This window comes from Aulonocara stuartgranti (assembly GCF_965226115.1).
Source record: "Aulonocara stuartgranti genome assembly, chromosome: 18".
Lineage (NCBI taxonomy): Eukaryota > Metazoa > Chordata > Actinopteri > Cichliformes > Cichlidae > Aulonocara > Aulonocara stuartgranti.
In genome coordinates, this window is record NC_138954.1 from 19721630 (window position 1) to 20816295 (window position 1094666).

General features: G+C 40.3%; 34 protein-coding genes and 2 long non-coding RNA genes across 56 annotated transcripts; 26 read left to right on the forward strand and 10 right to left on the reverse strand.

Moving 5' to 3' along the window:
• Positions 1–17272: 17272 nt before the first annotated feature.
• Positions 17273–58873, reverse strand: tnn (tenascin N). Of its 2 annotated transcripts, XM_082513739.1 has the most exons (19): positions 58683–58872; positions 49976–50184; positions 49694–49885; positions 49108–49575; positions 44544–44677; positions 44305–44434; positions 41858–42040; positions 40189–40278; positions 30171–30434; positions 28621–28884; positions 27114–27380; positions 25438–25701; positions 23171–23301; positions 22546–22684; positions 22300–22451; positions 21692–21788; positions 21406–21570; positions 20747–20910; positions 17273–18932 (listed from the first exon to the last, which is right to left on the reverse strand). In XM_082513739.1, the coding sequence occupies exons 2-19, from the start codon at positions 50169–50171 to the stop codon at positions 18783–18785; spliced, it is 3450 nt and encodes a 1149-aa protein (XP_082369865.1). In that variant the 5' UTR covers positions 50172–50184; positions 58683–58872; the 3' UTR covers positions 17273–18782. The 2 variants fall into 2 exon arrangements, with proteins under 2 accessions (XP_082369865.1, XP_082369866.1); XM_082513740.1 differs by lacking the exon at positions 27114–27380 and having other exon boundaries at positions 58683–58873.
• Positions 58874–84703: 25830 nt separating this feature from the next.
• mrps14 (mitochondrial ribosomal protein S14) lies at positions 84704–86631 on the forward strand. The gene is made up of 3 exons (XM_082514151.1): positions 84704–84966; positions 85936–86100; positions 86256–86631. The coding sequence occupies exons 1-3, from the start codon at positions 84850–84852 to the stop codon at positions 86436–86438; spliced, it is 465 nt and encodes a 154-aa protein (XP_082370277.1). The 5' UTR covers positions 84704–84849; the 3' UTR covers positions 86439–86631.
• A 2457-nt stretch (positions 86632–89088) lies between these two features.
• On the forward strand, positions 89089–93081 carry cacybp (calcyclin binding protein). Its single transcript, XM_082514150.1, has 6 exons — positions 89089–89224; positions 90125–90335; positions 90468–90564; positions 90656–90755; positions 91747–91841; positions 92014–93081. The coding sequence occupies exons 1-6, from the start codon at positions 89207–89209 to the stop codon at positions 92174–92176; spliced, it is 684 nt and encodes a 227-aa protein (XP_082370276.1). The 5' UTR covers positions 89089–89206; the 3' UTR covers positions 92177–93081.
• A 1962-nt stretch (positions 93082–95043) lies between these two features.
• On the forward strand, positions 95044–103608 carry plk3 (polo-like kinase 3). Its single transcript, XM_082512168.1, has 15 exons — positions 95044–95402; positions 96423–96530; positions 96658–96774; positions 97037–97166; positions 97287–97374; positions 97883–97978; positions 98174–98369; positions 98575–98701; positions 98844–98959; positions 100096–100216; positions 100325–100408; positions 100725–100887; positions 101052–101181; positions 101344–101454; positions 101568–103608. Exons 1-15 carry the CDS (start codon positions 95184–95186, stop codon positions 101763–101765), a joined length of 2004 nt encoding a protein of 667 aa, XP_082368294.1. The 5' UTR covers positions 95044–95183; the 3' UTR covers positions 101766–103608.
• A 60705-nt stretch (positions 103609–164313) lies between these two features.
• On the forward strand, positions 164314–199643 carry eif2b3 (eukaryotic translation initiation factor 2B, subunit 3 gamma). The gene is made up of 12 exons (XM_082513741.1): positions 164314–164622; positions 167039–167201; positions 168768–168922; positions 179510–179669; positions 179812–179923; positions 187232–187321; positions 190106–190242; positions 190707–190897; positions 191552–191614; positions 191798–191946; positions 195578–195681; positions 199452–199643. Exons 2-12 carry the CDS (start codon positions 167054–167056, stop codon positions 199502–199504), a joined length of 1362 nt encoding a protein of 453 aa, XP_082369867.1. The 5' UTR covers positions 164314–164622; positions 167039–167053; the 3' UTR covers positions 199505–199643.
• Positions 199644–208793: 9150 nt separating this feature from the next.
• ptch2 (patched 2) lies at positions 208794–237095 on the forward strand. The gene is made up of 23 exons (XM_082513145.1): positions 208794–209566; positions 210927–211119; positions 219949–220138; positions 220227–220296; positions 220410–220501; positions 222621–222729; positions 222843–222929; positions 223030–223151; positions 223978–224125; positions 225068–225199; positions 225297–225452; positions 225606–225698; positions 225799–225924; positions 226782–227163; positions 227250–227771; positions 228289–228431; positions 228533–228713; positions 228810–229090; positions 230564–230701; positions 231013–231155; positions 233990–234392; positions 234482–235055; positions 235163–237095. The coding sequence occupies exons 1-23, from the start codon at positions 209420–209422 to the stop codon at positions 235195–235197; spliced, it is 4467 nt and encodes a 1488-aa protein (XP_082369271.1). The 5' UTR covers positions 208794–209419; the 3' UTR covers positions 235198–237095.
• Positions 237096–250721: 13626 nt separating this feature from the next.
• Positions 250722–257250, forward strand: kif2c (kinesin family member 2C). Of its 2 annotated transcripts, XM_082512169.1 has the most exons (23): positions 250722–250806; positions 250988–251068; positions 251170–251258; positions 251347–251448; positions 251985–252033; positions 252114–252149; positions 252880–253026; positions 253312–253434; positions 253552–253649; positions 253774–253869; positions 253975–254029; positions 254149–254311; positions 254485–254575; positions 254705–254768; positions 254845–254936; positions 255046–255188; positions 255329–255542; positions 255648–255758; positions 255845–255912; positions 256022–256100; positions 256182–256262; positions 256377–256470; positions 256895–257250. In XM_082512169.1, exons 2-23 carry the CDS (start codon positions 251008–251010, stop codon positions 256954–256956), a joined length of 2118 nt encoding a protein of 705 aa, XP_082368295.1. In that variant the 5' UTR covers positions 250722–250806; positions 250988–251007; the 3' UTR covers positions 256957–257250. The 2 variants fall into 2 exon arrangements, with proteins under 2 accessions (XP_082368295.1, XP_082368296.1); XM_082512170.1 differs by lacking the exon at positions 252114–252149.
• Positions 257251–258105: 855 nt separating this feature from the next.
• LOC309693498 (thioredoxin reductase-like selenoprotein T1a) lies at positions 258106–265055 on the forward strand (the record flags this gene model as incomplete). The annotated part of the gene is given in 7 exon segments (XM_082512768.1): positions 258106–258123; positions 258125–258336; positions 259126–259236; positions 262421–262547; positions 264027–264114; positions 264251–264417; positions 264532–265055. Coding segments are annotated over 6 exon segments (681 nt in total). The 3' UTR covers positions 264376–264417; positions 264532–265055.
• A 111-nt stretch (positions 265056–265166) lies between these two features.
• On the reverse strand, positions 265167–270427 carry LOC309693496 (glutamate-rich protein 6). 3 transcript variants are annotated; one of them, XM_082512764.1, is made up of 10 exons: positions 270355–270427; positions 268591–268719; positions 268404–268490; positions 268121–268311; positions 267934–267998; positions 267616–267782; positions 266986–267068; positions 266676–266834; positions 266236–266449; positions 265167–265929 (listed from the first exon to the last, which is right to left on the reverse strand). In XM_082512764.1, exons 2-10 carry the CDS (start codon positions 268714–268716, stop codon positions 265675–265677), a joined length of 1347 nt encoding a protein of 448 aa, XP_082368890.1. In that variant the 5' UTR covers positions 268717–268719; positions 270355–270427; the 3' UTR covers positions 265167–265674. The 3 variants fall into 3 exon arrangements, with proteins under 3 accessions (XP_082368890.1, XP_082368891.1, XP_082368892.1); XM_082512765.1 differs by lacking the exon at positions 270355–270427 and adding an exon at positions 269640–269950; XM_082512766.1 differs by lacking the exons at positions 268121–268311; positions 268404–268490; positions 270355–270427 and adding an exon at positions 269640–269950 and having other exon boundaries at positions 268646–268719.
• LOC309693497 (uncharacterized protein) lies at positions 270423–272435 on the forward strand. Its single transcript, XM_082512767.1, has 4 exons — positions 270423–270788; positions 270944–271084; positions 271189–271307; positions 271608–272435. Exons 1-4 carry the CDS (start codon positions 270518–270520, stop codon positions 272415–272417), a joined length of 1341 nt encoding a protein of 446 aa, XP_082368893.1. The 5' UTR covers positions 270423–270517; the 3' UTR covers positions 272418–272435.
• A 2736-nt stretch (positions 272436–275171) lies between these two features.
• Positions 275172–277183, forward strand: LOC309693101 (uncharacterized protein). Of its 2 annotated transcripts, none has more exons than XM_082512073.1 (4): positions 275172–275547; positions 275646–275786; positions 275866–275984; positions 276191–277183. In XM_082512073.1, the coding sequence occupies exons 1-4, from the start codon at positions 275277–275279 to the stop codon at positions 277043–277045; spliced, it is 1386 nt and encodes a 461-aa protein (XP_082368199.1). In that variant the 5' UTR covers positions 275172–275276; the 3' UTR covers positions 277046–277183. The 2 variants fall into 2 exon arrangements, with proteins under 2 accessions (XP_082368199.1, XP_082368200.1); XM_082512074.1 differs by having other exon boundaries at positions 275173–275547; positions 275649–275786.
• A 574-nt stretch (positions 277184–277757) lies between these two features.
• Positions 277758–287755, forward strand: LOC309693640 (schwannomin-interacting protein 1). 3 transcript variants are annotated; one of them, XM_082513061.1, is made up of 8 exons: positions 277758–277874; positions 278177–278367; positions 281348–281457; positions 285005–285122; positions 285243–285449; positions 285857–285980; positions 286302–286439; positions 286514–287755. In XM_082513061.1, exons 2-7 carry the CDS (start codon positions 278248–278250, stop codon positions 286397–286399), a joined length of 777 nt encoding a protein of 258 aa, XP_082369187.1. In that variant the 5' UTR covers positions 277758–277874; positions 278177–278247; the 3' UTR covers positions 286400–286439; positions 286514–287755. The 3 variants fall into 3 exon arrangements, with proteins under 3 accessions (XP_082369187.1, XP_082369186.1, XP_082369188.1); XM_082513060.1 differs by having other exon boundaries at positions 286302–286395; XM_082513062.1 differs by lacking the exons at positions 277758–277874; positions 278177–278367 and adding an exon at positions 279430–279577 and having other exon boundaries at positions 286302–286395.
• A 3953-nt stretch (positions 287756–291708) lies between these two features.
• Positions 291709–293330, forward strand: LOC309694485 (interleukin-12 subunit alpha). The gene is made up of 6 exons (XM_082514595.1): positions 291709–292005; positions 292087–292173; positions 292307–292348; positions 292494–292598; positions 292822–292866; positions 293025–293330. Exons 1-6 carry the CDS (start codon positions 291796–291798, stop codon positions 293154–293156), a joined length of 621 nt encoding a protein of 206 aa, XP_082370721.1. The 5' UTR covers positions 291709–291795; the 3' UTR covers positions 293157–293330.
• A 2889-nt stretch (positions 293331–296219) lies between these two features.
• LOC309693594 (zona pellucida sperm-binding protein 3-like) lies at positions 296220–299601 on the forward strand. The gene is made up of 8 exons (XM_082512969.1): positions 296220–296908; positions 297032–297147; positions 297227–297330; positions 297495–297669; positions 297790–297907; positions 298588–298673; positions 298882–299150; positions 299328–299601. Exons 1-8 carry the CDS (start codon positions 296498–296500, stop codon positions 299423–299425), a joined length of 1377 nt encoding a protein of 458 aa, XP_082369095.1. The 5' UTR covers positions 296220–296497; the 3' UTR covers positions 299426–299601.
• A 2710-nt stretch (positions 299602–302311) lies between these two features.
• On the reverse strand, positions 302312–304883 carry arl14 (ADP-ribosylation factor-like 14). Its single transcript, XM_082512457.1, has one exon. It carries the CDS (start codon positions 302986–302988, stop codon positions 302386–302388), a length of 603 nt encoding a protein of 200 aa, XP_082368583.1. The 5' UTR covers positions 302989–304883; the 3' UTR covers positions 302312–302385.
• Positions 304884–305310: 427 nt separating this feature from the next.
• ppm1la (protein phosphatase, Mg2+/Mn2+ dependent, 1La) lies at positions 305311–314434 on the reverse strand (the record flags this gene model as incomplete). The annotated part of the gene is made up of 4 exons (XM_082514849.1): positions 305311–308201; positions 308397–308558; positions 309997–310171; positions 314036–314434. 4 exons carry the CDS (start codon positions 314432–314434, stop codon positions 307846–307848), a joined length of 1092 nt encoding a protein of 363 aa, XP_082370975.1. The 3' UTR covers positions 305311–307845.
• A 639-nt stretch (positions 314435–315073) lies between these two features.
• otol1a (otolin 1a) lies at positions 315074–320182 on the forward strand. Its single transcript, XM_082514846.1, has 6 exons — positions 315074–315236; positions 318038–318139; positions 318223–318683; positions 318789–318878; positions 319026–319097; positions 319244–320182. The coding sequence occupies exons 3-6, from the start codon at positions 318245–318247 to the stop codon at positions 320119–320121; spliced, it is 1479 nt and encodes a 492-aa protein (XP_082370972.1). The 5' UTR covers positions 315074–315236; positions 318038–318139; positions 318223–318244; the 3' UTR covers positions 320122–320182.
• A 3682-nt stretch (positions 320183–323864) lies between these two features.
• Positions 323865–329958, reverse strand: tal1 (T-cell acute lymphocytic leukemia 1). Its single transcript, XM_082512769.1, has 4 exons — positions 329729–329958; positions 327830–328405; positions 327406–327494; positions 323865–326460 (listed from the first exon to the last, which is right to left on the reverse strand). Exons 2-4 carry the CDS (start codon positions 328366–328368, stop codon positions 325931–325933), a joined length of 1158 nt encoding a protein of 385 aa, XP_082368895.1. The 5' UTR covers positions 328369–328405; positions 329729–329958; the 3' UTR covers positions 323865–325930.
• Positions 329959–331349: 1391 nt separating this feature from the next.
• LOC309693595 (uncharacterized protein) lies at positions 331350–341416 on the reverse strand. Its single transcript, XM_082512970.1, has 10 exons — positions 340613–341416; positions 338847–340093; positions 337496–337568; positions 336365–336517; positions 334454–335628; positions 333844–333991; positions 333241–333460; positions 332736–332848; positions 332440–332630; positions 331350–332301 (listed from the first exon to the last, which is right to left on the reverse strand). Exons 2-10 carry the CDS (start codon positions 340057–340059, stop codon positions 332108–332110), a joined length of 3480 nt encoding a protein of 1159 aa, XP_082369096.1. The 5' UTR covers positions 340060–340093; positions 340613–341416; the 3' UTR covers positions 331350–332107.
• A 210-nt stretch (positions 341417–341626) lies between these two features.
• On the forward strand, positions 341627–359554 carry rc3h1b (ring finger and CCCH-type domains 1b). Of its 2 annotated transcripts, none has more exons than XM_082512971.1 (20): positions 341627–341759; positions 342998–343414; positions 345047–345167; positions 347362–347601; positions 347736–347911; positions 348099–348299; positions 348481–348613; positions 349755–349873; positions 350217–350329; positions 350643–350882; positions 351059–351252; positions 351379–351788; positions 351899–352057; positions 352233–352388; positions 352487–352709; positions 354350–354443; positions 354609–354705; positions 355050–355259; positions 355456–355559; positions 355670–359554. In XM_082512971.1, exons 2-20 carry the CDS (start codon positions 343184–343186, stop codon positions 355824–355826), a joined length of 3378 nt encoding a protein of 1125 aa, XP_082369097.1. In that variant the 5' UTR covers positions 341627–341759; positions 342998–343183; the 3' UTR covers positions 355827–359554. The 2 variants fall into 2 exon arrangements, with proteins under 2 accessions (XP_082369097.1, XP_082369098.1); XM_082512972.1 differs by having other exon boundaries at positions 354353–354443.
• Positions 359555–361747: 2193 nt separating this feature from the next.
• Positions 361748–367405, reverse strand: LOC309693599 (putative oxidoreductase ZK1290.5). The gene is made up of 8 exons (XM_082512975.1): positions 367290–367405; positions 367049–367149; positions 366252–366500; positions 365957–366058; positions 365586–365677; positions 365272–365454; positions 365112–365171; positions 361748–362529 (listed from the first exon to the last, which is right to left on the reverse strand). The coding sequence occupies exons 2-8, from the start codon at positions 367122–367124 to the stop codon at positions 362434–362436; spliced, it is 858 nt and encodes a 285-aa protein (XP_082369101.1). The 5' UTR covers positions 367125–367149; positions 367290–367405; the 3' UTR covers positions 361748–362433.
• A 160-nt stretch (positions 367406–367565) lies between these two features.
• On the forward strand, positions 367566–371928 carry extl2 (exostosin-like glycosyltransferase 2). 2 transcript variants are annotated; one of them, XR_014272680.1, is made up of 6 exons: positions 367567–367709; positions 368087–368532; positions 368629–368699; positions 368783–368898; positions 370982–371439; positions 371631–371928. XR_014272680.1 is itself a non-coding variant. In XM_082512974.1 (5 exons), the coding sequence occupies exons 1-5, from the start codon at positions 367684–367686 to the stop codon at positions 371382–371384; spliced, it is 1062 nt and encodes a 353-aa protein (XP_082369100.1). In that variant the 5' UTR covers positions 367566–367683; the 3' UTR covers positions 371385–371928. The 2 variants fall into 2 exon arrangements, 1 of the variants encoding a protein (XP_082369100.1); XM_082512974.1 differs by having other exon boundaries at positions 367566–367709; positions 370982–371928.
• Positions 371929–372075: 147 nt separating this feature from the next.
• parla (presenilin associated, rhomboid-like a) lies at positions 372076–378113 on the reverse strand. Its single transcript, XM_082512973.1, has 10 exons — positions 377979–378113; positions 377228–377411; positions 377015–377119; positions 376768–376900; positions 375408–375503; positions 375173–375322; positions 374809–374879; positions 374628–374729; positions 373919–374016; positions 372076–373462 (listed from the first exon to the last, which is right to left on the reverse strand). The coding sequence occupies exons 1-10, from the start codon at positions 378056–378058 to the stop codon at positions 373318–373320; spliced, it is 1164 nt and encodes a 387-aa protein (XP_082369099.1). The 5' UTR covers positions 378059–378113; the 3' UTR covers positions 372076–373317.
• A 5764-nt stretch (positions 378114–383877) lies between these two features.
• On the forward strand, positions 383878–415168 carry fgf12a (fibroblast growth factor 12a). Of its 4 annotated transcripts, XM_082514155.1 has the most exons (6): positions 395998–397843; positions 399274–399321; positions 402168–402278; positions 406460–406563; positions 413631–413829; positions 414797–415168. In XM_082514155.1, exons 1-6 carry the CDS (start codon positions 397648–397650, stop codon positions 414910–414912), a joined length of 774 nt encoding a protein of 257 aa, XP_082370281.1. In that variant the 5' UTR covers positions 395998–397647; the 3' UTR covers positions 414913–415168. The 4 variants fall into 4 exon arrangements, with proteins under 4 accessions (XP_082370280.1, XP_082370279.1, XP_082370281.1 ...); XM_082514154.1 differs by lacking the exons at positions 395998–397843; positions 399274–399321 and adding an exon at positions 383878–384178; XM_082514153.1 differs by lacking the exons at positions 395998–397843; positions 399274–399321 and adding an exon at positions 390244–391127.
• Positions 415169–425588: 10420 nt separating this feature from the next.
• Positions 425589–974338, reverse strand: LOC309693852 (uncharacterized protein). 2 transcript variants are annotated; one of them, XM_082513434.1, is made up of 53 exons: positions 973977–974338; positions 448846–449255; positions 446906–446959; positions 446167–446256; positions 445431–445475; positions 445289–445333; positions 445131–445193; positions 444916–444969; positions 444743–444769; positions 444040–444108; positions 443861–443923; positions 443739–443774; positions 443491–443535; positions 443299–443376; positions 442591–442644; positions 442432–442497; positions 441073–441117; positions 440784–440837; positions 440570–440611; positions 440336–440414; positions 440134–440169; positions 439857–440027; positions 439322–439411; positions 439034–439117; positions 438836–438906; positions 438558–438746; positions 438222–438393; positions 438048–438137; positions 437819–437926; positions 437571–437665; positions 437048–437198; positions 436811–436921; positions 435695–435859; positions 435425–435514; positions 435114–435248; positions 434829–434927; positions 434635–434733; positions 432801–432940; positions 432542–432668; positions 432378–432458; positions 432107–432205; positions 431861–431908; positions 431295–431477; positions 431009–431139; positions 430695–430767; positions 430491–430565; positions 430286–430411; positions 430088–430183; positions 428895–429104; positions 428598–428775; positions 428378–428492; positions 428107–428279; positions 425589–427890 (listed from the first exon to the last, which is right to left on the reverse strand). In XM_082513434.1, exons 2-53 carry the CDS (start codon positions 448915–448917, stop codon positions 427788–427790), a joined length of 4995 nt encoding a protein of 1664 aa, XP_082369560.1. In that variant the 5' UTR covers positions 448918–449255; positions 973977–974338; the 3' UTR covers positions 425589–427787. The 2 variants fall into 2 exon arrangements, with proteins under 2 accessions (XP_082369560.1, XP_082369559.1); XM_082513433.1 differs by lacking the exon at positions 973977–974338 and adding an exon at positions 877174–877492.
• On the forward strand, positions 449272–477689 carry LOC309693858 (uncharacterized protein). Its single transcript, XM_082513446.1, has 48 exons — positions 449272–449359; positions 449550–449636; positions 450162–450204; positions 454777–454848; positions 455214–455348; positions 455555–455599; positions 459167–459283; positions 459648–459713; positions 459835–459870; positions 460037–460099; positions 460194–460229; positions 460335–460376; positions 462802–462885; positions 463098–463142; positions 463226–463297; positions 463390–463434; positions 463514–463567; positions 463888–463951; positions 464968–465066; positions 465325–465477; positions 465662–465670; positions 465773–465862; positions 466073–466224; positions 466311–466383; positions 466555–466661; positions 466802–466985; positions 467075–467146; positions 467375–467482; positions 467638–467856; positions 468013–468177; positions 468903–469070; positions 469287–469430; positions 470349–470459; positions 470595–470773; positions 471991–472054; positions 472282–472356; positions 472516–472623; positions 473075–473182; positions 473455–473526; positions 473747–473875; positions 474077–474184; positions 474461–474616; positions 474710–474817; positions 474945–475082; positions 476168–476284; positions 476469–476657; positions 476808–477091; positions 477181–477689. Exons 2-48 carry the CDS (start codon positions 449596–449598, stop codon positions 477439–477441), a joined length of 5010 nt encoding a protein of 1669 aa, XP_082369572.1. The 5' UTR covers positions 449272–449359; positions 449550–449595; the 3' UTR covers positions 477442–477689.
• On the reverse strand, positions 477858–504030 carry nyap2b (neuronal tyrosine-phosphorylated phosphoinositide-3-kinase adaptor 2b). 2 transcript variants are annotated; one of them, XM_082513438.1, is made up of 8 exons: positions 503974–504030; positions 495100–495301; positions 491249–491565; positions 487331–488404; positions 481210–482499; positions 481010–481113; positions 479912–480181; positions 477858–479819 (listed from the first exon to the last, which is right to left on the reverse strand). In XM_082513438.1, exons 2-8 carry the CDS (start codon positions 495276–495278, stop codon positions 479784–479786), a joined length of 3270 nt encoding a protein of 1089 aa, XP_082369564.1. In that variant the 5' UTR covers positions 495279–495301; positions 503974–504030; the 3' UTR covers positions 477858–479783. The 2 variants fall into 2 exon arrangements, with proteins under 2 accessions (XP_082369564.1, XP_082369563.1); XM_082513437.1 differs by lacking the exon at positions 503974–504030 and adding an exon at positions 497512–498420.
• gpc5c (glypican 5c) lies at positions 504239–614112 on the forward strand. 3 transcript variants are annotated; one of them, XM_082513443.1, is made up of 10 exons: positions 504239–504336; positions 505616–505755; positions 516018–516179; positions 532043–532746; positions 544633–544796; positions 545860–545916; positions 547632–547748; positions 579624–579744; positions 589959–590100; positions 611017–614112. In XM_082513443.1, the coding sequence occupies exons 3-10, from the start codon at positions 516071–516073 to the stop codon at positions 611199–611201; spliced, it is 1599 nt and encodes a 532-aa protein (XP_082369569.1). In that variant the 5' UTR covers positions 504239–504336; positions 505616–505755; positions 516018–516070; the 3' UTR covers positions 611202–614112. The 3 variants fall into 3 exon arrangements, with proteins under 3 accessions (XP_082369569.1, XP_082369568.1, XP_082369567.1); XM_082513441.1 differs by lacking the exons at positions 504239–504336; positions 505616–505755 and adding an exon at positions 506398–507071; XM_082513442.1 differs by lacking the exons at positions 504239–504336; positions 505616–505755; positions 545860–545916 and adding an exon at positions 506397–507071.
• gpc1b (glypican 1b) lies at positions 625772–696789 on the forward strand. Of its 2 annotated transcripts, none has more exons than XM_082513445.1 (12): positions 625772–625880; positions 626067–626155; positions 626293–626871; positions 671433–671591; positions 683055–683282; positions 683837–684000; positions 688587–688752; positions 688926–689056; positions 690621–690746; positions 691083–691216; positions 692390–692565; positions 693189–696789. In XM_082513445.1, exons 3-12 carry the CDS (start codon positions 626697–626699, stop codon positions 693389–693391), a joined length of 1662 nt encoding a protein of 553 aa, XP_082369571.1. In that variant the 5' UTR covers positions 625772–625880; positions 626067–626155; positions 626293–626696; the 3' UTR covers positions 693392–696789. The 2 variants fall into 2 exon arrangements, with proteins under 2 accessions (XP_082369571.1, XP_082369570.1); XM_082513444.1 differs by having other exon boundaries at positions 626067–626151.
• On the forward strand, positions 713776–901507 carry ephb1 (EPH receptor B1). 2 transcript variants are annotated; one of them, XM_082513439.1, is made up of 17 exons: positions 713776–714156; positions 767350–767414; positions 789880–790561; positions 816515–816670; positions 826009–826344; positions 851103–851227; positions 859645–859807; positions 863595–863703; positions 864691–864755; positions 869776–869964; positions 871022–871269; positions 872505–872720; positions 893256–893405; positions 895340–895533; positions 896363–896518; positions 897400–898910; positions 901058–901507. In XM_082513439.1, exons 1-16 carry the CDS (start codon positions 714096–714098, stop codon positions 897506–897508), a joined length of 3024 nt encoding a protein of 1007 aa, XP_082369565.1. In that variant the 5' UTR covers positions 713776–714095; the 3' UTR covers positions 897509–898910; positions 901058–901507. The 2 variants fall into 2 exon arrangements, with proteins under 2 accessions (XP_082369565.1, XP_082369566.1); XM_082513440.1 differs by having other exon boundaries at positions 869842–869964.
• Positions 836355–837374, forward strand: LOC309693859. The gene is made up of 2 exons (XR_014272744.1): positions 836355–836402; positions 836733–837374. It is a non-coding gene; the product is annotated as an uncharacterized lncRNA (long non-coding RNA).
• Positions 916139–921095, forward strand: LOC309694749 (uncharacterized protein; the record flags this gene model as incomplete). The annotated part of the gene is made up of 3 exons (XM_082514957.1): positions 916139–916273; positions 916594–920772; positions 921059–921095. Exons 2-3 carry the CDS (start codon positions 916859–916861, stop codon positions 921093–921095), a joined length of 3951 nt encoding a protein of 1316 aa, XP_082371083.1. The 5' UTR covers positions 916139–916273; positions 916594–916858.
• Positions 931896–937330, forward strand: LOC309694343 (uncharacterized protein). Its single transcript, XM_082514362.1, has 2 exons — positions 931896–932730; positions 937071–937330. The coding sequence occupies exons 1-2, from the start codon at positions 932454–932456 to the stop codon at positions 937148–937150; spliced, it is 357 nt and encodes a 118-aa protein (XP_082370488.1). The 5' UTR covers positions 931896–932453; the 3' UTR covers positions 937151–937330.
• A 21190-nt stretch (positions 974339–995528) lies between the features above and the next one.
• On the forward strand, positions 995529–996451 carry LOC309694694. The gene is made up of 2 exons (XR_014272954.1): positions 995529–995605; positions 996194–996451. It is a non-coding gene; the product is annotated as an uncharacterized lncRNA (long non-coding RNA).
• Positions 996452–1023435: 26984 nt separating this feature from the next.
• Positions 1023436–1094332, forward strand: LOC309694750 (ryanodine receptor 3-like; the record flags this gene model as incomplete). Its single annotated transcript, XM_082514958.1, has 9 exons — positions 1023436–1023513; positions 1075094–1075186; positions 1076151–1076315; positions 1078732–1078822; positions 1078874–1078991; positions 1079104–1079284; positions 1079606–1079741; positions 1092105–1092297; positions 1092743–1094332. 9 exons carry the CDS (start codon positions 1023436–1023438, stop codon positions 1092969–1092971), a joined length of 1284 nt encoding a protein of 427 aa, XP_082371084.1. The 3' UTR covers positions 1092972–1094332.
• On the forward strand, positions 1080771–1090196 carry LOC309693233 (ryanodine receptor 3-like). Of its 3 annotated transcripts, XM_082512277.1 has the most exons (6): positions 1080777–1081111; positions 1081363–1081416; positions 1086159–1086254; positions 1087436–1087554; positions 1088646–1088779; positions 1088906–1090196. In XM_082512277.1, exons 1-6 carry the CDS (start codon positions 1081063–1081065, stop codon positions 1089108–1089110), a joined length of 657 nt encoding a protein of 218 aa, XP_082368403.1. In that variant the 5' UTR covers positions 1080777–1081062; the 3' UTR covers positions 1089111–1090196. The 3 variants fall into 3 exon arrangements, with proteins under 3 accessions (XP_082368404.1, XP_082368403.1, XP_082368402.1); XM_082512278.1 differs by lacking the exon at positions 1081363–1081416 and having other exon boundaries at positions 1080771–1081111; XM_082512276.1 differs by lacking the exons at positions 1086159–1086254; positions 1087436–1087554; positions 1088646–1088779; positions 1088906–1090196 and adding an exon at positions 1081845–1085029 and having other exon boundaries at positions 1080781–1081111.
• Positions 1094333–1094666: the final 334 nt, after the last annotated feature.

A 1094666-nucleotide genomic window follows, 5' to 3' on the forward strand; every position in this document is an offset into this window, starting at 1 on the left:
TTATTTATGCAGCAGAACAGGCAGGACATTTCTTCTTCACAAGCCAAGAAAGACATGTTTAACATATTTATTCCCAAAGTAGAGCTTGTGTCACATGAGAACTATGCTTAGATTATTACATAAATAGATGTTAAAATAGCACACTGACATCATAGCTAGATTTTTGCATTTATGTGCTCTCATAAAAAAAGCCCAAAGTTTATAATGCCAACCGATTGCTATTGAAAGATGACTTTCTCTGAGAGCAAGAGGCAATTCCTTATATAGACAAAATCATTTCTTTCTCTGTCTTGCTCTCTGCCCGTTGTCACAGAGTTGGCCTTAGACATTTTACAGGACTGGATTATAGCTCAGGTTTTCCTCCGGGGACACTGGATTTATTAGCAGGCTATTTCTGGACATTTGTCAGATTCGTCTACAGCAACCCTTTAGCCAGTTTTCATTAGCACTCCCATTCAGAAACTCTCACAGTGCACTGGATAGGGTTCATACTCATGTTTCAGTGTATGCTGGCAGAACCAGCAGGTCATGGTGATTCGTAATGCCCTTTTGCACAGTCCACTGATTCTGTGAGGCTTTATTTAATGCTGCTGGTAATGTCAAAGTCACTTTTTTTGCCATCATGATTGTATGACCAGTGATCCGACATGAGCTCAGTGGTCTTTCCCGCAATTTGTTCAGCTACAGACCTGAGTAGGATAAAGAGATATATCGTTGGAACCTTTTTCTCTGAGGTGAGCTCCGCTGCGAGCAGTTTCTATAAACCAGATGGGAGCTGCACCCTTTATAGCACAGGGTCGAGGTAGTATAAATGGAGAGTAAGATTTCCATAGAGGAAATGGGACGTATATGAGGGTCACTGCAGTATAGGCTAAACATAAGGTGTCCACAGAATGAAGGAGTGAAGGAAAGAGATAATAGAGACTGAGGTTTATAAGAACAAAACACAGTCTGTCAGGGAAATGCATATAAATCATATATATATCTTTATAAAATAAAAAATAAAAAATCCCTGACAACATATTTCTACAATATCTGCCTCTTATTTGTTCTGATACTGAAACCTGCTGTTTTTTTCCATTATTTGAAAAGGCAAATTGTTACATCCGACACCTTTCAGATTGTTTCTTGTGTCGTCTCAAGGTTGAGAAGCAGATCCAACAGCACACATAAAATCTAGGTTAATACAACCCTGCAGGTTTAAAAGTGTGCCTGTGCAAAAGAGTAGATCTAAGCAAAAGAAAAGGCGGCTCCTGCGCGCAGGTGTTTGAAGCAGCAATCAAAAGCAGCAAATGGAATACACAGAGAAATCATTTTCATACAAACTACTGTAAAGAAGGATTTCCATCAAGAGAAGTGCTGCTGCACTCAGGTCATTAATCAACGCTTGCTCGAGGTGACTGGACACTGTATTGCCTCAACAGCAGCCGGGATAGAGTCTCACTGTGCAGCACTGCATGCCCTGGCAATCAGACGGCACCCTCTGTGGTGGTATGTGTGTGTGTGTGTGTGTGTGTGTGTGTGTGTGTGTGTGTGTGTGTGTGTGTGTGTGTGTGTGTGTGTGTGTGTGTGTGTGTGTGTGTGTGTGTGTGTGAATGCCTGGTTGCTATTTGTCTGAAATGGCTCAGGCAAACCTGCAGACACGGTGAGGCTTGTCTCATAGGTTTTCACGTAACCATGTCTCATAGCTACAAAAGAGCCCACTTCCTTCTTCAGGCAGTCTGAAACCTGTCAGGAGGCATGATTTTAAAAAAAAGAAGCAGATTATCAGATGAAATCGTCCCATCTACATACACCATGAGCAGTGAATAAAAGAGCGGCGACTCATCTGGTCTCATCATGTTTCAGATAAAGGACACAGACATCTTTTGCATCTAGCTATCTATATATTTAACTTTTTGATTTCTTCCACAACTACTGCTTCTTAAGAGGGTGGTAAAAGTTAAGTTCCTTTCCTTTCTGTTCATGACCAGGCTCTGCACACATTAGACACTCTTTGAACTAATTCTCCTTATATAATGTGTGCTTATATATTTTTGCATGTATATAAGCACACATCATATAATATATGAATGCACAGGACCTACAGTTTGCATGTCAAAGTAAAACAACCCTCTGATCAGAATAGTGAACAGAGTTTTCTTTAATGTCAGCTGAACCCTTTTTTTTTTCTTGATTCTTACTTGAATAAAAATCGTGTTTTGCTTGACTGAACTGAAAGGGCATCGACCACAATGCCACAGGCATAAAAAGTGGGTTTGTGTGTGTGTGTGTGTGTGCACTTCACATGACCTCCTTCTTTCATATCTTTCTTGTCTTGCTCATACCTCTGTCACTGTATTTACAGCACACACAAACGTAGGCTCGCGCAGTTTTTGTTCCCCCTTTTTATTCCTGTTTCAGGGCCCACAGATGGGTGGAGCGGTGTTTGTTCAAGCAGTCATTTAGTGCTATTATGCAAAATGTTTCAACCTTGCGTGCAACTTCCGCTGTAGTTGCAAGGTTTTCAGATGAGTGCATGCATGGAGGCCTTATTGTGGAGGGATTCAGCTTTTAATACGGCATTCCTGTGACTTCATATCAGACTTTTTAACTTCATTTATCTGACTTTCCATCTTTCTGCCTGACGTCATTTAGTGAGGGTAAAGTAAAGCAACCACAACGCTTGAGCACAGTGTGTAGGAAACATGTAAGCACAGACAGAGGGCCCATTCTTATACAAAGTGGGCAGGGTGCAGTGACGCTGTGACCAAAACACACACTTACACAGAGAGGAGGAGGAGGAGGAGGAAAAGGAGGAGGATGAAACAAGGGTAGCGAGGGAAACAGGAACAGAAAGTGACGATGTCAGAGTGAGGGGGACCAGACCAGAGCTGAAGCCAGATGCCAAAACAGAACCAACAGAAGTTAGAGCAGCTAACTGGATTAGACAAGACGCGAGACCTGACCTGCTACTTCACAAGTGCCTGCGGGGTAAGGTTCTGCTTTCAATGAGATCTTAACTGCCACTGAATACTTTGATACTGCTGTGGCTTAAGTTGGTATTTGCTGATGTTTCTTGTTGTTTGATTAAACTCAGGTAAAATTGCTGCTTTTGGGACAATCTTCATTCTTCATCCAAAAAAAAAAAAGAAGCTTGGTTTTGGCTGGGGTTAGATTAGATTTCAGCCAAAAGCGTCTGTAATACACTCTCGTCTCCTTAAAACAAACCATCCCACTCAAACGTCTGTTTCTAAGAACTTTCACTTTGTCCCTCACTTTAGTTTTAAAGGGCTGACTAACTTACTGATGATGTTTACTAGCTTCATCTGGCTGCCCCCTCCCTTTTCTTACTGGCAGTGTGACCTCCACTTTGCTCATTTCATTCCAGTTAGGACTGAGCTGACACATCTGACATGTAATGGGCTTGTGCACTTGCTTTTGTTCACTGTCAAGCATATCTGCGGGCCTGTTGCTACGACAGCAAAACAGCTGCACTTTGAGATCAAACACAGATCATGTTTTCTGCAGAAAAAAAAATCTAGAGGTTTAGCTGTTTACTGGTTCTTGACTCAGGTCAAAACAAACACACCCTAGCGCTGTGAATTAATGCTGACTGATGAGCGAACTGCTCTGACTCGGTGCTCGGGGCAAGTCATTAAAGATTCCTGCCATGCCTTCTGTCGCAACTTTGTCTTTTAGGTCACACGTGTTCCTTAAAAAAGCAGCAGGGGCTAACTGTGTGCAATCATAACATTTTTTCTCAGCCCCTTCCTGGCTTTGTGTGGCCCAGAAAGGGCCTTTTCCTGTGTACGAATGCCTCAAGAAGAAGACAAAGTCATGAGAAAGTGAAACAGCCGGTGAGTCTCTGAAAGAATGTTGTCATGAGTGAGACTCATTTTAATTTATTTTTAGTAAAAATAAAGCTACAATCTATTTAAAATAGCCATTAAGTTAGGAACAAGTACCGGTCATCTCACAGTACTGCACAGAAACGGCCTGCTGAGAACGAAACAACAGTGGCAATCAGTTTGTTGTTACTTCTCTTACTGGATTAATTCCCTTAGCACGTTGATGAAATGACACGTAGATCATAAAGCATTGTATTTCTTCTGCTAGTGTTTCAACTATAGTTCACCCGTGTATAAACGCATCTCAAAGTGGGCTCTTTGTTCCTGGCCAGAGGCTATAATTATCATAACACTCAGTGACTTGTCCATTCTATTTAATGACTTTCCTACTGATTCATTGTGAGTCACTTGTTTTCTACCGGCTAGATCACACCTCCGTGCTTCACTCCCGATCTCTGTCCCTCTCCGACAAACTTATTGCTCATGCAGCGGCTCTGGCTCGCCGCGGTGGCAGAGTTTTCATAATGGCGGGATGATCAGAGCGTGCACAGAGGTGCTGCAGCTCAGCCAAGCTCATCACAACAACATGTACCTGCAGCCAATAATCAGGAAAGATGTGGCAGCGACGCCATCGCTCTCAGGAATATGCGCGGGTTTCCATGTCGCCTGCAGGCAGCCTTTGTTCCAAACGTGGTGCACATTTTTGAAATAAGGCACAATCCTGTGCACAGCTTTTATGTGCTGCTGCTATATGGAGATGAATATTTGGTGGAGTTATTAAACCATCGCAGCAGAACGAGATAACGACGCACGCTGCCCTTGTTTTTCTTCTCATCAGAGGAGCACTGAGTGGCATTAAAATCACTGTCAGTCTGTGCACTGTGTGCATTTTACTTCATTAGTCGACCCAAATTTCCCCACTTCAGCAAAATCTAGATTAGTTTTTTCTTAAATTTGCCGGTGACCTCATTTGCTTCTATTTTTTTTATGAACAAACCAAAACTGCACAAACTAACACGAAGAGTCTCTAATAACCCAAAAAGAAATGAAGCACAGTTTCTCATGCGGTGGTTTGGATCACTTCTATTTTCTGAAATGGGATTGCTCTTTCTGATCTCTCACTTAAACATTTCAGGTGCTACTTAGCTTTAAGTGCTTAGCTTCCTGTTGAGCAAATGAACAGGAGGGAAGTTAGCGGGCTGTCTGTGGGTAAACTAATTTCACACATGAGGCACAACGCACGGTGGAAGCCGTGCCTATTTGCTCTCCACTTGCAGGTGCATCTTTATCTCTCTTTCTCTGCATACGAAGCAACCGAATGTGAGATGAAAATCTTTTTCCTTCCTGCGAACAGAATACAAAGAAGCCCTGTAGCCGAAAGCTACAGAGACTCTGTGGAGCGTACTTGAGTCAAATGGTGTCTGAAAAACTATAGATGTTTAACCTTCCTGCCTTCTTGGGACCTTTTTGTGCCACTGCTATGTGTTAAATGGCTGCCATTTCCACTGTGTTCAGTGGAATATAACCAAACTTGCCACAGGATAGTTTTTACCTGTCAATGTTAATATTCCAGTGTGAATTCCTTAAATCAGCCTAAAATGGCTGAGCAGCAGAAATCCCCACACCCATCACCCTGGGGACCATTTTCTGCCCATTGACTTCCATTATAAACGCTATTTTTCAACCCCAAATTATCATCATATGATTTTATTTTTTCTTCTTTTCTTGGATGTCAATGAAGACTCAGGGCCTTGAAGTTTTAATTTTTAAATTGCAAAAAAAATGCAAAAAAAATAATGGCAGGTCAAAATGTATGTTGGTGCCAATCTTTGGTCCATCTAAAGGCCTACTTATAATGACAATCACATATTACTTCAACTGGTTTTTTGTGGAAATATTTAGTTTCGTTTTTTGGTTTTTGGGGCTTATAACACAGGGCGCTCATGTAATAACACTGGGATTTGAAGGGTTAAAACAACGAAAATATAATTAAAACTTTACATGAATATTTCAGGGAGAAGTAGTTTTACAAGGTTGGCTAATTTAAAGTGGAATAAAATATGGATATATGGTCTTTTTATGGCGTGGCTGAGAATGGTCCCTAGGGTGATGGGTGTGAGTTTTTTAAAGGATGGCAGGAGGGTTAACAGCATTTAAATAAAAATGTTGCCTCAAGGCTTCAGGCTTAATCAAATAGCTTTTTAGTCTCAGAGTAAGGAACAATATGACTTTTATTTCCATGTAGGACTGACAATTGAAGTTCCTTACATCAAGGATTCCTATTTGGCGGTGGTTTTATTTGAGGCCAGCATAAAATTGTTAAATTCAGACATTTAGGAATACTTAGGCCACATTCCATCCATCTCCTGCTTTGGGATCCATGAGACCTGTATATTCATGAGCCTCCTATAGCAGATCTTTCTCTGGCCTACCTTTCTCCCACTTCGCTTCTTTTTTTTTTCTGACACTGTCACGTTCTCCATCTCAGCGGGATTCTTAGGAAGATTGGTTACCTCTGTCTCGGTCTCACCTTCCCTCAGACACAATCTCCCTCCATTTCTTCCACTCCTTCTTACTCTCTCTCTCTGTTCGCCGCTGTCTTCCTCAGTGGGACTCTTAGAGAGAGAGAGTTGCCCTGAATCATGAATGCCCCTCTGCAATATTAATGAAGGGAAAGCTGAAAAAAATCCGAAGCTGACATTGACAAGATGGGGGGTGGGGTGCAGGAGTAGAGATGTTAAAGACAGAGGCAGAAAGATAGATTGGGAGGCAGGGAAAGAGTGAGGGAGACCGGTTGTCTGCCTGGACCCAAATTTTCTTTTCATGTTAACCTTCTTTTTTTTTTTTTTTTGCAGATACATCCACATTAAGTCACTTCTCTACAGCTCGTCAGACTGAAAGTTAAAGGGGAGGAGGACAAGAGGAAACTCGAGAAAACAATTACTGGAATGTCGACCTGGATAAAGAAACTTCCGCTTTCCTCGAGATCAGAATCCTCATATTGAAAGCCTTCTCTAACCAAGTGACCTCTTGGTTTTGTGGATTTGTTTAAATGGGCTTTGGCCTTCTCCAAAGGAGCACTTTAAAGCAGAAAGCATCAGTGGTGTTTGCTTCTGGTGTTTTCATTTAACACTCAGAGCACAGCCCTCGTTGGATGGACGAGAGTCTCAGGGAAACGATTTCATTTTGGGCAGTTTTTTAACCTTAATCCAAACACCCAAAGGGCTCAGAGGGACATTATATTTTTTATCATTTTAGTACCCCAGCATCCTAACATGCACATTTGCTGTCTCACAACTATTTCAACTCTCTAAAGGATTTAGCAAAACTTTTCCAACAGTGAGATAGTCTCATTTAAAGGGCTTACACGCCGGTATCCTAAGCCATGGATGGGAAAACTGACAGCATTCAGGATTTTTTCAACCAACTGTGGCACTTTGCTTCAGAAAAACACAACCAGGGGGCCTATAACACAGTCTGCCTGGTGGTCCTCCTGACACTTCCCCTGCTTGTTCTCCTCACAATGGTGGTGGTGTGCTGTCACTGCTGTTGCTGTCGTCATGCCAACAGCTGCTGTTGTTGTTGCTGCGGCGACGCCGTGTCGTCTTCAAGGTCAGAAACAAAGAAGAAAAAAAATTCTGCCAATACCGAAGACTTGTGGATCTCGGTCAAGCCGGGGCCGATGACGCCCGACCGGGTCGCTCTGGCCATGGAGTAAATATCCCTTCTTTGACCTGAGACTGCTGACGAGTTTATGGAAAGGAGCTGATGGAGCATCCCGAAAAGCATAAACCGTGGATGCTCTTGGACTCTGCTGAGCTGATAACCAAACAAAAAGGATGAACTTCACCTAGTAGCGGGCACAGATGTGGTTGAAATATGTAAAGAGTGTATATATCGTTGTCACTTTTCATTCATAAGATGTCGTGCGGTGGTTTTATGACAATGTTTACAGCATTTTTATGAGCATTTTTTTTAGTGTTTGGTACATAAAGGAAGAAATATGAAGACAGAAGCACATATATAACTGCAAGTGTGTGTGTGTGTGTGTGTGTGTGTGTGTGTGTAAGAGAAGCACAGTGTTATTGAGAGCACTTTGTTCTTAGAGCTCCCATGTGAAATTCACTGCGTGTGTATTTTGGAGAGAGAGCCAATTTAGGGTCTGCCAGTGCTCAGAAAGCTGCATTACTCACATTCAGGCTGCAATGCAGACTGTGATTGACTCTCAATTTCTAAATCAAAAGGCACTGACAATCTAAAAAGCTGAAATCACTGCCTACAGAAAGAAACTTTCTTCATTACGACATTTTTCCCCCCGTTTGTTGAAGATGTTACAGCATTGTCACAGGAGTGGAACTTCACTTTCATCAGGCTTTTTTCTGTGTTTTTTTAAATTACACTATTCAGGGCCAAATAAGCATTAAATAAAAGACAATTTGTAAAAGATAAAGTGAGACCCTCCCCACCAAAAGACAAACAAACAACACCGGAAACTAGAAACTAGATACTCATACCAATGGAGGTGTTAGCAATGATGACTAGCCATGTATTTATGGAAATTTTGAACATTTATTCCTCTAAAACGTATGAATATGACTGAAAGAGGTGGCGTAAGTTGGTTTAGAGCAGATCCATATGCACTTTTAATATTCTGTTTTGAAGTCATCACACAGAAAATTTGGAAGGAGGACCAACAACACACTTAGCCCCAATGCCTAACCCCAAATGCGATCTCCTGCCTTTTACCCTCGTATCTGGGGGCGTTGGGGCTTAAGAGGTCAAACTGGCATTAAGTTTGTTTGTAATCACTTTTGGCTAACTTCCTAGCACGGATGTGGACAATTTCAGATTGTCAAAAGTGCGTTTAATTAAAACAAACAAATCTCTGTCTAAGCATACATCTTTGCATATTTCGTCATGCCGAGAGCTTCCCCTACACTTGTGATTGTGCCTTATAACTGCAAAATCCATCTCACGTGGATTTCTTTAAAAAGTTTGATGAGTGCTTACATGGATACTGCTGGTAAACATTATTTGCCAGCAGTATTTTATTGCCATTCTGTTGAGATACAAACATAATGCTGATTAATTGGATCAAGTCCTCACTATTCACGTGTATACAACGTTTTTAGAAACGGGTTAGAACAGTATTCAAAGTATTTTTTTGTTTTAGCTTAATTAAATTCACATACTTTTCAAAAGTTCCAGTAAAAAGAAACTGAAATAATCAAACGTTTTGGGCTTCTAGTGGATTGTGCCTGAAGGCTTCTTGTTTTGAAAGTGTACGACATCTCAAGGCCCAATTAAGCAAAAACGTCTCAGCAGTATCATCATCTTTATGCATTAGCTTATTTTGGCACTAAGTTGATCTTCTTGCTCAAGTGCTGCTGGGAAAACCGGCCCCACTCATTTCATTACGGCTCAGACAGATATGTCCCCATGTGGAAATCTGGGTTTGTCTCTTCTGCTTTATGTTCACAGAGAGAAACTATACGTGTTGAGTTTAATATGAAAGCTTGCCTTGCAAAACACAGGCAACGTATGATGACTAATAATTGCAAGAGTGAGACGTTTAACAAGAAAACACACTGCCATGTTCGGGGTTTTTTGCCGAACACGTCATCGTGGTTTGTGTTTGTCAAAGTAAAATTGACAGTTTTTACTGGTTATTAAATGCTGACTGTGGCAGGCTTCTTACAACATAAATAAAAATGTAAAATGATGTTAAAGACTGAAAAAAATTAAAGGAATAGTTTGACCTGTTCAGAGTTATTCTTACTACTTTTACTTTCTCTGTGAGAGGTACGTGATTCAGCTTCATGTCTGCATGCTAAATATACACCTGCTGTCGGCAGCTGGTTAGCTTTTCTTATTACAAAGACAAAGAGAAAACAGCTTGTCTGGCTCTGTGCAAAGGTAAGACAGTAATTACTAAAGTAGTGATCAGTAATTGTGAAACAAGAATTCACAGGTTACTTGGTTTTTTATGTGGTAACCTATTCTTGTTGACCAGAAGAGACTTTTAGAGGTACAAGTTGAGTAGTAACTTCCTGTTTTCTGTCATTTACTAACCTCTCCTAGTATTTTAAACTGAAAGGATATTGAAGCTTAATCCAAGGATATCCCCTTAAATACCAGAATATGAGTCACACATTCAGTAAGATCCATAAACAAATATAAGCACTGATTCTAGAGACTGGAATCGGGGTGAAAATGTAAACTGTATGTCCAGCATGGATGCTACTGTGATGCTCCCTGTTGGTGTGAGGACTTCCAGAGTTCTCAATATGCTCAGTTAATGAAGGAGTTAATGAAGCTGTAGCTGTCTCATGAGGTGGTATGAGTCAGTGACCACTCCGGATATTTTTCCACTGTAAACTTTAATCAGTCCAAGCACACAATACACATAATGGTCAATCCCGTCACGTACTGTTCCAAATGGATTAGCCCACACAGCGGTGGCTCATAACAGACAAATGGTGCAGAGTGATCATTTAGCCAAATGATCTACAGAAGCTAAGAGGCAAATATATTTGTTTACACTTGCGTCTAGACAAAATGCAGGGATGCTAGCGTTCTGCTAATTTCCTTAATTTGCTAGCAGTTGATAGGCAACATGATAATTTCATCAATCAAGAATTTATAATAAAACTGAATTCCCCATTTTCCAACAATAACCTGACAATCTAGAAATGCAGCTATCTCAAAAATATACATGCATGTTAAAGAAGCAGCTGGTTGTTGTAATGGTGACTCTCGAGGAGGCTTTTGCTGAAGATTTCTAATGCTGCTCACTTGATACAGAGAATCCATGCGGTCAATGTTCCCAGCACTTGCTAAAAGATATTTCTCCACAACTGAAACACTTTAAAAACCAAAAAATTGAATTGTATCGACATAAAGAAAGTATGTTCTCTTTAAGTTCTGCTAAAGGTTTTATATAAATGGAAATCATAAAAAATAATCTGGTTATATAGTTAACAAAAATGCAGAAGCAAGGTGTGAAAAACAACAACTTGACGTAGTCGTTGTCGAAATCGTGTGACTTTCTCAATTTCGCACATTGTTGTTGAGGATTTTTGTCCCACTCTTCTTTACAATGTTGCTTCAGTTCACTGAGGTTTCCTGGCCTCAGTGCAACACCTCATCTTTCCTTTTTCAGCCATTTTCCTGTAGATTTGCTTCTGTTGACCCAGTTTCAACATATTTTGGTTTACAGAGTTCAGTTACTGCAAGGTGTGCAGGTCCTGTGGCTGCAAAACAAACCAAAATCATCACCATCACAAATGCTTTACAGTTCACGAGATGATTGTTGTGATATGCTGTTTCAGTTTTCACCAAGTGTGGTTTGGTCTCATCTGTCCAAAGGACATTTTATAGAAATCTTGTGGTTTATTCAGATGCAGTGTAGTAGACTGCCATGCTATTTATCGAGAGAAGAGGCTTTCTTCTAGCAACCTCTCCAAATTAAGCCATACTTTTAGTTTTTTTCTAATTGAGTCTGAGGTGTAGCTCTTGGAGTTTTAGCTGTTTCTCTTAGTGTGGCACAGTCTGGGGTGAATTTGATGGGGTATCCACACTGGGAACACTATCTTGAATGTTTTCCACTGAATAGTCTTTCTCACAGTAGAACAATGGACTTCAGATAATCTGGAAATGGACCTATAACCCTTTCCAGAATCACAGGCAGCAACAATTGCTTTAATAAGATCACCTGTATGGTTCAGACCTGTAAAACTGACACAAATGCAGATTTCATAGATGTGGCCACACTTGCTGGTCATCAATTAATCAAGTAATCAACTGAGTGTCCCACACTGTCCCGATATATAAAACCTTAGAATTAAAAGAGGGTGTACTTTCTTTTTACCATGACTGTATATACTCATCCGTTCTATCAAAAACACAACAAACATGTTGCCCACATTATTTTTCTTTGTGCTCCAGCTTCATTGTGTCTCATTTTGAACGGTCCCCTCATAAAAACAAGTTCACATATTCAAATCTCCCCTTTTCTCTTTCAGCATATTTTAATGACCCGGCAGGCAGAAGAGCGCAGTTATCACAGACTGTATGTAAAAAACTAGCATATGGCTTCCAGATTCCCAGATCCCAAAAAATGATGACAGTGAGAAAGTGCCTTAAAACTGACTTTATGGTCTCATTTAATTTAAAGTCTTATCTAATACAACATGATGTGTATTTTCTAATGTTGGTCACCATCAGTGGAACATATGAGCATGTAGTGTCCCTTCATTTAAAAGTTAGTTTACCCTCAGGCTTCAAATGGTCACAAAATGATGGTAAATATGGATAGAGGCTTCAGAATGGCCACAGTTGTTGTATTAAGGTTTCTTTTGTATTTTCTACAGTTTAGTATATTGCACTGCTTTCCTGCTTGGTTATGAAGGTACACCAGGAATTCTATATTTAACAGGGTGCTAATGCTAACAAGCAAAAAATCGACATCTCTGTATTCACTGACAGAGCTGAGCTTTGAGTTATCAGTAAGGTTAGAATAGTCACTGCAGAAAAAAATATGATTATGGTTGGTTATGACAGATGGTAAGCTTTTCATAATACAAAGACAAAGATAAGATATAATTACTAACATTGTAATCAGTCAAATCAGTTCTTGTGAAACAGGAATTCACAAATTGGCGGGTCTGTGGTAATCTATTCTTGTCGACCAAAAGAGACTTTTAGAGGTACTACGTGCTTTTTTTTAAAATTTGGTCGCTGGTTTAGTAGTTATGTCTCGTTTTCTGTTATTTGCCTTGGGTCGTACTTTAAACTGAAAGCATATTAAAGGTTAATCCATGGTTTTCCCGTTAAATACTAGCGTAAAGACACACATGCAGTAAGATCCAAAGATTAATTTTATCACTGTGGCAAATATAGAAAGAAAATACATGTTTATGGTTTTTATTGAACTTTTTCACACTCTAATCATATTTTAAATTCATTCCCGCTCATTTGCCTGCCGATTAAATTGTTTACAGGACAGCCATGGGTAACATATTCCAAATATGGCTTGCTGTTTTTTTTCACGTCTCTGTACTATAAATATATATATATATTAAGCTCGAGTGTCTGATAACACTTTATTTCCGCTCATGTCCACACATCCATGCCTTTTTCTTCAACACTTGTTAGGCAGAGACTTGACCTCCGTCACTTTAAACAGATGATAATTTATTTTCAAAGCACTGTTTAAATTAGCTGCAGGAGTTGGGGGAGGGGAAATAACACATAGTGTATATTGTCTTCAGTTCTCTGAGATCAGAGGAAATGGAGGTGAGAGTATTTGTCATCTGTTTCAGCGTCAGATCTACCCTTGTGGATAGCTTCCTGCAAGATCGCACTATGTTGTTGTTTTTTTCCGCCCGTCTAATTATGCATGACATTGTTTACTTAAGACATGTTTGCATTGTTCCACAGTTTAAAAAGTGCTGATGTGATTCTTTTTGTTTTAATTATGTGCATGACTGAGTTTTGTTGGTTGCTCTGCATGCATAATTTATCGTGATATATAGAGAGACAATGATAAAGCATATAAAAACAGTATGGGAGATGACAGGGACAGAAATAAAGTATTTTCCTAGCTTTGTGGGATCTCATTTTTCTATTTCTAATTTAAATTGAAGTTAACGGAGCCTTTAGGTTTTGACACGAAGTCATTATGTTTTCGTTTGCACAGGCGTCTTCATTCAGTGTGGCTGCCAGGACAATATGCTTACAAAAATTCACTGTGTATACAAGCAATGCGTTTACTTGGAGCACATATGCATGCCAATGAAAACGAAGTTGCTGATCGCTTTTGCAGCGTGTCAACACACCGCGCTTGAAGAGACCACAGGAAGTATGATGGACTGTGAAATGTGAGGATAAAATAAACATAGACTATGATCCCTGCTGTGGGGCATAAACATAGAATATGACGCCTGCCGTGAATGATTCCATACTGCAAAGTTTTCTATTACACAACAGGACCATCCACCGTTACTGCGACAAATTGCAGCAAAAAGTCAACTAAAAGCTGGACCATTGTTTAGTTAGGTATGAACTGCAATCAAAGAAAACGGAAAGCTGCTGAAGCAAAGCAATTAATAAGCACTTCTGCCCACAGTGATCCTCGTGAACATATAATTTTCATCATTGATTTGAAAGCCGTAGCTAAGAAATCTTTGATGCACATAATCTGTTTGGCTCGAGGAGCAATTCGTGTTTGACAAAAGACGTGCACTTTGTACAGATTAGTTACGTCTCACGGATCCGGATTTTTGGTGTTGTCAGAGTATTACCATAACTTGAATCTCAACATGTAAACATGCTCTTTTAAAGCCTGAGGTATCGTTGGGTACTATCTTTGACAACTTGCTACTTTTTTTTTTACAGAGATGTGAAAATATATTAAGAAATAAGGCACCGCACATTCTGCCAGGAGGTGTAACCACTTTGTTGACAACTAACTGTATGCTTTGCCAAGGCAAAAAGAAACACAAAAATTGCAGTGATGACAGGTTTTTAGCATTTCAAGCGAGCACTTCATCTGAGTATTTGGATGTAACTCATAACACATTCGTGCAAATAATATGTGAAGTTTGTCATAAATGTAAATGGTAACACTTGAGAGATTAGGATATACACTCACTGGTCACTTTGTTAGGTTCAACTTAAAGCACGTGTCTAATCAGCCAATCACATGAAAGCAACTCAATGCACTCGGTCAACATGAAGAACCTGATGAAGGTCAAAATTGAGCATCAGACTATGGAAGGAAGGTGTAGGGACACTTCCAATAGACCACGTTCAAAAATGTTCCCGGTTTCCAAAACAAATGCTTCTAGTTGAATTATGACTTGATTGTTTTATTTATTACAAACTAAAATAAACATGAACATTCCAAAAAATAAGATATTTATCCAGAACAACATGTGTACACGGTAAGAAAACCACAAGACTCCTAACCTCTACGTCCAAGCTCCTCCTCTTCCTAAACCACACATGCTGCCATTGCACTTACATGCTTGAAGTGATGGGCACCTCTTTTAGATCCTAAACAGTGACATTTCATTATCTTATGTGAACATAACTTAAATGTTCAAATGTATTAAACCTGAAATGATTAATTATGTAACTAATCTTTGAATCATAAACCAAACATGAACTTAATCATTCATAGACTGGTGCCTACAGAAGGTTATTTAAATAATGTTAATCTTGGCATTGTTGGTGGTGGTGAATAGCCCAAAAAAGACAAAATATCCAGTGAGCAGAAGTTGCTGAGTGAAAGTAGCTTTCTGAATCTTTCTGGAGAGTGACCAGACTGCTTTGAGCAGATAGCAAGGCAACAGTAACTTAAATAAACAGTTATTGTAACTAAGGTATGTAAAAGAGCATCACTGAATGCTTAACATGTCAAAGCTTGGAGCAGATGGAAGGAGACCATAATGGGCGCCACTCGTGTCAGCTAAGAACAGGAAACTCGTGCTATAGTTCATACATGAAAGCATGGATCCATCATGCCTGGTACCAAGGGTTTGGTTGTTAGTAAGAGAATGCTTAATGATTCAAAAAGAGTCAATCAAGGCTCTGAGGGTTTATAGATCCCTGGTTGATAATGAGCTTTAAATAAACATTCAGTTTCCCTAGAAAGAAAGAAAGAAAGAAAGAAAGAAAGAAAGAAAGAAAGAAAGAAAGAAAGAAAGAAAGAAAGAAAAAGAAAGAATCCACAGTGTTGCAGAAATGAGTCAATGGAAATTGTTAGTGTTCCCGTGTGCTGTGTGACAGTGGCTATCTTGAATTTCAAATGTCTTCTGTTTTGCAGTTTCTCTCTCTTTCCATGAACTGCTCACACTCCACCCCTTTAAACAAACACCCACTTGTTACCACGGTACCAGGTTCTCTCATGGAAAAAATACATCACACTGAACCCAAGGCATAAGTGTCAAAATTCAGACAAATGTGTATGTCAGCAACCTTATACTGTACTATATATATGCACAAACGTAGAAGGGAGAGGCAGAAAGAGAGAGACAAACAGGGCAAAGTGTGTTTTCTCTCCTCTCTGTTTATCCTGGCACTGAGCAAACCACTTGCCCCGTAAAGCAATGGCAGGAACCAATCTCCTTAAAGTAATTTGCAATCACTGTGCCTGAAAAGGCCTCTCGCATCAATGAGCTTTTGTGAGACCTTTCATTTCAAAGTTGATATGAATTGCTATTCTAGAAATATTTGCTGGCAAAATTTTTGTCAGCAGCCTTCTCAAACTCTTATTTGGTTTTGATGAATAAACACTTGGGGGAAAAAACCCCAAGACATTTTTCACTTACTCATTCCAAAAGTGTTCCATTGTTGTTTGAACAGATTATATCTTATTTCAGTATCTTTTTGTGTTTAAATGGCGTGATGACCTTTTTATATCCTTTCCGTACACCCTCAGCAGCTTGATAAAAACAGCTCCTGCGCAGAGAGCCAGTGGCTGCTTCTGTCTGCAGATTATGAGATAGAGAATTGGGAAACTGCTCTGAGACCAGACAGCAAACAATCATCAGTTCCTGCAAATGTAGTTGCTCAACTCAGTATGATGAAAGCGTGGTGTGGTACCAAAGAAAGAACAGCTGAGTTTCACAGGTCAGAGTCACGCCGTAACATATTCATGTCTGACTGAGAGGTTTTATTTATGTCTTATTGATAAAATTAAGCATCAATACAAGGAAAACAGGTGAGTGATAAGCACTGAACATCCATCCATCCATTCTCTGCAGGGTTGGCCTTCCTATTGCTTTCAGAACTGTCCTAATTCTTCATGGCACAGATTCAAGGTGGTGGAAGCAATTTTCAGAGATTTTGGTCCATATTGACATGACATGCATCACACATTTGCTGCAGATTTGTTGGTTGCACATCCATGATGTGAATCTCCTGCTCCACAACTTCCCAAAGGTGCTCAGTCAGACTGAGATCTGTTGACTGTGGAGGCCGTTTGAGTAAAGTGAACTAATTCTCACATTCAAGAAAACAGTTTGAGGTTATTTGAGCTTTGTGACATTGTGTGCTTCTCTGCTGAAAGGAACTATCAGAAGATGGGTATGCTGTGAAGCTTTTTCAGACCATTCCATATAAACCCCAGAGGTGGTTGTGTGGGAAACTCCCATTAGGTTAGCAGTTTCTGAACACTTAGACCAGCTCATCTTGGACCAACAACCATGCCACGATCAGAGTCACCTACATCAACCTTTTCTTCCTTATTCTTATGCTCGACTTCAGAATTAACATGTTAAATGCATTGAATGGCTGTGTGATTAGCTCATTAGATATTAAAAAACAGTTGAATGGGTGTACCTAGTCAGTTGCTCGGTGCCTGTATTTCCCCAAATTAACATGAATAATTTATTGTAAAAAAATACAAATTAGCTGAAGACAAGATTTGTCTCCAGAAAGTCCTTTAATGGAGCACTTCAGGTCCAATGAACAGGCAAAAATATAATTAAATAAAACTGAAAAGAACTAATAAGTCCATTACTATGCATATATACGTAGACAACTCTATAAGACAAAGTTAAAGAAGCATGCATCAGCATTTACTGCTTCAATATGTCTGCATAAAACTTAATGTAGCTTCTAGTGTGGCTGCAGATTTTTGGGGGGTTGCTATGTATCTTCTTACAGCAGTGAAACACCCAAATATACTGAATAACTATAACATTTTGTCTGGCTTTTCCACGGTAACATATTCAGTTTTTAAAGCAACTCATTAAAATCTGCAAAGCAAAAAAAGGTTTAGTACTACTTGCTTTCCTATATCCCATAAGGCCATCGCTATATTGAGATGAGAAAAACAAACAAGATTTTCACATATAAAAAATGTTTTAGTTTTATTCCCTGAATGATTGCATTAATATGAATGAGCAGCTATAATGTCAGCTTGAGAATACAATTAGTAAATAAAATATGGATAAACAGGTTTTTACTTCCTCATTTCTGACCTTCAAAGCTGATCCTAAGGATTAGCTGGAAGTTAAAAAAAAAATCACAATAACTTTTAGGGGAAAGTAATGTGTGAGAGTCACTGACTGCAAATCAAATAACTTCTGGCAGATTAGGAGAAAAGTTGATTGATGTGCTCAGTCCTTGTCACCTAAACCAAGTTTGTAATATAAATGTGTAAAAAAAGAAGAAAAAAAGAGAAAAAAGTAATCAAGTAAAGTCAAAGTCAAACACGTATTAATAACTTCTGTCAGCTTTCCAGACTGAAAAACTAGAGTATGGTCATTATGCTCCCGAGGATGGGGCAAACAAACTTCATTCCTATTGACATTTGATAAAGGCACGTCACATTGATGGATATTAGCTGTCTCGGTCATCTGAATGTAAAGCAGGAGCACTTTGGCGTCTCTAGACAGCCATCCGTTGTTACTGACGGCCTTGTCCCACACAAACTGATGTGATGTGACAGTGTTAGAAGCACAGTGGCAGTTTCATGCGACGAAGCCAGCTGGCTTCACAATCAATAAACAGGGTGCTAACTCTAATAGTCTACACCTGATCCACGAAAAAACCCAACAACAGACAAGCTATTTTTGTTTTCTACCATGCACTCAATTTCTTTGGAGGATGTGAAATAAGCAAATATAACACAAGCAATATAAACAGGTTCAAGTTTGAGTGATAAACAAAACCAATTAATGTCAAAAAAAGTCAAAGGACGTTTGTCATTTGCCACTTTCTTGCAGTCACAGTAAATCTTTGAATTTCTATGAACAGATATTAAGGTATTCGTTTTTCTAAAAGGTGTACATATTGTCCAAGATTTGAGACACACAGAGAGGGAGACCAGTAGGTATTCTAGTCTAGAGTATTAAAACATGCATGTGTACATATGTACAGAAACACCAAAAGCTTGTGTGATGTCAGGCTGATGGGGCTGATGTGGTCACAGGCGCTCTTCTATTTCTTTTGGAGTTTTGTGTTTCTGCTTTTCTCCCTAGCCGCCAGCGATCGCCTCTTCCTGCTGGACAGGGCTCCCACAGGTCGGATCTTCATCTCAGAGAAGTCGAGGGATGTCAGGTGGCCCTTCCACGGTTCCCAGTTCACCCCCTGACAGCAAAAACAGCAGATTGAGAGAGAAGCTGATTGGGGCAAAGTAGGGAAGAGGAAAAATGCCGTATGTTTAGACAGGAGAGTCGTAATGAAAGGGGGAGACAGCGAGCGGAGAGATCGAGTCGCGAAAGAGGCAAGTGGCATGACAGGCAGGCGGAATGACATGCAGTAATAAATACCTACCGCTGCTTCATTTCATGTGAGTACAAACTTGTTTTGACTGTTATTGCATTTTGCCGACAAACATTGCAGGAGACATCTGCAACGGCAATATTATGGATGAAATCTCGACAAGAGCAGAGAAATCCCCTGGCATTTCCTTCGGTATCAGTCTTCCTTAGACATAATAACTGTTGTTGTTACCCGAGCAGCCTGGTAAAAACACTTATGGTTTATAGCTGGTGTGAGAAATGTGTTTTCTTATCACTTCTGATGGATGTTGGCCATTTCTGCTTCACCTCAACAATCCAAAACAAGTAGAAGTGGGCTGGGGTGAAGCTGTCTTTGATTGCTGACCAGGGAGCAGCCTCCCAGAAAGCGTTTTTTTTAGCTTCTTTTTGTTCTTGTTGTTTCCATATAAGATGCTTAGTAAAGATCCTAAATAACAGGGATGTGTTTTTCCTTCACAGCAGTTAGTTGCGGTACTTGTGTGTTGTTTTAAATCCTAACAGACAATGTTGTAATATATACTGTGAAAAATGGTTAGAAAGGCAACTAAAAATGCATCTGATCTTCAAAATGGAAATGGAAAATGGATTGCATTCAAAGAGCTCTTTTCCAATAGTTTTGGCTGCTCAAAGTACTTTTACACCACAAGCTGCATTCACCTATTCGCACAGTGCCCACTAATACAGATTTATGGATAACCTGCTCTGCATCGCGGGTCACAGCTGGACAGTAACTATGAAATTACATATTTTCAGACTGAAGAGGACTGATAAATAAAAAGAGTAAAAAAGATTTTTGAAATCCAAAAGTTTTCTTCAGTATAGTAAAACTCCTAAACTGTTTAGGAGGCAAGCTTTCAGTAATGTTTGCCATAAACATAAAAATGTAATGGTAGAGATGGACTGATGGGACTTGTCCAGAAAACCCATGTTGTTAACTGGTCACGGTCTTAGGGTAATTACAGTGTTAATACAAGTCTATTATGATTCCACCAACTGGTGAAGCGGTATGGTATAACGATCATACAGTAAAAGTGTGACTTAATGCAGAGCTTAGATTTTATGTTGCCCATCTGGACAAATGGAGCACAAAAGATAAAGGTGCTAGATTTTGTACAGCAGATGAGCAGTATCTTCAATCATGACCTTAAGAAATATGAGTCCAACAAAGAATATATGCAGGCCCTGAGAGATGAATCTGGCCCGAACATCAACATTACTGAAGCGGTGTTGGATCATCTTGACATAGAATGGAACAAAAGGAAGAAACATCCAGAGAAGAGCGTTGAATGATCTTCAAAAACACCCAGAAAACTATTTCTGAAGGCTACTTAAAGAAATGATAAAAACGATTTCTTGAATAAAGGTGTTCAGATCAAATATTAATTTTCAAGCTCATTAGCAATGCACTAGCTGTTTCTGCATGTATGAATGTTTGCACATTTCAATAAATCACTGCACATATTTCCCATTTTCATTAAAGAAATATAAAGAAATGAGTCTCAAGACATTTGCACAATACTGTTGATTTAAATATGCGTGTGTGTGTTTTTGTGTATGCTATCCAGAAAACTAGAAAATCAACACTGAGTCCAATAAACCAGAGTTTGCTGCTGCTGAGGTGCTACAGTCTCATTCACTTACCATGCTGTGCCTGGTTTCACCCCATTTGCCGTTAAGGTTGGCCAGGTGGCAGTTTTTGTACCACCAGGCGCCACGGTGACTCAGAGCACAGTTGGTCAGGGCAATGTCATTATCTGAATCAATGGTAGTCCAGGGGAGGCCTTGGTGGTAGGTCATGGCATCACCTGGGGATCATCGAGAAAATTAGGATTGCACCGTTATTACCGTAAGATGGAAGAAATTGAATATAATGCCAAACTCAGGGTGATTCAGTTCTGTAGCACATGTTGTTTCAGCACACTGAGTTATATGTAGACACAGCATAGCTCTCGCTGTGTGTGTCTGTGTCTGTCTGGCTTCAAAGCCCACTTAAGCCTTGCTTTCATCCCTATATAGATACTGTCTATAAGTGACTGAATGTAAGTTTCTGAAACAAATATCCCACCTACTGTTGGGTACATTTCTTTCTCAGCATCCTACAGCATGACCGGTGGGGTGCCTCCCGCTTGAAACCCTTCTATTTTCTGACCCTGTCTGTTTCATTGCTATTTTCGCCATCCCCTTTTGGCTATAACTCATTCCATTGAAGTGCCACAGAGAATATAATTCTTGAAGGCTGTTTGATTTGTCTGAACAGCCTCAGCCTTTTATGTTGCCTATAGTTAAGGAGGAAGAGTCACCTGCTGTCCCACTGTATTTGCCAATGGTGAGCTTGAACTTCTGCTTGACTGGTGCAATCTTAAAGTTGTCGTATACAGCATACGCTCTCTCTGAGCCCACACCCAAATCAAACCTCAGCTCATACTGAGTAGGAGTGTTGGTAAGCTCGTATATTTTATCGAGACCTGAGGGAAAACACAAGCAGAGAATTTCAAGAACACACTAGACATTCCTCTAATGCTCAAATGTGCATGTTTATGCCTGTCTGCAGAAAAGCCCTCTTTCCCAAAACACTGAAGTGCTCACCAATCCAGAACTCCTCGGTTAAGTTGCCAAAACCTGCAATGTACTGCCTCCAGCGTTTCATAAAGTCCAGCTTGCCAATGTTACGGCGCTGAAGCACCTAAAAGTGGAAAGCACTCAAAGTGTTACACAAACATTTCAAATGGTTTGTTCTAACTATTTAGTGCTATCATTAGGGAGCTGAGCCCAATCGATACTGGATTTCCAGATTTGATGCAGAAAATACGTCTTGGAGTCTAATAAATTTTTATACACATAACCAGCATTGGGTCAGTTTGTTCACCACTGTTTCTTTGTTATTCAAAGCGAGACTAATACAGGTTGCCAGCATTGACCAGCCAATAAACTGATCAGCCTTTATTAGGGATTCCTTTGATTTAGCGTTGCAGCTTCAAACAGGCATGGAGCTAAAAATCTAAACTGAATCAGGTGAGACCATTTTAGTCCCATGGCCCATTCAGACTCCAAAAGAAATGAATCCACTTCCCATAATACAACCCAGGAGCAAATAAGTGACACGCACATGCCAGTGTTCATGTAGTCACTCTCATTGTTAGACAAAAGTTCCACACCGTGAGCTTCTTTATTGATATCATATCAAAAATTCCTACCAGCCAGCCGCCTCCATCAGTGTCCATGTCGCAGTAAGCTTCTATAGGTTTGGAGCGGTCATTGTTAATATAGACTGTATAGACACCATTCCTCTTATTGCCGTTCTTCATGATCTGAACACAGTCCATGGGGAATGGGTGCAGGAGACCAACTGGTGACGGGGATGTTGTGAGAAGATTATTAGAGTTTTTTTCATACCGATGATTTTTAACAGAGTACGAGATGTTAAGTGACGTGGCACAAACCTGTTTTGAAGATGGTTTCTACCACCTTGCTCCTCTTGTTGCCCCTGTAGGCAATAATAGTGACAATGTACCTCTTCCCCATCTCAAGACTTGATGCAGCAAAGCTGCTCTCACCGGCTACAAGCTGCTTTTCAACAGTCTGATGAAAACATATAACAGAACACTGAATATAATAGCATCACATTATGGATTTAACATTTCGGACTAAACAGAAAAGTAAATTGTGTTAGGTTTAATTACTTAGATCTCAATTTTAAAAAGACAGCAAACAGCAACAAAAGAAGCTGATTACTACCAGGTTTGCTTTGTTTATTGCCACTAGAGGTCAGTGTTCTACAGAGATTAAGATTAACAAGCACCTTTAGCCCCAGTCAATTTCCCAAATGTCATTTAAATGACTGAGACTAGGAGAACATGTTGCCCAGAGATTCTGCTTATAACCAGTACAGAATAAGAGGAATCATCCTTCATCCTTCACCTTCAGGTCTTGTTTTTTTTGCTGCTAAAGTTACACAAGAAGTGAAAACAACATAATATGTGAGAAATTGTGCGTTTGAATATTATAAGTGTGAATACCGTGCTCTATGGTGCAAACTCATCGGTGCTAATCATTATGGCGACTTACCTCCGTGTTTCCCTCTTCATCCCTGTAGGTGAGGATGTAACCCTCAATGTCAGCCAGAGGAGGAGTCCAAGTTAAAGAAGCAGAGTCCAGCGTCACATCTACAGCCCTCAGATCCTTGGGAGAATCAATGTCTGGTGGGTATGAGTGCAAATCAAAGTGGATTACAGCTCAGCAGTCATTTAGTCATTAATGCATTTGATAATATCATGTTTTCATTTGGTAAATAAACGTGTGCTCCATTTACAAGCCTTTAGCCCAAAAATTTAAACTGTGAAGAACAAATTAATGATTTCTATGAACAATAGGTACTTTTACATGATTTTTACTGATAATGTTAATCATTCGTCTGTCTATTATTTTCCTCTGTGAACCTAAAATGTAGAGCTTTTGATTCAGGCCGATTAAATTGGCAATTTAGATTTTCAGACTTTCTCCACATGAAGCACAACACAAGATATGACAACCATCTACCTGCACAGTTACAATTTGCCTGTGCAGATAAGCTAATACTTGTGCTTTCTCATTTAAATGCTTTGGGAGTTTGACCTGAAGCAGAAGCTGAGATAATTTGTCTGACACCGAGATGCCTGTTAGAGCAGTTGGAGCTTTAACCTCCCATGGATCAAGAAATTAGGGGAAGTCTATGCCACCATAAGGTGCAAAATCATCCCAAACCATTTTCTGTTTGTATTAAAAAAATTACTTCTTTTTTTTTTGTAAATAAAAGGGAAAAACAGCGTGAAGAGTGACATTTTGAGCAGCACCTTGGGTATCATAAGGAGAATGAAACGCTCCTGACAAATCTGTGAAACAGTTTGGTTCGAGACAGCTTTAAATGACATAATAATGGTGCTTTTTACTAGGTCCAATAAAGTCACAAATATAATAACATGTTCCTTTATGTGTCCCAGATGATATCGTTTGACACAGTAACGCTCCTGTTTGAACACAGCACCACACTGGCCTTCTGCCCGCTGACGAGTTACGACGAGAAAAGTTTATCATCCAAAACTCGGTCATTTTCTGCCTAATTGAAAAAGACCCAGCTTTCACTCAGTGCTCCCAGATGATTTTACAGATCATCTGTGAATCACAAAGATGCCCCTGTTGTAACACGATCACCACGTGCTGCTGCTTTTTACTTCAAACTAACCTCTGAGGCCCGCCATGTGACCTGACCTCCCAGGCCTCTGGGAATCATATTCCAGTCAGAGAGGTGGTCTTCGATACTTTAGAGGTTCCAAACAAACAAATATTGACTCTGTGATTGCATGTTAGTTCATTTAAAAATCTCCAGCTATACTTAATCTTTGATCCCTCTCAATACCAAGCTATGCCAAGAAGTACAACTTATACTGTTTGTCATCAGAAAGAAATGTAAAAAGATTTCTAGTCAACTCCACAGCAGTCAAGTCGGTGCAAACTGCTGGTCTCTTCATCAGAAACTCACTGAGTTTGAATGATCTGCAGCTGCTCAGAGAACGTGATGCCTTTTTGCCTTTTTTTCCAACCAATAAACCCCCAAAACTAGGGCATATGTACTTTAGTAATAATTTACTGGTCTCAGGTTCGGATCTTTTTATTACCGGTATAAAAGCAATAACATGTTTGAGCTTTTGCATTTGAAAACACCTGGGACTGATTACTAAAAGAAGGTACTGATGGACCCTTTGCAGCTTTTCATGTCTAGTAAGAAAGAATACTAAATAAATTGCTTTTGGATGAACTACAATTTAATGGTGTCTTCCTCTGCCTCTCTAGGAAATTGTAAGAAATTCTGACTGGTTGTTTTTGTGCAATACTGCTGACACATAACAAAAGGACACTCAAATGTTGCTGTTCATTATCAAGGAAATAATCTTGAGCTGCACCATTGTTTATTCTTTTGGGCATTCTCCATCTTGCCATGAAGTGTCATAAAATTTAGTTGGGTAGATTTTTGGGGGGCTTTCTCATCCAAACAGAGAGTCAGACCCACAAACAGGTAAACGCTGTTTAAAAGTAATGGGTATTTTCAGCATTTACAGCCAGTTAAAGCTCAGAGTTGGCTCATGTAAACATTCAATTAAGGACTACTTTAATAGGAGAAACTGGTTTTGCAACATCCTGCTGCTCTGCCCAAATGCATCAATGTATTTAACAGTAGAACCCAAGCCTGCAACAAATTTAAGAGAAGAAAAATGACCCTTTTCAATGTTTCATAAGAAAGAAGAGTTTCAATATCGCCAAAAGGGGGGAAAAAATCCACTTGTTCATATTGTATTGACCTGTCTGTGCTTTTGTTGAAATCTTCCTGGTTGCTTTGTCCCCCTTGACAGCCCAGATGTAGACAGTGTAGAGAACTCCAGGCCTCAGGCTAGTCAGCATGTAAGAGGTCCTGTCAGACCCAACAGGGATTTCCTCACTAGAGCCCTCAGAAGAGGTGTAGGTAAGGATGTAGCCATCAATTTCTGCCTGGGCTGGATCCCATGACACAGTGAAGCTGGATTCTGTTTCATCTTGGGCTAAGAGGTTAGCAGGAGCATCCAGTTCTAAAGGAAGATGTTAGTAGAAGAGGTTTACTGCACTACTCATGCACATTTCAAGAACTGCTTGTGCAAACTACAAGATGTGTTGTTTCATCTTTCACTACATCAGGGGGATGAAACAACTTAGCTTGAATTTTCTACAAGCATTAGTATCATGATTGTGAGTACGTGATGAATACTGATGTTTTTTAAGTTCACTTTGTCCATTTAGAAACCTGCTGGTTTGCGTCACATTTCACAGGCCCAAAGTGGTTTAAAGGAAATGATGAGTCAGGACTTCAGTTAGAAACTATTCAGCTCCTAAGTGGTCTCTTTAACTGTGTTTTCATCACATCTAAAATTATATCTACTGATTCCTGCCTTAATGTGGTCTGATGATCCACTTAAGATTTTCTCTCGCCAAACAGGTGAATAGGAACATTCAGTTCTGTACAAAAACATGATTAAGAGCATAGAGAACAGAATAAAGACAGATTTGGGGGCAAATTACTTGATTTTTGTGAAGAGGATTAAAAATTTAAATTTAACTGCCTGTTTGATTGTCAGAAAGGAGAGTACTTATTACTTGAATATGGTATTTATATTTGATGATGCACTGAGATTTTTTGGTCAAATATTCCTCTGATATTGCTGAAAATGTCTTGTTTTTCTGTCAAGAAACATTTCAGTTTCGGATCTGTTTTTTCCTATGTTATAGGTCCAAGGTGCTGTAGTTTGAAGAAGAAAAGTGCTCGTGATCATCGCAGTTCAAAAACTGCTGACATACATTATGTCATGACTGAAAATGGCTTTAAGAGAACTCTTCAATCCATGCTTCCCTTGCAATCAAAGATGCTGAGAAGCAAGTGAAATTAACATACTGTTGAATAAAAGATGTTGAGATGAAGTTCTCCAATATGCTGGCTAACCTGAATGGATCTGAGTCTGCATGAATCAAGGAAGGGTCCTTCGACTGGAACGGAACTATAAAAGGAGCAACTGCTCCGAATAGTGAGCATAATAGTCAATGGGAAAGAGCAGGCCAGAGTGCCTCCCTGCACTGCAGGCATGACTGACTCAGAGGAAATCGCTGGGTTGTTCCAGAACATGCTGTGAGCTGGCACATGACTGCTCAGGAAGAGCTGAGGTAAGTTATTGGGGAAAAAGATGTCTGGGCTGCTTTCCCCCTTATTGACCCAAAGAAGTTGGCAAGTAGATGGATGAACTGATGAATGGATACATTGGAAAATTGCTTTAAACAAACAAGCTGATTCTGATTGGTCTACCATCTGAGAGACATTTTTTTAAGGTTTACAAGGAGGTTGACTTGCTGTCTTTTCAGAAAAGCTGTAATTATGGGGCATCTGAAGCTCTAGGGTATTAAACATGAATTTACTAGTCAGACAATTTGTTTTAACAAAACCGGCATCTGACACCTGTCTCAGCTTGTGTTGAGATCTTCCTGCTGGCTTTGTCTCCCTTGACAGCCCAGATGTAAAAAGTGAAGAGGAGCCCAGGCCTCAAACCAGTCAACAAATAATCAGACTCATCTGCCCCCACTGGGATTTCCCCACTAGAGCCGTCTTCAGAGGATGTGTAGGTTAGCATGTAGCCATCAATTTCTGCCTGGACGGGATCCCATGAAACACTGAAGCTGGATTCTGTTTCATCTTCTGCTAAGAGGTTAGCAGGCGCGTCCAGTTCTAGGGGAAGATATTAATACACAAACTCTAATGATGAATATTACAGTCATCTGGAATATTATGGGTGACAAATTAAATTAATCTAAAAAATGTGAAGGAATATAATAAATCCAGTTATTTGGTTGATAAACCTTGTGAAAACTGTATGTCAAGGTGACGGTAGACCAGTGCTGACAATTTAGAATTAATACTTTTGGAGGAATTGGGAAGGGTTAGCGATTTACTCAAACATGTTCAAACAATCATGATAAAGTCAGTATTTGTGTGAACAACTCGATTCTTCAACACATTCTGAACTCTCTTGGACAAACTATCTTGTCATTTCTTTAAGTAGTTTTCAGCATTAGTTCTCCAGACTTCAACAGAAGATCCACTGTGTTTTACACACAGCATTAGACACTCACTGATGTACGACTCCTGAGGTTTTGATGATGATTTTACTAAAAAAAATTCAAATTTTGATTCATCACTCCCTAAGCCCTGTGGCACTGATTTGCAGTCTGATTCCTCTGTGATTTAACATTCCTCAGTCTTCTCCCTGTTTCCCTTCCTTAAGAATCGCTTCTTGACAGCCACCTGTCCACTGAGACCATTTCTGACGAGGCTTCAGTGAACAATAGATGAATCTGAAGGAGAAATGCAAACATGTTCCACTTTGCTGACCAAAACTAAAGGGCCAGACACTCTCTCAGATCCTGTGGCAGGACTTTGCTGGTGTGTTTCCTACTTCCTAAAGACAGGACTTTCAGGTACTGTTCATCTGCTCTAGATAGCCTACCACTTCTTCTTTTCTCCTTAAATATTTTTGAGGACACCTGATATATGCCAAGATTTTGTCCAACAGGTAGTTCAGAAATTATATTTTATGCCTGTCAAACTGTGTTATCTTTGGCATTTTTCATAGATTCAAACAAGAAATGGGAACGAATTATATGTCTCTGCAACAGGCTGGTGGTAATAAAGAGCCTGAAAATACAATTTAAAATCAGTTATGTGTCATGTATAGACACCAATAAAGCCAGGGGGAACTATTGCTCAATAACTCAATAACTCTTGTCTGCCTCACTCGGAGCAAAATTTTTAAAAAATGAGGGATGACTCAAGACTTTTGGACAATATTGTATCTTTATACGTAACATAAAATATATTATCATGTAAGAGGCAAGGAAATGGGTTTTGTTTAACTTTGATATTAACCATTTAATGCTGAGGTTTGAAAAGAAAGTTAAATTTCTGAGACCTGTCTCAGCTTGTGTCGAGATCTTCCTGCTGGCTTTACTCCCTTTGACAGCCCAGATGTAGACAGTGTAGAGGACCCCAGGCCTCAGGCCAGTCAGCGTGTATGAAGTACTGTCAGACCCAATTACAATTTCTTCACTTGAGCCCTCAGAAGAGCTATATGTTAGCATGTAGCCATCAATTTCTGCCTGAGGGGGATCCCAGTGCACCCTGAAGCTGAACTCTGTCTCATCTTGGGCGAAGACGTTAGTAGGAGCATCCAGGTCTGCACAGGGAGTTGTAGTTAGTAGATACTGGTAAAAACACGTAATCACAGCTGTTGCAAACAGAAGAACTAAAAAAAATCAGCAGTGCAGAGCTTCACCTGTATCTAGAAGCAGAAGACACTGGAATAGATGTCAAACTTGGATTATACTCTGTGGTGAGCTTTAGCAGCTCTCTAGCCTTAAACAACAGCACCTCTTATATAAACCTGTTGTTTTTCATATATGACATATATGAAAAATCTTTTCAATGGTATCCAAAAATACCACATTCAACTATTTTGACACATTTTTTATTGAATCCAAGTTTGACGGCATGACACACTGCTATGTAAGCAGTGGTTCTAGGAGCTACTTGTAAGCAAAGAACATGGAAATTCTACATCGCATACATTTTACTAAGAGCAGGAAAACATTGTTAAGAACTGTTAAGAAACTAAAGTCATACTATGCTGTCAAGGAAAACTAATTCTATTACTAGCTCAGCCTGTTTCACCAGCTTGTGCCGTCACAGTCATTGTGATCCTGATGCGTAAAGATATTTTTTAAAGCACTCATACTTCTTGTTCTGCTGACTTTCTTCCAAAAACATCAATACCAGCAGACAGCAACAGCTGCTAATCTGCACAACAGCCAGATTAAGAGACATGAGAAGTGTCTTGCTCTGTTGACCAAGCAAAATGCTTCTGCTCAAACTTCTTATGAACATTCAACCCGAGGCTAAACTGGGCTGCTTTTAAATGAGGTGTACCACCTAATTATGTTAAACAGCGTTTTTCACACAGAGTTCAAGTTCCACTCTTGGCAGATGGATAAGAGGGGCTGGTGTGCTAAGTGTGTAATGTCTATATTAATGCTTTTCACACATTGTCAACCTAGCACGCACAAGATCAAGAGGTAGTAATTGACCAATTATCTGTATGTTTTTTAAGGTCGTACATAAAGGAGCTTAAGAAAAAGAGACCCTAAAATCAACCTTTACTTTAGTTCACAGACTGCTCCAAGTTCAAAGGCAGCAAAGAACAGTTGCGCTTTTGATCACTTTTCAGACAATCAAAGGCTATTGTGCAATCAGTAAAAAAGAGACAAAAGATAAAAGCATTTGTTTACACTTTCAGCACCATTGTTAAAAAAAAAAGAGGGGATAAGAGTTTCTTTTTTCTGCCTTACCTTTGTAGATATTCCTAGCTGACCTCCAAAATATGATTCCTCTGTGGGAGTCTTCAATGACGGACAGCCAAATAATCAAATCAGTCTCTACTGTAATGTTTCCCCTTTCAGCACTTACTTGTTTCAGCTTCTGTTGAACTCTTTCCGCTGACTTTGTCTCCCTTATAGGCCCAGATATAGACAGTATGGAGAACTCCAGGCCTCAAGCCTATCAGCCTGTATGAGGTACTATCACGTGCTACAGAGATGTCTGAACTGGATCCCTCAGCAGAAGTGTAACTCAGCATGTATCCCTCTATTCCAGCCTGGGCTTGATCCCAGGAGACTGTTGCAGTGTCCTCTGTTACTTCGGTAGTGACGAGATTTGTTGGAGCATCAATATCTGAAGACGTAAAAAAGCAAAGAAAAAAAAGCATCAAAAAGAGCTGAAAAAGTCAAACAACCCATTAGAAATATGTTCATATATGCATCCACATACATCCCACACGTGGATACTAAATGAATAAGACGAAATTCTACATAAAAAATATAGAAAAAGAAAATAAACATTGAAGGAACAGAAGCAGACGGGACTGTAGAGAAACTGCACGTTCTGAACCAGAATACTAAATACGGCTGCTGAACTCACTTAAAGGTAAAGCAGTGAAGTGGTATTTTTATTAAATGTAAACACTAGCTAAATGCCAGATTTAAATGTGTGATGTTGAGAGTTTCTTGACATTATTGGCACAGTTTGCTTCCTCGGTATATTGAGATAGTCTGTTCCAGATTTTGGGGGCATAAACACCAAAAGCTGCATCCCCAATTTCTCTCTGTGAGGAATACTGTATATCTAAGAGTTTGGCAGCAGAGGATGTTTGAGTGCGAGCCAGGATATAAAGTGACAGACTTTCAGAAATATAAGATGGTCCAGATGGTCCAATGCCATTTAAGTAAGAGTATTTTTAAAGCAGTTCTGCAAGATACTTGAAGCTAATGTAGCTCTGCTAAAACTGGAGCGATGTGCTCTGTTATTCTCTCGTTTTACTTAATAACCTTGCAGCAGAGTATTGGATAAGCTGCAGTCTACTGATAATCTTTTTAGGAAGTCCAACAAAATGAGAATTGCAGTAATCCAGTCTACTAAAAATGAAAAAAAATTCTGAGTCGTGGCGAGCCAGGAGAGTCATATTTTGGCGATATTTCTAAGATGAAGGAAAGCTGCCTTGAGTTAATGCAGGGTTTAAAGCTCAAATCAGAATGTCAAACAATGCCATGACCTTTTACTTGAAATCTTACTGTGTCACCTGTTGTTGCTCACTTATAAATAAACTTGGTTTTTGAGCCAATTAAAAGATTTTCCATTTTGTCTTTGTTAAGTTAAAAAAAGAAAAAAACTGTTGTCATCCATCTATTAATGTCAGTTGCTAGAGAGTTCACAACATCACTGACATTGGTCTCTACAGAAACATATAGCTGTAGACTATGGCAATCAATATTGATAAGGTTGTATAATGAAAAAAAAAAAGAACTCTATATAATAAGAAAAGTAGAATACCTGGACAACATCAGCCAGGGTCTATTGGCAAACTTTACAAGACTAAACAACATAACCCTGAAGTAAATCCTCATAAATACATGACCTGGGTTTTCTGTCAGTGCCTTTTATAATAGCCAATATAATAGCCAATAATTTTTTTAGTTATTGGTAATTATTAGTGTATTTTATGCATCACCACCTGGTATGGCAACAGCACCGCCTACAACCGCAAAGCTCTCCAGCGAGTAGTGCGGTGCTCTGAACGGATAATTGGAGGTGAGCTTCCCTCCCTCCAAGACATCTACAGGAAGCGGTGCCTGAGGAAAGCGGGGAGGATCATCAAGGACTCCAGTCACCCCAGCCATAAACTGTTCAGACTACTTCCATCAGGAAGGAGGTTCTGCAGCATCCGGTCCCGTACCAGCAGACTGAGAGACAACTTTTTCCATCAGGCCATCAGACTGCTGAACACGTCATAGACACCTCACCTTCACTACTGGAACTTCAACATTATGCACTCCATACTGTACAGTAACGCCACTGTTTTGCACATGTCTCAACTCTGTATATTTTTATATATTTTATTTATTGTTGACTCTATTTAATTTGTAAAATATGTGTACACACACACACACACACGTAGAAAAACATTTAGTATACACATCCAGAAATTTTTTATTTATTTTTTTGCATATACTATTATATATTATACATATATTTATTAGTTTCAGATTTAGCCATTCGTATATTTTGCCTGTTTATGTTATTGTATTTTGCACAACTCTGTTGCTTGTGAAGCTCGCACACAAGAATTTCACTCGCATGTGCTGTACCAATGTACCTGCACATGTGATGTGACAATAAAAGTGATTTGATTTGATTTGATTATTATGGTTTTATATTTTTACAAATATTTTAAATTTTTTATTAAGGGTTATTGTGGTGTACTTTATGTGTATGAATGCTGGGCAGACTTTTCAAAACTGAAAGCATCACAAATGTGTAAGATATAGTCACAGTAACTCCACCGATGAGGTGATGAGGGCTGTTGCTAACAGTCAAACATCAGTTGATGAGAAAGAGCCAGAAAGATCTCTGTGGTTAATAGACAGTACTTAACACTTGTTAAACCGAACATTAAAATTGAAGGGTTATACAGAGAGGACTTTAAGAAGTTATCATCTAACTTCTGCAGACACCATTATTCTTTTTTCTTAGAAACATGTAAGTAGTCTATAATTACCCACTTAGCCACCAGCGCATGGATTTGATAGACAGACTTCTTGCCCATTAGTTCACTTTAGCTGATTTAACACCACATTGCAGCCCTGCATTCTTCTAGACATTCCTTGAAGCAAGGACACTATGATGCTGTCAGATCAGACATTAGCAGTCTTCACAGTCTTTCCTGGAAGACCGACAATGTGTTGTGCTTTTCTTGATGTGTGCACAGAAAGTGAAAAAAAGAGTGGGGGAGACAATAAAATAGAATAATAAAAACAATAAAAACTGAAGACAGCTTCAGAGACATTCAAATTGCTGACTTTCTTACCTCAACACAGCTGGCAAAATTGAGGTGAAGTTCAAATTGTTGGTTTTGTTTCCAAAACCAACAATTTGTGACACAGGAAATGTGTTCGGCCAGGCATTTTCTGACCATTTCACAAGCGATTCTAAAAGGTTTCACCGACCCCTGAAAAACAGCCCGTTCAAATACTGATGGCTGTCTCGCCTTTTTAGTCAGCAGGTCAGGCTGTAACATGGCACATTCGTGATACACATTTTTATCCAACAGAAATGTACATAAGCCTGTTACTGTTTTATTAATGGATGCTGAAGATTAAAAAAAATGAACAAAAGGAGAATTTGTAACATCAAAGCAACCTAGGTTACTGATCTGTTCATTGCACTGTAATGCATGAGCTGTAGAGGAAAGACAAGCAGACCAGAACATCGAGCTTCTGTTTCGGTGGCTCGAGGAAATATGAAGGATGCATACAAGACTCTGGTGAAGCTGTGAGTGTTGTCTGGATGGGCTCTGGGGTCGGTCGAGGTACTCATCATGAAAGTGTAGAGGGAGAGCAACAAAGAAAGTAAGACTGGAAATAAAGTCACAGAGGCATAGTAGGAGAGACACAAAGGAAGTGAAGGGAAATGTGAAAGTAATCATCATTTAGGATTATTCCTCTGTGGCAGCAGTTGAGTCGAGGTCGTTCTTGTGTCAGTGTGCAGTGTGCATCGTGAAAACTGATTGATGATGCATCCAAGAGAAGAAAGGAAGTGTGCAACTGTCTAACTCTATATCCCCTCTTTGTCTCTCCTCTCCTCTCCCTCTGTCACTTCCCTGTCCTTGTGGCTGCACTGCCTGACAGCCTGTCATGAGCTAAACCACAGAAAGAATTTATAATAGCTCCTTTTTATTAGAGCTGTGTGTTTCCTCCAAGGCCTCGAAATGAGAGGTCATTCACTTTTCTAAGCACCTTAACTGAAAAACACTAAACAAGCTTAGTGTTGAACATTTAAGAACATTTTGAAATTAATGACTAATAATGTCAGTTCTGCACCAGAACTGCATGACCTAAAAACAGGAAGTGGCAGTATGCACCACCAGGGAGATGTCATTGCATTCTGGAAATTGGCAGTAACTGTGAGGTGTGAGGCAATAACATATGATGCATGTGGCACAACATATAAAGCCTGTTAGTGCAAAAATGTTTTTCGTTTTGAATTGATCTAAAACACTTGAAAGAACTTGTCAGTTTGAATATCTTCATTCTTTTCATCATTCATTATTCAATTATTTGCTATGTGACCTGAACAAAGCTCCTTTAGAACATAGCGGTAGCATTTAGGGCAAGCAAGGCTGGCAGTGCCTTTCCAATAAAATCAGAAAATCACTATAAAAAAAATGAACTTACCGTAGTCTCTCTCCTTTCATCTTAAATAGCATTTTGCCATAGAACCTGTCTTACTGCCTTTAAATTACTGCCATCGTGTGTCCACAGTTGGCTATTGTCTCTGGAACCAGGATTTACTCCGCTTGACTCTGATTCCAATTAAATCTATAGGCCAGCAGAGTTTTCTAGCTGCTTCCACATGCACATTGTGGATAAACCTCTGGTTTTTGACTGGAAATTGATTTGGATACTGGCGCGCTAGACAATCTGCCCTGGCTCTACTTTCAGATCAGTTATCATGTACATTTTATTTAGGGCTGGGTATCGTCACTGATTTCTAGAATCGATTCAATTCCGATTCACAAGGTCCCGAATCGATTCGATCCACGATTCGATTTAATTCGATTCGATTTAAATCTGGGAAATTTTGACAGTCAGAAATATTATAATTCAGATCAGTACATTTACATATTTTTGTATCAATAAAAAGGAAGCTGACACACGCAAGACTTTATCAAAGGTGTGAGCATCACAGCAGATGCCTTTGTGTCAAAGTAGCTGAAGATAAAACAGAAAAACATGAAGGTTTTCCTGGCCTGGGATTTATAAAAATATTCTGCAGTACATCAAAAACGAAAGAAAACCATTAATCAACATATGAACATTACCTCTGAAGTTACAGCAGTTTTATTAGAGACACGTTAAGCGTTTTGCATTTTGAATAATTTTAAAAAGTTTAAATTTGTTCAGTATTGAACAGCAGAAATGAGGTTTTCTTTTCGGAAGAATGTAAAAGGGAAAAAAACAGTGTGCGACAGCGCTGTAAACAACAGTAGACTTGTGTAACAAGCAAGCGAATAATGAAGAAAGGGAAACTGTTCTTGAAGTACAGAGAGAGAGAGAGGGAGAGAGAGAGAGAGAGAGAGCTGTGCATCGCGGTGGAAGCAAAACAGTAAAAGTCAGAGTGAATTCATGACGATTTTATGTGAACCGTTTGGATCTTCTTTTGCTGCTGGTTCGGTCAGTATTGTTTGGAGAGAGATCAAACTAACAGCTTTAGAATCGGCGCATAAAGGGCGTGAACACAAAGCGCGGACCCGCCGACAGATCAGAATCAGCGAGCTGTCGGCTTTCAGCCCCGACCGTGAGAAAGGCGACATCTAACTGATTCTGATCCGCGGGTTGCGCTGTGTGTTTAAGTCTATGTGCAGAATCCGTGTACCTGCTCTCATTTACTGTCTTAACTGTTTGGTGGTTCTTGAAATTTTGTGAGATGTCACCAGAGATTCTGGCATTTTGGGCAAAATAAATTTATATTAAAAAATCGATTCAGGATTTTAATGAATCGATTTTACGTCATCCAAGCCAGAATCGATTTTAATCGATGAATCGATTATAAAAACCCACCCCTAATTTTATTAGATTGCACTGCGAAAGAAGATTTTAATATCTCCTTCAGGACTTTGAATCAGAACTTATGATGGAGAGGGGATCTCAAGTCACCTCTAATTTAATTAAAAAAAAACCTCTTTTAATTAAACCAGAGAAATACCTTGGTTGAACAAATGTACAAACTGTGCTTTGTAATAGATATCTGATTCTCACAGGAGAGCGACCACATGATTTAACTGAATGTGATGCACGACTGTAGAATAAACAGAATATAGTATTTAAAAGATTAATAGAACATTAGTAGAAATTTGACAGCAGAAATACCAATACTATACAACACTGAATGGGGAAAATCGTTGCAGAATGAGTCATTTTTGCAAACAATTGTATGTACAGTTTGCCAGTAATGCATAGTTTATGTGTAGTGAGGTCTGTTTATAGTGTTTTATTGCTCCTATTATTACTACAATTCTAATCAATTCCTGAAGAATTCATCATGGTGAGCTAATGCAAAATATGATGATAACTATAAAAGTCAGACCTTTTCACAATTCTTCAGCCAGGAATGAGTGCAGAAAGGTTGCAGATGTCTATGCCTATTTAAGTACAGCATATAAAAAAAGAACAAATGAAAATACAGAATCATACACTGGTACGCTGATTAAATGTGTTCGTTATCTCTATTCTCTTGTGTTAAAGTTACTGCCCACCACTGGATTTTCTTTTTTCTAATGTTCTTTATTCCCCTCTGAACAAACAAGTCCAATCCCTCAGTCGTCTGACATTTTCTATAAGTTATTTGATACGTTTTCTTACGTGCTCCAAGCCTGCATTTGCTCTGTATGATGGATCCAGTTACTCCAAACGTTCTACCCCACTAGCTGTGCAGCGTCAGTGACTACATGGCTACACAACACAAGCTGCGACTACGGCCATTTGGAGGACAACTTATCCATTATGGGTGACATGTTCAGCAGACACTGACCACAAGGCACTCAGTAGTAGGCTGTCTTTCATCATTTAGAGCCTTACAGATTCACAGCCTCACTGTACAGTGAAAGCCATACAGTATGGCTACATATGGAGCAACAGAGCTCCATTCATTCAGAGACTACAATATGTCAGGCTTGATCTATGCCCTAGTTGAGTTTATTAGCATGTTTGCCCAACGACTTGTATGTGCTTTAAGTAACTCATAATTCTTAATGACAGAACTGACTTATCAACATACCTATATTTTGTCCTTACATATAATATGAATTGTGTGAAACTCCCTTTTTTACGTTATGAACTATCCTTTCATAATTTATTCACTCCACGTGGCAGCCGTAAGTAAGTTTTAACAAATACACAAAGAGAACAATTTTTCTTTCTTCTGAATGACAGGTTAAAGGTAAACACCACTGTAACTGTAAAATAATCCAAATATGTTCCAACAAGAAAATACAGTACACTGTTAACATGGACATATTTCAGGGAAAAACAAACTGTGATCTTAGTTCAGCCCTCAGATTATACACAACAGCCTAACTTCTGGCACTGACCACTCATGGAAGCATGATTGTTAAACGTGGAATAAAAGCAATCAATCTGTGTTACTGTCTGTGTGAATCTGTGGCAGAAATAGAGCATTTTCTGTGTTATAAGGGACAATTCTTGTAGCAAAATTATATAGTAGGTTTGAGAAAATTTGCCCAAATTTCAATGGACAATGGCTAAAAGATCCTGATTTTTCTTTTGTTCATGTTTAAACAATTTTGGAAGATACCTGTGCAACGTATAAATTAAAATTAATTAAAAAATTAATTAATTAAAATTAATTACAATTATTATGAATATTAGAAAAAGTAAAAAAACAACAACACACTTTTGAGCATAACAGGCTCAAACATCAATGCTACTGATGCAATAACCTACACCAAGATTAAGAAGATACCTACAAACAACATTATCTTTTTCTCACACTTAATAGGTGCATAGAGCTGTTCAGCTGCTCCAATTGAATCAACACACGAAGAGTAGTTCTACACAAAATCTGTCATTCCCAGTTTGACCTTTCGGGAATTTGTTTTGAATCCTCATTACTTTTATAAAATGTCTCTTCTCACATTTTCATTTGACATTTTTCCAGCTCTTTGTATTTTGTCTAACGCAAAGAGCTGGCTCAAAAACCTCCGATGGACACATTTGAGTGGAAAATTCAACCCATCTTCGAACGTCAAGCCATCTGCTTTTTGTTATAAAGGCCTTGGTGGTGACTTTATTGAATCTGAATCAGCAGTAGCAGCTGTGGTATGATGTGTTTATATGCCTCTTAAGCTTTGGACAGGTTATAGTAAGGATGACAAGTCTGGTCCTCAGTTTCTCTTTTCGTATGTTGTCATTGGTGGCAATAAAATGAAAACATTCAGCCAAAAATTGTGCATATTCCGCAACATAAACATAAATCCAACATAAAAGTCACACCGGAAGTGCATAACGAGGCCCAGCTATAAATATCCACTCTCATTCTTTTATTTGCTATGTAATACCTTGTTATCAGTAGTGCAGAAGGTAAACAACTATAAAAGGAGCCACAGCAAAATAAGTTTAGCAGGATGCCAATTGTGATGCGTGACAGACACTGCGAAAGAGACGATGAGAAGGCACATAGGACAGATGGCAACAGTGGGGAAACCTTTCAACTGTGGCGCTTACACAATATGTAAGATGGCAGCTGTAGTCTTAGAAGTACCTACCCAATAACGCATTACATAATGTCCCATAAATTGTTTCTTTATGACCCATTGTTTTTATATCCTGTCCTATTCCTGTTCTTAATTCCCCCTATAAATATCTTGATTTATCACTCGACTCTGGTTTTTTAGCTCTAATGCCAACACTTAGTGTCTTATTCTTCTTTATTACAGCTTCCTCTCTGTTTGTGTATTTTCAATATTCCCCCCCTCATGTTCCTTTTATCTCCTCCCGTGTATAACCCCGCTGCCCAAAGGCAACAGCATGTTCGGCGAGATAATAGGTGACTGTGCTCTCTGTTGCGCCATGCCAGTCATCGAGAAACTAGCACATCCTCTCTGCCAGACAGAGCTGAGGAGTATCCTCTTCAATCACCTCTAAGCCTTTTCGTGCTACACCTAAAATGAAGGATTGTAGCTGCTGGAGTGGAGACAAGCCACTGTCTGTCTGGTGTAGATTAGCCCATTCGCGCACACACACATACACATACACGCACACACACTTATGCAGTTGCTGCAAAAGTAAGTGGCATACACACAGAAAAAAAGATTAGTGAAGACATGAGTTCTTGAGTACCTGACTGTCTTCAAAAGATGAGAGGTGAGTCTTGAAAATACCTTGCTAAGGCTGATGACTAAAAACCATTAAACTGGTTGCCTCAGTGTCTAAAAAAACAAAAATAACAACTCACCCACCCAAAATGAACAGACTTCAAACTGAAGAAAGCTTTAGAAGTGAGTAATCTCTAAAGAGAGGAGGAAAGATGGGAAGGTGAATGAGAGACAGAAAAGAAGATAATGGGAGAAACTGAAAACCTGATGTGCCACTGTGGAGCATTTGGCTGTCTGTTAAATTATAACTATATAGCAACTTAATGTCAAGAATGGCTGTGAAAGTAAAGAGTAAAAATGTATTCCTCATCACGTCCTAAAACCAGTCCGACTCACGCTAAGACCAAAATGCTAATATCCAACAACACCAGACTCTGTAAATCATGGACCTTCTCACCCTGACTGTCAGGGAGCATCTCATAGTCATTACAGAATTCATATCATGTTTCCCCTCTGTGACCAAGCTCACCACAACCATTAAAGATTGCTCAAATTATTAGGTTGTAAATTCCAGCCCTCCATCCATAACCCACAATCCTGCCTCTTGCTGGCTGTATTCATTGTAATGTTATCACTGGCTCTGTAAGGATGGTAACAGCAGTTTGCATAATACTCCATAGCATTTTTTGTGTCTGACAGATTATGTGTTTTTCCTCTTAGCATCTGACCACAGGTGAATTATAGGTGACACAACAAGAGCTAAGCGCACTCATTGGTGGTACACCCAATTCAAAACTAAGTGGAATATGGTTTTCCTCGCTGTTTCTCTGATGTTTTTCTGTTCCAAGAGTGGCTGATCTATTATATTAAGTGTCATCCACAGTCAGACTTCTCCAGTGGTCGCAGAAATGCAGTCTCAATGCAATTAATGTCAGGCAGCAGTCAATTTTGAGAAAATTGGGCCCACTTTATGCTAACTGATAATAAGGCACAGCAGTATGAGATTCAACAACTCGTGAATGCTGATGTGTTGACACTGACCTGTGGCACCGGTGACAGAAGAAGCTTTGCCCCCATTGTTTCCCTTAATGGCCTGCACTGAGATGACATACTCTGTTCCTGGATACAAACCTGTGGGAAGAGACAGTTAGTCTTAAAAGAAGCAAATGTCCATCAGTCTCTGATATAATGCTCCAAAACAAGGGATTTACAAACTTTGAGGAAAATCTTGAGTAGAAGTAGAAATTACTTTTCTGACTTTTCTCAATCAAATCCTTAAATTATGGGATCCCTTTTCTATTAGACTACATGAAATGTATATTATACCCACTTTCCTGGTAAAAGAACATTCACCCTCTATCAGTTTTACATATCAGAAAATTATATGAAAGAAATTCTGCTCCTTACCAGGTCATATACAACTCCAAATGAACTAGAAAATATGAGACATAAACCCATGTCATTAGTTATTTATTTGTCATTATTTATTTTAACAAAAATTTAAGCCAAATCGCAGAAGTAGTGTATTTAATTTATACAATGCCAAGTAGGGGAAACATTCAGCCTGAGAAGGTCCTTTCCAAATAAATCCAAGTGCATCATGTGAAAAAGATGATTCAGCAGAAAACATTGAAGACAGCTGCCAATCTTCTCAGGAGTGGACATCCAGCAAATTCCCCTCCCAAGGCCAGACCGTACAATGCAACAAACCCAAGAGCTGGCTCTCAGACAAACGGGCCTCAGTTAACATGTTAAATTTGAAGTTCATGACAGTACAATTAGAAAAAGACTGAACAAGCATGGGTTGTTTTGGAGGCTTGGCAGAAGAAAAAGTCTTCTTTCTAAAAAAAAAAACATGGCAGCGTAGCTCATGTTTGCAAAGTTACATCTGAACAAACAACAAGACCTCTGGAGCAATGTCCTTTGGACAGATCAGACGATGTCGAGATGTTTTTACATGATGCCTAGAGCCATGTTTGGTGAAAACCAGTCATAGCATGGATTGATTATTTGACTTGTTTTTGAATCATGGGATCTGGGCACCTTGAAGTCATTGATTTGACCAGGAATTCCTCTGTATACCACAGAAATCAAGAAATGTGAGGCCATGTGTTCAACAGTTAAAGCTTGGCTGAAACAGTCAGCCTGAACTTAGTTTTTCTGCACTTTGGCTTTTGAATCATTTTGGTTTTTGTGAATTAAATAATGATGTTTAATATGTCATGTGTTGTTGTTCATCTCAGTTATATATTTACCTAATTAAGATCTGATAATAAATAAATAATTGTTTATTGTTTCGTGATATGTAAAACGCTTGAACGGACAGAGAGCATACCTTCTTTTTACCATTGCTGTATACTGTGTGTTTATGAGATGATGTCATGTTCCATGTTTTATATTCCAACATTATTAATATTTTTACCCTAAAGCTTAATTTGAACTGAATATTTAAAGTAACTGTGTCTGTATATGTAAGTTTTTGTAGCACTTTTACAATATAAATTGCAAAGTAAAACCAGAAGATTATTTTAAATCAAATTGGATGACTATTTCAAGATTTATGTCCAAAAGCGTCCAATTCAAGATTCAAGAAACAAGGTTACGGGACTATTTACTTCTTATTGATTAGCTTAGAACCCATAGCTTACTCTAATAGCACAACAGTTCGAGAAATACTTTTGTACATTGTTCACAAACTTGTAAGACTCACCCACAATAGTGTGTTTGGTGCGCGCCTCTTGGCTCCTCTGTACCTTCAGCTCCTCCTCTTGCCCTTCTGGGTCAGTGTGTGTAAGCCTGAAGTAATCCATCTCAGCTTGAGGGTTCTGCCAGTCCACCTCAATAGAGACCTCTGTCTGGCCAAGAACTCGGATACCATCAATAGTTGAGACATCTGGGAAAGGTGATACAAGGTTAGGTGGAACTGAGTGTACAGACATGAAGCTCAAACTTAGAAGTCTGCCTTAAAGCTTTTGCAAACAGAAGCATCTGCCTTGCTCTGCTTCCACATGTCCCCGAGCTAGACAATGATCTCCCAGCACACTGAAATGTGACATTTCTAGGAAAGAGAGCCAAGCAAGAATTCCGCCTCTGGCCATCTGCAAGATATTATAACCAAATAATAGACAAATATTTGTATTTGGCATGAAACAAATATTAAAATCACTCATGGGTGCATTTCTTTTTTCTTTTTTTTTTTGACATCGCCAGCGTCATCTTAGAAAAGTGCATATAAAGGTTTATTGATGTTTTCTAAAGTAACCTTTGCGTACTCTGTGCTTTCCCACATTTAAAGTCACAGCATTCACATAATAAAGTCAGGATAAACTAGTTTAACATATCACCCAGCAGGACACACAAATTAAACACAGTCATGTGGGGTTCAATAGTCGAGAACGATCCTTGAGCAGTTCTGTAGACTAACATTTTACAGCTATTTGTAAAGCTGTGACATCTACTACACCTCAAGAATCAAACATCATAGTAATGCTTTAGTGCCGCCTACACTTTACACAGTGTACATTGTGACTTACTTTTATTTTTAAACTTTACATGTCACATGAGCATTTTCACTTCTACCTGTATGTAATTACTTTAAAACAACAGTAACAGCTCAAAGCAGCCGCCATGTCAAAATGCTTCAACCTCAATGATCAGATCCCCATGTTCCCCAGGATGGGGAATCAGCTGCTATAGATTTGGAGGTGATGGGAACGAGATGACAGAAAAGGAGGAGCACAAACCACAAAAAAAACCCAACCAAAAAACCAAAAAACACAAAACAAAACAAAACAAAACAAATCAGAATAAGGGGAAAAACCACTAAAAAGATGATCGAAGTTAAGGACATGCAATCCTGGTATCCTGGTATGAGTAGTAAAAAGAAGGGCATAGAGAAGATATCAGTGCATCATGAATGGTTCCTCACAGTCTGAGTCTATAGCAGCATAAATGAGGGATGAAGATTGAAGTCTGATGTGAAAAGTAGAGAGCGTGTCTGTATCGTGAACCCAAACTGGGAGTTGGTTCCACAGAAGATGGGCCTGATAGCTGGAGTCTCTGCCTCCCATTCTACTTTTAGATAATCAAATAACCAAAAATGAGCCCGCAGTCTTAGAGAGATATGCTCTGTTGGAATGAAATGATACTATGAGGTCTTTAAGATATGATGAAGCCTGATCATTCAGAACTTTGTATGCCACTGCATCCTCCCATCTCTCAGAATATTCTGAATAATTCAGACGTTAATTAGAGATATGCTTCTGCAATTTCATGAGGAAAAAGTGAGTTCCATCAAACAAAGCAAGCGTTACCAAATGAAAAGCTTCTTTTCATGCCAGCTGTTGTGCTTCCCAAAAGAAAACTTAAAAACATCCATCCAAACCCTCTTTTGAAGTAGATCATTGTTTGAAGTTAAAACAAAAAGTATGTACCAGTCTGCCTCACACAACAATAAGCCAGATGATGGCGTGGCTTCTTATGCCCATATGTGAAAGCTATGCTCTGTGAGGTTTTCCATGGTAAACCAATCTAACCACACTCCCACTTTCTGCACGTCTCCCATCAATCCTGTCAAGTAATCTCTTTCTCTACACATCTGTGTCCCGCCACATCTGTGAGCAAGTTCATGGAGCCATTTCCTTGAGAATTAAAGGCTAACAAGCCAGCCTTTAATGAAACACTTAGTAATTAAAGTCTTCAGTCTGTTCATTGCTTTTTTACCATAGAATTTCTGTGAAAGACAAAGACGAATACAGGAACAATCGTGCTCATTCTACAAAAGTAACAGAGAAAGTGAGGCAGGTTATCAATCCATGCCAGGTCCATATTTTCATTCCTGGACTCTACCAGAATAGCATTTATGGTCTTTTAATGCCAAATCACATACACAATTACGTTTGACTTCAAATGCAACTATTTTATCCCGAGAAAATCTAACTTAATCCCTAAGACCTGCAGGCCACACCTGCCCTCAAAGCCACGGTAGTCTTTAATAGGTAACATCTGCTTTCACTTTAAACCAGCAGCTCATTTAAAGGAAACATGCTGCACACCGCCCAGTTCTGCTACAGCACTAATGTCTGTTAGTCTGAAAAATACTAATTTTAAAGCTCTGTATTTGTTTTTTCTGTCCTGATCAGAGCCATCTGTGCTCACCTGTGGTGGCTTCAATCTCGTCAGCTTCACTTTGGATGCCCTTAACCACCGCATGTACTTGGACAATGTAGGTAACCCCAGGAGTCAGTCCTGTGATGAGGTAGGAGTTCTCTGTGTTGGCGACCGAAATCTAATATGCAGTTGATGAGAATAAGTTTGTAAGATGAAATAGGTAATATACTTTTTTTTTTGCTACAACCTGTATTTGACACAGAAATGATCAAAGTAGAAAAACCTACCTGCTCCTGCGCACCCTCGTCATTTTTCGGATAATATGTCAACACATAATACTCGGCCCCTTGAACGGACTCCCACTCAACCAGGAGAGAGACGTCAGTCACTTGGACCACCTGCAGACCCTGAGGTGCCAAGACTGAGAGAACAAAGAGACATACACAGAAGTCAGGAATTAACAGAATTTAACAGTTATTTTTATCAACAAGTCCGCTATCATGTCCACAAGTTCTTTTTCTGATTTTGTTGTTCAGGCTTGCATTTTAATTTTTCTTTTTTGCTCGCTTCCCTGTCTTCTCTTCCTCTGTCTTGTCTATTTGTAGCTGTTGTTGTCCTCCTAAGGCCTCCACTATGAAGCAGGATTTCATCTTATCCATGTAACTTCAGGGTTAACCTTGGGTTAACTGGTGTTAAATCACTGCCTGTCCTGTAAAAGATCCCCCAGACCTCAGAGCTTGGATAGTGGCAGGGTTTAAAGTTTTTTTCTTCTCACCAACCAAACCACACACACATTCATACGACATGTTTAATATTAAATTACTGAACACTGCAGTGTCTACTGCAGCTGTGCTGCTTTAAGCCCTTTTCATATTGTTCCTATAATATGGTTTCAGCTTCCTTTGCAGTTGCTCTGCTGCCGTACACTTAGCTATATTTTTTGATTTGACAGATGCTGCCAACACAACAACGTTCATATGAATTTGCCAACTAGATTGATAAACTCCTGGTTGATAAACAGCTTGATAGCTTGACCGCTAGGGTCAGGATAATCGACCCCAGCCTACAAGGGCTTCACCACCTGACTGTTAGGATAAGTGAATACAGATAATGAAAGCATAACCTGGATATGCTAAACTCACTTCGTACTACAAGGCCCTGAGGGGGGTGTACTATGAAGGAAATTAAACATAGATAGGTTTTCTTCGAGTTAGCTGGGTCAACAAAACCCCAAGCCCTAGACAGAGATAACACATATCATTGTGATCTTTTATCAACTTTCTCTGTGAAACTGGGTTTTCTTAAAGTTTTAAAACTTTAAGTTTGACATAAATTGCTATCTTATTAGTCTTGCCTTGTACTGTAGTACAGCTCTGTGGTTTCCAAATGTTGATTTATTTTGTTTTTCCCTGTGTGTTTTTTGTGCTTTTACTTCCTGTCTTTGCTTTCCCTGCCGTGAGCTCTGTCAGGACATCTATTTTAACAACCTGTGTTTCCTGGTTGTCTTGTGTTTCTCACATTCGTCTTTGGATTTCAGTTCTTTGTGCCTTGCATTATGTTGAATTTGCTAATAAAGCCTATTATCAGTCCCCACAAACACCTTCACTGTGCTGCATAACACCTACACTTATTCAATCTACCAAAAGGCTTAAATCTTTTTTTTTTCAGTTGATTGTCAAAGAACCAACAAATCATGAACACGGCAAAATAGGTGTTTTGTTTTGTTTTTTTACTCTAAATGGAAAGAAAGACTCCTTTAAAGTGCTTCTCTGGCCATTCTGGAAAAACATGGTGGGGGAGCTAAGAGTAAAAACAAACCAAAACCGCAGCCAAAACACAGAAGACGACATGTCAGCCGTGTTGGGGAGTGAGGCTTTTTAAAGGCAAGGTGAGCTTTTGTGGGTATGATAGAGGGAAATAAAATGGCAGACTGTATAGATTTTTTTAAAAAGAAAAAGAAAAAGCAAAACATGGCGTGCAAGTAAAAGCTTATTACAAGGGAAAATGAGAAATGTGAAATGAGTGGTTATGTGGTCCACTATAGCTTTGGCAAGCAAGGAATTCACATAAGATTTAGATGCTGTTCCACAAGGTAAAGTCAGGAAGCTCGATGTTTTTCTTCAAATGCAGCAGTCTTTTTCCATCAAAGAACAGTTAAAATTCTCCTGTTGCTAATCCAGGCATGACTATCAACCATCTTTGCCCTTAAATATTATTTCAGAACAGCTGGTGTGAATACATTTGCATAATAAGATTGGAAAAGCAGAAAATAATGGTGATTTTCTGCCTTTTCGGCTTGAAAATCAGCAAAATGCTATCAGAGGAAGAAAATTTTACTGAAATGACACGTCTGGACTTCTTTGAGAAATTTGATTTTTTATGTGCTATCATCTTTCCTGTCTGTAGCTTGATATTTTAGAGGAAATCCTGATCCAGCTCATTAAAAGAGAACTGGTAAGGAAAAAATGGCTAAATATGGTTTAAAGTCAACTTTTCTAAATGTGCTTTATAATAAAAGGAAACATTTTAGAGGCCGCGAAAAAATAAAGGATAATAAGCTAAATACAGACCATCTGCATTATGTTGAGAAAGCTTTAATAATCTCACCTGTATTATATTCAGATTACTTCATTAAATTTGGTTGCATTTTTACTAAATCTTCTGGATTGACATAAACTGAGGCTAAGAACACTATTCCTACTGTGCAAGGGCTGCTGATTTCTAAGCCATGAGGCTTCTGCCTTTGATGGTTAAGAACACAAAAGAAAACATTAAAGTGTGCCTCACTGGAAAGGACAGAAACTGTATCTAAACCCATACTTCAAGAGTATTGTTCCCATCAGCGTCCAAAAAACAGATTGGCATCCATCAGCCAGGTGTTGAAATGGCAAATAGCCACATAAAACAAAGAAAGCGCCAACTGTTTTGCTTTTGTGCTCTTCCTCTCAGCCTTCTTATTACCGCTAACACCTAAAATCAACACAGGGTTTTTTTTTTCTTACCTCCCACTTTCCCTTCTTGCCTGACTTTTCTTCTGACACGGTGGCACTGTTGATGTTGGACTCCATTCAACAGCACCTAAACACGAAGCTACAGATCTGTTCTCTACCTCTGTGGTATGAAACACAGCTTGAAGAAATGGAATCGTCATCTACGGTTTGACATTTCTGACCTGCTACTGTGAAGTCTGAAACATTTATGGTTCACGGAGCTGCATTTGATGGATCCAGTTGACTTTAAAAAAAAAGGGCTTTAAAACACATGCTTTGTGCTCTTGATTAAATACAGAGGAAAAACATGCCAAGACAACCATAGACAGATGTTAGCGTATAAATAGAATACTATTTCAAATGTAAGAGATCAATGCTATGAAAAAATAAAAGTGCCATTCACTTGCAGCCAAATGTTCAATATCTCTGCAGAATTGACTGTCACAGTGGGAATTCAGTGCTCATGCCTGGCAGCTGCTGCTCACGTTTCTGCTTTCCTGGCCTTAAATTGCTGTAAAATGCAATTTTGTACTCTGCTCCTCGGGCAGCACAGTAACAGTGATTTGGCGAGCAGTGCATTTATCAGGAAAGGTGAGATTCTTCTGCAGGGTAAAAGCCAGATGAAGCCCTGAAAGACTGATGGGTATTCTTATATTTCTGTGGTATTATGTGACCTGATGTTATAGGTTGTCTGGAGGCCAAAAATGCAGTGGTCATCAGGTCAGCCCACTGAAAGCGCCCCGTCGGCTGATATCTCTGAAATAACTGTCGGGAGATATGTTTTGAATTCCATAGTAGGTTTGGTCAGAAACTCTTCAGCATCACTGAGCTGGCTAATAGTTAACTGTAGGGGTTTACTGGCTTTTGAGGCAGCTCTTAAAGTTCAAGCACCATCAGGGACTCTGCTGCAGGTCATTACTGTACCAAAAAGTACAGAGCCAGTGGAGGAGGCTATAGGGGCTGTGAAGAAAGCTGTGAAGATAACAGCTGGGCTCCAATGACTAGTTTAATTTTAGTAAAAATATCTTCTTTCGTTTTTTTTAGCAGAGCAAGGTGCAGCTGTTGAGCAGGGATCTTAAGCGGCTGATGGCAAGATGTAACAGCAAATACTAAAACAGGCTGGTTGAAAAGCTTTTTCTGCCCTGTAGCTGCACCTATATGAATATGACTTGATATTACTTGTAAGGTAATTGCCATTCAGTTGATGTATGACCCTGGACACTTGTACATGAATCACACAGATGGTAGGAGATAGATGATTAAAGCCCAGACTGCACTGCTTTGGCTCTTGAGAATCATTCAGTCTGGGCATGAAAATGCTACTAAAAGGATGCATATGGAAATTTATATGAAGGTGAACAGGTCATTAGGGCCAAGTGTTATATTTTTTAACGGTCCCTGAGCTGCTTGTAGCATCCGAGCTTCGTGACATAGCACTTAAAATTCTCAGGTTAATGTTAGTGCCATAGAGGTGACTGTAGAAATGTGACTTTTCAGTCTCAAGTGAAAAATGCAAGTTTGGGTCACATAAAGTTAATATCCACACCTCGATGCACACAAAGTTCACTTCTTCTTTTTTTTTAACTGTGATTTTTCTGCAAAACTCCCCAAGCTATGTCTTTTAGTTACTTTGATCTTTAGTAGGCTGGATGAGTGAAGCTATATGATAAATGTGTCAGATTACTGAAAAGGTTTTTATTAAATTTCAGTAAATGTCTTCCTATGTCCTTCTTCACATTTTCAAGCCGTCCACTGGGCCAGATTGGAGTCGCTGCCAGGCCGATTCGGGCCACCGGGCCTTAAGTTTGACGCCCTTGTGTTAAAGTTTGCAAAGCATCAACAGAAATCATGTTAAGCTTACCTAACGAACAGTCCTCCCCGTAAAAGCCGTCATCACAGATGCACTTGCCGTTCACACACTGGCCATTATCTGTGCAGTCATTGGGACACTTCTGGTTGCTGCAATCCTCACCAGCGAAGTGTGAGAAGCACACACATTTCCCGTCTACACACTGGCCCTTGTCATTGCAGTTGTTTGGACAGGTCAGTTCGCTGCAGTCTTCTCTGGTGTAGCCCTCATAGCACACGCACTGGCCATCCACGCATTGGCCATTGTCATTGCAGTTGTCTGGACATGTCAGCTCACTGCAGTCTTCTCCGGTGTAGCCCTCATGGCAGACGCACCGGCCATCTACGCATCTGCCATTGTCGTTGCACTCATCTGGGCAGGAGGATTCAGAACAGTCGGGGCCTTCCCATCCTACGTTACAGAGGCAGCTGCAGGTGTCGTGTTGGTAGGTACCATGGCCACTACAGCTTTTGTCCACGCCTTGATAAAGAGATACGCCAACACAGCGGGAGTGAAAAGAAGTGAGTGAAGAAGAAACGTTCAGTTCATCATGGAAAGTCCCCAGCAGCCTAGTCTATCATGTCATGTCATGGCCTACCTGCAGCACCACAGCATCCCTGTGCACACTGGGTCTTAAGGTAGTTGACTTCTTCTTCGAGTCCATTGACTCTGTAAAGCAAAGACTTAAAGCTTTCCGACTCCTCGCAGTCACATCTGGGTGACTGCAGCTTGATGTTGTGTCTGAAGATAATGTCATTGTTTCCATTTTTTGTGGTCTCCATCTGCAGACCTGCAAAATGGATATCTTTGTTAAGTTCATGCTGCTACACCTATCTGTTGCTCTTCACTCTTAATCTCTCAGTTATATCTTTCTTATGACCTGTTTCATCCTGTGTTGATATGTGTTGTAGGTTGCAGCTGGTGCTCCCCGGGATGTCAATTTTATAGATGTGGCTCAAGGTGACTTCCTGCTCTGCAGCTGAGGGGTCTGGCTGGGTGTCAGCAGAACTTGTGCGTGACCATGTGCAGAGTAGGGCCAGCAGGCACAGGGCCCTCCACAGGGGTCTAGCGGTCATTGCTAGTGGTACACTGTTCCAAAAAATAGTAATGTCAAAGTATCTTACTGTATATTTTACAGTTTTGTACTGTCTTTCTAGAATATCATTAAATTTACATAAGTAGACTGTGATTTTACATGTCAAAGGTAAAATAACATAACATCACTGTAAATATAGTAAAACACAATTTACTTGTTTTTTAAATATATTTTTTAGTACACATGCATATTTAGATTGTAAAAATACATTCAGAAATGTATCATAATTTCACAAATATTTGTCTGTTATGTGAGAGAATGATCTGTTAAATTCAAATGTAAAGCGCTTTGGGTGCCTTGAAAAGCGCTATATAAATCCAATCCATTATTATTATTAAATGTAATACTATGGAAAAATATATAAAATGATCGAAAATTAATGAGAATAATCAATAATTAAATGAGTATTTGAATTATAATTTTGCTAAAAATTTCATGTCATCTAGATCTGATTCAATAATTCAGAAGTAACAAGTGAAAATATAATTAATAGGAATAAAAACAAAAAAAAACATATAAAACATTGCACGGCCATGCTGTGCTAATTATATATTTTAAATAATAAATGTAGAGGTAGGAATTGCAATTAATATAAATCTCAAAGTATTCACCACATTCCTGAACAGAAATAGGCCTCTGCACCTGGGGTGTGGCCATGAAAACAATGTGACATGCCATTGGATGTTGGGACACATAATAACATGACGCTAAGCATCGGCCAATGAATGTGAACTAACAACCACAAGGTCGCGGGTATGGCAGCACTGTAGGAAAAAATCCTAATATAAAAGTATTTTACTGTGCATTTTACAGTTTTGTTCTGTTCTTCTAAAGTTACGTAAATAGACTGTGATAGACATTTCAAATGTAAATTAATGTTAAATCACTGTAATGTAATAAAACATAATTGTCATGATTATTAAATGTATCTGTCTGTACATATGCATATTTAGATTGTTAAAATACATTCACAAATCATGATCTCACAAATATCTGTCCGTTATTTGAAAGATTGAACTGTTGAATTCAAATGTAATGCTATGGAAAAGTATATAACATGATTCCTATAAGCTTGTGTTACATCACATAAGTATTATTATCATTGCCATTTAGGGCCATCGTGGCTCAAGAGTTGGCAGTTCGCCTTGTGATCAGAAGGTTGCCGGTTCGAGCCCCAGCTTCGACACTCTTGGTATTGTGTCCGTGGTCAAGACTCTTCACCTACTGGTGATGGCCGATGGTGCGATATGGCAGCCTTGCCTCTGTCAGTCTGTCCCAGGGCAATCCATTATTATTTAAACCAACTGTTAACTGTATATTTCTGTACATTTACGTATTATGATTCATATTGCCACATTCATTGACCAACACTTGGAAAAGGCAGAATCCCATGTAAAATTAGCACACACAACAAACTGTATTTTCATTACTGAAAATAACTGTATTTTCATGAGAAAGTTATTTTCTGTTATTTTACGGTAGTATTTTGGCGCCCAGCAGCCGGAATATTACCGTTTTTTTAGGATTTGTTTTTTCTAACAGTGTATTTGTGCAACTGAGGTCACTTATTTTTTATGTTTCAACATATAAAACAGCTCTGACATGCAAAAATAAAATCAACATTCGGGAACTTGTTCACTTTCAGTCTGAGAGTTTGTTGCTGGCAAGTTTGGTTAAGCTGTCATACTTTGTTACTCCACCTACTTCGTTCATCTTGTGACACACAGTTACCCCATAACCATTTTCCCTATACACAATCACTGGATAAGGACCAGCTGTAAAATTGTTACTAGATCTTCAGTTTCAAAACTCCCTCTGAATATATCTTTTTACCATTAGAATTTGTTGCCTTTGGCCCGGCAAGATTTGGAAAATGTCATGAAGTGTCTTAAAGAACTGACATGGACTCTGTTAGCAGAGGTTGCACATAGTCTAACAATGACTGGATATGGACTCGACGTGTGTGTTCTATGGTCTGAAGATCCCAGGAGTGTGAGGAAGCCCATGGAAACATGGCAGACAGTTTTTCTTCATGTGTCTGGGGGTACTCCCTTCTGAATTATACGTGTACAAAAAAGTCTTCTTATGAAAAGAGTACAGCTTATAGGTGGACGGATTGTGTTCTGAGTTCATATTAAGCAGAAAGTGTGGACTTAATTTTTCATATGCTGCTTCTGTATTTTGGCTTGATTTTATAATGAACTGACATGTAAAACCTTGTAATTGAAAAAGGATGTACTTTTTTGAACAGAACATTATTTTAGAACATAAGAGAAAAATCCAACTTAAACACCAAATCTCTTAAAACCAGTTTTTAAAGCAGAATTCGTGCGTGTGTGGTTAGTCAAACAGAAATTATATCTCATACTGGGGGGCCTAGGAGTCTTGGGCCCTCCAGACAGTTGCCTGCTAGTCTGTGTTTGAAATCAAAGACAATAACGTTAAACACCTCACAGCTCAGTGTGAGGTACATCAAATTTACTTCGAGGACTCTCACATTGGCATGAGCAAAAGCATATGGAGATGAAATATCCCATCTGTTTTTTAGTGCTGGACTATACATTTTGTACAGACTGTATCTTTGGCAATAACTGTGTGTAACAAACCCCTGAAACTGTAGGCGTCTGTTGTTGCGCCTGACTGAACCTGTGTCTCGTGGCTGACAAAGGCACAGATTTGTACCTTCAACAGTGTCTTATACAGAGCTGAGGACAGAAATACATAAGTTACATTAGATTCACTGGGGCAGACTACTGTATATTTAATCACAAGAAACCTGAGCCATTGTGTCACCCTGTGTGTGTCGTAATGGAGCTCTCATTCCACAGTGTGGCAGTAGAAAGTGAATAGTCATCACTTTGGCAGAGATCGCAAACCATAAATTGTGCTCAGTCAGGCATTTCAAAGCTTCAGCGAATGCAGAAGCTTGTCCTCGGTGATGATGTCATTGTGTCTAATGACAGTGATGTCATGTGAACTTAAAACCTTGCAGCGGCTTCCCCGGGAAGCTAAATTACATGCTTTCAAAATAGAAATCCTGCTTAAGCTTCAATAGCCCTTTTGCTGGACTTTGGTTTGAATTAAACCTTATGGTACAAAAGTTTAAAAGGTGGCTTGAAGGAACACATGAGCTAACTGTGCTGAGCTCATGTGGTCTATGGAAACACAAAACCTCTAATCAAGTGAAGAAGAAAGAAGGAGAAACGGTGTCATGCTTGATAAATGCAAAATAAAGTTTTAATTACTGAGGTCAGCGTATGTGCAAATAATCCATATGAACCAAAATTTCCTTACTATGGTCAGACATACAGCTCTGGTTGTGAGCACAGCAACCCCACCCTCTGCTTATGAGGGGCAGCCAATCAGGTTTGCTTAAAGGGGGAGGAGCTGAAACAGCAGCTTTCAGAGTGTATACATGGCTTCAGTCTCACAGGCCTATACTATTCATGTAAACTGAGTGGCTCCACTGGGTCCAATACAGGACCAAATATACTACTGCACAAATAAAACCAGCAAATATTTCTCAGGCTTTTCCGGCATGTCACGATATACAAAAATAACTATTATTCAGTTTTATTTCAGTGTTTTAGCTCAACTTTACTATAAATTATAAACTCTAAGAACTGGGCAAAAACAGCTCTCTTATTTTGAGATTTATTCCTGTGTTTGCTCAAAATGTGAAATTTTGAAGTGGAAACAATGAATGACTTGGAAATCTATCAAAACATTTTCTCTTTGAGCATCAAAGACTAAAACAGCTGGAAAAGTTAAAAAATAATGTGCAGACAGAGAAACTAATACTTAAAATCCCATTAGACATTGAGAGAGAGCATTGGCCAGAATATTAAGTTGTCAACAAGCAGAACTAAAAACCTGCCAATACCACGATGACACCATTATCAGATTAACATATAATCTAAGCAGGGATCCTAGGAAACTGAGAATATGACAATATCTGACATTTTGAGTTACAGTTGAGTTACATGCTGTTATACGTGACATATTTTCAAACTCTAAAGTGGAAAGCTTCTCTTCATCGAGTCAACACATTTTATTTTGAGTTAAGTGCTGGAATATGAGTTCTAGCTCAAATGAATGCACACAACTCAAGTAGGTTTGTGATTCAGAATTCCCAGTGCTTTTTTTAGGGAGGCAAATGCACGTGTAATTATCATGACCAGTTCAAACTCAGTATATCCAGCTTGGTTATTTTAGCTGTGTATTTAACTACTGCTGGTCAAAGGCTTGAGGTCAGAGACCGGTGCCTGTGCAAACAATCCAAGCTATGACATCACAGACATGCTGTGTCTTTTACCCTATGCTGTGGTGAAAAACTAGACCTTAGAAGGTCTTTTGTCAATGGCCAAATCTTAGGCTTGTAAAACTGAGATTAAGGCCTTAAGACAGGAAAATGGAAATAAAGTGAGGGGTATGGAGAGCGGAAAACAGGATCGAGAATCAGATGGATCAGTGGGTGAGGGAGAGTGAATAGGTAAGAGAAGAAGTGATGGAGAGTTGTGTGTTGGAATCACTGACACTCTAGCAGTTAGCCACATTACAGATGGTATAGTATGGTGTGTAATAGCACTGAGCACGGGCTCACAGAGATGCTTAACAAGCATGTTTATAGCTCCCTGTCAAGGTTTTATTTGATGCTTGCCTTTTTCAAGGCCTTTTCTTATTTCTCTTGGAGGAGATTGCAGTGTGACTTTCCAAGCATAGCACAGGGTCGTGTCTGACTGCTGAGACTGTCCTCATGTTGGAAAGACAGACAGATGGAGGAATTAATGGAGAAAGGAAATGGGATAAAGAGGGAAGTGGGGCAGTTACATTTGAATGGATGGATGGATGGATGGATGGATGGATGGATGGACACCAGTTGGGCTAAAAAAAACAAACAAAACGGAGCCAGTGCTACAGTGTGACAAAACTGCAGTTCTTTGAAAAGTGTTGGTTCCAACACTGCTTGACCATTTTGCACAAAAAATGTTACTGCTCAAAGTTTGGACACATGCAGTATATTGCTTGCTGTGAAATTTTAGTTTCATATGTTACACTGTTTTTGTAGTATTTGTATTTATTTTTGTCCTAAGTCTCATCTACCCACCTTCTTTCTTTTTCTTTTCTTTTCTTTTTTTTTCATTGACATCTGAGGTCATGTTTGAACATGAATCACTCAAAAAGTATTAAAGATAGAACCCTGAAATTTTCACAGGTCTTTCTGATTGTAATGTTAAATTTCGATCTGTAATTTGAGATAGCTGCTTCAAAAAAGGTCTGAGGACTGGTTAGTTGAATTATGTATTTAAAAAGTTAAAGCAGTTCTGTGTAAGTCTCGTATTTGAACACACACTAATAAAACAAATCACACTGCGAAGAGTAATTGTGTCAAGTTTTGAAAGTTATATAATTTGTAATCTAGGGTTTCACAGTATTGCACCATAAAACATGTATAGTCCGTTTAACATCAAATTCTCAGTGTCATAAATGAAAATATTGCTATTTTGATTCAACTTTCATGCTGGTTTGAGCAAATCTGAACAGTTGGACCACAAAAAACCTAAAATATCAGGAGCTAGTCTATTTTAAAAAGACTGGAATTTCCAGATGGTACTGTAATTATAAGTGAAAACATTAGTTTGTTCAGTGTTTTCATATTTTTCATTTTCCAGACCTTCTTTGTAAGCGTGCACATTGATGCACTTTCAGCTCTGAAACACAGGCAGGTTTAAAGCCTGTTACAAAATGTTATCTATAGCTAATTTTACCTTTTTTTTCTTTGCAACTCATCCTGTTGGACTTTCCATAAAGCTAGTGATGTGTTTTGATTGAAAGGTACTGTCCGCGAGGCCTCACCTTCCTAATTCAACTTACCGAACTGCTGTCCATTTTGTAGCATAGGAAATTTTTTGTACGCTTTGTAGTGCAGACTGTGGGTTCCAGTTTTGCTGTTTGAAATTCAAGTATTTTATTAACTCACCTACCTTATTAAAGTCACATAACAACTCCCTGTCATCCAAATATGGTTACTTTTGGCTCCAAAAGGCAACAATGAGGAAGCCAAAACACTAATGTAGATGTTTCAGTACTGCTGGTTGACATCAGAGTGACTAATCCCATCTTAATTTACAGTCTGTGAGAGAAATAGAAGATGGATGATGGATAATTGGCATATGAATGTATAAATGTGAAGGACAGTATAGAACAAATACGCCGTTATGATTTATTAGGTACCAATCATTCACTCCACTAATGGACAAGTGGAAGAGGGGGTGATTAAAAGTAAACTGACAGGCAAGATTAAATATCAATGAATGAAACAGATGGGATCTAAATAAAGGTGTAGAATTCAATATCTGCCATGACATAAACCATGATATATTTTCGATTATTGTAAAAGTGAGCTTTCTGGCTTTGGCGTCCAGTTGATTTGGAAACATAATTCAGCTGACTGCCAGTAATGACTCTAGACTGCAGGATAAAGCAGGGAAACCGATGGGCTTTCCACATGGGTCATTCGGCATTTCATTATGGCTTTCAAGCCAACACAAACCTAATTCAGAGTGTTCGTAAACACGGTCCTTCCTGACAATGACTTTCCTTTGAAAGCAACGCTGTGTTAGTAGTGTTTGCTGATATAATATTTGTTCACTCTGCCCATCTGTGTCCTGTTTATGAAACTTGGTATTTATGGCCTCCAGAAGCAGTGGAGGAGCCCTCCAACGGTAACAAGAGAAATGTATTCGACCTGAGACAAGACTGTCTGGACTGGCAGACACCTTTCACTAAAGGCTGCTTGACAAGCTGTGAGGGATGATTGTGCATTTGTGTGTTTCTCTGTCAAAGCCTTTGAAACCTCACCATGTTAAACAATCGGCCACAAGAATACAGAGAAAGAGGAGAAAAGGCAACTGCACATAAAAAGAAAAACAAACAGCTGCAGAGGAAAACTTGTATCGGGAATACAGACTCCGAGAGAGAAACGTGAAGTAGAATAAGACCCGGTCAGTCTTTGCACATTTGCCCTATCCTCTCTAGAGAGCCATTAAATATCAGACAAAAGGCTGACTGTTTCACCGGATTTCAACTTTTGACTAATCTCTATGGAACAAACCGACAAGCCGGAGGATGAGAAGAGGTAAGGTCGTGCCTCATGTGGTTGCAAACTTCTAGACGTTCCTCTCCCTTCTTCTCTTCCTTTCACACATGGCAACTCGCAGACAGAACATGGAAACGAAAATGAATAAAACAAAGCTGAAAGCAATTATCGTCTGAGAGCAGAGCTCATATCTTCACGATTCTGTCTGTCTCCTACTGATACATAGACCACAAGGAGACCTCGATAAGGACCTCGCTTCATCAGAACCGCAGAGACTTAATTCCCCTCAGTGGGCTGACAGAAGAACCCAGTGAAAAGGCAATAATAAAGCAGCTAAATACCTGACATAGATTAGCTTTTCTAAAAATAAAAGTGTTTTCAGTAGCTTTGCAGTAAGGTCATTTTCAGGCGGTTTGAGTAAATAAAATGACTGATGTTTCCATGAAAGCAGTAACATTATGCAATGTGAACACATTTTATAAGCCACCCACTCAGGGTTGTGGGTCTCTCTCTCTCTCTATCATTTTGCATGGCTCAAGGCCCACATCTGTAGCTCATTTTGCGAGGGCTTCTGTGAATTCGCGGTGCCAGTACAGTAGCATTAAAGGTAAATCTACTGGATCAACAGTCCTGCGAGAACATTTCTCACCTCAGCACATAATTGAATACTAATAATTTTTGTTATTATCATAGAGGAAAATCTATGATGGCAGCTTCATTGTCAAACAGCACGGGATTGTCATGACAACAATCATATTCATGATATGAAATTAATATTTTTAATACACCGTTAGAAAAACTGAGGCTGTCACAGTTACTCTGATGGGAAAATAATCACACTGATCACATTTATACTACGTTACGACGATCTGTCTATTTATTTTTTTTAATTTATAAATGTTTACCTGAACGCATGTTCTTCATATTTCAATGAAATACACTAAGTATGCTTTGATTATGCAAATTAAGCATGAAATGCTCACAGGAAGTTGTTGATCGTGTCAAATATCATCATAAATCAGTCTGTATCGCTTACCAAGTTTTACAAAACCTTCTCTTAAACCAAGTCCTGCAAAGCAAGCCCAGACTAACGCAAGAACAGCTTCAGTCCTGGGACACTTGATAAATTCTGGGTCTCACTTTAGCTCATTTGCTGTCATGTCTCATTATTGCCCCTCAAACCTTCTGAGTAAAAAAGAGGTAAACAGGGTTCTAAAAATAAGGGAAAGGCTAAAGGAAGGTAGAACAGACAAAAAGAAATGCACAAATAAAAATATCCTAAGCAAGAGTGAAGCAATATTTGAATCCTCCAAAAAAGAAAAGGAGCATATAGTTAACGTATCTAAGTTAGAAATGGCACTTAAAAATGAAAAGAATATGAATATGTCTTACCCTTGGGGGGAGCTTTGTTAACTTTCTCTCCTTTCTACCTTTCTTCTTTCTGACTTTTCTCTGACGGACCGAATGTCACTCAGCAACTCTCTCTCTACCACCTGCTGACAGGCCAGGGCCAACGAATCAAGGATCTCTGCACTGCCAGCGCTCTCTCCCTCCCTCTACAACTGTTAAAATCTCCTCTAAATGCCTGTAGGCCAATGGGCAGTTAGTTGGGGAGTGTCTGCTCTCCCCCATCCGCTCAAGTGATTAAAACAAAAATGGGGGACAAGAGAAGGAGATAATGAGTTGCATTTACTTCTGTTTACCTCGTGGCTCTTATCACTCATAGTTCTCATTCGTCTCAACACTCTCATTCCTTTATTTTTTCCTCCCTGTGTGAGTTTAGTTACGCTAGCAGAGAGCCAGCAGCGGGAGTTAAATTTAATCTCTATAGCAGAGATGGTAGCATTTAAGACACAATAACTGAGTAGAGGTTGGGTCAAAAGGGGCAAAACTGAAGCCAAGAAAAACTCTGAGTGGGTTTAGGTTAGAAGAAGAAAACAACTTAAGTGTCAAAATTGTGCACAAGAATATACAAGAAGAACTAAAGGGGGGGGGGGATATTTAAAATGGCATGGATATAGCAGTGGCATACAGATTGTGTAACATTAAATGAAAAGAAAAGGAAAGACAGGGATATTTCCTGGAAAAAATATTGTCTTGGGGATGAGTTCTTGAGTGATAATAATCACTTTGCTGTTGGTTGGATGACTGGCAATTAGAAACCCCAAAGTCTTGATGTGATTTAAAACTTACATATTCTTCTCTCTGAAATATTTCTCACGTTATTTTCCTTTTCAATTTATTTCTGTGAAACGGGCCACCGCTAAGCATACTGTGAAGACACATAGCAACGCTAACTCTTTCAAGCCGACAGAAAAAACCACAAGCTTCAAAAACCTGCCTCCTCAGACTGTCATCACTTTAAAACATGCAATGAAAAAGTACTGCGTTTCAAGATGTTTCCTGTTAGCACAGAATAAAATGCAAAAGCTAAGTGCATCCATACAAGCGAGGGCAGAAAACACATCACCCGTTAACACTGCAACTGCTACTGAAGACCCCGTGTGTCACGGATGACAGCTTTAAGCTGACATAAGTAAGGTGTCAGATGTCTTTGGGGCACAGAGACCTGTGATCACATGTTTTCACCTTTGCTTTCTACTTTTTATTTTACATATTCACACACGAGGACCCCAGAATTCGATTTGGATCAGACTGAATATCCCACACCAAATATTCACTCCCTCGTTCGGTTTCATCATCCACCTCCTCCCTGAAGATCCACAGATCTATACAGATCTATAGATATGTTAACATGGTACAACTGCACAATTAGGTGCTCAATCTGAGCAGGTTTGTCTATTTAAGCAGCACTTGTTGCACCATGTATGTCATCACGAATGTAAAATGTTTCCTCAAAAACTGGAATTCTGGGCAACTCTTGAGAAAGAATAATGACTTAGAAATAACAAATAGTCTCCTTTAAATAATGATGTAAATTCAGTCTCCCATATAAATATATAAGGTCATAAGTATATAAGTATTTAACTCTATAAAAATTCACTGTGGGTTTGCTGTTGATGAATGGGTCAGATTTTTTCTTTTGTTTTGTTTTTTTAAATAGCATATATATAAATAGCAATATTTTCCAAATAACTAAAAAGACCAATGATAGTATTATTGTCACTTAAAGACAGCATAGCTACTGAAAGATAACATCTGTCCTTCAGCAGCGGTATCTCTGGTGCCGTTAGTGGCAAACTCCTCCCTGGATAATGGACAGAGATGAATGGCTCACCATATGCTCAATAATGGCGTAGTCATTACAGAGAATTTACCTTTCTTCCAGAAGTTAAGACGTAACCTTGGAACATCAGTATGTGTTGCTGAGCCTTAGATTTGGTTCTATAACAGGGCTTTCTAGCCCTCTTTCAAACTTGCATTAGCAGACAACTGTGAATCTAGGACACTTTCAATTACACTATGCCTCCAGAGTAAAGCCAACAGTGATTAATTAAGTTGTCTTGACTTTCTTTTTATCAAGCTGAAAGATTCCTTTCAACTCGTACAAAGCTCTTCGGTCCTTGTTATTAGAAAAAGGCATATGTAGATATGAATCAGGGTTTTTTTTTATTAATTTCGTCAGAGTGCAGAGTAAAATCATGAGAATAAGATTTGTATGGAAGAAAAAAAAGAGTCTGATCTGATATCCCCAATGACAAAAAATACTTCTTTTAAAAACTGCCTCTTGTGTCTCGTATGGCCATAGACATCCCAGAGAGAACATATACATATTTGTTTTCTTTCTGGGAGATAATCCATTTATTTGGTATTTCCTCCGCTAAATTTAGAGTATTTCTCCTGCATCTGCAGTATTTGTTGTACTAAGCCCTATAGCTTGTGGCTGTAGTATCAAATTGATATGCGAGTGGTATCTAGCTTCTCATTAGCATGGAAGAAAAACACATTTTCCCTAATGCCATTCTAATTTTAACCTCCTGAGACTGGAGATCTTGTTTGCGATGTATTTATTTAAAGTTCTCTTAGCTATTTGAGATTGTTTGGACTCGATAAGTATAAAAACTATTTTATTCCTTCCTAGTTAAATTTACCCTTTTTAATTTTTCATATTTATTTCCTTTCTTATTCATAGCCTTTTCCTTTTTTGTTTTCTTTAGGTCACGAGCAGTTGTCCAAGCATTTCACTACATATCGTACTGTGTATGACTGTGTACGTGACAAATAAAAATTTGAATTTGAATTTGAATTTGAATTTGAAACTATGCATTATCTTTGAACCAAAAGTATGACCTCATATAGAGACAATGGGTTTATTTTAAAATAACCATTGTTGTTATCAAACTATTGGACATTTTATGGAGCAGAATAAAGTATAACAAAAGCTCAAATGTAATGTTAAATTTAAATATGTTATAATAAGCAACATACATGGTAACGTAGTATTTATTGTGAAAACTGTGACGAGTCAGAGAAATCAACTAGAGGTTACACACTGAACCATGTATTACAGTAGGCAATACTGTAACACCATTATTATCAGGTCTTTTTACCTTTGGTCATTTAGCACTGCATGAAATGTTCCTTCTCTTAAATTGTGTTTGTAGGAACACAACAAATGTCACAATCAGGGGCATGCATGCAAAGATTCACTTGCCAAAAATTTAGCTGTAAATGTCATGAAGCATTACTGTTGTGTTTCTGCTGACAAACCCCTTAACAAGTGACTGATTTTGGTAAATTCAGTGCATCATAAATGGCATAACTGCTTCCTAACGATGGAAACAGTTTTCGTTGCTTTCCTCTGTACTTATTACAAAAATTGCAACTTCTTCTGAGTCATTTTCTGTTTGTTAGCAATTGCTTTCAAGGATTTTGTAAAGAAAGAGTCAGACAAAAGTATCTGAACGGACTTTAATACTAAAACGTAACAATCAACTTCTTCTCATTTTTAATTCACAAATCTATTTAATATCAAAACAAGAAAGACCTCCATCTTTTGGATGCATAAATGTTACAAAAAAGTCTGCAAATGGAACTTTAAAGTCTATCCATACGCTTTGTTGTGGGGGCATGCTGTGCGGGAGGTGATGAGATTTGCATAGCTTCATAGGACAAAGAGAAACTATTTCATGCATGTCACTATAAAAGTTGACGGTGTGACCGTTTAAATTTTGCATTTTTGTACACTGTGAATTTTTCCCATGCTGGGAAATATACGCCACACTAACAGCAGATGTAAAAGAACTTTTCCCAGCAGGATTAATTTCATTTTATGGTTTCTTTAATGCGATGCATGTCTTTGCTCCTGTTCTGTATTATTTCTTTGGGAAAAAAGAAAAACTCTGAACTGTCTTTAGAAGAACCCACGCACCTCTGGTCCTCAAATGAGTTAGCCTGCATGGGATAAAAATGCATCAGGGTGTATGTCAATTCTCATTCGCCCTGTGTGTGTACGTTGACATGTAATATGAAAGATGTAAATGAAAGCTTTCTGAAGGTAAGAAATATAAAAGTACTAGTCTAGTCTGCCTAATTGGACATGGAAACTCCTCATCTTCAACCTGAGCTTAATAATGGAGACAATTCAAAAACAATGCCTGAAAACAACAACAGCAATAACCTTACTTTGTGTTTTGTTCATGACAGTGGAAAATCTTGGCTTTAACATCGCAGTTATTTTTCAATTAGGATAGGGTCTGGTAAGCAGGATTAGTCATGGCTTGTGGTTTGCATTTTTTCCTCATGTTTTTAAAACAAGTGCAAATATGAGTTTCAAGCACACGGTGAGAAATCATTATGAGATTATGTGAAGACAGACATATTTTGTTGCAGCTGACATTACAGTACGTGAGATTCTCTGTTAGTACGCTTGATTGAACTGACAGGTAACATTTCTGTCACAAGGTGTAGCATGTTTGAGTTTATTATATTAGTTATCATTTCTAGTCTTTGGTTTCTTTGTCTGTGTTCTGTCTTATGGTTTACGTCTCGGTTTCCTCTGTTGCAGTCCCTGCGTGTGAGTCTGTGTCTTTAGTTCAGTCTGTGTTGTTTCCTGCTTTATTTTGAAGGTCCATGGTCGTGTCCAAATTCATGGGCTGCATCCTCCTGAGGACCCGGCCTTCGCGGTCTACGTGGGCCGGGTCCTCAGAAGGTCGGGTAGGCCGGAAGTAAACGGCCGTGAAATTGGACGGTCTAGCCTTCTGATTAGCGTCACCGCTGTCTCGGTGGAGTTTAATAAACTCAGCCGTCTGCTCCTTGCTATCTAAAATATAACAGGACACTGGCGTAAATTCTCGACTGTCTCATACTTCTGTTTAATCAGTTTTCTGTTTGACGTTTAGTCAGCTGTGTAAAAACCAAGGAGGAACCCACCCAGGGGATTAATAAAGTTTTATTTTATCTAATCTTATCTAATAACTTTAATCTCAGCCAAACCGATTTACTCACAAACAAACAAAACACTGAAAAAAGCCCAACAATAACATTTTTAGGTTGTCTAAGTGACTTATATATTACGTTTAACCCGAGCAGCGAAAGTCCGCGGTGATCTGAAAATGATGTGCCGGGAGTTGTGCCGTTCTCGGCCGCATCAGTAACCCTCGAGCTCCCGGCTAGCTATCGAGCTGGTGGGTAGCAGACACCTCCGAAAACGTCGAAGCACTTTTGCAAATATGCGATATCTTGATAAACCGAGCAGATATTTGATGTTTACACAGCTACTTCCTCGCCTGAAAAAATGTTAAAAGTTTATTTTGTGACCCAGAAAGATTAGTATGAGTAATTTTAAAACTTAGTAGCGGCCGCCATTGTTGGAAACTGGAGTTTGGCTGGGCCGCGCTATGAATTCTGGGATATGGTAGGCCACGAAGGACACACCCGACCCATCCTTAAAATTCGGGGAAAAGGAGGACGCATTTGTTGGCTACATTCGGAGGAGTCTACGAATTTGGACAGCCTTCGGCGCGTCGCTGTGACGTAATAGGTCTACAAATGCGGCCTCAGGAATTTGGACACGACCCATGTCTGATGTTAATGTATCTGGTTTTGCTTCCCCTGTTTCGTTAGGCCTGATTTGCCCCAGCTGTGTTTCCCTCCTGTTACCCATTCCCTGATTGCTCCCTCTGTGTATTTAAGCCCTGTGTTTCTCTGTGTCTATGTTGTGATCTACCCTTATCTTGCTGTGTGTTCGGTCTGTGTAAGTGTGTTTTGTAGTCTCAGTTTTGTTACCCTTTTGAGTTCACGTTTGTCTCTGGAGTCTGCACTTTGTGTCCTTTTCCTGCCTGCACACAACCTTCACATAACAGAAGATCGCGACCAGAACATGGACCCCACAGACTCTTTTTCCTCGGAGTTCAACGCCGAGATAATGCGGATGGTGAGTCTGCTCAACCGCATTGCCCAGTCACAGGATTTACGGACTATGGCAGTCGGGCTAAGTACAGTAGATGCCATCATTAGGCATAACCCTCAGCTTACTCAGTTTGCTAAGGACACTAAGTTGGAGAGAGCAAGTCAGTGCTGGTGAGCTTGCTCTCTCACTCACTAAATCTTCCCCATCGCTGCTTCAGCAAGACACACACTCTCCACCTGCCTCTACGCTGCTATGGACCTCCTCTCCTTTCACACGCCAGTCGGGACCTTGTTCACCTGTCCATTCACCAGCCTTGTTACCCTTTTGAGTTCAGCATTAAAGCTGTTTAAGGTCACATTTGTCTCCGGAGTCTGCACTTTGGGTCCTTTTCCTGCCTGCACACAGCCGTTCCATAACAGCTTTACTTTTTTAAAGTAAGCTAAAAAGCATTCTTTTGGCATTTCTGGTGGCTAGTTGTTATGTATCTTTCACAGATGAGCAAGGATCATAACAAGACTAATGTATAACACTTAAAACAACAATAATAAAAAAAATATTAGCAGCAATATTTCTTAATTCCCAAAACAGCATTAAAATCATAAAAAAGGAAACATTCTGTGGCAGGAAGCTTTGGAAGAAGAGCAATAAGAGGATAAAATAAAAAGCGTCATAACTGCACATCCTCATAACACAAAGACTTTTTTGATGGTGGTTATAGAGTGTTACTAATTTAGTTCTGCAAGAGCATGAAATGTTAGTATTTTTCTGTGTCTTACCCGCAAGCCTTGAATCAGGGTTTCACTTAACCCTGTGTGGTGTTCGTATTTTTGTTACTCAGCCAGTGTTCATGGGTCTGGTGGACCCGCTAGAGTTTTGGCTTTCCAAATTAACACTATCAAACAATTTTATGTTAAATTACTCAACAGATGTTTACTTCATCCCAATTACAAGACATATGAACAGCAAACATGGTTAATTTTTTCCCTTTACCTTTGTTAGATCACATTTATGAATTAATGTGCTTCTCGTTTTTCTTTTATATAAAATGTTATAAATAAATCAGTTATAATCAAGTGGAGTGAGTGGAAAGACACAACACATTTACACGTGAAAAAATAATTAATTGTTTAATTTTTCTTTTGAAAAAAACTGAACACGGGTCTCACAGACCCGAACACCATACAAGGGTTAAGGTTAAGACAGATTTAGGTAATATTCTGTGTCTAGAAATCATAAAGTGTTGATGTCAGGATCTTCCGTCCTGCCATATTCCCTTAAACAGATTTTGGATTCAATTTGATGGCTACCTTTTTTCACTGTTTTCACTTACAGCCAAGATAAATAGCAGCTGTCAGCATAATCATGTAATTCTTGGAAGAAAAATCTTGCAAAATATTTTTTAAGCTGCTCCAATACTCTCTTGCAAGTACCCTGATACATAAAACATGCCAAAGATGACATTAACTGAGCTTATGACAACATTATTTATTAATACATACGACATCATTTAATCCAAAGCTATATAAAAATTTTAGTTTTTTTTTTTTTTAATTCCATATTTGCAAATCTGCGCACTTACTAGAAAATGAGTTTGCAGTTATAAATTTGATATAATAAATTAGAAAACAACTGCTCTCCTAATATTGGTGGCTGTGACATCTTTGGTTGACCAAAAGTATAGTTCAACTCTTTATGAAGTTTGCTTCATTTTATATTATATTCAATAAATATGTTGTAATATTAAAATATTATACAGTGACAATGACAATTTAACACATATAAATGGATGCATTTGCTGACCATATATCTTCCTCCTGCTCGCTGAAAATTGGCTCATTGTCTCCTTTCCAGTAAGGTGGTGACTATTAAGGATAGTCATCATACAACATTATGACTGCAGACCACTTGTATTGCTTGTGGTACATTGCATGTAGCAATACTTACTATAGATTCAGAAAGGTATGTTTTTGTACAAAAGTATGAGATCTGAGACACAGAAAGACCTTAGTTCAGTTTGAGCATTATTCAAGCTAACTGAATGAAGAGTGAGGTGGACAGTCTTTGAAAGGTGTACCAGGTGAGCATTTTTATGTACTTTGTTAACCCTTTTTGTGTCTACACTTAGGTTAGTACAGAAACGTTGGCTAAGTGTAGACACAAAAAGGGCTAACAAAGTACATAAAAATGCTCACCTGGTACACCTTTCAAAGACTGTCCACCTCACTCTTCATTCAGTTAGCTTGAATAATGCTCAAGCTGAACTAAGCTATTTCTGTGTCGCAGATCTTATACTTTTGTATATAAACTTGCATTTTCTTTTAACTTCCTGGCAGGTATTCTATACATAGGTTAGTACAGAAACGTTGGCTATGTATAGAATACCTGCCAGGAAGCTAAAAGAAAATGCAAGTTTATATACAAAAGTATAAGATCTGCGACACAGAAATAGCTTAGCATAAACTCTGATGGGTGTTTTTGGGTCTGCCTAAAGGTATCAAAACGCACATACCAGCACCTCTGAAGCTCTATCTAATTAAGTCAATCAAATAGATATTAAACTAAATAATGGAAACTGCAAGAACTCTACAGAAAAACTCAGTTTCTTGTTTTTTATGCTATGCTAAGCTAACAGGTTAGCTCAGAATAGCATTGTTAGTCATCCCTTCTTTTAACTTTCAGCAAGAACATCAAACTGTTTACTCAACATTACTAAACTTTAAAAGGTTTCATTAGAATCTACTGAGAAGGTTTAGCACCCATCATGAAAACATTTAGCCTTTAGAAGTTTATCAGAACTTGAGAACTTAAAATTGTCTGAGGCTTGCAACCACATTAGTGTAAATACGTTTGATCAGCATCAGACATTTATAACGACAGCTTGTAATTCTGTTCTTAAACAACCATTTTAGTAATGAAGACCTGAACCCTCATTGCTCCATATAAATATACAAAAAGCACATTAACTCTACCCTTTGAATCATATGGCACATTTAGTCATGCACACGCTAACAGAAACGCTGAATGCGTGTCTCCTCATGGATCTGGAAGCTGTTGATTGAGAGCACTGATTTGAGCTGAGGGGGAGCTACACTATGAAGGCCTGTTGTGAAATGAGGACTGACAGATAGGTCCAAATAGCACCCTCAGATATCTAACACATGAAATGTGTTTAAAGACCTACTGAATGCCTGGCTTGTCTGAGGGTAATTATGGTAGATAAAAACAGCCAACTCAGAGCTGACAATTTTCCATCATTGTGGTTAAAAAGCAGATTTTTCCATTTCTACTAAAAAAAGAAAAACGCCAAAAAACAGGCAAAACGTTTGCTCCTTGTTTACATAGAAATGACAAGATCGTATCAGGGGAATTGTAGCCAACACTAGCTTCAGAGTCATTTTCTACATGTTTACAGTTGTCAAAGGTCTTGGTGTGTGACTTTGGTGGAAAGCAGATTAGATGAGAAAACTACCATACATGTAGATAAGTCATTTCAGGGAAAACAGATTAAAGCCATATGAAAGTTTTGCTGAATGTGTTTCCTTAAGAGCCCATGTTGTGCGGTTAGACATCTTTAATTCCTTCCACATTTGGGATATATGGTACGAACACTTGCGGACACTCATACACCAGCGTAACACACATTCAAACTGTTATCTCCAGTGATCTTTAACACACACCACAGTAAAGCTTTAGTTCTTTTCCAACCACAGAAAGTGGTAAATACAACATATGTGGAGTAACTGTTTGTCTACATCGTGATTAGCGGCTGAAGCTATTCGACTTCTGGTGAGCAATCAACATATTTCTTTTTTTATTTTGGCTTCTGTTTTGTTAGATAGTGTATTGCAAAGTGCTGAAAATGATCTGACAACATGTTGCTACGGCTGTGATCTGGCATCAGACCTGTGATCTGTCAGAAGTCTTGTGACACATATGCTTTGCCTCACAAAACCATTTCTAAAACCATTAACAAAAATATGAATACATTTGTCACTCTAAATTTTACACAAAGAAAAAAACACTACGGTAAAAATTACTTGGCACTTACATGCGCTTTGATTCATAAAATAAGATGAAGCTGCCATCAGAATGATAATTAATGAGTCCTAATTCATATAGAGGGAGTCAGTGAAGCGTATTTGAAAACGAGTTAATTGGATCAGACAGGGGAAGTCGAGCAGCAGCGTGACAGATGAGTTGGTGTCAGCAGCTGTTACAGAGCTTCCTGGGCTGATGTGGATACCAGTCATCAGGGTCTGGTCCTCCTGTGCATGTGTCGCCGTGGGGAGACCTGACCTCCATTCACCCAGCTGACATAACTTAGCACTCCTTATGCTTTCTGATCTTAAAGACGCGACAGCAGTGAGCTGGCCTCAGGAGAAGAGAGAAAAGGTGAGAATTAAAAGTGGGACAAGCTGGAGCAGGAAAACTTACATCACTTCTTGTAAAAACTGGAGGTTAATTCTCTTTTTACAGCATAAATAGTCATGGAGTACTATTTTGTGGCTTCCTCTATAAAATGTATCCAACCAGGGAAATTACCAGACTTACCGTAATGTCTTTATGGAATGTGTGACAAATTGTCACCAATTTCATATATATATATATATATATATATATATATATATATATATATATATATATGGCTTTATCTTCTCTTTGCTAAGATAATGCATTTTAAAAGACAGTAAGTATGAGTTAAGCAGGGCCAAGACTTCAAGGCTTTCTACTTGGAAAGAGAGGCACTTTTTAACAGGGGCAAATAACACACTACCTTCATTCTTGCAGAAGAATTAGAAACCCCTTATTCTTTGGCTATATCAATATGGTTCAACTGCAAACACAGAAAAAGCGAGGTCACACGAAAGAAGACTTCTTCTAACACTGACACATAGGAAATTATTTCAGCCTTGTAATTCGTCACCAGCAGTCTCGGTACAAGAAGGATGTGCGGTCAAAGCTTGTGCACTATACCTCCTATAGGGTGGCTGATGGCCCTGTGAGTATAATCACAGATGTGTTTTTACCCTTCTCTTCCCTTCTCTACCAAAGCAACGAGTCCATTCAAATCCAAAGTTCTTCTTTTTTTCCATCTTCCCAATGAACTAAATATCAAATCTCCAAATCACAGGAAAGAGGAGTATTGGAAATAAATTCAGACTTTATAAGTTTACGCAACAGACCTTTTAATCCCACAACAACCAGCACTGCTTGGAGAGGTGAATTGTGACTTTAGAAAAAAGACTCCCCTAGGTTGAGTATTACTAAATGTAGCATATCTGCAGATGGGACTCAAAATACTAACTTTTCCCCTTCTTATGGTGTTGTGATTGACAATATTAAGTTGGTGACTCATCAGCCAGGACAAAATAATGATAAAGTTGCATAACACTCATGCTAACACTATCCAGACTGGAAGAGAGTTGTGATGTAAGTACACAGGGGCGGAGCGGGGGGGTGGCTTACGGGGCTTAAGCCCGGGTTGTTTTGTCAGAAGCCCGGGGTATTTTGGAGTGTAATTTTTTCATAGTTAGATGCCTGGCTGACAACTGTATAAAACAAAAAGTACACACAATATTCGAAGCACATAGTGTACACTGTGGGAATTTACGACTGTGCGTGAATCCCCCCCTGATATTGGTATGATCCAAGCTCAGGCACTAAGCGACTGAGCGAGGGGGCGGGGCAGCTGCTGCCCGTGAGTGCGCTGTTGGAGAGACGGAGCCAGCCATACTAAGGAGAGCTTAAGTTTGACCAGTTACCAAAGAAAATCATTCATACCGTACAAATAATGTAAATATGACGGTGCATCACGAAAGATTGATATGAAACTGATCACTTGACCAATATTACGTTACTTGCTCTTCAAGTGAATCAACAAATGGCAAAATGAAAAGCTGAACAAATGCTTTTTTTTTTTTTAGAGTCTTAGCTTACGTGTGTTTATTTCATATTCTCAGTTCTTACCCTCCCGACTAAATCGGTTTCAGTTATGTACTGAAACATAAGAATGGACATTCGAGGGTTCTTTCAAAGAAAAAACTCAGGTAAATGTTATTTTATATATTATGTTTTGTATGTTGTTCAGTATATTTCTATGCAAAACAAGAGGGATTTCAGTACACAGCAGGATATTCACATTTGTAACCAGATATTTACATACACTTTAGGGAGAAAACATAAAACATTTTTACTGTACAACATCAATTTAGAGTAAACTTTTGTTTTAGATAAATATTGAAATATATTTTGAATTAGTTAAATTTCAGAATAAAGAGAGACAGAGCTATTTTTATCACTTTCATCAAATTTAGGAGTACATGTACACTAAATTTATTGTTAATTAATAAGAAAACTCCAGACGATTCCATTCTGAGCTGAAGAAGCTTCTGATAGGTTAGTAGAGTCCATGTGAGTAAACTGGTGGCACAGCTGTGGATGCATATAAGGCAAAACACAGAGCCTGTTTCTTTGACATGGGAAAATCAAGAGATATCAACCAAAACACCAGGAAAAGAACTGTGGAGCTCCATAAATGTGGCTCAAGTTTGAATACAATTTGGTGCCATTTGCAATTAAGAAATACAGATAGTTTCTCTCTTTACTCTTAAAGTTAACAAATATGTTTTTATATTTATCAATCTAAAAAAAAAACATTTAGTCTGATTTGATGTTACAATTAAAAAAGTGTTTTTATCTGAAGAGTAAATATCTGGTTTCAACTGTATATTTGATGATTGTCAGCACAAAGAGGGAGAGAGAGGAGAACGAGGACAGACAGGTCCTCATGTATCTCGTACCTAGTGTTTCTTTTTAGGTTTGTTATTTTTCAAATTCTGTATTTATTAAGTTCTGCAGGCTTGTTTGCACAACAAGGCTAAATAATTATATAAACTTTTCTCAATCTAAATAGTGGACTTTGGTAGAATTAAAAAAATAAGTGTAGTGCAGGTCTATGATGATTTTTAGTGCTATCATCTAGTTCTGATTCTGGTTCTGTCTTGGTTAAGTCCTCAGTAGTCCTGATTTTGAACTGTTGTAGTCCTGTTTTAATTCTGGATCAGTTCTGGGTCTGGTTGAATTGGGGTTTAGTCCTCGTGTCTTGATGCAGCCCTGACCTTGTTCTGCCTTGCTGCTTAATTAAAAAACTAGTTTAAGGTGTCCTGCACATGTGATATATATTTTTCCCTATATGAAGTCATTCTTTTTTGAACAGAGCCTATTAATCTTTCAGTCATTTCTACACCCCCCCCCCCCCCCAAAAAAAAAAAAAAAAAAAATCCCACATGCATACTACTCTTTGGGCTAAGCCCCGGGTGTTTCAAATGTCTGGCTCCGCCTCTGTAAGTACACACAGATAAATCAAGTTTCAGTAAATTATCATCTTCATTTCAATCATATTATTTATGCATCTGCTATACCCTGAATTTAAAAATAAATCTTTGGCCTAACACTGATTAAAAGTGCCACATACTGGTATTAATATGTTAGGTATGTATGTGTACTAACTTTACTATAAACTTTCATACATTTTTTATTAAAATAAAACCAAAATCTTTTTTTCACTCCCCTTTATTAAAGGCTCAATTCCATTTAACTGCAAATCATTGTTATGTACTTTATTAACCTTAAATGTCTGTCTGGCATCTGGACTAACCTATACATAGCATACTTGCCTGCAAGCTGAATGGTCTGTCCCTCCTGGGGGAATGCTGGACATTCCTGAGCAATGCAAAGCAGGGACCTCCAAGTCAGTCAGGTTATGGCCTCTTGCTAAATGAGCTGTATCTGGTTCAAATGCACACTGATTACTGAGAAGCAACAGAGTTTCCATGCTGAAATGCCACTAAAGAGAAGATATTTTAACACCTATCCTGATGCAGTAACACGAACAGTGTCTATGTTGCTTGATTGTTTTTGTTGTTGTTGTTGTTTTTGTTTCTTTTACAGAAATGTGGAATTCTGAAAATCAGTTCGTAGACGTAAGAATCTTTTTTGATTAAAATGCAGTCACTGTGGAACAAAACCTTATCAGTGTTTATCTCAATAATGTGTTTATTTGTGAAATTTTAGAAGGCTTCAAGGATCATTTTCTCCCCTAATTTTGCAGATTCTCTCACATCTTAAGGCAAGTGTTCACATTGCTTAAATATACTGTAGACTTCTGCATGAGTTTCCGTGATCAAAAATCCAGCCTGAAAGGTTTGCTTTGTCAAAGATTTATTAAAGTGCCTTTAAATGCAGTAGCATATGCTTGGTTCTTTTCATTTGGGGGGGGGAGGAATGCCCAAGACATCCGGTTCGGAATAAAGGAGCGGTTGAAAACTTGAAAACTGTGGCTGAGATTGTAAAGTTTATAACATCTGTAGGCGAAAGAGTTATTTATTTAACTCTGCCAGAGAAACACAGCAAATGTCTCACTGTTACAGTTTTTCCTTCGTGCTCCATTTACAGTACTACATGCATTTGATTGTTATTTCATAGAAATGGTGTAATTTCTAAAATGAACTGAAATCAGTTTACAGTATCACAGAATGTACCATATGTGTAATGGCTGGTCTTTCAACACAGAATTCTTTCTTGACGTTAAATGACTATGGTGTGTTTAGAGAAGCTATAAAGAGGCACACGAAAGTAGACTATGTAGATTACTTTCATTTAGAAGAAATGAAAACACAGAGAAAATTGTCTACAACTTGAAATTGAGTGAGTTGCATTATTTTGCAACACACACACACATATATATATAATAGCATATATATATTGCCAGAGATTTTTGATTTTTCAGCTGCACATGATGTGAATATCCTGTTCTAGCACATCCCAAAAATATTCTTTTGCATTGAGATCTGATGAATGTGAAGGCCATTTAAAGATACCAGCATGCTATTAAAGTTTGTGAAAGGCCGCATTATCCTGCTGAAAATATAAGACGACTACACTGTTGTCATGAATGCATGGCCATAGTCAGCAATAATACTCAGCCGTGGCATTAAGTTATATGATAACCAGCTGAGTCTTACGGTGGCCCCTAGAGACAAAGCACGTACAAACTCCAAAACACTTACAAAATCCAAAACACGTGCAAAATCCAAAACACATGCAAGCTCCAAAACACTTACAAAATAAAAAACACATGCAAAAGACAAAACACGTACAAAATATAAAAAACATGCAAAATCCAAAACACGTACAAAATACAAAACACGTGCAAACTCCAAAGCACTTACAAAATCCAAAACATGTGCAAACTCCAAAACACTTACAAAATAAAAAGACCCAGGAGAAATAAAGACACAATGAGACAAAGTTACTTTCTTTATCAAACGTGTACACGGGTGAGCTGCGAAGAACAACTCACACCATGCACAGTGGCTTGGTAATTTTTATAGGCACAGAGCACAGAGACAGTGAGAACAGGATAACAAATAATAAACAGATAAAACAACTCCATATATGGTGCTAGTCTCGTCAGCAGAGAGCTAGGGAAGATAAAACAATCTAAAACAATATGTCCCAGAAACAAGATGTGTTTGCTGGGAAAGTCTAAAAAGATAATTCTAAACTAATCTAACCATAGGCAGAGGGCAGACAAAAGGCATCTTTGTACATTTAAAAGAAGGTAAAGAAACATAGAATCATTTTTCCTGTAACAACATGCAAAAGACAAAACACGTACAAAATACAAAACACATGCAAACTCCAAAACACGTACAAAATCCAAAACACATGCAAACTCCAAAACACGTACAAAATACAAAACACATGCAAAATACAAAACACGTACAAAATACAAAACACGTACAATATACAAAACACGTGCAAAATACAAAACACGTGCAAACTCCAAAACACTTACAAAATACAAAACACGTACAAAATACAAAACGCGTGCAAAATCCAAAACACGTACAAAATACAAAACACGTGCAAACTCCAAAACACATGCAAAATACAAAACACATGCAAAATACAAAACACGTACAAAATACAAAACACGTGCAAACCCCAAAACACGCGCAAACTCCAAAACACATGCAAAATCCAAAACACAACGGAAGTGCTCCAGGACGCTAGGGGCAGTGTTGAGCTTTTGTTACCTAGTAACTACACAAGCCAGGAAGTACCAATGACCGGATTTGGGGTCTGCAGCCTTAAAGGCCGCATTTTAAGGCCGATTATGTCACAGCGACACGACAAAGACTGTCCCAATTCAAAGGCTGCTCGAAATGCGGCCCTCAAATGTGTCCTTAATTTTCCTGAATTTTAAGGATGGGTCTGTGTAGCCTTCATGGCCCAACATATCCCAGACTTCATAGCGCGGCGGTGGTTTGGATAATTTTGCCGAAAAAAAACGGCGGAAGCGGAGCGGACGAAGAGTAAACTTCCAGAAGTAAGTACTGAATATTATGTCACTTATTTATGCGCAAATGTTTTTATAATGAAGAACATTAAAACATTACTGTTGGCAACATGTCGGGAAAGTTATGTGACATTAGCGACGTTTGTACTAACTTGGTTTTAAAGCCTTCACTTCAAAATATTCGCCGTTCAATAGCTGACTTTAATCTTACAGAGAATGTGATGATTTTATGCGTAATTAAAGTCAGTCATGTCAGTCAGCTGACGGTTCACTCCTTAAGCTGAAAGAAAGATGCTTTAATCACAGGAGTCACACATGTGTCCACTGTACCATCTGGGAACTCTTCTTGTTTAGCACTCGTAATGACACAAACACTAAATCCTCCTTCTCTGGTGCTGTTTTGTAGCAGTGTGTACACCTGAGACTGTCACCTGTCTGTCTGTCCTGCACTCTCTCTCTGTTTCTTTCTCTCTGATTGTGGAATAAAAGTATGAACATGTATTTATAAGTCACACTTGTGTTTGAATCCTGCAGCTTATCACACATTTGATTTCTATGTGTGACACCTGCAAGTGTCCAGAGTGAGGACAGACTGAGGGACCCACTGCATTACATCATCTGTGAGGCTTTGCACCCCTGATGATCCACCAGGACAATCTCAGCAGTATGTGAGGAAGAGGAGGAGGAAGAGCCAGCAGCAGCTGACAGATGGAGAGAATAGACAGACTGTTCCCTGTTTGTGAAGGACTGCTAGAAAAGTTTAAAATAACTAATTGTCTGTCCTGAATCAGTCTTATTAGGTAATGTTCAAATAATTTTGTCATTCCAGTGTTTCCAGTGTGGGAGAAAGTACTCAGGGCCTTCAAGTTACGCACTATGAAAGGCAGCAACAAGTTTAATGTTCAGAAACCTAAAGTCTGTATCAGCAGCAGAATGGAACTAAAAATAAATGTTTGTTTCAGTTCTATGAAGCTTTGAGTATTTTGGATTAGTAGCACTGCTGTGTTTGTTGCATCATATTGCTGTAATTGTTTATATGCTTTATATATTCTGAGGTAAGTTGATCTATAGTGTTACATCATATTCTATAAGGATGTTATGTGTTTGTATACTTTCTGCCCAGTTTGACCCATTTAGCAGACGTCAGCCTGTTTAAAGCTCTGATATCTATTCTGTATGACTTAAAGCAGTTATGACATGGTCTGATTTTCTCACCCAATAAAGGAATATTTAATACATCAGTCTACTCTTCATTTTATCAGAAACATATATATACTATTATATATTGTACATATATTTATTAGTTTCAGATGTAGCCATTCTTGTATTTTGCTTGTTTACATTATTGTATTTTGCACAACTCTGTTGCTTGTGAAGCTCGCACACAAGAATTTCACTCACATGTGCTGTACCAATGTACCTGCACATGTGATGTGACAATAAAAGTGATTTGATTTGAAACAGCTCACAGCTTGTACATTTTCTTTTTACACATGTATGTAAGCATTTGAGCCAAATTTAGTAATGCCAACATACTGAAGGAACAACATTTGTCTCTTATATATGATACACCTATGCACTGTCAATATACATTTTGAACCAGCTGCAGATGTCAGAGTAACAACTGACTGACCCCCACATAAAGTGCGTTACAGTAGTCCACAGGGGAAGAAATAAAAGCATGGATCACGGTTTCAAAGTGCTGCCTAGAAAGAAACGATTTCACTCTTGCCAGTCGCCTTAAATGATAAAAATGGACTGGTCCAACTTAAAACCAAGGGCAGTAACAACAGGTTTAAAATAAACCTCCAGGGGTTCCAAATGAAAAGAAGAGGACTCACAGGGGCCACTGGGTCCAAACACCAACAAATCTGTTTTCTTTTCATTCAAATTTAAAAAGTTTAGAGCCAACCAAGCTTTAATGTCATCTAGGCATGTCAAGAGAGGTTTTATTCAGATGCCATCCTTCGGCTTCAGTGGCAAATAAATTTGGCAGTCATTCCTATATACTTGTCTTTGAGTGAAGATTTAAGGTGGTAAGACATGTAAATAACTGCAACTTGAATCTGTACTGAAGCTCAGTATTTGACAAAGAGTTCATGTTCACTGCTGTAATACCTAATAATGACTAATATAATAACCATAATATTGGCCATATTATATTTACATTACCAAAGTGATATGACTTTAGTCTCATGAACAACATTAGCTAATTGTTATTTACTAGCTAATCTTAAATGACTGTTCAGTACAGAAATGAAGCCCAAAAATCATGTTTTACTGTCCTGTGGTCTCAGCCTCAGATACTTATCAAATCACACAAAGCTCTTGTAGAAACAAACAAACAAATGAAAAAAAATATGTTCTCCTTCATTTCTGTCAAAAAAAGTTGTATGACACGTTTCCAGCTGTTAGTATCATAGTTGCTAGGCAACCTGGGAAGCACAACGGAGACTAGAGCCCATGTGTTTGCAACAAACTTGCCGTTTATTTTACAAATCGAGCTCAACACTGCCCCTAGCGTCCTGGAGCACTTCCGTTGTGATTTGGAGTTTGCATGTGTTTTGAATTTTGTACGTGTTTTGGAATTTGTACGTGTTTTGGATTTTGCATGTGTTTTGAATTTTGTACGTGTTTTGGATTTTGCATGTGTTTTGGATTTTGTACGTGTTTTGGATTTTGCACGTGTTTTGGATTTTGTACGTGTTTTGGATTTTGCATGTGTTTTGGATTTTGTACGTGTTTTGGATTTTGTACGTGTTTTGGATTTTGCATGTGTTTTGAATTTTGTACGTGTTTTGGATTTTGCATGTGTTTTGAATTTTGTACGTGTTTTGGATTTTGCACGTGTTTTGAATTTTGTACGTGTTTTGAATTTTGTACGTGTTTTGGATTTTGCATGTGTTTTGAATTTTGTACGTGTTTTGGATTTTGCATGTGTTTTGGATTTTGCACGTGTTTTGGATTTTGTACGTGTTTTGTATTTTGCATGTGTTTTGTATTTTGCATGTGTTTTGAATTTTGTACGTGTTTTGGATTTTGCACGTGTTTTGGATTTTGCATGTGTTTTGGATTTTGTATGTGTTTTGGAGTTTGCATGTGTTTTGAATTTTGTACGTGTTTTGGATTTTGTATGTGTTTTGGAGTTTGCACGTGTTTTGAATTTTGTACGTGTTTTGGATTTTGTATGTGTTTTGGAGTTTGCACGTGTTTTGAATTTTGCACGTGTTTTGAATTTTGTACGTGTTTTGGATTTTGCACGTGTTTTGGATTTTGTATGTGTTTTGGAGTTTGCATGTGTTTTGAATTTTGTACGTGTTTTGGATTTTGCATGTGTTTTGGAGTTTGCATGTGTTTTGGATTTTGTATGTGTTGAGGAGTTTATACATGCTTTGTCTCTAGGGGCCACCGTAGAGTCTCATGCTCTTCTGCTGCAGTCTTCTGCGGCTGTAGCCCATCTGCTTTAAGGTTCCATCTATAATGCATTCAGAGATGCTCTTCTGTATAATTTGGCTATGATAAGTATTTATTAAAGGTACTGCTGACTGAAACAGTCTGGCAACCACCTCTGACCCAGAGAACTGTTCTACTGGATCTACTGGTGACTGTGTAGATCATTTGATTGAACTCACTGTCATGTTTCGAAACAAGTCTGAGCTTTGTGAATTTGCATGTTATCCTGCTGGAAGCAGCCACGGGACACTTTGGTGATAAATGGTCAGAGACCACACTCAGGTAGGCTGTGGTGCTGCTTAGTTGATTCTGAGGTACCCAAAATGTTCCACAAAATATCCCCCACTCCATAAAGCGACCAATACACTGTTGATACAAACCAGGACGGATCCATACTTTGATATTGTTTACACAATATCAAATGTGGAAGCAGAAATCAAGATTCATCAAACCAGCTGAAAACTGTGGACAAATTTCCTTTCTTAGATGATAGGATTGGTACCCTGTGTAGTTTTCTGCTGCTGTAGCCCATCTGCTTCATGCTTTGACCTATTGTGCCTTCAGAGATGTTCTTTTACATACCTTGGTTATTTAACTGCTACCTTACTGCTGCCTTCCTATCAGGCTGGAGCCTTGAGACGACTGTTGTTGTGATGTGGAGCTTTATAGATAAAATAGAACTAAAGCAGTCTGTTAAGTGTATTTTTTTTTCCAAGAATAAAATATAGTTATTTGTTTATTAATTTCAGTTTTCAGTTTACATGACATACCTGAAATGAGCTAAATTATGAATAAAAGTATGACTGACTGACTATGTTTCCAATTGGCCACATCTTTAAGCAGATGAGGGACGCAATTCATCTTTGATTTCATATCACGGTCACATAAAAATAATATATGATATAGGAATAGCTATGATAAGGAATTGCTGGATATGACTGCATTCAAACTAGTGTCTAATATTTGAGCTGCCAAAGGGCTGCAGTGCAGTTTATTTATACGGGCTGTGTATGAATAATGTTCACAAGACATGTTGACACAGGTCAAATGTGGGAAAACCAATCCAGTAAGAAGAAAAATGACACTTTGTTTATTGCCTACAAGCTTTGGAAATATCATTCTGATCAGACGTGCGGACACAGTCGTTTCTACCCAGGAATCTGATGTGGATCCAGAGTGTTTTTCTCTGCATCTATTTTACATCAGATATTTGGGTAGGAAAGCTTAGAGATGCTGGCAGCAAACATGCCACTTCCACCATCCCCTGAAAACCGTGTTATGTCTGAATCAAACACACCGTAAAAAAACACACGCACACAGAAAATATACAGACGTACTACTCCTGTCACATTTTCATCTGCATGTGGTACGTAGTGAATGAGCCTCATGTTTGATCAGCCAAGAGATCCTTGTTTGTTTTAATCATCTTGTTTAGGGTTAGATGAAAGAATGCATAAACCACTAGAGGAGAAGGTATCTTTGATGAATACCAGGAAGGTTAGCTGGTTGCTCGTGGCTGTCTGGTATGTATTAGTAGACTTTTCCTATGGCTTGAATGTGTCTCCCTGGAACTTAAGGACTTTATAAAGACTTTAGATGTAGTGCTAAAGCATGCAATTAATCAGAGGTGTGGACTCGAGTCACATGACTTGGACTCGAGTCAGACTCGAGTCATTAATTTTATGACTTTAGACTTGACTTGAAAAAATGTTCTAAGACTTGTGACTTGACTTGGACTTTTACACCAATGACTTGGGACTTGAATTGGACTTGAACCGGTTTACTTGAAAAGACTTGATATTTTACCCCAAATATAAAATTTAACATGCATATTATATAGAGATTGAAAATGTGACGTCATTCACGGGTAGAACCGCAAAGGATTCTGGGAACTCGTGGCAAGAGGTACTAGCGCACGCAGGCTTTCAATTAAAATCAGTTATACAGCGATAAAAAGAAACACAAAAATGTCAAGAAGCTGTTGTATTATTAACTGCAATAGCCGGTCGCATGACAGCCACGGGAAGCCGACGGGTAAAGAGATCGGTTGTTATCGGATTACGTCGTTGAAGAGAAATTGTTCGAGCCATGTTTCCGAAGTGACAAAGACGCTACGGGTGGCCTGGATCGCAGCCATTCAAAGATCAAATATAACGTCCCAGAACACTCCAGCTCACAGGTTAGTCTGCTCCAAGCATTTACACAAAGGTCAGTCTGCTGTTGTAGTTAACATAATTGGTGATATAGGTTACAAGCAAGTCTGGCGCTGAACAGAAATGGTCGCGCTATGCTCCTTTGTTTATTGTGCATAAATAGTGAATTGTCCTGACACAATATTGCGTTTCGCTTCTGTTATTATGGTACATTGACAAAAACATATACTTTTATTCACAGGATAAAACAGGTTTTTTGTATCACTAATTGCCCAGTACGATTACAGCATACAGTATTATTGTCACTGCTACATTTCTGTGATGGGTACCAGAAATTATTTCCACTACTAATTAATTACCGTTGAGCTCAAAGGTCCTATTAATAAACGGTTAAGGAATGTGTATTTATGACAACAATTTGTGAGACTGGTAAACTTATGATACGTACGATGGTCTTTCGTTCTACACGGTGCATTTCAAGGTCCTGCACCCATCCGTCGGTAAACTGTACCTGGGCTTGTTGCAGTGACCTGAAGTTACTAAACTTCATGAGTGTATGCACTCACTCCAAGAACCGTATGATTATAAATATGCATATAAATATGCTACGATGAGATAGCTGACTTCATCTAACTAGCAAATGTTTTCAAGGCTACGTTGGTGATGCAGTTTTTTTTTTAAATGATATTTTAAAAAAATATATCATTTATTTATGTATGATATTTTTGTCATGCGATTTCAAAGCCGGTCCTACAACCGCATCCAAGAATAACATGCAGCGTATCTCAGAACTGTCGGTGAAAATTATTCTTGGAGCTAGGTTTAATTGAGCTGCATTTTAAAGAGGTGCAATTTCACAATTTGTGTATATTTTCTAAGTTCACTATTTTGTCATGTGTTGAGAAAAACACAGATTAAAAAATTACATGGTCTAATATTTACATTTAGCATAACTGCAACATGCTTTTTTTCGGTTTTTTTTTAAAGACTCGAAAGGACTTGAAATTCAAAGTTTCAGACTTGTGACTTGACTCGGACTTTTACACCAGTGACTTGAGACTCGACTCTGACTTGCCTGACATTACTTGAGACTTGACTTGAGACTTGAGGATAAAGACTTGAGACTTACTTGAGACTTGCAAAACAATGACTTGGTCCCACCTCTGCAATTAATTATAGCTGTTGCAAGTACGTCGCTACTTTAAAGATGTTGTTTTGCTTGGAGTAGTTCAGAACCAAGCCCAACACCCACATCATCTTGAGTACATAGAGACCCTTTGATGGTGGTTTAGCCTTTTGTGTAACCCTCTGGTGTAACCCGTGATCCGAGCTGCTGCTTGGTTACATCACGTCATGGGTGTTGACTGAGTTCACCGCTGCACCATTATTTTTACTCATTAGGCCACCTCGGTGAGCAATTGCAACTTCTCTCAGTTACATCTCAGTTTCATATCGCCTGATTTTGTGTCCAAATTACCCCAGTCTTAGCTGTGATCTGACCTTAGATCTGCGGATCTTCTGTAAAGCGCACTGGTGCACCAGGGTGACACCAGCGCAAGACACCTTGAAATTGCATCACTTCCCTAAAGCCAGCGGGCAAGAAACACTATATCATTGATCTAATTTAAATTATCTGCTGGCACGTTGGACATTTGTCACCGGTGACCCCTATCACACTGCTGTTATACAGCAACACAGTACCTCCCACTCTTTACTCTGTCAGTGCAGCTGCAGAGCTGTTCGTCCCAAGTCATTTAGAATAGATTCGCTGCTTGAGAAATAATGATGACAAAGGATGTTGCCAGCTTAAATTAAAGTTCGATTTGCATGCGTTAATCTGTAACACCACCTGTTCTCGTTGTTTTCATATGTTAGGTCGATTGCTTTGAATGAGACTGACCAGCATTGCCCCCCATAAGCTCTCTAAACTATAACTACTTTATATTACCTGTGCTATATTTGAATGATGACCCTTTATCATTAAAAGAGTACCTTACTCTTATCTTGTCAAATTGTTTAAGGACTGATTAAGGAATATTTTTAACTTCCTCTCTCCATCACAAACGTTTATTCCTAATTGCAACGGGTCACCTTTTCAACTCTGCTCAGGAAAGTAAAAGAAATCACTGACAGAAAAATTCTGCCTTCGTCATGATGATCTTGGAACAGCCGTGTCGGGAAGTTTTGAACTACGGGCCAAAACTAACTCGGAGCCAAAAAGCAGTTTAAGTATGATAAACTGGTGCTGTCAAATGAAAAAGCTGTGTTTTCGCAAATTTCAAAAACATTTCTCCTGGTTGACAAACCATATAATTTTGCAATTACAGTGATTCATAAAGAGTTGTTCCCGCTAACCCAGAAAATGAAAGACAGCCGAATATTTTGACATCCATTACAAAAAAAGTTAAGGTAATTTCTTGGTACATTAATACGCTTGGTGCTGTGACAGGTTTACAAATACCATTATCTGTAAGCAGTAATGTGCTTACTTTTTGAGTCATTTATTATTTAAGTCAGTGCTTAGATCCCTATACCAATTTTCCAGCTTGGTTCATAACAATGCTTTTTATAGAGGAAGCACTGCCTGGAGTTTGTCATGTGTTAATATTTATCCAAAAACGCATCTCCTCCAGGCTGCAGAGTACTGAGGAACTGTTTAAGAAAGTAACCCATTCTGCTTATATGCTTTTTTTTATCTATTAAAGACAGCACCCTGCTGAGACATATGTTGAAAGAAGAAGAGCACACTGTTTAATATATGTGCTTCCTTAAAACACAAGGGTTTCATTGTTAGAAGTGCTGGGGAAGCAGAGATGACTCTGTGCTTCAGAAGATTTAAGACACAAGGTTTAGATTCAGCTGGAACAGGGGCCCTGGTCATGGTGGGTGGTGAGAGAGAGAGTATGACCTTATCATGAAAGGACTACATTGCCACCTACTGGTGGTCAAATGGTACTACACGTGACTAAAAATTCAAGTAAATTCAGATTGTTACAGCATGTTCTCAAAGGGGATTATCAGTTACTTGAGACTCAAAGCAAAACTAATCACAGCAGGTTCAGCACTGATGAAGTAAATGTAATAACAAATGTAATGCTGCTGCAAAAATCTAATATTAACTTCACCATAATTAGCACTTAGTGTTTCTTCTTCACTCACCTCTTTTCACTCTATATGTGTTTATACACAAATCTGCATTTAATTAATGGTTATCATTCATCTCTGGCTCACTTCTCCAGAGTGTCATTTGTCCTATCTTCCTCCCCCAGCCGGTCACAGCAGATGTCTGCCCCTTCCTGAGCCTGGTTGTGCCACGGTTTCTTCCAGTTAAAAGGGTTTTTTTCCCCTCCCTACTGCCACCAAGCCCTTACTCATAGGGTGTTACTTAATTGTTGGGGTTTTCTCTCTGTTACTGTAGGGCAGGGATGTCCAACTCCAGTCCTCGAGAGCTACTGTCCTGCAGCTTTTAGATGCATCCCTACTCCAACACAGCTGGAACAAATGGTTGGATTACCTCTTCAGCATGCCATCAAGTTTTCAGGCCTGATAATAAGCTATTTATTTGATTCAGGAAGAAGGATGTGTTTAAAAGCTGCAGGGCCGTAGCTCTCGAGGACTGGAGTTGGACACCCCTGCTGTAAGGTCTCAACCTTACAAAATAAACTGCCTTGAGCATCAGTTATTTGAATAATATTTGTTTATTATACTGTGATTTACACTGTGGACAGAGTAAAAGTGAGAAAAATATATTTTTGAGACAAAAAAATGTAAGAATAATGCGAGAAAAGCTTGCAAACAATTTTTCTTTTCTTTTTTTTTAAAGAAAGGGAGCAATATCACTTAAGTGTTCATGGTTAGGTTGAAGAGAATGTTTGGGATCAATAACTCATAAGAAATGTTGAAATCCCATTATCAACGGGACTGGTTGGGAGGTGTCTGTAGAAGCTGTCTACAAAGATAAATCATGAAAAACAAAATACATGTTTCAATGCTCACAATCGCTGAACACTCACATAGCGATTTAAACAGAAATCAGCTTGTAGTATATGTGAACTTCCTTGCAGTTTAAGATAGAAAAGTGAGGCGAAGTCTGTCTTTGATTGAAAAAAAAGACACAATTTTCCTATTTTTCCCTCTTACGAGTTTTTTCTCATAAATTTGTCACGCTTTACTTGTAAATGTGTCGCGTTTTCGCTCATAAATTTGACATTTTTTTAGACACTGTACGTCTCATTTTATCTGGTCACACTCCAGGTCGATAGGTGGCGGTAAAGTTGAATGTTTTTTCTTTCAACCTCCGGTGGTTTCGCGCAAGTCAAATCCAATATGGCGGTTAACAGACTAACATGTTTGGGGTTAAATGCCCTTTATTCCACCGTCTGCGTCCCAAAACAGGTAAAGCATTTACGGTAATCTTGCATGTATTAGCTGAGGTTGTGTTTTCATTCAGACTCAATCTATTATCTCTGACTTTCGGTCGATAAATGTAACATTGGCTGTTTTATTGATGTAACTAGCGTTCTGACGTTAGCTTCGCGGCTACTAAGCCTGCTATGTGTCAAACCTGGCTCAGTATGGTTCTTTGAAGGGTTTAACAGGACATGATACATGTCCTCTTATAATACATGAAAATTATAAGAGGACAGGTAGTATATGCTCAGTTCCCGTGCTTGTTCTAGCAAGAAAGGTTGAGTGATTAACTTCTTTTTACTGCTATGGCTATGGCTTCTAATGATCTTGAAAGCAAGATATTTAAGCTGAATAAAATGATGACTTTGTTAGCATTAATTGTGGCCCGTTATCCCTCAAGAGCAACCGATTTCTTTTACAGCTGAGCGCTCGTTATATGGATAAAATTATTCCCTGTTTAGTTTTACTTGAACCTGCAAAGTGAGCCTTTTGTTAACACGATCTGTGTGGAATATGCAAGCGTCATAGGAAGGCAAGTTTTCAATGGATCATCAGAAGTTGCATGTAATAGTTTTATGTCCGAATCACCAGGGTCTCTCCCCCTCTGTTATTTCGGAAGCGTACGAAGGAGGTTTCATTTATTTTTTGGCTCACATCTGTGTGTCTGTTGTCTTGGGCACCTGATGCTCTAATTCGGGCAAACTTGATTTCTGTCATAGAACTGAAACTGCTAACATCAGGTCAGATGCTGTATTTTCAAGTGAAAGCTTGTCCAAATGGCACACGGCAGTGCAGATGAGCCGAAATAATCAGCTTTTGATTTAGACTGCTCTGGCTTGTCTGAAAATTGTTAGGGCCTAAAGGTGGTTCAGACAGTTAGAGCTACAGTGTGTGTAATTGAGTACAGAGGCAGACTAAATACTTGTTCACTAACTGAAGGAGCACTGTTTGCAGGCATTGAGGAGCTGCTGGGGGGCGGTGGAGCAGGTGAGAAGTTACTATGTTGACTGGAGGATGCTGAGGGATGTCAAGAGGAGGCAGATGGCCTTTGACTATGCTGATGAGAGGTTACGAATTAACGCACTGAGGAAGAACACCATCCTACCCAAAGAGCTTCAGGTATACACTGAAGAAGGACGTCTAAGTCATATGTGTATTAATAAATAACTCAGCAATGGTAATGATTGAACTGTTACAGAATGAATCCTTGAAAAGACATTAGTACAGAGTGAAGTACTAATGTCTGTTTACTTATTTATTCATTTTTTTTGCAGGAGATAGCAGACAAAGAGATTTCAGCACTACCCAGAGACAGCTGCCCTGTGAGGATACGTAACAGGTGTGTGATGACTTCCCGACCACGAGGAGTGAAGCGGAGGTGGCGTCTTAGCCGTATTGTCTTTCGTCATCTAGCTGACCACAATCAGATGTCTGGGATTCTGAGAGCAAGGTGGTGATGAGGTCTCACTGGACATTTTGAAAAACAAGATTTTTCAGTGGTTATCAATAGACAGCTACATTTGATTACTTGTGTAAATTATGTTTTCCTTGGTCAGTAAGGTGCTGTTGCTTCCTTATTAGCCTTCTTAATATAAAAAATGAGAAAGTTGATATGAGTACTGATAAATAAATGAATATTGTTGTACATTACAGTTTTGTGAGTGTCTTGGTTTATTATAAAATGTTATGTGTAATATAAAAGTTTTATAAAAGTTTAGCACCTTCTACTGTCACAGGAAAAGAAGTAAGTAATTTTTTAAGGTAATGGCTGCCCTAAAATGAGATGTAATTCATAGGCAAGAAAGCCCACATTTTCCTTTCACTTACTTTCTTTTCATTTATTCTGTATGTAATATATAACTGGTCTTTTATGTAGTTGAAAAGTATCTAAGATGTAACAAATACCAAACGTGTGGAACGTTTGCTTCAAAGCAGGATGGATCCTTGCTTTCATTTGGTTAGCACCACATTCTGGTCTTACCATAAAATGTTCCAACAGAAATGAGATTAATCAGACCAGGCAACAATCTTCCTTCCAATCGTCTTCCAATTTTGGTGAGCCTGTGTGAATTGTGGCCTCAGTTTCCTGTTCTTAGGTGACGAGTGGCACTCAATGTCTTTCTGCTGCTGTTGTTTTGATATGTTGTGTGTTGTGGAAAAAAATCAGTGGAGTATGAAAAGAAACTGGTTTTCTGAGATTTATTTTATTTAATTTTTTTGTGTCCTCTCCGGCACTGTAGCAGAATTATTTTCTGAAGGCCAAGAAAAATGCCCACCAGATTTATTTTCCCAAGTAGACCATTACGGCTTTTGCTATACTGGTCCACTTGATTGTCATATTTTATTCAACCTTCATAATTATTATTATTATTGTTCTTGTTGTTGTTATTAATTAATTTTTCATTTTGAGTTATTATAATCAGAACAGACAGGACCAGGGGATGGGAAAGAGAAAGAAAGAGAGGTTGGGAAGAGAATTAACAGAAGGAGAGGGAAAGATAAATAGAGAAGAGGGATAGAGAGAGAAAAGATGATGAAAATCTGCATGATCACCTGCTGAGAGAAAAAGAAGACAACACAGTAGGGAAACCACAGCAACAACCAACATAAGCATCAGTAACAGTAAATAATAGTGAATGTTGCTAAGCAGCATACAGTACTAATAATTCATGATACGTTTAGAGGCAGCAGCCAACCAAGATGGTGTGTGTCTGTGAGTACCTGCTTGTACACCTGTGTGTGTGTGTGAGTGCACTTATGTTCATGTTTTTAATAGAGGTTATATCATTCAAAACACAAATTTTCCTCTATGTTATCCATTCAGAGATGCTGCTTCTGCTTTTTCTACCATGATTGTTGTGACAAAGTGGGTGAGAAGACCATTTGTCTACATTCTTAGTTAACATTCTTGTTTTGATTTAACCATATTTCACATGTAATCTGCAATAGGCAAACATCTACTATCCCGGGTTTGTTTATGTTCTGCACTTTTACAGATTATATAATATAACATCTTGGTTTAAATCAATTTATGCAAGTTTGTTAAGTTAACATGTTATTTATTTCAACTGTTAATTTGTATTGTTTGAACTTACCTTTACCTACCTGTCTTCCAGAAGCAAAAGGAGGAAATGTAGTTCTACTTCCTGCTTTATACCTTCTGGGTTCATCTGAGGTCACAGGAAGAGACCAAGGGCAGGAGGGGAAGAATTCTTATAATTTAATAAAGTTGATTTTAAAGGGTTTATAAAGAAATAGATGTAATGTTGTGATATGTATTGATTACACCAGAGTTTATGTTGCCAGTCAAGAGGAGTAGTAGAGGATGAATATAATCATGTTCATCTCACCTACCTACTGAATGGAATAGTCCAGAGGAGAAAGTGTTTGATTAAGGGGACTATTTAAGCAGACGAACTCAGGTGTTTCAGAGAAGGGTTCAGGTCAGTGTAGCTGTGTGCAGTTTGGCCTTAATTTCTGTTGATTTAAGTTCAGTTATGTTTATTTGAATTGAGTTTATTATAGAGTTGAGTTTCTTATTTGTTTCTTTGTAAATATTCTTGGGCCACAGAATGGTGAATAAATCACTTGCTACACTGGACAGCATCAGTCTCCTGCACTTCTTTGACCGCTTAAGTCGAGTCTTACCACAATTGTAATGAGTGACTATTTGAGTTAATGTTGCCTTCCTATCAGCTCAGAGCAGTCCCAGTAGACTCAGACAAAAGTCACTTAAATCAACTTTCTTCCCTGTTTTTGTGCTCAGTTTGATCTTCACCACATCTGCTTGTCTAAATGCACTGAGTTGTTGCCATGATTAGTTATTTGCATTAATGAGCAGATAAAGGATCGAGTGGCCAATGTGCGTATATATAATGCAATTAAATAGAATGTGTCTCTTAAAGTGGTGCAAGTTTGTTGAAAGCCAGCAAACTGTAACATTCATTTGATTTTACATTAAAAGGTTCAGTAAAAAAGTTGAAATTACCTTAAAACGGTTCATTTAATTCATGTCATGCTCTACATACAAGGACACTTTGCTGTTTAGCAATGATTAAACTTCAGTACAGTAGGTGGCGGTAGCACACCTGTAATCGGCCTTGCAAATTGCCAAATGAAGAAGACGGAAGAGCTTTGGAAAGAAGCGCCGCTGGAAAGTAGTCTGAGAGCAGTGAAGAAGAACCGCAACGGCATTTCATAGTGTAGCTGATACTGATAAGCCTGAATGGATTTAACCGAACAGGTGAGCAGAATCGTTTCATTCAGTTTAGTGTTCAGCAAAACTGCATCTTTTAAGGTTTAGCTGCGGTAGCTGGATTTACATAGATACAGTGAAATTAGTGCAATGCTTGCTAACGTCAGTCCTATCAACCCGTTGCGAGCAGCTGCGTGATGCCTGATAAAAAAAAATGTATTATTTTTTTCTCCAGGGTAACGTTACAGTTGTAAACTAAAACAAAACGCCTGTCTGGCAAATACGATTACAGTCGGTAGTCGTGCGTGGCGGTGGGTGCCAGTAGCTCGCGGCCCAACTTAGCTGTTAGCTTTTAGTGGACTACCAGAACATTCTAGCAACATCATTCAGTGTAAAACAACTACTGCGCTGCTAAACAAATCAGTACGGTAGTTACTCGGTGTCTCTGTTAGCTGTCTGGAGATGTTACTAGACCCACTCATGTACAGTATCATTAAGCACTTTTACATTTGAATTATACATACATACATACATATTACAATACATCTGTAAAGGATCTCTCAAGACATGAATAACTGTAATATGTACAGGCTTCTAAGCTGTTTGGATGCCAGATAAATCGCAGACAAATGCATAGTTCCAACGTGTGTTGTGAGTTAGGTTAGACTACATTTAAATAAAGTAATATGACTTCGAGAGTTGATTGTGGGAAATGGGTTAGTGACTATATAATTATTGTAGAAGGCACTTTGTTCTTACTATTTATTAAGTTACAATAGAAATTTTTATTTAGAAATGAAATGTTAGTTTTTGCACATTTATTTACTTATATAGTTTTGTTTTTGTTTTTTTAATTAAACAAATGTTTGGTAGATGGATTCAAACCGACAGCACTGCTCTATTAGTGGATGTGCATGTCTCAGTGATTGTATTGTTCCCCTCATACAGATTAAACAGTTGGAGGAAGACTTGCAGGAGCTGGGGTCCCTCTTGGAGAAGGCAGAGAGGAAAAGAGTTCAGGATCTACTTAAACAGGAGCAGAAAAAGGTGGAGAAGGAGCTCGCAGCTAAACGACAACAAAAAGAACAACAGGCTAGGAAGGAGGCAGACCCATCTGCAGCCACTAAGGCAGCATACACTGTCAAGATTACCAGCTATGGTATGGGGCAGTTATCGAGTAGCACTATCAAACATTACTGAGAAAACCAAGCGGTTAAGATGCGTTCAAGAGCTGGGGAGGGGAAAAAACAGTATTTCAAAATTGTTCACATGTGTATCATCTTTTCTGCAGCATGGGACCAGTCAGATAAGTTTGTCAAAATTTATCTGGCATTGAAAGATGTGCACAAAATATCAGCAGAAAATGTGGAGGTCAAATTTACAGAACGGTGAGTTGATAATCAGCATAGTGTTCAGTTTGTTTATACATTCCTGTTCCCTTATCAGTGCACGTGAATTTGCCCCTTGTCTGTGTTGCAGGTCATTTTCTGTGCTGGTGAAGGATCTAGATGGCAAAAACCACGAAATGACAGTTCTGAACTTGTTGTATCCAATCAATGAACAGGACAGCTACAAAAAGGTAAACAAATCATCTGCTGCTTACTCAGCTTCTTCTCCTCAGCCCAGCGGCCACGAGATGTTTGTATTTCAGAAATCGGTTGCTGGCTTTGGGTCAAAAGTCTTTGTCATCTTAGATGAGTGGGTGTGCTTTAGGAAGCAGTGTTGCAATCTCTCTCAGCAGACTATCCCCATATTTCACAAAACTGTGTAGGTCTCTGATATTGCAGGCCAGTAATCGACCAAATACTTGCAGTATATACTTCTTCTCTCTCTCTCCTTCTCTCACAGCTAAAACATCAGTTTGCATGAAGCTGTGCATAATGCAGGTTTCCTCTGCTGTCTGTCAAGAGGGTAATGCTTGACAGGCAGCCACTCCGTGCTACTCAAAAGCTCTGTGGCAGGACAAATCAAAGTTTTTATTTTTTAAGATTGCCTTTGCATATTCTGCAACAGTTCTAAGCCATGTTACCTCCTGCAGCCATCACACTAAATCTCTTTTAAACCAGAGAAAAATGTTAGATGGTTGTAATGTAAGCTTGCTGCTTGATGAAGAGTAATGGGAAAAAAAAATAAAATCATGTACGCATCAATATAGCTAAGAAAGCAGGTGAAAAGGTACCTTGTGCATCATTTTAAATAGATGCATTTATTTGTATTTATTTTAAGATTTCAGGAAATATTAGTCATTTTGCAGAGAAAAACTGGAGTAGTGATTCTTAGTGATTGACCTGTTTGTCAGAGAAAAGTAAGCATCAATGAAAAGCCAAATAAAGTAAAACATTTAAAGTTAAAACAAAATTATGTGTGGCCACTAGGGGGCAGCAGACACCCTATTTTTAAGCTTGTAGCAATGAGTTTAAATATACTGCATTAACTTATTAAGGTGGCTATTGTGATTATACGTAAACCTTGTTAAATGCAGTGTCAGTGTTCCTGTCACTTTTCGTCTTTGATTTGAGCTGCCAGTCTGTTGTCCACACTCTGAAACTGTCTTTTGCTCTCTGCAACAGATAAAAACAGACATGGTCTTGGTCATGTGCAAGAAGCAGTCAACAAAGAAGTGGGACTGTCTAACGGCGGTGGAAAAGCAGTCTAAAGAGAAAGAGTGAGTTAGAAATGTGCTTATTGATTTTAGTTTGTGAAATAAAGTGCAGCAACAGTGCTGTGTCTCAAGCCACTGTGATTGCAGTGCAGTGATTGGGTGCACACATACTACATGAGAGCAATCCAAAGAATTATTTGCACCATTAAAGTATTTTCCTGCCGCCTTTCTACAGAAAACCCAGCCTTGACGATAATGCTGACCCCGGCGAGGGCCTGATGAATGTGTTGAAAAAGATTTATGCAGAGGGAGACGACGAGATGAAGAGAACAATCAACAAAGCTTGGACAGAGTCCCAAGAAAAGAAATTAAGAGGAGAGGAGATGATGGACTATTAAATATTGCCACTTTTCCACAGCAGGACCAAATGAGAGCTCCAAAGGTTGAAGCAGGCATGACTTAATTATTCAAAGTAAAGTCTACATACACCGCTCATAAATAATTTGTCTAAAGTAATGTCTAAGCTCGGGATGGCCTCAATTTGGCCCTGCTTTGAAAACCAGGCTGCTGGTGTTCTTAGTGATGGGCTACAACTCATCTGTCACTCAAGCAAAAGGATGGAGTCCATCACGTGATGACCTGAAGACTGCAAGAATGCACACATTTCATCACAGCTGACGTTAAGAGTCCAACCTGTGGGTAGAAAGCAGGGAAAATGTTGTCTGCTTCCGCACTTACATACATTCCCCTATGTGTTTTGTGAAGTCGCACTTAAAGAGTTAAAGGACCACTGCTCAGTCATTTCACAGCTCTTGTTTTTGTTGTCCTGGCTTGTTTCAATAAAATGTCTTGTTGTGGTTTAAATTGGACCAGGGTAAATGTAATTGTTCATTTTCCATGGTAGTTGAAAATCAGTACAGATTAACTTGGCAAATATTTCTTTTCTTTCTTTCTTTTTTGTCAGCTATAAATTTGCCAAAGTTCTCTTACTTATGAAGTAAACCTGAGGATAGTTTTCTTTCTTTTTTTTAATCTTTACATCAGCTGTATGATTTTGTAAATCCACAAATAAGTCACATAGCATACAAAGACAGTAAACTATCTCGTGTCAGCCTAGTGTAATACTGTACTGCATGCAGGTATGTTTAAAACTACATTTTCCACAATCCTTTTTTTAAGTTACATATTCTGAAATACTTGATGTGACTGATTTTTGCAGATTTTTTTTCCGACATTGTGAAAAATGTATGTTTTCACTGTTGCTGGTTGTTCTCTGCTCTCATAAATACAGCTGTTGAACTCAGTTTTTCCATCTGTCTTTCAAGCTTAAAATTAGATTTAAAAGTTATTAAGCATTTTATTGCCATTTATATCCACTGGCTGACGTTTTCAGCTAGCCTTCTCAGTTAATATTTCACGGAGTCGTATCTTAGATGTGTTATGAAATTACAAGATGTGATTTGCCTCATGCAGAAGTAATTGTCCTGGAGACATGGATGGGTTGTGTAAAATATGCATATACTGGCCACTATTAAATGCATGGTTATTAACTGCTCGATAACGTGCATATCTAATTACCCACTTGTTTGGCAGCATCTCCATTCAGATATGTAGGCATCGGGTCAAGACCACCTGCTGAAGTTCAAACTAAGCATCAGAACAGGGAAGAAAGGTGATTAAAGTGACTTTTGACATGGTATGGTGTTTGAGGTGACAATAATTTTAAAATATTATGATCGAGGCAGAAAAGCGTCTGTGAACGGCCGTCTTTGAAGCAGCAGCAGAAGACCACACTTACTGCTGCTCCTTTTCGCTAAGAACAGGAAGGTGTAGCTACAGCTCACACCGACTCACCAAAAATGGATAACAGATTGCCTCCTATTGTGCATCCTTTTATGACCCAGTGGACACGTCTTCCAAGGGCTGATTCCTACAGGATAATGCACCATATCTCCAATGGAATCCACAGTCTAAAGCACCTTTGAGATCTGGTGGATCAGGACATTTATATCTGAAGAATGTTTCCAGCACCTTGTTGAATCTGTGCCATGAAGAATTAAGACCATTCTGAAGGCAAAGGGGGTCCAAGCCTTTACTAGCAAGGTGTGGTGATATTACTGTAAGCATGGTCAAGCCATTCTGAAATTCTAGTGTCACAGAGTTGCGTTACTCCCTCGGGTGTCTCATCTACTCTCCAGATAAAGATGCACAGTATCAACATTATGAAGAAGCTGCTGGGCTGTCCTTGAGGCCCATCATGGTCAAAATAAAGAGCACCAAACAGAGGGTGACCTCTCTATCAGGCATCAGGCTTTCTTCAGGCCTTCACCAACAGCTATGGTCCAGAATTGGAATTAATAGTAGGCCCACTTTTTATTCCAGGTCTTTATTACTTTATTTGCACAGTCAACACTGGACAAAACTGCCAAATATTAAGGGCGAAGGCCACTTTGCAAAGCTGAGTGCAAATGCTGTTAGAGCAGGCTTTTCTTTTCTTTAGTTTCTTTTACCTTTTTAAAAAATAAGAAAGCACATTAGCTTTATAACTGACCACTACTGTGTCACTAGAGAAATATTTTTCATAAGTCATTTATACTGCACATTCAAGTCCTCTCAGACCTGAGCTTGAGAGCTTCACGTTTTGACCACCAGGTGGCAGCCGTATTCAGGACTTTCTCCGGGGGGACTGCACACAAGGGAAATCTAAGCCAGGATTTTACTGTGGGAGCCTTGAAAGTTTTGGATTTTTTTTTTTTAGTAGAATAACACTTTTTTTTCTTTGTAAGAATATGGTCACATATAATATATATAATCTGTGGAGCCCTAACAACTGATTCATACATTTATTTGCAGAATGGAAATGATATGTTCCAGCCCCATCTTATATCTAATGAAATACTTTCCTAGTAAAAGGTTTTTCCTGCGTTTAAGTCTTGTTCTTCTTAACAAAGTCTCCTTTAAATTACAAAAGTCTAAAAACTTTCTTTTCTCCTTACATGCTTACTTAACTCTTTTCATAAAGTGGCTTTTTGTATATAAAGGGTTAAAACACTGTCCGGGTCACTGGCCTCCCAGCAGTCTCAGAGACTTGAGCCAAAACCAAGCGACTCTTTTTTTTATCAGCTCTTTCATTCATATTTCCTCTCAAAAAATCCACATCAATTTTTGATTGAGTTTCTGTCTGAGCAAATCATCTGGAGTTTCTCCACCAGTGCACCGCCCACGACTCCGTGACGTCGGTGCCATTATATAGCCAGGGTTCGCCTTTCGTCCACACCAGTTGGATAAAATTGAAAGAGACGGACGTACCGTGAAGACGCACTTGGCACTTTTACGGGAAAAAAGAAGAAATATTTAAGCGAGACGGAGACACGTACGAGTCGATCGTTTATTCCGCTGTGATAAATGAGTACCGGCTGTTTCACCGCGGCTCAGCGGATTTCGTGCCACACCATGAATGCGGATTTATTTAAGCCTGCTCCGGAGCGTGGTGGACCCCAACAGACTTCTGCCCCGGCGAAAAACAGCAGGAATAAACACGATCAACCCAAACCGGAGCTGGCTCAGGTTGTGACGGATCTCAAGACGGGGAGGTCCTACATTAAAGGGAAGCTTTTGGGAAAGGTACGCGCATTTCATACATTTTTCTTCGCCCCTTTTCTCCTTTTCCATGTGTCTGTGCGTCGCTGCGTCGGTTTTGACTGAGGAGGCAGATGGATCTAGAATCTGAATTAATTAGCCGCAGTTTGGGGCTGGTTTTATTCCCCCCCCCCCCCCCCCCCCCCCCCCCTTTCCTTTTTTGTTTTCTCTTTCTGTTTAAAATCACTATGAGCCATGTTCCAGGTGTGCTTGTGATGTGATGCGGGAATAGAGAATGACCTCGTGGTGGATGTGACCAATACCCCCCCCCGTTCTCCTCCTTGCTGTTCTCGTCAGTGCTGAATGAATCAGACGCAAGGTGTGCCCAGCTCCGGTGCGCACACATGCTTAGCCATAAAAAATAAATAATTAAAAAAAAATCTCCACCGATGATGAACGTTTACAGCCCCCTCTCGTATTTTAATGGCCTGCCGTTAAACCAAAGACACGCTTGTCTGACCACAGCATAATTTCTGCCCCTCATGATGATGATGATGATGCATCAGCATCGCTTTTTGAAACAGTGTCTATGGAAGCGAGTTTATCAACGTGTTGCTGGTCGTATCGATGTGCTGCAGCCAGTTTTTTTTCCTTCCTCTGCCTGCCGCAGAGCTAGAAACGTCTCCGCCAGTTTCACGGTTAATGAATGCAGCAGCTCAGGCTGCCTCATCCTTCATGTACCCGAGCATGTGTAGTCTTGATCACATCCTGGAGAGAAGGGGAAAAAAATGTCTGTATAAGCGGCAGTAAACGCATCTGGGGGATGATGTTTTTCATCATATCTGCGCATACAAGCCAATAAAAGATGCCTGAGGCATCAGATGGATCGTTTTATGGTCATGACAATCATTTTTATGTCTTTAATCTTACCTCGATTATTGTTCCTGAAATTGTTTTGACTGCATCGCTACCTTTCCTCAGGTCAGACTTGCCTTGAGACTGAGTGTGTGGGTTTTAAACCTGCTGCTTGTGTAAATTGATCATTCTGTTTGTTTCCCCCCAAAGGGCGGCTTTGCTCGATGCTATGAGATGACAGACCTGTCCAACAACAAAATGTATGCAGTGAAGGTGATCCCACAGAGCAGGGTGTCCAAACCACACCAGAGAGACAAGGTACACGATCACCAATCTTTGTGTCTCCCGTGTCTTGCATAACTGGAAATCAATGTCTGGGTTGTTGTTTTTTCTTTTGGGACATTGAAACGTCTTCACCGATTGATGAGTTGTCATATGTTGACAGATTACGAACGAGATCGAGCTGCACAGAACGCTGTCACACAAACATGTGGTGAAATTCTCCCACTATTTCGAGGACCAAGAAAACATCTACATCTTCCTCGAGCTGTGCAGTCGGAAGGTGAGACTTCAGAACTCTAGAACAGTCTGCGCTGCTTTGTGTTCTGCTTGCACTAACAGTATTTCTTGTATTACCCTACAGTGCTGCTTTGCACGCTATATTCAAAAGGGGTCTTGGCAGATTTTTACTGTTTTCCTAGTGAATGTAAAAAAAAAAAAAAATTTCTTTTATGCAGCTGCAGGGATGCATGTGTGCTAGTAGTGTTTGTACAGTCCCACTCACTGATGCAGGGTTGACGGTTCACTCATTGCTCTCTCTGCAGTCCCTGGCACACATTTGGAAGGCGAGACACACACTCACAGAGCCTGAAGTGCGCTATTACCTCAGACAGATCATATCCGGCCTCAAGTACCTCCACAGCAGAGGAATCCTGCACAGGGATCTCAAACTAGGTACGTGACTGAAAATGCGGCTTAACGCATACACAAAGCATCCCAGGAATCTGTGACTTTGGACGAGCATGCGTGTCATCTGTGGAATGCTGACCAGACAAATGCTTTTGTCTCTTTCAGGGAACTTTTTCATCAATGAGAACATGGAGTTGCGGCTGGGAGACTTTGGCCTCGCTGCCAAGCTGGAGACAGTTGAACAAAGAAAAAAGTAAGTTAATTGCTTAAAATGTTTATCTGCTGGAGGATACCAATGAGCTTATTGGGGCCCATAGATCATGCGACTGTAATGATGATTGTTATAATGAAACAAAGCTCTCGAAGGTCTCTCCATATTACCTTTTTTTTAAAAAATTTTTATGAGTATTTTTAGCCCCATCTCAGATGTATCTTTTAAAAATCTGACTTTTAATGCCCTATTTTAGCACAAGCACCCTCAACCTAAACCATTACATCAGTTACTAAGCATAATCTTCCTCCCACAACTTTCCTCCTGCAAGTACCTAACTAAACCGGTTTCCAACTGACAGTTGAAAGTACCGCTTAGAGCACAGTTTCAATTCCTGTTAGACAGCTTCCTGTGGAATACCAGAAGACTGAGAGTGACAGAAAAAATATTTCAAACATTACCTGTATGCCTGATGTTGAAACCAAACCAGTTTTAAATGTTTGAAGCATTACATCTTACCCATATATGGTTCTTGTTTTGTTTTTCTTAGAACAATCTGTGGGACTCCCAATTACTTGGCTCCTGAGGTGCTCAACAGACAGGGCCACGGCACAGAGTCTGACGTGTGGTCCCTCGGATGTGTCATGTGAGTCTTTTTACTTTAAGATGATTATAAGAACTATCCCGGTTTCATAGAGAGTGTGTTGGGGGGATTTTGACCATGGCGTCACTTCGTCTCAGTCGGTCGGGAAAGTGGGGACTTTTTTTTTTTTTTTTTTCTCTAAATCACTCACTCTTGTTTTTGAGCTGACTCACTGTTGCCTTGATTGCTCTCTCACAGGTACACACTGATGTGTGGAAACCCTCCTTTTGAGACGCTCGACTTGAAAGAGACGTACAAGTGTATTAAAGAAGTTCGCTACAACCTGCCCTCCACGCTTTCCCCTGCTGCTCAGAAACTCATCTCAGGCATCCTGCAGAAGAATCCCAGTGACAGACTCACGCTGGATCAGATCCTCAACCACGAATTCTTCAAAGTATGTTGACCTTCGGGAAATTTCTTGCCAGTGTTACGAAACACAGTTGTGACATTTTTTTCTCGAGGTGAAGGAGTGTGAAAATGTCAGTGCTTGATCTGTTATCTCAACTGAGAACAGAGTGGGCACGCTCCAACCTCTTCACTTTTTCTCACTGTTTTTTTTTTTTTTTTTTTTTAATGCATCACCTTTGCCTCTTTCTCAGGGTTTCACTCCTGACAAACTTCCCCCCAGCAGCTGTACAATGGTGCCAGAGCTACACCCTCCCAGCCCTGCCAAGAAATTCTTCACTAAAATGGCCAAAAGCCTATTTGGAAAGAAGAAAGCAAAAGGTGAGCAAGCAGCACGAGCGATGGGGGGGGGGGTTAGTTTTTCAGATTTAGTTTTAAGAATATCCAAGAGCTGCTGTATTTATTTAAACAGTCCTGCCTTTAAACATATTTGTTGTGACTACAGTGTGTCGTGTTTTCACAGTGGAAAAAATTCCATGCGAGGACAAAGAGGACAAGGATATTTCCAAGCTGGTGTCGGGCATCGTTAAATGTTCCATCAACCGGCAGATCAGCTACAAAACAGTGGGAAACAACGAGGTACTTTTTTTCTCTCTCTCTCTTTCCTCTGTGAGAAACTTTTGACCTGGTTTACCTTAATTTGGGTAATTCCAGCCAGTTATGCACACAGTTCACATGCAATTACACCCGTTCTAAAGGCTTGGAGAAAACACAAAATGCATATTTTAATAGCATACAGCCTCCATTACATATGAGAATTGCTTTCCATTAGCATGCTCATTTAAATAGTAAAAGTGCCCTAGAAAAGAACTGTTAAAGAAATGGGGTGGAAAAGATGTCTTAATTTTTTAAAGATGCGTTGTTTTAAATTTGTTTTTCTTCAGAATAATGTAAGATGCATGACAAAAAAACTAGTTCAGACCAGAAGAAATGTAGCAGTCTGTTGGTGGTAGCTTTTGAAACTTGATAAGCTCTAGTAAGCTCATCTGGGTGTTTGTTCGGGTACTTTGTTATCAGAAGAATCTGAAGAAGCTGTTACTGCACACTTAGGGGTGGGGGGGGGGTAAATGTTCTCTGCTCAGTAACGACATGACGTATTTGTTTTAAAAAGACTGAACAGAACCTAGAGTATATGCCACAATTGCAGGATGCTCAGTTGGCCGATCCCCAATCAGGCTCGTCTAGTTTATTTATAGAGCCAAAAAGGAGCTACAGTTTTTGCTGTCATGCATGACTCTTCCTTTGTCTGTCTTAAGAAGCCTGTCCTGAGGAACCAGATTGTCATTAATAAGCGCAGATGAATATAGATTTGTACAAGTGTACTCTGAAAGTAGTGCTCATTTTAGCTTGTTTTCATGTTTGTCTGTTTGCGGCGGGAAAAAACAAACCTACTCGCGCACCACTTGTGGTAACGTGACATTAGAAACTACGTGTCAAGCTTGCAGCATGCTTGCAACGTGTACAAAGGGAAACCGTGCAGCTGAAAGTAGTTCCCCCGCCTTGCAGTGGCAACGAGACGCACTGCATTTAGTCTAAGGTGTTGCAGAAATTGAATAAATGAGCTTCAGCGCTGACACAGCAAAAGTGTGCATGCAAGGATTAAAGGAGCTCATTCCCTTTATCTCTGGTTACCCTTTCGGGCATGTGACACACTGCTCTTTCACTTTGTTGCTCTTACTCATCATGTGCTAATCGCATGTTTCGTTGTTGCTCAGGTGACGTCTCCCACCGGTCAGCTGGTGAGCTCTGTGCCTCTGGAGCAGACTCCTGCTGAGGAGGAATCCAGAAAGTCCATTTCCCGGTCTTTTAAGGGCACCATGGCCAGCAGCACTGAACGTAAGTTTCTGTTTGTTATTTATGAACACACATTTGGTGTTTGTTGTGGTGGCTGATTGCAATCAGGGTTTCTAATTTTTGCTCGTTTTGGTTGGTTTTTCCCTTCAGCGTGTGAGGATGTGCTGACCCCTGCAGCTGTTGCCGACTCTGCCCTGAAAGTTCTCACAAACTGCCTGGCCACCATGCCTGCAGGTATGTTTATGCATAAGATTGTAGCTCAGCCATTATTTTTTGTTGTCCTTGTGGGATTACTTGAGTGGACCAAAGAGGAATAAAATCAAGCAAAATGTCCTTCTGCTGTTTGCCGCAATTACAAAATGCAACAGAATCATTAAATTTAACTAGCTGGATATTTTCCTTGAATCCTCAGAATTTCTGCTGACTCATTCTGCTTATTTGAGACACACCATATGTGTTAAGAGAAACATAATGTTTTGACTTTTTGAATTAAGATTATTTCACTAATCCTCATATTTATTTATTTATTTTTATTTATCTTTTTCTTCAGCCAATAGGAATCCACCCTGCCTGTCCAGTCCGCAGTCCTTCCTGTGGGTGACTAAATGGGTTGACTACTCCAACAAGTATGGCTTTGGCTACCAGCTCTCAAACCAAAACGTAGGCGTGCTCTTCAATGAGGGAACACATCTCAGTCTTTGTGACCAGCGCAAGTAAGTACTTTAAAATCAACTGATTAAGATGTCATGTCAACATTTACAGTGCTTAGAGCTTATTGTCAGTTGCTTAGTGACTAGGCTCAATGGTGTAAATGGAAAAGATGTCAAGTTCATCTTCCAATTTTTTTTAAACTTTCCCCCCCCCTTCTTCCAAACAGGACTGTCCACTACTGCTTGACCAACAACAAACACTTCAGCTTCCCTTCAAACTCTCTACCTGAGCAGCTGCGCAACCAGAAACAAATAGTTGAACTAATGGCTAACTACATGGAGGAGAACCTAATGGAGGTAGGAAAGCACCTATTAGTTTTCAGCCATTACTTAGAGTGACTGACTTGCATTTAATGACAACTGTAAGCCAGGATTTGTGCCTTCATAAACCTGTTAAAGGGCACTTGAAGAGATTATGACCTCATGCAAATGAAACTAAATAATTTCTGTCCTCCTCAGGGTGGAGATCTTCATTGTCAGGAACATGTCTCAGCTCCTCCTCCTCTGCTCCTCCAGTGGGTGAAGACTGACCATGCTCTTGTCATGCTCTTCAATAATGATACTCTACAGGTTTGTATAATTAAATTAATAAAACCAGTCATGGGACACTGAGTCTACATAACTACTTTTTCAAAGCAGCTGGATTATAATTCTCCTTTTCTTTTCTTTTTTTTTTTTTTTAGGTTAACTTCTACACAGACCACACCAAAATCATCCTGTGCAAGTCTTCTGACGACGCCTACCTGCTCACCTATATCAGTCGGGAACGTGCCTCGTGCACGTACCTCCTCAGCATGTTGAATGAAATGGGCTGCACATCTGAGCTACGGCACCGCCTTAGATATGTGGTCCAGCTTCTCCAGCACCACACTGATGCCTGAGAGCACAGCTCAGTGCCTCACAGGCTACCCGAGTGACAGATGCCTTAGAGGCAACCTGACTGGTTGATACAGTTTCTCAAGGCATAGCCAAGCAAGGCAATGTGTTCATATGCGTGACGGATGAAAAGGATGCTCAACGTCTCTGAGCAATATTCTTGTCTGGCTTAGTGCCTAGGCAGCTGATTTATCAAACTGACTGATTTTGATAAATGTCAAGCAGTCAGGGAGTTGCCCAAAGCAGCATCTGCCTCAAGGTGTTGTGCCTATCCAGCTAAGCCTCAAAGGTATCCACCTGGAAGCTATTGATACCTAAAATAAAGACTCATACATGGCCTGAAATGATGGATCCCTCATCGGCAGATTCCTACAAAACAAAAAAAGACAAAAAAAACAAAACAAAAAAACCCCACCCAGTTATCCTCCCTCACTCAAACGCACTGCTTCTTGTCTTGGGCCTTTCAAATCCGCCAACCCTACAGCTTTCAGCCTCCCCTGATAGCCCATCACCCAGGCATGGTATCTTAAACATTTCTCAACACTAAAATTGTCCCTTTTGCTCAGAATGGAGATAATCCTGCAGCAGAAATGCTCAGATTTCCAAAAGTATTTTAGCAGCAAGGTCTTTTACACCGTTCTCTTGCACTCCAACTGATCTTTCAGCAAAGAAGCTTTGTGAAGAGGTATGGTTTGACTAGAGAGAAAGACCCCCCCTAAACCCTCAATTGGTTCATTGTCTTTTTTTTTCTTCTTTTTTTTTTTTGTGGTACCATGGTGTACACTTGTTTGTTTTCAAATTTGTTTTAAAAAATGGAAAGAGCCAGCTATAGGATCACACTACAATCTTGACCTCACATGCACAAATATGCCTGGCCTTATTTGATGATGGTGATGCTTAAGTTTGGGAGTCATTGCTTCTTCTGCTCCAACATCATTTTTTTTTTTTTTCTTTTAAATTGCAACCAAATTTCACTGATGTGGTGCATAACAAACTACTGGGGCTGCAGGAGTAAACACAATTTTGCACTTTCTTTTTTTTTTTTTTTCCCTTCTGTAAATTCATCAGGCGTATAAAGCCTTTTACCACTTGTTAGCTTTTTTTTTTTATTTGCTTTTATCTAGATACCAAAAAGCATTTCAACTTTTCTGTTTGTTTTTAAAAAGGGAAAAAAAACGATTCAACTTTTTAAAATTCACACACAGTAGGTGAATGTGCGCTCCACACGTGCTGGGAAGCTGAACTGTTGGTTGGATAATGGGGTGGGGGAAAGGGGGGTAAAAGTGCCTTTCTGAGGGATGCCCGTTTAGTGCAATAACAGCCCTTTGTGAATGTCAAGCTGGCTACAAACAAGATTGAGATGGGTTTTACAGGTGGGATTTACTTTTGGACTTTGCACCAAGTTTAAAAGTAAGTCCAATAGCACTACACTCTCACTACCTGGTATAAGCTTTTAGAACAACTGTTAGAAGTATATATTCCAATAATATCTACTAAGGGGGAAAAAATGAAAACATTGTACTCTGTCGTACTGTACTGTAATCCTGATCGGTTTACATTGCTTTCTTGACCCAGAGTTGTATCCTAAAAACTGTGACCTGGAATGCAAGTATTATGTACATGTGTTTTCAGAAAACTCAACATTGTGAAAGCCATCTGCCAATTCAGAAGAGTCTTTATTTTTTTGGCACATAATGTCGTGTTTATTTATTTTTTATTTATACATAGTTTTTTATTTATTGTGCAAATGTTCCGGTCTTGACACAAGTAAACGTTCAATTCCGATCACTTTTTTTGTAATGTATTTTGGGGGAAAAATGGGACAAAAATAAAGTTTATTGAAAATGACTTCAGTTTATTGTTGCGTTTTTATATTGACAGTGCACTAAAGTTGAGAAATGTATGGGTTTTGTTGAAACGAATGGCATTTTTAACGAATGACTCATGTAGCAGTCATTACCAAACGCACACCTTTAATAATAATGGATTACATTTATATAGCGCTTTTCGAGACCCTCAAAGCGCTTTACAATTCCACTATTCATTCACTCTCACATTCACACACTGGTGGAGGCAGATACAGTTGTAGCCACAGCTGCCCTGGGGCAGACTGACAGAAGCGAGGCTGCCACATCGGGCCCCTCTGGCCATCACCAGTAGGTGGTAGGTGAAAAGTTGTTGTTGCCCAAGGACACAACAACTGAGACCGTCCGTGCCGGGGCTCGAACCGGCAACCTTCTGATTACAAGACGAACTGCCAATTCTTGAGCCACGATCGCCCCTTTGTCATCATCGTACGTAAATGCTAGAGAGGGAGACATTTACAATATTTGTATCATATCCTTCTGGAAACATCTAATATATTTATTTACTACAATAACAACAATATGAAACTTTCATTAGCGTTTGCTAAATGTCTGTCTGATTTTGTTTTGTTTTTTCAAGTTTGTGCGTCCAAAGTTCGTGTTTGTGGTAGCAGCTGCATAAGCAGGTTATTCATGACGACTTCCCCTTTAACCACATTTTCTAGTTACTCTTAAGCCAGATAATAAATTGCCTTTGCCATCTCTTGTAAACCTGTTGTCAGAGTATATACAGCATCATTCTTTCGGTCCCCTTTCAAACCTTGAAACCATAAGTGACAGTATGTAAATCAAAAGCTTTGCCCTGTGGCTGAATAAATAGGCAAACTCTCTTCCTGAAGTCCCTCAAGGGGGGCTAGTCCATTGTTTCATGGACAGGATGGAAGCTGAATTGCTTGTCCTGGATGCCAGGTTTGAAAAATCCTATGATCTTCCTTCTACCGCTACCAGTCAAAGCACTTTATAGTATAAACTACACTCATCCAACACTTTCTAATCTATAACTAAATAAATGCCTTTTCACCCTAGAGAACACACAGTGATCAGAGCTTCCTCTTTCATATAGGCGGACATCTGGCTCTGCTGCCTGAGCACAACACCGGATCTATTTAGTCTGCCAGGAATAGATCTGGCGTTAAAGAGGGTTAAAACAATCAATATGTAAAATCACATGGGCAGCCAGATGAAGTCATAACATGACGGCTCAGATCTGAGCTGACTCAAATATCTTCTTCTTCTTCTACTATTTTTTTCTTCTTCTACTGTTTGTTTTTTGTAGACTCTTTGCAAATGAGTTGATATAAGCTAAGTATCATTTCAGAAAGCTTGATTGTGGATTGTCACTTTATTAGGATAGGCAATAAGTCACAATGCATCACATCTTCTTCACCCCCAGTAACTGTTATGTGTGTTAGCAAAGACTGGACCCACACTGGCTGTCAGAACAGTGTCTGAAACCTTACAGTGTTATTATCTCTACTTTTCAGCTGCTGTTTTTCAAAAGCTCCTTTATGGAATTATGTTTTTGTGTTTTGGCTATCAAATGATTTATGACACCACAGCACACAGTATAGGCAGATCCCAGGCCAGGTGAGACAGATCCTAGTGGAATTAAATGTTTCCATCTCTGAAAAATGGGAAAAACATGCAGGAACTGCATTCATGCTCTTGGCAGACACTGCAAAATAAAGTAGACCGACTGCTTGACAGGAAGGTACAATCTGTTCTTTAGGACCTTCAGAATAAACCCTGGTCGCCTTTACCCTGCAGATCTAACCGGAAATATTTTAGACACTCTTGAGTGAGTTCCCCAAAATGTTTTACACCTTTTAAAAATAATTTCATTAAATAAACAGTGTCTGCAGTCTAAAGTGCATGAGTTCCTTATCATATCACATGACACGCACTAAAGAAAGAACTCCAAGCCCCCTGCTGAGTTGGCTGGTTATCATAACTGCTGTACCAGGAGTTATGTGGTATACTTCACATACAAAATGCTTAATATTTTGGCACGTTAAGTAGGACATTTCTACATAAGGTCCCAACATAAGCCACTTAATGGTCTTCCGGGTCAGTTTAGGGTTCCCGTCTAAATGCACAGAAGTATTTTAGATTAAATACTTGTTGTTATCTGCCGTTTAGACAGAGTACAATACGACCTGACTGAGAGCCTCAGATAAAGACAACTTATGACGTGAATGAGAGACTCACATCATTGTTAAAACTTGTCAAGCATGTCACATTATGTGCAAGAAAGGTGTGCATAGTTTTCTTATTTTTTAATACCATTAAAGTCAAAGGCTTGGGCTGTGAAGTCATTAGTGCAACTTCAGGTAGCAATTCTTTCATGTGCAGCTGAATGTGTCACGTTACGCAAATGTTACTAAAAACTGGTTTTAATTACATATGTGTGACAGGCCACAGTCTGGGCTGGGGTGGGACTCCCTGCTATCCAACTTCCTGTTTATAAAATGCCGTACTACTGTATGTACAAAATATAAACAGTATATACAATGATAAACGTCACGAGTTTATCGCTATATGATTAAACAGTACAGACTTGAAGACTTGAAACATATTCATTTTTTAAACATAAAAGGTTTGAACAGCTAATAGGCCCTCTTTATCTGATAGAATGACATGTGTGCCATTGGCCTCTGGTCACTATGAGTACTTAAACCTTGCTCAGTTATCCAGATCGACTGTGTCTTTCAGCATTCACGAAATACTACTGAGAGTTTTTCCATTTTTTTCCATTCCTCGACCTCCACATCCACACTTACACAAACATGTCTCCTTCTGAGAGCTTCAGGCTGTTTTATTCACTTTGCACATGGAGAAATATGAGTGCCGAAAAGCAAATATTAGCTTTGCGAGGTAGTATGTCAATGTATGTGATGCTCACAGTTTTACACCATGTTGACTTTTGAAATGAAGTGATTTCCTGTCAGGATTGCTTTTTTGGGTTTTTTGTGGTATTGCTTTTCCCATTCACATTTACAGGGACAAAAAACAACACTACTGTGATCCATAAAATCTTTGAAGGATGGTATGTGAGGCATGGCAAAGTGGGTGGCACAGCTAAATGAGCGAAAGGAAGGGATGTCCTTCCCTTCCTCTGTTGCTTTTTCAGTGACCCTTGGCCACATCGTATTCTGGCTGTGATGTGTGCGAGTGTGTCGGCTGCGGTTTATCTGTCATGTGGGGTACTGATGCTGATGTCACATTCCTGCCTGTTAAGGCCAGACTGAGTCCATTACACACACCGATGTACGTCACACACCAGTCCTACAGGAAATGTGTGTTTCCTTTTATGATTCTCCCTGTGTTTCCCATTAAAAGCACAAAGCGCAATGTTTTATTCACTCTTCTGCTGCCAAAATGAAATGCTCTCGCCACACTTTAGTGAATCATCAAGCACTTCAGAAAGAAAATTGTCTCCAAGACTATTGAATCATTGACTAGAATTAAGACTTGTGAGCTCTGAATACAGCGTGTATTCTAACCACATCATGTGTCAGTGGATGGGTTATAGACTGGTAGAGTGGTGCAGAGGCTGCATGTGTGGAGATAAAGTAGCTTAAACATTTATCAAAGGCAGATAACATACATAAGCCTCTCCCCACTCCCCATTACAGAAGTTGAGTAATCGGAAGCTATAAAATTACTCATCAAGGTAGGGTCTTTCTTTTGGTACAGAGTTTTATGTTTGTTTAATTATCTTTTTAGTATGAGCTGATACATTACTGAATCCTTTGTTTCCCTTGTCTGTGAATGGCCATGTTAGTCTGTGATAGACTGCCTGTTCCAAGACTGTGGTTGTTTTTTTTTGTTTGTTTGTTTTTTGTTAACATACATGGAGCATTGAAATGTATGAGAGCATGCTTCCTGTATCTCAGGCTTAAAATGCTCTTCCTGTTTCTCAACACCATCATTCTTTTCCGTCTTTGTTCTCTCAGCGGGGCTCATTATTTATCCTCACTAATGATCAGCCATAATATCCCCTGTAGTGACAACATGAAACAGCACTAAAGCTTAGGAAGTCAAACATCTGGAGACGGGGAGGACAGATGAGGGGAAAGAGAAGGAAAGAATTTGGCCAGACATCTAACTGCTGTGGGACAATTTTACCTAATTAGTAACTTCTGTTTTCCCAGGAGTTTTCTCTCTCCTCGGTCTCCCTTCATCCTGTGTGTGTGGGAGCAAAAGGGACAGAGAGAGAGAGAGAGAGAGTGAGAGAGAGAGAGAGAGAGAGAGAGCGATTGCAATAGGCTTTCTTTGTGAATTGCTGCCAAGACCACAAGCCAAAGTCCTTGTGAGTGTTACTGGACTAGGGTTTCTCAGCTAGCACTGGTTTCCTCTCAAGAACAAATGTTTCTGAGTCATTTGCATAGCTCTTTTCCCTTCTCAGGCTTTATTTTGGTTCAGAACTGGTGCATCCTAATGCATTGTTCAGGCCTGCACAGTCATTTCCCAGATTTCTTATGTTTATGGCTTTCCCATCTACCTCTGTGACCCTGCAGATTATGTCTCTCTCGGGAAGCATCATCTATTCACAAGAAATCTCAGTATCTCAGGTGTCCCACAACCTGTTTCTGAGGCTCAAGTCAACCCCCCCATTTGTGATCTATTTTATCATCATAGTTCTTTGGTAAAATTCCAAGCTCCTGGTATATCGTTTTATCTAAAAAAAAATAATTGTTGGACCGCTTTTAGTGTCTGTTTCCATGCCATATCCTTTTTAAGTGCTTGGTTCAGTCAAATGAATGTGCTGACTGATGATCCTGCCACCTTCTGCCTCCTTTGTCAGTCAGTCATAGCTCATAAATTGTGTGCGGGTCAAACAGATCCTACAGCTGGCGTAGTGTAGTGTTTTGTTGTTGTAATTTTGGCTCTGTACACCAACAAAGGATTTTAAGTCAAACAAACGAAATGTGATTGTAGTGCGTACTTTCAGCTTTAATTGATATAAATTGTATTTTTAGGAATGTGTGGGAATTGCATGTGTTCTTATAAACATCCCCTTGTTTTCAGTGGCTGGAAATTAATTGGAGAATTGACTGATAAGGAGTTTCAACACAAGTGAGGGAGGCCGTTATTAAACTCTAAAACTAAATTGAGCCCAGCAGTGAGATTCTGGTATAGTCAGCTTACGCTGGCCAGCTAAGCAACACCAAAAAAGTCATGAGGCCACAGTAAACAGTGAAAGCACATGATGACATATTTTCCATGGTTAAGAAAAACAGCTTCACACATCTAACCAAGTGAAGAAAACTCTGAAGGTGGTTCATATGTCAAACCACCGGTCACAATTAAGAATATGTTTATCTAAAAGAGCCTGCACAGTTCTGAGAAGTATTCTTTAAATAGATGAAACCAAGATGAACTTAATAATAATAATCTTATGATCTGAAGTATAGCATCTGTCAAACATGGTGGAGGTAGTGTTATGGCATGGGCTTATATGCCTGCCAGTGGAAATGTTTCACTAGTTTATTTTTGATGATGTGACTACTGATAGAAGAGACTCTGCTCAGATTCCACGAAATACTTAAAAACTGAGGAGACAATGCTTCACAAATAGATAATGACCCAAAACATAATGCAAAAGCAACCTGAAGGCACATGCATTTTTCAGTGGTCAGGTCAGTCACCTGCTCACAATCCAGCAGAGCATGCTTTTAAGTAGCAGCCTAAGTTAGCTGCAGTAGCAGTAAACAGCACTATTTAGTGATGTTAAATGATGTTCGTTTGTACAGTTGTTTTGAGTTTCTGAAAATGGGGGGCTGTGTATAAAATGGCTGTAAATCCGAAACAATTTTGTTAAAACCCTTTACTGGTAACAGACTGCATGCAGTAAGCCAAGTCAGTGTAGTTTCAATCTTTTGGTAACTGATACAAGTTTGCAGCCAACGATAACATAACTGTCCAGATGGCTTTCCACTGTAAGCCAAGTCAGAACTGTTATCATCTTTCGGTTGTCTGAGTGTATCTGCGTGAGGGGCCTGCGCTTACTTGAGACACACACTTTAAAAAAACTCATGCGTACACGTGGAAACAGAAAAACTATTTTTAGAGTCATGGGGTCTACAGTTGTGTTTTACTTCGTGGAAAGATAAGTTTAACATCCTGTGGTGTATGCGTGCATGGACATGCGCATGCATGCAAATGCACACTGAATACACACACCTTCCTGTTTGTTAAGTATAGAGGAACTAGATACAGTGCCCACACAACAACAAACATGTGAGACAGAGCAAAACAAAACACCCCCTTGGTGCACTGTGTGTGTTTGTTTCCGTCAGTTATAAATACCAAAGATGCAATCACCTGCAGTTTATTGCCGTTTTAATGTCAGTATCACACAGGTGTGACTTTATCATCAGATATAGTGTTCTTTGTGCTCTTTAAAGAGTAATATAAATAGGCAAGGATGTGACAACTCATGAGTTCAGAACGTTTTTTTTTTCCAAGAGAGGAGAAGCAACCATTGACATTATCACACTGCTACACATTAAGAAAGAAACTCATTCGTAGAAAGAAATCTAGCTTAAAGATCTAAAGCTAGAGGAACTAAGTCAGACTTTGTAAATAAATGATCAGATTGATAACAATAACACAAGAGGCCCATAAAAAGTGTCACAAAAAAGCAGCTTAATTGAATTTATTTCAAAGCATGCCCTCTTATTCACAAGGAAAATTAATAAAATGGATCACTATTCACCAGATGCCAGCTTTGCTTTTTTATATATAATGCCCTACCCTCCAGAAAATGAAATTCAGTCAGGATCATGGCACCCCGCAGGATTACACAGTTACGCAGGTATTCTAAAAATAGCAGCAACAACATCTGGACCTTTGTTAACAACTAGCAGTAACCAGGCTCATCACGGTTTATCCCTGATGATGCTGAGCAGTGAGCAATGCCTGCAGCGTACATACATCAAAGTGATGCAGCTTGTCACTTGTCACACTGGAAAAGCAATGAAGTCCTTTTATGGCTCTAAACTCTGATTTCAATAGTTAACATTGTCACTGGATATTTATTATTTATTCATCTTTTCTTATTTTTTGTTACTTTGTAAGTGTCTAAAAAGACAGCATTTTAATTCTTTTAAAGAAAGCATGTCCACACCCTTGAATTATGTGGAGACACCTTGTGTGAGGGACTGTTAATCCACTAATGTCTTTGGTAGGAGGAGACTCTGCTGACTAGACAGAAATGAACGGCACAGGGAAACAGATGGTCAGAAAGCAGTGATGTGAGGGAGATGATGTAGTGAGGCTCCAAATAGAAATTTTTAAAAGGGATGGGAAATATTAGGTGTGGGAATCTGGATTTGGAATAGCAGCAACTCAAAGGAAAGTTGACATGTGTGCCCGATTCATCATTATATATATGATGTGAAAGTAAAGTGAAGCACGTGCAACTGATGTGACCAGACTGGAGTCAGCAACACTCATGTGATACAGGGTATGATGGAAGGGACAACTCATCCCTTTTAAATGTGATCATTGTAGGCATACAGTCTAACTAACCCTTCACTCATGAGGCAGCTGATCAAGGTCATTCACATGAGCAACTCAAGCGCTAAAGAGAAAAATGAGCAGTGTCATCCATGGCAGAGTGATGCAGCAGCAGTTTTATCTATCTATTATTATCATATCTATCTATTATTATCATATCTATCTATTATTATCAGAAATGAAAGCTGAAACACACAGAGGAGAAAACCACTCATAAAACCATAATAACCTGTAATTAGTTATTATCAAGCATTACATCATGTTTGTAGTTCAGCATCTTCAGTTTACATCTACAAAGCGATCGCAGTCAGCTTTCAGTCATCTTCCCCTCATACACCTTAATAGATTTTACAGAAATCTTTAATCTTTCGACATGCGAGTTCTGTGGCTCAACCAGAGCAGGCTTTAGGACAACTGAAACTGTCCACGTGGCCTCGAAAAAAAACTAAAAAGGAAAAATAGGTCAAGTTTTACTCAACAACCACTATGACAACTCAAAAACAAAACTTCTCATTTGTTAGAATGTTTTTATCATATGATTACATCATCGTGTTTCCAACATGAACTTTCATGGTTCAGTACTTCCATATAGAAAAATCCCGCGTGGTTCCTGAGTGCAGATTAAGCTCTACATGTGATCGTTACAGTGTGCGACAGTCACAAGGGAAATATTCAGTGTGTGTTTTTTAAATTGTCTCTTTGAAATGTGGCGATTTGGGTAGGAGAAAAAAAATCAATCTTTGTGTGGGTTTAATCTCCTGATCCAGCAGCTCACAGGATCACAGAGTAGGATTTAGACATTGTTCGGAAAATGTTTCCTGCTTTAAAATGAAGTGGGGTTTTTTGTTTTTTTTTATTTTTTTATTTTCACTATGCAGTCTCTGAATTCTGTTTCCCAGTTTGACAATCAAGATACTGAAAATCCTCCCACCAGTATGTACAAGTATGTTTGTACTCCAGAACAAGAACAAGGGCATGCTGTAGGACGAGGCAGCCGCGGCCCTCTCACACCACATCTGCTCAATGAGGCACTTTGTGTTGTGACCACTGTGGGGGTTGTTTAAACCAACCCCCCTGTCTCCACCCGTTGACTTTATTAGCTCCACAGCCTCACCAAGAAAAGCTCTCAATGTTATGAAAAAACTGTAACAATTATCTGGAAAGATTAAGAGAAAAGATGACATATTAAAAAGTCAAATGACCTCACGTGCTTGTGGCAATCACACGATTTGACACTCTTTCTTTTGCCCTCGCGATGCTTCTTTCTCTTCCTCTCTCCTCTTTCACTGTTTCTATTCTTACTCTCCTTAAACCCAAACAAGCATTACTCCCAAAGAGGGATTCCACTGTAGACTGACTGATCAGTGGGGAATTCCCACCCTGTGACACAAAGTTAAGTTCAGATGAAACGCTTGTGTTAAAGCAAGATTCAGTCAAGATTTATTTCCATATTTCCTTTAATATTTGGAAACATGAAGGGGGGATGATTTACAACATGGGAAGTACCTATAATGTGATATTTCCCTTACTTACACAGTGAGTGAGAGAAAAGAAAAGCTTGTTTATGAGACAGAACTTCTTCGAATAAAATGCTTTTTGTTTTCTTTAAAGAACCATAAGTGGATAAATGATCAATTCCTTTTTAAAATGCAGGTAAACCAACACGATTTACACTCGGTTTCATGTCCAAAGACTTGCAGTACATTGGAAACACCTTTAACCTTTTATTTTATTAAACTGTGTGAGAACTCTTTGAGGACAAATATGACATTTAGTGGCCATTGTGTAGCACGTGTAACTAACCACAATAAAAACTCCAAGCTTTTGGACAACAATACACATGGGGATATAAAGACATACCAGTACAGAGATAAAAGAAATCTAATCTAATCCAGAGGGAATGAGGGGAAAGCCCATGACCTAACTGACTTACTGAATGACTGGAAGTAAACTCGGTGAGCCATGGTAATGGGATTATTGTAATATATTTCAAGCTGTCCTGTACTGACAGCTAGAATAGTTGTATGACTTTGTTTAGAGGTCTTTGGCCCTGTGAGCCCCTCGAGCTGAAACCATGATGAATGATTTTTCTGTCCACCACCTAGTTTGGACCGTATCCCAGGCTTAGTCTAAAACCCACCAGGGCTCTGTAGTGCACCTTCAGCCATATGTCACATAAATTAAACTGTTTGTCTATAACCACTCAATTAGAACCATTAGGATCTAATTAATATGTATTATTTATAAAATTGTATGTATCTGGGTTTGCTTTAAAAGGATAATGCTGTTAGAAAAAGTTTTTTGGTTGATGATAAATGGTCGACAATATCCAGTTAAACTTTGAAAGGACAAATTTGGTATGAAGGATGCCTCGTTGTCCTCTCCTTTTTCCGTTTATGCCTTGAAATCGGTTCCACACATCTGGGGTTGAAGCACAGAAGCACATTAAATGTATTTTGCTAACCAGGGTCAATGTTAAATTCCACAGTTTTTGATTAAACCTTGACATCACACTATAGTTGGAAAGTCTCTATTTATAAGATTATTGTGGATTTGTGGAAATGAAAATGAAAAACAGTCTGAAACTGCGCTGACTTTGGAGTCATGAAAGCTGAGTTCCTTGTCAAATGTTAAAGCAACATTTAAAAACAGAGTTATATATATATATTTGAAACATTTATAACTTTAAATATATTATTTTTTTCACATAAAACAGAAAGAACGACGGTGAGAGTCAGATAAATAACAAAACGCCTTACTTTAATATATTTTTGTAATATTTTGTTAACCCAATGTTTTCATTGCGTCACGTACAAATCTCTAAGAACTTTAAAATCTATATATAACAGAAATATTTCATAAATCTGTCAAAAACGTTTTATTTAGTAGCTAAATAACAAACTGAATTTATGATTTTAAACATAAATTTGCTTTACTAGTTTCCTAAAAATTTTTGTAAAACACTAAATCATGAAAAATGATAAATAATATTTTTGAATGAAGAAATATCATTTAAATTAAAGCTTGTCATATGTCTGCTGTGCTAATAAATGCCCTTATAAGGACTGTTCTTCTATTAACATTACATTGGTATTGCATAGCTTGGTGGAGATATCCTGCCACTACATGAAATAGGGAAATTCTACAAGGAGGAACTAGAAAGTCACTGTCATTTAACAATATGTTGAACTGTTGTCACATAAAAAAATGAGTGTGTCAGTGACAACAATAGTTCTTTCACTCAGCAAACCACCCCACTACCCATCTCTGGATCTCCCCTGCAACAGCCTCCGCTGCTTGTCATATGTTCTTTTTTTTTAGTGTGTTTCAATAAAGTGCGGGGCTGTCCCACGGGTTCCACCTTCATCAGAACAGCCCACTGCTTGTATTCATAATCACTCTTTTAATAAGGGGATCCTAGAAAACCATGGCTCACATCTCAACTGTGTGTGTCTATTTGCAGAGGTGTATGCACTGAAGTGTAGGCGAAACAAAAGCGAGAAGTTACTTTGAATTTTAAAAGAAGTTTCTTTTGATGATGAGGGGTTTACCTTTTTTTCCTGTAAACTTTTCAGGGTTTACCCGGGTGCAGTTCCATTACTAAACCAAGCAGTGGGCCACAATGGTAAATACTGCAAGCTCATGGTTGCAACTTTGAAGAAATGAAAGAAGTGAAGAAGCGAAACACACGCCTAATAGCAATCAAAACAACTTCTCTTATCGTGACAACAGACTTCAGTACAACCAAGCTGAGATAGGCAAAGCTGGAAGAGTAGTATCTGTTATGGCTGCCAGATAAGATTGGTGGTTATTGCTATGAAAGTCTGCTGAGGTTGTTTGCTTGTAAAAATTTATTGGTTTGTTTTGGTGTGCTCTGACATGCTCTCATGTGTTCATAAGGTTTATAATTCTTTTTTCTTTTTCTTTTTTATGTCGTAGACCAAAATTAGACAGTTTTATTAAGATTTTTATCTCTCTGTGTCTTCCGCTTTTAGCTTATTGGTGCGTTACTTTTTCACGTTGACCTTTCTCAGACTGCAGAAATTCCAGGGGCTGAGGAAAGTGGAAGCCAAAGGGTAGTGAGAGGCTAACAACAAAATGACACACGGTATCAAAATGAACATTTTAAGGAAAGTTTGAATCATTCCACACAGATTAAAGTCTTTGTGACTAAATCTGCAAACAGTGAAATAAAAATTTTATTTTCAGTTTGAAGATAAATCATTTCTTCAGTGCTTGACTCCAGCTCCGAATCCCCAGCTAATTACTACGGTGCTGAGTCCTCCTGTTCCTAAAGGGACTTTCATGGTTGAGCACAGTTGTAGGAGTTTACTCTCACCAGGGGGGCAGAGTAAGAAAAAACCTGTCTGCAGGCTACTGTTGTTCATGTTTGTGCTGTTGCGCTTGTTAGCTTAGCGCCTGCCATGGCAAGGCCAAAGTCATAAAAGATAATGTTTTTGTTTTTATATAGTGAATTTAAACAGACAATTTAAAAAAAAAGAAAACTGACTACTGGAGCCCCTCTCTCTGTCTTTTCATTTTATTTTTGATCTGTTTTTTGGATCTCCATTGACGTTCCTGTTGGATCTAGAGTCAGCCTTCTCTCATCTGCTCTGATTCAGGTTTATCCACCTTCTGCTCGACTCCCTTTACTGCTGTGCTCCTACCTGATTCCTGGAAGTTTCTTTTATATCCAACCTTTCGTGGTGGCCTCATGACTCCTAACCTTCTGAGTATCTTTGCCTCCTCACCTATATGCCACCAGGTTACCCTTTCTAGGCCAATGGGTCACTTGGCTGTCAACCTGGTTTCCTGCTCTTCAGCTGCTGGCCATTAAAGAGGGCATAACAATACACACACTCCCTTAAAAGGGAATAATGCATGCAGATTAATAGAAAAATGATTGTGTAACAAATGTAAAACAGAAGATTAGGATTCAAACTTCAGAACCTGCTTACATCTTCACCTCTGCCCCTGTATATTTATTGTACATGGGTTTCATGGCCATCGGTGCTGAAAGTTTGTGAATCTGCAGTTTAAATCTGCTTACCAGTAACAGCAGTGCACACAGTGGATTACATAATTACAATTACATATACCCGTGACAGACAGTACCATGGTAACTGCTTTTGTGGAAGAAAGGCACAATGGGCCAACAAAATGATTACCACCTACTTGCATTTTTCATACTCGAATAAATCATGTTAATTATTGGTCTTTATAGTTCATGCGCAAGTGTATTTATAGCCATACAGACACAGTATAAATTCCTTTGTAAGTGTTACAGATTAACCCAGTCACCCTAAGCCTGAGCAGAGGCTTGGACATAGTTCATTTTAGGGAGTCTGTATCAGTCTGTATCAAGCTCTAAAATGTTTTTTTGTCCATTTTCCTGTAAGCAGTCAGCACTCCCACTCTCGAATGCTGCAGGAATTCCAGGCTTCTACTTGCAAGGCCAAAACTCAGTCGTGCATAAAAGGCATGCATGAATATTGTTATCTGTCTTAAATATTAAGTAGTGCTCTCTTGGTCTTTGCACAGTAGAAGTTGTGATTACAGTTTCAGGAATAAGCCATGTCAATCTCGTGCAATTAAGTCTACATTTTTCTGATCGTTGTCTAATTTACAAACTGCGATGTGCTTAAGCTCAAAACTAATTAATCTGATGTTTAATGAAAAATTTTCTTACCAGGTATGCAATTTATCAATTATTCAAATCTCCTTGAGCAACAATAACTTTCTGTCAGATGCAGATCAGATACGCAAGGTGAAACAAAGCAAGCTGCGTCAACACAGGAAGCAAGTCGCTCCACACACATTATGTTGAGACTGATAGCTGGCTGCTACAGCAGACATTCCTTATCACTCTGTCATAAATCAGTCACCGCTTTCTTTGGTAACACCTTCAACTGTGTGCCCAGAGTTGAGAAGAGTTCATCTCAAGAATCGGCCACTTCACATGGCAGCTTTTTTTTAAAAATTCAACTGTAGTTGCTCAATGTCACCCACTGATGCGGACTTTTCATGACCTCTGGTCAAATTTCTGCAAATCAATTCCTGTGGGGACACAGATTACACCTGACACTTATTCTTTACTGTTAGGATCTGTGTATAACTGTCTCCCTGGAGCTTATTCATAGCATTGCTACTGCAATAATGACTGGATATCTCCAGAAGGTGCATAATCTATGAAGCATTTTTGTAGCATTTATACTTTAATTTTTAGAGCCAGGTTTGCAGATGGCCTTGAGCAGATGTTCCTCAAAGTTTCCCGTATGTTGTTTTTTAAGTAGGGAAGCCAGTTTCATCTAGTCAGGTCAGTCTTGGCGAAAGGTAATGTGACAAACATCGGACAAAATTCAGGCCAACATTACGGTCAACATCTTAAACTAATGGAGGAGTGACTTTTTGTGTATCAAAAGTGACCTGTGCTTGCTTCCTCCTGGTCGGTGTTAGATTTCATCAACAAGCAGCAAAATACTTTCTTGAGTGGATGATATTAAGACCAGCAGTGCTAATTCTAGTAGTAATTTTAATACACTATCTAACATGAGCTAGCAAGTTGGGTAGTTAGTAGCCAACTAGTAGTTACGAAGCTCTTGGTCACACAGGCCTAGAGAACACTGTATTCTCTGACTGGCCGGTGAGCAGGTGGTGGTAGTCACTCATGAAACATTGGTCAAATATGAGGAGAAATACAGTGGTGCACTGAAAACATTGTTGTGAATGCGATAATTTGCATTGGATTTGTCTGCAAAAACTCTCAAATAACGGAGAATTCTCACTTCTAAAGACTGAACTCTTGAACTTTTTTAAACTTTTGAAATGGCTTGGTTGCAGCGTTGAGGCAAGTTGCAGCTTTTACATTAAAGGTGAATGTTTTCTATTTCTGGTTTGTGTTATGTTTTTTCAGGTTTCACTACTGCTCAGAGAGTAAATGGCCAGCATTTGCAGAGAAGTCAGAATCTCTCATGTAAACTATGGGTGACAGGAATAATCTGCTAGTGACCAAAGCAATCACAGAGAGGTTTTTGGTGCAGCACCCTCTTTGATACTGATTTCACCTGACAGCAGTCAGCAACGACTCGCTAACTATTCAGGGAATACACATTTTCCCTAGTGACTGTAGGTGACAGAGGGTCCCTAACCTGTCTCTAGGCCTGGGACTGAGGCCTCAGCCGTGACATCCATAGTATAACTGTGTTGTTGCTTATCAATTCACCTAATACACAATACATATAATACTGCTAACTAACAGTGCAGGATAGTCTTGTGCATGTCACTGAGTTGGCCAATGCAGGGGAAGCTCGCTTGCACCTACCTGCACAGAGCAATGTTGATGCCCCTTAGTTGCCACTGGTGTCATATTGGATTTCATAACCATATACAGAGATATAGTTATCACTCTAAATGGTGTCAACACAACCTAATCTCTGTCGTGTTTTGCACTTCTTTACTCATTCTGTATGACCACACATGAGCTGTCTACATTTGCACCAGCTCTTTTGCTCTGTGTGTGCACCTGATGAGACGTTTGCAGACACTTGCACAGACATACAAAAAGAATCCAAAATGCAAAAAATGCTCAGATTATTGCACGTGTTATGCAGACTTTCACTTTCCCATACAAATACTGTTTTTTTTGTTAATCATTAAACAGTTTTATACAACACGTGTGATTATCTGTATATTTTAACTTACTTATCTGTGGACTATGGATTCCACGTATTAAGAAAAACACAAATGACATGTTGTGTCAGAATATGCACACATCTTCAGTAGGCTGAGGAAGGCTGTTGTTACCTCTACCTTAAAGTAAACTGACCACATCACACCGCAACTGATCCTGTGCAGGGCCCACTCACAACTGTTATACAGACAACTGATTATACAAAACTTTCCACATTTCTTTACTTGAAAGCGAAATTTGTGTGGATGAGGTTTACCAGTTATTTAATTCAACACTTGACTGATTAGTGTGCACAATATTGTCAGGTTAACATGCATCAGTCTCTACTACAGGTTGCATGCACTGTCCATTGGTTTGCGCTTAAAGGAAAACACAAGAAACTGACTCACATTATAATAATGTCCTTGAGAAGGAAGCTAGTTAAATAAATGTAAATTTGATAATAAATGTAAAAATAATAACATGAACATAATGAACTTTTTTGTCAAAAATCTTTGAAAGCCACTCTTTAAAACTGGTAACATCTTGTAAAGTTTCAGTTACATAGACACTATTTTCCACTGAACCTCTCATTGCACAGCCCCCGTGTCATAATGACTATTGTACAATTAAGGGTAAGTGTGACACTTCTACCACCTTCCACCCACTAACACACAAACAAACTAACACACACACACACACACACACACACACACACACACACACACACACACACACACACACACACAAATGAGGCATTAGCACATTACAGGATGTGTTTCCATGGTAATGCGACAACCCATAATCACATTGTGAGTGTGTGTGTTGATGAGTCACCCAGACTTAATCTATATTCATATCCAGAGTGCTTATTTCTGTCACATTTGCCACCACGTGTATTATTACTGTTGCTTAATGTTTGTTAACATAAATATTTAACCTTTAAAAAAAATAAATCTGTAAACATTGTTGATCGGTTTGTGACATGATCAAGGTCAATACTGGATTCTTATCTATTTCTGTGTGTGTGTGCGCGCGCGCGTGTGTTTGAAAGAGGGAGAAGATTGGATTGCTACTTTGTTCAGTGTCTCTAATGATTTTTCCAGTGACCACCTGCTTCTCTCTTCCCTGCCTCCTTTTTGTTATCGCTCTCTTTCTCTCTGATGCATTTTCCAGAGACTAGGTCTCTGTTTTTTTTTTTTCATTTTCATCTGTGTTGTATTTTAAGTGCACTGCTAAAAAACAATCTCCTTAAATCTAACATAAATGTGAAATTATGCACATCACTTGGGCAATATTACAATTTCAGATCATGTAACATTTCTGTAACATACCTCGATCTGAATTCAATGCTGCTTGACACCAGCACACTCAGGTACAATGCATCTTATTCTGCCACCAGTTTATTGTCATTTGATTTAACCCACGTGAGACATCCTAACTCTGAATAGCAACTTCAACTGATGGAGAAGAAGCCACTAATGTTGCAGAGGGTATCGTGTGAAAAGTGTGTTACCTGCACTAATATGTTCCCATATTAGTGTGAAGACATGCTAACTACAAGCTAGCTTGCTATTCCTCATCTGTTTTCTTATGTGTGCTCTGTTTAATACACCCAGTTAATCTGTGCATTGATATTTAGAGTGTTTAATTATTTAAAGGAATAAGTAGCAGTCATGTTTTTCTTGAGAACAGCCCACCCCCTGCAGCCTTCACAGGGCACTGTGCCCCTTACTGTTTTATTACTGAGGGAGGGAGGTGTGGGGGTCTGTTTTGCTGAGGTTTGTGTTATCTCTGTGTTTGCAATTAACACTTGCCGGATGAATTATATACCTGGCCTCAAGCAGAGTTAATGATCTAAGGCAGGCTGGTGTGAACTCTCTCAGGCAGCTCTAAACATGTGTCACTGGGTGTCTTCTTCAGAAATTGCACGTTACAGTTGTGGTTTTTTTACTCAGATTTAGGTCAAGTTACATTTGCAACGCTGAATTCCTGAGTAAATTTTTAAGCACAGATTAGTCTCTGTCATTTTATGACATGATGAATGTTTTTCCCGAGTGGCTGACATGTACATGTATAAACATAAAGAATGCAATGAAATTTTAGTACATAGATGTGCTATTGTAATACTTGCATCTGAATGTAGGCATGTGTTGCTACAGGAACCTGCATTTGTCACTGAGCAATGGGGCCTTCAAAGATGTGCAGGTTACCGTACCACAGTGCAGTAATGGACCCAAATGTCATCACCATATGGATACTTGCTTTTGAAATGTCACACACTGCCCCACAGACAACGATGTTCTGCTTATCAGTTGCTGCTTTATATATATATGAGCAGAGCACTGTTTAAAGAATTAGTATAAAGTCATAGTTTAGATTTAGAGAACAAAAGGTATACAGTACAGTGGCCATGTCTTTGTATATTGGGAATGTCTACTTACTTTAAAGCTGGCACAGAATTAAGTTTTTCCATTATGAATGATTTGATAGTCTAGTCTAGTCGATAGTCTTTAGTTTTGTGAGCTACGGTCATGTGATCAAAGCATTCTTCACCATGTGACTCTAAAGAAGCTAAATGTCATATAATCTTTAGCCCATGGTCACACATCGCTGATGCATTTTACCTTTAAAATATGAAGCATAGTTTCAATTCCTGTTCTTAATGTATTAATAGTAAATAAATAATACATTTATTCAATGCTTCCCTGACCATCAGTTATATTAAACTCCTACAGCTTATAAATATGTTGAAATTATTGGACTATTTGCACATTATATATGGTTATTTGATCAGCTGTTGTAAAAGTATTGATTGCTGTCACATTAACGGAAAACTTACAATCTGAATAATAATTTAGATAAAAGAAAATTTTGTGTAAAGTATCATACTTTAGCAAAGCCACAAGGCTCCTCAGATCAATAGTCTGGGAGAGAGGCAGTAGTCTAATCAATACAAGCTCCAAATGGAATACGTCATGCATTTGTTATCAGAGTCGATCTATGCAGGAGGAAAATTGGGTTACAATGATTCACAACTGTCAATATGCATTCCTTTACTGGTGATAGAACGGGAGCATATCTCTCCTAGGTCTAAATAAATAGCTGGGTAATGTCCTTGCTTGTCTGAATGAGCTGATATTCAAGCACACAGGCATCTCTTTGTTAGCTCTTTCTGAATGTTTGCTCACTTCCCTGTCCTGGTGTTGATGTCAGAGAAATATGCATTACAAGCTGAACAGAAATCAGTATTTTTCACACTCTCGGATTTAATTTAATATGTTTGGGGCTCATGTTTTTCAGTCCCCCTGTTTAGAAAAGGAGAGAGAATGAAAGATTGTATGAATGTTAGAACAGGACCGTAAAACATGGGGAACAATGCCTCTTTCAGCTCAGAGGGAGCCATGCCAAGTGAAAGCGAGAGAAGGAAGATACCTGAAAGAGGAGAGACATCTGATAGTCTCCTTTACACACACACACCAAGCCGACCATCCGTGCATTCAGACACAGACAGACAGTTCCCAGAGGTACTGCTTTGGTGAATAAAAATCAGAGGCCATGCTGCATTATTTTCTACCACCCAACTATCCTTTTCTAACTCTTATGCTTCCTTTCTGACTATGGCTCCGAGCATCTCTATTTTTCTCCACAACATTTTCATTATGATTGATTTCCTTCTTCACCTCTACCTTTTCCCTTTGCCTGACTTTCTTTGACAGAAATTTTCTTTGATTCTATTTATTCAAGCAGTCCCTCCCTCACATACGGTCTTTTTCCCTCCCATATTTCTACTGCATACTGAACTGTAATTGCAGCAGTGTCTATTTGAATAGGAGAAACAGAATACCAAACAGAGAGCGAAACATGAGAAAGAAAAAGAGAGTGGAATGATGTCACGGCTCAGAAGTGAATGGCCAATATAACAGGGTCACCACCACACATGTCATCCACACTGTCATCATCTTCTGGTCAATGGTAGCGTGTTTCTAATGTGTTCCACTAACTTATGCTTTCATTATTCCCATGATGCTAATAATGGCAAGGCCCTCAAATCGTATTTTGTACTAAGCTGAAGTCAGTTCAGAGTGAATGTCATTCTAAAGTGTAATATAACTGAAGTTATTTTGTGCATCTTTACATAGCTGTTTTCAGAAGTTTACATAGACTCATCATGGGCATTAATTTAATGGTAATTTGGAGCTTTTAATGATTCCTTTGAACGGTTCTTTTTCATTATGCAATGATTGTACAGAACATCTTTAATAACTCTAAAACACAAAAAACAGAATTTGGTGCACAAGCTTAAACCTACATAATGCCAAGAGTATACATACAGGCACAAATATATACATACACACCCACTGATTTGGTTAAATGCCCCTGAGCAAGTTGCACCTTGACCAGAGTCTTGGTAGCCATCACTAAGTTTCAGGAATAATTCTGTCTGGATAATTGAGCACTCTTTTTGGCAGAGAATTGGTTGGTTTCCTGGCATGGACCAAGCTTTTAAGCACAGTGGGAAGGCCTTTCCTCAAGATGCTTCACCTGCTTTATCCGTTCCCAAACTAGTCTTCATGTGTATTTGGGATCATTGTCTTGTTGGAACACCAAACTGTGTCCAAGTTTCAACCATTTAGCTGCTGATCTGAAGTTAAGTTGAAGAACTTGGAGGTTGTCCTTCTTCATTATTCCATCCACTTAGTGCAATGTACCAGTACCACTGGCAGGAAAAACAGCCCCGGAGCATGATGCTACCACCACAATGCTTGATAGTTGGTATACTTTTCTTAGGCTGGAAAGCCTCACTTTACTCCTCCAAACAGACCTCTTGTCATTGTGGCTAAATGCTCAATCTTTGTCTTTTCTACCCTTTCACCAAAAGGCCTTTGGTTTGTCCATGTGGCCAGCTGCAAATTTCAGTCAAGCTTGAAGATGTCGATTTTGGTTAGCACTCTGAAAGTCAGTGTAAAACTTGCTTAACTGTGGACAGTGACGCTGTCACAGTTTCTTCAAGCACTTTCCATTCCATGGCAGGCTTGAGTCTTGGTGGCTCCTGAATTGATCCTGAACATCCTAATCCATTTGCTCTCATGTGAGGGAGATGGTTTGGGTTTTATTTCAGACCTTGTGGTGGCACATCTGAATAACTTATATATAACTATTTGAACTGATGACTGATGCAGTTGTTTAGAAATGGCTCCAAGAGACCTCCTTAACTTGTGTAAATCTACAATTTTCTTACCTGCACTACCCCATTGTTCCATGCATTGATGAGTGCTGTCAAACAAATAATTTTGACACTGGTAAGAAGAAACTTGGTTGTATTGGTTGTAGTCAATCATCATCACAAATAACAAGTTAAATACGCTTGGCATTGCAAAGTTAAAAGACACTGTAGAACTTTTAGCACCACTTAATAAAAGATGTAACTGTACTATATACGCACAAACGCACAGATGATGGCGTGAACTAAGCTCTGACACAATCACACCTAAAGGGAGACTAAATATTTCATGTCTTCAATAAAACAAACTCTGCTATGACAGATCTCTGCGGATGGTATGTTTTGTTGCTTTTAGTCATTCCCTGCAAGATGACTCAACTCGCTCTGTGAATTTTTCAGTGGATGCTGTGAATTCTTATGCTCAGATTATATTTACAGATATGATTTACAGAGACTGCCAGCAGTGTGAATGGCATTGATGGTGATGTCAGTGTAGAGGCATGAAACAGTTATTTAAATTCACATATTTAACATTGTTTTTCTCCTCAGGGTTGTCTGGCAATGACACATCTTGTTGTTTTACAGAATGTTGTGACTTTAAAAAAATCCCATAAAACCTGAACTGGTTCGTTAAAGAGCTTTCAGTGTGTTTTTCTGCTTGTTAAGCAATGGCGTATCAACATTGTTCTTGGGTCCAACTGTATACTGCTTTGATGGCCATATTTTTAACATGTTGTAATGCTTTCTTTCTTGTTTTATCTAATAAAAAAAAATCAGCAGTTATCCTCATCCTGTCCAGTTTATTTAGCACTACTAACTTGTAGCTTATCTTTGAGCTAACTGTTCTGGACACTAAATATTTTAATGCTTTAAAAAGGAATCACTCTCAGGCAAACTAAGATTTCAGTGTGGAAATTCAGCTTAGGTTCACTTTTCATGGTGAGTAACCCAAACTAAACATCAGCATCTTAATGACTAAACTTGTGTTGCGAATAAATTATCTTAGATACTCTCTCAGCAGATGTTTTATCCATTTTTGGTATCCTTTTCCTGCCATGTGATGGCATTTGTCTCTGGCCATCAGATACTCAGAACATGAGCTTCTGTTACAAACAATTTAAGCCTCATCGCTACGTTTTCCTTGTCCATGTGTTCATATTAGCCCAACCACAGCTCCATAGCCATCTACCAGCTAGCACATCAGTATGTCTCCTAGTCCATCTTCATGGATCGTCAAAAATATTGATACTATTTAGATTTCTATCCTTCTTTGTTTCCATGGTTATAGCAGTGCTATACCTTTCAGCTTTGTAAAATTACTTCAGTCACAACATGGTGTATTTACTTCAGGTGGAAACTTTCCCCAGCCTTATGAATCTACTTTTTCATAAATGTCTTCATGCATGTTCAACTTTATTTTAACACCTGGTGAAATAAACACAGATTATTTTATTGGAGCTTAAAGAATCTGTATACTTTTAATGCTCAGTTAATAAGGTTAATAATGTCAGACTTAACAAGCAGATGTGCTGAACTGACAACTCTAGGACTGAGCCAGGTTGGCTGTTGCCCCTTTTCCATTCTTCCAACCTTTATAATTAGCAACTACACTCATACTTAAGTATATAGATGGGTGATAACATGAGTATCTCATTAAAGTCCTCCTGTAACCCTTAAAGAAAGTAATTAAACATATTTCTAAAACTGTCAAAATGTTCCTAAAATAAGTAATAGCTTGGAGAAATCTGATAGAAGTCTTTGTCTTTGTTCATACTGGCAAGTTTAGTTCATTAAACATTGCCTCCAAAGAGCATTGGCAACTACTGTGGCTGATTTCAATAGATTGTCCTCTTTAAGCTGCAAAGGATTTGGAAAACCAGGCTAAGCTTTGTAATGGGGGGTGCAGTTCAAGCGACAACAGCAGTTGCGTGTGCCATGTATTAATATTCATGCAACCCCTGGAAAGCTGCCTATAAGAGCAGTGTTTATTGTGGCCGGAACAGATAGGAAAAAAAAAAGAAGATAATTGAAAGAAGCAGGCGGGCCTCAGGAGAAGCAGCTTTGGGGCGTTGAGGCAAACCAACACTGCTGGGCTATGAATGGTCCTCACTCAGCAGGTGGGATCAGCCACAGCCCCCCACCCTGTCCTGCATACACTAACACACACATAGACACAAGTGCACATATACACAAATACAATATACATATTTGCATGAACGCAAGCAAACCAGCTGACTTCAAGGAATTTTACAGTATGCACATAGAGGTAGCTCAATAAAAAGTAGAAAATTGATTCATAGCAGAAAAAGACAAAGAGCTGAAAAAACAGAAGCTCACAAAAGCTCCATCTGCTATGACGAAAGAAAAAAGTGCTGACTTGACACATGACCTCGGCGGCTGCCTCCATTGCAGCCCTAGAAACCATCACCTCACCTCCTTTGTCTCCCCCACTTCTTCTCTTCCTCCTGTCTTCACTGAATGACTACAGGCTACAGCTAAACGCCCCCACCCACCCCATAAACCCACCAACCGTTTTCCTCCACCCCCTCCTCTCTGCTGAGTGATTCGGGGCCCCCGGGCTCAGCACAAAAACACGGCTGCTCGTCTGTCAACCAGAAGCAAAGGACAGAGCGGGGCCCCTACTGACTCCTATTCAGAACCTGTGAATGACATTATTGAAATCCCAGTACCGGCTGCGTGCATGTGTGGAGGCAATAACCTCACACCTGTCCTCTTAGTCTGCCTAAGAAGACAAGATAGATGGGGGGGAGAGCCCGAGGAATGCGTTGATCCACCATCAAACCAGCTGTTATGTCTAAGCGGTTTGCAAAATAGGCCATGTGTGTTACTTTTGATTTCAATGTTCCTCTTAATGCTTTCTAGAAAACATTAATCAGGCAGTATACCTGCTTTGAAGTTGAACTTTAACATTTTTCTATTAAGCAGAAATAAACCGTTAAAGCAGACAATGATGAGTTGGGTTTTTTTGGTTGTTTCTTTACTGAAGAATGATGAAAACTGTCATTTGAGTGTGTGTCTGTTGGGCATATAAACTGTTTTACATCTGTGCCATAAGAAAGCAGTCTGTAGTTTACCATCTGTTGCTCCTGTCTTCCATAGCAGGAGATTTATGTGTGATTATTGTTTCTCTCTGTTGGTTGTTCATGTGAATCCCCTTCCAGCCTCCCAGACTTTAAAGAGTCAATTTACTCAACACTTGCATGTAAGAAACCACCTGTTTAAATAAAAAGTGTCCGAGGGGGAAACATTTTTCCCCCTCTGCTTTTAATATTAACTAATTCTTCAAAGGGCACACTAATCACAACATATATCCTGTTTATCTCCGTTTGCTTCAGTTGCTGGGACCGATATCGACTACCCTCTAGGGGTTCGCACAGGATCAAGGCCAATCAATATGTTCTGCTTGTCTCAAACACATCAGTGAAATACATTAGGTAAAGGGAAAAAACAAGTTTGCTTTCCATGCCTGTATAGTTGAGTGATAATTTGCAAGGGTTTCCATTGGAGTTTTAGAGGAAAACAAAACTGTTTTAAAAAGCATAACTGAAACGGTATGCTTGCTTTCACACCGTGACAGGGAAAAAAGATGCATAAATATTTAACAACTCTTTTCCCTTTGTTTCTGCATCAGTACTTCTCTAGCACAGGAGCTGCAGAGGGTATTGTGTTCAAGATAGCTTATAATGAATCTTTAAATCTGCAGGCATCAAAAATCAAATGTAAAACAAAACCGAAAGTAATTCACAATAGTTGTGAGACTGGGCTTCTCCCAGTCAGAGCAGACATTAGCTGCGTTATTCAAATCATAAATTCATTTAAACAAAAGGAAAAGCACTAGTCCCAAATCCCTGTGTTGCTTTCGAAACTGTGGCGAAACCTTAATGTCGCAGTATCGGTGACATTTATAGCCAACTGACAGAAACCTTTTCCTTTAAAGTTTTGGTTGCACGTCATCAACTTTTATCTTTTCAGATGCGGAGGCTGCAGCTCTTCACAGCAGGTATGTCAATGCATCATTTTTTTCATCATCTCCCTTTTTCTCTTGAAGCCTTTATGAGGAGCCAGTGTTTCAGTATGAGCTCTTTGGCATTTTGCATTATGTAACTTTGCTGTTGTTATGACGTGCCCTTGAGTTGAAATCCAGTTCTGAGCGCAAACACACTTTCCCTCACACCCACGAAACGCACAGCAAGGAAACACATCCACAGACACAAGCACATACCCGCATTATTACGTAAACACACATACTTGCTCAGTTATTGTGACCTTGTGTCTTTCCCATCCTTCTTAGCACGATACATATGGAACATCTAGAGGGAATTTATTATATCTGGCACAAATACTCATTTTGTCTCAAGAATGAATTGATTAGAATTAAATGGTGAAAGGCTAAGGATCTCTGTGAGTACCACGCATGGTCATAACTCATAATTCATGCAGGAATTATGGCAGAATATTGCATTAATGTTCCATTGCATAAAATGAACGGAGGACAAAGTCAAAGGTCAGATTCATTGGGACATTATAAAATTCAGCAATCTCAGTACTTTATATGCAACAGCTAAGGGACAAAAGTCAGACTGTGATCGTATTTCACATTTAATGTGAGAGTAAACTGGTGACTGAGGCCCTTGTTGCTCACTATTAAACTGTGGTGACTGTATAGATCTCTGAGAAAACATCTGTAAAGCAGCCACACTTGAAGCATTTTCCACTCATGCTGCACTCAGTCATTCACATCTTGCATTCCTCCATCATGTCACATATCAAAAAGATGTGACAAAGCTGCTGTTTCAACTCCTCCACCTGAAGGTCATTAACTGAACATTCGCCAATCCCTGAATGTCACATCCATCCATTTCCTTCCTCTTATCCTATGCTATCCCATCTGTTACGAGGTGACAGGTGGGGCACACCGTGGACAGGTCGGCAGGCTATCTGAGGGCTAACACAGAGAGACACACAACAATTCTCTCTAACATTTCTACCATGCACGTGACTTGTGAGAGGAAGCTGGAGCACCTGGAGAAAAGACACACAAAAATGTTCCAGTGGGCCTTCAAACTCAGGACCAAGAACTACAATGAATGTAACATACTGAAGTCTAAAGGGAAAAGTCTATGTTGTAAGTTCAAGAACGTTGGACTGAATCATGTTCTGCTCAACCCTGTTTACTGAATCTTTTACAAAAATGTCCTCATAGACATCATGTACATAATTTATGTTTCTTGGAAGTTGCCAAAAAATTTGAGAGCAGTTACTTAAACAGCCTAAAGGTGAAAAACCAACTAAGCAACTATACTGTTGAAAACCAGGTTATCAACCAGTTGTTAATTTTGTCTCTGTCTTACTTTAAGTTGAGTGGTTAGCATACAGTCAGTGGCTTAATCACAACAGCTGCGATATGTTTGAGAGTAATAATGCTAAACCATACAGTTACACTGTACTAAAACCCCACATTTTGGGAAGCTAATGCCACAACAGCCACAATATCTTTTAAAATTTGATCTATTATTGCATCATTGCTGTAAAAAGATATAGATTTATGGTCATTTATTTATGATTCATAAAGATTTCTGAAGAATTGTTGAAATAAGTTTTTTTTTAAAGGAAAATGGTAGCATTTAGTGCTTTTTCCTGTTTGAGAGTTGATGCCTAGTAGCACAATATGGAAAGTCTAACCATAACCCACATTTCTGTATTTGAATTCGCTAGAAAGCAAAAACAGAAACAGGAAGTGGCAAAGCATGAACTGGATTTAGAAAAGTGAAACAAAAACTGAATTCACAAAAATATAATTGTGTGCCGTGTTTTTTTAAACTTTCATTTCTGAGAACACATGTTGAAAATATCATTATCATTAAATTACAATTTCATGCTTGTCAAACTTTGTTATCTTTAGCATTTCTTTATAAAAGAAAAGGCAAGAAAATACCTGAAAATACAATCTAAAGCTTTTTTGTAGCACCGGTTTAACCTGGAATAAGGTGCCTTTTGCTGAATGCTTTACATGTGAGAGTTAAATGCCTATGAGCTCTGCTGAAAATGAGTGAAAAAGCAGCCAATGAACAAAGTAAAACATTAAGAGACCTTCAGAAACTCCGGAGAGCTGTTGCTCAAGATCACTTAAAAAACAAACAAAAAAAACCCAGAAATGTGTGGCTCCCTGGAGTGGTAGTTCAAAACCTTTGCACAGTGATGTATTTCTTCTTCTTCGTCGTCTTCTTCTTGTACCAGTTAATAATAATGATATTAATAATATTATATAATATCTCCACAGTAGTTAAAGCAAAACTACCACAGTTTATAAGTTTATAAGTTGCAACAGCAGATTATAAAGAAAGCAGTGGCCTTAATTATCCTCAATCCAGGCCACATGTCTAACAGGAAAAACAGAATGTTTTTTATACTCTCCCTCAAATACCTCAACACTCATTAACCAGCTCTCCCACAATTTTTTTCAAGAGATCTAACAGGAAGTTTTTGGTGGTATGAACTAACATGAATTATTGCCTGAGTGTTTCCTGAAAACACTGACAGTTAAACTGGATTTTTCTTTAAAAAATTCTGAATGAATTTTATAAGTAAGACTCTGGTGTGAAAAATGTTGACAGGAAAGCATAAAACAGCCTGAAATCCACTTATGTGTTAAATACACTTTCTTTCAACCCCCCCCTTCTCTGTCTCTCTCTTAAACATGCACAGACATGTCCAGAGAAGAGGAAACGGGGAAGCCCGCACATGGTGGGGAACTACTGTGCATCCTGAATTACAGGACAGACCAGCAAGTACAAGAAATGGCACACATGTAACTGCAGTTACAGTGTTCAGATGCGATTATCAGCAGGGCTTTGTTGTCTGTCTGAACTCTCTTTGAGCTTTATGAGGCCAGGAAAACCAGATTAATTTGAGACAAAACAATAGCGTGATTAGAGGGAGAAACGGTGACGGGTCAAAGAGGCGGGCAGATGGACAGAGAACCAGAGAAAGGCAGACAGAAACATTAATGAATATGGATGTGCCTACATGAATGCAAGATTAGGCGCAAGCTCCTGCACGTGTGCGCTTTGTACACATCCGTATAAATTTGTGTGTGCGCTTCAGTTCGTTCTTCTAGGGAATGTTTGACCTCTGACCATCTCCCTGCACCCCCACCCCGTACATACACAGCCCATCTTAGCTCCCTATATTCTGGACAGCTGTCAGCAAGGACCTGGCCAAAGAAAAAAGAACCATCTGTTGCCTTCCTTCAAAGGTCACGGCTCAGGGTTGTGTGTGTAAGTGTGTGTGTGTGTGTGCTTGGAGGGAGGAGGGAAGCTTCTTTTCACTCGTTTAATCTCCACTGTTCTCTCTCGCTCTCTGGCACACTTCTGAGGGATACGGCTGCTTTAAATGCAGACACCACTCGTGTCCGTGTCTGCTGTATTTAAATTGTCTTGTGATGATCCCCAAGCTTGTTTTAACATGAGAGCTCCACTTGTGCATGTGCGTGTGTTGTGTATCTAATGCTCATTTCTATAATAAAAACAGTGGAGTCCTGGTGCATATCTCTCTCAGAAAACTGCATACCTGTCACAGACTTATTAACCCTTTTGTTTCTCTTACTGGAGCAAAAATGCTGCTGTGGGTCTTTGATCACATTGATCAGCTACTTTTGAAACACGAACGGGTAGAAACAGAGGCTGGCTTCATTATTCGCTCAGTTTTAACCTCACTCTGGGTTCTTGGCTAGCTTAGCATCAGCATGCTTTCTTTGCAGATGTGGTGGTTAAGCAGATGAAGAAGGACATAGCAATAGATGAAGCTACACCAAGTGAGAGCAACATCAGGAAGAAGGAACATGAGAAGTTTGAGAAATGCCAAGAGTTGAGAGGGAAGCTAAAGTGAAGGATGAAGGCAACAGTGTTCCCAGTGGTAACTGGAGCACTGACTCCCAGAATGGCCGAGTGGCCCCAGCAGATCCCAGGAACGACATCTGAGATCTCTGTCCAAAAGAGCGCAGTCCTAGGAACAGCAAGGATACTGCGCAGGACACTCAAGCTCCTGGGTTTCTGGTAGACGACCCGAGCTTAAGGGATTAAGACCACCTGCAGGGAGAATGGGGATTTATTTTAATTTTTTTAAATGGAGGAACAGGCCTCCTCCATAGTATTCACCTCCATGGTGATGTTGGCCAACAGGGTGACAGTGGAAGCTGTGCAACTGTTGACTGAAGACAAAGTAGAAGAGAGGGAGAAAGCACGTTGTCTTAGAAGAGGCAGAAGAGGATGCTGGAGATGCAGATGACCCGCTGTGCCAATCCCACAGGGAGCAGCTGAAAGAAGAGCTGAAGATGATTAAGAAGATGTGTTTAGAAATTGGTCCTGTGATTCAGATCAAGTTAATTTACCTGGGTTTAAATTTTTTGTAAATCTTAATAATGTTAAATAGAAACAATAGTTAGAAGTTTATCTGAGAGAAAGACATTTTTTAAGCTGTTACATTCGTTGTTTTACCAAAGCACTATATGACAGTCTACCCACAATAAGAAAGGGCACAATTTCCTAATCTAACCTGAGAGATTAACTAAACAGTGATGCATTCCTTATAACCCCACCCCCATTTGGCCTGCTATCAAAATCACTGCATGGTGTTGTGATTGCTCAAGTGGCGGGGTTCACTCTGGGTCCAGTTGTGCTTTTTTCACAGTCCTCTAATTGTGAAAGAAAAGATGCCACTTTATTAAAGATGTTCACAGTACATATAACATTATCTATGTGAACTGTCAATCACAATATAAATACATTGTCTCACAACTGGCTCCTAATCTAGCATGACCTTCTCACTCCTGAAAACCTCAACTCTGAAATTTTTGTCCTCCATTAAAAATAAATTTAAATCTCTGAGCAATTTCATACTTTTGAGATTCTTCAAGACTTCCCATTATATACGTTCATATCTGTTTCCTCAGAGATGAAATGATAAGCTGGAAATCCCCATGTTTGTTCTCACTGTTTTACAACATAAATATCCAAAATGTTGAATTACAATACGTGCAACAATATAATGTTTCTGTGGCTGATTTCTACAGCTCAGATTTTATCACGGCAGCAGATTACTCAATTAATTCATTCCAAGTAGTGCAAGACAATACTGTCAGAGAGCCAGTAATCCATTTTGGCAGGTAGAAACTAGTTTTCAGGGTGATAAGAGTCTAATACATTATAGTTACATAAAGGGATTTTAGGGAGAAAACAAAGGCGTTTTTCTGTGTGATTACTAAGGTTTGTACGCAAATACATAATCTGCCATGTCTAGCACTGTAATAATAGACTGCCGGAAAAAGGCAAGGATTACAGGGGCAACAGGCAAGGTGTTGTATCACAGACAAATGATTATCATTTCATACTCATTTAATATGTGAGATAAAGTGCCTAATTTTCTTTAATGAGTTCAGTTCAGACAGACTGAATGTAAGTCACATGTTTAAACCTAGACAACAGCCTAGTTACAGTTTTTGGAGGGTCAAGAAACTCACAGTTTACTCAAACAAATATTACTGTTACTGGTCATCTGCTAACAAGGTCACAAGTAAGTCAGATGGTGCAACACACACACACACACACACACACACACACACACACACACACACACACACACACACACACACACACACACACAATATAGGCTTTTAAGTGGACCTCATTGAAACTTAAGTATTATTTAAAAGGTTTCCCATATTTTGCTCTTTTGCTGAATTATTTAAGCCCCATTCTTGATATATATTTTTTCCTTTATGTCAGATGTAGCCCATTTATAAAGGAAAAACCACCAGCATTAAGGAACTAATAAAACCTGAATCACTGAAGGTAACTACAGTATAGATGTCAAAATATCACTGCATGTTGTAATCAGATTCTCCTCATCAAATAGTGAGTGCTTTGAGCAAGTGTATGGGGCCTACCACAAAAACCATCATCATCAGTGACACACCCAAAACAGCAACAACACACACTGTTTCTCAACCCAGCATGTTCCAGCAGTGCGCACGCTGATAACAGTCTCTATGCTCCGTTGCCATTACACATTCAACCCATAATATTGCATGCAAAGAGCATGACCTGTCTGTCACCCTCTTTTTAACCTCAAAGTGATCCACCTTTGGAAAAAAATAATAATAATAAGATTTTGTTGTGTGTCAAACACAAGCATATAAAAAAAGGTGACCTTGTCCTCCATTTCAAAAATACATAAAAGCAGTTAATTTGTCTTACTAGTGATTCAGAAATGCTACATCCATGTTTGAACAAAGCTAAAGGTAGGCTAGTCTGTCTTAGCAAGTTGCAGTTACTTTTCAGTTAAAGGGTTTTGTTATAATAAATTTTTACAAGCGGATCAGATGTAGCGAAACAGTCTGAAAAGTGAAGCCAAGTGAAAGTGTCACTTTAACCTGCAAACAGAAGTTACGAGAACAACCTTGCTTCTAATTTGATGTATTGCCTCAATAAACATTTTCAAAGTAGGTTTATGGTCCCAACCTCCAATTTAAAGACCTTGGAGAAAATGAGATAAAGCAACGGCAGAACCAACTGTAGCATTTGAGGTGTATGCGGAGGTTCTAACCATTCACTTTTCAGTAATTATATCTTTATTTTAATTCACAGTTAATGTAAATTCCAAATGGACTTAGCTTAACATGCTAGCTAGCGTGTTATGGTAGGATATAGACAGCATAAAATATCGATGGGGCTACCAAATTGGTGCCGTAAATGTGCATATGATCTGAAAACTACCAAATGGCAATTCATGTAGTTGGAAAGAGACTTCTGGTCATTATATCGTTTAAAAAGTAGGACTATCCTTGATGTGCTCTTTGGCTAAAGACTTGTGATTGACAGGACATTAGCCAATACCCCATCTGTCCTCTTCATGTCTATTTTTTTTTAACCAAGATGGTGACAGTGAAAACGCTTATGTCAAGGTTTCAAAATATGACAAGTGGATGGCACTATGGTAACTATGTGCATCCTTTGTGCTGTCTACAGCAGGGGTGTCGAACTTCAGGCCTCGAGGGTCGGTGTCCTGCAGGCTTCACCCTGGGCCAATACACCTGAATCAAATGATGAGTTAATTACCAGGGCTCTGGAGAACTAGAAGACATGTTAAGGAGGTCATTTAGCCATTTAAATCAGCTGTGTTGGATAAAGGACACATCTAAAACCTGCAGGACACCTGCCATCAAGGCCTGGAGTTGCCCCCTTAAAATGTGTTTAATTTTTGCTCCAAAAAAAGGTGCACCCAAAAGACTCGACATAGCTTTACATCATTGAAAAATACAGATGTTTGTTAATCTGCAAAAACCTTTTAGCATCTCAGGATAAAAGGAACTACACGAGAACACAGTCCATTTACTTAAAGTGCTTTTGGAAAGGGCTGACCAAATAAAGGATAAATAAATGATAGGGAAAAGAGGGTGGAAGGGTGAAAAAGGAGCAGATGCTAAAGGGAAAAGGGAAAGTTATGATAGGGACATAAAGACAGGAAGAAATAAAATAACACAAACAATGACACAGAGAGACATGAGGAAACCTGCCCAGAGGCAAGGAGAAGCCAGTGTGGGTGGTTTGCAAAATGCTGATAGCTTGGAGCACTTGCATGGCAAAGTATATGTGTGTGCGCACGCATGTGTGTGCGTGTGTGTAACGGGCTGTGTATGTACTTGTGGGTGGTATCATCTCCTGTGCCTGCGTCATTACCTTGATTAGACTGCATAAAAGAATGGCTAGGAAACCCCAGCCCATTTTCCCCCTCCCTCTCTTCCTCTCCCTCCTCCACTTTATCTTTCTCTCTCTACTTTATCTTTTTGTCTCCCACACTCACACATTTCACATCATAGTAAGTGATTCTTGTAAATCAGATGTGTTGTTTTGCTCCAAATATGTTTTTTCTGTTTTGCTCACTCACTTCTTTTGCCCCTCTTACTTTCTCTTTCTGAAGTCACACTCATGTCATGTCAGAAAGAGGTCTCAATCAGATATGAAAACATATGAGAAATGCAAAAACAAAAACCTTGGTATCTACCGCATGTTGAAAGAGTACAGAGGAAGTCAGGCTCTGCCCTGTCTGATGCTTCTGTGGTTGGATTTAGCAAATGTGCAAAGGTGTGTGCATGTGTTTGTTTGTGTTAGTCAGAGTGTGTCTGGAACTTGTCATCATTTTACATGGGCCATTTAAATATTGCCGTCTAAAAACTCCCCTGAAAACTGACCTTTGAATTCCTTTCTAGCAATAATTACCTGATAAACTGGGCAGACTATTAGTCAGAGATAACCTGATCAGTTTTACTCTATGTAGATGAATGCTTACTAAAACTCTGACTTATGCTTCTTGTAAGAAATACCCACTTGAATACAGAATTATATGCAGTATATTTGAATGTATAGGCTGTTTTAATGGTAACTATTTGATTGAAATTCTTTAGGTATGTATATTTCAAATAAGGTCTCTTTGTTTACCTAAGTAATGCAACATTTATTGAAACTTTACTAAAACATATTATTTCAGTAGCCATCCAGCACAAATGTAAAATCTAGAGTTGTTCCTTGTGACCTTCTAGCTAGTCATTTAAACAAGGGGGGGGACTAAGCTGGTCAACCAGTTTAAAAGAAACTGAGCACACTTCAAATGTACAAAGTTAAACATTTGCCAAAAAAATATTTATTTTAGCTGCAATATGAAACCATTAATCCTCATACATTTTATTTATAGGCACCTTTAAAGACCCACAAGGTCACCTTACAGCAGAACAAAGTAAAAACATGAGGTAAACAAAATACAAAACTATAAAAGCTAATGAAGGACAAAAAAATATAGACTAAGACCAAGTCATAATGAAGAGTATGCAATTCTGAATAGATGGGTTTTTAGGTGTGATGGAAAAGTAAAGAGAGAGTTTGTAGTCCGGAGATGTTGTGGAAGTGCACTCCAAAGTCTCTGGGCAGAACAACTAAGGTTCTGCCTCTTAGTTGAGGCCCACATTTGGGCTCTGAGGCCCAAATGTTGCAAACACAGTATCAGTCTAGTTTGCAGAGTTTGGCTAACCTCAACAGCACTAGCAGCAGTAGCCATGGCTTCTTTCATGCTGGCATCCGCATCCTGGTGCAGAAGGTGTTTGCACATCACTTCGGTTCCTTGGTTTTGTTCTAGTTTATTCTGACAAACATGACATACTGTATGGCTGCTTTGTTTTTTTGTTTTACAATCAAGTACTTCAGAAGAGCGCTGGTGAGCATAGCTGCTATCTTCTTTACTTAGTGTTAGTGGCCAGTAGTACCTACCATTATACATGAATAAAATAAGGATGATACATAGTTTTCATCACTAGCAAGGGTAACAATGTTTGTCGAGTAGATTAGACTAGACACAACATTGTACATTATGTTGCGTCTAATTAAGATCACTCTCTCTTAAGTTCTCAACCCATTCTCTATTAACTCATGTACATTGTTTGGTTGCTGGCTGCTTCTATATACCATTTCTAAATGCATTTTCCTGCTAGTGGCAGAAATCATTTTGCACCTCAACATGAGTCACTGTAGCACCAGTTCTGCCTTTAGTCTGACATTAGAGGATGAATCAGTTGCATTGCCCAGAGACATTTGGACCTCTTGTCAGTCATGTTGAGAGTCAATGAGTAAAACTTCAAATACAATATTAGCTGAAGGTCTTTACAAGCAACCCGTAAAGACCACAGTGCAGGTTGACTGTTGGAGGATTTCTGTGATGTAGCACTGTCTGTAAATGTCAGGCTAAAACACCAGCTGTTTCAGTGTCTGTGTGCCATTACACTAAGAGACAGACAAAACTAAGAAACAAAACTAGTGTTCCTTACAATCAGGTGCTGCTGTTTCACAGTACTGCTGCCAAGTGAGTTGGGCATTCTAGAGTTTTAAAGTCTATCTTTGGTCTTTGAATCTCTCAATTTCTGCCTACATCTCAAAATTTTATATTATAATGGAGTGAGTATCATGGTGCATTAAGTTCAACACGGTTTTAGTATTTTTGAGAAAATGTAAATTTCTGAAAAAAAATCCCATAGATATTACTCGGGCATTTTACTAACTAAAAAAATTCCAGACGTATAAGAATGTAACAGAAAGTAGCAGAAAACATAAAAGCAGATGTGGGGAGAGATTAAGACATTGAAAACCAGTCTATGACCTTCTAACATCCTCTCTTTTCAACCACATCATTGCATTTCACCTTTAACAAACCAGCGTGGAAACAAACATAACCTTCTTCTACGGAAAAATGTCTGACGGTACACCACTGTTTGATTGTTCATCGCTCCTTTGTTGTAGTTTTTTTGTTTGTTTTGTGTAGCGGCGACCCATTAAAAGTGATGTACGGCTATTTGATGTCCCCTCAGCCAAAAAAACTCCCCCTACTCACTCTCACTTTCTGATTAATATCTGGTGTAAGAAAACAGTTATGTCTGTGGCTGACTTTGTGCGTCTTGGGTTCAAACCACTAAAATAAATCTCCAGAGTGAAATATCATTGTCACACCTCATGATTGTTCATCACTTTCTGCTGTGCTTTTACACCACATAATGGAAGGTGTTGATAATGTCTTTATGTAACCTTTCTCTTTCTATCTTTCTATCTTTTTCTTTTGCCGAATAGTCAGACAGCCAGAAAAGTTGAGGCACCCCTCAGCCTGTTTAGTATAGTGCATCTGCGGCGCTTGCCAGGCAAATGAAAGGCCAGCAGATGGCTGGAATGTCAAAAATGCCAAAGATCAGAAGGCAGCAGAGACACAATGAGAGTAGCACGGAAAAGCAGAGCAAACGCCCCAAACTGAGCTGTAAACATCCATGTGCGTATGTGCTTGTATCTCTCTGGAGAAGAGTTTTTAAGAAATGTTGTGTGCCGAAAGATTAGATGTTGGTTATGTGCTGCTCTGACTGTAAACACAAGCCTACTCCTCTTCTCTGCATTGGGACTAGACATTAAAAGCAAGTTGTCTTTTGGCCTCTGATCTAAGACAACTGATTCTCCAAAATAACCACTTGAGGAAGCATTGGATTGTTGGTAACATGCAAGGTTTTTCCTGGGGAGCCAATGTGGACGGGCCAATACCTGCAGTTCCCCTATTCACCACTTGAGGCTCACTCCAAAGCAAAGCCAATCAGACCCCCTTGTGTGTAAGTTGCCTTGCTGCAAATATTTTTTAGATGATACTATAAAAAACAGGCACAAGCAGTTTTATTTCATTCTTGTAGTGTTTCTCCACATGGAGCTGCATTCCCTAATAAATCAGCTCATTGTGTATTTTTGTAAATGTTTTAGTTGCACTACCTAATGAAATCAAGAAAGCTCCAAAGGCACTGAAACTTTACATTTCAAAAACTGCTAAAACATTTCCAGAAGACATTATTTCTGTGTTCCTCATTTCCTCATAAAACTATGATACATTATAACCCAAAATGAAAACATTAGAACGGCTGCAAATCTGAAATATGGGATCTCAGAGGGAAAATCACATTGTGCAGTGAAATCCTGCAAATCCAGGTTTGTAGGGTAGCTTCTTATGTAATCTCTTTGATCGTGCGCTGTATTGTTTTCTCCTCCTCTTGACACCAAACTATCAATTCTGAGCACTGGCACTAGGCTGCTTTTAAATTATTAACTAACAGTAGATTTTACAGTAGGCTGGAAGTATCTTCATAAAGCTGGATGCAGCAACCTCGTGTTTGTGCATGGGTCTGTTTAAGCAAATAATCAGAGTGTGTACTTTTGTGTTGACTGACAACACTCTTCTTTCATTACATAACAAACTGAAGGACTTTTACAGTTTTTATTAATTAACCTCCTAGGACCTGGCGTCCACATATGTGGACATCACATATTGGTTAATTTAGACTAAAGTACTCAATTTTGCTCTACATGGGCCTGATATCCACTTATGAGGACATTATACTGCTACTGTTCTATCAAAATTTTAAACGAATATCCTCATATGTGGCTCTCATTTTTCTTAAAAATAAAAATAAGGTAAAAAAAAAAATCTGTTAATTCTTTGTTTTTACATTCATCGGGCCCCAATATACCCAAATACCAAAGAGAAATTAAAAATGCATGTATGTAAGAGTTCGGGTCTTAGGAGGTTAATGTAGTAAAACTAAATTACTTATTGACAGAGTAAAAATGACACATTCATATCTTGTGTAACATTCAAATTACAGAATGAGTCATCATTACTATTTGTGAGTCTGTAATGCTGTAATTTGTAATCATAATGGTAGAAGTCTGCATAATTTATGAAACCATTTACAGCATATTCAGTAGCTGAGCATCTTTCAAACTGAGTCAAAATTTAGAGGTTGGTGGTTTTAAAAGAAAAGACAATGATATCTTTTCACATAATCCTTCACATGTTATTCTTCCTTTTCTATATGGCCCATCCTTCCCTGATTTAGTTCAGGAAGAGTTGGAAGCTTTAGAGAGCCCCATCTATTTCCCCTGCCATTGTGATATTAGACAAGGTTTAATTTCATATCTGTGGCTTGTCTCGGACTATCTCAGTGTTTGTAACAACACAGACTACAGTTACAAGGTTTTGCTAAAACCGCATCAAAAATATATGAATATAATATGACATATATAACATGTTTCTACATGTTCTACAATAAATTAAACTGTCACCATACACAGAAAATAACAAGCAAAATTATGCTTCCCAAAACAGAGAACAAAAACAGATGGTGTATTGTCAAAGTAATACTTTCAGACTAGCACAGCTCTGGCACAGTGGCAGACTGAATTATCCCCAGAGTATTGTTAAGAGGCCTATAATACACTGGTATGAAAGCAGAGTTTAGAGGGAAAATGAGTCAACATGAAGTGGATGTAGGCTAAGATAAGCATAAAAGCACTGTAGCCTCCTTTTACTTCCTCCTCTATAAACTCTATTGTCATCCCTCCTCCCAACAAAAGGATTTGTCTGTAATGCATTCGAGTGCCAGACTGGGAATGTTGTAACCTCATAATAGATGAACTCTTACGTAGTTTGAACCAAATCTGCAGCGTTTTTTTTAAGCTAATGAGTAAAGTATGGTGGGAATTTGTATTTCAAATGTATAAACAGTTCATTGGCACAAATATAACAGAGCCTGTATATCGTCGTACCGCTGCAGTCATGGTCTTCCACAAAAGGGAGTGTGCTGGAGCAGAGCCAGCTGATAAAGTGATCAATTTGACACAGCAGTGGTTCGACTGAGGTGTGTGTGTGTGAATGTTAAACAGGCAGCGACTGTAACCGAGAGTCTGTGTGTGCAGAAGCATTCAATGTGCCTAACGCTGAAAAGCACCAGTGTGTTGAACACAGCAATTCGAGAAGATGTCATATAAAGCGGAAGAGATAAAGCAGCCTCACTAAAATATCCAAGTCTGTCACAAATGTGATGAATAAAGTAAAACTGATTACAAATCAGTTAAATAAAAATAAAAAAAACCAACTGAATGCAGATGAGGACTCGGGTGAAAAATGTAATATGTCTTGAGTTATTTAGCAGTTTGTTCATTTGTTCTATTTACACATTTATTTCACTTGCCAGTAGGGGGCAGAATAAGCTGTTTATGACACACTGTTGCAGAAGAGGCATGATGTGTAATGCAGAATCCAAGTGTGTGTGATGAGAGTGACGAGAGCCTGTACCCAGTGCTGCTGTAGCTTGCTTGTCTTGACTGGTTTTATCTGGTGAAGTAATAAAATGAACTTTTTTTTGGTCACCTTGGTTAATTCTGTTGCAAACAACTACAGAAGAGCCAGGTGTCAGCCGAGCTAGTGAAATTCTCTGAAATTTCCAGATAACAACACTCACTTCCTGTTTGCTTTTGTAGCCTTCACTGCAGCTGCAACCACCGCATCCTGTTAAAACAGACATTGATTGATATTTGTTCAGTGTTTGATTTTGTTTTTTTTAAATTGAGATTTTTTTTCTTCTTGTGTAACATATAAGACAAAATTACTTAGGATGAGAGATTAATCTGAAATCACAATAGAGAGTCACTATAAGCTATAAAATACGAATAAGTTATATATTTAAATTTTACAAATCTTCAAAGGAATTTTTTTGTGCTCCAGACTTTGTGACCTGGAGCGTTGATGTGGCGTTTCATTTGCTGTATTGGTTGGTCATATGCAATAGAGTTGAATGAACCAGAGTCCAGGAAATGTGCTCATCGGATGACAGGAATAACAAAAAGCAGGAAGGAGGTTTAGGATCAGAAGTCATCTCCTCAAAAGTGTATTGGCAGGAAGAGGCCTCTGGCCTGATGTTCTTGGCTTCAGTGAAGCCGAAGTGACTGAAGAGCATTACTCAGGTCAAAGAATGACAGCAGCATCTTTCAGAAAATCCAAAGCTGAGTTGTAATCATTGCAAGTAGAAATCATTTGTGATCACCACCTCCCCTATCAGGAGGTTAATACCATAGTTATATGACATATGAGGAGGTAGAGGAAAAGCTTTCCTTTTGCTGACAAGTTCAATAAAGTTATGGTATTATGGTTGTTACCAGGGTAACATGAACATTATAATGAGCAACCTCAACCAAGACATAACCAGTAAGACAAACGGCTCTTCAATTTAATAGCTCTAAAGGAATACTTTCCTCATTTAATTTTTTATCCAAAAAGCTGGCCTCAGTATTGGAAGCTAAGCTAAGAGCATTAATGTGAATTTCTGGTAATGGAATAGCTTGAATGGGGATTTTAGGGCCCACCAGTAACCCTTGTTCTATTAGTTAGCCTGGTCTTTTGGCTGAGATGGAAAGATAGCCAAGAAGTGTCCCAGCTGACAACAGTACAAACTCTCCCCTGACCTGAAATGACGTAAAGCATGAGTGTTGGATTGAGACTGCATCAGCGCCAACCATTCTCTACGTCACTCATGCAACCGATTGTCTAATTTTACGGCTAGAGAGACAAGAGAATCAAGATTAGCTGGCTCATTCTTTAATGGTTTATATGACCCATTAACAAATACTTCCCAAAGTAAAGGCGTAAACAAATACCTAATGTTTGTCCAACACAAGCGTAGCATGCAGAACACTGAATGATCTGGCAGACAATGGCCTAAAGACTGAGGGTTTAAATGCAGCAGTCTTGATGAAGAGATGATGCTCAGGTGTGCATAATGATTGAGAAGCATAGCCATGCTAGTGCACATGCCAGATGGAGATGGGCAGAGCTAATCAAACTGGAGGAAGGGGATACAGAATGAAAACCAGGCTCATATTAACTGTAACTTTGTATAATAGACTGCTGGTAATAAATTGTATCTCAATCCATAAGCATTCCCAGCATAAAGAAGAGTATCTAATGTGCAAAATGTGTATTTTTACAACAGTTTGTTGCAGTGTCTGTGCCCCAATCTCAATATTATATCAAACAGAAAAAATCACTGTTGACTTTTCTTTTAAAAAGGTAAAAGTTCTGTATTGATAATCCGAAAACACCTGTGTGCTTGTTTATGTCAAGAAAATGAAAGAAGAAATAAACCAAGTTATCCCTTCTCCTTTTTCCCCTGACACATCCGCAGCTTTTAGTCTTTGTGCCGTAGGTTGCCTACTTGTCTGTGTATATGTGTGTGTGCGTATCACTTGTCTTCTTTGTACAATACCGGAATAGAACAATGCACAACTAAAAGTAGGACATTGACGCAGGATATGAATAGATTAAAAGCTAAAAGGAAAAAGATGAATTTGCCACACAAATGTGCGCATTAAAGGGGTCGGGCACAGGCTAAAGCATCACGGATTACATCACGTCACAGTAAGTCAGCAGCTCAGTCTGCAGGCCTAAACGCATCTGGACTTCACCAAACTGCCAATTTACAACAAATAGAAGTGCTCTCATTCCTGACTTCAGGCATTGTAATGTTCCAACAGACCAAAACCCAGTATTATGTTGACGCTGCGTTGATATTTATAAAACAGGGAGGGCATCTGATCATTTAAAAAAAAAAAATTGAGACAGATTATTTGCACATTTCACATACCCTATCAGCTAGGACAGAGTGTTTGTTTATCCATGTTAAATCTACTTGTGCCTTTTCCTGCAAGGGAACAGCCAGATAATCTACAGAGTGGGTGAGGGACTGAATGCTGCTATTTCAGCTTTGCAGTGTCTGCATCTATGAATCACTTTGGATGGACAGAGCAAAGAAGGTAGAGGGGTTATTACACTAATGATTCAAGCAAACAGTTCTGTGTTTGCTGCTCACTAAATGTTCACCAAGCTGTAATCTTTAAAAAAAGAAGGGGATGAAATTTGCAGCTGACGTACAATAGTTCATCTTACTGTGTGAAGGCTGATATTTGTTTACGTGATCTGCTTTTCTCACAGTTTGTACATACAAGTGTGCCTGTATTAGGTTTTCTACTATATCTATTTTTGATTTACTTACTAAATACACATCTTCATACATCTCGTATCTAACAGCATACCACATGTAATTTAAAATAATTTTTTTTTAAATATTTCACCATCAGTGACTGTGTGAGGTAGAAGCTTTATCTGCAAGTGCACGCTTTTGCTGTTTGTTAGGTCAGCTAGTCTAAACGGTAAGCTGCCGAATAATAATTTCCCAGAGTGATTACCCATGCAAGGAAAACAGTCTATATAGGCCAGATGCACTTACAATGTTCATTAGACTCTCATTAAAAGACATGAAGAGAATGTGCAGAGGATGACATAATACCTGGTGTTGTGGGATACATCTTTTAGTGTTTCTTCTAACAATCGATGGTCCAGGTGTTTCTGTTTGGTCCTTTTAGATTCTGGATCATGGGAGTAAATAAAACACCCTTTTGGAAAAGAGCTACAGAGAAGCAGAGGCTGTAAACCAGCCAAAAGAATCACATGAGTATTAATGATCACAAATCCAATATTGTATTGTCTCTTTGTCGGCTCACTGTGCTCATTCGGGAAGCTAATAAACAGATCCTTTTACAGTTCAACAGAGGCAAGAGTGAAACAGACTTGAGGAGATGGATGGTAGGGGTCAATCAAGCAGCACAGCTGCACTCACAAAAGATACTTGTACTAACCGGCTAATAGCTTGAACAATGCTTCCCCCTAATGGTTAAAAAGAAAAAAATGATGGCCTTGGGCAGGCAACAATTACATGATGAATAGAAAAGGCCTGCAGCTCTTCCTTTTAAAACAGATGTTTATATCAGTTGGTTTCCTTTGTGATTACCTGCTGTGAAGCATTTTCCAAACTGAGATCCACATCAGAGTTTATCATGGGCAAATCAAGACTGTAGACTGAACATAAAGTAGTATGCAGCTCCTATTTTTAACATGTTTCCATCAGCAACAATTGACCCGGAGAAATAGCTTTATTTCCAATCTCTGACTGCACAGTGGACTCTGCCTGATCATTAATATTATTTTAATTATTATTTTAATGCTGTCAGGATACAAGGAGTTTCTATGAAGCAAAAAGGGGAATATCAATCCTGTCTTATGTTTTACTGCCATCTGCTGGACACACACAAACACGCATAAACACGACTATGTAAAACTGTAAAAATTATTTTCTTCATTTTTTATTTCAGACATAACCAGGTCACTTGAGTGCCACCGACTTATACTTATGACAAAAATTTGGTTTATCTCAAATTTTTGTCATAAGTATGAATTGTGAATTGTGTTTGGGGGTCCTTCTGTTTGGAGATTGCATGTGTGTGGCTCCTTCTTTGATTTGTTTTTCTTCCCAGTGGTCTGGTTTCCTCCCACAGTCCAAAGATGTTAGATAAGTGGTGATTCAAAATGGTCATATGAGTCAGTGTGGGCACAAATAATTGCTCGTCTGTGTCTCTGTGTTCGCCCTGTAATAGATGGGCGACCCTGGAGTACATGTACTCCACCTCTCACCAAATATCGGCTATGATATGCTCCATCCAGTCCAGGAGTGTCAAACAAGAGGCGCAGAGAATCCAATGTACTCCACTGGCTGGCTTGGGAACAATTGAAGGATGGCGTAAATTTTGGATTTTTAACTGTATTTTCATGTTTTACAGAATTTCCTATTGATAAAGGCATCCACCATACTCATTTATACAGCACCAAAGTAATTAAGTAATAGATACACAATTAAATGACAGAATTGTTGCAGGTTTTCTTACTGTCTGTCAAAGAAAAATATATATATTTTCTGTGACTAACATTTCTGTTTTATAATTACAGGTAGCTCTAGGCAATGAGCTACCAGAACTTTGTCTGTAATTTTACATTTTAAGCCCAAAATGTCAGCCTAGCAACATTTCTTTATCATGTAGAAACATTGAGACATACTGCTGAAATTCCTTTTCTTATGTTAAGATATCTCAGGGATTAAATGTGTACTCCTCCAGCCAACTTAACATCAAAGTAAAATGACTTTGACATCCCCGCTCTAGGCTTTTGTATTCTTAGTAAAATTGATGGAAGGATTTCACTTATTTTACTTTACAACATAAAATGTTATTTTGTTTCCTCCATACATGAGAAATAGCTCTTGTATTATTGAATTTTTCTTGTCATGAATTGATATTGTGATATTGTGGCAACAGTAACTATGAGCTGCACAGAGGAAGAGGCATGTCAGTAAGGCATGTGTTGTAACAGTATCAATGCCACTTTCCCTGCCGATGACCCTACGGGGGAAGTTATAGCTCAAGAGATTTATGACACGAGTATTTGAACTATGTGAAATGTTATTAAATGACAGAGCCGTGCCAACAAGCAGCTCTTTGAAACAGGAGGTAAAGTGAGGCACGAAATCATGAATGTTCCACTGTTTAATAATGGGACAGGGTACATTCAGCCTACTACCCTGTAAGTACCCGGGGAACTCTGCAAAACCAACTCAGTGTCATATCTTTAAATAACATCTTAAAACATCCTTTTAACCGTACAGTGATGATTTGTTTTCTTGCACACCTTACGTTGATACATGAAGTTATTTTACTGAATGAAACTTGAAGGACAGAGGTTTGGGTAGTCTCTGTTATGGAAATTGTGGCTAATGTTTAACTTATCTTTCAAAGCCTTGTTTACCTCCGCTGTGCTGTGTTTCACTCCTCATTCCCAGGCAAACATAATAAACCAATGCTAAATATATGTCTGGGTGTGACATGTGAGGATTTTCCTGACAGCTGAGAAACGTCCTGGAGGTCAGATGATGTGATCCCACCAAAGATGTAAACTTCATGGGACCCTGTACAAACGTCACGTAGTGAATTTTTCCATTCATCTTTTGTTACTGAGGATGTATTGACAGCTTTAGTCACCTATAAACCTGAATTACATATAAATATATTTGAACAACGTGTAAAAGAGCTCCACAGATGTGAACTGTTAGGAAATAAGAAGGAAAATGTTTAAAATAATAAGACTCAGACCACTTTGTGTAGGATCTGAAAATTTCTGACTTTGGTGACCCCCACTGGTAGAAGGACAGGACAGTCCAAACATAGTTGAATAAGATATTATGAGGTCTGTATGTTTTTAACTGGTCATGAGCAACAGTTCTCCAGGCTTTCAAAGTTTTCTTTTGGACACTGGCTGCTTTTTCACTAATTTTTAGTCCGGCCATTGTACCTGAACATTTTCAGAGTAATGTTTGTTTGTGTGTTTGTTTTTGTTTCTTGAGCTTAATAGTGATCGAAGAATAATGCCACCATAAACAGGCACCTGACTCAAGGGATGACCCAATGATGTGTCTACACATGACAGACAACCTAGCAAAGAATCCTTTCTAAATTCTATCTTTAAGCACTTTTTTACTTGTTAAAAAACAACAACAACAATTTGTTCCCATTTCTTAAACTTAGTCTACAAGAAAGATTACCACTGGTACCAATGTTACCTTCACCCAGAGTTCTTCTCTGAGCCCTTGGTACTTTTCCAGCTTCCTGTGTTCCTTCTTGATGTTGCAGATTTTTGTGTATACTATGCCGGCCACTGGGTTATGGCGCACCATGTATTGGCCTGCTAGCATCTTGCACTCTGCTGTTATGTGCTTGATTGGCTCAGGGGCATCTTTACACAGCCTGCACCTGGGGTCTTGCCTGGTGTAATAAATCCCAGCCTCTATGGGTCTTGTACTTACAACTTGTTCCTGTCCTGCCATGATTAGTTCCTCTGTGTGCTTTCTTTCAGTCCAGCTTTGTCCAGCCACTGGTAGGATTTCTGGATGTCAGTCACTTCCTCTATCTGCTGGTGGTACATACCGTGCAGGGGCCTGTCCTTTCATGATGATTCTTTTCCTTGCACCTCTTCTGTCTTGGGTTTCTGCTGCCTGAGGTATTCACTAAGCGCACAGTTGGTTGTGGCCACCTTCCTGATGTACTCATGGAGTTTGTTGTCTCATCCTGGACTGTGGTATTGACGCTCACTAGTCCCCGGCCTCCTTCCTTTTGCTTAGCGTACAGTCTCAAGGTGCTGGATTTAGGGTAAAACCTGTCATGCATGATAGGGAGCTTTCTTGTCTTGATGTCAGTGGCTTCTATCTCCTCCTTTGGCCAGCTTATTATCCCAGCAGGGTACCTGATCATTGGCAGGGCATAGGTGTTGATAGCCCAGATTTTGTTTGTCATTTAGCTGACTCCTTAGGATTTTCCTGATCCTCTGCAGGTACTTGGTGGTTGTGGTTTCGTAGCAGCCTCTTCATGGTTCCCTTGACCTGTGGGATCACCAGGTATATTGTAGCTGCCCTTAATGTATGCAATGTTGCCTTATGGTAGCGTGATCCCCTCAGTTCTGACTACTTTCCCTCTCTTCGTTACCATCCAACTACACTTCTCCAGTCCGAATGGCATTCCGATGTCATTGCTGTAGATCCTGGTGGTGTGGATCAGTGAATCAATGTCTCGTTCACTCCAGGCATACAGCTTGATGTCATCCATGTAGAGGAGGTGGCTGATGATTGCTTCATTCAGTAGTCAGTATCCATAGCCAGTTTTGTCAATGATCTTACTGAGGGGGTTCGAGCCTATGCAGAATAGCAGTGGGGACAGAGCATCTCCTCGGTAGATCCCGCACTCGACTGCGACTTGTGCTATCGGCTTGAAGTTGGCCTCTAGTGGTGTTTGCCACATCCCCATTGTGTTTCTGATGAAGGCTGTTAGAGTCGTGTTTATCTTGTACAGTTCTAGTCATTCCAGGATCCAGGTGTGGGACATTGTGTCATAGGCCTTCTTGTAGTCAGTCCTGTCTAGGCGGTGCACAGGTTGGTCAGTCTGGTCTTGCAGTCTCAGGCGACTGCTCTGTCTACCAGGAGCTGCTGTTTTGCCCCAAAGATGAGTTTTGAATGTCCTTAAAGAAGCCTGGAGAACGATTCCAAAAGCGTGGTAAAAGAAATAACATGAAAGGTTGCCTAAGAGCGCATTGACTATGCAGAAGAATAAAGGCAGCCACACCAAATACTGATATTCAAGCTCATTACAACTGTACAAACTCTGTTTTACTTTATATATTGCATTTCCACTTGTGTTATCAAGTTCCAATAAATCACTGCATCTATTTCTCATTTTCCTAACAAAATGTAAAGAAATGACGGGTAAACCAGGACCTATACAGTTCTGTATGGGCAACAGTTCCTAAAAGGTAAATGAATGGGATTTATCAAGAAACAAAGACACTGTTTTGTTTCATTCATGTATTTAACAATTTTGTGTTATTTCCCTCTATTCACTTAAAAAAAGAAATCACTATTGTAAAACAAGCTACTACCACACTATTAACAGAATAATTAGAAGCATACCACCACTTATTTGCCCAGAATGAAAATTTTATTTTCTGATGCTTTTACTCTCTCTCTAAAACCCGCCCACACACACACACACACACACACACACACACACACACACAGGCCAATACAATGACCGTTAGGGTCTTTTGCAGCTGAATGCCGTGTCCTTTACAGAACCTAAGTGCTTTACATGCTGCCTCTGAAAGTTTTGTGCTACTAACAAAACCGTTTGCATGGTCTATTCAAACGAGCGCTACCACACATGCATGCACACAACTTCATAAGCAGACACACATGTACACACAAACATACACCTCACTCAAATTGAAAGCTTATGGCTTGTCTTCTTAGAGGGGCAATAAATACTTTGCGCCTGCTCCAACAGACAGCCCCTCTTTCAGAGGAGTCAGCCAGGCTGTGAAGAGACCAGTAAACAATGACTTCAACAAAACAACAATAGAATATCCTGCAATGCGCAAAGATTGTTTTTAAAGAAACTGATATTTGCAAAAAAATGTTGCACAAAGTTGAAGAAAAAAAAAGAAATATCAAACTTTATTGCACTAAACATTCAAAACCAGATACAGACACACACAGAGCACCACACAAAGAAGGAAGTGAACGCTTGCTGAAAGCTAAATTGAAACATCTTGCAGTCATGATGCCATGACTCGCCATTGTTTCTGGGCCCAAAGAGTTGTAACAGGAGAATAGGAGAAGTGAGGGGAGATGAAGGAACAAGGGGAGAAAGGAGGACCTTTCCACCCATTGGCAAGAGAAAGCGAGAGGAGACTGATATTAGGCGGTCTGTTTTGAAAACTGGTGGACACCCCTTTGCATATACACTCACTGTCTCTCTCTGCCTCATTCTCTCTTACCCACTTGCCCTCCTTCCACCCCCAGCCTCTCTCCCCACTCCTCCTTTCTCCTGCATCCCCCCTCCCTGGGAAAACAGGGACAACAAATTAGCCTTCTTTTCTCGGTTGGGCCCGGGGAGGAGGACACTTGGACAGCCCTCAGAGTGTCCGCCTGGAGTTCCCATGGACCCCTCTTGCCCCTTCCCCTTTCAGTCGGCAAGGAAGCAGTCATTGTGCCAGCACCTGTCTCTGAGGAAATTGGTAAAAGTGATGGCTTTGTTAGCCATCTCCATGGCAACCAGGAGAAAAGAGTGGGGCCTGCTAGCAGGGATTGGGGTAGAGACTGGGGTGGCGAGGAGAAAGAGTGGGAGCAGGAAGGAGGGAGTTAAGGGGTCTGACAATGGAGTAGCAGTTGCATCGCTCTGGCTTTGCCAGGGATCGATGTGAGGATGCTGTGATGTGCTGTGCGTCTTTGTGCGTGCGTGTATGCGCATGTGTTTGTGTGTGTCTATGAGCTCCCTCATCCCTGTGGGTGACACTGTGACATCCACCAGTGAAGCAAGGCATGACTGTGAATAGATTGAAAGCAACAAGGTCAGTCACATCATGTCCAGAGAAAATCCCCCTCAGAGCAGAAAACACACTTGTAATAATCAAACAGGGGTTTTCTTTTAAGTACAGCAGATCAATTCAACCTGAGTCTGAATGAAATGCTTTGAGGAAATTTATGATGCAAAATGATTGAAGTCAGTTTTAAACAGAGGAGATTTTAATTTGTTTTATTGACTTATATATTGTAATGCAGCAAAGAAGAAATTATTTGAATTTGTTTTGTTTAGAGTTTAGAGTCAGTTCAGTACATTGATAGCTGTGAATGAACAGGAAACACTGAGGCTCTCAGTTCTTGATCTAGAATTAAGCTTTCTTCTTTCTGGTGGAGATGCATCACTGCTTCATCTGAGAAGGTAGCAGCTGTCATGTTTCATTGATCAGATGCTGGTTGAAGTGCCTGGTTAGAATTAAGATAAAGTTAACTTTATATTGGCCAATGTAATATTATTATAACATTTAATCTTATGTAAATTACAGAAAGTCATAATGTGACAATTTAAGGCCATCAAGTTGCCCAAGTTTCCTTCATGTCAGGTGCAAACACAGTGACGTTCTTTTTTTAATTTTTATGGCAATACTTGCTTCCGACCAACAGATGGAGGTCATTCCCTGGCTCTAGTGGAAGAAGAAAGCCTGCAGCACAGTTTTATGTCCACAGTTTTAAGAGAGATCTAAAGACTTAATCATTCCTTATTTAATAGAATCTTCCCTGAAAGCTGTTTATATAAAACACATCCGGTGAGTTCAATGAGAATGATAGAGCAATCAAAAATGTAGCAATTACATGTATAAATTTTTTTAACTGACAATTTATAAGTTGAGGATCAGTTATGAGCTCTAAATGTAACTGGCTATCTCTGTTAACAGACTGGATCACTTATCCGGTCGTTAAGTGATGATGTGACGAATCCTACTTCCGGGTCTAAAGTAGTCTGCGTTTAATATGGCTTTTGTGTTGTTAACATGTTTAATGTTTTGTATTTTCTTCTATTTGATCTCAAAAAGCTCCTAAAACAGTCAGTGATCACTGTTGACCTCCCTCGGCTTTTATTACCGCTAATCATTTATTTAAGCTCAGTTTTTAAAACCTTAGGATGTAACTACAGCCCAGCCCATGCAGCAGTATATGAATGACTAACCTCGTATTGTGGATGGATTATCTCAGTTGTTCTCCTGGCTGAAGTTTGGTCCTTTTACAGCATCCTGCCATGCGATTACATTTGTTCCTGAATCCTGACCACCGAGAACACTCACGTTAACTTTTATCGAGCGGAAAAAAAGTTAGCTTGTTTATATTATGCTAACATAGCTGTGTCGCTAGCGGTCAAGTAGCACATCATTATATACCAGCTAGCCAAACTTAAGTAATCCTACAAACGTCACTGCTGTTTAGTTTTCTGTCTTTATTTATGTTGGAAGTGATAACAGAGCTGTACGTTTTAATTTGTTTCCAAAACCCCGCAGTCAGGACATGCTATATTGTATTTAGATAGAAGCTAGCGAGCTAACTTCCTGCTAACTTCTAACTCCGTTAAATGTCATAAATTCCGTTTTCATGGATGCCTGGATGTTAAACTCAATTGTTACACCTGGTAGAGCAGAACGCTGATCATTTTATTAAAGATGAAAGACTTTAGACAGTTTTTCAACTCTCAGTAATCCCATAGTGATCGTTTGATATATGGACCTGCAGCGGAGTTTAGGCCCAGACACGGCTAGTGACGTCAGACTTAACGACCGGATTGGTAGTTAGTATAGGCCTACGACAACTTATTTAAAACAAACATTTATGAATATATTTGTGTGCTAGCATTTAATCATGTTGTGAACACCATAGTCACATATGCGGATTTGAAATCAATAGATATTTATAAATGAATCTAAATGAATGTAAGGTCCTCTCAGTTTGTGGATTGTGTATTTGTGTGTGAAAGGGTTTGTGTGTGACTAAACATCTGAACCCATGATTGATGAGACCACGGCTGAATATAAAGGCTGCACATCAAGAGTGGAGAGGAAACAACTACATTAGGGGTCAAGATCAGGAAACGGCTGTCATTCACAAAACCACAATGGTGAGTTTGAATCCCTCCCCACATCAGAGAAGGTCTGAGGCTGCTCAGCTGGTGTCTCATAAACTATTATCCAACAGAGGAAGAAAAATACTGGCTCTTGATGAGTCCCTCGCGATGCTGGACGGTCTGATCCACTTAAGGATGCACAGAAGCGTATCTGTTTCGTTACATCACATCAGAGTGATAGGAATGTAATTTTGAGTCTATAAATGGCAGTAGAGCCTTTATTTGGTGCAACATTTCCATTTTATACTTTCCCTCACAACTGAAAGTAAAGTTTTACGGGTAGTGTTGAAAATAATCGGCCTTGTGTACTGCTGCTGTCTGTGTGTGAGTGTCATTCCAAATGGCATCTGTGAATATTGCCAAATGGGAACCAAGTGAATGCAGTGGGTTTAGAAATGCCTCTAAAAGTGTCTTCGCTGCTGTCCAGCACTGTGATTTATCTCCTCTCCGATGTGAGGCTGCAATACCTTCACTGAAACAAAATACTCTAAACATCTGGAGCAGATGCTTTTACCTATCTCTGTGTGTGTGCATGTGTGTGTGTGTGTGTGTGTGTGTGTGTGTGCATATGTGTGAGCAGGCATGTGCACTATTTTTTTGATACAGAAAGCCCTGAAATGATACACAGCCTCCCGTGCAGAATTGCAGGATTGCTGTTCCTTCCTCCTTCAATCTCCCACTGTCTGTATCATGCACATATATCCATACAGTTATATGGCCTTGTGTGTGGGCTAATCCATGCAAACACTAGTTATCCTTGAGCACACACATATGGGCAATCATTTAAAGTTACAATTTATTTGTCCACACTGGACAAATAAATTGGCACTGTTATTGGCAAAATACATTTTGTGCTATGGATATTTAGACATCCTGGATGTAGTGAAGCTCTTCAATAAATCTCTATATTTAAAATGGATAATAAGGATTTCACATTTCAGAAGTAATGACACCAACTTCATGGTGGCACTAGAGGGATGACTATTATGATTAATCCTCTAGGAACTGTGAAAACAAGCTCTTCAGATATATCTGCTCCAACTCAAGTGGTGGATCAAACTCTGAGAGACACATAAAGCCGTGCATCTGGAGTGCTAAAAAACAGAAAGAGCCAAAGATAACCATCACATAAAAGAGGAAAGACTCAAGATTACAGTTCCTTACTGGCACTGACACTAAGTGTGCTGGAAACAGCTGAATACCAACATGCTCCCGCGTTACTTGATGCAAATCGGGTTGAAAAACACAAAAACCAGACAGCGTACCATCAAAGGCTTCATTTAGTCACCTATAAAAACAAGTATAGGTAATGATGTGTCCAGTGGTACCAGTAGTATCATTTATATCAGCACTCATTTGCCCTTTCAGCGATATTTGTGTGTGTGGTCCTTTGTATGTGTGAAAATACCCACATCTATGTTTTTTTGCTCTATTTACTTGTATAATGGTCTCTAAATGCAAACAACTGTTTCCATGTATTTTATAGTGCCTGGTGTAACAGTTGTTTGGGGAGTTAACAGACATTTGTAAACTGCCAGAGAGGCATGGTGTGCTATTATGGCATTACTACTGTTTTACAGAATGAGACTGTAAAAATGGTCACACATTGCACATTCTTCAGTCCATAGGCTGTGAATCCATTGGCAGGGTATGCCCGTCAGTGTGCAAATGAAACAAATATGCAGGGCTGCTTTCTTGCATTTGTGAAATATTTCCAAAATTTGTCAGGGTCCTGGGACTGGGCGACCCAGGATCCCTGAGCAGTTATGTATTATATTATTATTATTATTATTATTATTATTATTATTATTATTATTATATGTATTTTGGTATTGCTGCTGCTCTCCTCCATGATTGTAGATGTGAGTGTGTGTGTTTATGTCTGCGGGGATGCTTGGAGGATGGAGCTCAGCCACCTGCAGGCCTGAGGGGTGTGGCCCTGCGGAAGGACTGGCCACACCCGAAGCCACACACCTGCCGCTGATCAGGGCTCGTCGGGGGAGCTACTTAGGAGAGTCTTGGAGCTCCCACCGACGCAGGATCATTGCATGAGACTCCACGTTAGTCGTCCTGTTACCGAGTTAGTGTGTGTATGCCCGCAAGTTGTATGTGTCCTGACGGCTGCGTCTTTTGTTTCCCGCAGGAGGAGCGTGGAAGACACGGGAGCAGCGAGCACCGGGGGGTACTGACACGGGAGCGGAGAGCACAGAAACACGGACTATTCACGGGGAGACACGACACGGGAGTCTGGGAGAACACGGGGATTTATTGCTACGTTGTTTTTCACTTTGTAAATAAACACTGCCTATACATAGAGCACCGCGCCTGGGTCCTCCTTCCCCACTCCTTCCACGGTGTGCCATGCCATACCGTGACAAAATTAGAAACATTCTGTCTCAGACTGATGCTGAAAAACTTATTCGTGCATTTATTACTTCTGGGTTGGACTATTGTAATTCATTATTATCATGGTGTCCTAAAAACTCTTTGAAAAGCCTTCAATTGATCTAAGATGCTGCAGTTAGAGTACTGACGGGGACATGAAAGAGAGAGCATATTTCTCCTATATTGGCTTCTCTTCACTGACTCTGTCTTAAATCAAGAATCACATTTAAAATCCTCACATTCAAGATCTCAAATAATCAGACCCCATCTTATCCTAAAGACCCCCTAGTACCCTGTCACCCCAATAGAGCACTTCGGTCTCAGACTGCGGGCTTACTTAGTTGTGGCTCAGGCAGAGCCTTCAGCTTTCAGGCCCCTCTTCTGTGAAACCAGGCCCCAGTTTGGATTTGGGAGGCAGACACCGTCTCTATTTTCAAGATTAGGTTCACCTTTTTCACTCACTATGTGTTTATACACCTCTCCACGTTTACTCTTTAGTTAATATTCATTTCTGGCTGCCTTCCAAGCACGTCTTTTGTCCTGTCTCTAGCCACAACTGGTCAAGGCACATGGCCTCCCCTCCCTGAGCCTGGCTCTACTGGACATTTCTTCCTGTTAAAAGGGAGTTTTTCCTTTCCACTGTCGCCAGGTGCTTGCTCAAAGAGGATCTGATTGTTGGGGTTTTCTCTTTATTACTGCAGGGTCTTACAATACAAAGCACCTTGAGGGGACTGTTGTTGTGAAGCAAATGAGCGTCACTGCAAAACCAATCACCCCCAGCTGTGTGTCTCTCCTTCAGTGGTTAGATCAAATAACTTACATAAAAAAGTTGGAGCTACTGTGATGTCACTCATTGGTTTGTGGACTCCCATTTTGGTTAGAAACTTTGTGCCCATACTGTAGTGACTTTTCAGTCACAATGTTGCCACACTCTAAAACACACCCAGCTTTACTGAACATTGTAGACAAAGTATGACCATCATTTATTAAAATAACATCATGCTCTATTAAGAAACTTCCTATGGAGACTATAATCTATGGCTCCATAGGCTAGTGGTTGCTGGTGAGTTCCAATCAGACACAAATCCCACTTTGGGGTTGTGTCAGGAAGGGTATCAGGCATAAAACTCTACCAAATCAAACGTGCTGTGTTGACATCGGAGGAGCTGAAAGTAGCATATGGAGACCAAGATCTCATCACAAAAAACTTATAGTAAGGTTACAAATCAATTAAGCTGATAGTTTGTTTTCTACACAGTCCAACTTCTTTATGGTACATGGCCTGGTACTTATATATATATATATATATATATATATATATATATATATATATATATATATATATATATTATACATTCTACTCACTTTTGAGCACTCAAAGGGGCTTTCTACTACAAGTCCCAATCACCCAATTACACGCACTGCTTTTAGCTGGACGTTAACACTATTATCTAACATTCACACACACAGTCCTATGAAAGCATCGTAGCTTGCCCAAGAATACTCCAACACATGGACAGGAAGCGCTAGGAACTGATCTACTAACCTTTTGATTGGTACACGACCTACTGTTCCTGAGCTACAGCCACCTCAGTCATATGAGTACTGGTCACGAGAAACAAAGCAAACCTTTAACACTCTTCTGCATTGCTTAACTTTTCAGATGGCAAAGCAATGTCCACCTTTGTTTACAGTATACAGGGAGTGCAGAATTATTAGGCAAGTTGTATTTTTGAGGAATAATTTTATCATTGAACAACAACCATGTTCTCAATGAACCCAAAAAACTCATTAATATCAAAGCTGAATGTTTTTGGAAGTAGTTTTTAGTTTGTTTGTAGTTTTAGCTATTTTAGGGGGATATCTGTGTGTGCAGGTGACTATTACTGTGCATAATGATTAGGCAACTTATCAAAAAACAAATATATACCCATTTCAATTATTTATTTTTACCAGTGAAACCAATATAACATCTCCACATTCACAAATATACATTTCTGACATTCAAAAACAAAACAAAAACAAATCAGCGACCAATATAGCCACCTTTCTTTGCAAGGACACTCAAAAGCCTGCCATCCATGGATTCTGTCAGTGTTTTGATCTGTTCACCATCAATATTGCGTGCAGCAGCAACCACAGCCTCCCAGACACTGTTCAGAGAGGTGTACTGTTTTCCCTCCTTGTAAATCTCACATTTGATGATGGACCACAGGTTCTCAATGGGGTTCAGATCAGGTGAACAAGGTGGCCATGTCATTAGTTTTTCTTCTTTTATACCCTTTCTTGCCAGCCACGCTGTGGAGTACTTGGACGCGTGTGATGGAGCATTGTCCTGCATGAAAATCATGTTTTTCTTGAAGGATGCAGACTTCTTCCTGTACCACTGCTTGAAGAAGGTGTCTTCCAGAAACTGGCAGTAGGACTGGGAGTTGAGCTTGACTCCATCCTCAACCCGAAAAGGCCCCACAAGCTCATCTTTGATGATACCAGCCCAAACCAGTACTCCACCTCCAACTTGCTGGCGTCTGAGTCGGACTGGAGCTCTCTGCCCATTACCAATCCAGCCACGGGCCCATCCATCTGGCCCATCAAGACTCACTCTCATTTCATCAGTCCATAAAACCTTAGAAAAATCAGTCTTGAGATATTTCTTGGCCCAGTCTTGACGTTTCAGCTTGTGTGTCTTGTTCAGTGGTGATCGTCTTTCAGCCTTTCTTACCTTGGCCATGTCTCTGAGTATTGCACACCTTGTGCTTTTGGGCACTCCAGTGATGTTGCAGCTCTGAAATATGGCCAAACTGGTGGCAAGTGGCATCTTGGCAGCTGCACGTTTGACTTTTCTCAGTTCATGGGCAGTTATTTTGCGCCTTGGTTTTTCCACACGCTTCTTGCGACCCTGTTGACTATTTTGAATGAAACGCTTGATTGTTCGATGATCACGCTTCAGAAGCTTTGCAATTTTGAGACTGCTGCATCCCTCTGCAAGATATCTCACTATTTTTGACTTTTCTGAGCCTGTCAAGTCCTTCTTTTGACCCATTTTGCCAAAGGAAAGGACATTGCCTAATAATTATGCACACCCGATATAGGGTGTTGATGTCATTAGACCACACCCCTTCTCATTACAGAGATGCACATCACCTAATATGCTTAATTGGTAGTAGGCTTTCGAGCCTATACAGCTTGGAGTAAGACAACATGCATGAAGAGGATGATGTGGACAAAATACTCATTTACCTAATAATTCTGCACTCCCTGTATGGTGGCCCCATTAAGGCCATGGTGGGGACTTGAAACTTCCTACAATGGACTATACTTCTCAGTACAAAGTGTTTGCACGTTGGAGCTCACTTGATTGTTGAGGCTTTCACCAGAGTATCGTAGGGTCTTTACACTGTGGTATAAAGTGGCTTGAGGTAACTGTTGCTGTGATTTGATGTTATATAAATGAACCTGAATTGAAGTGTCTTCGCGCCGTGCTGTTCTAGGACAGCCATTTTTAGGACATGAGACATATTTAACAAAAAAAGGTAAATGCTCATTAAACCTTTAGGCCAAACATTTAACCTGTTAAAGTTCATTTTGATTTGCTTTTTCTTAGACAAAGAAAAATATTTGAGACTTATGAATGCAAAACTGTGGGCAACTGCAACTAATCACATTAAAGCATTTCTTTATTGCTCTTGTGTATGACTGATTTTGTCAATTTGCAACTTGATCCCTGTGTATGACATTGCTACAATACTAGACTTTACAAGCACTCATATTGTTTAAGTCTTGGCCAGTACTAAGTGTATCTCTCTTATATTGTAGCTTTTTAATGGCTACATTTATTAGCAATTTAGTGAATTAGTAAATTTAGTGAATTCAGTAATTTAATGGATACAATAAAATACCCCAGACAGTGTTTTTTTCCTTAATTCTCTCTGCCTTGCTCCCATTTTCAAACACAAACACTAGTGTTTCTTGCTCTCCATTTCTACATCTCTCTGATCCTCTCTCTCTCACATACACACACACACACACACACACACACATTACTGGCGTGCTCAAACACCAGCAGACAAACACCTTAACCTCAAACCACACGCTAGGTGCAGACAGGACCACACATACTGTCTCACACACAAAATGTTTGGAATGCTATAAACATTTATTTCGGTTGAAAAGATGATTTTTGCAAGTGCGTGATGCATACATGTGGGTGTGCACGCATGTGTGTGTGTGTGCGTGTGCGTGTGTGTGTGTGTATGTCCTCTTTTTTTCTGCTGAACAGGAAGGCAACCAGGTCGAGAGAGATCAAACATGACCAAATATTTTGGGTGTGTTGTCCATAAAATGCGACAGGTTTATACATAAAAAGAGTTAAACCCATAGCTGAGTCATCGCTTACCCACAAAATGTTCCAAAAGAACAGCAAAGTGATTTATTAATTTTGTACATTTATGCTTTTGCTTTTTAGAATAGTTACAGAGTTAGGACTTGAAAACTGTGGGTGGGGGGGGTAAGTTGTAATTTATGATGGCGTGATTATTGTTCATCTGTTTGTTGCACATTTTGGTTATAATACTGTAGTCTATAAAAATCCATGTTTTTGCATTTAAATAATATATAACAAAACAAATTTCCCATGCGTGGGACTAATAAGGGTTATCTTATCGTAACACAGTTCAGCAGTGTAATGTAATGATCTGGTGTTCATCCCCAATATAAAGGTATCAATTAGACTGATTTGGAATGAATGATCTCTAAACAAAAGGTACAAAATGTTCCATATACTTTTGTTTTTATTGCTATAGAGTGTATATATAAAGGTGTGTGTGCATGTGTGTCTGTTCATGTTTGCCCTGTGTGGGTAACAGACCTCCCAGAAAGCCCATCAAACAGAACGTGGCCAAGCAAAGACACACACAGATGCAGAAAGCGAGCTGCAGTTCAGATGATATGGTCAAACTCTCTCTTTTCTTCTTGCAAAATCCTCCCTCTTCCATTAGCACTTTTCCTGTATAAGTCTATATTAATCTTCCTCTGTTACCACCTTAGTAGATCTTTAAAACAGTCTTCCTGTACAGCCTTTATCGCACGGAGACGCTCGAGAAAGGCCTTTACAAACTTGATAATGACAGCCTCTGCATTTGCAGCACGCTTTTTAAAAATATAATCATTTCACTTTTAACAGTTGAAGCTGCTGTACTCTGTTACCGAAGATCCAACATTTACCCTCAGATTCATGAAGACCACAACTATTTTCGATGTAATTTTCAGAAAAAAGGAATTGTCTTATAATTGAGTAAATACAGAGTCTAGTAATGGAAAATGTGGCCGAGCGATAGACAACAATTGCCAGTATTGTAGCTCAACAGGGAGGGATGCAAATGGATAACATACACAGTCAGATGGGTTATAGAGACCCTCAAACAGCATCTTACAGAGAAAAGTGCCAGCGCCCTGCAGCAGGGAGTTGTCCAGCTTTTCCCACTCTGGCTTCTCAAAACCCAACCCAGATATTTCCTGGTTCTGACACCAGCTTGGCTCTCAGATCCCTCCTGAAAGCAGAGAGAAACAAGAAAAGAATTACTCCAACTGTGTTCAAGTGAAAAGGAATGAATTTCAAAGGTCTAGTGACGCAGACTGTTGAATGTCAGGTGGGAAAAAAAAAAGACATTTATTTGCGAATCCCCAAAAAACACACTTTATATCACAGTTGTTTGAAATATAACATTTCACAGCTGGTTTTGAGGCTGATGATGAACAAATTTGCATTCTGGGTTTCAGTCCAATAAAACAGTGACAATGGATCTTGTGAAGTATTTCATAACAAAAGGGAGGTTTTAGCATGCAATAAACTAAAGTGTATTCACAGTAAATTAGAAGAAAAAAAAACGAATCACATCAACGAAGGAATGTAAAACAGTTTTTGCATCTCTGCCACAGTGAGACATCTTAATCTTTGAACTGTGAGCATGTGCGTTCATCTCTGACACTGACTGGGCGAACGTGCCGGTTTTAGTTTCCATAGCAGTGGTAAGGGCCCCACAGAGCACTGGCCCTGGAAGTGGAGCAAACACAAACCACAGTGTGTGTGTGTGTGTGTGTGTGTGTGTGTGTGTGTGTGTGTGTGCGTGCGTGCGTGCGTGCGTGCGTGTGTGACTTTGTATGCTCTGCAGTACCCACCTCTAAACTCAGAGGGAGGCTTCAAACACACACACAAGCACACCCATGCATGTACACTCACACAGACTCTCGCCTTGGCTCTGTTCTCTCGCTGGGTGGTCTGTGCTACAAATGTTTATGATCTAAACCAAGCTAATCCAACTGGCTTGTTTCAGTGAACTGAGAATGATTTACAAGATGCTGCAACAGAGCCAAGGAGGGAGAGGAAATCAGAGGAAATCTTAGGGCTCCATTTCAAGTCACTCAACGATTAGACCTGCATGACTGTCTCCATGTCTGTTTGCATGCATATCCCCATCTGGTTCTGTCTCGGAGTTGTGGCATTCTGTTTTGGACCTTTTTTCATTTTGTCTTCCCCTAACCGCTCAGTCGGATGTCTTCATTTCTGACAAATAAAGCGTTTTTTGAAAATATGCAAAATACATACGCACAGGGAATTTTTTTAATTTACATGTGATTCCTCTTTGTCTCATTTTTCAATTCTGTTTTCTTCTCCCTCGTTTTCCCCACATATATCAAAGAAGTCAAACTGTGATAAACAATGTGTCTCTGTAGGGCTCCTCCTTACAATGAACATGCTAAATGAAGAGAGAGATTGTTCAATAGCATTGTCGCTATGTGTATGGAAGGATATCCTTAGGGCAGTATATAATGACAAAGCCTATTAGAAACCTTTCTGCAAGCAAACCAGAGTTTTCTGAAAAGCTTCCCTTTTTCTATAGTCAGTCAAAGCTGCATTAAAAATAGAGAGATTAAAATCTTTAATAACCTTGAAAAGCAATAATATAAAGAAACATGAATATGAATGTGGAAGTATGGAAAGCATAAGCAACAAACATTGATGTCTGAGGGGAGGAGGAGAGAAGCTGAGCTATGTAAAATCTTTGTACTTAATTACATTTTTAAGTAATACAGAACTTAGCATACAACACATGCACATCTCATCAACTGGCCAATCACACTGTCTGAGCAATCAGTTAGCATTAGCCAAGAAGTTATCTATTGCTATTAAAAACTAAAACACTTACCATTTATTCCAGAAGAGAGTTTTATGTAAACAAACACTTTTTTGTTTCCTCACAAAATTCCAAAGCTTTTACAACACAACATTATTATGAGAACAACACCATCACAAGGATTTCACATCCACTATACAGGAAAACTCAAGTAATGTGCAGATGACATCAAACAAAAAACTTCTATACTGACCCCGTTTTTTTTTTATTATTATTATTATTATTATTATTATTATTATTATTACAAGAACAAACAAACAAACAAAAACCAACTTTGATATCCTTTTAGACATGTTTGCTTTCTTGCTGTTTGAGCTTTTCTTGTAACTAGCCAAGTTCTCTAATGTCTCACACACTTCAGTTCCCTGTGGTTAACCAGCTGAGTTAAGCAATCTTTGTGGTCTTTATTTGACTTTTACTGTGGCCTTTTTTTGTGGCACACACACTTTATATATACACTCTAATTTTTCCCAGATTCCTTGATATGAACTGAGAAAGATGCCACCTGCCTTCTGACAACACCTTGCAGGCTTGAGAAGGTGAAGATGATAAACAGAAATGATCATATGTCCGTTAAAGTGTGTTTTATAAGATAAATAGCATATGGGATTGTTTGATTTTAGAGTTTATTCTTTTGTTATTTGTCTACATGGCTCTTCTGCACTGCTTCACAGACAGCAAATGCAGCTGGACACCCACTTTTTCAGCAATCACCATTCACGGTGGAGAAATTGCATTCAATAGTTTCAGCATTATGGTGTTTGGGCAACAACAGGCAGTCAGGCCTCTTCGTCTCTTTGTTGTTTTCTTTTTCTCTCCTTCTTCCCACCCTTCTCGTGCTTGCCTGGCTTTGAGCAGGCAGTAACGAGCAGTCAAGCTCATCTCCTGGCCAGAGCAAACAAAACCAGAGCCACATTCCCCAAGCTCAATTTGCTGTTACGTCTCAGCTCTGTGAATTGGGATTTTTCTAAGCTTTTGCTGTTTGGCTTCTGGCCGCTAACCTGCTCACATTTTTACAATGTGTGAACATTTGTAATTCCTTGTACCATAGCTTTAAAAAAAAAAAAGAATATTCTTTATCTGTTTAATAATGTAAAACAATTATCATCATCACTCGGAAAATTAATTTAGTATAAATCATAGTTTAGCTTGCCAGCATGATGATATTATACCCTAGCAGAGTGAAGATTTTTTTTCTTTTTAAACAGATCTGTCCTTCTCAACCACACCTATTCCTCCTTTTCCCCTTGTCTGTAAAAAACTTTAGTCTATGACAAATCATGGTCTAGTTTTTCTTCTATTCTCTGATCGGAACCATACTACAGAGGAAGTAGTTTCCCGCACGGACGTATTTCACTAAAGGCACGCAGGTGTCATCATTAAAATGCTAGTTGCTTAGCGTCTTTTGCGTAATTACTGTTAAATTATTTGGCGAGAAATCTAATATCTGTTATTTACTTGTATTTAAGTTACCTGTCGGTTTTCAGAAACGTGTCCGGTTGGTTGTAATCTATCTCTAAAAAAGCGGCATCGTTTACTGCTCGTTGCTAGTCCTTAGCCGAGTGCTAACAACACTGACGGCAAGTTACATGCGTCTAGCACCGCTGTCATTTCCAGGCAGCCGAACAACTCGGAGGGATTCTGACAGGTAGGTAAAGTTTTATATCTCAGTGCTTCGGCTTTGAATTAATTCTTAAAGCATGGGTGTGCTCTCGGTCAACAGGGTATGTCCTGAGCACACATGCCAGTTTGACGCTAGTGGTTACTACAGCGATGACATGATGTCTGTTGGATATAAACGTTCAGGAGAGCAGGCGCTGTGTGAAGCACACGCTGTACTGAGACTAAGAAAGCTGTGACTGTGGGAGTCAAATAACTGCGTGATTTTAGATGTCATATTTCATCATGATAAACACAATATGCAGATTCATCCTCTTTTTCCTCATTTTCAGCCATTACAATAAAGCACAGGCATCTTTGTTTACATACAATGAAGCACAGTTGTGCAAACTTGTTGGTGATGCACTGGTATCATAGTGTTGAAGGTCGATACCACTGAATGCTTGGGGGGGGGGGAAAAGACACTAGGAGTCTATTCAACAAGTATTAAGCTGTGCATGCTCTTGGTATGAAGGTGAATGAAACAGATTGTGTGCTGCCAGTAGGGCTGGGCGGTATAACTTCTAAATCAAATCACAGTATTTCAGTGAAACTTGCAATAACAGTATTACTGATGATATAGAAAAGAATTCTGAACAAGATTTTAGTGATGCTTGCAGGCATCAGCATCACTGTAAATAAAGTGTATTTTCCATTCTTCTTTTCCATTGATGAAACACTAATTTAAATTCAGTTCAATTTTATTTATATAGTATCAAATCTCAGCAACAGTTGCCTCAAGGTGCTTTATATTTTAAGGTAAAGACCCAACAATAATGCTGATTGAAGTATGAATCTATTCGGTTACCAGAAGTACCAGCACGATACTGAAGTAGTGATTACATAGCATTACATTCTTGAATGTTGTATGTTGGTTCAACAGCCTTTTAACCAGCTGCTTAAAGTCCTGCTTATTCCACTATATAACCACATATGTAATTTCCATCCACTGTTTGTTCTCCCTGGCATTTAGAGAACAGCTAGTGGTCCTCGATGGAGCCATTTGTTTACATTTGCACTGTATCTTCTACTTTATAGCCTGGTTGTACAATGTGTGGCCATGTGTATTTCCTCCAAGTGCTGAAATATGTTTGTTGTTTTCGCTTTTAGTGGGAACTACGATATTTTATTAGTATGGTTTTTGTTTATAATAAACCGTCATTGATTCTCACTCTCAGAGATGCCTAGTCTTGTCCCATTGTCGTCGTGTGCACTAGGGAATGTAAATGCATGGCGTTGCTATAGCAAGAAACTTGCGATAAGACATTTTTGTATTGTGTGAAATTTATACTGGTATTATTGTGGTTGTTTTGATGTGGCACTGCCCTAGTTGCCAGCATGATCATGACATTCAGAAATGTTAGAAGCTAACTCCTGTGCTCATCCATCAGCAACGAGATCTCATTAGTGACATCAAGCCAATACCATGAAAGACAGAAAAACACAGTTCTTGATGATCATAATGATGATACTAGTATTTTAGGGAATTCACAGTTTCAGTCTTTTGAGTAGGAGTCCACTGATCCCTAACATTAATGTCCTGACTTTGTAAAATAAAATCCGTCTAGCATCACTGTTCAGTCACACAGGCTTGAGAGTAAATGAATCATAGAGAGCTTGTCAGTTGTGTCAGTTCACGTGACCACAAATTGCAATTTCACAAACTACTAAACATCTGAAGCAGGTCTGGAATGCCTCTAAACTGCTAACCTTCTGTCATTAGCTTCCTGTGTGCTAGCCAGCTGGGGCCTCTGTGTGGAGTTTTCATGTTCTCTGTGTTCCTCCCACAGTCTGAAGATATTCATGGGGTTAGCTTAATTGGTTTTTGTAAATTGACGATAGATGTGGATGTGAGCATTATCGATTGTCTGTCTGTGTTAGCCTTCTGTTAGACTGGCCACCTGCAATCTTGGCTGGTGTGAGCTAAGACTTTTTGAATACGGTAAACAGGGTAGAGCAGAGGGAGTGTCACTTGGAAGACTGATTGGAGTATATAGCTGAGGCACACAGCATCATCAGTATGTTATATGTGTACATTGAACACACTTTATTTAAAATGAACATAACAGTAGCATTAAATGCATTTAAAAACTAGTAATTAAAGTAATAAAAAGACTTACTTCTTTAACAAGGATCTGTTTGTGCTCTTGTGCATGAACTATATTGAACTGATGTACAATAGCCCATTTACCCATGGTGTCCATTTACATTTAGGAACTCACATTATTGCTAATATGAACATAATTTACTCTTTGTGCTTTTATATACTATTTTACAGAGTATTATACACAAATATTATCGACAGTATTTTAGTGCTGTATTAATTTGTTGAAGTACTAAGTCTACACCTGTGGTCAGTACTGTATGTTATACGTTTTCATTTACAATGTCCCCTCCTCTCTTAGCCATCTGCAGCAGACATGGAGCTCCAAGCGGTGCTGATGGCGGCGGGTGGGGGTTCTCGTATGACTGATCTGACATACAACACCCCCAAAGCTATGCTGCCTGTTGGCAACAAGCCCCTTATGTGGTATCCCCTTAACCTTCTGGAGAAGGTGGGATTTGAAGGTGAGAGCTAGCAATAAATATAATGCTTCTTTATCTCTTGGTTCAGCTATTATTTCAGCTGATACTGAATATTAGAAATATTATTCAGAGGTCTGGGTGTCCATAATATGTGAAAATATTTGTTGCTTTATAGGTCATCTTAAGTTATAAAATCAGGTCTGATATTGTAGCGTACAGCTCACATCAACTGTATTTGTTGCATGTAAGCTTTGTGTAAGTGGTAGCGGGGGAGAAGTCTTAAAGTTAGGGCTAAGTCATTCTTGGTTTCCACATAAAATGTAAAGAAGCAAAAATCCTGCCAGTAAGTTTATGTGGCCCACTTGGAAAGTCTGGAACAAAAAGTGGAAACTCAGACCTATAAGAAAAATAGTTTCACCTCCTATTATAACTGAGGACTCCTTTTTTTCATGTTAGTACTGTCAGGATTAAATTACAGATACAAAAACTGATGTAGAAACTGTGAGCACTCTTAAAGGGAGAGAGTTATTTGTGCAGTGACATAATGAAGAGAGAATGTCAGCGGAGGTCATAAAAATGGTTTTATGATTACAATCATGTCAACTGTGACTTAAAAAATGATATTTCTTTCATTGCTGGTTCATCATTTGGAGTGTTAAAGCCAGGCAGAATCCAGGGAAGTGCAAACTATAGCTGTGTGTTTAATAAATTATCTGTTTTGGGGGATAAGCAATAATTTGCAATACTAGACTTTAAGCAAGATCTATCCTACACAAGTAGTTGTTGACCAACTACTTGGACTCTAAATTCTGGGGAGTTAAAACTGGTTAGATGTTTTTCACCATTGTTAAAACATTCAAAATACCTAAAAGAAACAACAAGTTACTTTAAAATGTGTTATGCTTTTCAAACTCTAAATATGTAAAAGCGAAGCCAGTTGTAATTCTTTATTCTCTTTAAGGTCAGTGAAAGTTTTGCTTTTGTTTGGCACTGAAATCCTCAGTTAACACCATTACAAATATTTTACATTGAGTCAGATTTTGCTCTGGTCTGTTTTAGTTGTACTTCCATCAGCTTGTCAACTTGACATTGTCAGCATGTCAGGTGTGCATTTCCTCACTATTTTTTTTACAGTCAAGTTTTCTGACTCTTGTGCAGCAGCATGCAGTGGGGCTCAGAAAGCCTGACCTTCTAAAGTATTTATTTATTTATTTTTGGCAATATGCTGTTCATTACAAAAGCCTGTGCTAGGTTAAATAAAAGTTGCTTTCTATACATAATCATTCTGTGTGGCCAGCAGTTTACAGTGTGCATTTTCCTAGCCAAATCTGTGCAATTAGGTTTTACTAGGCTGACACAGCTAGAGTGAGCAAATGCCCGGTATAAACCATTTAATGCAGGCAAGGCTAATTAAACTAGACTGATTCTACAACATTTTAGATTCGTAAAGTGGTCTAGTACTGTTCCTACCAACTTTATAAAAAACACAAAAGTGGCTTATTTGAAGCTCACAACATATTATAGCCATGTAAGCATCTGCTGTGGCTTGTCTCCTTTTTTATGAAGGTAAGATAATCAAAGGGATACTTTTGTGAACTGTGTTTTCAGAGGTGATAGTGATCACTACCAAAGAGGTCCAGAAGGCGATGAGCACAGACCTTAAAATAAAGGATGTGAAGATGAAACTGGATGTGGTTTCTATCCAGGAAGATGGCGACATGGGTACCGCTGATGCTCTCAGACACATCCAGCCAAAGATCAAGGTGCGTATGTATTTGTGGGTGTTTTTTGGGGGGGAGGGGGCGGCATATTTACTCTCAATCTCTTGGACCTTTATTTGCTATGTATGGAAAATAAGTATGAATTAGATCAGACTGAATTAATGAAAGGGTTACACTAAAGGCCTCAGTCACAAGGGTCCGGAGCACCTTTTTAAAATGTTTTGTTTGCAGTGATAAGGCACAACATTTATACATTACTTTGAAGGTGAATAGCTTACATTTCCATCATATTTTTCACAGTTTCATTATCACTCTGCAACTACGGGGCTAGTGTTTGCAGACAAGTCGTTGTCTGAAATTGTGGGCAACTGCGGAACCTGGTATAGCACCCATTTGCAAGCGACTCCCAGCAACCTCTAGCAACCATTTCCCAAATGGTGGAAGAATAAACTATTTTTCCCTAGCAACTGGTTACTAGTTTCCAGTTTCTAGTCCTGCATGACTGCGACTATCCTAACACTTGTTCCAGTGTCTACAAAAATATAGGATACTGTTTGCAGTGTTTTTTTAACAAAATATTATGGTTAAATTGTTTATTTGCAGGAAGCATTGGTTTGAGTTTTGCTTTATTATGCAGTGCCAGTAAAGAGTTGCATGTTGCATCCACAGACACTGCATGTTGCATGTTCTGCTCTGTAATACCATTCTCCATTGCTCTGATTGACAGTGTTTTGTAGGGAGTTTTTTTTATTTATTTATAAATTTTTATTCTGTTTAATGTCACAGCCATACAAAGAATTGCAGAAAGGTTTTAGGTAAGGTAAAAAATTGACAAAGATTGCGGGGGAAGTTTAGGTGGACATTCACTAGGGCTGCCACAATTAGTCGACTATCAAAATCGTCGACGACTAATTTAATAGTCAACGCGTCGTTTGAAGCTTTGTAACATCCCAAAAGCGCAGGGATAACTAGTAGGATTTAAGAGTGTAATAGCGGACTGAAACAGAAGATGGCAGCACTGCATTTACAAGGATGTCAGCTGCCGTTAAACCCCGAAGAAGAAGAAGCTCTGTCCCAGAATTCAAAGCGTGGCCCAGCTCAGTTTCCAACAATGACGGCAGCTAGTTAGTTTTAATATTACTCTTATTATTCTTTCTGGGTCACAAAATAAACGTGTAGCCGTGTAAACCTCAAATATCTGCTCAGTTTATCAAGACACCACATATTTTCAAAAGCGCTCCGACGTTTTCGGAGACGTCTGTTACCCACCAGCTCGATAGCTAGCTGGGGTTCAAGGCTCACTAGAGCCGGTGAGAACACCGGAGTCCTGGCAAATCGTTTTCAAACCCACCGCCGTCTTTCGCTACTCAGGTTAAACATATATAAGTCACTTAGATAACTTAAAAATGTTATTGTTTGGCTTTTTTTAGTATTTTATTTGTTCCTGAGTAAATCGGTTTGGCTGAGATTAAAGTTATAGTTTTTACACAGCTGAATAAACGTCAAGCAGACAACTGATTATCAGAAGTGTGAGATGCTCGGGAATATACTCCGGTGTCCTGTTATATTTTAGATATCAAGGAGCAGACGGCTGAGTTTATTAAACTCCACCGAAACAATCTGCAAATTTCATTAAAATGTAATAAACTATCATCTTGTCTTTATTTTTAGTTAGCACATACCTTAAACACTTAAAGCTGTAAGCTAATGATAGTTATATAAGAGCAGATGCATGCTGGTGTAATAAGCTGTACGTTGTATGTCCAATGGATGCATGATCTGATTAGTTGACTAATCGCAAAAATAATCGGTGACTAGTCGACTATCAAAATAACCATTTGTGGCAGCCCTAACGTTCACACTGCTGGGCTGACCACCGATCCATGCCTTTTCCTGCTTTGAATGGCCAAGGCCGCCGAGGTACCTCATTGCACATTTTTAAAATACACACAAACATTCACAGGCACACACGTGTACATATGCTGTCTTGGTATCCATGACCCCCAACTGCAATTTCCATACCCCCCTCTATATCCTGCCTGCTGATCCCTCCATCCCTCCCTTCATCCGATTCACTCTAAACAGATGAGGTCATGGTTAAGACTCAAACTCCTTGTGCTGCCAGTTTACCCAGTGCACCATTTATTCTCATGCAGCAGTCATGCACATCTGTGCAACATTTGTGTTTGGGTATGTAAGGGTGTATGGTGACCCTGTGTATATGCCATTGTACTGACTGGCCCCTTGTGTCCATGAAGACATGTTTATATGAGTTTAGGGTTAGTTTGGGGTTAGGGTTGGCCGCTGATGTGTTTCAAAAGCAATTTCTCTTGTTTATTGTTTTACTATCAAAGAATTGTATACCACTGGCTTAGTTAGAAATGTCAGTTTTAAGAATCACAATTAATTCAGACTCATCAAATCTTAAATGAAGGTGATACTATGAATGCTTTTGAGTAATTAATTCATTGTGATTCATGCGTATGTCAATAATTTAAGGTTTTATGGTTGTTTTCAGGCTTTCAGCCAATACATATTTACAGTAATGCTATATGAAATCAGCAAGGTAAATAGTGCTGATCTACGGTACTGTCTGACTCAAACATTTACAAGAAAAGACACATTTTTGGCAGTTACAGAAATGCAGTCCAAACATTTTGCCATACAAAATTAACTTTTGCATCCAGTCACATCTTTATTTAATCAAGACGAGTTTTTGTTGGTATATTTTTTTAATTATATTATGATCTGAACCAAGTGTTGGTAGGTGATTGGCCAGAAGATCATGACTTTTTTTTTCTGGCACAATCACAACTCTTGATCTGGATTGTGATTCTGGTCAGGGGTTTGATCTAGGGCTGAACGATTATGGAAAATAATCTAATTGCGATTTTTTGCCCCAATATTGCGATTGCGATGCGATTATTTTTTAAGGTCTTTGTCTTCTGTATTATTAAACAAAGACAAGTAATACATCATATAGTATGGCCAATACTATATTACATTAATTTTAAACTGTTCTTTCCTGGAAGACAGACCTCTGTTATGATGACATGAGGTGATGCATGAATTGATGACTGACATTTTTATTTAACTTCTTCAATCACAACAGTATATTTGAACATACACAATAGTTTATTTTTAGCTTACAAACATCTGAGCATAAAGTGCTGACAAGGAACCCTGGTGTAAACATTAAAATGAAAGTCAGTACAATGTGCAGATTGCAGAAATATACATAAAAAAAATCAGTGGCTTTACCACACTCAGTTTTTCGACATCTGTGAACTACTAGACAGTCATTCAATTAAAAAATAATATTAAATAAATAAAACTAATAAATAAAAAATACACACATCTTACTGATCTCTGCAGTCAGTAACATTACACATAAAGTGCAAACATAATAGCAATTGTATAAACACACACACAAACACGCCTTTAAAATTTAAAGGCGTGAAATTGGACGGTCTAGCCTTCTGATTAGCGTCACCGCTGTCTCGGTGGAGTTTAATAAACTCGGCCGTCTGCTTCTTGCTATCTAAAATATAACCAGACACTGGTGTAAATTCTCGACTGTCTCATACTTCTGTTTAATAAGTTTTCTGTTTGACGTTTAGTCAGCTGTGTGAAAACCAAGGAGGAACCCACCCGGGGGATTAATAAAGTTTTATTTTATCTAATCTAATAACTTTAATCTCAGCCAAACCGATTTACTCACGAACAAACAAAACACTGAAAAAAGCCCAACAATAACATTTTTAGGTTGTCTAAGTGACTTATATATTACGTTTAACCCGAGCAGCGAAACTCCGCGGTGATCTGAAAATGATGTGCCGGGAGTTGTGCCGTTCTCGGCCGCATCAGTAACCCTCGAGCTCCCGGCTAGCTGTCGAGCTGGTGGGTAGCAGACGCCTCTGAAAACGTCGAAGCACTTTTGCAAATATGGGATATCTTGATAAACCGAGCAGATATTTGATGTTTACACAACTACTTTCTCGCCTGAAAATATGTTAAAAGTTTATTTTGTGACCCAGAAAGATTAGTATGAGTAATTTTAAAACTTAGTAGCGGCCGCCATTGCTGGAAACTGGAGTTTGGCTGGGCCGCGCTATGAATTCTGGGATATGGTAGTAATTTGGACAGCCTTCGGTGCGTCGCTGTGACGTAATCGGTCTACAAATGCGGCCTCAGGAGGATGCAGCCCATGAATTTGGACATGTCCAGAGTATAATCGCAGCCTTTGCGGTTAGAAAATTGCACTTGATCATGTCGCGATATTATCGCAAATGCGATATATCGTTCAGCCCTAGTTTGATCCCTCGCTCCTCCTTTTTGGCAAATTCCCAAAGAGTGTGTATGTGCAGGTGGGTGAATGTGTTTGCTTGATACTTAGAAAGGCATACGAGTGTAGCTTGTCGTAAAAAGCTAGATTATTAGAAGAGTCAACTAATTTCACAATACCAGAACCACTTAATTATCAACATATAGAAAAGAGGAACAATCTGAAACAATATCGCCCACCCTTAATCTTAAAAGGAAGAAAAACCACAGGATCCTAATATTTCCAGGAATTTCCATTCCCAACACTAAGCATCATTACATGCTACATTCCTACTGGATGATAAGTAGATGTAGGGTGTAGTAGGGTTGTCAAAAAAATCAATTCTCAGATACTAAAAATTACTATCAAATTACTCATTTGTATCAGTATCATTACCACCAGTGCAGTCTTTGCCTCCTCTAGTTGACACACTTCACCCAGCACCTCTCCTCACTAGCAGCTGAAATATTTGACATTAGCATCACTGGACAACTTTATTTAGATTAATTTAGAGGGTTTTTTTTAGCCTTTTTTCGTGACAGGAGACTAGAGTAGTAAGGAAAGGAGGGAGAAAGCATGGACATGCAGGAAATGGCACAGGGTGGACTCTGCAGAAGCCTTTAGGCATTTGGTTTGACTGTTCAACCCAATGAGTTATACCAGCACCCCAAGACTGAACAAGTCTTTACAAAGAGTAAAGTATTACATACTCATAAACGTTAGCCTGACTGACACACACATTAACGTTAGTCATTTAACTATAAGCAGTTCCTCACAGTTCCTATATTAGCCATGTGTTATTAAGTTGGTAAAGTTTGTATTGTTCTAATCTTTTTCCCCCTGTGCTTTTTTTTTTTTTTTTTACACTGCATTTCGGTAAGTTTGACATTCTAGTATTTTGATAACCCTAGCAGGCTATAGTTTCAGTTACAATGTGAGTTGTAGCTTCTTTAACTTTGTCCCAGGTCAGGTCACAAACAGTCATCTTGAAATCTCTATCACAATCTGATGTAAGACTGTTGTTTTAGAGCCTCAATCACTACAATTACCGTATTTTTTCGGACCATAAAGCGCACTGGATAATAAGGCGCAATGTCGATGCACAGGTCTGTTTTCATACATCAAGCGTACCGGATTATAAGGCGCATTAATCGAAAGCAGAGCTGTGTGTTTTAATTTTTTCAGAAATCTCTCAATCAGAACATGCTATATCATGTTTAGGTGGAAACTAGCAAGCTAACTTCCTGCTAACTTCTAACTCTGTTAAATTTAATAAATTCTGTTTTCATGGATGCCTGCATGTTAAATTTAATTGTTACACCTGGTAAAGCAGCAACGCTGATCATTTTATTAAAGATGAAAGAATTTAGACAGTTTTTAACTATTATTATAGGGCGCACTGTCGATTTTTGAGAAAATTAAAGGATTTTAAGTGCGCCTTATAATGTGGAAAATACAGTAATCTTTTTGGTCGGCCACACTTGACATGTTGCATAGATATTCAAATGGGTTAAAAATCTAGTGATTCCACGTGATTCTCTGGGTGTTATTGTCCTGAAAAGAGAGTGGCTCTTCTCAAGACAGAAATGTTAAATCATGGATAAAGCTGATCATTGAAAACAGCTTTACATTCAAGTTGCCAGCAAAATACTCCTCACAGTGTAGCAAAGGCACTAAATGCTCTCACTGTAATGATAAAGCTTTCAGGGTTTTTTTTCTTTATTTTGTGCCTGTCTGTACAATCGAAGATAAAAATGTCCTTCTGACATTCATTCTTTACAACATGATCAGTCTTTCAGTTCTTTTGGTCAAATGGCTTTAATCGTTTTTCTTTTTTCCCCTTTGAATTGGTGTACAGATTCTAGTTATTTTCATAGCTAGATTAGTCCTTTTAATAGATGCTTGGAATTACCACATGTACAAATATTCACACACTTAGGCAGAACTAGCTTCAGCATGCTCTCATTGAGAATCGTTGAGTTTCTAATCCTTTGAGCAGCCAGCTGGATGAGAGGCATTGAGTTACAAACACTCACACACTGCAAGGTGATGAGTGAGGAACTGTAACCATGGCCTGCCAAATCCCTGCACAGAGATCACTCAATCTGTCAAACCGAAGCCTGCGCACAGTGTAGACACTCACACATCTTGATGCAAACACCCTTCCATGAGGGGATTTGGTGTAACCGATCAAACAAAATAGTTACAGGAATCGGTGTGTGCTCTGGGTGAGCACAGTCGGCCATTTCTCTCGAACACTGAAAGGAGAGATTACAGGGAGCATTTTTTATTTTGTTCACTCTGCAAACAGTGAGGTTACACAAAAGTGGACGGATATGCTGATTAATGCTGAGTTCTTTCACAATAAGCCAAACTAGTGAAAGGAGTACTTTGCATGCACGTTTTGCTTTGTACGCCAAAAGCCTCTTTGACATTTTTATTATCGTTGAGGCTTAATCACCTGGTATAATGAGCGCGTATGAACTAAAACAGCTATATATACATTGGAGTTTGTGATTCAAGGCTTCACCTTTGGTCAACATCTGTTAGTCAGCCTGTAAGACTTGACACAAAAGGTGAAGAAAGAGAGGAGTGAGAGATGGGACTGAGGCTTTTCATGAAAGCGGCACAGCAAACATGCTTAGATGTGTCTTTTTTTATTTCTTTCCCTCTTTCAACAGTCTTGCTCCACACCCTTACTCCATGTGCATTTTCTCTGTTTTTTCACTGAACTGCAATGTTGAAACTTCATAATCTTAAGAAGACCAGGCAAGACTTGTACATGTTAAAAGTGACCGACATTACTTTTATCCCAGGGTGATGGAAAATATTCAGTGGTTTGTTTTTGTTTTTTTTATGATGAACACATTAGTCAAAGCTTGTGTATCCTTCAAACCTACACTGACTTGATGACCAGTGTCACATAGCCGAGTCATTTCAAGTTCTTAGCTTCAAAAATCCTTTGAGGAATCAAAATATAAAAGAGATTGAACAAATAGACTGTTTTTATTGGAAGTGTGGTAAAAAGTCTGACTGGCATGCATGCATGCAGCTGAGCGAAAGTATTGTCAGTTTTCATACTGCAGTATACCATAAAGTATACTTCAGTATACCAACAAGTGCACTGTAGCTCAAAACATTCACTGGTACTGAATATACAATTATATGGAAATAGTAAAATAATATTATTTTACCTCCGACACGCAGCTAAACGCTGCTCTGGGCGAATCGGTTCTTTGAAAAAGGTGAAATATTTACAAAAGCAGTCATGATAGAGCTTCAACTCCTGAATCAAACCATGAAATTCTCCCTGCTGCTGTCTTCTCATGGGAATTGGATGAAGCCTGAATCTCTGTTTCATACTTTCTTTGTTTATTATATACATCATAGCTTTCTTTATGTACGTGACATTGCTGAATTTTGTAACTTGTAAATAACAAAGTTGTGAATGTCAGCCTTTACTGGTGGATTCATACCTCATACAACAAAGAAAGTGTCCTTGAAACGGGTCAGGATTGTGCAAGCACTAGTTTTGGATTGAAGTCAGTTACCACTAGGACAAATCCGAATCTGTGTGTGATTGCTTGTGCACCAGTGTGTGTGGTCCTGACCTGTCCAGTGATCCTGGCTGTTGAAAGGCCAAAGTGTCTTTGCCTCTCCAGCTGACTCCACTCGGCTGTCGCCTCTGAGTGTACGCCTGCGTGCGTGCATGTGTGAATGAAGCAAGCACGCCTTTGTCCATTTAATGTGTGTGGCTGTGTGAGAGTGCTCTGTTTCTGAACATGTGTGCGAGCTTATCAGTCTGTGATAGAGCGAGGAGAGAGCTGAAAGGTCTCAGAGTCTCAGGAGTCAGGAGATCTCTTGCAGGCACCTTCAATTTTACTGTGGCAGCTTCCTGTCGCCGGGTCAAGATTAGAGTTGCATGTAAATCTAGGTCAACTTGACCCTTGATCTCATACTCTACATACTTTGATCCTTTTTTTAAACCAGATAATATATTACATTTATTCTATATAAATACTTTTTTAAAAACAACTTCACTGTAATCTTTCCTTTTCTTTCTTTTGTTTGACAGTCTGTGGATTCTTTGCTCATGTGTTTTTCTTCCTTATCCCCTCTCTCTCACTCTGTGTTCTCCTTCACAAACAGAGCAATAATGTCTCTGTCATTAAGGCTGCTGGTGCTAATGGTGGGATTAGTCCCTATGCTGACAGCCTTCATCTCTTGACAGACAGATAGATACCGCACACAGACACAAATGTGGCTGCACCCACATGCAAACACACATTCAGACAGTGGAGAACAGTTCAAATGACAGGTACTGCTTTTGCTCTCGCCATAAGAGCAAGTGATACGTCAACTGGAATTCACAGCTGCATATTTATTTGTGTTTCCAAACATGTATTGATTTACATGTGGTTAGATAGTAGGGATACTGATACTAGTTTAAGATAGTCATCTTCTAAAATAAGACTTTTCTCAAAAAAAAATGTGGGCTCTGTTTTAAGCTCAAGTGCATTTTGTTGAACGCTGGCTGGTTTTCTCTGCCTGTGTGTAACGTTAGAGCAGTGTTTTATGTGGATCAGTTCACAGAAATGTACTTAAAACCAGCCAGCCAGGGTAAAATGGAGAAGGATAAGCGAGTTATGTGATATTGTGTCACTGAATGCAGTGAGTGCAGCATGATTTAAAAAAAAAAAAAAGACTCAAATATGGGCAAGACTTAACATGTGGATGTAAACACAGGGTGGAGTTAATCTTCCTTTATTTAAGGCAGGTTTTTCAGAGAGATAACTGCGTACACACACTGAAAACTAAACAGGACAGATGTCTAATTTGTCAGGCGTTTTCAAGCACTTCAAACAAAAAATAGAAAATTGTGAGATTGCAAAAGATTTAAACAAATGTCCCAATCACATGTAATTTCTCTTTTATACAAATTCAAAGCTTTTGAAAGATGTAAAACTACTCATTTGCAGTAATTAGAGAGAGTAAAACTAGCATAAATGGCTTACTGGAAGAGCAGTAGGCTTGTTGCATAACATTTTATTAAAATGTATAGACTGTGACATAGTGTAACGTATTACCAGCAATGTTAAAGACCTGATAGAAAGCATTAATTTGTTATGCCAGAAATATTGTTCAGTGTATATAATCACAATACAGACTGGGCCGTTTTGTTTTTGTTACAGTTCCTGTTTTTAACATCTGTAGTTTAATCACCTGTTGAGACTTTTTTGTCGTTTCGATCTGCTGTGGGCTTTTAGGTGAAAAATAGAGCAAGGTTTTAAGGACTTCAGAAATCTTAGAAGTATCACAAATTAATACCAAAGTAATTTGACGAAGACCACGTGTTTATGAATTGAATTGTCTGCTTAGATCCAAGCAAGCTGACGGTCTGCACAAAGAGAAACAGCAGAAAAATATAGTTACACTCACTGTTTATGGATTCTGTCTCTCAGACCTGAATGAATGGAGAAGGGAAGGGAGCAAAGAAAAAACAGGTACTCTGGGATTTGTGTAACTCACTGTTGTAGGGTTCTTGGCTTACAGCATAAAGTGTCTGGAGATAACTTTTGTTGTCAAAAGTTGCTGAGTAATTTCTTCGCACCACCTCTGCGCTTTTTACTAGATCAGCAGCTGAACTTTTTGTCTGACATCTGGTTCAGCTTTGTTTCCATGAAGACAGATGCAGAAACTCTTCACTACCTTATACCACAATACCTTTATTCCCTTTTGATTCAGGCTCCTTCCTGTTTTATTTAGATCTGTGCTTTTTGGTTTAATTTGTTTTTTTTAATTTACCATTTAACTGAGATACTCAAGTATAATTTTTTTTACCTTTATAAGCTATAACCTATTGCATAACAAGGCAACTTATATTGCTTTCGTATTAAAACATAATGTCAAACAACAAAATCAGAAGAGAAATTGTATATTCTCAAACAGAGATGGTGAATAACAGCAGAAATCATTACTCACTACTCTCTGTAATCAGAGTTTAAGTCACTTTAACAAAGGGCCAACAAGCACTTGCGGAAATAAAGTTTATGTATACAATAGTCTAAATGCTTCACCCTGCCAACTGTATTTCAGCCATTTCTGTGTCTGTTTCAGAGTTTTGTGTGTGTGCCTGCAAGCTCCTGTCAAAAGCCTCTTTATGCTTAGTAAAGTAATCCTAGTCCCACCAAACCACGTCAGGTTCATTATGTTAGACATTCTGTTGTGTCTTACCGTTGCGCTGTCAAGTAAATACATCAGCATGAATAGATCACTGTGATTTTCTTTCAAATCTTTCTCTTAAGACCGACATCCTGGTGTTGAGTTGTGACTTGATAACAGACGTAGCGCTTCACGAGGTGGTCGATCTGTTCCGGGCGCACAACGCGACAATGGCCATGCTAATGAGCAAAGCCCACGAATTCACAGAGACCGTCCCAGGCCAGAAGGGCAAGAAAAAGACAGGTAAAATGAAAATAAATCTTAGAAAATGAGACCATTTTGCATCTGCTGTTTATGTAATCTATAATTTTTTTTTCCCTGCAGTGGTTTAACTGGGCAATTTTTTTTTTTGTATTAATAGTATATGTTGTGTATTTTTCCCCAGCTGAGCAGAGAGACTTTGTTGGTGTTGATAAGTCAGGAAAGAGACTGCTCTTCATGGCCAATGAGGCCGATCTTGAGGACGGACTATCAATCAGGAAATCCATTATGAGGAAGTAAGTCTAACCACACATTGCTTATTTATATGTCCAAATGAGCCATTAGAAATTATACATATATGTGAAAATCTACTCATTTCTGATTGGTTATCCACTTTCATTCAATCATTTCACTGTTGAGTCTTTGTTTTTGTTCACTTCAAAGGGGTCTCTGTCTTCTTAAAGGCTCTTGATTCTTCTGTATTAGTGGAATGACAGTTGTCCACAGCACGGTTTGTTAACCAAAGCAAATCAGTGTTCACTTTATAAGTTGCTGAGCATGTGCGGCACGTGTTCTCGTGCAGGTTCTTATTCCTCCATGCGTGGATCAGACTTTGGAGGTTTGCCTGATGGTGACGTGTTCTGTACATCTGTAGGTTCTTAGCTCTGGCAAAGCAGATGTTTAAGTTTCTAATCAGAGTCGGTGTGTTTTAGGGCGAAGGTTCTGTGGTGGCTGTGTGGGATTTTTGTTACAGGAAGAGTGTTCTAGGTAGGTTTTTGTTTCGAACTCCTAAAATGCATGTATGTGTGAAAGCGGGTGTTTTGGGAGCTTGTAAATACTTCATGGAGCCAAAGACACAGTAAATTCTGGCCAATAAGAGGGGGGCCAGAGCAGCTGCTCGCATGCTTCTCTGCACAGAGAAACTCTTGAGGCACACACTAACATATATACACACACACACATTCTGTCTTATTTCATAAACTCAGAAATGCTTATATGAACGCATAACACAACCTCGAGGCGGACATTGATGGAGAGAAAACAGTCACACATTGTCACAGTGTTATGGAAACCTATTGAGCCCACAGCTAAACATTTACAGCTTATACTGAAAGACTTCCAACACTGAAAGCACCTCTGATCATTTATACGCTCGCATGTCACACACCCACACAAAATTATTTTTTGCCTGAGGTAGTAAGCAGAGTAAATGCCAGAGTATGGATTCCTGTTTCCCACCTGTAGCTACCTGACTGTTTTCAAAAGCAGTATCACCCACAGAGTAGTCACAGCTTACACGTACTGTACATACAGGTTATGAAGCGTCTTTTGGATATTAAATGTTCGTATTCGTGTTACATTTGTACACATTAACATTTCACACCTGTAGTATCTTTTGCAGTTGGTTCTTTTCAGTTTCTGTGGAACGTTAGTGAAAGAAAAATGAATCGGTGAGTGCAACCCCCTGAATTTCTTCATTGACTGGCGTCCGTTTAATTTTCCACTTCATTCACTTCATTGAACCAGTTCTTGTTGTGTGCATCCCTCCACACAACCAACCATCTGTTCTTACAGTCTCCATGCTTGTTCTGCCTCAGCCTCTCTGTAATTTCTCTTCCCTTTCCTTCTCTATAGTTTCCACATGGTTGAGGTGTGTTAGCTCAAAACATTCTGCACATGTGAGATTGTTTGACCTGGAAATCGCTTAAACGGTGTGAAAGGAATCCAGCAGAGCTTCCTCTCATACATTAGGCTCCACCTGTCAGAATGTTGTGGATGTAGGTCTGGAGAAATGGTTGACTGTGTATTAATCTGCTGATTTAACAGGATATTTCGGAAAACTAGAACGTTTCAAGCAAAACAAGCAAAGCCCCAAGTTTAGCAGCTAGTTTTGGGTTTTTGGGAGGTTTTAAAATTATGACATACACTTTAGGTGCGCCTGTTCAGCTGATCTTTAATGCAGATATGTGATTAGCCTATCGCATGGCAGCAAAACAATGCATTTGGGGATGCAGACATGGTCAAGACGTCTTTTCGAAGTCCATACTGAGCATCAGAACGGGTAAGAAAGTTAATGTAGAAGTTTTTGAATGGGACATGGTTTTTGGTGCCAGACTGGCTGATCTGAGTATTTCACAAACTGCTGACCTTCTGGGATTTCTCACACAAGCATCTGTAGATTTCGCAGAGAATGGCTTGTTGATGCTAAAACTGAGCAGTGCTAATATGCCACTGCTTACCTGCTTAGTATGTCCATCCCCTTGTGACCAGAGTGTATGCATTTTCTAATTGCTGCTTCTGACAGCGATAACATCCATGCCATAAAGCACAAATAAACTTTGGTTTCTTGAACATGATAGCAAGCTCACTGTACTCAAGTCAAGAGATGTAGTGAACAAGAGAGTCACATGATGGATGGGCAGCTGATAAATCTACCACAGCTGTGTGATCCTATCATGACGATATGGAAATCACTGGGGCATTTTTCCAGGACCTTGTTGAATCTGTGCCACAAATAACTAATGCAATTCTGAAATCAAAAGAGTGTCCTAGTACTAGCATGTAGTGCCTAACAAGTGGCCAGTAAGTGTATAAAGGAAAGGCAAGGAAGCTTAGGTCAGATCAACTGCAGTGATCTTCAGCAAAACAGACTCGGAGTTACTTACATCTGTTACTAATGATGGCACACGTGGGGCTAAAAGCCAATAAACACAAATATTACACAAAGTACCTTTTAAAAAAAATTAAATAACTTCCCTTCCAAAGATCCTTGTACTAAATTTACTAAACATATGTATCAATGGTCCCACATAATGTGTGTTTGCACAGGATTTGACAGCTATCAACATTAGTCTGACTGCACTTGCAGAGCCATGCGCACTGTAGGCTTGCAACACAAGATCAGATATGTGAATTCAATTGAGAAAGCATCTATGGGGCTAGTTTAATATTACGAGAATTGCAAATTTTGCTTTGGAGGAGTGGTTAAATTGTTTTTTAAAAAGCCCTTCAGCACTGTTGGCTCTTGTGAAAACCTGACTAATGAGGGTATTAACGGTCATTCTGCTGCATCTGACTCACCATCCGCTATGGGGTTTTAGTTGTAACTAAATAAGACATTATGCTGTGTGTGTTTGAGAGCGAGAGATGTGACTCCTCTCTCCCACTGAGGACTTTAGTGGTACTTTAGTAGTCAGTCATTAATCCAACAGTTGAGTCATCCCTGCCTGCAGAGGCACTAAATTCCTGCTCCCTTCGACAATGAGCTCTACAGCACTCGCAGCAACCAGAAATCACATGATGCTGTTGTTAGGAAAGGCAACTTGATTACTAATGTTCGGGTAATATATGTACTGTTACAATGGTGCGTACTCATTAAACACGAACATTTCAAAGTCAGCATGTGTAGAAGTAGTTAGTGTGCTCATGCTTCAGACTCCTCTTAAAAACTCTGTTTCCAACAGTTTTTTCTGCTCTTGGGTCTGCGGTATGTCAAGGGGAAGGGATTTTCTTAACATGGCATATGCAGACCCCCCAAAGGTGTTGTTCAAATGTTCAGTTTGTCAGTTACAGGCAATCAAAGAAAGTTGACTTTGAGGAAGACGAGCTAAGTAGTTAAACCGAGGCTCAGTATGAGGGAAAATAAGGACTTGTTTTGAATTGGTGATCATGCAAAGCTGCTATAATAGATTCCCAGAATAAAAACATATGGACCTCAAAATTATTTTAACGAGGCCCCCTTAAAAAAAGTTAATATGTTTTGGTTTTATACTGCAACAGTCTTGATATGGTGATACTTGTACCTACTGTGCTGCTTTTTATGGCTACTAACATATTTTTATTATGATTCAGGGCACCTGTTCTTAACCTACAAACACACACACACACATCGTCATTCATAACCCAATTATCCAAGGCTCTGTCTCTTGCCCGTCTGCAGGTGCTAAACAGTGATGTCACATGCTGGGTGTTCTGATGAGTTTTACTTTATGTATGCGATAGCCACACAGAGACTTACACCTGGGACACCCGTAGAGCATGACTGTGTGTGAGAGTGAACATGTGTTTTTATGCTTTTTAATAAAATACCTCAACACAGACAGACACGCACCGAGTTTGATTTAGAGCTTTTACCATCTGGTGTGTGTGTGTGTGTGTGTGAGACTAAGTAATCCTCCCGAGTCACTCCAGTTATACTGTAAGCCTGGTGTTTGAGGTGGGAGGGGAAAGCTTGTCGAGAAGATCTTTTTGATGGCTCCTGTGGGGTCACCACAGATATTTTTCTCCTCATTTCTTTTATTGCTGTTTTAAAAAAATTGCAGTTTAAATTATTAGTTGTGTGTATGAGGAGAAAAAAACCCAGTTTCAGTTCAAATCAGTTAAAATGATCAAAATAACACTTTTTTCTTTTTCTCTTTTTTTTTTTTTAAACATTCACTAAATCTTGGTCATATATATATACATAGTAGGGGTGCAACGATACACAAAATTCACGGTTCGGTTCGATACTTTGGTGTCACGGTTCGATATTTTTTCGATACAAAAAATGTTCATGCCTTTTTAATTTGTCATTTATTAAAATTGTAAATATATATTTTAACTCAAACGTACAGTTTTTAAATTTAATGTTGCTGAAACAACAAAGTAATAAAAAAGTAAATCTATCTGTAATAAACTCTCTTTGGAAAAGAGAGTTTATTACAGAGAAATGTCTCTTTCCAAAATAAAAGCTATACTATACGCTTCTTCTGGGCTATATTCTCAGCAGCATATTAAACATATCAGGTCTCCATAAGGAGAATCATGTGCTAACAGCTGTCTAAATGACTCGGGTAAAGCTTGTAGCATGCCTGCTTGTTGTTTTTGTCTGCTTCCACTTGTCTTTGCACTAGGATGATGTTGGAGTAAATGTGCAGTCATATTCGTTGTGTTCCCACTAGTGTTGTCAGCGTAAATCTCATTGAAATGACGTTAACGCCACAACACGGCAAATCTCCGTTAACGAGCTACCGCGGATCGCCCCGTGCGTGGGGCTGGACGGCGAACACGTTAACAAGCTAACTGCGCTAACGCACTAGTTCCCACCAATGTAATTGAGCATTGCGTGGCACATCCAACATACTGTTTTACTTTAGTCCATGACACGTAAACCTTCAGGGTCATACGTCACATGAAAACCAAAATAGTTCCAAACGCCAGATCTGAATTAGGGTGGGGGAGGTTTAATTTGCCATGTTGCAAGGAGAGCTTAACTTCTGTCTCGCTAGCTTGCCCTGCGCTCAGTGAATCTGCGTTCGACTACTCCGCCTAGGCTGCACTGTTGAGCGCAGATCCACTGAGCACTCAACACAGACAGCATCGTCAGAAGGAAAGTTGATAAAATAAATTAAAAATTTTGTATTGTTCAATACATATGCGTACCGAACCGAAAGCACTGTATCGAACGGTTCAATATCGATACAAGTATTGTTGCACCCCTAGTACATAGAGGTTGTTTAATCAGTGTTACATGCTAATTCCAAAAATAGGAGAATTGACATAAAGAGAAGGTGAAATACATTTAAGTGGAAATTCACAGACTTACAATCAGTCATGTGAAAAATACAGTGTTCACAGGACTCTACGCAGTCCCATGAAAAACCAAGTACACCCTTATTGCCTCCAAAGGAATTCAGAGAGAAAGAAGCAACCAGGTGCTGGTAATCAAATGCACTTGATTAACTCATCAGCAGCAAGTGTGCGCCTCTATAAAAGAAGTAGTTTTGGCAAGTAGCTGGTGTGAAATATTCAGGTGTGTGTTAACAGAATGCCACAATCTTCCCAGGAGTGGGGAGATTGTGGCTCAAAATTGTGATGCTCAAAAAATCTGCAAAATCCTAAGAGCTATAGTTCAGACTCTGCAAGTCTCAGTTAGCAAGTTAAATGGAGAAAAAGATGGAACAAGTGTCGGTTGTTTGGAAAGCGTCTTATCTCTAAAAAGAACATGGCAGAACAGCTTGGGTTTTCAAAGTTGCATCTGAACAAAACCTGAAGACTTCTGCAGCAATGTCCTTGGGGTGGATCAGACCAAAGTGGAGATATCGGGCTGTAATGCACAGTACTACTTTTGGTGAAAAACAAATACAGCATGTCAGAACAAACAGTTCATACAGTTTTGGAGGGCTGATGATTTGGGCTTCTTCTGCAGCCACAGGAACTGGGCACCTTGGAGTCATAGAGCGAGCCATGGACTCCTCCGAATACCAGTGTTCCAGAGTCAACTAATGCTAACGCTTGGCCAGAATTGGGTAATGCAACAGGGCAATGATCCCAAACACAGCAGTAAATCTACAACAGAATGCGCAAACAAGAAAAGAATGGAGGTGTTTCGATGACCCAGGGAAACTGCTGTGGTGGTACCTGTGCCTGAATTGTGCATAAACGAATGCACACAAACGTCAATGAACTGAATCAACGCTGTGAAGAAGATTGAGACAAAATTCCTTCACAATGATGTGAAAAACCGATAAATTCAAACAGGAAACAATCACTTCGAGTTATTGCTGTTAAAGGTGGTTCTACAAGTTTTTAAATAATGGGGTGTACTTAGTTTTTCACAAAGCTGCATAGAGTTTCTGCACAACTGCAGTTGATTTGTTTTGGTTTCCTTAATTTTGTATGACTTCTAAATTTTTACACATCTTTGAATAAAACTTTATCACGTCAAAGTAATGTTGGCGTGGCTTCCTGCTGTCACACTCACTTTCCAGGGAGAGTTGAAATTATTATCCCTGTTGCTTTTAGTGTGGAATAATAAATAAAAACTGAACAACTCTGCAAACAGTGGATGTGTCTGTTTTTAATTTGGTCGGAGTTATTGTGTGATAATGAGACAGACTTCAACCTGTTTGTACAACCTTAAAAATCTAAATCACTGCGGCATGCTGTGAAAGATGGTAAGCAGTAATGAAAGGTCTATGTGATTGGTAATAAATGGGCTAAAAGTGGTATGGCCCTTTTAAGGAGGAATGCACCCCACAGTTTTTATTATGTCGTGGTTGAAAGGGCAGAGGAAGAAAGGGTAAGTAGTCGGAGAGGACGTAGGGGTGTTGATAGATTTGTTTATTGAAACGTCTGGGACTGCATTGTTTTCTTTAGGTTGTCGCTTCGTAAATGTCACGTTCAGACTTTTGACTCCGCTTCTCCCTATGTGAAAAAAATTGTGTGAATGAGTGAATGCATGACGGCTGCCCTCAGGGCGACATCTATGGTAGACGGCAGAGGACAATCACGCATTATAGCTGGTTTTGCCGTTTTTTTCATCAAGTGTTATAGTCCTGCGTGCAAAGGAACACAGATTAAAAGTGGCTTGAGCAAACGTGAAGTAAGCATTAAAGATAAAACCAGCAGGTGACGAAGAGAATCAAAGCACACTCCCCCAGAGGTAGCACCCAATTAAGATGGTAAAAGCAGCGCAGGTGTGCAGTGTGTATTTTAATCTATTCGTTTCTGTGCATCACACTTTTCCATTGTGTGCAAACGGTGGATTTTAATGCTTTGTTTTCACGAACTGAGGACACTTTGTGAGCTTTGATTTCCATCTCTGTTTTTCCTTTTACCCACAGACATCCCAGGATGCTCATCAAAACGGGCTTAGTGGACGCTCACCTCTACTGTCTGAAAAAGGCTGTCGTGGACTTCCTCACAGAAAACAAGTAAGTTTGGGGGGGTTGAATCTTTATTTTAACAGGAAGTCCTACTGAGATCAGACTGTTTTACAAGAGAGACTATACAAACTCACAAAATATTTCCAAAAATCTCCAAGAACAAAATACAAATAACCACACCAAGAAACACTAGTGAACTCTCAAGAAAAACATGTCTCCATCACCATATTCTTTATGATGCTTTTGAAGTGAATAATGAATATAAGTATGTCTATGTTTAGATCTTTCTGCAAAGTAAGTCCACAGTGGACATAAAAATTTCCCCAGACCTTTTTCACTTATTTTTGACTGTATTTTTTTTTGTTGAATTTTGAAATTTTCCTGTTTATGTCTGCTCCATGAGAGGTATTACCCAACAGACTTAGACACATATAGACACAAAATATATGCATACGCCCCACACTCAAGCTGACATGAACTCTACCTTGCTGCTTAATCTGTGTGTGTTTAACATGGTTACATGGTGTGTAAGGCTTTGAAAGGTTCTGTTAGCATGGTATTCTAGTGAGGTGTTAATTTGTTTTACTATGTGCCACTGAGACAGGCTGTTAGGCCTTTAGCCTCTGAAGTGAAGCGGTGTGACGGGGGAGCTCGCTATAGCCGGAGGAGTCTGTATAGGAGTCTGTCTCTGTGCTGCATCTGAAAAATGAAAGGCTAAAGCTGTTTTCACTATTTTGAGAATCAGGGTTTGTCAGCACTTGCTCTTGTTAACCTGAAACAGACAACAGGAAGCGGGCCGCTTCAAACGTTGTCACTTCTTGAATGCTGGGTAAATGCTTTCTGTGAATTTCTTTGACAAAACCTTATACAAATGCCTATTTTCACACAGGTAGTGGGAACTAGCACTTTGAAGTCCTAAAATTAGCATTTGCATTCTTACATTTTCCTTTTATATTAAGCAAATTGATGAAAATTGTTTTGACAATTTTGAAACAATATTATTTTCAGCAATATTGATTATTTGTCATGATTATTCGTTCATTTTAGAGTCAGTAATTTTCTAAATTTAACACTGCTTTCACTTCCATGTGATGCAACATGTTCCATCTTTATGTAAAAATAAAACTACTTTTCTTCATTTACCCAAATTGAGTGCATCTTTTAGAAGGAACAAAAAACATAAAAATATGAAAAGCACAAAATTACATGAGAGGGGACTGCTATCTTTGGTCAATGGAAGTGTGATTGCAGTTGTGATTTCAGCACATCTTTGTGAAGGAATATGTAGACGCACTGCACAGCCTGAGTTTTGTGGACGATTTGCGTCAGCAACAAAGCATTGTTTTTCTTGGCCTTCATGCCTTAATTATCCTGCAGTTTGTGGTGGTGCATTTTCAGGCATGTGAATAAGTGGCTTATATTGCTTTGAGGCGCAGACACACCTCTACAGCACTGTTTGCATCTGATTTCTTCTTGGTTAATATCACTAAATCCAAAGTATCTCCAAACAGCAGATGATAGTCCACTTTGAGCAGAAACTCTTTACCGTCTGCTGTGCCATACATTTGATTTTTGTTGTGCGTCTGTCTTTTAACACACTGTTAGTCATCCTGAGTACATCCAGGAAACCTCTAGTTGTCCAGTGCAGGGAACAGCTGTGATTGTCACATGCAGTCGCATTGTCAGGCTCTGATATAGGGAGCGCTTGATTTGCTTTTGCTTTGTGTTCTATTGGCGAAGCATTTACTTTAAATAGTGCTTGATTGTATCCGTTTAATTTTGGGAAGCAAATATAATATTATTTGTTGGCAACTTCCCAAAACTGGGTGGCGATGAGACTTCCACACGTGTATTTTGTAACTTGCACATTATTTCATGAAGAAGTGGGTACCACGCTGAAAGCCGAATTGTGGAAATCATTTATTACCCATTGTTAAAGTTCAACAACTATAAATGGAGTGCATCCACACCAGGCTACTTTTATTCCACTCAATAAATCCAAAGCCAAGCCAACAAACACAAATCCCCTTTACTAATCCTGTGAATATTTTTGGTTAAAGCACTTGAAAGTAGCAATTTGCCATAGAGATGCAGATGTAAATCTTACATCATTGCATCACCAACGCACCCTCTACCGCCACCATATATCATCTCTCTTGTTAGATGACTCATTTCTTTCTTCAGCTCTTTTCTTGGACTCTTTTCACGGCTCCTCTTTGCCTCTCTTCCTTTCTCCTCAATGTTCTTTCTCTGTCTCTTGCTCAAGGAGAGAAATGGACAGAGTAACTGTTGTTTTTCTCCTGTCATTCAGATGGAAATTCTAATCTCCCTTTAAAAGAAAGTAAGAGAGGGCAAGTGGAGGGGTGTGTGGTGTGGTAGAGAGGAACACTGAACACAGCGCAGTCCAGAGAGGAGGAAAAAGAAATTAAGATGAGGATATTGCCTCCTGATTTACACAGAGAGAAACTTCGAAGAAAGCTCACTGTTAGCTCTTTTTATTTTTTTTTAATTAATGTATTTCTTGCTGGAACATCATCAGTCTTTAGTCAGTGCTTCCTTTCCTGATTTTGATCGACGTCTTTATAGGGACAATGACTCCTTTATACATCATTCAATTATTTATTACATGCTGTTATTGAGTGTTACACAATTACTGCTTACAACTACTCTGGTGATATTCATAAAATACAACCATTTTATTCCAGTATAGTCTATATCTTTTCATTTTTACCGAGATATTGTAAGATGTTATGATTGCATAGCATGAACTAGTGTTTCTTACCTGATCCAGTTGCTAAATGACTAAATTAATGTGTTTCTTTTGTATCCTAGGTCTATCTCATCGATCCGTGGAGAGTTGGTGCCATATTTGGTGCGTAAACAGTTCTCCAAAACTGTTAACAGCCAGAAACTGAAAGACGACACAGACGATCAGACCCAGGAAAAAAACGATGGGCCTGCAAACCACGGTTATTGTTTGCATTCACATAACATATCTTCACGCTCAGAATCAGAGGAGGAACAGCATTTAACAACCCAAGCATGATTCTTCTTCTTTGTCTTTTGGCTGGTCCCTTTAGCGGCGCCACAGCAGATCATCTGCCTCCATCTCACCCTGTCATCAGCATCCTCCTCTGTTACAACACTCTGCATGTCCTCCTTCATTTATCCTTGTATTTTCTCTGTGGTCTTCATCTTTTCCTCCTTCCTGGAGGCAAAATAATTGATATCCTTTGTTCAGTACATCCACTATCCCTCCTCTGCAGATGTCCAAACCTCAGTCTTGCCCAAAGACTGCAACCTTTTTAAAATTCTTCTTCATCTTGCTTATAAACATTCATCATAAAGAACTTCTAGGTTAGGGCATCGCTGCCTAAGGCATCAGCTTCTAACCCTCTTCTCTTCCTGCATCTCTTCCTCTTTTGGTGTCCAGAGCTCCTCATCTCATCTCGGGACGAGCCTCTCCTCCAGCTGGCGCAGGAGCGCTCCTGCTGGAATGACCACCGTGGTGATATGAGTGAGGCCTACCATGGAGGAAAGCTGCGCTGCTATGTTCACATTATGGACCAGGGTCTGTGCTGCCGGGTTAATACTCTAGCTGCTTATATAGAGGTGAACCGACTGGTGAGTCAAGCATTCGACTGTTTGTTTTGTTTGTTTGGGGTTTATTTTACGTGTATGGCATGACTACAATAGCCTAATCGTGGTTAAATGCTTATGTGTACATGCTGTTCCCAGAAAGTTGATTCTGTTTGTCTGGACGTAGCAACATCAGTGGGAGAAACGTGAGAAACCAGACTGAAGAAGTCACTTGAATGAGTGATGAGATGCATCTCCCACTGAAAACGCTACATCCAAATGAGTCAACTTTCTCTAATTTCCTTTCTTGGATGACATCACACCGCTGTCAGTAAAATGTCATCTTGAAACTTCAGATTTAGTATTTTCGGTCACCAATTTGATGATAAATTTACTCAGGTCATACATTTAGTAAGAGCTGGTCCTTTTATCAAAGACTTTTTGCAGTTGGACCGTGGGAACTGCCCCCTGATGGCCATTTTTAGGAATGCACTTTTAAGTTGACTTTACTTGTGAAGGAACATTTATGCCTCTCAGCTATTCTAAAAACTACAAACCTTGTGGTCAACATGTTTGGCTTTTTAAAAGAAACGTTGTAAACACGCGGACACTCCATCCATCTTTTGTTTACAGTCTGTTTTCAAACTCATTACTACTTTCTTAATCACTCTTTCACTCCCCCCGTTTTCTCTCTGCTAGGCCCCAAAGCTGTTTGAAGAACCATCAGTCCATCCATCCGCTGACATTTCTGAGAGATGTCAGGTGAATATAGACTACAAGCCATGCTTGTATTTCAGTTATCTAGCATTTCCCTCTTGTTTTGAACTTTTTCAGATTGTCTTCACTTCATCAGAGCCTTTTATTGTCGTCTAAAGGCACTTTACAATACGTGGACTAAAATTGTGTATGCATGTATCTCCGTTGCTGTTTGTGGTGGGCTTTCAGATGGGATCAGATAGTATCATCGGAGCTGTGTGCCACATTGCAGACAAGACTTCCATAAAAAGGTCTACTATTGGAAACTTCACCACTGTAAAAGAGAAGGTCAAAGTCACCAACTCCATCATCATGCATGGCGTTACCATCGAGGAGGGGTGAGAACACACACAGTTGTACACAGACATGCACACACTTGCTGAGGTTGTGTACTTTGAAATGGTTTCTTGAACACATTAATTTAACCTAAAAAAAAAAAAAAGGGAATTTCACCTTGAAGGCATGTTTATAGATTAAAGTTTTAATTATCTGGCTTGTTTTTTTAAGTGTGAAGTTGCTACTTGCATGTGGTGGGTGACAAGCAGCAGTTAGCAAGCACATGTTTCTAAACAGAAGCATGAAAAAACACTTTTATCCTCCTGTTCAGCTGTTTATATTATCTACTTGACTTGAAGTGAAGGAACATTTATGCCTCTCAGCTATTCTGAAAAACCACTAAACTTGTCATCAACCTGTTTGGCTTTTTTAGAATTTATAAAAGCATAGATGTGGCTCCCTCTTCATTCGCTGCATACCTTTTTATTGAAGTGTGTGTGTGTGTGTGTGTGTGTGTGTGTGCGTGCGTGCGTGCGTGCGTGCGTGCGTGCGTGCGTGTGTCCGGTGATAGGACGTGTAACAGGTTTTTTGTTTTCTGCGTTCTGTGGGATCGCTGAGTTAACAATGTAGCTATTGGTGTGCAACCAGCCAGAGACCAGTTCCAAACAAACACAGAGCTGGTGAAGTGAAACACACAACATCCATACATTTCATTTAAGCGCCTAAATTACTTGGCTATACCCAGTTTCCCACTGGTCCTAGAATTTTTGGAATACCACAGGAGTTCAGATGATGCTTTCCCTAATAGCCCGCCACTATTTAATAAAATCACGTGTTTGGTTTAGCCTTTAAGGATCAGTTGTCCCTCCAGTTTGCCATCTTTTATTTAAAGAATGGTTTCAGCACAGGGGTCTAATCAGGCTCACCAGGAGGTAAACATTGTAGTTACTTCACACATGCACGTCTGTGCTTACATGTAGAGTGTTGCAAATTGTGTAGTTTTTTTTTTTATTTTTTATGATGTTATTCTTCCACTTCGTATCATTTTTAACAGCAAAACAAAAACCCACCATACAGCCAATGTGCTGCAAATTGCATCATGTCAACTTGAGATTTAGGAACTCCAACTTGGTTAAAGAAACACAGAAGCTCAATGGAGAGCATGTCAGATGTTGTAGTTGTGATTTGAGTCCAGTCTGAGTAAGGATGCAGCAGGATTTCTATCCAGTCCAGTTTCAGCTGTAGTCAAGAGTTAAGGTGGAAAGAACTGACTGCTTTGCACAGAGAGCAACAGTGTCTACTGTAGAATTAGCATGTAGATTGATCTGTTTGGTGTCTTAGGGCAGGAATATTGGTTTAAAGGGACTCATCTTGGCTCTGGATTTTAATGCTCTCATTCACAGGCTCCTGTTTCTTTTATCTTAATTCTTCTTCCTCTCTCTCTTTTCTTTACATCAAGGCCTCAACGCCATCTCCCTCTCTTTCTGTCTCTTGCAATCTCTTCTTAAGCCTTTCAGGGACCCCAGCCAGTTAGCATGGGGACCCTCATCATGCCCATGTAGGTGCACGCACAAAGGCGTGAAAGAAAGAGAGACAGGAGAAGGGAAGAAAGAAGCGAGGGGAAAGCAGGCTAGCACGCAAGAAAGAAATTGCAATTCTTTCTTTTCTTTCTTTGAGGACATAAGAAGGAAGGAGAAAGAAGGAAAGAAAGAGCCAGTATGAGGGGATTAGCAGACCCCAGCCATGTCGCAGAAACCCCTCGCGTTTCTGGTTTCTTTGTTTGGTGCTGACCAGAGCTTGTTGACAAAGCGCTGCATGTTTGGGAAGGGGGATAGTTGGGGTCAACTTTATAGGGGAGGGTTGGCACAGGAGGTGGGGGGTTGACATGCGTGTGTGTGTGTGTGTGTTTGTGTATGAGTGTAATAGAGAGGGGTCATGGCAAGGAGGAGCCCTGGTGTTAGTAATTAGTGGTGTTTCAGCTTCGAAGCTTCTTTGGTGGTCTCTCTCTCGCCCTCTCTCTCTAATGTTACAAAACTCTGAATCTTGTAATCTCCCATCACCAACTACCACCACCACCACCTTCTAGGTAGTAACTTAAACACACACACACACGCACACACTCTTTTCTCTGTCTCCCTCCAAGCCTAACCACCTGAATAGAATGAGCCAATACAAACCTGTCTGTGTGTGAGGTGCACAGGGCCAAGTGTGTGTGCGTCACTGCCTGGGCAAGACCTACATGTGTTCTCCACTGGGCTTCCCGAGCTTCTGAAACACACGCGCGTTTCTTACCCCACACACACATTCGCAGATACACGCCCTTCATGGTTAGTCGACACAGGACACACAGGACTGTCTGTGTCTCTCTCCAAGAATTTTATGGTGATGGTTTGGCTGAATGTGAGCATGCACAGTCGGTTGGCACTGCCAGCTCAGGTGGGACTCCAGAACGGGGCCTACAGCGTACACACACACACACACATATATGCGCACACAGCGTGGGCGCCTTCCTTAACTTAATAGAGATGCTAATGTTGTGTCATTAAGTTTGTTTGATTGGATAGTTTGGATAGTTTTGAGTTTTCGGAGCAGGTGTGAGGTGGGGAAAACAGTCTGAATGTCTGTGTAACCTCCGGTGTGGCCCTCAGTCCATGACGGTGCAAGTAAAGAAGCTTAGCGCCCAGCTGGAAAGCTGCACCTTTCCTGTGAAGCTCCCAGTGCTGCATGAATGTTCTTTGCTGTGTGTACCTGCCTGTGCGTATTTACACAAGGGCCCAGAGAGCAAACAACTGAGCTGAAAAATAATGTTTTAGGACTAATGATCTACTGATTCATCCCTTATTCAGGTAATACAAGATTTATGAGTCTTTTAAGAGGATTTTCTTGAACTGTATGTTTAGGAAGGGAAATTTGTGCATTTTTTTAAATATTTTGAGGATAGTGTGGAATAATATTTATGTCAATTTTAGAAGACTGAGGAAATAGTTCTCTTGGACAATGTGACTGCTTTTGTTACTCTTGTAATGGTTTTCCCTCTCGGCCAAATCACTCTTGAAACAGCGATTAAATCCCGATGAGATTTTTAGCTGGATGAACAAGGGTATTTTTCATGAAATCTCTGGTAAAGTGGTGATGCAAAGAGAGCCACAAGTTTGTGGCATCTCTTCATGTAATGTCAGTTTTCTTTCCTCTGTTTAAAGGAGCGTTAAGGTCCCAGTATACGTGCCGCATTGGTCGCTTCGTGTGCTGCCGATAACGTCATCTCGCAGCCACGTCCGTTTATGCTCATCGCCACAGTGTAGGTAGCTGCTGCAGTTTTCTTCTGAACAAATAGGTGTGATCACTCTAAAAACACCTTCCCATCAGCACTGATATTGGAGAGAAGAAGTCAAAACCAGAGGCAAAGAATTTTTTTTACAAAGTCTTATATTTTCAAATTGTTGCAACATCTGTGATTCTATGAACATCTGTACTGATATACCATTAAAACTGCAGTAAAAACCGACATGCTGACGAATGGCATCGTCGTAAGATGCCATTCACCAGGTACCGCACGGCAGGTATAATGTATACCTGTTAGCTCTCCATGCATAGAGCCACCAGCCATCACTGTGGGAACATAGTGGCCAGCACACATGCAGATTTATTGATATAAAATCAAATTCATGCAGTTTGTGTGTGTGTTATTTTCAGGTGTAATATCCAAGGCAGCGTGATCTGCAGTAATGCTGTTATTGGCAGAGGAGCAGACCTCAAATACTGTTTGGTGGGAAATGGACAACACATCGAACCAGAAGGTAAGAGGCACCGAGATAAATACACACATATGAAGAAATGGCCTATCGGTGTTTATCACCTGATTTCATTTTATCCTGTTCACTCTTCTCAGCATGCCAACGTCTTGCCGTTCGATTTTAGCTATATGAAACAGTCTACCTCGGCAGGTAGTTTGTCTGGTTGTAAAGGGTTTGTGAACATTATAATTTCTGGCTTTATAAGCACTTATATGGCTTTATTTATTTATTATTTGACCAGTTGGCAAAGCAGTTTCACCACAAGGTGAGTTTAATAGCTGCTCTGGTGCCCACACTATAGTCAACTCCTGTTTCCTCTGTCAGTACTCGCATTTCGGTTTGTACATTTGGACTTTTAATTCTTTTAAATGACACAGTTAAACAGGAGCATGTTTTCAATCCCCAAACTAAATGGACACTATGGGATAAATGATGGCCTCAGTAAAACAAATATCCTGAGCAATGGGCAGTAAAATCCTAGTATGGACAAAAAAAGCAGAGACATCTTGCACTCTTAACATTTTCCAGCACAAAAAATAGCTCTGACAGGCTGTAACGTCCAGGTTTTGTTGATGCGCTTATTTGTACTTCTCCCTGGCTGACTCGGATAAGGTGTTAATGTATGTGTGTGGTATCTGTTTATAAGTGCCAAGTGTTTGAGCCAACTAGGAAAGTTTCTTCATTCTCAAGTCTGATTTGTCAGAGATTTTTTTTTTTTTATTTCCTTAATCCTCTTGTCCCAAAAGCTAGCTGTGCGTGTGTGTATGTATGTGTGTGTCACATTGATGGAGAGGTTAGAGAGCAGGGCCAGAACAGGACCACCCGGAATTCAACAGCCTCCAGCCACATCCACACACACTCGCATTCACACACACACATACACATATAGAGAAAGAGAGGGCGAGCTCAGCTACCAGACTGAGCAGCCTAATTGAGTGAACAACAGGGTGTTCCAAGAAACAACAGTGTGAATTTGAGCTAAACTTGTCTAAAACTGTTGGAAACAGCTGAAGCCTTTTGGAGCATCCAGTGAGCGATTGCTGCAGGAAGTCTGATCTTGCTTCAGCTGTTTTGTTTTTTTTTCCCCCTTTTTGCTGTTAGACAGTTCCTGGCATTATTATACTAAACACTGGAAACTTGGACCTGTGTTTGCATGTGCTATAAGGCCAAAACAACAGCAAAGATACAGCCTTTCACCATAAATTGTCTCCTTTTATTTTAACACGTCCAGTGTATACAGCAAACTGAAGTCAGATTCATCAGACAACCCAAAGCCAGTCGTCTTCCTTAGAAGATTTTACAGTTTAAGAAAAAAACAAAAAAAAAAGTAGCAGATGCAGCAGAGAGATTTGATTCGGTGACTGAAGTTGCGACATGCCATAAAGGTCCTGGGTTCACTGAAATGTTTGTTATTCCTCTAATTTGGCACATAAACTTACCTTCATATTTTGGCATGCATGTGCTGGATTTCAAAATCAATTAGCAGGCTAGGAAATAAAAACAGACTGAAAAAGAAGAGTGTCACACAGGTTTTTAATATATGTTCGATTAATCTGCCGTAACCTACTTCAAAAGATTTAACACAACAATTCTGGAGATTCAGTTTAACAGTGGCTCGCACACAGCCTGGCTGTGTATGAAGAACGGGTCAGATCAGATTATTCTGTGTAATGCTTTGCAGTAAAGATAAGCCTTCTTTCCCTCCTGCATTACATTGTTACTGCAGGAGAGCACAAGATTACCTCTCACCACCAAATTAGCTGGCTGACAGTGGGCTGCTAAAGACATTACACACCCACTCTGCTGCTGAAGCTGTTAGCAGCTAAGGACCACCCTGACAGTTAGCCACGCACACACACGTGCACGCATGCACGCACGCACACATACAATACACACGTCTACGTCCATCAGGTGTTGATATTTTAAAGATACATACCTCTCCTGTAGATGTTCTGACACTCAGATATGCATTCGCTATTGCAGGTGTCACACATACACTGCCTTTTATTTACACATGCCAACGATGCGAGATCACGCACTGGTCTTAGATGCTTTTGAATGTGTGCTTTTATTCTGTGAGTTACAAAACAATTCAGTGTTTTCTTTAAGAAAGCTCTCTTTCTTTCTGATTATATGTGTAGCACATTTTATGATGTAGGCATAGAATAAGTGGGCTTCAAAAACATAGACAAAAAAAGGCAAAGATTATCTATGACCGAATGCAAACAGCAGCTTTTGATAAGAATGCTTTGCTATAAGAAGGATGGAAAAGGAAATAGTCACAGTAATAATTATTCCAAAACACAGGTTTTTTTACCCCCACGTGTTGGCTCCTTTTATGTGTGTCACAGGCCCAGCAGTAGGAATATGTAACATGTAATGTTACATATGGTCCTAATACATCTACAAACTCTATTAGTTAGTGACAAATTATCTGGCCCAGTGTGAGTAACCTTTCCTCCCTTTCTTCCCAGTCACTCCCTCTTGTTCCCGCTCCTGCTGTCCCATGCTCCATTTGTTCTCCCCTCTTCACAGCTGAGGATAAGCTCATTCTGAGCAACAGATTCCTTCACACTAAAACCTGTCTGTGTGGATGGAACATAACTCTCTGCCACCGTTTGCTTTGGATCAGTACCGACGCTCGGGGATGGAGGGAAAGAGCCATGCACGGGGGAGTCGGGGCTGACTTTCCTCATGTTAAACTAGCTTTGAGTAGAGAATGATTTAAGAAAGGAAAAGAACCAATTAACTCCTTATTGGATGTGTATTCAGTTTGTTAGCTACTAGAAATATTATGCAGAAATAAAAAAACAGACTTTCTATTGCACTAAATATTTTGTTAGTTGATTTTTTTTCTCCTTCAGTTAATGAAGGTTACACTAAAGGGACAAAAGTGTTAGGCCACACCTCTTAATCTTTTAGGTTTGGTGTTTTCAGTAAAGTTGTTACAGGTATATAAGATCAAGCACCTAGCCATGCAGTCTGCCTTGAAAGCGTTTGTGAAAGAGTGGGTTGTTCTGAAAAGCTCACTGGATTCGAACATGGTACTTCAATAAGACACCACTGCTGCAAAAAGTCAATTCATAAAATGAATTCCCATCTAGATATTCCACGATCAGCTGTAAGTGTTATTATCGCAAAGTTGAACAACAGCAACCCGAGGAGCGTAGATTGTAGAAATCACCAACTCTCTGCTGACTGAATAACTCTAGATTTCAAACCTCCTCCAGGAGTAACATTAGCACTAAAACTGTGCTCCGGGATCTTCATGGTATAATGTTTATAAACGATTAAAAAAACTCACGAAGAAGTGCACGAGTAGTCCAAGGTATAAATGTAGCTGCCAAATGACAAATTTTATTATTAGAAATCTTTGCATTCTTACGACAAAAAATCTAATATTTGTTTGGCGCCTGTAGCCAGTGATGTCAGCACTGCTGTGTCTGTGATGCGGAAGGGAAGGTGTTCACATTACAGGCAGTCGTTTTCAAATGATGAGCACATTATGGGTATTGTTAAAGCCCAACAACAACGATCTATAGTCATTCGGCATTTGAAATATATATATTTTTTTTAATGTGTTTAGTGCACCAGTTGGCAATAAAGTGCAAGTCCATATTGCATGGTGGCAATATTCAGGAAGAGATCACTGAAGCTGACATTTGTGGATTGCACATTTTTGAATTTGTTTTTTCCCCTGTTTATTTTTTCAACTGTGAAGATCACAAGAGCTGCAACTGATATAATCTCTTTGTCATATCTCTTTTCTGCAGCTGAACGGACTAACGAGATCATCGTTGGAACAGACCAGCTCATGGAGATCTAGTTTTCACCTCATTAACCAATCCAAGTGCAGCAAAACACGGCCCTAATTCCCCCAGCGGATAGGCCAATCAGAAGCCTAGACTTTGACCTCAATTGGCTTTTTTGTACACAGTGTCCAAATAAACTCACGTCAGCTTGAACCTGTGGATCCGTGTTTTTATTTTATTTTATTTCTTTTACTGTTTTTAAGAAATCCTCTTTTTCTTTCATTTTACAGACTTTTTCTGTGGCAGTACCGAGTCAATCTTAGCAATCATGTCACCACATTAGTTATTATCAGATCACTACTGTCTCTTAATAGCAGCAGTCAATTACTCAATTTAGCCTGTTCCAGAGGGAGGAGCGCGCACTCATGCACGTTCGAATGTTCACGGGTGTTTACACATGCACACTGTGCAGCTGTGAAGACCAGAGAAGGGAAAGAAAAGGCAGTGGGAGGGAGACCACAATGGCGTGGGGGTTGAGTTTATTTGTACACAAAAATGGTGTATGTGTAGGCCCCGGACCACCCAACTCGATCCTGTATCAGTTAACACCGACACCCCGCCCTCACACGCACACGCGTTCACGAACGCAGCAAAGGAGGAAGCCGACTTGCACCCGATGCTTTTCTTTCTTCTCCTCTTTCCATTACTGCTCCTTTTGCTGTCACGAGATTTATTGCATTCCATCACTCGACTTTTTTCTTAAATTACAGGTTTGAGGGTTCCTTAGTCACAAAGGAAGAAGATGAGGACAGGGATGTCTGCAGGGATGCTTTTTTGTGTACATGTGCGTGCGCGTGATTTACTGTCCCCCGTTTCTTATTGTGTCTGTGGCCTTGCATGAGACATTTAGACTGTCTCTTGTGGCCTGATTATGTGATGTTCCCGTGTGTGTAGGAGAGAGATTATCGTGGTCCGGGTTTTTTTTCCCTTCCCCTCTCTGGTGTCCTTTAGATAGCCTTGTTTGTCTATATCAGCTATACAGTCATGTGTTTCAAATACTCACTAAAAATGACAGTTACTTCTCTGACTTTGTATGTAAACTCTTGTAAAGTACAATTTACTGCCATAACAGTTTAACTATGCGAGATATGGACTATCAAAACTATAGATTTCATTCATTATTTGAGTTTCTTAAAGCAGTAATAGTTGACACAAAGTTTTACCCTTAAAGGGTTGTTTCTCTGATTAATAAACTCAGTCGGTGGTTTGTGTAATGTGTCGAAAATAACCTTGATCGTTTAGGAAAGAGAGCAGGAGCTACTCACAGCTTGATCTTGGAAAACTAAATCATGGATCTTAAATTTGTAGAAAGACATTTTCTTTTTTGTAAGCTTAATTAGCAGCGACTTACTTGTCCTAATTAGCTTGAGAAGGATTGTAATTTCTCTCCATAGCAGTTTGTTTCAGGATTTGTAGAAAACCGGGCGGTCATCTTTAAATAGAAGTTTAGAATATGCATGTAAATGTAAAATGACACTATCATGAGTTCAGATTTAATCTGGGGGGTGTGATACAAATAAGAGTTACACTTTATTTATAAGTGTGTGCGTCAGGCTGAAAAAACGAGCTTTTTCAGACACTTATGTGGCTGTTGAGGATGCACCACAGAAATGTCTTCTCACTGTATTTACTGAAAGTACACAGACTAAATTACTTTGCAGCTTCTTGCTTTTTCTGCCTCATTTTATCTTTATTCCAATTTCTGTGTGAAACTTTTGCTAAAAGTTTTACTAATCATTTTTATGCTTATTTAAACGTTAAATCTACCTTTCATTCTCAATGTGAAATTGTCTCATTTTTGATGAAGTATTGCAATCACAGCAGTCACGACAAGCCAGTGGTTTCTGCAAAGGGCTCTTACTTTGGAACTTTTCCTCATATTGAGGGTGACTAAATGTGGTGTTGAAAGACTGCATTTACTAGCTTAAAAATATAAAAACAACAGTTAAGATTCACTTTATCTGTGTTCTTTGTCTTGGCCGTGTTTACGCTTTTGGTAAATTTCCACTCTGACCTCTCTCCTCGACCACATGATGAGATCTGGCGGCCGGGTGTGTTTGGGTAAAGGTTTGTATATTTACGCAAATACCTCGGAGCCCCCTCAGTAAAGCACCACCATGGCTGAACCCGTCTTCCAGCGCATACAGTAGATTTGTTTGCTTGTGCGTGTGTGTGACCATTATTAATCTTCTGTTACAGCAACTAATAACCCTGTGAACGACTGCAAATGCACATGTGCGCACGTGCATCCAAAGGTTTGCAAGCTATGAAGACCTGATCGTGTGTTTTATCATAAAACCAGTCATCTGTGATACAGAACCATTTCATAGATGATTACCGGTATTGGTTGTCCACAAGATTTGTCTTAACGGTTGTGAAATTTAGACAAACTTTTAATTTTTTCCGCGTGACTCTGTGGTGAGTGTTTACACCTGGTTGTTGAGTGTGAAGTGTGTATTGTTTTGTGATGGTGTGCTTGAATTTTAAAGACAAAAGTTGACAGAGGTCTGGAGTTCAGCAGACTGGTTCTCATCAGAGGTTTTTTATTTTCCTTTTGTTAAGAGTCTGGGAAGTGGCTCAGTGTTGGTTGGGGAAGATTCAAATGGTTGTCAACATTTAATGCTTTTTGTCAAGATAAATGCATTATATGACACCTCTGGGCATGTTAGACTGATGCTATCTGATTTGTATAATAAAAGACAGCTGGTTAGCAGATTTGTAGTTTAAAAGGGGAAGTTTATGTAAATCTGAAAAAGTGGGGTCTCATTTACCCTCCAGGGACTGTGAACTTTTATAACGCCACACCCTGGCCACCGCCTGAATAAAACTGAAATAAATCAATCATCTTTGTGTTACACAAAGTCATGAAAAAATATATATAATACTTTTCCAGAAATTAGTGTTCCAGAGACTCTTGATAGTCTGTAAATGACTGATTTGCTTTTGTTGGAGCGATACTGTCTACTGAAGATGCTGTGGGGAAAACTATCCAAAGTAAAGTCTGGATCATCCAGAGTAAAGCTGATAGATTTGGTAAAGAAGTAGTTCACTTTTCTAAATTTTAACTTGTGAGTTAAGACGAGTCCTAAGAATCACTGTGTTAGAAGCAGAAAGGAAAGTACTCGAAGTTTGTTGGGAGTTTGTTCGTTTTTTAAAAAAAATTAGAACAAATAGATCAGATTCAGAGTGGCTCAGTGATGGGTCAGTCATCATGAACTCAAGTTTTAATGGAGAAGTGTGAAATAAAGAGGAGTACAAGATGGGTGGGTCAGATGGACAGTGGAGGCAAATGTGTGGTGCACGGACAAACAGATGCACAGAGAGGTGGGGTGGAGTCTGTGCTCTGGGTGGTGGTGGGGGTGTCTGAGACGATGGGTGGCTTCGTGGCTTGAGGGCTGATTGTGGGTGAGTAAGAGACAGACACACACACAGAGAGAGCAAGCAGGCCACCCAAGTGGCAGTCAGTCAGAAACCTGCGTGTGTTTGCTGCTGACCCCTACACATTAGCACAACACTTCCTCAATTTGTCTTCTGTGTTCTCTGGCCACAAATGAATTTCCTCCCTCCCTCTTTTTTTTTTCCACACACTATACCTTTTAAGATGCTACCGCCACACCAAAAACACACACACAGACACACACACCAGCATTTGAATACATATGCACACAAACACCCCTTTTACAAGTATTACATACAACAGTTGCTTATGCTGCTCGGCCAACAAAGAGTGTGTGTGGCGACACAGATTCAGTGTGTGGGGTAACAACCCCTGTGACATTCCTCGGACACACCTACACTAAGCCAGATATCGCTGTCTGTCACATTGTAACCCCCCAACCTCCCGCACACACCCTTGCCCTCTCCAGCAAATTAACGAAACTTTGATTAGGCGCTCGGCTGGGATCACATCTTTCTCAGCAACATCAAAGGAAGAAGTCTTCAGATACTCCGTTCTTTCTGGTCTCATTCCGCTGTGTGTTTAGCTGGAACAGCCCAAAGTTTGTTTCTCAGACGTTCAGTGATATTTTTCATTTGATTCTGTCCAGCTTTAAGCAAAAGCTGCTTGTTATTGGCTTTAAAATTGTGAGAAAGTCTTCAGTGACGTCTGAAATGCAAGACATCAGCAATTTCAGCCTCAGTTTTCTACTGAAGGGAAAAAAATGTGTCTCATATGAAGAAGAGCTCGATGTTTCACAATCTTTAAGGTGGAGCTTTTCTGATGAGCTTCAACACTTTTAAATCAAGCTAGTGTGGCACTATTTTTTTTGGAAAAGCTATACCATTTCAGCTATGCTTGCTCTCACTGCCATACATATGCATGTTCGCACTTTCTTGTAAAGGCTACAGGTCTAAGTTTCCATTGCCACCTGGTTGCTGCATCTGACAATACCTCTGTTACAACCGCACGAACAAAGACTTAAAGAAAAGTGTGTTTCACTGTCTCTCTCTGGGTTTTGTGTGTTTTCCCCCCAGAAAGGCAACCATTCATTTTGATGACAAAGGGGTATAGGAGTGCATTATCATAATTAATCTTGTGTGAGACTGTGGGTGGCAGCTTTGACTCTGCTCTGAGACTGACAGAGATGCTCAATAAAGAAAGTGTCTCTCAGCACCCGGGCAAATTTTGAGCCTTTTCACTGATATCTGGGAAGTAAAAGTTTGTGTGTGTCATCAAGCTGGAAAAACTTACAGGATCTTCCCACCAATGTGACTTTGTGAACTTTACACGAATCGTGTGCAAATTAGTTTATAACTGAAACAATACAAACATTTTCAGAATTTTAAAACTGATCCGGTGTTTTTGTTTATCTTTCTAAAATATTTGCTTTGGTCATCTGTCAACATAATCTGTGCATTTAAATGGGGCTTGACTTTAAACGTGCTTGTGGCTGTTCTGTTTTATTTATTTTTTCAGAGATTTTTTTTGTTTGTTTGTTTCTTCTTGTTATGTCTGAGTCTTTTTCTCTTTTAGGTCTGGATGGGATGCTCTGATGATTAATGTTTCAGTATACTGAAATATTAAGACACATGACAAAATATTGAAAGATATCAAAATTGTGTAATGAAGGGGTAGAAAATTATTATGATCTTATCGCCCTAATCGCTGACTAGTCTTCTGAAGTTTTGATTGTTTGTTAATTTATTTTATTTTTTATGTGTAAGATACTTTAGTGCCTTTAGGGTAATACTGGGAAAGTGTGTAAAATTTGGTTAAATTATATTACTTTCTCTAATTGGCATGTTAACTATTAACTGGACATAAAAGGACATAATAATAATATGATATGCAGCTCGACACAGAGACACACACAACTTTAGAAGAGGATAAGAGAAGGACAGCCACTTCTGCTTTGACCTCCTGCATTGGTGCATTTTAATGGAAGGATTTTTATTTTAAAGGTCTTCTTTTTCAAAAGTGAATCCAGAAACTTTCTGAGGGTTTCCCACAACCCTCAGAAAGCACTGCAGTTCAGCACTTTTCTGAGCAACATGACTCCCTGCTCCTTTCTTGAAGTATTATATATAAACCGTTTTTTTTGTAATAGCTCATTTTGCTGGCTATATGGGTTTAAGTGTGTCTTCCACGTGAAGACCCTCTTTGCTTTTATTTATTCTTTATGAGAGAAAAGGCGGCATGAGCCTTTGAGAAAATAAACAGCGTGGGCCTGAACACCCAGTGTCTCTGCTGTTGTGAGACGGCTGAGTGCCAGAGTGGTTCCGTAGCGCTGCCTATAGCACATACAGAACCCCGGACGGACAGCCAGCCATGCATGGATGAACGGCTCGATGGATGGAGTCTCTGGGGAGAGATGAAATGGAGGAATGGAGATAGGGGGAGGTGGAGGGGGGAGAGCAGGACTGGGGAGACTGAATGCGAGATGAAGGGGGAAAAAAATCTGATTCTGATAAGTGGAGATAAAGGCAGGGAAGACAGACCAGGGGAGATGATAAAGAAAGAGGAAGTTGGGAGAGGCACCATGTGGGACAAAGGACATGGAAAGGTGAAAGAAGGAGAGAGGGCTTGGGTGGTTTGTGTTTAGAAGCCAGGGAGGTGTGATGGCAGATATCTGCACAGCGCATGGTCATCTCAGATGGTTTATTTATCCAAGGCCTCCAGACCAGGCCTCGGACCTCCGTGAGTTTGTTAGGCTTGAAGGGGCCCCCTACCACACAACCCAATTCCTCACATTCCACATGAGCTCCCATTTCCAGCTGCCTGTTTCCCTCTACCACTCAGCCTGGCCCAACCCAGTCCAGGCAAGCCGTGCCCAGTTCCACGAAGGGGAAAAACAGGCCTTCGAGTGCCACTCCTGGACATGAGCAGGTTATAGGAGCAGATGGACGCCTGTGACTGAAGATCAAGATGAAGAAGTGTTTACAATATGCAGCTATGTTGGTGAACATCTGCAGAGTGGCAGGGGTGGTTAATGAGAACCGAAGACAGTACCCTGAGAGTCTACATTTCACCTCCACAGATAGGATGACACACTGAGTGATGGTGAATTTGTGCTGTTTTACTCTAAAAGATGATGAAGATGATGACAATGGTTTTTCTAAGCAGTTTGACAGATTTTTCAAATTCATGAAACCTTTAGTAATATTTACTGTCCTTATCTGAGTTACTCAACAATTAACCAGTGGCGTTGGTCAAAAATAATAGCACATAGTTACTCAATATAAAACCACTTTTTTTTGGTGCAATATTTCATATTAATTGGCTTATGCTATTCACTGGCTGCTGTTTAAAGATGCTAATGAAAAAGAATGATAATAATATAAACATGCTTTGTTTACTCAGCATGTTCTATGTGATTTGTCACGTTATGTTTTGTTCTTACTGCAATTATCAGTGATTTTATGACACTATCCTATTAACTACTTACAACAGCGTTGTCAAACATGAGGCCCAGGAGTCAGAACTGGCCTGGCAGACTTCCAGCCAGGACTCTGGACAGCTTTGGAAAATGTAAAGGAGGACATTCATTTAGGATTTTTAAAAGCATTTTTACAGCTTTGGCTACAGATAAATATCCACCCCATGGCCATTCATACTACACCTAATTAAATACATATTAAATAATCAATGAAATAATAGAAATGTTCCTGTTTTTTCCCCCCATCTACTACAAAAATTTCATTTTTATACAGTGGCTACACAGTATTTTTTTTTAAGAAAAAGAAAGGGCATTTTATAATTACAGGACATTCTGGGCAATGAGCTACCCGAAATATTTATTTCTTACAATTTAAGCTCGAAGAGTCGTGCTGACAGATTTCTTTCATTTACTACAGCAGCATTTCTTTATCATATAGATTACGAGACGTACTTCTTTTTCTTGCATGGGATTAAATATTCTGCACACTGACAGAAACATAAGATCGAAGTCAGCTTGTAGGTGGCCCACAGTGTAAAATGAGTTTGACATCGCTCATTTAAAATATGTGTTTCTGTTTTTAATAATTCATATCAGTGATGTTAATAAGCCCTTTTTATGCAATGCAATAAAAATATTTATACAAACATATTCAGTGCTGTTTGTAAAACTATCTTACTGAGTTGTATTAAACTTGATAGCGACATGGCACGCATGTAAAAGAATAACAGTATTATTTGTACTAGTGTGTGGCTCTGTTCACTTTATTTAAAACTTGGTACAGGAAGTTCTTTCAAAGGCTCTTGTAGTTTACTTATTTTTTAGGCATTCACAACTGTACTAAGTTGCCCTAACTTAGTTATCTTGAGTAAGCTTTACTTAGTTTTTTTTAGTCAACCAGTTTGCATATTTCTTCAAAGTTCTGGCAACTAATTAGACTTTACATTCATACCAAATATTTCAAATGTATTTTATTTTATTACTACACCTAAACATAAAAAGAAATTGAAAAAAATCTGAATAATTTGGAAAATCCATAACTCACCTAATATTGTTTTATCATTCATTATATGTGCACAATTAATAGGTTTTGGTCAACCAGAACCTGTACATCAGACTTTATTGTAGACCGATATCATCCCTGGTACCTCATTCTTGCATCGGTGTCTTCTTTCTTATTCTAACTCCGCAATCTGACTCCTCATATGACTTTTCATTATTAGTAGTAGTAAAAAATGAAAAATTGTGAAATAAAGATCATTTTTCAGTCCCCGTGTTATGCTCTTCATGGTGTGCAAGAGCCCCTTTAATGGAATATCACTATAAGCCTGCCCATGTCTCTCTGTCTCTTATTCTTGTCTAGATATAATGCAAACGGTGAAAACTGACATAACAACTTAGCAGCAAAGTGATAAACCAAATGAGCTCATAGCACCATCACAGACATGTTCAAACAGCTTAACTTTAGCTTCAGATAGTTTTACAGTCACCCAACGGGCCTCAAATTAGTAACAGCCACCTGACAAATGTTCTGCACAGCAGCACAGGTCAGTGTTTAGGTGGAGAATGACTTTGTAATCCAGTAAAGTGTTTGTACTTCACCCCCATACAGTCATGAGTGGGGCCAGTGGAGGCTTACATTAGCAAACCACCAAGACACCCTTTACTTACTTTATGAGAGAGAAAACAATCTTTCTTTCTTTGTTTCTTTCAGACATTATTCTTAGGTGAGCTGCTTTCTGAACTCATGAAACCATGCATGGCGAGACATGGAAACTCTCCAAAAGTCTCTCCAGAGAGATAAGGCTTTCACAGAGAAACCAGGCGGCACCAAGGCGTTAATGAAAGAGATGCACGTGTCTAATAATTCCCCCGTCTTTTAAAAGGCTTGCCTTACAGGACTGAGGGGTGATATTTTCTAGGATGTGAGAAACCCCACCAACCTACTTTTAGAAGCTTTTGGCCGTAAGAGGTGAGATTACAGCTGTTTAGTGCTAAGAACCTACAGGATCACACGCTTCTTTCCACAGCTGCCTGAAACAAACTGCACTCACAGCAAAGGCTGGGGAAGCTAGAAATGTCTAACAAATGTGGAGGCTCCAAAACATAAGATGCCCTGGAGTGATATGAAAAGTGTTGAAAGATCTCTAATTCCCCCCATACAAAAGAAGAATCACATGTTTACAATCCTTTATAAAAACACGTTTCTTCTCCTTCTCCCCCCCTTCTTCCTTTCACTGATTGGCTGGTGTTGATGAAACAGAAAATCTGAAAATTGTGTGTGCGTGCATGCCTGTCGCTGTTATATCAATAGATGGCATGTGCGATTGCCTCTACAAACTGGAGGCCAGGCCACTGGGAATAATGCTCACTAAGCAAGTGAGTGGGGCAGGGAGCGAGCTGTGTGCGTAAATGTGTGCGCGCACGCACGCACGCGCGGGTGTGTGTGTTTGCATGCGCGGCCGTGCGCAGTTTATTGAAAGAGTTCCTCTCTCCCTTCCCCTCCTCCCCACCGTCCTCCTCCCCCTCCCTCCAGCCCAGGCAGCAGCAGCCTGGGTGGTCCCCCTCTCTCTCCACTTTGGTGAGCTGTTGCTTAGCAGCTAATAATAGGCGATGTTTGCAAAGTAATTTGCCTCTTCCTTGGCCAATGGGAGCCGGAGCACTTTTCCATCAAACCTTCCTTTTCAGGATTTGCCGAGAGGCGAACTTCTCCAAATGTTACCGCCACGGGATCGGAGTTAGACTTGACACGGACGGCTCAGACATAAGCTACTACTACTACTACTACTAGAGCTACTACTCCTCTCTGAGACGTCGGTTCACACACCATCGGGACGAATGAAGACGGAAGGATCTATACGGACTCCGGCGCATAATGTTGGGATGGAGTTTAGAGACTTGTTTGGCTCAAAGGAAGACTAGAAAACGTTCTTCTAGTTTGTTGCCGGTGCTGCTGGATGCGCTCTACTTCTATGTTGGATTATTGTCGCTTTTTCTGAACTCGCACCGATTCTGTGTCGCTTCGCTCTGCGTGCCGTTCACGCTCTTTGGACTATGGCCTCGGATCGCGGGGTCCCAGGGGCCGGCGTCTTTGGAGATTTACCCCCGAGTTACACACGCTCCCAGCCGCCTGCGAACCCAGACCTACTCCGGAGACCCAGCTACTGCCACGCTGCTTTCGCACTCAAACAGATCTCAAAGGTGATACACTGGTCGCAGTCTAGAGTGGATTTTTCTGTGAATACAGCTTTCATCCAGTCGGCAGATGTGAATGAAAGGTTTCCCCTAAAAAAGGCAGCTTATTTATTTAGGAGTTAGGTTATCTAATCGGGATTTGAGGGGCGCATGTGGGAATGCGGTGTAGACTTTAAGCAGCAGCTATCAAACCGGAGTCCGGGGACCACCAGTGCTCCCCTGAGGGGAGACGACTGCGAAATCGGGATCGGTTTGATTTGACTATTTAATACTGAAGGGAAACATTGCGTGACATTTTGGGAGCGGAATAAAGCGATAACAAATGAACGAGTCTTCTTTTTTAGCTGTATGTTAACTCTGCTGTTTATTTGAACTGACATCGGCTTCTCATTGATTTCTGCTGTTAAAAGCCACCGTGAGGAGAGCGAGAGAGAGAAAGAAAGATAAGGGCTTGTTCCCATACCCTATCCCAGGCGTGTTGTGCGTGTTTTTTTTTTTTGACTGTGTGCAGCCAGCGGAGAGCGCACTGGCCCGGGGTCTGTTTGGAAATGTGGTGGGTCCTGTAAAGGAATTCACTGATTGAGTTTGATCTGACAAAGCATCTTTGGACCGCCCGGATGCTTGGACGTGTTTCAGCACTGCTGCGAGAAACCACAACACTACAGCAATGTCTCCTAGCGCAGCAGTGACATTTGTGGCAATTCACAGCAAATGAGAGATTAGACAGATGGGTGTAAAATTATTCATAAAATGTGAAGTAGAACCAAATTAAAGCAAAAGATATCCATTAATATTTTTCTGTTGGGCTACAGTTATATAAATAGCTTGAACTGCATAGTAAATGTGTTAATGGCTCTTTTTCAGTAGAACAAACTCACAGTTTTAACTTTCAGCTTTTTTTAAAGTCACGCATTTTGCTTTGGAATGAAATTGTCACCTCTTATTTTTCGTATTTATGGGAGCTCCTCTAGGCTGTAAGGTAAAACACTGGAAATCTCTCTCCTTAAATAAGGATGTCATTAAGTACAAAATAGTCCCAACACAGTGTCATTTAAATCGTATTATTGGGATAGGACTACAGATAATGTCTAGCCTGAGATTTAACACATAAGACCTGCATCAGAGCTCTTTGGCACCACGACTTGTCTCCATTTTATGAAAAGCATGATATAAATAACAAACATATGTTGTCTCTGAATACAGATGCATGTCTCTTCAAATGTTTAGAATTTACTTGCACAACCTTGTTTGAAAAGATATGCAACTAACCTTTTTGAGACAGTAAGCATGATTATGTGTAGTATAATAGTAATAATAATAATAATGATAATGTTCTTTTCTCATCCTCTTCCTGCTTCCAATCCAGGGGAAGGCAGTAGGTCAGAAAGCTCCTCTTTGGATCCGGGCGAGGTTCCAGGCCTTCCTATTCTCTCTGGGCTGCTACATCCAGAGGCACTGTGGGAAGGTCCTCTTTATTGGACTCTTAGTTTTCGGGGCTCTGTCTGTGGGACTCCGAGTCGCAGCCATCGAAACCAACATTGAACAGCTATGGGTGGAAGGTGAGTGTGTGATATTTCCTGTTTGACAGTGCATGCGTTGCCCTAGGGAGCTTGTTTTGGGTCGTAATCATGCGAAGCAGTTAAATGTTAAAATGTCTTAAACACTTAACTGTATGCTGTCTGGCGCTGGCACTGAGTCTACAGTAAAGCTATCATTCGGTATGCTTCCTCACTACGTTGTAGCTGGTTGGTGGACTTTTTTTTTTCTTTTTGCTTTTGTTGGATCGTGACAGCTGATAAAGTGACATGAAACTAAGAGAGTGATTGAGATAGAGCAAATGGTGCAGACATCCCCTGGTTTGTACACAATTCTCAGTTGTTTTCCACTGAGTGTAGCTGGAGTTCTGATGATGAGATGTGTTGGCAGGAAGATACAGGTTAGTGTCATCTCAGTGCCGTGGGAGGGCACTAGGTGTTCAGTGAGCGACACAATGGCTTGTCTTGTTGAAATCCTGATGACAGAACTGAGGATTTGTGGGACTTAGTTAAGTATTTTTTTTTAATCTTTTTAGGGGCTTTTATTAAAGTTCGAATTACAGCACACATTTCTAATCGCATTAGCAGCATATAAGGAAAACAGTCCTACTTACTACACACCAGTATTAACAGCCTTGGATACAGCAGATTCATGCCACTCTCTCCTGTGCATTGTATATGTTTTTATCAGCAGTTTTTCACGTTTTTTGACTTCTTTATCTTCTACGTCTTTTCATCATGAGAGCAAACACATCCCTGACATTTCTGCCGTGTTTTTTTGGATATCTTACAATTTCCTCTTCTCTTGATAGCGCTCCCATTCCTTACCTCTGAACTTTTTAAGTTAAGGTTATCTGTACATTTCCAGCGGCAGAGGCAGCTTTATTTGGTTTTTCACACTGACCAAATTCCTTTTAAACCCTCAGGCTTCAGTGCCGGGGCTGATCCCTGCAGCAGATGGACTGTGTGAATGGTTAGCCATCTTTGAGGGCTCTGACCCCTCCCCCCCCCCTTAGCTCCCTGTGTGGTCCCTAACTATTCTTGGATTCCATTCAACAAGAGGCAAGCAGGCAGGCAGGCAAGCAAGCAGGCACCACCTCCCTCCCTTACCCTCCTCCCTCCCTTCTCTCCTCCTCACAAGAAGAAAAAAAATATAAGTGAATGCAGCTGAAGTTTACCCACCTGTTTTGCACGCTCTAAAAGCGCCACAGCAGTTGGTGAATATAAACAGACTCTATAGGGTTTTTTAAGCCCACCATGTCACTGGAGGACAGGAACAGGCGGCTCCCACAGGACCTGTGTGGAGGTGTTGGTGGAATCACACGCCGCCGGTTGTTGGAAGGCTGTGCGCTTCACTTGCGCAGGAATTTAAATAAGGTTCTCTATCAAGCACAATAAAACAAAAAAGAAACAAAAAGAAAAATCTTTAAAAATGTAGGCACTGAAATTGTTTGCTTTGAAGGAAACGCCTCCATCTGCCACAATAAGAAGGAGAGCTGCCACTGTCCCTTTTCTTTGGTTTCACTGTGGTTAGTGTAAAGCTTCGGGATTACCTCTTGAGCTAATTGGCCAAGCCATCTTTTAAAGGACATGTTTAGATGTTTGTGTGCAAGTTGTTTTGCTGTGGGATTGAGAGAGTTGAACTGGGGGGGTGCTCAAAAGGAATGCTGTGCCTTTAAGAGGCCGTGGCCATCTTTCTAAAGTTTCTGCCTGCCTTGTTTCCACCAATAGCCCATTGACAAAGCTGCTAGGGCCTCAATGGAGAGTAAAGTGGTTCGGTAACAAGGAGAGGTTAGTTCTCCCTCTGTCTCTCACTCTTTCTCTTTTACACACACACGCACGCACGCACACGCAGAAAAAGACACATGCACCAATACACATAAGCCAGGGCACAAAAAAAAATATGCCTTCTAGTAAGACATCAGATTTCAGACTGATGGAACGAAATTATGAACATATATTTTACATTAGTTCCTAAGTTTTATTTGCTGTGTTTTCTAATCTAAACATGTAAATAATTTGGCTTTACATCAAAAGCAACTTTAAGAAGCGGCATAAATGAAAGTTTTCCCACTTGCACCCTAATTTGTTCAGATGAAACTAGCTGTGAATTGACACCTTATGTGTTAACACTCCAAGCTGAATGTGAATGTGTGTGTGTGTGTATCTGAATGTGTTAGGAGCATATGCTTCCCATCATATATTCATACTAGGAGCTGCCCCCTGCAGTTTTCACACACATACACAAACACGCACACTTGTCATCTTTGTCACTTCTGGTGCGTGCAGCTTGCCTGGCCGCCTGTCTTCCCGCCTCAGGTTCCTGACTGCGTTCCCGTCTGTCTGCCCGGGCTTTGTGTGCGCCTGTTTATATTTCTACCTGTCTGTCTGCCTGCTCTGTGAAGTCAGGCCACCAGGGCTTTTTTTTTTTATTTTTTTAATTGCTTCCTCCCTCCAACAGGACCAAAATACCGTGAAGCACAGCAGTGCAGTCTGTGTCTAGAAAGTGTAGACAGAGAGAAAGAGACAGAATTTGTGCCTACACTTCACAATCAATCAAGCATTCTTTACGTCTTTATTCATATCGTTTACTTCAACCTGAGGACTCTTGTGCATTTCCAGAGCGGATGAGCTACTTATAAGTCGAAGGCTTCATCGTACCTTCAGCTCTCACACCTGTGTAGTGGAGAATAAAAGCTGGAGTATCAGGGTGTTTTGTCTGACAAGGGGATTACGAACTATTTCTGGCTAACTGCCTCTGCTCTAAAGGATCTGAGACAGACATCGCCCATCAAATTACCTTACACCCATGCACATCTTTTTTTCCTTCTTCCTTCTTAAACTGCAGTGCTGGCCCGAGGGATGGCACTTGTTGCCAATTTTCAAAGTGCCTGGATTAAATTGAGTTAAATTGTGTTTCAAAAAATCATTCATGTTATCTAGTTAGAATTAGATAAAGTATACACTGTGGTTCTGCTTATCTAGCTTGGGCCACATGTGAGAATTTGAAAGTTAAGGTATGACCTGACCTCCTATTGTTCACAAGGAGAAAAGAAAAAGATCATAAAAAGAGGCGCAGGAAGAGGACGAGGATAAGAGGAGACAATGGTGTGGGGGGGCAGGAACAGGGTGGAAGGTTTATTGCAAGCTCACACTTTTTTTCCTTTTTTTTTGCTGCTGTTTTTACCTGTCTCATTTGAACAAACATCAAGTGCGAAACGGTCTCGTGGACGTCTTTCTCCATAAAGCCCCGTTTGTTTTATGAGAGAAGTTACTTTCTTAAGCTTTTTTTTGTTTTGTTTTTTTCACTAAAATGTGTAAAACTTAAGGATGCCTTTGCGCAGCCTTTGGATAATTGTTTTCAGGCGCGTATCAAGCCGCAGCCGAAAAGCTGTGTATGGGAAAGAGGGTAAAGAAAATGCCTTCATGTAACAGTGGTGCTGTTTACTCTGACTTTAACTAAACTCATCTTTCTTGGCAGTTGTTTGGGTGAGGCATGACAGACATGTACACAGACTCAAGCTGTCCAAATATGAGCGCAGCGAGACAAGGACTATCCGGGTAGCAGTTGCCCCATAAAAAGTCTTATGCAGGAGAGAGGGAGGTGAAGACCATACAGTGTATACAGAATAACAGGGAATCAGACAAGATATGAAGAGACCGAGGTGTGGACTGATTTAAAGAGAGGAGAGCAAAAAAGTTTGCACAAATGCACACGTGGGCGTTTCACCGTTTGGAGCGGTTTCTCTAAACAAACCTCAGAGTGGCACAGCAGGTAAATGCTATAATTCATTGGAGTGCACACAGCGCCCCAGTTCAGACAGAGAAAGGGAGCTCTATGAGGTATTATTGAAGGTGAATAGTGCGCGGTGGTGCCCCAACTAGATAAATAAACTCCCAGCGTTCAGGGCCTGGGACCTCACTGGTAGAGAGAACAAACAAGACAGAGTCAACCTGGGTCACTTCTAAATGTTTATTTCACCCCCTCTCCCTCCATCCCTCAATCCAAGACTACCTCATTCCATCTCCGTTCTCAGCATCCCCAAAACACACACACACGCTCTTCAACAGAGAGCCCAAGACCACCCCCCAACAAATAAACACACACTGAGCAGCTACAGATACATCTGCATATGACAGACACATGGCTCTTGCTTCTACTGAGACAGGAAGCACAAAAGAGCGTGCTCTACCTTCCCTTTTTTAAAGTCTTGTTTGTTTGGGGTTTTTCTTTTTTCTTCTTCTCTTTTTTGCCTTTGGTTGTAAAACAAAAGCTCTTCATATATTTATTGGGTAATGAGTATCACCGGTTTACAGTGATAGCATAAAACAGGTCTTTGGGCTGAAAAAAGGGCACTGGACTGTCAGGCTCTTTGCTACATTGAATGCGATATCCTTAGAAAGGTCGCAATGCAACCGAAAATGGGATAATAAAAACTCAATCAGTATAGTGTGGCACCCTTTATCTCTTCGCTGAAGAGCAACCTTTGTCTCTGGCTGTGGGGTGGGTGCAGGGGGGAATAAAGCGACACCAGTCACCTTAGAGTTTGCACCATTTGCCTCTGTCTTTACACCGTGGAAGTATAAAAAGTGAAGTGAGAGGGGCTGGAGAGAGAGAGGGGGACTGAACATTTTCTTGGTACTTGGGAGGGAAAAAAGAAATGCTTCTGGGGCTCAATAAATTCATTTCTCATCTGAATGAGACCAGCAACGTGGAAAAATTTTGCTTTTCAGGCGGGGATGAATGTATGTTTCAACCACACATTAAGCAGCATTAGCGGTCAGTGGAGTGTCTAATGTGACTATTTTTCACAGTGGCCAACACTGCCCATGATTAGCATAATTAGCAGAGGCAAGCCTATACATATGGAAATAGAAAGTGCCTAAATGCCAGCCCTCGTGGAAATTTATGTGTGGTGGCTAACACCACTGGCACATCTGAATAGAAAGTAAGTGAAACTGATTTTTCATGTTGTTTTTGCTGTTTTATGCAGTTTTTAAGGTGTGATTTGGAGACAGCTTTTTATTTATGTATTTATTTATTTTTTATTTTAATACCAGGGAAAAGTTACAGGACAAACAGAGACCACATTTGTTTTTTTGTGTGTGCGGGTAGTTTAGCTCATTTCCTGAGTGAATGGTGTTTTTGACAGCTGCTAAACAGATACACTGTATTTCTATAGGTAAGATAGCAAAGTGCCAGCTTCTCTTTCTTGCCCCTTGCCTCACCCCCCCCCCCCCCCCCCTTACATCCCGACTCTGGCATTGTTTTACAGGCTGGGAAAGTTTTGGTCCATTTGCTTTTGTTGAGGGGAGAAAAAAAAACGTTCCCTCTTTATTTTATTCTGCTGTTTGTTGGGAAACATCTGAAAGAAATTGAAGGGTTGAATGACAAAAGGGTCTGCATTCAGTCTGGAGCTGTACTGACGGATTCTATAGAGGAACAGCCCATCTGCTGGGGTGCAGCCTGCTTTAGGCAGCGCCCTGGCTAGGGGAAGCCATAGGGCAGGACTGGGCTGAAGAATCCAAAGTGGAGATTCTGGTGGGTCCAAAAGAAGGGGGCCTATTTGGGTGCCAAGATGAAGGAATGAATGTCTCATTTAGCTCCATTGCTGAAAATCAAAAGGAAGTAAAGCAGCTCTTTTGTGAATAAAACAGTGGAGAAGGAAGTAAATCATAGGGAAAAGACAGCAGGCGAGGGATAACTTAATCTATTTTTCATATTGTTGCTACGCTGTGATAAAGTAGCGTAGCAACCTTCCCTGAACTATATTTTATCAAAGGAAGTTTTGTGTAGAAATCGGCTGCATATTTCTTCTCATCTTGTCATGCTGTGTAAATCAGGAAAAACGTCAAATGCACTACATAGCAAGTAATAGCATACATGTCACCTTCAGCCCTCTTCTTCTTGAGTCTTCCTCCATAGCAGCGTGGGGCCTTTCAGGGGCCCCCTAATCCAGCTAATCTACCACACTAAACTTTGAAGGCGGCCTGGTCTGACCTAGAATGGCCTGGAACTGGGACTAGGTACCCATAACCACAATAGAATAGAATAGAAACAGGCCTTTAAAGGTGGTCTTGGATCATTCTAGAAGCCAGATGTTTTATTGAGTTAGGAGATGCTGTCTGTTTGGCTTGTAAGGATGGAAGGGTCAGGTGGGTAGGAAATGACTGAGGTTGGTGGAGACCGAGTCCTGTTTCACCTCAGTACACACACACACACACACACACACACACGCACACACACACACACACACCGGCACATGAAAACACGCTTTCTTAAAAACATTATTTTTTTTTTTAATTTTTTGTACACCCACAGCCATGAAACCATGTCAGGGCTTGTTATGACATTTTCCCCTCGCTTTTCACTTTCCCAATGTCGTAACTGTTGTGAAAGTGCTTTTAGTGGTGAAGCTAGTAAATGAATTCACATGTTGCACCCATCAGAGTCGAATTGTTTGCTAAAATTTGTAAGATGGTGGTCGAGTATCGCGAAAGCATCTCGACAAACCGATGGGATGTGATTTAGAGCTGCGATCATTTGTGTTCACCCATCTCCAAGCCCCCCATTTTTATTTTTTATTTTTATTTTTTTCAATTTTGATCATGTTGCCAAACAAGGACTAATATTTCATGTTTCAGAATCGCTCGTGTAATAAACTTCCCAGCCACTGGGCTGTTAAAACCCAGCTTTACACCCTCAAAGGTGCTTTCTTCCCAGGGTGGGAAGAAAGTTTCTGGGAACTGTCTCTTTAAGGCTGTGAGGAGCGAAGCCTGGGTGAAGGGAGAGGGTAGAGGGGGGGAAACTGAAAAAGAGTGAGAAAGGGAAAAACAGCCTCAGAAAGAGAGAGAGAAAAGGGGGACGAGGAACAGGGAAAGAAAGGTAGAGACGGAGAGGCTTCTTATGAAGAGAGTGGTGAACTTGAGCAGAGCTGAGTGCTGGGGAAGCTTAGAAGTCGGGTGGTTGGGGCCGGACCGGGGGTTGAGGAGAGAAGGCGAGAAAGAGAGGGAGAGAGAAACGAGAGAGGACTGGCTGCCTGGGTGGTCCAGATGGGAGGAACGAGACACAAATAGCTATAATTTACTTCAGGAGGCCTGTAATTACAGAGCCAGAGTCTCTTCGAGCCACCCAGTTCCTGTTGGGATCAAAACCCCACGCTGCAGAGGTTAACATACGAAATGTCAAAAAAGGTTTAACAGATGTCAAAGAGGTCCTCAAACGGAAAGTGTTCAGTTTTTTAGTGGTTTTTTTTTCCTTTTTGATTGGAAATTAGTGGGGCAAGAAAACCCAAGCGGGGCCACGAAGATTAAAATGTTTTACACTAAATCTCGTATTTACACTTCATGACAGTATGAAAATGACTTAATAAAAGTTAAATCTCATTTTCTAATATTTCCAAAATTCCAGGCAGAATTATTTCTTTCACATATGTCCTGCTGTGGTTTATAAATACATTAGCTTTAAAAAAAAGAAAAAAAAGAAAAGTTTTTGTGCAAAGAACATCAAACAAGAGCGTGTCCCATTTTGAAGTGTTTTCTTTGTGAGATGCACTAAGCCCGACACCAGTCACTGCAAATAAACAAGGTGACCCGATAGTGTCGAGGCCCTGCGAATGTAATTAAGCCTTGAAAGCGAAGCCTAGAAATATTGGACTGTGTCACAGAGGACCGCAGTTCTAACCTGATCTCACACTTTTGCGGCGTAGGCTGAATAGTTTGTTTTTTCTTTTCTCCCCATCAATTATGGGAGCCTGTTCCAGCCAGGGGGAGGTCCAGAAAGCGTGAGGGAAAAGAGAGAGCGGGAGAGTGTGAGAGAGAGAAAGAGATGGAGAGAGAGGTAGATGGGAGAGTGTTAAAAGGATAAAAGAAATAGATGCTCGGAGCTGCGAAGTGCAGTGCAGTAAAATTGGGTGAACGACTGACAAAAATTAGAATCAAGAAGGTGGTAGCCCTAGTTTCTAAACTCCCACCACTTCCCTCTTTTCTCCCCTCCCTTCTGTCTCTCTGGGGTTGTCGTGTAGTGGGACAGCAAGAGGGGCAGACGGGCCCTCTGTGATCCAGCGCGGCATGTTTCATGTCCACTTGGCACTGGCACAGATCCCCCCGGCTGGCAAACTCTTTTCAGGGCAACCTCCTGTAATTAGGGGGCTGGGGTCTATTGCACAGCACAACATAGCTCGCTCTCTCTCTTGCTCCCTCGCTCTCTCTCTCGCTCTACATTTTTTTTCATCCACTTTCTAACTTTTCTCTTCATCACCGTCTCTGACAGCCATATTTCTTTCCTCTACGAATATATTCACCGTTCTTTATCCATTTGCACTTTTATGTCTTTCAATGCCATATCACAAGAACACCGCTGAGGAAGCGTTGCAGAGAAATACAGAGTCTGAGATGAACACATTTTCCAATAAACAACCTTTAAAGGTTGAAAACTGTGCATAAACATCAGGAATAAAAGATGAAGTGCCCATCATAATTATTTTTTACGAGTTCAGATTGTCCCGGTCTGTATCTGCTGCTAGAGCGTTTTGGGGGCATCAGAAGGCTGGTTTCACTAACTAACAGGGCACATCTGTTTCGCAGAAGGAGCCAATGAGAAGCTGTATTACTCATTTCTCTTGGCCAGACACTGGCTTGTGTGAAGTGCCTTCAAAACCAACACTGGCGAAGGCCAAGGGCGTTGGTCAATATATGTGTGTGTTCTTGTGTAAGTGTGTGTGTGTGTATGTGCATATGTACGCACAAAACCTACTCTGTATTAGGATACAAATGTGTGAGTGTCTTTGCGTGTGCATTAAAGAAAATCTATCTATCTGTCTATCTAATCACTTTTCATTTCTACTTTTTTAGCTGGCAGTCGTGTGAGCACAGAGCTTCGCTACACAAGGGAAAAGCAGGGAGAGGAGTCTGTATTTACCTCACAGATGCTTATCCAGACCCCCAAAGAAGAGGGCACAAACATTCTCACCCAGGAAGCTTTGCTGGTTCACATGGAAGCCGCGCTGTCCGCCAGCAAAGTGCAGGTGTCATTGTTTGGAAAGTAAGTGGACATGCTCTGTGAAGATCTGCTTCGCGCACCCATGTGTTTTTTAATAAAACTTTTAATCTAAAACCTTTATTTCTCTTAGATCATGGGATCTTAATAAAATATGCTATAAATCTGGAGTCCCCATTATAGAGAACGTCATGATCGAAAGGGTAAGTCGATGAAGAAATATCTGTTTTGTTTTGTTTGGGTTTTTTGTGTGTCTATGTTTATTTATCACTGATTTGTGATGTTTACTTCTTTCTTTTCTATTTCCTGATCCCAGATGATTGACAAGCTGTTCCCCTGTATGATAATCACCCCATTGGACTGCTTTTGGGAAGGGGCCAAGCTACAGGGAGGCTCTGCCTATTTACCGTAAGTCTTGGAATATTTGCCATAACTTTTTTTTTTTTTTGGGTGCACTTTTAAGCACTTCATTGACAGCTTGGCTGTTTCTATGCACTGCTTCCATCTGATCTGAGTAGAGCTTTTGGAGGGGTCCGTCACTTTTAGCACATGATGGATGGAGACATACAGTTGGGCTTTCAGTAGTCTATCAGTGGGTGCTGTGACTGACAGTGCTGGTCAGTAATAGAGTTCTTTTAGGGCCCAGAGAAGGACTGAAAGGGGGTGTACTGACAGAGAAATTCAAAGAGAGAAGGTTAGAGAGAGATGCAGCGGGCAAGCAAGCGAGGCAGGGATGGAGAGAGAGTAGATGGCTGTAACAGCAACTGGGTGGTGGGTTGGTAGAACGGAGGGCGGGGAGGCGGCGGTGGCGGTGGCGGCGGTGGTGGTGGTGGCAGGGGAGCCCTTTGGGTCAGACAATGGTAAGCATTCTTTCAGTTTACGAGTGAGTGTCCATCAGTGCAGGGGCCCCGGAGGAGGGAGGGGGGCTGGCTTTGTCAGCTCACGGCTAACACTCGGCATTCTCATGGTAATGCCCCGGGCTCCTAGCTCCCAAGTTGTCCAACAAATAAAATGGGCAGTATTCAAGCCCCAAGTCCCCCGAGAAGGACAGAGAGAGCCTACAAGACAGTTAACAGTGGAGTCTGGGCGTATTTGGGCATTTGGAGATTCTATTTTTTTTTCTGCAGGGGATAAAGTTCTCTTGAGAAATTGAGTCACTGAAAGGGATCTCTTTTTTTCCTCGTCAGAAGTGATATTTCAATTGTGTGCTTAGTTTAGAAAAGATAGTTTAGATCATAGCAGATGTTTCTTTGCAGAGGAATTATTTGTTTATGTGTGTGTCTTAGCTGACAGCGGTATGTTGCATGACAAGCCAGCACATACAGAAACAAACACAAGTTTCCCATCCTTAGCATCTCCCTGTTGGCTTGTGTGAAAAGCATAGCACCAGAGAAAGAGAAGGGGGCCTTTGATGAATCACACATCTTCCAAACATTCACACAGTGCTCAACATCTGCTGTTATTTATTAAATGTATTTAACTTCTTCATTTATTTGTTGTCGTCGTTGAGCTTACGAGAGCCTGTTGCATTCACTGGCGGGACTGTCCCTTTATTCAGCTTCTGCTCCAACCATTTTTTTAAAAAACAAAACAAAAAAAACCAACTCAAAAACAGAAGAAATAAGAGTATGATAGAGAGCAAGAAAAGGGGAGGGGGGATCGGGAAAGAGAATGAGTGAAGAGTGGGAGAGAAAGAGAGTGAGAGAACTGGGGAGAACAAAAAGCAGCAATCTATGAAAAAACAAAAGGGCCCAGGCCCGGTCCAGTCAAGCAAAAACTAGCTGATAAAGGAGTGTCTTTGCAACCAGCAGCAAAAGGGGGACCCTGGTATGTGGGAATAGGAGAGCAGCTCTCTTCATGAGCCATCGGGGGGAGATTCAGCTTGGAGTTCAGATACTTTGGGATAATTTTATTTCCCTTTGTCTCGCTGAATCACAAACCACAAACATAATTCCTCCAGTTTTTCCAAAATTCTTATTTTCCTTGAGCAAGTGCATTACATTTCCTGATGTAGGCCACATTGCAGAGCAAACCAGCGCAGTACAGATGAAGCTAACAAACAGGTTATTTGTCCATGTACATTTCATCCCTCGCCCGTTTTCCCTTTCCCTGCCTTCCATCCTCCTGGCCTCTCCCTTCCCTCCCTCCTTATCAAGATGTTTGGGAGGCAGAGGTAATTGTTATGACTCAGTGCAGGGCATTGAGGAATGAAAGTGAGCAGGCAGCCACTGTGCCTTTTCCCTGGGCATTGTGGCAGCGTGAAACAGGATAATAAACGCTATTTTATCCTGTATCTGCAGCTAGCCTCCTGTGTAGCCCACCACAACAAAGGAGCGAGAGAGAAACTGAAGTAAAAGTTTTCCTGCCCAGAGTAAACATTAGCGAAGAATTCAAAGCCACGTAGCCGTGTGGGCACATGCTCATAAAAGCTATTTTACGTTGCCTTCCTTCCTTAAGTTCCTACAAATAATGTAAAATCAGTGTGTGTGTGTTTGTTGCCATTATAAAGTGTGTCTTTGCTCTGCAGGGGTATGCAAGATATCCAGTGGATGAATCTAGATCCAGTCAAGCTGATGGAGGAGCTGAGCCAGTTCACCTCACTGGAAGGGTTCAAGGAGATGCTGGACAAAGCCCAGGTGATGCACAGAAAAAATTACATGGATATCTTTACTAAACAAGGCTGCGTGTCATCTATGTTTACACCTCTTATTGTGTACTGAGACATCTCTAACATTGTTTGATTCCTCAGGTGGGACATGCCTACATGAACAGACCATGTCTAGACCCCTTAGACCCTGACTGCCCCCTCAGTGCACCTAACAAGGAGCTAGGAGAGGTAACCTCGCATGAAAGAGTGCAACTTTAGTAATTATTTACAGTGCACACAAAGTAAACCAAAGAGGCGCGCATATTGACATTTCTGCTTTCTTATTCAGAGTCCTGACATTGCTGGCCGTCTCCAGGGTGGTTGCCATGGTTTTAGCCGGAAGTTCATGCACTGGCAAGAGGAGCTCATTTTGGGAGGGCGGGTCAAGAACAGCCAGGATGCTCTGCTGAGGTGTGTGTGTGTTTTTGTGGGTATATTTATACATTGTCTTCCTCTTGTGTGATTAAAGGATCCAATAGCAAGGATGCGACGCGATCACTACCAGCCAAGTAGGCCTCGAGTTCCCCTCTGAATCTATGGAACCCCCTAACAGCAGTGAAGACACATGCTAGGAATGCCTCATATCGAGAGGGATCAGTTTCCTGAATGACCCCGGTCTGGGATCAGCCAATTAAAGATGATTGACAGTCACATAAAGCCCCACCACCCTGCTGCACATTTGTTGTGTGCAGGACCAAAGAAGAAGAAGAAAAACAAGGAGGCGAATAACACTCAAATTCACTTTTATCTAACCCAGGGCTCTTTATAAGACAATCTTCAGAGTTCAACTGGCTATAAAAGCATGGCCAGTACAAATGGAGTGAGAGCACTGGGTCAGAGCCCAGATCAAGCCCCCCTCCACAGACCCAAGAGAGCCTTGAATGAAAGAGGATTCCAGGCCCATCTGCAAGAGCCACACTTATTCTTGGATGTGATTTATGATCATCTCTTTCACATTTTGAGCGGCACTGCTGCTTACTTTGCTGGTGCCAAGAAAACCTGAGGACATCTGGGACTGCAGCCTAGAGATGAGCAGACAGACTAGATAACACCTGCTTTTAGTTGTTTACACTGGCAGATGGGCAAGCAGGCAGGCGGACAAATCTTAGAAGAGACGGCACCTGCTTTCAGATACAAGGAACATCTAAACACTCAGACTTAATGGTTACATTATGGTTTTTTTAAGAGTTGCTCATCATTCCTGATGTGTACTAAACTTTGTTTGCATGTTTTGCAGTGCGGAGGCTCTCCAGACCATGTTCCTGCTGATGAGTCCTAAGCAGCTATATGAGCACTTTAAGGACGACTACGAAATCCACGACATTAACTGGAATGAGGAGAAAGCCACCGCCATCCTTGAGTCCTGGCAGAGAAAGTTTGTCGAGGTATGAACTCGCGCACAGATTTCACGCTCCTTTAAACGCGCCATGCTTCAAGGACAGCAGGGCAGAAATAAAGATATTTTGTTGTCACTGAGATCATGTAGGAGGAGGGGGAGAAAAATTAGAGCTCATTTCCTTGTCCTCATGCCATCTTCACTGACACACACACATAAACACACACACAAGCGCACTGAGACTTTAATCTGCAGTGTCTGAATTCCATCAGTCTTCAGCTCCCTTGTAAACTGAATCGCAGGGCAGACCAGAGCACCGGGTTAGTGTGTGTTTGTGTGTGTGGTAGGCCAATCGTCTCCCTCTCTGTCAGGACCCTAGTTATAGGAACAAGCTGTTGCTGTGATAGCTGACACCCACCACGGCGAGGCTAAGCACAGCGGGAGGGAGGGGCATTTGGGGAGGGGAGGAGGGGTAACAAAACTCAAATGTAAACAGAGACATGAGGCCCCCCCAGCCCGACATATTAAAGTACAAGCGCAGATCTGTACGAGATAGCAAATGATGGTCGAACGCTTACAGGTAAATGGCTTTCAGGCGCTTTGGTTCCTTCATGGGCATGAAGTACCAGGAGACGCCTTCTGAGCCATGCGATCCCATCCTTTTTCACCTTTGACCTCACAACCTCTGGCATCTGTGCTCATTACTCCTCAGTTGTCATACTTATGCACGCACACACACATGCTAGCACATGTAAAAACACACTCGGGCCGTCTTACTCGCTTTCACAGCCATGCACATTTCAAACAGAAATTTTAGGGGGTCCTGAGATATAGGGCTGTAGTAGTTTAGGGGGATTTTGAACCATGTGTGTAACAAGGTCCATATTCCTTCAGTTGCTCTTCCACAGTGCTTAGTTATAAATTGGGTAGTATGTTTTTTTTTTATTCTTCAGCAGAACGCTTTAACAGTTGATTGATGTTTCCCCATCAGGTGGTTCACCAGAGTATTCCAGCAAACTCCAGTCAGTCCATCCACGCTTTCTCCACCACAACCCTCAATGACATCATGAAATCCTTCTCTGATGTCAGCGTCATCAGGGTGGCTGGAGGATACCTGCTCATGGTGATTATAGTCACTGACGTTTGCCCATTATTAATGGATAATAAGTATCTTGTATCATTTCACTGTCTTTAATAATAATACATTTTCTCCTCTCCAGCTGGCCTATGCCTGTGTGACCATGCTGAGATGGGACTGCGCCAAATCCCAGGGGGCTGTTGGGTTGGCTGGGGTGCTGTTGGTGGCTCTGTCAGTGGCAGCTGGACTGGGTCTCTGCTCCCTGCTTGGCCTCTCCTTCAACGCCGCTACGACACAGGTACAACATAAAGGGAGCGGCGTACATCATTCAGTTCATAAGCACATTTAAATTTAAGGAGGTCCTCCTTTGATTTAAATCACAGAGTTTGATTCCACATGCTGAATGATCATTCAGACCCTTTATTCTCGACTGATGTTTTTCCTATTCCAGGTGCTTCCCTTCCTGGCACTGGGGATTGGTGTGGATGATATGTTTTTGTTGGCTCACTCCTTCACAGAAACTGAAAGCAACATACCCTTCAAGGTACCTTTAAAAGCCTCTTCTCCTCTCTTCCCTTGTCCTGTCCTCTTTTTTGCTCTCTTCTGATTTGTGTCTTCTGTTTTTGTTTTTTGCTTTTGTAAAGGAGCGGACAGGAGACTGTCTGCGTCGCACCGGCACCAGTGTGGCTCTGACTTCCATCAACAACATGATTGCATTTTTCATGGCTGCTCTAGTACCCATCCCTGCGCTCCGAGCTTTCTCATTGCAGGTATGTTTTGCAGACATACACAGACACACGCCTTCACACACATGCGCGCATGCATAAACAAGCTGTACACAATCGCACACCATGAGGCCTTGGGCTCCTTTTAAAATGAAAGAGATAACTTAAAAGAGTTGACATTTATTCAAAGCAAGCAAAGCCTTTGTTCCTAGTTTTATTGCCACTGCACCTAGAGGGCCAACGTTTTTTGTGTGTGTATGTGTGTGTGTGTGTGTGTGTGTGTGTGTGTGCATGTCTTTGCGTGTAAGTGTGCATATATATTTATATATATATATATGTAATGCGCATATAATATGTATAATATGTATAATGGGGAATAATCAGAGCAAAGACAGCGATGAACAGACAGAGACAGAAAACGGCAGGGAGAGGGAGGGAGTGGACCAGTATATCACTGGGCCGTCAAGGCGGTTTTCTCTGATCTGTGACTAACTGTGGGTGGTCTGAAACACACAAGCTCGCACACAAATACACACACAAAGATGGACACACTCTGGAAACCACAGCCAGTTAGAATGTCAGCTTCAGGGGACGGGTGAGCGGGGAGGCTGTAGCTGAACTGGTTAAGGGTGATGGTTTTGCTCAAACTTTATATTTATATATATCTTTCTATATTTTTTTGTGACTTCTTTCTTTTCTTTCCCCTCCTGGCTCGCTTAGTATTCGTGGCTGGTGATTTAGAGAAGAGCTTTGCTTTACTTACTGTGGTGTCAGGAATTTTAAAAAAAGTCTTGACTCTTCCCAGTTGGGCTGGTGTGTCTGTAATTTTATATCCTGTTCAGTCTCTTCTTAGCTCTATCTTGCTCTTATTTCACTCTGTATTTTTTTCTCCCTCTCCCTAGGCGGCCATTGTGGTTGTGTTTAACTTTGCCATGGTGCTGCTCATCTTCCCCGCCATCCTCAGTTTGGACCTCCACCGTCGCGAGGACAAGCGTTTGGACATCCTCTGCTGTCTCTACAGCCCGTGCTCCGATCGCGTCATCCACCTCTCCCCTCAAGAGTTATCGGACGCCGGAGAACAGCCTCACACGCCAACAACGGCGCACACGCACCAGTACACTGCAGGCTCGACCATCACCACCAGCACCCAAATCACTACGACGGTGCAGGCGTTCACGCAGTGCGACGCGGCAGGCCAGCATATTGTAACAATTCTGCCGCCTACCTCACAGATTTCCACCAGCCCTCCTTCCATCATCCTCTGCCCTCCCTCCCAGCCTCAAGGTAAACTGAACTCTATGATGATTCTGACAATACAGCAATTTATGATACTGGAATGCTCATCTCCTGCTTGTATTTCCTCCTTTTAGCCGCCTCTCCTTCCCCCACCACCTCTGTGCCAGACCCCTATGGCTCCCAGCTCTTCACCCCTACCTCCAGCTCCACACGAGACCTCTTAGCCCAGGTGGAGGACTCCAGATCAGGGAAAAAGTGTGTACCGCTCCCTTTCCTGCACTGGAACCTGTCCAATTTTGCCAGGGAGAAATATGCCCCTCTGCTCCTTAAGCCTAAAAGCAAAGCAGCCGTGGTTGTTCTCTTCCTGTGCCTCCTGGGCCTCAGCCTGTACGGTACCACCATGGTGCATGACGGCCTTTACCTGACCGATATCGTGCCACGTGACACCAAGGAATACGACTTCATCGACGCTCAGTTCAAGTATTTCTCCTTCTATAACATGTACCTGGTTACTATGGACGGATTCGATTATGCCCGATCTCAAAGGCTGTTGATTCAGCTGCACAACGCCTTCAACTCAGTTCGATATGTGGTCAGAGACAGCGACAACAAACTGCCCCGCATGTGGCTGCACTATTTCCAGGATTGGCTCAGAGGTAAGAATTCAGAGTAATGTTATTTTGGGTTTGTTTTTTTTAGAGGGAGTTAGGTAATAACTTCTTCTTTCTGTCTCTTTCTGATAATGAGTCTGCTATTTAATGCATTAGGTTTTTTCAGACATGCTTTTTGCCAAAGACAACAGTGAGTGGGTTAATGGGTGTGGGGGTTACAATGTGCAAAGGGTGAGTGGAAGTTCAGTCATATTGTTAGACTGCATCCACCTGGGCTTAGAGGTGACGTACTCGCTCACAGTTTGAGGTCATAGGCTATCTTGGCATGTGTGTGTGTGTGTGCGCGTCCTTAGGCTAGAATGTGTCACAGATCCAGTGAAGAAGTAATAGCGATCAGGTCAATCTGATCCAGAAAAGGAAACTTGATATTTCACATTTTCAGCATCACTGCTCACACAGGCAGACATGCAGAAGAACTGTTATGATAACAGAAATCAAAGCATTTATAAATGACAGCCTCAATAATCCTCTCTCTTCTTTGTGTGTTCTACCTCACACACAGGTCTTCAGGCGGCTTTTGATGCTGACTGGCAGGCAGGCAGAATTACCGCTGACAGCTATCGTAACGGCACAGAAGACGGGGCTCTGGCATACAAGCTCCTGATCCAGACTGGCTCCAAGAAAGAGCCTTTTAACTACAGCCAGGTGAGTTAAAAAAAAAAAAAGATAAAAGGCTTTGTCTCATAATATCTTTGCTTGGCATTGTAGATGAAAATATGATCAACAAATGCTAATTTTTTCTCTAGCTGACCTCTCGTCGGCTGGTGGATGTCGAGGGTTTGATTCCCCCAGAGGTTTTTTACATTTACCTGACAGTCTGGGTCAGTAATGATCCCCTGGGCTACGCTGCATCTCAGGCCAACTTCTACCCTCACCCCAGAGAATGGATTCATGACAAGTATGACACTACAGGGGAAAATCTGCGCAGTAAGTCATCTGATTTTGGTCAGAGTGGATGCATTTAAAGGTGACTTACAGTGTGAATACAAAATCACTTTACCTTCTTTTAATCTCCTCTCGCAGTCCCAGCTGCAGAGCCCCTGGAGTTTGCTCAGTTCCCCTTCTACCTGAACGGCCTTCGTCAGGCCAGCGACTTTGTGGAAGCCATCGAGAGCGTGCGCACCATTTGCGATGAGTTTGGCCGCAAGGGTGTGTTCAATTACCCCAACGGATACCCCTTCCTGTTCTGGGAGCAGTACATTGGCCTCCGACACTGGTTCTTGCTGTCGATCAGTGTGGTGTTGGCCTGCACCTTCCTGGTCTGTGCGATCCTCCTGCTCAACCCCTGGACTGCAGGCATCATTGTAAGTGGATAGCTCTTCATCCTGCACTCCACTTTTTTATTCCTTCATATCATGCATTTTTCCACATCATTTCTGTTTTGTTTTTTTAATTCTCCACCTCATCCTAACTTAGCATCCTTAACCCCTTCCTCCCTCTCGCTCTCTTTATTTTCACCCTTCTCAGCATAGCTCAATAACACTGTCTAGGGGGCCCCTTTTTTCTCTGTTGAGGGCCAGCATGCACACACACACACACACACACACACACACACACACACACACACACACACACACACACACACAAGGCCCTTTGTTATTCTAATGTGCGCTCTGCGAGCCTAAAAAAAAAAAAGGAAATGCAAAGGAGCAAGAAAGGCTTTACCCTCCTGAAGCCTCTACCTCCAACTCTCTCACTCCTTTTGTCAAAGGGAGAGGGAGAGATTTGGGGACAGGACAGATCTGCCCAGTTGCGACCTTGGCCTGCACAACCCATCCATCAGGGATATTTGTCTGTACGTGTATGTGCGTGTGGGAGAGTGGAAAAGAGACAATCTGAGTGGTCAACAGATGGATAACATTTCACACACAAGCTGGTGGGACCGGTGGTCCTCAAAGACCCCAAACTCACACAGAAACACATATCCCCATAGCCCCATTAGGGGTCTGTAGCTCAACTACAGAGCCAGTTTCAGCAGGAATGCGTTTAATTTAAGCAGCGGCCCACAGCAGTGCTGATTGAGACAGCAACACAACACAGTCTCTCAGACAGAGAGGCACAGCTACGTGCATGCATGGTCTCCAAGCATCAACCGGCATGTGAAGGCTTCACCCAGCCTGTATGTGGTCGAGCAGTAAAACAGCTTTTATCATTTCCAATTTAACTATGCCCCAGCTAAAAGCCCCAGCTGGGATCAAAAGCTGCCGTTGGCCAGGAACTGCTTTCTCCTCCTTGTTTTCTAAGGATTGTTGTTGCTGTTTGTATTGCGGTGTACAGTAACACCCCACATGAAGGCATTCGAAAGCTGTGGCACTGCATTACTTAGCTGTTGTATTAAATGTCAGAAAACAATAAAATGAGCGACACAGGCTAAAAATCTTGTGGAAAAAAAATGAAACAAGATAATTTGCTATGGACAAGTAAATGTGAATGTGGTGCAAACACTTTGCCTTTGGTGCTGTCAATCTCTGGTGTTAAGCACCTATGGGAAGGAAGAAGAGAAAGAGAAAGAAGGAATATGGGAGTGGGCGAGGGGGATGGGATTAACCCGAGGGTGGGAAATTTGATCTCATGTCATTAAGATCTTGACCACAGGGTCAAAGATTCTGGCAGCAGGACTCCGCTCCATCTAGAAAGAAAAGCATTATCGTAGTTGAAATGCTTTAATTTTACAATCTCGTTTAGCCATATCTTCTTTTTTCATCCTACTGTGTTGGCTGGCTTAACATTTCCTGCACTGGAAAAGTGGTAACGCTAAATTTCATGTGTGCTTTTAGGTGTTTATCTTGGCCATGATGACTGTGGAGTTGTTTGGCATCATGGGTCTAATTGGCATCAAGCTGAGTGCCATTCCTGTGGTCATCCTGATCGCTTCCGTGGGCATCGGAGTGGAGTTCACTGTTCACATCGCTCTGGTAAGGAATGAGCAGCACCTAACCACCTAATCATACCTAATAGAAGAAAATGCATTACAAAATATTTTATTTATAACTGGCGAAAAGTTGGCTATTTTAAAATTATTGAGGTGTTGGCTTGCTCACTCATGGTGGCAACCTGCTTCCGTGCACACTCTACTGTCTTGTAGCATAGTGTTGTAATCCTCAACAAAACCAAATGCAGGAACTAGGGAGCTTGCCAAAGCCTCACCGCAAGCACAAGTTTTGTGTGATCGGCAAGATTTCCAACTCACTTCTCTTCCCCACCTTCCCCCCTCTCTCTTCCGCAGGGCTTCCTGACAGCAATTGGCAACAGAAACAAGCGCTCGGCGGTGGCGCTGGAGCACATGTTTGCCCCGGTGGTTGACGGAGCGATCTCCACGCTGCTGGGTGTTCTCATGCTGGCCGGGTCCGAATTTGACTTCATCATGAGGTAAGTGAGTGTGAGTGTTCATTCGGAAAGGTCATATGCTACCTTTAGAAGAATCAGCATTTTGTGTGGAGCCGGTTGTCTCATCTCACTTTGGGTGCAGTAGGAAACCTCACTTTGGAGGTCTACATGCAGGTGGAAGTCCTTTTTTTGTTGTTTTTGTAGACACACACAGAGACACACAAACAGTGACAAATAAGCACCTGGTTCTGTCACTCTGGGAGCGCACACACATCTGACTCCTCGAGCTTGGAGTGAAACAAATGGGGAAAACATCAAGGGTGTGTGTAGCAGCTGCTTGTAAACATGGAAGTGTTCTGCTGCCCACTGGGTGGTGTCTCCCTCTCACTCTTTCACGCTGTCTCTTTCACACATACACAGGGGAATCTGTAAAAATTCCTATCATCTGTTTGGCATTCCCGCCTTCCACGTTGGATGCCGTAATGAAAAAGAAGTGGAGCTAAATTTGAACTGGTCAGATGCTCTGCGGCCCACCAACAGACCCTCTGTTTGTGTGTGTGTGTGTGTGTGTGTGTGTGTGTGTGTGTGTGTGTGTGTGTGTGTGTAAGAGAGTCTACACTGGTGAGTGTACATTGTGTGCGCATCTGCTCTGTGTGCGTGTGTTTTCTACCACTGTTTCATGGTCAGAGTGGAAAAAAGGCGAATACCTCCATGTTTTTCAGCCGAATGTGGTCTCGGCCCAAACCCTAAACCACAGCCTTGAGCTCACAGACTGCAGCAGGCCTCCATGACATAAAAAGCACAGTTTTCTTCAGAAACGGAGACAGAAGCAGAGGGAGCAGGAGACGTTTTCTGAGGGTGGCTTCCGTACAAGGACATAAGGTCTTTGTGGGTGGCTAGATCACAGCCTGATGAGTAGATCTTCCAAAACTGTTGGATTACACTCATAAAGAAATGTACATATATTTAGGTACCGGTAGCGGGAATTTGAGAATACCTGGGAAGTTGGGTTGGAATTAAGGGTGCCAGAGCAAATTTCCAGTACTTTTTCTCTGCTCACGTTTTTGAGAGACAATTTTCAAAAAAACAGAGCGTGAAGGAGAGACAGAGGGGACTAGTCTCTGTTGGAGGTCTTGTTTAGCTGTAGCTGTAGCTGATTGGGGGAAGCCAAGGCTGGCTAGCTGGGGAGTAGCATAAATATACTGCTGTAAACATCTCCTGGCCTTGTAATGCACTGAATAAACAGCACGCCTAATTCAGCTCTGCTCAGAGACCTCTCTCACACACATACTTACGTAGAATGTGCATGCATGCAGGCAGGCCACAAGTCAGTGCGCGCGCATGCACACACACGGGTGTACACACGTGGAGAAACGCACATACGTACATGCGTGTAAGCGCTTACTGTCTCATTCTTACACACACACATACGACTCTGCAGGCCTGACAACGAATGGAAAAGATTACAGTTTATATAAACAACAGAATTCCTAACAGTGAGACGCTGTTGGAGGTCCCACCAACGTCTCACTCTCTTTCTTTCTGTCTCTTTTTCCGCCACGTAAAGAATTGTCATTTTGGGGTAAAAGCAAGTGAGCTCAAATGTGGACGCCATTCTAAAATAGTAATGATAATATTGATAAACTATTTATCATTTCGCCATCTGCAGGTGAATGCGCATTAATTCGATTAAGCATGCTTGTTAAATATGTGCGTCCCTGCAGGGTTTTGGCAAAGCAGCTTATGAATATCCTTCTGATAACAGAGGAAAATAAGGACAGCTGCTAGAGAGGAAAAGAGCAAACATATCAGACAAAAGAGTGACCTTTGTCAAGTGAGGTAGTAGTAATAATCACTGTAGTAGTCCATTGAGAGGGAATGTTTCCATAACACTTTGCAGCTATTATCCTTGTCCTTGTTGGCTTTTTTCCCTCATACCAACTGTCATTTTTTTCCCTCCCTCCCTCTTTTTTTTCTTGTTTTACCTCTTTAAGTCTGGCTGGTGGTTAGCATCTCACTGTCTCCCTGCTTTCTGTTAGTGTTTAAGTGGAGTCCTCTCTAATTTTCTTGGGGAGCTCTTTCTTGTGGCCTGCCTCCACCCCTGGCCTCCTCAGAGCTGTACAGAGATGGAAACACACACACATACACACACACACGCACAGTGTGAGCAGAAAGAAAAAAAGAAAACGAGCGAGAGAATATCTTGTAGCAGCAGCAGTGGAGGCATCAAAGCATGTTTTAGTTGGACTAAGCAGGGAATCAGATTTGCCCCCACCACCCAACCCCCTCGCCTTTGATACACAAACACTGGGCTTTCCCTGTATTCTTCCCCAGAGCTACTTCCCTTCCTCATGTGCCAACTATGTGTGTGTTTGGAGTGTTTGGAGCCGCACACACACGTGTGTTTTTGTCCATTTAAAGAAAAGAAAAAAAAATGTGTTGCATAACAAAAATGTTAAATAGAAAAATGGATAAAGCAAAAAAAAAAAACCCCAAAAAAACCCCAAACATTTGTCAAATGTTAAATGTCTTGTACTTTGTGTGAAAGTGTCATGAGCTTGGCTGACAGTTTTAATGCATCTGTATTTTAGCCAAATCCCTATAAAACTTAGCATGCAAAAGAAAATAGGATTAAATGAATTGCAGCTCTGTCACTGCACGTTCCAGTTGATTGAAAAAATTGCCAATAGGCTAAAGAGAGATGACAGACCTGCTCTGTCCTTTGGCATTTGTCTGATTTCAGGATGGTTAAATGCATTAACAGCGATCAGTCACTACTGCGTGTTACCGTTTGCTTTTATTCTGACACTGATTCTTTGTCGTGTCTGTTTTCGGTTCACGCCCAAACTAACATCTCATGTCTCTCCATCCTTCAGGTATTTCTTCGCTGTGCTAGCCATCCTGACTGTTTTGGGGATGCTTAATGGCTTGGTTCTCCTCCCAGTCCTCCTCTCCATGATGGGTCCTCCGGCTGAGGTCACCCCGGTTGACAATGCCAGCTGCCTGCCGTCGCCTTCTCCAGAGCCTCCGCTGCCTCCACCAATGACCCATCATGGGTACTACACAGGCCACCCCAACCCACGCTCTCGTCAACAGGCGTTTTCTGAGTCATCAGACTCTGAGTATTACTCTGAGTTGACCACTACATCAGGGATTGGGGAGGAGGATTATAAGTACTGTGAACGGAGTGCATACTTAGCATCGCACACCAGCGTTCCACCAGCAACATCTCATATACTGCTGGAAGCGAGCAAAGACCCGAGCTTCCCTAAACTTACGGTACGCTGCATGAGCACGCAGACAAATTAAGCTGCCCTATTGTTCATCAAATCTTCTGAAAGTTAACTGTAAACATTTCTTTGTTTTAGGTGGTGAAGCCATTTAGAGAAAATGCAACAGCTCCTGGTGGGAGGATTGAACCATTAAGTGAATCTTCCTACATTGCACAGTCTCCTCTTGGATCCCAGGTTACATGCTGGGATGAAAACAAGCGGGAGCAGCAGAGGGGCTCCCAGAGACTCCAGGCTCAGCCTGGCCAACACTTACCCGGCGACAGAGCCCACTTTCCTGGGAGGACTTTTCAGAGCGGCCCCAGGTTCCAGAACGTTAGAGGGCCTCAGCCAAACAGGACTAAAGGGCTGAGCTATAGCCATAGCAACTCTACCCTGCCAACACAACAAGGCTCCGCTGGGGGACCTGTTACTATGGTTACAGCCACGGCTTCTGTGACAGTGGCTGTCCACCCGACCTTGCCGGGAGCAGCATACCAAGGCTACATGCATGAAGGTTTTGACACGGACAGCGAGTCGGACTGTTTTGAGGCTGCTAAGAGGACATGTGGTGACAAAACAAACTTTTCTTCATGTAAAAGAGACTCTCTAGAGCTCCAGGACTTGGAAGCAACACAGGGCCAGACAGAATATCAGCTTGACAAGACACAAGGTGAGCAAAGTTTTCAGGCTTCTTTGTCACTGACAGTAACATGTGACCGTGACTTAATGTCCCCCGTGCCTAAAGTCTGATCGCTCTCTGTCTTCTGTCTGCTGCAGGTGAGCTGAGGATCCAGGCACCCAAAGACTGCTAGACCCTCTCACACGCCTCGCCCTCTCTCTTCGAATCTCTGGGCTACTCCCCAGAACGTCCACATGGCGTCACGTCACACATTGACAGCTGTACATAGACTCTAAAGAATAAATGAGAGGTTTTACTTCAAGGACGTGTTAAGACGAAAAAAATATTTCTTTTAAGAATTATATAAATTTATGAGTATATATTTTAATACTAAACAAGAGGGAAGCTATTTAAAAGAGTACTGTATAACTTGGGTATTCTCTTGTGTAAAAGTTCAGATGTAAAAGATTATCTTCAAGTGGGGTGGTTGATTTTATTTGTTTCTTTTTTGTGTTTTTTTTTTTTTTTTTTGGGTTGCCCCCCTGCACTGTATAGAATAAGAAATGTGCTATATGTTTTCACAAAGCTGAGATGTTATTAAGATTATAGGCTATTGAACATACATGGTCAGTGTTTTATTTCTATTTGTATTATGTTCCTTTTTTTGCTGCTACACTTCAAAATAATTTTAAGCAATTTGCCTTAAAAGAAAAATGCAGTACCCCTCCCTCCCCCTTCTCCTGTTAGCATCTATCACAGTGTTGCGCTGTGAGGTATTCTGTATCTGACAGACTCTCTGCCATAGTGTGCACTGTAAAAACTTACACAGCAGATGGTGTTTTCTTAACAGTAGTAACCGCCGTGCCTTCACTACATCACCCTTCCCCTGTTATCACAGCATTCAGAGCTCAGTATTATGTTGTAATTGTATAAATATGTTTTTATCGCTTTCTCTTGTCGAGACACAGAATGTGTACCACGATTGGCAGTGATTGGCTGACGCTTGTCACCATCTATCTGAAAATGGTCAAATCTGATCAGTCAGCCATCATGACACGCTTAATTCATATTGCCTGTGCCCCAACGGCCTCTGCAGTTTTAAATTACTTGAAGGAGCTTTGATGTCTTTTTTTTCCTGCAGTTTTTGTAAGCTCTACAGTGGGTGATGTTTACTTTTGTCACTTTAACAAAAGTGTCGTTCACCTTCTCGTATTAGTTTTGAAAGGGAATCTTAAAATTCACAAATGCAAAGGGAGTTATTTTAGTTTATTATTTTCTTCTCTTTCTTTTCTTTGCTGGCTGCTTTAGGGTTATTAGGGTCTCTTGTTATCGTGACCCTGTGCAATTATTACACGATGTAAACCGGTTTCAATCTAGTTAGCGCTTCGACACGCTCTGACTCACTTTTTTTTTTTCTAATGACTCACTCTGTCTGTTAATGCAAACCTCATATATGTGTCATGTTACATTTCTTTCATTTCATTTGCTTTACAGAGTTTCAGTTGTTATTATTCTTGTTCAGTATTGGTCTAATCACTGCCAGGTTAAATAATTGCAGGGAGAAACTTGCAGATCTATTTGTGTGTGTGTCTACGTGTGTGTGTGTCATTTTCCAAGTGGCAGCTTTGGTTTTTTTGTTTTGTTTTTTTATTTTGGAAATATGAAAAAACAGTCAAGTAGCTACTGCAGCTGAACAAAAACACCTTTCACAGTTTGATCACACCATAGACAGCCAGGAGGTGTTGTCAGTATCTGTGTGTGTGTGTGTGTGTGTGTGTGTGTGTGTGTGTGTGTGTGTGTGTGTGTGTGTGTGTGTGTGTGTGTGTGTGTGTGTGAATGTGCGGGTGTGTGTGTGCGCGCTTGTGGGAAGGGGGTGGGCGAGGGAGTCCTGCATTGATTTGTAGTTTATTTCAGAAAAAAATGTTAATGTCATGCCATATAAATTATTTATATTAAATTTTTATTTTTGTAGTTTGTACAGTTGTTAGTATCTAGACTGAAGTTCTATTTTTAAAGAGTAAATATATATTATATATAAATATATCTATTTGTGGCTGAGTTTGCTTTTATTTTATTGTTCTGTTGACTTTGGGGGGGGGGGGGGGTGGACTGGAGGGCGGGAGGTCATGGGAGGGAAGGGGTTCACAACACTTTAGAGCTGAGGCCTTTGTGTGTGTGTGTGTGAGAGAGCAGGAGGTGTGCGTGCGTGTGTGTGTGTGAAGCAGAGGGGGCGGTTGGAGGACCATGAAGGAGAAGGTGTGTAGGAGTCACTGTTACACCTTGTTTTTGAGTCTCCTCTTGGCCCTTCCTTCTTCATTGTCAGTTTTAAAAATGTTCTTGTCCACGTCTAAAACACTGTGACTTCTGAAAACTATGCTCAAGAAAAAACCCTTGTGTGACCATTATGTTCCCTCACCTGCTATAGAAATTTAACTAACAAAATAAATGGAATGAAAAAAAGTGCTTCTTCGGTCTTTGCCAGTCTTTGCGTGTGTGTATGTCCACCTGTTGCCCTGTAAATAAATAAAATGGGAGCACACATCTCACACACTGTGGCCTGTTCTCTCATCAAGACACGATGTTGAGGTGTCGGGTAGAAGCATGCTGACCCTTCTGGCCTTGACATACAAGCGCTGAGTTACTAAAGCGGTAAAATCAAAGAGATGCTTAAGATAAAGGCAAAGATTTTAATATTATCTTTATTATATTGTCAGGGAAGGATAGACATGAACTTTCTAAGCATGCTCCATCCATCTCATCCAATTTAAGCACAAGATTACACTTCATTTGGGTCTGAAAATTACATTAATTTTGCTTTGGACATTTGTCTTTCCCTTTATTTCTTTGCCAACCTCAGGTCAAAATGTAAATCTTACATACAGTAAAACGTATTTACAAAGCGTGTTGGATAACTGTGTGAGCTGGGGGCCTACCTCAGCTGTCAAAGGGAGAGAGGCTACATCCTTGACAAGATGCCAATCAGTTGCAGGACTAACACAGAGAGAGGCGACCATTCACATCCACACCTATCACAATTAGGAATCCCCAGTTAACCCAACTCTGCATAAAATTTTGATGACCACATTCTTAATTTTCCTCATCCCAAGTCTTCAAGATACTTGCTACATTTGTCTGGTACGCAGTAGTTAAAGGATAACACGACATAAACGCAGCTATTCGCTCACTGTTTTGTTTGTGTTCAAATAAATGTGAGTTTCACAGATCAGAGGGATGATAAACAAATTTATGATGATTATCTAAGGACATGAAAAAGACAGAAAACTCCATGCAGAATGAACTGGATGTCTTATCGGTTTAGATTTATTGTTATCTCACTGTGCCTGAGGTGTTGTGCAAGCATAACAGTGCCCTCAGCTTCCTGACAGTCATCTGACACCCCCTGAAAGCCGCACAGGTTTAGGGTTAGGAAATAATCTGTCAGAAAGAGTTGTCGCACACGGACAAGCATTTAGCAGCGTGTGTCTTCCTGCTGAGTAAAACGTCCCCACTTTGTGAACAATGACTTAACAGTAGGAACCAGTGAACTGGAGCTTTGAACCACCTGTAAGGTGCCTGGGATCACCGGTTGCCTGAATTATTGTTGTGACTCATCTGTCTAAATCTCGGACGCACATCCCCACACACAAACATCAAGCCTCTTGTGTTTATGTGCACTGCAGATTCTGAAACACAAACATAAAACAAGCTACATGCTCTCTCTCTCTCAAACACACACACACCCACATCCCTGCCTCCTCGTGCGCAGATGCACACACATATACACACAGGCCCACCTGTGTAGATAAAAGGTAGATGCTGTAAATTCCTTTGCTTCCCACACAACAGCTCCTCGTTTGTCAGCCCAGGCAAAGCAGCCCATGTCTGAATCTGATACCTCGCTCTTTTGAAGTCGCTGTCATGCACATGCACATCTAACACAAGCCTCATACTCTTGCACACAGGCAGACAGCAACAACACAACGCAGTGTTTATGTGTCTATATTCGGGGTAAGCTAAACCTAAATATCTCTTAGTTTCTACTATCTCACGTACGGCCTCGAGCTAGGAACAACGCGGGCCCTGCTGATTTTGTTTTAAGCTCTTCATTAATGAGAACATTTGCTCAGCGAGTGATGTCATCACATTTGTGCGCAATGTCACAGTTCAGTGACGAGAAAACATGTCCAGTTATGGGTCACAGCAGGGCTGGAGCCTTACCCAGCATGCTTTGGGGGGAAATTATGTAAACAACTGTTCAGACTAATGTTCACACTCATGAGAGACTATTTTGCATGTACCTAAAGAGTAGAAGAAATTATCTACTACTTATCTAAACCCAAACCTTATCCTGAGGTTAATATTAGCTTAAGCTCACCCTAATCTCAAACCCAGTACAATATATTGATTTATGTTGTGGGGACCTGCTCCTCTGAAAAGAAGGTGGGTCCCCACAGATTTATGTCCCCACAGCTGAAGAAACAGGAGTGCTGAGTCATTCTGGGAACCACATAAGATAGGATTTAATAAGATAAAAAATTAAGGTGTGTTGGACTATTCCTGAGCAGTACAAGAACTACTTTTAAACCTTTTCTGCCTCCTCTCCCCAGCCAAGAAATTAAATAACAATATTGTTAGTCGGTAACATCTTTTGCAATTAGGGAGGAATGTAACAGCCGTAATGACAGCAGCAGGCACATCACGGTCTGTCTATGAAGCGTCATAGAAGGGACAGCATTGGACGTAAAACTGCTCAATGTGTCTGCTTCTCGTCAGCATTGCCAGGACAGTGGATGTTAACAGTAAGTAAAAATGAGCTCCTTCCCTCCTTTCTGTAAGCGAGTGCAGTGTGTGGGCCCAGAAGCTGATAGTCCAGATAACAGGATCTTCCAGTGCCAACTCCTGACCTGTGTGAGGTGAGATCAATGAAGGAAGAAAAAACATGATAAAGGAACAAAAGACAGAACTCATGATCTGGTGCTGTTGGTGTGCATGTGTGTGTGTCTGTGTGCATGCACTGCTTGGGTGGCCCGAGGATGAGCGCCTATTGTTGCTGGAATTCAATAGGGCTGATTAGTAAAGAAAAGTGTGTGTGTGTGTGCATGTGTGTGAGAGCGGTGGGTGCGTGTGTGTGTGAGTGTGTGAGTGTAAAAACATGCACTGGCATGCGTGTCTGTGTGAAGCAGGGGGTGGTGTATGTGTTTCTACTTTTGCACTAAGCACAGCAGAGAAGAATGGGGGAATTAGCTGTAAAGCCAGTGAGAAAGCAGACTTCAGGGTGACATACCACACAAATCTGGGGAACTAGGATTGCTTCTCTTCACATCCACAGCAGCGCTTTTCCTCAAGAGAATAATTACAGTAAAGTGTAAACTGTATTTTAAAAGGATATCTTTTTTTGTTGGTTTGTTTGTTTGTTTTGTAAGAACTGATAGTTCTTGTTGGAAATCTGAAAATTAAACCCACCATAATCCAGAAATTGGCAGGAGACACAAATGCTGTTCAGTGATTTTTGTTAAGCCAACCTAACAGCCTTCTATCTCTAGCGCCACAGCTGAGATGTAAGAGTGGTGTTGATCTTCTGATCCAAGTCTTGAGGACTCTGGTCACCAGTCCATGCAGACAGCTGTGAGACTGTAGTGATATCCTCGACACCATCTTCCTACCTGCAAAAAATATCAACAATCAGAAATTAGTATTTCTTAATTACTACTATCTAATGGCTACTATGAACTTTGTATATTCTCCTTGCGTCTACGGGTTGTCTCTAGGTACACTGGCATCCTCCAACAGTGCATGCTAGGGTAACTAGGTGGACTCCAATGATGCATTAAGTGTTTTTTCTTCAGTCACCTTTCTCACTCACTATGTGTTAATAGACTTTTCTGCATGTAATCATACTTGTTATTAATCCACAGCTCTCTTCCACAGCATGTCTTTTATCCTGTCTTCCTTCTCTCTCCCCAACCGTTTGCACAGATGGCCGCCCCTCCCTGAGCCTGGTTCTGCCAGATTTTCTTCCTGTTAAAAGGGAGTTTTTCCTTCCCACTGTTACATAAGTGCTTGCTCATAGGGGGTCATATGATTGTTGGGTTTTTCTCTGAATGTATTATTGTAGGGTCTACCTTACAATATAAAGTGCCTTGAGGTGACTGTTGTTATGATTTGGTGCTGTATAAATAAAATTGAATTGCATTAGATTTTATTTGAAACATGTCATCTTTAACTTTTTGAAAATGAGCTTGTTTAGCATGTGGCTAAAACGTTTTCATCCTAACTCTAAAGGGGTGACCAGCACGATTGGTTTTTGAAGTCTGGTTTTGAAGACAAATTTTTCACGAGTGTTGGTTCCAAAAATACCGGATGCGGTAAGGAAGGGCTGGTCTGAGTTGTTAGCCAGTAAGTACGTGCTTTCATACCTGTATTATGTAAAAATGGTATTACCGTAATTTACAAAATAGACTTAATTTTTCATTCAGCATCACATAAAATGAGTGATTGAACTGATAAAATCAACAGGAAAACCTTTATAGTGATTAAGACAGAAAGCTGCTCCCCCATAGACTTCTAAAGGTCCGGAGTTCTTTTTGCAACCACATCTATCGTCATCTGGTGGCCTTCAGGTGGAATGCCAATTTAAGGCGCTTCTACATTAGCTTCTGTTTTAAGACGCAGAAGCTAAGGGCTGTAATCATCAGCAACCAGGTGACTCCTAAGAGGTCACTAACATTATTATTTCAAACTTACTCTGTAATAAAGTAAATATTATAACTTATGCAACCACAACTCACTCACCTTTACGAAATTACTTTATTCAATTACTATGATTGAGCTTTTTGTAGTTTTTTTTATATATATTTGTGGCAATATTTTAGGTGTTAGCAATATTTTTCCTTCAGCAAATGTTTAATGAATCAAAGAACATGTTGTTTCACTTATATACGTAGTTACTCACCCATCTGAAACAAAATGCTCCTTTAAGGCTTGAGTTTCTCTGCTGCTGCATGTATTTATATGTGTTCCTGCATAGTGATTGCACACTGTAGCAGACCGCTGCTCCGACGGAGTTCTTCTAATCATCTCTCACAGAAACAGAGGAAGAACGAGATCAATATTTACTGAAAACGCTCTTCAACATAACAAATGTGTTTGTAATCTATGCACCGTGTGTGTGCGTGTGTGTATTTGGTATACCTTGGCCGTGACCGGGCCCGTCGAGGGGTGGCAGGAGGAGGAGGAGGTGGAGGAATGCTAAGTTCCAGGCAATCATGCAGAGAGGCAGGAGGGCCCATATAGTGTAAACATGTTTTAAATAAACAGGAACCAGCGTAATGCCCTTTTAATTGATTCATTCTGTGCTTTGCTGTTTACAGAAGGGCCTAAATATGAGCCTCGTAAGGCAGAGGCCTTGTGTTTATAAGTGATTTGTTTGGTTCAAACAATAACAGTTTGAACGCCAAACGTAGTTGTGGATCAGCCCTGATGGGATGTGCTGTAGTACTCTCTGGCACAGCAATTTCTCTTATGTTTTTCATGTACTCTTTCTTTCTCTACATCACTTCCTTTGTGCATGTGTGTTTCTCCATTTTAGGGGAGAATAAAGGAGCTAAAGCAGCTCTCTACAGTGCCCCACTGTCTCCTCTTTGCAATTTGCAGGCCAGCCAGGGTATGCTGGTGCGTCTGTATGTGTGACTGAAGTTTAAATTGCAGCCACAGTGTAATGATATGGTGGCATGGCATTGAGGGGTACTCCAAAGGGAGGGCGGGGGTTGGTAATTAGACATATGCCGACACAGACACACACAGAGTGTGAGACGTGCACACACAGACACACACAGTGAGGCAGAGAAAGAGAGCAAAGCTAAACACATCCAAGTGGGGTAGTAAAAGCTAATGAAGGCTCAGCGCTAGGCTGGCACAGACAGCCATTTCATGTGGTGAAGAGGAGAAGAGGAGGAGGAGGACTGGGGCAGGCTGGGGAGCAATAAGGCAGAGCCTTACTCTACAGAAAGTTAGGCAAACCAGATGATAAACTATAATTGACAACATGCATGAGCGTGGTTTTTCAATATCGTTTGTCTCAGGGTCTGCCAAATCATTGTCTGTGCAATAGAAAAGGCAAACAATGGCATTAACACATTAACAATAAAACTAACACTCACGTGTAGGTAGCTTATGATGGAACTGAAGTAGTTAAGTGTCAGCTCAGGACCTTGGGGGGAAATCAAGACCTCGGTTAATGATAACAGGATAAATGATAAAAATGTTAGTAGCATAGAAGCAATACAAATACACAATAACATGTATCATTTGCCTTTTTAGACAATATCCAAATCATCGTGTCATTACGAGGTAAAAATGTTTGGTTCCATCTTTTGATAATAAACCAACGTTTGCAGCAATGTTTCTCAAACACACTTCAGCGCTCACAGTGTGGCCAGCGATGTGGTTTCTTTAACGCTTTGTTTTGGGGTTTGTTTGTTTTTTAATGAAATTTGAGCTTCAACGTTTTTTTTTTTAATTCGTTGCCTGTTCATCTGTCTTGCATATGCTAACTAGGGGTTTCTGTTTGTCTCAAACCAAAGTCTGTTGCTCGTTTTATTACAAACAAGACATCACTTAGCATAAGTCAGAGAAGGTTTGACAGGGACTACGTAACTATTTTGTTTTTTAAACAACAGAGAGAAAAAAATTATTTGAGCTTGGTGAGATTTACAAGCTTCGATGAAGAGCTCACTCTTAAGCTTTAATTCCTGAAATATTATCATTGTCTGCGGACTTGGAGCACTGGAAAGGAAATCTTTATCTCATTATCTGATTTCTTTTTCTTAAAACAAGTGATACAATCTGCTAGTTTGGTAACATGACTTCATCTGTCATCCTTTTGCAATTATCTCGCTGAACGGCCACATTTCTCTCTCTTTCGGGGAACTTAGTAAAACGCGAAAATTAAGTTGCTATTCTGGAAACCTTCGCAGCGCATCCCTTTGCTGTGGTTTGGGAGAAGGCCGTAAAGCTCTGTGTGTAGGTTCAGTTTTTCTTTGAGAACTTTGGGGTCCACATGTTGTACCCTGCACTATACAAGCAAACATGCCTTCTCTGTTGGCTCCTGTAAAAAAAAAGGGAGAGAGAAAAAAGCCCAAAACACTGGTGGGTTTTAAGGATTAATTTCAAAAGCACACTAACACATTTCTGTGCTATTCACGGTTTGTGGTTTCAATTGGTGTTCCCTTAAAGAGGTCGTATGGAGGCCTGCTGTATTTCAGTCTCTACAGTTTATATATAAAGAAAGTGATTGAATTCAGGAATAGAATTTATGGGCTAATTTCACAGTCATGGATAAAACTTTGTTTTAATCTCCCATTAAACTTTCAATGGACAGATTTACATTAAGATATAACCCTTATTTTGCAACCCCCAACCACCACCACCTCCTTTTTTTGTCAGATAGCTTCTCTACTTTCTGCAGTTTGCTTTAACTTTGGAAACTAATGAAAGCCAATAGGGGAATTGTGATGACAGAATGGCCCTGTGGACTTTTTACCAACCAAATAGAGAAGTTGAGGAACCGCAAGTTGCACTCTGTGACCTAACTTAAAGTATGTGTGAGGTTGTGGGTGTAAAGCCATGTAGATGACATTAATGATATTTCAGTACTGTATCTAAAGGCTATAATGCCTTTTACTTTCAAATTCTTCAAAATAGCTTCACATGTAGGGTGACAATATTTAGGATTTTCACACCAAGCATCACAATGAAGAAGAGAAGTGATTTAAATGACTCTGAAGGTGGCACGTGTGTGGTTTCAGACTTGTTGGTCTGAGTATTTCAGAAACAGCTGATCAACTGGGATCAACAGAGAATGGTGTAAAAAAAAAAGAGAGAGAGCATCAGTTCTCTGGGTGATAACGTCTTGTTGATGCCAGAGGAGAATAGCTAGAGTGCTTTGAGCTGATGGGAAGGCAACAGTAACTCCAATAACCACTCGTTACAACCAATTCATAAGAGCATCTCTGAAAGCTGCAGAAGACCACACTTAACACCAGTCCTGTCAGCTAAGAAGAAGAACTGAGGCTACAGTTCTCACAGGCTTACCAAAACTGGACAACAGAAGATTAGGAAAAACACTACCTGGTCCGATAAGCCTCAGTTTCTGCTTCAACATTCAAATGGTCGGATGAGAATTTGGCGTCAACAAAATGAAAGCATGGATCCGTTCTGCCTTGTACCAGCAGGTCAGGCTGGTGCTATAATGGTATGGGTGATATTTTCTTCACTCTGGGCCCCTTAATACCATCTGAACACTATTTAAACACCACAGCCCACCATGTTCATCCCTTTATAATCACAGTGTACGCATCTTCTGACAAACTCATACAAAACAAAAATAAACATTTATTCAAACTTGTAAAGCGTGATCCAGTGATGCAATTAGGGTGTTGCTTTTTTACAATTTACATTAAACGTACAGGATGCCCACAGATGGGGTGTGGTCATATGTCAGATTTAGCAGCTTAAACCACCCAGCCAAAGTCATTACAGGAACTAATCATTCCTTTTAAAGCCAAACACTCAAATCACCATTACCAGTTACCTGGCTACCACAAAAAGGCAGGGAGATAACCATTATGCTATTCACAGGTAGATTCTGTTTTAAAATACAACACCATCACATCAAATTGTTGCTAATTAGTAACTTAATACAGCATATATAAAGTACTACTTACAGATGAAGTATCACTACATAAATACCAGTGGATGCACGTGTTAAGTTTAGTTCTTTGGCCTCAAAACGGCTGTTAAATGAAACCATTTGAATTTTAGCATAAAAATCTACTGGACTGTAAACAATAGTTTTCTGTTTGTTTGTTTGACTTATAAAGAATTTAGTAATAAAACTATCACATGAGAATGTAGTAGAAGCATAAAGTAGCATTCCTGTAACTTGAATAAGTGCACTTAGTTCTGTGCCAACACTGTCATCAATCTTGGCTTTAGTTTATTTAAATATTTATCTTACTGAGTGTGCTGACTAGATTCTAGTGGATCTGTAATATTAGCCAGCAGTGTATATAACATACACTGCTGGCTAATCATTAACAAAAAGCCAGTTTTCTGTGCCCATAATAATGATTCTATTAATTGCATTTTTAACTTTAGGTATAAAAATGATAATTACATTAATGTACAGGCCGAAAACACATGCCCATAGTGTTACTGTAATTGCAGGTACTGCATGAACCATTGTTTACTTCTGAGCCAAAATAAATAAATAAAATTATTGCTGAAGAAACAGATATGCATTTGCGAGCAGTGGGGAAAAAATAGAACTTTGTCTGGCTGCACTCACAAGTTCAAAGGTGAGTGAAGTCCTCAGTGAATGACTCCAAAGCTTGAAATGATGTGGCTGAAGAGAAAATTTAGTACTTACTTTTTTAAAATAATGGCATGGAAAGAAAGAAAAAAAGGGTCACTGGCATTATTTACTGGATCTCCACATGCCAAGAATACGAACATGCTTTAATGAGTGAATGTTCCAGTTGCACGTTTAGCTCTCTGGCTTGAGAAGATTTAATTCCCTGCTGGATGCGCAGTGGGTTCAGTTATGGAACAGCACGTACCAACCCAAAGCTATGCTATGGAAAAGAAGAAAACCTGCATTCTAATACTGGATCTTGAGTCCTGTCAGCACTTTTATTTCAAATCCCACAGTTAGCTGTACCTGACTGCATGCTGTCAGTTCTGTTTGTAGTTATATTGCTCTCTGCTGGTCATGTTGTAAAATGCAATACAGACCCTATATATTTAGGGTTTTTATCTTAGAAAGATAAAAAAGATGAAAACCATTTGATAAAACCACACATTACAGACATGATTATAGCAAATCACATGCCCACTACGAACTGCCTCATTGGTCAGTATTTCAGCATCACTATAGGGCTGACACAGAATTAAAGTCCGCTTCATATTTAGGGAAAAACTGACTAATGCTCGCCGACAGCTTACACCCAAATGCTAAACTTATTCTAAAGACCTAATTTCATATTAGTGTTAGGTTTGGCAAGGGTTACAGAATTATTATAGCTATTAATACCATACAAAAAAGAAAGAATATGAAAAAGTAGTTCAGTTTTTCCTTCTCTGTTTCTCTCACTGCTCCTCTCCTCATCTGTCAGCCTTCCTGGGTGGTTTATAAGTGTGCTCAGCTCACATACAGTATGCATGTGCATGTTTATTTAGTCTGTATAGAGGAACAGAGCTACGGCCTCCGCCAATTTTCTTTACACTGAGAAAATATGCTTTTGGACGGGTGGAAAAAAGGGGAGCGGTTAAACAGTGACAGGGCCAACAGATACAAGACTGCGTTCTTCTTCGGATCAAACACCACCAACAATCGACACTGTGAAGCCAGCACCTAAAAATGCCGCTGTGTCCTTTCGGCAACTGTGATCTTTGCGTGGCGTGACAGTGTTGAGGCCAACTTTGGTGTTTAAAAGAGGAGACTTGAACTCAAAAACCCAATTTTCAGTTTGTTTTTTTCTAGTGTTTTTCAGCCAAGTATTGAACCCTTATCAGTATGAACAAACAAATGTGGAACAGAGCTGGCTGCTTGAAGGGAAAGCCCACCCTGAAGTCTCTGCAACATGTGCGAGACATTCTCCGCAACAGTCACAAAGTCATGAGAAAAATCTGAATAAACACGCACAAAGGTATATGAAAATAACAAAAGCATAAAGCCACAGATGCTACTGTTTTGTTACATTATTTCACATTCCCGTGACCTAGCCTGTGTATAACAGGATGTGCATTTACAAGAGCTCATGCTCAGTTTTGGGACAGACACATGTGAAGTGATAAAACATCATCACCGAGTGAGTCAATTCAAAGAACATTTTAATGATGTGCACTGTCAGCTGGTTCATGGTTTATTTTGTAGTTTAAAGCTTGAAAAAGAGAAACAATGTGTTATAGCTTTAAATATATATGTTAAAAAGAAGAAAATGTGGATGAGGATGTGTGATACTTTACTAACCCCCCCAAATGTTTTTGTAATCAGGCAAAAATCACACCTTTGTGACAGTTTTTAGCTTTATGTAAATGATGAGGGCATACTTGGACTAAGTGCACACAGAGACAAGGTTTCTTTACATTTTTTCTTATCTTACTCGGTCCACTTGAGGCCACTGGGGAAGTGTTGAGCTGAGGACTATGGCTGTGAGAATGGATGGACTGACAGAGTAAGGGGAGGAAAAGGGGGAAGGAGAACTGCTTGGAAAGGAGAGGAGGGAGAGGAGGGTCTAGAGGTTTAGGGGATGAGAGGGAAAAAAAAGGGAGGAGGGGAATACCACCCACTAAGCCAGTTGTGGAGAGGTTCTGGGGGTTGGACTGCCCACAGGAAACAGTTGTGGCTCCATCCCAGGCCTCACACCAAGCAGCCCTGGGCCACCCAGTCATCAACAGACAGACCTACCAAATGGCCTGGATGCTCAACCGACAGGGATTTGTTTATTTTTCGTCCTTTGGTGGTGGTGGGGAAATTGTTCAGCGCAAGCTGTTTATTAGAGCTTTGATTTGTCATGTGTCAGCGTTCGCTCGTGGAGAATGTGTATACATAAGTCTAGCTTGTGTATAGTTAGGAGGTTTGAAAATTGAGAGGGTGTGGGCACGTAGTGGGGAGGCTAAGGGGTGAAAAAGAAAAGAGAAAAAAATGGGAAGCCTCCCACACTGAAGGCAAGGCTGAACTGCATTATGGGTCATTCTCCAGCTGTCCCTGATTGTTGATGTCACGGAGGACTGAAATGTTGTGCCTGGTTTGCAGTGAGTGTGAGAAGAGAGGCAGCGTGTGGATAAACACTGGATTCTTGTGGTCGCAAGCATGAAATGCAATAGGCCAATTAGATCAGCTTTTAGCACATTTGGGGATCACTGTGGAATGATCAGGGATGTGTTCACGGACTGGAATATCTATAAATGTAATATTAAAAGAGGCCTGTTTGGTTTCAGTGATGTCATGATAATGCCCCTACCCTATTAAAAATAGCCTCCCACTGAAAAAAGCTGCAATTATATTTGTTTGCAGCATTTTTATTATATTTTGTACGGATGTGCCAAATCAATAGTCCAATATCGGCATGGCTGCCATTGGACTATGGAAAACAGGACTAAAGTCTGTACTTGTAATGTCTCTAAATTTGTTGTTTAGGTTTCATTGGTAATATTCCTATGATCTAAAAAGTATTTCAAAATTTAAAATAAAATCTTGCACAGAACAGTGTTTTATGTGATCTACATGTAAACAGTTGTTAGCCTGTTCATGTTAAGATAACAAAATCACTGTGTCATAGTGCAATGTTGTATTGCTGAAAGTCTAATTACTCCATAATGTGGCAAATGTGAATTCTGAGAAATGCATCGGTCTGTTTTCTGTCATTATTTTTAATGTCACATCTCATAGTGATCTGTAGCGAGTTAAACTCTAGGCTGCACTGCTACATTTGAAGCGAGTGGGAGTAGTCTGGACTTTCTACCAAATAAGTAGATACAGTCCTGTCAAAACTAACTACACTCCTACTCTTTCCAAAGGAATTATGAGGGTAAGTAACAGCCAGGTGCTGCCAATCAAATGCATGTGTCGTTAATTAAGCATCTGCAAGTGTGACCAAACTATGAAAATAGGGGTTTTGGTACTTTGCTGGTCTGGAGCATTCAGGTGTGTGTTAACACAATGTTACAATCTTCCCAAGAGCGGACATCTCAGGAAATTCATCCCAAGGTCAAGGTCATGCAATGCTCACAGAAACTGCAAAAAATCCAAAAGCTACATTTCAGACTTTACAGTCCTCCGTTAGGATGTTAAATGTTAAACTGCGATTAGAAAAATACTGAACAAATAAGGTTTGTCTGGAAGATTTGAAAGGGGAAAGTCTATTCTCTCTAAAAAGAACACAGCAACACGACTTTCCCAAAGTTGCATCTCAACAAACCACAAGAGTTGTGGAACAATGTCTGTTGGACAGAAAAGACCAAAGTGGTGATTTTTGGTCATAATGCACACTGAAAACCAAACACAGCATATCAGGACAAACATCTCACAACAATTGCAATGCACAGTGATGGAGGGGTGATGGGTAAGGCTTGGTTTGCAGCCACAGGACTAGGGCAGTCACTAAGTTGATCACGACCTCCTCTGTATTCTAGAGTCAAATGTGAAGCAATGACAAGCTAAAGGTTTGCCAAAATTACAGCATACAGCAGGACAATGATCCCAAACACAGCACCAAATCTACACGAGAATAGCAGAAAAAGAAAAGAACAAATGTGTTGCAATGACCCAGTCAAAGTCCAGATCTCAGCCTGATTAACTGATTAAGTGTGTAAGAAATGCCTGGGGGGGAAATGAACCAAAACAATGTTGTAAATCAAAGGGCTACAACTGATATGTGAGACAGATAAAGTCATGCAGAAATATATTGCTAAACCATTGCTGGTTGTATAATGATTTTATATCATGTTTATTTTCAGTTTCAGTTAAGGTTTAGAAAATAAAATTTAGTTGAGTTCAGGATAAATATCAGTGACGAGTATTTGGTAACTTTAACTTTAATTCTTAGATTTGCACAACTGTAGCGGTTCTTCCTAACTTGTCCGATGAGTGGCAGTGTAACATCAATTTAAATACTACCTATAAATCCGTAGAAGAAGAACGCCGGACGGATGAAATGACGAAGACCAATCAGATTCTTAAATACTCGGAAATAACGCCAGTTTAAATTCTGGGCGCTGTTGAGTTTGGTACGGGTGAAAGGTAAGTGTGATTTTTATCTTGAAAGAAACTAAAAACAAACAAATGGAAACAACTGACGGTTTGGTTTTATCAAACTTTACGTTTCCATGAAAAGGCGGCATATTTTCACAGCGACGACAGCACAACTGGTAGAGAATGAGTTGGATACTTAATACGCTAACGTTACCTTCATTATTTTCAGCTTTTTAAGAAGGCGCTATCATGGAGAACAGCCTGTCCCGACTTCTCGTTGGACTCTCTGTCCAGATCAGCCGCAGTGATGGTGAGCTCATGTTGCATTAAATCCGTTCGTATTATGTGTTTTTGTACTTCCCGTGTGCGGTGAGTTTAACTCAGGCATGCTTTTTTATGTACGTGAACTAGGTCGAGTCCATTCGGCCACCGTGAAATCCGTTGACAAGTCCACAGTTATGGTTGAGTGGCATGAGAGGAACATGTGCCGTGGAAAGGGGGTCAGTAATGTCGTAACTGAGGTGATATCAACCAAGTATACATTAACATATCCTATATGCTGAGTCTGCTTCTTCTTCTGTGTTTTAGATTGATCTAAGTGAGTTATGTATACTCAATCCAGAGGTTTTGGACCCTATAAATTCAATCACAAGCTCAACTCCTGACCCACCGACTCGTGTTCCAGAAAAGGTAAGTGCTAGCTCACATTGTTTTTTCTCATAATTTATTACATTAACCTTGCTGTCAGTCACCAGATGACAGCAAGGTTAGATGATCCTGCTTCCTTGTGTAGCCTCTCCTGTGACATTAAGTTGACCCTTATTTCAGGTAAGGGTGCATGTGAGTTGAATTTGAATGTTCAGTAGAAGCCTTATGCTGTATGAGGTGTAATCCAAAAGGAACTCAACTGTAGTTGTAAATGAACACTTCCTGTGAGCAAACCTGAAGCAATGCTCTACTCCACACGTTGATGACCTTAAGACAGTGGATTAATTCAAATTGAGCATTTTTGTTTGTTTTATAAGTGATAAACGCCAGATGATTTTTAAATACATCATCTGGATTTAAAAATCTCCCCCTGCTTTTATACTGTTTGATGTAACTACATACAGAATGATCTTCTAATAACTTATATTACACATAAGTACACGGTGCTTCTTATGAGGGAGTTAAGTGGCTGACTGGACTGAGCATTATACAGTTTTCTTTCTGTTTTTATTCTGTAGAAATACGAGGGTCGACTGCGCTCCTCTAGGATTCCTGCACCTGCCTCCTGTATGTAAATATTGATTCTCTGTGTGTGTCAGGTGTAAATGTTAAGTACTCTTGCCTAATGGCTTCTTTCCTTCCAAAAGCTTCTACTACGGCAGTCACAAGAACTGAAGAGTCAGGTCGGCACGGCGTGCATGTTTTTTGTTAAAGCAAATCTGTCCTGTTATGGGTGCAAGGGCGAGGAGTGACAGTCCTGCAAGAGCTGACCTCTGCTCCCAGATTTTAGATGTACATTAGATTAATAATAACGCACAAGGGATGCAAATCAAACACACTTAGGTGTTGGGTGATTGTATATGCATATGCAGCAATGGTTTTTTTTTTTGTTTGTTTGTTTTGGGGGGGGGGGGGGGTTGGGGGTTGTTTTTTGTTTTGTTTTTTTGTCTCTTCGTCCTTAAATTCTGCCTGTTGAGAAATAAGGACCGCTGATTGTTATCACTGGTTGATCAGTTCATTGGAGAATAAACAGTGCATGTACAGTGGCCTCTAAGTCCTTTTTTTAGGACTTAGAACCATTTTAATGACCAGCACATTAGTGTTTTCATATCTTTGTTATTCACTTAAAACACACTTTTCTACCACTGTGGATGTCTAATTTGGTTGTTCTGTTTTTAGAAAAATAAGTGGTGAATTTACTGTTGGTGTCACTTGTGTTTTGCCACACAGCCTCATACAGCTTTTTTTTTTTTTTTCTTCTTCTTCTTCTTCTTCTCCTTCTCCTCCTCCTCCTTCTCCTCCATTATACCAGTAGTGGCTGTCTTAATCCAGATCAATAATGCTGGTAATAATCAGTCTGAATTGCATAAACGCATATTTCAGCAGTTTGACTTGGTTTTGTGTCACTTTCAGTTGCTACTCGGTCCCAGGCTCGGCAGACGTGTATGTTTCAGGCTCCAGGTTCTGTTCAAGGACCAGTCTCAGCTATAGAATCCTTTTCAGCTAACCCAGAAACCATACATCCCGAGCCCCCACCATCACCAGTCCTCAAAAACTCTGGTTGGTTGTGATTTACTTATTCATTTAAAACAGAAAACAAAAAGATTTTTTAAAATGCATAACGCATTTTAAAAAATCATAACAGAGCCACATCCGTTTCATTTAACAACATGTTGTTGTTGGTGACCATGCCATATTCATTTGGTTATCTGCAGGGTACAAAGTCATATCATGTACCTGTTAAAATGTATTTGAATAAGTTTCTGAGTACTTTAAATGTATGAAGAAATATTTTGGTCTTTTCCTTCTGTTAAATCTGAATTATATTTGTTTTTTGTCATCTAGTAATTCCGAATCAGCAGCGTAAAAAGAATGATACACAACCAGCGACTTTGCAGCCTTTTGTTCCTGAGGCCATAAAGCAAAATGATGAACCTGAGAAAATGCCTCCTCCATCCACAGTTAAAGGTATGTAACCTTACCATTTTATTGGTATTAGGTGTTAACATCTCATTTATTTATTTATTTCAGTGTGTGTGTGTATATTCAGTGTGTATATTGTTTGTTTGGTTTTTCACGTTTCAGGCAGGAGGAAATCTGTGGCTCCCGTGGAGTTGAACAAAGGCAATAAAAGGCTCTCTTGTGTTGTAAAGCCCCCAGATATGCAAACCAAGAGGGGAAAGGTGAAAGATTTCTTCAACCATTTTTATTATTATTATTATTTTTTTTTTTATGTAAATTGTTTTAAACATGAGCAAAACTACTCCTCATTTTGTTACAGTACCTTTTGTTTGCTTGTCTTTATAGTTTCTGGAAGGTTCCCGGCCCAACCAGAAGTTCTTTGAGATGATTCAGGATTTCAGAGCGACTTTGGAAATCACACCCTTATCAACTACTGAAACGGTAGGTTTGAACATGGACTTACAATGTTCCATCCAGAAAGTTTTATTGTAGCTTTGCAAACTGTAGCACAGTCATTTCTCTGCACATCTCTTGCCTTTTTTTAAGATTCAGCCCCAAAGGATTTGTGTGTGTGTTCGCAAGCGGCCCTTTAACAAGCAGGGTAGGTCAGGAATAATTTGTAGATTCTCTATTCTATCATCTGAATATAAAGGAGTAATTGAGGGAGAGAAAACAGTTGCCATGTTTATACACTAACTCTGATACTCTTGTGTATTGTAGAGATTAATAAAAAGGAGATTGATGTGGTGTCTGTACCTGGGAAAGGTGCGTTACTGGTCCATGAGCCAAAACACAAGGTGGACCTCACCAAGTACTTGGACAATCAAGTCTTCCACTTTGACTACTCCTTTGATGAGACCGCCACCAATGAACTTGTCTACAAGTAACTACCTAATTTTTCCTTTAAGCCAACAGTGGCTCTGATTGTACATTTTCTAACTTAGCTTTTTCAACTGGGACATTAACCAGTACAATGGAGACTCGATGTATACTTTTATACATGCTGTAATTTTCCTGTTAATGTTATGATGACTAAAATTCTCATTTTCCTTTTAGGTTCACAGCTAAACCTTTAGTCCAGTCCATTTTTGAAGGTGGTATGGCAACATGTTTTGCCTATGGCCAGACAGGAAGTGGTAAGACTCATGTAAGTCTCCACTTGATCTAAGATTTTGAGGGGTTTTTTTTTTTGTTTTGTTTTTTTTTTTTTTTTTGGGGGGTTGAAGCACAATTTTGCAAATGTGGAATTTATTCAAAGTCTTTATTTGTTTTTAAGACAATGGGAGGTGATTTCACAGGGAAGCAGCAGAACAGTGCTAAAGGCATCTACGCATTAGCAGGTAGGACCTTAAATGAAACAACTGGATTTTGTACAAAAAACAGACTTTGTCATAATTTGAGTCTATTCACTTCTAGCCCAGGATGTTTTTGCCTACCTCCACCACAGGAGGTATGCTAATTTGGATCTCTCTGCCTACGTCAGCTTCTTTGAGATTTACAACGGCAAGGTAGGAAGACGTGAAGGGAACACCCTTCACTCAGAAGATATCTATTGAATCCACGTGTTCAATTAATCCATATAGCAAACTAGACCTTTATTTATTTATTTTTATTTAGGTGTATGACCTGCTGCATAAGAAGGCCAAGCTGCGTGTTTTGGAAGATGAACGACAACAGGTTCAGGTGGTCGGCCTCGAAGAGGTCTATGTGACCTCAGCAGAGGAGGTCATCAAGATGATACAGATTGGCAGTTCATGCAGGTAGTTTAGTATCAAGAATGTGTTTGATGTTTCCTTGTGCATTTTTCTTTGTGGCTGAAAGGGCACAAAAACGTATTAATTACCCATTAGTGTACCGTAGGTAGGCAAACTCTAAGTTAGAATCTCACTGTCTTTTCCAGAACGTCGGGCCAAACCTCAGCCAATGCCAACTCATCCCGCTCTCATGCAATCCTTCAAATTGTTCTTCGGCGCAATGACCGTGCTACCACGCTGCACGGCAAGTTTTCACTGATCGATTTGGCTGGCAATGAGCGTGGTACAGATGTCAGCAGCAATGACCGGAGTACTTTAGTTGAGACTGCCGAGATCAACCGCAGCCTTCTGGCTCTCAAGGTAAGCGATGGCTGATTAAAAGGCAGAAGTACTTTGTTTTCTCTCCATTAAATATGTATGCACAGCAACTCAAAACGCTGTTGTTTCCTCTCTTGTATCCTGTAGGAGTGTATCCGTTCACTGGGAAAGAACAGTGATCACATTCCTTTCCGAATGAGCACTTTGACCAAAGTCCTCAGGGATTCTTTCATTGGAGAGAAGTCCAGGACCTGCATGGTATGTTACCACACCAAATTTGACTTCCTCTCAGCATTGGATATTTTGAAATCCACATCAAATAAAAATTTTTCTTTGTTTCACAGATTGCTATGGTGTCTCCAGGTATGACCTCATGTGAATATACAATGAACACATTGCGCTATGCTGACAGGTATGTATTTAGCATATGAAGCTCTGAATCTGTGGGCTTGTTTTTTTTTTTTCTAATGGGAATTCTCAGTCGCCTTATTGTATGATGAAGCTTGAAACATTTTCTGCAGAGTGAAGGAACTTAATGGCAATTCCAAAGCCAGTGAAGCACCTAAGACACAGGAGCCAATGAATAGCTCCTCAGAAGAGGTAAGCTTGCACAGCATGAATCCAGTTATAACCTGTGTGGAAGTTTCTCAGATTTAACTTGTCACTCTTTTTGTGATGTAGGAATCAGTTTTGGATACCGGTGTGTATGATGCCATATCTCAGGTGGCTGAGCTGGAGGAGAAAGTTTATTCAGAGCTCAAGGTAGAGTTTTCCTAACTTTGTATGTTTTTTCCCAGGATTCAAGTTACAATGTCATTTTATTTTTTTAAATTAGTAATTTCGCCTATTTTTTATTTTTTATTTTTTTCTACTCAGAGGGGAGGTGACCTCGTACAAGAAATGGGCCAAATCTCATACAACATCGAGGAAGGACTCTCCAATCTGGTTGATCATTCCAAAAAGTTATTGGGTTTGTACCAACCAAAATATTGCTTGATTTATTTTGTTAATGTAATGTACTAAATCTGCTTGCTCATTACACAAAACTTTACCCCTTCTAACACAGCTCCAGCCTTTTTTCTTTTGTTTTTTTGTTTTAAATAAAGGTGTAGACTCTGTCTTAAAATTCTATTCTTTTTAATGGCCACCAGGGGGCAATACCTAGGGCTTGTAAAAAGAATTTTGTTACTATAGAAAGAAAAACCGTTTCCAAATGTGACCTCTCTAAACACTTTCCTGCTGTATTTAGTCATTATTTTCAGGGTGAGATTGGGAGAAAAATGCATAGATGCCAAACAGTCATCTTGTTTTGTCAAAATTAAATGTATAGCCTGACAAAGGATTAAGAAAGGATTTACTTTGGTGTGCTTTACATTCATTTGTTTCATCCACAGAGACAGTGATGGCTTTGCAGTCTGCTGTGGATCAGGAGCGATCAGCGAGGCTGAATCACTAAATCAAGCAGAAAACCTTCTCTTCTGAGTAACGAGCTGTTTTATTAGAAAATTGTGTTTTGTTCTTACTATATTTGTTTCATTGTATTAACTTCTGTGTATTCAATAAAATGTTTTTGAACACTATTCATTAAATATGTGATTTTATATTTTAGGCAGACAGCTCATTTCTAGTGCAGAATTGGATACATGTACATTAAAAAATCGAGACAAGTTTTGGAGGGCTCATTCTTGATGGAATTGGTCATTGAAGTTGTCTATGCACCTCATTAAATAAATTATACCACCACTAAGAATGCAGTATGATTTCTTTTCTGCATCATAGGTGAACATAGTTCACCTCTTTCAAAACTATGATTCAGATTTGAAATTTCAACAGAATTGATTTATTCTTGGTCAGATGTGGCTCTGTATAAATAATTATAAATAATTGAATGACTAAGTTGATGGTTTCTGGCTGTTTTTGGTTTTTGTAAAAGCAAATAGCTGCTATAGAATATTTTGCTTCTATTATTTGACTTGGCCCCTGTGAGGGAAGGCTAACTTAAAATCAATATAACATTTTGATGGCCCCTATCCTATAATGAGACTTTGATCTCAAAAGGGGGAATGATGGTGCACAATGACTCCATGAATTTTGCCAGTGTAAGTGTTGCTCCATATGGCCTTAGTAGGTATCCGATCAGCTGCAACACTATTATCAAAACACCCACTAAGGAAATATCCCATCTTTAACCTCCTAGGACCTGGCATCCACATATGTGGACATCACATTTTGGGTTATTTAGACCAAAATACTCAATTTTGCTTTACAGGGGCCTGATTTCCACTTACAAGGTTATATACTGCTACTGTTCTATCAAAATTTTAAACGAATATCCTCATATGGGGCTCTTATTTTTCTTAACAAAAATAAGGTAAAGAAAATGTGGTAATTCTTTGGTTTTACGTTCATTGGGCCCCAATATGCCCAAATATCAAAGAGAAATTAAAAATGCATGCCGTAGAAGAGTTCGGGTCTTAGGAGGTTAAGATGGGGTGATCCATGTTGTTATATTTTATTAGCCCAAAGGCTCTGTCAATCAGTTGAACTGCCAGAGCGGGAGGTGGTGCTAAAGATGAAACCAGTACTAGTTAAAACCTGCGATTGGATGAAGAGGAAAAGGAGGGACCAACCAGAAGCGAAATGTACAGATTAACCTGCCTGCGTACGACGGGTTAAGGAAGAGACCGTCGAAGAGGATAGCCATGAAGTGGATACGGTTCTCGCTCCTGGTTTTGGGGGTGTTTTCCCTGTGCTGTGCCACGGCTGGTGACAGCAGCGGCATAAAGAAAATGAAGATGCAGTTTGCCACTGGACCTCTTCTCAGGTTTCAAATCTGGTAAGCAAATGAGCCAAAAAACTGGCGAGTCATTGCACGCTAGCCCCCGGCTAACAGTGTCGCAGGCCTAAAATAAACGCTCGCCGATAGGAGGTTAATTTACCGGATGTTTGTTAGGAAATAACAACGCTCCGGGTTGTTCAAACTGAATAAATAAACAGTTGTCAAAAGCTCTACTGAAATCATTTTCTGGAAGTCGATAATTTTTTGCACTTTTTTCGTAAACATTTGGTGGAAAACATGGCTTCCACTTCCGCTGTTAAACCTTTAATAAACCGTCTACTGTGTGTAGGTTATGTTAATGTGTTATCATTGTTACGCTACGACGACAGGATTTTTTTCCCCCCAGATTACAGTAAAATAACTGGTCTGCAGTTATTGTTGGTAAATTTAACATATTGTTTTCGCTGATAGACTTGGAGATTTTAGGCAAATTAGTCCACTAACTACTCTAAATATTAACCTGACCAGGAGGCGGTGTGCTAACCTGAAAACTCTCACTTTGTTTGACGTTTGTGTACGAGGAAAGTATTTTTTTAAGGCCACGTTTGCAATGTAAATAAGCTAGTCACTAAAGCAAACACAGCCCACAAAGGTGAACATGCAGCTTTCATGTATGATAACGCGCTGCTGCCAAGTCACATATAAAACTTTTGAGTAAATGACCAACAGAGAAGTTTAAAATTCAAATCTTCGTGCTAAATCATCAACGTAACCTTTGTTAGCCTGTCCTGTTTTGACTTTAGACTGTGCTCGGCTTTCTAGCAGTGTCCTTGTTTCCCCCCACAGCATTTCCTGAGGATACAAGCGGGTGTTTGAGGAGTACACGCAGGCCTTGTACCAGCGGTACCCAGACATCCGCATTGAAGGGGAGAACTATCTTCCTGTTCCCATGTATCGGTAAGCGAGAGCGAAAGATTGCCTGCCTTGTTACAAGTGGATTACGTCGAGCCTTATTAAAGTGGGCTGAAAGCTCCCTGGGATTAGCCGTGATTTGTCTAAGGAAGTGAAATTCTCAAGCACGAACATATCTGGCCATGGATTGGTGTCTGGTAGTTTTGGTAGACACTGCTTAAACTGCTGTCCTTTTTAAAGATGTTTTGATCCAGTGTCCTAAAATCACTCCAATGAAGAAAATGTCTACAAATCAAATCGAAATGTCAGCAATAGATAAATTGTTAGATGAACTGGGCTAATTTTACTCCAGCTTACTTCATTTTGCATTCCCAAGTTTTAAAGATGTTAAATGGGTACTCTCTGCAGGAAATCCAAACAACTGTGATGCATTCCTTAATTGCTTAAATTTTCAGGCCATGGGGCTGAAGTTGCATACCTTCCTTGGTGTATACAGTACAGGCATGGATGTGATGGTTTCAGCTAAAGTATTTAAATGTAAATTAAGTGGAATGTCATACTATTTTAGTGTTTTAGTTTTATTTGTCACATTTTAAGTTAATGCAGGGTCAGCATTACAGATAAATTTGTTTCACAAGATATAACAGGTCAAAAAGCTACAGACATAGAAGTTTAAAAACTATAAAGATTTAAAAAAAAAGAAACAAAAGAAAGAAACAACATAAATGAAGTCAGAAATCTTCTGAAATGTAAATGGGTGGGTGGGGACATGCACTTTTTTTCCTTCAGTTTTTAAAAATGTATAGCTTTGTTATGGTGTAGGATTATATGACATACGTAATGGTCTATTAGGTATTAGTTAATAGTAATGTAGCCTTAACTTGGGAGGGTAATGAAAAATCTGTTCCAAATGACCAAATCCACCACTTCCCATATTTCTTATAGCCCTTTTCCACTCGTACCTACTAAGATTAGCTCGCCATGGCTCAACTCATTTTCAAGGACTTTCCATTGGGTTGTAGTACCAAGTACTTTGGTACCTAAGCCCCTTTTCCATTAGTACCTACTGGCCATGGATTACCACACCTAGACTTGGATCAACTGGTTTTCTATTACAAAGCAGTGGTACCTAACACACGTGACTGTCGTCATAGCTAGGGATGGGTATCGAAAACCGGTTCTTGTTGAGAACCGGTTCCCACTGTTTAAATTCCTTGGAGTTGTTTGCCTTTTTTTTTTTAAACGATTCCCTTATCGATTCCAGTCGCCCCGAATGACGTCACCACGTTGCGGAGCGTCATTTACCTGGCAGGAAACATGGCGGCTCAAACGCTCAAAAGTTTGATTATACTTTATGAGAACAGATGACAACAGGGCAACTTGCAATACTTGCAAAGTAGACATTTCATTTAAGGGAGGAAACACTACGAATATGGAAAAGCTCACAAAACACGCGATAACCTTAAATGAATGTCGTGTTTTTAATTCCGCTTCGGACCCAGCAGCAGCGGTAACGTTTGCACGTCCTCTCCCGTTAATGTGGCAGGTAAATAATCAACTAACAGTGCATATTATGTTAGCGCGATCTGCCTTATTACAAAACCTGCCATTACTGCGCATTTAGGTGATCATGATGAGAGAGACAGACAGACAGTCTGGCTCAGATGCTGGCAGTTCTCGCTGCAGTCTACCGTTAACATCTCCTTTCAGGCCAGGATAGACGAATGTCACAGAGCAGTGGCTAAGATTGTGGTAAAAGGCTTGCACCCATTTGCCACAGCAGATGGTAAGTGAATGTGTTTAATTGTAGGCAGGAACATTACTGGATATTCTTGTGTAATTGCTACAGAATAATTTATGTTATACTTTGTTATTGCTACAGAAGAATATTTATTTTATTATTTTACTTTTTTTTTTTTTTTAAATGTCCTGGGGACCCTGTGACACCCCATTGAAGAGCCGTAGGCTGGATCTCTTAAGATGTCACTGTTGGGTTTGTAAGGCCATGTTACTCCTAAATTTTTATCTTGTTCAAAGAGAAGATATAAAAAGTTCTAAGCTATTCGACCTTAGTGTTCTCCTTTTTTTTTTTTTTTAAAAAAGAATCGAATCGTTAAACAGAATCGAAAATGGAATCGAAATCGTGAAAATCTTATCAATACCCATCCCTAGTCATAGCACCACATCTGAGCATCCCACGATGTGAACGCTAGACTCTGGAAACACAGCGTTGTTTTTGTAGCAGTTTCTCTCATTTCCAGATTTTGATTTTTGTGAACGAGATAAGTGATGCTACTGACCAGCCAATCGGTGGCATGCAGTCTGATGATGTCACATTTTAGTACCTGCTCGGATCGCTTAGACCCCTGGTCAAGTATTTACTAAAAAAAGTACCAGGCAATATGACATGCGTAAATGCATAGTAACTAAAACCAGCATATTAATGATCAAGGAACTGACCTAACAGCCCATTATTCAATCAGTGGGCTGGTTTCAGTTATAATGCAATGCAATGCACTGTTTATAAGGTTGGGGAAACCTGCAGTCAGCTGAGACTGAAGAAGTCACTTGGATGAGTGATGAAATGTTTCTCCCACTGAAAACACTACATCCAGATGAACAGAATCAACTTTTTGGGATTTACTTACCTGGATGATTGAGCATGCATCAAGACTTGCATCAGAACATTAGGTATTTAGCTAAACCAACAAGTCCATCTGTACAACAATCAGCACTGTGACTTATGATAATAAAGTTCAAAAGAGAACTTATAAATAACACATGAAATCTTTCTCATTGTATTCTAGTTGCTATGGAACAGTTTCTTTGTGTTTACCGTTTTAGATGGACTATAACTTGGTTTCTGAATAATTAGTCTGTGGCATTTTGAGGAATCATTGCCTGGAGAATTGGATTGTATTTGTATTACATGTGAGATGTATTTGTGTAGCAGTCCCAGGTGTTGTAGTTAAGGTGTGGTGTTACTGAGACTCTTAGGTATTTTTCTGGGCTTCTAATGAATACACACGAGAAAAGCTGTGCAAAAGAAATGGAGATGGTATCAAGCCCCCTCAGAGTCTTTAACCATTGTTTTCAATGTCTCACAATGTAAAACTAAAGATTTTGGAGAGATTTTACTTCAGTAACAAGCTCTGTCTGCTTTATGCTATCACGTATAAGAGCTGTATTCAAATCCATATCTAAACATATTTTTGTTTTGTTTCCACAGACACGTTGCTTCCTTCCTGTCTGTTTTCAAACTGCTGGTGATTGGGCTGATTATCATCGGCAGGGACCCATTCGCTCTCTTTGGTATGCAAGCCCCCGGAATGTGGGAATGGGGCCAAGGAAATAAGGTAAGGTTTCCTGGAATCAAAACTGTGTCCTTATGGGAACGTTTTTACTGTAGTGTTTTTATGTGTAACAGCGTGTTAGACGGCAGACTCTGGCTTTTCAGTAGATGGAGCTGCACGTTGTTTTGGCAAGTTATTGCAGATAGCACAGGCGTGGGTAGCATGTAGAAATGAAGAAAGGTGGGCTCTAGTTTCCGTTTACTTACAGGCTGCCAAGTACAACTAAAACCCGCAGGATTTCATTAGCTCTTCATTTGGTGGCTTCTGGTTGTTTTGTTAAGTATTGTTTGGCTTGGATTTGTTATCCCCAGGGTTAGAGACCTGGCAAATCCCAAAAGCCTTCCTGCAATAATGGTCGTTCTTGCATTTTAACAGAAGGCTGAAAAAGATTAAAAACTATTTTTGTGCCATTGAAACCCAAGCGCATAACAGCAACTCTTGCCTTTAAATACACAATAAAGACTTATTCATTTTGGTTTGGGCTGGTTTTGCTAGTGAATTTGTTCTTTTAAAATTGCTTCTAAGCCACATATGTTTGATAACAAAGACTATCTTAAGTTTTTCTTCCACTGAGTATGTGTTTGATTTTAAAGCTGCTTTTGGTATATGCATGGAATCCTTTCGCATGATATTTAACATGAATCTAGACTGCTATCACTAAATCAGCTGGCTTGAGAGCAGAAATCTGGTTTTAATGACTGTGCCAGGCCCTGTCATTTGTTGTTGTGTAATCCTACTGCACTGTAATCTCATCAGCCAATATGGGGAGAGCTGCTCAAGAGTGTGCGTCAAAAACAGGCATGCACAACTCTGTCGGTCGCTGTCATGCGAACTGCAGACGGGTAACAAATAAAACAAAACTTAGACCTGCAGTAAAGTCTTAACGGCATAACTGCAGGAGCCCATATGTTACTTGGATTTAAAATGTATTTATTTTGAGAAATAGCCATATACTTCACAATGTTAACATATTGGCAAGTGTTACTCCACTGAGAGTGACTACTGAATTGCACTAACGCAGCGGTCCCCAACCCTCGGACCGGTGCCGGTCCGTGAGTCGTTTGGTACCGGGCCGCGAGAGTTGAGGCTCAGGTGTGAAATGTATGGTTTTCAGGATTTTTATCGGTTTTCAGCGTCATTTTGTTATCGTTTTTATCATTAACTCGGTTTTCCTGGATGTTTTCACGTGTGTTATGAATAAATCTTCTTTTTTTTCGGTACCGGTACTAGTTTTATTTTGTTGTAGTTATCCGCGACACCTTAAAGGCCGGTCCGTGAAAATATTGTCGGGCATAAACCGGTCCGTGGCGCAAAAAAAGGTTGGGGACCGCTACACTAACGGATGGCATGAACGTCATATTTTAAAGCAGCTACATGCTAACCTGTTACTACACTTTTATCCTGTGGGGTTTTTGTTCTAATTTCTGCTCACTGAACATTGCAGACTCTGTTTAAATAAAAGAAATCTTTCCTCTCCATCAGATTTATGCCTGCATGATGGTGTTCTTCCTCAGCAACATGATTGAAAACCAGTTAATGTCAACAGGAGCGTTTGAAATCACATTAAATGGTGAGTGTTATTCTAGCACGTACTTAGTGCCCAGTGGATTTGACTTTATTTCATTTTTCTTGCAATAACATTCATAAACTTGAGATGATGGAACAAAATCTAGCCCACAAATTAAAATGAAAATATTCTTTTATAGATGTACCAGTGTGGTCCAAATTGGAGTCAGGTCACCTGCCCTCCATGCAGCAGCTTGTGCAAATCCTGGATAATGAAATGAAGATGAACGTTCACATGAACGCAAGGCACCACCACCATTCATAACCTTATTGTTCAATTCCTAGCTGAAGCTAAAAGCCCATCCATGTAAGTACAGTCGTGTGACAAAGACTTTTTTTGTTTGTTTGTTTTGGAGTCACTTCTACTAAAGTGAAGGTTTATGCTTTTTAATTTGGCCTGCTCCTTTCTCTGCCCTTCTAGGTCTGAGGTGGGTTTCTCACTGGGCTGTGAGGTGATGTTTATGAACGTCTGCGCTGAAGGCAGGAACACTGCTAGCACAGACTGGATGTCCCCATCACTCTTCACTGCGCCCCTTAGAGATGACCCGCCCCTGACGCCAGAGTGGGATCCATGGCAACAGTGCTGGCCATTTTGTCATTTTCTTGTACTATTCATACTACTACAGAGTTCATCCAGGTGATATTAGTGAGCCCATAAGGAGAGAGTTAACATTGGTTCTTGTAGTCTTTAACTATTTGAATATAATTTGATCTCTGTGGGGGAAAAAAAGAAACAATGTGTCATTTGTACCACTGAGCCAAATGTAGAAATTTGTTTATCAAGTAGTTTACCGTGTAGAAATTTGCAGCACTTAAGTCTGTCATCACTGTTGTGAAAATAACATTGGGAACCTGTTGGTATGATTTCTGAATTTTTATATTTACAAACCTTGGAGGAAACTAAGAAGATTAATAAAACATATTGTTAACTATTTAACTCTGAAACTGCGGTGTGGTGTTGAGTTGACATACTAACGCATCTGTTGTCATCAGGCTTATAATTTACTGTGGGTATACTATGCAATGGTATGAAATATCTGGAGTAACAACCTGATTATCTAATCTTTGGGAAGCTCTACACTGATTTTATATTACAAGGCAAAAGAGAGGAGAAATTAAAAAACAAAAAAAACAACTACAAGACCAGCCTAAAAGAAATAAAGTGGTTAATGTGCAACAGATGACTTTATTTAGACAAGGAGTAATGAAAGTCATTTATTGGGTTAATTGTATAATACCTTTACTTGATATTCTCTTTGTGAAACCGGGCTCCATTTAAATTGAATTTAAAATAAAGGTAAGTCTGGCCTTAAAAATGAGAAAATACTGATTCAGCCAAGCATGCTATAAGGATTATCTCTATATATCGACATGCTGGCACTCAGGTGCTAGTACATAAAATGGTTTTGTTTTTTTTTTGGTTTTTTTTTCCTTTCGTTTTCTGGTAACTAAAGTCAAAAAAATGAGACATGCAAAATGTTTTTCCAGCTTTGCTTTTTTTTTTTTTTTTTTTTTTTTTTTTTTTTTCCAGTCACTGTCATCATGTTCCAATATTACATATACATCAACAATCCTGAAGGCACTTGAGGATGAAGGCTTTGTCACTGTCATTCATCATTACATCATCACTGACTTTCAGGAGCCTTTGAGCAGTAACCTGTAAGTGATGGGCTGGTGTAGTCTTAAGTTTTTGGGGATGTAAGGGCGTCGTCAGGTACTGGTGAAGATGCTGAATTGCTGCGTGGATCCTGATTTTGGCTGCCAATGCCAGCAGCTCGTCTTTAGAGAGCGATGAACCTGAAGTATGCACGTATTCACCCTAATCAAAGATTTTTCACGTTAATGAAGCACTTTAGCATTTGTTACAGTCATTTTGCAAATCATTTAAACCCTCTGTGTAGTTAAATGTTAAAATATTTGCTTTCATAAAGAAAGACATCAGAAAACTGGTAGTAATGCATACCCATATCCAAACTTTTAGACTTATTCCAGTGTCATACTCAAAATGAACATATTTTCCAATTTTTGTTTTTCCATTTTAGCCCTTATGTTTTGTCATATGTTTAATTCTATAAAATAGCCAGTTCACAATGTGCAGACTAGTTGCACAGTGCTTCAGTCTTACCTGAGCGCAGCAGGTACCCACACTGAACTTAGCCTGTTGCCTGCCTGCCAAGAAGGAAACAAACACTTGTTTGTTCCCCAGGACTCGAACTCCAACAGTTTTGTTGAGGGACAGAAAGATGGGCTGCAGGGGTGTGGGAGTACCCCAGCTCCACTTACAAGTTACATTGCCTGCATTGTTTAAGCATCGGCCACCAGACATGTTCAAGGACAGCCTGCAATGCGAGTACAGAAAAAATACATGCATATAAATGGACTGTAGCTCATTGCCATTATGTATTTATGCTCACCTGTGCAAATTTTAAATATCACATTTACACCCCATAGACAAAAACATTTTTTGACAGCAACCTCTATGACAACAACTATAGGGCTAATAATATAATTTAAAGAGGCAATATTTAATAAATGGTAAATATTAAAAAAAAAAAAGCTATCTACCATATGTTTCCATTGGTGTGATAGCATGTCGCTCTGCCATCAGACTGGAATATAGCTCTGATTTGTTGATTAGGGGCACTGACGTCGTCATACACTATACAAACTCTTCCATTGTGTTCAGTGACGACGATAAGTACAGCCAAGAGGCCAGAGGGATAACTGTAACCAAGCTGGTAAGGACAGGAACACTGACTATAGAGGATATTCAATTCAACTGGAATTCACTGGATTTCTTTAATGTTTAAATTGTGCATTTTTAAATCACTTCCGCAAAGTCTCATGATCATTCTGATCAAATCTGAGAGGATACAAGACCTGAGCAGAGCCACCAGGGAACATGGTAAGGAATGTGATGCCACTGGAATAAAATTTCTGTAAAACTCCAGACCCCACCTGTGAATACAGATAAAGTTCAAAAGAAGAAATTATCATGTCTAGAAATTCTATTTTGCACACAATAACATGGACTTTTGAAAAATTATTTTTAAAAAACAATTATTATTCTTATAACCTAATAGTGTGGAGTTTGAAAGAAGTGGGAGGGTTGCTTTATTGCAAATTTACCTCTACATTCAAGTTCTCTTTCAATGTCTAAACTCGTCAGCCTCTGCAGGGTCATTTTGATTGTCTTTTGGCCTTTTTACCCAGCTTTACTAGTTTACGATACTAAAACTGAGTAGTTTCTCTTTATAAATAATAATACTATTTAGCGTAATAATAAAGTCTTGCATTTGTGAAGGTTTTGGGTTCAATGTATTATGTAGACACAGTGTGACCACATGGGGGCATTGTATTAGTGTGTAATGCAGCTGTCTGAGGCCTCTATTCAAACATAAATGAAACCTCTGTGTTGGAAAAACGTCATATATTTACAATATAATAAGACAAAACAAGCTCTGTGGGTCATGAAAAATAGAAGTAATATTAATTTGCATGTTACCTGATGATTACATATGCCAAACTGAACTGGTTTCCAATCATAAAAAGGGAGCAACACCTCCTCTTCTTCCATTTTTAAGCATTTTTCACTTGTGCTACTGCAATACGTTGTCCCCTTTCCTGGAGCATGTGAGAGTCTTAACCTGAAGACCCCTGGTGCAGAGAAAGCTAAACAATAGCAAAATAGACTGCATTAGTTTCACAGAGCTTTATAAAATCAAGATGCAGTTACCTGTCTGTCTGTCTGTCTGTCTGTCTGTTTATTATGACTGTATCCAAAAGTTTCAGGCTTCCAGTGTGAATGTTGCTAACTACTCACAGGTCTTCCCTGCAAGCAGATTAACTGGGTAACCACCGTAGATTGTAGATTCTCTTGATTGTATTCTATGAAAAAATACAAAATAAGTGCTACTCATATTAATTTTGCACATTATTTGAGTCATATTTCTGTTCCTACTTTCATTCTGTTTACAGGCATTTTCATGCAAAATCATACAAAAGTGTACCTAGGTTTTCTCAGAAAGCCTTTCATAAACTTGTGGTAAGCTTCACTCTCTCTGGATTTGTGATACAGAATTTCCATCTGGTCTTTTGAAGTTAGATTACCAAAGGTTAGGTTAGATCGCTCCTCAAACAAAAGTCTCTGCTTCACCAGGATTTGACATAGCTGCTGCCGCTGAGCACAACAGAAGTGGGTCTGTGATGGACACAGAGGAGGGGGTAAGGAGGTCATGTAGTACAATAGGTGAATTTAGGGATTTTGACTTGACCATTTACAATCTGCCTCACCTCAGGATTATGTACCCATGTTAGAACAAGTAGAGGATGAGCCTTTTCCCCACAGTACTCACATTGTGCTGGGTATTCTGTCTGGGACTGAATAACATTTTTTTTTTTATCAGAGTAACATTATCTGTAACACCTTGCTTCCTTCCTTAAAAAGTAAGGAGATATTTGACTTTTAATTTATTATTACCCTTTGGGGAAAAGTTGTTAAATTCATCCTGTGATTGTCAGACTCACGATTGTACCTCAGAACTCCCGCAGCTCTGATACAATAGGTGGGTGGGTCACTGACAGGTTTTGGGCAACTGCATCGCATCCTCTTACCAGACAAAGAGAAAAAATGACAAATAAAAGGAAACATTCAATGATTTTAGAAAGAGTGAGATATTAATCCATATAATAATATCAAGATTATTATATGACCATGTGAAACCAATCAAGGTCTTATATGGTCGTCTGGAACATGGAGTAGATCACGAGCTAATGTAGCAGTGCCATTTAATGAAACACAGAAGTCTGAATAAGAGAACTGTTAACAGTGTTGGTATGTATTTATAAATATACACTCACTGGCCACTTCATTAGGTATTCCTGTTCAACCGCTTACATCTAACCAGCCAATGTGGATGTGGTCAAGATAACCTGCTGAAGTTCAAACTGAACAATAGAATGGTTATAAAGGGTGATTTAGTCCAGTAGAGGGCCTTTGGGATGTGGTGCAATCAGGGATTCAGCTGACAAATCTGCAGCAACTGTGTGATGCTATCATATCAACATGGACCAAATTATCCGAGGAATGATTCCAGCACCTTGTTGTCTCTGTGCCAAGAAGAGTCAAGGCAGTTTTGAAGCCAAAAGAAGATCCACCAATCTAATAAAGTGACCAGTCAATGTACATGTAGGAGATATTTTAGTACTTTGAACAGACTTGCAGGAAAAGCTGGACTTCATCTTTTTGTCTTGACTGTGTTTAGTGTCTTTATCCCAAGATAAAACAATCCATCCTCAGCTCAATGAGCTAGTCTCATGTGCTACCAGGAATCAAAACTTATTCCTAGCACATACACACCCAAGTATAATACGTCTAATATATTTTTTACATATATAAAAGCAGTCATCATTTAAGGAGGGAAAAAGGACAGATAAAGCTGACAGTTGGTGAAAACAAACACCTCTATACATAGTCTATGAAGATATGAAGATAAGCTGAAGACAGCACGACAATAAAACACCACGTACTTGCCGCAGTGGTAGTCAAGTATTGAGCGATTCTTCAGACTAGCCGGTGTTGTTAGTAACCATGGAGATGAAATAGCTGTATGGCAATGTGTAAACATGACAGCAGACCTCATCTGTGTTGCTGTCTGACTGGTTATGCTAACATTCATAAGCGTTCTGACATAAATTTCTAATAAACAGTAAAATCTATGGTAAGACCCCGGATTTTAAAAAAGCCAAAACCTTTCCACAATTATTGTAATGTGTAAATATGGTAATCTAGTGTTTGCAAAGGATTTGGAGGCAGGGAATAATCCCACCTCAGTGGTTCATTTAACAGCCTTTCTGCAGCTTCACCAGCAGGTGGAGCTTTGGTGGTTGCCATGGCATCGTAGATGTTCAAATTCTCGATATTTTCTAAGCACGTAAGAGGTTGATCCCCAGTTTTCATTGGTCAGCTTGGAAACTGCAGCTGAAACTCGCTTCCGTGACCGAAATTGTTTTTGCGCCTTCCATTTATGAGTAGCAGAGGTTTCTGAACACATGCAATACTATTTTTAGATGGGACAGCGGTTGTGCATTTATTTTTTTTAGTTTACCTCATTAATTATTACTGTGTGTCTTAATTAAACTCTCTCTCTCTCTCCCTCTCTCACTCACTCACTCACACACACACACACACACACACACACACACACACAAGCCCGTTAAGAATAAAATGTTAACTAGACATTACTCAGGTGCATATAGTGCAGGTAATTAGAGAATCCGTTGATGTCCCCGCAGCGGCTTCTGATTCGCTGTGGCAGCACCTGGCTTGTTTGCTGCCGCACAAATAGCCATGGCGAAGTCTCGCCTTCCAGCTCTTAACATTTCTAGGAGACACGCACAGCTAAACGATGCGTAGAGAAAAAGGGAGACGTGCCTCCGTTTGTTGTGCTGTAGCTGTTATTCTGATGTGCCATTTAGTGCAAGCAATAGACTGTTACCGACTAACGAAAACAGAGAGGCGAGGAGGGCGCAAAGAGGCCGATGCGTTAGGTGCACGAAAAGGGAAAGTCGTATTCGGAAAATCTGTCGGGAAAGGCTCAGGCCTTGAGTCAGAGGTTAAATATGGGAAAGCCTCTACAAACTCATCCGTGGAGGAATCCTATCAAGCAGATTTTATAGGTAAGCTTCAGGTCCACAGTTTATGTAAGGACACTGGCTGCAGGAAAAGCGTGCTTATTTGGAGATGTACTTGCATTTTTATTTAAAAGCTCTATGCCTCTGTGCATAATTGCAAAACTTGCTCTTCTTGATTTTTTTTTTTCCCCCCACGTCAGGCTGGTCAAAAGGCCAAACGTATGACACCAGTTCCAGAGAAGCAGCATGGAGGCGCATGGTACCTTTGCTGCTGTGCGGTGGGGATCGGATGAAGTTCAGGGTAGCGGGAAGAGGAGTGTCAGAGCTAGCAGTGGACCAAGGTAAGCAAGCAGGGCTCTTTCTTTTTTTTTTTCTTTTTTTTTTTTTCTTTTTTTTGTAAAGTGTCCATTTGGTTGCATCGTCATGTAAACTTTTTTTCCCATAGCAAATGCACCGCCAGTACCTCTGAGCCAGGTCCCTCCCAACTGTGGCTACAACATGCAGAGGAACTTACGGTCACTTGTTATGCAGGTTCCCTATGATGGCTGCAGTGTGGTTCAAGAGGTAATTTTAACTGAAATTAAGTCTTATGCTATATTTGAATAATTGGCAGCCTGCTGTTAAAATTGGCTAGTTTTAGGATTATTTTTTTTAATTATCAAAAGTAAATTAAAATTATGCAAAATCTTCCTTAGATGGCCGAGGCTTTAATTTGCTAGTCATGGGTTTGGAACGGTCTCTTGGCTAAACATAAACACTTAATATTGTGATCTCTAACAATTATGGCTCTTTTAAAAGGGGGTAAATAACTTTAACTCCTTGACTGGTAACACGCAAGTCCTGATATTCCTTCTTGTTTTAAAGGGTGGCAGTTATGTGCTTCCAATGCGGTGGCAGGGTATTCCAATCTCCCTTTGGTGTTCCAAACCTGCAGCACCAGCTCTTATGACGACTGCCTCTCAAACCCCTCAGGACCCCGCATCAAACTCCCAGATGCCCTACACTAGCAAAAATCCAGACCAATTGTATGCCCATGTTCCTCAACCCTTTTTCTTTCCACAACAAATGCACTATCCATATCCTTCAGTTCCCGTATCGGATCCTGCAGAACCCATTAAGCAGTCAGAAATGCCCCCATTCCAGCAATACCCTCCACCCTTTCCCCCCCTCTATCCTTACTTTTATCCCCCACTTCCAGCCACAAGAGCAGCCCCAACCACCACTGCAAAGCCAGAATCCTTCATTCCTCCAGAGTTTCTCTTACCTGGTTACAAACCAGTTGGTCCACCTTTTCTTTTGCCCTTTCCACTACCTGTGCCAGCAGATACTGAAACCACAACTAACGCTGACGCTTATCCCCACTCACTGCAGCGTCCACCCAATGTGCATTTCCTCTCCCAGTATCCTCTCTTCCCTCAGTTTGTCCCTCTTCCACAATATCCGAACAACCCTAATGCAGATTTGGCGGCTGCTACTGGAAGCTCGGACACCGTACTCCCTCAATATGTTGTGCCTTTCCCTCAATTTGTTCCTCAATATCCAAGCAATCCTAATCCAGACTTGGAAAGCGGAAGCACAGACACTCTGCTGCCTCAAGCTCAGTCGCACAATTTTCCACACTTCCATCAACAAGTTCAGTTAATGCCCTTTCGTCATAGTTTGACGAAAATATAATAAAGGCTTTAAATAACACCAGTTCTTGGTTTGAAATTCTTTGTTCAACAGCTCAACTCAATCAGCACCACAGATTCAAACTCAAGAATCATAAATGTTATGAGCATTTAGTGCAAAGGTGATTGGAATTAATAAGCAGACTTGATGATATTTGGATGTTGGGGGCTCAAATTTAAATGATTAATGTCCCTGTTGTCTGCAACCACCCACCAAACAAAGGGGGGTCGGGTGGATATGTAATGTTGGAAAGTCACTATTTTATTGCACTATGCTGGGCTTATGTAGCCTGAACTGTTAAGCTTGCTTTTTTACTAATAAAAAGCAATGTTCTGTTATGCTGTTCCAACTTAGTCAAAGCAGCAAATGGACTATCTTTACAGGACTTAATCATGTACAGTTGTACACCAGGTCCTTTACCTGGCATGCTGGGTCCTTCAAGAGATCAGTTTTACTCAAATGGCACCGGGGGAAAAAAACAAGTCAGAAAAAAACAGCTTGTTGCTTGTCTCTCTCTCGCTCTCTTAAAAAATACATGTGACATATAATGTAATTGCAAGGAGGTATTTCTGCAGTCTATTGATTACTAGATAGTGGAAAGGGGGTGGGATTAAATAAGCTTATGCTTCTTCCTGCTCCTTTTTGAACATGAAAGTTATTTGTAGTTGTGGTTGCTCGTTTTCCTTTTGTTTTGCTTTGTCTCTGTTTAATTCTGTTGTTGTACTTTTTCAACATGTTCAAAATAAAGATTCAATTAATCAATAAAAAAATATTGACTCATTTTTGACAATTTCTATTTTGCCCCACCCTCCCAGTTTTCTCTTTACACTCTTCATTTTGTTCCTTTTAATAAAAATGAAAAAACAAACTAACACAATTTGTAAATACAGATAATCAGAAATAACCAGGGTGACTGTTGCTTAGGAGGCAAAGGTGGTCATCCGACAATTCAGAAGTTGGTAGTTCAGTCCCTGGCTGCTCCAGTCTGCATGCCAAATATTCCATTATAAGTACCTTGTATCCATTGGAGTGCAATGTTGCAAAGCTTAGAATAAAAACTGCTCGAATGGGCGGGTGTGAATGAGGCATATTGTATAAAGTGCTCAAGTAGCGTTGAAATACACTAAACCAGTCCATTTACCATAACCACCACCTTAGGCCACACATTGGATTTATTCTTTTTTTCTTGGAGTTGTTTGAGCCCATCCTTTCTTTCAGTTAGCTGTTTGTAATAGTTTGCCAAGCTCTGCAAACAAGCGTTTTAACGGCACATTAAAGAGGTTTGGGCATTCCTTGCTGCCCAGACCTCTACATTGGAGAGACCAAACAGCCACTTCACAAGCGCATGGCACAACACAGAAGAGCCACCTCCACAGGACAAGACTCAGCAGTCCATCTGCATCTTAAGGACAAAGGACACTCTTTCGAGGATGCCAATGTTCACATTGTTCACAGGACAGATGGTTTGAAAGAGGAGTGAAAGAAACCATCTATGTCCACTGTCAGCGACCATCTTTGAACAGAGGCGGTGGTTTACGACACCAACTGTCTATAATCCATAATCCAGTTTTGAGTTCCCTCCCCAGACGCCTTAACGCCCACTCACATCCTGGGCCATCTGACCTCAGGAATTCGTATGATAAGGTGGGGCCAGGTTTCACAATGAGCTCACCTGAAACTCTGGCTGATTGGGACCCACACCCAGTTTCACACCTTGGCTCAGGCGATTAGAGGATCATCAGGGGGTCCTTTTGTCCCTCTGTGGGGGGTCACTCCCACTAGGTTTAAATCTGGGACTCCCCACCATTTGACCTTAGAACTGAAGAAGCTTCTCGGATGAGAGGTGAAACGTCTTCAAGTAACTTAAAGAAGTCCAGACGCTTTTCTTTGCAAGCTCCTTTGACTATGATGATCTGGATGACTGAGAACCTTCACAGACATATTTTAACGGCACACTTTGCACATACAGGTTTATTCAGATATTAATGTTAGTAATGCAAATTACAAAGTGATTTCATTTTTCTTTTAACTTGTTAACCTGCAATTGATTAAAAACAACACATATTATGAGATGTCAATTTTTGTATGAATTTTTTAAATCACATTTGTGGTTTGGTTATTTGCTACAAAGTGTTTTTTTCTGCTTTATTGCAGCATTTTATTGGGTAGGCATTTATAAAGTGGCACCATGATGAAATTACTAGTTTGTACTTCTGGTTTCATACTTCTGCATGCATTCTGACAAATGCATATATAGTGTAAAGATGTAACTAAATGGTGAAGCAAATACTACACAACTGCTGCATTTCAATTTTTTTTTCAGTTCTTTTTCTTTTACAGGATCTTATAAAACTCTTCTCTGCTCAGTCATTCAGTGTTCAAGCTACGGTTAGATGGTGTTTACTACTGTAATTCTTGAAACTGAGAACTTTTATTTGATTATTAATCGAGTCAAAGAAGAGTTTCTTAAGCTCATTGGAATAACCTACCTAGACTTATTTGAATTTTTCTTTATTCAATTCACTTATGTTCCAAAGGAGAATAATTTTACTTTAACCAAAATTAGTTTAACAAGAGACAGAGCCTACACTTGTCTACAGTATATCTAAATAGGATAATCTTGTCTGCAAACTCATGAGTTATGAAGACTATAGAATTCCACGCATTTCATGCTCCATAAAAAATGTTCTACTTATCCCAGGACAACACTAGAGTCAGCTGCCAAAGGCTCTTAATGAGGCCACAGGTGCAAACTGTAACTGTGTTGATTAGCTGGTGACAAATTGCAGACAGCATCAGAAGCTGTGATTTAGTTGTTCTGCATCGCTGTGAAGTGCTTTCCATCTGCACTGTGTCACCACTATGGGAGGTGATAGAAGTGGGAGATGTAGAGCATGTCAAACTGTGGCAGTCACATTACTCCTGTGCTCTTTAGCCCTTTGTTTAAACTTGCAAGTGCTGGGCAAAAAAGTTAAACATGAGGGATCTAGTGAGACTGCAGTGAAAGATGGAAGAAAGGGAAGCATTCTCTTTAATGGAAAAAGGCTTAAATCCCAGTCAGGACCTGCTTCTTCTGCAGCTGCCACAGGACATGCGTTGCTGCAAGTTGACTTGCATCAGTCAAGCATCACAGGTAACACTTGGCTGTTTCTGCTAATTTGATATGCTCGGTATACTTGAGGCAAAGGTTGTTGCAGTTAACTTTGTGTTGGGATATCTTTCTTCCTAAAGCAGAGAGTAGATCAAAGCTGAAGAATGACACTGCTAATGAAGCAGCATGGAGGCAATTAAACTCTTCACTACACTGTAGTGATAACAAGATGAAGCTGAAGGCCATGGGGCCTGGTGCTGCTGATCTACAACTGCACATAGGTAGAAAAAATATTATAAGTATGCAAAACGGTTTTTAAAAACTGTCATTGAATACTGGCATGTTTTCTCCTTCTCTCAGAAAATGCACAACCCTTACCACTGAAGCATGTGCCTGAAAGCTGTGGTTTCTCAATGCAGCAGAACGCACTGGGACTAGTTTTAAATGTCCCATATAATGCCTGCAGTGTGCTAACAGAGGTATGCTGCTTTTTTTTTTTTCTTTTAAAAGGACCTGGACTTGATGGAATGTGGTTTTCATATCTGCACTAATTGATGAATTCTATATTTTCTTTTGGTAGTTTTGAAAAAGATCTCTTCAAACTTAGAGTTGGTATAACTGCTTGATGCTAAATTTGCCAAAAAAACAAACCCAGGCCAAAACATGTTTGGTTTCTTTGTTTCAGAATGGAAGATATGTGTTGCCAATGAATTGGCGGGGGATGGCAGTTGAATTCATCTGCCCAGTTCAACAGTCCAGGAAATTTCCTTTCTCTCTCAGGCCATGGCACTTCCATCGCTCAAGACGACAAGCAAAACAGCCCTATTATCCTAATCTATATAATTCCTACTGGTATAACTATTACATGCATATGATGGCACCAGGTGCTAAAACTAACCCAACTACCACTCGCCCTCACACAAAGCCACCTGGATATTCATACCCTCTGTACTACCCATATAACTTTTATTACCCCTACTACTCCTCCTTTCTCCCAGTGAAGACCACTGTGCCACCAGCTACAACCACTGTGGCACCACCTACGGCTGTTAGACCTAGTGGCAACAAAATTCCTTCCAAGAGCCCTGCCTATTACCCTGCACATTTTCCTAATATGCACTACCTTCCACCAGTCCAACAGTTGCAAATGATCCCTGACAAAACTCAGGTTTACTACTACAACCCGGAGACTGAATATTTCTTTGGAAAGCCTTCATACCAACAAAAACCAAATTTGCCAAAGCAACCTACTTGGTCTCAATTTACCCCAGTTGCTATGCCAAGTTACCCAGCTTCCCCTGTGAAACTGAGTTACCCAAGCCCTGTCAGCCCAGAAACCTCTGCAGCCCCTATAGCACCATATGTTCCATTTGACAAGCTCCCCTTTGAGCCATATGTTGTATACAAGGCTAAGAAACTCCCCGATGACCAGAAGTACATGGCCAAAGCAGGTTTTAAATCTAGATTCCAAACACATTCAGGCTTCCCTTTGCAAATTGCTTCCAGGTTTCCTCAGTACAGAGGTCAAGGAGGTCCCTGACTGAATTAAGCAGAGCTGTAAGTGCTAAGGGTTTCTTGTTGGTGTGAATTTGGTAATGGTTGAATTGTTCTAAGAAAATCTTGTGTTCTCGCGGAGCATGATGATGATGATGAAAATTAAAGATTTTTCTACTGTGAACTTGTTCTCGTGTTTGTGTGTTGTGTGTGTTTTTTTTTGTGTGTTTTTTTTGTGTGTGTTTTTTTTTTTTGTTTTTCTTCCCCCCCCCCCCCCCCCCCCCCACTACAAAAGACTGGTCATTTAATGATGGTGAAATGCACAGTCCTAAGCATGTTGGTTGTCATGGTACACCCCTTTCTAAAACGCCAAACTGAATTATTGTTCAAACGTTTGACCTATTCATAGCAAGCCCCGTCAATACTTGTTAGAGCTTATACTAAGACAATGAATCAAAGTCTCTAGAGGGCTACCTTTAGTTCTTGTTTATGGAACACATTTTTTTTTTTTTCTTGTCTTTGCAAAAAAAAAGTTGGTGCATAAATCCCATTCACCCACTGCACATACAGACCCTATTCTGTCTGCTCCTATATATTTTTACAGTGCTCTTCCCCCTTGGGCACTCCGTGACTGTGTGTACGCACTTCGCTGAAATTCAACCACACGTGACAACTGAACGACGTGTAATGCTGGACTCTGAATCCAGACATGCTCATTGTCGTTCAGCCACTTCATTTTCTAAACACTACTTGGAGGGTCCAGAGCTCCAGAACAAGAAATCAAGTAGATCATTCATGCAACACTGCGTGTGTCTTGCTGCAGCTGGTTAAATTATTCAATCATTTAAAGAAGTGGTTTCATCTCTTTAGCCAAGGTGAGCGTTTTGTAGTACACAGGATTTTGCTTTATCTTTTTACTAGTGACAAAGAATTTGGATGTTTGTATCAGGCTATAGATTTATTTTGTGGCTTTGTTTAAATGAACTTAATGAAAGGATTAAAATCAGACTGAAATTCTACATTTTTTAAATCTCATTTTGTTATATCTATTTTTTTCTATCCATGCTACCACAGGAAACATTAAGATACCGTGCATTAAATAGACTGGAACAGCCGTCGTTTAAACAACTAATTTTGGTCAAAGATCTGTATTCCTCTCCTGTTTATGTCTGGCTAGATTCCCGACCAGATCTCTCAGCTCCTCCTCCATCTCTAAAATTTGCTCCGCCTACTCTACTTTGTATCTTTATGGAGGACTATGATGTGGACATGGATGAGGAAGAGGAGGGAGACGTATTCACTAGAAAGGCCACAACGTGCCACTGGTGGGAAGATGCACAGCATCAGGGAGGAAGACTAGGATGCATGGTAAACAGTCACAGCTGGGCAGAGGAGCTTAAGGATATCTTTGCACCACAGGCAGATCACTGTTACAGTGTAGCAAGAACCAGGCTGTCCAGCATCTCTGTGAGTGATTCACTGTGTCTGTTGTTTGATCCACACATGGAAATAAATGAGGACACTTATTCTGATGGCTACGTCTCTTGTAGCTGTTGAAGAGACTTCTCCAAATAAAAAGGAATGGGCTATAGGGAAAAAATTAAATTTGGGTAAAAGACAAGTGCAACAACAGGCTGTGTTTATTGCCATATTTGCAATATGCAGTTCTGTAACTGTTTTTATATGCATGCAGCATTCATATATATATATATATGCAGCATATTTTCCATAAGCAAAAATTCCTGGCATGGAGAGACTGAGAATATTTGGCTTGATGTTGATGAAAGAAGGAAGATGACTCAGTCTTTAGTCATTTAATCAGTGAACAACTGCACTGTGGGAACTAACTGCAAGCCTGTGTGTGTGTGTGTGTGCAACACTGGTTGTTTATGCACATGTGGACAAATGCGTCATGTGCTTCCTTATGCCTCTTACGGCTCATTACACTTGTACCTTTGATGTGGGATGAGGCTGTAGGAAATTCCTCCAGAAGACAAAACAAATATAATAAATCTACTACGCTGTGTAAGGCCAATAATCAGATGTTGATCTATTAGAGAACCAGCTATGGCCTCTAAGTATTTTGTTGCATTCTCATCCATTAGGCCTTCTAGCCTAGTCCACCTGCCATTTTTTTTATAGATCCAAAATGTCTGCCTCAATTTATCAGAAACACAGATTTATTATTTGTCCCTCTCCTTCCAGTAAAGGAAAGGTGAAGAGGAGAAGGCAAGAGAGAAAATAGAGGAAGATGGAGGTACAGATAACAGATCAGGAAAGCAGTGGCAGCACTGAGCAGCTTCTTCTTTCCCCTCCCTTGATTTCTCTCTCCTCCTCTGCTTCCGTCGCTGCCCACTCCTTCCTCTCTTGCTCCCACGTCTCCCCACCCTCCCCTATCTGCTGCCTCTCCCCTCCCCGCTCTGTCATCCCTTCCTCCCACCCTCGCTCTCCTGCACGGAGCTGCGGTATAAGAGAGGGTCTCCTGGGTCTAGTTTCACTGCAGTGTAGAGGAGGGCAGGACGGCTGTTTTAGTACGATGCGCTGAAGGATGGTGCACCAAGAGAAACGCATTTACCAGGTGTGTGGATTTGTATTTGCTTGCATTTAGTGTGTGATTCTGATGGGTCTGTAGCATTTAACAAGCTATTTAAAGGTATACATGATAGGTATCCATCATGGGTGTGATGCTGTAGATAAATCAGCCGTATGGGATGAGTGGAAAAGGGAGTGGGCGTGTTCGTATGTGGTTGTGCTCGAATATATCTGTGTAATATGTATGCTCCTGCATTTGTTCAGTCAGATTTGACACAATTTTCCATCTCAGATCATTGATATCTATATCATTGTATGTTATACTATCTTTTGTTTGAATAGGAACTAAAATCTTTCTACATTTGCATTCATCATACCATGTACATTCTTTATAAGGGGTACAATTTTGGGCTTGTGGGGGTGCATGTGCTCGTGTAGTCATTTTGTTAGTAAGGAGGGCATCTGTATGTCTGAAGTGGGTGAGCAGGGGCCAGCGTTGGTTTGGAGAATGATGGCGATGAACTCATTTATGCTTTTACGTCACATCCTCATCTAAGGATGCGTCACAAAAAAAGAGGGTGTAGTGGTGTGTGTATGTGTATGTATCAGTTTTGCAGCTATTTTGAGTACAAATGCTGAAACATAAGAGAAACGTACCTAATTTTAGAAGTGTTATTCAATATATGTGTGGTTCCAAAGAGCACACACAAACTCAGGCAGCTTTAGCAGATGTTTTTGGCTCAAATCCATCATATATAAATACTTTCCCTTTGATGCCAGAATAGAAAATCATGTTGTGAGGATCCAAGGGGAAAAAATGAAATCGGTTCAAAGGGGGAGCTACAGACTGAAAGCTGAGATGAAGTGAAATAAAAGGAAACGAGATAGAAGGCTCGGGTGTGGAAGCTCAAAAGGTTAAAGGGGAAAAGAATGAGAAATACAGATGAGGGAAAGGGGGCAGAACATAAAGATCCAATGTCATTAAAGTGAAACAAAAAGTATGAAAAATGGGACGTCGGTCAAAAGAAACTAGTCACATAGGAAGAGGAAGCTGTAAAACACCAGCCCACAGTGACACGGCATTTTGAATCAGCAGCACTAAAAGAATGCAATGGAATTTTTTTAACCAGTTTAAATAGTACCTGCTGTTTTGATGATGAAATGTGATGCATAAATTAGTGAAAGAAGCCATTTATGGATGATTCACCGTCACTACAATCCTATGATTGTAATGAACAAAGATCTTTAATAAAAATGCATTCAGATGCACTGACATAACTGGATAGATACACCTATTTCTTGTTTCATTCTTCAGTCTTTTCTGGGCCTGGCCTGTGGGGGAAAAAAATTATGTGCACTGTCTCTCAGAATTGAAACAGTACGTTTCTCTGAAGTGTTAATGAGGACTGCATCTGCCAGATTCATTCGTTTAATCGTTTTCTATACATCTATTTCAATACTACTGTTTACACGCATCAGATGAGAAATCCTGGACAGGCTGTCAGCTGGTAGTAGTAGCAGATAATGAATGTTTTAATACTCATATTCATACATGGAATCAAAAGTAGACGGTAGATGTGAATTCATCACATTTTCCCTCTTAATCGGGTGTAACCGGATTTATAGTTGATTAGAAGAAATGAGAGTGTCCTCTCATTTTGGTATTACCTGAATTTATGCATTTGTTTATGAATTTCATCAGTCTTCCTTGTCAATAAGCGACCCACTTGGCAAATCAAGCAGAGAGAGACGGCAGCACAGGAGCCTCGTCTGTGTTAATATTCTTTGTGCTTCCACGTTTCTCTGTTTGTGGCAGGCCCAGAGGAATGAGAGAGAGTCCATCAGGCAGAAACTTGCCCTTGGCAGTTTCTATGACGATGAGCCAGTCATCTACACCAGCTGCAGCAAGAACGGCCCTTCGTCTCGGTGCGTTTGACTGAGTGTATGTGTGAGCAAGCAGAAGAGAATGGTTCATTTTGAATAGTAACAGTAATAATGTGATAGATTGTTGGCTTTATATGTCATTCTGACTGCATTTGAACATCTTCCGAGCGCAGTGATGTACAATAAAATAAAAATAAAAAATAAAAAAATCACTGAAATTTGGTGAACTGAATTTCATCAAACTCATTTGGTTTCCTGAAGCTCTCAGTTCTCACAAAGCCTTTTCATATTAAAGTCTAGCTCTCATGAAAATATTTTTTTTTATGTATGTATTTATTTATTTTGTCTCTCTGAGATGCCAACTGTATCATGGAAGCACCTTAAGTTAACCCTTTATTTACAATAGGCCTTGTGGAGGGCCCATTTTACAAGCTCTTTCAAATGACCTTGACTCGGTTACCATTTCTGCTAGAGACAAAATTCAAATGGTTTCAGAAAGAAGAGAAGAAGAGCTTTTGGGGGGATATTTAGTGTATCATTGTAGCAAAAAGCATTCACAAAATACTGCAGTGTAAAGGACATAAAATTCAGCTCCGCCTAGGTTTTATTACCTGCATTTTACATTACTGTAAGTCCTCAGCCATTTTTGGGAGAGGAAATTCAAATGATTCACAGTAATGAGAGTTATCTGGTGATTTTACAGAGAAAATGTACAAAATAACTCCACTTAACCTGTATTATACTTGGGTGCTAAAGGGTTAAGACCTTTACAGCCAGGAGAGGGGATTAATCATCAGATTACATCATTTGTTGACTAACAACTATTAGCTGAAAACTACAACAAACAAATTAGGGAGGTGGAATAGTTTTCCTTGGTAGAAATTTATCTAGAAGCAGTGACGTTCTGGAGTTGTGTGTACGTTTAATTATCATGGCTGGTTTCATACGGACTATGCAACAACAGAGGATGAGAGTGAGTCATTTAAGTCACAGACATGCAAAGTGAAAGTGAAAGCTTTCCCGGAGTGCCACAGTTATGTTTACAGTCAGTCTAAAGGGACTGACATTGGGCTATCTAGAGAGTATGGAAAGAATGGGAACGTAGAGCATGGCACTGTGGTTAATCTCTGTTGCATGATGAGCTGCCCACACAGAAACTAAGCGATGCCCCAGCTTCATGGTGGGACACAGTTCAGACATGATGTTCTCAAATCAGACAGCTCTCTTCGAACTCTGTGCCACCAACCTGCCCGTTAAATCATTAAATAATAAAAATAAAAGGACAGTGTAATATTTTTTTAAATATCCGAAATATCCAAATATTTTATTTTTTAAACATTAGTATTCAATGTTTTTTTTTAAATTTGTCAGACTTGTTGTTTATTTTTGCAATGCAAATAAAATAAGTTGATCAGTAATTTTTTTTACTTACTTAGAGAATATTTTATATCTTCTTATAAAATATCATTGTAAATAGTACTATATTTGATAGAAATCAAATAACATACTAGTTTCCATGGAAATGACATTTCACGTCTGCAGTTTTGGATAGAAAAACATGTAATGCAACTGGAACGACTTGCATTATGACAGACTCCCCGTGGTTAACCAAAGCCGCAGCACTTACATCAGTACTCTTTCTCTCCGTGACACCAGTTGACCTCCAGTAGCTTTTTGGCTCCCAACTTTTTTTTTTCCTTTTTCCCACAATACCCTTTAGTTTATGTCACACAGTGGGGCTGTCCTTCGTTACTGTAGATGTTTGAGAAAGTAGTTTCGTCAGCTTGCGAAAGAAGAAGTAATGCCTGACACAGTTATCCACAGCTACAATTGGTGGAATTGAGCATGTGACCCCCTCCCCCGTTGGAGGTAAAGGTGTAACGGGGTGTAGTTTAGGGTGGAAATTCCAAAAAGAGTTAGTGAGGTGTTGTTTAAGTAATTGTTTTTGTCTTAGTGTAGGGGAAGGTTACTTTGGGTTGTTAGGTTCTTTCAGTATCATGATCTGGAATTGAATAAATGGTGTTTTGAACCCTTGGAAAGGCTGAGGTTAAGGTTTTTTTTCCTTCACTTCTGTATAAGAGATGTTACCAACCATTTTTAAAGACCTTGTTTATGAAATGGGAAAAAGAGTCTTTGCTCACATTGTTGTAAAGTCGGATGAATTGTTTCATAATGAATACTATCCTAACCTGCTGTGTGACCTAAAGTAACAGAAATCTGAATAAATAAAAGGCTTTATGCTTTACTATGCTGTTTCCATATCTGTGATTAAATCTTTGGATCTAGCTAAACAATTTTTGGGATGTGCCAAAAATTCCAATATGGAGGAACCACTGGAAATATGAATATATGCAGAAATTCAAAGTCAATGGGCAAACATTTTACCTTGATTGCGATTAATTAATTAGGTTTTTTATTGTAAATATGCCGCTAAACTAAATGTTTAATATTAATTAAAGCTTGAGCAGTTAGCTAATGTAATATTGTTGTGCTCCAAGTGTTGAAATATACTGGCGGTATTTCTGTTAGTCGCTTCAACCATTTTTCTCTCAGTTTTCTTCTTTTTGTTTGAGGTTGACTCTCCTGTAGCCAAAAATGTCTCCAAATAAGGGACACATTAATTTTATTTGGCCCTATGTTTAATTTTTCCTACATGATGCTTCCATGTGGCAGACTGGACAGGGCAGAGTGTGCTTTAAACGAATTCTGTATTGACAGAAAAATAAAAATAATTTTTAAAAATAACCGACATTCGTAAGATTAAATCAGTTAGAGGTTCTAAATGTTGGTTTTGGTTCATTTTAGGTGAACTGACCAGCCCTAACCAATGTGTACCCAGACTGCATCACTGACATGTGAATCCAACAAATGTCAACAAAAATGAATTAATATCATGTGAATTATTGTTAGCCAATTTCGCATTCAGGTGTTAGCCAGCAAAAACAGTTGATTAGATTAATTATAAGTTAATATGAGAATGAATGTGTGGACCACGCCATTGTAATGAAGCAACATCTTGGGAAGCTTTAACAGCTGGAAAAATCAGGAAATTTTTGTTTTGCTACACTGAGTTACAGACTTCAAAATTCAGATACATTGACAGGCAGGACACCAAAGCGTAACACACAGCAAGATTAAATAGGCCTGTAGACTTAGCTAAGCATCAAATGAAATAACTCAAACATAACCTTTATTGTCTGATTTTCACTTTTTCAAATGCATTTATAAGTTTTGCCCTAAACAAATGAAAACAAAGAAAATAGACAAGAAACTAAACAAATGCAAATGACTTTTTGTGTTGTGGTGTAAAAATCCAGTTGGTCTTCCTCAGAATCACAACTCATAAGCAAACTGTGAAACTTTCTTCTGACGCTGTCTTTTTTTTTTTTTAAGTGACTGTTTTCACTAAGCGGAAGAGAATGGATGAACTGTTTTCACTCTTTGCCTTACCACTTTTCATGCTTATATGCATTTTAAATGGTGTTTGCTTCTTGTGTGCAAACAGCATTGGCCTGTGCTCTCTAATGTGTGATTCTGACTAAAACGGGTGCGATCTGAGCGCCTCTGAATATTGCATTTGTGTTCTCAGGCTGCAGAGTGGGGTGAACCTGCAGGTGTGTTTTGTTAATGACAGCAGCAGCGACAAGGACAGCGATGCTGAAGACAGCAGGACAGAGACCAGCCTAGACACACCGCTGTCACCTGTGGTATGTGTCCGAGTCTCTCTGTGTCACCATATGTGGGTTTTATGTGTGTTTCTGTTCCACTACACTCGTGAGGTGACCGCAGTTGTTGTTGCATCACAGTATCGCTCACTTCCTATACAGAGTAAGCAGAGCTCATCTCTGTCGGACCGGGATACTGGAGAGGAGGATTCAGATCCTTTAGATGACTGCGGTGGGTTTTGGCGAGTGCAGCGAAGGCTGCAAGAGGAGGCCCGGGTGGCGTTGGCTCTGGCTCGACCCATGGCCCGCATGCAGGTGGAGGTAGAGAGGCAAATTCAGCTTCACAGACGTTCACCTGTGGCTGACTTGGTGAGTCAGAGGGGTTTTATGCACAGAGGTCTTAATTCCCTCTTCCATGGAAAATTCAATGTAGGAAATTATTAAGGGCACTAAAATATCAAGGAAAATAAAGTGAAAATGGAATGTAAGTTGGTGTTTCAGTAAATATGACATAATAAAACTACATAGGCACATGAAAAGGTCAACACTCAAGTTTTTATGTGTACGTGAGACGTGGGTGCATGTTACCATGAGAAAGCCCCTGAAACTGGTGAACAGACGTGTTGCAAGTTGCAGTTAGAGGCTGCGTCATGTAAAAATCCAGAGATCCAGTTGATTAATAATCAACAACACTTTTTAAGTCTTTATTTACACTCAAATGTTTGACACATTTTGACGTGCAGTAATTTCCCGTCTGTGTGTGCTTATGCGAGCAGCTTCCCCATTTGCCCCACATCAGTGAGGGTTTAATGAAGAGGAATCTGAGGCAAGGGGACATGAGAGACATGAGTCTTGGACAGCTGCAAGTCATCACGAATGATTTGCATTCACAGATTCAGAGTGAGTAGATGACTCACGCATAAAGACACAAATTAGTTATTAAAAACCAAGCCAAAAGCCTGATCTGTACTTTATCAGATTTTAATATTTTTATTCATGCCATCTATGCTATTATTTCTATCAAATAAAGTATCAAAAGACATTCAGTCCACTTAAGAATTTATACGATATCTTTCGGGATTGTTTTTCTCTTCCTCACTTCCTATTTTTTAACACATTTCTGTCTAACATCATCACAACAAAAGCACACACTTGGCACGATAAAATACAATCATACAAGGGAAACAAACATTCAAAGACTGGATTTGTATCTTCAAACAGGTCTAAATGAGGAGCTGGTACAGCTGCTGCTGATGAGGGATGAGCTGCATGTGGAGCAGGACGCTATGCTAGTGGACATAGAGGACCTCACCAGGTGAACCACAGTTTTTCTCCACCTCAGCTTCTTAGCTGTCAAAGGTATTGGAAGCGCTGTCACTTCACAGTATGTCCTGGACTCACTTTAACATATTTCTTCTTGTTTATTATGGCAGGCATGCACATAGCCATCAGCGGCACCAGCCAGAGAAAGGCATCTCTAAATAAACACCTTGTCTACACATGTGTCTGTATGCACGCCGTCCGATTTCCCACTCTACGGACTGCTACCAGTGTTGCTAATGAAACTTCATCTGTGCTCACTGTATCTGGAGAGTTGAATGCAGCATATAGAGTAGTATTAAGACACATGTGATACGTTGCGCCACATCTTAGAACCTCAAAACACAACATCTACATGTGTAAGATCACCAATTTCAGTATTGACAGATGAGTTTGTGCAGGCGTTCCACTTCCACTCAGCATGATTGTCCCCGTCATATTTCATAAAATTAGGGGAGTCGAGTTGATTCCGTCCCTGATCTTTATTTAGCACTCAATGATTTTGGCACGGCTGGGTTGGAGAGAGCACCACCATGCCTTGTGTCTCTTTTTTTTTTATGAAAAAGGATGATGAGTTGAGATCTTGAGGTCTTTTGTTTGGCTCTAATAATCAACAGGGTTCTTAGAAATGCTCTGTTCACTTGTATATCGTTCACTTCACTAAAAGCACTGTGACATTGCCGTTTATCACTCTCATTCACTATCAAGCATCACATACCTGATCTGGTATAATAGGAAACGATAAGTACTCTGTATTTGTTACATTTAAGCAACTGCTTTCCAGAAAGTTCCTAAAAAAATCTTTAAGACTCAAACCTTAATATAATTAAATAGCTGCTACAGTTTCCACCTCCTTTAAAGACATTTAGAGCTTTACTAGACAGTATTTTGACCTTTATTTGGGCAAATCTGTATTTGTCAAATGTGATGATCTGCTCAGTAGAAGACACAAAAAGTTCATTTTTTTTCAAAGTTTACACAAAGCTGTAAAAAGGAACAGGCATCTCCACACAGATAGTCTCTTAATAGAAATATGCAATTCCATTTTCTTAATTTAATAACGATCAGAGATGGTAAACACAAATGTAAAACATATATTAATAAATCGCAGCCTAAGCGTATATCTATTTTATCTGTTTCAAATGTATGTAAATGTTAAAATATAGTTTATTAAAAGGATTAACAACATGCCTTGTTGTGTTTTAGTGTTTTAATTCTAAGCTTTTTAAGAATGTCATTTAACACAAAGTCACTTTTTTATTTTCCTTGATTCATGAACACATGTATTCTATAATGATTGTAAAAAAAAAAAAAGACCAGAAAAAAATGATTCCGTAATAAATGTTTCAAGTGTGTCGACTTTCATGAGATTTATTTTGCTTTTTTTCTGAATTTACAAGAAGAAAAAAAATCCACACGTTCCAAGGAAAGCATCACGCCTTGACACTGCAACTGAATGACTGCAGGCTACACAAGGAAGGAAACGAGGGCACCGTCTAGTTTCTATTCACATTCACACTTTCACGTGTGATGTGTTGACACTTAAGTTTTGTAAGGACTTACCGCCAGCAACGGGGGAAAAAGCCGTGGTGACAAAAATAACCTTGGTTAGTGTTACATAGTTACAACCAGTGGGAAAATAATCTATGGCAAAAACTAATGATCACTTAACTGTTTATTATAAGCCTTCATTATACTTTTTTTCTCAAAATTTGGGACATTGCTGTTAAAAAAGCCCAAAAATGGGACAGTAAAATTAAATCAATGCAATATTACAAAACAAAGTATCTCAGGAAGTACACACACACACACACACACACACACACACACACACACACACACACACACACACACATATATATATATATATATATATATATATATATATATATATATATATACACACATACATATATATACATATATATATATACACACATACATATATATATATACACATACATATATATATATATATATATATATATATATATATATATATATTACGTGAAGTACCCTCAATTACGTGAAGTACCCTCAGAAGGTCTGCTCGATGATGTTAATGCAGCACTACGGGCAATACCTACAACCACGATTACCGACACTAACAAGCTGATCTACAATACGGCAGCAGTGATCAGTGAGATGCTTGGCTACAAGTTGAACAGCGACAAGGGGCAGTACCCTCCATGGAGAAGGAGGCTAGAGGGCAAGATCAAAGTAGCACGGAGGGAGGTTAGCCAACTAACGGAGTTGCAGAAAGGTGCGACAAATAAGGTGCATAAGAAATACAGCAAACTGTCCATACCTGAGGCCTTGGAAACTGCCAAGCAAAGACTCACAGCCTTGGCCAGCTGCTTGAGGAGGTACACCAGAGAGATAGAAGGCAGGAGAATAAACCAGCTGTTCTCCACAGAACCAGCAAAGGTGTACTCTCAGTGGCAAGGGAACAATAAGAGAACAGCACCACCAAGGCTGGAGACGGAGCAATACTGGAAGAGCATATGGGAGAAGGATGCAACCCATAACGGCAATGCTCAGTGGCTAGAGGATCTGAGGGCAGACCACAGCGACCTCCCTGAACAGGGTCCAGTAACCATCACAGTGGCAGATATCCAAGAAAGGGTCTCCAGTATGAAGAGTTGGACAGCACCAGGGCCCGACATGGTTCACGCCTACTGGCTGAAGAAGCTGACTGCACTCCACGAGCGTCTGGCAGCACAAATGAACCAGCTGCTAGTTAACGAGAGACACCCGGAATGGCTAACTGAAGGCCGGACGGTCCTGATCCCCAAGGACCCCAAGAAGGGACCGGTCCCCTCCAACTACCGACCAATAACCTGCCTCAGTACTACATGGAAGCTCCTGTCAGGCATCATATCGGCTAAGATGAACAGGCACATGGGTCAATACATGAGCGGGACACAGAAAGGAATTGGCAAGAATACCAGAGGCGCAAAACACCAGCTACTGGTAGACAGAACAATCAGCCGAGACTGCAAGACCAGACTGACCAACCTGTGCACTGCCTGGATTGATTACAAGAAGGCCTATGACTCAATGCCCCACAGCTGGATACTGGAATGCCTAGAATTGTACAAGATCAATGGGACCCTAAGAGCCTTCATCAGGAACTCAATGGGGATGTGGCGTACAACACTAGAGGCCAACTCCAAGCCCATAGCACAAGTCACCATCAAGTGCGGGATCTACCAAGGAGATGCTCTGTCCCCACTGCTGTTCTGCATAGGCCTGAACCCCCTCAGTGAGATCATTAACAAGACTGGCTACGGATACTGGCTACGGAACGGAGCAGTTGTCAGCCACCTCCTGTACATGGATGACATCAAGCTGTATGCCAAGAGTGAACAAGACATCGATTCACTAATCCACACTACCAGGCTATACAGCAATGACATTGGAATGTCGTTCGGACTGGAGAAGTGTAGTCGGATGGTAACAAAGAGAGGGAAGGTAGTCAGAACTGAGGGGATTGAACTACCAGAAGGCAACATTGCAGACATAGAGGACAGTTACAAGTACCTGGGGATCCCACAGGCGAATGGGAACCATGAAGAGGCCGCTAGAAAAGCTGCAACCACCAAGTACCTGCAGAGGGTCAGGCAAGTCCTGAGGAGTCAGCTGAATGGTAAGAACAAGATCCGGGCCATCAACACGTACGCCCTGCCCGTGATCAGGTACCCTGCTGGGGTAATAGGCTGGCCAAAGGAGGAGATAGAAGCCACTGACATAAAGACAAGAAAGCTCCTTACCATGCATGGAGGGTTTCACCCCAAGTCCAGCACCCTGAGGCTGTACGCTAAGCGGAAGGAAGGGGGCCGGGGACTGGTGAGTGTCAGCACCACAGTCCAGGATGAGACAACGAACATCCAAGAATACATTGGGAAGATGGCCCCAACTGACCGAGTGCTCAGTGAATACCTCAGGCAGCAGAAACCCAAGAAAGAGGAGGGAGACGAGGAACCATCATGGAAGGACAGGCCCCTGCACGGTATGTACCACCGGCAGATAGAGGAGGTGGCTGATATCCAGAAATCCTACCAGTGGCTGGACAAAGCTGGACTGAAAGACAGCACAGAGGCACTAATCATGGCAGCACAAGAACAAGCTCTGAGCACAAGATCCATAGAGGCTGGGGTCTATCACACCAGGCAAGACCCCAGGTGCAGGCTGTGTAAAGATGCCCCAGAGACAATCCAGCACATAACAGCAGGGTGCAAGATGCTAGCAGGCAAGGCATACATGGAACGCCATAACCAAGTGGCCGGCATAGTGTACAGGAACATCTGTGCCGAGTATAACCTGGAAGTCCCGAGGTCAAAATGGGAGATGCCCCCAAGGGTGGTGGAGAATGACCGAGCTAAGATCCTGTGGGACTTCCAGATACAGACGGACAAAATGGTGGTGGCTAACCAACCGGACATAGTGGTGGTAGACAAACAGAAGAAGACGGCCGTAGTGATCGATGTAGCGGTTCCGAATGACAGCAATATCAGGAAGAAGGAACACGAGAAGCTGGAGAAATACCAAAGGCTCAGAGAAGAGCTCGAAAGGATGTGGAGGGTGAAGGTAACGTTGGTCCCCGTGGTAATCGGAGCACTAGGTGTGGTGACTCCCAAGCTAGGCGAGTGGCTCCAGCAGATCCCGGGAATAACATCGGAAATCTCTGTCCAGAAGAGCGCAGTCCTGGGAACAGCTAAGATACTGCGCAGGACCCTCAAGCTCCCAGGCCTCTGGTAGAGGACCCGAGCTTGAAGGATAAACCGCCCGCAGGGGCGTGCTGGGTGTTTTTTATATATATATATATATATATATATATATATATATATATATATATATATATATATATATATCCTGCTGGCTTGAAATACCAGCATGATTATTAATAAAGACTGAATAAAATGTGACCATTTAGAGTGGTTTTGGTTTTGTTTTTTTTTTCAGTTTTTTGTCACATAAAAAAATTTTTCAGCCTTTTTCTTTTATTATTTTTCATCCTTAAAAGGCTATATAAGTTTAGTTGTGATTAATGATATCTTAGATGCGATCAATATTTTGAGAAATATTAGACGTAACTGTGCACAATCAAAGTTTAAAAGAGCATATGTGATGAACTTTCAATATGTTTTCTTTGGTAATCGAACAATGAACAGACATTAGTTTCAGCAAACCACGGTTATATGGTGAGAAAGGAAACTACACAATTTTGAGCCCACACTTTCAACTTACAGTGGATCTGCTCCATTGACTGATGCAGGGATTTCCCTGCATCAGTCTGAATATAAAACACTGCTCAGCCAGACACAGTCAAAGAACACAGCTTACCACTCTGAACCAAGATGCCCCTCATCAAGCTCTGTGAGTATAACGTATCATGATTGAAGAGTCTAATCTTCCAAGAGATATTTTACAGTTATCTAATTTTTCTCTTTTTTTTCTAGACTTCACTCCTGCACTGCTGCTCCTAGTGCTCACTTGTCCTTTATGGCAGATCAGCCAATCTGTGCCACTGATGGGAATGCAAGACTCCTGTGTATTATACGCAAGAACACTGCTCCAGAACATCACGGATGTACTCAACCAGGTAGGCCTACAACGAATGCAAATCCACAGGGTTTTTTTCTTACAGTTTACATTTTATTAAATATTACTTGTCCTCAAACAGAAAACCCTGTTTAGTGGAATTGACTGCACGAAGCAGAACATGGAGCTGTACAAAAAAACCAGCACACCATCAGCGTGTGCACCACAGGTACCCACTTTAAATACCAGATTGCTTCCATTTTGTTTCAGGATACATTGTGAAATGGAAACAAGACATAACAAACATTTGATAAGTCTTTTTTAGCTGTGCCTCTGATTACTTAACTGTGTTTCCCCCACAGGGATCAGCATGCTCAGAAATCACTACATCAGGATTTGATCAGGTAGGTTTTTGTGCCACTTCATCATTTTTTTCTTTACTTTATATTCTTGATAAACATGTTAAGGTCTAGACATGGAAGCCAAATAATTCCACGCAAATCTAAAATGATGTTTGACATTTATTGTGGTTGTGCTTGCTGTGTTTAGAGCTCATGTTTGAAAAACATTCGGGAGGATCTGAGGTACTATGACGAATTTCTCGCAGCGCAGCCTGTTGGTACTCTTCTGTTCAGTCTCAGGGAACTCATGAAGGTATGTGATTGTACACAATTATTATCATTTTTACTGTGATTTTACATAATTCTCAATAAATAAATGCAGACTCTTTCATAAAATTACTCTCTGAATGTTGTTTTATCGTACTGTGATTTGCCAGGGTACTAAAATAAATTTTAAAATCTTAACAAAGGAGAAATCACAAACTACCAACATTTACATTATTTATATCATATAAGAATTTTTTTGCTCTCAACAGAACTGCTTCGGAATATTTCCGGCATCAGATTCGACCTTAAGGGAGGTAAGAGATCTATTTATTTTTAAATCAAGCTTGATTTCACACTTCTTCGGGTCTTTCTCATTAATATTTTGAAAAAGAAATTTTAGGCTTGTTAGGGAAACAAAATTTAATTACATAAATGTTTCAAATCATTTATAATGTTTCTGTGTTTCTTTAAGGCTGCTGCAAACATCGGAACCTCCTTCGACCAAAGACTTCACCTCTGCAAGGTGCTGAAGGGCTTCCAGGTCCGTGCCATCACAATAAACCGAGTGATTGCATACATGACCTCTGATGAATACACTAAATGAATCGTCACTGAGCTCCAGAACAATACTCAAGAGGCTCCAGAAAGAAATTACAGAAACTACGGTGACAGTCAGTTAATGTTGCTGTGACAGAAAACACTTCAATATACTTTAAAGTTTCATAAATTACTTAACTCATATCTTAAAATCGACGACTTATATTTAACTGTGTTTACTGACTTGAAAATGATATTTATTTATTTATTTTATTCTGGACTATTTATTTTCAAATGTTGAACATGTTGTTATTTATTTGATTCTAAGAATCATTGAATAAATATTTTTTCCTGCATACTACCTGCTGGTTTACACTTTTTTTGTTCACTGATTAATTTATTTATTTTTTTCACTTTAAATATGTTACAACAAGATAACTGCTTTAACTCTTTATAAGAATCTAAAGACATGGTTAGTTTACGGTCAAGCTTGAAAACAATAAAAAGCATTTGTGGACTATAAGAAAAAAATATTCCTTAATACATTTTAAACAACAAAAAAATGTAGATTGCACATTGATGGATTTTGTTTTGTTTCTTTGTTTTTGCCACAGAGCAATCACAATGCTCTATGTTTCCTATAAACATGTAGCAAACTAAACCCACCATGAAGAACATTTACAAAGAGACCACAGTATAGTGTTTGTTCATGCTTCATTTGGAAATCCCCAAGTTAAGATAATGACAGTCAGGTGACTATTATTGTCATGATAAAATAGTGATAATAAAATGCCAATAAAACGTGGTCTGATATCAAGAAGGAAAGTCAATCAGTATCTGTCCAAGGGGTTAAATTAAACTTAAAAACTGGATTATGACACTTCATTATGGTGCCATTACAGTCAATGTAATAAGAAATGCATCAAATAGTTAATCTGTTAAGACCAAGATTTACAGAAAGAATCATTATTGTAATTGTTATTTAGTATTATTGAATAACCATGAACTAAAACATGTTCTGATTTTAACACTATATCCACAAGCAGGTAATTAAATAATAATAAATAAATCCAATCTTCCATATCTGTGAGACGCACATGTGTGTGAACTTCAGTGATTAGCCATTAATTTAAAGGTGAAATTAGAGTCAGGTGCTTTCAGTCAGCAGGGTGCGAGTCAGCTATGAGTCAGCAGCCTGTGTTTACTAAAAAAACATTCAGAAAAAAAATCTAATCTTCCCAACATGTGTTTGTGGAAGTGTTTTACGATAAAAACAAACAAGATTTCAGAGTTGTTGATAAGTATGGACACAACCAATCCACAATCGGACAGATTTCCTACTGCAAATGGAGGAAAGCACCTATTCCGGGGTTGGGAGGTCACAGTGGGTAACCTTTAAGCAGCTAAAACCCCCTCACACATTCATCTTCATGAACACAGTGTTACCTGTGGAGAAAGAAGAACACTGCATTTCAGAAGAGGAAACGTCACTCATCTGTGAAGCTATATAGTAGTGACATCATGCTTTGGGCTCGTTTTTGTAGCTGTACTTTGATGAATAAATTTTAAATTATAGCAATAAAAAAGAAGGTGCGGGTCATGCAGCAAGACTGCAACCAAGTCTTCAGCTTGATCCAACTGAAATGTGGAATGAGCTGAAGTCAGCAGTTAACATGAAGAAATCAACAAGTGTCCTGAAAATGCATTGTATGGATTGAAATTGGTTAGAAGTACTCCAAGACAGTGTGCAGGACTGATCAAGAGCTGACTGACCAGGAAGTGTAAGGCTGCACTTACTGCTACACAAGGCTGTACACCAGACACTTCACATGTTGCCACTTAAATATATGTAATGTTCAATCTGTTTTTGTCTCTTTTATTTAATTTTGTTCCCTTTTTTTACTTTTAGGACTTTATTTTTGATGTTTTGTGTCATATTTATACAGAAAAGTCCACACAAAATTATTAACAATGAAATACCGAGATAAGCTTGTTTTATTTCTCATTATAATTGCAGGTTTTAGTCATATCCAGGCTGTGACGACATTCAGGATACAGCACTTCCATGTAACACGATATATACTGGGTGTTTCCTAAATGATGTCATAGATTATGCAGGGTTCTGGGTGTGTGCAGTAGCGCATTGATTTCTCACAATATCAACTACTGTATTCGTTATTTACAAAGGAAAAAAAATCCGAACATGCCACACTTTCAGTTTCGATATTGAATTTAGTGTAGGTTGCTTAGACATGCTTGTGCAACAGACAAACAGGATACTCTAAAAAACCATCGTCATCGTACTTGTGAGCGTGTAAAACGCTGTTGATGTTTTCTTGACTCGAACACAAACTTAATTGATTTAATCAGGTCAATGCCCTAAAGTGCCACCTGAAAGTTACACAGGTTAATTGTGGGAACGATGGTTTGAAAGCAGAGGTAAGGCGAACTGTTTATTCATAAAACCGAACTGAAAATGAAATATAACTTTGTTTCCGTCCGCATCCCTTCCCTGTTCGTTTGAATTGTCACAGCTGACATTTGTGGCTTATGAGGCTGAGAAAAGAGGTGCGACATTTTTGCCACAGAAACATGTGAGGTAGACAAAAAAAAAAACATTTAAAAGGGGGAAAAAAGGATCACAATCAGGCACAGAAGATAGAATGAGATGGAGGTCCAAATACATGTGATAACATGATAGGAAAGAAAGCACCACACAAGCAGAAAATACCTTGTTAATTCATTTAATACTATGTAAATGTATGTAGTTTCATGATGGGGCAACCTGAATGTAGACTAAGGGGGAAAACCCAGGTTAAAGAAGCCCCACCTGCTTCCCCTTCTAGTTTATAAATGTAATTTTTTTTTGTTTAGTTGGCAGGTTCAGTTGGAATTAAATCAGACTATTTTTTATTTACTTTAGGTAGTTATTAAGTAATGTCATTTCACGAACATCCCAGTAGAGCTGACGTAATAAATTGGTACTAAAATCGTGAGGCTCAAGACAAACTTCAGTGCAAAAACAGTCACTTCTAAACAGAGGAATGAAGGCATCATTACATCATCCAATCCCTGTCGACAAACTGACTTTAAGCTGTTTTAGTGCCACCTGGTGGAAAATATATACAATAGCATTTATATTTTCTAAACGACCACACAATCGAAATGAATAAAATTATGCCGAAAACAAGGTTTTCACTTGTTGCACTTTAGTTAAACTTGTTGTTTAGCAAAAAATCACTTTTGTGTCGTCACGTTTCAAGTAACGGGCACGCATGCTCAGTGAAACGGTTATAATCAGTCAAACCAGGTGTGTTGGAGAGCAATCACTTACAGCGGTGGTGCTTTTTGTTTCAGAGGCTGTGTTGTCGGGGGACTTATCACTCCTTCCAAAAATCTGACTAAAGCATGGACTGTTACCTGCACGGCCTCGTTTCTTGGTGCTTTATCATTTTGTATTCCGTTTGCGCATTGGCACAAAGCAGCCGGTTAGTTCACAGCAGCGAGTCAAGCGTGGCAAACTCCTTGAGCCAGGGTGGGACATATGGCCGCATCCAGCCTCAGTTTGGTGCGGTAAAACAGAAACCGAGCACGGAGCACCGGGAGCGCCCTCGTCCGGTCACGGTAAATTGCCAACCGGATGCCATGGAGGTCGTGGTGCAGGCTGACATGTTTGACACAGGCCTACAGGTGGACGGCGGACATCTGAGACTCGGCTCAGTTTCCGCGGGTGAGGAGAGAGTATGCGGAGCAGTCCCATCGGGAGAGGCGGAGTTCACCATCCGGGCCCAGCTGGTGGATTGTGGAACAAAGCTCTCAGTAAGCACTGCTAGTTCTCTGGAGCGTGGCTCAGTCACTGCTGTGTTCTGGTCAAAAGTTTCTCCTTTTACAAAACAAAATGAAGTGTGAGTTGCAGACTAAAATGTTAACATTTTCTTTCAGTCCACAAAAGAGAAGCTTATCTATGCCAATGTGCTCGTCTACTCACCTGAGCCCTCATCTGATGGTTTGCTTAGGCTGGGTGGAGCTGCTATTCCAGTTGAATGTCATTACAAAAAGTATGCCTATGCACATGAACAGAAGTTTGCAGTGTGCTGTGGCAATCTGTGTGTCTGTGTGAAATCTGTCTGTTTCCAGGAAGTATTCTGTAGGTGGCATTTCCCTGCATCCCACCTGGGTTCCACTTGTTGCAACAGCTTCAGCAGAAGACCAGATAGACTTTCATCTGCTTCTCATGACCGGTATTACAAGGATGACAGCCATGAAACATTGTTCTGCTGTTGCTAAGAGTCATACTTAACGTCATCACACAAAGATTCATCTTTAAAATGCCATCACAGGTTTTAGGAATATTCATTAGAGGCTTACAAGTACTTTTATTTTTTTAATTGTTGCCATCTTGCAGATGATTGGACGTTTCAGAGGGGGTCTTATACATATTTCCTTGGTGACTCGGTTCATTTTGAAGTCTCTGCTGTTATTGGTAACCACATGCCCCTGCGAGTGTACATTGACCATTGTGTTGGCACAGCAACTCCTGATGCAGACGTAGCATTAAGATATGATTTTGTTGAGCATGGGTGAGTTCTACTACTAAAGCTTTAATTCTCAATAAAGAGGCCTATATTTCCATATAGTAAAACTCATATCATGTCATAGGCTTTCATTTTTAAATTGTCTTTATTTTTTTTACATAACAGATGTCTTACTGATGCTTACCTGACAAACTCCAGCTCGCGTTTTCTGCCAAGAACTGAGGAACACAAGCTCAGATTCCAGCTAGAAGCCTTCATTTTTTACCAATCACCCAGCAACCAGGTTGACAGTAAATAATGGCTTTCCACAGTACATATGTTCAATATGAGACCTGTGTGTTTTACTGTAATATACAGTTGGACCCATAATTTGTCAAATCAAACATGCTATTTTTGTAGTTTTGCTTCTTTACAACACCACAGTGGATTTTTAAATCAATGTGCCATTGAAAGCTTTCGACTCTAATTCAAGGGTTTCACCCAAATTTTTGCATTGTTGTTTAAGAATAACAATAATTTTATATGTAGTTGCACACTTGGCCAACAGGCAGTGCTCTCTCTTTGTTTTTATGAAAAATGGAGACATCATATCTGAAGCTGATTTAAATTGTTGAGTTTGTATTTGATCTTTTCACTAGAAGTTTAAATATAAGGGCCAAAGAAATGTCTGTGCATATGAAGGTAGCCATCATTGGGCCATGTCTTTGGACAGATGAAACAAAGAAACTATTCTTATCTTGTGCATATATGGGAGAAGGACAAAAATGGGTTCAGTCAAATGCTGCAAAACCGATCAGTGCTTCACAGTGGAAATGGGATAATGACCTAAAGCATACTGTAGAAGCTACTCAAGAGTTTCTCAGAGCAAAGAAGTGGGATGGCTGTTCTGCAGTGGTGTCCTTAGTGACTTAATCTCAACTGTCTTTGGCCAAATTATGTCCCTAACTCTTGTCTCATTCACAGGTTTATATAACCTGCCATGTAAAGGCTGTTCCAGCCACAATGACTGCCACCTCACAAAACCGGGCCTGCTCTTTAACTGAGAACAGGTACCAAAATCATGTCATTTTTATGTGCAGCAATGGTCAGTTGCCCATTTGTGCTACCATGTTATCAGAAAATAAGTCATGATGGACAAAATCAAAACGATGTCTCTAAAATCACTAAAATCTAAAAGTACAATATATTTAGTTTGTTATATCAGATTTCACAGATGGGTAATTTTATTTTACACATGTAAAATTTCACATTATCCAGGTGGCGTTCAGTCGACGGGAATGATGAGGCATGTAGGAGCTGTAATATTGCCCACCAGGTTGAAACTCAGTCCACCCAACCTCCTAAAACTACTATGAATGCCAAAGCAGGGCCCACCTTGTCTTCACTGGAAGGTTTAGTCCAGAACAGTCCCAAACATCATCCAGCAACTTATGTCCGTTTCCGTCCAAGATTACACCAGCGCAGGCACACAAAACATGAGCAATCCTCTGCTAAATTAATGAAGGGAGGAACAGACTATGTAGCACGTGAGTACAATCTTAAATCAGTGGGTTTCTGCTATTAAACACCTTTTCATTAAAATTGGATTGCTGTTGAACTTGTATTTCAGAGATTTAATAATTAAACCTTGAGTGGAGCTCAAAGAAACCTGAGTGAGACACTGTGATCTGTAATTTATTTTTATTTTTTCCCTGTTTTTACAGGGAGCCTCCAGCTGGGACCCTTAACTGTGCTGCCATTCAGTCACCTCATCACAAGTTTAGCAGACCCAAAAACAGTAGTTTCAAACAAGACCACCTGAGACTCGGGAGGCTTTACTGGAGAGTGAGGGTTAAAATAAAGATTTCTCTGCTGACTTTACAAACATGTTGTGGATGCTGTACACAAACCCCATGAATGTAGCTCATCCTGTGCACTAGAACACAATCAGGCCCGTTACATTTTTCAAATAAAGTTTTGTCTCAACTTCTCCAGCCATTTAAGTGTGCTGCTTACCGTCAGTTTCTTTAAATTATGTATTTTGTACCTCAAATAACTCTTTGCTATAGACAACAAACATGAACAAATCCACAACATCCTGTAATTTTCAGTCTGAACTTGATATGGAGCTAGCAAATAATTTAATTGGCATCGGGTTTTTAAGCACTCAAGCTCATTAGCCCCGAGCAACAGAAGTGGATGTCAAAATGATGCATTACTTGTGTACTTGAACGCAAACAATGCATCCTTTTGCCAGCTGTAAAGATTCATCTAACATGCCAACCATTATCAATTAAGAAGATATGCAGACATGCTATTAGAGAGCGCTTCCTTCCATTACTACCCTCAGCCTACTCATGTAACCACATTATTGTCACAATGAGGGGTATTTGATGCAATATAAAATCCTGGCTTTTCAGATATATCCAGTAACGCATTAGTCACAGCTCCCTGGAGAGATGGATTACTGAAACTGTTGCATCTTTGTCTTCTAACTTTTTATTCATAAAAGAGCAGCTTTACACTTTATCAGTAAATATGTTTAATAAACATTAGAAAGTGTCACTTCTGTGCTTTTGTGTAGCAGCCTTTTAGGGTTTTAGCAAACACCTTCCAAGAGCAGCACTTCCCTAGTAGCACTTATTTCATCATGTACGGATCATCTTAAATGGACGTCCGCTGAACATTGCGGCCTTTTAAGGGGGTGGCCTGGCTTGACCCCTTGATGTACGCAAAGTGGTATTAATATTGCAAATGGAATTTTTTTTTTTGCGCTCGTGCCAAGTGGAGCATTTATGCTCTTTGGATTTTGTGGTGTCAGCATCTCGGACAGCGCCCCTTGTTGTTGTCCTCGGTGGGCGTGATGAGCGCTGTCCGCGGTGCTGAAACAGTCTGCACGGGCCACTTTGTTTTCAGCGTCCCCCCCCCATCTCCGTGATTAATTGCCATTCTTCAGCCTTTCTGACACGACTTGTCGATTTCCCGGGCGCCTGTTTACTTGCATATCAGATGAACAAGCCACTATATGTATGCTGTTTACGAGTTGCTGTACCAATAAACCTGCTAAGTGCATAACAAATCAGGAGCGCACTGAAGTAGCACTTAGGAGTTCAGTGCCACTGCTTTATTAGCATATTCATGCGTTGCAGGGGTTACAGATGCAGTCCAGATCTCTGCCTGATCGTTTTCAGTCGGGGAATGCTTATAGTTTATCGTCTGCCGATTGGTACTGTTAATACGTAGACTTAAGATTGTTGATTACCCACCCTGGTCCGTCGTTTTATCCATGCTCTGGGGATGCGGTGAGTGGATAATGCTCTGCGTCAGTGTTTCAGTCCGGGCATTTGCGTCGTCTCGCCTGCATCCTGTTTCAGGGCTTTAGCTGTTGTCTCTCACTGGGTTGTTTTATCCCGTTGAACACATCGGCGATGTTTTCCCTCAGAAACCAACTGCTGGCGTTGTTCACTACTTGCCTTTTTGTTCACACGGTTGTTGATTGCAGCCGGAGATGCGGAGACGTCCTTTGCAGAAATGATCAGATATGCTGCACGCAGGGAAACAACACCTCTGTTGTCACCTGTTGCCCGGAGTTGGTGAACTATACGTACTACAGCATCGCCATGGTCACCCGAAAACTTTCTGGAATACTTATTCTGCTGCTTCTCTTCGCGTTGGGATACTTTGTCCAGAGGGTGCTGTGTTCAAGATCAAGGCAGGACATCCCACCTCAAAATGGACAGCCAGCGGCCACCACATCGCAAGAAATGCTCATGGAGAGCTGTACACCGGACAGCTCGGCGGATCCAGCTGCCGCTGCGCATTTGCCAACATACGATGAATGCAAACATCTGCCGACATATGAGGAGACGGTTCGGGACGGAAAGAGATCGACGACGGGAATCCTGTGACGGACAAGCTACAAGGCGCGAACACGTAGCACTATAGATTCAAGTATTCGATATTCGAGATATTTGTCACTATAGTGCGCATTTTTGGAGAAGAACGCACAAAATATCGCCAGGTGAATTTCCATACAACATGAACTGTATGCCTCTGGAAAATGTTTTCATCCAATTCCTCCATTTCTTCCAAAAAAAAGTGTGTCCAAGTGAGTGTTCAGGTTTAGCTTAATTTTCTGCTAAATACTCTCAGCACTGAGGCTCGATTTATTATCATATCGCATCTAATGCTTCATAGATTCGATGTGATATGATATAACAAAGATAAAGAAAACAAAAAACAAGTATCTGCTCTTTAATCAGCCAGACTCTAATACAGCCTATGAATACAGTCAGCATTTACCACATTTAGATTGTTTTTGCAGACTAGCCATTTAGAAAGCGAAAAGCTAATCAGTGGATTATCAGCATATATCATTTCTTACATAAGTGAAGTGAAACACTAGCCAAAGGAGACTGTTTACAGCCGAGAGTCAGCGCAACGCAACTAAATCATCCAAACCTATTTGCACTTGTCTTTGTTGCGCTTTTCCCCTGGGTTGATGATGCTGTCAGTGAGATACACGACTGTGAGATAACAGAATTGCGTTTAATAATTAAAAGGAGATACGGATATGCAGTTTCTAAACGCACACCTAATAAACAGCTTACCTGTTTATATGATTAGTGCATGTCTCCGTGGGCGTAAGAATCATAGAAATGTAACCAAAACATGGCATTTCTTTAAATACGATTTATTGTTGATATAAAGGAATTAAAGCAGAAGGTAGTGTCAGAGCTCATTCGTCATATTGTCAAATAACACATTGCTTATAAATAAATGTTAATGTTTGGTGTTTGTTCTGAGGTAGTGCACTGTATCCTTGATATTGTCTTTCACTGCACCGGGCTCTGACGGAAGTTTGACCACTTGGACCACTCGTTTAAAGGCCTCCTCAACTCCAAATCCCGTCGACGCAGAGCATGGCTGAACGAAACAATCCCGCTCCTGGCAGATCTTTCTCATATTGAATCTGTCCTTCATTTCAGTGACATTCAGCGCGCCGTCGACGTCCTGTTTGTTGGCGAGAAGAATCAGCGGACGGCCCCGGAGCTCATCATTTCTCAGAGTTCTTTCCAGCTCCCTTTGCGCCTCGTTCAGGCGCTCCTGGTCGGCACTGTCCACAACGAACACGATAGCTCCAGCGTTCTGGTAGAAATTCGGCCAGTGGTCGCGCATGTTCCCTTGACCGCCGACATCCCAGATGGTTATAGCTATTTTTCTCCTGTTCTTTCTGGCCTCGAGCATTTCCACGTTGAAGCCGATGGTAGGGACGGTGCTGACACTAGTGTTGTGCTTCAGTTTGTAGAGGAGAGTCGATTTTCCAGCGTTGTCCAGACCCAGAAGAAGAACTTGCACTTGAGGTTTGGAAACCCATAATCCCATGGTGAAGTGCAGATACAAAGGCTGTTAACTGACGCGGGACAGTCACATCCTCCGCACTGTGCCCGTCTGACGCGGTGTTTGCTTAGTGCGTTTACCGAGGTTTAATGGATAAGCCATTAGTTCCCTGCTAAGGCACTGTGTTCTGATAAGGCGTCACACCAGAGGGCAAAGTTTCCCGTTCCCCAGTTACACTTTTATTGGTCATGTATTCCATCACTTTATGTTTGTTATCCGAAGATATCAGGCTGACTAATGTGCATTCGTAAAAGTGTCAAAAGCGCACTGAGAACAAAACCGGGTACTCAAACACTTAAATATTAAAAACTAAATAATAGCCAATTGCACCAAACCAGTTAAAGTTAAAAAGGACCGTAGTGGAAGGTGCCTTAGTGACTGGGATGCCTCAAACTGTTACAACATTTCGAAATTTGAATGACATGTCCAATCACGGAATTAAATAAGTGATACGTAAATTAATAAATAAATAAATAAAACGTCGAAGCTCTTCCTGTTTGCATACACACAGTTCTTGTATTCGAACAAATTTCTACACGGGCTTGTCAGCCATGTTAAATATGAGATGGATGTTTCAACGCTGACATGCACATTAAAAAAATCAACTCAGATTCCAGTGCTTCTAGAAAACCAGAAGCAGCCAAACATCATAAACTTGAGGTCACGTCACGCACAACTTGCTTTTACCCCTTGTGGACATTCCGTCCTAAATCAAGGTCACTCCATCACATCCAAAATGCCATCGTTATTTTAAAATATTGTATTTTAATACTCGTGTATGTTGTATAGCACATACACGCGTAATTATAAACAGAAATAAAAGTCAAATAATTTTTAAAAAAGGAAAGTGGACAAAATCAATAATGGTTGGTCAGCCATTGGTAGGGTGCAGGTTTCACCATGACACCATCGACCAAAGCATTACAGCCAGGCCCCTTCCCTTTGTTTACTCTGCTTCACATCATTCAGAATAATAGAGCACCCAAAGACAGACTCGGTGGCTAATCACCTCCCCTCACCATCCCCCTCTCAGTCTAACACTGAACATGTAAACAGAATAAAGAAACATCCGTTCATCTCAATGATCCGTCCAGCCAAATCCTCGGTAAGGAGAAGGTCGATTGAATCCACCTCACTGCATTGCGGGCGGGCACAGTGGAGGCTCACCTCACAGCAGGAAGATAAATCAACAACATCTGCTACTCTGTAAGATGCTCAACTGATTCCACTGATTAAATCATTTGTATTTCAGTTTTTTGTATCAAGATCTGGACCATTTCTCCTCCGGCTTCACCCACACCCCGCCGGTTGGGTTATCCATCACGTACACCAGTCCTCCGGTGTCACGGCGACGCAGGGGCCAAGAGTCGAGTTCTGATTTCTGCCTTGTCCGGGGGGAAGAGTGAAGACAGGCCGACTGATTGGTCACCCTCTTCTGAAAGCGGACAACTGAGCCTGGGGTAGAGCATGTGTCCGCTTTCTGGCACATGTCCGCTGCGCCATCGCTCTGAAAAATCGCACGGGCTTCAATGGAAGATTTGGAGCCATGCTGTCCCATGTTGTTTGGAACTTCGAGAAGATTCCTAAAAACGATCTAAGGGGTTTTTTTTAAGCCAGAAGTGGTGTATTTCTGCTTGTTAGTGAATCTCACGTGTCTTCCACGCGCACTGATCTCTCGTATAGCATGCCAAATTTAAATAAACAGCGGCAAAGCGTTCCCGTAAAGCCGATGAGTGACGCTGTTGATTTTTATAGTTATTAGACCACACTGGTCTTAGGAATTTGGATGAAGTCGTGTGGAGGCTATTCTGAGTTTGGCCACCTGGTGCAGAGTGTCACTGAACTTGACATCGCTGAGCTTCAAGGCTGAAGACTGCGGTGTTGAGTTACCTTGCAGACGGCAGCTCTGAGAGTGAGAGAGCTATTTGTGGTCTGGGAGAAGCATCCCAGAAACGCTCGGGTCACGTGTTTTCCCTCAATCTTAGTGTGACCTCACCCTCCTAGCCTTTGTGACTGTTGTTAGCTAGATTCTTTAAAAGAAATGTCTTGAGGTAAACATATGAGAAGCTGTTTGCATCTCCCCAAAATCTATATTTGCAACGGAAGGCACTTAAGACTGGAGTGCTCCAGTGGAGCTCTCCAACAGACCTGGCAGCAGGTGATGTGCATTGCATTTAATATATGATAAAATGTGGAAAGAATAAACACATCCAAATTGATCATACCTGTCATGAGATGATGGAGATGAAAACGGTTGATATATTTCAGAGGAAAGAGTTTAATGCTTACAACTTTCTCACGTTAAAATCACGGGTATTTGTTTTATTGTAAACTTCTGCTCATGTACAGAAGGACAAAACTGAAAATACATCATACTGGTTTGGCAATCTGCCTGAGACATCCAAAAAACATAACAATAAATAAGGCATTGGGTAAACTGTTAAAATAAAAGAAAGAAAACAAAAGGAACAAAACTCCCCTCTCTCGACTGATGAAGTCATGATACACAGTGGTAAAAGGTGAATTTAAAACAGCAGTAAATCAAGCACGGTTTACGGTAATTTTCCTTGACAGACTGCGTCATTGACACCAGTTGTATTGCTTCGGGAGCATATCGTATTTCTAATCACAAGCATTCTGGCTGCAGCTGTACAGTTCGTGATGCGACATCGTTTAGTCTTTCAGTCTTTCGTGGTCGAGGTGTGTCCGTTGCACCTCCTCGCTTCGTGTGCTTCGCAGGTCGAAGACAGCCACCAGTGTCCGTTGCTGCACGCCGTTAGGTCATTCGTTCGTGAACATGGTTAAGCTGAAGCACATGCCCTGATACAGACAGTGTAAGTCCACTTGAATGGAACAGTTTGGGTTTCCTCCGTAGCCTCGCAAACAGGTGAGTGTCGGGCTCGACGTAGAGTGAAACCCGCTTGCGTTGCTGAGGGTAAACAGTGTTTACGTTTGCTGATATGTAAGAATTTACCATTCCAAAAAATAAACATCTGAAAAGTGCATTTTTTTTTAGAACCATATGTATTTCTGTGGAAGTTACATGTATAAGCCACAACATTTAAACCACTGACAAGTGGAGCAAGTAACCTTGATGACATCTCACCCACTTAAACACTGCTGCAGACCAAGAATGGCCTCTCCCAGCAAGGCAACGCACTTTCAACCACTATATAAAACTGCCTACGAATAACTCCAGGGACCCCAAAATCGAGAGCCAACTGGGCATCAGATTAGAGCCACCACCGTGAAATCCACATGAGCCAAAGCATCCAGTGCCAACATCCCTGTCCCACACACCAACCTCTCAGAATTCCAGTGAATACACTCTGATGGATCAGAGGTGTTTGGCAAGGAGGATCCACACAATATTCGATAGGTGGTTATAAGATTGTGGCTCATGTGGTGTATGTGTGTGTTGTAGTTAAAGTCACATTCCACACACAAATTTCACTTTTGAGTATCACACACCTTCTACAGACTTGATAAATTTCTTTCAAAATGTTACGTTTCAGCCTTTATAGTCACTCGGTTAGGGTAATGTTGATTAAGGATTCTTCAGAGGTGAAGAAAATAACACCAGGTTTCCCAGGTGTGGATTGAAACAAGCCCCAGACTAAAAGAAAAATTAAATGAAGATCAACAGTGATTAAAGTTTATGGTTTAGGATCAGGCTTAATCCATGTCTGGGAACGAGATGTAAATGTTCAAATAGCTGAAGAAACATCTGAGTCCACGCTATTGGAGATCTTGAAGGATAAGAACCAGAACGGATTTTTTGTTGTTGTCAATTTTAATGCAATGAAACAACTGACCCTCAACATTAAAACACATTTTGAAAAAAATATGGACATTCAGATCATCTTTATGCCTATTCTAAGTTGATTAAATTGATGTGCAATATTAAAAAAAGGCTTATTTAGCATTTATTTGGTCAATGAATTATCAGATACTCCAAAATTGACTTCAGGCATCACTTTAAAAAAAGATATTTCATTTAAAGATGTTTAAAATGTGTGTCACCTAAAACGAAAATTTTCAGCTCAATAAGCCACGAGCCCTTGTCACTGCTTACCTTCTACCCCCTTCTCTTTATGTGACTGCTTAGTTTTAAAATCTGCTGTACTGAGCATGAATTTTAAATAAATGCAAAAACAATAAATCTCCCAAAGCTTTTACCGTCACTCCTCAAGCCACAAAATAGGTGCTTAATACTCAAAAGTCATATGTGTGTATTGTCATCAGAAATTAAGTAGAGGTATGGATCCACTGGAGTCTTCTTACATTTGAGAAATTATTATTCCTGTTGGAAAGTCTAACAAATGCATACAATCAGAGAATCATCAAAATGCAGCAAGCCAGGTGGTGTTTTTGCAGATGGACAGTAATTGTTGTGCAGGCACTGGTTGAAGCCTTCTCTGAAGAAGCCTCCAGTGGACCTGTACCATTCGTGTGCGTGTGCATGTACAGTAAACAGCAGTGATGTCATCACAGTCTAATGTGTGCTGGTTAAAAGACCCCACCCCCCTCCCCTGTGTCTGGTAGTCTTGGTACTGTACTTCAATATTTTAATCAATTCCTCATCCGTTTAGCAGATGGCTGTGAACTGTATTGAATTTAAATGCCCCTTTTCTCCATCAGGTCAAATTAAATTGAGCTTCATTTTCTCATATCATTGCATGTGTGTGTGTACATTTCTCTGTATGTGTGTGCATTAGTTAAAAGCCCAGTCGAAATCTATACTTCTCCCAGTCCTTCCGTGATGATGTACTTACTGATACATCCAGAAGATGGGAGGAAAAATATACTGATCATGACGCAAGCTTTAAACTCGACCCTCACCTACTCCCCTGCCTTGCTGTTCCCCCCTGCTCCACTTTTAAACTTCACTACCATGACGGTGATGTTATCAGGGCAGCCACGATAGAAAGACTGTAGGACGATGCTCTTGGCACCAAAGTGAGGCTCGTCCAGGCGCTCGCGGACAAAGCGCACTGCCTCCTCGTTACTGAAGGCATCCCACAGGCCATCAGAGGCCAGGATCATGAACTCTGGCTGCAGTTTGTCCAGGTCAAAGGTCATTATGTCGGGGTCGGGAATGACTACGTTAAGGTTCTTTAGTGGGTAATCCCCGAGGGAGCGGGACATAGCGAGGATTCCCTGGACTCTCCACGATCCATTAAAACTGATGAAGCCTCCTAAAAGTAAAAAGAGTAAAAATTCAAATTTAAAGTTTAAGAAATAAGTTTAATCACAACCTATTTCTAACACTGCATTAAATTTAACTCAGTGATTTCCCAGAACAGACCAACAGATGGCGACAAAGGACCCCATAGCAACAGCAGGTACACAATGCCTAAGCTTTACATTACACTCTTATACTCATTATTTACCTGCCCTCTTGATTCTCTTGCGCTCTTTAAGCTGATACGGCTTGTGGTCATGTGATAGGGCGACAGCATTCCCATCTTTGTCACACAACACACCACGCGAGTCTCCAACGTTGGCCACTGTGAGCTCTCTATCTGACAGCAGCGCCATCAGACATGTCGTTCCTGTGTGGGAAATTCAAAGAGAAGACAAAAACAAAAATCCAAACACTAATCATTAGTGATTTTTGTACTGTAACCAGCTACAAGTTAAAAAAAAAAACCTTAGAATTGTTACAGGCACATCTTTGTGATCTTATATTATCCTTTAACTTTTTTATTTTAATCACACCACAAAATATAACAAATCATTTTTATGCCAGATTAACAGTAATACTTAAAACTAGATTTTGTTTTGTTTATGCTGGCTTTTGAGAACGTAACTCATGACTTCAGATAGCTCCAAATATTTGATTAGGCACATTTTTTTATTCCAGCTGCCCCTACTGATGCAAAACTCAAGGGATTTGTTTTGCTGCTTCGCAAACCTGTGCACCACTACACTACAGCAATGCACACAGTCGATATGTTTCAAGTATGGGGTGTTTTTTGTTGTTGTTTTTAAGATTTATTTTTTGTATTTTCCCTATATTGTACAATGTAGAGGGGTGGACAGAAAAGCAGGAAGAGGATGGGGGGATGACTTGCAGCAAACGCCACTCATCCCAGTGAGCTATAGCAGCACCTTTCCTGTAATGAATTTATTTTCACACTACCACAGAGGGCTTTCAGAGGATAAAACTTAAATTACACCTTAAAGAATATGCTCGATGACATGTATGAATGTGAGCTTTAAAATAAATAAATAAAACATAAATAAAACAGAGTTTTCCATAATAAAGTTGCTAACCTGTGAGTCAATACTAGATCAAGCTCAATTATTAAAATAAATTTTATAGAGACACCATTGTGCCAGTGGCCAGTCATTAACTGTATCTTCACTATCCTGAGGAGATGATGTGGCAGACTGTCACCAAAAAAAACAAAACATCAATGATGAAAAATAATAGTAGGTCAAAAATATGAGGAAACTGTTTCAAATGCCACCAACCGATCAATCTGAACTGTTTCTCTGAAACATCAGCGTAAATCTGGATCAGCATAGTGTTACACAACCATCTCACTCTTCTAATTCAGCCAGCGTTTCGAGTGGGCTGTAGAAGGACTCGGTCAGAGACGTAAATGTCAGGTGGGAGTACGGAGATGAGAGGGTATAAGACAGGAAATTGTGAGGATTTTCTTTCATAGGTGAGGTTCTGCAATGCAACCGAGTCCCTTAAGAGGAGAGAGCGTGAAAATGAGAGTACTCGAAAGCATCGTTCTTAACATGCCAACTTTCACGCAAACAGCCAGCTTTATTTTAAAGTGCACTAAAGGAATACTCTTGACACTTCTTGGCAAAAGTGCTTGCACAGTGTGTTTACAAGACATGTGAGACGTGCTTCCTCTATTTGTCTCATGTGGCAATTTTAGTTTCAAAGTTTCCCCCACACACACACTGACCACATATCTTTTTTTCCCCATTTCCTTCCACCCTCCTCCTCCTCCTCCTCCTCCTTCTGACCTGCTTCATCGTGGTTTGCAGAGAGCTTGTCCAGCATGTCACGATCCACAGCCAGGATGCGCTGCTCGAGAATGCTGGCGTACGAGAGAGCGCTCTCTCTTTTCTCTCTCTCAAAGGCCTGCAGCTGCTGCTTCAGGGACTCGGGCAGGTGGGCCTTCACATAGTCAGCTGCAGCCTAAGACGTCAGAAGGGGAAGAAGGGAGGCACAGAGAGGATTAGACACAGGACAGTGCCTGTGATCATAACAAATAAGTAGAAAGAAATAGCAAACAGATGTTTCCTTAAACTGGTGCTGCCCAAAACAGAGCCAAAAATAAACAAATACTGAAAAGTGGTCAGCAGTCAAACTCTTTTTATTTAATGCCTGCTAGATTTGTATATTGGATATACTGTTTATAAATGTAATGTTGATTTCTGGTGACTTTTCATATAACTTTTGGTGCCGTAATATATGGATAGATTTCATCGTGTTGAATAAATACAATGTTCCCCAGCTTTGAAAGACAGAATAAATAAGGTTATGATTCAGATTATTTTTTATGTCTCGCCAGGCAACACAACTTTAATTTAGAGGAGTGCTTTAACACCAGGTGTTCAGAGCTGAATTATTGAGCAACCTCCTCCTCTTCCAGCCCACTCCTCCACCTCCTCCCTTCACATATCTGCTTCCACCCTCGTTTTCTCCGCCAAGATTTCCATTATGCTAATGCTGTCAAATCAAATCTAAAAACGGGAGCATTTTACACCATCTTGATGTCCCTGCATTCATATTTCAGATTCACAGCTCCTACGAAACGAGGACACTTTGTGCCCTTCAGTCCACGCGCTTTCATTTTGCTCCCTTCTGACGTGATGCAGTAATAAAAAATAATACTCGGGTTTATCAGGTTTATCCATGAGCGCAGTTGACATTTGAACCGTGATATTGCTCAAAATATTTACCATGAAGTATATGGAATGTCTAATTATGTCTAATTATCAGGAGGGACAAATCAAGTCCCTGTCTGCTTCCTGTGCTCAATGATCTATTTAATGGAGGAGAAGCACTGAGGGAGGCTGGATCAGGGAAAGAGCTTCAAGTGTAAATTTCCATTTGCAGTAAATAGCAGGAAATGCCAGACTGAGTGCAGTTACAAACCTCACGAAGGGCTCCAATATTTTACAGCCTTTACATTTAATCAGCTAATGTAAAATATCATCTCAGCCCCATTTAAAGTGAAAATACAGATTATGGATCTTGATTTCTTATTAACTGTGCTGTTTTATTAAATTCTACTTCTTCCCAGAGCCAGCATGCAGGATTGAATTTTAGTTTGTACAGCAAAGTAACGTGAAAGCCCGTTTAAGGTGTAAACTAGTCAAAGCAAATAGTCTCTTCCCCTGTAAGGCAAGTTAAAAATGAAGCAGCAGCTTGTGCTGACTTTTATATTTCAAGGCCACAATTTGTGCCTTGATAGAAAATAAAAACTGCAGAGAAAAAACACAGAATGTTTGAGGAATGTAGCGCATATTTTCAGAGCCAGGACACCCTGCACTCAGAGACGGCCTGTTCTATCTGCCCATATTTGGCTTGGCAGTATGGCTTCTTTCAATATTGGTGATGTGTGAGGGTTTGTGTGTGCTTCCAAATGCACGAAAGTGCAAAAAAAAAAAAAGATCAGCAGCAAACAAATGTCACTTCCTACAGTTTGTGCCTGCATATCATTAGCATTGAGGGTCCCACGTAGTTTGTTTTTACCAGAGCCTAGTTTTTATACTGGGAATTGTGGTTACTGTGTTTGCATGTTACAGCATGTGTTCTGTGCACTGATGCTAATGACCCTAAAGCAGCTGAGGTCGATGTCAAAGCAACCCAATACAAGTCCAAAGCCTTTGTGACTACTGATAAAAAGAAGGGGGGCAAACCTGAGTAAAACACATATAAACAAACCAGACAGAGCAACACAAATCTGACTTGTGAACTACAGAAAATAAAGGGAGCAAAGAAAAACAGTAGACACTGAGTGTGAAAAGGAGAAAGAGGGTGCAAGATCGGGAATTAGAGGAAAGAAAAATATTTGTTTACACAGTGGAAAGAGACAGAAAGGCTAAACACAGTCTGTTTGTTTACCTCCCTGTGACTGAACACATCCGGACGCCAACAGTTACAGCATTTCTGGGAGCTAACAAACTAATGCCTGTTTCCTTAAGACAGAAAATTAATTGCCTGTGTCTAATGAATCCCTTAAGATGTGCTTAAAAGAGAGGATAGACTGGATGTAATCACTAACTCTTCTGATTTACTGTTTCAGACAGTTTTAAGCAAAAATCCCAGTTTCACTGTTTCAAGTCAAATGTGAACTACAGTTTGTTTTCTTGGCCTGTTAATGATACTAAACTGGATATTTAAAAGCTCTGAAGCGAAATAAGTTAGATTAAGAAATGAAAAAACATTTTCACAACTCCTTAATTTTCAAAATAAAAATAAAAACTGATATATTTATTAAGAAAACAGTAACACTTTATAATACGTCTTAGCCCATATTTCCTCAGATTTAATGTGGAATTTGAATGAAATTTGTTCTGAAATTAGGGTGCAATTTTATTAGGTACACCAGAATAAAGGGCTAAAACTCAAGTTTTGCTTTATACGTATGCAATTTAAACTTTTTGATATGTTTTATGGTGACCCCAATGAAAGCAAGAAGCTGAAACATGAACATTAAAGCTGTTCTTAACACTACAAGTGCTGCTCGAGCTTATTTCTCATAGGGCAAGGTTAAATACTCCATAATAGGACCCAAGACCATAAAAAAGGTGCAGTTACAACATTAGACAGGAGGTTAAACCACTCTTTAACACAGCCCACACACCTTAAAGTAGAATCTATTTATTATTATTCAAGATGGGGAGTTTAAGGTACTCCACAATACAACTGCCACCTCTAAAAGTAAATTATACTTATGATGTCAGAAAGGGGTTTAGGCCACTCTACAATACAGCCCATGGCCCTAAAGGTGGGGCATATTTACATTGTAAAACTGTAAGATTAAGCTACTTCATAAAAATGGCCCACAAGTACATGTAAAGTACTTCAACTTACTCACTAACCTAAAAGTACTTACAGTAGAATTGCTACCCTTTTAATCACATGTAGGTTTCTTATAAGTATTTGCAGGTAAATAAAAATTCACCCAAATTTCATCCAGTTTCAAAAATAAATGTAAAGTTTCAAGTTAAATCTGGAGGAATTACAAGCCAAGTCATGGACTGTATCATAAAGTGCAACAGATAATACATATGTGGAAAATATTCCAAATTAGAAATAAGATTTATGACTCAGGCTCGTTCCTATTTGCTCTACGGGAACAGCAGACCATTTTTATTGAGCATATACTGCATTTAGGGACAAAACTTCCTTTTTTCCATACTTTTATAGCTGCATGGCACTCTTATTCTTAGACGTTATCACTGAGTGAAATATGCAACAATATGTCCTGTACTGGGAGCTCTGACAGTGGTGATGGTGTGACAGATGGCGCAGGACATTTGCTCTTCAGGCAATCCTGAGAAACAACTGACCCTTGATAACACGGGGACTGGAGCACACACACACGCACATACACACACATACTACAAACCATTGTTCTTACACACACACACACACACACACACACACACACACACACACACACACACACACACACACACAAACACACAAAGCCCTTTGTGATGAAATCCAAGTCACCTTCCTGATTGGCAGTGGTGGAGGTGTTCAAACAAGGGAATACAATGCCGGAGTGGGGAGGGGGAGCTCTCTACCACCCTTGTGGAAAGTTTGTAACCTTAACTTTTGTTATTTCAAACCCTGATTGGTAGCAAATTAACCCACTCAACAAGGCTAAATTAAGAATTTATTTTAATATATATAAATGTAGCAGCATTAAATAAAACTGCACTCTAAGATACATCACGTTCTCTTTACCTACCAAATTCACTGTGCTGCTAAAAAATAAAATAAAATAAAAGGGGCCCTCGTAACCTCTTGCTTCCAGCTTACCTCGCCACCATGACCATCAAATATCCCGAATATGGACGGGTGGCTCTTGTTGGTGATGTCGGTGAGCACCTCGAAGCGATCCTCCATGTGGTCTCTCCTCCCTTGTATGGAGTACACGGCTACGTTGTTATTCTTGAACTCCCAGGTTTTGGAGAACTCTGCATCCAGGACACTGAGGCCTCCCAGCCGGTCATTCTGCATCATCTCCGCCACTTTCCCCTTCACCATCTTCACCGCATCCCGGCTGGACTTGACGATGGTTTTGACTTCGTCCGTGTGGAAGAAATAACTCCACAGCGCCAGGCTTATGCATAACAGAAACAATGTCTCCGGCCTGAGGAGAAAATAACGCATGATCCGACCCAAAAGAGACAAGAGCGTCATTGTGTCTCCTATCATCACACGCAACCAAACTGCGGTCTGTCTCTCCCCCCGTCTGCACAATTCACTCCATCCGCTCAGCGGAACTATGAAGAAATCGATTAACTACCACTGTGTCAGAAAAAGACAAGATTTAAGCATTTGTTCGGAGCTCGGTCTGCCTGCTCCGAGCGCATTTACGCACTGTGCACAGCTTGGCTGCCAGACACCCGGCCGAAAACGGAGGACAAAAGAGAGGAGGCCACCCTCATTGGTTCAACACAACGTCTTGGTCCTATCCCCGGCTCTCTAAACAGCTGCAAGAGGATTCTCCGAGTTCAGCCGATCTCCCACAACCCATTGTAAAACGACGGATTTTCTGGGTTAGACCCACCACGCTGACAGACATAGGAGTCACCAGGGGGACGAAGTGACTGCAATATGTCCTTCTTTTTCACCGCTGACCCCGTTCCTACTGTCAGATATGTGCCGATTCAGTCTCCGCATCAACAACACATTTCACATACACACACACACACACATACACCTTCCTACTTAAGAACTGTCAAACCACCAACAGGGAGCGCGAACAATATCGGAAATCCGAATGTGTGCTTAACGAAGCAAAATAGTAGAAGAGGCAGGAGCTGCGAGCAATGCGGCCAAATCAGGTGCTTTATGTTGAAAGACCAGCGGAAACGGTTTATTCACAGCGAGAAACTTCACGTCCACTCGTTCCTCAAATGCAGTCGGCACTGACGAGACTGCGCAGCCGCAAACTCAGGCCATGCGCAAGCAGAACGCTGGACAAATGGTGGTGACTGCGGAATCGGATGATGAGGTCATCTAGTGTAACACATCACAGTCATAATCTAGATAGCGGCATTTTCACTTCGTATGACTTAAAATACTGTGTGATGATGTGATGTTTTATGGGGCTGCTGACTGTTATGGAGAACATTTAACGAGGCCCAAAATAAAAATGCAGCAGAATAGAAAACAGACATAAATTAGTCCCAATACTCACGCAACAGTATTTAAAAGTAGATAAAATTATGTGGTCGTTTCAAAACAGGCAGCTTTTGGCCCTAAACTAATGGGAGGCGATGTCTTTATGTTTTACAGCAGTGGTTGAAAAATGCCACCTCCTGGTGGCAGTTTAAGGTATAACATTCACTGCTAATTCTATAATTTACATTCTTGGAGTCAAATGATGGGGGGGGGGCACATAAAGTTGTAAAGGGACAATTCCAGGCAGAGAAATCATACCAATTAAAAGCTTTAAATTTGGATTAATCACTCAATTAGACCTATTGGCACCGAATGTCAGTCCAGATCTTGTGTTATTTGCATACCTAATCCTTTCCCCCCTATTTCCTCTCCTTAAGAATGCCTTCTTGACAACTACCACTGAGACTATTTCTGATCAGGCTTTGATGAACAGTAGATGGATCAATTGCAGGGCCCGATGCATGTCTCAGATCAGCATTTTAACAGACTCTTGTTTAAAGTTTTTATCCCTCAAGGTTGTACAGAACGTATAGATAATAAAGCAGGATATGCTCAGTGGCGGCGGGAGCTCAGGAAGACCTCCGCTCAGTCTGACACCATCAAGTGCCTTTATTCTTTATCTTGGTTATATTTCTTCAGCAAACGGGCCTTCATCTGGGTGAAAACACGGTCCATGAACACACTGAATCTCTGCTCCTTAAGGGGTCTTCGACATGTGGTGTTCCAGAAGTAGAAAACTTCCACTCAGGGTGAGAGTGGAAAATTCCACCAGTAAATCTTCAACAATAGGAGGAGTCCTCAGTAACCTGGCAGATGCAAGAGCTCAAATTCAATCCAAGTCAGACAAAAGAAAAGACAACAGTGAAATCAACTAATGATAACATATATGCATCTTCAAAGGGACAATTTTTAGTGGCCTGTATTTTACAAATCCAAAAAGGTTCATTTTGGTTAAGACTTCTTTGTCTAGTACCTCTCCGTACAGAAAGAATAATGTGGTTAATTCAAGCCCCTTATAGTGTAGAAGGATTATTGTTATGAAAGTCCAGGTAGTGCTTAGCCATGGGGTAAATAATGTTACCTGTGCGTATGGCATATTCGTGTTCTGCTAACCTATACAACCATCTTTTTATTCTATCAATGTAAAAAAACACTTTGCAGCTGGGACACTGGCCTAAAGATTAAAAATGAGGTTTTAAAATTAAAATGGTTTATAGTAAACTCATTTTGTGAAGCAGAATCAACAAATGTCACACTTTGTACTACATTTAAGCAACGATTGCAATGAGCTTTAGGTTAAATACAACAATTCTTTGAGAATAAACTTATATAATTTCCATATGAAAGTGCCTTGAAGTTTTTGGATATCTTAGTGTACATGTATTCCTTCCAAAGACCATCTAAAATGGGAGTGTTCTGAGTTCAGGAAGCCTTCCTTCTTAAAACAATTTGAAATATGTTAGGCCTTCAAACTGTGTTGTCTTTGGCATTTTGTGTAGATTCAACTAAATAAATGGGAACACATTATGTGTTTTTGTGACAGGCTGCTGGTAACAAACTTTTATTATATAGACACACAACACCGGCTCATCCCTTAAGTTAAGTGCCTTTCTTATGCTTGAGCGATTCAAAGGTCAGTGTAAGGTGGCTAAAATAGTAGAGTTCAAGGACTCCACTGTAAATTAGTGTAAAAGCAGCCAATGCCAAAAGAAAAAGTTTGAAAAACCTTCAGAAAGCTGAGAGAATTATTGCTCAAGATCATTTTAAAACATTACGAGAAAGTCTGGCTGCTTGGAAGCAATTTTTTTTCTTTTCAGATTAAGGAGCATGCTTAATCAGACCTAACCCCCGAGTTGTGCTTTTGTTTCAATCTTACAGCAAATTATTTCATATAAAATATATTTCAGTCATAAAATTTGCCAGGATGTCTACTAATGACCTCCTCCTTTTTATTTATTCATTTAATTTATTATTTTACTTTACTGGGAAAGTCCTCACTGATCAACTATTTCTAAATATCCAAATCTCTCATGAGTTCATTTCAGAAACTGAAATGACATCCAGCACAACTTTCGAGAGATGTGAAGCTCGGTTCACTGGTGCCAGGTTTCTGTGAGGTGTACTTGATTTACTGGGTTTACTTTTAGATCAAGGAGATGACTAGTTAGATTACTGGTGCCTGTTTTAGGACACTGATCCTTGTCCCACTGTATCTGGTGATCTGTTTGCTTTGAGGTGCTGCCAAATGGTGTAGTGAGTTGACAACTCTCACTTGGTACTGCACTTGGTAACTCTCATATGAAACGGTATTCATTACCAACAACGTGTATGTTTTTGTGTATAAACAGTCAGTGTATGCAGGCATGTTCTTTGACTGTGTATCTGTCTTTGTAACTTTATATTGTCTCCTGTTTCTGTACAAAGCAAGCATGTGTGTGAGCAACACCTAGGCAGGTTGCACACTCCTGGGCCCTGGATTCATATCCAATATCACAAAGACATAAACTCTTGCCTTGTACAACAATCTGCTTTAGTTCGCATCCCTCAGGAGTCATGTAATCTGTTGCTGCCAGCCCACCTGCCACCCAATAACCCCAGAGTTTTCTGTCCCTTGTTCTGTCATTGGCTTAGAGGCACATAAGCTGGAGAACCAGGGCAATAAAAGGAAGGAAGAAAAACTGCACCGACCACTTGTTCTGAGGGACGGAGTGAAGAATCAAGTGTCATCAACAGGTAAGATGCCCTCTGTGCTATTTGTCTGTGATGCAAGATAAATGATCAGCGCTTCACCCGTTTTGCCTGAATTCTTCCATTAGATTATTGTGCCCAGCCGTCAATATGCCACCCCTTCGGGCTGTTGTGCTGACCACTCTCTGCATGGCCCTCATGGCCATGCTGGCAGCTGGTGCCAGAACCACACGCTGGCCCAAACCCCAGAGCACCAAGAAGCCACCTCGAGCTGGCGCCAGCGGTGATGGAGGTGGACGATTTGGACGAACCACGACAACGACCCCATCCCCTACAAGCAGCCTGAACACTGAAGAAACAACTGACATTATGATGGATGCATATTCCCTGCCCTCTACAGATAGCACGACATACTCCATTGACACATACCCCACTGAATTTCACACTGATGCTATAGTGCCCCCTGGGAACATCCTTTCAAACTTTACCCTTGACTACAACGAATGCTTCTTCAACTTCTGTGAGTGCTGTCCACCAGAAAAAGGTCCCGTAGGGCCTATGGGAGAAAGAGGGCCAACGGGGCCACCAGGTGAGAAGGGCATTCCAGGTGAGACGGATTTTAACTTTTTTTATTGTAAGGGAAATTACAGTTTAAGTCAAAGATTTTATTCTTTTTACTCGCGTGTGTTGTCAGGGTTGCCAGGAGAGAAGGGAGAAACAGGGCCCAGAGGACCTCCCGGACCAGCAGGATTACCTGGAGCCAATGGACTCAATGGCGACATAGGTACAACGAGGCTTGACAGCAGGAGAGTTCTTGAATGTCTAAGGGTTTCTCTCTCTGTGTCTCTCTCTCCTTTTGTGCGAAGCGCTGTTTTGTATAAGTACTTTTTGGATGTCATTTTCTACGCTTTATTTATCAAAACTGCTGCAGGTGAAAAAGGTGATCCAGGACCTGCAGGTCTACCTGGTACCCCTGGTATGCCAGGAAAACCTGGAGAAAAGGGTGTGTAGTTTCCTGTAAGAACCTGGCTACACATGTGCAAAAGTCATGATTTATAGTTATTGTTTCTCAAAGTGCATTGAGGTACATAATAACATATTTTCATTCAAACCTTTCTTCCTAAATAAACATAAACCCTCCACACACAGGTGATCCAGGCCCCAAAGGAGAGAAAGGTGAACGTGGCTTCCCTGGTCTAAAAGGGGACCCAGGAGAAAGAGGAGAGCCTGGCCTGAATGGGACTAAAGGCATCCCTGGCCCAGAGGGGCTGATGGGGCCCCCAGGGATTCCTGGGTCAAAGGGTCAGAAAGGTGAACAAGGGCAGCCGAGTGAGTGTTTGCCAGGTGAGAAAGGAGAGAAAGGTGATCATGGACCCCCAGGTCTAAGAGGTGAGATGGGCCCCCCAGGCCTGAATGGAGCTGACGGTGCACAGGGAGAACGGGGGGAGCCAGGGCCTCAAGGAGGGAAGGGTGATACTGGACCCAGAGGCCTCCCAGGTGGGAGGGGACTGGCAGGGTTGAGGGGAGAGAAGGGGCCTAAAGGTCCTCGTGGGCCTCGGGGTCCCAAAGGACCTCCGGGTCAGAGTGCCGTTCAGGTTCGATCTGCCTTCAGTGTAGGTTTGTTCCCCAGCCGCTCCTTCCCTCCGCCGGGCCTGCCTGTGAAGTTTGATAAGGTGTTTTACAATGGGGAAGGACACTGGGACCCGGCACTCAATAAGTTCAACGTCACATACCCCGGGGTCTACCTATTCAGCTATCACATCACTGTGCGCAACCGGCCTGTGCGTGCAGCCCTGGTGGTTAATGGAATGCGGAAGCTACGGACAAGAGACTCTCTGTATGGCCAAGACATCGATCAGGCATCTAATCTCGCGCTGTTGCAGTTGAACGAAGGTGACCAGGTGTGGCTGGAGACACTGAGAGACTGGAATGGAGTTTACTCCAGCAGTGAAGATGACAGCACGTTCTCTGGCTTCTTACTTTACCCAGACATAAAGACCAAACCTACTGAGCTGACAAACCTCTGAATGCATCCTTGACTGAGCTCTGATTTGAGCCTCTCGCAGACTCTGCAACTTTCAGCCTTTTGCACTGCTCTGTCATTTTAATGTGATTCAGCTAAGCACTGCTGCTCAGTATCTGCTAGCTCCCATGCTAATCAAACCAAATGCTTTACTTGCCTTGCTGTACCTGGAGACGGGTGAGGCCCAATTAATCTTCTGTATGCAACATTTCAGCTCTTTGTAACACTGCATTAAAATTGACTCTGCTTGAAACTGATGACCCTTGGGTTGTATTTACACAGAAACAGCTTATACACTCATTTAAAAGCTATTTGCCATTGCAAAGAGAAGGGAAAAGCTCAACGCCAGTGAACCATTTGTATTACTTGGACATAATTTAAATAAATGACGTATTGCATTTGTTTCCCACTAGAGGGCGCAAGGTGTTCAATTTTTGGACAGAAGCTCTGGAGATTAATACACAAAGACAGTAGGCTAGAAAAACATAATGGTCCCACAAATATTTCAGGTAAAGATTGAAAGTGATACCTCTGTCGTGATGTTATTGAAAAAACTGCACACTACGGCAACGATATACGACAAGGAGAAAAAGGCAAGTCCGGATGATTCACTGGAACGCAGAAAGTAATATGATTTAAAAACCACATTATATATACATGTATGTACACATATATAATTGATATTACACCCCCATAACGTCATACACTTTAGTCCTGAGCAGAGATGATAACCCTCTGCAGTAGATCAAGCTGCACCATAAATTATACTCTAATGCTCCCACACTGCACAATGAAAAATAGAATAGAATAGACTTTTACAAATACTATATCTCATTAGACGTTAAAGAGTCAGGACCTCTCACCAGATTATAGCCGATAATAACTCACTTACTTTTATACAGCAGCAATTCATTCTGAAGATAAATTACATTCAGTACATTCGGTATACACTCAGCCACACCGAGATGCTCTGAGACTTTTTATGTTGTGACGTGTTCGTTAAATGTAGGAGGCAGGGGAGCTGCATTAGCTGGTTTTAAAGCTTTTCTTTATGCAAGGTTGTAATTAGGCACAGTCACATATTTTCTAAGCACATATGATACACTTACACATACAACAAAATGTATAAGCAAGATGAAGTTTTAGATACTAATAATGTAACTTGTGCAACAATTTTTACAGAAATGTATCATCAGATTAGTGATCAGTGTATCTAAGTATCAACATTTCATTGGGAGTGAAACAAATAAATGAGATTTAAATCATTTTAATTTATAAAAACTATTAAATAAATATATTCTTCAGGGCTTTCTCCCACTTGGAGTCTTAAATAACAACAAAGCTTTAAAATTGGACATATACCTGAGAAGTGTATTTTCACTCTTCAATGCAATTTAATTAAAAAAAGTACTTCGTGTGTGTATTCATTTACAAATCTGCGTAACACTTTGATTTACTCTGGAGAACATGCGTTGCCTGAGGGGGATTTATATTTCAGGTTGTACACTCAACCAAGACTGCTGCCTGTAGGAAGATAAACAGTTACTATAATCAAAAACACTGTATCATAGCAGACACAGAGGATTTCTATTTACACTGATGTCCGAATTTTAAGGCAGCATTTTTTTTCTCTGGTGTCTTTCATGAAAAGATTTAGGAGGCAGGTAATGTTTTTCTTTTTCAGGTCTATCATCCACACTGCAATTTAAATACAACTGTAAATACAATTGTGAAAACTTTGAAAAGAATTATGTAGTATTTATGTAGCTGATCACCAGTGATTATTCAAATAACATTTAAATACAAAAAACATTTAAATTGTTCAGACAAAGTTAGAATTTTCAACACCAAAACTTTCCCCGCTCTTTTTTTTTTAAATTTTCTTTTAATTTCATCCTGATCAAACACCACCAGACTTGGTTAGCAATCAAGAAACATTAATGTTTGGTCAAAATGAAGAACCTTAGAATTACTAAGAACTTTAGACCTAGTTTGGAAATCTCCTTATCCTTACCAGAGTGACATTTGAAGAACTCGAGTTAAACTGACATGTTTTTTTCTTTCTACCTAATTATAACAGTGAATTAAAGAGTAAATGACAGCTTTATAATAAGGAGTCACTGATGCTGATGCTATCAAACTTGATAAAAATAGTCTCCAGTGCAACTCCATCAAATTGGATGTGACAGAAATGAAACAATAGCTGCTTTCGTTTAAGTAGTATTAGGCGTGCTCAGCAACAGCCTGTTCCCTGTATAGGAACCTTCAGACAGGAAGTGGTGAAGGTAGAAATATCTCTCAACTGGAAAAGTTTTATTGATTGGAAGATTGACTGGAATATTATGAATTAATTTACTTTTATGAGGAATATTGAAGGGAAACCTGTTAAAGAGGAAAGCCCAGAATAACATCTCCATCTACTGGTGAAGGATGTATATTTCTGTCAAAGTTCCACCTTATTCATGCTGCTGTTCATGTTGATGGTGGTGTGTGTGCGTTTGTTAAATGTTATTTTGCTTGTTTGTTTATAGGCCTATCTGCGGATATGTGTGCATAAGTGTGCGTGTGTGTGTGTGTGTTTGCATTTATGTATTTTCCTACTACTCTGTGTGAAAATATAAATAACTACCTTGGCGGTGTGTGCAGTGTAATCTGCTCCCAACAGGCTGGATTCCCACTGTGAGAAAGACAGTATATTGTTCCTGCAGCACTACAGATAACAACTCATTAGCATACTGAATCATTTGGCAGCAAGAGCCACTCTGCCACCCATCTGCACTGAGCTGATAAACACACACACACACACCAGCTCTCTCTCACACACACACACACACACACAGATCCATGCAGTGGGCATACGCATACACACAACGCTGCTCTCACAAACACACACACACCCGCAACAATCTTCCTCTCATTCGCTCTCTTTCAATCCCTGTACACTCCCTGTATCCCTCTCATTTGTGAGTCTGTGTCTTTTTGGAGAGTTAGGAACACTGGAGCAGGTAAATGTTTGGCAGGCACTAACCCAGAGAACCCCTCCGCAGAGTCCCAGCACAGCCAGAGCACAGCACGGGAGAGGTCTCCAAACACCTGGATGTCTCTGATGCTCTCTGGAAGCAATTATAGCTTTCAGAAATGTCTAAGTGCTGATTCTGTTGTAGCAGTGGTGGCACAGTCCTCTGTGAAAACTTATGGGATATAGGGAAGAATCCTTGAAAAAAAAGTGCTTAAGCTACACCTACAAAGCTAATTTTTTTTATTAATGAACACAGGCTGGGGAGCATAACTTCAATAAGTAAAGAATTTATGGGCGGTGGAGTCTTGATCAGTGTGGCTGTTTCACAGTGTGTACAGACACAGCAGCAGACAAACGAATGCAGTGGAGGTTGTCAAAACCACTTTCACAATGGCAGGATATCCTGAAGGTCACCGAGCCATGTTAACCTCCACAGGAAGTTGTCACTTGGTGGGAGGAAGAGAGGATTCCAGCATTCATTGGAGGAGTTTCTCTGAGGAGGGCTGGCTTTAGCTATAAACCAAGCAGATATGGTGGGAAACAGCTGCGAGGAATGTCATTATAGGAATTAATCACTGAGATTATGCAACTCTTAAATATGGTGTAAAATTTGGAAAATATTTCACATAGTATGAGAAGGGCCACAAGACTACCGTATGAACTCAGCTGACTTGAAATGCACTGCAGTCGACCCACAGCGTGTTTGAGTGAGATCAAATATACAAGACTTTCCCTCTGTTTGTTTTATTCATTTTTTTAATATAAAATTCATCAATTTAACATTGGATATATTTATAGATACAGCTATAATACAACAAATATGTCATTACCAAACGTACAATGTCCCTTTACTGCAATTCATAAAATACCATAGTTACCAAAGGTACCAATATAGGCTACTAGGTCCTGCTGAAAAAGCAACAACAGTGAGCAATACATAAGTGTCTTTGTCAGAAAACTGCTGGTGTTCTTATGATATTAACACTGTGTGGTGATGGTGTGCATGTGTCTGTTTGCACGTGTGTGCGATCCAGATATTAGTCACGTTGCGGGGCCCTAAATCTGTTTATACACTCAGATTATTGGCATTTCCTTTCCTTAAGAGAACAAAAGGCACATCTCCATTAAGTGCATCATTAACTTCTAAAATGAAGACAAGTTTCAAAGGAGAGTCAGGGTTAAGGTTGGAGAAGCTGGAACTGCTGTTAAGGTTAGAATCGGCTTCCCAGATGGCTGTCACGATCTGAGACCGCTTCAGTATACGACTGCTGTGCTTAGAAGAATTTGCAATATCATTAGTTTTGCAAGATGTTTAAATTTGACATGACAATAATAGTAATGTCATATTAATTCATCTTTAATTCTGATTATTGTGTTTTTGTTTCCTTTTTCTTCAATGAATTGCACTCAAAATACTAGCGGAGAGAATCTGAAACCACATCTGTACAAAAGTGTACAAAATAAGAACAATTACATAAAGCAGTATCGTATGCGTATCAACAGTAAGCTATCAGTGGTCAACACCAAGATGTGGTGACACAGCCCGTCTCCGGGAAATCAGTGTAAGTCATTTTCATATACTCTTAAGTCATGGATGTGCAACTTTGTGCGTGTGTGTGTGTGTGCGCGTGTGTTTTAATGTGTCGTCTGTACATGTAAGTGTAGAATATGGCAATGAAGGGATTTATTTGTGTACCTTACTAAACTACAACTGATTTACAGTTAAAAAAAAAAACCCCAAACAAACAAAACAAAACACTGCAACATTCATATAAAAAAGGACTGCATGAGTCATGTCGTGATTTCATTTGACCCACACTTTGTACACTGCATGTCTTGTACCTCCACAGCAATTTCAAATAGATATATTCATTCCAGGCAGTGTGATTGTTTTCTGCTGTCTGCTGACACATTTGGTGACATTTTCTCATCACCAAAGTGTAACAGAAGTCAATTGTACCACAATTGATGTACTTATACGTTCAGTCGCTTGCTTTACTTCTTTTTTCTTTCCTTTTTTTTTTAGTTCATCTAATTTCTCCTCCTTCTTGTCATCCTGTCTCCTAAAAGACAATTTTGCTAGTAAACCCACTGACAAACACACTATGGTACATCTTAATCCACATGACTTGAATTTGAGTCACTATTATTACATTGTGCAGTGGAAATATATATGCTATTTACAATGCATACGAATCGCATGGGTACAATTAGGGTCCACTCAGTGTTTTTATGGCCTCAGAGTGAGGCAAATTTTCCTTTGTGTCTTTAAATTAAAACACCGAACTTGTCGAGGATAAATCTCCTGGTGTGCTTGTTACTTTCGGCGCCGTGCAAGCAAGGTGGATCAATTCCAGTGGCATCATATTGTAATTAATAGTGTCATCAGTGAAACATTGATCCTCTGAATAAAACGCTTGTCGTTTGAGTGACGATTGCCTGATTATTATTAGTTTTTGTTTCTTTGCTCTTTCTTTCATATATTGGGGTGTTTTCTATTGTGTAAGGATATCCAGTCTTTGGCGCTTTCAAAGCACTGAAATCCGCAGGTCTATCAAAGACATGAGACATGCAGAATTTACAAGTCTTAAATTCATCAAACTGTTCAGCGTGGAGACGAGAACACGCTCGTCGTCCATTTTGGACAGCACTATCTCAATATGCGGAGCTTAATTCTCCTTTCTACACTGATGACTCAAAAATTACAGGGTCTGAGTGTGTCCGCCTCGTTTTTCTTTTTTTAGTTCCTCCATTTCACTCTCAGGTGCTGTGTTGTTGTTTGTTGGCGTCAGCATCATCGGCGACTGGAGTTATCTAACGGGCGTCCATTGCGCCTCAGATCCCTAGTAGCTAGATGAAGTGGGGGTCCGCGAGATGTTGCTAGAGTCCTTGGAGCTGGAGGCGAGTCCTGGTCCTCCATGAAGCTTTCAGGACTGCCTTCAGCATCACCATCAGGTAGGCTTCCGCAGCTGGAGCCTGGCGACATTGTCTCCAAAAGATCATCCCTGGCTAAGCCCACTACTGTGTCCTGGTGCGGTTCACCCTGAGGGCCCCCCTCGTGGGCGGCAACCCCAACCAACAGCCCTGTGTCCCCATCAGTTGTGCTGCCAACATTCCTCCCACCATCCTGATCCTCGAGGAGGTTGGAGAGGAAACTGATGTACTTCATAGCGAGCCGCAGTATCTCGTTTTTACTCAGCTTCTTGTCGGGAGGGTGGGTGGGAATGAGTTTACGAAGCTCTGCAAATGCCCCATTTACATTCTGCTGCCGCCAACGTTCACGACTGTTTGTGAAGATGCGACGTACAATCTTTGGCTGGCCAGCTAGCAGAATGGAAAGAAGGAGAAAAAGACAAGAAAAGGGGAGAGTAAGGAGACAAGGCACCAACACATTTGCAAAAAAACCAATGAAATGCAGAGCTGAAGCAGAAAATATGGTTTGTAAAACAATAAATCAACAGAAGCGCAAAAGTAAGAGTGGGAGAAGAAGCAGCAGGAGATGCACAACATTTATTTGCGAGAAAGTACAGGATGAAAATAACAAACTTCAACAAATTCTAAAGCAGTAACTTTTAAAATTGTCCTCCGTATATGGCCACAGATTTTTTTTAGCTGATGGATCAGATGTGTGCCATATGTGATACAAGTGAAATGGTTGGTGTGGCATGCCAATCTCCTTAAAGGTTGTCAGGGAGCATGTGTGCTCCCTATTTGACATTCTAAATATTTTTTATTTAGTTAGTCATAGTAAAATGCTTCACTGCAGGTAGTCACATCCTCTCACCCTTCAACAATGGTGTCTTCTAAGCTATTGTTGCCCTTGGAACACACCCAGTCTATCTTAATCCTTCAGCCCACTCTGCAGTAAAACCTTGGCATGGAGGCAGGAGCACCCCCATCCTCCACCCCTGTACATGGCAGTGAGTGGGCAGCAGTGGAAAGGATGTTTCAAATGAAATGAACCCCAAATCCGCCTGAAAAGGGTTTACTTTAATGGCATGCAGGTACATGTATTTGACATTCAGATTAGCATTTATTTAGCCCCGTGAATTATGATGCATTTATTCTTCATGGGTGAAGCCCTTTCTGAATTTTCCTTTGGCAAGGCATCTTCTGCGAGACTCAGATTAGGTACGGTATAGCTCCATGTCAGTGAATGAATGACAATGGTGATGGAGAAGGGACGTTTGGGGGGGGACTAAACTGGCAGAAGGAGGACACGGCAGAAGTGCATCTTACCATACTTATAAAGATCTAAAATGCGCCTACCCTCGTCGAGTTCAACCTCATAAGGCGCCGGGCGGCGCTTTACCCTGTTGCTGGGGTACATGCTGTACTGCTCCGACTCTCCTCCGAGACTATGTCAACAGAAAGGAGACAAAAGGTGCACAGGTACATTAGGTCACATGAATTCCACTGTACACAGTTTCCTTCATTGCTTCTAAAAGATCTTAATGCTCTCCACTCATTGCAGCAGGACACACACACACACAAACACACACACATCTGTCACATATGCACATGCTCAATAATGTAAACATAACGTAACCTCAGTAATACAAAAAGCATCTTGTCCCCTATCCTTTTACAGAAAGGCATAATTGTGTCTAATAACCATCAAACTTTCTAAGTGCATTCATGAAACTGTATGTTTTTTGTTTTGATTCCCCCCCCCCCTTCCTTCAGCCTTTACCTGTTGATGGCGGCGAGAGGCTGTGCCAGGTTGTAGAGCATCGCCCGCGCTGGGACAGGGAACGCGTTTGGGCTCAGTTGGACCATTCGAGCGTCGTCTCGTTGCGGCGGCGGCAGCGGCAGCGGTGGAGGTCTGCGAAGTTCCGTGATCGGCACCAAATGGCTCTCAGTCCTCTGTTGCACCGCTTTTATAGCGTCCCTCCTGGAGAGCTCGATCACCGGCACTTCCCTTTTCAGGTCAAGGGCGTTGTGAGAGGCAGTTTCCTTGGCAACGCCGTTGATGATGATGCTGATGCTGGTCCCGTTGTTCGAGTTCTGCAGAGGAACGTCATCCGTCTCCTCAACCCCCTTGAAGCTCCCTCCCCTCTCCTCCTCCTCATCCTCCTCCTCTTCTTCCTCCTCCCCCTCCTCTCTCCTCGGCTCCCCGTCCTCCTTGCATCCGTTCTGTCTGGAGATGATGGCGGAGTCCTCCTGTTTATTAGGACCGGACCCTGCATCGGGACTTTCGGGACAAAGCTCCTGTTGCCGCTTTTCCATCATTTTTATGCCGTCACCACTCGCTAGAGTCCACTACGTCCTAAATGAGATTTCCCTCGATTAATCCATAGTTCAGTGCATCGTTTGTGGCAAAATGTCAGATATAACCACGCATTTGCTGTCCACGCAAGCCTAAAGAAAATTAACAATAAAACATCATCACCGAGCTATTATCCTGGCTCGTATCCTTATTCAAAGTACTGTTCTTAAACTGTAAATGATATGAATACTGTAAAGCTTAAATTAGCAAATTGAATGAGCAATTAGATGACCCCCCCTCAGGTGACACATTTTATTCGACATTTTTCAAACTGAATAAGAAAAGGCCAAAGATTTTCCTGTGATATTGTTCCATGACAAAGAAATAACTCGGCACTCTATGACCATCACATTCAAACATCTCGCAGTTTTCCAGGATCAAACCATTATTTCTCAAACTATCCAAGGTGAGAGTGTTTTCAAGCTAAATAGAAACACGATGAATTCTTTTCAGGGCTCACTAGATTTTATTTTGTTTGAAATTTCCACGGTTGATTATTTTGTCACCATTTAATTTACAGCTGCAGGTGTAACCCGTTATTGTATTTATTTTATTAGGAGTCTTGTCTGCTCCTGTTTGTTTTATTGCTATTATGAAGCTCTTATCAAACGCTTGCATGGCCTTCACTGCTACAGTTAAGGCGTTACGCCTATATCTTACAGGGACGTTAGATGTCCGCGTTAATTATAAGATCGGAAATTAGAAGCATCATTTTCGCTACTGTTAAATGTAAAACTATCGTGGAGGAAAGCTGTGGATGCGAGGACTAAAAGGAAGGTTGATAATGACCACTATTCGTCGAAGTTAAAAAAATAAGAAAAATAAAAATCCACCTTTCTGCTTTTCCTTCCTCCCCTTGCAAATGAAAAATAATAGTCCAAAAAATGCTCGAACGTGATCGTTTTCACGCGCAAAGAATTAATAGCAGGTTGTCTAATTTTTTTTTTCTTTATCGAGGGTAAGGCCATATTAGTGCTGGTGTTAACACCGAAAATCAGGAGTTTCCCACAATGACCAGTTTCAGGTGTTTCAGACGTAACTCATTTGATAAATTTCCTGGAAATGTTTTTCCTTTTAAACGAACGGCAGACGGAGAATTAAAAAAGAAAACGCACCATAATTTCTGGGAATTCTCCAGCAGGCCTCGCATCCGTTATTTCATGCCGTAGACTCCAACCATCCGATCGGACAATAGCAGAAAATATAGGCTAAAAATGTCGCTCATTACAGCAATAAAACCAAGACGAACGCGCTCAAATTACCGCGTACAGAGCGAAAAATGCGCTGGTTTAAATGAAGAGATGTGTTTTGGGGGGGACTTACCGTTCCAGCCGTGTTGTTGATGTTACTGTGTAAGTGGAGCCATTTTGTGAGTGGGTCATCCATGTCTGAGGTTTTTCTTTTTTTTCTCTCTCTACCAGTTGTGGAGTAGTGTGTGTATGTGTGTGCGTGTGCATATGTGTGTATGCGTATGTGTGTAGCTGAGTTATTCCTCGCCGCATCCAGTGCGCTCCCTCAGTATGGGGAGCGGAACACAGGCCGCAATGTGGCCGAGTGAGATAAGCGCACGGCAGCGGCCTCTTCATTCCCGATAAGCCCCTAAACCCATTATTTATGAAATGATTCATTATTATTTGGCTGTCGTGGGCTATATAGTCTTGTGGAGGGCAAAGCATTTAAAAAAAAAAAAAGCAAACAGGCACATCGCAACGGCCTGTATCAACGTGAGGTGGTGTAGTGTAGCCTGAGCTACAGTTGAGGTGTTTTAATTTTAATTTTTTAATTTTTTACGCAATAAACAAAAGCTCAGGTTAAGCTTTTGACCTATTTATATTTTCAACAAAGGTTTTTTTTTCCCGCTAAGCTCATTTATCCTGCAATAAGATAACTGATAATAACAGAGGGCCCTCTACCTTTTTTCTTTTTGTATTATTTATATTATTTTATTTTTTTGTTCAGTTTATTCTGCCCATTAATCCATATCCATTTCTGCGCCCCGAGGATGAATGCGCCACTGATACAATGGGCTGGTAAAAATGAGGTGGTCTAATCATTTTGACACTATTAATTGATATTTCTTTATCGATAAACACGTTCATAATAAAATGTGCTTTGTGTGTGTGTGTGTGTGTGTGTGTGTGTGTGTGTGTGTGTGTGTGTGTGTGTGTGCCATTGGAAATGTTGGGGATGGGGCCGGCGGTTCCCCCGGGTCCGTGGGGAGTCGTGGCTCGGGGAGATAAAAGCGGATCGGCTTCTGGTCACATCAGATAAACGAGCAGAGCATCAACGGTGACATGCTATCAGAGTACATTCAGTAGAGCATAAATGGTGGCAGGTACATCCTAATAACGGATTTTTAACACATTTCAAAACACTTTGCGAAAGTAGAAAATAAGCGCATTTAACCAAATGAGCAGGATGATTGAAGCTATAGATAGATAGATAGATAGATAGATAGATAGATAGATAGATAGATAGATAGATAGATAGATAGATAGATAGATAGATAGATAGATAGATAGATAGATAGATAGATAGATAGATAGATAGATAGATAGATAGATAGATAGATAGATAGATAGATAGCGTTTCCATGGTGAATTAATGATTTAAAGATCGAACTCCACACTGAGTCACGACCCTATAGCAGGTCTGTTGAAGCAGAAGTCACGACCGTGATCCTACATCCTGTTCTGTGCCTGAAACAATTCCCTTTCATGTGCTTATTTTCATAATCTTCCGCTGAAACGTCACTCTTCTGCGTAAAAATGCGACAAACAGTCATTAATCGAGAAACTAAATTAATGCACGTGACTGGAAACTTTAAATAAAACATATAATACGCCATAACAGAGTAAGCATTTCTAAGTGTGCGATTTAGTTGTGGAATGAATGTGAATGATTAATTAATTTGTTAAATTAAAGGATAAACATTTCGACAAAATAAATCTCTATATTATTTTATTTAGAAGCAAAACGGCACCCGGTTCATAAAAGAGTACTTGATACAACACAAGCAAAATGAAGAGACCATACAGAGCCCCAGGGAAATATGATGCCCTGAAGAAAAAAACAAACAAACCCAAAATGAGATAATTTTTTTTTCTTTCTTTACACACCAGCTCAAGGGTCTATTGATCAAGCATGTGCCACACCCCTACAGATAATCAATTATTTGACCAATAAATAAATAAATAAATAAATAAGCAACAGTACTTAAAAATATATATCTGTATACAATTTCAAATAAGTGACAAAATACAATTCCAATCACTAACCATTTGAGATCTCGTGCTCTGTGTGACATAAAGAGCAAAATGAATCACAAGAAAAATTCACGACAACTAAAAAAGAAGAAGAAAATAAATCATTTTACAAATTGAAATTGCATTAGGTTTGAATTTTTCTTAACTTTCAAATACATTAAACTTTTCTAACTTGCCTACTCTGTGTACGGTTGGATTTGTATGTAATGTGCTTTAGTTTCTATTGCAATCCTTTGTGATGTCACATAATTAAACGTTGATTTGCACTATGAGAAAAGAAGCCCTCACCCTGTTTTTCCATCTACGCATTTGCAAGTGTGCTGCACTGACTACAGCACGTCTACCATTTGTTGCAGTCAGTCCGCAGTGTTTGTAGCAGTCAGTTACTCTGCGTGTCTCCAGGAGAAGTGGCTGTGTGCCATGCCTGTCCTGTCAATCAGCGCTGATTGCGTCGGGCGGGCATGATTCGAAGGGAAGCAGTGCTTTCCCTGGTCATGAGGCGCGTCACCTGGTCTAAAGTGAGTCCGGCCACTGCTTCTCCATTCACCTGCAGAATTTCGTCACCGATGCCAAGGAGGCCTACGTACGGGCCTTCTCCGCTGCCATCACCCACTTTTTCAACATATACACCTGCACAAAGGAGAAAAAAGAGAAGAGAAGAAAGATGAATAGAAAGAAATGAGTTAGAAGTAAATGTGTCTTTGGGTTCATAGAATTTCTACTCTTTTTATTATTACAAAAAATGAAATTGAAAATGTAAAAACATACCTGTGTCTGGTCGACCTTTGCCCCTTGAAATAACAAAACCATAAGGACCGTTTGGGGGTTTGATGAGCTCCAGGAGGATACTCCCATCAGGGAAAGCCTGAGTGGCCCGGCCCACCGGACGTGCGATTCTAGAGGGAAGTACATCTTCAACGCTCAAGGCCCTGTGAAGCTCAAGCTGAGGGCTGTCAGGGCTGAGGAAGCAGAAATTCATTATTTCAATAAGAGTGTGAGAATTTATATAAGTCATCTTCATCACTCAGTTCTTCTGCTTGGTTTTGTTTGCCACAGTCACCTACCTGAGTGCCAGGCCGTATGGTATTTGCACCTCCCCAAGTATGGTTGAACGCTCTGTTCTTCTCTCTAAACTCTGCACAGAGGAGGCTTTACGCAGCTGGGCCAGTGGCAGCACCTAGTGGCAAATGAATGGCACTGTAATAAACTGATTTTATTTCTTTTCACCAAACCAGCTTCCAGAACCATAATATTTTGCCTTTATTACACCTATAAAAATATGGTCTGCTTGGCAGCACACACACACATACAAAAAAGGATTAATTCCACTAGTGTATTCCTGAAACTGCAGAGAAGGCAGCAGACCTGTACAAAGTAGAAACTTTGGCTGGTCCACTGTTGAAATGAACTTTGTACAGGTATGTGAGGAAAATGACATTACTTTTTACCTTCTGCCTGTATGAGGTTAAATTTGTATACATTTATTGTGGCCAATCATGATGTTAAAAACATGAGATAAAGGAGCGCAGCAGTCAACAACACAACAAAACATTTAGACCTCTTGCTCACCGTATTCAGCGTCTGCAGGGAGGGTGTCCTCTGTATGCGGATAGTGGGCTGCGGTCTCCGTGTTGGGCTTGGTGATGCTGAGCTCGCCCGGGGGGCAGTGGGTATACTGAGCTGTTCCATACTACTGGAGCGACCTCCTTTCACAAGCCTACCGACACTGTTCAGGCCAATGGAGGAAAAGAAGCGACGTAGGAAGAGCTTTGGACGCCCATCCAGCTTTCTGTAAAAAGAAAATTGTGATTTTTCTTTTAAATTAGACCTTAGCACAGACTTTAAATATATTGATCTAGACACTGTTGCATCACAGTGTGAACTACACACACACTGAGAATTGTTATTATGGACTGAGATTATTTTTAAGAGCTGTGAAAACAATTTTATAAGTGTCTTCCTTCTGTAAAGGATCGTAATGACTACAGCTATATACTGTATTACCAAAAGAGGGCAGGATTGCTCTGGTATTGAAAGAAGCTTTCTAACAACAAGAACAACAGCCTGTCTGCTGAATAGGGTTTTAATCTACTAACTGCTGCACAACAGTGTTGGTGGGGGCAAGGGATTTATTGTCTAAGCTATGGCAAGAACATTGTTATCTTGGCTTACCTAGACCCATCACAGTTTTCCTCCCACAGGGCCTCAGCTTTCAGATGTTCAGCCCTCAATAGCTCTGCTCTGAGGTCCTCAGCCCGAGACATACCCAGGCCACGTATTGCACGGCACTCTGAACCAGAACCAGAATCCCCACTTAAGCCTACAAAAGGAAAAGAGTACATAATTAAATGTCAGTATTATCCTGATCTTTGCTGAAAGTAAACTTCTAACTGCTCTTTTCCACACTACAACATTTATCTATTAGTGCACACAAGTAAAGTTTATAGGTAGCTACAGTTCACTTCAGAAACACAACCAAAAAGGCTTCTTTATACTTCCACTTGTCTGCAGTTCAGACAGACATATTGTACTTTTTCATCAACATTTATTAGGTAGTCAGAGTAACATTTACTTTGTAGCTCATGCCTTTTTCATTTCCTTCTCATTACTTTATTAAGGCTTCATTATAAAGTTAAATATCCCTAAGAATAGAAATTACTCAGAGTTAGTTTCTTGCTTAGTTGCAACATAGGACCATGACTACATTTAAAACATTAATGATAAACGAATAGTATGTGTAATCGTATAATGCTGCTTTATGTACATTACTGTTGCCACTCACCTGCACCATCTGGAGTGGCATCCCAGAGTTCAGAGGCTGGCAGGTCTGTGGCTAGTCTGGCTGGGGAGTACCTCAGAGTAGAGGGTCTGATGCAGGACACTGGGCTGCTACTAGCAGGCACCCCTGGGGTTAAAGATGCTGGAGACTCCCTCCTTGTGTCTGGAGAATCCAGCAGAGATTGAGCTCCACCCTCTCCTCCCTGATTTGAGGTCATCTGGAACTGAACCGTGGACTGACCAGCAGCAGAGCGATTTCTTGAGCTTGACTTGAGAGCTGACTTGATAGGCAATGCAGGGGTTGGTGACTCCCTTAGTCCACCAGATGCTTCAAGCAAAGGTGGCTCCAGAGAAATGGGGCTATCAGGTGCAAATGAAACAGCTCTGCTCAGGTTGACTCTGTTACGTGGATTTGAGTTACGCCGCTGAGCCCACGACGGGCCATAAGGGCCATGACCAGACTCTAACCGACTTTCTCCTTTCCTGCTCCTTCTCCTAAGTTTCCCAAACCCTGATGACTTCCATCCTGTACTAATTTCTCTATTTTCGCCCAAAACATAAGCGCCGGCGAAGGTGACAGTAAGAGGAGCTTTAGGACGAGTGCTTGCCTCCGCTTTGTTTGGTGACACCCAGCGAGGAGCCACTTTTCCTCTTGGGTCCTCAGGGTTACCAGGCTGCTGAGGCTCAGCGTGCTTTGGATCTGGTGGCGATGAAACTGGCTGAGGTTCTCTCACCACAGAACCACATGATTCACATTTCTTCACCAGCACTATTATCTCTTTAACCACTGTTGTAGTTTCACCAACAGCAGGCTCATCCTCTTGCTTCTGTGTAGGAGGCATAGAAACACTTCTGTGGTTTCTGTTCCTCTCTGAACCGCTGCTGCTGGAATCTATATTGCTGTCTTTACTCTTGAACCTGGGTGTCCCGGGCCTGCCACGCTGTCTCACTCTGTCCAAGTAGCGAGACTCTGCTTCTTTTTCTGATTCATCCTCAAAGCGTACACGGGTGGGTGAGCAACCGTACCTTCTGCTTCGACCTACTTGGTCGCTGGGTGAAGTGTCTCTCTGACTGGGGACAAGGAGGGGACCAGATGAGACTTGAGCTGGGAGCTCTTCTTTGGTTTGAACAGCTTTTTGTGCTGTTGTTGGACTGGGAGATTCAACTTGCTGTTTCCTCCTGTAAAAAATGACAGAGGTGTGGGTATTGGAGACAAGTTTAAAGCGCCAGATACTTTGTCGACTTCTCCATTTTTATGTTATTAGTTTATCAAAGTCAAATGTGAAAAATGTAGGAAAGCTGAATCCATCATCTCGGTATCAGATGGTAGCAAACATACGACTCAATAACATGTGCACCACTGGGCACATAATATCAAAATATAAGGTGCTAAAATGACATTTACATAAACTGTAATAAGACATACTGTATGTGTTACAACTTTGTCTGTCTCAGGCACCAATGACCAGGTTAGTGAAGCAGTCAGGAATGTAGGGTATATTGCAAATTCTCCTAATCCTAATTTAAGTGAAAACTTCCTGCTGATTTAAAGGGATTTCTGAAACAAAACTACACAAAGTACACACTATTACATAAAAAGAATAAAAGCAAACATTTTCAAAACATTGTCAGCTTTGCTTATGTAATTACAAAGCAAAAGTCAAGTTCTAAAGCTTTAACTTGTTTTCGGTTATGCAACATTAGCTTTGCAGGAAAGGGGCAAGTGCAAAAGAAGGATAGACAAAGCACAGAAGAAGTGTTGGGAGGGAGACGTAAGGATGGGAGCAAAGTGATAAACAAACATAAGAAGTGCATAAACAGGGAAAAAAGAAGAAGCAGACACGCTCAAAGTGGGACTTTCACAGTCTCTAACCTCAATCCTACAAGCTCACACAGGCCTTTTAAGTTAACTTACACGGTGGATCTTTGATCAGAATGGGAGCGTCTGCTGGGGCGATCGGCTTTGATGTGATTGGAGCGAGCCTTGAGTCTTGCTCGCTCCAGAAGAAGCTTGGCCTGCTCGTGTCTTGGGCTTAGAGGTAGTTCATCGCTGATTACAAGAAGTGACCTGAGGAGCAATGGGAAGAGAGACAGAGAGTGGAAATTAGTACCGAACAGCAGGGAAATGGATAGAGTTTAACTCGCTAATGAGACAATCTGCCAGCATCTGTCTGAGAATGCTGGATTTTTGATAAAGTGTTCAAATTTTCAAAGCTTATTCTGTGCTGACACATATCCAGAGACATCATATTTCCCCAAAGATTGACTTAACATGGAGCCCAGCAAGCTGCGTCTTCCTAAGCTGTCTTATGTAATATCAGATAAAAAGACTGGGGCGTGGCTCTAGTGGTCAGCAGCAAAGGGGAATGTCATCCATCCATTTATCCATTCATCCATCCATCTTTATGCCCAGCAGCTAAGCTGCTCTGCATTGTGCTTCATCGTCTGTACTTCTCTTTATCCCCTGGCCCAGTGATAAAGATAGCATGATACACCAGCCACGTGGATTATCTTTGTAATCTTTGTAAGTGTGATTCATTCTCTCCTGTGTGACAAGATGAGAACATATTGTCTTTCACCAGATTACAGTTTGTTGTGTCACCACAGTATTCAAACACCAGAAAAAAGAAATCAACAAAGTTGGATCCTGTCTTTAAATATCATATGCAGCTCTTTATTCTACAGTTTATAACCATGTTCAAAATAACAACCTTTACTAAAAGGATGGCTTCCAAAATTGTGCAACTGGTGAAAAAAGATAACAGTGTGCTAGGTCGACAAGTGTCGAGCGTGTATCAAACATTACACATATTTGATACTCGCTCAGTATCGCCAGTGCACTGCTTTTGACAATACTCGACATCATCTCTTCCCTGTGATTAAACCTGATTATCAAAGTGTTTGTTTGGATTGTGCACCACGCATAGTTGCCTCATTGGGTAGATTTTCTCAAGTGCAGCTGTAAAAGTGAAATTTATGAGGAGAGGATATAAATAGTCCAAAGAGATTATCTGTCACTACCCTTGCCAGGAACTACATTGCTCACCTTAAATAGGGTTCAAGTTCCTGGGCCAGAATGGCTGAGTCTGAGGCGTCCAAAACAGGATGGGCACCTGCAACTGGTATAAAAAAGGAAAAAGATATGAGCATATATAAAAGTGCAGTCAAAATTTCTTCCAGATGAAAGAAGGATTTCTTGTCTTTGTCTCTTCCTTCACCCAGACATAATGTGCTACAGCGCATTAAATTATTGTTTAATGTTCCATTTTTTTAGGACTTGCCTTGCGGCAAACACAACTGCAGAGAGAGCAGTCAGCCATGATGTGACCAACAAGGACATTTGGGTATCAAAGAAATTGGGACTTGCTATGATCAAAAGGATTTTCATAAACCTTATAACATTAGGTTCAGATTACACTCAGTGGCAGTCTCGGAGGTCATCCCTAACTCATCTTTAATCTCGGACAAAAAACCCCCCAAAACAAAACAAAACACACACACGCACACATACACACACATACACATACACAGATTATGTAACTGCTGAAGGATAAAAGCAGATTTCCCAGAGACAAGAGGGCAAAATCATCTCATCATCACGAACTTGCACCTGCATCTCCCGTACTGGGCATTGAAACTGAGATCTGTGCAATACCACATGATCATTGCATGGGAAAAAATATCATCTGTCATCCTACAGACATACAAAGACATCCATTAGCGCGCCGGCAGAGATAAAAAAGACAGGGACACTTCCCCCACTGCTCTATTAATAGTAACACCCGTATGCACATCTGCACATCTGACATCTGTTCAGCACTGGGAACCAGCCAGGTTACATTCTGCGTTTCAATACAACATTGTAGGTAGGCAGACTACAGCTGAATGGGGCACTTTAAATGGCTGCAACAGATGGAAATCATTCTAAGCAGACAATGTGCATAAATTATTGACAATTTTCCAGCTTTAGAAGGTTGTTAGGGGAAAAAAATCAAATGCAAAATTTAACCTTTTCTGTCCTCATCCAAAATGCTAACACGCCACAGGAGCTGATCCAGCTCATAACATTTGACTACACTTCATGAGGAAGCTAAAGTAATAGAGAAAAAAATATGACTAAGTCACAGCCTTTTATTGAAACTATATCAAGTATTGTTGTCATAAATATAGCAGCATGTGTTTTGTTGTCTTTTTTTAAATAAAGGCACACTACTAAAAATGCTATTATTGTATAGCATAATAATACTGCAAAAGTAAAGTTATGTATTTCATGCCATGGCCAGGAGTTTCAAAACACTCTACAGCTTATTTATCAGTAAAGCATTACTAAACCCCTTCTCAGATGGCTCCATGCATTACTTTTTCGCTTTCTCTATTATTTTCCTTAATAGACCTACCGTTATAATCCACTCTGTACGTCGTTTCTTCATCATAGCCAGTGATTTCTCCTTCTTGCAGTTCTCTCACTTCCCTGTAGTGTTGTTGTCTTTCCCTTAACTTTGCATAGGCCCTCTCCTTCACCCTCAGTTTATCATCAGCGCAAAGGATTCCACTTTGTGAAGACATGCTCTCCGAGCTGTCTGAACTGCACAGTCCTTTATTGGGATCAGTCACATCTGTCTCCCTCTGCTCATACTTGTCCAGGTACCACTCCACACTACCAGAGTTTTGGATTTCAGAAGACACATCATAGTCATTCTCCAGACCTCCCACATCATTCTTGTTGCCTGCTTCAGCCAGTTTAGGCTTTCTCTGAGGCTCTGCTACTGCCTCTGTCCGAGTGTAGTCCTTTAGTGGTAATGTGGGGGGTGTATTGTGAGGGTCAACCCCATTGAGAAGCAACGTTTCTGGGCGTGCTACTCTCCAGAAGCCCTTTGGAGGGGCCCAGTGTCTTGCTGAAGGAGAAGAAGTGGAGGAAGTAAAGGACGATGCTGTAGAAGCAGAGATGTTGGAGGAGAGCACAGGTGGTGGTGGAAGAGGAGGAGGGGAAGCAGATGGGCCATCCTTGCTAGTGCTTGGGTTGTCAGACGGAAGACTCTCCAGACTGGTGCCCTCTCCAAGCCCACAAGGCTGACCCGTTGGATGACTGACCTGTCCATCATTCTTTTCTGACTGCTCCTCTTCCACTTCCTCCCCCTGCTGTACAATTTGTGCTTCAGCGGGAGGACTGTGGATCTCCAGCCTGACTTGTACCTCTACCTCCTCCTCTTCATCACTGCTGCTTAAGTCCTTTGCACCACCTGATCGCCAGGAGGGAGCAGGCAGAAACAGCTGGCCTTTCACTTTGGGTCTCTGTCTAAGGAGGACTTCAGATGAAATGTGCCCCGCTGGGTTGCTCACCAACACCTCCGTGTCAAATCTTCCTCTGTCTTTCTCCCTGTCTCTTCCCCTTGTTCTTCTCTGCGTGATCGACTTCACCTTGGTCTGCAGGGCGTGGACAGCTGAACTTTGAGCAGGGGGAGGAAGAGAAGCATTCAAAGTGGTGGTGGGTGCTGGGAAAACAGGCTCAGGAACAGGACCTGTAATGAGTCCCCAGTTTATGGGAAGCCCAGTGGGCAAAGGGGAACCGGATTTTGATTGGATATTATCAGCAGCTTTCTCTTCCTCCATTGGCTAGTCATGTACAAGAAATTCCAAAGAGATTCTGAAAATAAAGAATAAGAAAGATAAAAACCTTTCCTATTCAGGGTATTCTACATCTCTGTTACCAGATACTTTTTTCCTGTGTGCCGGGTAAGGAGATATGTAATGTGGACTCTGTCACGTTGCCTTATCCAGTGATTACTTTGCAGGGCACAGGATAATCCTTTGGAATCAGAATAAGCAACTGCTGCCTGCAACTGAGACCCTACAGGGAATAAGCAGTATTATATGTTTATGTTTGGTTGTATATATCAGAAATAATCAACCATGTTTTTCCCTGTTTGCCATTCATTAATAGAAAAACTGGAGGAAAAATCAGCTAAAGTATTTAAAATTCATTATTTACCCATAAGAAATACGCACAACAGCAGTTTTCTACAGGCTACTGTTGGTAATTATGTAAACCGCCTCCATAAAAGCAATTTTAACTCATTATTATCATTAACAAAGTAGCTTCTCATCACATTAAGAGACAGGCTGGTTTCGCTATTAGAAGGCTAACAAACATTTTTTAATGTACCTGCACTTTTGCTGAACACGGCGTACTTTGACATGCAATCCCAGCGTCGATGGTCACGAGAAAGTTGCCATAAATTCTTGGGCAACCGCACAAATTAAAGTTGCCCTCCATAATAAAAAGCTGCGCCAAGCGTGCAGTTATTGCAGCGCGCATCCTCGCTTCACCAACAGGCGAGACGAGCGACGTCCCCGTGGATGAAATAACAATGATAATAACAAGATTTCCAAACGTTTCTCCAGATTTTGAGGTTATGTTTTCACTCTCCCTCTTTCTCTGTCGCTCTACGTAGCTCCGAGCGGTGTCAGGCGCGTCAGCGGTCTCTCAATCGTGCCTGGTCTGATAATCCCCTCAGAAATCAGTGGGATTAAACAAAAATGGAATAAAAAAAATGCCTGCTTTAATTTCGCTCTTGCCTCATGAGTGGAGCTCGAGTAGAGCTCTGTGTTGCGCAAGTGCACACACACCGATTCCCTCCCCGCTGTAAAAAAAAAAAAAAAAGAAAAAAGAAAAAAGAAAAAAAAAGAATAAACCAATGAAAAAGAGAAAACATTTCTAGTAAAATGGCTTGGTGACCTCTCGCCCAAATGAGATATCCCAGACACTTTTCACTCTTTATTTCGGTGGCTCTGGTTGCAAGGAAGTGGGGTAGGCTCTGCTGCGTTTTAGGGAGCACGGGTCTAATTTTGTCTCGAAAAACAAAAGTCAGCTGATTCTTATTTGTCAATACAGCTCCCTCCCTCCATCTTAATCTGTCCGAGCTCCCCCCTTCTCTTCGTTTGTCTAATACAGATACACAAAAATTTTAACATATATGCACCCGTGCAAACTGAACAGTTTAACTGTGAAAATGTTCCCAGATGTGATCTTCTCAGCACCTGCCCAGTTTTGGTATTTTGTGTGTGCGGCTCAATTTCAACAGAGGGCGCCATTTGCCCACAATCCAAACGCGCACACGCAAAAAAGAAAAAAAACGCGCGTGCACGCACACATCTTTTCCAGCTAGCTGTAACCGGCTAGCCAGTCTGTTGTCGAGTTGACACCCTCTCCCTTACCTTGGCAGCAGTTAAGCTGCACAGTCGACATGGCAAGAAAATATCGCAGCAATTTCCTTAAAAAAGATGAAAAACTTCCAAGTCTTTTGGAATAAGTGAGTAGCATCGACAATAACAATTTATCTGCTCGGTGAAAAACCCAAAGTAGTAGTTGCATGTTTAGTTTTAGGCACATTAGTGACGCATAGAGATTGTTAGCGAGCTAGCTAAGGAGCTAAGCGCTAAGAGAGTGGAGAGAGTAACATTTGTTCATTAGCATGTTAGCCCTCTGTGCTCATTCCGACGACAAGAGCCGTTGAGTTATGTGCCCCTCAAAACAAGAGTAAAGCACAAACCTGGTCAGTTCTTAAGAACTTTATGGTATTGAGTTGTTGTCACTGTGTCTGGTGAATATAAAGACATTTTGGGACAGTTTTGTTGCTTTGAAGTTATGGGCGCTAGCGTTACATAATCTGACTTGTTGTCTCTTAGATCTCGTTTCCTTGAACAGCGCCTCCTCGAAGGATAATTAATATCATTAAAACTGTAACGTATGAACAACTGTGACTATATTCAGAGCAATAACTGTGTGACAGTCGGTTAGCGATAGGTTTCAGGTCGTTAAGTAACTGTTTGCTGATCAAACGACGTTTACCCATAGCTAAGCTAGGAAACTAGCCACCCATAGCTTCCGATGCTAAAACTAAGCTAACGTTACCTAGAGTTAGCTAGCTATAAAAGCGTCTCGTATCACTCGTAAGATTAGTGGGTGCATAACGAAACATCGAGATGGTCACAGCAAGGATAACAAACTGGGCAACAGCGCAATTGTTGGTACAATATTATCGAGCGCTATCCCCAGACTCTAGCTTTATATCAAGTTAGAGGGACTTGTGTGGTTAGCCTATCCTATACCCTTTGTCCATAGTCATAGCGATAACCAGCTCTTTTTTTTTTTTTTTTTTTTTAACTAGGCCACGCCGCAGTTGTTTTGGTCCATCTCAACCATTTGTTTCATTCGGACTTTACAAATATGTGTTGTGTCACCTCTGATTTGCCGTTACATTGTTTTGTTGGGCTTGAACAACGTAATTGACAGGAAGAGGCATATTTTCAGTGCGGTTAGTTGTTCCACGGGAAACCTGCTTTATAACCACACTGCCTAGAATGCATTTCTCAGCTGCAAATGCACTCATGCACAGTGTAGCCATGTTTTATAGTGTACTTCTACAATGTTTTGATGAAAAACTAATAACATTATGACACGTTTTATTAAAAAAAAACAACAACAACAACAACGAGAGTTTATGAATGCGGGAACAACTATAATTCCGTTTCTCTTTCTGCTTTACAGTATTCATCACGAGATGTGATCCACAATCCACAATGTGTGAGGACATTTAAGAACGATTGAGTTCGGAAGAAAAAAAAATTGATTCCAGTGGAATCTTTCATTATATATATATAAAATTATTATATATTTTCCGCTGTGTTTAAGCTCACATACATTTATACACACCCATCCCATCAACATATAACCATGCCAGTGCAAGCACCACAATGGACAGAGTTCCTGCTGTGCCCGATCTGCACACAGACATTTGAGGAAACTGTTCGCAGGCCCATCAGCTTAGGCTGTGGACATACAGTCTGCAAGATGTGCCTGAACAAGTTGCACCGAAAGGCCTGTCCCTTTGACCAGACAGCCATCAGCACAGACATCGAGCAGTTACCTGTCAACACAGCTTTGTTGCAGCTGGTGGGAGGCCAGGTAAGAAGTTTGTTTTTGCGTGTTTGTCATAAATTGCTAAACAAATATACAGAGATCTGACTTTATACCGTCTGTGCTGAGATTTTGTTGACGCTATCTTGTGGTTAAGAATACTAGCTCATGGGTATGTTTTTGTTTTTTTTGTTTGTTTGTTTTTTCAGTAGTGAAACATTTTTAGACACCAATCCTGGTTTTAAAGGATGACGTTTTCTGTAATTACTTTGGATTGTATTCGTGTCACACATGGGTTACTACATGGTGTACATACTTTTGGGATTTCTTTCTGAGTCACCCTGCAGTCATTGAGCAATGACTTGAATTATGCTGCTTTACTGAGTGCTAGCGCATTCACTAAAGCCGTATTTCTCAGAGGGAGTGTTATACCAACAGGGTGAGGCACAGCTAATGGTGTCTGGCTTTGTTGGCCAGGTTTCTAAGTTAAGACTGCAATAATGGATAACGTCACTGCATCACTTGTAATGCTGAGATGTGTCTTCTCTAGTCATCATGACTGGTATAGCGTGTCCCTTAAACACATCTTGGTTGTATTGCACATTTGTGCCAATAGGTAGGGCTTCCTTAAACGTTCCCTATATATATATATATATATATATATATATATATATATATACATATATATATATATATATATATTATGTGTGTGTGTATATGTAATGTAAAATTTGCTTGGTGGAAAAATATAACTAACCCTACCACACGTGGTGTGCCACACACATGTATTTGGGCAGACTGAGTGATAATAATGGTGGCAGACATTATTAAGTAGCACTCAGCTTTGTTATGACCTTTCTCAGAATTGGCCTTAATGTGCTGACGTTAGCCTTTGTGAGCTTTGCTTGTGGAAGATTGCAGCAACAGATTTTGCTAACATTAACGAGAGCATCTCAGCATATTAATATTTCAATACATGCTGTTAGTATATAGTTAAGTGAAACTCTGTGGACAAATGAAAATGCCTGGTCTGGGGGTCTTTGACAATCTTCAGCTGATTACTTAAACATTCTAATACCAGTGATTAGTGAGAATCCACATAATTTGAAATTAAATGTAATATATTTTAAGTAGGGATTATTTTAATTGTTGTACAAAATGAGTTGTAACGCGTTAAATTGGCCCTCAGTCCAAATTGTTTCTTACCGTAAGAATAACCATACACAAAAATGTTGCAAAAAATGACTACCGGTACTTAAGCCACCAACATACACATCAATTTTTTTAATTAATTAATTAATTTTTTAAATATGCTTGACAGCTCACTGTCATTTATTTTTCCAAAGTTATGATTTGTTTCAGTAAGTAATGTTTGCTTTTGATACTTATTAGATGTTGGAAATTCAGGCTAGTTTAATGTATTTCATTATGCAACTTCACATTATCAGTAAGAATACATAGTTCACTTTGTCTTCCAATACACATAAAGAGGCATTTACAATTAATTTGTGCATTCAGCTTTGTTGAGCTTTTTAGCTGCTACATTACACAGTGAAATGAAAGTGATGGTGATGGCGGTTCCACTAACTCTGCTACAGCTTTGTTGGGACAAAATTGTACTGAAACCTATTCATCTGTTGCTACTGATTTTCTAAATTCCTCCCTTGCATTCTGCTTCAGGTTCCCAAGGCTCAGCCAGTTGCTTTGATAACAAGTCCAGAGGACTCACAACATTATGAGGAGGCCAGGCAGTGTGTGGAGGAGCTGGCCCTCTACCTTAAACCCCTCAGCAACACCCGAGGTACTGGACCTTGCTGGAACTATTTAGCTCTGTGGTTTGCTCTTTCTTTTGTTTAAGTGAACAGACCTGGGACCTTTCAAATATGGAGGTTGATTTTCGGTATGAAAGACCACTTAACAATTTTCTTGTTCTCAGAGGGTGGATAGATTGGGAGGTAACTGTTAATGGGTGTAGACTTCCCTTTCAAAAAATAGCATAAGAGTGTTTGCTTTCTTTGTGTTAATCTCATGCTGGATACCAAAAACTGTCTGGCAAACAAAAACTATATAGGCACTGACAGTTTGAACAGCACCAGCATATATCATAGCTCATGAAGCTGGAGGTGTCTTTGAGTGAGAATGCTCTTAATAAGACATAACTAGATTGTCGAAGTCACCCTATATATAAAAACAGCTAAATACAGTCCTACTGTGTATCATAACTGATTTAGTGCAAGTGTCATTTGTATACCTCTTGATTTTTCATTCAAAAGTGTAATACATTTTAATATTGTATAGTATTCTGTAGAGGTGGGAATCACCATACATCCCACGATACGATATTATCACAATACTTAACTCACGATACAATATTATTGCAATTTTTTAAAATATTTTGCGATATTCAGATTCTGTACATAAAGGTTAACTTTATCAATATTCATTTTATCTAATATCAAAGTCTCGCACTCAGTCTTTCTCTCATTTCAGTCAGTTTTATTGTTGACAAAGTGAACGGTTTGTATTACAGTCTAGTCCAACTTAACTGAATGCAACCATCTGGTACAATTATAGCTATTCTGAACTATGCAATTTATGAAAACTATGCAGCCCCTTCAGCAACTGAAGAATTTGAAAGTAAATTAAAACAAAATATAATTTTACATTAAATAAAAAAGTTTTAAACTTAATTAAAATAAAACATGTCTTAAATTAAAATAAGTAAACTGACATGTTTATTGCTGCCAAAAAAGGTTAAACACATTTGGACAGTGAAGTAATGTCAGGATTCTTGCTCAGAAAAAGGAGCTGATCAACATGCTCTGAAGTCAGGGCATGTTCCAGTCCACAAAAACATTTTTTGTAACAAAATATCGATTTCTGCTGTCCCTGTATCGATACATTATTAGCAAACAAAATATCACGATACTACACAGTATCGATTTTTCCCCCCACCCCTAGTATTCTGTATTTATATGTAATGCAATACATTGCAATTGTAAAGTCACAATGCCAAGAACGAGCAGACAGTATTACCTCAGGACCAAGATTACCTATACTAATGTTTTGTCCCTACTTTTGAAATGCCTTCAAAACCTTACCTGTCTTTTACGGCAGTAATTCTAGTTCTGTTAACATATTGCATTGAGGTTTGTTAACACTTTGGACAATAAGTGTTATCAAGTTTTATGCTTGATAAACAAAAGCAATAATCAAGCAACATTTCTGTACATGTATTTAGTAATGGTTGTATTACTGTAGTTTCTTGAGTACGATATTACTATACTAGATCACTATTTTTTTTAATATATATGTATATGGAAATATCTGAATTGCATTTAAGGTGCAAGGTTTAAGTAGCAAAACAGATTATAAGCTATTAAGTCTGAAAACAAATTACAGTATTTGCACTGCTTATTGAAATATTCAATATCAATATAATGAGTTGTATCTGCAAGTTGTTTCAGTGCAGAATATTGTGCATGATGCTGCCCTCAAGATTGTTGAGTCATAAATGTATTTAAGGAGCCTCAGTGCAACGGTAACAGATGGGACATCCTGATTTCTTGGGATGGAGCAGAAATGTTCATTTAGCGTCTTGTTTGGATGTACATTGGATCAAAATTCTTGAAAAAAGGAAGAAAAAAATTTCTTCATTCCCACTAACAGTATTTGACTTAAGTTGCATGTAAATGCATCCAGTTTGTCAATGTGTGTCACTCTGATCTTTGCTGCAGAGTGGTGCATGTTTGATGGATGAAACAAGAATGAACTAATTTCTGAGTTTTTAATGTAGTTTTTCTTTATAGTTACATTAATATACTTTGTCCAGACTGTTAGGATAGCCAAACCTTGTTTTCTGGTGACATCAAAGAGCATTGCCTTTTCAACAATGGCTGCTGGCGTCTGATAATTTAAACATTGATACTGGTACTGAACTAAAGTATCTTAGCAGTACATCTTTTATTGCATTCTTTTTTTCCTCTCCTTGCCAGGTGTAGGGCTGAGCAGCACCGCTCAGAGCATGCTGAGTCGACCCATGCAGAGGAAACTGGTTACTCTGGTCCACTGCCAGCTGGTGGAAGAAGAAGGCCGTGTTAGAGCCATGAGAGCGGCTCGCTCTCTGGGCGAGCGAACTGTCACTGAGCTCATCTTGCAGCACCAGAATCCACAGCAGCTCTCGTCCAACTTGTGGGCTGCTGTCCGTGCACGAGGATGCCAGTTTCTCGGCCCAGGTAGATAGTTTTTCTTTACCCACAAAGTGAAATTTCCCTGAAAACAGTCAATTTATTCTCAGTAAAGACTAATTTGGAATGTGATGACTACTGAGTGTTACTCATCGATTCTGTGTTTGTTTTTCCTTTCTCAGCCATGCAGGAAGAAGCCCTAAAGTTGGTCCTCCTTGCTCTTGAGGATGGCTCTGCTTTGTCAAGAAAGGTGCTGGTTCTATTTGTAGTCCAGAGGCTTGAGCCACGGTTCCCTCAGGCTTCCAAAACTAGCATAGGCCACGTTGTGCAGCTTCTCTACAGGGCCTCCTGTTTCAAGGTATTAATCTGGCTGAAAACCAGAAGAAATTTATTTTATTATTTTGATATTTTTTATAAATGTTATTTAATATTTGTTTTGCTAAATATAGGTGCAACCCTTTCTGTGCAGAATTTTCTGTTGTATGTATGTAAGAATTTCTTTCAGAAAATAAAGGTAACTAGCTCATTTTGTGGCTTTCTACTAGGTTACCAAACGTGATGAAGATTCATCCCTAATGCAGCTGAAAGAGGAGTTTCGTACTTACGAGGCTCTGCGACGGGAGCACGACTCTCAAATTGTTCAGATTGCTATGGAGGGTGGATTGCGGATTGCTCCTGACCAGTGGTCTTCTCTTTTGTATGGGGATCAGTCTCACAAGTCACACATGCAGTCTATTATAGATAAGGTGTGTACTGGAAGTAAATCTATTTCAGTTTGTCGTTTTCACATACTGTACACATTTCAAAGAATCATTTAAAAAAAAAAAAGTATTAGCTCTGTTGGTCATAACATGTTCTTACATATGAAAGCTGAAGTACCAAAGCATTAACTATTTATTTTTATTTATTTTTTTGTTATGTGTATAGCTGCAGACCCCAGCATCTTTTGCTCAGAGTGTCCAGGAGCTGACAATTGCGCTGCAAAGGACTGGAGACCCAGCCAACCTCAACAGGCTGCGGCCCCATCTGGAACTTTTGGCCAACATTGATCCCAGTCCTGGTGAGAAACACACCCGCTATTGCGAGGACAAGTTGGTACATGCAGTGTCAGATGCAAATCCAAACTATGGCTCTTGTGTTTTCCCAACCCTCTCTCAGAAATCTTTGTTATTGGCCAAGTTTTGTTTTTTTCAGGAATCAAGTTAAAGTTCGGGTTACTTGAGTGATTTATTTATTTATTTATTTATTTATTTATTACACATAAGTAGCTTAATTCTGGAGTCATAAGTCACCCATCCTCACATGCACACTCTCAACAGACAACAAATAAGCATAGTGCAAAATACTGAAAACATGCCACAGTGTGTCTTGGCTGATATGTTTCTACATGGATCAAAGTTATTTGCCCTTCCCTTTACTTATCCATATTTTTTTCTTCCCATAATTCTAGTAGAATTGATTTCATCATTCATGTCTGGGAATCTTGCCACTGAACTGTTCTGTCATTTCTTGAATGTCATTAATTCTTTGCATATTTAGGTAAAACCTGACAGTAAACTTTGACAGTGATATACCTCCTTTTATATTGAGAATGTGCTTTCTGCACCAAGAAGTCAATTGTATATTTTATTCCTTTTTGAACTACTTGGCTTTTGGTATCGCTGAGGTCACCATGCATTCCTTTTTTTGAAGCAAATAACACAATAGTAAAGTTTGTCACTGGTTATGTCTTTCTCATAGGTCTGTATTATCTATTCGGCCAGAAAGTTGCCTCTTTTTGTATATAATAAGACTTTATTCTATTGTGGAAAGCTCCACTGAACAGTTACCAAATGCATATTCAGCCCTTGGAATCAGCTACTGCAGGCTATCGCAAAGCTTGGTCATAAAGCTGGTTATTAAGCAATTGTCCAGTTACTGTTGAGCCTGTAAAAACGGAGCAACCCTGTTAAAAAAAAAATCAAATGTTGTAATAAATTGTCCTGAATTGACCTTGAATTCAAGCTGAAAGTCTACACCTCAGTAACCAAATTCCTAAAACTATGCTAACGACCAAATACTCCCATCAGTATGTTGGATTTGTCCTGTGTAGTGTGACTTCTACTATGTGGCTCAAAGCACACATCTGTCTCAGCTGATAGAGAACAGCCAATTTAAAATGTATTAATCCTTTTTTCCTGTATTATTTATTGTTTGTCTAGATGCTCCTCCTCCTACATGGGAGCAACTTGAGAAGGGGTTGGTAGCAGTGAAAACAGTGGTACATGGCCTGGTGGACTTTATCCAGAACCACAGCAAGAAAGGAGCCGATCCTCAACAGGTTAGTGTCTCTATTAAACTGCAAATAATGCTTGGAAAAAACAAAGCCAGGCTTTTAAACGGTCTAATAATGTTTCAAAGGCTTGTAGGAGATTTAGTCATGGTGGTCCAAGACATTGTTATGACACTTGATTTTTGAATTTTCCGTAATTTGTAGCAAACCCAAATTTTTCAGGATTGTAAATACAGATTTTTTTAATAAATAACTATATGAATAAATAAAAATGATTTTTGTAACGTTTCATCTTGTTGGATATAACATTTGTTTGCATCTGTTATTCGATGCAATTTTCTTAAATGGAGTTTTTACTTTTTGATCATATGCAAAAAAATCTTTTTTTAAGCCTCCTCAGCACAGCAAATACAAGACTTACATGTGCCGTGACATGAAGCAGAAGGGAGGCTGTCCTCGTGGAGCCAGCTGCACCTTTGCACACTCTCAGGAAGAACTAGAGAAGTGAGTCTTAACAACAACTTGTCAACGTTGTGTGTGTGTGTGTGTGTGTGTGTGTGTGTGTGTGTGTGTGAGAGAGTGCGAGAGAGAGAGGGTGTTTTTTTTTTTGTGTGTGTGTGTGTGTGGGGGGGGGTAAGCTAGTTTCTGTTCCTCAATTCAGTCACTATTACCACAGTGGTTTTTATACACTCTCAATTTTTCAGAAATATATGTGTATGTTGTTGTTTTTTTTAATATCTAAAAAGAATATGATATCATAATTTTTATTATATTTTATAATACCTACCTATTTACTTATTTATTTACCTATTTTAAGGTATCGTAAGATGAACAAGCGTCTGGCAGCTCGCCTCCCTGGCTCAGGAGGACTCTTGTCAGATGATCCTCTCGATGTAGCAGTGACCCGAAAGCCTTCACCCTTGGCCAATGGGACTGGTGGACCCTCTTTGCCCACGCTTATTGCTCGTGGCACCGACCCAGTCTCATATGAACTGCCGCGTAAATCTGTTAAGATGGACGGAGGGAGTCCCAGTGCCCCAGGATCACCTCCTGATGTGTGAGTATAGTATGCAGAAGCCAGAGAGTTAGCATCTTCATCAAAGCCACGGGTTTTCTTATCCCTAGGTCACAGAATGAGGTTATTCAGTGAAATTATTTGCTCTGTTAAACAGAACAACACAAGATACATCAGATGTTGGAAAAATATTTAACAATGTGGGTTTATTCTTGTAGCCTGGACACTGTGCCCAAACATGGCATGACTCTGCCACCTCATGCCCTAGCCCACCCCAGGATTTCAGCAGATAACCTGTCAGTGGTTCCCAGAGGATCACCAGTGTACCCCCAGCAACAGCTCGCTGAGATGTACGGTGACACTCGTCCACCACCTTCTGCCTCTCAGTATGAGCCCCAACCATATTCTGCAGGTAGGCATAATGTATGCGTATGACTGAAATTGTAGCATTATTTTTATTATTATTATTTTAATTTATACTTAGAAGTAAATTGGAAGATTTTTTTTTTTTTAAATACTGTGACATTTTGTTTTCCAGGTTACCCCTACCAGCAGCCACCACAGTATGTTCCAAGAGATTACATCCGTAACCCTCCTCCGCATAGTGAGTCAGGACCCCCTTACCCGGATCCTTACCCTGGTTATGGCCCTCCAGAACGAACCTACCCGGCCCCTCACTCTGGTCAACAATTCTCCTACCCTCATCCTTCACACTATGACAGAGGTCGCCATATGTCCTACAGTGGTCCGCCACCTCCCCCTCAGCCTTACCCATCTCAAAGGGAAGGCTTGGTCAGAATGAGTCCAGCACCTCTAGATGTGCCCCCACCATCAACAGGGCATTCCAACTCTGTTTACCACCCAGAGCCCAGTAGCCGGGATAGATATGCAGCAGATGGCTACTATCCACCAGGTGCTCAACCTATGAATATGAGGACCTATGTGAGGGTGAGTATGTTTTTAGATATGCTTTGTGCTCATTTCTCTTGGTGTGGATATGGGGGGGAGAGAAAACTGTCAGCAGTTCAGCAGTCATTATTTGTGTGTGCATCTCATAGGGGCCATCATGTGGTGGTCCTCAAGCCAGCCTGGACTATCTGCATCGACGCCGGCAGGAGCTGTTATCCCAGCTGGAGGAAAGGAAGGTCATTTCGCCTCCACCTTTTGCTGCTTCACCCACTCTTACACATCCCTTCCCCAACGACTACCCTCCTGATGTTAGTACCCAGGAGATTTAATATACATCTGCTGTTTATGTCAGCCATTGTAATATTTAGCCTCTTATTTCAGGCTTAAAAGCCTAAAATAATCCTGAATGTAGTTGGTGAAGTAAAGCTTGAGTTAACTGTGAATATGGGTAAGTTTTAATAACTGCATGTGTTGTGTCTGCAGTATGACGAGGATAACTCCAAAGCAATTCCAAAATGCAGACTAGCCAACTATACGGGGCAATACTCTCCCTGGTCTTGTGAAACTATTGGCTCATACATTGGCACAAAAGATCCCAAACCCAAAGATGTTATGGTTCCTCCTCCTGTGGAGATGATGGTAAGCCTCAAGTGACAAACGAACTTTGTGCTGATTTCTTGGGTTTTTCATATAATAATAACCTTTCCTCTCTTTATCCTTTTCTCTCCTTTTATCAGAATGTGGATGCTAAAGGCCTGAGAGAACCGTCGTTGGAGGCCCCTCGGAAGGGCACAGAAGTAAAGGATGATGACCCCATTATTCCATTTGGTACCCTGCCCACTGTGTCGCGCTTTGGGGCCATCTCTCGCACCTCAAAGACAGGCTATCAGACCACTGGACCTGTACAGGCCATGGCCTCCACTCCCCAGAACCCAAATTCTAAACACATGGCCATGCCAGGTAAGAGCCCACATGGACCGCAGTCTTATTGCTTTACTGACACTGGTAATTAAATGCAGCATATTGTTTCTATTGCTTTGTCTAGAGCAATACACACACAAGAAGAAGAAAAAGAACTTAGCTCTTTAATTCAGTGACTCATTGAACCTCCTTGTGCAACAGCTTTTAGCAGCTACAGCATTTCCTGTAGGCCATTCCATAGCGCAAATTATCTTTGTTGAATTACTTGTGTGCTTTTGGTCACCAGGCGCTTAGACAGCAAAGAAACGCCAAACTATCAATACTCCCTCCTAGAGCAGGGCGATTTGACTAAAAATATTTATCATGATATACATTTGAAAATTTGCGATAACGATATAACTGACGATATAATTGACACTAGACAAAATACTTTACAACTCTTCAAATTTATTAGTGCATTTCCAGTGGAAATTGGCTGACAAATCCTCAGCATAACCATGTATAATATCCACAAAACTTAAAAAGAGGTTATACACACACAATACCATATTATGTTGAAGCACCGTACATATCACTCGGCGAGGCTCCAGCCTACGGTAGCCGTAATGCTCCGACAATCCATCAAGCGGTGCGGCTTCGTAGCTTAGCAAAGTCGTACTGAAACATTTGACAGATTTTTGAGCGCTGTGTACCACATAAAATCGTTTCGCTGCCATGTCCGTATGTAAACAAAGGCACTGCGCATGCGCGTTTTACCCATATTCTATTGCGATATTTCATTTTCCTATCGTTGCCCAACATTACACCGGTATTACCATGAACGGTATGATATAGCCCAGCCCTACTCCCTCCACCATGCATCATATGGAAATACACTAATTTTCGAGGGTGGTGTAGCTTAGTATCTATTCGTAGAACGTTTTATCAGAAGTGGCACATCCTGTTTTTTGGTTTTTTTGCTTTTTTTAAGGCAGTAGGATCTTTCCATTTCTACATTTAATCACTTTTTTCTTTTCTTTTTTCTTTTCTTTTTTTAAATCAAGTTCTAGATATTTCTGCAAGTCATTTTGCTGCATTTTGGGTACTTTTTCACTACTTTCAAGATTGCTCATTGTGCTCTTGGTGTGAGGTTTTTTTGTGTGTTTTTTTTGCAGGACACCCACTCATATGAAGAGTAGAAACAGTCCTGAATTCTTCTTCCGTTTGTAGAAAACATGCCTGTTGCAAACTGAACAGCATTTTATTTAGAAACACTTCTGTAGCCCTTCTGTAGTAATTCTTATAAAGTGCTTTGAAAGCTGTCATGCTCACGTCACAATGCACATCAAGCAATTGTTTTTAAGAAGAGCGGCCTTGTCAGATCAGCTCCGGCTATATTTATAGGAAGCATCACCTGTACAAGCATACTTCTAATCTGATTTTGTCAATTGTGATACACAAAGTAGTTTTTGAAGAAGGTTTATTCATTTATTTTTGTCCCCCCACACACAGGATTATAAGATAAGACAACTTTTATTAGTCCCAGAGATGGGAAATTCACATTGTTGGAGCTGCAAACAAGTGTAGTATTCAACACACGGGAATACTCAGAGCATAGTCATTTCACATAATTGTAGTGTTTCATAATTGCAATTGTTAAGAACATAGTTCTGTTATACAATTTACCATTTTCCCTTCAGCAGAATACACATATGGAAGCCATGGAGGATGGGGTGGAACTTCATACCCCACCCACCAGAATGCCTCCTCCTCTCAGGGACATTTTAGTGAGCGGTAAGTCCTATATTTGTTTAATCTGTTTGTTATTCTTGTGGTTGTGTTTTGTTTTTTTGTTTTTTTATATATAGTCAGTAGATCATCATGTGAATTGTGTATTTGCCAAATATCAGAAATGCCTTTGTTAAAGATTGTGAAGCAGTTATTTTTTTGCTGTTGTAGTCTACCCATGGCAGCCTCAGACAGAGAGCAGTTAAAGATTGAGCTACAGCAGGTGAACCAGCAGATCAGCCAACAGACACAGATGCACAGCATGGAGGTTTGTACAATCTGTTACTAAGGAGTATCTATAAATGTCTAGAAAGACCCATATCGTTTTGATCAATTTTTACACCACAAGAGGTGTGAGGTGCTCAATATTATTGATTTCTTGATTACCTGTTTATGGCTCGACTCTCCTTTTTAGATTAAAAATTGATGTGGCGAGAAATACAAACTGTTTACCTGGTGTCTAGTTACTATCAACATATATTCAACACTGAAATATGTGTAATGAATAAAATGAATGTCCCATTTTAAACCATTGTTTTCCTGACTATTGCTAAAGACTTCCAGATTGCACATTCACCCTCCTACTCCTTACTTCCTGTCTTTCTGCTACAGGCTGCCAGTAATTCTTTACTCCTGCAGAGGGAGGCCAGTGCATTGGCTACTCACCCTGGCCAGGGCCAGGCAGCAGTAGCCTCACAACAGCAACAACCCAAGTGGCCATCAGGGGGAGCAAGTGCAACAGCTGTCTCCAGTGAACAGCTTAGCCTGGAGCTTCACCAGGTTGAGAAAGAGATCGGCAAAAGGACCCGTGAGATGGCTATGGTAGGAGTGGTGGCGAGTTGTTGAACACTAACGAGGGATGTAACAGTTTAACCATGGATTTTGAGAGAATTTGGGATTAGTGTGGATGTGGTTAAAACGTCTTGATGGGTGGGTTTTTGGCAAATTGACATCTAGATCTTTATGAGCTGTGTGTGATGAAATATTTTATTGGGGGTTATATCCATTTCCAAACCAGGAAAACCAGGTGGTCCATGATGTTCAGCAGTACAAGATGAAACCTGCTGAGAATGGACAGCCAGAGCATAAGACTCCACTGGAAGAAATCTCCTTGGCGCTTGCGTGAGTATGAACATGCTTAAATATACTGCGTCCCCCTGAATATGAATATTTTATATTATTTCCATTCATGTCTTGTTCTGCTTTGTCTGTTTTCTCTTTTCTTCATACAGTGAGGTGTCAAATGGCTCCAGCGGTCTGCCGGAAAGTGCAGTGGGCGGGTCCATGCTGTCACTGACGAATAAAGCATCTGCATTGAGCTTATGTTCAGATCCAGGTGTCACTGGTTCAGAGATGCAGAAGAATGGTGTTGTCCATTCCTGCTCTTAGGAAGTACACATTTACACACATTCAAAAGCATGCACAGGCACACATACACCCATTCTATTTAGAAGATGAGCAGTATCTGCCGTGATGAATTTTCTTTCTTTTTGTTCTGTGAATGAGCTTTTTTTTTTTATGACTTTCCTTGCCTGGAAACCAGGGCATATGATAACATTTCTTGTGTGTGTTGTTTTTTTTTTTGTTTGTTTTTTTTTTTGTACTGGGTTTAGATTAACAAGGCTCACAGTAGATTCAGGAAGAGAAAATGGTGGTGACGTTGACAGTGTCATTACAACTTTATTTAAAAAGTATATGCATATTCAACCTCAACGGTAAAATTATAGCAGAGTATTTGATCCTCCTGAAGAAAGAATGTTGGGTTAGTTGAACGGTTAGGTAAATAGGAGCACCTTGTAACATCGCATACACTCTGAATAAATTCTGTACGATCTGGTTTATGATTGACGATGGCAGAAATGTCACTCTTGGTACTCACCCCCCAAAATCGTAAGAAAAAAACAAAAAAAAGAGGTTGCCCAGATCTGGATGTCTGAGAAGGGAAAAGCACTTCAATATTCCACCTGGATTCAGCTAAAATGGGCATGCAGGGTGTTTTTAAAAATGCAGTGTTACACCACATGCACTTCCGCACCTGCCATGAGAAGTATGACTTTTATTTTTGCATTTTATGAACACGTGTCTGTTTCATATTTGAAAGCAGTTTATAATATATTTAATTGGAGCATTCTGTTTTAAAGATTGCATTAAGTCTTTGATAATGAGCTTTCCGTGTTTTCTATAAGGGAACCTACTAAGTGCTTCTCTTGATTAATTTTTATTTTTTGTTTTTTATGTGACCCTGATGTGATTTGGTTGCCTTTCACCAATGCTCCTGACTGTCTGCTGCATTCAGTTCAGTCAAAATTGTTGTGAGCTTGTGCATGCAGGTTACCAGACGGAGATGGTGCACTTTTTTGTATCAGGAGTCACTTGAATGACTGTGAAGTTGACCTTAAAACATCAAGGCAAATAAGGGATTTCCCTCCTCAGAGATTCTCATCTGGCCACACAAAAGGCCTCCCCATTGGGATATCTTGTCATTTGTTCTCCTAACTTCTATGAAGTTGCCTTCCCTTGTGTATGTTTTGTTAAAATTTGTCTTACTTTTTTCTTGCTTTACATTGTTACGATTTTGGGCGATGATGCTTACCCTGTGAAGGTTTTATCCAGCTTAGTGGAAGACACACTCTCCTCTCCGTCATGAAATGGCTATAATTGGCAGTGAGTCCAGAAAGGTTGCTGTTGTAGCGTTCTTGGCTGCATTAGTACATTTGAAATCATGTTTACAGCTGAAGAAAGCAGTGTTATTTACTGAGGAGTGGCTGGAAACCTTCAGGAACGGCTGTGCTTCGATCAGATTAATAAATTCATTCACCTCGCATTGAGTGTATTTGAGTGTCTTTGCTGACTGGTGCAATATACAGCTCACTTCGTCACATTTTTTTTTTTTTTTTTTTTTTTGTTCACAACCTGCTGTCATCATCACCATCATTAGAACCATTATTGCTCTTTCTCCATCATATAAATTGTTTACTGCTGATGCTCAATAGAGAGCTCGTTGCCTTTTTGTAAACAGTTAGCATGATTGGCAAAAGTTTTACTGCTCTGCTGACAATGGGTGAGTTCTTGTTCTTGAACGGTTAAAGCATGGAGGAGACTCTGTGGGTCGAGTTGTTTTAGTTTAACATAAAACCTTTTCTTTCACATGAGGAATGCTGAGAAACTGGCACATTGTTGACACCGGATGAGTCAACTATTTTAAGGCACAAATGTTTTTGTGCTGTGCAACATCCTCATCTTGGCTGTTCAATGGGTATCTTTTCCAGTTTGTCAGCACCACGACAGCAAAAGTTGTGGATTTTCTTTCTTCCTTTTTTTTTTTAAAAGTTTTCCAACCACACTTAAAGCCTCTGGCTGCTCCTTGCTACATTTATTGTTTAGGTACACAGCTCACTTATACATATGAGTATGTATCCATACATTAATATACTAAAGCACTATTAACGTGCCACCTCTTATCCTACTCGCTCAGCATTTATATTAAATGATCTCTACTTAGAATCAGCAAAATGTTTTTGTTTTTTGTTTTTTTAAAATTTGTTTTCGGTCCACTGGTTGCCAACACAGACTTTATCCTTTCCCAGACGAAGGACTTCTGTGTGAATTGATGTGTGTTCACTTAAATCTTTTGTGTTCAAACAAAGATTAGACTATGCTTCCGAAGAAGACAAAATTCATAACTTTTGGAAAATTTATGGAAATGTTTTGTGTGTGTGCTAGATTGTATTGTAGATGTATCCTGGATAAGTTGTTTATTGTTGTTCTCCCCCTTCATTGTGCTGTACCGAGTGATAGAGTTGAGGTGTTAGGAAAGTTTTGGGGTTTAGCCCACCATTGCCCCCAAGAGAATTAGCAAGAAGTCTTTGATGAAAGGTTAGCCTCAAGTCTTCATCTAGTGCGCTCTTTTTTTCTTTTTCTTTTTTTTAGGAGTTAATTAACACTGAATTGGCATGATGGACTCAGACCTTGGTCCCACCACCCAAAAAATGCAATGATACAATAATCTAAATCTGTCAAGATTTGATTAGCTTTTTTGTTTGTTTGTTTTTAAAGAATGTTGACTTGGCTTTTTGTAGATTTTCTTTTTTTTCTTGGCATTAGTTGAGTGAATTTATTGACATGCAAGTCTTAGTCAACATCTGACCTGATGTGTGCAGCTTTATGAGCACTTGGTGACATTCACATTTTGTTTTTGTGTCTGTCTGTGTGTGTGTGTGTGTGTGTGTGTTTTCTAATTTTTATTTGGGGGTTTTTTGGCGGGGGGGGGAGTTTTTTGTTTTTGTTTGTTTGTTTGTTTTTTACAACTATTCGCAAGAAATAGGGCCATCAGCTTAATTAAAAAAAAACAACAACAACAGGGAACTGAGTTAATCGGTAATTGGCTAAAGATTTAATGGTGTTAATTCAGTATTTTGTTTCTAACAGAAGTTGATGAAATTTCCCACAGTGCTGATCCTGCCAAACGGGTCACTGCAGGTCTGAATGAGCCGAAATGACTTTAGCTTTGCAAAAACTGGCATACCGTGATATATGGGGTGTTTTATACAGCGAATAGCAAAGACGTTAATTTCAATATTCGGTGTGTTTTTTGTTTCTGAGTGGAACCGCTGCCTATACCCCATATTTGCATAACCAGTTAAACCCCTCCTCTACCACCCTTGACCACTGAACTCTGTTACTGCTGTTTGAGGCTCACATTTTATTCCCGGACTTTCTGGGGAAATTCGCAAATGGCTTTTTTATATAATTACTCCCGTGTAAAATATCTCTTAAATTAAGGTACAGGTTTGATTTCAGCAAGAAAAATTTTTTTTATATGTATATTATACTCCATTAAGGAATGTCTAGAATTATCTTCCTCCAATGTGGATGTAGCCATTATTACGCCATTTTATGACTTTGTAAGAGAATTCACTGTGTGAAAATTGGTTTGCATTTTTGTATAATACAATCTGCTTTTTTTTTTCTTTTCTTTTTTTGATATGAGAGGGAGGTCAAACTGGAAGTTTGAAGAGGAAAACAAGAACCTGTGAAATTGAGAAAACAAAATGTAACTTATGTACAACAGTGATTCTAAGCTGAGGGAGAAAGAATAAATGATATTGCTAACTCAATGATTTTGTCATTGTTTTATTTTGTGAAATGGTTCAGTATTTTTCAAGATGTGAATGCTGGGAGTGGACTCATAGGTGTGGTCTTCAGCACAGATTCCTCGTGGTAGCCATGTCTGTTCAACCTGTATACTGTGGTCTTGAGCAGTGTTTTCTGAAGATCTTTGAGATTTGTTCTTTGGAAGTTGTCTGCTTCTTTTTTCCCCATATCATTTTCAGTCCAGTCCTTGTATGTGATCTTTGTACCTGAAAGGAATTGTTTTGTTTTTGGGGGGGGTTGAGCCACACTGAGGCCACATCATCATTCAAGCATTGAAAACGTGCCTGCTTCAAGAGATGAAACTGTGTTGTGACTACATGTAAGCCAACCTGGCAGAGAACCAATTTTAAACATTTAGGCTCTTTGTTGCCAGCCGCCTGGTAGAAAAACACATTTTGTTTTCTTTCCTTTTGGCATTTTTTTGTAGATTAAACTAAAGGTAACAGTATGACAAACATAAAATAGTATTTTTGGATTAGCAACATGACTCCCAAAGAACTGTTAGTTGAAAGCTTGGGTTCTTTTTGCATGGTGTGCAGTGTGTCCTTAAGAAATTTGAGGATACTGGACATGTGAAGCACAAAAGAAGATCATTAACATCATGTCTTTTAAAAAGACAGACCTGAGAGATATCTGGCCTTAATGTTAATTAAAGCTTCATCAAAAATGGTCTCAGTAGGAAGGGACACGGGGAGAAAAGACTGAGGTATGCCAAATTACACAAGAACTAGACTGAAAACCAGTGGTGACAGGTCTTGAGTCATTAATCCAAATTTGAAATATTTGGTTTAAATACTCATGTACAGATGATGTCAGAAGAGAGGTGCAACACTGTATGTGTATACCCATCTGTAAAACACAGTGGAGGCTCTGTGATGCCTGGGTCTTCATTTCAGCCATGTCAAAATTGATGGAATTATGAGTACAGATAAATGCTGTCAGATTTTGATCCACAGTGCAACACCATTTGGAAAGCATCTGATTGGCAGCAGCTTCGGTTTTTGTTTTTTTTTTTTTAAATATCACAGTGATACCAAACACACTTATCAATCATGGGTTGGACTGAACTTCAACATTAGTGATGTAGTGTGAGATCACTTTGACAGAAAATGGACAAAAAGTAGCCAACATCCAAAGAAGAGCTTTGAATGTCCTGAATTTAATTTAATTCTGTTCAGTTTATTTATATAGCACCAACAGACTGGGATAGCTCAGTGGGTAGAGTGGTCGGGGGTTCAAATTCACTGAACGACAACCCTGAGGTACCCCTGAGCAAGGTACCGTCCCTATATCCTTCCTGGGCGCTAGATTGGTGGCTGCCCACTGCTTCACTGAGTAAATGGGTTAAATGTAGAGAGGAATTTCCCCACAGAAATCAATAAAGCATACATTATTATTATTATAAACACACAGCAACAGTTGCTTCATTGTGTTTTGTATGGTATATAAGACTACACAGAAAACAGGAGAACAAAAAAAAACAAAAAACAGATGACCTATGAGCAGGGACCTTGGTGACAGTGGGATGGAAAAACTCCATTTTAACAGGAAGAAACCTCTTGCCGAACCAAGCTCAGGGGGAACAGCGACTAGTTTGGGATGAGGTGATGAAGATAGGACAAAAATGCGCTGTGAAAGATCCACAGATTAACAATAATAAAGAGAGTGTTCAGGCTGTGCTGAGGAATAAAGGTGGACATGAGAATCCACCTCATACTAAATTATGTAAAATATCAAAATTGAATTTAACGTGATAACATGATAAGGTTTAGTGAAGTTGAACGTTACCAGAGCCAGTGTAGCCAGCAAATTATTTGCTAAACCCTGATAGCTTGTGTTATATAAAGTTACAGTTACAGCTGACTTTCATGCCTCCCAAACCTGGTTAAGCTTTGGGGCCGTTTTGTTTTTCTTTTGTCTCATGACTTACTTGTAAATGATACATGTTGCTTAAGGTATTTTGATAATCACGTACAGATTTTACAGGTGAAGTAAACTAAAGATTTCATTTGCGGAATAAGAGAAGAGGACTAATAAAAGGTCACAGCCTTGAGTTTACATAGTTGCTTTATATACTGCAACCATGGATACGATACCAAGGTCCTCTCGTCTTAGAAACCACTTGATCCCTCCCCTTAATTTGAATGTGAAAAAAAATAATTTGTAGATTTTATTCAAGATCAAGTCAAGCTCACAATCACAACCACATTTCTGGAAAGGTAAAGATACCATTATCTGCGTTTACAACACCTTTCTTACCACACACACACACACACACACACACATATATATATAAAACACCCAGCACGCCCCTGCGGGCGGTTTATCCTTCAAGCTCGGGTCCTCTACCAGAGGCCTGGGAGCTTGAGGGTCCTGCGCAGTATCTTAGCTGTTCCCAGGACTGCGCTCTTCTGGACAGAGATCTCCGATGTTATTCCCGGGATCTGCTGGAGCCACTCGCCTAGCTTGGGAGTCACCGCACCTAGTGCTCCGATTACCACGGGGACCACCGTTACCTTCACCCTCCACATCCTCTCGAGCTCTTCTCTGAGTCCTTGGTATTTCTCCAGCTTCTCGTGTTCTTTATATATATATATATATATCTCAATCACAAAAAAAATCAACATTTCTATAAAGTAAGGCACTTGGAATGGTTTTGTCCTTCGTGTGTGTTTGTCTACACATTATCTGAAGATGTAGCTCAATAAACTTTGACATTACAGTCAAGTCTATTTCCAGGAAAACTGCCAGAAAGAAAAATAATTAACCAAGAACATATTCAAATCAATTCCTCACTCAGCCATCACCAGTTCATGGACAAACATACCCTCCATCTTCCCACTTATTCCACATTTGTTGGATCCCAAGTAACATGTCTTCCATCATGCAAGCTTCCTAAAGCAGCCATGTCCTCGTCCTCCAGCTGGAATCCAAACACCTGTTTGTGTGTGTGAGAGAGAGGACGATAAGATACGGTGGCCCCTAGAGACAAAGCATGTACAAACTCCAAAACACGTACAAATTCCAAATAGCACGCACAAACTGCAAAACACGTACAAAATCCAAAACACATGCAAACTCCTAAACACGTACAAACTCCAAAACACGTACAAACTGCAAAACATGTACAAAATCCAAAACGCGTACAAACTCCAAAACACTTAGAAAACACGTGCAAACTCCAAAACACGTACAAAATCCAAATCACAACGGAAGTGCTCCAGGACGCTAGGGGCAGTGTTGAGCTCGATTTGCAAAATAAACGGCAAGTTTGTTGCAAACACATGGGCTGTATGGGACGGTCTAGTCTCGGTCGTGCTTCCCAGGTTGCCTAGCAACCATGATACTAACCGCTGGAAACGTGTCATACAACTTTGTTTGACAGAAATGAAGGAGAACATATTTTGTTCATTTGTTTGTTTGTTTGTTTCTACAAGAGCTTTGTGTGATTTGATAAGTATCTGAGGCTGAGACCACAGGACTGTAAAACATGACTTTTGGGCTTCATTTCTGTACTGAACAGTCATTTAAGATTCGTTAGTAAATAACAATTAGCTAATGTTGTTCATGAGACTAAAGTCATATCACTTTAGTAGTGTAAATATAATATGGCCAATATTATAGTTATTATATTAATCATTATTAGCTATTACAGCAGTGAACACGAACTCTGTGTCAAATACTGAGCTTCAGTACAGTTTCAAGTTGCAGTTATTTATATGTCTTATCACCTTAAATCTTCACTCAAGACAAGTATCTTTGACAGTGCACATATAGGTGTATCATATATAAGAGACAAATGTTGTTCCTTCCCAGTCCCAGTGCACTTGTTAGCATGTTTTTGTTCGTGCAACTGGTCCGTTGGGTTATTGTCTCTCCAGAAACATTTCTGTTGTGTCTTGTGTGCTTTTGCAGCGTTTTTCTTTTTGCAGCGTTTTTCTTTTTGCAAGTGTTTTTCTTTTTGCAAGTGGTTTTCTTTTTGCAAGTGTTTTTCTTTTTGCAGGTGTTTTTCTTTTTGCAGCATTTTTCTTTTTGCAGCGTTTTTCTTTTTGCAGGTGTTTTTCTTTTTGCAGCATTTTTCTTTTTGCAAGTGTTTTCTGAAGTTGCAGTCCGTTTGGCCTCTCAGGGCCACCGTAATAAGAAGAGGAAAAGGATCATATGAAAAACGAAAATGCCTGTGGCATTAAAAGTGAGATTGGCTTCTCTCAGTTGTGATGATAAACTGCAGAAGTTATCTGTCTTCTGACTGGAAAGATGGACACATTATGCCATTATTTAAACTATTTAACTTGTCAAGATCTCTTTACATTTACTAAACCTCAGTTAAGCCAGATGCATAAGTTTATTATGATGACCTCTAGTGGAAGCTACCAAACAAGGCACATCATTGTGTAGAAGTCTTGAGCCACCTCCTTTTTAAAAAAATCTGTATATTTTCTTAGAAAAATGTTAATAATTCCATACATTTTCAATTTGTAATTCATCACTAAATCCATCAGTTTTAACAAGATGAAGAAGAAGAACACAACTGACTGAAATGCAGGTGCAAACAATGACAGAGCCTCCACCGTGTTTTTAAGATGGCTGTACACAATCAGTGTCATACCTCTCTCCTGACCTTTGCATAAACTGACAATTATTTGAACCAAAACTTTCAGATTTGGATTCATCACTCCATTCATTGCTACTGATTTTAAGTCCAGTTCTTGTGTAATGTGGCATACCACTTGTTTTCCTCCCTTAAGAATGACTTCTTAACAGCCAGCCTTCCACTGAGACCATTTCTGACGAAGCTTTAGTGAACAGTAGATGAACCAGATGCATCTCTCAGGTTCTGTCAGGTCTTTGCTTTTTTCCTGTTTCTTAAGATACTTTTCTTCTGCTGCAGAAGAACTTCTTTTGTCCTCCATTTGTCGTGTTTCCTTAAAATTTTTAGGACACAGTGCGGCAAGTTTTCCACTAATAGCTCTTTCTGAATCACCCTGTTGTAGTACAATTTTTACATCTGTCAACTGTGTTTGGTGTTTTCCATAGATTAGACTAAAGAAATTGGAACAGACAGGCTGCTAGTAACAAAGTGTGTAAAGATATAATTTAAAATTGGTTCTTCACCAAGTTTTCTCTGTATTTCAATGTGTAGAGACAGCACTGATTCACCCCTCGAGTTTGCTGCCTTTTTTGTGCTTGAATGATTTATTCCTCTGAAAATGGTCAGGTACAAGGACTGGACTAAAAATGGGTGTAAAAAGAGCCAGTGCCCAAAAGAAAACTCTGATACCAACTTTAGAAAGCTGGCTCCTTAAAGGCAAAATATAAAGAAATTAAGGGTGGTTCAAGACCTTTGCACGGTGTAACTGGGTTTAGATGAAGACATGATTTTGACTGTCTTGTCAAACTTAGGCTACAGCTAAGCTTTATTTGAAAAAATGTTCGATCACAACATGAACTTTTATTTTGGTTTTTCATTTTGTAGACTTTTTTAAAGGGTTCAAGAAAGTATGGAATGATCTTTAAACTCACTTCACAGTTTTCTTGTATCCTCTTCTTTTTGGTCGATTTTGGTATTGTCACAACTCCGTTCTTAGAAACACAAAATTGAAAATATTCAAGAATATTTAGAATTTCAGTAGACACAATATTTTCACACCAGGGATGGAAATCATGTGATGAGCGTGACAACCTGAATACTCCAGCGGATGCAGATCTGAGCTGGCGTGCGTCTGTGCTTTTCCGCTATCTGGAGAACAGTGGGATTGTTGAAGACTTGACCCTTGGCCAGAGGACTATACCCTTCAAACACAATTCCCTCCTGACGACAGTACTGAATCAGGTGATTTGGCTGCTGGAAAGGATGGTACTCAACCTGATCAGTTAAAACAGCATATAAAACAATAAAGTCAATGAGCTGAAGGAAGTTTTATGGCATAAAGAAAGTCAACCTGAGTATCTTTGCACAGATTCTAGCTTAAATAAATGCTAAATGGATAAAACTACCTGGTTAACATGTGGTATCACAGTACAGTCTTCTTTCAGCTGTTCCAGGTGGTGGACCAGAAAATTGCTGACCCCAATAGCACGGCACACACCTATATTAGCAAACAGAGATATGTATGCTTTGTGAAATAAACTCTTTTACTACTATTAAGTGATATGTATTATCATCACTACTTCAGTGATTATCCAGCTGTAAAACTGAAGCTAGTCTTTTAATTAAATTATGAACATAATTCCCAAGGATAAAATTAATATAGTATAAATAAATAATTGCATTGTATGGTAATTCTGATAATCTCTCTAAGTTAATACCATGCATTTAGCATTTATAAATATAAATATAAATGCAAATATAAATACAGGCCATTTACCTTCCTTATAAAGTTCTTCCAAAGCTCTCCAGGTCTCAGCTCTCATCTCCCTGTTGGAACCACCAGGTGTCTTTGACTCTGGCCAGTGCATCAGGTACAGATCTTTAAAAACAACAGGGGTTAGAGGTCATGATGTAACAAAAGACAGCAAACTGCATTCGGTGTGGTGAACATGGATTAATTCAACTACATCACGAGCCATCACAGGTTTATTCAAGACGTTTGTCCTGCAGTGACATCCCAGAAAACTGTTTAGCTGTTAACTGTTTTTAACTTTATCAATCAGACGGCATACCAAAATACTCGACCCCCATTTCCAAGCAGGAGTCCAGACAGGCCTTTTTTGCAGCTGTATATCCGTAGTCGCCGGGCCACAGTTTATTCGTGAGCCACAGATCACTTCGTGGAAGCCCACTTTCTCTGACAGCTTTGCCCAATTCGGCCTCGCAGCCATAACGCTTTGCTGTGTCAATGTGGCAGATGCCACATTCAGTGAGGGCATACATAACTGCATTGTGGGAGTAACCACCATTATGTGATGTGCCTGGCAAAGAGAAAAACACACAACATTTATACATTAAAAAAAAACCCAATGGTAATTATTATAATATAGACTTTATATTTCCCACAGTGGGGAAATTCACGTGTTACAGCAGCACTAGAAGACATTTTAATGATAGTGTTATGTAGTTTAATTCAAACTTGACGGCGTATTAGCGCTGACATAAATATACAGTGTATTCATAAAAGGTATAAATACATACAAAATATTCACATATCCTGGATTAAAGGATACTGAAAAACCCGTTTGTGTACGCAACTATTTATTAGTAGTATCAACTGTATTGGAGGAATTAGACCAAACATTTGCCTGTGGATAAACTGACGAACAGTAACACTACATATTTTTTTCTTGAATTAAAACTTGATAGGTGTCAGTTTTACTTGTGGATTTACTTCCCTATTGCATTACTTAAAAGTTTTTAAGCCAACCGATTCAGTTAACAATCACTGTGTCCTAGGATTGCATAATGCTTCATTCAGGTTTGTGCTAGCTGATTTAAAAACAGTGACTGCCAGAGTAAAACACACCCAAACCAAGCACGGGGATCTGCAGACCATTGGAAAGTGGTACTGTAGGACAGTTCAGGACCGACGCCAACGGCATGTTCACTTCACCAGAGCTGAGCAATCTGGAAAAACGTTTTTGTTTTGTTGTTAACTTTTCTTGCTTTAACGAGGAAAGTCATTCCTCGTTAACATATGTTATTCTCCAAAAAAGAATATTATTAATACACTCTTTTTTCATTAACAGTGCATTAGATTAACTTACCTTTGTTGTAACCACTAGGTAGACTGGTTTTGAAAATTTTTCATTTAGTTGATTCTCCCTTTCTCTCTCGACCAACTATTATTAACATATTTGTAGAGGCGAAGATATGCCCCTGAATTAAAAATCAAGCCGCTGAACAAACATGGCGACAGTTCATTAGAAAGTCGGAATACGCGAGTGAAAATATATTTACGAGGTTGTAACGTAGAAAATGTATTTATAATGAGTAAGAACAAAATATTCATTTAACAAGAAATTTTCTCTATAATAAAATAGCTGCGTGGCTGTTGAGTACCATAAATTACGGCGGGTGTTAAATAGGAACCGCTCTTAACTTGTACACTCTTTGGACAAAGTCAGCCAACATGGCGACCGTTTGAAAGAAAGGGGTTGAATGTTTGTAGTGCCAACAAAAATGAGGTGAGTTCTCCTTTCTAGAAAGAAAAATAGAATATGTTAAAATGTAACAGGCTAGATATGTTACGAGACAGCCGACTAAACCGTTGTGTTCAAAACAAACGCTGAGCTAAAATCACGTTAAAGTTAGCTAAAATCAGTGCAACTACAACTACTTGCACAAGCTAAGTTGTCATTTCGGATACCCAAGATGGCTTAATTGATTTGCATGTTTAGTTATGGATGCCATATAATCCTAACATTTATCACAGGCCATAGATTAACTAATTTCTGTTTAGAATACAACAAATCAGTCATAGAAACTGCATATATTGATTTTTTTCTCTTTTAAACTGGAGCTGAGATGGAAATATTAATAAATACTGCAAATCTGTGTGCAGGCTGCCCCGTTGTTGCTTTGGGCTCCGACGAACCTATTTGTTTTGGGCAATTCTGCTGATCCTCCTGGTTGGTGTAGTCTTGACAGTTCTGCTGCCACCTGCTGAGGACCAAAGAGGTGTTGCTGTCTTGGAGGTGCTACGAAGGGCAACCCCGCAAAAGCAGAATCCCGCACAGGTTCACCACGCTGACAGCTCGGAGGAGAAGAAGTTTACCATCATCATCCAGACTTACAACCGCACAGACGTTTTGCTCAAACTCCTAAACCATTACCAGGGAGTACCTCATCTTCAGAGAATTATCATAGTATGGAACAACATTGGAGAGCAGACACCTGCAAAGCTGTGGAGCTCCTTGGGGCCTCATCCGGTCCAGGTAGTCTTCAAGGAGCAGACCAGCAACCGAATGCGCAACAGGCTACAACCATTCCCTGAAATTGATACTGATGGTCAGTACATCTGTCAGCTTGCACCGTATGTATTATTTGTTATATTTAAATACATTTTAGTCAGTGAACAGTAGTATTTTTGTTCTGCTCCTGTAGCTGTTCTGATGCTGGATGATGACACTCTCATCAGTGTACCTGACATCAGTTTTGCTTTTTCTGTCTGGAAGGTAATGAGTATCATAAACTTGAAAAATTTAACTGCAGATTTTAGCCGGCAAACCCTGAGTTGTTTTACTGTTGGGTTCCACAGCAATTTCCAGACCAGATTGTTGGATTTGTACCGAGGAAACATGTCTCAACGGCAGCAGGAGTGTACAGCTATGGCAGCTTTGAGCTGCAGGATCCAGAAACAGCAGGAGGTGACGTGTAGGTTGTTTGTTTTTGGTTTTTTTGTCCACATACCCTGCATGTTATTTGGGCCTGTACTACGAAGCATGCTCGACATACCCAGAATGTTTGTTGCTTATGTGGCTTCACTTATTTTTACATCAGTGTACATCAGTATACTTCTGTGTTTAATTTTAAACATATCAGTGAGAGAATAACAATCATATCTTAGTATAAAGAATAATGATCATAGCATTTCTATAAGGATTCACAGATGTCAGAAAATTCGTGCAGGGAGATTGCCAAAGCTTTTGGAATGGATGTGAGGTAATGTGCAAAGACGGGACATATGTTTGCCTCTGGAACAAAAACCAGCCACAACAAATAGTGGGGAACCATGTGGGAAAGAAAAGTCCCAGAATTTTATTTGTATTGTTGTTGGCACAGCATATAAAACACTGGGACATGACCACAAGGTAATTAATGAATGATGCGCCAAGGACAAGCATGACTGCTGGCAGTAACGTCAACCACTCATATGGGTTACATCAAAAATCCACAGCAGAAGTCTAAATCAGCGTTAAGCTGTCACAAGAAAGTGGTTATAAACTTAATAGGTCCACTCTAGGTTTACCAGTCTGTCATGTGTTCATGTGAGCATGAACACATGAAAGAGGCAACTTCTGACCAATCACAGACGTGGGAAGATCTAACAGATCTGAGCGGCCTGATTTTAGAAAGGAAGTTAAAACTGTGTCAGACCAGGCAATGTTAAGCTGTGTACAGTACAGGCTCAGAGCAACACGTGTTGCCAAAACAGTAGCGTGAGATTACAAGTGTACGATTTAAATAGGCTTTATGAATGGAAAAGCACTATTATATTTATAAAGCCTAAGCTGAAGCCAGGAGGAAAATCTGGCAAAAATGCCATCTGTGCGAGTTAACAGACTTCTCAGTATCCTTAAGACTCAGGATAATCTGTTATATCAATGTTTAAATGTGCAGAAAACAATTTTAACTTTATCTTTTCAGCTGAAACTGTGCTGGTGGTGTTTAATGGCTTGAGTGCAAGTTAAGAAAATATATACAAATAGAAATTAAAGACAGGCATAGCATGCTTGCAAATTTGATATCCAGTGTATATCCACATTATAAAGGCGTGGAAGACAATACAATCATTTTAGAAATAGAAATAAAGTTGCTCCTTTAGACGCTAGCTGTCCGTGGACATGTCCGACATGTGTTCCAGGAATGGTGGCACCATTTCCCAGAGAAACGATTGGTCAGTAGATGGTGAGTTTGTACTTGTTGACTTTAAATTGAACATGAGAAAATTCAAGGCTTATTCAGGTAACTTTGGCATAAACCCTGGTTTATGAAGAGGGTTCATTTCTTAGGGGGTAGTTTACCTTGAGAATTTGTGCTGCAGACCTAACCAGTTGTGGAACAGGTTATATTTGAGATCAAGAGATAAAACGTCACTTCCTACTGCCCAATTCACTAGCGGGGACTACATTCTCATTTTAGGTTTGACAGCATTCCTAGTAAATAATGGCAGATGGCTTGAGGATGAATTGAGGCTGCAGTTTGGGGAAGGCCTCAGGGGGGATTGGCGATGGCTCCCAGGCTGGGAAGATCCTCATGTACTAATGAGAAGTGAATGAATTGTAAAAAAGGGAAGGGAGGGTGGGGCACAAAGATGAGAATGAACAGCTTGTAGTGCTCGGGAGGGTCATATATTGATGGATTACTGGAAGGGATGTGTATGGAGGTGTGGTACCACTCCTGAAATTTAGATAAATTCTCTCCACTTAGCTTTCTGGAAAATGGTGTTAACATTGCTGTAAAATCCCCCGAGCCACTCTGAGCAGATAGTAAGAGGGTCTAATGTTTTTCATGAGTCTCTAAAGTCTTCTTTCCATGATGAGTAATAAATATAGATTCTTAGACACAACTAAACAGCAGCTGTTTTTCTTTCAACCTGCATTATAAATTTCAACAGCAGCGAATCACCATCGTATTGCTGAAAATGCAGAGTTAACCCTGAATTTGCATTGCTGCGCCACTAATCCTGCTTCATAGTACAGTTTTTTAAGCTTCCATCTCCCTGCATTCCCTGCAGATACTCCATGGTGTTAATTGGTGCTGCCTTCTTCCACCGCCGCTATTTGCAGCTCTTTCAGGACCAGCCTCAAGCAGTGCATGCTTTAGTGGATGAAACGCAGAACTGTGACGATATTGCCATGAACTTTGCCGTAGCTCTGTATTTAAGAAAACAATCAAAGTTGGGTAAAATGAACAGAGCCTCTGGGGTCTTTATCAAACCCGTGGACCTCCGCAACCTAGAAAAGGAGGCCAGCAGTGGATACCAGGGGATGTGGCATCGTCCCGAACACCTTCTCCAGAGGTCCTACTGCCTGAACAGGTTGACACAGATCTATGGCTTTATGCCTCTTTCCTTCTCCAACCTGATGGTCTCCCAGTTTGGCTTCCCCAGTTATGCAAACCACAAAAGCAGGGGCTGAGGAAGTGCTGTATTACTGATTGCTCTGGATAAAAAGTAGACGATATAGTGTTCTGGTAAGTCTGTTTGATTAACATCATGTGACAGGGTGGAGGATAAGTTTGAATTATCAGTGAGTGAGAGAGAGAGAGAACGAACGAACTGTGCCTGGAAACTAAAAAATGAAAACTTTAATCTCATTGTACCTCTTTGATTTTTAGCCTACTCTTTTGAGTTTTAGGATTCTGAGCAGTTTTCTCATTCACAGCCCGACAGTGATGGACGCCTGATTTTTGGACAGCGAGGATTGTTAGAAGAATTTGCTGCACATGCCCTTGTCTGATGAGACATCCATATTTGATAAGCTAATCTGTATTGTTTACCAGGAACTGCCTTAAAGTTACCTTGAAGCCAAAAAAGTGTCAGTCTTTGATCTATTTTGACAACTTAACCTGCTTTATTAGTAACAGATTTAGACTGTCTTAAGATGTAGGTATGCTGTAGTTGTATTTAACCAAAAAAACTTTCCACCAACGTATCTGAATAAAAAGGAATTGTGAAAAGCATTTAACAGTGACTCTTTATGTCCAGGACAGGAATGTGATTTGATAAATAAAATGTTTTCTCAGGGCATGAAATCATTATTATAATGGTGAAAATAATTTATTCCCTGTTGAATTTGTAAATTTGCTCACTCACAAAGAAATGAACCGTTTCTAATTTTCTATGGCAGTGGTATTTTAATGGAGAAAGACAGAATATCAACCAGAAAACCAGAAAAAACCCCCCATCAAATTCAGCAGGGGGTGAAATACTTCCCCCACTGTATGAGTTCAGGTAGTAATCTGGAGATGTCGGCATCTGAAGAATTAACTGAGTGTGTTTTGGCACCATGAGTCGTGGTATCTTTGTTCCAAATTCTCATATGTGCCAACTATAGATTAAACGCTTCCAATAAAACTTATATTGTCATGAATAGTTTTGTCACAGCTTTAATTTTAAACATATTGCCCTGCTGTGAGGAAAGTATTTCTAACCAAAATAGTTAAACTGCAGGTTTTTGGGTTTTTTTAAAAAAGTGCCTTGGCCACTTTTTACTGTAATAGAGGGCACTGATAAAGAGATTTGTTACCAAATGAATTATTTACATTAGTAGGTATACGTGGGAGTGCCCATTTATCTAAAATCATTGGATATGCTTATTTGTTCTATTTTTCTCTCAATGTAAAGCTAGTAGTTTGAATGAGAGTGTTAACAGAGGAAAAGGATCAGACAATAAAATTCTTTGTTTTCTAATGTGGAAATTTTGGTCTGATGGCTAATGCAGTTTTCCAGAACAACATGGACACAAAAACATGGATAAAAAGGTTTTTAGCTTTGGATTACTAACACCTGTTTTCCACCAGTAATGTGCCTAGTCTGGTGCTGGTCGATGGCCATATTTTGGCAAGTGTCAGAACTTAATTTTTGCATACTATATCAGACGTTAGTGTCACACAGGGCCGAATCTGAATGCTACATTTGGAAATTAGTGGTAAATTACTTGCAGTAATATTCCCATTGCTTCTGAAATCACTGAATCCAAGTGTTGGGAGACTCATTTTTGTGGTGCCACCATTCTTTGTTGGTGTAAATGTGTAGAACCAGTTTGAGATTTGGCAAAGCATTGGTGGAAAATGGCTAAATGAGGTAGCAGAGTTACAGATTACCGGTAGCATAACAGGTGCTTAAAGTCTACAAAGTAAACATCTCGACTGCAACGCTAGACATGAAGTTTCACCTGCTTTTAAATTTCAAGTTTGCAAGGCATTAAATCAGCAAATGCTCTTTACTAACTTTGGATGTGAAAACTAGATTTATTTATTAATAACAGTCCACTCCATGTCATTGGATAAAAGTGTCCTTGCATATTCGTTTGGATGGGTTCCAGTTCTTTCACAAAGAATTTCAGGGACTTATGATGTTGGTCCACCACCACCACCCCCGGGTCCACGTCCAGGCCTGGAACCTCGGCTGCCTGGTGAACGAATGTCATGCCACAACTTCACAAGGGGCTCCCTCTTCCTCCAGATGAGTTTATGACCATATGCCACATACCACCTGTATGAAGAGATGCATGGCACGGTAAAATGTGGAGAAAGCAGAACAAGATGCTCCCATTAGGCCACATTAAGACATTAAAGGATTTAGACTGATCAAAGCAGTGCAGAATCATTGGATTCTTTTTTCATGACTGAGTTCAAAAGCACAAAGCCTTCAAAACAACATTTTAATAATATTAGATATGTTCCACAGGCTTTAAGCTGTATTTGTGACTACACCTGCAACTGTCACATAACCACAATTTTCACACTTGGGCCATGTTATGAGAGCAGGATATTAAAACTGGGAAAAAAATCTGTCTGCTTATGTAAGTCTAAGAAAACAGTTAAACCCTCCAGAAAAAGTAAGTAATCAGATTTGGGATTAAGACAGTTTCATATGCCTTGAAACTGTATTTCATATTGTTAACATGGACAGACTTTGGGGAAAGGGTAAAAATAAGACCTGACTCACACTCCAAAGAGGGCTCCGCCAAGGTGAGCTGCATGGTCAAACAGCCGCCATCCCAACAGAAGTCCTGCTGTGTCAATGGCAACTAGCGCTTTCAGAGCCTAAATATAAACAAAGGCAAAGCTGCATTCAGTGCGCTGGCATGCATACTTCCACAGTCACTCATACATGTACCTTTTTATTTGGTCCATGCACACTCACATCTCTTCCTGCAGCAAAAGCGGGAAGGAAGACAAAAGCAACTCAAGCAACCACTCGTTATATCCGAGGTAGACAGAAGAACATCTCTGAATGCACATGTCCAACCTTAAAGAAGATGGGCCACAGCAACAGAACCCCACAGTGGGTGCCACTCCTGTCAACTAAGAACTGAGGCTACAATTCCCATGGGACAACCAAAGATTGGAAAAACAACATCATTTAGACACAACAGCCTGCCTGTGTATTGCTGCTGATCATGTTCATATGTTTATGACTACAGTGTGCAGGTCTTCTGATGGCTGCTTCCAGCGGGATAACACACCATGTCACAAAGGTCAGATCATCTCGAACTAGTTTCTTGAACATGACAATGAGCTGACTGTAGTCACCGTGTTGAATCAGTGCCATGAAAAACTGGGGCATTTCTGAAGGCAATATGGATTCCAATCGAGCACTTGTAAGGTGTACTTCATAAAGTGTATGTAGGAAATATGAAGTGTGCAGCACTTACTGTTCCTGCTGTGAAAGTGACCATGGGAAGGAAGATTATGCCAAGCTTGGCCTCTGGCATCTTAGAGCAGATAGCAGCGAGCACTGCCATGACGGCGCCGGACTGTAGATCAAAACAGTTACTATCACAGCTGTCCATCATTTGAGTTGAGCTTTAAAATGGATTTTAGCAAATATCTTACCGCCCCTAATGATGGATAGAGACGCCCGGTGGCTGCCTTACATGTGTAACTGACCATAGTGGAAACCACACCTGAAAATCAAACATTTGGTAGCCTTTCTTACTTCCTGTTACCTATATTCTCAATAATCAGCCATGCATAGTACTGAAAGGCCCTAAACGTTTGAGTGTCCCAAAATTAAAATAAGGTTTTTGTGCTGTAGTAAATGATGGATGGAATAACAGCGAGTTTCAGTCAAACATGAAGCAAAGAGATCATTAAACTATCCACCCTGGATTAAACACTAATGTTAAAAATATTCAAGTATTGTGTTTAGATTTAATAAATGTTATCAGACTCCAGTTGTGTGCTTTATTTGACTCACCAGCAGACAGGTAAACTGCAAGAAATTGCTCTTTCCCCAAAAGAGAGACGATCCCTGAGGAGAATATCCATAGGACATACATGTTGGCCACCATGTGGATGATGGAGTAGTGACTGAAGGAGGACAGAGCCATGGGAAGGCAGCGTGTTTCTGGAAGAGGAAGAGGAGAGGGGAAAAAAATGCACACACTGCAAACACAAAAGAGGACATGACCGTGTAGCACAGGTGAACTCACTGGAAGCTGGGTTGGACGTGAAGTACTTAAGCATACTTCTTTGCATTGAAGGGATTCGCCAACAGCAGAGGACGGCGGCATTTAGTGCGATAATACCTAGAAAAAAATTAATAAATAAAAAGGTGCCAACTATGAAGAAATGCAAAGAGATAAATAAAAAAAACAAAAAAAACCCAGACACATAGGGTTGGGTGTCGTCACTGATTTCTAGAATCAATTCGATTCCCATTCACAAGCGCAAGGTCCCGAATCGATTCGATCCATGATTCGATTCCATTTGATTCGGGGAAATTTTGCCTCAGACAGTCAGAAATATTATAATTCTGATCACTAATCAGTACATATCCATATTTTATATCTGTAAAAAGAAACCTTACACTTGTGAGACTTTATCAAAGGTGTGAGCATCACAGCAGATGCCTTTGTGTCAAAGTAACAGAGGATAAAACACAGACAAACATGAAGGCGATTTTCCTGGCCTGACTTTTTATAGCAGATAACCTTAAAAATATTCTGCGGTAGAACAAAAACTGAAGAAAACCATGAATCAACATGAACATTACCTGATGCTGCTGAAGCGAAGCAGAGCAAAGTTACAGAGGTTTCTATTAGAGATACAGTTAAGCATTTTGCAATTTTGCATAATTTAAAAAGTTTAAATTTCTTCAGTATTGAACAGCAAAAATGCGGCTTTCTTGTCGGAAGTCATTTAAGTAGAAAAGAAAAAAACAACACAGCGGCTGACAGCACTGTTTACAATGGTAGACTGGTAGGTGATAAGCAAGTGAATGGGAAACTGTTCTTGAAGTACACAGAGAGAGAGAGCTGTGCAAGTGTGATTTTATTGTGGTGGAGGCAAAACAGCAAGTAAGGGGGACTTCATGATGATGTTTATGTGAAGCGTAGTTTGGATCTTCTTTTCGCGACTGGTTCAATCAACTTTGGTTGGAGAGACACAAAACCTGCAGCTTCAGAATCTAGCGCAATAAAAGATTTAAACACAGAGCGCGGACCAGACACATCAAAATGAGTGAGCTGTCGGCTCTCAGCCCCGACAGCATGTCCGTGTACGTCCCGTTGGGCGAGAAAGCGTCGGGTCCGCGCTCTGTTTACGTCTTTGTGCAGAATCCGTGTGCCTGCTCTCATTTACTGTTTTAGCTGTTTGGTGGTTGTCAAAATTTTGTGAGATTTATCCTGAGATTCTGGCATTTTGGGCAAAATGCATTTATATTTAAAAATCGATTCAGGATTTTAATGAATCGATATCACGCTATTCAAGCTAGAATCGATTTTAAAATCGGAAAATCGATAATCAAAACCGCACACACACTGCAAAGATGTTGACTGTGTAAAATAATACCTGTCACAGTCTTCTGTCCCTCTGTGAGGCTGTTCCAGAAGTCATCCACCATGGACACCAGGAGAATGAGCTGTCGCTGGAAGCTGGACAGCTGGTTCCACCAGTTGTGCCAGTATGCCATGTCCTGGGTGCCCTGGGAACATGTGAAAGGTTCACAGAGTCTCTGTGAGCAGCTTGTAAATCAAACCAGTAATGCGATCTGCAAGCAAAGGAGATGTGCAATAATGTGGATCATCAAAGTGCTCACCTGCATGCCTTTTTCTGAATTCTCTTCATCTTTTGCAGTCTGAAGTCTTGACTTTAGACTCTCATATTGGAGAATGGCCGCCGCACCAAAGGAGCAGCCTGTAAACTGAAATGGAGTCAGAAAACAGCCAGAAGCACTTTACTGTCCACAAACAACAGTGTACCATGCATCCATTTCATCACTACACAGCAGTAGAAAACTGGGGGGACCTACCCCTACTGTGAACATCAGCGGTGTGAAAAGTGTAGGCCTGGGGACTCTAGGAGGAGGCTGGGGCACCGGGGTGCCAGCCTCAGTGGCTGAGGTGTTTGTTTCCTGCGTGGCATTTTTTTTCTTTATGTCTGGCCTTTTGGCCTCCCGACGAAATCCACACCTCTGCTGGTTGTAGGGGTTAAGACTGCCAGGAGAAAGAGGCAGCTTTTAAAGCAGGAAGTTGTTGAAATATACACAAAAAAGTATAAAATCAATGTTCATTTAGGGGAAGAACATAAAAGTCCTGCTTTGAAAACTAATTTTACTTTTTTGTTGTTGTTGTAAAATTACAGCTACTGCTGGTTGTAGAGTTACAAAAAAATGAATGCATCCGTAATAAAAGCTAATAATACTGAGAACAATTCAAGCACCCACAATGTATGAATCTACACGGGTAGCATGCCTCACAGTGGCTCCATAACTACTTATTGTTAGTATCAGTATCAATAATAAAAGCACGACATGCTGTTTAAGGCACTCAATTCATTTACTGAAAAACAGAAAGACTACAGTAACTCGTTTACGCTTCGATATCGCAGGTTACGGATGAAACATGAAGCTGTCTTTAGCTTTGTGGATCTCCCTGCAATGACAGTCGGAACAGTTAGGTAAGCACGGGCTGCGGCTGGTGGAGAAGTAAACACACACATCCTGTCAGTGTTACGCCTGTGCAGACAGACGCTGCGACCACAGCGACCTTGTGTTTGCTCACCTGGAGCTTCGTGGAGTGGTGTTCTGGGATCTCACGAACTCTGTTTTGGCCCATTTTATCGCGTATCCTCTCCACGCCATGATTGTGTTGACCTTCCGCTTCAAGCCCGTCCCACCACCACACTGTAGCTGATGCTGCGTTCACGGACTCATGTAAAAGCCAGCATTTGTAACTTGGTTGTATAATTCTGCATCTACAGGCAGCTCTTGCGCTGTGTCTGACTATATACATTCGGTTCACAGTATCTATTTAACTTAAATTGGTTATCTTATATTTAGTTGTGGCGTTAGTATTGTCAGTTTGATTTTTATTGGGTGGACACAGAGTTGCACAACACCAAAGGGTCAAAATCCTTGCATGCTTATAAATACAATAGAAGGTTATTTTTGCCATAACCGTTCAGCTGTGCAACAGTAAATACTCCACAGGCCTCTGTTAGCGTCTCTTTTGTTTGGTATAATCAGCTCCCTCTAGTGGCGCATTGACGAACAGATTTGTCAGAACAAAAGCGCTTTCAACAGTGGTTAAATTGTTACACGTGTAGCAACTATTCAGTTTTTGTTTGTTTGTTTGTGATGGGATGTGCTACAATATCCGCAAATTTAAAAATTTAACAGTAAAACATTTTTTTTTACTCCAGTGTGAGTATCTTAGACTTCTGGATGCCTATCCACAGCGCTGATTTTTAACCAGTAAAATATAGTGCTTCATCAAAATATAATTTATAGTTTGTGGTAGTTGTACTTTCCGTCTTTTGTGTTTATTTAACTACATTTCAGGGCAATAATATTCACTGTACTATCTTTACAGCTGACTCCAGTGTCTGACAAATACAGCAAGGATCTGTAGGTGACATGAAAATGTCACGACCTGCGGGGTCGGCAAGGCACTGATCAGCAATCTCTCTCCCCCTCCCCTGTTTTGCCGGGGCGGAACTCATGGCGGGTTCACGCCCTCGGCCCACGCCCTCCCAGATCATGCACACCTGGGCCTCATCAGACCAGCTGGTATATCAGAAGGAGGAGATCAGCTGTTCAACGCTGGATTGTTGTGAAGACTCCTGTCAGTACACGGCGAGCCCTAGTTTCCCCACACTTCCGCCTCAGAAAGTAACATTTGTCTCTCTGTTCTAGATTCCCCGGACTCGTCCCCGTGTTTCCCCGTGTGGAGCGTGTAAGAGGTGGCTGGTCACTAGCGGAGAGAGGTTGGCGTGAGCGTGTGTGTGATCCCCTTGTTTTCCCTGGAGCCCTGGAACCCGTCCTCGCACATCTTGTATATAGCACTGTCTGTAAATACACTTGGTGAAGATTTTTGTGAATAAACTGTCTCTGTTACAACACACTCCGGAGTTCAGTTATTACCAGCAAAATAGTTGCATGTTTAATCATCTGGGAATTTACCCAGATTTATTTATTTATTTAGACAGAGATCTTGACTCCCTCAATGTTCAGCACAAAGTTACACCGATGTATGCACTCACTCAGCAGTATTCAATTCGATTTTATTTATAAAGTATCAAATCACAACAACCGTTACCTCAAGGCACTTTATATTGTGAGGTAAAAACCCTACAATAATACAGGGAAACACTAACAATCAGACAACGCCATGTGAGCAAACGCTTTGGCAAAGGTGGGAAGGAAAAACTCTCTTTTAACAGGAAGAAACCTCTGGCAGAACCAGGCTCAGGAAGGGGCAGCCTCGTGATGCAACCGCTTGGGGGTGAAGAGAGGAAGACATGCTGTGGAAGACAGCCAGAGATTAATAATAACTCATAATTAAATGCGGAGAGGTGTATAAACACATGGAGAGTGAAAAGAGTTGAGAGCGAGGGGCCTGGAAGCTGAAGGTTCTGCCTCCCATTCTACTGTTAATACTCTAGGAACCACAAGTAAGCCTGCAGTCTGAGAGCAAAGTGCTCTGCTGTGGTGATACAGCACTATAAGGTCATTAAAATAAGATGGGGCCTGATTATATGAAGCCTTTTATGTGATGGGAAGGGTTTTAATTTAGATTATGGATTTAACAGGGAGCCAATGAAGAGAAGCCGGTATAGGAGAAATATGCTCTCTCTTTCTTCTCCCTGTCAGTACTCTCGTGGCAGCATTTTGGATCAACTAAATGCTTTCAACAGTATTGATGAACAAGATGAAGAGAACTGTATTGGAGCAGTTACTACACATTGACCTCACAACTTTAGGTTGCCACCAATGACATGCTGAAGAGCCATTGTGCATTTCATCTTCAACAAAAGAAGCCAAGATGAAGTTGGATCAGAATTAATGGGAAGAGAAAAGTATAGCGAAGGAGAGAGACATTATTTCTCAAACGCCGTGGAGGCAATGTACGGTAATTGCTGCTGGTGTTCAGTGTTCGTGTGACTGCTGATAGAAGCAGGAGGATGAATTCTGTGGATGTGTACAGGTTTCTGCTCAGATTCAGACAAATGTTGCATTGGATGATGCTTCACATTGCAAATAGATAATGACCCAAAGCATACTGCAAAAGCAACCTAAGAGTTTCTCGAGGCAAAGATATGGGATGGATATTGTTCAATGGCCAAGTTAGTGCCCAACAGAGTGTGCTTTTGAGTTACTGCAGACAAAACTAATGTTGTAAAGGCTCACCTTTCAGCACATTCACTTCACCAGATGCACCTTGTTTCTTTTCCTCACCTTTGATTGGGTGTGGTGCTTGGCCTTAATTGCACTCACCTGTCACTCGTTATATAAGGACTGCACTCACCTATCCCTCACTCTTTCTTCACTCCCACATGGGGCGGCAGCTGAGAGATAGCAGTCCATGTGTGTCTTTCTTTCCTTTACCTGTTATTCAATAAAACGACAAAACCTGCAAATGATTGATGACTGCTTATTCTCATTCTAATCGGATGAGCTCATGATGATGACTACTGAACCTGAACCTTCCTTCCTCCAAAACAACTAAAGACAAAAAGACTCACAAACAAGCAGCAACTGAACATCTCGAGGGAGGAAGCAGTCTTTGCTGATGTCCATGGGTTCTAGACTTCAGGCAGTCACTGACAGCAAAGGATTTTTATCCAAGTACTAAAATGTATCCTTATATTTAAAATGACCTTACTTTATCCCGTTGCTTTTGAGCCCCTGAAAACACTGGACTGTGTATAAAAGTGGATGTATTTTCCCAATAATTAATACATTACTTCTGTTAAACCCCTTAAATTAAAGCTGAAAGTCTGCACCTTAACCACAACTTGATTGTCTGAATTAAAATGCACTGTGGTGACAGGTAAAATTAAAAAAGCTGTGTCACTGTCCAAAACATTATGGACCTAACAGTCTTTCAAAATCCTATCGTGTATTGAACTAATTAAGAGAATGGGGGACAATGACTCTATGAATTTGTCTTTTTATTTAACATTTTCAGAGCCTGCTTAAAGAATTTCCCTAATGATTGCTACAGCTATTAACATGTTAGGCTTTCACATGAGCAAAACATTGAATGAAAGACTTCCTTACCGCTTCCTTTCCAAAAAAATCCAATTTCTTCCAATTAAATTATAAATACACAAAAGTTTGCCTTCATGAAAACAAGAAACACTGTAAAACGTGGACAGTAACTGAGCAATATTGATGACATTAGGTAATGCTATTGGCATCTGGACAAGTTCCACAAACTTCTCCCAGGCCAGCCACTGACTCCAGAAATAGGTGAAGAAGGGAGAATTTTGCAGCGGGAAGGCTGCACTGCAGTGTCTGCAGAGGAGAGCTCTCCTCCGATGCAATATCTGCACTTGCTGGGCTGTTATAGCTCTACACAATACTGCACAGAGAAAGCCAGAGAAAGAGTTAAAAGGTAGGACTGATGGGGCACACAAGCGATTCATCTTAAGTGAAGCAGACAATGCATCTCCTGGGTACATTATAATACAATCTGACTTCTGCGAGAAAATTATATAGTCATACAGAGGGAACAGGGTGTGTAGGTGTTTCAGGACAAAGATATTGTGTACAAAGGCAGGGACAGCAGCATGCCTTTGCCACTGTATGGGGCAAGGACACACTGCCAAGTTAGATGATATCCTATGGGTGCAGGTCTGGGGCAGGGGAGGACACAGAGATACACAAGAGAGGAGTTAGGGGAGGAGAGATGAAGAAAGGAGAGGAAGGAAGGGATAGGAGACAGGCAGAGAGACCGGATGGGAGAGGTAAGAGAGTAGACAAAAAAGGAGGGTGAAAAGCATGAATATTTCAGGCGTCAAAGAGTAAACTTAAAGCTGTTGCTCATTTGGTTTTTCATTAAAGAGATGAACACACATACAAAGCTCTCTCTGAATCTGTAGAAGACTTTAGGTGTCTTTCTGATCAATGCAGTCCATTTCCCCCCCAGCAGAGGTGTTCTCTTTCAGGTCCTCTCATTGATTTGCTGTGAACTGACGCCCGCCAGGATTCACCTGTGTCGGCAGCAGGGCAGCCAGTCCCCGGCACATGTGACAGGAAGCATAACGTCTGAAATCAGAGCAACTTTTCATTCACGTATGACGGCCTCTCGTGCCACTGTAACTGTGACCACATGGAGAAAATATTAAAGCCAATCTGACATTCAACCTCCCGGCTTTGCACTGTGATTTGGAGCTACAGGCGGAGGCATGACGCGGAACGTCATTTGGCCTTCAGGTTTCTATTACAGCTCAAAGGCTAGAAACATCTTATACCAGCAGCTCATTCTTTTTATACCATCATAGGAAACTCTAGCTGTTGTCATAGCGTCCCATCAGAGTGCTGACAGGGCCCTTTCCAAGACACTGATCAATGGACCAGTTAGATGATACCACACTAGTTGTTTTCTGTTTTTTTTCACTGCATACATTTTGAGACTCAGTGCAGGATTGTGGTATTCTTCTCGTTCGGTTGATAGACAGAATCATGCTGTGTGAATTGAAGACTTGGGATTTCAGTGCTAATGTTGGTTTTGCACAAAATAACAGAGGACAACAACAAAACACAACAACATCAACCTTCCAGTACTCCTACTGATTAATAGGAATACAACAAATCTGTTTGTGTGTGTGTTTCCTTTTTATTTCACAAGGGATAGAAAAAAACACTCATCACAGAACAAGAGCGGCACTTGAATAAAGGTGAAAGCAGCGTACTCTTACTCACAGACTGTGCCTTTGTGCACATATCTGTCCTGGCAGTTCATGATGACGTGATTTCATTACACAACACTAGTTTACACTGAAACAGCTCACTCTGAATGCACAGCCTTTGTGTTCACTGTTCTGTGTATCTATCATAATTCTGCTGCAGTATAATCAAATAACAGGCACAATAAAGCGTCAAATGCTCAGGACACAGTTATTGATCTGATTCATTCATTAAATATTAATGTCTCTCAGCAAAAATATCATATACCTTTGCAACAAGTAATACAACATGTACATTACGTGGTCAGCAACTGTGGGAGGGAGGGGCTCTTAATTTTGCAGAGATCCGTTCAAAATATGAAAGAGAATTGAATTTATGGGGTACATTTGCCCTCAAATGGTCCCAATAAATAAATATATAAAAACCGAAACAAAACCCTGAAATATTCAGCTGCAGTGAAAATATTCCTGCATAATTTCCATTTTTCTTTTGCAGAAAGGTATAAAAAATTGATATGTATATAAAACAATCTCCCCAAAAACAGTAAAAAAACAGAAAGAAAAAAGGGGGGAAGCCTGGTTGCTATGTCGATTGCTTTGGAGTTGAGGACAGATGAACAGACGAGAAGGCAGAACTCTCGCAATGAAACAGTTCATTCATTATAACCATTTCTCTGCTGCATGCCAAATCATTTCTGCATCAAGGCACAATGCACACTCTGCATCTCCTCCTGAAAAGTCCCGCCCCCTCCCTCACTCACTCTTTACCTGAGCCACCAGTCCACCTTACTCAGAAACTCTCAGAAGCACCAATGTGTGAGCTCACTCGAGAGCTCTGCACTCGGTGTGTCTCCGGCCAAGTAGGGGTCCTAGAAGGATCTCATTTGGGGGGAAAAAGAAAAAAAAATACAGTTGAAAATAATATTAGGCTTACTTGAAACAACCAACTTGCCTCCCTCTTCTCAGCTGTCCTGACGGAAGAAGAGAGCGCGCACGCGGCGAACGCATAGTCCGCATCGGCAGTATCCAACTTCGGCACCACAAGAGGACATGGGTGACAAAAACGCCGGTAAGAAACTTCCACGTGCTTCTTTATGAATAATTTACTAGCACATTTTGCTTGGGTAGTTGTTCAGACGCAGTGTTTAATGGATTTGACTATTTAAGCACGGACTGCGCAACGTCAGAAAAAGCCAAACAAAAACTCTAAAAAAAAAGGAAAAAAAATACACTTTTTGAATATGGGCACGAATTTGACCCAGTGGATGCGCAAGATATCCTGCACACGCCATAACCAACCACACATCCTCACCACATGGTTCAGTGCTGCAGGGCGATGCTGCTACTGCTGCTGTATCCAGACTCTCTCGCTCAGTCTACTGCCTCTTATAGTTTTGTCACCCCAAGCATACACTCTGCAACCCCAGTGTGCACCCTAAACTCCCCAGCACTGGTCATAATTTAACATTATAAGGACTGCAAATCACATATGCAGTGCACATATACATTTATAGAACCAGTGTAAATATTACATTAGGCTTTGGTTGTTTTCAAGCAGGCTGCTGCGCATGGTAAAAGGTTTGGTCTCCCTTCTCCTATAGCGTCTTTACTCTGTCAGTGCTGTCAGCTGATTTAGACAAAAACTGCTGCCTCTCCACTTTTTTTTTGCGGTGAAACGACTGCTCTGCTGTTCTCCGTGCAGCGGCGGCAGTGTTCCCTGAACGATTAGCATGCGTGTTGTTGACAAAGCTTTTCAACTTTACCAGTAATGGGTAGAGAGGCTGCAGTTTACACCTGCTGGATGCTGAGTCTGCTCCCTGAAAAGCTAGATGTCCTTAAAGGCGTTTCACTCTAAACAGTGATGTGCTTCATTGTCTTTATGTTGTGGAGGTTTTTTTTTTTTTTTAGTTTTTTTTAAGACACATGGGGGTTAAAGCACAAAGGGGGGTGTTCCCTGTGTAAAATATATTTGGATTAGGGACAGAGTGCCCTTGTTTAAGTAGGGTAACCTTCAGGCAGGGTCACATTGGCCTGTTTCGCTCAGAGTTGTTCCAAAGCAAAGTGTGGTAACATAGCAAAAAAGCCTATAAAAGTAGTGGGGAAAAGCAGGTTTCATGCCAAGTGCACAGTTTAGATTCCACTTACATCATTTGGAGCACGGATATTAAACTAATCTTACATCGTGGGCCACAAACAGCCTACTTTGTTTTTAAGTTGGCCAAAACGGTAAAAATCAATATAAGAAAACGAAGTGTGAGGTTCTTTTACTTGGCAAAGATATGCTGCTGTAATTATTGAAAGAAATCTGTCAGCACAAGTCTTTGGGCTTACATTTTTAAAATAAATGAAAGATAGTGAAAGTTATTTGTTAACTTGCAGAAAATGTCCTATTTTATTTCTTTATTTTACTGGTGACACACCGTAAAAAATATTTATTTTTTGTAGTAGATACAGGAAATACAGGCTTGTTTCTCTCATGTAATGGTTTATCTAGCACTTGATTACACTGGTGTATTATGAATGTCTGTAAAATCTATTATATTTAATGTTTAAAGACAAAAATTTATATTCTCCTTCATATTTTCCAAAGCTGTCCAGTGGGTCGAACTAGAGTCTTTGCTAGACCGATTCTGGTATAAACCTTTTTCAACCCACTCTGGGATCTCTAGTGTTTATCACCTAACGAAGCAGTTACAACCACCACCAACCTCTCAATTGAAGTTTTTCCTGTGCATATGTACTAAATCTGTGGAAGTGTAGTTTGAACTGTCACTGTTTTCAGATGCATCACCTCTCATCACTGGTTTATTACTAAATTAAGTGATTGCATTGTTTGGTTGTAGTTTTTTATGCTGACATGTGTTGGATGCTATTGTCGTTTCTCTCTGTGCATGGCATGGGTTGATTCCCTGAAGTGTGATCTCATATAAAGTAGAACATCAGCTCACGGTTCCTCAACTTAAGTATGGTGCTTGTATAAAAATGTTGTTTTATGCTGATGATTGCGTTTACATGGATGCTTTGGTGGGTGTTAATTTGCTGTAGATGTGACCAAAACAATCAACGCAAAGCTGAAAACAATAGGCGGCTTTGAGTGATTGCCACCCACATGCCTGTAATTAAATAAAGAAATAATAATGAATAAATACAAAAATCTCAGTTATCTCTGTGCAATCTGCCACAAGTGTGTTGTTGTTGTCCTACGGTCAAATTGAGCCGCTAACCTCAAGTTTGCACACTTGTCATTCAGCAGAAAGGTGTTTGGCAGCATTACTTGTTGCAACCATAAACAGTTTTGAAACAGTGTTGATTTAAAAAGCACTGTTTCTTTAAGCTTTGCAGAATACTAGAATTTCAGCAAACAGTAATAACCATCAGCAGTGACTCTGGGGTTTTGTGCATTTAAATATCTTCTCAAATCTGTGACTGTTTATCTTTGTATAGGTTATTTTAACTGCCCATTAATAAATATTGTTGTAATATTTAACTATAGAGATGGCAATAGATTTCCACACAGAAATGATTTATTGGCATCTGTAGTTTATGCAAAAGTTTTGTCTGGTAGAATAAAGTTATTGTGTTGCTGTCAAAGCAGCTTACAAAAACAACATATATGCTATTATTATTTACCCTCAGCCAAAGATGTACGATATTACACTATATTATGCATCACTGCTGACTATTTATATGATATTTTAAAAGCAAGTAAAAGCCTTAATTTCTACTTCAAAATGAAAATTAAATACAGATAGACCGAGTTTGATTTGAAGCGTCCATTACATTTCCAAATAACTAAAGCACATATGATGCACTGGAAGTAAAATTTGAATTTCAGTTAATACAGAACTGGCAACATTAGCTTTATTTATGGCATATGAATTTTAAGGAAAGTCAAGAACTTCACTATTTGTGATGGAAGGTTTTTGATTGTTCTCTTCGTTTAGATGAGTGTTAGCACTGCTAATAAGGCTAGCCTTCTAGTAGTAGTACTAGTTGTAACTGTGCTTTTGTACCAAGCAGACTTGCAAACTACTTTATCAGTTTATATAGGCCTATAAAATGATACATGCAATAAGCGTTTGATGCCTTAACATGACCTTTGTGCACCAAGTATTAAATAACTACGTGGATTTTTCATATGTTTTGAAATGTTTTTCTCATCCATCATCCATCATGCCCCACTGTGGGCAGCTTTGCTGCAAACACTTATAAACAACTGAGTCATCCTTGCAGTAATTTTAAACAGGGATTTATTTGTTGCACTAAACTCTGTACTTAAATGTAATATAGACACCTCTTGCTCATATTCAGATGTAAAGGGGTTTAAGCCTTTGGTTAATGTATTTACTAATTTATTTTTTAATGTCTTTGTTCTGTTATAATCAATGGTCATTCAATGCTAGGCCCTGTCTTTATTAAAGGATTCATATTTTTTAATAGAAATAAAGATGATCTAAAGCTGTAAAGCCCATGTGATTTGGTTATTACTAAGCTAAACCCAACTAAGATGCTAAATATCTCAAAAACTTATGAAGTAACACACACAGATGCATTCTTGTGCTCATTTTCACCACTGCAGTGATATCTGCAGAAATTTGTTAAGTGGTTCGGTGGAAGACTTCATCCAGTGGTTTCAGGGAAGGAGTGTTATGGCCACAGCTAGACATGCTGTGATGTCTGCCTCCATGGGTGTGTCCTACCACCTGTCCTGCCATAGGTACTGCCCTTCTGCACAGCTGTACTTAAGGCCAGAGTGAGGAGCGCTGCAGTGTCAGAGATCCTCTTTGGTTTGCCACGTGTGAGCTGTGTGTTCTGGATATTTACTCCTATGTTGTGGAGAGGAGCATGTTTTTGGTAGTTTACACTTTTTAACTTATGCTTTTGTTTAGTGACCAGTGTCTGTGCTGTGCTGTTTGTTTCTTTCCTTGCCATCAGCTTGCCATCTCTTTCAGTTTGATTATTTAACTTTTTTTTGCCTCCATGTCTTCTTCAACCAGGACACTTTTTTTGCACATCTCCTGGGCTTTTTAGGGGAGAAACGAGGAGAAACAAGCTCTGTTGTTTTATAAGAATCCTACTAAAGCAAACACTTCAACATGTGTTGTAGGACAATCCAGTTTATGTGGATTTTTTAAGTTTGTAAGGCTCGACTCTATCTTTGAGCTCTCCAGTCAGTGCCTGGGTTGGATTGGGAACAAGTGAAATGTAAACAATGTACACATTTTCTCTTTTTGAAGCTTTAAAATTAAACTGAAAGGTCTGTAAACAACAGGTCTTATGATAATGACAGTTTTACTGCTGTCAGATTGATGATCAGGTGATTTAAACAAGTAAAGCAAACATCAAAACTGACAGCAAATTTCAGGGTGTGAAGTATCAAAAACTTTGAACATATTTACATTAATGCCAATAAATGAATGGAATGATAACCAACTAAGCATAGCCGTAGCAGGGAACTGACTGTAAATAAACATATCAGAATTCCATAAAACCATAGCATTTATGAGATATTTATTAAGTGACTGTCATTGTGATTGTTTTGTCCATTTTTAAATAAAATTGATGCTAATAAATGAAAATGTTCCACAATTTTGTCCCTGGGACAAACACATTAAAACTAAAACTACATTTTTAATTAGCATAATTAATAATAGATTTTGTTTGGATGCTAAAGTGTTGCCTCAACTACAGTGCGTTTTTGTCACTTCACGTTCCCTCTGCGCTATAGCCCCCGTTTCATCTCTATTCCTCCCCTCATACCTTCTTTGGCTCTTTAGCAACTAGCGATTGACTCTGCAGTGGTACAGTATAGTGAAAGCTGAGTGTACAGTACAGCACCATCACCAAGTCTGTAACTCTGGGTCTGATGCCAGCTCCCTGCACCCTCTACCCATTCTCTCTTTATTCCTCTCTGACCTTTCCTTATTTGCATGTGGATGCTGTTGTTGAGGCATTTTGCTGACCTATAACGTCCTGTTATGTTCATTGTGTAGATTTTACATAGCGAGGGAATGTTCCCATGGTAGCTGTAATCATATATCTCATTGTCCTTGTGGTGCAATGTCACATGAGCACAAGAATTAGGTTTTGAAATATAGTAAAATGTTGCAGTATATACTGTAAAGTACTTTTTAGCAGTGTGCTGAATGAGACGGCAGAGATTGGCATAGTGTTTGTTTGGCTGACTGGTGACTTGGAAAAATAAAATAAAACCCAGCATCCTCTTTAATTTGTTTTGTCTTGTGCAAATCTAGTGTTAATGTTTTAGCAATTTGAGTATCTATAGGCAACTCTCTTCTACTTGGATATGCTCGCTTTAATTTTAATGGTTTATGCTATGGCACCACCTGGTGTTGAAAATGGCACATAGCGCTCTAGTCATCATGGGTCAAAATGCGTAATGAGATCGTGAACCTTCTCGTTTGGATAGTGAGTCATAACTGAAAACACATTTTAAGGTCATTAGAGCTTGAAGTGCACACGGTGAGTGTCATCTGGAGATATAGTGTGATATAAAATATATGCAAAGGCTTTTTATAGAGTCACAACTCCACTGTCCAGTATTGCAAGTACCTAATTCAGTTCGGGACCGCATTTACGCCACACTGTGATGTTCCAACAAATCCTCATCCTGGAATTGACTTTCCCTGATTTAGCAGCTGACTTTTCACTTTCACGCATTAACAAAAGACGCAGTGGGACTCCGAGATCTTCCACGCAAAGTGCTGTAGCGAAACCAAACTGGTTACTTCTATTGTTCTTGCTCTCGTTGTTTCTGCACACTGTTCCTGTTGCATTCAGGAGAAAGATTTACACTTTTCACAAAGTCATGATCAGCTTAAAGCGTATATGCTGATCTATATCAAATCCATATATGGAATTTAGCGAAATAACAAACGCACTGCTGCCGCACTTGGAAGGACACTTCGGTGGCCATTGTTGGGGTGGCTGTAGCTCAGGCAGGTCATCTACTGATCGCAAGGTTGGTGGTTTGATTCCCGGCTTCCCCTAGTCCCTAGCAAGATACTAACCCCAAATTGCTCTCCGGTGTATAAATGTGTGTGAATGTTAGCTAGAAAGCACTTAGAAAAATGTGCTTGTGCTAATGGGTGTGAATGCGCTTTGAGTGCTCAGAAGAGTAGAAAGGCGCTATATACGAACCAGTCATTTACCGTTACTCACTCTTTCATAAGCAGTGACTGAGCCATAAACTTTCTGCTACTCTCACGCATCGCAAAACATCATTGACTTCAAAGCGATGGCCTGCAGCTGACGTTGTCCGCTTCTTCCCGGTGATTTGTGAAAACGTAGAAGGGGGTAAAAAAAAGAAAGAGGAAAACTACTGGCTCTCGGAGTCCAACATCTGTGCGGCCAAAGCTTCGGATCGTGCAGCCTTTGTCGCTTTTTAGCTGTCAGCTCCGCATTACCTCACTCGTGGCCTGCCACTTACCCCTGCAGTTTAACTTTGGCGTGCGCGCTCTCTCTCTCTTTCTCTCTTTCAATCTTCACTCTCTCTCTCCCCCTTCCCATCTCCTTTTCTGCTATTACGTCCGCTGCTGGTAAAGACGCGGAGGCAGGAGGAGGAGGGGGGTGTACAATTAAGAGCACATTGTAACGTCCTTGCGTTGCCTGCTGTGGCGGAAGAGGAGTGTGCCGTGAACGCGAATGACCGTCGGTGGACAAGAAGAGGAAAGACAGAGAGAGTTAGAGGGTTAGAGAGAGCGAGAGAGGGGGGAATCACTCAAGATGCCTCGTTTTAGCGTAATTTGTCCTGCAGACTGTGCCCTTCCGGCGTTTTGAGGGGCTGCTGTGAGAGCCAGTAGAGAAAGGCTGGCTGGCTGGCTACGCTATGCTGCCTGACCCTGCTGTGTTGTGATAGCGTTGTCCGATTGTTTGGATTGAGGAAGGCTCCCATCAACCCAAATCAATGAGGATTCTGAGGCCATTCCTTCAGAAAGGAGCGCATATGCTGCAGTGTTTCTGTGGACAACGATCGAAGTCGACCACAATCACCAACGGTGAGAGACATAGCATTATAGCTGTCTTTGCTTTGCATGCTTTCTCTCTTGAGTGATAAAAGAAAAGGGGAAAGGGAAAGGAAAGGGGGGATTTATAGAGAAGGGGAGGAGGGGATGAGTGGTTTTATTAAACACCAGAGTGTGTGTGAGTAACATCTTCCGAGTCTGCAGTGGAGGGAGGCTCTCCTTGTGCTCCTCGCGTCTGTCCTGAGTTTTCTGTGCAGTCTTCGGCCGTCGCGGATAGCTGCTGGCAGTCAGCTGTAAGTCGCACTACTCTGGAGAGGAGAGGGGTCCTGATACTGTACAAGCCCGTGCTATATTTGTTTCTAGTGGTGCAACTGAAGCGGGCCAAAAATGGATAATGCAGGGATCAAGTCATTAAAGTTCAGGGGCCTGGAGAAGCAGCGCTCCTTCAGGGCCCCAAACGACCAGCACCACGGATAGCGCCACAACAGAAAGGCTCCTGTTCCAGTCAGAGTTTTTTTTCTTTCTTTTTTTTGTATATGCCAAGCCACATTGATTGATTGGTTGGTTGGTTGATTGCATTTTGTACAATTAGATACAGTACAAACTCAGTTTAAAACTACTCAACTCCCTCTGCGCTTCACTGGTACATGTTTTTTGGTATGAGGTTAGGCCTAATTAAATTAAATTCGAAGACCCCTCTGAAAGTCCCCAAAAGTACCACTGTAGCTTTAACTACTTTAATAGATATGTATACAGCTTTTTTTTTTTTTTAACGAAACCTATGCAGCTTAGAATTTGTATATATAAAAAAGACCACTTGAGGATACAAAACTGCAATGACATGCATAAGCACACACACAAGCCCACACACAGCCACCACTTATCAGTCTTTGGCAACAAGCCTAAGATCCCTGCCATGTCCTCTAGTCATGTCTCAGGCAATTCACTGCAATGCTGCTGTTGTTCATTCATAACACAGATCTACTGTCTCCATAGGCGTGGAGAATTCCCCAGTATTGCCAGTGAAAACCAGAAGTTTTTTTTTGTTACTGGGAAACAAATGCAACACCTCCTCTTGTCACTTGCAGTACGTAGGCTCTCAGCTGGAGCAGTTTGGAAATTCAGGGCAGACAATTAGAAACTCCATTAAGCACAGTTGATTCCTCTGAGGTAGTTGGACCAAAAGCAGCATGCACCCTGGGATCTGTAGGACTCGGATATGAAGCACTATCAGTCCTTATTCTGCATCTGTGCTCACTGTTAGATGAACCCTTTGACCTCAATCAAAACTTTATGAGTCAGCACATGGGTGTTGAAATGACACCCATGTGCTGCGAAGCATGACTGTGTGGATTGAGTTAAGGATCGTTATAAGATCAAATTGCTTCAGATAAATAGTTTGTTTAAACCTTGGACTTTTTCAATCATTTTGAAGGTTAATGTTTGATTTTCTGTATTTATATTATTATGGTGGTATGGCTCAGACAGTTTCATTTCCAATTACAGCTAAAATATAAGGGAAGTATGAGTTTTGAGTGATGCTGCCATGCTGGCAGCATTTTTTCCCCATTTTTCTCTCTGATAACTTCAGAATAACTCAAAAACATTGTCCATAGAAAGTGAAACAAAGCCATTTAATTGATTTAACTTTCTATACAAAGTTGCCAAAGTCTGCATTTTGCATGGCAATCTCATTGCATCATTCTCTCCTACAGTCTGAACAGTATAAGATCATGGAAGCAACAAGGAGCAGGAAGTGAAGTATTAAACACTTCATTTTTTAGGCGCAAAATTCACCCCGTAGGGACTTCTGGTGAACTATGTGTGTGTGAGCAGGCTTAAATGTTTGCACCTGCTTTCCTTTGTAGTATCAGATTTGCACCTGGCTTTTGTGGTGTTAAAGTTTTCCCTCTTTGTCTCCAGTCTTGGAAGTGTGCTGCTTAGGGCTATGGTGTGAACAAAACAAACACACTCGGGTGTTGTAAACTACTGCAAACTACTGCATTAAATATGAACGGTTTATAATGTTCCATAATAATGTCGCAGCAGCCGATATATTGAAATAGGAGCAGTGGGTAAAATATATCAGTAAGGGTTCCACGGCACAGTAGAAGGACGCCAGATGTCAGGAGCACCTAGAGCCCCAGTATTGTGGTTAATGTGTGGCAGGTACAGGATACTGTGTGGTGGGTGTCATACTAGCAACGCTAACAGACCCAGCAGCACTTTATATTTGCCACTTGGTCAGTTTTCAGTAACTGATGAATATAACATCAGGTTTAGGTTAAAGTTCTTTTTCTAATGTCAGTATATAATGTTTTGTAACATTAGGTTTAACACTCATAGCAAATGCCGATGTATATATATAATTTGAACTTGAACTGCTAAGGTCACAGAGGATTGTGACCTCCTGAATGCAGCAGTAATGGTAGAGGACGTACAAGAACACGATTGGCTAAAGAGCTGACACACACACACATACAGAGATTCCTTCGTGTATTAGTTTCCAAGGCAGACGTCACGGTCAGTGGAAAGTTTATTAAAAGATTCAAGATGAATTTTAATCTTCGGCACAGTGTTGCACAACAAAATTGCAAATCAATCAAAAACACTAAATAAATACAATGAAAAACATTCTAGGTTTGAATCCACTGCTTTGTTTTTTTGTGTTGACTTTGCATGGTTGCCCATGTGCCTTTATGGATTCTCTCTCGCCTCCTAAACAGTCCAAATACATGCTTGTTGATGAACTGGAGGTTCTAAATTGGACATATGCGTGAATGTGAGTGGTTGCCTGACTCTGTGTGTTAGCTTAACACCATCATCTTACTGTAATGCCTAGCTCCATGTGCAACAGGCTCTGCTGACCAACAGCTTAGAAACAGGAAACCCTCTTAAACTTAGTGCTGCATTTCCTTTCCTCCCCAGCAATATACACACCATGTTTGCAGTCAACTGGATGATGATTTGACTAGAAATGTGAACACACACACACGCGGACAAACGCACATCACACATACAGACATGACTCGATTTATCGGAGCGAGATGCAGGAATCTAGACTTTGTCTCATATTTTGCTGCACTAGATGTGATTAAAATTAGAATCTGATTGTTTTGTTCAGCCGTACGACTCGGGCTTTTATCTCCTTTTCATGTTGATTCATGTTGTTTATGTAGTAGAAGTTTTTAAGCAGCATTTTGAGTCACAGAATGTCTCATATTCTCTCACGTTTCTACTCTGCGCTTCTCGAGGAGCTGGCATGACATTACGCTATGACAACCAGTTCTAGCTATTGTGAGTCAACAGATCTGTGAGGTATCTCAAGGACACAGAGAAGTGACAAACTTCAGAGATAGGAAACAGTGAAAGTAGTTTCTCTCCAAAGTGGTTGCGGTTCATTTATTCTCCACAAGGGGGCAGCAGATATACAAAAAAATGTTTCTCTGAACAAGCTGCACCTCTGGCAAGGCCAGAGACTCTGGCTGTGGTTTATTTCTGTTCACTGAATTGATTCATCACAGTTAAATTTGTACATTTAATAAGAAAGTCTCACATAAAACATCTTTTTAAAAGATAAATGCTCCAAATGCATCCTCAGCATACTTGCTTCCATTTTTGCCCTTAATGTTCATATTATTTAACCAAGAAAAAAAAGAAGAACATTTGACAATAATAACAAACTCACACAGTCTCTGTAACCATGACAGCCAATCTTCAGAGTCAAAATCACTTGAAATGTCAATTTAAATTATTACTCTGTACTATCTGCAGTGTGTTTCATAACAGCAGTGTTTCACTGATTTTGGATGTATCGTTTCTGGAGTGAAGGGAACATTAATTGTCTCTGGTAGAAGGAGGAAGCCAAACAGATCCTCATTAGGGAATACTTTATCTTTCCCCGACAAAGACGTATGTCCATGTCTGTGGTGCGCACGAGCTCCCTCCCATTTCTGAGAAAACTCACTTTGTACTCGGAACCACAAGCTCTGTTTTTTCTTTCTTAGAAGCGCGCAGTATATCACATCCAAAGTGATGAATGTTGTATTGAGACTATTATTTTTTTTTTTTTATACTGCAGTGTCAAATTAATATCTATCACTCACTGGCAACTCAATAGGAATACAAAAGGTTTTTGATTTAGAATCTGATTGAATCCAAGCCTCGGTTCCTAACTTTCTTTCCTTGCCTATCTTAGTATGTAAGATTTTATCTGCCCTCCATCTCCCTTTCTCTCTCTATCAGTCTTTTCTCTCTCTCTCTCTCTCGCAGATACTTTAGAAAAATGCAAATGACTGACGCGGGTATCAGCACTTCACATTCACATTCCTTCATCCATTTTATCCAAATCTTACATAAAAGGGACAGACAATAGCCGGCAAAAGAAAATCTCTCTCCGTCTTTCGCTCGGTCTCTCCTCTTTCCTCGTCTTGCTGTCTCTACAGATTCAGTTTGGTGAGAGAATGTCAAACCAAGTCCTAGAAAAAGCCTCTAAATGTTTCATGCCCTTTCATCACGGGGATGCTGCTAAAGACACGTGTGTTTTTCCTAACACAGAATGCATCTGTGCTGTGCTGTGTTGTGTTCTCCTTAGCCATGCAACAAAAGGAATGAAACCAGAGGCACATAAACATGATGTCCATCATGCCTGCAGGTTATTCTGGCTGGTGCGTTTTACATTGATTTACCTTTACTGCTACAGTGATCCTCGTCCTCTTAATTGTGCTGAAGACAGCCGCAGAGAAGCAATCAATTGGTTTGCAATTGTTCCTAGTCAGATGGAAACACAGAATAGGCCTACAGGGTGCTCTCACGATGCTTTCACACGAACTGAGGGGCCAAGATGTGTTTGAAGGCAGTTCAAAGCTTTAGTGTCACAGTGTTATTTGTTGATTGTTGTCATTTGTGTTCATTGGGGCTGTACTTTCACTTCCATCACATGAATCCATCTGTTGTGTCACTGTGTGGATCTTGAGTTTTGCCTGAATGTGTGTGTTTCCCGCTCATACTCTGCGTGTTGGACCCTGTTGCGGTTGATCCTTTAAGCCAGACTTAACATGCTCTTTGCGTGGCCACTGTTTTCTTTACAAAATAAAATGTGTGCTCCTATCTCTGTGATAGGCCTATAAGCTGTGAGGGCAAGAATGCCGTGTAGTATAAGCCAAAGCTGATTAAGAATCAACTTTGTATGCAGTTTGCAGTTTCATGCAGCCTTCTCGCATTTTCAAACTGCTTTGCAACTTTGGATTTGAAGTGTAATTAAAAGAGACAGTTGTGAGATGAGTCGCCCCAGTTTGAACGCGCACATAATCCAAAAGGACGCACGTGCACGCGCATCCATTTCTCAAAGGGAAGAAGAAGAAAAAACACCCAGCCCCTCCCCCCTTTTAAGTTTACATTTTGCAATACAAATTCCAATATTCGCAAATTTTCGAGATTGGGATCATTCATTTGTCCCGTGCAACTCCTGGGAATTACTAATACTAACCTCAATCACGTATGATTGCGTTAAAAGAGTTGGAGAGGGAGACAAGGGGTGAGAGAGACAGAGAGGGAGATCGAGAGAGAGGGAGGGAGAGAGGGAGGGAGGCAGGGAGAGAGAGAGAGAAGCTGTGGACCGCCACCATTCACTCGCACATACACACACAGTATTCATTCGGGACTCGCTGGAAATAATGCTTAGGTCACTTTATTATTTGTGCGCTACAATGAAAAGCACTCCGGCGTGTGTTCGCCTCAACTAATTGTTGCTTTTCAGACGGGAATCACTGCCTGCAGGCTTAAATTACATCTCTGCAGCATCCTTGCAGAGTAGCCTCTGCTCGCCGATTCCATTTTTTCCCCGACTGCATTTAAGCGGTGCCATCGACGGAACCGGAGACTGGTTCACATACACGGGCTCCTACACCGCATCCTGGACCGGCAGCGGACTTCTCTTTGAGCATGGAGTAAAAAGATCATTACGGAAAGAAAAAGTTAGTAGTCTTCTCCACGCACGAGCAGTGCCCCTGGGTTTGGGTTTAATGCTTATCGAAAGGCGTCAGGAACCCAGAGGGTAGGCTGGTGTGCGGATGAGGAAAACGATGTCGTGCTCGTCAGCCGCGGCGCTGTTCACCTGGAATACCTGAAGCGCTCTCGTCTATGGCACGCAGCAGCATCAACTTAGAAACACTGTTGCATGTTTTCATGTCTGATATCTGGGTCCTTGTGGCCTAACCCTTAGATATTTTATATAAGATCGGTTGCTGTTGATTGAAAAGCCCGAGTGTCGAAGCAAAACTCGCAGCAGCTGATCATATTTATAGATATATATCTAAATATACTCTACTGTCCCCACAAGAGGATGCTGCCCGAAGCGCAATGATACCCTGGACTCGAAGGATTTTCGTGATCAGTATGACATTTAGTTAAAAAAAACAACAACTCAACAAACTCGTGGACCTAAGGACAGAATCAACGTTCTTATTTTTATTTCCGCCACACGCCAATTACCTACAGTGAGATCCGACATCTGCCGAAGTAGACTTTCCGTTTTCAGACTCGGTTCGGGGAGATGGCCGCGATCGCCAGCTCCCTGATCCGGCAGAAACGCCAGGCGAGGGAATCCAACAGCGACCGGGTCTCGACTTCGAAACGTCGCCCCAGTCCCAGCAAAGACCCCCGCTCTCTCTGCGAGAGGCATTTCTTGGGGGTCTTCAGCAAAGTCCGTTTCTGCAGCGGCAAGAAAAGACCCGTTCGGCGGCGACCAGGTCAGTGCCGTAGATTTTTTTTTGTTCTTGTTGCTTTTTTCTTTAAACTGATGTGTGTTACGTCTGTGTATGGAAGCAGTTTCCCCCAACCTCCCCCCACCACCACCACCACGCGCCACCCCGCCCCTCTTTGAAGCAGCAGAGGCATTATACTGCAGTCAAGGGCTTCAATCTGAACCGGAGGAGAAGGTAGATTTTCTCCGCGGTGCGAAAAAGAAAGAAAAAAGAATCCACCTGTTCCATGAGGTCTTCTTGTTGTCTGTCTATCCCACCGCAACCCTCCCCCACATACCGAGCGGTACCGGCCAGAATGCACGGTGGATGATCTACATGCCGTGACGTTACCGGTTTATGCATCGTGATAGTGCTCTGATCAGAATAATAAATTAACCCCTGAGCAAAAAATTCTTCCCCAGCCAAAGCTCGAGCGGGATTTGACTCAAAAGCATTACAATAAATCTAAGCCTCTGATTTTTTTATTTCCCCCCACACATAATAATCCCCAGCCCGACCCCCCAATTACACAATTACACAATTGCAACTTGAATAGCTATATGGAAGAAAAAGAAGAAACCTGCTTTAAAATGGCCCAAATTCAATATTAATGCAGGTTGGGGGTAAGGAGCGGAGATAAGTTGCACTGCAGTGCACCAAGGCTCTTTTCAGATTAAATGTTTTAATGGTAAATGTTTATTGCTTATTGCAGAGAGGGAGCTTTACTGCAGTGAAGGGAGGTATAGCTTTAGTGATTAAGAGCTGCCCTGGCTGTATTGATATACAAAGACTCAGGTACTACTACAATTCACGTAAATTCACGTAACCTTCTCTCTATCGCTCTCTTTTTTTTAAACAATTCGAAATGTTTCTGTCCTGGTGCACAGATAACAAGCCAAGAGTGCAAGTCACCTCCCCCTCCTCACTATCCAGATAGTTCTGGTTTGTGATGAGCGACAGTAAGATCCATTCAGTGTCCCAACAGACAGATGAGGAGTGAGACAGACGGGCAGTCAGGCATCAATATTTAAGGCAGAAAGGGAGAAAAATGGAGACAGTCACCCAGCCAGCCAGACAGCCAGCTTTAAAACCCTGTAGTCTTGCAGCTTCCACAGACAATCCAACCTCAGTGTCAAAACTGCAGCAAATTACTTGATTTAAAACATAACCATTCAGCCAAAGCAGTCAGTCCTCCAAACACTAACGGGCAGGTAGGTAACTCCTTCCACATGGCCAGTCACAAAGCAGACAGACAGACAGGGAGGCAGACGGATGCTGTATGTCCTCTAATTGATTATCCATATATTTCCACTGATGTGTTGCCATATATTTGCTTATAAACAACCGATACACTGGAGAATTTATGAATTCTGCCTGTTTAAAAGCCTGTTGTTTTTCCTTCTATTCCCCCACCCCCACCCCCCCCACCTCGTAAGATGCACCCTCGAAACCTCCACAGGTGTCCCATAAGGGCTGCAGGCTAGGTCAGTAGCTCAGCCTCCATCCGTGTGTGCTGTGTTTCTTTTCGTCTCCACCCCATCTCGCGCCCATGTCGACTTCCCCCTCGGCCAGGGAGGGGTGGGGAGGGACAGAGAGGGAGGGAGGGTGGGAGGGACCTGGGGCTTCAACACCTGTCTGACAGCCGGCGACCCTCTCCCTTGCTGACTTTCTTCTTCTCCCCCCTTCATCTCTCCTTCCTGTGTGGCTTTCTTGGACTTTTAAAGCTTCATTTCTGACCTGTTTCTAGCTAAAACTCTCCTATAGCCAGCCGTCTGTTGCTCCTCTGTCTCCTCTCCCTGCCTCTTCTCATTTCGTTTCTGCCCCATTCTCTTTGTCAGTCAGTGTCGGATCAGTCTCTATCCTCGCTCCCCGTCTTGTGTCTGTACTACTGTGTAAATGTTCTAGAGGTTTTTTTTTCTTTTAATTGTAGTGTATATTGGTGTATATGGATATGATGTGTTCCTCCCTGTGAAGCGTTATAGAGCAGGTGATCATTCACCATTTCATGGTCATGACGCCATTTGTCAACGTACCTAAATGTCTTTGTCCTTCTGTATTGGTATGAAGTAAATCTGTTGATGTTCTAGTGGCCCGTGCACTCACAGGGTGGCCTTAAGCTTGTTGCAGCTGAAAGACGCACAAACACACGTTGGAAACACTGGAGTTTATCTGGAAGTCTGTTCATGCCACACACACACACACACACACACACACACACACACACACACACACACACACACACACACACACACACATGCTGATTCTGTAAATGATTGATGATTGAAGCGATGAGGCGTTGGCAGTTGCTCAGGCCTGTGCTGAGGCCTTAATTCATGGAAGTGTCTTTATCACATGTGATTTACTGATGTGGCCACTCCCAAGTGCTTACACACACACAAGCATATGCTACATTCTCTACATTACCCTCCCATGATGGATGATGAAGGGCCTGTCCCAGGAATTGATGCCGCTAACCCACAGGTAGGTGAGATGGGGAAGTGACAGTTAGGATGATGTACAGAGGAACTCACACTCGCTGGGGAGTCCGTCTTCGAGCCCTCTCCTCTACATTTTGTCTTCTGAAAAATAAACATAACTAGAGTTTATGCAACAGTAATTATTGCAGTGATCAGCTTTCAAGTAAGTACCTTAACATCTGTCAGTGCTTTTTGAAGTCTGATCAAAAACCATCCTTCTGTCCTGATAGCAAGCTTGAAAAAACGTTTCTTCTGCCAATTCATTTGGGACTTTTTGGGCCTGGTTGGACTAAAATGAATTGCACGTCCTCCAAGAATTTGTATGACCTTGGTGAACAGTCAAGCTTCTTTATTCCAGTCACATACACTATTTATCAGAATGTTTGTGCCTGCAAAGCAAGGATTTCATTAAATGAATGTTTATTTAGGTGCACAAAGAGAAACTAAGTGCCAATTCAATTGTGACAAAACGCATAATTTGTTCCTTTTGTGAGACAGACTGAACTGAGGATTAGTCATCTTTAGTATCTATTTGTTTTTCCCAGACTTTACACAAAACAGCGCATTACTGTGCCGCTGTAGAGTAGTATTACTCACGATGAGCCTCAAGAAAACCATGAATGTATATATACTCATTGCATGATCATATCTTTTATTTTACCTGCTTTAAAAATAGTTTTATTTTATTCTTAATCATCAGGATATAATGATGTCATCTGACTTGGACTTCCTGCTTTTGCACAAAATCAAACAAGAGAAGCATGTTTTTTTTCTCAGATAAAAACTGCTTTCCACACATCAGCTTTTACTCAGCATTGCCTGAAGCTGAGAGGCTTTTTTTTGCCCTCAGCTAATCCTCGCTTCCACCTGCTCCACCTGAAGAGAGGAGCATTTTGAGCAGCACTTTGGCCACGCGCCAGAAGTCATACCCTCCAAAGTTGGAGGTCGAAACAGGGTTATCTTACTGGGAAACAAAAAAAATTAAATAAAATGAAACCTCCTCCAGAACTTCCTTTCTGTTTCCTTTCAGGAAATAAATAATAAGGAAATCATTTGGAGCGCAGCATAGAAACATGCCTGTTCAAAAGATTGATTTCATAAAAAATGTCAGTCATATTATTTCTAAAATGCATGGTTGCTTCATACCAAAGAAAGTACTGGCATGTCAGTGTGCATTAAATGTGATTTTAAAAGGCTGTTGAAAGGTAAACCACTGTGGTTTACTTATTATTGGTTTTCTGTTAACGTGTTGTCCTTGTAAAGGTTTTCCTGTCAAACAGCTACTTAACCTTTTATGGGCTCATGTGCTGCATCAGGTGATTCACAGCAAATTGTCCTTTATAGTGTTATTGATATTAGTGATGCAATATATATATTATTGAAATTGTTAAATGTGTAGTGCTTTTTGTGGGCAATTGTGGAAGCTGGATTGTGCCACAGGAATAATAAGAGTTCCTTTAAAATGGCTTATCACAATTGAATAGATACACAAGTCATAAAGTGAACAGTGAACCATCGTTAACCTTTTAGAGACTTTAAATACGACAAAAGAAATGAACTGTAAATGTTTTTAAGTAGAGTAAGTCTATAATTGTTCTGCTGATACGCTCCATCCTCCACAGCCAGCTTTTAATTAATCATGCACTACATTTTATGATCGTGAAACACTTCTTTTGGATGATTTTTTTCTGAGTGTTAGCTGAAAGCGGAGGTATCAGCTAAATTGTGCTTTTTTCTCACCATTATGAGACTGTTGTTCTGACATATTCTTGGTGGGGACGGGGCTGGGGCCGACGGGTGTGTGTGTGTGTGTGTGTGTGTGCGTGCGTGTTACGTGTGTGTGCACGTTCCAGAGCCACAGCTGAAAGGCATCGTGACACGACTGTTCAGCCAGCAGGGCTTCTACCTGCAGATGCAGCCGGATGGAACCATCGACGGCAGCAAGGACGAGAACAGCGACAACAGTGAGTGGAGCATTTTGGAAGCCACAGCTTCCAGCGTAAAACATTTAATGGCCACGAGTCGGTTATATAATAGATTGCTGCCTTTATACGCTTTAGCATTTTTAATTCTTATATAACTCGTGCTATTTGGGTGACCTAAAGCACTCTAAAATTAATTTATGACACCCTCGCTAAATTGGATTATCTTGATTGAAAAACAGATTTTAAAGGCAAGAAATACCCCAGAGCCAAATGCTCTCTTTTCTGCATATGATTATGTAATAATATGCACATAAATGTGCCAAAATCTGCTCAAATGTTTTATGTACTCCAAGCCTGTTTTCTCAAAAATGATGTAGTCTCTAAATATCATATTTATCTGGTAACTATAATTAATTTGCTATAGTAAAAACAATTCTGGTATCCCCACCAGGTCCCTACTAGGTAAACCATTTCTACTGTGTACACTTCATGATTGAAAGTGTCACATTGTTTTGATTGATACGGCTCCAAAGCACGTGTGACCATCACATCAAAATTTCCTTCCTGGAAAAAGCCATTGCTAGAAGTGGTTGTAGGCCCATAGCTTCACTCCATGCCACAAGAACCTCCCCTGCAATATTTCACTGCAATCGACTTTCCATAGTGAACTACCAGTGAATAAATAGTCTCTGGGGTATACCCCATCCACCTCCACAAGAACAGAAAGGAGTGCAAAATCAGCCGTGTCTGTAGAGAGTCTCTTATATTAAAACTTGCAGCTTTTTGTTAAGAGTTTCCTATAAAGGATCAAGGAATAGACAGCACATATGTCAGGGGGGAACAACTGTCAAAGCTATAATGATGACACTCCCAGTCTGGAGTGAGGCCAATACAGGAAACCAACCATGACTTTTCTTCTTCTTCTCCTGCCTTACTTACAGAAAACCGCAGCCACAGCTGCTGGACCAGGGCAGTTATGTGCTGAAATGAATGCTTCACTCCTCCATTGTTGTTGCTGTATATTTTAAGAGGAGATAGATCTTTAATGAGAACCACTTAGGGCATAAAGTGAGGGTCTTCAGGACAAAACGGATTACTGCATAAGGGGGATGGGAAGGAAAGTGAGAAACATTCACATATAATGCATTTCATGTGTTTAGCTTGAGCAAACAGCTGGTTCTTTTTTGTTGTTTCTTTTGAAGGTTTCCATTGTGTCTAAAGGTTTTAGCTGGTTGAGGGTTTAGCTGCATGTGAGGATTTCCCCACCTTTAGGTAATCCTCTAGTTAAGCAGTCCCCCTGGCCCAGGGATGGAAGAATGCAGTGAATAATTCAGCCACAGCAAACTAAAAATACCACCTTCTCCGTTTGTACCCAATGAATAATTCTCTATATTAGATGCCTCAAGCATACAGACTGTCTAAAGTAAGACACACAGAGGGAAGAGGCGAGCAGGAGGTGCCACTAGAGGAATTCAAAGTGTAGAATAGAGGAGAAGATGGAGACAGTAAGAGGAAGAGAAAGGGGAAGAATAATCGCTGTCAGAAAAAGAGAAAGGAGATTTTGTATTCAGGTCTTGCACTGAGCCATTGATCTCTTAGCTGGATTATTAGAATAATAGATTATCCTCCACCCTTCAACTACGACATCCTCTGACCCGCCTCATCCACAGCTTTAGCTGATAGAATACAGCAATTTATTTTCAGGGGGTGCTTCAGTGGAACCGATGGTAGTGAGGAGCATGATGGCGCCTGAATAATAGCAGTGACCTGTACCCAGAGTGCACTTGGTTTCCATTTTCATTTTTATCAATTGCTTCATTTCAGTGCGGAACGGGAAGCGGTGAAACAAGGACACCGCTGAACAGGAAACAGTTTTAGTGACAAAAAGGAGGAAAATGATGATGAAAAATGAGAAAATAATGGAATTTCTTCTTTAATCATGCCTCTCTCATTTTTAAATAGCTCGATTTTATTATGGGTTTGGCAAATTGTGCAAAGTGCTCGACTGAGTCACAAAGTTGCTGCCTTCAGGCTCAATATACAGTTACAAGTATGGAAAATTGCTTTAGTGGTAAGCATGACTGGCTGGAAGCTGTACGCTTAACTAACAGCGAGGGCTTAGGAACACCGTTCCATTAATTACCATCCATGTTCAAATTTGAACAGTTATTAATTTGATTGTCATCAGTTGATCGCCTGCAGTAATTATCTGCACACTCTGAAGCCCTAGAAAGATACTGCTGGTTATGAGACACCTGCGGTTTCAGGCAGTCACGCTTCATCTATCTCTGATGCTCCGGGTTTGATGGATGGAATAAGGATAGACTTCCTTATTACCTGAAGACCCATACGCTAATTTCAAGTGCTTTCAGTTTCCAGCTGGAGTGTGGAAAAAAAAAATAAGCTCTATATAATTGCAAATGTGACAGTGTATACCTGGATTTCTCTCTGGATTTGGAGATATGCCCTTGGCATTTGAAATTTGGCTAAGTTTCTTTCTGAAACTTTTCCTGCAGGGTTTATTTCCTGCTGTGCTAGTATTCCTCACATGAAATTCACTTGCCTGAGTCTAGCCGCTGCAGGATTTTTTGTAGTCGATTACTGCTCTTCTGGAAGACTTGGCATTTTGAGGATTTTCCTTTATTGAGTTGTTTGAACCTATTTTGTCTGGCCCTTTGACGATAACAGATCCCTGGAGAATTGCTTAACTCTTCCAGCGCCAGCCCGGCCTCTCTTTTTTCAGTGAGAGATAGGATTGAGGTGATTAAGGAGGAAGAATCAGTGTGAGAATAGTCATCAGGTAGTTATGGAATCAATCAAATGCTGGTGCTGGCATTTAGATGATAACTGAATGACAGCTTCTGTCAGCTCTCAAATTTTTTGGCAGGCAAATGAGAGCAGGGATTGTGGATCGTAATTATAACATAATAGTGTAGTAGTGGGCCATATTTTATGTCTCTTTTCCTCCCACTATTCAAGCAAGGCCGAACTGTTGATGGTGCCTCTGACAGACACTGCCAGACATCGACGAGACAAACGCAGCAGCGGCTAATGGAAAGAGGAGTGAGGGAGCATACAGAGGAGGTAAAGAAATGACGGAATAAGAAGCAGGGAACAGATGGAAAAATAGCTGAGAAGTCTTAGAAAATCAAACTGAAGGGGCTGAAGTACCCATTCTGTCTGGCCTCAAGGGTATATGTCCCTGCATAGCGGCCGGCAGGTATCACGCGCACCACTGGCCCCGAGGTCAGGTTTAAACCATTGGCAGCACGTCGATATTTATTGAGTGAAATAGAATCTGTTCAGAGGACAGACCTGTGTTGGCCCGATGCCTTTTTTTCCCCCTGCCAGCCTTTTCTGGTAGTCCCCATTGACACTTGCAGAACAATCACTCCAACATCACAGTACGCAAAGCACGCCCTCACCAAACCAACGCCCTTGATGGTTCAGTCCGCTCAGGAGATTCAGTAGCATTTGCCTGCAGCAGTTTAGTGATTGATGGGGTCTTAAATCAAAACACAATTTCGGTTGTTTGCTATCACAGATCTATGTCTACGCTGTTTTATTGACGCTCGTCTCACTGCTTTAAAGATTATGCTGCATACTTTCAGGTATGGATCAGCGTTCAGTAATCACTGAGTCAGAAGCAGGTTTTCAGATTGCAGTGGAATATGATCAAAATGAACGCTGATGACTTAAAACCTGAACATTTGTGCCTGGACATACTAGCTGCACTCATAGTAAGCCTCATTTCTACCGGTATGGCAGCTTATCAATTCCTTTCTGACTGGCAGTGCCAGTTACAATTTCTCATATTGGAGCTGCTGCAAACAGAGTCACATATGTGTGCATAAATAGTACATAGTTGCTTTCATTTTGCAAAATCTAAGCCATCCAGGAGACTTGAATTCAACAAGATGTACAAAGAATCACAGGATGCTTTGTGATTCTTTGTGCAGTTACCTCAGCTAGATGTCATTAAAAAAGTTTTGGATTCCTGCTGTGTCACTGTGTCACTGTGCATCAGAGTTCCCTTTGTCTATGTCCTGCACTGTTCACTTTACCGCTGACAGACAGCCAAAGAACAGAGATCAGAGGGTGTTGTGTCTACAAGAGTTAAGTGAAAACTCAATTGTCCTATTCTGTCCTTTGTGTCTGATGTCTCTCTTTCGTCTCTGCCTCTTTGTAACTGTTTCTCCTCCACTCTGTCTGCTCTGCAGCCCTGTTTAATCTTATTCCCGTGGGTCTGAGAGTGGTGGCCATCCAGGGGGTGAAGAGTGGCTTTTACATTGCCATGAATGGCGAGGGCATGCTCTACAGCTCGGTAAGACGCGACTCCTCGCTCCAGTCACGCCGCCATGTCGCGCATGTTTGAGCGGTGCCAGCATGCGTATTTCTTCATTAACACGTGTTGTGTTTTGTTCTGTTTGTTGTCTGTTTTAATATCCCATTGCTGCAAAGACTCAGCCCTGCCAATCCCTTTCATCTCTGCTAAATTTAAGAGCTCTTCAGATGTGCCTTTGTGTTGCTGTGCAGCACTTATCTCTCCCAACCCCTCCCCATCCTTTGTTGCACCTCACATGCTTTGCATTTAATTTGATATTAAGTTCAGTGCTCAGTGAAGTGCTCTCAGTTTGTTTTGTATGAGAAAAAAAGTGTAGCGTAATCTTAACATATTAACAGAAAGACTCTGGGGTAAACGTTACAAATGTAAATGTGTAGAATATATGCACCGGGAGTTGGGGGGTCTCCAGCCAAAAGATGTGGCTGCTGCATTGAAGATCAAGACATGCATGTCTTAGGAAAATGAGCTGCAGAGGGAGCGTGTTTGTAAGACAGCGAGAAAGAACTGCAATACATATCCCAGTTGGGATGGTTATATAACCTCTAGTCTTAGCAGAGGATAGTGCTACTGAAGAAAGAAGCTGATGGGAGGGCTGCATCACTCCCAAACCTCTGCTGAGGGACTTGGTGATTGCTGTGTGATTGCCAGACAGCCATGATAAATGACTGGCGAGAGCTGGAATTCACAGACTGCCCATCAAACTTTTTCTCTCTTAAAATACTCATAAAATACTTGAAGGACACAGTGAAGCCTGTGTCTGCTAACTTGCAGCTTACATTTATTGATAAGGGCGCCGCTTTACTGTTAGGGTGACAAGGGGAAAAGTTTGAGTTGAGAAGATGAATGGTGGACGCGATGTCTTTTTTTTGGTTGTTTGTTTTTTTTAAATGTGCTCTTGAATAACTGAAAAATTAGCTCAATTTACCATCGTTATTTCAGAATGACAAGCAGTTTTTACTCAGTACAACTTGAACACAACTCAGTGCCTAGACAGATGTATGAGGCACTCACAAGTTCAGAGAAGGACATACAGTAAATGCGCATGGTTTTATGACTCACCCAGTAGACAGATTCATTCATAACCAAAGGCTCATAAACAAGTGCACATCTCTCAGTCCTACTGTGAAGCTTATAATAATTCTCCTCCCACCTATCTATGTCTAATTAAAGTTTAATCCTGCCCAGACAGCAATCTTTTAATTTATCAAATTGACTCAAGTTGGGGATGCTGAATGACCCCCACACAAACCCGCTCTTTATAAAATCATCATTTGTGTCAGAGTACTTTATTATTATTAATTACAAACCATTTAGTACTTCAGTGTCAAGAGGCAGCTTTTGGTGTAACAAACATTTGTCTTTACTTATCATCATTTTATCCACATTTTTTTCGGATGCAGAATCAACTCTTTGAGCCTTCTAAAACAGCTAGAGTAATTTTTAATTAGAGGTTAGGATGTTTCTGCTGTAGCAGTCGAAGGACCGTTTTAATCAAAGCCACAAACTAAATGAATTTTCTAGCCATGTGGAAGGGGTCCGGTTCCTCAGATGTGAAGCATGGACGATTAGCATTGGTTATTTCCTTACCAATGCCTATAAGCCTATAAGCCTTGGAGGGGCTCATAAAAAGATTAAATTAACATGCAAACTACGTAAAAGCAAATATAGCCTCTGTTGTTTACCAGTACAGGTTATGTATGCGGATAAATAATAAAGCGTTGCAGGAACGGCATTATGGGGAGCATTTCTGTTCTTTATTCATGCATTAATGAGAGCTTTCTTGGTGCAACCACGGCCATAAAGTAAGTCCTTCATTCATTCCTCATTCTTAGTCACATTTACTTTTATTATTATTTGTCTGGGTCTTCATTGTTTTTCCGAGCCATCCTCGCTTATTCACTCTTGCTCCCGTCCTCCTGTCCTCTCTAAGATGAGCCTTCCATTTTACTATTTTGACTCCACCAACTATAAAGTTTGTCACTGCTTGTTTTGTCGTCTTGTTTTGCCTTCCTTACATCTGAGAGCAGAGATACATAGCTCTCTCCCGTGCCCCCCCCCCCTTGGGAGATAATTACTGAGGGATATCCTCCTACTTCTCTAACACTGCCTCCCTTTTACTTTTTTCCTTCCTGCTTCTTTGCGCTGTCTTGTTAGTGAGAGAACGCGACAACCCTTTCTTCTGTTGTTGTTTGAGATGCTTCTGAGAAATTGCACTGCACCCTTGAGGACCTTTTCTGTCAGTCTTTTATCTGGGTGTCAGGTATCATTTTTTTTAGTACTATCACTGCTGATCAGTTAAGTCGTTACATATATGCTGCCTGGTTTTTCTTGCTTGCAGAGCTTGCTGATGAGGATTGGAAGCTGATGTAGCTGAGGGTGAGCTGGGTGATGGTGCTTATGTGGAGTGTTTAGTGATAAAGTGCGTGGGGGCTGAACATCTACAATGAAGAGTTCCCTTCCATTATTTATAACACTCAATATGACCTACTTTGCTGCACAACAGTAACCACTGCTACCGTCTACAGTATCTATCTATCTAAATATGTTAATTTATGTTGCAAAAAAATTGTAAATCGCACACTGTTTTGTTTTTAGATAAATGGCTCAATAGAAAATTGACGAAGGTTTGGTAGTTTGTCATTCTACTTGATTACTTTATGAGCTAAACTGGTGCTTCTGTGTGTGCAAACAATGTAGCTGCTCATGGTGTTGAATCTATGCTAATGCCATGTACAGCCACCTCCCCCCCCCCTTCCCCCCAAAGGTAAAAAAAAGTAGGTGCGATTTAATTGCAGACAATCAAACACATCATCTGTGGAGAAAATTGAGAAAAGACAAAAAATAACACCTTGCTTCAAAGTGACTGACTCCAGAGTCAGACAGAGGGAAAAAAGATAAGCATGGAGGGAGGGAAAATTAGAAAAAAGTGAGAAAGAGAGTTTTCAGTTTAAGTAACGTCTAGACGATCCCAGACCTAAATCTCTCCAAGAATAATAATAAGCTCCCCGGGAGTTCCATGGCAGCGCTGGGATTGTCACAGGGCCCAGATCTCTCAGATACACCAGTGTCTCAAGCCCATGTTTAAATTGAGGTCCTCGCCGTATCCTCCACATCTTTATCCAAATTCAAAAGATGTCTGTCGGCAGCTGCTCCTCAAAGCAGAGCCAGAGAGTTGCCTCCCTCCTGTGATGGAGCCAGCAGCTGATTTAGATTCAGGATGCATTCAGCTCAGTTCTTTTGGCAACCCAGTTTGGCAATCCATTACATCTTGTTCTCATTCTTCGAGTTTCATTTTACATTCCATACATTGGCACTCACACCTTTCATAAGCCCCAAACACACATGTTACCTCACACTTATCTGGACAGAGGTGCAGAACCACCAGAGGTGGTGATGGGTATGAGGTTGTTTTGCTGGTTTTGCAGCTGGTATTAAAGTTAAGATAACCCGAAATCTAGATAAACATGATGTGAGTAACACTATCATGTCCAAAAAATCAAGGATGATGTGAAAATAGCAGCATTGGTCTTTAAAGTTCTCTGTGGAGTTTTTGAAGACTTCAGCGATAGAGGGGTTTTTATTTCTTTATTTTTCTATGATTTTCTATAAGAAGGTCACAATTTAGTTATTTTGAGGTAACACACAAGCGCACATTTAAAAACTTTTCAAAGGTTGTTGGCTGTCTTTTGCTCAATTCTCTGTCAAGGTGATCCCACATTGCTTCAGGAATGTTGAAGTCCAGCTTCCGGGCCTCCTTCTATTCATTTTTACTGTATTGGCAGTATGTTTGGAATCATTGTTTAAAACTAAAGCAGTTTCCAATCAGATTCTTTTCAGATGGTGTTGCATTGTCGGTCAAAATTTGACAGTTCTTTTCTGTGTTTATAATTCCACCAATTTTAACAAGCACCACCCAAAACCACAGATCACAGATTGGCTGTAGACAATCACTGGTGTTTTGACCTTCTCCATGCATATTGATGCCGATTTGGTATACCTTAGCCTTTTGTTACTGTTTTTTGTGAGAAGCTTCTTGACAGCCACCTTTCCATCGAGACCACCTCTGATGAGACTTTGACAAACAGTAGATGGATCAACTGACAGGCCAGATGCATCTCAATTCCTGTGTCAGGTCTTTCATGGATTTCCCCCCAATTTTTTAAGGACATGACATTCATTGTTCAAGACTGCTTTAAAAAAGTTGCTAGGAAGTCTGGCTCCTTGGAAGCAAAATATAGCGAAATGAGTGGTAATTCAATGCTGTAGTGCTACATTTATACCTTGTGCAAAGCAGGAATTGCAAACTCAAAAGGGTATTGGTGCGTTATTGTCCTTTCAAAAATCAGTTTGATGTTTGTTTCTGTCAAAACAGATGATAAGCTTTTATATTAAAAAAAGAAAAAAAATGTTGTGAAAATATGCAGAAACAGCCAAAATATTTGCATTCAGTTAGCAGTTTTGCTGTGTTTATTCACAGCGTCTCAGGTGAAGCTTTTTTTTTTTTATCAATCCGTAGGTCCAAACTGAGGTCCAACTAAAGGTGCAATGTAAGCACATGTCCAGTTTTGCTAACAAGTCTTCTGGTTTTGTCCATGAGATTGCTATGGAATATAAATAAGCATCCTTTCAATTACTTTAATATCAGCTTGCAGAGCCTGTTAGCTCTTTTTAAAAAACTTGTTTCAGTGCAGTAACAACTTCAATTAATTATGAGCTCCTGGCAGAGGAAGTGACAGGGCAAACTTGTTGTCCATATATTTGGGGCATTGAGAATGTGTGTTGATGTGTATTTTTGTGCTTTTTCTTTGTCCCTGCGGTTCTGTGGTTTATGTCCATTAATAAAATCTCATTAATCACAATAGAGTCTGACCCCATCTCTTCACCTCGCATTTCTACTCAGTCATCCGTGAACAAGGTTCTCTGTTAGAGACTTCAAAGTCACTTACATTTCACCCCAGTCATTCCCAAACTGCATCCAGGGTGCTTTCTAAACCGCTCCAGCTTTTCATGGACAGCACAGGGCATTGTTGCCGTGGAGAATGTGGAGGGAATTTTATAATGTGTCAGCAAAGCAAGTGGCTAATGGTGAATGGTAGGTTAGTACTTGGGTGCGTATGTATGTGGGTGTGTGTGTGTGCTCTTGGCCTAATTTGAGCACCAAACAGATGAAGTAGCGATGAAGCCTTCTGCTGTGTAATGTATCACTGTCTGCCCCCCACCCACTCAAACACATACATTCACACATAAACACACACAGAGCCAGACAGGCACAACGTGACCCCAGTGCCCTGACAGCGAGCCAGATCTTTGCCGTTTGACAGCGTTTCAGCAGGCATTCAGATACACTCTGCCGCCAGAGCTTGTCCTCTCTCCTGCTGACCAGTGATACGTTTCCACACTGTCGACCATGTGACCTCCACTTTCCCTCAGTCCCTTACTCAGCCTGCAATGCACTGAGGTCATACACACTGGGACTCATTACTCTCAACTGCGGCGTGCCATCCAAAAAGAGACCACACACACACTCTTTAAACTGTACTGAATATGACATAAACTAATTTAAAGCTACAGATTTTATTTATTTATTTATTTATTTTTTGCATGAAGAATCAGCCAAATGACTGTGTGTAATATACAGGTGCTGCTTAAAATGACTAACCAACAAAGCTCTACACAGATTTTTAGCACTCTTTAAATCCATACCACCTGCTGAAAAGATACCCAGATGACGTTAACAACTAGCTGATAAACACAGTTTGGACTGCACAGTAAAGATGCCAGATGCTTTCCTCGGGAGCTGGTAAAGCAAAACAGAACTAAAAAGTAAAGCAGCTATAAAACTTACATTAAACATGTGGTCAGAAACAGCTTTAAATGATTCCTGATTTGTATCAATTACTTCATAAAGGACATTTACACATGCATTAATCTCCCGAAGACGTAGAGTATAAGTATAACTGCTGTTTGTCAAAGCCTTACCCTTATCCTAACCTTAAAGCATGTCACTAACCATAAAATGCATTGATTTATGTTATGGGGACTTTCTTTTTGTCCCCACAAGGAAGACACGTCCCTATAACGTGATGGTATAAACAGATTTAGGTCCCCTCTACATGAGTAATACCTGGACTACACACACACTGTCACCTCCAGCAGGGAGTAGAATTGGGCTGTCACTCAAACAGACAACCTTAAAAGGGCACAGAACCTTGCAGGAGACATTAATAAATGAAATATAGCAGTGACACAAAAACACACCCATAGTACAAAGTCTGGCTTAGCTGAGATCTGAGATGGCCCAACATCTACCAAACCAGCTGTTCTGCCTGCATTTTTTTTTTTTTTGGCACACACACGACTTCCCTGCCCTTCAAATTGACTGGCATTAGATTTTAATTTAGTCTCGAAGAGGACATTGTTGTGAACAGGGACAAGGACTGAGGGGTTGGCAGCCTCCTTGTCAGCACACATTAATCAGCACATGTGTGGTGATAAGTAAAGATTTTGTGCAGAAAAAGCAAATTTGTGCATTTTCCAGCCTTTCTAACACGATTGCCAAAGGTGACAAATGACTGTGCATCTTTACTGTACATCTGGAATGGGTTACAGAGTCAAGAGCATTGTTTCCTGTCTTGCACTGTCATGGCAATAATCTGGCATCGCACGCAGGCATGGCAGTGTATCCAGTATCTGGTTCTTTCCAGTTTTCCAGTCATTACTGTGAGTCCCCTTGCCTCTCTCCTTGACTTACTTTGATAATGAAACCAAGAGATAGAAATCTTCCATTGTCACATTATTCTAATAAGACTATCGTTCTCATTAGTCTCCTGTGTGTGTGTGTGTGTGTGTGTGTGTGTGTGTGTGTGTGTGTGTGTGTGTGTGTGTGTTACTGGATGTTTACCGACCTTGGCAACTTTCACATACTGGTCATGAGTTCTTTTTTTATTTTGCTGCTTTCAGCTTTCATGTGGGTGAAAATGTATTTTCTGTTTGCATTGACAAATATCTATAACATTTTTACCTTCCTGCACTCAATCTTTTTGCAGGAGGTGTTCACCCCAGAGTGTAAGTTCAAGGAGTCAGTTTTTGAGAACTACTATGTGATCTACTCGTCCACTGTGTACCGACAGCAGGAGTCAGGTCGGGCCTGGTTCCTTGGTCTCACCAAGGAGGGACAAGTAATGAAGGGCAACCGAGTCAAGAAGACTAAGCCCTCATCACACTTTGTTCCCAGGCCAATTGAAGGTATCATAAAACTTGTAGAAGCACATTTTTGGTACAGCTTTAATGTTATTTCTTTTTGATTTCATTTTTTTTTTGTAATGCATGCACTTCCCATCACGTACACTAGTATTATCGTGCAACACTGGTGGTTAAAGCAGCGATCCACCAGCTCTAATTAGCCTTTGAAACCAGATAATGTCTTATCTGGCTTTGGAGGACCTTCATTACCAGCTGGAACTGTTCAGTTTGTTAATACGTTGGCATTAAGGAGGAGGGAGAAACTGATGAAACATAGTATAGGTGCATCATGGGAAATGAAAAAATCAATGTTCTTTTTTTAAACTTAGCAAATCCTTTTGACACACCTAAAGGTAAAATATATTGACATCCGCTGTTTTAGCTCAAACAATCCTTGGTATTCTTCAAGCTTTATGAGGGAGCAAAATGAAATCATTTGCATTGCATTCCCATTCTCCAAACCTGGCTTCTAAAGGGATTTATCATTTTGAGCATTTATTTTGCTCTTGCTTTGTTATTTGTCAGCAAGATTAACTATCTCATTTTCGATGAAGCTTAGTAGAGCAGTGTACGGGCAAAGGGGGAATCCTTAAAATTTTGTTGCACATTCAGGCACAGTTTCTCACAAGTGTGAAGCAGGACTTTGGACTTGGCAAGTGATTCACTTTCAGTGCCGCAGTAGTTTACATATCTTTTGTGGGAGCTTTGTTAAAATATCACATAGATATTGTTGTAATAACTTGTCAAGCAATGTGATAAAAAAGTGCAGACATGGCCTAATTCCCCTGTCTTCTCCCTCTCAGCCTGGTATAATTGTCCCAGCCTCACACTTGACCTTGTCTCTGTCTGCACATCCATCTCTTCAATCTACTCTCTACTGTCCCCATTCTCCTCTCCTCTCCGCTCCTCTCCGCTCCTCTCCGCTCCTCTTGTTTCCATCCCTTTCCTTGGCTTTCCATCTTTTCCACAGTTTGTATGTACAGGGAGCCATCACTGCATGAGATAGAGGACAAGCACCGCTCCAGGAAGAGCTCAGGGACTCCCACCATGAATGGAGGGAAAGCTGTCAATCAGGACTCCACATAGCATCTGAGGGAGGGGCTTCCAGCAGGGGGGAGAGGCCTCATCCTGAATGAAGGGAAGGGGCCAAAGGAAACTTCACCCGTCCCTCCCAATGTATGCACCACCATGGCCCGTGACAAACAGAGGGGTTTATGATGACAACGAGGAGCTATTACTGTACACCCAAGACAACGAAAACAAAAACTGATGTCTTGCCTGTGAAAACCTTTTAGATGAATTAATATGAAAAAGACTATATATATATATATATATATATATATATATATATATATATATATATATATATATATATATATATGTATATGGAGAAGTCATTTTCAATCAGGACTTGACCAACCATTTTATGCAAAAAAGTATAAAAACGCTGTGATAAACAAAGAAATGGTGGTCTCCCTTCACGTAAATACAAGTATCTGTCATTTTCGATTTATGCTGTGAAAAACAAGCTTTAATACATGTTCACTTTTCATACATTGATTTTTTTCCTACATGCTATTGCATTCTCATATGCTTTATTGTGTTGTTGTCAATAATAACTATACCATCTTCATTATAATCGTCATTACTAATCTGTTGCTCGATCATCTTATTTACTAGCTTTTTGTTTTTGAGACAAAATACTTTTTTTTATTACCCTTATGTGTTTTTTTTCTCTCACAGTTTGATCTTGAATGCACTGTCACACCACTTGCACTGGTGTGAGGGTAAGACTAAATATATTGATAGTTCTCTTTGCTGGACTTCAATGGAAACAGAGTGCTTAGGGTGGGATGTAATTTACTCAGGTGTGTATTGTAAGTTAGACTAATGTGACTATAGGACACAAACTTCCATATGTTGCCCTGCTGTGGCAGGACGGGACCGATACAAGCAATATAACAGAGTGCAGTCTAGTATGTCTCTAAATAAAAAAACAAAAACAATAAAACACTGACAACACATCTCCACGGTTGGTGTGTTTGTCAGTAGAAAAGACAAAGAAAGTTGTATGAGGCATTAAAAGTTGGAAACGAGTGAAAACCTGTTTTGATACAGTTTCTGTATTATCTCATCACTTAAAATGAGCATTAGGTTATAAACAAAGAGATGTCCAAACTTGTCAAAAATGACAAAGAATAATATTCTCTCCAAAAGCTGAGAGGATGGCAATGACCAACATCAGCACTACGAGCCATGGCCAAAAACGGTCACTTCGCATTTGCACCTCGAGAACCACAGACCCCTTTTTCTGCTGTTAGCTATAACAACAACTCAAAATATAACTATGTAACAGTAGTCGTGCTTTTGAACTATATGGACTAAACATGAAATAACCTTTGATTAAAGACTTCTGCAGTTTTTCTACGCAGAAAGAAAAGAAGTGGCAATTTTTTTGGCAAGCCCGGCCGTGAAGGGTTGTGTTGACTAATTTCCAGAAAGTTCTACTATTTCTATTATTCTGTTGTGAAATGACCAGAGACTTTTTCAACACTGGTGGACAGGGTGCCTGACTGTTTAATAAATCACTGACCTAACATGTTGAAAATTTGTTCAAAAATTGTAAGGTCACAATCATTCAAACTTTGCCATCACAATGGAAGCTAAATGTTTCATCGAGGAACCAGTACATATGGATTTGGCCAGATTCGAGGAGGATGTCTTACCGTCTCAGTGGGATTTTTTGAAATGGTAACGCACGCCATCTCTATTCCCACTGGTTTTGTGACCAATGAAATGAGCCACTTGCTGCATTGTGGAGGAAAGTCTCTCTCTTTCATAAATCAACAGATTGACAGGGCTGTATAAACGAGTTGAGTTGACTGGGACACCACATACGCTGTGTACGCTGCTGAGCTTATTTCTAAACCCCAATTAGTTTGTCTAACTCAGGAAGTCCTACAGTTGTGCAGTGAATGGGCCAGACGTAGAGGCTGGATGTCCACTGTCCAGCACTAGTTGCACAAAGACTGGCACCAATGTGGTGTTTGGATTGGGGTTAATAGTGTTATTTCTTTTTTACTATTATTAAAGATGACGTACAGCTAAGCCTAGCCAAGTTAGGAAAGCTGAAAAGGGGAAACGGTTGAGATCAAGCATGACCATCGCATGACTGTAGAAGTTGATGTAAGTTTGGTTTAAGTTTGAGGCGGGATCCAAGAGGAATGTCTTTAGATTTTTGGGAGCATATGTCCAAAATGTTTTATGCAATAGTTTGATCAGTATTTTAGCGAGAGCTCATACATCTCTCCTACATCTGGTTAGAAACCGGTTGCTAATTTGGTGATATGTACAGTAAATAGCACACATTCAGCTGCACGCAGCAAACTACAGTGGCATAGGCATCATTATGGATCTAGGAAAGTCTTCCATCTTGGACCCGGGTCCGCAGCTGATGCAAGTTACCTGTAAGAGCTAACAGTAGATTAGTTCAACTTCCACAGTACCTACTGAATAACAGTGATACATACAGTATATTAGACATGACACTGAAAGTCAGCAGGCAAGACCAGCATACAAGTATCTTTATACAGAGGTTTATACTGGTGCATATGACACATGTGTGGACTTAAAGCAATGCATGAAGTTAAGTGTACTGAAGGTCAACTCTTGACAGATGAATGAAAGGATCTGAGACAGGAATGAATACATGGAGTCAAAAAAGCTAATGTGAGAAAGCAGTAAAGCAAAGCACTTTTTTGTGGGTTTCTTGATGTGTGAAAGGGGTTAATAAAGGCTTTGATTGTATGAGATAATAACTATTATTTTAATATTTTTATGTTTGCAGATGATTCACTGCATTGGAACATGCTCATATATGCATTATGAATTCTGAGATGACAAAAAATATGCATTGATTATATAAAAAACAGAATGAAGTTAGTGATTGTTTAAGAATAAAGACTATGTTATCAAAAACTCTCAGCTATACAGTGACTGATTCATTGAATGTGTTGTTGATCATGACTGAATTATCTTTTTTTTAAACTCATGTCACTCTTTGTAACAGGAACATAATTAGGATAATAAGCAGACAAAACTGAATCGATCAATGTGTCATTTTTTATTTAATGGGATTCACATTCAATTCAAATCAGTTTCCTCTATCGTTCACAGAAGTGATTTATGCTCTACCTAGCCTCTAAATCCGATATGTCATTTTGGGATGGCGCTCTTTCGCCCTTAATTCTCACGTTGTCATGGAAACAGACCTTCCATGTCTGCAAGGAGAATGAGGAGGAGGAGGATGAAGGCTCCCCTGACTTTCAGGACGTGGCTTGTATTCTCTCCTGCATGATGGCTGCAGCACAAGACTACAGGGTATGGGGGGGTATTTTGTTCTCTTCTATTTTGGTTTTTCCTTCACTTACAGTACACAGCTGAGAAGAGTGCAGGCATGCAACCTCAGGGACAATATGTACCAAAAATGACATGGAAAAAGATGAGAAGCAACAAAAAGAGAGAAGGGAGTTGAGGGAAAGACATGCTGCATTATTCTGTTTTTTGCATTTAAGAAATCCACTTTTGCAAATATGAAATCTCATAGACTTCTAGTTGTAATTTTTTAATGCACCACTGTTGCAGCTTTACTTCAGAGTTTTCTTAATTTCAAAGAAAGCCAATGCAGTAATTTAAAAAGTCTCTGTGAGGCTGTGCTTAGGTACAGAAGTACATAAAGTTAATGCTGATGCAAATATTAGGTTCCTAATGGCAACGTACTGATGCTTAGGGCTTTTTCCTGCTATCCATCCATTTGCTTCCGCTTATCCTTTTCAGGATCGCAGCTATCCCAGCTGTCATAGGGCAAGAGGCGGGGCACACCCTGGACAGGTCACCAGTCTAACACACAGGGACAGACAACCATTCGCACTCACATTCACATATGGGCAATTTCGATTTTAAATGTTTTCAATTAACCTATCCCCACAAAGTGCATGTCTTTGGACTGTGGGAGGAAGCCGGAGTACCTGGGGAGAACCCACGCAAACACAGGGAGAACATGCAAATTCCACACAGAAAGACACTGCTGGTGGAATCAAACTCAGGTCCAGTGCTAACCACTGTGCCACCGTGCTGCCTTTTTCCTGCTAGTATGTGTTAAATAGTACCAACCAATTAATGTACCAAAAATGCAACTTTAAAGTTATAATTTTGACTAAATGGGGAGTAGATCTCTAAACAGAATTACATGTTAAGACCATACCTCATGGGGGCACTAGAGAAAAAGTCTGGGGATCTTCAAAGTTTGAAGTTTGACAACAAAAACAACAGAAAAAGCCAGCTGGTGGAGGGCGTAGTCAGAATAAATGGCTGACATTCTCACAATCATATAGTGTGAGAAACAAATTTGTTGTCAAAAGTGTTTTGGAACAAAATATAATTTTATTGCTAATGACCTGGCTATCCCCTCCCCCAAAAATAAGCTTTATATTGTAACGTAAAGACCCTACAATAATAGAGAGAAACGTCAATAGTCACACATTTCATGGCAAGAGATACGACATCCTCATAGCAGTACATACTGTACCTTTGTAATCAATGTTCACAAAGAGTAGAAACAAGTCAAGGTCAGCTACTTAGACATCTGTGGGTGTTAGCAGTCTAAACAGAGTCATCTGTTTGGATACACATAGGACAGCCAAGAGCTGTAAACAGCTCGAAGGCCATTCTACCCATCTCTGTTAAAACTGACCTCTGCCATGTGTTCTCCCACCCTATCTCCTTTCTTGTGTGGGCGAGGCCACCTTCACACATATCCTACAGAACAGACTAGGAACTTTGCAGCTTCAAAACAAAAATTACAAGTGACTCAGTATTGTATTAATATCAGTTTTGACCCTTTTTAAAAATAAATCTAGCGACCCCCAAATATTATTTTGGAGGTTAAGCCTCACATTGTGATTTTCTCACATGAAATATGCCTAAATCAATATAACCTTGCTTTCAAAGGCACATTACATAGCCATGGAGCATTTTAGCCACAATATTTTAGTGTCTGTCCAAAGGGGTAAAAGAAAACTGTGAGGTTAAGTTTCACTTGGGAGCTTTTCTTACTAGATTCATTGAGGTGGAAAGTTTTTTTTTTCTTTGTTTTTTTTTGTTTGTTTGTTTGGTTTTTGCTTTGTTTTATTATTTTCTTCAAGCCCTGTGTACAGGAGCTGCATACAAAAAGATATTTTGTGAAAAGGGTTGGCGTAATAAGCAAATGCTTCAGCCAATACCTTTTGATTAGCCTTGTCTCATGCTTTCTTTCTTTATGGTAGACTTTTGTTCTGTTTTCACTGTTTTTTTTTGTTGTTGTTTTTTTTTCACTGTTTTCACTGAGATTTGAATTTGAATGCTAATCAATAAAATCAAATAAAAAAAAAAAGAATGTGTTAGTAAATACTGGCATAATAGCAGGAGTAATACCTCTAAAAGTAATACCACAGCAGACAAGTGAGAAACAACAAGAAAGGAGAACCGTGGAAGAAAAGCACAGACATTACCTGCAGTGGAGAGCCAACACTCTCATTCCACAGTGAAATAAATGATATAAAAAAAGATCATAAAATTGTCTAAAGCTCTGTGAAACACCAGTGCAGGGCAATGTTGAAACTTTTATACACAGCTGTGAAAAAGCGCTTGATGTTAGCATGCTAACATTTGCGCAGTAACAATGCTAATATGCTAGTTAGCTGATATATTGTGTTTGTCAGATTAGCACGCTCATGTTTGCTAGAACTAAAGCCAAAGGACAACCAAGCAGGCTGGAGTTTTGTGAAATGGTGACAGCTGATAAGACGTTATTAGAACTGGGCTACCGATTCATGCTAAAAATCTATTTTTACTTGGGTAGCAACAAGGGATGACAGTAGCAGGACTCACTCTTTCTTCTGGAAAGCATCCAAGATGGTTGCTTCGGGGCAGGATAAAACAGCACTCCGGCTTGTTTTGGCTATTTCTAGATTGGATGGCTGCTACACACTAAAAGGATAAATGAATAACAAAAGCAAACTCAAAACAAGAAAAAAAAACCCCAAAACTAAACAAAAGCACGAACACACGATACCTGGATAATGTATGAGGACTAGGGTGTGCCTAAAGGTATCTATAGATTATGAACACATTTCAATAACAAAATAAAAACTCAAAGAAAACTAAAAAAACTCAAAGTCTTGCATATATCTGGATTTTTAAAAAAAAGGACAAATAAGATGCCTAGAATGTTTTTTAGAAAATTAACAAAGATTTGAGAATAAACAAACAAACAAAAAATCATACACATGGCGCTGTCAAGAGCTGATGACAAGAGCTGGTTCTCTAGTTTGTAAAAATATACTCTATTTGGTCAAATGCAGCAGAAGCTTGGTCATTATGTTTTTTGACATTCGTGTGGTCGTGAATCATAAATTTGTACACTATGGTCTAACTGTCAGTGCATTACAAAGTGTTACAGGCATTAAAGCCTTACAAAGTAAGGCATTACCCTGCGGAACAGTGATACTGCTTTTTTGATAAGTGGCAAACTTGACATTACTTTTATTTTTATTTCACAGAAGGATAAGAGTGAGATGATAAAGTAGAAACTGCATCCAGGACAGAAGCAACAGCTTTATACTGCTAAGATAACTAAGACTCTTTGCAAGCATCTGCACAGAGAGCATGCTAACACAAAACTAGCCAAAACCCAGAGTGAGGTTAAAGCTGAGTGCATGCTGACCCGACCCCAGCAGCCAGACTCAATAAGCAACAAAAGTATAGACATTTCAACATTATGCACTCCACACTGTATATAAATGCCACTTGTTTTGCACATATTCAACTCTGTATATTTTATATATTTTATTATTATTATTATTATTATTATTATTATTATTATTTTTTTTTTTTTTTTACTATTTGTAAAAATGTGTACACACACACACACACACACACACACACACACACGTAGGAAAATATTTAGTATACACATCCAGAAATGCATACACTATTATATATTGTACATATATTTATTAGTTTGACCCCAACACTGGTGAGGACCTCTACTGTAATGCGATCTGAAGTAGAAGACTTACCCTCACACTTACCCTAACTCTTAACCATTTTCCACTCACTTTAAAGCCTTACTTGACAGATTTTTAACACAGGTTGCACTGTCATCATGGCGATGAGAAAACGGAGATCCACCGTGTAGACATACATGTAATGACAACCAGTTACAGCGAGATGATCTTCAGCATCATAGCAGACAAATCGTTTTATTGGTGGAGCTTCAGACGTTTTCACAACATTTCAAACTATTCAAAATTCCACAATTTACATTTGATGTGTAATTAGGTTCTGCTCACAACTGTTGTTTGGACTTTGTACATTGCCGTAAAACTAAGCATCAAATAAGGAACTCGGCTAGTTTTGTACTGTTTTTCTTTTGCAAACTGAAAGCATTGCTGTTTCATCTGTGTGTACCTGCTTTTGTCCTGTTGTTTTGATATGTGCCTATGCCTCTGGGACAGGAAACTCCTAGTCAGAAGTGGGATGTTCAGCTCTGCTCATTAAAAATAATTACTCTGTGTTCAATTAAAGCTCAGTGATGCTCCTTTGATCCAGCCAGCTCAGTATGTTTTATCCAATTGTCTGATATGAACATTTGAATGAAAGGAGCCCTGATGGTTAAAAAGACTGAATTCAACTCTTCAGGTCTCTACTTCTGCACCTTGTTAGGCAGTCCACTTTAACAAGATGATTAAAAAGAGATTTAAAGTCACTTTAACTTTACTTTTCCACGTCTCACTGTTTCTGGGATGCTCTGCTTTTGGCTTCTCAGTATGCTGGATGAAGACCAGAGGGATTACCACAGGCAGGCATGCTCATAAAAGGCAGAATACACATAAAAGTTCATGCACATTGTACACATACTCCTACACGCATTATAAATTCACTCACCCAGCTGCCCACCCACAGCTGCCCACGTATCTTTTTTTTTTTTTTGCTCTCTCGCATACTCTTACTTGACTACTTTAAAAAAAAACTTTACTGAAGGAGCTCTGCCGCATGAGCATGTTAATGTGCTGACAGTGGATCCTGTTACAGAGGAGAGCTGTTCTGCTGAATCCCAATTGCCCGGGGACAGAAAGGATACCAAGCCAAGCTTTGACTGCAGTTATGCTTCAACGCTGTTATTTTAATAATTTTCTCTCTCATCCCTATGCTCATCCACTTTGCACTCTAGCTTCCTCTTTTCCTCTGCTTTCTCACTTTCTTAAGCTCTATTCCCTGTCTACCCCTCTATCCTGTTTGATAAGTTTCCTCAATCAGGCCTTCCTTCTCAGAACGCTGCATCGATTCTCTTTATCTCTTTTCTCTTTGTGTTCCCTATGCAGTATTTACCTGTTTGTGATTTATGAGTTCAGGTAATTCTCATCAAGTAGGCTCCACTTTACAACCCTAATTCTATAAAAGCGTAAAACCGTAAATAAGAACTGAATCCCTCACTAATCTTCATTTTTATTGACAGTAGAAGATCAAAAAACATGAAAAAATGTACCATTTCATGCAAATATACTAGGTGATTTTGAATTTTGGTAAAATTTTGCTAACAAGTGGGGACATGGTCATGTTTGCCCTGCTGTATAGCTGCATAACAGTCACATACTTTGTCACACATTTCATTTCACCATGTGCCAAATGTTTTCAGTTAGTGAAATGTCTGGACTGTAGGAAGGACAATGCGCATCTCGAATCTTCTATTATGAAGCCATGCTGTTGTAATGGATGCAGTATGCGGTTTCAACTTGTCTTGGTGAAACATGCAAAGCATTCCCTAAAAAACAACCTTATCTGGGTGGGAGCATATGTTCCTATAAACCTGTATATAGCTTTCAGCACTGATGGTGCCATTCCAGATGTGCAAGCTGCCAATTTCTTAGTCACTGGTGCACCTCTGTCCCATCACAGATGCAGGCTTTTAAACTGAGAGCTGAAAACAAGCTGGATGAACCCTCTCCTCTTTAGTCAGGGGGACACGGTGTTCATATTTTCAGAAAATAATTTGAAATGTAAATTTTTTTGACCACAGAACAGTTTTTCATTGAGTCCATTTTAAATGAGTTTTGTTCACAGAGAGCTTTAACCAGCATTTGTGGATAACACAGTAAACTGTTTTCACTCTAGTCCCTTATGCACAGTGATTTATCCAAATTCTCTGAAGATTTTGATGGTATTATGCACTGTAAATGATGAGATATTCAAAGTCGTTGCAATTTCACATTCAAATTATGCACTACTTAAGAGAAAAGTACTGGTATACGTCAATGGTGACAATGGTGTTAAAGTGGTAGGAAATAGAAGATGAATGGGTGTCTGGTTTATTGCTTTGCTGGACTACCATGAATATCACTGGGAAACATCAAATGTGGTGCTGACCTTTATTACATTCTGAATTTTAATGACTCTAACAATGAGAAGAACAGCCTCTTCTGCTTGAGTGGAAACAATGTTGCAGAAAAGAGGACATATAGCACATGCATAATCAATCAAAACACTACAAGTCTACAGGTCGGTGGTGCAGCATCATTGAGGAAGCTTGCCCAGTTTTCCAGTTGTCTTCAGAGCTCATTTAGATGCCTCTTTCCACAGTCAGAACAAACAGGGCTTTGGAGCAGCACTCACACCTCGACTGCTCATTTACTGATCATTAAATATTCAGTGCCAGACTGTCTGTGGTACATTAAACAGTACAGGTATAAAGGATCAAGGTCAATCATTTCTAAAGCACGAATGAGAGGCTGAAGTGTCCACATCTCAAAAATAGCCGAGGCATTTACTGCATTACAGTGTGCACAGGTTACCTCGAATAATGAAATTAATTCTACCACAAGGAAGACTGTGTAACTCTCGTACACCAGCCACTGTGGCCACAGTTGAAATTTATGTGATAAGTATAACTTCAGCTTGAAGGAGAAGAGTCAAAATGTCAGCAATGTGACTCAGTAATGCTTGTCACAGCAATACCATTTCAAAGGGTTTATTTAGCTGTTTGACAGAATGACTTAAGTAAAACTGTTGCATGAAATGCCTGAAGTAATAAACGTAGCCACCCATATAGTCTCACTTAAAAGTCACTGATGTTTGCAGGGTACTAACAAGCCAGTGCTAGATTCATTCAGCTGTATATAGACTGCAAATATATAATGAAATACCACAGTAGTGTTACACAATATTACAACTGATCTTAGCCTCATTTAGCATGCCCTGATTCATCTGTTTTAATATGTCTTGCACTTGACTGAGATGGTAATTAGCAGGACACCCAGGATTTCCAGAAGAAAACTCACAAATCAAGCCTGTTATAGCCTGTTTCTTACTTGATTTCTGTGGAACGAAACATTTTGAAATGGTCCAAACTATTGTTGATCACCTAGGTTAAGGGAGAGAAAATATTAAATCTAAATTTAAACAAAAGTATGATCTTTAATCCAATCTAATTTCATGGAGGTAAAAACTAGCACTTTTAACATACCAGAAGAAAACAACTGTTGGACACTTATAAGCTCAAGCTGTCTTTAATGAGATTTCTGCTCTATTTAACTGTATTGCATCTGAAGATGTGTTTGTCATGGGTTATAATGATTTTGCACTGGCACATGATTCAAATTTACAGCTGTATTGTGTGGATAGAAAATGTAAGGATGTCTTCTAAGTAAAGTCATCACTCACAGGATTATCCCATCTATCTTCTTTGCAAGTATACAGTCCAAACTGGAATACTCTTTGCAACCTAAATCTGTTATACGTTTGCGTAACTATTCTCCCATCAAGATCTAACCTTTTAAAATATGGGCAGATGTCTTTTTAGCCTATGTGAGTTGCGCAGAGAAAAGTGCAAGGATGTGTCCTTCTAAAATGGGCGATAACCTTGAAGTGCATCAACCTTTCAACAAGTCGCAATCCTAACCCAATTATAGAGGTGTAAAAGCTTGATATAGCTGGCTAAACAATTAGAAAGTGCACTGTCAGAAGCAGAATAATCCTGTTAAGAAGGCTACAGAGCAGCACAAGCGTTTCTATCCTCACTGACAACTGTCTGTACCAGAAGATTTGTATAATTCAAGGTGGCATTCAAGGAGTTCTGCATAATATATTAGGAGTTTCAGATGTTTTGAAACCTTTAAGCTCAGATTTGGTTCCAAAATATCCACAAATATGTAACATATTTGTTTTGTTTTGTTTTAATCAAATATTTGCTTTACATAAAAGGTCACAGCTCTTCTTTGTCTCTTACTTGTGCTGGCTGGGTTTCTTATGCAACCACCATATTTATTTATGACTCTCAGCAATCAATATCTTGGAATATATGTGTGCCAGAAAAACCACAGGATTTTGAATACAGTAGCATTTAGGGGAATCGCTGATCTGTTTCGTATCCAGATTTTGGAACTTTTAATTATGGTGATAGATATGCGTGAGTGAGCTTGAATGACTGCTCCTTTGGGGACATCGCTGTAGTGATAATTTTCAGTGAATAGCTCAGAGAAGAAAGATGTTATTAACACATTTAGTACGATTTTGCACGAGGCCTCTCTTATAACTGTCAACTACTTCTTATTTCATTTGTATTTTATCCTAATATTAGCTCATTCAAGTTGCAATTTTAAATATTGAGAATAGCAAAAAATATTTGACAATACTTCGATACTTCAGTTCAAGATCTAAATGTCTGATTTCACTTATATCTTTTTCTGAAGACACCAGTTTGATTTCTCTTCTGCCTCCCAACAGTATATTTATAAATGGATGTGAGTCATAATGCTTAATCTCTCCATGCACCATTCAACGTGTTGGTATTCAAAGAATTGCTTTGAGGAGTTACTGTTCAAATAACTCCATATTTGTGTGTATGAATAAACAAATTGAAAACTCCAGATTTACAGCATACATACTACAGCTGGTTATTGTGACTTTGTTTGTTTGCAGTTATTTATTTACTGACAGGATCTTCAGAAATGATCTGAAATATTTCACACACACACACGCACACAAGAAAGTGATATAGAGATATAACATTTGTATATCTCTATGGGAAAAAAATATCTGTTGTCATTAAAAATACTGCATATTCAAATGACTTGAGCAGGTTTTACTATGTTTTTACAACTGTAAGTAATACCACATTTTCAACAAGCCACAACATCCTGAACATATTGTTTTTTCCTTGTCCCGCCGGCTAAGTTTTGGTTTGGGCACTTTGTCACGTGTTTTTTTTAAATCAGGAGATTACAGCCAATCAGAGTCAATTTTTCAAACAGCTCAACAAATATCAGGAAAACAAACAAACCGTTTCTTTGCAGTGTAAATCTGAATCTGTTTGCTAGCTGAATGTAAAGTTGGTGTATTTTCCAGGACAAAAAAAGCCTTAACGTAATAACTTCACACAGAAATGGACGTAGCAAAAACCAATTTAATTTAAACATGTCATGTACTCTTTTACATGTGTGTGTTCTATGACAGTCCTAGGCAGTTTATTGTAGTGTACTGCAGACTAAACTGATTAATCTGCAGTACCGTGGTACGGTTGACATTAAAGGACTATGTTAGGCTGGTGCACAGCAGGCTGTGGTGTCCAGGGTCACTTATAAGTTATATCAAGGGTATATTTAATTGAAGCTGAGGATGCTTCACCTATTATACCAGATTTATATTATCTACAGGTTGGGAAACAACAATGACAGCTCAGTAAACCTCAGATTTCAGGCTTGGGTGATCACAGACTATGAGCATTAAAAATACAAATGATTATACAACTTACTGCAAAGTAATTCTTTGACAAATCATAGGGCCCTCCACCAGACAAATCTTAGTTTAGCCTCTGCTTATAAGCCCAATATGAACATAATGAAGTGAGAAACAGACTATTTATCTCTTCACCTTGACCCTTCACCTTGATGCCCTGGTTTTCTGCAGACTCGGCAGCGGCTGATGATGCTTTCTAGGAAAGGTCCCTTCACGGTCTGAGGTATGGGTTTACTGTAGGAAAACAACATACAGAGACAATAATAATTACAGATAACTTAACAAATTAAATTTGATACAAGCTGCCAAATCACAAGACAGCACTGTTCTGAGTTGGGAAGCCTCTAAACAGCATTGGACAAAAGAGTAATGAAAGATGAACGATTCCTTGAATATTTAACTGAAAACTACAGAACTATGTCTCCTTAAACAGAGAAGTGAACAGTTCACCCGAACATGTTGTTGGGGTCGAGGGAGGCCAGCCAGTAGCTATAGGAATCAGGATAGTAGTTACACGTCCCCCTGCCGTGACACTCTATAAAGGGCACTTGGCGGAAATTTTCCAGACATGAGCCAGGAGAAATCAGGGGCTGCGAGGATCCCTCTGCTCCAGCACCTGTTTGCTGTAACAGACAGTAAGAACAGAATCACTTAGAGAAACAAGATCTCTGAATTCAAATTTTAAAAATAGTAAAAATGAACAAAACACTGATTTCTTTACCATGATGAAAGAGTACCCAGTCCACAGTGATTCCCAACCTCTAGGACATTCTGGTATGAGAGTCCTCTGACTGTGGATGGCTATGACATTGGAGGTGGTTTCACACACTGAACACCTAAACAGGTATCCATATTATTTTATTCCACATAAGGTTAGAGGGTAGATGTAGGTGGCAATTTTAGTTAATGGTAATCACACTAAATACACAATCTTATCCCACCTGCTAATGTAGGATTTCAGCATTTCTCCTGATATGGAAACCATGTTCATAGGCATGGGAGTTTCAGTGGACAACCAGTATGAATAGTCATTACGAGAAGCATAGCGGCAGGCATTTTCAGTGTCACAGAACAGAAAAGGCATTGTAGAGAAACGAGGCAGACAGCTCCCCGTGGTGCCTGAGAGACAGTTTAAAACACTGGTAAATATGCAGATTTTATTTATTTTTTAATGATGCAAAGATGCATCTTATATATGCACATACAACTTCTGGGTGTGGTGTTTTCCATGCTCTTACCAAGGTCCTGCCCATGAGCTCTTTTATATCCATTGATAAAGAGGAAAGAGTAACCACTGTAGATGAAGCTAGTGCCATGAGGACATTCAGGGGGGTGGATGCTCTGACTGTGCCTGACTATCAGGAAACTGTCAGCATAACTTGGACCGGTTCTGCCGGGCAAACCTGCAGGACCCTTATGACCTGGAGTTCCAGGTCTGCCATTGGGACCTGCAGATTGAAGAACATAATATGCAATGAAATAATATCACGTGGGCAGTTTTGTTCAAGGATATTTTTGGAATCTGTTGGGGGATGTTCTATAGTCACTACTACCTGCCACTAATGCACTGAGGACCTGTTTTAATGTGCACTGGCAGATAACTTCATTCAGAGGGCATTATTATTTTTTCCTTATTTTTTCTTTTTTCTTATTCACACAATGTAATGCACAACTGTGAAGCAGGAGCGCTGCCAATACCTGAACTTTTATTGTTTTTCAGGTGTGATGTGTCCAGCTATTTGAAAGGCAATTCCAATCATTTGAACACATTTAACACTTCACATTCTACTGAAATACTTGGAAAATGACGTTTTCAAGTGTTTTTTATATTCTAATGTGTAATTGGAATATACACAAAAACACATTTTAACCCAAACATTTTGCCACATGTACACACGTATTTTTGTAAATGGAGATTTTCCATTTTTGTTTAAAAAAAAAATCCTATCCATATGTAAACGCAAAAAACAAAGTCAAATGCTGTCAAGCACGTGCCAGAGCAACAGGTGGCAATATAATCCTAACTGCATAGAAGTCTTGGCCAATCAGAAGTCTAGAAGCCTGGGAGGAAAAGAGTAAATAAAGATGAATGGCGCATAAAAGCAGTCTTTCTAAATGGTCGGATAATAACTGCAGATAGTAAGATTAACAGCAACAGTATTTTGTCTATATCTGCCATTGTAGAGATTCATCTCATGTAAACAATAACATGGCGCACAGCGTGGCGTCAAAAAAGGCGCACACCTTTGATGTTGCACGACTAAATCTCAATTTTCCTTGTCCACATGTATACGCAAAAACTGGAGTTTTCAAAAATCTCCACCATAGTGATCCAAAACACTGTTTATGTGTGGATGAAAGGTCAAAACGCATAGAAAAAGCTATGTTTTCAGAAATACCCGTATACGTGTGGACGTAGTCTTAAACACACCTGGCAGCCCTGCTCTTCCTTTATCTCCTTTGTAGCCTGTAAATCCAGGCAGACCAGGTGGGCTGAAACCCTGCATTCCTTTGATACCATGCTGGCCTGGAAAAGAAGTGTTCAATAGCAAAATTTATAATTCGAATATCACATATTACACAGGGAAAGGTAATACATGCAACAAGGATTAACTCTAAAAGTATTAACCTGGTGGGCCTGGAGGTCCTGGTGGACCAGTTCTTCCTGGAGGTCCGCATGTGCCACGGGCACCAGGAGAGCCTTGAGCTCCTGGTTCATGTATTACTTTTCTAAATGTTGCCTCACCTTTACGCCCTTTAGGTACACAGAAGGAGCAATTAGAAAGCTATTCCCCAGATATATGTAATGCTTAGCTTATCAAGTATTGACTCACCTGGTGGTCCAGGAATACCTTGGACCCCTGGCTGACCAGGAGGGCCAGGGATGTACCCAGGCTCTCCAATTTTACCTAAAGAAAAAAAATTAATGGGATTATCTCTTTGTATTGCTGCATGGATTCCAGCATGATGATGATGTGCGTTTCAAATGTATTGTGAGAAACTTGCTGAAGACTTTGTTACTCTTCAACATAGATTACCAGCAGGTCCTGGGAATCCTGGAAGACCTGGGTCACCTCTTACCCCTGGGCCTCCAGGTCTGCCTATTGCACCCTGAGGGGGCAAATGGAAATAGAAAGATCAGACTCTAATTATTGCAGTTAGAGTTTGAAGACCTGCCATTCTATACAAAACATTAGTTTTAGTACGGTGTGAAGAATGCTACAGAAAGGCTTGATGAAAGATTACCTCAACTGTAAAATACATCTTTTGCTATGAACTCTCCATTTTAATCAAAAACTCATGTCTACTTTCTCTAGGCATTTGTCAGAGGTAAATTACTGTAAAAACGTACAGGTGGTCCTTGTGGGCCTGGATCTCCTGGTTCCCCTAGATTACCCTGGCTTCCTGGAAGACCTGGGTCCCCTCTGTCTCCTTTTAACCCAGGCACTGCTGTACCTGGAGGACCAGGTGGGCCAGGGTAGCCTACATTGAGATTAGAAAGGCACTGATTATGGAGATAAAAGTAATTGAGGATGAGTGGCCTAGTGAAATAGGCATGCAAGAACTTCCATACAGTGACCAAATTACACAAACTGAAATCATCATCTGGACCTACAACTTATCGAGTAGATTCTAACCTTTCCTCCCAGGATATCCAGGTTCGCCAGGGTCTCCTCTATACCCAGGAAGACATGCGCCTTCTCTTCCAGGTGACCCTCTTGGGCCAAGGATGCCTTGTGGACCTGGAATTCCTTTGTCTCCTGTTAGTCCATGAATCCCTGTAACAGACAACCCAGGGAGGCCAGGATTTCCAGGAGGACCTACAGAGTGGAAAGAACAATTAGTCTAAATCAGTAAGGAATTATTTTAGTAGTGATGCATAATTTAATGTAATGGAACAGGCCTTTAGTATATTTTATTGTTTGATATTACATATAAATACATCAACTGATGAGTGCTTTGTTTGTTGCTATATGTATCGCTCATTATTTAACTTCCAGCATGCGGATTATACTGTAAGTACATCAGGTCTCTGGGTGTGGTTGAATGTATTCAGTGTTTTTCCAAGATTATCTAAAATAAGAAAGAAAAGAAAAGAAAAAAACCAAACAAATCCCAAAACGAAACACTGGACCCTCGCCCTCCTGCATAACCCCCACTCCCCAGCTCCTTTAGAGGGTAATGTGACTGGTATGTGACTCACCTGGCTGACCAGGGTCACCACGCTTCCCAGGACTCCCTTCTATCAAGACTGCAGAAGAGCGATATAAGAACAGATGAATTTGCCTGCGCCATTCAGGGGTACCATTAGCTATGAAAGAGATAGCTATTCTACAGGCCTTTTTAATTTTAGACAAAAGAAAAAAACATACATAAATACATAATTACATAGGATTATACATGACCTCAAAGAACCATACAAACATTTTTTATGCAGTATTTGGCTTACTAGTCTCTCCTTTCTGCCCGGGTGGGCCAGGAATCCCATCCAAGCCCTGGCTGCCTTTCGGACCTGGAAGTCCTCTATTTCCTGTTGGACCCACATTACCTGAGGCAAACACATTTTAAAAAGTACACTCGATTAAACTTAAAGTATAAATAAAAAGCGAAAGTACTATTTGATCATTTCGAATTGATCCTGGAATGAGACAATGGGTTGCACTTCAAAAATATGTGGTGAAAAAAGTTTCTTCATATAGTTGCAATTAAAAGGACTTTGCCTTGTGGTCCATTAGGTCCGCGTTGCCCTTTGCTACCTGGAGGGCCATCTGACCCTTCTGGCCCTTGAGACCCTGAGGGACCTGAGACAGAAGGAGTGAACAGAGAGAGTTGGGTAGAGAGGTAGAGTGTTAAAGCTGTCTAATATTTTATCAGTTGTACAAACCATTTAGTCCAGTAGGTCCTGGGTCTCCCTTGAGTCCAAAAATTCCTGGTAAACCCTCTGTTCCTGCAATTCCAGGTTGTCCTTTTTGACCCTTCATCAAATTAGTATTAGTCAATCCCGGTTCACCCTGAGGACACGAAGGAAATAATGAAAGAGGGATAAAGAACCTATTGATGAACACATTTGTTTCAAATAATATACACATTTGTATTTATTTACTGGAATCTTCTCTACTGCATCAGTGACATTTAAATTCTACCTTTTGGCCTGCTGGTCCAGGTGGCCCATATCCATTGTACTTTGGTTCCCCAGTAGCTCCTTTGAAACCAGTTTTACCCTGATCACCATCTCGCCCTGGTTTTCCCAGTATTCCTCGATCTCCTTTTATTCCCTTTGGCCCTGGCAGAATTAAATCACTAGTAACACTTTCTAATAACTATACTACCATCATATTTATAATAATGACGTTAACAAATAATTCAAATCAAATGTTATACTATTATTGAGATGTCTCTTAGAGCTCAAGGTTCTAATTCACAATAGTTTAAGGTGCATGCAGTAATATTCTAAAGCACAATGATTCAGTTCTTATTGTTAGTGTCAACATTCGATTCACAATCTGAAGGGGGCCCTAAACTGTAAAAAAAAAAAAAAAAATCAGTAAAAATACAATGCATTGTTCTGTATAGATGTGAACGGATTTTCTGTATTCATTATCCGCAGATGTGTTTCCGTACTTCTTAATTACTATTAATTACTATTACTATTAATGTACTATTAGTACATATTAAAGCTTATACATTTTTTGTTTTGTTTTTTTATTAAAATATGTTAAAACATTTTTAATTTGTTAAAATATTAAAAAAGTTTTTTTTTTTAAGCTTACATGTTTTTATTGAGAAATAATTGTTAATTTATTTGCTAAGTGATGTCTGCTGTGACCAGATGCTAACAGTTGCCTGTCTCAATACGAGTACTTGTGCATACCCGGGTTCTTGTGGACTCGTGATAAGTCATCAGTCAGAGAACAAGTACCAATTCAAAAGCTGTATCTCAAAACCTAGGCTGCATTTTTCGGAGGACCTGGCCTTTGCGATCTACGTGGGCCGGGTCCTTCGAAAACTGAGAAGGCTGGAAGTGAGCAGCTGTGAAATGGGACGGTCTAGCCTTCAGATTTGCGTCACCGCTGTCTCGGTGGAGTTTGATAAACTCAGCCGTCTGCTCCTTGCTATCTAAAATATAACAGTACACTGGAGTAAATTCTCGACCATCTCACACTTGTGTTTAATCAGTTTTCTGTTTGACGTTTATTCAGCTGGGTGAAAACCCCAGAGGAAAAGTTTTATCTAATCTAATCTAATCTAATGTCTTTAATCTCAGCCAAACCGATTTACTCAGGAACAAATAAAACACTGAAACAGCCAAACAATACAATTTTTTAAGTTACCTAAGTGACTTATATATCATGTTTAACCTGAGTAGCGGGGGGTTTAAAAAACAATGTGCCGGGAGTCCGCTGTTCTCGCCGGAAATTATGTGGGTTACAGCTGCTCCAAGACAGTAACAGTAACAGACTAATTAAACAATAAAATATGTTACAGATTTTACAAATTTAAGAAATAGCACTAGTATATACAAATCACTCAATTATAAATATCAAGAGTTAAAAGAGGTGATTATAAATAAATATCAAGAACATTGACAAGGATATTACAGAGTAGAAAAGAGTGTGTGCAAAAAAGATGTAACAATATTATTATCATTATTATTATTATTGTAACGGGCATGCAACTTGGAAGATGCTTGTAGTTTTCTCACTACATAAAAACTGCACACTGAAAAGGTCATTTATTAATCTTTTTTTATTAAAAGGATTTTAAAACATGAAGTTTTGTACATGTTAAATTTTTAAGTTTAAGGTTTTATTTTTTTCAGTAGTAGAAATCGTACAATAACAATACAATGGAGTTCTGAAAACACAATACAATAAATTATTCTGCACAGTGATCACTGAGCATTCATGAGCATGATAACCAAAATATTCTTAATTTTTCTTTATTTAACTTCAGCTTGAAGTAAAATGCAGTACTTACCTGGAGGCCCCCTCAGCCCTGCATCTCCTGGAGCTCCGGGATGTCCTTTAAACCCTGGTGATGTTAATAATCCATCCAACCCTGGATCACCTGGTGAGCCTGGGGACATACAGGCACACAGCATAAATACAGTTTGGCAGATTTACAAACGGAAATAATAACTAGTCACTGTGAATGTTTAGCTTATTTCAGACCTCTTGGTCCAGGATCCCCTGGTGCTCCCACTTTTCCTCTCCACCCTTTTGATCCATTCCTGCCAGGATCTCCACTTGGACCAGCCAGACCAGGGTTACCTTGTGCAATACAGTTAGTGTTAAAATATTATTACCATGTCCTACTCAATGCCCTGTCCTAATATAATGTGGATCATTTGTAAAAAAAAAAAAAAAAAAAATTTATAAATTAATAAATAAAAAATCTCAGAAACATTAAAGACTGTAAAAGGACATTTTTGAACAAGACTTTACTGGAAAGTGTACCTGGTGGACCAGGGTCCCCTGAGTTCGCAGTATAATTTTGTGGTGATGGAGCTCCTGGGGCACCTTTGGGACCTTGGTCTCCATTCATACCTGGGGGGCCTGGAGGACCTCTAGGCCCATCTGGGCCAGAGTCACCTGCAAATAGCCAAGGTAGCTCTAACTTCATCAGTTTTATATAAATCAGTTTTTCATAAATTACTGTCACAGAGGCAAAAACTATTATACTGTTTCAGATCTGACATGTTTGTGTATATTATATGCATTGTGTTTGTGTGCACGCGCACGTGTGTTTGTGTTGCATTTGTGTTTACCTCTTTGACCAGGTGGACCTACAATTCCAGGCAACCCATCTGGTCCATATCCTGATGGCAATCCATCTGGTCCAGGGTCTCCTCTGGGTCCTAACAAAAGTGAAGTTGAATATTTTGATAAAAATCAATACATTGTAAAAACTCATAAAGTAATTTTGGTATTTTCAACATCACATTAAGTACTCACATACATGAAAAACCCAGATTTTTAAACTATTCCATATTGATGAATTTAAATATGAATGGTCTATCAGATAAGGAATACTGTACCTGGTTGACCAGGTAGGCCATTTTGTCCTTTGATTCCTTTTTGTCCATGATGTCCTTGTGAACCTGGTCTTGATGGCCCAGGGAACCCAGGTTCACCAGCAGGGCCAGGAAGACCAAACCCAGGCAAACCTTGATTTCCCTTCTCACCAGGAAAGCCATTAAGTCCTAAAAAAAAAAAAAAAAAAAAAAAAAAAAAAAATATATATATATATATATATATATATATATATATATATAAAAAAACACCCAGCACGCCCCTGCGGGCGGTTTATCCTTCAAGCTCGGGTCCTCTACCAGAGGCCTGGGAGCTTGAGGGTCCTGCGCAGTATCTTAGCTGTTCCCAGGACTGCGCTCTTCTGGACAGAGATCTCCGATGTTGTTCCCGGGATCTGCTGGAGCCACTCGCCTAGCTTGGGAGTCACCGCACCTAGTGCTCCGATTACCACGGGGACCACCATTACCTTCACCCTCCACATCCTCTCGAGCTCTTCTCTGAGCCCTTGGTATTTCTCCAGCTTCTCGTGTTCCTTCTTCCTGATATTGCTGTCATTCGGAACCGCTACATCGATCACTACGGCCGTCTATATATATATATATATATATATATATATATTATGGAATGCCCTTTAGGAAAATATTATATATATATTCCAACCAAAGTCTGAATATATAGTATGATCTTTTGAATATATAGAATGAAACTTGAATATATAGAATGAAACTTGAATATATAGAATGATCTTTTGAAAATATAGAATGAAACTTGCGCAGGACCCTCAAGCTCCCAGGCCTCTGGTAGAGGACCCGAGCTTGAAGGCTAAACCGCCCGCTGGGGCGTGCTGGGTGGTTTTTTTTTGTTTTATATATGTGTGTGTGTGTGTGTGTGTGTGTGTGTGTGTGTGTGTGTGTGTATAAAGGTGAGGAGCAAAGGAAATTTAATATATAAAAATATTAGTGCTGTCAGCGTTAATCTCGTTAAAATGACGTTAACGCCATAACTGCACTAATTTTATATCCAGATTGGTATTACTAAGCTTTTACCTGTTTTTTTATCTGTCTGTAATGTTCTTTCAGGGCTAACACCAAATACACCACACAAGTCTAGCATAGACTAACCTTGAGGTCCTTCAGAACCACTTGGTCCTGGTTCTCCACTTGGCCCAGGCAAGCCTTTACATGACTCTTTGCTACCAGGTAGCCCTGGAAGCCCTTCAGAACCCTTTACTCCTGCACAAATCAATAACACAATCAATGTAGCAAACAGATCAATATTGTTGCAAGTTTGTGCTTTATTATGTGCTTATGAAGAGTACAGTTTTGATTTTAGTCAATAGTCAGTTTAGTCATCAGTACCCTTTTCTCCTGGAAAACCAGGACTGCCAGTTAGCCCTGGATATCCAGGTAAGCCAGGATTCCCAGGATCACCTGCAGGCCCGGGATCTCCATCTTCACCTGGAAGCCCTGGGAAGCCTGGAGGCCCAGAGTGTCCAAGGTTGCTATCACCCTGTTATTAGAAAAATAGAGGACATAATGTATATGTTAGCATTCACTACTTAATCTGCTTCCAGAATTATATTGCAAGGTATAATGTTTGGTAGTGTTTGGTAATGTTCCAAGCCTTTGATTATGAAAAAAAGAATGCTGCATTTTCTCATTTCTTTGTCATTCCCTGATCTCCCTTCACAAAGAACTGACATAACATGAAGGAAGCAATCATTTGATTGGCCAGTTTTTAAAATCAAATACCTAGACAATAATGTAAAAAATAATTTTTATTTATTTATTTTTTGCTTTTATGCCTTCCTGTAAAGACCAGTAAAGTGCAATAGAGTGTTTGCTATATGAAGATGTATGTTGTATCAACTTTGTTTCTAACCTTTGGTCCTGGAGGACCAGGAGGGCCTTCTTGGCCTGGCTGACCTGGGGAACCTCTACCTGGAGGGCCTGGGACACCTGGTTGGCCCTTGTCACCTGAAAAATACATACTTATCAGTAAACACATAAATCATCTATGTGACTAGTCCTCATTTCCTTTTGAGACAATCAAAGTAATCTCATATCTAGGAAATATTTTATGTGTTTGCAAATATGCAAATGTTTTCTGCATAAATTCACAGAACCTACCTTTCTGTCCTTGTTTCCCTGGCATTCCAGGAAATGACAACGGGCCACGTTCTCCTTTCTGGCCTGGTATACCTGGTGGTCCTAGATGACCTGGAGCCCCTGGATGACCTGACATTTGTTTTGGTGATATAAAATATGTTTCTCTTCTGCCATTGTTTTCCATCCATCCAATTATTCATCCACCTATTGAGTTATGCATCCATACAGCATATCCACATGCAGTACTTACCTGGGCTTCCAGGTGAACCTGGCCAACCCTTCAATCCAGGTGGGCCAGGAAGTCCTTTACTGTATATGACTCCAGGTTCCCCCTTTTCTCCTGCAATAAAGGAGAGATGTATGTTAGTATTTTACTATATTTAAGTTTTTATTAAATTTTACATTAATCAGTATATAATATAACCTGGAATTCCTGGCTGCCCTGGAAAGCCAGATACCCCATTATCTCCTTTCATTCCTGGAGGCCCAGCAGGTCCATAACCCACTGGCCCAGAGTAGCCATCTGGTCCTGGTCTGCCTAAAGGGCCTGGTGGGCCTTGGACTCCACGGTCTCCCGTTTCACCAGAGAAGAAATACTATAGAGTGGCAGAATACTTGTTCTAGCTATGACTAAAAAAAAAATTTGTTTTGCTCCTGTACATGTTAAAACCTCTGAAGCATCAAATGTGACACCTGAGATGTGGAATTGCAGAAGGCAAAAAATGTCATGTAAAACTCAGATTTGTCAGCAATTTCTCACCGGATCCCCTGGAAGCCCTGGATTGCCTTTGCGACCTGGCAATCCTGGAAGTCCAGGTAAACCCGGATCCCCAGGCCTCCCAAGCTGTCCCTGGTCCCCTTTTTCTCCCTTTGGCCCAGGAGCACCAAAGGAATACGACTCTCCCTTCTCTCCTTTTCGACCTGGAAAACCTGCTTCACCAATTGGACCCTTTGGAAAAGAATTAATATTAAGTGTTTACATAGGTAAAGAAAAACAAACTTAAAACAAAGCAAAAATTTCAAGACATGTTTTCTTACAGGTCTTCCTGGTAAGCCTTTAGGTCCTGGGAAACCAGGATCACCTTTATCACCTCGAGGCTGATTGAAGCCTGAGCGGCAGAAATAGTGCACATTCTAGTTTTAAATCTTATTTGCTTTCCATCACTACCAGTAAAAGTGCATTTGAATGCGCAACTCAGATAGAATAAAATTCATCTGTTATGCAGTGCTTGTTACCAGGCGGGCCAGTTTCACCCTGGGGACCTGGAGGTCCTGGGAATCCTGATCCAGTACACTCATAACAGGGATCCCCCTTTTGTCCTGTACAAAGAAACAAACATTTTTTAAAATCTCAATTATTGCACAATATTATTTTATATATGAGATTCAAAGGCCTTGATGACAACTGCACACAACACAGTAGTCTGCTAGTAAAAATAAGTCATAACAAGTTTGAAATAAATAATAAATACTAACTACAATGGTTTAAAAAATTAAAAAAGAAGGCTTTAAAAACAATCCAACCTTTCATTCCAAACACCCCATCGTATCCCATGAGTCCAGGCAATCCATTCACTCCTTTAATTCCTGGCAGACCCTTGGTAACTCTGTTAGCTACAAACAACAACAAACTTAGTGTCCTAATTACACTTTCAAAACATTTCCTCTAAATATCTGTATAATTATTGCAGTAGTATGTCATTAATATCCTTCACTATAGTCATTTAGCCTATATCTAAGAGTTTAAAAATCCATATCCACTCTGTTCAATGACTATCAGTGGTCCACAACATACATGCTACAATTCTATAAATAAAAAGCTAAACTTTCAAAGTTATTTGTTTATTTATTTGTTTTGTTAAGCATGATAGATATTGAACATTTAATTAGTTGTTGTTTTGTCTCTTCCACAGCATGTCTTTGTCCTGTCTTCATCCACTCACCCCCAACCGATTGTGACATGACATCTTGCAGTAGGTTTATTTATTTATTTATTTTATTTAGTTAGCATTTGAAGTTATAGTATTTGGAGGATTTAGGGGAGAACATTTTTGCATACTTCTGTCTTCAGGGATTCCAGGTGGGCCCTGATCTCCAGGAGGTCCTTGGTCACCAGGCTCTCCATCTGGACCCGGAGGTCCGATATAATCAGCCCCAGGCTCCCCAGAATCACCTTTTAGGCCTGGAAGGCCATTGGGACCACGTAGGCCAGGCACATCAATACCTAATCCTGTGCAGGGTAAAGTGAGAGGCCATGAGCAAGCTTTACAAAATAAGCTTAACATGTGGATGAAGGTACAAAGGATGTTATTCTCTTTCAAATTCTTTCTTCACACCTGGAGGTCCTCGTGGTCCAGGAAAGCCCACAATACCTGAGAAAAGAATAGCCACATGTGTTATTATTGTATGGGCAAGTCAGCTACAATAAAGCAAGGTTTTTTTTCATCGGCTCATGACTGGTGCAGGCTTTGACTTTAGGATTTGCTATTCTGTTGTATATCTTCTTCATTAGTTTGTATACTATAGAGTATTATGCACCCCGAGGCCCAGGAAGTCCAGGTGGGCCCTGATGACCAGGATCTCCCTTGTATCCTTTGATTGGCTCAGTCACATATGTCTGTAAACAAAATTGTATTGGACGTTTTAGAACAACAGGAAGTGATGGATTCAAATAAAATCCACAGAAATTCATTCTGTATCCATAACAAAGACTAATGTAGCATTTTTCTGACCATATAAGGACTGTAAAGTAGAAAACTGTCATAAACTCACATCTCCACTTGGGCCAGGCAGACCCCTATTTCCCTTTTCACCCTATTTAGAGGATACAAACAAAGTGTCATGCAAAATATTATTAGCCCTTCAAGAGATTTTTCTTTGGTACTATACCACCTTTACTGATTTGATTTAGTACTTTAATGTATAAATGCACATTTTAAAGAATTTAAAGAATCAGAATAATTAGTAAGAAGAAAGGACAACTGACCGGCACTCCTGGCACTCCTGGATATCCTGGATCCCCTCTGGGGCCAGGTCTTCCCTAAACAGAAATATGTTGTATTCAACAGTTGTATTGTTGTATTCAATAGTTGTATTGTTGTATTCAATAGTTGTATTGTTGTATTCAATAGTTGTATTGTTGTATTCAATATCTATCTATCTATCTATCTATCTATCTATCTATCTATCTATCTATCTATCTATCTATCTATCTATCTATCTATCTATCTATCTATCTATCTATCGTACTGTTTTTAAGCATAACAAAACAGTACCACAAATCCATGTGGTCCAGGATCACCATCCTTGCCTGGCTTACCCTGTAAGGACAAATAAGGATAAGCATGAAGATTCATATAAGGTTGAGTTTTTCAGGATGAAGTACATGTTTTTATTTATCTTCTCATAGATTTTTTACTTAGGTCTCAAAAATACAGTTTTTAGACTGTAAAATGCCAAATGTTTGTGATCTTCATGTAAATCTTCATGTTCCTCAAAAAATCGTTTGCCCTCTGCCACCTCTGGAGGGCGACCCCTTGCACCCCGCCCACAACTTGTTTGACCTGCTGACCTGTGATTGGCGCCTCAGGTTAATCAGGTCCCACACCTCCAGACTCACTAACAGCTTCTTTCTGTAGGGCTTTCAGACTTTTAACAAACACTATCCCCCCACACCCCATCCCTTCCTACCCACCTCACCAATCATGGCCTGAGTAACCCGCATCACTCAGGCCACTCACATATGGACTCTATACTCAGAACAAATCCTTTTGCACTGCTTCCAAGCACTTTGCCCTCCAATGTGTGCCTTTCTCTTGTTTTGTATATATTCCTCTCGACTGTCTTTTGTTTGCTATTTATTCCTGAAGTCTTTACTATTTATATATTTTTCACCCTGCACAGTTGCTGTGGAGCACCCATAATTTCATTGTACAATGATAATAAAGAGCTATTCTATTCTAAAATAAAAATAGGTAAAATAGGCCTTCAAATAAATATATAAAAATAAAAAAATTTCAAACAGAAATTCAATTCAAATTAAAAATTCTTATTCAAAGACACATATGTGGTCTTTGAAGCAGTGACTTCTAATATATATGAAATGAGAATGTGACCATATCAGGGTTGGAGCTTTTTGAGGACCCTTTTAAGCAATGCTGTGCCCCCCTCAGTCTGAAGACACACTAAAAATATGTAGAATGATCAGTTTCTTTGATTTAGAGACGCTGCTGTTGTCCCTGAACTGGGATGGCCTAAACAGAGAGCTTCAATGGGCTAATAATAAAACTATGCAACATAATTATGTTTGTTGTTGGTTGCTGCTGTCTTAGCAAAAATAATTTTGATGAAGTGATTACTATAATGTAGATAACCAATGACAGTCTTTTCTCTCGTCTTAAATGGCAAATCGCATTGAGTTTGATGTTGCATCACTGCCCTCTGCTGCTCATCCTCTTTTTCGTGCTATTCATACTGGTGCGGGTAACCCTTTGGTGCAAAGGGAAGGAATGAAAAAATAGGGGGATGTGTGAGAATTGTGGAATATCAGGCACAATAAATTGATTAACCAAATGCCATATGTTTGTACACAGTCAAATGGAAAAACTGAGTGGTAATGGGATGCTGTGTCTTACCTCTGGACCTGGTAATCCTCTGCCTCCTTTTGCGCCTTTACTATATTGTCCATAACCAGGTTCTCCCTGGAAACAGATTAAAATAAGGACAAGAATCAGAAAGTTTCTTTAAAATTAGTGAATGTATTCAGTCGTCTTGAATTTTAATTCTGTACTTACCGTTGAACCTTTGCAGCCCTTTTCTCCTATATCTCCCTTGTTTCCTTTTAACCCCTAAATAAGAATGAAAAAATAAAAACAACTGAAGTTATGTTCTGATAATTTCAATGACAATATTTCTGTATTAGAGTGGCAGGATGTGGAAAGAGCAGTTCAGGGACCAAATGTTTAGAATTGTATTTTTAAATTGTATTTATAAATATTATATCTGTATTTACTATGCTTCATTTGCTTTTAATTTTGCCTCATCCTTTTTGTAAGTTTGCTAGTTAATCATTTTAGAAAGGAATTGGAAATCTCATCTCTTTGGTCCCAAACACGGCAGCATGTTTTGACTACTTACCCAGTTGCTTTGAAATGCTTTGGGCAAAACAGTTCTGGTAATGCGCCTGTGATTTTTTCTCATAGTGTCACTATTCACACATGGGAAACATATGCCCTTCAAGATTATTTTTAAGTAATTTTTTTTCTTTGCCTTCTTTCATCTCTTCCCATTAGTAAACAAATGTTGTTTTTTTTGTTCTGTCGATTGAAATTAGCAGGTTAGTGCAGGTTACTGTTCAATCAGCCACTGCAAAAGTAGGAAAATATGCAGCCCAGTCACCGAAGAGTGAACAGTGTGACGTGAGAAATCCTTGGGTCATGTTCCAAAACTAGAAAGGCAATGATGATTTTGTCGAAGAGTATTACATGAAATTGTTCCTGTACCTCTAACACGAGACCCCCTGAGACAAGCTCCGTGATCCGACCTTTTGGTCCAGGTGGACCTGGTGGGCCTTGTCTCCCCTACAACATAAAAATTAAAATTACCCTCACTGAAAAAAACAAGACATAATATACACAACTGTCGGCATGAATTATGATACAATGCTGCCACAATAATAGTGAAAAAGAAACTACCTTAGGTCCTTGAGGTCCTGGGGCACCACTAATACCTTCCTGACCCTAAAATAAAAGTTTTGTTTTTCATAAACCAGAAAATTTTATTCATATTTGCTTTTATCAGGCAGTTCACGTGAATAGTTTTAGGGTGTGAATAACTCAAGACTCACAGCAGCTGTGGTTTTACTTTTTTGACAGACTCATTATCACAATACAAGCTTTCAAACCTGTACACACATACGCAAATTTAATTCTAACAGCATTACCTTTGGTCCTGGAGGCCCTCGACGTCCAGGAAAGCCCTGTTCATAAAGAACTTACACACTTAAGGTTAAACATCACACAAAAACATGTCATCCACAAAAATCTCAGAAAAAGCTTTGCTTACAACAGATCCCCTTGGTCCAGGTTCACCAGGTTGTCCTTTGTATCCAGGTAAACCTGGATCTCCCTAAAATTCAAGGAAACTTTGCTTTCAATATAAAATAAACATAACTGTTCAAAAATAAATATATGTGTGTCTGACTGACAGGATTTATTTATTAAGAGAGCAGTCTAAAATGTTACCGGCTGTCCATCCCTCCCAGGTGGTCCACGGGGCCCTGGTTGTGAACTGCCTTGTATCCAAGATTCACCCTATGAAAATGACGCTTCAAAAATGTAATAATACTTTATAGTTGCAGTTAATAAATCTTGTTAGTAATTGGCATCTGTAGACTTTGACTGTCACTTTTAAAAGGTTTTTATCAACCTTGGTAATGTGTTGTGTACCCTAACCCAGACATAACCGCACATATTTCGAACTGGTTAAAAGTCAGTGCTTCCTCTGAAATCCCTCAACTCAGAATTTGTGTCAGAGCTTTGAGAATCCCCCTTTTCCCCCTGATGGCATGGATGCATGCTTTTTGCTCAGCCACCATCAAAGGAAATGTGATTTGAAGACTGGTAAATGTTGAATATCACAACACAGGAACACATATAGGGGTACACATATACATACATTGTATTTTCTGAAGCTTTTAGAGGGTCAGTTCTTTTAAACACTAGAATCACATTTTCTAGCATTCTTGTGCATTCAAATAAACATGAACAGTTCCCAGTAGTTCTTGCCCAAACAATTAGCTTTCTAATTGTAATATTTACATTGGTAAGGATAACTTTAACTAGCTAAGCTTCTTGAATGACAGCCATTGCTGAGCAATTCTGCAGACACATCTTTCACTGGTACAAAAAGAATTTAGCACAAGGCCATGAAGCAGCTTATCATTACCTTAGGTCCAGGCTGACCCGGTGGACCCTGTGGATGAAAAACAAATATTCAAACATTTATTTATCAATTGTTCATTTGGGTAATTTTAAATGATCATGCAATGAAATATGATACCAGAGTCACTGAGAAGTGTAGCAACACAGAATAAAAAAAAAGTTTTGTTTTGTTCTTACTGGCAGTCCATCAAGACCAGAGGTCCCATGTATACTGGGAGGTCCGTCTTCCCCCTTTTGGAAAGTAATGCGTTGAGAACATGCAGTGAAATTACAAACTCTTTAACCTATAATACATTTAAAAATGTGCTCTTTCAAATTAGAAGCCCCAATCCTAACCCTGAAAAAAGTTCAAAGCATTATAGATCCACAGCTAATATGCAATATTTTCATACATCTGTTCCATTGCAGCCTGGGGCTCCCGGTGGGCCCGGAGGCCCCTGTAAGCCTGGGACACCCTATATAAAACACAACAGCCATGTATGAGGATCTGCAGGAATATGCATGTCTGTGATTCATACATTAGACTTGTATACACAACAAGACAACTCACTGGTAAGCCATGACTCCCAGCAAACCCCTCTTTGCCTTCGAGTCCCTGTAATGACAGAAGCAAAAATAGCTTTCATTTTTAACATACATATACATGTAGGTGTTACTGACTGAAAGACAAACAGACATTTTTTTTTTTTTACCGGATCGCCTTTTGGTCCTGCTGGTCCATCATGCCCAGTGTTTCCCTGTCATAGTAGGCAAACTTTTAATTAATCCCTATGGCATGGTATAGCAACACATACAGTCATGTAAAAAAAGAAAAGTTTCATTCGACTATGAAGTACAAGCACACCCTTACTGACTCCATAGTATTTATCAGGGTAAGTACACAAGTGCTGCTAAATCAAATTAACTTAAATTAAAACTTAAAAATTAAATTAACAAAAAGCACCTCTAAAAAGCAGCGATTCTGCAGTTTGCTGGTCTGGAGCATTTAAGTGCATATTAACACAGTGCTCCAACTGAATTTACCCCCGAATCCCACTGCACAGTGCTCAGAGAACATTTCTATGTGCAAACCTCAGTGAGCTAAAGCAACATGTTAGTTGGTGAGTGGGCCAAAATTCCTTCAAAGCAATGTGAGCAACTGATGAAGTCACACTGAAAATGATTTCTTCTTTCTTCAGGCTGTTAAATCATGTGGTGTCCTTGGTTACTTCGTTATTTATTTACTGAATTTCCCGGAGGAACCTACCCGAGGTTATACTACACCATTTCATGTTGATTTTTCCTTTCATTTAACAAGTTCAATTAAAAATGTGTAGGCATATAAGAAATTTTGAATTATATATCACATATAATAATATAAGATCTAATTTAGATTGACACTACAAACTGTGTTAATATGAGAAAACTTAATGAGAGTTTAAGTTTTACCTTTAGTCCCATCGGGCCAGTGGGACCATCTGGTCCAGGACGTCCTGGTGGCCCAGGGGAACCTGGATTTGCTGGAAATCCTTTGTCTCCCTGTGTGTGTAAATGTATGAATGAAAAGTAATAGGACACAGAAAGAAAGGACATAAGGTGGCAACCAGTAAACAAACAGCAGCTTCATTGGTATTGTCACTTTATAAGTAAATACATAGCTGCTGTTTTGTGAATGCTTATGAAAATATTGCCAACTATAACTGGTATTGGTACATTTATCAGCTGTATGTGGTTAAAATGAGAGAAATTGTTATATTTATAACTGCAACAAACCTAGTGTGTAAACACACTGAAATATTTATCCATATCCTTCGTAAAGGATATATTTAGCCATACATCCATTTTCTTTTGTTTATTGATAAAACTGTACAGTCTACATAACAGTAAAAATGAAAACAATTTACTTCATCATTACATTTAGGGGGTAATGAATGACTAGAGAATTTTATATTTCTATGACGAATGTGTCTATTTGCATATATTCTAAGATGTGTTTCATAATTAAATTATTTGTTACTTTGAAAAATTATTTAATTAGTGGGGTGTACACCGTAGTCACGGGAAGTACAAATCTTGCTTTGAGAAAAAAAAAAAAGAATGAAAGTTTTGTGAAAAGAAGAAATAAGTAGCTGTAAACTGCAGGAGGATGAACTGAGTCTTTGACACAGACAGTGAATTAGACACTTACCCTGCTGCCTTTCACTCCATCACAGCGGCACCTTGATCTTCCGTTGCACACACACTAGAAGAAAGTTTACATTTTTTAATTTCTAATGCACAAAATAAAAAAAGCAAAATAGAATAAAAACAATTGTGTTTTTGACAAATTGTCAAATATTTGTAATGTAATGCTGCTTCCTCAAAGTCAGTTGTCCTACTGACTGTAAAGTATTTTCATTTTGCATAATCCTGCATATACTGCATTTTAAAAAAAAAAGCATAAATAGGTGATTTCTCAGTTTTTTCACCGTAGCTTTGGTGTAAAATCTTTTTCCTTTTTTGTTGATTTTTGTTTTGATTTTGCAGGCTACAGGTCCTCAAGGCAGTTTTTAATCATACTTTTTTTTTGCTAGTATAGTGAGGGATATTCCTTGTACTTGGGGCAAATTTGTGGAGGATTACCACTTTTAAAGCAATTTGCCTTAATAACATCTCTGTGATGGGTTTGTAGCTTAAACCTATTCGCTGGAACGTTCAAGACAATTTAACTACACAGCAAAGCAAGACACGAGTAGGCAAAGTTCTTGATGTTTCTCGCAGGGGAGAGAAGTGGACAAACGCCGTTCCTTCGCTTGACCCCAGTTGCTCTTGTCCGCTCCCCCGTAACACTGCTCTTTTATTGAGGTTACATAGGTTCATTAACATATGACGTCTACATACACACAAAGAGTACCTTGCCTGTGCGTTGTGTAAGTATGTGTGTGTGTGCGTGACTTCCCTAAACCTGCTGGTCTGGAAGTCCAGCAGTTCATCTAAACAAAAGGCACGTAGACTAAAACAGACATAGATACGTTTATCCTACCACAAAACAATAAGAGAAGGTACGACCGTGTGAATGCCAGAACACTCTGGGAGGCACACAGAGTCTCCACAGACTACTAAAGATCAAACCTCTACCAACATGACATTGATTATAAAACTCTAAGCATATATGAGTAGATATTTCTAAGCATAAATGACAATCCACTATATAAACTTGACACTCTGCTGTGTTAATACCCTCCTGAGTCTCTATTGAACACGGTGGCCTTTAATTAGAAAGCTGCACACATATTTGCTTGTCAGCAGTGAAAAAGGTTTAGTGAAGCTAACAGACTTTAAAAAGTGGGGTAATAAAGTATAGAAAAAGAGTAATCTGCACAGTGTTGTTTGTAGTCTAAATATTAGGCCACCCTTGAGACAAAAGCAGCTTAGCAAGAACAGCTACAATGATAAAACCGTTATACCTAATTACTGGAAATTTATTACATTGGTCATTAAGCTATAATTAATTCAGTTTTTCAGCTTTTTTTTTCTTTTGCACATGAAACAACATCAAACTTTTCCATGACCTACCATAAAAAGGCCCACCAACATAGCACACTGAAGAGTGCTGTACACATTACCTAATGGAGTGCATCAGCAAACAGGCTGAAAAAAAAAGCATCACATTTCTTTGGAAGATGTTTAAAAAATGGTTTCAGGATGCTTTTTTCCAGTAAACAGTCATTAAGGTCCTCACAGAGTTACCAAAAAGAGAAAAAGAGAGTCCTATACGGCATTACTATTTAAGAAGTTACTGATCTACAGCTTTGAGAAAAATATTCAATGTCATTCTTGAACCTATATTTTTTTAGAGGAAAAGAAAAACACTGTATTTAGATACAGAATTGAGTTGTTATGTGGTTTTCTCTCGAGCAATGTCGATTAATAAGTCAGTACAGCTCAACAACAAGCCCAGTCCATGCAGGGTGACATGAAGGAAAGCAACACAATTTTTTTAATCCAGAGTCAGCCACAAAAGAGACCATGTCCCATGTGTTTATATTTTAAAAAAGACAGTCAGTGCAGTGATGGATTATCAGTGCATGCAAAGCTTAATTTAAAACAGTCAATAAAACTAATAAGGAGAAATAAGAAGGATCTTACCTTTTTTCCATCAGTCATCACCAGCATTGCAGCCAACAAGATTATTGGAGTTATGAATGTTGGAGTTCCCATGGCTTTTCTTTCTGCATTTACATCAGTAGTTTGGGAATAACCACAGGCACTCCAGGGGGGATAGGTGTCTCCTTGAGTGCTCTCCTCTGTAACCAGCTTTCAAATTTCACTCATCTACCGCAGTGCTTTGGGTGATGTTACGTGACGGCAGTCCTCAATCAAGGTTTCCCCATCTGACTTTATGACTTTAGACAGTACAGCCCGGAGAAGTTGTTTAACTTGACCTTGAATAGAGAGGCGGTCTGAATTTTCTGTTGTGTTTATTCCCAGTCAAAACGCTTCTTCTCATCTCACTCTCACTGGTCCCTGCAGCGGACGTTTCTCACTTTGGTTTTTTACTGGCATGAGGACAGGAGATAAGATGGAATCTCAAGTTAGGGATTAAGCTACTTGGCTAGAGCTAAATGAACTTCATGAAAATCATTTTGGGCTCTGAATTTGGGTGAGTAGCAAATACTTGTTGTGCATAGTGGAACTAGTCTTTTAAAAATCCTTAATCAGTTGCATGCTCCCACTTTTTAAATGTCATAACTGCATGTTCTGTATCTTCTACCTTATCTCTCACTTTCATACAAAGTGCCCTTTGCCTAACAGGTGTTTTTGCTGTTTCATTCTTTTGTTTTAATCCACAGGTGGCAGCACTGAGGCCAGCAAGCAGCTGTGAAGTGGACTTGAGAGATGAAATCCTCGGTTACTCCTGCGACTTTGTTTGCTCTTTGGTACGTCTCACTCCAATATTTTTAATAACTACAATATTTTTGCAGAACTCAATATGAGGCACATGTTAGCTTTTTGGTAAGAGTATTCAGATAATAATGCAAATTTTTATGACTGAATCAAAAAAATAGTCCTTAACCCTTGCTATCTTTAGATTCCACTCAGACCTCTTTGACTGAACGTAAGCTATGACACTCACATTAATAACTCTGTAAGTGTGTTTACCTGAAGACAGGCATTCTTCTGGCCTGTTTATTCAAATATGCAAACATCTGTATGCTTGTATACTAGAAGTAAAAAGAAGATCTGCTCTGAGGCAGGCACAGAGGCACATACTTTCACTTTCAAATACTAAGTGGACACCAAGGTGATAACAGTGAGTGGGAAAGATTTGCTCAGAACATATCAGACTAATAGATCAAACTCCATACAAGGGTCTCTCTCTTGGTCATTTACAGTTGTGTAATAGCATCCAGTAGGTGCTCAAAAAGAAAAGCGCTAACCTTTTAACACTCTTGTTTTCACAGGTGGATGCTTTCCCTCATCTTCTTTGTGCAGCAGCTCAAGGCAGTAAGAATTATTTTATAGACATTTATATTCATACTTAACATAACTATTATACATAGCATATCTACTCCGAGTTCTTGTACTATATTGCGAATAAATTATACATTGAGTAATGAATAGTAATGAATTTTAATTTAAGAAAATCACATTTCATTAATTTTTGTTGCCACATTTTTAAACATGTTAATTTTACTTTAAATATATTAGCATTAGCTTTAGATAGCTATCCCCATCCATTGCAGAGCTTAGTCCAACTACAGTGGCTCAGGTTTGAATGAATTCTTTCATGTAATTTGCTAAACACACTTGAATTACATTTTCCTTAATGCAGCCGGTGCTACTGCTACTGTTAGAGCAGCCAGGACTGTAGTTTTATGTTCCGTTTATCAGTGTAACATAAGCATAGCCCCGACTCTGCTGTTCAGTGAACTCAACATGTTATTGCTTATCACAATCTGTATGTCACTATGCAAACAAACATACCAAACAGATAGACTCTTAAGTTAGGATTTGCTAAGTATTTCCCAGGGGAATCTCACTGCACCTGGAAGACTGTTCAGCTCCTTATCTGTTGATGTTGTTTATCCCTGGTACTTTATGTTAAGCCGCATACTATGGGCTTTTGCACACAAATACTTCAAAATGCTAAACTGGACGTGACAAATGTATTGGTTGAGTTCCTGTTTTGCCTATTTTTTGTCTATACACAGTATGTTTATAGTAGCTACTTAGATGATATATATATATATATATATATATATATATATATATATATATATATATATATATATATATATATATATATATATATATAAACAAATTTAAAATAAACAAATAAACTGATCAACTTCCAAGTATCACAATATTTTTCTGAACCAGGTAGCCAAGCTGAGCATTGGGCTTTCCTATACTTTTAACTCACTGACCAAAGTCAAAGCCTTTTATTTTAATTAATAATCATGGCTCAACTATTGTAGCAAGCAGAACAGGGCAGGTGGTTTTGTTGCCAAAAAAGTGTGCGAGTGGTAAAAAGACCATGTTGTTATCCAATAGTTTGTGTTTAATACTAAAAAATTACTAATAATAACTTTCACATTTGATATTCTCAAATGTCTCACTTTGTGTTTTCTTGCACAAAGAATTTAACTTTAATATTCACAGAGTTTTAATACTTAGCATTATTCACATATGACACCATTGGCAAGCAAACAGTTATAGCTGTGGTCAGAAGTTTACATATACTCATCATGGACATACATGGATGTCATTTTAATGATTTCTTTCACATTGCGCAAAGTGGATGGAACAATGAAACAAGAGGACTACTACTTGAAATGAATTTGAACACAAATAGGTCGTCCAACAAGAAAATGATCCTAGACATATCGAAAGGCTAACAAAAAGCTTCTAGAACCAGCTCTTTATCCTCTTGATGATATTCGAGTGTGCGTAGGTATTTGCCAAACCACTCTACACATGTCTACATGTGTTTTGAAGACTTGGAGAAGGTATTCGACAATGCTCCTTGAGTAGCGCCCACTGTGGGGGGTGCTGCGGGAGTATTAGCTGTCTGGCTTGTTGCTATAGACCGTTCAATCCCTGTACAACTGCAACAGGAGCATGGTTCAGATTGCTGACAATGTTAGACTTATTTCTGGTGGGTGTTGGACTCTGCCAAAGCTGCCCTTTGTCACCGATTCTGTTCATAATTTTACTGGACAGAAATTCTAAGAGTAGACAGGTGATGGAAAACTTTAACTTTGGTGGTGTTTGTTGGCTAGAGGTGGCAGGGGCAGGGATAGCTCAGTAGGTAGCATGGTTGCCCCATGATTAGAAGGTCGGGGGTTCGAATCCACTCAACGGGAACCTGAGGGTCCCTTTTGCACTAGAGCAGTTTACACCTAAGTGTAACGTGGTGAGAATGACAGTTACCACCTCCACTTCAGAGGCTGGATGGAGCCTTAATGCTCAGTCTGTGCCAGGAAACCAGCCATTTTAAATGGACTCCACCAATTCTTCCATGAAGCGTGGTGAAATATTTGGACAGAATTATGGTAGAAACTTGTTGATGGCTATGAAAAGTGTCATGTCAAGGTATAACTCACCAAAGGACATTTATACCAAATATTAAATGGGGTATGTGTATATACAGGGAGTGCAGAATTATTAGGCAAGTTGTATTTTTGAGGAATAATTTTATTATTGAACAACAACCATGTTCTCAATGAACCCAAAAAAGTCATTAATATCAAAGCTGAATGTTTTTGGAAGTAGTTTTTAGTTTGTTTTTAGTTTTAGCTATTTTAGGGGGATATCTGTGTGTGCAGGTGACTATTACTGTGCATAATTATTAGGCAACTTAACAAAGAAAACAAATATATACCAATTTCAATTATTTATTTTTACCAGTGAAACCAATATAACATCTCCACATTCACAAATATACATTTCTGACATTCAAAAACAAAACAAAAACAAATCAGCGACCAATATAGCCACCTTTCTTTGCAAGGACACTCAAAAGCCTGCCATCCAAGGATTCTGTCAGTGTTTTGATCTGTTCACCATCAACATTGCGTGCAGCAGCAACCACAGCCTCCCAGACACTGTTCAGAGAGGTGTACTGTTTTCCCTCCTTGTAAATCTCACATTTGATGATGGACCACAGGTTCTCAATGGGGTTCAGATCAGGTGAACAAGGAGGCCATGTCATTAGTTTTTCTTCTTTTATACCCTTTCTTGCCAGCCACGCTGTGGAGTACTTGGACGCGTGTGATGGAGCATTGTCCTGCATGAAAATCATGTTTTTCTTGAAGGATGCAGATTTCTTCCTGTACCACTGCTTGAAGAAGGTGTCTTCCAGAAACTGGCAGTAGGACTGGGAGTTGAGCTTGACTCCATCCTCAACCCGAAAAGGCCCCACAAGCTCATCTTTGATGATACCAGCCCAAACCAGTACTCCACCTCCACCTTGCTGGCGTCTGAGTCGGAGTGGAGCTCTCTGCCCTTTACCAATCCAGCCACGGGCCCATCCATCTGGCCCATCAAGACTCACTCTCATTTCATCAGTCCATAAAACCTTAGAAAAACCAGTCTTGAGATATTTCTTGGCCCAGTCTTGACGTTTCAGCTTGTGTGTCTTGTTCAGTGGTGGTCGTCTTTCAGCCTTTCTTACCTTGGCCATGTCTCTGAGTATTGCACACCTTGTGCTTTTGGGCACTCCAGTGATGTTGCAGCTCTGAAATATGGCCAAACTGGTGGCAAGTGGCATCTTGGCAGCTGCACGCTTGACTTTTCTCAGTTCATGGGCAGTTATTTTGCGCCTTGGTTTTTCCACACGCTTCTTGGGACCCTGTTGACTATTTTGAATGAAACGCTTGATTGTTCGATGATCACGCTTCAGAAGCTTTGCAATTTTGAGACTGCTGCATCCCTCTGCAAGATATCTCACTGTTTTTGACTTTTCTGAGCCTGTCAAGTCCTTCTTTTGACCCATTTTGCCAAAGGAAAGAAAGTTGCCTAATAATTATGCACACCTGATATAGGGTGTTGATGTCATTAGACCACACCCCTTCTCATTACAGAGATGCACATCACCTAATATGCTTAATTGGTAGTAGGCTTTCGAGCCTATACAGCTTGGAGTAAGACAACATGCATGAAGAGGATGATGTGGACAAAATACTCATTTGCCTAATAATTCTGCACTCCCTGTAATTGACTCTCTCTATATAATTCTGACCCTGTGTTAGTTAGACAAAATCCAAAATACATTAAATATTATGCATGTAATATTTATTTAAGACACAGCTCAAAACACATCTGTTTAAACTGGCTTATTCGCTTTAATGCTGATTTTATCTGTTGTCACGCTCTGTTTTGTAATTTTGACTTATTTTATGTATTTTATGACTATTGTTCCTTTTATTAATTGTGTTTTTTGTAAGGTGACCTTGGGTTTCTGAAAGGCGCCCTCAAATAAAATGTATTATTATTATTATTATTATTATTATTATACTACTTGTTTAAATATTTTCTGTAGCAATAGAAAAATTCCAGCGTTTTCTATTCCCACAAAGTGCATTTGGTTATTACACTGAACCCCACTGTCCTATTAAAAGTATAACTGACCGTTGCACTTCATTTTCTGAAAGTTGGGGCGCATCCCATGAAGTTTAGATCTAAAGCAGACAGGTTTATCAACAGATGTGCAGAAGGGTCTCACTAATTTTCACCAGTGTAAATATTTAGTGGCCTTAGAGAAAACATTACTAATGTTTTCAACACAGATATTTCTGCGGTGCAACACTCCCAGAAGACACACACACACTGATGTTTGAACTCAGTACAGGTTTTCAGTAGAATGTCAAGACAAAATAATTCTTATCAAGGTCAGGTCAGCCATCAGTGTGAGAACACTGATATGTGCAAAGCTTTCTAATCTGCACTGTTCAGTCTCTATAGGAAACTATATTTTTTCTCAAGACTGAGAATCAGCAAATATAATCAGCCTGCTGTTCTCTTCTAATGCTTACGAGCACCTGTGTTTTGTTTGTTTTACTTTTCTTTTTTCAGGGAAACACTGAAGGCCCGTGTCAAGGTAGAGACTGCTCTGTATGTCGGTGTCTTCCTGCCAAAGGTGCACGGGTATGGACTGTTTCTCTTCACAACGTTATGAAATGGAACAGAAACTTAACTTGGTTTTTAAACTGAAAGGGTTTTTGTCTTCATTAGTCTGTCAGGACTGTTATGCAGGATGCTTTACTGTTGGGGTGGATTTAGCAAATCATTAGTTTCTCTAATAATAATAATAATAATAATAATAATAATAATAATAATAATGATGATGATGATGATGATGATGATTATATCTCTAGAACAGGCAAAAAAGAAAACAGTTGAGTGAAACTTAATTAAGTCACACAGAGATCTGCATTGTTGTTATTCTAAATACAAGCCATGAATATCTTCACTGGAAAAAGTGTTATTTTAACAGTGTTTTTGCTTTGTAGGGCGCTCCTGGTAGACTAGGCCAGGAAGGTCCACGGGGACTAATGGGACTGCAGGGACGTGAAGGGCTTCCTGGAGAGAAAGGCAGGAAGGGAGCAGCTGGATCACATGGCCCAGAGGGGCCTAAAGGAAGTCAAGTTAGTGTTCATTTCCATGTTGGTGTGAATATATATATATATATATATATATATATATATATATATATATATATATATATATATATATATATATATGTATATGGGTTCAAAATAATGCCAAAAATGTTAAATGATGAATTTCCTCTTTATTCTTTGAGACTAAGGATGAATGAATAGCTATTGCAATAAATGTCTTTATATTACAGGGAAAGACTGGTGCTCCTGGTTTTCCTGGTAGAAGTGGTTTACCAGTAAGTAAACTACTGTTTTTTATAGATTTAATTCCAAATGTCAAAAAATAAACATCTCATACTGACAGCAATAACTAATTTCATGTGAGTAGGCAAGTGTCTTTTTACCCTCAGGGTACCCTGGCTTCCTCTTTTGGTACAGAAGAAATGCTTGTTAGGTTAACTTGTGATTCTAAATTGGCTGTAAGGGTGAATGTGAGCTATACAGAGGACACACTCTGGACCTGGTCATCACCCATGGGCTGTCCACCAGCGTGTCCTCTGTTGTTGACTTGGCTGTCTCTGACCACTACTGTGTGTTTTTTAACATCACCGGTTTTATTCAGCGGAAGACCTCAGTGCGAACTGTGAGGAGGCGCTATCTAACCTCTGAAGTGGCTGCAAATTTTACCAGGGTTTTAGTCAAATGCCCCCCTGTGATTTTACCTGCACCCTGCGATTTGATTTTTAGTTATTTTAACAGCAAACTGAAGAAAAGCCTTGACTCCGTTGCTCCACTCACCACCAAAAAGATTAACGTAAAACATGCATCACCCTGGAGAAACGAAGAAGTCAAAAAACTCAAAAGAAATTGCAGGGCAGCAGAAAGGAGATGGAGGAAAAATAAAAATAATATCAACCATCAAATATTTTCCGAACAACTTAAAATGTACAATAATACATTAAGGAAGTCAAGAAATTCATACTTCGCCAAAATAATCAGTATTAACAAAAATAATCCCAAGGTCCTCTTTTCCACCATAGATCATTTATTTAACCCTGATTTTAAAAGCTCCAAAAGAACCCCCACAGACTCACTCTGTGAGCAGTTTGCAGACCACTTCAGGGGAAAGATCAGCGCCATCAGATCTGATATTTTATCTAATCGCGATATGATTGTAAACACATCTGAGGGCTCGATTGTACCTGAGGAGACACTGGACAGCTTTGTCCTGGTTAATGCTGAGAACTTTCAGAAGGTTTTCTCCACAGTGAGACCCACCACATGTCTTTTAGATCCAATTCCTTCTTCACTCTTTAAAACACTTTATGGATTTTTTGAGGCTGAGCTTTTATACATGATGAATTGCTCTCTTCAGTTGGGTGTCTTCCCTGCTGCCTTTAAAACGGCGGTGGTGAGGCCCCTTCTGAAGAAGAGCAATTTGAATTGTAATGATTTTAATAACTACAGACCTGTATCCAACTTACCATTTTTAAGTAAAGTCTTAGAAAAACTTGTTTTTACTCAGATTACTGATTTTCTCAATGATAGACAGATCCTGGAGATATTCCAGTCTGGATTTAGGGTGAACCACAGCACAGAGACGGCTCTCCTAAAGGTTTTAAATGATCTTAGATGTAACTGGGACGCCCAAAAGCTCTCAGTCCTGGTGCTACTGGATCTAAGCGCAGCCTTTGATACAGTAGACCACGCTATTCTTTTAAACAGACTAAAACACATGGTGGGCCTCTCTGGTGCTGTACACAACTGGTTCACTTCCTATCTCTCTGACAGATCTTTTATGGTGAGTATGGATACATGCTCCTCTAAGATCCATAAAATGACATGTGGTGTGCCTCAAGGGTCGGTTCTAGGCCCTGTACTTTTTAATTTGTATATGTTGCCTCTCGGCAGTGTCATCAGGAGGCATGGAGTGAACTTCCACAGTTACGCTGATGACACGCAGCTATACATCTCCGTGTCTCCTGATGACACCAGACCAATGGATGCCCTTTTTAACTGTATCTTGGATATAAGATCTTGGATGGCAGAAAACTTTTTACAGCTTAACCAGGACAAGACTGAAGTTTTAATTGTCGGTCCTGAGGCTCAGAGAGAGAAACTCTTGTCTAAATTAGAGGCATTTTCACTATGTCCTTCGCTACAAGTGAAAAACCTGGGTGTTATTTTTGACTCTGAGCTTGGTTTTATCCCACATGTTAAACATGTAACCAAAATTGGATTTTATCATCTAAAAAATATAGCCAGAGTCCGCCCTATTCTCTCTCGGGCCAACACGGAGATGCTGATGCATGCTTTTATTACCAGTCGCATTGATTACTGTAATGCCCTGCTCTCTGGTCTTCCTAAGAAGAATATTTCAACTTTACAACTCTTGCAAAACTCGGCAGCTCGTGTGCTGACGAAGACCAGAGGGCGGGCCCACATTACACCGGTTTTAGAATCGCTGCACTGGCTCCCCGTGTGTTTCAGGATCGATTTTAAAGTTCTTTTATTGGTTTTTAAATGTCTTAATGGTCTTGGGCCTTCTTATCTCTCAGATCTGCTTTTACCATATGAACCCTCGCGGACCCTGAGGTCCTCTGGTGCTGGCCTTTTAATTGTCCCTAAAGTCAGGACACATACTCACGGAGAGGCAGCTTTTCAGTGGTATGGTCCTCGTCTGTGGAACAGCCTGCCGGAGGAGCTCAGGGCCGCAGAGAACGTACATGTTTTTAAGAACAGGCTCAAGACCCACCTTTTTAATTTAGCTTTTACTTAGCGTTTATTTATTTTTTATGCTTATTTATTCTATCCTGTTACTCTATTATTAATTTAGGATTTACCGAATATTTTTTGATTTTATTCTTATTCATTTTTTAATCTTCTTACTCTATTTATATTTATATTGTATCCTGTTCTTATTTATTTTATCATTTTACCCTGTATATATCGTATTGCGTCATATCTCCAGTGTTTCCTCGGAGGGCGCTCTCTGCACCGGGGCTGTTATTGACCGTGGCTGCTGGGTCTCTGGGGTCCTCTCAGCCTGGTTGGGGGGCTCCTTGGCCTCCCTCCTGCTGTGTGCCCAGCCCGGAGGCTGCGGTCTGTGACCGGCTCCCGGTGCAGACGGCTCTCTGTTATAATGTTTCCTCACTTGGCTCATGCGAGCCCAGCCCAATTTTTACTCTTTAAGTGTGCGCGTGTGTGTATGTGTGTGTGGGTGGGGGTGGGGGGATATATGTGTATTGAGAGTGTGGGGAGTGAGTTGGAGGGTGGGGTGGGCTGCTTTTAACTATGTAAAGCACTTTGTGCTACATTTTTTCTGTATGAAAAGTGCTTTATAAATAAAGATTGATTGATTGATTGATTGATTGATGTAGCTGGCCTCTCTCCCGATAACAGCTGGAATAGGCTCCAGCTCTCCTCGACACTGAATTGAATTGGCAGCTGACAAAATGGATAGATGGACTTCTCTTATGTGCTGATCATTTATTTTTCTACAGTGTCAAAGAAGTAATCAATATCAGGCAGTCTGTCAGTGAAAATATGGTGTCCGCAGTTGTGTAACTGCCCAATTCTTGCAGTTAAAATATTGGAGGCTCATGTGTTATGCCCTCTAGTGGACAAATATAATACACACTGCTGGTGCCAGTGTGGTTCTCTTCACTACAACTTGAAGCTGTATCTTCAGTATGCTGGTTTACTTAGTCATCCACCACTATATAATTATAGTTATAGTGGCCTTTAGATATCACTGCTGTAAAGGATATGTACATATCATTTTAAATTAACAAGGAAGACAACAACTGTCATTTCCAACACTCTGTGTTTGTACGTGACCACAACTGTGCTGTTTTTCTCAGGGTCACCCCGGAGCAGGTGGTGAGCCTGGGTTGCCAGGATTAGATGGTTGTAACGGGACACAAGGTAGGCCGGGAATCCCCGGTTTGCCTGGTTTGGATGGCCTCCATGGCTCACCGGTAAGTAGAATACTCATGTTTTAAATTATTCATTCAATGGCGAGACCTTCAGATGTTCCACCATCCTCTTTGAAGACATTTCATTAGTGGTTTAAAAAAAGAGTTACATTACTCATAGTGGACATGTTTTAGGTATCTCTACACTCAACTACCTTTCAGTACAATACAAGTGGTAGTATGATACTTAAACAGAACAATATCTATCAATGACACATATGCAGAATCTTGTTGCTGCTTCTTCTTCTTTTCTTCTTGCTTCTTTTTAAACTGCCTAAAAGACCCTTTGTGGCAGTTTCCTTTGTAAAAATGGTGACCATTGTAACAATATTAAATATATCATGAGCTTTAACTGTGTTTTTGTCAGGGATTACCTGGGCCTAAAGGAGATAAAGGAGAAGCTTCATATTTAGATGCACTTCCGGGAGTTCCTGTAAGTTCTCCTACAGTTAACACCCCTCTTTGTGTGCATTCCAGAATCATTTGTAATATATATGTACCCTGTCTGTAAAAATGCTATCCTCTTTTTCTGTCTTTTCTATTTTAATTTGCAGGGTGAGCGTGGGCGAGATGGACAGCCTGGCCCTCCTGTATGTTTTTTTAAATTTGAACAATTGAACAATTCTCTGCGAAACACTTTCAAAAATTAAAGCAGGCAATAAATATCTTAAAACTTTCTCTCCGTATTGTGCTCTTCATACCAACTGCTACCCGAACACTGCATTTTTAACATGACTGCATGGTTTCCTAAAACAGGGAAGACACGGATTTATTGGTCCTAAAGGTTACAGTGGTCCCCCTGGCCCTCCTGGCCCTCAGGTAATAAATGCATAAAAATAGATAAATATTTATGCATCTTTTATTTCAGTATCATATATCACTGAGTGTCACTTGTGCATCTGTGTGCATTTAGGGTTTAGAGGGAGCTGCAGGCGTGAGAGGACAAACAGTGAGTCATAAGCTTCACAGTATTTGACAGTGCTTGTTGAAAACTATTATACGGAGATACACATATGCAAAGCCAACACTTACTACACTTTTGGTTATTGGGCAGGGTGATGCTGGAAGATCACTGACAGGTGACGCAGGTGATGAGGTAAGAAACCTTTTTGGTAATCATGAATTATCTATCATTAGCCACGTTTTTTGGAATGTGAATTTGGTTTCACTAGCCACCAGTGTTGGTCAAGTTACTTGGAAAAAGTAATCGGTAACTAATTACTGATTATTTCCCGAAAAATGTAATCCCATTACTTTACTGATTATCCATCCATTCGCTTCCGCTTATCCTTTCCAGGGTCACGGGGGGCGCTGGAGCCTATCCCAGCTGTCACAGGGCGAGAGGCGGGGTACACCCTGGGCAGGTCGCCAGTCTGTTGCAGGGCTAACACATAGAGACACAGACAACCATTCGCACTCACATTCACTCACAGATTCACACCTATGGGCAATTTAGATTGACCAATTAACCTATCCCCCCTAACTGCATATTTTTGGACTGTGAGAGGAAGCCGGAGTACCCGGGGAGAACCCACGCAAACATGGGAGAACATGCAAACTCCACATAGAAAGACCCTGGCCTGCTGGTGGAATTGAACTCAGGACCTTCTTGCTGTGTGACAACAGTGCTAACCACCTTTACTGATTACTTATTTTGAAAAGTAATTAGTAACTTAGTTACTTTAAAAAACATGATTTATCTCCTAAATAGGTAATAAAGCAATAGCTCTTTCAGCCCAATTCTACTTTTTCTGCATAATCCATCATATAAAATGTAATCAAATGAAAAAGTCTCTTTTTAAAACTTGTTTTATTAGTTTTAATCTTTTAACTTTATACATCAAGCAAACATTAAATTATATGCCACATTCTCTGACTGGAAGAAATTTGTTTAACATTTAAACCTATTTTCTGCATATTCCAGCATATAAAATAAAACAGTTTTCTGTGTTTACGCTCACTCTTTCATGTAAAACACAGCAGAAAATAAATAAAATCAAAGACTCAGCGGTCCGGTTGCTCTATTTTCACCTGTATAGCAGGAGTGGGGCAGGTTTGCCCTGGTGCAGGTGTGCCGCAGCGGTCAGTGGAAGGATACGGCAGTTTCTCTGTGAATTTCACATTCCAGCGGCAGCATATTTGGTGCTTGCTCAGATGTTTAGGGTTTTTTTTCGATGTAAAAAGAAGTTTTCTTCCCATGCAGTGAACAGCGAATGCTAAGTTTTTGTCACTTTTTACGGAATCAAACTCAAAGTAAGGTCAGTACTTCCAGGCTTTAAACGCTGCACTCGTTACATTATCCATTGTTGATCTGCACACAGCTGTTGCCAGAATGTCTCACTCGCTTACGTCATTGTCATGAGACACTCCCCCCAAAAAAATCAAGGTTTTAGTAATGCAGTGTGCTTATGTGAAAGTAACAGTAATCTAATTGCCTTTTTTGCAATAGCAATCCCTTACTTTACTCGAAAAAAGTAATCGGATTAACGGGTTACTGCCCATCTCTGCTAGCCACACCCAGACACGATTGCTGCCAGACCTGCTGAATAAAGAAATTACTTAAACCTGCCTGATGAAGTGAAGTAGGCTAAAAGGTCTAAAAAAAAAACCCCAAGAAATTCAAGAACAACTAAGAAACAAAGTCAAACCCAGCAATCATATGACCCTCTATGAGCAAGCACTTTGGCGACAGTGGGAAGTACAAACTCCCTTTTAACGGGAAGAAACCTCCGGCAAAACCAGGCTCAGGGAGGGGCGACCATCTGCTGCAACCTGTTGGGGTGAGAGAAGGAAGGCAGGATAAAAGACATGCTGTGGAAGAGAGCCAGAGATTAACCTGTACAGTGGTGAACCTTCCCAGGAGTGGACAGGGTACCACAATTACTCCATGAGTGAATCAATGACTCATCCAGGAGATCACAAACAACTGCAGAACAGCATCTAAAGACCTGCAGGCTTCACTTGCTGAGACATGGCCAAAAATGGTGGTGATGGTGTGATGGTGTGGGTCTTCTTTGCTGCTTATGAACCTTTGTTTACTTCCCGTAACTGATGTAACCACGAATTCTACCAGATAATCCTGAAGGAGAATGTCCAGCCATAGTTTGTGCCCTAAAGGTCAAGCATGGTCAGGTTATGCAACAGGACAATTAAATACAGCAAAACACCACTATGAATGGTTCAATAAAAAAACACAACATGTAGGGCTTTTGGTATGACTTTGAACAATCCATTCATGCTCAAAAACCCTCCAATGTTGCTGAATCAAATCAATTTGGCAAATGAGAATGGGCCAAAATTTCTCCACATTGATGTGAAAGACTCATTACCAGTTATTGTGAACACTTGGTTGTATTTCTTCCTGCCAAGGCTGGCACGGTCAAGTATTTGGCAATATATATTCTCCTTTTATAAATGATGCGAAAAACTAAGAAATCAGGAAAAGGGAAAATGCTTTTTCATGATGCTGTATATTTTGATGTATATGGACAGTCAAATGCCTCAAAAATGTCATGTTACAGGGCGAACAGGGCCCGCCTGGCCCACCAGGACCAGAAGAAGTTGTAGAATATCCTCCACAATTTCTTTCACCAAAAGGAGGCAAGGTGAAGCCTTTTTTTTTTCTTAAAGCATTTGATTTTTAACTTCTTCATATTTTTTATGCAGATGCAACAATATTAATCCATGTTTTTGATCATTTCGTGTCTACCCATCCATATAGCTTTTTATTTTAATTTACAAGTTGCAGTTCAAACTCTACTCTTCCATCTGGATTTTTGTTTTATAATTTCATCTTTTTTTTTGGTCTTTCTCCCAGGGTGACAAAGGTTTTCCTGGCCTATGTGGACTAAAGGGCTTAAAGGTGGGTTTTGATATGCCTGTGTACCTAGAAGTCATGTGTCAGAGGAAAAACAAATAACTCAATTATTGTTTTTTCCTATCCAGGGTGGTAGTGGTGACTACTACCCTCATGAATTGAAGGGAGAGCAAGGAGTCCTCGGATTTGTCGGATTTCGGGTAAATGATTTAAATGACACTGGACAATACACTTAGACAAAGACAAGTGAATATACATAAAAACGTTTTCAGCTCCTTCTTTCCATCTGTAGGGTCCTCCAGGATTACCTGGCAGGGAGGGACTAGCAGGACCTGAGGTGCAGCTTACATATGATGTTATTATGTCTTACTATACTTTGGCATTCTTTCATATTAAATACATTAATACATTTTCAGGGTTCTCGAGGACAGAGGGGACTTCCAGGCATCAGTGGAAGAACTGGACTAAAGGTGACTTTTGTTTATACATCAGTGAAATCAGTATTACAATTTTAAGAAAAACAGAATGCCACTGGGAGAAAAAGTTAAAAGGCTTGGTTTGATATAGATATAGACACTGTTGTTGGTTCTTCAGGAGACACGTGGTTAGCATATTTGCTATACATTTAGAGAAGGACTGTAAATGAATTACTGACATCTGGTGGTTACTTAGTGGAAAGGGTTGCTAACTGTAAAACTCCAATGAAATTCCTTGGTCCGTCTTCTCACCTGTAGAAAAAATGCGCATCGGTGCCATTTCTTTTCCTAACCATTCTTTCCATCTTACACAGGGTTACCCAGGAGATCCAGGTCTCCCTGGTGATACAGTCCTTCTTAATGGAAGTCATGTGAGAGGTGAGACCACAGCTCCATCTGTACTCTTATTACTACATTTTTTTCCCCGTTTTTGTTTACATGTAAAATGTAACAATATATTAGTTTCATAAATAAAAAAAATTCTGTCACTCTGCTGGGTGGAGCACTCAAGTTTTGCGAATGTGATAACTCAACAACAAAGTGATGTAGGAATTTTTTAGTTGATAGCATAGGTGCATCTGCTAGGAGGGTGAGGGGTAGCACAGGCAGCTACCAATATTTTGATAGTTTGCAACAGCTGCTATTCTGCTATTCTTTTATTTATCACTGTCAAAATACAGATTTAAATAAAGTGGTTCACTGGAGCTGTACAGTGTGATATTTACACTTACACACTGGGGGAATACTGGTGGTTGTGAAAGGGCTTCTTTCAGCTTGTTTTCAGCTTGAATTATGTCAGTCACAACTACACTACACTGTGACTATATATTTACTAAAATAATAAAATAACACAGCAATATATGTAGAGTATCACTTTAAATAAACACCTTTAAGTCACTGTTTTGCTTGTAGATTTATGGTTCAAATACAAATAGGTCCATAAATCCAACACCGGAGGCACTGACTTTAAAACAGATGGTTAAGATGGAATTAAAGTTCGTACTTTTATTCAAGGGATTTGACAAATAAATTAGCATTAACCATTTTCATATATATAGTTCTCCATCTTCAGATGCTCAAAGGTAATTGGACAAGTTAATGATATTTTAAATACTTGAGCCTTTCTGAAAAGGAAATGACTTGGAATGAACTCAAAGTCTGTTTTCTGCGTCCTTGATCACAAAGTAATCAGTAAACAGGCCTCACCTGGCCATGAAACTGCATGTCTCCAATTACTTCTGAGCCCCTGAACATGTCTAAATGCAAATCTGCATTTTCCTCACATCTGGACTTAAAATCCAACATGGTGATGTACAAAATTGCAACTTAGTTTGTAGTCCGATTCACCTTAATGTATAGTAAAACAATAATTACTTTATGACTTTATGTTTCAGGTGCTAAAGGTGACCGTGGATTTCCAGGACAACCTGGACTCCAGGGGGACACTGGGTCCATGGGCATTCCTGGGCCCTCTGGCCCACCAGGGTTATCAGGTCAGACTTCAGACTTTGCTTCCTTTCTTTGATGGCGAAGCCTTGTGTATTTTGATTTAGTACTTGTGCCGTATATATCACTCGTAATAATTATGATAATTCTTGCAACCTGACAGTTGTTAAAATACTCTGTTGCTGTGGAAATTACTATGTCAGTAATCAAAGATTCTCTCTGCTACTGATGGTCTGTGTTTTCACAGTTAGAAAACTGATCCTACATCATTTTAAATTTTACATTTTCATCTCACACCCTTATAGAGGGCCAGGGTTTGCCTGGTCCACGAGGGCCCCCTGGTCCTAAAGGCTACAAAGGAGAGCCGGGAAAGTATGATTACTATTCCATTGCCGTACCCAAGGGAGCTAAAGGACTCCCGGGACCTAAAGGGGCCACAGGCCCTCCAGGCCCCCCAGGTATGCTCTCTCTGCTCTTCGTATATAATACACAGGACAAGACTTTCATATGTGCAGAAGTTAATCTCACTGATGTATTTATTTTATTACTTGGATTGTCATCACTTTTTATATGTGATCACTTTAATGATGACTTAACTTCTGGTTTGTATGTCTCTGTACGTGCCTTATTGGATTGGATTAGGCTGTGGAGGTAATTTTTTTTTTATTATATTTTATCTAAAATATTAAAACCTTTTTTAAATTTAATATAATTTTTAATTTATGAATAACTTATTTTCAACTAATCTCAAAGACTACTACTGTGAGCGCGGTGACCCTGGGGACCCTGGTGATCCTGGACCCAGTGGATCTACTGGAAACAAAGGGCTCAAGGGAATTAAAGGTGAACTGTGGCTGTTTGTTTGCATTAATCATATAAGCCAAGACTCTGTTCTTCTTTGTGAATACTGATGTTGAATTCACAAGCAACATGTGGTGGAAGACGAGCGTCAGTGATTCATTTCTCAATATAAACATCTGTGTGAGTCTGTATAAGCAGGTCTGGGGACTAAATTTAAATTCAACCAAATGTTGTTATTTTTGTCTTCTATAGGTTGTCCAGGGATTTGTGAATGTATCTCTGGCAGGGGGAGCCCAGGGTCTCATGGTCCACCTGGTTATCCAGGCCCGCCAGGATTACCTGGACATCAAGGACCAAGAGGGGACCCAGGTCTGAAAGGAAATGAGGGTTCTCAAGGACCACAAGTAAGAACAGTGGGACTAAAACTGCATGTGCAAATAAATGTCTTTTGTGTTATTTTTGTTATTCCCACAATTATGTGTGCTTGCAGGGCTTTCAAGGATTTTCTGGTTTAAAGGGACAAAAAGGAGAAAAGGGTGATGCTTTTGCAGTAGGTGTAAAAGGTGAGCGCCTCTCAAAAATTTAAATTGGTTCAGTTACGATGGCAACCACTGCACATTGGATTAGGTAAAGACTGTTTAATAGTACTATACCTTTAAATTAGATACAGACTGTATTTGTTTTTCTGGAGTGTTTAAAGCCAAATCTCTATTGGTTGCTTTTGTTACTTGAAGGTGCCAAGGGTGACATAGGTGACCCAGGATATGGTGGTCCTCATGGAGGAACAGGTGGGCCAGGACAGGATGGACGAGATGGCATTGTGGGAGAACCCGGGCCACCAGTGAGTCTATATATTAAAGTCCAGTATTGTGCATCATGTGACAAATCTTTTAAAGGTCTCCGCTCAAAGACACTGCATATGTAAAAATGATCCACTTTGATACTCTTTTCTACACTTTTGATCATGTTGTGTTTTTTCAGGGCGATGGTTATACAGGATTACCTGGTCCTAAAGGTTACCCAGGTCTTCCTGGACCTAAAGGATTTCCTGGACAAGCAGGTCCCCCGGGTGATGGTTTACAAGGCCCCAAGGGAGAACAAGGACCTAACGGAAATCAGGGACTTACTGGCATACCAGGAATTCCTGGACGACCAGGACCTCCAGGTCAGGTTTCTCACGATTTGTCATTAAGAAAAGTGTCATGGGATTTAAAAACAAACAAACAAACCACAAAAAGCTGTATTTGAATACAGGAGAAACACAGAGATGCTGTCCTGAAGGTGAGATTGGTCCCCCTGGTCCAAAGGGTGAGCCAGGTTCACCAGGTAAGTCTTGCAGGTGCTAATTATTTATTTAAAAATGTTCACATGTTTCATCTGGAACACTAAATTTAATCAGAAATCTAGATTTAAAAAAAATGTCATTAATAAATTGTTTAGTGCTTTCTATTTATAAAGCTTGTTACTTCATTATTTTCAAAGTTACACAGAATGGACCCTACAGTTACTACTACAAGTGATTTGTTTTGTTTTATTTTTTTTGGCCTCTTATAGGGATTCCAGGTCAGCCAGGGAGCAATGGTCCTCCCGGAGAGCCAGGATACCCAGGCACTAAGGGCATGAAGGGAGATGATGGTGGAGTTCAGGGGACTGGACCACCAGGTAATGGCTGTAAAAACAGAGCATTTGTTGAAGCTTGTGGACCATCAGTTATTCATATAGTAGGGACTATTCCTTAAATCTATTAATTCTAAAAAAAAAAAAATTAAAAAAAATAGTTTTTTTTTATGCTTATAAATCTTTCTTAATTATAAAAGGACCTCCAGGTTTAATTGGTGAACCAGGTGAACCAGGTTCCAGGGGAATTAGTCTAGAAGGCCTTCCTGGCCTTCCTGGTTTTCCTGGACCACCAGGTAGGAAAGGGCCTCCAGGAGATGTCCTCCCAACCAGGCCAGGTGCAACTGGCATACCTGGCCCTCCTGGGAGTATAGGCTATAAAGGACTCCGTGGAATTCCTGGAAACCCAGGAATACCAGGTAAGATTAACTTAATCTGAACTCAAACAAATCTCTAGCAAATGGGATTCATGGCCTGTATTACAATAATATTCAAAAGAACAGAACAAAAACAATGTGCTTTGCATTAGTTCTGTACATTTAGATTAGTTGACTGTTGGTCTTTTGCAATTACAGGCCCACAAGGCCAACCTGGACAACCAGGCTATAAAGGAGAGCCAGGGGTCGATGGTGACCCCGGAGTCCCTGGACCAATAGGCCCACCGTGCTCACAGTGCGAACTCATCGGCCTACCCGGACCCCCAGGACCTCCAGGAAATCCTGGAGTGAGGGGAATACCAGGTGAGCAAACTGCAGCTATACCCCAAATCATGGATAGTCACGTCTTTTTATTCATATCTACCTTATCTTCCACAGCTTTACAAATACAAGTACAATTTAAAACTTTACATTTGTTTACACTGAGTACTTCAATTTTCATATCAACATGAATATCCCACACTATTGTCACGATAAATAGTATATTTGTTTTGTTTTTAGCATATAAACAGTTTGCAAAAACTTATTTAGTAAAAGTAGAAACGTAAAGCAAAATACAGGACAATGCAAAATTGCTTCGCATCTGTTTAGTTTCACTAGAAAAGAAGTTGGATGAAGTACAAATCCCATTTCTGCTCCATATGTTAATAATGATTATTTATCTAGTTTCCTTATTGATATAAATTTCAATAACAACAAAAAATATAAATACAAAATATATTCTCTGTGTGATATAAAACTGATCATATATTTTATATCGACACGTCAAAGACAAATAGCTGCAGTTTGTGGACTGTAATATATAAAGAAACATGGAGTAACACTAATTTTAATACTTGTTTCATCTTTTAATTTTCAGATGTTCATAAGTTGCTAATCTAACAACACTGACCTCTGGTGGCCAGTATGTCCATACATAAGGAGGAACAGTCAATCAACTTCTGTGTCAATATATGAGTATATTCATGCTCATTTATCCATGTCATCTAACCATATATTTTGTCACTGAATTTTATGACGTTGAATAGGAAACACTGGGCAGATAGGTCTGAGAGGCGATATTGGTCCACCTGGACATGGATGGAAAGGATCAAAAGGTGTTCAGGGTCCTCCTGGTTTACCAGGACCAGCTGGACCAACAGGCTCCACTGGCCTCCCAGGAGATCCTGGAACCGATGGGTGGCCAGGACAGAAAGGTCAGCCGATGGTATCTTATTGGATAATTATTTAAAACCTTATAAGCATTTTATAAAATTCAACAAGTAATTCCATTCAGTTTCCAAAATCCAGTTTGTTTAACTTAATAGCCCATCACTTATACATTCAACAGCTAGCTGGTAAGCAGCATGCTTAATTAAATCTGTGAACCTCAGTGTGCTGATTAAAGCAAGGTTTTCTGTTCAATTCTACAGGTGAAAGGGGGTATCCTGGCAGGGCTGGAGCCAGAGTTTTTCCAGGTCGCCCTGGACCTCCTGGACCGAGAGGTAAACAGGGTGAAAGGGGCCTTAATGGCCGCCCAGGTTCCCCAGGGTATCCAGGACCAGATGGTAATAAAGGTAAGTCTGTAAATGTGTCGTGTCTCTCTTATTTTCCTAACCTAAACTTGTGGGTATCTTAGCCTTTTGTTCTTTATTTATAATAATATTTATTATTATTATTATTATTATTATTATTATTATTATTAAATATTTGATCAAAAAGCTGAATATTATTATTATTATTAGTTGAAACAATCAAATATATTGAACTATGTACCTGTACTATTCAAACTCTAGACAAGTCTACGACAAGCAAAACACACGTATTCTTACGAGTGAAGATCCTCTAAAGGAATTTGGTTTGCAGGAAATTTTTCTGTTTAGTAAATTTAAAAATGCAGCCATTAGAAATAAATATATACTAAATATAGCACAGTTTCCTGTTGGAGCCTTGACCAGGTTGTATTGTACCATTTCTGACAAATGGTGGAAATATCTGACTGTATGTAAAGGAAAACACAGAAATCAGGCACTAGGCAAACTTTTAAGATGGAGTGGAGTGTAATAATGGGAAGCTGTCTTCTCTGTTGGGTTCAAATAATTATGCTCAACTTTTTTTACTTACTATTATTGTTGTTTTATTAGTCTGGAGAAGCTTGATTTCTCTTCTGTTTTTTTGTTTTCTGAGATTCAAATGTGATGGTCAGAGGTTTGTGAGTTGAGAGTTATGGCTAATATCAAAATACCTATTTTTGTATGTTTAATCTACTCTGATGTGCTTGTGGCTCCTGTTCACAACAATGATCAAATAATTTAATTCACTTTTATCTATATAGTGCCAAATCACAACAGTAGTTGCCTCAAGGTCCTTTTTATTGTAAGGTAAAGACACTTGGAAGTACCAAATGTAGTCTTTTTCTTTAAGTTATTTTCTCTCACTTCTTGTGTACTTTATGGAAGAAAATGGCAAGCATTTCATTTCTGTTGTCTATTCAGGTTTACGGGGAGACCCTGGAGATCCAGGAGTGACAAGTCCAGTGAATATAAGGAAAGGTCCACTGGGTCATCCAGGAAGGATGGGGCTACCTGGCGCGCCTGGACTTCAAGGTAATGGAGTTTTAATTTAACCTGCATAAGTCTTTAGAAAACAGCTTTATTCTTCTTTGGTAGAAAGACTGTATAGATGGACAGTGATAGACGGTGCAAAACTAAACAATTAGCAATTTGTGATGTAATTTATAGGTCCAAAGGGCACATGGGGAATGCCAGGTGACTCTGGACCTGATGGATGGCCTGGTCCACCAGGAATTAAGGGTATCCCTGGAGTTCCAGGCAGGTCAGGAAGAGCAGGACCTCATGGAGACCCTGGGAATAAAGGTTTCATTGGTCCCAGAGGATATCCTGGGAATGATGGAGATCGGGTACTCAAGTCAATTCAATTTAATTTATGTAGCGTCAAATCATAGCAGTGACCTCTAGGCATTTTGTACAGTAAGGTAGAGACCCTGCACCAATACTGTGAAGTTATTGTCTGCATATTTTGATCACAGCAGTGTAAATATATATATGTATGTATTAGTGCTGCCAATAGATTCAAAAAATTTACTCAATCTCACAATTTTCTGTAATTAATTGCGATTAATTGCAATTACTTGATCAATAGCCTGGTTGCAATTACAAGTTTGTAACAGACATTTATGCAATATAATGAATATAATGAAGTAAATGCAGAATAAACACAAAGAATGTATGCTTAAATTTAAAGAGAATTTGAATAGTTTTCTTCAATCTTTTAACACAGGCTCTCTCCTGTGAAATACAACTTAAAAAAATTACTAATAGGTAAGTATACGCTAATATATAATATATTAGTGTATACTTACACTAATGTATATTATTATAATATAATACTATATTCTAGTATTATAGCACTGATGTATAGCGAGAGAGAGAGAGCCTTCATCAGGAACTCGATGGGGATGTGGCGGACAACACTAGAGGCCAAAGCCAATAGCAGAAGTCACCATCAAGTGCGGGATCTACCAAGGAGATGCTCTGTCCCCACTGCTGTTCTGCATAGGCCTGGACCCCCTCAGTGAGATGACTGGCTACGCATACTGACTACGGAATGGAGCAGCTGTCAGCCACCTCCTGTACCATTGGCTGGACAAAGCTGGACTGAAAGACAGCATAGAGGCACTAATCATGGCAGCACAGGAACAAGCTCTGAGCACAAGATCCAAAGAGGCTGGGGTCTATCACACCAGGCAAGACCCCAGTTGCAGTCTTTGTAAAGATGCCCCTGAGACAATCCAGCACATAACAGCAAGGTGCGAGATGCTAGCTGGCAGGGCATACATGGAACGCCATTATCAAGTGGCCGGCATAGTGTACAGAAACATCTGTGCTTAGTATGGCGAGTGGCTCCAGCAGATCTCAGGAACAACATCGGAGATCTCTGTCCAGAAGAGCGCAGTCCTAGGAACGGCTAAGATACTGCGAAGGACCCTCAAGCTCCCAGGCCTCTGGTAGAGGACCCGAGCTTGAAGGATTTAAATATTGTGCGTTTTTAAGTGGAATTATTCAGACTTACAAATGCTGGTGTTAAATTATTGGATTGTTTTGATGTATGTTATAGGGAGATCCAGGGCTTGTGGGATATTCAGGTATTCCAGGGAGACAAGGCTTTCCTGGTGCCAAGGGTAATTATGCATTTTTTATTAAAACATACTAAATAGCTGATTTAATTTAGCTACAAACAGTGGGAATTCTATGTAGAAACCTCGGTAAAAAACGCAGAATCAGTGCAATAAAAAAAAAAAAAGATTTAAGTACATTGTCACTGCAAATATGGTCAAGAATGTAGCCCAGTCTCTCAGTACAGTCTCATTTTGTTATGTATTTATTCAGTTATTCAAATCTCTTCCAGGTGATCCAGGACCATCTTATGGACAACCAGGTCCACCTGGACCCAGAGGCATCCCAGGAGAGAATGGCTTCAGTGGTAAATTAAAGTTATTTTTCAAGCCCCCCCGCCAAAAAAACAATTTATACCAAATCTTAAAAAAACAAAACAAAAAACTTATCCTACAAGATATATGGTAGTTTCATTGGCTAAATAAAGTTTGCATACAAAACCAGAAAAAGCTGATAATTTCTTTAGCACCTCGAGGGATACCAGGAGACCCAGGTGATCTGGGACCCAGAGGAAACCCAGGACGACCAGGACCATCAGGCATTCCAGGAGAACGAGGAATACAAGGAAGACCAGGTGATCCCTATAGGTTTGATTTTAGAACTTTCTGGATGTACTTCAGCAGCACAATTAATAAACTGATGTTTCCAATGTTTACCTTATTCATAGTTTGATTCAGGAGAAAAATAAATTTCCCCTTGTCGTTAGCTTTTTTTTCTCCATCATTAAAGGGAAGAAATAATTCTGTGCAAGTAACCATTTCAATTTTGTTCTCACATAAAATATTGTAAATATGTAATGTGTCAGCCAGAAACTGGATTCAGTTGTATAAAATCTTTGAGTGTATTTAATTTAAAATAATTTAATCTGGATTTAAATTTAGCTCCTTTAACATTAATTTAATCTACAATAATAATCAGTTTCTGCAATTTAACACTTGATTTTATTCCCTCAATTAACATTGATTTGTTTCCTATATATGAATGCTTGTTTGAGCTCTTTTGTGTATACCTATGTATACGTACAGGTTCCCCTGGACCCCGTGGTCCACAAGGCCATCCAGGTCTTCCAGGTTTTCCCGGTGATGAAGGAAGTGTGGGACTACCAGGCCCCCCTGGCCGATATGGGCCCCCAGGTACAAACATAATTGTCTCAATCCAAGAGTTTAGATGTGTTCATATTGTTTAATAATGAAGTAAAACATTAAAAGGGTTATGAACATTATGAACAGATTTGCTTTCTTCATTTATTTGTTTGATCATATAGCATAATATATCATATAATAATTAATTATATGTAATAATAGAATACAAGATGGAAAAAAAACTGAAACAAGAAGCATGATTTTGCAATCATAGGACCAAACAAGACAGTTTGCACATCATCACACTGTGCTTGTTATGTTAGGGCCCCCTGGACCACCAGGTCTAGATGGACTGTATGGGCTTACAGGTCCAAAAGGGATGAAGGGGGCAAGTGGTAAGAGAGCATTATATAATATTATTTCTTTTCTATGTCTTTTAGGACTGTAGGAATTTTGTCGCCGTTGGGTGCCAGTCGTATAGCACATTATTTATTGTTACAATTAGTAATAATATGTGTAGTTGCTAATTTTTAAATTGTTTTTCTTGATACACAATCAAATGTGAGCACATTACAATGTGATGCTATGTTTTATATGTACTCACTTATAATACAGGCATAGATATCCCTGGCCCTCGAGGACCAGATGGTTTTCCAGGAGTCAAAGGGGCCAGGGGCTACCAAGGACCTCCAGGAACTACTATTCCTGGGACTAAAGGCCAAAGGGGCCCACCAGGGAATCCAGGTATCATGACTTTTATTTGTAACAGTTCTGTCTGCACTAGATACAATTTTGTGTCAGGTTGTGCCAGGAAGAGCATCTGGCACAAAAACTGTCAAATCAAACATGCAGAGCGACTATGCTACTATGGTGACCCCTATTGAATAAGGGAGCAACTGAAACTAACTTTTTATGTTGCTAAGGGTAGATTGTTTTTTCTTTTAGGCCTCCCAGGACTCCCAGGTGAACCTGGTTACCCTGGTATAATCTGCCAAACACCTTTGCAGGGACCTGCTGGAGGTCAAGGATTTGAAGGACCTACAGGACCCCCAGGTATGTGTGTATGCTGGGTCATATTTAATTTACTTTTCTCTACTTTATTTCATTCCTATTAAACCCCCTCCTGGGGTAAAAGGGAAAATATACAATGAACAAACAAAGCAGAGGGTTATTCAATACACATCATCACTATCACAAAAGGAGAAATAAGTAAATGCAACTGTCAACAAATGACCCTTTTGAATTGGATGGTGCTTTGTGCCTATGTAACTGTGTGTATGTTTGCCACTAAATATATTTATACATATTTCAAATTTTTAATTTTTTTAGGTCCTCCTGGAGAACCTGGGATACCAGGCTCCAGCCTTTTGTTCAAAGGAGACCCAGGACCAACTGGCCCCCACGGCTTACCAGGTGTTCGAGGAAGAAGGGGCCTACCAGGACCACCTGGACTTTCTATCCACCAAGGCCCTAGAGGACCTAAAGGTACAAACAAAACAATGGTCAATAGACATCATCAGTAACTTACAGTGCAGCTATCCAACTGATTATACTCCAAATGTTACCACACTTTGACAGGTGAGCAAGGTCCTGTTGGTCTAATGGGCCTACCTGGACCCAAAGGTCAGCTAGGTGCCCCTGGGCCCCAGGGCCCCAGCGGAGAAATTGGCCACCCTGGAAATAAGGGTAAGTTGTACTGTAGACAAGAAACTAAAATATACAAGACTTCACAGTTCAAAGCAAAATAAATTGATTTTTTTTAAAAGTTGTAATTGTTCCTATAGTAGATGTACTAATCAATTTTTTTTTCTAGGTGTCAAAGGTGCTCTTGGTGATTCTGTCAGTATATTAACAGCTACTGCTCCCCCTGGACCTCCAGGTCCTCCTGGTAGCCCGGGATGTGTAGGATTCCAAGGTGTCATGGGTTCCCCTGGTATTCCAGGTCGTAAAGGTAAACCTAATGTAGTCTTTGGACAGTTATAAGTGTATATTTCGTTTCTGTCTGTCCAACTTGAGTATTGTACATGTCTTCATCCACTCTTTATTTCTTTATATTTTACAAGGAAATATGAAATAGGTGTGAAAGTACAGTCCAAGAGGAAAAACCATAGTTTGATTTGTCTTAGGTAAACTTCTTATTTCTTCAAATTAGATTTCTAATTTCTAATTCCTTGAAATCTTCAGGAATAGTTTTCCAGGCTTCTTAAAGGACAGTCAAAGGTCTTATTTTGTTCTTTTTTTTTGTTCTCTGTCAAGATTATATTGAGGTCCAGGCTCTGAGGAGTCCAGTCCATGACTGATAGTGTTCAATTATGTGTTTTTATAAGCAGGTATGCCTATACAACAGATGCTTTTCAGAGGGTATTGTAAAACTCTGATGGTGCTTCTCTGTGTTCATAGTTCCGTTTATGCAGCCCCAAACCACGAGAGAGCCTGTTTCAGGGCCTCTGTCAGGTCTTTACTGTATTTTTTTAATTTCTTAAGGATATGAGTTGTATAAAGCGCTTTGAGTGCTCGGATAGATTAGAAAAGCGCTGTATAAGAACCAGTCCATTTACCATTACTTTCAAATACTCTTCATCTGATGTAGTGTTTTTAGCCCTGCCAGTTCCTCCTTTGTCCTCTACTTTTCTACTTACCTCAAATTTTTTTAAGGCATACTGCACATCATGTTGAGATATGACAGTTTTTGGCTACAAGTTCGTTGGGAATCACCTTGTTGGTGTTAAAATATATCCCCAGTTAAATTGTGTTATCTTTGGCATTTCTCATAGATTCAGATAATGAAATTGTAACAAATAGCATGATTTTGTAACAGGTTGCTAGTAACATAGTGTTTTAAAATTACAATTGAAATTTGGGTCTTTGGTTCTAAGTTGTCTGCTATGTGTTGACAAGTTTGCTATGTGTTTGAAGCATTTTTATGCTTTAATGTTTTATAGGTCAGTGTAAAGCGGCTTAACAGCCAAACAAAAAAATCCATACTCCTGTATACATGGCTGTATTTACTCATTTGCTTTTATCTGCATGTTTCAGGGGAGAAGGGTCCGGTGGGGTCTGTGGGCCTTCCTGGTATAACAGGTCCTCCTGGTCGTAATGGTCCAGCTGGAGATCCAGGAGATGTTGGTTTGCCTGGATTTCCTGGACCTCAAGGTAAATATTCATATTTTCTAGATAGCTCACTAAATTAGTGTGGAAATTTCCTGATAAAATTTGGAAATTCACTCTGGTGTACTAATATGAATAATATAGCTCTGATATGCTTTTTTTTGATCCTCACTTTGATGCTTTCGTCACCTAATACACACGCTCTTTGTTCAACCACAACAACTTCAAGGTATCCCAGGTCCTCCTGGTGACCAGGGTCAGCCAAGCTACAGGAGGATATTGAATGCTGGATTTCTGTTAGTTATACATAGTCAATCAGTTGAGGTCCCACAGTGCCCAGCAGATACCACTCAGCTTTGGGTGGGACACAGTCTCATTTACCTGGAGGCACAAGAAAAGGCTCAAACACAAGATCTGGGTAAGCATCCGCATAAAATGGTCATTTTGCTGATTTCTTGAAATGTATTCATCCCTGGTATATAGAAATTTGAAGAAAAATTTAAAAACCCTTCCTTGTCTATATTTTATAACATCTATTTTTGTTTTTTTCAATCTGTTTTCCTTGCAGGCCAGCCTGGCTCCTGCCTCCCTGTTTTCTCCACCATGCCGTTCTCCTATTGTAACCAAGCTGCCTGTTCTTATTCTAGTCGCAATGACAAATCCTATTGGCTCTCCACAACTGCTCCCATACCCATGATGCCGCTATTTGGCCAGGATATTGTGTCCCATATCAGCCGTTGTGTGGTGTGTGAGACCATTTCACCTGTGGTGACTTTTCACAGCCAGAATCATACATTCCCTTCATGCCCACCTGGATGGAGGAGTTTGTGGGTGGGATACTCTTTCCTCTTGGTAAGTACATTAAAAAAATGTTAAAGTGTTTCAAAGGAAAACTTCTGTTAACTCCCCTCACTGTGTACCTGCTGGCTTGCTGTCTGTAGCACACAGGATCAGGAAATAATGGTGGTGGCCAGTCACTGGCTTCTACTGGTAGCTGCCTTAAGGATTTCCGAACTCATCCCTTCATTGAGTGCCAAGGGGCACGGGGTTCCTGTCACTACTTTGCCAATCTCTATAGTTATTGGCTGACTACTGTAAGCCCAGCAGAGCAGTTCATAACCGCAAGTCCTGGCACCATCAAAGCAAGCGACCAACAGCGACACAGGACCAGCCAGTGTAATGTCTGCCACAGAGAAGGATAAGCATTGTGGCATTTTACCTAAGATTATGATTTTTTTTTTTTACCCAATTACCCAAACCTTACTCATACCACTCAGGATTAAAGATGAATTTGATTATGTTCGTTGATAATAAAAATGTATTAAAATAAATGTTTTGCACACCTCAACATTTAACATTATTTTCACTTAGGTACCATTTATAGTTCTAAAAAAGCTCCTTATGTTCTATAATTGTGCTATAATCTGTCAGACTAGCACTGTAATCCTCTCTGAAATGACCTTTTCTTGTGTTTATTATTATTTTATTGTGTTTAAGTTGTTTTTCATTTTGTCATTTTAAAATAAGACTTTAATTTGACACGTCATGTAAAAAACTAAATAAATAAATACAATTTTAAGAAAAAGAAGCATTTTGACAGGATGCACATTTTCCATAGCAGGTTTCAAGTCCATATTTATTTATTTCTCTCAACAGAACCCAAGTGACAATCAGAATACAGTACTTTATTCCTCAAACATGTTTATTCCTTTTTTTTTTTAATTTTTTATTACGCAAAACAAGAGAACACTCAGTGCAATAAGACAGAGGACTGACGGTGCGGTGCTCTCTCTACCTTTTCACAGTGCACGTTTATACACACAAAAAGATTGTACATCATCATCATTGTTACATTTCCAACCTTCACCCACCAACATCATGAGGGCAAAGTGAATGTCTTAAGACAATCATTTTTTTTAAACTAGCAACTTGCATACAGTGTAGCCAGGTACACACACTCATAAACACACACACACGCACACACACGCGCACAGCTCTCTCCCTCACACGCATACTGGTACCAACAAAGGTTTCTGATTCGTTGATTCTCATAGAGAGGGGCTACTGCACTTGCACTTTAGGGGCTGTTGTTAAACCCATACTATTTTGGCAATGTTGACATTGCCTTTTAATGTGCAAAAGAGAACCAACTGAATTCATGCAAATAAGAGGTTGAGGTAGAGGGAGAGAGCAGGGGGAGATGAATGTGTATGCAACCAGCCTGATTTAATGTGAAGGAAGATGAGAGTTAGTGCAGTTCACTTATTTTTTTGTAGCCTGACAGAATTGCAGGCCCTTGTGCAACCCCTCCCCGTCATTTTTGACAGCTTAAAGCTGTTGTCATGTGATAGGTCCTTCAATAATTTGATCTCTAAAATGGTTGCCAGCCATTGAATTGGATTGGAAACATTGTCAGAGACACCCAAATATAGATGAGTGTATGTCACACACCCAGCCATTCTCCTGAGGCTTTACCTTTCAGCCAATAAATCAAAACTTACATGGCACAACTCACTATTCCTTACAATTTCAAAAAATATATATAAGCATAAACTTGAAAGTTACTTCTTAAGCAAGTGCATATGGCTATTATAATCTGCAGTGAAATTAAGAAATCTAAAAGCTCAGGTGTTGATTGTACGGGCTGGTCGTTGGCGTCAAGTATTTACACTGTCACGGTGCTTTGCAGTGTGCATGGCAATGTAAAGATGCTGGTACTCGCCAGCTATTGCCACTAATCCCATTTTAAATAACCAAGCATCCAAAGTGCAACCACACCCATATCTCGCTTTTACAGGCTTTGGCTGGTCTTGGAAAATGATCCTGTTTATAATGTATGTTCTAATTTGCTACCTCCCCACCCCGCTCTCATAGTGTATTTTAGAATACAGCAAAAAACATTACACACTATCTCTGTCCTCTACAAATGCCAACAGGCTTTCCTGCGAAACAGCTTTAAAAGGCTTTGACGTAGTGACCACACAGTTTCTCACTGTTAAATACAAACTGAAGCACAAGTAGTATCCTGTTTCTGTTCTAGGACCAGCTGTTGTACATTCTAGAACATCCTGGACCAGGCATGGACAGACCTGGAATCTAAAGCACGGCGACGTAAACTCCTCAACTTACAATACAACAGTGAAAATGTAAAGTATATATAGACAGAATTAAATAGTCCATTCATTTTAGTGCTTTTAAGCACAAACAAAAAAAAGCGCTTGGCATAAGAAAATTATGCAACTACAGTACAAGTATCGATAGATTATGTTTTGAAATGTAAAATAACCTGAACAAAAATAACATAAAAACAAATATTAGATTGCATCTACATCTACTATACATAATTTAAGTTTCCTTTTGATCCCCATCATCTCATTTAGAAAATATCTATTCATCATCAAATATCTACTCTACTAATACAGGAGTCCAGTCACAGGAAATAGAAAAATATCAAATATCACCAGTGATGATAAGAAACATGACAACCTGAACAAGCAGAAATATTGCTGTGGTAACCACCATTGTCCTTTGACATCAGTGAGCATCATCCCTCTTGTCCTCTCAGCGGCCGCCCTGAAGCCTGTGATGTTTTAGGGAGGAGAGGGAGTGGTTAACTGTGGGTTATGTGTTCGAAATGCCTTGTAAATGTCAGATGGCGGTATCCCAGAATACCGTTGTCTGGGTGGGGTATGGAGGAGGACGGATCTTCTTGGTCCCGCCGTTTTTTCCCCAGCTTGGAAGGACAGATGTATTTTCCTGCTTGCACTGACTTCGTTCCTGGTGCCTGTCCTCATTCCTGTCTGGCAGAGGAGGAGGAGGCCTCTCCAGAGATCTCTGCAAGTGCGGATGCTGTCTGGAACGGATTTCCATGCATAGGGTGCGTTTCCTCTCGATTTGCTCTAGCATAGTGGTGTCTCCACATATCCATGGCATCTGGGGCATCTGAGCAACACATTTAACATACCACGTGAAATAAATACAAATTAACTCTTTCTAGAATTTCTTTTTGATGTCATTCACAATTGACTAAGTGATCATATAACACAAAAAATGAATTCAGGGGCGGATGGGTGTGGTTTTTGATTTGATTTGGTGTAACCCAGCGTCTCACCAGTACTGATCATTTTTAATGGAGAGAATGGTAAACCCATTTATGTGTTCCCGGCTTTAGGTAATAAAAGAAAAAAAATAGAAAAATGATTTTGACAAAAATCATGTTCACCAAATTGCTGTGCTAGGAGCACCCTTACTCATGAACTTCACCCTACACTATGACTTAATAAATCAGTTTAAAAAAAATACAATTGATATATCTGGCAGAAGATGAAGAGTTAAACACAATGTAGATCTCTCTGAAAGTTCTGAAACCTGCTGTGGATTTCTCTTCACTGTCTTTGCAAACAATTTACTTTTTTTTTTTTTTTAAATAAATCTTCAGTTGTAACCACTATGTTTTAATAAACTGAAGATTTTTCACATTACTAATGAAAAATGCCTAATTAATCAGTGTTATTAATTAGTGTTTTGTTAAATAGTTAACTAGTCAATCAATTGAATAGTCAGTTAATTTAAATTGTTGAGATAAAAGAGTTAGATTTCGAATCCCCACACCAGTTTGACCAACTAGAACAAAATATCTTTAAACAGTCCAAACTGGTCCATACCAGACTAAGAAATAGGTTTTCAGGACCTATAAGAAACTGACACTTCAGGTAAAGAGACAGACAAGACAAAACAAAACAAAAGAAAGAACAAACCAGATATGCATACCTGACTTTGATGTGTCTCTGTTGCCCTCCTTTGTGGAGTTCCCACTGGGGAAGGATTAGCAGGTTTAGACGGTGAGCGGGCATACTTAGATGCTGCTTTCAGATCTACAAAGGAATAAAAAATCACATTTAGTAGTATGCCATTTGAATAGTTATATGCATTGTCTAATGCCGCCTTAAAATTTAGGTCCTAACACTCACCATTTCCTGTTCCCATGGTCATCGGAGGGCTACCTGATGACCTTCCGTGATGAGTGGGTGTTGTTGTTGATGAATGCTGTCCTGATATTGTGCTGCCATTCCTCTCTTGTGCTTTTGACTGGTCTGTGTTGTAATTTGCTCTGTTATCTCGTCGGGGGGTGCCATCTGATCTGTATCCTCGCTCCTTATTATCACACCTGTATTCCATTGATGAAGGGCTCTTGGTGCTCTTGATGTCAAAATGATGATGCTCTGAGCCATTCAAACTTCTGTCTTTGCTGTCCCGCCTCACTTCAAGGCCAGTTCTGCTCAGATCTTTGCTGTCCTGCCTGGATAAAGGAGGAGGAGGAAGATCTCCACTATTGTGGCAGCTTCGATCTCTCCCCTCATACCTGGATTCGGAGTTGGAACCAACTCTGTCCCTGCTGTTGCTGCTTCTGGATGCTTCTTGTCGGGGAAGGATCTCTGGTGGCTGATCTATTCTACCTTCATATTTGTGCTCCGTGTCATTCCTTTCTCTCTCTTTGCTCTCCTGTTGGGGTAACAAATCGGGACGATGGTCTTTGCTATCATGCCTGTATTCTGGTCCGGTTCTAACCCTGTCTTTGCTCTCTTGTCGGGAAAGAAGCTCAGGGGGCCTATCTCTGCTTTCGTGCTTTGAGTCCACACCATTTCTGGCTCGCTCTTTGCTATCCTGTCGGGGTAAGAGTTCAGGTGGCTGATCCAGTCTCTCTCTGCTTTCATGTCTGTAGTCTACAGGATTTCTTGCCCTTTCCTTGCTGTCTTGCCTTGGCAACAGCTCAGGTGGCTGATCAAGCAGTCTGTCTCTGTCTTTGCTCTCCTGTCTCAGCAAAGACTCCATTCCATGTCCCCCACTTCGATCTTTACTGTCTCTCCTTGGTAATAGGTCACCATTGCTAATCCCTCTGTCCTTGGAGTCTTTTCTTATCAAAGGGATTGTTTCTATGGAGCTGCTGCCCCTATCTTTGGAGTCCCGCCTCACAGGGATGGGCTCTGCATTGCTGCAGGCCTGGTCCCTGCTATCCCTGCGAACCAGCTGTGCATCTACATTGCTACAAGTACGGTCTTTACTATTTCGTCTGTGGGGCAGAGGCTCTGCATTGCTGCTTCCTCTCTCTTTGTCTTTTTCTCTGTCTTTGTCTCTGTCTTTTCTATGTGAAGACTCTTTACTGTGACGCTCCTTGGATTCACGCTTGGACTCCTTGCTGTGACTGTGACGTTCCTTGCCTTCTCGCTTTGACTCACTGTGAGACTTACTTTTGGACTCAGCTGCCAAAGAAAGGGGGGGGGGGGTAAAAATAAAAAACACATAATTAGGCAAATCAATAGACATTCAGTTTTTGATGTACCTATCAAAATAAACTGGATAAAAAAAACACACAAAATAAATAAATAAATAATTAAACAGTGGGACAAACTGTGATTATCATCAGAATCCGACTTGTTACTGCAATGCAAACAATTATCCACTAGGTGTCCCTTACTACCCATTTAAGAAGCTGTGGTAGGAGTTGTAAACCTCTGGAGTTGAAACAAAATGATTGAATGCCATATACATATACAGTGGTGTGAAAATTGTTTGCCACCTTCCTGATTTCCTATTATTTTAACATTTGTCACACTTAAACGTTTCAGATCACCAAACAAATTTAAATATTAGACAAAGATAACACAAGCAAAGTTTTTAAATGAAGATGTTTATTATTTAGGGGAGAAAAATCCAAACCTACATGCCCCTGCTTGATAAAAAAAAGATTGCCCCTCCCTGTTATAAGATAAATTAACTGTTGTGTATCACATCTTTGGAAAGATGAGCTCAATTTCTCTAGGCCTGATTACTACTGTGCCTGTTCTCAATCAAGAAATCGCTTGCATAAAACCTGCCTGACAAAGTGGAGTAGACCAAAACATCCTCAAAAGTCAGACATCATGCTGCGGTCCAAGGAAATTCAGGAACAAATAAAAGACAATGTAACTGACTTAGGGTCAGTGTTCATGAATCCACCATAAGAAAGAGACTGGGTAAAAATGCCCTGCATGGCAGAGTTCTATGACAAAAGCAACTGCTGAGCAAAAGGAACATAAAGGCTGCTCTCAGTTTTGCCAGAAAACATCTTAATGAACCCCAAGTCTTTTGGGAAAATACTCTGTGGATCCACAAAACAAAAGTTGAACTTTTTGCAAGGTGTATATCTTATTACATCTGGCAGATAGCCTGTCCACTTATGAATGGCTTAAGAAAAACAAAATGAAAACTTTGGAGTGGCCTAGTCAAAGTCCTGAAACCTGAATCCAATTGAGATGCTATGGCATGACCCTAAAAAGGTGGTTCATGCTCCCAAACCCTCCAGTGTGGCTGAATTATAACAATTCTGGAAAAATGAGTGGGCTAAAATTCCTCTGCAGCGCTTTAAAAGACTCATTGCCAGTTATCACAAATACTTGATTGTAGGTTTAGGGGAAAATCACTTTTTCAAGCAGGGCCATGTAGGTTTTTGACCTCTTAAAAATAAATAACTTCATTTAGAAACTTCATTTTATCATTTTTTTTGATGATCTTAAACATTTAAAAAACTTTATCCCACCACCGTATGGAGATATCTATCTATCTATCTATCTATCTATCTATCTAGATAGATAGATAGATAGATAGATAGATAGATAGATAGATAGATAGATAGATAGATAGATAGATAGATAGATAGATAGATAGACATATGCATCACTGGCCTGAGCCTGTCTCTGGATGGTTTCCGTACAAGCTGTAACCTACAATACATTGTGGAAGCATCCCCTGTCATGCCTGCATGCGTCATATGTGTAGTTTTATGCTGATGTGTGTATTGGGGGGGAGAGTAAAAGAGAGCAAGTGTGGTGATTAACCAGTTGGTAAGTGGGTCAGGGTAGCTGTTGCTGCCCCTGTTGCCTTAGAAAGGGAAAGAACAAAATGATCCTCCATTCCTTCATAACCTTCATGTTCACAACACACAACATATGTGACATTTGCACCAACTAAACCAAAAATCTCACTGATGAGAAATCAAAGGGTAATCCTCGCACCTAAATGCAGTCTCTAACTAAAAGCACATTATTCAGCAGCTAATAATGACAATCTCTGGAAAAAGCAAAAAATGTATACCAGTTTGGTACATGCATGAACATGTATATCTCATTACAGTCAAAATGGCAAGAAATCATAAATTCTCTCAGCGTCCACCGTCCCCATCTGCACAGCTGCTCCTGCTGCCCGATTGGCTTACATATGTGTGTGATGATTGGACAGAAAAGGGAATCTGAAATCCTGTGATCAGGTGTAGAATAGAGTTCAGAGGCATAACATCTCTATCAGGAGCATGCATTGTAGTCTGACGTGCCCTGAGCTGTGATTGGCTGCATTACCCACGGGGAGGGAATCTGCAAATAAGAAACAGGGATTTCTCCTCCTTCCACTGTTGCTATGTTGTAGTTGCTAAGAGCACTGAGTAAGGATGGATGTGTGGATTCTTTGTAGTTTTTTGTTTTTTTTCATGATTTATGATGTACGCATAAATGCTGTGTTTAGTGGTATTTACATTAAAGAAAACTGTTAAGCTGTTAAATTGTTGTTAAATTCTTTCAGATTGTGAAACTCAGGTATGAGGAGAGTTATGTGAAGTTGAGGGTTAAACAGCATGTCATCTTCACTGTATATGATTGCATACTCCATCTGACTTTGTTACTGACTCCAGTAAAGTATGACACACCTCTACAAAATGAATCTAAGCAGAAAAATAAAGGTTGCAATATGCTTGAGAATGAGAAGGCCAATTTGTGACTGACTGATAATGCTGCTGGCACCAGACTCAGAAATAGATCCTGCTTTTATATCTTTCTTCTTTCGTAAATCAATTTGTGCAGCAAGGGGTTTGTTTTCCTACCCGACCGCACATATTTTGGCACCGTCTTCCTGAGTGTGCCATAATATCTGTATTTAAATGTTGATGTTTACATATTTAAAAGTAATGCTGCCTGATGGCCTAATGCCATGGGTTGGTTTGAGAGACCTACGGCCCGCTTTAGTCTTTAATCCTCTCAGATTAAATCATACGATCTGTATCAGACTTGGCTTGGCAGGTCTAGATTAAACAAACGCAAACTGCAAAGTGCCCTGCAAACATCATGCTGTGAAAGCGATGCATTAAATGCACAAACTCGTGATTTTGCAGGATCAAACTTGTTAACCCTAAATGTGGACTGATTAAGGAATTAAAAAGTGTTTATTTATGTTTGCTGCCAGGTTTACTGTCGCTAAATCTCTTTACACTAACACAGTGCACACTGCCCAGTGACACACTTCTGTGTTACCTCTGCTCTTCAGTTTGTTATCCTACTTTCTAGTGCTGCTTTCTAACTAAATCTGTCATTCTCATGAAACAAATGTGTGTACAGTAGACAGGGCGGAAAAGCTGTTTAATGGGCATGTGTTTGCAACAAGGATGTAGATTTGGCATGGACGGAAGGGACGTGTCCCCACCAATATCCAGCGATTATTGAATTGTCCCCACCAATAATTTGATCTCTTTGAGTAAAGAAAAACAAACCCAATAGTAAGAAAAAAAAAACGATCTGTCAACGTCTCATTCACCCAGCGGTGCAGAAAGAGTTAAATTACGTTCTCTACTGGAGTCCTACCTCATGTGACAAATATGGCCAATGTGATTGGCTGTGCTTTTCAGGGAGTTTTCAAAACTAACTACACAACAGGCAGCACATTCTCTCAGTCTCAGAGCAGCATTTCTAATTTTGATTGAAACTGTCAGAGAAAACGGCAGCCTCGAGCAAGCCAGGATATTAGTTTACAGAGGCTGTTAAAATTATATGTCTAACGTTAAAATGTTGGTGACACAATAATTTCATCCTAATGGCACTGACATATTCATAGGGTTAATTTTTGAGACAAAATATCATGAATAGTCATGATTTTGCAAATATTCCACCTTGTAGTGCAGTTTGCACAAATTGTTTTAAAAATGCACTCACCCTACAAACATCACTGATGAGTCAAGATCTACACAAATTGACAGAAGCACTGAAGCAGCTGCACATTTTATTCTTATTGTCATGTATGTCCTATTTGTCAGGTGACAGAAGAACCAACACAAAGCTCACGGAGCAATGGTGATACAAGATCAAAGGTGAAATTGGATCATGACTTGATGGTTCATTACTGTATTTGAAGCACATGTGTGACTGCATGTATTTGGAATGTCTCACTTTTATTTATCAGGTGACAGAGGCAGCTCTGCCATGTTGTCGCTCGGACAGAGGTGAAGAGGCGAGGTCACAGGTGACTGACTGATGATTTGGTGCTATAGATTAACGAGAGAAGAAGGCATGTGTTTGGCTGCTTCACATAGTGGACATTGAGTTATTGTGTGGGGCACCAGTAGTGCATGTGTGTTGCTGTAACAGTAGTTCATGTTTAGAATAAAACATCCCAGCTCACTGATTTGATCGGGGCAATAGTGCCTAAAATGTTGCATCATTTTGCTGAGAGATCTTTTACTTTGTGGTAATCTGAAATGAGTAGTTTTATGGACAAAACCCACCAGGTCATTCAGTGTTCCCTTAGTGCTAATGTATAAGAGATGTTGGTGTACTATAACTGAAGTAATGTTGTTAAGTCCTTAAAGTCATATTCTTTTATTGTCATGACTGTATTTGAAGCTATTTTTATTTTTGTATGATACCTGATTTATATGGAATATGGCTGAAGTAAACTAAAGCCTAAAATACTTTAGTCATTTGCTTAATAGTAATTTAACATTATACAATTCACATATAAAACTATGAATTGTAATTTTAAATGGTTTAAAAGCATGTAGAATAACATATGTAGGCAAGTATATTTCTCCTTTTTTTTAATCAAGAAGCAAAGACGAAAAGGAAAAAAAAGAAACAGGGCAGAGTTCGGTGGTTGAATCATCCGTCCCCACCAATGCCAAATCCAAATCTACGCCCTTGGTTTGCAAACTATCTACACTCATATGGAAACCAGAAAGTTTGCAATACTTTGAATTAGTATCTTTTTGTAACTACATTTCATAATCACAAGACTTACTTTCTCCTGGCTCCTTGGATTTTCTTCCACTGGAATTTTTCTTTAGCATATTCCTGCCTGTCGTAAACAGGTTGGTTAGTTCATCCAGAGGGCTGGTGGGTGTCCTTGAGCGGCCTGTTGATACATTTTGCATAGACCCATGAAGTCGTCCGACACCATCTTGAGGTGGCGAGCCTTTTCCATGCGGTGTAGCAGAAGCACTTCGGGGCAGACCCCCAGGGAATGGCATCGGAGCATCAAAGGGAGGTGTACGCATGAGGCTGAGAGGGGTGAGACAGCGACCCATGCTGACTGGCGACGGACAAGCAGAGTGGCTACGCTGATAGGAAGATGATGATGAGGATTTATAAAGGGTACAGGGCAGAGGAGGCGCAGAGGAGCGTCCAGAGACAGTGAGAGTTGGGGTGGCTGTGAGCTCCCTACGGATGTGTGCGGAGGAGGGTGGCTCGGTGGAAGAGGTGGGAGATTTGCTGTATGACTGGTTCTCCAGCATGGGCAATTTGGCTACATCTAAAGGGGTGAGGGGAGACTCATCTGAGTTAGGGGAGCACTGGGCAGGCGCTGGTGGGAACACCAACAGTGGAGGTCGATGAGTGAGTAAATTGGGGAAGGGTGCAGGAATGTCACACAGTGGAATGTTTCGAGGTGTGGAGCAGCGGCTGAGAGGCTCAGGTTCATAGGGTGCCGGGGTAGGGCACGCAGAACGACATCCTACAGGGTCGGTGCGGTACTCCATGTCATCCAGAGCTGGGTACTTCATCTCCTCGTACACAGACTCATCTGGCTCCTCATCCTCACTCTTCAAGGGTTCTCGCATTCCAACATCAATCCCACCCATCTCTATATAGACAGGTTCGTCTTCACAGTCATCCGTAGGGCTGTCATCACTTTGAGGAGGTGATGGGTTGCATTCGTTAGGGGAAGTGACATGGTGGAGGGGTTTGGAGGGGCAAACCCCACTGCCTCCATGGCTCTTAATGTAGGACTCATCAAAGGAAACACTCAGTTGTGTGTTGGGGTTCCTCTTGGGTTTGGGTGGTGGCACCCTCCTGCAGTCCTCACTGCATCCCTGAACTGCTCAAAAGGAGAGAGAAAAAAAGTCTAAGATCTAATTTGTTGAGGTATGAGTCAAATAATTATTGAGTCATATATAATAGATTACTGAATTGGGTGAAATTCAAGTTTTTATAATCTATTTGTCATTAATTATTAATGTGGGTCAGTTGTAGGTCTATATGTACTACTCAGCGCAATATCTTGAGTCAGATATGTGGGAATAGTTGAGGCATATACATGTTTCTAGGTCACATATATGGCAGCATGCGAGTATACTATCTGGGTCACACACACTGTTGAGCTTCTTTCTGATAGTGGTGACGTAGCTTTGCAATGCGAATCTCTTTAGATGTGGTGCGGAGAGGCATTTATACAGCTAGTACTGTAAAATACACTGCGGTACCACTACAGTAGCTTACAGAGAGTAGCCATAGCTCTATGCTCCCAACTTGCTCTGAGTCTATTTCTAGGTCAAATACTGAGATGTTTGGATAGAAGTGTCCCTCACACTGGCAGGTAGTGGGAGATGAATGTGGTTAAGAGCTGGAGTATGTCTAAAATTTTTAAAACTGCAAATTTTATACCTTAAATAATTCATGTGGCAGATGGCCGAGACACACTCCTAGTTCCAGTAACTGTATGACTCACCACCCTTACTCCATGCATACAGGCGCACAAACACACACTAAAGATGCCGACACCTTAAGAGAGAGGAATTAGGACTGATATGTACAGTTCATAGTTTAGGTTGTTTTTGTTTTGTTTTTCTATTTTTTTTTTTACATTTTTTTTTTTGCAAAAAATTGGATACAGTGTATTGCACGTTTATAAAAATGTCTCTTGTTTATAATATTATTTGAGAAAAAAATGAATTCAATGTTAGGTTTATTATCCAGTGCGAGAACCAAAAGTAAAGACTACAAATTAAAACAAAACATCCAATTTTGTTCTGCTTTTTGCATGCTATACATTTAGTCACGATCATATATATAAACTAATTTGAACAGAGGATGCTTGGGTCTTTTGGGATGGTGTTCTCTCCTAATTAACACTTGCTAATAATGTGCTAATACAAGATTTGGTTAAGCCCAAATGTGTTTTGGCATGTGCTTCTTTGGACTATGATACTGAGATTCCTGCATATGCTCCTCTCCTGTCTTTGTGTGGGCATGCATGTGTATATATGTGCGGGCAGTAATGGGCACATAATGGTGCTCCTCTTCCTCGTTTCCACAGCAGCAAATTACATTACTACACTAGCAGGTTTCCATGGTTAATGCTGAGATCTGTTTCAGCATGGATGATGAATCCACCCCTTCAAAACATCGCTCTCCTTTCTCTTCTCCTCTCTCCACTGCTCCCTCTACCCCACCTCCCCCTTGCAGCGGATGTGTTTACCCGCAGCACCCTCCCCCCCTCCCGCTCCTCCTGGGGAAAACGAATCTAGGTCAATCGCTCCTCCTGAATGAATTCTACTCTGACAAGCTCCTCCCCTTACCACTAAAGCGCCAGCTACAGAGCACGCAACCCTCCCCTCAGCCAGGGACACCCCCACACTCTCAATTTGATTGGCTCAGAAGCCTTAGTTTTCAGCATCTCTGGAACCTCATTGGCCCAAGCTGCTCAGTAATGCTGGGATTGGCTGGGCTGCAGGGGGTCTTGTTTCTGTGAGATGGTTGCCGTGGTGCCCAGGAAGATCTGTGCGCACATAGTGATCCCCACCAATCTGAGCCAGGCAGGGTGACTCCCTAAACATCACGTTGGCAGCAAAGCTTCCAAACTGGAATGGAGTCAATGCTCCCTGCAAACTCTAAATCTTTTTGTTATTAATGCAACCTGAAAACTCTATCAGTTTAACTTTGCAAAATGCATGTATTGTGATGCCCCCCCCCCCCCCCCCGAGACAGTACTGTGCAGCTTGCATTTGTTGCAAGAAAAATTGTCTTGGGATAATAATGTTCAGTTAAATTACTCTAAACTGGTCTTACATTGACACAAGGCATATTTGAAGAGGAGTTTTAAGCAAGGTTAGAACTGTCAAAGCAGTTGATGCACGGAAACAGCTTAAATTACTAACAATGTGGCAATAACCTTCTATAAGCAGCACTATTATTACTCTGCTGAGCTGAAACCTACTATGCTGAGCAAGAGATGGAGTTTGTATATAGAGCAACACCTGATGATTACATGCACAAGGATAAATAATCTCAACGTGCTCCAAAGATCTTATCATACACACACAATCACATGCATTATAAGTGACTACTTCCATCTCTGTCTCTACATGGTAGTAACCACATGCAACCTGATTTATCTGTTGGGAAGCAGAAATATGCAAACTACCATTTGCTAATTTGATAACAAGAGAAAAAAAGGACTGTGAGAATGAAAACTCAAACAAAGCTACAACCTATCCCAAACTTCTTAATTTTTCTTTGGTATTATAATGGTATTCTCAGTTTATATGGCCTGTTCATTTTGCGGTATGTTATTAAATGCATGCTAGAGTAGGTCAGCCCTCACGAAATGGAAAACCATGACCATCAGAACATATTGCAGCACAGATGTCTTTAAATATTCATTTATTATTATACATGTGCTTCAGGCTGTCATGTTTGCAATGTTGTTTAGCATAGCCAAAATATGGATATATATGATATATAATACTTTAATCACAGTTCAATCCCATATTGTATTTACACCCTTCATCTTATATCAGTTTACACCTATGGTAGGTCAGTGAAAAGCATACACTGAATAGTTAAATTTCATGTCATTGTGAGAGAAGCAATGTTGAAGAGGTCCCTGCAGTTCAGCTATATATAGTGCATCAGTCTTGTGTGAAGTGCCACCACCACTCACCGTCACATCGCTCCCCGCGGCAGGTGGACATGGGACTATGGTCCACTGCCTCAGACGACATGCTCAGCTTGGTGGCTGGGTCTCTCCTGGGCTTAGGCGGGGGCTGCTTCCTAGAAGTTGGACTTCCCACTTCCTCCTCTCCTCCACCCCCAGTGTTCCCACCACCGACCGAGTGAAGGGACTGGGAGCGTACTGAGAAGCCCTGCCCACAGGCGATAGGGTGCAGGTGGGGCACGGGCATGCGTTCCTGGGGGTCTGGCATGGTATTTAAGCCCATACGCAAGTGCTTGCCCTCAGTTGCTATCTCCTCACCCGATCTGAAACAGCGAAAGAGGAAGGACAAAGAGAAGGGTTAAGAGATCAGAATGAATAAATGTGGAATGCAAAGAATAAAAAAGATAAAGACACAGAAATACAGACATTCCACAATCCAACACATTACAATCAAACGTCTTTCATTTGATCGTATGCGCACGTAGGTATGTGCATTTCATTGTGTGCAGGTGGTCAAAATGACAAGAGCACTAAGTTAACAATAACAGATGTGTTAGTGCCATTGACAGGATGGCTTCTTTCAGGGCAAAGCATTGATTTGAGTTTAACCCTGGATATGACTGATAACCCTCACACAAGCACACACAATCAATCCCTTTAAACGGATGATTGGGCTGAATGGAGTGTTAATGATGTCTGAGTGTTGTGCAATAATGGCGTGAAGGGAAGTGTGTGCTTGAGTGTAAATGGGTGAGTAAATGAGTTCAAGCTCTGACTGTGTTTTAGCATCATATTAAAGAGACAGCAGAATTAAACTTCATTTCAGAGATTCATCTATTTGAAAAATCTCACATTTGCATCTGTGACATTGTCAACCATGCATGTTGGTATGGATGTATGTGGGGGTGACCTCTCAGCCTGTTACTTTGCTGACTATGACTCCCTCTCTGGCCAGCTGCTGAACAGAAGGTGCTCAGTGGGTTGGGTTCATTGGTCAGGGGCTTAACTTTGCCTAGCAACAGGGTACCCATAGAAACCAGACACAAAACCAGCTGCCACTGCACAACAATAATAAAGCACACGTGCACACCATAAGCACATGATAACCGCAGCAGGGTTTGTTTTAATAGTATACTGCTGATATAAGTTTAAAAAAGGGACCTGCAGAAACATGTAGAGGCACAGAATGAACAAACCCAGAAGTTAAAAATCACAAGTTTATGTAAATAACTATAATATATATATATATGGAAAAAAAAACATCAATGAAGAAATTATAAATTCTTTATCAACAAGATTCAGCCACAGGTGTTTTGGGCATGCATCTGCTGTGACGTGCACTTTTATATACATTGGTTGGTAGTGTGGGGGTGGCTGGGTGTGACTGGAGTACTGGTGCCTGGGTTATTTATAGGATATTTGCCCAGTGATTGGCTAGAGGACAGACCACAGGTGCAGCAGGCGCAGTTGGGGTTGATTTGTTTTTGAGCAGCTCTGGTTGTCTCACTGTGACACCATGGGATGGCAAAACAAGGCACCCCCCCAAAAAAACAAACAAACAAACAACCCCCCCCCCCAAAAAAAACAAAACAAAACAAAAACAAAAAAACAAACACTTACTAAATGACATACTGAGAAATAAGGAAGGAAAAACTTCTGTTTGTGTCTGCATGCACGTGTGCACAAAGGGCAGGGCAGTCGTTGGGAATTTGCATGCATATGCAAACATAAGTAAATGCGTGTGCATCTGTGTGTGTGCGTGTGTGTGCATGAACGTTGGATAAGGGTCGTTTTGAAGACTCTTAGAGATTTAAATGGATTTGTATGTCTGTGACTGTGTGGATAACTTTTTTCCCTCTGATGAAATACAATAAAAGAAAACCAGAGTGAGAGTGTGCTAGGCAGGAAGGCCCGCCTCACTCAAACCAAACGTGCTGATTTGATTGGCCTATGGCTGCTCCAGCTGTTACCAGGCAGAACCCAACTCCTGCAACTGAGCTCACACTTAATCTCTCTTTAACATTTTTCCCCCCATTTTCCCCCCAACTCTAAAACACACTTGTTCTAACAAGCTCTTTTTTCCTTTACACGATCACACTGTCAGTTTGCTCTTTCCAACCCTTTCTCGTAAATAATAATAATATAAATAATAATATATTCCCTTTTCCAGTTGTTCATGCCCATGCACGCACATAGTACGCAGGATGCACACACAAATTCTTACACTCTCATAGTCTTTCACTTACTGTAAAAAAATGGGTCGTCTCATTGACCTACTTATAGGTCTCATAAAAAATCCAACTATTTTTTGTCTCTTTCTCCAGTGACTGTGAATTAATGTTTTAGGTTTGGCAACACCTAAAAGAAAGTGAACAGCAGATGACACTTTCCTCAGGTGTCACCCTGTCCCATTCACCAAAGTTACAGTACAGGACTGCATAACAATGAGGACATTGAGATCTTGCTGGTAAGTTAAAAATAGAGGCAAAGAAAGATTTCTGAATTTTCTCTAAAAATGCCACTTTGTTTTTCTAATGCCAGCAGTGTAAAGTTGAGCTTTGATCATGCAAGTGACGTGCCATTTGCATATCCAGTCATACTGGGAGCCAAAAAAAGAGACAGAGCTCTTTGGAGATGCATGGACCATTGAGAGAAGCATGACAGGGATCAAAGTGTTCCTGGATAAATAGGTTAAAAAGCCACATCTGGTCAGATATAAATGCTCAACTCCCCAAAAGCACCTTAATTATTTGATGAGCTGCTAAAATTGCCATCAGCTGCTAAAATACTTTGAGCCAGAAAGACTTAAAGCAAGTAAAATTATTTTTAGAATGTTTGAGAACACTGGAAAGCATAAATTACAAGTACCCAGTGTACACTCATGCTTCTTTCCGTCCTATATTACGACAAACTTTAGATTAAATTAATAGATTAGACATCATTCTAAGACCTAATAAAAAATCATATTACTCAGTATGATGCCTGATGGATATAGTTTCTTTTTATGCCATGATTGTAAAGATCTGCTCTCTGTTTTTGTGGATTGCAAATGTCCATGTTGTCACCAACAACTTTCAAAATCCCTCCAAATACCCTGGTATCATCTCCTGATAATCTAACACCCAGTGGTTCTCTAACACCCAGCAAGCAGGATTTTTCCACGCGCTAGGCACATGTTTACAGCGTGTGCCTTTTATTTAGTGAAGTTACAGTTTCACCATGCTCAGTGGCACTGCTCTAAAAAACAGTGCAGTCAGACATGCGAGTGTTCATAAAGCTGGTTAGAACCCTCCTCTCACACACACCCAGACACACACATTTCCATGTTTCCAGATGGTTTTTAAATAAAGGTGTTTCAAAACACTTACATCATCATAATTCCCACCCTCACTTCCTAACTTCCTGGGTGTTTTACTGTCCTGGCCCACCTCATTCCTTCTTAATTGTAAAAGCTTGCCATCTCAAAAATAGAGCAGTGATGACCTCCATACAAGGACAAGTCCCAAATAAGTCTAAAAGTGAAAAATTAATTATCCTCCATAGATCACAGAGTGCACTGATCCACACTTGTAAACTCCATAACATAGCAAATTAACAAACCCTCTGGCTACTTGTCCCAATTTCCTCATCCTTAAGCACGGGATACCCAAAGGCAAAGTGGTTTGGGCTCATACCACACGGGTCCAAATGCCCTTGAGCATCAAGTCCCCTGTTTCAATATCCAGCTGGCTGGACCATTTGTTGCATGTCACCCCCCCCCCCCCCCCCCCCTCTCTTTTCCCATATTCCCTGCTTTAAATGTATTCAAAACATACTATTGAGGTTTTCATATTTGCAAGCACTTTTTTTCATCCTACCTCCTTATGGCTTCCTCCTGTTTTCTCTTCTTCTCGTTTTTTTCCTTCAGGAATATCTTGTTTCTCTCATTCCTGGCGTGGTCCAAGTTCTGAGCTACCAGGCCGTTGTAGGCTCTCAGGCCATTCTCTTCAACATATTGGAAAAAGCTGAGAGTTTCCTCCTCTTTGGAGCTCATCATTCTTCAAGTATTTCCACTGCATTCTGGGGGGCATATAAGACATATCAGTCATAATTATTCTTCGAGAAGGGTCACAAAATACAAGAGTGGGCCAGTCATGAGAAAAGCTGGATTTCACAGGCCACACGTTAGTGCCACATGTTGAGTATATGTTGATTTTGAATATGTCTGAATGTTGCTGTAGAGTAGGTGGTGGGCCTTGCATCATGTCTGGATCCAGAAGAGTATTTTCCCTGGAGATTTGCAACATCCTTTTCTATCGTTCACTCTGCACACAGATGCACACACGCACACACAAAAAAACACACGCACATGCAAACATATACAAAAGCTCATGTGCACATGGAAAGAGCTAAGACTCACTATTTAGCAACAATTACTCATAACCTTCTGCTTCAGTGTGGAACAGTAGCGGCTGCTAATTTTCTCAGTTGTGTTTGCACATTTTCTGGCTGAAATTACTGGCTTTAACCAAGCGAGTGTGTGAATGAGAGTGAAAAAGGGCTTTCATCTTCTGCAGTCATAATATAGCCTGGACTCGGAAAGCATAAAACTCATGGAAGCAATCAGATCAGCACAAATGAAACAAAACTATGAAGCATGCTTTTACATTTATAAATATCATCAATCTTGTCTCTTAAATCCTCAAATACTCTCTTCTCGAGTCCTGCCTTTTGAGTCGGTGATAACATTAATGTTCTTAATGAAAAAAGTGAGAAGAAGCCTTCTCTGTGAAATGTCGACACTTGTGCAGTTACTCAGTGATTCACTCCTAGACGGTAATTAGTTTATAAAAGCAATCGTTTGCAGCCACTTAAAGTCGAGGCACAGAACGAAGCAGATAATGATGCGATTCAGTCTGCATGTATGTTCACTTGGCTGAAAACAAGTGCAACCGCATGTAACGCAGTACATACAATGTGCAACGGCCAAATGTGAATTTCGAGAGGGCAGTGGTGGAAGAGGAGAAGACAGAGCATGCTTTTATGTAGGTCAGTGTTTTCAGATCAACCTAAGACTCATGCTTGTTTACGTGTGAGACAAGCACTGAGTGTGAGCTCGCGTGGGGAGGGGGAGGGAGCTTGTGATATCTCGATATATGTTTGCATGTGCATGTGTGTGTGTGTAGAGAGGCAAGGGGAGCAAGGGGGGTCTTGGAGGGCAGCCAAATGGAGATTGCATGGCCAACTCAGAGGCTAGCCATTGTCTGGCCATCCCTCAGCATCCATGATGCATCTCAAAACTGTTTTGCATAGGCTTTTACAGGCAAGATGAGAGGACTGATAAGAGCCAAAACACAGGATCTCAAGAGCAAAGTTCAAACTAGGGCAAGGATGCCTGGTGTCAAGTGGTGCAGAGATGTTTTCTCCTGATAATCAGGTTTTATCACTAATGCACAGGCACAGTGTAACACCTACAGCTGCACAAATACCAATTTTTTTTCAAATCACAGTTTCTGAGGGAAAACGAAGCACACCAGTTAGAGGTACGGCAACGGGAAGGCACAGTTCAAACAGTGTTTGAGCTGAATTAAGCCTGCCTGCCTAATCCCTGTAAGCCTGCAGCAGCACTCTGCACTGGAATCAACTTGTTTATCACAGTGTTTTTACCAACCAAACCTTTCTCACTGGATTGTCCTCCCTCAACTCAATGATACAAAAAGCTATTATTAATTTTTCATCTCCATAAAACCTGTCAGTTCAGTGAACATTTTCATTCTCTTTTTTTTAAGCAAAGCTTGTTTTGCTCAGTGCCTTGCTCAGTGACATGATGCATTCTCTCTCTTTTCTGTCTTGCCCCTTATACCTCCATTTGCCCTAGTTGACATTGGGTGCAACAGTTGGAACACAGAGGTGCACTTTGCTTTAAATGATAGTGGCACACCATTTCTGTTTCTAAGCAACCATGTCACAGGAGAAGGCCAGCATGGATATTCTAGAGACACACTGTCAAGAAAGATTGCAAGGGCAAGAATCTGGTGACAACATGCATGGGTACTTGCGTATGCATATACACACACGCACACACACAGACACACACAATCATTCTAGGACCAAGTTAAAGCTAATGTTTACTTGATGCAACACTTGGCATGTCTTTACACTTGATTTATTTTTATAGGCACTTGAGAAGGGTGCACAGTAGCATTAGACAAGCAGGCATTTTTTGTCAGTGCTTTGTGGGTTTGTAGGTCAGTGCTGTGAATAAAAAAAAAGTTCTGATGCATACTTACAATAGGGTTGTGTCCTTACTGGTTTGTGGACCAATGTGAGGTCTGTCTTCCCCTGACAAGTCCACTGTACACTAATGAACTCTGAGCTATGCTGCAGCACCAGTGCACTATTCCACTTAAAGCCACATAGACTTCCATCCATTGTATGATCCAACTGATTGGCCAGCTAGAAAGACTGCCTGTGACCCAGGATAAGGCTGGTGCCAGAAGGGAGCCGGGCCATTGGGTACCTGGCCCAGTGCTCCCTTCCCTGGGCAAAAAAGGGAGACGCGTCCGCTCCAATCCAGATATTTCCACAGTTCAAGCCAGATGTCAGCTTCACTTCTTCAAACATCTGCACATGCTAAAGATGGAAGGAAGATGCAGCATAGCAGCTGACCGCACCCGCATACATCTCGCAAATGCACACTAACACACTCACACGCTCTGACATGAAGCTCCCACTTGCAGTTACAGACCAGGCACTCAAAGTCTTTCTAATTTCCAGAATGTCTTTCCTTCTGCTTTAACATGTCAAAGTGCTGCCCGGGTAAAAGGAATCCTTATCCACAGTGCCCTCAAGGTTCAGACCGAGGTAGAGCAAAGTGATGTGCATTTCCAGGTAAGGCATTCCCTGCCTGCTCCCTCCGTCCCGCTTAGACAGATAGGTCTGCACGCTCACACTGTGCTTAAGCAGATGACACTGGGCTTCCCAACTATAGATCACAACAAGAAGAACACGCCCACTGCCTACTGTAGCCACCTTCCACTAGAGCGTCATCCTCTGTCCCTCTTCTTTTTTTTCTCTTGTGTGCTTTTCAACTCATCTTCAAAAGCACTCATACCCCAGCCTCTTTTTGCAGTTAGTCATTTTTATGCTCTCGTCCTGTGTGCCTCGCCTGCCTTCCCTTAGCAACTGGGCTGTAACTGAATCGTGTTTTTCTGCTTTCAGCACCACGGAGAGCTCTCTCTGTCAGGGGGCGAAGGCGGGGGGTGGAGGGTTGAGTGGGTGGGCACATTCAAAGGGGGCCAAGTGGAAAGAAGGGAGGAGGGATGGAGGGGGGGCCTGAGTGGGAGGAGTCACCAGGTTGCCAGGGTGTGACCTCATTAGACACAACCTCCTCTCCCCCTGGCAACCGATGCGATTCCCCTCCCTGCTACCCCCTTCCTCCCTCCCTCTCTCTCTCACAGCTCGTAAACAACACCAGGACATACACACACACATATAAAAAAAAACCCACTTGCGGTGTTGCTGTGTTGCTTTCAAGTTCATTCATTACATGTACAGTAGTCAAAACAAAGAGTAATAAATGCACGCAGGCAAGAAACAAAAAAAAAGAGAGAAAACAACAATACTTTTCCCTTTCTAATGCGCACACACATTGACCTGCTGATGCAAATTTAAAATATGTTTTGCATAGAAGAACAAAACAAGCAATGCAGTGCAGAGACTTGTTCCCAGTGGCCACAAAAGATGAACGGGATGAAAACAAGGACAGAGTTGAGCCCGAGTTGCATGTTTGTTGGTGGGTGGAGGTGGGGGGTGCTGCTACTGTGACTGTTGTGCACCCCCGCTTGACTGTCTGGGGGATAAGTATTGGTTTCAGTAGCGCTGTCAGTTGTTTCAGTGGTGAGAAAGCCTGGTCTATGGTGCATGAATCAGGGGTTAAAGGAGGGTGAGCTGTTCGAGTTGGTGGGTAGGTTGATGGGGGGGGGGGGCTGGGTTTGCTTGGATGGATTAACACCATCGACACAAAAGGATTAGCGAGCAGAGATCTGTTGTTTTCGTTGTTTTCACAAGCTTGGCCAGGTTGTGTTTTATATTTTGTTGGGGGTATAAAAAAAGGGGGGTTGGAGGCAACAAAATGATTTTTTCACAAACATGTGATGGTCAGGTTAGGGAGGAAGGGAAGGCTTAAAAAAAGGCCAGCAATGGAACTAGTGAGTCCACCACGCTGTGCTGTGCTGACCTGCATTTGATTATCAAATTAGGCATTTGTTTTTAAGTTAATACAGGAAAAGAAAATCAGGGCAAAAAGCACTCACTTAAAACACACTTTTAGATAAATCATGCTGCATGTCCCAAATAGACAACTGCTACGCCCTCGCTTAGATAAAAATCAGCTGTCGAAAGGTAGACACCCCTTTTTCCTGACTATTGAGAGGGATGTGGTCGACTGATCATGCACAAAGCAAGTCGCTCTATCCAGCATACGCACACATAAACATGCACATATACAAAAAGGTCACTCTGACCTTAGTGCATGGTTTTTGTGTACTTCTCAAAAGAAGTATTTAGATCCTATCGGAGCTCAATGAACACAGACTGTATGGAAATCTCAGGGGTGAATGGGTTAAACTAATTTTTCCACCACGTGCGCAGGAGTACTTTGTTTTGTGAACAGTGGAGGACACTCCCTCTGGGACAGAATGGAGGGTGAAATAGGATACAATTCCTCTAACTTTTCAGTTCACGCACGCTTACAGACACACAATGACTTGCATAAAAATGCATTAAGAATGCCTAAATAGATGCTTAAAAGCAAGTTTTACTGAATTGAAATGAAGTAAGGTGGTTAGATTGTGATAATGAATATATCATTTTTGCACTGTGGAAATAAAGAACACAATTTAAAGCTTTTGGTGTGGTTATGCTGATGTCTAGATTCCATAATCATTTCTCTTAATTTAATTTAATCGTCTCTTAACACCTTATTTTTTTCAATCATTGCAAGACTAAATATAAGGTTACATTTGCATGAGCTTAAAGTTGCTTAGGTTCAGTGGCAGTTGTTGTATGCTAAATTTTGAGGGGGAAAAAAGCTAATTAAACGAAAACAGAATTTTAAATGTGACAATAACAAAGTCAATAAATATTTCCAGTGGACACGATGCATTTTTACCCCTATTTAGTGAACAATAGATGTCCTTTGTTTGTTGTTGTTGTCAATTTAGCGCTTAGACTACATCCTCCTCATTTAGTATCAAGCCAATAAAATGCACTCAGTCATTCAGATTCAAGTCACTTGTAAAGTATATAACCTTGCCAGTTCATGTGTGTAGTGAGACATTAATGACTGTACAAACAGAGACCAATGTGCCCTGCAGCAGATGCCTGGTACTCAGTTCAATCATGCTTGTAATGATGTTGCATTGATTCAGTGCTGTAACAGGCTAATGAAGAGTCTATAAAAACCATTATGCCAATCAATTAAATGTCACTGAGGAGACAGAATCATTTCAATTCTTTCCAGTGATTTATTAGGTGCTGTTTCTTGCTATCTAAAACTAGAAAATGATTTCTACTTCTCAACAGTGCGTGAGGCGGTATTCATATGCCTAAAAGGGCCTGTGATGCTTTGTGGCATTCTCTGTATTCTGTCCGCTCTGGAAGTGCCATGAAGGTGATGCTGAAGAAGGCACTGGCAAGACAGATAGTGAGACAGCGGCACTAAAGATGTCAGACTCCCATTAAAGATGCAGCATGGCTTACTTCCATTCCTCACATCTCTAAGAGAGAAATAGAGCATAAGCTTCATGCTCTGACCAGCAATCTGCAGACATCTGACCACTCCCAAATGGAGGAGAAGCAGAAAATAACAGAGTAAATGTCAGTGTTTCATATAGTCTTAAAGACTTGCATGTCTTATACTATGATTTAATAGTGTGAACTTGATTCTTACTTAATTATTATAATAAACTTGCATTTGAGGAAAAAGGAAAAGAGGCGACTTCCATAAGTAAAAGTGTTTTTTTATATACAGTGGGGCAAAAAAGTATTTAGTCAGCCACCGATTGTGCAAGTTCCCCCACCTAAAATGATGACAGAGGTCAGTAATTTGCACCAGAGGTACACTTCAACTGTGAGAGACAGAATGTGAAAAAAAAAATCCATGAATTCACATGGTAGGATTTGTAAAGAATTTATTCGTAAATCAGGGTGGAAAATAAGTATTTGGTCAATAACAAAAATACAACTCAATACTTTGTAACATAACCTTTGTTGGCAATAACAGAGGTCAAACGTTTACTATAGGTCTTTACCAGGTTTGCACACACAGTAGCTGGTATTTTGACCCATTCCTCCATGCAGATCTTCTCGAGAGCAGCGATGTTTTGGGGCTGTCGCCGAGCAACACGGACTTTCAACTCCCGCCACAGATTTTCTATGGGGTTGAGGTCTGGAGACTGGCTAGGCCACTCCAGGACTTTCAAATGCTTCTTACGGAGCCACTCCTTTGTTGCCCGGGCGGTGTGTTTTGGATCATTGTCATGTTGGAAGACCCAGCCTCGTTTCATCTTCAAAGTTCTCACTGATGGAAGGTGGTTTTGGCTCAAAATCTCACGATACATGGCCCCATTCATTCTGTCCTTAACACGGATCAGTCGTCCTGTCCCCTTGGCAGAAAAACAGCCCCATAGCATGATGTTTCCACCCCCATGCTTCACAGTAGGTATGGTGTTCTTGGGATGCAACTCAGTATTCTTCTTTCTCCAAACACGACGAGTTGAGTTTATACCAAAAAGTTCTACTTTGGTTTCATCTGACCACATGACATTCTCCCAATCCTCTGCTGTATCATCCATGTGCTCTCTGGCAAACTTCAGACGGGCCTGGACATGCACTGGCTTCAGCAGAGGAACACGTCTGGCACTGCGGGATTTGATTCCCTGCCGTTGTAGTGTGTTACTGATGGTGACCTTTGTTACTTTGGTCCCAGCTCTCTGCAGGTCATTCACCAGGTCCCCCCGTGTGGTTCTGGGATCTTTGCTCACCGTTCTCATGATCATTTTGACCCCACGGGATGAGATCTTGCGTGGAGCCCCAGATCGAGGGAGATTATCAGTGGTCTTGTATGTCTTCCATTTTCTGATGATTGCTCCCACAGTTGATTTTTTCACACCAAGCTGCTTGCCTATTGTAGATTCACTCTTCCCAGTCTGGTGCAGGTCTACAATACTTTTCCTGGTGTCCTTCGAAAGCTCTTTGGTCTTGGCCATGGCGGAGTTTGGAGTCTGACTGTTTGAGGCTGTGGACAGGTGTCTTTTATACAGATGATGAGTTCAAACAGGTGCCATTCATACAGGTAACGAGTGGGGGACAGAAAAGCTTCTTACAGAAGACGTTACAGGTCTGTGAGAGCCAGAGATCTTCCTTGTTTGAGGTGACCAAATACTTATTTTCCACCCTGATTTACGAATAAATTCTTTACAAATCCTACCATGTGAATTCATGGATTTTTTTTTCACATTCGGTCTCTCACAGTTGAAGTGTACCTCTGGTGCAAATTACTGACCTCTGTCATCATTTTAAGTGGGGGAACTTGCACAATCGGTGGCTGACTAAATACTTTTTTGCCCCACTGTAAATGTTTTAACCTAATTGTTTATTATAGGAGTAGAAATTATATATATATTTTTTTACATACGGCCTTGATCCATATGTGCATACAATAATATACACCTCTTCCCATCTCCAAACTCAATATATTTAGAAATGTTAAAAAGCTTTTTAGTTTGAAAGTTGTTGTTTTTTTTGTTTTGTTTTTAAAAGTCTTCATCAACCTTCTTAACACTAACACAACAATTATCTGCACTTCCTCTCTCTGGAGATGTCAAGCTGAGGCATGTCTCTAACGACCACCCTCCGCACTTCCCGCTGTTCCACCAAGACAGAGAGGTGAAAATAAGAGACTGAAGACTGTAATCTCTCAAACAGGCGGTTGAGGGCTCCAATCTTGGGGGTTTAGCCCCCTGTAAGCCCCTTAAATCCCCAGTTTAGAGGGCCAGGACTGATGGGCTAAAGCCCCCACAGACGGTGTACTAGCTGCTGGTCTCAGACACAGCATGAGGACAAATGACAAACATAATTGCTGCAGCTTCCTGGTCGTTTCACATAAGTCATAAGACAGAACTGAGTTCAACGGGATCAGATACATCAGTTTTTAACACGATATGATTTGGTTGAGGTTTGGTTTCTAGTTACGGTGCACTGTACATACTAGAACATATTGTTCTTCTGTAATCACCAGCTGATGTTATTTATCATGTCTGTCTCATCCTAAAATGACTGTGAGAATACCAGAGGTGACAGATGACTCACTGCTCACAGCTGTGTTAGAATACAGGAGATTATTTCAGTTCAGATGTTTGTTTGTTTTTTGAAAACACACGATCGAAAATTTAAAAAAAAAAGAACAAAACATGGTATTCTCGTGCCTCCAGTTGAGCTTTTTGTTATACTGTGATACATGTTTGTAGAGAAAACCTGCGGGTAAATGGGGACTGAATGTCATCTGAAAGAGGACAAGTTAGGTGACTGGCGCCATCTGCTGTAAAAATAGCAGAAACTCATTATTTCTTACCTTTTCCCAACAACCTTTGCACTCTGCATATCTTTGTCTATCTGTGTGTAAACATCAGTGGCCAAATGTGTGTGCGTGCGTGTGTGAGTGCATAGGTGGGGAAATATTCATCTCTCACCTTTCTTGTTGTTCAGCGTTCATTACGCTAGCTTAGCAACACCTGTGTAGAGTAGTGTATGGTCCAAGCCCTAGTTTGCTTATAATCATAGCAGTCATAGCTGTCAATTTTTGTAAATAATGGCAGATTTTCAAGCCCCCCAAATCTTCTACCTCGCTTGTTTTATTGTAAGACTGCGCTACCTGCTAGCATCCTTGCAAAAACACAGCTAGTCGTGTTTATTAGCTAGCTTGAACAGGTGTTTGAGCAGTTTAGTAGCATTAATTCTGAGACTCAGCTGATTTTTGGGGGTATTTTTTTTTTGTCTGTGTTAAACTTTCACAAGCTTTATACATAAGGGGCGCAGGAGTATATAACTACCTGGTGAGAAACTTCATAATTCATCTTCTTGTGAACATACTTTTGCACAATTAAGAAAATATGCCATTACCTCCACCAAAGAATTTCAGAATGCAGAATTTTAATGTTATCTCCAGTAGTTGTCTCAAATTACCCCAGGTTACTTTGAGCAATACTCATACATCTGAGAACAAAGACAGACCCAAAACTGCTAAACTTGTTTATAAAATGTAATGTTTTTCATACCAGCAACTGCCTTTCACTTCAAGCAATTTCTTAGTGACAGATTATTTTCTTGTAGACATGGATCTGATTTTAATATTATTACTGCTATTATTACTTGTAGTAGTATTGTTAGTATGTTTATTGACCATGTACATAATCCATATTGAGACCTGAAGCAAATACCTTTGAGCTGGAGAGTATGGCCAAGACATACAGCTACAGCTTCCAGTTAAAAAATGTATTTATGTAGGAAGGTAGGGCATTCTAGTAATGTGTATTTGTGTTACTAGACTCTACAACGCTACTGGGGGCAGAACATGACCTCTGAATCAATAATTCTCCAGTATTTCCCTAACAGTATACCTAATTGCCAAGCAGTCTTTTGCTCTACTTTACATAGCAATGAGCCAGTGCTGTTAGTATCTATAAACTAGACAGGAAGGGTATGGTACCAGGACCATATGCTATATAGTCTGAATCTTCTCATTACTAGGGTTCATATAACTCCCCTACACAGTTGTTTAGTTCAGAACAAGTGAACTGGACTGAAGTGCAATCTTATTGTGGAACTCAGAATCGTACCTTTATTCAGGCCAACATTCAGATAACAATAAAATGATAAATAAATACAATTACTGATCAGTCTATTAGGTACCCCTTGCTGGAACCAGGTTGGACCCCTTTTTGCTTTTAGAGCTGGCTTAATTATTCATGGCGTAGATTCATCAAGGTGCTGGAAATGAAAAAGTGTAACTAATAAAGCGGCAGGGGTAAAAAAAAAAAGAAAAGAAAAAAAAGCCCCAAAACATCAATAAACTGAGGGAAAAAACAAGGGAATTCTCTGTTTATATACAACATTATCTATGCTGACATGGTGTGGTCAGATCTTACAAAAAAAGTAAAGTATAAAGTCACAAATATAATTTTAGGTATTGACCTAAAACATACCATCATTTAAAGAGCTGACATTCTGTTGATGTGCACTTGTTAAAACATTTTTTAATATACTATTGGGAATTTTTTTTGTGAGTGAGCTGTTATTGATGCTCAGAAACCATAGTGACCAAATTCTTTACAGGTGCTCCCATTGAACTGTTTCTGAGGTGTCATAGTCATCACCCCCTGCGCTGCACGCCATTTGCTTTTCTTACATCAAGCTTTGAAGATGGTTTCATTGGGTGACATTTACACTGTGACTATATGCAGTCATCGGAAAAAGTAAGTACATCCCCTCTTTGGTCAAGAAAACAATGGATTCAACTCCCTAAGAAGATTTTCTTTTCAATCATTTGTGCCACAAAAATATTAGCAGATGTAATTATTACAGAAAAGTTTTCAGATTAAAATGAACTCCTTGCAGCTTTACCCTTCTTCATAATTGCTCACTACAGCAGTTGTATGATTTTTTGCACATTTTTACACAACCCTAATCCAATGTGTCTCCTGCCAGGTTTAAATCAGGGAGCTTTTGTCTTTTAGGCCGATGTGTAAACCAATACATGTCCCCACACAGTCGCATGTTAAAATATATGCAATAAAAAAGTAGCTCTAACAAGCCAACACTTCATATTGCATTGTTTTCATTCCATCTAATTTTAATTTGCTATTTATTAATAATCGACATCTTTTGTAACAGTTTTTTTGGAACACTTGATGCCACCACCACATCTACTAAACATTTCGCCAGAAGATGGCGCCAATGTAAATTAAACAAGTAAAGCTCTATCCCAGCGCTCCTTAATGCAGGTAGAATCTACTGGGAGCCAGTTGTGATACTTTCAAATTGAACAGAATGTCTGGTCATCTTTAACCCCACATTCATTTAATTTTCTGTGTGTCTTAAAGATATTATGCTGGTGAGAGGTCCATTTAGCCTAAATATTACCCTAAGTCTAGTGTGCTAGAGCACTGATAGCAAGTGGCATCTTAAATATTTTACTATTAAGGATTTAGAATGTCATAAGGGATAGAGACGCTTCGATCTGCTGTAGCAGTGTTGAAGTGAGTTTAAGTAAGGGCACTTAGCTGAAGTAAAATGCAAGGGAGGGGAAAGTGCGCAAGGCTTTGGAAATAGGCATGCAGGCAGTAGACCAATGCAAAGTGTTAAGCGCGGGACAGAGAGGGTTTAGCCCACACCACTCTTCCTCTGTCCAGGAGAAGACCCCGAATCTCTGCTGTGAGGCGGTCACACTCACCAATAATGTGAAAACCAGACGGAGAAGTTTGTCAGATGTTTAAACTAATCGTCGCTTCATTAGACACACGTACCGTCTTTTTTTCTTCTTCTTCCCAACCTTGTCACACAGTTTACAGTCAGGTTACAGTACGCTATCCACGAGGATACCTGGTGTGAGATGCGGCAATGTCGCGAGGAATATGCCCACGCGTAAACTCTGTCGGATGCTTTTGGATTTTCTCGCTGCTCACGTTTGCGGTGAAAGTGATCGACGTGGACACGTACAGCTGTTATGAAGTGAGGACCGCTTTCCAGCAGGTCGGGCCGCTGAATCGGGTACCGGAGACACCTGTCACAGGTGAGCGAGTGGGTTTGGCACCCATGGCGTGGAGCACTTTGGCTAAAGCGCACTATGTGCGTCTGATAGCTTTCCAGAAGCATTTTAGTCTTAAAACGAGTGAAGTCATAACACTAAAGCAAACGCCATACTTAAAAGGTGTAGATGATGTCATGTTAAATCAGTCCAGGATTTGACTTTAATTTAAAAAATAAATAAATAAAAGTCCTTTAATGAATGGGCTCCTGATATCGATTACATTGCTCTTGCGAATGTGGATCACTGTGAATGGCCTTATAAGAGTTAAAAGTTCACTGAGGTGAAAGAAGATATTGCATCTATCTTGTTTTTACCATATTGGTCATATTAGATGGAGAATTTTGAAATAGTTTCGACCAGAGCATGTGTATATAATAATACGATGGATTGCGTGTCCACTTTCCTAGGATGATTTCTGTTCTAAACAGTGTAACATACCGACAAATCTGACATGATCTTAAAGTGAGTGAAGTCTGTCTGAACATGTTTGTCTGTTCTTTCAAGTCAAATATGTCTGTCATCTTGCATTCTTGCGTTTGTGTTTTCTTTATAAATCATATCTCTCAGCTATTATGTACACATTTAAGCTATTCATATATGTGTGAGTCTTGTCTGATATTAATTGGTCTAATATTATAAAATTTGCAGGTTCACGTGCCATCCAGCTGAGACAGGGTTTGTGAGCTACAACAGATCGAGTGTGACGCAAATAGTATCATATGATGAGGACAGTGAAAATAGTGATTGATTTGAAATCTCCTGGTTTCTTTGCAATTATTAAAGATTGACTCACACAAACTTAGAGCGTTTTATATGAATAATTTCTCTACATAGCTACAGCAGTGCTTGGAAACTGTTTTAAAAGCCTTAAAGGTTTTGGGGTCTGTGCTTTCCTCCTGCACACCGAAAAAAAATAATAGAAAAACAAAAAGAGTTAATTTATGAGGATAAACATCAGTTCAATCTTTTCTTGGAGACGTTTATAAACCAGTTTAGACATTAGTCCTGCTGTGGTAATTTTGCTTTTTTGGTAGTAATACTGTGATATGTTGTCACTATTAAATAAGGATGGTGTCAGTTTTAAGATGGAGCAAATTAGTGGCCAGTGACTATATGCAGTCACTGGCCACTATATTAGTTACACTTTGCCTTCACAATGCCTTAATTATGCATAACACAGATTCAGCAAGTTGCTGAAACGTTCCTCAGGGATTTTTAAAATTGGTTTAATGCTGATATGATAGCATCACACAGTTGCGACCCATCCATGATGAGAATTTCCTGTTGTGCCACAGCTCAAAGGCGCTCTAAGGGCTGAGATCTGGTAACTGTGGAGGCCAGTTGAGTGCAGTGAACTCACTGGCATGCTCCAGAAACCAGGTTGAGGTGATCTCAGCTTTGTGACATGTTGCATTTTACTATTAGACCCACATCATTACACCAACACCAGCCTAATATAAGGCAGATTTGATTTGACCAATTCTGACAGACTTCTATTTTTTAATTTTGGTGGGCGTGGGTGAATTATAGGCTCAGTTTTCTTTACTTAGCTGGCAGGAGTGGCACCTGGTGTGATCTTCTGCTTCTGTGCTATGCTTTCAGATATGCTCTTCTCTTTATCTTGGTTGTAAACAGTGGTTATTTGAGTTGCCATTGCCTTCCTATCATTTTGAAGAAGTAGGGCCATTCTAATCCAGATAGCTGCCACACACTGGATCCTTTCTCTTTTTCAGACCTTTCTCTGTAAACCCCAGAGATGGTTGTGTGGGAAAATCCCAGTAGATCAGCAATTTCTGAAATACTCACTCCAGCCCATCTGGCACCAACAGCCATGCCACGTTCAAGTCACTTAAATCACCTTTCTTTCTCCTTTCTGATGCTCAGTTTGTCTTGACCATGCTTAAATACACAGAGTTGCAGAAGAATGTGGCTGCTAAATGCATATATTTTAATTCAACAAAGCAATCTCCTACGTTTAACAGTCATCAGTATGTCCTTTTCACCCTATTCTACTCTTTTTGTGTGTGTGTGTTATGTTATTGGTACTGTTATTATTACTAAAACATTTGATGTATGTCTGCTGCATGAGGCATTTTTATCTTGTCACTGCAAAAATCAGTTACCGGTATGTTATTTGACCAGAGGTGATCATTATTTGGCATTCAATGTCTGTATATTGCTGCAGGCCAGAATGCTCAGTGCAGTAGTCACATGCAGGTTGGTGGCAGCTTAAGTATCAACCAGTTAGAGTCTGCATGCTGTAACTGGGAGAAGTGCAACTGATAGCTGAGTGGTAAACATACCAAGAGGTGCATCCAAACCACTCGATATGTTTGTTTAGTAGGGTGTCACTATTAGCAACAGAGAATATTCCTTTGCAAGCAGTAGTTAGCGCTTAATGACAACGAAAGGACCTTCCAAGCACGTCAGCAGTCTGAGACAAGACTTCTGTCACAAACTTTTGCACGCTCAGCTTCTCAAAGAAGCTACATAAATATCTCATTCTGCCACCTGAGAATAAAAGATGTTACACAGAGCGATGCGATGGTATGAAATGGTCTTTCTTCTTAACTGTAACAGTTTTAATTTTGCAGAATGAGGCAGTTGTAACTCCTTAGTCTGGACCATAAGTTAATAAAACATTGCTTTAGTTTCACTGTTGCATTTTGGGCTTACAGCTTGTTTTTCTTTTCTTTTTTTCTTTGAGTGGGTGTTTTGGGTTAGATGCAGTCTTGTCTTCAAAGTGCTCACCAATGGATGGGGTTGTCAGAGTGTAAGATCTGGTGTATATGTGTGTATGTGTACACAATTATGCTACTCTGCTTCAGTTCTCAGATGAAACGCCAACAAAAGCAACGCTTGAAATTTGAAGTGGCAAGACTTCAGTGCTTTTCACAGTCTGATATTTGCTTTAGGATACAGTGCTGCATTTCATGTGTGGTGAACTGATTTCTCACAAAGTGGCAGGAGTGTGGCAGCCAGAGGTCCGTCCAATTGAATGATCCCGTTTCAGATAGATGTACTTTACAGTAGAGATGTTTTCTGCAGATTTGTTTAGTCTGTATTTCTTGTTTTCAAGGACAGCAAGTGAATTAAGTTGTGGCGTAAGAAGGACTCATATTCTTTAATTATGAAATTAAAACTGCATTGATGAAGCAATAATTCTGTGTAAAACCCAAGTGAGTAATATAAGATGTAAGGACTGGCTGAATTAATTGAGGAGACTTTAAAAGAACTTTGATGTTTTCAAATTTATATTAACACCAATATGATGTTTCATTACCAAACAATTTGCTTTTTAGACAATATTTATTCCCCTGGCTACAATTTATAGTGTAAGGAGAGACTGTCTCAATGCTGGATTCATCATCAAAGGAACTTTGATAATCAGTGACATGAAGTTGCTTATCCTCTGATTTATGGCCTCTTAGGTGCAGTGGTGGAGAGCCAAACACTCCATACTGTGATTACTACGGCATGCTGATATAACCCTTTTGGAGACAGATCATTTGGAAAGTAGACAGCAAGAAGTGCTGCTCGCAGACACATAACTTGATGAATTGGGTTCCTGGATAAATTCTTTAGATATGATCAAAGTATTTTACAGCTCAGTTAAAACCTTTTAAGCAAGCTATTTGATCAGGATTGTATGCGCACCACACTCACGTTTCCCTCCCATTTTCGTATCGCCACGCTAATTCACTGAGTCATTAACAACTGTTTTAGAGAGAAAGAGAAAGTGTCTTGTGTGTTTAATGCAAAAGGGGTGAGGCCGTGTTAATAGAAAGGCGAACGGGAACTCAGTGTGTTATCACATGTCGCCACATCCTTAACCGTTTACAGTGTTAAAGGCTTTGGCAAGCTCTCAAAGTGCACCACAGTCTTTGATTGGCTCTGGCTATGTTGATTACTTTTTTAACTTGGCTTCTCTTACTGAAGCTGTGCACACATGGAGCACACCTACTCCATACAGACTTTATTGAGCACTAGTCCATTTTCTGTCTGGCAGTTTCTCAACCAATTTTTTCCCCCAAGTTGGAATGAAAATCAAACAAATAACAACATAAAAAAACCAAAATCTCCAGTTTCTTAAAACTGAGGATGTAAAATCGTAAAAATAAAATAAAAATCTTGCATGGTCTTTGATCTCTTTACTTAGATACTCCAGCCAGTGCTGTCCAGACTGAAGGTGAGATTACCCTGTCTGAGTAGGTTTTCCCATCTTATTGGATTTCAGTCTGACCCAGTCTTGTGTTTCAGATGATTGTGGTCTACGTTACCCTCCTGGCTCACTTATGTGGTGGGAGAAAATGTGATTTTATGATGTCATTTTATCTACCTCTCAAATATAACCATGTACAGTACTGTGCAAAGTCTCAAGCCACCTCACATTTCTTTATATTTTCCTAGGAAAATGGAAAATAAGTAGAGTGATTTATTAAAACATGTTAGGACATGCATGGAAATATAGTATATAAGGCAACAAGAAAGTTTTTGCAATTGCAACAAGCTTGAATATCAGTATTTAGTATGTATGAACTACTTGATTATGATCAACAGAAAAATAAACAAGCATGCCCATCTGATATTATGCTGCTTCATCAGGTTGCATCTGTTTGCCTGCCAGCCTAACATCTCTCTTTCTGCTCTGTCTGTGCCCTTTAGTGTGGTTTTAGACTCTTTAGACTCTCACTGTAGGCTGTTCCAGATTGGGGTATGGGAAAGTTAAACATTTCATTTGAGTTTCAAAGTAGTCCAAAAATGCAGGTATGTGGCAGAGACCCTTTTGAAATGTGTTTGGGTTCAACATGGCCTATCCAAAGCATCACAAATCTGTATAGAGCAAATATCCTGAAAGTTCAGTGGATCTTTGGATTTCAAAGGGAACTAACTTCCTGAGGCAGGAGAAGGGTAACTGCATTAATTACTCACTTTCTCACTTTCTAACAAAGTTATTCTTGTTCTCAGAAAAATATTAGAAAAAAAACAGCAGTATCAGGAAACCACAAACCGCCTGCTCATTAGTGCATACCAAATCCAAACAACATTTCCATACCATACTGAGGCGATGTGAGCTACCTATGAATAAATTAGTACCAGAGTTGGTGCAACATATCTTCTTCTTCTAAGCATTATACTGTAGAAAACTCAAATGTGATACTTTAGTACTACATAGGCATGGCATGTGAACAGTGGTAAACAGCAGTAGAGTTTCTTCACTCAGATGTTTTGGCTTGTTCAATGAAGGGTGCTGAGATGTTGCTGAAGGGATCATGGCTAACAAATCAAGACCCCTGAGCCATGTCATTAATGGTAAATTACCCCAGAGGTATTTGTCATCTGAGGACAATTAAGGGGATTAGAAATCAAAGTTGACGTCTAGAGGGGTGTGTTAAAGTTCAGCCAGGCAGAATGAGCAGTATGTAGATTAGGCACTAATTACAGAGCTCAGTATAATGGCCAATTGGATTGCGTGTAGAATCACATAAAAAATACATACCTTCAACTTGTAGACCATGTACAAAGAAAATCTTGCTGTATTTCTGCACCGCAGTATTCTCTGCATGTTTCTTATATAACATTCTGATTGCCTGGAAAGGCTGGTATGAGAGTTTATCAGTTCTTGTAGATTTTCAAGATATACTAAATATGCAGTTAATCAATGAATTAATTCATTTTTGGGTGGAGTGGAGGTAGTAGAGTGGTGTATAGTTTGGAGAGGCTGGCACTAATAAAAAGACAGGAAGCTAAGCTGGAATGGGCAGAGTGCTTTATTGAAACATGTGCAAACATATGTGGAAATACAGTATATAAGGCAAAAAAAACCCCAGAGTCGCCAGGTAGGAGGTTCATGGAAGTCAAACATGCAGAGGTTGACAGAGGAAGATGATAGGGATAGGGTGAGGTGGAGGCAGATGCGCTGTGAAAGAAGTTTTTCCAGCACCCTTGCAATGTGTTTTTGATGGTACAAAGAAAATCATCAGTACATAAGTATTCATTATTCATTCATTCATTAATAAAAAATGTATTTGTACTTACAAGGGCATAGCAGTTGAAAAGGGATCACTGGTAAGTAATCAAGAATTGGAGTCACTGATTTGCAAAAGTTTGTGTAAGGAATTTAAAAAAGTAGCACTTAATTAGACAGAAACAGCATCATGAAGATGAACAAAGATTGCAAACTCATAACAAGGTTACAAAAAATTAACAATTACATAATGAAGGGTCAGTACTGAGTGACCACCACGATACTTGTGTAAAGCTGCGAGCCGTGGCTGAGATTGCAGAGACAATTGCTGTTTTATATCATAGAGGAAAAGAGAAACAAAATCTGGACACTTACTTATTTCCCAGCAATAAAATAAATAATAAAATAAAACGGCTGTAAATCCTACAAAGTTTTTGCTTGAGTTTGTTAAGCTCAAATTTGGGTTATCTGATTCAAAATGCACTGTGACGACGTAGAGCCAAATGACAAAAAAATTATATATAGATGTGATTTTATGCAGGAATGCCTTAAAGGCAACAGCGTTGACACTGTGCAACATATGAATCCTTCCACCTGAAGGTTTGAGGCATGATTGGGAAACTGCTGTTAAGTCAACATCCTCAAGCACTTTGACAGAGCTGGGTAGTTTGCCAAGTATAATGGGGGAAATTTGCTATTGTTGCTATCAACTGTTGCTTTTTCCGAATGTGTCCTTTTGTTTTTTGACTTTGCAGAAGTTTTCATTCATGTTGTAACTGAGCAGCCTTTTAAGACCCATGCTACATTCAAGTGACTTAATGTTAACCAGTCACGCAGCAATGAAAGACAGAAATAGGATGGGTTTTAAAGATTTGTATGTTGGCTATACTGCAATTACAAAGGCATTATGGTTAAAACATTTTCACAAAGATGAAAATTGATACATACAGTACAATATGTCCTGTATTGTAGACTTCAGTGAGTCGTGGGCCTGCGTTCACAGGTTCCATACTTCTCCTTCATGTAGAAAGCACCAAATAAATATTCAAAAAGATAAAAAAGAACAAATTCAGGAGTTGTTCGCTACGACAGGGGGGGGAAGCAGTGGCATGGGCTGATTGCAGGAAATGGCTCAGTATATTTGGTACACAGTCAGCCTGTCCTGTCTGCTGCGGTGGCTTTAAGAGTCAAAGTTTTCCTGAGTATCACTTACTCCACACAGTTACGCTCAGTGGACGAAGAAGCCAGGCTGAATTCCACTATGAGTCCCTGGATATTACTTTCATATCACAGATAACACGCAAACACAAAAGAGAGAAGGAGCCAGCCAGTGAATTGAGCAGGGTCAGGGACAGAAACGGAGAGAGGACATGCACCACATATAGGGAAATCTTAGCCTAAAAATGGAGCAAAAACAATACTTTGTCCTTTCAGAAATCTTTAAAGAAAAACTTGATGTATTTTTAATGTCAAATAAGCATAAATTAAGCTTAATTCAAGTATTTCCCAGAGTAATAAATGACACTAAAATTGTTATTGGATGTTTTATTACAGGATCAAACGCTACAAATGTTTGTGAAGCACTTCTAAAACTAACAGTTTGAGCTTTTTTTTGCATGTCATTTGTTCTATAACTCAACTGTTTGTCCACGCTAAAGAGGTCCGAACTGGGTGGAGATTTTAAAATCTATACAGTGACTGACCTATTTAATCCAAAGTGTATGAAATGAACAAACGAGTTAACTCTAAGCACATGCTTGCTCTGCTTCTTAAAGGTTGTTTACTGTAGTAGTTGCTGGATGGTTCTTAACTTTTTCATTCTCAGAAAGTTCATGACTTTTGTGCAGTGGAGGATGTCAGCTTTAAGTCAATCATTGTTGGAAGATGGGATGTGTATGTTTAAATTACCCCTCTGCAAACAAATAAATGTTAGATCAATTTGGGTCTGTTTACCCAATTTGAGCTTTATATGAGCGTTTTGATTTGATTTGGGCTTTTAAAGTGATTAGAATCTCAATATTAGGCTCCATGTAATAATAGCCAGGGCCAATACAGAAGGGCTGGACTGCTACAGAGATAGAGATAATGAGCTGTAAGGGGCAGGACAGCCAGTTATGACTTCACTCATCTGGCTCTGAGATGGGAACAAATGGAGCCTCACTGGGTAATTAAGAGACACCCAGGCCTCACAAGGATATGCCAGGCAAATGGGGATGAGGGAGGGAGGGAGGAGAAGGGAAAGAGGGATTCAGAATGAAACCCTATTGTGTTTCATGGTGGGATTTGGACAGTGAGGCACTGGTCTTGTGGTCTGTCCTTAGGCCATGCTTTAGGCTCTGGTTACAACACCTGCCTCCAGCCACTCCTGTTCAGCCCTTCCCCCAGTAAAATGAGTTATCATACCAGACTTATACATTATGAAAATGGAAAATGAGCATGTGCAGTCTTGCAAATAAATGTGGGAAAGGGCCGTTTCAGTGACATTGTAATTGTATTTATAAAGTATTAAAAGCACTGGTGAGAAGTAGGTAACACTGGTAGAGTACTACTGTACAAATTTCTAGTTGAACTAAACTATGTGCTTGTAATTAAATTGTAATTAAACTGTTCTTTTTTTATTGTATTAGCTGATGAACTGGAGTATTGTGATTAACAGGAGGTTTTTTTATAGATGTGATTTCCCACCGTTGTTGCTTGTATTTGTGTTTGTGCTTGTGTGTAAACCTTTGTGTGTTTGCATTGCACCAGTGTACATCCTGATATGACCGATGTGCTCAGTCACATCAAATTGAGACAACAATATATTTACCAGGAAAATATTATGGCTGGAAACATGGATGATGACTTTCACTTCCTGTCCTCTGGCTCTTCTGTCTGTTAACGTTATAGCTTGTCTAAATTTGGATTGACCAAAAAAAGAGAAGAGCAAATAAACTAAACCTGCTTTTTTACTTTCTTAGATGCAGATCTGTTGTTTTGTAAGCACCAAGGCCCATCCTGCTGCACCCGGAAGATGGAGGAGAGCTACCAGTTTGCTGTAAAACGGGAAACTCTCCATAACATTCAGGCCTACACCCATGAGATTAAGCATGTGATCGCTTTCCATGTCGATGCCTTCCAGGGTAAGTTCATATACAATGGGGGTCAAGCTAGGGCTGAATTGACCTGAAACTGTTTTTTATGTATAGTATAATTATTCAGCGTGTTGGTAAGTTGTTATGCTTCACCTACGTATGACATACCTGCAGCACACTGTACCTGCCACTGCATGGGACTGATAGCCCAGAGAGGCTGGCTTCTGCAAAGAATCAAGCTAGAAAACCCAGCGTTTGTTGACCTGTAACTGAACTTTATTTCCTCTACTAGAATCCAGATTAAACAATAAAATAAGCAAATATCTAAGTTTATTTGCTTGTTTCCAGGCAAGAATATTTATTTGTAAGTTTTCACTCAGATTCCCAGGACCTTGGTAACTGGCGTGCAGGCAAGTGTAACTGAGGAAATGGGCATGGTCCCACTTCTTCTCTGGGTTTGGCAGCAACAGAAATATGAAGCAGGATCACTGAGGGTAGACGGGAAAAGAGAGTATGGAGGTCTTTTTCTTAGCCTCTAGTGTTTTGTGGAAGATGGTCTGCTTCAGAACGGTCCAGTCCTGCTCCTGGGACAGTAAAACAATGACTGCAGTCCTTGGAAAAATAAATTATAGTAGTTTTGAAGTAGGGTGTAACAATCCTTGAAAGTAATAGTTCTTTTTGCTTTTGTTCTTTATTTATTTATATAATTTTTGTTTGTGATGCCTCTTTGATATAAAAAATCTTTGCTGTAGATAAAAGCCTATCTTGGAAGTTAAAGGTCTTTGTGCTACACACAACTAAATCAAGCAGTGCACCAGCTTCCCAAGTTTGCCCTCCCTCCTCCACTAATTGCAGTGTCATTTAAATAAAAAAAACAAATCTAAAACAGACCAGGTTTTTCCTCCAGTACAATGCCACTCGGTAGGAAACATGCCTCGGATGTTTTAGTGCTACAGGAATTTTAGTACCATGCAATTAGTTTTATATGGCCACAAACTGCTTTGATGCAGCATTGGCCAGATTTTTGATACAAAGGAAGCAAGAAACACTGCTGGTCTTGGTGTCTAATATGAAATAATGGAGTAATAACGGGTAAGGGAACGGTCCTGTACATCGATGCCATGGAAATTACTGCTCACGTTTAACTCATGTATGTCATCTGGAAAGTGTATACTCATCCCCATAATGTTTCTTGAACTAAAATGAAAGCTATGTGAAATTCCACTGCTTGAACACAAAGCATTTTTATGTGTTTAAACGTTTCTAGAGATAAGCTCCTCTTACAGCATGCTCATAAACCAATTAAGTGAAATAGCTGTGTTTGTCCTTTTCAGGGTTATTATTATTCCTCCCTCCTTACCTCATGTCTGAGCCTTCCTCGTGAATGAAGATCAGATGTTCAACATATCCTGAAAAGGCCAAGATGGAAAATAACAATGGAATAACAATAGAAACTGGATGGTGCCGAAAATGATGATGTCACTAGGCTTTAATTTTCAAGGCCTTCTAAGGACAGTCTCTGAGCTGTCTGAGAGCCTGTAGTGGAATGTGAAGTAGCCGGTGCCTCATATACTGAAGTAACAAGAATATGAATTTGTCTGATAACATTGGTGCTGTTATTTAAACTCTAAATGATAGGAAATTGTCTGTGGATCACCTTTTCCTCCTATTTCTTTTTGTTTGCTCTCAGCTTATATTCAGGTGTGTGCAGCAAATCTCACGACGGGTGCAGTGTCTGAGTGTTTTTTTACACTGTTGTTCATATTATTTGAACTCAAAGCTCTCATGCTGATTGGTAAGGTTAGCCAAAAGGATATGCACACTGGAAGTTACATGGGGGTGTGTGAGGAGTGTGTCTGCATGTATATGTGCTTTCGTTGGACATCGTTTGTTTTGACAGCCTTAAATTTCCTACTGTGCTTTGTCTTATGTGGGAGTTGCCATGTCATGAGTATGACCCCCTAAATGCAGACCACATGTGCGCTTGTGTTCCTGTAATAATGTGAATAAACAGGTTTGCCTGCTAGCTTCAAAATCTTGAAAATATACAATTAACCTTAGCTATAGTCCTTCCACCTCATCATACCAGTAAAACCCACAGCCCTAAAACCCACAGCCAGGTTATTAATTTTCAGGCATCAGCCCCTCTCTTCCTTATCATTCATTCTTCCTAACATTAAACCTCCCACAGGATCCTCACAGATACACCTAGGTCAGCTCACTACTCTCCCTCTCTCAACCATAGCACAAACAGTCATAGTCTAATCCATGTCATAGCTGATAAGGAATGGTCATTGGGCACTGATGGTTGGTAGGTGTGAACCACAGAGCCCGCTCTAAGCTCGGTCAGCTTAAAATTGCCATCAAGGGCTTTCGGCTGTCACCCTGCCATAGCCAATCAGATCTGGCGTGATCTCGCTTGGAAACTTTTCTGTGGCCTAATGTTTTCTTGCTCGTTGTAAAAGGATTCTTACTAGGATTTTAGTAGATTCTTGTTCAGGGAACTCTTGTTTGCAAGCTGTTGAAAAGGAAAATGAATTTCATGTGTTTGTTTGTCTGTGTGTGTGGTGTCTGCGTGTGTGTGAGAGTGTGAACGACAGGTGGGAATGATGAGCAAGAGAGTAGGTATCTGGGTATATAGTCACGAGGCTGGGATGGCAGATGTCAGGAAAATGCTGACACTTTTGATCACTAGTGACACCGATATGAGAGGGGGGGGGCCTGACTCACAGCTAAAGGCCATTAATGTTTGTGTAATATAGAAATTTTGAACATGTGTATATTACATGTGCAGGATATTGTGTGTCTGTGTGTGAGCATATACATATGCACCAAAGACATGTAAGCATGTACAATATTTACCACCTTCACTAGACACTGTGGCCACCTTGAGGCTCAAGTTGTCCTCACAAGACTTGACAAATACTTTTTCAGAGAAATGTACTCTCTTGGCTTAAATATCATACAAAGTGAGTGCACTACATTTGAAACTTTGCAGTACGTGCCCTTTGAGGACAAGGAGTTAATTTGAGAAAGAGTGACAGGGACTGAAAACCACGCCATATAAAGAACGATTACTTTTCTCACTGAGGTGGCATAATTAGCTGATCCTTGTTTCATCATCCAGGAACTCTCCAGACGCCTGGCAGGCTATGCGTGTGCTTCTGTGTGCGTGTGTGTGCGCGTGTATTTCAGCACATGAATTTCAGACCCAATGTGATCGAAAACCACAATCGAAGACTTGAAGATACTTGAAGGCCTCGGCTTTTAAAGGCATAATGCAGAATAAGAAGACGAACTAATGGGGGGAATAGATAATGGGAATGCACAATAATAAGTGAGTCACTGTGAGATTGTTTGTCTTCCCAGGTGGCTTAGTTCTGCCTACAGTAATTGTCCCCCTGCCTTTTGGGAATTTACAGCTCTTCTAATTGCCTTTTTAGACAGTAGTTTCCATGTTAGTTGCTCTTTGCACTCACAACCCCATGCCTCTCATTTCCTCTCTCTCAGCACTGACAGGCAAACAAGAATACCTAGCCTGAAGCGTTTTAGTTTAATTAAAAAGTTTGCTTAATGCTTTCTTTATTTTAACTGTCAGAATCATCCTGGGTGGCCCACACAACGCAGCCTTTGTTGAGCCAACAGGTTCATTTATTGCATGTATTTGATTTGATTTATTGCTTTTGCATATGATTGGAAGAGTGAGTCACTTGACTGCTACATCCTGTTTTCAAGCATCGTTTATCCATCAGATTCAGGTCCCTCTATCTTTATTGCAATCTCTGGATTTGTCTGCAATGTCTTTCACTAATTTTATCCCGTCCTCTCTCACATCATCATTTTTGTTCTCTCACTTCACGTCTGCGTGTATATTTCTCTGCAGATGTTTTAAACGACAGGGTTATTGCTCTAGAGGCTGACGTTTGGACACAGAATGACATTGCTCGGCGCTATGAGCTCATGCTCAAATTAGGGAGGATATCCGGAATCGGTCCCTACATGTCTCATTTAGTCTACAGGGTGGAGGGAGACTGTGTTTATAGACTTAACATTGGAGCAAATGCACTGTGTCTTTCGAAGTGCGTGTGTACTAAGCGTGTTTCTATTGCAATGCCTTTCTAGTCTCCTGAGTAAACATGACACATGAGGACAGGATGCAAGAAGGATGCTTTCAGAGTTTGGAGAACTCGGCCTCACTGGGGAAAAGTGGGAAATAACAAAAGGAAAAGAGGGAGGAGCAAGGGAGAAGCTCAACGTGCCATAAAGTCTTGAAGTTGGGCTCAAATCTGTCCTAATTACCTCTGCTTTTCATTTGCCCTTCTCACCTCATGAATGTGTGAGAACCCAGAGAGCAGGGACTGGGGCCTTGAAAGTGAGCAGAGAGAAATAAGATGAAGGGAGGGCTTGTTGCTAAAGGAAGGAGCACAGTGAAGTGTGCACAGGTGTGTTTGAATGTGCTTCTGTCAGGTGTCTACCTGTGGGAGAATGCATGCTTTTAATGCATATGTATACCTTTAAAACCACTGAGTGAACAGGCTTTTTCTCTGTAGAGTCACTACGTGCTGCTACCCTCTTGACAACTTTCCTTTTTTATCGTCCCGGGTGTCTCTCTCTCCTTCTCTCTCGCTTTCTGTGAACCGTGCTTTGTCAGCATTGGTTGCTTAACAAGAGCATGCTGGGCCCAAGTGGGCAGCATGCCAGTATCTTGAACTTGCTGGCTGGCATGTGTGCTGCAGAGCGCTCTCATGTCTTAAAGATAACATGGCTGCCAACAGTGCACTCTGCAAAATAGAACCATAACCATAAACACATCTCTGTTCTCCGCTGTCATATTTAATCCAAAAGTCTTCTTTTGTTTTTCTTCATTAGCCACCATCTTCCTCAGCAAGCACGCATGCATCACAATATTAGATTGAATGCCTAAGCAAATACCATAGCGGTCTAGATATCTGTCCAGCCTTGTGCCAAGTTCTATTGCAATGATTAGAAGGAACCTTGGATAAATATCCAATTTTTTCCCCTTCTCACAAATTATTTTCTGAGGCTGCTTAATAAATACTGTTTCCTACATTCCTGTTAGAAATAGTTGTGAGGCTATTGGTAAGACTAAGAGCACAATAAGCATCACACTCAGGAAATTACTTGATAATAAGACAAAGTCATATTTCCCAGTGCTTGTTACCAGTCCAAGACAGTTTGGCTTTTCTGGAACAGATTCTGTCTGTCTGGCTGATAGGATTCATACTCTGCTGCTGATAGGTTCAGCCTGGCTTTTTCTTATGTTATTTTCTTATGTCTCACTCAGCTGCACTCATGCTTCACTGGCTGATGTGTGTGTGTGTGTGTGTGTGTGTGTGTGTGTGTGTGTGTGTGTGTGAGAGAGAGAGAGAGAGAGATGTAGTTTTTTTCAGACATGGGATAACTCACATTGCTGAGGCATAGGTCACTTCTATGTTACGTTTCACATGACTTCATTCAGACATAATCAAAGTGACAGAGTGGACCGTACTGTGGCATCTGATGCTGTGAGGGTCAAGGTTGTCAAGAAAAGAAGAGACATCCTGCTTAGGATTTTCTGAAGACCTTAGTCTGAGACGTCAAGATTCATGCTCAGAGTCTGAGACCCACGAGTTACCTTCCACATTGCCATCTGTGTAGCCTGCTTGCTTTTTCATAAATGCTGTCTTCATAAACTCTCTTCACATTAATGCATACCCCCTCTCTTTTCAAGTCACTGTCCGTCTCAGCCAAAAGCCTCCAGAGTTCCTAAGAAACTGTTGAGCTATTGAGGAATTTTGGGTGTGGGGTCATAATCTTGCACGACCCCACATGTCTACACTAAAAACAATATTTATGCCCAAAATGTGTACTTTAAGTAATTTGATTGTAAATTTTCCATGTAATTTTGCAACATTAATACAGTACAATATGTTAAATTTAATGGGATAGGTTAAATGAAATGTGCGGGATTAGTATATATTCAGTGTATACTCAGCATATTTCACTCAATGATTAATTATTTGAATAAATAGACCTTTGATTTTATATATTTCAGCTACATTTTATCGAGAATTATTGCTTCATGTTTATAACGGCCAAGAATCATTTTTTGAATGCATCTGTTAATCCAACTGCTTGTACAGTGATTGCTAAATGTTTCTAGATCTGACCTAGTAAGGTTGCTTACACAAAGCTTAGATGTAGATGTGAGTACATGTGTCCTTACACAGCAGCTGTCAGTCAAAATGTTTTTGAGAAAATGCCTAATAACCAGAACCCTTACCACAGCGGTTTAATATCTCTGAGGACGAGGAGATATTTTTGAGGGAGATTAATAATGTGGATTCGACCATAATAAGGTCATGCTGAGGCACATAAGGGGATATTGGTGAGCTTGGGGGAATGGCGTGTTGTACTTTGCAAATTGGCCAGACTTCCTGTGAAGGAGAGCTGTTTTCAGCCAGTACCTGTGGGAGAATGTATGCTTTTAATGCATAAGTGGATCAACATTGTGATCAGCATATGCCTCTGTAGTATGACTCACATGTTTGCTTCAGCCCAAATTTGGTTGGACTTAGCTGTCTTTCTCTTGTGCCTCTTTTCCAGCTGGGTGTGGGAATGATTTAGCAGATCACTTCCACATTCAAGTCAAGTCATTTTGCTCATTACACCCTGTCATAGACACTCTGCTTCTTCTGTTTCCTTTTTGCCTCTGTGGCTTCTTTGTACCATTAACGAGTCCCCACAGTGGGATTTAGTCACAAATTCCCAGGTCATTCATCCATTGTATTAGGGGAGGAGTTGCAGTAAATGATGAAAATGGTCTTCTGACTCTCTCCAGCTGTGTCCTCTTTATATGATCAGTGATAGATTGTATCTGCTGCATTGTAAGCCAAGATGAACACAGGTTTAAGCCTTTAAGTCAAGCACAGTGCAGTCTATCATTGGTAAACTGTCACCACTTTGGGTTTTGGGATTGTGATGGGAATTTGCCCTTTAACATGAAATTTCCCACTCGTGGGACTAATAAAGGTATCTTATCTTATCTTAAGAAATATTGTTTTGCGTAGGTCTTGATTATTTAGTATCATCCTTTTGTTTATTGTAGTCAGAAAATACAAGCATTTTATTTTGTTTTCATAGCGTACTGGACTTAGACATTTATACAGACCAGTTTTGGCCCCTAATTTAAACAATACGCTTGCACCTTCCTGTATGCCTGATTTATGATAAAGCTGATAAATGAAAACAGAGGCCACACCTGCTTAGAAAAGTGGAAAATTCTTTATTAGAGTCCCTTTCATCTTGGATTTGTTTAACACCTCAGTCCGTTTAAGGGTCTGTTTCATGTTAATCATATGTTAGCCTAAATGTTTCCTTTCATTTTTTTATGAATATCTGGAGTCCAGTCTCTTTCCCTGGCTGTCTCTAGTTTAGTCTTCATCAGTTTCCACTTAAGTAATGGTTTATTACCTGGACATATTTAAAATTTGTCACAAACTACAGAGAGTCATGCATTTAGTTAGGTTTAGCTAGGCACTTTTGTTCAATTTACCTGTGTATGTAAAAAGGCATCGCCGGCTAATTTGAGGTTGCACCGGACCTATATTCTTTTGCAAATGGAATCATTTCACTACTTAATTTTTGGCAATAAAACATTAAGTTCCATAATATTGTAAGTGCAATACGGTTATGCAAATTTTTGATTGTCAATGCAAACTGTTTCTGTGTATTGTGATTGCTCAAGGCATACTGCCAAGTAGGGCAGGGCAATATGGCCAAAAATACTCATCATGATATATATTTGAAAATTTGCGATAACGATATAACTGACAATATATTTGACGCAGGACAAATTACTTTACAACTCCACAACTTTATTAGTGCAAAAAAAAAAAAACCCATCAATGTATTTTCACTTAAACAAGCAGCTGTTTTTTTATGTGCATTAAAGTTATATAAAAATGTAACAGTGCAAATGCAAATTCCTTGCTGACAGTTTAATCAAAAGGCATTTCCAGTGGAAATTGGCCAACATATCCTCAGCATAACCATGTATAATATCCACAAAACTTAAAAAGACCTTATACACAAACAATACGGTAATATTATGTTGAAGCACCGTAGGTATTACGAGGCTCCTGACTACGGTAGCTGCAATGCTCTGACAATCCATCAAGCGGTGCGGGTTCATAGCTTAGCAAAGTCGTACTAAAACAATTTTTGACAGATTTTTAAGCGCCGTGTGCGACATAAAATCGGTTCGGTAATAACGGTAATAACGGTAATAACGGTAATAACGACAGCCCACTTGCATGCTCTACCAAAAAATGTGCTTTGGTGTGTATCTGCCAAACCAGTTCCACACCACTGAAGTTGCAGCATTTTTACAAACTTGAACCAAAATTAGCATATGTCAGAGGTTCCCAAAGTGTGGGGCCCGCCCCCTGGGTGCGGCCATTGTGGTGGTGGGGGGGGGTGAAAAGAAAAAACAAAGTGACACTTGGACACTGCTAACACAATGGACATGTTTTTAACACAACCTGACACAAACGCAAAGCAGGAGATGAGGCATGGCCAAATATGTTTCCAAACCAACTTTCTTCCAAGCCAAAGACTAGAAAATATGGTGAAGCATATCTTCCCTTTGGCTTCACCTGCACAAGTGCCAAGGTAGGTCTCCCCTGCAGAACTGGTTTTCCCTGTGTCGGGAGCACGCGCTGGGCTCTCCAAATCACAGACAAACAGTATCAAACATTCTTGATTTTTAGTTCACAAACACTTCTTGTAATGACTAACTACTCCTGACAGTTTGGAGATGTTAGCTCTTTATACAGTAAAGTTACTGTACTGTTTTTGAACCCATTTTGTACAGAGAGGCATTTTTTTGAAAAATGTATTGATAGCAATGTTGAATATTATTACACAGGAAAAAAACAACTACACATAAATTAATTACACCTTTCTAAATGGAGGGACAGTAACTGCGTGTGTATATGTAAGCGTGTAAAACCTGAAGATAGTCAGATTAACAGTAACAGTATTTTGTCTCTATCTGCCATTCTGTAATTCATCTCTTGTACCTTTGACGTTGCATGACAAACTCTGTATTCCTCGTCCACAAGTAAACGCAAAAAAAAAAAGATTTTTCTTGTAAAATAAGGGGGGGGGGCTAGCAAAAAAAGTTTGGGAACCACTGGCATACGCCATGGAATTTTGTTTGAGTCACCACTAAATACAAAGTGAAGACTTTGAAAAAGCGCCGGAGGTTTGGCAAAAACTGCACATAGAGCAGGTTTTTGCTAGTGAACTACAATAAACAGAGAATTTTAATCTTTTAGAGTTAAAGGCAATAATTTGGTGGCATGAATCCTGGGAAAGAAAAATCAGTCTTTCTATTGAATATTTGCGTATATGACCATCCCTACACCTTCTGCACTCATGCAGCCCCCTATCAGCATCCCAACCACTGTGTTCCCTAGCCTTTTCATTTCCTTTCACATCTTTAGAAAGTTTCACAATCTGAAACTTTTGTATGAACTAATGTTCTTACTGCATGGAGCAATGCTACATTTTTCACAATCTAAGCCAGAGTTAGAAAAAGTATGTCACTCGCTGGTCCTTCTCTTTTCTTTCGTCATACAGTTACTCAGAATGGATGCTGTCTAATCACTTTTCCCATGGTGTTGACTGGGTAAAATATATTTTGTTGCTATGGTCACACTTCTAGTAACACTTGCTGCATTTAGATGCGCATACTTGTAATCTATATACCAATAAATTAAAGAGAAAATGGGACATGACTAAACTCCTATGGCCCTCTTAATGATAAGTACCAGAGGTTCTGTCCATCAATCTGTCAACAGTGTCTACCAGTGCTGACTGTCTACATTTCCCCTTTATGGTATTAGCCACTTTAGCAACCACCCCACCACTCTCCCCTCACCCCCTTCACCCACAGCTCCTGAGCTCTGTCTCCTCTGTCCCTGTCGTTCTCTCATCTGCTCATCTGCTCATTTCCCTGCAGTCGATCATGTTTCCCCTCTTTTGCCAAAGCAGAAAGCATTGCCCCCCCTCCGCCACCATTCAGTCTCCATGTTCAGTCTGCCTCCCTGCCACATTATAGGGCAGTGCACTGTGGACACTGCAGGATATGAATTTTTCATTTTTTAAATTTTTCTTTCCTTACCTATTGACACAGCAGGGTTGCCATTTAGATTCCCGGAATGCTTACAGTGAAATATAAAGCCCCCACACCCCTCCCTCATTATTCCAAACGTTCACCTCCTGATAGGACAAGACAGGCAAATTGGGACTTGGAGCCAAAGGTCAGCTACATTATGTGCACATACATTTTGATTGTATATGGGCTTTCAAAGAGGTTTTTCAACTCAAAGTGTTCTTGGGAAGGGGCAGTTTTCCGATTCTTTTAGGTCAAACTTATGTGAGCAGCATGTTTGCGCCTGGTGTCTGACAGATGAGTCATGCTACCACTTTAGATTTTAGATGTATGATTTCGCTGCACAAGTATGATGAATCAACAGATTAATTCAAAGACTTATTAATAGTTTATTACCATTAAACGGGGAGATTGTGTGACACTGCAGCTCTTCCATGTAACCTAAGATGACCAGCAGTGAGTGGGCGATGATGGACCTATATACAGTATTTCTGCTAATTAAAACAAGAATATGTAATCTACACATATGTCACTATGTCACATAACTGTGTGGTGACCTGTCTGAAACCCAAGCGTGTAGGATTAAAATGCTTTGCCTGAGAACATGGTTGGTCAGGTTCAGTCAGGACTGATTGCCAAGATAGGAATGACCCACAACTCCATGGTATGAGAACAGTGTCTCCGGTCTCATTATCACGGTATTACCACATCTCCAAGCACACGGAAGCACACACACATCTACAGGGTCACATATAGATGCTTGAAAATAGACATACATAGAAGCAAATATGTAGATTCTCTCTGCTTGTGCTCGCGCAAAAATTGAAATCAGTGTCATCTGTGATACCCTGTATCTCAGGTTTTCATAATGGGATTTGGATGTAAAGTCCAATAATGGTTGTAGGGTTACAAAGTTTTTTATGCACACACACACGCAAGAACTTGAGCCCTCAAGTGCATCATGCAACACTTGTTTTTATTACTGTTTATCCACCAGCTATCCCACAGTAATTAATTTTAATTGAATTATAATTATATAGCGCCACATCACAACAGCACTCACCTCAAGTCGCTTTATATAAGGTACAGACACTATAATAATACAAAGCAAACCCAACAATCAAAGCACTTGGTGACAATGGAAAAACTCCATTTTAGGAGGAAGAAACCTCTGGCAGAAACTCAATTTGCCAGGATAACAGAACAAAGTTAGATTGCAATGCAACACCTCTACAAGCATGCCACTTCCATTATTAGATATACCCTCAGGGGACAAAATACATTTTTTGGAGTATTTTTACCTAATGCAAACATATATAATTCCATCCATCCATTGTTTTGTCCACTTGCCCAATTTAGGCACACCCGGGGGCTGGAATCTATCCCAGCTTTTAGGTTGGGAGTTGGGTTAAACCTTGAACTTAATATGTTTCCTTTTATTCTGTTTCTCTCCTGTTTATAACTGAACTGGACGTAGTATTTGTGTAGCAGATTTGGTGGAATTTTGCCTGTTATTTTACGAATTCATAATTTTCAAGAGGATACTATCAGCGGTGCAGCAACCTGAGTTTCAGTGATGTGAAGTGAACAGGCAAAAGAACTGTTAGTGAAGTGAGCACTTATGAATTAAACTATTTCAAACAGTAGGCAAACATTTGAAATGCTACCTTAACGAGCAACAGATAGTTGCTCTAACAGTTATTTATTAGAGAGTCACCCAAGGTATTCAGATGTATCCTGGAATGTCCACCAGCAACCCATTGTCTATAATCTATAAACCAATGGATGAAAGAAAGTCTGGAATTTTCAAAGACTGCTCACAGAGTCTTTAAATAATTAACAATAGCCTCTATAATGCAACAGCAGTCAATCTACTGGTCAGACAGAATAATTAACCTTTAATAATTAACATATGCACATCTTCTGCATGCGTGCATTGTGATTTAGACTGAGGAATCCATCCATACAGTAACAACTGTGTAGCAAAAGCAAGAAACGCCAGTTGTGACAAAACCATAGTGCTGTGCTTATTTTTGACTTGGTGATTGTGGCAGTTTCATAGTGACACTTTAGCTTTAATTGAGACAGTTAAACAAAGGGTTGGCATGCAGAATGTAAAGTGGAAATAACCTCCTATGACTTAAATCCAGTATTTTAGAGAATGACCTTGGCATAGCATTTGGATGTGGTGCAATACCTTATTATAGAGTCATAAATACATTCTCAGTTTAAGCCACTGTAGGGCAAAGGCGTCTTCCTCATTGCCGCTGGCTGCTATTTTACACATTTAATACATTGTTTATTCCAAACGGAGAAGATGTCAGATTGCACCACACGGCCACAGACAAACAAGGTCTGTTCATTTGTTTCCATAGAGTTAGCGTGACAATTATGTGTTTTGAATTTCAGTGTTTTAGGACTTCCTAGCAAATTAAAGATAATTGCCTCGTAAAAAAATATCCTCCAAAATAATCCAGTAAGGCTTCATTTCCCAACAGGATCACAGATGGGAGGCTGTGACATAGTAATGATAGCCACCCACGAGTGTGTGTCTGAACTGAGTGTGGTCAAATCCAGAATTAGGTACAGTGGTTAGACAGAACAATCAAACCCCACTGAGTTCCACGCAATGCTAGTTGTGGCTTAAAAAGTGGCCTGTTTTTTGTTCTTAGTATATTTCCCAGAACTGGAAAATGCAGAGAAGCCCACAACAGTCATGCTTGACCTATCACAGAATGAGAATCTAGATCTGTCTAACCATAGGAGACAACTTTTTCGAAAATCACAGATAAATAAAAATTTAAAAATGAGTCATGGGATCCAGTTCACACTGTATATGAAAAATCAAATGCTTGTGGAGTATGGTATAAGGCAGCTTATGCCTAAACCAGACTGTGCCTGGTCATCACTGTACCTTTCTATGGAGGCAGGTTCCTTCATGGTTCTTGCTGTTAGTGCATTAGGTCTTTTGTGGCTTCTGTTATATAAACTTCCTTTATACAAGTCTGCAGCCCTTCTCTTATCTGGTATATGCTGAGTGACAAGATGGAAGATTTGCATCTTAGTAATGAGTAGGTGAACAGTAACGTTTGAAGGTTAAATTACAGCTTATACTGAAGTTGCATTCTAGGTATAACTTATAAATTGTACCTTCAATTATGTATTGTGAATCTACAATACTCCCTGGGAGCTTATGTTTATATGACTCGCCTCCAGATTTTTGTGGCTGCATGAATATATGTGTGGGTTGTTCTACCAAGTTAATCGAGCAAAAGGCAATGATAGGTTATAACTATAACCTCTGCCCCCAGAAGGATAAGAATGAGGTAAAACACTGTGTTCCCTGCCTCGTAGCTTTGCTTAAAATCTGAACTGCTGGAATGTTTGAATAATTTAAACCGCACCTCACTGCAAGCTGTCACCCAGAGAGGTTTGAGTAGAATCATAACATAACATAGCAGTCATAACTTATCACTTATTGTTTGTCACGGGGAGTGTGGAAAGGAAGAAAGGTGGGTTTTTGTTCCAATTCTATATATTCGGACATGGACACGTTTGAAGTAAGAGCCGCAGAGAGACAGGGGAGTCCAATGAGCCCAGGGGCCAAATGAATCCAGATGTCAGAGCATGTTCGTAAGGTGGAGTCGGGTTGTACGGTAGTTGTTTTTCCTTGTTTAAAAGTTCAGTCGTTTCTTTATTCCATTTTTCCTGGCAGTTTCCCACTCTCTTCCCTTTTTCTTCTTTCGTGTTCTTTCTCCGTGTCACTCTCTTGGCAAATATGAAAAGCTCTTTTAACAAGTATGGAATGTCTTAAGGATTCAGTGATCCTGTCATAAACCCACTGAATGATTTGCATCCACTTATGGGGCTGCTGAGAGCTAGAAGACATTTTTTGTTCACCTCTTGTCTTGAGAAAACTTCTGTTTTCTTATGTAGAAAAGACGCTCTGTCTCGCAGAGAGAAAGATTAAACCACGGTATTTCGGAGCATGATAATGTTATAATAACACTATGTAATGCCGTGTAATCTAAACCCATGGTTGCATCTTGTGGTATAAATGTCCTGCGGCCATTAAGCATTGCGGCCTTGACTGGCAGGCAAGCAGGCAGACCTCACATTGATAACAACTTTGTAGACCAGGACCGGAGGCTTAGAAGACAGTGAAATGGCACTAAAATGCTGTCTTTACAACTTCTTTGGCAGTCTTGCGATTTTTTTCTTTGCCCACTCCCTCTCTTGGCTTCCTATTTTTCTTCTCTTCTACATCTCTTTTTAGCAGGACCTCTTTGAAGGCTTTTCTGACAGCTTTCAGCAAGCAATCCGGCTATAACTTGTCACCCTTTAGCTTTCCAGTCATATTACCTAACAGAGGATTTTTTCCCCATGTCTCTCGCCCTTAGTTCAATCACACATTCTTTTGTTTTCTAGGCCAATTTTATAGGCAGCAACGTTAAATGTTAGCGGGAGCAGCCCCGATCACAGTGATGTTGTTATCGGGTGTGTTACAAATGAGTTGTGCTTTTTACTGGCTTGTGGGGAGTCCCAGTGTGTCACAGACGGCGGTCATATTAGTGCAGCTGTTGAGGAGGACATGGCTGTTGTTATCCTTCTGTCTGTGAGATGGGAGGGGCTGGACACACACCCACGCATACACACACGCATACACACACACACACACACACACACACACACACACACACACACACACACACACATAGATTTGCTTTGGTGAATGAAGTCTGATGAATCAACATCCTTGTTAAGTTAACATAATTCCGGATGTTTATCAATAAATAAATAAATAAAATTAAAAGTCCAAAATGCCTCATTAATTCTTCATCTGTTATTCGTCTGTTTTCGGTCCCACATACAGTACTGAACAGGTACTGGAGACTAATGTTCTTTTCAGTGACTACTGTACATGTATATGTGTTTGTACCTACATACACGTGTGTGCATGGTTGTTGGAGTGAGAATATGTGCGTCGGCCCCCTCTTTCTCTTTTCTCAGTGTCTGTACAGTTGCTACTGTGCCTTTATGTTTGGTCATGCTTTCAAGGTGACATCACACACCAAGAGAGGAGGGTTGAGTCCTCGACATACAGACAGAAACCCACAGGAACCCACACACTTACATGGAAAAAAAATATATGGAAAGATGGTGGAAGTAAGATCATGGGCGCAGTGTAGAGTTTTGAGTCATGTAGGTGAAATAGGTTGAATAACCTTCAGATTTCAGATTGCAATATGAAATAATTGATGTTAACATTTTTTAAAGTTGCATTCAATGGGAAATCATATCAATTAGCAGAGAAAAAGTTCAACATTTTAGTAAAATGAAAAGAAAGAAAATTAATTTGGTTGCAGCTCAGCCGTAGACCTGCTAATTTGTATTAAGTATGTACTTAATAACGTAGCAGATTACAATGGTCAGCATATTATTAAATCTTTATTTCTCTCTCTGTAGAAAAACAGAGGCATCTTTTCTAAGACATGCATACTTTGCGAATATTTTCCATAACTTTATCCAACTGCAATTCTCACCTCAACTTGATAAACATAAACCAAGCCTAACTGTTTAGCTTCCAGGGTTTTGATATGTGTTTGCAGTTGAAATGCCTTATGCAATTCCTGGTGAGCTTGTAGATCATGTAATTTAAGATTTATTGATGATAGTAATGAAATGTTATTTACTTTCCCTCTGTCTTATTTCTGTGTCTCTCTCCTTTCAGACATGTTCCAGTCCCTATTATCCTTCTCTCAAGGCCACCTGAGTTCGCTGTTGGAGGGAAGCTTCCCATCTCTGTCCCAGCAAGCACTACCCCATGTAAATCAGCTTTTTTCCTCCCTCTCCCTCTACCTCCGTGGAGGTAATGTCTCTGTGGAGGGAGAAGTCCACCATTTTTTTAACAACCTCTTCCCACTTGCATACACGCGCCTTATAAATCCAGGCGTTGAAGGCAGCATAATGGTGGGCAGTAAAATGGGTGACTGTCTCCGTATGATCCGGCCAGATATCAACCCGTTTGGTAATCACTCTGTCGTCATGGCCCAGAAGCTGGCTGGGGCTTTGGGGGTTGGGCGGCAACTCGGTCTGGCCCTGGAAGAAGGTCTGGAGGTCATGAACGCAACCGAATATGCCAGACTGAGCAAGGAGTGCGTAAAGTCCCTGGTGAAGATGATGTACTGCTCCCACTGCAGAGGTCTGACGTTGATCAAGCCCTGTGGGGGCTACTGTCTGAATGTAATGCGAGGCTGCTTGGCTTGCGTGTCAGAATTGGATCAGCCTTGGAGGAGATACACTAGGTTGGTGGAGAAACTTACCCATGCCATGGCCGAGCAGCACAGTTTGGAACTGGCCATGCTGGGCGTCAGAGGGCACGTTAATGACGCCTTGCTTTATACAGAGCTTCATGGTCCACTCATTACTGCCACGGTGAGTACACACTGGTGAAACATCGATCATAGGTTTTAATGCACAAGAAAAGGCCTCCAAAACTTTTCTTTTTTTTGTTTGTTTGTTTAATATCTTTGTTTTAAACATGTACCTTGGCAAAGTTTAATATATTGATTGGAAAGCTTTTGCAGCTTGCTTGTCAGTTATGACTTATTTTTTTCCAGCAGTGCAACAAAGAACCCTACACACTACATTAATGTTTCTGCTACGTTGAAACTTTTCAGAGAAAAATAATGTTTATACTGAAAAGAACTTTAGCCCCCACCAAGTTAACTGAGGCTAGAGGAATAATTTTTCAAAATGGTAAGGCAGCTAAAAATCTCCATTGTTTACATTCTGACTGTGGAAATATTGCTCATTGACTATGGTGAACCTGAGACAAAAAGTGGATAAAGCGTATGCAAGTGAGTGCACTTGCATGCTATAAATGCTACCATATGGTTTAAGCAATATGTGTGCACAAGTTAATATTGTCAACAGCATATACAGAGTTTTATAAACTGCTGCCAGAGAAACCTGAAGCTAAACCTGTTCTTTTATGACAGCAAGCATTACAGTTAAGCTGTACCTAGTTAGGCAACTTAGCAAGTAGTACAGAGGTTATAATACATATTGAGTAGTCTTCTTTGATTATTGGTTTCAGACAAAATAGCTTTTGAATCAGGCCATTATTATCACAAGTTCAAAGCACCAGATTGTAATTGCCTAGCAACATCTGTGTAAATAATTTTTCTTTGCCTAAACTTCAAATAATATTTATCTAGAAGGTAAGAAAAACATATTTCATACTTGTAGCAATTCTGGTGACAAATGGCCAGCAGCATATTAAGTAAGTAACTTATGTGCTTCAACATGTGAAACCAGCAGTGTGGCTCTTTAGTTGTGGAGGAATACTACAAAACATAAATGGATCCATATTAATGCATAGACAGTTATAACCTGCACAGATGCTTATAACTTTCTCTGTTTGTGTGTAACAGAGGAGAGTTAGGTGCCAGGCTTAAAGACTGACCTAATAAAAATATGCGGGGAGAGAGACCAAGCTTGTATTTCATGTGTGCGTACGTGTGCCTGCTTGGTATTCATAGGGTGGCAGGCAAGCCCAGAGCAGGGGACTCAGCAGCATGAGGACAAGTGGTACAGAATTGAAAGAGTTCCAGCTAGGCCATACAATCTACACCTAGTAAGCTGACAAAAAAAGGATCTGGATACTAGTGGCTTTCATATGTTTGAGTAAACACTCACCAAGGTTGGAGCATAAACATGAGCACCCATGTGTAAAAAATCATCACACACGCACCCGCACACTAAAAGGCCTACGAGTTCTACGAAATACCCATCAAACCCACTAAAAAATGTTAAACTGTGGTACAAGTGCAAAAATGTGCTTAACTAAAGTCGAGTTGAAAAAAACGAACTCTGCTTCTTTTTTGCCCAGTCAGAGTATTATATGGAGTTGTTATTAAAGGAATTATTCTGACTGTGCGGTTTAATTCTGGGATGCTGTCCCAAGCCATTTGTGGTTGCGCTTTCATTTACTCTGTTAGCTGCAGACTACATGGTCTCCAATATACGTTGCCATACAACACATTGTACATACAAACTCACACAAACGCATACACAGAGGATTGCCCAAGGATGACATTTTTAGCCCAACCTAGCAACCTAGGTCTAACACATTCCTGCTTTTATTGATATAGAGCCTAACTGTGGGTGGGTTGAAGGGAAGTGATTATAGATTTTGGTAGATCCTAGAGTTGGATTATGAGAAGTAGACACCATTAGGGAAAATATGAACAAATATGCAGTAAAACAGTTACTCTTATTGATGCAAAGAGCAGCACCAATGTTCAGTGAGGCTTTCTCAGAATACAGCTGTGTTTAATTCATCTTAAAGTTTCTCCAGATTCAGCTGTGCTTCTGAGGCCATTTGTTGAGATCATTACAAAAATGATATGGCTCATTTGACCTACAGGGAAACCTTATATCTTCATGTGTGGTTATGATGGCCAGACTAGGATAACTCTTAACACATAAAAGCATGTTTTTTTTCTCACACATTCATTCAGTGACTCAGTTGCTTACTAAGCTCTTTATGGTATGTATATGAGAAAATAGCAACAGTGGTCCATATTAGAACAGTTTATATGCAGGTCTACCTTATCCGCTTGTTGGTTTTACCACACCTTCTCATTACGGTCTTACGGAGGAATGATAATAGCAGACTGGGCCTTTAGATAATGGAAACAAGGGCTCGTGGGTTGATTGGAAGCTTTCCATTTACCATCGCGGCACCTCAGTAGACTGCAGAAGTTTACATAGCAAGCACTTTTTCTTTTACACTTGGCAACAATAAAATTAAGGATTATCATTGGTTTGAAAATACAACCTCACTTTCAAAAGTTGGGATAGTAGGCAGAATATAAATAAAACTGAATTTATCGAGTTGCAAATGATTTGAAGCCTATATTTCATTGTAAATAGAACAAAGACTAAGAACTGAATGCTGCGACTGAGAAATTGGACTGTTTTTTAAATTAAAAAGTATGCTAATTACAAATTTGATTGCAACTAAAACACACATGGATCCATCCTACAACTACTTAGGTTAATTGTCAACAAGTAGTAACACAAATGATCAAACCAAAGAGGCTGAGTGTTTTAGAAGTAAAGATGAAGAGCGATTCACCCAGCTGTAAAAGGTTGTCTCATCAAATAGTTAAGCTATTTAAAAATAATCTTTATGTCTTTTTAGTTAGCTTTAAAAATGTTTTATATGATAGTTTTATTATAGTATTGTTAAAATAGAGAATCGAGATAAATCTTCAGGCAGTGCTGCATTAAAAATAGACACAGTTCTGGGGTGGATGTGGCTTCACTGGTTTAGGAATACATGTGAAAAAGGTCAGTAAATTTATTGTGTTGCTGCATCCACAAATGCAATTTAAAACTATTATGCAAAGATAAAGTCAGATATAAAGAAGATCCACAAAATCCACCATCTTATCTGGGTTTGTGCTCATTTAATTTGGAGTTAGGCAAAGTGGAGAACTGTTGTTCTTAAAAGTTAAATGGAATATCTGGTCTAAAGACATTGTTCTGTATCAGTGTGTGGTTCAAAAGACAGCGTCTTAGGTACTTTATAGTGCACGTGGCATGGGTAACCCACACATCTGTGAAAGTTCCACTTGCTGAAAAAATGTAAACAGGTTTAGGAGCACCATGTGCTGTCGTTCAGATGTCTTACTTATTTTAGCAGGACAGTAGCAAACTACATTCTGCACATGTTGCAACAGCACATGGTTCTGTGACCAAGAGAGTACAAAGATCAAACCCTTTTTAATAGTAATACACGAAGGAACTGAAATCTTTAGTTCCCAAACAATTAGAAAGGTGATTAAAAAGGAGGTGATGCCAAAAAATATGTTTACTTTATATGTAAAATATGTACTTTCAGACCATTTTCATCATTTGTTTCAGATATGCTGATGAAAACAGTTCAGAAGGTCTTTTTTTTAATCATCTTATATGACACACATGCTCAGGCTTTTATATATACTTTCTGTATCTGATATTTCAGACTGTTAGCTTAATGTTTGCTGCCAAATAATGCAGATGGCAAATCTATATGCTTAAACCATCTTTCTAAATTGCGTGTGCCTTTGGCACGCCTCTAAACATCAGGCGGAGTGACTGACTTAGTCAGCAGTCCATTAGCTAATGATGGTTGATGCAGCCCATCTTATCCTCAGTCGCCCTCACACATTTCTGCCACTCTCAACTTCTCTCACTGTAATACTGTATGCTGATCATATGCAGCCACACCACAACAAATATACAAACAAACAAGAAATATAAAAACAAACAAATGAATAAATAAATGTTGTTATAACAGCCATAAATGTGATTGAGAGTGGAATGCCTTTGCCTCTGAACACAAAGCAGTTGCACTCAGTTTAATATCTTTCTCTAGTAATCTTTACTTTGGAGTGATGGATTGACAGAATCATATTGTTTCAGAAGGCACACCATCTTGGATCAATCTAGTGGAATCTAGTGTGTGGTTTTTCTTCAGAGCTCGTGGTCGGCTACTGGATGGATTGTTTGTACAGACAGAAAACAGGCAACAAAAAGAAACTTTATCAGTATAATAAATGAAAGAATGTTTCCAGCACTTTGGTATGTTGATCATAGTCTGTAAGCTTCTCCAATCAAAGTCCAGATTTGTGTAATAAACTTCAATAGTGCCATCCAATGTAATAAAATCATGTTTGTTTATTTATTTATTTTTTTTGTCTATTACATAGTAAATCAGAATACCTCATCAAGTCATATTACCTCTCATATTGATCCAAAAAAAGTCGGATTCCTGATGAGACTTTTTGTTCTTTACAACACACAAATTCCTGATACCTTCTCGTGGCTTAAGCCAAAAGTTAGACGTCTCTCCTAATTAAATAAACATAAACACATTTTCTGACGCTGAATGCACAAAAATCACACTTCAGTGATTCTTATTTATAGTGCTTCCTGAATCCTGTATTTTGAACTAGCTACCATAATAATATCAGGCAGCAGCTGCTGCAATGTTAACACAAGTGCCTGCTGCATCTGTGTTATGATTTTCATGGTAAACGCTGGCCCATTAGAAGCCTTCATGAACACATGGGCTCCCAGTTTCTCTTTAGATGCTTATTTTCTCTCCCTGTGGCCGTATGTTCCACAATATATTGTAGAGACAGACAAGATGAACTCACTTGACTTTCCCAGTCTCTTTCTCTTGCTTTCTTTTCTTTTTCTCTATATATAACACTACTTGAATCCACTGAGACGTCTTGGCACATTCGGTATCTGTAATTCTCAGAAATGTATTTACAGTTTTGCATAAACGTTGTCAACAAACTCCACAGTAACACCCATATTCACAAGAAAAAAAAAAAAACAAAAAAAACAAGAGGCTCTCATTTTTAGATCATCTGCGAGTGATTTAATCAGGGTAAACAAGCCTCAGTGTGGAGAGAGGAACTCAGTGTGCTCCTTACAGACTGCAATCTGAAGGACTTTTTCCTGTGATATACGAGTGACTGCAACTCTCTTTAATTAGCACTGACATCGTTTGGACAACGGAAAAAGGAGAGAGGGGAGGACAGCTCAACAGAGACTGAGAAAGAATAGACAAAATGATTTAGACAAAATGAATGGAGCCCCACAAAGACTGCAATGAAGAACTGTTAGAGAGGCAAAGGGCACACAGGGGGAGACGTGTAACAGTGTAAATTGTCTACACTCTTTTAGTCAGGGTTGTCGGAGATCTTCCTGTATGAGTGGGAGGATTGCTATAGAAAGAAAAGTAGGTTATTCAACATTTTGTTTTTAGCTACTACACATAATCATACTCACTTCAGTTAAATTCAGTTTTATTTGTATACTGAAAAAAAAAACATCACAAACTGCTAAAGATGCCAGAAAAGTCAACCAAACAGAGCATTCACTATGAGCAGCACTTGGCAATGGTGGAAAAGAAGATCTCCTTTTAACAGGAAGAGACCGCTGACAAACCCAGACTCAGGGAGGTGTGGCTATCTGCGGCGAATGGTCGGTTAAAAAGTTAATGACGTGCCATATAAAGATGTGGGGATTGAAAAGAGGTGAGCGGAGGACAAATACTCAGTGCATCATGGGAAGTCCTCCAGCAGCCTACACCTATAGCGGCATAAAGCCAGTTACACACTGGAAACAATTTCCTGTGAGAGACCACAGAAAGATATGCGGGAGTGGAAAAAACTCTCTTTAACTTCAAGGTTAGAAACTGAAGGTACTGCCAATGAAAGTGCAGAACACCGTTTATTGATATATGACCAGGTAATAAATATATTATAAGGTCACAACAGTAACCAGAGCCTGGGATGTCTGCAAGCAAGCTTCAAATCACTTCCTGTGTATACGTGGCTTAATGTTTCATGGTCAGCTTTTACACAATGTTTTTACATAGAGGTGCTTTATTAAGCTCACACAATTAATATGGAAAAGAAAACCCACTAAAATTAAAACCAATTTAAAAATAAAAGAAATGGTGCTAATAAATAATATTTAAACTTAAATTCAGCTTAAATATGTTGTAAACAAACTATAAATGCTGCTTTCTGTTTATCATTCAAAACTTGGTAGCTTACCATCATAAGCAGATCTAATCACAATATTTAACCCTGACCAGCAAAGAGCTCATCTTGAGGTATGCAGATGTATATAATTTGTACATTCCAGTTTATGGAAACAACACATTATTTACAAAGCAATCTCCTTCATCCACAAAAGAAACCATAGATAATCATTGTGGATAATCAGCTTTTGACATACATGCCTTGACCCAGCTATGCTGCTGTTATTATTAACAACAACAAGAATAGAAAGCTTTTATTAACAAGGGGTCACAACAGGGGTAGGGGGTAGCTCCACACAACCCAAAAGGGAATTGTATCTCTTTCCTGGACTGAACCTGGGATCTTGTAATAATAATAATAACAATAATAATAATAATAATGCAATATTTATCAATCTGTATAGACTGTCTGATGCCACAGTAACACCTTATAGCCTAGATCTGTGTCAGTGTGTGGTTAACCATATAACACAGCCTGGCAGTGCTGCTGAGGGAAGAGAGAGGCTTTCTTATTCCCCTAACCCACCCACATGTTCCCAGAGGGGTCAGGGTTTGAACTGGCAAGTATCCAGTTGCAACCCTGCTTCATTAACCACGAGGCCTCTGCCACAGTACCGCTAGTCTGGCAAAATAAAGACAAAGTCCGTATTATACATACATGTTTATGTGTTATTTTTGGATAATGTTATATTGTTATTACAGACTTTCACACATTGTGCCCAGTGTTGTTCCTCACCAAGTCATTTCGGGGGAGAACAAAAGATACCTTAGAGTCTATGTATTTCTTCTGTTTTTACATTAACGTTTAATCAGCAAAAAAAGAAATGTAAACACTTGTGCGCACATAATGAGCCTTCCTTTTCTGTTTTCATGTGTGTAGCAATTAGCGGTGCAGTTTTTTTTTTTTCTTCTACATAGTTACCATGCTGCTCAACGGCACAAATTCTTTGCGGTCTCTTTGGGGAAAACATAATAAATATAATATACAGCCATGTTACCAATATTTTAACCAGTGGCTGGTTGCTTTCCCACTGTTATGATAGGACTGTACTACTGTGAGTATTTTCTTTTTTGTTTTCCTTTAGTCTGAAACCACAGTGAATCAAGTCAATTAATTTAACAACTTCTTTACTTTTGATCTTGCAAGTGCTTTTTCCAGCCTGGTAGCTTGTTACATAATGCTCATTGAAACATTCATATGAAATGAAATTAAATTCTTGTTCCAAAGGCAATGTCTCTTCTCCTACTACACGTTGGTGTGCCATTTCTAAACTTCAATGAAAGGATTGGATGATGGTTTGATCCTATGAGCAGTTTTTAATGATATCACCAAAAACGAAAGAAATTTGAAGTTTAAGTTCCTTGCTATAATCACTGAAGTGGAAGTTTCCTTATTTGTTTTCATATATATTCTGTTACAATGTTGGATAAACACGTCAAAGGTAGCTAATATTTCAGTATTGAAAACTTCTATACCTCAAAAAGTCAGGCTTCAGGCTGCACTAAATGCTTAGGATCAGGCAGTTCATTACTTTTATATAAGTATTATAAAACAGAGGGAATATTCTTGATCTCACACAGGATGCTTTGATTACGAATACAAACTTCCAAATTCCCAATCAAAAGACAGGCACTCACAAGAAATTTGGCTTTCAGGGAGAATTGCTGAAATAGCTTAGTTTCGGATAGTTGATGAACAAAAGGCTGCACTAAGGCCCAGTGTAAGATAAACAAGGATTAATCAGAACTGTGATGTCAAAGTATTCCAGTAGAGGCCAAGAGTGTGCATAATGGAGATTAGTGTACATGATAGTTTATAATTCTGTCAGATGGTTCAAAAGTGGACATTGTTTGATCTTAGGTCAGGAACTTAGGTCAGGAATAATCCAATCTTGGCTCCTTTTTTAAAATTTCTTTATTTTTATTTTTTTCAATTCTCTCATCTACCATCAGAGCCATGAAAAGGAAATATTTTATATGAAGTTCTGAGCTCACCTAGAAAGGGCATTTAACTGACGATGACTTTGGCGCCGCTTGCAAATATGGTATGATTCCTAGAGAAACAGTTGGTAGCATTAGGCAATGACATGTGATTGTTTATATGCACATTTAGCACATACCCCATCGGAAGAAGAGGGTCTTCACTGAACAGACAAGCTAATGCTCATCTCACAATGTGTTGTGCTTGGGGTCAGGGGGGCTGAGAAAGTTCTCCAGGCTTTACTGGATAATCCCTTGATAAATAAACTGGGAGGAAAGACCACCACTGCTATCTGTAAGCTAATACTCCCCTAGAGAAGTGATGGCAATGGGCTTGGCTAGCTTGGAAGCGATTATCTTGCTGTTCTCTGTTTTTCACTCTCTTACTTTAGGAAGATATTTAAGTAATGCACAGTTCTTCATAAAGTTGGAACAACATAGAAAACATGAAAATAGATCATATCTTAGACCTTTGTGAGATTTTAAAAAAAATAAAATAAATTTATCCACTTTGGAAAGGGGTTATGTGCAACTGTGTTGATATGCAAAACTGTAAATCCACACCTGTAAAACATACTGTACACATGCAGTGTAGTTGTAAAAACACTAATCCACCCTCCCTGCAGCAGTAGAAATCAAATTTCACTGGGTAGCTCAAATGCACATAGAATACATGCCTTGTATTTCCCTAAAGTCTTCCACGTGGAGAAGATCCATCCCATCAATCTGCCCCCTCCATCAGTCTCTGTCTTCAGGCAATCATATAAGGAATGCTCTGTAAAATAGCTGAAATTGTGAAGGTATAACAAGGGCAAGCAGGTGGTCACACACACATACACACTCAAAACCAAAAACTCACGCTGGGCCCAAATGGGATTTCCATTCTCACGCCATCATCAGGTCATGAGATAATTGATTTATGGCCGTGTTTTAGCTCATGTCATTATTCAGCCTGTCATCTGATTGGCTTTCAGGATTATGTGGTTATCAGAGCCAATCTATAAGAGCATGTCTGTATTTCTCAAGAGTATCCTTAAGAGGATCCTGTTTATTTTTCCTGACAGTCACTTTGTGTTCAGTTTACACTGTATGTTTAGTTAGGCATAAAAATGATTTGTGTTAGTGTTATTGTTTTGAAATGTAGGTCTTTCTTTTGGACCTCTTCAAAAAGTATAACATTTGAACCTCTTCTCTGTGGTTTGGTAATGCAAAAAAATGGGGTAATGCAAACAAAACTGAGAGTGACCCCCTCTTGATGTTCATATTTTACTCAGATGTTTACATTTTTGTCTGAAAGAATAGCGCAATGTTGAGAAACGCAGATGAGAAATGGCACTTTGAAAAGTTCACAATGACAGGATTACACCCTATCTTAATTTCTCACCACTGCAGAGTTGTGATAACCTGTAGCACTGCCCTCATTTGTCACACACTGAACTTTATTTAGCACATTTGGTCTCATGCGATTAAAGAAAAAAACTTTTGAGAGAGTTTCCTAATAGAAGTATTAATAAAAAAATGTCCTGTTAATAAGTTTCAGCTCATTTATATATATATATATATATATATATGCAGTGTATTTTCTGAGGTCCTGAGCAGTCAGAAAGGCCCCTTTTGTCTCTTTTTTATCACTCACTTTGTGCTTATTATTTCTGTTATGGCGACTCCTTCATGGTATGTAGTGGTTTTTTCCCCTGTATTATTATTATTTTTACCCAGAATAGTTTTCTTCCTAGCCAGTCATAACAAGGTTACATTAACCTAACAAAAAATTCAAATAATAAAAATGAGCATTAAACATCCAACTAATGCATCATAACTACATTATTTTCTTAAGCAAAACCTGTAACTTTTTTTACAGACTATTCTGCTCCACCATTTGCTTACATGGCTGTTGCAAAGGCTTGCCAGCTTCCCCAGTTTCGCACACAGACACACACACACTTCCATATGCACAGTGCAGTAGACCTCCCAAACTCTACAGTCTGGACATGATGTCATAAGATTTTATGTTGTAATGAATCTCTGGAATTGGATTTATAGATTATTATTCCTTTATTCATTTCTGTATTTATTTTGCTAAATGAGAAAGAGGCACATTGTTTAATTCAGCAGGAGCTGTTGCATTGGCCAAGTAACTGTCGTGACATTTATAACAGTAGTAATTCCTAGAATTAACTGTGTTTTTGGTCAGAGCAATCAAATAATCTCATTTGTCAGGCTTTATTTTGAAATGTTCAAATCTGTGTTCTAATACATTTCTAAACACACTGTGAGCGTGTGCACACGAGATGAACAATGACTGTCCACAGAAGCATTGCTGCGCATGCAAACAGCATTTAGCTCAGAGTGCTGACAGGCTACATGGTCAAAACAGTTGCTATGGTCTATCTTTTCTCACCGCCGCAATGTAGTGCATGTGTGTGTCGTGTTTGCATGCATATGTGCGGCCATTCTCTTGTGTGGTTGAGGCCGTCCACATGTGAGCGTGTTTTATGGGTCCAAAGGGAGTTAAGGTTAATGCAGTAAAACCACCTTCCGCGTGCCCAGCGTATGCCTTAAAAGAGGATTTGACACGAGAATGCAGTAAAGAAATAAACTATGGATAAAGTAGAAGGTTTTTAGTGAAAAAGAAAAAAAAAATCAGATACTTATTGGGATGTCATTGTTGAGTCCTCTGCTACTGATGGGCCTATTGCATGGTTGGTATGTGAAAGCTTTCATTTAAACAGCACATGAGCTGACACATCTGCCTCACTGTGGAGGGAAAAGAATATTTTTAGTGCAACTGCGAGACACATTTTGTTACTGTTAACATATTTCAGCTGCTTCAAAACTAATCCAAACTCTTCCCAGCATGTGGACACACCCCTTCAAGCAAAAATTTAAACACACATGTCGCCAGGATGGATTTGCTTCTCTAAGATTCTAAAGTCTAAATCTTCTTTACTGTAAATTCAAATTACCTTGTTTACCAAGAATGAGGTGGTCACTGACTCTCTTCCGCTGTTTCTTACTGTAAGGCTAAATATTACGTAGTCCTTTTTGGATGTCCTTACACGGTAGAGTGACTCATCTTTCTAGTCAAAGCAATATACGCACTGATCACTGTAAGGAATTGTTTAGTTCAGCTTGCACCAACCATTACAGTCGGTCTCTCTGGCTAATTGAGGCTCACTTAATAACGCTGCCTAGAGGCTTTTAAGCCAATGAGATGTCATTGATTTTATCTATCGTTTTTGCGGCACACGCCCCTTTATTCATGACCCTGCTGTCTCCTCCTCTCTGCCGCTGGCTTTAATAGCCCGCTGGGAATACTTGCCAATGTTTCCAAGTCTGCACACATGCATTCACCTCCATGAAGTAGTGGAATAGTCGGCATTTACTGTCAGACCTCCTGGCAGTAACTCACTCATCAAACTGTTTCTTTCATCGCATCCCTCACTTCATGGCCACTCCTTTCCCATGCTCTCCATTACTCTGAACTTGGCTGTTCCATAGTTCTTTTCACCTTTCTTCCCTCTGTTATCATTCACTTTAATATAGCTGTCCTTCATTTAAAGCGGTGATTGTATGAGTGCGATGAAAGGTATTACCTTAATTGCAAGTAAGTTCTCAGAGTTGTATAGGTGTCAGTGGGTGGTTTCGAAGCCTCACTGCTGTTCCTCCCATAGTTTTATAAGATTTCTTTCTTAACAGGTGTTTGTTATCTGTCCTCCCCACAGGTGGACAAGGTGTGTGACCTGTCTACAGGGGAAGCCACACACATGCATCCTACTAGACCTGAGGTCAAAGCCTCGACACTGACCTTATCTTCTCCTTTTCCATCTTCCCCTTCCTCCCATCCTTCATTAGAGGAGTTGCAGGGGCAGTTAGGTCACTTAAAAAGGTAAGGCAAAGCTACAAACATTCAATCCTTTAGTTAGATTCCAAACTTTACTACTGGCTCTTCATTTTTTACAGTCAATGTTTTTTCTTGTTACTTAGCTACACTACTAGATGGAATGTAAACTCCACTTAAATAAAAATTGACTAGGCCTATATGACACGACCTAAGGGGTTGGCCAGTGTCTATTCACAGCTGTCACTTTTTGCTTTCTTCAAATGGCTAGTTGGATACAATTCACAACCACACACTGTAAATGTAGTGCCTGGTCCAGCTTTTTTGAAAGGGGTTTGCACAGTCCATGCCCTCCACCTGGCCCAGTCTGAGGCAACCATCCTGTGCCCACAGCAGCTGGTAGTGAGGTGAAGTGTGGGTAAGATTAATGTTGACGGACCAACAATTTCCTGTTTACCCAGACAGCCATACCACCAACTCTGCACACTAGCCGGCCTCGATTACATAGCAGCACTCACAAAAACACACACACAGACACCCTCTTGCAGTGTTGTCTACCATGAATCACTGCAGTGATGCCAGCCTAGCTGACAGGTCTGGCCTGGCACTAGCACCACCATTCATGGCAACACAATCCAGCTCACTGCTTGCTGCCAACACTGACCAGCGCACATGTGAGTGCTGACCACATCAGAGGCACGGCAGCACCAAGCGCAGTAAAGGGAGACTCGTGTACAGCTGAAAAATATGAAACATGATAGAGTAAAACAACATTTATATTTATTATATATTTAAATCTTTGCACATGTGCATATGTTTGCATGCATTTGTTTACTGACTTGACAAATTCATTCCATTTACTGTCTCAATTTTGATGTGGTGTGGGGAAAAATAGGTTTCGATTTATATGTGGTATACTCAGTGTCTGCATGTGCATGATTGATCACTCTCTTCCAGGGTCAAATGACTGTCTTTTCTCCCTCTTCCCCGTGTTTCCTGTCATGTCACCCTTTTTTTCCCTTTTTTTCTTTCCCTCAATCCCCATTTCACCTCCCTGCATCCTCCTTGCTTGCAACAATCTCACCGGGACTCCAACTCCCATCATTCCCAGTTCATTCCCTCCGAAACATTTCAAGAAAAATAAACAAAATCTGGAAATCCTCTCTAGGTAAGCATGAACCCAAGAGACACACTTTTTTCTTTTAGAAATGGAAGGTGGTACAGTATTGTGCTAGTATAGATTGTTCAGATACTGCTAACAGGTGATTAACTTTGTGTTTTGGGAGATGGGTGCATATTGCATGTCTTACAAACAGCGGTTTTATCAATGGACTCAACACATTACCCTATATGACCCCATGTGTTTTTAAGCCTCTTTCTCACGGGTGGCGGCAATGTGTGTCCAATCAAAATATCATGCCATTGTTTTGTTCATGATGACAGTGTCTATATTGATAGCATCTGTTAGCATTTCTGGAAAGCTAAGAAATTACCACACAGCATCATTGAGAAAAATGTGCTGATGCAGTGAAGTGGTCACATTCAAAGCCATTCATTTCCTGCCACCATCAGTATCATCACATGGGTGCAGGTCATGCTTTCATGCTTGTTATTAGCAGTGTTGGGAAGGTTACTTTTAAAATGTATTCCACTACAGATTACAGAATACATGACCCAAAATGTATTTTGTAACATATTCCGTTACGTTACTCAATGAGAGTAACGTATTCTGAATACTTTGGATTACTTAATATATTATCATGCTTTTTTACAACTACATGAATGTAGTATTGCTGTGTGATTTATTACTATTACTGAAGGTTACTCGCCATAATACCAACTAGATTTTTAAATCTTAATATAAAATGAGTAACAGTAGGTGGACATTAGGTAAGGCTGCACTTTTTGCAGTCATCTCGTATAGAAAAGTATTCGGCGCGTATATAAAACAGGTCCACGGCTCCGAACCGTAGTAAAGTGACCTCTGGCTAATGGGTCGGTTCTGTGTCGGGCTCGTAGCCGAAAACTAGCTTTACTTTGTTGTCTGGGTCAACTTTGCTAGTGAGAGACAGAGAGAGGCGTTGAAAGGCTGCTCCAGCGAAACTTATTGTTTCGGGGGAAAACACGAACACAGCGTACAGTCGAGTCTTAATAGATTACTTAAAACTGGGCTCGTCAGGCACTCTTCTTGGCTGCAGTGGTTATTATTATATTTACATGCTTCCAGCTCCCGTTTCTGCTCGTTGACAGCTCGTACTTTTCCACTTTTTCTCCCTCCCTCGCTCACAGACACATAACGGTTATGGCAGTCCATTCTCCCTGCAACACGGACTACACTGCCCATGAGGCTACATTCTTTAGGGCTATGCCTGTAACACTCTGCCTATAGCCTTCATATTAAATAATTTTTAAAAATATTTCTTTACGTCATTATGAGAGGCGAGATTGAGACACAGGCATTTGAGCCTCTTAATGCGTGTTTTGTTTGGGTTTCCACCGGCGTGGAATTACCAAAAATAGAGATGGCATAGCCTAACATATGAAACAGGAGAAGACCGCCGTGTAATCCCTTTATTTCAGCAAAGTAACTGTATTCTGAATGCCACCTTTTTAAACGGTAACTGTAACGGAATACAGTTACTCATATTTTGTATTTTAAGTACGTAACGGCGGTACATGTGTTCCGTTACTACCCAACACTGGTTATTAGTGTCATTGTACGGAAACACAGTGCCTCACCACCAGCTGCCCCAAAAATGTGACCACTAATGGTACAATTGCACGGTGCAATTCTCAATTTTAAACTTTCAATTTTAAGTGTACTGATTGTGAAGAGGAAGATATACGTCTGTATAAAAATTATACTTGTGGTTTTTTCCCCAGGTATTTTTTGAATACCCTAGATCGCTATAAGTCCTTCTTTGGCATGTTACCAGAGCTTCTATGCGAAGTGGCGAATGATGAGTCCACTTGCTGGAGCAGAGATGGAGTGGTGAAAAGGTAAGAGAAATGTGTTGCGTTAGAGATAAGAGCTTTCTTTTTTGCAAAACGACATTGCAGTATTGCATGGATGCAGGCTTGTTGGTGTTATTTCAAACAGAGATGTAATACCTTGCCTGAGATTTGACAGAAAGTGACCTCTGTGTTTAAGTTTGTGCGCTTGTGTGGAATAATGTTATGAGTCAGCGTGGCTGGCTCTCGCTAATCACTGTGGAAATAAGTAAGTCATTAAATCAGTCTCTGCACTGAATAAATGCAGGCAGCACAAATGGTTGGAAGGCGCTCCTTTCCTTTGTGCTGGAGTCATTTTATGAGTTGTTAACTATGCCTTTCTCTCTTTCCAATAGTTTAAGAGATATTTATTTTTTGCTGATTTATAGGTGTGGCCCTAAAACCCTTTTCCTGTTCATGGTTAAGTACTGTGTGTGGTTATGCATTACTCCATCAGCATAAGAAGAACAGACAAATGATACAGATAACAGAGCCAATGCGAGTCTGTAAATGATTCCCCCTGCTGGATCTGATTCTTAAAAGCTGTGAAAGCTTGGTCCACAATTATGACAAGATTATGTGCTGCTTCTACTGTGGTGGCCTTAAACTGGCCCCCCTTGGCATTTCAACTTAGTGCTCTGTTATGGGAGTATTAGCTTTGACAGTGAAAAACAGAGGACCAAATGATGGCTTCCCCCATGAGTGCTTATCAGATCTTTTGGCCCAGATTGAGGTATGCATTATTTTCTAGTACATGGAACATGGACACGAGTACATGGAATAACATCTTGTGCAGGAATAGATGACTCACATTCTAAGAAGAACCTTTTTATTATCCTCGTTGGATAGCAGTATTTTGATAAAACTCTTCATTGAAGTTAGCTGTACTTTCAAATCTTATTTGTTTTTATTTGGATCTCTTCTTCTCTTCTCTTCTCTTCTCTTCTCTTCTCTAAGAAGCCAAAGTGTGTGCCACATGCTTGTGATCAGATATACACGAGAAAGCAAAAACTGTGCACGCCATCCATAATTCAACTCCTATACAGGGAGTGCAGAATTATTAGGCAAATGAGCATTTTGTCCACATCATCCTCTTCATGCATGTTGTCTTACTCCAAGCTGTAGGCTCGAAAGCCTACTACCAATTAAGCATATTAGGTGATGTGCATCTCTGTAATGAGAAGGGGTGTGGTCTAATGAAATCAACACCCTATATCAGGTGTGCATAATTATTAGGCAACTTCCTTTCCTTTGGCAAAATGGGTCAAAAGAAGGACTTGACAGGCTCAGAAAAGTCAAAAATAGTGAGATATCTTGCAGAGGGATGCAGCAGTCTCAAAATTGCAAAGCTTCTGAAGCGTGATCATCGAACAATCAAGTGTTTCATTCAAAATAGTCAACAGAGTCGCTAGAAGCGTGTGGAAAAACCAAGGCGCAAAATAACTGCCCATGAACTGAGAAAAGTCAAGCGTGCAGCTGCCAAGATGCCACTTGCCACCAGTTTGGCCATATTTCAGAGCTGCAACATCACTGGAGTGCCCAAAAGCACAAGGTGTGCAATACTCAGAGACATGGCCAAGGTAAGAAAGGCTGAAAGACGACCACCACTGAACAAGACACACAAGCTGAAACGTCAAGACTGGGCCAAGAAATATCTCAAGACTGGTTTTTCTAAGGTTTTATGGACTGATGAAATGAGAGTGAGTCTTGATGGGCCAGATGGATGGGCCCGTGGCTGGATTGGTAAAGGGCAGAGAGCTCCAGTCCGACTCAGACGCCAGCAAGGTGGAGGTGGAGTACTGGTTTGGGCTGGTATCATCAAAGATGAGCTTGTGGGGCCTTTTCGGGTTGAGGATGGAGTCAAGCTCAACTCCCAGTCCTACTGCCAGTTTCTGGAAGACACCTTCTTCAAGCAGTGGTACAGGAAGAAGTCTGCATCCTTCAAGAAAAACATGATTTTCATGCAGGACAATGCTCCATCACACGCATCCAAGTACTCCACAGCGTGGCTGGCAAGAAAGGGTATAAAAGAAGAAAAACTAATGACATGGCCTCCTTGTTCACCTGATCTGAACCCCATTGAGAACCTGTGGTCCATCATCAAATGTGAGATTTACAAGGAGGGAAAACAGTACACCTCTCTGAACAGTGTCTGGGAGGCTGTGGTTGCTGCTGCACGCAATGTTGATGGTGAACAGATCAAAACACTAACAGAATCCATGGATGGCAGGCTTTAGAGTGTCCTTGCAAAGAAAGGTGGCTATATTGGTCGCTGATTTGTTTTGGTTTTGTTTTTGAATGTCAGAAATGTATATTTGTGGATGTGGAGGTGTTATATTGGTTTCACTGGTAAAAATAAATAATTGAAATGGGTATATATTTGTTTTTTGTTAAGTTGCCTAATAATTATGCACAGTAATAGTCACCTGCACACACAGATATCCCCCTAAAATAGCTAAAACTAAAAACAAACTAAAAACTAGAGATGGACCGATCCGATATTACGTATCGGTATCGGTCCGATACTGACCTAAATTACTGGATCGGATATCGGAGAAAAATAAAAAATGTAATCCGATCCATTAAATATCACGAAAGCAGCTCACAAAACTTGCGACACGCCGTAACTCGCCTCAGAACGTTAGCACGTCGGAGCAGTATGCATCACGTGATAGAGCGGCTGTGGCATGCGGGACCTGTGGTGGTCTGGATAGCATGTGGAGCTTCGCTAGCAACCCGGCATTTCATCTCCGACAAAGTTATCCCGAGAGAAGTAAAGCAAGTGTGTAAGTCCACCTCTGAATGTTTGTAAAGCATTCCTGCATTAAGCTTAACAAGCGACTGCCTCTCCTGCTGCTACTTCAATCATGAAACTGCTTAACGATCAGCTGATCGGCTTTTCTGTCGCGAGTCCGTGTCTCTAGTTTGCTTTTGGCCCACTTTGCACCAGAAAGAGGAAACCAGCGGATAAACAACAGCAGCACGTTTAAGATTGATCAGCTGTTGTTAGAATTTATTTAATATTACTTTCTACTCGAGGATCTTTTTCTACGTAGCTGACGTTGGTAACTGTGCAGGGGCGGATCTAGCAAAGTTTAGCCAGGGGGGCCGATAGGGCATTAACAGGGAAAAGGGGGCACAAAGACATACTTTTCTTTCTTATTCTCATTTAAAATGTCTAGCTTTTAATAAATAATTATCTGACACCCAAAGTTTTAATTTGATGCAAAATGAATAGAAGTCCATTACTGTATATAGTGACTATTAAGTCTAATATATATATACTGTATATACCCTAGTAAGCTATAGTACTTTTTCCTTTGGGAAGGTACTATCTGTGCAGTCTGCAATTTTGTTGAAGAAAGATGTTGAATCTATTTAATATTTCTTGAAAAATAATTGATTTCTGTGCATTTTTAAGTTTATTAGATTGATCAGTATTGCTGAACTATGAAATATTTTTTTTTGCATACAGGTATAACAGAATAGCTTTAGTGTAGTTGTTGTTTTAAACTTGAGTATGAACTTATACAAAATGCAGCAAGATATTTAAAAAACAGCTTTGTTGATTAAAAAACACTATATCGGATTCATATCGGTATCGGCAGATATCCAAATTTATGATATCGGTATCGGTATCGGACATAAAAAAGTGGTATCGTGCCATCTCTACTAAAAACTACTTCCAAAAACATTCAGCTTTGATATTAATGAGTTTTTTGGGTTCATTGAGAACATGGTTGTTGTTCAATAATAAAATTATTCCTCAAAAATACAACTTGCCTAATAATTCTGCACTCCCTGTACAAGAGAGTCTAACTAATGTGGTTGTGATCCTTGTTTGTATTTACTGACAGTGTGTGCGTGTCATTTTACTACTACTACTATGAAGACTATAGATTTTTCAGCAACGGTAATGGGTTATAATAGTTTGTTGTCACACACTCCCTGGTGGGTGCCAGGTCTTTCCTTATGGTGTCAAGTGTTCTTGGTTTGAATAAGAAAACAGTACCCTACTGAGACATTTGGCACAACTCATAAACTGTTCAGCTTGGCCAGTGGCTATTCAGCTAGCCTCTTTCACTGTATCTGACGCAGTTGGCATGTATTACAGTGAAAGGAGGGCAGGACAGGGCATGAAAAGGGTTGCCATTTTGGTGCCGTGGTGCCCCCTGTGCCTTGGAGTGCCCCTGATGAGGGAAGCATGGTGTAGTGATCATGGCGAGGGAAGCCTTGGCAGCATAAAGATCCATTGTGAAGTCAGTGGAGAGGGGCACAGCCCTGCTGTGGGGACCCCCAAAGCCCGGAGGGTGAACAAAGACCCTCCTATGAAGCTGCATGGGAAAGGCTTGGACATCACTGCCATTACTTACTGCCACTACTGACCATGCCTGGGAAAGTTGTATGAAAATGGCAATGAAGTAGAGAGAAATGAAGACAGTGAGAAACAAAGAAGAGAAACGATTTGTTTTAAAAATACAAGAAGATGAAAAAAAAGTATTATCCTTTATGGACATGTGCTGTTGTGTTTGTCCACATGATAGTCTTCTTTCCTGTATGGTGGACACAAAGCCACTCGGGGCTCAGCGGGTTTTCCCAGTGGACAGGACACAGATGCAGACACTCTCACATATCAGTCCACATGGGATCCATATGCTAGTCAACTGCAGGGGAGTCATTCATTCAGACACAATCATAATGTGCTCAGGCAACGAGACACACATCTAAATGTGGAAACTCACACACACATACAGACACACTTCCAAGCTATAATACTTCAAAGTACATCAAAGGCATTTGGGATTGAAATTCCCTTCCTCTCTTTATTCAGCAACTGATAACAGAGTGGCAAGCGGGGGGCAAGCAGTTGTACTTAACAACTAAAAATGTGTTTTGGCAAATGTTCAAAATCTCAGAATATTTACACCGACACAGGTGCGAATACTTTGCTTCAACTTTTCCGGAAAAATAAGCTCAATCAAAATGATCACAGTTTTCTTTTTTTATTTACTATTTTTTTAGGTTAGCCACTCACTCGATAGCTATGGTGGTGTTATTACAAAGTGAAATAACTCACTTTAATTACATAATTACAGGTATGCTTAGAGATACTGTGTGCATGTTTTCACACGATGCTTTATTAATTTTCTTCACTTATCTAATTGTAGTTGGGGGGTTTACTATATTTGACACATAAACTGGATATATTTCAAAACATAAGGGAATCATTTGCTCTGTGAGTATGCTTCTACAAATATTTTAAGAAGTTAACCTGACACAAATCTTAGCCACCTAGTGTTGAACTCTTCCAAGCGATTTTTGGTCTGTCTGTTATTTATTATGGCAACCCCTGCCGAACAGCGTGGCTTCTTTAATCTGAAGGAGGCTGAAAGGCACACATGTCTGAAAAAAACAGCTCCAGCTGGTAATTAGACTGTTTCAGAAAAGAGATGGAGATACTTGCATACAATACTTCTGTGAGAAAAACAAACTGTTTCATACTAGCTGTCCCTTCATGGATCCTAGCGTCCTCATGTTAAGGAGGATGCTACCATGCTACACATGTTACCATGGCATCTAAACATGCTAAACATGTTAGCATGACAGCAATGCTAACATGATCCCTTATCCAACTTAGGGTTGCAGGTGTGCTGAAGCCTATTCCTATACGGTAAGAAGTGGGGTACTTCCTGGAAAGTTCCCAGTCTATCACAAGTCTAACACAGAGAAACAATAATTCAGACTCAGCTGCTCCCTTTAGGGGTCGCTACAGCAAATCATCTGTCTCACAATTCAAGGATAAGAGCTCGCATCTATAGTTAGCTAACCTAACAGGCATGTCTTTGGACTTTAGAGAGAACCCACGGAGGTACAGCAAAAACATACAAATACCACACAGAAAAAACCCCAGTCGCCAGCGGGTACAAACCTTAAACTCTCTTCCTGTGAGGCAACAGTGCTAACCATCACACGACCACGTTCCCTGCAGTCAGAAATCATTGTGTTTATTGCATAGCCCACTCTCTCTGCATTGGCCTTTATGAGGAGCAATAATCATTGCAACAGTAACAGTAAATCCCACAAACCCCCATTGGTTTTTTTTTAAAATGCAATATTCATGTATACCTAACTTATTCATATTTATACTATAAGTGCATCCTCATTGCTATGGAATTCTGCAGAGAGAGGTGTAGGTGCTTTTTAGTGTATTATTCTAATTATTATAAAAGTTTTTTAAGAATAGATAATTCTATCACCTATATTATATGACCCAATACAAACGATTCCACTGTATTGGGAGTAGCTCAAGAGATGGTCCACGTACAATACAGCAGTGTGAGTCTTTCTGAATGCCTTGCATTTTTATAAGGTTATGACAATCCATTTGTTTATCATTTTGACATCTGGAATCCATTCTGTTATTGCAGAGAGTAACAGAGAGAGCGCTGCGCTGGGCAAAACGTTCACCCCTCATGCTCTCACTCGTTTTTCTTCACGCCTTCTGGTCCCATCCAGTTATAGCCTTCTCTGTGTCTGTCTCTCGGGTTAGGAGAGTTCAGTTCCAAAAAATGCGAGCGAATTGGATAATGAAAGAGGGAACTATAAATTAATGACCATATGCAGAGGGAAGACATTCCCCGCTTTGTGTGCAGTCTGTGTGCTTCACATATGTGCCTCAAGACCTGTGTTTTGGTGACAAGCAGGACGATAGAAGTTCGTTGTATTTAAAATGTAAAGTTGCAATAATATGATAAAGCAGACATGGTGGAATTGTGAGAGTCATGATTTGTTTGCAGAGAAAAAGTGGAGCATTTTGGAAATTGCCTACATATGTTTACATTTTCTGCCTCTACACCTACCCTTTAACCCTTTGCCATTGTGTGCAACAGCTTCCCTTTTTACTACCTCAATTCCCCTATTCTACTTCCTAAGCTCTTATTCAGCAGCCCCTTCCTTTCCCATAACCCTGGTCTACTTCCTGGGACCTTAGTATGACCCACACTGCATTGCTTTGACTCTTTTCTCTTTGGGCCTGCGTCTTTGTGGTGTGGGTGTGTATATGTGTGCACACTCGAGAGAAAGAGAAAACAACAGTGATCATATTTCAGTATTTGTGAGGTATTTATACTCTCTGAAGAAATGCTTGGATTCTGAGTTTGGATTCATGGATTTTCTAAAAATGGGGACAAGTTTAGATGTCAGCAGATGTAATTCTGTTGGCATATACAGCTATTTGCCAATGTGGTTCCTGCATGAAAAGTGTTTATGAGTTTCAGTCTCTTCAAGTTTTGGTTTTATGGTGTGCCTTGAGCACACTGTATATTTATAAAGTTTCTTTCCAACTTCTTTCAGTCTTATTCTGATTGTTTTTATAGAGGAGATGCAACTTCTCCCTTAGAGTCAGTCAGTGCACTCGGTTGAGCTAATATAATTAAATTTCCACAATAGATTGGCATGTTTTACTGGAGCAATTCCTACTGGGCGAGGTAGACACTGTGCACTCACTAACCTCAGTGCTTGCCCACTGGCAAGGCATCAAACTCATAGCAGAAGAGAAAGGATGAGAAGGAGAGGATATGTGTGGTGGGGAGAGGGTTAAGGAAGTATGAAAGAGAAAACAGTGGATGGAATGGCAGATGAACTCATGGATAGTTGAGGGGGAAAAGGAAGATATAGGTCAGTGGCAGCAGGAAGCAGCAGCTTAAGGAGAACCCTCTGTCTTTGTGGCTTAATTCACTCTATGAGCCTGTTTGAAGTTTGCACTGTTTCTCTGGTTGGCAGCCAATAGTGGTCAGTGTGTCACTGTCTTCTGTGTGTGTTTGAGAGTACTGTGCATTCAAGAAATTCTGTTTGACATTTAAGTGTAAAGAACTAGTGAAGAAAGGACAAAGAAAGCTTAAATCTCCATGATGTCAACACCGCTGCAATATGCAGTTAAATGGACCAAAGGGGATGCATTTGAAACAAAGTTTTATTGTACGGTATCGGAGTGTCTTGAACGACTTTACAGTTACTCAGTGAAGCTCTTATTTACATTCACTCACTTAGCATACACTCCATGATTATCATGTTACAGTGTCACAACTCTGTGCATATCTATTGTTAAAGAACTTATAATGAGAATTCACTTACTTTTTGCTATAATATAATAAAATCCAAGGTCACAGCATGTGTCACAGTTATATTTATAGAGTTTTACCACACCAAACAGTTGTTTTGCCATTCAGTGCTACACATGTGCGACTGCGACATGTTGTTATGAAAGGGGCATATTGCAGAGAAAACAAAGACAAAACTTTATCTCAAGTAATACAGTCCACAGTAAGAGACAGTTATATCAGAACTACACACTCATATTCTCATGTTCAATGTAAAGTTTGCACTAATCAGCGTTATAGAAAATCTACTCCAGGCAGACATATCATATCTATGTGGCCACATGATGATGGTGGCTATATGGATTTCACAATTTTTGTTGTCTGCTGACAGCACACATACAGTACTGTAGAAAAGTCTTGAGCCAACTTTCATTCTTTCCTCATATTTTGCTTCCAAGGAGCCAGGCGTTCTTGTAATTTTTTAACGTGATCTTGAGCAATAGTTCTTCGTTCTTTCTGAAGTGATTTTTCTTTCTTTTCTGTCTTTTTATTTTTTTTACCCGTGCATTTTCAGATGAATGCTTTTTTCTTCATTTATTAATCCACTTAACACTGACCTATAAATTATTCAAGCGTAAAAGAGACAAATAACTCAAGGAGTGCAATATTGTTGTGTCTGCACATAACAGGCAACTTAACGAAGAATCAATTTTAAATTCGAAATCATTTATCTGTATTTCAGGTTCAAGACCACACCTCATACAGTCCTCTTCCAGTTCTCTGTCTATATATGACCCCCCTGCACACATCATTCATATTTCTCTGGTTAAATCAGCAATAAATGCCAAAGACAACGCATTGTGACAGGCATGAAATAGTAATTTTACACCAAGAAGGTGAGGAGCTAGAGTATCTGAAAGTTGTGTCTTTAAGAAATAGGCTAAAAATCCAACAAAGACCTATAGTTATGGGTGCACATAAGTGGTCCGCAGGTGTGCATTCATTGTCAAAATAAAAGACGCGCACAAGATAAGAAGTTGCAACGCACATTTGTGTACATATAAAAGGCACTGTTTTTGTCCACTAGAGTGGGATTTTCACGGCATATTCTGCACCACATCTCTGTGCGTTCATCATTTGTTTGAAGCCAGCTCACCTCCCGCAGCCACTTTTCCGAGAATACACTTCTTTTGCGGTTCGGACTCCTTCTGACATTTCTTTGGAGGTGGAGGAACACCAAAGCAATTGCTTAAAGGAGCTTGCTTCTTCGACATCTTTAAGAGTTCTAAACAAATGTCTGTCCTCCTCCAGAAAATCGTATGTACGCAAACGCGCATTGCAACTTCTTATCTGTGGCGCGTCTTTTATTTTGACAGGAAATGCGCACCTGCGGACCACTCACTCGTTAGAATTGGTCTCAGTGGAAGGGTAGTTGACAAAATGCCATTCATAAAGCAGGAAAAATAAGGAGAAAAGGATCTGAGCTGAAATTCACTGGCAACAGTGAATTGGAGTGATGAATCAAAGTGACCAATTTTTGGTTTAAATTGTTGTCAATATGGACAGAAGAGGTCAGAAGAGATGTACAACAATGAGTGTCTACAACTTTATGTAAAACAAGGTGGAGGTTCTGTCATGATTTGGGGATACTTTACACAGAAAAGTACTGTCAGATTTTGATCCACCATCAGTACTATCTGGAAAGCATCAGAGTGGCAGCAACTACATTTTTCACCATACAGATGATCTCAAAGGCACCACTAATGAAGTAAAGGCATGCATGGTTAGAGTGGAACTCTATCAGTCATGGATTAACCTCTCTAGAGCCAGGACCTCAACTTTATTGAAGCAGTGTGATATCTATAAAGATAGAGGTCAGAACAAGTAGCCTGGAGAACAACTCCTGAAGGCTACTTCAAGAAATATCAAGGAAGCTTACTAATAAAGTTCTGGCTGTGTAGAAGAATACAAGTGGTCATACCAAATACTGACTTTCAAGCTCATTTGCAATAACAAGCTCTGTTATCGCCTTGTATTGTGTATTTTATTTTATATTTGCACGTTTCAATAAATCACTGCAGCTATTTGAAGACATGAGGGGTAGCTTAAGTACTGTAATACATCCAACACACAACTGCATCACACAGTGTGATCAAATTTGACTTTCAGAGCTAAGCACCTCTGTCATAACTATTTATAGAAACACTTTTATCATTTTTCCCAACAGATTCATCAGACCTTGCACATAAAATACAGACCTGACCTAGGCAAGACATTGATATATATGTACACATATATCTTCCTGCTGTATGAGGTAATGTTTACCTGTAGGCCTAAATTTAGGGCATACAGTGAGTATTGGCAACATTCCCTGTAGAGTTTTTGTGTAAATGTGAGTACAAGTTTCAGTTTCCAGTGAGTGTTTTTATAATCAAAGTGAGAATGTGAGCAAGATGTCTGCTTTGAGTCTAGTTACAAGTTTAAGAGTTATGCCAAGCTTTTACTGAAACCCACTGTAAAGGTATATGAATTTAAAATGAAAAAGAATGACCGGCACGGGAGGAGAGAAGGAAAGCTAACAAAACCAGCTCTGTACAAACAACAAAAGTACAGTCCACTACTGTGGAGGCTGTTGTGTGTGCCTGTGATCTGTGTTCAGTGTGTGTATGTGGTAACCTGAAACCACAGGGAAAACGTTCCTAGAATTCCTGGTGGGTTTGGTGTCATGGCTCGCTCACTGGAACCCCCTGAGTGGTGCTGGGAATGTGGCCTCGCCACGGAAGAGCAACAGAATAAAGGGAAAGTCCCGCCCTATTTTCATACATTCATATACACTTGCTGCCATGTAAATGCATGCACGCACACACACCAATTAAGGAATATATACATGAAATAAAGGTAAAGGAGAACACTTCTGAAAACAAATTCATGAACTATATATTCAAAATATATTTGACTAGTTTCTATGTCTTGACCTAATCAAACCAAACTAGTTCTTGTCCCAACGAGAGATATGGTGAGAGAAAAAAATATGCAGGGTGCTGAAGAAGCTGAATTGTGATTAAAAGAGGTGAAGAAACAGAACTGTATGCTAAAAACAGGTGAAAAAGCTGAAATTGTGCTGAAAATAGGAGAAAAAGAACAGAAAGAACAGAAGAGGCTGAAATTTTTTAGGCTACTCATCTCACTGAGCCAAACTGGATCTCAAGTAACTGGAAAAAAAGGTGAAAAAGCTGAAAATTCTGTTGAAAAGATGTGTACTTTTTGAATTTTTTTCTGAAAAGAGATGAAGAAACAAAAAAATTGGGCTGAAAAGAGGTGAAGAAAAAGAAATTTGTGCAGAATAGAGTTGAAGAGGCTGAAATTTGTGCTGAAAAGAGGTGAAAATGCTGAATGGTCAGCAAAAAAGAGATAAGGAACCTGAAATTTGTGCTGAAAAGAGCAGAAGAGGCTGAAAATTGTGCTGAAACGAGGTGAATCAGCAGAATGTTTTGCTGAAAAGAGGTTAAGAAGCAGAACTTTGTGCTGAAAACAGGTGAATTAGCAGAATTTATTCGAAAAAAAGAGGTAAAGAAGCTGAAATTTGTGCTGAAATTAGCTGAAGAATCTGGAATTTGTGCTGAAAAGAGGTGAAAACACTGAAAATTTTGCTGAAAAGTGTTGAAGAAGCTGACATTTGCATTGAAAAGAGTTGAAAAGATTTAACTTTTAACTGAAAAAAATGTTGCTATAAGCGGGACTCGAACCCCGCCCTCCTGCTCTGAGAACGGCTGCTCATCTCACTGAGCTAAAACATGAATCAGCCCAGCAGGCAAAACTGATAATGTGGTCCCATTCAGCAAAATGGGCCAAAAAATGGCATGAAAAGCTTAATATCTCAAAAAGTATAAAAGTTATGAGCACCAAAAGATACAGCAGGAATTAGCAGAAGGAGCAGAACAGTTTAAAGTTTGAATGGTGAAAATCGGCTGAAAACTGAGGGAGTAGTTAGCCAGCAAAGGTCTGAGCAACTAGAATAATAAGGTAGAAGAATAAAGAGAAACAGGAACTCACAATTATGATTTTGGATTCAAGTGATAAATGAAAATTGGATCTGGTTCATAATATAACTGCCAGATTTGATCAGTGATATAAGGTGTTGACTTGGCTGCTTCACAAATGGCCCCCTGCTGAGGAGAATCAACAGCACTCAGTTTAACAGAGCTCCAGTTAGCTAATTTCTTTTCTTCGCCAGAAACAAAAGATTAACACAATCAACCCTTTGGCCATAACTGTTAAATAATAATAGTAGCTTGTAATTCAGGTACTAGGTCAAACGGCATACAATCATAGACTTACAATGTATTTAAGCAAGCGAACCTCAATACAACACTTAATTGATGGGTGTGCTGTGCCTAGGTGAGCTAACAGAGTGCAGTAGGCATCAGATAAGAGTCCAGTAGCTGACTGTATGTGGGGGAGGGACATACAGAGCTCATTTATTAATCCCAGTAACATGTGAAATTATGTGGTTTGACCAATTTCCCTAATGATATGATAACAAAAATTTAAAAAGATAAAAGATAAAAATTAGCATTTTTAGCTCACAGTTGGCCTGCAGTTGTTGGGACTGTTGCCACGCATCAGGAGTTTTGGGTTAAACCTGCTGGCTGGGGCATTCTGTGTGTCCTCGCTGTGCTTCTATTGGTTCTCTCTAGGTACTCAGGCTTCGTATCACAGTGTGAGAACATGCTTGTTAGGTTAACTGGTGTTTCCAAATCAGCAGTAGGTATGGATGTGAGTGTGATTTGTTGTCTGTCTTTCCGTGTTAGCCCTGCGATAGACTGTTGACCTGTCCAGGGTGTGCCCTGCCTCTTGCCCAGTAACAGCTCATATATCCTCCAGCTCCCCGTGGCGTTCAGCTTCATCAGCGGTGATGGTGCAGTCGTGGTTCCCTTTAGGTTTTAAAGTGGGGCTAATTTCAGGTTAGGATCTGGCTCAAGCACATGAGTAAAGGTACTATCACACACTGCAACAAGGAGAGAGACAGCACAAGTTTGTAAGAGTAGAAAAAGCAGCTTACTTCACCAAAGACACAAATAACTTAGCATAGAGAGAGCGGAACAAAACAGAACACATGCAGACAAGCCTGGTTGAGAGGAATCTCCCCTGAGAGTGCCAGAGTCAGACTGCAGAAGGATTGAAGTTTCAAAGGCCAATGCAGTGCAGTGCCTCTAGTCACTTCCTGTAAGCTGGAGCACAGCACATAGAACCTTAAAGCCTGAGTGCCTTAGGATTTTCACAGTGCTACTTACTTACTTCATGAAGATTAGAAATGTGCTTTGGCCCAGATAATTAAGTGATTTGCAACACATGCAGCAGTGCTTTTAAAATATCTCCTGTAATGAACTATAAGTCAGAATACAATAACATCTATTTGCATATCTGTGTAAAATCAAGATTTTGACATTACTAAAGTCCCAAAAGACCACCAGCTTGACGAATGATAATGAAATCACAGACACCTAAGAAGATTAATTCCTTATTAAAGCTATTCACATATGCCTGCTCATGACAAACATGATAGCTATGGCTGGGAATTCTGCCAAGAAAGCCATTTTGTCAATGTGTTTGTCAGTGCTACCATCTGCGTGACTTCATTTGGATAACACCTCCCTGAACTTTGCCCTTCTTCTTTTTGCCTGCAGTACAGTCACTCTGTTTTACTTCTTGACTTTTACAAGAGTTTGCACAACATTGTGATATATATATGTTATTCTGGTGTCAGTAAGCTGCACTTAGAGCTGACTCCTTCTATTGGTCAATCGCTATTGATATATGAGTGCTTGTGGGTTATCTATCTGTATATTGATTGCATATAGACACAGTGAATGTACTTTGTGGCCGTCTGTGCATGCTCTGAGTGGGTGTGCATAGGTTCATGACAGACGATGGGTTTGACTCCCATGTGCCCTTTGCGGCAGCAGAGAATCTGAACCACGACCTCCTCCGTCAGCACTCCCACAAATCCCCTCTACTTTGTACGTGGGTATGTCTGCATATGAAGATGTGTTTTTTTTTAATGCCTTGAACATTACCACTTAATGCCCTTTACATATACAGGGAATATGGAGGCCTACAGTACAGTATGTGACATTATCCATTCCTCTTTTTTTTGTCCCTGTGTCTTATATATTTTGGTCACTGAACCTTTATGTGAACACAAAGCCAGCTTTTACATACATATGAAAAATATAAAATGTGGATTGTGCAGATTCAGCTTACGAGTGGTGGACCCCATGACTGGGTTTTAGTTTACCCTGGAGCTGTCAACCTTAAGCATTAGATCACGCCATTCTGACCCGGATTAGACAGACAGACAGACAAACAGGTGGTCGAACCACCCCAGAGAATCATGGTCCACTCCACCCGTCTGTCCTCTGTGGCATAGTTTACCCTCCTGGCTCTGCTCCTGCCTGCCCTTGTCTGCCTTCCAAACACCAACTGCCCCACTAGCTTCCCCCCAGACCTCTGGCCTCAGTTATCCATGCTCTCCTCGGCATGTAGGCATGTGACTGGAAGGAGGGGTTACATTCATCAAATTAGGTCTGGCAACAGTTTCTTTTTTCACACATTCACTCTTCTTTCTTTCTTTCTTTCTTTCTTTCTTTCTTTCTTTCTTTCTTTCTTTCTTTCTTTCTTTCTTTCTGTATTATATTATGTGCATTTACGCCTGAGTTGGATCCTACTCATGTTTTCAGTTCTCTGTCACTTCCTCTTTTGTTCATCCTTCATCCCATTGTTGCTAATGCACATACATTATTATTCTTGAACTGTGACCAGTGACTTATCTACGCGACCATGTGAAATGTGTATTGGGCAATGCTACCACCTACTGGTAGAATAGAATAGAATAGAATAGCTCTTTATTGTCATTGTTACAAAAACAATGGCAGTTTGGCGTTGGGGGGGGGGGGGGGGGGGGTGCTGTTGCAACTATAATAAATAGTGTTATAATAACTACAGTTTAAAGAGGTATGTTGGTTGCATTAAAGTATACATAGAAATATGGATTATAAATAAGATGTAATGGCCATGAGTGTTGGCAGTGCAGTTATCCTCCAATCAGGGTGTCTGCCAATGTCTGCCAGCCTGTGGGTAAAGACTTCTGTTGAGTCTGTTTGTCTTCGTCCTGATGGACCTGTACCATTTACCAGAGGGAAGTGGGGAAAAAAGTGAGTGTCCAGGGTGCGAGGGGTCTTTGATGATGATGTTGGCTTTCTGCTGAAGTCTGCCTTTATAAATGTCTCTGAGGGGGCTTAGTGAGGTGCCAATTGCCCACTCTGCTGCCCTCACCACCCGCTGCAATTTCCTCTTGTCCTCCGCGGTGCAGCAGTTAAACCAGAGTGTGCAGCAGTAAGTCAGAAGACTCTCGATGGTGGAGCGGTAGAAGTTTACTACAGTCTCTGGGGTAACTGGGCCTGATGTAGTTTCCTGAGAAAGTACAGCATTAGTTGTGCTTTCCCTACCTGGTGGACAATGTTTGTATTAGGCATTTGTACTATAAGTCACTTGGCTTATACTTCTTGTAATAGGTTCTATTGATTCAGAACTTCTATATCCTTCATTAAACTTTAAGATCTTAGTGATTACGGTACTGTGAAAAAGTCTTGAACCACCTTCTTAATATTTTGTTTCCAAGGAGCCAGACTTTCCTGTAATTTCTTTAAAATGGTCTTGGGCAGAGGTTCTCTAGTCTCTAGTCTCTAGATTTGTCAGCATTGGCTCCTTTTTTACTAATTTTTTGTCCAGTCCTGACCAATTGTTTGTTTTGTTCGATAAACCACTTAACAGTGACATGTGAGTCATTCAAACACACACACAAAAATCTCAACTGATGAACCAGTGTTATGTCAACACATAACAGGCAACTTAGCCAAGAAACATTTTAGGCTGCATCATTGTTACAAGCAACCTGTCACAAAAACACATAAATTATGTCCATAAAAAACAAAATAGGGAAACTCGAGGACAAAAGAATAAGTGACAAGCCTAAAAAAATCTGCATTAGATGACCAGTATCTGAAGGTTATGTCTTTATGAGATGGGGAAGAAAAGACCTGGGAGATGCATCCTGCCCATCAGTTGATTGACCTACTGTCTGCCAAACCTTCATTAGTGGTGTCAGTGCCAAGAAACCATTTGTAAAGAAGGAAAACAGGGAGAAAAGGCATGAATATGCCAAATCACACAAGAAATCGACTAAAAATCTGTGACAACAGGTCTGATGGAGTGATGAATCCAAATGTGAAACCTAAATCATCATCAGTCTGTACAGAGGAGGTTAGGAGAGAGGTATGACCGTTAGTGTCTATAGCTGGCTGTAAAACACAGCACTGCCACGATTTGGGGCTGTGGTCTTGGGGATCTTAATTTTAATTGTGAAAAAAATGCTAAAATTTGATACACCATGGAATACATCCTGGAAAACATCCGATTGGCAACAGGTTCATTTTTAAGCATGAAAATGTTGCCGAGCACACTGCAGTGAAAACATGCCTGGATAGCCAAACACACAATGGAGCATCAGTCATGGATTGGCCTCCCCAGAGCCACGACCTCAACGCTACTGAAGCATCTTGACATAGAACAGAACAAACGGCAGTCAAAAACCAACGAAGAGCTTTGGGTGTTCTTCATGAAGCCTGGAGAACTATTCCTTAAGGCTCCTTAAAGAAATGACAAGAAAGCTAGCCCAAGAAAATTCAAACTGTGTTGAAGAATAAAGGTGGTCATACCAAATATTGACTTTCAATACTCTGTTTTTGTCTTATAAACCACTGCACCTGTTTCCCATCTTCCTAACAAAATTCAAAGCAATGACTGTGATTCAGGACTTTTACACAGTATTGTGATTCTATTGCTTTTCTATTGCTTTTTATTTGTAGTTTGTAAGAAATACAAAGAAAAGTGTATGTGACTTTTCAAATGTGCAAAAAATAGTTTTCTCTGTCAGGAAGTGATGCTTGCCTGCTTGTGATTTTCGTGTGTGGGCATCCTGGACATGACATTCGTGTTCCTCCAATCTAATGGGGCTGCATAATGTTTTCCCAGAAGTCTGTGTGGTCTATTGAGTCAGCCTACAGTATGTCTGTTGGTACATCGAGGCAGGCGACACACTGAGGTGGAGAACAGTTACACCCAGTGACAGACACACTCAGGCCTGGGAATGTCCTCAAAGCAAACCACGGGCCAATTATAGCTGTAATCTATATAATTGCCACCAGAGGCTATTAAAGCTTTAAACTCCATAGCTGCACTGTATGTTTCCATTTGTCTGTCTCTAAAACTAGAGACAGACTTTGACAAATGGCCACCATTTATTTTGTAATTTGTTTAACTTTCATGTAACCAAGAAATGACATAAATTTGTAGTTATTGAATGAGAACATAGTGGCCCTTCCACTTAGAGGAAAATAAAAACGTCAATTTAAATTTCGTTGCTTTAATGTTAATTATTTGGTTTAGTACAAGTGGAAAATAAACAATAACAAAATCGCATTTTGCAGGTTTCTTTTTTTTTTTTGTCATAGAAATTGTATTTTTTTTTTTAAACAATTGAACTTAATGAGAATTTATTGTATGATTTCTTAAAAAGGAGCTTTTGCATATTTTCCTGGAAACATGGTCTCTATAAACAGCTTTAAAAATTATGAATCATAAACTGTTCTGCAAACACAGGCTGTAATAAGCTTATTTGACTTGTGAATTGCATTTAAAAGATTAAATATCGTTTGTTTAAAATTTGTTTGACAGAGACCTGAAAGTCTCTGCTCCACAGCTGGTTCCAGTTATACAAGCACAGAGAAAGAAGTTAGAATTTTTTTTTATTATTATTATTATAATGTCCGTCTGTAAGGCTCATGAATGACAGACTGGAATATAAGCTTCAAAGGAAATTATGCTGATATACGTCAATGGAATAACAGTATCAGTTCTGTCATACCCTCAGCTTATTCTTAAAGCTCAGAATATTGATGCTTCATTGGATGCTGGATGCTTTCAGTACATAATAGTGGCCACATGGGTGCAGTGTGAAAGCATATTCTACCAGACAATCTGCTAAGTCTGAAGATATTACACATGCAGTCCAGCTTCATAAATATACACCATGTATTTTCCCCCCAAATGACAAAGTAGATTAATCACTCATGGGTATATCAGGGTTTGGAGGAGGAAACAAGTTTACAGAGTACATGTTAGATCTGTTTCCTTCACTTATTGAGCAAGAGTGCTTATATTACACTGTGCTACAAGCTGTGATTTGCTAATGTCAGGAATTGCTTACACGGCCATCGGGATGACAGAGATAGAGCGTATGTGGGGGAATATGAGAAAGAAACCAAGACCAAGAGCAGTCAGTTGCTTGGAGTAGGTCAATTACACCAAATTAATTCAGCTCTTTGCAGTTACTGCGATTGTTAGATAAATCGATACATGTTCATTAGCCTGGAGTAGCACTGAAATGAAATATGCTTGGCTGGTTGGAGGATAGTAATGGGCCGATGATGAGCCAAACGAGATAGTGTCTCACCTAGCCCGAAGTAGGAAATAGAAATAAATGGGTAGAATAACCCTAATGACATCAAACACCTCCAAGCTACAAGATAATCACAGTATGTGATTACCAGTACGTATATGCACATTCTAAGTGATTCACAATAGCTTGCCATATCTCATTTCCCCATCTTTCTTTCTACCCTAAAACTGAATTCTATTCCTCTTGCTTAGTGTCTTCAGCTCCTTGACTATCCTCGGGATTAGCCTAAAGCTAGATGTTATAGAGGAGTGGTTTCAAACTTTCTGGACCCAAAGTTCAATTTTTGGCTTCCTTCATCTAGACAGTGGAGCAAAGGGAGCTGCCTTTTCAGATGCAGCACTCTTTTGAAGTAGCTCTTCTTTCTGAAAATATATTTTGGTTATCAAGTATCTCTTTAGCTTGTTTGACAACATATTAGCATTAGCCAACTTGATCCCAAACTGCAATTCCTACCAGTAATCTCAATGTTGGATTAGTTGGGATTTCTTCCAGGTAAAAAAATGTTTTTTAGTTTTTTTAAAATAAAAAGAAAAAATCCATCTTGGACCATCTCGGCTATCTCAATGCTAAGAAGCATCCCAGCCTGCCTATATCATAAGATCATGGTCTGCTGTGAGTAGGGTCGACTTTTATCTTTATCCACCCAACAGTCTTATTAGACATGTCCACTCAATAATTGACTACAGAAAATATGGAGACAAGACCTGGTGTTCTGGTCACCACAAAAAGCGAGAAAGCAAATCTGACCCAAGTGATTGGGTGTGAAAGCTTCTAAGAGAAGTATTCAGAGAGTGTTGGCAGCAATTAAGCAAACTGAAAATAGGACTCAGAATAAATACTGATGGGATGCTTAATGTGAGTCAAGAAAGGCCATTTACAGGTGTTCAATAGCATTAAAAAAAGATACAAAAAAAAACAGTACGAAGAGGAGCATTCGCATGTGCAGTAACACCTTTCATTGCACAGCAGAGGACAGGCTTTTAGTGCACGATTGCCACGAGTAATTTGAGCCATAGGACCTCCAGCCATGTAGCTGTGACAGTGCAGCCACTCAATAAGCTAACTCGGTCTTGGTAAAATCACCCTGGGACCTTTTAAGAAGTGGTAAAGCAGTTGAGCCCTACGTAGTGGTGTGTAATTCCAACCTAACCCACAGCCCTAAACAGCCATAATTCATTGGCTTAAAGTGCCACAAAGCCATGCCACCAGTTCAGCACAGGTGATGTGCCTCCGGTAAACTCCGAAACTTTAAAGAAGGAGAAGGAGAAGGAGAAAAATCTTTCATCTTGGCTGGAATGACCGTGAATGTGTAATGATACCTTCCTTCAGATGTAGTGGGCAACATGTGATGAATAGATGTAAATACCTTGTTAGACTGCCACCCCCAGTTTTACAAAAACAGTCAACAGGATGCTGACTTGAAGCCAATCTGTTCAGATGTCGTCAGATTAATGGAAGATAGCACATGTTCGAAAGAGGCATTAGTAAAAGAACGTCTTCTGACAGAAAACAGCCAAATAGGTTTGCTTCGGGTATAATGGTTAATGGCAGAAGGTGATGTGGCTGTTCGATCATATGCAGATGATTCATCTTAACCAGTACCTTTCTCCACACTTGATCAGCTTCAGCTTCAGAAGAACAACTGCCTTGACTCATGTGACCGAATGAATCAAAGGCTTGAATTAGACTAGGGTGGTTAAACTGCAATCCTCTAACCTTTTCTCTTTCCTGATGCATACTTGTTGAATAAAGATTGTGATGAAGACTATTTTCACAGTAGTCCAACAAACAAAAAACGGTCAATTTAAGGTGTCGAATATGCAACAAAGCAGCACAAGTATGGGTAGCTGTTTTTTCTGAACTCAATGCTTTTGTCCCACTGAGCTCAACTCACTTTGTTTTCTGCAGCATCATTTATAACAGAATAGAGTGGTATAAGTGTGCTGTATTATTACCCAGCTCTGTACAAAAAGAGCTGGATTTAAAAATATTTAAATAAATCTTATAAGTATGATAAGCTAAAGTTAGAGAGCCAAGGCTGAGATGGTTTGGACATGTGCGGTGGAGAGGCAGTGGATATATTTGACAAAAGATGTTGAAAATGGAGCTGCCAGGCAGGAGGAAAAAGAGAAAAACCTCAGAGAAGATTCGCGGATGTAGTGAAGGAGAACTTACAGAGGGCTGGTGTAAGAGAAGAGGATGATAGGTATAGGGTGAGATGGAGACAGATGATCTGCTGTGGTGACCCCTCGAAGGAAGCAGTCGAATATCGCGCAGGAGGCATTGGAATATATTCATATGAGTAACAGAGTAGAACTTAACTGAGCTCAGGTTCACATAGCATGTCTGAGGGAGGAGGAGAATCCCAGTACAAGACCCATCCTATTGTCTGTCTTTATTGGGTATTACAGGCAACTAAGGTACAATTGTCATGTTTCAGGATTTTTGTCATATTTCTAATCGAACTGGGGATAACTTTTTCACAGGTTTGTGTATCATTAGGGAAAACTGGAATTTTTTTGTTTTTAAATACCCAACTGATAGTTGGAACAAGGAGGAGGTTGGAGGATACTGATAAAAAGTAACAGAAGCAAAACAAAAACATCCAAGGCCGCTTGCCCAGGTGTTTCTGAGAACTCCAAGTGACTGGAGCTGCTGATGACATGTTCATGTTGTCACCAGCTGGCTTACAAATGACAGCGACAAGAAAAAGCAAGATTCTGCAGTGTCTGTATTTGCCGGGAGGGAAATGAACAGAAAGAAAAAAAAAAGATGACTTCAACAAAAGTCTTGTTGTAGACTTGGAGAGATCATTTAAGAACAAAGAATAATAGGTGGGGGTGCATGGTGGATAAGAGTAATCAAGCATTGAATAGAAACCACACTGTTTAAGCTTGTCTGCCCTGCAAACAACCTCTCCTGATTTGCGTGCTGTTTCCCCTTGTGCATTTTCTGATGTCTAGTGCAGTTGTCCTTAGAGTACAGCTGACTACACTAACTACTATGAAGAGATTGGACAAGATATCAACCAAAGAATTTATCAGTGCTTAGTTTTTTAAATGCTTGACGTTTAAAGCATTTATTTTTAGCGTGCGGTTATCTTTGGGAATAACTGTTGGGTTTCAGGGACTGTGGCAAGCCCGAGACTGCCATTTGTATAGGCTCAAATTGCCTTACACGGCATAGATTTTTAGAGCATTTGTATGTGTTTGCTCATGTCTATGTTTATTGCCTATGGATGACCTTATGTGGGATGGCGAGTAAATGTTTGTCAAGTGGCTTCTGACAAGTTGCCTGTTCATGGGCTTGAGGCTGTTTGCCATACAGTAAATGGCTACTAAGTTCACAGCATGTGAGAACAGTCTGGCCTTTCAGAACAAAACCTCCTGTTCAGAGTATTTCAATATGCCCAAGCCTTGCATGTAAAGTTCACTGGCTACAAGCATCTGCTCAGCGCCCCCTCCCCACACACACACTTGTTTGAAAGGTCTAGATTTCTTTTTCAGCGGTATGGGTCTAATGTTATGTGAACAGCATATACTGTGCAGACTGATTAAAAACATGTAAAATAAATTAACATCACACAAGAACTCGTTTTTTTTAGTGTATATCTGTAGATAATTCTCCTTCCTTTATATTTTGCTTGGAGAATGGGACCAACTGGTTATGGCTGATGGCCACACCTCTCCGAAACTGCTTCTGCCAGAGGTTTCTTCCTGTTAACAGGGAGTTTCTCTCTCCCACTGATGCCAAAGTGCTTGCTCATAGGGGGTCATATGATTGTTGGGGTTTTCTATTTTTTCTCTGTATTATTGTAGGGTCTTTACATTACAGTATAAAGCACCTCGGGGGAACTGTTTTAATTTGGTACATATATATATATTAGAGGTGCAACGATACACAAAATTCACAGTTCGGTTCGGTTCGATACTTTGGTGTCACGGTTCGATATTTTTTCGATACAAAAAAATGTTCATGCTTTTTTAATTTGTCATTTATTAAAATTGTAAATATATATTTTAACTCAAAAGTACAGTTTTTAAATTTAATGTTGCTGAAACAACAAAGTAATAAAAAGTAAATCAATCTGATCGAGAAATCACTCATCTTTGGAAAAGAGTTTATTACAGAGAAATGGCTCTTTACAAAATAAAAGCTATACTATACGCTTCTTCTGGGCTATATTGTCAGCAGCATATTAAACTTATCAGGTCCCCATAAGGAGAATCATGTGCTAACGGTTGTATAAATGACTCGGGTAAAGTTTGTAGCATGCGTGCTTGTTGTTTTTGTCTGCTTTCACTTGTCTTTGCACTAGGATGATGTCGGTGTAAATGTGCAGTCATATTTGTTGTGTTCCCACTAGTGCTGTCAGCGTTAATCTTGTTGAAATGACGTTAACGCCACAACACGGCAAATCTCCGTTAACGAGCTACCGCGGATCGCCCTGTGCGTGGGGCTGGACGGCGTCAACACGTTAACAAGCTAACTGCGCTAACGCACTAGTTCCCACCAATGTAATTGAGCATTGCGTGGCACATCCGACATACTGTTTTACTTTTGTCCATGATGCGCTTACCTTCAGGGTCAAACTTCACATGAAGACCAAAATAGTTCCAAAGGCCAGATCTGAATAAGGGTGGGGGAGGTTCAATTTGCCATGTTGCAACGAGCTTAGCTTCAGTCTTGCTAGTGGATCTGCACTCGGCAGTGCAGCCTAGGCGGAGTAGTCGAACGCAGATCCACTGAGCTCTCAACACAGACAGCATCGTCAGAAGAAAAGTTGATAAAATAAATGTAAAATTTATATATATATATATATATGATTGATTTGAATTGAATTGAATTGAATTGGAATAGGTGCAGTAATTTATTGAACCATGTGCAAACATACACAGAAATGCAATATATAAACAGCAGATGTTGCCCGTTGAATCCAAATCTGATGATACTTCTCTGCATTCATAATTCCATCAATGAATAGATAGAAAAAACGTTTGCTTCGGTGAACCAAAAATTACTATTTATCTGTGGTGATTTTAACATTGATTTGCTAAATCCAACAAGGTTAAAAGCCATTGATGACTTTACTGACACAATGTACAGCTTATCACTATATCCAACAATAACAAAGCCAAGCAGAATAACATCACATAGCGCCACTATTATTGACAACATTTTTACTAATGTCATGGATTTCCAAATTAATAGTGGTCTGCTTGTCTGTGATATAACTGACCACTTACCAGTTTTTACTTTGTGTGACTGTGATTTAAAAAAAATAGATACCAAGATCATGATAGCAAAGCGAACAATAAATGAAGAAGCAATTCATGCCTTCAATTTCGATTTAGCACAACAAGATTGGAGTTCGGTGTATGAAGAGTCAGATGTGGACAAGGCTTATGATAATTTTCTAGATATTTTTACTATGTGGTACAATAAACATTGTCCTGTAAACGAACACATGACAAAGAAAAAAAAGATAAAAAGTCCTTGGCTCACAAAAGGAATTATTAATGCTTGCAAAAAGAAAAACAATCTGTATAAACAGTTTATCAAAGTAAAAACAAAAGAAGTGGAACAAAGATATAAAGCATATAGAAATAAATTGACTGATATTATAAGAACGAGCAAACAACTTTATTATAGAAGAAGATTATATGAAAATAAAAACAATATAAAAGGAACTTGGGATGTGTTAAACAACTTAATTAAACAAGGATCTTCTGGAACATCATATCCTGAATATTTTACTGATGCAAATGGTGAAAATCACAACATGAGTAATATTGTCGATGGGTTCAATAAATTCTTCATAAATGTTGGCCCTGAACTAGCAGCGGACATCCCGTGTTATAAAAATGAAAATATCAGTAATATAAAATCAAATCCCTTTTCACTGTTCCTCTCAGCTACAAATGAGCAAGAAGTAATAAATATCACATTAAAATGTAAAAGTAAGTCTTCAATGGATTATCATGACATAAATATGTCTGTAGTTAAACAGGTTATTCTGAATATTGCTAGTCCCTTAACATATATCTGTAATTTATCATTTCAGTCCGGTTGCTTTCCAAAAAAAATGAAAATTGCGAAAGTAATACCACTATATAAAAGTAATGACAAACACAGTTTTACCAATTATAGGCCTATTTCTCTACTGCCTCAATTCTCAAAAATTCTAGAAAAACTTTTTAATTCAAGATTAGAAAAATTCCTTGAAAAACATCAAATAATAAATGTTGGTTAGTATGGTTTCAGAACGCAAAGAACCACTTCAATGGCGATAATTGAGGCAGTAGAAGAAATTACTGATACACTGGATAAAAATAAATATGCAGTTGGTATTTTTGTTGACCTCAAAAAGGCCTTCGACACAATCAATCACTCAATTTTACTGGATAAATTGGAAAGATATGGTATTCGAGGGAAAGCTGGTAACTGGTTAAAAAGTTACCTAACAGGTCGGGAACAATATGTTAGCATAGGGCATTACCATTCAGAGAAACTTGGTATTACATGTGGTGTTCCCCAAGGGTCAGTGTTGGGACCAAAACTTTTCAATGTATACATAAATGATATTTTTGATGTTTCTCAAGTACTTAAACTCATACTGTTCGCAGATGACACCAACATATTTTTCAGTAGCGATGATTATACTGATCTTGTAATGACTGTAAACAGGGAGCTAAAATTAATAAAAAAATGGATGGACATAAATAAATTATCATTAAATATAAATAAAACTAAAGCAATGTTTTTTGGTAATTTAAAATATAATATAGAATTACCAATTATCATTGAAGGTGTACCAATTGATAATGTGAGTGAAAACAAATTTTTGGGAGTTATAATTGATAACAAAATTTCATGGAAACCCCACGTCAGACACATAAAAACCAAAATTTCTAGAAGCCTCGCAGTTTTGAACAAAGTGAAACAATTCCTTGATAAAGATGCACTTCGTACTCTGTACTGTACCCTGGTTCTTCCATATCTTACATATTGTGTGGAAGTGTGGGGAAATACATATAAAAATACAACTAATCCATTAGTCACAGAAACGAGCACTGCGTATTATTCACAAGGCTGGTTATCTAGATCATACTCACAAATTCTTTCTTCAGGCAAAGTTACTTAAATTCCAGGATCTGGTTAATTACAATACATCCATAATTTTGTATAAAGCTTTTACTAAACTTTTACCGGCAAATTTACAAACTAGATTTGAAATTCGAGAAAAGGTTTATAATGTGAGAGGCTTTGGAGAATTCAAATTACCCAGAACTCGAACAACCCGTAAAGGCTTTTGTGTGTCTGTATGTGGTGTGAAAATCTGGAACAGTCTGAGTTTACAATTGAAACAATGCAAAAATATTCATAGATTTAAATTTCTCTACAAACAGTTGGTCTGGTCACAGTATACTCAATGATGGGTTTTAGTGTGCTCTGTAATGTCTGTCCTCTTACCATTGCTGGTATGGATTCCAAAATAAAAAATAAAAAATAAAGTGTGCGTATGTATGTACATATATGTACTTGTGTGTGTAGATATATATGTATGTATATGTATGTGTGTCTGTTACTTGTAGTTATTACTGCCTGTTACCTGTGGTAATGCAATTTATAATTTATATATTCTGTATTCAGTTATGAAGGCTCTAATTGTTGGTTGCGAGCTGCCGCTTAGATGCTTGTATCTGCCCGGGGCTGTTGATGGGTCTGTATGCAATGATGGGCGTAGCTGCGGGAAGTTTATTGTTTTTTTTTGTTGATGAGTGAGTATAGGGGTGGGATTTAATAAGTTTTCTTCGTCCCACTCCTTTTTCAGGCAAGTTTTGTTTTTTGTTTTGTGTATTTTATGTTCAATATAGGTATTTGTTGTGCCTGAAAATGAATAAATAAATGAAATGAATGAAATGAATTTTGAGAAGATTGTTTGCCACTTATTTCAGTCCAGTTCTTGTGTAATTTGGCATACCTCAGCTTTTCTTCCTGTTTCCCTTCCTTAAAAATGACAGGCTTCTAGACAGCCACCCTTCCCTTGAGACCATTGCAGCTGAAGGACCAGGTGTATCTCTCAGATCCTGTGTCAGATCTTTGTGAAAGTAAGTATCTGAAAGTGTCTTGACTTTCAGATACTCTTCAGCTGCTGTACATGGGTTTTTAAGACATTTTTCCTCCATTTGTCCAGTTTCCTCAGATTTTTCACTGCACCCCATGCTCAGATATCCAAATTTCTGCCTAATGTATTTGAGAATCACCTTCTTTGACATTTTTCATAGATTAATATGTTATTGTTAAGTGACTCGTTTGGTCAGGTACCAGGATTGAACTAAACATGAGGGGGAAAAGAAGCGAGTCTCCAAAGAAAAACTTTTAAATACCTTGGACATTAACTATTTTTTCAATCTGTGATTTAGGAAATTTAAATATATATGGCAATAGTTTTATTTAAACAAAAAAAATTATTAAGATTGGATTGTTGACATTTTTTGAATGTTAAGTAGCAAAAATTGCATGATTGTCTTAAAAAAATAACAAACATAAATCATCAAACAGGAGAACTTTAAAAAAAGCAGCTGATATAACCCACTGTGTACTAATCACAGGACTTCCCCATGAGTAACTCAACACATGTTCAATTCCCACAACAGCTGGGGGTGGGGAAAAGCTTTATTAATCATGCAGAACCGACAATTTGCTGGTTATCTTGATAGCAGTACCATCATCCCAAGTGCAGTACCCTCTTCAGCTGAAATGGTGCCACCCACAGCCACAAAAATACACACTCTCAGTCATAGTAAACAGCCTCCTCTCCTCTCAGTTATTAATCACTGACATTATTCCCCTCCTCGCCTTGCTCTAATTCAGTCTGATGTTTGTTTCACAGAAATGATTATAGCTAGGGAAATTAACATGCACTAATGTGAGCACTAAAGGGCTTAGTTATATGTCCAGTCTATTTAGTATAGACCAATTAATGAAATAATCACAAACTAGTCACTAATGCTCTGTATTTTTTTAACATTATGTTTTGTAGAAGTAAGTTCACGGTGGATTGTTCTGGAAGGAATTCAGCGTGAAAGCATGGAAATGGAACATTAATAATGCACACAAACAGTATTATTAAGCAGCCCTTTATTTTTTTAATGCAGTCCATGTTTGCTAAAATGTTTCTATCATATTTTTTACCTTAAATGTTTGTTTTTGTAATTTTATCAGTGTGTCTTCTTACTACATGAAGCAATATCAAGCTAAAGTGTGCAACAGACCCACTAATGCTTTGGTGTGATAGCAGATTCTGCACTCTTAGTCTATCATGAATTCTGCACCCCAAACAGAGCCTCAGTAGCAGATTCTGCTCCACTGATGCATTGAGAGGAGAGATAGCCAAGTATCACAAATTCACATTTTATCAAAGAAATGCTCCATTTGCCTTACAAAAATAAAGCTTTGCAGCAGTAATTTTGGTATTTAAGTAGCTAAGCATGAGAATATTTATAGCATTTTTCCACATTACAAAAAAGAACAAAGATAGGACTGAAAAAAGAGACTGCTGCAGTTTGTATTGCACTGTATTGATTGATATTAGTCAAGCCCATTTACCTAGAAATTCTGGTTTAAATCACTCACGTACTTACTGGAGTTAAATATTGACATTACCAAAGAGAAGATGTGTGTCTGTTACCTATAGACTTAATTTTGTGTGCATAAAGCCATTTACTTTTTTTTCTTGTCTCCAAAAAACACTTCATTCTAGGTGATCTAAGTGATTGTGTACTGGGTTCCACATTGTTGCTAAATCTGCAATAATGCTTACTGTGACTTTATGTCACTAAAACAGGTCAGAATGCTAAGCACTGAATTTGTTGAGATTTCTACACCAGTTTAAACATACATTCTGTTAATCAGTGCACTGTGCTGCACACTGTTATAATTAGTGAGACATATTGTAGTGAAACTTTACCTCAAAGTAAGCCATGAACTGTGAGAGTCTCTTTTCAGTTTGAAGATTTGTTTCAGTTACAGATTACTAGACCAGACAGATTACTTTGATGTAGTAGTCATAATTCTTGAGTGAGTGTCTACTCCAGTAAAAACTAATGTTGATTTCAGTACCAGTAATGTGTGCTAAGATTGTTCTCCAGTAGGAGACGTATTGTTTAGTCTTTACATCCACACTGAGACTGTTTTAGCTTGCACAGTGTTTGTCTTTTCACAATTGAATAATAGGATCCTGGTGATACAAGGCATGCATCTAATAAACTTCAGGAGAATGTCACAAAGCGTCCTGCTGATGAACATGTACATAAATTAAATAAGATGATTCTAATGAATCAAGAAAAGATCTAGATTATCCATTCATTTGAATGTCTTCATTCCTAATGTCAATCCCAGAGGAGTCCTTGGCAAAAGAAGTAATAAAGCTCCCATCGTTTAAGAAATGATCTACAATCATTTATTTGCCTGGCAAATACAGATGTGTAATCTCTTTTACCAGTGATGCTTTATGTTTATACAGTAGTCTTTTGGGGTCATAAATCATTGAAAACTCTGAAAGATAGGATCTGTAGTTTTTAGTTGTTTTATGTTTCTTTTCATGTGACGAGCAAGAGCAGCCACAAGTGCTCTCAAAAATAAATAAATTAAAACAAAAAGAAGAGTAATTAAGTCCTTTGTGAATGTGTGAATGTTACAAGCTTAGGCAGTTGGGTTTAACAGATAAAATAGAATCAGATTCACCATGGGTCACTTTGCTATCAATCCCTCGCAGTAGCAAAAGGCAATTCAAATTCCAGATCAAATACGCATCCTTGTAATTCAATTAATGCAATATACATGAAAATATCCTTTACCTTGGGTATTCTCAAGATGACACCCCCCCCCCCCCCCCCCCCCCCCATACACCTTAAAAATGAATAATGATTTTTCATGCTTCGCCCCAAAGACCACGAGCATTCCTTCAGGCTTTGAAAAGAGCAAAACATTTCATTTTGGGGTCAGCATCAGGGAGTACAGGTCACTGCTAGTCTGTGCTTCAGGCAGAGGGAAAGGACGCGAACAGACAAAGCTGCCTTCAAGAGTGCGCATCAATTGTGCATTCACGGGGGAGTGAGTCACTTCCATAGAAAAAGGGCTCTGAGTCAGAAGCCATAAATGTGTAGAAAGAGTTTTCAAATGCTTGGTGAGGTTCTGCATTTGAGGCCACCAGAAGGGCAGAAGAGCTAATTCTAAAAAAGAAGGAGTCATCATTTGGGTGCTGTAGCATTTGTGCTGTACTGTGTGCTCAGTGTTTAATCCCCTGAGTTATAGCGCTCGAGTGAAATTTATTCCAAAACAGTTCACTGTTGCCATTCAGAGCAAACTTATAACATCTGAATTCTGCCTTGAAATTTGCTGCATTAATTGTATGTCTATCGCGTAATCAGTTCTGGGATATCCTGCTGTGTCAGTGGTTACATCCCCTATGTAGTATCAAACAAGCCCTGCAATGAAATGTTCCAGGCCAAACGCACTGCCAGACTCACCATGACACTTCCCTTTTATTAGCATCCAATTTGATGAGCTCATTTCCGCACCAACACTCTTATCACAAGCCAAGCCTGGAGACAGTCAGACCCCTAAGACACAGCCCCCCACTTTAAACCACTGCTTAGAGGGCTGTTTGATTCTTCAATTAATCTCTTGTGTCAGAGGGGAGAAGCTGTAAGTCCAAAAGCTATTGATAGCGTCCATGTTCGGAAGACTGAGAGTTGGCAGCAAATAAGAATTTTCAGTTGTTGTCCAAGCAGTTTGTTTTGTGTGTGTGTGTGTGTGTGTGTGTGGCACACAGAAAATCTGGTTGGTAAATATCCTAAAGTAAAATAAGCACTTGAAGGAAGAAAATGAAGCATAAAATCAAATACACAAACAACGAGATGTAAAGTTAATCTGCAATGTCAGAGGATTACACAGGATTTTTTTTTTTTTGCATCATTTTGCTGTTTCAGCAAGATGAAGGAGCACCGACCTTATCAAGACACTGCTTATATCACAGGCCAGAGATTTTTTAAGGGTCAGCACTTTTATGATTGCCTCGACTCATATTCACAAGTACAAGTATATGCAAGCACGACGACAAAAGCACTCACATACCCATAAAGACATCCTTACAAACACGCTCGCTTAAACCATCCATAATCACTTTATCAGCCTCGCGCTGCCTGCTGAAGCATCAATTGATTTGTTGCCAGTACATGTCACTCCTCTCCAGTGCCGTTAAATCTCCCAAGTATGGAAGATTAGCATCAATATATAATTCTAAAATTAATTTGGAGGAAAATGAGGGATAAGTGCATCGCATCATTGAAAGTCAATTTGTATATCTCACCCTCACCCGTGAGGTCAACTGCTTACGGTATTGGCCACAATAATACTAGACTAAAATAAGATTAATGACACAAAGAGCGAGCCAGTGCTGGTGGAGGTTACAGGAAATGGGCACACACTGATGTTGTTTTTTGTTGTTTTTGAACGCCTGTGCGAGACACTGCAGTGCTCAGTATCAGCTCCAACTGTTCAGCATTTAAACCATCAAAACTGTAAAACGTTAAATCACCGATTCTTTACGGACAAATTTCCAATCTATTATTAGACATCAAAAACGCTTCCTATTTAATTCAGGTTGGCCGCTAGAAAAGTTTAGCCTCTCTGACATCAGCTCAACAACAGCTCTGAAGAAATTAACAGCTATAGTTCCTGCCAAGCTTCAGGGCCACAGAGCATGCCAGAGTTTAAAAGGCCCAGCATGCATTTGTCTCAATCACAATTTTTACAAGGCAGAGCTCAGCTATCATTAAAATATTTCCTCACACAAGACCATGAAAAGCATCATTAAATGATCTGGATTAGATTTCAGTGTTGATGCAGGAGAGGATGCATAATGGAGCTTTTTAACAATATGTTGTTGACAAATGAGGCAAATTATAAAGACGCTGGAGTCTAACCAGGAGCCTGGCATAGTGTGTGTTTCTGATTGGTTGTAGCGTCCGAGGTATATTTCCATAGTGATAAATCACAGAGTCATATTAAATTGTGCAACTCACAGCAATAACACATTAGCAATATTCTGATATTAACAAATACATTCAGCATTGCATGTTAACAGCATAAAGATGATGTTGGCGACTAAATTGATTCCGGCTTTCTTTTTTGTCACAGTTATACAGGCAGAGTTGTAGGAAATGGTCTGTATGCCCAGAGGAATAACCCAGAGGTCAAAGTTCGCAATGTGGAGTGCACAGTCGCTGAAGCTAAGGAGAGGCTGGAGAACTTCAACACGGTAGGATGGATTTTTCAGTTATCATATGCATAGTTTAATTCTTTTATTAGACCAGCTATCATAAAAACAAGAAAATATTAATAGAAATCTGTCAAAAATGTGTTTACAACTATAAAATGTGTGCTTATTCATTAGTAGAATAACAAACTGAATTCATGTTTTAACACTAAAATGTGAGCCAGCACACTGGACATATTAATAACATTCAACCACTAAACCCATTTTGGTCTGTTCAGTAATGCAAGTAAATAGCTGTAATTCAGAATCTAATAATTTTTTTCTCTTCTTTTTGTCAATTTTTCAGCTTTCTTGTCAAATAGTTGTTTGAAAATTTATGAATAACAACAATATTTATATTTTAGCATTAAAACTCTGATTTTGAGTAAAGAGCTTAACTGTGATGGATGCACATGGTCTAATTGTTGTGTTTTGTAATTAATAACAAGAGGAATTAAGAAGATAATAATAATGCTAATAATACAGACTTGATGATTGTTGGTTGTGGACAAATGCAACTCAAAGTCTTATAAGGACTCAAATGCTATGACACATTGTCAAAAGAACTACTGAAATGTCCTTGCCATTTTCTTTTGATCCAAAGACTTGTTTTGAGCTCAGAGGCAGATATCAAAGATAAATGAAAAGGATAGTGTGTGAAAGGGAGACAGTGACAAAAAAGGGAATTACTGTGGAAAGAAAAAAAAAAGAAAGATGAGAGGCAGGAGCAAAAGGTCATGAATGAGTGACAGATAGCATAGATGACACAGGCAGCTTCAAAGTGACACTGTTTGTCATGTAGATGGGGTTTAGGGCTGAAAAGAACCAAGAAGAAAAGGGCCATTTCAGACAGTCCCTAGAGGCCATTTGAGGAGACAAACGGGCCAGGATTTGGTTCCCCTCTGCCCGCCTGCCCTTTTGTTGCCCTGAAAAAATTATGGCCACAGATAGAAAGTGCAGCGATGACTAGAGCTCTATCTCTATATCTCACTTTGCTTTTTCCGTTTGACCACTTTTATACCTGTGTGGTTTCCCATGCTTCCATCTTATGGATTTCCCTTTTTCTCTGTATTAACTGTATTTTTGTTTTAGTCTTATTTGAGTCGATAGTGTCACTCGTTACTCTTTCATCTGTACAGCAGCCACACTATATATCACTCAACCTGTTAACTGGCAGTTCAAGATCATTCCTGTTAGACCACAACATCCCATTGTGCTGGTGGCTGTCAAGTGCCTCGTTGTCATGGAAACTATGCAGAGTTGAGCGGGTGTCCTGTTGACATTTACAGACTTGAAAAGCCTACCTTGCATCTACACTAGGTGCCAGAGCTTGACTGAGCTTTATGTTTGTGCCAGATAAGAGAGAGTATCACAGAGTGTTAGCCTGCATGAAGTGACAGTCAACCAAAGAAAGTCTTGGTCGACTGGAATCGTTACTACTCTCAAACCAATCGATTGGCGGCACTGGGTGGGGGGTGATAAGAGAAGAAACGTTCAGCTTGGTCTCGGTGTAGGTGTGTGCTCCTGCGAGACCGAGGAGCTAGTGAATCTGTGGTTTGGTGTGAATGCTGTTATAAATGAATTATTAGGGCAAACACGGAAATCGACGAGTTCTGATGTATTTGCACTCAAAGCCTTGAGCCTAAACGGGGAAGTTGTTTGAACATAATAACACCGACAAAATGTAAATGTTAATTGAACAGGATACATTCATTTGGGAAAATTAAAAGCTACTAAAACACGCAGGAGGTGACAAGATTGGCTGATCAGTGAGAATTTGGCTGAATAAACAAATATCAACCAAGCTATCAACCAGTCGAACTAGAGATTACAGCACAAGTCATCACATGTGCTCATACCTGTGTGAACAGATTGCTTGCTAAGATGCAGATTTGCAGACATAGGAACACTAAAAAAGAGAAAATAAAACTGTATGTTTTCTGAAATGCTGCATATTAACTTTTAAAGTTCATCTATGCCTGACAGCAAAGATGGTCACTATTTAGACAAATACTGTAGGCCAGATAAAAGTGGTTTTGTTCTGAATGTTCTGAACATTTTTGGAACCAGAAGCTTCAATTCATCAATAACCTTTGAGCATACTTTTGCTGGATGCTGGCAAACAGTTGATAAGTAAAGGCACAAAACATGCAACATGCAATTTACCTGAAATACCTGAAAATTAATTTGCTTTTTAAAATCTATCTGCATTCATAAACAAGGACTGGAAAAGGAAGTTTTTCATTGCTCTGAGATTCAGGTGTGCTATTGGAAAGACGCACACTGCTTTGTATACAGTGGGCTGCTGAGGGGGCCTGGGAGCATGGAGCAAACCTAAAACAAACAACAAAAAAATAGTTTGATAGTATAATGTGTGACTGTGACAGTAACAAAAGGTTAAAAAAAAGTCTGCCTGGTTTACTCTCATGGACTAGATGATTCAAAGCATAGCCTGCACAGTGTTGGTCCTCCGTGCATGCTTGTACCCCCACTTTCATCTTTTCAAAAACTCCTTTGAGTTTCAGATGCTCGCAACACTTTTAAGTCCTCACTTCTTCAAACGACTGTTTAGGAGAAGTGAGAAGTGAGGTTAAGATTTCGATTGTGTGTCGATGTTAGGAGGATAATTAGGCCGTGCGTTTGTCTTCTTTCATCCTTTGAACTACTGTGGATATTTATTTCATTTTAAATGGAAATTAGATGCTGACAAATAACAAATGCACACCGACTGCTTTTAAATCATATCCATATTTTCTTTTTTTTTTTAGCTTAAAAGATATTGCAGGTTTTTCAGAGAAGGTCTAATCTCAGCTTTTTCCAGATTTGAATAACTTCAATTTCCGGGATTAGTGGGCTTAAAGACGTGTATATTTTTACCTACTGAAGAGCAGTTACACTCTGAGCACTGTGGCACTAAGAGGATTGGAAAACTACTCTTGATATATCGCAGACTATGACCCATCATCTAACCATGGCACCCTTCTGTTTAAGCACTCAGATCCCTTTACAAAATGAGTATGTGTGTGAGTTTCACCCACACAACCCTACACATACAGTACACACGGGGATAGAGCTAGAGGACATGCACACAACATTTCCACGTTAAATCAAGGACATAACATCTAGAAATAAAACTAAAATACACACACACACACGGGACAAGGCTAAATCTTGACCTTCTATAAAATAGTCCATTAAATGAGTAGGCCAACTCCCCTGTCCTCCCCTGTGTACCTCCTCTAACTCTCCTCTTTCTCCTTTTCTTTCTTTTTGCCTGTAAAGGTTGCTAATCCGGACAATAAATGCTTCAAAGTAGATTTCTGATTCTTAGCCATCAGTCCAGCTGTTTTTGGGTGGGGATCATTTCACAACGGTCTATCTGTTTCCATGTGATTATTAAGTCCAGATCATTTGTCAGTTTGTCACTTTGCACTTTTGTAAATGAAAAGTCAGCGGCAACATTCAGGGTAGGAAAAAACCCCCAAAACACTCAGACGCTGATTCTCATGCTTTATTTCTATCTTTATTTCACTCAGACTCACGCCTATAAAGGGGCAATAGCATTAACAATTTTGAAAGCGGTTGCAGGATAGAGAGTTGGAAAGCATAAAGATGCAATATAGTGAGGCTGACATGTGATTGATGGGACTGACTGCAGCTTTGCTGTCTTGTTTGGCCAGTGGCCCAGATAGGTTCCACATCAGAGAAGCCACGCTTGTTTTAGACCCACACTGTGCATATCCTCTTTCTGGGTCCAGTCAGTCCATGGCCCTATCAGCTGCTGCACAGACTCAGAGACTCAGAGTTCTATGTGCCTTTGTTAGATAGACTTAATTGTGCTTGCTTTTTAGAAACGGTTAAAATAAACAGATAAACAGCTGATTCTTTAAAGTATATCGGTTTTATAGATATACAGCTCTCAGCGGACTTTCTGACTTCAGTATACATCTCTTTTATGATTTAGCAATGCCTGCAGCAGTGTGAAAGGGTTTGAGCTCTCAAGAGTTAGTGGAGTCCAGGGATGAAGAAAGAGCTCGGGCTGAGCTGGCAGCCTGTCACAGGGAGGGGACAAATTCTTTCCACTTGAAGAAGATGATGGAGTTGGTCTTCACAGGAGCTCTGCTGCTCTTTACTGCTGCTGTGGCAACGATACAGCAACAAGTCTCACTGCCCAGAGCTCTCCATTCACTTGGCAACCAGACTTCATGAACCCAGACTGTAATTTAAATATAACTTTTTTTTAAATGCCATAATTAGATGCAAAGCTCATAAAAATTCAGTGAACTGTGGATGTTTTTCTTCACTGGGTAATACTGTATTTGCTTGCCTTTTGGGTTATAATTTTAATACAGTGATTCTTGTCCTGTTAAGAAAATATGTGGCTGGTTGTGTTTTTGGGACACGGTTTCAAAAATCCCTTTTCCAAATCCCCCTTTTTAATCTTTTTCAATCTGCTATGGTATGCATTTGTAAAACCATATTAAAGACTGTTTTCTTAAGGTTATCACCAAGATGGATTACAGACTCATGTGGCTTCTCCTTTTTAGTAAATGTTATTGAATCAAGGAGATGCTGGGTTTTTATGTGAAATTATTCACTTTTCCATTTGGGATGATGGGGCATAAAAGTGAAATTGATCATATCGCTGCAAATTGGCACTAAATTCCTGATCTGTTTCAGTTGGGATTCTGAATATCTCATTTCGAGACACACTGATTTAATTTACTTTACATTAGATAAATAAACATATTTTCAAAGGCTTCAGGTAAGAAGAGAAATCTTGAAATAGAAAAAGAAGAGAAATGGATATCTCAGAGAAAAAGTAAGCCACAATCTAATTTAATTTTCCCAGCATATTGGCCTTAGTAAAAGCACAAGTAGTGTAGAAGCTACACTGATTTGACCCAGTAAGTGGGTTGATTATCCTGATAATGTTTGGTATTCATGGTGTGTAAACTGGATTGGTGCCTTGAAGTCAGCTCTTCAAACCTTTTGCTCCTTTATAAGGACATCTGAAGCCGATTTTCATGTCTAAAAAATCTGCTTCCCAGCAGCAAATGAGCACCATTCGCTGTCTTTCGACCCGCACACCTCTCGCAGGAAGCTGTCGGAACATGCACTCAGAAAAATGCTGATGTCACCGAAACTGCCACGCATTTTTAAATAACATTTCCATCACTTAGCTGTTAGAAGTCAAAGTTTGTTCCCGTGCGCATATATTCCACACACGAGCTGTTTCAGTCAGTACCTTACAGGAGCAGGGTGTGACAATCTAATGCAGCGATTAGGTTAATGGGGGTTACATGAGGGCATGTCCAACAGAGTGTCACTAACAGCGACAAACTCAATCAGCTTGTGCTAGCTTGTAGTGGAGGTGTGGCTCGGCAGTTGTTGAAAAATGTTGAAAACATTGCTCAGAGTTCTAAGAAACTTAGGTGGACTTTTTTTTCCACAAACAGCATCTGTTTTCAGATTTCATACTGATTTAATAAAATGTCATGCAAAATTAGTCCATGTGAACACCTCTGGCTCATTATATTCAAGATTTGGTTCACCAAGACAGATCCTTCTATAGCTTTTCTCTGTGTTTCCCCTATAAATTTGCCCAAATTGTATTTTGCAATTGCATCCAAACATGATTTTTTCTCTCTTAACATGTGGGGAATATGAAGGCTGCTGTAGACAGACGGAGTAATTTAAATTATAAAAACGAAGCTATGATAAACTATATTATAATGAAACCACTGCTGCCATCAGAAAATAACAATTGCTCTACATACACATGGATAAGGCTCTTTTATAGTTATGAACAGTCTTGTTGACCATAACAGGTATAATTAATATACACAAGCAGCACAGTACAGCTACTGCAGGTATGGATGGCAGAGCACTGCGGCTGTCCAGAGTTTGTTTTGAACCTGTCACTCTTCTTAGGATGCACCGTTTTCATCTTTTCATTCCTATACTTTTAGAAGAAGCTTCTCCCTCGCTCCGTCTCTCTCCCAGCCGCCTTTTCTTTGTCAGGCAGTGTGAGAAATAGAGATAATTGCATCCAGTTCCTCTTTAATTGGGGACATCCACAGACACACAGACATAACGGATATTTAAACACTCATATTTTGTCTCCCAGCTGATGTTTGTTTTTACTTAAAAGCATTGTTGGCCGTAACAGTATGTGAGAAAATGTAGCCAATTTCATTCAACAAGTTGAGAGTACTTATGTTATGCAGACATTCACCGCTGTCAGTTTTTCCTTCAGTATCCTCCAGAATTTCCTTTGCTTTCCTTTTTTTCTGCCCGCATATGCAGTTTTATCACCACTGCCCTCGATGAGGTGATACTGTTTCAGACAGGGCTGATAAAGAGCAGATGTGGGCACATGGAGGATAGGACTTATGATCCTTGTCCGCAAGGTTGCCAATCATACCCTAAATGTATGCATAGCCATATGAAAATGCTTACTGTAACTGTTGCAGTAGGTTTCATCATATGCCAAGTGGTCACATTTCACATTTTTACATTTCATGATTAGATGTCCCATTTATGTCTACATTACAGCAGAATCTATACAGCTCAGTCTTTCTTCTAGACTCCAAGGTGATTGGTTACTCCTGGCAGTACAGATTTTAGCGTGACTAGGAAGCATTAAAAAATGCAGGAATTCAGCCCTTGATTCTCTCAAACCTGCCGCATCATCCTCTAACTAAAGAATGCTTTTGAAAAGAAAGAGAGAGGTGCATTAGTTGGCACTGTGAGAGGGGAACTAGAAAATATTTCATGATTTGGGATTTTATTCAAAGCCTTTTTGGAATACCTGATTTGCCCTTGGATGCCAGGGTAATTTCAAGGTAAGCCTTAAAGGAAAAGGTTTGTATCTTGTATCTGTGCCCTCGCCGTACCCATCAGCTTACACAACTGCAAGTTGTTCAAGCACCTGTCTGTGCTCCTTTTTTAAAAAGAAAAACAACAAAATGTTTCAGTTTTCTTTCCCAGACTTGAAAATCTTTCATTTGTCTTTGTTGTTTCTCGGAAACTGTTGGCATTCAGTATATATAGATGATGGCATTAACGATAATAACTTCTGATTATCATAAAACATTGTAAAGTTAATTGCGCTCGCAAATTATAGCTTGTCAGTCTTCTATTGAAAGTTTAAATTGAAATGAAATGTAAATACATATACATGTTCTCAATTCTAATAGGTCGTTCTAACCCAACGGTACACAGACATGTCAGAGAGAGTGACGAGTCATGTTAGAACAAAACCATCTGTCTGCATCTCAAAGGCACAGTAAATCTCTGACTTATCCATAATGTAAAGTCTGCTGCTATTGAGATATTGTTCCCACTTGTCTACTCATTGTACCTCATTGGAGACAGATCAGGAGGATGACCCTTTGAGTTGTTGTTGTTATTTCTCATAAACAGATCAACCTTTGTGTTGTTGAACATATTGTTACGGTTTTCTTTGTTGTTTTCTTTTTGTAGCATATTTTATATTTGAAAAAAACTGACACAGCTTAGCAGGCTGCCTGTGAACAAACGCTCCCTTGATGTGTTGATGGCTTCTGCTCTAAAGCGAGAAGGAAAATTAAATAAATACAAGCCATTTTAAGAAAGTGCTTAAGATGCTCATTGAAATCCAGAGCAGAAGCAGTCTTTTTCTATCACATTATACATTCATGTTATTCATATCTGTCTCTAGCTCCACAGACAAATTATAAATTTGCTTCCTCGCTATGTTACAATTGTAAAGGAAGGACTTTAGTTTGACCATTTAGCAATCATGACTTAACAAAAATAACCCAACACCCTGCACTCAGTAGACAGCAACAAACCAACAATTATACTAACCGTGGTTTCCACAGCAACAACACCTTAATTGATTCACTCCCTAATTAACATGCTTTAAGGACAGCTGGGCCAAGCAACACTGTGTCAAACATCCACTCAGTGCCATAGTTATAAGCTTAATATCACGCTGGCATCAAGTGATGGCGAACATTATGCTGCTTAGCAGAGCATTTGGGTGTGAACTGCTGTAATGCACACTGAATTTATTTAGTTGCTTTACATGATAGAAAAATCATAATGGGTTTATCTTATTCAAGAACATTGCTTTCTCTTTTTTCCCAGATTGTCTCAGTTATCAGTCATTAGTCTGTCAGCAAACTGTAATATGAATTAACTCATACTATAAAATATGGAACTCTAACAACTGTCAAATATTGTTCACCCTGTTCCCCTCCTATTGTAATTTATTCACACTTGTGAAAATTAAGACATCCAGTTTTACCAATGACTTTCACTTTTAAATGAAATGTACAAGATCTGGTTTATCAGCCTGTACTTAAGTGGTTATAGCTGTATCATCTCATTTTACTCTCTCAGGCCACAGTGAGAAGATGTACTTTCACATTGGTTGAATGTGGTTGAATGTGAAACATGATGGAAGTAATGAGTATACCGATTATCATGTAAAAGTACCAGCTTGAGTCAAAACCATTCTAAATGTCTTTCTCTAGCATCTGCAATCACTAATGTGATAGAAGAAGAAAAAGGAAAAAAGAATACTAATATGTCTGTTTGAATAACTCTGGTACCCAAACAAGCATTTATTTATTATCTTAAGTTAAATTCAGTTCCGTGTAGCTTCCTTGGTTTGTGCTTCAGTTTCTCTGTTTGTCAGTTTGGGGCTTTGACTATCTTGACATCTAGTTTTTGTTTTAAGTAAACCTCTTATGAAACATCTTATTAATTGAAAATTAAACCTTTCTTTGCCATTAGCAAATAAATTAGTTGCCATGAGCGCGATTAATCTGTTTCCTTGCTTTTTTTTCCTGCTAGTTGAGGTTATTAGATTATCCTTATGCATCTTTTTTGGGACCATGAGACTTTTCTTATTGTGCTATCATCAAGTCAAAATATACATTTTAAGACACATACCTTTAACAGTTGAGATTCCTTTATGTTAGTCTGTAAGGGTCTGTGGGAATTTGCAGAATGTAAATTCCATGATAGTCTGTGCAGACACTTTTTTGGACCTACATGGTGAGCCCACTTAACATTGGTTTTTCTTTGTGTTACTTATATGAACAACAAGCTTTTCAGGAAACTTTTTTTTTCCTGAATCCACACACTTGGAACATGTTGCAGACTGACAGCCACCCTTTGTAGAAGCACATTAAGCTTGTTGAAGATAGCATGTTAACGTTTACTGTAGTTTGAAACATCACGTGGGATGAGTGTGTTATCACTGGACCACTAGCATGTCTGATTCTCTGTCTTGTTTCTCTTAAGCTTTGCACTCTAATTCTTATAAATAAACTTGTCTGGTTTTGTGAAATGTTTCTTTTGGGGCACTGAAGGCTTAGGAGAGAACTTGTTCTTCTGTTGTCAGGTGTATGAGTGAGTCACTGGGGTGGTGTCAATAGCAAAGACATCTGTAATCCCACAACACCTGAAGACATGTCGAGAGGTGAATGAGAGGAATGGGGCCAACTCCATGCCTCTCATTCACCTCTCAACATGTCTTCGCTGGTTGTGCCTTCCCTTTAAGGTCAGTTAGTCCCAGGAATGATCTTGTAAACTTTGTAAAGCAGGTTTAACAGTGTATTCACACATGTGTGCAAATGCATCCATCTATAATTTCACATATTCCAAAGTTCTGATATCTATGCCCTTATTTTGAACTTAATGTGCAAAGTACAGTTTTCTTATTGTGTCATGAGAGTTTGTCAGACATGGTGTTATGGAGCAGAGACCACCCTGATGATGATGGACAGCATGAAGGGCCAACAAAGCCAATTAGGTGGCCACACAGCAGGAGGGAAGGATATGGTCCTGATGGGCCAGGCTGATAAAGTCTTATTTCAGCTGTATATAGACTAATACCTAATATAAATTAGAATAATTCACCAAAAGAATTAACAACTGCCACTGTATAATTGGTTTGTTTTCTGCCAAACCTTTCTACATTTCAGAACCTTTCTGCTCTCAGAAAGTGTCCTGAGATTTATACAGGAGTAATGGGATCTTCCACTATGATCCAACAGTCCAACAGATGACAGATTTTTGAAGGATCTGCAGCTTGCAGTATCAAAAAGAAACTTATGTTAAAGTATATCATATGTTATCTATATTAAAAGTTGCTCACAGTGTTTCACATGCAGGATATTGGAATCTTATGCATTAACCATATTTCTGTGCATATGCAGGACACAGAGGAAATGTTTCCAGAATTGGCAGAAATGGAAGACTGGGAAGAGCTGGGCAGTGGGAAAAGGGAGGAGGGCAGCACCACAGAGTGTGATGATGAAGATGGTTGTCAAGCCTCAGGAGACGGTCAAGACAAACACTGTAAGTCACACCTTTCCATGCAAAAACACTCACTATACAAGCACAATTCCACACGAAGTCTGCGTGTTTATTTAGAATATCAATTGCGTTATATAACTAAGGAAGTGCCTGCCTCTGGAGAGACAGTGTGCTTTCTTTTTTTCAGCTAAGTGACCCTGTTATTGTTTTCTAAGAACTGTCACAAACTCTCTCTTTTATTCATCTCCTACCTGGCAAAGGATATTCACCTCAAATCACATTTTCACACTCTGCTGAGGCTCCAGCAAAGGTGGTGGCATATAAGTACCTTATATACCAGATGCCAAATCAAAAAGATGGCTTGCTTACTTACAGACACACTCTATTGGACATTTTCATTTTAATGAATATTTTATCTCCTGCAGAGATTTTACATTTTTAACACCATATTACCATGGTGTTTTGTTTTTCCCAAGCAATGTAGTGAAAAAAGAGACAACTGCAACCAGTGTTAGTGTCAGCCTTGTTGTACTTTAAAACTGATTTTTTTTTTCAATGCACCTGGTAAATAGACCATTTGGAGATACCATACAGTGAGAGCTAGAAGGAAGTGGACGGGCAATACAAAGAGGGAAAGTAATAAAATCCCAGCTGAGTAAGCTGAGCCTCTTCGGCTCAGACTGCCAGCGTTTCAGCTGCTGATTCAGCAGTCTCTCAATATGTAGCATGTACCATGTTTACTCTGTCCACCACAAACCCAGACAAGCACATGTCGTACATTTGGATGACTGCATGCACATTAAAATATATATTTTAATGACGAGCAATTAAGTACAACACAGACTGAAGTGTATTTACGATTGTGACTATAATTGCAAATTTACATACTGCTTGTCAGTCTTTCTCCGTTTCCTTTCATTACATTTTCACTTACCCCTTAACACTATCACAACATGGCCACACTTTTTTTTAGACACCCAGCAGTTTTTTTGCATGGCCTTTTTCTTCTAGATTGCAGCAGTCAAAGCTTTGTCATTTTAACAGGTTGTTTAAATGACATTTAACTGCTGTTTATTGAAACAAACACAACCCATATTGTTCAGTTCAGCCCTGTAACCTCAAGGTCGACACTGCTAGCAATTTCTTCTCTACCTGTTTTTAAGACAAGACAAAGTAATTCTATTTAACTGAGGTCCTGAAGATTGCACTGAAGGCACAATCCCAAAGTAAGGGAATATTTAATCAGAACAGCGTAATACTGTTTGTACTTAGAAGAAAAGAGGAAAATAAAACAATACGGTACAGTTAAATATCACTGAAAAAGTCCAGTTACACGCAGTTCTGGAAAGATCCTCTCAGCCCAGCTCCTTGTTACAGTGCGGATGAAAAAATCCAGTGTTGGTCAGAGTTCTACCACCAGTATTCCAGATAATCAATGCAAAATGCTGTCTGGGATTTCCTAAACTACCTCCAGTAATTTTTCAAAAAATGACCCATTGTTTACTGTCTTTTAGCTTTATAAGTGTGTTTTCCATCAAATCACACCTTTTGGCAAGGTAATGGGCTATAAAGTAATATTACACATTTGGCCCTTGTATTAGACAAATACAAGAAGACAGAATTAATTAATTAATTGATTGTAAGACAGAATTTTTTGCTTCTCTGAAGTCTAATGCCAAGAGATAGCAAACATTATCAGAGACGCACATCACACCACACAAGGCTGAACTCATTTGTGAGTCTGCTCAACTACAGTGGGGCAAAAAAGTATTTAGTCAGCCACCGATTGTGCAAGTTCCCCCACCTAAAATGATGACAGAGGTCAGTAATTTGCACCAGAGGTACACTTCAACTGTGAGAGACAGAATGTGAAAAAAAAATCCATGAATCCACATGGTAGGATTTGTAAAGAATTTATTCGTAAATCAGGGTGGAAAATAAGTATTTGGTCAATAACAAAAATACAACTCAATACTTTGTAACATAACCTTTGTTGGCAATAACAGAGGTCAAACGTTTACTATAGGTCTTTACCAGGTTTGCACACACAGTAGCTGGTATTTTGGCCCATTCCTCCATGCAGATCTTCTCGAGAGCAGTGATGTTTTGGGGCTGTCGCCGAGCAACACGGACTTTCAACTCCCGCCACAGATTTTCTATGGGGTTGAGGTCTGGAGACTGGCTAGGCCACTCCAGGACTTTCAAATGCTTCTTACGGAGCCACTCCTTTGTTGCCCGGGCGGTGTGTTTTGGATCATTGTCATGTTGGAAGACCCAGCCTCGTTTCATCTTCAAAGTTCTCACTGATGGAAGGAGGTTTTGGCTCAAAATCTCACGATACATGGCCCCATTCATTCTGTCCTTAACACGGATCAGTCGTCCTGTCCCCTTGGCAGAAAAACAGCCCCATAGCATGATGTTTCCACCCCCATGCTTCACAGTAGGTATGGTGTTCTTGGGATGCAACTCAGTATTCTTCTTCCTCCAAACACGACGAGTTGAGTTTATACCAAAAAGTTCTACTTTGGTTTCAGCTGACCACATGACATTCTCCCAATCCTCTGCTGTATCATCCATGTGCTCTCTGGCAAACTTCAGACGGGCCTGGACATGCACTGGCTTCAGCAGAGGAACACGTCTGGCACTGCGGGATTTGATTCCCTGCCGTTGTAGTGTGTTACTGATGGTGAGCTTTGTTACTTTGGTCCCAGCTCTCTGCAGGTCATTCACCAGGTCCCCCCGTGTGGTTCTGGGATCTTTGCTCACCGTTCTCATGATCATTTTGACCCCACGGGATGAGATCTTGCGTGGAGCCCCAGATCGAGGGAGATTATCAGTGGTCTTGTATGTCTTCCATTTTCTGATGATTGCTCCCACAGTTGATTTTTTCACACCAAGCTGCTTGCCTATTGTAGATTCACTCTTCCCAGTCTGGTGCAGGTCTACAATACTTTTCCTGGTGTCTTTCGAAAGCTCTTTGGTCTTGGCCATGGCGGAGTTTGGAGTCTGACTGTTTGAGGCTGTGGACAGGTGTCTTTTATACAGATGATGAGTTCAAACAGGTGCCATTCATACAGGTAACGAGTGGGGGACAGAAAAGCTTCTTACAGAAGACGTTACAGGTCTGTGAGAGCCAGAGATTTTCCTTGTTTGAGGTGACCAAATACTTATTTTCCACCCTGATTTACGAATAAATTCTTTACAAATCCTACCATGTGGATTCATGGATTTTTTTTTCACATTCTGTCTCTCACAGTTGAAGTGTACCTCTGGTGCAAATTACTGACCTCTGTCATCATTTTAAGTGGGGGAACTTGCACAATCGGTGGCTGACTAAATACTTTTTTGCTCCACTGTATTTGGCTGAAGCTGTCTGGTGTATATCAACTATGCTAACGGGCATTCTTTCACATTCTTCGCTTTCAAATTCTCCTAAGAGTTCAGTTTTCTTTAACTGTTACGAAGTTACTTCTTCTTCTTCACTTCTTACTGTGATCTTTGTGAATTAACAAAGTGGGACTGGTAGATACTGCCTTTATGGCGTTTCATATATTGACTAAACATTCATCCGAACATCAACTTTGGCAACCATTAAAGTAATTTCCCAGCTGGGTCAAGATAAAGGACATTGTAGGCATAGATTATTTTATTTCCATCTGTTTTTGCAGTTGTTTGCCACTGTATAACAGTGCCAGAGCTCCCAAGGTCCATGTTAAAAGGGGGCATGACCGCCTACTGTTCTGCTAAGAGAGACTTCATTACGAAGCAAATGAACAGCGCTAATCTGTGGAGAACAGATTCTCAGTCTGTGCCATCGCACAGATGGCACGAAACTGCTGCAAGTCTTACTGAGACGATACAATTCCTGCATATTGAAAATGCAGTTTGTTTAAGATTGCTAATACAGATGTTTCTATGATTTATGACTGTAAAAAAACTAAAGGACTGTACTAGGCAGCTTTTTAAAAAACTGAGCTATAAACTGGTAGTACAATGTTTCTACTTTACACTGTCTGGCTAAAAAGAAAGCATTACAAATAGTCAAGGCAAGATTTGGTAAAGAAAATTTCTTATCAGACATACCATTGTGCAGTGTGATTGCATGATGTAATGCCTGGTTTGATCTTGGCTCAGATCCTGCTCCTCTCGCCTGGAGATTTTCACACAAGTGTACTTTGTGCGCCAGATAAGGAAGGCCTGGTCATGTTCGGACTGCCATAGCCACAGCCATGAACAGGGGAATAAATCTGTGATTCTTTAATGAACCATATTATCCATCGCCCCTGCAGCTATGAGAGCCCCTTCTGTGGTACATTTTGTGGCGTGACTGTGGCTTATTAACTGTATTACCCGAAACACTTGCACTGCTTCTTCCAAAGGAGCTATTCATTTGTAGATAGCTCATTAACGTATTAATCTCTAAAATGCCCACAATTGCACATTAAACCACTATCTCTCCATTAGGAAAATAGACGAGACACCAAATTTCTGTACATCAGAAGCTGGAACAGTGCTTTATTTGTCTGTCCACTAGCATAGTCTGAGTCTGGCAGATTAGGCAGTCGTCTCTTGCTTTCTGTGAAGATCCACACAGAAACAGAGAAAAAGAGAGAAAAGATAGAGTAGAGAAATGTCAAGTTTAAAAGAATGGGATTTTAGTTTCTAATGAAGTCTTAAGTTTAAGATTGAACTTGGGGAAGAAAAAAAAACGGGGAAAAAACCCTCCATCCCACTGGTAAATCTGTTGTATTTGACTTCAAATAGAAAAGTTATTATAGCGTTAAAGCTGTTGTTGAGGCAGTCTACCAGGTATTGTGTGAAAAGTCACGAAAACAAAAAGGAGATGAAGGCAGGTTATCCATCTCAGAGGAGTACGAGTAATCGCATGGATAAACATTTCCTGTGATTGAGCCGGAGGGATGTGCAGTGACAAAGTGTGAATCGTACAGCCATGAAAGTAAAATTCTCTTTTGGTAACAAACACCATCTGTCAGGAATGCTGGTGAGCTCATCAAGAAAACAAAAACACCCCCTGGCATTTTTTTCACAAACTTTACAGTTCAGTGGGTAAACGTGTCTAACATGAAGCCATAGGCAGTGATTGTTTCTCTTTGGCGTCCTGTCAAAGAATGTAATTATCAAAATCTGACTAGATTGAAAGTTATAGGAGTCGATTATTGTGCATCTGGTCTATCCTTGCATACCCTTATTTGAGATGTGAGTGTGTCCACAAGTGTGTGCATGAGTGTAAATATGACCCTTAGGTTGTAAATTCTGATAATTAACTTAAATTAGCAGCAGCTAGATTGGTGGCTTTTTTACTTAAGAAAATAGAGTGCTGCATAGTTAAAAAGGTGTGGCTGTATGGTACAAGAAGGCCTCCATCAACAGGTTTTGAATTTACCTCTAGGGGCAAAATCTGCACTCACGTCTATCAATGCTGGATATTTCACTTTCTCACTTTGCTCACATACTCAAACTCACAGGCAAACACACACTGAATCTGACCTTGGTGAAAGTGTTCAACTTAGCCACATAGTATCAGCACACTAAGGTAATGGGTTTGTTGTTGGTGGTGTATTTTTACCTGAATGTCAAAGGCATAGAAAGAACTTTCCTCCAAAGCCTATAAGGCCAAAAAGGTGTGTAGCAGCTGTTCATTCTGGCAAGGGAGCTACATTTCTGAAATGAATAGCTGGGCAGGATACAGCCAACCTGCACTAGTGTTAGTAAGATTACACTGGATCGACCACAGTCCCGCTACAGCCTGCTGTTGTCCAGGACCCAGCACGCACTTTGCCTTTCTTGTTCAAAAATACAACGAAAGAAGGCGAAAAGGCTAAGGATTAAGGGTGGATTGTTGCAAGTTGGATGATTCAGGGTAATAGCCAAATGTGAAGGAGAACGGAAAGAAGAAAAGCCTGAAACTAAACGCACTTGAGTGTAAAAGGCGTAAGGCTGTCCGTTTTTACGTTGTAGCACAGGTAACGGAGAAATAAAAAGATTCAAAGGTGCTTTCAAGTCGAAATCAACATAGAGACCTATGATTCAATCTACCGTGAGAGTAAAGGGTTAGAAGGGTGGACTGGGGATTTGGTGGTTGTATGCACTGGCAAGCTAGATAGAGCCAATCCAACCCTAGATCTTCTCTTTCTAGGTCCTGGGCTGAATGAGGTCCCTTAGGACTGCCGTGCATAGAGAGCTGGCTGGCCTGCAGATGTAGTGGCTGTGTCCCGGTGCGGATATTACCAGTATGACTGCCATTTCCCTCAGCCTTTCATCTGGAGCTCAAGGGGCTGAGAGAGAATTCCGCAGGGCAGAGTAGGGTTGTTGAAGAAGGAACGAGAGGATTAGCAGAATGGTCTGGTTTGCGGATAGATGCAGGAGGAGTGAGTCAAATGTTTTTGGTCAGATATGCAGGGCCATCCATTTGTTGTGTGCGAGACTGCGGATAATGTTGCAAAGTTGTCTAAATACTTCTTTTGCCAATAATTTAGAGAAATGTCAACATAGTTTCTGTTTAGTTAATGACATATGAAATACATCCTTCCTGATCACTTAAACTACAAAGCAAAGTTTTTGTCCTTAAGTTTTATTACAATCGTCACAACTGTCTTCTATTTCCTGCTGTCTCTATTCATCCCTTTTATACCATATTTCACCTTGCCTTTAAGTGGGCTCCTTTTTCTCACTTGCATGACATATTCTACCCTGTGGTTTTATAGCACTTTGAAAGCATATTAGCTTGAAAGGCTCCCTAGGCGCACGGTCATCAGAGGAGAATGGTTCTCATTAGCCAGCATCATCATTTCCTTTCTTAGCAGTATCTGTAAGGCCTTTATGATTGAGCTTTTGCAGCACACCTTTGGGAGCCTGGTCGGGAAACACCAAGAATCTCTGGTGTGGCAACAGGTAATAAACCAAAGGAAATGGTGGGAGTGAGTATGTACAGAAATTAGTGAAAATTAAACCTAGAATTCAGATCATCAGAGGAACACAGGGTGTGCTAGTGATCTAGTGCTTTGATACCACAGCCACATAAAAGCTTTAACAGAACCACAGAAGGAACTCTTATTCTTACAAGACATTCTTACATGCACATGTTTCCAAGCAGTACATGGACTTTAAAAGATGGCTCAGACTCATAAAGTGTTCTTTATTGAAAGCGGTGCAGTGGCTAGAACTTCATGTTTAATGTGTGAAAAAAAACCTGGTACACCACCCTTCCCCCCGAGCCCCAATCTGCTTTAGATTATACTTTTAGGTTGCTGTTGAGACAATATTTGGTAAACCTCAATGAACTTATGGAAATGGGTTGTCAGTGGCCAGCGTTGCTGGTGTGAGTGACCCTCTTGACTGTCTTTCCTTGACCAGAGCTTATTGTTGGCTACTAACACAGAAAATGACATTCCTGCTGTAACACAGCACTGAGCAAACAAAGTCAGACATTCCACTGATATTGAAAAATGCAGTAGAAGGATAAGCAGGGATGAGTGTGATCCTCCTCTGTCTCATCTCAGCCTAGTATACAGGGGGAAATACAACGTAGGTAAGGGGAGAAAGACGGAAAAACATCGGCTGGGATTTTCCCACTGATGACGTGGGAAGGTAATCCTTTGTAATACGTATAAAATGCAAAGTTTTGTTTTAAATGACAATCACAGTATGTTGTTTTTGTTTGTTTGTTTTTAGATGGCAAAAAGCATGTTAGCATGGCATGAGTGGTAATGAATTCTGGTAGCAAACAGTCTATTTACTACCTGGAGTGCAAAGTCTGTGTGCAGGCTTTACAGGTAAGCATCAGAGAGACACACGTTGGAAGACAAGTCACTTCATTAGAGCCCAATCCCATTGATCTGTGGTGAGAGCAACAAAGTCCTTCTCCCTTATCCATAAGTAATGTGGCAATAAGAAGTGAACCTGGTGCAGATTGTCAGCCCAGAGGGCTGAGAGAGGGCTGACCTCTGACTGATTGAACTGATTGCAGATTAAAAGGACCAGTGTACTCAGTGCACAGTTCTAAGTGATTTAATTCTAAAACTGCAGTCAGTTACGCAACCAAGAGTTTACATCAAAGTATTTGATTCGCCCACACAAAATCAAACATTTATAACATCACAGCGCAATGTGTTTTTTTCCCCTCTTACCCGCTCAGATATGTGAAAACACTTTGAAGTTGAGAAGGCAAGTATCACTTAAATCACTTTAATTCAGAGGGGGCCCGTCACATGGAGCAACACAAGGCTGCATTCCATTCTGTGCACTTAACTTTTATGTGTGCACCGCTACTTGGTGTCACTAAGCAGATAGTGTCAGTGACAGTTTACACACACTGAAGCAGGCACTGAAGTGCTGAATAAATTAGTCTGGATAATTTCAGAAAGATTGTGGATTACAGCAAATACAATATGAAACATATTTGACAGCCAATATTTTTGATATTGACTAAATAATATAAATAATGATTTCAGTCTATTTATTTGGTTATGGAGAGATTGTTATGTGTAATGCATTCTGTCTAGGCAGCAAGGCAAAGCAGAACGCTTAAATGAAACAAAGTCCTGTTTAATTGCAATAGTAACATCACAAATGTGAAAGCATTAATCTTAAAGGTTTGGTTTATAGTGTTATGAGACTTTTATAAAGAAAATAAAAGACCCATCTCCTTGGCAACAAGACCATCTCCCAGCTTTAAAAGCCAATAAGAATTTTCCCTTGTTGCATCTGTCTTCCTGTGTCAGCGCTAAGGGGAGAATTACAGCATGCTGCTAACACTGATGCTAACTGATCCAAAATGCTAACTTAAAAATCACTTTCTGTTCAAATGTATCCAATATTAAATATGTTTTCTGGGCTTGGTCTGCTATCGGACAGCTATTTTTGACAAGGAACCGAGGCTTTGTAACTAACTTTATTAGTTACATGACGGAAAAACAAGCAACAAAATAATGGAATTTGACCTTTCAGAGCACATACCTGCTACTTTACCACTGCATCGATTAGTTAGTTTGTTTGTGAGTATAACCATAAACAAAAAACCTGCTAAAAACTAGAGCGCACAGCAACACTGTGTTCTTTTAGATTAAGCTAGTGTTTTTCCTGTCCAGTTATTGTCCAGTTATTGTGTACTATGCAAGACAAATAATGGCTCCAGTAAAATATTAAAAAGTACTGTGTGATAGCAAGTGAAGTGATAAAAAAACAACTAAATACAGTCTATAAATAACCAAATAACTCTCCCATGTTTTCCCATCACCTAAACAACAAAAACAAAGCAAAAAAGTGAGACTCTTCAGATCAAAATGTCCCCTCCAGAATAGGAAAGTCTGGTTGTAGCCTAGTGCGGCTAATGTGGCCAAAGTAAGTGTTAGCAGGGGGACAACTATGACTTGTGGAAACTTTAAAACAGCCCATAATGGGTCTTAAAACCTAGGGCATTCCGGGTGGTGTGGTATTTTGGGCTGAAACTTGAAATATACATTGTTGGGGACATGTAAGACTTGTTAATATCACTCAAAAAGTTTTGGATAATTCAACCTTTAAGGCTTCTGTACCAGTAAGTTAAGTCCATGGGGAGAAGTGTGAGGTTAGTAGGTACATGTGAGGGCATTGTTTCCCTGAGTTGTGCCTCATGTTCATTTCATTTTGATGGTTTAAAAAACTAACTAACTAACTAAAAAGAACCCCAAAAACTATCAACATGTGTTGTTTGTCTGTGCGTGTGTGTGTGGCCGTACGTGCGTGTGCATATGCAATTGAAAAAGAGAGAGCAAAAGGATATAAATGGCAGTTTATTTCTGCATCCTTCATGCTTGTCTCTCTACGAGGACAACGTGACACCTGGCAATGTGATGAGGCAGCTGGTGTTTGAGTGCACACAGGTGTGGTGTGTGTTCTGAGTACCCTGGTGTGTGTAGCGATGGGTGTGTGTATTTGTTTGTGAGATTGAGGAGTTGTCTTGGGCATTAAACTTCCCTCATCTTCCACTCCATCTTGAGAATCTGTCACATTGACTGCTGGAGGTCACTGTCCTCCCAGGGCCCCATTTGCCAATTTGTTTCTGTGTATATGTGTTTGTGTGTGTATGTAAAGGGTGTAAATTTTAATCTTGCCAAGGAGCTTAATAGTCTAGTACAGCCAAGAATCACACTGGACAGATTCCACTCCACTGATCCCTGTGCTAGTTGCCAGGCTGCTGTGCCTGTTGCTAGGTTAGCTTTAGGCTAAGACACGTACCCCACTGGTGCCCCAGTATTTTGGCCCTTTTAGCCCCCTGAGTGGCCTGCCAGAGACCTTGTACCAGTCCTGTTGTACAGGTTGCCTGTGAACCAGGGAGGCAGTTCTCAGAGATGTGCATGAATTCACTGTGTTTCTCAGAAAACAGAATAGGGAGATTAGTTTGAATGAGTGAGGAGCCCCTGCCTGACATGCCAGCACATAAAGAGTGATTTGCGGACAACAACAGCACAGAGATGGATGGCCAGTAATGAACTGTGTGAATTCATCCTCCCCTCCTTTTTACTCTCTACCCTTACCTTTCATTGTAAGACAATGTGTGTGTGAAAAGAGATAAGAAAGACTTGTTTAAATTCTTGGAACGGTAAATGTGAGACAAGGAAAATGAGGCCTTAAGAAATTTAACATTTCCCTGTTCTAACAAACAGCGTCGGGATATCCAGGATTTGTAGCTGGTAACAGCAGCATGGCTGGGTTTTTTTTGTGTGTAAAGTTGTGATTGGAAGACAGTGATATGGCTAGTTAATAATGTTGTTTTTCCCCAACCATGAAAACAACAACAACTTTGACTGCAAGTGTAACAGCCATGGAATACATTCAGTGAAGCTGCATCTACAACAATGTAGCGTGCAACCTTAAGAGGTCACTTAAATGGTGTGTGGTCTGGATTTTGTATATTTGAACAAGAAAACGTTTGATCTTCTTAAAGTTAGTGCTTCAAGATTAAGGTGGTATAATTAAACAATACCACAATGGAAATTAGCTGTGACTTTTTTTCTGAACATTTTGAGTGTGGTTATATGCTACATTCCTTCAGTTGCCAGATGTTTAAGTGCAGTCCTGTGTGTATCCATCTTTTTTTAAAGGGGTAAAATGGGATTCAACTAGGTCATTCCCTCCATTTCTTATTTTTTAAGCTATACCTACAGTTGCAGTCAGAAATTTACTTACGCTCATCTTGGGCATGAATGTTATGGTAATTTTAGGCCTTTAATGATTTCTTTGAACTTTTCTTCTTCAAGGGTGGAATAATTGTTTAGCATAAATCTTTAATGACTTTCAAAACAAGAACTGGGTGCACAAGTTTGTATGCTTTTTAGCTTTTTTTCCTAATCCACACAGGTTCAAAATTATATATACGGGCACAAATATATACAAACATTTACTTAAATCTTTTTATAAGTGGTACTGAAGGTTCTGCAATGTCTTAACATGACAAGGCCAGAGCCTGTTAACTGATCGTGATTGACCACAACTGGTAGTTTCTCTTTGCTAGCATAAAAATGAAACACTCATTGGACTGACCAATATGCAGACCAATGAGGAAGTGCAAGGAACTCAGTGAAGATCTAAGAAGGAGATTTGCATATTTACACAAATTGGGACAGTTCCAGAGTCATAAAGTATTTCTAAGAAAAAAAATGCAGATTCCAAAATCATTAGTTCTGTCAGTTTGTGTGTAAGTACAACTTATTGAGAAGAAGAAGATGAGGGGAAATTTGTAAGAATTTGGTCCGAAACAATCCAGGAACCAAACTAATGCTCAAGCCTTCCACGAACTAGAAACTGCTGGAACTGCTGCTAGTGTCACTTTCCACAGTGAAGCAACTTTTACATTGGCTTGAGAGGGTGCTGACCAAGAAATGCCAAATGCCCTCTGAAGAAAAGTTGTATGGTCAGATGAGACAGAGATTTAGTTGTTAGGCCGCAATAACAAGAGGCATATTTGGTGTAAAGGTGAGGCTTTTAAACCCAGAAGTAGCATCACGCTCTAGACCTGTTTTGCTGTCATTGGTACTGGTACATTGGTACAAAGTGGATGGAACAGTTGTCTTGGAACCTAAAGATCCCACAGTAACAGGGTCTCACAAATAAGTTTGTGTTCCAGTGACGGTGAGAAAAACAACTGTAGTATTTAATTCATCTAGTAATTAGCACTAATTACCAGATACCTCTGTGTCCTTCCCCTTATTTGTTTACGGATGAAGCTTGCTAACCAAACTTGCTAGCCATGACTAATGAGTTAGCACTTCATGGTGTAATTGCAGAGTCCAGAACCAGTTGATGTCACAGTGTCCATCTTTCACACTGTTTATCTGCAACAGAACTTACTTGAAATTAGTGCTATATGAAAAGCATATATAAAAAAATGAACAAAGCAGAACGCAAGTAAGGAAACACTGCACGTAGCAAATATCTGACAACGTTACAAATCCGGCTGGATCTAGTGTGAGTTTTTCCTTCCTATTTATGACAGACTAATGGTAAAAATCATTTTTACTTACAGTAGTTCAGTGTATTATTGAAACAGACAGCTGGCACCCATGCACTAATGCATATTTGGCAACTGCATAAAGATCTTGTCTTACGGTAAATAAGGATTGATCTAGAAAATCGACAGTGTCATTATGTAGAAATACAGGAGCAGCCGAATAAACTGCGCCTCTGTTAGTTTTGATGCATGCTCACAAGTGTTGTATTTAAGCTGGAGTCAAAAACTGATAAAGACAAGGAGTCACCTATGTTAGGGAAACATGAATACAAGGCAGATCCAGAGGCCTTGCCAAACCTAGGCCCATGAGCTTCTTTACAACCTTCACCCCCAACATCCACCTCCAATTAACTGCTATGCAGTTGCCAAAGAGCTGCAAGGTCAAGAAAATGGTTAGCAAGATACTGACCTCAATTCTCCTTCACCACACCCCATCAATGCACTGTAAGTCATAAGTTCACCTTATAAATGTCTTTAGAAATCTACACAGCGGGCAGAGGTGTGAACTGACACCAGGTGTTTTAAAGTTCATGACAAACAGGTCAAAGTCTTCTCATTACTCATGTAAGTTCAGTGTGGGATCAAGTTGCAACGTACAACAGTAGGTTACACTGTAAATAGATTTGCTGTAACGTAATTCTAGGTGGATATTTAGTATGGTGAAATAATAAAATGAACTTTAGCGAGATCTATCAATGTTTGTCGTAGCTATAAAGTCTGTACTCAGTCTAGAAAAGCTGTCTTGTCATCTTGATATCAAGTAGTGTGACAACTTTCTAAGCCCCAATAAACAGTAGCACCATTCCTCGCTGGATTACAGCTCTGCAGCTAGGGTTGAGCCAAGAGTTTTATGCAGACATGCGCGCCTCATGATACACACATACAGAGGCAGGCAAAACACAAATGTAGACATAATTTTTCAGGGTTAACTTATTTAATGTGTGTGTGTGTGTTTCTGCAACCCTATATGCTGTCGGTGTGAGTATTCTAGCCAACTGTAGTTTATACATGACACAAAGGAGGAAAAAAGAGAGAGACTAAATCTTATCAGCTGAAGACAGAAAGAGAACTGTTTGACAACAGTCTGGTTCTTCCTTTTGCATACCTATGTTTAAGGATTTAATCTGTGAGACAGCAGCCACTGTGTGCTGGCAAACCAAAAGGAACCAAGAGGAGGCAGGGGAAAGAAGAAAACTAACACGGTTGCCCGGAGAATTATCATGCAATTTTCGGTCGTTCAGAATTTTGATGGCCGAGACATTTGTTATTCTTATTATTCACCTTCCTGCCTTTATTCCTCTATTTCTTTCTTGCTACCCTCCCATCCCTCCTCCCTCTTGGCTAGAGCCTGAGGTCCACCTCTTCTTCGGAGCTTTGGCCTGGGTTGTTAGAAGCAGCTGTTGTTCCTCTTTGGCCAGTGGGAAATAAAGGCTCCTCCAAACACACAAGCTACCCATCTGGAGAGGCATTAGTGGCAGAGGACACTGTGAACTGTTTCTCACACACATAGCCAACACAGAGGTCAATGAGGTTGTTAAACTGTATGTGTAGTTAGGTAACACAGTAACCGCAGTACATATCAGAGTGAAAGTTGGGTGGTCAGTTGTATAAAATGGCACAAACCATTTTCTCTTCATCTCAATGACACAGTTTACCGCATCCCTAAACAGCAAGTTTGAAAGTTACAGCACATTATTTATAGTATTATGGAAGTGTTTACAGGCCCCACAGACCCATGCATCGATATCCAGAAACTGCCCAGACACGAAGGTCTTAGGTTCTGTTTTTTTTTATTTGATTTGATTTTCTCTGTCCCTGTTTGTTGACTATTACAAAAACATCTATAAAATCAAATCCCATTTGTCATATACTGATGAAGAACATATGTCACTGACTGCTGTTGTGATGGGAGAAGTATGTTGATGTGCCATTGCATCGCCTTGAAGTCGCCTGAGGTGATTGATTCCATCTGTCTTGATACAAGTGGCGATGGATATTCATCCTCATACTGAAAAGCTGAACTAAATGTTTTCCTCTTCTAACCCTCTATGTCATCCTTCACTCCCTCCCACTCTGTGTTTTTTTTTTCTATCTTGCTTGTTCTCCCTTCTTTTTCCCCACTGTTCGGGGATTTACACATGACTCAGCTTATGAAGCATGGCTTATCTGTTAACATTGTCTCATTATGACAACAACAACATAACATTCCATTAGTCTTCTGCCCCCCAGTTTTCTGTTTCTTTGTGCCTCAAGTTGTTGGAGGCTTTAAGGAACAAGTACTCTTCTCTTTTTTCTCCCTTTAAATTTCTGCTTATTTTTCTCTCCCATTGTAATTACATTTTTTTTCTCCTGTTGCTATGTAACTTAGGCACTCGTATATTATCATATCGTATTATTGCATAACATTTCCACTCAATGTGATGCCCGTTTTTACTGTATAGTGCTTCTTTTGTTTTATCTAAACTTCTAAAAATGCCATGCGTTATTAATTATATCCATTGTCCGTATTTATTTTGTTTGTTTTTTTCAGTTTGAAAAATTTTCGGTGCTTCCTCGACATGTTGAGGGGATTTCATAGTTTTTTCTTCGTCTTCTTTCACGTGGTCCCTTTAGGGATTGCCTACTTCACCCTATCTCTAGCATCCTGTTCTGTCACACCAATCCTCCCTACTACATCCATGATTCTTTTCTGTGGTGGTCTTCCTCTTTTTCCTCCTGCTTTGCAGCTCCATATTCAATATCTATCCATCTTCTTCCTCTTGTCCAATTCAGGGTTACAGTGGAGCAGGAGCCTATCCCAGCTGTCATATAGTGAGAGACAATGTACACCCTAGACAGGTCACAGATCTATTGCAGACAGATAGCCATTCATACTCACATTGAACTTGCCAATTTAGAATGACCAAATAGCCTAAGCCTGTGAATGTCTTTGGTCTGCCGGAGTCTTGCATGACACTGGCAGAATGTGCAAACTCCACACAGAAAAGCACCATCCTAGTTTCAAAATGTATCAGACAACATCCTGAACACCTCAGCTTCTACTGCAAAACCCCCTCCTCACTATAAAAGGTAATGGAATATGCTCAGGTTGAGTTGCTGTCAAATAAGCTCAGAGCACCACTTAAATACTTTGACAAAAATAGGCCTGGTTACATTATTAGTTTACTGAGTATTGACTCTCCTTTTAAAACTGATTGCATCTAATTTTCTTTGATTTAAATGATCACAGGAGACATTAACTGGTTGGCAGTACTGCAGAATGTGTCATAATTGGTTGTCCTGGCGAGGACTTTCTCCATTAATTAGCCAGTTGGTTAGCCAACAGCAGAGCAGTATTAGTGTTGTGTTGGCTTATTCAAATGCTGTTTTTTTACACCCCCCTGATGAGATGCAGCCCATTTCCACTGAAACAATAACAGCAATCTGATTTGGGATAAATGATGTCTTTGTCTATTGTCTACTGGAACAACAAAAACCATTGGCACACAAAACACTTTTGTCTCAAGAGCCCCGCCTAGCCCTATTTACACAGATACAGTTTAAAGAAACCACTTGGCATTAGGCTTTGCCTCAGTGTGGGGACTCTGATATTGAGCATAATCCCCATCACAACCAGTGCTAGGGCCTCGCCTAAATCAGTTCCAGAAGTAATTGTTAACTTGTTAACTTATATAAAGGGGTTGCTACAAAAATTATTCTATTCACTCTGTTTATTTGTACCATTTTGCTATCCAGCGACACCTTTTTTGGCACATCTCAGTCAAAAGGGGTCAGCTAAACTTCTGGGGTAATCTTGAGTGCAACACCTTCAGGCTTTGGATCGTTTCCAACTTACCAGCTGTGTTATTTGGCAGTATTCTCTCAGGTTCTGTTTTATCTTATGATCTTGTCATCACATGTTATCTTGTCATCTCTTGTTTGCTCGCTAAATGTATGGAGATTTTTGTACGCAGTCTGAGTCTGGCATGACCAAATAACAATCGCTTTCAGTGAAAATGGTGTAAACATATAAATATCTGATTAAACCCAAAGAAATCACTACAGTCTATCCAACACTCTTCTGCTTTATTGCCTCTTACCTGTTTCCAATAGCGGTTTTTGATACGGGCGACACGGGCGGCTGCCCGGGGCGGCACTGTGGTGGGGGGCGGCATCACGGGCATGGGAAAAAAATAAAAATAAAAAATTACTCGTACTCGTGCCGCTCCGACATCATGCCAGCGCATATTGGGAATGGCATAGGCACCGATCGGTTTTCTATCGCCCATTTGCTGGGAGTAAGAGCGCCCTCCGTTTGCGAGATGCGCCTGCTGCTTGCGGCCGGGGCGGCGGGGGATTCTCTGGCTGGCTGGAGCAGCATCTAATAACCAACTTCCAAAATAAAACAAAATTTAAAAAACCAACAAACACAAAAACACCAGACATTATGATACAGACTTATATATGCACCGATGTTTTTTCGAAATTCTATAAAGTGAGCGCGAGAGCCCTCGGTGCGCCTGCTCGCTGCTGAAGCCTGGTTCTGCCGGAGGTTTCTTCCTGTTAAAAGGGAGTTTTTCCCTCCCACTGTCGCCAAAGTGCTTGCTCATAGGGGGTCATATGATTGTTGGGTTTTTCTCTGTATCTATGTAAATATCTAAATAAAATTGAATTGAATTGAAGATTTTTATATCAGTGTACAATCCTTAATATTTTTTGTGTGTGTGTGTGTGGGAGGGGGGGGGGGGGGGGGCAGAGGGAGTGTTCGCCCAGGACGCCAAACAGGCTAGGACCGCCACTGCCTGTTTCTCTATAAAAATAAACTGATGCCAATGCCAAAGTCAATCCCCCTTAACCTCTGTGCCTGTTTGCTTCTGTTTATGTCGATGGGATGCTGTTGTATTCCTCCCTTAGCGCCCACAGAAGCCTTTCTGGATCACTAAGTGCTGCTAGCAGATAGGGCTGCTCAATTAATCGAATTTTAATCACGATTACGATCTGGGCTTTCAACGATCATTAAAAATGACTGAGCCGATTATTAGCCCCTCCCTCATTTATCCGCGACACCTTAAAGGCCGGTCCGTGAAAATATTGTCGGGCATAAACCGTCCGTGGCGCAAAAAAGGGTGGAGACCGCTGATTAAGAGGACCCGAGGGAAGCTCGGAAAGCTAAGCAGAAGTTATTTGGAGAGGAGAGTGACTGCCGTTGGTTGAAAAGAGTTTAAAAAAAAAAACTTCAGTGGTGTTGCACACTATTTTATATTATTTTTTTAAAGTCATTGTTAACCCTTTAAAGCCGGTCAGAGCAGCACGCTCCGTTTTGCGTAACTATTTTTAAATCCCTGTAGAACCTGAACCGTGTAAGCTAGCGCAATAATTTGTTTTGCATATGAAACCGGAGGAGTTGTACTTACATCTTATGCCATCAGCTTGTCCTCGGTCACGGTTTCGTTCCACATATAGCTTTGCAAAAATTGCATAAAAAGCGCTTGCAGGAACAAAAACATAATATTCCAGAAACACGCTTTGCCGTTCCTATCAGCTGTTCGTAACACTTCCCACAGTGAAATGATGCACATGCTGTTTTCTTTGCAAATTTGCATCATAGGATTGTTTTTTGTTTTTCCTGCAGTATATAAAAATTGCTGTATCTCCAAAATAAAACTATGAAGACACTCAAAATAAATTTCCTGTGGTGGGAAACTATTTTTTGCAACTTTATTGTATTTAAAGTTTTGAGGGATAAACCTCTTAAACTTCTCCAAGTAGAAATATATGTAAACAAAACAAAAGCGATTTTCAATTTTTTTTGTAGTTTATTGCACTTTTTTGCAATTTATGTAATTACTATGCACTTAATGCATACATATTATTAAAATATGGGCTATAACAGTTGTATTGATGTATAGCAACTTGAAATGCTCCCACAAATGGCACTACAGCATGTAAAAAAATAAATAAAAATAATATAAGCTCTGGTGGACTTGGTTCTATAGTAGGTCTTAAAGGGTTAAATAAATATCGTCAAATAATCGTGATCTCAATTTCAGTGAAAATAATCGTGATTATCATTTTTGCCATAATCGAGCAGCCCTACTAGCAGATAAATCTAGACATCTAATACTTGTAATGACGGTTAATTGGAATGTAACTGAGACTGGGTGTGCACTTGTTGCACTGAGGCTGTTAAGCTCCCAGTAATTCACTGATGTGCTTATTGGGTTGGGTCAGTCAGGGAGGGTGGGTAATTTGGATTTCTCACACACCAACATTTTGTCACCACCCAGAGAGAAGGAGATATGATGGCAGAAGCAGTGCGATGACACTGATAAATTAAAGACAACTGAGATTTCAGTCAGTTTTCATGTCAGCTGGGAATTTTTTGTCTAAATAGATGTAAATTATGTGGGGTGTCTGTTACAAAAAGTGCAATTACTTTCTTATGACTTACTGTCATTATTAGTGTTTCTTATACAGCAAAAACAAATAATGTTGTTGTCAACCTTGTCAAATCAAAATTATCAAATCTTTCAGTTAATTTTCAACTCCTCACTGGAGGCATGTCATGTGCCTGCCTGCTTCAAGTCCTCTACCATAATCCCTGTCCCCAAGAAACCTAGGATCACTGGACTAAATGACTACAGACCCATGGCTCTGACATCTGTGGTCATGAAGTCTTTTGAGCGCCTGGTTCTCTCCTACCTCAAGACCCTCACGGCCCCCCTCCTGGACCCCCTGCAGTTTGCATACAGAGCCAACAGGTCTGTAGATGACGCCATCAACATGGCCCTACACTTCATCCTGCAGCATCTGGACTCCCCAGGAACCTATGCCAGGATCCTGTTTGTGGACTTCAGCTCTGCCTTCAACACCATCCTTCCAGACCATCTCCGAGACAAGCTTTCCCAGATGAATGTGCCTGATCCCATCTGCCGGTGGATCACTGACTTCCTGACGGACAGGAAACAGCATGTGAGGCTGGGAAAGAATGTCTCGGACTCCCGGACCATCAGCACCGGCTCCCCTCAGGGCTTTGTTCTTTCTCCTCTGCTCTTCTCCCTGTATACTAACTGCTGCACCTCCACCCACCAGTCTGTCAAGCTAATCAAGTTTGCAGATGACACCACCGTTATTGGACTCATCTCGGACGGGGATGAGTCTGCCTACAGGAGGGGGGTTGAACGTTTGGTGTCCTGGTGCAGCCACAACAACCTGGTGCTGAATGCCCAGAAGACAGTGGAGATTATTGTGGACTTCAGGAAGCACACAGCTCCACTCCCCCCCATCATCCTGACTGACACCCCCATCACCTCTGTGGACTCATTCCGCTTCCTGGGTACCACCATCACCCAGGACCTGAAGTGGGAGCCCACCATCACCTCCGTCATCAAGAAAGCCCAGCAGAGGATGTACTTCCTGAGGCAGCTGAAGAAATTCAACCTGCCAACACGGACGATGATGCAATTCTACACTGCAATCATCGAGTCCATCCTCACCTCCTCCATCACCGTGTGGTACGCTGGAGCCACTATCAGGGACAAACAGAGACTGCAGCGTGTTGTGCGCTCTGCTGAGAAGGTGATTGGCTGCAGACTCCCATCTCTGCAGGACCTGTACACCTCCAGGACACTGGGGCGTGCAGCTCGGATCTCAGCTGACCCTTCTCACCCTGGACACAGTCTGTTTGACCTGCTCCCCTCAGGCAGGAGGCTCCGGTCCATCCGCACCAGAACCTCTCGCCATAAGAACAGTTTCTTCCCCTCTGCTGTTGGACACATGAACAATAACCGTATGACTGTTCCCACCACTAACTGTAGGTTTCTGGTTAATAGCTTGTATCTTGAGCAGGATTTCCTTGTAGTCCAGCTGTCCTTTTTGAGGTCAACATCCAAAGAAAAACATGACTCCTCTTTGCTCTCTTTGGAGATTTGACATTCTGCACTAACCTGCTGTTGTGCTGCTTGTAAAGTCAGCTGCCTTCTCTAACGAAACCTTTGAATCTTCAGCAGGCCTTTGCATTACCACAGTTGGAAGTTCTGTGGGTAAATCATTAAGATGAGCGCTACAAGCAGGCCTCCGCCTCTGGAAAGAGCACCTCTCTCACAAGTCAAGGATTAAAATGTTCAGTTTTTATTTTATGTGTGTAATTAAAAAAAATACTTTTAGCTATTAAGCAACTTAGCAGCACTATAAATGCACTGGCAAAAAAAAAAACTAAATTAAACTAAATAAATAAAAAAGAAAGCATTTTTGAAAGCAAATTATGGGCACTTTGAACTGAAACAGCCACTGCCACTAGTCTTTGAAAGGTATTAGAGTTGAAGTAATGGGAATCTTGACTAAGTGATTATTGAATATAATATACAAACCCAAAGAACATTTAAGCACATATGCCTGAATTCAATGGAGGCTAAACTTGTTATTTCCTGTTTCTCTTTCCCGTTGTCTCTCTCTGTTTTCGTCTCCCACAGTACCCGAACCATCCAGTGCTGGTAAACCATTAGGGAAACATCCTGAAGGTGACAGCCCACAAGAAAACCCCTCTAAGCCCCCCTTAGTGAAGATGATAGGGGGTTCTTCATCTGCCAGCTGGACACAGTGCTGCAGCCTTGCACTGCTTTTTGCTGGACTTTGCCTGCAGTGGATCCTGTTCTGATGCCAGCACAGGCTGCGGATCAACCTTCACCTCTGTCCCTTTAGGAACCTACATGCACAGAAAAACTCATATACATATCACAGATATAATCCTTACTGCTATCCTCAACCTACATAGATACAAAGGAGAACAGGGCAGATGCAGACTGGTGTCCTGCAGCATCACAATTGTGGGTGTTTGGACAAGCTGATATTATGCACGCTTATCTACAAGGCTACGAGGCTGGACGTGTGTATGCAAACATGCACGTCCTTGTTTCACTTAAACAAACACACCTTTGTGATCCAAAATGAAAGGCCATCATTCTGATTTTACTTACAAACACCTGCCAAAAACGCTTTGTTCTTTTTCTGCTGCTGGTGTTTACTTACCCTTTGATGCTAAAAACCTCGTCACAGCACTGCGTCTCATTTGAAAACTCAACTCATTCATATTTGGGGATTAAGGAATGCATTGACTGCTAGATCAATCCCAGGTATGTGGCCTCATACAGCAGATTTGATATTCTCTAATGACTGCGTGCCTTGGCAGTGATAAGAATGTAACAAGTACACAGGTACAGCACAGGCACACATGCATGGCTGAATTGTGCAGATAAACTAGGTGTGTATAGTATGTAAGTGTACATAGGTGGACAGATTTGGTAGAGTTTATGAGGTTCTGATTGGGGAAAAAAAAGCTCTTAACTGACTGAGCTGAATAGAGTTTTCGTATTTTTTCTTTTCTTTTTTTTTGTTCTTTTGAGTTAGCTGTGAATGGGCTGTGCTTGTCGCTCAGTACAAAATAAGAAAGGGTGCAAAAAATTTTAAAAAATGCATTATCAAGAATGATGCAGAAATATGCATAATTTTCCTCCTTAAACCTATGACATAAATGGACGGTTTTGGACATTTGAACAAAGTCTGTACATTGTTGATTTTGATCATGTCTATTGTGCATCCATGTTTGTGTATCTACTCATTGAATTACACTTTAATACATGTATAACCTACAGAGCTATCAAAGTCTTTCCCACCATTTCTCATTGGTGACATGACATCAAGGTTTGCCTTTCTATAACCCTAATTTCAGAAATTTGGGACAATTTGTAAACTATAACTGAAAACAGAATGATTTGCTAATCTCATAAACCCTTATTCGATTCACCATAGAACCCAGTAAAATGGTATATATACTTTTCTTTGATGGCAGGAAGATCTCTCAAAAAAGTTGGGACAGGGTCCTGTTTACCACTGTGTAGCAATCACCAATCTGTAAATGTCTAGGAACTGAGGAGGCTGGTTGCAGGACACCAAATGTACAAGCCACCAGTTCCATGCTATCAAAAATGCAGACCTTTGAACTCAGTGCTGATAACAAACCAACACTTTTCCTCTTGAGTCCAGAGGACGTGGCATCCATATTTCCTGAAAAGAATTTTCAATTTTAATTTGTCTGACCAGAACAGTTTTCCATTTCTCCCATTTTAAGTCAAATTAGGCCCAGAAAAAGAAGTGATGTTCCTGGATCACTTCTTTTTGGCTTGATGGAGCTTTAACCTGTATTTGTGTCCACAGACAGTGATTCGTGGAAGTTTTAGTGAGCCCATGCTGTTATTTTTATGTCAGAATCATGTCCGTTATTAATGCAGTGCTGCCTGATGACCTGAAGAGCACAGGAATCCAGCAGTGATTTTTTTTGGCATTTCTCCCTTGCGCACAGAGATTTCTCCAGATTCTCTTTTCCTGATATTACACACTGCGGATGGTATGATATCCAAAGTCTTTACAATTTTATGGTGAAATAGTGAAACTCTGCCACACTGTGATGGTCTTTGTACACTCAATTATGTTACTGACCTCATGCCAATTAACCTACTTAGCTGTGACATTTTCCTTCAGCTATTTTTTAGTAGCAATTACTTATCTAGCCTTTTGTGTCCCAAGATTTTTGACAAATGTTGCTTGCCATCAACTTGAACTTGACCTAATGTTTTTCTGTGTTCTACTGTAAGAAAAATATATCTTTATGAGATATGTTGATTTACAAAAATCCATTAATTTTCATAAATCATAGGATGCTGTTTTTATTTACATTCGACACAGTGTCACAACTTTTTTTTGGAATTGGGGTGGTAAATAATAGGAATTTGAAAACAGGAGCAAACATGACTGCTTTAATTCTAATTTAACAAAATCATTTTTTTTACAAAGTTATGGGCAACTTGTGCTTGATTCATTACAGCAGTAGCCTGTGAGCCCATCTTCTTTTGCTTTTGTCATTTTTTTCTTAAAATATACATACAAAAGCAAAAACAAACCGAGAGTCTCAAACTATTGATGAAGTTGAAGTATTGATGTTTCCAAAGGTCATGCATGACAAGAGAGCAAAAGAAAAATGTGTCAAAAAACTCCCAAAACTAAGTAACGTGGCTTGCTCTTTATACATCTTTTCCTTCTTGTGTAGATTGGTTGTATCCACTGGTACTAGCACTGCAGATTACCAGTAAATGAGGATGATGAATGGTCCCTGTTAAGAAGATGCAGTATAAATGCTGACTACGCCATATGTAAAAGCTACACAGACACAGTGTCTAAACTCAATAGGTCTATATTGTGCTGGCATGCCATACATACAATAAAAGTATTGTAGTTAATGGACAGTAAAGATGACCACACCTATGTGGGTTACAACAGTTCAAACGTTTCACATTTTGGGTCAGGTAATCTTATTTGGTTGTTTTCCTACTTGTATGTTCTGTTCCAGGCCAATGTTCTTTGCACTCACTGGTTCCTTACAGTCATATACCCTCGCATGTGTATAAATGTACATATTTTGCATCACGTGTCATTTGTTTTTTGTCTCATTTCGTCTCTTTTGTATGGGAATGATATAGTGTTGTTGAGCTCTATTAAAAGTGCTCTGCTCTTTCGTTTGCTTCTCTAGCCTGTCCTTAAAGAATACCAGTCACGAACAAAGCAGATCTTCCTACTAGAGACTAACACACATTACACATCGACACAGGTGTTTTTATTTAATACTCTTGGGTCATTTCCCCGACTTTCCTGTTGTTGGTCCTATGCACTTTTCAGCATACCTACATCCATCTTCAACCCAATTTGCATTATAAATACAAAGGCCAGTGTGTATGATCAGGAGCTTTATTTTTTTGTATTGCCTCAACTTCTGTTGCCCTGGTTCCTTAAAAACAAATTTTAAACTTGGGGGGTGGTTACAATACTTTAGATACTTTCTGAACCTGTAAAAGGTTGATGTAATTTGTTTTCCAATGGTTTGACCCATATCATCTAGCTATCATCTCGGTGCACCAGCTAGAGCCAGGAGGGCTTAGCTTTTAGGATAAAGTGTGTGTTCATGCTTGCAGCTGGTCAGCAGTGACAAGGATTGAATTATGAGGGCATGGGCAGGGCAAGCTGTCTCAGTCTGACCTTCTCTATTTGCATCTAGGAAGCCTTTTGCTAAACATATCAGTCTGTGTTTGTGCCAGGAATAGAGGCAAAGGCGGTGTGCAGAAGACATGAATAAGTTTGGCACCGTCAGTCATGATGACAGGGAGGACGTCAGCTCACTGCACTCATGTGAGACTGACCTGTTGACCACTCCTGAGGGGGAACTTTGCCTACTCGTCGAGTTTAATTACCCTTAATTTGTCCCTGAAGTCTTGATATCGTTTTTAGTCAAACACAAAGCACGCACAAGGAGTGCAGAAGCCCATGTTTCTTTTGTGCTATGACGCTGAGAGTACGGTAATCGCCAACGAGATAGCGTGAGGCTATGGTTTAAATCAACTGTATGTCAGGCTGAGGCTGTTTTGGGAGTTATTTTAGCATCACTGCATGTAGCCAGAATAATTACATAGTGTCAGAAGGATTTAGAATTGATGGTATAACTGGTCTCCAGTGTAACAATGATCTTTAGTTATTTTAAAAAAATGCAAAATGGCAATGCATCAGGTGACAGCAGCGCTTCAAGCCTTACCGCACCTCCCACTGTTTTAGCCATCAGCCCAGGAACATATAACTAATAGCACTTTCCTTACTAAAGCACACAACGTGCACAAAAATCATCTGTCACGCACACACGCACACACACACCAATGATCTCATTCACACACCCTGTCTCGCAAATGCACACTTCCAACTGCACGCACGCTGTATTTGATCCTTGGAGTCTATTTCATGCTTGTTGCTATAAAACTGAGTGTCTGCTTGGCTGCAGAGGAGAGAGAGGAGGGTGCCCAGTCTGTCTGTGCATAGCGTGCCTTCTCTTTGCCCAAGCTGTAATTGGGATGGATTGTTCCTGCCTGACAAAACCAAAGCCTGCCATTGGATGAACAAAGCCATGAAAGACTCTAAAATATGAGTCTGAAACTAAAATAGAGTTAGTCTGATAATTGCTTGGAACTTTTATTTCACTCCTTTTATTCATTAAGCAGTTTTGATAAAGACTATAGATGATTCATTGCGTATTTACGCACGTTGAAAGAAACAGTGTGGTCACTGAGTGCAACTGAAAGTTCAGGGCAGGGGACCTGAGGTCACAGCTGCTCAGCTGTCTGTCTGGCGGGGCTATTTTAAACTATGGCACACATCAGCGCTTCTGTCTGACTGGCTTTGCCAGAACACACTTAAACATCCTTGCACACACACACTGCACACATGCATGCAGAAATCTTTACTGCATAGTAAAGAGTAGATCTAACACTAATTCACACAATCAGAGACGAAGAACAGTCACGTCACAGACTGCAAACTGAGCTTTAAGATTCGTACCTGCCTTTTCTCCTCAGATGTTCTCTGAATTCAAGCTGATTGTGCAATACTAGGGTGGCAGTGACAGTACCCCCAACCACCACCCCCAGATTGTCTTACCTTTTCAGCAAGGGGATTACAGTGATGAGCAAAGGAAGAAGGAAAGCGCTGGAAATAGCTTTTCAAAAATGGGCAGTTGGGTGAGGCAGAGGAGAAACGAAGGAGGACCTGCGGCTGCCATTAACCACAGCTCTCCTTCTTGACTTTCACTCGTCAATGTATCAATTTCGCTCTCTTCAGAGGTTTGTCAGTGCTTACAACAAAGTAACACATGCCATCGTTGCAGGATGCCGATCTTTCACCCTGCTCCGCAGGCCAATTAGCATTATGATCAGTGAGTTTTTGAGCTGACTAATTGAGTCCAATTAAATCATTTTCAACACAACATTGCATCAAGAAGAGCCTCGGACATGCTGACAGGGATCAAATCTGCAATAGGATATAATGGATTTTTTTTGTTTTGTTTTTGTCTCCAAACCACTGATTGGCCTCACTTGTCAGTTGTGTTTCACATCATGTACAGTTCTGCTGGCAGTGGGCAAGAAGACAGCATTAAATTGTGTATTTTTCTTGACACTGAGCATGACGATGTTGTCATTTTGTGTCCAATAGTGGGAAAATGCTATTGTGAAGTGATAGACAATTTATTTCTGAAACATAAAACAGAATAAAAGCCAGCACGCATTGACAAAGCTTTTGTGCATGTCAAGAGCTGTAAAAGTTTTCAACATTGTACTTATCAGATCACTCCCTCTGCTCAGCCATTCTGTGTATGAAGAGCATCAAATATGAACAGGCATTTAGCTTTGCAATATTTTCCTATCCCATAAGAATCCCAAATTATTCTCTCCGTTATGAAAGAAAAATAGAGACAGACTTGAATCACCACACTTGCAGTGGACAGCTCGCTCTTTTTAAACACTCACTAATAAGACAGTCTGGCGGCCACAGTAGCTTTTGCTACTGTGGCCGCCAGACTGTGGAATTCTCTTCCTCAGAACTTAAGATCTGCAGACTCAGTGATTACTTTTAAAAAACAGCTTAAAACACATCTTTTTAAAATTGCATTTTGTCAACTTTTGACTGTTTTTGTTTTATACCTTGTGAAGCACTTTGTGATCTTTTATCTAGAAATGTGCTATATAAATAAAATTTTACTTACTTACTTACTTACTTAAGACCCACAGGGGAAGAGATTTTTCAGACCTTGCTCCCTGTCACACTTTTTCAGTATCATACAAGGAAAGATGGGAAGAGGCAAAAGAAAGAACTGTGACTAGAGCAAGAGCTGTTGAATCTCATTGCAGCTGGTGTTACAACATTAAGAAAGGCAACAAACAAAAGCAACAAACTGAGCATGCTCTGAAAGCATCGTGCATTATCATTTGCTAACTTTTTATGCGAATTACAATGCAAATTCTGGGCTTGAGTAAACAAGATGCTGTAACTGCCATGGCATCTTTGTTTAAACCAGTCTTAAAATGCTTTGCTATCTGTAAATGTTTCAACTTTGTGGTTGCATTTTATAGGTTTTGATTTGAAATAAACTCCTTAAAAAACAAATCCTTAATTTTGTTTCTTAACTAAGCATAATGCAAAATGTTTAATTTAATGGAATCTGGTCAAATGAAAGGCAATTGATTGATCTACAGCTAGTTTACACCTAGCCCATTTTCCTTAATGATTCATTATTTGAATAAATAAACATTTTATTTTATATATTTCAGTTGGATTTTACTTAATGATGGTGAATTTATAAATGAAATAAATAATATTAAAATAAAAGCATGGTGGTTTTAAGTTTTTTGTTAATTTTACTCACAATTTAGAGCAGTGGTGCTAGATATAATAGTGCCATTTTAGCAAGCTAACAAAACAAAAGCTGTAGCCTAATTTTAAGGTTGCTTATTGTCTAATCTAGGTTTCAAATCAGTGTTTTTAAGCTGATGTGTAAGGTGAGGGCATGATTAGAATGTAGTGTGCCTTAGTAAGGCGGTGAAGAGAAGCTTGAACATTTGTCAACAGGAAAGTCTGGCCGTTACCAAAACAGTGTAACTTTGTCTTCATGTGACAATGGCCAGCTAGAGAAATGTGGCTCCACCAGCATCAGACCCATTCCAGTTAGATCGCTGGGGTCACCATTGGTGTGCAATGTAAGATCGAGGAGTTTAAGAAGCAGCTGTGTGTGTTAGTATGTGTGTACAAAAGGACGTCTGCCACACATATACGAGGCTGGCCTACAGCTCATGTTGAATTCTCTATAAGGCGTCCTCTGTTTGGCATGCTACAGGCAGCCAGCTTGCTCATGTCCTGGAGATGGATGAGCACCAGTGTGAATGTTCCATTGCTCCCTTGGGTGCCATTCCACCTTTCCAATTCACTATCCCCATCTTTCTGTCCCTGTCAGGGTGGAGGTGAAAATTGTAGCTGACTATTGTATCAGTTTGTTTGGACTTTCCTCATTCATTTGTCTTCTGTATATCTAACGTCAGTGTGTCGTATTATGGTAGAATAGATGTTATGCTTTGTGTGTGCAGGTTAATTTACTTATATGGTGGTTCACATGTGTGTGGCCCAGGACAGGAGCACCATTGATTGGATCTGATTACAGATTCAGAGGTCTCTGTTGCTATGTGACTCTTCAGGAGATGTGAGACAGAAAATCAATGTTGTAGAGCCACTAGGGCTTCACCTTCATACTTATAACATATCCTCTCTTCGCTTCTTCATACCAGATGGAGTTTGGCTTGCATAAGTTTCAGGTTGACTTAACATCCCATGGAACAAAAGAGAGAGACAGCAATTATCGTGCAATTTCAAGTATTTTGTTGGACTGATCGTGAGCAATACTTTCTGTTACTCTGGACTTTCTGAAGATTTTCTTCTTTTTTTCAGCCACTCAACATTGATCTATGAATCATTCAAGCATAAAAACCACGATGAACCAGTGTTTTGTCTACACAAAGCAAAAAGCTTAAAACACATAAATTTATCATGTTTCTTTAGTTGAAATTAAAACAATGACAACAATAACACAACACACAGGCATGAAATGATATGTTGACACCATCAAGGTGATTCCTAAAGAGGTGATTCCTCGTCAGAAATGGAAAGGTGGCTGTCAATCGACAAATAAGGAAGAAAAACAGGTAGCTTTTAATCCACTAAACTGGCTTCATTTTTCAGCATGACAATGACCCTCAAACACACTGCCAGTGCAATGTAACACACTATCAGTCATGGATTGGTCTCCCCAAAGCACAGACCTAAACATTATTCAAGTAGTGAGGGATCATCTTGACAGAGAAACAAAAGGCAGTCAACATCCAACAGAAAATGTAAACTAAACATGTAACAACATTTTTCTCTAAAATATAAAAGTAGCTAAAGAAAAACTGTGCTATAGCTGATTTCTTCACTGATTACCTGTTGAAAAAGTTTTAACTTGAACTGTATGTTTTTACTTAGTTGAGTTTTGATGTCCCAATTGGAGAAAACAGCACTGGGTACATACCAGCTCTGGTCTATACATAACCGCTAAGATGGAAGAAGTTTGCCAAAACCTCCTATTAATCAAACTATTGGAGAGTTTACTTGACGTGTTACTCTCCTTGTCAAACTGTACTTATAGATAGTCTTGCAGTTAGAAGTGACATACATAAAAAGTGCCTCTTTTCCATCAGATGGCCCCAAAGAAATACACTATGGGCACACATGCATCACTGATGGTGACAACATTACATGCTGTGTAGCCATATGTTAGTCACATTTGCTGCTGTAAATGATGAAAAACTCATCAGTGGTGACGCACCCAGCATTTTTCCACTTCTGGAGTGTATACACACATCAATACAGCTTCATTTAAAATCCAACAAAAGAAAGACTGTGTCTCACTTGACAGATTTACAGACTAGATTTGTTTTAGAGTCCAGTTTACATAGCCATAAGGGGGGAACGCTAAGTGAACAATCCATCTAAATGGCAATTCCCCATTAGCAGCTTCACTCTGATCAGTGTGGGCGAGAGAAAAGGCTTAAGACAAACCACGACCAAAGCTCGGGCGCTCTCAAAAGCGTTTTGTTTTAAACAGAGAGAATACTGACAATTTATATTTGTGGTAAGAAAAAGCACTTAATGTCTATTAGTGTACATGTGTCTGTTCATCAAACCCAGGCAACGCTTTATGCATCCCACTTTTCATGCAATCTATCTTTTTATAAACAAATTGGAGAAATGAAGGCAAAGCCATGTGATAAAATGCTTTCATTACAGGGGAGGCCTGAGGAATGTTGAAGGAATGTCAGGATAGAAGTTGTTCTAGTGGGAAATTAATGTAGGACTTCTCATAGGGGGGCTGAGAACCACAGAGATGTGGCCTCCCACAGTTTCCGAGGCCACAGAGGGAGATGCTGCCAATCTGAACAAAGATCTGAAGCAGACTAAAAGATATGCGTGCTTAGCTGACTCTGAGCCTTTTGCATGTATCAAAATTGAAGTTTTGCAGCCAGAATCACTGTTTCAACTTCTGTTATGATATCAAGGTCACTGTAAAAAAAAAAATATTCCCAGGAAAATATTAACCACCAAACTTGCTATTTTGTTTCCTAATACTGCATTTGGTTGAAATCAACACACAAAGAAAAATGTTACTATGTTAGCCACTATGTTAGTTTAGGACAGAAGCAACATAAGATTGGAAAATCTGCGTCATGCTTTTTAGCTTTACACAACATAGAATAGCCTAAATTAGATACATGAAAGGGATCGGAACCAAAAAGGACCAGATGGACTTTTACCAACACACCGGTTAAAAGTATATATCATTACTTGTGTGAGAGTTATTCATAAGAGGTTATCATAAATTTTAGATTTTGTCATCTCTTCACATAAGCTTATGAGTTTTCACAGCAAGAGACAGATGAGAGGAGCAGTTCATTCATTCGAAAAGACATATGAGAAATAGAAAAGGAGAACTGATCGTCTAAAAATAGTGTGCAGGTAATTGAATGAAGTTGGAAGAATGAGGTTACACCACTGCCACATTCGTAGAGTCTGTCATTGTGTATGCATTAGAGATTTTTTTGCCTTTTTTGAATAAAGTCACATATCACTGCAAAATATACTGTCAACAAAAAACAAAATCAAAAATGTGTTCAGTGATCATTATTGAAAGGTATTGAAAGTGGTGTTTCAATTAGACTTCATGGACACCGCTCTGTCCGGTGGTAATTTCTGGGAAAGCATTTTGTGGGTGTACCTAAGATTTTCTCCATGCATGGAAAAGACTGGAATGTGCTCAGATTACTGAGCAGCAACAGTGCCAGGATGCCCACAGAGACATACAAAAGCACAACGCAACACACCACAGGGGACATTTCTCATCCACGACAGTGCCTGTTTGCGAGATTAACCCAAAGAATCAAAGGACCATTTGCCATTTTCACTTAATTCCAATTATTTTTTCCCCGCTCCTGTTCACTGAAAGTTCTCTATTTCTTCTATTTCCTGCACTTTATCCTCACCATTCTGAATGCAAATCCCTCCCTGCCGCTTTCTCCCCTCAGCTCACTTCTCTGTCATTTTCCCTAAGTCATCCATCATCATATTCTCTCCCCTCCTTATCTTGCCTCATAAGCTCACCCACCCCCCTCCACAGTTTCCTTCGCTATTTCTCATTTTTCTCTACAATATAATCTGTCTATCCTTTGCACTAACCATCAACATTTCTCCTTTTTCTGTCATCATCTGTCTTTGGCAACTGTGGAGGGCTCCGTGTTTGGAGATGGGCAAATCTAGGTTTTTCTGGAAGCTGCGTGTGCACAGACAGATGCTGGGTAAATGTGATCAAGGGGACAATAAAGTAGATCAAAAATGGCAATGCAAAATGGCTAGCAAGAAGAAAAAAACAAGCTTTAAAACAACTCAAACTTTTGTTTTTTAAAGTGTTTAAACGTGTAAGGATGTAGGTATGATCGTTTGGACTCGCCACGCTCGTACAAGGAAGGAACAAAATGGCAAAACAGAGAGAAAATGTAAATGAAACTGACTGATGCAAAGAGGCATTGACTGAGAAACAAGAAAGGAGGGAGACAGATCAAGTGAGTGATGCATACACACTTGAGCACTCCAGTGAATGTGCTGAACTCTGGCTAATGGTTGACATAAAAACCCAGAGAGGATGCAGAATCGATGCTATCTGCAAGAGCCCAGGATGAGACTGGTTTTAGGGAGAGGACACAATGATCTCGCTCTAAAGGCCGATTACATCTGTTGAAACAGCACACTTATATTTACATAAAAACTCTCAAGCAATGTTTTAACCCCTTTGAGACCCGAGTGCACTCACACTGTTGAAATCTAGATGTGGTTTCAAGAACAACTTTCCACTCCTTTAGTTTTCATTTTCAGAAGGTGCCACGCAATGGAGGCATTACAGTCAATGGGGAATTTCCCAGAAAAGCTGACATTAACATGTGCAGGTTTCACAATTACTTTTCTTATACAAACAATGAAACTAAATTGGAAAACACAGAGGTCTTGCATTTGACAGCAATGAATTCTAGCACGCGCATTTCAGTCCAGTTATTAAGAGGCAGAAAGTAGAACCTTGTACAGTAATCTAAAGGCTGCTGTGGGGAAATAAAATTACAATTTAAGTTTATTCCAAACCATTTTATATAAAATTCCTTTCCTAAATATGAATATTTATACAAGGCAAAGCCATTTTCTTTAATTACTATAAATGAGTCAGTTTCAAAGTGATTTATTACCCAGTGTTTCCCTTCAAATTACAGTTCTGTTTATTGATCTTTTATTAGGCAATGCAGTGGGAGAATGACTTGTTAAAGCCCCAGAGGTGAGCCTAATAATGCTTAGTATCACATTTCAACATGGCTATCCCTAACGAAAAACAAAATGGTCCAACTGTAAATCTGTTGCAATGACAAAGGAGGAGAGGAAGTACTGACAACAGACAGCAACAGCTCTGATAAGATAACCCTTGAGTTGTGGTTCAGGGTTACTGTTGCTGCAACTGGGTGGACAAAAAATGGAATAGTGGGGTCCCAATGAACTCTGTTATGGATCAACTGTCTTAAAAATACAAACTACTGTGATTTCTTCATACTCTTGTAACCTGCAGTAACCTTTTAAATGGGCAATTTACTGATAACTATTAACAGTTTATTACACAGTATATGAACAAAAGTACTACAGGAGCTGCTTGCTGTGGAAATCCACACCATGCAGCTCCTGGTACTCAGTGTTCATGCTGATGTTAAAGTGAAATGAGGCTTGGAACTATGCAGTTACTGAACCAGAAGAGCATTGGCAACGTTTATGCACTACGCGTTTCAGCAGCTGGCAACCCCCCCTTTGTAACTTTATGTGGTCTAAAGTTTTGTGGCTGTGGTTCCTAAATCCTTCCCGTTGCACTTACAGCTGATGGTGGAATGTCTAGAAAGGAAGAAACTTCCCAAACTGTCTTGTTGCCACAATGGATGCCACAATCCTATTAACACACCGTGCTTGAATTCGGTAAGCTTTCTTAGGGTGACTCATTCTTGCACATGTGCTTGCAAAGACAGACTGCACGGCTAGGTGCTTGACTTTATAATCATGTGACAACAAGACCAAAAACACCTGAATTCAAAGATTAAGATATTTGGCCCAATACTTTTCTCTTCATAGTTTATTTATACTATGCTGTGTCTTTTACACGAAAAGACGTTTAATTTGCTGCAATTTTTTTCTGAAGGAAAGCGTAAGAATTTCCCTTTACAACTATCCAGTTTCGAACCAAGCGCGAGGGTTTTTTTCTAGGAAGATTTAGTCTAACATCTATAGTATTTCTGTAGAGATGCTCACCACATAATTACTGCACAAGTAGGCTAAAATGAGTGGCCTCTCACCCCATGCTCTCTTCTTTCTTTGCTACCATTCTGCCTCCCCTCATCTGCTCTCCCCTGTCTCCTCAACTTCCCCCAGCATCCTGCCCTTCATTAGGGGGCCTTTCATGGTCAGAGCCAATAAAACTTCAATGAGAGGCAGCCTGAAGAAAACATGGCTGTTCTGTGGCTTTACTGAGCATTAATTACATAATCTTGATGCCAGACAGTAGAGGGCCAATCAGTTCTCCGACAGCTCTGCCGACCTATGGCCACATGTGGGTCCCAGTCAGACACATAAACTCACATTACACACACCAACCGCCTTTGACACAGACACATATACACATAAAGGTCAGGCATACACAAACCCATATATAATACTGGCTGACATATTATTGCTGACACACTTTGAGCCCACCAGACTTAACCTCTGGCCACATGTGCTTAGCGCTGCCTGCTTTTCCCCTTGGCGCAACAAGAAAAGTGAAGCAACATTATTACACATAATTAGCGAGTGGGTTCGGTCTGCTGTGTGGCACAGAGCTGCACATTCCTGAACTTCTAGCAGACTAACTGCAATGGTGATTTTCCAAAAAAAAAAAAAAAACTCCACACATGAGCAAATATGAGGAAGACACTTGACATTGCAGAGCGAAGGTGTAATTCATGCCCACTCACTTTAGAGCTGCAATAATGGGCAGCGAGCGCAGCCATTTGTCATTTGGTGATATCCGAGATTCTGTCCTTTTTGTTTGGACTCATCCACTGATGAGGAACAGACTAATTATAGAGTCACATTTCCTAATGGATTCATAAACATAGTCAGTCTACATAAATAGAATGATTTAGAGGCAGGAAATGACTGTGCATGCCATGTGGATCTCTCCTATTCTCTCTCTCTCTCTGCCTTTCAGTTCGGTTTTTCTATCTGTCAGACGATGCCCACTTACTGCACGGACTGCACGGGAGTTTTTTTTTTCCATGTGTCGGTGAGATGATTTGCAGAGGCATCTTCTTGTGCAAACAAGCCTTTAAAAAGCATCTCCCACGGGAGTGACACCATTAAATACTGTCTGATTCAGTTTCACGCACTGAAATGACTAATGGGATATTATTTTAAGTAAAGTAACTGCATATGTCTCTTAATTTATGTGACACAATGTAAATCCAGACATCCATATCCTTGACTCAGTTGAAGGCTTTTTGAAAAAGTTGTGTATTGCATTAAAACAACCCCATAATCTTTTTTTTTTTAATTTTTTTAATCTTATGCCCACGTGTGTGGTTATGTGGTAGGTGTGGTATGAGGCTTGCACTCTTCTAACAGCCCTTTCTGTTAGAAGAAAGGGCTGTTAGGAAGGAAGGAAGGAAGGAAGGAAGGAAGGAAAAAAGAAACACTGCCTGCAGTGTTTGAAGTCACTGATCCTATTAAATCTAATGAATAAACTAAAAATGTAGATTATCTTTTCAACTTTTTGTTATTTTGACATCTATGCTACAATAAACCAATAGGACGTGAAGGGTCATTACTTGACATATAATAAAAGCGTGTTTGATGCCCAAAAGGTCACATGAGGCCTAAAAGCAATTTAAAAACATTCTCGGGCTTGTTCATTCTCGGGCTTGATATTAACACGTACAGAAAATGAAGTTAACGAAGGCATTCAGCGGGTGACAGGTAAGCCGGGAACGGCATCAAGGCAGGTAATGACTTGCTGGCGGAGTAATTGCACCTTGAGGAGTGATGTACACAAATGCTCTGCAGACTGGAGGAGACGCTTCTCAGGGCTGACCTGTATTGTGGGTGGGCACCTGGGCGCAGGGGCGGGCCCACAATTCATCTGTGACACCCGGTCGGTGGCTAACAAGCTGTCAGAGGCGTAGAGGACGTTCTTTAACTCAGATCCAGACCACCTTATCGTGCACAGACTACCAGGATGCCTCGGAGGCTTCACAAAGCTAAACAAACCTGTTAAACTGTAAGTTTACTCTGAAACGTGTCCAAAAATAACTAATAGATACAACAGAATGAAACAAAAATTGGAAGAGTATCAAGAAACCAATGCGCTCCCCCTTCTCTCTCGCTCTCTCTCTCTCTCTCTCTCTCGCTCTCTCCCTCGCTCTCCCCTTTCTCCCTCTCTCTCCGCCTCCTTCTCACTCCACAGAGTGGTAGCGCTGGCACAGCATCGTCCAGAAACCCCTGAGCTGCGGTACTTGCCTCTGTACATCTCTTTACACAGCTCGTCACCGGTAGGTATGAATCAACACAACATAGCTGCGTGGTTTTTAACCAGCACGTTGCAATTTTGACTATTTTTTTGTTTCTTTGTTTTTAAAAGCGGCTAACGGGTAACCTGTTTTTTTTTTTATATTCCGCCTCTCTCCGAGCAGGTAAGCCAAAAAAGAAAAAAAAAGAAAAAGAAAAGACAAGAAAATCATTGGATATACGAGAGAAGAGACCCGCTCATTTTGGCAATCTGCGTGAGAAGATTAATTGAGGGGGGGGAAAGAAAGCTCCTGCCCTCTTCACAGCGGCCAGCTTTAGAAGTGAGAAGAGACGGGACCTCTGCGCTTGGAGGAATCGCTCCTGTGCCGGCAGCAGTGTGCGGATTGCAGACACAGACTTAGCAGACGCACTGAAGGGGCAGAGGGAAGACAGGAAGGTGGAGGATATTTTACGCACAACAGGGCCAAGCAACCCCAATTTAAAGAAGCCGGGAGTCTGCTACTCCGAGTAGAACTCGGTGTTCGGTCGGATTTGCACTTGACTGAGTCCATAGACACAATTAGACTCTATGTGGTCGGCCGGCATGGATTCCTTCATTATAGCGGCGCTGGCAGTGTGCTCTCTAACGGCACCAGCTTATGGGGAAAAAGGGACGAGCAAAGCCCGGAGTTGTTCTGATATCAAGGTGTTTTACAAAGGAAAGGGGTTCCTTGTGGAAGATGTCCCTCAGTTTGAAATATCAGGTAAGCTTTTGTTCGTGTTGTGCGCACTACACCTCATCTTTACCCCTAAAACTGTAAATGACACGCAAAAACACGTTAATTATACCCGTAAGAGCCACACAGCTGCTTTAAACAGTATCATAATCTCTTTGCAAAATCCCGCTAAGAATGGTAGACTGATTGGGACAAAGTCACCACTAGGCTGTGTATATCCAAGTTGTGTATAAATGACATTGGTTCACAAACTCTTAATTTTGTGCACACAGAGGATCTACAGGAAATTGTAACTCAACGGTGCCTTCATCAAAAAGTTTTTCGGTTTTTTTTCTGGTGTAACTGAAAGCAGAGAAGATATCCATCTTTCATGTCACATGGTAAAGCACAAGAGCTCTGTATGTCTTAAGATGAAACACCGCTTTGAAAAGATAGTATGACAGCCCAGGCAATCTGTCTATTTGATTACTGATCAAAACTATGAGAAATCATCCCACACTCAGCATTTTGGAAACACAGATATATGATATGTGCTTCACTTTCAGTTTTCCTTCATTAGAGAAACAAAAAAAAGCTGCTAACTCCTAAAGACACTCCCTAATTCTGCCTCTTCTTTAAACGGTGTCATCCTCTTGTGGGGAATTGCCAGCCTATAAATTGCCAGTCACTTGACCATGTGCTGTAACCATGCAAATATGATGCTGCTCACTGTGTCATTCAGGGGCTGATGTAAGGCAGTCACAAGCCCCTTTGCAGTTTAGATGATTGCATGTTTGCCTCCCCTGGAATTCAGTGCAATGCTTTCAAGCATATAAACACACACACACACACACACACACACACACACACACACACACACACACACACACACACACACACTTTTCTGCTCTATAGTTACAGTATCACACATGCAAGGACAGGACATCTATGCTCATGGTCCCGTTTTTTATGTAGATTCAAATGGAACATCACTCACTTTTAAACTCTTTTTGAACTTTTTCCATTTCCGCAGACTCTGAATGCAGCAAGTGCCTTTCAAAGAAAAGTAAAAAAAAAAAAAAAGTAGATGGCAACACATACAAAGCAATCTACTCAATTTACATTTGGATTTTGCAAAAAGACACCTTTTCCTATCCCAGATTGACATACACTTTTTTCCTCCACTGTCCAATTCCCCGTCCCGAGAGCCAGCAGCAGCAGATAAACTCGCCTCCCCTGTGAAGATTGAGAGGTTGGTCAGCACAGACTGAACAGTTCCGAGACAAGAGTGTCACGCATCTCACACCCTTGACCCTTGCACAAAACTGTGATCTGTTTTCCGGTTAAGTTCTAACACAACACAGTGTGGATGCAGGAAAAAAAAAAAGGGGGGGGGGGGATGTGGTTTAGAAAAGTCAGATATTCTTTTTAAACTCTCTTAGTTTTCTGCTTAATGTTGAGCTCTCTCTGAGAGGCAACAGGATGAGTGTGAATGGGGAGCACGATAACGCAAAGTAGACCCTTTCAAGTGATTACACTCTTAGGTAGGGTAGTTGAAAAGATCAAATTTGACAGTGCTATAGAAAGCAGATGAAACTGTAAAAAAAAAATCACTCCATTTATCTTTAGTTAGCAGTAAAGGGCCAAGTGGTAAGTGGACACTTCTCATTTACTTGACAGACACATTGAATAAATCAATTGACGGAATTAACACCAGCCCTGGTTCCTTAGAGATACCCCCTTCTTCTAAATGACTGTAATCCATAATGCTTTAAAGAGGGAATCTGTCTTGTCACGACATTAACTGTATCACTTGTTTCAATCAATGACGTGGAGCTTACTTAAGTTTGGGGTCAATGCCTCCTCAGTGAGAGAGGAGAGGGAGACACAGGAACTGAGGATGAGAAAAAAGACAGATGAGACAATGGGTAGGCTTTGCACATCAGCAATACTTTCCTTGTGTCTCTATATTTTTGTTCTCTAGCATAAAATACACTTCAGGTGCTCAATTGAGGCATTTTAAAAATCGTGTAAAAAAAAAAACCAAAAAAGAAGGATTTAATTTATTCCTCCAAAATATGAGCCGCCCGAATGCTGCAGTTGATCTCTGACATTTGCAGAGTTTGTTTCCTGCTGTGACACGGGGGTTCGATCAGCGTAAAGTATTGGCTGGGCCTGACTCAAGGTCACATGCTGAGTGACTCAGTTTTGGGAGGAAGAGTTGCATTCCAACTGTGAAAATGATGTCGACTTTCAGTACTTTGAAATCCTTTTTTCATGGCCACTGCTCAGTTTATGAAATAATTATTACTCAGGCATGGAAAGCAGTTCGTGCAGTTATGAGCCAAACACTAAATTTCTTTTTTAAGATGTATAAATCTTGAGCATGGAGTGCGGACATCTAAGTAAATCAAATTTGAACAAGATAGACAAGTTCTGAACTAAGTTCATTTCTGTTAATTTGACTTTTTTAAGGCATTAAGTATACATGTGCAGTAAATCTGACCCCATATCACAGGCTCCATCTGATTATCCTCAGTCAGCAGTGAATAAAGGTTCCTAGATGCACATGGATGTGCCTCCTTTAGCATCTTGGATAGTCCCCTACTCTTAAGTAATTTGCCCTGCAGAAAAAGCCACGAGGAGGAGAGCTATTGAGTTAAGGGTGAGCTGTTTGTTATCACTGTGTTGACGTAATGCTTACCGGACCATGGGGGAACTATAATTTGAGCTCCTTAAACAAGTTCACAGGGGCTAAAGTGAGCTGATTGATGCTTTTAAATGAGCATGATGATGCTATTTCGGCTCTGTAGAGTGTAATCAGTTTTGGAAACAGCTTTTTTTTTCATCCATGTTTACCAAAAATGGATGATTGATTTTTATGTCTCCTCGCTGCGCTGCCCCCTCCCTGTCCCACCCCATCATGACAGTCTTGATGACTTATCCTGTTGTCTTTCAGGGGATGACATTCTTCATCTCTCTGTGTTTCTCTCTCATCGGCTCTTAAAGAGAGAGGCGCCAGGCACTCTTTGAAAGCAGTTGGCAGCCACCGAGCGTTAGATCCTCAATGTCACATAAGCCTATACAAAGAGACAAGCTGTATGAGACATCTGCAGGAAGGCTGGTAACATTTTGGTATGCCATTGATTTTCCCATGCTGTATTTGTGTTGTTGGTTGCTGGTTGCTACACACTGACTGTGAGTTGCACAGTGCTCTGGAGTGTCATTATAACCAGTGTTTGGCTAATGATACAGTAGGACTGCTATTTACCAAGGCTGCTAGGAACTCTTCTTGACTAAAGACTGGCTTGTGGCTGGAAATATGGACTGGTCTGTATGGCAGCCCACCATGAGAAGTATGAGAATGTTTTGAACTCGACAGCTTCACTTAGAATTTAGGGGGGGAAAGTAGCACTGAAGTTAAAAGCTGGTTACTCCTCTCATCTCTTTGACTAAGGCTAATAATATTAAATTAATAATATTAAAATACTGGCTGCTAAGAGTGTTTGCTTCCCCTTACTCCTCTTTTCAGCCAGAGGTTAAATGTAGAAGAAGTCCATTGCCAGTAAAAAAAAAAAAAAAGCTGGCAAGCCACAGAAAGGCTGCAAAATCAACTCCACAACAGCAAACAAATAGTAAATGGTGAAATTGTGGGTGCTAGTATTGCTTACTATCTTGAGCAGCACTATTTTTGTATGGCTATTGCAGAGGCCCATGTTCAAATCTGCTCTGGGGTTTTTATGATAGGACTTTCAATTGTCCTATCATAATAAAGGCTAAAAAGCCTCCCAAAGTAAATGGGTATTTTATTAAAATATAGATTATATTTGGAAAGTTGCAGTAAGACGCTTGTGGTGTCGTATCATTTATGCACCCTCAGCAATGTACTCTCATGCCAGTAAGGATAATAAAAAAATAATTCCACAGTCTTACAGATTATTTGGACATCATTGTCCCACTGTGTTCTTATTAGCTTACTCTCAAGTGGATGCATTATGTTATTGTAACAGCAAAGAGCTATACTATAATGAAAGTGCGTTTGCAGGAAATGAAGACAAGCTTGGTTAAGCACTTTGCACTATTAAAATATTAGTTTTACATTTTACATTTACTTTTTTTCCCCTTTGTTAGTTTCCTTTGCTGTGAAGTATATAATGAAAGCACACTCGGTAAAAGCAGTCCTAGGGACTCTGTTCTCAGTCTCTATACATATAGCCATCAAAATAATTGCACTGTGATTAGATGTATGGTTAATATTTGTGGAAATAATGCTTTAAATGCAACATCTCAGCTTAAATACACGTGTTGCATAAATGTGACTGCAGGTGGACGTATTCTTGTCACGTCCATGTCCAAGCAGGATTGTCAAAACAAATAAAAAAATCGGTACTCAGACACTGATGGATTCTAAAAAAAAAGGCAATCAGATTACATTAGTCATTTGCAAAAGTGCCAATACCAGCAGTGCAGTCTTTAGCATTTCCAGTTTGCACACTTCACAAATGCACATAGGCAGGCCTGTCTCTTCGCTACCAGCTGAAGTAGTTGATGTTCACAACACTGAACAACACTTTATGTGGGAATTCTAGATTAAAGTCAGTAAAGCTCCAGTTTTAACAACACTGAAGTATTGAATAGTTCCCATAAATGTTAACTGAGCTGGCACACGGCTTTAACTGTTAGCTCTTTAACTGTTAGCAGTTACCCCATAGCCACATTAGCCATCTGTTATCATTAAGGTAGTGGCTAGCAGCTAGGGCTAATAATAAAATGGCAATGTTAATGTCGGTGCTAGGCACCAAATGTCTGTTCTGTCTGTCTGTTGATGGCAATTTAACGCTATCACACTGGTCATTTTTTTTCCCTTGGTTCTGACAGTGGTATTAAATAGCTTGTATTGTTCTGGGTATCTGTATTGAGTTTGAAATTCTACTAATATAACAACCTAATGTCTTAAGTTACATGTTTTTTAGGTGTATTTGGCTCATTTTTGCCTTAAGTATCCTTACGTAGTAGAAAAAGAAAAAGAAAAAAAAATATAGTTTTTTTCTTAAATTATCTCACTAGGTTGAATTTCGTTACACTTTAACACTAACACATCCAACAGTGCAAGTCTGCAGTGCACAAGTTATGCAAGCATGTAAGCCGGATGGATAAATGATCACACGTGTAGTCCCTTTTCTATAAAGGACTCTTTGTAGATAAAGGGACTCAGCAAACTTAAACATAAATAGAAAATACTGTGTGTGTTGAGATAAGTGTTAGCCCTATCTCTATCCCTTATCCCCACTGATGTGGTGTTCTTATTCTCCTTATGCTGGATAACTAATTGATCACACAGAATTACATATGAATGGAACTCATTAACTGACTCGAAGATAAGAGAGCTGAAGCTTATTTGAAGGTTGATGTCAGCATAAAGCCCCATGCTTCTGTTGGTCTTCCTCTTCAAACAGATTAAAGCAAAAGCAACAGTTGTTTCAGTATCACAGCGTGCAGGCTCATAACTCTGCTGCAGTTTAAAGTCTGTCAATTCCTGCATCTGGGCTCCTGTCTGTGCTTGTTTGTGTGTAGCACAAGAGTGTTTGTGAGCGTGCATTTCTGTGTGTGTGTGTGTGTGTGTGTGCTAGTGTACCAACTGAAAACACCAAAGTTGTTAAATGCTGAAGTCAGTAAGAAGCCTCTTGAAGCATTAAGCCATAATGGGCTGCAGGGAGCATGAAACAGACCACAGCATGTTTGAAGTTAACACACACAGAGAGAGAGAGAGAGAGATGGACTGCTGACTGACTTGGCCTGCCCTGGTTGGTCTGCTTGGTTTTTCTTGTCCTGCCCCGCCCTCTTAACCAACTGTAAGAAAACGAAATAAATAAATATAACACACAAAAAAATGATAAATTATGACAAGGAAAACGGTTAAAGGAAAACAACCTCTTTTTAAAAAGTCCTTGTGTAATCACTGTTTATTCTCGAAAAGCCTGTTAGAAACATGCAAATGTGCCGGAGGAAAGCATCAACTACTTAATTTGACTCATTTTTTTTGGCAGACTGACCAACCTGCTGTTATTTTTGTTTTCACTTCCTATGACTAATGTCAGAAAATTACAACTATTTCCCACACCTTGTAAAAGGTAAGAAATTGAGGTGGTCTGAGAGACTGGCGGCTGGCTTTTAGAATGTGATGTACTATCTTGACAAGCATCATCTGCTTCCTCTCTGACCTACGTGAGTTTCACTGACAGCCACCACTTCCTCTTCTCTCATCTTGGGCTCCCATTGTCTTATGTTCACTGTCACTTATCAAATGCAAGAGAAGGACTTCACATGTAGAGCCCTCTATGTGAACGCACACACAGAAACAGCAGACAAACAGATGACAGCACAGATAACAGGGGGTGGCGGTGTCTTTGCATCAGGCATGTGTGTGTGTGTGTGTGTGTGTGTGTGTGGAATCAGGGGCTTGTGTGTTGCTTCCCTCAGAGGGCAGCAGTGTGTCAGTGTATGATTCCTCTTTTGTCTTCAGAGGAATTGGTTGTGTCAAAAGGAGAATTATTCCCTCATCGCAGCAAGCTCCTTCAGTGTCTCTAGTTGTGTGTATGTTTCTATGTGTGTGGAAGCGAGTGGGGGATAGTGGAGCAGGGAAAGGGGAAGGTTGGGTGCAGATGTGTGTGCACATGTGTACCCGGTGTCTCCACGAAGTGAATCTTCGTGGGTGTGCCGTGAATGTGTGCACCGTGCACGGCTCCTAGAGTTTAAAAACTGCTTTCTTTTCATTTTCTGTCCTCATGTGCAAAACTGTGTTTGTGCATGACTGCAGACGTTTGTATTTAGCTTTTTCTTCAGTTACGTTAATGTGCATGTGTACCATTGCCATGCTGCTGCGACTCATGTCCCCTCCAGCTGTGCTTTCTTTAGTTTAGGCGAGAATTTGAAGTGTCAAGGATCTTGCTACGGCTGTATGAGAGCGTTCTTTCTGTTACTCCAGCTGCTTCAAAGACAAACCAATGGCTACTGCCGTTTCAATTGAGGTCATGCAGTATGATTTTCTTTCTTGTTTTTGCAATGTGACACACCCTAGAAAACACACATATATTCCGTCTGCAGGTGTGAACCACAGGATATGCTGGGAGATCTTTGTACTTCAGCTAAGACGCTCCTCAGAGGGGAAATCCTATGCCTATACAGCATTACAGCAACAAATTTAGTAGATGCAAATGCATGTATGAAGTTGGAGTATTCATTTGACTGTTTGATTGTGATTACCAATTTATTTGTCTTGATGATACATGTATCTGTTTATTGGGTATTTGGAGCAGATTTCTTCAAAAATAGTGATTTCTAAAGAAAGAAAAATCTTCAGCTTGTATTTTATTTTATATTTTATTGATTGATTTGTTTTCCTGTTGCCTGAGTTTATAAATCTCACAGGCTGTGCATGAATCCCTGAAATAAATAATCAATGAAACCTATGAAAAAATGCCGATTAGAGATTACAACAGCCCAAGATGATGATCAAATTATTGTTTTTTCCTACAGACCATCCCACTCCCCAAGATGTTAGTTTTAAAGCAGAGAAAGAATGCACTTGTGACTATCAGCTAAGTGTTGAGCCATATGACTAGGAAATGCTTTGTATTCCACTGTTTGAAATGATTTGTGTGTGGCAGCTACATTTTCTCACTAATGCTTCTTGTGAAGCTTCGGCACACTCCTAAGCGCTTCCTTCACTTCAGATCCAGTTCTGTATACGCAGTATAATTAAAAGAATCCATGGAAACAGCTGTCAGACTTATATCTACAAACATATAAAAAAAAAGCTGAAATGGGCGTTTAAGAGAGATTGTGCCGGTGAATAAAAAGAGAAAATAAAAAGTTGTTAAAAAAAAAAAAAGAAAGAAAGAAAGAAGTGAATACCTAAAATTTGTCCAATGACATCTGGCATGCACAGTAGAAACTGAATTAATATTGCACACACAGGTATAGCAGCATATCCCACAACTGCACACCCCCTTTTTATTAGCGCACTGAGGAAAACATAGGCGACATCTTTGTGGAATGAAAATGGGCAGAAACATGACTGCAAGTTATTAAACCTTCAGCAAGTACACATGTTTCTGAATCACTGTGTGAGAGACGCAGGCTTCCCAGGTGGTTCTCGAGTCGTGAATATCCTCTTTGTCTTCGTTTTCTCATCCTCTCCCCCGAGGTGTAAACATCACTCTCTGTAATCCCTTCCACGGAGCGTGTTTCCGTACTTTGGATGCAGACACGTTGCCGCATTCTCTTCTGCTCTATCAAATCTCCAGCTCTGACCTTTTAAAAAAAAATTTAATTGGTCATTTGGAGGATTTTTTAGCTGCTATAGGCAAGTGCCTGCACACAATAGCTATTACTGCTTTTTTTGGGTGGGGAATTCATAATTTCCTGAAGATTTTCTCTCAGCGAGATAAACTGTTTCACACTATTTTCTATTACTCTAATTATTTCCTCCCGCTGCATACTTCCTCTTTCCCAAAGTCTTTTCTGGCTTTGAGCTTTTATCGCTCTCATTCTTTCCATATCTGCTCCTGCAGAGGAAGTTGTGAATTCATTTAATTTTCATTGCAAATTTACTGCATGTTTGCAGATGGGCTGCAAAAACATAGCTGGTTTGCTTCTGTTGCTCTTTTGTGATTTTCATGGCTCCATATGGCTCTATGGTTGGCTCTATAGAAAGTCAAGAGCTGCGTTTGAGTTGTCTGTCCTCCAAGCTTTAGTAGAGAGATACATAAACAATATGAGAAGAAGTACAACATGTATTTTCTTAAACATTTCATTTGAATCTTTTACAATATTTTAGAGAGAAACCCAACAATTAAACCAGTTGTGAAAAAAAATAACTTTTTAACATCTCAAAGAGAACCTGGCCTGTGCTTCGACTGGTTGATGAGAGGCGAGTGGAGAGAGAAGAGACGTGTATTTAGAAGCAACAAACAGTAAAAGGTGGACAGTGGGTTGGCCCAGTAATAACAGATTATTAACATGCAGCTTAGCTGGCAAAGGCAGATGGACACATAAGAAAAAATGACTAGAAAGGAGTTATGAAACTATGAGGGAGAGACAATAAGACATATCACATGCAATCCGGTCGTTAAGTGATGACGTGACGAATCCTACTTCCGGGCCTAAAGTAGTCTGCGTTTAATATGGCTTTTGTGTTGTTAACGTGTTTAATGTTTTGTATTTTCTTCTATTTAATCTCAAAAAGCTCCTAAAACAGTCAGTGATCACTTTTGACCTCCCTCGGCTTTTATTACCGCTAATCATTTATTTAAGCTCAGTTTTTAAATCCTTAGGATGTAACTACAGCCCAGCCCATGCAGCAGTATATGAATGACTAACCTGGTATTGTGGATGGATTATCTCAGTTGTTCTCCTGGCTGAAGTTTGGTCCTTTTACAGCATCCTGCCATGCGATTACATTTGTTCCTGACCACCGAGAACACTCACGTTAACTTTTATCGAGTGGAAAGAAAGTTAGCTTGTTTATATTATGCTAATATAGCTGTGTCGCTAGCGGTCACGTAGCACATCATTATATACCAGCTAGCCCAACTTCAGTAACCCTACAAACGTCACTGCTGTTTAGCTTTCTGTCTTCATTTATGTTGGAAGTGATAACAGAGCTGTACGTTTTAATTTGTTTCCAAAACCCCGCAGTCAGGACATGCTATATTGTATTTAGATAGAAGCTAGCAAGCTAACTTCCTGCTAATTTCTAACTCCGTTAAATGTCATAAATTCCATTTTCATGGATGCCTGGATGTTAAACTCAATTGTTACACCTGGTAGAGCAGAACGCTGATCATTTTATTAAAGATGAAAGACTTTAGACAGTTTTTCAACTCTCAGTAATGCCATAGTGATCGTTTGATATATGGACCTGCAGCGGAGTTTAGGCCCAGACACGGCTAGTGACGTCCTTAACGACCGGATAATGGCATATAAATACATAAAGAGCAGAAAAGTAGAGTGTCTCATTTTGAGGTCCTGGTAGTCAAATATATAGAAGTGTAGCATTTATCAAAAGGTCAGTGATATAGGAACTGTCACACATAAGAGGCATGCTGGGAAGATTTCAGCTTGGAAGGATGTATAGATTTTTTACGAGTTATTTCAAATTTTTGTCAATAATGTTGTAGGAGGGACTGCCACTACCATGGGTTCTGCGACACAGATAAAGGTTATTTTCACCACTGTGCAGACACACACACACACACACAAATGTAAAAAAAAAAAAGCAAAAAGAAACTGTGTGCTTGCCCTGCATACTGAACTTTAAAAAACTCAAGGAAATTTGTCTTCTTAGCTCAGTGCACAGCACAGCGTCAGCCGTGAAGTCTCACTGTGTGTGCCATCCGGCCCCAGCACGCGACTGCATAAAAGGGAGAAGCTGATTAGCAAAGTCGCAGAGGAGTGCCAATCACACCATAAGGTGCTGCTCCCCACACTACTGTGGCCCAGTGCTCTTCCTGCACCTTAACTAAAAGGCACACCTGCAGTGTAAAATACAGTCAGGTGGTTTTACTTGCACATAAGCAGATATTTTTTTTAAAGCGTGTGTAATTTTTTATTTATTTCCTTTTATTTCTTAAGCAATAGATAAATATATGGTACAATATAGGTTCCTCCTTTTTTAAAAGTAAAAGTGGAAAGTGCCGAGGGTGTCTGTCTGCCCGGCAGAGACTGGGAGCTGGTACTACAGAAGGGGAGAGCCTGATAACTAAAAGGCTCTGCTTCACATTCTACTTTTGGAAACTCGAACAACCACAAGTAAGCCTGAATTCAGAGAGCAAAGTGCTCTGTTGGGATAATATGGTACTAAGAGGTCTTTTTATATGATGGAGCTTGGCCATTAAGGGCTTTGTATGTAAGGAGGAGAATTTTAAAACCTTTTCAGACTGTTACTGGGAGCCACTGAGCAGAACTTAATATGGGAGAAAAATTATCTCTTTTTCTAATTTCTGTCAGTACTCCTGCAGTTGTGTTTTAGATCAGATGGAGGGCTTTTATAGGACTATTGGAACATCCTGATAATAAGGAACCACAGTAGGCTAGTTCAACTTGGAAGTAACAAATGCATAGGCTAGATTTTCAGCATGGCTCTGACAAAGTGTGCTCCTAATGAATAAAGGTCATGCGATGATTTTTTAAAATGAATTAAAGATCTGGCTATGGCTGATTAATGACTTCTTTATAAAAAAAAAAGTATTAATGCCATTTCGATTCTTCCTGTAAATCTATTTTCCTACATGCACCATCTTCCTTTGCTCTTAGTTTGAACGTGTTTACAGTGGAAACTTTCAGTTTAGCAGTTTTAACAGACTTTCAAAAACTCCATGATCCCACAGCATGTTTGCTTCTCCATCTGGTACATTTTTGGGACCTCAACTTTCTAATTGCAATAAACTGTAAAGATCACTGGCCTTTCATGGCATTAGTTCTTGCAGCAAACAGGATACTCAAATACGTTCTTCTAAATGTGCACTTCAGTCTTTTGAAGATCTCTGTCATCCAGTTTCTGGTAAAGCAGTTTCTTCCATTTAGAAAAAAAAAAAAAATCCGAGTCCACTCCAACTCTCATCTTCTGTCAGATTTAGTGCTTTCTAAGCACATTCTTCTCTATTTAAATAGTGAGATCTGATTTCATGTGACATCATTTGTCAAGCATTATTTGTGACCAAGAAAGGCCTGAGTAGTTCATGGTGGTTTGCTTATTTGGCTTGACCAGCCCTTGCGATTTAATTTTGGAGGTAGAGTGACTGTCTGAGGATGGAGGAGCAGGAAATGACCGGAGGATTACTAAAACCTTGTGAGAAGAGGGTCGCATAAAAAAAGCTCATAATTACAGGGGGAAAATATGCAATTACTGTCAGTTGTCATCCTGGTTGCTAGTATAAGATTAGTTTTTATTACCCAAAGCTTTACCTCTATGGCTCCCCCTCCCCCCCACACACACACATATCACCACCGCCACCACTTTTCTGACTCACTATTCACTTCTTCCTTAACATGCTCTTTTTTCCCCTTCCCGTCTGTCCACTCCCTTTACCAGCCAATTTTACTAACTCTCGTCAGTTTCTCAGTGTGTCTCCCTTTTCTTTGCCTGTTTATGAGCATCGTAACCTCCAAATAGACATGCCATATGAACCACCTAATTGCTAGTAGTGCTCCTGTATATCTGTCTGCCTAAAAATAAAAGAGTAGGGGAAAGCCAGTTTGGAACACGTGTAAGGAAATACTGATATGTTTTCATGCTATGTTATAGCTGCTTGGCTCTATACAACTTGGCAGCACATGACTGAACAAAATGCTGAAAAAGGGCTTCCTCTACGGTACCCTGTCAACACCCCCTTTTTACTCTTCTCTGCTTGTTTATTGAGGAGGGCAAGCAGTGAACAAATGAACTTGCCAATGCCAATGACTTATTTAGCTTTCCCCAGCTTCTCTTCAGCTGTAACACCAAACATTATAGTTGGAATCACTCATTAGTGTTTCATTTGTCTTATTTCCTGTCCTTTGCAGTCTTCATCTCTTCTTCCCACCCTGCAGAGTATTCCTGCATAAATATTTTAAATCTTCCCAGTGAACTCTGTCAACCCTTAGTGCATGCCTGAATCACTGATTATAACATATAAAATGTAAATCCGAGTGTATTTCAATTTGTCCTATCAAAAACTACTCGTCTTGCATTACTTTGTTCTTTTTTTTTAATAAGCACTCATATTAGACAACACATTTTTCTAATTTGTGGCAATAGAAAGTTTTAAAATAGCTTTATTGACATGGCAGAAAGAAAATGCTTTACATATAAAATAACTGTACCATCAGTATAATTCAAGCTAAATCGGACATATTTCTAAATGATGGATGATGGAGCATGAGTACAAAGATAAAAAGTCAAAAAAGTAAAGTAAAAAACATGTTAAAGAATGTATTAAAGACAGTTGTTTATGGTGTGTTGTCTTACCTTACGGCAGCATTCTGGACCACCTGAAGTTTGGAAAGGTTGTGTTGAAAGAAACAGGAACACAGCCAGTTTTTAAGCTGACTGGAATGTAATAAAGGCATGGCAGTAGGAGGCAAGGATAGACACAGTCTTTCATCTTACGCTGTTCTCCTCTGCAGCCTGTCTGAAACTCTCAGCTGACTGAAAATATGCAGAACGTGATACAGTGAGTTCGGTATCTTGCATCAGTGTATTTCAGCTGAAATCCCTGACTCATCAGTGTCGTATTTGACACCTTAAGGGAAGCTCAACTGTCTTGCACCGTTTGTATCCAGTGACATTATTGGTGATTGTAACAGAAAGCTTTGTCAGAGATAGTCTAGCATCTCTGCTCTTCATTTTGTGCCTGAGTGTGCGTATTTAGTCCAGGATCTGGTTTAAACTAAAAGCCTTCTCTTTAAATCTTTCATGCTCCTGCTACCATCCTACTGAGATAAAAAGAGAAGCTGAGAGATGATTCAAAGGGTTTATAAATCATTACTTTTTCACACACGTTCAGTTTCATTATGTCATTCTTTATGTGTGCCTTTTTTGAATTTTAACTAAGAATCACGTCTTTTATAGTCACTTGATCTTATTATCTGTCTTGTTACAAAGAAAAGTTGCATGCTGTATCATTTTTTCATCTTATAAATGTGTGTTTGTCTTTGTATTTGTCAGCTTTGTGTGTCCTCTAAAAACAATGTTATGAACAGCAACACCATGTAGCTGTGATGCAGCAATAGTGGCAGCGCTCTGTCATACAGTCTGTCCTTTGCGTGTCCCTATACCATGCACCCTACTTCCCCAGCAAACCCTAGCAGACTCAGTCCCAGCCCTGAGGCCCAGGGCATCACTCAGTCAAATTGAATCACAAATCCTTTTGGGCAGAAGAGGCTGTGGCTCAGGATGAATGGTTTTGGTTTGTCATGTGATGTCTGCTGATGAATGGCCAGGGCCTAGAGGACTGAAAGGGCTGAACCGAGGTAAGTGGGACTTGTGTAGGTCATTTCCCAGGCAGATTTTGGTCATCATATATTCTCCTTCTACATACTGAATTCTTTTGTTCTTCAAAACGAACTTCTATATATCTATAATTACTAGTTATTATAGTAATATATATTTAATAACGCAATTTTAGATTACTTTCCCGTTTAAAACGTAACAAAAGAAAAAGCAATGTTCCTGTTTTTTTACTTTTCTTTGCAATAAAAGAAATACAAAGAGAAGTTCTGGTGTTCCATATTGGGATGCTTTCTCAAGAGAGTTGTGCTTTTACTGGAATCAACTCTATTACTGTAAGAAGCCACTTTCTTCTTAAAGCTTCCATTCATTTTTAGGCTCCTAGTGTTTTCCGATATGACTTTAGAAATTAAATTTACCTTTTTTTCACCCCTCAGGCTCTCACTTCCTCTTGTCAGCTTTCCTCGCCTTCTTTTACTCTTTGCTCTCTTCACATCTCTCTTGGTTAGCTTGCCATGATTAAGCACAGCTGTCACACTTATCCAGAAGTCACTCTTTTTTGAATTTTTTACAAATGTGGTCTGCTATCTTTCTCATTCCCTGGCCCTGCTCACTTTGAATGATGTCTAAATGAATGAAAAATGAAAAAAAAAAAGAATTAATAAATGAATAAATTAAAAAACAGAAACAGAAAAATCAAAGGATACAAAATAACTAAATAACTGTGGGTGGAGCACTGCCTAACTCCTCTGCATTACTCTCTGAGGTAGTGATGTGTAGCCTCGGGTTACTGAGGCGGCTCAGACTATGGGAAACTGGAGTGTGACACTGAGCTGATAGAAACTTAAATTATTTGCCAATGTCTGTGTTTCACCTCAGCTAGCTGGGCAGGCAGTAAACTCACACACACTACCTTGATGCATACAATGTGCCCTTTGCCTTCAGTTTTCCTTTCTGTAAATTCAGGAACCACACTGTATAATTTAATCACTCCATGGCTGATGAATAATAATACAAAACACTCTGCTGACATTAAATGAGTGGTTATCATACTGCTAATTAGCAGCTTTAGACTATAGCAGTATAAATGAGGGATACTTCAGGGTCACCTGATCCAACCTTAACTATAATCTTTATCAAAAAATGGCAGTTTTAACTCTGATCTTAAAAGCAGAGAGGGTTTCTGTCTCCTGAATCCAAACTGGGAGCTGGTTCCAAAGGACAGGAGACTGAGAGCTGAAGGCTCTGCCTCCAATTCTACTTTAAGACACTCTAGGAGCCAAATTTAAGCCTGGAGTCTGAGAGCAACATGCTCTTTTAGATTAATATGCTACTGGGAGGTCTTTAAGATATGACAGAGTATGATTATAAAGACTATATGTGAAGAGAAGGAATTCTGGATTTACAGTAATAGGAAGCCAATTAAGACAAGCTAATATTGGAGACAAGGAGAAATATGATCTCTCGTTAAAGTCCCTGTCAGTACTGGCTGCACTGTTTTTTGATTAACTAAAGGCTTTTTAGAAAACAGTCTGATAAAAATGAATTACAGTAGTCTGTCCTAGAAGCAGGGAATGCATGAACTAATTTTTCACCATCACTCTGAGACAAAATGCTATTCAGTCCTACTTATTTGTGTAAAATTCACGTTGAAGGAAATATCCTGATCAATGATGACTCCAAAAGTCCTCAAAGTGCTACTGTAGGCCAAGGTAATCTGGTTAGACACCATGTTTTTTAACATTTTCAGGGCCAAATGCAGTAACCTTGCCTTTGTCTGAATTTAGAAGTAAGAAATTACAGGTCATCCAGGTTTTTCAGACATGCCTGTAGTTTAATGAATTTGTTATCTGGCTTCATAGATAAATGTAACTGGGTATCATTTATATAGAAATAAAAATGTATGCAGTGTTTTATAATAATATTACTTCAGGGAAATGCACATAATGTAAAAAGTATAGGTCCCAGCACAGAACCCTGTGGAACTCCGTTTCATGTGTGATGATAATTTCCCATTTACATGCACAAAGTCTCTCATTGCATCTGCTCTTTGACATAATATGTGCTCTTACATAAAACACAACAGGGTATTATCTGGAAAACAACTAAGATGAAGAACAAAAATGTGTGTATATTACAAAATAATACCCACAATAACTTTTTAGAAAGTAAAATCATCAGCCTTTTTCTCTTAAAGTTTGCATCTCTTCAATTCATGTAATTTGGAATTAGTTATTACTAATTTTTAAAACACCACAGAATGACAAATGGGGCCAAAATCTGTGTTTGTATAGATTATTAATCTACATTCAAACTAAACTGATTGTGTTTAAAAATGCTATATTTCATATTAACCTAAATGACTAAATGATATTTTTGTGCATACTCTGTTGAAAGTTGTCCTTCAGTGATGATAAACCTGCTGCTGCTTCTCTATGATCATCAAATCAATATTTTAATCAGTCTAAGCTGTGGCACCTGTAATTCTTAATAGCCTTTCCTATCATGCCACAACAGGAAAAACATTTGGATAATTATAACACCATTCAGTCATCACCAATCACAAGTCATTCCAGTATTAGGTTTTATAACTTGGTGTCTAAATTTGGGAGGTTTTTAGTGAGAACGGATCCTTGTCAAGATTTCCTGTTCAAATTTGCTGATGTAGCAAATGATGGATGGAAGAAAGCTTCTGCTCTTCTCTGACTGTTTACTCACAGATTAGATTCCAATCTCTTTCAATTAAGCTCCTTGGGAAACACACTCCTGGTCTCTCAGCATCCCCGTGAATTCTTGCCATCTGAACCCATCTGCCACCCAGTGAAACACATTCACAGCAGCAGGCTCAGATGGCTAACTGCCCCCTTAACTGCTGCAAAGTCTGTCCAAAGAGAAATTATCATTTCACTCTGCAGCACAGTTAATGAAACGCTTGAGGTCGGGAAAGAGGAAGTGGATGGAAGCGATTTGAGCTTGTGCACGTGTCTCTGTTTGTCCTTGTAGAGATCCGTTCAAGGTGTGGCTGTCTTTTTTTGTCTGCAAGATAGCGCTTCATGCTTGTTTAGCAAACAGAGCCTTTTGTGATTTTGGATTTCCAGTGAACCTCTATGCATTTCTGTGGTGTGTTTGTACTCTTGAACTGCATGTGTCTGTGTGGAACATTGTGGAGCAGATATGTGCTTTTATGAGCAGGTCTGTCCTTGTAGTTAAAGCCTTGTGTAGCCCTTGTAAAGGCATTTGTTGAGCAGTCCAGCAGTATTAGGCGATATAGACATCTGCCCTGGCAGTCAAGTGGTGACTACCCCTGTAGACAGCCACCTTAATAACGTTCTGTCAAGTTCGTGTTCCTTTTTCTGAAGTAAAAAGACCTTCTCTTTGGCTTTGACTTTCTCTTTTCTTTCCATCTTTTTCAACCAGTCCATGTCCTTTTTTTCTTCCTTACCCAAGATTCTCAGTAGGGACCGCTGTCTGTGAGTTCTAACTTCCCTCCTCTTCTGTCTTCCCTCTTTCTAGCCCAGGGCCAGCTTTGATGTTCACTGTCTTTACTCTCTGAAGCGATGCTGCTTTGCTGCAATGGAAACACCCGCTCTCTCTCCCCTCTCTTCTGCTTTTCCTTTTTTGCACTATAGGTGAAAAGAAACCAGCCTTCCATTGTGACAACACTCTCCAGCCAGCTGTTAGATAACTGCTAACTAGGAATCAAGCTGCTGTTCCCCTATTGCCACCAGTTACTTCGCCCTCCTAGTAGAAGATTTTGTATAACTGCTAATTAAACGTTAGCGACACACAGATTCAGGACTTTTCTAACAACTATTGCAGTGTTTTTTTATTTCTGGGTAATGAGCTCTTACAATTGCACTGTACAAATGATATATTGTTATGAAAATCAGGACATCTACATCAAAGGCTTACACGGACGCACATAACACCTGCTGTATAAATGCACAAAAGTGCACATGCATCAGATCAAAGTGGAGTCCTATGTTTTATGTATGGCTGCAAATTTCTGTAAGGATTTTTTTTCAGTTGCTGGATTATATGTGTACCTTTCTCTCTTCTAATTTAAGGGGGAAAAAATCCCCATAAAGATCAAATGGGGCATGAACTTACATGCCTACTTTGGCGTAGCTCAGCGGTAGCTGACAGATCTGAAGTTAATTAAAGCAGTTTTTGTCCATTGACTGATGCCAGTTCAGTGGGATCTGGGTTGTTAGATGGGCGTGGGCGGAGGGCACAAGCTGGGCCACACAACGACGGGCTTTGTTAGAAGTTGTGATGCAGGAAAAGGCTACAGATGTCAGGCAAGATCTGACTTCACTCAACACATTTATGTCCTGTGGACTTAAGAGCATTCACCTTCTCACAGCTGGATGGGAGGGACAGGTGGTGGCACTCTAATCCGAAAGAGGAATTACATTCCCCGTTAATAATATGGTGGGCGATAATTTGGAGTAAAGTATAGCTTATTATATTACCTCCTTAAACAGTCCTTCTTTCTCAGCCTACTCTGAAATGTTAATCAGTTTATCAATATAAAATGAATTACATTTTCCAACAGCAGCATTTAAGGTTTTAGTCTTGCTTGATGTATATAAAGCATTTTTGTGCATTTAATAAGTTTTTTTCCATGTGTGTGCGTGATTTCATGAAGTTGCAATAAGCTGCAGGGCCATCCTGATAAGAAAGTCAATATATGCGGTTCATAATGTTGAACAATTCCATTAGATTAAAAAATGAAAGTAAAATGTAGTTTTAGTCACAGTCTTCTTATTATTTAACAAAACTGTATATAATATTTTGCCGATAGAAACCAATTATTATGCTTATAGAACAATATTGAAAGAGAAAATGGGTCCCAGAGTATTAATAGCTATGCGCACAGAACTTTAACAGTAATGTTGCCAAATACATGCTAACCCATGTCTGCTTTTCACTGGTGTCAAGACCTCTGATGCATCATGGCAGAAAATCATGAGCTATATAACAGAGAAGGATTTTAATTTCTTTTCTTTCCTCATTCTCTCCTTTCTTCCTGCCAGCATTTCCCTTTCTGTAATTTTTTTTTCTATCTCAGCCTTTTCTCCTCCTCCCTCTCTGGTTGGATGGCTAAACCACCCACCCTTTCAGCAAAAGCCTGTGGCCTGTCTGTCTCCCTGTGGCCTTCTTCCCAAATCTCTCTGCCGCCCTCCTCCTCTGCCTTCATCTCACTCCGGGAGGATAACCATCTACCCTTTCAGCACAATCCAGCTCCTTTTTAATGACTGTTTCCAGTGAAGGAGGACAGTGGACAAGCTTTGTCCCACTCACTGCGATGCATTGGAGCAGCTGAAGGAAAATGAAAATTCTATGACATTTTGAAAGAAAGCAACAATTTGATCTGTTGGTAAAATGTAATAAGATTCCTCTCTGTTTCTCCCTTAAAATATATATGTTAGCTAATATGTGTGCTACTTGCAATTTTCCCATGAAGACTTACAGTACTACAAGTGTTTTGGACAGCACAGACTTCAACCTCTTCTTCTTACATTTCTTCTGCTATATTGTTTTTTTTTTCCAGGAGTTTATTTCCTAGTTTCTGCTAAAACTATACATGCCCATGTATTACAAGGCACCAACTGATTATTTGAATTGCTTACCCAACATAAGGTTGTTTGAAGGCAGAAGCCTCTCCCACCCTGGATGGGTCATCAGTCTATCACACAGCTAATGCTAAGAAACAAGAAACAAGCATCTGTGTAATGATAGTAGTAAAATCGTCACTTAACCGAGTAGTAAAATTTTTAAGAAAGACCAAAAAAAATGTAAAAATAAAATCCCACATTTTAAAAGCAATCTTTGGGGAAATCTGATGTCTTTAAAACTGATAAAGGAGCAACTTTACCATACCCTAAAGCACAAGCAAGACAGACCTTTAGGTATAGTTGGAAAGAAAACCAAGAAATCAAGGTAAACAACAGAAGCACATCTGAAAATATGACATCAACAGGCACAGAGGCTCGTGGAGGAACACAATGAAAGAGTGTATGACAGAGCAAGGGAGTCAAAAAAGAACCGAATGACAGGGGCAGGCAGTCAGAGGAATGCAACAAGCACAGAACTGCTGCACTCCCAAGTTCACGAGTGCAGCTTTGACAAGCATTTAGGTTTTCTTGTTTCATAGATGAAACCATGAAAAGCTCTCTTTCAGGCCTGGACTGAAACGGGGATTAGACAGGGGAGTGACAGATAGAAACATTCCTTTACACATCTTCTACATTTACCTGTCAGAGCAGTACAATGAAGCTGCTCCCATATGGGCGATATGCCAGAATTTTGAATTCTAGAGGCCTAATAGGCAGCATGTGGAAATCTTAACACCATACATGCTCTGTGGCTTTGTTAAGGTGCCTTAAATTCTTCTTTCAACACACTTCTGTGATGTTCATATATCTCCGGTTCTACGTTCTCATGCGCATATGTTTCCCATTTAAAAAATATATACATGTATATTCCAGACTTAGTTTTTAACATCAGAGTTGCAGATTAGTTTTAAATTCTCATGGATGTAATTTCCATTACAGCTATAGGTAGCAGTAATTTTCTGCAGTTCTTACTCATCACGAATGCTTGGATTTTTTTTTTTTTTTTTTTTTAGCAGAACATAAATTCTCTAACTACACATAATCTGCCCACTGCCCCAGTAAGCAGTTAGGGAGCTAATAATTTTTTCACATCATTAAGCTTGTGCCAACACTTAGAGGGTCATTGTGTTACCAGTCAGCCTTGCCCTGTCTTGCTAACAAGTGCTACCCCCATGACAAAGTCAATAGTATTTGCAGATTTTGGCCATTAGCAGAAGAATGTTGCTCCTTTATTTCTTAGTTTGGCAGAGATCAAGTGTCCAAGCCTGAATCAGTTCTTAAGATTTAATTTATTATCAAGGTCTGGACACTGGTAAAACCTCGTCTTTATGTGCAAACGCTGCAGCTAGTGGTCAACATTCAACTTATTGTGTGGATGCCCTCAATGGGCATCCACACTATTGAGTTCCTGTTTCTCTTTATTCTTTATTATTCCGGGTGTTTCCGTACACTTTTCGCCGTGGATCTACTTCCACAATTTTTGTGCTATTTTCACCGTTCAAACTCTAAACTGTTCTGCTCTTTCTGCTAATGCCGGCTATGACTTTTGGTGTTTATTACTATTATACTTTTTAAAATATTACACTTTTTTCCTTTAATTTGTCCCATTGAAATGAATGGGAAACTTCCACAATTCTGCTAAAACTTTCTTGTCTTTGAAACTTAACTACTGCCTCATACTTTCACCTAGAAACTCCATTCAAACTTTAAAATGTTCTCAAATGATTTGGCTATTCCTGTATGATTCAGCTTTTTCAGATCTTCTACCGTTTTAATCTTATCCCTCTTTGAGTTTTCAGTTGCAAAATTTTGATTTTTCAGAAAATACATGCGTTGCTATGGTTGCTATGCAATTAACTCAGAGGGGACAGTGAAACTGTTTGAATTTTCTCTTCATGTCCAAACAACTTCTTGCTACTCGCTCAATTTCCACTCAAGCCCCACAAATTATACATCAAAACGTAGGTATTTTTGCTGGCTTTCAGAAAATGTCCCTATCATTGTTGTGGGACTCATAGATATTTTGCAAATCTCCTCAGAGTAACACAAAGTCAGAAAACTCTCCATATAAACTCAATGGAGAGTTTGTTCAAAATCACCGCTGGATTTCTCTAATGAGAGGCATTTTCAAATTGTCATATCTCCTTAACGAAGCAAAGTTAAGACATGAGGCTTGTCCCCGTATATGTTCAGACACTCCTGACGCTCACAATTCAAGAATTTCTTTCTCACCTATTACCGTTCTGAAATGAGTTGGACTTGTTTGAGGGTAGGAAATTTGTCCCTCGCTCAGATTTCATCAGATTTCAAACACTGGAAATGAGGCACTTTTTTCTCTCGTCATATCTTTTTGATGGATTTCCACAGAGCCCTGAAAATTTCCATAACTGTTCACCAAAGCCTGCTGTTTCTTACGGTGAAAGAATGATTTTGATGCTCCATATAGATTTAGAGTTACCAAAGGTTGTTTGAGCGCAAGTCAAGGCAGTTTTTGCTTCGCCTCTACTCAGTTACAGTGTATTACAAGTCATATATCTTTAATAATTTATGTTTTATCTCTGAATTATGAAGACCTGAAGATTCCCCCATCTCTTCTGAATAAAACGATGCCTGAATGACCGTTCTAGCCTCTACGGTTAGGAAATTATGGCCATTTGTTCGAGTGGAATCCTGAATGTCAGAAATACACTGAAGAAAACTCACACCTCTCTCTGTGTCTGTGTCTGTGTGTGTAAGGGCTGACTACAGCAGGTGCAGCTAATTTAACTGACCTACATATACCAAGCCCAGACTCTCCACAGCTCCTGTTCCCTTTACTGTCTGTGTATGTGTGTCTGTGTATCAATATTTCTCCTATGTTTAAGTATTACTCCTCAATCATAGTATTTCTGCTAAAACAAAGTACTTCTGCTACATCTCAGTACTTCTGCTAAATCATAGTATTTTTGCTAAATCATAGTATTTTTGCAGAATCATGGTATTTGTGCAAAATCATGGTTTTGAGGCCAAATCATAATATTTCTGTTATTTTATAATATATGTGCTGAATATATTATATGTGCCAAATCATAGTATTTATCCCAAATTATAGTATTTATGCCAAATTACAGTATTTCTGCTAAAAAGCAGAAATAGTCCTTTTTAGCAGGAATTTCTGCCAAAAGACAGTATTTATGTTAAAACATAGTATTTCTGCTAAATCAGAGTATTCCTGCCAAATCATAGTATTTGTACTGAAACATAGTACTTCTGCCCAATCATAGTATTTCTACTGAATGATAGTACTTGTGCCAAATCATAGTATTTGTTCCAAAGCATTGTATTTGTATGGAGTCATAGTATTCCTTCTAAATCATAGTATTTCAATTAAATCTCAGTAGTTTTGTTAAAATGCAGTATTATTGCCAAATCATAGTATTTGTACCCAATCATAGTATTTTTGCCAAATCGTGGTATTTGTGCCCAATTAATAATTCTGATATGTTATAGTATTACTACTAAGTCGTAGAATATCTGTTATGTTATAGTGTATCTGCGAAATATAGTATGTGTGCCAAATCATAGTATTTATACCAAATTACAGTATCTGTGCTAAAACATAGTATTTCTGCCATATTGTGGTATTTGTGCAAGAACATTGAACTGTTATGTTATAGTATTACTACTAAGTCATAGTATTTCTGCGTTGTTATAGTATTTGTGCTAAAACGTAGTATCTCTGCCAAGTCATAGAATTACTGCAATTTCATAGTTTTTTTTAGGAAATCTGTTATGTTATAGTATTACTATTAAGTCATAGTATTTGTGCCAAATCATAGTATTTGTGCCAAAGCATCGTATTTGTATGGAGTCATAGTATTTCAATCAAATCTCAGTAGTTGTTGTTAAAACGCAGTATTATTGTCAAATCATAGTATTTGTACCCAATCTTAGTATTTCTGCTAAATCATAGCATTTGTTCCAAATCATGGTATTTGTGCAAAAACATAGTATGTCTGCAAAACCATAGTATATCTCTTATGTTATAGTATTACTACTAAGGCATAGTATTTCTGCCAAATCATAGTATTTGTACTAAATCATAGTACTTGTGCCAAATCATAGTATTTGTTGCACATCATAGTATTGGAACCAAAACATAGTATTTGTCCCAAAGCATCGTATTTGTATGGAGTAATAGTATTTCTTCTAAATCATAGTATTTCAATCAAATCTCAGTAGTTGTGTTAAAATGCAGTATTATTGCCAAATCATAGTATTTGTACCCAATCATAGTATTTTTGCCAAATCGTGGTATTTGTGCCCAATTAATAATTCTGTTATGTTATAGTATTACTACTAAGTCGTAGAATATCTGTTATGTTATAGTGTATCTGCGAAATATAGTATGTGTGCCAAATCATAGTATTTATACCAAATTACAGTATCTGTGCTAAAACATAGTATTTCTGCCATATTGTGGTATTTGTGCAAGAACATTGAACTGTTATGTTATAGTATTACTACTAAGTCATAGTATTTCTGCGTTGTTATAGTATTTGTGCTAAAACGTAGTATCTCTGCCAAGTCATAGAATTACTGCAATTTCATAGTTTTTTTTAGGAAATCTGTTATGTTATAGTATTACTATTAAGTCATAGTATTTGTGCCAAATCATAGTATTTGTGCCAAAGCATCGTATTTGTATGGAGTCATAGTATTTCAATCAAATCTCAGTAGTTGTTGTTAAAACGCAGTATTATTGTCAAATCATAGTATTTGTACCCAATCTTAGTATTTCTGCTAAATCATAGCATTTGTTCCAAATCATGGTATTTGTGCAAAAACATAGTATGTCTGCAAAACCATAGTATATCTCTTATGTTATAGTATTACTACTAAGGCATAGTATTTCTGCCAAATCATAGTATTTGTACTAAATCATAGTACTTGTGCCAAATCATAGTATTTGTTGCACATCATAGTATTGGAACCAAAACATAGTATTTGTCCCAAAGCATCGTATTTGTATGGAGTAATAGTATTTCTTCTAAATCATAGTATTTCAATCAAATCTCAGTAGTTGTGTTAAAATGCAGTATTATTGCCAAATCATAGTATTTGTACCCAATCATAGTATTTTTGCCAAATCGTGGTATTTGTGCCCAATTAATAATTCTGTTATGTTATAGTATTACTACTAAGTCGTAGAATATCTGTTATGTTATAGTGTATCTGCGAAATATAGTATGTGTGCCAAATCATAGTATTTATACCAAATCACAGTATTTGTGCTAAAACATAGTATTTCTGCCATATTGTGGTATTTGTGCAAGAACATTGAACTGTTATGTTATAGTATTACTACTAAGTCATAGTATTTCTGCGTTGTTATAGTATTTGTGCTAAAACGTAGTATCTCTGCCAAGTCATAGAATTACTGCAATTTCATAGTTTTTTTTTAGGAAATCTGTTATGTTATAGTATTACTACTAAGTCATAGTATTTCTGCCAAATCATAGTATTTGTGCCAAAGCATCGTATTTGTATGGAGTCATAGTATTTCTTCTAAATCATAGTATTTCAATCAAATCTCAGTAGTTGTTGTTAAAACGCAGTATTATTGCCAAATCATAGTATTTGAACCCAATCATAGTATTTCTGCTAAATCACAGCATTTGTGCCAAATCATGGTATTTGTGCAAAAACATAGTATGTCTGCAAAACCATAGTATATCTCTTATGTTATAGTATTACTACTAAGGCATAGTATTTATGCCAAATCATAGTATTTATGCCAAATTACAGTATTTCTGCTAAAACGCAGAAATACTACCTTTTAGCAGGAATTTCTACCAAAAGATAGTACGTCTGCTAAATCAGAGTATTTCTGCCAAATCATAGTATTTGTACTAAATCATAGTACTTGTGCCAAATCATAGTATTTGTACCCAATCATAGTATTTTTGCCATGTCATCATATTTGTGCTGAATCATGGCATTTTTGCCAAATCGTGGTATTTGTGCCCAAATAATAATTCTGTTATGTTATAGTATTACTACTAAGTTTTAGAATATCTGTTATGTTATAGTGTATCTGCGGAATATAGTATGTGTGCCAAATCATAGTATTTATACCAAATCACAGTATTTGTGCTAAAACATAGTATTTCTGCCATATTGTGGTATTTGTGCAAGAACATTGAACTGTTATGTTATAGTATTACTACTAAGTCATAGTATTTCTGCGTTGTTATAGTATTTGTGCTAAAACGTAGTATCTCTGCCAAGTCATAGAATTACTGCAATTTCATAGTTTTTTTAGGAAATCTGTTATGTTATAGTATTACTACTCAGTCATAGTATTTCTGCCAAATCATAGTATTTGTTTGAATTTGAATACTGCATTATCACTGTATTATGTAGTGGCTAAGTAGGGGCTGTTTACTAAGTGCATCAGTGTAAATAGGTCATCTCTTGTGTTGGACTGCCCTCTTGTGGCGCCTTTTGGGTAGTGCCTTAGTAAACGGGAACCCTGTAAAAAGTGGTATCAGACTGATTTGTAGTGGAGGAATTTGTTGCCAGTTTTCTTAATCTTTAATCTGTATGCATGTTGTAATGCATACCCTGTTCTTAATCATAGAAACCACACCATATCACCTCTCCACATCCTCCTACTGTATGCCATACCTCCCTGTACCATCCATCTGACCGCAATAAACTCCACCTGTGGTAATCTAATCCCTGGATGTCAGCCTCTCCTTCTGACCGAGGATAGTTACTATTGCAGCACCACCCAGCATTAAACTGACGTACACCATTCTGTACAATAGTATTTGTGCTAAAAAGTAGTATTTCTGCCAAATCATAGTATTACTGCTATTTCATACTATTTAAGCGAAATTACAGTGTTTCTGCAAAAACACTGCATTTCTGCTAAATCATAGTATTTCTGTAAACTTATAGTACTTGTACTCAATTATAGTATTTGTGACAAAGTGTAGTATTTGTTCCAAAACATAGTATTACTGGTAAATCATAGTATTTGAGCCAAATCATAGTATTTGTGCTAAAACATAGTATTTCTTCCAAATCATAGTATTTGAGCCAAATCATAGTATTTGTGCTAAAACATAGTATTTCTTCCAAATCATAGTATAACTGCACAATAAAGGTTCTTGAGCCACATCAGTGTTTGTGCCAAATCTTAGTATTTCTTCTAAATCCTAGTAATTCTGCTCAATGATAGAATTTCTGCTATGCTGTAGTACTTTTTTCCTAGATTGTAGTACTTCTGCTAAGTCAAAGTATTTCATGTAAATCATAGTATTTCCACCAAGTCCCAGTGTTTCTACTAAATCATAAATAATGTTTTAGCACAAATTGTAGGATTTGGCAGAATATTCTGTGTTCCAGCACAAATGCTATGATTTGGCAGGAAAAAAAATATTATTTAGTTTAAATACTAAGTTTTAGCAGAAATACTATGTTTAAACTTTAAAATATTCTGCTATTTCTGCTGATGTTTGTTATGACTTTTGACCATTGAAATGAATGGAACACATTATCAATGGCCTCACTGATTTTGCATGCTGGACTGAGTTGTGTTTTAGCTCAGTGAGATAAGCGTCCGTTCTCAGACTGGGAGGCCTGGGTTCAAATCCCGCTTATGGCAACATTTCTTTCAGTCAACAGTTAAACTTTGTTAACTCTTTTCAACACAAATTTAAGCTTTTTCACCCCTTTTCAACACAATTTTCATTTTTTTCACCACTTTTCAGCACAAATACCAGCTTTTTCAGCTGTTTTCAGCAAAAACCTCTTTTCAGCACAAATTCTGCTCATTCAACTCTTTTCAGCAAGATTTTCAGTTTTTTCTGCTGTTTTCAGAAAAAAACTCTTTTCAGCAAAATTCTTCTGATTGAACTCTTTTCAGAAGAAATTCTGCTGATTGAACTCTTTTCAGCAAAATTTTCAGAGTTTTCACCTCTTTTCTGCCCAAATTCTGCTTATTCACCTCTTCTGAAACATTTTCAGCCTTTCCACCTCTTATCAGCACAATTCTCAGCAGCTTCTGCTCATTTCAGCACAATTGTCAATCTCTCCACCTCTTCTTTGTGAGAATGACTTTGGCTCAGTGAGCTAAATAGCTGCCCTTAGACCAGGAGGGCCAGGTTTGAATCCTGCTCAGGGCAACCTTTTTTTTTCAACTTTTTCAGCTTTTTTCTGCAGACATCTTCAGCGTTAAGGCATCCACACAGCATTTTCGCAGGAAATGCAAATTTTTCTAGTTTTTATTGAATTTACTGAAATCGCTTAGAGCAATGTTTAATTTAAAGCTATAGAACAAAATCCATTGTGTTGTACTTGGTTACCTCATTTCAAGTACCTTGCTAAAATCTAAATGTAGTATTTGACTCACTGCTGACCACTCTTTCACAGGAAGGTTTAAATCTTAATCTAATTGAGTCTATGTTTGGGTTCTATAAAACAGGCTACTAGTAAACTAGACGGATCTTCAACATCTTTGTGTGCCACTAACATCCTGTAGATCCGATGAGTCAGTTTCCTAAAATCCCCTGTTTTTCCCAACAGGCACAAGCACAGCTGGAATGATTCTTCAGTCATTATGTGTAAATTATCAAGGCCCACGCTGCTTTGCAAAATGCAGGAGATGTGTGACATCACTGATGGTGGCCTACATAGAACAATGACTTGGTGGCCTGGTTCCTGATTGTGGAAAATGGAGTGACATGGTGGTTTGACAGATCGGCTTGTTTGGAGGCGAGGAGGAAAGTAGAAACCACAGGCTTAATAGCCTTGACATTCCCTAAACATCTTCATCTTTGCCTTGGCATTTGGTTGCTTTCCAGTGGTTTGTGTGCTGAATGTGAATCTTTCCCATCAGGCTTTGTTTGTGGTCTGCTTCCTGGCTCCTTTATTTGAAATTCTCTTATCGCTTCTTTCCTGCCATGTGACTTACATGTTTCTGTTTGTTTTCTTTTCAGTCGCTCTGTCTGGTCGTCAGTTAGCCGTGTCTATCCGTCTGTTGTCAAGACAATTTACTGACTCACAGTGACTGAGAGAGGCCTGAAGTGCTAGCCTGTCCTGACCTGACTTCAAAATAGACAGCTTGGCACGCACACCATGCACAGACAACATCGCCAAAACAGGGCTTTCCTTGTACAGCTTTGGTTCACATGTCAAACCCTCTTTCAGATCAGGCTTTTAATATGACTCACTGGTTAATAGATGTATGGGAACTTTATTGAAGCCCAGAGCCATCTTTATACTGTTTCTGAGTGTCAGTTAACAGGAGCACATCAGAATTTAAATCTCTTCTCCTATGAAAATGTCCACATGCTGTGAGTGTATGTGGAAGCGGCTTCACCACACAACCAATACCTTGCGCTCTTTAAACTAGTTAACGTGACATTTTTACCAAACGACAGATGATGATACCCTGATATCTTGATTTATATTGAATGTAGACAAATAACGCAAAAAGATATAGACAGAGATACAACTCCAAGCTAACGACTCTTAGACAATACATGAAACAAGCCAGTGTTTGAGTATCCAGGCAAGTATGGATCTGCTCTTTGGAAGCCCAGATTTGTTGGCCAGATTCCCAGCCAAAGGCAAAGGAAGGAAAAGGAAGAGTGTGTGAGGGAGTCATGGGGCAAGGAGAGAGGGAGAGAGAGATATGTGAGAACCAAAGGGAGGAACTGAGAGGCTTGTTTGTGCTTTGATCTGATGACTGAGGCAGAGAGTGTCAGTCATATTCTTTCCAAGCAGAGATCTATAATAAGATCACGGAATATTTAATGTCTCATTGATGAGTCATTACTGGGGATTAAAGAAGACCTGATTGAGGCTTTGACAACATTTTTTTATTAGGATTTAGAAAATGGTTCGGTGGGAGTCTCAGGGGTGTGTGCTTATAGGGATTAAGCTAATGACTGATGGTTTTTGTAGAGGTCTTTGTATCATAGTAGCGTAAAGAAATGAACTGCATTAAATAAAAAAATAACAATTTAAGAGTTTCATCATATGTTACATTCAGCAATCTGTGTTAGCTTTTCTTCTAGTGTCATTGCTGCAGTATTTCACAGGATCGAAAGGTAGAGTTGATGATTATGCATGGATGGATAAGGAAGGTAAACTTTATTGAGCCCAAAGGGAAAATTGTTCTCTTGCTTTAATCCATCCTAAGCATGTTCAGTATAAGCTGTAGAGGAGGAGACTGTACAAAGTTTGTACATTAGCTGACGGCGATGTCACTGCAATCTACTAATTGTAGGGCTGGTAGTTTGATGCCTGGCTGCTCCTTGGGCAAGATGCTGACTCTTGATGTGTTCGCCACAGTGTGAGCCTTAGACAACACTTAGCTGTTGAAAAAAGTGCTTGTGTGAATGTGATTGGAGTGCACAACTAGAGTCATTCTTCTGACAAAAATTTTGATGTGTAAATAGACTCAAAACAAAGGTTATATCAGGGTTTTTGGTTTTCTGTTTGTTTCCCAAACCTTTTGCTGGGGGGGATTTTTTCATTGTTATTATTAAAATCACTAATCACTATTAAAACTTCATAATAAATGATAAAAAAAAATAATAAAAACATTTTAACATTTTTAAACTTTTCTAGCTCTCACTTTCACACTCCGAAACTTCGTGTCTGACAAATACACATTGTTTCACCTTTCAACAATGACTAGCCGAATAGTACTATATTGTAAGAATGAAAGCTTGTGAATACTAAAGCTGCTTTTCGGGGTTTACCAGATGTCTGTAAAATTTCTAGCCTTTCAAAACAAAAGTTCCAATTAAAATGAACAATACACACCTGTTTCTCTCTCTTTATCTAGTAGTTGTATTGTGGACAACTTGTGCTTTTCTCCAAATACCGCCTCCAAAAAGCTATTTGTAGCTTCTAATGCCTCTTCATATGCTTCATGTGACATTTCAACCAGCAGCAGGTGCACTGGCTCATTTAAAATTTACTTCTAAGCTTAAAGTCAATATCTAACCATCAGCTCTTTTTTCTATTTTCAAGCACTCTTATTGTTTTCAGTGACTCTCTGTTTCCTAATAATCCCTGCTTTCTGTTTTACTTTTGTGCGCTCACCTTTCTTTATTTGCATACAAAATCTTAGCCGCATCATTTACCACCATTCATGTATCTGACTCAGTTCTGGCTGGATATGTTCTAGCTCGTGTTGCTTTGACAGGGCCCAACAACAAAAAGTCAGCCTCTATCTGTCAGCTTCTCTGCCTCTAAGCAGCAAAGGCCAGAGGGGAACTGGCTGCTTTGTTTGTTCTTTCACCATCAAGAGACAGTCCTGCCACAAACAGAAGGCTGCAAGTGTATAGTAGTCAAGCCATGAGCACTCTCTGGCACACATGCACAAATACCTGTGCTCAAGTATGTTCGTGCTCCCCTCTTTTTTGCCCATTTGTTTTGAAGGTCCAAAGACCTTCAAAACAAATGGGCCTCCTTTTCCCTGTTTTTCAGTTATTTTACCTGAAAAAACAGCATATTTACACATTCAAAGGTAATAGCTCTAAAAAATGTAGGTAAAGGAAAAAGGGAAAAACTTTTGTTCACAAAAGCGTACAAATGAAAATAGCTAATTAAAAGAAATATATACTTGGCATAAGTGTTATTTTGCATATGCAATAGTGCAATAATGCAGTGCAGTAGATAAAAATTTTTGATGCTTGAGTGGTGATTTGTGTTTTATGTTTATGTAAAAGCTGGAAGAGAAAAACAAGTCTAGAAAACAGCACAAGCTTTAGTTCTTGTAAAAATCTGTTTCTGTCTGTTTGTCCTGGATCTTATCACATGATCCTTCTTTCCAGACAAACAGATCATAGACTGGGTGTGTTAAGTCTCTGATGACGCTACTAGATTCAGATTTAAGTTCGGGAAGTATGTCCTGGTGATATGATGGGCAAGCTTTACTACGTGGTGCACGTCCTTGCATTCCATGCAGTCTTGGCTCTAGGTGACAACAGTGTTTATGGCACTTCAGTAGAAGTTGATAAAAACCCACTGAGGTAGATTGATCAAGCTCAACTTCCTGAGAAAGTTTGTTGATTTTATTGGATGTTTCAGTGCTTTGTCATCAAGCCTCCCAGAAACCTAATGTTCACATATTTAGCATCCTAATCCAACTGCAGTCATAATAGCTTTTATTTATATAAACATATGAAATATTGCAGCTGTAAAGATCCAAAGATACTCACCCAAGTAAACCCTGAAATATGTGTGTCTGATTGTTGAACTGCTTGCTCCTTTCTGCCCAGAGGATCAAAGTAGGTGGATAATTGATTGAGAAGCTGTTTCATGGCCAGGGGAGAGATGCTCCCTTCTTTTGTCATGACAAATAAATTGAATGAAAGATCTGGAGTTGATACAAACCTATCGAACCCACATTTAGTAGCTGTTCACTGGAACTCTAAATATAACTAAGTGACCAAGACAGTCCGGTATGCTTTTAAAATGAAGGAATGCGCTGGCCAGCTCAGCAGCATCAAAAAGCATGGAAAACTGTGGAGAGGATAGCTTACGTGCATGATGGCAAAATTCTACTCTCAAGAACGGGAAGGCTTGATTAGAATCTGCTTGAAAGCATCAAAAAGAAATTCTTTGGACAGATGAAATCAACATGAACTTTTACCAGAATGGAAAGAGAACAACATGTACAAGGAAAGAATCAGCCCATGGTCCAAAACATACTGCGCTGTCTGTCAAACGTGGTGAAGGCAATATCATGGGTATGTATGGCTGCCAGCTGAACCAGGTCACTTGTGTTTATTGATGATGTGAATGCTGATAGAAGTAGCAGGATGAATTATCTGTGCAGAGGATAATGACTCGGGCATACTGCAAAACAAACCCAAGAGTTTATCAAGGCAAGGAAACAGGATGTTCTTCAATGGCCAAGTTAGTCACCTGATCTCCACAGAGTGGAGCATGATTATCAGTTACTGAACACAAAGCTTAAGGCAGACACACCTACAAAGAAGCAGCAGTTGAAAGTGACTTCAGGCAGTCAATATAGTATCTATATTTATGATTATGCTAGTTTGGCTACTTTCTTTTGAGCATCAAGTGCAGCACATTTTTAAACCCACTGTAGATTTGCACTTCAATCACATCTTAACTATTTGACTTAAAATTCACAGTGGTGGTGTATAGAGGTAAATGAAAAAATAAAAAAGGATCATTATCGAAGAACTTATGGACCCAACTGTTGCTTTATTCATCCCAGAAAAAAAATAAAAATAAAGGTAAATCAGAAAAACATAATAAATAGGTAAAAAAGACAGAATGGTATAAAAAAACAAATATCTGAAGAATTTAGAAGCTAATCTGAAATATAAATAAATGCGATAAAGTAAAATAATTGTACATTTAAATAAAAAAAGTTTATAATTACATAATATTATTTGATTAGTACAATATTTCAAAATGAAAAAAGCCAATGCAGAATTTAAAACTGTTAAGTGTGTGGATACCTGTGTTTAAAAACCCACATAGTCAAACATTTAGAACATTTCAGTCCAGCTCTGCAGTGCTGTGCGCATTTAAACACAGACACAGAAGCATCACTCCCGTTTTATCATCCGCATCATGTGACAAGATGTTCTGCGTGATTTGCGTCAACTGCAGACACTTGCTGTCAAAGACCTATGTTAGATCATCCCCCACACATACACACCCCAAAACAACACACAGTCCTTTATAGACGGAAATGAGGTCAGCTCCCTGTAGTGTAACTGCTGTTTTTTTTTACTTTGGGATGGTCTGTGATATATTGTCTCTAAGATATCATGAGCACATTGAAATGATCCAGATAAAATTCCTGAGAATTACATCTTCATTTGATTTCTTCTACTTCTTGTCTCCCTTATTTTTTGTGCAAACACATTTAGTAACTAAGGAAACACACAGATGAGGTCAAGTTATGGCATGTCTGTAACAAGCAGTACTTGGACATTGTGTGTAGGCCGTCTCAGTGTAAGTTCAGTGTGTAAGTTTTTCTTCTTAACTTGAGTAAATTAGGTTGAAAAAATTGAGGGAATGGATGAAGAATGGAGATGATCTTGAGGAAGGCTGCTGAACAGCTAAAGCACCAATTATTGATAGCACATTGCCTGTACGTGCTAAGTGAATGTGACTGGTTGCTCCCCATCATTTAATGCTGCTGGCATTTACACTCTTAGGTTATTCACTGGCTCTGGGATTTGTGTTTTTCACTGTGAATGTGAGAGAGCAACAGAGAGAAAGACAGTGAAAGAAGGACCAGGACAAAGGGACTGCCATCAAGAGTGTTTCTCAGGGCTACATCAACTTAATTGCAAAACCTGTTATAATCCATCATGTTCCTTATAAATCACAGCTAAGAAAACTGAAGCAGGATGTGAATCTTGTAAAGTCTGTCCAAAACAGTGCAGATAAAGAAGGCATGCACTGTAGGGCTTAAAATTCATGTAATGCATTGGTGTTTGGAAAAAACAGAGGTTTGCTTAGTTTATCTCTCATTTTCACCCACTTTCATTTTCTACCACTGTACAACATTGTGCTGCTAGATTGCCAGAGAAGCAGTAATGTCCACACTAAACAGTATCTAGTTTGCTACCATTATACAATTAGCACTTTTTTGACAATAGGACATTATTATCTTTGTCATATTTTTGTCTTGTCCTCTTCTGTATCATTGCACTTCCTGTTCCTTTACCCCGCGTCCTTAGTTCACTTCATTTCTTTTCCACCCTTTGTTAGCACAGCTTAGCCAGAGCAATTTAACTTTAACCCCCACACTCCACGTGATTATAATGTTACGTTATCCATTGAGTCTTTTCTGTCGTCCGTAGCTATGATCAGAGGGTTAAACTTTTCACAGTCAGTTAAAATGACTCTCACTCAAGTCAAGTGAATCCAGGCCTGGGTTGACGGGAGAGAGCAGTAGGAAAAAACAGCATGGAACTTCCATAACCCTAACCTTAGTAGTAATGCTTTCTGTGTGTGGCTGCCACCTTGTCTGGCTCGAGGAAGCTATTTATATAGCTGCTGGTCTCACATTACCAGACTGGTGAATCTAGGGTCTAGGTGAAAGCCTGGGTCGTACTCTATGTGTTAAGTATAGGAGTATGGACAAAGATGGACAAGCAGACTTATTTGACTCACAACAAGTAGGCATGCAGAATGGTACCACCCTGTAATGACCATTTGTCAGGTTGGTATGTGAAATTTCATTGTGTACAGTTGGTGGGTCAGACATTATGTCAACCTCTAGTGCCAAATAGTCCTCTTGTACTTTATCTGTTTAACCTTAATCCACTGTTCAAGCGTGTTTGAGGGGGTGTGCACGCGCCCGTGTGATTCCTGGTGTTCCATGGATGTTTTTCCTCGGCACCGGCGACTTGTTGTCGACACACACACACACACACACTCGCACTACCGTCGGGATTATGCTGCTAATCTCTCCGATCCCACAGCGAGCGTGCACACCCATGCGCGCGTGCAGATGCGCTGACATTCTGCATTGTGGTCTGAAACGGTATCAGTTATGCAATGTCGGTCATTACTTGGAGCCGTCAGTTATGTCAGTGTGTCGCAGTCACGCTAGTTTGTCAAATGTGCTTTGGCAGAAAAGTAGGGAGATTTAACAACTGCTGCATGTAATGCATCCTGAATTCCGATGATGCATGCATACTTCTCCAAAGTATCAGTGCAGACAGTTTAAGCCTGAAAGAAATAAAGCCAACACTTTTAGGTTCACTGTAAATTCTGCTTTTAGCTCCAGAGCTTTAATCTTTGGATTGTTTAGTTTCGATACATTCACTGATCTGACTTCTCAACATGAATACATATTATGCTCAGACGCTGACTTTACTGCATTTTTGCAAAGTAAGAGCAGAAATGCAGCATTAGGGATTCTATGTCATTCCAGGTATTTTCTTCATCCATCCATACATACATCCATCCATTCTCTGCATCTCAGTCTTCCCTTTTTTGGGGGGAAACTGTCTATGCAGAGAAGCCTGAACTACCTCAACTATGTTATTTTCTATGAAAAAAAGATGGGCCTTTTTTAGTACCAGGTGACATTATTTGAAATGGCTTATTCACAGTACAAATAAAATGTTCAAAAACAGGCTCAGCAGGCATAAATGAAAAAAAACTACCTTACATGATTATTTTTTCTACCAGTGTAAAGGACAAAGGAACCAAAGTTTGCATCTGGGGGCATGGCCTAAATCTTCCATGAACATCATGAATTGCCTGAATGTACCATCTGAAAACTGCATACAGTGTCTCAGTCAGCATAACAGCTGCAGCGGTTAGCACATTTTCAACTGGTGGGACAAATATAGCATCAAAACTTGTTGTGTCTGTTTATGTGAAATACACTGCCACAAATGGCTGTGGTGGTGTTTATTTGTATTTGTATTTTTTTTCTCATTAAGATGTTTTTAGTGGCTACGTGCATAAGGAAACAAAGCATCACTGAAAACTGCCTCAGTTATGGTGACCTATCTGAACAAGAACAAAAAATTTGACCTCTGCTCCCCAACTCCCAAACTAGTGGTGTTTTGAATTATTCTTAATTTCCTGTTGGCCTCTCTCTGTGTGTCTCATCATCTCTACAAGCCTTTGACCGTCAGTCTCTCACATGCTTTATCTCAGTGTGCACAACCTTATTCTGCCTTCCAAGACTAGTGTTTAATAGGACCCTTCCCCCCTGGTGAACAATGATAAGCTAATGGGCAGGGAATTGCTCACTATTTAACGGACGTGTCTGTCAAAAGAAAAGGGATTGCTGTGGAGTGAACACCTAGTTTATTTTTAAACAGATAAATTTGGTGGGTGGTGTATGCATGTGAGCCATTTTAAGCAGTGCCAGATTATTGGCTTGCTATGTTTGTACTGATTGGCCTTGCAGAAGGTGGTCAATTATTGCAGAGCACCTACTTTGTAAACTCGCATATGTTTGAAAATACCATTTGAGGGTTTTTTGTTGTTGTTGTTGTTGTTGTTGTTTCTGTTTTTAAGATCTTATAGATGTTTGGTTTAATTTTATCTCAATGCAATAAACAAAGAGTGGTTTTGTGGTAGTAAAACATGTTCTAAATCTAACAATAGGAAACAATCCATTCCAAGGATCGGGTTCCCGAGCACAAACAGAGCAATATGGTGTATGCGGTTAAGTGCCAAGAGGATTGCTGGAAATTAGACACTGGGGAAATCAAACAACCACTGGCTAAGTGGATAGCACCACACTGAACACTCTGCAGTCTATTTACACCTACCGTTCAGTGGCCAATCATTCAGTGATGAGGGTATGCACATCCTCAGCAAGAGGAACACAGAGCAGCATTGTTTTTATTTTGTTGGTTTTATTAAAAAGTTAATAAAATATGGCCCCGTCATTTTCCCTGTTCAGTATAAGTCTTACTTACTGTGTGAACACATGTATTTACTACCTAAATGCATTAATAAATGCAGCATCAGTGAGTGCGTAACAGAAAGTGGATGCTATGATTTCTTTTTTTTAAATAGCCATTTTAAGCATTAGCATTATTTCACCCTTTAGATGTTTTTCCCTCTACATGAGTGGGGCTTCCCACTTGAAAATGGCCCATCCTCCTCTGCTGATTACCTAGTATCCTCTAGCTGTGGGAGTGTGTGTGCATATGTGTGTAGCCTATTGTGAGTGTGTGTATGCGTATGTGTGTGAGTGCTTAAGCGACTTTAAAACGAGAAGAGCCACAACTTCCTGTCAAGTATATATTTCCTTTTGTACTTGGAGAGTGGCTTAGCGTTGCTGGCACCCAAACAAACACACACACTCACACACTCCAGTTTACTGAGTCAAATGGAAGAGAGTGCTTTGTTTGTATTATTAGCTGACTATTAGGTTAGTCAACTGGAAACATAATGCTCTGTTACAGGTGACCTTTCTCGCTGTACAGTAGATGTGTCTCCAGGGCTGTGAGACTTTGACTCGGTCGGTTCCCACTGCGAGTGTTGTGGTTGTTACAGTGAAAATCCTCACAATGTTGTTTACACCACAGCTGGTATCAAAAACAATACTCAAACCATTTGCTGTGATTAATCACGATTAACACTGAAGCTTTAAGCAAGTGAATATTTCCCTCTGATGGTCATAGTCAAAAAAGGGACCCTTTTGGGTCCCCTTGGATTTTTGATTCTCAATATATCAGTCATTTTAAAGACTAGTTGCATGAAACTTGGCTAGGAGTTGCATTTTAGCATTATTTTTAAAATTCATTGATCCCCTCTATGGTGTTGTGTATAGTAAAGGAGATTCACATAAGTGTTACCATCTGTGGTCCTCGTACCATTTTGGGTCCCATTGACTCCCATTATAATCACATATTTTCGATATACTGTAATCCTGACATGTGATAATTTTTTTCTCGTGAATACCTAATGGATCTAAGCCTCAGGCTTCAAAATAAAGGAAAAATATGTTTTGGATCCAATGAGCACAATATTAGGTACAGCACCACCATAGACATTTTCAGTGGTTTTGAATGCAGGACATGGTTATCTTATTATGCAAAATACATGACAATAAAACAGCTGACCACCATAAAATAGTCTCGATGTAGTGGAACTGATATAAGAGAGTGGTGTGAATGTGATTGAGAATATATTTATAATATATATTACGGGTTTCCCCCCCCCAAAATAAATAAATAAAAAATAAACAGGGGTCTTTATGACAATAAAGCTATAAAAACATAAAAAATATTTACAAATTTATGAAAAAATTTATATCTGTGGTTAGGTCTGAAGTTGTTTAAAAGATCTGATGTGAAAAAAAATGAAAAAACAATTCATAAAATTCATTGCTATATCACCTTTTGGATGGGGACCATTTTGGGTCCCGAGGGATACCAATGGAAGTATATTGCAAAAACTCTTATTGCTCCAAAAATAATAATGCATCCAAATCAATTCTATTCTGAATTCTTTACCTATCCAAGGCTCTAATAACCTCATGCCAAGTAGTTCCATTTGCAACTCATTTTTTGAAAATATTGCATATTATGGTTTTTTACCCCCCAAAGAAAATAAACAGGGGTCTTTATGACAATAAAGCCATAAAAACATAAAAAATATTGAGAAAATTATGAAAAACTTTATATCAGTGGATAGGTCTGAAGTTGTTTAAAAGATCTGGTGTGAAAAAAACTGGAAAAAAAATTCATAAAATTCATTGCTATATCACCTTTTGGATGGGGACCATTTTGGGTCCCGAGGACCATAAAAGGGTGTAAATTTGAAAAACTCTTATTGCTCCAAAAATAATAATGCATCCAAATCAATTCTATTCTGAATTCTTTACCTATCCAAGGCTCTAATAACCTCATGCCAAGTAGTTCCATTTGCAACTCATTTTTTGAAAATATTGCATATTATGGTTTTTTACCCCCCAAAGAAAATAAACAGGGGTCTTTATGACAATAAAGCCATAAAAACATAAAAAATATTGAGAAAATTATGAAAAACTTTATATCAGTGGATAGGTCTGAAGTTGTTTAAAAGATGTGGTGTGAAAAAAACTGGAAAAAAAATTCATAAAATTCATTGCTATATCACCTTTTGGATGGGGACCATTTTGGGTCCCGAGGACCATAAAAGGGTGTAAATTTGAAAAACTCTTATTGCTCCAAAAATAATAATGCATCCAAATCAATTCTATTCTGAATTCTTTACCTATCCAAGGCTCTAATAACCTCATGCCAAGTAGTTCCATTTGCAACTCATTTTTTGAAAATATTGCATATTATGGTTTTTTACCCCCCAAAGAAAATAAACAGGGGTCTTTATGACAATAAAGCCATAAAAACATAAAAAATATTGAGAAAATTATGAAAAACTTTATATCAGTGGCTAGGTCTGAAGTTGTTTAAAAGATCTGGTGTGAAAAAAACTGGAAAAAAAATTCATAAAATTCATTGCTATATCACCTTTTGGATGGGGACCATTTTGGGTCCCGAGGACCATAAAAGGGTGTAAATTTGAAAAACTCTTATTGCTCCAAAAATAATAATGCATCCAAATCAATTCTATTCTGAATTCTTTACCTATCCAAGGCTCTAATAACCTCATGCCAAGTAGTTCCATTTGCAACTCATTTTTTGAAAATATTGCATATTATGGTTTTTTACCCCCAAAAATATAAACAGGGGTCTTTATGACAATAAAGCCATAAAAACCTAAAAAAATGTAAAAAAAATTAAGAAAAACTTTATATCAGTGGATAGGTCTGAAGTTGTTTAAAAGATCTGATGTGAAAAAAAATGAAAAATTAATTCATATATGATATTGCTATATCACCTTTTGGATGGGGACCCCTTTGGGTCCCAAGGGATACCAATGGATGTATATTGTAAAAACTCTTATTGCTCCAAAAATAATAAAGTATCCAAATCAATTCTGTTCTGAATTCTTTACCTATCCAAGGCTCTAATAACCTCATGCCAAGTAGTTCCATTTGCAACTCATTTTTTAAAAATATTGCATATTATGGTTTTTTACCCCCCAAAAAACAGGGGTTTTTATGACAATAAAGCCATAAAAACCTAAAAAATATGAAAAAAATTATGAAAAACTTTATATCAGTGGATAGGTCTGAAGTTGTTTAAAAGATCTGATGTGAAAAAAAATGAAAAAAAAATTCATAAAATCCATTGCTATATCACCTTTTGGATGGGGACCATTTTGGGTCCCAAGGACCATAAAAGGGTGTAAATTTGAAAAACTCTTATTGCTCCAAAAATAATAAAGTATCCAAATCAATTCTGTTATGAATTTTTTACCTATCCAAGGCTCTAATAACCTCATGCCAAGTAGTTCCATTTGCAACTCATTTTTTAAAAATATTGCATATTATGATTTTTTACCCCCCAAAAAACAGGGGTTTTTATGACAATAAAGCCATAAAAACCTAAAAAATATGAAAAAAATTATGAAAAACTTTATATCAGTGGATAGGTCTGAAGTTGTTTAAAAGATCTGATGTGAAAAAAAATGAAAAAAAATTTCATAAAATCCATTGCTATATCACCTTTTGGATGGGGACCATTTTGGGTCCCGAGGACCATAAAAGGGTGTAAATTTGAAAAACTCTTATTGCTCCAAAAATAATAAAGTATCCAAATCAATTCTGTTATGAATTTTTTACCTATCCAAGGCTCTAATAACCTCATGCCAAGTAGTTCCATTTGCAACTCATTTTTTAAAAATATTGCATATTATGATTTTTTACCCCCCAAAAAACAGGGGTTTTTATGACAATAAAGCCATAAAAACCTACAAAATATGAAAAAAATTATGAAAAACTTTATATCAGTGGATAGGTCTGAAGTTGTTTAAAAGATCTGATGTGAAAAAAAATGAAAAAAAAATTCATAAAATCCATTGCTATATCACCTTTTGGATGGGGACCATTTTGGGTCCCGAGGACCATAAAAGGGTGTAAATTTGAAAAACTCTTATTGCTCCAAAAATAATAAAGTATCCAAATCAATTCTGTTATGAATTTTTTACCTATCCAAGGCTCTAATAACCTCATGCCAAGTAGTTCCATTTGCAACTCATTTTTTAAAAATATTGCATATTATGATTTTTTACCCCCCAAAAAACAGGGGTTTTTATGACAATAAAGCCATAAAAACCTACAAAATATGAAAAAAATTATGAAAAACTTTATATCAGTGGATAGGTCTGAAGTTGTTTAAAAGATCTGATGTGAAAAAAAATGAAAAAAAAATTCATAAAATCCATTGCTATATCACCTTTTGGATGGGGACCATTTTGGGTCCCGACGACCGTAAAAGGGTGTAAATTCTGACGACCAACCAAGAGTTAAGTGTGAAAACTCAAAATTAATGTCTATATATGTCAATATCTATAAGCGTCTATCTATACAGCTAGATCAAAAGATGCACTTCCAACATAGCTCAGTGAGACCGACTAGAGAGAGATGCACTGCAAGTTAGAACTGAGTGTTATGTGCTGACATTAAACTTCCTGCAGTTCCTCCTCAAGTCTACTTTTTTGTCTGTTTTTCATAACTAGAAGGACATGGGTTCATAGCGCATAAACAACTTTATGCTTTGTCATAATGAAATGCCTGACTCGCAGAGCCCTATAAAGCGCGCCTCCCACTTCTAGACAGCTTTCAAAGTAATTAAACAAATTTAGCTGTGTCACTTGTATTTAAAAAAGTACAATAAATATTTGAAATGAATTCCAAAATGACGTGTTAATTTAGACAGCACTAATTTATACATAAAAAATTGACCCTCTGAAGTGGCTTTAGCTGGAAGCTTCACACCTCCTGCTATATGTGTGTATGTGAGTGTTTTGTGCGTCAGCATCTATTTGTCCACTCTTTTTTTAGTGATGCAGTGGAAGAAAAGTCTGCAGTCTCTTAATACACATGTGCAATAAAGCTGTCCATTAGAAGGTGCTGGTAGATTGCATTCAATTTGACGCACAAAAGAACAGCATACCTTTCCTGTCTGCTGTCTGCCCTTCGGTTTTCTCCTTTCTCTTTGTTAAATTTCATTTCCTATTTCTCGCACAAATCGCGAAGACTTTATCCAGGTCCTCCTACCCTATGGTCCGTGGGTGTGAGTCACATCATTATCAGTGAGAGGGTGCTGAGAGACGGTCAATGTCACCTTCTCTGGTCTGCAGAGCTTGTTCTCCACTTTGGCGTTTGAGGGGGACAATTGCCTTTAATTGCTTCACTTCAGCGCTGGCCTGCATAAGGCACTTAAAAGACAGAGAACTTGGTTGCCACTTAATCAGTGAAATGCAAGGATTCTTGTTATACACACAAACCCACTCCACTGGCTGGAATACACAACTGAGGCTGTGGACAGGATGGGGGTCCTCAGTGGGCGACTGAAAATACAGCTACAGTAAATGAAGGTGACTCACTTGCTTGTAACTGTTGAGGCAGTGTGCACAGAAATCACTGGCTCTGATGTTGAAATAGATGGCAGAGTCCATCTCATTGATTTCCACGTTCTGCTTATAGAGTTGCCCTGAGCTCAGAGTCTTCTAGATGCATGCTAATGTCAGCTCGAGGGACATTAATCATTAATACAACACCAGTATGTGTTTATTGAATTTGCCTTTGTGCACACCATGTGAAGCTCAGCCATGTGAGCTGACATAATATGCATTTCAAGACGTGTCAGAACCAGCAAAGCTTTGTTTGTCAGACTAAAGCTTAGACAACATATTTAATTCATGTTAATACGAAATACTAAGACGTAGTTATTCATCGGCTTATATTAGACTTGTTATTGGATTCTAGTCTTTCACCGATGGATAGAGCGGATAAAAGATTTTTAAAAAGTGCACATAGTGTCATGCGCATATTATTTTCGTGAAATATATTGTTCTTGTGTTTTGTGTTAGACCTCAGTAGCACAGGCTTAGAAATCACTTAACCTCTGGTTGCTGCTAGTTGCAAAGAGGTTGCTGCACCACACAAACCTACTTGTGATTGCTTTGGTTGCTTGCAGATTGCAGTGGTCACACATAGTTTGCATGAACTAGCGAGTGTTTACTTTTCTGCAAACACTCGCTGTTTACCCTCTGAGCTGTAGTGAAATTTGAAAAATTTAGTAAACCAGGAACAGAGGATGTTCACCTTGAGATTAAATGCTGTGTGTTATAGATGCAACCAACTTATTTCAAATTGCACAACTTTAACGTTGAAGGCAGACCATTTCAGTTTTCTGGTTTTCACAATTTCACTACCAGTTGGCGAGCAGTTAGCAAGCGATTGCAGACAAGTCCCGCTTCCATGCAAACTGCTGTCGACCATGGCAACCAAAGCAATCACAAGGAGCTTTTCCATACAGCACCTTGTCTTTATCACCAATGAAAAAAATAGCTTTATAACTATTTCACAAATTGTTTTAAGTTGTGTCTCAGTTTGGGTTGATTTTCAGGACTTGTTATTGGTTTTACACATTTTAAGGTTAAGACAAGTTATTAGCTTAGGCTGGTTTAGGTTTGGGTTAAGGTTATCTTTAGGCCAGTAGATATATTTAGTTCTAGTTCTGCACACTGAATGACTGTATGGGATCATGGATCATTATGGGGTCAGTTTAACCAAGCAAGCATTTCCTGATGCAGTGTTGCTATTATTATGCTGTTTCACTAAAATTTCTTTTGTAAAACACTGATTAAAAGAAATGTAAAAATGTACGTGGACGTGGACGTGGATGTGTGGGGGTGTCAGATGGTTTGTTTTTTTTCAGCAAACACTAAATAGTTTATCCTATTTTCATCAAACGTCACAAAAATTTCATTCGCCTTATGTCTGGATTGAAGGAATTTCCATCTTACATCATTTGTCCTGATTACAGCTGCAGCTTGACTGCAGCTTTAATTGCACTGACAGCCTCCTTGTTTACAGTAAATTCTCGTATATGGCATTTGACTGTGTGTGTGTATGAACGTCACAATGTCTGAAATAGTTTCCACCTACTTCCCTTTTTTTTTCAGAGTTGTGCATTTGTGTGTGCATGCACTTGTCTCCAAATGTAGGCACAGGAATGCGTGTCAGGAGTGCTCATTAAAACTCAATGCCGATTGCCGCTGTACGACTGCCACACAGTTCACCACGTCTTGCAAGGAAATCAAGGGGGCGAATACACGCAGCTCTACCTCCTTGACTGCCAGCAGACCATAAAAAAGGCCATAAAAACAGCCACTGTAGTTAATTTAGTCCTGTCATGTTCATAGCGACTGTAGAGTATTTTAAACAGCGGAAACACAAAAGCTTTTAATCTCAGTTTTGTCATTCAGTGCTGACTCATGGAATCTGCTAATGACATCTTTCTTTTTTTTCTTGACTGTTCTTTGTCACCCCCTTTTATCCCCTTTTGTTCTTTCCTCCACCACCTTCACTTTCTTCTTTTCTGCCTCCACCTGTCCTTTGATAGGCGAGCACCTGCGCATCTGTCCTCAGGGTTACACCTGCTGTACCAGTAACGTGGAGGACAAACTGGCCTCGCAGAGCCGCACCGAAGTGGAGAACGTAATCAAAGATGCCGGGCGCTCCTTACAGATCTCGCTTACCGGACAGTACAAAATCTTCGATGGTGAGCTTTTTGTATTTATGATGCAGAGTATATGTCTGTGTATTTTGTTTTTTTCATTTTAAACATTCACTGACGCAACAGACAAACTGACAAAAAGCGAAGGAGATCAATGATAGTTTATCTCAAAGTCTACAAAGTTTACAAAGATCTGCTGTCATGCTTCAAAAGGAGCAATTTGCAGTTAACTTTAATTAAAACTTTGTTTCCCTTTTGCTTTGATATCAGTAAAACAAAGCACGATTTAATGCAAAGAGTCAGAACCACAAAAAATGAACAAAGTCATTTAAACCTTTGGTGGCTCAGTGGTTTAAAATGCTTCATAGAAACTGACTGAGCCCAAACAAAGGATAAAGACAAACACATTTCACAGTGAGTTGATAGCGTTCTACACTATTTAATGTGTGAAAAATGTTACTTTTTGTACAGCATGCAAATGGTTCAATCAGTTGGAAATCATTAACACTTAGACCCCCAGAGAGCAGTCATTTTGGTTTTCTACCTTAGACCCCCGCGGAGTCATCATTTTGCGTTTCTACCTTTAAAAGCCGGAGAGCAGTCAGTCAAATGTCATTCATATGTATATTAGCAGCTGTAAGCAGCTGCAATGGCAATTTAGCTTCTTTGTTAAGTGGTCACAGTATCTCTGTGGCCATCTGTTCATTAAGTAAAGTGTCATATCATGTTAACTGTTGAACACTCTTGTATACCCCATCAACAGACTAAAATTAAGATACACTACAGTGTAAAACAGCTGCGCCATCCTTCATTTCTTTATATTTTCTTTTCAAGGAGCCATACTTTCTTTTCGTTTTTTGAATAGCAGTTCTCCAGACTGTCTGAAGGCTTTTCAATGTTTTTCTTTTGGCATTCACTCATTTTCAGTCTAGCCTTTGTACATGATAATCATTATCGAAGTAATGGCTTTTTTGTTTGTTTCTTAAGCCACTTAACACTGACCTGTGAATCATTCAGGCATTCAAGGACTTTACTTGCACCCTGTCATAAAAACACATAATTTATTGCCATTTCTTTTGTATGTAATGTTTTTGCACCAACAGGGTGAATCCTAGAGCGCTGAAAAATGTATCTCAGCATTGTCCTTAAAAAAAAAATTGGGAAAAAATTAAAGACCTGACCTGAGAGATACCTGGTCCTTCAGTTGATCCAGTCCAGCCCAGACTTCAACATTATTGAGGCATTGTGGGATCATTTTCAGAGAGAAAAGAGTAAAAGCTGCCAATATACAAAGAAAAGATTTGAATGTCCTTCAAAAAGTCTGGAGAACTAGTCCTGAAGACTACTTAAAGACATTATAAGAACTTGTGCCCAAGAGAGTTCAAACCGAGTTGGAGAACAAAGGTGATTAACCCAATATATTGACTTTCAAATGCATTAAATTCATACAGTCTCTGTATTTCCATTTATATTTGCACATTTCGATAACTCACTGCACCTAGAGGTTTGGAAAGTACTATATAAGATTATTATTATAGTCTCAATCACTAAATCTGCTCTACACCTTGAAAAATGATACAATAAGATCATAATAATATAAAATGTATGAGATTTTAAGTACAATGTTATAAGTCTGAGGGATGGGAAGAGAGAGAGATTAAATGAGTGCATTGGTACACCAAGGCAATTATTTGTGTGTAATGACTTGCTCCAGTTAATAGAAGGGTGTCTCTGTGCTCCACTTCTTCCCCTTGGCCAGACTGTGACAATGGATCTGTCAGCCGAGGCTCTGAGCTTGGCTAGTTAGCCTGACCTTTTCAGATCACAGTGATTAGTGGCTGAGAGACTTTTGTTTACTCTTTTTCTATTGCTCTGTGTCCTTCGTTCTCATGGACCCTCCTTTTCGCTCACGGCGCCGTTGCTGTGAGCCACCCCGCTCCGAAGCAAAAGTACACAAGCACACAGAAAGCAATCCAAGACCTACAAAATTCTCTCCATTTTAGCTCGTCATCCTACAGTTCTTGAACTTTCCCATTCTTCGGGGAGACACTTCATTTAGCACAGCAGAGCCAGTAAACAACACAGTCCACAGACGCACACATTTAAGCAGCACTCAGCTACAGTCTCTAAACATTGTAATGATTTGCATCCAAAAAATTCTAAGATAAACACACACAGACGCACACATCCCGAACATGGTTGGTTGTGTTCTGTCACAATGAGGTCATTTTTGGAGCTTGTTTTGTGTTTGTGTATGCTTGCCAGACATGCTGTTATAAATGTTTGATAGCTGCTGTTGCTTGAGACAGTAAATTAATTAGACTGCTCTGTTTTGTTGATCACAAATGTAAAAACATTTGTACAGCCTCTGTTCCCCACCCACCGGACTCCTTTCAGTTTTGTTTTTCTCTGCCTGTTTTTCGTGTTCCCTTATCTTACCCCAGTGAGCATCATATGGCGATGCAGAGCTGACAGAGGGAGAAGTATATGTGTGTTGGGACCTCGAGGCCTGAAAACCATCTGCTAAAGGCCGTCTTCTCAAAGAGAGCTGAACGATAGACTGGGGTTAATTGGACCATAATGTGTCACACTTGCAACCACATGACCAGCAGTTTGGCAGGATAAAACAATTTTTTCCTAAAGACATCCTGTTGTTAGCCTTTGCTGTTGTGAAGTGGAAAATAAGACACGTTACTTCTATGTCAGACTACGGTTAAACCGCTACTGTTACATTTTCTTTTGCATTGGAGTGTTTTAAAAGTGGGGTGTCTGGATCAAGAGTCCTAAACATGAAGTATTTTTGCAAAGTTAAGGGAGATATGGTCAAACAGATGAGGAGAAGTAGATTTTAGCCATATTGAGAGGAGCATTATTTGTTCAGTGACTTGACACAGTACCATGCTTCCAGTCTCTCCACATCTGGCTCTGTTTAGCAGGGTGTGGGCTAGCTTGCACCATGTGGCTAAATGTAGGGTGTTACTCTTCCAGCCCAGAGAAGTTAGGCCTTTTTAGATTCAGGAACTCTGGAAGAAGCACCAACCAAGCCGCAGATTAGAGGACTGCCATATTCACATCAGCTGACTCTGGGTTTGAGAGACTGTACACTGCATATATGCAACTATATGTTTAGATGTGTATGTTTGCAGGTTTGTGATTTATTCTGTGTCACTATGATTGGCTGTAAGGGATTTTTTTATGTAGCATTAAATGAGTAACCAGTGTTGGGAGAAATAAAAAATTAAAGTCAAACAAATACTTGTCAGTGAGAATAGAAATGAGGGCAGAAATGAAGCAACTTGAGGGATAAAAGAGAGAGAAGGAATGCAAAGGCAGAGTGTGTGTGTTGGGGGGGGGACCAGAAAGAGACAGCAAGATGGGATTACATATGAAAGTGAGAGGGAGAAGGTCAAGAAGAACAAAGAGAGTGATGGCACCAAAGGGAGCTGTGTGTTAGATGGCAGCCAGGTGTGTTTAACAGATGGAAACCTTAAACCTGGCAGGCACTGTTTGGCCTAATAGTGTCATCAGTGACATCTGGATAATTGTGTGCACACACTGTGCATGTGTGTGTGTGTTGTGTTATTGGCTGTATATCTCAAACATACAGCTTAATGCAGGAGTGTACTTTTACTGTATACGAAACTTGTTGGTACAGTGTGAGACACACCCTGCCCCTACAACATTCTCTATACAATTACAAAACCCCTGTCATGATCCTGCTGCTTTGCAGACTAGAGCTACTCTAAGACTTGGCTTGTCTGGACCGTGACCTAAGGAGTGTTTCTTTTTTCTTTCTTGCCAAAACTAATAGAACTCCCATAGATCCTTCTATTTAATTTTCACGGTCATCTGATGAATTGTTATCTTATACCACTGTCATATGAGTTGATAGCTTAAGCATGTCTTTAAAGTAGTAAAGGGTGTATTTTCAAACCCATGAATGTGGATAAACTGGCCACGTGTATGAGGTATATAAAAGGTGTAGAATAAAGCAGAATAAAGAATGTCGGGTTAAATGTGGTTTATAATCTCAAACACTTTGAGTGGTCAGTATGACTAAGAAAGTTCTATATAAACCCAAGTATGTGACAAACTAGGGTGCTTTTGGACCACAACCTCATTTACTTTCTTTTACTAGCTCAGGAGGTAGCAGGTCATTTACAAATCAGAAGGCTGGTGGTTTGATTCTTAGCTATTCCAGTCTGCATGCCAAATATTCCTGGGCAAGATAGATAAATGCAAGATGCTAACCTCAAGTTGCTCTCTGATGCATCCATTGGAATATGAATGTGTGTGAATGTTAGATAGAAAGGTTCAGCATAGAAAAAAGTGCTTGTGTGAATGAGTAGTAAAAAAAGGCAAGGTCTATGCAGTGCTTTGAGTGCTCAGGTAGAGTAGAAAGGTCAGACAGGCCTAGAGACCTGCTGGTGATCCCCTGGCAACGTAGGAAAAAATGTGCGTTCCACATCCAGTTGGAGAATATAAGATACAAACATGTCTGCAAAAACTCGTCATTTATTCTCTGAGCTGTGGGGAAACTTGAAAAAGTGCGACACAAAATCAAAATTGAGAACATTTGCCTTCCCATGCAAACTAGTAACAACCGGGGTAACCTGTTAGCAATGTCAAGGGGATTTTCGATGCAGCACCACATACCTCTTTGAGATCAGTTTCACATTAGCTACTACCAGCAACCTCCAGGAACCACTCACAACCTGTCAGGGACCAGTGGTTCTCCAAAGCATGTTCATTCATCTGATCACAAAATCCCTGAATTGTACACTTAAGTTGCAATGTTTTTTTATTTAGTCAGTTCACTTGCACCTTGTACTAAACCACAAAACCTTCTAATTTCCTGCTTTTAGGGTCACCTCTGATGATGTCATGAGAGACAAGGACATCTACTCCCATTGTGGTCCATAATCGGTTCATTTTATCTGCATGCAAATCATGTCAGTGGAGACCTGGAGTAGGCTGGCCTAATTATGCCAAACACATTACTCACCAGGAGCGATGACGCCTAGGAATGATAAAATTTTAAAAAAGGGACAAAAGTGAGAAAGGGAGAGAGGAATGTGCGAGGAAGGATGGTCTTGAGGAATGCAGTGGAAAGTAAATTAAGGGAATAAAAGAGAACAAAATGATAATGAGGATAAGCAATGGTATGGACTTTTGGTGGAAACAACCAAGGGAGAGAGAGAAAAAAAAAAGTCTGAAAAAGAGAACCAGCTGGATAAGGAAGAAACAGCTTTGGGTAAATGGTGCATAATGCCAGCCAGGGAAAATAGGAGGGGAGACAGAGAGAAAGTGGAGTAAAGGCTTTTGCAGAGGGCCTGCTGATAAACGACGTGCATTATGTGATGTGTCGGCTTGTTTAATATAAGAGGCTTTTTAACGGCATCTAAATTCTGACTAAGGGGCTCGCAGTGTTCCTGGAGCACAATGTGTGTGATAAGTGTTGTTATTGATGGAGAGCCAGTCTGATTCATAAACAGTCTAATGGCTCCCAGACTAGAATTTGTGCATTCACTGCGCCCAAGTCAGCAGTTGTTTGTTTATGCATGTTTTATTTATTTATTTATTTATTATTATTGGTAGTAGTATACGTAGGAGAAGGGAAGTAAAAGCACCAGAGTGCATCACTCAGGTGTGTCTTGCTGGTTATTTGGATATTTTTTAGCTAGCAGTCTATCACAGAGCCATATATCTGTTTTTCATTTAGATTCATTTAGTGGAAATTAGGCTATCGGCCAAGGGAAACACATTTTTAGTCTTTTTTCCTCTATAATTTGAAAATAATGTTATCATTTAGAAACACTGTCAGTTGGAGGTCAGGATAGAAGAAAAACCTGGAGCAACTGTATCATTGCACCAGTGTTTAATACCCCAGGAAACTATCTGAATGCTCAGCCATCAACCAACAAAAATTAAAAGCATGACCAATCAATTTATATTTTAATGTAGAGGGCATCAGCAGTAGAAACAGACACAAATATTCCAGTATTAAAATATGTGTTCAGCGATAGCAGATGTACTGAATGTCCTCTGCTTTCTCATTTTATTTTTTTTATTCTATCTCTGCCACCTGATTTCCTCCCTCCTTCTCTCTTGGCATATGCTTCATGGTTTGCTCCCCGTCTCTCTCTTCTCTGCCAAAGAACCATCAGCTAATGTGATTTTTCAGCACTTGTCAAACGGACAAACAGAATCAAGGCTGTCAAATAAGAGCGAAATATACAATTGCTGCCTTGGCAGCACCGTTTTCTTCTTTTATTACCTTTTCATTCCTTCACTGATCTGTCCGATCGGCCCCTGTCAGTACGTGGTGCTCTGCCAAAACACAGCTCATCCTTCACATCCTTGTGTTTGCTATTTACGACCATACACTAGCTATATGGGGGTGAGTGGATGAGCTGCTGTAAGTACAGTATGCACAAATTAAAGTAGATGAGAATTGGAATTCACTTCTACTTTAATTATTTTGCCATTTTGTTTCGATTATAATGTTATTCTGTTGTAAACAATTCTGGGATTGGAAGTATTTGCAGTGTTCAAGCGTGGTCACAAGGGCTTTGAAACATTTTCTGCACATGCCAGGAACTGTTACCTTCCAATTAGAGGAAACAAACGCTTAAGTTTTACTGGAGACTAGAGAGAGAGGAGGTGATAATAGGCACACTGCAAAAGAATTTGCACTTTTAAAATGAGCCTAATCATGAACCTATTTGTAATTTTGTTTTTGTTTGTTTTTATTTTGCTTTTTTCATTCAGTGATATGGTTTCCATGAGATCCAATTTTATTAGACTGTGGTAAATGTTCCCAGGCCCATTAAGCCCATCGTATGAGTGACATAATACTCAGTCAGTTAATACCCTGATGTGAGAAAACCATTTGAGATCAGTCCAAGCTCTAAGAAAGAGTGATTGGCAGCTGGGGTAACATCACTGGTACCTTTCTCTGAATCTTCTGTCAGTGACACAACTTGAGTAGTAGGGAGAGGATTAAAGCCAGACAGACGGTCACGTGAAGAGGGCACATGGAAGGTGAGGCTGTTTGTCTGGTTTAAAGGACTGTATTAAAGCATGAAAGAATACAGGGGGCTGTAGAATAACTGAGCGCAGACATACAAGGTGTTAAAGCGCGTGTGTGTGCGTGCGTGTATGTAATTTAAGGAGGTTACAAAGCATCCAAATAAGAGAAAGTAGGAATAGACTTAAAATAAGCTTCTGACATGTCAAGGTGGCCTAGATGTGAAGCTCAGAGTGATTACAAATGAAATCATTAACTTCCCACTCAGCGCAGGAAGAAAGTCATTAAGACACACATGCTTCGCTTAGCTCACGCGTGCGTGTTAGACAGTTAGAGAGATGAAAGAATGAAAGCAAGAATGTGACGGGTGTAGAGTGTCGCTTTGGTGATGTTAGCGATTTTCTTGATCTGCTGTCACATTAAAGAAAGTTATAGCTGTTAATTATGAAGAAATGCATTAAGTGTGCTTGGTGTTTGCAGCAGACACAATATTATCATGACATCAAATCGCGAAACGCCACAATCAGTAGTAAGTGTGAGCTTCATATTTGAGGTTTTTGAGCTGTAATATGGTTGTTGTTAAACTTGATGTGCACCACGTGGTGTATTTGTGGCTAGACCCACTCTGTTGGCCATGAAGTGTTATGTATTGCTCATAGTTATGTACACAGACGGTTTCCTGAGGCTGAGAAACTCCTTTTCGTGTATGTATTGACCTGTCAATCAAATTAGAGTTTGAGTTTATATACCAGGTTGGCTTTTTAGGTTCCCAGCAGATAAATGTTTATTTCTTGCCCGATAAATGTGTAAGTCTTGACAGCAACAGTTATTTTTTAAATAGATTAGGATATTTCTTCTGACTGGCTGCCTCTTGCAAATAGGGCTGCTGTGTTCTCACAGACAGAGCCGTGTGCCTGAGAAGACTGCATTAACGATATCATACACATCGTACGCCAAACACTGTCAGAAACTTGGTGTTTAAAGCGGTCTGAAGGCTGAGCTTCTGGCTTATAGGGATTACTTGTAAATTTGCTGACCTCATTATTTGAATCTTTCTCCATTTTTAACATGAGCATTCGCCATATATGTATAGCTTTACTGTAAACACATGTAATAGCGTGCAGCTGTTTCTGCTGTTATTCGTCCCGTCTGTCCCCTCCACACCCGGTGTGCTGGGATATAGGCAATTAAGCATCCTTTCCCATCAATCTTTCCCCCAGAGAGCAGACACCGGGGGAGAAAGTGTAGAGGTTAAGCTTTGAGGGATGGCGGAGGATTGTGGGTGAGCGTAAAAGAAAGGGCGTATATAGAGAGGGAAGTCATATGACTCCCTATGTCATGGAGATGCAAACCGATGAAGAATGAGAAAGGTCATTTTCACACACAATAGCCCAAGCGAGCGAGCGTGCACACACACATGCACAGAGGGTTTGTGTCATACTAATGATGGCTATTACTCACTTGAGTTAAAGGGCAGAGGAGAACTGTACAACACTGTACCATTTACCGAGATCTGCCCTCCACATGTGAGCACTTAAAACATGCCCCAAGCAAAAAACTGTAAACAGAAATGCAGATTGTGCATTGAATGGCGAAAACAACTTCTCCTCAGCAGCTGAACAACATCCTTTGCTATTCTGCTGAAAGCCATTTCATTTAGCCAGACTTATTTACAGTGTGGCTGACAGTACACAGCAGGAATAATTTCTAATAGAGATTAAAAGTAAATCTGCACCTGTCAGAGCAGCTTCCCTTCTGTCTGTCTGACTGCTGCTGTGTACTCTGGATTGTGTGTGTGTGTGTGTGTGTGTGTGTGTGTGTGTGTGTGTGTGTGTGTGTGTGTGTGTGTGTGTGTGTGTGTGTTCGTGCGGGGGCTGTGATCCTTCACTGTGTACATATGAATGCGCTGTCACTTGGAAGTTGCTTTCTCTGTGTGCTGATTCGATTTATATATATATAAGAATGTGAGTTCTCCTATCATGCATGTAGCTCTGCTGGTATGTGGAGTCTGGTCCAGTGCTGTGTTTGCAGATAGTTTGAGTGACAGGAGGCTGGGGAACTGGGGAGCGATGTGTCATGCAGCTGCTGTGTAATAAATACTGGATATACAGCTGCTACATTTCAGAAGCATTTATCTCGCCAAGCATTACAATATAAGAAGTGATTTGCATCACAAAGATGGCATTCGATGTGTTGACATTTTCTCTGTGCTATGAAGTCTGTAGTTATAATTAGAAGCTCGCTAGCAATGTCTTCTGTAACTTGCTGAAGCAGTTTGCACCAACCTTTTCAGCCTTTAATCATCACAGTGTTTTACTCAACCCCCCATTTATCTAAAGTATTATATATTACAAAGTTTAACCTGGTCTACCATTGTTGTCATCAGGGAGTAAGCCCTCAAATTAGATAATTACTTGACTTGCTTGCTTTCTGCCAGTTTTAAGAAATCATCATCAGGGTTTGAGCATGAAGCATACTATAAATAATCTGACCTGCCATTATTCTGGGTTTGAAGCAAGGGGCAACTTCTGGAGCTTAAAAAAGAGGCCAAGGCAGATGTGGCGAAAACTGTAGTGCCTCTGGGACTAGCTGATGAGTTAGCATTAGATCCTTACATCCACGTAAGGTAATTTCTGGCTTGGAAAAAAAATGGCAGAGACTAAAAACACTAATGTTGAAGCTTCAAAACGTGCAGTCCAAAACCACATTTTACACTGTCTTTCATTTCCAGGAGGCAATTAAATGTGGCAGAGAACAAGAATGTGATAATGGTCTCTATTGCGTCAGGGAATGGCGTTTTAGAAACCAAAACAAAGTAGAAAATCAGCTTGATTTAAACAGAAAAATATCCCGGCACGTTCCCAAGATTAAACCACCACCCAAAATAGGAAAATCAAAACTGGAAAAGTATAAGCCTCAGAGTGTTTGCGAGAAGAATGAAAGACAAAAAAAGGGTTTAAAAATGAGCAAATCTCTCACACTTTTATTTCTTTTACCAGAAAGCAGCAAAGACCAGCAGCTATGGAGCAAAGTCAGCTAGGGTTTATTAATGACTGGGAAGGCAGAACAGAGATACAGTATCCAACAAGGCCAGAGCTTGGATAATGCTACACAGATGGGTCAGGATGGACTTAGCATATTAACATGTTATGTAACACCAAGTGCTGTGATTGTCTTACTGTGCCCCGATTGGCTCTGCTCATGTGGGTGTTATAGCTTTGCTACCGTATCACTCGGAACGGTTTTTCCTACAAGGCAGGGTGTGTTTGTATTTTCTTTAAATATGCAAGACAGTGTGGGAGATGGATGTTTGTGAGTGCTGTGATGTTGCTTTTTTTGTTTTGTTTTTTAAATAACTGCATCAGGGGACTAAGCTAACCCCAGGAAAGGGGTCCCATGTGGGGGCTGCAGCATCCCCCTTTTTTGCAGTGCCTCTCGACTGTGGGTGGTTGTTGCCAAAGATAAGACACCTATAATGCAAAATAAATACTGCTGCAGACTACAGTCTCCATCTCCCTAGCACACAGACACTTACCATATCCACAAGGATGTACACACACTCAAATTCACTAAGGTGCCAACCCTATTTGTAACTAAAGTCAACAAAGAAATGCAAATGTTGGCTGGAATGGATGGATGGTTAAGGCACACTGTTGTCGTGTTGAACTTTTTGTTGTCATAATCTTGCAGAAACAGGGCTGAATTTCTGAGTTCATACATAAAATGGATGTAAACTTGTTTATGCCACTGGCCACAGAAAATGTGGGATTTATGAAAGCAAACTGAAAATGTGCACACCTCTCAACACAAGCCCAAGGATAGCAATGAGCTACCCGTTACACCTGTCTCATCTGATACTCTTGTTTACTCCTGTATATTGCTATCTAAAAGCTTTACGTTAAATCAATCTTAAGCTTAACATTATGTACGTCTATACTACTATGAGTTTTTGCAATGTTTTAGTCTGTAATTATTGGTGAAGCTGTATTAGATTGTATTGTGAAACAATACAACATTAGTGTTGGATATGAATTTGTATGATTTTCTCCAAGTGTGACATCCTGCCTAGTTGACTCTTTCTGTTTATCTGCTTGTGCGCTTGAATGTGTGCATGTGCCCATTAACCATATCTGTAAATCCTCACTTGGAGCAGTATATAACCAAACCCCCAAGCACTGTCAGTTCCCTGACATGCCCTAGAGAGGCATTCTCGCATACTTTAACTTAAGGTTCATTGACAGTGTGAGGCTGTTGGCATGCAGCACAAAGCATTTAAAAAATAAGTGGAATTTTGTGTTGGAATAAGTGACTTTTTTTGCAAAAGAGTACTGTATTGACGCATCTTGTATTGATGGCTCTGACTTATTTTGAAACGGTGACATTAAGGTCTACATGGAGCAGCACATTGCAAAGTAATAAAACACGAGAATACAAATATTTCACATTATAACAGCTGTTTAAATTTTTGTCGTTTTCAGGTCACTTTCTAGATTTGCTGAACCGCTCTGAATTGAACCTACAAGAGACTTTCACTTCAACTTGGGGCTCTCTATACAACAAGAATTCGGATGTTTTCTCCGAGTTATACACAGAATTGAAGAAGTACTACCGAGGAGCCAACATCAACCTGGAAGAAACACTTAATGACTTCTGGATCAGGCTCCTGGAGAAGCTCTTTTTCCAGGCAAACGGGCAATATGTCATAGGTACATTTAGTTCACTTGTTGGACGCACATAACAGCTAAAAGCTTTTCGCTGGCTCTCTGCTACAGTAAAAAAACAAAAAAATAACTTATTTTATTTGGCTTGGGATTATTTCATGTTCTGTTAACCATATTGGAAACTGGTCGATGCATGGTTTATTACAGTAATACCATGAACCTGGCACACTGCAGCAGCTAGCAGCTCTAGTTTCTTGAGAATTTGCTTTCAACTGTGATTACCCACATCTTTTGTTCACCTGATGACCTGCTTGCTGTCAGAGCTGTTGAATCAAGAAATCACTTAAGTACAACGTGTCTAACAAAGTGAAGCAGGCTAAAATATATCAAAAGCAACACATGTAACACATCAGGTCTAAAGAAACTGCTAAAAGGTCCGATGCATGTGTAAGATTTTTTTTGAGTAAAAAATAAAATAAATGATTTATTATTTACTTTTAAATCATTTTAGCTTCAGCCTTCAGGGGTTAACCCAAAACCTTGAGAAGTGGTGAGATTTTCTACTTGAAGATTTCGTTTAATGTGTTTGCTGATTACAGGTGAGGACTACCTGGAGTGTGTGTCTAAGCAGATAGACACACTGCGGCCTTTTGGAGACACACCCCGTCAAATGAAGATGAAAGTCACGCGCACGCTTGTGGCTGCACGTTCGTTTGTTCAGGGCCTGGTGACTGCGGGCGAAGCCGTACGCAGAGTATCCCAGGTAAAACTATTTCTTCTCATCTTGCATGATCCTTTAGACTGAGCAGCAGCTCTGTTTTCCTGCCCTCACCTCTGCAGTTCCAGGCCCAATGCATAATTTAAACAGCGAAATCTAGTTTTGTACATAATAACGGGCATCTTAATAAAAATGTACCGACAGCTCTGGTGGAGCTCAGGATTCATCCAGAGAAGCTGAGCTGTCAGCTGTGTGGAAGAACTCGGGGCATCTTCTTTGTCAGAGGCCTGGCTGATATAATGTTAATGAAGTTAAAACCGCTGCCCCTTGTGTGGAAACATGAACATCACGACAGATTTTCAGAAGCATTTATTATTTCTGTGCGGTACAGCGCTGTAGGTATTGATGTAAGGCAAAAAAAATGCTGCTGGCAACAAACAAACATCAGCAGCTCTACTAATGTTTCTGCAAAATAACGAGTAGCATTCAGTGACACCCGAACAACATTACTGCGAGATCCAGAAATTAATCGAGCATATTTCAGATCTGCCTGAGTCACATTCACTGTATAATGACAGAGTTATGTAATTAAAAAAAAAAAAGGGGGGGGGAGTGTGTGTGTGTGAGTAAATAAACAGAAGAAAAATTAAAAATACTTTTCCACAGGGTTCAGTTTTGATTCTTTTCCCCTCAGATCAGCGTTAGCAGAAGCAAGACACTCTGCGAAGCATGGCCTCGGGCTCAGCTTGCCCCTGCAACTACAGTTAATTCCCTCTCCACGCTGAAAAATGTCTCCCTAGGCTGTGAGGCAGGTTAATTTCCCCCAAGAGAAATGATCCCCTCTTTGTAAAAGGCAAGAGTAAGGTTAAGATGAGAGCGAGACTGAGAAATAATTTCAGGGAGGTGGCCGGTATTGATGCCCCTGTGAAAAATATCTGCTGTCAGACAGTGGGCAAGCAGAGTGGAGAGAGATGAGGTTCAGTGAAAAATGCTTTGAGGAAACAGATCCTGTAAAAAAGTATGAATATTACAGGTATTTCTTTGATAACTTTGTGCTGTGAATGACCACGAAAGGGTAAAGGGCGAGAACTACTGTGCTCTTTCCTGTCACTTTAATGTATGTGATTAGTTTGTGGGCGTTGTCAGACGTACAAAGACCCGGGGTTCTTGAACTAACGTACCACATGCAGAAAAACAATTTGACCTTTTTGCAAGTAGGTGGAGGAGTAAACAACAGAATACATGTGGGGAATGTTGCAATTCCTATTCATGATCCATCAATGCTATTTTAATGAGCATCTTTTTTAGACAAACATATTCATATACAGACTGAACCCCAGCGTTGAAAGGTACTAAAAATGTGCACACACATTTCTCCCGGAGTTACTACGCCTTTTTTAAGGCATGATCCTCGACCACTTTGCCAGTGCTGAAGAGTAGTGAGTGATGAGTTCACTGAACAAGGGTGGCTCGGGGAAAACGAGTAAATAATTAGCGCAGCTTTTAACAAAATTACAGAATGTCATTTCAGCGCTAATGCCAGGGTATTGGAGCTGCTGCGTTCTGAATGAGGTCATGGAGTGCCTTCTGTCCTATTTAGAGTAGAGCACTCTGTAGTGCAAGAATAGTCACGATGGGCACACTTGGTCAGTCTGGTTTTAAAAGAGAATTTTTGGCGTGTTTCAAAAAACACGCAAGGCCAAGTTTCTTCCGAGTCAAGGCCTCTCTGATAGGATTTGACTGGACGAGGTGCAGACATCAGCCAACTGTTCAACTTCACATGTATAATTTGTGTGTTTGTCTGTGTCGCTGTCCTCCCAGCACACAGTCACAGTTGTGCTGTACTTATGCAGATTGGTACAGCACTGCGCTTGATAGGAATAAATTAAAACAGTGAGAAAAATGTGTGTGTGTGTGGGGGGGGGGCAGATATAGGAAAGCTTTGACAAAATCCAGCTTCCTCTCGTATCCTTATCTTCCTACTCTCTCATTTTTTTTGTGTGTGTGTGTGTGTTGTCTTTAAATTCTGCAGCTCTTCTCCTTGTAAATTGTGAATAGTAGTTTCTGTTTGTTTCCCACAACCACACCCTGCTGTGTTCTCTGTCTGTGGCTGTATCTTGTATATAAATTAATTTCAGCTTTCCCCTCCATTCCAATGAAATTCTATTAGCAGTAGATTAATGCATGTGCATTAATGAGGCAGCCTCTCTTTTTAGAAAAAAAAAATGTGCACTGAAACTTGCAAAGAGGTCAGTAACTGAAGGTGTTTACTGTAGGCTGCTGGAGGAGGTATTAAGGCAGGATAAGACAAAATTCCCTCTGTGTATGTGTGTGCCTCCAATCCTTGTAGTCCTCCACAGAAGTTTGTTTTCATAAGAAAGATGAAATGAATTCCCGATAAGCCTTAGCTGTGGTGGCAGGTGATGAAAGAGTATCCTTAAAGGATGCTGTGAATAGAGTAAAGCAGAGAGAGAGAGAGAGTGATAATTTTAGAGATGTTTTTATAAGACAGAAAAAAAGGTGTCAGCAGGAAGGTCTGTCTGGCTTTCTGGTTGAGTATTAATTCCTCCCTTGCTTTGCTTTGGGCTGCACCAGTTGTTACGTGTGTCCTTAACTTTTTTTTGCAGACTGTTTTATTCCCTCGGGTAAGGGGAGAGTAGGAAGTAGGCCACGCGAATTGCTCACTCTGGAGGCAAGGAGTCGGGATCAGCTTGTTCTGTAACACAAGGGAGGAGAGGCTGTCCATATATCCTTACTAATTACAGAGGAGAGACAAACAGAAAGAAAGACGGTGTGTCTTCATGGACATTTGCTGTGGGCAATGTACAAACAGGTATGGGAAGCATGCAGTGAGGGTGAAGCGAGGACGACTTAGAGTATGAAAGAGACATTGAGGATCCGCATGTGCGAAAAATATCAAGGAATATATGTCGAACTTTATCAAACCGAGATGGGTTTCTGCACTCCAGTAGGAATAAGATATGGGTTGTATTACTACTTATAATTTGAAAGCTTTTACTTTCCTAAAGCCAGGTGTGCCACAGTTTCCAGGCTGCCAGCCTTGGGAAGTTGTCAACATTAACCTCTAACAAGCAACACAGCAGAACTGCACATTTCACGTCTCTTGTGCAGTGCCAGTGATTCCCAGTATTGACACTGCATGGATGATGTAGGAAACACTCGATTAATCTCTTTTCAGGAGGATTTCATTAACATCTCCCAGTTTTTGTTTTTTTGTTGTTGTTTTTTAAATTCCCCTCAGTTAATCTAATAGCGTTTTAACATCTGTATCTCTCATTTTCAGTTATTCTCCCCAGTCCTCGCTGCACACTCCATTCTTCTCTTTCACCAAAAAAAGCAATTTTCTGACTCATCCCTGGTTAACAAGAACTAGAGTACGGATGGGAGGAAGGGAATAAAGGAGGGCAGGGACGAGGATCTGACTCATGTCTCAAATGACTTGAGATCAGGCCTGGGAACACGGTTATTCTTTTTCTGTGTCACTTCTTTGCTGTCCGTGTGTAACTGAGACCAATTACCAAATTCTATCGATCCCTTTTTACACACAAGTGTTAACTAATTTACAGTGCTTGTTTTATTTTTAATGTGGTTTAAGATTTTATGTAGAGTTGATAAAGTGTCAAAATAAAGTTTTGCAAGTCAAATCTTTGATTAAATTTCAATGATCTTTCTTGATATTATCATTAAAGTAGCTACTGACTACTTATAGTACTAAAATACACACCCATAAATGTTGCTCGGAAGCTGTTTTTAGGAAACAGTGCTATGGACTTCAGAAATCAGTGCTAGCATGAATAAGAACAGTTTCGTTTCCCCTAATATCAACAAGCATCTGTAGAAAAATATCTGAATTATTTTCACACATGAACCCTATTGTTGTCCTATTTTCACTGTATATTTGTTAAAAGCTGGTTTTAACTATGACTTTGCTGTTGGAACTGCAGTTTCCCGGAAAAGCATTAGGCTGGCCCAGATGTCGGCTTAGAGAAGCTTTGTATGCGTAGCTGGACTCGTTCTGTTGCTCTCTCTCTCTCTCTCTCTCTCTCTCTTTCTCACACACAGACACACACCCAACACTTCCTTAGGTTTTGTATGCATAGCTGTACTCTCTTGTGAACAGAGCTTACTGGTATTAACCCAGTTTCACTTTTCACGCACGAAGGCCTTTTCCTGGGGGAACAGCCTTGTGGGATAGAGGGAAGAGTGCAAGAGACAGGAAGGATAGAGTGAGAGACTGAAAATACTTGTATGAATGTCAGGACCTTTTCATCGCATTTGAAACAAAAAGCTAATTCTTGCTAACTAGTTTCCAAGGAAACTGTGATGAACGAGATCCTGGTGCAAACTAAAAAAAAAAAGGTCATCATGGGAGGTGACCTCCTACTGCTGCCACTGTCATTGTGTAGCTAAAACAAAATGTACATTTTCACATCTTATTAAAACAGATCATTTTCCATATTCATGTCTTCTGTACAAAAGCAGTTTAACAGTTTAAATAGTCAAACGTGCAAAGTTTTGTCTCTCATGTAAGCTTAACCAAACAGTATTTGACTTGATTTTTTTCTTTTATCAAAGTGGTGCATGTTTATTTATATCTCTGTCTTACCCAGGTGCCAATGAGCCAGGAGTGCATGCGAGCCATAATGAAGATGACTTACTGTCCCCACTGCCGTGGGATGCCGTCTGCTAGACCTTGTCTGAACTACTGCACCAACGTCATGAAGGGCTGTCTGGCCAACCAGGCTGACCTCGACACAGAGTGGAGGCACCTAGCAGGTGGGGCGCACATACACTCCCTCATATGAATCCAGTTTAACCATATGCCCAGCTCAAACGTTCAACCCACACCTGATTCTAATAAAGGGGAGTCACGCTATCAACACACTGAGGCCCTACATATGAAACACTTCGCACTTTCTTCACACTAACTGTGCCTCATGGCTCTTTAGATACAATGATCCAGGTGGCTGACCGTTTAGATGACCCTGCTGGTGTGGAAAGTGTGATCCTCTCCCTTCCCAGTTACATATCAGAAGCTATGAATGCCATGATGGAGAATATAGCCAGCATCAACAGCAAGGTCAGAACACACACTGGTACACGCATACAGGTCGAAACGATGTGATCAGCATTTACTGTGCACCTCAAAAAAGACATCAAACGATACTGTGAGCTGAGCCACAGTCTTAAAACTATCATCGACAACTGAAATGAACACTTAAGCTAACTTTCAGGTGGTCCTACTTGTTTCTAGTTTCTGCTAACAATGTAATTACTAATTTGGAAAACTTTTGGAAACATAGATGTGAATTGAAGCATTGTTTGCTTTTTTTATATGGGTGAAAGTCAGTGAAGAAACTGGTAGCTGACGTTTGGCTTTTTAAAGATCCTTAGCACTTGGTAATGCCGTAAAAATAGTAGTTAGCAATCAAAAGAATCTGAAATCTCTTAAAAAAACACAAACTAATAGAAATTGGTTCCCTCCAAAAGAACATTTGTACTTGAGTTCACATGCTGGGTCACTATGTGACTTCATTGCCCTGCTTTGTATATGCAGTTAACACATTTCCTCCCACTACATTAATGCTGTTATCATGCTCCAGATATTTGATTTCAAATGAAGGCATGTGAGTCATGACAGAGCCTTCAGGCCAAGCAATTACTTAACTTTTTAATGGTGCTTGGGTAACAGTTTTATATGAGCCTTAAAAACAACTGGCAGCACTGAAAAACTGACTGATTAGTTTGGTAAAGGTGGGAAACGGCGTGGACGTTGAGAGGAAAGACAAAGCTTCCTCTGTGCTGGTTAGCTGTTTAAGAGGCTGGCTCCCTTGAGGTTAGCAGTGGACTGGCGGTCTGCCGCTGACCTGGTCCTGTATGTAATCACACACAGCTTCAGCCTCTGATCTTCATGTAATATGGCGCGCAGAGTTATAGTGTTGGATAGATTATTTCCTATCATACATAATCGACTGATGTCAAAAGCCATATGTTGTGTTACAAGCTTTCCTGACGAATTATGCCAAATGCAGATATTACACTGCGTAGCCTATATGGAAATATATGCCACTGCTCTGTAACTGAGTCAAAGCCAAACTGTTAAGCTGCTTACTCAAACCCTGAAACAAGGAGTTTATCAATTAATTTTTGATGTTGTGTGAGTCATAATAAAATTAATAGCAGCTCAAGATAGGATTTTCTTTTTAATAGTTACAGTGTGTGTGAAGGTTCAAAGTCTTGAGGCTCCTCTAAGCAGGCCAGACTGGATGACAGATTGACTGCAGTTTTTACTGTATTCCCTGAGTAGCATTTATAAAATCCAAAGCCCCTAGGGACGAGTAATACTTTCCGAGTTGTGAATCATTCTGCTAAAGTGATGCTGTCATTGACTCACGAGGTTATGCACATAAACAAAACAAGTTATTATTCTTGGTTTATTTTTACTATTTTTATTTTTTTTAATATTAGATATAGTAAATACATACCCCCCCCCCCCCCCCCCCCCCCACACACACACACACACACACACACACACACAAAAAAGAATAGAAACCCTCTTTTTGTTAGGACTGTTTCAGCTGTTTATTAACGGCTATGCCATTTATCTTCTCATTCAACATTTCGATTTGCCTTTTCCTCCCCAGCTTTTCCAGACATGTGGCAAACCCAAGGAAGCAGGAACCACCAGCACAGATGATGAAATCATGAAGCGAGGGACGTTTACAGTGGAGGACAGGTTGGAAGCCAGCTCTGACAAAATCGAAAAATTGGTTAGTATGTACCCAACTGAATTGGCACCTTGTTATTGCTCTCTGATGGCCTAATCTGTCCCATTCATAGTGATGTTTTTTAAAGGAAGAGTCATTGGTCATCAAGGCCAATTGAACCACTTTTGCTGTTCAATTTCACCTACGCACAGATAACTATGAAGTGATTAGACGGGAATGAATGCTTGGAAGGATAAATGTGTCAGATGACTGAACACTGCAGTTGGTTATTGAGGGACCCAGAGTGTTTCTTATTGTTGGTGTGTGACAGCATACTGTGACTTTGGGGGGGGGAAAGTATAAATGCTCATGAATGTGCTCTCAACAACTTTGCCTCAGGTGTCTGATGTAAGAATAATACTGGGGGACAATAGGCCATACTGGACTTCTCTCCCAAATCTCATCTGCAGTGACAGAGTGGCCACTGGATTAGGGTCCGAAGACAAGTGTTGGAATGGCAACAACCGTGCCAGGTAGGGAATATGAACCCATGAAGAAATTATTACTTCAACACAGAATTCCAATGTTGTGAAAAAGTTTTCCTTATTCTTTCCTGATTTCTTGTTCTTGTTTTTTTTTGCATATTTTTACACTTACATGTTTCAGATGATCAAACAAATTTTAATACTGAATAAAATTAAAAATGCTATCCAAAACTACCATTACCACATTCCCTGGAAAACTGAGTTCAATTTCACTAACCACTGTCAGACCTGCTGAATCAAGAAATTACTTATACAGAATCTGTCTGACAAAGTGAAGCAGGCTTAAAGGTCTAAACAATGATTCATCCAGGAGGTCACAGGAGAACAGCATCTAAAGACCTGCAGACCTCACTTGCCTCAGTTAAGGTCAGAGTTCATGATTCAGCAATAAAAAAAGAGCCTGGGCGGAAATGGCAGCCATGGGAGATTCCTAAGGAGAAAACCACTGTTTACCAAAAAGAACAGAAATTCTTGTCTCACATTTACCAAAAAAGATCTTGATTTGCTGCTTCAGGACCTGGATGACGTGCCATAACTGATGGAACCATGAATTCTGCTCTCTACCAGAAAGTCCTGATGGAGAATGTTTGGCCATCAGTTCATACCCTGAAGCTCAAAGAGAATCTGATTATGATGCTTTGGCATGACCTTAAACAGGCCATTCATTCTCAAAAACCCTCCAATGTGGCTCAATTGAGATCATTTTGCAAAGGAGAGGGGGCCAAAATTTCCCCAAAGCTTCTTTCCCTTTTTTGAACAAAATCATCAGTTAAAAACTGCATTTTTATTTTCTTGGGTTATCTCTGTCTAATATTGAAAATTCTTTGATAATCTGAAACATGTAAGTGTGACAAAGATCCAAAAACACTAAGAAATCAGGGAGGGGGGTGAATACTTTCCATGGTGCTATATGCACAGTGTTGTTGTATGCCAGTCGCTCTGTGGTCCTGTTGCATTAGCTTAAAGTATGGCTTTCTTCTTGTTTTGAAACATTTTGTCACAAGAGCTAATTGCGTTACACTCATCTTGAGTCTGCTAAGCTAATGACGACATCTTTAAGGAAAGCGACTCTCCAGAATCCTGGAAAATCCAGAAAACGAATTGCTTGATTGTGCACACTTCCACCTGGTGCTGAGCACGCTGGCTGTTAACTGTTCACAGGTACCTTCCTGAGTTAATGAATGACGGCTTAGCCAGTCAGATCAACAACCCTGAAGTGGAAATTGACATCACCAAACCAGACATGACAATACGCCAACAAATAATGCAGCTGAAGATTATGACTCACCGCCTGAAGAATGCTCTAAATGGCCAGGATGTGGAATTTCAGGACACCAGTGAGTAATCTTTATCATCTCAGCCCACAAGAAACCTCAAATCAGATGACCTACTCATGATTACATTATTGTAACTTCTCTCAAATTAAAGAATAAAAAATAAAGAAACAGACACACCTCACCTGCAACTCACCCTGTCTGTTCTGCCTTCTACTCCTACTATGCTTCCTGTGTAGATTTTTTAACTCTTTTATGCTACTCACTTGGTTTAGACTGAAAATACCCATGATTGCATAAAATATCCTGTTACAACTTACATTTCCTGTACATGAGCTGCAGGTGTCTTGTGTCTTGTTTTCCCTACAACAACTACACTATGCTGAAAGCTTTTTTAGGGCATCTTTGTCCATTGACGATTAATCAAAAACATGTTTTCCAACTAAACCTGTGAAAATCAGGAATGCCTTTTTTGATTATCTGATTTCATTTTTCATACCACGTAATTTAAGTAACTCATGACAATGTTGACTCATAGCCGTATTCTCTTTGCCCCTGAACAGTCAATGCCAAATTTTTACTGGCAGTTAAACAAACACTTTATGTGCACTGTATGGTTAATAGGGTTAGTGACAGCTTTATTCCTGTTGGAAGAGTGAGCTCATGTCCGTACCCTGTGTCTATAGGTGATGACGCCAGCGGCTCAGGAAGCGGGTGCGCGGATGACATGTGTTCCCGGGATACACGCCTTGTTCTCCCCATCACTGACCGACCTGTGGCCATTCCCTACCCTCCAGAAAACGAGAGGGTGAAAGGCTCAGCCATGCAGAACCTTCCCTCCATCAGCATTTACCTGCTTACACTGCTCATTTTGCTGCTCCGGCGATAATTGACGAGGTGGAATCTGCCAACTGGGACTGAGACTGGGGCACCGGGGGTTGGGGAGAGTTGAAAAGGGGAGGGAGGAGAAGTTGGGGGTTAGTTAGCTTGCCAAAACTAAAGAAATCTAAAGAAACAACAACAATAAATCACATGGATGGACTTCCTTTTGGTGTTGGATTGGAGCAAAATGGAAATATGAGTACTCATAAACGTTTTTGTTTTTTTTGTTCTGCTCTCATCTTTTATTCTTCCTATACTATGACACCTTTAGAGCTGGTCTTTTTTTTTTTTTTTTTTTTTTTTTTGCATCTTCTAATGTTTTGTTTTTGGTGTTTGGTTTTCTCTGAGGTTATATCTGCTCCTAAAGCGTGTGCGAGACTGTATTGCTAACAGTATGTTGGTGTTGACACCATAGGGAGAGGGAGAGTCGAGCTTTTTGCAGTGGCACCCAGATACTACGTGTCGGTATTCCACTTGTGACCGTGGGAATTGTTTATTTATGATTATATTTGTCCCAAAATGATTTAATCACATTTAGATATTTATAGGAAAAAGAAAAAAATATCTGCTGACTTTAAAAGGAGAATTATCTGGACAGCATGACCCATCAAACCTCTTAATGCATTAAGCCTCACAGTATCATTACTTGTATGCACTCGCTCACACAGTGAGGTTGAGAGCACTTAGCGTCAGCACTTTTGCCATTTCATCATGTAATCTGTAATAATAGCCGTGATCACAGTCACACTGGCACGATCGCCCGGTGTAGGAGTAACACGGTCTGTCCTCTACTCCATCCATCCACTTATTCCTACACTCCCCATCCCACCCTCCTCCCCCGGCCCCACCGAGATTGTCTCCCTCCCTCCCTCTCTCCAGAACCTGCTGGCAGTGTAGCATCAACTCAACATTCTGGTTTAAGCAAAGCACGTGCTCGGCTGGGACAGGTCTCAGATGGAAGCAGCTTTTCGCTATAGAGTGTGCTACGTGGAAAGGAGGTGTCGCGTTAAGATGACCCCTGTGACAAAGGATTGAATGAAATGATCTTGGAGTCTTGTAGCACAGCAGAAATGCACACAAAAGCAGAGGCTCCGCTGTCCTGCTGCACTTCTTTTAGTATTCCTTTTACATTCACAGGAGAGCAAAAATATAATATGCATAAAATTTTGTGGGTTCCCCGCAATGGCCCAGTGTTCCTGTGATTAGAATCATAATTTCAGTATCATCGATTTTTTTTTTTTCATGACTGATTGCCGCAGTGATCCATATAACAGTAAAAGCCACACCGTGCACGTCTATATTTTTGATTGCTTCTTTGCCATTTTGTAGAAGGGGGAAATAAAAAATTTAAAAAAACATGCTTTTAGTTCCCAAAATTTGACAAAAGCAAGATCGTTGTGTGCTCTTACCGCTTATTTTTTCATCATCTGTCAGTATCCATGTCCGCCTTTCATTATCTGAAACATTTCTATATCGGTGCCTATTTTTTGCCAACCTCCTCTGCCCTTTTCCCCACTCATCAGTTATAATGACCTTTAAAGCGTTCCTCGTGCTTCTGCGTTGTAGCAAGGCAATATGACAATGACACAGTGCTTCATTATGTGTCAACCTTACTGGGAATGTTATGGGAACACAGTTTAAGGCTTTCTCCCCCTGCCCGATTTGATGCTTGCTAGGGAGAAAACATGTACCACAATTTAGTTCAAAGCAATGCCAGCGTTCTCATTCAGGAGTGCTGCGTGCAGGATGATGGGACGATGCCCGCGTATGTGTTTCGTTTGCGTGTGAATGCGTGTACTTGTCTTTGATTGAAAGCGCAGAAGAGGGATTGACGATAGCGCCTCTTTGAATCGACAGTAGTTCGGATGACACAGAAATGAGATGAACTAAAATGTACTGCACTAACACGGTGTGACAGAGTGCTATTAAACTGACAGTAACAGGAGCTTAATACAACTCGTTTTTCAGAAATTGCATTTTCAAAACTTTCACTGTAATAAATGATCATATGTATTGATGGAATCTTATTTCATGGAACAGCGAGACAGGATGCAGAGGAGTCAGGTGGACATGATTTTTAAAGTACGTCATTACTTCACCTGTGCATTGGGACAATCCTCTATATAATTCATGTTGTGAAAAATCATTTACAGTACATGCACTCCCTGCTGATAATACTCCGAATGCTTTAGGATAGCGTGGGGTGCTGTCAGAGTTTTAGAAGTACATCTGATATATACTTGGTTAGTTTCTGCTCTGAAAAGGGGTTGTTGTTGTTGTTGCCCTATGTGTGACATGACAGGTTATTTTAATGGTAACTTCTTTTTTGATATGCTCTATTAATGAACGATTTGTTGCTGTGTGAATATGTGTGTGCGTGTGTGTCTGTCTGTCTTTCTGTTAGTCCCTGGTTAAGAAATCTGCCTGTGACTGCCTTTGATACTTTGAGATCAGTTTTAAGATTTAAACAGAGAGATGCTATGATGCAAGATGTTGGTGGTGAGGAGAAAAACAACAACTTCAAAAGTACCGTTTAGCAAGCACGCCACATAGGTCCTCTTTTTAAGACTCTCTAGAAAAGATCTGAATATGAATGTGAAGGTGCGCATGCAGCCCTGTAATAATAAAAGGAAGTACTTCAACTGTGATGGTGACATTCCAGTTCAAAGATGATTTACAACTTTAGGCTCACATCTCCAGTTTCAATGACAGCCTCACAATGTCATTAGCTGAAATTTGCACAACCCCTCCCCATGCCCACTCCTTCTTGACCTTTTGATCTCATTAATTTGTTGTTCAAAGCCCCACGCTCCCCTCCCCTTTTATAAAAACCTGCACTTTTATGAGGCCAATAAATGGCATTGTCTGCACAAAGACATCACAAGATGGTTGATCAATATGTGAGTCGACACCTTCCAGAAACAACTATCGATTGGGGGGGTGTGTGTACGTAGATATGGCCCGGCAAGATGTCTCCTGTCTGAGTATGGTGAAACAGTGTAAACATTAAGCCCCCGAGTGTGAGAGGAAGGAGAACAGATTGTCAAGGGCACTGATCTCAAATCAGTGTGTATGCCTCAATCCTGCCTTCGTTCATCACTGTAGGTGGCAATAATGCAAAGCTGATTATCCAGCCGTTAAAAAAAAAAGAGAAGAAAAACGAAACAGATTTACTCCACACTGAGCTGAGACTTGGAGGCACATCTGAAGGGTGCCAGTTTATGAGGACAAAAATACTTTTATTTTTCCTGTTTTGATTTACTTTCGTTTCATTGTTATCGACAGAGAGTTTGTTCTTGTGGTGAACATGGAAGCCAGAAAGAGGTTGAAAAATATCTAAAATGTCTCATTTGCTGTTGTACCTGAAATCTTGTGTCAATTATATACATTGTAAGATTTTCAACAGTCTTGTGTCCTGTTTTTCTTTAATGGTTGGTGTGTTCCATCATAGTCATCGCTCAGCTTGAGCTAGGAAAAAAAAGTGCTGGGTCTCCCAGTTGATCGAACCATCTACCTAAGTTGTCTTGTCAGAGTGCAGCGGGGCACACTGACACCTGAAAAGAGCCAATGGGCTCTGGTGATGATGTCAGAGGTGACAGCTGCTGTCTAGTGTTGCCACACAGGAAGAACTGTTCAGAGCACACTGAGTGCTTTGTCCTGTTTCTGTGTGTAGACGATAAACAACCAGCTCCCTCAGGATGATTTTAACACATACTTGAGGGTTATCCTATGAGAGTCTGTAAAGCTACCCTTTTTACATACACCAAAGTGCTTATAATAATATACGTACAGAAGGTAACAGCTTAGTGCAGTTGTGCGGTGTCTCCATGTCTTAAGCTCATTAAGTTACAAATTATATATGTGTGAAACTGGAGAAACAGAAGAACTTGCCATCGGGTAGGAGCTGCAATATTTAAGTATTTCTAAAGCGCTATCCAGTGTACACTCCCAAGTATGTTGGGAATCATTTCACAAAATTATTAGTACCCTTTGCAGTTTCTTTTCAGTAGACAGAAACATTTATATTGTGATTCAAACACAATCAGTATCTGTCAATCATTCACTCTACTTACAGCGCACAAAAATGCCCAACTATACTTGCACTGTTCTCACTCTTCTGGCTTTCCGTTTGCCCTTCCCTGTACTTTTATGATTGTTAAATATCAGCTTAATGGGACAAGTCTACTCAACTCAATACACGTACCTTTGCCTTCATGAAGCCACAGATGTATGGGCTCGTGTGAGAAAAGCTCAAGTGTTTATATTGTCCTCAAAAACCAAGTACACCCTAACTGCTAAGTGCACTAACAGAATAAGTATCAGCCAGATGCTGCTAAACAAATGCTCTTGTTTTATTGATCATCGGCGAGTGTGAGCACCTCTATAAAAGCTGAAGTCTTCTTTCAAGCAGGAAAGAAGTAATTGTTGCTGCCCATCGATCTGGGAAGGCTTATAAGGTCATTTCCAAACAATTTAAAATCCATCATTCAACAGTGGGAACGGTTGTTTACAAGGGGAAAACATTCAAGACAGTTGCCAGTCTTCCCAGGAGTGGACGTCAGCAAATACACCCAAAGGTCAGTCTGTGTAATGCTCAGAGAAACTGCAAAAAAAACCAGAGAACTACATCTAAGGGTCTACAGGCATCAGTGTGCATGTTAAATGTTAAAGTTCATGACAGTACAATTAGAAAAAGACTAAATAAGTACAGCTTGTTTGGAAGGGTTCCAAGGAGAAAGCCTCTACTATTTAAAAAAAACAGCATGGCATTGCCCAGCGACAAGTTTGGAGAAAGCCAAACACAGCACAAACTATCAGCACAAACACCTCATACCAGCTGTCAAGAACAGTGGTGGAGGGGTGATGATTTGGGCTTGTTTTGCAGCCACAAGACCTGGGCCACCTTGCAGGCGTTGAGTCGACAATGAATTCCTCTGTATGCCAAAGTGTTCTGCAGTCAAATGTGAAGCCAACTAAATTCCTGCACAATAATGTGATAGATAGAAGTCATTAAATAATTACTAAAATTAAATTAAATACTTCAAGTTATTGTTGCTAAATGTGTTTCTACAAGCTACAAGCTACTGAATCATGGGATGAACTTAGTTTTCCACAGGAATCTCTGCAGTCCTGTGGAAAACTCTTTCCCTATGACTGTACTGGTATGTAAAAAAACAAAAAAAAATGCATGTAACTCACCGAGGAGCCGTGAAAGAAATGCATCTCATGTAGAAGTTACAGCAAATTGGATCTCTATATTATTTTCCCAGCAGCAAGTGCAGTGGGAACAATGCCAAACACATCAAATATGTTCATGTCACGATCTAAAAGACGAATGTTTAAAATAACACCATTTGGGAGTCGTTATGTCATTTTCTTAAGTGATTAATCACAATTATTTGAGCTTTAAAAAAACCAAACAAACAAACAAACACATATTTATATGTATGTTTTCATGCCAACAAGTCATAAAATCATTGGAGAGAAACTTTTGTAACTTATAAACCTCGTTATCCAGTCTGGAAGTTTATCCAAAAACACAGGCAGTTTTCTATTTGTTTTTTGGGTTTGTTTTTCCTACATGACCTAAAATGCAATGTCTGGCGAATGTTTTATGGCTTGTTAGTCAGATTTACTCATCTTTTTTCTCAGTTTGATCTCTTTTATGATTTAACTAAAGACGTCCGCTGTCCTACTTTTCCAGTGGGCCTCATACTTGGCTCTCTGAGTTATGTTATTTTTAAATCAGTACTTGTATTTAAGATCAAGGGCTTCCCCTCATCGCCTCTGTCAGACCACTTTATATGAGCTGAGCGAAACTAAATAAAGCTCACAAACACATCAGGCTCAGATTTTACAGTACAGCAGTATATGCTGCCGCCAAGTGGAAGAAAGTGTTTATTACATTTTTTTTTTTTATTCTTTAAACGGGGTGGAGAGATCCACCGTTCAACAGTGGGAACACTGTTGCACTGTTACACTTTAAATTGTAAGTTATCACCAGAATAAGCGGAACTCTTTAAAACTCTTCCTCTGCAGTTTTATAGTATGAGGAATGAGCTGTAGAGATGAAAAAAGCCATTTCAGCTTTAAGTGAATGACAACCACGTTAGGTCACACTGTATACTCCTTATAGTATGACTCAGTATGAGTCATCCAGCTGAATTTGAGAGCAGCTTCTCCTCAGTTTCAAAATCTGTTCCATCATCCTACCTATTGCCAGCCTGATATCTTTATTTTTCATAACTCAAAATAATGTATCCCCATTTTTAATATCCATCAACTGTTATTCCCCCAAAGACTCTTGTGATATGTTATTGTTTGTAACATTTATGAGTCATTTTTGGACTATCATTGTCATCCATCCATCCAGACATAATGTGTTTGGATAAAACCGATTTGTTTAAAAAAAAAAAAAAAAGTAAACAGTGTTTTATTTCATTGTATCTAAAGCATGAGATATACAGTGGGGCAAAAAAGTATTTAGTCAGCCACCGATTGTGCAAGTTCCCCCACTTAAAATGATGACAGAAGTCAGTAATTTGCACCAGAGGTACACTTCAACTGTGAGAGACCGAATGTGAAAAAAAAATCCATGAATCCACATGGTAGGATTTGTAAAGAATTTATTCGTAAATTAGGGTGGAAAATAAGTATTTGGTCACCTCAAACAAGGAAAATCTCTGGCTCTCACAGACCTGTAACGTCTTCTGTAAGAAGCTTTTCTGTCCCCCACTCGTTACCTGTATGAATGGCACCTGTTTGAACTCATCATCTGTATAAAAGACACCTGTCCACAGCCTCAAACAGTCAGACTCCAAACTCCGCCATGGCCAAGACCAAAGAGCTTTCGAAGGACACCAGGAAAAGTATTGTAGACCTGCACCAGACTGGGAAGAGTGAATCTACAATAGGCAAGCAGCTTGGTGTGAAAAAAATCAACTGTGGGAGCAATCATCAGAAAATGGAAGACATACAAGACCACTGATAACCTCCCTCGATCTGGGGCTCCACGCAAGATCTCATCCCGTGGGGTCAAAATGATCATGAGAACGGTGAGCAAAGATCCCAGAACCACACGGGGGGACCTGGTGAATGACCTGCAGAGAGCTGGGACCAAAGTAACAAAGGTCACCATCAGTAACACACTACAACGGCAGGGAATCAAATCCCGCAGTGCCAGACGTGTTCCGCTGCTGAAGCCAGTGCATGTCCAGGCTCGTCTGAAGTTTGCCAGAGAGCACATGGATGATACAGCAGAGGATTGGGAGAATGTCATGTGGTCAGATGAAACCAAAGTAGAACTTTTTGGTATAAACTCAACTCGTCGTGTTTGGAGGAAGAAGAATACTGAGTTGCATCCCAAGAACACCATACCTACTGTGAAGCATGGGGGTGGAAACATCATGCTATGGGGCTGTTTTTCTGCCAAGGGGACAGGACGACTGATCCGTGTTAAGGACAGAATGAATGGGGCCATGTATCGTGAGATTTTGAGCCAAAACCTCCTTCCATCAGTGAGAACTTTGAAGATGAAACGAGGCTGGGTCTTCCAACATGACAATGATCCAAAACACACCGCCCGGGCAACAAAGGAGTGGCTCCGTAAGAAGCATTTGAAAGTCCTGGAGTGGCCTAGCCAGTCTCCAGACCTCAACCCCATAGAAAATCTGTGGCGGGAGTTGAAAGTCCGTGTTGCTCGGCGACAGCCCCAAAACATCACTGCTCTCGAGAAGATCTGCATGGAGGAATGGGCCAAAATACCAGCTACTGTGTGTGCAAACCTGGTAAAGACCTATAGTAAACGTTTGACCTCTGTTATTGCCAACAAAGGTTATGTTACAAAGTATTGAGTTGTATTTTTGTTATTGACCAAATACTTATTTTCCACCCTGATTTACGAATAAATTCTTTACAAATCCTACCATGTGAATTCATGGATTTTTTTTTTCACATTCTGTCTCTCACAGTTGAAGTGTACCTCTGGTGCAAATTACTGACCTCTGTCATCATTTTAGGTGGGGGAACTTGCACAATCGGTGGCTGACTAAATACTTTTTTGCCCCACTGTATCCGCATTTTGTCATCTGCTTGAATGGCCTATGTGACTGATCCTGAAATAAATAGCTGGTTATGTGGAACATCTGTGGCACAATCAAAACTGAGCAATTCAGCTAATATATTAGCTGAATTGCTCAGTTAGAAACAGGATTCCACACATATAGATGCTACATTTTTATGTGTGGAATCCTGTTTCTAACTTAGGTTACATAAGACTGGAGGGGTTTTGTTGTTGTTGTTTCTCTGTTTGCTTTTTGAGATCATGTAATAGCAGAAGGTGAAAGTCCCATTCAATAGTTTTCAAGGCTTTCTGAAGGTCTTTCAGAAAGTTCACTCTCTAGACGTTCTCTTGCTTTTTTTGAGTCATTTTCAGTTCAGTCTTTGTACCTGACCATTTTCAGAACAATAGTCTTTTGTTTGTTAATCCTAATCCCAATCCAAAGAACATACTTTAAAGCCTTATGTAAAAATTTAAAAACAAAATAAATTTCCATGTCTTCATTTAAATCTATGACCCAGTGTTTTGGGGAATCTTGTCCAAATTGTTGAAATTAAGAATACAGAAAAACACCATCAGATTTTAATAGACCATGTAAAACCATCTAGTAAGCATATGACTGGCAACAGCTTTATTTTTTCAGAATGACAGTTATGTTAAGCACACTTCCAGTTGAGCAAAACCATACCTAGGTAGAAAAACACTCAACAGAACATTAGAGCCCAATGTTCAACATTATTGAAGCAGTGTGGGATCACTGAGAGAATGGGGGGGAAAGGCATCCAGAGCTTTGAATGTCCTTCAGTAACCTGGAGAACTATTCCTGAAGACTACTGAAAGCAATGACAAGAAAGCTTGCCTAAAAGAGTCAGACTGTTTTGAGGGATAGAACCTTCAAGATTTTCAAGATCATTAGAATTGTTGAACCCTTTTACTTTACATACTGTATTTCCATCCGTTTCAATAACACTCTACACCCAATTCCCATTTTCCGTGCAAAATATACAGAAATGAGGGGTGACTTGACTTTTGCGCAGTATAGTACTCTTTCAGAATGGATTGTGTTAATGTTTCTCACCAGTAAGGGGCAGTGTTGCCTTATCACATTCAAGTGTTAGCCTGGTTTATTGGTTACTTTTCACAAGGCTTCTGTTCTTAATGACAGTCCTCTGAAAGCATTTACAGGAAATCCAAGGCTAGAGCTGTTTCAACAAATCTTGACAGTGCAGCATTGCATGCACACGCGCGCGCGCGCGCACACACACACACACACACACACACACACACAAACATGTTTTCTAGAAAGGCATGAAAAATGAAATGATACATTTTCATAACAAATACTCATATTCAAAAACAAACCCACATGCAGAGATCAGTAATACTGGTTTTAATTACGATAAAAATCAAGGGATGTAATGAAATGTAACTGATACTATCAAAATAGCTAAGGGTACTCCAGTGCCGCTCAAGGGGTAAAAGTAAGATACAATACATCAATGGTCTGTATACAGCCAAATGAATACATGCCTAATCTTTAATGTGCATTCCTTCTCTTTCTCTCTCTCCCCTTCACTCACTCACACACACACACACACACACACACACACACACACACACACACACACAGAGGAGTGCACTGAAGTGTCTCAGTAAACAAGCTGTCACACTGATTCTGCTGCTGAGGAAGAAAAATGGAGGAAAGATTGTTAGCAGCACATTAGATTCAGTGCAGATCTTTAGGTCTAAAACAAAAAGCAAAAAAACCAACACGTTTTATGGTAAAATGTGATAGCTGCGTTGCTGTTACAGAACAAAATAGACAAAATACAACACTATTGGTTGTTTTGTTGGGCTAAAGATAAAATACAGATAATTTGCAAAGGACAAAAAATATATATATATACACACATAAAAATGTCTTTTTTGGGTCTGTTTTCTATTTTTAAATAACTGATGGGTTGTGTTCTTTCATACTGGACATTGCTTTGGCTACAGTATTTTGGATTGAATGGATGGAAGTTTATTAAGGTTGTTATTTGTCTGAGGCAAGGGTGGAGTGTATTGCTGTTATCTAACCATAATGAACTGAATCCATGAAGCTGTCTACTGTTTCTTGGCTCTTTCCTGATAAAAAAAAGAAAATAAAATACATTTCATAACCTGGGGGATAAAAACAAGATTGGAACAGAGATCAAGGAAAGGTGCACGTAAAACTGTCTCAGCCATATCCAAAGCACAACAAGGAAAGCCAAACTTTCCATACCACCAGAAGATTGATAGATCAAATGTTATTCAGGGTGAGTTTTAAATCCAACTTCTTTAGTGATATAGAACTTGCTTTATAAAAAATACAAGACTCCAGTATGCAAAAGTTCTGTCCGGAGAGTAAGAGCCTCAGAGAAATCAGAGGAGGAGTGCAGAGGGAAAAAACCCTTCTATTTATTGATGAATTTAAGCTTTACACTTCTGTCAGGTATCAATGTGAGGAGACAGGACAGCAAGTGGTAAAAGGCATTGTGTCAAAGTGGCAAACTTTGTGGTGGAGGTAATATTTAAATTTCAGGCTTTGTCTACTCTAGAACTGCACCAAGCCAACTACAGCCTGACCAATGACAAGTAACCACACATTCTGGTTTTCATCTTCATGGAAAACACTTCATGTGCTACTATAGCAGGATAACAAGCCCAAACAGACCTCAAAGCTTTACAAAAAGATAAGGAACAATAGGAAGGCTGATTAAATCTACAACAATAAACCAAGAAACAGAAGGAAACAGAGACCTAAATCAAAAGAAACATAAAACACCCAGAATAACTTGGGCAGTCACACAGGAACCACATCAGGAAAACAGAGCCAATAGATAGGACCACACAACAAAGAAGTAAAACAAAGTGTGGTCTTAAATACTCACCTCAGGTAACCAAGGGAAGTGGATGCAGAAGGCTAGAGACACAGCTGAAACGAATTAAATGAGACAAGAAAGTAAAAGTGAATACAAGGCACAGGAGACAAATGACTATCAAAGTAAAACAGGAAGTGAGTAACTGAAAGACTACAGAGAACTTGATTCAATCTGTTGAAACAAGAGCTCATAGAAAACAAACTGTAACCAGGAACCAAGAGCATAGCAAACGAGAAAAAATTAAAGAGAGAAAAATATGAAACTAAAGAGAAAATACTAAAAGATCAACACCTGGATCTAAGAAATCATAAAGACTAATTAATATAAGGAAATCAAACCCTGAAACCCTGAACACTAGAGATAAATGCTAAGGAAAAATACAAAGATAATTATAAACATGCTGCACTTTAAAAAAAAAAAAAAAAGGAAAATCTCTGGACCTCCAAAATAAATTTCCTAGTCTTGTATTTTTTTTAATCTTCAGATTTTCCTATTTTACAAGAATGGCTGAGGAATGCTGACTGTATTAAATCTGCTGCATAGCCATCTACCCCAGTAAACATTTATGATCTTTATGCATCTCTGAACATCATAGGATATGTTTGATATTAAATTGAATTAAAGCCAAACCCATATCAATGAGGTCACTATGCGACAAACAGAAATGTTTCTTGGATCTTCAGTCCTGAGCAAACAAAAGCAGAAAGAGTCCGACCTTAAAGTCAGCCATTTGTCTATGTCACTTGCTCACCACATAGAGTAGACACTATTATTAGACTTCCATCTCATTTTGTCAAGAAACCTGTTACTGTTTCAAATACTTCTTACCTCACTGACAGAGAGTTTGTTGAATGTTAAAGATCAGCATGTGCAGCCATCACTAACTGCAGTGCCATATCTTGGTAACTAGGTTGTGCTGTGGCCTCACCATATGGCTCAGCACTGCAGTATATTGTGTTGTGCAGCACCACAGGATGTGTTCTCGGTGCTGCGATATGGCAGTGCTCTACCAACAGGCATGCTGTGTACACAGTGAACAAAGAAAAAAAAAAACACACAAATATATAATTAACACGAATGATACAGTGTCTACTCGGTTTTCCAGCAGCTTGAAGCAGTTCCCAGTGACACTTAATGAATCCAGTTGACATTTGACAACCAGTAAGATTTAGCCATAGTCTGTGACCTGAAACAATCCATAATAACTGAGTTGTCATGTTTTTTTTTTATTCATGTGGCAGAAATGCCAGCTAAAACTGAATAGGGCAAAACTGGAGTAAAAGATCTGCAAAATGCTAAGGAGTAATGGTGAGAGAGATGGAAATTGAACTCTTAATTGCTTTTCTCACCTGTGCTCAGTGCTTATAACTATATTATACACAACGCTGATTAACAATTAGTTATAGTCAAGAAGTCAATGCTGAGCAGTGCTGTGTGTTCCGAACGTGGGTACAATAATGGTTACAATAGTAATTACTGCTATCGCACACATTTCATATGCAGCACAAGCTTTTGACATTTAGGAATTGTGTGTCTGTGTGCGTGTGTGTGTGTGTGTGTGTGTGTGTGTGTGTGTGTGTGTGTGTGTGAGAGAGAGAGAGAGCGAGAGGGAGAGAGAGCATGCAACAGGTCAATATAACCCTGAACATGACCTAACAGCAATGATTATTGATCTGATGATCCATGCTGGGATGAAAATATTGCTTTCAAAAGGTCAGTGTTAATTTCAGGAGGTCATTGTGTTAATTCTATTGTTTATTTGCATGTGTACTTGATTACATATCTGCTGTGTAGTGTGCATGTCTTAAATAAGGTCATTATCTAAATAATAAATGTGCAACGAATCTGTTGGCAGCTACCGATTTACACTTTCTCTAAGCAAAAACAGCTACAAGGACTGCTGCCATGATATTCTTTCATGGCTTGTGTACCTTCTTGTGAATTGTTTTATTTGTCACTCGTGTCAAAGAGATCACACACAGAGCTGCTGAGACTATGTGTGAACCTGCTTGTGTGAATACAGCCCATGCATACTAAGAAAGCATTTAACATGTGAATGTAGGTGCATCTGTTTTAATTAGAGTTTTGACCTCGTAGTGTGGCACAAACTCTCAAAGTAGCTCTAAAGGAAATGCAAAATCACAACAACAAATCCAAACGGTAAAATTCAATCACAAAATGCAACCCTTGGCTGGCAGAGCAATTAATAAGAAAAGACAATGCAAAATCTCGAAGCAAAACAATTGCACCTTTAATTAAATTGAATCAGTTTCAGATAATGACATTTGTTAGACTTATAGTGATAGAACACTGAGGTTTCTAGTAAAAGGCAAAAATGCCTAAAAGCTCGTCTGTTTTGAATTTTTGGATCCAATTTCCATTTATAGCAGCTATTGGGTATTTAGTATTCTGTAACCAGATTATAATATGAACACGTAAATAGAGTTCAGCTCTAAAAAGCAGTTTTAAAAGTGTTTGGTTGGTAGACAAGAAACTTTTTTCACATGACCAGTTTGTGTTTTACATCTCGCAAGGCTGTTCATTTTTCATTATCATTCATTTTTCATTATATTGTCTTCAATCTGAGCTTGACAAGGACAACCATCCATTTTCCACTGCTAATTCAGGTCATTGGGGCAGTCTAAGCAGATTTACTCAGACTTTTCCTCTCCGGTCACCTTGTCTAACTCTCTTGGTAGGACAGTTCGGTATTCCCAAGCCAGCCAAGAAACATGCCATGTTGTTTCCTTTTCAGAGGACATGTCTGAAACATCTCGCACCTCAACTGCTCCATTAGATGTGTAGGAATAGTGGCTCTAGCCCGACCCACTCTAAGCCAGAGGAAGCTCATTTCCAACTTTTGTATCCACAAACTTATTCTTTTGGTCACCACCCACAGCCTGTGGTCACAGATAAGAGCTGGAACGTTCATGCTCAGCTCTCGTATCATCTACAACAGGGTGTCCAACTCCAGTCCTCGAGAGCTACTGTCCTGCAGCTTTTAGAGGCATCCTTAATCCGACACACCTAAATCAAATGAGTGGCTTGTTACCAGGCCTTTGCCAAACTTGGCATGCTGAAGAGAATCCAACCATTTGATTCAGCTGTGTTGGATTAGGGATGCATCAAAAAGCTGCAGGACAGTAGCTCTTGAGGACTGGAGTTGGACACCCCTAATCTACAAGATACAATGCAGCTGCATCAAGTTTTCACTCCACTCCTAGTAATTCCCAGTTTTTGAATAAAATTCCAAAATACTTGAATTCCCCAACCCAAAGGAGGATTCCATTTTTTTCCAGCCAATAACCTTGTTGAAGCTGACTGCCTGATTCAGGTTAATTCAGTTCAATTTTATTTATGCAATAGTGCCAATTTACAGCAACAGTCACCTCAAGGTGTTTAAGATTGTAAAGCAAAGACCCCACAGCATTAGACAGAAAACCCCAACAATCAGATGACCCCCTGGTGGGAAAGAAGAACCCCAGACTATATTCTAGTGCAGTGGTTCTTAACCTTTTTCGGAGGTACCAGTTTCATATATGCATTCACTGAACCCCTCTTTAGTGAAAAATAAAATAAGATTTTATTTTTAATTCAAGCCATACATATGTTTCTTAATGGTGCACAAAATGAGCCGTGCATGTCGCAGCGGAGGCTCTGCCGAACCCCTGAGACCGGCTCACCGAACCCCTAGGGTTCGATCGAACCCAGGTTAACAACCACTGTTCTAGTGTGATCACAACAGCCATGACACCTTTGATTTCTTGGACCAGAACTACCATCCAACTTGTCCTTTGCTTTACCCTTTGTTTTTATGTCAACTAGAACTTCTGCGGTATTGATCCATTTGTTTGTGCATAAGATCATAAAATGGACTGAAGCAGGTTTTCAGGCCCTTCTCTCCATGACAACTAGGATAGGCTAGCCCCGACTCGACCCTGAGCTGGATAAGTGGTTAAGAAAACAATGGACTCGTAGGAAGGCAGGAAAGCTAAATCAAAACTAAAATATCTGATGTTTTTTTTAGGACTTACTTCTGAAAGATTGCACTGTAGAGTGCATGAAACAGGAGGTCCATTAACAGCTTATAACACTAGAACCACTGAAAAGATTTCCCATTGGCTGTAAAACCTTATGTGTCATGTTGTTAATAAATGAGGTTTAGGCATCCAAAATACAAGAAAAAAAATCGTAGCTTGGGGCAAAATTGACTCTTTCACAATATTTCCCCATGTTATGGTGACAAATCCCTCCCCATACGATTTCATGCTGGGAATGGAGAGGTGGTATGAAAGCCAGAACATACAGGAAGAGATACGTTGAATACTAATTTGGGTAACATTGTTCTCAAACATATTTTTTTTTATCTTCTTTTTTTTCACACCCTTTGCTCAGTAATTATGGCTCGCACTCCACCCATCTCAATTCCAGCATTTATTTTCCTCTCATCCACACATCTGTTTTGTGACTATAGTGTGTACTGCTGTTCTACTGACGAACTCTTTCAAGAGACAGAGATCAAAACAGGCAACTAAAGTACTGCTGCCGGAGTAGTTCTCCTCACCGCTCCTATTTGTAGCACAAGAGGACAACACATTCAGTCTTTAGGGCCGAGACGAACAAAAGAAAGTGAGAAAATGTCAAAAAATGCTGTTATCTGAGTATAAACCACGTATTTAAAGTAAATTCTCTTTTTTTGTCGTTGAAGTTGTTGTTGTTGGTTTTACAATAATAAGGAAGTTTATTATATAATGAGCTTTTTGTATCAAAGTGTTTGTTGTTTTAATGGAGCATATAATTATTAAACTGAATAATAACCCGTGTCATATTACCTGTTCCAGCATACTGAGGGGGCAACACTTAAGAAGCAGTAAATGATCATCTGACTAAACAAGACCCACCAGCAATGAGTTCATTCACTCCCATCGTCTGTGTTAAAGCCAGACTGAAGTGCTGCTGTCTTGGTATTCAAATGCATCACTGGAGTTTCATTTGTTGGAGAGGTCAGCCTATGACAGGGATCAGTGTATGGCAGACGGAGGGCAGATTGATTTGACCTCTGTTTTTCTGTCTCTCTCCAACACTGGATGTTTATCCCATTTAGTGTGACAGACTCAGGAATGTGTATATATGTGTGTGTGTGTGTGTGGTGTGTGTATGTCTGTTCTTTATGCCTAGCCTTACAAAGCACTGGCCCTGACCAAGGCAGACTGAGGTTGATAGATTGTACTCAACTATCTGTCACAGGCCAGGGAAGGGAGAAAAGGACAGGTCAGAGGAGACAGAGGGCTGCATTTTGATAGTGTCCTATTGAGAGAAACGGTTCGACAAAAACAAGTGGGATAGCCTGTCACTGGGCGCTGACATGAAGCGATGAGCTGTCAGTCTAGTTTTGTTTTTCCTCATTAAGAAGTCCTTTTCCTAAATGCGGCATTTGTAGCCAGAAAACTACTTTATGATCCTCTCTGGCTGAGTGCCCCATGATAACATGTTCAGCGATACAAAACACAATCTACCATGTGTCAAATGTTGTTGTTGTCAAGGCGCCTCTTTTGACGGCAGTGGGAAAGGTTGGTGCATAAATTGAAAGGTGTATTACAACAGAAGGGGGCTGAGGCCATACGGTTAATAGGAAAGCTTCTTAAATGCTCCAAGAGAAACAAAGTAGGGGAGTGAATGAAGAACCCCATTAACCTTATCTGTGATTAGAGACCCCTAATCACAAGCAAATGAATGCATCCTAATCACCAAGGCCATCAAGAAAAAAACAATTAATCAGCGAATCATTATCAAGCACGTACATGATTTTGGATGGTACTGGATTTCACATGGGGTTTTTTTTTTTTTGTGCTTCTGTGCTTACATGTGTGTGTGTGTGCACACACGCGCTTGCATGTGTGTGTGGTTTGGTGTGTTGCAATCAGCCACTCCACATGTGCAGATTTAAGTGTGCATACATATGGAGTTTCTTTTGTCTGTTTTATGCAGCAATTTAAAAAAAAATAGAATTAATGGACACGTGTCACAGTTTTTACCAATATATTAAGGTAGATGTGCACATCGTGGTGGTTTAATGCCATAAAATATAACAACAATAAATTGATGCTTGAAAAACAAGGATAGTCTATCATTCAGATGGGATTCTGGCAGGTTTGTTGGGTCTGTGGTTTTTGGATAAAGTCGCCTTAGGGAGGAAATTCCCTCCCTGCATAAAACCCTGTTTTTCATTTTGTGGGTCAGTGGGGTAAAGATGAAGAAGATTAGACTGAACAATGTACTGTACTGCATGTAGAGCAACACTAATGTACCCTGAGAGTGGCTGTTAATGTCTTCATGGCTCAGTGATTGTCTGTCTTCATGCCATGTCTTGGCCTATATGAAGCGTGCACACTAGTATTTGTGTTTGAAAGGACTCTCGCTTTTTTTCAAATATGTATCTGCCTGTTTCTGTGTGCTTCTATTGTTTGTGTGTGTTCGCCTAACTTCTCTTCTACTCCCCTGTTAGAGAAAACCTTTTGGCTCGTCAGACTCTGGAGCAAAACATCGTCCACACTGGTGCAACCGACCTGGATGTAGCCATGTTCCACAGAGACGGGGGTGAATACTGCATAATGAGCAGACATGAATCTCTGAAAAACAAAGACTTTATCTCTGCCCATATTTAACTAAGGATCAAGAACATTTACTCAAGAATACCAACACATCAGCCCTATCCTTTTCCTCACTTTCTCACTCCCGCTTTATCGTCCCTTCTCCCTTTCTTTATCCAGGTGAAGATTCCGACTCAGACTCTGATCTCTCTATGGAGGAAGAGCGCAGTCTCTCCATTCCTTCTTCGGAAAGCGAGGACAACGTCCGTCTCCGTGGCCGCATCCAGCGGCGATTCAAGCGCTCCAATCACGGCGAGCGCCTGCTCACAGAGCCCGCCAACAACGGCACCAAAGGTAGATTTTCCGTGTTACCGAGTTTATATAAATACATCTTTAGGCAAAACTAGCCGCCATCATATATCCCCTACAATGAGCTGATTTTCCATCTCCTCTCTTGAGCTGTGACCCAGAAAGTACAACTGTGCCTGGGACTCGCAGTGGGTCCTGACCCTGTATTTGGAGAACACTGGTCCAAAGCACATCTGTATTCAGCACCAGCGCTGTACTCATATTGTCAATGGCCAGCACACAGTCCCCTGAAGATGGATGAAGCTAAAGTCTGGCCTAATAACCAGTCTATACCCTCAGGGTGGGTGTAGCACTGCACTCCTCTGTCACCTGAGTCCCTGCGCTGTCTCTATATTGACTTAGGCATTTCATTTTCAGGCATTCATATTCATCACCGGACAAACCTTCCCAGCTTCTATTGTGTCTGGGAAACATCTCTCTTTCCTGCCTTTCTTGTTCTGGACCATTATCTTTTCTGTCTGCTTGTCACCTGCTATACCTGCTACTACAAATCTAAATAATGAGTAAGTTTGAGCAAACACTGCTGTCCCCACTTATTTATTTTTTCATCCTAAAAAGTCTTTCTTGTGTATTCCTGGTTCCTTTTGTTCTTTTTAATGTCGTTGTCACTGTACAGAACTAACTAAACACCACTTTTGTTGTTGGTGTTGTTGTTTTTTTCTTTCTGGGAACCGAATGGGAATAAACACATTGGGCTTAGAGTGGAAGACGCTGGCTGAATGTTGACAGATCAAAAACTCAATAAATTTAGGGTGTAGTGCACAAAAAAGATTTAATCGCAGACAACTCCGAGAATACCCCTGTTGGTGCAGGTACCTTTTGATTTGATATGATTCTGGTGTTGGAACAGAGAAATGAAAATAGAACAGGGATGGTGCAATTGTAGGCTTAACCATGCTGAAAAAAAATCAGGCCACCGAGAGAATGAGAGGCTCTCTACAATGCGTTTGGGCTCACTATTGGTATTGGGCCGGGGCTCTCAAGCTGAAGTAGGCAAGTACTTGTTCGGCTTTGCGTGGATCATTATCAGAGTGCTGTGTGGGAGAGCGGGTGCACGCGCATCCGTGTTATTCTATGTGCTTGTTTGGCCGTGAGTGTAATGTAAGGGAGGATGTGCTACAGCAGCCGCTCTATTGTTCCTCCCTCCCCTACTCTTCCTTCCTTCCTCATCCCCAGGGTGTGCACGGCAAACAGGGACAGATTTCTCCTGTACTTGGAGATGACCTGTGGAGTCATAGGTGATGATGACTGGCCGGGTGAAAAATAAGGCCAGGTGGCTACGAAAGACTGAAAAACCAGCCAGTACCAGAGCCCGTGCTGCGCTGTGCCATGCCACATCGTAGTGCCACTCCTCACCACACCATTAAAAATGACAAATGCCCTCATCAGCTGCTTCCCCAGGTTAGCAACCGCTGCCTGATGCTCCTGAAGCCTTGCGTCTGCCCCAGTTCATCAGCTGGAGTTTGCCACAATTGGGACAACCATTTATTAAATGTGAGTCACCTTTCATTTTTGTCATTGCAAAGGTTGGGAGCAGAATAAAAAAAGAGATAGAAAGCAGTCAAAACAGCTCAAGTGTTGTTGGATAAATGCCGCACATATTTAAGTGTATTCCGTTATGCTATAACCTTAAGACATATACAGTAATTTTAGAAGCTGTGGACAATAATAAAACCCCCAAGATAAAAGTCATCCTTTATGTCCAGTAAAACGAAAGCAGGTGAACAGTATCTGGGACAGTGTACTGTGAAGGGACAGCACTGAAGTATTAGGCCAGCCAGTGGCCTGGGGTAAATTCAGACCTATTCAGGCTGCAGATTAACAACTCCATCCCAATTCTTCAGCTCCAGGGACACGGGTAGGGGGACACATCTATCCCAAGACAGGTGTATGGTTCTGGGCTACAGGGCAGCAACTGTCCCTCCCTCCGCTGAAGCGGACCCTGGCCCTCTGTGTCCCTGCAGGGAAAAGCCCATTGTGTGCACCATCTGTTGCCTCACAGACGCACACAAAAGGGGTGACGGGGACAACGGGAGGGAGCTGATGTGCAACGCCTGTTTTATATCATTAGGAGGTACAGCTGAATTTGTCAAAGCTATTAAAGAGCATTTTCAGTGCAAATAGGGCTTGAACCTGTGGGCACAAGTGAAGCTGCCAAGCTATAAAATCAGCTTTATTATTCATTCGCGTATCTGGGAAGTCCACTCAAAGTGATTCAAAATGAAATCAGCTGTGATTTTTAAGAGACTGATGAAATGATACTTTGAACCAAAGGTGGATGGGCTGCAGAGCAAGTGGTTCTCACAGTCAGAGTCAAGCTTTACGGGGTAAGCTCGACTCTAGGTTTGCTTGACTTGTAGGTGCAGCTCTGAGCCGACTGGTGGCGTTATTTCCCTTCACTGTAGCGGATACCGCTTCAAATAGGTCAAGGAAAAGTTTTGTGTTTTGACAATGTGCGGTGGGAGGAGCGCCGGGTTACCGATTGGTTAGTGAGTTTCAGCTACCAGTCGGTGATTGGCCCCGGCCCTCTAATGGGGCTGTGAGCAGGCAATGTCGGGTCTCCCCCACCTACTCCACCTACACCCCCTCCCTGCCTCGCACCCCCTTGCTCGCTACACTTCGCTCCTTCCTCGCACTGATTGTCACACATTGTTTACTACGGCTTGAAATGTGACACACAACAGAGGCTATCTGCTGGAGTACCGCTCTGACAACTGGGATTCTTTTTGACGCGCCCCGTGCGTCTTGGTTATTTGGGGGACAGGCTGTGGAGACTACCCTTCTGCCATGACAGTGGATTTGTTTGCGCTCTTATGCGTGCTGGTCATCACATCCTCTGCGATGGAAGGTAAATAAGAAATTGGGACTAATACTTGCCGTATATGTGGACATGACTCTCTCCGAGGGGCGCTTTGTAATGTGGGGGATGCATGCAAGGTTCTGTGTGAGGCAGCGCTGCGTCCGTGGCATGCAGAGCGATGCCATGCACGTGGGTCGCTGTGGGCATCCAGTTATTTCAGAGCAGCATCCTCCGGCTCCGCTCGTGTAACTCGTACTTGTGAAGAACGAGACGTTGCATGATTAAAATGCGTTCACAGCAGCGTGTGATAGTTTATCAGTGACTGTTTATCTTTATTCTATACATAAGTGCAAGCCAGCAGAAGCCTCCGTTATTATTTATGTTATTTTCTTATATTTCCTTTTCCCCCCTAAGTAGTGTTTTCTCAGGGGGATGCAAGCGCTCGCATTTATTTTCCTTTTTTTAAAAAAATTAAACTAAATTACTACAACGAAAATCCACCGTGCATTGTTCTGTGGCACTTTGAATTGGCGAGGCAAACTCTATTAGACTGTGTTGATGGGAAGTTTCCCAAGATGCACTTTATGCTGGATTGCATTACGTCTTTTTACAACTGGAAAGCAACTACAAAAAATAGCCTCTCCCTTTCTGTCGACTATGCCCTGATTTTTTTCTTCTCTTCGTGCATCTCCTTTCCTCCTTCTCTATCTGTGTCCGCATCTGCTCCTGTTTCCTTTCTGTTCCCTCTCACAGTCATCTGGACAAGCGTTGGTGTCAGTAGAGTGGTAGCCAATATCACCTCAGTTAAACATGTTTTTCATTTCCGCTGTGGGACCCCAGGGACCGGACACTAGGCTGCTGCCTGCGACATTATCTGCTGCACGGATAGCCCAGAGGCATGGTGGATATATAGTGTCTTCTCTCGTGTTATTGTACAGTAGCAGCCTCTTTCTAATATAACATACACTAAAGCACACCGGCTTCCCCTTGGCTGTCTGTATCCACTCCCACAAACAAGTAAATTAAAAGCACAGTTAAAATGTGTTTTCTCACACACAGGTTTTCTCTTTAATCGTTTACAACTCTCCTCCTGGGCTGTCCCCAGCTCTGGCGGTACTCTATAATTTGGCGGTGGCTTTCTTGTTTGTGCTCATCAGATTTCGACACTGATATGGATACCAAGCCCAGGCCCAAATTGCTACCTCTGCAAGAATGGATATTCTGAGGTTCAAATGTTTACCCTGTGTGAAATGACAGCAAGAAATGTAATTTTGGAGAGATGAGTGGAGGATGAGAGGGAGGAAAAAAATTTCCCTGCTTGGAAAGAGGTGTGGGATTTCTGCTTTGAAAAAAAAAAAACGGGATGGGACTGAAGCAGATGGGCAGGGAGATGGCCCCTGGGTTACCTCAGTAACAAGGATGAAAGCGATTTCCTTGTTTTTTGATGCTAATTGAAAGGAGGTTGCCCCATGGGAAGGTTAAAATCTTTGCTGATCTGAACTCCAATCTGTTGCTCTTTCATTTTTTTTGTCTGTGTGTGCGAGAGAGAGAAAGCGAGAGGGATTGAGCGGGGGCCATTGATCACATTATCCCTGCCTATCCTGTCACCCTTAATCTGATTAGTCCAAATCTGCTGATAATCACAAAGTGTCAGGGATCTGTTTGTATGCGGCGGGTGTCGGGGTATCCGTGTAACTTTAGAGCCACGACCATATAGAAGGCTGATTGTGATGAATTGAATGGTTTATTTGACCTTACGCATATGGTCGTAGTAAACAACAATTACATCATCGATTCAGACCCTCAAGACCACGTACTGATGAACTGTGGGATGAAAATTATAAGGAAGAAGTACTCCAAGTGTGATTGCATGGGCGGTAGGCTGTGGCTCAGGAGGACGAGTGGCTTGCGTCATCATATCAGGTGGTTGACGGACGGTGGTTCAATTCCTGTAGTGTACCCGATGAATCTGCCGCAGTGTGAATGTGTGAGCGTTAGTTTAAAGCGGGTGAATGAGGGTTGTTGTAAAAAAAGTGCTTTGAGTATTCAAATTGAATACAAAAGTACTATATAAGTACCAGTCTATTTGTCTCGAAGGTGGATTTAAACTCCAGCTGCAGCATAAATACTACACCACACATCAAGGCAAAATATCAACTTACAGAAACACATTCACTGGCGAGCTATTGAAAAGGTGCAGAGAGGCGGTCAGAACCAGAGCAGAAGGTTATAACAGTTAAGTGTGAAGACAGGGCTCTGTATGGTAGCAGTGAAAAAAAGACTTCTCCTTATTATCTTCACTTTTCTTCACAGCTCTCCTCTTTTCCTCGTTTGTCTACCCTACTCTGTTGTTCCTAGTTTTCTTCCCTCATCTCCCGGTTCCGCTCTCATCTCTCTCATCGCTTCTTCAGCTCACTGTCTCTCTGGTATGCATGCACTACTTGCCAACAGCAGCAGTAATACTGCTTTGCTTAGAAAGCCACTGCTTATTTATGTTTGCCCTTAAACCAATTAGGCCCAGATAAGCCCGCTCATTTACCGGCCCAGAATGTGGTGGTGGAGAAAGCTGGAGTGGAGCGAAGGGAGGATGAAACAGCAGCGGAAGATAGACAGAGACCGAATGAGATAAAACGATGAGCGAGACAGAAAGAGAGAGGTCAGCGAGTTTCAGAAAAGATACGGTATGCATGTTTTACAAATGAGATGACTGTAAACGAACCGGGCTAAGAAAGTAAACGAGCACCCTGCTATATCAGGGATCTGACATACAGTAGATGTCTGAGCCATGGCGCAGCATTGTAAAACAGCAGTTTTATTCAGTATGAGTATGATAAGAGAATGTTAGTAATGTGCTGTAACCAGTCCCCCAGGATGCTGTGCTAAGTAGCTGCACTGCACTATGGTGATGCATCATCCTCAAACGATGGAAGAGAATGTATTGTAGACTCCTGAATAAATAGCAATTATGATCGCTTAATCGATAGTTGTAGGTTATGCAGGTCAGCTAAGTTAAGCAGTGGTGGTGTGGTTGATTAGAGGTCAGAGGAGAGAGTATAGAAGCTTACGTTCGTACGCTTGTCTCAGTGTAAGTAACCGCTCTGTTGAAGTGTCCTTGAGCAACACACTGACTCACCTCCAGGGGTACTACACTGTGGATGACCTGTTGCTTCTCCCCATGTTGTGCAGATAATTCAGCAAGCTTTCCTCTGTCGTCTCCCACCCTTTAAACCTTGCATTGAAAACCGAGCTCATACTTTGTGACAGCAGAGTTAAAAATGTTCTACTGTTCAGTGTGTAAGTTGTGCGCGCTCACCAGCTGTGCAGAGGAGCCAGCCTGCAAAAAGAATCCTGTTGAGTCTCTAATGGATTTTAATGCAAGATTGCTCTTTTCCTCTGCTCTCTCATTTCATATTATTAGACAAAAATAACAAAGGAATTAAAGCTGAACCGAGGCTCGTGGGTTGATGTGGTAAGTGTAAAAAGACATAAAGCATTATTTGTGTGAGGGGCTCACGTGTGTATTTTAGCCGCAGGCGCTACTGCTGACCTGGGACCACCTGAAGTAGAATTCAATTTCTCCCTTGTTTTTTACAGCCATGTGTGTATTGTGCGTTTGGGTCCCCATGTTGTGAGTATAGCTCTAAAACACATTATAGCTGGCAGGGGCAGCAGACATGGCCTCATCCCATAATAGAGGCTTTATTTTGCCCACAGTGAAAAGACGACTTGTTGTTAAGGTTCGCTTACATAGCTTACTCAGCTTACTGAGCTATGACGACCCCCAGTGCAAACCCCCTACGTGCAGCTTGTGTACCTGCAGTCCTGCAAAAGTGCTTCTTTTCCTGTGAAACTATAACACTTCCAGCGCGCGCAGTGCGAGGAACATTCTGTGAAGGGTTTCCCACATTTTCAAAATGTGTTTCACTTCCTCCTCCTCATTCTCTGCGTCTCTGCTTCCTTTCTCACTGTCTTCCCTCAAAGCCCACGTACACGTGACATCCACAGAGAGCACCCCTCAGAGTTCACCTTACCCCAGAGACATCTGAGCCATGGGATGGCCAGATGGTGGATGCAGGTTGGGAGCTTATGCATGTGCACATTTTTTGTGCACAGCCCCCCTCCCCAGTGTGAGAATGAGTTCTGTCAAGGTAGAGCATAGAAAGAGAGAAATAAAGCACTATGCGCTGTATTGCAAGCGTCTCCTCTGCATCCCGGTCCATTTTAATTACTGAAATGGGACTTGCATCGTGGATATCTCATGTTCTTTACGACGCTGTTTTCCAGTGTCGTCCACGCATTTCCGAGCCCAGAGATTTACCGCGGCGATGCTATCAGCAGTGTTAGGTTCCTACCCGTCTTGCTTCGTGCTTGGCCCTTATCTGAGCAGGTGGCCGACTGTGGGACGAGAGCTACGGCCTTATCTGTGCGATCTCGGGGATAAGCAGACCCACTGCATCAGCAACATACGAAACGCATTAGAGCACAGGAGTGAAAGCGGTGACGCTCGTGACACAGTTCAACCTCAAACTGTGTGAGTCATCTGTTTGCTGGTGAAGCCAGATCGCTCAAATGGTGAGCACACAACAGGGAGAGAAGCACGCAGCGCGCTCAGTGATTAGACTTGATGTGCACAAGAGCACAAACTTTGAGAGAACCCTCCAAGCCACACCTAGTATAGGAAAATGGCAATGCAGGTTATTGATTGGCTGCAGTGACCCAGCTTCTCCACCACTCATGGATGGTAGTGTGAAAAATGTGCTTTTTCTAATTCTTTTTTTCAGTCTCAGAGGCCTTTTTTCCTCTCCATTATCACCTGTCCTACAGATTGGGTGACAGTTGTTCAGTCAGCAGGAAAGGGGAGCCTCTTCAATATCTGTTGAGCTGAGAGGTGAGAAGAAAAAGCATTGATCACCGAGTCTTATTTCCCAGTGTTCACGCAGCCTTGCTCCTGAGGCTGTTATACTTAAAGCACCATTTCAACCACCTCTCCTCCATCCCATGGTCCCTTAAGCTTGTCCATTTCAGCTTCTCCTCACCAACTCAGAGTCAACCCAGGACCAAAATGCTTGTTACTGACTTTTTCAGAAGTTCTTCTTGCCTGTTAGATTGTTCTTATGAATTTAATATGAGGGTGCAACCTTTAAGAGCCTGTTAATAGTGCAAAAAAAAAAAAAAAAAAGACATATGGCACCATGTTTTTATTGCTGATCAAATAAAGTTGTTAAGATAGACCCCTTTCTTTCTATTTCCCAGTAGACTTTAGGAAATATACTTTTTTAGACATAAATAACTGTGTAGTTATATTAAACCTCTGTCTACAGACGAGCACGACGGATACCATTTATCACCTAGCTTCACCTTTCATGTCACCATTTTAGCATTAGCCATAGCAACGCGCCGCTACTTTCACAGTAACACATGGCTAATGTGGCTGTCAGGTAAATGCTAATAGTTAAACAGGTAACGTTGACGTGTGCATCGGCCAGGTTAACATTTCTGATCTCTTTAATCTCACTCTTTGATAATTCGGTATTGTTGAAGTGAGAGCTTCACTGACCTTTTCAAAAAGGGTGAAGTGTGCATCACTGTTGATATTGATCCTGTTAAAAAAAGAATTTTAATATTGATTATGATCAGAGTATTGTTTTTTTATTTTTTTTATTGGCAGCCAAAGTGCAAAGTACAAAAGGCACCATCTCTGGCTGTGGGGGTATTAATTCGGATGGCGTGGGTATTTTAAGTAGAAATATATATTCCAGCATGTTTTGCAATGAAGTGTGCTACTTCCACCTGAATAATTTGCCAGTTATTTCACTCTGTTTTTATTTTACACAGCATTTTAGCCTTCTTAGTTGCATTTTGGCTGTAGATTTGTTTTTTGTGGTTGTAAGCGCAGGGTACACTCCCGTCTGTAAACTCTTATTTCCCAAACCTAACAGCCTTTGAAAAACTGGCTATTTCTCCCTTCTTCTCCCCAGTTTTTTCCCCCCATCTTTCCCCCTTCCCCCCGCAGACGTTTTTGGTTAAAAACAGATGCATTTATAAAGCATTATAGGGAAAGTGAAACATGAGCCTGTCGTCCTGAAGATGTAACAGGCACAGCATTGGCAGAAAGAGAGGAGCGAGACTGTTGGGGTTGTAGGCGTGCAGGCAGAAAGAGCTTCATTTATGATTGTTATAATGAGATCTATTTTTAAGTCTGGCCCAGAATGAATTAATATGACTTTTAAGCCCAAAATCTAAGGCTTAAGGGCGACAAGTAGGAAGGGAGTGGTGCAAGAACACGTAGTGAATCAGTGTTTTTGTGACTTCCAATGCGTGGGAAACTTGAAACGTCTCTTTTAAAGTCTACAATCAAACTGATAAGAATATCAGCTAAGAGTACATGCTTGATAACTACACACTGTGTTTATTCAGCAAATCCCTTGCTGCAGAAGTTTAGATGTGCAATATATGAAGCTGCCACCATACAGGAATTTTATAAAACTGTGGGACTTTTGCATTTAAAGTGAATTAGCAGCCCAGCGGATGCTGTGTCTCCAGCGCTCAGAGGAATTAAAGGCAGAACGTTAATAGGGCTGAAATTACGGTTGGTGGTGGAAGCTGCTCCACTTCTGATTAAATAAAAGCCGGCTCCTCTACAGGCTGTTTCTCATAGGGACTGACAAGCTCTCACACACACACAAGTACAGTTGTAAATGTGCGAGAGCCTCGCAGCGCACACATACACAACGACATGCATAGCTTTGATGTGTGGAAAGGAAACGAGCAGAGACTGAGAGCTAAGGGCCTGGGCCTGAGGCCTGTCCCATTATTAATGAGTAAGTGCCAGAGCTTCTCCCAGGTTCAGGACATGTGGACATATTTCACTATTCGCCTGCCCTTCTCCTCACCATAAATGTAATCTCTTATTAAACATTGGCTTCGTGGCAAGAGAGTGTCAGAGAAATTGTGCACGTATATTTGTGTGTCTGCATTTGTGTCCCATTAGCAAGAGAAATGAAAGTAGTGGTGGAGAAAAATGAAGTGCCTGCGCAGTGCAAAATGGAATGCCAGCTTCCAAGGGGGACACTGATGGGCCAATAAGTAGCAGTGGTGGGAGGACAGTTTTCACCCTGCATAACACTGAATCTCTCTGCCAGGCAAATTTCAGCCTGCCCTGTGCTGTCCACTTTTCTAGCTGGAGAAGAAAAGAGCATTTCTGGAGGTAATTAACTATTGATTTGAAGCATAGAGGGTAATGGGGAAATGAGCGGACAGTATCTCGATCTACCGGCAGCGGGCTGGCTGGCTAGAGTACAACTAAGGAAACTGACAGGGTGTGAGGAGCATTTCCTAAGTGAAACAAAGCCAAAGGTGGTTTGTTTGGGTGTGGAGTTCTGTTTTCATTTTGGCAGAGAGAAGAAGGAATCAGAAGCCTGTGAATGTCTATTGATTGCTGCCTTACTTTCTGCGTCACATGCAGCTGTTAAACTGTGGGGTCTTTGATCAGGACGGCATCCTTGACACTTAACTTCATTTGACATCATTTCTGAGAAAAAAACACAGTGACATCATCTGTGGGGTCACAAATCCCTTGACATCACACCTCATCCAGCTAACTTCAAACTTAGGATCACACCTACTTGGATCCAAACCACTGCGGCCAAAAGACTGAAGAGAAACACACACACTGGGATTTCTTCATTTATTAGTGAGATTTTTCTTTCCTTAGCTTGCCATGTTTATGTTTGGTTTGATAGCCAAGTTAATTCGAGTCTATATTGCTGACCTTCCAGGACCAAAGGGACTAATTTAAATGAGACGCATCCCGAGTTCAATTCAAAACCAAACGTCCTCAACTTACACTTTTAACCCTGCAGGAAATGATATATATTTCACAGAGAGTGTTGCTGTGTTCCTTCCTCTGCGCTCTCCTTTGACAGCTCTGTGTGGTATTGTTTTTGTTAGCGGCGAGCTAGAGGACAAGGATTAGGACTCATTTGTGCAAGAGAACAGAGGCGACGAGGGACGAAGAGACAGAGAGGGAGCAAATGATAAGCCTGTATCTGCCTACAATCTTATTTGTGCTAATGAGGAGGCTGGTGGTTCTGGCTGCTAACCCTTAAGCACATCCAGCCTTTAGAGTGCGTATGGCTACATGTCATTTTTATGAGAGTACGTCTCCTTAGCTCTCTATGGGGATTGTGATTTTAAAAAAATGGAAAAAAAACAACAACTCTGATGTAGAGAGGTTTTATTGTTGCTGTTAGCCAGAGTAGTTTGTGTATTTGCTGTTAGTGCAAGCTTAGTTGTTACAATTGCAGTTGAAATTTCTGAAGAATGTCTTGATTCAGCTAGTTAGCAGACTCAGTAAATCACTCTTTTCCCAAACCTCTATTGGGGCTCAGTGAACGGTATAAATTCATGCCCCTCTTCAGTTGTTCTCTTCCTCCTCATTCCCTGCTTTCTGCATTTAAAGCGGCATGCCTTTGATGTGAGCTTTACACACTGTTAGACACCCACTCAGCAGATTGACACTGATGTCTGGGCGGAGTCGGTCCATTTCTGAGAGCTGGGGAGATGAACTGCCTGAATATACTGTACACATATGGTACACAGTCAGGTAGTTTTAAATAACGTAAAGTGGGATGTGGACGTGAATGAACAGATGTGCTCATTTTTCCACTCCGGCCGTGCTGCACTCAGCTGATGACGTGTCAAGATGATAAATGTTCCTACTAAGCCAAGCTGAATGTAATTGTAGAGCGGTTTTCCTGGTGTTTTACAACTATGTCACACCGATTTTAGAGGAAGCTCAGTTAAAACCAAAAGATACATTCTTGACATTTAAGATGTCGATTGGATATTATTTAAAAAAATAAAAAATTCCACCAAATTCCCTAAACACCCCTCCAGCACAGTGTTAGAGCTTTGCTACAGAACAAGTTCAGTAATGCTGAATGATTTGTAAAGGCCTAATTAGGGAGGATGTGCATGATGTGCATGTGTGTGTTTGTGCTGTACAAATTGTCAGATGTAGTTTGTGTGTCTGTTCTAGGGATCACTTAGTTAAGATCGTGTAATTAAAAAAAGAAAACATACACATACAAACACACCAAAAAACTGTTTTATTCATCAAAACATCCACAAAACAAAAACAACATACATTTTAAGGCAGATGCAATCATTGACCAAACCCAAGACAGACACACAGTTAGAAAAAACTGGGGCAGAGACTTAACAGTGAAAATTGATGAAGACTGATTAAGGTTATAACATAGTTATGATATAGTCAGTAGGCGTATAAAAGTATTTTCAAGATTTTTCTTTATTATTTTTCTTTTTTTTTTTTTACCTAAGCCAATGTCAGTACTATGAAAATGACTTGCGTCACACCTCATTTCTTTAACTTTTGCAAGCAAAATAAGAACTAGGTGGAGTAATTTATTGAAATGTGTGCAAACATCATCATGATTTACATTTCTTAAATACATGACTTTCAGATGTTGTCCATCTGCTGTAGATTGTCTTTGAGGTCTGACAGTCCCTCTTTTGTCCACCACTTGTCCAGTTTAATCTGTTTTTTTAAGGACGCTGCACATATCTCTGCGCGCCATGCAGAGACGTGCCAAGATTTCGACTAATAGCTCTTTGGGAATTGCCTTGTTGCACAAATACTATTTTATGCTTGTCAAACTGTGTAATCGTTGGCATTTTCTATTGATTGAACTAAAGAAATGGGAAGAAATGATGTGTTTTTGTGGCAGGCTGCTGGTAATAAAATGCCTAAAAATACAAGTTAAAATTGGCCTGCCGTGTTTAGACACCATACTTGTTCATCTATTGAGACTGGTGTATTTATTTATTCTTGAATAATTTATAGGTCAGCGTTAAGAGGCTTAACAAACAAAACGTTCCTCTCAAAATGGTCAAGTGCAAGGACTGGACAGAGAAATGAGTGAAAAGGCAGCCAGTTTCCAAAGATAAACCTTGAAAGAGCTTCAGAAAGCTTGCAGAACTATTGCTCAAGGCTGCTTTACAAGTTACAAGAATGCCCCAATCCTTGGAAGCAAACTATAAAGAAATGAGTGGTGGCCCAAGACTTTCCCATACTGGTCCTGTGAATGGTTTAACAAATAGAAAAACAACTTGGAAGACCTGAAAAAGAAAAAAAAGAACCTATAAAATGTTATTAATTTATATAGTTCAGCTGTTATCTGACCACTTGTGTTTACTAATCAATAGGTTAAATCCATTTGTGTTATTGTATATACGCTTTTTAAGTCGTGCTTATAACAGCAATTGAAATTATAAATCTAGATCTGTGTCATGACTATATTTTCAGGGTTGGAATAGCAAAAATCTGCAGGTTGGGGAATTGCATAGAGCATGCATACTTCTGTTTTATGTGCGGTGCCTATTCTAACGCCAGCATCATCTCCAATATGATCCATCACACAACTTCATGGTGGAATGGTCAGTTTAAGAAAAAATCTAGTTTCATTTTTATGTGTTTGTTGGTGTGTTTGTCAGTACTTGTTAAACAGAAGGAGGTTTCGCTTTGTGTGAGAAGAATTTTACCTGCAACTGGTATCGTTTCTTCATTAGAGTACTTGAGTTTGAATGAATCACGTTGCTGAGTTTGTCCCAACTATATATTTCAAGTGGGTATATCATGTTCCAACATGCCTTAATGACAATATTGACTAAGTAATACTGATTATAAAGCGGATGTCTAGACAAAAAGCAGTTAGCTTAGTAGAGTCATGCAGGGGTGTGTTACAGTGTTACAGTCTCCCAGGCTTTTGTTCTCCTCACGAAAGCTTTAGTCCTTCTTTCCTCAGACAACACTAAACAGGTTAGGGAAAATAGGGAAAGTACTTCCTTTTTTTAAAAAGCAGTGCGTGAGTATCTTAGGCTGTTACGATTTGCAGACTCATGTTCATAGTTCTTCTTTCCACCTGATCAAATCATAGCAAATTTTTTTTGTCTGTGTGTTTGTTGGTGAATATGTGACCGTTGATGACTCATCTCTTTGTAAAGAAAGCCAGGTTTAGTTTGAAAGTTTGAAAAGAAAATGCCTGACCCAAGAAAATGCTTTCATGTCTCAAATAATCCAGCAGCCCACCATTCATTTGGCACTTAAGGAAGCCACTTGATATGTGAACTTGCTTTACCCGAGGTGCAACAGAGAGGCACAGATGTGTATTGCTCTCTTCGCGTGATGGTTATAACTCCTGACAAGGTCACTGTGTGAGTCTTTGAGTGTGTCTTGTGTGCGTATTTGTGCGAGGAAATTCAAGCTTGTGTAAAATGTTTTTCAGACACCTGCCAATGATTGGCCCGAAGTGGACACCTTTTTTCTGTTATTACTGATGGCTGAAAATTTAAAAGGAGCCTGGAGAGTGACTTACATTTCTGCACTTTCTGTTTTTTTGTAATCAATTTGTGGTTCATGCAATGCTCTGTGAATCTCTTTGAACTCTTTGATAAACATCCTTTAGCAGCTTCTAAAAGGAAGAGCATGATGGATGGTCTGACGGACAGATAATGCATCTAAAAAAAAGAAAGAGAGAAAGAAAAAGGGCGGAAAAAAGAAGCAGAAAAGATGACGCGCAAGCAAGAAGCGTCCTTTCTCTTTCTGTTGTCTTGGCTGTACAGATTGATTGTGAATCGTCCAGGATGTATGGCATTGCGATCATATCATGGATCAAAGCATGGGGAGGGAATGACAGATGTCGTAAGCGTCCTTTGTTTATTTGAGAGCTGAGTGGCTGTGTGATGGATTGGCTGTGTTTTTTGGATACTAGGATGATTTGTCATCTCCTGTGTGTCCCTTTGTGTTTGTTTTAAACATTTAAAGGGGCAAACAAAAGGTTTGTCCCCTGCTGAAAAACGTCCTAAAGTTGGACATTTTGCCACCACGCGGGCATTTATAGGTTAAATAGTACAAGCCATTAAAATTATAAGCCCACGGCCGCTTTTAGGGAGTATTTTTTTATTTAATATTACTTTCAATGGGACATTTGTCAAAATTCTAGAACGTTATGTGAGTATTCCTGTTAGACTAAATGTGCCTCAAAGAAATGGGGCACCAGTGGTGGTAATTGGGCCATAATTGGGCTGTTGAGGAAGGGGTTAAGTGGGTTTCAGTCAAGGTCATTTCGAGTGGTAGGCTATATGTACCCTAGAATGTCCCCCAAACTCCTGAGCATTGTAGATATGAAATTGTACTGGCAAGCTGAAATCATGCTGTAATTGCTACAGCTACACTGGAGATTTGTAACACACATGGACGTGCGGTTGTACGGTGTGCTCCCATCTCAGGTGGAGAGTAGATCGGGTCATTGATATGGAGGACCATTTCTATGCTAACAGCTCCTGATTGCGCTGCCTTTCACATCGCAGTGACATCAGCACATTGCTAATTGACAGATAATTGCCAATAATCACGACATGGATCTGTGTGAGTTCAATTAGCAGAGCCTGCTGCAGCGTGCCAGCTCTTTTAAGAAAAAAAAAAAGAACTGATCATTTGGCTCTTGTTTAGTAGCCTGGAGTAATCAAATTTTTCAAGAACAATTTTGGAAATGGTTGTGCATTGTGGATATGTTTGGGATTTTCACGTTGCAATGTGTACAACAGTGTTTGCTGCTGCCTTCGAGTGAGATAAAAGCCAGGGACTTGTAATGGGATCCTGTCTGTTGGGAAAAGATGGAGGAAATCGCTGGGAGCAGGAATGTGCTTGACTTGTTCGTTTGGGTCAGCGAAGGAAGTACTGGTGTCTGTTTGTGTGTGTGTGCGTTAGAGGGAGTTGTTATTGTCCAAAACTGTATTTGCTCAGCAATAGAAAAACTGAAATGTGATATGAATATCCGCTCCATTCTTCCATGAAAGTACCTGAAAATACCCCTGAAAAGGTCCCATTTAGGCTCGCTCGCAGACAATACAGTACAATGCTCCTGATGACAGGCTAACTGGGGGAGGAAATAGCCCTGCTAGGGCCAACATAATAGCGGAATATTCTGGAAGCCACGGGAGGGATTTATGGAGGCAAATAGTCTTTTCTCTAACATTCAGTGGAACAGTGTGTATGGGTTATATGTGTGTGTGTGTGTGTGTGTGTGACATGCTGACCTTCTTTGCTGTGTGTCCACCACGTTCTGTGATGAAGTGAGATGTGTGAATTGGAGTCTTGCCTAACCTGTCAATCAGATGAAGAGATCATTAGAGGTGTCACACTCAAATCTCTCGTCTCTCTAATCAGCTGTCATACTAACAACCCCAACTTCTCCATGTGCCCGTGGCCGGCTGCCAAATGCAAGTTCATGAGTTGAAGCTGAATACACGGTGGAATTAAAGCCTTGGTTATTTTGCTCATGAATTTTGTTCAAATGGCTCATATATCAAGGTGAACACCCCTTGGTTGTTCTCTCTTCCCACATTGCCAAGGAGATGACTCTATCTTGGGGTCCGCATGTAGCTCATGTTGGATCCCTGTTGCTCTCTAACAGTGAGGGAGTGCAATTAGCGCTGAATTTGCTGAGGGTGGCATGGAACCAGAGACCTGTCACCTCTGCTTCACAGCTCAGTCTTTGAAGACACGTATGCACATGCACACGCATGTGCCTGCATGTGTGCTGCCATGCGTGGGGAAAGGGAGCATAAAATCACGGCACCTGCTTCACAGCAGGTGGTGAGACTGCCTCACCAAGACAATGTGTGTGTGGGAGGAAGGGCAAGATGCAGTGAAAGGCATATTGCATGTGATCAGAGACAGAACAGCATCTAAATGCAGGCAGTTATTTGTAATCAATGTTACCGCAGGTCCCTTTGGGTATGCTAATGTATTCTAAAATGTTAATATATTTCAGTGCCAAACCCCTAAGTTGTATCATCGGAGTGAATGAGCGATGGTGCACACCATGACAATGAGATGGAAATCTGTTTTTGGAATGTCATACAGTATCTTGGGGGAAATGAATTCCTGCATACAGTTATTGAGAAATTGCATTGCACTGTTTCTGACTGGACTCTTCAGGTAGCAACCATTGCAACTTGTTTATTAGAATTATTTGATCCAAGTTTGAAAGTCCCTTTGATGTTTCTGGTGAAGGGCTGATGTGGCACAAAATGGTCAGAAGCTCATTGACGTGGACAGGGAATTTGATAGGGTGGGCTGTAACTGACCCAAAAGACTGGCAATTGGATGTTGTAGCTGTGAAATCTCTCTTGATCATGGAACACTTCCAGAAAAAAAAAAAAAAAAAAAAAAAAAAAGATCATGGAACAGCTGGATATGAACTAGAGATGGCACGATACCACTTTTTTATGTCCGATACCGATACCGATATCATAAATTTGGATATCTGCCGATACCGATATGAATCCGATATAGTGTTTTTTAATCAACAAAACTGTTTTTTAAATATCTTGCTGCATTTTGTATAAGTTCATACTCAAGTTTAAAACAACAACTACACTAAAGCTATTCTGTTATACCTGTATGCAAAAAAAAATATTTCATAGTTCAGCAATACTGCTCAATCTAATAAAGTTAAACCTACACCATCCTCCCTATTCTGGTATTTTAAAGAGTACTTAGCGTAAATATTAAGCAACCTAACTAATAGGGTTCCAACTCCCAGCAACAACAAAAATAAAAAAATAAAAAATAGGGAACCACCCCTCACGCTCCACCTCATGATGCTTAATCGACGTAATCAACCTTAATTTGATGCAGTGTGAAAAAAAATGCACAGAAATCAATTATTTTTCAAGAAATATTAAATAGATTCAACATCTTTCTTCAACAAAATTGCAGACTGCACAGATAGTACCTTCCCAAAGGAAAAAGTACTATAGCTTACTAGGGTATATATATTAGACTTAACTCATTCACTGCCAGCCATTGGCAGTGAATGAGTTAAACCCATTGACTCATATACTGCAATTGACGGCTATAGACGTCAATGGCAGTGAATGAGTTAATAGTTACTATATACAGTAATTGACTTCTATTCCTTTTACATCAGATTAAAACTTTGGGTGTAAGATTTGGATAATTATTTATTAAAAGCTAGACATTTTAAATGAGAATAAGAAAGAAAAGTATGTCTTTGTGCCCCCTTTTCCCTGTTAACAGTATGTGAGGACTCAGGGCTGTGTGTCGGACAGGGTCGTCTGCAGTACGGGGGCCCCACAGGGAACGGTTCTGGCTCCGTTCCTCTTCACCATCTACACTGCAGACTTCTCCCACAATTCCACCCAGTGCTTCCTGCAGAAGTTCTCTGATGACTCTGCAATAGTCGGCCTCATCACTGATGGGGACGACAAGGAGTACAGAGGTCTGACCCAAGACTTTGTGGACTGGTGCCAGCTGAACTACCTCCAGATCAACGCCAGTAAAACCAAGGAACTGGTGGTAGACTTCCGCAGGCACAAGCATTCTCCACTGCAACCACTGAACATCCAAGGTATGGACATTGAGGCTGTGGACAGCTACAGGTACCTTGGTGTTCATCTGAACAATAGACTGGACTGGACTCATAACTCAGACGCCCTCTACAGGAAAGGGCAGAGCAGGCTGTACCTGCTGCGGAGACTCAGGTCGTTTGGAGTGGAGGGCCCACTCCTGAAGAAATTCTATGACTCTGTTGTGGCTTCTGCTATCTTTTATGGCGTGGTCTGCTGGGGCGGCAGCATCTCTGCTGGGGACAGGAAGAGACTGAACAGGGTGATCCGAAGGGCCAGCTCTGTTCTAGGATGCCCTCTGGACCCAGTGGAGGTGATGAGTGACAGGAGAATGGCGGCTAAGCTGTCATCCCTGATGGACAACATCTCCCACCCCATGCAGCAGACTGTGACAGCACTGAGCAGCTCCTTCAGTGGGAGACTGCGGCACCCACGGTGTGGGACGGAGAGATTTCGCAGGTCTTTCCTCCCCACTGCTGTCAGACTCCATAATAAAGACTTTAACTGATCAAGCACACACATCCATACATATGCAATAATACTAAGTGCAATAATCCTTTCTGTCATCGTTGTATTTTTACTCAGTTGTATATAGTATTTGTATTCTATTTTTATCTTATTGTATATTTATTTTATTTTATTCTACTGTATATAGTATTTTATTTTATTCTATTCTGTACAGCTGTGTACTGTATTTATTCTTATTGTATTCTAATTTTTGCCTCATAACTTTTGCACTGTCCACTTCCTGCTGTGACAAAACAAATTTCCCACGTGTGGGACTAATAAAGGTTATCTTATCTTATCTTATCTTATCTTAATGCCCTATCGGCCCCCCTGGCTAAACTTTGCTAGATCCGCCCCTGCACAGTTACCAGCCGTCAGCTGTAGAAAAAGATCCTGGTGTAGAAAGTAATATTAAATAAATTCTAACAACAGCTGATCAAGCTTAAACGTGCTGCTGTTGTTCAGCCGCTGGTTTCCTCTTTCTGGTGCAAAGTGGGCCAAAAACAAACAAAAGAGACAGACTCGCGACAGAAAAGCCGATCAGCTGATCGTTAAGCAGTTTCATGATTGAAGTAGCAGCAAGAAGAGGCAGTCGCTCCATATATCGCTTGTTAAGCTTAACGCAGGAATGCTTTACAAACATTCAGAGATGGACTTACACACTTGCTTTACTTCTCTCGGGGATAACTTTGTCGGAGATGAAATGCCGGGTTGCTAGCGAAGCTCCACATGCTATCCAGACCACCGACAGGTCCGGCATGCCACAGCCGCTCTATCACGTGATGCATACTGCTCCGAGTGCTAACGTTCTGAGGTGAGTTACGGCGTGTTGCAAGTTTTGTGAGGTGCTTTCGTGATATTTAATGGATCGGATTACATTTTTTATTTTTCTCCGATATCCGATCCAGTAATTTAGGTCAGTATCGGACCGATACCGATAGGTAATATCGGATCGGTCCATCTCTAATATGAACATTTGAGAAATAAACCAGAGGGAAAAGAAATCATGTCTATTCCTTTGTCTGTTTCTCTCTCTCGTGATACCTGGTGATTTGTTTGTGTTTTTGCATAATGATCAAAGCTACCAGATGACTTGTTTTCTTTTGACTGACATTAGACTCTTTCGTAGCTAAGATTTACATGTAGTCAATGTCCCAAATCAAAGGTCAATGGCGAAACAAGTGAGAAATGTGGTGAAATCTCTGGTCCAAAGTGGGTGATCCTAACTGAGTGAACAAGAAAAAAACTCAAACGATCTCAAAAATGTACAAATTTTTCACATGTTGACCACTTAAAAGCTTTATAAAAAAATAATCAAACATATATAACCAATTAGTTTTGCACACTGCCTATATTTTTATTATTACTATTATTATAGGGTCCACTTTAAGTAGACATTGTCATTGTTTGTTTTTCGTCTTTCATATTGTTGCTAGTCAGCCAATCAATTCCTCTTGTGCTTCGTCTGCCTGCGTTTCTTTCTCCCATCATCCACACAGTAGACTGCCAGGTTGTGTAACATGTTGGTTGGCTTTGTACTCACAGATGATGACTTTTGACAGTTGCCTACATTTATGTAATTAGCTTTGTGTTGAGTCAAGTGCATGTGTGCACTATGAGTTTTATTTATTTATTTGTTTTTTGCATAAATGTGCCTACATGCGGGTTTGTGTGTGACAATGAGTGCGGATGCTAGTGACAGCTGACTGGGCCCACGCTTCTTAAATTAGCCTTGCTGTCTGGCCCCAAGGGAAGGCATGGATGTTCAGATATGGAGAACGCTTTAAAGCTTCAATTCTTGCTTTCCTTCTCTGTAGAGGATACAGCCATCCGAGTCCCACTTCTGCACCTCAGGATCTGAGTGAACTTATCCCACAAGCAGTAATGACAAAAGGGAATCCGGGCCTGGGCCTAGTGCCAGGATTAATGTTTATCGTGGAAAAGCTCGTGCCGAAGATGCTTGCTGCAAGGAAGAGCAAGAAAAAAATATTTTATTCTTCTCCTTGCAGCTATCGAGTCTCTTGAAGAGTTTGTGCTGTTATTTAAAATATTTGCTTTCTTTATAGTATAGTTATATTGAGCATGAATGTTTACAGCAGAGTCTTGATCTTGGAGTAAAGTATTGGAGAGGTTATTGTCAGAGCTACACGATTTGCAGTAACACAGGTCGGGGACATGCCATCATTAATGAAGTTCTTTTGGGTTAGTGATTTTTAATGGAGCTGAGGTTATAATCACCACCTGAGTAGTAATCTGGAGGTGATCAATGTGGCAGTATAGTTTATTGTTTGGCTCGTGTGTGTGTGAGTGATTGGATAGATAAAGGAATAAAAGGGTCCCCGTGTGACTCGGGCTTTATTAAAGAGAAGTTAATGAGTTCCCATGTCTCATTTTTTCCTCCCCTCCCAATTTATTCTCGCCTCCATCTCGTCTTCATCCTATCTTTTTAATATCCCCGTTGTTCATACTGTTGCTCAAAGTGTGTTCATGCTTTTTAGGCACGCTGCCTTGTCCTGGTAAGTAAATTACAAAACTGAGCCACAGCAGCACTGGGAATACAAATATCAACATATCTGGTTACATCCCAATCTGCTGCCCTTTTCTCTTTCTCTTGTGGGCTGCCACGCTCATCTTTTTCTCGTGCACAGAGGAATCTCGCCTCTATCGCTGTCTGCTAGTTGGATTTTCATGCTAATTCAAGTAGATCTAATCTGACTGAGGCTGATCTCAGATGTTGTGCGACGTCCCTGATGTTGACGTGTGTGAGCATGTTTGTTCATTTGCGTTTCTCGTATTATAGCGTTTTATTCTTTTCATGCGCGCATCCTTTGTTCCTTGAAATCGCGTAGCTCTTGCGGCGCTGGTATCAATGATGCTAATAGACTTCTACAGTGCTTTTGTCTCCACTGTTTACCTTGTGGCTTGATACAAAGCGCCCTTGCTGTCTGTCCTAGTCTGTGTTATGTTCGGAGAGGTTAGTCACAGGAGAAAACTCACCGAGTCTGCAGGCAGTAAAAAGTTAGTGATAACAGGTGGCACTTTGTAAAACTCAACTTGGGGGAGGAAGACGAGCCAGCGGAGAAAAGAGGTGAAAGTGAACGAGGTAGACGAGGGCGTAGAAAAACAGAAAGCCGTGTTTGTGCGCTCTCTCCCGAGGCACAGAGTGCAACCAGTGACCTGACATGCCGGCGGAATAGTGTTCTGCTGCCGTAGCATCAATCTGCTTGTCCCTGCTGCAGAGGCAGGAAGGGAACAGCAGCATGAGCACACAATGCTTTGTCGCTGAACACTTTGTACAGTTTCTCCTCTGTCATGGTTGCTGGAGAAATTACACACAGCGAGCAGACATGGCAACAAGCGTGCACAGGCACACAATCACAGAGAAATTGCACCAGCATGATGCTTCCTTATGGAAAAAAAACAACTGTAACATGAGGATAGCAGGTATGGTTTGAAGGAAAACATGCTCTTAATTGCTCTGTTCTTTATGTGTTTTCTCACAATCTCCAGCTTTATCAGTTTGACAGAACAAATGTAGATCTGTGTCTGTGTTTTTGCAGCACAGTGAGATTTTAAACCCGGTATATTTCATGTCATCTGATTCCATTCCAGTTTTATTCTGGAGGCTTCCCGTCTCTCTGTCTCTCTCCTGCTGACTGTAGCCATCTGGGCTTTTGATCCAGTGGAAATACTCTGACAGGCCTATTTGAGGGGAAGAGAGATGACATTGTGTTGCCGCAAATCCATAGTAGGGACATGCAGGGGGCACTAGCGAAAAGTCTGTCTCGTGGAGTCTGTCTTCAAAAGGCAGAGGGGGATACTATATCCTTTTGGAAGATCTATGCCGTGTGATGTCACTGACATTCTCTCCTATTCGCTGGAACCCTGTTGGACACTGAGAGCTGACACATCTGTGGCACCAAGCCAAATCAACTCTGATTTACACCACACCACCATCTAGAGGGAGGGCCGGCCCAGTCACCCTGTCTTTCCGAAGATGTATGGCGAGGCGTTAGCGCAGCATCAAAAAACAATCACTCACAGAGACACACACATGCATGCGCGGACTCATAATAAAACATGATGAGCGCTTGGAAGTATCTCCACACAAGTTATGGCTGCTAATGTTTCACGTACATAAATTTCCCTTGCGCGCTGACAGAGACATCAGCAGCCGCTGCTGACAGATATTTTGTTAAGACAGAGCCATAATTGCAAATAAAACAAACGTGTTGGCCCGGTGCCCATCTGGAGTCATTGTGATTACATGTTAAAACATTTTGTGAGTGAGCAACATGTTCCCATCCTGTTACCCATCACTCTGCTGTGAGGCCCATAGAATGTGGAAGAGATTAAAATAGTGACGTGTTATGGGGAGGGGAAAGGAAGAGCTAAAGCTGGTTGGCAGGATTTAAGACTGATATGACAAAAGAACTGGGGGCAGTGATTTTGCAAAGAGGATGTGAGGCATTGTTATTGTCAATTGCTGTTATAATGGCAGTATGGGCAGCAGACTAGTTGAGTATATGAGCCACTTGATCATCACATCTTGATAAACCTCCACTTTCCGGGTATTAAAAATAAAGGTGTCTTTGAGTTTGCATTAGAGATGGCACGATACCACTTTTTTATGTCCGATACCGATATCATAAATTTGGATATCTGCCGATACCGATATGAATCCCATATAGTGTTTTTTAATCAATAAAACTGTTTTTTTTAATATCTTGCTGCATTTTGTATAAGTTCATACTCAAGTTTAAATAAACAACAACACTAAAGCTATTCTGTTATACCTGTATGTAAAAAAATACACTGCACCCAAAATATTTCATAGTTCAGCAATACTGATCAATCTAATAAACTTAAACCTGCTCCATCCTTCCTATTCTGGTATTTTAAAGAGTACTTAGCAGAAATATTAAGCAACCTAACTAATAGAGTTGCAAACTCCCAAAAAAAAAAAAAAATAGGGAACCACCCCCACCCTCCACCTCATGATGCTTAATTGACGTAATCAACTTTAATTTGATGCAGTGTGGGGAAAAAAATGCACAGAAATAAATTATTTTTCAAGAATAATTAAATAGATTCAACATCTTTCTTCAACAGAATTGCAGACTGCACAGATGGTACCTTCCCAAAGGAAAAAGTACTATAGCTTACTAGGGTATATTAGACTTAACAGTTACTATATACAGTAATGGACTTCTATGCATTTTACATCAGATTAAAACTTTGGGTGTAAGATTCAGATAATTATTTATTAAAAGCTCGACATTTTAAATGAGAATAAGAAAGAAAAGTATGTCTTTGTGCCCCCTTTTCCCTGTTCATGCCCTATCGGTCCCTCCGGCTAAACTTTGCTAGATCCGCCCCTGCACAGTTACCAGCGTCAGCTAGGTAGAAAAAGATCCTGATCTAGAAAGTAATATTAAATAAATTCTAACAACAGATTATCAAGTTTAAATGTGCTGCTGTTGTTCAGCCGCTGGTTTCCTCTTTCTGGTGCAAAGTGGGCCAAAAACAAAGAAGAGACACGGACTCACGACAGAAAAGCTGATCATTGATCAGTTTCAGGATTGAAGTAGCAGCAGGAGAGGGAGGGAGAGAGAAGAGGCAGTCGCTCCATATATCGGTTGTTAAGCTTAACGCGGGAATGCTTTACAAACATTCAGAGATGAACTTACACACTTGCTTTACTTCTCTCTGGGATAACTTCCTTGGAGATGAAATGCTGGTTTGGTAGCGAGGCTACAAATACACACAGCCGCTCTATCACGTGAGCACACTGCTCCAACGTGCTACAGTTATGAGCTGAGTTACGGCGTGTCGCAAGTTTTGTGAGGTGCTTTTTTGATATTTAATGGATCGGATCCTTTTTTTTAAATTTCTCTCCGATATCCGATCCAGTAATTTACGTCAGTATCGGACCGATACCGATACTTAATATTGGATCGGTCCATCTCTAGTTTGCATACTTTCTAAAACTCTGTTCATGATGTTTACGGAGAGAAGTAAATGTGAATCATAGTGCTAAAATAGAATTGATAGTCACTCTAACCCTTGCTAGGAAGAACTAAGACTGTAGCTCAGCATCCCTGTTAGGAAAAGGATGCCGTCATAGGCCTAAAACATGCAAATTGAGTCCCATTATGGTAATTGCAAAGGTTCGGCAAAAGCAGGACCACTTCACTTATTCAAACTTTTTTTCTGCTCCTTTAGGAATCCTTTAAACTTGCACACAGACATATGTGGCCCCATGTAAACATTCTAATTAGTGGTGAAGTTGACAGAGAGGAGGCCTATTTGGCCTAGGCCCTCTGGCTGGGCTTGGCTGTCTGATCTATAAGTTTAAGAGCGTTTCAAAACGAAGGGCGCACGAGGCATTTTGAAACCTGTTGCTTTCACTGTAACAAATCCCTACCTGTGTGGCCGTGTTTGGAAAAACACATAATTTTGTTTGCATATATTTGCGCTTAATTCCATTTTTTTCTTTCCTTTTTTCCATTCTCAGCCTCGCTCTCCTTCTTTCCCGCTCTCTCACACGCAGAGGAAAATTAATTAGGGTTGGCACAGCAGCAGCGGCAGCCTCGTTCTAATAAATCTCTCCATTATCTAAAGTGATTGGTGGACGCTGCAGCTCATTTCCTCTCAGAGTTGAGACCTAAGACCTGATGTTTCCCATTTTTTCCAAGTGCCTCAGCCACCTCGGTGCATGTGTAGCGAGAGAGGTCATCGCGAGAAAAGGAATTAAGGTGCTAATCACAAATTCTTTTGCATAAAAAACACTATGGAGATAATGATATTGCACGGGAGTCTTTAATTATCTTGTTAATGAATAGCCTGCTTAATCTACTCAAATTATTTAGCAGACATTGATTTAAGGCTTGTCCTCCTCCTGACCACCCACTGATATTTAGTGGCCCTTTTGTGCACATCACTTGGTGCCATCACCAACAGCCTCTTGTGTTGTCAGCACTGTATTTGCTTTTGTGAGTGCACCTGCCTGGCAAAAAACATTGTGTGTCTGTGTATATGTATGTATATATATATATATATATATATATATATATATATATATATATATATATATTCAGTAACAGCTACCCTAGATTGGTCAGTCAGTGAACTTTTGTGAAACAAACTCAGTGCCATGCCACAGATTGGTGACCCAGATCCTCGTTGGCCTAAACTTGTAAGCCGTTGTGGCAAAGATTAAGAAACCTGCATACGAGAGGAATTTTAAGCGGAAACCATTTCTTCTTCCTGTTCCATGATGACATCACAGGTGTCTGGGGAGCCACTGAAACACCTGTGTCCCATCTCCATGGCAACTGGCTCAAGGCCTTTGGGTGATGGAAGACATAGATGAGGCAGACTTGCACATCCAGGCGTACACATGCACATACTTGCACACAGCTAATTTTTTTTTCTTAAAGAAGGACTTTAAGGCCAAATAAATCACACAACATGAAGTCTAGGGTGAGAGCCTCTGATGAGATATAGAGCCTACAGAAATAGGCCATTGCAGACCCCATTCCTTCTAGCCACCACCAGAGTTAATGGCTTTCAGGTCTCTGGGTGACTCTCTGATTCTTTATGTGATTGCAGGTTTGTCTTTGCTCTACCAGTTCCATTTCTCAACTGCATGGCCACTATAAAAAGCTGCTTGGTGCTCTGTCCTAATGAACGCTTTCCTGCGTTGTAGACTATTTGAAATGCGACCCCGATTGTACAGTTCAGTTATTTCATTCGTGCGGTTTTTTGAAGAAGAACTCAAACTGAAGAACTGAGAAAAAGATGGAACAAGGAAGGAAAAGGCAGGACAGCATAGTAGACAGAAATAAGGAAAGGAGGGCAGTGACTTTTACAGTAATACTGGCAGAAAGTCAAGTGTGGTTGGTGAAGCAGTGGGGTGGGTTGAAATGTGCCTTTCCAAGTGTGCATTTTGACTGGTACTCAACCCCCGATTCTCTGTTTGAAAGGCTGTAGCTCAGTTTGCTCCAAATGAGAGGCTCAACAACTTTGTGGTATCTCTGTCTGTGGTATCTTTGTGCTATCTATCTAACAGAGCAGCAGAGTAACACACAAAGTCACTAACTAGCCTGTGACTTGCAGTATGACTCAGTGTGCCATGGCAGTCTGGTGGAGGTTGTGATTTTAAATATAGCACAATTCCAAAGTACTTAATGACACCAAACTGGAGCTGAAGTTGTGCACAGCAACTCTAAAGGTGAATCATTGTCATAATGGAAAGATGTAAGTAGGCTGCACTAAATAGGTCACGTGGCTCTGTCAGGAGAACGTTATACCAAGATGTCCAAGTACACACACGGGCATTTGCAACTTAGATCCGCTAATCACTGGGTTGGCGAGTGAGTACATGACCCCACAGAATGTGCTAGACACTAAACCCCAGGTTATTCCCAATGGCAGGAAGGCAAGTGCTTTCCCATCCATTGGTATGTGTGTGTGTGTGTGCGTGGCTGAGTGTGAACGAGAAACATGGTGTAAAACCTTTTGCAGAATGTAGCTAAAAGAACTATGCAAGATCATTTACCATTTACACGTTCATACAGACCCTACTCATTCACATGCGAATACGGGGTTACCAGTAGCAACGCAGGCCCTGCGGCATCCTCATGTTTACTGTTTGCCAAGCAGCCAAATATCCAGCACCATTAACCTCATCATTGCGACATAATCAGCTGCGGATGAAGCTGCCACTAAATCGAGGCAGCCTTCAAGGCACAATTATAAATGTTAATTAAATGTTGCTCTGTCTTGCATTGGCTTGACACATGATGCAAAAAACAAAACAAAAAACACAGACAGAAAACTACCATTCGGTCTTAGTCGTCTGAGTAAGTCATTCATCGAGGATTGTAGAACACACACATGCTATAGATCATGAGTAGGCAACCATCTAAGACAGCACCAGATGATTTCACTAAGCTGTGTAATTAGCAACAGTAACTAAGCGTTGTGTTGTAAATCAAACCAGACTTCCTGGCATTATAGTCTATTTGTGTTGTATTTCTAGTTGTAGTTCACTCTTACTTTGGACATGTGGGTCATCTTCATACCCAAATATAGATTTTTTATTTTGTGTGTGTGTGTGTGGGGGGGGGGGGGGGGGGGAGGGGGGGACATTTTTAGTGGATGTTTTTATGACCTTTGTTCCTTGTGTTGCTCTGTGGCCACACACACTGAAGACTGAAAACATGTGCACCTTTCCTGTTTTGTCATGGTGTGTGTGTCTGCAGATTTAAATGACAGGGTATACCTGTTATTCACAAGCCCCGTGAAAGCACTGAGGTAATCTTAGAAAAAAAAGGCAGGAGGTGTACTGTGTCAGGCTGGCCGTCCTGTTCTTCTTGTTGAGGGATGGAGCTGTATTATTATTAGCAGATCTTCTAATCCTCTGGCCAGAGCTAGCCTTCGTTGGTATTGTCAGCTTTTATTTCACTTACAGTCACGTAAGGAGCTGTTGTCAACCTGAGTAACACTATCTTTGCTTCACCTGTCTGCTGAGTGCAAAAACACTAATGGTTGGTGAAAATAGCACCAGCACCACTCGAGGGAAAAAAAGAAATGTCTGCACAAACTTGTGGACATCTGTAGCTGAACAAACATGTGAAAGTGACCAGAGAGAGAGAGAGAGTGGTCCACTGTCTTCTTGTGCAGTCCATATCTCAAGCCATCTGCAATGACAACGAATGCAGAGGGATCGGTCCTAAAATAATTGGACAGATTGGACAGTCTAATACCATTTTATTAGATGCTGCCAGTCTTTGCCCATCATCTGTGAAAGACTGCTTGCTTTGCAGTAGAAGTCCCATAAAGGCTCAGCAAGAGTAAAACTGCAGCTTGAGTGTGCGCGTGTGCAATTTTGTAGGTGGTCGGGTTTAGCTGTGCCCACAGATGAAGTAAGCACGATAATGACAGGGGAGAGTGAAAGGAATTAAAAGCTAACTCCATTAAGACTGTGTCAAAGACAAACAGGTCTGTTCTTAACAGGTGTCGCATATCCTTTTTGCAAACTCACAGAAAAAAGAAAAAACAGAGGCAAAGCTGTGGTGGCGTATGTGTGTGTGTGAGGGAGAGAGAGATAAAACAGCGAGAAGGAGGGAGACGGAGAAGACAGAAGATTGTATGTATACAATAAGTGTGTTTGATGGTGTGTGTACTGTTGATGCAGTTACACTATCGAGATTAGCTTCCGTTGTCAAAGGAACAAAAGCCCCCCATAAATCTATAAATTACAGTTTATGATGTAGTTTAAGATTTTGTAAAATGATGGAAATACAAAGGTGCACGTGTGTGTGTGTGTGTGTGTGTGCGCGTGTGTGTGTGTGTGTGTGTGTGTGTGTGTGTGTGTGGGTGTTGAGCATTGAGTTTAACAGGATCACAGGAAGTATTGAAGGATCATTCACTGTATACTTTTCTATGTTGCAAAGCACTGCATCACCCACACACGTCGGGCACCTACGTGGAATCCCATAGCAGCTCGCGTACATTGCACACATCCTCACAGACGTTTTCTGAGTGTAGGTTAGAGAGGGGGATAAATAGCAAGGGTGCAAAGGGTTTGCGTGCCGTGTGAATACTTTTCCAGCCTTAATCTGCCCATTCCTGTTGGCATGAAAGACAGGGATTAATAGACGAAAGGTGAACATGAAGAAAAGGCAGGACTGAAAAAGAACACAAGCAGAGAGAGAGATACTATTCCCGAACCTCGGCTGGATTCCGAGGCTCCTGCGGTGAATCCAGATGAGCAGTCTTTTGTGTGAAGTTAAATCCGCTTATTGATCAGCAGCAAAACTTCGGAAAGACGGCGTCTCACAGCAGTATCTGCGTGATTAGAATAACTGTAGTGATTGCTGAAATAATTATAAAATTGGTCATGAAAATTTGATTGAAGTGATTTAACATTAAAGGATAAACACTTACTACACAATAAACAGCTACGGTGTAAATATCATGTTGTAAATCAGTTGTCTGACAGTTGGAAAATGAGTCAAAAAACTCAGACATCTCTCATTAAATGTGAGTCTGGAGCTAGCAGCTGTGTAGATTTGTTTAGCATGTAACACCCTGTTGTATGTAGTTATAAGTTAGCTGTATAACACTGTAATTCCTACCCAATACAAATTGGTGCAAATTTTCCATCGGACACACACACACCGGGACTTATAAGTGAAATTGCCTACTTGTCTCTAATGTAGCATTACGCAATCTGCTCAAATCTAGGAATGTATCTTAAAACGTGAAGCTCTGCTGTACGCCCACAGGAGGGGATCTCCCTCATTGTGAGATCAAAAAAATGTTTTGCATCATGAGAAGACTGTCAAGATAATTATATCCATAGCCATGGTGTTGCTGTTAGCTTATAGTTAGTCTTTTTTTTTTTTTAAATTTTGTAGTAAAAGTAGATCTCCAATTTTGCTCTTAAAAAAGATAATAAAACATATCATAAGCTTCCAAACAAACCTAACTAAAAATAGGGCAATAGACCAGTAAGGTTTACAAACATTTTAATTCTATATGATTGCAATAAAAACTAAAGATATTTATAGTATATTGTGCCTTGTACAGTCTTTTTTGTGCTCTTCACTTTTCAAAATACAACATGAAAACACCACCACGGGTGTCATCAGTGTTGGCTGATTTTGGAGTTGGCTCCTCCAGGATATGCATAACTCGAAGCTTTTAAAGAACAGCGTCTTGCATCAGATGTCACTCAAGATGCCTGTTTAGTTTTTACTTTCTTTTTTAAAATGAGGAAAAAATATAACCCCTTTCCAGGGGAAAATGGCATCAAATTAGCACTTAGAAATACAAACAGTGACTATGCCGTATTACCCACACATATAGCCATGTATCAACTTTGGCATAGGCGTACGAAAAACTAGAAAGCTGGCATTACTATGACCTTAATGCTGTTTATTGAACTGTTGTTCTGTCAAACCTTACAGATGTTGACATGATATAGGGTCACAGTTAAATACTACTAATCCATCCATCCTTCGTCTGTGCCTCCATGCCTCTATGCATTTTCTGCCTCTTATCTGGATTTAGGTTGTGGGGGCAGCAGTCACCTCCTCCAGCTCTTCCGGTGGGGGTTAAGATGCCCGAATCACCTTAACTGGGTCATTTCGATGACCCAGAGCCATAGCAAGCTCCTCCCGAAAGGCCAAACTCCTTTCCCGTCTCTGAGGCTGACCCCAGCCTTTCTTTGGAGGAAGCTGATTTCCACTGCTTGTATCTATAATCTCATTCTTTTAGTCACTACCCAAAACTCGTGACCATGGGTGAAACATAAATGAGCTTGGCTTTCATGCTCATCTCTCTTTGTCCAGAGTCCAGTTGCTGAAGCAGCTTTGGATTCATTTTAACACTATAATGCTTAATTATTAAACTAAAAGAGCTTTAAAATACAGGCCAAATATCTAATGGTTAAACCTTTAAATGTGAAGTCCATCAGAGGGGTTAAAATGTTCCATATTGTACTGAAAGTGTAAAATAAATGCTAAAGGTTCTAACTTACACATTACTGAATGCTGTTTTAGCTTGGACATAAAAATGTTAATGTGCATTGACCTGTGGTTCCAACTACAGTCCTAAATGTTAAGAGTTGGTTTCCTCAGGACAAGAGACTAAATAGAAGCTACCGTAAGCAGCCAGTCTCCAGATACCAGCGCATGGGACTATCCTTTGTTAGCTATGTAGCTTTGGCTGACCTTCCACAATGAAATGCTGCAATATAGCATCGTTTTCATGATCTGTGGAATTTATCTAATTAAAGATTGTCCAGGATATAAGCTGATCAGCTTAAATGATTCAAATAACAATGTAAATTTCCTGTAATTTCACACCACATGATTAGCCACTTCACCAGTCTAGTTTGAAACACCCAAAATGTTCTAAAAGTATAACTTTTCTCTTGCTAAGTGAATAATTGGACTGCACTCGATCCACTTGCTCCATTGCCCATGCAGCTATTCCCATCTCAGCAGGCGTACTGAAAAATTCACCCTGAATACTGGGCAGTCATTTGTATTACTACATGAAAGACTGCAAGCTAGTTATCTGAGCGGCCATTGTTAAAAAAAACAAAGCAAAAAAACGAGGGGCGGATGCTTTTAGCTTGCTTTGTGCCCAAGACCTCATCTTTCTATTGGTACAGCGAGGTAGACACAAAAATAACACAAAAGAAAATGTGTTAACAAAGGAGTGAGAGGACCACCATCTGGTACGTTGTGGAAATGAGAGAGACAACACTGATTTTTTGGAATGCCTTTTAACAGTTTGTTAAATATTAATATGAATAGAAAGTCTGTTCTTGTCAGTTACTATACGTGCTGATTTTAGCATCTCAGCATTATATTTAGAAAAGTCTTCGAAGTATAAATAAAGGACCAACTGTGAGCTGTAGCTGCGCCATCATCGAACACTTTAATGAGAGCACGCTTGTATCGGTGTGTGTGCGTGCTTTTGTATGTGAGTGAGAGATGCCGTGCGTGTTTTGTGTTAGCGACTGGAAAGTGAGGGAGTATGTTTGTGCGTTCTTGCACGCGTGAGTGTCTAAACGGTTTCCTTTCCACAACAAAACAAAGTTAATTGCTTCAATTACTGATATTAATTGCAAATTATCCAGCACCGGTTGTCTGTGACTCTCAATTTGGATTCCTATAAATTCATACCTTAACACCGCATTGTGTTTTGTTGTGGTTGTTGTAACTGTTTAATAATGTTTATGCGAAATGCCCATAACTCTCTGTTGAGCGCACGCACAGGGACACATTCAGTCTCTGGCTTCTGTTGTTAAATTAACACTGAGAGCATTTGCTTTTGTCTCCTCAGTCCACATTTTGCCTTGAATGTATTTAATTTCACTTAATCCACGGTTGAAATGTTGGATATTTGGATGCTTTGTCTTGCCGTCCCTGTCACTTAACCAAACAGCCTAAAAAGATGGATGCTTTGCAGGTCCACCTTGTGTCTGTGCTGACATTCATACAGAGAAAGAAAAGGGAAAACAAAAAGAAGAAGCAGGAAACACAAGGATTTAAAATGTCAGGTTTTGGAGATTAACACAATTTGACATTGCTGCTGAAACTAGGAATTAATTTCCGCTGCTGTCTTTTGCTGGTATGTGGGCTGATTATTGAGTCAGTCTTGCATGTGTTTGTTTGCCTGTTGGGTCATCTTTGCTGTGAAGTAGGTGTCATGTCTGACAGGTTATTCTTAAGCATGCAGAAGAGTTAGGATTGCGAGGCCAGGCACACCGAAGAAACAACAAGATATATTTGCTTTTTTATTGTGCTAAACAAGCCTAACGGGCCAGATAGGGAACATGAATTTTGCACTTATTTTGGCTTTAGAACACCACTTATTTCTAAGTAGTGTGTTTTGGGTAAGTGGTGTTTATAATCTAGGGAGACACCAGGTAGTGTTACTGCAGGGTAGCACTTAGAAAATGTATGAATACACATTATCATCTAGCTAATCACCTGAAATGAGCAGATGCAAGGCAGATGTGCATTGCTGCTGGCACAGGTGCTGCATAGTAAAGGCGTCCAAGGTTTATCTTGGAATACCTGATAGCCTTGGTGCAATCTAGCATCCGTCTGTTTTCCAGTCTGCTCTTTCCTTTAGACGGAGAAAGGAATGTGTGTGTCTGTGAGACTGCGAAGGGCAAAAAGAAAAGCAAACAGTAGGAAGAAAAAAAAAAAGAGCATAGTGCAGCCAGAAGAGTTTAATTACTAAGGCATAAGTATTCATGAGCTTGTCTTTTGGGCTTTTTTTCTTCTTTTTCCCACTGGCTCTTTTGTGAACTGAGTATGACTCTCAGCATTGGCTTTGGGCCACTGTGAAACCAAGTGGAGAAGTTTCAGCACAACACCCGAGCTGCATTGCTGGATTTAGACCCATCGCAGGTGGACTCCCCAAAAGCTGTGCTGCCTGGCTCAGAGCGACACCACAGGGGATCTATAAAGGAGACATATGGTAGCTTATGATTAAAAGTGGAAAGTTCCATGCCAGTGAATGAGGGTGTGCTTGTGTGCGTATGTGTGCGCGATTCCCTTTGTACCGTTAGGATCACTAGAACTTTTCCAGCCGTGAAAAAGCCAAAATTTGTGCAAAAACATGGTATCATCTGTTAATCATAGCAAAGTGTGTTAGTTCACCTTATTGCTCTTGTTTTGGCTTAAATCGCAGCTCAGTGGTTATAGTTGAGATTATAGTTGCACATTTTTATCCAAGTGAAGACATGAATATCTTCAGTTGCCTGCTACAGTTTCAAGCAAACAAATAAAGAAGTAGCTTCCCACTTTTTCATTTCACGTTAAATAACAAAATAAAAATATTCAATTGATTCATTTTATTACTTTTACGTTGACCTTCCGGTTCTACTTCTTTGTTTTTCAAGCTGTTCACTTAAAACTTGTTTTTTTCCCTCTTCCTTATACTAGAGGATCTTTGAGCCTTGAGAGCTACAGTGAGCTTTTTGAGCCAGTAGCTATTGAGATCACTTTGTGACACTTATTTCTAGAGGGCTCCCTTGCTGCCTATATTGTGTACAATGTACCACTGACTGGTTAAACTGCATGTAACAAAGCTAACTCCAAGGGGATATTGAGGCATATGAGCATAATTATGCCTCGCGAGTGGCACTACTGTGATTGTGAAAGTCCAAAGGCCAACGGACAATATTTAAAAAAAGCTGGGTGACAGAGTTGTATTATATTAGGTGCTGAGTGATTCAAACATAAATGCGTGCATTCCCTGCTCTTAAAAGATATTTTGCAAAAAAAAGTTTTGCTGATGCGGTTAGAGTTTTTTAAAGGACACATTTGATGGAATGCACTGGACAAGGCCACCACCCAGAGATTCATTTAATCCTGTTATCCATATCATGGTATTCAAATCTGCCACAACTCTGCATGCCCTTTCTTTGGAAGTGCAGCAACAAAATGTGACATCTTCCAATGTCAGAATCTCTGCAGTTGCTCACGATGTACTGCTGCTCATAAATGGAAAATACATCATCTGTGGCTATATATGACTAAGAGCAATATTGTGGTGATTTTATTGAATAGACTATAAAAGATACCATAACTCAAGAAGCCTGATAAATATAATGTACTTTGATTTTTCTATATTCTCTGTAATGGGGAGGAGTTATTGGGCACTAGTTTCGTCATAATAAGCAGAACTTTTAATATGCTTTTTGGCTGCATGGCTGCATTTTACATGAATATACAATAAACGCCTACATATATCTGCCTATACCCACAGAGTAGTAGTGTGTGTATATATAAAGATATATTAATGTATTAAAATATAGGCTAGGAAATCAAACGAAACCACGTTTGTTCCTATATGAATAACATGTTAAACAATGTATGTCATGTTTATCTAGTCCGACTAAGGAGTGTAAGGATTACGTGGCCCTGCCGTGAACCAGCAGCGCGCAGCTCTTATCCCTGCCAGGCGTGTGTCTCCGCCTGGGCCTTGAGTTATTGCTGCCGGAGTCTGAGACCCATTCATCAGCGCTTCATTAAAACCCAAATCACTTTTTCACTCCCAGCCTTCCAACTGCCAGGCCGACAAGTCCCACATCCTGCCTGCTCAATTTCTAGGCTGAGCCTGCTGTTACAAGCAGTTCAGCCCCAAACTGCTCTTAGTTGAGAATAAGGTGCTCTAAAGAGTACATTAGCCACTTGGGAACCTCACCGGCTAGAATGTCTTTTCACTGGTTAAGCAGCAGAGCAAAAAGCCTCACCTGTGTGACATGGTAGCGAGTAGAGGGTTGGGGCGGAACGAAAGAGACAAGGGTTGAAAGGAACTCTCAGTGGTCTTTTCCTGTTCTGCTTTTGTTTGGTACTGTCTTGCCATTCTGTGTTATTCAAACCACACAATGAGGTACAAAGCTGCTGGCAGCTGCCCCCTGCTCCATCCCTCTGTTCCCTCAGCTGTATTATAAATCATTTTAACAAGGTTTTGGCAAATTGGAATCAACGCAGGTGAAACTGGAATGTTCACAGACACCTGACCATCCTTCGTTTTCAGGAAATTAGCTGTCCATTGTGCTGTTATTGCTTAGCTAAACACTGTGCCAGGAAAGGCCAACATTTCCATCAAAACTGTGGCGCAGCACTTCAGGAAGTCTATCATGTTGTTTCTTTGTCGCACGCTTTCTCATTCTTATTGTGTATCACTGCATCTTGCAATCATCTAACTGCTTTGTGAAGTCTCCTTTAGTCTATTAAGTTAAAAGATGTATTTGAAAGTCTAAACCATTCATTTAGTCATCGTTGCAGCACAACAGGTAATCATCTCGCCCTAAGTGAGTGCTGTAAGAGAGAATGTAGACCATCGGAGAGCGTTGTAAGTGTATGCCATTGATTATGGTGAAGGCATTTTGCATTGATTTTTACAGCAAACCAAGAACATCACATCCATTTGATTTTTTAGTTTCATCCACTACTTATTGCTGCTGCTCTACATGAGGGTCACTCTATTAGTTGATCCACAGATCTTAACTAAACTCTTTTACTGCACTTCTGTCCATGCCCAGACCTACAAATATGGGCAGAGAAGAAAACAATTAAAACTGGCTCAGTCACACTAGAGTCAAAATAGGATGGCAACCTCCTCGTGACTAGGAAAAATCAGTGGTTGACTGGTGATTGTATTTATTTATTTATTTTTTTATATATTTACCAAATGGTTAAAAGTAGTTGTAGTGATCAGCTGTTTGCCCAGAAGTTGAGCATACAACATCTTTAACCTGTGGACAATCAGTTTTGATTGCGTGGTGAGTTTTCCTGGTGGCATGCAACCTGTCTCCAATTAATTCAAAAAGTCCAGCACGTAGTGACTCCAACCACTCTCAGACAAAATTCCAAAGGTTTCCCATATGGAAAAGAAATAGTAAAAACTTATAAAAGACTTGCATAAGATGTGGCCTACTTCATATAGTGAATCATATAGGGCTTATATGATTTACTCATGAAAGTGGCCACTTTCTCATTACTTTCATATATTGTTTTAATAAGGATCCAAAACATACCAGTTTCATTTATATGATTTTTCAAGGGATCTTATATCTGTTTTTACTCTTGTATGCTTTTCATACAAGTTTCACACAAGACAGATACAAACTTTATACGATTTTTATATATATTTTCCATATGGGTTACAAGTATTTGGCGTCTAATTTATAAATGCAAACAGATTGCCAACCTGTTCTTAGTGATTTTGACTCAGTCCGCACCGATGAGTTCAACTTGTCTGCAATCTCTCTATATAATAAGTAGCTTGTGTGAATTTCTGTTTAATTTGAACTTTTGTGTTTGTAGCATGCAACAGATTTGCAGCTTGTGCACCAGTCTTCTGTGACTGCGCATCATATAGCTAACCAACTAGCTAAGAGCTAGACAAGCTCTTTGTTTTAAAAAGCTCCTAAGCAGTTGTTTCTGTTTAAGCTGTGCAGCTCAAGCCCCAGTGGCTGTATTTCTCCTGAACAGGCCCATTACATTCACTGTGGCGTGACCTTTTCCTTTAAATAAATGCAACACAGACTACAGGGACACATAAGGAAAAATGTTTAGATATTATGCACTATATGCACTCTGTAAGCTCAAATGCAGTAGTGTAGTAGAAAAAATATAGAAATATGCTAAAATATATACATTAAGTACCTACAACTTAAAATACTTAATTTTATATACCATCTGTGGAAACGACACAGCTAAAATTAGCTTTGCTTTTTTTTTATAAAGCCGTTTGAAACATTTAATGAAACATTTTCAAAATAACGTATGACTTAAAAATGTTAACTTAATGAATATTATAATTGTCCATTGGGGCATTTAAAAAAAAATCTGTACCAGTACAAGCTTTAGAACAGAGTTACCAGAATGTTGTTTAGCTTTCTAATTTACTTTCTCAAACAAGCAACACATAAACCATTATTGAGGTAATTTCCTGTCTTGCTATCATGTCTGCCATTGTTTGCCTTTGGAGTCTGAAAGGGCAAGAGTCAAGACTCAGGAAAGCTCACAGGACGCCTGCCATAAGGTGGCCCTGCATTCACTGTATCAAAGTAAGTATTCAATTTTTTTAAGCCATTTCAGGAAGATGTCAGCAAAGCAGTTTTGATTCTAACGTTGCTGTTAGCTACAAGGTTCACAAAGCTAACAGGTTAACAAGCTAACAGCCTAACAAAGCCCTGACACAGGCTTACATTATTAAACTTAAGGAAATATTTTATTTGAATATGTTTGAATGATTAGTATTATTATTTTTTACACAAGGAGAGAGATTATATTGAAATACAATCTTTCAAATTTAGAGTTAGTGAAGAAGTGAGAGCTGATGAAAACCCCAGGAGAAAGTGGCATGAAACGGTTAAAGCAAAGAGAAGCTAGTCTGTATATATATATACATACATATATATCTGATATATATCTGATATATACATACATATATACGTACATATGAGGTAACAACTACTGTCATAAGACTTTCTGCAGTATTTAATTAAACTGGAGAGATGGTTTGTTAAAAAAAATCATTTTGTGGATTAGTGGATTAGTTTGTGATCACTATCTCTCTTATTCATTTAGGATAGAACTGATGAACCAGATCTGAGATGTTGCGGTGGTCCCCGTTATAATAATCCATGACTGTGACCCAGTTCATTACCAGCCTGTGAAAGTCTGTCATCACTGAAAGTGACATTGTGGACGGTCTCCCAAGAATTACTGATTAACTTCCTGGGAATGGTTTCACTGATTTATGCACTACACTTGCATTATCCCAAGTGACTGATCAACACTGCATTTTTTCAGAAGACTTAACTTGGTTGGGGAGATGGTAAACTGTTGCCAAACTGACAAACTCAAGAGTCTGGATCGCAATGTCAGAGCATAGTATCGTGTGTTTTTACAGCAATTACTGGAAACAAATTTCATATAATTACTGTTTTTAGTGTTAATGTTATAATAAACAATAAATTGTGATCTTTTTTTGCTAACCTGAAAAAGTGACTTGTACTTATTCCTTTTAAGTTATGTCAACTACTTATTTTACTTTTATTGTAGCCAAACGGTAAATGAAGAATGTAGTTAAATCAGTGATGTTCCGATAATCTTTTACTTTTAAATTCATCACCTTAAAAAAACTAAACTGACTCATTGCTCATTATTTTTTATTTTCCTTCCTCTTGCCATGCATTTTATCACCAGCCAAAATACACGCTTGCTGAATCATAGAGAAGACATTTTCAGTGTGTGAGCTGTTCACGGGACAGCTCGCACGCTCGCACTCCTCCACCCTTTCCCACATCCTGAGTGGGGAGGTCAGGTTAAGAGCTGTGTGGGGCAGTAGGTCTGTTTTTCCTCATGGCTGGCATCCTGCCCATGTCAACGGTCCCTTTCTTCAAAAGCTGCTAATGCAGGGCCCAGTGCTGACAGTGTTCTGACAATGAGTTAGTATCTGCCAGCCGTGGCCCCTGTCCGACTGCCGGTCCCTCTGAAAAACAGATCTGTGGCAAGAGCAAAGGTTAATCTAGCAGTGAGGCTCGGCTGGTGGCTGCCTCTACAGCCATGTGTGACTGAGAATAGGCTGAGAGGAATTAACACTGCTGCCTCGGGGAGTGTTGACAGAGGTGTGTGTGTCTCTGTTGCCGCGTGTATGTTTGTGTCTGTTGATGATGGCAAGTAAAGAAAGGCGAGATGACGAGGTTTGAGGAGGAGGGTTTGTGTTCACAATCCATTATCTTCAGGGACGATAAAGGTTGCTTCGTGCCATGTCAAAGATGTAAGACAAATACCAGCAGACCGTATAAATATTGCGGTTAGACTATGCATGCATGCTGTCTCCCTTTTATCTACCTTATCAAACGTTCTGTCAGCTTGCCTGAGATTTTTTTTTTTTTAACACACCTGCATTGTTTTTTCTTACATCCTACTTGTCTGCCGTTGTGTCACAGTTAATAGGCATGGTGAAACCAAAGGGCTCCTGCAGCCTGCTGCTCATTAACAACTCCCATGTTAGTATGTGTATCTGTCTACGCTGTCATTTTATATTGAAATGAAATAGAATTCTAGGGTATCATACTCACATCTGGTCTGCGTTTTTAAAAAAAAATGGAGAAAAGTTGTAATTATCAACATTTGACTAAGTCTGTAGGGGTCAGCTCAGTTCATGGTGCCTCAAGAGGAGGCCATTTAACAGGACTCCCTGCTATGGTGTCAGCTGACTGTTTGTCATCCAAACAGCTCTGTTATCTAAGTCCTTGTTGCCACATCACCGCTCTGTGATGCCTTTTGGTATGATGCTGATTGTTAGGAGCTTACCACGGTTTAGAACTCATCCTTAGAGAATTAGTTGTACCTCAGATTTGAGCCTTTTTTTTTTTTTCAATTTCACAGTTTCAGATGGAATATATTATTTTAGCGTGACAGTTATATACAAAGAGACTGTAAATAAAATTCCCCACCTTCCAGATTAGCATATTCGTGGAAGCAATAAGTCTCACTTTTGCAGCAGGGGAGATATTGAAGGATTTGTGGCTTAAGAAAACACATGAAGAAATGCCCAGTTATGTGGAATTTTTCTTATTGTGTTTGAGTAAATAAAGTGTAAATTATGAGATAAATAAGGATGCAAAAGATCAAAGTGTGCTAGCGCTGGTTCATCACAGACAATTAGCTGTGTGAAGCACTTCTCTTCTGGAGAGTTTCACTTTGAGTAATGTCTCTTCTGTCATCAACCTGTGTGCGTTTGTTGAAATGTGTTTCTGCATGCCATTTCTTTCTGTGTGGGTATGAATGGATGTGGGTATGTGAATGCGGGATGCCTGAGCACACATCTGTCAAAATACTTTCATATAGCCCTCCTTGTGAGATGGAGCAGACTGGATTGCGTGTTTTCCCACTCACAGTGGGTGTGCATTTCTTTATCTCCTTTGCCTGTCGTGTTGACTGATGGGTAATATGCTAAATGGGGCCTGTGTTTACCTCACCTGTGCCACCGGCAGGCCTCTGTGTGAGCTGGGCTGTGACAGGGAGCACTAATAATGCTTTAAGTCCTCTGTCAAACTTCAATCACATTGACACAAGCTCTTGGTGTGGCACACTGTCCTACAGAGGTGCTGTCACTGGACAGATGTAAGTGAATTTTGTCTCAGTAGTTACATGGCAAATGGTGACTGCGCACTGGGGGTCAGGTAAATGGAGTGTGCAGTCACGGCACGAGTGCAAGTGCACACTTGCGCGAGTGTGTTAATTTGTATTCTCGTGTCTATGTATGCAAATACGCAATATGTGTTTGCATATGTGCATGGGTGTGTGTTTGAGTAGATTTTCAGTTTATATTTGTGTATCTGTTGCGGGGTTAGTGGAGCAGTGAGGCCTTGCAGTGAGTCTCTCTACAGGAGTCTACGTGATTTACGAGCCTGGTGTGAGTGCTTCTCCCATCCTCCTGCATAATGTCCCTATTAGAGACAGCAGACACTGTGGTTCTGTTCATCATTTAGCTCCAGCGACCAGCACACCTGGAGAGAGAGAGAGAAAGAGGGACAGAGAACCAAAAGATAAAGAGAAGAAAAGAAGGAATAAAGGGGAGAAAAAAGGAGATGGTACAGTGCACTTTCTTTCAATCAGTTATCACCCTATGCCTTTATAGAACTGCGTCTGAGTACAGCAGAGCATAAACAGGCAAAAAAGGAAATAAAGAATATGATAGGAAAACAGACGGGAAACAAAGAAGTGTTATGACTCATGCTCTATCACATTAAGCCACAGACACTACAGCAGTAGCCGTACATCTTGCCAGACATAGCAGGTTGCTCACCTCACCTCATTCGTCCATCTCCAATGACTGTACTTGATATTTTTTTCTCTGCCCCTGTTCTCCACCTGAGTTTGTTTAGGTCTGTCAGCCTCATTATGTCAAGTGAGCTGCCAGGGGACACGCGGGCTAACAACACTCCTGGGGAGGAGAAAAGAGGAGTACTAGTGTATGGAAACTCTCTGGGAGTCATTCCAGCACCCATCTACATTAATAGCTCCACGACTGCAGATAACAAACACTTTGTGAGATGGTAGTCATATTTGCTCAGCATACACTTAAGCCTTAGCAAAAGCAATGTATGAAATGTGTACTGGCAAACATTTGGAAAATTGCCTTTTAAAGCGGTGTGGTACTGACACCATCACGCAAAGTGTCTTTATCTTATCTTATTCATCCGACTGCTGTATGTGCTGCTGCTTATCACTAAAGGCACGTTGTTCTTTTGTTTTCCGTTATTCATAAGTTGCAGGACACATATACGTGTCGCAGACTTGCTACTACATGATCAGGAGTTAAGCCAGTGCAGTCAAAACCAGGTACATCTGTGTCAGGTATTTTGTTGTCATCATGTTCCTACCAGCCACCAGGACCCATTTAGAATTTGTTGTGTGCCTGTAACACCTTATAAAAGCATCATATCGGTGTAATTTCACAAGAATCTGATCTAATTTATATCCACAAAACTTTCATTATGGGTGATATATTATGCCGTCATCACGTTGCCTAGCAACCACTGTAGTGTCAGAGTGAAATCACAGACCAAACAATACTGTAGGTCGGGAATGTACTAGCTCTAGAAAATTTCAACAATACATTTCAGGCACTAAATGAAGAGAAGCTTTTTTTTTTCTGTTATTACACAAATCCAGTGTTGATTATATATCACAACAAACTGCACTGATAATTACTGGGAAAGCATTTAAAAGTAAAATGTTTTAGAGTCAGCTTCACTGCTCTAACCAGTTACTGCTTTCTTTTAGACTTTCTAAAAATGTAGCAGAACTATGATATCATTTATTAATTTAGCAGTAAAATAACTTCATTTTTGAGATAGTAATGTTTGCTGTTGAATAAGAAGCTTAAGTCATCTTGCCTGGAAGAATTTATGATCCACTCATTTGTATGGATGTCAGTGGAAGGTTTTAGTGTTTATTGCTTGAAATGCTTTTCCACCCTATTCAAGATCCACAGGGGAAATAAGTGAATCATCATTATTGTTGGCATAACAGTGGTTGACTTTATATAAAGTGTGTGTGTGTGTGTGTGTGTGTGTGTGTGTGTGTGTGTGTGTGTGTGTGTCTGAAAGAGAGGGAGAGAGTGAGCGAAAGAGAGCAAAAATATTGAAATACAACCTTAAAAAATCTGTTTCCTTTGGGCCGTGCATTCATTTCTTCAGGGTGACAAGCAACATTTTTGCTTAACGTAATGAAAACATGGGGGGATAGGTTAATTGGATAATCCAAATTACCACTAGGTGTGAATGTGCGAGTGAATGTGAGTGTGAAGGGTTGTCTGTCCCTATGTGTTGGCCCTGCGACAGACTGGCGACCTGTCCAGGGTGTACCCCGCCTCTCGCCCTATGACAGCTGGGATAGGCTCCAGCGCCCCCCGCGACCCTGAAAAGGATAAGCGGAAGTGAATGGATGGATGGATGGTAATGAAAACATACTCTTTCTACTTCCTCTGAACCAAAGCTTAAAGCTTAAAATCATCAATATATTGCCACTTATGATTAGGGCATTTATTTCCATCTGCCAGGGCCCGATAATTTTAAATGAGTATTCAAAGTAAAATGACACAAGATGGATGGAGTTTATCGCGTTTTCTTGACATTTTTTTTGTACACAAATCAAATAAAATTCCAAATTCTACTTGTATAGACTTTCTCCTCTACACGCAGCATACCCAAAATGTGTAGAATTTCTATGAATTTATCTAAAATACAGTAGGTCTTCAGTAAGTCCTCTTCACTCCAAACACCTGGAAACCACTTTGTGAATTTCCACTACAAGCTGATAACCACATCTGTGCCCTGGACAGACACCTGCATATATTCTGACCCGGTGGCACTGAAGTGGTGAAACAATTTAACAGCTCGGATCAACATTTACAGCTGTGCAAGCTGTGTGTGCCGCCTGTATTTACATTTGCATGTGGCCATTAGTAAATCTGTGTTTTCGAGTGCGCAAAGTGCACAGTTAGCAAGTTTCTGCTGCTGCCGCCTCTTACGTGTGAAGTAAAGGGAAGTGCTTAAAATGTGTCTGTGGCGAATACATATTTAACGAAGCATCTCGGCTCTTTAGCTGTGCGGTTGCAGCGCAGCGAGCAGAGTGTTGCACTTTGACTCCTGGAGCACAGCAGTAAACGGCCTCATCTGGTGGGAATGCCAAGTAAAGCTCAGCCTGGAAGCTCTTTTTTTTTTCCCTCTGGCAGGAAGATTTTTAGCTGCGATGGTAACCACAGTCTGTCATGCTACATTCTGAAGATCATCCAATGATCCACCCAATGTTGTCTCTGTTATATTAGCAATCAACAGAAGGCTTGGAAGATCCAAAATGGCGAGATTAAAATATAAAAAAAAAAGAAAATGTTACATTCAGCTAGTGCTGGCATTGCTACTATTGGGACTGCCAGAGGGATGGCTGATGTTTGCACTCCCCACTAGTGTCACTGGACAGCTGTGACATTTGAGGTTGCATTGTGGGCCAAAGCTCAAGCGTCCTGGATTCCAAGTGAGATGAGGTCAGATTCAGCGTGTGCATGTATCTGTGTGTGTTTGTAGTACAAGATCAAAATTACCCACACTCTCCCCGTGGCATAACAGGCTGAATGTAATGTGTATGAAATGACATTTTCTCTCCCAGAAGAGCTCAGTGTTTTACTGAGCTGTGGCTTAGCATTCAGAGTGACTCTGCGAAGGAAGAGCGAGATACAAAAAAAAAAAAATACTTACTTACAACTGATTAAAAAAAAACGAAAAGAAAAGAATGGGCACATTGATGGTGGACATAAAAACGGCACCATCAAATGGAAGAACATCAAACACATATTTCTCCTGGGAGCTAAGAGAATAAGCCTTTTCCTCTTTTTTTTACGTTCTTCCCCACCTCTGGAGGAAAGCAAAGAGGGCACACGCCATTTTCCTCTGCAGTATGAGAGATCTTCAGACAAATATAGGCCTACTCAAAAAAAGGTCTCTCTCACTTTCACTCCCCAAAGGTAAAAATGATCTCTTTTCCTCCCTCTCCCCATCCTTCTCTCTTGTTATAGATTGGAGAATCTCAACCCACCTATGTCAGACTCACGCTGTAAGGTCAAGATCCTCTGCTGAAAGTTTTTCTTTTGTCCTTAGGACTATTTTCTTTCGTACACGCCGGCACTGCTGAATCCAAACTCCAGCAAAGCCCTGGAGGAAAAACAAAGCCCATCTCCAAAAATATATAGACGTCCTCAGGCATGCGAGCATATGCTGCAAGAAGGTGGATTTAGTGTTCGCTTTTAATGGAAAGGATTGTGTTTGCTCGGAGGCATTGGATAGGCCACTGGCGTTTTTATGGGGATAGGCAGCAAGGGGGAGAACGAGAGGTGAACTCCACCTGCGGATGTCCACGGTCACCATCGCTAGTGGTTTAGCTCACTCCTGGGATGTATTCACTGCTTATGTATGTGTGTTGTTGGTGTTGAGACTGTGTGTGTATGTGTAGTAGAGCTGCACTAACGAGATCCCCAAAGAACACCTCACTCGCAGTTAAGGGAGTGAGATCACACCACACGATTTCTCTCATTCACACCGTCTTAGCCAGCAACGTCCCCGTGGTGGAGAGCACATGGCTAGGGAATACCAAACTGAGGCATCAATTACCTGCATCTCACTACATCGGTCAAGGGAGAACGCAGATAAATTGAATAACCCTTTCCCGGTCACATGTTGGCATATGTGCTTTCAGGTGATCTAAACCCCCCCCCCCCCCCCCCCCCATACACACACTTAGTCACATGGAAAACAATCAGTGATCCATCCCAGTGGCATCCTCTCCCGGCAGGGTACAGTAACCACCGCTTACCGCTGAGACTCCTCAGTGTGAAAAAGAAGTGTGTCATATGATTGACTCACTCACACCTCCATATGACTGTTAAATCGTCTTATACGTGCAGTCAGTTCAAGCTTAGTGCTTTTCCCAAGCCCCATGGGCACGGGTGATAATTTGAGTTTTATTGAAATTCAGCTCCAGTGGGTTCAAGGTGGTTGAAGGTCGTTCTTTTACTGCCACAGATGAGATGGAGTGAGAGCACGACATCAAACCCTCAAGGTCCCTTCTCTGTCTGACTCCACGATTTTCTGACTCTTTTCCTCTCTACCCATAGGGGAATTATCGAAGAGTCACAGGTCAATTTTGTGGCACATCCAAACACGGTTAACAACAGGATTTAATAAGATATTGCTAGCTGGTATTTGGCTCCCCCCATTAAACACAGGCTGACAGAGGTGCATGGCCTCATTCGTAAAATTGGGGAGAAACTACCAGTAGCATAAGTGAATATGTACTAACCTAATCTTTAGGAAATAAAGGACTTTCTGTATTGTCTTAATTTGTGCTTCCTTTTAGAAAGCCCTGATATTGTCCCTTTGCTCAGACAGATGGCACCCACAGTTTTAGTTATACAATGGAGGTTTAGCAGTGTCCTGACGGGAGGAGCAGCAGAGCTGTGCTGTTTTGGGTGTTGGGAGAACATTTTAGTGCGTGCATACTTTTTTCAATAGGTTATGCACGAACTTTTTTCAGCTGTTAGCGGGATGCTTGTGCCCACGTTTGGATGAGACGGTCTTGACTGTGTGTGTTTTATTGAATATGAATACTACAAGAACCACAAAGAGACAGAGCGTCTTTGTTTATGCTGGTTGCAAGACACAAACAGTGTGGTTTCCAAGAAATGATCCAACTCCACTGTTCAGCTAAGGTTAGATCAATTTCTAGATAAGATAACACACAGCACTGCCTTATGACATGCTCTCCGTCACAGTGTCTCTCCGAGTATCTCTCTTTTTATGAATAGCGAACGCCTTCCTCCTTCCTCTTGCTCCTTCTCACTCTTGTCTTACTATCCACTTTATTTTTTCCTTCATCTCTGTATCTCACAGTTTCTCTCTGCCCTTCATATTGGTTCTGCATATTACAGGATGGTTATCTCAGTTCAAGTGTATTATAGTGTGGCAGACGAGGACATTCATTTCTATCTCCTGCGTTGCCCTACTAGCCTCTGTGTTGTTATAAAAGGCAACTAGGGGACTCACATTGTATTATCATTCAACCTTTGTAAACAATTGAAGTTTATTAATTCATGCATTTATCTCAGTTTAACAGTTTTACACGTTGTGATTCCTCTATCACAATCCAGATAAATGTATATACATTCATGTGAAAAAGAAACTTTTCACAGGGATCTGTAAAACACCAAGTACAACCTGTGATTGGGTATCTTATAGAAAGATTTTTAGCAGCAATAACATGGAGTAATCCTTTTCATTATGACTTTTTCATTTTTGGAGGAATTTTGTCCCACTCATATTTACTGCATTGCTTCTGTTCCTTTAGGTTTGTGGACATTTTTGTCATTTAAGGTCCCAACACAGCATTTCAATTTAATTGAGGTCTGCACTTTCGTTGCCCATTCCAACGATTTGATTCTTTTCTTTTTCAACTATTCGCTGGTCTGCTTGGGTTCATTGCCCCGTTACATGACCCTATTTGGGACAAACTTTACCTGTTGGACAGATAACCTCACATTTAACTCAACAATACTTTGGCTTTGGAGTTTGTGGTCAACTCAATGCAAGGAGCACAGGTCCTCTGGCTGCAACACGAGCTCAAATAACCCCCGCCTTTATCACCCCACCACTGGTGTAAAGTGTTTGGACTGGTGTATTTGGTTTTCTCCAAATGTGGTGCAGTGCATTATGGCCAGACATCTATACTTTGGTGTCATCTGTCTAAAGGACATTGTTCCAGAAGTACTGTGGTTTGTTCAGGTGTGACGTTGCAAACCTTATCTGTGCTGCCATGTTCAGTTTGGAGAGAAGACACTGTTCTTCAAGCCTTGTAAAAAAAAAAAAAAAAAAAAAAAGAGAGAGAGAGAGAGAGAGAAAGAAAAAAGGCCATACTTGTCAGTCTTTGTACCGTCTAACATGCTTACTGAGGTCTGCAGAGGTCACTAGGTTACTTAGGTCTTGGGTTCTTTGTAAATTTTCCAAGTATTACACTGTGTTGCCTTCAGGTTAATTTGTTAGGATGTCCTGGGAAGGCATTATGTTCACACACCTCAATGTCCATGTTGCTTTTGTAGAAGTTAACCTGGTGAATTCGATTGCTAGAATAGCTTAGATTAGCTGGCAGCTACTTTCCCTGTTAATTGCCATATAAACAGTAAGAGTCTACTTATTTTTTTCTTTCATTTTCACATGACTGTATTCCAGCACATGCAGGACCTCACTAATTGGTAATTCTTACTGTCCTAATTAGAGTGAGGGGGACTGCACTGGGAGTTTCAGTGAATGACATAATTCTGTTCACTCAGCACTTCCTGGTCGACTTGAAAAACACAGATGATTTTACTCACTCTGTCATGCGGCGGCTGTGTGAAGGCAAGAGAGGACCCAAATGCACGGCTCTAGACACACGGGGATGAACTCAAAGGCCGGTCTTTATTAACAGGAACATAAGAAGTCATATAAAACTATACTGGGAGCAACTAAAAGCTGAGGCGCTGGGAAGACACGGAAAATGCACACAACCTAGAGGGACGACGCAACACAGAACAAAGGGACACTCTGACATAAATACACAGAAGGTAACGAGGGAAGTGGGAACACTCGGGGAACACAGCTGAAGACAATTACTCATGGCCGAGCAGGGAGGACACGAAACTGACGATACTGACACCAAGATGTGGACCTTAAACACAACACAGTACACAGAGATGAGCACGGAGAGAGAGAGGCAGAGAAGAAGGATGAATACGAGGGGATGAGGAGAACACGGAACACATAGGATGGGAACACGGTACCAGAGCAAACACCACAATAAAAACATGGACACAGGGGGAATCCAAATACCAAACCAAACAATCCAATGGACATAAGAAACAAAATACAAAACTACAGAAAAACTAAGAACACTGGGTCAAAATGACCCAGGACCATGACACACTCTGAATAGCCCATTAGCTATAACTTATAGTGGTAAATGTCAGCCTCACGCAATCCCAGTGTGACCCGGGCATGGTACTTCTCTGTGGCTCATTGTGTCTCTAGGCAGGAGAAGTGATGACAGTAAGCTAGAGCTAACTTCTGACTTTCATGTGAAGGTTAGAAATGTCAAAACTATAGAGTAGACTCATTCTCCTTATGGGAAACTATTAAATTGCAATTTTCTCTGTGCTAGCCCTCCAACATAGAGTTTTGCAGAATTTAATTTTTCCTATTTTCCATTTTGGTACTAGGAAGGAATCTCCTTGTGCAGTTCTTGTGCTGGAAAGTCATTTTCTTTGTGTCCTTGTGACTCACGTAAGCCTTATCAAACTTTTAGTCTAGTGGGACTGACGGAGTAAATTTTATCCAGCTGTGTCAATAAAGTGATCAAATTTCCACTGAAATGCTTTTATTGGAAGCAACGGAGAGTGGGTAGGAGCAGGAGTTGCAAATAGAATAAATGACAGTGAGTGGGTGTGGCTGAGTGATTGGTAAGCCAGCCAAAGCCTTGTTCCACAGCCAGTGAACCATCGGAGAGTAGTCTCCCTCTCTCTAAATGCTGTTTTGTGAGGTGAGGAGCTTGATAAGAGTTGTAATTACCTCATTTTACTGCAGCAAATTGCCAGGTTTCTTAAAAGCAGACAGGCTGGCTGAGGCAATATCAGCAGTAATGAGTATTGTGATGATTGTGGGACGGCAGTGCTGCTTCCATCTGGATTATTGCTTGGTCACTGCTGCTGGTCTGCTGCTATAGGAAATCTGATCCTGGGCAGTTTTGTGAGGACAAAATGATTTAGGTTTAATCTTGTTATCAGTTATTAGTATTTAAGATTTTTTTCCCTTAATTATTACTTTTAGGCATTAGATAATGCTGTGGATTTCATGTGCTTTTCATTTTTATGAGCTAGAACCCATAATCATGACAAGTAAAATAAAAATAGTTTGACATAATTCATTTTACATGTGAAAAATATAGAATATGTAAAAGTGTAACTAATGTAAAATCATATTATTGAAATTTTTAAGATGCACTTGTACAGATACAAATACAAGCAGAGCTTGTTAGGAAGCTATTTTTTATTTTTAGAATAAGCTCGGGTCATAAGATTATGCCAGAGAACCCTGAATAAAGCCTAGAGATCATCAGCTCAGTCTTGTCTCCCAGACTGATGCTTATGATGTGTATATTGGTCTTTTTTGGGCGCGTCTCTTCTCCTTCCTATATTGAAAAGGCTTACGCAGGGGCAGGGTTCGAACCCCTTCCCGGTAGCCTGTCATTAACAGGAGGCAGAGCAAAATACAGACAGCTCTGTGGCAGTGTAAAGGTAAACAGAGATGGCTAAAGTGAAGGAGATGAAAGACGGTGTTAAATGGAGAGTGAAGAAAGTTGCAGGGATGAGGGGGATAAATGATGCACTGAGATTAAGGGACGAGAGGAACGAGGGAGAGATGGGTGGATGAAAAGGGAAGAAAAGAGAGAAGAAGGTGGAGGTAAAGAGAAAGCGGAAGGGTGGGTGGGTAGGTGGTGGGGTTATGATGAATTAAAGATGACACTCTCCGGCAGCCTGGTTTCTAAAGATCACTCTGTCTGCTAATGTAATGTTAATGAATGCAAATGATGTGCCTAACCTCTCTCCCCTGACCAAGCGAGGGAAGAGAAAAGAGTGAAAGAAAGGAAAAGAGGGAGAAGAATAGATGAAAAGGTGCAACGTGGGGGCTTGTGTATAAATGTGCTGTTCCTACATTATGCAGGTAGCTGAGTGACAGACTGACCACTAAGATATGATCAGATGCATGAGACTTTGGTGTTGGTATAGCCTTTGTTTGACCATGTACCTGTCTGTATTTGCCAAGCCTGCCTCAGGGGGGGCTGTTGTGTTTTCCTGCTTCAATACCATAACAACTCTATTACAAACCGGTAACAGCGGGGAAAGAATGTGGCTGCTCACCAAGTGCCGCAAGGTTGAATCTTATATTGAATGCGACACAGCAGCCCAGATGTGCGAGGCCAAGGTAATGTCACCTTCCTGTGATGATAGGATAATTTCATCAGGTTCTTCAGATGCTGTGTGTTTATTAAATTTCTGCTCTTACAAGACATTCTTCTCAACAGCTGCTGCTGAGCACAGTTTGCCTTGTGCTGCCCTGTTCATCTTTATCTTCTAGACTCTCTCTCTTTTGTCTTTCATACGTGTCTGCTCTTCTTCCACGGAGCGAAAATTATATTTTCACACAGCCGTCGTGAGTGACTGTTAGCCAGGCGCGCTATTACTAAATCTGTGTGTATGAGTGTGGGCAATCTGTAATTTGTGAGCCTGTTCGTTTAATGGAGTCTGTGGCTCAGAAGATGCAGGACTTGTGTATCCCATCACTCCGCGCTAATGTCTCGGAGGAGGCTGGCAGATTTTTTCTTTTTTTTTCCTTCAGTTTTCAAATTTAGTCACATTGTCATTTCTGTCTTCAGGGGGACATGGAAGTAACACATTTCTTTTGATGCATTTCAGTTGCCTGTTCTGTATCTTCTATTTAAAGTAAAAATCCTTCAGTATGAGTGACAGAGCTTTAGTGTGGCACGGAGTAGAGAAGTCTCACATCTGTGTTTGTATGGATTGTCTTCTTTGTTGAACATGGTGACTCAATCAGATATTGCCTTTTTATATTCTTCTTCCCCCTGAAGCAGTACTGTGCCATAACTGCAGTTTCCAAATCTGCTAAATGGCCTTAACCATGCTGGACGTGAAGCGGTCTTTTCTTTCGAAATCAGGGATGCAGCGGGTAAGTGGTGTCTGTCTGCGTGGGTTAGGGTTCGGAAAATACTTCACTCTGTCAAAACGTTCTTTTTATATTCATAAGTCCCCTGAGTGGACGGCTGATTAGTTTGGGAGATGCAGCATCTTTCGTTCGTGTTTGTTTGTCACTTTGTTTTCAGCTCTGTATTAAGATTCCAGGCTCAGCAGGCTACCATGGGGTTTCATCATTGTTAAGTGCTCATTCCAATCCCGCTGATTTCTCCACTTGGTTTTTCATCTCCGTCTTTCTGTCTATTTGTCTTCTTTTTTTCTCCCTCTTTTTCATTCTTTATCCGACCATCTTGATTCCATCCCCCCAAGAAAAGATAAACCCCACTTACATAATGTCATCCAAGGGCCTCAGATCTTCTTTCGCTTTGCTGCTACAGTCACAAAGAGAAGACCCTTAAAGCTTTGCATCCTGCATCTGGACGTGATTGTCTCATTGAATTACAAAGTATACCAGCATCCTTGAACAGGAGGACATTGGGGAGTGGGGGGAGGCTAAAGAATAGATGAATGTAAAAGATGGAAAGAGAATGGAAATCCGTGGAGAATGGCCTGCTGTATTGATTGAGGAGCCAGGAAGCTTCAGAGAGGCACTTCGGCACATGTTGTATCGACTAGTGGCCATACAGTCTCAGATTGGCTGCAAAGGAGGGAATTACACAGACATGTTGGCATTCTGACTTTTAAAGCGTAGAATTAAAGTCATGCATGAGAGCTAAAAGAGGGCAGAGAGATTGGCCAATTCATTTTTGCTGTTGTTCCTTCACTGAACTCCCGTTCTATTGATGTTCTTTAGTGTGTACAACTTCCACGTAATCATGCGTGTCTATGCGATGTGTCATGCGACTGCTTGCTGACGTGTAATTGTGCGAAGAGAGCTGCCTTATCGATCTATAATGCAGAGCCCCATCAATGTTTAATGTAGTCTCTCTCACTCTTTCATTTCTCTCCCTCCCTTTCTCTAGCCCCAAATGGTAGGCTGCTTCCAGAACCTACCATTTGGTATTGATCTATCACTTGCTGCTAATAAGAAGGAGCTGTGCTCTCGGGGATTGGGAGCTGCAAGGCCTCATCTGAGTCTTGGCTTTGGCTTGCGACTTTTGGGTTTTGACTGGTACTCTTGCAGTGTTATCCAACCTACATCCATTGTATGATAAAGGGTAACTAATATTCTGTGATGCAGTTGCAATACAGCCTCGAGCCTTACGGATCCTTGAATGTATTTAAGGCTGGTGACGCCGACACCTATAAGCCATTGTTTTCCAATAGATTTATGAGCCGTGGCTGCTTAGTTAACATTAATCTCTCCATGTTAACAATTTTCACAAAGACTCAACTACTGGTGAAACTGCCTGGTCTTAATTTAGTGGAGCTTGCAGGTGGAGCTGACATAGCAGAATATGAATACAGAAGAAAACACACTGGGCTACCTTCCAAACACTAGGGACATGGCAAGGTCCTTTCCTTGCCTTGCAAATGACTTGCTATAAACTTGGAGTGCGTGGACGACTAATTGCTTTTACAATGCTAAGGAGTAACCCAACATTAAGCTTCTAGACAGACAATAAACATCCCGGGTCCTTGAAATGCAATTTTCAGTAATGTATTGTTTTTAACTGCACTCCATACTGTATTGTGTTTGTGTTGGGGGTGGGGTGGGGGGGCAGAGTACACCCTGGACAGATCGCCACTCCATTACAGGGGCAACAGAGAAACAGGCAATCAACTGAAACTAAAACTCATTATAATAACCAATTAAACTAACAGATTAATTGTTTATTATTTACCCAATATTACCCAATATTAAATAAATTTAAAAAATACCTATACCAAAATTTAATTAGTGTGTAACCTTAGGCTATTTAGATAACTTGTAATTTCAGCAATAAAAAACAATGTTTCCTCTTTTTCGAAGAGATGTTTCGTGTAATTAAGTTGATTTTATAATGAAACTATTCAAATCCACTTATCATTTAATGGATGAACGGTTCACAGAAGTGCTCATTTAAAAGCCCCACACATACACATACACATACACATGCACATACACAAGGGACATTTTCAAAATCTCCAGTGCCAGTGGACAGGTGTGCGAGCAATGCCATGATGGCTGTTCGAGCCCCTCCCCGTTGCTAATCACCACTTAGCATACTCCATTTACTCATCCGCTACTTTGATATTCTGCTAATGGTAGGCATTAGACCACATGACTCTGCTCATCCACCCCTCCCTTGGGCCTTTGACCTTTTTTTTTTTTTTTTTCGTTTCCGCATCCTATCTTAGACCGAATCCCCTCCAACCCCAACCCTCCCCCTTCCATTTTAAAAGGAAATAGAAAAAAAAATGGTCGACCAAGAGCCTGTGTGATTTGACTAAAGCTTCTGTGATTTCCCCAGAGAAAGGTTTGGCAGTCCCCACAATGCTGGCTGGCGCTGAGGGCTGTTTCATGCTCCTATCTCCCCAGCTGACAGCAAGTCGTACAAGCAGGCAGGCAGGCAGGCTGGAGCTGGCTGGCTGTGGAAACTAGACAAGGCAAGGCTGATCTTAGGGAAATTGAAATACTCTGATGGAAGCCGGGTGTGAACAAGGCTGTCACTGTAGGTGTACACAGAAAATTGCTCTCTAAGTTGGCTGGTGCATGAGCAGAACGGGTGTCCATCTGCGTGTGTCCTAACATGCATTGTGAGTGCTTGTGTGTGCAGGGGCTAATTGGTTTCATGTCTGAGGACAGTTTCTCCCAGTAAGTAGAGATTGAGAATGAAAAGGCTCTTTTCTTCTTACAGGTGGCTTGTCACTCATCCTTACCACAATGTACTTGTTTTTAAAAAAATTTTAACCAACGCTCTTGAACCACGGATGACGGGCTTTGAGTGTTCCGTCATTTGGAATGATTTCAAAATGCACAGTGACTTCAGTGAGACTCCAAATTAGCAGCAGCTGCGAGTGCGTGCTTGTTCTGGGGGAGTAGGTAAAGGGAGGGTGATGAGGGCTGGAACCTCTCCTGGAAATCTTGAAAGAGGGCATCGTTGTGTCTATGCATTTAATCAGAGTGAGATTTCTCCCTTATCAACAACACATGTGGGTTGTGCTAGCCAACCATTTGCTGTGAAAGTGGAAGAGCTCCAAGCCAAACACACAACGACCACAGTTCCTATGAAAATTGCACAGACACACACTTTCTGCTTGTCTACTACAGAATGCAGATCATCACACAAGCATACCATTCACCCTTCTGTCTCGCAGTTTTTAATCTGTCTGGACACAACACAAAACAACAAACACAATGGAGTGTATGTCGTGGCAGGGGACATCGGAAAATGTGAAATATCCTTTGGTTCACTCTCTGTAATATTAATGTTTTAGGACCGAGGATAAACTGTCTGTTACAGGGGAAATTATCAATCTATCATTACTCTGCTAAGGCCAGCATGTCAGTTAGTCCATCGCTCTATAAATCTGTATTGCAGGGAGAGGGGCAGGTGAGCGCTTTGTGAAAACTGCCATATTTCTCTCTTCTTTCCTTGAGCAACATATCATGTACCAGCAAGGCAGATATTAATCAAAAAAAGAGCTGATAAACTTCTGGTGTGAGCTGCCAGACTTATTTGTCTAAGCTATGTCCCTGAGGATTAGGAAGGGGGCAATCTGTGTTCTCATATTGCACTGATATGTGGCCAGATATGACATGTTGTATAATAAAAGTCCAAACAAAGATAAATCCAATCCATTTCTCTGTACTTTTTTCTTCCTTTTTCAGGCTGTATTGTGTTACTCTTTCATTTTGTGTAGCCTAAAGTTATCCAACATAGGTCATCATGTTTTTTGGCAGGCGTTTAGAAAATTAGCTAATTAATCTGAAATTAAAAAACATTTTATGGCTTGCAGATATATGCGTTTTCATAACTTTAGGTTAAGGAAAGCTGATGCAAATACATCAGAGCCTAACCTTGGAGGGCTCCTTCTTCATATGTGAAGCCAACTCTTTTTGCCAGGCCATCTGCAAACCTCATACAGTGTATCGACATACCCACTTATCTTTCATAATACTTGCACACATATAAGCAGGACAAAGGCAGGATGTAGTCTAGTACTGTATATAGCGAGATAACACAATGCAAAGAGTTTTTTTTAGTCTCTCAGAGGTTCCTTCCAGCAAAGTGCCAAGGATTTGTTTCTAGTCTTAACAGAAGAGTAACAGAGACGGATGAAACACTGTAGGGATTCTTGCTTTCTGTTCATCAATGAGTGTCAAGCGATCACTGGGGCTTGAATATAATTTAGCTGTGTGGGATGGTACTCAAAACAGCTTCTGTGTGGCTAACCGCTGGTTCTCTCTGTCTTTTTCTTTCTTTGCTGCAGAGACCTTGATGGACACTCGGGTGGCCACAGCTGAGCTGGGGTGGACAGCATATCCTAATTCTGGGGTGAGCCCGTTGTTGCCAACACATGTTTACATAATTAAATAAATCAGAAGTTTCACTTCACACTATTTTTCTGTTTTTCTGGTAAATAGCTTTGTTGGGTATGTGTAACATGACACAGAGCACGTACAGGTTTACAGGCAGACAGACAAATAGGCAGGAAAGCAGGGAGGATGGGAGTTATAGTTATAGACTTAAGCAGTGCCCAATGTAGCTCCCATTATGGGTATTATTTTCTCTGTGTCCCGGTTCATAATGACTTAATAACATAATGGGTCCACCTAAGTCCCAGAACACAGTACCTAAGTCCCTGTAAATGGAGGCTGGGGGGGATACCATAGACATAATGATACTGTAATGATACATTTATACAGGGAAGTGGAGGTATTAGGATGAAAGAGGGAGGAGGAGCTAAGAGGACAAAAAAAATGCTCAGGGCTTTTCAGATTTAAAGGGAACTATCTGCAGCTTTTAGGTATTCTCACAGAAATGGAATGAGGCTAACTGGAACAAAGTGGAACAATATTCCTCTTTTCTCTTTTTTGATTGAAACTCAGTATTATTGCCCTGTTATGCTAATGGAGCGTTTTAAGACCTTGTTTTCTGTATTGTAATTCGATAATTCAATGAAAGGCTCCATAGCACAACAGTGATATGAATCTTACAGGAGCTATCCAGGATAGAAAAGGACTGTTTCCCGCATTTTCTGGGTCTTTAGGTCTTTATGAGGCATTTTACACACGTGTAAAAGGAGCTTTTATTGCTACCGAGCAGAGCTTTGACTCTGTTTAAGCATTAGAGTGTGGCAGGGGTTTTTTGTATTCCTCAAGGAATACAAGCTAAAATAACCTGTAATAACCTCGTGTGTGTGAGTTTGCATGTATGGCTGTGATATTGTCATCTGCACAATATCTGGAGTGAGCCCTTCTCATTGTGGTCTCCACAGTTTGTTTTTCTCTTATGGTATGAGCCATGTCGCAAATTCCTTCATGATTAATCAAGAAAACCCCAGTGGCAGATGGAGCAAGTGGACTTGTACATTTTCTTGCATAACAGCCATTGTTAACTGTCATTATCCCCTTCTATGTTTCTGTCTCTCTTTTTGATTTATTCATTTATTTTTTATTTTGTTTACTTTTTACTTTTAATTTTGCCTCGCTGTTGATATTCTCTTCACAAACGGCTAAAACACAAATGTTGGTTAGATACCTTTTTTCTTCAAAAATGTTTAGCTGATATCTCAAATTAGCTGATTGCAGATGTTAGCATGACCAGGATTTCCTCTAGCTTAACCGACTGACTTCCTATTTACTACCTACACATATTATGGGCTTAAATAAATGCAACTCTAGTCGTTCCAAGACTTTATAGACCAACTTGATCAAATGGTGAACAGCAGTGTTCACCATTAGCAACATTTGCACGATGTGCAAACTGTAGTAATGCCATCAAAATGATCACGAAGCCAAGTGTTTTTCTTGTAATACGAGCATGCCCTACCAAAAACTGATAGCTTTCGCCACGGCACATAGAGCTGTGTCTCATGTGCAGCCTCAAATCAGCTGCCCACAGATACTGAGAGACCTACATACATATGGCTGGTGACCATCGCGAAGACACAACACATTTTCCACACATAAAACAGATATATGTTTAAAAGCTGTTCTTAATAAGATCTGACATGCATACCAAAGGTGCAGCACAACAACACTAACAGTTCAAAAATAATAATTGTTTTGACAGATTCATGTTAAATGTTACATGTGTATTTGAATTGTATTTCTGCCTTTCTTAATGTTCCCTTCTACTGAACAGGCAGGCAGTGACCCAGCAACCAACACTTACCAGCTGTGAACAAAAAGTATTTATGGCTTTAAAGGATAATTAGTCCGGTTGTTTTGGACCAAAACTACAGAAAACAATGCATTAGATTTGAGATTCACTGATGCACCAAAACAATAATCAGCCAAACAGCCATAAAATGCTTCATTTTATTTTCCAAATAAGATAAATTATTAAGCTTTAACATTTTCTCTAAATAAAAATAGAGGGGTGCAAATAATAAAGTTGCTATACACCCACCTTTACCTGACAAATTTTACCTTCCCAAACAAAGCAGGAGCATTTGTACAACAAAACAAGTGTCAGGTGCTTATATATCATTTTCCTTTAAATTATAAAATTACCAGATAACAGGACATCAACCTTTTTCTCTTTTTCACTCATCTCCATAATTTTCCTTTTAACTGCTTTGATTCCTTTACTGCTCATACCGAGGCTCACGCTGCCTCAGGTTGTGGTTGCTGACATCTGGCTAGCTCTGAGCTCTGGTTAGCTTTAGCTTTAGCCACTTTGCCCTTCTTCAAGTTGGGCATGTTCAGCTGGGTGAAAGTGATTTAAGTGCCTCATTAGGTTTATTTCAAACATTTTTGTGGTGGTTCCCCTGCGGTTTACCATGATGAATGATCACAGCCACATGCTAACATGTCATTAACATGTAGATGTGGGTGTGAAAGTGACTACTTGATTGCGCTGCTGTGTGCTTTTTGAGCATGCACGAAATTGAGTATCTTGTACACATGTCACATGTGAGACTCATCCGCTGCTTTATGCCTGAGATTTGGAATTACACACTTTGTCAAAAGAAAGCAAACAAACAAACAAAAAGTATTTCTAACTGTTTTGAGACAGGAGCTATTGGTCTCATACTAAACTTTTAACTCTGAATGTGCTAATGTGCAATAAAATATTTCTTTTTCAGCTTGACATTGTCACATCTTTATATATGAAAAGAGAAAGAAAATCCAGTGAGACTTGTTGCGTTTAGACTTCTACAGTGCTGTTACTATCGAAGCAGATTCAGTTTAGCAAGCCCCCAGGCACACAGAGACATATCTGACTTGTCTGAGTTGAGCGTAGTTCAATCCTGCTGCTATTGTAAAGGTTCAGGGAGGGAAAGGCCTGCTGTAGGACGGATACACAAACTGTTTACTGGTAGAACTTATTACACTATGCAGCTACCGTGACCTTGAGCGTGAGAGATGCAGCATGACTGTGAGAAAATATTCATTATCACGCACACTCACACAATTAATGTAAATCCAGTTTTTAATAGATTTCTGTGCGAGCTGAGATGTAATAACTTAGTCAATATCAGATAAATTCCCACGTGTACAACCCTCACCTCTGAGAGCTGCAGGCGAACCTCTTTATGTGTCATGCAGTTAATTTATCAACAGCCTGAACCTTCAAAAACAATGTTTTATTGCAGCTTTTCATAGCTGAATCAATCATAGCTACAGCTATAGATAAAGATTGCAAATGCCAATCTTAAAACCAAGACTGTAGCCTGAGGGGTGTGAAAAGTATTGTCATGTAGATACAGTATACTAAGTTTAGCTCTGTGTGTGCAGCCAGTAACTGGGCACTCAATTTGCTACTCTTTATAACCTTAACAACTGCTTCTCTGACACCACACAACAAGAGTTAAAGTGCACACACTGCATGGTTCCTGAGCTATTTGATACAACTCATTAATTTTCTTTAGTAACTTTCCCCTCAGGAGTTTTTAAGCAGTGTATTTGTGTGTCTGTGTGCATTTGTGTGCTTGGCTGACTCAAAGGGTTAATTCGGAAGGACTCCAGAAGCAGTGCCATTAGTTCCAGTTGTGTAAATGCAAGAACATCAGAGTTAGGCATGCAGACATATAATGGAATAGCAGCAGTGTGGTATGGTAGCAGTTTTCTGGATAAAGAAAGTTAGTTTGGAAGGTATAAAAATGTGGAGAGTAAACAATATAATATTCTTTCATCATGTGCCTTTCCGCTACAGTATTTTTTTTTTATTGTTTCAAATGTCTATTCTAAAGGTTTTTTTGCTCATTCTGTCTCACCTTCATCCTTATGCGTCAATCTCATGCTTTTCTCCTCTCCCTTTTCCTTCTGCTCTCTGCCTTGCTCTTATGCACACTCCCTACAATAAATAAAATATGGAGTCCCTGAAAGGCAAGTATCCCCCAACCTTGTGGCCATGCGACAAAGAGCAGACATGAACAGCAATGACACACACACATATACACACAGTGACTTAACCAAAGCACAGTTTCTGTTCCAGTTTTCAACAGTCTCTCGGTTTTACTGGGGCAGCTGTGGCTTGAGTGGTAGAGTGGGATGTACTACTAATTGGAAGGTTTGTGGTTTGATTACCCCTGCTCCTCCAGTACACAGTTTTTTGGTGTCCTTGGGCAATAATCTGTGACACAAATTGCCGGCCCAATAGATACTTTAGGTTGTGAGGGGTGAAGATAGTAAATAGAATAAGAGTGCTGTGAATGGGTGAATATAGCTTGTAGTAAAAAGTAGAATAGAAAATAAGTTTTAGGTAAATTTAAAAAAAATGTGTTAAGCCAATTAAATTTATGGTGAAGAGTGTAATCGCATGAAAAAAGGTTGGGAACATTTAGACTTTGGTGAATGCAAAAAGGCAACCATGCAGTAAAAGTATATTAAAATGTGAGTATTTCTTCAACTCTGATTGCATTACTACTTTTTCCTCTTGTAAAGTCTCAGAATGTCACTTAATCATTAAGCTGTAAATGACAAACTAAGAATGCTAAGTCAAGTACTGTTATTATGTATTTTCAACTGATTACAGCTTTAGAAGTTAAATTCTTTGGCTCAGACCTTGAGTTTGAAGAGCCATGGGCTCCTCTAAGTAGATGGCTGACAATCTGAAAATGGAGCTAAGTGATGTTTACAAAGTAGGTAAAAGCTATGAAAAGCATTCTGCGCCTCCAAATTCTGATGTCTAAAATGTCAAGACAGGGTCATAAAAAATGTCGTGGAGTGGTCCAAGGCACACTTGAAGTTCTGCCGAGATGTACTTCAAGGAACACAAGCTTTTTTTTATTTATTTTTTTGGCCTGTCCCGTTTGGCTCTTTTGCCCTCAGAATTGTTGTCTAAAGGCAAAGAAAGATGCCCAACGGATTTACTTTACCAAACTGACCATCCCAGCCTTGCCGTAATGGTCCATTTGATTCACCTTTTATTGTTTATTTTATTTTCACTTACTGAATACGGGACAGACTTGACTGGGGGAAAGAAGGGGAGAGAGAAAGAGGGAAAGAGAAACAGCTGAGAAGAGGGACGGGGGAGAAGGGCAAAAGACAAAAACCAACAGAGAAAAAAAATGCATATATCAATCACCTGGGTCACCTGCTGAGAAAGAAAAAAGAAAGCAAGCAGAAGAGAACAAGAGTAATAGAATAAACAACATCACAATGATATATGGGAATATGACAGTAAATACTAATTGTTAAACATTATTGTGCAGCACATAAGATCAACAGAACACAGTGTGCTTTGAGGTAGGAGCCAAAAAGGGTGTAGTTTGTGGGTGTGATCACCCGTGTGTACACCTGTGAGCATGGATGCGCTTGTTTTTTGTTTTTTAAAAGGTTCCTTCATGTAATAATCTGCTAGAGGGTGTGGGGGGGCCACAGCCCCGTCCTCCAGGGCATGAAGCAGGTGTGGAGGAGATCAAAACTCCAGACATCCAGAGGCCCCCAGAACACAAGAGACCAAGGAAGACCAACAGAGGGGCAGCTGCGCCACTGTCCCGGAAAGAGCTGAGGAGAGTCCCAGATGAGGGCTCACTCAGCAGCCGCGGAGCAGAAGCCAGGGGGAGTTGCAGTGACGCGCCCGTGAGCTCCGCCGGCAGCCAGCTGCGCCTGAGTGACCGAGCCCCAGGCCGAGAGGCCGGGGGCACCCCACCTCCGAAGTGGCCCGAGCGAGCCCCAGGCTCCAGGCCCCGATAAGCGGCCGCCAAGGAGTGAGCTGGTGTGTACCTGGACGCCCATCCCCGGACACAAAGAACCACCAACGCACCGATGTCTGAGGGGGTCCGCCACTGGCAGGGGAAGTGGTGGTAGGGGGAGATAGGCCTCCAAACCTTGGAGGGCCTGAGATGTCCCCAGAGAGGTGGCGCCTGACACCCAACCTGACATATAGACACAGACATACAGGCACACACAGATACAAACATCCATTCCCACCCTCATGCTCTCATATGCACTTACTCCACACTCAACCAACGTGGAGACAGACATAAAGAGACGTTGTACACACGATCACACTCCCCAAGCGTACTCTACAAACCGGGTCTAGGTGCCCCCGCCCCTGGAGGGGGGAACTGCACCCAGACCCAGGTGGTGTTTCCCTTTTCCCTGCGGTTGGGGGAGGCAGACCGCCCCGACTCCGCAGCAGCAGGAAGGCTCCACACTCCAGACCGCAGTCGGACGGCCAACTCCTCCTCCTAGCCCCCCTGCTCCAGCAGGTCGCAGAGAATGGGGGTGAGAGAAGACTCCAAACCTCCCTCCACCCGCTCATTGTAGTGTTGATGCATGTGTGTTTTAAGGTGCATTTAAAACCCAGGAGGGCTTGGAGCTACCTGCCAGAGAGCAGCAGGTAAGCGCATGGTCCATCCTGCTAGCCCTCAATGTCTATGTGTATTTAAAATTGAGAGGTGGGCAACGATGCCAGGGGTGGGGTGTACACCCTGATGGTACTTTGGACTCCGTGTATCGTGCCCACCCCCAAGATCCTATATGTATGTGTAATGAGAGTGTGAGTAATGTGAATGTCTAAGTTGTGGGATAAAATTGAGGCAGAGGCAGCCAGAAGGGGACAGAGGGGGGGGTAGCCTCCTCTGCACCCTGGTGACATACCCCTACTCCAAGGCCCTGCATGTGTGGGTGGTTGTGGTGGAGCGGGAAGAGGGAGGCAGCTGGAGATGGGGAGGGAAGGAAGGGAGGGGCAGGTGACCCCTCCCTGGGGCCAGCTCCCCCGCTGACCCCAGTAGGCACCCCCACACTCCGCGACCCGCCAGGGAAAGGGGGCCCAGGCCCATCCAGACCGGGGCCCAGTGCAGCAGCGCCGCCCGGCCCCACAGAGCCTGGGACAGTCCACCCAACCCCACCACAGAGAAAACTGCACCCACCCCACCATCCACTCATCTTCCAGACTACATAAGACAATAAACACCCAGGCTGAGATCTTCCTCCACCTCTCCTGTATCTCCCCCTCCTGCAGAGGGAGCTCCTGAGGAGAGGAAAGCTCCTGCAAGATGTGACAATCTCCCCCACCAGTTGAAGAGCCCCCCAGGTGGCTCGATGCACCGGCGGCACCCTGCTCCAGGGCTGGGCCCCCATGCACCCACCCGCCCACAACCCCGGCAACACACCAACCAGGACCCAAGCCCCCCGAGGCCCGGTCCGGGTCCCAGCCCAGAGACGGAGCGCCCCCAGAACCTCACGCCCATCCCGGACCCACCCTGGGGCAGCCAGGCTACCAGGTCAGTAACCCACGTCCGTCAGCACAGACCCTCCCCTAGCCCCGCTGCACGCAGCCGCGAGGAAACAGTCACCTGAGAGCCAACAGAGCCCCTAACCGGACATGACCGCTACCCCGGGTTGAGCCCCCCAAGGAAGATGCCTCCGGGGAACCCCCCGACGCCCTAAGCCTGTCCCTACCCCCACACCAATCACAACAGTGAAGGCGGGACCAAACTATGACCCCCCACCCCCACTAGGTGATGGAGCTGATCAAAGGAGCCCAGAGCAATTGATCTGATGTGGTGGCAGAGGCTGTATCAAGACTAATGTAATCTAGTAGATAATTTCTATATTGGTTAGAATTAAGATTATTTTTATTTTTCCAGTTCATGAGGACTGTTTTCTTGGCTATGCATAGGGCAGTGAAAACCATATGGGCTATATTCTTTTCTGAAGTGACATTATCTAAGCTGCCCAACAAACACACTAAGGGGGAAGTTGGAATGTTACATTTCAGACACTTTGATAAGTCTTCACATATCTCGCGCCAAAACTTCTGAACTGGTGGACAGAACCAAAGAGCGTGGATATAATTGTCCGGTGAATTGGTTTGGCAGTGTGAGCAGTTGTTGGTAGACGTAAAGCCCATCTTGAACATCCGATGACCTGTATAGTGCACTCTATGTAATATTTTGTATTGAATTAATTGAAGACTGGGATTTCTAATTAGATGAAAGGTTTTTAAGCAAATCTGAGACCAGAAGTTTAGGTCTAAGTTAACTGATAAATCCGCTTCCCATTTTGCAATAGGAAGTGATATTGATTCATCTGTTTTAGAAAGCATTCTGTATATTTTGGATAGTAATTTGGGGGGTTTAAGAGTAAGAAATTGAACCACACTTGGTGGTGTTTGTAGTTCAACTTGACCCGGTTTAAATTTCTTTTTTACTATGGATTTAATTTGTTGATATTCTAAAAATCTTTTCTTGTTGATCCCATATTGTGTAACTAGTCCGTCAAATGAAATAAATTCTGTTCCTTCTAGTATATGTTCTAAATATTTGATTCCTTTATCACTCCAATCTGAAAAGTTTATCATATTATTGTTTTGTAATATGTCAGGGTTGTTCCAGATAGGTGTACGTTTGCATGGGATTAATGAAGACGCCGTCAATTTTAGAAACTCCCACCATGCTGTCAGAGAAGAGCTGATGTTGATGCTTTTAAAGCATTCATGTCGTTGGATGTTTGAGCTGATAAATGGTAGGTCTGAGATCTCTAGATTATTGCAGAGTGCTTGTTCTACATCTAGCCAAGGTTCATCTAAGAGGGTGTGTTTTAGCCATCCTGAGATAAACTGAAGCCTGTTGGCTAAGAAGTAGTGCTGAAAGTTAGGCAGTTCTAGTCCTCCTTTATCCTTGGTCTTTTGTAGTGTTTTTAAGCTTATACGTGGGGGTTTATTTTTCCAAAGGAATTTGGACATACATGAATCTAGAGATCTGAACCAATCTTGTGGCGGTTTAGTTGGGATCATTGAGAATAAATAATTTATTTTTGGTAAGACCATCATTTTTATAGCGGCAACCCTTCCCATGAGTGATATGGGTAGACATTTCCATCTAGCCAGATCATCTTCTACCTTCTTTAAAAGTGGGATATGGTTTAATTTAGTTAGATCTGCAAGCTTGGGAGAAACATTAATACCTAAATATTTTATATTTCCCGATTGCAGTGGTGTAGAAGAGGAATTATGGAAGGAGCAATTAATCGGTAGGACTGTAGATTTTGACCAGTTAATTGAGTAATCTGATATTCTTGCAAAAGAGTTTATCAATTCAATCACCCCAGAGATATTGGTTTGTGAATTTTGGAGAAAGAGTAACACATCATCCGCATAAAGGCTGATTTTATGTTCCACGTTCTTGCATTTTATGCCCTTAATTACTGAATTCTGTCTAATTGCTGCTGCTAGTGGTTCAATAAAAATTGCAAATAGGAACACAAGCTTAATGTGAACTACTGACTCAGTAACTGTTGCATTTGCAGCTGTTAGAAAGTCAATGACTTATGATTTAACTTAAAATAAATGTAAAACTGTACTGACATTTCAGCAAAGGCCGGTCTGCCAGTATTGTTTATAATACTCTGGCTGCACTGAAGTGCAGTAGGAGGCCAAAAATATGTACTTGTATTAAAAATGGTCAATCCACAGCTCAGATAAAGCTGATGAAAAATGACCAAAACACCCCAATGGATTATCTGGTTCATTCAGAAGAAAAGCTGAAATAGTGCTACTTGCTAATTCTAATATTTGTCCCTACTAATTTTGGAAATTTTGGAAAAGTAGCAGCAGGGAAACTGTGTTGTTGGTTAAAAAAACATATTGTAAGCAAGTAAAAAATGAATGATGTTAAAAGAAAATGTTTTAGTCTGGTAACTTAAAAAAGTGAGGTGAATGAAGGAGAATTCAAAGTCATGTGATACTAAACTTCATGCCATTTATTTTTTATTTTTTTAAAATAATTTTGGTAAAACGGGAACCAGAGATGCACGACTGCTTTCATTTTGGATCGGGTGGATGAAACTAGAGGAGAGTGTATGGAGGCAGCGAGAGGGTAAAAGTAGAGAGACGGCTAAAAAAGAAATGTGATAGTGATGTTCGAGGGGCTCCGGGATCAGGAAGGGGTTTGGGGGAGGATTAGAAGAAGCTGGAGTGAGAGAGGGTGAGGGATCAACTGTGTGAATGGGGCAAAAAAGCCAAACCTTTGGCCCCTCAACATTCAGCTGTGTGTTTGTGTGTGTCTGTGTTCAAGAATGCTTGGGTTAACTCGTGTGAGTCAGGAAGGTCACAGTTTGACTCCAAGCTTTAAGAGGAAGATCCTAGGAAGGGTGGGTGGGTGTTGGGAGGGTCGGACCCGCGATCAGCGGGTGGCAGTGGCTGTACGGACGAAGGCTGTGGGTACTGTAAACTGTCGTGAGGCAGGCCAGGTTGGTTGGATTGTCAGGGGCTTAGGAAAGAGAGGGCTATGTGTGTCTGTGTGATTGCGTGGGTGGGTGGAGGTGGGGTTGGTGTGCAAGGGGACATGATAGACTGGAAAGCTGCAGCCAAAAACAGACAAACTGAAGTAAATGCTCTGAATGAAATGAATCATTACTGACATGAATCAGTAATAGCATGGTTAATATTGTTGCAAATATATGCCATTTATTAATTAATTAGTTAGTGTTCTGCTTATTATTAGCCCATAATTTGAAATAGAAAGAGGGTTGATTCATTTACCTTTAAATATCTGCATCTGTGGAACAAACTCAGATAACGGTAAATATTCAAGTTTGTTTACTAGTTAGTCTTTAACCCAGATAATCTTACATATAATATGTATAAAATCCTCGATGGGATACTTCAACTACTTGCTGTCGAGAACTTTGACTAGCTGGTAATCATTTGCTGTGTGGATTTAACACGGTACATTTATTTGCTGTTATGCCAACAGAAAATGTACTCTTTTTTTTTATTTTTCACCTTCAGTGACTTAAAGAATCACTGAAGGTAACAATGTCCCAGTTGTGTCCACCCGTTTTTATAGTTCCCCCGTGTTTCCGTGTTATGAAATTGTGGAAAATGTAGTGAAAAACATTTAAATGTCTTTTCTCAAGCTGTAGTGCATTGAGGATTCGGGACCACCAAGGCAGCGTAAAATGGGGCGTGAGACAGACGGCGTGAGATAACGAGGAGAGTTTGGAAGCGCCCCTCTCTATTGTTGTGGCAGGTGCATAAGATGGTTTGGAGAAGCAGTGGAACTCATCATAATATGTTTGTTTGGATTTACTCTCTCTTGTTCTTCCACATGTGAGATTGTGTGTGCTCAGGCATAAATTTGAGTGGCTGAGAGTGTTGTATATCTGCACCTGCATATGTGAGCATGCACAGGTGCTGGAAGAGGAGTACCATTTTTGGGCGTGCCCTATATGCTCCCCACTGTTGTGTTCGGTGATTCGGCAATGCTCCTGCGGACCTTAACTGCACAGGTGTCAGCATACACTCAGCATTTCCTAAAGAGCACAGATAGATCCATAACGGCCATTTCACCATCTGCTGACCAGACTCAATATACCTCAATTATTCATACCCTGAAAGACAGACAAACACTGGGTCAATGGAGATAAGGGAACACAGGAGGGAAAAGTAAAGTGAGGGAAATGAAAAAGAGAAAAGGGCAGAGAGAACAGAAAAGGGGGATGATTGAATATAGATGGTCAAAGAAATGGGGAGAATTCATGGAACGTAACACCAAAGCAGCACTGAAGGAGAAAGGATAAAAGTCATATCTATACCTATACTGAAAGTACTTACACTTGTATCCAGGGTCAGCCTTTAAGCAGAATTTAAATGATTTAAAATGCTAAGTCATTGGCTAATTTAGTTGTTTTAAGGTTTCATAAAGGATAAAAACAGAAAAAAGGGGTCACATGTAGTTTAAGGTCTGGTGCTAATTCAGTGTGTGACATGTTAACTCAAAAAAAATTAAATACCTTGGTGGTTGACGGGAAGGACGATTTGGAGATATTTTCCGATACTGCTTCTATTATTGATTTATTCATACCTTAAAAATCGGGTTCAAAGGTCAAAGGGAAAAGTTAAATAAGGAAAGTGGGGAGAAAATGGCAGAGAGGAACGGACAAAGGGGCTGCTTGAATGTAGATAATATGTGTCAGAAATGATGAAGGGAAAGGAGATCAAGGACGCGTGTGCAGGAATGAGAGAAAGAGGGATGGAGGTGAACTCTGAACTTAGTGGGCTCGAGCTGAACTGGAATGAGAAGAAGGGAAAAAATGACTGTGAGTCATGCTGGCTTCACTTCAGAGGCCAGGTGAGAAGAGTGCCTTCATTACATACACGGAGACCCACATACCTGTGCGTGCACACACACACACATGCTGGATGTCAATTTAACCGGACATAAGCACATGCTCATCATTACACATTCACCCACATAACTCTTTATAAACTCTTTGGGAATATGGTTGAAAAAAATTGGATGCACGTGCACATTTGTGCAAATGCGCACACATACATATAGTAGACATTGCCATACCAGTGGGAGACCTGTTTCATTTTACCTCCAAGATTACGGAGTGTGATTTAGTTGTGAAGCCAGACATCTGAATTTGCTCTGAGCTCAGACGCGGGCATATCTGCCCAGCGTGAAGACTGCAATGGTAATACAACGAATCACTCGGATCACAGTGCATTCATGGCTCTCTGTCGGAGGGTTTTGCGTGGATGTAAGTCTTTGCTTGGGCATTTGTGCGTTTGTGTTTTCTTAAAAGTCTTATCCAGCGTTACCTCTCAATATTTTCTGTATGCAAATGAGACTTGGTCAAGACAACAGCGTCTACGTTTGGTCACAGAAAGATAATAACGATACACTGTTTGGGAACTGTATGCCATAATTCCATAATATTTCTCCCTCCCATTATTATTTTTTCACCTTTCCACCATTTTTAAATATTCCCTTTTGGAATGAAATAACATGTGGCTGCCTCAATTATTGATTTCCATCCTTTGGATTCCCTCTGCATAAATGTAGGAAGTGACTTGGATGTTTTTTGGAAACCAAGGACATTTTTTTCCTTTTGTCTAAGAATAAATAAAAGAACAAAGGAATAGAAGTGGGACAGAAAAGAAAGGAGAAATGACTCTTAAATCTTAAATTTGGTATGAATTTGGAGGAGTATGCAGGAGCGCCTTGAGTTTGGCTTGTATGTGTGGGAGTGATTATGTGTTTGCTCCAGTACCTGCAGCACCTGCTATTTCAGCCGTCCTACAGTTGGCAGAAATAGCAGTAAACCCTTCCATTCTTCTATTCCATCTTCTCACCCTGACTGCTTCTGACTTTTTTTTCCCGCTGCCTTTCTTCACTTCAGCTTGTCTGTCTCAAAGCGTCGATTCCGTCTTTTCACGATCTGCATCTAACCACGAACCGCACAACGCAACTACCCCACCCTACCCTGCCCCACCCCCTCCCTATCTTTTTGTATCTTTCTGTATGGATGATAAGGCTGGTAGGTGTCGTGCTATGTAGGATTTATATACACACAAACACACATGCACAATGTACATCTCAAATCATTAGCAGCCCTTAATTCATCATCAGTCTGTTTAAGAGACAATATTCTCTCATTTCATTCAAGGAATATTATGTTATGTGAGAGATTTGGCGGCCTTCAAGTGAAATATAATCTCAGTTTTCTTAACCTGAACATTTTGATATTTGCTATGATAGTTAGGAATGTCACATCCTATGGAAAGGCATTCATACATACTTCAGTGAACAAAAGAAAATTTAAAAAGGACAGCTCACCTGCCAGAAGTGAAATACATTTTCTGTTAAATCGTGGTTGATCCTGTCTATAGATGCTAATTTTTTATAAGTACGTAACACACATACATGCTATATTTTATGCTTAAAGACATGAAACTGCCTCACTTTGCAAAAAGCTCGTGGTGCTGTGTGATGCTGCAGGTGTGCGATAAAATTCAGGAGAAAAACTCAGAATAACACATTTATTCTTTAATAGCTGTAAAATTGAAGATCAAAGTGAAAACTTAACATACATGAAAGGCGCTTGGTGATTTTTGGAGAGGATGGCGTGCTCCTCAGGCGAGTAAAGGAATGCAAATGTATGTTTTGCACTTGCTGTGATATTTATGGAGCAGTTCCGCTGCTGAAATGTTGAAAAAGCCCAATGTTCAGACTTTGTCCTGTGTGCTGTAAAGGAGGGGCTTTGAGGCTTCCATGAGTTACGATCGTGAGACATACTGAAAGCAGTGATTTAGGCCACAAAAAGGATGTTTTTGTCCTTCTTTTCCTGTCATATTTTTGCTCTTCACATTCTGTTGCAAATGTATTTTTCTGTCACCCCAGTTCCATTACTTTTCAACTTTTCGTTTCTTTCCCTATGCATGCAAATATACATAGGTTGTCAGATTTCAGCTAAACACTGCTTGAACCTTTTACACAGGGTGACTCAAGGTAATGTTGCTACTGGTAACCTAAAGTCATGCTGAGGCAGTGTCAGCTTCATGGTTTGTCTCAAGGCACCTGAGTGGGTGTTACCAGGTGCATTGTGCTAGAAAAGTATTCAAAAAACAGTTTTATGCTTCAGCGCAATAACCTTAACCTTCTTTTTGTGCTTTTACACGTCTAGTTGAATTAATGAAGGTTTCCAGACCACTTGCTGATTTATCTCTGGGCTTATTAAATCTTTCCTATGTGAATAATTGCGTGAATATCTTAATCAAACAAATGTTTTGAGATTAAGCAATTTAATATTTACTACACACAAAGCTGCACTAATTACTGTTTTGGGGGTTTTGTTGTTTTTATCCATCAGTCAAAGTTGGAGCATTTAAAATTAAAAATATATAAAAAAAAATGTTGATTCCAAAATATAAAAATTTCCAGTGCAATACATATTATTAAAAGCATAAGGACAACAGAGTAAAAATAATTAACTTTTTTAATGGGACAAATAAAAATCTGTCATTACACATCCTAATTTATTTATTTATTTATCTAAAACATTTAATTGATGTCTGTTTTTCCACATCAAGCAGCTTGTTCTGCCTACCAGTCTTTAGGAATTATACTTATTTTAATGATTAAATATTTAAAAACAAAAAAGAGGCTTCTATATGAAGGGTGGTTGTTGCCAAGTAAATGCAGAAAGTTAGTTAATTGCAGGCTTGGCCATTGGATCCCAGACCATTTTAAGGACCAAAGTGCCCTTGAGAAAGACACTTGAACCCCAATTTGCATCCCTGAAAACAATGCAACCCTGTCTGGGAGAGTTCAGTTTACTGTTATAGCTAAAAACATCTGTATCCAAGCAGACAGACTGCTTAAAGCAACTGGCTCATAATTGAAAATGCAAGCGTTAATAATTCCATTTTAAAAGTTGGATGGAGAAATATGAGAGCGAACAGTCTGTGTGAGTTGTTCACTGAATGGTCCAGAGTGCAGTCACGTTCTGTGCCTCTCTATAAGAAAATGAGACAAAAGACATACTAAAAGCATTTGGAGCAGAGAATGAAACCGAATGGTAACTAATATGTCAACAGAGCACAAATATCACACAGTCCAATTCACTAGCACGGACCCAACCTCCAAATATGAATAAAAAATATTTGTTGATAATGTAGCAAGAGACCTCGTTGAGGTCTGGCGGTGGTTCGTCGTCCTGACAGATCCCATTGATACCTTTAGAGGAAGCTAATAAAACAGGGGAATGAATGGTGGCTCAAAGAAGAATTTACAGACTTACGACCGAAAAGGAGTGTTTGAGGCGCGGTCTCACTATCTCCAGTTGTTGAATTGTTTGGTTTACACTCAGCAACTGCAACATGAACTTACTTGCTTCAAACCTCAAGTCCAGTAAATGTATTGATCAGGGTATGGGCGTGGCAAGGGAGCAGATTTTCAACGAGACTCATTTTGCTTTAGCCAGCCAGACAGACCAAGTTCTGCTTGGGCTCAGTCAAACTGTGTGACTGTAATTATAGAGTGGCTGAGATCTGGCAGGACTGGGAGTGTTTCAGACATCACCATTTCCTCCCCATCCATCACATTCAGCCAAGCGGAACTAGGCCTCAGATGCCCCGCAAAATAATCATTCCTATGCAACTGCCCTGACAGCAGCATCCATTCAATAACACAGCTGATCAGAAATGATAATAGCAATCATGCCACTGCATATTTTAGGGGCTGCAGCCTGGCCGTGTGTGTGTGTGAGGTGGCGGATGAGGTAAAGCGTTCGAAATAAGTGATTTTGCAGGAGATTATGAGCATGTGTCTCAAAGTTTGTGTAGGAAGGAGTGAATAAAGGTGCCAAGACAGTTACACTGTTAGTTTACATGAAATGTCCATTCTATTGACTTCAAGGAAAAGACCCAAAGGTTGAAATGCAAATATCCTCATTAACGCAGAGGGATTTGAAACCACCTTTGGGAAGAAAAAAATACTATCTGGATTGTGATTACTGTCGGCAGTGAGCTTTGCAAAATGAGAAGAGTGTCTTTCAGAAGGGGCATAAAGAGTTCAATCCCTATCTCAGCTTCTCATGTCCACCTATAATCCACTGTCCTTCTGAGACCTTCACCTTTACAGACCTGTCAATGTGAATTTCACCCGCACGCATACCATTTCTTTTTTCTTTCCCTCTCTTTTTATCAACAGCCAGGATGTATTCAGGGGTAATTATTAAAGAAAAATCTTTATAGGTACACTTTCCCTCCTTTAGTTCAATGTTGTGTTGTCATGAATAACAAATAGGCTCATTACTGAAATGCCCATCCCGAGCTTGTAGTAATAAAATCAGTCTCATGCTTGCCTCCACCCACACGTTTCAGATGATAGATGAACGGACAACTCGTTGTTAGAAAGTGCTCAAAAACATTTCAGCCTATAGGCGCTTGAGGGTGTAGACTTCAACAAAGCATCCAAGCATAATTTAGTCCTAGGATTATTTGGGTAACACTTAAAAAAAAAAAGAACCTCATCAACTAAATTACTTCAAATGCTAACTTCAACACCAAAGGCATTAACTGAAAAGGGCTAAAACAAACAAACAAAAAAAACTGTTGTAAACTGCATCAACAAGTGGAGTCGGGTTAAAAGTTTAGGGGAACACAGTGGTGTTGAAGTGGCTCCATTTGATTGTAGCTTTCTACATCTCTTGCCTTGGGTCCTGCTGTAAAAGCCCATCGGCAGACTGAGTAATGGCTGTTTTGATGGACATTCAAGAAATAGTTGCCAGACACTCATCTACTATTTGCAGTGGCATTTTGTAGACCTTTCAAGGCTGTGGAGATATAAATGTGGAAATGCTCTGAGCTGCTCATCACCCATCTGTGTGCAGTATGTCTGAGCATGGAGCTGTATTAACTCGTGCTGATAGATTTGAAAAGCAGTTTGTGAGTGTGACTCCACTGAGAATCAGACAGCAGGCTGGAGGTTAAAGATCAGCTGAATATGTGCTTCTCTGCTCACATCTTCTGCTCGTGTGAATTGACTGATGCTGAATGATGATCTAAAAGTAGTCAAGTTCTCCCTTTGTGCGTGTGTGTCAGAGTCGCAACCCGACCTACTCATACCAAATGTCCAATTTTAAAACTGAAGGTAGAGGTACGGTGGAGTCATGATAAAACCTCTGTGGGTTGTACGTATGCAGCAAAGCTCCTGAAGCAAATAGGGGAATGATGCTCAGTAAATCCTAAATCCACACATGAATTATAGACAGTGTCGGGAAAATTAAGGTGGGGTAGAACACAACTGGAAATGTCCCTTTTTTTGTTTAGGGCGAGAGTGCTGTCTGGGCAGAGTGTGCAGGAGACATAACACAGGATGGCCAGTCATTACGAATGGGTGCAATTGGACATCGTACACAGAATTTCTATTACAAACCTGACGATCCCCCTGTCTGTGTTCTAACCACCTCTGTTGGTTTATGTAAAGGTCAGGGTTGCACTGTGTGTCTGAAAACAACTTTACATAGACTCACAGAGATTGAGGGAGAGAAGGTGAATACTGCAGAGGGGCTAAACACATGGCTCTCAATTAGAGATCAGATATTCGAATCTAGCTGGTCAATGTGTTTTCTCCGATATTTGCAACATTGGAATGATTACAAAATGAAGTTTACACCTGTTTTAATGCGTCACCCAATCGCAGTTTGCTCACTGTCTGTCACATAAAAAATGTATTTCAATAACTGCTAATTATTTTTCAATATTGGCAGCATCACAAATGCTGAATTGTGCGGAAATAAAGTTCTGAGACTTCTGAGACTCTATTCAACATTACAAAATTCCTGTCATGACCGGTGGTCTAGGAACTACATTAAGATTTAGTTTCCATTCTATAAAAAAATAAGTTTCTCATTTCCTTAAGGTATCTTCTTATACTGCCCCAACCATGCCTCCTCCAAATGACTCATTACTCCAGCCCATTTGGCCCATTATTTTCCACAGATGTTACATCCTTGTTCTGATTGGTTATTCCTCCCATCTCTGCTTGTCCCCAGCCCAATATTGGATGCTGTAGTCCTCCAGAGCAAGACTGTGGCCATCTGAGCTGCTCTGTGTTATTTTAGTCTTTGAGGATAATGGCAAGAGATCAATGTGATGGATGGTTTTTATGAGGGCAGAGTATTGATGGCTTGATGGCAGTGAGCTGAGGCTGTGGGAAGGGGAACATCAGTCTGAATACATTACCCCCACCCTCTCAACCCTCCCCCTTTTTCCTGATTCCTCCCCATTCCTGTTTTTTTCTTTTATTTATCACTCTGTATTTTTTTCCCCCCTTTTCTCAACCCTCTCTTCTCCAGCTCAGCCAGCTGTAACTGGTCATTAACACAAACATTAAGAGCTCTATGAATCCATAGCTCCTCCATCTCCTTGCTACTGCCCATAAAACAGAGCAGCAATAATGACACGCACAATAGCCACACTTGACAATCAGGGGCAGGGGACAAGTGTCTCCTATATTAATGGTAAAAGCAAAGCTATTAGAGGGGTGCCGGTGGTTACTTTAATTGGCTTACAAATAAGTGTTGAGTTAAAAGGCTCTCGGTATTTGACAGTTTTTCATCAGCAAAAAAAGTTTAAGTTCAGTTAGGTTGGTAATGATAAAATATGAATTAGGTGATGCAAAACTGTGTAAAATAAAACTAACTGGGAGTGAGCTCATTTTATAGAGGCACATAAACACGCTAGTAAGTGAAAATTGGCATGTGCATGCAAATACTCCGGATATAAAAACATCAGTGGACATTAACAGAATTAAACTCCATAAACGACTGCATGCGATGCCATCGCATGCAGAGCTTTTGGTCCATATTGACATTATAGCATCACACAGTTGCTGCAGATTTGTCAGCTGGACACCCATGATGCGACTTTCCTGTTGCACTACATCGCAAAGTTGTTCCATTGGATTGAGATCTGGTGACTCAAAGGCCATTTGAGTACAGCAAACTCATAGTCATGTTGAAAAAAACAAAAACGGACAGAGATGATTTGATGTGGTCATAAAGGCATGGGCAGGGCGAGCAAGTGAACTCACTTTGCTGCCAACACCAACACCAGCATGAACTATTGATACAGGGCAAAATGAATCAATGCTTTTATGTTGTTTACACCAAATTCTCAACCTACCGACGCAATGTTGCAGCACAAATCAAGACTCATCAGGCCAGGCAACATTTTTCCACTGACCAGTGTGAACTGGACAAAGGTAACTTCTGTTCTTAGGTGACAGGAGTGGCGCCTAGTGTGGTCTTCTTCTGCTCTCGATGTTCATTTGATTTATTTGTTTTTATGTGCACGCTTAATTCTGATATGCATTTCTGTGACTAGAACAGGTGTTTAGATGTATGGCTCGATTCTATTCGAAAAAGTAAAATTTGTATTTATTGGTGGTCTGAGAAAGAGCCTCTGGCAAGAATACACAGATGCCACGAGGCAGATACATTTGGCTTAAATTATTTAAAAAGCACAGAAAGCATAGAAATACTGTAACAGTGGGGGCCGAGACACCATATTAACATGACTTTGTTCCTGAGTGTATGCGTCACATCTCTGAAAATAGTGGGAAAATTATCCTCCTAAGACCAGAACTCTTCCATGACATGCATTTTTAATTTCTCTTTGATATTTGGGCATATTGGGGCCCGATGAATGTAAAAACAAAGAATTACCAGTTGTTGTTTGTTTTTTTACCTTATTTTTGTTTTTAAGAAAAATGAGAGCCACATATGAGGATATTCGTTTAAAATTTTGATAGAACAGTAGCAGTATAATGTTCTCCTAAGTGGATATCAGGCCCATGTAGAGCAAAATTGATATAACCCAAAATGTGGTGTGATGTGGACGTCAGGTCCTAGGATAAGGTTAAAGAGATGCCAAATATTAGTTATATACCAGTTTTAATGCTCAAAATAATCAAATGTTTTGCCTCAAGCTTTGTGCAGCAAAACAACAGCTAGCAAATCAATATGTGGTTGCTAAACCATCAAATTATCAGCAGCACCTTTTCCAAGCACACATAAACACACAGGTATAACAAAGCACTGAAAAGAGCAAAGAGGGAACTGGGTCACAAAGTTTGATTTCGACTAACTAATGCACCTATTATTAGTTTTGGTTGTCTTTAAACAGCCGTGACACCGCATATCTACTGAGGAGGAGAAAGATATAGTTCATTATTATATGAGCCAATGAATTTCTGGACAGACTCTAGATGGGCATTATCGGAGACGCCTCAGGCTCCTCTCTGGCGTGAAAGATGGTGGTCATTTGGCTAGACAAGAGGCGGTGAGGACCCCCTCCTAGACTGGAGCAGACGGGTGCAGAGGAGCCTAGGGCTGGCTGTATTAATGAACAGGCAGCGCTGAAAGGGACAGGTTTCTGTAATGCTGATGAATGGTCATTACAGAGCAGAGACGGGAGAAGAGAGCACAAGGGGAAGAGAGGAGAGGGGGAGAAGAGTAGAGTGAAGTGGGCACACAGGGAGCAGCAGTGAAAAAAGGCTTTAATTTGCACCTCAGATTTCTGTAAACTCGTTTATCATGTCAGCAGTGCCACTGTTCCTCACGTGCCTTCCCACTCCATCCTCTACATGCCCTTACTAGACCCAACCATTTTTTTGTTTGTTGCCAGATGTTTCCACATATTCTTTGTGCCAAATGGTTTTATTACCTGCGCTGGTTTTCAAACAGCAAAATTCGACGGCTCACATTTATCAGCTCTATCTCGCCTTGCATCATTTTATGGACTTTTTTCCATCATTTGACTGGATGTTGCGGCTGTGTGTGAAGAGCCAATATCTTCTCCTCTCTATTAAGCTTGATTGAGCAGCTGGAGTTTTAAAGGTCATAAGAAGGAGGAAGCACAGGGAGATATATGCACATAAGAAACATGAACTGACTTGAGGCCCACTCAGTCCACTATAGACCTCATTAACTTCTCGCCTTCAGCTGTTTGGATCATTGGTGTTGGGAACTTTGGAGAAATAAATCTTTGTGCCAAGCAGTTGCTTTAAATGGAAGCAAAAAGCATTGTATTATTATAAAGATTGAAATTGATCCAAGGAAAATAAAAAAATGAAAAAGTGTTTCAGATCATTTTCTCAAAATATTCCACAAAATATTCATTTGAATTCACTGGTGCTTTTATGTAACTCTTTTTTTTTTTTGGTCTGTGAGCTCTGCTGTTGTATGCTAAAGAATAATACATTCCTCTTAAAAATACTGTAACTAATTCAAATATTGCACACTGAATATCAGTGGAATGCCACTAACAATTTTTGCAAGGCCAGCTTTTGCACAGCTGGACGGTTACTCAGATGATTTCAAAGCAAGCTTCTTCTATTTTTTTTTCTGTGATTTCTCTGCCTGATTCTCAGTGAATCCAGCCAAATGTTAATGGCACGTTTTTAGCATGATTTGGTGCACTGAGTTAATTCCCCAAGGGGCTTCTGATGCTCATCCAAGACCCTTTCTGGGTCACACCTGCAAGAAATGGCCTGCAGTGAAATTCAGTTCAGTATGCACTCAAATGGCTTTCCATCCATCCTTGGCTCTCGTGAAGTCCCTGCCTGTCTGTCTAATTGTAATTCAGCAGTGCTTAATCTTGAATTTGTTACACACTATATTTTGTAACGTATCGACTCAATGCCCAGCGAAACTTGGCATCGACAGAAAACGGTATTGCATCCAAAATCATGCCTTGGTTTGCGCTTATGCAGTGGGAGTGCACATCCTACAGCTGTGAGCCTACTTGATAAACAAGACAATAAATTGTTGCTTTGCACTTGAGGAATTAAATTTTTTTTAAAGTAATACATTTGTGTGTCATCAGTGGATTAACAAGCCCCAATAAGCTGATGCATTTTTCTCAGTCCAGGAAGAGGACTCAAGTTAGTGCCTTAGGGAAATTACTGATATGTGTATGAATTCTCCGTGGCTCTGCCAATATTAGCATTCTCTATCAAAAAAGAGTGAGCACTGCAGCCTTATAGCAGATAATTACTTATCAGCCATGTGGACTTCTTTCTCTCTTCTCTGTCTTTCTATAGTGGGAGGAGGTGAGTGGCTATGACGAAAACCTCAACACCATCAGGACGTACCAGGTGTGCAATGTCTTCGAACCAAGTCAAAACAACTGGCTCCTCACAACCTTCATTGATCGCCGCGGAGCACAGCGCATCTATGTGGAGATACGATTCACCGTGCGCGACTGCAGCTCCATCCCAAATGTCCCCGGTTCCTGCAAGGAGACGTTTAATCTCTACTATTATGAAAACGATGCTGTCATTGCCACTAAAGGCACAGTCTTCTGGATGGAGGCCCCCTACCTCAAAGTGGACACCATTGCTGCTGATGAAAGCTTCTCACAGGTGGACTTTGGCGGACGCCTGATGAAAGTTAACACAGAGGTGCGAAGCTTTGGTCCGCTGTCTAAAAATGGCTTCTACCTGGCCTTTCAGGACTATGGGGCCTGTATGTCTCTTCTGTCAGTCAGGGTATTTTATAAGAAGTGTCCAAGTGTGGTTCAGAACTTTGCAGTCTTTCCAGAGACCATGACAGGGGCTGAAAGCACTTCCCTGGTCATTGCTAGAGGGACCTGCATCGCAAACTCAGAGGAAGTAGATGTCCCTATAAAGCTCTACTGTAACGGAGATGGAGAGTGGATGGTTCCTATCGGTAGCTGCACTTGCAAAGCTGGGTTTGAACCTGACAATGGCAATGTCTGCCGAGGTAAGTGGATTGATCTTTTTCTGTAAAAAAAACACCATGGTTGCTATGAGAGTGTATTATCAGGACTTACTGGGCCCTACGTACATTTTTCTTTCTTTTTCATTATTCAATCTTTTAAAGAGATGGACTCCTCGGAATAGAACAGATCAATTCACCTTAGTCTATTGGCATTAATTTATTCTGTTTTGGTATCACATACAACAGGGCATCATGTTACCTTTGGTCACAGGTCTTCCACTCTAGTGTAATGGCTGAATTGATTGTGTTTCATGTTTTGCAGCTTATGATACACCATACTTTTTCCTTAATCACATCTACCTCCAGGGAACTAAAAAGATACATTAGCATTGAGTTGTAATCTGCTGTGAATGTCAGCCTTTTGTCCATCCTACCTTTCAGATGACAAAAGGTTTAATTCTGCCTCAGTGCGATGTGCTGATTAATACATTCTGAGGAATAGATAATAGCTCATATCTAAAAGTATGGTTGAATGGGCTTTTAGTTCAAGCTGTCACTTTCTGTTTTTGCGTGCCCTCTAATGCACCTTGTTTTTCTGACACGCACATATACAAACAGAAGATTTGCTCAAGGTGTCTGACGATAATGCGAGTGGCTTGAGGCTCTCGGTGTGGCAAAGTATTGGTTGGCCTGCCTCTCGGGGTTAGTTGGAAAGTGTGTGGAGCTCAGATAAGATTGATTTACCCACATCTGGTCTGATCAATAAACAGATATAAGTGCCACATATCTACAAAGCACACTGTGTGTGACTGTGTCTACTGTATCCTTCTCACATTGCACCATGTCCTGCGCAAAACCCACCTACACACTAACGCACATCATAACAAACACACAAAGTCCTTGCCAAAGATTGGATGACTTTCGAATGAAAATAACAGGGCAGAAGTTAAAAGGCTGTGCTTAGGTTGATGTAAACTCTTAATTTAGTTTCAAATTTTTACACCATTTCTCAATATTATAATTCTCTTTACAAATAAATTGTAATCTGTGTATTCAATGCTTTAAATGCATAAGATAGACTCTCTTGTTTATCTTGTAAATAATTAAAGTGATCGGCTGATCAGCGACTTTGATTTATCCGATATTCGCTTCTCTTAAGTAAGTACAATTATCAATAAATCAGGGGCTCAGTTTGCTAACAGATCATGCAAATTTAGAATAAAATCCAGTTAGGCCGAAAATCATGGTCAACAGTCTAATTAAAAGCTGATTCCTCTGATGTCCATCATGTACTGGACAAAATCACTTAAATCAAATGCTAAGACTGCCCATTGAGATTGGTACACGCAATATATTTAATGTTAAATTATTTCACTGAAAAAAAATGTCCTAAGTATGTTTTTTTTGTCTTTCTTTTCTTAAACTTATGTGTTTGTGACACACAATACTTATGTATTGGTCTGCAATATAAAAACAAAAACACAACAAAATAATTATAATAAGCAAAATAAAAACAAACTACACATTGTCATCACCTTGAAGCCACGTGGCCTTGATAGAGTACTCGGTTACAATACTACAGTCAGACCGAGCCATTTGTGCTGAATATTCATAAGTCCACTGAACATGCTCCTGGTTGTACATTGACCTAACAACCCTTCTTTGTTACTGGACTGCGGGCTCCTGAACGTCTTGGTCTCAGAGTCTTATCGATAGGCGAGTAGCTCTCGTCACTGTCATAATTCTTGACATGAAGATTGGATCATTTCAAGCCTGTTAACAGACTTCATCTTGATGCTAGTTTTGCTTCATGTTTACATTAATTATTTGTTTATTCGTGTTAAATCCTGACTCACTAATCATGCTGTGTGTGGCATGTGCATGAGCATGCCATGCACTTGTGTTCCTATGCAGTGCAGGAATTTTAATTCAAATGAACCAAATAACCTTGCCTGTCCTCTAGCGCTGACAGTCTCATAGTCTTTAATGGATGTAAACTTACACTGATCCTTGTCAGTCTTTTCTCCGTGTAGCGTAACTTTGCCTCTTTCCCCATTATTTACCTCAGGCTTCTGAACACTTGGTGCAGAATAACTGGAATGTTAGTATGAGGGTTATTGTGGCTTGTGTTAGTGGAAGTCACCACAAACACGCATGTTCATGTACAGACAATGGTCTCACTGTAGAAATTGCTCTACAAAGACCACTAATTCCTACAATCCTCCAGACTTCCTTCTCTAGTACATTTCCAGCTAAGATAATCATCTCATCTCTCTCTGATGGAAATGCACTACTTAGCAGTGCAGGGACTTCGAAATTCTGGTCAATACTGATGTTTGAAATTTCATCCAGTGTTGAAGCCTGTTTTTGTTCTATTTGTGTTGTTTTTGTTTTCCCGCTTTGTTTCATAGTGCACTGCCTAAGCTCAATGTCTAAATGTATGCCTAGTATTGTTATGGAAGCTAGTGAATTAAGCCTATACTAAGAGGAAATTACTGGGGTCTGTAGCTTAACAAGAGTTGACAGTAGTATGAATCTGTGAGGCCTCGATCCCACAGGTCTCCAGACCAGTAGGTAACCCCTACAAAGAAAACCTCTTTGCCATTTTTTGGACACTCGTAAGTTTGCTGTGCTTGCCCGTATTTTGTGTGGAAGATACAATTTCTCTGTGAACACTCATTGCGGGAGGAGGTTTCATTACCGTTTCATTACCGTGTGGCAAGTGTTTGCAGATATATCAGCATATTCCATACAAAATACAGGCGCATGCAGTAATCTGCTAGTAAAGAGGTTTTAGGTGCAGCAAACTACTCACAAATCTTTGTGTAATATACATTTTTCCGTCTGAACCAGTGGTTACCAGATGATTGCCAATCGATCTCTAGGACTGTGAGACTGTGGCCTAAAATGTTGTGTTGGTTGACCATAGTCGTCAGCACAAACACTGACTTGACAAAAAAAAAAAAAAGGCCGGAGTAGAAATAGATGATCTAACCATTTCTAGCTCAAATAACTAGCTCACTCTCTGGAGTCTTGTGTGGAGTCAGTTCCCCTCTCATCTCCACTGAGAGTCCCCTCCAATAACAGCAATCTCAACCTTTTTATTTTTTGTGCAGTTTCTTTTCATGGACTTGCAATCCATTATTTAAACAGGGAAATCTAACCTTAAAGTGCTTGTGGAAGCTCAGTTCTATGGGCAACCAATCAATTGTGGGGTTGGTGCAATAACACAGCCTCAGCATTGGGTCAGAAGTAATTGCCCATTAGCGATGAAGGAACAGGAACAGGAACAAAAAGAATATAAGAGCATGTAGTTTCATGCTGGAATAATTCCCCTCATTGATACCAACAAAACAAAAAGGTATTGCTTAGAAAAAGGAACACAGTAGTACTGTGTACAGTCTGGTAAAGTGTGGAAAATTTTCAATTAGTGCCTTTATTATGTAGCTCTTGAGACACAAATTAATGTAATTTGCCTAATTCACCAGAACCTAAGAAGGTAAAAATTAGTTTCTGCTTATAGTGACATGAAAACGAAAGTGCATTTATTCTAGCTATGCATCTGTATATTACATATTATACCCACCATACCAAAACTTCTGTTAGGTGGATCATCGTTTTGAATAGTTGTCCTTTTACATGGAAAGCCAGTTTTTTGAATTGATAAATGATGGTTTTATTTCTAATTTTTTTGGAAGTTCTTTGTCGTGACAGCAGAAATAACGCTTGTTTCTTTTGCAGGTTTAATATGTGCGTTTCAGTGTTGTTTCAGGGCATGTGCGAGCTTCCCAGCACCTGATTGCACTTTCATTAATCTATATGTTTTAATTGTTGTCAGGTAGCGTGTTGTGTATGTGTTTGGTTGAGCAGAGAGACCATGTAGAGTTGTTGTGCTCTGTAACGATGATGCCAGCATGCCATCCTCATTACCAGCTCCCCAGCCACTACGCAAGCCATTTGGGTATCCCCCACTTTTCCTCTCCCTCTTTCTCTGTTCCTCGCTCTCTTCCCCTTAGCTTTGTAAGCAATCCGCTAAATATTTTATCACCTCCCTGTTAAATCGAGCGAGACACTCCAAATAAGACCCCGCTACCTCTACCAATACAAAGCTTGTCTCGGCTGTGTGTCCTGCTTAACTCAAGTATCCTAAACAGGCTTGTAGGATGGTTTCACTGACCCTTCTTAGAACTGGTGTCAAGGCCCACCTGAGGAGTAATTGATGGAATCACCTCGATCGTGCTGGCTTTGCGTCATGTGTTTTGTTTTGAGTCTGTCTAAGCATTGATCATTTTAATGTTCCGTATGTTTTTTTTTTATTTGAAGTAATTAAAACACCACAGAAACCTAATTATTCTGTTGTTTAAGCTCTTAAAAGTGGACGATGTGGCATAGTTGCAAATTATCCTCTATGAAAACCAATTCAAAACTTTCGAGTGCTTATTCTTAATTTTGGTGTTAAAACTTTATTTCCTGTGGGGAGCCAAATTTTCGTTGGGCTGACAAATGTCCTCTTCAGGTCTATAAGGCTAGCTATATTTTGTTTAATTTTGTAATTGGTTATTCTCAAAGTTTCGTCTGTTTTTACTCTTTACAGGCCATATGCAACACACATAGCTGTTGAGACTCTCCCCACCTGTGTGGATGTGGAGATTTGTGTGGGCTCAGGGAATCGCAAAAGGTCTGGAATTGAAGCATTGCTATTGCAGCTACTGATTGCTTTCAAATGGATGTGAACGGGCTATGAATGAAATGGGGGAAATGAGAATTTGACTGGTTAATTTCATTATCTGTGGTACTATATGAATTCCCAGAATTTTGCTCCATACTATCCATCCATCCCTCCATCCATCCTATATTCCAGTGCAGTGACCATAAGTATGTATTTATTTACTTTAGTATTTATTAGGGGTGCAACGATATTCGTATCGATATTGAACCGTTCGATACAGTGCTTTCGGTTCGGTACGCATATGTATCGAACAATACAACATTTGTAATTTATTTTATCAATTTTCCTTCTGACGATGCTGTCTGTGTTGAGCGCTCAGTGAATCTGCATTCGACTACTCCGCCTAGGCTGCACTGTCAAGCCTAGGCGGAGTAGTCGAATGCAGATTCACTGAGCGCTCAACACAGACAGCATAGTCAGAAGGAAGAGCGCAGGGCAAGCTAGCGAGACAGAAGTTAAGCTCTCCTTGTAACAGGCAAATTGAACCTCATTCAGATCTGGCGTTTGGAATTATTTTGGTTTTCATGTGACGTATGACCCTGAAGGTAAGCGAGTCATGGACTAAAGTAAAACAGTATGTTGGATGTGCCATGCAATGCTCAATTACATTGATGTGAACTAGTGTGTTAGCGCAGTTAGCTCGTTAACGTGTTGGCCGTCTAGCCCCATGCACGGAGCGATCGGCAGTAGCTCGTTAACGGAGATTTGCCGTGTTGTGGCGTTAAGGTCATTTCAACGAGATTAACCTGAAAGCACTAGTGGGAACACAACGAATATGACTGCACATTTACGCCGACATCATCCTAGTGCAAAGACAAATACAACAAGCATGCTACTAACTTTAGCCGAGTCATTTAGACAGCTGTTAGCACATGATTCTCCTTATGCTGCTGAGAATATAGCCCAGAAGAAGCGGATAGTATAGCTTTTATTTTGGAAAGAGCCATTTCTCTGTAATAAACTCTCTTTTCCAAAGATGAGTGATTCCTCAATCAGATACAGGGCTCGCAATATCGCTAGCCCGACGTCCCGGAGCTAGCGATTTTTTCAGTCGGGCTACCAAAATCTATCTCTTCCCTGCCCGTCGGGCTACTGTAGGAAAAATATATGTCAATGCTTTTGCATTCTTTCAGAAATGTAGCTGGGTAATTATGTCATTGGCATCGGTGAGCCACTGTCAATATGTGACATATTGAAGTCGCGTTTGAATTTGCGCTTGTTTTTTTGCTTTCACTTTGCAATCGTGCGAACTGTGTATAGAGAGCGACAGCACTGATCTGTGAGTGATGATAATTTGTGCACCAATTCCTCTGACATCGTCGTATTAATCGTTAGCTTACTATGCAAACATGACAAGTGAAATCTCCCGCAGCAAGCTTAAACATGTGAGAGGTTGATCGCGCAGAGAATCGCTGAGCTTATGTGAGTGAGTGTGTAAAAGCATTTCAGTTCTGCTGAGCCAAATAAGACAGGTCAGGGTGAAGAAGTGACAGCCAAAGAAAAGCTTACCACAAAACGGAGAAGTTATGACAAATCAGACTATAAGGCAAAAAGAAAGTGCAGCTTTATGGTTTCATGGACAAAAGAATTTCTGTGGCTGCAATATGATGAGCTAAATAACCAGGGCTGCACATAAGTGGTCCGCAGGTGCGCATTCGCTGTCAAAATAAAAAACACGCACAAGGGTTAGGGTTAAATTTAAAAACTGTACTTTTGAGTTAAAATATATATTTATAATTTTAATAAATGACAAATAAAAAATGCATGAACATTTTTTTTGTATCGAAAAAATATCGAACCGTGACACCAAAGTATCGAACCGAACCGTGAATTTTGTGTATCGTTGCACCCCTAGTATTTATGTCATTCCTCACCCGAGCAGTCCTATAGGCTGGCACGCCAATATGAGTTCTCTCATATTTTCTCTCACTGTTAGGCTCCAGCAGGCTTTTGACATGCTGCCACATTAATATTACAAATATTCAAATAACTTTATTTAACATTCAGCAGGCTGACAGTGGCAGCAGGAGATTCACAGCCCATTGAGCAAGAGCGCTTCCCTGGGCTAAGTGCCGATTCATCATGGCTGCCTTACTCCTGTCTAATGGCTGCCATCATGGGGCATGAGCACACACACTAAGAAAAACATATTACTTCTACCACGTGTGCATTTTTAAAAATGTTAAATGTAGTGAGGTGGGCACATTTATCACATTATTAACCTTAGCCTAAAAGCTTATAAATCCCCATATATCCCAATAGGGTTCATTGTCACGGACATCAATTAGCAGGCTTATTTCTCTCTAGAGAATAAAGAGCTCTTGCTCAGAGTCTAGCAGTAGAAACACATTCATAAACTGAATCCATCCGACCAGTATTTTAATCTTAAAGTTCAGTTTCGCAGGCTATGCACTAGGTTTTTTACGTTTTTCTGCTCCGGTAAGTTTTTTTTATTACTTCTTTGTATGGCTTATCTGAGTGTAAAAGATCTGACAGACAAACCTGCAAAGACCTGGTAACCTATTAGAGCCCATTCCATCCCATTTGGCCGTGTCTGCTCCTGTTCCACAGAGTTTACTTCATTTGCAGAGAACCATCCATGTGTACTGAACAACACACACACACACACACACACACACACACACACACACACACACACACACACAGCATTTACTAAGTCACCTTGAAGCCCAATTAAGTAAGCATCTGACTCTTCCTGTTCCTATTAGTCTTATTGCAGAGAGGGCCGGGGTGGTGTGAGGAAAATGGAGTGGGAGGAAGAGACAGAGAAAAGCTTTAAGAAAGAGAAGAGAGTGAAAGACATCTTGTTTCCATGGCTCTCAATAAGCTGAATGGCAAAGAGCACTGGTGAAAGAGCATGACCCAGACAAAGGCCTTTTGAATCTAAGGGCCAAACAGAGTGTTTATAATGACCCGAAGCACAGATGCGCAGCTCTCACTGCAACAACAGACCCGGTCTCTAATGATGCGAGGGGAATCCAAAGATTTTGTTCACACATAATTGAAATAGCCACCACAACCAGAGCTGTTCTTGTGGAGGGACACAAACTCCTCCCCCTCCTCCTTATTATTAGTTTTTGCTCCCCTTTCAGCTGTTTTCCTCTCTGTATCTGTCTCTAGTCTGGCTTTCTAACCTTCAGTCACTTTTGGGTTATGGATTTGGCCACTGGGCTTATACTGGGGTTGCTGCTGCCATCTCTCACTTGGTCGTTCTCCCAGATGTGGAACGGGGAACTTATTAGGCGGGCCTGCCTTTGACCCAGGACCCCTTCTAATCTACTTCGCCAAATTCTCATTCAGTTCTCATCGTCTACTTCACAGTCAGCCCTCATACGTACATGTCTCCTCTCCTGCGCTCCACTCAGTGATTGACACCGGGAGCCGAGGCCAACCAGTGGCACAAGGACACAGGAAGACAAAGAACCCCCAGCATTTATCTGATGGCTGGGGCCCTGCCTAATTTGCCTATGTCACCCCCATGACAAAACACAAAAAGCTTTTGCTTTGAAGGGCTTTACTTCACCCTCTCACCCAAACCATGAACCCCATCAATCAAATCTACCACAATTTCCTTTTTTTAATGAATGCACATTTAGGAATTCAATGAAAAACAAAAATATCGCATTTCTATAAGTTTGTATTTCAGTGTCTGTGTTGTCTTCACAAGATACCCAAATGTTAAATGCCAAGAGACACTTCAGCTTGCACGGCATGTGGGAAACTGTATTCCCCCTCATTTTTGTTTTCTTCTTCCACGCCTCATCCCTCTGGAATATGCTCCAGCACACAGTAAAGAGGCGACACGTTGAGCCTCTTCGCAGAGTACTACCTGCTTTGGAAAGCAGAAACACCAATCCCTCCCCCTTCCATCGTACCTTATTCTCCTTCTAACCTAATCAGTGTCCATCAATATTCACTGTCCTGCTAATAAAACTGTTTGTTTGTCTGTGTGGTGTGATGGCAGAAGGACACATTTCAATTCCAGGAAATTGTCTCATCGCTTGCTGGAGGCTATCAGCTGCTCATTGATAGATGTGGATTAGTCAAATTTATGTTGTGGAACTTGTGGACTGACAATCTAATTAGAATTGAATTGCAATTATGGCGGGGCCGATATAGCTCTGTTCGTCCCACCTTCAATGACAACTCGACCACAAAACAACGAGTAATGTCAGGCTGGAAAACATTGACACTCAGTGAAGTGTACTTAAAAAATTAGCATGTTCTCTAGGGCTGCACAGGGGTGCAGTAGTTAGCTCTGTCGCCTCACAGCAAGAAGGTCTTGGAGTGAAATCCACTGGCTGGTGCTTGTCTTTGTGGCATTTGCATATTGTCCCTGTGCCTGGGTGGGTTCTCTCCAGGTGCTCCGGCTTCCTACAGCAGACCAAAGACATGTGTGCTAGGTTAATTACACATGTTCGGTTCTAAATTGGCTGTAGGTGTGAATGGTTGTTTGCCTCCCTGTGTTGGCTGTGGATGGGCTGGCAAGATGTCTGGGATACCCCACGTAGGCAGCTGGGGTAGACTTTGTGTCATGGCTCGCAAACTATTCAGTCTCTTTTGTGTGATGCCTGTACACACATTGAGAAGCCACACATGTACACGATTACTAACACTACCACCTCAAGCTGACCTCTGCGTGTCTAATTTCCTAACCTAATCATATTCGCCTTACTTCCTGCACACTTGAAGCAAACAACATTGCATATATACACTGTAAACGCTCCTATGTTTAATCTTTAATTAAACATATGCAAAGAATTATGTCTGTGTAATTTATGTTATGACACCCTGCATTATCCTAAAGTAATTCAGCTCCCCAGGTCGTAACTGAGCAGGCTGTATCAAACACAACCTCACAATGTGCAATTATACATCAATTAGACAACTCCTATAATCTGTATTGCTCTATATCATTGTGTGGATGTAATTACATGTTTTCCTTGACAGTTAAGTCAGCCTGTATTTTACAGGTTTAAGGCTTGTGGTTCTGCTACAAGAAAGGTATATTTTCAGACTGACAAATACAAAGAACACACAAAGCTCAGGCTATTTAATAACTTCTAAGACAGCCTTTTTTTTTATAACAACAACCAATTACACAACTATTATACTTTAGCTGTGAGTGAGTCTGTGTCAACAGGTCTGGTGCTACATACAAGTGATACAGTATATCAGAATTGATCTCTCCTCATACAGTTAACCTTTGCACATTGTTGTGCAGTTTGTGTAGTTTTAGTGGTGTACCTCTCACTTTTAGTTGTAACTTTTGACTAATATACAGTATCAGGAAATATGTTTTAATAAAGTAGCTGTATTATTAGGAAGATCAATCAATGTACTCAGGGATAGCTTTACCACTTACCCTCTATCCCCATTTTATGATGTCTATGTGCAGTACTTACAAAATAGAAAGAGCCTGAAAGAACTGAGATGTTATCTCAGTGCTGGGCCAGCATTACTATAGTGCTAGTCCAGGCTGCACAGTGGTATTCTCAAAGAGAATGATATCTGATTAGTCCAGCTATAGCTGACAAACAAATGGATTTGCTGTGTCTAGAATGTTCTCTAGGGGTGCTACATGGGCTGAGATACAAAGACACTGCTTTTGTGATGGGGCCAGCGCAAGGCATAATAAGACCCTTTGGGGAATGAACCAAACACGGAGTGAAAGGGACACAAAAGCACACATGCTCGTACACTCAGTCAATTTCACAATGACTCTTCCTCTATCTCTCTTCCCTTTTTTTCCCTCTACACCTCTTTCTCTCTTGCGTTCCTATAAACTGACCTTTATATTATGGGCTACCGTAGTTGGACTGTCATTATGTGTTTTGGCTTTGTAGGCCTGTTGAGTTTCTTAACTCTCACATAAATTATTGTGTTGGCCAGGTTTCGTGTCGGCCTCCCACAAACAGGACACACAACAAGTATTATTTGTGGATGTACATTCATTTATTTGTGCACGCACATACTATATAAGTATGGCTGTGAGGGCTTTACACCCACTGATTCTTATTCACTCCCTTCCTTGTTTTCTCTCTGTATCTCATCTTTTCTGCCTCTTTAATTCCCCATTTACCACTGTCCTGCTTCTCACTGCTAAGAGAGCAGTCATAGAAGGAGGGTGACAATAGAGGTATTAACCAAATGCATTCTGAGCTGGCCTGACTTGTGCAGTCAGTGTGAGGCTTTTACACCCCTAATGCCATGTGAATAGGGCTGCTGCTCCCCAAGAAATTCCTTTATGAGGACTCAGACCGAGGGGCCTTTTTCCTAGCTTTCGTGACCTGGGTCCACAGAGGCTGTGCAGTCCCTTCTTTTTTCTCAACACGCAGTTCTTCATTTTCATAAGCACTTAATCTGGATTGGAAGCCTCTCCATTGTGGAAATGGTTTGAGAAGGGGACATCAGCCAGACAAAAGTACTTGTCTTTGGCGAAGGGTGAAGGCTCTTCTTGGCCCTTTTCCGCCCATTCCATTCTCTCATATAGAAAGTCAAAGCCCCCTGTGGAATATAGATGTGGCAAAGAGGTATGTGAATGCAGACTTCGGGGGGAAAAAGACCTACCCTGCAAAAAGAAAAAGAAAAAAAGATATATCCACTTTTCGCACTATATTTATCATTTGATCCAAGCCAGAAGAGATCCTGTGATGCTGGCTGATAGTAAAGTTTGAGTTTGATTCCTCTAGGTTACAGTGCATAAGACTTTGGAGCTGGAATGTGTAACAAACTCAGACTGAAGCTTTGAAGTGTAATACTGTTGCCCTGGGCTTCTTAGCTCCAGGGTGGAATGAGATTACACCCTTGATCTGTGTTAGCGCCCTCTGATCTGAAGGATTGCAACACAAAGGTGTGTGCATGTGTGTGCGTGTTTAAATTTGCAGACATATGTGCATTTTCTATGTGCTTGACTATGTCTCATTATATGTGTGTTATAGAAAATATATTAATTTATACGTAAATGAAATTATTTGCCTACGTTTGTGTATATGTACGTGTTTGAAACACCAGTAGATGGTGTGGATACATGTTCAAACCTATCCTCCCCCAACAAATGACTTGTTAACTAATTGCTAATGTTGCTGACCTGATCTTACTGCTTTGTAGGTGAATCTCTCAGGATGCTAAGCCTATTCTTTCTCCCCCCTTTCTCTATGACTCTGTCTCTCTCCCTCTGTTTCTCTCTCCTTGCTCACTGCCCCGGAACACCTTAATCCAGTGTGAAAGCAATTGGCTCTCTCAGATCTAATCAATAGAGGGCCAGGGCAGCGAGCCAGGGGGAACATCTCTGGCCCCTGCTCAGCTACAATCAATTTAGAACCATCGATTCAGTGATTGAAATACAAAGAGGAGACGCGTTGGACCGTACAGGTGCTTTAGTGTTTGGGTGTGCCAACATGTTATATATCTCCTTGGTGAGCATTTCTCTGTATGTGTGTGTGTGTGTGTGTGTGTGTGTATGTATGTGAATATGTGTGCGTATGGATTGTATGATTTGTTTTTGAGCCATCTGTAGTAAAGTGGGAATGGCATTTAATCTAGCACCTGTGAGACAGGACTCAGGGGGAAAAAAAATCATTCCTAATCCAATATGTCCTGTTCAGGAAAGGTGTGCTTTATGTGTGTCTTTGTGTGCGTTCATGTGCGTGTGTGCATTGCATGCATTTCCTGTTCTTCTATGTTTCATTTTTTTATTGATTGATTTATTTCTTTCTATGTGACCTTAACCAAACAAGTGGTACTTTCCAAAAGAAAGAAAAAAGGCAAGAAAAACTATAATACATAAAAATAAACTAGAGAAATATGAGCTCAACTATATTTTTTAAAATACAAACCCATCTTTTGTGTGTACTCAAGGTTTTTTGCCAAGTAACTTGATGGCCCAGTCCCTATTTTTGATGTTCATATCTGAGTATATCCATTCAGTATTTGGATGTTCCTTGGAATATTTGTATGCAACAGGTACTGTATGCATGCTTTGTCTCTGCAACAATGCGTGTCTTAACTGTTATCATGCGATAACATTCCTGAAGTTTTCAGATACGTGTATGACACTCATTGCGTGCGTATGTGTCTACCCATGTGTATATCAGTGCATATTCTATTTATTTGGTCCTGTTTATTCAGCATTGCACTGTCATGCTTGTACCCCTTTGTGTGTCTATGCATTTGTGCAGTTTGTTGTTATTATTTTACAGAGCTGTAGGGCAAATTGTATGTTATGATACTGTATATTGACTTGAGTTTAATGTAAGCTCCAGTTGTTATGAAACTGAGCACGCAAGATCAGTTACAGTTTAGCAATGGTAGCCTTGCATTACTAAATTACGCTTTCAATACTTGCTTTACAATTGCTGATTTTACAGAAATTGTGCCACAATATTATGTCTGCTTGTGTCATTATTTTTTTAAAGACAGTACTGCTGTGTTTTTTACAGTATGTTAACCTAATTAGGCAGTAGCATGAATACAAGAAGATGTGACTGTGGCAGAACAGAAATTGATAAGCTTTGGAAATGTACCTAATCCAACCTTACCTACTTTAAATGACCAAGTTTAAAATCTCTTTTGTTTAAGCAGGCACAAAAGTGCACTGGATGTTGTTCGACCTTTGCTTCATGTTAACTTTTTTCTGTCATTTATATGGATAATCTAGTTTCCCAATTGGTTATGTTGTGTTACTCCTTGATTTTCACTTGGACAGTGTGTTGGTATGTATCTCACCACAATGTCAAGAAGTCAAATGAAGACTGGCAATTTCCAATTTGAAGTGCACACGGTCTGTGTGTGTGTTTTTTTCCTGACTTAATGATGTCTGTTGCCGATATTGTTCATTACCTCAGAACAGCCCAGCAAATCCCCTTTCTTGATAAAGCTGATAGATTTCTTGAAAGTTAAATTTGCTTTCATCTTGATGTGTTTAGCCCCTAACTACTTTACTGACAAATAAAGGTGGATGAGAGGAGAATGTTAGCCAAGCTAATGTCCATTATGAACAACACCCGACACTGGCCCTGAGCAGCTCGTGCAGTAGTTGACTGTTACAGCAACTGTGCAGGATGGACTGCAATCATCACCCAGTAGCAGTCAGACTCTTATAATCCACACATAGGATAAATACCTGGTAAAAAAAAAATAAAATACACGTGTATATTTTCTAATTTCCACTAAACGTTTATTTCTGCATATTTTTAGCATTTTTTTCTACCTTTTGAAAAAAATGTATTGTTTTCTAATATTTCTATAATTCACATCATCTTTCTGCCCTTATGCTGCTTCAAAAAGTGAAAAAGTGAATATCTTTCTAAAAGACTTGATAATAGAACGTCCCTCCGTCCTCCTCCGCTTATCCATTTCAGAGTTTATGGGGGCTGGAGCTTATCCCAGCTACCATATGGATTAATATACAGAATACGCAGGTTGATATTTAAAACCTCAATACCAAATATTACAGCCAATATTTGATAAAAACACATAAATGAAATGTAAATATAAATGAAAAATGTATTTGTGTTTCAGTATCTGTTCTGAAGGCTATTTGAAGTCCAATATCTTAGCGCTCCATGAGCACCAGCCTATGATGCAATTTTTATTCTTTATCTCCATCAAGCGAACAATGCACAGTTGCATCCGTCCAGGCACCATATGGATGTACTCACTTTAAGCACAAAAGCACATTCTACCCAGCTAACACATGTGTGCCCCGTTTATAGCTCTGGGCTTATTGACCAAGTCTGTCTGATAAAGGTCAGAACTGTCCGCATTTTGACGGGTGGTGTGGGGGTGTCAGTTACCTATAACACCCAACATTTCTGTGTGTTAGTGTGTGTTTGTTTCTGCAGAAGGCGATACTGATAAGGTTGTGAAGAGGTCAGGCAGATGTAAATATGGCATGAATATAGATGAGCTCTGGGTCCGGTTACCTTTTGAGAGTTTCACAGCTGCAGGTGCACTCTGTGCCAGGAAATGGGGTCGGTTTCTTGTCATGCAAAATGATATTTGCTAAACATAACCATTTGTTTTTTTTGTTTTTTTTTTTAACATTCTGTGAAAAAAGAAAAATTTTATGCATGTCATTCGTCTGTTGAGTCACAGTCACGCATGGACCTGATTGTTGCTGGACTGTGTCGTGCAGAACATGTAGCTTAGTTAATTTAAAAAGTATTTGTCATGCAACCTTTTTTTTATTATTTCCTGGTGCCTCTTTGTCAGTTTTAGCAGTAATAGCTTAGCTGTCACTTAGCATTCAATGAGAAGTGGCTGCTTCACACAGCGCACATATTGTGGGACTCTGCCGCCACCAGCTTGAGTGACAAGATGTACTCCTGAGTGCTTTCTCACTTTATTTAGCTCACACCTCCCCTTTCCGCTTTCTCTCCCTTTCTCACACCCTTATATGCTGCGCTTGGGTCGGTTTTGCTTACCTACGCTTCACACATAATTTGTGCTTTTTTTCTTATGGTGCAAAACATTTTGTCATTTCTTCCTATTACGCATAAAAGCAGCGAGGGCAGTGCGCAGCGGATGGAGGGATAGCTGGAGGAACATCTTACTAGTGAATGTAGAATTAATATAGCTATTTTTATAATAGTTGATGTCATCACAATCCAAGGCTTCAGAGCTCCTGTGTAGTTCACACCACCTCTCCCTTCTCATTTTCGCCACTCTCACCTGTCCATCTCTTGTCTTGTTAGTTATGTCTGGAGCCTAAGGGCTGGCTCTAAATTTTCTATTAGATTTTAAAAAGCCAGACTCCTTTTCTTTCTCGTTATCCAACTGACTCGTAGCCTGCTACCGTCTGATAGCATATTTGCCGTGTATGAAAATGTCAGCGTCACCATGAGCTGGTGCAGATGCTCGGTGCTGGTCAGACACATGTCACTGCTCTTTTATGTGGCGATGCTGTTGTGAACAGGAGAGCCTCTTCCTGAGATCATCAAAGGGACGAGCATAGCTGTGTTCAGCTGAGTGTGTCTGCCATGGCTGCTTGTCTTTGCCAGAAAATTTTGGTGTAAACATTGTGTTATGTACGCTCAATTAGGAATCAAATTAGAGAATGGTAAACAGTGAAGGGACCTTTGTTTTTCAGTTGTTTTATCACTCTACTCCACTTGTATGTTCATAATTGCTAATCCCTCTTGCCAGGCCTCTACACTCATTAGCGTGCCCCCTCAACCCCACCCTAAGATTACAGGCTGGGTATTTGAGAATAGATGAGTGTTTAAAGCTGACTTTTAGCCTTGCTACAACAGTTTTTTTAACATTTGAACCAATCGGGAGCTAATGTGTGTTTAAGATCAACAGTCTCCACTAGATAGTGACACTAGATAGATAGCAGGACTTTGATAGTGGTAATGTAAGAAAGAATGTTTTCTGCTTGCTTGTATAATTTTAAGGCAAATATAAAAATGTGCAAAATAAATAAAACCCAGTGAAACCCAATACGTGTCTTGCAGTATCAGTGCAACAGTTTTTGGGTGATGCATGGCTTAATCAATAATTATCCACACCTTACAAGATGTGTTTGTACTTTATCCCTAGAAATTTAATTCAAGTCTTAATAAACTCTTTATAAACTCTGGTGTCACACTCCATTTTATTTTGGAGTAACAAGCTGAGCCGTGACACTCACCATAGTGACAAATCATACATTTGTCTTTTGCAAATGTGAATCATAAATCCGGAGTGGGTTTTTACTTGTTGTATTTGTTTAACAAAACAAGTCAGTGTTGTTTTGTAAAATTAGTATTTGTTAAAAAAGACAACTTTCTGTCAGCAAGCTATAAACATTTAGCTTTGAGAAACCTATTGAGGTTTCATCCACAATCATCGATTACACACATTTTCTTTCATTGAATAAAGTTAAAGGTTTCCTGTGTTACCAAATGAGGCTAACTGATTAAAAATCCAACTGTTGCTGAACATATGTCACCGTATCTTTCTGGGGGGGGGGGTTTGTACTTGAATTTGTATTTTGGAAATACGTATTTGTTCGTGTAAATTAAATCCAATTTTTAATGATCAGACTGTCTCCGCATCTTATTATTCTACAGCAGTGTTTGTTTGTAGTGTTTAGTCTGTAATATAAGGTTTAAAGGCTGTAAATGGAATATGTCGAGCAAAGAAACAGCAATTTAGGAAAAGGAGCAAGAGTAGGCATCTTTGGCTAACTATTATAGATTAATTGTTCTAGATCTGCTTAAAAGAGACAAGTGCTGAGAGGAAGCTAAAGGTTTCACTACTTTGAGTTTGATACTGTTTTTCTTGGAAACACAAGGTAATTAATCACAAGGTAATCATAACGGCTTCTGATGATTATTCTGATAAACTGACTGATGAGTTAAAGCACTTGATCCACATTTACCCATTCATGCCAGTTTTTTTTAAGTATATGTATTTATTTATTTATTTTAAGACACACTGGTATATCTATCATATACACTCAGACCTTGATGATGCATCTGGAGAAGTTTTGGGCATTCAGTATTTTTTTAAATGGATACTAAAATAAAATAACATAAATAAACACCCAGTTTTTGAGTTAATGGCTCCCTTCTCTGATTTCCAGCTACTGAAACAAGTAACATATCAACTAAATCATATTTGAATTTCAATTAAAACTAAACTGAAATGGAAAAAAAATCCACTGAGAAAACGAACTAAAGCTGAAAATATGAACCAATATAGGTATAAATAAATCAACAAAGCAAATTAATAAACCAACAATGGGGAAAAAAAAACATAATGAAAAAAGTCACTAAATGAAAAATTAGTCACTCACAAACATCACAATAAAATAAATGTAAGTTACTAATGGTGGTGGATTCAGTTTATTACGCGAGTAATTTTAGATGAATCGTATCCTGCAGCCAGTCAAATGCTGAGCATACAGAATGCCTCTAGCTAATGTGACATCCCTCCGTTTTCACCCGTCATCGAGAAACTCTCGATCCTTGCACCTCCTTGTGTGTTGTCTTTTTGTTTTTGTTCTTTCTCTATTAGTTCACAGCGGGCAATGAGCCTGGCCAGTCCCCTGTTAGGTTCTGATTACAGTGTAGATTGTAGTGCAAGCACATGTTACTGCCTGCTGAGTGGTGATATGAGGGCCGTCTTCTCTACTACCCTGCCAACCAGAAATAGACTGGCACAATGGAGTTTCCTGGAATTCCAGCACCTCTGCGGCTTCTCTGTATCTTTCTTCTGCTCCTCTCTGACCACTTGTCCGCCTGAAATATAAGCCTGGAGCCCTGGCACAGAGTTGCATCTTCCTGGAAATAAAACTGACCTAAGCCAATGTGTCATGACATGATACAGACAAGCCAATTGCCAGCGTGCCACTCGAGTCTATATGGAGCTAAAGCATCGTTTGGCTCCCTCGATCTGTATCGGGCTCGTATTATACACACGCATACGCAAGCACGGATGCACGTGCACATGAGGACACACAATTCATGCATGTGCTTTCAGAAAGCCAGATTTCCCAGTCAGCTGGTCTGTCATTGGCCGGCTGTTCAAAGGAAAAGTGTGGGCCAAAAAAATACTGGCTGTAAGGTTACTATGGTAACAGCCTGCCCAAGGGCGTGGGCTGTCTGCTAAATTGTTTGCTGGTTTGTTAAGACTCGCACATGCACAGATACGTGCACACACAAATTAATTTGGAGCAGAATGTGTTATCCTTTATTCATTGTCTGGGAGACACATGTTCGTTTCATTAGCATTAGCAGTGAAACTGTTGAATTTCATATCTGTATGTGAAGCAAACTGAATATTTTGGAGAAATCACACACAGGCCTATTTCTCTCCCTCCTTTTTTTTTTTTTTAAACTGGACACTGTCTCATCCTTTACTTATTTCACTGCTGCACTGCCATCTATTGAAACCAGTCAGACATGGCTTTTCTTCTCCGGACATGTTCACATTCAGGAGTGTGACAGGACTCAATTACTATAATTTTCTAAATATTAGGACCTCAGTGTCTACAACTAAAGTAGGATGCAAATTTCTTTTACTTTTCATGTTGTTGTTTTTTTTTTTCATTCCTTACAGAGATTTTGCCTCACACAGCAATATACAGCTCAGTGTTGAACCACAGCTCTAATTGGAAGACATCTTGCTTTCTCAAGGGGGTTTAGCTATTGTTCACTGAAGTTTCTGCAACATCAGGCATTGCTGTATTAGCTAGCTGAAAGAATAGGTATGTCCAGATGAGCAGTGGCTGGGACTACGGCAGCAGAAAGTTCAGGATAGCTGTATGTGGGCAACATTCATGGGCGTGTGAGTTTGTGTGTATGTGGGTGGTTGTCGGTTTAGCTGCCTGCTTTACCTTGGATGACAGGCTCTGACAGGGCCAGAATGGACAGATGATTAATGTTCAGAGGGAGTGTTCTTTGGGCGGAACATTTCAGCACCGCTGGTCTTAACAAAAGCAGACGAGGTATGCTTTAAGCACTGCACCCTTTTTTGACCGTCCCTTTTATTCCTGAAAAACCTCTCTTTCCCTCTTATCCCTCCTACATTCTCTCTCTTTCTTTGAGATTAAAAGGCGATGACAGGGCATAGTGGAAACTCATACTGACCAGACTTGCCAAATGATGTCACCACTGTGAACTCCGAATGCCTTTAAAACAAGGGAAGGAATGGGATCACTTGTGAGAAGATGCATAATATCTGGCCAGTGTTGACCTGTGATGAGGAAAAAAAAAAGCTCAATTATTCTTAAATCAGTTTCTATAAATTAATAAATCATAGCCCTGAGAGGACTTTAACCCTGACTTTTAATATCCTGCGGGCATTTTCTGATGATTTTGACAAGGCTTTGTTTCAGCCCATGCGTCGGTCTCAAATAATTGTATTGTGTTTTTCAATGACCTTGTGAAGAAATGGAACACCTGGGTTGGAAAAGCAGCTCATTACGTGGATTGTGGCTGGAAAATGAACAATGACAGAAGAGCAAGGCTGAATACCAATACACTGCACCGCTGATTGCCTTTTTGTTTTAAGGTGTTGGCTGTCCTGACACTTTTTGTGTCCCCTCTGTCAAACGAACCTGTTCATTTCACCGCTCAATTGATGTATTTTTTTTAGATATCACATAAACATAAATACACAGGCTTGGCGCAACCACATCCTCTGCTTGTTTTAGTAGGAGAGTGTTGTTTTTCTCAGAGCCTCAGCAATAAAATCATAAAATAGGGGTCAACTGGAGTCTTGACCCAGACATACGTCTGTCTGCATGAGTGTCTGTGAGTGAGTGGGCGTATGCATGAATCCAAAGCCTCTAAAGGCTGATATGTCCCATGTGATGGATGAGGGTTGGGGTTAAGGGTTCACTGGGGGGGTTAAGGGCGGTTCTTCAGGGTCGCTGGCAGGTCACACACCCTCTTTGCATCAAAACCTCACACAGACAGAGTCGGAATTCCTTTTTTTTTTTTTAAAAAAAGCTATATTGATTACATCAGGCCAAAAGCTATTTGATGAAACCAAACGTCTTTGATGTCGCTTACTTTATATTGGATTGCTGGATTTTCATTACATGAAATGGAAATTCCTTGAGAAATGATCAGACTTATTACATAACCTTCTCCATATCAACTACTCCATGTTTGATTGCTTTTCCCACAATTATCTGTCAAGCAATTTACAGCGGTTTTAAACCTCGTGCGTGCCTGGGAGCCATTCCCATATAAAAGTCAGGGAAAGGATTTAGTACAGTATACTGTAACTTTGATTGGGTTTTTGCATAGGAGACCTGTTTCCAATCTTGTCTTGGTCATAATCCTTTGGCTTTCTTCAATCCCTGACTCGCGCATTTCCATTTTATCTAGCCGACACCTAGTGATGCTTCCCTGACAAGCTAATGTAATATTTATCACTCTACCTCCATTAATCCCACGTCTCCAATTGCCTCCAATTCTTATGGGTTATAGACATTTTGCAACTTCACACCTTAAACACATGCAGCTAATGCGAGACATTCCCAGTGTGCTTCCACGTTTGATGTATTGCCTGCAGTTTGCACTGTATTATGCGCTCACCGAGCATATTGCTTAGCCTAACCCCTGAGCAGCTCTGCACATCAACCATTCTTAAAGCTTGCTCTCAGAGACTTTCTCATATTGCTAATCTTCTCCTGTTTGTCCTGCCTAATCGATACATCAATGTTGTGCGAAACATTTTCTCCAAATTAACAGTTTGGTGTATAAAGGTGGTCTGCATGCTTCTTAACGCCGGAGAGATTTAGGTTGTCGTCATTATCAGTAATCTTGAACCAGGTGGGAAAATGACATTGAGGAGATCGTCATCTCAACTCTGCTGCTCAGGCTCTGCTATGACATGAAGTCATCCCAGTTAGACTGTCATGAGTAGTGAGCAGCGATCCACAGCTGCCATACCTCCGTCAACTAACTGTAGAGTGAGATAGAGAGAGAGGGAGGGAAAGAAAGACAGCCAGCCTTCGAATAGAGTCAGAGCTGTCAATCAAGGCGAGAAAGGAACAACGGGAGGAAAGGTACAAGGTGGGGGGGGGAAAGCAATTCCAGGGAGAGAGACAAAGAGAAGTCAGGAAAGAGAAGTGAGCAGGAGGATTGAACAATGCAAAGAGAGTCCTGAAGGGACCACTTCAGAGGACTGAATGTTTTGTTTCTGCATACAGCCATTTCAAATGTGGGTTATTCCCCCACTGGGGAGACTAATTGCTTGTTGATATAATATTACAGCCTTCATCTCCCTGAAAACCAACACATCTGATGAGTTATGGCTCTGCGTGCTACATGTTTTCTTTTTCTTCTCGTCCTTCTTCTTCTTCTTCTTCCTCTCCTTCTTCACCTTGTTCCATCCCCCTTCTGCGGCACAGGAACTCCTGACCTCCTGCAATCTAAATATTCACAAATCAGGAAGAAAGATTTTGGGCTCAGTTCCAATATCAATAAAGCATAACGATACATTCTAGGGGCTGCCTGCTCTTCGAATGAGACATTTGCGGTTTTGTGAGTTATTGACATAATAGTTCAAATCACTTTATCATTCTGACTTTCTCTTTTTGCCCATATCTATTCCTCCTTCTGGTTTTGTGAGGCAGACTAGTAGGGCGCTAATTGATGAGTTTAATGGTAACATTCATGCACATACGATTTGTCAATTACAGGGAGAAGACAGAGGAAAAACAGCAAGTACGCCCGAGGCACAGGTTTTCAGGCACCAGAGCAAAAAAAAACAAAAAACCCAAAAAACATTATGGTGCAAAGGAACGAGGCAGTTTACCTGAAGAGATCCTATGGATTGAAATGTTACATTTGCATAATTGTTTTTTTTATGCTTTTGTGTTTTGCTTGTGCTTTCTTTTTTTGTCTGTTTTAAGGATTAAGTCATTGCTGAGAGCAAATAGTGCGCAAACCTTTCCTCAATTAAGGAAGAAAACCAGAGTGGGGGTTCTAATCTAGACAGATATTAATCTTATGTTGTGTCTAAAGTGTTTGCTTGCGTCTTTGCGGGGCTGCTTTGTTTCTGCCAGGTTGTCACTTATCTCACCTCCTGTAATGCTGATTGTAGCGTCTTCGGTTTTCCCAAGGAGAGGTATTAAATTATCTCAGGTTCTGTCAAACATGTTTTAGTCCAGTGGCGGAAGATGCGGGTGCGCCATCTCATTTAATCGGGTCAGCTGTAGTCATAGTACGTGATATCACTGATGCCAGTATGGGAGCGTTTTCGTAGGATTATGGAGTGTGTGCATTTACATGAGTTGTGTACAGGAATCTAAGAGTGTGTGTGTATTCTTTTGCTCATAGGTTTGCTTAGAGACTCATTTGTAGCACCGCTATCTCAGACTGCTGAATCAGCACGGGCTCTCCTGCTTTTCTCCTCACTTTTTCCCATGTATGAGTGTCTAGCCCAGCTACTGTCTGTCTGTAAACACACAACCCGAGGGCAGAATCCAATGCACATATTCTCCTCACACCCCATTAAACACACGCTGAACAACCTATTGTGATCCCTTTTCAGAAGAGCCGAGCAATGCATTTGAAGCTTTTCGCTTGCTTTTGTGAGACGCCATCTGCATGCGTGCGGTGCTCTGCTCCCCCGATGTTTGAATTTTATGTGGCAAAGATGATGAGACATAAGATCCCTTCCCTTCTCCTGCTAAAAATGAATTTTTGATCTGCGTTTTATCGTCTTGTAATCTCTGATATTGTTGGTGGTTATTGCTTTATAAAATGGGTCTGCAGCTGGTATGTGCTCCCACATATGGCCAGGGAGAGTTTTATAGAGTCTCTATGTTCTTGTATTAGAAGAAGCTTGATCTCATCACACATGGAGTCAGTGTTACAAGTCAAGAGAGTTTGCAAACTATCAGTCCCACACTAAAAAAAGAGCCCCCCTACACACCCGTAGGAACATTATTGCCTATATGCAGTAACATTTTCACAACCCTTGCACATCTGCTGTATCAAGACAGGTCTTAAACATCCACGACATAGCAATAGCAATATGTTCTTCTTCTATTTGGACTTGGTGCAGTTTGATCATGTATGTTTGATAAATATTGGTGCTCTGACTGTGTGTGGAAATTGCTGTGTGACTAGACATAAGGTCAGTCAGTTAGCCCACAGTGTGTCCGTCAGCCCAGCCAAAGGACATGTAAGAACCGCGGCTCGCTGGGAATCGCCTTCACTTGTGTGCGTGTGTGTGTGTGTATATAAATCATCTCTCTTTTTAACCTGATTTGCTTCTCATTCTTTCTTTATCGCTAATCCTTCCCGACAGCTTATAAGAGGGGCTGGCCAAATCCTAGTCTATAAATGTCAGAAAATAGGATCTATAAAATGTCCAGCATTTTTAATTTTTTAAGCATAATATTTTTAATTGTGTCTCAAAGACCTGTTTAATTAGCAGTGGAGGTTTCCCTTTCATGCAGTGCTATATTTTCTAGTGTTTGACCTGGCAGTGAGGGAGAATGGGCCCAACACCTTGCCATTGTGGCGATCGTGGCTCAAGAGTTGGGAGTGGCTCAAGGTTGCCGGTTCGAGCCCCAGCTTGGACAGTCTCGGTCGTTGTGTCCTTGGGCAAGACACTTCACCCGTTGTCTACTGGTGGTGGTCAGAGGGCCTGGCGGCGCCAGTGTCCAGCAGCCTCGCCTCTGTCAGTGCGCCCCAGTGTGAATGTGTGTGTGTGAATGTGTGTGTGAATGGGTGGATGACTGGTTGTGTAAAGCGCTTTGGGGTCCTTAGGGACTAGTAAAGTGCTATACAAATACAGGCCATTTACCATTGTTAGTTTAAATAGCTCTCCGTTTGGCAACGTGTTCATATTAGAATTGAAGGCTCTTAGTCAGATTAAACTAAACTATTTTGTTGATGGACTGATTTAAGCAGTCTCTATTAATATTTGAAATACTTAGCCAAACCACTGGCCCGTCATTTTGATAAACTCTGTCATTGTTTTTCTTGATAAGCATCTTAGTGCTGGGTAGGTGTTTCACTTTGTGAGCGAAATGAATAAAATGACTGTTTTTATCTGTCTATCGCTCAGGCAAATAGACACAGCCTTGCCCCATTAAATGTATAACTTATTCCCCTTTTGGCATGCAGCAGTGCCAGAGCATCCTCCCTCATCAGTAAGCCTGCTAAGACATAGGACATTGATCATAGTTATTTTACTCAGTAAGCCCCTCCACACCACACAGAAACTCTTTGTATTCTTTTGGGATATTGGGGTGAGTGGATTAGGTTATTGCCTGCACTTAAGCACAATGCTATCAGCTACAATAATCTTCATAGTCCACCGTGGCCTTTAGAATTTGGGACTTTAACACGTCACACCAACATCCACAAACTAGTGCTGGCAGGACTGTTTTAGAAATCCTCGTTCTTCTTATCAGTAAGGCCAGTATGACTCTCGCAGCCTGTCTGAGATTGTGGTCATGCTGCAGAATAACTTTTAAATGATCAGAGCCTAATCGCTCTGGTATCAGGCGATGAATAAAACATTTAAAGTGCCCGAAACTTTTGCACACTGCTGTGCACGAGGAAAACGTAAATGAGTAAAAATTCAGTACTGCGCTTAAATATGTCTGCATACAGTAAGGGGTCAAATTTACTAAGCAAAGCAAATGAAAACACAATGCAAAAATGTGCCAGTGGGTGTGGAGGCTTCTGCTAACAATGCCCTAATTTAGAAACAAAGACGCAGCCGGCTCATTTTAATATTGACCAAAAGCGTCTACCAACAGAAGAACAAACCAGCAGGTCAAAAGCAAACAGACCCAAAGAGGGAGCGAGTAATGCACTAACCAAAGTAATATGAGCTAAGCACAGGTTTCAGGCATGGTCCTCTGTCTGGATATAGTATAGTATTTCAGCTCTATAGGTAGCATCGAATGTGGATCCAAATGTTTTTGATGTAAGGGCAAACTCTGTTTCCATTAGATATTCCTGGGGACTTTGTGCTGTCTTGTAGGCTGAGGCGGCCATTCACTGGATAAATCTGACAGCTCAGGTGGAGTGTGGGATTTATCTGGAGGAGGGATTACAAACTGTTCAGCTATACTACCTGAAATTGCTGTGTCACACCTGTAGAATTTGTAGAAGAACACAAATCATTATTTACCGCAAGCTCTTCACCAAGCCTTTGTGTGCCTACAGATCTTAAGATTCAGACGTTAAAACACTTTTGGGCTTTTGTGCACTCTGCTGTTTTTCAGAAACCTGAAACCCATCGGTCACTGTTAAAAGAAAAAAAATTAAATAAATACCTTGGGTGGCTGTAATCCAAGACACATCTGTTTAGGTATTGGGGTTTTCCCTCTCTCTATCACACTGAGTTCAGAGAGTTCGGTTAAGTTAAGTTGTGTTTAATCAATATGCCTGTATTATAGATATGCAGAGCTCGCCGCTAAACATTCAGGGCGAGGACTCAGTGGAGAAGTACAGGATACAGCCAAAGCTGCAGCACCGTGTTCACATCCTTGAGCCATCCATCCATGCCAATTACCTCTATTTCTGATAACATCTTCCACTGCTGTCCCACATAAATTAACCCTCCTAGCACCAGCGATGACAGCCACATTAGGAGCAAAATAAGACATGCGTTAAATATAGCGGAGTTTGGGAGGGGGTAAGAGTAACTTGCAGAAAGGCAATTGACAAAAATCACTTAAAAATAGCTTAACCTTGTGCTTGCCTTAATTGAATTCATGCTTTTTTTGTTGTATTTTACAGTTCTAACAGTGTTTTTTTTTCTTGTCACAGCATGTCCACCGGGTACCTTCAAGTCGACCCAAGGTCCAAGTCTTTGTCTACAGTGCCCTCCTAACAGCCGCTCCACATCTGAGGCTGCCACCATCTGCGTGTGCCGCAACGGCTACTACCGTGGGGATGGTGATCAGCCAGATAAACCTTGCACCAGTAAGTATCCAATAAATTAGATTGGCTGCGCACTAAGGCACTAATACATATTAAAAGCCACATATAAACAAAATGTCAGAAATGGCACTTTCTGGCATTTTCTGAGACAAACTGAAAAGGATCCAGTGGTCTATCACGGCTATCACAGGGTGAGACGCAGGGTTATCTATTTTAATTTAAATGCATATGAATGTGCATTTATCCAGCACCCATCTTGTCTTCTTATTGTCTTCTTCTTAGGATTGATGGAGCTCCTTGTGTTTCCTCTCAGCTATCTCTCTCTCTCTCCACATCCTTTCTCACTTCTCTCGTTTTTGCTGTTGTTCTTTCTCCGTGTCTAGTATCATCCCCTGAAGTCCTAATTACTCAGGCAAATGCTGTGAAACTTCGACACTGTCCTGCCGTTATCCGCTGGAGATCCAATAAGGCCTCTCACAGCATCATAGTTATCTTAATATGATGTAAAAGCAATATGCTAAGCCTTCCTGTTATCCCTGCTGACACACAGTTATGCAGAGGGAGAGCATTGTTAGACCCCAAAAAGTTTGTTTACCTCACTTCCTTCACTGTCACTGGGGAGTGTCTTAATGGTTTGTTCTCTTCACAACATCAGGCTGGAAGCATTATTGGTGTGGTTATGTGTTCATTTAGCCCACATTTATTCACATAGACCTGATTAATTGGCCCAAATGGACTCAAAAGCACATAGAACTTTCCTAATCAGGTAGCAGCTGTATAGCTTTTGCTTCTAAACTCTGAGTTCATTGTTCTTATTTAGCCATGTATTCTTTTGTGAAAAAAATAAATGAGTAAACAAATAAATAAATGAATAAAAGGGGCTAAAAGGTGCAATGAATGCCCAGCGGAGCATGGCTGTCTGTCTCTGAACGATTTGGCTATGTGAAAGGTGTGCACAGCAGCGCTTAATCCACCGAGGAAGACGTTACACGTAGGGAGAGTGCCGTTTGGTGAAAAAGTGGACCTGAACAGGTATGAGGGCAACAGCATTGATCACCACAAAGATGATGGCGTCACTAGGTTTCATTTAAGCTCTTGGTCACAACTTCTATCTTTTCTGCGGCAACAATAGCACAAACAGGACTAGCGCACAGACTGGTTGTACCACATGTTCTTGACGTGAAAGTAGAGCTGGGCGATAGAACGATAACGATATGTATCGCGATATAACTTTTACTCGATAGAGAAATTAAGCTATCGCGATAGACTTCGCCGCTCTTGTCCTCTTAAAATAAAAAAAAATAAAAAAAAAAGGTCAGCCAATCCAAACTAAGTAGCGCAGAGCCGAACCAATCACAGCCGCAGCGTCACGTCGCGTGACTTGTTACGTACAGCACAAGTGCCAAGCCGCACGTGTGTTTGTTTGGGAAGCAGGCAGCGGGTAATGGAGCCAGCGCGTAATGGAGGAAATGAGTGTGCCGACTAGAAAAATCAACCGAGCGTGACCGAAGAGAAAACAGATGATGGTTCCAATGCCGGAGAGATTGTCGAACGGAAGAGCCATAGAAGTTCCGTAGTGTGAAGGTATTTCGGCTATTTCAAGTCTGACAAAAAACAGAGTAGCGTGCACTGTAAATTGTGCCGAAAGCAAGTCTGGAAATACAATAAACTGGTGCATGCGTCACACTGTGCGCCACGTTATTGTTTCGGTGAAATGAATTTCTACAATACTGTTACTGTTAATTCTACTCTCTGCAGTGTTTAAATGCTTACATATACACACAGTTACTGTCCCTCCACACATACGACTCGGGTCTGCTTCTATGCCCCAGCTTTGTTTACTTTTTCCCACCGAGGCTTCTAGACTTCTGATTGGCCAACATTTCTGCAGGGTGAGGAATCTAGCGCCACCTGCTGCTTTGGCATGTTCATAGCAGCGTTTTCCTTCATTTCTGCCTTTATGTGTGGACGGGATTATTTTTTAAAACGAAAACGGAAAATCTCCGTTTTCAAAAACACCCGTGTACGTGTGGACGTAGCCTCAGTCTCTGACTGGAAGCGCTAATTCGTCATTCGGCTTTTGTCAGACTAAAGTAACTGTTAAAACTGTTTGAAAAGCTCAGCTATACAACAAGGAGAGATTGAGAATTTCCTTTTAGTTCTCAGTTTATTTGATACTGACAAAAGTTAGTTTTGTCTGTTCTTCTGTAAAACAAACTAAGATTTATTTTTAGAATTAATATTTTGTTTCTAAGTGGAATTGACAATTTAGTAGCCTGTTTCGTTTGTTCTATTTTGAAACTTAAACGCTTTAGCGGCTGCCTTTTGTGTAGTTTGCAATATTTGCCTTTATTTATCTGAAAAAGTCTCATGTTCCTTAAGTACATCTACCCTGTTGAACTTATTATGGGAAATAAATATTTAAATAAAAACAAGCTGCTGATTATTTCACATTTTACTTGTGAGCAACGGCACATTTAAATCTTACAAATATAGTTATTTGGCTTATATCGTGATAGATATCGTTATCGCCTGAAATGAAAAAAACATATCGTGATATGAAAAAATCTCATATCGCCCAGCTCTACGTGAAAGTAAATGGCTACAACATGTAGACATGTAACATGGCTGCAAAGCAGTGCTTAGCTCTGCATAGGACAAACGCAGAGCTGTGCTGGTACCGTTTAGGCTTTAGATGTTCTCAGTTTTCTGTGCTCTCCAATAGTTTACGGCACTGCCTGACGAATTAGCAAGTGTTCCATCAGCTAAAGCCTCAGCCTTTATTTTGTGGCCTTGCATTTTCCCCCAAGCAATCTCAGCTCAACAGCAGCTCCATCTTAGACATCTTAAATAGATCCGTATGCTCTGTGTTCCATTTCAAAATGTAACTGGCTCCTTTTTTTTCTGTTTTCAATCTCGTCTTATCTGCTCTGTCAGTTCTGTTATTTTTTCCTTTGCCCCACTCTTCTCCTTCATTTTGTGCTCGGTCCTCTCTATAACTCTGTAACAGGAGTCCAGTTACATTGCTGTTTGTATTCAGACAAAAAAATGAAACTGCTTACTAATACACTCACACTTAAGTAAAACATACCAAAAGGCTGTATGCTAAATCTGTTGGAAATGGTCCCTTTTAGCAATATTATATTGATAATATTAAGCAAATGTTAGCAGCTTTTCAATTTGTATTAAAATAATTTGTCTGCAAATCTGTCTGCACAAAGCTTTTTCTGAAGGCTGAAGCATACAGTAGCAGCTAGGCGTGATGCTCTAGTTGTCATAGATCTCAGCCAGGGGGGCTAGTGAGATGATCCTAGTAGCAATCTCTTTAATACTACAGGTCTTGATAAGAGCACTGCTAGAGTAGCTTAAATCAGACCAGCCTGTAGCTTGATGCTGTAGCTTAAGCACTTCTTGCCGTCATCAGGCACGTAGGGGCTCTATGCTCCTGATCAGTCTGATTAGCTCGCTGATGGATTGTCTGTTGCATGGCTCTGTGAGCTGAAGGCCGCATGCTAACCACCCCACCCCCCACAACCTTTTTTTTCCCGTTGGGGGTATGAATATGCCAAGGCAGAGATGCACTTTTAAATACCAGCTCCTCGGATTTCCTTTATCTAAGACATTTTTTCTGACTTCAGTCTATGCCTGAGGAGAGGAATCAGCTACATCCCTGTTAATACGTTTTTGTTTGAAGACATGCGAGTTTTACCTTTGTGCCAGTGTCCATTCTGCTCTGGGTGGAACAAGATTTTGGAAACGCTCAACCAGCTTTAGTTTGAAAACCCAGGGATTGTGTTTTAGTCTGGAGAAGGAAATATAGACTTTTTTTTTAAACGCACATATCCTTGTTGATTGGGTTTTATCTGCCACAAAAATTAAGCTAGAACATTTAAGCTTACTCTCATTCCTTTTTGATTTCAACCTTTTTGTCTCGGTAGTCATTCCATTGGTGATGCTTTGGTACCTCTCTGTGTATTTTCAAGTATTGGTTCCATCTCAGCCTAAGCAAAGAAATCTCTGCTCATATGTTTTCTTTATCATCTTTCTCCTTAACATTTTTGTGACCAACCCTCTGTTTCCTGTTGCTCCTCAGTGCATACACTGCCAGAGTCTGCGTTTGGTCGATGCGATGTGCATTTATAGGTTTGTTAATGAAAATGTTCCTTCCTATCTGAATTTTCATTTTAAAGCAGTTTTAACAGTTTTTAAAATGAAAACATATTCAAATATTTTGAAGAGAAATGTTGATAAAGCTTCAAAGATTGTGTGTGAAACCTTTTCATTCTGATTTGGACTTTTTTAGTGAGTGTTTTATGTTCACTCTGATCCCCAAGCTCAAGGCCCCAGTTTGACATTCCCCAACTACCCCACAGATGTGCGTGTGTTTAAAAAAATAAATAATGAAAATAAATAAATAATGTTTTCATGTGTTAGCATGGTTCAGTGGAGAGAGGTCGGTGTGACCCAGCATGCTGGGACAATGGGTGTCTCAGTATGTGGAGTCAAAAGAATGACAAGCTGAGTGGTAACTGACGGGAGTCGAGCAGTGAAACCAGTTCTAATTGGTCCGGGGGAGGCAGGGGAAAAGGTGATGGTGCATGAGGTCCGGGTGGACTTGTGTCAAAGAAAGAAAAAACAAATCCCATCAACACACCAGGAGGTACTCCGTGTGACAAAGCAAGATTTGAATATGCATTTTTTTAATGTATAGTCTATGCTGAAAAATAAAAGCAACCCTGCCAAATTCTAAATACACTGAACAAAAATATAAACGCAACACCTTTGTTACTGCTCCCATTCCCCATGGGATGGACGTAGAGACCTAAAATTCATTCCAGATACACAATATAACCATCCCTCCCAAACAGTGGTCACAAATCAGTCCAAATGTGTGGTAGTGGGCACATCTGCTATATTGAGATAATCCATCCCACCTCACAGGTGTGCCACATCAGGATGCTGATCTGACATCATGAGTAGTGCACAGGTGTACCTCAGACTGCCCACAACAAAAGGCCACCCTGGAATGTGCAGTTTTTTGCGCTATTGGGGGTCTGGGGACCCAGAACCGGTCAGTATCTGGTGTGACCACCATTTGCCTCATGCAGTGCAACACATCGTCGCATGGAGTCTATCAGATTGTCAATTGTGGCCTGTGGAATGTTGGTCCACTCCACTTCAATGGCTGTGCGAGGTTGTTGGATATTCGTGGGAACTGGTACACGCTGTCGTATACGCCGGTCAAGCACATCCCGAACATGTTTAATGGGTGACATGTCCGGTGAGTATGCTGGCCATGCAAGAACTGGGACATTCTCAGCTGCCATCTGCCCTGAACAATGTGAACCATGATTCATCCGTGAAGCGCACACCTCTCCAACGTGCCAGACGCCATCGAATGTGAGCATTTGCCCACACAAGTCTGTTACGGCGACGAGCTGGAGTCAGGTCAAGACCCCGATGAGGACGACGGGCATGCAGTTGAGCGTCCCTGAGACGGTTTCTGACAGTTTGTGCAGAAATTGTTTGGTTGTGCAAACCAATTGTTCCAGCAGCTGTCTGGGTGGCTGGTCTCAGACGATCTTGGAGGTGAACCTGCTGGATGTGGAGGTCCTGGGCTGGTGTGGTTACACGAGGTCTGCGGTTGTGAGGCCGGTTGGATGTGCTGCCATATTCTCTGAAACGCCTGTGGAGACGGCTTATGGTTGAGAAATGAACATTCAATGCACGGGCGACAGATCTGGTTGACATTCCTGCTGTCAGCATGCCAATTGCACGCTCCCTCATTGCTTGTGGCATCTGTGGCATTTTGCTGTGAGACAAAACTGCACATTCCAGGGTGGCCTTTTGTTGTGGGCAGTCTGAGGTACACCTGTGCACTACTCATGATGTCAGATCAGCATCCTGATGGGCACACCTGTGAGGTGGGATGGATTATCTCAATATAGCAGATGTGCCCACTACCACACATTTGGACTGATTTGTGACCACTGTTTGGGAGGGATGGTTATATTGTGTATCTGGGATGAATTTTAGGTCTCTACGTCCATCCCATGGGGAATGGGAGCAAAAACAAAAGTGTTGCGTTTATATTTTTGTTGAGTGTATGTTATTATGTTTATACATTAAAAAAAAAAAGCTGTATATGCAGCTGCTAACTGGTTCATGGGGAACATCTTTGGATGGTAATTGAATCAGCATAGATATGGGAACTGACAAGGAAAGCAGTATGGTTCTGATGAATTTCAGTATGCGTAATCTGTACCATATTGGCTCTCACTCAATACTCATATCTGTGGCCTGTCCCCTGAAAACTTCCTGGAGTCCTATCGAATGTCGTCTGTGCTTTTGTAATCCAAACAAAACCCATAAAAATTTCTAACTGAAATGGTTTATCTGTTTTTTTTTCTTCATTTTCCTCATCATCCCATTTAGCTGTTTTCCTCTGATTTTATAATTCAAAGGGAAAAGAGAGGAAGCTGTCAAAGTGAATAAATCTCTGCTCTTTTCTCACAAGCCTTTTTTTTCTTAATCCACTTCTGGAGTCAGTTAAGGGTGCTTCCCACAGCTCAGCCATCAGCTGGCCAGTTTCCTCTCTCAGTGACTGGTAATAAATGGAGCTAAGTCAAGGTAATTGTCTAGCCTGCTCTAATTCCTGTACTGACTTTGAAGACATAATGCTCTATCTAGACTATCAGGCACAAGCATCCACTTATATTCAAAACTTTCCTAAGTCTCGTTGACACATCTAAAGTATCGCTCACACAGAGTCAAGAAAGGTTCAAAGCTACTGTCGAGTGTTATGGATGTGTAGATTGTACTTTTATCAGTTTCATATTCCAGTTCTTCCTCACTCATCACTGTGAATACACCCAAATCTCACAAGCAGCACTGCTAACACGAACACACTCCGACTCTGACTGCTTTAGTCTCTTACAGAGTCACTATTAATCCTTATAACATGTTGTTTTTTTCATCTCTCACCAGCCCACACAGCCCCTCTTTCTTTCTCCCGGCTCCTCTGGCTGTGATCACTATCTCCACACAGGGACCTTCTGTTGGCCCCCCAAGGCCTTTTTCACATCATAAAAACAAACAGTTTGAAAGAAGAGAAGCACTAGCCTCAGACCATTCAAAAGGTGGATGAGTACACAATATCTGGACGTTTTTATTTTGGGCACTGGGGCTCTCTTTATATCAGTAGCCAAGGAAGGAAACTGGGCCGTAGTGTTTTACAGTCCAGGTGGTATTTTAAAGCCCCCTTAGTAACAGGGCGCTATGCATATCAGCCTGTGAGTGTGAGGAACACATGAGAGGAGTAACACAGTAGGACTTTTGACATAATACTCATAACAATATTGATCAGACTTTCATTTTGTCTACTAACTCAGGGGTGTTTTTTTGCTGCCGTGCATTTCTGCCTCGCTGCGTCTCTTCTTTCTAGGAAGCCATGTTCACCTTGCGTGACCCTGTCGATTTATTTAGCCGTATCATAAAGTGTCATTTTGATTTCCACATCTGCTTAAAGGGTATGACATAAATACTGTGGATGGCTGCACCAGTCTTATTCGCACAGACACTTTTGCGCATATTGCACTTGCCCATATTATAGAAAAGCACATGTGTAATGATGTATCATTACTGTTCCTATGCTAATGGCCTGCTTTTTGTGTTGCTGTGTGCACTGTCTTTACTTTGCAGAGTGGTGCAAAAAAGAAAAAAAAATGTGGGCGTTCTTTTTGGAGGGGGATTGGAGAAATGATCTATTTCTGTAGTAGCAGTATGTATGTAAACACAACCAAATTATGTTGTGTGTGATGTAACTGAAGGAATGTCTGCCAAGAGCTACAAGTAAAACTGCCACCAAATTACTTCATGTGGCAAATTAAAACAGCCATGGTACAGGTCATCATACAGGTGGAAGTCCTGTGTGATTGCTTACAGCATCCCTGCATATGTAGAGTATTGTTGCAACTGGGACGTTAGACATATAATTCACACCATAGTCTGTCTGTGGGTTTGGGCATGCATTTTCCACATGAACAGATCTGCTTATGTTTTTTCCCAGCAAGTGCATTTATGTGACAGATGACATAAAATGTATGCTGCGTGAGTAACATGAAGTGCAGTCCATAGTCCCTAACTGCGAAACTGCCTCCAGTCCCCTCAAGCAACCCTATGACATATTTTACACATTTTCATATGAATTTGCTGGTTTCTATGTGCCTTTTGCCCATGTTGTCTGGAGCGTTAGCGGCCCTCTCATCCAGACCATAATAATCACGCTGTGTGGTTACACCCTTTGTCTCTCTGACCTCTCTGCTTTTGAGACCCTGAGACGAGGTTGCAGAAGTAACACAGCCATTCCCACTCTTGTGTGTTCTGTCATTTTTTACTTAGCTTACCGAGTATGTGTGTGTGGCTTTGCAGCAAAAATTAATTGTGTCTTTGTAGACTGAGGTAACTATTTTCCTCATTTCCATGAACATGTGCTGTATAAAATTCTTATTGTTGTAGGTGCTCGTGGTCAAAAGCTAAAATAAAGTAAAAAGAGGAAGAAGGCGAGTCGAGTAATTCCTCAAAAGGTTTTCTAGAATTGAGTTGATTTTCGGTTCACTGTAGTCATGGGTCTAGAAATAGGTCAGTTTAATTTCTCTTATAATGATAAAGGTCAGGCTTTATGCAAGATAAATTGCTACCAGATCAGCTCTGCAGGGCTGCCTCACTTAACCTAAGGAGCTAGGGTAAGGGTTTTGGAAAGCTTTGTCTGGTATCTGGGAGGGCTGCTTCTGAGCAGTCGAAGGGTCTCTCAGCTAAGAGTAATTCTCCACTGGCATTTAAACAGATTTTAACTCTTTAAGAATTGTGCTGCAATTGCAGAAGGCCAAACAAGGCACTTTTCTGCACCCTGATATTAAGCCACCACTCAAGCAAAACAATAGTTTCATTATTTCTTGATTTCTTTCTGAATATCGTTTTTGAAGTTCCGCTCCAGCTGCGGGCTATGAGGGAGTGAATGGGAGCGTGAATCTCCAGAGCCACTTGGATAAGAATACTCCATGCAACACTGCATTTTGCTAAATAACCAATGTTTGATAGACACAAACGTTTCGCTGTATGATCTCTCTGGGTGTGAATGGAATAAATTAGCATTCCAAATTGTGCTCGAGATGAAGAAAAATAAGAAAAAGACAAGTTGCTCTCAAAACCAGCATTTGTATTTATTAGACTGTTGTAAAATGACAAAAGTAAAAGGAGAGAAATGTATGAAACTATTTTGTTTTCCTCTTTATAAGCAATGTGTTAATTTTCTTTCAGCCTGATGACATCTTTTACACAGATACCCTCAAGTTTATCTTTCATAATTTTTATATCTACAGGCGTGCCATCCAGCCCGAGAAATGTGATCTCCATTGTCAATGAAACCTCGGTGATCCTGGAGTGGCATGCCCCCAGGGAGACGGGTGGTCGTGATGATGTCGTCTACAACATAGTGTGCAAGAAGTGCCAGGCCAACCGGCGTTCCTGTTCCCACTGTGATGACAACGTCGAGTTTGTTCCAAGACAGCTGGGCCTGACCGAGACCAGGGTGTTCATCAGCAACTTATTGGCTCATACTGTCTACAGCTTCGAGATACAGGCCGTCAATGGTGTCAGCAATAAGAGTCCATACCCTGCGCAGCATGTTTCCATAGATATCACCACCAACCAGGCTGGTAAGTACCTTTACTTCCATGACCATTCAAAAAGCTGTCCATATCAATGTTGTTTTTCATTTTAGCTGTTTACTTTTGGTAAGTGTTCTGTTACAGTACAGTCCAGAAAGAGCTTTAGTGAAGGTTACAAATGACGTGCTTGTCCTGATCTCAGTGCAGCGTTCGATACTGTTGACTATAATATTTTATTACAGCGATTAGAGCATGTTGTTGGTATTAAAGGTACTGCGTGCAGTTGTTTGAATCATATCTATCTAGTATAAACTCCAATTTGTTCATGTAAATGGTGAGTGGAGAGTCTTCACACACTAAGGTTAATTAGGGAGTTCCACAGGGTTCCGTGCTAAGACCAATTCTGTTTACATCATTCATGCTTCCTTTAGGCAGCTACAGTACTGACAGAGGACTAGAAAGAGAGAGCATGTTTCTCTGGCTTACTTGTGCTTCAAGATTAGGCCTAAAACTTTCCTTTTTTCTAAAGCATATAGTTAAGGCTGGATCAGGTGACACTGAATCCTCCCTTAATTACGCTGCAATAGGTCTAGGCTGCTGGGGTATTCCCATGATGCATTGAGTATTTCATCTTTTGTCAGCTTTTTCACCCACTATGTGTTTATACACTTCTCTTCATTTGAGAATAGCTGTTATTAATCTCTAGCTCTCTTCCACAGCATGTTTTTTTCCTGTATTGCTCCTCTTACCTCAACCAATCGCGGCAGACGGCCGCCCCTCCATGAACCTGGTTCTGCTGGAGGTTTCTTCCTGTTAAAAGGGAGTTTTTCCTTCCCACTGTCGCCAAAGTGCTTGCTCATAGGGGTAACATAATTGTTCTGGTTTTCTCTGTTTTCATTGTATTATTGTAGGGTCTACCTTACAATATAAAGCACCTTGATGCAACTGTTGTTGTGATTTGGCGCTGTGTAGAGCTGGGCGATAGAACGATAACGATATGTATCGCGATATAACTTTTACTCGATAGAGAAATTAAGCTATCGCGATAGACCTCGCCGCTCTTGTCCTCTTAAAAAAAAAAAAAAAAAAAAAGGTCAGCCAATCCAAATTAAGTAGCGCAGAGCCGAACCAATCACAGCCGCAGCGTCACGTCGCGTGACTTGTTACGTACAGCACAAGTGCCAAGCCGCACGTGTGTTTGTTTGGGAAGCAGCCAGCATGTAATGGAGCCAGCACGTAATGGAGGAAATGAGTGTGCCGACTAGAAAAATCAATCGAGCGTGACCGAAGGTTACAGAAGAGAAAACAGATGATGGTTCCAATGCCGGAGAGATTGTCGAACGGAAGAGCCAAAGAAGTTCCGTAGTGTGAAGGTATTTCGGCTATTTCAAGTCTGACAAAAAACAGTAGCGTGCACTGTAAATAGTTGGGTTGCGGTCACGTGGTTCTGATGACGTGCGGAGGCAGCGCGATTTTTGAGTGGAGGGCGGAAGTAAACATGGAGGACACTGTGGAGAGTCAGGAGAGCAGCTATTGTGCAACTTTAGACCCCGTTTCTCGGGAGAGATATAAACAGATAGTTAAAAAATATATCGGACGTGATCCGTATTCTTTGAAAATGTCCGAATACACCACAGAAGTAAAGGATTTGCCTACTATCGAGGCTGTGGATATCACCAACTACTTGGTCCTCCAGACTTCTTACTACACTAGGCAGCAAATGAAAGCTTTCAAGAGTCTGGAGGCGTACAATTTTTTTGTCAGCGGGTGGGTCCACAACCTTGGAACAAAACGTCTCCGTGATGGATACAGTTTGATGTTTGCAAGGGTGAGTGTTTGTTCTTATATTGCTTTATCTTAAACACGCTAACAGTTAGCGGTAGCGGCTTTAACGTCAACAAACATGCCACATCCTTAGGACTTCGTTAGAGTGACAGTTGTTTGTTTCAAGGTAAACCATTCTCAGCGGTCTAACGAGACACCTCTGAAGACTTGGGTAATTGCAAAGGAGGATGGAGAAGTGATTGCAGCTCATTGCAATTGTATGGCAGGGTTCACTGCAAATTCCTTGTAGCTTGACAAGATTTATTGTCTTAATTTTAGCCAGATTATCTTGTCCATCTTGTTTTGAACATTACAAGCTAGTTTCCAGTCTCATGTGTTAGATGATTAGACTTGTTTCAAGTATATATTACTTTTTTTCCTTATTTAGTCTGTATATCTAAAAATGAACCATTTTACATTTATTTCAAGCAAAAATAGCTTTTAGATAGAGTGTAAAACAAAAATTATCTCAAAATAAGAAACATTCACCTTTTTCCTTGAAATAAGAAAGTCACTCATTGGAAGGTATTTATTTCAGGTTTTTAAAGAAAGGACATCTTCAAGGTTATATTTTGTCATAACATAGACACTGTTTCTGAAATTGACTGGGTAATATGACGTAAAATCAAGTAGGTCTTCAACATCAGTCAGTTCAGTTGCTTGGGCAAGGTTGGGAATTGCAATTTCATAGGCAAGAAAGTCTTTGTTGAAACCCAAGGTTTCATACACCTGGTATTCAAAACAATAAAGTACACTATTAACAATAAAAATGTTTTTTACAAGTCCAAAGATAGGGTTTAAACCATTTGCTGAAATGAGTATAAGAGACCTGTCACAGATGTATTTGTTTCCATGTAAAATAAGCCACTTTACTCTAACGGCATGATGTATAGCATCTTCAATCCCCAAAAACTCTACAACCTTTGATTGCAAATGGTCCATATTAGCAACCTCTGATACAGGACCTAGTTCTTTCTCATTTACAAATATCGGATGCTCAGTTCCTGCTTCACTTTGGCAACACTCCAGCAGCTGATTGTGGTTTACAAGAGACTTGCACACATTCTTAAAGTTTAATTTGGATGACCATTGTTTAAAAAAACTGTGTTTAGACTCGAATCTCATGCACATATGACGTATTACAGGTCCCAGGGCAATAATTTGAGAGGGAAGATGCAGCATGTAATGTTGCTTTGGTATTACATTTTTTTCTGGGAATAGTTGCCTGAATTGTTTAAGATGATCTTCTATCATTTTTTTTAGTTTGGACACAGTTTGTAAAGACACAACTGGGGCAAAAAGTATTTTAACAATTTCAATTAAATCCAAAATAAACTGGATAAAGGGATTTTTCTCTACAACACTGTACAATAAGAATGGCACAATCTTGATCAATATAAGCATTTGTCCAGAGGATTGTTTGAGTCTGTTGTCACTTGAAGCTAAAGTAGCAATACTAATTGGTGAAGGCTTGTCACGTATGTCCACTGATGAAAAAGGAAAGTTCTGCATGGCAGAATTAAACAAGTCCAAATCCAAATTTCCAGATAAAACAAGGTATTTCAACACACACTTAATTTCCATTGGTGCCACTCCTTCAAGAATTACATGCATAATATCCTGTGGCATCTGCTCTATGAGATTAAAACCTGGGAAATCAACTAATTTGCTTTGTCTATTTATGCCAAAAGTCGTTTTGAGCGAGGATTTCAAAAATTCGGTAGTTGCCCTTTCTATTTCAATGCACTGCCTAATGTGTCCGTCCAATGTCCGTCTGGTGAAACTATGTTCATTGAAATTTTCTTGCATTTCATCAAAAGTACACTCACAATGACGACATTTGCTATACGCAAAACCAACTCCTTCCTTAAATCCTGCAAGCTCATGCTGGGCAAGAGTGTCTCCACACACAGCAACAACTGCTCCGTTTAAATAAAATTCCCCATTGACAGTGTTAATCATAACACCATCGTACAGTAACTTCAAGTCCTCATTGATTCTCCGCAGTATTATATCTACCCCACACTCATCTATGTCCCTAGACTTTGCGATTGCGAGAAGTCTGATGGAAGCCAACTTTGATCTAAACTTAGGGTCTATGTTGCCTAAGGTGTAATAAAACATTAGTAGTTTATTTACACTCGCACGTGACCCTAGGGGGTTACACATTTCTATCTCATCAGAATAGAGTATCAGTTGTAAAGCAGAGTTCTTCTTTGAAAACAGTGGGTGGGTTTTGAAAATAATTCCATCATTAATGTCATACAAAAAACTGGCGTTGGGGCAACTCTGAGGTCCAGCACTGAGCATGTCAAATAGTCTTGAATTGGATAAAAGCTGTTTCAAACTTTCAATCAAAGGAATGTAGTAGAAAGACTTGTTTTTGATTGCAAGAACTCTCGATTCTCCCTTTTTAACTCTACAGGCATAATTGGAAATGATGATCTCCTCAGGTGTGACAGGGTTGAAATGCATCTGTGTTACACGGTCCTGTAGGTTTGAAGCTGCACATATGGGAAAGGGATCCTGAAAGTTGTCCAGTGTTGAAAGAACTTCTTGTTGTAAAGGTCCATTGCTGTCAGGTTGCCTTTCAAGGATGGTCTTTATTTTTCCCCTCAAGGACGTCAGAAGAGCTGTTTGATACTGTTGGACACCAAGGACAATGTTGTTGACACTCCTCTGATGGGGGAAAAAAAAACACATCAGAGACATGAAAGCGTAAATAGAAAATATAACAGAAGCAAAATGCAACTCTATTTCTTTAGCTCAAATTAATGAGCCACTGAATGTTGTAATTTACCAGTGGAGCAGTAGAAGAAGAAATCAGCCAATAATTGGCATTGTTTTGCATGACATGCCACATGCATGACTCACGTGGCACAAACACATTGCACCGAGCAAGATGGAGGAGCATGAAAGGTTACAACAGAAAAAGTGAACAAATGATTGCCTCATTTATTTTTTTTTATGTAATTCTACTTCATTTGTCTTTTATGCCTAAAAGTGAACACATTTTACACTGTTAAGCCTATTTTAAACTGTTGAGTGTGCCCAGAGTTACATACATTGCAGTGAACTGCACAACTCTTGTGCTTAACTTCTTCGTAATGTACATTTGTTCTTAATAACTTATATAGGTGAAAGTAATAGCTGAATAAAACCAGCGATGAAAAACAATCAATTAATTGCAAAGATAGTGGACAGATTATGAAAAAAAAATCATTAGTTGCAGCCTTACATTGAACCAGACTTATTAACAAGTTAACAATGACACCCCCATAATATCAGATGAAGCAGTACCTGTGATAGGTGGCATTGCTCCCGCACACCAATAGCAAATGCAGCTGCACATCTGGCAAGATCAACAGTTTCTCTTTTACCCTACAGGACAAAAAGAAAAACAATTGTGTAAGAAAAATGACTCACTCAGAATGTGTTTCAAATTCCACCAGATGCAAAACAAAACAAAGAAATATTCCAAACTGTTGTACATTTTTGCTATTAAAAGATTCATACTACAATGGATAGCTAATGAAGCTGCAAATGTTATGAACAATTTAAGAGTTATTTAATGAAACTTAACCAATCTTTATGGAATCTACTCTGAAGTTAACTGAAAGAAAAATTTGAAAGCTGCTTGGTTCATGGAGCATCTAACAACAACCAAGGCAGGTACACAACACTGGTAAATAAGTTTATTTATTATGTTTAAGTATGGTAACTAAGCCTACATTGTTGTGCAAGCCTGAATTTCAGCGGATTCATGCATTTGAAATTCAGCACTGGCCTTCATACCTATTAAAATATTCTAATCAAGTAGTTTATCTTAGAAAACACATAACTTTAAAACTATAATTTTCACTTGAACTGAGTACATTTTCTCTAGTTAGGCTTTACTACGGTTTTACTAAAGCTGAATTGGGGTAACTGTGCTTGGTTAAGGTTAAACAACACACATACAATTAAAAATTCGCGCGCGTACACACAGAAACACATAAAGTACATTACCTGATTCTGACGAGGTGTTTGAAGCTCAGCCGCGTCTTGCTCCATCATGTTCTGACTTTCCTGTCGCTCCTCCTCCAACACCTCCGATGTTACTGGGGGGTCTAGTGGTGGTGGCTCTACTTCAGTGCCATTGCCATTGCTAACAGTTTGTCTGGGTTCGGCAGTATAGTCGGCAAAAATGGCTGTACCAAAATTTTCGCCTCCTAATACATTTGCATCGGATGAAGCTGTCAGCCATCCTGTAGGCGGGTTCCCAGTGGAGATGTATTGTGGATGTGTGCGTCTGAGATGGTGGTAAAACGAGTTGAAAACACGGTAATCCTCGGCGCATCCATCGACTCCACAAATGACACGGAAATCTGGACTGCGACTGTGTGCAGTATTAATGTGACTTAAGAGAGACTTCAATGTTAACGCCACAAAGACGAAGCAAATCACACACCTCCAACAGGCCATTGTATTAGACTAAAGTCAAGCAAAAAATATGTTGCAGTGTGGAGCTGTTGCCGCGCTAGTTTGGGAAATACCAAGTTCATGGGGGGAGGGGGGTATTACAAACTGGAGCTGTAAAAACAAAAAATGGTCACAAATAAGGTAAAATGAAATAACACCTATAAGAGTTTATTTTAAATCAATGAAGAAGAAATTTACCTATCATACTGACTGTGTTTTATGAACGTACAAACCACTAAATTGTATATAGAAGCAAAAATTGAGATGTGCACCCCCCTTCGTGTTCCATGTTAGTTGTTACCCAACTCCGTTTGAATTTGGAGTCACAGGAATCTTCTGCACCTGAGCATTGAAAGAAAAACTGTGAGAGAAAGCTTCGTCAAGAAAGAGAGGTAAGCAATTTTAATTTTTCGAATGTAAGTAGTGTGTAGTCTAATCACTGTTTTAAAGTCAAGCGGACAGAATAATAAATTTAATTTGAGCGCGGGAAGGAGTAATGTAGCATGCTAACGGATGCTAGCGTTAGCTTAGCAGCCCTCGCATGTGGTTCAGAGAACATTATTTAGTGAAGTATCTACTGTAATGTTGTGAGAATTCCTAGCTATGCTATTTATAAGGGGCAGTATTAGCCGTTTGTATTAACTTAAGTTAATAGGCACACTGAGAATTTCTTTCAATTAGCAAGAGAGCTAATTAACCACATTCAGGGTTTTCCAATTGTCTTTGACTGATTTACTAGCTGCTTGTATTCCCTCACAAGGTGTGGGTTTAAATTAATATTTTGATATTAATTGGATTTATTAAAGTGGGCTCAAAACAGTGTTATTCAGGAATCAGGCTGGTTGGTAAAACAAGTAGCGCTGTGTATCGATTCAAAATTGAAACAGAAGATGGCAGCACTGTATGTGCAAGGATGCCAGCTGCCGTTAAACCCCGAAGAAGAAGAAGAAGCTGTATCCCAGAATTCATAGCGCGGCCTAGCTCAGTTTCCAAAAATGGCGGCAGCTAGTTAGTTTTAAAATTTCTCTTATTACTCTTTCTAGGTCACAAAATAAACGTTTAACATATTTTCAGGCGAGAATGTAGCCGTGTAAACTTCAAATATCTGGACAGTTTATCAAGACACCACATATTTTCAAAAGCGCTCCGACGTTTTCGGAGACGTCTGTTACCCACTAGCTCGATAGCTAGCCGGGGTTTAACGCTCACTAGAGCCGTGAGAACACCGGACTCGGGGCGAACCATTTTCAAAACCACCGCCGTCTTTCACTACTCAGGTGAACATGATATATAAGTCACTTAAATAACTTAAAAATGTTATTGTTTGGCTTTTTTCAGTATTTTATTTGTTCCTGAGTAAATCGGTTTGGCTGAGATTAAAGTTATAGTTTTTACACAGCTGAATAAACGTCAAGCAGACAACTGATTATCAGAAGTGTGAGATGCTGGAGAATATACTCCGGTGTCCTTTTATATTTTAGATAGCAATGAGCAATCTGCAAATTTCTTTAAAATGTAATAAACTATCATCTTGCCTTTATTTTTAGTTAGCACATACCTTAAACACTTAAAGCTATAAGCTAATGATCGTTATGTAAGAGCAGATACTGCTGGTGCAATAAGCTGTACATTTTACGTCCAATGGATGCATGATCTGGCAGCCCTAGTCAGCATAATCTTATTGATGAAATTCAATGACACAAATCTGGGTGAGTAAAAGTTCACCGGGCAATATTGTATAACCCTTTCAGACCTCAGCCGGGCTGTCTGGACATTTCTTTTCTATAATAGCTTTAAAAAGGGTAAAAATGTTGAACAATCAAAACGATTCTTTGACGTGAATCAATTTGATTCTCATGGGACTCAATTAAGATTCAACTTTTCAAATGTTTTTAACATAACACTAATTGTAAACATTTGTCTTGCAGGTGACTGAGCAATGGAGAAGCTGGATGATGTAACAGTATCTGTCCTTAAAGGTTATATTTGATAATATATTTGTGTGTGTGTGTGTGTATGTGTATGTATATATATATATATATATATATATATATATATTTATATTAAAAAAACAGTTATGTTTGTGCAGTTATGTGCTTGCACAGTTTAACTGGTGTTTGTCTTTTTGTTAGCTGCAAGCATTGACGAGCGCATGCTTTTAACATTGACCCGTGATGATCTGAGGGACCTTTTTTCTGGGCCTGAGCACTTTCTCAGAAGAAAACATGTGTGGTCAATAATTCATCCTGAGGTATTATGTAAAAAATATTTAGTTCAACTAATCTCCAGAAAGTATGCTTTTATTTTAGCAGTACTTGACATTTTTATTTTCTCACCCTAAACCAGGAAGACCATCCGCTACCACAGAAACCTGAAACAACTTCTTCACCCAGGGTAGTTGCAACAGGCCCTCCAACTGCTGATGCTAATGCAAGCCAGCTGAAAACCTTGCAGCTCCCCAGTCCTCCGGAATATGTTCTGTACACCGACAGTGAGTTGGAGCAATGCCGAAAGAGTTACCTGGAGTTGGCCTGCTCCGGCAGGGAACAGGCATGCGTCATGTCAAAAGAACTGAGATGCAGATTGGTGAGAAATACAATCACAAGTATGGTGTCCCTTTTGAGAGCAAGCCAAGGCCAAATGGAGCGATACCCCTCTAAGACCGAAATCACTGCAATGGCTAAAAAAGTTGTGGAATATTATCCTATGCTGCAGGATAATGATGCAAGCGTAAAACACGTAAGTTCTTGTATTTGTGTCTCATATATAAATCATTTTGTTTTGTTCAGGGGGCATGATATATATGTATTTTCACCAGGAGAGCATTAATGCCAAGTTACAAAAAAGGCTGCAAAATATGAAAACCCCAGTAAAAAGGCAAGGACCAACACCGGAGAGGGGACGGCCCAAGAGAAGGCTCACTGACCTCTACCCAAGGGATGAAGAAGCTGATGATGAAGATGCTGATCGCAGTTCTTCCAGTGGTGCATCTACTCTGTTATCACCTGTCAGAAATTCTGACAATGCCTCCACTTCATGTGAGTACTAGTAATTTTGTAAAATGGTTATCAACACACAGCCAGTAGTAGCTAATGTTTTGTGGAAGTCTACTTCAGTAACAATGAAAAACCAAAATGCTCTTGTACTTCTCTCTATCTTAGCTGACAAGGATAGTCGGCAAATACAAGCAAGACATTACAAAACATTACAAGAAATGTGTAAGAAGGCAAAACCAAACCAAGAAGATGTGTCCCAGCTATTAGACCTCGAGTTTGAAGCCAGAAGATCCTTCATTGACTCAGACACCATGAAAGAGGAGAACAGAGCTTGCCTCATCTTGGATGCATATCCATGCTTTAAAGAATTGCATCATGTAAGTTTTTGGAAGAGTTAATAAATAATCACTTTAATTTCAAATATATTTGGTGTGGTAGTAAAGTTATTTTGATTTTATTTGTCTACTTATTTTTTTAAACCTATTGTAGGCGTTGGGTGAGCTTCGCAGAATTTTGGATCCCCACAACAACAAGTTCATCAGTCAAGTAAAACTGAGATGGGAAGAATTCTGCTCCAGGGTAGAGTTCTACGGTGTGTCAAAGAAGGCAATGAATCCACCAATGACCATGGACAAAAGTAAGTTTTACCATTTGAATACAAAGTTCTCATCCTTTAAAATTTATGTTTATGAAGGTTTGTTTCTGCTTTGTCCAGCTGAAGCCCACCTTGCACTGATGAAGGCTCTTCCAACCCTCTTTCCCACACCTGCCCATCCACCAAAAACGATGGGGAATGCTTCTGAAGCATTTCTACATGTCCTGAAGGTAAGTTTTATAAAATTTGCTTATAAAGATCTACAGAAAATTTGGCAAACAAAATATTTCGGTCAAACATGACTCAAAAATGCTTTTTCAGTTTCAGCCGAAAGACTTAAATCTATAATTTATTGTTTTCATTAATTTATAACGTATTTAATGTACACGAGTGTGGTCACATAAGGAGTCGCTTGATAAACCATAAGTCAAAACTACTATAAAATGTGTGTAACCAACAAAGAACAAGATAATGACATCTCCAACGTTATGACCAATTCCCAGCAAAAAAACATACAATTAACATAAGATGTTGACTGTCATGTCTTTTGTGTCTTGCAGCCTACAGAAGATCCAGATGCTGTCCTCCAGAAACGAAGCTTGTCATGTCCAGTAGTGATGTTCGATGGCTGCAAGTGTGTCATTGCTGTTGGTAATTTACCAGTTACAACATTTGACAAAGAAAAAATTGGTGAGGCTATGATATATGTGATGGCATACTTTTATGCACTCCATCTGACTTACCCCAAATGCGTGGCAACCCTGCTGTCTGTCATTCAGACAGAAGTTCTCCAGGATGCCATTCATGAGCATGACACTACATCATCTTACAGAAAAGCCCTGGCAGAATGGCATGCATTTATTGGAAAGTAGTGTGTAAATTTCAGATAAGATTAGGAGAGGGCACTTCTGTTTTGTTTTTGTTTGTTTTTTCAATGTGGGTCTTATTTCTAAAATGGAAAATGTTCATTTACTCACCCAGACAAGTTTTGTGGTATTTGGTGTCATTCGGAAGAAATTTGAATCTTTGTGGTCTTCCTATGTCACTCGTCAATTTTAATGGGGCAATGGCGAAACCTCTAAGGCTGTTGAAATGTTGAAACCACTTAAACAAACTCATAATGTTGGACCTGTACTGTTCAATTGTATCTTTATTATCTGCAGGTTATTGTTAAAGTGGACAAATAAAGATGGACACTTTTACTCTGTTTCAGTTTTGTTTTGTCCTTAATCAGCAATATAATCTTAAAGTAGTGTTTAGCTAAATTTAAAAAGAAGAAATTTCTTAAAAATGATTTAATGTACTAGTTTTTAGATTATTTGCCTTGATTTGTTTGTTAGAATAAGTGTTTTATGCCTATTTTCAGATTTAATTTCTTCAACATTTTACTTAGAACAAGTGGTTAAAGCTTATTTTAGGTTTCAAGCCATGATTGGTTGCCTGGAATAAGTGTAAAAGACTTATTTTTAGCTTTATTATCTTTATTTGTGGCCTACAATCAGTGGTTAAAGCTTATTTTAAGTTTCAATTGTTCTAATTTGTTGCCTGTAATAAGTGTAAAAGACTTATTTTTAGCTTTATTATCTTATTTGTGGCCTACAATAAGTGGTTAAAGCTTATTTTAAGTTTCAATGTTCTGATTTGTTCCCTGGAATGAGTGTAAAATACTTATTTTTAGCTTTATTTAAATCTAGATATTGTTCTTATTTCAAGAAATCTTATTAAGAAAAAAACACTTACCCCATGGGCAGATAATTTCACTTGTTTTAAGCAAATCTTCACCAAAAATAAGTGTATTTTTCTAGTATTAAGGAGGTGGGTTTTTGCAGTGTAGTAGCCTGTTCTCCACTGTCACTAGGCTCAAATCCGGGCTCTCAGCCGTCTGTTGCATATCCAAAATCGCCTCTGCACATCGATGCTGTTCTGCCTTAAGCTTCATTCTTTTTTCTCGTTTGAGAACTGATTCCGATCTGGGTTTTCGTTCGTAGCCGAGATTGACCGTCGGAGCCCAGTCCTCCGACTCTTCGTCATCCAAAGCACTTGGGCAGCCTATAGTCCCAATCAAGTCAATATTAGACTACTAACTTAAAAGCACTAAGTAAACGAGAATTTAACGACAACCTAATGCTAATAAGTTCGTTTGCAAACATAACATTACCTCTGACGAAGTGGTCGCTGCAGACACGGGCATTGGCAGACTCTGCTCCTCCCGACTGTAAACGTAAATTTAAAATCCATTTTTTCCTACGTTTTTCGGTTAGAATTTTCCATTTTTCTCCTCTTCGTTGGGCTATTTTTGGTACCCTAAAATACCGTTTATCAGTTTCTCTGGTCGACCTACTGGAGCATCCGTAAACACAACAGGACATAGGCATTTTGCGTACTGTCTGTCTGTGATTTTGCGCTTATCTTTTTCACTTCCAACCGCCAGTCAAATTTCGCGCTTTACGTCGACGTCACGTCTACGTCAAATGAAACCTAGCTATTGTGCCGAAAGCAAGTCTGGAAATACAATAAACTGGTGCATGCGTCACACTGTGCGCCACGTTATTGTTTCGGTGAAATGAATTTCTACAATACTGTTACTGTTAATTCTACTCTCTGCAGTGTTTAAATGCTTACATATACACACAGTTACTGTCCGTCCACACATACGACTCGGTTCTGCTTCTATGCCGCAGCTTTGTTTACTTTTTCCCACCGAGGCTTCTAGACTTCTGATTGGCCAACATTTCTGCACGGTTAGGAATCTAGCGCCACCTGCTGCTTTGGCATGTTCATAGCAGCGTTTTCCTTCATTTCAGCCTTTATGTGTGGACGGGATTATTTTTTAAAACGAAAACGGAAAATCTCCGTTTTCAAAAATACCCGTGTACGTGTGGACGTAGCCTCGGTCTCTGACTGGAAGCGCTAATTCGTCATTCGGCTTTTGTCAGACTAAAGTAACTGTTAAAACTGTTTGAAAAGCTCAGCTATACAACAAGGAGAGATTGAGAATTTCCTTTTAGTTCTCAGTTTATTTGATACTGACAAAAGTTAGTTTTGTCTGTTCTTCTGTAAAACAAACTAAGATTTATTTTTAGAATTAATATTTTGTTTCTAAGTGGAATTGACAATTTAGTAGCCTGTTTCGTTTGTTCTATTTTGAAACTTAAACGCTTTAGCGGCTGCCTTTTGTGTAGTTTGCAATATTTGCCTTTATTTATCTGAAAAAGTCTCATGTTCCTTAAGTACATCTACCCTGTCGAACTTATTATGGGAAATAAATATTTAAATAAAAACAAGCTGCTGATTATTTCACATTTTACTTGTGAGCAACGGCACATTTAAATCTTACAAATATAGTTATTTGGCTTATATCGTGATAGATATCGTTATCGCCTGAAATGAAAAAAACATATCGTGATATGAAAAAATCTCATATCGCCCAGCTCTAGCGCTGTGTAACTTAAATGAAATTGAAAAATTGAATTGAACATTCTGGTTACTCTGCATTTTGTTTCAGTTTAATTTGTGAAATGGCAAATACCCTATTATTGTAAATACTGTGAATCATTTCATCCTAATAGAGTATTCATCATGTGCATTATGAAGCCACACTTCATGGCTTAGGAATCTTCAGGGCTACTATGATTTCATATTTCTCCACTGTGAATAATCAGGCCTTGAAGAGAGAGGAAAATTGTTCAGGTGAGGTATGCATACATGCTCTTTCTAGCCCTTCCTTTCCTTAACTGAGGAAATTGCCTGTTAAATGTTATATTGTGGGGCAAAAAGAGCACAGCTTGCTTTATAGGTATGTAGCAGCTAATTGAGATTCAAATCTCGTCCCTGTTCAACACTAAAGTGTCAGATTGGAGGACACTTTTTTAAGCTTGTGTTTCTATACATCCATGTGTATTCACATGGATGCACATGTGTCCATGCTATGGTTAGCTTCAGGGTGGTATTATTTCCTCTTATTCTCCCTGTCTGTGTCTCTGTACTTGCTTGTGTGATTTGTGTGGTGGGAGCCAAGCCCATCCAATGGAAATGACAGGTTGAGGATATTGACTTTGATGGTCCTTTTTGCTACAAGCGATTTTTTCATGCTTTTGTAGAGCTTTGACTTGTACACAAAAAAACACCTATCAAGGGACAAATACTGACCATGTGAAACATTTAAATGAGGCTTTCTTCCTTTTTTCTGTTTGTGGATGGGTCGAACTGTAAAAAGCAAAGCTTGGGGGAATTAAACAAACATAAAGTGGAGTTGCTTAGTGGAAAAAAAAGATTGTTGAGTCTCGAAAGGAAGAAAGTGACAAGTTTTTAGTAGCCTGGGTCCACGGATCCTTTCGTCAGTCGTGCACTTTGATAGCTCATGTCATGTTTCCTATCCTCTAAAGATGTGCAAATACATACTCTCATCCGCTGATAAAATATATAATATCGAACGAAGTCTAGTTGAGCCCTGTTTTACTTTAATTGTAGAATGAACTTTACATTTATATCAAAGACCAGTGACATAGTAATTGCTTCATCCAGATCTCCTTTGTGTGGGACTACATTTTGAAATTAAATTTGGCCCGCTTGGTTGAGGGCATACCACATTTGATTACAACGACTCTCTGAGGAACATAATGACCAACTGAACTTGTCTTTGTCTGAGAAAGAATCAGGAGATGAGTGGGAGGGAAGGCAAGGCAGGATGGAGAAATGGAGTGCTTTTTTTCCCCCTACCAGACTGAAAGACTGACAGTGAAGAAGAGGAAAATGAGGGAGTAAATAGGTCTGATTATCAAGGTGGCCTAATGGTGCTGACTGTCCCCATTTGACAGACTAATAGTACACTTGACAGATAGATGTAGAAGAAGCAATGCCCAGGCCTATTGTTGAAGTCTGCTGCAGTAATGAGGTGTCTGCTAGTAATCTGCCAAGCCTATGTCCAGCTCTATATGGCCCCTTTGTAGACAGGTAATTGCACTGTTCCTGACTTCAATGGGGGTTTTCGAGGTCAATAACGATGTAGAAGTATCCAGAAGGGATAAATGTTAATGCGCTCAAAAAAAGAAGAAAAAACACCCAACAACAACAACAAAGACATCCTTAAGATATAAGGTTCTAGATTCCCAAAGACTCTTCAGTGCAGCAGTGAAGCACATTTATACTTTCAGAAACATTGAATACTTACATCATCTTATACATTCACTGAACAAATTCAGTGTAAAGTAAAGCACGATGGTCTGCGCCATTTAAATGTTGCCATCAAAGTGTGTCCACAAGTCCCCTGCAGACTTTCATGCATCCATGAAAAACTGTTGTTTCCGGCATCTCTACAATCAATTTAAAATATATGAAGTATAAAGTCAATCAAATGTGCAACAGTTTCTGTTGGCAAATTTCCCAGCTTATGCGAAGGGAAAAGTAACTCCATCTCTAAATGAAATAGAAAATAACACCTAAACCTTATTTCTGTGCACAGCTGTTTATTTGTGGAGGGAGTGTGACTGAGTAATGTAACAAGCATTTGTATCCTGTACATCTTAGCCTCGAGGAACATATAAAATCAGTTGTTGACCAGTTTATTTCAAGTTGGTATTTTTCTGTTTTATTGTGGTTGTTGTGTGACTGCGCAAACTATGCGTTGACTTTCTGGAAACTAAGCAGCTAAATCTTCTATGAGTTAGGTAGCGAGTCACTTTGGCTTGAAGGTTGGCCATATTTATTTGAACCAGAGTGCACAGATGAGGATGTGGAAATTTGCCTCAGCAGATTCTAGAGTCTTGATCGATGAGAGTATTCCCAGTTGTATGAATTTGTGGCTTTGCTAAACATTATCCATAAAGTAAAAGCTATTAGAACAAATAAAAAGCAAGATGTTTATACTGATCAATGGACAAATCACCCTGCACTGGGTATGCCAGAAGAGATCTGGCATAGAGATCCATAATGCAGTTAGCAGTTTTCATCAATAAGGTATTTTTGACTGATCTCTTATTTTCCAAAGGGGTCACCACAACAGATTTTACACCAGAAGCCCAGCGTGATGCAACCCTTCCAGTTATTTGGGACTGGGACCTGATAGGGACTAGACTAGGAGTGGACTAGATGTCACAAGTTCCCAGAATATAACCAGTGATCTTTCACATGTAAGGCTTGCATTTTTTGCTACAGGTGGCTAATTTCCATGTTTGCCATGGAAATGTACATATTGCTTACTTATTTATACAATCCATAGTTGTCGGGAGGTCTTGCGGATTGAATTTAAGACTAAAGGATCAACTTTTTGAAGACTATCTTAAACTATAGCCTTTATATCCATATACAGCATTGCACCTTAACATGACTCCAAAGCGTACGGCCAGTGATATAGTTTCAGGTCACGGAAAAGCAATAAAAAGACAGTTTTATCAGTTTCACACTCAATTTCAGTTCAGGCATTGATAGCAAAAATTTACATTTCCCTGATTCTAAACTACAAATAACACCATAAAATATATAATTTAGAAGATAAGTAGAGCCTACCTGTGAAATATAGGCTGTTTGTCAAGGGCAGTGTTACATTATTGCCTTTCTGGTCTGATAACAACCTGTGAGGGGATATGTGTTCAAGTGATCATGATAAAAAGTTTGCACTTGTGTTGGTGAAGTCTTTGCATTTTCATTTTGACTTGGGTTTACCATAAATAGTCGTGTGATTACGGTAAACCAAGGGTATCCAGAAAACAGTATGCAGCAGTATTTAGATGGCTGTAGCATGAACTGGCTATGAAAAGACAATGTTGAGGGGAGCAAGGGGAGACTGTGGAGGAGTAGAAGAAAAGGAGAGGATAGTGGGGGAGGAGGGTAAGGGGATTTAGTGTGAATCACCAAAGAGGCCATTTAACTGCCCTCGATCCCAGCGTGTGTCTGGGAGGAAGGGCTGATCAATAGTGTGATTTAGGAGTTCATTCACAGCCTTTGCTCTCCAGGAAACAAACACGCACACACACACACATATAATGATAAAGACACACAGGTTATATACTGCCCCCGTTAAGACCATCATTCAAGCCTGGCCTGAATTTAGTCATATTTATCTATCTTGGCCACTGGATAATAGCTTTTACTGTATGTTGTTTAATTTAAAGATTAAGAAACTCTATTTTGGATTTAGTTAAATACAATATGGCCACAGAGTTAAATATATATGGTCACACCATTGGCAGTAAAACCATAAACGTGTGGTGAATACTACACTGTGCTAGCCGTGTTCCCTCATTTATTCCATCCTGGGCAGTTAACTTGTACAAAGTGCTGCTAGCAAAGTGTTTTTGTTGGGTTTTTTTTTTATCCCAACCTTTTCAAATGTGGTAACTCTGTTCCCTGAATTGTTATGTGCGGTTTTAGTGAACACTTCATGAAATAAATATCCAAAAGCCTCTTGACTGGTGCTGTTTTATGGAGCTAATACCCAACATTTCTCTGATCTTACTAGCACAGCCTTCTTGACCTAGATTATGTGCCAACAATCCCTCAGACCACAGAACGCCAAGTGTATCTACAAACAATCCTCCTCCACTTAGTTGCTGTTTGGAGAGCCATTCCCACAGAAATGCAAACACTACTATCCTAAGCCTTCTATGGGCAAGTCTGCCTGGGCGAGTTGCATTTAAGATACTAAGATGTAGTGCAGTAGACTGAAATCCAAACAACCAGATGAATTAAAGAGAGCTGCCATCTGTGGGGTTCTAAAACCCAATGAGATGTTAGGCAAACATGTCCATGGAGACACTGCTCATTATGTCTTTTCAGTTTACAGCCTTTCCATTTGTTTTGGGGTGTTGCCTTGTTTCTTGTTGCTTTACACTCACTGTATAAGATTTAGGGTGTCTGAGAGCTTCATCATCTTAAACGGGTCTTGAGGCTCTCTCCAGTGTGCCATTTTTATTTCACTTAATGTCTGTTCCCATAACTGTTGGATCCTGTCCCTGGATCCAGAAAATGAGGTATTAGCTGCAGGCGGGAAAAAAATAAAAGTGTCGGTTCTGATGCCACTGAGCCACCTTGTCAGTTCTGATGTCTCTATGTGATGTTTTAAGTAAGCATACGTTTGTGTTTCTGTGTGCGCTTGTTCCTGTGTGAAAGTATCTGGTATTTTCTTCTTTTTTTTTCTTGTGTGTGTGCTTCCTTTTTTTTCTGTGTTTGGAATCGTCCACGTATAATGTGATTTTAAAAATAATTCAAACCATGGTTCCTTGACAGAAATCCTTGGCGCTGAACTGATCCCTCTTTAAGATGTTCAAGAGAGGCCCATTACCATGTAGTCATGGCTGGCTTGGCCCTCTGAGCCCCTGATAATAAGGTGGAAGGCAGTCGAACCTATGCCTTTGACAGAGGCACGGCAACATAGGCTGCTTCCCTCATCTGAGACACTGAGTTGCTATTAAGAGGCTTCACAGTTCAGTAGCGTGGCAGCATCTTGAAAAACAAAACACGAGTGCACAAAGAACAACTTGTACATGTGGCAACGAATATGTTTATATATATTTGTATATTTGTTTGCTCCCCCCCCCCCCCCCCTTTGCACAGAAGTGAATATGGCTGTGGCACAAGATCTGCTGACGAATTCTAGTATAACTTTCTGTTCTGTCATATACTAACTGAGGCAGAGCAGGAATTTCTAGCCGGGAATTCAAATGTGAATACGAGGAACTTGTATAGCCATCTCAGTCTGTTTCTAATGAGAAAAAGGCCACAGAGAAAGAAAGGAGACTGGAAACTTTTATTCTCATTTTGAGTTTGACCTTATAAAACAATTTGACTGCCTTGTACAAGATACAGAAAATAGCCTTTAACTAATAATTCAAAGGGAGCTTCACACTTTTTACACATTAATTTTACTTTGTTAGTCTGAGGCAGCACTTCTGACCTTGTGGAAACAGTTATGTAATCTCTACTATAGCTTTTGAGGGACTTTCCAAAGATGGATGATATACACCTTTTTTGTTCAGATCTTTTTCCAAGAAGACTAAAAGTTGCGGTATCTCTGCAGTAGTTTTGACCATTCCTGTTTAACATTAGTTATACCAACTTCATGCTGGAGGAATCACTGCGAAACCACAGCCTCAGCTTTGTGGCACACATGCAAAGTGGTGCTTCACCTCATCTATATTCTACAGTTGATTAATTGCAGAAAAAAAATAAGCTTTTCATTCTTTCATCACTTTGTCTCGTGCTTCTGTCCCGGCCCATCTCTGTCCCTCCTTCTTTTCTCTCTCTCTTTCTGTCTAAGTCAGAAGCTTGGAGGCTTTGACTTTGATTAATGGTGAGCCGAGCTCTGCATTAAAAGCCAGGGGCTGTGAGTGAGGCCAGATAAAAGTGGAGCACAGGAGCAAGGGATGGGAAGGATGGAGGGGGGAGGGAGGAGTGCAGGACACAGTCACCAATCACTGTCACCATCATCGTCCCATGGTGACAGCGGGGGACGCAGTTGGTGGGGACAGCGGTGCTTCATTGGGCTGAAGCTCACCCTCATATAGGCACGACACATTGTCTGTGACAGGCTCTTCACACGTAGCCTGGTAGGACCCACATACATGTGCACATGATTTTTTTTTTTCCTGTTCTGCTTTTCTTCTCCGAGCACAGTCAGTATGTCCAGTGGGACACGGCTGTTTTAAAAAAAAAAAAAATCCCTCTCCTCTTCAGAGAGGGTAGTGGAAATGTATATTATAAGGGTACATGTTAATATCACATTATTCCAGTTGAGCTGATGTTTGAGTTCACTGAGAGTCTGTGTTGTGCTTTTGGGAAACAACAACTGCATTAGTTATGCCAAACTTAAATTGGTTAAAGGAGTAATAACAAGAACATCTCAGCTCTTGTATTGTATGAGATCCTCTAGCACTAGTTAATAAACATAAAAGGCTCTGATTGGATGTTGTTCCTCCAAATTGGCCATCACCTGAATCGCTGGGAAAAAAAGAAAAAACAATTTCATTGTTTTTCTGTATGAATTTGGTTGGGACAAGGACTCAGGGCTCCCCTCTTCTTCTTTTTTTTCTTCTCTTTTTTTGCTGCAGTAATTTCTGCGTGGAGTGCCCCTCCCTGGGGTCTGTCAGGAACAGTGTGTGCCTGTGGCCGGTAATTGATAATGCGGCCCAGGCAGCCCTAGCCCTGGTCAGTGGAGCGTGAACTAGCCTGAGAAGCAGAGAGGCTGAAGTGCACTGAGGTGAAGCTTAGCCCTTACACTCTCTGTCTAGGGTATAGGAGCAGGAAAGGTGGGGGCAGGAGGTGAGAGCCAAGAAAGGCAGACGGAACAAAATCCATTCACACTGACAGGATAAACAGAGCCTATTCATTTGTTCAACATTTACATTTTACAAAATTATCTGACATTCACATCAAGAAATACTAACCCCAGTCGAAGCTGTCGAAGCTGTCGAATAACCTTGGTTTTCTTAGAAAACAGGATTTACGTGCAAACACATGTAAAAAGGTCAGAGGGTTTTTTCCCTACTATAACTTGAATGCTTATGCAAGAGTGAAGTACACAGAGAAGCAAAAGAAATGGAATAATCACCAAGGACTGTGATAAAAAGATGACTTAGTTGAGAGAGGGTGCCATTTGCTGCCTTTTGAACAGAGGAGTTATTCAGCAAGATGTGAGTGGAGACCAGGTGGAGTGATGACTAGGCCTCAGCGAGCAGGCCAAGAGCCAAGTGGCTGATAGGTGCACAATGTAGAGCATGGGCTTGTGTGGGGCTGTATTTATGCCTGCAAACATGGGGGTGAGGATTTCTTTCCAGGACTATATGAAACACCAAGGCTTTGAACTTACATGAGCAGTAGGCAGAATATATTTTATAATCAAAGTCACTTGTGTCTTCACAAATTGGTTTGATGAGTAACTCTGGTTTAATTCATCCTTTAACTTTTAATTAGAGTCCATTATAGCAGCTTGAATTACTTTATGATGATGGAGTTAAATCTGGGGCATATTTATGTATGTCATTCCAGAAACTGATTTGTGCATTAAAGCTAAGCAGTCTAATTTTTTATTGAATAATTTGTGCTGCTTTTGTTTAAAAAGAAAAGTTTCCTCCTGGATCACAGATTGATGCATTTTACAGAAATAAGAAAACACATCCTGGTGCATCATTTATTAAGAGTCTGACGCTCAGCAGCTCCAAAGTTGTGAAAGAGCAACTACATGTTTGGTCAAAATAAAGTTTTAAGTTGTGTCTTAACTTTCTGATCTTTTGTGTTATTTCTGTGCAAATGAATGCAACTTTACAGCTTAAACAGATTTACAGTATCTACAATGGGATATATGGATGTGCAAAGTAAAATGCAGCATATGCTCACTGTTTCACTTTGCAGCACAGGCTTCAGTTACTGCAGCCTTGTGATTTGTGCCGTAGTCCTTGCTGCACTCTCTGCAGCACAAAGACAGCTAAATAAAGAGGGCTTGGCTTCTTATTGCTGCTTTGATGCCAAATCCAGCTGAAACAAAATGTGATTATTACATATGTTATTATATTATAATTCTCCGCATGTTACAAATTGAAATATTAAACTTTGTGGCCTCAGTGTCCAAGCACAGCTCTGATTGATCGTGTCACAGGTAATAGCCTATCAGGAGCTCCATTGCCACATGACTGATCTGTCCCATTACAGCACAAGTAATCAAATCTTTACCGTTTTCTTTTAATCCTCCCCTAATTTCTGATTCAGACTTCTGTGTGGAGCCTTTATAGAGCCTATAACTTAACTTACATTATGGCAGACATGGTTGGCTACATTTATGCGTGTGTATGGTTACACATTAATCACCGTGCTGGAAGCGTATAGAAAAAACACGAAATGCTGGGACATTTTTTCCCCCTCTGGGTATCCGGTCTTAATAGGAGGATTCAATGGCGCTACACTGGCCAATTACAATAGTTACAGGTCACATCGACCTGACGTGTAGTTACATTTCTCGAGAGGTGCGTGTCAGGTTATGTGGAAGGTTAGTGTTAAAAAGGGTTTCTGCTTACGACGTAGGTTTCCCGCAGAAGTCTAAATCAGACATATCTGGCATGAAAAGACATTGTGGTAGCCTTTGGCTTGATTCTTTGAGCTATTCTTTCCATCTGTTACCAGACAGAAGCACAATGAGACTCTTCTGTCCTGTCTTTCTTGAAACCTGAAGTAGTATTTCATTTTGCTCTGGGCTCGTTTGTTTTTTCCCCCACACAGAATTCCAGACCTTTGGAAAGTAAGCTCCAGCCAGAGGAAGGCAAAATGGGTCCCATGTGGACCAAAAGAAAGAAAACCCCCAAAGCTTACAGTCAATGTGACACTGTTTGTGATATTTAAAGTCTTAATGGGATTACATAAATTAATACTACAAGCGGGAGTAAGAAAAATCATTGTCAAAGTAGCTTAGATACTGCATTCAGCAACAACACGACACAGATTCGCTAAATAACAGCAGTGACAAAAATAGTAAAAGAAGTAATACTAAGCAGTAAGACAACCTGAGGGACACCGCATCAGCATGCGACACCTTTTTTATTTTAAACGGTAAAAATAGGATTTAATTTCAGTTCAGTTCAATTCATTTTACTTCACACTTGTAGTCCATATAGATTAAAAACATGCTTGCAGCTGATCAGATCCCGCTCTGGTTCACACAGAGGTCTTATCTTGAATTTAAAAAAATGTCTTCTTAGACTTTCATCTAACTTAAATTCAAAGATATAACACAGCACGCAAACATAAGCGCAGGCACATCGGCATGCACACACAGCGCAAGTTTTATCAAGTTTTATTTATAATACAATCTCCGAGCAACATGTGAAGCATGAAGAGGAGCACAGATGATAGCGGTATGACAGTTGCAGAGGGCAAAAAAATATGAGATGAGCAGGAAATTGCTTACTGTCGGGGTTAATTGACAGCCCGTGTGTGTGCGTTCAGGTGTACTTGGGCTGAAGGATGGAATATACGGTGGAGCTGGGTCAAAACAATCACGGTACTATAGTGATTTGATTTTAAAGGGTTTCATTACATGAAAAAGATGCAGTTCATATGCAAACAGGGGCATTGTTTGTATTGACTCCATCTTGAATATACTGGCTGGGTGCAAAGCTTGCTTTCTTTCCCTTTCTGCTCTATAATTTGGTTCACTAGGACATCACTGATACTGATATCGCTAATAATAGAGTATACTGTTGCAAGTGAAAAAAACAACAAACAAAAAAACCCAAATCTTTTGGAATTACCAAGATGTCTGCATTGATTAATCATAATATGAAATGCACGAGTTTCGTATTTATTTACACAGTTGAGCAGAAGATACAAATACTGTTATGCATGATAGGAAAGAAGCCAGTAAGGGTTTTACAGGACTCACCTTTTCAAATGCAACAAGCAAGTGTACAAGAAATCAAACAAACACAATCTATTTGTATATAATTCAACTAAATGAAAAAGAGAAAACTCATAAATGGTCCCAAGACTTTTTCCTTAATAACACAAAAACTGATTAAATGAATAATATAAAATGCAAAGTGATTTCTACTGGGTCTATTTTCAGTATGTATTATGTTGGACGTAACAGCTGCTTATGCAGAAAATGCACAATTTCCCTCGAAGCTGATGGTTTTGTAATGACCAGATTTTCATCAGTCAATGTTTTTTACTCAAACCTGACTGAATGAAAACATCTGACTTTAAATTCACTGCTGTGGGGTCACATACTGACTCACTCATTTATAATAATGGTTCAATTTCCTGTATGAATAAGTGGCCAAGTATGATAATTTTGTCTCATCAGTTTAATGATTTTAAGCCTTAAGTGCTTTTTTCTTTAAAGGCAAAAGTAATAACGTGTATTTACAGTGTTATCGCTGTAATATGCCTCGGCAGTCCTCACAATAACTTGTGATGCAAATTGTGAATTAATATAAAAATATTTTTACAGAACATAAGATTGATCAGTATAAAAATGTGCAATATTTTCATTTTTTTATAACCCAAAGGTAGCAAAGACACTCAGTGTCTGTTTTATTTAGTTTTACTACCTATACTCTCACTGAATTTTCAGGAAAAAAAATGTTTATGAAATTTAATAATGACAGAAATGAAAACAAGTTGATATTTAAGTTTTTAAGTCTAAGTTAACACAACTGTGTGAATGAGTAGTCGTGAAAGAAAAGGGAGAACTGATCCAGTGCATCCTGTAGAGGCTACACTCATGCTCCTGAATTCTCTGCCCATCAGCGGACAAAATCTAACACAATGGTAGCGGGACACTTGCCAGGCTCGTGGTGATGGACCATTCTGGTAGCCAGAGTCCTGCTCGCTCGGCCCAAGTCCACGCCCACAAATCTCGGCCAAAATTGGCAGATCTGTTTTGGCTAAAGCCAGTTTATATTTGGTCCTGCGGTGCCAGAATATGGCAGAGAGCAGGCCTAATCGCTCTAACTCAGCTGCTTACCTGCTTACTAATGAGAGAGGCAGTTGCACTGTTTAAGCCGCTCGGACTCTGAGAAGCATACTGATGGTGAAATAGTTCAGTTTGTATTTGTGCAGCAGCGTGATGTTTTATTTGCACATGTACAGAATTCAAAAGTGCATCATGTTTGAAAGTATTTGGATTGAATTATTGAACTAAATGCACTAAAGCAAATCCCCTAACTTTAGAGAAAGCGCTCTGCATTTGAAGCCACATTTTCTAACTTCACCTCCAGGTTTCATGAAATTGAGCCTTGAGGACAGACAAACATGCACAGAACTGAGCAATTCAGCTGTTTAGTCAGGCTACCCTTGCTCACCAATCTGTTTAATTATCTTGAATTTGAGTATTTTTGAATAACCACCTACAACCAACAAACACTTGTGGGCGAGAAACATGTGTAATTAAAGCCGGTTATTATAGAAATGCACTAATTTTGTCTTACTCGTTCTGTCTCCTCCAGCTCCTTCAATAGTTCCCATCATGCACCAAATCAGCTCCACCATGAATAGCTTCACACTCTCATGGCCTCAACCAGAACAGCCAAATGGCATCATCCTCGACTACGAGCTACGCTACTATGAAAAGGTAGGTGTGTGTGTGTGTGTGTGTGTGTGTGTGTGTGTGTTTCTGTAATGGCTGAAGTTCTTTTACTCGTGTCGTCTACTCTGCATATTCAACTGCATATAAATCCGCCCAAAAACCAAAGCTCTCCTTGATATCTCTGAGCTGAGTCCCCCTGGGTTGATAATATGTTCTTTCGCTGTGTTCACTCTGCCTCTCCCACTGTTCTTTGGTTTCGGCTGCTGATGAAGCGAATAGTTTGACCTCTGCTCCAGGCCCACTCTGCGTAGTGCAGCAACCTGTCCCACTGTGAAAATGCATTGCATCTGGAGGGAGTCACATCGACCCGTCTGCTCACACACAATACGTCTGCTTTATTAAGTCGCCAGTCCTACCCCACGGAGCCTCTGCTGCACAAGTATTGACCTGTAGGCTTTTCCCAAGGCCTTGAACATAATGATACTGAGAGATTGGAGACTTTAGCTTTTTTGTTTGGGTCCTTGTTTGTCCTCCTCAAGCTGATCGATAGGTATAGCAAAGTTGGTTGTGCAGTTTGTTTTTTTTCTCTCCAGTCCTTGTCATCCTAAGCTAAGATTTGGTGCACCTTCACTCATGTTCTGCTTTTCAAATAAAAGATAAAAAATCAATATAGTTTTATCAATGTTTTTTTTTAAATTCTTTTTGTGTTGAGTTATTTACTTCACACAAACTCATTTTGGCTAAGGCTTTGCAATCAATATTCACAATCCCACCTTAGAATAGTTTTGTCACATTTAGCATTTTCTATCAGAGAGAACAACAATCATGTTTTTAAATAGTGTTTGCAGTTGGACACTCAGTTATCCAATATTAGCTGCAGCGCTTGCTGTTTTCCCCTCTGGCATTGCACAGGTCATGAAATTGAATCTGATTGCGATGGCCCTGAGAAACCTTATCTGCCAGACAGCTTAGTGTCGTGTAAATAACACTTATACAGCCCCCCCCCCCCCCCCCCATTAGCTCATGAATATCAATGAAACCTAATCCTATTGATGTTTATGCAGTGCATCCTCACACAAATAGACGAGCACTGCGTAATCACAAATTAGTGAATTAACAAGGACAAGGTTGCTAATTGTACTGGGATAGCTCAGGTGACAGAGAGGTTGTACTCGACCCTGTCTGGCTCAGTCTTAATGCACCTACATATACCCCTATGTTTTTGTGTCTATCTGGAAAAATACTTCCCCGTGTGACTCTGAGTAAGACACAGAAGGAGAGTCAGAGTGATTGCTTTGTGACACACTGGGCTGTGAAGATGAGATTTCCACTACGGTGGTCCTCTTCTGACAAGCTGTATTTTGGATCTGACGCAGCTTTTTATAGGTTCTGAACAGACACTTCTTCAGCCAGCCCTGGCTGTCCAAAGTGTCAGTGTAGATGTGTTTTTATGCCTGATTAAGCACCAACCAACCAACCAAAAGTGCAGGTGGTTGAAGTTTTTGGCCAAAAGAATCAAATGAAGCTAAATGGATTGAAGTGTAATTTCCCAGCCTGCTAAATTTCCCTATGCACATAAGTGCGTAATGCCATGTAGATTCTCTCTGTCACACACCTTGGCATGGCTTTCTCGTGAGTTTATCTTCCTTGCTTTCTTGCCCATTCTGCTGTAAAGTGATGATGTGGCCTTTTGAATATGAGAGTAGTAACACTGTTATGGTTATGGAGTTGATTTTCTCAGTGTGCCTGCCACAGTCAGCTAGTCCTTAGCACAGCAAAGCATGAGCTGTCTTTCTGCAAACTCCATCTCCCCGGGAGCCACATATAGTCACTGACAATGGCAACTTCTCTAACAGCATGGCATTGTCACATTTTGTGTTGAGTAATACTTCAGGTTGTTCATAAAGGAATGATCTACTTCTCTCACAACCTCGCCATAGTACTTGTTCGATACAAGTTTAGTTCTTGTACGCAGGTTTGATTGTTTGCTGTTTTGTTTTTTCTGTGACAGTGCAATACAGAATGTCATATGCAACAGTGATTGGACTGGTTCTTGATCATTTTTAAAGGGAGATATACATGCAAGGAAAAGTACATGCTCTGTGATGTTGTCTGCTGAGCCACCAGGACACCCTCTGGGGCTACAGGACTCAGGCTTAAAGCATGTCTGCTTTAAGTCACTCGCTGGAAAAGCTAAAAAAAAATGTAGTCATGCTGTCAGTGAAGCAGAATGTTTGCACAGATCTTTAGGTATTTCCTTTATTTTTATTTTAAAATAACTGCTTTTGGGAAAGAAATGTCTCAATTGCACCGATGTCCCATATACAATACTGTGGAAAAAGTTTCGAGCCACATTATTCTAAATTTAAAACGTTTTTGAGCTTTAGAAATAAGTGGCAGCTTTTTCACTCATTTCCAGTACCGGTACTTGTACCTGACAATTTTCTGAGGAATGTTTTTGTTTGTTTGTTTAAGCTACTCGACACTGACCTGTGAATCATTCAAGCATAAAAAAGGCAACTAACTCAAGGGATGAACCCGTGTTGTGTTTACACATAACAGACAACTTAGCAAAGAACCAATTTTTAAATTACTAGCAGCGCTTCGCCAAAAACGTATAATTTGTTCCCATTTCTTTAGTTGAATCTGTAAAAAGTGACAGTTTGACAGTGATTAAATATTTTTCGCATCAACGGAGTGATTCCCAGAGGTATTATCTGAAAAGTTGGCATATCTTGGCATGGTGCGCAGTTTATCTTTAAATATGCTGAGGAAAATGAACAAGTGCAGGACAAAAGAAGACGTAGCAGGCCTAAAAACAAGCTGCAGCAGCTGAACAGTATCTGAAAATCACATTCTTAAAAAGTAGGAGGAAAAATTCAGGTGAAAGATGCATCTGGTCCTTCAGTTTATCCTTCTACTGATTGCCGAGGTCTCATTAGTGAAACGGGGAAACAAGGCTGAGTTGTGCCAGATTACAAAAGAACTGGACTAAAAAACAGTGGTAACAGGTTTCATGGAGTGATGAATCCAAAGAAACTGAGTGGAAAGCTAAGAGAGTTCAGGCTGTGTTGAAGCAGAAAGGTGCTCAAAAACTCTTCTTTATGCCTTATGAACTGTTTTTCCGTGTATGTTTGCACATTTCATTTAATGATAAGCAACATCACTAAATGAACAACTTAATATTTATCATTTCTGAAAATGTACTGCTATATAAAATGTTAACAGTAATGATAATCGTAAAGCTGCAGAATAAGTCCAAATTTTCCATATATAGTAGAACTGCAGTTTAAGCTGTAGCTGCATATATAAAGCTGTTGGAAATGACTGCATTTTGACAATTTCACTTGAAACCTCAAGAAAATGCTGGAGGCTGTTCTCTCAACAGGCTTCGCTCACTTCTTCAACCTACCTTCTCATTCCAGAGTAAGCGGTCTCAGGACTCTGTAAATTGGGAAGCAAGATTAAATGAGTCGAAGATTTGTTGAGAAAAAGTAGAATCGCATGCTCTCGTTCTCTCCATTTTTCTCAGACCCCTTTTCCTCTGGTTGCCTGAAAATTTGGGGAGGGTGGAAATAACGCAGCGTAGCGGAGGTCAGGCCCTCCATTAAGGCTGGAGCGGAGCAGCCACCGGCTCTGGTTACTGATTGCTCTGCTGGTGTCAGAGAGAGGATGTGTGTGTGTGTGCCGGGATCTGTGTGTGAGCGAGTGTCAGTGTTTGCGTGTCGGCAGCAGTCCAGGTGTATCCATTCTGGATGACAGCAGTACTGTCATGCTACGGTGTAACAAATTCGAGAGCAAATGCAAGTTTTATGGCATGTCACTATGATCTGCAACATACTGACCATTAACACTTACAACTTTTTGGGGGGCAGTCTTACTGCAAATCTCACCTTACATATAATTAAAAGGTCCTCAGAAGAAGTAATTGGGAATGCATGTTATTCCTTTGTCTCAACTACAACACTTTTATGGACACACACACTAAAAAAAGTTTTCTTTTTCTTTTTTTCTTCTTTTTTTTCTCTCATTGGAACTTATGCAGCACTCCCTCAGTCCCTCAGCAAGAGCGCACTCTCTTCTTTTCTCCCTCTTTGTTTGTCTCCCTACTCACTTACCGAAGCCTTCTTGTAGGTCTCCAGGTGAATGGAATGCATACAAAGAGAAAAAGAAAAGGTGCCTACCTACAAAGAACAAGAAAAACTCAAAGAGCAAAAACAAATAGGTTTCCCTTGAAACTTACATTAGATAAATTGAATTTTCTTGCTTGTCTTTTACCATCCTCATTAGTGTTAAACATACAGCTTTGCAGAATCGCAATGAAAAACAAATGCGAGACCCTTTTTGTGTGGGGATAAAATTTGCTCTTACACTGGTTTAACTTCTTTACTTCACAAAATCATTAAGAGACATTGGGGGTCTTTAATGTCGTATTTTTATCACGACTATTTTACAATTTAAAAATAATTACCATTTTCCTTTTAGATTAGAATTCATGAGGCAGTGGTAATTATTTGCATTTGGAAATAAAAACTATCTACTCTCTGAGATTTAAATTGTTGCCCCCTACTAAAGTGGTTTTTTCCCAACCTTAGGCAATACATTTTAATTGGGAACATTAATAGAAGAGTTTTTTTTTTTCTTCAAATATCAAAATTTTGTCTTATATACTCCCCATCTTTCTCTTTATGTGCGCGTGTGAGTGCACCCATGTGTGTGAGCTTTTCAATAAGACACATGGTACTACCAAGTTTGTCTCTGTGCCAAGGAGCCATGCTGTCCATTTTTGGTGGGGGTTTTTTTGTTTTTGTTTTTTAAAAACAAACAAACTATGTGTACTTTGAGAGGTGTCTGTGTACACATAGTTTGTTTGTTTTTGCAGACCAAGTGAAGTGAAGTCAAATCAGGCTTTTTTAAATAGTCTTATATGACTACCACCTATAACAGACCCACAAGAGGAATCGTTTCGATTCAGAAAGTCACACAAAAATACAAATTTCCAGAAGTGAAAGGATGAAAAGTGGCCAAGGAAAACTGGCACTAGAAGAGCAACTGGGTGTGTATTGGAATTTGAAAAAAAAGAAAGAAGTGACAGTCTGTTAATACCAATACAATTATAATTGCTCTGGTAGTAATACAATAATTCTAATAAATATAATAGATTCTCCATAAGAACTTCAATTAAAACATCCAAATATATGCAGTGTCACTACTTTATGTTAGTCATGTAGGTGGTAGGTTATAATTAATAGATATGTGCTCGTGTATTAACAACAGTCCGGACAAGACACATCAATAAAAATGAATCGATTAAATCTGTGAACAATATTCATGAGAGAGTTGCCTCGCTAAGTGTGTTTCGGTGATTTTATTACATGTCATAGAGCCCAAACTCCCCATATTGCTTACTCTCTGTCACCCCTGGCAACGCTTTTGATTGGCTGCTCCGCCATCTGCCTTCCCACCTGCAACTTTGTCTTTATTTAGCAAGTATGGGTGTGGTCCTCCTAATCCTCATTTGACTGGCAGCAGGGGAGGACCTCTCATACCTGGAAGTCCCTCCTGGCATGGGCTTTCATTGGTTATCTCCTAACCTGCTGGAGTGCCAAATGCCAGCTCATTTTAAGTAGCAGATGTGTGTGTGTGTGTGTGTGTGTGTGTGTGTGTGTGTGTGTGTGTGTGTGTGTGTGTGTGTGTGTGTGTGTGTGTCACATAATCCCCATTTGACAGGCAGCATGAAAGGGCCATTGCTAGCTGGGGCTCCCCCAAGGGATGCTTGCCCATTGGCGATTTGCCATCTGTCTGCTCACCTGTCCCCCATTCAAGCTCAGCAGATGGGGGTGTGATTCAGGGAAATTCACGATGACTGATAAGCAGGAATAGGCAAATCTTGACCCCAAGTGGTCCGCGTGCACTGAACCATATCTTGGACCAGATGAATAGGTGACAAGGGTTTCAGTCTCTCGTGGGGCTTCTTGTGTTTCGCACCTCTTTCAAATGCACAAGCTGCTCCTCTGAAGTCAAGTTCCACAAGTATTTGTATGCAGCACACTGGTGAAATGACAGTTTGTGTGATCTCATGTACAAAAGGTCTGTGAAATGATTAAACTCTCTAAACCAGTTACATCCAGCATTGCGTTTATAAATATCTCTTTTCTCTCAGAGATAGAGCGAAAGCCTGTTGGTGTGATGCTCTCCCATCCCTGGCCCAAACATTTGTCTTCATCAAGCTCAGAGTGTCCAATAAGAGTTAATGTGATTGCTCACGTTATTATGTGGGGGGGGGGGGCAGATTTCATAGCTGTGTTTACCTCGTCTGCTCAATGACAGAGCAACTGGAATGATTCAATTACACCAATAAGATTGGATAATGATTTTGATGTGGGTTCCTTCTGCCTCGAGTTTCTTATCGCTTCCTACCATCTCCCCCCTCCCTCTCTACCCTTATTTTTTTTTCTACTCCATAGTGTTGTCATTTTTTTTTTCTCAAGTTTTCTCTGCATACTCATACATGTTTTGGAAGTTTTTATTTAGCATTAAGCATGAGTTTACTCATTACACTTAAGAAAAAGTTGCCTATATTTACACTGCACTACTAATTCAAGGGAAATTGGCCCCTTTGCATTGAGCTGCCCTTTTCCTTCTCTACTTCTGTCAGCATCTAGCTATCAGCAGCTTGCAGTGGTGGGGGTTGTGTAGGTGCAGTCTTATTTTCTGGCTGTCATATTCACTCTGGGTTATGGGAAGGTGACAGGCCATAGTCATTACTGATCCACAATAGCAGATACCTAAAGCAAGTCCCAGACTACACTGCAGCAGACTGCAGACTGCCTCTGTAAGAGTGAAAATATAGTAATGTGCAAAAATCTTCAGCCACCCCTCATTTCTATATATTTTGCTCCCACTGACCAAAGTGCTACAAAATAAAAGTACGCAGAATAAATAAATAGATAAACATAAAATAAACAGAATTGATACTAAAACGCAAAATAAAAGCATCAGTAGAATACAAGATAGGATTAAACATGAGTGAAACAAAAGGATAAAAAAAAGAATAATATACAAACTGCGTTAAACGCCAAGCCGAAGACGTGGATCTTAAGAACGAATTTTGAAGATTAGCAGTGAAGAGGCCCGTCTAATAAGAAGCAGCAATGAATTCCACAATTTGGGAGCTGCTATGGCGAAAGCCCTGTCCCCTCTGAGCCTCTGCTCCTCGGCACATCCATGAGCAGCTGGTCAGCTGAGCGACGGGGAAGGGCAGTGCAAGTGCAGCAGCTCAGAGAGGTAGGGCGGGGCAAGGCCATTTAATCACCTAAAAAACAAATAAAAGAATTTTAAAATGAACTCCGAAATGGACAGGCAGGGAGGATAAAACAGGGGTAATATGCTCTCTTTTCTGTGGTCCAGTTAAAAGTCAGGCTGCAGCATTTTGCACCAGCTGAAGACGACACCAACATATAAAGAATTACACTAATCCAACCGAGTTGTGATGAAAGCATGGATTCATGTTTCAAAGCGACTTTTCTGCAGAATGTTTTTTTATTTTTGCCAGTTGTCTCAGCTGACAAAAGCTGGATTTCACCACTGGATTTCTATCCTAAATAGATATTCCAATTCAAAAATCAATACAAAAAATAGAGGGGAAACACCTTAAATTGAATGTTGCATGGGACGTGCAAGAATTTTTAAGCTATTCCTTTTCATAAACAAGTAAAATACTTACTGCCAGAGGAATTGGATTGAAAAAAATAAATAAATAAAAATAAATCAACAAAAGCAAACCCACTTCAAAGAACAAAACTGAGGATCAAATGTTCAAACTTCTTGCAGTAATTAAATTACCTCATGAAGCACATCACAAGCGACAAACCACGCAGTGGCGTTTTTAATGTTCTGACGTAGCGATTTCTCTTTGTAAACCGCAAGAAACGATTGCCTTTAATTACAATATTGTGCATGCGTGTAACTGTATAAATGCTTTTATATTTTACACAGTGTGTTTTAGACCGCGTACGTGCTCTGTCGTGGTTTGAAATTTTATTTGAAGTTCAAACTGGTTGAAGCCTTTTTAAAAACTTGTGTACAAACATATTACCACTGTCTGTTTAATACAGCATTCACACCGAAGCCTTAAGGAGAGCTTTTGCCTCGTCGCTCCTGTCTGTTGTTTATCTACTCTTCTCTATATCGACTTCTATTCTTTCTCTGTCACTGATGTTTTTCAGAAGCACAGTGCATTTCCTGTAACATGCGACTTAAAATTTCTTTTAAATTCGGGACCATTTCTCCTTACTATTACCAGAATACGTGATTCCATCATAAACTTGGTTGTTGTATCTCAAACTTGCCAACACTGGACTTTTCTGAATTCTGCATGGTGTGATTTAATCCTTTCATCTTCTGACATCTTCTCATGAAGTTATCTCTAACTTGCTGCCTGTGATCGTTGCTCTTTTCAGGACCATGCAGAGATTAACTCCACTATCCTGCGGAGCCAAACTAACACAGCGCGTGTGGAGGCCCTCAGGCCGGGTACAGTCTATGTGGTACAGGTGCGCGCACGGACTGTGGCTGGCTTTGGCAAATACAGCAGCAAGATGTGCTTCCAAACCCTCACAGATGGTAAGGATTGCAGAGCCAGGAGAAACAGCTCTCCTTCCCTCTCGCTCTATCCTTCTCTGTCTCGTTTGTTTCGTTTCATGCACAATAGCTCTCTTTTTTTTCTTTTTCAGACGTTCTTGTCTTTGTATTTGTTGTTGCATTATTATTAGTAAGTGAGATAGAGGAGAGGCATAATGTTTGATTGCGCTTCCTATTTCTACAGCTAAATTAATTTCCCTCACAGTCAGGTTTGAGTGTGTGTGGGTGCTTCGGATACGTTGAACACCGAGTGTCTTTTGTTTGTGCAACTAACTGTGCTTGATCCAAAATGCTTAGCTAATTGGTTTTTCACCCAGCCCTTCTGTTGCTGGAGAGTTGTCCCAGAATGCGTAGCTGTGATTAGTAGTTGATGAGAGAAATTTTCTGCCATGCATGGCGGGGGGTTGTTGGAGAGAGAAAGGGCTGAAGATGGGCGGTAACACCTGGTGAACTGGCAAGGCTGGGGTTCATTTGTGTATGTGCAGGAAGGCGTGCTTGCAAAGAGTTGATAGCTCTGCCAGGCAGTTAAATTGTTGGAAAATCACATGGCTCAGTCAAGATGTATTCTGCTGGGTTTTCATAAGCGCAAGGCAACAAAAATAGCAACAAAAAGAAAGATATGAACTTATAATTGCCTTTCCTACGTTTTTATGTTCTGCATAAGATTTCCACTCTTTGTACCGTACTTGATGGCTAGCCTACAATGCTTATTTGGCCATAATTCAAAATACATTAAAGACAGGAGTGACATTTCCAGACTCGCTGTTAAACAGCAAAGATTACAATGAATGAGATGGTGATGATCTTGAGGGAGGGGAAGATGGGAAGCATGATGATGGTAATTAAGCCAATCATTGTGGCTATTTACCTGTGTGCAGAGCAGATGTGGCACAGTCACTGCCCCATTTACTCTCCCCAATAGTTCCGCATCAGCTTTCCTTGCGTATGAAACCATACTAGTGAATGTGAGCACTAGAGCTGGGCGATATGAGATTTTTTCATATCACGATATGTTTTTTTCATTTCAGGCGATAACGATATCTATCACGATATAAGCCAAATAACTATATTTGTAAGATTTAAATGTGCCGTTGCTCACAAGTAAAATGTGAAATAATCAGCAGCTTGTTTTTATTTAAATATTTATTTCCCATAATAAGTTCAACAGGGTAGATGTACTTAAGGAACATGAGACTTTTTCAGATAAATAAAGGCAAATATTGCAAACTACACAAAAGGCAGCCGCTAAAGCGTTTAAGTTTCAAAATAGAACAAACAAAACAGACTAAATTGTCAATTCCACTTAGAAACAAAATATTAATTCTAAAAATAAATCTTAGTTTGTTTTACAGAAGAACAGACAAAACTGACTAACTTTTGTCAATATCAAATAAACTGAGAACTAAAAGGAAATTCTCAATCTCTCCTTGTTGTATAGCTGAGCTTTTCAAACAGTTTTAACAGTTACTTTAGTCTGACAAAAGCCGAATGACGAATTAGCGCTTCCAGTCAGAGACTGAGGCTACGTCCACACGTACACGGGTATTTTTGAAAACGGAGATTTTCCGTTTTTGTTTTAAAAAATAATCCCGTCCACACATAAAGGCAGAAATGAAGGAAAACGCTGCTATGAACATGCCAAAGCAGCAGGTGGCGCTAGATTCCTAACCGTGCAGAAATGTTGGCCAATCAGAAGTCTAGAAGCCTCGGTGGGAAAAAGTAAACAAAGCTGGGGCATAGAAGCAGAACCGAGTCGTATGTGTGGAGGGACAGTAACTGTGTATATGTAAGCATTTAAACACTGCAGAGAGTAGAATTAACAGTAACAGTATTGTAGAAATTCATTTCACCGAAACAATAACGTGGCGCACAGTGTGACGCATGCACCAGTTTATTGTATTTCCAGACTTGCTTTCGGCACAATTTACAGTGCACGCTACTCTGTTTTTTGTCAGACTTGAAATAGCCGAAATACCTTCACACTACGGAGCTTCTATGGCTCTTCCGTTCGACAATCTCTCCGGCATTGGAACCATCATCTGTTTTCTCTTCGGTCACGCTCGGTTGATTTTTCTAGTCGGCACACTCATTTCCTCCATTACCCGCTGGCTGCTTCCCAAACAAACACACGTGCGGCTTGGCACTTGTGCTGTACATAACAAGTCACGCGACGTGACGCTGCGGCTGTGATTGGTTCGGCTCTGCGCTACTTTGGATTGGCTGACCTTTTTTTTTTTTTTTTTTTTTTGAGGACAAGAGCGGCGAGGTCTATCGCGATAGCTTAATTTCTCTATCGAGTAAAAGTTATATCGCGATACATATCGTTATCGTTCTATCGCCCAGCTCTAGTGAGCACATACATGCGCATACTTGATGCTCGCCCACACCAGCACAGCTTAGGGTTCATCTGCTGGCTGGCTGCCACAGCACGGCATTCGTCGAAGCAAGCAGCAACACGCCAGAGGACTGCCGGCAACAACACCCACATCTCTGCCGCCTCCGCCTCTACCAGCCCCCCCCCCCCCCCCCCCCCATCAAACCTGCTTCATTGCCCCATGAAGACAATAGAGGCACTCCACGTCATTTTTCGCAAAACATATAATCTCCTGTCTCTTCCCGTCAGCACGTTTTCATTCACCTCCACGAGGTGTCATTTTGCCACCAGTGGATGCGCAAACACACAATCAAACAAATCAAAAGCGACGGCGCAAAGTAAGGTGTGACGGAAAACAAGTGATTGGAGTATTGGTTATGTGATTGATGCCACAATTCTCTAATTGGCTGAGGCCTCGAGAGTTAACTGATTGTAATGGGAGCGTATTTGCTGTTAGAAGAGGTGTCTCTGTGATTTTTGGCTGTCAAGAAAAGTCAACATTCTCGTATGGGCGCGTGGTGGGCAGGTGGGGGGACCTCTCACATCTAATATACACTGAAAGAGAACAAGAAGACTACCCTAAAAGTTTGAGTAGCTGGAACAGCATTCTTACTCTTTCCTTGATTCCTTCCTTTGATAAATGTGTGAGTTGAAAGAGTGAGCAATTCCTGTCACATCCAGTTTCCACATATACTGCAGCTTTCACACTGCTTCGAAGATGCATTAGTTCTCACTTTATCACTTTAATCCAATGGGCCCATTCTACACGGGGGATTGGATTTAGAAGCTGCTGATTTGCCTGCAGCATGCTAAATCGTGCATTGCTTTAACTACAGTGTCTGCTGATGCCAAAGTCACAGAAAGACATGCTCGCAAATAGATAACCAAAAGATTCTGCTGTGTGGTATTTTTAAGCAGGCATTTATTCTGTCCCCTGAACTACCACAGTCAAAAACATGTTTGGGCTATATGTGCGTGATTGGCAGTGGATGACTTCCTTTCAACACCATAGAAACAACATTCCTAGGTGCATTTTCTTGTCCGCACCTTTCAGACAGCTATAGCAACAGAGAAGGCGAGCTGCCCTCCTCGCTCTTTCTCACAACCAGCTTTATGATTTTTCTCTCACTCTCTGTCTCTCTTCTGATTTATCAAACACCACCTGTCTGTCAGTCTTTCAAATGCTCACAGGATTCCAGTCAGCACATCTCAGCAGAGAGATCTCTGTGTTTCCTTTATCCACCAGTAAACTCAGTCTAACCATTCTGCTCTGCCTTTTCTTCTCCTGCCAAAACACATGCATAAGTACACAGCACCACATAAACACAGACATGCTTCTCATGCCTTACCTAAGCCTTTCTCACTGCTTGTCTGTCGTGTCTTTGTGCAACCCAGATGACTTCAAGTCTGAGCTGAGGGAACAGCTTCCTCTGATTGCGGGGTCAGCAGCAGCAGGAGTGGTCTTCATTGTTTCCCTTATTGCTATCTCCATTGTTTGCAGCAGGTAACCAGATTTTCCTTTATCTTGTCTTTTGTAATACACTAAGAAGATGTTGAAAAATGTGTCACATCGTTCAAACTGTAGATTCTTTTCAAGCTCCCAGTTTGTTTTGAAGGAAGTTGGAACTGCAAAAAATATACACATAGGGCATAAACCATTCGGTATGCCACGTTGGTTCTCATTGTCGCTAATAATATGTACTAAAAAATCCAATAGGTGGCAACATTGCAGGTAAAATTCCACCAGACTCTCAGCATATACGGTTTGTGTCATTTGCTGTATTAATTATGTAAAAATAAAATTCAGTGGTGCGTAAGATTCCTAAAATTCCTGACATTTATTGTAATCTTCTGTAAAAACATTTATGAAACATAACTGGTGCTGATTATGCTTTGGAACTTATCGTGTAACGTGCCCTACATGTAGTCACATATCATTTATTAGTGCAGCAAGACTATCACTTGATTCAGTGACAGGCATACTGAATAGTAAAGGCACGCACGAATTTGATGGAACGGGAAAGCAAAATTGTCATTTGAAATGGAATACTCAATTCCTTAGAGAACTTAACATCTCCTACTTTGCCCCGTTAAGCCAATTTCATTTTGCAGCGGTTTGTCACATTGTCACATTGTCACATTCACATCTTGCTCCACTTTAGATATATGAAAGTCAAATTTTCTGCAGGGCTGTGTGCAAGTTTGAGCAAGTAAAGTGTTCATCAAATGGGCCAGGTTCTTTTGATGCTGAGGCAGAGGAGACAGATGAAAAGGAGTGAGATCCTATCAAGGTCTAATTAAAAATCAGCTCATTTTCATAAACTTCATTTGCCATTTCTAACCCTTTGCAGCTGATTCAATTTCAGCCACGTCATTTTCAGCCGGTACACAAAAACACCAAAAGTAATAAGATCATGTTTACCTCTTTCATCTTGGCACCCCTCCCCCTCGCTCTCTCTTTCCTTTCCCAACACTCATTGCATCGTTATAGGAAAAGAGCATATTCCAAGGAGGCGGTGTACAGTGACAAGCTGCAACATTACACAACAGGAAGAGGTGAGTCTGCTCTATTACTTACAGCTGCTCTAAGTTACTGGTTAGTTACTATCTATCTATCTATCTATCTATCTATCTATCTATCTATCTATCTATCTATCTATCTATCTATCTATCTATCATTCATTCATTCATTCATTCATTCATTCATTCATTCATTTCCTCTACTGTTGGACTATAATTAATAATGTAAGGCATTTAAAATGAATAATAATGCATTAAAGATATGGAAAATTTATGTAGCAAGTGTCTGTGGTTCTACTTTTCACCGTGACATTGACTGACATCTCTTAGGGCTGCACGATAGCCATGACTGAGTTGTGTTTTAAGCACTCCCTGGGCATTGACTGATCAGGGGAAGTAGCCTGCAGGGACACACATATAACCTCTGACAAACACTCAGTCACACATGCACAAAAGAAATGTGTGTAAATTGGTGCGTCAAAGAAAGCCTTATGTACTGCCAACCTAGCAGTCTGAGAAAGGGTTTACTCAAGGGGATTGAATTTTGTTGAGCCTGACACAGCAAATGGCTTCAACACAGTTACTTTGTGTCAAAGCTACGAGAATGGTAGCTTGGGGCTTATTAAAACTGCTCTGGACAGAGGAGTCAGTTTTGCCACAGTCAGGGATGCACTGTAATTAACATAAGTCATGAAAATAAAAGATAACAGTTGTTTGCGGCCTTAATTATCAAATGAAGGATCTAAGGTGGATACAAAATCAAATGCTAATAAGGAAACCTTCACAATGCCAACGCACACAAGGTTTTTCCCCACCCTGTGATGCATTGTTGTTTTTTGCTTTTCTGTCAAGGTTTGACTGGCAGTTTTGTAATTGCAGTATTCAGTGCAGCAATAAAATAGACCAACTCAAACAATTGCTTTGGGTGATCCTCCAAAAAAATGTGCCTGCCAGCTTTCACCCAGCTGTCAGCTCCTCCAGATGTTGCCTCATAATATCGCCTCATTTGCAGCCCACCTCAAGACAGACGTTGCTAATACTGTAAATTCAGTGGTGCAGCCTGATGGTCATGCTTATGCAAGAAATCAGACCTTTAACATTACACCAACTCCTGCTTGTGATGTTCATGTGAACACAAGTCAAATGCTGCTGCTGTGGCTTAAAGCGATCACCCCATCAGATTCAGTGGTTGTTGTCATGTACAGTATCATCACTGTGTACACTGTTTAAGTTAATTAAGTGGATTTATTCAATGGTTAAAACTATTTTGCAGTTTTCTCTTTCAAAACAATCAAAAGATCATTCCTGATTAAGTTGCTAAAATATTTATTAACCTGTGTTTTTGGGCAGTTTGAAAGGTTGGATTGCATCTGTGAACTGCCATCATCAGGCCTCTCCACAAAGTTCTATTTTGTCTAAGTATGACCTTTGGCTGGGCTACTCATGGTTTGCGTTTTTTATTCTAATTTGACTCATACTTATTCTTCCTTTCTTCCATTCAGACCAGCGTTCCTATAACAGTTCCCAAGAAGCCACCACACAGCACTGTGTTGTTATCTCCATAGCCATAGACATGTTATTAGACAGGAAATCATGCCATAGTGCTTGGAGTTCTACCCACTGAGTTCAATTTCTGTCTCATCAGATGAGATAAACTTATTCCTGATGCTGCTGGATGCATTTAACTGATGTTCAATAATCTCAAAGCAGCTGTCATATGGCTTAGACTCAGACTGGCTTCTTTTCAGCCCCCAAGACCTAAAGACATGATCTCAGTGCTTCTACTGAGATGATGATCCTACAGCAGGTTTCCCAGGTTTCTTATCTGCAGCAGACCTCCAAGCCTCTGCTTGATTGATCAGTGGGTTCTTTCTGAATAAGGCCCTTCTCCCTCTGTCTCAGTTTGGTCAGACATTTCTAAGAATAATCTTGCTGGTTCCAAAATTATTCAATTTCATGATTATTAAGGCCACTGTGTTCCTTGGAGCACTCAGATTTAAAAATGGGTTGATATTTGCCTCCACATATGTCTAGCCACAGTTTTGTCACAGGGGCCTGCTGTGTTCCTGTGACTCCATGGTTCAGCTTCTGTCCTGACATTAAGTGTGCTACTAGGACTTCATGTACTCCTTTTGCACATATTCCTAAAAACATGTCTTCACAGCATTATTGGGAGTTACCAAGCGTAGAATAAACATTAGAATTCTATACTTTTATCTCCTAATTAAATCTATAACAGTATATAAAAAGTGAAGGAATCATAGAAGTTCATTACTGCACTGCCATGCACTCAGGTCCATGCACTAAGTATTTGCAGATTCTCTCAGGGAAACATTTCCTTTTAGCCTTTAACTCACACCGACAACCCATCTAAACAAATTAACAGACATTTCTAAGTACTAAATGTCTGTGTTGTGCCCTCATGTTTCCACATGACTACCAACAAATTTTAAATTACAAATGTTCAGACCGTACTTGTTGCCCCGTAGCTGCAGATGTTATTTGCGCTTCAACATCTGGTGCTCACACCCGATGACAATGGAAACTCACTGAAAAGAACTAGTTAATTATGGGTGGATATAAAATATGCTTATACTCCTTTTTTTTCTTGCATATTTCCTTTATATGTGCAAGTTCACTCTTCATCCTAAATATGTTAAAATATTATAATTAACAGGGTGAACCTTTCATCACTTTTCAAACTTTTCAAGGAAAACCAAAAGAGTTGCAAAAGGCCTGAAAAAAATCCCCACAAACATTTCACTTTCTTTTTTTTAGTGACTCCATACAAAATGTAGATCTCTTATGTGCATACCAATAAGCCCCAATAAATAATAAGTGTGTGTTTTACAAATACGTTTCTGACATCAAACAATGGATAATTAGTTAATATTCAGGACGGAAATGCAGCTCATTATATTTAGAGCCACGGAGTAGATTAGTGTGCATCTTAGACCTACATAAAACACTCTAGGGATATATTGCTCTGCACATAAATCACATAAAGTATTTAAATGCTATATAGTGAAATCACAAATATTGTCAGGCAAAGGGAATTAGAAGAAATTATGTTTCCTTGGTGACAGGCTAATGTATGAAACATTCCCTTTTAACTTAAAAAGATGAGCATTTATGGAGCTACTATTTCATTCGCAGACATTTTTGTTTGTCTTTGGGCAATATATAAAGTGTTTGTAGTAAAACCAGTAATCTGATTGTAGCCATTGCCAGTAATAGATTAATGTAAGCATTACGGCTCTGCAGTTGATTTGTGGATACATTAGGACCATTACGTAAACGACCGGGACAGACTAATAGCAGGCTAAATTTTGGACATTGGTGAAAATAACATGGTTAAGTGCATTGCAGTACACTGTAACTTATTACGCCTGCCAGCTAATAGAAATGAATAGAATCAACTTTATTGTCCACCAGAGTGGAAATTTGTCTGAGTACACTTAACCGTTTGGACAATTATGTCATAAACTTTGTTCTAATTTATTATATTAATCTAAGCTTTATATCTGTTGTGGTACGCATGTGTCCGTGAGCCACTGTGGCAGCCTTGGATTCTTTCCTGACAGAGTTGTTGTTTTATATGTTGGTCCAAAATAGAAATGACTTCTGGATACATTTGCTTCGTACTCTCAGATGGAGAGCCTATGAAATATTAAAGTAGGAATCTATTTTTTATCCAGTGGCCATAAAAAGACGAGTCCAGTTAACCAGGGCTGTGCCACAGGGAGGACGATAAACTGTTTGCATTTTAAATTATACATAAAAATGGGCTATGGACTGTGAATTAGAAAGTAATGGCTGTACATTTATTTTGGAGGTATGTGCACACAAGAGCTTGAGATTTTGAGTGTGAGCGTGCTGCCATAAGCTTGCTGTTGCGTGCTCCCCACTGAGATTTTGAGTCCTACCCAGTGGTGCCGCTAAGTGAGCAGCTTGGCGACATTTGTAAATCGAATGACTTTATGGAATGCAAAGCTGTAAACCCTCTGATGGATTAACTTGAATCCAGTCTGTATGGAATCTCTAATGAGCAATTACACTCACACAGACAGGGTTCAAAGCAATTAGTGTGGTAACTAGAATCAGCTTCTAGTCAAGAGCAAGGTGAGGCACCTTGATCCCAGGACTAGACCCTATTCTCTTTTTGTCTCCTGAGACTCCTCCCTCCTTCTCTGTGGCTTATGCAAAGGGCTAGGCACAAATTGACTTGATGGAGATGGGTTTATTCCAATCATGGCTGCAAAGATTTTGCCTAAACAGCTCTGAGAAAGAAGGCTGCCCTTGGGTGTAGCTGCAAAAATGATGATTTGAAGTCTACTTGCTCGCTGTCCATCTTGTGGCAGCATATTGAATTTGTTTACAAGTGTTTTACTTAGCCTGTCGGCACAGAAAAGCTGTACTTCTTTTTTTGCAAACATCGCCAGTCTGTGAACTGGTCTCACCTACTGTAGAGTGGCATAAAAAGCTAGTTGATAGCGTAGCGGCTTTATCTCTTTATGAGCTCCTATAGGGAAAGATTGCAGGAAAATTGGTTCTACCACTATCAAAGAGCAGATACTGCTAGGGTAAGGGATAAAGGGGTGAAAAAAAAGTCTACATTTACTCTTTCTATATTCCCTCATCTGTTCCTTTATCCCTTAATCTCCCTCCCTCTCTTTGTCTCTCTGTCTCGTTCTCTCTCTCTCTAGCTCTTTTCCTCTCGTAAGCACTGAATCACCACCATTTTGTTGTCTGCCTCTACATGTTTTGGAGCCAGTTCCTTTAATTCTCCACCTACACTCTTTGATGTGTTCAGTACACGTTCATTTTAATTTACACATTGCCGTGCTTTGGCCCGTCTCTAAGCATGGATAATAGAGCAAATGAAGGTATCATCATTTGCAGCGATCAAAAGTTTATAGTGATTATAAGTAATGCTGTGACTCTGTGATTTAAGCTAACACTTGGGGGTTATTTGAATTCACCAACCTTTAGCTCAAGACCCCAAAAGACTAGTTTCATCTTCTGGAAAGCTCACTGAGCACTTTGGTTGTTCTAGAACTCTCATTGCGAGCCGACATGTCTAACTGCCCCTCCCCACTGGGCTGCCCGACCCACTTCTCAGGCTCTCCGGGGATGAAGATCTACATTGACCCCTTCACCTACGAGGACCCAAACGAAGCTGTACGAGAATTTGCCAAGGAGATAGATGTTTCTACTGTCAAAATAGAGGAGGTCATTGGTGCAGGTATGGCAAATCTTCGTGCATGCATGCTTTTGTATTCTGTGTCTGTGTGTCAGATAAATGTGGATTGTTGAGTTGTTGTATGTCATATAAAAACCTGAATCTGTTCAAGGTCATGAAGAACAACCTTTCTGGCAGCCACTTCAGATGGGAACATGTCAAGGGCCTATGTCAAGTGTACTAGCAGTATATAGGCCACCTACCCAGGGACATAATGTCATTAGAAATAACTCAACCCTCTCTGCCTTTTCTTTGTGCTTCTGTGTTTTTGGATCTTGTTGATTTTGGCTTTGATGATGTTCAGCCCTTGCATCATTTCTTCCCCATTTACTTTACATGTAAAAGTGCAGACATTTTGTTTCCTGTCCTTGTTTTGTTTTGTTTTTCTTAACTTGAGAATGACCTCTTATGTATTATTAAACTGTATATTAAAATTACAACTACATAATTAGGTCCTGATTGCTTTCAAGTGAATTCTGATTAAACTTAAGTTCAGTATGTGCATGTGTTTTTGGTACATGTCCCTTTCTTTGGGATCGAACACATCTTTTCTACAGCCGAGAGGACACTGACATCATACATGCTGGTTCATATGGAGGCTAAAATACCCCTGGTAATGTTGCTGGGCCTGGAGTAGCTTTGGAGCACAGGCGGCCTCAGCAAGCTAGGTGTGAGGAAGTGACAGAGATACAATAGGGATAAGGATGCAGTGGGATCAGCTAATTAAAGGTTTTTGTTTTTGTTGATTTCACTATGTGTTGTCTCTCCAGGACACCAAGGTGGTGATAATTAATCACATGGGTTCCAGAAATTTGCCAGACAGTGCTTGCCTGGTATTGTTTGATAGGGGGAATATAAAGGCACTTGCCAGCCTATGCTGTGTGTCAGAAGAGCCATACTGTATTATATGATAGCAAGACATAACAGGCTCTATAAAAGCACTTTAGGTAACTTTAAAAACAGACGTGAAATTTATGATCTGATTAACTCTGCTTTTGTGTAAAGGCTTTTTCTGCTAACAGAAGGAAATGAGGAAACTCTTCTTTCTCTTTCAAACTAGGGGAATTTGGGGAAGTCTACAAGGGCCGTTTGAAGCTACCTGGCAAGAGGGAAATCTATGTAGCCATTAAGACCTTAAAGGCGGGCTATGTGGAGAAGCAGAGGCGGGACTTCCTGTCTGAAGCATCAATCATGGGCCAGTTTGACCACCCGAACATTATCCGTCTTGAGGGTGTAGTCACAAAGAGCCGTCCAGTTATGATCGTTACTGAGTTTATGGAGAATGGCGCCCTTGACTCATTCCTCAGGGTGAGTGATTTTTCTTTTTTTAATGCTTGTACTGTGTCACACAAAGTTGCAAACAGCTATATGACGAGATCTGAAGCCATGTGTGAGTTAAATGGAAGCTTGAAAATCTGAGACTGAGAAGCTAATTGGAAGTAAATTGTAAAGCAATCCCACTAAAGGAGTTCATGCTAAGAATCCCTCCTAATACAAATTGGAATGAGCCTTCTTAATCTGTCCAGTGCCAACGGAGAATATGTTTCATGACAATGAACTTGATTTCAGTCATTCTTAATTTGAAAATTTCCACACTGGCTAGCTTTATCAGCCTTTAATTTAATGCCTGGAGCTATTAATGGACTCTTCACTCTTTCTTTTATAGTCAGGATTGAGCGGACATACAGCTTAATCAATATTCAGCTCTCTTTTTTCCTGCTTCAGTCTCATGGATTGGTGTTCTATTCCACTTTGATCTAGGGTGGGTTTAAATGGGTTCTTTGAAGTTGGCTTTGCTAACCGCCACATCCGACTTGTGTTTCCATCGATCTCTCTTACCCTCTTATTTGTTACTGGGTTTCTGGGGTTCAAAGCTTGCTCTTCAGAGCATTCACACAGGGGTAGGGGCACCATTCTTGGAGTTTAAAGAGATGGATGCCTGTATGCTTGAATGGAACAATGCTCTAACACCTACACTGAGTAAGATTGGCTGCAGGAATCTGATTTGCTTATTTAATACAAATATACTCTTCCTCTGGACATTAAAAGGATTTGAAAGGCAAGACAGGGACTCAGTGTGTTGATTTTGTAATTGCAAAGTGTAACCAACAAACAAGAAAAAAAAGGACGCACAAGAAAAACTAAAATCAAAGATAACTCAAAATAAGGGTCTTGTATGTAGCTATAACAACATGACTCCTCTTGTTATCTGCCATGAGCATGTACCCCATGGCTGTGATAATAATGATCTGCTGCAAGGCTTACCTCATGCTACAGAAGAAGATGAGAATCCAACTGAGCAGCCTTGACTCAAACCGAATTTGATTACGCTACACGTTGAATGAGGAAGTGGAGTGATGAATTTAAGTCAACATGTGTTAATGATTCAGTAAGAAGAAACAGCGTAATAATTTTTTTGCCTATTAAAAATGGTTATATTAGCCTTTGCTGCAATCTGCGACCTCCAGCTTTGCTCATTTACAGCATGGCAACGGCATGACATAAGCTCTGCATTTTCATTTGTTTTGCTCTCTGTCCTTTAGCAAAATGATGGTCAGTTCACAGTGATCCAGTTGGTGGGAATGATGCGTGGGATTTCTGCAGGAATGAAATATCTCTCAGAAATGAACTACGTCCATCGTGACCTGGCCGCACGGAACATTCTCGTCAACAGCAACTTGGTGTGTAAAGTGTCCGACTTTGGTCTGTCACGCTACCTGCAGGATGACACGTCTGATCCCAGCTACACCAGCTCTCTGGTGGGTAATAATTGTGTTTTACTTTGTCTGAGTGTCATGGGGAAACTGTTATTCGCGTAGCGCTTATCTAAATATAATTTCAAGTTTCCCAATGTCTTTTGCTGACATATAAACCAATTGAAAAACACCACCTATCAGTCTAATAAGTTTTGCTACTGACAATGTCTCACTCTTTTTGAAGGTCTTGCAAACCTTTCACCTTTTCAGCGCCTTTCATTTTATATGAGCTGTCACTCTTTGCTTCCTCATCCTCCTTCCACTCTTCCCTATACCCTGCAAGTCACGGACCGGAGGTCTGTCACATCTTCATTAGTGTGGAGACAAGTCTCCTCTGGGAAGGCTCTCTCGTTGGCATGCCCAGAGTGCAGAGAAACCAAAGGGCATTGCAGCCTCTCAAACTGACATCTCCCACCCTTCTCTCTCTCTCTCCCTCTTTCCACTCTCTCACTCCTCATTCATTATTACTGGAGCATCATGGGAGGCTTTGGCTCCTCATTAACTCCTCCACGCTACAGATCTGTAATTATTAGCAGCCATCGTTAGTTCATCTTCTGCCTCTCCTCTTTCTAATTCATAACATGTATTCAGAAGCTCCATATGCAGAGAAATGATAAGCAGTCTATTTAAAATGACTGTTTTTCTGCTGACTTTATCTTCTCAGTGTATAAGGGAAGCTTGTCAGTTTTGCTTAGCTATGCTTCAAACACAATAGGGGCTTTCAGCAGCGTTCAAACCAAACAACAGACACAATGACAGTTAAACAACAAACAGTCACACAAGTCCCTTTTTGAAGCCACATGCTTTTAAGCCCCACTTTTCAACAAAGCTCACTTTCTGCACTGTTCTGTTCAGTAAGGTCAGGAGAAAAGTCAAGACGAAGACACTCAATTCATAACAAAGTACAACAGTAGTTGCCTGAAGGTGCTTTATACTGTAAGATGAAGAACCTACAATAATACAGAGAAACCGCAACTATCAAACAACCACCTATGGGCAAGCGCTTGGCGTGAGTGGGAAGGAAAAACTCCCTTTTAACAGGAAGAAACCTGAGGAACCAGGCTCAGGGAGGGTCGGGCATTTGCCGCGACTGGTTGGAGGTGAGGGGAACCAGAAAGGCAAGCTCGGGTCCTCTACCAGAGGCCTGGGAGCTTGAGGGTCCTGCGCAGTATCTTAGCTGTTCCCAGGACTGCGATCTTCTGGACAGAGATCTCCGATGTTGTTCCCGGGATCTGCTGGAGCCACTCGCCTAGCTTGGGAGTCACCGCACCTAGTGCTCCGATTACCACCCTTGGTATTTCTCCAGCTTCTCGTGTTCCTTCTTCCTGATATTGCTGTCATTCGGAACCGCTACATCGATCACTACGGCCGTCTGCTTCTGTTTGTCTACCACCACTATGTCCGGTTGGTTAGCCACCACCATTTTGTCCGTCTGTATCTGGAAGTCCCACAGGATCTTAGCTCGGTCATTCTCCACCACCCTTGGGGGCATCTCCCATTTTGACCTCGGGACTTCCAGGTTATACTCGGCACAGATGTTCCTGTACACTATGCCGGCCACTTGGTTATGGCGTTCCATGTATGCCTTGCCTGCTAGCATCTTGCACCCTGCTGTTATGTGCTGGATTGTCTCTGGGGCATCTTTACACAGCCTGCACCTGGGGTCTTGCCTGGTGTGATAGACCCCAGCCTCTATGGATCTTGTGCTCAGAGCTTGTTCTTGTGCTGCCATGATTAGTGCCTCTGTGCTGTCTTTCAGTCCAGCTTTGTCCAGCCACTGGTAGGATTTCTGGATATCAGCCACCTCCTCTATCTGCCGGTGGTACATACCGTGCAGGGGCCTGTCCTTCCATGATGGTTCCTCGTCTCCCTCCTCTTTCTTGGGTTTCTGCTGCCTGAGGTATTCACTGAGCACTCGGTCAGTTGGGGCCATCTTCCCAATGTATTCTTGGATGTTCCTTGTCTCATCCTGGACTGTGGTGCTGACACTCACCAGTCCCCGGCCCCCTTCCTTCCGCTTAGCGTACAGCCTCAGGGTGCTGGACTTGGGGTGAAACCCTCCATGCATGGTCAGGAGCTTTCTTGTCTTTATGTCAGTGGCTTCTATCTCCTCCTTTGGCCAGCCTATTACCCCAGCAGGGTACCTGATCACAGGCAGGGCGTATGTGTTGATGGCCCGGATCTTGTTCTTACCATTCAGCTGACTCCTCAGGACTTGCCTGACCCTTTGCAGGTACTTGGTGGTTGCAGCCTTTCTAGCGGCCTCTTCATGGTTCCCATTTGCCTGCGGGATTCCCAGGTACTTGTAACTGTCCTCTATGTCTGCAATGTTGCCTTCTGGTAGTTCAATCCCCTCAGTTCTGACTACCTTCCCTCTCTTTGTTACCATCCGACTACACTTCTCCAGTCCGAACGACATTCCAATGTCATTGCTGTATAGCCTGGTAGTGTGGATCAGTGAATCGATGTCTCGTTCACTCTTGGCATACAGCTTGATGTCATCCATGTACAGGAGGTGGCTGACAACTGCTCCGTTCCGTAGTCGGTATCCATAGCCAGTCTTGTTAATGATCTCACTGAGGGGGTTCAGGCCTATGCAGAACAGCAGTGGGGACAGAGCATCTCCTTGGTAGATCCCGCACTTGATGGTAACTTGTGCTATGGGCTTGGAGTTGGCCTCTAGTGTTGTACGCCACATCCCCATTGAGTTCCTGATGAAGGCTCTTAGGGTCCCATTGATCTTGTACAATTCTAGGCATTCCAGTATCCAGCTGTGGGGCATTGAGTCATAGGCCTTCTTGTAATCAATCCAGGCAGTGCACAGGTTGGTCAGTCTGGTCTTGCAGTCTCGGCTGATTGTTCTGTCTACCAGTAGCTGGTGTTTTGCACCTCTGGTATTCTTGCCAATTCCTTTCTGTGTCCCGCTCATGTATTGACCCATGTGCCTGTTAGCCATTCCGGGTGTCTCTCGTTAACTAGCAGCTGGTTCATTTGTGCTGCCAGACGTGTCGGTAATTGTGGTTGTAGGTATTGCCCGTAGTGCTGCATTAACATCATCTAGCAGACCTTCTGAGGGTACTTCACGTAATCTATACAGTGTATATATATATATATATATATATATATATATATATATATATTAGGGGTGCAACGATACACAAAATTCACGGTTCGGTTCGGTTCGGTTCGATACTTTGGTGTCACGGTTCGATATTTTTTCGATACAAAAAAAATGTTCATGCCTTTTTAATTTGTCATTTATTAAAATTATAAATATATATTTTAACTCAAAAGTACAGTTTTTAAATTTAACCCTAACCCTTGTGCGTGTTTTTTATTTTGACAGCGAATGCGCACCTGCGGACCACTTATGTGCAGCCCTGGTTATTTAGCTCATCATATTGCAGCCACAGAAATTCTTTTGTCCATGAAACCATAAAGCTGCACTTTCTTTTTGCCTTATAGTCTGATTTGTCATAACTTCTCCGTTTTGTGGTAAGCTTTTCTTTGGCTGTCACTTCTTCACCCTGACCTGTCTTATTTTGCTTTTACACACGCACTCACATAAGCTCAGCGATTCTCTGCGCGATCAACCTCTCACATGTTTAAGCTTGCTGCGGGAGATTTCACTTGTCATGTTTGCATAGTAAGCTAACGATTAATAAGACGATGTCAGAGGAATTGGTGCACAAATTATCATCACTCACAGATCAGTGCTGTCGCTCTCTATACACAGTTCGCACGATTGCAAAGTGAAAGCAAAAAAACAAGCGCAAATTCAAACGCGACTTCAATATGTCACATATTGACAGTGGCTCACCGATGCCAATGACATAATTACCCAGCTACATTTCTGAAAGAATGCAAAAGCATTGACATATATTTTTCCTACAATAGCCCGACGGGCAGGGAAGAGATAGATTTTGGTAGCCCGACTGAAAAAATCGCTAGCTCCGGGACGTCGGGCTAGCGATATTGCAAGCCCTGTATCTGATTGAGGAATCACTCATCTTTGGAAAAGAGAGTTTATTACAGAGAAATGGCTCTTTCCAAAATAAAAGCTATACTATCCGCTTCTTCTGGGCTATATTCTCAGCAGCATAAGGAGAATCATGTGCTAACAGCTGTCTAAATGACTCGGCTAAAGTTAGTAGCATGCTTGCTTTTTTTTGTCTGCTTCCACTTGTCTTTGCACTAGGATGATGTCGGCGTAAATGTGCAGTCATATTCGTTGTGTTCCCACTAGTGCTTTCAGGTTAATCTCGTTGAAATGACCTTAACGCCACAACACGGCAAATCTCCGTTAACGAGCTACTGCCGATCGCTCCGTGCATGGGGCTAGACGGCCAACACGTTAACGAGCTAACCGCGCTAACACACTAGTTCACATCAATGTAATTGAGCATTGCATGGCACATCCAACATACTGTTTTACTTTAGTCCATGACTCGCTTACCTTCAGGGTCATACGTCACATGAAAACCAAAATAATTCCAAACGCCAGATCTGAATGAGGTTCAATTTGCCTGTTGCAAGGAGAGCTTAACTTCTGTCTCGCTAGCTTGCCCTGCGCTCTTCCTTCTGACTATGCTGTCTGTGTTGAGCGCTCAGTGGATCTGCGCTGGACAGTGCAGCCTAGGCGGAGTAGTCGAACACAGATTCACTGAGCGCTCAACACAGACAGCATCGTCAGAAGGAAAGTTGATAAAATAAATTACAAATTTTGTATTGTTCGATACATATGCGTACCGAACCGAAAGCACTGTATCGAACGGTTCAATATCGATACGAATATCGTTGCACCCCTAATATATATATATATATATATATATATATATATATATATATATATATATATATATATATATATATATATATATAGAGAGAGAGAGAGAGAGAGAGAGAGAGAGAGAGATATAGATTTCAGTGAGCCGTGTCCTGTGTTTTACCTGTCTGCTTCTTATTTTGAGTTGACGGCCTCAAGTGGCTCTGCACAGCCCATTTTAACTGCGTTACCTGTGAACTGGGATTTTAACTTGCTTCATAACACCGCCTTGGGGTTTCTTGCTGAAAGTGATTCATTGTATACAATTTGAATATAGAGCTTTGTGATACTGTGGGGGGTATATATTATGAATAAATATGAATGCAATCTGAATATATTACACTATCAAAAGGGGCATATTTTTAGGTTCAGGTTCATAGGTATTTCAACACATGCAGAACTTGAGATCTAAAGCAACCAGTCAAATAGCCTGTGAGTCGGTGTAGGTATGAAAAGGAGAGTTCTCAAAATAATCTGCATTCATCTAAATATAGGTGAAGAAACAAAACAGTACTAGACAACACACAGTCCCCTGTTCATTTTCCTGTCTTCCTTAGTGCCTGCATTATGCCGAAGCTGCTTTTCTCCTGAATTATTATTTATAAACAGGAAAAGCATAAAAAGCAAGCCCAAGGTAAGCCATTGATTGGTTGGAGCATGGTTGCTGATTTGTGAGAGTGGCAATAAGAGTGATGTGGCAGATATAAGTCAGAGGAGATATGACCACACATTGGTGTGACTGAGAGCTAATTGCTCCCCAGGAGTAACCTGCTTTGTATGCTTGACCCTATAGCTAAACCTTGCTGAATGGGTATTATTTAGCAACAAAGAGGAGCAGCACTTCTGTTGTCTGCACTGCTGAGCTTTACTGATAAACCAGTGTGTAAAAGATAGGGAATGGATTATAGATTGCGGTCCGTATTTTGAAGTTGTTTATTGCAAACTCTCCTTGAGGGCATTATCTGGAAAGTACATAGAGCAAGGTGAGTTTTGAAGTCTGAACCTGGGGAGATGTTGTGATGTTAACACACTCTGGTTTTTTTGATGGTGTGTTTTTAACTGATAGAGAGTTTGAAACAAGCATATCGAAGCTTTGGCTGTGCTTCACTTTTATACTGAGTCCTCATTTATTATCATAGGGATTCAGATGAAATCTTGGGTTTTAGCTGATTTTTGTTTTTAAATCAAGAGTCAAGAGAGCAGTTTTATCCACATGTCTGGGAGGCGTATTCTGTTAATGTGCCAGTTAAACGATTAAATAAAAGCGAAAGTGCTTTCCCATCAGATTGCAGGCACTTCATAAGCCTAGCTGATGTTGCCACACTTTCATGTCCTCCTGGTTCAGTTTAACCTGTGATTTAGGGGGCATCTATGCATACATGCTACAAGAAGGGGGGTGTTCTATGTTGTAATTAAGGAAAGCATGGCTCATGCCCTTCACTCCATGACCTCTTTAGTTATGACCTGATGCTAAACAATCAGCGAGCAAGGCTGGCATCGCAGACAAGGCTGAAGGAAATTCGTAAATTAAATTGCACTGACAGGCAGTGATTTACATCGGCACCAACCTCCTCCTCTAGCAAATTAATCACCTCTTTCCCTCTGCTGCTTTTCTAATTTTTGCCTGCAATTCTAAGCACACCAATTACAGTGCCTGTGGTGTGATGTTGGATGTATGGTTGGGAGGACATGCTGGTAATTGTGTTAACCCTGGACGTGGGTTCAGTCTGGAGCAGTGTTGTGGAGTTTCAGACAGAAGGAGGCTGTCCTTCCTCTCTGTTGGCTGCTCACCAAAGTCATAATTAATTAGGCTCACAGGACAATACCTGAGCCACTCTGGTCTTACTAAGGTGATGCAGGCTAACTGATTTAAGGACTCTAAAAGATTGTGTGCTTCATTGCAGCTATGACTTTACTGTGTTTGTTTCAGTGCAGATTTTATATACTCGACTGCACGAGTTTAAAAAAAATAACCAACTGGCTCATCTCAAGTCGTGATGCAATATGAGTAACCCTGCTAACCTAGCAAACAAGCAAGGCATTTAGTCACTATTCCAATCCATAAAAAAAAGTTTATCATTCCATGCATCACTTGTGTATTTACAATTTTTCATCTGTGTGCAGCTTGTGCACAAGGATATATTTTCTTAATTGGGTCTGCAAGTGCAGCATGTGACGCCTAACAGCTTAGGCAAGTGGTGTTCTCTTTCATAGCATTCGTTTTGTGTCTCACTATGGGAACGCCTCCTGCGTGACCTCATCATTAGCTCAAATACCATTACGCCAGCCCTTACAGGCTGGCTAGGTGCCTCCCTATATAATAGGCTGACATAGCATCAGATGTCATTCAAAAACCTCTTCTCGCTTCTCACAGAAGCTTGTAGACAACTGTGCTATTGGGTGCTAAAGCTAAACTGTCCACAGATTCGAGTGAACAACTCGGTCACGGGCGCTTTGTTCCCAGCTTTTCAGTTGTCCACTAGCATACAAGCAGTAGCAATACTGTTCCGTAGCTAGTGCTGGTGCCAAGTAGCAATACTTTCACCCAGGGAAGTAGCAATATTTTCCGAAAGCGAAGTAGCAACACTTTGCTAATAAAGGTACCTCTAGCTTCACCATCAGGTAGCAATACCCTTCGACGCTAGCGGTTTTACACATTAGGTAGCAATACCTGTAGAAACCTTTTCACCCCACGTTAGCGAGGAATAGCAATATTCTCCGCACTCAGTGTCAGTCTTGCTAACGTGCGCAACCCTCTAGCTAACCATGGCTACGACTGCCAACGAAGTTGCAAAACTCTGTCCTTGCGGCAAGAAAATTTCTGCCTGGGATACACACCCCCGTGTGTGCGGGGTGTGCCTGGGTTTATCTCATGCTCAGGCTGCCTTGACGCCCGCACAAGACTATATCCACTGCGCAGCTTTCCCACGCAAACTACTCCGCCGCAGGCTAGATCGCCAGGCTAACTTGTCGGGTGGTGACCCTTTGCTGTGTGAGGCTGCTGCGGGGCAAGGAGAAACTGAGGTGCCCGATGATTTGGCTGCAATGCCACGGCCAAGCTGTCGCCACGCGACCGCTTTCCCGTCGCTGGAGGCACACGGAGATCGTGAGATTTTCCCCTATGCTGGAGTCACCTGGGGAGGAGATGCCAACGAGGACAGAGATGATTTGGCTGACTCGGAGCTCCTGCTCTCTGACGACAGCAAGGAGGAAGATTCCACCTCCTTGGCTAGCATCAGCTGGGCTGCAAAGCCCTCGGCTACCGGCGAGGCTGAAAAACCGACACCGCCGTCTCCCCTGGATCGCGACATGCAGGACATGTGAAAGCGCGCAGTAGCTAGACTCAACATCCCGTGGCCCGCCATACAAACAGAGGTTGTAAAATCTCGTTTTGACGGAAAGAAATTGCAGAAGGCGGAAAAGACGGTGAAAGCATGTGTTGCCTGTTTTCCCGGAGCTACTCGATGAGATAGCGGTGACGTGGAAAGCAAAACCTTACAGCGAGAAACACCCCATCGTGGGGAGCTCCCTGCTGGATTGTGAGGGGATGGAGTCTATCGGCCTCCGCCAGATGCCACAAGTGGAGCCGTTGGTAGCGAGCCATCTTCACCCGAAGACGTCTCTGTCCTCATCGACCCCATCTCTCCCCTCCAAAGCAGACCGCTTCCAGTCTAGCCTTACAGATAAGTGCTACAAGGCAGCGGCTCTGTCAGTAAGAGCCCACAAAGCCTCCTCTATGCTAATGGCTTACCAAGCTGAGCTAGAAGAGGAAATGACAACTAAACCAGATACCACAGTGTGGGAGGAAATCTGCGTTATAACTGACCACGTCCTCCGCCTCCACAAGGTAGCCATACAGGCTACTGGGAGAGCCATGGGCCTCATGGTTCTTCAGGAGCGAGCACGCAGGCTCGGGTTCACCAACCTGACGACCAAAGAGAAAGAGGAACTCCTCGACACCCCTGTCATCCCTCAAGGTCTCTTCGGTGCGGCTGTTACATTCATGCAGGAAGAGATGTGAGGAGAAAAGAGAGATGATGAGACTCTTAAAGTCTGCCTGCCAAGGAGGGCCCAGCACGCCACCCCAGCAGCACCGCGCCAGTCATTCGCGCAGGCAGCGTCTCGCCCGGTCCCCGCTTTCAGGATTCCCAAAGTGCCTAAGACGTAGGTAGCCCCCCAGGCTGCAGGGGCCCCTAAGAATCCATGGACTCGGAAACAGTCTCCCCATGCCAGACCTCAAGCCCCCCGCTGCCGCGATCGTGAGGAGGAAGAAGCGGCCGGCCTGACAGCCTCTCCTCTAGGCAGGAGCGAACCCAGTTTCCCCCCTTCATGGGCCGCCCTGCCGCCTCCCAGCTCTGTTCCAGAGCAAGTTCAACGGGACATGTTCCACACAGAGTGCTTAACTCGGGCCGGCGTTCTTGTCACCGCACCCACCAGAGGGAAAGAGAGCCAAAGTTCGCAGTGTTGTTTTACAAGCACTTCTTTCGTGCATTCTGTATTAAAAAAGCCCCGACACGCGCATCCAGGCAGTTTGCCGAGGGCGCTGTTGAGTGTTGCAAAACACATGAAAAAATCAAACATGCTGAAAAACAGAGCAACGTCTGCCATAACGCAGCCCGTGGATACTCGCGTTTCCACGGCTGTGATGATGCAGATGAGCCCGTCACCTAACTCGCCTGTGACAGAGGTGACGGGACACCGAAATGGCGTATGTTTTGCCACAAGGGGGCGCCAAAAAGCCTGTCTTCTCCACATGAAGAGCTGGGCCACCTGCACTCTGTCAGCATGGGTGCTGAGGACATTGGAAAAGGGCTACAGGCTGCAATTCAATGGCGCTCCACCACATTTCACAGAAATCGTTTACTCTCGTGCTCTGGGCGAGTGTGCCAGTTTTCTCCTGGAGGAAATTTCCATCTTGAGAGACAAAGGAGCTATAAGAGTTGTCCCTCCCAAGGAAATGCACAGCGGATTTTATTCAAGGTATTTCCTTGTGCCAAAGAAAGGGGGGAGGGGGATGAGAGCCATTCTGGATCTCCGTGCCCTGAACCGGCATTTAAGGACATACAAGTTCAGGATCTTGACGCACGCCTCGCTGCTACGGTTTGTACAAGCGGGCGACTGGTTCACATTAATCAACCTGAGGGATGCTTATTTCCACATCCCCATATATCCCCCACACCAAAAGTATCTGAGATTTGCTTTCCAGGGGATAGCATACGAGTTTGTAGTCCTGCCTTTTGGTCTCTCACTGAGCCCAAGGGTGTTTGTGAAATGCACCGAGGCAGCAGGAAAAAGGGCATTCGGATGGCCACATATATCGGCGACTGGCTGGTGGCAGCCCCAACCCGCCAGGGAGCGACTTGTCATACAAATGCTCTCATACACCATCTGGAGAGTTTGGGTTTCCAGATAAACGTGGAAAAGAGCACATGGACACCAACTCAATGCATTACTTTCATAGAGCTCAGCCTAGACTCCCTCCGGGTGAGGGCTTTTCTGTCCCCGGAGAGAACAGCGGCCATACGGTCATCCCTAGCACTGGTTCACAGAGGCAACACAGTTACCCTCAAACAGTGCCAGAGGTTGCTCGGTCTGATGGCCTCTTCTCTAGTGGCGATAACACTGGGACGCCTGCACATGAGAGGCTTTTAGCGATGGGTGGGCTCGCGGGGACTGGACCCTCACCGAGACGGCCACCGTCACGTGAGAGACTCTGCAGACTGTTCACTCGCTCTCCGCGAGTGGAAGAGGCCAGGTTTCTTGTCTCAGGGCATTGCCATGGGGGCAGTTTCAGCCAGGAAGGTGATTTCCACAGATGCCTCTCTTTCGGGCTGGGGGGTCACCCACGAGGGCAGAACAGTGAATGGGGAATGGGGCCCTCACATGCGCTCCACCCACTGGAACTGCTGGTGGTTCACCTGTCGCTAAAACACTTTCTCCCTTGGTTGAGAGGTCATCATGTTTTAGTGAGTCCGGACAATTCCACCGTTGTGGCCTACATCAACAGACAGGTCGGTCTGGGGTCCCCCAAGTTACACACACTGGCACACAGACTGATAGTCTGGAGCAGTGTCCACCTGCTGTCACTGTGTCAGGCACGGGGGGAAATATTCCACCCCCACCCAGAGAGGCTAGCTCTATGGGCTTCGCCCGTGAGTGGTTTAACCTGAACACAGTGGGGCTCCCTCATAGTGTTATCGACCCTATTCAGTGTTCTAGAGCAGCGGTCCCCAACCCCCGGGCCTCGGTCTGTGAGTCGTCTGGTACCGGGCCGCGCGAGTTGAGGCTCAGGTGTGAAATGTATGGTTTTCAGGGTATTTATCGGTTTTCAGCGTTATTTTGTTATCGTTTTGATCGTTAACTCGGTTTTCCTGGGTCTTTTCACGTGTGCTAGTTTTATTTTGTTGTATTTATCCGCGACACATTAAAGGCCGGTCCTTGAAAATATTGTCGGGCATAAACCGGTCTGTGGCGCAAAAAAGGTTGGGGACCGCTGTTCTAGAGCATCATCTACTATGACGCTATATGAGCACAAGTGGTGTGTGTGTTTGAAAGCTGGTGCATAGAATCACAGGCCATCCCTGTGGCTGTGATTCTGTCATTTCTTCAGGCCCTGATTGATAAGGGTAAAGCCTTCTCCACCATCAAGGTGTATTTGGCAGCAATTTCGGCCTGCCATATTGGTTTTGAGGAGAAGACTGTTGGCCAGCATCCCTTAATATGCCGTTTCATGAAGGGTGCACGGCGTAAATTGCCTACATCTAGGCCGTTGGCTCCATCGTGGGACCTTCCCACAGTATTGGCTGCGCTCTCCTGTTGCCCATTTGAACCCTTGGAACAGGTTGAGTTAAAATTTTGTCCTTGAAGACGGCTCTATTAATTGCTTTAGCTTCTGCTAAACGTGTAGGAGAGATCCACGCTCTCTCAGTGCATCAGTCATGCATTCAGTTCTCCTCGGATAATACGAGGGTCAGTATGCGGCTCAACCCTGCCTTTGTCCCGAAGGTTGTCGGCACATGTTCCCCTATAGAACTGCCGGCCTCTTGCCCACCGCCTTTCTCCTCAGAGGAGCAACAGCGGCTGCATACCTTGTGTCCAGTCCGTGCTCTGCGCATTTACATGGACCGAACCCAGAGTGTCAGACAAAGTGACCAGCTGTTCGTGTCCTGGGCTAAATCACATATGGGAAAGCCTGTGTCTAAACAGCGCCTCTCCCATTGGATAGTAGGAGCAATTGCCCTGGCCTATACTAGCAGGGGCCTTCAGCCCCCTGCTGGCTTGCGTGCGCATTCCACTAGAGGTCTGGCAACCTCAAAGTCTCTCTTTAGGGGAGTTTCTATTCAGGAGGTGTGTGCAGCTGCATGCTGGACCTCACCTCATACATTTGCTAGGTTTTACAGGTTAGATGTGACAGCACCTAACCTAGCACATTCAGTCCTCAGTGCAGGTTCTTCCCAGGTGGGGGCTTCTCCCCTGTCAAGTGCTGTTGGGGACAGTTGTCTTCTTAACAGGCATGTCTGGCAATCCGGAAGTCAGTATTTCTCCCATAGTGAGACACGAAACGAATGCTATGAAAGAGAACTTAAGGTTATGTATATAACCCCGGATCTCTGAGTAGCACGAGTGAGTGTCTCACCAGACCGCCCTCCTTGCTATGGAAGCGAGGAAGAGGTGGGCTTGTTTTGAATGACATCTGACGCTATGTCAGCCTATTATATAGGGAGGCACTGGCCCCTCCTGACATGGGCGTCACCTAGCCAGCCTGTAAGGGCTGGCGTAATGGTATTTGAGCTTCTGATGAGGTCACGCAGGAGGCGTTCCCATAGTGAGACACTCACTCATGCTACTCAGAGAACCGGGGTTATATACATAACCTTAAGTTACCCTTTCTATTTAAAGTTCATGCCCGTAAGGTAGCAGTGAGGGTAGGTATGGGTCAGGAATTCTTTTGCTTGTGCCTCAGCTGACAATGTGGGAAGACTGTCATTGGCTTGCATGTCACACGATGCGCACTGTATGTTGTGCCTAAGCTGGCAAGTGTGTGTTTAGAGGTGTGTGTTTGTGCCATGTTCTTAGATATACATGTGTTCATAAGGGTCTCTCTCTCTCTCTCTCTCTCTCTCTCTCTCTCTGTGCATGTGTGTGCACATGGGTGCGTTTTCTTGTGTCATTGAAGCTGAGAGAGGTTGAAAGGCGAGGTCACACAGAGCCAGTAACAAAGCTCATCCGTCAAATCCCTGTGACCTGAGTGACATTCAGCTCCACTCGAGCGCTCACACTATGTGGACAGCGCTGTTGTTTCTGTCATTTGTCTGTATTCTATTTGCATCCTTTACCACTCTTGCTGGCCTCGGGCCCATGCACTCTTTTTTTTTTCTTTTGGCTTGTCTATTCCACTTCTAGTGAAATATTTATGTGCTAGGAGTGAGGGGACAGGGTAAACAAACAGTAAAATGGGAACATATCCATATTGGCCAGGCCAAAAGTAAACAAATGCTCTTTCGTTTAGATTTTTGTGTCATGCATCAAATGCTAAGCACCATTTTCCACCTTTCTTTCTGGTTTATTTTTTGTACTTTGTCAAGTTCATTTCTATCCTTTAAGCACATACTGTACAGGTCTGTGAAAAAGTTTTGATTATTCCCTCATTTTTGTGTATTTTGTTAGGAAATTGGGAAGTAGATGCAGCAATTTATTGAAACGTGCAAATATACATGGAAATACAATAATACGTAATTGGCATACCCGAGCCTTTTCTTCCTTAAAAATAGCTTTTTAACAGCCACCCTTCCACTGAGACCATTTCTGATGGGGCTGCATCAAACAGTAGATGGATCACTTGAAGGTCCAGGTACATCTCTCAGGTCCTGTGTCAGTTTGAGTTTGCTACTATTATTATTTTAACATTTTTCATGGATCCATCAAAAGAGATGGGGAGAAATTGTGGTTTAGTGGCAGGCTGCTGCTTTAAAAAAGTGTCTAAAGATACAATTTAAAGTTAGTAAGTTGTCTGTTATGTGTAGACGCAACACTGGTTTATTCCTCAAGTGACTTTTTTAATGCTTGACTGACTTGAATGAAGTCTGGCTCCTTGGAAAAAAAAAATCAACAAATGAGACGTGACTCAAGACTTTTGCACAGTCCTGTACTTTGAGATGCCAGTTTCACTCATTGATTCCCTACCTCTACATTACCAGTGCAGTGACCAAGCAGATCCCCGACTCACTTCCCATTTAAGTCACCTATCAAGCTGGAGACACTGCTAACAGGAACTGAGCCAATGATGTGTCACAGAATCCTAAACATCCCACTTAATTCTGCTGGTTTGTTCATGTCTTTTTTTGTATTTCATTAATTAAGCTATTTCATGGCTACTTTTTGTCAGATGATAGAGCTGCATTCGCTCAGTCTTGGGACTAATTTAGCAGCAAAAGTATGTTAATGTTGAACAGACCCTTTTTTTTTTGTAATTAGAAACATGATCCATACCAGGTCTCCACATCAAAGAGTGAGTGTGCATACAAAACACTCTGCTGTGATTTAGATCTTCTGTCATGTTTTCCAGAGTTAGTAAAAGATGGACACCATCTGACATTTGCCATCTGTGGCTGTTTGACTGTGTTTGCATCTGAGTAAAAATTTCTATTTTGAATCCTTTCAAATCAGTGAAAGCAACGCCATCTCTGCTGGTGTGCTATAAAAGTAGTGATGTTGACTATAATTATTTGATATTGTCTCATTAAATGCACTTTATTTTACAAAATACCAGTAGCATTAAAATATGCTGTCATGCTCAGGATTTGGTACAATTTGATAAAACTGCAAGTGCATCTGAGGGTATAATTGTCTATTTTTTGCATCCTGCAAAAAGATTTCTGGGACAAAGGTTAATTTCTAATATGAGCATAGAGTAGTACAGGCAAAATGAGATACTTGCTCGGGTTAATTTGATCGTGTCAGTAGATGCTAGATATGCCGAGGCCTGTAAGTTAAGCGTAATGCAAAATGCTACTGATGCAGGGTGAACATTACCAATTAAAGGAGTAAAAAGTCAAAAGGACATATAGTAGAAAATAAAACTACAGAAAGTACAGTTATTCATTTTTTTTTCTCTGAAATGAAATGATTTCCTCTATATTCTATTACAGTGGTTTGAGTTGATCCCTTTCTGAACTTTTGAGCTTGCTCATTTATAAAGAAATGAACAGTTTCTCATTTTTATGGTAGTTTAATTTTAATGAAATGAGCCAGAATGCCCCCCCCCCCCCCCCCAAAAAAAAAAAAAAAACCACAAAAATATAAGTGTTGTGTTGAAGTGATAAATTGACTTGCATGTCATTGAATGAAATGACAAGCAGTGAAGTGGAATTCTGTCCCCCATAACCCACCCAGAATCCCAGAACGTCGATCCCTGAGCCAGAACATTGAATAGGGTCATGAATAGGTATTCCCACATGACAGTGACTCACAACATAACGCCAAGACAACAAAGGAGTGGCACAGAAGAAGTACGTTGAGGTCATAAACTAGCATAGCCAGCTTGCAGACCTCAGTCCTATAGAAAACCTGTGGAGGGAGGTTAAGCTTTGAGTTGCCAAATAATTTAGTGAGTGTCTGTAAAGGGGAGTGGGCCAAAATCCCTCCTGAGATGTGTGCAAACCTGGTGACCAAGTACAAGAAACGCCACAAGGGTTTCACCACCGAGTCATGTCTTGCTTGGGGATGAAATATTTATTTCGCTCAATGACATACAATCAAGTTAAAACTTCTATGTAATTTGTTTGTTTTTTTCTGGATTTTTGGTTGATGTTCTGTCTCTCTCCATTAAAATGAAACTCCTATAAAAATTAGATAGTGTTCATTTCATTATAAGTGAGCAAACTAACAAACTCAGCGGGGGAATTATTTCCTCTGCTATACATGCAGATGCAGTAAAGAAAGACAACTTGAATGCATTACACAGAAACAGATCCTATGGTTGTGTTACTAAGGCGCACACAAAGTTGTATAGCACTGTGGGCGTATAGCTGGGAAAAACAAAAACTTGCATCCTTTGGTAGTGAAGCTTTGACAGCCTAAACAGCTGTTTTAGGTCCATTCTAGAAAAGCCAAAGAATTGAGCAGCAAAGCACAGCAAAGCACAGCAAAGCGTGCTAAGTTTATATTTAAAGGTGTTTATATCCACCTTCAGGATCATTGAAGCATAAACACTCTTGATTACAAATGTTTTCCAACTGTTATGAGTAGTTATAAAATTAACTGTGTTTGTTTTACATAAATGTATTTGATAGCTTAAAACAATAAATAGGATACCTGAAGTTATAAATTCACTGGCTTAGAGTTTGGATAGATGTTATATTGGTTTATTTAGAGTTATACATTATTAAAATAGTACACTATCTGTTCTTTATTGCTTTACTGGACACATTTTAAAATGTATTTACTAAATTAAATCTGACAGCAGAAGGAGATTGTTGTTGAATGCCAGCCTATTTGGGATCTTTAGAGAGTGCATTCTGAAATATGCTTCCCTCAAGATTTGCATTACCTCATTGTACATAAAGACCTATGTCCTTCCCTCCATCAGACATCCCCATGGGGATCTGAGAAACCAACATCTGAGTCACCAACCCACTTTCCTTTCTTTCTTTTTTTAAATTTCTTGTTCTATTTTCTCTCCGTCTCTTTGTGTCACTCTTTCTTTCTGCCCCTTTCCTCTCCATTCCTTCGCTCTTCTTTCTTCATCTGTTTGGGCAGACATCCAGGGCAGATCGTTGCTCTCAGGATTTCATTAAAACGATGTTGATGGAGCACTCTCTCCAGCCTAAGTAAATGTGCTCAAGTCCATTTCAGTGTGCATTGTTTGGAAATGGATTAGCGAAGTTGGAGGAGTAAAGGCAAGGAAAAGAGGGAATGGGGGAGAAATGAAAACACGGAGAGGGAGCTCTACATATTTGTCTTCCACACGAAGGAGAACGTTTATTTAGAATCTCTAAATAGCTTCTGTGAAGTGAAATAAGATGAGTGAAAAAGGCAAAACACTGGGCTTTTTTTTTTTTTTCTAAATTCCGGTAAGCTTATCTGTGATTTTGCTGCATATTAGTGGTGACTGTTGATTGTGCTGTGACAGGTATATGTGTTCTAGATTTTACTCCATTCTGCATCACCATGTCAGTGACAGTCTACATGAAGCTATCTGGCATGTTGGTGGTTCGTATCCTGAGCTGCTGCAAAGACATGACAGGTGTTTCATATCCTACTATCTACACACACACCCACACACTGATATTGCTGAGCCAGGGGACCATAACAGACACCAATAAGTACACACAGTACCTGACCACCAAATGTGCTGTCATGAGAACATGCTTGTCTCGCTATGACAGCCACGGCGCATCTCCTTTACAGATGCACTTCAAACACATCACTAGCTTGTCAAAGCTGGTCACAACCTGTCACAGGCAGCCACAACCAGGTGGAAACCAGTCACATTACTTTAATCTTACTCTGGTGACATACTGTATGGCAAAGTCTGTTCGAGGTATGCTGAAGGGAATCATGTGTGCAAAAATGTCTTGCTGCGTGAGCTACAATCGTTAAAATAGCCAAAAGGAGGGGAGGAAAAAAAACAAGAAAGGAAGCAAAAATTCTGATGTGATCAAATTTAGTAAACAGAAGAAAAAAACAATACGAGGGCGGGTGTGAAAATCAAAACAACAACAAAAACCAAAAGCAGCTTACTTATTTATTACAAGCTAGACTCAAACCTCCCAGGAATTCAGGCACTGAATGTCACCCAGTTTGTTTGTTTTTTTATTGTTGTTGTTGCGTTTTTTTATTATTACCGAGGGAGCATCACTTGGTATCGTCAAGGCCTAGACATTGTGCAGGTGCAAATCTTGCTGTGCATTTTGGCTCATCTACACATAGATTCTCAGTTAACTGTCCAAGATAATTGGAGTGTGTGAATTCTGCTTAAGGGGCAATATTTCACTTCAAGGCAAACAGAAAACAGCTTGTTCCTTTTTCAGTAGCCCACACAGTATTACAAACACCCAACCCCCCACGCACCCCAATGCTTCAAGGCTACGCAAAAGCATTTGTACTTTTGTGTTGACATTAGGTCTATTTTAATTCCCAACATCACTTCTGCTACCCCTCTAACTCGTCTCCCTCGGTATTAATGCTTTTTCTACTGAAAAAAACAAATAAAAAAATAAATACACCAGTGCTTTTTATTATGTTTTTGCCTTCCTCCCTGTATGCATGGACTCCACAGCAATTCATGTTATTAAAGCTGGATTTTGGCAGTTATCATTGGCCCACAGCAGTAATTACTAAGGGTTTGCATAGCTGCCTCTGACTCACCCGCCTTGGAAATGTTATTACTAATGTCTGTCTCATTGGAGGCGCACAGGAAGCTTCTTGTGAAGCCTGTGTCTTTGCTCAGGCCATTCCAACGACACTGAGCTCATATCCCAACAGGGTCCTGGGGCATGAGACCAGATGTACAAAGCGAGGAAGGGAGTAAGCAAGTAATGACAAAGCGAGGACGTAATAGAAAGCTTTTTTTTTTTTTGTGCTTGGAGCAGCTGTTTTATTTTTGTGTTATTCTGCATTTATTGCTCATCTCATATATGTTCGTCCAGACAAAATAATTGATGTGAAGCATTGGCCCCGACAGTGTGACAGATGAAAAAGGAGAAAATGAGTCATTTTATATTTTTGCAGGGGGCAATGCTTTGCCTGTATCAGTGTAGTTCGATTGCCCTAAGAGAAAAGAAAGAGCAAGAGAAAGTGCCCTTGGGTCTCAGTTTAGATGAAACGATTCAGATATGAACTAGTCTTGAGATATGAGAAAAGCACTGAAGTCAGTGGGGTTATATAGCCTTTATTCATCTATTGATCTCTTCCTCTCTTCCTTTCTTGCTTGTTCTCTCATTTTGTGCGTGTCACACACTCCCGCAACCACACACTGCAGCATTGTCTACTTTCTTCAGTGCTTTTTCTTCACCGGCTGATGCTCTCAGTCAGAGCGTTGTCTCTGCATCTAGCACCACTCAAGGTCAGATATTAAACTTCTTTTCGGGGTCAGCAACGTCTCCAAGGTCAAAGAGGTGCTCGCTAATGAGGTCAGCCTCTCCACCTCTTGCAGCGCCATGTGACAGTGTTCTGTAATCCAAAATTAAACACAGACATTTATGCATGAATAAGCCTGTTTAGCATTAGTATTGTTCAACATTTCATGTGAGCCAGCATTATGAAAACACCCCAAATCACCATTTTTTTCGGTGTCTTATTCATTTCCCTTTTTTTTTTCTGCCTCCACCCGCCTCTCCCTGTGGTTCTTCTCTTCTCCTGTCGTTCCTAGAAAGTCAGCAGGGAACAGGGTGGTCTGTGTAGGTTTCTCCTGGGTTTGTTTCCAACAGCAGCTTATCTGCAAATGCTCAGGTTCAGCTAATTGGCATTATTAAACTGGTGGCAAGCTCAACTCAGCTATAAGGGAAGGTCCAGTGGGAGGGGTGTGTGTGTGTGTGTGTGTGTGTGTGTGTGTGTGTGTGTGTGTGTGTGTGTGTGGCACAATCCTCTCTGTGCCTGTGCATATGTTATCCCACTGCGCCTGTATGTGTGCACGTGTGTGTGATGGGAAACAAGCAGCTGTCAATTTCAATCAACAGGGTGCATGGTTTGCCTGGGGGCTCACGTAGCCCAATTACAGGCAGAGGTGTTCGGTGTATGCACAGAAAACCGGTCCTATCTTCTTTTATTAAAACTGGAGTATGAGAAAGGATATACTAAATGCAAAGTTGGTTGATGAGTGTTGGATGCTGCTGATACTGAGGCAGAATCCTCCCTGTTTTTTTGGCTGCACTTGCTGGATGAGAGAATAAAGAGTTAAAGCGATGGACTAGAACAGCTGAGAGTACTGATGTGGGTTTCAGGAAAGGGGCTGACTTCAACATACTAAAGCTGAAAAGAATATTGTTTTGTAAGAGAGCAATCTCAGCCATAGACAGTATACAGGATGGATGTAGCTACTGTGACATCACTGTTTTTATGCCTCAAGATGAGCACTTTTTGCGTCACTGTCTTGACATGTTTAAACTGGATCTGATGGCGAGTGGCAGATCAGATTGTGAAACCACACGTTCGCTGGCTACTGACCTGTCAATCACAAGTCTGTAGCCAATGAGCATTTACTGGATAATCCTCTTTTCTCAGCTTCGAATTGACCAAAATTTACTAAATAGACTTAATGTTTTATATAGTATGACCTGAAATATGCCTACATAGTGCTTTTCTACTCTGACTGAGCGCTCAAAATGCTTTTCATTGTAAGCCTCATTCATCCAAGAGCTTTTTTTCTATATCCAAGCACCTTATCTAATATTTGCGCACACACATGGTTGCATCCATCAGGGGATACTCAGGGTTCAGAATCAAAGGAACCTTTGATGTGCAGACTGCCGGGGATCGAACCACTGATCTTCTGATTCAGACAACTTCCTGAACCACACCCACCATAGACAAGTCAAATCACATCAGAAAGCCATTTTCTCATAGACTTTTAGAGGAACAGAAGTCTATTTGCAACAACGCGTATTACCCCTGTTGGCCTTTTAAAAGAATGGAGGTTTAAAGCTACGCCCATTTTTTTGTAATATGTGTAATCTAAACTTAGAAATTCAACTCTTTTTTTATTATTCTTTTAGGGTGGGAAGATCCCAGTGAGGTGGACAGCACCAGAGGCCATCGCTTACCGAAAATTTACCTCGGCCAGTGACGTGTGGAGTTACGGCATCGTCATGTGGGAGGTGATGTCATTTGGAGAGAGGCCTTACTGGGACATGTCCAACCAGGATGTAAGTGGTTAAAACTACACAAATAAATATTATGATTGCATTTTGAAAAAGCATGTCTGGGCAGGATATTACACTGTAAATGGAGTTCAAGTCAGTTGGGACGAGCAGGTGTAGTACAACACAAAGTCAGTTAAGTACTAATTAAACATAAAATCAGCACTAAAGATTTTAAGCGCTCATTTCATGAGATGTTCCCAAAAACTCAACATCTAAGTTAAGTTTTATCATGTCTCCGAGTTCCGATAGAACAAAGAATAAACCTGAATCTGAATAAACAGCCTCATTAAATTGAACAGCCATTTCCGTACAGATGCAGTTATAGATACACAATCAAGGGTAACTCATAAGGGAGGAAGCTGTAATAAATCACACATTTTTATCAGCCTGCATCACAAAGCATCATTACTGAAGATGCCCTTGACTCTGACTTTGAAAGCAGACTTATTATGGGCACAGCCTCACACTATCCCCTTTCCTTCCTGGCCAGCTTTTGAGAGCAATGAATGATTGCTGAGAGCTCTGCTTTGTTCCCCATGTCCGCTTGGATAACGTCCACGCTCACAGGCACCAACACAAACACACGCAACCATTGGATATAGTCCCATACTATGAGGTCTCTCTCCCTTAGCTCCCTTAGTGCGACAACTAGCCAACCATCAGGCCTCTATGGACCTCGCTCCAAAAGGACCGTCCAAACCAGCAGATGTTGCCTCAGTGGGCCAGCAGCAAACACTGCCTGGTGGGACTAGCACCACTCAGCATGTCCGGCTGCTCAGTCCACACTCTCTTACACACTTAAAACACACTCTCACAAAAATTTTCGCACGCACGCACACACTTTCTTTCTCTATCCTGCATCCTCTCACTTATCCACACAAACACCATAACCTCTGTTTCTCCTCTTCTCTTGAAATCCCTTTTGCTTAATATTGCATCAAAGCCCCTCTCTATACCCCCTCCTAACTCATATCCCCTCACTTGTGCGTTCTCTTCTCTAATGCACCATTTGTCAAGAATCTGCTGAGGTGCACTCAACTCCAGGGTGGAGCTGGCGATATACAGAGCAGCACCTAACTTTTAATGACTATCTTTTACACACGATCTTTCATCAGACTTTCATCTTGCAAGTAAGCAAAAAAAAAAGAAAAAAAGATTAAATCTACAGACAGTGTGGATAATGTGGATATTTGTGAGCACCGGTTCCATCAATTTGCAGCAATCTTGGTAATCATTAGTCTTTGCAGCGTCTGCTTTTGTAGCTACTGAATCAACATTGCATATTTCCTTTAAATATATCTAAAGTGATCTCATTGTCTATATGTTATTTAACATAAAACCTTTTATAACTAACAAAGAAAACAAAACAAGGTGAAGATACTCCACTTCTGTCAAGTTCTGATCAAACTTATATAATAGAAGTCTTTTACTCTAACTGCCCTTAAATTCTTTGTCATAACGTCTTTTTAATGAGTCCTGATAGCTTGTGAAGCTTTTAAAAGTCATGTGTCAAGTGGCTATACTTCACAGTGTTAATTATATGCAATCTGCCCATCCCCCCCAGGGGCTCCTTTCTAGTGACACTGCCCCTGCTCTCTGTCCTCTCTCTTTCCTCAATCTGTCCTATAGGAGTGATATGTGATTGGATAGAGTCAAGAGGAAGGGCACATCATCCTGAATGCAAACTGTCACTATATTGACCAGAGGGAGTGTCCATATGGGGAGGGTTGCAGTTGTGTTCTTGTTGCATTGTGATGAGGCAGGATTGAGTTTCAGCCATAAAATAAGTCAAATTATTAAAAAAATGTAACCAGCTTGTAGAAAACACTCTTACTGACAGTAAGTGTTTGAGAGACATACTGCAAGTGCGGTATATGGTGTGGAATTAGCAGCTATCTTCATTTGTAAGAGACAACATCTTGCTTTCTCTCTCATAGGTAATTAATGCTATTGAGCAGGACTACCGTTTGCCACCACCCATGGACTGCCCCAGCGCCTTGCACCAGCTGATGCTGGACTGTTGGCAAAAAGACCGCAACGTGCGACCCCGCTTCACAGACATCGTCAGTACTCTGGATAAGATGATCCGTAACCCCGCCAGCCTCAAAGCTGTAGCCAATATTCCTGCAGTGTGAGTAAAAAAAAATCTGTACACGTAAGAAACAAATTGATCCAAAAACTGACATTAAGTACACACTGACGCTTCTCCTTATGCATGTAGTCTTTAACACACTGTTTGTTTCGAATGAGCCCAGCATGCATATGTGCACCGTTTTATCTTCTCATGAATTAAGCATGAATTTATTGCTATTGATTGCGTCAAACTGCACTTTTCCTCCTTCTTATCCAACCTAAACACTGGTTTCAGGAACTCTCACTTTTTTACCCCGTGAAGATGGAGCAAAACACGTTTTCAAAAAGATAAAAAATGGAATGAAACACCTCATTTACATATATTTTCAGAACACATTCAGAGCACGTATTTTTTTTTCCTTACTTTTTTGTGAAATACTGGACTTGTTTTGTACAATCTCTGGCACCCGTCCTCACAGTTTCTCTCAGCGTCAGCCAGATTGGATGTGGTCTGTCTGTCCGTGAACTGTGAGTTTCAGGTTCCTGCACTACTTTTTTTCCAGGCTTCCACATATTTTAAAGCCAAGCAATTGCGACCAGTTACCGATTACCTGCAGAAAATCTTTCTTGTGTGGCATTCAAAGAAGGAGTGGCAGATGTGCCTCATGATACTGAATCCCTTTACACTTTATATTTGAGATACATTCCAATATTCACTAATAAATTCTCTCTCCCTAGTTTCCTTGCACCCTATGGCACACACCCATGAAAACACCAGTATCAGCTTTACTCTCCTTCTCTTTAAGTCTGTGCTTAATATTGCATCAAAGCCCAACTATATCTCATCTTCCTCCCCGCCTTGCTCTTGGTGTTCTCCTCTGCACCAGGCCCTCTCAGCCACTGCTGGACAGATCCATACCCGACGTCAACACCTTCAGCTCAGTCGAGGACTGGCTCGCTGCCATCAAGATGAGCCAGTACAGAGACAACTTCCTCAACTCAGGCTTTACCTCCCTGCAGCTGGTGGTACAAATGACCTCAGAGTGAGTTCAACTGCTTGTGTGCAAATGACGGGTTTTCAGACCCATATAGCTTTTGATGGGCACACTTTTATAAAATGACTCAGTGTCAAGTGCATGTATTTTTAGCATAAATGCACCCAGTGACTCAAGTGATTGCATCAAAGTTAAAGCCTCGGTGGGAATTAAAAATACAACACATTGTAAGACGAAATAACGCACTCACCGTGGTAAGAAAATGTACATCTTTGCAAGCTATGTATTACAACTCTTATCTGTACTAATAATTAAACATTTTGTGTTGACAGTGTTCTAAAAAAAAAGACATGAATGTGTATCCTCTATATACACATTTTAAAGATGCATATTTTCACTTCTGCTGCCGCTGCTGTGTCTGTGAAGTGCTTCAAAGCGCTGGTCATGACAGCATTTCTCAAAGCACTTGTGGTACCAACAGACACAAATATTGCACTTCATCCATTTTAATTAACAATGCTGCTTGGCCTACAAAATTATGTTGAAAATGTAAATTCATTCCAACATTTTTTATTAAAAATATATGCTCGGGGCCTGGTAGCATTTCTGCAATGTCTTTGCAATTCAAAGCAACACGCACTACTGCGTCTTCTCACAGAGATGGAATTAATTTAGTAAATTTGTGGGTTTTGTTCATTGCTACTAGCTTTCCATTCTGAAATTGTGCGTTCATTTGTAGCGACGTTAAGTCCGTGTGAGCTCGTTGAGTTGTGATGGGGGATTTCTTGCAGGTGTTTGCACTTCATATTCAGATCATCTATTCTAACTCCAAATTATTGGAGATCCTGTGTTTTTCTACAACAAAAAAAAGGAAAGAAACAAAAATACCCTGCTTTTCACTTTCTGTCTCCATGTTTCTTTCTCTGTAGAGACTTGCTGAGAATAGGAGTGACCCTGGCAGGCCACCAGAAGAAAATCCTTACTAATATCCAGTCCATGAGGGTGCAGATGAGCCAGTCATCTACACCGATGGCATGACTACCGGAGGCGCTGTGCCATGGAACAGGCAGCATTCGAAGGACCAACAAAAATAGCAGCCCTCGAATGACCCCCGATCCATCGGAACGCGCCAGAGTCGAAACTATTGTCTTAATCTAATCCACTATCATGACAACAGGAGACCAGGGTCTACACTACCACATGGTTAACAGCTGTCACACTTCATGCAATCCACGACAGGAGTTCAGGGTCCAGACTTGATACTGTTTATCCATTCATCACAAAAGGGAAATCAATGTCCGTTGTTGTGGTTATGAACTACCATTCATGCCATTTTGAACCAAAATAACCAACAATCAGACATCAACACAAAGAACTTCTCAGAGTTTCAAACTGTGGTAAAGTGAGTGATACTGTACTTCTGCTTCATGTGGACTAGAAGGTGTTAAAACTTTAAACTGAAACGTGAGGCATTTAGAAACATGTGACGTGTGATTTTACCCATCCTGTCTTCAGTCTGTGCAATGAAGATGCCTTGACCTGGCGGGAAATAAGTTCCAGAAGAAGAAGAAAAAAAGAAGAAAAACAAAACAAAACACCTACCAGTGGAAATAATTAGAGGGAGAAGCATACAGGGATGTACAGCAGAGCACCATTTTCAACTTTCACATCATGTTGTACTTGTTTAAAAAATGTTTTAAAAAGTGTATTGTAAATGGACAGGTAACAAAAAAACAAAAACAAAAAAAGATCAGAGCTTAGTTATATTTTTATCCTTTACCATGTGTTTGTTTGTCTGTTTTATCATTATAGCAAGATGCAGTCCACTTGTATTTTATCTTTAACACTACCTGTGGAGTCTTGGGTGGAGGGCCTTGCTAAAGGACTTCTTAACCCAAGCCACCCACTTTCAGAGAATATAAATATGTTTATCTCTTGCTAAATATGATTATATCTTTCATAATAAACCTTCATATTGAAGGTGATATAAATGCATATGTATGTACAGAACTCTATGCTTGCATTTTGGCAAAGACATGTTGACTGAATTCTGACTGAGACACATGCAATGTTTAGATTCCAGTTTCCTTTGGATAACTGAACAATGGGCACTGGATTGTATGTCTCGTTGCTCCAGGGATTTAAGGACAATTTGGGCTGACTGGAGAAAATGTAAAAAGAATGGCTGAAGAATTGGTATTGTAGAATTGTATGAAAATTGCTGTAGGAGTTAAAATAACTGACAAACTATCCATTAACTGGGGGTAATGTTAAATGTGGGTGTACACATGCTGTCTCTTGCTGGTGAGCACTTAGTTGTACAGATATGTTTTATGTTTCATCTTCTTTCTTGACCTGTTGTTTGTCTCGGGAGCGGTCAGCACCATCCACAGGGGGAATGATCCTCCGTTTCCTGCCCCGGAACTGGCCCAAATTCACGGTGAGTGCCAGCTGATCGCGCAGGAAGAACACAACTTGGAGTCGAGTTGCTCTATATGTGGCACATTTTATTTCGGGAAAATCTAGTTAATGTTTCTCGTGGGCGCTGCAAATGTCTAGGCCGTGGTGAGATTTTCTGCGAGTTTGAAACGCATAGGAGAGCGGGCACTGGAAATCACTGCGAATCAGCATCATTTCTCTACACGGTGAAAAATGAACATCTGGGCTGAAGTTTGCCAACAGACACCCGATGCCATTTCGAGGAACGCACAGACTTAAACAGCCCACATGGGCACACTGCTCACAGCGTAGCACAGCCTCCAATCGACTGCTGTAGCTAAGCTGCTGAGTTCATCTGTGCACTCATGCTATATGCAGTTGCCAAATGGCTAGGCAAGTTAAAGGAAATTGCCACGGTACTTGTGGGAATATTTCTCTAACTCTTGGCTGCATGAATTGTCACTTAGAAATGTACTAATCTTGTAAGGTCTCTACATTATTCCCAAAAGTCATTATTTTGGGATATATTTAAGGGATTGTTCCGAGTTGTGCACAAGGATGATTCTCTTTCTTAGCATGGCAATGATGATGCTTGTGATTTTGCTGTTAGTCTTATTTTTCCTTTTGCTGGTCATTTGCTTCAGGGCTAGGCTTTTGGAAACGAATTGCAATATTGTTGTTCAAATAAAACCTTTAAAAATGGTGATCATTAAAAATGAGAGTCAACAATCTTTCAGTACAGGCTTGGTAGAACAGCCCTGTAGCTCGCAATTATGGACTATTTTGGTATCAATTCTTTGCAGTAGCTGTGACCCTGCTGAAATCCCTTTTGGCTCTATTTGAACAGACATGAGTGACGACGGTCCTAACCACCTTGCATCCAAAATTAGAAATTGATGGCAGGCCCATTAGCAGATTATTAAGTGTACTTAGCCCTCTCAAGTCATCCTCCTCCTCCTCCTCTGTCTGTCCTGCCCTCTCTCCCCGACTACTCCCGCTGGCTGGCAGATCTCCAGCTCGTTTATCCTGGGTGTAACCAAGCTGTCCTGGGCTGTGTCTGGAGCTGAGTTGGGCCAGAGCTGGCCTGAGAAATGGTTGGCTCCATGCTCTAGTGGGCCCAGGCAGGGGTGAAAACACCTGCTAAGGCCCCCTGTCTGACGGGCATCTGATCAGCCACGGGGAGGGAGATTGATGGGAGCATAAAAAACAAATACACTCACAAACACATGCACGCACACACACAAACACTGAGGAACCCTCAGCTAGTTTATTCTCACGTCTGGTTTCCAGGCTGATGCTTAATGAGAAGAAAGTGGGCTGAAACCCGACAGAGTGTGTGCATATGCGATAGAAAGAGGAGGATGATTCAGTTAATAGGAGGGCGGGGTTGCATGGCAGACATGGCATGAACAAAGGATGGTTTTGATGAAAGTAAGAAAGTTAGTTCATTGAAGTGAATCAAACTCTTTTATCTCACAGTGTGGTTTATGTGGCAACATCTCTTTCATTATATAAATGTTAATTTGCTTTAGTTTGGTAATGGAAAATACTGTAATCAAGCAATTGGTTTGGCTCACGGGCAAAATCAATTGCTTTTTCTATTCAATTCTCCGAGTCATTGATTTACCAAGTATTCCTAAATATAATCACAAGCTCCTCAAGATTGGCATAAATCCCTTTCACTGAAGCCAGTGAATCAATTTGAATGCATTAGTCCTCTATTCAGCTCAGTCTCATGTATTTGCTTTTCAACCCAAGAGCCTGTGAATGAGATGATAGAACGTATTCATTATACAAAAGTGTAATTCTTTTTTTTTTTTTCTCCATTTGCTCTGTTTGTCTTTCTAAATATCTGACTGTAATGACACTCCAGTGTGATGAATGGAGAGGCGGTTCGCCATCTTCCTCTGAAAGCTGTTTCATATGGGAGCCATTCATCACACACTGATAGAAAACACAAGAACTTGCTTGTTAAACGTTCCATGTGCTGCAACTGTCTGAAAAGTGACCAACGATGCTTTTAGCAGCAAAAATCATGCCTGTCATTTATGGATCAGAACGGCGTGAGGCCGAAAATGATTTGGCGTGACTCCTTGCAAAACGAAACTCGTTAAACTTCTCCGTTCTCCTTTTTCTCCTCTGTTTCAGACTGGGAACTCAAAGATTTACACACTTATAAAAACGGCATACACCCGGCACTTCACAATTATATTCTCATGGATGCGCACAGTGAACACCAAGAAGAATCGCAGCGGGCCAGTGAGAACAGGTGAAGCCAAAAGCTTTGAGTATGCCAGTCACAACCTCTCTCTGTGTGATGAGCAGTGGATGGGGGGAGCTGACTGTGAGTGTGCACATGTCACAGTTTATTTGTTTGTGTGTTCAAGAGAGAATGGATGTATGCATATCAGGCACATTTGTGTGTACAGACATTGTGTGCACAGGTACATTGGTTTCCTTTTTCTTTCTTTTTTTTAGTTTGTGTATAGCAGCCACTTGTAAATTGTGACAAGTATGTGTCAAGAGTTTGTAAGCTGTAACTTTCTGAGAACTATTGTACTAAAATGCACTCAATAAACGCCTTGGAAAACAAGTCAATCACATCAGAGTCTGTGACTCACTGGACGATAATTCTGCTTTCATTAATAGTGAGTCAAGAAAGGAGAGAGGAAGGTTATTATCCAGTATCCCTATCCTTGTCAGCACTGTGCTTGAGTGTGGTGTGGCGTCTAATGCTTGGCTTCATAATGGCTAAGGAAATAAACAGCTTTTGTCACCACAGTCTGGCTGGCAGCACATGTTAAAAGCCATCAGCCACTAATAAACGAGCAGTCACTCACATTACATGCAAACACAAAAAATGTCTCTCCAAAAAAAATAAAAATAAAAAAGTGACATTATTATGACAAACTAGTGGAAATTATCCTCCCATCTGAAATCTTATATAGTATTTGTTTCTCAGCCACATGAATAAAAACCCCACCAGCAGTTTCACTACTCTCATAATTCCTAGTTGCCACAGAGACACTTCTAGGGCACTTCACACGCCGGAAAGCATGCTACACAGTAATGATATGGTTAATGAGGTGAGTCAAAAGATATAGGGATGTATCCAACTCACAGCATTGCTCCATAACTGTTTATTGACTCTAATTGATTGATAACATCCAGATTCATATTAGCAGAGAGACTGCTGTGCAGGGGCTGTGCCAAAAAAAAGAGAGGAAGCCAACAAGATGAAACAGTCAGTTTTCTCACTTCTCAAATTTGTTATATTAAATAAAGTGTTTCAGTCGTCACTTTTTATTTATTTTTATTGAAGTGTATGAAAGGATGAAACAGAATAGGTGGCTGAAGTTGTTTTGTAAGGAATTGGATAATTAAAAATGTGGACGTATTTACAAACCTAAGTCCAAAAAAAGTTGGAAAAAAGCCGTGTAAAACTTGAAAAAATGTATTAAATGTTTAAACAGAGAAAATGTACCGGTGGTAAAAAAAAAAAAAAAAAAAGCTAGAGGGAAGTTTTGCTTAGCTAGTAGCAAGTCAGTAACATGAGTGGGGATAAAAAGAGCATCTTGGAGAGGCAGTTTCTCAGAAGCAAAGATGAGCAGTTCATCAGTCTGCATGTTCTTCAATGTAAAATTGTGAATACACAGTGCATAATATCATCAAATGTTTCTGGGAATCTCGAGTAATCACTGTGCACAAGCGACAAATGAAAAAGTCTGTATCGGGTGCCCATGATCTTCAGGCCCTCAGGCCGATAAACAGGCCTGATTCTGGGATAGAAATCACTGCACTTTTCCCAGGAACACTACCAGAAATCACAGTCTGTAAACACACTTCACAGTGCCATCCAAAAATGCAGGTTAACGCTATATCCAGAAACACTGCCGCCTTATCTGAGCCAAAGCTCATTTAAACTGAGCTAAAAGGAAGAAAGAGGAGAGGGACTTAGAATTATCAGTGCTCAGTTCAAAAGCCCACATCTCTGATAGCATGAGGATGCTAAACTGCAGTCCAGACCTTTCACCAACTAAAAACATTTGATGGACCATAAAATGAAAAGATGTAATAAAGTAGAGCCAGGACTGTTGAGCTGCTAAGATTCCTAGAACAGGAAAGAATGGGAAAACATTCCACTCCCAGCTGGTCTCCTCTGTCCCCAGACATTTAATGCCTGTAGTTAAAAGAATAGGATATTACACAGTGGTAAAGATGGTCCTGTACATTTTCTTACTCGGTTTAAACATTTGATGTTGGGGCGCCAGTTTAGCTCAGTGGGTGTGTGGGCCATACGCCACATGGCCAGAAAGCAGCAGCCTTGGATGTTCCTTTGCTGCAGGTCTTCCTCTGTCTCTCTATGCACTTTCCTGTCTGTCTCCACCTTTACTATCTGCAAAAAGCAAAATGCCAAAAAAAAAATTTCTTTAAATTGATGTTTCTATGTTTTCATTTGTGAATAAAGTATGGGTTTGTGAGATTTTCAAATGATTGCATTCTGGATTTTCTATTTTTTTAAATTGGATTTATCAAATATTACTTGATGCTGACAGTGAATGACATATACAACATCTAATGAGCCGTAAAAGAAAATAAATATGTCAGTGTAATAATTCTCTCTGTCATAACTTCTGTCTTCAAGAAATTATGCATGAATTTTCAGTCTCTGAAACTCCAGCGTGTGAAAGAAATGCAGTACTTTCAGAAAATACGCTCTCTTTTGGTATTTTGTGATTGTAGGAGATTAAAAGAAAATGCCCTCGCATATTGGTTGATGTTTGCTTGGAGATGTGTGTATAGAACAAACAATGATAATAGTAGTAAGAGTATATGTGGAAAAGCTATGATTAAAATGAGGTAAATAAACTTTCATGAGCTTCAAAATCAAGTTTCTGAGCCACACAAGAGTCTCTCTACTACAAACACCTAGAAAATATAGACTTCATGTAGATATAAGAGGCAAAACTTGAGGAGGCTATTCATGCAAAGAAGAGATAAGGCATGAGCCTTAGTCTCCTGGGAAAATGAAGATCAGAATCCATGATGCCTTTAATGCACTGACACATTTATGCAAATTTCAGGCAGCGTCATTGCTGATGTGTTTATATGCAATTTTTTTTCTTCTCCAGGGAATCAGGTATAAAGAAATAAACTGAAAATGGATCAAAAACCTCACTTTGTCTTCATTTCATTTGGATGTCAAATGGCCTTTAAATAATCCAAAAATTACAATTTTGTGTAATGATAAAAATGAAAAAGAAAAACCTCCTTCAATATGTATCAGGACATTAAAAATCATCCGGTCTTTAGCAGATGTTAAGATTATTTCTGTCCAACAACACGTGATACACTAGCATCTAATTATTTATTTGCCAAAAACTGTTCCATAATGCAGAAAAACAAAGTATACCCTTACTGCTTCCAATTATGAAGCTAAAGAGCAGCCAGATGCTGCTAATAAAGAGCACTTGATTAACTGAGCATCATTAAGTGGGAGGACCTCTATAGAATCAGAAGTCTTGGCAGTTTCCAGGTCTGGAGGATTTAAGTGTGTTTTAATGCACTGGCAATGAGGAAAACATCAGCAGTGATTGTAAATAAGGAACTTTTGCTGTCCATCAATTTGGGAAGGATTATAAGACCATTTCCAAAGATTATTCACAAATGGGAAACATTCAAGGCAGTTGCCAGTCTTCCCAAGAGTGGAGCCAAGTCAGCAAATGCACCCCAAAGTCGGTGCAAAGCTCAAAGGAAGTGCAAAAACTCAGAGAGCTACATCTCAAACTCCACAGGGCTAAGGCAGCAGGTTACATGACAAAGTCCATAATAGTATAATTAGACAACAACTGAAGTATGTCTTGTTTAGAAGGGTCACCAGGAGAAAACATCTTCTCTCTAAAAAAAGAACATGTCAGCACAACTTAGGTTTGCAAAATTGCATCTTACCAACCCACAAAACCTCAGAAATAATGCTTTCTCCAAAGTGGACATGGTTGGCCATAATGCACAGCACCACATTTGGTGAAAACCAAACACAGCATAGTAGCACAATGACCTCATACCAACTGTCAAGCACAGTAGTGGAGGGGTGATGATTTGCAGCCACAGGACCTGGGCACTTACAGTCATTAAGTCAGACATAAACTCTGTTTGCGTATAACCTATATAGAGTATACACAGCTCGGCTGAAACTGGGTAACACAGCAACAAATCTACAACAAAATGATGAAAAGAAGAGTCAAAGGGCTGCAATGATCCAGTTCAGACCTCAATCTGATTGAAATGCTGTGGCAGGACCTTAAGAAACCTGTGCATAAACAAAAACCCACAAACCTTAATGAACTGAAAGAAGGTTTTGAAGAAGAGTGGGTTAAAGTTCCTCCTCAATTCATCAACAAAAAAGTTATTGCTGTTGAAGGTGGTTTCTACAAGCTACTGAATTTAGGAGCGTACTGTGTTTTATCCAATATAACATTAATTGTCATGTCTGAGTGTGGGCAGGCAGGAAGAGAGGACCCAAAATGCAGGACTCACTGAGGCGGAAGTAATTCAAAACACACAGCTTTATTGCTGGTAAGAAGCAGAACAGAAAAACACTAACTAAACTGGAAGAACGGAATGAGTAGGCAGGAAGGCTGGCTGGCAAACGGAGCACACGGAGGAAGTGAGGGTAAACAGACGTTAACGATGCGACACCGAGTAGGGGAAGACACAGACACTAAATACAAGAGGTGAACGGAGCAAAGAGGAAACAGCTGGGAGACACGGCTGACGTTGATTACACTGACGAGACAGGGAGAGCACAAAGCTGAACGCACTGACAAAGGGCACAGACCTACAAAATAAAACAGGAAGCACACGCCAGACAGAGACAGACTCGTAAACAGGCATAATGACGTCATGGACAAACAGAGGGACATACGGGCAGAGAAGACTAAGCACAGGCAACCTAAACCAAACATAAGGGCGAGATAACAAAACCTAAACCAGAAATAATCATCATCAACAGATAACTAAAGAATCAGAATATAATTGTAATCAAAACAGTATCACCAGAGAATAACTAATCCATAATGCAAAATAAACCAAAACATAAGAAACTCAAAATACTGGGTCGACCCGACCCAGGACCGTGACATTAATTGTATCATTAAGCTAAGCCATGTCCATAATTTGTTTCAATGAATGTCATTATGATGTGCATTGCCTTAAAATCCATTCTTTTCTTTTCCTAAGTCTTTTTGAACTGCCCAAAAACGACTGACTTTTTTTTTTTTTTTTTTTTTTTTTGCACATTCATATTTCTGCCAATGTTTTACCATAAAACTCTGTTAGGAAATGAAATGCTTTTGGCTTTAAATGTGAAATTGATGAGCAGTGAATGTGTAGCATCCCAAAGAGGGTGTGAAGTTTCTCATGTGTAGCACAGTTTGGGAATGAGTTATTCTATGTTTGTCATTTTGCTACATGCACAGTTTGTGTTGCGTTTTATGTAACTTCACATTAGATTAGCATAGTGTTGACACAGGTGGAGAGAGACCTGGTTTGATAACTATACCTATGTTTGTGTACATGAGTATATAAAGAGTGCTGTGAGTGAAAGGAAGACAACCAGCCTAATTTGTTTTTTTGTTTTTTTTTGAGACATTTATCTGTCTGTTTAGTGATTTACTATTATGTTAAATAGTCAAAGCCTCAATACAAACAAACGGAAGCATATCAGACAGAAGCTTTGTCACACTGGTGTTATCACTTAATCCAAAATCAAAACCTAAAACAAAAAGCTGCCTCTAATGGAAGCCTGCTTCCAATATAGGTCAGATTCTTCCTGCAGTTAAACTAAACGAAGGCGCCAGTTACTATATCAGACAATACAGACCTTTAGCTTGTTTTTCATTCTTCAGAATAGAATGAGATTTTAGCATTGCAAGGAGAAATCCAAACCCATTTTTAGCTGGCAACACTTTTTAATTTAGATAAATCTGTCTAGTATAGTGTAGTTACCACATTAGAATTACAGAAAAACAAAACAAAAACAAAACAGACATACACTCACAAACACAAACCTGACTTTAAAATTGATGCTCAAGCACCAGCAGGTGAAACAGCAGCATGTCCGAGCTGGCTGGAAGTCTGAAGTTGTTTTTTTACATCTTATCACACCAACCATCACTATGTAGCGCAGATGGACTTGCTCCATGCAGTGTGAAGTAAGAAAAAACATAACAATTTTCTAGGATTGCTAAGTCGCTCTTTGTGTTTACCTATCAACTGCTCCCCTAAAGGAAAAGTCAATTTTCTTTTTGAGTATAGTATGTCTTTTCTCTCTCTCTCTCTGTCTTCCAGTTTGGATGACCAAAACCAGACCAGATATCACAGTCTGGCTAAGAACTGCATCCCTGGCTTCAACTATGTTGTTCCACTCTTTATGTGCAGGAAAGGATTATCATTAACACAAAACAGGCATTCACTTTCGTTTTTCACCTAAGAATTAGACGTTTAATCAAAATGAACATATTGTCTTGTTAACAACTTGCCAAAATCCCGTTTCCTCTGACCATATTGCAGTGAAGTTAGCATGCTTCCCAGCTCAGTGAGCAGTATGTTTTCATATCTTTTGGAGAAGACGGCTTTGACTAACCGAGGTTTGTTGAAACTGAAATTTGGTTGCTGTCTGTTGAATAAAATGTACAACAAATACAACCACTCAGGAGATATAATTACAGCAGTTCATAAGAGTTCAAGGTCATGTAAATGGTTTAATTGCCTGTTATTGTTCCCCTAATAGTTAAACAGATGTAATGACCACTGATATGGTGACATTCTTAATAGTATCCTTCCCTATATGCCTTTAGCTAAAATGAGCCTCTTTGTCACTTTAATCAGAGCAATTAGAAAGACAGAGGAAGATATTGCTGTCCTGACAAGAAGCTCTACGTTATATTAGGTGTGAAAGCTGCCTTGTGAGTGTATGTGTGTAAGACAAATGGGATGAGATAGACATACTGAGGCTGACAAAAAGCCAAATAGATGAAGACAGAGATTCGTACAGACAGTCTTCTCTTTAAAGTACACTTCATCCATAACAGGGTGTTTATCACTGATGAGGGAGTCACATCACTTTTTTTCACATTAAAGTCACAGGAAGTTTGAAAAGTGGCTTCTTAGCAGCAAATCTTTGCCTTAATCAATATTCCTTGAGCAATCACCTGCAAGAAAGGATGGTGCGCAGCAGGGAACTCCTGCAGATAGAAAGGGAGAGAGTTGGAGAAAAAGCAATCCATCCAGCGGTGCAGATCCAAGTGTGAAGAGTAGAATCTCGATGTGAATACTGAGTGAAGGACGATGCAGGAACATAGTGAACTGTGGGACAAAGACTTGCAGTGGGGGAATGCTAGAACTGAAAGTAAGCATTTCACAAATCCTTCAAGTCGTATTTTTATTTACAGATACTTACCTGCGTGTGTCTATGCATTTTTAAAATAACATTTATTTAGGAAAACCCAACAAAAGTAACATGACTTGAGTTAAAACATTTTTTTTAATCTCAAGTGACTGCTTGCTCGCCTAGTGGGATTGTTCATAGCCTAAACTCTAATCTCAGCACATGCTGCCTGCAGGACCTCAGTAAGCTCTTTCCATATTTGCAGTAATCTTAGTGGCCTCGGAAAAGTCCAGAGCACAAAATGCTTTGTGGAGGCTCGTGTTGTTTTCTGATGCGTATTGGTTTACCAAAAACATACAAATTATGGATGGCTGAGAAGTAACAAAAAAAAACAAAGATCCACAAGAGGACTCTTTTATATAATAGTTCCTCCTTTGGTGTAAAAAAATAAACATATTATTTTAATTATTTTCTTACTATGAAATCCCTCAGTAAACACGTTTATCGATGTATGTGCAGAGTAGGCAGAAATGATTGATAAACAAGAAGCACTTTGAGAATACAAATCTCCACCAAGGCAGCTCATTCTGGGCAGTGATCGTATTGAATTTTGTATATGTTAATTTCATTATCTTTTTTCTTTTTAAACACACTCTAAGACGTTTGTAATGAAGTAAAACAAGTGCAAGATGTTTCCCTTAAGAAAGGAAGTACCCCTAAGAAATCCCCCAAAACCTGTGTATTTTAAAATAGTATAACCCGTTAGGGTAATGTACAAAACAATTATAAAATAATGTGATATATAGAATCCCCATGTATCATTCCCTTTATGCCCTTAAGTTACCAATACAAACAATGGCAGTAAAAAACATAGTTAGCATCATCATATTTTTGACCTTCAGATCAATCTATTAACCTTAGAGAAGAGGTCAGAGGTGAAGCGCGATATGATATATGAAATTTAAATGAAATGAATCTTGTAAATAAGCACCAAACCTATAGTAATCATAGTTTTTAAGTTATGAGGCTTTTTGTCATTTTTTGTTCAATAAATCATTAAGTTGGCCTTGAAGACCTTGGTGGATGTAAGCCAAATTTTATTGAATGACCCCCACACAACACCCCTACAAAGTTTTATCAGAATTCATTTCAAACTTTTCGAGCTGTCATGTTTATATGCAGAATGATGGTAATTACCTGAATCACAATAAAATTAGAAAGAAAGGCTGCAGCTACACTCAGAAAAATAAAGGTGCCAACTGGAATTAAAAGTGGTTCTTTAGACTGATGCCATAGAAGAACCTTTTTTGGTGCCACAAAGAACCTTTCAAACAAAAGTTCTTTGAAGAACCATTTCTTTCAGTAGTTCATTGAAGAACCTTCAAAGGTGCCCCAAAGAACCATCAAGAAATGGTTCTTTGGGGCACCTTTAAAGGTTCTTCAATGAACCACTGAAAGAAATGGTTCTTCAAAGAACCATTTTTAAAAAGATCCTTCAAATGGTTCTTTAAAAGAACAATTTTAAAGAACCTTTTTTGAGTGGTTCTTTAAAGAACCATTTTAAATCTTTCAAAATAAAATGTATCATAAATTGAATTTGAGTAGGGTAAAATAAATACAAGCACATAGACATATATTAATGGTTTATTGGCACTTTGTATTACAGAAAAAGACATTTTAATGCTAAGCACAACACCACTACTAATAATAGCATATAAGTCATTTAAACAGTAATAATTAAATATCTTTACTATAAATACATATAAATATTATACTATAGATAAAACAACAATTTTTACATTAGAAATAGCAATACTTTCATAACAGACAATTAAACAACACATTTTCATCAGCATGTTTGCATTTTCAGTAAAACTATTTCAAGAACAATCTTTTTATTTAAATTATCAATGAACTGCAGCCTTAAGTTATGTAAGTTAAGTTTAATGTGAGACTCATGGTCCTTTGTTAGTCCACACTGGGATAATTTCAGTCTCTCACCTGCACTATGCTGGCAATCTATGAGATATTTAATGCATTTGCCACTCTTTGCACAGCTACTGGTACAGGTGTAGTCAGAGTTCCCAAGTTGAGAACAAATGCCTCCAAAAAGCAAAATGTCTTTTTTAGTTCACTTGGATAGGCAACATTGTAGACATGGTACAGGGAGAAGACAATACCCATCGCCAATGAAATGTCCATTTCCCCACTGTCCAGAATCCTTTTTTGTCCATCCATCTGGACATTGACCTCAGTTGAATCACTCAAGGGCTTGCCGTCACTGCTGCTGAGTACGATTGTAGGTATCGGGCTGTGTGGATCCTGAAACAGAAATTAAATTCTTGAAATGAGGAGTATAGTTTAAATAAGTATAAACAACAGCTGTCCCAAAGAAAGTATAAAACTCCTGTAAAATACTGGATTTGTTCAAGACCCCCCCCCCTCTCACCATACCAAAAAATATATAAATTTACCTTATTTATGACGAAGAGATGAGAGGCATTTTCTTTGAAAATAGATGGCAGGAGAAGAACAGCTGTGTTTACCATCTGACCTGAAAAATAAAGAGAAATATGTAAGTATTTTCTGGCCAATTTTGTTAATACAAAGGTGTAAAGGCCATATGAGTGCCTTTATCAGGAGTTGAATGTCTTGCAGAACATAAGCATTAGTGCAGTAAATGTATACCTAATTAACTTTTCAGTGTAATTCAGTGTAAATGTTAAGCATTTATACAAAACCCCCAGAATGTTGTTCAGTTCTGTAAGTTGCTAGCTTTAAATAATTTGAGTCCTAAAGAACTTGCAAAGCAAGTCTAGCTGCCACTGAACATTTTTTGGGATAAACATTGTGTGAATGACTGAAAATCTTCATAGAGTATAAGTATACATGTCAAAAGCATGGATAACACTGACAATGAAAGTCTCCGGATATCTGGTGAAGGGATCCGAACAATAGTGTTTTGGTGTCAGTTAAGCCAAGCTCACTTACAGTATGGATCAGCAGTTCAGTTTTCATTGATTTGTTCTTCATCTGTATTTAAAAACAAGAGGAAAAAAAAAGAAAAAAGGGTAAGAAAAAGAGCATAAATCCTGGAAGATGTTAAAAAGCACTGCTAAAAGTAGTAGAGTCTGATCCACACATCTCTACAACAAAAAGCTATTCCTAAAAGAACGACATGCATTTAAAGGAACGACAGACAAGAGGTGAGGCAGAGTCTCCTGGGGCATGAAGAGCAGAAGTCGAGAGGCTCTCAAATCATTTATAGCACTTCCTCTTCATGTGAATTTCATAGCCAATGTGTCTACCACCCAGTTTCTCAGGGGGAAAAAAGCAGGCGATTCATAGGTATGAAAAAACTGTAAATGAGTAGAATGCTCTGCCTGCCTGCGAAGAGTGGCAAAGCACATCAAGGCCTCTGATGCAGGCAGCCATTTGTGGCTGAATGGGTATTGACTTTCAGCTTCTTTTTCTTCCTTCAAAAGAAAAGAGTTTGGCCATTACACAACAACATAGTTAATCCTTCTCAATTCATTCCATTGTAACAAAGGGCAATTTGCATTTCTCTTGTTCAGTAATTAAGTTATTGACGGAACCTAGCGAATTTGGTAAATGTGAAAATACCCCTTTGCTTAATCAAGATGTCAGATGCAAGACTCCGAGTATATCTCTCTTAATAGTAGAAGACATTTCTCCTTTTGTGTATAGGCAGAGAAATGCAGCACCTGGGTCAAATGAGATTTTATGTCTCAGAGGAGTTCATCAAATTTAATTATGATACATATAATTACCAAAAGCAATCTTCTGTGTGGTAGAAATAATCATTTCAGAGAGACGTTGGCACCTGCAGGGGTAAGGCATAATTTAGAGACAAGCTAGACTGACAGGAGGAAGTGAGGGAGGGGAAAAAAGAGACAGAAACAGGTGATTGCTGTATACTCCGCCGAGAGCAGCAGGCTTGCAATGGTTTCTTTCTACTGTAAAGGTTTGGGAAAATGAATGAATAATTAAACCCCACATACACAGGTTTAGTGTCACTCCGCTGCTTTGTATCTTACAGTACTGAACACCTACTTGATTTTGTTTGATTATAAAAATGTGGACATCTTTCATCAGACTTTTACTTGCGGAAACATAAACAAAAGCCTGGCAGAATCCAGATGCTTGCAAATGAGCTGGATTGATCATAATAATAGACAGAAAGATAATCAGAAATTGTACAGCAGGTATAGATTGAGCATCAGGAGCTGAAGGAAGAAGGATGCTACGATGGGATCACAGCGGTAAAGTGTTTTTTCAGCGGGCGGGGAGGGGTAACGGTTATGAGGTGGGACAGAGCACCTCTCCCACACGTACACATATGCAGAGCCTCGCCAGCTCCACACCCATCACAGAAGACCCCCGCGGAGTCTAATCCCACACAGAGCCCTTCTTGGCTCCTCCCGCCTTCGACTGCTGCAAAAAAAAGAAAAGAAAAAAAATCAATGAAATATTTTCCCACCAAAATGAGGAGGAACAATGGATGAGATCCGCAAGTCAAGGTCTTCCTAATTAGAGAGTTAACACAAAGGGTTTCCTTTGCTGCATGGCTTGCAGAAGAAAGGCATTGATGATGGGAGAAACAAATTGATGAAGGTCATACTATTCCCACTTAATGCTCCCCATCTCTCTAATATCAACTTCATAACTCATAACCTTGGCTGCACGTCTGATCCTCTGACATCCCTCCATGTTTCCAGCGATAGCTGTGCACACAGCATGCCATGGCAAAAGCTACAAGGTTTTCCTCTCTTTGTCTCTTTGATGTGTAAAGAGACATGTCACTGTGATTTTATCACATCTAACCCTCAAAATGGAAGTGGAAACGCTACTATATTGTTTCATTATTAAAAGACCTTCTGATGTCATTCCTCTGGGTAAGTACAGCAGGTAAACTTTGTTGTTCTTGTGTAGAAATCTTTAAATGGCCTTAGCTAGACTGATGCAAGACAACAGATCTAGGCAGATAGTGGTCAGCTCTCTCTAATAAGCATATAGTTAATTTCCTTGAATATAGATAATTAATACAAATATTTTATATTAGTTTACAATAAAAAAAATATAGTTCTTTTCTGTTGGTCAACAGGTCCAGTAATTGCTCAGCACAGTAGTAATGCATGTGCAGAAGTATGTAGATCAGTGAAACATTGGATAATACCTGTGATTACTGCTCTTAAACAGCACCTGCCATCTTAACAGATGCTCATAGCGCTGAGAGCTACGTTTCATAGATCCACTTCAGCTGGTATAATAGTATTCATGTTTAGTGAAGAGGGCTACATTGCACAGTCGTACTTTGAGATACATTCAATTTTGTGATTCACACGTGCTGAGTGAAACATATATTTTAGTTCTTTCATTTTGTTTAAAAAAAACATAAAGTTATAAAAGATTTGTTAGTTAAAAAAAACACAAAGGTGCTTCAATCAAGTAGCAGGTGTGGCTACAATATAATAATATTAATACAGTTTGAATTTAACAGCAGCTTAGTTATGGCTATGCCATCATCTACCATTTAGGGATGTCACCAAATAGATACTTGTAATTCCAAAATTCCAAAAATGCAGCCGTAGTGTCATGAAGTGGAAGTAGAGGACTGAAATACAGATTTTGAGAGAGCCTGAAAAACAAAGGGTGAGCCTTTATTTTTGGTTGATTTTAAAGTCCAACAAAAGCAAAGCTACAACAAGACTCCGCAACAATCAGGAAATACCCCGTTGAGATAAACAGAGACTGAACCATGGACTGAAAGGAAAACAGCACTATTTATACACACCAGGGTGTTCCGTTATTTGAGGTTATGGATGTTATTTGACTGGAGGCATAACTCACAGACACACGAGACGCGCCATTACTCCATGAGTGTCCTTTATTATTTTCCATCCCCCCCCTACAACAACAACCCAGCAGAAACGTTCCTACCACTTAACATTTACCTGATACTACATCCCCCCTACTAAATAGGATGTGATGCTGGAATATAACCAAGAAAACAGATTAGACCCGCACGCTTTAAAGTATACTATTACTATGTCCTTGTGCTTTATCTGGTAACAGCTTGTTTACTGAACTCGCTTGGTTTCAAACCAGACTACTCAGAATGTCCAAAAATAAACTCTCAAAGTATACAACTCTGAACACTAAGCATAAGTGCACATTTCTGAACTATTCAGTGCAGCTACAAACAACATGTTTAAACAGTGCAACCATTTGCTTTATTTCTCATTGTCTCTATGAGGGATGGGGTAGACTACCCAGCCCTCAGCCTGAGTGTGTGGATTATTCTGCCCCAGTGCTCACTCAGTTCCAAGCCCTATGAGCAAACATAGTCTTTTAGGTATGCTGGAGGCCTCCTAGACCTGGGTTGGATTTGGCTCCCAGCTTCAGGAGTCTGCTGGCTGGCCCCCTGTGAGATAGTGTCTGGAACCGACACAATCTGTGCAGCTGGAACAGAGTTCTCAGGTGAAGCCTCTGGTGGATCGCCAGAAATCTCTGGTGCCCCAGGTGTCCATGTAAGATGGTAACGGTTTCTTCTCAGCGTGCCCTTTGCTGTCTCGATGATGTAGGACCTCGGTGAGCCTGCCATGGACACGACTGTCCCTCTAGTATCCATGTCTGAGACCCACACTTTGTCTCCAGGATTGAGCTGTAGCATATCATGTGCTCTGTGTCTGCGGTTGTAGTTTTGTCTTTGCTTTTGTCTGTACGATTGTTCTATAGCTTTGAGCTTGTCTGTGTCCGTACCTCTTGGATGTAGCTGTGATGGGATGACAGGAATAGTTGTCCTTATCCGTCTACCCATGAGAAGCTCCGTTGGGCTGTAGCCATTTGCCAATGGAGTGGCCCGGTATGCCATAAGGGCGAGATAGGGATCGCCAGACTTTTTAAGAAGACTTTTGATGGTCCTGACTGCCCTCTCGGCCTCCCCATTGCTCTGAGGGAAGTGGGGACTGGATGTCTCATGGCTAAAACCCCATTCTTGTGCAAATCTTTTGAAGGAATCAGACGAAAACTGAGGTCCATTATCAGAGCGAACCCGCTCTGGTATGCCATGACGTGCAAAGATTGATTTACAGTGCTCGATCACTGCCTCTGATGTTGTAGATGTCAGTTTGGCAACTTCGAAGAATCTGGAAAAGTAATCCACAATGACCAGGTACTGTTTATTCTCTATCTGGAACAGATCAGTTCCCACCATGGCCCACGGTCTTTGTGGGAACTCGGTAGGTAGCATGGTTTCTTTGTGGTTAGTCCGCTCACGGCAGCAAGTGTCACAGGTCCCAATCACTTTTATCAGCTCACTGCTCAGGCCTGGCCACCAAACAGATTGTTTAGCTCTCTCTCTGCATTTCGTTATTCCTAGGTGTCCCTCATGTAGTTTAGACAGAATGTCTGCTCTGAGCGATGTGGGAATCACTATTCTGCTCCCATAAAGAAGCAAACCATTGTGGACTGTGAGGTCACCTGAAAATGGCAGATAAGGCTGGAAAACCCTTCCGATGGAGTACTTATCTGGCCATCCTTCCACACAGAACTTCTTCAGCTGGCTTAGAATGCTGTCATTGTCCTGATGTGTCTGGATTTCTCTGAGTCGTGGCTCTGTGGCTGGCAGGCTTGCTATGACGGACTCCACATACAAGTTGATTTCTTCCTCCGGCAAACCCTCAGTTGTGTCACATACAGGAGCTCTGGACAGTACATCTGCTGTTGCAATGTCTCTACCAGGAACATGAGATATGGTATAAGAGAACCTCATCAATCGCATGCGTAGACGTTGTATACGAGGTTGTGTTGGTATAACTTTAATGTGGGAATATGCTTTTGTTTGTATGATTTGGCACCCTCTTGTGGCCACAGTTGGTACTTGGGAAGTTGTTATGCCCAGCTAGTTTGCTACAAGTGCTCAGTGGAGGTGAAACTTTTGCCCACGCATGCCTGTAAGTTTTCATTACATACTATAACTTTAACTATCTGATTTGTGATGCATGTGTAATGTGCATATACTGAGTTACTATTTCAGCTGTGTGGTCATTACTCATTTGTAAAGCTACTTGTGTGCTAGCGACTGTATATTAGCATGTGTTTGCTAACTTGCTATGATCAATAATGCTAGTTAACGGAAGGTGATGTTTATGTTTAATTTAGGCAACCTTAAGATTTATGTTTTTTGCTGGTTGTCATGAAAACTAAGTTTCAATTAGTACATTATGTATGTTCAGTGAATGAGAAGGTAATTATCTGTTTTGTGTTTATTTAGTTTTACAAAAAGAAAAGAGAAAGGAGAGTAATGAAAATGGATAAAGGATACCATGTATAAGAAGCCTCAGTAACATGGCCTGTAAACTGGAGATGCAGATCGAAGTAAAGAAGAATCTCAGTTCAAAGCATTCTCTTCTTCTCATTCTGTTCACTGTCTGTCAAACTGGATAAGCTAAATCACGCCCACATCTAGTGAGGACAGAACAGTAAAAAGGCATACAATTCAGCAGATTTCACCATTCAAGGCGGCTACTGTATTCACAATGTCTGAGCCATCAGCTAACCAAGCCCAGCAGGTAGAGACACTTGGATCTCTGGAGACAAGATCATACTGTTCCAGCTCAAAACTTTCCAACAGGTCAACAGCAAGCGTTGCAGCGCTCAGGGCACGTGCCAAAGCAGAGGCTGCACAAGCGCAGTTGGCTTATGCGGAACAAGAAGCGGAAGCTATGAAACAACAAGCCCAAATCCAAGCACAGCTGCATATTCTCCAGGTGAAGAAAATGGCTGCTGCTGCATCAGCTGAAGCACAGGTCTTAGAGGCAGCGGTTCAGCTGGAGGAACAAAATTCCCAGAAAAGCGGGCAACTCCCAATCATCCATGCAGACTGTAAGCAAAGAGTTCAAGATTACATTGACAGACAGTCATATGTGCAAAATATTCAAGAAAATACTCCTGCTGAAGATGACACACAGTCATCACCATACCTTAAAAAAGGATATCCAAGCTCATCTGTGGCTCTACCCAAAGCACCTTTGTGGAAAGAGGAGGACCTCACACATCAGGAGCTTAGACCGCAACATCCACCCAGCGATCACCACGATCATGGGACATACACAAGTCCAGCACATCAGTTTGAACCACTCACGCCAATACCACCTACCCACAATAACTCATCTGCTATAACAGATGTGGCAAAATATTTAATGAGACGAGAGCTTGTGTCAACTACTATACAGAAATTTGACGACGAACCCCAAAACTACCGGACATGGAAATCCTCCTTCTTAAATGTAATCAAGGACTTGTCTTTGTCACCTAGAGAGGAACTTGACCTCCTTATAAAATGGTTAGGACCACAGTCGTCTGAGCAAGCAAGGAGAGTCAGCGCTGCGCAAATTTATAATGTTGCTGCAAGCCTTGAAATGGTTTGGCAGCGCTTGGAGGAGTCATATGGAGCTCCAGAGGTGATTGAACATGCCCTCTTTAAGAAAATGGAAGACTTTGCAAAAATATCTGCCAAAGACAACAGCAGGCTGAGGGAACTTGGTGACCTCTTACTTGAACTGGAACTCGCCAAAGCAGAAGGGCACTCACCTGGGCTCGCTTTCCTCGACACAGCACGTGGTGTCAATCCTATTGTAGAGAAACTACCACACACATTGCAAGAGAAGTGGATTTCATGTGCATCCAAGTTCAAAACAAACCACAACGTTGCCTTCCCACCTTTCTCTGTCTTTTCCCAGTTTGTACGAGAACAAGCGAGAATCAGGAATGATCCCAGCTTCTTTTTTCTCTCAACAGGAGTAGGGAAAGCTGAACGACCTATAAGGTACAACAGAACACAGATATCAGTAAGAAAGACAGATGTGTCATGTGAACTGGGGGTAAGTGAATTGGATAAGTGGGATGACCCAGACAAGCAGTGTCCTCTCCATAGGAAACCACACCCTCTTAGGAAATGTCGCAGTTTTCGCAGTAAGTCTCTTGAAGAAAGAAAAGCTTACCTAAAGGAGAAGAACATATGCTTCAGATGTTGTGGATCCACCAAGCATCTAGCAAAGAACTGCACAGCCAAAATTACTTGTAAGGAATGTGAAAGCGACAAGCACATCTCGGCTTTGCATCCAGGCCCACCCCCTCACGACTTCAGACTGCCACTAGAGACAGGAAAGCATGGCGGGGAGCCTCAAGCCATGCCAGTGTCAACCTCAGCTAAAGCCATGTGCACTGAAGTCTGTGGAGATTGGCATAGCCCCAAGTCTTGTGCCAAAATCTGTCTAGCTCTGGTTTATCCTTCTGGCAAGAGAGAGAAAGCAATCAAACTATATGCAGTCTTAGATGATCAGAGCAATCGCTCTCTTGCACGATCCATGTTTTTTGACATCTTCGAGGTGGACGGGAACACAGAGACATACACACTCAAGACGTGCTCAGGCATAATGGAAATGAGTGGAAAGCGAGCCAAACACTTCATCATAGAGTCGATTGATGGCAACACCAAGGTACCTCTACCTCCATTGCTGGAATGTGATATGATTCCAGAGGACCGGTCTGAGATACCCTCTCCTGAAGTTGCACAACATTTTCCTCACTTGAAAGACATTGCACACAAAATCCCTCCCATCAATTCAGACGCACAAATCCTTCTGCTCCTAGGAAGGGATGTGTTGAATTTGCATAAAGTGAGAGAACAACACAATGGACCAGCAGATGCTCCATTTGCTCAACGGCTCGACCTTGGCTGGGTAGTCATAGGAGATGTCTGTTTGGGGCGCACGCATAAGCCGAGCTCTGCTGTGAGAACCTATAAAACTAACGTGCTGCTCAATGGGAGACCATCATATCTCAGCCCGTGCTTCAACAGTATGAATGCAAAGGAAAAGCTGTTAACAGTCCAGCAGAGATGCACTATTCAAAGCCACTTGGATACTTATCACGGGGTCAAAACAGACAACCTCGGTGATACAGTGTTCATCAAGAGCGAAGACGATGAGAGACCCGGACCTTCACTGGAAGATGAACGTTTCCTCAAGATCATGCAAAGTGAGATGTACCAAGACAACTCTAATAGTTGGGTCGCGCCTCTGCCCTTTGTAACACATAGGCAGCGACTGCCAAACAACTGCCAGCAAGCTCTCAAACGACTGCATACTCTCAAGCGGAGTCTCGACAGGAAGGCAGACATGAGAGATCACTTTGTTAAGTTCATGCAGAAGATGTTTGACAGTCAGCAAGCAGAGTTAGCACCTGCTTTGAAGCCTGAGGAAGAGTGCTGGTATCTTCCATTGTTTGGAGTATACCATCCACAAAAGCCTGGACAAATACGGGTAGTTTTTGACTCGAGCGCCAAACACGAGGGGGTGTCATTGAATGATGTCCTTTTAAGTGGTCCAGACTTGAACAACACTTTGGTTGGAGTGCTACTGCGGTTTCGAAAAGAGCTTATAGCAATAACTGCGGATGTGGAACAGATGTTCTACTGCTTTACTGTAAGGGAAGATCACCGGAACTACCTACGTTTTCTCTGGTACCGAGAAAATGACCTCACAAAAGAGGTGACAGTGTTCCGCATGACAGTGCATGTGTTTGGCAATAGCCCCTCACCAGCTGTGGCGATCTATGGGCTGAGAAAAGCAGCTCAAGCAGGCGAGGCAGAGCACGGCAAAGATGCAAGGGAGTTTGTTACCAGAAACTTTTATGTCGACGATGGTCTGACTTCACTCCCTACAGAAACAGAAGCCATCAGTCTTCTTCAAAGAACACAGAAGATGTTAGCTGAGTCCAATTTACGGCTACACAAAATTGCCTCAAACAGTAGCAAGGTAATGGATGCATTTCCAGCTGATGATCTGGCCAAGGACCTGAAAAACCTAGACCTAGGGACAGATCCTCTTCCTGTTCAGCGTAGCCTTGGACTGAGCTGGAGTCTTGAATCAGATTCTTTCACCTTCCAAGTTTCCAAGGAAGAAAGACCCTTCACTAAGCGAGGCATACTCTCTACAGTCAACAGCTTGTATGACCCGTTAGGTTTTATTGCTCCCATCACTGTCCAAGGCAAAGCCCTCATCAGAGAACTTACCACAGGACCATGTGAATGGGATGATCCTCTTCCACCTGCCAAAGAAAGACAATGGAATGCATGGAAAGACTCCCTGTCAGAGGTAGAGCTTCTGCACATACCCAGGCCTTATATTCCGTCTTCTCTGTCCTCCATGCAGCACCAAGAGCTTTGTGTCTTCTCAGATGCCTCGTCAATGGCTATTGCAGCAGTTGCCTACATACGAGCTATTGATAAACAAGGACAGTGCTTCATCGGGTTTGTCATGGGTAAATCCAAGCTAGCACCCAAGCCTGCACATACCATCCCCCGATTGGAGCTGTGTGCTGCAGTTCTTGCTGTAGAGGTGGCAGAGCTCATTTGTCAGGAGATGGACCTTGAGCTGCATGCCGTAAGGTATTACACAGACAGCAAGATTGTGCTAGGCTACATCTATAATGCTTCGCGAAGATTTTACATCTATGTGTCCAACAGAGTCTCCAGAATTAGGAAGTCCACTACATGCACACAGTGGAATTATGTTGCAACAGAAAACAACCCAGCTGACATCGCAACAAGGCCGATTGCAGCAAGTCTCCTGCACAAAACAAGCTGGTTCATTGGTCCTCAGTTCCTAAAGCAGGCCCAACAACAGGTATCCCCATCAGTGACATTAAGTAAGTTTGACCTTGTTGAACCACAGCACGATGCAGAGATTCGCCCAGAAGTCAGCACCCTGACAACTAAGGCTACTGATAGACCTCTCAGTCCACAGAGATTTGAACGGTTCTCCTCATGGAAAACTCTGATAAATGGAATGGCGAAGCTCATCAGCGTGGCAAGATGCAGGTCCAGGCTTTCAAAACAAGTCCCTCAAAATCCACAAACACAGGCAAAATTTAGAGTGATCTGGAGTGTTCAACAGTTTGTATTCACGGAAGAAGTGAGACAATTGGAGAGAGGGAAACAAATTTCCGAAGCAAGTCCTCTGTGGAGGTTGAACCCCTTTATCGATCAGGATGGAGTGCTTAGAGTAGGTGGACGGCTCTCTTCAGCTGACCTTCCATATGATGAAAAACACCCAGTCATACTCCCAAAGAGACACCATGTGACAACTTTGTTAGTGAGACATCATCACCAGGAAGTTGCCCACCAAGGTCGCCACTTAACTGAGGGGGCACTTCGCTCAGCCGGTTTGTGGATAATTGGCGTAAGAAAGCTGGTTTCTAGCTTGATCTATGGATGTGTCATATGCCGCAAACTCAGAGGAAAGCCTCAAGAGCAAAAGATGTCTGACTTGCCTGAGGATAGGCTTTGCATAGAACCCCCGTTCACCAGAGTTGGTCTAGATGTCTTTGGACCATGGAGTGTAGTGTCACGACGAACAAGAGGAGGCACAGCAGAAAACAAGCGATGGGCAGTGTTGTTTACGTGCCTAGGAACACGAGCAGTGCATATAGAGGTGATTGAATCCATGTCCACCTCAAGCTTTATTAACGCCTTAAGAAGGTTTTTTGCCATACGAGGACCTTCTAAGGTTCTCAGGTCTGACCGTGGAACCAACTTCGTCGGTGCCTGTAGAGAGTTAAGGATCTTTACAGATGACTCAGAGGTCCGAAATTACCTTAGTAATGAAGGCTGCTCATGGACCTTTAATGCACCACACTCATCCCATATGGGAGGCTCATGGGAAAGAATGATTGGTGTTGCTCGTCGGATCTTAGATGCCATGCTGCTGCAGTCTGGGCCTACCCGTCTTTCTCATGAAGTCCTTGTCACCTTGATGGCAGAAGTGATGGCAATTATGAATGCTCGGCCATTGGTTCCGGTGAGTACAGATCCAGAGTCACCGACAGTCTTGACACCAGCAATGCTTCTTACTCAGAAAGCAAACGTTGTGTCTGCTCCCGAAGGGGTGTTTGACTTGAAAGACCTATACAGGAAACAGTGGCGACATGTCCAATGTCTAGCCGACATCTTTTGGAAACGATGGCGACAAGAATATTTGACAACACTGCAGTCCAGAAAGAAGTGGATCAATGACAAAAGGGACATGCAAGTCGGAGACGTTGTCTTACTGAAGGATGACCAAACCAAGCGAAATGAATGGCCTATTGGTCTCATTGTTAAGAACATTCCTAGTCAAGATAATAAAATCAGAAAGGTGGAGGTTAGGGTTGTGAAACAAGGTGCTCCACGGATTTACCTACGTCCAGTTTCTCAGCTCATCCTTCTGTTCCCCAAGGAAACTATAAAGAAAGACTGAGGTATACAGGAAACTAAAAAGTAAGGTAAAAGACGGAGTGGTATAAAATACTTTATACCAGGCGGGGAGTGTGTTGGTATAACTTTAATGTGGGAATATGCTTTTGTTTGTATGATTTGGCACCCTCTTGTGGCCACAGTTGGTACTTGGGAAGTTGTTATGCCCAGCTAGTTTGCTACAAGTGCTCAGTGGAGGTGAAACTTTTGCCCACGCATGCCTGTAAGTTTTCATTACATACTATAACTTTAACTATCTGATTTGTGATGCATGTGTAATGTGCATATACTGAGTTACTATTTCAGCTGTGTGGTCATTACTCATTTGTAAAGCTACTTGTGTGCTAGCGACTGTATATTAGCATGTGTTTGCTAACTTGCTATGATCAATAATGCTAGTTAACGGAAGGTGATGTTTATGTTTAATTTAGGCAACCTTAAGATTTATGTTTTTTGCTGGTTGTCATGAAAACTAAGTTTCAATTAGTACATTATGTATGTTCAGTGAATGAGAAGGTAATTATCTGTTTTGTGTTTATTTAGTTTTACAAAAAGAAAAGAGAAAGGAGAGTAATGAAAATGGATAAAGGATACCATGTATAAGAAGCCTCAGTAACATGGCCTGTAAACTGGAGATGCAGATCGAAGTAAAGAAGAATCTCAGTTCAAAGCATTCTCTTCTTCTCATTCTGTTCACTGTCTGTCAAACTGGATAAGCTAAATCACGCCCACATCTAGTGAGGACAGAACAGAGGTGGAAGCTCGTCCAGGCCCTTGGAGCCAAGCAACGAGACCAGAGGTTTGTGGTCTGTTTCAATGTGGAATGTTTTCCCAATTAGGAACTCTGCAAACCTCTCACAGGCCCATGTTGAAGCGAGGGCCTCCTTCTCAATTTGAGCATATCGCTGCTCTGTCGCGCTGAGAGCTTTTGAAGCGTATGCTACTGGTTTCCACCCTAGATCGGCGTGCCGCTGGAGAAGCACTGCTCCCAAGCCATACGAAGATGAATCAGCTGATACGCACGTTTCAGCATTTGGATCATACAGAGCAAGCCCTGGGGGTGTTGTCAGTTCTTTTTTGATGCCGTCGAAAGCCTGCTGCTGCTGTGGCCCCCATGACCACAGGTTGGACTTCTTCAGTAGATCTCTTAGGGGGCGCGTTTTTTCCGCCAGGTGAGGAAGAAACTTTCCTAGGTGATTCACCATGCCCAGGAAGCGTCTCACCTCACTTATGTTGCTGGGCTCATCCATGGAACTCACGGCATGCGTCTTGTCAGGATCTGCGCTAACCCCCGATGCCTCAATGACCTGCCCCAGGAACTTTATCCTGTTCTTGGAGAACTCACACTTGTCGTTCAATGTTACTCCAGCCTCCTGCAGTCGAACCAGTGCTTTTCGAAGTCTCTCATCATGCTCTGCTTGTGACGTCCCCCAGATGAGCACATCATCCATCTGGCAGAGGACTCCTTCTAAACCCTCAAGAATGCGTGCCATCCGTTTCTGGAAGTGTTCTGGGGCTGATGAGATTCCAAAGCACAGACGATTGTAACAATACCGACCAAAAGGTGTAATAAAGGTCGTGAGCAAAGAAGAGTCCCTGGATAAGGGAATCTGCCAAAATCCTGCATTGGCATCCAGCTTTGAAAACACTTTTGCTCCTGCAAGCTGTCCTAGTGTGTGTTCTACTGAAGGGAGTGGATGCTTCTCTCTCATGACATATTTGTTTAGTTCAGTGAGATCGCTGCATATTCTCACTTTGCCTGTGCGCTTAGGAACCACCACCATAGGCGTGCACCAATCAGTGGGCTCCTCCACCTTGGAAATGACACCCTGCTGCTCCATCCTGTTCAGCTCTTCTTTAACCTTTGGTAAGAGTGGAAGAGAGATTCGCCTAGGGGTCGAGAGGGAAAACGGCTGTGCCTCTGGTTTCAGAACAATATTGTACTCCCCCTCCATTTTGCCTAAGCCGTTGAAAAGCTTGGGGAATTCTTGTTTGACAGCGTCAATAGAGTCTAAGCTAATATGATTAACTCTAGCAACCAGCTGTAGTGCCACTGCAGCATGCCCGCTCAGCAGCGGTGTGCATAAACCCTTTACGACATAAATGTCTTCTTTGGTTTTGTGGTTGTTCTTGCTGAGAGTGGCTGTGAACATGCCTTTTACCTTCAGACGTGTTCCTCCTGGGCCCTGCAGAACCCTTTTGGGCTTATCCAATCTCCCCAACTGATGCTGTGTGTAGAAAGTCTCTGGGACTGCTGTGACATCCGCTCCGGTGTCGATTTTAAAGAATGTGTTGCATTTGTCCACATGTATCTCTGTTACCCATGGACTCTCTTTGGTGTCCGCAGAGAGGGAACCCAAGAAAGCGACCTCATCATCTGTATCGCTGTTCTCTGAAACTGTTGCAGCATTGACTTCACACAGTTTTTTGTTTCTGCACATCCTGGCAAAATGTCCTTTTTTCTTACAGTAATTACATGCGGCTTCCCTCGCAGGGCATTGTTGAAGATTGTGACCTTTTATGTCTCCACATCTTCTGCATTGTGTCTTTTTTTCTTTCTGTGTTTTGGCGGTTTGTTTATGTAGCGGTGTCAGCTGCTTGGGACGTGCCCCTTCTTGCCGTTTAGCATGGACGCGGTTCAGTTGTGAGTTGGTAATATCCATTTTAAAGTTAGTGCTTAGCATCTCTTGTTGCTTCTTTACAAGCTCACTTTGTCGGGCTCTGTTAAGCGCTTTCTCTAGCGTTAGTTCTGGATCCATTTGTAGCTGTTCTGACAATCGTTTGTCTTTCAGACCCACGACAAATCTGTCTCGCACCATTTCTTCATGCAAAGTCCCGTATCCACAATGTTCTGCCAGACAATGCAGTGCAGTATGGAAGTTGTCAACTGACTCACCCGTCTCTTGTTGGCGCTGGTTAAACTTCGCTCGCTCAAATATGATGTTTCTTCGGGCTACGAAGTGAGCATCCAACCTCCTTTTAACGGTCTCATAATCGCTCGCCTCTTCGGGAGTCAGGTGCAGGGATACCAATATGTCCTCTGCCTCCTCGCCCATAGTGTAGATAAGGGCGTTCACTTGATTTTCGTCCGCTTGCGTCTCCAATCCAGACGCGATGTCAAATCTGTCAAAACGCTTTATCCATTTGGTCCAGTCGTCGGACCTAAAAGTGAACTTCTCCGGCGGGGTGACTTGAAACTGACTCATGACGCCACGTCTCTTTTCGCGCAGCTCCTCTATGGCCGACCTTTAACCTGGCACCGACGCCGAAACCTTTCACATATGCCCAACTAACGTTTCCAATTGTCTTCTGACACCATGTTCCGTTATTTGAGGTTATGGATGTTATTTGACTGGAGGCATAACTCACAGACACACGAGACGCGCCATTACTCCATGAGTGTCCTTTATTATTTTCCATCCCCCCCTACAACAACAACCCAGCAGAAACGTTCCTACCACTTAACATTTACCTGATACTACACAGGGCAATTAGGGTAATTGGACACAGGAGGGAGGAGAGGCAGGTGAAACCAATAATAACTCAAGGAAAGTCAAAACAAATTGCAAAACACAGGAGACAAATGAAATGACTACCAAAATAAAACAGGAAGTACTTAACAAACACACACATACAGACAGCATCGTTACACTAGGGCAAAAACACTGTGGAAGCATACAAGGAACTCTAACAGCATGAAAATAACTAACAGAAAAATACTGGTACTTTTTTTGTCTTTAGGACTGTAGGTATAGTAGGCGGACGCTACGGTTCTTCAGGAGTTGACGGGGTCGGCATACGCCTACAAGTGTTCTCATCTATCTTTACATGATGAAGAAAAGGAAGGACGCTCACAAGCACAGGAAAAAGTGCATTGGGAAAACAGCAACCAAAGACAGTGTGAAGGATGCATATTGCTTCCAGGTCAGGAAAAAAAAAAGCCAGTGTCCTAAACTTGCCTCCTCTTTGAAGGCCACCAGATGCTGATACCTGTGGCTGCTAAGACTTCTGGTCAACATTTTTCTGTCTTGACCTCTTTGGACATTTTCCTGATGAATTTATGGGCTCGGTTGCTTATTTTGGGTCACACTGAATAAAACATTAAGCCTATTTTGTAAATCTTGAGTTGGCAGCATCAGAAAGGCTCATCTCAAGTCTTCAAAACAGGACCTCAGAAATCAGTGGTTAATGTAATTCTAGCTACATCTATCTTTTATTCTGTCTATACTGATTATTAGGTGGCATTGCTAATGTGAAATCTACAACGCTCCTTACCAAAAAATGCTGTCTTGCATTGGTATATGCAGTATACCAATGCATTGGATATGCACTGGATTGTTACCAAGTACAAAATGTTTTGTATCACCATTATTATACCTTAAACGATGATTACTATCATACCTTATTACCATTTCCCACCAACATTTTAAACTATGAAATGAAAAACACATTCTGTATAAAGAAAGCTGGTAACACTGTAACACCTCAAAATAGCAACCTGTGTTCCCAGAACAAAGCGCATAACTGATACAAAAGCAATGATTATGTTATCAGGGAAAAGTCACTAAAGGTCTGAACATCCCAGTCACGTTGTATTTAGCAAATGCCACTTGACTCTGGCTATTCTTTAATTAGTACATAGAGTTGGCATGGAAGATGCCGGTGCTGCAAAGTGCAATGTTGATGCATGAACATATAAAAGTGTCCATTTTTTAGTGTTTCTTTGTGTCTCTGTTAGTGCTCATCTTTGTGTATGTACGCGTGCCCAGATGGCAGCTCCTCTGATGGGAGCATGTGTGTGGGTGAGCTGTAACTCAAGAGGCTAGATGGAGGACAGACTAAGTGGCTCTCAGGGGAGAGTCGATCGATTATTAAAGACAGTGGAGAGGGACACAACAGCCTAAGCTTACGGTAACAGCCAAAACAGACACACAGTCTTGGTTGGCGTAATTGCTATGGACAGGCATTGGTCTGAATGTCCTCGTCTCACTTCGTATCTCTGACATTTCTCAGAGGAGTTTCGTCTTCCTCTAGTCACATATACTGAAGAAAGTGGATAGATTCCAGTGACTGAAAAGTATGTATTAATTCTAAAAGAAGTCTACTCTGTTTCGTACCAGTTATGAGAATGAAAAAAATCAGGTGGTGGAACTGTTTCTGTTTTGACCTGATAGTATAATAAATGCATATTAACAATTAACCAGATGTATTTTTATTTATTTATTTATTTTAATGTATTCTCTGCTTTTTGACTTCTTGCAGTTGAGCGCTATAAATCAGTTTTTGGTATAGCTAAAAAATCCTGACAGTACAAGGGTACAGAGTAAGTAAGAGAAATGGGTGCCCTCAAAACTTCAATGCAATTCAGAAACCACACCTACCAAGTGTAACATCCCTGACAACCACGCCATCCTCTTGATACACGAGTATTCCCACTTTCCTCACATGTGAAGCTTTTTCTAAAGTGATGAAAGCAGAAGAGGAATTCCAAATGATAACAAAGTCCCTCTGGACATCTTCATCCCATTCCCAATCCTGACTGGCTCTCTACTGTCCTCTCCATTTACCGTCTCCAACACCACCACCACCACCATTCTCACAAGTATGGGAAATACAGCTGCTGTCAGCTGCTGAGGCCCTCCAGGCTGATCTCTCACTTTCTGGAATGTGCAGTGCCATAATGAGCTCTGCCCCCCTTCCCCATCTACCATGTTCTTGTTTCTGAGTGTTCTGCACTCTTCCTTTTTTGAAGCACAGTGAGAAAACGACTAAAGAAAGTATTTTTTTTCTAATTAGTGAAGTACACTGAATTGATTATATCTGTTAAATTAAGTTTTGATATTTATACCACAGGAGTCTAGCGCATTTTGCACTCATCAAAAGAATCGATGAAATGACGCCAGATAAAATCATGTCGGCAGCTTTTTAGGTGGTTTCCATGCACGGCATGTGGCTTCTCCAAATGAAGGTAACTCTCACTAAATGCTGGAATCCTCAGGGAGCTCTGCGTATCAAAAGTTGCATGCAGCTGTGCTTGGCCTCTGTGCTTATGTTGACTCGTAACCTCTGAACCTGAATCATTACTTACACCTGTCAGTCAGTGGAGGGCTTGGCCTCTGGTGACAGCTGAAGGGTGACTGAGACATGCCTGGCACCTTAAATCTAACACACTATACTCCCCTGTGGTTGCAATAATCATAATTCAAGAGCTGCCCTCTGACATGTTACTTTTTACACCAGGGAGATGTGTGCCTATAAAAAAAACCATACAATGTAGGATATTATATCCAACGAGAAACACTGCTGACATGTTTTAATAACGTCTATTGTGATGTATTTTCTGGTCTGTGCGTGGACACTGCACAGTGCAGCATATCCATTCTCAAAGTGAAGGCTTCTTAGTTCGGATTAGGTTAGATCGGTGTAACCTACAGGCGAGGAACACAACAGATCTAATATCATATGAAACAGGAACTGAAAGCCATGCGGCCCGAGTGTGGTCCCACACTCATAAATTATAACAGGCTCTGTTGTTCAGCAGAATAGAGCCTTCTCTAATATACAGTCAAAAATGGGAAATTTGAATCTCAGTCATTGGTTAAGCTTCATTGATAACTTGCCAAATATGATGCAACGGGTCACTGGAAGCCACCGGCAATGTTTATTTTTTCTTTCTGTTTGTTTATCTCTGTATGGAACTGTATGTATTTTCTGTGCATTACATTCTGTCATCCTATTAGCATATTTGTTCATTCCACTCGCAACCCATCGCTTGGTCCAATCTGTTGTCTATGGAAAATGATATTTGCTAAAATGAGCCCCTGAAGCGGCCACATAATGTTGATAATAATGATAGAAATCTAGTTTTCCCTTTGATGCATGAACACCTTTTAGATTTAATAGCCATATGCTGGAGCTGTTGTTGTGGCTGCTGTTATTGTTGTTGATTGTTTCTACTCTTGCCGAGTGTTGGACATATCATATGGACTACCCAAGACTACCATGATTGGATGATGTAGAGGGTAAGAGCACCCATACGGCACTGCATGTGTGCATGCACGTCAAAGAGTGCTGCTATTGTGGCTTTATTTTGAACATGTTAAAATAATACAAGAACAACAAAAAAAGAAACCCCCCCCCCCCCCCCCCCACAATAATCAAAATTAAACATAGGGAAAACAAAATAATCATTAAAAAATATGTTAGGAAGAAGCACATGGTTGTTTAATTCCTTATTTAACCTCACCCTCTTTACATCTAGTAACTAATAATCAATCCTGAGAAATGTAAGTATAATTTTTGGTTATAACTTTTTAAAAAATTATAATATACCAATCCTCTGGATAAAGTCTATTTGTGTGTGTTGCAGAAACCTCTATCAGGTGACTGGCAATCTGTAGCCTTGGTGGGTTAGGTCCTTTGAGAAATCTTCCACCAAAGACCACAGCTTAGATAGGAGATTTCCCTCCGAGTCTCACCAGTTACAGTCATAAGGTTGGGAAAAGGTGTGCATACATACGGTGATGTGTGTGACTGTTTTATAGGTGTGTGCGTGTGACTTGTAGAAGCAAAGAAATATATAAAAAATCACCAGGGGTCCAAAAGTGGACACATTGCAAAAATCTTCTGATGTTGTCCAGTATGCTTGTAAGCTGAGCATCCTGGTTTTGCCTGAGGCATCTTCAAAACTGTGTTGTTATAGACTCTCTGCTGTGCTCAGATTGGCCTGCCTGTTTCTGAATGCTCTTCCTTCTAAAAGCCAGTACCTTGAAGCTGTGCACTGTTGTGCTGAACCTTAGCATTCATCAGTTTCCACTTGTGATAACAGACCTGATAAAACATAGGACAGCTAGAGTGGATGCTTTATCCTGTCTTTTATAAGCGTTTCCAGGTTTGTTTGTATTTAGAAGGGACTCATAGCCCTTGTTTTGCTGCACACGTTCTACTTATTTCATTTATCAGATTTTTTTCTTTTCTTTTTTATGCTTTCAGTATGGTTAGGAGTGGTTTTGTTAGAGTCTCACAGTTACAGCGGGGTTATCTCTTCTTTTTCCATACATGCAAGCTAACAGCATTGCATCAGGGTATTTAATAATTTAAGAGCGTTCTCCCACTAATGTATTTATGAGCTGCTAACACAAGATAAAAAGACATGAGATGACTGAGAAAATGTGGAAGTCAACACATTTTCTCCCACTTATACTAACTCAAGTGACAAAGTGTTAGACTGTGATGTGTACGGTTAACTATCCTTTAACATTTCTAATCAAATTGTTTCACTTACCACCTTTACCAGGGTGTAGCACTTCTGTGAGCTAAAGGAATAGTGTAATAAATGACTGGCTCGTAATAAATAAAGAAATACTTTGAATTGAATAACATTTAATTAAATTAAAAAGCCATTACAGACGTCAGCAATTCCTCATTCAGCTTTAGGAAGCTGTGTTAATGGTTTCTGTGCCAAAGTATGGTAAAATAATACAGGTGTCGGAGAAACAGAAACTAGTTAATGAAACTGTCAGATGCAGATGCATCAAATTACCTGAGACTCTTTTTAATTTAATGAGCAATTTGATCTGTGTAGCAGCAGGACTTAAAAACAAAAAGGATAGCATTGTCAATTATTGTAATCTGTAATGTGGGAAAAATATTAATCTAATCACTTGAGTGTATGATCTGACTTGAAATGAGTGCATATAAAGTATAAAAGCAACTTTGAATTTGGACAGGAAGTATGAGCTATTTTGTTACTCTGAGTTATTTCAATCCAGGACAACATGTTCCACTGGAAAGATTTCCCTGGAACCAATCAGCGGGGCTGTGCATAATCATGCAGATGGTCCTGGTTGACTAGATTTTCTAGAACAAAATAAGACTTGATAGAAAAGGAGAATAGGTCAGTAGACTAGAGAAGAGAGGCGAGTACAGAGTAAGAAAAGAAGTGAAAACAGGACTAAATTGAGTGGAGGAAAACAAAGCACGCAACCAAATGGAATGTGGCAGAAAATACAGAGAGATTACGGGGGTCGAGGCAAGGGGAAAGGGTAAGACTGAGGACTCAGCAGGCCAAGATTAAGTGCAATGAAGTTTTAGGAGGGGAAAGAAGAGGTGAGGAGAGTTAATGTTATGACCCATCGAGAAAAGAATAGAGATAATAAAGGAGTAAGGATGACAAAATAATAGGGCTGTCGAAGTTAACTTGAAAACACATCAACACAATGCAACACAATGCAGTTTTTAAAAAATGGCTCCATTAACAGTGTCATGGTCCCTGTGCCTCACCAGCTGATTCTGTATTAGGCAACATGTTTTCTCTCTTTCTCTCTCTCTCTTGCTCTCTCTCCTGCCGGGGCGATGCTCATTACGGGCTCCCGCCCCTGGCCCACGCACCTGCTGCCGATCGGGATAATCACAAGGCCGATTTAAGACAGCAGCACTGTGTCACTCGTCGCTGGATCGTTGAGTTATCAGCGTCAGTCGCTCAGTAGATTGCAAATAAGGATCTGTGAGTTCGTTCCGTCTGTTCGCCTCTAACTATTATCTCTGTGTACAGATCTATCCCGGACCTTTCCCTGCCTGCCTGTCATCCCGTGGACGAGTGTGTGGTTGGTGTTTCCCCAGTGTAGGGAGTGAAGAGAGAGAGCCTTTGGAGGACGTCAGATCCCCGTCTTTTCCCTCACATACCCCGGAACCCTGGACCCCCCTCCCCTCCCTCCAGCACTTTGTAAATAGCATCACCTGGTGTCGTTGTGTGAAATAAATCTGTAAATCCTGTAAGGAGTCCCGGTCTGCGCCTGAGTCCGTTAACTGAAACCTGACAGAACGATCCAGCCATCATGGACTCAGCAGGTCGGGACCCAGCCGCTCAGGACCCTGTCGCTCAGGCACTCATCGCTCAGGGAGCTGCTCTGGCTCGACACGAGCAAATGCTCGAGCGGCTCCACCACGAAATGGCGGCGCTTACGCAGGCGGTCGCTCGCTTAACACCTCTGGAGAGTGATCCCCGGCCGGCGGCTCCCGCCCCCCAGGAGCCTGCGCCTGCCGCTGCGAGCACACCTCCGGCACCTCTGCCACCCTCGGACGGACCCCTGCCCACGCCGGAACCTTTTACGGGTGAGTCGGACAAGTGTGCTGGTTTTCTGGCTCAATGTACTCTTGTGTTCCGTGAGCAGCGGCGCTTCCATAACAACGACGGTGCCAAAATAACCTTTTTTGTCCAGTTGCTGCGGGACCGGGCTTTAAAGTGGGCTCAGGTCGTGCTTAGCTCGGATCCTGGGATTGCCTATGCTGATTTCCTGTCTAAATTCCAGACTGTGTTCAATAAGGGCTCAGGCGCTGAAGTCGCCGCGCTTCGTCTGCTGAACTACAAACAAGGGAAGCGGAGCATGTCTGACTATTCTATTGATTTTTGGATTTTGGCTGAAGAGACAGGCTGGGGCCCGGAGGCCTTACGGAGTGCACTGCTCAATAATGTTCGTGAGGAGGTGAAAGATGAACTCATTATGCGAGATCTCCCCGACTCTCTTACCGAGTTAATGGCTTTATGTATTAAGGTGGATGACCGGCTGCGAGCTCGTCGTCTGCCACGGCACTACAATTCCCAGGAGGCCACGGGGCAGTGGAGGGCTGGCTCCACCTCGGAGCCCAGCTCTTCCCGGCAGGCAGAGAGCGCAGACGGAGGAGAGCAACCCATGCAGATTGGAGGCTCGCATCTCTCCGCCGCGGAACGCCAGCGCCGTATCTCTGCCGGTGAGTGCCTCTATTGCGGCCACAAGGGACATGTGGTCGCCTCTTGCCCATCTCGAGCAAAAGGTCGCGCCCACCAGTGACGGTAGGAGTGCTGGTGGGCGGTCTCAGCCAAGACAAATCTCCTCCACGGTTAATGCTGTCTGCCCAGCTCACGGTCAACACCAAAGGTCATGTTCTCTCCGTTTTGATAGATTCAGGGGCGGAACAGAATTTTATCGACTCTGAGCTAGCAGACCGCCTTCAGCTAGGGCAGGAACCTCTTCCCCACACTTTGCGTGTCACTGCTTTGTCCGGCCAGCGCCTACCTGACATTACTCACGTCACTGAGCCCGTTATTCTCACTCTGTCTGGCAACCATACTGAGGAAATATGTTTTTTTGTGTTTAAGGCCACTCGGACGCCGCTCGTTCTCGGGCACCCCTGGCTTCGTCAACACAACCCGTGCATTAATTGGCTTACGGGACGCATTACGGGGTGGGGAGAGGAATGCCATATGACCTGCCTTAAATCCGCCTCACCGCCTCACACACCAGCCTCCCTCGCCAAGTCGACCGCGCCCTCCGATTTGTCCGGAGTACCCCCTGTTTATCATGATCTCGCCGAAGTGTTTCGCAAGGACCGGGCCCAGTCGTTGCCTCCTCACCGACCGTACGATTGCGCTATCGACTTACTCCCTGGCGCGCCATTGCCTACTAGCCGTCTCTACAGCATCTCTCTACCGGAGCGAGAGGTTATGGAGTCGTACATCTCAGAGTCCCTCGCCGCCGGCTTGATCCGCGCATCCTCATCGCCCGTAGCAGCAGGGTTTTTCTTCGTCGAGAAGAAAGACAAGTCTCTCCGCCCGTGCATCGACTACCGTGGATTAAATAGCATAACCATCAAAAACAAATATCCACTCCCACTTCTGACCTCTGCTTTTGAGCTGCTCCAGGGGGCGACAGTTTTCAGCAAATTGGACTTGAGGAGCGCATATCACTTAGTTCGGATCCGAGAGGGCGACGAGTGGAAGACCGCCTTCAATACTCACCTTGGACACTTTGAATACTTGGTTATGCCATTCGGCCTCTCTAATGCCCCTGCAGTTTTTCAAGCACTCGTTAATGATGTCTTGAGGGATTTCATTGACAGGTTCGTCTTCGTCTACCTCGACGACATCCTGATCTTCTCCAAATCACTGTCAGAGCATGAGACCCACGTCAGACAGGTCCTGCAACGCCTGCTGGAAAATCGGTTGTTCGTAAAAGGTGAGAAATGTGTCTTCCACGTGTCCACAGTTGCCTTCTTAGGCTACGTCATCGAGCAGGGAGACCTACGTCCTGACCCAGCTAAGGTGGAAGCCGTGGTGGAGTGGCCTGAACCCCCCAACCGACGGCAGCTGCAGCGGTTCCTCGGCTTCGCCAACTTCTATAGGAGGTTCATCCGGGACTATAGCAAGGTAGCTCTGCCTTTAACGCAATTGACCTCTCCCAAGGTTCCTTTTCAGTGGAACGATGCTGCCCAATCAGCCTTCCTGGAGCTGAAAGAGCGATTCGCCTCAGCACCCATTCTGGTCCAGCCCGACCTGACCCTGCAGTTTGTGGTGGAGGTGGACGCATCCGACACGGGAGTAGGAGCGGTCCTCTCACAACAGAGGGATGGTAAGCTCCACCCGTGTGCCTTTTTCTCCCGTCGTCTCACCCCCGCAGAACGCAACTACGACATTGGCGATCGGGAACTTCTTGCCATCAAGCTCGCCTTGGAGGAATGGAGGCACTGGCTGGAGGGCACTGCCCAACCGTTCATCGTTTGGACGGACCATAGGAATCTGGCATATCTGCAAACCGCAAAGAGGCTTAACGCCAGACAAGCAAGGTGGGCTCTGTTTTTTACGCGGTTCCACTTTTCAATCACTTACAGGCCAGGATCCCGCAACGTCAAGCCGGACGCCCTGTCTCGACAGTTCTCCACCTCCGAAGACCCGGCGGACCCTGCTCCCATCCTCCCGGCCACCTGTGTGGTGGGGGCTGTCTCCTGGGAGATCGAGTCGGCCATTCGCGAGGCTCAGAGAGCCGAACCGGATCCAGGAGGCGGTCCTGCGGGGCGCCTGTTCGTTCCCCAACCTGTCAGGTCTCAGGTGTTACAGTGGGCACACACAGCCCGTTTCTCCTGTCACCCAGGAATACACCGCACAATTGCTTTCCTGCAGCGCTACTTTTGGTGGCCCACCCTGAGCCGGGACGCCAAGGAATACGTCTCCGCGTGTGCAACCTGCGCTCGAAACAAGACCCCAAACCAGCCACCCTCGGGTCCGCTTCATCCCTTACCCACGCCTACCAGACCATGGTCCCATATTTCTCTGGATTTTGTGACCGGCCTCCCGCCATCTGCAGGTAATACGGCCATACTCACGATCGTTGACCGCTTTTCTAAGGCGGCTCACTTTGTTGCTCTGCCCAAGCTGCCTACAGCATTGGAGACTGCTCGCCTGCTCACCACCCATGTCTTTCGCCTGCACGGCATTCCAGATGACATCGTGTCTGACCGGGGTCCTCAATTCACGTCCCGTGTGTGGAGGGAGTTCTGCACCTCATTGGGATCTAAGGTCAGTCTCTCCTCTGGTTATCATCCGCAGAGCAATGGCCAGTCCGAACGGGCGAACCAGGAGTTGGAGGCGGCCCTGCGCTGCGTCGTCTCTTCCAACCAGGCCGTCTGGAGCGAGGAACTGCCCTGGATCGAGTACGCCCACAACAGCATGACCTCCTCCGCCACGGGCCGGTCCCCTTTCGAGGCTTCTCTGGGGTTCCAGCCACCTCTTTTTCCCTCCATCGAAGGCGAACACTCTGTGCCGTCCGTCCGGGCGCATCTGCGTAGGTGTCGTCGGGTGTGGAAGGCCACCCGGGCTGCGTTGTTACGCACCAAGGACCGCAACAAACGCTTCGCTGACCGCCGCCGGTCCTCCGCTCCCACCTATACTGTTGGGCAGAAGGTATGGCTTTCCACACGCTTCGTTCCCATCCGGGCGGAATCCAGGAAGCTCTCTCCTGCCTATATCGGCCCGTTCGAGATCTCGGCTTTGGTTAACCCTGTGTCCGTTAAGCTCAAGCTGCCTCGCAACATGAAGATACACGATGTTTTCCATGTGTCTCAGGTTAAACCTCTCCGGTCCAGTCCTCTGTGCCCGCCTTCCAGGCCCCCTCCTCCCCCCCGGCTCGTGGACGGTCTGCCGGCTTACTCGATCACCCGTATCATGGATTCTCGGCGGCGGGGGCGTGGCTTCCAGTACCTGGTGGATTGGGAGGGCTATGGCTTGGAGGAGCGGTCCTGGGTCCCTCGGGCGGCCGTCCTGGACCGGCGCATGCTGCGGGCGTTCCATCGTCTGCATCCGGATAAGCCTGGTGGGTCGCCGGGGGGCTCCCGTTGAGGGGGGGGTACTGTCATGGTCCCTGTGCCTCACCAGCTGATTCTGTATTAGGCAACATGTTTTCTCTCTTTCTCTCTCTCTCTTGCTCTCTCTCCTGCCGGGGCGATGCTCATTACGGGCTCCCGCCCCTGGCCCACGCACCTGCTGCCGATCGGGATAATCACAAGGCCGATTTAAGACAGCAGCACTGTGTCACTCGTCGCTGGATCGTTGAGTTATCAGCGTCAGTCGCTCAGTAGATTGCAAATAAGGATCTGTGAGTTCGTTCCGTCTGTTCGCCTCTAACTATTATCTCTGTGTACAGATCTATCCCGGACCTTTCCCTGCCTGCCTGTCATCCCGTGGACGAGTGTGTGGTTGGTGTTTCCCCAGTGTAGGGAGTGAAGAGAGAGAGCCTTTGGAGGACGTCAGATCCCCGTCTTTTCCCTCACATACCCCGGAACCCTGGACCCCCCTCCCCTCCCTCCAGCACTTTGTAAATAGCATCACCTGGTGTCGTTGTGTGAAATAAATCTGTAAATCCTGTAAGGAGTCCCGGTCTGCGCCTGAGTCCGTTAACTGAAACCTGACAAACAGAGTCTGTATTCTTTCTAAATCATAAATTCAACATGACCAATAGTGAATATATAGTTGTATTCCAATAATGCACTAAAGCCTTTGGATTACAAACTTCTATAAAAAAAAATTAAGAAAAAGAAGAAAAGCTACCATAGGACGTTATAGTTCAAGCTACAAATGAAATGCACGCCACTGTAGACTTCTAGTAAATTTGATTATATTAGAAGTCTCTCTATACTCTTTCAGTTGGCGATAACAGAGGAACTTTTCTTGAACAGGAAGTTATTTCAAGTTTCAAAGCTTGACAGATGGCTCACTTGACAAAACTATGTCTGTGTGCCGTTTCTGTAAGGCTTAGTTTTTGCCTCAGTACATCCAGCCTATAATACCACATGCAAGTTTTTGCAAGATTTTTCATTTGCCTTGATCATACACAACTGATCATGTTTTATAGAGGCCAGTGGCAACCAACTGCTATATGAAACTCAACCCAAACCAGAAAGTAGACATTTCTCATGATGTAATACGTTTGTGGTTAATAACAAGCAGCTACACATAGTCTTGTGGTAAATACCAATTTTCAATAAAATGGGAACGCTATATAATCAACTATTAAACTAAAGGAATTGAAAAAAGCACTAAAACAAAGCAAAGAAACTCAGTATTAGGGAATAGGGAATGAGCATGTGATAATAGCAGAGCAGAGCTAAACAGAGGTACGTGTGTCTGTACACTCCTGTCAGATATACAGGACGACACAAGATAAATGAGGTGGGTAAATATGCTGCTATCATCAGATGCTGATAGCATGAACATACTGAACTTTGACATCATTGAGTTTAAACTGGCTTAGCATGAGTGTCTTGGATTTGGCAATAAACAAAATTTGAGTCATCATGTCATCTGCAAAAACTGCTCTGGTCTGGCTTTTTTCACATTTGTTCTAACTCTTTCAATCAAACTTTCTCAACACACTTCCTCAGGGTTCTTTTTTAAAATTCTTTATTTTTATATTTTGCTTATATATGTGTGTTTGTTATACTTGGAAACCCCCCCCGCTTCATCAAAGTTAGCCTTTGCCGTTTGTCTCACTTCTATGTATAGATCACAGGCAGCTTCTGACACTGTTTGTAGCCTACATCTGAGCCACCCAGGTACACAGTGGGGAGCAGGTATTCACGCCTATGTTTGTCTACAGAGGTGTGACTCTGAATAAGAATGTGTTGTTTACGTCTATATCAGTCACTCCCAAGTAAGCGAGTGTACACGAAACCCTTGAATAAGGAAGTTTTATTTCATATTTTAACTGTCAGAAGTTCTGATTTCCTGAAGAGCTGTGAAAAGTTACAAACACAAAAACATGGCACTCTTATCATGCATGCATTCAACTTGCAATCACATGGCCATTAAATAGGGGTGGCAGCATGGACATAGTGTGTCTGAATGTTCATGAGCAGAAGAATTTTTATCATTCTTCCTTCAGTATATTTCATGAAGTTCTGTAAATAGAGATTTTAAAAAAAATCCCATCGATCTCTTGAAGAATGTAGCCTTGGGTGACTTAAAAGAAAGTGCCTTCAAAAGCGGAACGACTCAGCCTGCAGTTTGGTACACTGAGCCGACCAACCAGAGGTGATCTCCTTGAATCATTTCAATCTAACACATCTACTATCGGCACACATCCATCCCTTTGATGTTTAGGTTAGCGGGTGCAAGAGGAAAAAAAAGACACTAGTTTATTGTAGCTCAACTCTTTGTATGCAGAAAATATGTGAAAGTCAACAAATGGTCTTTTGTTCCTTTTGTGGGCTGCAGATGTCTATCATGAAACGTTTGGATATAGGTATGGAATTTAAATGTTTCTTTTTCTTGTGCATGGAAATCTATGAAATACTGGATGGATGGATGGATGGATGGATGGATGGATGGATGGATGGATGGATGGATGGATGGATGGATGGATGGATAGATGGATGGATGGATGGATGGATGGATGGATGGATGGATGGATGGATGGATAGATAGATGGATGGATGGATGGACCTGTGAAGGCTAAAGTACAGATGCTCAATAGAGAGAGATTATGTGAAAGAATTGAACATGATGTAAGTTTTGAGTAACAAACTATTTGGTAATTGGATTCCAACGATGGTTTGATTAAGTCCAACAGTGGATAGAAATAGGACGGGACCCCCACGGAGTCAGAGATGAAGGGATCTCTAAATGGCCAACATGAGCTGGAGATGGGGAGGAGGTGGGTCGCATGAGTGAGAGTGTGATAGGCAGAATGACAGAAGAGCACTGAGATTTAAAGCACATGGCTGATTGGCTCACAGAAGGTGGGCATGAAAATGACTGGGCCAGAGTGATGACGACAGAATTAAATTTGACACTGTGGGAAAGTGGAAGTGATGTAAAGAATAGACTATCAGCCCGAACACCCAGGAATGCAGGCAGATAAGCGAATACAGATCTCCCTTATTGACCTTGTACATAAGGTTTCTATATTGCTTCCCCCCCCCCCCCCCCCCCCCCAAAAAAAAAAAAAAAAAAATTGGCCACATAGTGTTGGTAATTTATTCATTCAATTTAGCGTTTGAGAATGTGTTTGGCTGATTCTAATGTCATAACCAAATCTGGGAAAGGATTTAAACTTAGATTAAAATAAAGATGCGATAAGACATTTGGCATTAATTGTAACTACCCACAGGAGCAGAGCAGGATTCTGCTGAGATATGCAAAGGCAGAGAAAATGAGTGTGTGTGTGTGCGTGTGTGTGCGTGTGTGTGTGTGTGCTGACTTACTCAGTTTCGGCCTCACCTATTCCACATTGTCCAACACATAAAATTCATGATAGGAGCTACTGTTTGTAAACAAGCGTGCAAGGTGAGAGTGAATAAAAATCTAACTGTCGCACTCCGAATGAGCAGAAAGAAAAAAAAAAACGACAGAAAAAGCTAAGAGAACAAAGCAGTGATGGATGTTTTTAAGAAAACCTCTTCAGACTCCTAACTTAAATTGGATTTTAACTCCACTGAGTGCAGGTAGATTTTTATTTTCATTCAGTTGTCAACCACTACTGATGACAAGTTAACAGCTTTGGCACAGAATGCAAATCATGTTGGTTTTCTCATTTTGCTGCCAGGTGGAGTTCTAAATATGTCGTTCAAGCAAAGGCTGCTTCCACCACAAAGATTAAATAAAGTGTAATTGAAAAGTCTGAAACTGTTCAGTTTTTATGCATTGTTGTAAGGTCCCGGCTTCAACGTCCATCATCTTGACAACTTACCAAATACCTAGGTTTGATAGCCCTGACGCTTTCATGAAACATGGCATTGTGTTTCTAAGCGTCTGAGATTAAAAGCCTTTTTTTGCTACTGTAAACTGCACACTATTACAGATCACTTGTTTAAAAATTTTTATCAAAAAATACAACATACACCAACTTTAATATCATGACATGCATTTATAGAATGTTGCAGCAGTTTTAATCGACACGATCATGCTAATTTTAATGTAAATGAACAAAAAGACAGCTTTGACTAGATTTGCACTATAGGAGCTTCTATAGTAACTGTAGTATAGTAAGAAATCCTGCATCTTGCATGTAGCCATAGCTGTAAATGACAGCTTGTGTACATTATAATCCTGTTTACTGTCATGCAAATCCTGCCTTACAAGAGAAGATATATTCAGCAGGGCAAGCTGAAGACTAGCTGTAATTGTCTCTTGTAAGAGAGAAGAGAATGCCTTGACAGATCCGAGTGTTCTCTTAACATACACACTTTGACCACCTGCTACATCCTCCTTTCACCGTGTAGAGTGACGAGTGATAAATGTGTCACTGTTGTATAAATGTTCAAAGAAGCAGTCTCACTGAAGGAGAAACTTAGGTTATATGGATATGTGTGCCACACTAGCCATATCTATATGGTAAAACAAACAGATCTGCACACAACAACATTGCTGATCATTTGTTTTCTTTTTTTTGTTGTCATCTTAAAATGAAATTTAAATGAAACACAGCCAAGTTGTTTGATGCCACAGTGAGCAGTTCTTCAGAATATGTAATCACATTCGCATGAGTCTGAAAACAGAGTCTATAGAAGCCTGATATAATGATGACTCACTGTCCTTTGTTGTAGTTCAGCATCAGATTTTTCTATTTAGTTACATTGTATGTGCTAAAAGCCTCTATCATTCCTTACTAACCCAGACCACACCAGAGGACTGCAAGGCAGATCATATTTACACATATATGTGCAGTCGGTCCAAAGCCAGCAAAGAAGATTATGAATGAAAACGTACCAAAAATTCACTGTGAATGCTTTAACACCGTGGAGGATTTGGTCTGACAGAGGTTAAGGAAAGAAAAAGGTTCAAATGATTTCTGGGAGATACGGTCAGCCAATAATACACACTCCATGGGATGATGCTGTGATACTGCAGGCAGTATTTGTTGATGTAGAATTCTCACAGGCAAAAGCCCTCAGTTTGTAACATAGGAGGAAAGAGACTAAAAGTCTTGTTTGAATAAAAGAAAAGAAAAAATCATTTTATCCTTTAAGCTGACAGAACAAGAGTTAGAAAGGGACTAGTCATATCGAAAATAACATTAGCAACAATGAAGAAGCTGATAAAAACTGGATTTTTTTGCCACAAGGCAACATGATGTCCCCATCTCTCCAAGGAAGCCACACAGTTGAGATCTCACATTGTGACACATGCAGCTCCCTATATGGAGCCTCAGCATGTGAAGTAACCCTCATCCCCAGGCCTTGATGAAACAGCTAGACTTGCCATAGACAAGTATGCTGATAGCAGCTTTTGTAAGAACTATAATTTCCAGGTGTCCTGGCAACATAACAGCTTCCCGTTGGTGGTGATTTTAGAAGCTGAAGTTACCTGTCCATGTGAATTGCTCAATCACCATTTTCCCTTTGAGTTCACATTCACAAGCAATGGCATGTCCATCAAATGCACACATACGAGTACAGCATGTGTCTGTTTCTGTCTGTTCCTTTGTTATTCTATTTGTGTCGCGCCTCTGGGAGGAACATCAGTGTCTATTTCATGGTGGGAGAGTGGGCTCAGTCATTATAGCACCATGTGGCCTTGTCTAATTGTCTCAGAGCATTTTTCCTACCATTCATCTCTCCTAGATAAAAGCAAGTGGAAAAGGAGTCACAAAGGAGTTATACAATACTATGCAAAACTCTTGAGCCACCAATTGTTTCTTTGTAGTTTGCTTCAAACAAGCCAAAATTTACTATCATTTTTAAAGTGGTGTTCTGCAGGCTTTCAGAAGGTTTTTCAAAGTCTTTGTTTTACACATTGGCTGCATTTTCACTCATGTTACTTGCACCTTGCCATTGTTCGAAGAAAGGTTTTTGTTTTTTAAGCCACTTAACACTGATCTGTGAATCATTCAAGCTTTAAGAAAGGCCTCTAAACGAAACAGTGGTACTTTTTTAACTGAAACACATTAATTGTTCCTATTTTGTAGTTGAATCTTTAAAAATACCAAAGACAATACTGTCAACACAGACAAATAACTATTAGATAAAAATAACATATCTTGGCATGGTGTGCAGTGCGTCCTTAAAAAAATTTGAGGAAAAGTAGATGACAAGAAAAGGTGGTTTTAAAAAAACCTCTTCAGCAAATAAACAGTATCTGAAAGTCATGTCCTTCACCTTGAGAACGATCCCAAACATCCTGTCGATGCAGTAAAAGCATACCTGGACAGAAAAAACACACGCAATGGAACACTGTCAGTCACTGATTGGCCTCCCCAAAGCCCGGACCTCAACCTTCTTGAAGCAGTGTGCCATCACTTTGAAAGAGAGCGAAACAAGAAACAGAAAACATCTGAAGGAGAGCTTTGAATGTCCTTCAAGAGGCCTGGAGAACTTTTCTTGAAGACTACTTTAAAAAATGAGAAGATATGCTATGCTAAAGAACAAAGCTGGTCATTTGAGCTGGAGACACAAATTTGAGGTTCCATCAGGAACTAAATCTCAACTCATCAAACCTGCTGTGGGGAACCCGTGTGGCAAAGGAGCAGCCGAAACAAAGCTTCATACCAAATACTGACTTTCAAGCTTGATAGAATTGTACAAACTCAGCTTTGCCTTATTTCAATGTATATTTGCTGATGCTTCAGTAAATCACTGCATCTATTTCTCCTTTTTCCTGGCATATCATACATAAATGATTGGTGGGTTCAGACTTTTGCATTGTATTTTCATGTGAAATTCAGAATTCAAACAAGAACTAAAACCACCTCAAATATGATGAAGTGTGCTAAAACTGAAAGAGAATGAAAAAAAAGCAGATAGTAAGATTCTCTCTGAACAAACATGATTATGCGTGTAAAGTTCAGTGTGATAATATTCATACGTGAGATTTTCATGACAGAAAGATGTGAAAAACTGTCACAGTCTTCACTGTGATCACAGATGTTCACTCTGATATCTCTTAAAACACAGAAGAAGAAAACGAGCTGTTTCCCTTTTGCTTGCAGAAAGACACAAGTTAAAGGCAACGAACCACGAGAGAACTCTCTGACTTAATCACTTTGCTCTCTTCTCTAATTTCCCCCTTTTCATTTTCCTCTTGTTTGAGCTCATTTCCAGCATTTCTTTTTCTTCTTGTGGTGTCCTGTCAACACCTGCCACATTCCTGTGACAAGTCATCATTAAGTGCAGAGAGAAATTTACTTTAAATTGACTACTGAGAGCTCTCCGCGAGTGTTTGTGCAATACTGACAAGTTTTTTTTTAATTAAAGTGGCTAAACAAACATGTTTTCCTGCAGAACAAAACAATACCGTTCCTTTGAGAGTGTCTAACTGTGAACCGTTGATAATGGCTGTACTAAATTGCAAACAATTCACATTGGACAGCCATGACATGAATGGCAGACATCAAAGAAAAACAGGCATAATATAACACATTCCTGTAGGCTTTGTAATGCACACATAAGTTTGTAAATGTGCACATAATGGAGACAGGACCTGAACATAACAATATCACCGCTAGTGTGCTCTACTGAATTTAAAACTCTGACTATAGTTACAGAGCTATCATAGTCTCTGGTTTTGGTCTTTCAGTTCTGAGTTGCCTGTTTATTCTCTCTGTTGTTTAGTGCTGCTGTCACTGTTGCTTTTGATTATTGTTGAATAGATTCCAGTTTAGATGTCATTATCATCCTATCTTGAGTATTCTTGTGGTATTTAAGTTCTAGTAGTAATTCATTTATTTATTTACAGTTTAGACTCCTGCTCTGATTTCTTTATTACACTTAGAATGTTTCAGTCTCTTCTTGCTTGAGTTAGAGTTGTAGTTTATTTCCTGTTTTATTTGGCTAGTTAGTTTCTTCTTTTGTGTTAATTCCTCCTTTTTTTCCATGTGTCTCATTTCCCCAGATGTGCTTTATTGATAATCAGCCCTGCGTGTGTATAAATAGTCCGGTCTTCCCCCTGCCCCGTTGCACTTGCTAATTGTTCTCTGTATCTGTACTATTTGTGTATGTTGGACTTTGTTTTTGTATTTGTTTCTTGTTAATCTCGGAAATCCTGCATCAGCCTCAATAAATTAGCTTTTTCTATGTCAATAAGACTGCTTCCAGGATCCTTCCTTTGGGTCCTACAATCTACTCTCCACAAAAACCCAACAAGAGCACAAAAGTATTGGTATTAGGATCTTAATTACTTACTTCTACAGAAAAGTACAAGTATACTAAAGTATAAACCCTCTGTGTAAGAGCATCATTTTAACCATCTTAAATTTGTTTTTTTTTAATTAAATGATTTCCAACTCACAAGCATAATGAGAGTGACTGCAAAGAGATTTGTTGCAAGTTGTGTTAACGTACAACAGCTTTTCATCAACACATTAATAAGCAAATAAATGAATTCTCCATTGTATAACTGCATCAGGCTTGACTATTGTTTATTCCTCTGATATGATTCTGCTTACAATTAACTAATGTTACAGTTAACGGAAGTTAACACATTTTTCAGGTACAAAGATAATTTGATATTGTTTTGTAAAACAAGGCTCTGCTTTCTGTCTGTGCTACCGACAGAAAGCAGTTAGTCTACACAGTAGCTCTAATTTACACGCTGAGTAGAAAGAGGAATGAATGAATAAACATTTCTAACCATCAGCAACCACCCACAGTACATATATCTTATAGGGCCATGTCTTTCAGTTTATCTGGTGCTGGAGAGTTTACACAATAGATTTTTACATTTACGACTGTCACTGATGAAAATAGAAGTTTTCATATAATTTTCATATACTTTTTTTCATGAAACTCTGATAACAGTCAAATAATATAGAGTTGACAGTGCTGACTCTATTGGCTCTCATTTACCACTAAGCTCCTTTCTACAACCTTAAACACCATAAATATCAAGCTTAACTGCCATGACTCTAAAAAGCAGATTGACCATGCCAGAACTCATCTTAGGTAGTACAGTTATGGGATTTTAAGTAATTAACATTTTCACAATAACTAAGTCCTACAGGATGTTAGTTACTGACTCAGTTCCTACATCAAGGGAAAACCCCCACCTTCATAAGGTTTAAATGAAATCAACCAAGAAACGACAACAAAAAAAAGTTGGCTCAGTTATCCAGTCATTTGTATAATAGTTTGAACATTTCACTTTGAGAGACAACAGTCTTCAACAGTCACACTTAATACTTTAGCCTCTAGTGGGAGTAGATGACATGCAAATAGATGATGCACATATTAAATCATCCTTATTACAGTTTTTCATTAGCATTCAGTGCACTCTGCGAGCTTTCATGAATTCTTCATTCAGTAGGAGATGTAATGAAGTCTTTCTTGCAATTTGGCCCATCAATAATTAGGAAACCTCACTCAATGGTCTCTGGAAATAGTGGCTGTGAGAAATCCTATACCATTAATATTGCATTGAACTCTTTCTGGCTTATTAGCAAGGCTAGGTCCTTAATGAGCCAATAGTCCTTAGTATTGTCAATATTTTATCCTTATGTACTTTTGCTGATTGAAAAGGGACTTCAAGTATTAAGGTTAATGACCCTGTACGTGAGGGTCAAGAAAGCAGTGGAAAGTTTTTGATCTTTTCTTCTTCTTCTCTTTTTTTAATGAAGCTACAAGAATCACTTAAAGAATACTTAAAGAATACTCAAAAGAAACGGAAGAAAAGAGAAGAAACATACCTTTCAAAGTTTCATGTAATTTTTGCTACAGTATGAAATCGTTTGTTTTTTGGTCAACGTGATGCAGCAGCAGAAATTGCACCCCATGCAGTTTTGGAAAGTGAAAACTGTTTTAAATGCATGGCTGCTTAATTTCCCCTCACCATTATCTGAAAACGGCTGAGATCCATATGGGTACCTGTGTTCTGTGACACACAAAAGAAGTCTTTCATTTCCCTGTAGAAGTCTAATCAAAACTCTCCCAGTAATTACTGAGTGGAAAAGTCCAGGTACTGGCAAGAGAGTCGGGGGCATTCATACGCTCTTTAAAGGCACCACTTGTTTATAATCCCGAGTCCACCTACACATTATTAATGGGCTGCACATAGTCCAGTCATGAATATGTATTCTCACCTTGGCTGATGGTTTCAAAAACTAGACCACGGAGTGAAAAGGAACAACAAATAGTGTCTCTCTCTGTAATTGGCTGTCAGCAAAGGTAATATGCAAATATAGAGCCTTTCTAGCCACAGCATTGTACTGGATGTAGAGCTGCTTTTTGATATGTGTGAAAAGGCCTTGATCAGACAGCAGTCACTTGAATTAATCTGCTGGACGGATAAAACTGTTTTAAATTTTTCGTTCTTCAAAAAATAAAAAAAAATAAAAAAGTTTTATTTCTGTACCATTAGACTGAATATTAATGTATTTTTTTTGCTACTAAACAAATAGAAAATTAACAGCTGCTAAGATCAAAGAAAGCACACTCAATATGTGTGGTATCAAAAAAGATTAAGGTGCCGGGCAACACAAAAAGCAACCTCAAATTTGAACAACCATGACCATTAATCATACATCAAACACACCCAATAAAGAAACTTTTCTCATTGTATGTCAAGGCTCTGTCAGCATACAATGATGGAAAACAATAAAGATGTTATCCGCGACACAGTACTCTGACAGCTACTGAGCTGTCATTATACGATCATGAAGTAATTTCCATGGCTAAGTTGAAAGCATATTATTATGATTAAATACAACAGTGAAATGTCAATCAAAGCCATGCCATTATTGCCTCATATTCTATTGCCAAAGATACCCGCACACTGTCGTTTAATATTTCTGTCCATTTTTGATCATGATCTTATAACCACCGCTATGGGGGGCCTTTCATCACATGGATAAAAACCTGGGCAAAGTGTTTCCATACATTTGGAAGTCCTGAATCTGTAATGATACATTTAAATAATGTTCTAATCTAAAAAAATCATATGATAAAGCGAGGAGTATGACAATGGGAAAGAGACATAATGTGAAACGTCCATTAAATGTATTCTTGCTTAAACTGATTGCTATGCTGCATGTTTTTCTATCCACCCATTTTCTTCTGAATATGCAGTTTAGGGTTGCCATGGGGCTGGAGCCTATCCCAGCTACTGTAGGGTAAAAGATGGGGCAGGTCATCAGCCTGTCTCAGGACTAACACAGGGAGACAGAGAATTATTCACTATTCATACCTATAGGAAATTTAGAATCACTGATTAAGCTAACCTTGACAGGCCATGTCTCTGGACTGTGGGAGGAAGCCGGAGTACCCACAGAGAGCCCATGCAGGTGCAGAACATGCTGCCTCATGATTTTCTTCATGCAAAATATTTCTAGGTATTCTAATATTTTAGGTTTGTGATCCTTACTTTTTAATAAGACCATCACTAACAACATATTTAAAAACTCCTCAGAGCTATGAGCGACAACAGGAAACGTGACCTCATGGCTAGGTTATACAGTAGGATATGGGGACACTGGGATAACTGACTGGCTACCACTCACTATACTAAATCACTACTGACTGACTCGTTGTGTGTGCACTTGTTCTGTAGTACACACCAGTTTGAATACAAGAGCTTTTTTCACTGTGTTTGGAAAGAGATAGACCATACTGAAATTAATTGCTTCCCAGCACTTGATTCAGATGAGCAGTTATTCATGGGACTATGTGTTGTGTTCACTGCCATTAAAGACAAACACACAAATATATGATCTACCCACTGTCATTCATGTGAATTTATACCAGCTGTATGGCAGCTGCTACAACAGGTGAGAGGACAAGTGTAAGAAATATGGCACAGAGTCCAGGCTAAAATTGTTAAATAGTCAAGCAGGGTACTAATTTTAAAATTCCAAACAGATGTATATAAGTTAACAATGAGTAAAGAAAATAATTCTTAAAATAAAAGCAGAATATAATTTAAAATGCATCAAAAATAGTCCAACGCTTAGCTAATCTGCTTAATAAGGACATGACTTAATGAGATTTGATGTATATTAACTAAGTTGTGATACAAATCAGATATAGAGAGATATAGAGATAACAATTAAAGTTAAAAAAGTCAATAATTATAATATTGAAGTCACATACATGACAATAATAAAACTGAAAGTTAACACTTTCTCTCATGCAAAGCGATTGAACCTTGTTCTCAGTTTATGAAAGCACTGTATTTATGCAGAATGCTCAGTTTTACTAAAGCAGAATTAAAAATAGCAACGCATGCTTTTAGAGCTTTGAAGCACAGATGCTTGCAGTCTCAGTGGGTTTAACCATGAAGAGGAGTTTAAACACTAAACATGTTTTTCTAAACTAATAATTTAATTTCCCCTAATAAAAAATTCAAGACACACTGTGTGCGATGAAAAATTGCTGACTGCATGGGCTCTACTGTGTGACTGCGCAAAAGACCTTGACTTGGACTCCAGAGCTGTTAAAGCTGCCCAGGGTGCATTCCTTATCTGCATATTTGTGGCTAGGCATTTCTCCTGCTTTCTACATGAAAGTATAAAGCTGGCTAATTAGACTTTCCAGGTCATAGGTTACAGAGCTGGAGGAGAGAAGAATCATCTTGGGAAGGGCACGTCCAGATGTGGCTTTCTATTCCTTCACTCATTCCCTCTCTTTTTTCTAGCGTACCTGCAAGTCCTGCAGAACAGCATGTGGACAGCTGCATAATAAGCTTGTGAGAATGCTTAGTGAGCCTGATCAGGGTGCATGAATTCCACAGTATATTTGAGAGTTGGCATAATTGTGGGCTGTACTTTGCATTAACACTCCAACACTTCAACAACTGCGTCTGACAGGGTTGCTATTATTTGTTGTTGTTAAAAGTATCGTCAGGCATAAGAAAGATTTAGAGCTGATGTTAAGGCTGGAAGATTCAATAGCTCCTTTGCACAGAAGTAAATAGGGAGTCCCTGTTTAAAGATAGCTGTTTTCCACAAAACAGCTCATCAATCACTAAATTCTGATACTTTGGCCCAAGAGCAAAATCCTTGCACTTGTGGAGCCCCTTTGTCACCTTTAATTACTGAAAGAGAACATCTGAAAACACATTCACTAGAGCCTGTAGCAGCAAAACGAAGAGTACTTGGGTTAAATGCAAAAAAAAGATATAGGGTTTCAAGACATACCACTGCTAAAACCCAGAAAGTGACAGAAATCATGATTTGATTCTGTCTGATTGTAGAAGCATCACAGGCACAGGGTGAGCACTGAAAAAAGGCTTAGGGCCAATCACTTAACATACCGCTCAGAATGAAATATATTCCCAGCCCCGGCTAACTGCATTATCCAATTCCCGTCTTTCGCTCTGAAAGATAATAAAGCAAGCAAATGTGAATGTAAATGCTCCTGTAATTACCCCATTAATTGCTTGTTTGCTGCTGCAGTGTTGCTGGGCCTTTGGAACAATAGCTCAAAAGCTTGTCAGAGCTTGTCCTGATGTGCTGATGCTCCTCTGCTCTCAAGCCTTCCTCTTCTTCTGTCCTTTAACTTCCTTCCTCTCACTTGTGTTTATGCGCTGAGGCAGAGGGGCCCCCGTGTCTCATCGCCATCATTTGGATGAGAGATGGAGTCATCATCGGCCTCGTCCCATCACTGCAGCCCCGCCACAAGTGGAAGGGGGTGGTAGGGTGTTACCATGACGACCACATCAGATTGGTCAAAATGAGACCAGCCACCCAAAAACATTGACATTTTTTTTTCTTTATAGCTATTCCGATATGCTAATCTATCAGCAGCAGCACTGGCGGTGGTGGAAAGGGGGTGGTGGGTGAAGAGGGGGAATAAAATTGTAATAAGGCAGCTGTGAGGGATACCAATCTGCAGGGAAAGCTACTTTATGCAGAAATCCAATTTAAGAGATTGGCTTAGTGACTGAGTCATTGAAGGTAAATCCAATGGTAATTATAGGTAAATCAAAGGTGAAAGCATGCAAAACACTCCCATACACAACTCTCTCTCACTCTCGTTTGCTCTTGCTCCGTCCTCCTGCTACTCCCATTACCATCACTATGCTGCTTACCAACGAGAGGCAGGGGCAGGGTGCGTAGCATGGAACATAAGCATAACCACGGATTCTAGCCTTCACGGCTTAAAGAAATTCGACACTCATGAACACCCTTAATTTTGCATCATGCTAAAGATAGCTGACATTTCCAATTCCACAAGACAATTTAAATAATGTTAATACCTTTGCCCATGCCAATCAAGGTAATCCAACTGCTATGAAGGAGAGGATAGCGACATTGACATTTTTGTCTTTTGATTGTATTGGCATCTGACCTGTGAAAACAGCTCAGGCTTTTCTAATCACACCCATGCTAAATTATTAACTACAGCTAAAGCAGAAATGATAATGGAAAGAGTGTGCCAACTCTCACACCTCCTGTTGGATAAGTACCAACATCCCACAGGGAGAGGATAATTATGAGTGGGAAGCAACAAAAACAGTCAAATCTTCATAGCCAAAGAAACCAATTTATCAGACAATAGCAAACCAATATTATAAAAACAAGGTATTTTTGAGACTTTGACATATAATCCATGATTTGACATTATAGTATGACATTTCAAGAGTAGCTTCCCCCAGCTCTCCTATTTGTTCTGCCCCCTGAGACGCAAAGGAGCAGTAATTTGTTAGATTGTAGATAGAGGGCTAATAAATAGTTGCGCTACAGGCTCACAAGTCATTTATCCTGACCTTTTTATTTCAGGCAAAATCAATTTTCTCTTAATATGCCACTATTAAGGAGACACTTTTGATTTGTTTGGCTCTCAAACTGCACTGATGCTTTTAAGTAGGGCTGTGGCCAGATGGTCCCTCTTTGCATTTTGATGTTTTGACTGAAATCAGCCACTTTGAAACTGTGTAAACTGCTTACGGGCCTCCAAACAATGAGGAAACAGCACAGAAACACACAACCAGAATTCAGTCTGTTTGCTCAGTGGAACTATCTTAGTATCTATGGTCCTGGTGAGGCCAGATAATTGTTATATCTAACAGATACACTGCTATATTGTGCAGCTAAAAATGTACCTGATTACACTTCTAATGTTTCCTGTTTGAACTGTTTGAGACTAAATGTTGCCCACAAAACAAGGAAATAAAAAAAAAAAAAATGGCAAGAACGTGTTACACCACTGCACCGTGCTTGCTACTTGCAATAGTAACTAGGACTAATAATGTGGATTAGACCTTGTTTTTCACCCTCACTCTACTTTGTCAAAAGGAAGAAAAACAAAAAACAAACTAGTGGCACTGAGGGCTTGTGGTGCTGTTGTTTTGTGCCACCAGTACAGTTTTGGGTTTGTTAGAAATGAATCCAAAAGTCACTTCAGTGCCTTCATATCTGTTTAATATACATTATCCTGTCATACTGAAATGATGTCTCTCTTTATGATCTCATTCCTCGGCTGAAAGCTAAGGGATGCTGCATACATACGCTTCCTAAAAAGCAGAGTCAACAGTTTGACAGAATAATTTATTTATGTTGACAACATGACATTCATCCTCATTTCACCTTATTTCTAAACCTTCAAATGTGTGAACACGGTAGAGTCGCATTACAGAGTCAGTCTGATAGCAAATCAGATCACACCTTTAAGTCTGGCGTGTCTACGGGGCTAGAAGAATACTGGTAAAGATGGCTGGGAGAAAATAAAGCAATGCTGAGAGCAACAGCTTTGGTGAATACAGCCTGAAACAGGGAGGTTGGAGAATACCTTTGACTGACAAAACGATTAGAAAAACCCATAATGCACAATTTGCAGGTTATACATATGTGGCTCACAGGATGATTGATAGCCCCAACGTTTGGTTTCAAAACAGCCTGCTTAATCTCTAAGGGTTTGGGTTAAAGACATATCAGGAAACCTGTTGGTAACCATTGTCTTCATGAGTTCATTCTTTTCCTTTCCCTGGAGAAACATGAAGAAACCTTGCGAGCAATCCAGGAAGCCCAGCAGCTGCATTATGGATTATTTGAACCGCCAAAACATTTCTGCAAACATGCGCCGAGATCACAAATGCCAGCTTCACTCACCGCACAACAACCTTGTATTTCCACAGCCTCCCTCCTTGTCTGTGTTTTCCCCCTTCTCACTTACCTCAACTTCCCAATTTATATGTAAATTCCCTCTCCCTTAAACAATGCACAAACTATATGCACATCTATCCTTCAGTGGCAGAGACCCAACCCACAATAAATAGCTTGGTCTCTTGCATGAAAAAGAGCTGCATGACTCATTGCAATTCAGTACTTTAACTGTGGTGTTGTGAAAACACCTAATAACACCTAAGAGTTTACGTTTTCTACCCTCTGTGACTAGAAATATTTTATTGTGCATTTTGTAACAACCAAAGCATGGAATAAAAAGAAAGAAATGGGAATAACCTCTCTGTTATACAAGAGTTTGTGTGCTATAGTAAACACCTTTCCCATCTACCAGCAGTAATTTTCCCTTGGCAGTACAGGGAAGAGTGCTGAAAATCAGGTGGCTGTAACAACCAAGGATGATGTCCCATCTGCTACTGCACAAACTTTACCACGACAGAAAAAAGGACAATTATTTAATCATCTGTTTTAGCTCGCAATGTTGGAAATGTATTCTTTGCTATTTCTGTAAGAAGTACAGTAACACCCCCCCCCCCACACACACACACCAAGTAATATTAAACTCTAATTATCTTTTATTGATATGTCCATTAAACATTTATCAACATTAACTAATTGCCATTTGTTAGCCTTTAATAACTTATGACATTAAATTACACAGAATTCTTTAGCTGATCGCAAACTTTGCAACTTAGCGTAACGGCAAATTTATAATCAGCAACAAACATGCTTCTTAACTCATTTGTTTAGAAATAAGGTCTTTTTTATGTTTTCAAGATTACACAAGCTGAGCTTAAGGGGTTTGAGATAATCATTTGCTTGCAAGCTCTATTTGATGTCTTACTGCTTTGAGGTGAATGGCCAGGCCATTTGACAGATATTTAAAATATTCACTTTGGGTAAAATCTCCTCAAAGCCTCCCCTCCTCCGCCATCATCAGATAGTGGTTAAAAAGCGTTGGCTTCATCAAACATTCACATTTCAACACTGATAGAGAACGAGCTAATTTTTTTTTTTTTTTTAAAAGAGTGCTCTTAGTTAGATTTCACTTCAGACTAAAACGAATGGCTGTGACAGCATTCTTACAGTAGTTACATCACCTTGACCACAAAAATCCATCTCCAATATATATTCCAGTGATGTAGCACAATTTAAGACCTCATTTACACTTGTACAATGTTTGAGTAATTGGCTGAAGAGCAGGGACTGCTGTGGTCTGGATGCTCCACAGAGCGTTAAACGATGCTGAGAGGGTCTGCTGTGGTGTTGAGCTAATACAATTTGTTTCCTGTGCCTCTGCTGCTTTGCTGGATTAGTTTTCTGCTTTTACTGCTCTGCCTCTATCCATCTGAAAGAGGGCAAGCCACCAACCACCAACAGAGACGTGTCAAGCAAAGCTCAGCACTCTCTCCTCTTATGATGTACATTGGAATACAAGGTCACAAACATTCGCACACAGACATTACTGCTGTTTGTACGGTGGCCAGTTTGCCAAATGCTCCATTGCTCAGGCACAGAGAGGAATTAGTTGGCAGCTGGCCCTCTAGATTGCACTTCATGACGCCCACCTCCTATTCCCTTATTTACTAAGAAAACATATCCTTGGCATCATCTCATCTACATTTGCCTTTTTGTTAGCATTCATTCTTAAAGGTAGAAAATGAATTGTGAAGCTCCAATGAAAAGAGGAGCAAATATAGAATAAAGGCTTAGACGTCACATACAGAATTGAGAGTGGCAGGGCAGAGAGGGATTTGATAAGAGAGAAATTCATGAGTGTGTGAGAAGGAGAGAAAGTAGCGATGCAGCAAGGACTAAAGGGGCAAAAAATAAGATGAGGAATGAGAAGCAGGGGAGATGAATTTAGAGGAAGAGCACAGAGATAAGGTGGGCGTCTGAGAAGCCAGGCTATAGGAACGAGGCAGGAGTGTAGGACGGAACCATGGGGAGCAGGTCAAACCTATTTACCTCTTCGTGTCATCAAAAAAAGCTGTTGTGGCATAAATGGCAGGGGGCAGGTTTCCAATTCCAAATTGTACACTTACTTTTGAAATCAACAACTTAGACAACAACCCCATGAACAACTATTTGAGTGTCTGGTTGTAAAGCGGAAATGTTATTGACAACACTAACAATGCTTTCGCACAAAGAACTGATAATATGTCAGAGGGGATCAGGACTTGCTCCTACTCCACTGAATATGCATAAGATGATGTATCACCATCTATTTACCATCACATTCATACGCTAGCCATTGTTTTTTTTGTTTTTTTTCCCCGCCTGTCCCTTTTGGTTCTTTTGCCATCAGAATTATTGTCTAAAGGCAAAGAAAGATGCCCAACGGATTAACTTCAACAAATGGACCATCCCGGCCTTGCCGTATTGGTCTATTTGATTCACCTTTGCTTTTATTGTTTATTTTATTTTATTTTCACCTGCTACACACGGGACAGACATGACTGGGGGAAAGAAAAGGGAGAAAGAAAGAGGGAAAGAAAAACAGCGGGGACGAGGAACGGTGATAAAGGGCAAAAACCTAAAACCAACAAAACAAACAGACCAAAAATGCATATATCAATCACCTGGATCACCTGTTGAGAAAGAAAAAAGAGAAAACAAGCAAAAAAAAAGACAGCAATATAATAAACAATGTCATGATGATCTATGGGAATATAACAGTAAATACTAAATATTGAATATTATTGTGCAGCACGTAGGATCGACAGCGCACAGTGTGCTTTGAGGTAGGAGCCAAAAAGGGTGTAGTTTGTGTGTGTGAGCACCCGTGTGTACACCTGTGAGGATGGACGCGCTCGTATTTAAAAGGTTCCTTCATGTAATGATCTGCTAGCCATTGTTTAAGAATTGCACAAGCAGAGACCAGACACATTTTGTAATGCAAATTTGAATCCTAAACTCATCCATCATTTAGGAGTCTGCACATGTATGAGATTTGTGATCTCTGCTATCTCGTAGTTGAACATCTTGAAATGGTCACTTTGTTTGAGTTCCATGTCCGGCGACGTGTGAGCTCCTCACTGAGGGTGGATAACGAGTCAGTGAAGTTGGGCTTAAGTAGCTTTCCGCTAGAGTACACAATCCAAGGGTGTAGAGAGATTCCAGCTTTCCCAAGTACCTCTGGCCAAGAATGATTGTACAAGCCTGTGTCTGTGCACTTTCCAGCCTTTTAGCCTAGTCTGCAATCAAGGAACTGTGTTCACAGTGACTGCATGCACCAGCAGTAGACACTCGAATCTTGTTTAGATTGAAATCAGTTCTATGTTTTGTACACCAAATTTCTTCAATTAACTCAGAATGAAAAGCCTTATGTTGACCAACTGTTTAAGGTTATGAAGTTTTGTTTCTATCCTTGTGGTTTGTACATTGCAAAGGCCGGTCAGGCAACTGTGCACCCTTGGTAACACTACATAAATCTTGAAAAAAAATAATCACATTTTCATATACATGGAAAGTACCTATGGTGTTACTCATTCATATACCTGGAAATGGTTTGGCATTTGTATAACAGTTTCTAGTCTCACTGACGACTCATCTAACATCTGCATGGCAGCTTAGACTCATCATTTAATCTAAAACACAGATCTTTGTACTGTCACAGGAAACTGAAACATGCACACACACACACACACACGCACGCACGCACGCACGCACGCACGCACACACACACACACACACACACACACAAAGGCATAGGGAAAACAAAGATCAGGTTTGAACCCAAACTGTTGTAGAATGAATATTTTACCAAATTTCTTTTTCTACTTGGATAGCATAAACCGTATCCTGATCCTGCTCCTTAAAATATAGAAAAAAATTGTGTAAATGTATAACTTTAACTGCTTGAGAACATACATCATCTACATCCAAGCCTTACATCACCAAGCGCAATGTGCTGGGTCAAATTCAGTTATGTAAAGCATGCCGCCACTGGACTCTAGACTCAGTTATTTAGACTTAAGAGTAGTGGAGATGTGTTCTCTGGAGTGACGTTTCACGCTTCTACTTTTGGACAAATCTGGGTTGCCAGGGGAACAGGAGGGGGAGGGGGCCCAGGGCTCTAGAGTGCGACCAATTTGGTCGCAAATGCGACCAAATTTTTCAGTGGTAATATTTGGTGGCACCTGTGCGACCAACTGTTCGGGTAACAAAAAAAAAAAAATCTCTGCAACTCTCCGTGTGGTCAACAACAGACACACATTATCAGGGGCAGGACCTCTCTGATTGGCTGTGGTCCAGTTGAAAGTGCAGGTGGAAGAGAGAGGTGAGTAGTTTGAATAAGGCGATATCAATTCATTAACGGATTCCACACAAAGACGTAAACACAGAGCAGACCCGACGCATCAGAATCAGCTTTGTCTTTCTCGGCTTTCTCACCGGACGGCCCGTACACGGACACACTGTCGGAGCTTAGCGATTCTGATGCGTCGGGTCCGCTCTGTGTTTACGTCTTTTTTGCGCTGATTCTGAGCTGCAGGTTTTGTCTCTCTCCAACCAAAATTCGCAGAGCCAGCAGCAATAGAAGCAGCAATCTGCGCTTCACATTTGATCAATGTCGTCATGAATTCCCTCTGCCTTTTGCGGTTTTGCTTCCACCACGATAAAAATTACACTTCATACACAGCTCTCTGTGTGTACTTCAAGAACAGTGTCCCGTCTCAAATCTGTTTTCTGCATTATTCATTTGCTTATTATCCACCAGTCTACTGTTGTTTACAGCACTGTCTTTTTCTTTTTTTTCTTTTCTTTTTTGTGTCCCGTTTGGATCTTTAGCCATCAGAATTGTTGTCTTAAGGCCAAGAAAGATGCCAAGCGGATTTATTTTACCAAGTGGATCATCATGGCCTTGCCATATTGGTCCATTTGATTGACCTTTATTATAATTATGAATTTATTTTATTTTCAGTTGCTACAAACGGGAGAGACATGACTGGGGGATAGGACAGGGAGAAAGAATGAAAGAAAGAGAGGGAGAGAAAGAAAACCAAAGGGGAGAAGAGACGGTGAGAAGGGGGGGAAGAAAGAAAAAACAAAACAAACAAAACACCTGGGTCACCTGTATGGAGAAAAAAAAACAGAAGAGAAAGCAAACAACAAAGAGCAACATAATAAAAAAAACGGCACCATCACAATAAACTAGCTAGCAGTAGATATCAGTAGATACTAAATAATAAACGATATTGTGCAGCACGCAAGATAGACAGCGCAAAATGTGCTTGGAGGCAGCAGCCAAGAAAGTTGCAGTGACGCGCCCGTGAGCTCCGCTGGCAGCCAGCTGTGCCTGAGTGACCGAGCCCCAGGCCGAGAGGCCGGGGGCACCCCACCTCCGAAGTGGCCCGAGCGAGCCCCAGGCTCCAGGCCCCGATAAGCGGCCGCCAAGTGAGTGAACCACCAACGCACCGATACCTGAGGGAGTCCGCCACTGGCAGGGGGAGTGGTGGTGGGTGGAGATAGGCCTCCAAACCTTGGAGGGCCTGAGATGTCCCCAGAGAGGTGGCGTCTGATACCCAACCTGACATATAGACACAGACATACAGGCACACACATATACAAACATCCATTCCCACCCTCATGCTCTCATATGCACTTACTCCACACTCAACCAACGTGGAGACAGACATAAAGAGACGCTGTACACACGATCACACTCCCCAAGCGTACTCTACGAACCGGGTCTAGGTACCCTTGCCCCTGGAGGGGGGAACTGCACCCAGACCCAGGTGGTGTTACCCTTTTCCCTGCGGTGGGGAGAGGCAGACCGCCCCAACTCCGTAGCAGCAGGGAGGCCCCACACTCCAGACCGCAGTTGTACGGCCAACTCCTCCTAGCCCCCCCGTTCCAGCCGGCCGCAGAGAATGGGGTGAGAGAAGACTCCAAACCTCCCTCCACCCGCTCATTGTAGTGTTGATGCATGTGTGTTCTAAGGTGCATTTAAAACCCAGGAGGGCATGGAGCTACCTGCCAGACAGCAGCAGGTAAGCGCATAGTCCCTCCTGCTAGCCCTCAATGTCTACGTGTATTTAAAATTGAGAGGTGGGCAACGACGCCAGGGGTGAGGTGTACACCCTGATGGTAATTTGGACTCGGTGTATCGTGCCCACCCCCAAGATCCTATATGTATGTGTAATGAGAGTGTGAGTAAGTTGTGGGATAAAATTGAGGCAGAGGCAGCCAGAAGGGGACGGGGGGGGGGGGGGGGGGGGGGGTAGCCTCCTCTGCACCCTGGTGACATACCCCTACTCAGCCCTAGGCCCTGCATGTGTGGGTGGTTGTGGTGGAGCGGGAAGAGGGAGGCAGCTGGAGATGGGGAGGGAAGGAAGGGAGGGGCAGGTGACCCCTCCCTGGGGCCAGCTCCCCCGCTGACCCCAGTAGGCACTCCTATAGTCCGCGACCCGCCAGGGAAAGGGGGCCCAGGCCCATCCAGACCGGGGCCCAGTGCAGCAGCGTCTCCCGGCCCCACAGAGCCCGGGACAGTCCACCCAACCCCACCACAGAGAAAACTGCACCCACCTCACCATCCACTCATCTTCCAGACTACATGAGACAATAGACGCCCAGGCTGAGATCTTCCTCCACCTCTCCTGTATCTCCCCCTCCTGCAGAGAGTTCCTGAGGAGAGGAAAGCTCCTGCAAGGTGTGACAATCTCCCCCACCAGTTGAAGAGCCCCCCAGGTGGCTCGACGTACCGGCGGCACCCTGTGCCAGGGATGGGCCCCCATGCACCCACCCGCCCACAACCCCGGCAACACACCAACCAGGACCCAAGGCCCCGAGGCCCGGCCAGGGCCCCAGCCCAGAGACAGAGCGCCCCCAGAACCTCACGCCCATCCCGGACCCACCCAGGGGCATCCAGGCTACCAGGTCAGTAACCCATGTCCGTCAGCACAGACCCTCCCCTAGCCCCGCTGCACGCAGCCACGAGGAAACAGTCATCCGAGAGCCAAAAGAGCCCCCAACCAGACATGACCGCTACCCCGGGTTGAGCCCCCCAAGGAAGATGCCTCCGGGGAACCCCCCGACGCCCTAAGCGTATCCCTACCTTTTCTTTTTTCACTTAAATGACCTCGGACAAGAAAGCCTAATTTTTGCTGTTCAATACTGAAGAAATTTAAACTTCTTAAAATTATGCAAAATTGCAGAATATTGCAGAATATTTTTAAGGTTATCTGCTATAAAAAGCCAGACCAGGAATATCTCCTTCATGTTTTTCTGTGTTTTATTCTCAGTTACTTTCACACAAAGGCATCTGCTGTGATGTTCACAATTCTGATGAAGTCTCATGTGTATCAGTACTGATAAATGATCAGAATTATAATATTTCTGACTGTCTGAGGCTAAATTGAATCGAATCAGGAATTTGAGAACCGGAATCGAATGGATTATAGAAATCAGTGATGATACTCAGCCCTAGTGAGCAGCCTACGCCCTACAGAAGTGGATGTAGCTGTGGGTAATGAGAAAAGATGAAAAGAACGATTGATAACTTTTTGTTAAGTTAATAATAATGAATTGGATTTATATAGCACTTTTCAAGGCACCCAAAGCGCTTTACAATGCCACTATTCATTCACTCTCACATTCACACACTGGTGGAGGCAGCTACGGTTGTAGCCACAGCTACCCTGGGGCAGACTGACAGAAGCGAGGCTGCCATATCGCGCCATCGGCCCTTCTGGCCAACACCAGTAGGCGGTAGGGTAAAGTGTCTTGCCCAAGGACACAACGACCAGGACAGAGAGCCCGGGGATCGAACCGGCGACCTTCCGGTTACAGATACGCTTCCCAACCCCCTGAGCCGCCCCAATAGCTGTGGTTGCCCCGCGGTTAAGGCCTGAACCGTCTGAAATTCATAGCCAGTGCTCTGACACAGTGCCATCAATCTTTGAATGCTGAAAAAGCACAGTGCATCCAGAAAACATATTATATGCTGCAATAAATGCACTGCCAAGTGTCCCCTCTCCCCAATGCCTTTCAGCAACAGACAGCAGCAAACAGGTCGTCAGAGGAACCAAGATGGCGATCGTGGCTCAAGAGTTGGGAGTTCGCCTTGTAATCGGAAGGTTGCCGGTTCGAGCCCCGGCTTGGACAGTCTCGGTCGTTGTGTCCTTGGGCAAGACACTTCACCCGTTGCCTACTGGTGGTGGTCAGAGGGCCCGGTGGCGCCAGTGTCCGGCAGCCTCGCCTCTGTCAGTGCGCCCCAGGGTGGCTGTGGCTACAATGTAGCTTGCCATCACCAGTGTGTGAATGGGTGGATGACTGGATATGTAAAGCGCTATATAAATACAGGCCATTTACCATGATTAAGTTTAACATTTTCTACAATATTGACAAAGCACTTTAAGCACAAGTTTGTTAGTTAATAATTTAGAAATGAATATTGTCTGTATGGACTTCCCCCCCCCCAAAGAAAGTGCACATGTAAAACTGCAGTGATAAGCGATGCGCCTAAATTTTTAAAGGTAGGCGTAGCAGTGCGCCCATGTCAAAAAGTTAGTCTAGAGCCCTGGGGAGAGGGGGGGGGGATTATGGTATGGGGGTATATGGTTGTTTTTCAAGGGGGTTAAACTCAGCCACTTAGTCCCAGTGAAAATAAGTCTTAATGCTTCAGCATATCAGGACATTGCCAACAATTTCATCATCCCAACAGTCTAGGGATGGTCCCCTCCTGTTCCAACATAACTGCAGACCAGTGCACAACTCAATGTCCACACAAACATGGATCAGGGTGTGTGGGGAGAGAGAACTTGACTGGCCTGCACCCGAACTCAACCCATTACAACACCTTTGGGATGAAGTGGAACTAAGACTGCAAGTCAGGCTTTCTTATCAGAGTTTCTGACCTCACAAATGTTCATCTGGTCAAAAATTCCCATAAACATACTCCTCAACCTTGTTGTTTAGTAGTTCAAGCTGTTATAGCTGAAAAGGTTATATGTGTGTGGAGGCGAACAAGGCAAACCTGTGAAGGCAGATGAGAAAATACTTTTGACAATATAGTATTTTAAAAAATTAGATAAATCTTGGACCACTCCTCCTCAAAGCCATGAAGCTGTCGGTGTACAGTGCTGATGTCAGTGCCAGGGGAGGTTTGGAACTTTGCAATTATTGAGTCAGCAGAGCATCAGTGACTTTTACCCACCATGCACCTCAGCTCACAGCAACCCCACTCAGTAGTGTTACGTAGTTCGCCACATTGGGACTGAGTTGCTGTGGTTCCTAATTTGTTTTTTGCATTGCAGTGTCCCTTACCGCTGACCGTGGAATATCTAGCAGTGAAGAAGTTTCATAAACTGACTTGCTGCAGCAGTGGGATCTTATTACAGTACCACATTCAAATTAACTAAGCTCTTTAGAATGACCCTTTCATGCATGAAACATCCACATAACTTTATACAGCTGTGACAATAACACTTATATCAAAGATTAAGAGGTGTGACAATACTTTTGTCCATATAGTGTACATATATATGGCTTTTTGGCTCTCTAGCTCTCTATGATGTAGCTATCTGTAATGTGATTGGGCCTAATTACTGGTGTCCAAGGCTTGATGAAAGTAAATGGTAAATTGACTCGTTCTTATTTAGCACATTTCTGTTCTGCTTTAGTATTTTTACCACATGGCTCTTTCAGCCCTGCATACAGCCACTTTTTTCTAAATAAAGGAAGAATAAAGGAAGGAAGAATAAATAAATGATTTACATTACCAAAAATAAATATAGACATAAATATGTTTGGACCCTTCAAATAGTATTTCTGTAGCAAAATTCCAGGGCTTCCAGTCTTTATGTCTCTTTGTCTCTTTACCACTGGGTTTACATGTAAAATTATCCAGTGGCACCCCTTGTGGTTATAAGAGCTCATACAGCTGGATTGCCATGTATGGGCACAAATGCCACATAAAATCGTAAGCTGCTGCTCAAAACAATATAATTCCAAATTTTCAGACTGACATGTCATTATTGTTCTTATAAATGCCTTAAATTGCACTGTCATTTGTGTTATGTAGGTGTATAATGCTTATTTTTGCCCTTACTCTTAACTGAACAAAACACAAGTATCTTTCCCTGATTGCTACTGATTATCATACACTTAAAGGCTGAATGAAGAATGGAGAGACATTAAAAAAAAAGAATGATTTGATGCTGGACGAGACCTCTACCTTTGAAAGGCTGCTTATGTAAAATCCCACTTTTGGAGTGTTTTGGTATGTCATTCAAGTGGTTGAGTCTTTTTCTTCCTGTCTCTGTTATACTCTCTAAAATACATTTTCATATTGTTACCCCACACTGTGCAGCTGACTAAACAGGATCTCAACACAGATGGACCCAAACATGCACAAAAAGTATCATTCAGTAGTGCTGTGAGTGATTTTATCGCTGTAAATTACACTAAAATCAGTCCTCTCTCGCTACAAGGCTTAGCTTTGAAATTCAGTTAAAGGGCACCAAGGTTTTTAGATAACAGCAATTTGCATGAACTACAAAGGCCTTCATTAGCACTTCAGTTGTCCCATTTTGTGATACTAATAAAATCACAAATAGCACATAACTACACATCTAACCACTTTTGTATGTATCAATATACTTCAACTCAGTGTTTTACTTTTCTGTGTTACTTTGAACTGATCATTGAATATCATACATAGTCACAACATACTTACAGAAAAAATCTATAGCACTCATTTTATAGATTTGTAGAGCATATGGCGAAAATGTGTATACAACTCCAGCTGTACCCCACAAAAGATGGGAAGATGTACAAAATACAAATTAAAACCGATCACAGTGATTTGCAAATCCCATAAACTAATATTTTACCCACAACAGAATTTATAAAACATATCAAATGTTTAGCACTTTAGCTGTCCAACAGTCCTGAGTCTTCTTTGTCATATTTTTTGCATCAAATGTTTTCAGTTGGTTAAAGGTCTGGCCATGCTGTTGTAATAGCTGCAGTATGCTGGTTAACATTGTCTTGGTGAAATGTGAAAAGATATTGACAACAAGCCAGACTGTCTGCTTTATAGTTTGGAGGACTGACCACAAATGGACTACTGGATCATGCTGACACATGCCTTCATTTTGCTATGACAGAGTTTTAACCTGACAGCAACAGCGATTTCTAGAAATGTACCTTGCAGTGATTTCCATCCCAGAATCAGATTTTAATCTGCCTCAGGGTCCAACAATCATGGGCATCCAGAATTGATTTTTGTCTCTGGTGCACAGAGATTTCTCCAGATTCCTGGAATCATCTGATAGTAGCTGTAGCTAGAGCATGTCATCTGCTAATTAAAAGGTGGTTCGATGCCAGACTACTTCAGTCTCCAGTCTGCTGAAGTGAGCTGAAGTTGTATCAGCAGTATAATGCAGTTGTTTCTGTCCTGGATGCAGTTTTCACTTTATCATCACACCTTTGTCCTTTTGTGCAATAAAATATAAATAAATTATGCATATCAAAAATATTGACTGTAGTCTGGCCTACTATTTTTCTCCTCCGGCACACAAACTGAAATAATCTGATTGTAGCACAAGTGCAAGCTAGCTAGTTCTTGATTCCCATGACTTCCGCTGCCCATCTTCTGAGAAAATTGGCCCCTCTATGATACTCTTTTTATACCCAATCATGTTACTGACTTGTTGCCAGTTAAACTAAATTAGTTGCAAAATGCTCATCCAGCTTTGTTTTTAGCACCATTTAAACATCTTGCCTGTTGCTGCCCCCATCTCAACACTGTTGAGACGTGTTGCTGGAAACTAATTTTATAAAGGACTAATATTATAATGTTTTTAATGAGATATTAAAATTTCTTAGTTTAAACATTTGATACATTTTCTATGTTTAGTTGTGTATAAAATATGGGTTTATGAGATTTGGTAATAAATCCACTGGTTTTAGTTATATTTGGTTTTAGTTATATTTTAGCCAACCTTTCCAACATTTTTTAATACTGGGGTTGTGTATATGTGACACTTAATATGTCTTTTCACACATTTATCCATCAAACAAGATTGAAATGGAACTTTATACTTGTAAATGTTTTTTCACAAATTTTGCTCTTTATTCTTAAACGTCATAGTCAGTCAACCTTCTTGTTCGGATCCACGCATTTGAGCATTGGTGTGCTCAACTAGTCTCCTCTCTGTCGCTTACACACACACGTACACACATACACGCCCCCCCCCCCCCCCCCCCCCCACACACACACACACACAAATACAATAATTTTGTGTTGAGGGTATTTTATAAAGCGGTGCATTATTGTTATTAGTGCATGGGCAGTATGCCCAGTTCCTAGTGCTGGGTTGAGCGGAAGCAGTCATTAACTTCAAATTGAGCAACATTTTCCTTGATGCTCTGGAAGCTCATGTAGCATGGCTTCACGCTAGGTTGGCACCACTGGTTTGTTTGTTCCATAAACAACTCTATTTTTTTTTTCAAAAAAAAAAAAGAATCATTCAAATATGTACTTTTATCAGTAAGATACCTAAAAAGACACACTAATAAGCCTAATGCAGATGCTAAACAATTTTTTACAAGCATCCTATTGTTAGTTGAGTTCATTAGTTGAATGTAATTTCTAATCTAAGAGGGTCATACAACAGTGCAGCTGTATTATTCAAGCCAGCTATGGTTGGAGGAAATTCAAGTCAGTTCAAAAATTAAAAATGGCACTGCTCATCTGAAAATACAAATTACAGGTATGCAGGGACATAAATACAGGGACCTGATAGCTCGTTAAAGGTGTCCTGAAACAGCTGCATGTTCTATATTCAAACAGCTCGTACAATATGCAACAACTCAATATAAGGCTGCAGTGTCTATTATTAGTCCTGCTCTCCTCCTCCTCCTCGAGTTCACCCTCCAACACCTGCCACTCATCCTACTGTTCAATAATCTCCAAGCCTGAACTGGGGCATCTACAGTTACCACAGAACCTGGCAAAGCAAATGAAATACTACCACTAAAATACAAACATACATGCATATGTAAAAATAGCAAAATATCAATGCTCAACATGTTTCAGAGGCTTCAACATAATCTGACATCTGCCTGATTAGAAGTTTCATGGTCAGTTGAGGCCTGTTCCTTTGTTATTTCATGACCAAGAAATGAGATAAAAGATCCCGAGTTGATTCCAAGTGTTGAATTTAGCTGCTCACTGGAACTCTTCATATGAACTCCAAAAAGATTTCAATAAATGTGTGTGTAACCTATTAGAGAAACAGCAAAAACTTCAGGAATGCCTAAATCTGGTTCTGATGTCTTAGAAAAAAAGGAACGCACTGAGCAGCTCTGCAACACTAAAAGGCTTACTAGCTCCTTTAAGGCAAAGTTCAATAACTGCAGAAGTGTTTGCTTGGCTAAGAAAAAACCCTTCATAAAATCTATCCATGTCAAGAACACTCTTGAGGAGGTAGGTACACCATCATCATCATCAGAGTCAACAATCAGAACAAGACATTTACATCATGATTGTAAATACAAAAGGTTTATAACAAAGTGCAAATCACTGGTTATGTTCAAGAACAGGAAGGTGAGATTGAAAACCATCTAAAAGAGCCTGCACAGCTCTGAAAAAAAATTATTTGGATTGTTCAAACCAAGATTAACTTAACTGTGAATAATGGTGCAACATATGAGGCGTGTAAAAGAACAATTATGCCTAAAGGATAACGCATCACCTGCCAAACATATTATGCTATAGCTATACTCTGCTTAGATTCAACCAAATGCTGCAAAACTGATTGGACAGCAGTTCACAGAGCAAACGGATAATGACTCCTACAAGAGAAACCCAAGAGTTTCTCTGTCATGGTGCCCCCATCCTCCAGCACCGACCTGCCCAATGTATTTTTCTTTCCCTCTCAATTCTTCTTCTCTTACTCTCGCTCTCTCTTTATCTTCCTGTGTGTTCTTCTGCATTTATGTATTTCCAGAGGTGAGGCTGTCTCCTGGTTCCTCTTACTCATTGCCAGATCGTTTCACCATTTGTGGTAGAGTTCCTCAGGCAACTCTTCTCGATAAGATCTGTTAGTTTTATGTCCTTTGTGCTTATCTCTGGACTTACCTTTTGCTCTCCTCAGCCCAGATCCCCAGTTGTGTGCCAGCGTTCCAAGGAAACGCTGGAAAATTAAGACTTACCTCTTGCCCTCTTATTCAGTATATGTGGCCCTCTGGACCCCCCTTACCACCACATTGCACATTCTGAAATGGCTCCATAAATAAACTGTTGAACTTTTATTTAGGAATTGTTCTAGAATTGTAAAATTTTCAAGACAAAGGAATCAGATATTCTTTCACGACATGTCACCCACCTAATCTCAAACCAACAGGACATGATTTTAATTTACCGAAGAAAAATCTGAATGCAGACAGACCCACACACAACTCAAGGCGTTTGCAGTAAAGGCCTAACTGAGCATCTCGAGGGAAGAAACACAGCATTTGAAGATATCTATGGGTTCTAGACAAGGGCTGCAACGATTCATCAAGTAATTTCTTTGCTTCTTTGCATGGCTCTGTAGCTCGTCGACGTGTTAAATAATGTAAACGAGTGTTTCACCCATATTTGTGACTAAAAACAGACCTGATATATCTTATTTTATTTACTTATTGACTATTTTGTGTGTTTTAGAAAATTAAATTTCAATATGGCATGTACATACAGTCAAAGGGTTGGGTTTTTTTGAGAGATGTTTTATGCAGTTAAACTTTAAAACATTGCAGTTTCTATAATGAAAAACAATGAGCAGTTCATTCCGAAAAATCAGTGTTTTTTCTCTTTTGAATATTTACTATTGCTCATTAATGAGACAAATAGACTTTGTCATGATTTATCAGTGGAATAATAGATAGATTACTCGATTACTGAAATAATCGATAGCTAGATTAGAAATTAGATGAAACTTTATTAATCCATCGGGTGGGTTCCTCCAGGAAATTCAGTTTCCAGTAGCACAGCACTGACAGAAGTTGGATGTTACAGATACAATAAGGGGAATGAGAGTAAGGATATAAGCATAAAATACCATATATACACATATATAAATACAGAATATAGAATATGGATAAATAGGATTGCACATTTGAGTGAGTATGTGCAATACTGTAGCTGCAGCCCTGTTCTAGAATTCAGACATTGTTTGACTGCAAATACTTAAATCCAAGTATTTTAAAAAAAACCCTTAGATTTAAAATGTTAGTTTGTCTTTTACTTTTGAGCCCCTGAAAATGGCAGAGAGAATGAGATAGCACTTCTAAGTTATCTATTCAGTCAAAAACTGGCAAAGCAGTTAACTGCATAGCTTCAGTGGCCCTCATGCTTTGATCTTCTTTAATCTTTAATAATCTTGTATAGAAAAGGGCTACAATGCATCTCTGAAAAATGCCTATAACCACCCTGTTCCGTGTCAAGGAGAAGCAATCCTGGCAAACAAAAGCAATGCAAAGATTTAAATGAAATATCTGATATTTATGCAAAATACTAAGTTACATAAGGAACAAAAAAAAGTACAATGAAGAGAGAAAGGACATGTTGGAGTTTTTTTCCCACTCTTCTTAATTTGTTTTAATTCATTTTTTATAATAAAAACAAAAATCAGTACATTCTCAGTATTTTGGTGAAAGGCAGCATTTTCAGTTTTACATTTCATCTCACCTTATTTGCCGTCTAATTTTAAATTAAACATAGCAAATTTACAGTTTGTTGTTGATGTCTTTAAACCACAGAATATATTTCTGAATGTAACCCTGAAGAATGGGATTACTGTGACTACTGCAGTCAGTAGCCATTCATGGTCTACTACTTTTTTGTAACTATCCTGGTCAATCTAAGGTTTCTCTGAAACTTTCATGAGAATTTCACTTCATCCTATTTTGTGTTTAAGAGGAAATCTTGAATTTCCATTTAACATTTTCATTATACATTTTGTGAATGTGTTCCCTGCCCCCCCCCCCCCACACACACACACACACACGCGCACACACACACACATGCGCACACACACACACACACACACACACACACACACACACACACAGACAGAGACACAGACAGTCTGTCCAATCTGACCTTTGGGCCACTGACTAAAAACAGATCCAGCAGTAAGGTACCACTGGGTTTGAAATAAGCTTTTCTGTTGCTCCATGAGAGTGTGAGATGTATTCTCTTTGAAGTAAAGCTGGAAAACAGCTGAGGTGCCCCCATAAACTGGTCCCAAAGGACTTTCTTAGTCTCTTGCTCTGGTTCCACCTCTACCTTTTTTCTTCTGCTTTCCAACTTCCTTCCTTTTCCTGTTAAAGCAATAGGGCACATATTGATTACCTTCAAATGTGTGCTATAGCTAGGAGTCATATGCATCTCACCAGCCTCTATCCACGCTAACACACATCCCTGTTTTATCATTGCTATCCCTCAAGGCAATATGTCTCATTCAGATATTTTCGTCTACATAAAGGGAGTTCTTGTAGAGTTCACCACACTTTCACTGCCAATCTATGCTGAGTAAAATGTACCATTATTTCAGTGAAGAGGCACAGCGATTTATTAGTTTTTTTTCTCTAGTCTCATATTTAGTAGATTACTTTAAATTCTGATGAAATGTGCAAATTGAAGAAACATGGAAATGCAATTATTTGGGGAGTCTGCCTGATTAAACTACTATCATAATCCGATCAAACCCCTTTCAGTTGTAAGGTAAAGGCAACAACTTGTTTGAATTATAGTTCAGCATAAAATGATGTGTTACATCAAAATCCTGCTATGGATTTTAAATCTTTCAACCAGCTGAGGCATTTCTGCGAGACAGACATGAAGACTGACAGAAAAGTCTAATCAAAGATTTTTTTTTCTCTCATTGGCTTACAGAATAGTTTTTTGTAAGAAAGGCTCCATACAAAGCACCCTACTCAGATGAGTGGTACAGAAAATAGCACACTCCAAAAATGTAGCATATAAGAAATTAGTGTGATTATTTTTGGCATCCTTTCATACAGTTTTAAGCTCCTGTTTTCAAACACCTAATTCGTGTCTTTAAGGGGATCTTACAAAGATGCACGAACCAGTAATACCTGCTTGTCCTCCTTAGAATGCAATAAACTGAGAAAATCACTAAAGATTTTCTTTCTCGTTTACTCGGAGTCTTATTCTCACTTGGACCAAAGAGACATGGCTGGTTCATCCTAGGTGTTGATGAGCCATGTCATCCCAATTAGTCTAGCACCAAAAAGCAATCTGTTTTCAATTGTTATCTGAAGAAAATAAGCCTGGAAAGGCGACACAAAGCACAGAAGGAGGTGTTGATAAGCAGTGGACTACTGAACAGAAAATCATTCCTCTTACATGTGCTACCACACAGTGCAATCATGTTGATTGGAGAGGAGAGATTATCTTGCCTGTCTATAGCTAAGTGTGGCTGTTAGTATTTTGAATATGGCCAAATAAATTTGACATTTCTGATCTTTTAGGAGAACAATCAGCTGGCTCTAAATATGTCTAAAATAGTCTCATACTTTCACTTACAGAACCTGATTTTTGCCATCTTAATGAACCACCTTCTCTATGGGAAACAAAAATGAACTTCAAACAAGCAACCTACAAGAAGTAGGAAGTGAAGTGGTTTTGGACTGTGCAAGAGGGCAGTTGCACTTAGCTCTATTGGATTAAAAAAACTGTTTTTATAAGAGAACTCATTTTGCCTCAATTGCAAATCTAATATTACAATTAGTCCCTACTGTGATGCACTATAGCTCTATCCTGAGCCGACCCACAACAAAGGTGACTGGTTAAAGAGACATAAAACAAGGAAGCAGCCCCCCATCAATTAAATCTATTTTGACTTTGTGGTTACTTGTTCTCTAGAATTATTACTATTATTAAGATATTATAGTGTACTATATACTATAGTTCTATACTATGTTCGGTAAAACACTTGGTTCTACTCTGAGTTTTTTTCTTTCCCTTTCCCTACAGTCCCCGAGTGAGACTCAACAGACCCTATAAAATAAATTGAAATTTGCCAGCCATAACTTACAATCTCTTTTTATTTCTTTTAGCTATTTTCGAGTGCTGTCAGCGTTAATCTCATTAAAATGACGTTAATGCCATAACTGCATTAATGCGGCAAATCTCCGTTAGCAAGTTAGCGCGAATCGCTAGTCTTTTGCAGTCCAACTCTGTTGACTAAACAGCTATTAGACCTGAGGGTGTGTGATGATAATAATGAGTAACAAATCATTAATTAATACAGATAGTACTGTATATATATATATATATATATATGTATATATATATATATATATATATATATATATATATATACATATATATATATATATTAGGGGTGCAACGATACACAAAATTCACGGTTCGGTTCGATACTTTGGTGTCACGGTTCGATATTTTTTCGATACAAAAAAAATGTTCATGCCTTTTTAATTTGTCATTTATTAAAATTATAAATATATATTTTAACTCAAAAGTACAGTTTTTAAATTTAACCCTAACCCTTGTGCGTGTTTTTTATTTTGACAGCGAATGCGCACCTGCGGACCACTTATGTGCAGCCCTGGTTATTTAGCTCGTCATATTGCAGCCACAGAAATTCTTTTGTCCATGAAACCATAAAGCTGCACTTTCTTTTTGCCTTATAGTCTGATTTGTCATAACTTCTCCGTTTTGTGGTAAGCTTTTCTTTGGCTGTCACTTCTTCACCCTGACCTGTCTTATTTGGTAGTGATGGGATTTCCGGCTCTTTTTAGAGATCCGGCTCTTTCGGTTCGGCTCACTAAAAAGAGCCGGCTCTTTCGGCTCCGAACCGGCTCTTCAGGTTGTTTTGTTGCTTTAATTAATTTATTATTAACAATAATATAAAATTATGCACAAAAGGAATTACTAACGTAAAAACAAGTGGTTTTATTTATATATGTTTATATATAAATATATGTGGTGGCCCCTAGAGACAAAACACGTACAAACTCCAAAACACATTTCTAGCATGAACTGAACTTCCAAAGCAGAGCTACTAGATCACTTAAATTACACAATTGAAAGCATGTGTGTATTGTTTGTGTATTTATACACAGGCACTCATATATATATTCAAATAATTTAAAAAAAAAGTTCATTTACCTGTTATTACCACACACCAAATCCGGTCGTTGGTACTTGCTGGCTTGTGTAGCCACAAGATAACAAAGGCTCAACACTGCGCCCAGCATCCTGGAGCACTTCTGTTGTCTTTTGTACGTGTTTTGAGTTTTTATGTGCTTCTGAGTTTTTATATGCTTCTGAGTTTTTACGTGCTTCGGAGTTTGTACGTGTTTTTACATGTTTTGGAGTTTGTACGTATTTTTACGTGTTTTGGAGTTTGTACATGCTTCAGAGTTCGTGCTTTGTCTCTAGGGGCCACTGTAAATATACTTTTATTTATTCACTCCACATAAAATGTAATAAATAAATCATATAATACAAAAATCAACTATTCACATTTCAAGTTTTAACTATTTAAATTTTCAGCTTTTTCCTTTCACAAATTTAAAGTGAAAAGAACACAAAACACTGCAAACCACAACACAATTAAATATAAATTATAATATGAAAACTAAAAGAACATGCATATTCTGTCATATGGACCTGCATGAATAAACTTTCTCAATCCTTTATCATCTGCAACCGAAAATAGTTGTGGATGATTACTATACCTTTCTAATGTTGTTGTCCCTGCCTCTCTTTCTCTCTCTCTGGCTCTGTTCCTGTGCTACTGAGTGTAACTACCGCCCCTCCCCCCTCTGCCCAGCGTAAAGCACAAGGCCCGCGTGCAGAGTGAAGCGGGAAAAAAGTGCGAGAGAGAGGCTGAGAGAAAGAAGAAAAAAAAAACCCCACGTGACGGCTCGCGATAAGGAGCCGGCTCGCGTCGTTCACGTCAAAGAGCCGGCTCTAAGAGCCATTTCGTTCGCGAACGACCCATCACTATTATTTGGCTCAGCAGAGCTAAAATATATATCTGTCTGTGAAGGTTCTCAGTCATCCAGGTCATCGTAGTCAAATATATATCCTGCTGCTTTTACACACGCACTCACAAGCTCAGCGATTCTCTGCGCGATCAACCTCTCACATGTTTAAGCTTGCTGCGGGAGATTTCACTTGTCATGTTTGCATAGTAAGCTAACGATTAATAAGACGATGTCAGAGGAATTGGTGCACAAATTATCATCACTCACAGATCAGTGCTGTCGCTCTCTATACACAGTTCGCACGATTGCAAAGTGAAAGCAAAAAAACAAGCGCAAATTCAAACGCGATTTCAATATGTCACATATTGACAGTGACTCACCGATGCCAATGACATAATTACCCAGCTACATTTCTGAAAGAATGGAAAAGCATTGACATATATTTTTCATTCCTACAATAGCCCGACGGGCAGGGCAGAGATAGATTTTGGTAGCCCGACTGAAAAAATCGCTAGCCCCGGGTCGTCGGGCTAGCGATATTGCGAGCCCTGTATCTGATTGAAGAATCACTCATCTTTGGAAAAGAGAGTTTATTACAGAGAAATGTCTCTTTCCAAAATAAAAGCTATACTATACGCTTCTTCTGGGCTATATTCTCAGCAGCATATTAAACATATAAGGAGAATCATGTGCTAACAGCTGTCTAAATGACTCGGCTAAAGTTAGTAGCATGCTTGCTTGTTTTTTTTCTGCTTCCACTTGTCTTTGCACTAGGATGATGTCGGCGTAAATGTGCAGTCATATTCGTTGTGTTCCCACTAGTGCTTTCAGGTTAATCTCGTTGAAATGACCTTAAAGCCACAACACGGCAAATCTCCGTTAACGAGCTACCGCAGATCGCCCCGTCCATGGGGCTAGACGGCCAACACGTTAACGAGCTAACTGCGCTAACACACTAGTTCCCACCCATGTAATTGAGCATTGCATGGCATATCCAACATACTGTTTTACTTTAGTCCATGACTCGCTTACCTTCAGGGTCATACGTCACATGAAAACCAAAATAATTCCAAACGCCAGATCTGAATGAGGGTGGGGGAGGTCCATGTTGCAAGGAGAGCTTAACTTCTGTCTTGCTAGCTTGCCCTGCGCTCTTCCTTCTGACGATGCTGTCTGTGTTGAGCGCTCAGTGAATCTGCATTCGACTACTCCGCCTAGGCTGCACTGTCGAGCCTAGGCGGAGTAGTCGAACGCAGATTCACTGAGCGCTCAACACAGACAGCATCGTCAGAAGGAAAGTTGATCAAATAAATTACAAATTTTGTATTGTTCGATACATATGCGTACCGAACCGAAAGCACTGTATCGAACGGTTCAATATCGATACGAATATCGTTGCACCCCTAATATATATATATATATATATATATATGTATGTATATATATATATATATATATAACTTTGTGTTTACTTTAAGACAACAATGTGTGCTAAAATATAATATAATTCTTTTAATCCAATATCATTCTAACTTTGCTTTAGGCTGATTTGAAGTTTGTTTTGCACCAAAGGCAAAACAAATTGCTTTCCATATTTTCCATCTTTCTGAAGTAGGCTATGTACTGTATTCGGCTGTGTATCCTGCTTCATATATTTAATCGTTCAAGAATGACCTTGTATTTTATTTTCAACCTTGGTCTCAGTGGCAAACACAGAAGCAGGCAAGATGGGAACTGCCAAGACTGGATTTCATTTATGTATGTGAGTAAAATGAGCCATTTCCACGTTGGCCTTGAATAAGGTCTCCAAAGATTATAAGTCTTTAGAAGCAGACCAATTAGATACTTACTCTGGACAGTTTCAACTGCACTTCTGTGCGTGTGTTTTAAATTTTATTTGACCTCCCAGCAGAGTGGAATAACAAATAGATCATTGCGCATTCACATCCTTGCATCCTGTCATACTGTAGCCACACACACACACACACACACACACATATATATCTATATATGTGTGTGTGTGTGTGTGTGAAGAATGCACGTGCTGATGATGGTGAAGATGAAGAGGGAGGTTTGGAGTGACCAGGGTAACGCTGAGATGGGGCGGAGCAGCTGAAACACCCAAAAATAGAGGTAGATGAGTGAGCAATCTCAGTCCACGAGGGCCGGTGTCCCTGCAGGTTTTGGATGTGTCCTCGAACCAACACAGCTGATTTAAATGGCTAAATTAGCTCCTCAACATGTCCTGAAGTTCTCCAGAGGCCTGGTAACGAACTAATCATGTGATTCAGGTGTGTTGACCCAAGGTGAGATCTAAAACCTGCAGGGACACCGGCCCTCGTGGACTGAGATTGCCCACCCCTGGTTTTAAAGGTAATGACAGGTTCAAAAACTGTATGCAGGAAACACACAAAGCATGCATAGAGCAAGTATCACCTAGTGTCTGAATATATAAAGTACACACTGCATTACTGTATGTCTGAACAGGTTAGCTGCCTCTTTGTTTGTGGTTTTTGTGCTAATCTAAGATAGATTCATTTTTAACATACGGACATGATGATGAAAGCACAGTTTTGAATTTAAGCTGAAAGCAGACTTTCAGCTTAAATTCAAGAGGTTAAACAAAAGCACTGGATAAACAGTTTTGGATTTGCCACAATTTTTATGCTTAGGCCCCTATTTTAACAAGTTTGTTGATCATTTATTTTATGTCAAGCTAAGCAGATAAAATATCTGGAGTGGATTCAAGGCACTGAACATGTATTTTGTAGCTGTTCTTGGAACTCTCAGTATTAGGTACAAACACTTTTCACTGCAAGTGAAGGAGGCCATCATTAGGCTCGAAAACCAAAGTACACCTAATACCTATGCTTATGCACAAATTCGATAAGAAAGTCTGTAATCACTCATCTACCTCTATTTTTGGGTGTTTCAGCTGCTCCGCCCCATCTCAGCGTTACCCTGGTCACTCCAAACCTCCCTCTTCATCTTCACCATCATCAGCACGTGCATTCTTGGGGTTTCTGTCCTTATTCCTGTCACTACTGAGATTCTGATGATGGGTCGTCATTAGAGGCTAATCACCAAATAGCTTAACTGTCTCAATAAATCATCTTAAGTCATCCAAATGATCTCTCCTTATTAAACTGTAGTTTGGAGTCGGAAAAGTAAAACTGTATTAAAGGCAGCGCATCTCTGCAGCCATATTGAGCATCAAACTGTTGTTCCAGTTAACACTTTGCCTGAGGTGCACTTAGTGGGATCTCAGACAATCATAACCTTGAATATGCATTTCAAGTGTAAACATAGTGACACTTTGTGCATCCAATGAAGCCTAAACAACACTTTTCACCTTCTATTCAGAGTGAGCTATCAGTCTGTTCTTGAATGATACAACAGCCTTTAGAAAACGCCTCAGGTGTCAGCTCTTTTTTTTCTGGATGATTTTAGCTTATATTTTGGGTCTGGCATGAATAAATAATGCAAGGCTTTTATGACAGTGACAGCGAGGAGTCGAGCTATGGTTGAGGGGAGAATGGAAAGTGTGCATGTATGTGTGCTTAAGAGAGATACAGAGCATGCATGTTGTGTATCAGATTTGTGTGTGAAGTGTTTAGTGGATGCAGCTGGACTGGATGTATTATTGATGTGCTGTTAGCACACCCAGGGAGTTGCAGTCTCATCAGAGTTCGCCCGGGGATTAACAGACTCAGAAAAGCAAACCAGGGAAACAGAGAAAAGGCACGGACCATGTCCTTTATCCGAGTCCCACCATCCCACTCCTCTGCTTTTCAGTCTAGAGTAATCATGTCAAGGCTAAAGCCGCTATCTTCATATGAGACATCTGTCTGACTCTATCACAGCAGAATTATTGATTAGTTTTGATTATGTTTAACTGTCTACAGTTTTCAAATGAAGCCATATTCCTAATGACTTTCCACAAGATTACACGGTTGGCACCGCCGCTAACTATCTAATTGTACTATTGTATACTAAATTTATTGTTATTCCCTACACTGTATATGCCCCCCACACGCAGATGTCTAAACAGTGGGTTCCATAAGTCCAGGCAGTGAATCTGTGAAGGATGTGTTCCCAACCTAATAGGAATTATAGGATTAACAGATGTTTGTATGGCAGCTTAAAATATATTTAGATTTGGTAAATCTTGGGACTAATAAAATTTAATATACAATTTTAAACAGCGTTGTTTTGGTCTAATTGCTTTTCAGACACAACGCTCACCGTGGTTATAATCTTATATAAGAATCCACCTCACAGTTTAATATATGAAATATATCTGGATCAGAGTGCCCAATTGACTAATCAACAGCACCATGCCATAAAAAAACGAAATTTGTCAGTTTCTGTAATACGTGAGGCAGCTGATCTGAGCGATTGCACTGCCGATGACCTTGAAACAGAATGCTGCATTTATTGTGTGATGATCAGTGTTTGAAATAGGTTCATATTTTCTTCCTTAACGGGCAGTAAGCATTACCGTTTGCATTTTTAATAACCCATTTGAAATATGTGTGTATGTGAGAGTGTGTATGTAAAAAGGCAAATAAAACCCGAGTTTCTGTAGGTGTGTTTGCAAAGCTTTGAGGTGTCTCAGCACAGCAGGAGAAGCACGTTCGATGTGGGGGCACCTTCAGAGGGTTTATGTGAAAAGTAGATCTCAGCCTCCTGCCAGGCCCAACCTGAGCAAACTAAGAAGATGGAACGACTTTAGAGGGTAGAATTCAGTCCCAGGAATCCACCCTGAACCCATATTAAAGACTGATGATGCCAGACTGCACTGGCCTTGAAGATCAAATAGAGCAAAGATGCAAGCTGTGAACCAAGAAGGTTTTGCCATGCCAGTGTTTAATTATTGACATTTCCAGCGCTGCAAAGCGGTTTTGTCAACTCAGCAAGAGAAAACAAACTTATATTTTGCTTTAACCTAATTAGTTTCATCACACTGTGCTGCAGTAATGATGACCTAGCGGTAAATAAAGTACAACTTCTTCTACTGAGAGAACGATGCCAAGGCTGGATTTACATATACAGACAAAACTATAAATAAACAAAATAGAGAAATACACTTATACCAAAGACATGCAAAGGTAGATTTTTTACCTTTTATTTTACAAAACGGCTGGGACAGGCTGATATTTATGCATGCCATTCTTAAGCGCAGAATTATCAATGACTACATTTAAATCTGCAAGATTTGCAATCCTTTTATTCATCTTTATAACTCAAAACTGCATTCAAGCAGCTGAAGCTGAGAAAACTGCAGTTTTTGTGAAAAAATTCCCTAAAATAATTAAACAGCAGTATCAGGCGCTTCAGCAGTGTAGATATAACATTTTGCCTCGCTCTTTTTTTTTCATGACTGACAGCTGGCAAGGATTTCTGGGTCTAAGAAGAGCAAATCCCTGGGCACCATAATTCTTATATAATGCTCTGTGTGCTGTAAATGCCTGTTGCTCTCTAAAGGAAATCACATTAAGATGATAGAGGTTTTAGACATGTGCCTTTATCCCACCAAGCAGACACAGTATGTGGCCAGCTCATGTGTCATTTCCTATAGACCAATCTCTGACTGACATGCAGGGAGACAGCAGTTCCTTAACACTACTGCTTCCCCAGCAGTGAGTGATGGGAGATAGAGCTCCCATCTACCAAGAAGAGCAGTGTAGCCGGTTTTAATTCCCTTCAGCTGCTACATGAAGGCTGGTTTTAGAAATAAAAGAAAAGACATAAAAAAAAGCTCATTGAATCGTTTGTATTTTTTAAAATTGGGATGTAGATCTCTTATGTGTTTAGATAGTTTGAATGAAGAATGATTTCCACATATGTTAAACTTACATTTGAATCTTTACTAATGTGCATTTGTCAATAGAAACCAATGAGATTTTCCTTTCTAATTACCCTTGAAATGCATTTGATTCTTATGAACTGTGTCTGCGTGTGTGTAGGCCAGCAAGCCGAAAGGATCACATAAGTTTGCAGAATGAGTTCTGAACACCTTGGTAGCTGATCAACTACTGAACTGACTTTGCAGTTCACCTATAAAGCATACAGCGAGCAGTGTCTTTCTCACTATGGTCAATATATTTGTCAAACAACTAAAACAAACTCTATGCACAGATTTATTTTATTGATTTTACACCACCCTCTCCAGAAACCTCAATGGACCCTAAATGTAAAGCCACACTTTATTGTTAATGCTGGAAAGAGGCCACTAATTATCCACAAATATCACTTTCATTATTATTTTTTTGCCAATGTAATGACATTTACACAAAGATCTCCATATGAAGTATGGTGATATTTACCATAGACCCATCTCCAGAACGTAAATAGGCGGGCTTAAGCCATTTGTCCTTTTTTCTTTCATTTCTTCACTGCACATTTGGACATTTTGTTATTGTCGTAAAAAAAGAAGAAGCATTCAAGAACCTTTCAAACTGTTAGACCTCACTGACCTTTTTCCATGCCCAACTGTTTATTCTGAATCTGCATCCTCTTAACCTTGTCAATCTCCAGCCCATTTCCTCCTTTGCTTATTCCATACATTACTAGTGCATGCAGATGGAGAATGTTCGGCAAACTCACTCAGGCATAACTAATCACTCTTGCAGATTGGTTCCTGATTTTGACAGGTTGCTATGGTGGCCTAAGCGTATGATTATGTGCATAAATATCAGGGTGGGCACAGGTTGCCGCTGTCCTCAGTGGGTCTCTAAAAACATACTCCGAGGCAAGGTCACGACATTAACCCCGGACATGTGTTTTAAGTTTCTGAAAAACAATGAGAGAAGTATTTGAAACCACACTTTTCAGCCCAAGGGAAAAGTGTTGTTTCAAAATATTTCCACAACTTTTTTTGTAGGGACTTTCAAAGAGTTCCACCATTTCATTTAAGCAATATAGTAATTTAATATTATTTAGTGGACAAACATCCAGCACTGAGACATAATTCTGTTATCCTGAGCAGAGTAGTTGAATAATTCAAACTAAAAGCATTTATGAATTTTTCTTTGGAGAATTGCGCTCATTGGCCCTAGACTGATTGTTGGGGGAGTTTTCCCCTAAACTATTTCTCTAGAGATTTGTGTCAAACATTCAAACCCAAATTCAGATAAAGTGGATTTGTTGTCATCGATGCCTTTAGATAAAAGACACAGACTGGCTGTCTCATCCCAGACAGAGAGCCATTCCAAGGGGAGACATTAGTCTGCAACTCCATTTTTCACTGCACAGTGGCTCCTCTTAGTATGGCTACAGCCTGACAATTCAATCCAGTGTTTGTTTTCATGCGCTGAGTTTGGCAGCAAAACCACATCTGAATGCATGTAGTGGTCTGAGCAGCCCTGACTGTAAATGAGGCCCAGACACAGTTGTACATCACATGAAGACCAATGGGAGAAAACTCACAGTTTTCAATTATTAAAATGCATGGGGAAATTCCAAGGTTTTATACAGTTTCTTGCGTGTGGCTATGCTTGGAAGGAATCTTGGTTTGCTAACATTTTGCAAAAGAGGCCTGGTGTGTTTATGTTGCAAGTTAAATTGACCGGTTCCAATTTCCTATGCTGAAAAGATATTGCTTTCAGCGTAGCACCTTCTTTGCTTCTCTCAGTGTAATGAACTTTTGAAAAATGAATAAATCTTTTCTTGCGCAAAGGCAAGTCCCCCCAGTGTCTTCATATCACTGAGATAATGTTTAGGTCAATTTGACCCAGCTGTGGGTCTTTCTAGTGGAAAACATTTTTGTGCAAAAATAACAAGACCTTTTTATTTCCTGATTTATATTCCTCTCCTCTTCTCTCTTTTACCAAACTTTAATATATTATGAAGCAACAGAGAAACTTCACCCTCCCTTGGCAGGTTTTTCTAGAAAACAGATACATGAGTTGATGCGGGGGCCTCAGAGTGCCTTAACGGCAATCCAAAAATGGAAGATGTTGTTGTTCGACTGATAATAAAAAAGCTTTCTCCAAGCTTAAGTTATTCACATGGAACTGTCAGTACGCAGTGATTTTCTTCATGTTATCCCCCCATGATTACAACTGAGCAAGCTAACTGATTATTTTCTACAGTTTGAAGCTTGGCTGCCTTTCATAATTATTATCAAGCTGTAAATTATTCATCCATGGCATATTAACATCAGAGTTAAAAAAAAAAAATGCATGTCGGCATCCCAGCACTTCCATGACATCTACTCAAATACCCACTTTTCTCGCTAACTGAAGTTACTGTATACAGTGAGGCATCAAATGTCATGACACATCAAGCTGACTTGAAGGCGCTACTTAACAGATACCCGACAAGCATGCATTCTTTGTCTCGTATTAGAGGAAGTAAAAGTAAAACAATACCTACCAGCATAGTACAAATAAAACAACACTAAATATCCAACCATGACACTGTCATACAGTTAATCTGAGTCATATAATACAAATAATAATACAAATACAAAAGGCCTCACTTGTGTATTAAATTTTACATTTTACATAAATGATGATGTAATAAATAAAGAACAACGTGATGCAATATGCAAATATTGGATATGCTGTAATTTATGAAATGCCTGTTTCACTAGATAGAAGTGTCAGAGAGCTCTTTCTCACCAGCTGTCTGTGACAACTATGCTAAACCCGCTACACAGCCTTTAAAAGGCCAAGTGAACTTTGCTGCACACACGAGATTTTTGCATTTTTAGGACCCAAAGTGCCATGGGTGTCCTTTCACAACTAAAGTGAGAGGATGCATGTTTAGAAACTTCTTCTGCTGTTGTGTGTTTGGTCATAAATAAATTACAGATATGGCTCCAAGTCTTTTCAAAATTTATTCGACCGAGTGGATCATGTCCTGATTACACAACAAGTCAGTCTGGTGTGTTTGCGCAGTCTTTCCTTTTGCGATGATTGTGTGTGTGAAAAAGTTTTGTCAGGCCAAGTGTGTCTCATTATACAACAATACTGTGTGTGGCCACTATGCCAAAATCCTGTCACAGGAGAGACTCCTGGGGCTTTGTCGGTGCATGCTGTGAAGAGGGTTAGGATTAAAGTTAGGGCTATATCTTGGGAAAACAGAATAGTCAATGGAGGTCCTCGCAAGGCTCGTGCTACGAGTCTGTGTGTGCTTATGCAAGTGTGTGCGTATCATCTGTGTATATTTTATGGGAAATCTATAAAAGCAAAGCGTGGCACTCTGGAGAAACCTGATTAGGCCTGAGTTGAGTTCTCAAATCATAATTAATTTGGGAGATGCTCTGACTCTCTACCACTACCTGAGGCAAAGTCATTAAGTTAGGGAATAGCTGCTCACCCCCCACAACACTCACAGTTAATCTAAACTAGGCTGATGCAGGCTTTCTATTGGTCACTAGTGCCTCACTGATGTTAGGTTTTGGCATGTGAAGTAATTAAAAGCCATTGCTGTGTCACATGAAACATTCCTCATTGCCATGGTCTCTGAATGCAGGTTACATGCTTTATTGCTATGTGGAACACTACACCGGCTTTTTGGTCCAAACAAGATCATTCATTCTGTAGATGCTTTCTCTATTGAGCAATTGATAAATTTCTTAATTGTTGTCTGAGGGCACACATCCTAGGACAGATAGGGACCAGTGTCTGTAACATTTTTACATTATCCCATTTGCCCACGGGAGATGGGTTTTGGAGGAATGCTCCTTTGTATTTGAATGCAGGCTCCACTGGGAAGTATCTGTTATTAGTGATTCTCTCTGGTCTTTTACCCTTCGTGATGGTATGTAAGGTGACGTTTCTATTTCTTACGCTTACCGTAGTATCGCAAGAGTCCAGCTGAAGAATAACCATTAAAAAGGGCTTGTGATAACAATAAAAAAGGCAACACTCTATTATCATCACATTATATGTGCAAGTCCATTTAAAGATACGACTCGGTCGTAGTTCATTAATGGAGAGCTAAAACTCTCTCGACAACCAAAGGCTTTTGATTAGCCAAGGACAACGTGTCTTTGGAGAGGACTGTCTTTAAAGAAAAGAAAAGAAAAGAAAAGAAAAGAAAAGAAAAGAAAAGAAAAGAAAAGAAAAAAACAGCAGTGTTTGTTGATGCTGAAGTGGAATAAAAAATATCTAAAAAAAAACCCTCCTTCCACTGAAGTTTACACATCATTTGATTACGGGCTTTCTAGCACCGTAGTTTGTAGCATGTCAGTGCCTTAAAATGAAGCTCAGTTACCTAATCTTTACTCTAAAGATTTTTTTCAAAATCAATCAAAAGTGTCAGCTCTCAGTCTTGTTGTGGACACATTATAAATAGCCATATTTGTGATACATGGATATTCTGCCAATACCAGTACTGCTTTTTCATTCATTTTTTTCCAACATGACATCACCAAACCCAAACTTAATGTTACATCCTGAAGCCCACCTCTTTCAATACCACAAGGTAGCATAGGGGTTTACATCCGTTTAAACAGAATATATTACCCTGTCCGAGGCAATAATTTATCAAGCAGTCAGTATTTCGACTCAGAAGTGCAATCTATAAACACACAGTGTTTATAGATAAGCGAAATACTATTTAAAAAATTACAATAAAAAAGAGAAATAAACAGCCATCCAATGAAATCACAGCATTAGAGTATCTGTTCATTAAGCTTTCGCATGATTTTAAACCATCAAGATCCTTTAAACTGAAATTAGTGACCCTGTTAATGTTTCAAGAAAACCAAACTTTTCCACCTATTGTGCTGTTTATTCACTATCTTATAAAGTATATAACTGTTGTGACTTCTTCATAAAGTGCACATCTGGAAAAGGAAAATAACACATCTGTGTTCTGGCTGTTCATTGCAAACGTCACACATGAATGCGCCTGGATGTGATTGCAGTCACTTTCATGCTAGAAATGATAACAAGATGTCTTATTTTCTACTGGATGTTTTTTTTTACTAAGTTCAGAATACTTCAAAAGAACTGCACAAAGACTCTTTATCATCCTCATTATGTTGATCTCTCCTGGCAGAGGGAAAGACAGAACGTGTCAGAATAAACTTGAATAAAGACAATGTGTGTGTGTGTCTGCTGTGTGTGCACGGGTGCACAGAGTGAGTACTGAGTAAGATGGAGTGAGATGGTGATAGCATGAAAAGTTGTGGAACAGTGAATTTGCAGTCAGCTAATGAGCATACCAAGGGGCACATTAGTTATTTATTTCCTGAGCTTGTTTCGTTAAGAGAAGGGCACAGCAATTAGCTTTGAGGAGATGACATCCCAAAGTGCCCGTGTGCTTGGCTGCAAGGCAACACCAGAGCCCTGTCTGAAATGCTAAGCAACCTGTAGGGCTTGGTGAAAAGAGGAGGGGGTAGGAAATAGCTTCATGCCTATGACCCGGCATGACATCTCTAATGCAGTATGACCAGCTGGAACTACATTATGTAGAGAGAGAAAGTGGTGGCAACAGGCTTGAAATCCACTGTACCTTTAAAAAGATAAGGTTATGGAGACGGATGGCTCAGGGATACAGCCAGGATCCATTTTTTTGTTCTTTGTCAGCAATGTTTTGGGGTTTTTTGCCTCCCCTGACTGAATATTTAAGTAGAGAAGAAAACGTCTCATGCTTTCTATTAGCCTGTGTCAACTGTTTGAAATGTTATTTTATTACCAATTAAGAAACACATTAGAGCTGCCTTTTGCAATGTATTTACTGTCTCGGGGGGAAAAAAACAAAAATTAGATCAATAGTACGAACGTTTAATTTTAAGGACTTAGAGTAATGGTATAGTGAAGCCTATTTTCTGACACACTCAGGCTAAATCTTACACAATTATCCTCATTTTAAGTCGATCCTGTGAATCTCGCTAATTATGATTAAATGTGATTTTCTGTGCAAAAATCGCATCTTTAAAAATACCAGGTGAACAAATTTTCTAAAAAAACACATTAAGTGCACCGGCTGATTTATAAAGCATATGCCAACATAAAAAAAGAAAAAGAAAGATCAAAGCAAGACGCCTCTAGTCTAGCATTCCAGAAATGTCTATTTGTGCACCTTCATTAAATGAGGCAATGTGCTCCAAACAACAGAGGATCCAGCCTTGTTTGAAATGTCAGCCTTCTAAGATATTAACTGGAGCTGAGGGCCTCCAATCAAGGGAACAAAATGGTGTGTCCACAGAGGTGAGTGGTAATGAGCTGACTCGTATGTGGGGGGAGGTTTGGCTGATTGAAATTCCACAGAAGTGACAGACCAGACTGCAAACTTATCCTTTAGTTGGTTTAAGTGCAGCATCTTCCTAATTTCCCCACTGCGTGATTTCAAGAAGTGCAACTTTTTTTTAACCTCTATCTTAATATTTGTTCACCCCTCATGGTGGAGTAATGTGGACCGATCAATGCATTTGTATAACTCATTCTCATAGCAGGTACACCAACAAAGTTCTGTTACCATAACAAAAATATTCAGCTCCAGTGACCAGTTTTGGAGAATATCTTAGAAAATAATTGCAGTGTCAGTCCTCTTAGGCATTGTGCTAATATTAATTCATAAAGCATTTTAACATTCAAGCCACTCTGCAAATGGTGAAAGGGTTCAGAGCAGTCAAGAGGTCTAAAAATCACTATAAATCCATAAGTGGTCACTGCCGGCAAACATCTGTAAATGGAAGAGCGTTTAGTCAGTGATGCCCATCTTTTAAAAAAGCAACACTTAAGAGTATTATAATGGGAATAAAGTACCTTTGTCATCTATTAAAAACAAGTCAAATATTATGATATATAGACACAGGCACACACACACACACACACGTCTTCTGACCTTAAAATTACCTATAAATGAAATAATATTCAATGTGAATGTCTGTGCTTTGATTTGTTTTTATTTTTCGTAACTTTGATATATTGAACAGAGCACTGCTGCTTTATAGATGAATCATTCAGTCTAAACTAAGCATAACAATATTATCTCGCTACCAAGAGCAGAGCATGCCATGCCTAGAGGCGGTAATTTATAAGAACGCTAAAATTAAAGAGCAAACAAAAAACTAATAATTTCACAGACACATAAATTTCTCTTTGAATACAGGCTTTTGGTAATTACATATGGATGCTTATTTTTAATTCCTGAAGTCTGCTGGTTGCAGAGTTGGTTACAAGAAAAATAAGACATGATAACTGGTGTTGAAGATGCTCCTCCTAGATTTCAGCCAGAGGACACAGGAAATTGATGGAAGCAAAGTAAAGGACGCTGTAGCATGTCTCAATAAAGAACGGTGACGCAATGCTTTTGCAGAAAAGAAAAAGAAAAAAGTCATTTATCTTTCTGTTCGCTGTGATCCACACAAAAAAAGAAAAAAAATACTAACAATTTCCTTGAAAACACAGCAGCTATGCATTAAAGCGGACACGTGCAGCCACCCACTCAAACAACTGACTTCACAACAGAGGGGAAAAGAATCAGACACAAGACAAAGTCAGCAGCATCCTCACAGCTATTTGATAATTACTGAGCCACAGAAATTTCTGTACAGAGATTTTTACAAAAGGACAAAAAGTGGAAAGGCAATTGTTTCTCCCTGCTGTCCACGCATATATGAATGTTAATGAACACAGCTCTTTCTTCATTAGACAAATATGTTTATACGGCGTCATTTATTTTAAACTTTTGAGTTGCTTCTAAGAATAAGCAGCTATTCGATATTACTCTGTATATATTTGTACCATCAGCTCTCAGTCATTAGTACACTGTCTCCATAGTGTGTGCTGTCTCGTATAACCACGCAGGTATTAGCTTCGTTTTTTCTCTGGGGCTTAAGACCAGTGCAAACATGTCACCACCATCTGTTGCTGCCTGCGACAAGTGTCACAGTCAGCCAGCTCAGTGCACACATGGCCTAAAAGTCTAGTGCTGAAGCAAAGCAACAGCATTTTATCTGATGCTTCTCTCCTTCTATTGGTCATATTAGCATAAGACCAACTTTGCCAAAGTCACTGCCTTGTCCTTACTTTTTCCTTTGTTATTTTCTCCTGATTATCTATCTTCTTCCCTCACCTCTTCCTTTTGTCTCATGCATCCTCCCTGTTTGTGTTCCTCTTTGCTGGCTTTATTCCTGTGTGCCAATTTTGGTAATATTTTGATGAAGATCAGAGTTGATTTACAGGCGCTAATCTCACTTGCTATTAATCCTAATGTACAGAAATTGGCTGCAATACAGTAGAGGTCACTTGTGAAATAGATGAAAGCAATCCTGATACCTGTTTCTATAGACAACAACAACAACGACAACAACGACAAGAAAAATAATCCACATATTTAATTTAATTTTAACAGGAACTTTTATGTGTTTATATGAAACAGCTGGTTTGTGTTGGTCAAAGGTGGCTGCTGTTAGAAATTCTCTCCTCCTCCTCGGTTAACACCTGAAACCAAAATAGCACACAATACTAAGTCGCTCATGGTCCTGTAATCTGTCAAATACTTAGAGGAATGAATTTTATTCTTATTACTGAAAGAAACAATCTTTTAATAAGCACATCTATTCTTGCTTTTGTTAAAATAAAATAAAAAATTGCCAGTTTCACCCAATAAAATCTAAGTTTTGTGGAGGTCTCAGTCATTCAGAAAGATTGTTCGAAGAAACCAGGAGTCAAGAGAATGGGAGTCGTTTTATTTATGTATATTTGGCTCCTTTGTTTCCTTCATTTTCACCACTGGATCTCTGTGCCCCACCCTTAATATTTCATCCTGTGGTGTTCCAGATTTATCCTGTTTAACATCTTGTTTTCCCTCTTTCATCGCGGAATTGGGTCCTGTTTTCAAAATATATCATATATGAATTACATTCACTTACTAACCAAACCATTCAAGGTCTCTGTGGCATTTGGTGCCATCTGGAACTTGTATATGGCACCAAATGCAAACATAGTGCATTCTTACAGTTAAAGTGTTGGTCTATATACTGGCACTTAGTTGCTTCATAATTTTGCAATTTTAGAGGCACAGAGGGTGATTTTCAGAGCAATGCACACACCAAAAGCTACTTAATCTTTATAATTACAGCAGCAGCCCTCTGCCCCTGGTTAGAGATGAAGGAAAGAAGAAAATATTTTCTTGAAGGAAAGGAAAAATTCCATATGTGGGTTGATTTGTTTGCACATTGTACATATGTGCTTGTGTACATAGGAGTGCACATTAGAGAACATACCAGACCAAAATTAAAGATGATCTTATAATGTATTTTTTGTTAGCCTTAATTTCAACCTGGCATTGTTTTTGTCTCTCTAATTGTTATAAAGCTTATTATAATCTCCTGAAGTCAGTGATGAGTCAGAGCGATTTTTCTCCTGCTGTCAGGGTGGAGTGAGATGAGGAGCACTCAATCTTAGAACTATAACTATAAGTAAGGAAAATCATATCTCAGTCTGATGAGTCTTGAAATCTCCTGTAACATTATGATTGTGGAGTCAAAAGTCGACATGAAACAACATGAAAGGATGGTTCCATCTTGTATCAGTGACTTCAGCTGGTGGTGCAATGCGTGAGGCATATTTTCTTGGCCCGTTAGCATTAACTGGGCATTTTTTTAAATCTCACAGCCTACCTGAGTACTGATGCTGACCATGTCTACCTGTTTCTGACAACGTAGCCAATGGCTGCTTCCAACAGGATAACACGCCATGCCAAAAAGCTCAAATCACTTAAAACTGGTTTCTTGGACATAAATAACCTCCACGGTCACCAACTCTCAATCCCATAGAGCATCTTCGGTAAAACAGAAGAGTCAGAACATGGATGTGCAGCCGAAAAATTGGTGATGTAATCCTATCATGTCAAAATGGATCAAAATCTCTGAGGAATATTCCCAGCACCTTGTTGAATGTGTGCCATGAACAATTAAAGCAGTTCTGAAGGAAAAAGAGTTCAACCTTGTGCTAGCAAACAGTAACTAATAGAGTGTCCGAAGCTGAAAGAAGGAATCAAGTGAAATGGCAGTGAAGGAATTCTTTTTCAAAATACTGTAAAAACTAGAATCTGAATGCTGTTCCTTATTGCACCAGGAATTGCATTATATGGCTTAAGGGTTGATTAAAAGAGCTCTTAGTCAACAAGTATACAGTACACACAGAACTCTTCATGCCATTAACCTCTAGATGTTAGAAGCACAGCTAATTTATATTCTGAAGGGATTTCAGATGCACTTTATTACTGTGCTGAGGGAAAATGAATAGAATAATTGGATTCAGCATTACAGGCTAAAATTATGTCTGATTATTTTGATGTTCAACTCACTCTTTGTGATAAGTCATTTACTTTTGTCCTTTCCATGAAATACTTGGATTGGAATTCCAATTTTTCCTCAAACAAAATTGCCCTCAAACCATCCTCTTATCACCAAACACAGCTTATCATCCTCTATGCGAATCAATTACGCACAAAGACTTTGGCAAATTTACACAGCAGGGCATTAGCTTTGATGAGGGAGCTACATATCCAAATGTTTACCCTTTCTCCTTATCCTCCAAACTACAATACCATCAACGTTGCCCACCCCCTTAAGTCTTCATTACCAGAGCATTACAAAGACATTGGCCAGAGTGTATATGTTTTCATTAAAATATTCCTTGCCTTTTCAAAATGCATGAATGTCTTTAATTTAAGTGAAGAGGCAGTGAACCGCTGCAAAGCTTTAATTTCTGCCTCTCATGACCCCCCACTCCACCCCCTCCCTCATCTTTCTTCACTTACTTCTTATTCCCAAGGGGCAAGGAGGAAAAAAGACAGAGAGATTTGAGGGAGGACCTCACCCATCTAGAAAAGGCAAACCAGCTCTAGCTATAGAGCATAAAGTGTGAAGAAATGCTTACATTTGTATAAATTAGCATACAACATAAAAGGCAAGGTTAACAAATGTTGACATTGACATTGGATGATTCAAATTTCAAGATGGGGAAATGATCCTGGTATATGTGAATTTAAATGAGAGCTCTTTCCTTCTCTGTGTCTCACTGAGGACATTATACAGGAACTGTCTCTTCACTTTCAAAACGTGTCTCATCCCCTGCCTTATCCCCTGCTCCTGTCCTTTAAAAATGCCCACATGCCCAAATACTTGTCAAATTATTTCTACTGTTACTTCTCCGATGTTATGAATAGACACTAAAACTCAGAGACTGGAAGTGGAGATGCATGTTTGCAGGTGTATTAAAGTTTTATTCAGAGCGTCTGCTGGCTTACATTAGACTATAGCAATAGCAAACCATTAATCATCAGGTCTGATGTTCTTATCTCCCTTTCTCTGATCAACAAAGCCCAGATGAACTAAGACTATCTCCACGAACCCTTCAATCATTCACTCTCAGATGGCTCTTTGAGTTAAATCTCCAAGTAAATTCATGCCCATAATTTCAGGGCCAAGTCTGACCATCCCATTTCAAAAATACAATAAACAACAGAGCTGCCTTTAATATTAAAATGCCTTAAGGTGGTAGGCAATGACATAGTAATTCTCCATGTTATTTCCTTGTTATTTCCATATCTCCATGCACTCCATGTTATTTAGCAATAATTAATTGTCAGAAGAGCATCCAGCACAGCAGAAAAATGAAACATGCCAATAAAAATGGCCCGTGGATTAGTTTGGTATCCAACTGAAGACTATATATAGTGCTGCATTGTCAAAGGGGCCCGGAGCACAGTACGTGGGAGTGGACCCAAATGCATGCACCAAACGGAACAGCGATGAGATTTTAACAAGCTTTATTGTGAACACAGATTAGTAATGACAAGACGAGGGTGCATAGCGGGAAGTCTCTGACGAGGAGGACTGAAACAGAGGGAGGATAAGTTTAGGTTCTGAAAGTGAAAAGCTAACACAGGGAGGGAAGAGGGAATCTGATTCTGAGCGCTTACTTGCAGGCAGCGATCGTGAGGCTCTAGGAAAGGCAACCCAGTGAATGTCCGAGGGGAAAGTAAGTGAAAGAGGTTTCCAACCTTGTTTTCCTGGTAATCCAGAGTTGATGAAGGGCAGGAGGACAGACAGGTGGAAGCGGCGACTAGTTTTGATTCCAGGGAGTGGGCTGTAGAGAGGTGCGGAGAATCTTGCCAAACGTCCTGGTATTTGAGCTGCAGGTGCTTAAATTGTGGACCTGGAAACTGGAGGCACAAGGATATCGGGGTAAGTACAGAGCATGAACACAAGGCGCAATGAGGCCTGGTTACCACCATGAGGTAGCTGATGAACTGGCGGAGAATACATGACCGCGCTGGTCTTAAATACAAAGTTGCTGATTGATCAATGGATGACAGGTGAGTGGCTACTAGACAGAGGTAAATACAGGAAGGCAGTGGAACAACCTCTGTGTTAGCAGAATGTATTAATGGCAGCTGGAACCAAACACCACTGCCTGCCGGGTTTTTGGATGACACTTACTTTTTGTTTGGCACAATAAATAGTAAGAAAAATACATAAATGTTTTTGTAAGCAATAGTTTTCTAGAATATTATGCATTGAACAAAGAAAGCAATCTGAAGTCTATCCCAGCAGTCTTAGGGCGACTCTGGACAGGTCACCAGTCTGTCACTAGGCTAACACATAGACACAGACAACCATTCGCACTCACATTCACTCCTGCATTCATACCTAACTGCATGTCTTTGGACTGTGGTAGGAAGCTGGAGTACCCGGAGAGAATCCACGCAAACACGGGAGGACATGCAAACTTACATTTGATCTCTAAATTTGTTATTAATAATAAGTCTCCATATTTTCTCAATTTAGTTGGTTCGGGTTTTTATGCCACTTGATAATGAAGACTAACCTAAATATTTCTTCCTGCTTGCTAGTTAGCTGGCTAATAAGCCAAGTTACATATTAGGAGCAAGGCACCATATGTGCAGGTGATGTGCAGGTGATGTGCACAATCATGTCAGACTTTCTACTGGCCCAGGACTAACAGACAAATGTTGTTTTATTGGCGTAAAAGGTCCCGGTGTACATATACACTGAAAGAGCATAAATTTATTATTTATAGCAAATTTTATTGCCGACCATTAGCTATGGGCCACAGACTCCTGGGGGTCCTGGGACAACACTTTAAGAACCACTGTTGTGAGAAAAGCACATAAATGTAATAGCTTTCTTCCTCAAGTCAACTGATCTCTGGGAAAACTGCCTAACACAGTTAACATCAAATCACGTTTGAATTCTGTCAGCATCTGTAACCACAACTCTGACATTGCACTCCCATTGGCACAACAACTAACTGCGTCCCTCACTTGACCTGTAACACTGTTTGGGAATGTGCAGTCATAACATGTTATGTCCCAATCATATCAACTGTAGACAGAAGCATATGGGAAAGCTCTTATTATGAACACTAATGACAACTAAATCCCTGAACTGGAGAGGACGAGAGCCTCAGAAGAGCAATAAAATGCTCAATGTGATTTTTATTTCTCTTCACCGCTCAGGTCAGCTGTTGGTTTTTAGAGGTTTGATTTGGCCCACATAAATCTGTCGCCCCAGTGGGCAGCTGTTCAGCGTGGCCACTTTTGTGTCTTTGCAAGGTCGTGTGGGAACTAAATGGCAGGGTTGGAAGCCCAAATTCTCACTTTAACGCTAACTTGGCTCTAAAGAGCTGCCGTGGTGACACACAAAAGACATGGGAGGAGATATCCTCCTCACAGAGTCAATGAATGGAGACGCTTTCATAGCCACCATTCAGCAGCTTTCATTTTCAACACTACGCAGGGATTATAAAGATAACATTTACCTAACTTCAGTGTTAACTCTAAATCCTGTGCATCTTTACAGCTATTTTTCAAGTTTTGCAGGGCTCGTGTTTATTCTGTAGATAATGACTTACATCTGGTAGGAGTATTAATATAGCAAGTGTCTCATTTGCTCCTTTTGGTAGTGTTTAATATAATCAACATGTTTTTTTCTGTTGGACGGCCACGGTCCACTAAAAATGGGCAGGGTCTAACTGTCTGGAGATGGTAATGTTACATTTAAATACAGATTAATCATAAGAGCCTAATTCATCACCATGACAGCTGTGAAAACATCCTGCCAAGCCCACATCCACTCCTTCCTCCTCTTCGTCCCCTCCGGTCTTTTCAGATTCCTTCTTAAAAAAAAAGGACCACTTTTTGAAATCCCTATGCATGTCTGTGGAATATGTATGGCCAGGAGTATATTCATATGCTAATAGCGGCGGAGCTGAGAGTGCAAAATTAGCCAAGCTTGACAGAGGCCCATGTGACCCCCAAAGACGTTGGAAGGCCAGGGAAAACATTGATCATGTGATACTGGCAAAGTTGAGGCCGGCCAGGGCTCAGTCAAGATGGATGCTCTTTCAGGCAGCACATATAAATCTCTGGGAAGGTTTGAAAATATTGAAATTAGAGCAGAATTATAACAAATAACTTTGGCTGCCTCTCCTCAGGAAATGTGTCATCTATCCTCTTCCCTCTCACTATCTTGTTCTGTCAGAAATGTGCGTGTGTGTGTGTGTGTGCGTGTGTGTGTGTGTGTGTGTGCGTGTGTGTGTGTGTGTGTGTGTGCGTGTGTGTGTGTGTGTGCGTGTGTGTGTGTGCGTGTGTGTGTGTGTGTGTGTGTGTGCGCGTGTGTGTGTGTGTGTGTGTGCGTGTGTGTGTGTGTGTGTGTGTGTGTGTGTGAGAGAAAGAGCGCACACAAGAGAGAGAATGGGGGAAAGTGGGTTGTGAGACACAAAGAGAGAAATAAATAAGCTGGTGCATGTGTGTGTGTTTTCTGTCGGTGTTGAGTAATGTGACTCTAAAAGGGGTCAGCGTTGTCAGGTTCTCAGTGTAAGATGGGACGAGTGCTGTAATGGCCAAAACATGATAGAGGACCCTGCAATCAGGAAGATACTGTGAAATGCATGTCGGGGAGCAAGACAGAGTACAGTGAGAGCGGGGGCCTCTGGTTGTGTGACCTCTCTGAAGTCAGGTAGCATACAACCTCATTTCCCTCTCTAAATGCTTTCAGGTAATGGCATCTGTGTGGCACGAGAGGTACAACTAGGCTCTACAGTTCCTGAATCATGCTCCGACAAGTGCTGTACAGGAGCCCCTGGCCTCAACCAGGAGTAAAACACTTCATTCCTATAAGCGCTACATTCACGCGCCGTAAATTGATTCATGAATCATTCAAATCTTTCAGCACCTACCTTAGAGTGAGGTCTGGAAATGGCCTTCTTTAAGCTCAACTCTGCTCTTAAAGCACTGCGGCATTTTTGATGTTGAATGAAATGTATTTCTTCATCACACTAAAGCTGAAAATAATACAGCACGCTCACTCAATCCCTTTGCTTTCATACCAAAAGGCAACTATTTAAAAAAATATAAAGACAGTTCAGAGGACTGTTATTAAAGTGTTAAGGGGTTGCTCACACATGCAGCCAGGCAGGAAACCTTCTTTTTATTTATTCCATTGTTCACCCTCTTAACAATATAAATTGTACCTCTAGTGAGCAATAGGCTTCACATTAAGAATGGGACATCCCCAGATTTTTGTTTGTGTCCCGTGCTGTGGTATGCATCTGTTTGTGAATAGGAGAAAGAGAGAATGAGAGAGAGAGATAGGGAGAAATCCATGCATCCCTGGGTGTGCGCAACATCAGCAGAATACAGATCCCTCGGCTTCCCTGTAAAAGCAGGTTTATCAGTGACCAGATTCATGAGCTGCATTCTTTACTATCTCACCCCACATACTCTGCACCATAGCGTTTTGTAGGTAAACGAGAGCAGGTGTGTCTAACTGCAAAAAAAACCAACAGGATTTCATGTGTGCAGGTTCACATGCAACTGCTGCAACTGAGAGGCAGGAATGTGATGTTTTATCATTTAGAATTAAATGTATCTAATGAATGTATTTAAAATAAAATTCCACTCTATTTTATTTATAACACACCACATCACAACAACAATTCCCTCAAGGTAAAGATTGTAAGGTAAAAACCCTACAATAATACAGAGAAAGCAAAGGAAACCCTAACAATTAGATGATCCCCGATATGCAAGCGCTTTGGCAACAGTGGGAAGGAAAAACTCCCCTTTAAACAGGAAGAAACCTTTAGAACTGCTTGGTGGTTATTTCACTTGAAGCATTTGGAAACAATGCAGATCCAAACTTCCTCATTCTTCATTATGGACAGCAGGAAGTAGGGGGCACACCTAAACACCTGCCATTTCACCTCAGGAGTGGAAACGGAATATGAAAATTTAATTTTTATATAGTTGAATTTTCAATTCAATTCAATTTTATTTATACAGCAGGAAATCACAAGATGCTTTATATTGTAAGGTACACAGCAAATTCAAAAGTGTTAAATGTTTTGGTGTTAATAGTCTTCTTGCAAAAGTAGAGTTAATTTTACTCTAAGCAGAGTCACATTCTTTTAATGTAACTCTGAGGTGTAAAATGATAGTAGTTAAAATCGAGTGTTAAAAATGAGTGTTTCTCTGTCAAATCTGGAGGTGTTACAATGGAAACATTAACTCTTGACCTCTTAACTCTGAACTCCTACAGGGGCTATGACACCAACAGAGTAAATTCCCAGACTCCGCCCCCAGCACGGCTCCGATCGAAGCTGAAGTGAAGCCGTTTCAGAACATTTTGCTCTACATATTTGAGTTGTTTGCCATGCTTGGTAAGTCATTCTTTCAAACATTGTTTCAATTATTATTATGAGCTTTTACTTCTGTGGCTCTTTGGAGTTGAGACAAAGCTGTGTGAAAGGCATTAGCCATGTTGCTCGGTGATAGCATAATATTCTGTTTTAGCTAGCTGAAAGGTATTGTTTGCGGGCAAATACCACAGCCTTGAAAAAAGCTTGCATGTGAATTTTCAGTCAAACTTTTGGTCAAATACACCTAAAACAATGTGTAGAATGTGAAATGTTGGTATAATGGTGCTACTTGAAGCCTGAAAACGATCGCCCATAAAAATAAAAAAAACACGAGCAAACAGCAGTAGCAGACGTCCTGACTGGGTTCTACGTTAGCATAGATCCCTCCAGAGTTTGGTGCACACGGTTTAGGTAAAAATGAAAAAGGTTGAGGTTTTACATTTAGTTCAGTATTACCTGTTGCCTGTGTCTTTGTCTTTTGGGAAAATACTTTACACAAGTAATGGCTCAAAGAGGATTCCTTTTTTTTTTTTACTGTGCTGCAATTGTTTACTGGATTATTTGTGCCATTAATTAGTGTCAACTAATTTTTATTCAATCTCCGCACAGGATATGCTTGTGAAGATGGAATATGGGGGAGAGCAGAAGTGCGCTGAAGTTCCACAAAGGGATGAATGAAGGACATGCATATTGTATTGAAGAAATAAGTGATGAGAATGCTGTTATTTGCATTTACCAGCTCACCCATGTCAGACCTTTTGATAAACAAAATTCTAATGAAAGTGAGAACATGTATACTGTTACATCTTTCAGAAAATGTTTTGAAATTGTGGTGCACAGTTCAGAATAAATGTTTTTCAAAAACCATTGCATCTTTTTAGTAAATGTTTATTTCCAAAAGAAATTTCTAGAAGTTCAGAACAGTAAAATTCCCGCTTTTTAGAATGAATTAGAAGATAACTCTTACGTAGTTAAACTAAAATACTCTTTGAGAGTTAATATATAAACTCTTAACACCAAGTGTTAAATTATCAACTCCTGAACAGATTTGGTGTTTAACACTAAATCAGAGTTAACGTACCAACTCTCCAAAAAGAGTTAAATTAACACTCTCTGGTGTGGACCCATATAGACACTTTAATAGTGTTGAAATCAAATCCGACAGTGTTAATTTGGACATGCTGGATTTGCTGTGTAGACCCTACAATAACACATACAGCGAAAAACCCAACAATCATATACCCACCTCCATGAGCAAACACTTTGGCGACAGTGGGAAGGAAAAACTCTCTTTTAACAGGACGAAACCTCCAACAGAACCAGGCTCAGAGAGGGGCGGGGCCATCTGCTGCGACCAGTTGAGGAGCGAGAAGAAAGATATGCAGTGGAAGAGAGCCAGAGATGAATAACGAGTATGATTCAGTGCAGAGAGGTCTATTAACACATACTGAGTGAAAAAGGTGACTGAAGAAGAAACACTCAATGCATCATGGGAATCCCCCAGCAGCCTACACATTACAGCATAACTAAGAGGGGATTCAGGGTCACCTGATCCAGCCCTAACTATAAGCTTTAGCAAAAAGTTTTAAGCCTAAACTTAAAAGTAGACACAGTGTCTGTTTCCTGAATCCAAACTGGAAACTGGTTATAAAACATCACTATACTTATTGTTATAATAATAACAATAAAACAATAAAAACAAATAAATGAAAATGAAAAAGTTAAAAAAAATAATATACAGTCAGTCTGAACTCTTGTTTACTACTTGACATTTTTGGGATCTCTTTCTTCTTCAGCCCCAGGTGTGTCTGCAACCACCTTGCTTAAATTAGTCACAACTTTATCAGCTGTCTACATATGACTCTTCAATGAACTGGGTGTATAAATTGATCCCTAGTGTGTGTGGGTGTGTGCATACAGGCTGACTGAGAGTTAACATACGAGTTGTGAGTGTCAGAGATGGGGAGGATGCAGTTTCTGGATTTCAGCATGCTTCGAGAAACCACTAGATGCCGTCTAAAATCAATACCTTTATCGTTTCATCTTCAGGCTTTATTTTTTTCTCCTTTTTAAAGGACTAACCTTTTGTCTGTGGTTATAGCTGTTAAAGACTGTTTGCATTCACTTCAGGTAAGCCCTCGTACAAGGTTTTACATTAGAAAGCAGTGATACTATGATTATGACACCTAACATGTCATTTACACAGCAAATGTGTTAGCCCTGTAAATGTGACTGCTTATTCTAAACTGAGGAAACAACAGGTTAAAGTGACATCGTTTCTAAAATGTGGCCTTCTCAGTTTGCTTTTCGAGCCTCTGTCTGCATGGGAGCCTTGTTACATCAGTCTGTGTGACAGAGCTTCCTAGAAAGGCAAAACCTTTTTCATAAACTTAACGAATGTCTAGAAAAACATCATCAGTGCAGTCAGAAAGAATTAAGGCAGTGAATATGTCTGCTGTTCTGGCTCGATGCTCAAGAACAGCATGCTCCGAACAAAACTTCCACTCTGATGTTAAAGTACTGACCTTTAGCTGTAATGTGAGGGTGTTTACATTGACATTTGATTAACTGTGTAGGAATGGTAGACTGTTTTAGTTACACTTTTCCCCCACTGCAAAGATAGGTGTGAATACCCTCAAGAAGAAGCTTCCTCTTGAAATTTAATGTTCCAGAAACAAAAAATTAAACAAGAGGAAAGAATCTCTTTGGGGCGATCGTGGCTCAAGAGTTGGGAGTTCGCCTTGTAATCGGAAGGTTGCCGGTTCGAGCCCTGGCTTGGACAGTCTCGGTTGTTGTGTCCTTGGGCAAGACACTTCACCCGTTGCCTACTGGTGGTGGTCAGAGGGCCCGGTGGCGCCAGTGTCCGGCAGCCTCGCCTCTGTCAGTGCGCCCCAGGGTGGCTGTGACTACAATGTAGCTTGCCATCACCAGTGTGTGAATGTGTGGGTGAATGGGTGGATGACTGGATATGTAAAGCGCTTTGGGGTCCTTAGGGACTAGTAAAGCGCTATATAAATACAGGCCATTTACCATTTGAACATTTTGGCTTCCCTGTAAATTAGTTTGAACGTGTAAAACCTCTGCATACAATTTTGTGTTGTAGACCACACAAGACCAAGTTTCCAAAGACCAGTGATGAACGGAGGTCATGGGCTGTCGCCAGCAGCACCCAGTAATAACTGATTTAAAAAGGGGCATTAAGCCCTGTCTTCAAGCAAACCCCTTACTGGCTTTCTATTGCACTGTCTACCATGCAGCCTGCTCAGTATTTATTGAGACACCTCCAAAGCAATCTGGGCTGGCAGGCACAGATGGCTCCTCTAATCCAGGTAAATTATCTTTGAACCTTTCAGAGTAAACAGACGTGCCATTCTCCAGAAGTCTGGACTCTCGTAGGCATGAAAAGAGTGGTGAATGAGGGTGTGTATGGGTGAACGCTTGTGAGCATGTGCATCACATAAGATACTGTGGAGATACAAACATTGGCTCTGTCAGAATACCATTGTGTATGTGGCACGATTATTGATGTAAAATTGTTGGTACTTTCTGTTTCTTCCTGGAGAATGTTCAATACTTCAAAATGATGACTGAAATTGTAAAAGGTGTGCTTGAAGATAACAGCTAAAGCTCAATCAGGTTTACATGGATAATAAAAACAAATCTACTGTCTGTATCTGTTCACTGACATGCTGAATAAATTGCACTTATGTTAGCCGGTTGGCATCTGCAACTTCATCGCAATGTGATCATGATCTCCACTGCTCTGCTGATTCTACCTCCATCACTTGGCCTTTCATCGTTTGCATAACTCGAAAATGTCTTCTAAAAGTTTCTGACTCAGACAGGAAAAAAACAAAACACAACCACACAGCACTGAAATCGAGTTGACTTTTTTCTGACTAGCGTTATATAATTTAGTATTTTTCATTTTCATACTTATCTTTTGTTTTTATCATGTTTTTTGCATTGTGTTTTAGCTATAATGTACTTTTTCCATCTTTTAACACTATTCTTGTTCTAAATAAATACATATTTACATTACATATTATTTTTCAATATTTAATCATTTTAATTAGCAAGTTTTTATTGTTGTCTTGTCTCCAGTTGCATTTTTGGTGTGCATTAGTCTTTTTTTTTTTTTAACATCCCTCGATAGCTGGGAGTTAAAAAAAAAAACACTTCCAGCTATTGTTTAATTGCTACGCAGTAAATAGCAGAGAGCATTGTGTAGAACTACTGTGAGAGGATTTTAACACCTGCCCCATTCAGTCCTTTTGAATCAAACTTGTTTGACTTGGTTCGTTTCACCCTTGGTGCAGTTTATTTGTGCAGATGTGAACACAGTAAGGACACCTTGGTACTAGGGGTGCAACGATACACAAAATTCACGGTTCGGTTCGGTTCGATACTTTGGTGTCACGGTTCGATATTTTTTCGATACAAAAAAATGTTCATGCATTTTTAATTTGTCATTTATTAAAATTATAAATATATATTTTAACTCAAAAGTACAGTTTTTAAATTTAACCCTAACCCTTGTGCGTGTTTTTTATTTTGACAGCGAATGCGCACCTGCGGACCACTTATGTGCAGCCCTGGTTATTTAGCTCATCATATTGCAGCCACAGAAATTCTTTTGTCCATGAAACCATAAAGCTGCACTTTCTTTTTGCCTTATAGTCTGATTTGTCATAACTTCTCCGTTTTGTGGTAAGCTTTTCTTTGGCTGTCACTTCTTCACCCTGACCTGTCTTATTTGGCTCAGCAGAACTGAAATGCTTTCACACGCTCACTCACATAAGCTCAGCGATTCTCTGCGCGATCAACCTCTCACATGTTTAAGCTTGCTGCGGGAGATTTCACTTGTCATGTTTGCATAGTAAGCTAACGATTAATAAGACGATGTCAGAGGAATTGGTGCACAAATTATCATCACTCACAGATCAGTGCTGTCGCTCTCTATACACAGTTCGCACGATTGCAAAGTGAAAGCAAAAAAACAAGCGCAAATTCAAACGCGACTTCAATATGTCACATATTGACAGTGGCTCACCGATGCCAATGACATAATTACCCAGCTACATTTCTGAAAGAATGCAGAAGCATTGACATATATTTTTCCTACAATAGCCCGACGGGCAGGGAAGAGATAGATTTTGGTAGCCCGACTGAAAAAATCGCTAGCTCCGGGACGTCGGGCTAGCGATATTGCGAGCCCTGTATCTGATTGAGGAATCACTCATCTTTGGAAAAGAGAGTTTATTACAGAGAAATGGCTCTTTCCAAAATAAAAGCTATACTATCCGCTTCTTCTGGGCTATATTCTCAGCAGCATAAGGAGAATCATGTGCTAACAGCTGTCTAAATGACTCGGCTAAAGTTAGTAGCATGCTTGCTTTTTTTGTCTGCTTCCACTTGTCTTTGCACTACGATGATGTCAGCGTAAATGTGCAGTCATATTCGTCGTGTTCCCACTAGTGCTTTCAGGTTAATCTCGTTGAAATGACCTTAACTCCACAACACGGCAACGAGCTACCGCCGATCGCTCCGTGCATGGGGCTAGACGGCCAACACGTTAACGAGCTAACTGCGCTAGCACACTAGTTCACACCAATGTAATTGAGCATTGCATGGCACATCCAACATACTGTTTTACTTTAGTCCATGACTCGCTTACCTTCAGGGTCATACGTCACATGAAAACCAAAATAATTCCAAACGCCAGATCTGAATGAGGGTGGGGGAGGTGCCCTGCGCTCTTCCTTCTGACTATGCTGTCTGTGTTGAGCGCTCAGTGGATCTGCGCTCGACAGTGCAGCCTAGGCGGAGTAGTCGAACACAGATTCACTGAGCGCTCAACACAGACAGCATCGTCGGAAGGAAAATTGATAAAATAAATTACAAATGTTGTATTGTTCGATACATATGCGTACCGAACCGAAAGCACTGTATCGAACGGTTCAATATCGATACGAATATCGTTGCACCCCTACTTGGTACAGAGAAGAGGTGCGTGATTTAACCTCAAGCTGAACCAACTCTCTGGTGTACAAGTCTGAGCTACCACCAGCTTGACTGAATGTTCTCACCTGGTGTGTCGTGACACATTTTGCTTCAGCGGGCATTTCCTCCAAGTTTTCCTCTATTTGACAAAACGCCAAAACACAGGAAAATACTGCAAGTTCACAAACAACTGATTAGAGCCAGAGTAAACTAGTGTGTGAAAACACTTTTGCACCTTTACAGAAACTAGATCACTTGTATCCAAAGTATGATCATGCAGACCAAAAGGGATTAGACTATCGGAAACATCGAGAAACATCTAGTTTTTTCATGGATAATGCAGATATAAAAGCAACTCGATTATAGAAACAGAATTTAGACTCAGCTGCACATACATCCAGACTGCAAAGAAATGAAAGGGTGAGCCACAAATACAAGACGATGTGGGAAAATTATTGTGATACTTTAGTTACAAGAATGCACTTAAATATGGGCAGAGACATGACTGCGTTTAATGAATTCTGCAGATTAAGTTGAGAGCAGGACATGGAGGTGACTTAAGACATTGCAGTACACTTTCTGCTTGTGGACTCAGACAAGCTCAGTTTGAGCAGGAAGATGTTAGCTACCACAAGAAGAAAAAAAGCTGTGTGTGATGCACCTTATAGGGAGTACACACAATACTCTGTAGCTGTGTCAGTGTATGATCGAAGAGATAGGATGAGATGGGTTGTCTAAGATGGAGTTCAGTTTAGTTCTCGTCTCCTGTGCTAAGGCCTCTAGGGTGTTCAGACTCACCCCGGCAACAAAGGCAGCCTTTATCACCAGTTTGTTTGTCCTGTCTGCTCCCCAACATTGCTGTTTTCTACCCAGCACACCACTGCACACAACAGTGTGCCTGCAACCACACATTAGCAATCTCAAAAACCCTCCCAGAGCTTTGAAAAGGCACATAGGGTGCACATTGCAGTGTCTCCACTTTATCTACCAAACTCAGAAATGTACTAGAATAGACTCAAAAGGGATTCAAGAAATCCTTTTTTTTTTTTTGGTTGCGTAGGGTACGAACTACTAAATCAGGCTATTGTAGAAATAAAAAATTAGAGCTAATAAATTATCTACTAAGGTCAAGTTTGACCAGTAGAAGGGACAAAAATAATAATTAAGAAGCAGGTTCCTAATACATTGCATTAGCGCTTATATGAAACTGCCAAAACCTCATCTTTGGATTAGTCCATATAAATGTAGCACGTTAGTTTAACAGTAGACTGTCACAATTAATGCAGTAGATACAATACAGTTTTAATGCTAGAAAATAGTTGCCTTTTTATTAGGTTAACTTTAGAATATTTAATTACAGTTGCCATGCTCCAGTATTTGATTTCATTTTATGTTTATTAAAATGTGTACTGCTATGCCTACAATCCTTGGCAATAACAGAATTGTACATTCATTTATTGAATTTATATTTTTATAACTGAGAGACACACTTAGCAGCTGGTATAGCTAATAAAACACGTAGGACGCAGACAAAAAGCACCAGGAACAGACAAGCGCAAACTAATCCAGGAAACAGGAAGAAAGGACCAAATCAAACCAGAAGTTACAAAGATGGTATTTAAAAAAAAACAACAACAGAGAAATGACCAATCAAAGCAAAGCCCCCACAATAGGGCTCTCAATTGGTTATTGACATTTTTTTAATTGGTGTAATTTCTACATAACAAACTAAGTCACTCTTCCTGAAAAATTAATTCACAAATTATGGGTAAGTTGTTACAATTGTATTAACAAGTGTTCAAATGACACCTGATAATATTTCTAATTTCAGTGCTCTTTATTGATGCCATTTTAGTACTGTTTTGATGTGTTGTCTCACTTGTGTGTTATTCTGTTCTCTGAAAATGGGTCTGTAATTGTTATAAGTGGCTACATTCAACTGGGATGGATGATCGCTTCATGAATTATTCCCTTTATATTGCTTGTACCGCGCATATTACATGCCATATTTTTGGACATTTTCTATTCTTACCTCTATCACCGTGGTGCACATGGGCTTATTATGTATATTTTTTCTTAACCGAAAAAGTAGCAAAGTCATTCATCTTATAATATATGGAAGATCTAGTCCATTTACAATGTGTAAAAGATGAGGGGCAGAGTTCATGGTAAAAGATGGCTGTCCTGGTGTGTGTTGTGTAACTAACGGCTGTAGAGATGAGTGGTCCTGTGATGAATGGTGCCGTCATGCGCAGCTATAATCACGCCTACGCATGGCTTCCTGCATAATTGATTTTTAATCCCCTAATAGAAAGTAAATCACACGAGCAAAGCCTGCTTTAGAGCTGCCCTGGAAAGAAAAACGAATAATAGCAAAGAGCGAGATAGGGAGGACAAGACGGAGAGGAGAAAGATTTGGGGTGCAGGATGAGATGAAAATGAATGGTAAATGTATAAGTGTGTGAGATAGAATTAAATATCTAAGTTGTTGCATTACAGGCAAAATAACTAAAAAAAAAAGGCTCTATATTGCGCGGCTGCATTACTAAACTAGCTTTACATGATTTCATTGCAGCTGAATTTATTATTCCCTGTGATTCTCAGCCAAGATGATATTGTTTGGAAAGAGTAATGAGATATAGATTGACCTGTCAGCTGATACACGGGCAGATTGCATCTGTCATCTAAAATAAACATGGCTGACATAGGCTGGACAGTACACTGCCAAGAAACTGTCATTTGCACAGTGAAAACAAGAACAGAAATAAACTTTGTTCTGTACACAAGGTGGGCCGAAGGGGATTCTCCTAGAGCTGCGGTTTAGCTAAATATTTGCAAATTGTTCGCGCCACACGAGCATTTTAACAAACACGTTCTACTTTATACTTCTCTGGTATTTACAGCTCCTGTTGAGATGTTTCGTCATTCATTTCACTGGAGAATAGAGCAAATGTTTTACTGCAGAGCTTCAGATATGGAGATGAGCTGGAATTGATTTTATGGACTGACCCCTTGGAATGCAGATTTACATCCAACTCGCTTATTTACGGCTGCTCCTCAGGCAGTCAAAAAGCTGATGAGTTAAATTGACCAGTTGCGACTGTGTAAGCATAGAGTTTAGGGTAGAGGGCACAATGAAGGGCAGACGAATGTAAAAACAGGAAGTCTGTCTGGACACAGCTCTGATAATTGTCAGCATGCACTCTGACTCCTGAAAGAAAAAGCGAGTGGGAAGTGGAGCCAAGGACTTGCTGTCACCAAATGTGCCAGCCACCAAGACTGAAGAAGATGGAGGAGAAGGGAGGAGAGAAAGACAGGGAGGAAAAGGGAGCGAGCAGAGGAGATAAGAATTCACTACAACAGGTGTCTCTCTGTCTCTCTGACTGATGAGATTAGGGCAGCCATATAATTGCCTCCAAAAAGGTGAGGAATTATATATTTAATTTTGTGTGCAATATACATGTACATGTTTTATTTGCTTAACATATGTTCTTCATATATACATATATATATTATACTCTTGCAGAAATGTTTATTATTATTGAACGCATACAAAAACTGTAAAATCACCCAACAGGCTAAATGTTATATATTTATATTACATTTATGTTATAGATATGTTATATATGTTTTGTAGTCTCTAAACACCATTGACACGGTCATGTTACACAGTCACTCAACACTTTCACTCCCTATGTGTTTATACACCACTCTGTATTTAATCATTAGTTATTATTAATCTCTGGCTCTCTTCCGTGGTGCGTCTTTGTCCTGTCGTGCTCTCCTCACTCCCAACAGCGGATGGCCGCCCTGAGATGGTTCTGCTGGAGGTTTCTTCCTGTTAAACTGGAGTTTTTCCTTCCCACTGTGGCCAAAGTGCTTGCTCTTAGGGGGTCAACTTATTGTTAAGGTTTCCTCTGCTTTCTCTGTATTATTGCCAGGTCTTTGCCTTATAATGTAAAGCATATCAAGGCAACTGTTGTGAATTGGTCCTATATGAATGAAACTGAGCTGAACTGAATATTAGCGTGGTTATTTGTTGTTATTGTTGTTTTTTGTTTGTTTTTGTTTTTCTTTAAACTGAACTTTGGCTTCCTCCCACAATCCAAAAACATGCGTGGGTTAGGTTAATTGGTGTTTTTAAATTGGATCTAGGTGTCAGTGTAACACTTGCTGGTTGTTTGTCTCTCTCTGTTAGCACTCTCTCTCTCTCTTTGTTAGCGCTTGCCCCCTGACAAGAACCCTGAAATGGATAAGCTGAAGAAGATGGATGGATGGAATTCACTCACCTAAACTGGAGCACAGACTTATTGAATAGATGTTTGTGCAGCTAAGTGCACAATAGATAATCAAAATCCTCTTAAAGGTCACCAAGAAAGTCAAGAAGTCCAGATCAGTGGACAACTTGGATTTCTTGGAATTAGCAGGGATGAGGAAACAGTTATATCTAAGAGCATGGACAGCTGTCATTCAAAGTGACCATACCCCTGATAAGGCATTTAACAATATACCTGCACCATCCAGTTGTTGTGAATGTGAAAACTGGAAATTCAGTGGTTTTTTTTTACAAAGCTGTAAACATTTTTGTTTGTTTGTTGGTCGTTTTCAGTTATTCAGTGTAGCAAGACCGCAAGTGGCCATTCAAGAATTTGCAGTATTTGGTACCCACATATTGGCTTCAGTTTTTAGTTCCAAATAAAGAGGTTTTTAGAAAAAGAGAAACCTGTTGCTGGGAACTATAAAATTCAAGCCAAACAACCTCTATGAAATATATAGCTCATCAAAATCACAGGTGCGAGTCCCAGGAAATTGTCCAGGCTCATTGCAACACCTCCTCCATCCAAGAAGTAAAAGAAGTTTGAAGTGATCAACAATTCTTCATGGAACTTTGTAAACTACTTTAAATGGCTTTAAATTACAGACTATAGGGGGCTTTATAATAGATGTACATGCTGTGCAATCTTACGCACAGAGTTTTGACGATTTGTTTTTATTATGTTCACTTTCCCCTCCACCACACAACTACTTTAAAGAGCTTCACTCTCTTTTTTTAAACATTTATTAAAGTTAATGAATACCTCATCATATTTACCAATCTGCCCTATGTCCTTCATGTTACTCTGTTTCCGTGGGAACAGCTGCTTCCAATTCATTTTTTCAGTAAAATCTGTATATCAGTCACATATGAATTTACAGATGAAAAGTATAATTTATGATCTGACAAATGTTTACAAGGAAACTGTGATGCTGATAAGCTCTGAAAGCTGCTGTAGGAGTAGTTCAAAATTAACAGAAATTCCACAGGCTGCATCAAACAAAAATGTAAATGCCATTAAGAGGCAGAGCTTACTTTATGTTTGGGAAAGCTAAGGAGATTTCCATCTCTCTAATGTGGGTTTAACACTGAAGACGACGCTATGTATTTAACTGTTCATAGTCCTCCAAACCAAACCGCTTTTGAAACAGCAGTGATGGACTCAGTCGGTGAATCAATTTTAACTACATGTGTATAATTGCCCCCTGTACAGTGTTTTCTTCAAGTATAACAACTGAAGATGAAGTCTGAGCCCAAAGAGACTGAAAAACACTTTGATTTTAAACCATTAAGCATTCAAAGGAGGTTTACAAACAATACTTGTATTTTCTTTGTTAGGAACAATAACTCACACTTATGAGCTGTTCAAAACAAATACATAAAGAGTTCAAATAGACAGACTATTAACCAACATAGAGCCTTATTTTAACCTAGTTTCTGTTACATCTGAACCCAAAGTATACCAGGGAACACTGATGTTAGTATAGTGCATTTCTAAAACTACGGCATGCATTGACATTCTCCTGGTCCATAGAATTTCATGTCTGATGATCTGCTGCTACCACTTACAATGCAGTTAGATGGAAAATTTTCCCCAGGACTAACACATTTCACATCCCCACATCTTCCTCTACCACTGCTCTCTACATTTGGTTTGGTTGAGTTGAATGTCTGATTAAGCACTTTTTAAAGCCTTTTCCACATATAAAGCAATTTGCTTTTTTGGCATGGCCTTATAGCTCATGATTGGTTGCTACTTACATCATAAGCCACCTAACAGTATCCTTAGTCCGACACTGCCAGTCGTTTCAAATTGTCTCACATCTGAGATCAGATTAAACTGGGACCCACCCACTTTGACTGATTAAAGCTTATTTCTTTTTATCAAGTCATCAAATCTTAAAAGCTTGTTCTTGTTAATTTTGCAGTGCTTACATACCAACTAACACAGATAAGAGTCTGGTCAGATATCCATATGCTGTCAGCATCAAAAACATTCAAATTTAACTGGTGAACTGAAATGACAAGACAATTTTCAACCATATTTAATTTTTATTAGGATACATTTTTACCCTCAGATCTTTACAAATGATCATTTAATCAGAAGTAATAAAACATAAATAAGCCATATAGTTAGTTCAGACTTTTTTAAACAATAAATTAACAAAACAAAGTAGTCATAAATGTGTGTTTAGGTTTTCCTGAGTTCTTTGAAATCTTGAATCATACCCAGAAGAAACCCTCTGGGGTTCCAGACTTCCTTTCAGAAAGCCAGACAACCCTGTTTCTTTGCCGGAGAGACAGATGCATCACAGAAGTTCACATAAGGTGTCCCTTACTGTTTGTGCTATGACCCATTTGATAATTAGCATGCAAGGTTCCCTTTAAAAGTTTGCCCCCTGAAACACCATTGAAACTCCTATGTTGACCAGAAACACAGCCCCTTTCTGCCCACATGCTGTTATGACCCAGTCCAACAGGCCTTTGTAACCTTGAATGAATCCTTTTACTGTCAGACCCAACACTGCAACCTTTAGTATGTCTCGAGGTCTATTTTTGCACACTCTCGTCTTGATGATTGGATTATTACCCAAATTTTAAGTATATCACCTGAATTGGCAGCTACTTTTAGGTCACATGCATTTTAACATTAGCATAATGTTTTGCATGATCTCTTTTTGTGTCTTTAGATTAGATTCGATTAGATAAAAACTTTATTAATCCCTCAGGTGGGTTCCTCCTGGAAATTCTGTTTGTTGTTGTTCTGTTTTAACTTTCCATCATTTCAGTCGTCCTGCCATTGCTGTTAGTGTTTATGTTTGGTTGTGTTTATTTGTCTGTCTCATAGCTAGACGTTAAATCATGATGAACTAGTAACAGCAAAAAATATCCAAATATCTGTTTCATCTATGTATTTGTGTAGTCTAAAACTTTAATTATGTGTTTGCTTATGAGTCCCAAATCCACACTATTAAAGGGTTAGCAACTTTTACTGTAGTTTGGGGGACATTTAATTGAAAATTAGTACAGTATATGTAGGCATTCTGTAAACACATGATCATATCATAATGTGACTTTTGGTGAATTTAGCCTAAAATTGTATACGTATATACATATTTTTACCATTTTCCAATATCCCAGTATGTTTGTGAAACTTACTGCTGCATAAATCTTGATAGATCAGGTTCACTGTGCAGGAAGAACAGGAGCCTCAGATGTCTTAAGACTTAAGACAGCAACTTTAATAGTAAGAAAAACAAAGATGACCTCAAAAGCTCGAATAGTGTCACCCCTTTAAAAATGAAATGCAAGAAGATCCAGACTGCAGAAACAGGCTTGAAGCAAATAAAAAGCAGATATTTTTCTAAATCAGAAAATAAGGAAACAGTGTTCACAAACACAAAAGTCAATACCAGGGAACACACTAGGAACTAACTGGGCTGGAACACAACATGGCTCATGCAGACAGAGACAATAAAAACAGAAAAAGGAATGAGAGAAGTGAAACACCTGGGAAGCAACAGACAGCTGAAACTAATCAGGATGACAAGACAAACTAAAAGTGAGACACAAACACAAAATAAACCCTGACACACTAAATCTTAAAACATGAATGATACAAAGTTGAGGCTACAAAAATAACAAGAGACTAAACGATATACACAACATAAACATACATATATAAACACATAAGATTAACATAAAAACAAAATAACCCTTAAGTAGAATACTAATGGAAATAAACAGGAACTGAAACAAAGAAATAAAGACTCAAGATACTAAAAAACATAATTATTAAATAAACAGCAGACAAACTAAGAACCAAATAGAACATAAAATTACAAACACGAATTCAAAGTCAAAGAAAACTCAAATTTTTGGATCCATGACCTACGACCATGACAGTTTACAGTTTGTTTTAATGAGAGCAGGTTCTGAAGGTTTGTGATCTAACATTTGTAGTTATATGGATATTATGTACAATTTGACCCTCTATACCAGGGGTGCCCAATCCCGGTCCTCGAGAGCTACTATCCTGCAGCTTTTAGATGCATCCCTACTCCAACACAGCTGAATCAAATGGTTTGATCTCTTCAGCATGCCATCATGTTTGGCAAAGGCCTGATAACAAGCTATTCATTTGATTCAGGTGTGTGGGAACAAGGATGCATCTAAAAGCTGCAGGACGGTAGCTCTCGAGGACTGGGATTGGGCACCCCTGCTCTATACAGATCCATCCAAGTAAGGCTATCAACTGGTGTTGGCCAGAGGGGCCGATGGCGCGATATGGCAGCCTCGCTTCTGTCAGTCTGCCCCAGGGCAACTGTGGCTACAACCGTAGCTTGCCTCCACCAGTGTGTGAATGTGAGAGTGAATGAATAGTGGTATTGTAAAGCGCTTTGGGTGCCTTGAAAAGCGCTATATAAATCCAATCCATTATTATTATTATTATCACACCTCCTGTAGCCAGATTCATTCATTATAGTGAAAGTTTATTGTTGTTAACTATTGATTACTGTGTAAATTAGTATCAAAACCTAGCAGGAGTATGAAATGTTGCTGTTTAAGAAGAAGCAATAAATAAAGTAAGATAGATATTTTTAAGTGTTCTTTGAACATATAATCTATTCTTTGCTAACAGCAATTAGCTTCTATAATTAAATAAGATTGTTAAATATTTATTTTCTTACATAATAACTGCAATTGTATAATGCCTGATTATCACAGCAAGTGCCCGTTCTCACTTAGTCATACATATACACATATACTCATTATATATGTGTGTGTGTGTGTGTGTGTGTGTGTGTGTGTGTGTGTGTGTGTGTGTGTGTGTGTGTGTAGAGAGAGCGAGAGAGAGAGAGAGAGAGAGATTAGCTTTTGGAAATAAAATAACCCCTTTGAATCTCAGAATTAGCTAAACTTTGGGGGTCTTTTTTGGTTTGTTTGTTTTTCTTTCTTACAAAATAACTTGTATTTAAGTTTATTTAAAATGTCATCCAAAATTTTACTTTAATGCCTTGAAGTTTATACATTCATACCTTCTTTTTGTTTAAAACTTTTCAGAACTTTTATTCAAAACAATTTTTTTATGTGACTAACTTTGAGAATCAATATCAGAACTCTACCAGTTTAATGTCTGATGGAGAGTAACTGAAATAAACATTGGGTGCTTGGATATTTAGCCTGTTTTTTTTAGATAATTCACTGGAGGCAACTTTAAAAAGTGCATTTTGGGGAAACTTTCAGGGTTCATATCAGAATGTAGGATAGATGCCCTTTTTTACGCCTTCTATCACGTACATATTGATACCATGCTCTCGTTGATACCAGGCTCATCTTCTTCATATGTTAAAATGTTCATATATGAAGGCAAAAGTCTGCATGCTTAATTGTCTCAGATTTGTCTGATTTTATAGGGATTACCCTTTTGGGTCTTCTATGTCTGTTTGCATAATGCCTTAGATTGTGTGCAGTGTATTTAGGAACGGTGAAGCTCCAAACTATGGACTGATTTGATACCTATGAAAAACAGAAATTTCTTTCAGCTGCACACTTCCTCTGAGTAAGGTTAGGGTAAGTTGGTTGAAAAGGCTGCCTAATGCCAACTTTAAATGTTTTAAATCAAGCATCATAAAAACCAAACTGTCACCATCTTACATGGTCATTATATTTTCACCTGCAGATAGCCATATAAGATGGTGTTGTTATTTTACTACATTGAAAATAGATGGAGATAGAAATAAAATGTACAATTTCTGTAGAAGCCTGTGAGACACTTCATTGCTGTGTTTCTTCACTACAAAGTCTGTTCTTTCACGGTGAAAGGGACACCTTCTGTGCATCAATAAGCTACACTGAGATAGGGCAGCCTGAGAATTGTGAAGGGAAATCTGATTACTGGCCACCTGCCGTTTTCCACATAATCTGGTTCTTTTCTGTGGATAAAGGAGTGAATACCTTTGTTAACAATTTCAGTTCACAGGGCACCAGTGAAAGGTAGAGCCATCCTTACATGAAAGCTTTGTATTAAAACTGACATAAACCCAATGGTACGAAGCTCAAGTGGGTCCCTCCCACTGACTGCTGAGGCTGGTTAGTCATGCATGCTAGGGGAATGGAACAGAATGCAATCACCTTCTTTTTTTTATGAAGCTGTCAAGCCAATCACAAGCCTATGCTGGCCACAGCAGCTGAGGCTGTATGGAGAGGCACTAAGGCAGCTCTTGAGCCCTGAAGGTCTGATCACTTTGCCTATAAATTTAGCATGCATGATATTATGCATATGGGAAGAACCTGCTCTGGGAGATGTGTGTGTATATGCATAATGTACTCTGTTGTAAAAAAGCATGCCTACGTAGTTTGAGTGAACCAAATTGTAAAGACTGTCTTTGTGGTTTAAACACAAATGTGATGCCAGAGTACTACATAAAAAAATCACTATAGAAAATGCACGGTATTATCAAAGGTATCATCAGTCTAGTTACTGAAAATGACCTAGGGATTGGCTCTCACAGGAAAACACAGAAATTGTACATTTTACTGAAATCATTGCACAAAGACTGGAGGAGGGTTATGTTAGACTGGAAACATGAGAGGGAGGGCATGATAACGTATATGAGCGGGCATTACTAACCTGCATGCAGAAGCACAGCCATCAGTAATAAAGACCTCATGGCTCAACGTACCAGAGATCAGATAATGAAGCTATAATGAGATATTACGAGAAAAGTACTGAACTGAACATACATTACGATTAGATTCAGTGTTGTTAATATGCCTGGGGATCCTCTGGGTTTAACCTGTTATAGAAAAACAATGAGGAGGGCTGCATGTAATAATACACAGTAGATATTCAAAAGACATTTTAGTGACGTGTGCATGAAAGTGCAGTTTTTCAGGGAAAAAGTCCAAAGCTAGTTTCTAACATCCATTATTAGCCCTGAGAAAATTGTTCTGGTGTTTTCTGTCATCTTGATGTTTTGAAGCTGTTGGTGATGAGAAGGTGCAGGTCGGTGAAATTAACACAACAACTTTTCAATTGCAAGTCATTAGCCACTTAGCATGCAGTGGATAGTCCTCATTTCTGAAGCAAAGTATGACCGCGATTTAAAAAAAAATAAAACATTTATTCAATATGACACCAAATGACTGACTGAGACCATAGGGTCTGCAGGAAAGTGTTAACAGAGGTCAAATCAGAGAGCTGTTTTCCCATAGACTTCTATGTGACTGCAAACCCACAGGTATCGCCTCCTGGTGGCCCTCAGATATACTGCAAGTCTGAAGCCCTTCCACATTAACTGCACTTTTCACATCCAGAAGTTATACCCATCTTTCATACTGTCCATGACTTTGAGGAAACTAACTAAACTAACTTCTAAACTATAAGTCTTGATTCTTTTATCGAGACTTTTCTAACAAATTCGTATGTTTAAATGCATGAACCACAATTGATGTCAAAAACATGAGAGACACCTGTTCATTATTTCATTTATCCTAGTAATGTCAAAAAAGATGCTTGGCTGGTTTCGAATGTGGAGATTGTAACAAATTGACTATTTTATTTTGAAGACAAAAAATAAATGCATTCATGTGCTTTATTGGAATGGATACAGCTGTAGTTAGTCATTAAGAAAGACTGGAGCTGTTGTTATATGACATGCCTTTATGCTTTTAGTCAGTGCAAAAAGTCAGTGTGTGTTTCTATAGATGCATGCGGATGACAATACCAAGGCTCTTTCAAACAGAGCACTGGCTGATCTGAATATCAAAGCATGGTGCTTTTCAAATGTATGCAGCGCGTGTTTTTTCCCAGTGTAGCTCTGACCCTGCAGTAGAAGCCTTCTGTTAGGATTCACAACCTCATCGCAGAATTCAAGCTGATGCTGCCCATGGGGACCGATATCAAAGACTTTAGTTTCTATTACCAGATTTTATGTTTGTGCCGTCTTTCTTACCCTCTGAGCTCAGGATTAGCATTTGACTGAAGAAAATAGCCCGACAGTCTGTCACAACTTGCTCTGAAACAACAAATATTTTCCAAATGCAAAGGTTATAATTGTGTAATTACTAGTCTTTTACATGCTGTTTGATGTCAGCATATTCCCTTGATGGGAGCTGAGCAACCAGCTGAGGATTGGACACAATCCACAAAAGAGATCTAGCTGTAACTTCTTGCAACAAAAAAAAAAAAAAAAGTTTCACAATAATGAGCAGTGTGCACTCAAAGTATATACACTTAAAAATGGTGTATAAATACTGGACATGGCATGTAGTTCATAAAAGTATCAGATACTTTCATGAACTACATGCCATGTCCACCATTTTTAAGTGTTTCGACAATTTTAATTGTATATTGATCTAATTTTCCATGTAATGTTCAGTATACTGTAATAGTACTTACCCTGTAGAATATCATTCATATTTAGCATGAAGGTTAACCACTTTAACAGGAAGTTAAAGAATAAAGTACACAAATAATCTGTATTCTGTAGCTGTATATATATATAACACCCAGCACGCCCCTGCGGGCGGTTTATCCTTCAAGCTCGGGTCCTCTACCAGAGGCCTGGGAGCTTGAGGGTCCTGCGCAGTATCTTAGCTGTTCCCAGGACTGCGCTCTTCTGGACAGAGATCTCCGATGTTGTTCCCGGGATCTGCTGAAGCCACTCGCCTAGCTTGGGAGTCACCGCACCTAGTGCTCCGATTACCACGGGGACCACCGTTACCTTCACCCTCCACATCCTCTCGAGCTCTTCTCTGAGCCCTTGGTATTTCTCCAGCTTCTCGTGTTCCTTCTTCCTGATATTGCTGTCATTCGGAACCGCTACATCGATCACTACGGCCGTCTGCTTCTGTTTGTCTACCACCACTATGTCCGGTTGGTTAGCCACCACCATTTTGTCCGTCTGTATCTGGAAGTCCCACAGGATCTTAGCTCGGTCATTCTCCACCACCCTTGGGGGCATCTCCCATTTTGACCTCGGGACTTCCAGGTTATACTCGGCACAGATGTTCCTGTACACTATGCCGGCCACTTGGTTATGGCGTTCCATGTATGCCTTGCCTGCTAACATCTTGCACCCTGCTGTTATGTGCTGGATTGTCTCTGGGGCATCTTTACACAGCCTGCACCTGGGGTCTTGCCTGGTGTGATAGACCACAGCCTCTATGGATCTTGTGCTCAGAGCTTGTTCTTGTGCTGCCATGATTAGTGCCTCTGTGCTGTCTTTCAGTCCAGCTTTGTCCAGCCACTGGTAGGATTTCTGGATATCAGCCACCTCCTCTATCTGCCGGTGGTACATACCGTGAAGGGGCCTGTCCTTCCATGATGGTTCCTCGTCTCCCTCCTATTTCTTGGGTTTCTGCTGCCTGAGGTATTCACTGAGCACTCAGTCAGTTGGGGCCATCTTCCCAATGTATTCTTGGATGTTCGTTGTCTCATCCTGGACTGTGGTGCTGACACTCACCAGTCCCTGGCCCCCTTCCTTCTGCTTAGCGTACAGCCTCAGGGTGCTGGACCTGGGGTGAAACCCTCCATGCATGGTAAGGAGCTTTCTTGTCTTTATGTCAGTGGCTTCTATCTCCTCCTTTGGCCAGCCTATTACCCCAGCAGGTACCTGATCACGGGCAGGGCGTACGTGTTGATGGCCCGGATCTTGTTCTTACCATTCAGCTGACTCCTCAGGACTTGCCTGACCCTCTGCAGGTAATTGGTGGTTGCAGCTTTTCTAGCGGCCTCTTCATGGTTCCCATTCGCCTGCGGGATCCCCAGGTACTTGTAACTGTCCTCTATGTCTGCAATGTTGCCTTCTGGTAGTTCAATCCCCTCAGTTCTGACTAACTTCCCTCCCTTTGTTACCATCCGACTACACTTCTCCAGTGTAGTCGGAAATATATATATATATATATATATATATATATATATATATATATATATATAGGCCAACTCCAAGCCCATAGCACAAGTCACCATCAAGTGCGGGATCTACCAAGGAGATGCTCTGTCCCCACTGCTGTTCTGCATAGGCCTGAACCCCCTCAGTGATATCATTAACAAGACTGGCTACGGATACCGACTACGGAACGGAGCAGTTGTCAGCCACCTCCTGTACATGGATGACATCAAGCTGTATGCCAAGAGTGAACGAGACATCGATTCACTAATCCACACTACCAGGCTATACAGCAATGACATTGGAATGTCGTTCGGACTGGAGAAGTGTAGCCGGATGGTAACAAAGAGAGGGAAGGTAGTCAGAACTGAGGGGATTGAACTACCAGAAGGCAACATTGCAGACATAGAGGACAGTTACAAGTACTTGGGGATCCCGCAGGCGAATGGGAACCATGAAGAGGCCGCTAGAAAAGCTGCAACCACCAAGTACCTGCAGAGGGTCAGGCAAGTCCTGAGGAGTCAGCTGAATGGTAAGAACAAGATCCGGGCCATCAACACGTACGCCCTACCCGTGATCAGGTACCCTGCTGGGGTAATAGGCTGGCCAAAGGAGGAGATAGAAGCCACTGACATAAAGACAAGAAAGCTCCTTACCATGCATGGAGGGTTTCACCCCAAGTCCAGCACCCTGAGGCTGTACGCTAAGCGGAAGGAAGGGGGCCGGGGACTGGTGAGTGTCAGCACCACAGTCCAGGATGAGACAACGAACATCCAAGAATACATTGGGAAGATGGCCCCAACTGACCGAGTGCTCAGTGAATACCTCAGGCAGCAGAAACCCAAGAAAGAGGAGGGAGACGAGGAACCATCATGGAAGGACAGGCCCCTGCACGGTATGTACCACCGGCAGATAGAGGAGGTGGCTGATATCCAGAAATCCTACCAGTGGCTGGACAAAGCTGGACTGAAAGACAGCACAGAGGCACTAATCATGGCAGCACAAGAACAAGCTCTGAGCACAAGATCCATAGAGGCTGGGGTCTATCACACCAGGCAAGACCCCAGGTGCAGGCTGTGTAAAGATGCCCCAGAGACAATCCAGCACATAACAGCAGGGTGCAAGATGCTAGCAGGCAAGGCATACATGGAACGCCATAACCAAGTGGCCGGCATAGTGTACAGGAACATCTGTGCCGAGTATAACCTGGAAGTCCCGAGGTCAAAATGGGAGATGCCCCCAAGGGTGGTGGAGAATGACCGAGCTAAGATCCTGTGGGACTTCCAGATACAGACGGACAAAATGGTGGTGGCTAACCAACCGGACATAGTGGTGGTAGACAAACAGAAGAAGACGGCCGTAGTGATGGATGTAGCGGTTCCGAATGACAGCAATATCAGGAAGAAGGAACACGAGAAGCTGGAGAAATACCAAGGGTGGTAATCGGAGCACTAGGTGCGGTGACTCCCAAGCTAGGCGAGTGGCTCCAGCAGATCCTGGGAATAACATCGGAGAACTCTGTCCAGAAGAGCGCAGTCCTGGGAACAGCTAAGATACTGCGCAGGACCCTCAAGCTCCCAGGCCTCTGGTAGAGGACCCGAGCTTGAAGGATAAACCGCCCGCAGGGGCGTGCTGGGTGTTTATATATATATATATATATATATATATATATATATATATATATATATATATATATATATATTTAGTATGCATTTTTTTAAATGTACCTGTATCCACAGAATATATATATATTATTCCATAGAACCTGGCGCAGTACCGGAGATATATTTTCTAGATATTGCCATCAGAAGCTGCATTTCCAGGAGTTTTATATACAAGTAGTCATCAAAATATCTTATTTTAAATATTTTATCAGTGTCATGTAGAAGTTAGGTCCCTTTCAGTGAAAGCCATTGCTTGTATTTTGAATTTAAATGCACAGCACACTTCAGATGGCGACTAAAATTTGAAGGAATGATTAGTCTCTGTCCCCACAGAGTTGCACAACATTACGATGCAAGTCTGTTCGTCTCTTACTCATCCAAAAGTATTTGGCCTTAGTCAGCGTGTGACTACCTTCCCTCTGTGGCTCTCCCTGTTATTCTCCTGATAACAGTTTGCAAAACTCTTCACTTGGAACTCTGCTGGCACACATCTACAGCTAAGCTATTTTTTAACATCCAGGACTTCATTTTCATTGGAATTTTTTTTGTTGTTTTGTTGTTTTGTTTATTCCTCAAATGTCGCAATATTATTATTTTCTTTTTTGCTTACATAAAAAATAGTTACATATGTTCACTTGCACAGTAAATTTTGACTGTAATTAGTTAAGTGTACTTTGCTAGGAAGAACATGTGTTTTTTAGTAGTTTTTGTTAAATTATTGTTAATTGAACAGTGAAAAATAACAGTTTACTTCACCAGGACGACAAAGTAATGGACTAAACTCTACCTACAGTAGTCTTCCAATAGGAAGGTGAGCATGGCAGAAGCCCACTTCAAGTCTTATGTTTGTTTTATGATGCCGTGGTGGTGTCCATTTGCACGGGTATTCATAGCCTATAGAGACTGGTTTTCCAACTATGCAACAGTACCTAGGTCAAATGCTGACTGGGTGACAAGTTGCTCTCTATAGTCTCCCACTGGACTGCTAACAGAAAACCATGTTGAGGCCATAAACTATTCCATGCATTCTCATGGAAGAACATTGGCCCACTTTCTGTGTTGGATCCTGATTAAAGACGAAGTTATGGTTCGGCGGTGCTGGGGAGTTGGCTGTCTGTTGAGAGTCAGAGTATTTGACCTTAATATTTGAATCTTGAATATCATAGAATATCTGAAGTTGTCTCTTCATTATGATACACAGCTTGTAAACCTGGACAAAGTTGTAGTCTTGTAAAATTTGGAAAGGATAAGTTGTAGTCATTATGTTCTTTGTTTGACCACAGTACAACAAGCTATAAGTATCTAAAACTCCTAAGTCCTGTGAACTCGAAGTTGCTAAGTCACTAAGTCACTAAGTCAAGAGTGCATCTGGCTTAAAGGACCAAGTATGCATATATGCTTTATATTTTGTTACTTAAACTTGAGTAAATTACACAAAAAAATCCATTGCTAGTGAATCATATATTTCTTATTCCAGTTTACTTATTTTTTTCATGCATTGCATTTACAAATGATAGTTTACAGTGTGCAGTCCTGCCCAAAACTTGTCCCAGTGGCACATTTCGTGACTTCAGTGTTTATTTAGTTCAGATTTTTTTTACATATTTGTATGATCTAAGCATTTCACAAGTTTCAAATAATTTCATTGCCAAATAAATCCAAGTGTATTTATACATTCTGGGCATGACTGTAAATGTTATGATACAACAGATCATCGGCTATTACAGAAAAGGCAGGTATATGTGGAGATTTTCATGTTTTTTTTCTTAATGTATTTTTAATTAACTTTTTTTTTTTTTAAAAAGGCTTAATTTTCTCTGACTGACACCACCTGTTTTTCATCTTGAGCCCCACTGTTTTCTCATTATATTTACATTTATAATATCTGATGATTTAGCAGCTTATCTTCATCATCTACCTCTGGAGCCCTTCCACTTTGACACTGGTACACAGATGCATTTGGTGCATTATTTGATCGTCACAAACCAGTGAATCCCTCTTTTTTATTGTAGTGTGTGTGTATGGAATTTGATTTACCCTGGGAGAGGCAGTAGAACACATGCTATCCATCATCTTAGCGGATCTCAATGAAACACAAAGTTGTCACAATCGTTTTACTACATTATGCTTGTACTGTTTGACTTTATATATTCATATTAATGTTTTTGCTTCTACAGAGATTCACTGAACACTCATGCATGGATATGAGCTGTACTTAAAGGTTATTTTAGAAAACAGAAAAGCTAACAGGGTCATTTTAAACTTGCATTTATATCTCGCATGTAAGGAGGTTTCCTGTACTTGTCACTGAAAAATGACAAGAATAGCCTTGCTGATCAAATACAGTTCCATTAAAAGCCATAAGTACCTTTAAATGTCTGCAGCATTCACAGGTCTGACCATTAAAATTGTTTAGCATCTGTGTAAGTGATAAGGTAGAACCCCTTTCACTGGCATTATTAGCTCACTGATTTTGACATTTTTACTGTATCTTCCAGTGAGCTGCAAAACTGAACTTTCGAATTTTGACAGTGTCTCATTAACTACTCTGCAAGCTGGGTTGGACATGTCAGCACTTTGATTACCAGGCTTCTCACGCACATCATTTACCCCTCATATTTTAGTCTGAATTACCTGGCTGATGGGACTAATGAAATGTGGCTTATGGAAGAGGTAGGAGAAAAAAAATTCCATGGTTGGAATAACAACTGACGTCTTTTCATTTCTAGATTCCATTAACAACGACCTCCACCCAGTTTGAGGTTAGTGGGAGAAGGAAGTGTGGGGCAAGAAGAGAGAACACTGTTTCACTTCTCACTGTCCATTAAATGAATCTTTACATATTGCCAACACATTTGCTGAGTTTCTAGCTAAAGGTGAACGTCTCATGTTCATAACTGCCCCTCTGGCCATTACACAGAAAAAACCACCCAATGAAAGAACTTTAACAAAAACAAACCAGCGCGAACATTTCAATCTGTCTGGATTGTTACAATTTAAAGAAATGGATTATCTGGATTTTTTTTTTTTTAATAATCAGTAATAAAGTAAAATTCACACTCTTCAGACACTTCATTAGATACACCTTGCAGCTTAATTCATCATGTATTAGATTCAAAAAGAGCTGAAAACATCCTCTGAGATTTTGGTACATAGTGATGTGACAGCACCAAGATTTTTCAGCTGCACATCCATGATGTGAATCTCCTGTTCTACCACACCCCAAAGGTGCTCTATTGCATTGAGATTTGGTGACTGTGGAGGGGATTTGAGTACAGTGAACTCACTGACATGTTCAAATGAGTTTGAGTTTATTTAGGCTTTTTGGCAAGGTGTGTTTTCTTGTCATGAGCAGTCAGAAGAAGAATGATGGGTACACTGTGTTCATAAAAGGATCGACATGGTCAGTGACAGTGCTCAGCTAGGCCGTTACATTTAACGTGGCACAGCTGATATACCAAGGGGCAAAAAGTGTGGCAAGAAAATGTCACCTTTAGACCTCTACACCTTTATACCACCAGCACCAGCCTGAATAGTTGGTACAAGGCAAGACAGATTCATCTTACATGTTGTTTTCTCTAGATTTTCGCCCTAACCACTGTAGCTCAGCAGGGTGATCCATATGCTAAGAGCGAGTATAGGAGCCTCATGTTGAGTCTACCCCAGACCATTTCCTGCATGTCACTCCCCTCTCTTTCTCCCTGCATTCCTGTCTTCTCTCTGTACCATCCTATTAAATGAAATGAAGAGTGATCAGTGAAAGGAACGTTTTTCCAATCTTCTAATTGTCCAATTATAGTGAACCTGTGCAAATGATAGTCTCAGTTTCTTGTTGTTCACCTACAAGTGTGGCACCTGTGGTCTTCTGCTGCTGGAGCCCATCTTCTTCAAGGTTCAATGTGTTGCACACTGAGGTATGCTTTTCTGCATGCCTTGGTTGTAACAAATTATTATTTGAGTTACTGTTAAACTCATATCAGCTCACAGCAGTCTAGCTATTCACCTCTGACCTCTGACATCGTCAAAGCATTTGCATTCAGGGAACTGCTGCTCACAGGATATTTTTTCCTTTTTGAACCACTCTCTGTAAACCCTAGAGATGGTTGTGTGGGAAAATCCCAGTAGATGTGGAACACTTGTATCAGCCCATGTGGCACCAACAACCATGTCACATTCAAAACCTTTCAGTTCGCCTTTCTTCCATTCTGATGCCCAGTTTGAACTCCGTCAGGTCATCTTGACCACGTGTAGACCATGCTGTCAGTAAAGAGCAGTTGTACAGATGTAACTAACAAAGTGGCAACCGAGTACGTTTTCTTTCTTTCTTTCTCTCTTTCTTTCTTTCTTTGCTCCACTGTGTTGGAACCTTTTCCTTTTTCTGTGCTCCCATCTCTTTTAATCATCTCACTGAACTTCCTAACAGTTTTGCTGTTTTTGTTTTTCTCTACTTTCCCCCTCATACACAAACATAAATAAATATTTCCAATATATCTACAGCTCACTGTTCTTTAATTTCATTTAAAACAATCCATCCACCCGTCTCAAATCTAAGCCGAGCTGCACTTCACTTTCTTGACAGCTGTGAGCTTGATTCGTACCGGCAGCCATGTCATTGATTCCTTGGCAGAGGCACAGTTATGGCATCAATCTAGCCTGCAATATCATCACCTGAAACAAGACACCTCAGCTTTTATGATTTTCATATCCACCTCCATAAGTCTGCATTTTCACACTTTGACACACACACACACAGACTTCCGTTTGCATGTCATTCAAAGAAGTCTGAATTGAAAGGCATGTGACGAAGATGGGTGCTTTCACACGTGAATTATTGATAAGATGTTCAGTTGAACATTTTAGCTCTGGGTTATATTATCCCATGGATGACAGTTCCAAGGGTAAATTTAGAGTAGGAGCTGTACCAGGAATATATTTCACTTCTTTATCTACATTACTTTAGAACTTTGGCAGTGGTCCTGTAGGTTTAAGGTGCATGAGTAATGAGTGTTAAAAGGAAAACTGTATTCTATGTGAACTATGAAGTTGTGAAAACAGTTATGGCATAAACCTTTGTCAAGCCATTCTCACATTTTCTCCATCAAGGTGATCCAATTTCCTCCCACATTCTCATACTCATTCCTTTTTCTCCCCCTTTTTTAGTACTGTGGACTACATGGTAGATTGGTACCTCCCCAAGGTGTTTCTAGTCTCTTACTCATTGAAAGGACAGATTGATGTACACTATCATCTTGTATAGTCAGTTTGAAGTGATTCTTCTTGCAGGTTAAGCAATCTATAGCAGTGCATAGTGTGTGTGCGTGTAACAAAGTGGAAATAACAAGAAGCGTACTGGTTCTGATCCTAAGAATGAGGGTGATGCAGAGCTATAGTATATAAGAGGGATAAAGCTTTCAGCCATACCATGATTATATGGGAAAGAGATGAAGTTGGGTTAAGGAGACATGAGACATCAGCAAGCAGCAGTTTGGCTTCATGCTGAGAAAGTGCACTACAGATGCAACATTTGCTTTGAGAATGTTGATGGAGAAGTTTAAAGAAGCTCAGAATTAGATTCACTGTCTCTTTGTCAAGAAAGGAACTTTGGTAGCGCATAAGTCAGGAGTGGTGGAAAAGTAAATGGTAAATGGCCTGTATTTGTATAGCGCTTTACTTAGTCCCTAAGGACCCCAAAGCGCTTTACACTACATTCAGTCATCCACCCATTCACACACACATTCACACACACATTCATACACTGGTGATGGCAAGCTACATTGTAGCCACAGCTGCCCTGGGGCGCACTGACAGAGACGAGGCTGCCGGACACTGGCGCCACCGGTAGGCAACGGGTGAAGTGTCTTTCCCAAGGACACAACGACCGAGACTGTCGGAGCCGGGGCTCGAACCAGCAACCTTCCGATTAGAAGACGAACTGCCAACTCTTGAGCCACAATCGCCCCCCAGTATGCGAAAATGGTGCAGTATGTGTTCGAAGACAGGGAGACAGTGATGGTTTGTGCAGTTTTAGTGACTAATGGGTCTAAGGTAGAGGTAAGATTAAGTCATGGATTAACTCTGAGCTCCTTCTTCTTTGCTATAGTGATTTACAGGTTGGCAGATATTAGCTGTGTCCAAATTCAGAGCCTGCATCCTCCTGAGACCGCATTTGTAGGCCGATTACGTCACAGCGACGCGACGGACGCTGTCCAAATTCGTTGACTGCTCCAAATGCGGCCTCTTTTTCCCCACATTTGAAAGATGGGTTGGTGTATCCTTCATGGCCCAGCATATCCCAGAATTCATGGTGTTGCCCAGCCAATTTCACTTTTCAACAATGGCGGCAGCTACTTAGTTTTAATATCACTCTTATTACTCTTTCTGGGTCACATCCATAAACTTTTAAGATATTTTGAGGCTAGAACGTAGCTGTGTAAACTTTATCTGCTCAGTTTATCAAGATGTCACATATTTCCAAAAGTGCTCAGATGCTTTCGGAGATGTCTGTTACCCCCCAGCTTGCAAGAACACCGAACTTCGGGCACATCATTTTCAAACCCCCTCGCAGTCCTTCGCTACTCACGTTAAACATGATATATGTCACTTAGATACGTTAAAAATGTTGTTGTTTGTTTCTTTTCACTGTTTTTGTTTGTTTGTCAGTAAATCAGTTTGGCTGAGATTACAGCTGAATAAACGTCAAACGGAAAACTGATTAAACAGAAGTGTGAGATGGTCGAGAATTTATGCCAGTGTCCTGGCGTAAATTCAAGGATACCTGTTCTATTTTAGATAGCAATGAGAAGATGACTGAGTTTATTAAACTCCAATGATACAGCTGATGACGCAAATCTGAAGGCTAGCCCATCTAATTTCACTGACGCTCACTTCCGGCCTAACCGGCCTTTAGAGGACCTGGCCTTAGCGGGCTACGTGGGTCCTCCGAAGTCCGGTCAGAAGGATGCAGCCTCTGAATTTTAACACAGCTAAGGTCAGGTAGCAGGTAGAAGTGAACCTTTAAAGGTGGAGGTATGGACTGGAAAGAAGAAGAATGACAATGAGTAGAAGCAAGACAGAAGACTTTGAAGCTCTAGAGCAGGGAAAGAGTTACTTTTATTCCCTGGTTGGAAAACAAGCCCTGACTAATGCAACAGATACAAAAAATGAGCGAAGGGACTGCTTGAACTTGAAAAATACAGCCTTTAAAATTGATATTTTTCACCGAGGCAAATCTACAATCTCATAAAATCGTTCCGTCCTTGAATATATGCACTAACTCATCTATGTCCAAATATTCATCCTTCGATCAACAAAGTGGCAGTGGTCCTACACCTCAAATGACTTTACTGCACAACAGATTGAATAGAGATACATATTGGCTCTTAATGTTTCTCGACACGTGGAAATTATTTTGATTCTCAGAGACCTTACTTTAAGGTCACTAAGTGTAATAATTGGTGAAAACAGATACAGCAAGAACACTACGTGTGGAATTAAATGTCATCTCCAGCACGAGAAAATTGTGTGGATTTGTCCAAGTGGTGCTCGTTCTTTGTAACATGCTAATGCTGGTAAGAAGAGACGCCTGTGTCCATGGAAATGGAAGCGATCAAGTGTTTTTCGAGCAGTTTTGAAAGGGAACCAACACTGAACTAGAGGGAGGGACACAAGATGAAATGAAGGGCTGAATTGTGTGTTCACACCATTTCCCTCTAAAATGATACATTATCGTTTTCTTAATTAGCAGATACACTTGTAAAATGACCTCTGAATCCTGCTCCTGTCAGTACCTCCCACTGCCTAGTGACACGGATCTATATGCAGAGAAGAGACGAGAACAACAAAGAGAAGGAGAGGATTAAATGTGTTAAGGGCAATGAGAGAGGACAGGGTATATTGGTTTAAAAGGAGAGGAGGTGAGAACAAGTGATAAAGCGCGGGAGACGGGGAACGAAAGAACACAGTAAACCCAATAAGATCAGCATAGGTGGTGAATCTAACAGTCCAATTATGTGTAGCACTTGGTGACAGGATGCATGAGTGTACTGTTGCTTTGTTCAACAGAGATAAGGTCAAGAGACAAGCAGATGATGCAGAACAATGAGACTTTTGAGGAAAGACAATGAGGAAGGATGCTTATTCTGTGTGTGTGTGTGATTCTAACATATGTGTGCTTGATAAAAATCCATAGCACTGATATTGTATACAGAGAGAGACAGGTTTTTGGAAATGAAGGTAAATAATGAGTCTAACAAAGAACATGAGGATCTGTGATGAATTTTCACCACAGCAGTAGTTTAGCATGCTGTCCCATAAATTTACCGAATGACACAGTGGAGATCAGTGAGTGATAAATGGAGATTTGGTAGCATAGATCCAGAAGCAGATTATTTATTGATTAAATATCAGAGGGCAAGGGCGACGCAGTAGGTGTCTTTAAACTCACCCCAAACACAACAATGGCAGAACTGCTCCCACAGCCAGTTAATTAGATGTCTGCCTCCTTTCCATGAGATCGGTGCTTCTGCAACACCTACAATAAACTATTTGTGTATCGCTCATCCCTTATTTAATTTCAAGCCACTCAATCAATTGTTCTACATTTTCAACAATTAATTCCATAGATCTGAGCAAGGGTTTTCTTTTTCAACTGAATTATTTTCAGTTAGATGCATTCCCATTATTGAATATATCAATCACAGTCGAGTCAGCTGTAACATAATAAAATATCTGGATGAAGCAATGCCTTGCAATCCATTAGTGGAGTCACATAAAGCTTCAATCGAGTTTGTCTGTGTGGTGTCGCAGTCTGACCAGATATTCAACAACTGACACCTGGGTGTTAAAATCATTTCTGGACTTGCTGCATGACTAACTATAGAGCGACTTTAAAAAATTACCACGTGGATCTGCTGAAGCCTCATCAATTACTCCCCCTAATAAATTGATTTTGTTGAGCTTGCAGCCCATCCTTTCATGTCTTCAAAGCAGATAATAACCTTTCTGGCTAGGAGGGCTTCCATCACTGCATCCATAATGACTGAACCCTTTCAGTCTTAATATACACATATCTGTCTATTGTGTAGTTTGCATTATACCCTATGATGAAGGATGTATGTGAAACACACTCCGCCATCAAATTACTGTCCACAGCATTAATGAAGGATGACGATTTGCAACACCCCCTGTTGTGAACATGGAGTTTCAACACCATCTGCTATTTGTTCTATTCCCTGTTACCATGCCTGTGCTCCTTTGAAGGGGTCCTTTTAAAGGCATTCAAATATAATGCTAAATAGCTGTCGCTGCTGACATTCTGATGCAACTAGAATATAAATGTTGCAGTGCGGAGGAAAAAAGGAAATCACAAAGGATAGGTTGCAGCAAGGCCAGGTCTTTACAAGGTGCATAGTTTGGGCTCAGAGAACTTTTTTTTCGAAAGAAGAACCCAACAACATGTGGTTCCAATATGCAATACAAAACTCAGATCTTACAGTGATGTGCTGCATAGAATATAAACTTTACAGTTAGTCAATGAAATCAAAGGGGTACAACTTCTTTCAAGTCTTTAAGTTTAAAGGCTTTACATGTCATGACATAATAAATCAAATAATCTTACAACCAGGTTGTAAAATTTGGAAAGATGAGCAAAGAAAAATTCAAAAGCAGTGTCTGAAAAATTAAGTACACCCCATGATTGAGTAGTTTGTAGAACCACCTTCAGCAGAAATAAGTTGGAGTAATTGTTTTCTGAATGAATGAATGGGCCACTCTCTGAAAGTGCTGCCACAGCATTTCAACTGGGTTGAGTTGTGAGCTTTAGATTGGTCATTATAACACTTTGATGTGTTTTTTTAGCCATTTACTGCTGAATTTGGGATAATTTTCTGTTGTATATTCCAACTTTGTCTACGCTTTAGCTGTCAGACAGATGGCCTCAAATTATAATAATTTGGTATACAGAGTGGTTCATGGTTGACTTAATGACTGACTTAATGAGGTATTCGTGTTGATATGCTGTGGTTGGTTTTCACCAAATGTGATGCTGTTTATTATGGCCGAACGTCTCCATTTGGGTCTCGTCTGTGCAGAGGACACTGTTCCAGAAGTCTTGTAGTTTGTTCAGATGCAACTTTTGCAAACCTAGTTTAAATTTATTGTGATGTCCACTCCTGGGAAGACTGGCAACTATCTTCAGTATTTTTCCCTTTCGAATAATCTTGTTCACTGTAGAAGGATGGTCTTCATATTGTTTAGAAATTGTTTTTGCGCTGTTGTTACTATTGGAAAGGTGTGGAAGGATGATCATGAGCTCATGTTCTGAAGTCACGCTGACATTGATCTTTGACCTATAGTGACAAAAGACTAACCAGTTCATCTTAAAGGCCAAGACACTTGGAGAAATTTCCTCAATGTATTAAAGTTATGAATAGAAAAAAAAAACATGAATGTTATACCGTAACAGGAAAGGGTTAAGATTACTGAAACCATGGAACTTTTATTTTAGCTTTTGATTTTAGCTTTTTAGTAAGTATAATATATTTGTTAAATACATCTACCATTTCATCAGCTCGTCAAAAGATGCACTATTATGCATTCTTAAATGACCTATGACTCTGGCATTAAATTAACATTGTGATTCATGCACAATATGGTGTATAAGGAAAACAAAGCTTGATAGAGGACTAGGCCAACCGTGATATTTGTAATTGGGACTAGCTGTCATTGTCACAATGATTTATGGCATTATTAGCGAACAATTAGGTGACATATTAGGGTGGTCTTCTTTGTGTACATTGGGTTTTGTTTGAAAGTTGTTTTTGTTTATTTTTTGCTTCTTGGGAAAGACATGGAGAATTAGAGTTAAAGACAGTGTAGACATAGGCAGGCCACAAACGAAAGAAAAGAAACACTTTTTAAAATTTCTTATTTTCTTGTTATTTTTACCTAACAGTCTATAATGTTTCAGTCACACTAGAGTAAAAATAGGAAAAAACAGTAGTTGCCCAATGTTTGCACTGAATTTGTCAAAGACTGATTGCTGAAAGTAGCTGTGGTAAACATTTACAATTGCAAGGCGATTGGACAGGTCGCCTGGTGGAAGGAAACCTGTCTGCAAATATCTCAATGGTCAGTGGTGGTCAGTGGTAACTTTATTGTCCCCAGTGGGAAATTGATTTGCAGTCTGTCCATACAGAGACACAAAAACAACCAAACACAATATACACACAAAAACAAAAAACAATAAAACTAAAAAAACACAAAAACACTAAAAGTTTGCAAATAATAGCAGTCAATTTTCTAAACGCAGACAGACTGCCAAAAATCAACCTTCGTCAGTCTGCACTAATGACTGCAACTTATCTATTATGCATCTCTTTGCAATAGGGGACTCAACTCAGCTGGTGTCCAGCTGGCTGTGTTCTGGTTCAATTCCTATACAATAAAGTTGCCGAGCATCTGTGTTGACACCGTGTTCATACTCTGCAGTTCAAGCAGGATCGTGCAGCAAATATATCGGTATTTTTGGACTTTGCTGGCCGGCGTGGCTGGACTTTAAATTTAAGCATTTAATGTGAATTTCTGTGTATGTAGACTGTATGTATTTGCCATTGATAGCAGTCTGATTCCATCTTATTGCTGATTTATCACCATTTTAAAGCTTTGAAGACAGCAGCTGACTGCCAGTGCCTCGTTCCCATCTTTGAAGCAACCATTTCCAAGGCACACAGTTAAAATAATTTTGGTCATGCTGTGGCTTATAACCACTGTTTTTCCTAGTGTGACTGCAGCATAATGTTAATGAAAGTTTAAATTTTTGTTTAAATGTTGTGCTATTACCTCTGCCCATTGTATATCCCTATAATGAGCATAGAATTGGGAAGCTTTCATGTAATCTCTTTGCTGTGGATGATTGCAATACTTGTTTAGCTTCCTTTTTAACAACTAGTACTTACTTTAAAACAACGAGGGTTTAATCTCTAATTCTAATTTCTATTAACCATACTAAACTTAATATAATATTTTTTTTTAATTTTTTTCTGTCAGTAAGTTTGGGTGAGACAATGTGCACGTTGAAGTTAAATAGAAAAAGAAAAAACTATATGCCATCGGAATTTATTTGTCGCTCCTTTGAGACAACATAAAACGCTTCACTTCTTTGAACCTTAATAAGGTAGGCTGGAGCTGGATACTTCCTTGATGGGGCTTTCTTAGACTTGAGAGAAACAGCAGGAGATAATCAATAAGGTCTCCCACCAGCTCCACAAAGATGAAGGTGAAGTATACCACAGACCCAGCAGACTTAATTTTTCTCATGAGGTTCAGCAAGGGGACTCATTAGGCTAATGCACCTTTGTTAATTACTCCTGCTAGATGGAGTACATATCACCAATAGTAATAAAAATGAATGAATGAATAAATAAATAAATAAACGTTGTACTCCTTACTAATAGCCAGGTCAGCTCAGGTTTATAAACCGATCTATTCCAAAGGAACAAAATCAAATTGAGTCCCCGCAGCCACACGCATGCCTGGGGTTTCAGGGCAAATCAGTTTTCACACAGCGTTTTACTTTTAGTCGGGCTTTGTCTAATACTGTGTTGTTTCCAATTTTGGATGGAGGAAACTAATTAGTTCTAATTAGCACCCAACCCACAACTGATAACATTTTCTGTAAAGACAAAATGTGGATAAGATATAATTGGAAGATTAGCTGTTCTTCTGTAAAACAGGCCTTTTTGTTAATCCTTGTTTGTTTCTAGCCAGGATAATGAGTAAGGTTTCCGTCTGAACAATGACAATCCTGCAGTTATGAACAGAGCTGAGCAACACTGAACATATGCAGCATATCACTAATGCAAAAAAAAAAAAAGAGAGAAAAGAGAAAAGAAATAGATTTTCCTTTTGCATATGGCATGGTATCACTTTACTTGTAGTGCTGAACCCTGGGCAGAAACAATATTAGCATTCACTGGCTTTCTCTTCACTAATTCTCACTCTTCGATACCCATCTGAAGAGTCCTTTTGCCAGACTGCTGGTTGAATGTCAGTTTGGTGGAGAGATTAATCGGTGGTCACCCGCTGTGGGTTGTCAATTGAGTGCCTCGGGAAGAGTCATATCAACATAACAGGAACCTATTTTCAGACATACAGTATGTCATATTCTATCAAGACAACCTGCCCTTGTCTTTTGAAAAGGGATCTCTGCAGCTTTGCTTGCGGCGTCTAAAGATTAGAGTTAGTGTCAAGCAAACTATGAAGCACAGTGGAAACCTAGCACTGCAGGCCACAGGGGGTGGATGAGGTGTGTTTGAAAGGGAAACTATCAATACAGAATAAGACACAGCAGGAGACAACAGCTACCCACTAGCTATCGGCTCATTACAGGAGAAATAAAAGAACTCTTCAGAATGCATTTGAGTTCCTCTCATCTCGAGGGACCACAGAGATAGACACACCTGCAAAAAAAGAAAAAAAGCAGATTACAGCCACATTCGTTCCCTTTGTTTCAACAGTCTGGCAAAAAGTACCCTTGAAAATGTTTAAGATAAGATGCTCTTTTGAACGACTTTATGATGAATGCAGCAACATCTAAATGGCAATGAGGTAGACACTGTTTTTCTAAGAATCATTAAGAGCTCCAAAATATATTTCACTGAGCTTGCATTTGCTTCAGGAAATGCCCAAGGATGTGCCAGTGGCATATCATGTCTATTATATACAGAAAAACCTAGGTTAGCAGATTTCCCACTGAGCTCTATGTGTATGCCATCCTTTTACATAGTATATTTGCTCACCATTATTATGATGTCCTATTGTCAAATCTAACGCTGTGTAGGACTCATGCATGTGGTAAATGTTTCATATATAACATAGTCACACGTGAGTTAATGTAAAGCTTTTAGGTTCTATTTAATAAACTTTTACTGTTAAATTATCAAAGGATTGCCTGCATGGTGTTAATAACCTTTCGTCATATCCACAGTCACTTGAAGACATCTATATTTATATGGACTTTATGTGGACCTTCTATGTAATGCCTATGATTTAATTGTGTTAATTGTATGTTAATTAATTCAGAGGTCATGTTGAAATGAGTTAATTCACTGTTCACATGATGAAAATTTGCTTTAATGATGCAAGCGGTGTGCTTTGTCTCAGCCCATGCTTTTTGATGTGAAGATAAGGAAAGAAGTGTTGCTTCATTACATGTTATTGTTCTTTTATCCTCACACTGTATGTGCTCAATAACAGCTTGATGGGTTTTATCTCACAATGAAAGTGGTCTTGTTGATGCGATGCAATGTTTAATTCCTACCTTGCTATTCAAAGACAACCTTGACATACATATTTTTTGCCATATTTTCCTCTATTTTTTGTTGAAAGAATGCAGAATAAAAAACACTTGAAAGCCACAAAGCTCACACGTCAGGCCTTGGACACATCAAACTGTGTTTATAACTTCCATGTATCCAGATTTGTAAGCTACGGCTGAGTGTTGCGTTTTTAGGAATGAGTCTTGTGAAGTCAGCACGTATCCCAAACATCTAAAAAGAGACATGTGGCCAGACATGAAAGACAAAAAATTGACGACGTGCTTTGAAAGCACGCTATATGAAAACATGCAACTTCATGAACACAGTTATTCTAATTTGCAATATACCAAGCATGGTTCAAATATGGCCAACAGCAAGTGGAGCCAATGAGTAAGCGAGCAGTCTGCTATCAAAAAACAAAAAATAGTGCCATGCCTCGTCTCTTGAAAGAAAGAAATAGACACGCATGCTGAGGTTGCATTACCAGCAGGCGGAGATAATAGATTTAAAGCTAAGAAGTCGGGAGGAACCAAGGAAGTACCTTCTGGGCTCATTTAAATTAAGATATTTATTTACATGTAAATGTGTCAGTAATGTCCTTTAAAGTATTTTCTCATGATTATTTTTAAGTTGGCTTCAAACAAAATATCTCTGTCTGCTGGTACCTCAGCTTACTACAACTTACTGCAACTGCACGCGTGTCCGTTTCACGCTTGTGAAAGGCACTCCTTGAAACTGACACAGTGGACTATTAAACAGTTGTACTTAAATAGCTTTATTGTTTAAAACTGCGTAAAGACACAACGAGCCTTTAGTGGTGTTGGCCTTTTTTATTATCAACCAATATCTGTGAACAAATGCAAGCTTTTTTTCTCACTGGACAAATCTTTCTGTCCATAAAACCAAATACAAAACCTATCCTTCAACTAAGTTTAGATCACTGTTTTCTTTTTAAATCCTGACCATGATTGCTGAAAAAAATCACAGTTGACATACAAATCTACAGTGCCCTGCATAATGTTTGGGACAAAGACACACTTTTTGTAGTTTTTCCTCTGTACACCGTCATAGTGGACAGTAAATCAAACAATCAATATGTGAGTGACGTGCAGACTTTCATCTTTAATTCAAGGAGCTTTTACAAAAATTTAGCATGGCATTTACAGCATTTTTCTTTTATAAACACTCCCTTGTTTTCAGAGGTTTAACATTAATGGGACAGTAATTTCATGACAAATGAAGGAGACATAATATCTGAGTTTAATTAAAAGTGTTGAATTTGAATTTAATAGCTTTACAGTGTAATGTAAAAAGACATATTGGTGCAAGTGAGGGAAAACCCCAAATAAACCCATCAGATAGAGACAGACACTGTTAAAAAGAAGGAATGCACTTTCAACACCAAAGGCCTGAAAGACCAGAGAAGACAAGGAAAGTGCATGATGACAGAATTATTTCCATGGTTAAGAAAAACAACTTCACAGCATCTAACCAAGTCAAAAGCACTCTAGGGGAGACAGGCGTAGCACTGTCAATGTCCAAAAATCAAGGAATGCCTTTATGAAAATAAATTCAGAGAGTTTACGACAAGCTGTAAAACAATGATTACACTCGAGACCATGAAGGTCAGATTAGAGGTTGCTAGCAAACATCATAAAGAACCTCCAAGGTTCTTTAAACTTTTATTTGATTAACTTATAGCACCGTGGAATGGGCTCATAGTGGAACCTGGTCATTAATGTTTATTGATTGTGAAATTGTTGATAGAAGCAGCAGGATGTTATTCATCTAAAGTAAATGTGACTTTCTACAAGAAATAAATGATATCAGCAACAAAATCAAATAAAGAACATAAATAACGTGGGTACTTGTGTGTATTAAAAATGTAATATTTCTGTCAGACAGCATGTTTGAAATTATTTATCACATAAGCGTTAGAGAGGTGTTTTCATGATGTGTATTTATGTTGGGCAGCTAAAATGATCAATCTGAGCTAGCTTTCAAAATTTGCTCCATTTCAATTAAACGCCCCTCTGTGTTAATTCTGGAATTTAATGACACTATCATAGTGCATCAAGTATTATTTTTACTTTAAAAAAAAATTCTGTGGAAGCTTTTCAGTTCAACTTTCAGGATTCCTTCCCCCATAATATTCTTATATATAAATTATCTTAGAAATTTAGTATAACTGGTCTAAAATTACAAATTTTATTAAATTCTACATTGTATCAAACCCACATTGGTTTAACAACAAGAAAATTATTTTAGAGAAATTTCACAGTTCTCTTTCACTTGCTCACAAACTATTAAAATGGTCAGCAGAATAATAACTTCTCCACTGTGTCCCACAGACTGTAGATTACACATATGTGACACATTCAGTGATTTTGCAGCAGAAACCAGTGAAAAATAAAAATGAGATCTAAAATCATGGCAATGCATATTTAATTGAAAGAAACAAAATGTTATTAGTCTTCTGATGGGTTATTTTCCTTTAGCTCAGACTACAAAGAAGAGTCTACAGTTACCTCATGGATTTATATCTGGAAATGCTGATAAGATGTATTTTTTATAAGAGTTTGTCTGAGGAGTCCCACACTGCTACCATTTCATCTCATTTCATTTCAGGATTTTTTTTTTCAGTTGTGAAAAATTACATAGAAGCTGCATATTACATTCCATTTCTGTAGCCATGTTGAGCTGTTCCTGGATGATGTGATGAATGCCGACATTTGGTTGAATGGAGAGCTGGTGGAGAGAGTCCTTATGGCATGATGGGGAGTAAGATAAAGAGAAAAAAAAGGGAAAGGCTCTAAACAGGGAGGGGGTAAGACAGTGACAAAAGCAGCAAGAATAGAAGATCCAGTAAGAGGGATATAGCACCAAATGAATAAAATGATGGTTGAAAAACAAAGATGAAAGATTTGAAAAGGGGAGAAAGCATTATGGTGATATGGCTTAAGGGTATAAGGATAAAGAGTGCCCTCTAATGGGTAATCTAACTGAAATGAAATGAAACCCCAATGCACAATCAGAAAAGACAGCCAAAAAATATTAATACTCATTAATCGCAACTAAGAGTTGGAAATCGGCTGAAGTGAAAAGAATCACATCTGAACAACAGCTGAATAAACAGTGAAATGGCCATGCTTTGCTGCAACCTTGGCGACTTGGGAGAAGAAAATGATTTAACCCAGACTGAACCTACAAAGAAGACTGAAGTTTTTCTATGATTGAACTGAGTGTGTACATGAGTGCAGCACAACGAAAGATAGCAACAAATCGAAAACCCAGAAATGGCTTTATAATTTTACAAATACATCTTGCTTTTTCACTGTCTTAAAGGAACATCGTCATACACAAACCTTTTTGCTGTCTGGCATTTCCTTTTCTTTCTTTTCCCTCTTTCCTGAAACTCAGACCAAAGGCTATATCTGTATTTGTCCTTTCTTTGTACGACATTGCTATTCTGAACACCGCATTTGATCAGTGTCTCCACAGGAGACTCTTTTGCCCTCTCCCACAGCTCCATCTCTGGCCCTGCTGGCTCAGCACAGAGGCCACATCAAGAAGACCTCATCATAACTGTCATTGTTTTCATTCAGTCACTCCAGCTCTGACTTCCAAGGACTTGCCCCCACCTCAATCACTACCTTTCCCCCACATACAATAAGCTCTAACTGCCATAATCAGAGGGTGTCTCTCTGCTTCAGCCTTGACTCCTTTCCAGTTTTTCCTTTTTTCCACTTTTTTTTCCTTTTTTTGTTGTTTTCACATAAAGAAGTAATAAGCAAGACTGGTGCCTCCATGCAGAGCTCATGACAAGGACATACTGTTCTGATAGTCTTTGTACTCACGAAGAACAACTGTCCAAGGAACAGGAGGTAACAGGGTCTAATCAGCAGAAAATGGAAGAGTGGCAAAGTTATTTCACACTCCAAAGAAGATCCTACAACCCAGAGTCCCACGTGATTCTATTGAAGACACGCTTCAAACATCAGGCCTTTGTCTCACCTAAGTGATGACTACATTTAGAGACAAAAAACAATGTACCTGACACCTGTGGCAAAATGTGTTAGATTTCCTTACTACATAAATGCATGCACTGTATATGTTTTGACTATAGTATTTTGTTTTACTCTGTGATTTTAGTTTGTTGTTAGTTGGTTGCTAGGTAACATAATAAGATCATTCATAGTTAAGGTTTTGTGGCTAGAAATGAGATGTTACTGGTGTGAAATAAAACTGAAACAATGTTTCTTTTGTTTTTTTAAAGGTGTTAAAGCTGCGTAAATGCTAAAAATGGGTCATTATAGCCTGTTGGTATCTGGTTGCCAGGCAACATGATAACACCATAGCATCTATTATAGAACCCTGAGCCCTTGAGTAAGTCAGAGTCGCGTCAGCGGGGGTTCAGAATTTTGTGTCATCACATGGGTCATGCAGCCCTCAAATAGCTAGCTTGCTTAGCGGGCAGATGAAATGTGTGCTGATAACATACAGAGGTGTTTTAATTAACCTGCTACCTTTTAAAAATGCATCTCAAACTTCTGTGCTGCTATATCTCTGTTGTGTAGCTACTCTATGTTGCTAAGTTTCTCAACTATTGCAAGGCTCCATGATCAGCCATTGCTGTAAAAAATTATCCATTGGAGTCAGCCGTGATGACACAACTCTTCCGTTCAATGGCTCTGCAGGGACCTAAAATGTACCTTTGTGCCAATTTTAGTTGCTCAAATATAGATTGTGTAGGAGTTCATAAACAAACAAACAGACAGAGGTTTTATATATATCATATTAAGAGATGCCACAGTACTCGTAGACTAGTTATGTTTAGATTGTGAAGCGGTAGATAGCTAGAGGGAGTGACACGAGGTGCACTCAGCAGTGGAAATCCATATGGATTTACAAACCCCGGAAAGGCAATAGAGAGTCAAACTGCATTTTCAAACTGCTGGAAATTGAATGTTGATTCTTACTCAGTGTAATTTAGTTTAAGGGCTTCCAATCAGAAAATCTAAATTCATACAAATATCTGACACACTTGATTTTTCACAGCTAAATGGCCACAGGGCCTAAAGACTAGATAAAAGAAACAAGTCAAAACATCCATTACAAAAAACATCATCAGTTAAAATAAGCACTTTCTTAAAGTGGTAAAGATACTGTGGTTTGGCATCCAAGACTGTTTGATCAACCTCTCCAGTCACAGTGCTGGGTAAATCTCCAATATGTATTATATTGTCAAGGAATCAATTAAAATATGATCTGTGTCTCATGCTGTGGTTTTCCAATCGGATCTTTGTATCACAGTCATTAAACCCACTAGACAGTGAATCTGTGTGCCTTTGCCCCTTTCAGTACTGTGCTGACACTAAACGTTTTATAGTGCACAGTGTATCCGCTATATGTCAAAGCTTTGCTAGTCTTTTAAGAAAAGAAAAAACAGCGAAGACACAAATCCTCTGTACTTACTTTGAGTGAGTATATGTGCTCTCATCACATCCATGTATACAAACAAACACAGTGCTTTTTAGCTTCTGCCTCTGAATCCCCCTGGCTAGGTTATAATGTATTAAAAACAGCATGAGGTTGGTTGGGGATCTCAGTCTGGAATCCTTCTCCAGTGCGTGTGTCATGTCTGGTACAGCCTGGGTCCACAATCCAATCAGACAGATGGAGGGCTGTTTGAGAAGCGCAGAGAGGCTGCCCCCCTTGCCAGTAAATACTGGCAGCTCTTGGATTTAATTACATTCACAGTATGGTAAACGGAACAGTGCCATGGGCCCCTGAATACACCTCTGGTCTTCACAGCAAAAGCCAAAACATCTATTAAGTGACTTCTCTGTAGAGTGGACAAGACTAATTAAGTGTTATACATGACAGGAAAATAATCTCACTCTCCAAAACTATACAGCTATAAAAATGTGAATTTTAGGGACGAAAAAGTGTTTGAAGCTATGTTTGAACTGTCTTTTGTGGACCTACACTGACACCTGCGATGCTTTTAAGTAAAGGTCAAGAAGTGACTCAGAAAGGGAAAAAAGCAAGCTGAGAGTTTCTGTGTTCCTTCTAAATAAGCCAAAATTGGAGTTCAGCATTGGTTATTTTCACCGTGCACTGTGACTTTACGCTCCAGTAGCAGCACACGCTCATCATGTGCTGTTAGTATACACTCTGGCCTTACCCCTGTGCGACCCTGACTCTGCTCACCAGCCTCACAAGCAGACAAATTACTGTGTCTCCAAGCTGCTCTCTCCCGTGTGCCAAACATTTTCTCTTATATCTGCCCCATTCCCTGAAGAGGCGTCTGTCTACTAATACCAGTGCAGCCTCAGCTTTCCACCTGCGGGGTCACTGGACAGGTTCCTATGAAGGTCACAACTGTCAGATCATTACATGAGAGGATTGGCCAGAGGTTTACATTGCTGTCAAAACAGCCATTTCATCACCGCTGGGGAAGATGTGACAGTAGGCTTGAGCATTTCCAACATCAAATCTTCCTGTTCAGTATTTGAGAAGTGGAAATGTTGGAGAAGAAACTAGTACTGGCTCTCGCTGTCTCCTCAGTGGGCTGACATGGCTGTACCCCGCTCTTCATTAGGGTGGCCTCCTTATGTGTTTTTGGCAGAGGAGAATTATGGTTGTATCTGATTAGGATGTAGAAAGTAAAGCAAAGCCCTAGAAAGCCTAATTGATTAGACTGTCTTTTGTTATCCCTCTGCTCCCTGCTACACACATATCCTCTTAAATAAAGTGAGAAGAATACAAATACAGGCAATGCAGGACCACACACCTGTCACCTCTGAGCTGCCAATTTAAACCCCATGCACTGCTGCTAACAAGCTTGATTGTTGGAAGAGCTTTAACTCTGGATTTCTAAACTTTTGCCTTTTTGTCTGAAAGTTAAAGCCACGGGAAGCACTTACGGAGGGAAGACTTTGCTGATATAACTTGGTGAAGGACAATTGACAGGAAGGGAAAGAACGTGAAATGTTTTGGCATTAAAATTCAAAATTAAGTTTTTTTTGGGAGGGGGGGTTACTTCATTTTTTTCCATTGCAACAGTCATAAAGTAGGAAAATAAAAGTTGTAATTTTCATGGAAAAGAACATCGACTATGGAACGTTAAAAGCACTCTCTACAGCGCAGCTAGCTATGCTCACATGACGACACAAAAACGAATGAGTCTGCAGCTTATCAGGACAAACAGACAACACATTTTTAATGAATAATTAAAGCTAGTGAAAACATTGGCATGCGTTTTCAGCAATTCTGCACTCTTGGTGAAACTTGACACTTACACAAAAAGGCCACTGATTGTACGTTTATTTAACAATGACTGCTGCTGGCAGGATTACAGTACTATGACAACCTGAGAGATGAAGAGTATTTGCAGTGGCTAAAATGTTACACTCACGTCAGTCTCCCATGCCGTTTAGGCTAACGTTCTAAAACAAAACCAAAAAACAACAACCAAAAAAATAAATAAATAAATGAACCTGATCTAGCTATGGAAGTAAAAACTCTACTATTCCCAAGTCAAGACTAAATAAACTCACAACTAACCTAGGGTGACCATATTTTGATTTCCAAAAAAGAGGACACTTGGCCCAGTCATGAGGAACTCTAATCATACTGTTTGCTTAAATAAACATATTTAAGATAAGATAACTCTTTATTGTCATTGCACAGTCATACATAGTACAGTAGTACAATGGAATTGGAAAACTGTCCTACGTCGGCACTACATATAACACAGCACGATATGACACATAACATAACATATTTAAACGATTCCTTCTCTGTGTGGTTAATGAATTGTGAATTGTAAAAAATGTCATATAGGCTTTTAAAAGTCAACAATTGCAAAAGGAAAAAGCAATAACCAACCTCAATATAGACTGTTGGGAAGTCTATAAATTAGCAAAAGCTACAGATTATAAAGGAAACACCATGAAACTAATATTTAACTTGTCATGGTCCTGGGCCATGCGGGCCCAGTATTCTCAGTTCCTTGTGTTTTTGTATTTCGTTCCTTATTTAGGTCATGTTTCCTGAGTTGTCCTGTTATGTTGTTCCTTATTTGACTTCCCCTTGTGACTCTTATCCCCTGTGTGCCCCTCTATGTATCTGTGAGCCCTCATCTCCCCTCGTGTTTCATTCCATGTTTCCCCAGCCCACTATGCCCGTGCTCTCTCTCTCCTCCTGTTTGCACCTCTGTGTACTTCCTGTTTTACTTTGACAGTCTCCCGTCAGTGTTGTTTACTCCTGCCATGTCTTGTTATGTTTATCTGTGTCAGCTGTGTTCCCATGTGTGGCCACTTCCCCTGATCATCCCTCTTGTGTATTTAGTCTCTGTGTTTCATGTAGTCTGTGTCGCATCGTCTGTGTTCTCACCTCCATGTTTTCACGGTCAGTCCTTGCAGTGATCATCATAGTCTGAGTTTTCTTAGTTTGTCGCAGTATTAGTTTTCCCAGTTTAGTTATAGTCTAGTCACGCCATCCCTGCTTTGTTTGTGCACTTTGTCTTCAGCCATAATAAAGGCTCGCTTTCTGTTAAGTCCACTCCCGTCTACTCACTTGTGTATGCACCTGGGTCCATCACACACACCACCGCACGGCCTGTCTCTGCAGACCGTGACATAACTAAACATAAAAAGTTAAAAACAAACAAAAAACAGGGCACATCACCAATATGACATGGAACATTATCAAAGAACTCGACAAGGACAAAGAGCGAGACAGGCTATTTATACACACTAGACTGATTAGGAGCATGCGGACAGACGGATTAAAGCAATCACACAGTTGAAGACAATCAGGACAATAAGGGAGAGACCAACAGGAAGCATAAGGCAGGAATCACATGGATGCATGCCTGACTTCTCATTCGTTTTGAATGGGGTGACATAGGCAAGCATCAGCCTATCAAATCATGTTTATTCAAATGTTCAAGTGCAGTTATTAGCCAATGAAATCATACAATGCAAATCCTGAGAGAACAACGTGATTGCTTTTGCAGTTTGGCATCAAAATGTTCCAGTGAATTGCAATGAAAGTTATGAACCAGTTGCTACCAGCCAGCTTTGCTAATGCTACCTGCTAACTAAAGCTCAGCTCTTTTGACTTGTTGGGATTTATTATTCCTGTGGCAAAGCTAATGCCTCATCAGGTGTTCAAGCAATGTGCTCGAGTCCTGCCTGATACAAGACAGAAAAAAGACCTTCAAAGTGAAACAGGAAATAACTATAGAAGACTAATAGAGACTACAGCTAGTACTAATAAACGAGGTGTAAAACACAAGATATCACAAACGTTATCTGTTACTACAAACCCAAAAGTTAAAATAGTAAGATACTATAGTGACATAAAGAGTAAAAACAATTCAGTCCAATTATTTTTTTTAAAATAGCACCACAGCAACACTTGTCTTGAAGCACTTTATTTTGTAAAGAAAAGACCAGACAATATTACAGAGAAAGCCCCAACAATCAGATCCACTATGAGCAAGCACTTGGCGACAGTGGAGAGGAAAAACTGGCAGAGCCAGCCTCAAGGAGGGGCAACTATTTTCTGTGACCAGTAAGGCGAGAAAGACAGAACACTGTGGAAAAGAGAGAGATAAACACATAGTGAGTGAAAAAGGTGACTGAAGAAGACACGTTCACCACATAATGGGAATCACTTAGCAGCCTAGGCCTATTACTAAGGCAGGATTTAGGGTCACCTGATCCAACTAAGACAGAAAAAGAAACTAAAACTAGTTGCAGCAAAATGTGTCAATTTAACCAACATGTTAGCTGTCTGGGCTGCTGCAGCTACTGCACCGTCAACAGTAGTACCAGCAGCAACTAGTAACCAGGCCTCACAGTCTGCTATCACCCGTCATGGAGAAGTGCAGTCTCAATGAGGAGACAGAGAGAGGTAAAATTAATGCGATAGGAAAGGACTTGCTAAGTTGCAAATTTATCTGTAAATTTATATCATGTGGCCTATAGGTATTTTTATTCTTTTAGATTTTCATTCTTTTTGCGATATAAGAAGCCTAGTAAAAATGTTCAGATAGTCTTTAAAAGAGATGTGTAAAGTGAGTATTTGTGCCACTGAATATGAACGTGCATTATCAGATACGATATGTGCCGTAATATGTGCATCATATGTATTGATTTCTTTGGTTGCATTAATATCTTTATGCAATAATTGTGGGAATTCTCCTTTGCTCTCAAATGGATGACCATGAAAGCAAAAACATTTCATCAATTATTCACACTTACATTTTTTTTTTTTACCCCTGCTGTCTGTACTCCAAGAAATCATTTCATTTCTATCTCTCTGGTTAGGTGCCCTCTCCCTGGCCTTTGGCTTCTTTCTGCTCTCTGAATGCCAATATTTCAGCATTGTTTTCTCAGGTGCAGAAAGCATCCCACTGAGCAGGAAGGTGACCATCCCTTGTGTCTTTGAATGGTGTGAATTGTATGCCTGTGTGTTTTTATGTGTGTGTGTGTGTGTATGTGAGAGAGGAGGAGAGAGAGACAGAGAACACCAATGCATGAAGAATCGAAAGAACTGTGTGGTTTGAGATGTGTTTACAAATCAGTTTGTGCAATGACTGTAGACACAGTAAACTGATAAAGAAAAAAATGCATTGCACTGTATGTAGACTTTTGGCAGATTAACACACAAAAAAAAAAATTGCTTGTCGTAGTATTTTGGAGGTTATCTTCTCCCCCGGCCTACTTATTTGATACTGCAAATGAACCCATAAATGTGATATAGTGTGGCAGTGTGTAGCGTGTACATCTGAGGATTCCTCCTTTAACTTCAAAGAGAGGTTTAACTTTCCCATTCAGTAGAAGGCAGCAGTTATGAAAGACTTAACTGCTGAATTGTAAAAACTGTGATTTTTAATTTTTGTGTTTTATTCCTTCTTGTTGTTCTCCGTAGTCCTGTGACAAGACTATTGTCAAACTGTGGTGAAGAATAATTACGAATAACCAACGGAGGGTAAGGACATATTCACCTAAATGTGCATGTCTTGAATTTGAATGAACATTTTCATGCAGTACTGACAAAAACTAAAAAGTCATCATGTAATCATCGTTTTTTCTAATATTCCTTAACAGTTATAAGCGACTGCGACTTGCTTTATCATTCAGATGTTTACAACTCTTTATGCAAATCTCTAAGTTTGCAGCTTATTATAGACCCCGACTTCGTATTTACTCTTAATAACATTTCCACAAAATTCATCTCATTGCATTACTCCTTAAACCCATGACACTCATAGCAAAATATTGAATATAATGTGATCATAATCCACTGAAAGGTCAACTTCATGCATTTGCTCCCTTTAATTTGTAATATATATATACAAAGCTACCTACAGCACATTTATCTTTGCAAGTACAGCTGATAGTGGGATTCTTCCATTACTCTTTCCAGATGCTACCCTTCCTTCTCTTTAGCCAGTCAGCAAACACAGGGCTACAGCTAATCTTATCATCATTACACTATTTATTTTTGCTGCTGAGATTACCAGCACATTACCTATAGCTCCTAGAGGATATCTCTGCCTGAAGTAAACACTTGTTAAACACATAAACACTGCATCAGAACGGCACGAAAACACCCATTCATGTAGTGGAGCTCATGCGCTCTCCCAGGCACACAACACAATGGCAACTAAAGTAGTTTAATGCAATATTCAGCAAATAATAGGGCTATTACCCAGCAAGAGAATTTCATATTGTGTCAGGGAATGTGGATTTCAAACAAATAGGGAGATCACTCTTGTACTCTGATCATCAGCGTGGAGGGGCAAACATTGTACATGTATGAAAGACATGGGGTATTGTGGCTCTATAACAATGTCTCCATTGCCTCCACTTTAGTTTTTCCCCAGAAACAGTCATATTTTCGATGGAGCCTAGAGGATCATGATCAGGTACATGTCGGAACAAGCACAAAGTGCAGCTATTGGTAATAGTCTCCAAAAAGTATTTTAAAATAAAATGTAGTGTTGACAGCCTCATCTCAATCAGTGGTTCATTGCAATATTAAGATTGTATGTATCAGGTACTATCAGAAAGATATATACGATCTCTCCCTTAAAATGTTATATGTGTTTTAAATTTGGCAGCTCTCCCCTTCAAGGTCATCTCCTTGTGCAGCTCTACACAAGGAGGAAGACTCACTCCCAGGAGGAAGACTCACTCCCAGGAGGAAGACTCACTCACATCACAATTTGTTCTCTTCGACAATTTTTTTTTTCTTTTCCTTTTTTGCCTGTCCCATTTGGTTCTTTAGCCGTCAGAATTGTTGTCTGAAGACCAACAAGGATACCCAATGGATTTTGCCAAATGGATCATCATGGCATTGCCGTATTGGTCCATTTGATCGACCTTTTTATTTTATTTTATTTTCAGTTGTTACAGATGGAACAGGCATGAGTGAGGGATAGGAAAGGGAGAAAGAAAGAGGAAGGAAAAGAAAAACAGAAGGGGAGAGGGACAGTGAGAAAGGGAAAAAAATCTCCTGGATCACCTGTTGAGAGAGAAAGAATAGAAAACAAGCAAAAAAAAAACCAAAGCAACATACTAAACACAACACCATCGCATTAATCTAGCTAAGTGTAAACAGCAGTAAATACTAAATATTCAATGTTGTTGTGCAGCACGCAGGACAGACAGCGCACAATGTGCTTTGAAGTAGCAGCCAAGAAAAGTGTAATTTAAGTCTACGAACAGTGAACACCCGTGTGCATACCTGTGTGGATCAGCGCGCTTGTATTCAAATGGTTTCCACATGTAATGGTCTGCAAGAGGATGTAGAAAGCCATAGCCCTGTCCCCCAGGGCATGAAGCAGGCATGGAGGAGATCCAGGCCCCAGACATCCAGAGGCCCCAGAGTACGAGAGCCCAAGGAGGACCACCGGATTTGTTTCTCTTCGACAAATTGAAATTTAAGTTGCATAGTCAGGTCGATGAAGAGAGAGGAGAGGTAGTCAGGGGTCCTGTGCAAATGCTCAAGTACAAGATGTCGGAAGAAAACTACTGGGAGACCAAATTCTAAATAGATATGTCTTTTTGGTTTTAACAGGTGAAATTCTACTACTTTGCTACTAATCCTTTATGGTCATGGCTTTTTTTGAAAAACTATATTAATGCATAACTATGTTATAACTATGTTATTAAAACAAGCTTTCTATGAACAAAAAGGCAGCAATTTGCTTTGTCCTATCAAGTATGTATTAGAACAATGTAATAGCAAAAATAACTCATTTTTAATAAAGCCACTTTTTCGTGGCTTCAGGTAATGCCTGAAAGTCTGTCAGCCATTCCCCTTGCACTCCGTTTTACACCAAAGGACTCCTCTTGCTTCACCATAACATTTTAAGAGCAAATTGAAGCCCCTCTGCTTCTATGCAATAATTTTATCCACCCAGCCCAGACTTGTTTCCAGTCACTGGTTATAGCAGGTACATTCAATTGATCCAAATGAACAGCACAGAGAACACAGTGTAGTGCAGCCTGTGTAGCACCGATTATGCTCAGTTGATGTCTCTTCTTTATTCAAAGTATGGATGAAATTTGAGGGGAAAGCAGACATAAGCAGCAAACAATGCCTGAGAAATTCAAGCAAAGTTAAGAAGCATTTTAATCTTGTTGGTGTGAATCAACAGCCAAAATAAAACTAAAAATGTAAACTGGAGAAGAGCAAACGTGATGCCACACAAAAACAATGATGTTTATGAAAGTGAACGTCACCTTCTACTCATACGAAAACTCTTTTTATGAGCTAAAATTATTCTCTGACAGCTTAAAAACATCCTTGGAGATAATTTAAACATCATACAACAGACCAATCATATACAGGTTTTCACTCTGTCACTGCTAAAAGCTGATGATTGGCTTTGATTGCCTTTTTAATTTGCATCTTCAAAGACACAGCTTTCAGCTATATTTAGCCAAGGTATTTACAGTCAGTGTGAACAGGAGCATATAAAAACCAAAATAAACAGTCAAAGTCGATTACAGGTGTTTTTGTGGTTTTTAAAGTAGTCATAGCTGATTTGAAATGAGGTTACAAGTAAAGGTACTCTAGATAAGAACTCGATAACAATAGATAACAGTAGATTGTAGAAGAGTACAACTAGACTAGCACTCTAGATAAGACTTGTGGAAGATTTAGATACGGAGGGGGGTAGTGCTCTTTAGTAAGGCTATAATTAGTAGCCTATATAAACTGATGCTGTTTATGTTTTTTCTTTTGGTTTTGGGTTTTGTTTTAAATGTCATTCTTGTGTTTATATCTAAATTAGGGTTTGGCAGTTGCACACTAAGAACTTACTTCTACCATTGGATTGCAGTTCATTTAGATGCACGATTATCTGAGCCTGCTAATAAATGATAAGTAAATAACGCTGGTTATAAAACACTTTTCCGAAGCTACATTTAGTGCCTTTGCTGGCTCAGCGGCCTGTCAAATGTCACCCAGTCCACTCAGTGGCTTGTAGGTGACAGGGGATTTTTCACTAATCAGAAAATAGAAATAATAAAACCTGAAATGTCTTCAGTGATATTCTGGACGCCGAGAAGGGTGACATTTTTGTAAGCTGGTTATGATTTTAGTATAGTAGATAAATTCTGGTGAGCTACCCCACTACAAATTTTAAGTGGTGCTTTGCCTTGCTGTAATTTTTCTGATTTATGTAGGAGGTCCCATGTGCATAGCAAAATTTTGTAGTCTGTAAATAAAACATCACAATGGATCTCTCCAACAGTGACTCCTCGCCATGTGTCATGAAACTTATCTGCATCTACACGTGTAGCTGCGTTGTAGATTAACCACCTCTTGCTCCGTCATTCACCTGGGGCTCCATTTCATTGTGCCGCTGCAATAAAAACTTCTCCCTTGACTTTCTGAAAGTGACTTTCAGTGCCTAACCATGTAGGCCATGATACTGTTTGCCATTTTCATAGGAGGGGCGTGAGGGGTACTTGGCTTTTTCAATAAACCTCTGGTGATGTGTTTTGTAATGCATTGGTTATACTTCACAGTAAAAACCCATTCTGTTCCTTTGCCAGCCAGTGCACTTCTCCCCAAATTGCCTTTTCTCCAACTGCCATTCGTTATGCTTTCCACTCTGCTGCGCAGATATCATTTATTTATTTTATGAAACAACAACCCCGTCAAAACAAAACAACCTTACCCCCTACGCACCTATCGACTGACAGTCGGATGAATGGCAGGACAAACCGATGGACAGACAGACAGGCAGACAGACAACTGTATGAATGGATGTGTGGACGATTAGATTAAAAAAAAGAAATGCTATTGTTGTTGAGGAATGGATAGACTAGTGGCAAGATGTAAGAAATTAACATGCAATCAGTTTGTGTATTAGCCAAATACTTCACAGAAAGACATGGAAAAGGGAAAAATGGAGCGAGAAAAGAAGTAGTCCCGAGTTACTGATTCCCCATTATGTGAAACTCAATTTTCCCTCCTGCTTCTCTTTTATCTGGTGCCATTATGGAGACTGTGTTTGTCTGGTGGCAGGGAAATAGGCCTGCTTTGTTTAGACTAGTGTCAGCTATAATGAAAAAGCACCATCAACTCAGAATGGGGGCTCTGTGCAGTGCTATTGCGACACTCAGCAGATAATAACTATTGATTGCTATCCAGAGACAAGAGGAAAAAAATGTGGAAGACAGAGAAAAGGAAGATAGACAGGGAGAGTAAGGATGGGGATTAGACATCTATTTTTCCCCTCTTGCACCAATTATATCTACGCAGTTAAATGAAATAGCTATTACGAAGCCACCATACAGCAAAATAACGTGGATTTCGTAGGAAGCATCATTCATACCCCTCGAACAGATAATAAACACATGATCGCGCTGCATTTTTATACAATATTAAAGCAAAATCTTCAGCGGGGAGCTGACTTCAATTTCTCCAGACAAAAATGCACCCCCTCAGCTTTAATTCTGTATATTTCTCTAGCCCTCCATTTCTCTGTGTTCCAACCCCTGCCCTGTATTTTAAGAGCTGTCAGATTCCTGCTGAGGTGCACACAGCTATCGTTAAAACTCCATTTAATATTTCATACCTGGGAGTAAAAAAGATCTGTAGTGTTTGCATCTCCTACTGCCTTTAACTTGGCTCCTTTCAGCAATGCTGAAGCCCACATAAAAAAAAGGCCTATTGAAGAAGATAAAAGTGGCGCACCGATAAGTCATTCTTGTGCGTCAGAGGTGAACTCTTTGACACTGCAACACACTGACCTGACCCTAGGCGGTAAAAGCACAAACTGTCTGTGCCGATTTTTCCAGTAATGAATGTTTGTGGCCATTGATTTTCCATTCCAACAACCCTCTGCGTCTCCATATTGATCCCAGCTGCTTTTTATATGTAGATACAAGGTGAATGTCTGTGAGTGTTAAATGCGTGTGACAGTCGGATCTCTTTTGGTCACGAATTTTACAAACAGTTCACGTCAGTGTAACAACTCACAACTCTTTATATCAACAGCAACTGTAATCAAGTCATTTTGTGCAATGCTTCAGGTAACTGCATCCTTTCGGCTCTCTGTGATTGATTAACTGGCTTTATAGAACTGACTTTCTCATCAGGATTTTCATTTCTCATTACAGTTTCTTCTATTACAAATAGTGTAGGTGCTTAACAATGCGTTTCAGGAAAAAAAAATGTTTAAGCTTGTTTTTGTATTCATAGGTATTTGAGTTCAGCCTCACCAACGCTTTAGGTGTTTTTGAGCATGCATCTGCATATGCTTAATGCTGTTTTGCAGGACCTTAAATCCAGACACCAAATCCTGGAGATTACATTTAAGCAGTATATGTGTTTGGACATGTCCACTATGAAACGTATAGTATTGCTGCTCTCTCTTTTTGAATTAGAAAAAACATAAGCCAAACAACTGAGAGAGCGAATGGCAGGAAAAACAATTTACATAATTACTCTTTCATTACATAAAGGACACAAAAACATCTGCAGTGCATATCGTAAATGCAGCTGTCCTTCAATGTGAATGTCATTTTTTTTTTTTATCTCTCACTGGTGTATAGTAACTGTGCTTTAACTGAGAGGATTATATACTAACTTTATTGTCTGCGTGCATTTTGTCCACCGTATACTATACCACATAAATTTATTAAAAATGATCTTTTCCATGCACTGGATTGAAATGATAGTTGGCTTTGCTCTGTAATAGTCTGGGCCAGTTTCTCCAATCACCCCTAGAAATGAGCATACTTAAACATGGCCTTTAGTGATTCAACAATTAAAACTGGCCCAGAAGCCTTGGGTAAGATCTCTCTCTGCAGAAGAAATCTTATATGCAGGGTCAGCTAAAATTTCTGATGGTATGCACCACCATTGCCACAGGCCATGTTTAAGCAGTCATCACCATGTGCAACAGGCTACATTTTCCCAGACTTGAGAAGAAGGATGTGAACTCAACGTTAATACACATTCCTCTATTGATTATATCTGTGGCCTGCTCTTTGGAGTCAAATGATATTCAGAATAACTTGCAGAGGCCACAGACACACATGTTTAACCTTTGTCATTAAGTCAATAAGCATGACAGTTAAGGATTTCTTCAGTGTCTTCAGTTTAGCTAATGCCATCGCAGCTTCTGAATGATGGCAAAAATATTTCCTACGAGGAAAGAATGGTGTATGTTACCTGGTGAGGTAATATTCACTAATATACCACTAGCTATAGATACTTGCTTATTTTTACCAAATCTATTCTAAAAAGGTGGAAGATTGAGACATTGGCCATGCTCACCTTTGAACGAATGATTCAACTCTTTGAATTTTGAACCAAACAATCACTTTTGCCGTTACGAGCCTGTACTTTTAAAATGACTCATTATTATTAGTACATGCTGATGCTCCTATTTAAAAAAAACAACTTCCATTAAGTAAAAAGACCAACTCTTCATCACCTACTTACAGACACTTACCCTACAGTAGTGTCACTGGCTGCAACAGATTGTCCCAGTGGCTTCTTCCCCAAGCTAAGTGCACATCACCAGGATACCTTCTCTTCTCCTGCACTACGACAACCTGTCATAGGGTTCAACGGGGACAGCACACTTCTGAAAGAGCCTTGTGTCAGCGCCTGAAACCTTGGAAGCAGAAAATACGGCCTGCCAAAATTGCTGTAGCACAAAGCCACAGGTTAGTGCAGAAAACCTACTCTGCTCGTCATTTGTGACCATATCCATGAAATGCTTTTTTTTTGTTGAGACTGTCCATTCAGGTTATAGAAGCACATCCTGGTTCAAAGACCAGCAGTGCTTTCAAGTTAGCCTCGAGAACACAGCATATATTTATTCAGACTTGGGATTCGGACCCAGCAGGGGTAGAGATACTTGGCAAGAAGAAAAAGCGAGAGTAGAGAAGGTGTCACAGGATCATAGCTTCCTGCAGCTCCCATGTTGCTCTGTGTACTGTATGTACTCCTCTGTAAAGAATGCATCAGAGACTCCCCGTTTATGGAACTTCAAATTAATTGAATACAGTGGAAAGCTCAGTCTGTAGCAGTGCGGGCACACGGGACATGTCAAGTGAATTTGTTAATCTTGCTGCCAGAGGCTTGTTGTACAATTATGGTATAATCACAAATGAGGGGTGATTATGTGCAATACATTATTATTAGGTGTGGTGGGGACAGGAAGCAATCAGTACAAATCAAATCACCTACTAGAGTTTAAAAGCAGCATAAGTAGAACCCTTGTGTTTGCCAACGCTTGTCTCTCTGCGACTACGGCAGAAAATCGCACTCCCGTTCCTTGTATCGGCTTAGTAAGAGGTAAAAACCTTCACTCATTTGGTTTTTTGCATTGAGATTTTGTGTAATAGAAAAAAGATTCAGCGATATTAAGCAAAGAGCCTGCGGCAGTCCACCGAGACAGGAGGGCATCGGCGAGATGAGGCCGCCTTCACAATTCACACTCTGCATGTCTTGGTGCACACTGACAGCTCTATGTTGGATGACAGCACACCACATGTTTTCACCAAATCTGATATCATGCTGATTCAATCAGAGATGCTTGAAGATTTCTCTAAATATGGAGGCGCACACATGCACACACACAGACACACACATCCTCGAGAACTGTGTCTAGACACTAATGAATTTCTTTTTTTCTCCTCTCTTTCATTTTTCGTCTTTTTCTACATTTTTCTTCCTGATACTGCTTTACCCTAATACCCTGTCAGACGTCATAATAATAAATGCATCCAAAAATTAAGGAGAAAATACTTGAGAAAAATGGCAAATTTTTTAGACCTGCTCGCTTGCTTTTATGTACTTATCCATCAAATGTTTTTCTCAGCTGCTTTAATACATTACTCAAAACAGCTCACACATGCAAAAACACGAAAAGGCGGTAACTCCCCCACAAAAACGTATTTGCAGTCTTGTTCTACATATGCACACTCGACTTGGTTTTCATCCGTACTCTGTTACAGGAAAGAGAACTTGCATTTCAATGTAATGCCAGTAAAGCCATCCAGTAATGGCCACACAGCAAGGTAACCATGTTTGCTGAGACCATCATCTGCATTTCTTTTATTCTGTTGTCTTCTCCTTTCCACTCCCACGCCTTGGCCAGACTGCAGCTCCTGTTAGGTGTTTATCTGGGCAGACCCCACAGTGTTCATATTGTTCTAACTCTTTTGCACTCAAGCACTATAAATATGTTTTACAATGCTCATATTAGTGACTTATGCCTGCGAGCTTGGTCACTTTTAACAATTAAGTGTATTATTCTTACACAGGGAAACAATTGTGTAGGAATAGCGTTAAACTATTGAGCTATTCAACTGATAGAAACACTGCTCAGTAGTCTAAACCCTTTTTTTATTCAATTATCTTAAGAAGGCGATCCAAGCTGTTATCACATGCATCACATCCATCACATCCTTCACCGCTGCAGCTCTGAAACTCAGAGCAGCCTCCCCTCGAGGTTGTCAGCCTCACTAACTAACAGTTTTCAAATCTCAATTAAAAACTCACCTTTTCTCAGCCTTTTCAGTTTATTTTTAATTGTCCCCCATGTCTTTCTGTGAACAGTGTAAGTTATTTTTGATTCGTTAATGATTATTTTTTAATTATACTTTTAAACGTTTTCTCTTACTGTTTTTTTAATTTCATCCTAATTGTTTTATTGAATGTTGTGCAGCACTTTGGTCTGTTGTGCTTAAATGTGCCATATAAATAAACATGCACTGACCTGACTTGTTGACTGTTGCACGTAACAAACCATTTTTGAAGGCTTTAACATACTGTTTTGTAAATTTCAAGTGTTGTTCAAGCATTGACACAAATCAACAGAGAAAAAGTGGAAATTCTGATCAGGTTAATAGTCTTCCAGATGGTTTTTGGCCTGCATTTGTGGATTGAACAACTTTGCAGATTGCTCAGTGGGAGAAATAATTACTTGATCCCCTGCTGCATTTGTAAGTTTGCTCACTTACAAAGGAATGAACAGTCTCTCATTTTTATGGCAGCTCTATTTTAATGGAAAAAGGGAGATCATCAACCAAAAATCCAGAAAAAATCACATTGCATGAAAGTTTTAACTATTAAAAAAATGTTTTTTCTGGATTTTTGGTTGTTATTCTATCTAGCTAATGTACAAATTCAGCAGGTGTTCAAATAATTATTTTCTAAACTATGAGCTATATTGATTCAGCCATTCAAGAAAACTGGCAGACAGACACACGGAAAGCTATCAGGGGCTGATGCTCACCCCACACTGACTTATTTTTCTCTGCTTACAAGAATTTAGATTTGGCGATGCTCGCCATTTTGATGAAAATCAGTGGGGTGCTGGCAACAGTGTTTAGCTGTCACACACCATACCAGCAGGAGTGTGAGGAGAAAATATAGAAGATATATGGAGAGAGAAACATAATGTTCTATTAAAACAGCATGTAAGCGAAGGGGGATCGAGACAACAGTAAAAACTCATTTTTAAAGCCCATAAATATAGTGTATACTTTTAACATTAGGCACTAATATTGAAGGGTAATTGTCACTTAAAATAAAACTGTTATTAAGGATAATAACAACTGATTAATTTTAATGAGATGTAAAGACTTCAAACAAACATCTGAACCGCTCTTTAATCTTATCTAACACGAAATTCCTTTCTTGGAAAAAACAGACAAACAAAACACACACACACACACACACACACACACACACACACACACACACACACACACACACACACACACACACACACACACACACACAGTCAAGTGAGCAGATTGTGCCATGATGTATAAGAAGGATCTCAGTCCTGTCTCAAACCAATATAACAACTACCATCTAATCACTATTCCCACATCATTCCACTATTTAACACACGAATGAGACAAATTTGGCCTAATTAAAATCTGCTGTTTCATGATTTTGTTCTGAGTGCTGACAGTCTCGTGAACTTTTCCCCACTGCACTCTCTCTGGACATCTTCACCACGGGTTAAATTGGAATTTGGCAAGTGGGAGAACCCGATGTTCCAGTGTAGCGTGCCAGCGAGAGGAAATTACTTACTTAGAAATAAGTCACATAAAACTTTCCGTTGTGATATCCAGTAGATTTTTACAGGCTGTGATCAGCTGGCCTTTGTTGCTGCTGGTTCTGAGGATTTTTTTGGCTTTAGTTAACTGTACTATACAATATATAGAACCACATTACATGAGGCATGCCTGCTTCCCAACTCCTAGCCAATATCAAACTAGGATAATGATGGAATTTGAAATCGATGTCTCCTTATAGAAGCAAGTTACTCGTCAGCCATATTGGAACTCATCTACGGATGAAGATTTGTAATTTTTTACATAAAAAATTAAATTTATCATCTTTTTAATGAGGCACGGTGGTTAGCACTGTTGCCGCACAGCAAGAAGGTCCTGAGTTCAATTCCACCATCAGGCCGGGGTCTTTCTGTGTGGAGTTTGCATGTTCTCCCCGTGTTTGCGTGGGTTCTCTCCGGGTACTCCGGCTTCCTCCCACCGTCCAAAGACATGCAGCTTGTGGGGATAGGTTAATTGATTAATCCAAATTGTCACTAGGTGTGAATGTGAGTGTGAATGGTTGTCTGTCCCTGTGTGTTAGCCCTGCGACAGACTGGCGACCTGTCCAGGGTGTACCCCGCCTTTCGCCCTATGACAGCTGGGATAGGCTCCAGCGCCCCCCGCGACCCTGAAAAGGATAAGCGGAAGCGAATGGATGGGATGGATCTTTTTAATGAATTTCTTTTAGAATTTTGTGAAAGTAACAAAGCCACACTGAACACAGTGTAATTTGGTCATTTACGTGATGCTGCTACCTCTAGTTATCTAGTTATATCTGCACATGTGTACAATAATGTGCAGATTGTACTTGATGTCAGAGCAATCAAAGCAGAGCCAAGGGCAGTTTGTCTTACCTGCTGGTCTCCCATCAGTCACCCATCGAAGAGCACAGGTTTATGCACAATGTGCATTCACAAACAACACAAAAAAACTGTCTCTCCTCTCAGCTTGCCAAGCTTCTGCCTTTGTTAATGCCACCCAGACACGCTCACAAAGGTGACAGAAATTAGAGTGAATGGTTCATCGAGAAGCTAGCGTACAGAAGCAATAGCAGGGTGCAAACAAGAGATGCGAGCTAGCATAGGCATGTCACAGGCTACCACAACAATGCCTATAATGCTGGACACTCGTTTAAAGAATTCCTCATTCATCAATCAGACAACCAATGAACCAGCTTCTAGATATATCACAGTGACATACTACTACATGAGTGTGTGTTTTCAAAATATAAGTGGCAACAGAAACATTAACTACTCGCCGATCAGAACTTCATCTTTCAGTCCTTGCACTCAGCAAAGTCCTGACATGATACACATCCTGCTCTCTTCTCTCCTTTCTTTTTTAAGCACCACTTTCTTGCTTTGGCTCCATGAGCATAATTCAAAATGCAGTTGCAACGAGAACTACTCCATAAGACAATTGCTGAAAAACAAATTATTTCATGCTTGATGTCAACAAGTTCATGAGCATTTTGCACAAGTGAAGAGAGCAAGGTCAGGAAGTACAACTAATAAGTTTCCCAGAGTGGCCCTCAACTATCAAAACTTTTCAGGAAAACCTGCCCATTTTCAATAGAATACAAAATGATCGAGCTTTTGCAGCTAATTCAGTCAATGAGGTAAATATATCCATACCACAGCAGCATCATTAGGACATGGGATAATCTGATGGATTATAATTAAATATTTTATTAAATTAATGCTTCAGTCTTTTTTCTTATAGCAGTGCTTCTGTGGTATTTAATGGTGAAAAAACCTCAGCACACTATGCCCCTCAGCATTTCCTGACCCTGCTCTGTAATTTTATGTGGCCTCCCACTTTATGGCTGTGCTGCTGTTGTTCACATTCATTTCCAGTGTGTTATAATACCACTAACAATTGAAAGTGGAATATTTGCATAACATGACATGAAATAATACATACATCCAGGAGGAAGGGGGTGGGGGGTGTTCTTGCATGAGAGCTGTGTTTAAACAAATGTGTCTAGTTTTGTTTAACAGGAGCCCTGTACTGAACTTAGAGGACGGAAACACACTAAAGCATCAATCCTATGACTCTGACACCAGTACCACGGTGGTATCGACACTGTTTGGATGAATCCACTCACCCCTACTGTTCCTTGGGTTGCCCTGACAGAATGACCGTGTTAGATGATGATTTAGAAGAAAAATTCCTATTCCTGAAATGTAAAATCTATCCTGAAGCGCTGCTGCATTAATGTCACCAAGTGGCCGCATGTCACGGTCCTGGGTCGGTGACCCAATGTTTTGAGTTTCTTGTGTCTGAGTTTTTGTATTATGATCTTAGTTCTCTTTGTTGCCCCAGTTTATTCTTTAGTCTAGTGTCTTAGTTTGGCTTTCTTGTATTCTCTTTAGTTTTCTGAGTATTTAGTAGCTGCCCTCTGTCTCCCTGTTATTGTTCTGTGTTTCTTAGTTGCTCTGTCTCCCCTAGTCAAGTCTGCGTCTAAGTTACATTTCCTGTTTTACTTTGAAGGTCCGTGTCCTACGTGAATGTATTATGTTTCGCTTCCCTTGGGTCTCGTTATGTCCGATTTCTCCCAGCTGTGCTCCCCTTCTGTGTCTCATTCCCCTCGTTATTTCCCAGTGTATTTAAGCCCTGTGTTTCTCTGTGTCAGTGTGGTGAGCTCCTGCATAGCTGTGTGAGGGGCTATGTGTTTGCACATATGAGTTAGTTGTAGTTTTCCCAGTTTAGTTTTGTTCTTTGTTTCCTTTCCAAGCCTGCAATAAAAAAGTGTTTTGAGTTCACTTTTGTCTCGGTGAGTGTTCCATTTGGGTCCTTCTCTTGCCTGCACACAGCCGAGACATGACACCGCACATTTTGCACAATAGCTTAAATGGGACTGGTTTTAGCTCAAGGCCAACACTGAAATAACTGGCCTTTCTTTTGCCTGTTTTATGTTGAATGTTTTCATAATTATTTATTTATTTCCCATATTTTCCCTCTGATGTAGTTCTTTCATTAGACTCAAGGGCTTTAAAGATTACGGACCCAGAGTCTGCACCCTACAGAACTGTGAAGGCCAACACAGTTTGTTGTTGACTCATTTCCAAGCCTCACACCTGTGACTGTCAGGCTTTCATTTTTGATGTTTTAAAGACCAAGGACAGGTAGTAAAAGAAATCCAAACTACATTTATCCATCAACCAGTTTTCATGAGACATTATTAAGGTGCATAAATCTCTTCAAAGGGTAAAAATCTGAGCCAAAAGCCAAGTCTAAAGCAGTCTTATCTAAAACAAACAGCAAAAAGGCATTTTGACACATACAAACTTTAAGATAATAATGGATAGGGATATGCATGGATAAATGGCGCTTCTTGAATCTGACTGAATCCAGTGAGCGACGCTTAAGCGAGGTCAGTGTATGTAAAACCAGTGAAATGAAAATCTGCAGAAAAATAAAAAAAATAAATAAAATGTGAGTAAACATAAGCCTGTGACAGCCTGTGCCACAGCCTAAGACAAATTTGTGGTAGACTTGCTGGACCTATGCACCACTTGATCACCCCAGTGGATTCTGAGTGTCTTCAGCACACTCTTATCATCACACAATGCCCTGCCACAGTGTGACAGGTTAGAGACCCGTGTTGCTGCTCTCTGACAGAGCACATCAGTGGCTGTGGAGTGAAGTAGCATTGAAGCAGATGGAGCAAACACACACAGACAGACATGTTGTATGTACGGAATGCAAAGATATGTGAACTGTGTAGAGTGACTGTATGATTTAACACAGAGTTTCTTTTGTCGAGCAGCGTTACACAACCTCACACATTAAATGTTTGAGACACCAAGAGCAACACAGAGAAAAGCATTTTGAATTCACCTTTAGTTTAATCGGTCAGACATTTTTTATTTTCATGAAGAATTAATATATGTTTAAGCCTTTCAATACAAAGATAAAGGCTCTAAAACTTTTTTAATTTTCAGATTTTTAACCAACATTGGTTGATATTACCTGGGACAAAAGATGCTAATTCATTGTCATTCACTTTATACAAGAGTGTTAGCAACTAGCTAATTAAACACTGAAGTGCTACAGAATAAGATCAAGCATCTAATCAACCATCACAGCTAACAATAACAACAGTAATGCGTTCTTCATTTTTGTTGCACTTATAATTTCCTGGTCATAAATACTGAGCTGTCCATCACCATAAAATTACATATAATTGTATCGCCACGGTGAGAGATCAGTGATTCTTTCTTCTTTTTTATCGCATTTGATATTTTTTCCCCTTTTCCTTGTACATGTAGTTTATGCACCTCTGCAAACACTTCCTTAATTATCTGATTCTTTGTACCTTGTGCAGAAGGGAAGCTGCAGGGGAGACTTTCATTGCTTTAATTCAATATTAGCGAATGCAGTTTAGAGGACTTTACTTGATGTTATGATGGAGATACAGGGAGAAGACTGAGTCAGATATGGACATTGAAAGGTTTTATTATTAGTTCTTTCAGGTAACAAAAACACTAGAGGCTTTTACTCTAAATAAAGCATGACCTTAGTGTTAGGCCTTTATTATTTTATCGATGGTATTGCACAGTGTCAGCATGCATTTGGCTTTTCCATTTCCTCTCCCTTTCTCATCATCTCAATTTCATCCTCAGGAGAGTTATTCTGAGAAACAGCTAAGCAAAGAACAAATTCCCTCTCGTTGTTAGTGTTGACTTATTCAGTTATTCAACCAGGTAGCAAATGGACACAATCTCCACAAATAGAACCCTCAGCTCTGAATGATTAATCGTGGAAAGCCTGGTGGAGAAGGCCACCTGCGAGGGCTCTTGGCTGTTCCTGTATCACCTGCAGGAACTGCACGGTTGCTGTTAAGATAAATCAGCAGATCTGATTACATTCACATATGCATAGTGCATGTCGAATGTCACTAGCACAGATAATGTGTGTTAATAAGTATAGTTAGTGTATTTGAAATAGCTAGGTTTCACCTATATCACTGCACTACACATACGGATTCCAGTGATCCATATTCATACCAAGCAGTAATCTCCAGGGCTGGAAAATGAAGCCACGGCTGAAGGGCCAAAACTGCAGTTGCCAATTAAGGCCAACTGTAAAATGCATCAGTCCCCATAGAGTTGGCTTTACTTTGCTTCACAGCTGAAAAAAACAGCTGAGTAAATGTTTATTTACTCAAATGCAGGGCTTGCAGGCAAACCAGGACCTTTTTATTAAGGTAGGAAGCCAAAGTCCACAAATGAGTCGAGAGGTAGGTTAAACAAGACCCCAAACTGGCAGGTAACATGCATTAAAACAGAAATAACATGAAAATCAAATATAAGAGTAAACAACCTAAGAAGTAAACAGAAGGCCTACTTCAAAGCAAGAATTCAAATTTGCAAAAACATCCAAATTCAGAGTCAAAGACCCAGGACCATGACATTTAGATAGCTATTTCCCCTCCTCATTAGCATTAGCTGTTAACTTGATATTGCGTGTTCTAAGACAAGCCAGTGTTGGCGTCGTAAAACAAACACAGCTGTAGCTAAAATGTGTATGCTTAGGCTGTAAAATGGAACTTCACAAACCTTCTTTGACTGACTGTATATTCATATAAGCCCATAAATTAATTCACAATTTGCACAGCTCTCATATTCATAGCTCCATTGCCTTGTAGGTTTGAAAATGCCAGCCAGCTAGGCCCTCTGTGTGGAATTTGCATGTTCTCCCTCCACTTACGTGAGTTGTCTCACAGTCCAAACAGAATTATAGTGGATGCTGGATATCCAGTATATATATATATATATATATATATATATATATATATATATATAAGGGCTCAGAGAAGAGCTCGAGAGGATGTGGAGGGTGAAGGTAACGGTGGTCCCCGTGGTAATCGGAGCACTAGGTGCGGTGACTCCCAAGCTAGGCGAGTGGCTCCAGCAGATCCCGGGAAAAACATCGGAGATCTCTGTCCAGAAGAGCGCAGTCCTGGGAACAGCTAAGATACTGCGCAGGACCCTCAAGCTCCCAGGCCTCTGGTAGAGGACCCGAGCTTGAAGGATAAACCGCCCGCAGGGGCGTGCTGGGTGTTTTTTATATATATATATATGGGGTCTATCACACCAGGCAAGACCCCAGGTGCAGGCTGTGTAAAGATGCCCCAGAGACAATCCAGCACATAACAGCAGGGTGCAAGATGCTAGCAGGCAAGGCATACATGGAACGCCATAACCAAGTGGCCGGCATAGTGTACAGGAACATCTGTGTCGAGTATAACCTGGAAGTCCCGAGGTCAAAATGGGAGATGCCCCCAAGGGTGGTGGAGAATGACCGAGCTAAGATCCTGTGGGACTTCCAGATACAGACGGACAAAATGGTGGTGGCTAACCAACCGGACATAGTGGTGGTAGACAAACAGAAGAAGACGGCCGTAGTGATGGATGTAGCGGTTCCGAATGACAGCAATATCAGGAAGAAGGAACACGAGAAGCTGGAGAAATACCAAGGGCTCAGAGAAGAGCTCGAGAGGATGTGGAGGGTGAAGGTAACGGTGGTCCCCGTGGTAATCGGAGCACTAGGTGCGGTGACTCCCAAGATAGGCGAGTGGCTCCAGCAGATCCCGGGAACAACATCGGAGATCTCTGTCCAGAAGAGCGCAGTCCTGGGAACAGCTAAGATACTGCGCAGGACCCTCAAGCTCCCAGGCCTCTGGTAGAGGACCCGAGCTTGAAGGATAAACCGCCCGCAGGGGCGTGCTGGGTGTTTTTTTTTATACATACATATATATATATATATATATATATATATATATATATATATATATATATATATATATATATATATATATATATTCTATATCAATAACTGCCATTAAAGAAGTGAAAGATGCTGAATATGAATAAGAAAATATAATAAATATTATAAAATCATGGCTGAAGTTTAAAAAAAAGCTACATGATTAAACTAAAAAAAGGATCAAAAGCAAAAACACTGAAAAACAGCAATATGGATAACCAAAACACGTAAAAAGATAAGATGTGCTGCACATAAAATTATTCTTATTAGTAGTAGTAATATTAGACTGCAAAATATTCATTCACTCAGTGAAAATAACTAGCTGCCTACAAGGACTTCATTGCATATTAGATTTAGTTTTTCCCCATTACTTTTTCATTTCTCCCTCAGAAATGCAGTCTCCTAACTCTCGTGTTCACGGTCTGAAGTATGCATGAGATGCACACATTCTTAATGTGCATTCTTCCTCTCTAAATGCATTAAATACATGTTTCTGTGTGTGGGTTACCAGCATATGCATGGATTTGTGTGGGCGCATGTTTTTATGCATTTGTCCCCTGGTGATGAGTTTGCACACACTGGTGTTCAAATTCACTTCCAAACATAAACCTACCCAAATGTGTGAGTGTTCTTTTTTTATATGCTGTGACAAATTCTCTGCGTTATTGCTCTGAGGTTGTGTGCTGAAAACTGGCTCTGGCACACGGGTTGATGCTGGGGTATCAACCTGCTCCACTGCCACCTACAGTGCAGGGTTGCAGTATTCCAATGAGTCAGCCAGAGCAGTGAGTGGAACCAGTGGCAGTGTGATTAGTCTGGCTGGGGGGTAAATGAAAACCATTATCAAGGTTTTTCTCTCTGCCCAATCCTAATGCAAAGCACAGGAGAGAGGTGATTTGAATTGCTAAAGCTGCACTGGCAATGCTCATTTGGCAGTGGACAGTCTCGATCAGAGGCTGGGCTTTTTTGCGTGCTGATTTTGTTTTGTTTTGTCATGTGTCTTGAAATGAGCGTCATTATTAACTGTGACACTCTCAGTGGGCTAATGTACTGCTGCTTGGGTCCTGCAGCGCAGCCATCTTGTAATTTTGGTATAAAATGTGATGAAGATAAACCGTTTTCATTTGCAACAGCGATGAATAAGAAGTAAACAGATGCTGTATGTTCTTCTCAATACCCAAGAATCCCCATTTAGTATTGTACTTTATTTTTGCAGAATTCACTTTAATAAATTCTAAAGCATTATACTGAGAAGGCTATGTCCATACTGCATGTCCCTTAAATAAGATGTTTAATAACATATTAAATGAAGCACAACTATATTTGACATCGTGTTCTCTCTGAAGACGTAATAATGCCAGAAGTAGTGCTGTAAAATACTGCAAATACTGTGAAATACGTGCTGTCATCGATCAAATACCAATACCAGCATTGGTATAGGTATAGGTTACCCACGTTTGGATCGATCAGCCCATCTCTAGCCAGACATTTTGTTAGCAACATTTACCGACCCACACATCTGAATATGTGCTTTAATCCCTTAATGTTATAATCTCATGTGGGTCAGCTTAGTGGGAGTTGGGGGCTTTGCTTGGTTTGAGTCTTTGGTTCATGACAAGACACATGCAAGTCAGTGAGGACAAATCTACAAAATCATGCTTCTAGTATAGAAACTTTGTATTTAAAATGTAATCACTGAGGCCAACACATGCTTATATCATTGAATCACTTAAGTGAAAAGGTTCATACTGTACTTTGTAAACACTGATCTGATGTGAATGTGCCAATAATAAATGCTTTCACCATGTTCTCAAGAGGCTCTTGGTTTCAGTATGGTAAGAAATATTTGCAAAGGAAATGATCCCTAGATGTTTTACTTGTGGGGTTTAATGGGTAATTTCTCAAAGCTTTCATTCATTATTTGAAATATGCAAAGCCAAAGACACTAGCCTTTTTTAAAACAATGATACAATAAACAGCCATGGTATAAAAAAAAAATCCCCACCAGGAATATTTAGCAGAGAATCATTCATTTATTCTATTGCTGCGCTGTGCTTATTCACTAAGGTCTAGTTTACAGCCAAAATCTGTTTTGGAATATCCAGATTGGATTCAGATTAAATTTATAACATCTGAAGAACAAAAATGACACATACATATACATAAAATGTGTTTTTGCAAATCAGATCCAGACCACCTTTGGGAGTGTTTTGAAATTCAACTCCAAATGGGTTTCGAATGAAGACTCTCAGACTGGATGCTCAGCTCCTGGAATCAGATTTCAGAGTGTCTTTTTGCTTCAACAAAACACACTGACGGCATCAAATACAAAGTATTGGACATGCTGAACAGAATCCATGCTGCTACCAGCAGCATGTTAGTGAAGCCAACATGAAGAGCAGCAGTCCATCTACAGAAGCTGAACAGGTTGGCTGCTGTACCCCAGCTTGACAGCGCGACTGCTTTGTTTTGTGCCTCTGCCTTATGAAACTGCATCACCAGCATGTAGTTACCAACACCTACAGGGTTACAGCAGCAACACGTGCAGATAGGCTGCTAACATCTGCACACACAAGTTCAATCTGATTGCATATCACAGTAGAGAGGAAGTCTTGTAGATGTGTTTGTGAGGGGGAAAAAAGATCTGATTTACCTCAGTTGTGAGCAAACCCTAAGGTGCCTGCCACACTGCTTAACTCACCTATGTGTGACAGATAGCATGGTAAACTGCTGTGGCTCCCATGCCTGTGCAGGTCCACGCCACTGGGTTTACTGCTAAAGCACGGTCAGCTCAGTGCTTTAGCAGTGAACTAGAAAACACAGCACTTGACCTAATGTTCCGTTTTAATTACTATCATTATAGCCGACATTACTTTCCTTCTGTAGTGTCCATTCAGTAATGTGCAATCATTGTGAGCCTGTGACGTATTTATACATGTCATCCGTGCTGAAGCCAAGTGAAAAGTGTCAGTCATGCAATGTTTCTGGCAATATGACCATCAATAGACTGTTTCCTGCCTATTTTTGCTGACAGCTGTTAAAAATGAAAAAAACTCTGAATGGCGCACTACAGCAGAGTGTAGCTCGAGCTGTTCATGTCACGCAGGCTTTGTAGCTGCTCTAACCTGTTAACACTGCTCCCAAAATGAAAAAGAAAGATGTTCTGCAATTGTCACGCACAGCCAAGGTAGGCAGAGTCGCCTATGGCATAACTCTTCTGTTATTATCAGCCCCCTTTTTCTACCTGCCCTGCTGCCTCACTCAGTTGCTCGCACTCACCTCATTAGCTCTCCTGTGCTTGTATTTTTCCACAGTCACTCTTTGCTTGATTGTCTTTGTGTGTCAGCCATTGCAGCATTCCAACAATAGTTAGGTAGCCTGCCAGTATTTTGCTTCTGGCCATTTTTGCATTTTTTTTGGTCAGCAATCTCAGCCTTTTGCTTAGTTTCCCCGGTTGGCATGTAGCAATTTTGTACTTACTTTTATGTTTTGTTTTGTTGCTTTTTTGTATTTTTTATATGCCTCCCTATGTTTCATGCTTTAGCGTCAGTCATTATTATGCTATCAGCAAACAAGTCTGATATTAGGAAAATCAATTTTCACGCATAGTATACGCGCGTGAAATATTTGTACAAAACTGCTCTGTAAAAGTTTTAGCCTATGTGCCAAATAATAATCTGGCTTATGTATAGACAACTGTGTAATTCTCATTTAATGAACAGTGAAGCATAGTGTTTTGTGGAAAGCTTAATTGTCCAAAAGGGACTATTTAAAATGATGAAAGGGACTAATCCTAAAGATGACACACTTGCAAGGGAGAACAAAAGCTTGCACGAGAAAACCTTTCTTTGGCAAAAACGATAAGGAATAATTTAGGCGCTACGCAAGAAAGCTCATTGTTAGCAAGAGGGTTAGTACACAAAACAGTGACAGTGTGTTGTGAACAATACAAAATGGGAGAAACACTGGGGCTCACTGCTTTCAGCAAATTCCTGCTGGCTTGCTGGTGAATGACTACATCTGTTTACTGTTTAATTGTCAGGAAGTAAGGTCCCGCTCTGTGCTTCTTTCAGCTTTTCCCTTATTTTCACCTGCTCATATTCCCTTGTTTTCTCTAGTCTCCCAATTTCATGGCTGGGCATTCTCCCATGTATAATTCATGAGTGACATACTTGTTTTACACACCACGTACCAACAGCCATGTTGTGCCGCCCTGAGGGGGTCTCAGCTATGCCAGCCTGTAATCTGCTTACGCACAGAGCAACTAGCTCGCAGCTCTCCTCGCCAATTACACTCAATTCATGGAATGGCCCTTTCCCTGACACAAGGTTGGTTGTGATCATCGTGTCCTTCAAAGAGGCATACACAGAGAGTAGCAACATGGCATACATGTTTATGTCTGACAGGGAGGTAATTGGTTGAGTGCTCAGTGTTGGGGCACAAACCAATAAAAGCACCTCTCTAAATTTGACAGTTGCTCTACTCAGTACAAGGTCAGAAGGCCTAGGTAACATCAACATGCAATGACAATAGAGCTCATTCACCGAGTTAACGACTGAAATCTATGCAGCTAGCAGCAATTCGCTGAGAGTGCTCACAATTCATTTTGCACAAACAAAATGATCCTAAGCTGTGCGCGCCAAGCCTGCACAGACACAAGCACACACCCTAGACAGTGCAGGTAAATGGGGTAGAATGTAGTGCTACGTGTTGGGTAATGAGTGCTGATTGTTTGTGACGGGGCTGTAGTAAGGCTGATTTCCCAGTTGAGGAATGGGGGATTTGTACACATCACAGGGCTGTCAGGAAAAGACAGAAAATAGGCCCATAGCTTCACTGCTCTTCAGAAATAGACAGCCAGAACCACTTCACTATTTAACTTCTGAGTGCAGACACAGGTAAAGTGATGGTGCGAGCATTTTTAAATATCTTTTTCTAATTCGAATCTATCTGCATGGAAATGTGCACTTGTTATTACATATTTGAGATGTAGCTGTTTGGGTTTTTTTGAAAGCACAGAAAATTACTGCTTCACAAGCTGTATTTATTCTGAATATTGTATGACACTTACATAGACATGGAGTGGAAAGACATATTCAGACCAATAAACCCATCTTCTACTTAAAGTCTAAAATTGTGCCTTTATATGTTTGCAACGATTAGTTCACTGCAAAGATGATTTCTTTGTTTTTACATCCATTGTGCCACAGTAGCATTAACATTGTGTCAGGATAATAATTCTTCTGATTACTGACCACATAAAGTTAATGGATTTTGTCTGCATACATTGCACCACGGCGTCGATTTTTATGAGTTTTTCAATGGAGATGTCCTTACTTGATGACACATAGTCAATAATTTATTGATCTTGGTGTGTTTTATTCATAAGTCCTACTGTGTAGTGAGCATAACTAAGGAGACTTTTGGCAATCTTTGACTACCACTCAATGGATGACCCATTCTGAATGTGTGATGAGAGCAGCAGCTTGTTGTGGTCAAGCTATCCACATCTATACCAATAACCTGCAAGAAGTCATGAGTAAAAGGGTTATGCCGGTCTCTTCATTAGGTATATCAGTTGTTTGTCAACGCAAATATCTAATCAGCCAATAATGTGGTATAAACTCAGTTAGGCATATAAAACATGGTCAACATGACCTAATGAAGATCAAACTGAGCATCAGAATGGAGAAGAAAAGTGATTTAAGGGGTTTGAACGTGGCATGGTTGTTGGTGCCAGACAGGCTGGTCTGAGCATTTCAGAAACTGCTGATCTACTGGGATTTTCCCACACATCCCTCTATAGGGTATGCAGTGAATGGCAGTTCTCAGAGTAAAAATGCCTTGTTGATGTCAAAAGTCAGAGGAGAATGTTTAGGGCGCTTCGAGCTGATAGAAATGCAACCCAATTGCAAATAACCACTTGCTACAGCAAAGGAATGCAGAAGAGTATGTCTGATTGCACAACACATCAAACCTGAAAATACTTGGGCTACAGCAGCAGAAGACCATATGAGGTGCCACTCCTGTCATCTAAGAACAGAAAACTAGCACTACAGTTTGCACGGGCTCACCGGCATTTGTCAGTAGAAGATTGGAAAATGTTCCCTAGTCTGACGAGTCTCAATTTCTGCTGCATTCAGGTGACAGGATCAGAATTTGGAGTAAACGAGATGAAAGTATGGATCCATCCTGCCTTGTATCAACAGTTCAGGCGGCTCGTGGAGATGTAATGTTGTGGGGGATATTTTCTCACTACGCTTTGGACTCTTAGTACCAACTAAGCATCATTTATACACCACAGCCTACCTGAGTGTTGTTGCTGAACATCTCCATCCCTTTGTGGCCACAGTGTTAATCTTCTAATCGCTGCTTCCAGCGGGATAAAACATCATCTCAAACTGCTTTCTTGAACAGAACAAAGAGTTCACTGTACTCACATGGCCTCCACAGTTATCAGATCTCAGTCCAATAGAGCACATTTAGGATGTGGTGGAATTCGAGTCTCATATTATAGAAAAATTATCAATTGAGTGTATCTAATATATTCTCTATGTTTTTTATAGCATGTCTTCCAAAATACTTTCAAGGCCATGCATATTATGATTGCAGACTGTAAATTAAGGTAACGAAGAGCATCACTCATGATCCAAAGGTATTTCAACTGCAAAACTCAAACCTTTTGTCAGCAGACTTTGGCTGGGACCTGAAGTGTTAATTCATTATTATCCTTCTTAAATTGGATTGTCAGCATCTTGCTAATTATAGAGGAAATGTTTAATGAGTTCATCCACCTAACCAACCATTACGGCAAACAATGAGAAAATCTGTCTTTGCATCATTGTTGTAATTAAAATTTCCTGTTTGTAAATCCTGAGTAGTACATCCATAATCCGAAAATCACAGATAATTGAGTCACATCTGAAAAAAGAAAACCCCCACATCAGTGTAGGGAAATGAGCATGCCCTGGTAATTTAAGCATTTCTTCGAACATTTCCTCCTCTTTTCCTGGTTGTTTTATGCACCACAACACTTTGATAAAGACTGTCTGCGTTGTACCTTTTGAAGAAGTAGAGCTCCATAGTTTCATTCAATAAGCAAAATTATAGCCTTATCCACTCGACAACAGTAAAGCAATATGTATGTTGTTTTTCAAATGATCTAATCAGCTGGAGAAACATGTAAATAGCATGTCTGATTGTATATGTATGTGAGCTATGACAAAAGGACAGAACCACGTTCATGGGAATCAGGGGAAGGATGTGCCGCTTGAGTTAAGTTGCAAAGCAAATCTTTGATTGCAGAAAGTCATCCTACTTGTTGCACCAGAGGTTTCATCTTGGTGAAACATCACACAACAGTTATAAGCGTTTCTAAATGGAAAAAAATCTTTTTTTATTCTGAAAAACTATACTTAACGGCCATGAGCTTCTGGTCCCAAATGTCCACCAGTGGAAATCACTGGAACACTTGTGATTGGCAGTAAACACAGGTTAATCCTACAAACATAAAACATAAGAGAAAAAGCAAAAATGCTAAGATGTCTTCAAATGAAGTAGAAAACTGTCTTCTGGTCTGACACATTAATATCTGGACATCTTTGGATCCCGTGTGCTAAAGGGGAAAGATTGTATTCTGTACACAGTTAAAGAGACAGCATGCTTGACGGTTTGAGCTTGCATTATACTGCAAAGCATGGGTAACTCTATGAAGGTCAAGGCCAAGTGCTATATCACTAAGACAAGGTCAGTCCAAATTTGCTTGTTGCATCTAAATAGTTTCATCAATTTCACACACTTTCTCATATGAATTTTATACCATGTCAGACAACAAACATGTATTTATCAAAGCATGATTTAGTTTCAGCAAACCAAATGAGAAAATCCACCTTTAAGAAATGCTGCTGTGTGAACATAAAAGTATATTTCTGTAATATTTTAATGTGCTATGATAAAGTCACAATATTTAAGCATAGTATTAAAGTGCTTTAAAACTCCTTTTTTTAATAGGGTGGCATCTGTCTCATGCTGATACATTAGAATGAGAAGCGCTATCCCATGCACTGTTTGTGCCTGCTGTGAAGAGACTCGCATGTGCCCCGCGACATGAAACGGTTTGTGTTTGCGTGTGTTTGTGTGAGATGGTGATGTGGTGGTCATGGGGAAAGGACTACATGTGTGCACGTGGGGCTTTGAAAAGCAGGGGGAGGAAAAAAGAGCATACCAATATCAACAACCTATTAAAAAATCATGCTGGGACATCAAAAAGTTTGGTACAACATTACCATTGGCAATTTTAAATTTCACAGTATTTCACTGAATGAATATTTAAATAGATTTTCCAAAGCGTGTCCCAAACCAAATAAATTAAAATTACAGTTCTCCAGGGGATTTTGGACACCGAGCATCCACAGATCATATTCCATGTGTAATATCCAATGCAAAATGTTTAGCATCTGTTAGCATCTCAGAGACTTTAAGAATTCACCTGCTGGTATTTACTTTTCTCAATAAGAGAAACACGTTTGCATTCCGCCATTCTTTTTTTCATTGCTGCTACCAAAATGTAGCCAGAGAAAGGCAAAAGCTCCTTAGTTTTGTTATGTACAACATTGCCAGCTTATCTGTATAGGCTGCTGTTATTAATGACGTAGACATCATTAACTTTGATTATGACACAGCTTTTCAACCTGCCCTTCCTTCTAGCCTACCACCCAAAGTGCCAGTAATTTTTATTTATTGCAATATCCGACCACAGCCGCTTGTTCTCTATACTGTCCTCCACGGAGCCTCGCTGGTGTCAGCATGGATTCTGCTCGGCACATCCATTACTCTGGATTTAAGTCGTAATTATATTGTTGCTCTGCAAGTGACGTAAAAGACAGTTTCACATTAGCGGCCAGAGTCTCTGATCAATGTTACTGCTTTTATTTTTTTCAAAAACGCCAGTCTGCCTTCTGTACAAACAAAGACTTCTTTCCCACCTTCCCATAAGCTGTTTTTACTTCAGTTCATGAATGAAAGTTGGCATAGTAAAATTAGTATGCCTGTAGTTCTTTCTAGTTAGACAGGCCTTTATTTCTGCAGCCTTACAAGCATTGCTTTTGCTTGACATATGCTCAGAATCAAGAAAAACAGAATTTAATTTTAGTCAGTCACACTGTGATCTCTGTCCTTTGTAAAGTTTATGCCATGAGTCAAACTGCCTTCTGGGATATGACTAGACAAGACAAGATTGGCCCTGACCTTTGTCTTCATGTGTCTCTCAAAAATATCAGTGATCTGCATTCATTAAGAATAATTTTCCGTATGGCATCAACAGCAAGCTCACAGACTGTTGCAGGCCCCTGACTACTGGGCCACCTTTTACATTTATTTTGATCCCTGGCTTAGTACCTTCCTCTGACCTAGAATTGGCTGGCTGGTCTCTGACCTTGGCTCTGTGCCTGTCCACAGTGTCTAATCATCCTTTGCTATGGATTGGCTTCCCTCTCTCTCCACCTCCCTTTCTCCCCATTGATTTTGGTCATTTTATACCTGAACATAGTCATTAATCTGATTATGACTGTGTCTGGGTCCAGTTCATTAGTCTGGCCCAGCTGTAATACAGGCAGATGCCTGCTGGGCCATAAGGATTCATCACGAAACCATTGAGCCCTGAAGAACACACCACATAGGACAGCATGATGCATACATACGTAGACAAACACAGGTGTAGAATTGGAGCATTCTCCTGCATTTTTGCAAAGAGGAAAAACTGACTTTAGGAATGAAGAAAAATATATAAAGGCTAGAATATGTTTACCCCTCGAGGTTTCACAGTAGCTGTATTAAATCTCCTCACAACAGCAGGCACTTCGACTATAGTAAGTCAACAGCTGTCTTCAGTTTTGTTTTGATTTCTTTTCATATGACCACATTTACCTTCAACGCTTCATCATTTGGAGATAGTTCAGCTCTTTTGATTCTGATTTGGATATTTTGTTTGTCATTTTTATAAAAGGAGCTATGTTATTACAGAAAATTATTCCGCTGCCAAGCAAAAACACAACTTTTACTTTTGTGTGTGCAGAGATCACATAGAGTGCAGTAGCAGCAGCATTAGTACACCTGCCCCTCAAAACCCCTGGGTGCAAAAACGTCAATGAAGCTACACATAGACAGGATTACACAACTCTCTTGATTCACTGATTATCTCTAAAGGGTTGTAATTTACTCTGCAACAAATTATAAGATACCCACAAGGTAAGTGTCGCTGCAAAAGCTGATGTGATATACATTCTCATAATTATAGACTTCAGTTTAACTAACTTTTTTGCCTTCCAGCACCTTAGAACGCATGTTAAAATCTGAATATTGTGAAACCTGGCTGCTGAAATAGCTCCACTATTCCATGTCCCAAGCTACAGATATATGGATGATAAATAAAGTGACCTTTAGCCCTACCAAGGAAATGAACCCACTGCTAGAATGTTTCACTGCCTCCTTATCGAAAAGCGTTATGATTTGAGGTTAAGTATGTCTCCGAATCTTCTTTCCATCCTCCATCATCGTCTTTAAATGGGATTAGTATTGCAGGACAATGCTGCTAATGTCATTCATTACATTTTCACATCAGTAATTTTACTGAAAGACCTGGACAGCATGTGCAGTATATAGTGCTTTGCTACTCCAATAAATTACTGGGAGGTTAAATCACTTCTGAGAGATTTTATGTCCACAGTACAAGGTATTTCATTTTAACACTGATCTGGATGGCACAGCTGTGAAATTTAAGCCCATCAAGAATGAAAAAGGCAGAACTCAACTGCAAGGGCACTGTAGTGCCTATATGCGACTGCATGTATGTGTTTTCATTTAGTTTTAGCTTTACAAGACAAAGGTGGCTTATTTTGGCACTTTATACACCATCACTGACAGGCTAACATAAGCATTGCAGAGTACTGAAACTCCAGTATTAGCAAACAAGAGCAGCTGTCTATACAGTCTATTTCATTACAAAAGGCCAACTCCCACACAGCATCTTGGATAACAATGGTTTTCTGCACTACTAGAGTACTAGAATAAGTCTTCACTGCTGGAGATATACTTACAAAGCAATGCACTCCAGTGCTTATCCCAAAGTACAATGCAGTAGCTTACTCAGATAAACTACTTACCACCTTGTGGTCTCTTTCAGTTGACATCAGTGCCTGTCTAGATTTATATGTACTATGTAGTGAAGACTTTAAAAGGTCACAGATATAGATAAGTGTCCCCAAATATAGCTAATATCTCTTCTTCTGTTCCTGAGTCAGGAATTATGCCATTGAACAATGTCTAAAAACAACGTCTCTTTGCTGAATATTTCGACATCATAGTAAAAGTAAGCTTCAACCGTTTGGAAACACAGTGTAGCAATTTCATCATTTTATCTAGAAGACATTTATTTGGACTTAACTCAATAATGAGGGTGGAAAATGGAACAAAGGAGGGAAGTAAAAACACTGAAAACCATAAGCCTTATACAAACAAGACAGAAAGTAAAAGAGAATGTGAATAAACTCACAGAGATAGCAGTGAGACACAAACAGATGAGCACAGGAAGCACCAAAATCAAAAAGTTGGACACAGGAACACAAAGATCATGAAAATACAAGAACGTATTGCTTAGATTTTCTTTTAGATTTCATTGCTTTAGATTCTTACAGTGATAATAAGACATATTCTTTCAACTGCAGCTATGCCAGTGTTAAATGACTTTGGGAGGAAGTAAAGATGTATTTCAAACTAATAAGCAGGTTTTGCACATTCAGTGTAAGGTCAGCAAGTATAAGCCTTTAGTAATCTCTGTTTTAGTAATACGTCTCCATAAAAACAAGTTGGTTGCAGGCACTAAGGAGAAAAATGAAGCTCTGTTCTGAGAGTCTGTATCTTTCATTGATGCTCAGTAGCATATTCACACCAAGCTCTGTAGGACTTTTTTCATATGTTTTGAAATTCATATTCCATCCATTCGCTTCCGCTTATCCTTTTCAGGGTCGCGGGGGGCGCTGGAGCCTATCCCAGCTGTCATAGGGCAAAAGGCGGGGTACACCCCTGACAGGTCGCCAGTCTGTCGCAGGGCTAACACATAGAGACAGACAACCATTCACACCTAGTGGCAATTTGGATTATCCAATTAACCTATCCCCACAAGCTGCATGTCTTGGGACGGTAGGAGGAAGCCGGAGTACCCGGAGAGAACCCACGCAAACACGGGGAGAACATGCAAACTCCACACAGAAAGACCCCGGCCTGATGGTGGAATTGAACTCAGGACCTTCTTGCTGTGAGGCAACAGTGCTAACCACCGTGCCACCGTGTATTAACTTATACTTTGTCTGTATCAAAGATCATGAACATTTTCCTCGTTATTATAGCAGAACATGACTGTGGTGTTGATGACAGTGCATAGGTCTGAAACACAGATTTACTTGCCTGAGGGGAAGAAAAGATAGCTGGTGATAGCTAGAAGAAGGAAGAAGAAATTGATGGGGAGGTGCCAGTAGTTGAACAGACCACATGGCAACGAGAAGACCAGTGGTGGCACTCCTAACTAGGGTAAATACATGGTTTGGTCAAACACAGATACTTCTCTGGGCTCCTGAGAGTGATATTAAACTGTGAACTATTACAGTTTTTAAAGGAGGTCAGTGTTTAACAGATTTAAAACATGAAACAACACGGTTGGCCTTTGCTTTTTTTATGTTAAAATATTTTAAAAAGAGTCACAGCGATGTATCAAGTGGACATCTTTAAAAAAAAAAATCATATGACGAGTTCTAGCCATGACAGGCAAAAACCCCTCTAGTAACTCAAAGCGGGCAGATCCTGAAACTTTTTTTCAAATTCTGGGTGAAAGATTGAAGCAACTGGGGTAAATAGATTAGAGGGTTACCTAGGCAACCAGAGTCTGCAATGCCTACTAGCAATCAACTGTTAGCGACTTGCAAAGAGCAAATCCCTTCCTATGTGGTTACCCCTTTATGGGACCTATTTCTTTTTTCCAAACTTTTTCTGAATCACTGTTTTTTACATTGTAATTTCTTTGTTGATTGTTGTTAGAAAATATTCCTGCGATTGGTGTTTTTTAGGTGCCCACTATTGCTCTTTAAATATTTTTCCAGGCATGATAAATCTAAGTTTTAGTTTATTTATTTTCTGCTTTTAATAGAATTCAAGGTACTCACAGATTTTATGTATTTTTTCTGTTATTTCCTAAATAACCACTGGCCTTACACTTGTCTTGGTCTTACACTTTGTATTTGAAATGAAGATAGTCCATAAATTGGTCATTGTGGTCAAATGATGGGACCATTTTCAATCAATAGAACACTGCACCCTTGCAACAGCGTTTTCATTTGACATTTTGAAAGGACGTGTTTGCTGGGTCGGCAATAGCATGGTAGCTATTGTTTCTTTTGTGGTCCTCAGATTGTTTATCGACTAGGTGAGCATGCACCCCCAGCCTTTTGTCAGTGTTTGAGTCCTCCAGAGACAACTGGAAACAGCAGTTCATCTGCTCATCAATACATAAGTTGCATCAAAAAAGTAATGGCCAGACAATTTTTGACCGGTAAACACACATAGACCAGGACCACACATGTATACCTCAAGCAAAAAAAGGAAAAAGAAAAGAAAACATAGTTGGACCTCCGAGGAAGCAACATATTATCTCAGTCAACCTGATGCAAGCTCAGGGCAAACCACTGTAAGAACCTTGAATCCCATATCTGACAGACCACAAAAGACGAGAGCAGTTCTATTCACACATTGCGTATTCATGGACTTTACCCACTATTTTCTGCAAGATGTAACCAAGCCTGAAAATAATGTACTGTAGGCTTCCCTAAATATGTGAAATACTATACATTATCTCACACTCAGGTCCCATACTCTCTATTTTGCTTGTTCCCCTCACCAATATAATGTAGGTGCTGCTATGATTTTAAAAAGAGGTTCCCGAACATGCACCCACTCAGATAATTACAAATTAGTCAGTATTTGCATAAATAAAGAACTGCGTCGATTATAAAAACATACCTCCTACTATGACTATTCTTTATGCATCTCTCATGAATTGTTTTCATTTTGCATTCAGTGCAGCATTAGGCAACTTAAAATTAATGCCATTCAGTTCACAAGTCTAATCCCTGATATCATGATTAAAATTCCCACGGCTTTTATTCACCTTATCAGAGTTGCTCCATGTTGAGATAATGTGCGTCTGTACGACTCTGACGTCGCCGCGCCATTTGTAGCTTTTCTTCTGATATTTGACAGTTGACATTCAAATGCGATGCTTTCTACCTGGTTGAGGCTGCTCACTGTTATCTGTTTCAGCTAGGATGAGCAAAAAGGTGCATAGGTTGGGCGCTGCAGGCGAAGACAGATCTTCAAAACATAATGAGAGTTTGCCAGGTTGCCTCTGTGCCTGGCCCCTTTACAGAAAAGAAGAAATATACTTTTATTCTCCATGTCAGGGTACGGAGGGCACCTTGGGCTATGCTGTTGTTTGAATATATGCAGATCGCTCAGTAATTAAAATACGAAAGGTTTCACCGTTCTTCTTATACCTTAATTGAAATGAAGGTCCTCTCCTCTTATGTCACATTGGCTGACCATTATAGACCAGAGCTACACGATTTATGGAGAAAAAAACAAAGGCGCAGGAAGGAGCTAAGATACAAATAAGAACATGCACAAAGATGGTGTGTGTGTGTGTGTGTGTGTGTGTTTTTGAAAGCTTTGATTGTTCTTATATGCTCTACTGCACAGGATTTTGGGCAGGCAACCTTTCTTCTTAAAGCTCCAAGACTTCACTCCTTATCTTTTTCTCTCTCTCAGCCTGTTTAGCATTTTTTTTTCCTATTCGTCTTTCTCTCCGTGTAGAGGCTGTATGCCTCAGCTAAGGTGAAACAGTGTGGATGTGATTTCTACAGCTCTGTTGGAGACCAGCACCTCATCACAAACTGGTCTCGGCTGGTTGGGCGAGCGAATCAAATCCTCGATATCACGACCGAAACGATTTCAGTTTGAGACTGAAGACCTTGCCTCACATCTCACTCATTGGGGCACATTCAATTGGATGCATTCAATTCAGTTCAGATATGGGAAGGAACAGGGAGAGCAGACAGTGGTCAAGGACGGCTAATTCTGTTGAGCTGTGATTTATTTTATTTTATTTTTTAAACCACACCCAATAGGAGAAAAGACTAAATTTAGATGTATTTTTGTGCTGAACCTCCCTTACCTGAAGAGATCCAGCCTTTTTTGGGGGGGGGGATTTACTGTTTTTATATGTGAACAATCCATAATTATTATCCTATGTTAAAATCGCTACAACCACATAAAGTGCACACTGAGTCACCTTCACAGAGCTCCATTTGTTCCCATGGATATCCCTTTATCCCCAGTGGATGCAGTGTAAAAATCCCTCTGACTCACATCACTTCAAAGTCTTTTTCTATCGTACTCCTGGCAATGCAGCAAAACATTGCTCTTACTTAGAACTCATGTTTCTTTAGAAGAATATAGATTGTTTAATAACCCTCTTATTCTCCATCCCTTATCCACACCCCCTGCGCCTGCTATTTCCTGTATCTGGAAAGGTCAAAGCTTTGCCATGTTGAACATTGGCTTTAATATGTTTCTCGCTACTTGCTGTCGACTGCAATCAGTGGCATCGCTCCATCTCTGCTGTGCCAGAAATGTAGCAGAGCTAATGAGGCCGGCAGCAACCTCCTGGCAGGCCAATGAATGCATTCTCCGCAATCGGCATCTCTGATTACCATCTAATCACAATACATCTTCATTTGTCACATTTCCAGGCTTATATATATGCATGCCCGTGTGTGTGTGTGTGTGTGTGTGTGTGTGTGTGTGTGTGTGAGAGTGATTTTATTTCTGTCTGACTCTCTTTGCTAATCTGTGTATGTTCCTGCTACAGGAAAAGGGAGATACTGGCCCAAAGAGGGACATTGATGGCATGGGCGTGCCAGAGATCAAGTACGGAGACTCTGTGTGCTTCATCATGCATGTGGCAACAGGACTGTGGCTGTCCTACCAGGCGCCAGATGCCAAATCATCTCGTCTTGGTCCCCTAAAAAGAAGGGTAAATGCATTTTTTTTTTTCTTTTAAAACTTGGATTTGGACTTGAATAAAATCAGCCTTCTGGGATTTTCTTACCTAGATGATTGAGTATGCATCAATAGACTTTGCAGTAACTTTTACTAATGTAGCTGGGATGTAGATGGGACCATTCAATGAACAGTTTAATTTTGCCTGTTTGATGAAAATAAATTGACCGGGGCTCTGTCCCTGCAGGACTGTCACAGCAAAACAATACATAAAATACACGTTGTTTATGTTTATTTAGATGAATCAAATTAGAAGCTGAATAGATCTTCTTCACACTTATTCAGACCCTTCATAGGGTATAATTACAGTGTATATTTAAGATAAAGGTAATTATGGTCCCATTCCATTAAGTGCAACACCAGCAGCTATGCCCACCTGAATTGAACATGACCATAACAAATATTAATTATTACATCTCTCTTCATGCTGAATGTCAAAATAACTGCTATGAAAATAGCCAGGTAATCTGTTTTTTATTGGTCAAGGACAAACTTTTAATAAGTTTGCACCAAATTCTCTTCAACCTCCATATGCACAGCGCACTGTACTGTCGTTAGTCACTTGATTATATTTTACATGACCAATAAACAAAAGAAGTACTGCTGACCGGCCCCAGGTTTCCTGTGTGTTTATGCTAAAATGACTTTATTGGAAAAAATACTCCATCTCAGCATATTAATAATAATAATAATAATGGGTTGCATTTATATAGCGCTTTTCGAGACCCTCAAAGCGCTTTACAATTAGTGCGCATGCGCCAACCAGCGTGACCGACCGTGACTTATGTATGTATGTATATATATGTATATATTGTACTATTCTTAGTTAGCGTATTGTCTGTCTTGTCTTAATGTTGGTTTAAAATGGAGCACTGTAACAAAAAATAATTTCCCCCAGGGATCAATAAAGTATTCTGATTTCCACTATTCATTCACTCTCACATTCATACACTGGTGGAGGCAGCTACAGTTGTAGCCACAGCTGCCCTGGGGCAGACTGACAGAAGCGTCATCGGCCCCTCTGGCCAACACCAGTAGGCAAGTAGGGTAAAGTGTCTTGCCCAGGGACACAACGACCAGGTCAGAGAGCCCAGGGATCGAACCGGCGACCTTCCGGTTACAGATGCGATTCCCAACCCCCTGAGCCACAGTTGCCCATATTGTACACTAAAGTAATCAAGGTAGTATAATGAAGTTCTTGAGCAGAGCACTTCTGCTACTGACCCCTTCATCTGCTCCAACTAATAATATATAAGCCAGTCGATACTTTACTTCAATGGTGCAAATTAAGCAGAAGCAGAAAGTACAACAACTTCTTTCTTTTAAGCTCCTCAGACTACCATGATGTGGATGACTGAGAACCTACACAGAGAAATTAGGAAGTAACTCACAGACAGTAAAACTCTGGGGTTGTTGCAGTTGTCCACTTTGCATGGTTGGATAAGCACCTGTTTTGGGGTTGTTGTTTTTTTCTTTTTTTATGGTTAGCATGAGTAAACAACTGCTTCAGGAATAATTACGAATAATTTATTGCACAGCACATACTGTAGTGATACAAATATGCAACATATATAGCTGCCATCTGTTTACAGCATGACCATAAATGCCTGCCATTCCTCGAAGCCAATGAGTGCATACGCAAATAACACACAGTCAGTGGGCTATATGGCTGGCCTTCCAAACACCCAACCAACTCAGGTCAAATGTTTTTCTTTTGGAACTGAAAACAATGTTTGCGGATGACACAACCCAGAAGAGCTAACTGATCAGGCTAGGAATCCGCAGTCTATTTACACCTATAGGCCAGTGGACTCTTTCAATGATGAGCAGGTACACATCCTGGACAGAGAGGAACGCTGGTTTGAGCGGTGAGTCAAGGAGGCCATCGAGGAGGACACATCTTTCACCATCTTACAGTGTTGTGATTGGAGCCATTCCCCAACTCTCTGTGACTGGTCATGACAATATGCATATTTATGATCATGAAACTGACCCCACAGCCCATTGTTAGTCAATGGTGCTAGTGTCAGTCATTATGCAAATGTACTGTTTATAAGGTTGGGGAAACCTGCAGTCAGCTGAGACTGAAAAAGTCATATGAATGAGTGACAAAATAGAAAACACGACATCCAGATGAACAGAATCATCTTTTTTGGGATTTCCTTACCTGGATGATTGAGCATGCATTAAAAATGTTAGCCTTGGATACATCAGATGTGGTCACCCACACTCCACTCCCATCTTTTCTGCAGACCCACAGAGAGTGCACATGAGGCTGAAACCCATTTAAATGTGATAATTGGCCACGTGGAGGGTGACAGTTAGTTTTGGGTGAGACAGAAGGATTAGGGTGGCATATAAACACTGCTCATTGCCGGGCGTTTGTCCAGGGACATCAAATACCACGTCGTGCTGGCGCCAGGCAGACCTTGCAGCCTTGGCCGCATGCCAAAGCACCAGACGTGTTGGAGGTGACGGGTGGTGGGTTTACATTTAAATCCTCCCCCCACCCCCCTGTCTTTTTTAAATTAGGCTGCTTGATTACAGTAAGTCAGGATGACGGGCTCATCCTCCAGCGCTGTCAACATGAGGAGTCTCGGGCTGCACGCATCATCCGTAACACCACGTTCCTCTTTACCAACTTCATCAAGTAATTCTAGGAGGGTCCTCTTTGCTTCTAGCAAAAGCTCCACACTAAATGTTTGTAAAATGTTACACATTGATCCACCCTCTCTGTCTTTTTTGCCTTTTTTTCCTCCCAGAGCTTTGGACAGCATTGCAGCAGGAGAGTCTACAGCAGTGGCCGGGTACGTTGAAGAGGTGCTACAGACACTGAATGATTTGATTGAGTACTTTAAGCAGCCCGATTCTGAGCTGGAGCATGAAGAGAAGCAGTGTCTTCTCCGTTCACTCATCAAACGTCAGGACCTCTTCAAAGAGGAGGTGAGAGTGGGTGGTGTGATTAATTTCTATGCAAAAAGAAAACCTCTCATACACTGATGTTTCTCATTTAGATGATGCTATTCAGGAAGTGTTTTTTTTTTTTTTGTGTGTGTGTGTGTGTGTGGGGGGGAAAAGTGGTTAAAACCTTAGGTTCTTAAATGAATGTATGTTTCGACTTTGGTTACATAAATTTAATGTATTTTAATGAGTCCCTATTAATCTTTCATCATCTGTATTTGTTTAGCTCCTTGCTATTCAGTTATTATCAATTCTTGTAAAAGAATACACAATAATTATGTATATATCTTTTATTTTTCTCAGGGTATGCTGAGTCTTCTGTCCAAATGCATTGATCGAATGAACCTGTACGACAGTGCAGCCCACTTCGGGGAGGTGGCTGGGGAGGAAGCTGGCGCAGCGTGGAAGGACATTCTCGACCTGCTTTATGAACTCTTAGGTAAACAGTTGAGTGATGGATCACATGAAATATCCACATCGTTTGTTTTTTTCTTCTTTCTTTTTTTAACACTGTCAGCTGTTGGTTCAGGGTAGACGTGTAGTATTTATCTTCCTTCAGTGTCTCAATTGTCTGAATTTGCCTTCTCTTCTATGTTTCTCATCTCACTAACCCCCCACCCCTTATTTCCTGTATTCCATATTGTAGCTTTTAGATCATCCTTAATGCCTCATTTCTTTCCTTCCTTTCCTTCGCTTCCCACCTTCTTTATTTTCTTTTTTCTACTCTCTTCTGTCTTCACTTCCTCACTTTTTTTGTTGTTCACATTCTCACTCCACATCTGGAGTTAGCAGCTGGTCGCATCATCTAATTGACACTTAATGCCATTCTTTTCCTTCCTTCCTTCGTTCAACATTTGCAGTTCAAAGCTGGTCACAGCACTTACATGACATTTAGATGTAAACGCAGTGCCTCCTGCAGTCTTACTGTCTGCCTTCGCTTTCATCTAGGTCACGAGTGTTTTGAAAGCAGTGTAGATATAATCATAGAGCATCGAGCTGAATATTTGAAGGCAAAATGGCATCGTTAACAAAATGCCAGCCATCGCAGGTGTTGGCATTATCTGATTCTCTCGGGGCCTCACACTGAGCCATGAATGCTAAAGCTCTGACCCTGAAAAGTTTTATTTCAGACCGCTTTCTCTTGGGTACTTTGTTTTCCTGTCATTGGAGTTTTCCCATCAACCGCTTCCACTTGGCTCACCTTGACTGCCTTTGTAATCATCACCACCTCCCCTACATGTACTTCCTCACATTACACACAAACACACGTGCTCAAAACCCACAAATACACTCCTCTGAGTACACTCTAGCCATCCCCACAGAGAGGTCACCCTCAGGATGGCGTAGCAGATTTTGCATGATGAATTGTGTCGGGGCCAGTGGCGTCGTTAGGCCTATTTTAGGGGTGCTGAAGCCTCCCTAAAATATTCTTAAGCCCCCCTAAATAATTTGGTGGGTTTTTTTTTTTTTTTTTTAATTTATTCGATTTTTTTTTTACAGAACTTGCAGACAAATTCAATATAAAGATGCAGGAATATGAGTTTAAAGAAATAATAATATAAACCTGTCGCTATTCACACAAATATGATCATAACTCGGTTGGTCCCTTTCGCTTTACATTGTTAAGGTAGCGTCAGTGCTTCGTTATCCAATCCCTTCCAGTTGTTCACAGGGGACATCCACATGACTGAAAATCCAGTCCTCGTTTTCACTGCTACTTTACACTCCGCTCGTATACACTTGCAGAAACACTAGCGTGCATGTGGCAAACGGCAAGAAATCATGGATATACGCAAGTTTTTCAAGAAAGTAAGTTTTCATCACTGGCTGGTAGTAACAATTAGTTAGCTCCAGGTAACAGCAGAGAGTCCCATGTAAATAATGAACCAGGTGCTCCCCATTTTGTAAATAAAAACCTGGCTAGCGCACTAAGTTAAATTGTTAGCATAATGTTAATTTCTGTCACTCGTTTTAGCTCTGAAAAATCCAGCTGAGCTCATTCAGGTATGGTTATCATCAGTGGAAATAATAATAATCACTCCATCCCCATTAACCTGTAGGAGTCAGGGCAGAGGAGCACAGAGAGGCAGAGGGGAGAGACGTCTGCTGGAGAGGTGAGTCAAAGGACGGAGTCATTTGTGATGGAGACAGTCTGATTAGAATTTTATGGGACTCAATATGGATATGAAATATGAAACATTTCAGTCACGGTACAACATATAAGACCTGTTTAACTTGAGCTTTTATTTAGGAGAGTCAAGGTTAGAAAGTGGAGAGAGCAAAGAGAGAGAGATATATATAAGTCAAATTAGCCTGACTCACATATTTTTGAGGGTTCTATTTTAATATTACTTCAATTCAAGTAATTTAGTAATATTTTTCAGGGCTTTAAATTGCAACCATTTTAGTCACATGCGTGCTCAAAATATAATGTTTGTAACTTCAAAATATTTGGGAGCAACAAATTACTGTGGAGCGGGAGCAGAAGTCATGATATTAGCAATTTACATTACAATTCAGTATGTTTTAATGTATCTTGAAGGGTGAGGCAGAAGGAGTGGCTGAGGGAGAAAAAGGTCAACAGGCAAGTTCAAGTCAGAGAGAGCAAGGAGAGACAGAGGAGCTGCAGCAAATAGATCGAGAGGCAGAGGAAGATCAAGTTATTACAGAGAGAGGAGAGCAAACAGGCCAAGAGAGGGAAAATGATGAAGCAGCTGCAGCAACTCATTCTACTACAGGGTTTGATTTAGGTGACAAAGACACAGGGCCCAGACAGGTGAAGCTGAAGAGCTATCCACATGATACTTTTGGTACACAGAAGCGAGCATTTAACCACAGCTGGTTTGAAAAGCACAACTGGTTAGAATATTCAGTCAACCAGAATGCAGCTTTCTGCTTCCCATGTAGAGTGTTTGGCAAAAACATCAAACATGATAGTTTGGTCAGTAACGGTTGCAAGAACTGGAAGAAAGCTTTAGTCATCTTTGGCAAGCATGAGATGGCACAAACACATAAGGACAGTGTTGTTACATGGAAAAGCTACCAGGGAACTAGCAAACAGGGAAACGTTGCACAGATGATAGCAACTGCAAATGTGAGTGAGATAGTCGAAAGAAGAGAGTATCTCAGACGAATTGTTGCAGTCACCTCTATGTTAGGGAGACAGGGACTCCCTTTTCGTGGCCATGATGAAGGTGAAGACAGCCCAAACAGAGGGAATTTTCTTGCATGCATGGAGCTTTTGAAGGAGTTTGATCCTTTTCTTCAAAAACATAATCCCCCATCAAATGCACAGTATATCTCACCAACATCCCAGAATGACATGATTGACTGTTGTGCCCAGGAAGTTACTAGTGTCATTGTATCTGAAATGACAAAGTCTAAAGTCTATTCCATCATGGTGGATGAGGCAAGGGATAAAAAGGCAGAGCAGTTAGCTGTTTGTGTCAGGTACGTGTCAGAGGGGGCAGTGAAGGAGCGTTTCCTTGCACTTGCAGAGATAAAATCATTTGATGCCCAGTCCATTGCAAATGAGATTCAGCAGCAGATCCAAAACTATGGTCTTGCAGAGCTTAAGTGTGTAGCACAAACATATGATGGTGCAGCCGTTATGAGTGGCTCCACTGGAGGTGTACAAGCACATTTTAGAAGGCTCCATCCTGAGGCTATCTATGTGCATTGTTATGCTCATCAACTCAACCTGGTTTTGTGCAATACTTGCAAGGCTGTCCCAGAGGCTGTGGAGCTTTTCAGCTTGTTGGAGTGTGTGTATTCTTTCTTCAGCACCTCCCTAGTCAATCATCATAAGTTCATGGAGACTCAGGCAAAGCTTGGATTGACAAAAACTGAGCTTGTGCAACTTTCAAATACTCGCTGGGCATGTCAGTTGCGATCAATCAGTGCAGTTCTTGAGACATTGCCTGCCATTTTGGAGTGCCTATCTGCAATTGGATCCCCCATAGCTGTTGGTCTCAGAGCAAAGCTCTACAAGTTCTCAGCAGTCTATGCACTACTGATGTTTCAGTCGATTCTGTCTGTAACCGAAGGACTCCACAAATTCCTGCAGAAAGAGACTTTAGACCTGGCAGAAGCTTTTATCTGCAAACAAGCTGTGTGTGACACACTTAAGGGCAAACACTCAGATGCATTTGCTACAGAGCTGTATGAGAAAACCAAGGCCCTGTGTAACACCCACAGTATCCCTGAACCAGGTGCCAAGACAAGGCACAAACAGAGGAAAATGGAGGATTTTGTCCTGGAGGCAACTGTGGGTTCACGCACTGAATTGAACAACTCAGACACATTGAAAAGAGAGTTACTTTTCCCTTGTGTGGATCGGATGGTTGGCGAGCTTGATCAAAGATTTTGCAGTGTAGATGCAGGGCTGCTAAAAGGCGTCCAGGCATGCAGTCCTAAATCTGAGAACTTCTTGAGTGAACCACACTTGAATGAACTTGCAAAGCACTACAGACTTGACCTGAAAAAAGAGGAGGTTCTGGTGGCCAGAAACTTTCTTACCCGGAAAACAGAGGCTGGATGTCCACCCAAAAATATGTTGTCTGTGTACAACCTCCTTGATTCAGACATGTTTCCCTCTCTGAAGGCAACCATCCAAGTTGCCCTAACAGTGCCTGTCAGCAGCTGCTCGTGCGAACGGTCCTTTAGTGCACTGCGTCAGCTGCACTCCTGGCTGCGTCAAACAATGGGTCAGAAAAGACTTCACAGTCTTGCAGTCATGTCTATTGAAAAAGACACGCTTCAGCATCTGAGTCACAACAGAGTGATTGACCGATTTGCCACTCTTAAAAACAGACGTCATTCTTTGATGCTTCCACCCACCAAGTAACTGGTGATTGCAGCCAGAAAAATGTACTTTTTTATTTTCAGTTTTTTTCTTGTTATTGATGCAGCAAACACATTTCCTCTGTTTTTTTGTTGTACTGTATTATAAAGCAGACTGAAATAAAACAATAGATCTATTGGTGGCCTAGGATGTTTAATCTGTCCAAAAAAGTAGGAAAACAATTTCTCAGTCTTTGTTTTCTGTTTGTGAAATTTTGTGCTCATTCACTACGTTCGTTCATGTCGTGTGCATCTCTTGGGGGCTAAGCCCCCCCTGTCCTTAAAACCTAGTGACACCCCTGGTCGGGGCCTTGTTTGTTCTGACCTTCTCTCTCTTATTGGTCTGTTATCTGTCCAAGTAGGCAGTGTGCTTGTTAAATGATGAGATTATGGACATCAATATCACCCCAAGCAGGAATTTTCCATGAGCCTCACTGTATTATACTATTGATGATCTTTACAAACTCGTATGAAGAGAGGGATTTCATTTGCAAAACTTAAGTCTACATGTCATCAGCTGTAATCTGATGAAAATGTCAATTTAATTAGCTTATTTGAGGCTAAATTAGCATGCATTTCTGCTTCCCAGATATCCTGGCTGGAAGCCCTAAAAAGTCACGATCCCCAGAAGTTAAGTCAGGCTGTGTATTAAAGATAAACATAAAAACATCCCACCACTATTTACAATGGCCACCTGTTGTAGAGATTTTTACTAGTGTGGAGACATTACTCAACTTAAGCAGATAAAGTTTGCCCAGTTTTCCTAGAGCTATAGATGTGCAACCTCCTCTACTGTGTGTCTACACCAAGCTACATTCCAAAATGCAGATGTAAGTCTAACATGAAATAACGATGTTCTAATTGGCTGGTTTGCATTATTCTAGACTTTAGTGGGTATTTATAATACACAAGATGCAAGATGTACAGTAATTATGCACATTTCTTGATTCACTCCTCTTTTTTATATTTTGCTGGGAAATGGGAAATGGGTATAGCAGCTTATTGAAACCTGTCTAAAAATATGTGGAAATACATTATTTAGGGCAAAAACAGAGTTTGTGCAATTCTAATGAGCTTGAAATGCAATATTTGGTGTGACCGCTTTTATTCTTTAACACAGCCTTCTACTCTTGAAGCAGTCTTCGTGATTAGCTCTCCAGATGTCTTGAAGGAGGCACACATTCTAATGTCCTGTGTGCAAAAACTGAGTAATATTAAAATGGATAAATACATTAATAAAATAAATATGGCTTCTCACATTTATTTTCTGACTGAACAATCTACTTTTTTCCTTGTTTGTTATTTATTTCTTTAATGAGATAAAATTGTTCTTGGACTCAGTGGGACAAATCGTTTCACTTTAAATTGATGTCTTCATTAAAGCCTTAGCAATATTACAGTATATCTTAATACACTGTATGATTATGTAACCATGGTTTAAAGCCTGTAGTCTGTGCAGCCCCAGGTTCTCCTGCCTGTCTTTGACCTTTGAATTTTACATTCACATCAGTCACAGTGAATATCCTTGCCCTTGACTCAAACTGTGGATCTAGCCATGTGTTCATTTTGAACTATAGCTTGGCTGAGAGCGCAGAATTAAAGGAGATTAGACACCCATCAGTATTCCTTTGGCACAGAGTGCTGTTAAAGTGTTTCACAGACATTATCCGTCTGCTGTCCCAGAATCTAAATGGTGAGAAATGAGACAGTATATTGATAAAGAGGCTTCTTAATGTCACCCACAGGTGTAGAGGATGGTACAAGAGAATACACCTCAACTTTTTATGGGGGATAGAGGTCTTGGTTTAATAGTGCCTTTACAATTTTTCTCATGTATTTTCTATTCAGATTTAATGAGTTTTCATATGCACATATGTCATATCAGGAAAACCTGACGCTTATTCATTAGTCAAAGTCAAATTGTTTGCAGTATCCACTCACCTGATATTCTGCTGCTGGAATGCACTTTTATAATATTAATATTTTATTTTTGAAATCTTTGTTGTTTGTTAAGCTGCACTGATTCGTGGAAACCGGAACAACTGTACCCAGTTTTCCCGAAAATTGGACTGGTTGGTCAGCAAACAGGAAAGACTGGAGTCTTCATCAGGTATGATGAGAAACTTTCAGTGGAAAAATTGAGGAGAGGAAAAAAAACTAAAACGATTAAAGATTTTTGATAGGCGCAAAGGACAAAAATGTGCTATCAATAGGGATGGGTATCGTTTAGGTTTTATCCGATACCGGTGCCAAACCGGTACTTTTGAAACGGTGCCGGTGCTTAAACGGTGCTCGAACCGGTGCTTAAAGAATGGAGAACACAAACTTTGTCCAAAAACCTCTCATGTTTAGCTGTTTTTTTTGTAAAAAGATAACAATGTTGGTCTTCTCTGCAGCTATGGGGCATATATGGTATCACTCTTGGCTGGAAGCAGTGCTTAAACAATGGAAAAACACAAACTTTGTCCTAAAACCTCTCAGCTGTTTTCCACTTTTTCTTTGGGCATTTTAGCCTTTTTGGCCAGGGTGAAGGGAGTATCTGCCATCAAACAAGAAGACAGCCGCATGTAACTACGACGGTGTTTGCTAGTTCACCTTACATGCATTAATGTAATAACGTGGTTAGCCTACTCAACGTAAATTACACACGAACAACATTAAGCTACTCACACAGAGAAGAACGGCTGCTGCTGCATCATCATCCGTCATCATTTCTGCTACACTGGCAGGGCTAGGGGCCAGGACTCTCCTCTTCGGGTTCATGTTGCTAACTCCTGGTCCGATAACAGGCACCACACCCGCAGTAGATGTGCTCGGTGTGAGGTCTCGCAGCAAGCTATCAAATACGGCGCATTTCTAGGCTTTTAAAAAAACGCTATGCGTCGCCAGGTGTTTCATCAGATTTGAGGTGTTACCTCCTTTGCACAGTATCACCTTAAAGCACTTGTTGCAGGCTGCTGAGTTTGCATCTTTTGCTGTGAAGTACAGCCAGACTTTTGACCGCTTCGCCTTGGGCGTTTTTAATCTGTAGCTCTGCTCTAAAAGAACGTACGTACCTGGACCTGCCTACTATCCTCGGAAAGGTAAAATGATTGGCTAGAATCCAAAGCGTATGACATCTCAGGGAAAAAAAGCACCGAAATAAAGCACCGAAATGTGCACTGCTTTTCGGTCCGGTTACTACCGTTTGTGTCAGAACCGGATACCGGTACCCATCCCTAGCTATCAATGTTGGGATGTGGTCTAAATGTTTCTTTTGTTAAATGACAAACATTTTGTGTAACTCTATAGGTATTCTGGAAGTCCTCCACTGTATCTTGGTAGAAAGCCCAGAAGCTCTGAACATCATCCAGAAAGGTCACATTAAATCCATCGTCTCTCTGCTCTACAAGCATGGACGCAACCACAAGGTAAGCAGAAATATTAGACTAGAAAAGGTACAAGAAAGGAGCTTTTTGTGCCAATGCCAGTCTAGTGCCATATCTTCTAATTTTAGAGAAAACAACCTGGCTTCACACCAAACATTTCACAGGTTCTTCCTTTGTCCATGCTCCTTGTGGAGTATAGACAATTCACCTTGGCAGTTTTCACAATGCTCTTGATGGTAGACAGACAGACTGCTTTGGTTTTATGCCTTGGCAGAGGATTTCTTGAAGTCAGAGTTGAGTTAGGATTGCCAATGCATACATAGAATCATCAATCACCACTAAAAATGCAGAAATGTGGTTTGATTTCCCCTATATAAGGTTTTTACATGATAAGTTTATATTTCTACAGCTACCGCTTCTTTAATGGGTCAATCCGGAAGTGCCAACACAATCATTGTCTCTGGTTTTTCTCAGAGCAATCAACAAATGCTGTTCGAATTTGCATCATGAAAACACTTGGCTAAGAAAAATACTCCACTGTGTCAGTGCAAAAACACAACTGGCTCAGTCGTTGTCACATTTTGGCTGTTGGTTGGTCCTTTGCGGGCAGAGGTGGGAGACATATTTCCTCGTTGTGGTCTAGTCCAAATTGGGATCAACTTTGGTGCCAGTTGCTCTGTTTTTTTTAAACACAAACACTAAACACTAAAGACATTTAATTGGATTATAAAACCTCAACAACTGTTAAAAAAAATTAAGCTGTCAAACTGGGTTTTAAAAACTGTACTAAAATCTTTATCATGGTTTCATTTGTTCCAGCCGAGTGATGTGTATACAGTGTTTAAATGTCAGTTTCCTAATATTTACACTGTCACTTGTTAGAAGACATCAAAGAGCTTTCTTGTAAACAGCAGTTGCTGATCATGAATGGCAGGTGGAGGACGATAGTTCTGCTTGAAGGCCCTCTTGCGCACTGTGAATGTGCTCCAAGCATCACAGCTTGCAGAGAATCTGTCTGAATAACTAATCATTTCCTCTCGGAGCATGTGAAACGCTGACACACTGTGGATGTGTGACATATTTTCACACAAAAAGGAAAAAGTGTCTGACACAAGTGTCTTTTTCTCTGTCAGATCCTGGATGTCCTTTGTTCCCTCTGTGTATGCAATGGAGTGGCAGTGAGAGCCAATCAGAATCTGATCTGTGACAACCTCCTTCCCAATAGGGACCTGCTGCTTCAGACTCGATTGGTCAATGATGTTCAGAGGTAGAGAATTTAGAGTATTGCACCGCTGCTGGATGCAGTAGCCCCAGTATACACAGCTGATTAAAGAGTGGAAATTTGGAGTGACGATTTCAATCCAGTGTTGACTTTCCCTGTTTTCATTTCCAGTATGAGACCAAATATCTTCCTGGGCATAGCTGAAGGTTCAGCTCAGTATAAGAAGTGGTATTATGAGCTGGTCATTGACCAAGTGGACCACTTTGTAACCAATGAGCCGACCCACCTGAGGGTAGGCTGGGCCAAAACTAAAGGATATGCTCCATACCCTGGTGGAGGAGAAGGGTGGGGAGGCAATGGATTTCACTGCTGGTAGATCTCATATGTGGTTGAAATTCAAAACCCATGTATGTAAGAAAATATAGAGATAATGTATATTTAGTCTAGATGCATACAATCTTAAGGTTCAATGCTGTTTTTATCCTACGTTTAATCTACCTGACAACAAACAGTTTATGCACTGATCTGGATGATTCATAGTGAGTAGGGATGGGTATCGTTTAGGTTTTATCCGATACCGGTGCCAAATCGGTACTTTTGAAACGGTGCCGGTGCTTAAACGGTGCTCAAACCGGTGCTTAAAGAATGGAGAACACAAACTTTGTCCAAAAACCTCTCATGTTCAGCTGTTTTTTTTTGTTTTTTTTTTGTAAAAAGATAACAATGTTAGCCTTTTCTGCAGCTATGGGGCATATATGGTATGATTCTTGGCTGGAAGCAGTGCTTAAACAATGGAAAAAAAACACAAACTTTGTCCTAAACCTCTCATGTTCAGCTGTTTCCCACTTTTTCTTTGGTCATTTTAGCCTTTTTGGCCAGGGTGAAGGGAGTATCTGCCATCAAACAAGAGGACAGCCGCATGTAGCCATGATGATGTTTGCTAGTTCACCTTACATGCATTAATGTAATAACGTGGTTAGCCTACTCAACGTAAATTACACACGAACAACATTAAGCTACTCACACAGAGAAGAACGGCTGCTGCTGCATCATCATCCTCATCATTTCTGCTACACTGGCAGGGCTAGGGGCCAGGACTCTATTCTTCGGGTTTTTGGGGGATGTTGCTCCGGGTCCGATAACTGGCAACCCACCCGACGTGCACGGTGTGAGGTCTCGCAGCAAGCTATCAAATACGGCGCATTTCTCGGCTTTTTAAAAAAAACGCTATGCGTTGCCAGGTGTTTCATCGGATTCGAGGTGTTACCTCCTTTGACAGTATCACAGTATCAGCTTAAAGCACTTGTTGCAGGCTGCTGAGTTTGCATCTTTTGCTGTGAAGTACAGCCAGACTTTTAACCGCTTCGCCTTGGACATTTTTAATCTGTAGCTCTGCTCTAACTGAACGTACGTACCTGGCCCCGCCTACTATCCTGGGAAACGTAAAATGATTGGCTAGAAGTGTATCACAGCTCAGGAAAAAAAAAGCACCGAAATAAAGCACCGAAATGTGCGCTGCTTTTCGGTCTGGTTACTACCGTTTATGTCAGAACCGGTGCCATCATGGCACCGGACACCGGTACCCATCCCCAATAGTGAGTCAAGGTATCACATCAGTTTGAGAATGAAAATAGGCAGTATGCACAAAAAAGGTTTTTATCTCACGTAGTGTGTCATAATGGACAAAAACCAACAGTGCATCTTGGATAACTGATGACCTCCTGACAGAAAAGCTATCATACTGAAGCTGAAGAGAGGCTGAATCTGTGCAGTGGTTAACTATAAATACAAAACAAGAATGATGTTGTTGTTGTTGTGTAGGTCTGTGGAACTGTGAAATTGAGTAACCAGATAGCCATTATCACTGATTAGGTTTCCATTGTCTGGTTCTATTCTTTTCCTGGAAACTGCTAGGCAGTGTCTTCTTTCAGACATCACACATGCCATAAAAGAGATATCACATGACTGACTCTTGTGTCCTTAGTTCAAAACAAGGTGTGTTGAATACAGAGTTTATAACTTCTAAACTCTATATTTACCCAACATATTTTCCCCCAACCCCTTTCCCCTAAACATCAAACTAAGAGGAAATGATACAGTAATTACAAGGTAATGTTTTTACAGCTTGCCTCCAACAATGAAAGTATTACATGAAAACATAAAAAAAACCCCACTTAAATTAACATTTTAACGAGTCTACATTTAAGCAGTTTTTTTGGTAGGCACTACACCAGGGTGGGCAACTCCAGGCTTCGAGGGCCAGTGTCCTGCTAGTTTTAGATATCACTCTGGGTCAACACACCTGAATCAAATGATTAGTTCATTACCAGCACTCGAGGTCTGGAGTTGCCTACCCCTGCACTACTCCCTGTCACTAGAATGAAACTAACAGCACTAGAATTCAATGAAGTAATGCTACAGACTCAGTGAAGTCAATCACATTGAGAAACTTCAGAGATCTGTGTCTGAATCATGTTATTTTGTTTATTTCATTTTTCTTTTAAGATCTTGTGGTTCGGACTGAGATGATTAGCAGTCTGGTTCTGGCCCATTGGCCTTATTCTGTCCATGTGTCGTGTAATTACTAGGAACCATGCGCAGTCAAAGACAGTCTTACTGCAAAAAGGCAAATTTGATGGCCCTGGAAAGCTGGAAAAAGCACAGTCTAGCTTTTAACTTGCTCTGTTATCTCGTCTTTATATAATATAAACTTTTAAATTTGTTCCATGCTACTCTGCACTACTGCAGTTAGGTAAGTCCAAGTTTGTGGAATTAAAAAAGGGTTATTGAAGGACTTTGACCTGACAGAACCTTTTGTGAATAATGCAGGAGCCTGCTGTCCCCTCTTTACTTTGCTTTTTCATCTTTGGGACACTGATATAAAATTCCACTTTCCAACCTCTACCTGTTAGACTTCTCTTTTACATCTTCTGAAAAGCCTTGCAACGTTTTGAATGATTTTGATATGCATGCCGTACATATTCAGTTTGCATTCAAACGGAAAGCACCAGCTGATTGCAGTTTTTTTTTTCTTTCTGCATAAGAAGAAGGAACCAGTCAGTAGTTTGAGTCCATATCTTTGTCCTCTTGGTGCTTCAGGGGTATAAGTCTCTTAGTCCCTCTCTTTTCCAATCTCAGCCTAACAGCATAAAAACTATTTCACCTCACTTCCCTTCTAAATCTGCTAAAAGACCCATCACCTCCCCTCATCCATTTCATGACATTCTTGTTAAAGCACTCACCACCCAACTCCCAACCTCTCTGCTCACTTCTCTTCTCCTTGCCCATCATCCTGCCCTACATTTGCAATGACTTTGCAGCTGTAACAGCCATCCATCCTCCCTATCTTTCTCTGCACACTGTTGTCTAGGCCGAATCCCAAGGGCCGTGGCCTCCATTAACCAGCACCTGCTGAACTCAGACGATGTGGTCAGCTGCTGTCTGGATTTGGGAGCTCCCAGTATGTCCTTCAGGATCAACGGGCAGCCTGTCCAGGGCACGTTCGAGGACTTCAACACAGACGGGTTCTTCTTCCCTGTAGTCAGTTTCTCTGCAGGTGTAAAGTAAGGCTCTGCATTTATAATTGTGTTTTTGCTGAGGCTCTTGATGAATTTGCACCTTATGAACTTTTGTAGGTTCACACAAAAACCAATGGCATAGCACCAAATTAAAGTAATTTTGTTACTGTGCTGCAGCTTCCTGGTATCTTAATTTTTATCTTAATGAGACAGAACAGGTCATACCAAAAGGGGAAAAATAAACCTGAAACCATTTCTTAAAATGTTTTCCTATCAAATGAAGTTATATTTGGTTTAAATTTATGTGATGTGTTATGCTTTATCTTACATTTTATCCCAACAGCATACCAGTAAACATTGAAATAAAAAAATAAAAATAACCAAAGAAGAACATTTAAGTCTCTACTGCAAGCCTGATATTATGTAATGCCAGAGATGTAGACGGATGTTAGCTGAAGTTATTTACTGCCTTTTACTGTCATCATCACAGGGTCCGGTTCCTGCTGGGCGGTCGCCATGGAGATTTCAAGTTCTTGCCACCTGCCAGTTACTCTCCGTGTTATGAAGCACTGTTGCCCAAAGAGAAGATGCATGTAGAGCCTGTGAAGGAGTACAAGAGGGACCACGATGGGGTCCGTGATCTGCTGGGAACCACCCAGTTCCTCTCTCAGGCCTCCTTTATTCCCACCCCTGTTGACACCAGTCAGGTGAGATGTTAAAGTGATGTTACACCCAAGGAAATTAAAAGCAGCGGTGTGAACGCTTGTGTTGAATATACAGTAAAATTATATTCTAGTTCTTTTGGTTGGTTTGCTCTGGTTCTAAAAAGTGTGCTATAAAATGTCCATGATGGGTACATGATTGCTGCTGTTTCTCTTCTGCTCCTTCTTGTTTGAGTGCTGTTTAAAAAGAAGACAAAGCTGTTTACTAGCCCTGCAGCGGTTTCAGGGAATTCATTTTGTGTTACGCACCTGTAATTTAACATTCAGTGCTGCAGAAGTGGCTCTGAAGTACAAATGGAAAATAGGTGCTGACTTTCTACCGCAGTGTAACAAAAGGGTAGGAAACTTGGCATAACCCCTAGGGATCTAACAATTGCATAGACATGAGGAAGAACGGTTTTCATCTTTTTGAATCCATCAACAAACAACTTAAACATAAACAATTACAAAGAAAGAACAATACAGTATCCACATCTGAACCAAAGAGTAAAACAGTGAAATGTGGATTATTAAATATTAGGTCTCTCTCCTCCAAGTCTCTGTTAGTACATGACTTAATAATTGATCAACAAATTGATTTACTCTGCCTTACAGAAACCTGGTTGCAGCAGGATGATTATGTTAGTTTAAATGAATCAACACCCCCGAGTCATTCTAACTACCAGAAATCTCGAAGCACAGGCCGGGGGGGGCGGTGTGGCAGCAATTTTTCACACCAGCCTATTAATTAATGAAAGACCAAGACAGACTTTTAATTCATTTGAAAGCCTGATGCTTAGCCTCGTCCACCCCAGCTGTAAATCTCAGAAACCAGTCTTACTTGTTATCATCTATCGTCCACCTGGGCCTTACACAGAGTTTCTGTCTGATTTCTCAGACTTTTTATCTGATTTAGTTCTGAGCTCAGATAAAATAATTATTGTGGGTGATTTTAACATCCATGTAGATGCTAAAAATGACAGCCTCAACATGGCATTTAATCTGTTATTAGACTCAATTGGTTTCTCTCAAAATGTAAAAGAACCCACCCACCACTTTAATCACACTTTAGATCTTGTTTTAAGATATGGCATCGAACCTGAACATTTAACAGTGTTTCCTGAAAACCCTCTCCTGTCTGATCATTTCCTGATAACATTTACATTTACAATTATTGATTACACAGCGGTGGAGAGTAGACTTTATCAAAGTAGATGTCTTTCTGAAAGTGCTGTAACTAAGTTTAAGAATATAATCCACCCACTGTTATCATCTTCAATGCCCTGTACCAACACAGAGCAGAGCAGCTATCTGAACGCTACCCCAACAGAGGTCGATTATCTTGTTAATAATTTCACCTCCTCACTACGTACGACTCTGGATACTGTAGCTCCTGTGAAAACTAAGGTCTCTAATCAGAAGTACCTGACTCCGTGGTATAATTCTCAAACACGTACCCTAAAGCAGATGACTCGTAATCTGGAGAGGAAATGGCGTGTCACAAATTTAGAGGATCATCATTTAGCCTGGAGAAATAGTTTGCTGCTTTATAAGAAAGCCCTCCGCAAAGCCAGAACATCTTACTGTTCATCACTGATTGAAGAAAATAAGAACAACCCTAGGTTTCTCTTCAGCTCTGTAGCCAGGCTGACAAAAAGTCAGAGCTCTTTTGAGCCAACAATCCCTTTAACGTTAACTAGTAATGACTTCATG

Bases quoted from the DNA above. Each gene is read 5' to 3' on its own strand.
- nyap2b (XM_082513438.1), bottom strand. From the start codon at position 495,278: ATGATGAGCTCCAAAGAGGAGGAAACTCTCAGCTTTTTCCAATATGTT. The intron at 488,405-491,248 runs GTGAGTGGTGGT...CCTTTTGAGCAG, and splicing joins CCGCGGGGAGCGATGTGACG to TTCAGGGATGCAGTGAGGAC. The intron at 482,500-487,330 runs GTAAGTCTTGTG...TTTCTTTGGCAG, and splicing joins ATCCAAGGAGCCAGGAGAAA to CTGAGTCCAAAAGTAAGTCT.
- tal1 (XM_082512769.1), bottom strand. From the start codon at position 328,368: ATGATGGAAAAGCGGCAACAGGAGCTTTGTCCCGAAAGTCCCGATGCA. The intron at 327,495-327,829 runs GTAAAGGCTGAA...CTGTTGACATAG, and splicing joins CCTCTCGCCGCCATCAACAG to TCTCGGAGGAGAGTCGGAGC. The intron at 326,461-327,405 runs GTAGGCGCATTT...CCATTCTGCTAG, and splicing joins TGAGGTTGAACTCGACGAGG to CTGGCCAGCCAAAGATTGTA.
- LOC309693852 (XM_082513434.1), bottom strand. From the start codon at position 448,917: ATGGGAACTCCAACATTCATAACTCCAATAATCTTGTTGGCTGCAATG. The intron at 440,415-440,569 runs GTGAGTTTATGA...TTTTGTTTACAG, and splicing joins TGCCTGGCCCAAGTGGAGAT to ACATATGTGACTGAGCCAAT. The intron at 432,206-432,377 runs GCAAAGTCCTTT...TGTTTGCCTCAG, and splicing joins CGGACCTAATGGACCACAAG to GTAATGTGGGTCCAACAGGA.
- kif2c (XM_082512169.1), top strand. From the start codon at position 251,008: ATGGAGAACAGCCTGTCCCGACTTCTCGTTGGACTCTCTGTCCAGATC. The intron at 253,650-253,773 runs GTGAAAGATTTC...TTGTCTTTATAG, and splicing joins TGCAAACCAAGAGGGGAAAG to TTTCTGGAAGGTTCCCGGCC. The intron at 254,312-254,484 runs GTAACTACCTAA...TTTTCCTTTTAG, and splicing joins ACCAATGAACTTGTCTACAA to GTTCACAGCTAAACCTTTAG.
- tnn (XM_082513739.1), bottom strand. From the start codon at position 50,171: ATGACCGCTAGACCCCTGTGGAGGGCCCTGTGCCTGCTGGCCCTACTC. The intron at 25,702-27,113 runs GTGTCAGATGCC...ATCTTCCTTTAG, and splicing joins CTCAACACAAGCTGAGACAG to AACTGGATGCTCCTGCTAAC. The intron at 22,685-23,170 runs GTAAGTCGCCAT...TGTTTTCATCAG, and splicing joins ATGAAGAGGGAAACACGGAG to ACTGTTGAAAAGCAGCTTGT.
- gpc5c (XM_082513441.1), top strand. From the start codon at position 506,900: ATGTCGCGAGGAATATGCCCACGCGTAAACTCTGTCGGATGCTTTTGG. The intron at 544,797-545,859 runs GTAAGGCAAAGC...CATCATTCCCAG, and splicing joins CAGTTAGGTCACTTAAAAAG to TTCATTCCCTCCGAAACATT. The intron at 545,917-547,631 runs GTAAGCATGAAC...TTTTTTCCCCAG, and splicing joins AATCTGGAAATCCTCTCTAG to GTATTTTTTGAATACCCTAG.
- arl14 (XM_082512457.1), bottom strand. From the start codon at position 302,988: ATGGGATTATGGGTTTCCAAACCTCAAGTGCAAGTTCTTCTTCTGGGT.
- plk3 (XM_082512168.1), top strand. From the start codon at position 95,184: ATGAGTACCGGCTGTTTCACCGCGGCTCAGCGGATTTCGTGCCACACC. The intron at 98,370-98,574 runs GTATGTTGACCT...CCTCTTTCTCAG, and splicing joins TCAACCACGAATTCTTCAAA to GGTTTCACTCCTGACAAACT. The intron at 98,960-100,095 runs GTACTTTTTTTC...GTTGTTGCTCAG, and splicing joins AAACAGTGGGAAACAACGAG to GTGACGTCTCCCACCGGTCA.
- LOC309693594 (XM_082512969.1), top strand. From the start codon at position 296,498: ATGGACTGTTACCTGCACGGCCTCGTTTCTTGGTGCTTTATCATTTTG. The intron at 297,670-297,789 runs GTGAGTTCTACT...TTTACATAACAG, and splicing joins TATGATTTTGTTGAGCATGG to ATGTCTTACTGATGCTTACC. The intron at 297,908-298,587 runs GTTGACAGTAAA...TCTCATTCACAG, and splicing joins ACCAATCACCCAGCAACCAG to GTTTATATAACCTGCCATGT.
- LOC309693595 (XM_082512970.1), bottom strand. From the start codon at position 340,059: ATGGAGGAAGAGAAAGCTGCTGATAATATCCAATCAAAATCCGGTTCC. The intron at 336,518-337,495 runs GTGAGCAATGTA...ATTGCTCCTCAG, and splicing joins GAACTTGAACCCTATTTAAG to GTCACTTCTTGTAATCAGCG. The intron at 335,629-336,364 runs GTAAGTTAACTT...CATTTTTTACAG, and splicing joins TCTGATCAAAGATCCACCGT to GAGGAAACAGCAAGTTGAAT.
- gpc1b (XM_082513445.1), top strand. From the start codon at position 626,697: ATGTGGTCGGCCGGCATGGATTCCTTCATTATAGCGGCGCTGGCAGTG. The intron at 683,283-683,836 runs GTACATTTAGTT...TGCTGATTACAG, and splicing joins AAACGGGCAATATGTCATAG to GTGAGGACTACCTGGAGTGT. The intron at 689,057-690,620 runs GTCAGAACACAC...TTTCCTCCCCAG, and splicing joins TAGCCAGCATCAACAGCAAG to CTTTTCCAGACATGTGGCAA.
- LOC309693599 (XM_082512975.1), bottom strand. From the start codon at position 367,124: ATGCCGTTGGCGTCGGTCCTGAACTGTCCTACAGTACCACTTTCCAAT. The intron at 365,678-365,956 runs GTAAATGGCCTG...TTGCTAATATAG, and splicing joins GGAAGAACTTTATAAGGAAG to GTGTGTGCCGTGCTATTGGG. The intron at 362,530-365,111 runs GTGAGTTTAAAG...ACACACAAACAG, and splicing joins GGATACAAGAAAACTGTGAA to GTGTTTGGATTCCAGCTGGA.
- LOC309693496 (XM_082512764.1), bottom strand. From the start codon at position 268,716: ATGCGATGCAGTTGCCCAAAACCTGTCAGTGACCCACCCACCTATTGT. The intron at 267,069-267,615 runs GTAACATGCAAA...CTGTATTCACAG, and splicing joins TTGGCATATGTAATCATCAG to GTGGGGTCTGGAGTTTTACA. The intron at 266,835-266,985 runs GTATCCTCTCAG...GCTTGGTTACAG, and splicing joins GGTGGCTCTGCTCAGGTCTT to TTATCCCTCTGGCCTCTTGG.
- LOC309693233 (XM_082512276.1), top strand. From the start codon at position 1,081,085: ATGGATATACGCAAGTTTTTCAAGAAA. The intron at 1,081,112-1,081,362 runs GTAAGTTTTCAT...ATTAACCTGTAG, and splicing joins TACGCAAGTTTTTCAAGAAA to GAGTCAGGGCAGAGGAGCAC. The intron at 1,081,417-1,081,844 runs GTGAGTCAAAGG...TGTATCTTGAAG, and splicing joins GAGAGACGTCTGCTGGAGAG to GGTGAGGCAGAAGGAGTGGC.
- parla (XM_082512973.1), bottom strand. From the start codon at position 378,058: ATGGCGTGGAGAGGATACGCGATAAAATGGGCCAAAACAGAGTTCGTG. The intron at 376,901-377,014 runs GTGAGCACTTTG...ACATGTTCCCAG, and splicing joins ATTCAGAAAAAGGCATGCAG to GGCACCCAGGACATGGCATA. The intron at 373,463-373,918 runs GTGAGTCAGGTC...CTCTTCATACAG, and splicing joins GGCGGAGCCCTCTTTGGAGT to GTGGTATGTGGCATATGGTC.
- LOC309693497 (XM_082512767.1), top strand. From the start codon at position 270,518: ATGCGTAGAGAAAAAGGGAGACGTGCCTCCGTTTGTTGTGCTGTAGCT. The intron at 271,085-271,188 runs GTAAGCAAGCAG...TTTTTCCCATAG, and splicing joins AGAGCTAGCAGTGGACCAAG to CAAATGCACCGCCAGTACCT. The intron at 271,308-271,607 runs GTAATTTTAACT...CTTGTTTTAAAG, and splicing joins GCTGCAGTGTGGTTCAAGAG to GGTGGCAGTTATGTGCTTCC.
- eif2b3 (XM_082513741.1), top strand. From the start codon at position 167,054: ATGGAGCTCCAAGCGGTGCTGATGGCGGCGGGTGGGGGTTCTCGTATG. The intron at 190,898-191,551 runs GTGAGTCAAGCA...TCTCTCTGCTAG, and splicing joins ATATAGAGGTGAACCGACTG to GCCCCAAAGCTGTTTGAAGA. The intron at 191,615-191,797 runs GTGAATATAGAC...GTGGGCTTTCAG, and splicing joins ACATTTCTGAGAGATGTCAG to ATGGGATCAGATAGTATCAT.
- ptch2 (XM_082513145.1), top strand. From the start codon at position 209,420: ATGGCCTCGGATCGCGGGGTCCCAGGGGCCGGCGTCTTTGGAGATTTA. The intron at 222,930-223,029 runs GTAACCTCGCAT...TTTCTTATTCAG, and splicing joins CTAACAAGGAGCTAGGAGAG to AGTCCTGACATTGCTGGCCG. The intron at 228,714-228,809 runs GTAAGTCATCTG...CTCCTCTCGCAG, and splicing joins TACAGGGGAAAATCTGCGCA to TCCCAGCTGCAGAGCCCCTG.
- rc3h1b (XM_082512971.1), top strand. From the start codon at position 343,184: ATGCCAGTGCAAGCACCACAATGGACAGAGTTCCTGCTGTGCCCGATC. The intron at 347,602-347,735 runs GTAGATAGTTTT...TTCCTTTCTCAG, and splicing joins ATGCCAGTTTCTCGGCCCAG to CCATGCAGGAAGAAGCCCTA. The intron at 351,253-351,378 runs GTAGGCATAATG...TTTGTTTTCCAG, and splicing joins GCCCCAACCATATTCTGCAG to GTTACCCCTACCAGCAGCCA.
- cacybp (XM_082514150.1), top strand. The intron at 90,336-90,467 runs GTATGGGGCAGT...TCTTTTCTGCAG, and splicing joins TGTCAAGATTACCAGCTATG to CATGGGACCAGTCAGATAAG. The intron at 90,565-90,655 runs GTGAGTTGATAA...TCTGTGTTGCAG, and splicing joins GAGGTCAAATTTACAGAACG to GTCATTTTCTGTGCTGGTGA.
- ephb1 (XM_082513439.1), top strand. From the start codon at position 714,096: ATGACAGTGGATTTGTTTGCGCTCTTATGCGTGCTGGTCATCACATCC. The intron at 863,704-864,690 runs GTAACCAGATTT...GCATCGTTATAG, and splicing joins ATCTCCATTGTTTGCAGCAG to GAAAAGAGCATATTCCAAGG. The intron at 872,721-893,255 runs GTGGGTAATAAT...TTATTCTTTTAG, and splicing joins CCAGCTACACCAGCTCTCTG to GGTGGGAAGATCCCAGTGAG.
- LOC309693858 (XM_082513446.1), top strand. From the start codon at position 449,596: ATGAAATCCTCGGTTACTCCTGCGACTTTGTTTGCTCTTTG. The intron at 450,205-454,776 runs GTAAGAATTATT...TTCTTTTTTCAG, and splicing joins TTGTGCAGCAGCTCAAGGCA to GGAAACACTGAAGGCCCGTG. The intron at 460,100-460,193 runs GTAATAAATGCA...GTGTGCATTTAG, and splicing joins CTGGCCCTCCTGGCCCTCAG to GGTTTAGAGGGAGCTGCAGG.
- LOC309693640 (XM_082513060.1), top strand. From the start codon at position 278,248: ATGGAGGACTATGATGTGGACATGGATGAGGAAGAGGAGGGAGACGTA. The intron at 281,458-285,004 runs GTGCGTTTGACT...TTGTGTTCTCAG, and splicing joins AAGAACGGCCCTTCGTCTCG to GCTGCAGAGTGGGGTGAACC. The intron at 285,123-285,242 runs GTATGTGTCCGA...CTTCCTATACAG, and splicing joins ACACACCGCTGTCACCTGTG to AGTAAGCAGAGCTCATCTCT.
- extl2 (XM_082512974.1), top strand. From the start codon at position 367,684: ATGTTTGTAGTGCCAACAAAAATGAG. The intron at 368,533-368,628 runs GTCAGTACATCT...CTGCTCCTGTAG, and splicing joins CCCTGAAATTGATACTGATG to CTGTTCTGATGCTGGATGAT. The intron at 368,899-370,981 runs GTAGGTTGTTTG...CATTCCCTGCAG, and splicing joins GAAACAGCAGGAGGTGACGT to ATACTCCATGGTGTTAATTG.
- fgf12a (XM_082514155.1), top strand. From the start codon at position 397,648: ATGGCCGCGATCGCCAGCTCCCTGATCCGGCAGAAACGCCAGGCGAGG. The intron at 397,844-399,273 runs GTCAGTGCCGTA...CCACCTCGTAAG, and splicing joins ACCCGTTCGGCGGCGACCAG to ATGCACCCTCGAAACCTCCA. The intron at 406,564-413,630 runs GTAAGACGCGAC...ATCTTTTTGCAG, and splicing joins AGGGCATGCTCTACAGCTCG to GAGGTGTTCACCCCAGAGTG.
- LOC309693101 (XM_082512073.1), top strand. From the start codon at position 275,277: ATGGGAGGTGATAGAAGTGGGAGATGTAGAGCATGTCAAACTGTGGCA. The intron at 275,787-275,865 runs GTAGAAAAAATA...TCCTTCTCTCAG, and splicing joins TGATCTACAACTGCACATAG to AAAATGCACAACCCTTACCA. The intron at 275,985-276,190 runs GTATGCTGCTTT...TCTTTGTTTCAG, and splicing joins CCTGCAGTGTGCTAACAGAG to AATGGAAGATATGTGTTGCC.
- otol1a (XM_082514846.1), top strand. From the start codon at position 318,245: ATGCCACCCCTTCGGGCTGTTGTGCTGACCACTCTCTGCATGGCCCTC. The intron at 318,879-319,025 runs GTACAACGAGGC...AAACTGCTGCAG, and splicing joins TGGACTCAATGGCGACATAG to GTGAAAAAGGTGATCCAGGA. The intron at 319,098-319,243 runs GTGTGTAGTTTC...CTCCACACACAG, and splicing joins AGGAAAACCTGGAGAAAAGG to GTGATCCAGGCCCCAAAGGA.
- LOC309694485 (XM_082514595.1), top strand. From the start codon at position 291,796: ATGATTGAAGAGTCTAATCTTCCAAGAGATATTTTACAGTTATCTAAT. The intron at 292,174-292,306 runs GTACCCACTTTA...TTTCCCCCACAG, and splicing joins CATCAGCGTGTGCACCACAG to GGATCAGCATGCTCAGAAAT. The intron at 292,349-292,493 runs GTAGGTTTTTGT...TGCTGTGTTTAG, and splicing joins CTACATCAGGATTTGATCAG to AGCTCATGTTTGAAAAACAT.
- LOC309694343 (XM_082514362.1), top strand. From the start codon at position 932,454: ATGGACTCAGCAGGTCGGGACCCAGCCGCTCAGGACCCTGTCGCTCAG. The intron at 932,731-937,070 runs GTGAGTCGGACA...CTCTGTGTACAG, and splicing joins CACGCCGGAACCTTTTACGG to ATCTATCCCGGACCTTTCCC.
- mrps14 (XM_082514151.1), top strand. From the start codon at position 84,850: ATGTTTTTTCTTTCAACCTCCGGTGGTTTCGCGCAAGTCAAATCCAAT. The intron at 84,967-85,935 runs GTAAAGCATTTA...CACTGTTTGCAG, and splicing joins CCGTCTGCGTCCCAAAACAG to GCATTGAGGAGCTGCTGGGG. The intron at 86,101-86,255 runs GTATACACTGAA...TTTTTTTTGCAG, and splicing joins TCCTACCCAAAGAGCTTCAG to GAGATAGCAGACAAAGAGAT.